Source organism: Moschus berezovskii, chromosome 2, assembly GCF_049115385.1.
Source record: "Moschus berezovskii isolate FMDL1 chromosome 2, NW_MosBer_1.0, whole genome shotgun sequence".
NCBI classification, from domain to species: Eukaryota; Metazoa; Chordata; class Mammalia; order Artiodactyla; family Moschidae; genus Moschus; species Moschus berezovskii.
This window is the reverse complement of record NC_142461.1, coordinates 95,738,820-96,892,252: the sequence shown is the minus strand read 5'-3', so window position 1 is coordinate 96,892,252 and position 1,153,433 is coordinate 95,738,820. Positions and strand designations below refer to the sequence as shown.

The window sequence follows — 1,153,433 nt, the reverse complement described above, 5'->3', positions numbered from 1 at the left end:
AGTTTGATATACTAAACAGAAGTTCTGCGCCATAACACTTAGAGCTTTGCTTATTTCAATGATTGACTTCTCTATGGTATTGCTCATCTTATCTTCTTATGCACTACCTGTTCTGAAGTTGAGAGAAACCAGAATTAGAATCTTGGGCTGAAGGTTGGCCTTGCCATGTGCTATCATTTAGCAACAGTAATTTGACTTCTAAAATGGGGAGAATAAAACCAAAATAGCCTGTTTGTAATGAGGATTAAGTGAGATTGCATGTGTGAAACTAACTTGTAACCATAATTATTACTATATTGTAAACTATATAGATGCTAGGCAAATAATAATAGGAAGAGAAGAAACAATATATGATACAATGTGGAAAAGATATCTGGCAATGAGAAAAGAACTCAGTGTACTTATTAATCGCAATTACTGGATTCCACACAAAACTAACTATAAAAACCAATTTACAACTGGACTTTATAATTTTATATTATTTTAATTTCAAAAGTAGAAACAAAACCCCACAAAGTATTAAGGCTCAAAAACATGTCACTTTCGGACTTTCCTGGTGGTCCAGTGGTTAAGAATGTCCTTGCAAGGACATAGGTTCAATTCCTGGCCTGGGAAGATTCCACATGTCCCAGGGCAGTTAAGCCTGTGCACCACAACTATTGCCCACACACAGCAGTGAAGACCCAGGACACCGCCCCTCCCTGCCCCCTGTAGAATGTCACTTTGGAGATAAAGATTACCAAAATGAGAAAAAATAGAGGCTATTTATTTACAGCTTACTATAGCAAGGGAGTCAGCCATTATCACTTACATTTGCCAGAGACCTAAAGGCAGGCAACAAAGTGGGAAAGATTTACAGTGAAAAAAATTAAAGAATATGAAGAACACTTCAGACATGCATTGATTGAAAGTTGTTGGCATAAGAAGGTGGACTAATTACAAGTCAGGTATTTTATGTGCTTGATCACGGGAATATATTTGGCTTGATCTGAGTTGGAAGCAAAGGCTAAAATTAGAGCAGCTGGAAGACACTGACCAATTCTTGACCACTCTAAGCTGAGGTCTACAGAGGTTATGCTTTGGCTTCGCAGGCCTGTGGCTATTGAAGTTCAGAGTTCTATTGTCATTTATAGGCTTATCATTCATACGTTGAATTAAATCATTCGGTTCTCTTAATTCTAAGAGTAACAGCTTGCAGGCAATAAAAATTCATTTGCTCATAGCCACTTCTTTTATTAGACTTGTATAGATCAAATTCATAAAAAGATGTTTTTAGGGAGTAACGTTAGTATCATGGTAGAATAAGACGTTCCCTTTGTCTCTCCCCTTCAATCTGCAACCAGTGTAACATCCATGGCCCAACAAAGGTGTCTCTACTCAGTACAACAGGCCATTGCAGTATTCCACACATCTGTACTTGGAAAAAAGTAGGTGGATATAAAGGGAAGGTAGAACCAGGGGACAGAGGAACTAGTGATGCTTCAGTCCCAGACCCTTAGCTGCGGTGGCTCAGCCTACTGCCCCAAAGAACACCATAGCATCAGGGGAGGCAGCACACACAGTTTCAGCCCCTGGGCCACAGTGATGCCGGTGACCCCAGGGAACCAAGCAGCAGTGGGAGTGAGGCCAGTGACCTTGTCCCTCTAGTCTTGGAGGTACTCTTACCCCCCACCTTTGTCCACAGCAGTGGCTCCTACAAACCCAGCAATCCCAGACATAACAGAGGCTCCCTTGACCCTGACTCCTCCATCACCATCACCCTCTTGCCATGGCAGCAGAGCCTGGAACAGGAGACCCCAGATATGGCAGAAGGGCCTCCGATCCTAGTGCCCCAGGCAGTGATGCCAGTGACACAAGTAGCACCAATGACCCCCACAAGCAGGGACAACAAGGGCACCAGGCAACACCTCTGAGAGATGATGGAGGGTGGAAAGTGCCAACTCAAATATAACCAGAGACAGCGCAGGTTGGAGAAAGCAACAACTTGTGCTATATCGCCACCTACTGGAAGCCAAAGGAAGCGCCTTTATTTCTAAACTATTGAATCAAGAGGGAAAGTGGGGCATTTACCTAAGAAGGTGTTTGTTACTTCAAATGAATTGGCGGAGGAGTAACTCATCAAGCACTATGAAGAATCGCTATAGCACAGTATCACAGAAATAAAATGACAATTCTCTAGAAACTAAAGTCAGTCTAACAGAGAGAATTCAAAATCATTATCGTGAAGAAACTCATTGAGCTACAAGGAAACAAAAAGGCAGTTCAAGGAGCTTTGAAATAAAATTTATGAACAGGAGGAATACTTGACCAGAGATTTAAACTGTAAAAAAGAACCAAACAGAAATTCAACAAATGGAATAAATGATGCATTGGAAGGGAGTGTGTGTGCTCAGTCATGTCAGACTCTTTCCAGGCTCCTCTGTCCATGGAATTTTCCAGTCAAGAACACTGGAGTGGGTTGTCATTTCCTCCTCCAGGGGATGTTCCCCACTCAGGAATTGAACTCATGTCTCTTGCCCTTCCTGCATTGGCAGGTGGATTCTTTACCACTGTGCCACCTGGGAAGCCCAAAGAATGCATTAAAAAGCCTTTAAAAGAGAGCTGACCATATGGAAGAGAGAATTAGCAAGCTTGAGGATAAAAATCTAGAAATGATATAGGTAGGAGAAGAGAGAAAATTAAGACCTAAAGAAAAATGTAAAAAATCTTATAAGAACTATTAAAATTCTTTAGGTAGGGAAATTTTAGGAAAATGGATATCCCAGAAGGAGAAGGGGACAGGGAGAAGAAAGCAAAGAATTTATCTAAAGCTACACGAACATCTGCTTCACAGGTGAATTCTATCAAACATTCAAAAAAGATTTAAAATTTACCCTTTTCAACCTCTCTCAAAAAATTAAAGGGAATGCGTCTTAACTCATTTTATGAGGCCACCATTACCCTGATACCCAAACCAGGCAATTATTAGGATCCTGATTTGATGCGGAAGCATTCATTTTTTCTTGACATCAAAAAAGCAACATTTCTATGAGCATAGACTAATGAATCTGGAACTTCCACACTAGTCTACCCTATACAATGCAGTCAGTAGTCTTGGCTCCTTGAGCAATTATGCTGGATTGTGTGATTACTCAGTGAGTCCTAAGAGTTCGCTGAAATTCATATTTTTACATGTCTTGAAATTTATAACTTTTCTCTATATTTTGATTCACCCTCCAAGAAGTATATATTCTAATAAATCAGCTAAACTTCATGTGGATGCTACAATTAACTAACATACTAACATTTCTCTTTCAGTTATTTATTCAATGCAAAGATTAAAAAAATGGAAAACTAGTAATTTTAATATCAATTTATATGTCATTTTAACAGCATAATTTTAATTGAGAATGTAGAATTATAGATAAAAACAGAAATTTGATGCATAAGATAAAATTCTGATGGAAGAGATAGGTAGAAAATACAGTACATAAAATTTTGAGTCTTAAGTTTTCAATTGCCATTATATTGACCTGAGGCTTCTAATAATGAACATGACCTCAAAGATCTATGAGAGTGATAGTTTTCATCAAAACCTTTATGCACCAGAGTCCATTTTACTATTATTCATCAAATGCATGTTGCATCAAAGATTTTGTTTTTCTTGATTTTTTATTACTTCTGATCAATGCAGTTAACTTTAAGAAAAAATAAACAGCTTGCAAAATTATTATTAAGTATTTAATGAAATGGAGAGAACTTTTAAGAACTAGTTCTTTTGGGGGAATATATGGCCATTTAGTGAGAAAGAATGTTCCAACATTTTGAACTCTGTCATATTGGTAATTTTTATTATGCAAGAAAATAAAGAACATAAAAACAGAAATATCTAGTTAAGGTAAATAAACTTTTTTATCAAAATTACAATAAATTATAATTGTTAAGTCAACTTATTTCACAGATTTATCTGGAAATGTTTTGCTAAAATTCTGAATGCTAAAAGTGAGAAATGAGTCGTTGCTTTTCCTACACGTGACAAAACACATGAAAGCAAGTTTGAATATTTGGTGAAAAGTGTTGTTGGTCAGTCTCATGAATTGATTAGTGACTTGATTCATTTGCACATGATGAAAATCACAGTGACTGTGATAAAGTATAATGTTATCAGTCATCTTTTTGCCCAGAAAGAAGAGGGGAAGAGGGCCTTGAAACAGTGAAACAGACTAACAAGTAGATTTGAGATTCTTTCAGTTCAACATAAGAACCAAGTGAGTTCACATCTAACCAATATAAGACTCATCAACATTTCCATAAAGTAGATCAAAAGGATTGCATGTTCTCCAACTTTTCTCTTCATGAACTGTCATAAAGAAGCAATGAAATGTTACTATTTGCACCTACATATATATGTGGATTTAATTCTTTGAAATACAATACCATAAGCTCAGTTCAGTTCAGTCAGTCACTCAGTTGTGTCTGACTCTTTGCAACCCCATGGACTGCAGCAAGCCAGGCCTCCCTGTCCATCACCAACTCCCAGAGTTTACCCAAACTCATGCCATCCAACCCAGCTCATCCTCTGTCATTCCTTTCTCCTCCCACCTTCAATCTTTCCCAGCATCAGGGTCTTTTCAAATGAGTCAGCTCTTCACATCAGGTGGCCATAGTATTGGAGTTTCAGCTTCAATATCAGTCCTTCCAATGAACACTCAGGACTGATTTCCTTTAGGATGGACTGGTTGGATCTCCTTGCAGTACCACAAAGGAGATAAGAAAATAGCACAATTTATACAAAATATTCTGGAAGAGCCACTTCAGTCTTGATTCACATTGTTCTATTCCTCTCTGTTTTAGAATGGAACTTCAAGAACACTGTGCTTAGAAATGATTGCAGTAGTGAATAGAGTTTTATGAATGATTGTGGAATTATTTTTTAGTAAAAACAAAGCAAACGAACTGGTAAAACAATGTTAGTCTTGAAATATACTTCATTGCCGTTTATAACAATTGTTGCAGGGTGAGGAGACAGGACAGTTTTTGTTTAACTCTACTATTAATAACTTGAAAGGGAAAGTGGAATTCACTCGGTCGTGTCTGACTCTGCAACTACATGGACTGTAGCCTGCCAGGCTCCTCTGTCCATGGAACTGTCCAGACAAGAACACTGGAGTGGGTAGATGTTCTGTTTTAAAGTGCATCTTCCCAACCCAGGAATTGAACCCAGGTCTCACACATTGCAGGCAGATTCTTTACTATCTGAGCCACCAAGGAAGCCCAAATTTATAACTTGCCCAATTAATAACTTGCTGCTGCTGCTGCTGCTAAGTCACTTCAGTCGTGTCCGACTCTGTGTGACCCCATACAGAGTAGTAAATAAGGCATAAAGATCTAATGTACAGTATAGTGAATATAAACAATAATATTGTATTATAATCATTAAACTTGCTAAGAGACTGGAACTAATCATTCCAAGCACTAAAGAGAAAAGATAGTTATGAAAGAAGATAAAGGTGCTAATAATTGCTAAAATGGCAATCGTATTACAATATATTAATGTACCAAATTAGTTTGTTGTATACCTTAAATTTGTACAGGTATGTCAAAGTGAAGTGAAAGTTGCTCAGTTGTGTCCAGCTATTTATGGCCCCATGGACTGTAGCCCACCAGGCTACACTGACTCGATGGACATGAGTTTGAACAAGCTCCAGGAGTTGGCGATGAACAGGGAAACCTGGCATGCTGCAGTTCATGGGGTCACAAAGAGTTGGACATGACTGAGCAACTGAACTGAACTGAACTGAACTGAAGGAAAGATTTAGGGAGATCCCTTAGGAGACAATTGCAATTGTCCAAGCAAAATTTGATCATAATTGAATTATTATTGAAAACAGATATAAATCATTTGTAATAAATTGAGGAAAGAAATTCAAATGGTGTTGAAAGAGATGGAGATCTCAAAGAATACTATGTGCCCAAATTGTGAAATAATATGAATGATGGAGACAATTACTATAATACAGAATGAGGGAAGAAGATAAAATGTCAAACTGGGCAATGATCATGAGTTTCCTCTGAATATATACTTAGAATCAGAAAAGGAAATTGCAAGAACAGATTGAGAAATAATTTCATTACATCTTTCATTTTTGCAGGTGAGCAAACCAAAAGCGAAAGGGGTTAGGAGTATAAAAATTTTTAAGCATTATACAAAAGATACATGTTTAAATATATTTGCAAAAATTTTGCACTATCTTGCTAAATTGTTTACTCATCAATGACTATGTACATGTAATGTCATTCTGAAATATTTGAAAATTTACATTCAAAGAAGCACCATGTGATTTTGTATAATTTTCCAGAAAAAAAATGTATTGAGAAGCAAAGAATTATCATATCCCAGAATTGGATGATTAATTATTGAAAAATGAATGAAGGGGAAATAATTTGACACATAAAATTCATTTTTCTAGTGGCTACATATTGCTAGCCCATCTGGCAATCCTGCTGATAAGATGTCCAGCACATCAAGAATATTAAAATGAAAGATATTTCTGAACGTGTACTAAATCTTTACATAAAGGTTAATTTCCTATGCTAACTTGACTGGGCCAAGGGATGCCCAGGTGGCTGGTTAAACATTAATCCTGTGTGTGTCTATGTTTCCAAAAGAGACTAGCATTGGGAATGGTGGACTACGTAAAGCAGATGGCCTTCTCCCATGTGGATGGGCATCAGCCAATTCATTTAGTTCCTGAATAGAACAAAAAGACAGAGGAAAGTTAGATTCACTCTCAGACTTGTAAGCTGGGACACCAGTCATCTCTGGCCCTTGATATTTCTGATCCTCAGACCTTCAGCTCAGGATTAGAATCTATCAATACACCATCTACTCTCCACCTCCCAAACCTTCAAGCTATTTGCAAATAGCAGATCATAAGACTTCTCAACTCCCATAATCATGTGGGTCAATACCTTATAATAAATCTCTTACATATATAAACCACCAGTCTGGGACATGGATTTTCTCCTGTCTATCACACTCCTAGTTCTCAGGACTTTAGTCCCAAGACTGGAATCCACACCATTAATATTGTATAATATTAATATATATTATATCAGATTATGTATCCTATTAATATGTTAATATATAAAAATATATGTGTATGTATTATTTCTTGGTTATGTAATATATAAGCTGCCTTGGTTTAGTATAGAAGTCAAAGGTTTAGGGAGATTGGAATGTCAGAGTGTATTTGTCTTAAGGCTTTCTCACACACACTGGGCTGTGCTCAGTTGTGTCCAACTCTTTGTGGCCCCATGGACCACCAGTCTCCTCTGTCCCTGGGATTTTCCAGGCAAGAATACTAGAGTGAGTTGCCATTTCCTTCTCCAGGGGATCTTCCTGACCCAGGAATTGAGCCCACATCTCCTTTGACTCCTGCATTTCAGGCAGATTCTTTATTGCTGAGCCACTGAGGAAGCCCACAGGGAGAGTCCAGAAGACATATTTTTTAACAGTACTGTAAGGAATAAATTCATGAGGGAGCCTTGGCATCTTTGAATAGCTCTGTGCTTGTTCTCTGTAAGCCAGACTAAAAAGAGTGGGAACCGCAGACATTCAATTGGGAAACCTAAATGCAAAACAAGTAATTGCTTCCTTGGGTCACAGAGGCCAATTGGTGGCATTCAACTGCCAAAGGCAGAGTAGGCATGGTTTCTCTAAGGAGCAGCAGAGTCACAGCTGGAATCAGAACAGTTTGACTCACACAGAAATATTGCAATGGCTTGATGATCATGGTATTTCTATGAGTAAAATAGATATGAAGACTACTAAATTCTTACTTAATCTGTAGAAGCAGAAACATTCTACATTGAGTGAACAAAAATCTAAACTGAATCTTAAAAACAGACCTAGTTTCTCAATTAAATCTCAAATTTGAGCCAGTCTATAGACCAAGAACCCCTTGAACAAAGGGGAGGTCAAATCTCCTTGAAGAAGGACCCAGGAATCTTAGCAATACTTTATATTGTTATTCTTTCCTCCAACCTTTCCGATTGTCCTATAGCCATTTACTCAGGTAATTGTTCACTGGGAAAATGGAAATCATTATACCTTTGGGGAATTACTGGACACTGGTTTTGAACTGACACTAATTCTGCTGCTGCTTCTAAGTCGCTTCAGTCATGTCCGACTCTGTGCGACCCCATAGATGGCAGCCCACCAGGCTCCCCCGTCCCTGGGATTCTCCAGGCAAGAACACTGGATTGGGTTGCCATTTCCTTCTCCAATGCATGAAAGTGAAAAGGGAAAGTGAAGTCGCTCAGTCGTGTCCGACTTATCGCGACACCATGGACTACAGCCTACCAGGCTCCTCCGCCCATGGGATTTTCCAGGCAAGAGTACTGGAGTGGGTTGCCATTGCCTTCTCCAGACACTAACTCTAGGAGACCTAAAACATCACCTTGGACTACTAGTCAGAGTAGGGGCTTATGGTGGTCATGCGATCAATGGAGTTTTAGCCCAGGTCCCACTGACAGTGGGCTCAGTGAATCCCTGAATACAACCTATGGTTATTTCCTCAGATTTAGAACACATAATTGGCATTGGTATACTCAGGAGCAAGCAGAATCTCCACATTGGTCCCCAGATCAATCATTCAATCCTTTGAGGGCCTGAATAGAATAAAAAAGGCAGAGGAAATTTGAATTGGTTCTCTGCTTAACCACTGGGCTGGGTCATAGATTTTCTCAGCCCCCTGCACTCCTTGTTCTCAGGCCTTTAGTCCCAAGACTGGAATCCACACCATTAGCTCCTTACTCTCAAGCTTTCAAATTACACAACTTGCTTTCCTGGGTCTTCAACTTGCAGACAGCAAACTGTGGGACTTCTCAGTGTCCATAATCGTGTAAACCAATGCTTCATAATAAATCCCTCAGTTCTCTTTTTCTGGAGAATTTCCTTCTCTGTTTTGAAGTCATATTTTACATCAAACTCAAGTAATTCAAGTAGATACCTTCCCAGGTGGCGCTAGTGGTAAAGAAGCCACCTGCCAATGCAGGAGACCCAAGAAGCTGGGGTTCTAACTCTGAGTCAGGAAGATCCCCTGAAGAATATTGCAACCCACTGCAATATTCTTGCCTGGAGAATACTCTGGACAGAGGAGCCTGGTGGGCTACAGTCCATAGAGTTGCAAACAGTCGAACACGACTGAGTGACTAACACTTTAGATAGCGTATGGGGGAATCAGTGGTAGAATTCTCTCCTGCCCCGTGGGAGGCCTGGGTTTGTTTCCAGGCCTAAGCAGCCACAGAGTCCCCTTTTAGGCTTCCCTGGTGGCTCAGATGGTAAAGTGTCTGCCTGCAGTGCAGGAGACCTGGGTTCGATCCCTGAAGAGTCAAGAAGATCCCCTGGAGAAGGAAATAGTAAATCACTCCAGTTCTCTTGCCTGGAAAATTCCATGGACAGAGGAGCTTGGTAGACTACAGTCCATGGGGTCACAAAGAGTTGGACACCACTGAGCGACTTCATTCACTCACTCACTCAAGTAATTCAGTAAATACAGTTTCTAAATTAACTATACATATATTAAAATTAAAATATTACAAGTTTAATTCTTTGAAGATTAAAAATTATTTTATATCAAAAATGTTAAAGAGGGTAATAGCCTTACTCCTTAGAATCTGCAAAATATTCGTTGAAAATCCGAACTGCTTTACCATATTTCAAGTAGCGGCAGGCATCTATATACAAATGCTAGTGAATAAAAAATTGATATGAAAACAAATGATTTAATATATTCAATTAATCATCCCAAAACATGGAACAAGTATTAAGACAAATTAAATTAATTTCTGCATATTTGATAATGACCCATATGTATGCTGATACTGAAACTCCAGTACTTTGGCCACCTGATGCGAAGGGTTGACTCATTGGAAAAGACCCTGATATTGGGGAAAATTGAGGATAGGAGAAAGGGGTGACAGAGGATAAGATGGTTGGATAACATCATCAACTCAATGGACATGAGTTTGAGCGAACTCTGGGAGATAGTGAAGGACAGGGAAGCCTGGCATGCTGCAGTCCATGGAGTTGCAAAGACTCAGACACAACTGCACGGCTAAACAACAACAACGTATGCAGAGTATACTGCATTGTACATTGTTAAATTTTTTATGACGGTCCTGAGAAGGAACATGTTAATGTGAATTTTAGTATGAATGAATAAAAAGGGATAACTACATAGGAAGAAAATTCTAGGGAGGAGATAAATGATGGGTATTGAATTTCAAAGACTGCCCAGCATGTCCACTGCAATTAGGCACATGAGAACTGAGGTATAAAGAGAGGAAAAGACACAATAGAAAGCTAGACTTTGTTCCCAGTCTACCTTATCTCTTCACATCCACCTGAGAGCCACATTTAGAAATCACAACTTTTCCATAATGTGCTAAGTTCATGACTCTCTTGGACATGACAGATTCATTTAACAGAGAAGCCAATGTTTCACAAAGGGGAATTCAGAGGAGGAAAAGGAAATTATGAGTTAATATTTATTGAAAACCAAAGAGGCTAAAGAGAGGAAAACTTATCATAGCACACATCGAGGAATATACTTGAGAACAATTGTACCAGATGCCAATTTTCAGTGTGCTCTACGGTAAAAAGGGGGAAATGGAAATGTTTTTCCAAACCCCAAAGTAAAAATGAGTACAAAGAGTAATAACACTAATAGTATTTGTAAATGAGGAACTCAATTACAGAATATTTTTACAGCCTGAGTCCTGGTGCTTCTTAATTTTGAGATATAAATTTGGTTAAACTTCTTCTATTGTAAAAATTACTCCCTCTGCTATAATCTTCTTTAATATATAGTAATAGAACAGCTCCAAAGCTTCCTCACAGAAGGTTGCCACAGCAACATCTCTTCAATATACATGAATGGTAGTGAGGGGTCGGGGAGCATGAGGGAGAAATACAGGTGAAACTTGTGGACTATGAAATGTGATAGTATTGATTTTCAAAGGGCAAATCAGAAACTCCAGAGAAACGGAGAAAAGGGAAAGCATCAGAGTGTGGAATGTGCAGATTATTGGTCATCTCTGGTCTCATAGAACTCAGAATATGCCTCCAAAAAGTCTAAAACAGAGAGACAGATGTTGCTCCTGAACGACTGGCAAGGAGAATGAACACAAAGCTCATCCTTAAGGCATGGGCACAGGAACAAACAGAGCTCAAATGAGACTGCCACTCCAAAACGGATGCTCAGCACCTCTATTTCCAGCTGCCTTTGATCCCACGTGTTCACATATCTTCCGAGTGTTCACATGTCTTTGCCTGTATTTTTGTACACTAAAGAAAAACTGACTTGAACATAGTTCAGTAATGAGTTTAGCTATCTCATTTTTGTCTTTAACATTCTGGTCATAGTGAATGAAAAACGTTCCCGGCAGAGTCAAGCCAGTTGAGTACACGAAACGACAGTGTTTGAGTTAAATGTCACCTCCCCGCCTCTTTTGGTGACCTCGCCCTCCTTCCCTCCCTTCATCCCTGTTTCAGGTGCTTAATGCCAGTGGACATGCTGGACAGCCTCCAAAATTCGATACCCATCATTTACCTCTTCCCTAGAGTTTCCTTCTGACGTAATTCCCCCTTTTCCTTTATTAACACTAAAATTCACATTAACGTGTTCCTTTTCCTCAGAGCCATGGTAAAGAATTTTAATCAATTTAATAAAGGGCTAACGTTCACTAAAATGCTATTGGCCTACTTACGTTAAACCCTTCATAGGCATTAACTCATCCAATACTCCCAACCATACTATGAAGTAGATACTATTATTTTTGTTTTTAAGGTGAGGAATTTGAAAGTTAAAAGTGTTCCATCCCTTGAATAAAGCTGTACAAGTCATATGTGAAAGAGCCAGAAATTACACCTGATTCAGTTGGAGTGTGATCTCAAGGTTCATTCTTTGAGTCATCTCATCCACTACTCCTAGCAAACTAAATCTGGTAAAGACATCTATGACCTATAAGGCTCTAGAGTATCTTTCTATTCTCTGAAAATTGTTTTCTTTTTCAGGGGAATCTTTAATGCATAAGTAAAAGAAACAGATTTAAGATTAAGAAATGTCTGGTGCAATCTCTCAGACTTTACCAAAGTGACTCTCCTTTCCATCTTCACTAGCAGTTTTGTTTGAGCTCTGCCCTGTTTCAGAGATAACCTCATACAGGTTATCTGTATGGGAGAGTAAATGGGAGAATCTGTCTTACCTCACAGAGTCCAATACTCATGTATGTAGGTGGCTGAGGATTTTCTGGGTGACATACTGCTCCCTCTGCTGGACTGTGGGAGAAAGAAAAACATCTTCAAATCTTCATTTGACACTGTGTCTATCTATCTATATTTATTTTTTGGGGGGGAGATAGAATTTTTTTCATTGACATGGTACATAATTTTATTTATATTTATGTTGAAACTAGGAGAACCAAATAATAATCCCCAAAAATTCAGGGGCATGATGGTCCAACAGAGCTGAGAAATAATGAGGGAGTCCAATGAAGCTTGTCTCTAGCACAGCTGTATCTGCTATGACTAGGTTTTATTTTTCATTTAAGAGACACAGAAAAGATGTATTTTCACACCAATAGGTGAACCTTTCAGTTGTCATCATGATCTCTTCTAAAGACAGAGCTGGCATCATTATCTTAAATTTCTGCTATTTGCAAACCATTCATAGTATGTAGACTGCACATATTTTTATCCTTCTGGAAACATTTTACAATCTAGAAAATATCAACATGGAAGAATATTCACTGACAAGGTGAAGTAATTTTAGCAAAGACAATCTAAGTTTATGACATCTAGACACAATTCTGAATTCAATGTCATGCAAAAATATATACAGTAGTTATTTCAAACCTTAAAAGACAAGCTAAGTTCATATAAATCTAATAATATGGCAAGATTCCTGGTTCATCAACCTTATTTATTCATCCATTCATTCAACAGTCACTTATAAAATTCTGACTGTGTGATAGACTCAGATTCAGATGCAAGGAAATTTATTTTTTTATTTTCCCTCCAAAAAAAGTATATTCTGAGACAAAGATTTAGTTTTAAATTATTTCTCTGGGAAGCAATCTCAGGAAGCACTTGGGTCCAGCAGAGATGAAGTGAGACAGACACAATAGCAGCAGATAAAGGGCATATAATTAAGTCAGTTACAACTCTGGATCACTAGAGTTTAATCTTGCTGATAAACTTCGGAAGACAGTACAGAGTATGTGCCTAATAGTTTTCCCATCTCGGGGGCAAGAGGGCTGGACTCTTTATATACTAGCTTTCTTAAATCGTCAGTTGAGGACTGAAACCTGGTCAGGGAAGTGAAGTCGCTCAGTTATGTCCAACTCTTTGTGACACCATGGATGACAGATCGCCAGGCTCCTCTGTCCATGGAATTCTCCAGGCCAGAATACTGACGTGCATATCCATTCCCTTCTCCAGGGGATCTTCATGACTCAGGAATCAAACTGGGCTCTCCCACATTTCAGGCAGACTTCTTTACCCATCTGAGCCACCCTGGAAACCCTGACCTTGTTTCAGCCCTTCTTATCAGTTGAGGGCTGAAAACAGGTCTGGGAAAGGGTTGATTAGTTCTCTAGGACCTCCACATGAGGTGCATGTGAGCAGAGCAGCACTGCCACTAGAGAAAGCCCAGGCAAAGAGATGTAGGGGTTAGAGCATTAAAGTAGTAAGGCCCAGAGAACATAGGCAGGCCACCTACACACTTGCTACAGTGGTATGAAGTGGAGTGCAGAGCTCACAGTGAGACGTGGAGGTCAGGCACACGTGGGGTTGATCTGGGTAAACGTTTGGACTGATCTAATCTTGTCATCCTGCTTATTTATGCAGAGTACATCATGAGAAACGCTGGGCTAGAAGAAGCACAGGCTGGAGTCAAGATTGCCAGGAGAAATACATATGCAGATGACACCACCCTTATGGCATAAAGTGAAGAGGAACTTAAAACTCTTTTGATGAAAGTGAAAGAGAAGAATGAAAAAGTTGACTTAAAGCTCAACATTCAGAAAACTAAGATCAAAGTATCTGGTCCCATCGATTCATGGGAAATAGATGGGGAAGCAGTGGAAACAGTGCCAGACTTTATTTTTGGGGCCTCCAATAATACTGCAGATTGTGATTGCAGCCATGAAATTAAGACACTTACTCCTTGGAAGGAAAGTTTTGACCAACCTAGATAGCATATTAAAAAGCAGAGATATTACTTTGCCAACAAAGTCCTTCTAGTCAAGGCTATGGTTTTTCCCGTGGTCATGTATGGATGTGAGAGTTGAACTGTGAAGAAAGCTGAGAGTCAAAGAATTGATGCTTTTGAACTGTGGTGTTGGAGAAGACTCTTGAGAGTCCCTTGGACTGCAAGAAGATCCAACTAGTTCATCCTAAAGGAGACCAGTCCTGAGTGTTCATTGGAAGGACTGATGCTGAGGCTGAAACTCCAATACTTTGGCCACCTCATGTGAAGAGCTGACTCATTGGAAAAGACCCTGATGCTGGAAGGGATTGGGGGCAGGAGGAGAAGGGGACGACAGAGGATGAGATGGCTGGATAGCATCACCGACTCGATACACATGAGTTTGGGTGAACTCTGGGAGTTGGTATTGACTGGGAGGCCTGGCGTGCTGTGATTTATGGGGTTGCAAAGAATCGGACATGACTGAGTGACTGAACTGAACTGCAGAAAAAAGCAGTACCTTGTACCATTTGTTATTAGAGGCAAGGAGATAAAGTTGAGAAATAGATAAATTTGTCTTTAGAAGTGGAAGCTGTTAATGAACTAAAATATACAGGCCTCATCTGATGAAGAAAGACATAGACAATCCCTGAGAGTTGAAGAAGAGAGAGTTCAGTAAGAGACGGTCAGGGAATTGGAAAAGGAAACAGGCAAGGACATTATTTTTTAATCATGCGAAAGATAGAAGAGAATAGAAAAATAATTTATAAATATTTTCATCATCAAACGTAAGTTTTGGTCTCTCAGACCACATATGTGGAAGTAGGGAGATGTTTAGTGAAGAAAAAATCACGAATGTACTTTGTTCTTTTCCTAATATCCTATCAGTTTTGTTGCATGCTCAGCTCATCTGCAAAGAAACTGATTTTGCTATCAGCCAGTGAGAACACCAATGTTACTAACCCATATCAAATTACCCAGTCTTAAAATCTCAATTTATGGGAAAAATAATCATGACAACTTGTTTAAGCAAAATGCTTTCCATCCTTTTTCCACTTCTGTAAGTGTTATTTATTAGTTGTTTGTTATTTAAACAACTAGAAAAATGTATGCATGGATCACATTTTCTTAATGCTTCTTAGAATGACTTTCACTAAATTATAAATACTTGTTTCTTAAGACTGTTAAACATTTGAAATAGTCATATAAAATTTGCTTCTATTTTTATCAAGAATTTATCAGTGATATTTCCCTTTTATCATCAAATATCTGTTTTGGAGGCCCATGTGAAAATTTTTCTTATTTCTGCTCAAGAAATGATATGCATTTTCTCCTATGATTACAAAATGCTGTAACTTATTTTACAAATATTACCCTGACTAAAAGGAACTTGGAAACAAACATGAGGTCTGAATTTTTTTTTTTTTTTTGCTTTTACCAAATTGGCCATTTGTTGTATTATTCAGTTATGATTTTTTGACTCTATATTTATCATCATTTTCATTAGGAGCTTTGTGTATGTGGCTGAAATTCTCACTATAGAAAAGTAAATATAAATAAATCCTAAAATGAAAATAATTTGGGGAGCTATGTAACTTTTTAAAACCCCACAAAATATGATACCCAAAGGGGATAGGACTATATTTAGAATGAAGGCACTAGTCTTGTGTGTGTTAACTCCAGGACACCAAAATCACTGATGTCTTTGCCACCACATGTCTTTTTATGCTGATGTGATTTACCATCTACTGGAAGTCTACAACATATCTGCTTTAGAGCATCATAAAGTAACACATTTTCCACATCTATACACCTAGAAAGACCCAGATTTAGTGAGATTCAATTTTTACCTTTAAGATTATTTATGTGTAACAGTTTCAGAAAAATCCTATGAAGCAGATTCCCAATTCAAATAGGCTAAGCAAACTTGCCATTAACAGAAGGGGTCAAAATCCAAACATACAACAAACAAAATTGAAACAAACATGTTTGAATTCAAAACATCCTTTCTGTTGAAAAACTTTATTATGACTTATACTGTCCAACTATACAGATAGTAATATGTAAAGAAGAAAATAGATGCATTTTTTTTTGTTAATATCTACTCAATGCCTGATGGCTATAAAAGTATGAAAAGCTTCCTTATGGCAATTCTAGCACAGACCATTAATTGCATCATATCACTGACAAGTTTTGTCATGTAATATGACATTTTATTCTTGTGTGTTTTTAAGGAATAGTTTATATATTTCTAAAGGGCTTTTTAAAAAGCCATGTTTTGGCAAATTATTAAAATTGTACATGCCTATTTTTTATATAAAAAGGTGATGTCTGCAATAGCAATTCTGGGGCACCTGAGAAGGATGGTTACTGAACTGATGATGCTGGCAGAACTCAAGGTGAAAAATGAATGACAGTAGAACACACACAATATTAGTATTAAATGGTCAAAGCAAATTAGCCATGTAAGAGATAGAGTCAATGCATCTCTCCTCTGAAGCTTGAGTGTTAGAGCTTTTCGTCTTCTCTAATTTGCACATCTGATGTGAGTAAATCAGTACATTGTCATTTATGCTGAGATAACAAGTACAGCCACTGACAGATTATCTCATCATAAGAAAATGCTAGTGGCTAAAAGCAAGGGATTTCTCCTTTCCATGTTCACTTGATTTCCTCCATCCTTTCACTGACAGTAATAGCAGTTTCACAGGTCATGGGTAGTGCAAAAAAGCATCACTTAAAGTACTTGCTGTCATTGCTTGAGCCAGGATGCCTGAGGAGAGTGCTACCTGCTATTACAGTCAAAACTCTGTTAACAAGACGGATTTTTGCCAAGAGTGAGGCTGAAGTGAGAGCTACACCTCAGGTAACGAGTTGCCCACCCAATTATAGTTACCAATGGGGTTGTAGAAAAACAAAAAAAAATCAAGAAAAGTGTCTGATATAGGCACTGTCCTCCTTGAGTTTTGGCACCAGAATGTCCTAATATTTGTTTGTTTAATCTAACAAGTTGGAATCTCTGGAAACAGCATCCAGAAATCTGCATTTTTAACAAGGATATCAACTATATGAATATTGAAGTTGACCACTATTTCTTCTAGTTATGTATCAATATGCCTACTCCAGCTTGATGGGAAAAAAATGACTTTTCCCTTGTTTATCATCAAGTAAATTTGTCACAATGATAAGGATTGTGTATAATGAATGCTCCATTTTCATTTTAGGCAGTCAAAAACTTGAAAAATTCTGAAGTCCAGATCTCAAACAATAAACTAATTCTCTTTTATTTTCATATTTTAAATACAAGAATTAAAGTAGTTCAAATCAAAGTGATAATTATTGAATGATTTTTTAAATTATCATGAACATTTTAGAAAACATAATGAATAAGCCCCTACATTAGTCAAACTGGGGCTAACATTTTAATAAATTAGCCTTGCCTCTCTTTGTATCAAAAATGGTTTTGGTTATTTTGGGGACTGGTTTATCAGAATGCTGACAGGAAATTTCTGCCAACTGATTAACAGTTATGAATAAACCATATCCTTTAATTGTGGTTTCCTGGATGGCTAATCTTGTCAGTTCTTATTTGTAAAGCTCATATAAAAGGGAAAAGGGCATATACTAAACAACCTAATTTTCTTATGAGATTCTGAGTAAATGTATATGTCAAAACTAAGACAGTTATAGGTAGAATAGGTATAATTAAAGATCTATAAATAACTAAGGGGGAAACATTAAACAAAGAAACATTTTTTTAAAGCTGATGAAGTCTTAGTTTCTTGCAACCATTTTAATAGTGAGATCGTTTTATTATAAAATTGCTTTAACACCTACATCCCTTGAATGAGATGTAATTCAACGATGCTACACAAAGATTTCAATATTGTTTTCTCACCTGAGAGCTATATATTACGGACTGGAGAAGGAAATGGCAGCCCACTCCAGTATTCTTGCCTGGAAAATCCCATGGACAGAAGAGCCTAGTAGGCTACAGTCCATGGGGGTCGCAAAAAGTTGGACATGACTGAGCACCTTCACTTTCACTTTCATCTTTTAGAAGTACAATACAAAATTAAATGAACAGATCCTGGTAGGATTTCTAGTCTATCACTACCTAGTGATTGATTTAAGACTCATGAAGTAGCTATTTAACAGTATACTAGTAATAGAAGTCAAAAGACATCAGTATTGATAAAACAACATCAGCTTCAGAAATTATATTTACAACACATTGCTTCTATCCTAAGCAATCAGAATGGAAAGTAACATGATGAATACAATTTAGAAATTGGTTTTTCATGTGATTTTTTCATATTTATTGTTTTCATGTATATTTGTTTATTGTAACATTTATTGTTTCCTGTATATTTATTAAGCATCTAATAATGTGGAGTTTTACATAGACAATGAAATGAAGAAAGAAACAATTCTTTGATATCTACATACATCATTTATATGAATTAATGAGAGTATATATTTGGCACAATGATTTTAGGTCTGTTTTAATTTTATATTTGAATAGTGCTTACGAACACTAATACATGTTTTCATTATGACCCTTCTATGAGGTATGCATAACTTTTGTTCTCTCTGTTTTTGATGTAAGCAAAACTATGGCCTACAAAAGTTAAGGAGCTTGCCCAGGATCACAAAGATAGTAAGTCAGTATGTAGCAAGATTCAGACTCAGTCTAAAAGTCCATGTTCTTAATGGCTACATGAACCATATGGTTGACTCTGACTCTTATCTGTATTAGAGGTAAGAATTCAATCATATTTGTAAAATACTTTCTTGTTATGCTTTTTAGTCTATATCTATTTTTTAATCTGGAAAAATTATAGATCTTTTGGGACACCTTCCTACCTACTACACTATGTTAAGACACTTGCATAAACCATCAGAAAAAATTCTCCACTTTTTTTAGTTTCTAGAAAATGAAAGTTTTTATTTAATAATTTATATTTTGTTTTTTCTATAGACTATCCTCATTGGTAAGTACTGATAGTAATAGCTATATTTACAGTACTCGTGATTTTTAGAAATCACAGTAGAATTTATAGCACTGGCAATGGCAAGCCACTCCAGTACTCTTGACTAGAAAATCCCATGGGCGGAGGAGCCTGGTGGGCTGCAGTCTGTGGGGTCGCTGAGGGTCGGACACGACTGAGCGACTTCACTTTCACTTTCACACATTGGAGAAGGAAATGGCAACCCACTCCAGTGTTCTTGCCTGGAGAATCCCAGGGAAGGGGGAGCCTGGTGGGCTTCCATCTATGGGGTCACACAGGGTCGGACACGACTGAAGTGACTTAGCAGCAGCAGCAGCAGCAGAGCTAAGGAAGATACTGGGATGATTTTTCTGAATAACTTAATTTTGAAGACAAAGATCAAAGAAAATAAATGTTTTGTATCTGTTTATTTTCTAGGCAATGAACTTTAGTTTCCTGTCTGCCGAGGATCCTTGCCTCCTTACTTGTGGCACCTAAATTCCCTATTGAGGAATTAATCCTTCCCATTTTGGTCATCTTGGAGGCAGTGAGCAATTGACATTGTGGCTGTCAAAGGTGTCACATCTTCCCTTATGTTGGCCAACTACACCTGAGCCCCAGGTATACCACAATCCTGGTCTCCCTTCAAAGGCACTGAATCTTGAGCCTCTGAGGCAAGAGTGGAAGGATATCTAGAGGTGATTTATCCAAGTGGGACATGGAGGCAGTGACTGATTGTATCTTTTGTCTTATCCCTTTAGCTCTCCTAGATTTGAAATAATTTTTGTTTTTCTTACTTTCTAGCCCTTTGGAATAGATATAGTTTAGTTTCAGCCTATTCTTTTCAGTCCCTCAAGCCTTACCCTGATCCTTTCATTAAATCAAATCTCATTTAATTAGCTAGAGTTGCTACTTTCTGTTACTTACAGCTGTGAACCCTAACACATGTATCTTTTCTATTCCCTTGTTCCAGGTCACCCAAATAGTTAATGATGGCAAGAAGACAAGAGAACCCGTCTTACTTGAATTCTCATACTCTTTTCAATAAGAAATTCTACTTCTCCAAGTATTCATGGTATGTTCCCCATCCTTCACATTCAAATCTTACTGTCTGAATTCTTGATATCCAAACTCCCAGAACTAGAGTTAATAATATTTCCTATCTATCCAAATTCTTTATTTAAGTGGTTATCATTTTAAATACATTGATTTGGATAGGAAGGGATACATTAGGGACAATGAACCTATTCTGCAGCTTTAATCAGATTGGGTAGCAAATGGACAGTTACCAAATACATTTTCTGTATAAAGAACAAAATCTTATATTAAGACTCAGATTGAAATTGTAGAATTAAAGACTGAAAAAATGGAGTGGAAAGATATGGCAATATCCTTTCAAATAGTTTTCATTTCTTTAAAATGTAACCAATATTCTCTCAGTTCAGTTCAGTTCAGTCACTCAGTCGTATCTGACTCTTTGCGACCCCATGAATCACAGCATGCCAGGCCTCCCTGTCCATTTCCAACTCCCAGAGTCTACCCAAACCCATGTCCATCAAGTCAGTGATGCCATAGGCATCTCATCCTCTGTTGTCCCCTTCTCCTCCTGCCCCCAATCCTTCCCAGCATTAAGGTCTTTTCCAAAGAGTCAACTCTTCGCGTGAGGTGGCCAAAGTATTGGAGTTTCAGCCTTAGCATCAGTCCTTCCAATGAACACCCAGGACTGATCTCCTTTAGGATGGACTGGTTGGATCTCCTTGCAGTCCAAGGGACTCTCAAGAGTCTTCTCCAACACCACAGTTCAAAAGCATCAACTCTTCGGCACTCAGCTTTCTTCACCGTCCAACTCTCACATCCATACATGACTACTGGAAAAACCATAGCCTTGACTAGACGGACCTTTTTTGGCAAGGTAATGTCTCTGCTTTTAAATATGCTATCTAGGTTGGTCATAACTTTCCTTCCAAGGAGTAAGTGTCTTTCTCTAGTAAACATTATTTTCAGCTGCCCTGTCCTAAACTCTCCTGGGAAATTTTCTGACTCATTATGGAAAATCACCTAAAATATCTATACCTTCTGATAAGACTTGACTGAACTATAATTACAAATTGTGATTTAGAAGTCATTTTCAGGGAAGAGAAACATTTAAATCTTATTTGCTACAGATGAAAAAAAAGTAATACAACCTACGTGTTATTCACTCAATTGTGTTCGACCCTTTGTGACCCCATAGAATGTAGCCAGACAGATTCCTTTGTCCATGGAATTCTCTAGGCAGGAATACTGGGGTGGATAGCCATTCCCTTCTCCAGGGGATCTTCCCAGCCCAGGGGATCAAACCTGAGTCTCCTGCAGTGCAGGCAGATTCTTTATTGTTTGAGCCACCAGGGAAGTTCAATGTCACCTAAAGGAGATACCTATCATATTAACTATCAGAGATTAGTTGACCTGAAAGAGATTGCAATGACCATCTCAAATGGCCAGCTCAAAATTCATATATTTATAAATGTGGAAACAGAGGGTCAGGATGATAAAGTGACTTGTATAAGATGATAGAGGTTTTTTGTGACCTTTCAGACACCCATGCTAAAGTTTGTCTTATCATACTCTACCTATGGTTGACAAATGAATAAACTTTGATTTTGGTCTTGGTCATCATTATAGGTACTTCTCAAATTATACTTATTAAATTTCACACTATGTAATTCATGATCTTATTTCATTAAGTTCTCTATCATTAAATCATCATGTTTCCAGATACTTTGAGCTTCGTAATGTCCTATTTCACTGGATAACAAGGTCAAGTTACAAAGAAATACTGTGGGCATATAGAATCAGGGAGCAAAGAAGCCTAATGCAAGAAACAATTCAGAAACAAAATAAAATAGAAAAGTACTCCAAGCAAAATCCAACTCATCACTCTTAAGTCTAAGAGAAAATAATATGGGTTTCTATCTGACAGCAAGAGGAAATAATGGGAAGCATTAAAAAGTAAATGATTCATAGCACTTCACTTGAATCTTTATGCATAAAAGATGTTGTCTGTGTTCAGACAAGCGCAGAAGGCCACAAAATACAGAGAAGAGCAGGAAGTCACTCTGAAATAAGGAAGAATAGAATGCCTACATGAACTTTTTATACCTACAGAAACTTTATTTTAATAATTTAAATCATTTTCCAAGACCCTATCAGGTTAACACAAATTATTTTTGATATTCAGAGAAGAAAGATAGATAGGAAATCTGGAAAAACTGAAGGAAGAAAAAAAGTTTGAAGAAATGGAAACTAATTCCCTTCTTCTGCCATCAAAATCTTTCAAATAGTTTTCTGGTTGTTCTAAATACTCAGGGCATTGAAGACATACTTTCTGCTGAATTTCAGAAAATATATAGATTGTAAAGCCATGCATTTATTACACCAATGTGAGATTTCATCAGAATTTCCTTTTACTTCTTCATGTATACAAAGTTGATAATCTATGGTTGTTTTAATACTATGCTTCTCTGTATGAAGAGATGAATTTGGCATAATCATTACAATATTTACTTTCTGACTAGTATCGTTATAACTGCTCATCAATTATAGAAATTAAATAGATTATTCTTAGGTAGATGGGCATTAAACAGTAATAGTTTGTAAAATAGTTATACCTTGGCTTCCCAAAGATTTTTGATACCATTATCTATAAGAATTTCCACTGTTTGGTTCTGTTGAAAATTGAAACTACAACTTGCCAGAGCACCATTCAGCATGGTTCTGAGTTCTTAAACTGGATATTTTGCTTCCAGTGCCAAGAAGAAATTCTTAGCGGTGAAACAGGCAACACCTCACAATGACAGCATCCTCTCAAATACATTGTTTCACCTGGTCCTTAAAGAGAAGGAGGCAGGAAGATTTAATTTTGAGAAGTGATATAACCAGTGCATGGTCAAATGTCAAATGCCAAGTGGGCAACAGACTAGAGGATTCTTTCCGGATGAGTGTACTCTTTGGAGTAATCTTTAGAACTTCCACATCTTTGTCAAAATACACTTACATTGCTTGAGAGATGCCTTTTTTTAAAAAAATCTACTAGTTCCAGTGACTATAAAGTTTAGTTTCTTAGATTAACCAGACGTGGTTCAAAAGATATAAGACAGCTACACTTTGATGAAAGAGAAGCTTGAAAATTAAATCTACTAATTGGATAAAATAGATAAAGGGGAAAAAAAATATCTGAGCAGTCACAGAGCAGCATGAATTCAACAAATTCTAATAGAAAAATGATTGGCACTGAAAAAGGGATTGAGCAAGGACCAATGTTAAAAGTTTCCAATGTTCCATTCAAATTCCTGAGACTATGTTCCTGTGGTTGCAACCTTGACATCTGGTCCTCTCCACTTTCTCCAAATGAGTAATCAATAGATACTGGAAGCTCCAAAGTTAAGGCAGGTGTTTAGGGAGTGTTATCTACCCAGATATTATTCTATGTAATCAAAAAATGTCAAAATACTCCAGAAAAAAACATTCTTCAATAATATTTCAGTGGTGAATATTGTTGATTTCCCATCTGCCTATACTCCTCCATCCTTGCAGACAGAACCCTGATTTTCTTCAAATATTAGATGACCATGTGTTTGAGAGGAAGGTGAGTCTAAACAATCATCATGGTCCCATTGCTTCTGCTGCTGTTCAGTTGCTAAGTCGTGCTGGACTCTTTGCGACCCCATGGACTGTAGCCAGCTAGGCTGCTCTGTCCATGGGATTTCCCAGACACAAATACTGGATTGGGTTGCCATTTCCTTCTCCAGAGGATCTTCTTAACCCAGGTATCAAACCAGGGTCTCCTTCTTGTCAAGGGTCTCTTGCTTGGCAGGTGAATTCTTTACCACTGAGCCACCTGGGAAACCCAGTGACCTTATTAGTTTTGCCATTATACTTGATTGGCTTAGACAAAGCAAGTGTTTCAATTCTGGCCAATGAGATGTGATAAGAAATCTAGTTGATATCACCTACTAAAGTTTCTTAGCTCTTATAAAGGTACATAATACAAGGATCATCAGTTTTTCTGGATGTCTGGAACTGACAGTCTTCTTGGGGACATGAGTATAGCCAATCTAAAAAGACAACTCAGTATGATGAGAATGGCAGTGCAAAAAGATTGAAAGAAGCTGTATTCTCAATATTCATCCTCTGAATCAACCTAGTAGTTGCTCTATTTTTGCATTTAGGAGATAAAAAAATCTCTCCTTTTAAAAAAGTTGTATTGGGTTTTTGTTTCTTTGTAGCTGAGTACAACTTAATTTTATGTAGTAGCCAAATCACAGTACTGATATAGATTTCAACTCCACACCTTCTTTAGATTGGAATAATTGAGGTGGATGGAAGATAACTAAATTCATGAGTATAAAATATGAATCAGCAGTAAGTAAAATCTACAGTGGCTTTATGAAGCAGAACCCAAAACAATATGTGAACCTATTGCCTATTAAGAACAATGACTCTGTCAAAATGAGTTCACCTATGAAGGAGACAAAAAACATTAAATACACTGACAAAACTAATATGAAGGAGACATATTTCCAACTCAAAAAGCAAGGCATACTACACTCTGGTTAAAGAGAGTCTACATTCATGATGCAAATTGAAAACCCCATGAGAGGAAAAGAGTTTAAGTCAGGATGATTATGAGAGAATTTGGAGGAATTTCTGGTTTACTAAATGACTGTCTTAGTGACTGTCCAGTCACTTCTCTGGAGTGAATTCACATCGTGACTTCATGAGGAGATACCCCAGTCACTTAGTGAGGAGATACCCCATGTCCAAGGTCAGAGAAGTCCCAGGAAGATGGTAGGCACTGGAGTGGCACCTGTACACTGCTGGAGCAGCTATAAGGAGATACCCCATGTCCAAGGGCAAAGGAGAAGCCCCAGCAAGACAATAGGAGAGGCCAATCTGCATACAGAATCAAACCCCATTCCCTCCAGAGATGCTCAGAGGGTTCAAACAAACCTTGGGTACACCAGAACCCAAGGACCCCGCAGAGACTGAAACAGAACTGTTTGAGCATGTTCTATGGAGGTATGGGTCAGTAGTGGACTGCCCCAGGGGCAGGGGCTCTGGATGCAGCAGACTTGGGTATGGCATAAACCTTCTTGGAGGATTTTGCCATTAATCCCACCACAGAGCTTCCAGAACTTACACAGGACTGGAAAATAGACACTTGGAGGGCACAAACAGAATGTTGTATGCACCAGGACCCAGGAGAAAGGAGCAGTCGCCCCACAAGAGACTGACCCAGACTTGCCTGGGAGTGTCCAGGAGCCTCCAGTGGAGGCGTGGGTCAGTGGTGGCCTGCTGCAGGGTTGGAGGCACTGAGTGCAGCAGTACATGCATGGGATCTTTTGAAGGAAGTCACCATTACCTGCGTTACCTCCACCACAGTTTGGCCTCAGGGAAATAGCAGGGAGGGAACACAACTCTACCCATCAACAGAAAATTGGATTAAAGATTTACTAAGCATGGTAGTTAGAACTGGACATGGAACAACAGACTGGTTCCAAATAGGAAAATGTGTACGTCAAGGTTGTATATTGTCACCTTGCTTATTTAACTTATATGCAGAGTACATCATGAGGAACGCTGGGCTGGAAGAAACACAAGCTGGAATGAAGATTGCTGGGAGAAATATCAATAACCTCAGATATGCAGATGACACTACCCTTATGGCAGAAAGTGAAGAGGAACTCAAAAGCCTCTTTATGAAAGTGAAAGAGGAGAGTGAAAAGGTTGGCTTGAAGCTCAACATTCAGAAAACTAAGATCATGGCATCTGGTCCCATCACTTCATGGGAAATAGATGGAAAAACAGTGGAAACAGTGTCAGACTTTATTTTTTGGGGCTCCAAAATCACTGCAGATGCTGATTGCAGCCATGAAATTAAAAGACGCTTGCTCCTTGGAAGGAAAGGTATGACCAACCTTGATAGTATATTGAAAAGCAGAGACATTACTTTGCCAACCAAGGTCCATCTAGTCAAGGCAATGGTTTTTCCCGTGGTCATGTATGGATGTGAGAGTTGGACTGTGAAGAAAGCTGATCGCCGAAGAATCGATGCTTTTGAACTGTGGTGTTGGAGAAGACTCTTGAGAGTCCCTTATACTGCAAGAAGATCCAACCAGTCCATTCTGAAGGAGATCAATTCATTGGAGGGACTGATGCTAAAGCTGAAACTGCAATACTTTGGCCACCTCATGCGACGAGTTGACTCATTGGAAAAGACTCTGATGCTGGGAGGGATTGCGGGCAGGAGGAGAAGGGGACGACAGAGAATGAGATGGCTGGATGGCATCACCGACTCTGTTGACATGAGTTTGAGTGTACTCCGGGAGTTGGTGATGGACAGGGAGGCCTGGTGTGCTGTAATTCATGGGGTCGCGGAGAGTCGGACACGACTGAGCAACTGAACTGAACGGAACTGAACTGAAGTATGGCCCTGCCCATCAAAACAAGACCCAGTTTCCCTCTCAGTCAGTCTCTCCCATCAGGAAGCTTCCATAAGTCTCTTATCTTTCTCCATTAGAGGGCAGACAGACTGAAAACAACAATCATAGAAATTAACCAATCTGATCACATGGACCACAGCCTTGTCTAACTCAATGAAACTATGATCCGTGCCCTGTAGGGCCATCCAAGATGGATGGGTCACAGTGGAGAGTTCTGACAAAATGTGGTCCACTGGAGAAGGAAATGGCAACCCACTCCAATGTTCTTGCCTGGAGAATCCCAGGGACGGGGGAGCCTGGTGGACTGCCGTCTATGGGGTCACACAGAGTCGGACACTACTGAAGTGACTTAGCAGTAGCAGTTAGCAAAATCTAACAGAATGATCTCTTTTCATTTCCAAGGAAAACCATTCAATATCACAGTAATTCAAGTCTATGCCCCAACCAGGAGTGCTGAAGAAGCTGAAGTTGAACAGGTCTATGAAGACCTACAAGACCTTTTAGAACTAACACCCAAGAAAGATGTCCTTTTCATTATAGGGGACTGGAATGCAAAAGTAGGATGTCAAGAAACACCTAGAGTAACAGGCAAGTTTGGCCTTAATGTACAGAATGAAGCAGGGCAAAGGCTAATTGAGTTTTGCCAAGAGAATGCACTGATCATAGCAAACACCCTCTTTCTACAACACAAGAAAAGACTCTACACATGGACATCACCAGATGGTCAGTGAAATCAGATTGATTATATTCTTTGCAGCCAAAGATGGAGATTCTCTATACAGTCAGCAAAAACAAGACCAGGAGCTGACTGTGGCTCAGATTATGACTCCTTATTGCCAAATTCAGACTTAAATTGAAGAAAGTAGGGAAAACTACTAAACCATTCAGGTATGACTTAAATCAAATCCCTTATGATTATATAGTGGAAGTGACAAATAGATTCAAGAGATTAAATCTGATAGACAGTACCTGATAAACTATAGATGGAGGTTCATGACATTGTATAGCAGACAGGGATCAAGACCATCCCTAAGAAAAAGAAATGCAAAAAGGCAAAATGGCTGTCTGAGGAGGTCTTAGAAACAGCAGTGAAAAGAAGAGAAGCAAAAAGCAAGGGAGAAAAGGAAAGATATACCCATTTGAATGCAGAGTTCCAAAGAAAAGCAAGGAGAGGTAAGAAAACCTTCTTCAGTGATCAGTTCAAAGAAATAGAGGAAAACAATAGAATTGAAAAGACTAGAGATCTCTTCAAGAAAATCAGAGATACAAAGGGAACAGTTCACGCAAAGTAGGGAACAATAAAGGACAGAAATGGTATGAACCTAACAGAAGCAGAAGTTATTAAGAAGCAGCAGTAAGAATACACAGAAGAACTACACAAAGAAGATCTTCATGACCCCGATAATCACAATGGTGTCTTCACTCACCTAGAGCCAGACATCCTGGAATATGAAGTCAAGTGGATCTTAGGAAGCATCACTATGAATAAAGCTAGTGGAGGTGATGGAATTCCAGTTGAGCTATTTCAAATCCTAAAAGATGATGCTGTGAAAGTGTTGCACTCAATATGCCAGCAAATTTAGATAACTCATCAGTGGCCACAGGACTGGAAAAAGGCAAGTTTTCACTCCAACCCCAAAGAAAGGCAATGCCAAAGAATGCTCAAACTACTGCACAATTGCACTCATCTCACACACTAGTAATCTCCAAGCCAGGCTTCAACAGTTCGTGAACTGTGAACTTCCAGATGTTCAATCTGGATTTAGAAAAGGCAGAGGAACCAGAGATCAAATTGCCAAGATCTGTTGGATCATTGAAAAAACTAGAGTCCAGAAAAACATCTACTTCTGCTTTATTAACTATGCCAAAGCCTCTGTGTGGATCACAACAAATTGTGGAAAATTCTGAAAGAGATGGGAATACCACACCACCTTATCTGCCTCTTGAGGAGTCTGTATACAGGCCAGGAAGCAACTGTTAGAACTGGACATGGAACAATAGACTGGTTCCAAATAGGAAAAGGAGTACGTCAAGGTTGTATATTGTCACCCTGCTTATTTAACTTATATGCAGAGTACATCATGAGGAGCTCTGGGTTAGATGAAACACAAGCTGGAATCCAGATTGCTGGGAGAAATATTAATAACCTCAGATATGCAGGTGACACCACCCGTACGGCAGAAAGTGAAGAATTGGAGAACCTCTTGATGAAAGCAAAAGAGGAGAGTGAAAAAGTTGTCTTAAAGCTCAACGTTCAGAAAACTAAGATCATGGCATCCAGTCCCATCATTTCATGGAAAACAGATGAGGAATCAGCGGAAACAGTGACATACTATATTTTTGGAGGCTCCAAAATCACTGCAGATGGTGACTGCCGCCATGAAATTAAAAGATGCTTACTCCTTGAAAGAAAAGTTATGACTGACCTAGATAGCATATTAAAAAGGAGAGACAATACTTTGCCAACAAGGGTCCGTTTAGCCAAGGCTATGGTTTTCCAGTAGTCACGTATGAATGTAAGAGTTGGACTATAAAGAAAGCTGAGCACCAAAGAATTGATGCTTTTGAACTGTAGTGTGTAGAAGACTCTTGAGAGCCCCTTGGACTGCAAGGAGATCCAACCACTCTATCCTAAAGGAAATCAGTCCTGGATATTTATTGAAAGGATTGATGCTAAAGCAGAAACCTCAATTATCTGGCCACCTGGTATGAAGACCTGACTCATTTGAAAATACCCTGATGCTGGGAAAAATTGAAGTCATCAGGAGAATGGGATGACAGAGGATGAGATTGTTAGATGGCATCACTGACTCAAGGGACATGAGTTTGAGTAAACTCTGGGGGCTGTTGATGGACAGGGAAGCCTGGCATGCTGTGGTTCATGGGGTCGCAAAGAGCTGGGCACAACAGGGCAACTGAACTGAACTGAACTGACTGTCCTCCTTGGAAGAGCTCTTATGGGTGTGTCCAAAACTAGGTTACTTGATGTCTACATCCCAGTCTAGCAACCAAAGTAAGGTTGAAGCTTTATACCTCCTTTTTGTTTAGTTGCTTATTCATACCTCCTTTTTGTTTAGTTGCTTATTCATGTCTGACTCTTTTGCAACCCCATGGACTGTAGCTCACCAGACTTCTCTGTCCATGGGATTTCCCAGACAAGTATACTGGAGTGGGCTGTCACCTCCTTTTCCATGTACCTCATTAGCCTCCTCAAAGATAAACTTGAATGAATCATTAACCCTGCTATTTATACACCATGAATCTTGAATTTATCCCTATTCCCTGTGCTCACTCCACAGTCCAGACCATTAACATGTCTGACCTAGATTATTTTAAAGATTTCTAACAGGTCTTGCTAGTGCAAATCTCCAGTTTATTAGCATGATCTTTTTAAAACACATAATTTGTGAAGTTAGCCTCAGGTTCAAAAATGTTCACTGACTCTCCAGTAGGGTTAAAAATTAGTGTTCAAATTCTACTTCAAATACTTGAAGTATCAAGATTTTCAATTTCATTTCCTACTATTGCCAGGGACATAGCAATATTCACATTTTCTAGTGAAATAACGTGTTTTTCCTTTTATTATTAAAATCAAGTATATTCACATTTGTATTCTTTTAATTTAAGGATTATTTTCTATTCAAGTTTTCTCTGTCTAGTACTTCAAGTCTTCTTCAGGCCTGGCTTGAATGACACATCCTCCCTAACTTCCCCAAATCAGATACCTTCTCTTCCTTCTTCTTGTCCTTGTTGTAATGTGTCTACACCATATGGTAGAACTCTTTTCAGAGTATCTCTTGCAATGTTTTTGGTTATGATTGTGACTGTCAACTCTTCGAGGTCATGAATCACACAACTTTAAATTTGCACCTGTCATCTGGGATTGGCCTTAAAGGAAGAGATGGGTTTACTAGACATGGGGACCAACGGACTTCTGTGTCATAGAATGGAAGCTCCTCCCTGTTCAGGCCAGAAAGGCCAGAGAACAATGAAAGGGCACCTCAGTTAAGTGCAGGTATATTCAGTTCAGTTCAGTCACTCAGTCATGTCTTGACTCTGTGACCATGGACTGCAGCACGCCAGGATTCCCTGTCCATCACCAACTCCTGGAGCTTGCTCAAACTCATGTCCATCAAGTCGGTGATGCCATCTAACCATCTCATCCTCCGTCGTCCCCTTCTCCTCCTGCCTTCAATCTTTCCCAGCATCATTTCCCAGTGCGGGTATAAGGAACCAACTTATGGGCTTCTGACTGAAACTTTTTTTAGTCTTTTATATGAAAGATCTGCAAAGAATCATGTGACACACAGTGTAACACACTGTGTTTTAAACAGCAGTAAGTAGGATGGATACTCTTGTGTGAGAGCCTGTCCTCTCCATATGGTTTAATTAGAGCCCATTCTTTATTCATGATCTTTTAAAAGAATCATCTCTTCTGTTTCCTGTAATAAAAATCCTCACTATAATATTATTAGAAAAAAAAAAACAAACAACAAAAACCCTTCTTCCTTCCTTAACCTAAGTAATTCTTTTCAATCTGGCTGCTGCTGTAGCAACTTCATTACCTCCACCTCTTATATCACACTTTATTCATCAGGCTTCAAAATTCAGTCTTTTTGCAGTTCCTCATTAAACTCAGGCAAGCTTTAGGGGTTTAGTTCTTATAGTTTCCTCTGCCTAGATTCTTCTTACACCAGCCATTTGTATAGCTGTCTCATTTTCTCACTCATGCCTCTGCTTAAATGTGTCCTTGATGTGGTTTTACCAAGTCATCATGGCTAATATACCACAGAGGATTTTATTTTACTAAGATCATTTTAATTATTATTTGTTTTTATGATTACTGTGGATTTTCCCAGTTAAAAGTAAACTTCTTAAGGGCAGTGCTGACTTTGTCTTTTTTGTTTACTGCTATATCCCTGGCACAGAGCATAGACCACAGTTGGAGTTCAATACATATTTGACAAAAAAATGAAAGAAGGAATTAATGGTTGATACCTTCAGAAAGATTTTTGGAAAATGGCTAGAAGAAATGGACTTCACATTCTAGCACAAGTGCAGGGCAGAATATGTACATGACAATTTTGATGTGTTGGTCTTTTCAAGCAACCTCCTGAATTAGGAAAAGGCTAATTGAGGGCAGCTTAGATACAGAAGGGTATATATGGTGAGTAGGTTTTTCCTTTTGTTTTTAGATAGAAACAAGTACACTCTACAAATATTATTTATTTATTCTGGCATCTTATTACAACCTATCTGAGGGTAAGACCATTAATATTATCTTATAAACCCAGTTTTTGTTTCTTATCTGCAACAATTATCTTTAAGATAAATTATAGCTTGCTTTGTCTTAAAAGACTTTCTTTCGTCTTTAACATGGAAATAATGTAAGTAGAACCAAAACAAGAAATAAAAATGCTAAAATTTTCACAGAGAATGGCAATTACATTTAACATGAAATAATAATCCTTTTTTCTTAGAAATAAAGCTGATATTTTATAATCATGAGTTTTACTTATTGCTAAGCTGCTGGGGGGGTTTCCATATTTTTTGGTTCTTTCAGCTGTTCTCACAAATCTTCAACTAATGAGTTTCCAAACAAACCTGATTTGAGCAGTAACCAGCTTTTTAAATTATGTTTTTATGGGAAGGAAGATTTCTGGCAGGAATCTATGCAAGTGATGAGACAAAGGTTTAGCTCTCCAAGCCCTCCAGTTCTTAAAACAGCTACATGGAGCTCATTAAGACATGCTGAATTATAATAGGCAAAGCAGATCCTGGCTTCACTGAAAAATGTAATAGGCCCACATCAAAGCTCAAAGGTTAAAAAAGTAAAATAAAACCATAGTTTTCATACTATTACATTCAACGCTACTCCCCTTTCCCTATTTAAATATTGTTGACTCAGATGACACAAGGACATAACTGGGTTTCTGAATTACTTGAATAGTTACAGCTATCATTACTATTTGTTTAAAGCCAGATTTACCTTCATTTTTTTTTCACATAAAGCAACTAGACTTTATTTTTATTTTATTTTTTCAGTTATGAAAATTTTCAAACATAAAGGTTGAGACTAGTTAAGAAAACTACGTATTTAAAATCTGATTTTTTTTTTTTTAGAAAAGGGAAGAAAACCATCATTTTAGGTGAGTCAAATCACAGCACAATTTAGAGCTGTACTTTATGGCAGCAGTTAAGAGATGACTTGAAGTCACAGTGCCGAGACTAAGCAAATATATAAACTCAAAGGGAAAAATGTGAAATGCTAAAGAATTAAATATTTAATTGTCTGGCCACTGAAACCAAGTAATTTATTGAAACATTTTTAAGAGTCAGTAGGACCAGGTGCCTATTTCAACATCGTGTTGCTTAAGGACAAAGAATAAAGATCTGTGGTCATACAAGCATTTATGGTTGAGGGCTGGAGGTGCTGAAATGATCACAAAGAGAAGACATTGGTGATTCCATCAATGACACTTGTCTATCACAACTGATGTATATACGCACAAGATACAATTCACTTGGAAAAGCTAGAGAAATAAACACTTGTAAATTAAACAAGCAAACTTTAGAGGTTTCTAATATCCCTGAGGTAGATAATGATAAGGGACAAATTAAAGAAAAGTTACTGAGTTACCAAACTTTTATTTACTTCACTCTGAAAAATAAAGATATAATTTGATTGAATTTATTTCATTACAACCAGAATGTATTGGAAGGAATAAAAAACGATTGATGAAAATAACTACAGAAGTTTTTCAATGCAGTAAAAATCAAATATCAAGTAGACACTTGACACAGATTTATGGCTTAGAAAATAAAGTAGGAAATCCATAGAAAGTCTCCACCCTTCCTAAATTTATATTGTCTAATGCGTTCTAATTTTCCTAGAGCTGTCAGTGGGACAATTTTTGAGAACAGAATGCTCCTTTTCTTAACGATTTATACTAACTTACTTAACAGGTAAGGTGACAGTGAAGTCTTTAATGAGAGCTATTTATTTATGTTTGCTAGACTCAGGAGAATTGGGACAGCAGGGCTGTCTCCCTCACTTGTGCATCTGAATGTGGAGTCAGTTGATTAGATTGGGGAAATCTGGCATGAATTTGGGAAAACTGAAGTAGAAGTATAAATTAAGAAATACTGAAATGCTTTAAAAGTGTTATTATGGTGGGAGTTCCCCGGTGGCCCAGTGGTTAGGATTCCTGGCTTTCACTGTCACGGCCTGAGAACTGAGATCCTACAAACCATGCAGCATGACCAAAAACTTAATAAATAGCTAAATAAATAAAAATATTATTGTGGTAAAGATGAAATGAATGATGAAGAGATTTTGAAGAGGCACACATACATGGTCTTCTGAAAATAATGCCGTTCAATTCCAAAACGTCTTAGGGTGCCCATGGCATCAGGAAAAGAAAAAGAAGAGTTCAAAGTATGTCACTACTTAGTTTCTGTAGACATTTGTGGAGGCTTGGACAAGGATAATGATATCTGGTGCTGAAAGTGTTCTCAGTAGACACTGTTTTAGGAGCAATCTCTTTCTAAATGAAACATAAACTTTTCAAACTTGACAGAATGAATCATGTCCTGTTAAATCTCTATTTATAATGATAGCAATGTGTATTTACAAACAGATTCAATGGAAAGCAATTCCTAGATCTTGGCAAATTTGAAAAGTTGTCCTCTATTATGTGAATCCCACCAATTTAAGTACTAACAACCTGATACAATTTGTTGCCAGTAATCTGTTTTACTTTTTATATCTGGCCCCAGGGATTGCTGCTTAGTACTTATCTATTCATGAACAGAAGAGAAAAGAATGAGTGTGTAAGTGAATAACCAAATGAATACTAAACCTTTCATTTTTGCCATAGAAACAGTATTATTTTAGTTTCCAATATTCTTTAAAAATTGTCTAACAAAGCCTAGTAATTTGTTTGGGCTGATCTCAATATACTTTCATTAAGTCAATATTCAGTTTTCTAGTTGCTGCTATTGTTATTGTTATTTTTGGAACAAATATTCTAGATCTGCAGTTAGCAAACCCAAGATTTATTCTTTTCTCATAGTCTCTTTTTGTTTTTATTTATTTTTTATTGAAGGATAATTGCTTTACAGAATTTTGCTGTTTTCTGTCAAACTTCAACATGAATCAGTCATGGGTATATATAGATCTCCTCCCTTTCATGGTCTCTCTTTTTAAGTGACGATTGGTTAAGAAATCAGTCTCCTCCTTTGGTATGTAATATCAGATGTACTGTAGCCTACTGAATTTTAAAATTGCAAGTTGCTCAAGCTCACAAAGAAAATTCTGCGATTGAAATTCATTTCCGTTTAAGCTAGTTTATTTAAGTATTAGATTGCCAGGCAATCAGGAAATAATGGAGGCATCTATGGATAATTATCATTTACTTCTTTAGAGAAGATTCCAAATCACCATTTTGCACATACTAACAAGTGTCGTCATATTGACGTCTACATGATGAAATAAATATATAGCTTGTGGTTCAACTTTTATCTTTTGCAAGTTTTACTTGATTATATGTACTATAGCCTGGTAAAGCATTTCTACTCTGCTAAATTCTTGATGTATTCTGGTGTCATATCTTTTCATTAATAACTATATAACTTATTTTATCTTCTGAGGCTTAATTTACAATCTCTGCAAGCATATGTGGGGTTGAAGGAGACATTTAGTCCACTGAAGAAATGGAAATGCACTTTCATTAGACTGACACCAGGTTTGCTATAAATGCCCTGAGTTGTGAAAAGGCAGGATGTAAGTCTGAAGGCAGGTTGTAACCCTCAGCTTGAGAGAAATAAATAGTGAGACAGAACATGAGTGAACACATTGCCTAGGTTGATTTGTTTGAAAATCTGCACCTACTCTGACAACTGTAATATAAACAGATAAAGTGCAGAAAAAAGAATTATTGATTAAAGAATACACAGATTATTTTCTATTCTTATCAATAATTTTGATACTAACAAAAGTTGGCCTTCTGCTAGTCAGTCTTTTCTCTCAATTAAAATCTCTATGAATTTTACTCTATATAATGGAAGTATCTCTTTCCCTTCCTCCCACCTCTTTTAATGCAGATGTCACTTAGAAGGTAGACCCTAGAAATAGATATCTCGCTTGACTGCTGCTGGGTTTCCTCCTCATTACATAGAATGCAGTGGCTACTCTTCAGATATTTTGTTTGCTTTGGAATTTTTCCCATTTAAAATATGAAGTGCTAAGCTTAACAGTGGTAAAAACAAATAGTATAAGAGAAAGCTTTCACTCTCCCTGACACATATGGTAATCAATACTGAGATTTGCCTCTCAAACTCTGCATGTGTCTTTGCTGCCCCAAGCTATGCCTACAGTTCACATGTAATCAATATGCGGAGAATAATTTTGTAGGAGAGGAAAATATCTTTTTCTTCTCCCCTTCTAAATTCTTGACTGGTGAACACATTGACTGGGTTTATTTGTTAGAAAACCTGCATCTACTCTGACAGCTGTAATATAAACAGGGTGAAGAAAGAAAATTGTTGAATAAACATACACAGACTATTCTCTATTCTCATCAACAATTTTGTTACTAAGAAAAGTTTTGCCTTCTGCTATTTAGTTTTATAACAAAAGACAGATAAACAAGAGAAAGTATACAGACTTATTTAATATAAGTTTTAAGCAATATAGGACCTTCTTAAAGGAATGAAGACAATGAAACAGTTAAGCCTGGCTGTTTTTATGCTGATTTAATGAAGAATGAGAAGTGGTGGGATGACGTGATAGGATAAAAGTGAGGCAAGGTCTGCAGATTCTTCTCTGTGTATTTTGTTTTCAGAAATAAGGATACACCTTACTTTGGATATAGAGAGGGTATTACTCACATGGGAGTTTTATTACCTGCTTCAAGGGATGTTCATAAAGTTCTTCCTGCACACACCATTTTTCAAATTCCCTCAGCTTGAAATTTACAATATGTCAAGTTGCCATCTTTAGAGAAAGTGTATCCTGAACTGCATAGACTTTCATCAAGCTATTTTTGAATTAAGAATAAAGCTAAACAGCAAAAATAGTATACTGTAAAATCTCAAAATGGACATTCTCAGGTACAAGGCTCATGGGATGGCATGAAGAGATAAACACTGGCCAGTCAAAGCTAGACTTACTATGGGTTTGCTTATCTCATCTCCTGCTGTCTCAGGTTTGCAAGGATTTGAGTGGGGACAGGGAGAAACTAATCAAGTAAGAAGACAAGTAGTGCTTTGTAGTCAAGGATTTGATACCTTAAGAATCCTGCTATTCTGAGACATGGGTCTGGGAATTTGAACATCAGTGAGTTAGCAACCTTTCCTGCTAACCTGGCTTGGTGACCTAAGGGGGAAACGACCTAGAAATTCAGCCCACAGATACATTTGATTCTCGGTTATAAGATTTTGAGTTCTCCTCAGTAGCTGATAGCTCTTCAGGCTTTCAGTTCAGTCAGTTCAGTTTAGTCACTCAGTCGTGTCTGACTCTTTGCGACCCCATGGATCACAGCACGCCAGGCCTCCCTGTCCATCACCAACTCCCGGAGTTCAACCAAACTCATGTCCATAGAGTTGGTGATGCCATCCAGCCATCTCATTCTCTGTTGTTCCCATCTCATCCCACCCCCAATCTCTCCCAGCATCAGAGTCTTTTCCAGTGAGTCAACTCGTCGCATGAGGTGGCCAAAGTATTGGAGTTTCAGTTTTAGCATCAGTCCTTCCAATGAACACCCAGGATTGATCTCCTTTAGAATGTACTGGTTGGATCTCCTAGCAGTCCAAGGGACTCTCAAAGAGTCTTCTCCAGTTCAAAAGCATCAATTCTTCAGTGATCAGCTTTCTTCACAGTCCAATTCTCACATCCATACATGACCACGGGAAAAACCATAGGCTTTAACCTATATCAATGTTTTCACAATTATTTACCCTAGATGGTTTTCCCCTCCCTCACTTTAGTATCATACACAAGACAGGAAAAGTTGAGGGATGAAGAGCTAGGAGTACCCAAAGAGAAATGTGTTTTATCTCCAAGCAAGGGTTCAGAGTAAGACTCTTAGAAGACACTAGGTAAGGAGGCAAAAATGATCTCAAGTAAAATAGCCCCCTGGAATTCTTTTTTTTTTTTTAATTTTGTGTAGTTGTATTCTGGCTGTGGGGTGTGTGGCATCTTAGCTCCCCTACCAGGGATAAACTTATGCCTTCTGCAGTGGAAGCCCAGAGTCTTAACTGCTAGACATCAGCCAAGTCCCTCCACTGGAATTCTTATCTCTGCATTCCTCTCTCTGTAACTCTAGAAGACCACTGGCTGTGCAATAGTGAAAATAATGTCTAATATACAAAGCTCTTAGGAAAATTCAATAAAATACTGTATATGGAGTATCTGGTCCAAAGCTGGGCAAGTACTATGGACTAAATATACGTAAGTTTTTCCATCAACTCTAAATGCCCAAAGCCCCCTCCACATTTCAACTAACTTTAGCAAATCCAAATGCTACTTAAGTAAATCTTTGTATTTAAGAGAACAAATGAATCTCATGACTCTCCTCAAAATTGTCCAGTTAACCAGGATCAAATCTTCAGGTAGTATCTAAACCACACCATCTATCATGGCTCGCTTTGAAAGAACACAAGTAATATCTAATATCTCTGTATGTGATTGGAAAGGATATTATTTTACGTAAGAGAACAGATGTAGTTTGAACTGGAATGGCAATCTAGGAGTTTTAGCCTCAGTTTAGCAATTTGCTAAGGTATTTTGGGAAAGGAGTATGTCAAGGTTGTATATTGTCACTCTGTTTATTTAATTTATATGCAGAGTACCTCATGAGAAATGGTGGACTGGATGAAGCACAAGCTGGAATCAAGATTGCCAGGAGAAATATCAATAACCTCAGATATGCAGATGATGCCACCCTTACAGCAGAAAGCGAGGAACTAAAGAGTATCTTGATGAAAATGAAAGAGGAAAGTGAAAAAGTTGACTTAAAGCTCAACATTCAGAACACTAAGATCATGGCATCCAGTCCCATCACTTCATGGCAAATAGATGAAGAAACAGTGGAAACAGTGACAGACTTTACTTTTTTGGGCTCCAAAATCACTGCAGATGGTGATTCAGCCATTACTGCAGCCATGAAATTAAAAGACACTTACTCCTTGGAAGAAAAGTTATGACAAACCTAGACAGCATATTAAAAAGCAGAGACATTACTTTGCCAACAAAAGTCCATCTAGTCAAAGCTATGGTTTTTCCAGTGGTCATGTTTGGATGTGAGAGTTGGTCTGCAAAGAAAGCTGAGCACTGAAGAATTGATGCTTTTGAACTGTGGTGTTGGAGAAGACCCTTGAGTGTCCATTGGACTGCAGGGAGATCCAACCAGTCCATCCTAATGGAAATCAGTCCTGAATATTCATTGGAAGGACTGATGCTGAAGCTGAAACTCCAATACTTTGGCCACCTTTAAGAACTGACTCATTTGAAAAGCCCCTGATGCTGGGAAAGATTGAAGGCAGGAGGAAAAGGGGACGACACAGGATGAGATGGTTGGATGGCATCACTGACTCAATAGACTTGAGTTTGAGTAGGCTCTGGTAGTTGGTGATGGACTGGGAGAGCTGGCGTGATGCAGTCCATGGGGTCGCTAAGAGTCAGACACAACTGAGCAAATGAACTGAACTGACTCTGTGTGGCCCCCTTTACCAATGGAATGAAGAATAATTATAGGTAAATTTCTGTTTTATTTTACACAATCTCAAATAATGATGTCAAACACTTTCACTTTCAACCCTGTATCTAATTGTGTTTTTTGATCTCTAGAAAAATATATAGATTATTCGCACATAGTTTACTGGCATGAGCAATAAAGAAAACCAATGACTACTTTTCAAAGCAAAAAAAAAAGAGCCCATTATTTAGATCTTTAGCAGTATCCATTAAAGGAAGAATTATTATAACAGCCTTTGAAGAAATAGTTCAAATCACATTCATATCTAAATATGGGATACAAACTTAAACATATTTAGAATTATATAATGTTTCTTCTAATATGACTTTAACTAAATAGGTACTTGATAAATATTCGTTGTTAGGTATACATGCTTTGACCATTGAAAATAGAACATACATTTAATTTCCTGAGTTTCAAAAATAACGCTTGAGCATAATTATGAACCCAATTTTGTTCCTGGGAGATAGTAGCCTGAAAAGGAAAGAAAGAATGTGATAAATTATTCCTCAAATAATATTCTTTTTGAAAGCACAATTACCCAGGTAATAGCACCACATCTTTTATCATGTTAGGTATAATCTCCCCCTCCCACCAAAAAAAACAACAGATTTGTAAGCATGGCTTACAAGAAATAAAATGTCTTAAAGATAATGTCGTTACAAATTCATATAAGTTCTGAATCTGTTTTGAGAAAGGATTAATCCTGACTGTGGTCTACAGCGAGAACTTCTGATATTGTTCCATCCTCCACCATGGATGAACTCTTTAATTTCCACCATTCAGACACAGCAGTACGTTTATTCACAAACAACACATTTATTCCTAGGATATAAAGAAAAAGAAACTCAACATAGACCTTCACTTTGTTTTTCCTTTCTCAAAGACTGTCTGAATTATATCTGCTCTTCATTGATGATAATCTCCCCAGTAAACCAAGCTTTGGTGATAATGGATGTTATTGAGTTACTAATCAACGTTCCTATTTTTTATAGGAAGAAAGTTCCTATGAAACTTTACCTTCTTGAAAATTATTTGTTTTGGAAGAATATCAGAAATATAAAATATTACATCTGAGCATACATGCTTATTTTTACCATTCCAGTAAAAGGTCACCTCCGTAACTGATGAGTTTACTATAATCACATTTGTAGCTGAAAGAATAGGTATTTTCTGATTATCCCTGATAAGTTGTTATTCAGCTTGGCTATGTGAGCTGAGAGTAGAAAAGTAAATGGATCCAATACCAATTGTGGTCTAGGTTCATTTTCTATTATAACAATTTTTACAAAAAAAACAAAAACAAGGAAAATCAAATTAAAGCAATTTAAAAAAGAATTTTTGGGGAAATTTTACAACTGCCATCAAAACTCTTAAAACCCATAAAATGTTCCCATTCTACATTTTCTAAAATTACTCCTTGTTTTCTTCATCTTTAATAATTATATTAAGGACAGGGTAGAATATGCAAAGTTAAAGATTTAGTTTCAAGTTATTAAGCAATGCTATTTACTATCTTAAAGATAAATAAAAGTATGTTTCTAATAATAGCAAACTAGAAAGCATTTTAATATTGTTTTATTGTCATACACAAATATGTTTAACAATTTTTATAATCCATATGTTGCTGTAAATGTGTAATTTGGTATGCATGTTAAGTAAGCTAACACTAGCTACTATATTATGCAAACCCTGAAATCTCTACCACTTTGTATTTTTGAAGCTTATTCCTTGCTTATTTAAAATTCAGATAGAGGCAAGGGAGGGGTATGCGCTCTTAGTGATTCAGGAATTCAGATTGATGGAAGGTCTGCATCTAGAATGCCTGTGCCATAAGGCCACTTTAGACATTGACATCCAACCAACATACACAGAGTAATAAAATTTGAAGGATTGAATGAGGGATTTTTATAGGCCCAGTATCGGTAGTCATTTCCATCACTGCCATGCATGTCCTATTGGTCATAACTCAGTCACAATAAAGGTAGGCTTGGAAATAGTCTAAGAAGAAATGAAAAAGCAGGGAAATTATTATGGCCAACAGTTAACCAGTGTCTTTTATAGTCCCTTCATTCTATTAATATCTCCTTAATTCACAATACAATTTCAATATTTGTTCCTTTGAAAATGTTTGATTTCCAGATATAATTTTAAGCCCATATAAGAAGTCAAAGAACATTATTCTAAAATTATGTGTACCTGCAGAATTTCTTATGATTCATTCTAAACAATAATCTAAGAAATCATGATTAATAATGAGATACATATTTGTTATTGGTTGTACCCAGTATTGGCACATTAGGAAGTTTAGGGATCCTACCGTGTTTTGAATGTAAACTAGTGTGACCAATAGTGGGAGAGAGCCTGGTAGTGTATAAAATAGAAAATAGAGGCCAGCGTTTAGGCGTTCTGTTTGATTCCCTCGTCGGGTAATGATAATAAGTGTTGGGACTAGTGTTGCTTCAAATAAAATGTAAAAAAGGATTAGTTCTGTGGCAGTGAAGGTTATGATTAGGAACAGTAATAGTGAAATTAGTATGGTAATAAACAGTTATTTTTCGGGTTCAGTTTTCTTTTAACAGGTGATGTTGGCTGACTATTATTATTAGGGGGAGAAGTCATATAGTTAAAATTAATAGTGGTGTTGATAGGGAGTCGGAGAAAAAAACTAGTGAGAAGTTGAGGCTGTTGTCGCTGAATTGATTTATGAGAAGTAGGCTTGTGAGGCTAATTAGTAGGCTATGAGTTGTAGAATTAAATCAGATTATGTTACTTTTTGATAGTCAGGTTAGGGGTATTACTGTGGGAACGATGTATTTCAACATTGGAGTAGGTTAAGGTTTTGTATGTAATCAGTGCCATATATATTTGATAATATTATCAGCAGGGATAAGCCTAGTTCTGCTTCACAAGCTTCGAAGACTAGGAGAATAACAGGTATTATGCTGGCTAGGGTGAAATGTGAGTTTAAGATTGTTAGGGTAGCTATGACGAATAAGTATAATATCATTCCTTCTAGGCATAGAAGAAATGATATTAAGTGAGATCGGTATATTAATAGTCCTGCAAGGGATACTGTAAATGCTATTATAATGTTTATGTAAACTAGAGACATTTGGTAATTATGAGCTTGATCATAATCTAATGAGTCGAAATCATTTATTTTATTTATTTTTAATTTATTTTATTGGAGGCAAATTACCTTACATTAATATATTGGTTCGTTTTGCCATACATTGACATGAATCCGCCCCGGGTGTACACGTGTTCTCTTTCTTGAACCCCCCTCCCACCTCCCTCTTCCCCATATCCTCCCTCCATGTCATCCCCGTGCACCAGCCCCAAGCATCCTGTATCACGCGTCGAACCTGGACTGGTCACTTATGATAATATACATGCTACACTGCCCTTCTCCCCAATCATTCCACCTTCACCCTCTCCCACAGAGTCCCAAAGACTGTTCTATATGCCTATGTCTCTTTTGCAGTCTCGTATACAGGGTTCAGGTTACCATATTTCTAAATTCTATATATATGCGTTAGTATACTGTATTGATGTTTTTCTTTCTGGCTTACTTCACTCTGTATGATTGGCTCCAATTTCATCCACCTCATTAAAACTGATTCAAATGCATTCTTTCTGATGACTGAAAAATGCTCCATTGTGTATATGTACCAAAGCTTTCTTATCCATTCATCTGCAGATGGACATCTAGGTTGCATCCATGTCCTGGCTATTATAAACAGTGCTGCAATGAACATTGGAGTACATGTGTCTCTTTCAATTCTGGTTTCCTTGGTGTGTATGCCCAGGAGTGCGATTGCTGGATCATATGGCAGTTCTATTTCCAGTTTTTTGAGGAATCTCCACACTGTTCTCCATAGTGGCTGTACTAGTCTGCATTCCCACCAACAGTGTAAGAGGGTTCCCTTTTCTCCACACCCTCTCCAGTATTTATTGCATGTAGACTTTTGGATAGCAGCTATTCTGACTGGTGTGAAATGGTATCTCATTGTGGTTTTGATGTGCATTTCTCTGATTATGAGGGATGTTGAGCATTTTTTCATGTGTTTGTTAGCCATCTTTATGTCTTCTTTGGAGAAATGTCTGTTTAGTTCTTTGGTCCATTTTTTGATTGGGTCACTTAGTTTTCTGGAATTGAGCTGCAGGAGCTGCTTGTATATTTTGGAGATTAATCCTTTATCAGTTGCTTCATTTGCTATTATTTTCTCCCATTCTGAAGGCTGTCTTTTCACCTTGCTTATAGTTTCCTTTGCTGTGCAGAAGCTTTTGATTTTAATTAGGTCCCATTTATTTTTGCTTTTATTTCCAATATTCTGGGTGGTGGGTCTTGGAGGATCGTGCTGTGATTTATGTCAGAGAGTGTTTTTCCTATGTTCTCCTCTAGGAGTTTTATAGTATCTGGTCTTACATTTAGCTCTCTAATCCATTTTGAGTTTATTTTGGAGTATGGTGTTAGGAAGTGTTCTAGTTTCATTCTTTTACAAGTGGCTGACCAGTTTTCCCAGCACCACTTGTTAAAGAGACTGTCTTTTGTCCACTTTATATTCTTGCCTCCTTTGTCAAAGATAAGGTGTCCATAGGTGCGTGGATTTATCTCTGGGCTTTCTATTTTGTTCCATTGATCTGTATTTCTGTCTTTATGCGAGTACCATACTGTCTTGATGACTGTGGCTTTGTAGTAGAGCCTGAAGTCTGGCAGGTTAATTTCTCCAGTTCCATTTTTCTTCTTCAAGATTGCTTTGGCTAGTCGAGGTTTTTTGTATTTCCATACACATTGTGAGATTATTTGTTCTAGTTCTGTGGAAAATATCGTTGGTAGCTTGATAGGGATTGCATTGAATGTATAAATTACTTTGGGTAGTATACTCATTTTCACAATATTTATTCTTCCAATCCACGAACACGGTATATTTCTCCATCTATGAGTGTCCTCTTTGATTACTTTCACTAGTGTTTTATAGTTTTCTATGTACAAGTCTTTTGTTTCCTTAGGTAGATATATTCCTAAGTATTTAATTCTTTTCATTGCAACAGTGAATGGAATAGTTTCCTTAATTTCTCTTTCTATTTTCTCATCATTAGTGTATAGGAATGCAAGGGATTTCTGTGTGTTCATTTTATATCCTGCAACTTTACTGTACTCATTGATTAGCTCTAGTAGTTTTGTGGTAGAGTCTTTAGGGTTTTCTGTGTAGAGGATCATGTCATCAGCGAACAGTGAAAGTTTTACTTCTTCTTTTCCAATTTGTATTCCTTTTATGTCTTTTTCTGCTCTGATTGCTGTAGCCAAAACTTCCAGAACTATGCTGAATAGTAGTGGTGAGAGTGGGCACCCTTGTCTTGTTCCTGACTTTAGGGGAAATGCTTTCAGTTTTTCACCATTGAGGATAATGTTTGCTGTGGGTTTGTCATATATAGCTTTTATTATGTTGAGATATGTCCCTTCTATTCCCACTTTCTGGAGAGTTTTTATCATAAATGGATGTTGTATTTTGTCAAAGGCTTTCTCTGCATCTATTGAGATAATCATATGATTTTTATGTTTCAGTTTGTTAATGTGGTGTATTATATTGATTGCTTTGCAGATATTGAAGAATCCTTGCATTCCTGGGATAAAGCCCACTTTGTCATGATGTATGATCTTCTTAATGTGTTGTTGGATTCTGATTGCTAGAATTTTGTTAAGGATTTTTGCATCTATGTTCATCAGTGATATTGGCCTGTAGTTTTCTTTTTTTGTGAGATCTTTACCAGGTTTTGGGATTAGGGTGATAGTGGCCTCATAGAATCTCTTTGGAAGTTTTCCTTCCTCAGCAATTTTCTGGAAGAGTTTGGGTAGAATAGGTGTTAGCTCTTCACTAAATTTTTGGTAGAATTCAGCTGTGAAGCCCTCTGGACCTGGGCTTTTGTTTGCTGGAAGCTTTCCAATTACTTCCTCTATTTCTGTGCTTGTGATGGGTCTGTTCAGATTTTCTATTTCTTCCTGGTTCAGTTTTGGAAAGGTGTACTTTTCTAGGAATTTGTCCATTTCTTCCAGGTTATTCATTTTATTGCCATATAATTGCTGATAGTATTCTCTAATAAACCTTTGTATTTCTGTGTTTTCGGTTGTGATCTCTCCATTTTCATTTCTAATTTTATTGATTTGGTTCTTCTCCCTTTGTTTCTTGATGAGTCTGGATAGTGGTTTGTCAATTCGATTTACCTTCTCAAAGAACCAGCTTTTGGCTTTGTTGATTTTTGCTATGGTCTCTTTTGTTTCTTTTGCATTTATCTCTGCCCTAATTTTTACGATTTCTTTCCTTCTGCTAACCCTGGGCTTCTTCATTTCTTCCTTTTCTAGTTTCTTTAGATGTAGAGTTAGGTTATTTAGTTGACTTTTTTCTTGTTTCTTGAGGTGTGCCTGTATTGCTATAAACTTCCCCCTTAGCACTGCTTTTACAGTGTCCCAGAGGTTTTGGGTTGTTGTGTTTTCATTTTCATTCATTTCTATGCATATTTTGATTTCTCTTTTGATTTCTTCTATGATTTGTTCATTATTGAGCAGCGTGTTGTTCAGCCTCCATATGTTGGCATTTTTAATAGTTTTTCTCCCGTAATTGAGATCTAATCTTACTGCATTGTGGTCAGAAAAGATGCTTGGAATGATTTCAATTTTTTTGAATTTACCAAGGCTAGATTTATGGCCCAGGATGTGATCTATCCTGGAAAAGTTTCCGTGTGCGCTTGAGAAAAAGGTGAAATTCATTGTTTTGGGGTGAAATGTCCTATAGATATCTATTAGGTATAACTGGTCTATTGTATCATTTAAAGTTTGTGTTTTCTTGTTAATTTTCTGTTTAGTTGATCTATCCATAGATGTAAGTGGGGTATTAAAGTCTCCCACTATTATTGTGTTATTGTTAATTTCCCCATTCATACTTGTTAGTAATTGTCTTACATATTGCAGTGCTCCTATGTTGGGTGCATAAATATTTATAATTGTTATATCTTCTTCTTGGATTGATCCTTTGATCATTATGTAGTTTCCTTCTTTGCCTCTTTTCACAGCCTTTGTTTTAAAATCTATTTTATCTGATATGAGTATTGCTACTCCTGCTTTCTTTTGTTCTGTATTTGCATGGAATATCTTTTTCCAGCCCTTCACTTTCAGTCTGTATGTGTCCCTCGATTTGAGGTGGGTCTCTTGTAGACAACATATATGGGGGTCTTGTTTTTGTATCCATTCAGCCAGCCTTTGTCTTTTGGTTGGGGCATTCAACCCGTTTACGTTTAAGGTGATTATTGATAAGTATGATCCCGTTGCCATTTTCTTTATTGTTTTGGGTTCGAGTTTATATACCTTTTCTGTGTTTCCAGTCTAGAGAAGATCCTTTAGTATTTATTGGAGAGCTGGTTTGGTGATGCTGAATTCTCTCAGCTTTCCTTGTCTGTAATGCTTTTGATTTCTCCTTCATATTTGAATGACATCCTTGCTGGGTACAGTAATCTGGGCTGTAGGTTATTTTCTTTCATCACTTTAAGTATGTCTTGCCATTACCTCCTGGCCTGTAGAGTTTCTGCTGAAAGATCAGCTGTTATCCTTATGGGGATCCCCTTGTATGTTATTTGTTGTTTTTCCCTTGCTGCTTTTAATATTTTTTCCTTGTGTTTGATCTTTGTTAATTTGATTACTATGTGCCTTGTGGTATTTCGCCTTGGATTTATCCTGTTAGGGACTCTCTGTGTTTCTTGGACTTGGGTTATTATTTCCTTCCCCATTTTAGGGAAATTTTCAACTATTATCTCCTCAAGTATTCTCTCATGGTCTTTCTTTTTGCCTTCTTCTTCTGGGACTTCTATGATTCGAATGTTGGTGCGTTTAATATTGTCCCATATGTCTCTAATATTGTCCTCATTTTTTTTTTTTACTCTTTTTTCTTTTTCTGTCTCTGTTTCATTTATTTCTACATTTCTATCTTCTAGCTCGCTTAGCCTGTCTTCTGCCTCCGTTATTCTACTGTTTGTGTCGTCATGAGTGTTTCTGATCTCATCTATTGCATTATTCATTGTATATTGACTTTTTTAAATTTCCTCTAATTCCTTATGGAACATTTCTTCCATCTTCTCAATCCTTTTCTCCAGTTTATTTATCTGTAACTCCATTTTGCTTTCCAGATTTTGAATCATTTTCACAATTAAAATTCGAAATTCTTTATCTGGTAGGTTCCCTATATCTTCCTCTTTTGTTTGTGTTGGTGGGCATTTATCCTGTTCCTTTACTTGTTGGGTATTTCTCTGCCTCTTCATCTTGCTTATATTGCTGTGTTCGGGGTGGCCTTTCCGTCTTCTGACAGTTTGTGGAGTTCTCTTTATTATGTAGTTACCTCGTTGTGTGTGGGGTTGGATGGGTGACTTGTCAAGGTTCCCTGGTTAGGGAAGCTTGAGTCGATGTTCTGGTGGGTGGAGCTGGATTTCTTCTCTCTGGAGTGCAATGAAGTGTCCAGTAATGAGTTTGAGATGTCAGTGGGTTTGGGGTGGCTTTGGGCTGCCTGTATATTGAAGCTCAGTGCTATTCTCCTGTGTTGCTGGATAGCTTGTGTAGTATGTCTTTCACTGAAACTTGTTGACCCTTGGGTGGTGCCTGGTTTCAGTGTATGTATGGAGGCATTTGATGAGTACCTATCAATTAATGTTCTCTGGAACAGGAGATCTCTGGTGTTCTCAGGATTTGGCCTTAAGCCTCTGCCTCTGGTTTTCAGTCTTATTCTTGCAGTAGGCTCAAGGCTTCTCCCTCTGTTACTTCCAACGCAGTTCCTTCTGTTGAAAAAGCTCTTCTGTTTTCTGGTCTCCTCAGTGTCTAATTCCCATCCTGACACCAGGATGCGGTGGTGGACACTTCCCCCCCCCCCCCCAGCTCTCCTATTCAGTCCTGCTATGGGGAGGGAGGAACAGCTAACAAATATCCCTGGCATCTGTGGGGAGTGCTCGCGGTGTCTCGGCTACACTGGGAATGCTTCTGCTCAAGGCGTGTGTGCTTTCCCTGTTTATGCTGCTTAGGCTTTAGTTTGCTCTGCTGCAAGCTGTCCGCGGCTGGCGCTGGGTTGCATGCACTTCCCAGGTCTGAGCGGCTCAGGTTCAGGTCCTTGGGTACTCGACAAAGGCACAGACTTGGCTGGTCCTGCTTTTTGTGCCTTCCCCAATCCTAGCAGCTCAGGTGACCAAGCGTTTGGCGAGCGTGGTCGCTGCGACTTATCGCCTACCCAGTCCCTGCCGCTCGGTTTTCTGGGAGTACAACTGTCGCACTTTCTCAGGCGGATATCGACCGGCCCAAACCCGAGAAGTCCTGGCCAGCAAGGAAGCCTGCCTGCAGCTTGGCACGGGAAGCCTCTCTGGGGCCGCGGCTGCCCCCGCCCAGGCGCAGGCTGCCCTCCCCACCAGCATTGGTGGGGGCTGGGAGATGGCCCGCCCACTGCTGGCTCGCTCCACTCAGTGCCCGGTTCTGTGGGCGGGGCTGGCTTGGGGCTTTTCGCAGGCTTTTTCCAGCCCTCTCGCCCTTCAGCTGCAACCTCTGCTCTGGTATCTTAAGTTCGAGCCCTCAGTTTGCCCTGGGGCGTTCAAGCCCAGTTCTCCCTCTAAGCGCTGCTGCCAGCGCCTCCCTGCCCAGCCCCCGCCTGCTAGTGAGGGGCCCGGGTGTCTGCGCCACTTCTCCGCTGACAGTTTCCTCTGGGCACTTAGTCTGTGAGTTTTAATTATTTATGTCTTTTGTCTCCCAGTTATGCGGCCCTCTGAGGTTCCACTCGCCAGTGTTTCCAGGTGTTTGGAAACTTGTCTTTTTTTACTTTTTTAAGCCTCCCTTCCCAGGATGGAGCTCCGTCCCTCTTTTGTCTCTCTTTTTATATTTTATACTATTTCCTACCTCCTTTTGACAACTATGGGCTGCTTTTCTGAGTGCCTGATGTCCTCTGCCGGTATTCAGAAGTTTTTTTGTGGGATTTACTCAGCATTCAAATGTTCTTTTGTTGATTTTGTGGGGGAGAAAGTGGCCGCCCAGTCCTATTCCCCCGCCATCTTGTATCTCAGCCATTTATTTTATTTTAAACTAAATACCATATTCGGTTCATTCTAGGCCTTTTTGAGTTCATTCATAGGCAAGGCTTACGGCTAATAGGAAAATTAGAAAGAAGGCTATGGTGAGTATAGTGTTTAAGTTATTAGTTTGTGAGGTTCAGGGTAGTGGTAGGAGGAGTGCACTTTCTAGGTCAAAGAGAAGAAATGTAATAGCTACTAAGAAAAATTTTATGGAGAAAGGTAGATGAGCTGATCCTATTGGATCAAATCCACATTCGTATGGGCTTGTCTTTTCTGAGTATACGTTTAGCTGGGGGAGTCAGAATGCGATGATGACAAGTAGTGTAGCTAATGTAAGATTGGTTAGAAGGGCTAGTATTAGATTTATTATTCTTTTTTGGATTGGACTGAAACTAACTGATTGGAAGTCAGTTGTACTAACTGATACTAAAAGAATATGAGCCTCATCAATAAATAGATACATAGAGGAAAAGCCATACTATGTCTATGAAATGTCAGTATCAAGCAGCTGCCTCAAAGCCGAAATGGTGGCTGGAGGTAAAATGGAATTTTATTTGGCGGAAGAAGCAGACGATCAGGAAGGTAGATCCAATGATGACGTGGAGGCCGTGGAAACCTGTAGCTATGAAGAAAGTTGAGCCGTAGACTCCGCCTGAAATGGTGAAAGGTGCTTCATAGTATTCTGAGGCTTGTAGTAATGTGAAGTATACACCTAGTGCAATAGTAATAAATAAAGCTTGTAGTATGTGGTTACGGTTTTCTTCTATGAGACTGTGATGGGCTCAGGTGATGTAGACTCCTGAGGCTAGTAGGACGGAAGTATTGAGTAGTGGGACTTCTAGGGGGTTGAGTGGGTGAATGCCTGTTGGGGGTCAACAACCACCTAGTTCAGGTGTAGGAGCAAGGCTTGAGTGATAAAATGCTCAGAAAAATCCGGTGAAGAATAGGACTTCAGAAATAATGAAAAGGATCATTCCATAATGGAGAACTTTTTGGACAGTTGGGGTGTGATGTCCTTGGAAGGTGCTTTCTCGGATGATATCTCGTCATCATTGGTACATTGTGAGTATGTTTGTTGTTAAGCCAAGTATTAGTAGGACTATTGAGTTAAAGTGAAATCATATGATCAGGCCTGATGTTATTAGGAAGGCTGATAGAGCTCCTGTAAGGGGTCAGGAGCTTGGGTTTACTATGTGGTAAGCATGGGTTTGGTGTGTCATTATGTGTTGTCGTGCAGGTATAAGCTAACTAAAAGGGTAAATACATAGGCTTGGATTATGGCCACTGTGAATTCAAGAATTGTTAGTAGTACTAGGATAATGAATGTAATGAGGGCTGCTGTGGTACTGATACTTATTAATACGAGTGTGGCTCCTCCAATTAGGTGACTTAATAAATGTCCTGCAGTAATGTTAGCTGTTAGTCATGTGGCTAGGGCCATTGGTTGGATGAAGAGGCTAATAGTTTCAATGATGACTAGTATTGGAATTAATGGGGTTGGTGTTCCTTGTGGTAGGAAGTGGGCAAGTGATGCTTTACTTTTATTAGAGAAGCCTGTGATTACAGCACCTGCTCATAGTGGGATAGCCATGCCTAGGTTTATTGATAGCTGTGTGGTTGGTGTAAATGAGTGGGGAAGTAGACCTAGTAGATTTGTTGAGCCGATAAATAGGATTAGGGATATTAGTATTAGTGTCCATGTTTGTCCTTTAGTGTTGTGGATTCCCATTATTTGTTTTGATACAAGTTGTAGTGCTCATTGTTGAAGGGAGAGGAGGCGGTTGTTAATTAATCGATTTGATATTGGGAATAATAGGCTGGGGAATATGACAATAAGAGTAACAAGGGGAAGGCCTAGAATTATTGGGGTAATGAAAGAGGCAAATAGATTTTCATTAATTTTGTTTCTCAAGGGGTGCTTTGTTTTTGTGCTTTGGTTAGTGTTGGTTCAGGGTTGTGGTAAAAATTGTGCTTTGAAATTTTTAGTTGAAAAATAATAAAGAGGACTAGAAATATTGACAGGATTATTGTAAATCATGTTGATGTGTCTAGTTGTGGCATACCACCAAGGAGAGTACCATGCTCTCAATCTCTAACTTAAAAGGTTAGTGCTAGTTTAGCTTCTTGGTGATTTTATAGTATTGATGCAGATCATTTTTCAAAGTATTTTAGTGGGACTAGCTCTTGCCTAGAAAATCCCATGGATGGAGGAGCCTGGTAGGCTGCAGTCCATGGGGTCGCTAAGGGTCGGACATGACTGAGCCACTTCACTTTCACTTTTCATTTTCACACATTGGAGAAGGAAATGGCAACCCACTCCAGTGTTCTTGCCTGGAGAATCCCAGGGACGGGGGAGCCTTGTGGGCTTCCGTCTATGGGGTCACACAGAGTCAGACACGACTGAAGTGACTTAGCAGCAGCAGCAGCAGCTCTAGGACAATGGGTATGAAACTGTGATTAGATCTGCAGATCTCTGAACATTGTCCCTAATATAGGCCTGGTCGGGTTGATATAAGGGTTGTTTGGTTTAGGCGGCCTGGGATCGCATCTGTTTTTAATCCTAAGGAAGGCATAGCTCATGAATGCAGTACGTCTTCAGAAGAGATTAGCATTCGAATTGTTATTTCTATAGGTAACACTACTCCATTGTCTACTTCTAGTAATCGGAGTTCTCCTGGTTTTAATTCTGATGTTGGAACTATATAGGAGTCAAAGCTTAGGTCTTCATAGTCTGTATATTCATAACTTCAATATCATTGATGCCCCATGGTTTTTACTGTAAGGGATGGATTGTTGATTTCATCCATCATATATAAAATTCGTAGAGACGGGAGGGCAATTAAGATTAAGATAATGGCTGGTAGAATTGTTCAAATCGTTTCAATTTCTTGTGCATCAATTGTGCTAGTGTGAGTTAGTTTTGTTAGCAGTATTAGTGAAATAATGTAAAGTAGTAGCGAGCTGATTAAAAAGACAATTATTAGTGTGTGGTCATGGAAATGTAGAAGTTCTTCTATGATAGGTGATGTTGCGTCTTGAAAGCCTAGTTGTATGGGGTATGCCATATGAGATGTACAGGATTTTCACTTGTAACTTAACTTTGACAAAGTTATATAATATTTTATATTATGCTCGTGCCTATCATTATGGTGATGCTCAAGCTGCAGTTAAGTCCAGCTACAATTCATGCTCCGGGTCAGGGCCAGCTGAGTCCAAGCATCCCCCAAAATTAAAAAATACCAAATGCATGACATCACAGTTATGTGTGAGCATGGGCTGATTAGCCATTAGTCCATCGAGATGTCTTATTTAAGAGGAAAGAATGGGCGATTCTAGGTGAGATGGCCCTGAAGAAAGAACCAGATGTCTGATAAAGTTCATTAAATAGTTACCCCCACAGTCTATGGGCCCAGAGCGAGAAGAGGGATCCCTGCCAAGCGGGTTGCTGGTTTCACGCGGCATGGTGACCAAGCTTGTGATCTAGGGGTCGGGATCTGCATGTTGACAAGAACGGATTTGACTTAATGCACTATGTACGATCAGTAACTACATGTACTATGAACTATTAATGGTGTACTGTATTTGCTGATATGCATGGGGCATATAATATAATGTATTATATACATAATTATGTCCTATTACATTAATATTATGTACGTATCTACATGTAGATAAAAGTACGTACATTACTAACACGGTGCAGTGGCATATTATGTTGTTGAGTCCAAAGTTTGTGTTAAATTATTAAAGGTTTTGGCAAATTGAATACTAATGAGGCTCTTGGTGTTTGTGGGGGTATATCAATAGTTTTGTCAGGGAATAGTTTAAATAGAACATCAGCTTTGGGTGTTGATAGTGGGGCTATAGCTTCTTCCTTGAGTCTTGGGGAGGTTGGTTGTTCTCCTTTTCTGGTTTACAAGGCCTGTGTATTAAGTATACTACAAAGATTTGTCTTCACTTTAAGAGATTGTTTTCAATCATGCTAGCTACTGGTATCCGGAGAAGGCAATGGCAACCCACTCCAGTACTCTTGCCTGGAAACTCCCATGGATGGAGGAGCCTGGCAGGCTGCAGTCCCTGGGGTCACGAAGAGTCGGACACGACTGAGCGACTTCACTTTCATTTTTCACTTTCATGCATTGGAGAAGGAAATGGCAACCCACTCCAGTGTTCTTGCCTGGAGAATCCCAGGGACAGGGGAGCCTGGTTGGTTGCCGTCTATGAGGTCGCACAGAGTCGGACATGACTGAACTGACTTAGCAGCAGCAGCAGCTACTGGTATCAGTACTGGAATGAGGAGAAAATATATAATAGATGCTAGTTGTCCAATGACAATATATGGGTGTTCAACTGGTTGTCCTCTAATCCATGTGAGTGTTAGTAGATCTTCTACTTGAATTCAGAATAGGCATTGGCTGAGAGGTCGAAATGTCATGCTTCGTTGTTTAGATATGTGGAGTAGGGGTATGAGGACTAGGATTAGGGTGGATAGGACTAAGGCTAGGACTCCTCCTAGTTTGTTAGGGATTGATTGTAGGATTGTGTGTGCAAATAGGAAATATCATTCAGGTTTGGTGTGAGGGGGTGTGTTTAGTGGATTTGCTGGAGTGTAGTTGTCTGGGTCTCCGAGTCGGTCGGGTGTATATAGTACTAATAGTATTAGGACTAGGATTAGTAGTAAGATACCTAGGATATCTTTGATGGTGTAGTAAGGATGGAATGGGGTTTTGTCTGCGTCTGATGAGATTCCTGTTGGGTTGTTGGATCCTGTTGCGTGGAGAAAGAGTAGGTGAACTCTCATGTAAAAGAGAGCTCTCAAGGGAATAAAGATGTGACATATGATGATGGACCCTAACCACATCCATAAGAATCCTTTGCACCTGTTCAATACTCCCATCCCTCAACAGTCACAAGTGTTGCTCAAAGCTCACACTGGTAAATTCTCCAGTAACTTCTGAGTTTTGCCCCTGGGTAATTGAAATCACTTCTCAGGGAGCTGCCTTGAAGGTATACAATATATTCAATGAAAGACTGGTGGGGATTACAAGTTTTGCTCTCTTGCCCAGTATTGGGATAGAATCTGTGTTGTAGTGAAAGCTCCAGAGTTCATTGAGAAATAGGTAGAAGCTGGACTTCAGTTCAGTTCAGTTGCTCAGTCCTGTCCGACCCTTTGCACCCCATGGACTGCAGCACACCAGGCTTTCCTGTCCATCACCAACTTCCTGAGCTTGCTCAAACTCATGGCTGGACTTTACTTGACACCAAAAATTTGTTTTGTTACTTCTGTCCTATCTAGTGCTATTAATTCTCATAGAAGTATTGTTGAATATTGCTCCCTTAGCAAATCTCTTTCAGGAACACAAATACTCATTTCAATCTGCTTCTAGGGAACCCAATTCAATACAGGAGATAAATCATTTAAAATATGTTTAAAAGTCCCTGGCATCTCTAGACATGTTTAATGCAGGTAGTGAAGCTGCAGCCTCTAAATTAACATTTTACATTCTGAAAAATATGTCTGCATTGCTTCTTTACAAATAAGACTTTTCTTGTTTTACAACTATGCTGAGAGTCTTTGGTGTCCTTTATACTCATCAGGAATGAAACACTAGGAATAAATATATATGAAAAAATAAAGCTAGGGACCAAGATCTAAGAAAGAAGGTTGGTCTCAGCAAGTTCAGTTCAGTTTGGTTCAGTCGCTCAGTCATGTCTGACTCTTTGAGACCCCATGAATCACAGCACGCCAGGCCTCCCTGTCCATCACCAACTCCTGGAGTTGACTCAAACTCATGTCCATCGAGTCGGTGATGCCATCCAGCCATCTCATTCTCTGTTGTCCCCTTCTCCTCCTGCCCGCAATCCCTCCCAGCATCAGAGTCTTTTCCAATGAGTCAATTCTTCACATGAGGTGGCCAAAGTATTGGAGTTTCAGCTTCAACATCAGTCCTTCCAATGAACACCCAGGATTGATCTTTAGAATGGACTGGTTGGATCTCCTTGCAGTCCAAGGGACTCTCAAGAGTCTTCTCCAACACCACAGTTCAAAAGCATCAATTCTTCAGCGATCAGCTTTCTTCACAGTCCAACTCTCACATCCATACATGACCACTGGAAAAACCATAGCCTTGACTAGACAGACCTTTGTTGGGAAAGTAATGTCTCTGTTTTTTAATATGCTATCTAGGTTGGTCATAAAGTTTAGCTAAGTTTAATAGAATTTTTAATAGAGAAAAGCTAAATGTACCTTGTAAATCTATGCAATAATTGTAGACAAAAATATAAAGGTGATACATTTTGCCAAATTAATTTATAGATGTTTTACAATCAAAAGAAAATTTCAGTAGGTATATAATGTGAAAATTGACAAGTCAATAATCATAAAATGTAAATGTAAAGGGCAAAGAATAACAGATACTTCTGAAGAACAATTCTCATACTCATTCTGCCACATAACAATATCTATTATATACAGTAAATAAGATAGTATATTAAAGGAATAGATGAATGAAACAAAGTGGACTTGAAAAGTGAAAATCACTCAGTTGTGTCCGACTCTTTGCGACCCCATGGACTATACAGTCCATAGAATTCTTAAGGCCAGAATACTGGAGTGGGTAGCCTTTCCCTTCTCCAAGGGATCTTCCCAAGCAGGGATCAAACCCAGGTCTCCTGCATTGCAGGCGGATTCTTTACCAGCTGAGCCACAAGGGAAGCCCAAGAATACTGGAGTGGGTAGCCTATCCCTTCTCCAGGGTCTCTTGCGTTGCAGGTGGATTCTTTAACAACTGAGCTATGAGGGAAGCCCCCAAAATGGGCTTAATGCACCAAGTAATGCCTGCACCCCAAATGTGTCCACATCGTAGTCCCTGTGGATGTTATCTTAAGTGACAAAGGAGAATTCACAGATGTGATTTAGGCACAAATCGTCAAAGAGATAAATAGGGAAAGATTTCTTTATAATAAGAATAGGGGGATTAAGAATCAAGAGAAGTAAGAATGGATGTATAAGAAAATTTACCATTTAGATATATTAGAAATCTAATTTATTTTTTAAATTTTAAATTAACAAAGGAGAAAAACAATCTCCATGAACACTCTAAACAATTAGACTAGATCCCAAGTTTCAGTTAACCAGAAGATATAACTAGGTTAAATTTATATGTACCTAATAAAACAAATTTAAAATAAATGAAGAAAATGTTTACAGTAATATAAAGCTAAATGAATATCATATGTTATGTATAAAGTTATGTATGCTATGGACTTCCCAGGTGGTGCTACTGATAAAGAATCCGCCTGCCAATGCAACAGATATAAAAGAGGTGGGTTTGATCCCTGGATCTGGAAGATCCCCTGGAGGAGGAAATGTCAACCTACTCTAGTATTCTTGCCTGGAGAACCCCAAGGACAGAGGAGCCTGGCAGGCTACAGTCCATGAGATCGCAAAGGGTCGGACACAATTGAAGTGACAGAGCATGCATGTGGCATAAATGTCACATGCATTTAAAAACAGCTTTAAAATAAATGAGGAAAATGTTTAGAGTAATATAAAGCTAAATAAATATCATATGTTACATATGCTATACACAAAATTATATAAATTATCAAGGTTTATAAGATTACAGTTATATAAGTTTAAAGATAAATCTACAAACCTGGAGAATAAACACACACACACACACAAATCTGTGAGTATCCAGGTGGCAGCTACAGAAAGAGTAAATAGATTTGTACATTTACATGATGGAATACTATTCATTAAAAGTTCTTTAAACACAATGAAATTAAGCTAGAAAATATGAAGAAAATATGACTAGAGCTAAGTGTACAACACCAATGCAAACACTGTCAGCCCTCCTAATCTGTGTGTTCTATATCTTCAGATTCAACTGCAGATCAAAACTGTCCCTTAATTTCCAGGAAGTTCCAAAAAAAAAATTTTGAATTTGCTGCACACTGGCAATTATTCCCATAGCATTCACAATTATATTTGCAACTATTTACACAACATTTACATTGTATTAGGTGAATAAAATAGCAAAATGGAAACAAATATATAATAAAAGATTCACAAAGCTAAAAGTTAATTTTTTGACAATATAAATAATATGCATACACCTGTGGCAAAACTGATTAAGAAACAAGGTCACCATGAGACAATTTCAGGAAAAGAAAAGGTACAGTACTACAGAACTTTAAACATTATAAATATATCAAATTACTACTTTGTACAATACAGCAAGAAATTTGAAAATGTATATTGATGAAATTGACAAATTCCTAGAAAATTTTGACTTTTGAAAACTAAGTCGACAAGAAATAGAAACAAGGATGAAATCCAGAAGTTACAGAACCATGGCTAGTCACAATTCCAGTTATTAGACACATGAAGACTGCTGCTGCTGCTGCTGCTGCTGCTGCGTCACTTCAGTCGTGTCCGACTCTGTGTGACCCCATAGACGGAAGCCCACAAGGCTCCCCCGTCCCTGGGATTCTCCAGGCAAGAACACTGGAGTGGGTCGCCATTTCCTTCTCCAATGTGTGGAAGTGAAAAGTGAAAGTGAAGTCGCTCAGTCATGTCCCACCCTTAGCGACCCCACAGACTGCAGCCTACCAGGCTCCTCCGTCCATGGGATTTTCTAGGCAAGAGTACTGGAGTGGCTTGTCATTGCCTTCTCCGCATGAAGACTGCAGCAGCAGTGAAAGTTTGTTTCTTCTGATTAAATGTGATTCTTATTAGTCTGCTTTGACAAGTTAATCCTTTATGTGAGCACAGTTTTATTTCTTCTAAAAAATACTGAATTTTAATTTCACCAAAAAAACACACCAAATATTAATAATACTATATTTTTAGGGGAGAGCTATATTTGTTATATTGTTTGGGGGATTTTGTTTAGTATTTTAGTTTACAAAATAAAAAAACAAATTGATCAAGCCATGTGACATGGAAAATTTTAGTTCTCCAACCAGAGATTGAAACTGTGCCCCTTGCAATGGGAGCATGGAGTCCTAATCGTTGGACCAACAAGGAATTCTTATACAGAATAAAATTTTAAAACAAAGTTTATGAAATGTAACATACTTGATATACTCCATTTTTAGCTCAAACACATTTCATTTAAAACTTGTTTGATGAAACTAATACTACATAAAACTATTTAACAACTTTATGTAATTTACCCACTTGCAAGTGTGACAAGTTTTTATGCAGCAAGTTGTTATGAATAATTCTAAAATCCTGAAGGTAAGGGTATATTATAGAAACATTTATTCATAGCTGGTGCTTCTAAAATGTAAAGTGGTTTTCAAGAGAAATTAGTGATATATTCGGAAAACCACTATAATGTATTTGTATACTGTGTTAACTGGTCTTTAGTATTTATACTATTAGTCAAGTACCAAAAGTAGAAAATATATTTTTGAACAAATTACTCAATTTTCTAAGGCCAGGAGCTATTCTAGGTTTTAAAAATCATTTTAGTTTCTGAAAACCTCTTTCTCCTCTCTCCTTTTATATAACTACTATTTTATCTTTTACTTCCTGGAAACTGGAAAGCAAGTTTTTCTTTATTAAATAATAGATGTTCATGAAGATATAAATATATAAATAAGGATAATTTTTAAATTGCTATTTTAATGAATAGCAATAAATTTATTTTGCTATGTCTGGATAATATGTGTGATCACTATCCACGGTTTGCTCAATATAACCTGATTTTTTTTCTCTTTTTCTTGAGGGACAAATAATTGCAGTATTTAAAAAGTGATTCAAGTACAATCCTACAGTCTTCATACTCTTTAATCATCAGAGAAATGCAAATCAAAACCCCAATGAGATATCACCTCAAATCTGTCAGATGACTCCCATCAAAAAGACAGCATATAACAAATGTTGATGATAATGTGGCAAAACAGGAACCCTCCCTCACTATTTGAGGGAATGTAAACAAAGATCATGGCATCTGGTCCCACCACTTCATGGGAAATAGATGGAAAAACAGTGGAAACAGTGTCAGACTTTATTTTTTTGGGCTCCAAAATCACTGCGGATGCTGATTGCAGCCATGAAATTAAAAGACGCTTACTCCTTGGAAGGAAAGGTATGACCAACCTAGATAGTATATTAGAAAGCAGAGACATTACTTTGCCAACAAAGGTCCATCTAGTCAAGGCTATGGTTTTTCCTGTGGTCATGTATGGATGTGAGAGTTGGACTGTTAAGAAAGCTGATCGCCGAAGAATTGATGCTTTTGAACTGTGGTGCTGGAGAAGACTCTTGAGAGTCCCTTGTACTGCAAGGAGATCCAACCAGTCCATTCTAAAGGAGATCAGTCCTGGGTGTTCATTGGAAGGACTGATGCTAAAGCTGAAACTACAATACTTTGGCCACCTCATGCGACGAGTTGACTCACTGGAAAAGACTCTGATGCTGGGAAAGGTTGGGGGAGGGAGGAGAAAGGGATGACAGAGAATGAGATGGCTGGATGGCATCACCGACTCGATGGACATGAATTTGAGTGAACTCCGGGAGTTGGTGATGGACAGGGAGGCCTGGCGTGCTGTGATTCATGGGGTCGCAGAGAGTAGGACACGACTGAGGGACTGAACTGAACTGAAATTGACACAGCCACTCTGAAAACCAATATGGAGATTCTTAAAAAATTAAAAATAGAAGTAGTATATGATCCAGAAATTCTACTTATGGGTATTTTTCCAAAGAAAACAAAAATACAAATTTGAAAAGATATATGTGTCCCTATGTTTATTGCAGCATTATTCTGAATAGCAAAGATATGGAAGCAACCTAAGTGTCCATTAAATGAATGGATAAAAAAGACATGGTGTATATATATATATATATATATATATATACGTATATATATGTATATATATACATGCAATGGAATATCACTCAGCCATAAAAAAAGAATGAAACCGTGCCATTTGTGGCATCATAAACAGACCTAGAAAGCATTATGCTAAGCAAAATAACTTAGAAACAGAAAGATGAACACCATATGATTTCACTTATTTTTGGAATTTTAAAAATGAAACTTACAAACAAACATGACAAAATAGAAAGATACTCATGGATACAAAGGACAAAATACTAACTGCAAAAGGGGAGAGGGTTGGGAGGATGAGTGAAATAGGTGAGAGAGATTAAGAGGTACAAACTTCCAGTTATAAAATAAATAAGTCACAGGATTCAATACAGCACAGGAAAAGCAATAAATAATATCACAGTAATTTTGCATGGTAAAAGATAAAATTATTGTGGTGATCATTTTGTACTGTATAAAAATATCTAATCACTATGTTGTGTTCCTGAAACTAATGCTGTAAATCACTGACACTTAAATAAATAAGGAGTGTGGAGAAAGAAATACAACCACATTCTTTAAAAATTTCTTAAAATAGACAGAATGTTGGCAGGATGGGGAGAAATCCTCTTCCTTCACTTCCTTATGTTTATATATATATTGGCATAAACTTTTTGGTGAGAAGGTTAGCAGTATCTGTTATATTTAACATAGGCATGCTTTTATCCCAGAAACTTCATTATTTAGGATTCTATACAAACAATCACATGTACACAATAATACAAACATGCTTGTTGTCACATTACTTCTGGTAGAAAAGTTATAGTAATAGCCTAAAAGTTTATTAATAGAAGAATGGCATTACATCATGTTACTGTGAAATATTACATGGCCATCAATTAAAAAGGCAGATATCTTTCTTTAGGAATGAAAATAGAGCTTAGATACATTGTTATGCTTAAAAAGGTCATTTAGTTTTTACAGTCATGCATATTGGGAAAATAGTTTCACACATAGTAATATAAAGAGTAGTAAAAATTATAAGAAAATGCTAACAAAAGAGCAGAGAAGTACATTAAGTTTTCAGTTTAAATGAAGAAACTTCTCCCCTTGAAGAAACTGTTTCATACAAAACACTTCTTATTTTTAACTATTTCACTCTAATGAGTCATTTAGAAAAAGGACTATGCCCTAGTGAGCTGCCTGATTTACCATTATTGTAAAGTATATAAAAGAGGAATTTCATACCTATTCTATAAACTGCTATTGTTTATATTAATAATTGCTTGCATCATAATCAAAGTGTTTTATCAGTTTCCCGATGGGTGCCTTGCAGCTAAACACTATTATAATTAACCTTCGATCCCTGGATTGGGAAGACCCCCTGGAGAAGGAAATGGCAACCCACTCCAGTATTCTTGTGTAGAGAATCCGATGGACAGAGCCTGGCAGGCTATGGTTCATGGGGTCACAAGAGAGTCAGACACAACTTAGCGACAAAGCAGCAGTAGCAATATCTGTATAGATACTTCATATCATGGAAAGTTGAAGGGACTGGAAATAGAAGTTTATGCAGATACTTATAATATATCCATATCTATGTTTGGCCCCCAAATTTCAAACATGAACAGTACAATTTCTAATCTCTTCCATTTACAGGTGCCTCTTTTGTCAAGTTTCAACTCCCTTGAATATCCAAACCCTCAATCATCTAAAATAATTCAGTGTTTCATAAATCACTCATATAATCAAGATCAGATGATGTATGATTAGTTATTGTTATAATGAAAAGGGAAGACGTAAGTAAATATTTATAAATGATAGTCAAGATGGGATCACTGATGAAATTCAATTTTTTTCACAAAAGCTGATGAAATTATCATCTCAATGTTGACAGTCTCTTTTGGAAGAAAATCCAAAGTAAATATTAAGCTATCAAGATTTCAGTTTATTCATTTTATGAGCTTAAATTGTTGCCTATAGTACAGAAATCTGTCATGTAAAAACCTTCATTTGCAGGTACTATAGTTAAAAAAAACTTTCATCAGTATGATGTTATTAAATCCTCTCACAAAAAATCTCTTAAAATACATTAATCTTCATATTAGAGATAAGGAATCTAAAGTTCAGGCAGAACAGGATGTTTGAACAAGTTTTATAGCACAGATTAATAAAGTATGGACTTGAGAACTAGACACTCTGGGTTCAAATTTATCTCTACTTTGCATTTACTGAATGACGCATGAAAGTTACTCAAACTCTCTATTCTCTAGTTTTCTCATTCAGAAAATGGAGTGATGAAAATGATAGTACATTTTTCACACCCTTATTATGGTAAAGAGATGAGTCAAATACTCCTAAACAGTAATTGGAACATAGAAAGTATGAGTATTGGATATTGGTAACTGATGGAGTCTAGACTTGAACTTAAATCTGTTGTCAGATTTAAATTCTGGAACAAGACAAACTGGATTTCATTCTTACTCAACTATGCAGAAGCTGTGTGAATTATGGGTGAGCAATTTTCTTCATAGATATGATAGGAATAAAATACACTTGCATACAAAATAGACTTGTTATGAGAATTATGTTTGTCCCCATAGTAGAGAAGTTACATAGTGCCTCATTCAGACCAGCTGTACAGTAGATGATAATTTCATTTTCAACTCCTATGCAAGTATTTTAGTGATTCTACTTACAAAAGGTGCTAATTAAGTAATATTTATTTAAAACTTAATGCACACATAAACAATGCTGGTCTTACTGACTCACTTCTCAGTGTAATCCATAAGTCATCATCCTCATTTTACAGATGAGGAGATCAAGGCAGAGAAAGGTTAGGCAATGTTTCAAAGATCATAAAACTAAGTGATAGGATCAAAGTGAGGATCCAAGCCATTAGTACCTGACATTACATTCTGTTGCTTCTGACATTTCCATATTTAGATACACTTCCTGATGTAATTAGACATTCCAGGTGGTGTTGGTGGTAAAGAATCTGCCTGCCAATGAAGGAGATGTAGGATATGTGGGTCCCTGGGTGGGGAAGATCCCCTGAAATAGGAAATAAAAACCTGCTCTAGTATTCTTGCCTGGGAATTCCATAGGCAGAGGAGCCTGGTGGACTACAGTCCATGGGGCCACAAAGAGTCAGACTGAGCAGCTGAGCACATGTGCGCACACACACACACACACACACACACACACACACACACCCCTGATGTGATTAATTTTTTAAATGGAACACATAAGACTGGTATCTATTCTGATAACTTAGGAATCAGGATTGATTAAAAATTCTTCCAACTATAAGATAGCTAGAAATACTAGAACAAATACAACAAACATTCTCCCAAATTAAGTGATATGCCCAGGGGTCAAAAATAACAAGGGAGTGGAAACAAGAATTTTAATCTGTTTTCAGAGATATACCAATCTCCATGGTTGAGAAATTTCTGATTTAACAGGCACACTATGAACAAGAGACTAGACTTTGAAATCAAGCAAGATTGGGTAGATGGTATGCCCCACAATAATCAAATCCTTAAAATAGAAGCTAAAGACCATTTGTTGCCCAACAGAGGGAATGGACTGGGAATACATCTATCCTGATCAAGGCTCAGAGTACAAAAAAAAAAGTCTCTAAGATTCATAATTCAGACATTCAGTGTTTTGTTATACAATTTAATATAAACTGACTGTTCACACAGATATAGAATGAATACTGTGAATAAGATTTAGCAAAAACAACAGACTCTAGTCCTGTGAGGGTTTTATACATTTAAATTATAAGATGTGGAAAAAAAATAGTATACTAAATAGAAATCTAATAGTATATTACAGAGAAACAAATACAAAATTTTTAAAGTAAATTGATTAATTTAAATGATGAAGTTATTAATATTCAAAATTATCAATAAGAGAAACAAGAACATGACCAAGGAACATTAGTTACATCTACAGGATTCATTCTTTGAATTCTAGGCAGATTTGAAAAGGAAATGAGTGTATTTAAGGAAATAAATCATTAAAATAAAATATAACTCCAAGGACATATCAAACAGCACACTTGACACTACTGAAGATGGAATTAATGATATGGAAATATGGATCTGAAGGTACAACTCACAATGTAGAAGGTAGAAAATAAAAAGAGCTTGTGCAATATGAAAAAATAGAATGTATTTCAGAGGTCTAATTTGAGTTGCAACAGTCTTACTCAGGATGCATATTGATTTAGACTTCTTGGAAGAAAAACGATGACCAACCTAGATAGAATATTAAAAAGCAGAGACATTATTTTGCCAACAAACATCTGTCTAGTCAAAGCTATGATTTCCGGTAGTCATGTATGGATGTGAGAGTTGGACTATAAAAAAAGCTGAGCGCCAAAGAATTGATGCTTTTGGACTGTGGTGTTGGAAAAGACTCTTGAGAGTCCTGTGGACTGCAAGGAGATCCAACCAGTCCATTCTAAAGGAGATCAGTCCTGAATATTCATTAGAAGGACTGATGCTGAAGCTGAAACTCCAAAACTTTGGCCACCTGATGCAAAGAACTGACTCATTTGAAAAGCCCCTGATGCTGGGAAAGATTGAAGGCAGGAGGAAAAGGGGACGACACAGGATGAGATGGTTGGATGGCATCACCAATGCAAGGGACATGAGTTTGAGTGAACTCCGGGAGTTGGTGATGGACAGGGAGGCCTGTCGTGCTGCAGTTCATGGGGTCGCAAAGAGTCAGAAACCACTGAGTGACTAAACTGAACTGAACTGAATAACAGCAGAGGACAAAGGATAGGGAAAAGCGTTTTTAAGATGCTACAAAAAAGTCAGAGTGAAAACATATTCATTGAAATTCTTATTGAAAAACATGGATGAAATAAAGACTTTCATTGTGATACAGGGGTAAATTAAGACATTTTCAGACAAATGAAACTAAGTTTAGCATCAATAGACTTTCACTAAAGAAATTTCTAAACAATATACTTCAAGAATAAGGAAAATGTGGAGATAATCTTGTAGAAATATTTAACATTCAACACAGCAATGTGAACAAAGAATGAGAAAGTAATTACTAAGATGTAATCAAAGAGGAATTGAATTAAATAGCGAATAACATCTATTTGGGGATTAAAAATTGGGAAGAACTGTAACACTGGACAACGATAACATTTAAGTCAGGACTGACAGGATAGATATAGACATTTTCAAGTTTTTTTATTATTCAGAAAAATATTTATATTATTGGTTTGCTTTAAACTTGTAAATATAGAAACATTTTAAAGTAAAAATTCAGTTCAGTTCAGTCGCTCAGTCGTGTCCGACTCTCCGCGACCCCATGAATCACAGCATGCCAGGCCTCCCTGTCCATCACCAACTCCCGGAGTTCACTCAGACTCATGTCCATTGAGTCGGTGATGCCATCCAGCCATCTCATTCTCTGTCGTCCCCGTCTCCTCCCACCCCCAATCCTTCCCAGCATCAGAGTCTTTTCCAGTGAGTCAACTCGTCGCATGAGGTGGCCAAAGTATTGGAGTTTCAGCCTTAGCATTAGTCCTTCCAATGAACACCCAGGACTGATCTCCTTTAGAATGGACTGGTTGGATCTCCTTGAAGAATACAAATACAGTATTTAACATCCAAACGAAAAATAGACAAAAGACATAACCATAAAAGATGCTCAACCTCACTATTAAATGGAAAAATGTGAAATAAAACCATATGTTTTTTAATTTCATACCTATCCTATTGGAAAAACTCTAAATGTCTGATGATAAGTGTTGGCTAGAAAGTGGAGCAACAGGAACTCTTACATGGCTTGTGTGTGTGGATTAAGGCAACCACTTTAGCAAACATTTTGGTAATATTTTGAGAAAGTGAAAGTGCTCTAAAAAACTTATGCTAAAATGCTAGAACTTCTGTCATCTTTTCCCTGACTCTTAAACAGCCTGAGGCAAATCTCATATTTGTACTAAATTACATGAACCATTGTTAAAGTTATAGTAGATATTAGTTAACTCAGGGCTTCCCAGGATTCAAATACACTTAAAAAAAAAAACAAAAACATATTTTCCTTCTCTGGGGAAATGCAAGAAGTTAACCAGAGGTTTTGTCATTTGTAAGCAACAGCCTTGATTCCTTACTAACTTACTTAGGTTAAAGCAATGATCTTTTCAAACCTGTTCTCAGTGTCTAGTAGTAGACCTGGCTTATAGTAAGCTTTCAAAATAGACTTCAATTTCAAATTACTGGGTAACATCCAGGTATAAATTAAATTCTTTACAATGTGGTTTTTTAAGACATTATCTATAACATCAGAATAGAAACTTAATAAACACCATTCAGCAAAAGTTCTTGAAAGATAAATTCATTCAGTGTGCAAGATTTGGCCTCTTTTACATAACTTTCATTTCTTCTTAATTTACATGTTATTTTCAGGGTACTATGTTTCTCCTCCAGGAACAAATTATTTGAAGAACCCTAAGTAACTTCTATGGTGTTGTACTTCAGATGTGATAAAAATCTCTTTGGTTTAGAAATGGAACTAGAAAAATTGCAATACACATGTATGAAATGCTTTTCATTTTACAGACATATGAAGAAGCCCTTTCCCTCTCACAATCTTTCTGTCTTCAAAAGTCCATGAAACATATGAGCCTAATGAGACCTGATAGCTTCCTGAACTGAAAAATACAATAGTTTTGTAAAACCAGGGGCATTTAGCTTTTTTTTTTTTTTGTATTCTTGTAGTTGTTATCCCATGGCATATTCAGAGAGACCAATACAGCTTTAGCTTTGTTTTCTATTGCTGGGCAGGCATGATGGTAACTGAAAGTTCATCTGGAGTTTTAATTAAATGTGTTTCTAGAAATGCAGCAAAACAGATCAGAATGATTTGCTTTTAATTCCCTTTGGGGAAAGTTGCTGGCATGGGCTAAGCTGAATTACCATTTTGCCTTTTTTTCTTTGTTTTTGAGTGTGTCCCTTTGAGCAACACTGCCATAGCTGCTGGTTATGCAATTAGGCATCTCTGTCTACCTCCCTTTCAATCTTTTTCTCCTTATTAATCTAGTAGGAAAATGTTAAGCCCCTAGGCATCTGTATCTATTAATAGGAAAAGGAGATTAACTGTCCCCTGTCCCTGTTGCATAGATTTATGATGAGTAGACGTCTAGCAGAGTTCTCTTTTGTTTCCTCCTTTTTAGTAACAAGAAAGCTACAGGTATACTTGCAACATCATAAAGTGGCTCAGCGGTAGAGCCTCTAATCTGATCTCTGATGGGAGATTGTTGGCCCTCCATCTTGTGTCCATACAAAGGATTAGGACAAAGGAAACAATTAGATTTAGTTCAACACTCTTCTTTTACAGATGAAGAAATAGAAGTCATGTGAGGAGTCACAGGAAAGGTAGGTAATTAATGACAAAGCAGAAACAACTACAGTTTCTAGATGAACCTGAGCAAAGGACTCCTGTGCCCACAGTAGAGAAAGCAAAGCTCTGACAGCAGGTGTTTGCAGCAAAGGGCTTTTTGCAGGACACCAAGCAAAGTGGGAGACAAGTTTCAAAACTACTTCAACTTGATCTTTGACTTAGGGGTTTTTTAAGGGGAAGAATGAAGAAGCTGGGCTAATCATGGTCTTGTGACATTTCTTGATCATAGTTCTAGGAGTCAGTATGTCTGTGGTTTACAAGTCTCTGGTCTGGTTGTCCCTGATCCAGGCACTTGTAAGCTCATCTTGCCTTAGAGAAACAACCTGAATTTGTATGTTAACAATGTTATAGACAACAACGATTTCAGACATCTGATTCTGGTTGCTTATGGCTCAGCACAGGACTGAGGTCAGAGGGGAACAAGAAGGAAAACAAGAAAGGGACAAAACAAAAGAATAAAGATTTGAATTGGGACAAGTCAATCATAAACTTGGCAGGGGAACTCAATTTAAGAGGAACTCAGTTTCATAGGTATTCTACCACTTTTATGAAAGTTCTGAAATTTTTTATATCCCTTATTTTGGGATCAAAACTTAACATTTTTCATAAGTGAAATATTTAGAAAATTATTCCTTCTGGGATAATAAAAAAATTAGAACAAGACAGATAGTAGAACAGAATTGCCTGAACAGAATTTTGAAAAAGAATTAGCTGAAAAGAAAGACAGCAAGTATGTGTCTGGTATGAGACATTACAGAAGAGCTCTTATTTAATTCAAAAATGCTATTTTCAAACTATCTAAGGATTCTCAGTGTACATCACTCATAAGAATCTAGGTTTTTTTCTTTCCCTACAAAAAGACAATTTTAAAACATAATTATATAAGCTAAAAATTAGCAAACACAAAGGGATAGTTTGTTACATAATGAAGTGATTCTTCAAGTGCAATACTAGTAAAATGAAGAAGACTACACTAATACTAGTTATATCACAGTGTTCTTATGAAGGTTTAATGAGTTGATATAGGTAAAGTGCTTAGAACAATGCCTGGCATATTATAAACATTACATGTATTTTGTACTCTATGGTGCATGCATATGTATTCAGTCGCGTCTGACTCTTTTCAAACCTATGGACTGTAGCCCACCAGGCTCCTCTGTCCATGAGTTTTCCAGGGCAAGAATCCTGGAATGGGATGCCATTTCCTTCTCCAGGGCATCTTCCTGACCCAGGGATTGAACCCATGTCTCCTTCATGGACCTTGTATCCTCCATGTATAGTTAAGAAGCATTTGCCACAAAAATGTAATAGAAAACAAACCTTATTGCTTTATGTTTCATTATGAGTTTTCTAAAGGTGTGTATGCCTTCTGTAGATAACAGGGCTTTATTTCCACAAAAAATTCTCAACTGTTTCCCTGGATCTTTGAGACAACTAATGTTTCACCTGTTCCTGGCTGGATATCACTTCATAGGAATCTATAAAGAAATCTATAATAAAAGAAATTGCTGAGACATCCTTTGACTATAAAACAAAGGATATGTGCCTGTCATCTTGTATTCTTTCTTCTTCTTTGCCCAATGTTTTTCAAACTTGAACGTGCATACAAATCTCTTAGGAAATTTGTTCAAATGCAGATTTTGATTCTCCAGGTCTCCAGTGGGGCCTGAGAATCTACGTTTCCAATAAGATTCCAAGATGACAATATCACAATTTATGCAATTTCGATCACTTATGATTATAAACAAATTATCTTGATTCTTCATGGACTCTCAGCTGGCAGTTCTTCTGTAGTCTTCCTGATTCAGGCACTTAAACTTCGCACCACATTTCTAATTTTCCAGTCTTCCTCACTCCAATTCACGTCTCTCCACTGCCAAGTAGTGTTTTGATCTCACTCACCTTGTGCTAAAAATCTTTCAGTAGATCACCTGCCTAAAATTCATTTACTGGGCATCAACTATGAGAAGAGTACTCTACAATAAACCTACTATATCCTCAGAATACAAAGATGAAATAAACATAATAATTTTAAAATAAAAAAGGGCAATTGTCTAGATACAAGCTGAGATCAGAAAGTTAGAAAAGATTTGTTGTTATGCTTAAGGTTTCTCATTATCAACAGTCTTTTATGCCAGATTAGCCCCACATTTGAAATGTATGACTCTAGAATTTCAAGGATTCAAGATTTATTATTTTAGGCCATAAATGATTTTTAGAACTCTTGGGTGTCCATGTCAGTTATTCAAACCGCATTTCTGCTGTCCTGAGAGTGAGTCCTTTGAAGGCTAAGAGATGAGCAAGATGACAATTCCTGAATCTCCTGAAGGTTCTGTAAGGTCTGGTATAAGATCCTTGTATCAGGATTTCTGTGTGCAGAATCATCTTTCTGAGAAAATCTTCTTTCTGAGTCTAAGAAAAATCTCAGACTTCTCGTATTTGAAACTACTTATCTCATGCTACATACTGAAGTCTGATCAGAAGATGAACCCCTGATAATGACTTGAGCATGCCTTCTCTCCTACTAAAAATAACTTTATTCCTCTGAAAAATATACTTCTATGTCCTTCAATGTCCAGCTTTAAACCACCTCTCCCTAAAGCCTTCTCTATTTATATCAAGTGACCTCTACTTCTTCTTCCCAAGAATCTTCATGGCTAGATACTTGGTGGGGATTTATTACAGGCTTCATATTTTCTAATTGTTTTATAAAATTTTTAGACCTTAAAAGGCAGTGACACTCTGTGGTGTTCCTATGTACTGTACTTCACGAACCACTCTAATATGCTAGTCATTTAGTATTTTCATTAGCACTTGATAGTGAAGATGGTGCTATTTGGGTTCAGCATTAGGACAATGGTCCTGTTTTGGGGGGCCACACCCAAATGGAATATGCCTTTCTGAAAGGACAATCAAGGTGTTGGAGGATCCAGAAATGCTTTTCCTTCATCTGAAAAATGTAGATATTCATCAGGACACCTGTGGGTGTCTTAAAAATTGTTCTCAAACATTGAATGGGAGACTGGTACTTGGGTTACCTGGGCCAGTTTGGAAAGAAGAGGAAGTCAGTATGTGTAGGACTTGACTTGCTGTCTAGCTATGCCAAAGGGTTAATAACCTGCACTTCACCTTCTCCAGACACAACAACTAATAAAAAATGGTTAGCTCAGAAGGAAGGTAGGACTGAATCTGGCAATTCACAACCTCAGTGCGTTTGACTGAAAAGGACTAGAATAGGCAAGGCATAATATGGGAGACAGGGACAGAAAGTAACATTTCATTTCAATATTTTTGAAAATGTGCTTTGCTTTTTCATTATTAAAAAAAATTCTTCATGTTTTGAGAAGGGATAGAGAATTGTATTATGAAATGATTTTTCTGATAAAACAAGATATGCTTTCAATAGGAGAGTTTTCCAAATTACTCAACCCTCTGTCCAAGTGACAGTTCAGTTCAGTTCAGTTCATTCGCTTAGTCGTGTCCGACTCTCTGCGACCCCATGAATCACAGCACGCCAGGCCTCCCTGTCCATCACCAACTCTCGGAGTTCACCCAAACTCATGTCCACCGAGCTGGTGATGTCATCCAGCCATCTCATTCTCTGTCGTCCCTGTCTCCTCCCGCCCCCAATCCCTCCCAGCATCAGAGTCTTTTCCAGTGAGTCAACTCGTCACATGAGGTGGCCAAAGTATTGGAGTTTCAGTTTTAGCATCAGTCTTTCCAACAAACACCCAGGATTGATCTCCTCTAGAATTGACTGGTTGGATCTCTTTGCAGTCCAAGGGACTCTCAAGAGTCTTCTCCAGCACCACAGTTCAAAAGCATCAATTCTTCGGCAATCAGCTTTCTTCACAGTCCAACTCTCACATCCATACATGACCACAGGAAAAACCATAGCCTTGACTAGACGGACCTTGTTTGGCAAAGTAATGTCTCTGGTTTTTAATATGCTGGTGACAAGGAAACACAAAACAATAAAGGCAGAGACAAACTCTGAGTACACAGCAAATTTTGTATACAATTTAATAGTAAGCTAAGGCATAGTCTGTAATAAAGACTTGTAAACATCACTGTTTGGAAAATGTTGAAATTGACATGGGGTATGTGAAATGAAATGTTTACTCCTTCACACTGTATCAGTAAATAAGCCTTTCCCAAATGTAAATTCCTGAGCCCAGGTGAAACAAAGCCAGCTTTTTGGAAGCCATCAGCTACTTCCTCCCTGGAGCTGGGGGATGTAAAAAGCAGATACCTGCCATATTCACCATCTCTAATGATAAACAAGGAATTATTATGTGAACAATAAAGAAAGAAGGATTGGCTCCAGATAGCTAGATGCATATGAAAGAAATTATTTCAGCAAGCCCAGACACTTGGATCTTCCCAAGCATAGATCACTAAATCTCTTCATTTGAGAGATTTGTGCTTGTGTGCTAAGTCGCTCTTTGTGACCCTATGGACTGTAGCCGGCCAGGCTCCTTTGTCCATGGGATTCTTCAGGAAAGAATACTGGAGTGGGTTGCCATGCCCTGCTCCAGGGAATCTTCCTGACCCAAGGATCCAACCCAGGTCTCTTATGCCTCCTGCATTAGCAGGTGGGTTCTTTACCACTAGTGCCAATCTTTTCATATTCAGATTACATGCCCATTTCTGCAAATTTGTATATAACCTGGCTCCTCTCTCACCTCTTCGGAAATCAGCTCTCCAGGGGTCACCTGAGATACCGTCTCCCAGGCTTGAGTCCTAACATGCCCACCAAATTAAGACTAACTCTCAACTTTTAGGTTGTATGTATTTTTTTAGTGGATAGGTAACTTTTAAAAACAAACAAACAAAAAAACTTTAAGAGTAGTTTTTGATCTACATAAATCTTTAAAGGATTAATACAGAGGTCCCAATAAACCTATACTTAGTTTCCCTATCCTTAACATCTTATCTTAGCATATGTATTTGTTATAATTAAAGAACAAAATATTGATGTGTTGGGGAGTGTGTAATTTTCTTGGTTCTATCTTGCTGCAGCAAAAATTTGAAGCAGTGGACTAGTGTTACAGTTTGGTTACAGCTCAGTTTAAACAGCAGACCAGTGTTACAGCTTGGTTACAGCTTAGTTCTATTTGGCAAGCAAAGGAAAATACATCCTCAAGGCATGAGGACAGGCCAACCCAAAAGAAGAGCAGGGCTCAATTATGGCTTTTCTTTTTATCTGATATTTTTCTCCTTCCACTGAGCCTGCCCTTTGTAAGTTGGGTTAGCCAGGAGGGCTATTTTTTTCACCTGAGGTTCTCACTCTGGTCCTCGGACCTTCCGTTGCTCTATTTTCATGGGATTTTTCCTTTCTTCATCCTTTAGCCACCACCATTTTGGACTCCTTTTTCCTATTTTAACTACCTAACAGACAGATATTAACTAAAGCCCACACTTTATACAGATTTCCTTACTTTTTACCTAATGTCCTTTTTCAGTTCCAAAATCCCTTCTAGGATAAAACATGACATTTAGTCATCCTGTCTCCTAAGGTTCCTTAAGGCTGTTAGAGTTTCTCAAACTTTCTGTGTTTTTAATGACCTTGAGAGTTTTGAAGAACATCGATCAGATAGTTTGTAGAATGTGCTTCAGTGGAGATTTGTACAATGTTTTACTCATGATTAGTCTGAGGATATAAATTTTGAAAGGTAAAACACAGAGGTAAGCTGCCATTTACATCAGAACTTTTCAAGGATTAATTCAGTTCAGTGACTCAGTCATGTCCGACTCTTTGCGACCCCATGGACTGCAGCATACCAGGCCTCCCTGTCCATCACCAACTCCAAGAGTTTACCCAAATTCATGTCCATTGAGTCGGTGATACCATCCAACCATCTCATCCTCTATCATCCCCTTCTCCTCCTGCCCTCAATCTTTTCCAGCATCAGGGTCCTTTCAAATGAGTCAGCTCTTCGCATATGGTGGCCAAAGTTTTGGAGTTTCAGCTTCAACATCAGTCCTTCCAATGAACAGTCAGTACTGATCTCCTTTATGATAACCCTGTATACGAGACAGCAAAAGAGACACAGATGTATAGAACAGTCTTTGGGACTCTGTGGGAGAGGGTGAGGGTGGGATGGTTTGGGAGAATGACATTGAAACATGTATATTATGTGAAATTAATCGCCAGTTCAGGGTCGATGCCTGTTACAGGATGCTCAGGGATGGTATGCGGGGGTGACCCAGAGGGAGGATAAGGGGAGGAGGGAGGTGGGAGGGGGATTTGGGAGGGGGAACTCATGTACACCTGGGGTGGATTCATGTCACTGTATGGCAAAACCAACCAATATAATATTGTAAAATAATTAGCCTCCAAAAAAAAAAAAAAGAATGGACTGGTTAGACCTCTTTGAAGTCCAAGGGATTCTCAAGAGTCTTCTCCAAAGCATCAATTCTTTGGCACTCATCTTTCTTTATAGTCCAACTCTCACATCCATACATGACTACTGGAAGAACTATAGCCTTGACTAGACGGACTTTGTTGACAAAGTAATGTCTCTGCTTTTTAAGATACATACCTTCAAAATGACTATAGAAATTTTTCTAGGTTTTCTTTATCAACTTATGCAAATTTCCTTCTATTCCTAGCTTGCTCTGTGATTTTTTTAAAATTCATAAATAGCTAATGGATTCTGTCAAATATTTTTCTGCCTCAACTGATATGCTCATATGATTTTCCTATATAACCTGTTGATAATAATATAATAGATTACATTGAATGATTTGTTTTCAAATCTTTAATCAGTCTTGCACACCTGAAAAAATTCCCACTTGGTCGTCATGTATAGTGTATAATTTATACATTATTAGATTTGATTTGCTAATATTTTGAAGATTTTTGCATCTGAGAGATATAGATCTGAGGTGTTTTCTTTTTTCCTAGTGGTGTCTTTATGTGGGTTTAGTATTAGGTCACAAAACAAGTTAGAATAGGTTTTCTCTACTTCTATTTTCTGGAAGAGATTATAGAGAATTGACATCATTTATTACTTACATGTATGGTAAAATTCACCCAAAAAAAAGTCTGAGCCTCTTGCTTTCTTTTTTGGAATACAGTTAGTTGATCCTTGAACAGCATGAATTTGAACTGTTCAGGCCCACTTATACAGGGAATTTTTTAAATAAATATGTGCTACAACACCACTTGATCATAGTTGGTTGAATCCAAGGATGTGAAATCATGGATATGGAGGATTGACTGTAAAGTTATAAGTGAATTTTTTACTGCATGGGAGTCACACCCCTAACCCCCATTTTGTTCAAGTGTTAACTATTTAGCAATATTTATTTCAATTTCTTTAATAGATGTAACAATCCAGTAAAGTAGGTTGTTGTATGTGGGTTCTGAATTGTTTGGTTTGCATTTGAAAAGCACAGTTGCTGGCAAGTGGCTCACTATCTCTAGGAATCAGCTTACCTTAATAGGGGCAGTCCCTCCAGAGTCAGCAAGGCCCTAGATGTCAAGACATCAGAATATAGAAAATAGAAGGTGTGGTGGATACATGGCTCTAGAGACTTTTGCACCAGGTAAGCAAATCTCAACTGTAGCTCCATTGATTTACTTGTCTCTCCAGATTTCAGGGTGGCAATTTTCCCTGCAACCTTGGCTCGCTGATGGGTCTAACGAAAGTTATTGATTTTCAATTTGCTCAGCTTTTTCTTGATGTAAGGGAGGAAGTGATGACTTCTAACCTTATTACATGTCAGGATTGAAACCAGATGTTTCCAACCAGTTTTTAATTGTTCTGCTGATTTACTTTCATGCCAAGCCTAACATATTTGCAGTAGCTTCTACATTCAATGGAATTACACTGAGAAATTCTTTTTATAGAAAATTATGCTCAGTCTAGGAGTGAGATGACAGGCAGTTCATTCATACAGTACCATGTGCTTTTATCTTGCTTTAAATGTAAGATAAAAAGATATAAAAATACTATCTCAGTTTTTTTGGGAAAATGTGAAGAAATTAGTTAGTTATTCAAACATGATTTAAAGCAGCTAAGAAACAAATGAATGTAGGAAAGTAATAACCTTGTTAATAACTCTCATGCACAATCTCCCAAGTGTAGATTTTAAAGAGGGCAGAGAGCTGCTAATTCTGCTTTAAAGAAACCACAGCCTCAGGACATATACATGTTAAGAATGAGCAAACTGAGTATCCAAATAGAACACCCATGGAAGGGAGACATGGTTCTGTGTTCTTATATCTCTTACCTTCACTCTGTAACAGAGTCTAAAAGACTGAGATGAGAAGAATAAGCAAGCATAAGAAAATGAAGGGTAACAAGTAAGACTCATCAAAACAAACAACCAAGTACATGACTTTTTTTAAAAAGTTAACTAGTTAGGAATTTAAATCACTTCTGAGACAGAGAATACACCTGTGAGTGGCTGATGAAGTCAGGTGGGGATTTCAGCACATATTAACATGTCTGTAGGAAAGACTAACAGAGGACTTATGTTCCTGGCTTGAAAATATATCTTTTTCTTTAGCAGTAAATTCAACCCAAATGACAAACTACAGACAGAAAATGATCATAGACTGTGCCATAGGTAATAACACTGAGCAGAGAATTTTATTGCCCTATAAACTTTTGTCCCATGTGTATCATAAAGCATAGAGGTGAGGGCAAAAAATGTCTTTATATTGTCTGTTTTCCCCAATTGTGTTCCTATTTTTTAATATTGATAGTGAAGTTTTATATAACTCACTGTTTGTTTGTATCTCAGTTTCATAGCAAATGCAACACATCTGTCAAAAGTCTAAATGACTCTACTTCTTCAGGATATTTAATGTTAGAAAAGAGTGAGGAAGAAAGTCAGCATTTCTTGAGCATCTACTGCATATCTAGCTCTGCAGACATTGATGTGTGTTAAAGGATGAAGGTGACAAGCCAAGCTAATTTGTATTTGGGATCTTGTTTATACAGACTGGGTGACTTTAGGCCTTTTGTTTACTCGCATGGAACCTCAGTCTTTTCTTTTTACCATTCTTTGTAAATTTGGAATAATAATACAATCTGCCTTAAAAGATTTTGGAAATTTGATATATGGAAAGTACTTATTGATATCCCAGCAGAAAGATGTCAAGCATTTTTCACTTGCATATATTATCTCAGACCAGACTTCCCTGGTGGCTCAGTGGTAAAGAACTAGCTGGCCAATGCAGGAGACATGGGTTCTATCCTGGGTCAGGAAGATCCACTGGAGAAGGAAATGGCAACCCACTCTAGTATTCTTACCTGGGAAATCCCACAGACTGAGGAACCTGGTGGGCTGCAGTCCATGGGGTCACAAAAGAGTTGTACATGATTTAATGTCTGAACATTATCTCAGACGTCCTAAAATGCTCTATAAATTAGGTATTTTTCGCCCCCATTTTACAGAAAAGAAAGTAAAACTGAAAAAAGTTAAGAAATATGCCCAAGTGAGGAATATGGTAGGATTTGAGGCAGAGTTTTTCTGACTTTCAAATCTTCCTTATCTTTCTAATCTGTTATAGAACTTTAGAATAATACATTTTTAATAAGTAATATGAACATATTATAGATGTAATATGTCATAAGTATTACATATTCCAACCTTTTCTATCTTGTCTTTAACCTAAAATATTATCTTTGCTTATATCTTTCTTAGAACTCAAAGTTTTGAATTTTGAAGTAAAGTGATAATATTATCTCTCAGTCACATTTCCTCAAAAGAAGAATTCAGGCCATTCTCACACTGTGAGGAAGGGTAAAAAGTTTAGAAACTCCCAAATTGGTTTCTATGTTCAGATGCTGTATGGATTATTATGTTATATGAACTGAGATATGAATATTTGAAACAGAACTGCAAAATAAATAACCAAGTAATAAGAAACTTACATATTTCAAATACTATTTGGAAAAATTTTTGCAAAATTGATAATTATTTCCATAAAATTTCATTTCTAAATTCACATTTTATAATTAAACTTATGATTGTTTTATCTTATTTTCTATATGAAGAATATTTGATTGATGATTGTGCTGTCTGTATTTCCTGTGTGGCAAAATATTAACTAGTTTTGAATATCAATTTTCAAATACAGGAATAATATGGGTTAGATGAATTAAATTCATTATATAAATGAATGCATTCAATATTTTATAAAACAGAAAAAATTATAGAGGATATATAGAAATATTGAAGATATATCCATTATGCCTTGCTTTATTAACTGGTAAAAGTATTGTGAATTCTTTAAAGATGTAATTTTTGAAAATGGAAACAAACTGTGTTTTTTTAATTTTTAAAATTTTACTCATATAGACTATAATCATATCAATTTTACTTAATTCCCATGATGTGTTTGAGAGGGAAAAATGTAAATGAATTCTGTATGGAAAGCTGCCATATTTTGATTATGATAATTAAAATTTTAATGTAGCTTAATTAAGCAATTTTTTCCATGCTAATGTTTAACAGAGTAAGGCTAATTTACTTTTTCTTGTCTTGACTAATCAATGCTACTTTTATAGAATTTTTAAAAGACTCTTGCTTAAATTTTAAAGAAGTCAGTTAGTCCCTGAAGAGACTAATAAGACATGAGTTGCTGAAAAGTAAATAGGTGACTATTTATTTAAAACAGGCCATTTCTCAAACACATGCACTGAATAATGGAAAACCATATCATGAGAGTAGAGAGGCAAGACAAGTTAAAGCGTAAAAAACATGTAAAGGTAGTGATAAAAAAAGTCAGACCTATACATATTGTAAATTAATAAAATAAAAATAAAATCAATAATAAATACATTCTGTTAGGTAGTTAGAATAGGAAAAAGAAGTCCAAAATGGTGGTGGCTAAAAGATGAAGAACTATATAAAAAAGATCTTCATGACCCAGATAACCATGATGGTGAGATCATTCACCTAGAGCCAAACACCGTGGAAGGAGAAGTCAACTGGGCCTTAAGAAGCATCACTATGAATAAAGCTAGTGGAGGTGATGGAATTCCAGTTGAGCTACTTCAAATCCTAAAAGATGATGCTGTGAAAGTGCTACACTCAATATGCAAGCAAATTTGGAAAACTCAGCAGTGGCCATAGGACTGGAAAAGGTCAGTTTTCATTCCAATCCTAAAGAAGGTCAATGCCAAAGACTGCTCAAAGTACCACAGAATTGCACTCATCTCACATCCTTGTAAAGTAATGTTCAAAATTCTCCAAGCCAGGCTTCAACAGTATGTGAACTGTGAACTTCCAGATGTTCAAGCTGGATTTAGAAAAGGCAGAGGAACCAAAGATCAAATTGCCCACATCTGTTGGATTATCAGAAAAGCAAGAGAGTTCCAGAAAAACATCTACTTCTGCTTTATTGACTATGCCAAAGCCTTTGACTGTGTGGATCACAACAGACTGTGGAAAATTCTTCAAGAGATGGGAATACCAGGCCACCTTGCCTGCCTCCTGAGGTATCTGTATGTAGTTCAAGAAGCAACAGTTAGAACTGGACATGGAACAACAGAATGGTTCCAAATCGGGAGAGTGTATGCCAAGGCTGCATATTGTCACCCTGCTTATTTAACTTATATGCAGAATACATCATGAGAAATGCTGGGCTGGATGAAGTACAAGATGGAATCAAGATTACCAGGAGAAATATCAATAACCTCAGATACGCAGATGAAACCACCCTTATGGCAGAAAGCAAAGAAGAATGGAAGAGCCTCTTGATGAAAGTGAAAGAGGAGAGTGAAAAAGTTGTCTTAACGCTCAACATTCAGAAAACTAAGATCATGGCATCTGGGCCCATCACTTCATGGGAAATAGATGGAAAAACAGTGGAAACAGTGACAGATTTTATTTTGGGGGGCTCAAGAATCACTGCAGACGGTGATTGCAGCCATGAAATTAAAAGACACTTACTCCTTGGAAAAAAAGCTATGACCAACCTAGATAGCATATTAAAAAGCAGAGACATTATTTTGCCAACAAATGTCCATGTAGTCAAAGCTATGGTTTTTCCTGTAGCCATGTATGGAATGAGAGTTGGACTATAAAGAAAGCTGAGCACTGAAAAATTGATGCTTTGAACTGTGTTGTTGGAGAAGACTCTTGAGAGTCCATTGGACTGCAAGGAGATCCAACCAGTCCATTCTAAAGGAGATCAATCCTGAATATTCATTGGAAAGACTGAGGCTGAAGCGGAAACTCCAATACTTTGGCCACCTGATGCAAAGAACTGACTCATTTGAAAAGACCCTGATGCTGGGAAAGATTGAAGGCAGGAGGGTAAGGGGATTACAAAGGATGAGATGATTGGATGGCATCACTGACTCAATGGACATGAGTTTGAGTAAACCCTAGAAGTTGGTGATGGACAGGGGGGCCTGGCGTGCTGCAGTCCATGGGGTCGCAAAGACTCGGACACAACTGAGTGACAGAACTGAGCTGAACTGAGGTCATTACAAAGTGACAATGGGACATCACTTACTTCTATGGTCACTGAAGGGGTCTCTAAAGCATTGGGCATTACTTATTATCTCCATTGTGTCTAGAGGCCTCAGTCTTTAGGAAAAGTGGAAAGAGCCAACCCATTCTTAAAATCAGCAATAAAAAAGATAACCTAGGAGACCTCCCTGGGTTGGAAGGAGGCTTTACCAATAGCTCTTCTCTGCACCAATATTGCCCCAAGGGTCTTAGTCCTTATGAGATGCTATATGGGAGACCTTTTTTTTATGTTAATGACCTCTTCCTAGATTCAGAGGCTCAGACCTTCCAGTCTTATACCATGGCCTTTGGGCAATTCCAACAAGATATATACTTTTGGGGTGTCAACTGGGACCCAAAAGATTCTAAAGAGCCACCACTCTAAGCTCCAAGGACTCAAGTCCTAATTAAAACCTGGAAAGTTGGGTCCCCAAAGGTTCAACTCCAGCCCAAATGGAAGGGCCCTTACCCTGTAATAATTTCTACCCCCACAGCAGTCAAGGTACCAGGACACGATTCCTGTATTCACTACTCATGAGTCAAGCCAAGGAAGAAAACAGAAGAGGAAGATATTCAATACACCTGTGGGCCTCTGGGAGATCTTAGATACATATTCAGGACTACAAATGAGTGCCATTCTAAGGAACACACCTAAATTAAGTTTCTGGGGAAAAGATTTCTCAGGACAGCTCGAAAGAGCCAACACAGCTTGGCAAGTGTTGTACTCCAAAATAGACAGGAGATAGATCTCCTGATCCCTGAACAAGGAGGAACTTGACCCATCTTGAATGAGATGTGTTGTTTCTGGGTAAATACCTACAGCTAAATTAAAGAAAGTCTCACAGTCCTCAGGAAAAACATTCAGATCCTACATAATCTCAAAGAATGAGCTGGAGAGTTATTGGGTGGCTACAATCTCTCTTTGGTGGATCCTTCTCCTGGTGATGGGGAATTTGGAGTTGGCGAATGCCCCTACTAATCCTTATTAGCATCATATTGATGCTGCTTTTGATTGCTCCATGTATTATCAATTGTCTAACCTGTTTTGTCACTGCCAAGGTCAACAAGGTACAATATGCAGAACCAGTTCAGTAAGGATATAAAAAACTACAGCCGACCATGGAAAATATCACTCACCCTTAGATGGACTCACTGCTATAAGGACTCTGAGGCTTGAGACTAGCAAGAGGGGGAGGCCCAATGCCCCTTACTGTCCCTGTTCAGCAAGAATTAGCCAGAGAGACCTCAACGCCCCTATTCCCAAAGAATTGGGCCTCCCATCTCTTGAGGGGGAAATGCTAGGTAGGTAGAAAGGAAAAAGGAGTCCAAAATGGCAGTGGCTAAAAGACAAGAAGGGAAAAGCACGCAAAATAGAACAAAGGAAAATCCAAGGACTGGAGTGAGGACCTCAGGTAAAACAAACAGGAGGGCTAGCCAATTTACATAAGGCAGGCTCAGGGGGAAGAGGAAAAAACATATAAAAAAAGGAGCCAAAATTGAGCCAGGGGCTTCTCTTCTCTTCAGTCTTTAGGGTTGACCCACCCTCACACCTCGAGGATGTATTTTCTTTTCCTTTTTAAATAAAACTGAGCTGTAACATGGAACTGTAGCCCTGGTCCATCCGTCACTTCAAACTTGTGCTTCAACTGAGGAAATTTACACGGGACTGTAACACTGGTCTGTCTGTCACTTCAATTTTTTGCTGTGGCGAGACAGACTGAGGAAATTACACACTCCCCCAACAATTCCTTTATATTTGTTTTTAGAAAACAGCTTCTAGTAAAGTCAAAGATTTCAGAAATAATTAACTCAAACTATGAAAAAGGAAATTAGAGGATAACTTATAAGAATCTAGCCTTGATCCTGAGATTGCTTATTATTAATAAAAGAATCTCCTGAAATAAGCAACACACCTAAAGATATTTTGCTGGACACTATCACTGAATTTTGTTCTATACCCTACTTTATTTGAGCAATGTAAGCAGAAAAATATATGGCATTCATTACTAGAGTCATAATTTTATTGCACCACAATCTAACATAACTAATTGATTAGCAAAGTACATTTAGTATATAAAAGGCTTTCACTATGTAAACACTTGGGACATTTAGTACATATTCATAGAATATGAAGGTACTCTTTTAAAAGCTAAATTTTTATTTTTAAAAGTAATTATATCTTTATCTTACTTTGCTGTTGTTTAGTCACTAAGTCATATTTAACTTTTTTGTGACCCCATGGACTAGTCCACCAGGCATCTCTATCCATGGGATTTCCCAAGCAAGAATACTGTAGTGAGTTGTCATTTACTTCTCCAGGGATCTTCCCAAACCAGATATCAAACCCACATCCCCTCAGTTGGCAGAGGGATTCTTTACCACTGAGCCACCAGGGAAGCCCTTTCTTACTTTATTTTTCTACAAACTGTGAAAATTCTCAAAAGAGTAGTCTGCCCAGACACAGTATTCTAAAATTGAAAATTAAAGATAAAAAATTAACCATTTACCTTGCATTTTTATGTAAGGCACTGGAGTTCACCATCAGTTCAGTTCAGTTCAGTTGCTCAGTCATGTCCGACTCTTTGCGACCCCATGATCCACAGCACGCCAGGCCTCCCTGTCCATCACCAACTCCCGGAGTTCACTCAAACTCATGTCCATCGAGTCAGTGATGCCATCCAGCCATCTCATTCTCTGTCGTCCCTGTCTCCTCCTACCCCCAATCCCTCCCAGCATCAGAGACTTTTCCAGTGAGTCAACGCATCGCATGAGGTGGCCAAAGTACTGGAGTTTCAACTTTAGCATAAGTCCTTCCAATGAACACCCAGGATTGATCTCCTCTAGAATGGACTGGTTGGATCTCCTTGCAGTCCAAGGGACTCTCAAGAGTCTTCTCCAGCACCACAATTCAAAAGCATCAATTCTTCAGCGATCATAAGTGGATGATTAAAGACTTATCATTAGGTAATGAGTGCTAAGTAGCTTTAATTGTGTCCAACTCTTTGAGACCCTTTGGACTTGCCCGCCATATTTCTCTGTCCATGGGTCCATGGGCATCCTCAAGGAAAAAATACTGGAGTGGGTTCCTGTGTCCTCCTCATCCTTAGGTAATAATACAGCTAAAAACAAGTATCATACAGTATCACTTATAAGTGGAATCTAGAAAAATAATACAGATGAACTCACTGACAAAGTAGAAATAGAGTCAGAGGTGAACAAAACAAATGCGGGATGAATTGGGAGATTGGGATTGACATATATACACCGCTGCTGCTGCTGCTGCTGCTGCTGCTAAATTGCTTCAGTCCTGTCCGACTCTGTGCGACCCCATAGATGGCAGCCCACCAGACTTCCCCGTCCCTGGGATTCTCCAGGCAAGAACACTGGGGTGGGTTGCCATTTCCTTCTCCAGTGCATGAAAGTGAAAAGTGAAAATGAATTCACTCAGTCGTGTCCGACTCTTAGCAACTGCACGAACTGCAGCCTACCAGGCTTCTCCGTCCATGGGATTTTCCAGGCAAGAGTACTGGAGTGGGTTGCCATTGCCTTCTCCGTATATACACTAAAGCATAAAATAGATAACTAATGAGAACCTTCTGTACAGCACAGAGAACTCTACTCAGTGCTCTGTGGTGACCGCAATGAGAAAGAAATCTAAAAAATAATGTATATATGTATACGTATAACTGATTCACTTTGCTGCACGGCAGAAACTAACAACACTGTAAAGCAACTATACCATAATAAAAATGAATAAAAATAAGAACGCCAGCGAATAAAGAAAAAGTGAAAGAATTAGAAAATAACAATTTTGCAACCCACAATGAAATAAATGATTCATACAATATCATTAATAGATGATAAATCATGAAATGGAAGGCTTATGAGAAGTAAATGCTTGCACAGTACCTCTTAGATTACTTTCTAAATGCAACAGTAAAGTTTTTGGAAAGAAAATATCTGGCTGTAACTTAAATAGCCAAATGATCAAACCTAAAACCAGTACCACCTGAAATCATATGCTTTCTGCTATGATCTATTATTAAAAAAATACAGCATTATCAATAAAATATTCTTGCCAAAATTTATTAAAAAACTATTCAAGCCTTTAGTCCTAACTCAAAACATTCTTCAGTAATTTTATTCCACATTAGCATCAGCAATCTAAAAACATTTCCATTATTTCTCTACATCCTAACATTTAAAGTTCTTTATTCCTACCCATGAATATCTGAATATGAACTAATTTTCAACAAGGTTTTAATTTTCATTTCACTGATTACTGCTTAACTGGAATACATTTTTACACAATTTCACTTTATAGCCATTTATCACCAAAATTTCTTATTCTCTGAATTACATGCATGGAGAGTCCATTTTTATATTTGGACTCTCAGATATTTTTACAGAGATTGTACATACTTTGTTGGGTACAAGCAAACCTCAAAGATACTCTGGATTGGGTTTCAAACAACTGCCATAAAGAAAGTCACACAAATTTCTTAGTTTTCCAGTGCACATAAAAATTATGCTTACACTATACCGTAGTTTATTAAATGTGCAAAGGCATTATGTCTAAAAAATGCATACCAATTCAGTTCAGTTCAAATGCTCAGTCATGTCTGAGTCTTTGCAACCCCGTGGACTGCAGTACGCCAGGCATCCCTGTTCATCACCAACTCCTGGAGTTTATTCAAACTCATGTCCATTTAGTCAGTGATGCCATCCAACCATCCCATCCTCTGTCATCCCCTTCTCCTCCTGCCTTCAATCTTTCCCAGCATCAGGGTCTTTTCAAATGAGTCAGTTCTTCGCATAAGGTAACCAAAGTATTGGAGTTTCCGCTTCAGCAGAAGTCCTTCCAATGAATATTCAGGACTGATTTCTTTAGGATGGACTGGTTGGATCTCCTTGCAGTCCAATGGACTCTCAAGAGTCTTCTCAACACCACAGTTCAAAAACATCAATTTTTCAGTGCTCAGCTTTCTTTATAGTCCAACTCTCACATCCATACATGACTACAGGAAAAATCATAGCCTTGACTAGATGGACCTTTGTTGGCGAAGTAATGTCTCTGCTTTTTAATATGTTGTCTAGGTTGGTCATAGCTTTTTGTCCAAGGAGCTAGCCTCTTCTCATTTCATGGCTGCAGTCACCATCTGCAGTGACTTTGGAGTCCCCCAAAAATAAAGTCTGTCACTGTTTCCACTGTTTCCCATCTACTTGCCATGAAGTGATGAGCCCAGATGCCATGATCTTAGTTTTCTGAATGTTGAGCATTAAGACAACTTTTTCACTCTCCTCTTTCACTTTCATCAAGAGGCAAAAATGCACATACCCTAATTTTTAAAATGCTTTATTGCTAAAATACTAGCTATCATGAGTCTTCAGCAAGTCTTAATCTTTTGCATTATGACATCAAAAATTGTCATACTGAATGAAGTATGTCAGACAGAGAAGGACAAATATGTGATATCACTTATATGTGGAATCTAAAATAGGATACATATGAACTTACCTACAAAGCAGAAATAGAGTTACAAATGTGGAAAACTTATGGTCACCAGGGGACAAGAGAGAGGAGGAGTAAATTGGGAGATTGAGATTGACGTATACATACTAGTATATATAAAATGGGTAACTAATAAGGACTTACTATATAGCACAGGAAACTCTACTCAATACTCTGTATTGGCCTATATGGGAAAGGAATCTAAAAAAGAGTGGATATATGTATATGTATAACTGATTCACTTTGCTGTACAGCAGAAACTAACACAATATTGTGTCAACTATACCCCAATAAAAATTTCTTTTTAAAAGATCTGTGATCACAGAGCACTATAATAAATACAGGAATAATAAAGAAAAAGTTTGAAATATGTGAGAATTACTAAAATATGACACAAACATGAAGTAAGGAAATGTTGGAAGAAATGGCACCGAGATCCTTGTTGGTTGGAGGTTGACACTAACCTTAAATTTGTAGATGATGCATGTGCTTCAAAGCGCAATAAAACAAAGTATGTCTATATATGAAAATAACTTTTCTTAGTCGGTGGTTCTAAACCTTGATTATACAATAGAATCACCTGGGAAGCTTTAAAAATGTCTATACCTAGGATACTGGTCTCATATCATGATGGAAATTGTTATATTTGTCTTACACAGGCCATTATTTCCCTATTTTCATAATTTCCACCTTCGTTTTGGACCTTGTAACCTGTGTGGTGCTTTTTCTCTATTATCCACCCACATCCATCATTTTTTCAGCTTTCAGTGAAACATATGCCCAGCTCACTGATTATGTTTTTTTTTCCATTTTTGGTATTCAGATGTGTTTTACATTTTGTTGAGTTATTGGCTTTATTTAGCACAGCTAATCCTTTTAAAATATTGTTTATATGCTTTATGTTTCACTGGTACTTTTTTCTGATGTTTTGAGAGGAGATGATAAAATTAACTACATAAGGCCATATTGACTTAATCCTCTTCAATTTTCAACTTGACAACTACCTAGTTCATTAAAATCAGTAATGATTTTCAATTCTTGTCTATTATTCAGTCAATGAGGTAAAAACATTTCATTTGCCTTTCATTTGCTATGCATTCTACTATTCACTAGTTGTAGAATGATGAAACCACCATCTTACTGCTCCCAAAAAGAAAGAAAATAAAACCAAGGAACAAAATTCCTGTTATGCACCTCACAATCTAGTGAGAGAGGAGCCATCAAACCTGATAAAATGTAAAATTACAGCTGTGATAAACATCAAGTAGTGGATATCAATGTAACTACAATAATGTAATATTTAGATAGTGAAATGATCACTGAGTTTACTAAATCTTCTCTGAGTTATTGATGGTTGAGTTGGAACCTACATTTTCCTGTTTCCTTGAAAAAGAAAATGTACAAATCATGGAAGAATTATTCAATAGTAAATATTTGATTGATGTAATTTCTTATGATAAAATCACCAATGATGAAGATAGACTGTTACCATTGATTTTAAAATCTTTAGCAGAATCCAAACATCCAAGGATAGATTCTCTCTTGTTTATAAATCATTATGTTACAGGGACAAATCATAATTTTCAAGAGTATCTCAGATCTACTGCTCTGACACTTGCATCTTTCCATCTATGAGTACTTGTTAGCTATGTTTTTTAAGAAATGCTACCTTGTTTATACCTCTGACTGCCTCAGCTTTTTCATGAAAAACCACCTCATCCGTTCTCACTTACCAGGAATGATAGACTCTTTTTGATGGTTTTTATATGCTACTTGTTATAAGCACATTGTTGTTAAGGCTGAATGACTGAACTCTAAATAGGAAAAAATGAATGCTTAAAATTTTCTAGTGATACTCTCAATGAAAGTTCTCATAACAATACTAGAGTTAGAGATCCAATTTGCTGGAAAAGTTTAAGAAAATCATATCAAAAATAAATAAAAGAAACAACAAGAAATAATCAGAAAATAAAGACCCCCCCAAAAAGCAATAGAGATGATACTGCTTTTCTGTGATAAATTTTGGACTCTAAAACAAGTGGTAATTAGTGTTGGGTTACTTCTTTAGTTACAGTCACTTAATTCACCCATAAAATGTTAAGAAAATTCTAAAGTGTGGTCTTCTGGCTTTATAGGAATGTTCATTCCCCAAAGGTAAGAGTGAAAAACATAAAATATCCAATTGCACAAATACATTATCTTTCTACAGTTACCTACAAAGCATTTGTAAGAAATGTTTGGAGAGTACAACATTCACATTTATCACCCAGATGCTGGCAAATTGCAATATTTTGCCTAGCTGACTCTATATACACTTTGTGGGGAAGTTTCTTTATTTGAACAAGAAACTGAAAGAACTGGATAGTTAACTTGATGTATAATTAAATAAATGGAAAAATAAAAATAAATCCACTGGAAAGATACAGCAAAAATATGAGAAAACACAAAAATTATAAAGGTAACTCAGTAGTCAAAAATTCTAGATCTTTACTCCTTAAACTGTAAGAGATTTTATTCCAGTGCAAGACACCCAGTTTATAGTGAATACAAGGTCCATCGAACTTTTTTTAAAAAAGTCAATTTCTTCTTAATTATATATCTATAGTTATCTAGTTTTCATAAATACATGAATGCCAATACATGTTTTTTAATATTGTTGTCTGTTAGTTTTCTTCCTTTATCCCTCATTGTCCAAAAGAGGACGTTTGACCCAGTCAATATCCTGGAATATTCCGAAGCATTCATCTTATTGATATTGGATGAGCACTATTTTAAAAAAAATCTAGCCAATGAAATATATCTTAAGTAGTCATCCAAAATGCATGCACAAAGCAGGAATTTCTTAGTTTATTTATAATGGATTCATTATATCTGTTATTTTCCTCTTCTATAATTCAGTTCAGTTCAGTTCAGTTCAGTCGCTCAGTCGTATCCGACTGATTGTGACCCTATGAATCACAGCACGCCAGGCTTCCCTATCCATCACCAACTCCCAGAGTTCACTCAAACTCATGTCCATCGAGTTGGTGATACCATCCAGCCATCTCATTCTCTGTCTTCCCCTTCTCCTTCTGCCCCCAATCCCTCCCAGCATCAGAGTCTTTTCCAGTGAGTCAACTCGTCGCATGAGGTGGCCAAAGTATTGCAGTTTCAGCTTTAGCATCAGTCCTTCCAATGAACACACAGGATTGATCTCCTTTAGAAAGGACTGGTTGGATCTCCTTGCAGTACAAGGGACTCTCAAGAGTTCTCCAGCACCACCGTTCAAATGCATCAATTCTTCGGCGATCAGCTTTCTTCACAGTCCAACTCTCACATCCATACATGACCACGGGAAAAAACATAGCCTTGACTAGACGGACCTTTGTTGGCAAAGTAATGTCTCTGCTTTTTCATATGCTATCTAGGTTGGTCATAACTTTCCTTCCAAGGAGTAAGCTTCTTTTAATTTCATGGCTGCAATCAGCATCCACAGTGATTTTGCAGCCCCCCAAAATAAAGTCTGACACTGTTTCCACTGTTTCTCCATCTATTTCCCATGAAGTAATGGGACCAGATGCCATGATCTTTGTTTTCTGAATGTTGAGCTTCAAGCCAACCTTTTCACTCTCCTCTTTCACTTTCATCAAGAGGCTTTTGAGTTTCTCTTCACTTTCTGCCATAAGGGTGCTGTCATCTGCATATCTGAGGTTATTGATATTTCTCCCAGCAATCTTGATTCCAGCTTGTGCTTCTTCCAGCCCAGCGTTCCTCATGAAGTACTCCGTATATAAGTTAAATAAGCAGGGTGACAATATACAACCTTGACGTACTCCTTTTCCTATTTGGAACCAGATAATGATGTTAATATTTCTCTAAAGTATTTTTTAAATAAATTTTGGTGAAAAGCTCTGAATTATTAATTTGTTGAGCAGCTCTGAATGCTCATTGGCCTGCCAAAAGCTTAATTTGCATAGTTGTTCTAACATGTATACACATAAGAAAGGATATTTTTACCCTACTGAACTGAACTGAATATGCTCTGAGGAACTAAAAAGCCTCTTGATGTAAGTGAAAGAGGAGAGTGAAAAAATTGCCTTAAAGCTCAACGTTCAGTAAACTAAGATCATGGCATCTGGTCCCATCACTTCACGGGAAATAGATGGGGAAAAAGTCGAAACAGTGTCAGACTTTATATTTTGGGGCTCCAAAATCACTGCAGATGGTCATTGCAGCCATGAAATAAAGAGATGCTTATTCCTGGGAAGGAAAGTTATGACCAACCTAGATAGCATATTAAAAAACAGAGACATTACTTTGCCAACAAAGGTCCGTCTAGTCAAGGCTATGGTTTTTTCCGTGGTCATGTATGGATGTGAGAGTTGGACTGTGAAGAAAGCTGAGCGCCAAAGAATTGATGCGTTTGAACTGTGGTGTTGGAGAAGACTCTTGCGAGTCCCTTGTACTGCAAGGAGATCCAACCAGTCCATTCTAAAGGAGATTAGTCCTGGGTGTTCATTGGAAGGACTGATGCTAAACCTGAAACTGCAATACTTTGGCCACCTCATGCAAAGAGTTGACTCACTGGAAAAGCCTCTGATGCTGGGAGGGATTGCAGGCAGGAGAAGGGGACGACAGAGGATGAGATGACTGGATTGCATCACTGACGTGATGGACATGAGTTTGAGTGAATTCCGGGAGTTGGTGATGGACAGTGAGGCCTGGTGTGCTGCAATTTATGGGGTTGCAAACAGTCAGACACGACTGAGCGATTGAACTGAACTGAACTGAATATGCTCTTTATAATCATCAAATACAATATAAAATAAAGAAAAATCAATCATTTCATTAAAATAAAACCGTGTATTCCATTGTTAGGTAAGATTTTCTTCCCTAGCAACAGTTGCATAATTGTTTTTAGTGAGTCCTAGATGAGAAGGCAATGGCAAGCCACTCCAGTACTCTTGCCTAGAAAATCCCATGGATGGAGGAGCCTGGTAGGCTGCAGTCCGTGGGGTCGCTAAGAGTCGGACACGACTGAGCTACTTCACTTTCACTTTTCACTTTCACACATTGGAGAAGGAAATGGCAACCCACTCCAGTGTTCTTGCCTGGAGAATCCCAGGGAGGGGGAGCCTGGTGGGCTTCCATCTATGGGGTCACACAGAGTCGGACACGACTGAAGTGACTTAGCAGCAGCAGCAGCAGATGATTACACTAAAAATGTAGAACATTGTGCCTCTTAATATTCACTTTCACTCTTAAAAGATTCTGGGTTGGAAATTCTTCCAAAATATTTTACATTTCCTACAAAATAATAAATGCAACTGCTAGAGAATTCTTCTCTCAAAGACATGGCAAGAGCACCATTAAACATTAAACTATAAACTATAATTGCCATCTGAGCACTTAAGCTTCTGTGTCAAGGGACTAGCAGACAAGAAGAGGAGGTAGGCTGCGTTATACAATGGGAATATTTGAGAATATGGGCAGTGCTGAAGTCACCAATTTCATTGCCACCCTTTGCTCCCTTTGTCAATTTTAATAGAAATGGATTGAGAAAGATATGATGACCAGGGTCCAGAACCTTCATAACTAAAGATCAAGACATCAGGAAGACAAGTCCATTAGAATTCTATAAAGATGTCTCAGTCCTTATTTGAGCTGGGAAAACTGGACAGCTACATGTAAAAGAATGAAATTAGGGCCCTTCCTAACATCATACACAAAAATAAAATCAAAATGAAATAAAATAAAATCAAGACTTAAATATAAGGCCAGAAACTATAAAGTTCTTAGAGGAAAAAGGAAAACATAGGCAGTACACTCTGACATAAATCACAGCAAGATTCTCTCTGACCCACTTCCTAGATTAATAGAAATAAAAACAAAAATAAATGGGACCTAATGGAGATCAGTCCTGGGTGTTCATTGGAAGGACTGTTGCTGAAGCTGAAGCTCCAGTACTTTCGGTACCTCATGCAAAGTGTTGACTCACTGGAAAAGACTCTGATGCTGGGAGGGATTGGGGGCAGGAGGAGAAGGGGATGACAGAGAATGAGATGGCTGGATGGCATCACCGACTCTATGGAGGTGAGTTTGAGTGAACTCCAGGAGTTGATGATGGACTGGGAGGCCTGGCATGCTGTGATTCATGGGGTCGCAAAGAGTCGAACACGACTGAGTGACTGAACTGAACTGAACTGAATAGAACTTAAACACTTTGCACAGCAAAACAAACTATAAACAACATAAACAGACAACCCCTAGAATGGGAGAAAATAATTTCAAGTGGAGCAACTGACTAAGAGTTAATCTCCAAAATATATAAGCAGCTCATATAGCTCAATATAAGAAAAATAAACAACCCAATCAAAAAATGGGCAGAAGACCTAAACAGATATTTCTCCAAAGAAGACATACAGATGGCCAGTAGACACATGAAAAGATGCTCACATTACTCATTATTAGAGAAATGCAAATCAAAACTGCAATGAGGTGATAACCTCACACTGGTCAGAATGGTCATCATCATCAAAATATCTGCAAATAATAAAGTTGGAGAGGATGTGGTAGGAATGTAAACTAAGACAACCATTATAGAAAACAATATGTAAATTTCTTAAAAAAAAAAAAAAACCTAGGAGTAAAACTACCATATGATCCAGCAATCCCACTACTGGGCATGTATACCCTGTTAGTTCAGTTCAGTCACTCAATCGTGTCCAACTCTTTGCGACCTCATGAATCACAGCATGCCAGGCCTCCCTGTCCATCACCAACTCCCAGAGTTCACTCAAACTCAAGTCCATCGAGTTGGTGATGCCATCCAGCCATCTCATTCTCTGTCGTCCCCTTCTCCTCCCGCCCCCAATCCCTCCCAGCATCCGAGTCTTTTCCAGTGAGTCAATTTGTCGCATGAGGTGCCCAAAGTATTGGAATTTCAGCTTTAGCATCAGTCCTTCCAATGAACACCCAGGACTGATCTCCTTTAGAATGGACTGGTTGGATCTCCTTGTGTTCCAAGGGACTCTCAAGAGTCTTCTCCAACACCACAGTTCAAAAGCATCAATTCTTCGGCGATCAGCTTTCTTCACAGTCCAACTCTCACATCCATACATGACCATGGGAAAAACCATAGCTTTGACTGGACAGACCTTTGTTGGAAAAGTAATGTCTCTGTTTTTTAATATGCTATCTAGGTTGGTCATAACTTTCCTTCCAAGGAGTAAGTGTCTTTTAATTTCATGGCTGCAATCAGCATCTGCAGTGATTTTGAAACCCATAAAAATAAACTGATACTGTTTCCTCATCTATTTCCCATGAAACGATGGGACCAGATGCCATGATCTTTGTTTTCTGAATGTTGAGCTTCAAGCCAACCTTTTCACTCTCCTCTTTCACTTTCATCAAGAGGCTTTTACCCTGAGAAAACCACAATTCTAAAAGACATATCACCCTAATGTCCATAATAAATATATGTACAATATCCAGAACACAGAAGCAACATACATGTCTATCAACAGATAAATGAATAAAGAAGTTGCAGTATATTCATATAATGGGAATGTTATTCAGCCACTAAAAGGAATGAATTTGAGTCAGCTGTAGTTAGGTGATGAACTTAGAGCCTCTTGTACAAAGTGAAGTAAGTCAGAAAAAGAAAAGCAAGTATAATATACTAATGCATATAGATGGAATCTAGAAAACTAGTACTGAGGAAAATAGTAGAGAACAGACTTGTGGACACAGTGGGGAAAGGTGAGGGTGGGATGAACTAAGTAGAGTTGACATACACACCGTGTCATATATAAAATAGATAACTAGTGGGAAGCTGAAATATAACATAGGAAGCCCAGCCTGGCACTTGTGATGATGTAGAAGGGTTGAGTGGGGGGAGGGGAGGGAGGCTTAGGAGGAAAGGGATGTGTGTATACATATATATATATATATATATAATTATGACATTCATGCTGCTGTATGGCAAAAATCAGCACAAAATGGTAAAGCAATTTTCACCAATTAAAAGTTAAAATTTTTAAAATGGATCTGAGCCACACAGAGGGTGGTCTGTAGGGAAGTCAGGCTTTATCACTTAGACTGTCTTCAGCATTAAAGGCCTTGTTATCTCAATTACTGGAAATGTTGCCAGCAGGCATCCCTCACCTAGCAGTCCCCTTTGAGGATTGCCTTAGGTGAGAACTTAGGCTTCAGCAATATGTGAATCGTGAACTTCCAGATTCAAGCAGGTTTTAGAAAAGGCAGAGGCACCAGAGATCAAATAGCCAACATGCGCTGAATCATGGAGAAAGTAAGAGAGTTCCAGAAAAACATCTATTTTTCCTTCATTGACTATGCCAAAGCCTTTGACTGTGTGGACCACAATAAACTGTGGAAAATTCTGAAAGAGATGGGAATCCCAGACCACCTGACCTGCCTCTTGAGAAATCTCTATGCAGGTCAGGAAGCAACAGTTAGAATTGGACATGAAACAACAGACTGGTTCCAAATAGGAAGGGGAGTGTGTCAAGGTTGTATATTGTCACCTTGCTTATTTAACTTATATGCAGAGTTCATCAGGAGGAACGCTGGGCTGGAAGAAGCACAAGCTGGAGTCAAGATTGCCGGGAGAAATATCAATAACCTCAGATATGCAGATGACACCACCCTTATGGCAGAAAGTGAAGAGGAACTCAAAGGCCTTTTGATGAAAATGAAAGAGGAGAGTGAAAAAGTTGGCTTGAAGCTCAACATTCAGAAAACAAAGATCATGGCATCTGGTCCCATCACTTCATGGCAGATAGATGGGGAAACAGTGTCAGACTTTATTTTTCTGGGCTCCAAAATCACTTCGGATGCTGATTGCAGCCATGAAATTAAAAGACACTTACTCCTTGGAAAGAAAGTTATGACCAGCCTAGATAGCATATTAAAAAGCAGAGACATTACTTTGCCAACAAAAGTCCGTCTAGTCAAGGCTATGGTTTTTCCCATGGTCATGTATGGATGTGAGAGTTGGACTGTGAAGAAAGCTGATCAACGAAGAATTGATGCTTTTGAACTGTGGTGTTGGAGAAGACTCTTGAGAGTCCCTTGGACTGCATGGAAATCCAATCAGTCCATTCTAAAAGAGATCAATCCTGGTTGTTCATTGGAAGGACTTATGCTAAAGCTGAAACTCCGATACTTTGGCCACCTCATGCGACGCATTGACTCACTGGAAAACAGTCTGATGCTGGGAGGGATTGGGGGTAGGAGCAGATGGGGACGGCAGAGAATGAGATGGCTGGATGGCATCACCGACTCGATGGACATGAATTTGAGTGAACTCCGGGAGTTGGTGATGGACAGGGAGGCCTGGCGTGCTGTGGTTCATGGGGTCACAGAGAGTCGCACACAACTAAGCGACTGAACTGAGCTGAACTGAACTAGGTGAGATCTGCCTTAGCTACCATCATTCTTCCTTCTCAAGGCAGAAAATAAGCAGTGCTTAGTTGGCATGAGATAAAGACCTGACATTTTTGACCCAGCTTTTAGGATAACCCTGAAGGTTACGCCATTTTGAGATTCCCAGTAAAGTCAGGTAATAACTTTCTTAAGGCAGTTTTCCTTTGCCCAATCTTACTCTCTTTCCTTACCTCCCACAAGTGTTTTCCCCAAGAGCACTCCATAACAAATCTAATGGTTAAAAAAGCAAATAAACAAACAAATCAACTATGGAAAGTGACTGAGGATATATACTATATATTTCAACTTCTTATGATTAAACAAAACTTACATTGCTCTTATTTTATACATGTGCTATACATGATTATTCAGTATCTTCATTCCCATTCCTTTTATAAACTTCTATTTCCAGTATCCATTTTAGCTAGAGTTCTGTATATTGTTTCAGTTCAGTTCAGTCACTCAGTCATGTCCGACTCTGTGATCTCATGGACTACAAGATGCCAGGCTTTCCTGTCCATCACTAACTCCCAGAGCTTGCTCAAACTCATGTCCATTGAGTTGTTGATGCCATCCAACCATGTCATCTTCTATTGTCTCATTCTCCTCCTGCCTTCAATCTTTCCCAGCATCAGGGTCTTTTCAAATGAGTTAATTCTTTGCATCAGGTGGCCAAAGTATTGGAGTTTCAGCTTCAGCATCAGTCCTTCCAATGAATATTCAGGACTGATTTCCTTTAGGGTTGACTGGTTTGATCTCCTTGCAGTCCAATGGACTCTCAAGAGTCTTCTCCAACACCACAGTTCAAAAGTATAATGTTTAGGTTTCACCAGTGGTTGAAAAACCTAGGGAGAGGTGGTTCTGCCCATGAGAAAGAGGCCATTTGCCACTGGCTCTTTCTGCTGTTGGACAAGACCAGAGATGTTTTAAGAAGGCCATAAAGATTTCTGCAGATTTTACTTGCTCGTAAACAGAGTAGGGATACTCTATGAACAAGCTTCCTCAGTGATTCAGACAGTAGAGAATCTGTCTGCAATGCAGGAGACCAGGGTTCGATCCCTGGGTTGGGAAGTTCCCCTATAGAAACCATGGCAACCCCCTCCAGTATCCTTGCCTGGAGAATCCCATGGACAGAGGAGCCAGGTGGGCTACAGTCCATGGGGTAACAAAGAGTCAGATGCAACGGAAGCAACTTAGCACGCAAGCACACACCCTATTTTTTTTCTTCCATTTTATTTATTTTTTTTATTTTATTTTTTTCCCTGTTTTTTTTTTTTAAATTTATTTTATTGGAGGCAAATTACCTTACATTAATATATTGGTTGGTTTTCCATACATTGACACGAATCCGCCCCAGGTGTACATGTGTTCCCTTTCTTGAACCCCCTCCCACCTCCCTCTTCCCCATATCCTCCCTCCAGGTCATACTAGTGCAGCAGCCCCAAGCATCCTGTATCATGTGTCGAAACTGGACTGGTGATTCATTTCACATATGATAATATGCATGCTACAATGCCGTTCTCCCCAATCATCCCACCTTCACCCTCTCCCATACACCCTATTAACAGAGGTTTTTGCCTGGGTCTCACAAAATCCAGAATAAAAACCTTGAATGGGTTAAGATAGTACCCCCAATTATATGTTGCTTGAGGACTATAAATTTAGATTTCTCATAATTCAGTTTTGAAGGTTTTATTTTATAGTTTTATTTACATGTATTTTTAACAATTTAAAAATTGAGACATTAAATATTAATAAGAGAATTGAATTTGTTTTAGCTTTCAAATCTGCATCCAGAAAATAGAAGGCTGGTTTTTTTTTCCCCCTCACCACAATTTGTTTGGTCTATATGAAAGGATGCAAGACATCTTTAGAATATAAATTCTCAAGTCTTGTGCCAAGTTTTCAACACCAAACTCCACAAAATTTCCAGCAGACTTGTCATATGAAATTTTAAGAACTGAAATTAACTCGTTTCTATTTTCTGTATTAGATATTCTATTTAGAGGAACAGCACACACTTTTTTAGCTTTAGGTTTTAAAGTGTATATTTCTTGAAAAGCTTTGTGACACTTCCATACATTTTAAAAATAGTTCATATAACATTATTTCCACTGCCAGGAACCATTTGCTCAGTAGGACAGTTCTTACACTTTAGGCTGAAGTATATGGTTCTTTGGGTAATGTGTATGGTATTATAGTTCTGTACTCATCTTACAAACACTAAGGATCTGAAATAGATCTGTATATATGAAGAACATACTTTAGAAAATAATTCACAATTTCAAATAATAGGTAAGCTTTTTACTTGCAAAAACTATGCATTTTATAACTTTTATGACACTCATTTCACATAAAACTCCACTGTATTTAACTCTTGTTAAAAGATCTTCCTCACTTCACTCCACACTCATTCCCAACCTCCTTCCCCAGTAACCATGGCGTCTTTTGGTTTCTGGTGTAATCTACCAACGGTAAAGACAAAGCTAGGGAATATTCATTTTTGGCAAAAGTTAAAAACCTCTTCAGAATTAATGGACTCCCTGGCAGTGAATAAGGTGATGTCTAAAGCTCTCCAAGGAGTATGTTTTGGTACAAGTTGGTATGATTACAAAAATAACAACACTGAGATGAATATTTATCTTCAGTCATGTATTCTTGGTAAACATATTTCCAAGAATATTTTTCTTTCAAGAGCTAATTTTAGGAAGGTGTTCTTAAAACCCTAATGCAGCAGCAGCAAAAATTTTACATGCCAAAGGAAACCTAGTTTCCTAATAGATTCAAAGGGCTATGAACAAAAAGAATATTGTAGATTACCAGAGTTGTCCTAATCCAATTTGTTAGATAATGAAAGAAATGGAAGAGCCCATATATAGTTAGACATTCCAACTTTTGTTTCTCCTAAAACTAACAAACCTTTGTAGTTAAATACTAGTTGAGAGTAATTTTTAAATGTTACTATTGTTCAGTAAACAGAATAAATAATAGTTACTACTATTGCCACTATTGCCCAAGCTCTTTACAACACTTCATAGTATATTCAGATTTCATATCTGTATAAGCAGGACCCATGAAATGGCTGCTGTCTTATTCTCTGTATAATCCCTGATAGACCTGGCCCTGACTCACCCTTATCTTAAGGGCATGATTGCCTTCCCCTCCAAAGCCCAGGAAAGTTTAATCAGTAACCAACTGCATGATCAGGCAGACCCTCCCACCCCCACACCCCTCCCAGCTAATGATTGTTCTAGCCCTGAACCAGGACTCCAGTATGTTTGATCATCAACATCAAACAATAGCTGTGGGAAAGAGCTTCTGAGAAGCATGTGGGCCAGCAGTCACCTTGGCAACCAAGGAACCTTTCTGACATCATGCCCTCTATAACTGATAGCCTCCTCCTCCCTTGTGTAGCCATATTGCAGCTGAGTCCTGCCTACTGCAGACCAGGCACGGTGGGGTGTTGCTACAGGACCTTTGCCTCTAACTTGTAAGATTTCCCATTCAATAAATCACTGATGTCTCTATGGCTAATTCCTGGCTCTTTATTTGGTCTAACAGCTGGGCAATGACATGGATTGCAGCATTATGGGATGCAGCCCAACAGTATCTACATTCTATAACCCTTTCAAGTCGTCAAATTCTTCTGTATCTCATACTGTATCCATTCAGGCTGAGAAACTGAAACCACTCGTTATTTGAAGCAGAGGGCACTAAATAGAGGAACTGGTTCTCAAAGTGTTAGAAGGATCAGGGAGTGAAAAGGAAAGGAGTTTATTTAGAGTTCATCTCTAGGGTGGCTGCCGTGTCCACAGGGAGTGTGGTGCAAATACCACTAAGTCAGACAAGCAGGTGACTAGGAGGCTACAGGGCAATAGAGCAAGACCTTGGAGCCCCCATTGGTCTGAAGTGCTGGCTTTCCGCCAGTACCACCAGGGCATCTCCAGTAGCCTGCTATGCAGAAGCCACAGCAGAAATAATAATGACGTCTTCTCTTTAAATTTCAGTCTAGCACAAGTGCCTCACTTTGGCAGAACCTAACCTGTGAACAGCTGGCAAAGGAGTCTAAGAAATATAACTTTAAGTTTTCAGCCCATAGCACAAGGCAGAGTAAGTGCAAGACTGAACTCTGATAAATATTTAGCACATTTATTTATGCAACATTCCTAGAGAGACATTGAGCAATTATTAAAATAAAATAGAGTTATTAAGTAAGGAACAGCATATCATATAGGAAGTATGTGCTATATTGGACTGGTCCTCAGAAACAGAATTCTAATATGAGTATCTGTAGGATCGGGTTGCTATTGATAGAACTTTAGTCCCTTTCAACAGCTTTTATTCTGCACCAGAATAATTTACTTATTAAAAACAGCAAATGATTATATAAGCAAATATGTATCCAATAATTAGCATTCGACTGATCTTTAAGCATCTCACTACTATTAGGCATAAAGCTGCTACAGGCACAGATAGAACCTATACTTCAAACTGTGGTTGGTCAAATGGTCATTCCTATTAAGGTCTTCTTCTAGAACATGATCTTAGTTGGAAATAGTTGCTTTTTCCTTGGATCCCAGCCATGATTTATTCAGTAATGAGATAGTTTATAAACCATATAAGCATCCATTTGTCTGCGTTGTTTTTGCTCTCCATCCATTTCTAATAGATGTAATTTCACTGGTAATTTTACTTTGAGTTACTTATAAGGGGTACAGTTACATAGAGATAGGTTAAATAAGCTTCAATTTTTGCTCTCTTTTTGTGACAAATTTCTAGAGTATTACATTGCTTTCAAAGAACATATTATTTCTAAGGAAATAAATTTTTCCTTGCAGCTAAAACTATGGCTTGTTTTTAAATGTTCCATAGGTACTTATCTAATTCACTCATTCATTAAACATGCTTTTGTTGAGCAAATTATTTGTTTTACCAGGCTCTTAAAAAGGCAGGGAACAGCACCATGAACCAGAAACAGGGTCAGAGGGATGCCACTAACACTTGAATTGAAAGAGAGAAATAGAAGTAAGGAGTCTAATAAAATAATTCCAAGTCATGTGAAAAAGTAATGAAAGTGTTAGTTGCTCAGTCGTGCCCAACACTTTGTGACCCCATGGACTGTAGGCCCCTAGGACTCTCTGTCCATGGAATTCTCCAGGCAAGAATACTGGAAAGAGTAGCCATTTCCTTCTCCAAGGGATATTCTTGAGTCAGGGATAAAACCCAGGTCTCCTGCATTGCAGGCAGATTCTTTACCATTTGAGCCACCCAGGAAGCCCAATTCCATTTAATAAGTGCTCTGATTTTAAAAAGGGCTGATAGAAACTAACAAATGAAGGGGGTCTACTCTAGGTAGGTTGGTCATGGAAATCTTCCCTGAAGAGATGACTCCATCTGGGAAGTAAAATTAGAGAAGAGTTCATCATGAGAAGAACTGGTTGCATGTGGAGGTACATGGAGCCTCACAGGAAGTTCAAAGCTAGAAACTACACAAAGAGACTGAGGGCTGCCCTTTGGGGAGTCTTTAGTGTTGAACGTAACCTGTCTGTTATTCTAGCAAGGATGCTTGACCTTCTGTTGCCTCAGCAGCTGTAGCACTGTTCTGCCAATCTGACCCCAATGTCAAGTCCATAAGGCTCCTTGGTAAAAACATCCTCCTTTTTTTCCGAATTATGTGCACAGATTTAATCTGAGAATGATGTAACACACAGATAAGTTCTTACACATGGCCACTTCATTTGGTCACTTGCACCACCACGTTACCACATCTGATGATGGGACTGTTGTTGTTGTGCCAAAGAAATTCAGCTTTTGGAGAGATTTCCACTTTGAGATTGCAGAATCCTTAGTTATCTTGGGTTTCTTTCTCAAATTGATACCATTTGCTTTATAAATTAGCAAATTCATATCTATTCTGGCTGGTGGGTGGCACCTTTCCAGTTTCCTGGTACTGTTTTGAATTTATTCCTATAATCATATATTTTCTGTCTTTTCAACAAGATTTGGGAAGTGACTGGAAGTAACTACACAGGATCCTTCAAATTTGTTTGCACTGGAGTCCCAGAATTTATTTCAAAAGTATGTTTTATTTATCTAAAAATGTTTTATGTAGTTCACAAACAATTGTGAATATGTATGTCAGTTTATGAAACCCTTTGTAAATGCATGCCACCTGCTTTTAGAATCTGATCTTTATTTCTTCATATTTCTTCTCAGTTTTCTATATTTTTTGTGATATTACTACTAATTTTGTCTGAAGTACTGAGCAGGTGTGATAATTGGAATTACAGTAAATTATTTAATAAGCAATGAACAAAGTAGAATGACTTGTATGTCATATACTCATAGAAATGGGATAAAAGGTAACTGACATTTTTGTGCCTTTACCAAAACCAAGGCCCTTTACACATATATTGTGTAACTGTCCATTAAAACAACTCAGTCTTATAGCTCCAATCAGTCAGTTCAGTCAATCAGTCCTGTTCGACTCTGCGACCGACTCTTTGCGACTCTCATGAACTGCAGCACACCAGGCCTCCCTGTCCATCACCAACTCCTGGAGTTTACCCAAACTCATGTCCATTGAGTTGGTGATGCCATCCAACCATCTCATCCTCTGTTGTCCCCTTCTCTTCCAGCCTTCAATCTTTCCCAACATCAGGGTCTTTTCAAATGAGTCAGCTCTTTGCATGAGGTGGCCAAATATTGGAGTTTCAGCTTCAACATCAGTCCTTCCAATGAACACCCAGGACTGATCTCCTTTAGGATGGACTGGTTGCATCTCCTTGCAGTCCAAGGGACTCTCAAGAGTCTTCTTCAGCACCACAGTTCAAAAGCATCAATTTTTCTGCACTCAGCTTTCTTTATTGTCCAACTCTCACATCCATACATGACTACTGGAAAAACCATAGCCTTGACTAGACAGCCCTTTATTGACAAAGTAATGTCTCTGCTTTTTAATATGCTGACTAGGTTGGTCATAACTTTCCTTCCAAGGAGTAAGTGTCTTTTAATTTCATGGCTGAAATCACCATCTGCAGTGATTTTGGAGCCCTAAAAAGATAAAGTCAGCCACTATTTCCACTGTTTCCCCATGTATTTGTCATAAAGTGATGGGACTGGATGCCATGATCTTAGTTTTCTGAATGTTGAGTTTTAAGTCAACTTTTTCACTTTCCTCTTTCATTTTCATCAGGAATAATAGCTCCAGTATGTTCATTTATTTTCCTAAGACCCCCAGAGTTAAAAACTAGTTTAGCCAAGAGTGAAACATTCATTTATTGTTTCCAAATTCTTGCTCCTCTCTGTTAGTCGCTTAGTCATGCTCAACTCTTTGCAACCCTATGGACTGTAGCCCACCAGGTTCCAATTTCCACGAAATTCTCCAGACAAGAATACTGGAGTGGGTAGCCATCCACTTCCCCAGGAGGTCTTTAGGACCCAGGGGTTAAACACTGGTCTCCTGAATTTCAGGCAGTCTCTTTGTCCTCTGAGCCACCAGGAAAGCCCTTGCTCCTCTCAATACCCCTCCAAATCCATTGCAAATGAAAATGAATTTATTGAATAGAATTTTCAGGTGTAATAAATTATCTTGAAAACTTTAAAATACACTGGCATGGAAAGGATACATTATATTTGGACAAGGTTAAAGAGGGAGAAAATGGTTAGCTACAGAAGAGTATTTCTAACTAAACAAGTATAGTCACCACTTACTGCCACTTGTATTACCTTAGCATCTCAATACCACTCTGTGACAGTTCACGGGAACACACAATGGTTCTAGCACTTGTTGCTATGAGAACACTGATTATATTTGTTTCTTTTCTATTTCAAGCTTCAGATTTCTCACTTTATTACTTTTAATAGTCACAAAAGAATAATCTGTCCTGCTGATCACTCATCATTTCCCTGGCACGCTGTAAAAAAAAAAGGTCAAGATAAATTTTGTTCAAAATATTAAGTAACATAAGCAGAACAATAAATATTTCCATATATTCTTAAATTGTGGTAATATTTACATATAGTGAAAAGCACAGATTTTCAATAAACATTTGATAACCCCTGATTGATGCAATCAATAATAAAACTAATAATCAATCAAGATATAGATCATTTCTATCACCCCACCAAATTCAGACTTAAATTGAAGAAGGTAGGGAAAAGCACTAGACCACTCAGATATGACCTAAATCAAATCCCTTATGATTATAAAGTGGAAGTGAGAAATAGATTTAAGGGACTAGATCTGATAGACAGAGTGCCTGATGAACTATGGATGGAGGTTCATGACATTGTATAGGAGAAAGGGATCAAGACCATCCCCATGGAAAAGAAATGCAAAAAAGCAAAATGGCTGTCTGGGGAGGCCTTACAAATAGCTGTGAAAAGAAGAGAAGTGAAAAGCCAAGGAGAAAAGGAAAGACATAAGCATCTGAATGCAGAGTTCCAAAGAATAGCAAGGAGAGATAAGAAAGCCTTCCTCAGCGATCAATGCAAAGAAATAGAGGAAAACAACAGAATAGGAAAGACAAGACATCTCTTCAAGAAAAATTAGAGATACCAAGGGAACATTTCATGCAAAGATGGGCTTGAAAAAGGACAGAAATGTTATGGACCTAACAGAAGCAGAAGATATTAAGAAGAAGTCACGTGAATACACAGAAGAACAGTACAAAAAAGATCATAACCAAGATAATCACGAGGGTGTGATCACTCACCTAGAGCCAGACATCCTGGAATGTGAAGTCAAGTGGGCCTTAGAAAGCATCACTATGAACGAAGCTAGTGGAGGTGATGGAATTCCAGTTAAGCTATTTCAAATCCTGAAAGATGATGCTGTGAAAGTGCTGCACTCAATATGCCAGCAAATTTGGAAAACTCAGCAGTGGCCACAGGACTGGAAAAGGTTGGATTTCATTCCAATCCCAAAGAAAGGCAATGCCAAAGAATGCTCAAAGTACCACACAACTGCACTCATCTCACACACTAGTAGAGTCATGCTCAAAATTCTCCAAGCCACACTTCAGCAATACATGAACCATGAACTTGCAGATGTTCAAGCTGGTTTTAGAAAAGGCAGAGGAACCAGAGATCAAATTGCCAACATCTGCAGGATCATGGAAAAAGCAACAGAGTTCCAGAAAAACATCTATTTCTGTTTCATTGACTATGCCAAAACCTTTGACTGTGTGGATCACAACAAGCTGGAAAATTCTGAAAGAGATGGGAATACCTGACCACCTGACCTGCTCTTGAGAAACCTGTATGCAGGTCAGGAAGCAACAGTTAGAATTGGACATGGAACAACAGACTGGTTCCAAATAGGAAAAGGAGTACATTAAAGCTGTATATTGTCACCCTGCTTATTTAACTTATATGTAGAGTACATCATGAGGACCACTGGGCTGGAAGAAGCACAAGCTAGAATCAAGATTGCCAGGAGAAATATCAATAACCTCAGATGTGCAGATGACACCACCCTTATGGCAGAAAGTGAAGAGGAACTCAAAAGCCTCTTGATGAAAGTGAAAGAAGAGAGTGAAAAGGTTGACTTGAAGCTCAACATTCAAACTAAGACCATGGCTTCTAGTCCCATCACTTCATGGGAAATAGATAGAGAAACAGTGGAAAGAGTGTCAGACTTTGTTTCTTGGGGCTCCAAAATCACTGCAGATGGTATTTGAAGCCATGAAATTAAAAGACGCTTACTCCTTGGAAGGAAAGTTATGACCAGCCTAGATAGTATATGAAAAAGCAGAGATATTACTTTGCCAACAAAGGTCTGTCTAGTCCAGGCTATGGTTTTTCCAGTGGTCATATTTGGATGTGAAAGTTGGAATGTGAAGAAGGCTGATCGCCAAAGAATTGATGCCTTTGAACTGTGGTGTTGCAGAAGACTCTTGAGAGTCCTGTCGACTGCAAGGAGATCCAACCAGTCCATCCTAAAGGAGATCAGTCCTGGATGTTCATTGGAAGAACTGCTGCTGAAGCAGAAACTCCAATACTTTGGCCACCTCATGCGAAGTGTTGACTCATTGGAAAAGACCCTGATTCTGGGAGGGATTAGGGGCAGGAGGAGAAGGGTACGACAGAGGATGAGATGGCTGGATGGTATCACTGACTCGATGGACATGAGTTTGAGTGAACTCCGGGTGTTGGTGATGGACAGGGAGGCCTAGCGGTCTGTGATTCATGGGGTCACATGTGATTCATGTGATTCACAAAGCCTCGGACACGACTGAGCAACTGAACTGAATTGAACTGAACTGAACTGAACTGAGGGGGCTTCCCTGGTGGCTCAGAGGTTAAAGCGTCTGCCTCCAATGCGGGAGACCTGGGTTCAATCCCTGGGTCGGGAAGATCCCCTGGAGAAGGAAATGGTAACCCAATCCAGTATTCTTGCCTGGAGAATCCCATGGGCGGAGAAGCCTGGTAGGCTACAGTCCATGGGGTCGCAAAGAGTTGGACACGACTGAGCGACTGAACGGAACGGAACGGAACTGAACTGAATGATGATAAATACCTATGAGTGGCATTGATAAGTTGCATTTAACATTTTAAGAAACTGTTGAACAGTTTTTTAAAGTGGTTGTACAATTTGACACTCTCATTACCAATGAATGGGTGAGATTTTGGTTGTTCCATTCCCTCTCTAATATTTGAAGTTTTTTCATCGTCTTTGTATTTTATGACTTCCTATGGGTGTGTTGTGGTATCTCCTGTTGTTTTCATTTACATTACCTGGTATCTGATAATTTATAGTTTTTCATGTACTTATTGGCCACTCATATGTTTTAGTTTATATCTTAATTTTGAGCAAGTGTCTGTGTGTGTGTTTTCTGTGTGTGTGTTTTGTCCATTTTGTCTTAAGTGACTTATTTTTGGGGGGGTGACCTTTTATTATTGAGTTGCTGGAGCTTTTTTACTTTTTAATATATAGTCCATCTAGAAATCCTTCTGAATCCGTATCTTTACTTCAATATTGCTAATGGGACTATCTTAGTAGTTATTTTTATAATTTTGATGGAATCAAATTTGTAAGTATGATGTTATGTATTTTATGATGCCTTGCTTAAAAAAATAAGAAATGAAAGAACCTAGGAATAAAAGAAAGAAGAAAGAGAGAGAAGGAGGGAGGGAAAAAAGAAGGAAGGGGAAAACCTTAGCCAAGATTATGAAAATATTCTTTTTTTTCCTATATTTTAGACTTTACGTTTAGGCCCATGATCTTTCTCAAATTGATTTTTCTAAATTGTCTGAGATAAGATTCAAAGTTTATTGTGATCCACACAGTCAAAGGCTTTGGCATAGTCAATAAAGCAGAAATAGAAGTTTTTCTGAAACTCTCTTGCTTTCTCCATGATCCAGCGGATGTTGGCAATTTGATCTCTGGTGCCTCTGCCTTTTCTAAAACCTGCTTGAACATCTGGGAGTTCACAGTTTCTATACTGCTGAAGCCTGGCTTGGAGAATTTTGAGCATGACTTTACTAGCGCGTGAGATGAGTGCAATTGTGCGGTAGTTTGAGCATTCTTTGGCATTGCCTTTCTTTGGGATTGGAATGAAGACTGACCTCTTCCAGTCCTGTGGCCACTGCTGAGTTTTCCAAATCTGCTGGCATATTGAGTGCAGCACTTTCACAGCATCATCTTTCAAGACTTGAAATGGCTCAACTGGAATTCCATCACCTCCACTAGCTTTGTTCGTAGTGATGCTTTCTAAGGCCCACTTGACTTCACGTTCCAAGATGTCTGGCTCTAGGTCAGTGATCACTTTATCGTGACTATCTTGGTCGTGAAGATCTTTTTTGTACAGTTCTTCTGTGTATTCCTGCCACCTCTTTTTAATATCTTCTGCTTCTGTTAGGTCCATACCATTTCTGTCCTTTATCGAGCCCATCTTTGCATGAAATGTTCCCTTGGAATCTCTAATTTTCTTGAAAAGATCTCTTGTTTTTCCTATTCTGTTGTTTTCCTCTATTTCTTTGCATTGATCGCTGAGGAAGGCTTTCTTATCTCTCCTTGCTATTCTTTGGAACTCTGCATTCAGATGCTTATATCTTTCCTTTTCTCCTTGACCTGCCTCTTGAGAAACCTGTATGCAGGTCAGGAAGCAACTGTTAGAACTGGACATGGAACAACAGACTGGTTCCAAATAGGAAAAGGTGTACGTCAAGGTTGTATATTGTCACCTTGCTTATTTAACTTATATGCAGAGTACATCATGAGGAACGCTGGGCTGGAAGAAGCACAAGCTGGAATCAAGATTGCCGGGAGAAATATCAATAACCTCAGATATGCAGATGACACTACCCTTATGGCAGAAAGTGAAGAGGAACTCAAAAGCCTCTTGATGAAAGTGAAAGAGGAGAGTGAAAAGGTTGGCTTGAAGCTCAACATTCAGAAAACAAAGATCATGGCATCTGGTTCCATCACTTCATGGGAAATAGATGGAAAAACAGTGGAAACAGTGTCAGACTTTATTTTTTTGGGCTCCAAAATCACTGCAGATGCTGATTGCAACCATGAAATTAAAAGACGCTTGCTCCTTGGAAGGAAAGTTATGACCAACCTTGATAGTATATTAAAAAGCAGAGACATTACTTTGCCAACCAAGGTCCGTCTAGTCAAGGCAATGGTTTTTCCCGTGGTCATGTATGGATGTGAGAGTTGGACTGTGAAGAAGGCTGACCGCCGAAGAATCGATGCTTTTGAATTGTGGTGTTGGAGAAGACTCTTGAGAGTCCCTTATACTGCAAGGAGATCCAACCAGTCCATTCTGGAGGAGATCAATCCTGGATGTTCATTGGAGGGACTGATGCTAAAGCTGAAACTGCAATACTTTGGCCACCTCATGCGACGAGTTGACTCACTGGAAAAGACTCTGATGCTGGGAAAGGTTGGGGGCGGGAGGAGAAGGGGACGACGGAGAATGAGATGGCTGGATGGCATCACCGACTCTGTGGACATGAGTTTGAGTGAACTCCGGGAGTTGGTGATGGACAGGGAGGCCTGGCGTGCTGTGATTCATGGGGTCGCGGAGAGTCGGACACGACTGAGCGACTGAACTGAACTGAACTGAACTGAAGATTCAAAGTTCTTTCTTTTTCCCATAAAAATATCAGTATCACTTATTACAGAAAAAAAAAATAATTTAAAGAAGTTGCTTTGACTCTTGGAAAAAGTTGTTTCACCAAATAGGCTCCGTGTCTATTTCTGGTTCCTCTATTAAGTCCTAGTACTCTATCTATTTTTTTCCCACTGTCATACTATCTTACTATATTTAAAAATTTGATCTTGATTTCAGGTAAGGCAAAATTTCTAATGGTTCTTTTGTAAAGGTTTGTTTATTTTAGTTCTTAACAAATACATTTTTAAATTACTATGTCATTTCTAGAAAAAAGGACCTGCTAGAGTTTCTACTGACATTGCTTTAGATCTTTAGACTTTGTGAAAAATAGACATTGTATTAGGTATTCCATTTTATAAACATGGTATATATATATATATGTTTGGTTCTTTATTTTCCCTGAAATATTTTGTAATTTTCAGTGTATAGATTTCTCACATCTTGCATTACATTTGTCCAGAAGTATTTGATACATTTTGTAAAGTTTACATAATTCAATACTTAATACCAGACAAGTTTTTCTAAGTATTTTAACAATAACAGCAACCAACTTAACCTGATAAGGTGTATCATCTAGAAACTTATCATACCATTTATGGAAGTGGCGAAACATGAGAAGCATTCTCATTAAAGAATACCTTGTAAAGTACAGGGCTTCCCTCATAGCTCCGTTGGTAAAAAATCCAACTGAAATGCAGAAGACCCTGGTTCAATTCCTGGGTCAGGAAGATCCCCCAGAGAAGGGATGGGCTACTCACACAATATTCTTGGGCTTCCCTTGTGGATCAGCTGGTAAAGAAACTGTCTGCAATGCTGGAGACCTGGGTTCGATCCCTGTGTTGGGAAGATCCCCTGGAGGAGGGAAAGACTACCCACCCCAGTATTCTGGCCTAGAGAATTCCATGGACTGTATAGTCCATGGGCTCACAAAGAGTCGTACACGACTGAGCGACTTTCACTTGTACAAGTACAAGTAGAGCTAACACGGTAATTTAAAAAGCTATTTGGATAGAGGATCACCAATAAAAAGCTAAAGTTTTCAACACACAGGTAAGAAAAATTGGGACATATTTTTAAAACTATCCTTTTCATAGTAGCAACAAAAATCTAGAACCTGCTTAAAGTTAATGTAGTCCAAAATATACTAGGCTTGACTAATAGAACATGTGTGTGTGCGTTAGCTGCTCAGTCATATCTGACTCTTTGCGACCTCATGAACTGTAGCCCACCAGGCTCGTCTGACCATGGAATCCTCTAGGCAAGAATACTGGAGTGGGTTGCATTTCCTTCTCCAGGGATCTTCCTGACCTGGGGATTGAAGCCAGATCTCCTGCACTGCAAGTGGATGCTTTACCATCTGAACTACTAGGGAAGCCCACCTAATAGAATATACATTGTTTTATTTAAGAACATAGATGTTCTATAAAACTAGAGAAAATATTTATACATGAGAAGACACAATATTGTAAAGATATACCATATTACCCTATAAATTGTGTGTGTGTGTGTGTATGTGTATGTTGTTATTAATGGTACCATTACAGGAATTAAATCAATCAATGAAAGTAAAATTTAAAAATAGATCACTATATATGTTCAGTTCAGTTCAGTCAGTTCAGTCGCTCAGTCGTGTCCAACTCTCCGCAACCCCATGAATCACAGCATGCCAGGCCTCCCTGTCCATCACCAACTCCCGGAGTACACTCAAACTCATGTCCACAGAGTCGGTGATGCCATCCAGCCATCTCATTCTCTGTCGTCCCCTTCTCCTCCCGCCCCCAACCTTTCCCAGCATCAGAGTCTTTTCCAGTGAGTCAACTCATCGCATGAGGTGGCCAAAGTATTGCAGTTTCAGCTTCAGCATCGGTCCTTCCAATGAACACCCAGGATTGATCTCCTTTAGAATGGACTGGTTGGATCTCCTTGCAGTATAAGGGACTCTCAAGAGTCTTCTCCAACACCACAGTTCAAAAGCATCGATTCTTCAGTGATCAGCTTTCTTCACAGTCCAACTCTCACATTCATACATGACCACGGGAAAAACGGTAGCCTTGACTAGAAGGACCTTGGTTGGCAAAGTAATGTCTCTGCTTTTTAATATACTATCTAGGCTGGTTATAACTTTCCTTCCAAGGAGTAAGTGTCTTTTAATTTCCTGGCTGCAATCAGCATCTGCAGTGATTTTGGAGCCCAAAAACTAAAGTCTGACACTGTTTCCCCATCTATCTGCCATGAAGTGATGGGACCAGATGCCATGATCTTTGTTTTCTGAATGTTGAACTTCAAGCCAACCTTTTCACTCTCCTCTTTCACTCTCATCAAGAGGCTTTTGAGTTCCTCTTCACTTTCTGCCATAAGGGTGGTGTTATCTGCATATCTGAGGTTATTGATATTTCTCCCAGCAATCTTGATTCCAGCTTGTGCTTCTTCCAGCCCAGCGTTCCTCATGATGTACTCTGCATATAAGTTAAATGTCTGAGGAGGCCTTACAAATAGCTGTGAAAAGAAGAGAGGCGAAAAGCAAAGGAGAAAAGGAAAGATATAAGCATCTGAATGCAGAGTTCCAAAGAATAGCAAGGAGAGACAAGAAAGACTTCCTCAGTGATCAATGCAAAGAAATAGAGGAAAACAACAGAATAGGAAAGACAAGAGACCTCTTCAAGAGAATTAGAGATTCCAAGGGAATATTTCATGCAAAGATGGGCTCGATAAAGGAAAGAAATGGTATGGACCTAACAGAAGCAGAAGATATTAAGAAGAGGTGGCAGGAATACACAGAAGAACTGTACAAAAAAGATCTTCACGACCAAGATAGTCACGATAACGTGATCACTGACCTAGAGCCAGACATCTTGGAATGTGAAGTCAAGTGGGCCTTAGAAAGCATCACTACGAACAAAGCTAGTGGAGGTGATGGAATTCCAGTTGAGCTATTTCAAGTCTTGAATGATGATGCTGTAAAAGTGCTGCACTCAATATGCCAGCAGATTTGGAAAACTCAGCAGTGGCCACAGGACTGGAAGAGGTCAGTCTTCATTCCAATCCCAAAGAAAGGCAATGCCAAAGAATGCTCAAACTACCGCACAATTGCACTCGTCTCACATGCTAGTAAAGTCATGCTCAAAATTCTCCAAGCCAGGCTTTAGCAGTATGTGAACCGTGAACTCCCAGATGTTCAAGCAGGTTTTAGAAAAGGCAGAGGCACCAGAGATCAAATTGCCAACATCCGCTGGATCATGGAGAAAGCAAGAGAGTTTCAGAAAAACATCTATTTCTGCTTCATTGACCATGCCAAAGCCTTTGACTGTGTGGATCACAATAAACTGTGGAACATTCTGAAAGAGATGGGAATCCCAGACCACCTGACCTGCCTCTTGAGAAACCTGTATGCAGGTCAGGAAGCAACAGTTAGAACTGTACATGGAACAACAGACTGGTTCCAAATAGGAAAAGGAGTACGTCAAGGTTGTATATTGTCACCTTGCTTATTTAACTATATGTGTAGAAATTAGTAAATGGTTAAGTGCGTCTCTCGCCATTTGAAGAGGATGAATTATTCAGTAAGTGTTGATAAATTTAGCTTTCTATTTGGGAAGAGATATTATATGCATGTTTCATACTATATGTGAAAATTTAATCAAGTTCTATCAAAGATCTAAAGTTTAAAATGATACAACAAAATAAAATACTGGAATTAAAACATATAAAAACAGAGAAGCTCCCAAGTAAAGATCAAACAGATCTGACTGTACAAAAATGTAAAATTCTGTGTTGTGAAGGATATTGTAAAAAAATTGCAAGAAAAGTAACATTGGAAAAAAATCCTGAATACATATACATATATATGTGTATCCATATATATGTACATATGTGTGTGTGTGTATATATTCCATATGTATCAATATGATAAAGCCATTCAAGGGTTGACATCCATACTTATAAAGAAGTCTTTACTCCCCTATTTCATCCAATATAAAGACAATCATGTAATACTATTTTTTGTTCATCAGACCAGCAACACATTTTTGAAAGGGAAATAGTATCAATCATTGATGAGGATGTAAATAAACTGGCACATTTATACCTCATTCATAGAATTGTAAATGGTGACATCCTTTGGATAGCAGTTTAGCAATATTTATAAAACATGACATGATCCTATTTCGTGATATAGCAATTTCTCTTCCACCAGTGTTTAGTCTGTAGATGAGAACACCCATTACAACACTGGTTACTCAGGGCAGTAAGTTTGCAGGCACCTAACTGCTCATTAATAGGCAAACAGACTATGCACTCTTTTAATACAGTGTATTATTGTGTATTAACTTGGGAAGTATTCCATAGTATGTTAAGTGAATAAAAGTAACTCCAATGCTCTATGATAAAATGTGTTTTTAAACTGCATATACATTTATGGACATGATTTAAGCAGGAGTATGCATATTGATGGGTCTTCCCTGTAGCTCAGCTGGTAAAGAATCTGCCTGCAATGCAGGAGAACCTGGTTCAGTTCCTGGGTTAGGTGGATCCCCTAGAGAAGGGATAGGCTACCCTATTGGGCTTCCCTGGTGGCTAAGAAGGTGAAGAATCCTCCCGCAATGCGGGAGACCTAGATTCCATCTCTGGGTTGGGAAGATCCCCTGGAGGAAGGCATGAAAACCCACTCCAGTATTTTTGCCTGGAGAATTCCCCAGTGACTGTAGGGTGGCAAAGAGTCAGACATGACTGAACAAGTAAGCACAGCATTTCAAACCAGCAGATGAATCTTCTGAAATAAAAAATAACTAATACAAATGAGCTAAATCAAACCAAGAAACAAGAAGGAAGAGCCCACTGAGAATGTCATTGTCCTTTGCAAATTGCCTGCTGTGAGTGGTCGTGTCATATAAAACTAATTTTGCAGCTTTGTGATTTGCTCATTTTTCCTGGTAACTTGGGCACTTCGGCCTACATCTCTGGACATGCATTAGATGAATAACTACATAAGTAAAACCATCCAATGGAGACAATTTATCCAGGTTAATTCAAAGAAGTGGGAAGATAACATTTGCATCTACTTTATCCTTTATTAAAAATAGAGACTTTATTTCACAGATGAGAATATCTAGGCACTGAAGCATTAAGTCATATGTCCAAAGTTACCCAGCAGGGAAGTGTCAGAGATGAGATTAGTTCTCAGACACTCGGGTTCAGAAACGGAGCTGTCAGCCACCCCACTATACTCTGCACTTCAGAGCTTGTTAGAACCTCAGTTTCCTCACCTCTGAGTGCGATGCCTGTCTTAGAGGGTAGCCATAAAGGAGTTAAATAGGATAAGCTAGGAGAGAGTGTGGAGTTTGTATGGCAGTCTGTGCTTTTGTGAGTTGAGTTCCCCGTGAGTATTAGTCATGACACCCACCCAAGAGCACAGAAGTGTTTACATGTTCCTGCCTCCTCTCTAAGGCCTCTCCAAGCCAATGACATGACACAAATCCCTGAGACCCAGTGGCTCTCCTTTTAACACAAAAGCACTTGTCCCTTTGTGGCTCAACACTGGGGCGGAGGAAGCCAGGGGCTGCCCTCCTATGTCTCTATCCTCAGCATCTCCATCCGCTTTTTCCACAATCTTGGGCTTCCCTGGCTGTCTACATGATTCACATTAATGTGGAAACTTAAGACACACACGAATGGAGAGACAAGATAGCCTGAAACACACATAGGCACAGGGCAGAGCGGTCTTGAGCACAAAGCCAGGGTTCCAGCCAGTGAGGACCAGGATCCAAGGTGGGGCTCCAAGGAGGTACCCACAGGTGTGTGGAACCCTCACTGGGAGGCACAGGACAGCCCTATTCAAATGCTTGCACAGGTCTAAGATCTTTTCCCTCTGGAATAGCGCCCATATTATTCCTCCATTCTTCTGGTTCTTCATGAGTAGCTGTTATATGCTGGGCAGGAGTGAAAGGTCAGTGGTAAATCATGTCCCTTCCATGTCAGAGGCCAGGCCAGACAACATACAGCATTATTGTTGTTAATACATTCACTAAGATGATGCAGAAACACAGCAAGAACTTTATATTCCTTCTAAAATAAACAATCCCTTGAAAACAAACTTATGGTTAGCAAAGGGGAAATGTAGGTAGAAGGGATAAATCAAAAGCTTGGGATTAACATATACATATTACTATATAGGATAGATAACAAACAAGGACTTACTGTATAGCACAAGGAACTCTCCTCAATATTCTGTGATAACCTGTATGAGAAAAGAATGAGTATATATATGTATATATATCTGGTATATATATATATATATATATCAGAATCACTTTGCTATACAACTGAAACTACCACAACATTTTAAATTAACCATACCCCAATAAAATTTTTTTTTAAAAGAGAGACTTTAAAAGATAGCAGTTGTCCTGGAATCATCTCATAATGAACTATGAAATCTAGGAACTTCATTTCCTTCTATTAAATCTTAAGCATTGTCAAATGCCCACATTCCTTCCTCTGCTGAGGAGAACTGGTTACTATAACAACCACTGCGGCAGTATTACTAACCACACACTCAAAAACAAAATCCACAACCTCAAACTGGTGAATATGTCTGTGTTCACAGTGTTATTGGGTAATTTACAAATGGAGAGAAATGAAACAAAAAAGAGTGAAAATGAAGGGGTTTTGAAATTGGATGTTAACCCAGAAAGTATGTATAAACAAAATAGAGGACAGAAGAAACTGACAAAACAGCATATGGCAGCTTCCACCTCCTGCTCAGGCCACACAGTTCTCTTGACTGGAGTTGGCGAGATGACAGTGTTACAGTTACACAGAGAAGTAAGGTCACAGCCTCATTCTCCAGTTCATTTTGGGGCTATGAGTGAAACAGGAAGAACTAAGTATAATGCCAGACAGAGCAATGATTATATGTCCCCAGAAATGCACCCTGATCTCACAATTAAGACTACAGGGAGAGGTAAGAGAGATTGAATCAAAAGAACTACAAATTCTGAAGTTTTTATTTCTACTTGCTGTAAAATGGAGATAACATTTTCCTCCTTTCCTTATCACTGTGAGTATAAAATTACATAATCTTCTTAGAAAGTGACTTAAAAGCTATTAAGCTTTATAAAATGTAAGTAACATTTCTTATTACTAAAATTTAAATGACTAAATATCTGCAATTTATTGATAAAATATTTTGTCATAATTTTTTTAATACTGTCATTTCTCCTTTAATAACAAAAAAGTTTACCCTGTATCTGAAACTCAAACAATATCCTCCTTATACTTTTAATAAATTTAAGACTCTGTGAGTAACAAATTAGAAATGAATTAAAAAGAGTATTCAAGCATGGGTGACTGTAGCCTATTTTGAAAAAGAGTAAAGTCTGAGACTGTCAAAAATATACTCTCTAAATTTCAAAAGAAATACTAACTTTTGTTTAAACACTGCTATTACATGTATAATTGGCAGTCAACCAGCAACTTAATACTTTTTAGAACTTGACTATATTTAAAATGTCAAATTTTTTTTATGCTACTAAGTATATTTCCCTTCACATAAGAGTGTAATGACCTAAAATGGTTTTTACTCATTTAATGAAGCCATTTTTATAGCTGTGAGAGAGTAAGTATAAAAATCTCAATCTCATTTTAGCCCAGCTATTCTGAAACAAAGAAGTGGTGAAAATAGCTTGTTTTAAAGAGAAAAAAAAAAAAGATGTCAAACCATCTTGTTTTGACAGAGTTCATGTACATCAAGTTCTAAATCACAACAGAATTTTTAAAGCTAACTGGTAAACCTCTAAAAAATAGAGATTTATAAAAAGAAAAGTTGGTAAGCATTAACTACAGAGCTGGACTATGTTCCTACAAACACCAGACTTTAAAATTCATAGATGACTGTCCTATTTGTTAAAATAGAGAACACTTGAATGATAGAACATGGCAGAGGGTGTGACTGTGTAGGTTTAGAAATAGTATCTGGGTTCTTTTTATCAAGTAATATCTGTAATTAGCTTTATGAATCACCTATCAGGTTAACAAAGAGTCTGTAGAAGACTAGGAGAAGAAAACTATACAGCTCACAGTTCCATCCCATAGCCTACAGAATGTCAATTTCTATATCAGTGATATAGCATTCTTGAGACTTCCTCAGTGACCGGTAACTAAGACTGAGTTCCCAATGCAGGGGACCCAGGTTCATACCTGGTTAGTGAACTAGATCCCGCATGCCACAGCTAAGACCCAGAGCAGTCAAATAAGTAAATATCTTTAAATAATAATATAGCATCCCTTGTGGCCATAAAATAATAGAGGGTTTCCAGGCTTTAGATTTGATGTGGTCTTATGTTCATGACAGTAAAAGTAATTTTGACATAGATTATTTTTTAATTATTCTATAATTATTCATTCTATTTCTTCCTAATGAAAAATTTTGTCAGGATTTTTTTGTTTGTTTATAAGTTTTATATTTTTGTTGTTTGTTTTAATATTCCTAAGGAGATTCAAATCTGCATTTTGATTGCTTCTTTCACTGTAAAAAATATGGAAAAACAAATTTTACTAAACTGAGAAAAATGGAGATTCCTATCTAACTTTTGAAATTTGGGCCAATATTAGCCAAAAACGCAGCACAATTTCAGACAGCATTTTAAAAGCAAATTTGATCATAATATAAAATATTTTGTCAAAGGTACTAAGCCCTTTAATAATTTACCATTATTCATAAACTCTACTTTGGTATTTGAAGTGCTCTCCCGTTCATTACCGTCACTCTCTTTCAACATATATCCTATTATTTACCTACACAAATCACTCCAACAGCCAGCTATGCTAATTATTCCCCATTCATGCCAGTTCATTTAACTTCTCCTTGGAATACACTTTCTTATTATTCTTATTTACGTTTGATTAATCCCTCACAGTTTAGGCAAATCCCTTCTTCTTAAAGTTTGGCAGTTAATATCAGCTTTGAGAAACTTCTCCCTCTACCCAAATTTTAATATACCTAAAACTTTTGCTCATTTGGCACATATTATGGGCTACTGAATACTATTTGTCACTTTTGTGAAGGTCCTTTCCCTTTAACTATGTTGCTCTAAAGCTGGAAATTCCACAAGAACTACCAAATTTTCTTGAGCACAAAAGCAATAGGGATGATAACCAAATACATTTATGGGCCCAGCATTCTATTTACTGTAGAGGAAAGATATAAAATCCAGTTCAAATCCAAACTCCATCGTTTATTAGCTTTCACCAAAGTACTTAGTATTTCTAGGACAGTATATTAGAGATTTCACAAATGTTGTCTCATTTAATTTTCAACATAACTAAGCATGGCAGCTTGTATCATTAGCTCAATTTTAAGACTAAAGGAAGTGAAGCCTGGATATCCCACCTAAGGACAGAAGCTGGTAAATAGAGGGGCCAGGATATCCCTTATGGAGAACCAGAACTCTGGTTTTACCCAGAGAGAAGTGTATTAAACATACAGAAAGACAAAAGGTTGGGTATACACTAAGCTACCCTTTTACCTGATAGCAAAATGGATTTTAAAGTTATTTGGGGGCTGACAAAGAAGAAGTGACTCTTTCTAATTACAAGAAGAACCAGGCACATGAGATCAAAGGAATTTCTAACACTATCAAGAAGCAGTTGTTAAAGGATCACTTCCTACTTGCTCTGCTGACACTAAAGCTAAAAGCCAGGCTATTCTCCCTTAAGCTGGGCACAGTTGTTTAAATCAGCTCTCAAGTTTTCCCAAATCAATAAGGACAGGTCCTAATAGAGGAGGTCTGACAGTCAGCTAGCGCCAGTTACAAGCGTAGCTGTCTCCAACTACAACTGGACTTTTGAAGTTGAAGCTGGTTTCCAATTAACCATTCAAAATTAAGGCAGAATGTATAAAAGGAGAATGAGAAAATAGCTCAAGCACTTTTGCTTTTTAATAGATTTGACCTTTTAAAAATTGAATTTTGTGACAGGCTACGCCAGAAGAAAGTCTGGAAGAAATAAAATTGCACAGTTCTAAAAATATGAAGTACACATTGTAATTTTAAAAAAAGCTTAAGCCACAATTCACCTCAGATGTCCTAAGTAGCAATACCTCTTAATTTGATAATTAATGCTCTCTAAATTGTGCAAATAGTCTTTATCTGCTGCCTCTTCCTCTTCTAACAAGTTCCATTCCTACCGGCTGCACTATTAGATCCATTTTGTTATTACTTCACTGTGAGTACCAGAGTGATGCTGGTTAATTTCCTTTAGGTTAAAGTTAACACTAAATGCTTATTTGTGTTGGTATCTTATTTGCATTAAAGGCCAACAGTAGACAGTGTATTATGGAGGTCAAACAAAGATCTATATTCTATATATTATATTCTATATCTTGGCAGGAAAATACTTGTAAGGCACTGGGTAAATCCCAACCTTTTTGGATCTCAGTTCTCTCATCTTAAGAACAATAAAACTTGTTCTAGATTATAGCCAAGCATTAAAGTCTTTAATTTTATGTCTGTAAATCTATTCATCATGCACAGCTTCATAATAGTAATCTTACTTTCTTTACCTTTCTTTATCCTCTTTTATCTATTTGTATTTCTTTATTATTAATTAAGGGGCTTCCCAGGTGGCTCAATGGTAAAGAACCTGCTTAACAGTGTAGGAGATGTGGGTCCAATCCCTGGGTTGGTAAGATCTCCTGGAGAAGGAAATGGCAACCCACTCTAGTATTTTTGCCTGAGAAATCCCATGGACAGAGGAGCCTGGTTGGCTATAGTCCATAGGGTCACAAGAGAGTTGGACATGGCTTAGCGACTAATCATCCCTTGAAATAATTTTCAAGCTTTCTCTTTTACTATTTTCACCCCTAAACACTTTCCTCTTTCATGAGATTTCAACTTAATTGTCAACACTTAATCATCAATCTCAGTTTTTTTAACCGTTAAGTCTGAACCATCTACGACAGCTCATATTTGCTCAGCTGAACATTTACCACTTGCCTCAATGTTCCTATTTTCCAAGTAGACTTGTAACCATAATAATTGATTAACTATTTCAAATCACTCCTTTCCTCTGAATCTTCCCAGAATTTATTTTATTTTTTATTTATTTACAGTTGCCATAATGTGTTTTGTTAAAGTGTCTTCTAGGTCTTAAAGTTTATTCCTTCTTTGTGGCAGAGTGAGTGGTCTTCATGAAACATTCAATTTTTTCCCTCACATTTTCCAGCCTCTTTGTAGTTAGGTAAGAGCATGTGAATATTTCAGGCTAACTTCTGAGCAAAAACATAAAAAGAGTTCAACCTTCCACTAGAAGAATGCATGTATCAAATTGTAACGTCTCCATTGACCTGAGTTTCCTAGTAACGCTATAGGCAAATCTCCCTAGTGGCCTAAGTCAGACATATAGTGAAAGTAAAAACAAGCCTCTGTGTTTCAAACCACTGAAAATCTACTGTTGGTACCTAAATAATACAGTCTTCAAACGTAGTCAAATGACTTTCAGTAAGGGACCATTTCTTTCATTGATTTTGTGCTTCGTTCCACACCATACAGTATAGACTTCTACAGAAATGTCAGTAAATACTTTCGACTACATACCTTTTATTTTTTGTGTACTTTTTCATAAACATAATTGGCCCCAGAAAATGTAATGTAGTAAAAATAAAATCAATGGAAATGATTTAAAATGCTTCCTCATACCATTTTAAGTGTTTCATTTCAGAGATTTAAAAGATAAATTAAAAAGTTTTTATAGAAAGAGTTATTTGTATATCTGTCAGAAATTAATCAGAGAAGCAGGACTGTTAGGAGTTGTACGATAAAGGATTTATGAAAATCAGATCTTACACAGTTTTTCCTTTATTTTCCTTCTAATTCCTAGCTGATGGGAAGTGAAAAATTCTTTAAATTCTCCAGCCAGAACTCTGAGCCACTTTTGAAAGAGAAAGGACTATTAAACAAGGCAAATGAGCCCAGTGATGCATTATATTTTAATAATAGTGGCATCACTTACTGGGTGGTGTTATGCTCAAATAATGCTTTCGAAGTACTATCTCATGCTGTTACTTCAGTCATGTCTGACTCTGTGCGACCCTATGGACTGCACCCTGCCAGGCTCTTCTATCTATGGGATTCTTCAGGCAAGATTAATGGAGCGGGTTGTCATTTTCTACTCCAGAGGATTTTTCCGATCCAGGAATGAACCCATGTCTCTTATATCTACCTATATTGGCAGGTGGGTTCTTTACCACTAGTGCCATGGGAAACCCCTCCCCTTCCCAAAAAATGTGGAGTAAGCATTAGTTTAGTCCCATTATCCAGACTCTGATCCACAAAGTGAAATTACTCAAGTTCACTTATCCTACCAGTAGTGGATCCAACCTCCAAACCCAGGGGAAAGTCTGGTGTTCAAATCCTTTATAGTGAAACTAATGATTTTTAAAACTGTATTTGCTGATTGTTTTAGAAGTTTTATAATTCCACTGTTCAGTTTCTAAATATTAGTAATCAATTTTAGCAGATTCAGATGTGTCCTAATAGAAAATCTGTAAGCATTAATAAGCAAAAAGGTATAAATGTGCATATAAAATTGCTCCTTTTAAAACACAAACTGTCATGAAATATACATTCCCCTATAACCTGCTTTTTAAAAAAAGGTTACTAATTTTCAATATCAGGTTAGGAAAAAAAAACTCTTTGTTTTTTTATTATGGGTACCTAGACTTTTACAATGATGTATCATAATCTGTTAACCAGCCCACTCTTATTAAGCATTTAGTTGTTTGCAGTCATTGTTGTTTAAGCCATTGCTATAATAAACAACCTTGCACTTACTTCATCTTGCATTTCTCCCAAACTCCTCAGTTTTCTTCATATATCATGCTACCTCTCTGAGGACCCACATCAATCTTCTTGGAAATTATAATTCCGAGATTTTTAAATTTTTTAAGTAAGAGCATTCTGAGATATGCCAGTCTCTCACTGTTGCGTTTCCTACTAGACAAAGAGGTTAAATTTGAATGTTCCATTCAGAGCATTTATTAAACCAACAGAATAAATGGGGATGATGTTTTAAAAAAAAAAATGCTGAACAGAGTTTTAGGAAACTGAAGGGTGATAATCAAAAACATACATAAAGAGATTTTTTTTTTTTTCCAAAGAATGAAACTCCTGGTGCTTTAGGGAAAAAATACAGTGCTGTTCTTTGAAACTGCTGCTGCTGTTGCTGCTGCTAAGTCGCTTCAGTCATGTCCAACTCTGTGCGACCCCATAGATGGCAGCCTACCAGGCTCCCCTATCCCTGGGATTCTCCAGGCAAGAACACTGGAGTGGGTTGCCATTTCCTTCTCCAATGCATGAAAGTGAAAAGTGAAAGTGAATTCACTCAGTCATGCCCGACTCTTAGCGACCCCATGGACTGCAGCCCACCAGGCTCCTCCATCCATGGGATTTTCCAGTCAAGAATACTGGAGAGGGGTGCCATTGTCTTCTCTGATTCTTTGAAACTAACTTCCCATAAATGAATAACTAGCTAATATACTGCTAATATACTGACAGCTAATTCTCTCACCAAACGTTTACTTGATGCCTAGACATACTTTAAAGAGCTCTGGAAGTTAGATTAATTAGGCCTATAGGTTATTTTTTCTCACCTGTATTAATAAATTTTTGGAAAGTCAATTCACAAAACTGAACATTTATTTTATTCTAAGCTATTTGGAGTAACTGGCAAATTTGGCCTTGGAGCACGGAATGAAGCAGGGCAAAGGCTAATAGAGTTTTGTCAAGAGAATGCACTGGTCATAGCAAACACCCTCTTCCAACAGCACAAGAGAAGACTCTACACATGGACATCACCAGATGGTCAACACCGAAATCAGATTGATTATATTCTTTGCAACCAAAGATGGAGAAGCTGTATACAGTTAGCGAAAACAAGACCAGGAGCTGACTGTGGCTCAGATCATGAACTCCTTATTGCGAAGTTCAGACTTAAATTGAAGAAAGTAGGGAAAACCACTAGACCATTCAGATATGACCTCAATCAAATCCCTTATGATTATACAGTGGAAGTGAGAAATAGATTTAAGGGACTAGATCTGATTGATAGAGTGCCTGATGAACTCTGGACGGAGGTTCGTGACATTGTACAGGAGACAGGGACCAAGACCATCCCCATGGAAAAGAAATGCAAAAGAGCGAAATGGCTGTCTGAGGAGGCCTTACAAATAGCTGTGAAAAGAAAAGAAGCAAAAAGCAAAGGAGAAAAGGAAAGATATAAGCATCTGAATGCAGAGTTCCAAAGAATAGCAAGGAGAGATAAGAAAGCCTTCCTCAGTGATCAATGCAAAGAAATAGAGGAAAACAAAAGAATAGGAAAAACAAGAGACCGCTTCAAGAAAATTAGAGATTCCAAGGGAACATTTCATGCAAAGATGGGCTCGATAAAGGACAGAAATGGTATGGACCTAACAGAAGCAGAAGATATTAAGAAGAGGTGGCAGGAATACACAGAAGAACTGTACAAAAAAAATCTTCACGAGCAAGATAGTCATGATAACGTGATCACTGACCTAGAGCCAGACATCTTGGAATGTGAAGTCAAGTGGGCCTTAGAAAGCATCACTACGAACAAAGCTAGTGGAGGTGATGGAATTCCAGTGGAGCTATTTCAAGTCTTGAAAGATGATGCTGTGAAAGTGCTGCACTCAATATGCCAGCAGATTTGGAAAACTCAGCAGTGGCCACAGGACTGGAAGAGGTCAGTCTTCATTCCAATCCCAAAGAAAGGCAATGCCAAAGAATGCTCAAACTACCGCACAATTGCACTCATCTCACACGCTAGTAAAGTCATGCTCAAAATTCTCCAAGCCAGGCTTCAGCAGTATGTAAACCGTGAACTCCCAGATGTTCAAGCAGGTTTTAGAAAAGGCAGAGGCACCAGAGATCAAATTGCCAACATCCGCTGGATCATGGAGAAAGCAAGAGAGTCTCAGAAAAACATCTATTTCTGCTTTATTGACTATGCCAAAGCCTTTGACTGTGTCGATCACAATAAACTGTGGAACATTCTGAAAGAGATGGGAATCCCAGACCACCTGACCTGCCTCTTGAGAAACCTGTATGCAGGTCAGGAAGCAACTGTTAGAACTGTACATGGAACAACAGACTGGTTCCAAATAGGAAAAGGTGTACGTCAAGGTTGTATATTGTCACCTTGCTTATTTAACTTATATGCAGAGTACATCATGAGGAATGCTGGGCTGGAAGAAGCACAAGCTGGAATCAAGATTGCCGGGAGAAATATCAATAACCTCAGATATGCAGATGACTCTACCCTTAGGGCAGAAAGTGAAGAGGAACTCAAAAGCCTCTTGATGAAAGTGAAAGAGGAGAGTGAAAAGGTTGGCTTGAAGCTCAACATTCAGAAAACAAAGATCATGGCATCTGGTCCCATCACTTCATGGGAAATAGATGGAAAAACAGTGGAAACAGTGTCAGACTTTGTTTTTTTGGGCTCCAAAATCACTGCAGATGCTGATTTTAGCCATGAAATTAAAAGACGCTTGCTCCTTGGAAGGAAAGTTATGACCAACCTTGATAGTATATTAAAAAGCAGAGACATTACTTTGCCAACTAAGGTCCGTCTAGTCAAGGCAATGGTTTTTCCCGTGGTCATGTATGGATGTGAGAGTTGGACTGTGAAGAAGGCTGACCGCTGAAGAATCGATGCTTTTGAACTGTGGTGTTGGAGAAGACTCTTGAGAGTCCCTTATACTGCAAGGAGATCCAACCAGTCCATTCTAGAGGAGATCAATCCTGGATGTTCATTGGAGGGACTGATGCTAAAGCTGAAACTGCAATACTTTGGCCACCTCATGCGATGAGTTGACTCACTGGAAAAGACTCTGATGCTGGGAAAGGTTGGGGGCGGGAGGAGAAGGGGACGACGGAGAATGAGATGGCTGGATGGCATCACCGACTCTGTGGACATGAGTTTGAGTGAACTCCGGGAGTTGGTGATGGACAGGGAGGCCTGGAGTGCTGTGATTCATGGGGTCGCAGAGAGTCAGACACGACTGAGCGACTGAACTGAACTGAACTGATTTGGATGATACTTGTTTATATAAAGCCACAGTAATGTTATGAATGATAGCATTTTTATTAATTACAAGGACTTTAGAAAACATAATGTTTCTATTTTGAAGATTTTTATTAGTTGTGTCTACTCTGCACTGTACATTTGTTCCTCTTGGTTCCTTCTTTCTGATTATGTCAGTTTCATTCTAGTGCAATAATCTCACTCTACTAAGAATAAGCTTTCTTAAATCTGTTTAAGGGTAGGTCAGCAGAATGAAACTCTTGTATTTAAAGTCAGAAGCTTAGAGGATATCCAATAAATATTGCTATGATGATGATGAAACGACATTTGTCCAAGAATTAAGACAGAGGAGACTTTAGCCTTAGATTTTTCATTGCCTATTAACTCTTTATGATCAGATGTAGAGCAATATTCAATTCTTTCCTGAAAATATCAGTAAGAAAAGATTCATTGTTATATACCTTGGTTTAGGGATCTTCACCTGGAGAAGGCAACAGCAAGCCACTCCAGTACTCTTGCCTGGAAAATCCCATGGATGGAGGAGCCTGGTGGGCTGCAGTCCGTGGGGTCGCTAAGGGTCGGACACGACTGAGCGACTTCACTTTCACTTTTCACTTTCACACATTGGAGAAGGAAATGGCAACCCACTCCAGTGTTCTCGCCTGGAGAATCCCAGGGATGGGGAAGCCTGGTGAGCTTCCATCTATGGGGTCACACAGAGTCGGACACGACTGAAGTGACTTAGCAGCAGCAGCAGCAGCAGCAGGGATCTTCACCACATACAAATGATATAATTAAAACATTTCTCAGACAGACTAAGCTATATCTAGCTTTTACTCTCAATTGAGTGATTATAAATACCTTACTGGGAATTCCTTCGCTGTTCCTTGGTTAGGGGTCTGAGCTCTCACTGCCATGGGCTATATTTCAGTCCACGGTCCAGGAACTAAAATCTCACAAGCCATGCAAATAGACCAAAAGAAAAAAAGAAAAGATTTTATTGAGTGAAGCTATAATCTTAAGGATAAATGAGCAGAACTAAAAGAGGGTGAACACAGAAAATCTTTATCTTCCTCAAGAAAACAGTATCATTCAATTATGAACTCATTATTCAAACATTTATTGTGGGCCTACTTCATGCCAGGTACTAGGACAGGAGTTGATGGTATATAAGATAAAACATGACCCATGTTTCTGTCTAGTAGGAAACATATATATATATATATAATTAATATTATGGAATAATGCAGATATAATAATAATAATTTTCAAAACTGATAGCCAGAATGGCCAACATATTTCTTTTTATCCTCCAAAACTCACAGGTAGGTGATAGCTTTGAGAGTATGGTTTATAAGGGTTTGGAACTGAGCCAAAAATGTGATCAGTTGGTGATGGTTGCCATAGATACGGGATGGAGAAGGTCCACCTGCACGTTGTCTATTTTCTCTCTTTACTCTGTGGTGTAGATTAGGTTTTCACAGAGAAGGGTGGTGATCTGATGTTTTAGAAAAGAGTTGACATCTATAAGAGCCTTGAAAATTTGACCTCGGTATGGCAAAGGTGGTTAAGGTCAGTCAAGGGTAAAAAGTGTGAAGAAAGGCAAAAGTTATCAAACAGCCTCAGTGTTAAAGTTAGCACTCTCCAGGACTAGAAAGTAGATTGGAAAGGAAGCAGGGTGAGTGACAGACTAGAGAGTCCAGTAGGAGTCAACCACAGGTTCCATTTTGTATATGCTGAGGAGTTGGAACATAATCCCATAGGCCAGTGTGCCTGGAAGATGTAGTCCATAGAATACTGACTAGTATCAGAATTATCTGAGATGTTTGTTGAAGCAACCAAATTAGAATATTTGGATATGTGAGCTGAGAATCATCATTTTGCACAAACCTTCTAGGTTATTAATAGTTGGAAGCCCACAGTAGGAAACTGTTACAGCATGAGACAAATACTCTTGAGGAAATGTTCATGCTGAGCAGCTAACTCATGTGTTCACAAATATTTCCCACCTAGAAATGGGCCAGGCTGCTGTTCACTACGAGCACCTGCGTTCATACCCCTCAGCATGCCCTTTACAAGCCAAGCTGTAGCAGCATTTCCAGCTCATTAATTTTATTGTAGTTAGTAAGAACCTTTAGTCTAGCAGGCAAATTATAACACTAGAATTTAATTGTAATTGGAAATATGTACCCAGTCTAATTTGAGCATTTCTGGGGAAATTGGAGCAAAAGGAGATATTTCATCCTAGTCAGAAACATATTTTCAGCAGTGGTGATAAAATGCTTTAGCAAGAGAATAATTCACTGCCATCAGGATGGTCCAGATTACAGCTGGGTTTACAAGAGTCGCTTACTTTCACTTGCAGACATTTTCTGGTTCATTATAGAAAGCATAGGAAAAAAACGCTATGTAATGAACTCCCCTAGTTCAGTAAAAGTGAATTCCTAGTAAATAGCCCACAACTAATGGAGATTAATTTCCTGTTTACATATACATATAGCATATTCCCCAATTTTTCTTTTTCCTTTTTTTTTTTTTCTTTTATGCAGGTTTGTAAAATGCAACTTGGCATCTTGAGTAGAAAAGAAAATAAAATGCTGAGAGTTGGGATTTAACTCTATAAAAATATTATTTTGTTATTGTTTTAGCGTAAATATTTATTCTCTTCATAACATTTATCAACACTGATTCACCTATTCACTCATTTATTCAAAGAATAGTTATTGCCTCCTTGAAAGGTATTGGGGCCAATATGATGGGCAAGAAAAAACTGATTTTCTTTCCTTGTGGAACTCTGTATCCAAAAGAGGGGAGAGCTATTAATCAAATAACCAAACAACTATGAGTCTAATTTTAACTATAATAAATGCTTTGCAGGGAATTCACATAATGTCATGGAAATATCAAACAAGGGAAACAAAACACATTTTTAGGGCTATGGAAAAAAGTCCCTAGAGAGTGACAGTTGATTTTGAGTTGTGAACTATGTGTAGATAATTATAAAATTGGGGCATAGGAGTGGATTCTAAGTAAAGGGCAGTTTATATTTGCAGGCTAGGAAGACAATAATTTTAAGGAACAATAAATGTGAGTGGGGGAGGAGAAGAGCTTGTATAAATTGAGGATGTAGAGCCATGTAGAGACTGGGCAGTCCAAAGTCTTTATAGCCATGTAAAGTATTTAACTGTTTTATTCACACACAGAATTAAATCACTTAGAAGAAAACTGCATTTGCTTTCACATATTTTTACATAAAATTTCTGAGCTTGCCTTAAAAATTCCTGATATGATCAATCATTAATTTCCCTAAAGCTTGGTTAGGTGAGGTTTCAATGTTACATGAAGAAGAATTTCAGTAGTATTGTATATTTTAGTAGAGGATTGAACCAAAAGACAAGTGATTGTTAATAATAAGTAATAGAATAATAGGTAAATTAAAAAATTAGTTTTATTTTAAAAGTTAGTTTTATTGAGGCAGTGTGCCAAAGATTTTCATTATCACATTAAGTTTTATGTCCACATGCTCATAGTCCCAGAAAGGCATGTATTTGAAATACATACATATATGATTGCTTATAGATCTACAGCTAACAGGAACAAAAGTGAAAATCAAAAACACAGCTATTCATATTTAATTTAAAAAATACAGATGGTTGAGTCATTTATGTGTTAACTTTAACAATATACCTAACTGGACTTCCAGTTTTATTTCTCCCTCTTGCATTTCAGAATTTAGAACACATACACAGAGGGAAAAAACATAACCATGCTTTGGCATTACTCAAAGTATTTAATTAGTTAAAGGATAAACATTGTCATTTACTTTTTCAGCCCCATAGGCAAAGTTTGCATTATTTAAAGAAAAGAGAATGAATTGCTGAGCAATAAGTGGGTGATTCAGAGCTGTATAAATACACCTCCCGGAGTATTCAAATTCTTATCCTTCATCAAACTCAAGATTGAGAGTCAGAATTATATGGACCATTTCCCCATCTTGCCACTTTGCCATCTGTCCTAAAATAATGATTATTTTCTACAACAATTGCATTGTGGAATCTTCATTAAGAAACAAACCACTACTTGGAACAATTAGGCTGGCATTGAGGCTGTTGGCCCAACAAAGTGCATTATTCACAAATCCCACATGCTCCACATATGTTGGTTCTGCTGCAGAAAGAAGGAGTGTATAGTTTTACCCTAGACCTGAGAAATTAGAATTAAGACCAGTAACTTAAGTAAAGCAAGCCAAACATCAATTTTCATTAAGGAGCAAAAGTGAAGAACTTAAAATCTTAAAATCTCCTTAACTGTGGCAGCAGTGAAAGAGGAGAGTGAAAATGTTGGCTTGAAGCTGAACATTCAAAAAACAAAGATCATGACCTCTGGTCCCATCACTTCATGGGAAATAGATGGGGAAACAGTGGAAACAGTGTCAGACTTTATTTTTGGGGGCTCCAAAATCACTGCAGATGCTGATTGCAGCCATGAAATTAAAAGACGCTTACTCCTTGGAAGGAAAGTTATGACCAACCTAGATAGCATATTAAAAAGCAGAGACATTACTTTGCCAACAAAGGTCCGTCTAGTCAAGGCTATGGTTTTTCCAGTGGTCATGTATGGATGTGAGAGTTGGACTGTGAAGAAAGCTGATCACCTAAGAATTGATGCTTTTAAACTGTGGTGCTGGAGAAGACTCTTGAGAGTCCCTTGGACTGTAAGGAGATCCAACCAGTCCATTCTAGAGGAGATCAATCCTGGGTTTTCATTGGAAGGACTGATGCTAAAGCTGAAACTGCAGTACTTTGGCCACCTCATGCGATGAGTTGACTCACTGGAAAAGACTCTGATGCTGCCTTGGGGGCAGGAGGAGACGAGGACGACAGAGAATGAGATGGATGGATGGCATCACCAACTCGATGGACATGAGTTTGAGTGAACTCCTGGAGTGATGGACAGGGAGACCTGGTGTGCTGTGATTCATGGGGTCATAAAGAGTCGGACATGACTGAGCGACTGAACTGAACTGAACTGAACTGTGGCAGCAACTGGAGAATTAGATACTTTCACTTTACTGATGTGTTCATTGACCATCAGTTCAGTTCAGTTCAGTCAGTAAGTCCTGTCTGACTCTGCAACCCCATGGACTTCAGTACACCAGGCTTCCCCGTCCATCACCACCTCCCAGAGCTTGCTCAAACTCATGTCCATCAAGTTGGTGATGCCATCCAACCATCTCCTCCTCTGTCATCCCCTTTTCCTCCTTCCTTCAATCTGTCCCAGCATCAGGGTTTTTCAAGTGAGTCACTTTCCATCTGTCGGCCAAAGTATTGGAGCTTCAGCATCAGTCCCTCCAATGAATATTCAGGGCTGATTTCCTTTAGGATTGACTGATTTGATCTCCTTGCAGTCCAAAGGACCTCAAGAGTCTTCCTCAACACCACAGTTCAAAAGCATAAATTCTTCAGTGCTCAGCTTTCTTTATGGCCCAATTCTCACATCCATACATGACTACTGGAAAAACCATAGCTTCGACTACACAGACCTTTGTTGGCAAACTAGTGTCTAGATTTGTCACAGCTTTTCTTTCAAGAAACAAGCGTCTTTTAATTTCGTGGCTGCAGCTGCCATCTGGTGTGATTTTGGAGCCCCGCAAAATAAACTTTCTCACTGTTTACATTGTTTTCCCATCTATTTGTTATGAAGTGATGGGACCAGAAGCCATGATCTTAGTTTTTTGAATGTTGAGGTTTAAGCCATCTTTTCATTCTCCTCTTTCACTTTCATCAAGAGTCTCTTTAGTTCTTCTTTGCTTTCTGCCGTAAGGGTGGTGTCATCTACATATCTGAGGTTATTGATATTTCTCCTGGCAATCTCAATTCCAGCTTGTGTTTCATCCAGCACAGCATTTTCCATGATGTATTCTGCATGAAAGTTAAATAAGCAAGGGGACAACATACAGCCTTGACTTACTCCCTTCTAAATTTGGAAGCAATTTGTTCCATATCCAGTTCTAACTGTTGCTTCTTGACCAGTATACAGATTTCTCAGGAGGCAGGCAAGGTGAAATGGTATTCCCATCTCTTTAAGAATTTACCACAGTTTGTTGTGATCCACACAGTCAATATCTGTATTGACAGTAGACCACTATATCTACTACTGTGGGCAGGAATCCCTTAGAAGAAATGGAGTATCCATCATAGTCAACAAAAGAGTCTGAAATGCAGTCTTTGGATGCAATCTCAAAAATGACAGAAGGAACTCTGCTTGTTTCCAAGGCAAACCATTCAATATCATGGTAATCCAAGTCTATCCCCCAACGAGTAATGCTGAAGAAGCTGAAGTTGGACAGTTCTATGAAGACTTACAAGACCTTTTAGAACTAACAGTTAAAACAGGTGGCCTTTTTATTATAGGGGTGTGGAATGCAAAAGTAGGAATCAAGAAACACCTGGAATGACAGTCAAATTTGGCTTTGAAGTACAGAATGAAGCAGGGCAAGTCTAACAGATTTTTGCCAAGAGAATGCACTGGTATAGCAATACCCTCCTCCAATAACACAAGAGAAGACTTTGTCACCAGATGGCCAACACCGAATCAGATGGATTATTTTCTTTGAAGCCAAAGATGGAGATGCTCTATACAGTTAGCAAAAACAAGACCAGGAGCTGACTGTGGTTCAGATCATGAACTTCTTATTGCCAAATTCAGACTAAAATTGAAGAAAGTGGGGAAAACTACTAGACCCTTCAGGTATGACCTAAATCAAATCCCTTACAATTATACAGTGGAAGTGAGAAATAGATTTAAGGGACTAGATATGATAGATAGAGTGTCTGATGAACTACGGAAGGAGGAGACATGGATCAAGACCATCCCCAAGAAAAAATAAATGCAAAAAAATGAAAATGGCTGTCTGAGTGAAAAACAGCACTGAAAAGAAGAGAAGCAAAAAGCAAAGGAGAAAAGGAAAGATATACCAATTTGAATGCAGAGTTCCAAAGAGTAGCAAGGAGAGATAAGAAAGCCTTCTTCAGCAATCAGTGCAAAGAAATAGAGGAAAACAATAGAATAGGAAAGACTAGAGATCTCTTCAAGAAAATTAGAGATACCAAGCGAATATTTCATTCAAAGATGGGCTCGATAAAGGACAGAAATGGTATGGACCGAAAAGAAGAAGAAGATATTAAGAAGAGTTGGAAAGAGCACACAGAAGAACTGTACAAAAAAGATCTTCACGATCCAGATAATCATGATGGTGTGATCACTCACCTAGAGCCTGACATCCTGAAATGTGAAGTCAAGTGGGCATTAGGAAGCATCACTAGGAACAAAGCTGGTGGAGGTGATGGAATTCTAGTTGAGCTATTTCAAATCCTGAAAGATGATGCTGTGAAAGTGCTACACTCAATATGCAAACAAATTTCGAAAACTCAGCAGTGGCCACAGGACTGGAAAAGGTCAGTTTAATTCCAATCCCAAAGAAAGGATTTGCCAAAGAATACTCAAAGTACCACAGAATTGCATTCAGCTCACACGCTAGCAAAGTCATGCTCAAAATTCTCCAAGCCAGGCTTCAGCAATATGTGAACCGTGAACTTCTAGATATTCAAGCTGGTTTTGAACAGAGGAACCAGAGGTTTTGAAAAGGCAGAGGAACCAGAGATCAAATTGCCAACATCCACGGGATCATCAAAAAAGCAAGAGAGCTCCAGAAAAATATCAATTTTTGCTTTATTGACTATGCCAAAGCCTTTGACTGTATGGTTCACCATAAACTGTGGAAAATTCTGAAAGATATGGGAATACCAAACCACCTTACCTACCTCTTAAGAAATCTGTATGCGGGTCAGGAAGCAACAGTTAGAACTGGACATGGAACAACAGACTGGTTCCAAATAGGAAAAAGAATATGTCAAGGTTGCATATTGTCACCCTGCCTATTTAACTTATATGCAGAGTACATCATGAGAAACACTTGGCTGGATGAACCACAAGCTGGAATCAAGATTGCCAAGAGAAATATCAATAACCTCAGATATGCAGCCACCCTTATGGCAGAAAGTGAAGAACTAAAGAGCTGCATGATGAAAGTGAAAGAGGAGAGTGAAAAAGTTGGCTTAAAGTTCAACCTTCAGAAAACTAAGATCATGGCATCCAGTCCCATCACTTCATGGCAAATAGATGGAGAAACAGTGGAAACAGTGTCAGACTTTATTTCTTCAGGCTCCAAAATCACTGCAGATAGTGATTGTAGCCGTGAAATTAAAAGACGTTTACCTCTTGGAAGGAAAGTTATGACCAACCTAGACAGCATATTAAAAAGCAGAGACATTTCTTTGTCAACAAAGGTCCATCTAGTCAAGGCCATGGTTTTTCCAGTAGTCATGTATGGGTGTGAGAATTGGACTACAAAGAAAGCTGAGTGCTGAAGAATTGATGTTTTTGAACTGTGGTGTTGGAGAAGACTCCTGAGAGTCACTTGGACTGTAAGGAGATCCACCCTAAAGGAGATCAGTCCTGGGTGTTCATTGGAAGGACTGATGTTGAAGCTGAAACTACAATACTTTGGCCACCTGATGTGAATAGCTACTCATTTGAAAAGACCCTGATGCTGGGAAAGGTTGAAGGCAGGAGGAGAAAGGGATGACAGTGGATGACGTTGTTGGATGGCATCACCAACTCAATGGACATGAGTTTGGGTAAACCCCGGGATTTCATGATGGACAGGGAGGCCTGGCGTGCTGCGGTTTGTGGGGTCACAAAGAGTCAGACACGACTGAGTGACTAAACTGAACTGAACACAGTCAAAAATTTTGGCGTTGTCAATAAAGCAGAAGTAGATGTTTTTCTGGAATTCTTTTGCTTTTTTCATTATCCCATGGATATTGGCAATTTGATCTCTGGTTCCTCTGCCTTTTTTTAAAATCCTGCCTGAAGATCTGGAAGTTCTTGGTTCATGTGAAGCCTTGCTTGGAGAATTCTCAGCATTACTTTGCTAGCATGTGAGATGAGTGCAATTGTGTGATTGTTTGAACATTTTTGGCATTGCCTTTCTTTGGTATTGGAATGAAAACACCATTTCCAGTCCTGTGGCCACTGCTGATATTTACAAGTTTTCTGGCATATTGAGTGCACCACTTTCACAGCATCATCTTTTAGGATTTGAAACAGCTCAACTGTTATTCCATCACTTCCACTAGCTTTGTTCATTGTGACGCTTCCTAAGGCCCACATCACTTTTCATTCCAGGATGTCTGGCTCTACGTGAGTGATCACCACCTTGTGATTATCTGGGTCATGATGAACTTTTCTGTATAGTTCTTCTGTATATTCTTGCCACCTCTTCTTAATATCTTCTGCTTCTGTTAGGTCCATATCATTTCTGATCTTAATTGTGCCCATCTTTATATGAAATATTCCCATGGAGTCTCTAATTTTCTTGAAGAGATCTGTAGTCTTTCCCATTCTATTGTTTTCCTCTATTTCTTTGCACTGATCACTGAGAAAGGCTTCTTGTCTCTCCTCACTATTCTTTGGAACTCTGCATTCAAATGGGCATATCTTTCCTTTTCTCCTTTGCCTTTCACTTCTCTTCACAGCTATTTGTAAGGCTTCCTTAGACAGCCATTTTGCCTTTTTGCATTTCTTTTTCTTTGGAATGGTCTTGATCACTGCCTCCTGTACAATGTCACAAACCTCTATCCATAGTTCAGGCACTTTCTATCAGATTTAATCCCTTGAATCTATTTGTCACTTCCACTGTATAATTGTCAGGGATTTGATTTAGGTCATATCTGAATGGTCTAGTGGTTTTCCCTATTTTCTTCAATGAATCTGAATTTTACAATAAGGAGTTTATGATCTGACCTTAGTCAGCTCCTGATTTTGTTTTTGCTGACTGTATAGAGTTTCTCTATCTTTGGCTGCAGAGAACGTATTGAGTCTGATTTCAGTATTGACCATCTGGTGATGTCCATGTTTAGAGTCTTCTCTTGTGTTGTTGGAGGAGGGTCTTTGCTATGACCAGTGTGTTCTCCTGGCAAAACTCTCTTAACCTTTGCCCTGCTTCATTTGTACTCCAAGGCCAAGCTTGCATGTTACTCCAGATATCTCTTGACTTCCTACTTTTGCATTCCAGTCCCCTATGATTAAAATGACATCTCTTTCTGGTGTTAGTTCTAGAAAGTCTTGTAGGTCATCATAGAACCATTCAACCTCAGCTTTTTCAGCATTAGTGCTGGGGCATAGACTTGGATTACTGTGATGTTGAACGGTTTGCCTTAGAAATGAACAGAGATCACTCTGTCATTTCTGAGATTGTACACAAGTACTGCATTTCAGACTCTTTTGTTGACTATGAAGGCTATTCCATTTCTTCTCAGGGATTCTTGCCCATAGTAGTAGACATAATGGTCATCTGAGTTAAATTCACCTATTCCAGTCCCTTTTAGTTCACCGATTACTAAAATGTCGATGTTCACCCTTGCCATCTTCTATGTGACCACTTCCATCTTATGTTAATTCGTGGACATAACATTCCAGATTCCTATGCAATATTGTTCTTTACAACATCAAAATTTACTTCCATCACCAGTCACATCCCAAACTAGACATTGTTTTCACTTTGGCTCCATCTCATCATTCTTTCTGGCCTTATTTCTCCACTCTTATGCAATAACATATTGGGCATGTACTGACCTGGGGAATGCATCTTTCAGTGTCATATCTTTTTGCCTTTTCATACTGTTCATGGGGTTCTCAAGGCAAGAATACTGAAGTAGTTTGCCATTCCCTTCTCCAGTAGACCACGTTTTGACAGAACACTCCACCTTGACCTATCTGTCTTGGGTAGCCCTACACGACATGGCTCATAGTCTCATTGAGTTAGACAAGGCTGTGATCCATGTGATCAGTTTGGTTAGTTTTCTGTGACTGTGGTTTTCGTTCTGTCTGCCGTCTGATGGATAAGGTAGTTCTATTTAAAGCTTCCTATTTGACTCTTACTCTTTTTCTTTGTACTCTGCTGTCAGCAATTACAGGTGTCTTTGGAGTGGCTTACAATCACTGAAATAAGTGAGAGATGTTATGTGTTTGACAAGCTAATAAAGTCACACTGTACTACTTCTCCCTAAGAATTGATGTACATCTAAATGATATAAGTATTAGCTAAACGTATTAGATTAGCATTCAATTTACTCCTTTGTTCAGTAGTATGCAGTCAATACCTGCATAGCATATAGGCTTATCATGACGGGCCTTGGAAAGAAAGAGATGCTTAAGTAACTGGGAAATGATTGTGCTTCTGTATTGTTAAGAAATAATAGAGAGAAACAAAATGGATTTCATTAAGCTTATTGTTATTTTCTGGTGTATTATTTATTTCTTTTGCTTACATTCTGTTTGCTGCTGTTTGGCAGTGAATAAATGTAGGACATGTAATAAACAAAATGTTTCCTGAACCTAAATTTTCCTGTGAATTCTTTTTGTTTAAAGACTTAAATGATTTAATTATAAAAATCATGTTACTAATCACTAAGAGAAGTATCTGTGATATTTTTGGTCAACTCAAGAGTACAGAACACAAGGTCAGTATGGAAACAATGGTGGGTTGACATATTTTATCTTTTGCAAATTCTTTTTTTGTCTTTGCAAAAATTTAGTGTTCTTCTAAATCCTATATAATATTCTAATGGAGAGTATAAATAATTAAGAAGAATTGTTAATTCTTTTCATAATATGGGCTTCCCTGGTGGCTTGGATGGTAAAGAATATGCCTGCAATGTGGGAGACCTGGGTTTGATCTTTGGGGTGGAAAGTTCCCTTGGAGTAGGGTATGGCAACCCACTCCAGTATTCTTGCCTGGAGAATCTCCATGGATGTAGGAATCTGATGGGCTGCAGTCCATGGGGTTACAAAGTCAGGCAAGACTGAGCAACTAAGCACACACACACAGGGAAATGAAAATCTACTTCTCGCAACGAATAATAATTAGGAATTTCATTTTCCAAAAATAATCTACAAAATTATTATTTTATAAATAGCAGTTGTTCTTTCTTGAAATGGAAATAAAAAATAACACATCTAATAATCATGCTTTTTCAACTTTAAGTTAAAAATACCATCAAGAGAACTCTAAGATGGTGGCATAGGAAGACCCTGAGTCACCTCTCCCACAGACACATTGAATCTGTACCTACATATACAGCAATTTCTGTTAAAAACTTGAGGGATGATAGAACATCATCTAAAGGGTATTATGTTAACTGAAATAAGTTAGACAGAGAAAAGCAAGTACTACATGACTTCACTTATATGTGGTATCTAAATAGCAAAAGAGACACAGATGTATAGAACAGTCTCTTGGACTCTGTGGGAGAGGGCGAGGGTGGGATGATTTGAGAGAATAGTATTGAAACATGCATATCATCATAAGTGAAAAAGAATCCCCAGTCCAGGTTTGATGCATGAGACAGGTGCTCAGAGCTGGAACACTGGGATGACCCTGAGGGACTGGATGAAGAGGGAGGTGGGAGGGGGGTTCAGGATGGGGAACACATGTACACCCATGGCTGATTCATGTCAATGTATGGTAAAACCCACTACAATATTGTAATTAGCCTCCAAATAAAATAAATAAATAAAACACATAACTAAGGAACAAACAAAAGAGAAACAGACTCATAGAAACAGAAACTGGTGGTTGTCAGACAAAAGGTGATGGAGGAATGGATGAAATAAGCAAAGAGAATTAAGAGGTTCAAACTTCCAACCCTAAAATATGTAAGTCAGGGGATGTAACGTAAACATAGAGAATACAGTCAATAGTATTGCAACAGCTTTGTATGGTGATGAATGGTAACTTTTTATTGCATTGATGATTTCATAATATACAAATATATCAAATTGCTATGCTATACATCTAAAACTAATGTAGTTAGTATGTATGCTAATTATAACTCAATGAAAATACAGTCAAATGTAAGTGAAATAAAGTTTCACCCATTAAGATAGTTATTATAAAAATAGAAAATAAATATTGGAAGAAATTTGAACTCTTGAGCACTGGTAGCATGAATGTAAAATGGTACATATACCTTGGAAAATGGTACAGCACCCCAACAAAAATTAAAAACACAATTATCATGTTATCCAGCAATTCCACTTCTGGGTATACATTCAAAAGAACTGAAAGCATGGACTAGAACCAGGTTCACAGCAGCATTAGTCACAATAGCTGAAAGGTGAAAGCAGCACTGGGTGAATGGATAAACAAAACATGGTCTATACATACAAAGGAATGTAATTCAGCCTCCAAAATGAAGGATATTCTGAAAAATGCTACAACATGGATGAAACTTGAAAACATGCTGATAGGTGAAACAAGCTAGTCACAAAAGGGCAAGTAATATATATTCCACTTATATGAGGTACCTAAAGTAGTCAAATTCATAGAGACAGGAAATGAAATGGTGGTAGCCAAGGACAGGAGGGAAGATGGATGGAGAGTTACTGAAAAGTATTTTATATTTCAGGATAAATTGAGTTTCAGGTATGGATGGTGGCAATGGATGCACAACAATGTAAATGTACTGAAAAGCACTGAGCTGTACACTTGAAAATGGCCAAAATGGTAACAATGTTTATATATATTTTACCACAATTTAAATAAATAAAAATGAAAAATTTTTAAATGGTGAAATAAGATTAAAATACTTGTTCTTTCTTATTAAGTACATGTATGAACTCAAATGTGATTGAGTTTTCTGGCTATGTTAATATGTAATACGTATTTTGGGCTTCCCTGGTGATGCTAGTGGTAAATAATCTACTTGCCAAAGCAGGAGACAAAAGAGACAGGGGTTCGATCCCTGGGAAGATCCCACAGAGGAAGAAATAGCAGCCCACTCCAGTATTCTTGTCTGGAGAATACCCATGGACAGAGAAGCTGTGCAGGCTATAGTCCATGGGGTTGGAAAGAATTGGACACACCTGCAGCGACTTAGCAGGCACATTTACAGATAAAATAACAGAATTGAAAATGTAGTCACCTTGCTTCTGCTGGTTAACAATTCCTTTGTGCTCTCTCTGATCCACCTGCTTGACTTTTTTCAGGGTTCATCCAGCTACTGAGAACTGTACGGACATAACCAGAATAAGAAATTTTGAGCTTCCATGATGAGTGACTTCCTTGAAAGAGACTGTGCTTGATCAGGTGAAGCAGCAGGCAGTCACAGATTACTGAAAATGGAGAAATAGAATGCTATTAAAAATTAAAAATTAGAGAAACCAATCCATTTGCAAACATGATAGTGAATGTGTCATATACATCTGGAACTACAGAACAAAATGTTAATTAGAGCGATTCATTTTTGTTCTTTTTAATTATGTATATTTTCAATTTTGTACATAATGAGCATTCCATAATGAAAAATTGAAAGAAGAAAAAAGCAAAAGAAGAAGAAGAAAATAAAATGTAGTTGGTTTTAACAATGTATGATGTTAATAGCCTGATAAATATGGATAGTTTGGGAGTCATATTCAGGCATTTTATGACCTTATTTCTAACTGAAACAGTCCTTTTTACACAAACACTGTCCTCTATCAAAGTTAACAGTGAGCTATATTTAGTACCATCTGCAGATTTAATGAATATGTGTTTTCTTTCTTTTTTGGATGATTAACATATAGGAGATCAATCCGGGGTGTTCATTGGAAGGATTGATGCTAAAGCTGAAACTCCAATACTTCGGCCACCTCATGCGAAGAGTTGACTCATTGGAAAAGAGTCTGATGCTGGGAAGGATTGGGAAAAGGAGGAGAAGGGGACGACAGAGGATGAGATGGCTGGATGGCATCGCCAACTCTGTGGACATGAGTTTGAGTGAACTCCTGGAGTTGGTGATGGACAGGGAGGCCTGGCGTGCTGTGATTCATGGAGTCACAAAGAGTCGGACACGACTGAGCGACTGAACTGAACTGAACTGAATAAAAAATGTGGTAAATATGAGGTCTCACCAATCTCTTTAGCATCCCACTTGATAGCTCCCCTTTATCCATTAATGGTCATTACATCTAATATTCTCTTTATCACTTAGGTAGCTTTTAATTCAGAGCTCTGTTTCTTTTTTTTTTTTCCTCAACTGTACAGTGTGGCATCAGTTCAGTTCAGTTCAGTCGCTCAGTCGTGTCCGACTCTCCACGACCCCATGAATCACAGCATGCCAGGCCTCCCTGTCCATCACCAACTCCCAGAGCCCACCCAAACTCATGTCCACAGAGTCGGTGATGCCATCCAGCCATCTCATTCTCTGTCGTCCCCTTCTCCTCCCGCCCCCAACCTTTCCCAGCATCAGAGTCTTTTCCAGTGAGTCAACTCGTCGCATGAGATGGCCAAAGTATTGCAGTTTCAGCTTTAGCATCAGTCCTTCCAATGAACACACAGGATTGATCTTCTTTAAAATGGACTGGTTGGATCTCCATGCAGTACAAGAGACTCTCAAGAGTCTTCTCCAACACCACAGGTCAAAAGCATCAATTCTTCAGCGATCAGCTTTCTTCACAGTCCAACTCTCACATCCATACATGACCACTGGAAAAACCATAGCCTTGACTAGACAGACCTTGGTTGGCAAAGTAATGTCTTTGTTTTTTAATATACTATCTAGGTTGGTCATAACTTTCCTTCCAAGGAGTAAGCGTCTTTTAGTTTCATGGCTGCAATCAGCATCTGCAGTGATTTTGGAGGCCAAAAAAATAAAGTCTGACACTGTTTCCACTGTTTTCCCATCTATTTCCCATGAATTGATGGGACCAGATGCCATGATCTTTGTTTTCTGAATGTTGAGCTTCAAGCCAACCTTTACACTCTCCTCTTTCACTTTCATCAAGAGGCTTTTGAGTTCCTCTTCACTTTCTGCCATAAGGGTGGTGTCATCTGCATATCTGAGGTTATTGTTATTTTTCCCAGCAATCTTGATTCCAGCTTGTGCTTCTTCCAGCCCAGCCTTCCTCATAATGTACTCTACATATAAGTTCAATAAGCCAGGTGACAATATACAGCCTTGACGTACTCCTTTTCCTATTTGGAACCAATCTGTTGTTCCATGTACAGTTCTGACTGTTGCTTCCTGACCTGCATAGCTAGGTTTTAAAAGAAGATTGACAGGTCTTTTCTGAGAGACTATGAGATTATTTAATTTACAATGGAAGGACCGATGCTGAAGCTGAAGCTCCAATACTTTGTCCACCTGATGCAAAGAGCCAAATCGTTGGAAAAGACCCTGATGCTGGGAAAGATTGAAGGCAGGAGGAGAAGGGAATGACAGAGGATGAGATGATTGGATGACATCACTGACTCAATGGGCATGAGTTTGAGCAAGATACAGGAAATGGTGAAGGACAGGGAAGCCTGGTGTGCTGCAGTCTATGGGTCACAAGGAGTCTGGCACAACTTAGTGACAGAACAACAACAGCAACTCCCTTAATATGAAGCATGTAACACTGACAAAAACCAGGAAATAGACATTGCTCTGTTCCTCTAACTTGCCTTGGAATACCACACCTGCCAGAGCAGAACTCCCCTTGATTGAGGCTGATGCTGAATATTCCAGAGAATCACAGTATCTGCTAAACTGGATTTTTGAGGGTGACCATACATGATGGATTTAAATTTGGTTTTGAAAAACTGAATTGAAACTGCCTGTAGACATAAGGCTTTTGAGAAATAAAACAGTATTAAACAACTTGAATAGTGTTTTTCATTACTTATATTGCTTATAGTTTTCATTAATGCAGGCTATAAGATGGGCTATTTTTTAGCATGAAAATAAATCAATTGACAATTGATCCCCTGAAGGAGGAAATGGCAACCCACTTCAGTATTTTTGCCTGGAGAATTCCTATGGATAGGAGAGTCTGGTGGGCTACAGTACATGGGGTCACAAAGAGTCAGCACTATATATAAACAGTAAGACCCAATAGTTTGAGTGTTTCTGTGTGCAGGTACTATGCTAACCATTTTGCATGTGTTGTTGTATTTAATCATTAAAATAACTCTACGAGGGATGTACTACTATTATAAAAATACAGATTGAATGCAGAGACTGAGAAGCTTCATAATTTGTCTCAATTCACAGAGCTGTTACATGGAAGAGCTGGGAATTCAAACCTGTTGGATATCTGACCATAATCATCTTCTATAAAGGCAGAAGGGCTTATGGCATTTTGTTTGCTTTGATAAGGATACCATCCTCAGTTCAGTTCAGTTGATCAGTTATGTCTGACTTTTTGTGACCAAATGGATGGCAGCACACGAGGCTTCTCTGTCCATCACCAACTCCCAGAGCTTGCTCAGACTCATGTTCATCAAGTCGGTCATGAAATCAACCATCTCAACCTCTGTTGTCCCCTTCTCCTCCTGCCTTCAGCTTTCCCAACATCAAGGTCTTTTCCAATGAGTCAGTTCTTCACATCAGGTGACCAAAGTTTTGGAGTTTCAGCTTCAGTATCAGTTCTTCCAATGAATATACGGGACTGATTTCCTTTAGGACAGACTGTTTGGATCTCCTTGCAGTCCAAGGGACTCTCAAGAATCTTCTCCACACCATAGGTCAAAGGCATCAATTCTTCGGAACTCAGCTTTCTTTATAGTCCAACTCTCATATCCATACATGACTACTGGAAAAACCATAGCTTTGACTAGACAGACATTTGTTGACAAAGTAATGTCTCTGCTTTTCAATATGCTATCTAGATTGGTCATAACTTTCCTTCCAAGGAGCAAGCGTCTTTTAATTTGTTGGCTGCAGTCACCATCTGCAGTGATTTTGGAGCCCCCCCAAAATAAAATCTGTCACTGTTTCCATTGTTTCTCCATCTATTTGCCATGAAGTGATGGGACTGATGCCATGATCTTAGTTTTCTGAAGGTTGAGCTTTAAGACAACTTTTTCACTCTCCTCTTTCACTTTCATTAAGAGGCTCTTTAGCTCTTATTTGCTTTCTGCCATAGGGTGGTGTTATCTGCATATCTGAGGTTATTGATATTTCTCCTCGCAATCTTGATTCCAGCTTGTGCTTCATCCAGCTGGGCATTTTGCATGATGTACTCTGCATATAAGTTAAATAAACAGACTGACGATAGACAGCCTTGACACACTCCTTTCCTGATTTGGAACCAGTCTATTGTTCCATGTCCAGTTCTAACTGTTGTTTCTTGACCGACATACAGATTTCTCAGGAGGCAGGCAAGGTGGTCTGGTATTCCCATCTCTTTAAGAATTTTCCACATTTTGCTGTGATCCAGACAGTGAAAGGCTTTGGCATAGTCAATAAAGCAAAAGCAGATGTTTTTCTGGAACTTGCTTGCTTTTTTGATGATCCAACAGATGCTCGCAATTTGATCTCTGGTTCCTCTGCCTTTTCTAATTCCAGCTTGAATATCTGGAAGTTCAGGTTCATGTATTGTTGAAGCATTTTCAGCATTACCTTATTAGTGTGTGAGATGAGTGCAGTTGCACAGTTGTTTGAACACTCTGACATTGCCTTTCTTTGGGACTGGAATGAAAACTGACCATTTCCAGTCTTGTGGCCACTGCTGAGTTTTACAAATTTTCTGACATATTGAGTGCACCACTTTCACAGCATTATCTTTTAGGATATGAAATAGCTCAACTGTTATTCCATCACCTCCACTAGCTTCATTCATTGTGATGCTTCCTAAGGCCCACTTGACTTCTCATTCCAGGATGTCTGGCTCTACGTGAGTGATCACCACCTCGTGGTTATCTGGGTCATGAAGATCTTTTTTGTATAGTTTTTCTGTGTATTCTTATCATCTCTTCTTAATATCATCTGCTTCTGTTAGATCCATATCATTTCTGTCCTTAATTGTGCCCATCTTTGCATGAAAATTTTCTTTGCCATCTCTAATTTTCTTGAAGAGATCTCTAGTCTTTCCCATTGTACTGTTTTCTTCTATTTCTTTGTATTGTTCACTGAGGAGGGCTTTCTTATCTCTCCTTGCTATTCTTTGTTACTCTGCATTCAGATGGGTATATCTTTCCTTTTCTCCTTTGCTTTTTACTTCTCTTCTTTTCTCAGCTGTTTGTAAGGCCTCCTCAGACAACCATTTTGCCTCTTTGCATTTCTTTTTCTTGGGGATGGTCTTGATCACTGCCCCCTGTACAATGTCATGACCCTCTGTCCATCATTCTTCAGGTACTCTATCAGATTTAATCCCTTGAATCTATTTCTCACTTCCACTGTATAATCGTAAGGGATTTGATTTAGGTCATATCTGAATGGTCTAGTGGTTTTCCCTACTTTTTTCAGTTTCAGTCTGAATTTGGCAATAAGGAGTTCATGATCTGAGTCATAGTCAGATCTCGGTCTTGTTTGTGCTGACTGTATAGAGTGTCTTCATCTTTGGCTACAAAGAATATAATCAATCTGATTTCCACATTGACCATCTGGCGATGTCCAGGTGTAGAGTCTTCTCTTGTGTTGTTGAAAGAGGGTGTTTGCTATCACCAGTGTGTTCTCCTAGTAAAACTCTGTTAGCCTTTGACCTGCTTCCTTTTGTACTCGAAGGCCAAATTTGCTTGTTTCTCCATGTATCTCTTGACTTCCTACTTTTGCATTCCACACCACTATAATGAAAAGGACATCTTTTATTGGATGTTAGTTCTAGAAGGTCTTGTAGGTCTTCATAGAACCATTCAACTTCAGCTACTTCAGCATTACTGTTCAGGGCATAGACTTGGATTACTGTAATATTGAATGGTTTGCATTGGAAATGAGCAGAGTTCATTCTGTCATTTTTGAAATTGCATCCAAGTGCTGTATTTCAGACTCGTCTGTTGATTATCATGGCTACTCCATTTCTTCGAAGGGATTCTTGCCCACAGTAATATATATAATGGTAATATGAGTTAAATTCACCCATTCCAATATAATGATCCTGATGGGTCATTATACTGAGTACTGGTGGTATTTGCTTCATCAGGTGGAAATTTTCAAGAGCAGCATTTAACCACCCTAAGTTTTTTAACAAAACTCAAAGTCTCATAAATCGAAGAAGGAAAGATAAACACCCATGCATGAACTTCTCTGATATACAACACTGTTTTATCCATCATATTTATATATAGTATTTTATAAAAACTTTTTCTCCAGGATCAGTTCAGCACTATTGTTAACTCTGAAAAATAGATATAGCACTGTGCTTTATAGCATGCAGTCTTCTATTTACAATAAATTGTGAACATATCTTAATGTCAGTATATGTAGATTTATGCCATTATTTTAATGGCTGCAGGTAATCCATTGTATGGATGATACTTTTTTTTTTTTAAATCAAATTTCTATGGGTATTTATTTCATGCCACTTTGTTATGCAATGACTGTGGTTCAAAAAGTATCCTAGTTCTATATCATTGTGTACTTATGTGTTAGTGTGACTATCTTTAAGAATAGTTTACTTGATGTATAGTTAAGGATACTTGAACATTACCAAAATGCTCATTTTTATTAAATGGCATCAGTTGACACTTCCATCCTCAGTGTATGAACATTCATATTGTCTATGATCAGATTTTTAAAAGATTTTACAAATATGACAACTGAAAAGTTGTATCCTATTGATATTTTAATTATTTATTTGTTAACAAAATAGAATGATTTCATATCATTATTGACCATTTATATTTCAATTTATATGTTTCTAATGTAATTATTTTGACTATTTTACATTTGAATGCTCATACTGTTTTTTGTAGGATTTATTATCCATTGTGGGTATTAATAATTTTCTTTAAAATAAGTTATACATGCTTACAAAGCTTATAATTTAATCAGTTTTTATTAAATATTAAGTATTATATAAGTATCTCATACAAATAATTTAACATTTTAGAAAATAAAATATATAAATATTTTACTCATACTATCTTAAAATCCAACTTATCACATGCTACAATCCATTTTCATCTCTGGAAAAAATACATGTGTTTATCAATCAAAAATCAGAACTTACTACATTAAAGCCGTTCAAGAAATTTTTGGTCATCCTGAGTGAGTGCAGCTGATAAAGTTTTTCTTTATTTAAAAAAGTTTTAAACTTTATTTAATGAAGTTTTTATTTACTTATTTAAGTCTATTCATTCTTTACTGGTTTTTAGGTCATATTAATCAGAATAACTTTCTAGATTATTTTTATTGGAAGTCATTTGTTTTTTTTTATTTATTTATTTTTTAATCTCTTGAGTTCTATAGTATTTTCTTTTTTTTTTCCTTTTCTTTTTATTTTTATTGGAGGCTAATTATTTTACAATATTATATTGGTTGGTTTTGCCATACATTGACATGAATCCGCCCCGGGTGTACATGAGTTCCCCCTCCCAAATCCCCCTCCCACCTCCCTCCGCCCCTTATCCTCCCTCTGGGTCATCCCCGCATACCAGCCCCGAGCATCCTGTAATATGCATCGACCCTGAACTGGCGATTCGTTTCACATATGATAATATACATGTTTCAATGCCATTCTCCCAAACCATCCCACCCTCACCCTCTCCCACAGAGTCCCAAAGACTGTTCTATACATCTGTGTCTCTTTTGCTGTGTCGTATACAGGGTTATCATTTGCATCTTTCTAAATTCCATATATATGCGTTAGTATATTGTATTGGTGTTTTTCTTTCTGGCTTACTTCACTCTGTATAATAGGCTCTAGTTTCATCCACCTCATTAGAACTGGTTCAAATGCATTCTATTTATTGGCTGAGTAATACTCCATTGTGTATATGTACCAAAGCTTTCTTATCCATTCGTCTGCAGATGGACATCTAGGTTGCTTCCATGTCCTGGCTATTATAAACAGTGCTGCAATGAACATTGGAGTCCATGTGTCTCTTTCAATTCTGGTTTCCTCGGTGTGTATGCCTAGGAGTGTGAGTGCTGGATCATATGGCAGTTCTATTTCCAGTTTTTTGAGGAATCTCCACACTGTTCTCCATAGTGGCTGTACTAGTTTGCATTCCCACAAGTGTAAGAGGGTTCCTTTCTCTCCACACCCTCTCCAGCATTTATTGCATGTAGACTTTTGGATAGCAGCCATTCTGACTGGTGTGAACTGGTATCTCATTGTGGTTTGGAAAGGAAAGTTCCCTTATCATAATCTTATTAAGACCTCAGTTCAGTTCAGCCACTCAGTCGTGTCCGACTCTCTGCATCCCCATGAATCACAGCACGCCAGGCCTCCCTGTCCATCACCTACTCCCGGGGTTCACTCAAACTCATGTCCATAGACTTGGCGATGCCATCCAGCCATCTCATTCTCGGTCGTCCCCTTCTCCTCCTGCCCCCAATCCTTACCACATCAGAGTCTTTTCCAGTGAGTCAACTCGTCACATGAGGTGGCCAAAGTATTGCAGTTTCAGCTTTAGCATCAGTCCTTCCAATGAACACCCAGGATTGATCTCCTTTAAAATGGACTGGTTGGATCTCCTTGCAGTCCAAGGGACTCTCAAGAGTCTTCTCCAGCACCACAGTTCAAAAGCATCAATTCTTCGGCGATCAGCTTCCTTCACAGTCCAACTCTCACATCCATACATGACCATGGGAAAAACGGTAGCCTTGACTAGACAGACCTTTGTTGGCAAAGTAATGTCTCTGCTTTTTAATATACTATCTAGGTTGGTCATAACTTTCCTTCCAAGGAGCAAGCGTCTTTTAATTTCATGGCTGCAATCAGCATCCACAGTGATTTTGGAGCCCAAAAAAATAAAGTCTGACACTGTTTCCACTGTTTCCCCATTTATTTCCCATGAAGTGATGGGACCAGATGCCATGATCTTTGTTTTCTGAATGTTGAGCTTCAAGCCAACATTTTCACTCTCCTCTTTCACTTTCATCAAGAGGCTTTTGAGTTCCTCTTCACTTTCTGCCATAAGGGAGGTGTCATCTGCATATCTGAGGTTATTGATATGTCTCCCAGCAATCTTGATTCCAGCTTGTGCTTCTTCCAGCCCAGTGTTCCTCATGATGTACTCTGCATAGAAGTTAAATAAGCAAGGTGACAATATACAGCCTTGACGTACTCCTTTTCCTGTTTGGAAACAGTCTGTTGTTCCGTGTCCAGTTCTAACTGTTGCTTCCTGACCTGCATACAGGTTTCTCCAGAGGCAGGTCAGGTGGTCTGGTATTCCCATCTCTTTCAGAATGTTCCACAGTTTATTGTGATCCACACAGTCAAAGGCTTTGGCATGGTCAATGAAGCAGAAATAGATGTTTTTCTGGAACTCTCTTGCTCTTTCCATGATCCAGAGGATGTTGGCAATTTGATCTCTGGTGCCTCTGCCTTTTCTAAAACCTGCTTGAACATCTGGGAGTTCACGGTTGACTTATTGCTGAAGCCTGGCTTGGAGAATTTTGAACATGACTTTACTAGTGTGTGAGATGAGTTCAATTGTGTGGTAGTTTGAACATTCTTTGGAATTGCCTTTCTTTGGGATTGGAATGAAGACTGACTTTTTCCAGTCCTGTGGCCACTGCTGAGTCTTCCTAATTTGCTGGCATACTGAGTGCAGCACTTTCACAGCATCATCTTTCAGGATTTGAAATAGCTCAACTGGAATTCCATCACCTCCACTAGCTTTGTTTGTAGTGATGCTTTCTAAGGCCCACTTGACTTCTCATTCCAAGATGTCTAGCTCTAGGTCAGTGATCACGTTATCGTGACTATCTTGGTCATGAAGATCTTTTTTGTATAGTACTTCTGTGTATTCCTGCCACCTCTTCTTAATATCTTCTGCTTCTGTTAGGTCCATACCATTTCTGTCCTTTATCGAGCCCATCTTTGCATGAAATGTTCCCTTGGAATCTCTAATTTTCTTGAAGAGATCTCTTGTTTTTCCTATTCTTTTGTTTTCCTCTATTTCTTTGCATTGATCACTGAGGAAGGCTTTCTTATCTCTCCTTGCTATTCTTTGGAACTCTACATTCAGATGCTTATATCTTTCCTTTTCTCCTTTACTTTTCACTTCTCTTCTTTTCACAGCTATTTGTAAGTCCTCATCAGACAGCCATTTTGCTTTTTTGCATTTCTTTTCCATGGGGAAGCTGTATACAGTTAGCAAAAACAAGACCAGGAGCTGACTGTGGCTCAGATCATGAACTCCTTACTGCCAAATTTAGACTTAAATTGAAGAAAGTAGGGAAAACCACTAGACCATTCAGATATGACCTAAATCAAATCCCTTATGATTATACAGCAGAAGTGAGAAGCAGATTTAAGGGACTAGATCTGATAGATAGAGTGCCTGATGAACTCTGGTTGGAGGTTCATGACATTGTAAGACCTCAGAATATAAAGTAAATGAAATGCATTGCATTCAGAGATTGCTAATCTGGAGTTCACACTTTTACTGTTCTGCTCTTTGAACTTTAATAATTGTGATAGATCACTACTAAAGAAGTTTATTCTTTTAAATAAACACTGAGATTCAGATATAAAATTACATGTAGCTCTTGTTAGAAGAATCTTGTGCTAGGCAAATATGCTAAATCAACCATGATAATTAGTGGAATAGCAGATATTGTAGTCCTATTGCCTTGACTATTTATAGAGAACACATTCCAAGGATAAGCTAGAGTCAGAGAATTTTGAAATATTTTCATTCAAAGATACCTCAGTTGTTATCTATTCCCAAAGTCTCACACTGAAATTAATTAAATTACCTAAATTTAGACAATTCTATTAGAAATGTAGTTTCTAGAAGTAGCAATCAGAGATAAGAAAGTGTTGCAAGATAGTAGGAATCACAGTTTCTGGTCAGGATAAAAAATAAAAAATAAACAATTTTTATTATTAATGTAATAAAAAAATAAATCTTGCATAATTTTAGATATAGAGTATTTCCTCAGTGGTGCTAGAGCACAGAAGAGACCCACAACGTCTCTCTGAAGATAGGGAGGATGGCAGAGGGTGGACAGTGGACATTGTATGCATCACCTGTGCAGGACAGGTCAATGTAGAACCAAATAACAATCCCCTCCAGAAGCAGAACTTAAGAATTTCAAATTGCCTGCTCCCTGACCATCAGGATAACATTTTGATCAAGCAAAGCAAAGCTTATTACAGTTATTTCAAAAAAAGGTGAACAACATGTTGACAATCTTAATAAGATCTCAGAAGTGGGAGATCAGATAAAGATATTTATAAGGCTGTGGGTTCATCCCAGTAGTTTAATTTAGACTTAATTAAATTTTTATTTGATAAGTTAGCTGTTTGCTCAAGTGAGACAATTATTTGCCTGAACAAATTGATTTTGGGGAATTTTCTGAAGTTATTTATAATTTAACAAAATTATTTTCCTGGGTAAGAATTTCCTGGAAAAAGTGCTTAAGTTAAGTTGACACAGGTGATCTCATGTCTGAATCCTGAAAATTAAACTCTGGATGCAGTTGGTCTCAGTTCTGACTTCTGAAAAGTTTATCTGGGGAAAAGTCCTTTCTACCTTGTATCTCCTTGACAATCCTTATATGAAGATTTTTATTAATTGCTATAGAATGATTCCAGCCCTCTAATTATTCTTGAGGTCAACATTTCCAATTAGAAAGGCTTAAAAGACAAAAGGCTCATTGAGATAGGCATTGACTGAAACTCCTTAAAATGAATGGGTGATCAGCTTATAAATTGACAAGTTTAAAAAGATCTCCCAAATGCCAACTTGGTTTTCAAAGAATAAAAAGATAAAAAGAGAGCAAAAGCACTTTAGCATCTAAAATGTGAAATGGAAGAGAAGATGGACAATAAGAAGTAAAAGATGGAGATACAACAAATTCAGACTAGAGGGTTAAGTACTTAGGTTTATCTATTGTGAAGGTGTGAAAGTATTAGTCCTTCAGTCCTGCCTGACTCAGTGACCCCATGGACTATAGACCAAGTTCCTTTGTCTATGGAATTCTTCAGACAAGAATACTGCATCACGGGGAATTTAACAAATTACACCCATACATGAACAATCTAGTTATTTTAAAACACAGGTTTAATTACCATTTACAAACTTCCAAAAATAAACTAAATCCTCAGTTCAGTTCAGTCTCTCAGTTTGTGTCCAACTCTGCGACCCCATAAATCATAGCACACCAGGCCTCCTGGATCATCACCAACTCCCAGAGTTCACTCAAATTCATGTCCATTGAGTCGGTGATGCCATCCAACCATCTCATTCTCTGTCGTCCCCTTCTCCTCCTGCCCCCAATCCCTCCCAGCATCAGAGTCTTTCCAGTGAGTCAACTCTTCGCATGTGGTGGCCAAAGTATTGGAGCTTCAGCTTTAGCATCAGTCCTTCCAATGAACACCCAGGACTGATCTCCTCGAGAATGGATTGGTTGGATGTCCTTGCAGTCCAAGTGACTCTCAAGAGTCTTCTCCAGCACCACAGTTCAAAAGCATCAACTCTTTGGCAATCAGCTTTCTAAACAGTCCAACTCTCACATCCATACATGACCATGGGAAAAACCATAGCCTTGACTAGACAGACCTTTGTTGGCAAAGTGATGCTCTGCTTTTTAATATGCTCTCTAGGTTGGTCATAACTTTCCTTCCAAGGAGTAAGTGTCTTTTAATTTCATGGCTGCAATCAGCATCCGCAGTGATTTTGGAGCCCAGAAAAATAAAGTCAGCCACTGTTTCCACTGTTTCCCCATCTATTTCCCATGAAGTTGGGACCAGATGCCATGATCTTAGTTTTCTGAATGTTGAGCTTTAAGCCAACTTTTTCACTCTCCTCTTTCACTTTCATCAAGAGGCTTTTGAGTTCCTCTTCACTTTCTGCCATAAGGGTGGTGTCATCTGCATATCTGAGGTTATTGATATTTCTCCCGGCAATCTTGATTCCAGCTTGTGCTTCTTCCAGCCCAGTGTTCCTCATGATGTACTCTGCATATAAGTTCAATAAGCAGGGTGACAATATACAACCTTGACGTACTCCTTTTCCTGTTTGGAACCAGTCTGTTGTTCCATGTCCAGTTCTAACTGTTGCTTCCTGACTTGCATATAAGTTTCTCAAGAGGCATGTCAGGTGGTCTGGTATTCCCATCTCTTTCAGAATTTTCCACAGTTTGTTGTGATCCACACAGTCAAAGGCTGTGGCATAGTCAATGAAGTAGAAATAGTTGTTTTTCTGGAACTCTCTTGCTCTTTCCATGATCCCACGGATATTGGCAATTTGATCTCTGGTTCCTCTGCCTTTTCTAAAACCAGCTTGAACATCTGCAAGTTCATGGTTCATGTATTGCTGAAGCCTGGCTTGGAGAATTTTGAGCATGACTTTACTAGCGTATGAGATGAGTGCAATTGTGCGGTAGTTTGAGCATTCTTTGGCATTGCCTTTCTTTGGGATTGGAATGAAGACTGACCTTTTCCAGTCCTGTGGCCACTGCTGAGTCTTCCTAATTTGCTGGCATATTGAGTGCAGCACTTTCACAGCATCATCTTTCAGGATTTGAAATAGCTCAACTGGAATTCCATCACCTCCACTAGCTTTGTTTGTAGTGATGCTTTCTAAGGCCCACTTGACTTCACATTCCAAGATGTCTGACTCTAGGTCAGTGATCATACCATCATGATTATCTTGGTAGTGAAGATCTTTTTTGTACTGATCTTCTGTGTATTCTTGCCACCTCTTCTTAATATCTTCTGCCTCTGTTAGGTCCATACCATTTCTGTCCTTTATCGAGCCCATCTTTGCATGAAATATTCCCTTGGTATCTCTAATTTTCTTGAAGAGATCTCTTGTCTTTCCTATTCTGTTGTTTTCCTCAAGCTTCTGATGTTCAAGTTTTTAAAGAAAGCATTTTATATGATTGAGTCAAATTTTACCTAACTGTTCATTGGCCAAGTCATTAAAAATACTACATTTTTGGGTATTTGACCCAATTCTGAAACCAGATATAAAATATTTATCACCATTTGTAACATAATTTGCAATGTCTTGCCTGATTTGTTTTTTGTTTGTTTGCTTGTTTTATACAAGAAGAAATTAAAACACTCCTTGTATGGGGTCAGAGCCACTAGGTGTTAATATCTTGTAACTTTATTTGTCAAGAGAATAATAAAAGAAATATGCTCTTTGGTTATAGTTTATTTAACATATGTATTATTCTCCTAGCATTACTTCTCTGACAACAAGTGGCCTCCTAAGAATACAGAATGACAGTTTCTCAGTAACTAAGCTATAAACATTTCTTTCAGGACTAGCAATGAAAGTAAACAAGTCACAGTTTTTACATTAAAATATTTGAAGAATATCAGACAAAATTTTAAGAAGTATATAAAAGTGATCTTAATTTTTTTTTCTATGTATAATTAAGGCAGGACAACTCTTATGTTATGACGTATTTACAAATAAATATTTTTAAATGAGCATTCTATTTTTGTTAAATCAATTGATTAAATATGTGTATACACTAGTCATTTTTCCAATCACAGATACACTCCTCCGGTGTATTAAATTCACATGGAAACTTTCTGGTCATAGCACATGAAAAGGATACAAAAGTAGATATTCTTGTTTACAATAATGGTTATCAACTTTGATATCAAATCCCATTATTTCATGGTTTTTGGAAAGCCATATCCAGAATAATCAAAATTATAATAATATTTTTAACTTTGAAAATAAGAACTCCACAGCCTGGGATTATTCTGAAAATTAAACCAATGGATTTATTCTTTTTTTTTTATTAAAGATGTGCATACTAGCCAAATTAGGAATTATTACAGTACATCTCTTCCCATAATCATTACTTTCCTTTCACCTTATATTCTTGAGAAAAACCATCACCAACTTAATAGTCTTTACATGATATTCTGGCTTACAAACGATTACACTATGCTAAGATATGATTTCTTTGTCAAAAAATGAAATAATAAAAATAATAAAAGAGGTACAGTTGCATCCCTTCATGACCAGGACCTAAAAATTACACGGATGCATACTTTCAACAAATCATTCCTTGGATTTTTTTCCTACTACATTCTTTTTTTCTGTTAAATTCTTTAATCAAACTTTAGTCTTTTAAATAGGAGCTTTAAAACAAGACTTTTCTGTTTGGAATTTCTGGATAAATAAACTAAGGACAAGCTATACCAAAAGGCCCTCACTTTCTAAAGCAGTGAGAGACACCAGCCCTCTCTCCACCTCAAGACAACGGGAAGGAAGGTTGAGGAACATCAGGAGGAAGAATGCTGCCTGAAACTTCCTTGTGAATATGGTCATAGAGTTACCTTTCCCTCCCTGCCCACCTGTTCAGAGAAAGGACTGATTTTCCTTTTCCTCAATCAAGTTGTTAGAGCTCAAGAGACCCCCTTGGAGGCCCCGCCCCTTCGGTTCCCTCTCCTCAGTGCGTCGCTGCGCGGCGGGCAGCAAGGTGGCGGCCCTGCTGCAGGGCCGACATCACAGCGAAGGCAACCTCCTGGGCCATTTCGTGTGGCCGGTGTGCTTCGAGGTGTCTGAGAAGCCAGTGTGGGTGCCCTGCGAACACGTCTTTTGCCCTGAATTCCTGCAGGAATGTCTGAAGCCGAAGAAACCTCTCTGTGCCCTGTGTTGCAGGGCTCTGGCACTGGAGTCCCAGCGTGGGCATGGGAGGATGGTCACGCAGCCAATGGAGAGCAGGAAGTTTCCGCCACGGCTGCTGTCAACATTTCAAGAAGCCCTTGGGGAACTTGGCATGTGTCCCTTGAAGTTGGGTGGCCACAACAACTTATGCATGTCTCATATGTAAACAACTAAGTCGAAGACTGGCTGCAGCTGCTCCTATAAAAAGAGAAACAACTCTGCAGTAAGAATGAGTCACTCTTCTACCAGGGGCGGCCAGAGGTACTTGTTTTTCGAGAGTCCACTGTGGCCCCTGCAGATAAGAGCTGGAAATGAGTTCTCTTAAAAGGAAGCCCACATGCGAGGCCGAAATGGACGGTCAGTATCAACTCTAGAGAAGGCAGATGCTGAGGGACGAGCCAGCCCGGAGGAAGTTGTCGCCTAGGAGGAGAAAGTCGACTGTGGGAGGGCACAGGTGAGTGGTTCTTCTACAAAGTCACAGCGACTCCAGGAGAAAAGTGGCATTCGGTCATGTTACAGAGAACTCCAAAGACAAATTAGAACCATTAAAGTTAGAATTGGTCAACGCGGTGCTTGCCGCTGTGGAGTTACAGGACAGGGAACTTTCAGGTGGAAAAGATGATTCAGACTAACAGTGAGGCAACCTTTCATTACCCTTATGTAGCTGAAGTTTGGTCTCTTTATTCCAGTACCAAATTGAATCTTGGAGACAGACTTTTGGGTGAAATAGAAAAGATTTGCTTGATTGCTTTGTCTTGCAAAGGGGGGCTGCAGTAGGCTAATCGCCTGGAAACTGTGTGTCCTGATCTGGAGAGGGTAGTGAGGAGTTCTATAACAATGGTTCAAAGAAGGCAATGTTCAGCTGGTGGACTTTCTTCTACTTGGTTGGGGGTGAGTTAAATGGGAATCAGCATTATTAACCTTCTGGTTCCAACCAGTCTGGGGCCTATGTGCTTGTGGATAGCACACAGTTAACTTCTCTCACCTAATAGGGGTTACAGTAACTGCATGTGTGTTAAGTTTTCCAGGCAAGAATACTGGGGTGGGTTCCCATTTCCTTCTCCTGGGGATCTTCTGGACCGAGGGATTAAACCAGCGTCTCTTAAGTCTCCTGCATTGACAGGCAGCTTTTTTTTTTTTTCTAACCACTAGCACCACCTGGGAAACAAACTGCAAAAGAGCTCAAAGATATTCTTATGTAAATTCCTTGAGGGGGAGCCTGTACCCTGCCCTAATGCTGCACTATTGTTTCCTGACTGTTCCTCCCTTGTCTCCCTGTCCCCTCTCCACCCTGATTAGCAACTGTTTGAATCTCCCTTTTGTAATTTTGGGGCTTCCCTTGTGGCTCAGCTGGTAAAGAATCTGCCTGCAATGAGGGAGACCTGGATTCGATCCCTGGGTTGGGAAGATCCCCTGGAGAAGGGAAAGGCTACCCACGCCAGTATTCTGGCCTAGAAAATTCTATGGTCTGTATAGTCCATGGGGTCGCAATGAGTCGGACAGGACTGAGTGACTTACACTTTCATTTTTGTAATTTAGGGAAGATCCTGGAGGCTAAATTAAGCCTATTTCCTGCTAACAAAGAAATGGGGGACACAGAAAAACTTTTGTGCCCAGGAACCCCACAGGGTCCTGCTTGATTTCACTTGCCTTGCTGGCTTACATGCCCTCCAGGCCTGAAGTGTGAGGGGGAAGAGCAGGGTTTAAGTCAAATGACAATGGAAATTTTACTTAAACTAATAGTTTTACACCTTGAAAAATTCCCGAGACTGAAATATTTAAGGCATCTAAGAGATAACATTTAGAAAAGAAAAAAAAAGATTTGACAAATGCTTTTGAAAATAGTAATGGAAGAAAATAAATCCATTTTCTAATGTGCTCATACTGCATTTCCTTACATTGATACACTGGTAAATTGGTTTTGCAGTTTACACTATTTACGTTTATGCATATTTCAGTTTCTAATATGTTTTATGGAGTTATCACTTTTGATCATCACCAGAAACCTGCAGATGCCAGAATAGATATTGTTGCTATCCTGAGATAAAGAAACTATGTTTAAGAAATGTCAGTTATCTTTCTCAAAGCTAGATAAGTGGTACTGGTAAAGGCAAGACTCTACATAGCACTCTTTCTGCTGCACTTTGCTTTCAAGTGGAATATGCCAGGAAGGAGTATATTTGGGATTCATTCCATTTATTCAGTCCGTGGACTTCCCCAGGTAGCTCAGTGGTAAAGAATCCTCCTGCCAATGCAGGAGATGTGGGTTCGATCCCTGGGTTGAGAAGATCTCCTGGAGAAGGAAATGGAAACCCATTCCAATATTCTTGCCTGGGAAATCCAATGGATCGAGGAGCCTGAGGGCTACAGTTTGTGGGGTTGCAAAGAATTGGACATGACTGAGTGAGCATTCCCATGCATTTATTTACTTACAGACTGCCAACTAGCCTATTCCTCTTCATGTTTTCAGTTTAAAAAAATTTTTTTTAAGGTAAGTGCATTGCTGCTGACTCAGTTCAGTGGAAACTTAGTTAACTGCACATATAAAACTTGTGACAAGATCTAACTGATTTTTAAAACTAGTTAAATTTTTAATTTACATAGAATAAATGGTATATATTCTCGTATGCAATTTGCTATTTTGACATATGTATACATCTAAAGAATTATTCTCATGAAGATAAATTAACATATCAATGAATCCCCAAATTTTCTCAGTGACTGAAGCCTCTCTCCTGCCTATCCTGACCTTCTCTCCTGCCTAGTCATGTCCTGCTAAGTTGTACCCTGCTTCGGTCATGTCTGACTCTGTTCGACCCTATGGACTGTAGCCCACAAGGCTCCTCTGTCCATGGGATTCTCCAGATAAGAATACTGGAGTGGGTTGCCTTGCCCTTCTTCAGGGGATCTTCTTGACCCAGGGATCGAACTCGTGTCTCTTACTTCTACTGCATTGGCAGGCAGGTTCTTTAGCACTAGCGCCACCTGGGAAGCCCAAGACCTTCTCCCCAGGCAGCTGCTAATCTGGTTTCAGTCTTTGTAAGTTAATTTTTATTTTATATGAAAGGATTCGTATGGTATATAATCTTATTTTCTGCTTCCTTATGCATGACATAATTGGGATATTCATTCACAATTATTTATTTATCAATATGTATTGCTGAGTAATATTTTATTGTGTAGATATACAGAAAATTGTTCTTCTGTTGAATGTTTGGATTTTATCTAGTTTAGGTTTTTACAAATAATGCTTCTATGAACATTTTGCACAAATCTTTGTATAAATATATACTTTAATTTTTCTTTAAATACTTAGGAATGGAATGGCTAGATAAATATGGTGGATGTATTTTTTTCTAGAAACTTCAAAACTATTTTTAAAAGTGGTTGTACTACCTAACATTGCCAATAGCAGTACATAAGAGTTCTAGTTCCTCCGTTAGTTGAGTTCAGTCCCATTGTCGTGTCCGACTCTGCAACCCCATGAACTGCAGCACACCAGGTTTCCCTGTCCATCACCAGCTCCCAGAGCTTGCTCAAACTTATGTCCGTTGAGTCAGTGATGCCATCCAGCCATTTCATCCTGTGTCGGCCCCTTCTCCTGCCTTCAATCTTTCCCAGCATCAGGGTCTTTTCCAATGAGTCAGTTCTTCCCATCAGGTGGCCAAAGTCTTGGAGCTTCATCTTCAGCATCAGTCCTTTCAGTGAATATTCAGGACTGGTTTCCTTTAGGATAGACTGGTTGGATCTCCTTGCAGTCCAAGGGACTCTCATGAGTCTTCTCCAACACCACAGTTCAAAAGCATCAATTCTTTGGCACTCATCTTTCTTTATAGTCCAACTCTCACATCCATACATGATTACCGGAAAACTGTATCTTTGACTAGACTGACCTTTGTTGGGAGAGTAATGTTTCTGCTTTTTAATATGCTGTCTGGGTTTGTTATAGCTTTTCTTCCAAGGAGCAAGCATCTTTTAATTTCATGGCTTCAGTCACCATCTACAGTGATTTTGGAGCCCCCCCGCAAAATAGTCTGTCCCTGTTTCCATTGTTTCTAAGTGATCGAACTGGATGCCATGATCTGAGTTTTCTGAGCATTGAGTTTTAAGTTTACTTTTTCACTCTCCTCTTTCACTTTCATTAAGAGACTCTTTAGTTTCTCCTTGCTTCCTGTCATAAGGGTGGTGTCATCTACATTTCTGAGGTTATTGATATTTCTCCCAGCAATCTTGATTCCAGCTTGTGTTTCATCCAGCCTGGCATTTTGCTTATATGATGTAGTCTCCATATAAGTTAAATAAACAGGCTAACGATAGACAACCTTAACATACTCCTTTCCCGATTTGGAACCAGTCTGTTTTTCCATGTCCAGTTCTAACTGTTGCTTCTTGACCTGCATACACATTTCTTAGGAGGCAGGCAAGGTGTCTGATATTCCCATCTCTTTAAGAATTTTCCACAGTTTGTTGTGATCCATACAGTCAGAAACCTTGGCGTAGTCAATAAAGCAGAAGTAGATGTTTTTCTGGAACTCTGTTGCTTTTTCTGATGATCCAACAGATGTTGGCAATTTGATCTCTGGTTCCTCTGCCTTTTCTAAAACCTGCTTGAACATGTGGTAGCTCACATTCTGTTGAAGCCTGACTTGGAGAATTTTGAGCATTACTTTACTAGCATGTGAGATGAGTGCAATTGTGCAGTTGTTTGAACATTCTTTGGCATTGCCTTTCTTTGGGATTGAAGTGAGAACTGACCTTTTTCAGTCCTGTGGCCAATGCTGAGTTTTCCAGATTTGCTGGCATATTGAGTATAGCACTTTAACAGCATCATCTTTTAGTATTTGAAATAGCTCAACTGGAATTCCATCACCTCCACTAGCTTTGTTTATAGTGATGTTTCCTAAGGCCCGCTTGACTTCACATGTCTGGCTTAAGGTGAGTTCCTCTGTATCCTTGCCAAAACTTGGTAAGGCCAATCTTTTTCATTTTAATCATTCTAGTAGGTTCCTAGGGGGTATTACAGAGTAGCTTTAAAATGAATTTCTTTAATAATTGAGCTTTGCTCTCCATGTATCTTCTCTGATGAAGTGTCCAAATTTTTTTGCCTTTTTAGGATTCATGGGGTCGCGGAGAGTCGGACACGACTGAGCGACTGAACTGAACTGAACTGAACTGAATAGTGAGTTTAACAGTTCTGTATTCTGGATATAATTCCTTTATCAGATTTATAACTTGAAAACACTTTCTTCTGGTTTCTTGCTTGTCTCTTGCTATGTTTGTCATAGACCAGAGTCTTTAATTTCGGTTGAAGTAGGATTATCTTTTCTTATATGGATTTTGTTTCAGTGTCATCTAAATACATCTTTTTTTTTTAAGCTACACTTGCTGTATTTCAAACATTTCTGAGTGGTAAAGGTGTATTAATGGGACATACAGCACTGTAAACATTTCAACATCCCTTGAGTTTATCATTGAGGTGAGATTCCAGATGTGGCCAGACAAGCAGCTGCTGAGTCCAGAGTCACAGTGGGAGGTGGGGAGAGGATCACCCCTGAGGACAGGCACGGTATTGAAACTGCATTAACCTCTGTTGTTGTTCAGTGGCTAAGTCGGGTCTGACTCTGCGACCCTATGGACTGCAGCATGCCAGGCTTCCCCGTTCTTCACTATCTCCCAGAGCCTGCTCAAACTCATGTCCATTGAGTTGATGATGCCATCCAACTGTCTCATCCTCTCACATCCCCTTCTCCTGCCTTCCATCTTTCCCAGCAACAGGGTCTTTTCCAGTGAGTTGGTTTTTTGCATCAGGTGACCAAAGTATTGATATTAACCTCTATTTTATACTTTGTTATTAATTTTAGATTCCAAATCATGGAGTGCATATTTCTTTGAATTTTTTTTAATAAAAGAAGAAAAACTCAAATAATTATAATTATTTGTAGAAAACACAAATAATTACAATTTTAAAGGAGCCTTATCGAAAAAGAAAAAACCAACCCACACCAAAAAAATATTTTTTTTTGTTTTGAAGTTATCCAAAGTTATCCTTTATAACTCTTAGAGCAAGTATAATGCTTATTAATTCTGGGTAGGTAAAAAGTTTGCATGTTATCTTAAAGATGTTTTTTAATAATCAAAATAAAATGTGTTTTAAAAAGGAAAAAAAAGAGTTCTCCTTTTTTAGACTTCAGAAGGTTAACGAGGATATGACATTAAAGTCAAACTGAAGGTAATAGCCATGAGAAGATGGAGGGAATGTGAATGGGTTACTTTATAAACACCTGTGGGATAGAACACCGGACTTTTCTCTCTGACCCAGGACAAATGCAATGCTGATGGTTAAACTATTTCTTGTTTCTAAATATAACTAAAAGAAGTCTGAGTGAGACCTAAATTAGAAATCTCTTTTATTAAGTTAAAAAAAAAAACTTAAAAATAACCACCTTAAAAACCAGGAAAGTTAAATAGCTGGATTTGGAGCAGATGTGCATAATAACTACTTCCTAGCCCCCATCAGAATTAAAAACAGCATTGGGGGAAGAGTTATATATAGGTGGGTCCATTTCACTAGGGGCACTAGTTAGTATTCTTCCAGTAAAAATGGTGTGCCAATAGAGTGCTACCAGAATCAGGACTCTCTGGAATAGTCTGCACGGTAAGTCCATCCCACAGCGAAACCTGTGTCCTCCATAGGGTGGAAGTCATGTGTATGTGTGTTCAGTTGTGTCCCACTCTTTGCAACCGCATGGAATGTAACCTGCCAGGCTCCTCTGTCCATGGGATTCTCCAGGCAAGAATACTGGAGTGAGTTGCCATTTCTATTTCCAGGGAATCTTCCAGACCTAGGGATCGAGCCCACGTCTCCTGCATTGCAGGTGGATTCTTTATTGCTGAGACCCAAGGGAAGCTGTAGGGTGGAAGTCATTGTTTAGTAAAAACGTGATGTAATTAATGAGAAGGTATTCTTGCCAAGAGTATACACAGCAAGAAACAGCATTTTAGACTGGTTCACGGTAGGAGTAAGCGGACAAGTTTGCTTAAGAGCTAAAGACTTTTTAACTGCCCCATATTTTCTGCTGCTCTGACTCACATTCCTATTATGATTAAAAAGAAAAGTAGTTGCAGGACTCCAGTGGAGTAGAAACAATGCCCACAGGTTTCTTTGCCTCTGAAGGAACTGGTGCTTTTGGTTGGATTTTCCATCGCCTCAAATGGCTGTTTGCCTGAAAATTACTATTGGTCAAAAGTGGGTTTCAATTTTACTAATGAAAGAAGTCTTTGGAACTAAGAGATCTCTCACTGTCATAAAAAAGGGCTCCACTTTGGTTTTAAGAATAAATTTGTCAAAACTATAAGAATAGAATAATATAAGTTAAACCATAGGGCCTATTCTGCGAGCATGTTATTATTGCTGTTTTAATGGCAGAAATTAGACACCCAGGCATGTGTAGAAAATATAATGACCTTACTTTTTTGTGGCAGATTTTAAATAGTTCAACCAAGATGCAACTGCAAAAGAGAGTTTCTGATGGCAGTACCAGAACATTCTTCTATGCTTTCCTTTAAAAAGGTAGTGGCTTGATAAATACCATTTTTAATGCAAAAAAGCAACACCTGACAACAGGCTGTAAAGAAACTAGCATCTGCTGCTGCTGCTGCTGCTAAGTCGCTTCAGTCGTGTCCGACTCTGTGTGACCCCACTGACGGCAGCCCACCAGGCTCCCCCGGCCCTGGGATTCTCCAGGCAAGAACACTGGAGTGGGTTGCCATTTCCTTCTCCAATGTGTGAAGGTGAAAAGTGAAAGTGAAGTCGCTCAGTCATGTCCGACCCTTAGCGACCCCACGGACTGCAGCCCACCAGGCTCCTCCATCCATGGGATTTTCCAGGCAAGAGTACTGGAGTGGCTTGCCATTGCCTTCTCCATGATAAATGCAAAAAAGCAACACCTGACAACAGGCTGTAAAGAAACTAGCACCTAGCAGGCAGGATTATGCAGAAGCAAAGAACCAAACTGTATGAATTTCTAGCTTGAAAAGTTCAAATTAAGGTTTCTGAGTTGAGAGCCGGTGGTTGCTATGTGTGTCTCATCTAGGTTTTATTTTCCTCATGACCCAGGTGGTCTTCTGACATCTAGCTCAGTGCAAGGCTAGATGCAAAGATTTTATGAACAATGAAGGGCTTCCTATCAGAATTTTGTTCAGCTTAAAGACAAAGTGTTTGTTTTCTGATATTAAGGCAGAATGCAAGGGTTTGAGGGGCATAGAAAGGAATGTGGGGACAATGCCAAGAAGAGTCAAGAGGAAGGGCCTTCACCTCCATGGTTAAGTGCCAGCAATTGATCTGGCTGGTTCACTGGAGCCCTGAATCTGCCTCTTGTCTAGGAGTTGTTGGGAAGTATGATTGGGCCTTTAACACAGTCTTGTGTGTACCATGTCTGCTAACAGACATGGTTACTAATACTCTCGTTGTTTACTAATACTCTGGCCTGTATTACTTCACAGTGATTGCTCCCTGCTACAGTGTTGAAATTACATTTAGACATATAAAAAAATAATACCATGTATATAGCAATATTTTTCCACTAAATTAAGGGAAAATATTTGTAACAAATAACAATAATATTGAGAAATATTTGACATAGTCATGCAAAAATGCATCTCAGTTTACAAAGGCTTAAAACATTTCCAAAATATCCCTAAGCTTTTACACTGTGAACCTTAGAATCTTACTCATTTTTCTTTGCACTTAAACGTGGCTGTTTGTCTAAAAACTGATAACATGCAAGTCTGATGACTTCTGGTCCACCAAATATTCTCTCCTGCAACAGAGAGGTGATGATAATTATAAAATATCACTGGACAAACTGTACAAATAGATGAGCAGGTACATTGCAGGACTGAGCAGGGTCCAGTACAGTAGGAGAACAATTTGACCACAAGCACCCTGGGCTCAGACTTGCAAGGTGAAATGGCAGTCTGTCTCATAAAGTTAAATGTCTTTTCTCCTCAGTAGAAGGAGCACAGCTTTCTTCTTTCTCCTCCCACCATTTTTGGCACCAGAACTGGAGGTCCTCGTTGGATGCGGGGAGGGTATCCATTGGGTATCAATGGATGTGGAAGTGGATTTCCTTGAGAAAGTCCCTGAGGAGGAAGTGCCTCTCTGAGGAATGTTGTGAGGTTATGTCACTTTGATGTCATGGGCAGCATCCAGGTTCTTAGATGGTCTACTTCAAAAGTAAAGCTATAGTTTTTGGATTCCCTGGTGGCTCAGAGGTTAAAGCGTCTGCCTCCAATGTGGGAGACCCGGGTTTGTTTGATCCCTGGGTCGGGAAGATCCCTTGGAGAAGGAAATGGTAACCCACTCCAGTATTCTTGCCTGGAGAATCCCATGGACAGAGAAGCCTGGTAGGCTACAGTCCACAGGGTCGCATAGAGTCGGACACGACTGAGCAATGGAACGGAACGGATATTTCTGAAGTCCAGTCTTTCCAACAAATTTATTTTTTCAAGCTGTGTTATTTTCTATGAGATCAGTCTCTTCTGGAAATATGAGGAGCTGAAGTGATTCACCAATATCACAGAAATAATAAATCATGTCTTAAAATAACTCTTGTCATCCTTCCATTTCCTATGAATGAAGATATAAGCACCAGCCTGCATGGCCCAATCAAATCCAGGGATGCATTTCAGACTGGCTTTGAGGTAAATTTTTTCTAATCTGAAATAGCTATATCTCATCAGATAATTCCACAGGAATATTCAGTCCACTCTTGCCCAGTGATTCATGGTGATAAAACGTCTTTCTCCAGAAACAAATGCTTTTATAAAAGCAAATCACTATTATAAAAGTGATTATAACAGGTGATGCATTTGACAAATGCATTACCTTCAGCAATGGCACAGGTAGTGTGAGCCAAGTTGCCGCAAGGCAGTTGTTGATCCAGCAGTACCACGATGGGTTTACAAACATCAAAGGTGAAATAGGATCCAGCATAAAATGCTTCCAAAAAACCTTCCCCCAAATAGAGTGACTATAAAATAAATCCCTCTCCATGACACCATGATTATTCTGAATGTGAGTCCTTGATTAGACAGATGAATTGTCAACTTCTTCCAGTCTGTGTTTTGCCTTTCAGACTCTCTGTGATGCCTTAGGTGATTCTTCCCTTGGAGTGACTTTCCTCCACTGGGCTTCCTTTACACTAGACTTTGTTGACTTTGATATAATTAAGTTTTCTGTAGTATCAAATCAGAAAGCTAGAGGCCTGAAAAAATAATAGTGTGGAGCTATTATACCTTATTTGACTCAACAGTTCTCAAAGGGTTTAAAATTCTCCCCAAACTCTGTAACAAAGTACTCCCCACTCTATTATTTTTCCTAAATTAATAAACAGTATCCCTGGGTCTGGAAGATTCCCCTGGAGAAGGGATGCAACCCACTCCATATTCTTGCCTGGAGAATCCCATGGACAGAGGAGCCTGGCAGGCTATATATAGTCCATAGGGTTGCAAAGAGTCAGACATGACTGAAGCGACTTAGCACACATGCACATCTCCATTCATATAGTTACCAAAAAACCAAAACGAACCAATGAAACACCTTAGTATTCTCTTTACTTGCTCAGCAGGTGCTCCCCTCCTCCAACCCATTATTCTTCACATCCAGTCAATCTTCCATTCTGCCTTCAACATGTGTTGTGGACTGTGAACTCTACTTGATCACAGTTACTGACCTGGCTTACTCCCTTGCCATCTCTCATGCCATCTCTTGTCTGGAGCATGGAAACTGCCCTTAACTAGTCTCTTCCTTACATTCTGTCTTTGACCCTGTCACCGACAAATTCCTCTCTTCAGGATATGAAGCTGATCATTTTACTCACCTGATTAAGATCATTCTGTAGGTCCCCTTGCCCACAGGATAAAGACACTCTTTTAGCTGAGAATTCACAATCTGGCCCTAACCTTTCCTGTCTTCTCTCTCAGGAACTTCTGCAAAACTCTGGTCTGAACTCGATGAGTGCCCTGTCACTCATCCTAACTTTGCACTGCTTGCTTTTTTGGCTTGAAGCCCTTTCTCCCTTTATCCCACAGGCAGTCCCTTTCCTTTATTTCACAGGACCACCCCAGCAGAAGCAGCTGTTCCCTTGTATGTGTTCATCTAAGTGTCATGTTCATGTCTTCAAAGAAGTCTTTGCCAAACTCAGGTAGCAAATATTTTTCTCCTTTGTTTCCCTCTAGAAATTTCATTTTTTAAGTTTCCACACTTATTAAATGTTTGATTAATTTTTTTGTAAACAATATGAACTTTGGATTGAAGCTCTTTCTTCTTCTTTGTCTTCATCTTTATCATCTTCATACAGAACTATATTTGTTGGCTCATTATTTTAAAAAATCCTTTCTCTATCAAGTTATCTCTGAACCTTGTTAAAAATCAGTTGTCTAAATATATATGGATTTATTTCTGGATTCCCTGCTCTCTCATTCACTGTTATTTTGTCAGTCCTGATACCAATACCACATTTCCCAAATTACTGTCATTTAAGAATTTAAGTCTTAACATCCAGTAACATTAATCCTCCAACTTTTTATTCTTTTTCAAAGATGTTTTGTCCTTTGATTTTCCTTAGAAATATTAGAATCCACACATCAATTTCTAAAACAAAAATTTTTTCTTGGATTTTGATTAAGATGGCATTGAATCTGTGTATCTATTTGGAGGGAACTGTTAATAATATCTTAACAGTATTGAGGCTTTCAACTAGTTAAAGATCATTTTTAAAGATCATTTAAATTTCTCCCAACAATATCTTGTAGATTTCAGTGTGTACACAGATATTGCCTATTTTTTTCAGATTTATCCTTATCTGGTTAAAAGACCACATGAAAGTGAAAACTAGTTTTCTGAGACATGAGAACTATATGCTTTACCTTATAGTAAAAGCAAGGAGCCACACTTCAGCACACTACAGTATAAAATAAGACAGTAGAGTCTTCTGAAAAATGACTGTGGTTCATGTCGATAGAATTGCCAAGAATAGGCTGGATGGGTGGTGGCAGGCTTATGATTGAAATCAGTCTTTTTAAGGATTTACAATAAAACTGGTCAAAAGTGAATAAAGTCTAGGAATCTGTTGTGCATGGGCTGTTAATTTTTTTTTAGTGATAACGTTAAAACTTTTAGGCTCGTCTAAAATGACTCCTCATGTCTCCACTTTCAGATAGATACACTGTTTATTTCAGTATCATAGAGTTTAACAGATGAGATGAAATAGCTACTTTATTCTATTGCTAATTAACACCAGGTCAGGTTCTGTTCAATGTTAGTGAAATCCCCCTGTCTGGCAACCTTTAAAAATTGAATAGCTAATACTCTGTGATGGGTGGTGCAGACACTGACCTCCTGAGAGTCAGAGGCTACATGACTATAAAACCTCCTAAGACACCTTAGAGCTCTATGTACAATTACATAATAATAATGTTAAATGAGAGTTATTTAACTTTAACAAAGGACACCCCTTGAGTTTATGTCACTATTAGTGGATTTCCTTCTACCCTTGAATCCTTCTAGGCAGGGAAAATATTTGCTATTGAAATGCTTTGCAGCTATGCTGTCATTTGAGTGGCAGTTGACAGTTCTGAAAGGCTGTGGTCTTGGAAGCTGATGCGTCCCCTACCCATCCTGAATTCCAAATAGAGAGAGTTATTTTTAACTCCATTATCAGCGCACATGACTGTCCTTGCTGGGAAAGTGAGCCAAACTGATGTGATGTTTCTGTTGCTGAGGTGAGAGAGATAGAGGGGCAGTCAGTTGTTTCACATGGTCATTTAAGGTAGTAGACAACATTGAAAAAAGAATCACAATCCAAATAAATAAAATAACCATTTTAGTGAACTAATGAGGAATACCAAATGTTTAGCACTGAAGCAAATGAAAAGTTACAAGGATTTTCTAGTGTGATTATTCTACCTCAACTTAATAATTCAAGTGTTGATGGGATCATGGTGATGGTTCAAAGACCAATTTCAGAAGATCTCTTGACATTCATTTCATAGAGTTCTTTTGAAGACATGTTTAATCCTCCTGACATTTTTATCGCTCTGGAGAACCTCATTCAACTCACACATTATCCCATTCTTCATAAATCACTCAGCTATAGACCTCAAACTTCAGTTCACTCAATTCAACACTTACTGAGTTAGCACGTGCAAAGCATTACATTAGGGCTGGAGGGGATTCCAAAAGAGTTATAACACAGCCTTCACCTTCTAGGGGCTCACAGTCCAATAGGGAAGAGAGTAATGCACACATCAGTAATTTTAAAACAAGGGAATCTCTGATATGTGTTTCTGCTATGTTGTGGAAAGAGAGAGGAATCATGGTTGTGTGCAAAGATGTAAAAACAGTACTTTTCTCGTACAAATGACTTCTTCAACCTTTCCTAAGTCTGATTTTGCTCATCATGTTATGATGAATCATCATGTAGAATACTTGCAGTTTCAAGTACAATAATAATTAACTAGTACTGGCTTAGTGAGAAAAATAAATCTTATACAAAGTAATCTGGAAGTAGGTGATTCTAAGTGAGATACAGTCACATAGTATCACTAAGAACTTGGACTCTTTATTTACCTCTCCACTCTACCATCTTCAATAGTGAGTTTTCATCATTTAGCTCGATGCTTCCTGGTTGCAGGAGGGCTGCTTCAGCTCTAGGTGTCACTTGCTATGCAATTCATCCAAAGTGAGAAGAAAAGATTTCTCACTCTTTATATCAGGGAGAAAAGTCCTGCTCAGGAGAAACCCAGGACAATTTCTCTTACATCTTATTTGCGAGCACTTGGTCATGTTTACTCCTTAGCAAAGGGGTAACTCTTAGCTTACTTGTCGTTGATCGGTCATATTTCATTTTCTGAATCCTGCTTTCCCTGAGAATGTTACTGCCCAAACACAGCTGAGAATATAGAAACCAAAAAGAGGAGGGAAGGAGAGTTAGTTAGCAACAGCATCTGCAAAAACACATCCATGTATCTGAGCACTCAGAGCTTATGTTACTAGAAGCGAGATGCCTTCTAGGACCCAAGAGTGAGTTCTTGTCTAACACCCAGAAATATCTGAGGAGACACACTTATTGACAAAGCAAAAGACTATTGGGAAGGGATGCCCAGGTGGAGAGCAGTGGGATAAGGGAACCCAGGAGGACTGCTCTGCCATGTGGCATTTGTCTCAGGTTTTATGGTGATGGGATTAGTTTCCAGGTTGTCTCTGGCCACTCATCTTACTTTTGCCATATTTGGGTCCTTCCTGGTGTTATGCGTGTGACTTAGCCAAGATGGATTCCAGCAGAATGGTTTCTGGGAGGTTGTGAGGATATATTATGAGCTGGTATCTCCTTCCTTTTTTTGGCCTCTCCTTAATGCTTTTGACTGGTGGTAGTTTGTCATTTCCATGTTCCTTATAGGGACCTCCCATAAGGAGGTCTCTTCTGTAACTACTTCTTGTTTAGAGTGGGCACTATCCTGGCTAGTAGAGTAGAAGTCTCTGTCTACCTTATCTGAATCAAGATATTCTGTCTGAAATCGGCTTCCACTCTTGTTTAGTAACTAAGTCATGTCTGACGCTCTTGGGACCCCATTGACTGTAGCCTACCAAGTTCCTCTAACCACGGAATTTTCCAGACAAGAATACTGGAGTGGATTTCCATTTCCCTCTCCAAGGAATCTTTGCAACCCAGGGATTGAACCCACGTGTCCTACATTAGCAGGCAGATTCTTTACTGCCAAGCTACCACGGAAGCCACACTTTAGTAACATCAGTCTAGTCTGAAGCTGTTGGAGCCATCTAAACTTTGTGAGCAGTTGAAACAGACAGGGCCCAAACCGGAGGCCTATCAAGATACCCAGAAATGGCAGGAGCCAAGGGAGGAAGGAGAGAAAGTGCCAAGTGCTGTCGTGACCAAATCTCGTTTTTTTGTGTGTGTGCCCTGTTCTAAGAGCCCCTTAGTGTCTTATTGGATCTGCCCAGACTGCTTAAAATAAAAAAAACAACATTTTTCCTTCAGATAGGCAGGTGCTCCCCTGTCCTAAGGTCAGTATAGGGCCTGGTGATTTTGTGGGATCATAGTGGCTAAGTAATCTTGGATTGTAGACATCAGAGGGTCCTTGCAGTCTTTTTTGTGGTTACATTAGTGTCACTAGAAAGCTGCTGAAATTTACATAGAGAGGTCCCTTTGGTGGCAGCTCCTGCCAAACCTTGAGGTTAATCCCAGGGCCAGAAACAAGAGGGTAAGCACCACTATGCAGAATATCCTCTGGTAGTGATACACTGATTGAGGCAAGGAGGCGCTACTTCAGGCCAGATCTGTGTAAAGTGTGACTTAACCTAGAAAGCAGGTCCCTGACCAAAAAGGGGGAAGAGGTAAGTAAGCTCTCTTTCTGCATATGATGCAGACACCATGACTGGCTTCAAGCTCGGTGACAAAATGGATTTGCCAAATGGGGATAGAACTTCTCTCTTACAAGTGGAACACAGCATAGTGGAATGGGGCGGACCTTCAATATCTGGGTGGAAATTGTCACCCTGCTTGCCCCAAAGCCAGAAGCAATAAGAGTGTTTGGAAAGGGACTCAAGTGCTGAGAGGCATCTTGGTATGTGTCCTCAAGGTAGAGAGCGTTGCAGGTGGATTGCCACCATAGGGCTCTGTTCTCAGGGATGAGGACCCCTACAAGGGAATAATAACAGTCAGAGGTGCCCATCTTACTGAGAAATCAGGGTGATTGAGAATTGTGACATGTTGGTTGTCCCGAACAGAACATGGATTTTCAAGACTGGATGATGGCATCTAAGGAGGGCCTCAAACCTAGGGATAGGTATAGTGTGTCATTTTTTTTTTTTTACTTTTAATTTATAGGCTTTGGGCTAAATCATATTACTGCAGAGCAATTGCTGGATCCTGGTTTTTCCTGTCAGTTCCAAAGCTGAAGGTTACTCTACGTTGTGAACTGTCTAGGTGTTCCACGGACTCTCCTGCTGGAGACACTCCTGTTTTTTTGAAGAAAATAGGGAACACCACTTAGGGGATGTTGGTCAAGAGAGAAATTAAGGATTCAAATGGCATTACAGATGTCACTGTGGGGGTAAATATAGCCAGGTGTTACTGGTACCAGGGCATAGAGCTATTTTCCCCTTTTATCTGAAAGGCTATGTCATGACCAAGATGGGTGCATGGAGTGGTAGCATACAGCTGGAAGAATGGCCCTAGACAGTTTAACTAGGGCTCTTTTAAGAATCTGGTTGGCATGCTCTACCTTTCCTAAAGTTTGGGGCCACCAGGATGTTGTTATTATTGTTCAATCATTCAGTCATGTCCGCTGAGCTGCAACATGCCAGGCTTCCCTGCCCTTCCCTATTTCCCAGAGTTTGCTCAAATTCATGTCTATTGAGTCGATGGTGCCATCCAACCATCTTATCCTGTGTTGCCCCTTTTTCCCTGTGCCCTCAATCATTCCCAGCATAGGGTCTTTTCCAATGAGTCAACTCTTTGCATCAGGTGGCCAGAGTATTGAAGCTTCAGCATCGGTCCTTCCAATGAATATTCAGGGTTGATTTCCTTTAGGATTGACTGGTTTGACCTAATTGCAGTCCAAAGGACTCTCAAGAGTCTTCTTCAGCACCACAGTTCAAAAGCATTAATTCTTCAGTGCTCAGCCTTCTTTATGGTCCAACTCTCACATCCATACTTGATTACTGAAAAAACCATAGCTTTGACTATAATCTTTGTTGGCAAAGACATGTCTTTGCTTTTTAATATACTGTCTAGGTTTATCATAGTTTTTCTTCCAAGGAGCAAGTGTCTTTTAAGTTCATGGCTGCAGTCATTATCCACAGTGATTTTGGTGCCCAAGAAAATAGTCTGCCGCTGTTTCCATTTTTTCCCCATCTATTTGCCATGAGGTGATGGGACCAAATGCCATGATCTTAGTTTTTGAATGTTGAGTTTAAGCAAGGTTTTTCACTCACTTCTTTCACCTTCATCAGAGGCTCTTTAGTTCCTTTTGGCTTTCTGCTGCTAAAGTGGTATCATCTGCATATCAGAGATTATTGATATTTCTTCCAGCAGTCTTGATTCCAGTTTATGAATCATCCAGCCTGGCCTTTCGCATGATGTAATCTGCATGTAAGTTAAATAAGCAGAGTGGCTATATACAGCCTTGATGCATTCCTTTCCCAATTTTGAACCAGTCCGTTGTTCCATGTCCAGTTCTAAATGTTGCTTCTTGACCTGCATACAGGTTCTCAGGAGACAGGCATAGTGGTCTAGTATTCCTGTCTCTAAGGATTTTCCACAGTTTGTTGTGATCTACACAGTCAAAGGCTTTAGCATAGTCAATGAAACCGATGCTTTTTTGGAATTCCCTTGCTTTTTCTATGTTGCAGTGTATGTTGCAATTGGATCTCTGGTTCCTCTGCCTTTTCTAAATTCAGCTTGTATAGCTGGAAGTTCTGAGTTCACATACTGTTGAAGCCTATCTTGAAGGATTTAGAGCATACTCTTGCTAGCATTTGAAATGAGTGCAATTGTATGGTAATTTGGACATTCTTTGGCATTGCTTTTCTTTGGAATTGGAATGAAAACTGACCTTTTCCAGTCTTGTGGCCACTGTGGTTTTTCAAATTTCCTAGCGCACTTTGTGCAGCACTTCAATAGAATCATCTTTTAGGATTTGAAATAGCTGGAATTCCTTCATCTCCACTAGCTTTGTTTGATGTAATGCTTCCTAATGCCCACTTGACTTCACACTCCAGGATGTTTGGCTCTAGATGAGTGACCACATCATCATGGTTATCTGGGTCATTAAAACCTTTTTAGTACAGTTCATCTGTGTATTCTAGCCACTTCTTAATCATTTCTGCTTCTGTTAGGTCTTTACCATTCTGACGTTTATTGTGCCCATCTTTGCATGAAATGTTCATTTGGTATCTCCACTTTCTTTGAAGAGATGTTTAGTCTTTCCCATTCTATTTTTTCCTCTATTTCTTTGCATTGTTCACTTAAAAAGGCTATTAATAGCTCCTTGCTATTCTCTAGAACTGTGAATTCAGCTGGGTATATCTTTCTTCATTTTCTTTACCTTTTGCTTCTCTTCTTTTGTCAGCTATTTGTAAGGCCTCCTCAGACACCACTTTGCTTTCTTGCATTTCTCTTTTTGGGGGATGATTTTGGTCACCACCTCCTGTACAGTGTTTTGAATATCTGTCCATAGTTCTTCAGGTACTCTGTCTCCCAGATCTAATCCCTTGAATCTACTTGTCTCCACTGTATAATTATAAGGTATTTGATTTCGGTTATATCTAAATGGCCTAGTTGTTTTCCTTGCTCTCTTCAATTTGTGCATGAATTTTGCAATAAGGAGGTGATGATCTGAGATACTGTCATCTCAAGGTCTTGTTTTTGCCTACTGTGTAGAGTTTTGCCATATTTGACTGCAAAAATTTAATCAATCTGATTTCTATATTGACCATTTGGTGATGTCCATGTGTAGTTATCTCTTGTGTTGTTGGAAGAGGGTGTGTGCTATGACCAGTGCATTCTCTTTGCAAAACTCTGTTAGCCTTTGCCCTGCTTCATTTTGTACTCCAAGATCAAACTTTGCTCCAGATACCTGGATTATCTTTCGAATTCCTACTTTTGCATTCCTGCCCCTTAAGATGAAAAGGGCATCTTCTTTTCATGAAAGTTCTAGAAGGTCTTGTAGGTCTTCATAGCACCATTCAACTTCAGCTTCTTCAGCTTTAGTGGTTGGGACACAGACTTGGATTGCTGGGATATTGAACGGTTTGCATTGAAAATGAACCAAAATTATTCTGTTGTGTTTGAGATTGTAACCAAGTTTGCATTTTAGACTCTTGTTGATTATGAGCATTGGTTAACTATGAGGGATACTCCATTTTTCTGAGGGAATCTTGTCCACAGTACTAGGTAAAATGGTCATCTGAATTAAATTCGCCCATTCTTGTCCATGTTAGTTCACTGATTCCTAAGATGTTGATGTTCACTCTTGCCATCTTCTGCTGATCATGTCCAGTTTACCTTGCTTCATGGATCTAATATTCCAAGTTCCTATGCAGTATTGTTCTTTACTTTACAGCCTCGGACTTTACTTTCACTGTTCGACACATCCACCACTGAGTGACATTTCTGCTTTAGCCCAGCCTCTTCATTCTTTCTGGAGCTGTTTCTCCCCAGTAGCATATTGGATACCAGCCGACCTGGAGTGAAGGTGATATTTGATTCCTAAACATGAGGCCAAGTTTTGGGATATCATGACTATAAATAAGGTCCCTTTGTCACTCTGGAGTGATCGGGGCAGCCTAAACCTAGGCGCTGTCTCTTTAATAAAGCTTTACAGACTTCTGTAACTGTTCTGCTAGGGAATGCTTCAATCTATTGTGTAAATATCAACAAAAGCTAGTAAATAATACCCTTGCAATTTCATCATAGCTGTAAAATCCACGTGCCAGTCTTCTCCTGAGTGACCCCTGATATTAGACAGGTTTCATTAGGGGAGGTGGCAGAGGTCTGGGTTTTTAGATGGGTATTTCTTAGATGGGTATCACAACTCTGTGTGATTTGCCTAGTAACCATAGCCAACTATGGGGATGGTGAGAAATGGGCTTAAGCAAAGTTTCCAGGTTATCTCTTCCAAAATGGGTATTTCATATAAGGAGTTAAAATTTTTCTAGACTTTGGAGTGGGAGAGGATAGTATTATTTGAACCTGGTCAGTCTGCAACCACTTATGTGACCTGATCTCCCAAGTCTGCTTAGCATATTAAGAATGTTCTTCTGGGGAAAAAGGGGGGAAGACAGCAGTGTTGGGTGGGGGATCTGCCCTGGCAGGTCTTTTGGCCTCCTGATCCGCTTCCCTATTCCACTGGGTCTCCTTTTCTTCTCCCTTTTGTTAAACCTTGCAGTTCAGTTCAGTTCAGTCGCTCAGTCTTGTCTGACTCTTTGCGACCCCATGAATCACAGCACGCCAGGCCTCCCTGTCCATCACCAACTCCAGGAGTTCACTCAAACTCATGTCCATAGAGTCGGTGATGCCATCCAGCCATCTCATTCTCTGTCGTCCCCTTCTCCTCCCGCCCCCAACCTTTCCCAGCATCAGAGTCTTTTCCAGTGAGTCAACTCGTCACATGAGGTGGCCAAAGTATTGGAGTTTCAGCTTTAGCATCAGTCCTTCCAATGAACACTCAGGATTGATCTCCTTTAGAATGGACTGGTTGGATCTCCTTGCAGTCCAAGGGACTCTCAAGAGTCTTCTCCAGCACCAGAGTTCAAAAGCATCAATTCTTCAGTGGTCAGCTTTCTTCACACTCCAACTCTCACATCCATACATGACCACTGGAAAGTAGATGACATCTAATTTAGCAAGAAAATTGACTACCTCAAGGAGCCTGAGAATGAGCTTTTCTTTGTGTTTAATCGGAGAACTTTGGGCTCTGAGCATCCCTCTTTAGTTCCAGATTGCTGCATGGGTGTGCAGGGTGAAGAAAGCTTACTTACATCTATACAGATGTTAATCATCCTTCCCTCCTCTAGTTCTGGAGCCCTTGCCAGGGGGAAATGTTCAGCCTGCTGGGCTGAAGTGCCTGAGGCAAGAGACCCACTCTCCTTGGTTTCCTTTCTAACCTGGACCTTTAAACTCCCTGACTAAAGCAGTTATGGGGGTAAATGGAAAACCCCCAAACTGAACTTTGAGTAAGCCCCTCCACATAAGGTGGGAAATTGGCAAAGAATCCTTATATATCCTCAGTTGCTCTGTTCCTCTACTAGGGAGAGACCTTCTTTGCCACCTGTAGACCAGAGTGACTTGGGGAAAGCTAGAAAGCAGTAACTTTGTCTAGTACCTGTCTGAACATTAGCAGTCGGACACAGGAAAGGAGAACACTTTCCATTTCTCAGATAAAGTCAATTACAAGGTATGATATGTCTCCAGCCTGGCACTAGATAGAAATGTCTCACCAGTTAAAGATCCTCCTGAAACCGAATACTCCCTGCGCCTGGAAAAGACCTCTTGAAATCAAAAGCTCTTGAGGGCCTTAGACCACTAGTTAACAAATACTGGGATGTCAGAATCCTAATCATCTATGAGTCTCCCTGAAACACCTCAATCATGACTGTTAAAACCAAATGGAGGAGGGAGGAACAAGATGGCGGAGGAATAGGATGGCGAGACCACTCTCTCCCCAACAAATTCATCAAAAAACATTTGAACATGGAGTAAAGTCCACAAAACAATTTCTGAATGCTGGCAGAGGACATCAGGCACCCAGAAAAGCAGCCCATTGTCTTCGAAAGGAGGTAGGAAAAAACATAAAAGATAAAAAGAGATGCAAAAGAGGTAAGGACAGAGCTCGATCCTGGGAAGGGAGGCTTTAAAAAGAGAGAAGTTTCCAAACACCAGGAAACATTCTCACTGATGAATCTGTGGCGAGCCTTGGAACCTCAGAGGGCCACATAACTGGGAGGAAAAAGAAAGAAACAATTAAAACCCACAGATTACCTGCCAAACGGTAACTCCCAGCAGAGAAGCAGCGCAGACGCCTGCATACGCCATTAGCAAGCGGGAGTTGGGCAGGGAGGAGCCGGCTGAACAGCTTAGAGAGAGGACTGGGCTTGAATACCGCGAGAGAAATCTGAGAGAACTGGGGATAGCAAAGCAGACTGTGCGATAGCTTCACCGCGAAAGGCGGAAAGCTCTAACCTAAGACTCTGCGAGCCCCACTCACAGAACAAAGGGCTGAGCAGAGCGAGCCAGCTGCAGTCGGCCCATTCCCCATCCCCAGCCGAGACAGGCAGGGAGGTCAGCCAGAGCCAAAAGGGGCAACCGCGGCCCCAGAAAGGCATCCGATACAAGCTGCAGGCAGGCTTGTTGTTAATCAAGACTTCTTGGGCTTGGGCCGGTCGATATCCTCCTGAGAAGGTGCACCAGTTGTACACCCAGAAAACCGAGTGGCAGGGACTGGGGAGGTGATAAGTCGAGGCAACTACGCTCGCCAACCACCTGGTCACCTGAGCTGCTCGGACTGGGGAAGGCACAAAACGCAGGCCCAACCAAGTCTGTGCCTTTGTGGAATACCCAAGAAACTGAACTTGAGCTGCTCAGACCTGGGAAGTGCATACAACCCAGCGCCGGCCTCGGACAGTTCCTGGCAGAGCAACCTAGAGCCTGTGCAGTGTAGACTGGGACAACACACACAGTGTGAGCAGGGGCAAACCTAGTGTGGCCGAGACGCTAAGAGCACCCCACAGAGGCCAGAGATATTTGTCTGCAGCGTTCCTCCCTTCCCAGAACAGGACTGAACAACTGAGCCTTAAAAAGTGTCCACCTGCCCCCTAGTATCAGGGCGGAAATTAGACACTGAAGAGACCAGCAAACAGAAGCTAAAACAGAGGGAACCACCTTGGAAATGACAGATAGAGAACTCTATAGACTACTCCAAGAATAAGACCAAAAACCAGAGGCAAGAGGCTTAAGCCCGAATCCTGAGAACACCAGAGAACTCCTGACTCCAGGGAACATTAATCTATAGGAGCTCATCAAACGCCTCCATACCTACACTAAAACCAAGCACCACCCAAGGGTCAACAAGTTTCAGAGCAAGACATACCACGCAAATTCTCCAGCAACACAGGAAAATAGTCTTGAGCTTCAATATACAGGCTGCCCAAAGTCACTCCAAACCCATTGCCATCTCATAACTCATTACTGGACACTTCATTGCACTCCAGAGAGAAGAAATCCAGCTCCCCCCACCAGAACACTGACACAAGCTTCCCTAACCAGGGAATCTTGACAAGTTACCCGTCCAACCCCACACACAGCGAGGAAACTACATAATAAAGAGAACTCCACAAACGGCCAGAAGAGGGAGAGGCCACCCCAAGCAAAGCAATATAAGCAAGATGAAGAGGCAGAGAAATACCCAGCAAGTAAAGGAACAAGATAAATGCCCACCAACACGAACAAAAGAGGAAGATATAGGGAATCTACCTGATAAAGAATTTTGAATTTTGATGGTGAAAATGATGCAAAATCTTGAAAGCCAAATGGAGTTACAGATAAATAACCTGGAGAAAAGGATTGAGAAGATGAAAGAAAGGTTTTATAAGGACTTAGAGGAAATAAAAAAGAGTCACTATACAATGAATAATGCAATAGATGAGATCAGAAACACTCTGGGGGGAACAAACAGTAGAATAACATAGGCAGAAGACAGGATAAGTGAGCTAGAAGATACAATTGTAGAAATAAATGAAACAGAGGAAAAAAGAAAAACGAATGAATAGAAATGAGGACAATATTAGAGACCTCTGGGACAATGTTAAATGCTCCAACATTCGAATCATAGGAGTCCCAGAAGAAGAAGACAAAAGAAAGACCGTGAGAGAATACTTGAGGAGATAGTAGTTGAAAACTTCCCTAAAATGGGGAAAGAAATAGTCACCCAAGTCCAAGAAACCCAGAGAGTCCCCAATAGGATAAACCCAAGGCGAAATACTCAAAGACACATATTAATCAAATTAACAAAGATCAAACGCAAAGAACAAATATTAAAAGCAGCAAGGGAAAAGCAGCAAATAACACACAAGGGGATTCCCATAAGGATAACAGCAGATCTTTCACCAGAAACTCTTCAGGCCAGGAGGGAATGGCAAGAAATACTTAAAGTGATGAAAGAAAATAACCTACAGCCCAGATTACTGTACCCAGCCAGGATCTCATTCAAATATGAAGGAGAAATCAAAAGCTTTACAGACAAGCAAAAGCTGAGAGAATTCAGCATCACCAAACCAGCTCTCCAACAAATGCTAAAGGATCTTCTCTAGACAGGAAACATAGAAAGGGTGTATAAACTCGAACCCAAAGCAATAAAGAAAATGGCAACGGGATCATACTTATCAATAATTACCTTAAACGTAAATGGGTTGAATGCCCCAACCAAAAGACAAAGGCTGGCTGAATGGATACAAACACAAGAACCCCATATATGTTGCCTACAAGAGACCCACCTCAAAACGAGGGACACATACAGACTGAAAGTGAAGGGCTGGAAAAAGAAATTCCATGCAAATAGAGACCAAAAGAAAGCAGGAGTAGCAATACTCATATCAGATAAAATAGACTTTAAAACAAAGGCTGTGAAAAGAGACAAGAAGGAAACTACATAATGATCAAAGGATCAATCCAAGAAGAAGATATAACAATTATAAATATTTATGCACCCAACATAGGAGCACCGCAATATGTAAGACAATTACTAACAAGTATGAAAGGGGAAATCAACAACAATGCAATAATAGTGGGAGATTTTAATACCCCGCTTACAGCTATGGATAGATCAACTAAACAGAAAATTAACAAGGAACACAAACTTTAAATGATACAATAGACCAGTTAGACCTAATAGATATCTATAGGACATTTCACCCCAAAACAATGAATTTCACCTTTTTCTCAAGAGCACACGGAACCTTTTCCAGAATAGTTCACATCCTGGGCCATAAATCTAGCCTTGGTAAATTCAAAAAAATTGAAATCATTCCAAACATCTTTTCTGACCACAATGCAGTAAGATTAGATCTCAATTACGGGAGAAAAACCATTAAAAATGCCAACATATGGAGGCTGAACAACACGCTGCTGAATAATGAACAAATCATAGAATAAATCAAAGGAGAAATCAAAATATGCATAGAAATGAATGAAAATGAAAACACAACAACCCAAAACCTCTGGGACACTGTAAAAGCAGTGCTAAGGGGGAAGTTCATAGCAATACAGGCACACCTCAAGAAACAAGAAAAAATTCAACTAAATAACCTGACTCTACATCTAAAGAAACTAGAAAAGGAAGAAAAGAAGAACCCCAGGGTTAGTGGAAGGAAAGAAATTGTAAAAATTAGGGCAGAGATAAATGCAAAAGAAACAAAAGAGACCATAGCAAAAATCAACAAAGCCAAAAGCTGGTTCTTTGAGAAGGTAAATCGAATTGACAAACCACTATCCAGACTCATCAAGAAACAATGGGAGAAGAACCAAATCAATAAAATTAGAAATGAAAATGGAGAGATCACAACCGACAACACAGAAATACAAAGGATTATTAGAGAATACTATCAGCAATTATATGGCAATAAAATTAATAACCTTGAAGAAATGGACAGATTCCTAGAAAAGTACACCTTTCCAAAACTGAACCAGGAAGAAACAGAAAATCTGAAAAGACCCATCACAAGCATAGAACTAGAGGCTGTAATCAGAAATCTTCCAGCAAACAAAAGCCCAGGTCCAGACGGCTTCACAACTGAATTCTACCAAAAATTTAGAGAAGAGCTAACACCTATTCTACTCAAACTCTTCCAGAAAATTGCTGAGGAAGGGAAAATTCCAAACTCATTCTTGGGTGAGGCCACCATCACCCTAATCCCAAAACCTGGTAAAGATCCCACAATAAAAGAAAACTACAGGCCAATATCACTGATGAACATAGATGCAAAAATCCTGAACAAAATTCTAGCAATCAGAATCCAACAACACATTAAGAAGATCATACATCATGACCAAGTGGGCTTTATCCCAGGAATGCCAGGATTCTTCAATATCCGCAAATCAATCAATGTAATACACCACATTAACAAACTGAAAAATAAAAATCATATGATTATCCCAATAGATGCAGAGAAAGCCTTCGACAAAATTCAACATCCATTTATGATAAAAACCCCCTCCAGAAAGTGGGAATAGAAGGGACATACCTCAACATAATAAAAGCTATATACGACAAACCCACAGCAAACATTATCCTCAACGATGAAAAACTGAAAGCATTTCCCCTAAAGTCAGGAACAAGACAAGGGTGCCCACTCTCACCACTACTCTTGAACATAGTTCTGGAAGTTTTGGCTACAGCAGTCAGAGTAGAAAAAGACATAAAAGGAATACAAATTGGAAAGAAGAAGTAAAACTTTCACTGTTCGCTGATGACATGATCCTCTACACAGAAAACCCCAAAGGCTCTACCAGAAAACTACTAGAGCTAATCATGAATACAGTAAAGTTGCAGGATATAAAATCAACACACAGAAATCCCTTGCATTCCTAGACACTAAAAATGAGAAAATAGAGAAATTAAGGAAACTATTCTATTCACTGTTGCAACGAAAATAATTAAATACTTAGGAATATATCTATCTAAGGAAACAAAAGACTTGTACATAGAAAACTATAAAACACTGGTGAAAGTAATCAAAGAGGCCACTGATAGATGGAGAAATATACCGTGTTTGTGGTTTGGAAGAATAAATATTATGAAAATGAGTATACTACCCAAAGTAATTTATACATTCAGTGCAATTCCTATCAAGCTACCAATGATATTTTTCACAGAGCTAGAACAAATAATCTCACAATTTTTATGGATATACAAAAAACTTCGACAAGCCAAAGCAATCTTGAGGAAGAAAAATGGAACTGGAGGAATTAACCTGCCAGACTTCAGGCTCTACTCCAAAGCCACAGTCATCAAGAGAGTATGGTACTGGCATAAAGACAGAAATATAGATCAATGGAACAAAATAGAAAGCCCAGAGATAAATCCACGCACCTATGGACACCTTATCTTTGACAAAGGAGGCAAGAATATAAAATGGAGAAAAGACAGCGTCTTTAACAAGTGGTGCTGAGAAAACTGGTCAGCCACTTGTAAACGAATGAAACTAGAACACTTCCTAACACCATACACCAAAATAAACTCAAAATGGATTAGAGATCTATAAAACTCCTAGAGGAGAACGTAGGCAAAACACTCTCTGACATAAATCACAGCAGGATCCTCCAAGACCCACCTCCCAGAATATTGGAAATAAAAGCAAAAATAAACAAATGGGACCTAATTAAATCAAAATCTTCTGCACAACAAAGGAAACTATAAGCAAGATGAAAAGACAGCCTTCAGAATGGGAGAGAATAATAGCAAATGAAGCAACTGATAAAGGGTTAATCTCCAAAATATACAAGCAGCTCCTGCAGCTCAATTCCAGAAAAATAAATGACCCAATCAAAAAATGGGCCAAAGAACTAAACAGACATTTCTCCAAAGAAGACATAAAGATGGCTAACAAACACATGAAAAAATGCTCAACATCCCTCATAATCAGAGAAATGCAAATCAAAACCACAATGAGATACCATTTCACACCAGTCAGAAGAGCTGCTATCCAAAAGTCTGTATGCAATAAATGCTGGAGATGGTGTGGAGAGAAGGGAACCCTCTTACACTGTTGGTGGGAATGCAAACTATTACAGCCACTGTGGAGAACAGTGTGGAGATTCCTCACAAAACTGGAAATAAAACTGCCATATGATCCAGCAATCGCACTCCTGGGCATACACACCGAGGAAACCAGAATTGAAAGAGACACATGGACTCCAATGTTCATTGCAGCACTGTTTATAATAGCCAGGACATGGAAGCAACCTGGATGTCCATCTGCAGATGAATGGATAAGAAAGCTTTGGTACGTATACACAATGGAGTATTACTCAGCCATTAAAAAGAATGCATTTGAACCAGTTCTAGTGAGGTGGATGAAACTAGAGCCTATTTTACAGAGTGAAGTAAGCCAGAAAGAAAAACACCAATACAATATACTAACGCATATATATGGAATTCCTGTATACGAGACAGCAAAAGAGACACAGATGTATAGAACAGTCTTTGGGACTCTGTGGGAGAGGGTGAGGGTGGGATGGTTTGGGAGAATGGCATTGAAACATATATATTATCATATGTAAAATGAATCGCCAGTTCAGGGTCGATGCATGTTACAGGATCCTCGGGGTTGGTATGACCCAGAGGGAGGATAAGGGGAGGAGGGAGGTGGGAGGGGGATTCGGGAGGGGGAACTCATGTATACCCAGGGCGGATTCATGTCAATGTATGGCAAAACCAACCAATATAATATTGTAAAATAATTAGCCTCCAATAAGAAATAAAAATTAAAAAAGAAAACCAAATGGATCTAGCTAGCTAGTTATCTCAGAGATGGGGTCTCTGGTCTTTTTTCTAGTTTTTGTAATTTTCTCCAAATGTCCGGGTTGCCTGGGCTTAGGAAGGGATGGACCAGCCGAACTCTATCTTCAATACTTTATAGATTCATGTGGATAAAATTTTTGAGTGCCTCCATGAGCCTTCCCTAAAATAGGGCCAGAATTCCTCTCTCTCCTTTGGCAACCTCTTTTATTATAATTAATGGCCTTCTGGACCCACTGGGTCATTCCCTGCAGTAGGCAAATAATGACGTATCCTAGGGATTCCATCTCTGCATTTGTGTTGGGGTCCCAATCGGACTTTGCAGGGTGGATTGCCTCTTCTGCAGGGGCTAGGTCAGCCTCCACCCACTGCAGTTCATCAGCCTGATCTAGGATTTTAGATCCTTTTCTGGCCTAATCTAGGATTATAGCTTTTTCTTTATCCTTGCAATACCAATTGAGGATGACCATCACATCCCTCCAAGTGCGGAATAAGTGAGGGCTTAAGTCACCAAAATTCACCTAAATTTGGGGGATTTTCAGAATATGAAACCCATTTTTCACCAACATCTCATTGAGTGATGTTATGCATGGAAAAGGAACATGACCCTACATGGTTCTCCCTTCCCCATCTGGTACCTCTCTTTGGGGACAAATTTTGCCTGAGGGAAACCTTTCTTCATGTGGAAGGTAAAGCTTATTTCCTGATCAAAATTTCATGAGGGAAGGGGCATAAGGAGGCAGACCTGAGGCAGTGGTAAGGACTTTCTCCCAGGTCTTGTCGTCTGGAGGGCAGCCACAACTTCCCTTGTCCTCCCTGCATGCTTTGGAAGAATCAGAACTTTGAGGGCATCTTCCATCCCAACATTTGCCAAAAGAACTGAGTCTCTGAGCTTACATTTTCTCATTTTTGGGGGGATCTTGGTAGAGATACATAAAGACTTGGATGTAGGGTAACTCATTTTTTTTTTAACCCTTGTATTAAATGGTGCTAAATCCATTTCCCATTGAGTAGATAAGCCAGTCCTGGGTTCAGTATCTGATAAGTTTTTTCATTTTTAGTGCATCCAACCAGTATTTCTCCCAGACAACTCAGTGGTGTGTCTGAAGGGAATCTGAGCTTGTTTCCTGTTTTGATGGCAATATAGTTTATACCAGTGCTAGGGTAGTTGTCCCTATTTCTGATTCTAGAGAGGTTGTAAATTCTCTCTTGGTCCCAGAGCACCTGATTGTATATGCACCAAAAGAAATGCTTAGTGGTCAGTGCACTCACAGGGGCTGTAGGGCTGGTCCCAATAGATTTAAGTTAACCTGTAGATATATGTCTAAGGTGTTAACTTTCATCCAAGACCAGGTGTAACTTTACAGAACCCTGTCAACCACTTCCACTTGGAAGCATTTAGTTCATTGGACAACCAAATGACTGAATTTATAGAAACAGGTTGTCTGACCGAGGTCTTCTATCTTCTAGTTAACCCCCCAGGAACAGAAAGCACAACTGAGAGGGAGGAAAGATTGTAGCATCTCACAAATCTCCTTCAAAGACTCAAAATTTCAGATCCAAGTACTGCAAACAGAGTAAACAGAAATACCCTGGGTCTTCAAAGATTCCAAAGGGAGGAAAGGGGGCCAGGTTGAAGGAAGAGAGGAAAGAAGAGGGGCAGTATTTGTCTTTCGGTGGCTGGATTATTTACTTAAACTCATATACTCAAGCTTCATCCATGTTGTAGCATGTTACACGATGTCATTCTCTTTGAAGCCAGAATAATGTTTTATATATAAACCACATTTTCTAATGTGTTACAGTTTCAATCGTGCAAGATGTAAAAATTGTAGGAATCTGTTCAATAACTTGCATAGAGTTAACAATTCTGTATTGTACGCTTCAGAGTTTTTAAGAAGGTAGATTTCATGCTGTGGGTTCTTTACCAAAATGCAGTTTACATTTTGATGCCCAAGTCACTAAAGATACAGATTTCCAGATTTAATTGGTCTGGGATGGGATCTGGGGATTTCTTGGTTTGGATTTTGTTGGTTGGTTCGTTTTACATTTCCTGTGTCAGTTCTGAGTTGTAGCCGACCAAGACAGTTTTAACATTCTCCTCAGCTTGATTAAACAAGTTTTTTCTTGATCACAGGCCCCTGCCCTCTCTTTTCATTGAGCATTTGTTGTTGTTCAGGTGCTCTCTAGTGTCCGACTCTTTGTGCTTCTATGAATGGCAGCATGCCAGGCTTCCCTTCATTATCTCCAAGAGTTTGCTCAAAACTCTGTTGCCCCTTTTCCTCCTGCCCTCAATCTATCCCAGCATCAGGGTCTTTTCCAGTGAGTTGGCTCTTCACATCAGGTGGCTAAAGTATTGGAGTTGAATGAATGTTCAGAGTTTATTTCGTTTAGGATTGACTGGTTTGATCTCCTTGCTGTCTAAGGGACACACAAAAGTCTTCTCCAACACCACAGTTGTAAGCATCAATTCTTCAGTGCTCGGCCTTCTTTATGGTCCAACTCTCACATCGGTGCATGACCACTGGAAAAATCATGGCTTTGGCTCTACAGACCTTTGTTGGCAAACAGATGTCTCTGCTTTTTAATACACTGTGTAGGTTTGTCATAGCTTTTTTCCCAAGGAGCGAATGTCTTTTAATTTCATGGCTGCAGTCAGCATCCACAGTGATTTTTGGATCCCAAGAAAATAGTCTGCCACTGTTTCCATTTTTCCCCCATTGATTTGCCATGAAGTGATGGGACCGGATGCCATGATCTTCATTTTTTGAATGCTGAGTTTTAAGCAAGAGGCTCTTTAGTTCCTCTTTGTTTTCTGCCATTAGGGTGGTGTCATCTGCATAGCTGCGGTTATTGATATTTCTCCCAGCAATCTTGATTCCAGCTTGTGAGTCATCTAGCCCAGCATTTTGCATGATATTCTATGCATATAAGCTAAATAAGCAGGGTGACAGTATATAGCCTTGATGGAGTCCTTTCCCAAATTTTGAACCAGTTTGTTGTTTCTTGTTTGGTTCTAACTGCTGCTTCTTGACCAGCATTCAGTTCTCAGGAGGCAGGTAAGGTGGTTTAGTATTCCCATCTCTTTAAGAATTTTCCACAGTTTGTTGTGATCTTTATAGCCAAAGGCTTTAGCATAGTCAGAAAAGCAGAATAGATATTTATCTGGAATTCCCTTGCTTTTCCCATGATCTGTTGGATGTTGGCAATTGATCTCTGGTTCCTCTGCCTTTTCTAAATCCAGCTTGCATATTTGGAAGTTCTTGGTTCACGTATTGTTGAAGCCTAGTTTGAAGGATTTTGAGCATTACCATGCTAGCCTGTGAAATGAGTGCAATTGTGTGGTAGTTTGAACATTTATTGGCATTACCTTTCTTTGGGATTGGAATGAAAACTGACCTTTTCCAGTCCTATGGCCACTGCTGAGTTTTCCAAATTTGCTGGCATATTGAGTGTAGCACTTTAAGAACATCATCTTTTAGGATTTGAAATAGCTCAACTGGAATTCCATCACCTCCACTAGCTTTTTTTGTAGTGATGCTTCCTAAGGCCCACTTGATTTCACACTCCAGGATGTTTGGGTCTAGGTGAGTGATCACACCATCATGGTTATCTAGGTCATGAAAATCTTTTTTGTATAGTTCTTCTGTGTATTCTTGCCACTTCTTCTTATCTTCTCCTTCTGTAAGGTCCATACCATTTCTGTCCTTTATTATGCCCATCTTTGAGTGAAACATTTCCTTGGTATCTGTGATTTTCTTGAAGAGATCTGTAGTCTTTCCCATTCTGTTGTTTTCTTCTATTTCTTTGCATTGTTCACTAAGGAAGGCTTTCTTAGCTCTCCTTGCTCTTTGGAACTCTGCATACAGATGGATATATCTTTCCTTTTTTCCTTTGCCTTTCACTTCTCTTCTTGGCTATTTTCTAAACTAAATGTTTAGAAAAACTGTGATTGTGCATTTTTTCTCTGTTCCTTTGAAATATATGTAATACTTTCCAAAGCCTCTTTCTTTGGAAGGGTAAGAAATGACATGAAACTGTTGGGTTGGCCAAAAAGTTTGTTTGGGTTTTTCCATTATTATATACAAAAAACCTGAATGAACTTTCTGGCCAACTCAATATTAGAGTGGCCAGAAAGAAACAGGGGGGCCAATGTGTAGGTATTGAACTAATTTTCATTTCCACAGAGAAAAAGTTTGGATAAGAGACAGAGAAGAGAGGGTGATAAAGATAGTATTAATTTTCAGATTGCCCCTGAAAACTCCTCTTATCTGTACTACTGCCTAGGTAATTGGGTCCGACTCTTGATGTGACCCCATGGACTACTCAGTCCATGGAATTCTTCAGGCCAAAATACTAGAGTGGGTAGCCTTTCCCTTCTCCAGGGGATCTTCCCAACCCATGGATTTGACTCAGGTCTCCCGCATTGCAGGCAGATTTTTACCAACTGAGCCATAAGGGAAGCCCAAGAAAACATTCAGTTCAGTCAGTTCAGTTCAGTCGCTCAATTGTGTCCGACTCTTTGTGACCCCATGAATCACACACGCCAGGCTTCCCTGTCCATCACCAACTCCTGGAGTTCACTCAAACCCATGTCCATCAAGTCGGTGATGCCATCCAGCCATGTCATTCTCTGTCGTCCCTTTCTCCTCCTGCCCCCAATCCCTCCCAGCATCAGAGTCTTTTCCAATGAGCCAACTCTTCGCATGAGGTGGCCAAAGTATTGCAGTTTCAGCTTTAGCATCAGTCCTTCCAGGACTGATCTCCTTTAGAATGGGCTGGTTGGATCTCCTTGCAGTCCAAGGGACTCTCAAGAGTCTTCAACACCACAGTTCAAAAGCATCAATTCTTCGGCAATCAGCTTTCTTCACAGTCCAACTCTCACATCCATACATGACCACGGGAAAAACCATTGCCTTGACTAGACGGATGTTTGTTGGCAAAGTAATGTCCCTGCTTTTTAATATGCTATCTAGGTTGGTCATAACTTTCCTTCCAAGGAGTAAGCGTCTTTTAATTTCATGGCTGCAATCAGCATCCGCAGTGATTTTGGAGCCAAAAAAAATAAAGTCTGACACTGTTTCCACTGTTTTCCCATTTATTTCCCATGAAGTGATGGGACCAGATGCCATGATCTTTGTTTTCTGAATGCTGAGCTTTAAGCCAACCTTTTCACTCTCCTCTTTCACTTTCATCAAGAGGCTTTTGAGTTCCTCTTCACTTGCTGCCATAAGGGTAGTGTCATCTGCATATCTGAGGTTATTGGTATTTCTCCCAGCAATCTTGATTCCAGCTTGTGCTTCTTCCAGCCCAGCATTCCTCATGATGTACTCAGCATATAAGTTAAATAAGCAGGGTGACAGTATACAACCTTGACGTACTCCTTTTCCTATTTGGAACCAGTCTATTGTTCCATGTCCAGTTCTGACTGTTGCTTCCTGACCTGCATACAGGTTTCTCAAGAGGCAGGTCAGGTGGTCTTGTATTCCCATCTCTTTCAGAATTTTCCACAGTTTGTTGTGATCCGCACTGTCAAAGGCTTTACAGTAATCCAAGTCTATGCCCCAACATGTAACGCTGAAGAAGCTGAAGTTGAACGGTTCTATGAAGACCTACAAGACCTTTCAGAACTAACACCGAAAAAGCATATCCTTTTCATTATAGGGGACTGGAATGCAAAAGTAAGAAGTCGAGAAACACCTGGAGTAACAGGCAAATTTGCCCTTGGAGCACGGAATGAAGCAGAGCAAAGGCTAATAGAGTTTTGCCAAGAGAACGCACTGGTCATAGCAAACACCCTCTTTCAACAAGAAAACATTAAGACTAGCTAAATCACCCTTAACTCAGTCCTAGTTTTCTACATTCTAATTCTACCCTCTTTGTAGCAGGAAGTTTTGGGGAGTAGGAAAGCAATTGTTAGGAACCTGCATCAATCTCCCTCCTCAGTGTCAGTTTAGATCAGTGTATTTAGCATGTAATTTTCATAGAATTGGTTATATGTGGATGAGGATTATGGTCAGATCTGTGGGAACAATTCTGTGAAGAGTTTGTGAAAGTTCAATTCCCAGAACAGAAGTTAGGTCTGTTACCAAATTAGATGTGAGGCCCTCCTCTTGGGGACCCAGCTGAACCAAAGCCCTGCCCCTGCCCAGCCAGGGAGTTCTTTCCTGCTCTGGTTCACCCTGCCAATGAGGAAACTGAGTTTGGTGCAGGCCAAACAGGCTTTCATTCAGTCCCACAGAATGGAGAAAGGGAACTCAGGTTCTAAAGATAACTTCTCTCTGAAGGGTGAGATGCAGGGGGGAGGCGGCTTTTAAACGGTAGGAGGCAAGTGCAGGATGAGAAATTGGGAAAAAGGGTGGAGATTTCCAGGAATAGCCTGTGCATTGCTCAGTCGCTCAGCATATGGCATATCTTGCCTAGCAGGGGACAAGTCCCCCCATTGGGTAGAGATCTTAGTGTGGTAATGAAGCTAAGGCAACGTTCTGACTCCTCCAGGTTTCATCTGCACACACAGATTTCTTTGGCCAAGTCAGAGCCAGTTAAGGCCATTGAACACTGAGTATGTCTCAAGGTATAGTTGCAAAGTATCTTTGCCCAACATCAGGTAATTTGAAACAGAGTTAAATAGGGGCAAGGAAAGTGTGACCTTTAGCCTACTTTGCCTGATATCTTAAATCTAGGAGGTTCATTCTGGAGGTTTTTTTGGGGGCCTTTGTGTCATCCTATTGAGAAAACACAAACAGCCTGCATGGTTAAAAACAGTTTCTGCAACTAGAGTCCAGTGACATGGAGCATTAGTGACATGTCTAGAAGTTGGATAGAACCTTCTTCTTGCATGGAACTCAGCACTGTTTCCACATTAAACTTCTGGTACATAGAAAGGGAGAGACATTGTCTCTTGGCATTGGGCATAGGCATTCCCATGTATGCCATGGAAATTGCAGAATGTTTCTAACTGTATTAGACAAGACTCAAGGGTGAGTCAAACCTGGATGGGAGGAAGCCACACTGGTACTGAAGTTAACAAAAAGATTTGAAGGTCCAGGGGAGGCACCTCTTTGTAATGCCTAGAGAATACTAGGGAGTTCCTAGTGTGCTCCCTAAGTCCTGAGTGAGGGGTTATAAATCAGCAAACTTTTGGGTTAAAGCTGTATTTGAGTTACCAAAATTAACTAGCAAAAACGAAAACATTCAAGAGCTAATTTTTCTTAGGACAGGCATAGGCCAGTAGATCCTATGCCAGCTGCTACTCCCTCTAATATATCCGTGCCTGTGCCAGTCAGCAAGTTTGCTGTGAAGCTGACCTCAGAGTGATAAGGACCAGGCTGTCCATGCTGGTCTTACATATTGAACTCCTGAGACAACTCCAGATATGACAGAAAGTTTTCACCAAAGCTTCAGAACCAATCACCAACCTGACACTTGAATTTATCTGCTTATCCACCATAAATGCAAACTCAGTGACTCCTTCTAACCCCAAATGAAAAATCTATTTTTGGATAAAAGCCTAAAAGTGTCATTGACGGAAGTTTCATGAAAACTAAAATTTATAACTGTTGATGCTACTTTCAGATAAATCTTTAAAGTTTTTATGACAAGCCAAGAAACCATTTCTCCACTTAATTCAAAACAAGTGTTCAGTCACCACATATTTGTTGGATGTCACTTGGTGCCCAGCACTATAATCGACTGGGGAGTTACTGTTGAGTAAAGGAAACATGGTCTCTACTCTGGTTGAAACTACAGTCTATTGCAGGAAGTTGAGCATTAATGAAATAAACTCAGTAACAAACATGAATTACTAAGAGAAAAGTGTCCTGCATGAAAAAAATAAAAAAAAAAAGAGCCTAGCTTGCACTTACAACTTAGTTACCTGCTTTCGTCTGAAGCTCAGGCACGAACACCCTGAGGAGGTGACAGGATGAGAGAGAGTGAAAGATAAAGAAGTTAACCAGGTAAGAGTAACTCAGGTATATTTAAAACCAAAATGACTAGACAACCCACCAGAACCTCTACAGTTTGAATAAAGTATCCCTAGAGAGAGAAGATCTTCATGAGCACATGCAGTATGACAGGTCACCTTTACAAGGATAAAGAGAAGTAAAATGCCCCTTAAGTGGTAGACACAATCTTAGAATGTAGCTTATAGTGAAACTTTTTATATTAAATATGTTTGTTTCCCTCAGGTGAAGTCTGTCAGGTATACTGACTAAGCCTGGGCTTTGTGCATTCAACCCGGGTCTGGCTTACATCCTTGTAGTTTCTGAAGAGCAGTAGCTACCATTATGTGATTTGTGTTGTCATTACTATGTGATGACAGATAATATGTGCTAAGCATTAGTTAAGTTTAAAATATTAATATTATTATTATTTTGGCCACACAGTACAACTTGTGGGATCTTAGTTCCTCAACCAGGAATTGAACCCAGGCCCTCACTAGTGAAAGTGCAGAGGCCTAACCACTGGACCACAAGGGAATTCCCTAAAATAGTCTCAAAATTTCTTAGTATTTTTAATGTGCTACTGTCAAGTAGTAGAAAGAACAATGTAAAAACAGAAAAGCCTGAAAAGACCCAGACTTGTTGGGTATTTAACACTCATAACCCTTATGGCAGAAAGTGAAGAGGAACTCAAAAGCCTCTTGATGAAAGTGAAAGAGGAGAGTGAAAAGGTTGGCTTGAAGCTCAACGTTCAGAAAACAAAGATCATGGCATCTGGTCCCATCACTTCTTGGGAAATAGATGGGGAAACAGTGGAAACAGTGTCAGACTTTATTTTTTTGGGCTCCAAAATCACTGCAGATGCTGATTGCAGCCATGAAATTAAAAGACGCTTACTCCTTGGAAGGAAAGTTATGACCAACCTAGATAACATATTAAAAAGCAGAGACATTACTTTGCCAACAAAGGTCCATCTAGTCAAGGCTATGGTTTTTCCCGTGGTCATGTATGGATGTGAGAGTTGGACTGTGAAGAAAGCTAATTGCCGAAGAATTAATGCTTTTGAACTGTGGTGCTGGAGAAGACTCTCGAGAGTCCCTTTTACTGCAAGGAGATCCAACCAGTCCATTCTAAAGGAGATCAATCCTGGGTGTTCATTGGAAGGACTGATGCTAAAGCTGAAACTCCAATACTTTGGCTACCTCATGTGATGAGTTGACTCACTGGAAAAGACTCTGATGCTGGGACGGATTGGGGGCAGGAGGAGAAGGGGACAACAGAGAATGAGATGGCTGGATGGCATCACCGACTCGATGGACATGAGTTTGAGTGAACTCCGGGAGTTGGTGGTGGACAGGGAGGACTGGCGTGCTGTGATTCATGGGGTCGCAAAGATTCAGACACAACTGAGCGACTGAACTGAACTGAACTGAAGGCCTTGATTTCTATCTGCAACTAAATCATTCTATGATCCTGAGAAAGTCACTTATTCTAGTCAACTAAATATCCCTATCAATAGTAAAAAGAGGGGGTTATTATTTTACTCTCCCTATATTTTTAAGGGTAGAATAACTCGACCTTGAATGTACTGAGGCAAGAAAATCTTACTTCTATATTCTGTTCTTCCTAAATTTTATTATTTTTTTAAAATTAATTAAGGAAGCATTTGTGTCCTTTGTTGGTTTCATGAAATCTTACTCTCCAGAACTTTGAGGCTACTTCTTATTTTGTGGCTATCTGAAGAAATTTAAGATCATAAATGTAAAATAATTTTTGAGTACTTCTGTACCAGATCTGTTATTAATAAATATAGATGATCTCATTCAGCTATCAAGACAACTGTATAAAATAGATATTATTACTTCCTCCATTTTACACATTTAAAAAAAATGAAGGATTTAAGAGACTAACTTCCCAAGGTGGTAATTTTAGAAAGTGTTAAGAGTTGGTATTTTATCTTGAGTCTGGATTCTGAATTGTCTCCTTGCCTAGCACAAATTATGTAACTCTTTATAGCTACAATAAAAAAAGAAAAATTAGATAAATTCTCAGTGTACTTGTTTTTTTACTTCTATTTATAAACTCAAGTGTTTACATCAGGAAATTTCCCAGGAAACATCCTCCTAGGCCCTTACCTTCCAGGTATCATGGGGCAATTCATATAACAAATCCATATAACTGCTGCATAGGTTTTTTGTGCATGCCCACTGTATTAGAATCTCCAGGTGGGTATTCACAAAATTCTTGAGGACTCTGACATGTTTCACATTTTCCCCAGAAATTCAATCCAGTAGCCTCTGAGTATGAAAACATAAATAAATCACAGAGAAATTAATTAATGGTGCCATACTTTCCACCACTTCTTTGTTGTGAAAACCAAAGAGAATATCCAGGAAGGAATAAAAATAGACCGAAGATCACACTAACCTCCCTGGCTATGTAATAAATTTCCTCAAGGGCATTTGAAATCATAGTTTCAGCTTGTTGGGGGAAACAGTAAGAAACCCATGAGAATGTTCTGAAGATTAAGATACATTCTATTCTCTTTTTTTGTCATTTAAAGACTGTGTTCCCTGTTCTTGTGTAACTTTGGAACTTGCAGAACTTGGTTTCTGAGTCTGAAGATTCAAACCCCCAGTTATTTAAAGGGCAGAACATGAGAAAACACTTCTCTAATTTGATCTTTAATAAGGCACTCCTCTGTGGCTAGACTTGCAGATCCTGTTCACCATTTCTCTTCAGTTGACATGAAAATAGTGACTGGAAGCAACCGTTCAGCTCGTTTAGGCAAAAGGGTAGTAAATGCTGAAAGAATATTCTACTGGTACTAGGTCAGTGATATAAACTAGTCAAAATATTTTAAAGATCAGTATGTTCAATGTGTTACTCATTCACTAACAAATTTCTGAGGCATAAGTTAGGTGAGCTCTTGTGAGCTAGCTCTGACTTCTACAAGAATATTGGTGCTTATTATACATTTTTTTCTCTGCCATGAGTTTTCAGAGTAGAATAAAAAAAAGGAATTGGGCTTCTGGTTTACTTTCTGCTAAGTCACTTCAGTCGTGTCCGACTCTGTGCGACCCCATAGACGGCAGCCCACCAGGCTCCCCCGCCCCTGGGATTCTCCAGGCAAGAACACTGGAGTGGGTTGCCATTTCCTTCTCCAATGTGTGAAAGTGAAAAGTGAAAGTGAAGTCGCTCAGTCATGTCTGACTCGTAGCGACCCCATGGACTGCAGCCTACCAGGCTCCTCCATCCATGGGATTTTCTAGGCAAGAGTACTGGAGTGGCTTGCCATTGCCTTCTCCGGGTTTACTTTCTAGTTTAGTTTTTTGACAGAAGACAGAGTAGTTAACCAGAGCCTCATTTACCCATCTGTTACAACAGAAAATAATATCCACTTTTAGTTATAGGTATTAATGTGCATCATATAGAGTGGGTGCCTTCTCCCTGTATTTCTTTGATTTTTTATAATGCTTAAAATACAGAGGGTAGTGGAATTATTTGCTACCAGCCGTTTCTTTTCCCCTGAAGATTATTAAATCTTCATTTCTGATCATTGTTAGTGTTGTACAAGAGTAATAATTCATAACTGACACAATTCCCATTTATATAATAAAAATACCAGTGTTGCCCATGATAGTTTCAATAGGTAAGGTCCACACACACAATTTTCTGATCTTAGGACCTTCTATCCAAGGTGCTACGTTGCAGAGTTGATTTTGAAACTTTCTCCTCTGGGTTTATTGGCCTGTGAATCACCTCCAGGTGCTCCACCTACGTTTATCTGTCTCTCTAAGGATCTAATCTGCTCTACTTAAAAAGGGCCTTGATTTCAGTTAGCTCTAAACTTGTTTTGATAAGCTTCTTCTGAAATTTGGGCCAAAAGGGTTCATCTGTTCATTCAAGAAATATTTGCAATGCCTGTCATATATTGTTGCTAAATGTGAAAGTATTATGCATGACCCCAGGCTGTGTATTTCTTTTGTTTGTTTTGGTATTAAAGCCCTCCCAAAATCAATTAAATCATGGCAAATAATTCCACTACCCTTAAGAATGGCTCAATCCAAAATGATTGTAAGGAAGAGAAAACATTTAAGTTTCTCAATTATTTAGATGCTGAGTTTTTTCTTTTCAGTTTTTCATTTTATATTGGAATATAGTTATTTTCCAATATTGTGTTAATTTCAGGTGCATAGCAAAGTGATTCAGTTTGTTGTTGTTCAGTCGCTAAGTCCTGTCTGACCCTGTGCAACCCTATGGACTGCAGCATGCCGGGCTCCCCTGTCCTTCACTGTCTCCTGGAGTTGGCTCAAATTCATGTCCATTGAGTCAGTGATGCTGTCTAACCGTCGTATCCTCTGCCGCCCCCTTCTCCTTTTCAATCTTCCCCAGCATCAGGATCTTATACAATGAGTCGGCTCTTCACATCAAGTGACCAAAAATATTGGAGCTTCAGGATTCAGTCTTTTCAATGAATATCCATGGTTGATTTCCTTTAGGATTTACTGGTTTGATCTCCTTGCAGTCTAAAGGACTCTCAGGAGTCTTTTCCATCACGACAATTCAAAAGCATCAATTCTTCGGTGCTCAGCTTGTTTTATGGTCCAGCTCTCACATCTGTATGTGACTACTTAAAAACCATAGCTTTCACTATATGGACCTTTGTCAGCAAAATTATGTCTCTGCTTTTTAATATACTGTCTAGATTTGTTATAGTTTTACTTCCAAGGAGCAAGCATCGCACTCACGCATGCACGCACGCACGCACACACACACACACACACACACACACTCTCTCTCTCTCTTCCCCAAACTTTACACATTTTTATTTTGTATCAGGGTACAGCCAGTTAGCAATGTCATGGTAGTTTCAGGTGAACAGTGAAGAGACTCAGCCATGCATATCCATGTATCTATTCTCCCCCAAACCCCTCTCCCATCCATGCTGGCATATAACATTGAGCAGGGATCCATGTGCCACAATCGGTTCTTGTTGGTTATCCATTTTAAATATAGTAGTGTGTACATGACATACATGACCTTCCCAAAGTCCCTAACTATCTTTACCCCCTGGCAACCATAAGTTTATTTTCTAAGCCTATGAGTCTCTTTTGTAAGTAAGTTCATTTGTATCATTTCTTTTAAGGTCCCCCATTTAAGGGCTGTCATACAATATTTCTCCTTCTCTGTATGACTTATTTCACTTAGTATGACACACTATAGGTCCATCCATGTTGCTGCAAATGGCATTATTTCATTGTTTTTCATGGCTGAGTAATATTTCATTGTGCATTATGTACAACATCTTTATCCATTCCTCTGTCAGTGAACATTTAGGTTGCTTCCATGTCTTGGCTGTTGTAAACAGTACTGCAATGAAGATTGGGGTGCATATATCCTTTTGGATCATGTTTTTCTCTAATATATGCCCAGGAGTGGGATTGCAGAGTCATATGGTAGCTATATTTTTGTTTTTTTAAGGAACTTACATACTATTCTCCATACTGGCTGTACTGCTTTAAATTCCCACCAACAGTGTAGGGGGGTTTCCCTACTCTACATCCTCTCTAGCCTTTACTGCTTGTGGATTTTTTGATGATAGCCATTCTGGCTGGTGTGAAGTGATAGGCTGTTATAGTTTTGATTTCCACTTTTCTAATAATTAGTTATGTTGAACATCTTTTCCTGTACCTCTTGGCAATCTGTATGTCTTCTTTGGAGAAATGTCTATTTAGGTCTTCTGCCCATTTGTTGATTTGGTTGTTTGTGTTGATGCTTTAAGCATCATGAGCTATTTGTAAATTTTTGAGAATAATCCCTTTCGGTCACATCATTTGCAAATATTTTCTCCCATTCTATGGGTTGGCTTTTCGTTTTGTTTGTTTCCTTTGCTTTGCAAAAGCTTTTGAGTTTAAGCAGTTCCCATTTTTTTCTTTTTGTTTTTATTTCCATTATTCTGGGAGAGGAATAGAAAAAGATATTGCTGCAATTTATGAGTGCCCTGCCTAAGTTTTCCTCTAGGTGTAAATTCACTGGTGATCCCTAGTAGTTTTCTGATAGCATTTTTAGGATGTTCTATGAGTAATATCATGTCATCTGCAAACAGTGATGGTTTTATTTCTTTTCCAATTTGAATTCCTCTTATTTCTTTTTCTTTTCTGATGGCCATGGCTAGGAATTCCAAACTGTGTTGAATGAAAGTGGCGAGAGTGGACATCCTTCTTTTTCCTGATTTTGGCGGAAATGCGTTCAGTTTTTCACCATTGAGAATGATGTTTCCTGTGGGCTTGTCACATACAGCACTTATAATGTTGAGGTAGGTTTCTTCTTTGCCAACACTCTGAGGAGTTTTTATCATAAATGGGTGTTGAATTTTGTCAGTAGCTTTTTCTGCATCTGTTGAGAAGAATATATGATTTTCATTCTTCAATTTGTAGTATGATATATCACGTTGATTTTGCATATATCAATGTGATGTATCATACATGCAGCCCTATGATGAATCCCATTTGATCATGGTATAAGATCCTTTTAATATGTTGTTGGATTCAGTTGGCTAGTATTTTGTTGAGGATTTTTGCATCTATTTTTGCTGAATGATATTGGCCTGTAATTTTATTTCTCCTATTTCTTCTTTGATATTTTTGTCTAGTTTTCGGTATCAGGGTGATGGTAGCCTCATAGAATGAGTTTGGGAATGTTACTTCCTCAGCAGTTTTTTGGAAAGAATTTCAGAAGGAAGTTAACTCTTCTCTAAATGACTGATAGAATTGGCCCTTGAAGCTATTTGCTTAAGGACTTTTGTTTGGAAGATTTTTAATCAGGTTCAGTTTCAGTACTTGTGATTGTTCTCTTTATATTTTCTATTTCTTCCTAATTCAATCTTTGTAAGGTTTTTGTCCATTTGTAAGGTTGTACCTTTGTTAGTATTTGTCCATTTCTTCCAGTTTACCCATTTCTTGTGGTGGTCTCTTATGATCCTTCATATTTCTATAGCGTCATGTTCAACTTCCTTTTCATTTCCAATTTTACTGATTTGAGTCTTCACCATTTTTTTTCTTGGTGAGTCTGACTAAAAAGTTTTTAACAATTTTGTTTATTTCTTCAAAGAATCAACTTTTGATCTTTGCTATTGTTGTTTTTATCTCTATTTATTTCTGCTCTGATCTTTTAAATTTCTTTCTACTACTTTGGGTTTGCGTTTTCTTCTTTCTCTAGTTGTTTTAGGTGTAAAGTTAGGTTCTTTATTTGATATTTTTTTCTTATTTCCTGAGTTAAGATTGTATTCCTATAAACTTCCCCCTTAGATCTTGTTTTACTGTGTCCCATATATGGGTTTTGGATTATTATTTTCATTTATCTCTTAGTATTTTTTAAATTTCTTCTTTGATTTTTTTCAGGTATCCATTGGTTATTTAGTAACATATGCTTTAGCCTCTATGTATCTGTGTTTTTGTAGTTTTTCCCCCTATAATTGATTTCTAATCTTATAGCATTGTAGTCAAAAATATGCTTGATATGATTTCAATTTTTAAAAATTTACTGAGGTTTGCTTTGTGACCCAAGATGTGATCTATCCTGGAGAATGTTCCATGTGCACTTCATAAGAAAGTACACATTCTGCTGCTTTTAGATAGAATGTCCTATAAATATCAATTAAGTCTGTCCAGAATAACATGTCATTTAATTTTCCATCTGGTTTATCTGTTTATTGATGAAATTAGAATGTTAAAGTCCCTCACTGTTACTGTGTTATTATCAGTTTACCATTTTATTGATGTTAGCATTTGCTTTATATGTTGACATGCTCATATATTGGGTGCATACATACCACCATTATATCTTCTTGGATTGAACCTTTGATTGTTGCATACATGTGTACTGACTCACTTCAGTTGTGTCCAACTCTATGTAACCCAACGGACTGTAGTCCGCCAGACTCCTCTATCCAAGGGATTCTTTAGGCAAGAATATCAGAGTGGGTTGCCATACTCTCCTCCAGGGTATCTTCCTGACCCAGGGTTCGAACCTGCATCTCTTTTGTCTCCTGCATTGGCAGGCAGGTTCCTTAACACTAGTGCCACCTGGTCTTTACTTGTCTTTTGTAACAGTATATTTTAGCATCTGTTTTGTCTTATATGAGTACTACTTACTCCAACGTTCTTTTGATGTCAATTTTCATGGAATATCTTTTTGGAACCTGTCACTTTCAGTGTGTTGTTCAATCATATCCAACTATTTGTGACCTCATGGACTGCAGCATGCCAGGCTTCCCTATCCTTCACTGTCTCACAGAGGTTGCTCAAACTCACATCCATTGAGTCGGTATTGCTATCCAACCATCTTGTCTTTCGTTGCCCTCTTCTCTTGCACTCAGTCTTTCCCAGCATCAGGGTCTTTTAAAGTGCGGTGGCTCTTCATGCAGGTGGCCAAAGTGGTGGAGTTTCAGCTTCAGCATCAGTCTTTCCAATGAATATATAGGGTTGATTTCCTTTAGGATTGACTAGTTTGGTCTCCTTTCTGTCCAAGGGACTCTCAAGAGTATTCTTCAGCAGAGTTTGAAAGCATTAGTTCTGCCGTGCTTAACCTTCTTTATGATCCAACTCTCACATCCATACATGACTACTAGAAAAATCAAAGCTTTGACTATGTGGCCTTTCTGGGCAAAGTATGTCTCTTCTTTTTAACATGCTGTCTAGGTTTGTCATAGCGTTACTTCCAAGGAGCAAGCCTCTTTTAATTTCATGGCTGCAGTCACCATCCACACTGATTTTAGAGTCTAAGAAAATAAAGAAAGTCTCACTGTTTCCGTTGTTTTCCCATCTATTTGCCATAAAGTGATGGGGCCAGATGCAGTGATCTTTGTTTTTTGAATATTGAGTTTTAAGCCAGCTTTTTTCACTGTGCTCTTTCACCTCCATCAAGAGGCTCTTTAGTTCCATTTTGTTTTCTTCCATTAGCATGGTGTCATCTGCATGTCTGAGGTTATTGATATTACTCCCAGCAATCTTGAATCCATCTTGTGTTTCATCCAGCCTGGCATTTCGCATCATGTACTCTGCATTTAATTTATTAATTTATTTTTTTAATTTTTTTTAATTTTTATTTGAGGCTAATTATTTTAAAATATTATATTGGTTGGTTTTGCCATACATTGACATGAATCCTCCCTGGGTGTACATGAGTTCCCCTTCCCGAACCCCTCTCCCACCTCCCTCCTCCCCTTATCCTCCCTCTGGGTCATCCCCGCATACCAGCCCCGAGCTCCTGTAACATGCATCGACCCTGAATTGGCGATTCATTTCACATATGATAATATACATGTTTCAATGCCATTCTCCCAAACCATCCCACCCTCACCCACAGAGTTCCAAAGACTGTTCTATACATCTGTGTCTCTTTTGCTGTCTCATATACAGGGTTATCATTTGCATCTTTCTAAATTCGATATATAAGGCTTCCCTGGTGGCTCAGAGGTTAAAGCATTTGCCTCCAATGTGGGAGACCCGGGTTCGATCCCTGGGTCGGGAAGATCCCCTGGAGAAGGAAATGGTAACCCACTCCAGTGTTCTTGCCTGGAGAATCCCATGGACGGAGAAGCCTGGTAGGCTACAGTCCACGGGGTCGCAAAGAGTCGGACATGACTGAGCGACTGAGCGGAACGGAACGGAACGGAAATTCGATATATATGCGTTAGTATATTGTATTGGTGTTTTTCTTTCTGGCTTACTTCACTCTGTAAAATAGGCTCTAGTTTCATCCACCTCACTAGAACTGGTTCAAATGCATTCTTTTTAATGGCTGAGTAATACTCCATTGTGTATATGTATCAAAGCTTTCTTATCCATTCGTCTGCAGATGGACATCTAGAACAGTGGAGTCCATGTGTCTCTTTCAATTCTGGTTTCCTCGGTGTGTATGCCCAGGAGTGCGATTGCTGGATCATATGGCAGTTCTATTCCAGTTTTGTGAGGAATCTCCACACTGTTCTCCATAGAGGCTATACAAGTTTGCATTCCCACCAACAGTGTAAGAGGGTTCCCTTCTCTCCACACCCTCTCCAGCATTTATTGCATGTAGACTTTTGGATAGCTGCCATTCTGACTGGTGTGAAATGGTATCTCATTGTGGTTTTGATTTGCATTTCTCTGATTATGAGGGATGTTGAGCACTTTTTTCATGTGTTTGTTAGCCATCTTTATGTCTTCTTTGGAGAAATGTCTGTTTAGTTCTTTGACCCATTTTTTGATTGGGTCATTTATTTTTCTGGAATTGTGCTGCAGGAGCTGCTTGTATATTTTGGAGATTAATCCTTTATCAGTTGCTCCATTTGCTATTATTTTCTCCCATTCTGAAGGCTGTCTGTTCACATTGCTTATAGTTTCCTTTGCTGTGCAGAAGCTTTTGATTTAATTAGGTCCCATTTGTTTATTTTTGCTTTTATTTCCAATATTCTGGGAGGTGGGTCTCGCAGGATCCTGCTGTGATTTATGTCGGAGAGTATTTTGCCTATGTTCTCCTCTAGGAGTTTTATAGCTCTCTAATCCATGGGAAATAGATGGAAAAACAGTGGAAACAGTGTCAGACTTTATTTTTTGGGGCTCCAAAATCACTGCAGATGCTGATTGCAGCCATGAAATTAAAAGACGCTTACTCCTTGGAAGGAAAGTTATGACCAACGTTGATAGTATATTAAAAAGTAGAGATATCACTTTGCCAACAAAGGTCCGTCTAGTCAAGGCTATGGTTTTTCCCATGGTCGTGTATGGATGTGAGAGTTGGACTGTGAAGAAAGCTGATCGCCGAAGAATTGATGCTTTTGAACTGTGGTGTTGGAGAAGACTCTTGAGAGTCCCTCGGACTGCAAGGAGATCCAACCCATCCATTCTACAGGAGATCAATCCTGGGTGTTCATTGGCAGGACTGATGCTAAAGCTGAAACTCCAATACTTTGGCCACCTCATGCGACGAGTTGACTCACTGGAAAAGACTCTGATGCTGGGAGGGGTTGAGGGCAGGAGGAGAAGGGGACGATAGAGAATGAGATGGCTGGATGGCATCGCCGACTCTGTGGACATGAGTTTGAGTGTACTCCGGGAGTTGGTGATGGACAGGGAGGCCTGGCGTGCTGTGATTCATGGGCTCACGGAGAATCGGACATGACTGAGCGACTGAACTGTATCCATTTTGAGTTTATTTTTGTGTATGGTGTTAGGAGGTGTTCTAGTTTCATTCGTTTACAAGTGGCTGACCAGTTTTCCCAGCACAACTTGTTAAAGACACTGTCTTTTCTCCATTTTATATTCTTGCCTCCTTGTCAAAGATAAGGTGTCCATAGGTGCGTGGATTTATCTCTGGGCTTTCTATTTTGTTCCATTGATGTATATTTCTGTCTTTATGCCAGTACCATACTGTCTTGATGACTGTGGCTTTCTAGTAGAGCCTGAAGTCCGGCAGGTTAATTCCCCCAGTTACATTTTTCTTCCTCAGGATTGCTTTGGCTATTCAAGGTTTTTTGTATATCCATACAAATTGTGAGATTATTTGTTCTAGCTCTGTGAAAAATATCATTGGTAGCATGATAGGGTGCATTGAATGTATAAATTAATTTGGGTAGTATACTCATTTTCACAATATTTATTCTTCCAAACCACGAACACGGTATATTTCTCCATCTGTCAGTGCCCTCTTTGATTACTTTCACCAGTGTTTTATAGTTTTCTATGTACAAGTCTTTTGTTTCTTTAGGTAGATATATTCCTAAGTATTTAATTCTTTTCGATGCAACAGTGAATGGAATGCTTTCCTTAATTTCTCTATTTTCTCATTTTTAGTGTATAGGAATGCAAGGGATTTCTGTGTGTTGATTTTATATCCTGCAGTTTTACTATATTGATTGATTAGCTCTAATAGTTTTCTGGTAGAGTCTTTAGGGTTTTCTGTGTAGAGGATCATGTCATCAACGAACAGTAAAAGTTTTACTTCTTATTTCCAATTTATATTCCTTTTATGTCTTTTTCTGCTCTGATTGCTGTAGCCAAACTTCCAGAACTATGTTGAATATTAGTGGTGAGAATGGACACCCTTGTCTTGTTCCTGACTTTAGGGGAAATGCTTTCAGTTTTTCACCATTGAGGATAATATCTGCTGTGGGTTTGTCATATATAGCTTTTATTATGTTGAGATATGTCCCTTCTATTCCCACTTTCTGGAGGGGGTTTTTATCATAAATGGATGTTGAATTTTGTCGAAGGCTTTCTCTGCATCTAGTGAGACAATCATATGATTTTTATTTTTCAATTTGTTAATGTGGTCTATTACGTTGATTGATTTGCGGATATTGAAGAATCCTTGCATTCCTGGGATAAAGCCCACTTGGTCATGATGTATGATCTTCTTAATGTGTTGTTGGATTCTGATTGATAGAATTCTGTTAAGGATTTTTGCATCTATGTTCATCAGTGATATTGGCCTGTAGTTTTCTTTTTTTGTGGGATCTTTACCAGGTTTTGGGATTAGGGTGACGGTGGCCTCACCCTAGAATGAGTTTGGAATTTTCCCTTCCTCAGCAATTTTCTGGAAGAGTTTGAGTAGAATAGATTTTAGCTCTTCTCTAAATTTTTGTTAGAATTCAGCTGTGAAGCCGTCTGGACCTGGGCTTTTTTTTGCTGGAAGATTTCTGATTACAGCCTCTAGTTCCGTGCTTGTGATGGGTCTTTTCAGATTTTCTATTTCTTCCTGGTTCAGTTTTGGAAAGGTGTACTTTTCTAGGAATTTGTCCATTTCTTCCAGGTTATTCATTTTATTGCCATATAATAGCTGATAGTATTCTCTAATAATCCTTTGTATTTCTGTGTTGTTGTTTGTGATCTCTCCATTTTCATTTCTAATTTTATTGATTTGTTTCTTCTCCCTTTGCTTCTTGATGAGTCTGGCTAGTGGATTGTCAATTTTATTTACCCTCTCAAAGAATCAGCTTTTGGCTTTGTTGATTTTTCTATGGTCTCTTTTGTTTCTTTTGCATTTATCTCTGTCCCAAGTTTTACGATTTCTTTCCTTCCACTAACCCTGGGGTTCTTCTTTTCTTCCTTTTTTAGTTTCTTTAGATGTAGAGTCAGGTTATTTAGTTGACTTTTTTCTTGTTTCTTGAGGTGTGCCTGTATTGCTATGAACTTCCCCCTTAGCACTGCTTTTACAGTGTCCCAGAGGTTTTGGGTTGTTGTGTTTTCATTTTCATTCATTTCTATGCATATTTTGATTTCTCTTTTAATTTCTTCTATGATTTATTCATTATTGAGCAGCGTGTTGTTCAGCCTCCATATGTTGGCATTTTTAATAGTTTTTCTCCCGTAATTGAGATCTAATCTTACTGCATTGTGGTCAGAAAAGATGCTTGGAATGATTTCAATTTTTTTGAATTTTCCAAGGCTAGATTTATGGCCCAGGATGTGATCTATCCTGGAAAAGTTTCCGTGTGTGCTTGAGAAAAAGGTGAAATTCATTGTTTTGGGGTGAAATGTCCTATAGATATCTATTAGGTCTAACTGGTCTATTGTATCATTTAAAGTTTGTGTTCCTTGTTAATTTTTTGTTGATCTATCCATAGCTGTAAGCGGGGTAGTAAAATCTCCCACTATTATTGCATTGTTGTTGATTTCCCCTTTCATACTTGTTAGTAATTGTCTTACATATTGCGGTGCTTCTATGTTGGGTGCATAAATATTTATAATTGTTATATCTTCTTCTTGGATTGATCCTTTGATCATTATGTAGTTTCCTTCTTGTCTCTTTTCACAGCCTTTGTTTTAAAGTCTATTTTATCTGATATGAGTATTGCTACCCCTGCTTTCTTTTGGTCTCTATTTGCATGGAATATCTTTTTCCAGTCCTTCACTTTCAGTCTGTATGTGTCCCTTGTTTTGAGGTGGGTCTTTTGTAGGCAACATATATGGGGGTCTTGTTTTTGTATCCATTCAGCCAGCCTTTTTTTTTGGTTGGGGCATTCAACCCGTTTACGTTTAAGGTAATTATTGATAAGTATGATCCCGTTGCCATTTTCTTTATTGCTTTGGGTTCGAGTTTATACACCCTTTCTATGTTTCCTGTCTAGAGAAGATCCTTTAGCATTTGTTGGAGAGCTGGTTTGGTGATGCTGAATTCTCTCAGCTTTTGCTTGTCTGTAAAGCTTTTGATTTCTCCTTCATATTTGAATGAGATCCTGGCTGGGTACAGTAATCTGGGCTGTAGGTTATTTTCTTTCATCACTTTAAGTATTTCTTGCCATTCCCTCCTGGCCTGAAGAGTTTCTGTTGAAAGATCGGCTGTTATCCTTATGGGAATCCCCTTGTGTGTTATTTGCTGCTTTTCCCTTGCTGCTTTTAATATTTGTTCTTTGCGTTTGATCTTTGTTAATTTGATTAATATGTGTCTTTGAGTATTTCGCCTTGGGTTTATCCTGTTGGGGACTCTCTGGGTTTCTTGGACTTGGGTGACTATTTCTTTCCCCATTTTAGGGAAGTTTTCAACTACTATCTCCTCAAGTATTCTCTCACGGTCTTTCTTTTGTCTTCTTCTTCTGGGACTCCTATGATTCGAATGTTGGAGCATTTAACATTGTCCCAGAGGTCTCTAATATTGTCCTCATTTCTATTCATTCGTTTTTCTTTTTTCCTCTCTGTTTCATTTATTTCTACAATTGTATCTTCTAGCTCACTTATCCTGTCTTCTGCCTATGTTATTCTACTGTTTGTTCCCTCCAGAGTGTTCCTGATCTCATCTATTGTATTATTCATTGTATATTGACTCTTTTTTATTTCCTCTAAGTCCTTATTAAACATTTCTTCCATCTTCTCAATCCTTTTCTCCAGGTTATTTATCTGTAACTCCATTTGGCTTTCAAGATTTTGAATCATTTTCGCCATCAAAATTCAAAATTCTTTATCAGGTAGATTCCCTATATCTTCCTCTTTTGTTTGTGTTGGTGGACATTTATCTTGTTGCTTTATTTGCTGGGTATTTCTCTGCCTCTTCATCTTGCTTATATTGCTTTACTTGGGGTGGCCTTTCCCTCTACTGGCCGCTTGTGGAGTTCCCTTTATTATGTAGTTTCTTTGCTGTGTGTGGGGTTGGACGCGTGACTCTTCAAGTTTCCCTGGTTAGGTAAGCTTGTGTCAGTGTTCTGGTGGTGGAGCTGGATTTCTTCTCTCTGGAGTGCAATGAAGTGTCCAGTAATGAATTATGAGATGGCAGTGGGTTTGGAGTGACATTGGGCAGCCTGTATATTGAAGCTCAGGGCTATTTTCCTGTGTTCCTGGATAATTTGCGTGGTATGTCTTGCTCTGGAACTTGTTGACCCTTGGGTGGTGCTTGGTTTTAGTGTAGGTATGGAGACGTTTGATGAGCTCCTATCGATTAATTTTCCCTGGAGTCAAGAGTTCTCTGGTGTTCTCAGGATTCGGGCTTAAGCCTCTTGCCTCTGGTTTTTGGTCTTATTCTTGGAGTAGTCTCTAGACTTCTCTATCTGTCATTTCCAAGGTGGTTCCCTCTGTTTTAGCTTCTGTTTGCTGGTCTCTTCAGTGTCTAATTTCCGCCCTGATTCTAGGGGGCAGGTGGACACTTTTTAAGGCTCAGTTGTTTAGTCCTGTTCTGGGAAGGGAGGAACGCTACAGACAAATATCTCTAGCGTCTGTGGGGAGTGCTCGTAGCGTCTCGGCCACACTGGGTTTGCCCCCGCTCACAGCACGTGTGTTGTTCCAGTCTACACTGCACAGGCTCTAGGTTGCTCTGCCGGGAACAGTCAGAGGCAGGCGCTGGGTTGTATGCACTTCCCAGGTCTGAGCAGCTCAAGTTCAGTTTCTCAGGTACTCCAGAAAGGCACAGACTTGGTTGGGCCTGCATTTTGTGCCTTCCCCTGTCCGAGTAGCTCAGGTGACCAGGTGGTTGGCGAGCGCAGTCCCTGCAGCATATCTCTTCCCCAGTCCCTGCCACTCGGTTTTCTGGGTGTACAACTGTCACACCTTCTCAGGCGGATATCAACCGGCCCGAGCCCAGGAAGTCTTGATTAGCAACAAGTCGGCCTTCAGCTTGTATCAGATGCCTTTCTGGGGCCGCGGTTGCCCCCTCTGGCTCTGGCTGACCTTCCTGCCTCTCTCGGCTGGGGATGGGGGATGGGTCGACCGCAGCCGGTTTGCTCTCCTTAGCCCTTTGTTCTGTGAGTGGGGCTGGCGGAGTCTTAGGTTAGAGCTTTCTGCCTTTTCATGGGTAGGCTATCCCAGTCTGCTTTGCTCTCCCGTTAGTTCTCTCAGATTTTTCTCGGGGCATTCAAGCCCAGTCATCTCTCTAAGCAGTTTTGCCGGCTCCTCCCTGCTGAGCCCCCGCTTGCTAATGGAGTATACAGGCGTCTGCACTGCTTCTCCGCTGGGAGTTTCCGTTTGGCGGGTAATCTGTGGGTTTTAATTAGTTTTTTCTTTTCTTCCCAGTTACGTGGCCCTCTGAGGTTCCAAGGCTCACCACAGATTCGTCAGTGAGAGTGTTTCCTGGTTTTTGGAAAATTCTCTCTTTTTAAAGCCTCCCTTCCTGGGATGGAGCTCCATCCTTACCTCTTTTGCGTCTCTTTTTATCTTTTATTTTTTTTCCTCCCTCCTTTCGAAGACAATGTGCTGCTTTTCTGGGTGCCTGATGTCCTCTGCCAGCATTCAGAAGTTGTTTTGTGGACTTTTAGTTCAGTTCAGTTCAGTCACTCAGTCGTGTCCGACTCTCCACGACCCCATGAATCACAGCACGCCAGGCCTCCCTGTCCATCATGAACTCCCAGAGTTCACTCAAACTCATGTCCATCGAGTCGGTGATGCCATCCAGCCATCTCATTCTTTGTCGTCCCCATCTCCTCCCGCCTCCAACCTTTCCCAGCATCAGAGTCTGTTCCAGTGAGTCAACTCGTCGCATGAGGTGGCCAAAGTATTGGAGTTTTAGCTTTAGCATGAGTCCTTCCAATGAACACCCAGGATTGATCTCCTTCAAATGTTCTTTTGATGAATTTGTGGGGGAGAGAGTGGTCTCCCCATCCTATTCCTCCGCCATCTTGTTCCTTCCCTTCTGCATTTAATTTAAATAAACAGGGTGATGATGTACAGCTTTGATGTTCTCCTATCCCAATTTTGAACCAGTCCATTGTTCCATGTCCATTTCTATTTGTTGCTTCTTGACCTGCATACAGGTTTCTCAGGAGACAGGTAAGGTGGTCTGATCTTCCCATCTCTGTAAGAATTTTCCACATTTTGTTCTGATCTACTTATTCACAGGCTTTAGCATAGTCAGTGAAGCAGAAGTAAATGTTTTTCTGGATTTCTCTTGCTTTATCTGTAATCCAACTGCTGTTGGCCTCTGCCTATTTTAAATCCAGCTTGTGCTGCTGGAAGTTCTCAGTTCACATACTGTTGAAGCCTAGCTTGAAGGATTTTGAGCATTATCTTGTTAGCACATGAATGAACGCAGCTGTGTGGTATTTTGAACATTCACTAGCTTTGCCCTTCTTTGGGATCGGAATGGAAGCTGACTTTTTTCAGTCCTGTTGTCACTGCTGAGTTTTCTAAATTTGCTGGCATATTGAGTGCAGCACTTTTATAGCATTATGTTTTAGGATTTGAAGTAGTTCAGCTGGAATTCTATCACCTCCACTAGCTGTGTTTGTAGTAATGCTTCCTAAGGACCACTTGACTTCACACTCCAGGATGTCTTGTCTAGGTGAGTGACCATACCATAGTGGTTATCCAGGTCATTAATATCTTTTTTGTATAATTCTTCTGTGTATTCATGCAACCTCTTCTTAATCTCTTTTGCTTCTGTTAGGTCCATACTGTTTCTGTCCTTTATTGTGCCCATCTTTGCATGAAAGGATCCCTTGGACTCTGATTTTCTTGAGATGTTTAGGCTTTCCTATTTTATTTTTTCCCTCCTCTTTGCATTGTTTATTTGAGAATGCCTTCTTATCTCTCCTTGCTATTCTTTGGAACTCTGCATTCAGATGGGTGTATCTTTATTTTTCTCCTTTGACTTTTGCTGCTCTTCTTTTTTCAGCTATTTGTAATGCATCCTCAGACAACCTTTTTTCCTTATTGCATTTTTCTTTTTTTAAAATTTATTTTATTTTAATTAGAGGCTAATTACTTAACAGTATCGTGGTAGTTTTTGCCATACATTGCCGTGAATCAGCTATGGGTGTGCATATGTCCCTTATCCCAAACCCCCTTCCCATCTCCCTCCACATGCCATCTTTCTGGGTTGTCCCAGTGCACTGATTTGAGTGCCCTGTTTCTTGCATTGATGTTGGAGTGGTCATGTATTTCACATATGGTAATATATATATCAATGCTATTCTCTCAAATCATCCCACCCTCACCTTCTTCCACAGAGTCCAAAAGTCTGTTCTTTATATCTGTGTCTTTTTTTGTCTTGCATATAGGGTCATCATTACCATCTTCTAAATTCTGTATATATGCATTAATATACTGTATTGGTGCTTTTCTGACTTACTTCACTCTTTATAATATGCTCCAGTTTCATCCCCCTCATTAGAACTGATTCAAATGCTTTCTTTTTAATAGCTGAGTAATATTGCACTGTGTATGACTTTGTTTTTTGGGGCTCCAAAATCACTGCAGATGCTGATTGCAGCCATGAAATTAAAAGACGCTTACTCCTTGGAAGGAAAGTTATGATCAACCTTGATAATATATTAAAAAGCAGAGACATTACTTTGCCAACAAAGGTCCGTCTAGTCAAGGCTATGGTTTTTCCCGTGGTCATGTATGGATGTGAGAGTTGGACTGTGAAGAAAGCTGATCGCCGAAGAATTGATGCTTTTGAACTGTGGTGCTGGAGAAGACTCTTGAGAGTCCCTTATACTGCAAGGAGATCCAACCAGTCCATTCTAAGGGAGATTGATCCTGGGTGTTCATTGGAAGGACTGATGCTAAAGCTGAAACTCCAATACTTTGGCCTTCTCATGCGACGAGTTGACTCACTGGAAAAGACTCTGATGCTGGGAAAGGTTGGGGGCGGGAGGAGAAAGGGACGACCGAGAATGAGATGGCTGGATGGCATCACCGACTCTGTGGACATGAGTTTGAGTGAACTCCGGGAGTTGGTGATGGACAGGGAGGCCTGGCATGCTGTGATTCATGGGGTCGCAGAGAGTCGGACACGACTGAGCGACTGAACTGAACTGATATGTACCACAACTTTCTTATCCATTTGTCTGCAGATGGATATCTAGGTTGCTTCCATGTCCTAGCTATTGTAAACAGTGCTGCAATGAACATTGGGGTACATATGTCTCTTTCAGTTCTGGTTTCCTCAGTGTGTATGCCCAGCAGTGGGATTGCTGGGTCATATGGCAGTTCTATTTCCAGTTTTTTAAGGAATCTCCACACTATTCTCCATAGTGGCTTTGCTAGTTTGCATTCCCACCAACAGTGTAAGAGGGTTCCCTTTTCTCCACACCCTCTCCAGCATTTATTGTTCATAGACTTTTTGATGGCATCCATTCTGACTGGTGTGTGATGGTACCTCATTGTGGTTTTGATTTTCATTTCTCTGATAATGAGTGATGTTGAGCATCTTTTCATATGTTTATTAGCCATCTGTATATCATCTTTGGAGAAATGTCTGTTTAGTTCTTTGGCCCATTTTTTGATTGGGTTGCTTCTTTTTCTGGTATTGAGCTGCATGAGCTGCTTATATATTTTTGAGATTAATTCTTTTATAGTTGCTTGGTTTGCTGCTGTTTTCTCCTCTCCTGAAGGCTGTCTTTTCACCTTATAGTTTCCTTCATTGTGCAAAAGCTTTTAAGTTTAATTATGTCCCATTTGTTTATTTTTGCTTTTATTTCCATTACTCTTGGAGGTAGGTGATAGAGGATGTTACCGTGATTTAGGTCAGAGAGTGTTTTGCTATGTTTTCCTCTAGGAGTCTTATAGTTTCTGGTCTTACGTTTAGATCTTTAATCCATTTTGAGTTTATTTTTGTGTATGGCGTTAGAAAGTGTTCTAGTTTCATTCTTTTACAAGTGGTTGAACAGTTATCCTAGCACCACCTGTTAAAGAGGTTGTCTTTTCTCCATTTTATATTTTTGCCTCCTTTTTCAAAGATAAGGTGTCCATACGTGCATGGGTTTATCTCTGGGATTTCTATTTTGTTCCATTGATCTATATTTCTATCTTTATGCCAGTACAATACTGTCTTGATGACTATAGCTTTGTAGTATTGTCTGAAGTCAGGCAGGTTGATTCCTCCAGGTCCATTCTTCTTTCTCAAGATTGCTTTGGTTATTCGAGGTTTTCTGTATTTCCATACAAATTGTGAAATTATTTGTCCTAATTCTCTGAAAAATAGCATTGGGAGCTTGATAGGGATTGCATTGAATCTGTAGATTGCTTTGGGTAGTATACTCATTTTCACTACATTGATTCTTCTGATCCATGAACATGTTATATTTCTCCATCTATTTGTGTCATCTTTGATTTCTTTTATCAGCGTTTTATACTTTTCTATGTATAGGTCTCTTGTTTCTTTAGGTAGATATATTCCTGAGTATTTTATTCTTTTCATCACAGTGGTGAATGGGATTGTTTCCTTAATTTCTTTTTCTGTTTTCTCATTGTTAGTGTATAGGAATGCAAGGGATTTCTTCATATTAATTTTATATCCTGCAACTTGACTATATTCATTGATTAGGTCTAGTAATTTTCTGGTGGTATCTTTAGGGTTTTCAGTGTAAAGGATCAAGTCATCTCCAGACAGTGAGAGTTTTACTTCCTTCTTTTCCAATCTAGATTCCTTTTATTTCTTTTTCTTTTCTAATTGCTCCGGCTAAAACTTCCAAATCTATGTTGAATAGAAGTGGTGAGGGTGGGCAACCTTGTCTTTTTCCTGACTTTAGGGGAAATATTTTCAGTTTTTTCCCATTGAGGATAATGTTTGCTGTGGTTTTATCATATATGGCTTTTATTATGTTGAGGTATGTTCTTTCTATGCCTGCTTTCTGGAGAGTTTTTATCATAAATGCATGTTGAATTTTGTCAAAGGCTTTCTCTGCATCTGTTGAGTTAATCATATGGCTTTTATCTTTAAATTTGTTAATGTGGTGTATGATATTGATTGATTTGTGAAAATGAAGACTCCTTGCATCCGTGGGATAAAGCCCACTTGGTTTTTAATATGCTGTTGGATTCTGTTTGCTAAAATTTGGTGAGTATTTTTGCATCTATGTTCATCAGTTATATTGACTTGTAGTTTTTTTGTGGCATCTTTGTGTGATTTTTGTATTAGGGTGATGGTGTCCTAAGAATGACTTTGGGAGTTTACCTTCCTTTGCAGTTTTCTGGAAGGGCTTGAGTGGGATAGTTGTTAGCTCTTCTCTAAATTTTTGGTAAAATTTAGCTGTGAAGCCATCTCATCCTGGGATTTTGTTTGTTGGAAGATTTTTGATTATAGTTTTGATTTTCATGTTTGTTTATGATGGGTCTGTTAAACGGATTTCCTATTTCTTCTTGGTTCAGTTTTGGAAGGTTATCCTTTTTCTAAGAATTCGCCCATTTCTGTCCATTTTATTAGCATGTAGTTGCTGATAGTAGTCTCTTATGATCCTTTGTATTTCTGTTGTCTGTTGTGATTTCTCCGTTTTCATTTCTAATTTTGTTCATTTGATTCTTCTCCCTTTTTTTCTTGATAAGTCTGGCTAATTGGCTTGTCTATTTTATTTATCTTCTCAAAGAACCAGCATTAATTTTGTTGATTTTTGCTATAGTCTCCATTGATTCTTTTTCATTTATTTCTGCCCTCATTTTTATGATTTCTTTCCTTCTACTAACCCTGGGGTTCTTCATTTCTTCTTTTTCTAGTTGCTTTAAAGTTAGGTTACCTATTTGATTTTTCTCTTGTCTCTTGAGGTAAACTTGTATGGCTATGAACCTTCCCCTTAGAACTGCTTTTACTGAATCCCATCGGTTTTGGGTTGTTGTGTTTTCATTCTCATTCATTTCTATGCATATTTTGATTTCTTCCATGATTTGTTGGTTTTTCAGAAGCATGTTGCTTAGCCTCCATAAGTTTGTATTTTTAATAGTTTTTTCTTTTTTCCTGTAGTTGACATCTAATCTTAGTGCATTGTGATCAACAAAGATGCTTGAAATGATTTCAGTTTTTCTTACTTTACCAAGGCTAGATTTATGGCCCGGAATGTGGTCTATCCTGGAGTATGTGCCATGTGCACTTGAGAACAAAGGTTAAATTCATTGTTTTGTGGTGAAATGTCCTCAGTTCAGTTCAGTTTAGTTACTCAATCGTGTCTATTTGCAACCCCATGAACTGAAACTCACCAGGCCTCCTTGTCCATCACCAGCTCCCGGAGTTTAACCAAAGTCATGTCCATTGAGTTATGAGTGATGCCATCCAACCATCTCATCCTCTGTCATCCCCTTCTCTGCCTGCCCTCAATCTTTCCCAGCATCAGGGTCTTTTCAAATGAGTCAGTTCTTTGCATCAGGTGGCCAAAGTATTGGAGTTTCAGCTTCAACATCAGCCCTTCCAATGAACACTCAGGACTGATCTCCTTTAGGATGAACTGGTTGGATCTCCTTGCAGTCCAAGGGACTCTCAAGAGTCTTCTCCAACACCACAGTTTAAAAGCATCACTTCTTCTGCACTCAGCTTTCCTTATGGTCCAACTCTCACATCCATACATGACCACTGGGAAAACCATAGCCTTGACTAGACGGACCTTTGTTGGCAAAGTAATGTCTCTGCTTTTTAATATGCTATCTAGTTTAGTCATAACTTTCCTTCCAAGGAGTAAGCGTCTTTAATTTCCTGGCTGTAATCAGCATCTGCAGTGATTTTCAGTTCAGTTCAGTTCAGTTCAGTCGCCCAGTCATGTCCGACTCTCCGCGACCCCATGAATCACAGCACGCCAGGCCTCCCTGTCCATCACCAACTCCCGGAGTACACTCAAACTCATGTCCACAGAGTCGGTGATGCCATCCAGCCATCTCATTCTCCGTCGTCCCCTTCTCCTCCCGCCCTCAACCTTTCCCAGCATCAGAGTCTTTTCCAGTGAGTCAACTCGTCGCATGAGGTGGCCAAAGTATTGCAGTTTCAGCTTTAGCATCAGTCCCTCCAATGAACACCCAGGATTGATCTCCTTTAGAATGGACTGGTTGGATCTCCTTGCAGTATAAGGGACTCTCAAGAGTCTTCTCCATTTTGGAGCCCCCCAAAACAAAGTCAGCCACTGTTTCCACTGTTTCTCCATCTGTTTCCCATGAAGTGATGGGACCAGATGCCACGATCTTAGTTTTCTGAATGTTGAGCTTTAAGCCAACTTTTTCACTCTCCTCTTTCACTTTCATCAAGAGGCTCTTTAGTTCTTTACTTTCTGCCATAAGGGTGGTGTCATCTGCACATCTGAGGCTATTGATATTTCTCCCGGCAATCTTGATTCCAGCTTGTGCTTTCTCTAGCCTAGCTTTTCTAATGATGTACTCTGCATATAAGTTAAATAAACAGGGTGACAACATAAGTCTTGACGTACTCCTTTTCCTATTTGGAACCAGTCTGTTGTTCCATGTCCAGTTCTGACTGTGGCTTCCTGACCTGCATACAGGTTTCTCAAGAGGCAGGCCAGATGGTCTGGTATTCCCATTTCTTTCAGGATTTTCCACATTTTGTGGTGATCCACACAGTCAAAGGCTTTGGCATAGTCAATAAAGCAAAAATAGATGTTTTTCTGGGACTCTCTTGCTTTTTTGATGATCCAGCGGATGTTGGCAATTTGATCTCTGGTTCCTCTGCCTTTTCTAAAACCAGCTTGAACATCTGGAAGTTCATGGTTCACATATTACTGAAATGTCCTATAGATATCAATTATGTCTAGCTGGTCCGTTGTGTCATTTAAAGTTTGTGATTCCTTGTTAATTTTCTGTTTGGCTGATCTATCCATAGGTGTGAGTGGGGTGTTAAAGTCTCCCACTATTATTGTGTTACTGTTAATTTCCCCTTTCATACTTTCTAGCATTTGCCTTACGTTTTGAGGTACGCCTATGTTGGGTTCGTATATATTTATAAATTTTATATCTTCTTGGATTGATCCTTTGATCATTATGTAGTGTCCTTCTTTGTCTCTTTTCAAGGTCTTTATTTCAAAGTCTATTTTATCTCATGTGAGTATTGCCACTCCTGCTTCCTTTTGGTCTCCATTTGCATGATGGAGGTCTTGTTATTGTATCCATTAAGCCAGTCTTTGTCTTTTGGTTAGTGCATTCAACCCATTTACGTTTAAGTTAATTATTGCTAATAGGTATGATCCTGTTGCCATATACTTTGTTGTTTTGGATTCGAGTTTATGAACCTTTTCTGTGTTTTCTGTTTAAAGAAGATCCTTTATCAAATGTTGAAGAACTAGTTTGGTGGTGCTGAATTCTCTCAGCCTTTGCTTGTCTGTAAAGCTTTTGATTTCTCCTTCATATTTGAATGAGATCCTTGCTAGGTATAGTAATCTTGTTTGTAGGTTTTTCTCTCTCATCACTTGAAGTGTGTCCTGCCGTTCTCTTCCTGCCTGGGGAGTTTCTGTTGAAAGATCAGCAGTTATCCTTTTGTGTTATTTGTTGCTTTTACCTTGCTGCTTTTAATATTTGCTGTTTGTTTTTGATCTTTGTTAGTTTGATTAATACGTGTCTTGGGTTGTTTCACCTTGGATTTATCCTGTTTGGGACTCTCTGGGTTTCTTGAACTTGGGTGGCTATTTCCTTCCCCATTTTAGGGAATTTTTCAACTATTATCTCCTCAAGTATTTTCTCATGCCCTTTCTTTTTGTCTTCTTCTGGTACTCCGATGATTCAAATGTTGGGGCATTTAGCATTGTCCCAAAGGTCTCTGAAGTTGTCCTCATTTTCTTACATTTTCTTTTTTTTCTTCTCTGCTTCATTTATATCCACCATTCTATCTTCCACCTCACGTATCCTATCTTCTGCCTCAGGTATTCTACTGTTGGTTCCCTCCAGAGTGCTTTTGATCTCATTTATTGCATTATTCATTTTTGACTGATTTCTTTATTTCTTCTAGGTCCTTGTTAAACATTTCTTGCATCTTCTGAACTCTTGTCTCTAGTCTGTTTATCTGTAACTCCATTTTGTTTTCAAGATTTTGGATCATTTGTACTATCATTATTCTGAATTCTTTTTCAGGTAGAATTCCTTTCTCCTCCTCTTTTGTCTGGTTTGCTGGAAATTTATCATTCTCCTTTACCTGCTGAATATTTCTCTGCCTTTTCATTTTTTTTAGATTGCTATGTTTGGGTTGCCCTTTCTGTAGGCTGGAAGTTCATAGTTCCTCTTTATTGTGGAGCCTGTTCCCTGCAGGTGGGGTTGGACTAGTGGCTTGTCAAGGTTTCCTGGTTAGGGGAGCTTGTGTCTGTGTTCTGGTGTGTGGAGCTGGATCTCTTGTTTCTGGAGTGCAGTGACGTGTCCAGTAGTGAGTTTTTGGGTGTCTATGGATTTGGCATGGCTTTGGGCAGCCTATCTTTTAATGTTCAGGGCTGTGTTCCTGCTTTGCTGGAGAATTAGCATGATATGTCTTGCTCTGGAACTTTCTGGCTTTTGTTAGCTTGGTTTTATTGTAGGTATGGAGGCTTTTGGATGAGCTCTTGTTTATTAATGTTCCCTGGAATCAGGAGCTGTCTAATTTTCTTAAGTTTTGGAGTCAGGCCTCCTGCCTCTGGCTTTCATTCTTATTCCTACAGTAGCCTCAAGACTTCTCCATCTGTACAATACAGATGATAAACATCTAGGTTAATGGTGAAACAATTTATGGCGAGGGACACCCAGATAGGTTCACAGAGTTACATGGAGAAGGGAAGAGGGAGAGAGGTGACCAGGAGGGAGAAGAGGAGAAGTCAAAAGGCGAGCAAACAATCTAGCCAGTAATCAATTCCCTAAGTGGTCTCCACAGTCTGGAACACCCAGAGAGATTCACAGAATTACATAGAGAAAAGGTAGGAGGGAGATAGAGGTGACCAGGAGAAGAAGGGGAGTCAAAATGGGAGAGACCAATCTAGTCAGTAATCAGTTCCCTAAGTATTCTCCATAGCCTGGAACACCCAGAGAGATTCACCTATTTAAGTAGAGATGCGAAAGGGGAGGGAGGAGATAGAGGTGACCTGGGGGAGAAAAGGGAGAGTCAAAAGGGGAGAGAGCAAGCAAGCCAGTAATCACACCCTTAAGTGAAAATGGATACTGAAGATTAGCTTCTTAAAGGTACAAAATTGACAACAAGTACCAAAAAGAAAATTAAAAATCTAGAGTAGAGGTTAGACTCTCAAAAAAAAGTTAAATATACAAAACAAAATTATTCACAAAAATTGTAAAAAAAAAAAAAAATATATGAAATTTGCCTTAAAAATAGGGTCTTGTTTTGAAAGGTAATAGTAGGTTATAAAAACGAAAATTAAAGGAGTAATAAAGGACTTAAAAATTAAAAAGTGATAATAGTAAGAATATTATTTAGGAATTTCTCTGGAGCTGTTGTAGGCAGTGTGGGGTCAGTTAAGTTTCAGATAGTTCCTTGTTCCAGCTTGTACTTGTTCTCAGGGTCTATCGGCCCCCTCCAATGCTTAGTCAATATTAACTACAGGGTTTTACTCTGTTCCACCCATCATTTCCAGAGCGGTTCCCTCCTCTTTGTTTGTTTTGGCTTCCTCTGTTTCCAAGTCTCTTCAGTGTCTAATTTCCACCCTGACGCAAGGGGGTAAAGGTGGTCACTTATTTAGGCTCACTTGTTCAGTTGTGTTGTGGGGAGGGAGGGACACTGCAAACAAATATCGCTGGTGTGTGTGTGTGTGTGTTGCTTGCAGTATATGGACCCCACTGGGTTTGCCCCAGCTCAAAGCACCGTGTGCTTCCTGGGTCTACACTGTCCAAAGCAGTCCCTGCATTTCGTGCACTTCCAAGGTCCAAGCTGCTCAGGTTCTTGGGTACCCCTCAAGGACACATACTCTGTTGGATGTGTGCTTTTGTGCCTTTCCCAGGTCTGAGCAGCTCAGGTGACCAGGTGTTTGGCGAATTCACTCTCCCAGGTGGGCCATGCATCTTAATCACCTCCCCAGTCCCAGCCACTCGGTTTCCCGGGTGTGCTGTATGTCTCCTGTGGGGAACTGATCTCAGGCTGCAACCGTCCTGGCAGATGTCAGCCATCCAGGATCCCAGGGAAACGTGGTTAGCAACTGGAAGCCTGCTCACACTTTGGTGGAGGATGGCAGTTTCTGGGGCTAAGATTGGAGCAGCCCCTTGTGTTCTGGCTCTGGCTGTGCACGCCTGCCTCTCTGACTCCACTGGTGGGGAGGGACCTGTACGCAGCTGGCTAGCTCTCCTTTGCTATTAGCTCAATCCTTTGTTCTGTGAGCAGGCCAGGCTGTGAGTTAGAGCCTTTTGCAAGTGAGTTCTTTTTTTTTTTTTTTTCCTTTTTGGGTTGCTATCTCAAGTTAGCCCCCTCAGATTGTCCTAAGGGCATTCAGGCCCAGTTCTTACCCTAAGCACCGATTATAGAATCTGCACCTCCCTGTCCAGCCTCTGCTCGCTGGTGGGGACTGCAAGTGTCTGGGTTACTTCTCCGCTGGCAGTTGCTCTGGCAGTTGCAGCTTGTATTCTGTGGGTTTTTTTTTTTTTCCTCCTGGTTATGTTGCACTCTGAGATTCCAAAACTCCCCACAGGCTGGCCTGTGAAAGGGATTCCTACTGTTTGGAAACTTCTCCTCCTTCACGACTCCCTCCCCAGGATGGGTCTTCATCCCTGACTCTTTTGTCTCTCTTTTTGTCTTTTATATTTTGTCTTACCTCCTTTCCAAAGAGAATGGGCTGCCTTTCTGGGTGCCTGGTGTCCTCTGCCAGCATTTAGAAGTTGTTTTGTGGAAGTTGCTCAGCAGTCAAATGATCTTTTGATAAATTTGTGGGAGAGAAATTGATCTCCCTGTCCTATCCCTCTGCCGTCTTGGGACCATGTCCCCCACAACCTCCTGACACACACACACAAACACACACACTTTTTTTTCTTGGGGATGGTTTTGCTCACTGCCTCCTGTACAATGTTATGAATCTCTGTCCATAGTTATTCACGTACTCTTTCAGATCTAATCCCTTGAATCTATTTGTCACTTCCACTGCATAATCATAAGTGATTTGATTTAGGTCATACCTGAATGGCTTACTTTCTTATATTTAAGTCTGAATTTTGAAATAAGCTCATGATCTGAGCCACAGTCAGCTCCCAGTCTTGTTTTTGCTTACTGTATAGAGCTTGTCTATCTTCAGTTGCAAATAATATAATCGTCTGATTTCACTATTGATCCTCTGGTGATGTCCATCCATGTATACAGTCATCTCTTGTGTTGTTGGAAGAGGATATTTTTTTTTATGACCCGTGTGTTCTCTTGGCAAAACTCTGTTAGCATTTGTCATGCTTCATTTTGTACTCCAAGGCCAAACTTGCCTATTACTCCTGGTATCTCTTGATTTCCTACCTTTGCATTCCAGTCTCCTATGATCCAAAGGGATCATTTTTGGGTGTTAGTTCTAGAAGGTCTTATAAGTCTTCATAGAACCATTCAACTTCAACATTTTTGGCATTAGTGGTTGGGGCATACACCCTTTGAGACACTATGGACAGTTGCTCGCCAGGCTCCTCTGTCTGTGGAACTCTTTGGACAAGAAGACTGGAGTGGATTGCCATTGCCTTTTCCAGGGGATCTTCCCAGCCCAGGCTCTTGTATTGCAGGCTAATTCTTTACCAATTGAGCTGCTGACTTGCTGCATTTTCATTTCAGCATGTATGTGTCAGTTGATCTGAAGTGGGTCTCCTGGGGACAGCATTATTTTGGGGTACTCTTTTCATATCCATTCAGGCATCCTATGTCTTTTGGTTGGAACATTTAACCCATTTACATTTAAAGTAATTATCAGTGCATGTCATTATGGACATTCTGTTACTTGTTTTAGTTTCTTTAGGTCTTTTTTCTTCCCTTCTGCTTTTGTTTTCTTATGATTTGATGACTCTGTTTAGTGTTTTTATTCTTTGTGTGTGTGTGTGTCTATGTCTAACACAGATTTTTAATTTGCAGTTACCATGAGGTTTTGAAATAGCAGTGCAATATATGTACATATTATATATATAATAAATTATTTTCAGTTGCTGTTCTCTTAATTTTAAATTCATGTCCAATATCCTGCATTTATAATGTCCTTTTCTCACGATTACTGGTTTTGATATGACACTTTGTGTGGATGGTTTCCTACCTTTACCGCATTTTGCTTTTACCAGTATTCAGTCTCTCAGTCGTGTCCGACTCTTTGTAACCCCATGAACCTCAGCATGCCAGGCCTCCCTGTCCATCACCAACTCCCAGAGTCCACCCAGACCCATGTCCATTGAGTCAGTGATGCCATCTAACCATCTCATCCTCTGTTGTCCCCTTCTCCTCCTGTGAGCTTTCTCCTTTATAAATTTGTTGGTTGTAGTTATGGTCTTTTCTTTTTTGCTTAGAGAGTTTCCTTTAGTATCGGTTGTGAAGCTAGTTTGATGGTGCTGAATTCTTAGTTTTTACTTGTGTATAACACTTTGGTTTTCTCTGTCAAATCTGAACAAGAGCTTTGCAGGGTAGGGTATTCTTGGTTGTAGATCTTCACTTTGATCACTTCAATTATATCGTGGCTCTCCCTGCTGGTCTGCAGAGTTTCTGCTGAAACATCAACAGGTTGTTTTCATGTCTCAGCTATTGTAAACAGTGCTACAATGAATAGTGGGGTGCCTGTATCCTTTTGAACCAGGTGTTTCTCCAGGTGTTTGCCTAGGAGTGAGACTGCTGTGTGATATGGTAGCTCCATTTTTAGTTTTTAGGGAACTTCCTGACTGTTTCAGTAAAGAACAATAATTTACTTTCCCACAAACAGTAGAGGAAGATTCCCTTTTCTCCCCACCTTCTCCAGCATCTATTGTTTATAGATTTTTAGATGAGGATCTTGCTGACTGCTGTCAGGTGATATCTCATTGTAGTTTAGATTTGCTTTTTCCTTATAATTAGTGATGCCCAGTGTCTTTTTAGTGCTTCCCTGATAGCTCATTGGTAAATAATCTGCCTGCAGTGCAAGAGACCCCAGTTCAATTCCTGGGTCAGGAAGATTTGCTGGAGAAAGGATAGGCTACTCAGTCCAGTATTCTTGGGCTTCCCTTGTGGCTCAGCTGGTAAAGAATCTGCCTGCAAGGCAGGAGATCTGGGTTCAATTCCTGGATTGGGAAGATCCGCTGGAGAAGGGAAGGATACACACTTCAGAATTCTGGCCTGGAGAATTCGTGGACTGGATAGTCCATGGGGATGCAAAGAGTCAGACATGACTGAGCGACTTTCAGTTTCACTTTCACCATCTTTTCATGTAACTCTTGCTCATCTGTGTATCTTCTTTGGAGAAATGACTCCTCTGGTCTTCTGCCTGTTTTTATTTTTTTATATTGAGCCACATAAGCCATTTGTAAGTTTTGGAGACTAATCCCTTGTCAGTTGCATTGTTTGTAAATATCTTCTTCAGTTCTGTGGGTTGTCTTTTTGTCTAAGCTGGGAAAGCTTTTGAATTTAATTAGGTAATATTTATTTTTTTTTCCATTACTATGGAAATGGCTCAAAAAAGATCTTGCTGTGATTTATATCAAAAAGTATTCTGCCTATGTTTTTTTCTTAGAGTTATATAGTGTCTGGTCTTACATTTAGGTCTTAATCCTTTTATAATTTATTTTGTGTATTATGTTAAAGAATGTTTTAATTTCATCTTTTACAATTAGCTGTCTAGTTTTCCCAGCACCATTTATCGAAGAAACTGTCTGTCCTCCATTGTATAGTCTTGTCTCCTTGGTTGTAGATTAATTGACTGTAGGTGTATTAGTTTATTCCTGGGCTTTCTGTACTGTTACATCGACTTACATTTCTATTTTCATACTATTTCCATATTGTTTGATTGTAACTTTGTAAAATAGTATGAAGTCAGGGAGCCTGATTCCTTTAGCTCCTTTTTTTCCCTCAAGATTGCTTTGGATATTTAGAATCTTTTAGTTTAAGACTTTTTTTTCTAATTCTGTGAAAAATGCCATTGGCAATTTGATAGAGATTGGAATCTTCCAATCTAAGAACATGATGTATCTCTTTCTCTGTGTCATTTCGATTTCTTTCATCAGTGTCTTATGGTTTTTGAGGTAAAAATATTTTGTCTCCTAAGGTAGATTTCCGAGTAGGCAATGGCAAGCCACTCCAGTACTCTTGCCTAGAAAATCCCATGGATGGAGGAGCCTGGTAGGCTGCAGTCTGTGGGATCGCTAAGGGTCGGGCACAACTGAGCGACTTCACTTTCACTTTTCACTTTCACACATTGGAGAAGGAAATGGCAACCCACTCCAGTGTTCTTGCCTGGAGAATCCCAGGGATGGGGGAGCCTGGTGGGCTTCCGTCTGTGGGGTCACACAGAGTCGGACACGACTGAAGTGACTCAGCAGCAAGGTAGATTTATTCCTAGATATTGTATTCTTTTTGATGTGATGGTGAACAGGATTGTTTCCTTAATTTCTCTCCCTGATGTTTTATTGTTAGTGTGTAGAAGTGTAAGCCTAATAGGCTGCAGTCCATGGGGTCGTGAAGAGTCGGACACGACTGAGCGACTTCATTTTCACTTCTCACTTTCATGCATTGAGAAGGAAATGGCAACCCACTCCAGTGTTCTTGCCTGGAGAATCCCAGGGACGGGGGAGCCTGGTGGGCTGCCGTCTATGGGGTTGCACAGAGTTGGACGCGACTGAAGCGACTTAGCAACAGCAGCAGAAGTGTAACAGATTGCTGTGTATTAATTTTGTAAACTGCAACCTTACTAAATTTGTTTATAATCTGATAGTATTCTAGTAGTAGCCTTTGTATTTTCCAAGTATAATATCATGTCATCTGCAAACAAGGACAGCTTTATTTTTTCTTTTCTAATTTGGTGCCACTTCTTTCTTCTCTAATTTTTGTGGCTAGGACTTCCAAAACTATGTTGAGTAAAAGTGGCAAGAGTGGACATCCTTGTCTTTTTCTTGATCTTAGTGGAAGTGCTTTTAGCTTTTCATTGTTGAGTATGATGTTGACTCTAGGTTTGTCATTCTTTTAGTTGTTGCTGTTCGGTTGTTAAATTGTGTTGACCCTTTGCAACCCTATGGACTGTAGCCCACTGGGCTCCTCTGTCCCTGGGGTTCTCCAGGCAGGAATACTGGAGTATTGCCATTTCCTTCTCCAGGGGATCTTCCTGGACCAGGGGTTGGACCCACATCTCCTGACCAGCATATTCTTTACCTCTGAGCCTCCAGGGAAGCCCAGGTCTATCCTATGTAACCTTTATTATGTTGAGGTGAACATGAGTGAGCAAACTCAAGGAGATAATGAAGGATTGGATATCCTGGTGTGCTACAGTCAATGGGGTCACAAAGAGCCAGATATGATTGAGCAACTGAACAACAGATGTTCTCTATATGCCAACTTTCTGTAGTTTTTTTCATAAATGGATATTGAATTTTGTTAAAATGTGTTTCTTCATCTATTGAGATGATCATATGGTTTTATTTTTCAATTTGTTGGTGTGGTGTATGACACTGATTCATTTGTAGGTATTTAAGAATCCTTGCATCCCTGGGATAAATAATCCCACTAAACATCAGTGTATGGTCTTTTAAATGTGTTGTTGGATTCAGATTGCTAGTTTTTGTTGAGAACTTTTGTATCTGTGTGGTGTGTCACACTGATTGACTTGCAGATACTGAAAAATTTTTGCACCCATGGGATAATACTACTTGACCATGGTGTGTATGATCCTTTTAACATGCTTTTAAGTTCTGTTTCCTAGTATTTTGTTGAGAATTTTTCTATGTTCATCAGTGAAATTGACCTTTATTTTCAGTGTTTGTAAGAATTTGTCCATTTCTTCTTGTCCATTTTATTGGTATGTACTATAGTTTCTTGGAGTACTATCCTATGATCCTTTTTTCCCCGCTGTGGGGTCCATTGTAATTTCTTTTCATTTCTGTTTCCATTGTAATTTCTCCTTTTTCATTTCTAATTTTATTGATTTGAGCTCTCTCCTTTTTTTTCTGATGAGTCTTACTTAAAGTTTATTACCTTTTTTATCTTTTCAGAGAACGAGCTTTTAGTTTCATTGATCTTTTCTCTTGTTTTGTTCACTTATATTTCATTTACTTCTGCTCTGATCTTTATGATTTCTTTCCTTTTACTAACTTCAGGTTTTGTTTGTTCTTCTTTCTCTGGTTGATTAGGTAAAGGTTAGGAAGTTTATTTGTAATTATTTTTGTTTCCTAAGTTAAGATAGTATTACTATAAACTGCCCTCTGAAAATTGATTTTGCTGTGTCCCATAGATTTGGGATTGTCATATTTTGATTTTCATTTATTTCAGGTAATTTTTACTTTCTCTTTGATTTCTTTGATTCATTGGTTGTTTAATATGGTATTGTTTATCTTCTACACATTTGTGTTTTTTACAGTTTTTTTTTTTTTTCTTGTAGGCTATTGCTGTTCTCTTAGTATGTGGTCAGAAAAGGTTCTTACTATGATTTCTATTTTTAAAATTTTATCAATACTTGCTTCTTGGCCCAGTATGTGGTCAATCCTGGAGAATATTCAATATACACTTGAAAAGGATGTGTATTCTGCTGCTTTTGGATCGAATTGTCTGCAGATATTGATTAAGTCTATCAGGTTTAATGTGTCATTTAAGATATGATTTTCCTTACTGAGTTTTCTGTCTTGGATGACATGTCCGATGATGAAAATTGGATGTTAAAGTGACCCGCCATTACTGTGTTACCGTTTATTTCTTCTTTATGGCTATTAGTATTTGCCTTTTATATTTGAGTACTCCTATGTTGGGTGCATATATATTTACAACTTTTATATCTTCTCTTGGATTGATCCTTTGATTCTCATGTGGTGTCCTTCTTTATCTCTGGTAGTAGTCTTTATTTTAAAGTTTATTTGTCTTGTATGAGTATTGATGCTTTCTTTCTATTTCTATTTGCATCAGATACCTTTTTTACATTTTCTCACTTTCAGTCTGTATGTGTCCCTAGATCTGATGTGGAGTTTTTGTAGACAGCATGTTCATGGGTCTTGTTTTTGAATCCATTCATCCAGTCTGTATCCTTTTGTTGGTGCATTTAGTCCATTTATAGTTAAAGTAATTATCAGTATGTAAATGGCCATCCACTCCAGTGTTCTTGCCTGGAGAATCCTGTGGACTGAGGAGCTGGACAGGCTACCGTCCATGTGGTTGAAAGAGCCAGACACGACTGAGTGACTAACACTTTTACTTACTTTCATGCTCATGTTGCATGAAATTTTGAAATTGAGTTTGATTTCTTTTTATAGTTATTTTTCCCCCTTCTTCCTATCTTGAACTCTTCTTGTTGTTGTTGTTCAGTTGCTCAGTTGTGTCCAGCACTTTGCAATCCCATGGACTGCAGCATGCCAGGTTTCCCTGTCCTTTACCTTGTCCTGAAGTTTGCTCAAACTCATGAGTTGATGATTCCATCCAACCATCTCCTCCTCTGTCACCCTTGTCTCCTCATGCCCCTAATCTTAACCAGCATCAGGGTCTTTTCCAGTGAGTTGACTCTTCACATCAGGTGACCAAAAGATTGGAGCTTCAGCATTAGTCCTTCCAATGAATATTCAGGGTTGATTTCCTTTAGGATTGATTGGTTTGGTCTTCTTTCTGTCCAAGAGTCTCTCAAAAGTCTTCTCCAGTACGATAGTTTGGAAGCGTCTCTTTTCATGAGATATAATTAATAACTTTATTGCTGTGTTTTGGTTCCTTTTTTTGTGTGTGTATATTGTAGATTTTAAATTTTTGATTAGTATGAGGATTTGATATGACAGGCTATATATAAGCAAGATTGTTTTAAGTTGCTGGTCTTTTAATTTCAAATGTATTTATTATATTCTGTTTTGTGCTCTCCTCACAATTGCTGGTTTTGATATATTTTTGTGCAGATGATTTCCTATCTTTACTTTATGTTTGGATCTACCAGTGAGATTTTTTATTTGAAACTGTGATGTTTCTAGTAGTGTCTTTTCTGCCTAGAGTAGTTACTTTAGCATTTGATGCAAAGCTGGTTAGGTGCTACTACATTCTCTTAGCTTTAGCTTGTCTGTAAAGCTTTTGAATTACTTTAGAATCTGAATGAGAGCCTTGTTGGGTAGACTATTCTTGGTTGTAGGTCTTGCCTTTCATCACTTTCAGTATATTGTGCCACTCCCTTTTGGCCTGCAGAGTTTTTGCTAAGGAGTCAGCTTATAAACTTAAGGAAGTTCCCTTATACATTATTTGTTGCTTTTCCCATATTGCTTTTAGTATTTTTTCCTTTCAGTTCAGTTCATTCGCTTAGTCGTGTCCGACTCTTTGAGACCCCATGAACCACAGCACGCCAGGCCTCCCTGTCCATCACCAACTCCCAGAGTTTTTCCTTTACCTTTGGTCAATTTTGTTACTGTATGTTTTGCTGTGTTACTCCTTTGGTTTATCCTGCCTGGGATTCTCTGCCCTTGGTCTTGGGTGACTATTTCCTTTCCCATGTTAAGGAAGTTTTCAGCAACTATATTTTCTTAGGCACCTTTTCTATTCTTTTTTGATACCCCTGTAACACAAATATTAGTACTTTTAATGTTCCAGAGGTCTCTTACTCTGTTCTCATTTCTTTTCATTATGTTTTAAAATTTTGTTTGACGGTGATGATTGTGTGATGGCAACGATTTACACCTTTCTGCCTTCCAGCCTGCTTACCTTTTTGTCTGCCTCATTTGTTCTGCTATTGATTCTTTACATTGTATTTTTCATTTCAGTTACTTTGTTTTTTAAAGATTTTCTTAATGTGGAGCATTTTTTTAAAGTCTTTGTTGAATTTTTTATTGCTTCTGTTGATTGTGTTCTGGTATTTTGGTCATGAGGCATGTTGGATCTTAGGTCCCTGACCGGGGATTGACCCCACACCTCCTGCATTGGAAGGTGAAGTCTTAACCACTTAATTTCCAGGGAAGTCCCATTTTCAGTTATTTTGTTGTTTTTCTCTCATTGTTTGTTCTTTGGATCTTACAGGTCTTTGTTAAACATTTTTTTATCTTCTCATTCTGTGCCTTCATTCTTTTTCTGAGACATTGGTTCATCTTTACTGTCATTACTCTGGATTCTGTTTTGGGTAGATTGCAATTCTTTTTTGGTTAGATTGCCTATCACCACTTAGTTTTTCTTTAGTTTTATCTTGTTCCTTCATTTGGAACATACTTCTTTGCAGTCTCATTTTGTCTAATCTTCTACGTTTGCCATCTCTGTTCTGTAAGCTTCAGGGTTGTTATTCCTCTTATTTCTGATGTCCATCTCCAATCCTGTGGAATTTCTGTCATCAAGCACCACTGGCCTTCAAAGCCAAATGCTCTGGGGGCTCGTCCTTCTGACACCAGATCTCCAGGATAGAGAGCCTGACATGGGACTCAGAACTGTCACTCCTGTGGGATAACCTCTGTGATATAGTTATTTTTCACTTTGTTGGCCCCCCCACCTGACAGGTATGGGATTTGTATTCCTTTTTTGACTCTCCTGCTATCTTTTGTTGTCTTCTTTATCTTTGTAGTAGAACATCATTTTTGGTACGTTCCAGTGTGGTTTTTGGTTTTTTTTTTAATGATTATTCAACACTTAATTGATTTTGGTATTTTCAAGAGAGGAGGTGAGCTCATGTCTTGTACTCCCCCATCCTGTCTCTCTCCTGTAATTCTGTGATTGCATTGTCAAGTACTCAGGTACAATCTGTATTTCTCTGAATTTTCACTCACAAAAAATTCAAGCCCTGAGGAAGTAGAGAGTAAAGCTCATGGGAACATCAGAATAGGAAAGCTCTGCTGTTATTTAGGAAACAAATGTCCTAGATAAGAGTTGGCACAGCTCCTTCTCAGATACTGGAGCCCAGACAGAAGCTCCTTTTTCCCGCAGGTGTGGCCACACACAAGCCCTTGTCCTGAAGCCACTGTGGTGCCTCCTCAGCCAGGTATGAGGGAAAAAAGATCTCTTGACCTCAGGAAAGAATGACCGTCAAGTATCTTGGTGCTGAGATTTAAAGCAGTTGGCAGAGACTAGAGAGGATGGCTTTTTCTCCTACTGCTTCATACTGGAGCAAAGACATATTTGCATATGAGTCACCCTCTTTCGCAAGCTTTAGTTTCAGAACTAATTATATGTGTGATCTAGAATAGCATGGTGAGAATTAACCTGGGAATTTTTTTTTAATCTAAGACTAATGTGTAAATGTAGACAGACACAAACATTTTGTAAGAAAATAGCTCAGAAATGCTCAGTCAAATTAATATGAATATTACATGGAACATGTTTACTTCTAATTTTGATGAAGGGGAAGTACACTGTGTTAGAAGAATGTGATAAAGAAGTCAGTGCCAAGTTCGTGGCTGCTTCCCATTGTAGGGTTAATTAGATGTTTTATTTTCCCCTACTAATACTGTTATTTATCTTGGGAGGGGGAAAGACTAAATTATAGTCCATGTTGTATGTTCTGGATGGTCTTACTATCTGTTATTTTTGTTGTCATTCCTGAACAAACATGAAAAGCACTTCTCTTATGGAATATAAAGTGAGGTAAAAATTTTTTTTCCTCATCTTTTCACTGTTTGTTCAGGGAAGAATAAGAAATAAAATTGGATGAGAATTTTTCTTGAGAACTAAAGAAAAGGATATTCTTTCTTTCCTCACTGTTCCAGTGAAATATCATTCAGGAAGGTTATACCTTCAAAAGACAGTTTGGTCTTTCATCTACTCTAATAAATATTGGAACAAAACTGACGTTTTCCAGTCCTGTGGCCACTGCTGTTTTCCAAATTTGCTGGCATATTGAGTGCAGCACTTTCACAGCATCATTGTTTAGGATTTGCAATAGCTCAACTGGAATTCCATCATCTCCACTAGCTTTGTTAATTGTGATTCTTCCTAAGGCCCACTTGACTTCGCATTCCAGGATGTCTGGCTTTAGGTGAGTGATCACACCATCGTGGTTATCTGGGTCATTGAGACCTTCTTTGTATAGTTCTTCTGTGTATTCTTGCCACCTCTTCTTAATATCTTGTGCTTCTGTTAGGTCCATACCATTTCTGTCCTTCATTGTGCCCATCTCTGCATGAAAGTTCCCTTGGCATCTCTAATTTTCTTGAAGAGATCTCTAGTCTTTCCCATTCTATTGTTTTCCTCTATTTCTTTGGATTGATCATTGAGGAATGCTTTCTAATCTCTCCTTGCTGTTCTTTGGAATTATGCATTCAAATGGTTATATCACTTTTTCTCATTTGCCTTTAGCTTCTTTTCTTTTTTCAGCTATTTGTAAGGCCTCTTCAGACAACCATTTTGCCTTTTTGTATTACTTTTTCTTGGGGATGATCTTGATCCCTGCTTCCTGTATGATGTCATGAACCTCCATCCATGATTCTTGAGGCACTCTATCAGATCTAATCCCTTGAATCTGTTTGTCACTTATACTATATAATCGTAAGGGATTTGATTTAGGTCATACCTGATTGGTCTAGTGGTTTTCCCTACTTTCTTCAATTTCATTCTGAATTTGGCAATAAGGACTTCATGATCTGAGCCACAGTCAGCTCCCAGTCTTGGTTTTGCTGACTATATAGAGCGTCTCCATCTTTGGCTGCAAAGAATATAATCAGTCTGATTTCAGCATTGACCATCTGGTGATGTCCATGTGTAGAGCCTTCTCTTGTGTTGTTGGAAGAGGGTGTTTGCTATGACCAGTGCATTCTCTTGGCAAAACTCTATTAGCCTTTGCTCTGTTTTGTATTGTACTCCAAAGCCAAATTTGCCTGTTACTGCAGGTGTTTCTTGACTTCCTACTTTTGCATTCCAGTCCCCTATAATGAAAATGACATCTTTTTTGGGTGTTAGTTCTAGAAGGTCTTCATAGAACCATTCAACATCAGCTTCTTTAGCATTAGTGGTTGGGGCATAGACTTGGATTACTGTGATATTGAATGGTTTGCCTTGGAAATGAACAGAGTTCTATCGTTTTGGAGATTGCAAAACTGCAATACTTTGGCCATCTCGTGCGACGAGTTGACTCATTGGAAAAGACTCTGATGCTGGGAAAGGTTGGGGGCGGGAGGAGAAGGGGACGACCGAGAATGAGATGGCTGGATGGCATCACCGACTCTGTGGACATGAGTTTGAGTGAACTCCGGGAGTTGGTGATGGACAGGGAGGCCTGGCGTGCTGTGATTCATGGGGTCGCGGAGAGTCGGACACGACTGAGCGACTGAACTGAACTGAACTGAAGAGTACATCATGAGAAATGCTGGGCTGGAAGAAGCACAAGCTATAATCAAGATTCCTGGGACTAATATCAATAACCTCAGATATGCAGATCACAGCACCCTTATGGCAGAAAGTAAAGAAGAACTAAAAGCCTTTTGATGAAAGTGAAAGAGAAGAGTGAAAAAGTACGCTTAAAACTCAACATTCAGAAAACTAAGATCATGGCATCAAGTCCTATCATTTTATGCCAAATAGATGGGGGAACAATGGAAACAGTGAGAGACTTTATTTTGGGAGCTCCAAAATCACTGCAGATGGTGACTGTAGCCGTGAAATGAAGAGACGCTTGCTCCTTGGAAGAAAAGTTATGACCAACCTAGACAGCATATTAAAAAGCATAGACTACTTTGCCAACCAAGGTCCGTCTAGTCAAAGCTATGGTTTTTTAGTTGTCACATGTAGATATGAGAGTTGGACTATAAAGAAAGCTGAGTGCTGAAGAATTGATGCTTTTGAACTGTGGTCCTGGAGAAGACTCTGGAGAGTCCCTTGGGCTGCAAGGAGATCCAACCAGTCTATCCTAAAGGAAACCAGTCCTGAATATTCATTAGGAGGACTGATGCTCAAGTTGAAACTCCAATACTTTGCACACCTGATGGAAAGAAATGACTGTTTATAAAAGACTCTGATCCTTGGAAATACTGAAAGCAGAATAAAAAGCGGATGACAGAGGATGTAATGGTTGGATGGCATCGTCGACTCAATGGACATGTTTGAGTTCTCTCTGGGAGTTGGTGATGGACAGGGCAGCCTGGTGTGCTACAGTTCATGGGGTCGCAAAAAGTCAGACATGACTGACTGACTAACCTGAACTAAATCGCTATTGGAGAATAGAGTTCTTTGATGTCAACTGTTTTCAGTACTCAATATTTCTAAAAAAAATAGAGTTTTCATATTTCTTCTTCTGGGTGTTGTCTAGTTTTCTTCTTTCTAATCATCAAGTTACCATCTCTTCTACTTTTTAAAGAGAGTTCACAAAGTATTTTAAAGTCTAACACAGGCAGTATATTCTTGTATTCTTATTTCTCTTTGTTTCTTTATCAAACATTATCTTCCTTACATCTCTCTTCAGTTTAGTTCAGTTTAGTTGCTCAGTCATGTCTGACTCTTTGTGACCCCATGGACTGCAGCATGTCAGGCCTCCCTGTCCATCACCAATTCCTGGATTCTACGCAAATTCATGTTATTGAGTTGGTGATGTCAACCATCTCATCCTCTGTCATCCCCTTCTCCACCTGCCCTCAATCTTTCCCAGCATCAGAGTATTTTCAAATAGTCAGTTCTTTGCATCAGGTGCCCAAAGTGTTGGAGTTTCAGATTCAGCATCAGTCCTTCCAATGAACACCCAGGACTGATCTCCTTTAGGATGGACTGGTTGGATCTCCTTGCAGTCCAAGGGACTCTCAAGAGTCTTCTCCACCACCACAGTTCAAAAGTATCAATTCTTCGCTGCTCAGCTTTCTTTACAGCCCAACTCTCACATCCATACATGACTACTGGAAAAACCATAGCCTTGACAAGACGGACCTTTGATGGCAAAGTAATGTCTCTGCTTTTTAATATGCTGTCTAGGTTGGTCATAACTTCCTTGCCAAGGAGTAAGCGTCTTTTAATTTCGTGGCTGCACTCAGCATCCGCAGCGATTTTGGAGCCCCCCAAAAAAGTCTGTCACTCTTTCCATTGTTTCCTCATCTATTTGCCATTAAGTCATGGGACTGGATGCCATGATCTTAGCTTTCTGAATGTTAAGCTTTAAGCCTACTTTTTTACTCTCCTCTTTCACTTTCATCAAGAGGCTCTTTAGTTCTTACTTTCTGCCATAAGGGTGGTGTCATCTGCATATCTTAGATTATTGGTATTTCCCCCAGCAATCTTGATTCCAGCCTGTGATTCCTCCAGCCCAGCTTTTCTCATTATATACTCTGCATGTAAGTTAAATAAGCAGGGTAACAATGTATACCCTTGACATACTCCTTTTCCTATTTGGAACCAGTCTGTTGTTCCATGTCCAGTTCTAACTGTTGCTTCCTGACCTGCATACAGGTTTCTCAAGAGGCAGGTCAGGTGGTCTGGTATTTCCACCTTTTTCAGAATTTTCCACAGTTTATTGTGATCCACACAGTCAAAGGCTTTTGCATAGTAAATAAAGCAGAAATAAATGTTTTCTGGAACTCTCTTACTGTTTCGATAATCCAGCAGATGTTGGCAATTTGATCTCCTGTTCCTCTGCCTTTTCTAAAACCAACATGAATATCTCTCTTGCTTCCTATAATATCTCCATACCTGATGCCTGATATGCAAAACAGACAGTATTTTTTGTATAGATTGATGTATTCAGTTTCTATAGGAATCACCTCCTGTCCCCAAGACAAAGGAACTAAAAATTAAGTATTAGTTACTCCTTATGAGTTGTGATAAAACCCATGCTTCTTAAAGTTGAGCTTATTAACCAAAATGAAACAAATTAATTGAATATAATCTTTAATTGTAAACTTGGTATCATTTTCATATCTAACAGAGTAGTTGTTAGGTACAGTGTCTAGATTCACATGTTTTGAACTGAAATTCTGACTTCACTGTTGTTTATGATTTGGGTTAATCACTTGAAATTTTGTGCTTTGCTTTTGTCATGTGTGATAACCAACTCTGGAAGGCAGGCAGCTTAAATGAGATTATTCATATGTAGGGTTTTGAATCAGTGCCTGATCCTTAGGAAGCTACTATCTTTATTATATCTATTTCATCTTATCCTGATAGGGAGTGGCCTCTGTTGTCCAGGAACCCCCTAGGTGGATATATAGAGGAGTCAGAGTTTATTGTGAGTTCAGAAAGAATGGGTCCACCCTAAATTAATTAGTCACTAAAGATCTAAATGCTACTTTCCCTGACTTGTTTTACCATATACTTGGAAATGGCATAAAGAATAAATATACAGAAGAAAGACTGCAAATCAGAGAGGGGAGGACTGGACACCAAGAAGGTAGTGATGCCTGTTGATCTTATTGCTTTCCTGCTTCCCTGATTTGTAGATAAGTGTGGTTTAAGTTCTCATCCCAGCACTGGCACTAATTGCTGTGGGCAACAACAAAAAACAAAGCAGAACACCAAAAATTCAGTTTTTGAGCCTCTTGCTTCCTTCTGTGAAAAAGTAAGAAATTATATGAAATAATCTCAATTCATTTTAACTCTAAAGTTGCATGATTTTATGTCTTCCTCCCACACTCTTCAGAATAGAATACTTTGACATTATTTTAATGAATATAAAAATTAAGCAAAATTTTTATTTTTGCTAATAACTACAGTATATTACAGTAAACATTTTCCCCTAATTTATAAGCAGTAAATACCAACTTGTTAGCAAGTAAATATACTTCTCAAATGGAAGCATATTAATTCTGACCATTATGATTATTTTAATTAATATTAGTATTTCTAATGCCATTAGAGCTGAAAAGTGTTGGTTGCAAAGGATTTTATATTAAATGGTAATTCTGTTTTTTGGGAAAAAACTAGCTTTGTATTTAAAAATCTTAACACTGGGTAAATCATCTTTACATTTGTGAGGATTTTTATTTTCTGAGTTTTAGTAACTCTTTTCTAATTATTGAAAATTACTTGTGGCCAGGATGAAGTTATGTTTTTGTAAATATGTAAATTGTTTTGGGAGAAGGAAATGGCAACCCACTCCAGTGTTCTTGCCTGGAGAATCCCAGGGACATAGGAACATGGCAAGCTACAGTCTGTGGGGTCGCTAGAGTCAGACACAACTTAGTGACTAAACTACTACTACTAAAATTCACATTGGAGAAGGAAATGGCAACTCACTCCAGTATTCTTGCCTGGAGAATTCCATGGACAGAGGAGCCTAGTGGGCTGCAGTCCATGGGGTCACAAAGAGTCGGACATGACTGAGTGACTAACACACACACAAACTGTTTTGGGATAGGTGTCTAGCAACATATGTCCTAAGAGCTTCAGCACTGATTATACTGAAGGAAGGTATGTTCTTTCCTTTGGAAGAGAGCATCTCTGTGGGAAATGAAGGCTTTCTTAATAATGACATAAACATAGGCTTGTTTTATTTTCACCTATCAATTTGAAAGGAATATTTTAACATTTGCAGCTGTCTCATTATTTTCTTAGTTTCAAGAAGATTCCAAATGACCTTTAGAAACATTTTGTGAAATAGTCCCTGATGCAAACTGTAGAGGAAAAAAGTGCCATGAGCAATTGGGCACAGCATGCTACTATTTGTCTGCCATTAATATACCATACAGATCTACAGCAGGAGGCAGAAGCCTAGAGGATATATTTTCCAAACATTTGCGGGGTGAAAGCTGCCCTACTCGGATGGGTATATTTGTTCAGCTGCAGCTGCCTTGGAAAACATCCCCTGATGGGGCTGTGGTGAGGAGCTCTTCCCTTTTTCAGCACCTCTTTAACTACTAGTTGGTTAACCTCTCAGAGCTCGTCTGGGTATTCTGATCTCTAACTTCTCCTTCTTTGTTCATTAATTAATTGCCCATCTGTTAGGCATAATGTTTCTGGGTGTACTGGAGAACAGAGAGCAAACCACAAAGGCACAATTACTGTCCGTAAAAGAGAGTCATCAAGGTACATTTTCTTTAGAGAAAAATAGGTTTGCAAATACCCTTTGCTAGTTACTGCTTTATTTGGAAGCTTGGTCCTGGCCACTCGTTACCTGTTACAAGGAAACTGGGAACTTGAAATTCTAGGGTAGAGTTTCCCAAACTTATTTAACCTTATAATTATGCCAGCGTTATATCATATCCCTACTAGTCTGAGCTCATGAGATAAAACTCACTAATTGATTTAAAATGACACATACTTTAACAAATTGACCACTAGAAAAAATTATCAATAGGAGGAAATAAAAATCTGAACTTTGGAGCCAAACAAAATTAATAGTAGTGACATACCTATTAAGTATTTTTTTAACCAGTAAGATTTTTTTAAGGTTTAAAAAAGCAGAAGTCTATCAGTTTTATAGTTTTGTTACAAAACATGAATTTGAAAACATTTTAAAACCAGAAGAGTGTTTTTGTTTCTTTTTAATAAATCACACATTGAATAAATATTAGAAATATTGCCAAATTTCTCACTTCAAGTGCAACACCAACATAATATTTTGTTTTCATTATATTACTCTATAATGAATGAATGTTTTCATTATAGAGTAATATATATATATAATTCTTTATAAAATATATATGCACCATTCTTTGTAAAATGATAGAGAAGGAGCAAAAGTATGAATCGTACAATTTGCAGATTTTCAAAGGGTCTTAAATTAAGCTGCTCCTTAAAACATTTCTTCACCAATAAAACACATAGAAATAAAGAGAATAATAAGATAAACTTCCATGTTCCTCTAAACAATCTTCAACAACAATAAGTTTTCTGCTCTGTTTCATTAATAATTTCCTTTATTTTCTGTGAATTGGTAGCTAGATCTAGTTGTTTAGCATCCTCTTGTATGCAATCAAGAGGCACATTGTATATTTTTGTCTAAATTTATTATAGAGATTCATCAATAGGTTCCCATAAAGCCATCTCTCTCATATATATCAAATTTTTACCCAAGGCTTTTAGCATATATTAATGGTATTGCCTAGATGCATTATTTCATTAGATATTCTAAAATAGTATCTTTGTAGTTTTAGCATGATCCTTATATTTATTAGCTTTGATTCTTACATAAAGAAGATCTTTATATTCAATTTTATGACTTTGAAAGTCCACTGAAGACAGTTAGACAGATGCTCAATTCTTCTTCCTTGCCAGTTCTCAAAATTATGGTGTAGTGCCATTGTAAACTCTTAAGGACACCAATAATTTGTGCTCTGTTTTGTCATTTTTATTTTTGTTTTGTTTTCAGAACTCATGGATTTTAACATATTGATATTTTATGATTTCAGTCCATCACAGACATTATTCTTTTTGATGCTCAAACTATCCTGTCAGTGCCAGAGGCATTAGACTCCTCTTTCTTTGATTGATTTCTTGCTTTTCTAGGTAAAAATGTATATTTCAGGTTCATCGTTTACATTTCATTCCCTTGACTCTGAATCAGCCATTTGTCCAAGGAGTCCTGGTTCCTTTCATTAGAAAGTTGCAGTAAGAGATGACAACATGATCATTAGGGATGCTTTTTGCTTCTAGGACTTTTCAGGGCACAGAGCTAAAAAATATATAAACTTTAGGAAAACAATAAATCTTGAATTCATACTCATATTTGGAATTGGTGTTACAGAGTTTTACTTAATGTGTAAAATGATTTTAAAAATATGTATATCTTTCCCCTTTCTGAAAATTTTAGAGACTAATATAACAATATTTGTTTTATGATATGTATGTATATAAAATATTTTATGTATATACAAAGTAATAGTTACCTCTATTATCAGCAAAAATTGCCTACTGAAACCATTTTAAAATCTGTGTGGTTCTTTTCAGGCCTTAGAGTATGTAAGTTTACACTTTTTATTCAGAGTATTGTTTTAGGGGAATTTTCTGATGGCTCAGTTGTGAGGATTCAGTACTTTTTCTGTCGTGGCCGTGGTTCAGTTCCTGCTCAGGGGAACTAAAATACCTTAAACCATGCAGTTCAGCCAAAAAAAAAAAAAGATTTGAAAAAATAATTTGAAATAACCCTTACATTATCTGTTTATTCCACTAAACTTATATACTTTTCACTTTATTTTTATCATTTTAATTTTAAAGGATTGTTTTGGTTTCTGTTTTTATTTAATTTTAGCTTTTTAATCAAGAAAAAATATTGACATGATTCCAGAGTCAAAACTATGAACCAAAATAGTTATGGTTCCCAGCTTCACCCTCTCCCCTTCTTACTCTTTCTTTCTGACAAAGTAACCATTTTGATTGCTTTGCAGATTATCTTTCCACTTTTAAAAATTGAAATAAGTTCACATACAGTATGTTAGTGTCAGATAAAAGCATAGTATGTTTACATAGATTACAAAATAATCACCACAAGTCTAGTAACAATCTGTCCCATACAAAGTTATTATGATATTTTTTACCATATCTGTTATGCTTTATGTTATATCTCTGTAACATTTATTTTATTGAAAAAAGAAATGGCGACCCACTCCAGTATTTTTGCCTGGAAAATTCCATGGTTACAGGAGCCTGGTGGGCGACAGCCCACAGGGTCACAAAGAGTCAGACATGAATTTGTTGTTCTGTCACTCATTGTGTCCGACTATCTGTGACTCCATGGACTGCAGCCAATAACCGGAGCACTCCAGGATGCCCTGTCCTTCTCTATCTCCCAGAGTTTTCTCGGATTCATGTCCACTGAGTTGGTGATGCCATCCAACCATCTCAACCTGTGTTGCCCTCTTCTCCCCATGCCCTCAATCAGTTTCAGCATCAGGGTATTTTCCACTGAGTCGGCTCTTCGCATCAGGTGGCCAGAGTATCAGAGCTTCAGCTTTAGTCCTTCCAATGAATATTCAGGACTGATTTCCTTTAGGATGGACTGGTTTGATCTCCTTGCAGTCCAAGGAACTCTCCAGAGTCTTCTCCAGGATCACAGTTCAAAAGCACCAATTCTTTGGCTCTCAGCCTTCTTTATGGTCCAACTCTCACATCTGTACTTGATTATTGGAAAAACCATAGTTTTGACTATGTGTCGGACCTTTGTTGGCAAAGTGATGTCTCTGCTTTTTAACACGCTGTCTAGGTTTGTCATAGCTTTTCTTCCAAGTAGCATGAGTCTTTTAAATTCATGGCTGCAGTCACTGTCCATGGTGATTTTGGAGGCTAAGAAAATAAAATCTGTCACTGTTTCCATTATTTCCCCATCTATTTGCCATGAAGTGATGGGACTGGATGCCATGATCTTTATTTTTCTAATGTTGAATTTTAAGCCAGCTTTTTCACTGTCCTCTTTCACCTTCATCAAGAGGCTCTTTAGTCCCTCTTCCCTTTCTGCCATTAGGGTGGTGTCATCTGCATGTCTGAGGTTATTGATATTTCTACCAGCAGTCCTGATTCCAGCTTGAGTATCATCCAGTCCAGCATTTCATATGTTGTACTCTGCATATAAATTAAATAAGTAGGCTGAGAGTATACAGCCTTGATGTATTCCTTCCCCAATGCTGAACCAGTTCATTGTTCTATATCCAGTTCTAACTGTTGCTTCTCGATCTACATATAGGTTTGGCAGGAAGCAAGTGAAATGGTCTGGTATTCTCATCTCTTTAAAATTTTTCCACACTTTATTGTTATCCACACTGTCAGAGGATTTAAGTGTAGTCAAAGAAGCAGAAGTACATATTTTCCTGGAATTCTCTTGCTTTTTCTATGACCCAGCAGATGTTGGCAATTTGATCTCTTGTTCCTCTGCCTTTTCTAAATCTAGCTTGTACATCTGGAAATTCTCAGTTCACATATTATTGAAGCTCAGCTTGAAGGATTTTGAGCATTACATTGCTGGCATGTGAAATGAGCGCAGTTATACAGTAGTTTAAGCATTCTTGGCTTTGCCCTTCTTTTGGAATGAAAAATGACCTTTTCCAGTTCTGTAGCCACTGCTGAGTTTTCCAAATTTGCTGGCATATTGAGTGCAGCACTTTAACAGCCTCATCTGTTAGGATTTGAAATAGCTCAGTTGGTATTTCATCACCTCCACTAACTTTGTTTGTAGTAATTCTTCCTAAGATCCCCTTGACTTCACACTCAGGGTGTCTGGCTCTAGGTGAGTGACCACACCATCATGGTTATTTGGGTCATTGAGACCTTTTTTCTATAGTTCTTCTGTGTGTTCTTACCACATTTTCTTAATATCTTCAGCTTCTGTTAGGTCTGTATCATTTCTGTTCGTTATTGTGCCCATCTTTGTGTGGAATGGTGCCTTGGTATCTCTGATTTTGTTGAAGAGATCTCTGGTCTTTCTCAATCTATTGTTTTCCTGTATTTCTTTTCATTGTTCCCTTTTCATATGTGAAATGAATCACCAGTCCAGGTTTGATGCATGATACAGGATGCTTGGGGCTGGTATACTGGGATGACCCAGAGGGATGGCATGGGGGAGTTGGGAGGGGGGTTCAAGATGGGGAACACATGTACACCTGGGGCAAATTCATGTCAATGTATGGCAAAACTAATACAACAATATAAAGTAATTAGCCTCCAATTAAAATAAATAAATTAAAAAAAATTTTTTAAAAAAGGCTTTCTTATCTCTCCTTACTCTTCTTTGGAACTCTGCATTCAGTTCGGTATATCTTTCCTTTTTTTCTTTGCCTTTCCCTTCTCTTCTTTTCTCAGCTATTTGTAAGGCGTTTTCAGACAACCATTTTACCTTCTTGCATTTTTTTTTCCTTGGGGATGGTTTTGATCATTCTCTTTTGTACAATATTTGAACCTCTGTCCCTAGTTATTCTGGAGAAGGAAAAGGCAACCCACTCCATTACTCTTGCCTGGAAAATTCCATGGACTGAGGAGCCTGGTAAGCTACAATCAGGCACTCTGTCTATCAGATCTACTCCCTTGAATCTATTTGTCACTTCCATTGTATAATCTTAAGGGATTTGATTTAGATCATACCTGAATGGTCTAGTTGTTTCTACTACTTCCTTCAATTTAAGTCTGAATTTTGCAGTAAGGAGTTCATGATCTGAGCCACAGTCAGCTCCCGGTCTTGTTTCCTGACTGTATAGAGCTTCTCCATCATTTTTGCCTGCAAAAAATATAATCAATCTGATTTTGGTATTGACCATCATGAATATGAAAGTGTCAGTCACAGTCATGTCTGACTCTTTGCGGTCCAATGGACTGTAGCCTGCCAGGCTCCTCTGTCCATAGGATTCTCCAAGCAAGAATACTCGGGTAGTTGCCATTCCGTTCTCCAGAAGATCTTTCCAACCCAGGGATCGAACCCGGGTCTTTCAAATTACAGGCAGATTCTTTACCATTTGAGCCACGAGAGAAGCAAGTATTGACCATCATATGTTTTTTTCAAATTCATGTTCTTATTTGCTTTGAGTAAGTACTCAGAAGTGAAGCTGTTGGTTCAACTATAATCTCCTCAAAATTTTCCTCATGCCCTTTTTTTTTCTCTTCTTTTTCTGGGACCCCAAAAATTCGAATGTTGGTCTGTTTGATATGGTCCCAGACATCTCTGAGACTTTCCTCAGTTCTTTTAATTTCTTTTTACTTTATTCTGCTCTTCAGAAGTTACTTCCACAATTTTATCTTCCAGCTCACTGATTCATTCCTCTGCTTCAGATATTCTTCGATTGATTCCTTCTAGAGTATTTTTAATTTCAGTAATTGAGTTGTCTCTGCATGTTTATTCTTTTATCTTTCTAGGTCTTTTTTAATTGATTCTTTCATTTTCTTCATTTTGTCTTCAAGGATTTTGGTCATCTTTACTGTCATTACTTTGAATTCTTTTTCAGGTAGTTTGCCTATTTCCTCTTCATTTATTTGGACTTCTATGTTTCTAGTTTGTTCCTTCATTTGTGCAGTATTTCTCTGCCTTTTCATTATTATTTTTTTTTTTTTAACTTACTGTGTTTGAAGTCTCCTTTTCCTCGGCTTCAAGAAAAGTTGAATTCTTTCCTTGAAGAAGGTTGAATTCTTTCTTCCTTTTGGTTTCCACCCTCCTAAGGTTGGTCCAGTCCTTTGTGTGACCTTTGTATAGGGTGAGATTTGTGCTGAGTTTTTGTTTGTTTTTCCTCTGATGGGCAAGGCTGAGTGAGGTGGTAATCCTGACCTCTGATGATTGGGTTTGTATATTTTTTTGTTTGTTTAGATGAGACATCCTGCACAGAGTGCTACTGGTGGTTGGGTGATGCCGGGTCTTGTATTCAAGTGGTTTCCTTTGTGTGAGTTCTCATTATTTGATATTCCCTAGGGTTAGCTCTGATAGTCTAGGGTCTTGGAGTCAGTGCTTCCACTCCAAAGGCTCAGGGCTTGATCTTTGACTCAGATGTTGTATCTAACTGAAGATGTGAAGTGTTGGGGTCTTCTGAGGACCACTGCCCTTGAACCTGGAGTAAAAGCTCCATCAGTCATCAGGACACTGATCCTCAGAACCTGTCTCCAGATACCTGACATGAGCAAGGCCACTGGCATGAGGGCTACGAGACAGCGGGTCACCGAGACTCAAAGAGGCAAAGTGGCGACTTGAGTGTGGATCCCTTTGTCTCCCCACATCCCAGGGTGGTCCAGCACCCACTACAGGAACTCACTCTCCCAACTCAGTTCCAAACACCTAAAGGCGAAACCTGATCTCCTCTATGTATTAATTTGGTACCTTCAACTTTTACTGAATTCTTTGAGCTCTAGTAGTTTTCTGGTGGCATCATTAAAATTTTTTATGTATAGTATCATGTCACCTATAAAAAGTGACAGGTTTACTTCTTTTTCGATTTGTAGTCCTTTTATTTTTTTTCTTCTCTGATTGGTATGGCTAGGACTTCCAAAACTATATTTAATAACAATGACAAGAATGGACACCCTTGTCTTGTTTCTGGTCTTATAGTTAATGCTTTCAGATTATCACAGTTTAGAATGACATTAGCTGGAGGTTTATCATGTGTGTGTGCTAAGTTGCTCCAGTTGTGTTTGACTGTACGATGTTATGGACTGTAACCTGCCAGGCTCCTCTGTCCAGGAGATTTTCTAGGGAAAAATACTGGAGTGGATTTTTATGCCCCCTCCAGGGATCTTCCCAACCTAGAGATTGAACCTGCATCTCTTATGTCTGCTGTGTTGGCAGACAGGTACTTTATCACTAGTACCACCTTCATGGCCTTTATTTTGTTGAGGTAGGGTCCCTCTGGGCTTCCCTGGCGTCTCAGTTGGTAAAGAATCTGCCCTAGGTGCAAGGGATCGGGATTCAAGTGGTGGGTGCTTGATGGGGCTGGAGGGTGGAGAGAAGGAGGCAATAAGGACATGAATATTACAGGCAATAAATAAGTAAATTTTATATTTTTCTAAAAAAAATTCATTGGATTACAGTAGATTTATAATGTTGTGTTCGTTTCTGCTATACAGCAAAGTAAATCAGTTATTATATGTGTGTGTGTGTATATATATGTATATATATTTAACACTATTTTGTAGTTTCTTTTCCTGTGTGTGTGCTTAGTTGCTTCAGTCGTGTCTGTTTTTTTGTGACCCTATGGATCATAGCCTCCCAGGCTATCTGCCCATGGGATTCTGCAGGCAAGAATACTGGAGTGGGTTGCCATGCCTCCTCCAGGGGATCTTCTGAACCCAGGGATTGAACTCATGTCTCTTACATCTCCTGCTTTACCACTGGTGCTACCTGGGAATCCCATATAGGACTAAAGAGTATTGAGTAGAGTTCCCTTTGCTATACAGTAGATTCTTACTAGTTATCTCTTCTATATATGGTAGTGTGTATATCTCAATCCCAATCTTCCAATTTATCCCTACCCTCCCTAACCCCCTGGTAACCATAAATTTGTTTTCTGCATCTGTAACTCTGTTTCTGTTTTGTAGATAAGTTCATTTGTTCTCTCCCCCCATTTATTACAGTTCACATATAAGCACTATCATATGATATTTGTCTGTCTGCCTTCACTTATTATGATAATCTCTAGGGTCATCTGTGTTCCTGCAAATGGCATTATTTTATTCTTATTTATGGCTGAGTAATATTCCACTGTGTATGTGTATATATATATATATGTTTATGTGTGTGTGCGCATGTTCAGTTATGTCTGACTCTTTGCAGCCCTATGGAATGTAGGCTGCCTGGCTTCTCTGTCCAAGGAATTTTCCAGGCGAGAATACTTGAGTGGGTAGCCATTTCCTCCTTCAAGCGGGGGTTTTGTGTGTGTGTGTGTGTGTGTGTGTTGGCATTTCCTCCTTCAGGGGGTATGTGTGTGCACGTGTACACGTGTGCTATATCTCTTTATCCATTCCTCTATTGATAGACATTTTTGTTGCTTCCATGTCATGGCTATTGTGAATGGTGTTTCAGTGAACATTGGGGTGCATGTATTTTTCAAAGTATGGTTTTCTCCAGATATATGCACAGGAGTGGGATTGCTGGATCATATGGTAGGTGTGTTTTTAGTTTTTAAATGAACTTTCATACGTTCTCCATAGTGGCTGTACGTATTTACATTCCCACCAATACTTCAAGAGGGTTCCCTTTGCTTCACATCTTCTTCGGCATTTATTGTTTGTAGAGTTTTTTATTATGGTCATTTGAATTGATGTGATAACCAGTTGTAGTTTTAGTATTCATTTCTCTAATAATTAGTGATGAGCATTTTTTCATGTGCTTTTTGGCCATCTGCATATTTTCATTGGAGAAATGTCTATTAGAATCTTCTGTCCACTTTTTGATTGGATAGATTTTTTATACTGAGTTGCATGAGCTGTTGTTTGTGTATTTTGGTGATGAATATGTTGGTTGCTTTGTTTGCAACTGACAATATTTTCTCCCTTTCTTAGAGCTGTCTTTTAATTTTTCTTATGGTTTTCTTTTTATGCAGAGTGTTTTAAGTTTAATTAGGTCAGAAATCTCTTGTATTCCTATACACTAACAATAAAAGATCAGAATGAGAAATCAAGGAAACAATCTAATTTACCATCATATCAAAAATTATAAAATACCTTGGAATAAACCTTCCTAAGGAGGCAAAATACCTGTACTCAGAAAACTCTTAAGATAGGAAAGAAATTAAAGATGACACAAACAGATGGAGAGATATATAATGTTCTTGGATTGGAAGAATCAATATAATCAAGATAACTGTACTACCCAATGCAGTCTACAGATTCAATGCAAGCTCTATCAAATTACCAATGGCATTTTATTTTCACAGAATTAGAACAAAAATTTTAAAATTTGTGTGGAAACACAAAAGACCACAAATAGCCAAAGCAATCTTGAAAAAGAAAAATGGATCTGGAGTAACTGGGCTTTTTGCTTTCAGGCTTGACTGCAAAGCTACAGTCATCCAAACTGCATGGTACTGCCACAAAAACAGAAATATAGATCAAGAGAACAGGGTAAAAGTCCAGAAATAATGACACTCACCTATGGTCATCTCATATATGACAAAATATTCAAGAATACACGTTGGAGGAAAGACTGTTTAATAAGTGGTGCTGGGAAAACTAGACAGCTACATGTAAAAGAATGAATTAGAGTACTCCCTTATACCACGCACAAAAATAAGCTCAAAAATGGATTGGATATCTAAATGTAAGGCTAGATATTATAAAACTCTTGGAGGAAAATAAAGGCAGAACACTCTGACATAAATTGTAGCAAGATCTTTTTAAGTCCTCCTCCTGGAGTAATGAAAATAAAAACAAAAATAAACGGGACCTGATTAAACTTAAATGCATTTGCACAGTAAAAGAAACCATAAATAAATAAGTAAAATTTATAATATGGTAACAGGTGATAAGGGTTATGGGATGAAGAAACTGAAGCAGGGTTATGGATTGGCATATCTTGATGAGAGATGAAAGGTAGGCTCTAGCGTTTAAAATGGTGCATGGGAAATCCAGTTGAGAATATAAGCTATGGCTCAGCTGATAATCTGCTACAATGCAGGAGACCTGGGTTCAATCCCTAGTTGGGAATCTCCCCTGTAGAAAGGGAATCGCTACTCACTCCAGTATTCTGACCAGGAGAATTCCTTTGACTGTACAGTCCATGGAGTCATGAAGAGTCGGACACAACTGAGTCACTTTCACTTCACTTCAAGGTGAGGGAGTTGGCATGTGGATATCTAGAAACAAGTATTCCAGGCAGAGATTCTAAATCAAAAGCACACCTAACGTGTTCAAAGAAATGGCAAGGAGAGTGATTAGGATGAACTGAACAAGGGGAAACGTTATATGGAAGGAGGTTAGGGATTTAACAGAGTAGATCATGCCGATCCTTTTAGGCTTTTACTCTGTACAAAATAAGAAGCCACTGGAGGGTTTTGAGCAGAGGAAGGACATATCTAGGTTACATTTTATATCATTATTCTGGTTCCTTGAGATAATAGATGTGGAAGAGGCAAGGTTGTAACCAATTAGAAGACTACTGCAATAATTCAGATGATGACTTGTACCAGGGTGGTAGCAGTGGGGGTGTTTAAGAAGTGATTGGACTCAGGAAATATTGTGAAGTTGGAATTAACATGATTTTCTAATAAAGGATTCGAGGAAACCAAGATTTTTAGATATTGAGCAACTGGAAGAATAGAGTTGCCATCCATTGAGATGGGAAAATCTCTTTGAATTGAACAGATTTGTAGGATGAAGTTAGGAGATCAGACTTGGATATCCTAAATTTGAGATATCTATTAGTCATCCATTGGAGATGCTGAAGCCAGGTTATGACCTGGGAATAGACACTTCATTGTAAGCAGCATAAGAGTGAAGAGAAAGTCATTCAGTTGTGTCTGACTCTTTGTGACCCCATGGACTATACAGTCCTTGGAATTCTCCAGGCCAGAAAACTGGAGTGGGTAGTCTTTCCCTTCTCCGGGGGATTTTCCCAACCCAGGGATCAAACCCAGGTCTCCCACACTGCAGGCAGATGCTTTGCCAGCTGAGCCACAAGGGAATCCCAAGCAGCATAAAGGAGGTATCCAAATTCATGTTTCTGCATGAGATCACCAAGGGAGTGAAGGTAAATAGAGAGTATGACCAAGATTGCACCTTGAAGCATTCCAGAATTAAGAGATAGGAGAAAGGAGCAAGTCTAGAAAGGACACTGAAATCAGTTGATCAGTGAGTATGAGTAAAACCAAGAAATGAAGAAAATACATATTTAAAGGGAGAGATGGTGATCTGCTGAGTCAAATGTTTCTAATTCTGCTAATGGAAACCAGAGTTTTCAAAAGCTCAGTGCATGACAAAAATGGATTCACCATTCAGTTTGGTTCATATAATTAGAGGGAAGAACTTTGAAATGCTTTTACATATGTTGTGTAACTCCATGTCATCCTTTGAAGGCCTCAAGTATACACACAGAAATCAAGGTGAGAGCTCAGGAGCTAAAAAGCACAGGTGTCATTCATCTTTGTGAGGGCTGTTTTCAGTTCTGATCTCAATCATCTAGGCGGTGTTGATACCTGAGGTTCTATTTATGTAAGTTATCACATAGTAGATGAGTATGGCTTGCTGCACTAAGTTCGTGTGTCTCAGTGACAGAAAACTGTGAAACAGATTCTTACATGATTATCTAGGTTTTCACTGCTGTTGATATTTGTCAGCAGAAATTCAGTCAACTGCCAACTGCCAACTCTTTCTGAGAGTTGAAACTGAGATTGGTAATATCCTCTGACATGTGGGAAAAAAATCACCATTGTTTTAGAAAGTGTGAGATATTAGAGATATGAATAGTGTCTGAGGAGTAGTTACTGAGGAGGAGACAGGCGAGTGCCATTGTTGAGCTTGCAATTTCATTTTGTTTCTGCCAGGTACTAAAGAAAAGCAAAACATGGTGAATTATAGAACTACTGAAACCTAAGGTTAACATGGTTTGTACTTGAAAGACGAGGTTTTTCTCTTGGACAAGGGTAACAGAAAGTAATGTAGCAGATAGAAAATAGGTATAATATGGAATCCCATCAGAAAACAGAAAGCCAAGAAGAGCCTTTTTGGATTTATTATATAAAATCTAGGCTATATTTACACTTATTGACAGTTGTAGAAAAAGTATTGGAACTTCTGAATTCATGGAAATACAGTATTTTAGGTGGTTTTTTTTTCCAGAATAAAGTTATAAAAATAGATAATATTAGAGTCCTTCCTCTCTCCTTTCCTCCCTTCTTTCTTCTACCTTAGCAAATGATACTTTGTTATTTTCTCCCTTGATTCTGTGTGTGGCTAGGGGAATGTAGGGTTGATCGTGGGAAATCACACTTCACTGTAGTGTGGGTAGCCTCCGTCCTCCCTTCCAAACTCTTGACAGACTGTCTTTCAGGGCTCTAGCACAGGATTCAAGGAACTGGGTATGATGCATCAGTTCAGTTCAGTCACTCAGTCGTGAACTGCAGCACGCCAGGCCACCCTGTCTATCACCAACTCCCAGAGCCTATCCAAACTCATGTCCATTGAGTTGGTGATGCCATCCAACCATCTCATCCTTCATTGTTCCCTTCTCCTGCCCTCAGTCTTTCCCAGCATCAGGGTCTTTTCAAATGACTCAGCTCTTTGCATCAGGTGGACAAAGTATCAGAGTTTCAGCTTCAGCATCATTCCTTCCAGTGAACATCCAGGGCTGTTCTCCTTTAGGATGGACTGGTTGGATCTCCTTGCAGTCCAAGGGACTGTCAAGAGTCTTCTCCAACACCACAGTTCAAAAGCATCAATTCTTCGGTGCTCAGCTTTCTTTACAATTCAACTGTCACATTCATACATGACTACTGGAAAAACCATAGCCTTGACTAGACGGACGTTTGTTGACAAAGTAATGTCTCTGCTTTTTAATATGCTGTCTAGGTTGGTCATAACTTTCCTTCCAAGGAGTAAGCATCTTTTAATTTCATGGCTGAAGTTACCATCTGCAGTGATTTTGGAGCCCCAGAAAATAAAGTCAGCTACCGTTTCCACAGTTTCCCCTTCTATTTGCCATGAAGTGATGGGACCAGATGCCATGATCTTAGTTTTCTGAATGTTGAGCTTTAAGCCAGCTTTTTCACTCTCCTCTTTCACTTTCATCAAGAGGCTCTTTAGTTCTTCTTCACTTTCTGCCATAAGGGTGGTGTCATCTGCATATCTGAGGTTATTGCTATTTCTCCCAACAATCTTGATTCCAGCTTGTGCTTCCTCCAGCCCAGCATTTCTCTTGATGTACTCTGCATATAAGTTAAATAAGCAGGGTGACAATATGCACCCTTGGCATACTCCTTTTCCTATTTGGAACCAGTCTGTTGTTCCATGTCCAGTTCTAACTGTTGCTTCCTGACCTGCATACAGGTTTCTCAAGAGGCAGGTCAGGTGGTCTGGTATTTCCACCTTTTTCAGAATTTTCCACAGTTTATTGTTTTCTACACATTCAAAGACTTTGGCATAGTCAATAAAACAGAAATAGATGCTTTTCTGGAAATCATACTGAAAAAATAATTTTCATAATAGCAAACATTTTAACTTTTCTGTTTCAGGTCATTTTTATAAAACAGAAAGAACTAGTTTTAAATAAAATTATAAATTGCAAAATTATACATATTTTAATGTTTCTATTTTATATATTTTTGGTATCAGAATTGGGACCGCAATATTTTTTTACTGCCAAGAGTTACCCATATTAGGCATGTGCTGTTTATTTGAATAATCTGCAAAATGGAACATAAGCTTAAAATACTGAGATTATTTGTCTACTTTAAATGCTAACAAAATTTGTTTTTAAAAAGATAATATATAACAAAGGAAAACTAAATTGGTATATTTCAATTCTATAAAAATGTATGAATGTTGAAAGTTATAGCAAAGGAACGAGTATACCTTTTGTTAATGCTTACAGTATTTGACATGCATTATTCTTTTGTTTATTATTAAAATGTTAAATTCTTTATGCACAGCCTACTTTTATAAATGTTAAAGAACTGTGTGGCAACCATATATCGAAAACAGTTTTGAAATTGTTTCTCCTTAGCTCTGGCTACACCTACTGAAAAAGCAAAAGCTCCAAATAAATTATCAAGTCCTTTTTCCCACTTGTGCTCTTTTTAGCTGACTGTACAACTGAAACAAAGCTTACATTCATTTTTACCCCAAATAAAAAGCATGAGGAACATCTCATTTTTAACCTTTATAGATACAGCCTTAGTCATCTAATTTCCCATCCTTTTTCATACTCATTAAAAACCTAATATTAAGTGATTTTTTCTACCTAGCTAAAAACAAAAGCAATATGATAACTTTATATAATGATGAAATATCATGGACATTGTCTTTATCTTAAGATAGTTAACAGAGAAGCTTTCCTGCATCACTAGTATTTCAGAAGGATTTTTTTAAAAAACAAATAGAATTAAAATTGCCTTAAGAATTTATTGAATAATATAAAGGAAAAGTTGGACAAGGATTTATACAAACTATTTAAAACACATTGCTGGTGTTCATTCAGTAGCTTAAATTCATACACTACCTTATACCTAGTAGTAGTTTGAACATAGTGTGTGCCACACCAGATGTGTTTGAGTGCTTTACAGAATAGTAGCTGACTTTATCGAGTCCATATTTTGACATATGGAGGAAAAGTGGGAAAAAGTGGTGGGTAGTGGCTGAATCCTGAAACATAGTTTTAACTGAATTTCTGCTGCCCAACTGATTGGAAATTTATTCAAGATTTGTAGATATCAGCTATGTATGCATAACAACAGATTGCGGATGATGATCCATCCATTAAGATCTTGAATTTCCTAAATTTTTCATATTTATTAAATCAGCATGCTTTATGTCTTTAAGAATTCATACAAATTTTGCCTCCTCTGAGACTAGATTTAGCATTTGTAAATAAGTTGCAAATAAAATGGTTGTGATCAGGTCACCATTTCACAAGTCAGGGGATAGCCAAAATTTTTAGTTTTTTGGCACCAATCTGTACTATGTTCTTAGCCTCTCACCGAAAGATAAAAAAAAGGTGAAATCTTTCCTGTTGTTTTTTTGTTGTATTGCTTTCTCTCTTACTTTTCCCCATTATTTATTATTAGGTTATTTCTAAGCACCATGGCAAAATTGAAATTGTGGGTTGTATTTACTACAATCCACAGAGCTCCTACTGGGATGCTTATAAGTTTCTGGTGATTACAATGCAGTCTTTCAAGCTGTGTAACCTGTAACCTCTACCCCAGTGTTTCCTCTAATAGATGGTCTAATTCTGTGTAAGCTATAGGCCAGTCTTTCTTTTACCTTGAATAAAATTATAAGGAAAATAGAAGTGAGGGGGGAGGATTCTTTTTTAGTTACTGTAGAAGAGGTTATTGTCCAATAAAACTGGAATGTTCTGTAATAATGCTGTTTCCTGTTAATCTCTTTATTTTTCCTGAAGGCCTATATTTGGCCTTTATTTATTGTTTGCAGCAGTATTTTATAGAACTAATCTTATTTAAGTATGAAAGGTAGTATTTATGTATCTAAAGAATCAGTGTACTTATCACAAAATGTTTAACAAATGTTTTTCTCATTATTGTGCCTTCTTTTTTTGAGTGCTTTTAAATTGAAGACAGTATTCTAGGTTATAGTGAAAATGATGAGCCCTGCAACACTGCTTATAGGTATGTCATCTTCGGACAAACCACATTTACACATCTGGGTCTCAGGGCTTATTATCTATCAACGGTAAACTAAGAATAGATAATCTATAAAGTCGTTTCAAAGTTTCTGTAACTGTGTTTTGTTCATAGACTTGCCCATGCAAAATAATTGCTCCTGTGAAATCATGAAAATATATATTTCTTATGAGAATTATTAGAGATTCTTATGAGAATTATGTCTTTCCTCTAGAAATAAAAATCTATGCTTTCAAATGGCCATTGAACACAATAAAAAACAAATTATTTTATCTTAACAGAGCAATTTATAGCAGTATGTTTATAAAATATCATATTTCATTTCCATAAGGCAGGGTATTTGTTCATAGAGAACAAAATATAGTCCATACATGAATATGAAGAATGTTAGGATGAAAATTATATTTAGAGACAGTTATAGAAATCCTGTCTAAATATATTACTAGACTTTAATACTTAAAATAATGTGCAAAACATATGATACAGTAGCACTTAGCAACCTTAACACACATTCTTCAATTCATTAATTCAGTAAATGTTTAAAGAATGTTTACTATGTGCCAAGAACTCTACCCAGGATATCACAGTGAAGAGGGATATCGTCCATGAAGGACCGTAAGGGCCACTGTAAGAAGTTTGGTTGAAGAAACATGAAGTCATAGGGGGGTTGTGAGCAGAGAAGTGAAACAATCAAATTTATGTTCAACAGAATGTCTATGGCTGCCGTGGACTTCCCTGGTGGCTCACCTGGTAAGGAATCCACTCAGTTCAATCCCTGAGTTCTATCCCTGGGATCCCTGGGTTGGGAAGATCCCCTCGAGGAGGGAAGGACTACCCAGTCCAGTATTCTGTCCTGGAGAATTCCCTGAACTGTATAGTCCATGGGGTCGGAAAGAGTCAGGCACGACTGAGTGACTTTCACTTCACTATGACTGTTGTATTGAAAAAAGACTATTAGGGCAAGGATTGGGAAATTTGGGAACAAAATTATACACATACTGCAATTTTGAAGGTTAGAGTTAGTGATACAGTGGCTATGGTGGCAATTCATTGGTTATGTTTCAAGTACAAAATCAAGGAATTTTGCTGAATCAAAGTTGAGAGAGAAATAGAGGAGTCAAAAGTGACTCTAGGTTTTTGATCTGAATATCTGGTAGCCTGGAAAGTGGAGTAAAAGTGTTAGTTGCTCAGTCGTGTCTGAGTCTGTACGACTCCATGGACAGTAGCCTTCCAGGCTTCTCTGCCCACTGGAATCCTGGAGTTGACATTAACTTCAGTGCATAAGACCTCAGATGAGGAAAATTAAAATAATTGAAATATATATTAGTCTAGTTCCATAGATAAAGAGTGTATTAGATTAATGCACCATGAATCCACTCCTGATTTTAATTTTCTGTATTGAATACAATAAATATTTTTGAAAAGAAAATTTAATTAGTCATTGGTTTTTGGTGGTTTGTGATATTTTATATTATTATTTTTTTGTTTGTTAGATACTCCAGTAGCATGTGCTGAAACCATCTGAGGATTCTTTGAAATTTCTTCTTTGGCATTCAAGCTCAGGCAGTTTTCCTATTTCCTGTATTTTTGTAGGACCATAATGAACTTTCAAATACTTCAAATGCTTCTGAAGTATGTCAAATACAGTTTCAGTGACATAGCTGTATTTTTGAAAACTTGTCATTGACTGTTTGTTAGATAACATATGCTTTTTGATTGACAAATCCATAATAAGGGAAACAAATTGTATAAGAGTCCTTGAATGTTTAAGCTTTTTAAGTTTAAGTAGGAATGCTGTGCAGGGATGTTTTATCATATTTTAGTCAGGGCAAGAGGAAAACAAGAGAAGTTAAAATGAAAAATGTGATTGTTAAGTCAGATCTCAGTTGACTTGTGAGGTCACTATCATATGAATTTAAGTCAGTGTTTAGCTAGCTCTTAGGTTTCCCAGCTTCCTTAGAAGTTTGGTTTAAGCAGTCGATACACTCACCAGAAAAAAATGCCCCAACATTAAAATTTTGCTTATAATTTATAATAAATTTAAAGTTTGGTAGAACCAACACAATACTGTAAAGCAGTTGTCCTTCAATTAAAAATAAATAACTTTAAAAAAATAATTGGAAACTTAGTACAAATTTCATGGATTTTTATTCCTTTTAGTATCTTCTTCTCATGTATTTTGAACACAAAGGGTCTTAAAGATGGGACAAAAATATTAGATATTCCCAGAGACTTCCAGATAAGGGATGTCTATACTTTAAAGCGTAAGCCTGAAATGCTCTTGCTAAAAGAATTTTAGCAGTTTAAAGCCAAAAGATAAGAAATGTTGGCTAAGAAAATCATACATGATTTTACTAGCCTTTAGAAACTGTACTCCTTGTCATTATAAAGCAGTGCTTGTCTGTGTGTGTTGGGGAGGCGGAGGGTGGCAGGTGGGGGGAGTCAACCTGTAGTCAACAGGTTAATTAATATTTTCTATTAGAGCTTTTTAAGAAGTGATGAGGGTCAAAGATGTGACATCCTCTACTCTAGAGGTCACTTCTTCCTTTTCCCCTACAAACCTCTACCCCAAATTTCTCTTAGCTGCTGAGTACATTTACAGTAATAAAATACATATGTAGAGCAACTTTATGGGTGTTTTAAATGGTGTCACAGATTTTTCTACTTTTTCTTATCTTCTGCTTATGTATTTTGAACACAAAGTGTTTTAAGATGGAAAAATAACATGTGAAGGTAGCTTAATTATAATTGTGTTCCTTGAGACATAATTTATGGCATTTCAATTAAAAGTTTAACTGGTATATATTGAGTTCATTCTCCCAGTGATTAAAACTTTAGATATTCTGGCACAGCAATGAAATTCTGATATTAATGCATTATTTTTTTAATATGAAATAAATTGGTCTTAGTAACTTAACTAAAATCCTAAATGCCTAAGAATTAAATATTAAGACTAATATTCTACCCTTCACCTACAATTCTCTGTAGCCTAGGAAGTCACAGTGTCTGAAGAGAAAAAGAACTATACAGTTGTGAAACAGAGTGGTTAAAGATTGAGTTTCCCAATCAATTCTGGGACCAAGCTGATTATTACACTTAGCCTGTCTTAGAAGTGATTGCAACCCAATAGAGTATCTTTTTAAATGTTTCAGCTATTGCCTTTTAACTTCATTTTGCTCCCCTCAATGCCTAGCTGGTTTCTTCTTATTTCCTGTACTTTAAATTGAATTTTCACATTCTCCTTCTCTTTTTTGTTGAAATGTGATGTTTTAATAAGACCTTATGAGATGTCAATATCTAATTTTTTTTCCTGCTACAAAATTTAGAACTGAATTTTGTACAGTGAATTTTCATTGCTCAGAAATAATTCAGTGTATGTACTTGATGTTGACAGAAATTCAGCATGTTTTCGTGAAGATCCAGTAGAAACAGAGTTTATAAAATTTCATAATGAATTTACCTTATAAGGCATTTACATTGTTTCTCTCGCCACATTATGACAAGAAAAAAACAAAAGTAACCCCACCCCCAAACTAATTCTGTGACATCATGGCAATTTTTTTTAAAGCAAACACAATTTGTTTTTTACGTTGTTCTGATGTTTAATAACAGTTTGCTGTTATTTATTCTTTTTATGTGCTTTTTAATCAGATACAAATTTTAGTAGGGAAGTAAGCAAACATTCCTAAAAATGAATTATAAACAACTGTTTTAGAATACTAAAAGGATTTTAAAACTTTCAATTCAACAAAGTTAATATTTTTCCCTAATTGAAATAATGGAAAAACATAAGTGTAGACACTTTCATGGCTTAGGGGAAATGGTCTTCAGGCCCCCAGAGTCATGTTCCTTAGCAGCCATTGTTGAGATCTGGTTCCACTACAGTCCTGCATGGTAGGCACCATTTTATCTTCTTCAGAAGGTTCATCAAGGCATTGATTACTGTTAACATGTCTCAAGGTGAGTCTCTGTAAAAGATAACCAATAATCAGTGCAACATGTTTTATCTTAAACTGTATTAGCTCATCAGATTAAATCTACTCTTTAAAATATCCTTTATTATTTTTTGGTATAAACATTGTGATGATGTTTGTAAAAGGAACTGTGCACAGGTGGCTCTGAGTTAATTATCAAACAACGTTCATTGTTATGATTCATCATTGTCTAATACACCTTTATTTGTAGATGGTTAAAGAAATTGGCTGATATTTATCATGCACTGCCAAGAATTCAGACTCCTTTGCAAAGAACCTATTTGTGAGTTGAGTTCAGTTGAAGAGTGCAAATATTAACAATCTTTTACAGAATCTTAGTTTTCTTAGGCATGTGTTATTTAGTAACCACTTGGCAAACATGCAAAGAGATGTCACTGCTGGGACTCAAATAAAACTTCAAGGGATGTTCCCATTTCAAAATACTGTGTAAGCCATAGTACCTGTGATTGTGAGACATTCATTATAGGAGAGTAATTATCATGGCAACAAAGATCTATCATACTTGATAGTGTGATCATCATATTTAGTTTGCCTTTTTAGGGATCTTAAATACCAACATCAAATAAAAATGTGATGGACATATATTTTAAAATATTATATCTATATATTTTCATAATAATATTTATTAATAAGCATCTTCTCAGTACCCAAATGCTAAAATGTAATTCCAATAATTTCATCATGTTAACAAGTCATTACATCTCTTTTGAGTTCATATTTACATTCTGATGCATATTTTTGAACTTTTAAGATAAACATTTTAAGTACACATGGCTTTACATACATAATAATGTATGCACTAATTATATACAATATCATATACTGTTCTGCTCAGTTGGTCTAGAACCATACTATATGAAAAACTCCCCAGCCAGAAGAGGTATGTTTGAATATGGAAGGTGATTTGGAAATATATCTTGAAAAAAAATGCCATATACTTTTGTTGCAAATTACCAAAATTAAAGGGAGACAAATGCTTTTTTTTTTTGAGGGGAGGGGTGGACTCTTGATGGGCTTCCCAGTGGTGCTAGTGGTAAACTGGTAAAGTGTCAATGAAGGAAACATAAGAGACGGGGGTTCAATTCCTGGGTCATGAAGATCCCCTTGAAGAGGGCACTGCAGCCCACTCCAGTATTCTTGCCCAGAGAATCCCATAGGCAGAGGAGCCTGGTAGGCTACAGTCCATAGGGTCACATATTCAGACACGACTGAAGCAACTTAGTACGGGCTCTTGATATTATATTGAAAGTTGGAAGATAAAACCTGCAGGGGGCATGCACACACAGAAAATTGGGAGAGAAACACTGCCTAGACAATTAGAATTTGCTTTGGATTAGGACTACAAACACCCTGGACTGCACTGTCCTGAGAAAAGATAGAATGGAAAATAAGCCTGTGGTAAAGGATGCTTAATAGACAACAAGCAGGAAATTAAAAGAGCAAGGCTATTAGATGTGAAGAAGATTTGAAAACTTTGGCCTTTGTTGTTGCTCTTTTCAATACATGAAGGCCATTTATACTGAAAAACAGACAAAAGAAGATAGGCAAGATAGGTGATTTATGCTTACAGTGCCAGAAATTATGTTTTTGGTTTATGAACCAACAGCCAGATTGAAAAAAGATACAAAACAGAAGCATTGTTTTTAGAAAATTTTAGTTAAAAATCAACAAAATATTTTTCATTTTTGTTACATACCTGAGGTCCTTTGTGTATATATGTCCTTTTCCAAAAAAGCCACTTACCCTTGTATGCTTCTATTAGACCCTTTTAAAAAACATGTATATGACTTTAAGGATTAGATTGAATATGTATTTTAAACTGCACATAAAATGATAATTTTTAAAACATTAATATTCTTTAAAAATTTTTTTGAAGAAATTCATTAGTAGTCAAAAGCCACTGCTGTTAAGATAACAACCAACCAAGGAAAGTGTTCTCCTTTTCAATGTAGTGGGGTAGAAAGATCAGTCATTATATATATATAGTAAGTATCTGGAGTAGGGAATGGCAACCCACTCCAGTATTCTTGCCTGGAAAATCCCATGGACAGAGGAACCTGGTAGGCTACAGTCCAGAGGGTCACAAAGAGTCGGACACGACTGAATGACTTCACTTTCACTTTCATAGTAAGTATAACTAAGCATCTGAAGGAATCTAAGTCTTCAGAATGATTTAGTAGCTTGTCCAAATCTTCATAGCTAGTAACTTGGGGAGCAGAAATTCACATTTATGTCTATCTAACCCTAAAATGAGAGCTTCCCTGGTGGCTCAGATGGTAAAGCATATGCCTACAATGAGGGAGACCTGGGTTCAATCCCTGGGTTGGGAAGATCTTCTGGAGAAGGAAATGGCAACACACTCCAGTATACTTGCCAGGAATAGCCCATGGATGGAGGAACCTGGTAGGCTACAGTCCATGGAGTCACAGAGAGTCGTATATGACTGAGCGATATCCTTCAGATGCTTAGTTATACTTATATATATATATATATAATTATACTTACTATATATATATATATAAATGCTGTTTTCCCTACTGCTTAAAAAGTCTGACCTTTGGTCAACTATCTGTGATCTCCTGCCAACCCGATAAGGGTAAAATTAACTATGTTTAAAGGCGTAGTTATGGTAAACATTACCTTTGATTGATTTACTGCATCTTCATCTGATAAACTGCATTATAATAACTGACAGGAAGTCAAGTAGCGGGCTTTTCTAAGTGCAAAGCGTACGTTTGCATATTCCCTTTGGTTTCAGATAGCTGTTAGAGATATTGTGTCCTTTGAGGCATAGGCTGTTTCACCAGGCTAGTTTTCCACAACTGCTTGATGTGACTCGCATGCCCCTGCTCAGGGCTATCACCTGTGCAGAAGCTTGCTCTCATAAGAGTATATAAACTGCTGTGGAAATTTTGCAGAGTCTGAGAAAAGCAAGTTGTGGTTTCTGCCCTTACATTCTGTAAGTTGACTTGTGAGACTAAATAGTTAAATCTGAGAAGACCACTGGATGGGCATTGCAGTTTCCATTGTTTCTTTGAAAACAAACAAAGATAATCTATGCAAATTGCCTTGTATACAAGTTCTCTTTGTGCAAAAAGTCCAGACTTTTCCAGCTTTCCAATGCATGTTTGGAATGCGCTTGTCTCAAGTGTAATCCTAATCTAAACAACACCACTTCTTTCTCCTCCTTTCCTCTCCATGCTTCCATTTCCAATCTTGTCACGAGTATTCCAAGCTCAATTGTGTCTTCTACTATCAACCTTTTATTATTAATCTGAACCAGACCAACTCCCTAACTTCCTGTGTGTTCTCATAGGGAAGAATGGACATTATGATGTTTTTATTTACAGTACAATAATCCCCTTAAAGTCAAGAACCAGAACAGGTACATATTTGTACTCTTTACAAGAATGCCATACCAGTTTTTTGACTTGAACTGAATAATGGTTTTATTATTGCCTACTATGAAGATACTATCACACAAGTCAGAAATGGAAGTACAGTTCTTAAAAGCATTTATTATATTATCACTTAAGTAACCACAGAAAGTGCTTAGAAATAATTTACTTCATAAAGTTTTTGAAAATTAGTCTTCAATAATGCACTGAAGTTTCCAGTTAAAATAGTAAACTTTAGAAAGGATATGTTATATTTTCACACAATGTATCTGAATAAAGATTAACAAAATTTAATAATTTCAGCCTTCTAAAAACAATTTTTGGCTATGTTAGTTTTTTTATTTATTTATTTTTTTCAGCTGTAATACAAAATGTCTTGTCATGTAGACATGGGTATAGTTAGCCTAAAAAGAGCTTATATGCCATAATGTAATTCCATCACTTATGTATATTTGAAATATGAAAAAAACTGGAAAATACCTATTGATAATAAGCAAATACCACTTAATATATGCAGCCTCCAAAGTAATGAGCACCTAAAGATGAAAATAGCTCCACGGAGAAATAGCACATAAAAAATTTTAAAACATATTTTAAAGAAGTAAGTTTAGATTTCAATACAGAACATAACAAAAACACTAAAATTTTATAAAGTCTGAAATACAAACCTCCAAAATTATTTGAGAAAGTAATCAGTAGAATTCTTAAAAATATTTCTAAAAATTTCCATTCTTGTATAGTTTCTTAGAAGCCATTTTTGCAAAGGGCTATCATTACATATTTCCACAGCGGGCTGTTGGGAGCCATCAGCTACTTTGCTTACTGAGAGACAGGACTGGGTGATTATGTGAAGAAGAGTGTGGGTCTGTTTGACAAAGAAAATAATAATGACAAAATCAAGTACAAAGGCAGTAATAAGTCAGTCATTCTCAGCAATATACAGTTTCTACTGGGTAAGCACGGAAAGCACACATCACACTAATTGCATTCATGGAACTTTGAGCCACATCCCTTCAGCAGGAGTAACTGAAGACAAGACTGAGAATGTGAAGAGCCTGAGATCAAATGGTGAAACATTTGAGACAAAAGTTTATTTTGGATAGAAAATGTTATATGCTTAGTGTTCATCCCAGCAATAAAATTCTCTTAGCATTAAGTGAGTTATTTTTCTCTAGGTACTTCAGACAAAATCTTAACCAGAGGAAATTCAAAATCAGAAATAATCCTTTTGAGACAAGTTATTTTTCATTTAAAAAAAACCACATAAAACATTTAGTGCCTTCATTTGTTTGAAAAAACAAGTATTATTTTATTTTAGTATTCTGTATAGAAGAGATACCAATTGTTAATATTTTTTTCTAGTAATTTTAATCACTTTTATGTAATTGAGCTCATCTAGTTAAATAGGCCTCACTTTATATTCTGGGCCTTATTTTTAAAATTAAATATTCTAAAAACCTAAAAAATAATTTCTACAAAGGAGACTTGCCAAAAATCATTTAACTCTCCATTGGGGATATGCAATTTAGAGCTACTAGCAGGAATGCCGGGATAAACATCTCTTGAACATCTCTCTTCACATGTATCTCATTTCTTTAGAGATGATTCTTAGAAGTGAAATCCCAAGATCAAAAGGTATGAACATTTTAATATGTATTAGCAAAATAAAAAATCTATTAAACATCTATAATAATTATTTTGTAATAATAGCAGCAGCAGCTTTATCATGCTTACTGTATGTCAGAATACTGTGTTTGTGTTGGTTTCACTGCCTCTGCATCAGTACTGTGTGTTGCCACTATAACCATTTCTTGACATATGGCCAGGATAAAGAATGATATGGATAAAAGAACACATGGGAAATGACTTTTTATAGTTATTTAATGGTTTTTCATATTTATGTAAAATAACTTCTTTTTCATTTTCATTGGTTAATTTCTATTTTTCCTGTGCTCTTTATACAGGACCGTGGATATTTTTATATTGGGTGTACATTTTTTCTTTTAAATACTCTTTTTAAGCATACCAGCCCTTGTCATATTTATTACAAATGCCTCTGACAACTTTAGGAAACTGTCATATTAACTCAGTTTTGAAGGCAATATGACATACTGGCTGACAAGCAGCATACTGCCAAATATCATTTTGCATGGCATTATTTAAAATATTGACTAGAACATGGAAATATGAACCCTAAGCTGGTATTATTTTTTGCTTATAATATAGTATTACCTAATTATTCTTTATTGAAGTATGGAACATTATTTCCTAGGATTTACAAAATTTCAGTCATACTATTTTAAGATACATAAGAAAAGTAATAATTCCTGTCTTCAAACATAATTTTGCTATTTAAGACAAGGTGTGTCATGGAGTATTTCCAACTTTACTCCTTTAAAGATACAATTAGAGCTGAAAGCCAACTGGAATCAGGCTAGGGAAACAATTTTGGTCACAAAATATGAATCATAAAATTATAAAATTAGGTAATACCTTTGTACCTTTGGATTAAAAAGCACTAAGTAAAAAAATTGATATTTTAATGCACAAATAGAAGTGACTGCATGGTTGATTGAAAAAACAACCATACAGGTCTCATTAAAAGATGCCATACTAAAAGTTAGAAATGAAAATAATTATTACTATATATAATGATAAAATAAGAATAAACTTGGACTATTATAGATATTTATTTTAATATCAAAAGCAATAGGATTTCCCCTATCAATCAAGTACAGAATGATTATTTAAATATTAATATAGTAAAGTTCTTGTTCAGAAATTAAGTATGATCTCCCAATAAGGTGATCTGTGCACTTGTTAGAATAGAATATGAGTATTAAACAAGTCTGTAAGTGTAAGTATTTAACAAGCAAGAACTAAAAACAATACTACACTACTGAAATTCTTATTCACTAATTGTTTCTAATAATACATAAATCACAGCTATGGGTCAGTAGAACTATGGAAATATAATACTTGTCTGATATACACAGTCTTCAAAAACTAAATCAAGCCACTATTTTTATTAGGAATGCTACTCAGGGAATTGGCTGGGGTGGCAACTATAGATGACTTACCTTGAAATTATATTCCCATTTACCTGCTTTCTGATAAAGGTAAGTAAAAGAGGAGTTGTTAAAAATCTAAATATAAGCTTCTGTGATTTCAGTAAATATAATCCCACATATTTAACCTACTAAAGAAAATTCCTGATATTGTGACTCTGATACAGATGGATATCAAATTCATACCCAGTATTTTCTCAGTCAATTTGCTCAGTCACATGAGACACAAGACTTATTTTTAGCTTCATATTTTGTTTCCTTTTTTGCTTTGTTGCACAGTGTTTGTGGAACATAAGTGTTCTGTTCTAAAATTAGATTCTCACACTGTATGTAGCAGCCTGGATGTTCAAAAAGAAATGTTACTATGTGCATTTATTGCAGTAAAATGTAAATTTCAAATGGATTGGAACACAATTGCCACAAAATAGGATAATATAAGAAAACCTGAATAAGAGAATGGGTGGATGACAGACGGTTATAACAGTAATCTTTAAATATTTCAGGGAGATTAAAATTTAGTCTTTTTTCTTTTAACTTTGTGGCCATGGGCTTTATATTGTACCAAAGTGTTCAAGTAATTTATTCAAGAGTTCTAGACCAGGTGGGGATCTTTCAGTTGTGCTGATGATGCTTCAGTTGCCCCCAAAATGAACACATCTGGCCAGGTATACAGTGGTACTGAGTTAATTTCATGGTTGTTCTGTTTAAGAAACATTTAGTTAAGAAAGTGGGAAACTCTGTATTTCAAATCAAAGTTGGCCAAATATGTGTATTTATTACCAACATGTGCTTTAGTTTCATTCAAATAAAAGGTGAAACAATTAGATATTGAATATATTATGAATATGTATGGCTAAAATTTGTAAACAGACCGTATTGACAAAGTAGTCTTACGACTTAGCATTTATCTAAACAGACAATATTTACTGCAGTACATCTTTCCCATTATTTAGGAAAGAAGGAATTCTGTGTGAATACAATTTGGTACCAAAATAATTGATAATATTTAACCATTTCTTTCATTTGTAATACTGTTCAGTTCAGTTCAGTCGCTCAGTCGTGTCTGACTCTCCGCGACCCCATGAATCACAGCACGCCAGGCCTCCCTGTCCATCACCAACTCCGGAACTCATGTCCACAGAGTTGGTGATGCCATCCAGCCATCTCATTCTCTGTTGTCCCCTTCTCCTCCCGCCCCCAACCTTTCCCAGCATCAGAGTCTTTTCCAGTGAGTCAACTCGTTGCATGAGGTGGCCAAAGTATTGCAGTTTCAGCTTTAGCATCAGTCCTTCCAATGAACACCCAGGACTGATCTCCCTTAGAATGTACATCTAGCTTATTAGATTCAGACATTCTGGGACCTCGGACCCTTTGCTGCACTGCTTGCACCTGGACAAACATTTCCTTGAGCTACAGATTAAGGAACTAAAAATAGAACTGCATACATGTGCATTTGGGGTAAATTATGAAAAAAAGATACAAAAACGCCAAAAAACAGGGTGCAAAAGCAGGGTACTCTGTATGCCCCTTGCATAATACCACCAAAGGGGTGGGCAAAACATCTAAGCCACCCTTCTAGCCTGACCCTTGGACACACCCAGTCTTCATCTCATATAAAGATTACCCCACCAGAGAGCAAGAAAGGAAAACAGTTACTTTTTTTCACTCTCTTCTGTGACCTCCTGGGGGATAGGGGTGAGCTTTTTCCTTACATGGAATAAGGGTAAGGGTGTGCTTTTGTTCCTGGCTGTTCAGAGGTGGCCGTTGGGTTTGTGGTGCATAATTTGCCCCATCTATGAATGCATGCAGTTATTTCTAGTCCCTTACAGTTTCTTTGTAATTTGCAGCTGGAGGAGACATTTGTCTAGGTGCAAGCATTTGTCTAGGTGAAACAGCATACTGTTTCAGTTTTTCTCTGTATATCTGAACAGTTCTCCTATTTGTGACTTGCTTTTTTAAGATTGAAATGACTATGGACGATAAGATGATGGAATAGTTCAGTGGTTCACATTGTGAGATTCACAGTTGTCCTGATAACTAGCTTTTTTGATTACTTTGCTCTGCTGTGCTTAATTGGTCAGTCATGTCTGACTCGTTTTGACCCCATGGACCATAGCCCTTCAGGGTCCTCTGTTCATGGAGATTCTCCAGTCAAGAATACTGGAGCAGGTTCCCATGCATTCTTCCAGGGGATCTTCTCAACCCAGGGATTGAACCTCGGTCTCCCGTGTTGTAGGCGGATTCTTTACCATCTGAGCCACCAGGGGAGCCCTTTGATTATTTTATTAGGACCTAAATCTGCTGGTGGTATAATTTTTCTGCTTTAGCTTTCTTCTGATAAAGGCTAGAAGGAGAGAACTTTAAGGTATATTTCAGCTCTATAATCGTGAACTCCACCAAACTTTATTCTGCTTTGAAAGTTTACCACCTCAGAGGTTTGTCAAAGAATAAATTTGCCCATCATAGCCAGTGATAAAGAATTAGAGAAATAGCAGGGGCACTTAACCACTTTCCACTGGTTGAAAGCCTTGTCATTTTCTAAAATGTATTTATTTATGGTTTTTCCTAGTTTTGCAATATTTTTCACTAGTACATATAAAAAGACTAAGAAAGATAAGCAGATATTTGGCCACTGTCTAGACTTGTCCTTCTCAAACTCTTTAACATCTCCATAAATGACTTGGGGATTTTGTTAAAATATAGGCTCTAATATAGTGTGTCTAGAGTGATCTCTCAGACACCTAATTTCTAACAAGTTCCCAGGTGATATTACTAGTCCTGGAATTACACTTGACTAGAAATGGTTGGGAGAAAGCAATGGAAAGCCACTCCAGTACTCTTGCCTGGAGAATCCCATGAATGGATCAGCCTGGTAGGCTGCAGTCCGTGGGGTCGCTAAGGGTCGGACACGACTTTACTTTCACTTTTCACTTTCACAAATTAGAGAAGGAAATGGCAGCCAACTCCACTGTTCTTGCCTGGAGAATCCCAGGGAAGGGGGCTTCCGTCTATGGGGTCGCACAGAGTCGGACACGACTGAAGTGACTTAGTAGCAGCAGAAATAGTTGAGAATATTTTGTAGAATAAAGTCTCATCATAAACATAAACTTAAAAGGTAATTATAAAAATTAAATATTGTATTTCAGTTTCATTTACAAAAATCATCTGTTTTTGCTGACTCCTACACAAATAAAGCTGAAATTCCAAAAAGGCAGTGTATTATTTCTATCAGTCAGTTAATCAGTTCAGTCACTGTCATGTCTGACTCTATGCAACCCATGAACCACAGCACTCCAAGCCTCCCTGTCCATCACCAACTCCCCGAGTCTACCCAAAACCATGTCCGTTGAGTAGGTGATGCCATACAACCATCTCATCCTCTGTCATCCCCTTCTCCTCCTGCCCTCAATCTTTTCCAGCATCAGGGTCTTTTCAAATGAGTCAGCTCTTCGCATCAGGTGTCCAAAGTATTGGAGTTTCAGCTTCAACATCAGTCTTTCCAATGAACACCCAGGACTGTTCTCCTTTAGGATGGACTGGTTGGATCTCCTTGCAGTCCAAGGAACTCTCAAAAGTCTTCTCCAACACCACAGTTCAAAGCCATCAATTATTTGGCAATCATCTTTCTTTATAGTCCAACTCTCACATCCATACATGACCACTGGAAAAACCATAGGCTTGACTAGACGGATGTTTGTTGGCAAAGTAATGTCTCTGCTTTTTAATATGCTGTCTAGGTTGGTCATAACTTTCCTTTCAAGAAGTAACCGACTTTTAATTTCATGGCTGCAATCACCATCTGTAGTGATTTTGGAGCCAAAAAAAATAAAGTCAGCCACTGTTTCCACAGTTTCCCCATCTATTTCCCATGAAGTGATGGGACCAGATGCCATGATCTTAGTTTTCTGAATGTTGAGCTTTAAGCCAACTTTTTCACTCTCCTCTTTCACTTTCATCAAGAGGCTCTTTAGTTCTTCTTTACTTTCTGCCCTAAGGGTAGTGTCATCTGCACATCAATGTTATTGACATTTCTCCCGGCAATCTTGATTCCAGCTTGTGCTTCTTCCAGTCCAGCGTTCCTCATGATGTACTCTGCGTATAAGTTAAATAAGCAGGGTGACAATATACAGCCTTGACTTACTCCTTTTCCTATTTGGAACCAGTCTGTTGTTCCATGTCCAGTTCTAACTGTTGCTTCTGACCTGCATACAGGTTTCTCAAGAGACAGGTCCAGTGGTCTGGTATTCCCATCTCTTCCAGGATTTTCCACAGTTTATTGTGATCCACACAGTCAAAGGCTTTGGCATAGTCAATAAAGCAGAAATAGATGTTTTTTTTGGAACTCTCTTGCTTTTTCGATGATCCAGAAGATGTTGGCAATTTTATCTCTGGTTTTTCTCCCTTTTCTAAAACGAGCTTGAACATCTGGAAGTTCATGGTTCATGTATTGCTGAAGGCTGGCTTGGAGAGTTTTGAGCATTACTTTACTAGCGTGTGAGATGAGTGCAGTTTTGCGATAGTTTCAGCATTCTTTGTCATTGCCTTTCTTTGGGATTGGAACAAACACTGACATTTTCCAGTCCTGTGGCCACTGCTGAGTTTCCCAAATTTGCTGGCATATTGTGTGAAGCACTTTCACAGCATCATCTTTCAGGATTTGAAATAGTTCAACTGGAATTCCATCACCTCCACTAGCTTTGTTCGTAGTGATGCTTCCTAAGGCCCATTTGACTTCACATTCCAGGATTTCTGGGTCTAGGTGAGTGTGAGTGATCACACCATCCTGATTATCTGGGTTGTGAAGAAGTTTTTTGGTAGGCCTTCTGTGTATTCTTGCCAACTCTTCTTAATATCTTCTGCTTCTGTTAGGTCCCTACCATTTCTGTCCTTTATTTAGCCCATCTTTGTATGAAATGTTCCTTTGGTATCTTAGAGATCTCTAGTCTTTCCCATTCTGTTGTTTTCCTCTATTTCTTTTCACTGATTGCTGAGGAGGGCTTTCTTTTCTCTCCTTGCTATTCTTTGCAACTCTGCATTCTAATGGGTATATCTTTCCTTTTTCCCCCTGCTTTTTGCTTCTCTTCATTTCATAGCTTTTTGAAAGTCCTCCTCAGACAGCCATTTTGCTTTTTTGCATTTCTTTTTCTCGGGGATGATCTTGATTCCTGTCTCTTGTACAATGTCCTGAACCTCCATCAATAGTTCATCAGGCACTCTGTCCATCGGATCTAGTCCCTTAAATCTATTGCTATCTTCCACTGTATAGTCATAAGGGATTTGATTTAGGTCATATCTAAATGGTCTAGTGGTTTTCCCTACTTTCTTCAATTTAAGTCTGAATTTGGCAATAAGGATTTCATGATCTGAGCCACAGTCAGTTCCTGGTCTTGTTTTTGCTATCTGTATAGAGCATCTCCGTCTTTTGCTACAAAGAATATAATCAATCTGATTTCAGTGTTGACCATTTGGTGATGTCCATGTGTAGGGTCTTCTCTTGTGTTTTTGGAAGAGGGTGTTTGGTATTACCCATGCGTTCTCTTGGCAGAACTCTGTTAGCGTTTGCCCTGCTTAATTCTGTACACCAAGGCCAAATTTGCCTGTTACTCCAGGTGTTTCTTAAGTTCCTACTTTTGCACTGCAGTCCCTATAATGAAAAGGATATCTTTTGGGGGTGTTAGTTCTAGAAGGTCTTGTAGGTCTTCATATAACCATTCAACTTCAGCTTCTTTAGCATTACTGGTTGGGGCATAGACTTGGATTACCGTGATATTGAATGGTTTGCTTTGGAAATGAAGATATCATTCTGTCGTTTTTGAGATTGGATCCAAGTACTGCATTTCGAACTCTTTTGTTGACTATGATGGCTACTCCATTTCTTCTAAGGGATTCCTGCCCACAGTAGTAGATATAATGGTCATCTGAGTTAAATTCACCCATTCCAGTCCATTTTAGTTCACTGATTCCTAGAATGTCAACGTTCACTCTTGCCATCTCCTGTTTGACCACTTCCAATTTGCCTTGATTCATGGACCCAACATTTTCAGGTTCCTATGCAATATCGCTCTTTACAGCATCAGACCTTGCTTCTATCACCAGTCCCATCCACAACTGGGTATTGTTTTTGCTTTGGCTCCATCCCTTCATTCTTTCTGGATTTGTCTCCACTGATCTCCAGTAGCATATTGGGCACCTGCAAACGTGGGGTGTTCATCTTTCAGTGTCCTATCTTTTTACCTTTGAAAATCCCATGGATGGAGGAGCCTGGTAGGCGCAGTCCGTGGGGTCGCTAAGGGTCGGACACGACTGAGCGACTTCACTTTCACTTTTCACTTTCACACATTGGAGAAGGAAATGGCAACGCACTCCAGTGTTCTTGCCTGGAGAATCCCAGGGACAGTGGAGCCTGGTGGGCTTCCATCTATGGGGTCTCACAGAATCGGACACGACTGAAGTGACTTAGCAGCAGCAGCAGCAGCAGTGTTCATGGAGTTCTCTAGGCAGTAATACTGAAGTGGTTTGCCATTCCCTTCTCCAGTGGACCACATTATTTCTATAATTATTTTATTTTCATATGTCTTCTCTACATTATGATTTCTACATTTTTTTAATTTGGCAAAAGAATTTGTATTATTTAAAATTTTAGGTTTAGACAAGTTGAACATCATAATTTTGAAAACTAACAGAGTAAATTAAGCTATGAATATAATTATTAAGATGAATGAATTACATTTCATACTACTTATGGCATATTATAAGCTCTATCATGTGTCTTTCATATTACAGTGCTCTAAAAATAGTACAGTAGAATAACTACTTGTTTTTCAAAATAGTAAATTTACAAGAATACTATATCTTAGCTGAAGCTACCTATTTTTTTTTTTTTTACCTTTCTGTTAAAATCCCTGAATGCCTCAATAATCTTGCTACTGGCTGATAAAATTATAAACAAGTATACACAATTATAAACAATAGTTATTTCAAATATGAAGGAATTTGAATTATGACTTTAGAAGCCTTGTCACTCAAAAATTATAGAAAGTTTAAAGATGTGGTATTGTGAAATTCCATACTCATTCAATCTTACAAAAATTATATGCATTCATTTCCCCCTTAATATATTCTAGAAGTTTGTTTTTTAGCACAGACCCCATAAAACCCTAGTTTCCTAGTGAAAACTAAGGAACAACAAAAGTTTTTATTTTAAAACTTGCAGCATTTCTCCTTTATTTGTACTTTTATCTGTATTTTTCCTTATTGAAGAGGTAAGAGGCTCAGGGTCCAGAATTATCCACGTGTATTATTGGAGTAGATAGCATCAACCCCCACCCAATCTTAAAGGTTGGTGATGGATGGTAACAGTTGAAGAGGAAAACTTGGTGGTCAGACAGAGAAGATGAATAATGTATTAGGAAGACAAAAGAATCCAAATGAAACTCACTGGTGAAATATAGGAAGGATTCAAGTTGTCTGTCTTTAATAATGTCCCAGAAGAAAAATATTTGATGTCTAAGGAGCTTGATAATTTTGTATAAATTTTAGAGCCTATTATCAAACCTTCATAACTAGTTTCAAATCACATTAGAATTCATTGTTTTCCTGATATTCCACTTAAGAAACTACAACATCTTGCCAATTAAATTGTCATTCAAAAAGTGTTTAAAAAGAAGATCTTGTTAAAATATCAATAATACCAACAACTCTGTAGTTTGCTCTTTAAAATGTTACTCCTGCAGAGCAGTACAGGCTTGCGTAGAACACTGCATTTGTGAAATTCATTCACCTCTGTTGTATTATTTATCTCGAAAGAGTAAAATTTAGTTATCTTTAAATAAGTCACCAACCATTTAATGATGTGGGAAATGTAGCAGAGATAACCAGTTAATTTTGCCAAGCAAAGAGAACTGAAAGAAACGCAGCTGTAGAAACAGATTCCTTATGCAGAGGAAAATATTTCTTTTTTATTAGCTCCATCTGATGGCTGATCTGGTTTTTACACACTGCTTGGCTATAAATTCCCAACAGTAATTTTATTGTTTTCTGTCCCTCTCTTCTATTATAAAAATATGCTATATTGTAAAGATACTCCTTAGCTGAGAATGTACATAATTAATTCCTTGAATTCTGCAAGTATTTACTAATATAAAGAATATTCATGCTAATCTTGTAGCTTTTTCTTTTTCCTTTAAGTTGAGAAGCATAAATGTCACAGATTATAATAGTGTAAAAGTTAACATTTGACAATATTATTGATATTGTCCTGTATGCACATCTTCCATAGAGGACATGCAAACCTCTTAGAGGGGCATGGCCCATCCATTACCTAATTTATGTTGAGCATGTTTGTGGTGATAACAAATTTTAAGTACATAAAAATGGCTATTTTCCTCATACATATTTTATACTAATGGCATAGTTCTGTAAAAGCCTATTTGTGTGATATACCATCCTAATATTTTCAGCTGTGAGCATGAGTGCTTGAAAGTACAGTTCTGAAAGAACTTCAGAGAAAGTTAGCTTGAAGGATCAATATTTGAAATACATGACTGACTCTAGCATTAAATAAGAAGTTAAGAAAATACTATACCTCAGCATCATATTCCCATAACTGATTTCCTCTCATATGGTGGCATTTTAACATGATTACAGGTCCATTGAGTCTAGAAACATCTAAGCACAAGTCATCGGTTCGGATTTCTTTGTCAGCAGTATAAGAAAATACCTGCAAATATAAAAGGCAGCTAATAAAATAATATCTTCTTTTAAAAAATGTTGTAGTATAGCAGATTTATCTGTGGAAGCTTTCATATCTTATAAACTTGTGTTTTCAAATGATCTCTGCTATGTGATCTTGAGAAAGCTAGTTCATCTCTCTGTGTTCTTTTCCTCAAACACAAAATAGGTACCATGTCATGTGCTTTTTAAGGTTTTTATGAACTGTCAGTTTAACAAACTAAATTATTATTGTAATTTTTGTAATTCTAACTTGTTTTATTTTTTCATTTATTTTTGTAAAATTGAATAGTTGATTTACAATGTTGTGTTAGTTTCAGGTGTACAGCACAGTGATATGTGTGTGTGTGTATTCTTTCCCATTATAGGTTATGACATATTGAGTGTTATTCCCTGGGTTATACAGTAGGTCTGTGTTGATTATCTCTTTTGTATATAGTAGTGTATACGTTAACCCAGACTCCTAACATATCCCTCCCCACCCCATCCCTTTCGTCTTTGTTAACTACAAGTTTGCTTTCTATGTCTGTCAGTCTGTTTTTGTTTTGGTCATTTGTATCATGTTTTAGATTCCACATATAAGCAATATATGTTAATTGTTTGTGTGGCTTCCTTTGTGGCTCAGTTGGTAAGAATCCGCCTGCAATGCAGGAGACCTGGATTTGATTCCTGGGTTGGGACGATCCCCTGGAGGAAGGAAAGGCTACCCACTCCAGTATTCTGGCCTGGGGAATTCCACGGACTATGTATAGTCCATGGGGTCACAAAGAGTCAGACACGACCGAGTGACTTTCATTTTTGTCTGACTTACTTTACTTAGTATGATGATCTCTGGTATGCATCCATGTTGCTGCAAATGACATTATTTCATTCTTTTTTATGGCTGAGTAATTCACTGCAGATGCTGATTGCAGCCATGAAATTAAAAGACGCTTGCTCCTTGGAAGGAAAGTTATGACCAACCTTGATAGTATATTAAAAAGCAGAGACATTACTTTGCCAACCAAGGTCCGTCTAGTCAAGGCAATGGTTTTTCCCGTGGTCATGTATGGATGTGAGAGTTGGACTGTGAAGAAAGCTGATCGCCAAAGAATCGATGCTTTTGAACTGTGGTGTTGGAGAAGACTCTTGAGAGTGCCTTATACTGCAAGGAGATCCAACCAGTCCATTCTAAAGGAGATCAATCCTGGGTGTTCATTGGAGGGACTGATGCTAAAGCTGAAACTGCAATACTTTGGCCACCTCATGCGACGAGTTGACTCACTGGAAAAGACTCTGATGCTGGGAAAGGATGGGGGCGGGAGGAGAAGGGGACGACGGAGAATGAGATGGCTGGATGGCATCACCAACTCTGTGGACATGAGTTTGGGTGGGCTCCGGGAGTTGGTGATGGACAGGGAGGCCTGGCGTGCTGTGATTCATGGGTTCGCAGAGAGTCGGACACGACTGAGCGACTGAACTGAACTGAACTGAATATTCCTCTGTATATATTCATATACTGCACCCGTTTTATCCATTCCTCTGTCAGTGGACATTTAGGCTGCTTCCAAGTCTTGGCTGTTGTGAATAGTGCTGCAGTGAACATTGGGGTGCATGTATCTTTTCCACTAGAGTTTTCATCTTTTCTGGATATGTGTCCAGGAGTGGGACTGCTGGATCATGTGATAGCTCTACTTTTAGGTTTTAAAGGAACTTCCATACTGTTCTCCATAATAGTATCCATTTACATTCCCATCAACAGTGTATGAGGGTTCCTTTTTCTCCACCCTCTCTCCAGCACTTTCTTTTCAATAACTTTTCAAGTTTTTGATGATGGCCATCCTGACTAGTGTAAGGTGATATACCTCATTGTAGTTTTGATTTGCATTTGTCTCATGATTATGTTGAGCGTCTTTTCATGTGCTCTTTGGCCATGTGATTGTCTTCTTTGGAGAAATATCTACTTAGATCTACCCATTTTTTGATTAGACTTTTTTTTTTATATTGAGCTATAAGAACTGTTTACATATTTTAGAAGTTAATCTCTTGTTGGTCTCATTGTATGCAAATATTTTCTCCCATTCTTTAGGTAGTCTTTTGGTTTTATGATTTCCTTTGATGTGCAAAAGTTAAGTTTAACTAGGTCCCATTTGTTTATGGATTTGGAAATGTATTGCTGTGATTTATGTGCTCTGCCTACGTTTTCCTCTAGAGTTTTATAGTACCCAGTTTTACATTTCGGTGTTTAATCTATTTTGAGTTTAATTGTGGGTGTGGTGTTAGACAGTGTTTATTATACCTTATTATTTGTTTGTATTTGTTTTCCTGCACTGTATTTGCCTTACAAAGCTTATACAACAGGCTCAATAAAGTAAAGTTTGTAAACTAGATGGAGCTCCATAAAGGGCAGTCCTTGTTCCCACTACCATATGACCAAATCCCTAAGTCTAGAGACAATGATGTTTTTTCATCAGTTTCCTTTCCATAATACATCACATATATGTATGTGTTTAGTCACCAAGTTGTATCCCAACTCTACAAGACCCCATGGACTTCACTTCACATGCATTTCCCTGTGTATCACACATTTTATTAAGTAGTGTCAGTGGATTTCTGAAGGTTGTAGAATTAACTCTAGAAATTTCTCTAGAGGCAGGGTCTATGTTTATGTTTCTCAAGTGGTTTTGGCTGGGCTTGACTATAATTCTTCTCAAAATATCTAAGAAATGTCAAGGCAGATGGTAGACTCATTGTTAGCTAATTGAAACTGATATTATAATAATGTATATTATTTTGTTCCGTGTGAACTATTGTAACATTGATTATTAAAATTTCATGAGGGTTATTAAGTACATAATTACAAAGGTTTTCTTCTGTTATGATAAGCATGTTTCAGTATTCTGTAGGTATTTATTTATTTTTTTGCAAAGAGGGAGTATGAGGAGGAAGTTCATTTCAAGGTCTTTTCATTTCCCAAAGCAATGTGATGAAATCTAAGGAAGTCAGCTCTACAGATCAGTTATAAACTGAGCCCTAGTCTGTAAGTTGACTAAGTTAGTCTTGAAATGGTTACCTCTACAGAACTGCTACTCAGGGCTTCTAGGAAAGTCACAAGTACTAAGAGGAATATGTAAAGTCAGTGATGGAACCCAAGTACCCTCTTAAATAAGCCAACATCTTAAAAGGAAAATTTTCACAAAGGTTATACATTCTGTTTAACAATATAAAAACTTGGAACATATATACAGTTCATTTACTTGAACAATATAAAGTATATTGTAGATTTTATGTATTAAATTCAGAAAAAAATTTCCTGTCTTTGAAGTATCATGTATATGTGTATACTTTTTAATGCTTATCCTTTTCATGGGAAGATGAGTAACTAAAAGAACAAATGAAATACGCATGAGAGAAGTATTTGTATCTTTCCCAAATATGATTAGTATTTTTACTATAGTTACAAACATATTTAATTAAATAAATGAGTCTGGTAGTAGACATTTCTAGAGGGTAATTTCTAGAGAAATATCTTTTGCCCACTACAGGATTATTTCAATGCAAAGGATAATTTTCCACTTTGAAGCTGCTTTATTTTAGTTGTATACAGATGGTAAAGTAAATGGAAACACCAAAGCATCCATATTCACCATGAACTTTGCATAATGAGCATAATCACAGCCTGAGGAACAATTCTCCTCGGGTCTCTCATGATAGTTTGGAAATTTTATTGAAAGTTCTAGAGATAAATCTGCAAAACACTCTTTGTTCCTCGATTCTAATTTTAATTCATTTTGGTCAGTTAATAGATGTGTAATTTACATTACAATAAAGAAATACATCTGTAGAATACTATCTGACCCTGTATGATAAATCTTTCTTTGGATTTTGCAATTGAAAAAAAATAGTTAACTGATGCATGTACAAGCCGCTGCAATTGCTGGCAAACACTGCAAGTTAGAAACAGCAAGCAATGATTCTCCCTTACAGGTTTCAGAAAGAATATGCCCCTTCTGGCACCTTGATCTCAGATTTCCAGCTTCAAACACTATGAATCAATGAATTTTTGTTGTTTAAGCCATCTAGTTTGTAATGGTTTGCTATAGCAGTTTGAGGAAACTGATACACTTCCTAATTCCTAATGCTGGTGGAAGTCTTTAAAAGTAATGGGATTAGTTTTCCAAATTGTCATTGCAAATTTTGGATAGGAGAGTTAGACTTTAGCTTTCAAATCTATTGTATCTTGATTTCTAGGCTTAAAATTGTAATATCCAGTTATACTTTCAAAAAGCATGAGAGCATTTTCATAATCATTTTTCTACTTAAATATTATCTTTGTAAAGTGATTCTTTACTGTGACTAGATGATTTTCTTGCTTTTATGTATACTTTATTGAGGTTAGATTGATTTCTGTCTTTGAATTGATGCACTCAAATGACTTTAGAAATAACTTCCAACATATAAAGATGATAGCAAAGTCCATTCTCAGTTCCTTTTAATCTTAATATTTTTCCAGAAAAGGTAAACTTTTATTATATCACACATGCGTGCAGTTTGTTCTGGATTGTTCTTTTTGGAAAGTATGATCAAAGGCATTTTATGATTCTTCAAATATCTAAAATTATAACAACATTTAAACATTTTTTTAAGGATTGTGTAAGAATTGCCTAAAATAGTCTACAGTAAATTAGTTTTAGTTCGCACAATGGAAAGAATGTCTCTCTCTCTCTATATATATATATATATATATACATATATATATATTTTTTTATTATATCTTGCCTAAAACCCTAATATTGTATAGCTACTTCTTTCAAACTACTCATTTCTTTATCCCTTTGAAAGACTGCAAATAGCATAAGCAGCCTTTCACAAAACGTGGAGCAGTCCAAGTTGCAAACCAAGGACACTGTGTTCTGTGTTACAGGGACCTGGACCACTTCTTCGGCAAGAGATTTGGGGACTAAACGCCCTCTGCCGGCTCTATCTTGGCATAGGGTTTCTTTCCCTTAATCCTTAAACATTTGGCCAAAAAATACGTGTTTATCAAAAGGCTCACATGTGTATTTGATTCAGATTTATTGTGATTGCCCTAGATTTAGTTTTGAATTTATAAAATACTTTTCCCGATGAGTTCCTCAGGACAACATTTACTGTAAAAGTTCACAGTTTAAAGAGACTCTGTCACACTATGCTAACTGTTTCACTTTCTATATGAAGAAACTGAGCAGCTGTTAAAAAATCCATCCGCAGTGCAGGAGATCATGGCTCGATTCCTGGGTCGGGAAGATTACCTGGAGAAGGCATAGGCTATCCACTCCAGTATTCTTGGACTTCCCTGGTTGCTCAGTCAGTCAAGAATCTGCCTGCAATGCAGGAGACCTAAGTTTGATCCCTGGGTTGGGAAGATACCCTGGAGGAGGGCATGGCAACCCACTCCAGTATTCTTGCCTGGAGAATCCCCATGGACAGAGGAGCCTGGCAGGCTCCATGGGGTCGCAAAGAGTTGAACACACACACACACACACACACACATACAGGAAGTGAGTAAAGTTACAGAGTTTGCACAATTTGCCAAAACTTCTTAGTGACAGAGGTCTCTCTGGATGCCAGGCTTATTGCTGTTATTCTTTTATTTGACTATACTGCCCTTTACATACCAATTTTAGAGCTTTGGGGCCTCTGGGAATCTATTTAGGTATTTGAAAAAGGGCAAATTATAAGAAAGTAACATAATTTTTTCCACCCACATTCTATAAAAGTGCAACCTGGGAAATAACAAAATAAAATTATTTAGCAATAAAAATTCAACATTTAACAATATGTGTGTGTTTAAGATTTTTTGATGTGATCCATTTTAAAGTCTTAATTGAATTTGCTACATTACTGGTTCTGTTGTTTTATGGTTTTTTGGTGTTTTTTTTTGACTGTGAGGCATGTGGGATCTTAGCTTCCCAACCAGGATCGAATCACATCCCCTGCAGTGTAAGGCACAGCACTGGATTACCTGGGAAGTCCCTTGCAGTGTGGTTTATTTTTTAACATGTTCTTTCTTACTGTATGTCACATCTTCCTGATACTAGCTTGGAGAATGCATAGGTGGAATTGAATTTATCAATGGAAATAATATAAGCAAAGAGGCTTTTGCTTTCAGATGAAAAATTTTTTCTGTCTTAATTTCAGATTCTATTTATAGCCTGTTAGCTTAGTCATTTGTGTAGAGGAGGTTAAGGAGATGTAGGTAGCTTCTAGCTGTGTACGCTTATCTTACATGCCTACATGATATCCATGGTCTTTTACAGTTTTAATGCTTTAAAGACTATTGTTAAAAACATGAGGTGGGAGTGTATCTCAAGTTCAGTATTACCAGTCTCTACTTAATATCACTTCTGAAGGCTTAACTCTTTCCCCTTTGACTTCAATATAACTGTATATAACAATTTGGTAGTTGCTTATTTGTGCTCAGCAAGTCACCTCATTCTTCCATTCCTGACCTGGTATATGCTGATTGTATTATTAGACTATCCATTCCACTTTTCCAGGAAAAGACTGCCCCGTTAAAAATCTTAGTACATTCTTCACTTTCTTAATGTAGCAGGACAGCATAACACCGTGGTCTTTAGAAAATGACAAAGACCTAAGTTGGACCTTCCTCCATATTCTTCAAGAAAATTAGACATACCAAGGGAATATTTCATGCAAATATGGACACAGTAAAGAACAGAGATGGTATGAACTGAACAGAAGCGATGATACTAAGAAGAGGTGGTAAGAATAGACAGAAGAACTATACAAAAAATATCTTAATGACCCAGATAACTGCAATGGTGTGGTAACTCACCTGGAGCTAGACATCCAGGAATGCAAAGAGTCAAGTGGGCCTTAGAAAGCATCACTACGAACAAAGCTAGTGGAGGTGATGGAATTACACTTGAGCTATTTCAAATCCTGAAAGATGATGCTGTGAAAGTGCTGCACTCAACATGCCAGCAAATTTGGAAGACTCAGCAGTGGCCACAAGACTGGAAAAGGTCAGTCTTCATTCCAATCCCAAAGAAAGGCAATGCCAAAAATGTTCAAACTACCGCACAGTTGTACTCATTTCACATGCCAGAAAAATAATGCTAAAAATCCTTCAAGCTACACATCAACAGTATGGGAACCAAAAACTTCCAGATTTATAAGATGGATTTAGAAAAGGCAGAGGAACCGGAGATCAATTGCCAACATCCGTTGGATCATCGAAAAAGCAAGCGATTTCCAGAAAAATACCTACATCTGTTTCACTGACTACTCTGTCGACTTTGACTGTGTGGATCACAATAAACTGTGGAAAATGCTGAAAGAGCTGGGAATACCAGACCACCTTAGCTGCCTCCTGAGAAACCTGTATGCTGGCCAAGAAGCCACAGTTAGAACCGGACATGGAACAACAGACTGGTTCCAAATTGAGAAAGCAGTACATCAAGGCTGTATATTGTCAACTGGCTTATTTAAGTTACATGCTGTGTACATCATGCAAAATACTGGGCTGGATGGTGAATCACAAGCTGGATTCAAGATTGCCAGGATAAATATCAATAACCTCAGATATGCAGATGATACCACCCTTATGGCAGAAAGTGAAGAGGAACTTTTCACATCAAGTGAAAGTGTCTCTTGATGAAGGTGAAAGAGGAGAATGATAAATCTGGCTCAAAACTCAACAGTCAAAAAACTAAGATGATGGTATCTGGTCCCATCACTTTATGGCAAATAGATGAGGGAAAAAATGGAAACATTGACAGACTTTATTTTCTTGGGCTCCAAAATCACTGTGGATGGTGACTGCAGCCATGAAATTAAAAGATGCTTGCTCCTTGAAAGAAAAGCTATGACAAACCTAGACCGCATATTAAAAAGCAGAAACATTGTTTCTTTGCTGACAAAGGTCCATATAGGCAAAGCTGTGGTCTTTCCAGTTGTCATGGATGTGAGAGTTGGACCATAAAGAAAATGAAGCACTGAAGAATTGGTGCTTTTGAATTGTGGTGTTGGAGAAGACTCTTGAGAGTCCCTTGGACTGCAAGATCAAATCAGTCAATCCTAAAGAAATCAACCCTGAATATTTATTGGAAGGACTGATGCTGAAGCTGAAGCTCCAACACTTTGGCCACCTGATGTGAAGAACTGACTCATTAGCAAAGACCCTGATGCTGGGAATGATTGAAGGCAGGAGGAGAAGGGGATGACAGAGTACAAGATGGTTGGATGGCATCATCAACTAAATGGACATGATTTTGAGCGAACTCCAGGATATGGTGAATAACAGAGAAGCTTGGTGTTCTGCAGACCATGGGGTAGCAAAGAATTGGACAGGACTGAGCAGCGACTGGGGGCAGGAGGAGAAGGGGACGACAGAATGACATGGCTGTATGGCACCACCGACTCAGTGGACTGAGTTTGAGGACAGGGAGGCCTGGCGTGCTGTAATTCATGGGGTTGCAAAGAGTTGGACACAACTGAGTGACTGAACTGAACTGAGCAGCTAAACAACAGCAAATAATTACTGTGAAACTTTGACAAAATCTTAGCTTCCTTATCTGGATAAAGGGATAAAAAAGGGATATTTCTTGGACTTTTTCAGAGGTTGAGTGAAGTAATTCATCTAAACTCTAAATACAGTACTAAACCCAAGTGATATCTCAGTATTAGTTATTATCTATCTGTGCAAAATCCAGGCATATTATCTACATTTGATTACATTTGTCTCTTTATTTTTTAAACCTTGCTTTCCCAATAGTAATACTAGAGATATATTTTGCATACCTGTGGAAACAATTCTAAGGGAAGAGTATATGTCCAGTAATTATTAGAATTCTCTAGTCCACGCTGTGGAAAACAGAGCAAGAGATTAAGGTAATATAATAAGCAAAATGCAGTAATACAATAAGAAAATGTGACTGATGTTTTTGTTTTCTTTCTATTTCATTGTTTCCTGGTGTTAAAGTTTATGTGTGTTTAATACTTTACTCTGCCTTGAAGGGTTTTAAAGGACATCTACAATTAGGATTCTATACTCAGATATTATACAGATATTTACTCATATTATAGTCATGTTGAATATAAATTGTAAATTTAAGCCTAAGAGGAATCCTTCCAAAAGATACCTCAATAGATAATACTTGAAGTGCAGATACTGTTTTCTATGTGACTGTGGTAGATTCTTGTCCCATGGTGTACATGCCCTGTATAACACCCTTTCCTTAAATGTCAGTGAGACTGTGATAATGATAGGAAAGTCACTTCATAATTCCATAAGATTTTGTCTTTGCAGCCTGACAAAGTTGAGATCTCAGACCTCTAACTTCAAGGAACTGAAATCTTCCGGTTATCAGGAATCTTGGAAGAGGAACTGGAGCCTCCAGTAAGATCACTGCTCTGGCCAACCCCTTCAGTTCAGTCCTATGAGACCCTCAGCAGAGAAACCAGCCACACTGCACCTGAATTTCTGTCCTGTGGCACTGTGAGGTAATACTTTTGTGTTGTTGTAATCCACTGAATTTGTAGTAATTTGTTACGCAACAATAGAATGCAAAGAGAGTGACCATCAGGGTAAAGGAGATACATGAAAAAACTAAATTACTATCACCATGAAGAACACTTTTCTCCTGTGCTGTCTGTATTATTTATTCATTCAGTAATTCATAGATCTATTTATTCAACTAATACTTTTGAGAATGTTAAAGGTTTTAGGCTTTATCCGAATCATCCAGGCCCTTCATGAAACTTTGAATTTGATATACAGACATACAAGTGAGAGCCAGGATTTCTTTAAGAGTTTTCCCACTGTTCCTACCTACTTGAACTCTGTTCTTGGTGTTCTCATTGTATTTTCTGTAACAAATCAGCTGTCTCTTGATGATACTCTTTCCTGTGTTCTCCCCCATTTAATTATTCCTTAATTTTTTTTTTTTCTTGAAGAACTAGCTTTCATGTATATAAATTGCAAAGTAAGTAAAGTGAATTCTTAGATGAGATATTATTCAGTTATGGGCAGTTTAATACGTACTTTGCCTTTATGAGGGCTTCCCTGGTAGCTCAGATGGTAAAAGAATCCACCCACAATGCAGGAGACCCCGGTTTCATTCCTGGGTTGGGAAGATCTGCTGGAGAAGGGATAGGCTACCTACTGTAGTATTCTTGGGCTTCCCTTGTGGCTCAGCTGGTAAAGAATCTACCTGCAATGTAGGAGACCTGGGTTCAATCCCTGGGTTGCAAAGATCCCCTGGAGAAGGGAAAGACTACCCACTGCAGTATTATGGCCTAGAGAATTCCATAGACTGTTTAGTCCATGGGGTCGCAAAGAGTCAGACACACCAGAGCGACTTTCACTTCACTTTACGTTTATGACTGTATCACTAGTTGGAATGGTGGAGCATCAAGATAGCTAGTCTTTGAGGTTCTTACTCATTTATGCCTGTGAATGTAAATAAACATAGCAGCAATAATATGTCATTCATATGACACATACACATACATATATATAGAGAGATTATATATTTGTTTTAGTATTTATTAGCCCCAAATTAATGATAAGGACTTTGTGATATCATCTATGAATACATTTTTACTGATATGTCCATTCTAAAGGAGATCAGTCCTGGGTGTTCATTGGAAGGACTGATGTTAAAGCTGAAACTCCAATATTTTGGCCACCTCATGCGAAGAGTTGACTCACTGGAAAAGACTCTGATGCTGGGAGGGATTGGGGGCAGGAGGAGAAGGGGAAAACAGATAATGAGATGGCTGGATGGCATCACTGACTCGATGGACATGAGTTTGAGTGAACTCAGGAGTTGGTGATGGACAGGGAGGCCTGGCGTGCTGTGATTCATGGAGTCGCAAAGAGTCGGACACGACTGAGCGACTGAAGTGAACTGAACCTTACAGAAGCAGAAAATATTAAGAAGAGGTGGCAAGAATACACAGAAGAACTGTACAAAAAAGATCTTCACAACCAAGATAATCACGATGGTGTGATCACTCACCTAGAGCCAGACATCCTGGAGTGTGAAGTCAAGTGGGCCTTAGACAGTATCACTAACAAAGCTAGTGGAGGTGATGGAATTCCAGTTGAGCTATCTCAAATCCTGAAAGATGATGCTGTGAAAGTGCTGCACTCAATACACCAGCAAATTTGGAAAACTCAGCAGTGCCCACAGGACTGGAAAAGGTTTCATTCCAATCCCAAAGAAAGACAATGCCAAAGAATGCCCAAACTACCGCACAATTGCACTCATCTCACACGCTAGTAAAGTCATGCTCAAAATTCTCCAAGCCAGGCTTCAGCAATACGTGAACTGTGAACTTCCATATGTTCAATCTGGTTTTAGAAAAGGCAGAGGAATCAGAGATCAAGTTGCCAACATGCGCTGGATCATCGAAAAAGCAAGAGAGTTCCAGAAAAACATCTATTTCTGCTTCATTGACTATGCCAAAGCCTTTGATTGTGTGGATCAAAATAAACTGTGGAAAATTCTGAAAGAGATGGGAATACCAGACCACCTGACCTGCCTTTTGAGAAACCCATATGCAGGTCAGGAAGCAACAGTTAGAACTGGACATGGAAAAACAGACTGGTTCCAAATAGGAAAAGGAGTACATCAAGGCTGTATATTGTCACCCTGCTTATTTAACTTATATGCAGATTACAGCATGAGAAATGCTGGGCTGGAAGAAGCACAAGCTGGAATCAAGATAGCGGGAGAAATATTAATAACCTCCGATATACAGATGACACCACCCTTATGGCAGAAAGTGAAGAGGAACTAAAAAGCCTCTTGATGAATGTGAAAGAGGAGAGTGAAAAAGTTGTCTTAAAGCTCACCATTCAGAAAACTAAGATCATGACATCTGGTCCCATCACTTCATGGTAAATAGATGGGAAACAGTGGAAACAGTGTCAGACTTTATTTTTTGGGCTCCAAAGTCACTGCAGATGGTGTTGCAGCCATGAAACTAAAAGACGCTTGGAAGGAAAGTTATGATCAGCTAGACAGCATATTAAAAAGCAGAGACATTACTTTGCCAACAAAGGTCTGTCTAGTCAAGGCTATGGTTTTTCCAGTGGTCATGTATGGATGTGAGAGTTGGACTGTGAAGAAAGCTTAGTACCGAAATATTGATGCTTTTGAACTGTGGTGTTGGAGAAGACTCTTGAGAGTCCCTTGGACTGCAAGGAGATCCAGCCAGTCCATTCTAAAGGAGATCAGTCCTGGGTGTTCATTGGAAGGACTGATGCTAAAGCTGAAACTCCAATACTTTGGCCACCTCCTGCTAAGTGTTGACTCATTGGAAAAGAGTCTGATGCTGGCAGGGATTGGGGGCAGGAGGTGAAGGGGACGACAGAGGATGAGATGGCTGGATGGCATCACCGCCTCGATGAAGGTGGGTTTGAGTGAACTCTGGGAGTTGGTGATGGACAGGGAGGCCTGGTGTGCTGTGATTCATGGGGTCACAAATAGTTGGACACGACTCAGCGACTGAACTTAACTGAGTATAATTTCAAGGTCTTTTCACATACATTGTTATTTAGATATTTCCTATAACTCTGGTATGTGGCATATCATTAGAGAAAAATTATTAAGTATATTAAAATGTCTTGAAAGTCAAATTATAATGTCCTTAATATAGCACAAAGATAATTTTATTGTGTACCTGCTATAACTGCTTCTTACATGCACAGGTAAAACTACCTTTAGTTTAAATTAGACATAATTTAAAAATTCACCTGCATATTATTACCAGAACATTTGCACTGAATCAAATAATACTGAGTTTTTCTCGGTGGTTTTAAGCTTAAAGAAATCCTACTCATGACAGTTTATCATTGCTACCAATAAGATCAGTTTGGCTAAACTAAGATGTAGTTTGGCTTCCTCCAGAAGCTGATGTTGAACAAAGATTCAAATGCAAGTAATTTACTACGTAGATGATCCTAAGAAATATCAGTTGGAATGCTGGGAAGGCAATGCAGCCTATAAAAGGTACATTACAAATTATTTACACTATAGGTAGCTGGAACTTAATCCTGTTGGGAAACTCTGGCAACCAGATAAAACAAGCCTCAGCTTCAGTTCCCTGGAAAAGTGAAGAAACTGAGATAATTATACCACCTGCCCTCCGCTTTTGCCTGAGGTGTACTTCCAGGGAGTAGAGTTGATTAATTCCCCAGGTGTGACAAGGTGGGCAGAGCAGCCTCTGGCAGAGAAAACTATCAGGCAGGGGGACAGAGTCTGGCCTTTTGAATGTCAGCCTAGAAGCAGGTGGAAGGAGAGAAAGCAGACGTTTTCAGGATAACCTGCCATGTATGTGGCAAGATAGCAGTCATTTTAAATATTCGTATATTAAGTATTATACGGGCTTCTACCTGGCGCACTGGTAAAGAATCTGCCTTCCAGTGCAGAAGATGCAGACTCAATCCCTGGTCAGGAAGATCCCATGGAGTAGGAAATGGCAACCCACTCCAGTATTCTTGCCTGGAAAATTCCATGGACAAAGGAGCCTGGTGGGCTACAGTCCATGGGATAGCAAAGAGTCAGACACGACTGAGCGACTAAGCATAAAGACACATAAATATGATATAGCACATATTATAAATTATATGTTTCTTTAATAACTTTTCAGGGTTAGTATTATAATTTCACTTTTTCAAATATGGAATATGAGGTTTGAAAAGGTTAGGTAAATTCCAAGTCATTCATTTTGCAAGTGGGAGAACATGTCTTTGAACTGTGGTCTATCAGACCTCATATATCCCATGTTCTTTCCACATAGTTAACATTTTGCTTCTTGGATATTTTAAAAATTAAACTCCAAACTTGATTCAGCTTTCACAGGGCTTTCCTTAAAGTTCCCATATGATCCTATGCTCATTTTTCCAGCACCCAATCCAGGATACCACATTATATGTTGTCATCACATCTCCTTAGCCAGCTCTGACGGCTGCTGAGACTTTAATCTATTTGATGACTGACAGTTATGAGGGGCACTAGTTAGGTATTGTGTGGAGTGCACCTCAGTCTGGGTTTGTCTAATGTTCACCTCATGATTAGATCAGGGTTATAGGTTTTTGGGGGAAGATCACAAAAGTGAAATGCCATCTCCTCAGATCTTATCAAGGGTTCTGGTATTAACATGACTCACAGCATAGAACCTTGATTACTAACCCAAGGTAGAATTTGGCAGGGTTCTCCACTGGAAAGTCAGTACCAACCCCTTCCGTATTCTACTCTTTAAAAGCAAGTCATTAAGCACAACACACACACACAACTGGGGAGGAGAGATAAATCCCATATTCTGGAGCAGGGATTGTCTACATAAACTATTTGGAACTCTTTATAGGAGATCTTAGAGATCAATATTAACATGTCTCTAAAAACCTCAGTCTAAAACCAGGGCCATGTCTTTAAATTAGATTTATATGTAATACATTAAGATTCTCATAGTAAAAAATATATCCAGCTAATGGGCTCCTTGTTTCACTCACTGGATGAAGAGAAGATCTCTGTAGTGGCAAATTGTAATGTGATAATTTCCACCATTAGAAATGGCACTTGGTCTCATCAGCATGTAAGCTGTGTATTGAACATTGGTCTTCGCGACCTCCAGATACCACTTTGATCCTTTTTTGGTGTTACAAAGCCAGGCAATGACCTCTGAATTGGCAGGCTGCTGTGTTTTTGGAGGAGGCAGGGGGAAGTGTCTCTCAAACAGTTTCTGCATATCTCAGCCAGATAAACCCATTTTACTTCTTTTAAATAATAATTAAAAAAACACCTCAACATCTATTTAGAAAGTTAACAACTAGAGAGAGAGAGTGGAAATATATCTGGTAGGTTTTCATTAGAAGACTAGGATTCTTTACTAGAAATTGGAATATACTCTAGGTTGTTTCCATGGTAACCTACCAAAGCCTTTTTTCCTTTAGTGAAAAGGTATCATTTCTCTGCATACCACATGTAGCTTCCTGCTCAGTATTGGATCAAGTCCTTTCACAACAGAATAAAATAAATGAACTGACAGTTCTACAGTGTGGCCCTGCTTGTGGTGAAATTATTCTTGGTACTAAATAATAAGAAAAAAAGCCCTTTTCATTTTGGCCACATTCACCATGCCATTTAATAACAAAGGTGCATGTGCAAGTATTTCATGAGGTTGTATTAGAAATAGGTTACAGGCTATCCTTTGGCAACCTTTGCAGTCTGAAAGATTATTTCTCTTTTTGTCCCCTCAAGCAAAATTTCCTTGCTTGACATTTACATTCTCTTGCAACCTTAGCTCTACTACTTATAAAGCTTAATTTTGCACTCTGCCTTGTCCAGGCCTTCGACTCCATAAAGGCCAGTATCCTTGCTGTCCTTGCACACACTCCATTCTCTGTGCTCCCTGACAGATTTGTGAAGCCTTTTAGACTCACCCCTGTCCTTATCAGATCTTTTTTTCTCTGAATGCCTTGTGTATAACAGTACAAATCTTCTTTGTTTCAAGAATCATTTTTTTGTAGTCCCATTGGTATTGAGAGTTGGGATTCTGTGCCTATTTACTTATTTATATTTAATCCCATTGAAAAGTGGAAGTAGATTTAAACAATTTTACACACACATATATTAATATATATATATAGAGAGAGAAGAGACAGTCTACCTACATAAACATATAAATATAATTTAAAAATACAGATATCACATTTTTTCAAAAAAGTTTAAAGTCCAGCTTCTGCTTTGAGAGTACAGGTGGCAATGCCAAACGGAGAACAATTATTACCTAGTTATATATTGAACAGCTGTTGTTACGAAGCATTGATGTAGTCACATTATTTTCCGTTGATTCTTGAACATTTTCTTGTAAGTCAGATTAACCAAAGAAACCAAATACAGTATAACTACATAGTATTTTAATTGGTATAATTGTTACCTTTTTAACAGTTTTTTTTTCTCTCTTTTATTAGACTGCATTCCTCAGATTTTACTACTATGAAAAAGCACAAATTTCAGATGCTTTTAACAATGAAAGTTTATTTCCTGCTCAAGTTCCATCCTGCATGCATGCATGCTAAATTGCTTCAGTCAAGTCTGACTCTGTGCGACCCTAAGTACTGTAGCCTGCCAGCCTCCTCTGTCCATGGAATTGTCCAGGCAAGAATACTGGAGTGGGTTGTCATGTTCTTCTCCTAGGGATATTCCCAACCCAAGGATTGAACCCAAGTGTCAAATCTCCTGCATTGGCAGGCAGGTTCTTTAACACTAGCACCACCTAGGAACCCTCATGAAGAGCTTAAATGATACTAATAACTAAACCAACTTGTATTGATGATACATACTTCAATTTAGTGTAGGATGCAGTTAATCCTAGAAAAATACAGAAAAAAATTATTTCATGCAAAGGTATACTTCCATAGATGTAAAAACAATAGTTTCTAAAGATGAGATTAGATTGTTAACTAGGAGAAATACCTAGTAAAAATTAGAAATATTTGTTGTTCATAATTTACATAGAAGATTGATGACAATTCCATGATATCTCAGATGTAATTGCTTTTTATTTGAAACAAAGAATATATACTGGGACCATTATATTACTGAGGCCAATAATTAGTGCCATTAAAATTTGGAAGATATTTTGTTGCTATCCTGTCACTATTGTTATATTTACATTCCTAACAACAAAGCAAAATATATATGGGATATATAGTTAATCAAGAACAGATGAAATATTTAAAACATTTTCTTTTCAGCCCTAAAAGTTTATAAGCTTGCGCTTGATTAGCCTCTTTGAGTTGTATGCAATAAAATCTTATATATGATGACTTCTTTTAAAAATTCATGAAGATTAAGCAAAAAATGCCTTTAAATATTGGTGAGTATTTAGCAAAGACTGCCTTAAAAATCTTGGTGCTATTATACTTGATAATATATTACTGGATATTTTATTTGACTTGCACATTTGTCGACTTTTTCCCTTTTGCTAAACTTTCTCTTCCTTGCATTGATTAGTCAGATATTTGAACATAAATTTCTCATCCAGTTTTATGTTATCTAAGCTTACTTGTGTTATCTTTTCTTTCCCCCAAAAACAAGTTTTCATATTTTAAAGAAAAAAAAAAAAAACCCTGGGAATACCCTTACCCATTACTTTGTTCCAATACTGTAAGGTTTTATTAACTAGGATATAATTGGGAAATACAGTGAGATAAAGAATATCTTAGGTATAAGAAAGCAAATAATCTTGAGTATAGTTTCTTCTGGTGAATATGAAACTGGTCAACACTGTTAATTTAGAAACTACAGACATTATTTACCTTACTTAGAAACTAATAAAGTGGTCTTTTCTACTAGAGTAAGCCAAGATAAAATTATTTTATCTATTATAGATTGCTTCAAATGGTAATTTAAAATAATTACTTTTATCTTCAGTAAAATTTAGGCGTGTACACTCTTTGAGGGAGAAGAGGGGATCATTCAAAGGACCTTAATATTCTTCATATATAGTAGATTTGTGCATTTACCCCATTACTTTTTTAATTAATAAACTAAAATTTTGGCAGGAAAATGACTTGAACAAGGAAGCTCATGTTAATGATTAAGACAAGGGTGTTAAGTCAAGAATTAGGCATAAGACAGGATAAAAAACATTTGAAGACAAAATAGAGAAAGGGATGAGGTTCAGAATGGAAAAAAGTACAGAGGAGAAAGGTTCTGCTGGAACTAAATTGTTTAACGGAGACAAACTTAGCAGAAAGTTAGCAGAAAGTCTGTAGTCTTGTGAAGTTAGCAGAAAGTCTGTAGTCCGTCTCTAAGTAACAGGAGCTTCAGAAGAAATGCACAGTGGACTGAGGGAGCAGACTGATACTGCTAGTAGCAAAATATTTTTCTTTCAGTAGGTTTTTCAACTAGCAGTATACCCTTGTAGTAAGAAAAGCTCTATTATTGGTATGCAATAAGAGAAGTATATATGCACGTGTGTATGTATTTTTTTATGTGTGTATTTTGTAAGACTATAGTAGTATTACATTTTTTGCTTTATGAAAATGTGTGATGCTATTTTTAAAGGATGCTTTTCAAAATATTCTGTAAATGTCATTAATAAAATACATACAAATGTATGTGAATCTTCCCAAAGATCTTAAAGCACTTTAATGTTTAAATCTTATAGAAATTTAAGCACCTTAAAGCATGAGCTGATATGATACACTTTGATTAACAGATTATTTCTTTGTCCTTCTATGTGCGTAGACATACTTTGACACCCATCGTCATTTCCTCATATGCCTTCCTAAAGACCGTTGTCTCCTCCAAGTTTCGTCCAGTGTCTCTCCAGAATCAGGGTAGACGTTTTTATCATCTCAACACCAGAAATAATTGAACCTTTTGGATGCTGATTTGTTTTTATATTATTGACCCAATGACTCGTATAACCAGTGTTGTACTGACAGATAGAAGGCTTGGAGCCAAAGTTGTTGCTTATTTAAAGGAATGAAGGATTTCAGGTATTAATTTTAAACACATTACAGTAAGACAGTAAAAGTGCTTTCTACATTGACTTGCAGTGCCAATTTTTAGATAGCTTTTAAGAAAGTGTCATATGTGATAGATGTTATTAACTATCATTAAGTAGAAATACATAAAATTAGACTGTGCAGCACTTGGAAGAAAAGCTTTATCTAAGAGAGATAATATTAGTGCTCATTTTTTTGAGAATATTAAGAAAACAATCTCACAATCTTTGAGTAACTCCTAGGGAAAGAAAGGATTGAACACAACAGATTTGACATTTATTTCTATGCCAGGAAACACTCTGGATAGGCAGAACTAGGTAAAATAAGATGATAAGTTTAAGTTCCTCCAAGTTTTAATCAACTCCAAGCTTAATAAATGTTTCTTTAACATTAATACAAAAATAACTATAATTTTTTGGATTAAGAAAATGTTACTTTTTGATAGCTTAGTTCTTGAATTAAGATTTGAAGAAAACATAGTTTTAAGACTTATGCAGAATTTATTAACTATTAATGGAAAAGGATATAATTCAATATTTATTCACTTTTTTATATTTGAAAAACTTTATTAGAGCTATTGACAATTTTATTTATAACTACAATTGCACTAAAATAGGACAGCTATAAACTCAAGTTAAAATGGAATATCCAAAACCAAATTTTATATAATTAAAATATTCTAAAAGTGTAATTTAGAGCCATTCTTTGTACCTACCACTTGATTTCTTGAAGCAATAATATAGAATAATATATGTTTATAACTTTGAGGAAGGTTTCTTATCTTAAATTTCTTCTCTGAAGGAATGGATTGCTTAAGAACACTGAGCTTGAGAGTTCTTGAAGTTTTGTTTGTGAGGACTTACGTTATTTTCCTGTGGCTACTGAAACAAATTACCACAAACTTGATGACTTAAAACAATGGTGATTTATTCCCTCACAGCTCTGGAGGTCAGGCATTTCAAATCAATTTCACTAGGTTGTGATTATGGTACCAGCAAGGCAGTGCTTCCTCTGGAGGCACTAGGGGAGCATCTGTACTTTTCCTCTTGTAGTTTCTGGCAACGCCCTAGCTTTTCTTTGCTTGTGGCTACATCACTCGTTATCTCTGCCTCTTTGGTCACATTTCCTTCTCCTCATCTGTTCTGAATGTAGCAGACCTACTAACACTCACATGAATTAGTAGCAGACCTACTAACACTCACATGAATTGGAAGACAGCCTGTGTGTCAAATTCCCCTCTGCTTTCCTCTCATACGGATACATGTGGTTGCACTGAGTGCCAACCACATAATTGAGACAATCTCCCTATATCATGATGCTTAACTTAATCACATCTGCAGGGTCCTTTCTGCCATATAGCATTCACAGGTTCCAAGGCTTAGGATGTGGATACCTTTGGAAGTCATTTTTCAGCCTACTACAGCCTCAGATCTAGGCATTTTCGTAAGAGCAGTTTCATCTGCCAGGAAGACTTTCCTTTATGTGGTTCTCCCAAATTTTGAAGTTATTTCTATGTTAATAGCAGGTTTTTGAGTAACTTTTAAATTTTTGTATGAATTTGTCTACCCATTCATTCTTTCAGTAAGCACTTATTACTATAGAAGTATTAAGAAAAGGAAATTAACTAATACTTGCTTCAAGAAGAATTTACCATTTGCTTTTGGAGATAAGAACAAACATGCATAATTGAATGAAAATATAAGAGTTGAAAGAAAGAGAAACATTGAGATATGATATATGAATAATTAAAATTGAAAAAAAGTTTAAAATATTGTGAGTTAAGAAAAAATAAATCCCAGTGTGTATTGAAAATCAGAAAAAATAAATTACATGGAGGATGGTGAAGTGGAACTAGATGAATGATATAAACTATGAAATTATGTAAAATAGAATTTATGTAGTTAGAAAAAATGGAGAAAGGTGATGTCAGGTGGGTAAAAGAAAAGGCAAAGATATGATTTGAAAAAATGGATAATGGTAACAATTTTTAAAATGTCTGTTCTGGCTATACTCAATAGAGATGATAAAGTTGAGAGTCTGCATGGGTGAGCAACAGGAGATAAAAATTTCAAAGGTAAAAAGGGATCAGACTATAGAGCTTTAATTGGTAAAGAATGTTAATTTTATTTTGTAATAACTAGGGATATTAAAGATTTTTGTTTTTCCAGTTGGCAGTGTTATTTTTAAAGTAGTCTCACTTCATTAGCGAATGAGATAGAGTAAATATGAGAAAAAGCTGGAGCTTTGCTAAAACTATTGTAATAAATCAAATATGAGGCAATAAAGGCCCAGATTTGGAAAGTAGAATTATTAATAAAAGAATAGGGAAGAAGGACAGGTAGAGAGAATTCATAAGGCTTAGTGTTTAGTTTGAGGAGAGCAGGATATGAAAAGAGAGAGAAGAAGAAAATGTAAAAGATAGATGAATACAAAGACTGAAGAAAAAGGACTTTGGATGAAAGGTGAGTTAATCATAGACATACTGAGTTTGAGGTTACAGTTGGTCATTTAAGTAGAAATGTGCATTAGTCAGTTTTAAGCAGTGGGTGTAAGCTTAGGAATTGGTATGACTTTGGAGCTTCCATAAAGGTAAATATAAGAAGATTAATTTCCTGGGGAAATAGAATGAAAAGTATCAAGAATAACCAGAGTAGCATAGAAATAATGGTCTCACTGACTTGTATATGTATCCCAAAGTTTTTTCTTTTATACCAGACTGATTCCATGATAGCAGGCCCTGCTGAGACTTACTTGGAAGGAAACTAACTCTTGTGTTGATGGACTTTATGAACAGTATAGATACTGCATGACCTGCTGAAAAATGAGGTCAGTGTGAGATGTTTCTATATATTTTCTCCTACTAACATCATATACTAACCTAACCTAGAGTATCTGTTACAGACTGGCACAACCACCTTTGTTGAATGAGTGATTGAGCCAATTTGCCATTCCATCCTCAGTATCTTATAGTCCCCTGATAGGAGACTGAACCTATGTATCTTTTAGTCCCCTGATAGGAGACTGAGCCTACCAGACACAAGACAAGTTCTCCCAGCCAAGCATTAATGAGATTGAAAGGCTCTTGGAATAATCTCTAGTTCTACAGAAATTATAATAACTCTGCTCTCTTCTGGCTCACATGTGTCCAACTCATTTAAACATTTAATGGCCATTGTGGGATTTTACTTTGTGAAATCCATGGTGAGTTTTAATTCTAGTATTCAGGTTACTAAAAGGGGACCAAATTATTATAGAAATGGCTTATAAGTAATTATAAGATATAAACTTTACTTATAAAAATCTAATATTTAAAATGAATACATATCTCTTGAATGACTATATCCATTACAATCCATGAGTACATTAGAAAGCATTACTAAAATAATTAAGTTTCTCTAGGAGAGGGTCTGTAATAAGGAGAGAATGTATTTGTTTACTATCAAAATTTGTAATGCACCTGTCATAACGGATTCTTCTTAAGTATAAATAACAGAATTTTAGAGGAAGAGGAGACATTTTATGAAAGTATGGATAATACCTAATGATCTCTTTATCTTGGCAGACAGTGTGGTTTTAATAAATGGCTAGCATAAGCTTCTCTAGACTTTCTACCTTGAAAAATGACTGTGAATCAAGTACTGCAATAAATTACACAGACTGTTTCCACGTGTTTTCTAGCTTTCTCCAAATAAGTGGCTCCAGGGAGAAAGAGAAACATTATAAATGCATTTGTTAAAATGTGAGTGTTTTTCCATCACTTTATGTTCTTTGTCTTTAAAAGGAATAAATACAGTGTTTACAAAGACTGCTTTTCCCCCATCTTTGATTAAAGATATATTTTCAAAAATTTATATTGATATTTTAACAAAGTAAAATGGATATTTTATAAATATTATTTTAATCTACTTTGACCCACTTATATAAATTTATATAAATTTTACTTAAAATTGTCACTAAAAATTAGTGTCAATCTTTGAGTAGATCTAATAGATATCCAGTGAGGCTAAGACCTATTTACTATTGGCTCCTGTAAGATGATCTTAAATGTCATATAAAAGAACCTCATTAGAAAAACATGGTATTTTGACATCAAAAAGAGAAAACATAAAGGCAAATACTGATTGGGATAAACTATTTAAAAGTCTGTATACAAAAACACAATGTGAATAAACTGTCAAGTCAGAAATATATATTTAATGTGTATAAAAGAAGATAATAAAGTGTTTTTTTGAAAAGAACAAAGAGCTATCTCAAACTCCAATGAAAACATAAGCAAAGGCATGGTTATGAAATTCATAAAGTACTAATGCTAACTTTAAAATGCTTACATGCATTGATTATGTTAGATATATGATTTAAAGTAAGATAAAATGTTTCTCCCATACTAAATTGGCAAAGATGAAAAACAAGAAAAATACAACACCCAGTTAGAGTTGGCCACTGTGATCACAGTGCTGGGAGAGTGTGGTTGGGAATCAGTGCAGATGCAGTGAATAAAAAACATGTGGAGTCAGCCAGATTTTGGTTCAAACTGGCTTTACCACCTCAATCACATTATTAATCTCAAGGTTTCCATTAAACTCATGACGAGTTTAAAAATTAGAATAACACTAGATTCTTCATAGATTATTGTAAAAATCACAAAGAATAATGCATGTTAAATAACTATCACAGTGCCTCTTCCTATTTTAGCTGTTTATCCTATTAAATTGGTGAAATATTAAAGAGGACAATTTGTCACTATATATTAAAGGCCTTATAATGATGCATAACTTTTGATTTAGCAAACTTAATTTCTAGACATTTCTCTAGAAGTAAATATGTATGGAAACTCACCGGGTTTTAGCTACAAGAGTACCGATTAGCCTAGACTATAACAATGAAAAGTTATAAATAACATTGTGCCTTAAAGACTTGATTAAATCTAAACAACATTTTATCCATTAAAATATGCCCTGTTTAGTTTAAGAAGTTGTTAGCCAATAGGTAGCAGAAAAGAAGCTAAATTATTTGGCTTTTAAACAGTGAGTATTTCTTAAGCCTTATGAGTGGAGCCAGATTTGGCCAGTAGGGCAATTAGAACAGTACAGAGACATAAGAATACACAGAGCTTGCACGGAATAAAGTGAAACCGCTCAGTCGAGTCCGACTCTTCGCGACCCCATGGACTGTAGCCTACCAGGCTCCTCCGTCCGTGGGATTCTCCAGGCAAGAGTACTGGAGTGGGGTGCCTGTGTGTGTATATACACATATATATAACTGTCATAATTAAACAAATAAAAATGAAGAAATTGAACTGCTGAAATAAAAGAACATCATTTTATAACACTATTCTTATTTGATAGATTGCATAACTTGTAAGTGAAGTTTCGCACCAGGGAAGCTCAGGAATAGACATATCAAACATGTTTAGAGCACAAGGACCTGTTAGAACATCAAGGGGCTCTGCTGAAGAGCCATATGGGGGATGAAATTATGAGGTCCCTTTGAATGTCATGAGCTTCCCTGGTGGCTCAGATGGTAAAGCGTCTGCGTGCAATGCGGGAGACCCAGGTTCGATCCCTGGGTTGGGAAGATCTCCTGGCGACGGAAACGGCAACCCACTCCAGTACTCTTGCCTGGAGAATCCCACGGACGGAGGAGCCTGGTAGGCTACAGTCTATGGGGTCGTGAAGAGTTGGACTCGACTGAGCGGTTTCACTTCACTTTGAATGTCATAACTAGGGTATTTGTGCTTTATTTTTGGACAGTGAAGAGTTGCTGGAGCATTTACTCTGATTTAATTCTAATGTAACATGTATGGCGGAGAAGGCAATGGCAAGCCACTCCAGTACTCTTGCCTAGAAAATCCCATGGATGGATGAGCCTGGTAGGCTGCAGTCCTTGGGGTCGCTAAGGGTCGGACACGGCTGAGCAACTTCACTTTCACTTTTCACTTTCACATATTGGAGAAGGAAATGGCAACCCACTCCAGTGTTCTTGCCTGGAGAATCCCAGCGACAGGGGAGCCTGGTGGGCTTCCGTCTATGGGGTCACACAGAGTCGGACACGACTGAAGTGACTTAGCAGCAGCAACATGTATGGGATGTATTTATGGAATTCCCAATGATATATGGAAATAGCCAGTTGTTGTTTTTTTTTTAACCACACAGGTAAAAGAAGATGTAGGCCCGGACAAAGACAGAGATCCTGGTTTTAAAAGGACTTACAGATAGGAGTCAAGGGGTATTATTTTCATAAAAATAGGGGCTTTGGGGGGCCGATGAAATTTCAGGAGTGTCTATGTCAGATTTTGATTTTGTATGGTTGTGTGAAAGGGAAGAAAATGAGTACAGTTTGGAAAGCTTCGATTTTGAGATGCCTGTAAAGAATTCCACTTATTAATTAGCAACAGATTCCAAAGCTCAGGAGAGAGGCTGAGGATGAAGATATAAATCTGAGTCATCGGTAACATTAAACTACTTCTAGGAATCCACGTCATCTTTTCAAAAGCATAAAGAAGATAATCCCATAACTTCTAGCAACACATTTTCTACCAGTAAATTGTAAGTTCTTTCTTTCACTTGTAAAATGTTATATTCAAGTTTTAATCATATTATTATTTATTTTCATTCTTTTGAGAGTAATGATCACTTTGATATGGTTTGCTAACATAAACAAAGCATTTCAAGGACAAATAGGAATTAATAGAGTGTCAAATTTTGTTATTAGAGCTAGAAGACATGGATTACTAAAGTTTTAAAGAGAGCACCTCAAGATGATCAAGTGTTGATTTTAATAATAATTTTTCACTTGCTACCCTGTTTCACAGTAGTCCTGATACAAAAACATCCATGCATTCTTTCATCTATTTACTTGACTAATTTTTATTAGGTACCTACAGTATCCCAAGCACTGTGCCCAGTGCTAGGAATGATGAGAGAAAGAATATGCTGGATATTTCCAAGAACTACTGAAAAGTAAGTTTCTTCGTGATATCTCCAAAATTTAACAAAAACCAAACTACCAAAACATCCATGCAAGGAGAAGTGGTGAAAGGTATAGCTGTCCTGAAATATAAAGTGCCTTGTTTCAGAAAAGTAAATGAGCAAAAAAAAAAAAAAAAACTAAATAAAGAAAAAACAACATTTGTTTTGACTTTTATGTAAAAAGCAGGAGAAAGAAATTTGAATATTTTTAGGGATTGGGGCTACTTTTAAAAATTCAAAGCTAAATAACCATAAAAATAAATGTTGTTTCCATGGAAACACAAAAGAATAGCAATAAAAACAGGGAGGTAGCTCTGAGAATAAAATCCTGAGATCTGTTCTTTTCAAAACTCAGTTAAAATTTTAAATCATGCTAGTACTAATACTAGAAATATTGAATTCCTTAAAAAAAGATACCAGAATAGCATTCATGTGAGGCTTTAATATTTTTTATAATATTTATTTGTTAGGATAACAGGAGAGGCAGTTCTTTCTATTGACCTTAACAATACCATAAAATGTCTTGTGCTTTTAACTTACCTCTGGCATTAGGCACTGAATAAATATTTTTTACTTCTAGAAGTAAAGACTGAGATAATGGAGAACACAAGGAAATAATAAAGAGAATAATAGCAGTGGAGCAAAATGTGCTATCTAGTGTATGCTATGCTAGTTATTTTTTTATAAAGTTTACTAATCTTTAGAGAAAAAATTGAGGGAAAAATTTTATGCATTTTATAGATAAAACACTGAAGCTCAAAAATATTAAGAAACTTACAAGTTATGCAATCTATCAGATCAGAATAGTGTTATAAAATGATGTTCTTTTATTTAGCAGTTCAATTTCTTCATTTTTATTTGTTTAATTATGACAGTTATATATATGTGTATATACACACACAGGCACCCCACTCCAGTACTCTTGCCTGGAAAATCCCATGGATGGAGGAGCCTGGTAGGCTACAGTCCATGGGGTCGCTAAGAGTCGGACACGACTGAGCGACTTCACTTTTCACTTTCATTGTACACACACAAGAAAATGTGGTGTAAAAAGAAAAAGTTCCTATTCCAGCTTAATCCTCTCTTCAGTGGAGATATCTATATATTTCTAATAAGTTGCATAGCATTTATATATGGCTATTACAGATACTAATAATATATAGAGAAAAATGTTCACAGACATTTTCCACAAGCAAGGTCATTCAAATTCAAAGTAAGTTGTACTCTGTGTTATTTTTCCCTCTTTTCAGTTTTTGATGACAATACATTTAGACCTCTCAGTCATTTCGGTGGCTAAGTAGTAATCTCTACTGTGAATACACTATGATTTATTTAAACATTCTTCTCTTGATAAATATTTGTTTCCATTATTTGTGTTATGCAGAATGGGTTTAGGTAAGCATTCTCATATTTGTAGACACGAATAAGTATACAAGTAGATGAAAAATATTGGTTTTAAAGTTTATCTTGTCATTAACTAGATAATGTAGAGACATTAGAAAATGTGTAGTTATATTTTTTTTTACTTTTTATTTGTCCCCTTTATGAATCCCTGATATTAGTAACTTTGTATAATTACTATGACAATAACAACATTGTTGGCAATGTCTATATAGTACTAGGGTATATCCATTATTCTGACCATGACTTCTTTCATCTGTTTATTTGACTAGTATTTATTAAGTGCAGAGACATTACTTTGCCAACCAAGGTCCGTCTAGTCAAGGCAATGGTTTTTCCCGTGGTCATGTATGGATGTGAGAGTTGGACTGTGAAGAAAGCTGATCGCTGAAGAATCGATGCTTTTGAACTGTGGTGTTGGAGAAGACTCTTGAGAGTCCCTTATACTGCAAGGATATCCAACCAGTCCATTCTAAAGGAGATCAATCCTGGATGTTCATTGGAGGGACTGATGCTAAAGCTGAAACTGCAATACTTTGGCCACCTCATGCGACGAGTTGACTCACTGGAAAAGACTCTGATGCTGGGAAAGGTTGGGGGCGGGAGGAGAAGGGGACGACGGAGAATGAGATGGCTGGATGGCATCACCGACTCTGTGGACATGAGTTTGAGTGTACTCCGGGAGTTGGTGATGGACAGGGAAGACTGGCGTGCTGTGATTCATGGGGTCGCGGAGAGTCGGACACGACTGAGCGACTGAACTGAACTGAACTGAACATATCCTAACCACCAGGTGCTGGAGATGAAGAGTGGAGTAAGATATAGGCTCTGCCAATAGGAAGTCTACAGAAGACTGGCATAGTTTACTTCTGGACATATGAAAACATTTAAATATTTTAAAAAATATTTTAAACATTTATGATCTAAGTGTTTTGTATCATTTAGACAAATTTAAGCATATGGCAGAAAGTGAAGAGGAACTAAAAAGCCTCTTGATGAAAGTGAAGGAGGAGAGTGAAAAAGTTGGCTTAAAGCTCAACATTCAGAAAACAAAGATCATGGCATCTGGTCCCATCACTTCATGGGAAATAGATGGGGAAACAGTGGAAACAGTGTCAGACTTTATTTTTCTAGGCGCCAAAATCACTGCAGATGGTGATTGCAGCCATGAAATTAAAAGACGCTTACTCCTTGGAAGGAAAGTTATGACCAACCTAGATAGCATATTCAAAAGCAGAGACATTATTTTGCCAACAAAGGTCCGTCTAGTCAAGCCTATGGTTTTTCCAGTAGTCATCTATGGATGTGAGAGTTGGACTGTGAAGAAAGCTGAGTGCTGAAGAATTGATGCTTTTGAACTGTGGTGTTGGAGAAGACTCTTGAGAGTCCTTTGGACTGCAAGGAGATCCAACCAGTCCATCCTAAAGGAGATCAATCCTGAGTGTTCATTGGAGGGACTGATGTTGAAGCTGAAACTCCAATACTTTGGCCACCTCATGCAAAGAGTTGACTCATTGGAAAAGACCCTAAGGCTGGGAAGGACTGGGGGCAGGAGGAGAAGGGGACAACAGAGGAGAGATGGCTGGATGGCATCACCAACTCGATGGACATGGGTTTGGGTGGACTCCGGGAGTTGGTGATGGACAGGGAGGCCTGGGGTGCTGTGATTCATGGGGTCACAAAGAGTCAGACACGACTGAGCGACTGAACTGAACAGAACTGAAGCATGTGACTGGTTATCCTTTTGAACAGTAACCATAGCAACAGTTAGAGCTGGATATGGAACAGCAGACTGGTTCCAAATAGGGAAAGGAGTATGTCAAGGCTGCATATTGTCACCCTGCTTATTTAACTTATATGCAGAGTACATCATGAGAAAGATGGGCTGGAGGAAGCACAAGCTGGAATCAAGATTGCTGGGAGAAATATCAATAACCTCAGATATTCAGATGACACCACCCTTATGGCAGAAAGTGAAGAAGAACTAAAGAGCCTCTTGATGAAAGTGAAAGAGGAGAGTGAAAAAGTTGGCTTAAAGCTCAACATTCAGAAAAATGGGAAACAGTGGAAACAGTGGCTGACTTTATTTAGGGGGGCTCCAAAGTCACTGCAGATGGTGATTGCATCCATGAAATTAAAAGATGCTTACTCCTTGGAAGGAAAGTTATGACCAACCTAGACAGCATATTAAAAAGCAGAGACATTACTTTATCAACAAATCTCTGTCTAATCAAGGCTATGGTTTTTCCATTGGTCATGTATGGATGTGAGAGTTGGACTATAATGAAAGCTAAGTGCTGAAAAATTGATGCTTTTGAACTGTGGTGTTGGAGAAGACTCTTGAGTCCCTTGAACTGCAAGGAGATCCAACCAGTCCACCCTAAAGGGGATCAGTCCTGAGTGTTCATTGGAAGGACTGATGCTGAAACCTGAATACTTTGGCCACCTCATGTGAAGAGTTGTCTCATTTGAAAAAACCCTTGATTCTGGGAAAGATTGAAGGCAGGAAGAGAAGGGGACGACAGAGGATGATATGGTTGGATTGCATCACGGACAATGGACATTTGTTTGGGTAAACTTCAGGAGTTGGTGATGGACAGGGAGGCCTGGCGTGCTGCAGTCAATGGGGTTGCAGAGTCAGACAAAACTGAGCGACTGAACTGAACTGATGGCATCTTAATGAAACCATGAGGATAATTCACCTGAAGGGTCTTCCTACCTCATTTTCATCTATATTTGAATCAGGGTGATCTCATAAATGATCTTAGTTTTCTGAATGTTGATCATGGCATCTGGTCCCATTACTTCATGGGAAATAGATGGGGAAACAGTGTCAGACTTTATTTTTGGGGGCTCCAAAATCACTGCGGATGCTGATTACAGCCATGAAATTAAAAGACACTTACTCCTTGGAAGGAAAGTTATGACCAACCTAGATAGTATATTAAAAAGCAGAGACTTTACTTTGCCAACCAAGGTCCGTCTAGTCAAGGCTATGGTTTTTCCAGTAGTCATGTATGGATGTGAGAGTTGGACTGTGAAGAAAGCTGATCGCTGAAGAATTGACGCTTTTGAACTGTGGTATTGGAGAGAACTCTTGAGAGTCCCTTGGACTGCAAGGAGATATAACCAGTCCATTCTAAAGGAGATCAATCCTGGGTGTTCATTGGAAGGACTGATGCTAAAGCTGAAACTCCAATACTTTGGGCCACCTCCTGTGAAGAGCTGACTCACTGGAAAAGACTCTGATATTGGGAGGGATTGGGGGCAGGAGGGGATTGGGGACAACAGAGAATGAGATGGCTGGATGGCATCACTGACTCAATGGACATGAGTTTGAGTGAACTCCAGGAGTTGTTGATAGACAGGGATTCCTGGCGTGCTGTGATTCATGGGGTCACAAAGAGTCGGACACGACTGAGTGGCTGAACTGAACTGAACTGATCTCATAAATAATGTTTTCTTTTAGAATTCGGCATGTCATCATGGTGCAAATGATGAGTAGTTTTTTTCATAAGCTGTTGAAAGTCATTATGGGAGACACTTCTAAATGTCTACTTAATACCATGGTAAATAAAGTATGAGGAGAAGCAGTGTGTGAGTTGAGATGATGTATTTAGTGTATTTGATCCATGCGGTGTCAAAATTATACATTTGTGGCCAAAGAGTCATACACAGAGGTGTGCTGAGCCTCTAGGAAGGCATCTGCTTTGCATAATAGAAGGACAGGCATGGCTGTTTCAACTCTTCTCTATTCCCACTTCTTCCTGATTTGAATGTAGACATGATGTCTAGAGTTTTAGCAGAACAGCTGATGCTAAAAGGTAACTATAAGAATGGAGAGATAGAAAGTATCTGGTTTCTTGGTGGAATTATTGAGGACCTGAACAAATTATCAACTGACTACTTTCAGGTTTCATACTATGTGAAAAAGTAAACCCCTGTGTATTTCATCCCGTGATAGCTTTTGCCACTTGGGGCTGAATTCATCGTGACTTTGGTGGTAGAGACCTCTGACCTTCACCATGAATCAGTATAATAAGCTGGATCATTTTTGAATGCTCTGTCGTCGTTCTGACTATGTTGTTGTTGCCATCATATTCTTTCATATAGTCATTTCCCCATGCTGTAATTTAGAAAGTTTGACTCATATACTTTCTTGTTTAAATTTAAACTGGGAGATACTAATTAGGATTTTAATAATTAAGTTGTCTTTAGTTGTAGGGAGAAGCATCATTTTAGTGTTTTCCATTGAATTGTATGTACAAAAGTCTGATTTGAGGTATGGTGCCAAAACTCAACAGGGCAATTTCATTCTGGCTTTTTCTCTATGGATCCTTTTTTTTTCTTTAAATCTTATGGTTGAGTTACATGTTGTGTTAGTTTCAGGTATACAGCAGTGATTTACTTATACATATATTTATTCTTTTTCAGATTCTTCTCCCATATAGGTTATTGCACAGTATTTAGTAGAGTACCCTGTGCTATACAATAGGTCTCTGATTATTTGTTTTATGTATAGTATTGTGTTATGTTAATCCCAAACTCCTAATTAACTCCACCCCACATCTTCCCTTTGGTAACTAGAAGTTTGTTATGAGTCTATTTCTTTATTGTAAATAAGTTCATTTGTATCATTTTTTTATATTCCACATTAACCAACAGTATATGATATTTGTCTTTCTGTGACTTTCTTCATTTATGATAATCTCTAGGTCCATCCACATTGCTGGAAATGACATTATTTCATTCTGTTTTATGGTTTCATTGTATATGTGTACAACATCTTCTTTATCCATTCCTCTGTCAATGGACATTCTGGTTGCTTCCATGTTTTGGCTACTATAAATAGTGCTGCAGTGAACACTGGGGTGCATGCATCCTTTGAATAAGATTTTCTCCAGATATATGCCCAGGAGTGGGATTGCTGGATCATGTAGTTAGGTATAGTACTATGGAGAACAATATGGGGGGTTTGTAACTAAAATAGAACTACTTTTAGTTTTTAAAGAAACCCCCATATTGTTCACCATGGTGTCTGTATCCATTTACATTCCCACCAACAGTGTGGGAGGGTTCCCTTTTCTCCACACCTTCTGCAGCATTTAGTGATTATAGACTTTGATGATGGGTGTTCTGCCAGTGGCCCAGTGTGAGGTGAAACCTCACTGTAGTTCTGATTTGCATTTCTCTCTTAATTTGTGATGTTGATCATCTTGCAAAACTATGTTGAATAAGAGTGGGCATCCTTGTTTTGTTCCTGATCTTAGGGGAAATGCTTTTAGTTTTCACAGTTGAGAGTGATGGTCGTTCTGGGTTTGTCATATATGGCCTTTATTATACTGAGGAAGCATCCCTCTGTGATGACTTTCTGGGGAGTTTTCATCATAAATTGGTGTTGATTTTTGTCGAAACCTTTTTCTGTATCTATTGAGATGGTCATTTAGTTTTTATTCTTCAGTCTTTTGATGTGGTATATCATACTGATTGATTGGCAGATATTAAAGAATGCTTGCATCTGCTTCTGGGTTTCCTAACAGCAGTGGCAGCTAGAGCACTCCCAGGGCAGCAGGGGCAGTCATTGGTGACTGCTTGTGTGTGGCCTAGTGGCAGTGGTTGCTTGTGCCCATCACTGGAGCTCATGTAGGTGGTGTCTTGTTACCTAAGAGTCTGCACAGGGAAAGAAGCTCCTGTGGCGGTCCCAGCCCTCTCCTCCTGTATTTCCCAAACATTGGCACCTTGCCTCTCTGGCATCCCCAAGCTTCTTCCAAGTATATCCTTGGTTGCCACTCTGGCAGGGTGTCTCTGCACAGCCGATTCCTGTTCTCTACCTGAGTCTGACCTCTGTAGCCCAAGCTTCAGCACCTAGCCCCTGTCCATAGTGACAGACAAGCATCTCAGGCTGGGGAGCACAAGGCAGTCTTACTCATCTGTCTGTGCAGGTTACTCTTCATCTTTCCTTACTCATGCTGGTTGCTCCCCTCTCCTCCCTGGCTCCAAAACTTCCAGCTGATCTTCCTACTGTAGAAGGGACTTTGCTGGGTGCAGAAGCTTTCCTCCTTCATAGCTTCCTCCCTGGGGTGCAGTTCCCATTTTGATTATTTTTCCTTTATTCTTTTGTCCTATCCAGTTTTGGAAGGGGTTCCTGCCCTTTCAGAAGTCTGAAATCTTTCGCCAGTGTTCGGTAGCTATTCTGTGTGAATCATTAGACTCATAGATGTACTTCTGATGTATTGGTGGGAGTAGGTGAGCAGACATCTTGATCCTGAAGATCTTTCTATGGATTTTTGTTACATTCAGCTATTACAAATAATCACCATCATGTTGTGCTGAACAGAATCGTTTTAGCTTCCTCAGTTCACTTAAACAGCTCACTGATGCACTTCACCTTGACCCTTTTAGACAACTTGTCTACCATAGGTTCCCATGAACTTCAAATTAGACCTCTGAAAGTGGCTGTGGCAGCAAGACTCACAGCCAAGCAGCCTTTACATTTTCCACCTTGCAATGCCGCCTTTCGTTGCTTACAGAAAACACAAGAATCCTTGTTATAGTCTGGTAAGTTTCTGATAATTAATTGGACCATCACACACAAAACAGGTGTCCTAGAATTTTAATTAAGTATAAATCTTGTTTAAATAATACATTTTTACCTGATCCAAAGGGCATCTTCAGATAGCCAAAGCAAAGTTGTTAACAAACATGCTTATCTATGCGCTTAAAATTTTATTAAACCACCAAAAGTCATAGAAAACATGGTAGACAAGAAACATTTGAAGAATAAATTCAGGGTAAGCACCATTAGGAAACCATAATTGTTGAGTGATTATTTTATATGATTGAGTTAACAGTAAAATGCAGTCCTCATTTTCCCATGCATGGTAATAGGAAGTAGGTATGAAACATCTGGCTGCCCTCATTCACTCTAGGCTAATTTAAGATATTGCCCTACTTACTAAATTCTTCAGTGCTTTCTTACAATACTTGGAATAATAACATAGTTATTATATGTTAAAGACATAAATTAAGTCTTGATTAGAATGCCTGTTAATTTACTAAGACATTGTTATTGGAAGTGAGCCATAATCTACCTGGATAGTTTATACAATATCTTCCCCCTCAAATATGAAGCTGATAAAAAACGGAGTTTACCTGATTTCCTCCCATACCATGACAGTTGAATATACCCACTTTTTCATTTTCCTTCCGGCCCATGTTGTCTAAACATTGATTTGTTTCAACATTTCTTATCTAAAGGAAACACAAAAATGTAAGTCAGAAAATCTTTGATATTTTCAAATTGCTTATTGATAGCAAAATAATATTTTTGTAAGGAAATTTCTCCAAGGAAAAGACAAAGCTTTAAATATTTACTTTTCTATGTCTATTCTAATATCTGTATAACATTCTAAACTCCCATTCAAGTAAACTTGAATAGCACTGGCATTGTCATTAGCCTGCAGTCAAGAGGCACTCTTTGTTTGTAGTGTAATATCAGAGAAGAAGAAAACATCTACATATTACAAATTAGGAGTTCTTCCCCAAATCTTCTGAAAATTAGGACAGTCTCGAAATTCCACCCAAATAATCATATTGTATTTGTGAAGTCCTTAAGTCCTACAGTGCCATATGCAAAGTAATAGAAACAAATTGGTCAAATATGCAAGTTTATATATTTTTTGGTTGCTTCATTACTAGATGCTCCATTCTGTACATTTGTAAAGATTAATTACACTGATAATTTTTTAACTAAAGCATGCATCTTTTTGCATTCCTAATACCAAACAGTGTAAAGCAGTTGACCCTAAGAAAAACTATGACCAGGCTAAATGGTGATTTCACAGGAAAAAATTTTCAAAACCAAGATTAAATTGCCAAGTGCAAACATAAGATTCATGGTTTATACTCAGACACTGCATTAGTCCCATAATTAACATGTTAATATACTTAAAGATGCCCAAATTACTAAGTCAAGCACAAGTGAATGTAAAAAAGAAGAAAACCTTTTCTAATAGATGGAATGTTTTAGATTTCTTTTCCTTTAGTCTCAACCCAAAGTAGTATGTTTTGTCCACTCTGCTTCCAAAAAGTTCTTTTCTCTGACTCTTATTAGGACACATATTTTACTGTTCACTCACTCATTACTTGGATATATTTAGTTATCTATGCTTCAGGTGCCTGTTTCTCCCTCTTGGCAAATGAGTATGATTAGAAACTTCTGTAGAGGCTGGATTAGGTTTCTACAATTCAACTTTTTTGTATGGTAAGAACCCCATGTTGAGGTAATAGTTGCCTGAGTTGGGAATAATTGTGTGATTTGCAGTAAAGCCCCAGTCAGCAATTGAAATTCACATTTGGTAAGGGGTTGGGCAGAGCTGAGCAGTGAGGTCAAGCCCTGTCCCAGTGATTAGAGGGAGGCAAGGGTGGAAACAGAGAAATCAGGGGACTATTGAGTCATGCCAACTAGATACGGTTATTTGGCATAAAAGGACAACAGTGGATGTGGGGAAGTCAAGTTTAGGATGTTTTTAAGATAGAGACAGTAGGACTTACAATTGAAGTGGTAGTGAGCCAGGAGAGGAAAACAAAGGCATCAAGAAGAATTCTAAGATTTTGGTTTGACCAGATCTGTAGATGATGTTCTATTTATTGGGAGCAATATTCTGAGTTCTTACTCGTTGATAACTGTTATCTGTGGCCTTTATACTTCAAAATCAATTTGCTGGATCTGAAATCCTTGACTCACAGTGTATTTCCTTGAGTATATTTAAGATGTTACTCTGTTCACTTCCAGCATAAATAGTTGCTTTTGAAAAGGCTGATGAAAATCTGTTTTCTTTCCCTTATTCTTACAAATATATATTTGCCTGAATGCCAAAATAAGTCCAGTAGATAGCCCAGATAGGTGGTGGTCTGTTTCAATATGTAGTTCCAAATTTATTTTCAAGGAGTTAATATTGAATTATAGATAATTGAATTATTAGTGTTCATTTTTGATTACTTTGATTTTTCTATCAGGAAATTCTATTCTGTATTTTGTAGCTTTTATATATCTCTTATATATGTCATTTTCTATTCAATAGAAAAGAAAGACAAAACTATCTTTAAAAAATTTCTTCCTTCCCTCACTTTAAAATTCTTATGGCATTTTCTTCAGGGATTGTTGACTCCTCTGTTCTTTAAAGTTTATCCATTTCTGAAATGACTCATTCCTTAATTTCTAATTCTTTCCCTCATTTCAGAGGTTTTTTTTTTAATTTATGTTTTTATTTTACTTATTTTATCATAATAAAATTTCTCTTGTTTTGAAATGTTAGTTGACAGTTTTCCTGTCTTATGAACCTAAGGTTTTGATTTGGTTTCATTTTTCATAGAGATATCATTTTATTCTTTATTATCTTTATTCTTATGGTAGTGATCCTTTTCCTTTCTTTTCGGAAAAAAAATTGTCTTCATTTGTTAAGCGGGAGAATTTGACCAGGAAATAATTTTTCTCCCTCCCTCCCTCCCTCTCTCTCCCTTTCATTTTTTCTTTTCTTTGCTTCCTGATGGGGGTAATGATTTGTCATCTTTAAACTATTCTGATGCCCAGACTATTCTTGTGTAATTGGAGTCGGGTACAAAGTGTCAGTCGGGTCCTTTAAAATCTCCCCAGGTGATTCTAACATGCAAAGATTGGCAACCACTATTCTGGAGGAAGGTATGACTTGTCTTGATATTAAATGGTGACAGTACAGTTACTTTTCCTTTTTTGAGTAACTTCTTTCTCAGTGGTTTCCACCTGGGCTGCCGCATAGACTCACCTGGAAAGCTTTTAGAATATACTTCTACTTTGCTTCTGCTTCATAGATTCTGATTCAAATGGTCTGGAGTAGGACCAGAATACAGTTAAAAGATTCCCCTGATAATTCAAATGTATCATCAGGACTGAAATGTCTTGTGTCAGGAGAACACAGTGGCGTAGTTCCTCACTGGAGGCCTGATGATTCTGTGAATCATTTTGAGAACTCTGGGTGCTGCTGGAAAGTAAAGGCCATTTTCATAGCAAAGCTGATTCTGCCACCATCAAGTGAAATGCTTAAGAATAACTACTTCCAGCTGCACCTGACGGGGTGTGTTGACACTGGAGACCATTTCTGACTTCACAAGGATAGATCTGTTCCTGTAATATTTTGGAGAGTTGGAAAAAAATCCTTTGCTTTTTTCAAGAATTCCTGGTTCTGTTTAGCTCTTCACATTTTTTTTCCTTTCAATTTTTATTGGTGTAGAGTTGATTTACAATGTTGTGGTTCAGATATACAGAAAAATAATTCAGAATTTTTCAGATTCTTTTCCCATATAAGGTATTACAGAGCATTGACTGTATAAGTCCTTATTGATTCTCTGTATATATATTGATTCTCTGCTTATATATAGCAGTGTATATGTTTGAGCAAACTCACAATTTATGCCCCCCACTTTTCCACTTTGGTAACCATATGTTTGTTAAGATACTGTTTCTGTTTTGTAAGTAAGTTTATTTATATAATTAGATTCCACATGTAAGTGATGTCATACAATATTTATCTTTGTCTGACAGTATGAAAATCTTTTTATGGATGAGTAATATTCCACTGGATGTATGTGCGTGTGTGTGTGTGTGTGTGTATATATATATATCTATATCTCATCTTTTTATTCTGTGGGAGAACCTCTGTGATATCATTATTTTCCAGTCTGTGTGTCACCGACCAAGTCGGTATGGGATTTGATTGTTTCTTGAAAGCACTCCAGCTACTGCCTCGCTGTGGCTGTCTTTGGATGTAGACTCCGTTTTGGTACATTCCAGTCTTTTTTGTCAATGATTGTTCAGCACTTAGTTGTGATTTTGGTGTATTTGTGCGAGGAGGTCAGTTCAAGTCCTTTTACTCTGCCACCTCACCCCGTGACCCGATTCCTCCTATTTCTCTCTCCTATTTTTATCTGGACTTTGTTTGCATTGTTGTTGTAACTGCCTGCTTACGTTGGGCTTCATTCCCTGAATTTTCTTCTGACAAAGAACTTCAGCTATTGAGCTATAAAATTTCACAGGTTGTAGAATTCTCAGACTCTTTAGACATTTAAAGAGACTTTTCACTGACTTGCAAACTGGATTTTATGAAAACACTTTTCCCTGTTTCAACTACTATTATTAAGTTAGCATGAAACAATTTCTCATGAGTATCTATTGGTAACTGAGGTGTTATTGTGGTCTCATTTCCATCAGACACCCCATTTCTTCCCTTTTTTTCTACTGTAATGACTGTATTATCATATGGTCATGAAGTTTACAAGTCATATTTTAGGATTGGTGAGAATAACTTCTCGTCTAATTTTATTGTTAAATTTGTCCATCAGTTTTTGTTTTTGCTAACCTGGATGCTCTCTCTGCTTCAATTGAGGAATTCAAAAGATTGAAACTATGTCACTGCTGCTGCTATTTTTTCAGAATTACAGAATAAATTCATTTTGGGGAGTGCATGGAAAGGAGTTTGTTCTATTCATGACATGTTCTAACCTTCGAGAAATTGGTTTGACAGTTTCTAGTCAGGTAATATTAATTGTCCCTTAGAATGGAGCAGGTACTAAGAGGACATAGTATAGGAACTCAAGTCAAATCTGGTGAGTCTAACTGGGCATGAGTTCTGGGAGACTGGAAACAGATAGGAGTCAGTGGCTTAGGAAAGCTGTCAGAATGAGACAGGGAAGACAAGCACCACAATGAAATTGAATAATTGAAGTTGTATGTGCCATGAACTATTCCAAGCACTTATATGTAATAACCAATTTAAAACCAACTTATTACCTTAATTTTATATATGAAAACATTAAGATACAAAGAGGCTAAGGAGTTTACTCAAATAAGTAATTGAAAGTTACAGTGAGGTTGGAAATTGCGTAGTCCTGACATCTAGACAGGTAGGCAGTGTTTTTCACAAAGGAAGTGAAAAGAGCAAGGGAGGATTAAGTTCCAGTTGGATAAAGGCAAAGGTAAATGACAGGTCATCCACACAGTGGCAAAGATACATGGAACATGGAAGTGGCCTAGGATCAAACCTGAGAACCAGGTCAGCAAGTCTAGAAGCAAAGTGGTTTCCATGCTAAGTGCCAAACTGTTGGGTCCAGGACATGAAAATTATTTCTGGCTCTTGTGAAGATGACATGGATACAAATATGATAGAGGATGAAGTGTCAGCGAACAGGGCTTTCAATATCCACTTTAAAAAATTGAGAAGAACATACCATCTGGATAGAGACAATGTCTGAGAGGTTTTTGCAGCAGTCCTATGATATCTAGATTTTTTTTTTTTTTAATGTATGAACACCTAGAAGGCAGCATGGTGTGCATCAGGCTATTCTCAAGTAAATGAGTCTAACATTCTGTAATATTTTCTTCAAACGTAAAAATGGTTACTAGTATCTTCTGACAGTCCTCAACGATCTAATCTTAATGTATAAAGAAGATACTGGCATACAGGAAAAATATATGTATATATTCCCAAAGAATGCTATTTAAGGAACAAAATGAAATATCAGGAAAGATCCTTAGCTTGTCACTGGTATTATATTACCTGACAATACCAATTGCTTGATCATGCCATTCATTAATCCTAAAAAAAATCTAGGCAGACAAACACGGAGGAACTTCACTCACAGAAAGTCCACAGAATACAAACTGAATCAATATAAGTAGAGCATATGGGTAGTTCTGCATTCTGGGAGTCTTGTGACTCATCCCTTATGTTATTTTATAGCTTTGAGTATGTGGTGTAGGACCAACATAGTTTTAACTTTGTTGTCTACTTTGACATTTCTTGGTTTACACATAATCTTTTATTGCCTGAGGAACAGCCCTTAATGACATGGGAGTATTTTTCCCACTTGTGTCTTGATGTTAGAAATCAGCAAATCTTTTTCTCAAGTTTCTACTCACTTGCAGGATCATGGGTAATGTTACCACGTAAGCGGTTTATTCATTAGCTTTTGCTCCCTCTGCTGGATTGTAGCAGCAAGCAAAAATGGGAACTCCAATTCTAAAGGAGAGGCATAAACTCTCACCCCCACCACCTTGAATTTCAAAACTAATATGTAAAATGCATTCTAAAATTAGACTAAACTTAGTTTTTTTTTTTTGGCTTTAGTTACTCCAACACATGCTTATCCTTCAACTGTATATTATGTTACTCATTATCATTATTTTAAATATGTCAACCTCATTTGGTTTTCTTTACTTTGTAAAGAAGGAAATACATTTGCAGTGAATTCAAGTTTAATGTTAATATTTCCATATTATAATTGCTGTAGTGAATATGCATTTCTCTTTACCAAATTGTGAATAAATCAGAAGGATGGTTTTATATAGATTTACAAAATCTATATAATTAACAAATTCAAGCTGACTTCTCTTAGTTAAACCTGGGTTTCCAATGACCTGACTGAGAGATTTAAAAGCTGAATATGTGATATCTTAACCTCCTTCAACAAAAGAGTAAATACAGAACATGGACAATTTCACATATTTTGGTGGATAAAATCAATCCTAGGAGAATTCATAAATGCTCTAACTGGCATATAGTTTGTTGTAGTTGTTTATGCCAATGCATATTTAAATGATAAATTCAGAATTGGTTCTAATGTATTTATCAGTAGTGTAAAGCCAGGAAAAAAAAAAAAACTTCCCAGTAGTAAACTCACTCATTTCGTCCATAGGTGGGTTACCCAGGTCAACATTCTTTAGGGTTAACATGTGATGGAGAGTAATATATTTTGTCTGTGTATTAGTTACACTGGGATAAAAATCAGTTACTGGGTCCCAAAGAGTTTTGTGAATATGCTCATGGGCAGAGAGAATGCCCCATTTGTGCATATTTTAAAATATGAGGCTTTTTTTTTTTTTACTGGTTATCCTATTAAAAGATCAAGAAGATGGTGAATTTATAAATAGATCTGATTACCAACAGACACATAACACTCTCAGGGTTTTAGCCTCTGGATTTGGCAGTAACTGATTCTATCCTTAATCCCTGCAGCCTAGCAGCTTTAATAGATGTCTATTTTTAGTTACTGAAATTTGTTCTTTAACAGTGTTTAAGGAATACAGTGTCAATGTGTGCAAGGATCTTAACTAGTTGATAAGGTTAACGAATACAAGAGAAAAAGAAAGTGCTAAGGGGTCAAGTAGGCAGTAAAAAATTCAGAGACTACTGTCAAAACGTCTTCCAAGTAGCATGCAAATGCAGATATTAAGCCCTAAGAGTGAAGTCAGTTGGCTCCAGAATTCCTCTTCCCTCTTGCCGTCTGTATTCTTGTGTTCCACATAGCTTACAAAACATTTTTTCCCCCAAGATGCTGGCCTGTCCAAGGCCAAAAATTTAGGGTAAAGCATTACTAATTTAGAAAGTCAATTTTCAATCTTATAGTTGAATTAGCTTTTATATTTATAAGATCAGGAGCTGACATGCTAAATATACATAAGCTAGTGTTAGTTAAGAGAGAATTGAATGCTGCAGGAAGCTCCTCTTCCTTATTCCATTATGATCTGCTTACTAAGTCTAAAAGGCATATGCTTCATTAAGCTACTTAAAGGTTTTAGTTCAGAGCAATTCAGCTTTTAAGTTCCCATTGGAAATTGCATGTAATTCATGGGCTGGGTGAAGTAATATTTCAATTACCTACATAAAATTCAAATCTAAGAAATTACAACAGTTATCTGATATCAATACTGTTCATTATTTTGGTGACAATATACAATGATAGAAACTGAATATCATGTTTATCTTCTAATATAACTAGGAAAGCTACAAAGAGAAATTGATGTGAAGATATTTATATTCACCAGTGCACTGCAATATTAAATATCTGGGCTTTGAAAAACTTTGAAACTTAAAGAACTTGTAAATTGTTAGATTCTAACAATTTCATTTGAAATTGAGTACATATGAATTACTTCAAAGAAATAACTTTGTGCCCTAGATAAGTAGTTTGGACACCTGAGGCTTGAGACTATCTGAGAGATGGTGCCTTCATACATAATTACAGTAAGAAAGAAAAAGATTCAAATGACTGTCATCCATTATAGTCCATTAATAGTTTATCTCAAACTCATTATCAAAGTGTCTATGACTACACATGACTATGCAAAACTGAATTGGAAAGCAGTGCTTCGTGAATTTGTCCTTGTTTTCAAGGAAACTGTTGCAGGACTGCATCTCTTGAAGGGTGGTTTTAAAATGGAAAACTGTAGTACATTAATATCCCAGAAAGTTCAAAACCAGATATAGCTCATAGATTTTTTAATTTATTAAGTTTTTTAATTCAACTGAATTTCTTACCTATTTGATTATCTCTCGCCTTTTCCCTCACCCCCATTTCAGTAGAATGGCTCAAGAGTAAAGGTCTTTCCTTATTGACTTTGCATCCTTAGCATATAGCACATATATATATATATATATATATATATATAGCATATAGCACATAAGCTCTTATTTAATGAAAGTATTTTGAATGAATAACATATAGTGATATCCATTTTCTCCTTCTAGTTATAAGGAAAAGTGAACATTATTGTCAGACTAAAATATATTTGAATCCTGGCTTCAATATTTAGCTAACTCTATGACCATTAGGTCAATCGTGTGAATTTTCTGCATATAGGTTTCCATATTTAATTGGGGATAATAAAAAACCTTGCCAAGAAATTGTGATTTTTTAAAAAAAAATAAAATTTTTAAGCATCTAGCATAATGTTTGACATAGTAAGAAAACAATAGTAGCTATAATAATGACAATAACTGTAACTACTGGTGCTGCTACTACCCTGATAGGTGGTGGTATAGATGCGCTCTATCCTCAGTCATCACTGTAACCTGTGTGATTACCTTCCTTCTACTGCTGGGTACCAGAGACAGACCTAGTACTACTTGAGTCCCAAACTGGGAGGTCAGAATTTAAACCCTCCTCTGCTTGATCGACGAGTTGACTCACTGGAAAAGACTCTGATGCTGGGAAAGGTTGGGGACGGGAGGAGAAGGGGACGACAGAGAATGAGATGGCTGGATGGCATCACTGACTCTGTGGACATGAGTTTGAGTGAACTCCGGGAGTTGGTGAGTCAGACACGACTGAGCAACTGAACTGAACTGAACTGAACTGCTTGATCACAAAGTCTGGGATTCTTTCAGTACACCATGTTGCCTCTCCTGGATATGTTTCAAAAACCCTAAAAAAAACCCTATTTCTGTCTTCAAAAGTTTTTCAAATTATTTCTATAAATTAAAATATATCCATCTGATCCATTAAAGAAGATAGCTACTTTAAAATCAGTAGATTGTATAAAGGAATTTTCTCACACTTCATTTTTTCAGAAAGTCAATTAGATTTCTCAATGTATAATGCGGGAGAGTATGAAACTGAATTTTTAAAATGGAAGTAGACATCTAGGTTCTATTTCAGAGTCCTGAGTCTTTCTCAGGAGTCACCCTGATGGCCTTCAGTAATTTCCAAAATCTCCTCTTAACTCATATTTGTCTTGTTAACAGGTCTTGGTCATACCTTCTTTTAGCAAAAGTGATCAACACTTACTCACTACCTGGGTCCATTGACTACCATGGGAGGAAGACCCTACTACAAGAATAGGAAAACTCTTCTAAAGGTACAAATTCACAATTGGCCCAAGAAACTTTCCATGAAAGAAATGAGTGTTAGATACTTTATTAGAGATCTTAAGTAGAATTAGATTATAATAACTAGCATGCACATAGAGCTCTAGTTTAAAAAACACTCTATTTTATGTATTAAATATAAATAAATCCTGTTACTTAGTGCTAACATGGGAATACTGAATATTTAGAAACTATAGCAATGACACTCCCATCCCAATGAAAAGAAATAATAAAAAAAGCCAGAGGCATAGACTAAAGTTATACCTAGAAAGTGGTAATATTCAGTGTTTTTACACATGAACCTTTGCACTACAAAATTCAGATTAATGTTAAATAGATATACACTAAAAAATTCTATATAGAGAGATTTACCTGGCTGATGAGTGAGTGGAAATTTGACAGTGTATGGATAAGGCACACACAAAAAAAGTCTTTAAAAACAATTCAGCTGGAAATAAATTGTATGTTTTTCTTTATTTTCTAGTGAATCACAAGGAATATTTATAGTTATAGAGTGGATAAATTCATAGATATCTTGGCAAATGAACCAAAAAATATTAGACTGAATTTTCAGATATTCTGCTGTTATGACCTATAAAAATGGCAGATTCAAATAATATTTTCCAAATGCATTTATTATTACTGTTAAAATGTTTTAAATATAATAAATACTAAATTAGCTTTCTCAAATGTAATTCCTATTAAGAGGGAAATTACCAATATGAAGCATATAATTCATAAAGGGATAACTCTTATTTTGAGCAATTAAATATGTATTATGACCATATGCTTGTACAGTTATGATGAAGCCCACTTTTTAATCTCTAAAGATATTTTATAACTATGATAAACAAAGCAATCTACAGATTCAGGCAATTGCTATGAAATTACCAATGGTAATTTTTAACAGAGCAAATAATTTTATAACTTGTATGGAAACACACAAGACCCTGAATAGCTGAAGCAATCTTGAGAAAGCAAAAATGGAGCTGGATGAGTCAAACTGCCTGATTTCGGACTGGACTACAAACCTGCAGTCATCAAGACAGTGTGGTATTGGTACAAAAACATAGACCAATGGAACAAGATAGAAATCCACGAGACACACCCACACACCTCTGGTACCCTAGATCTAAATCAAATCCCTTATGACTATAGAGTGGAAATGAGAAATAGATTTAAGGGACTAGATCTGATAGACAGAGTGCCTGATGAACTATGGACAGAGGTTCGTGACATCGTACAGAAGACAGGGAACAAGACCATCCCCATGGAAAAGAAATGAAAAAAAGCAAAATGGCTGTCTGAGGAGGCCTTACAAATAGCTGTGAAAAGAAGAGAAGCGAAAAACAAGGAGAAAAGGAAAGATATAAGCAACTGAATGTGGAGTTCCAAAGAATAGCAAGGAGAGATAAGAAAGCCTTCCTCAGTGATCAATGAGAAGAAATAGAGGAAAACAACAGAATAGGAAAAACAAGAGATCTCTTCAAGAAAATTAGAGATACCAAGGGAACATTTCATGCAAAGATGGGCTCGATAAAGGACAGAAAAGGTACAGACCTAACAGAAGCAGAAGATATTAAGAAGAGGTGGCAAGAATACACAGAAGAACTGTACAAAAAAGATCTTCACGACCAAGATAATCACAATGGCATAATTACTCACCTGGAGCCAGACATCCTGGAATGTGAAGTCAAGTGGGCCTTAGAAAGCATCACTACGAACAAAGCTAGTGGAGGTGATGGAATTCCAGTTGAGCTATTTCAAATCCTGAAAGATAATGCTGTGAAAGTGCGGCACTCAATATGCCAGAAAATTCAGAAAACTCAGCAGTGGCCACAGGACTGGAAAAGGTCAGCTTTCGTTCCAATCCCAAAGAAAGGCAATGCCAAAGAATGCTCAAACTACCACACAATTGCATTCATCTCACACGCGAGTAAAGTCATGCTCAAAATTCTCCAAGCCAGGCTTCAGCAATACGTGAACCATGAACTTCCAGATATTCAAGCTGGTTTTAGAAAAGGCAGAGGAACCAGAGATCAAATTGCCAACATCCGCTGGATCATGGAAAAAGCAAGAGATTTCCAGAAAAACATCTATTTCTGCTTCATTGACTATGCCAAAGCCTTTGACTGTGTGGATCACAACAAACTGTGGAAAATTCTGAAAGAGATGGGAATACCAGATCACCTGACCTGCCTCTTGAGAAACCCATATGCAGGTCAAAAAGCAACAGTTAGAATTGGACATGGAACAACAGACTGGTTCCAAATAGGAAAAGGAGTATGTCAAGGCTGCATATTGTCACCCTGCTTACTTAACTTATATGCAGTGTACATCATGAGGAACACTGGGCTGGAAGAATCACAAGCTGGAATCAAGATTGCTGGGAGAAATATCAATAACCTCAGATATGCAGATGACACCACCCTTATGGCAGAAAGTGAAGAGGAACTCAAAAGCCTCCTGATGAAAGTGAAAGAGGAGAGTGAAAAAGTTGGCTTAAAGCTCAACATTCAGACAAGTAAGATCATGGCATCTGGTCCCATCACTTCATGGGAAATAGATGGGAAACAGTGGAAACATTGGCTGACTTTATTTTTCTGGGCTCCAAAATCACTGCGGATACTGATTGCAGCCATGAAATTAAAAGACGGTTACTCCTTTGAAGGAAAGTTATGACCAACCTAAATAGCTTATTCAAAAGCAGAGACATTACTTTGCCAACAAAGGTCTGTCTAGTCACGGCTATGGCTTTTCCAGTGGTCATGTATGGATGTGAGAGTTGGACTGTGAAGAAAGTTGATCACCGAAGAATTGATGCTTTTGAACTGTGGTGTTGGAGAAGACTCTTGAGAGTCTCTTAGACTGCAAGGAGATCCAACCAGTCCATTCTAAAGGAGATCAATACTGGGTGTTCATTAGAAGGACTGATACTAAAGCTGAAGCTCCAATACTGTGACCACCTCATGCGAACAGTTGACTCATTTGTAAAGACTCTGATGTTGGGAGGGATTGGGGGCCTGAGGAAAAGGGGACGACAGAGAATGAGATGGCTGGATGGCATCACCGACTCGATGGACATGGGTTTGAGTGAACTCCGGGATTTGGTGGTACAGGGAGGCCTGGCGTGCTTTGATTCATGGGGTCACAGAGATTCGTTCACGACTGAGGGACTGAACTGTGGTCCTCTAATCTACAACAAAGGACGCAGAAATATACAGTGGATAAAACTGAATAAGTAGTGGTGGGAAAATTGGACAGCTAAGTGTAAAAAAAAAAAAAGTAGAACACTCCCTAAGAAGATACACAAAAATCAACTCCACTTCCTAGACTAATGAAAATTAAATCAAGACACCAAATGGGGTCTAATTAAACTTAAAAGCTTTTGCACAGCAAAGGAAACCATAAACAAAATGAAAAGACAACCCAGAGAATGGGAGAAAATATTTACATATAAGTGACTGAAAAGGAGTTAATTGCTAAAATATACAGTTTATGCAGCTCAATATCCAAAAACCAAACAACACAATCAAAAAATGGGCAGAAGATCTAAATGTTCGTTTCTCTAAAGAAGACATAAAAATGGCCAAAAAGCACATGAAAAGATGCTCAACATCACTAATTATTGGAGAAATGCAAATCATATGTATAATGAGACACATCTTATACTGGCCAGAATGGTCATCATAAAAAAAATCTACAAACAATAAATGCTGGAGAAAAGGGAATCCTCCTACACTATTGGTGGGAATATAAATTTATGCAGCCACTATGGAAAACAGTATGGAGATTCCCTAAGAAAAACTACAAATAGAGTTTCCATATTATCCAGCAATCCCACTCCTGGGCATATATCTAGAGAAAACTCTTGATTGAAAAAGATACATGCACCCCAGTGTTCAACGAAGCAATACTACAGTAGCCAGGACATGGAAGCAACTTAAATGTTCATTGACAGAGTAATGGATAAAAAAGATGTAGTACATATGTGTAATGAAATATGACTCAGCCATAAAAAAGAATAATTCCATTTGCAACAACATGGATGGACCTAGAAATTGTTGTACTGAGTGAAGTAAGAAAGAAAAATAAATAGTGCTTTTATGTGGAATCTAAAAAATAAAGTACAAATGATCTTTTTTACAAAACAGAAGTATATTTGATGTAAAAACAAACTTATGGTTACCAGGGTGGTGGGAAGGGGAGTATAAATTGGCAGATTGGGATTGATACATACACAATGTAAAATAGATAACTAAGAAGGACCTACTGTATATAGCACAGGGAACTCTACTCAATGCTCTGTAGTAGCCTATATGGGAAAAGAATCTAAGGAATAGAGATATGTATGTGTATAAATGAATCACTTTGTAGTACATCTGACACTAATACAACATTATAAATCAGCTATAGTGAAAGTGAAGTGAAGTTGCTCAGTCGTGTCCGACCCTTAGCGACCCCACGGACTGCAGCCTACCAGGCTCCTCCATCCATGGGATTTTCCAGGCAAGAGTACTGGAGTGGGGTGCCATTGCCTTCTCCAAAATCAGCTATACTCCAATAAAAATTTAAAAAATCAGCTATACTCCAATAAAAATTTAAAAACTCACAGAGGAAGAGAAAATAGAAACAAAAATGCATTGTTTTCTTCTGAATACAATAAAGTTAGGGCAGGTTTGTCCTCTGAATTTTAGAAAAAGTAGATTTCTGGATGAGTGAGAGTGAAAACTTTCTAAGAAGCGAAAATATTTATTAACAAATAAAGATAATATTTTGAAAAAGTATGGAACAGATCAGGGGTTTTCCATATGTCCACAAAGGCAGTATGATTTTGATAATAGTATTATGATAATATCTTTCACCCTCACTTCTCATGAATGTATAGGGAATCTTCAATTGGTTACCTGGTGTGTTATATTATAATAGACTGATTCTCAAAGCAGATACAAGAATACAGCTACCTCTTTTTGGCCAGTTCTTAATGCAATTTCTAAAAAATGTAGATTAAGCTAATTTTCTTACTATTTTATTTTGCTTTATAAAGTTTACTTTTCCAAAAATATGTTACTTATATTAGTAAATTAATAAATTTAAAGTTTCCAGTTTGTTTTCCACAGTAAATATTAACACTTATAGCCCACATAAAGAATAACTCAAAATTTGTTGTAAACCTCAAAGACTCTAAATTCCATATGATTAAAATGTTTTAGAGCTATTTATTTATAAAGAAACAAGAAAATACTGTTTATTCCACCTTAAACTGTGTTCTTATTTTTTATAAATCCCAGTGATATAGACCTTTATGGTCCTTGTAATTTACGAGAAGTCTTTTAAAACAGATCTGTTTAAAAACCCTTAAAGCATTGTATTCATAACATAAAAAATATTGAGCTCCTTAGAAATTGCTCCTTTCACAAAATATATTTATAACTTAACCAAAATAAATAATTCATACCTCTCCAAGTGAATAATAGCGTCTTGGGATCTGAGAGTCCGGATAGATGTTTTCAAGGTACCAAGAAAAGGGCTTACACTTCAGATTTTCTCTTAGAGTTTTTCTGACTGACACATCTCCGTAATCCACTTTGACAACACCTGGAATTTTTCAGAGAAACATTGAAATCTGTTTATGCTATTTTCATTTTAGCACTGTTTCAGTCTGTTTGTTTTGCTATCAGTTTTTCTCTATAATTAAAATTTCATCAAATTGAATTGCATGTGCAGCTGCTACTATACTGATTTCTTGCTAACATCCAATTAGTACATTAAATGGATATAAAAAGTTTTTCCATTGGTTATGACTTAAAATGCAAATATTTATCACCAAGTACTTGTACTTCTTAAACTGAATAATTAAGCAAGTAAGTATAAGTTGGTATTAATTTGGCATCTCATAATGAAAGCTTAATTGAGCTGTGTGATAATGTGGTTTCTTTTTAAATGAAAGTTTCAGTGGCTTCACTATTTTTATTCCTCATATTTTTCCTTTAGTGTCATTAATTCACTACTTGTGCATTTCATGAGAAATATACATAAATATGACCCTCACAATGGATGACACATTTGTGTTCTAAGTTTTCCTTCTTGAATTTTTATTTTATCCAGGTTTAGGACCTAACTTTTTCTTTACTAATTTTTCCCTATTTTATAAGTTAGTGTAAACCACTTCAAATCCTTGAGTAAGTTAGTAAATAAATAAGCATAAAGAAACCACAAGCAAGTGAAATATACTCACATGTGTATTATTAAAATTGCTTAACTGTACTTCATTTAATAGCAGAATATATGAATTTAAAATGAATTTTACATTGAGGATAATAATATAATGATTTTTAGCTGAGAAATAAAAATAACAGCACTAATTTTAGTGACATGAATTGCTTATTACTAATATTAAAATGACATTTAATTGAAGTGGCTAAATAACTGTTATAAGATGAGAATTCTTAGATTTTGAAAAGATCTCTGTTTAACGTGTTTAAGAGCAGTAAGCAACCACACTTTGGCACAGGAAAAAAAAATGGCCCAGTCTTTATATGCTATCCCAACCAAGCAGCAAAGTCCAATAGTCATGTATAATAAAGGAACAATTGTTTATAGACAGTCTAAATGTCTGTAACTAATACCATTATTTAGGTTACTATTTTCAAATGAGGCCGCATTCTTAAGGATTATCTCCTGCCAGTCCTTACCATTCCTCACCACCTGTTTGGTTTTTTTTCGAAATTTTGTTTTTTCCCAAAATGCTTAAGCAGCCAAACCATTTCCTTCTACAATAAAATATTGATTTTTCTAGCTAGTGTTTGGATGAAAATAAAAAGATATTTGGGCTTTGTAGACAAATACTTCCTTTCAAAATAATTGTATCCAGAATCTCCAATCTGGATATAGCCTTCAAAAGAGGTTCAATAACACTTACAAAATAGATTATTAAAAGGATCTATTTTTGTTTAGTGGTACACAAATAGGTGACTTTGAAAATCTTATTTAAAAAAAAAATTCTATTGGACCCAGAAAAAATGGCAATGCTGCTTCAAAGGATTTAATTCAGCAGTTTTGCATCTTAAATTTGACGTTCCAAAAAGGTCCTCTTGATTTTCCACATGACCCATGTTCAAGATTCTTTATTTCAGTAACTAGCACAAGCGTCCACCCATTTTCTCAAGACAAAAACATTGGAGTATTTCTTTTATCTCACACATGCATTCAGTTCATTAACAATCCACAGTATGGATCTTTCTACATACAGAGGGGTTACATCCTGAGAAACCCCTCATAAGTTAAAAAAATGCATTCAATAGACCTAACCTACGAAACGTTGCAGCTGAGCCAAGCCTACATCAAATGTGCTCAGAACACTTGCATTAGCCTACAGCTGGGAAGAATCATCTAATGTTAATCCAGTTTTATTAAAAATTTGTTGAATATCTCACATACTTTATTGAATATTATACTGAAAGTGAAAAACAGGGTGACCGAATGGATAGAGAATGGTTTAATGTAACGGTTGTTTTCACCCTGCTGATCACATGGCTGACTGGGTGCTGGGGTGGCCCAGCTTTTCAAGAGAGTATTATGCTGTATGTTGCTAGCCTGGAAAAATATCAAATTCTACAGTTTCACAAGTGCAGTTTTTACTGAATACCTATTGCTTTCACACCATAGTAAAGTTGAAAACTTTAGTGAAATCATTATGAGTCAAAGACTATCTGTAGATTCTGAGCCCCTCTATCATCCCCATTACCATCCTGGTCTCACTCTCTCTCATCTCTTGCTGATGACTAAGCATGCCTAAGCATGCCATCACCTCCTAACTAGTCTCCCTGACATCTTACATTTCTCCATTTATCCTTTATTTACTATCGCCTGCTCCCAAGACAGTATATTTGAAATATAAAATCATGTGTTCCCTTGCTCCAAAGCTTCCAAAAATTTTCCATTGTGCTAGAAGTAATTGACAATATCTTAATCATTGACAGAGTTTCTTTATGAAATGACCCTTGGTTATCTCTCTGAATTAATCACCTGTATTCACTTCATTGTAGCAAAACCGGCTTTCCCACTCTTTCTTGCTTTCTTTCTCTTTCTCCAAATCTCTAATCAAAATTTACTTCCTCATGCTCACCCTGACTTTCCTCTCTATACTGATCACCCTTCCCATCATCTTGGTAATGCTCTATCCCTCCATTCTTCTTTATTCTCCAGCATACTTGTTAATACTTGATATCCTATCACAGGTTAATTCTCTTTGCCTCCCCAGTAAGAACTTTGGACAAATAATTTAACCTCTTGATTCCTAAGGTGTCTTGTGTGTGGTATAATTACTGAATACATATTACATATTGTAATGGATACCTGCTGCTTTTGACTGCCTGGCATCCATTTTGCATATTGGTAAGAGCATTCAAGTTTTCTTTGGGCAGCCGTCACACCCTGACTTTTACTTTGTATGACTTGCTGACCTCATCCCCCTTCCTGTCTTTCCAGCTCCAACTAGTGTCACAGAATAAAAGCATACGACTAGTGAATCTTGTTAAAAATTCACATTCTGATTCAGGTGGTCTATACTGAGGCCTGAGAGTCTACATACTTAACAAGCTCACAGGGGATGCTGCTGTTCCTTAAACCAAATTCTGAGTAACCCCCAAGACAATCAAAGCAGCCCATTTCTCATTGTTACAACCTATCGTAATGATTTGCTTAGGACTGGACATATGATAAAAGTATACTCTGACAACTTTCTAGGAGTATTAGAAAGTAGAAATTCTCTTTCCTTGGTTGCTAGCTGTAAAGACGACTAAAGCCTGGAGCTTCTGAGGCTACCATATAGAGAATGCCTTCTAAGATAGTGAAGCAAATACAGGAATAAGATAAACAAATGAAAAGAGAAACAGGCAAAGACAGCATAAGCCAAGCCAACATTTAAATCAGCAGATATTTATCATCTTCCAGCCTTTATACAGAGCGTTTTCTAAGCATTTGGGATATGTCAATGAACAAAAAAAATGTATCTTCCTCAATGGAATTTAGGTTGTAGGAGAAGGAAACATAAGTAGACAGTAATACATTAGAAGTTGATACATGCTATGACAAAAAATAGGGTGAGGGAATAAGTTTGCAATAGAAGAAATCTTAATGCATTATGATTTTTTTTTCAAAAGCAGCTTACAGGAGTTACAAGTTTTTAACGTATATCTTTCAATGGAACTTGAACAAATGCTAGAGAAGCCTTGATATTTAGAGTTTCATGATGAATTAGAAAAAGTACTTTAACTCTACATTTACAAGTTTTATTAATAGGTAAATGATAACATTTATGGGCAGTTACTTTATTTAATAACCTGTTATATATTCATGTTAAAATCTATTTTGTGGTAGTATTAATCTAGCTAATATAGATATGTAGAAGAATTAATAATATGTAAAGAATTAATAGAAGATCATCATAATCTCAAACAAGTTAATCCCAAGTAGATAATAAGCCTAACATTTTTGATTACCTATACTCAAGGTCTCTTGTTTTTCCTATTCTGTTGTTTTCCTCTATTTCTTTGCATTGATCACTGAGGAAGTCTTTCTTATCTCTCCTTGCTATTCTTTGGAACTCTGCATTCAGATGCTTATATCTTTCCTTTTCTCCTTTGCTTTTCGCCTCTCTTCTTTTCACAGCTATTTGTAAGGCCTCCTCAGACAGCCATTTCGCTCTTTTGCATTTCTTTTCCATGGGGATGGTCTTGGTCTCTGTCTCCTGTACAATGTCACGAACCTCCGTCCAGAGTTCATCAGGCACTCTATCAATCAGATCTAGTCCCTTAAATCTATTTCTCACTTCCACTGTATAATCATAAGGGATTTGATTGAGGTCATATCTGAATGGTCTAGTGGTTTTCCCTACTTTCTTCAATTTAAGTCTGAACTTCGCAATAAGTAGTTCATGATCTGAGCCACAGTCAGCTCCTGGTCTTGTTTTCGCTAACTGTATACAGCTTCTCCATTTTGGTTGCAAAGAATATAATCAATCTGATTTCGGTGTTGACCATCTGGTGATGTCCATGTGTAGAGTCTTCTCTTGTGTTGTTGGAAGAGGGTGTTTGCTATGACCAGTGCATTCTCTTGACAAAACTCTATTAGCCTTTGCCCTGCTTCATTCTGTGCTCCAAGGCCAAATTTGCCAGTTACTCCAGGTGTTTCTTGACTTCCTACTTTTGCATTCCAGTCCCCTAATGGCAAGCCACTCCAGTACTGCTGCCTGGAGAATCCCATGGATGGAGAAGGCTGGTGGGCTGCAGTCCGTGGGGTCGCTAAGGGTCGGACACAACTGAGAGACTTCACTTTTCACTTTCACACATTGGAGAAGGAAATGGCATCCCACTCCAGTGTTCTTGCCTGGAGAATCCCAGGGACAGAGGAGCCTGGTGGGCTTCCGTCTATGGGGTCACACAGAGTCGGACATGACTGAAGTGACTTAGCAGCAGCAGCATAATGAAAAGGACATCTTTTTTGGGTGTTAGTTCTAAAAGGTCTTGTAGGTCTTCATAGAACCGATTAACTTCGGCTTCTTCAGCATTACTGGTTGAGGCATAGGCCTGGATTAATTAGAGATTCCAAGGGAACATTTCATGCAAAAATGGGCTCGATAAAGGACAGAAATGGTATGGACCTAACAGAAGCAGAAGATATTAAGAAGAGGTGGCAGGAATACACAGAAGAACTGTACAAAAAAGATCTTCACGACCAAGATAGTCACGATAATGTGATCACTGACCTAGAGCCAGACATCTTGGAATGTGAAGTCAAGTGGGCCTTAGAAAGCATCACTACGAACAAAGCTAGTGGAGGTGATGGAATTCTAGTTGAGCTATTTCAAGTCTTGAAAGATGATGCTGTGAAAGTGCTGCACTCAATATGCCAGCAGATTTGGAAAACTCAGCAGTGGCCACAGGACTGGAAGAGGTCAGTCTTCATTCCAATCCCAAAGAAAGGCAATGCCAAAGAATGCTCAAACTACCGGACAATTGCCCTCATCTCACACACTAGTAAAGTCATGCTCAAAATTCTCCAAGCCAGGCTTCAGCAGTATGTAAACCGTGAACTCCCAGATGTTCAAGCAGGTTTTAGAAAAGGCAGAGGAACCAGAGATCAAATTGCCAACATCCGCTGGATCATGGAGAAAGCAAGAGAGTTTCAGAAAAACATCTATTTCTGCTTCATTGACTATGCCAAAGCCTTTGACTGTGTGGATCACAATAAACTGTGGAACATTCTGAAAGAGATGGGAATCCCAGAACACCTGACCTGCCTCTTGAGAAACCTGTATGCAGGTCAGGAAGCAACAGTTAGAACTGGACATGGAACAACAGACTGGTTCCAAATAGGAAAAGGTGTACGTCAAGGTTGTATATTGTCACCTTGCTTATTTAACTTATATGCAGAGTACATCATGAGGAATACTGGGCTGGAAGAAGCACAAGCTGGAATCAAGATTGCTGGGAGAAATATCAATAACCTCAGATATGCAGATGACACTACCCTTATGGCAGAAAGTGAAGAGGAACTCAAAAGCCTCTTGATGAAGGTGAAAGAAGAGAGTGAAAAGGTTGGCTTGAAGCTCAACATTCAGAAAACAAAGATCATGGCATCTGGTCCCATCACTTCATGGGAAATAGATGGAAAAACAGTGGAAACAGTGTCAGACTTTGTTTTTTTGGGCTCCAAAATCACTGCAGATGCTGATTGCAGCCATGAAATTAAAAGACGCTTGCTCCTTGGAAGGAAAGTTATGACCAACCTTGATAGCATATGAAAAAGCAGAGACATTACTTTGCCAACCAAGGTCCGTCTAGTCAAGGCAATGGTTTTTCCAGTGGTCATGTATGGATGTGAGAGTTGGACTGTGAAGAAGGCTGATCGCCGCAGAATCGATGCTTTTGAACTGTGGTGCTGGAGAAGACTCTTGAGAGTCCCTTATACTGCAAGGAGATCCAACCAGTCCATTCTAAAGGAGATCAATCCTGGATGTTCATTGGAGGGACTGATGCTAAAGCTGAAACTGCAATACTTTGGCCACCTCATGCGACGAGTTGACTCACTGGAAAAGACTCTGATGCTGGGAAAGGTTGGGGGCGGGAGGAGAAGGGGACGACGGAGAATGAGATGGCTGGATGGCACCACCGACTCTGTGGACATGAGTTTGAGTGTATTCCGGGAGTTGGTGATGGACAGGGAAGCCTGGCGTGCTGTGATTCATGGGGTCGCGGAGAGTCGGACACCACTGAGCGACTGAACTGAACTATAATCAAGGTACCTGATGAGAGAATACCTGCTTTTAGACTAAAGCTCTTGAGTTTTTTGCATAAAAATACATATTGTAGCATAGCTTAAAGTGGCAAAAAGAGGAAATAATTTCCTTCAATAAGGGAATTTTTAAGTAAATCAATGGTATACCTAATTGAAAAAATATGATTTTTTATTGAAATGTCTATAAAACGTGGGAAATGGAAATAAAATACAAATAATTTTTATACTATCATTGTAACTGAGTAAATCTGTGGAACAAAAATAACTGAAAAATAAAAGCAGTGCATTCTCTTTGCTACTAAAAGAAGAGAAAGAGAAAAAAAACCTTTAAAAATTTATTTTATCCTTAAGTACAAAAATTAAAACTGTGAAGTTAATAAGTTTTCTATATACAATTATATATTAACAATATGCTTGCAATATTAAATGAGTATAGTTTTAGCTAAGAATTTTTTATATTTTCAAAATTCCTCTTAAAGAGAAAATTATCTTTATTTTGTTTTTTACTTAAAAATATTGTCATCAAGGGCTATTCTAATAAGTATCTACATTTCTTCTCAAGTATAATAAAAAGATATTTTTAGGCCAACTAGAGGTTACTGCATTCTAGAGTATCTTAAGTACTGTATGTGTAAGAAGTTTAACAGGTTAGTTGGAATTTTTTTTTAATTTAAAACTACTCTTATCCTGCCATTTTAATTTTTAGACATTCTTAATATGCACAGAAATTACCCAGGCTCATAACTGCTCATTAGGAAGTCAATGGTTAGAACTATATTAAGCGGTTGATGACCCATGCCAGCTAATAATACACAGTGATTATCTGTTGAACTTATCATTTACTATTATCATTTCAGTTTTATTTTAATGCAATAAAAATGAGATAATGAATTGTACAAAGATCACAGCTTCTGTTGAGAACAGTATCACATAGAAGAAGTGAATATCAGAAAACTTCTCAATTTATTTATATCAGTCTGATCTTTATCACCAAAAGTCTGGGCAGGTCAGAAGGTGGCATAGATGGTGGAGTAAGAGGATCCTGAACTCATCTCCCAGAGACAAACCAAAATTACAACTATTTGCATAACAACTATCTATGGGAAGGACCAGAAGACTAGCAAAAATATTTATTCCAACTAAAGACATAAAGAAGGAATTAAATAGTATGACTCACAGACTTAGAGGAAAAAAATATATAGTTAACTTAGTGGGGAAGAGGAATAGATTGGGAGTTTGGGGTTAACATGTACACACAGTTATATTAATATTTAAAATGGATAACCAACAAGGACCTACTGTATAGCACAGGGAACTCTCTACTCAATATTCTGTAATAACCTAGATAGGAAAATAATTTGAAAAGGAATAGATACATGCATATGTATACCCAATCACTTTGCTGTACACCTGAAGCACAATATTGTTAATCAGCTGTGCTCCAATATACAATAAAAATTAAAAAATAAGAAACCACAATAAGATTAGTAGGAATGGTGGAGACAGTATGCTTAGGACCCAAACTTTCAGGGTTGGTAACCCACAAATGGGAGATGTCACAATGATAGATGTTTTCTGCAAGGAGTGAGGGGTCTGAGCCTCATGTTGAGCTCCCTGCCCAGGGATCCTGAACCAGGAACATGAGCCCCTCGAATATCTGGCTTTGAAAACCAGCAGTGCTTATGTTCAGGAAAGTGGGAGGGCTATAGGAAACAGGGACTTTTCTGTTAAAGGGTTTGTGCAATATCTCACACAATCTGAATCAGCATAGAAGCAGTAGTTTGAAAGGAGCCTGGGTCAGACCCATTTGCTAATCCTGAAGAGCCTTCTGGGGATGAAGAAGGACACATCCACTGGAGGCAGCTATTTTGGAGAGTTCATTTTACTGCTGTATTACTATTGCTGGCAAGTGACATTTCGAAATCCTCCCTCACCCTTAAAATGCCAGGGACTTAACCTGCCCAGCAGTGGACCAGCACCAGCCCTGATTTCCCATGGCATGCAGATATCTGAGCGGGGACTGGGCCATGCAAACCAGCAGACCAGCACCAGTCCCATGACTGCCCAGGCCCGACAGTCAGACATGTTGGCACCTGGCCTGGACCATCAGTGGGTTAGCTCCAAACTTGGCATCCTTGGGCATCAGCCAGTCACTTCAACACCTGGCACTGCCCACCAGCAGACAGGAACCAGTCCTGCACCCTACTGGGCTCTGTAGATTGCCACGCCCTGTCCACTAGTGGGCCAGTAGCCACCACACCAAGCAAGGCCTGGCAATTAACATGGCCAGGGACCAGCCCTGCCTAAGAGCAAGCAAATAGCCATTGGTTGTCAAAACAGAAGGAAACATGCTAGGGCATAAAGAGCACAAAGCTCTAGTGAACAGAGGGGTGTGTGCTCTGGGCCCCATAGGAATTCACCTAAATAAGGCCACATTTCAAAACTGTAAGACATAACCTCTTTAATACCTAGAAATAGACACAGAAAATTAAGTAAGATGAGGCAAGAGAGGAATATGGTCCAAATGAAGGAATGAGACAAAATCATAGAAAAATGAAGATAAATAACCTCCCTGACAGAGACGTCAAGGTAATAATCATAAAGATGCTCAACAAACTTGGGAATATAATGATTGAATATAGTGCAAATTTTAATAAAGAGAAAGTATAAAGTTTCAAAATGAGCTCAGAGTGCCCTAACTGAAATAAAATATATACTTGAAGGAATCAACAGTAGATCAGATGATACAGAGGATAATATCAGTGGACAGAGTAGTAGAAATCAATGAAGCTGAACAGGAAAAGGAAAATATGCTGATAGTTTGTGAAACTTTTGTGAAATACTAATATTTGCATAATAGGAGTCCTAAGAGGAGAAAGGGTAAGGGAACTTACCTGAAGAAATAATAGATGAAAACTTCCCAAACCTGGAAAACACACATCTAGATGTAGTAAGCACAGAGTGTGCCAAACCAGATGAACTCAAAAAGGTCCATACCAAAACAATTTATAATTAAAATAGCAAAAATTAAAGAGCAGACCTTAACAGTAAAACAATTATTTACATTTTTAAAGGAAACTCCCATAAAGGCTATCAGCTGACTTTAGCAGAAACATTCCAGGCCAGAAGGGTGTGGCATGCTGTACCCAAAGTATTGAAAGGAAAACAACTATAATAAAGAATATTTTACTTAGAAAGGCTACCGTTCAGACTTGAAGGAGAGAGAGAGTTTTACAGAGAAGCAAAATCTAAGATAGTTCAGCACCATTATAGTGACTTTGTAAGAAATGGTGAAGAGACTTCTCTAAGCAGAAAAGACCAGAACTAGAAACATAAAAATTACAAAAGGAAAAATCTCATTGGTGAAGGCAACCGCAGAGTAAATCAACCACTTCTATATCTGGTAGGAAGGTTAAAGTGTAAAGACAAATGTAGTAAAACATCTATGTACACAATAAGTAAGGGATATTTAAAACAAAAAAAGTGTAAAATATGTCACTAACATTAAACAGGAAGGGGGAGTAAAAATATTGCATTGTTAAAATGCATTAAAACTTAAGAGATCATTAACTTAAAATATTTATATAAATAGCCTATTATGTATGAACTTCATACTAGCCACAAATCAAAAACCTAGAATACATGCACACCCAAAACAAAGAAATTCAAACATTACACTAGACATAGTCATCAAACAACAAAAGAAGAAAGGAAGCAAAAAGAACTACAAAAACAACTACCAGAAAACAACAAAATGTCAGTATGTACATACCTATCTTTAAATGTTCAATGGACTAAATATTCCAGTGAAAAGACTGTAGCAGAGGACTAAAAACAAAAACAAAAAAAGACACCTATATATGCTGCCTATAAGAGACTAACTTCAAATTTAGAGACACATAGTAAAAATCTTTTTCTTTATATTTTCTATCCTTCATATTATGCTTAGACATCCCAAGATATATATATATATAAAGCCCAGGTGTATTTTCTTTCCTGCTTAAATTTTTTCACTTCATGTTTTTCTTTTAAAATTCTACTATGCATGCGTGTGTGCTAAGTCATGTCTGACTCTTTGTGACCCTTATGGACTGCAGCCTGTCAGGCTCCTCTATCTGTGAATTCTCCAGGCAAGAATATTGGAGTGGGTTGCCATGCCCTCCTCCAAGGGATCTTCCCAACCCAGGGATCGAACCCATGTATCCTGTAGCTCCTTAATTGCAGGGCTTTACTACTGAACCATGAGGGAAGCCCAAACTCAACTATAGACACTCATATACATTTTCTCATTAAATCTCTGTCATACCCCTATCTATCACTGTTTTTGTTTGTTTGTTTAAGGATGAAAGAATTGGAACTTTAAAAGATTAAATATGCTCAAGCTTGCTTAGAAAATATCAGGAGAGGATTAGAAGTCATTCACATCCATCTAATATCATAGTCCAAGCTCTTGCCCATTCTACTAGATTAAAAAAAAAAAAAACTGGAGAAATTTTGAAACCTATATAGAGATATCTTTCCAGGGGGTGGTACACAGCATGGTAATTATCATTCCTTGAAGGGTAGATTCCATTTGGCAAATTCTCCCAGTCCTAACAGATCAACATGATCCAAGATCCAGGATGAACTTGAATTCATAGAAATAAATGATCAGTAATGACATAATTGGGAGTTATTTTATTGACTTGACATTTAAATACAAGCCAGAAGGTTTCAGTGTGCAATTGAATGATCAACTAAAATATTTCCATAAAATGCTACCCAAATTTTGTATTATCAGTCCCTCATTCTGCAGGATGCTGGATATAATTATTTCTTCAGTTTCATGACACATTTAATAATATTATTATTATACCTTCTCTGAAGTAATGAGGTTTTTTTTATAGTAAATGGGATCTTATAATTACTTGAGGGGAGAAGACATTGTATCGCAGCTGACACTACTTAGACATGTACAAACTTGTTTTTCTCATTGTAACCAATTACAGTTTTAGTAATTAATGTAAATTTTAAATCAATAAGCATTTAAATACATCTTTAGATTATTGTCTAAAAACTTTAATACTTCTGGTAAGATCAAGAAAGGACTAAGATGAAAATTTAGTGAATCATTTTAGGGACTTTAAGGAAAATCCCAGGAATAATAATGTATTAAGAAACTCACATTATCAGTCATCTTCATGGTACTGAGAATGACAGTGGATGGCAAGCACGTAGACAGCAGTAAGTCTTCACTGAAAAGTGATTCTAAAGAGTCAGATTCCAAATGTGAAACACTTGCTTGACCAATTTATTTTGCTTATTTAAAACAAATTCTGTGTAGTACAAGAATGACATGATCAAAAAGCTATCTGAACAGTTTATGTCTGAAAGAATTCCTGTAATAGGGACAAAATAATTTTAAGTGAAAAGGAAGTGATACGTTATAAAGTGGAGACTTTATCTTAGTGGCATGTAAGAAAATGATCTTTAAATGATGAGAGCTTAAATTAGATGAAATATATTAAACATTTGGAGGAGGAAATGGCAGCCCACTCCAGTATTCTTGCCTGGAGAATCCCATGGACAGAGGAGCCTGGAGGGCTACAGTGCATAGGGTCACACAGAGTTGGACACGACTGAAGCGACATAGCACATATTAAACATTTGTTAGCTTGTCATGTTTTAATAGAAACAATGAGTTAAAAGTCAAACAAGTATCTTTACTACAAGACTTCCCCTAACCTTTACTGTGTTACAGTGCATTTTGGAAATCTAAAGTGATATTTCTCAAATTTAACTGTCCTTTCCCCCAGATTTTGTGATAAGAATACTCTATGGAAAACATTTTGAGAAATATGACTATATTGTATTTCCTATAAGCAAAAATACTAGTCATTCACAGGACATAAATTGATTCTCTTAGATAAAAACTTTCATGGGGGGAAATACTATATGCTTTTCAATTTTTTTCATTAGCAAGTTTCCGTTGCAAGTTTGTAATTAAACCAAGACAGTGGCAGTCAGTACAACACATATATTTGTTGATGGGTATATTTATGTTCAGCTCCTAGAACAGTACCTAGTGCCAATTGTCAGTCTTTAAATATCAAGTATACTGATCTCTGATACATGCTGTCTCTTCCCTCATGTTCATTCCCTATCATTCTCTCTCACTTTCTCCTGTGTAGGAAGTATATCTTGGGAACTCTCCTACACTGCTGATGGGAATGTAAATTGATACAGACATTATGGAGAACAGTACAGAGTTTCCTAAAACTAAAAATAGAACCCCCACATGACCCAGCAATTCCACTTCTGGGCATATAACCAGAGAAAATCATAATTTGAAAATATACAGGCATCCTAATGTTCATTGAGCACTATTTACAATAGCCAGGACATGAAAGCAACCTACATGTCCATTAACAGAGGAATGGATAAAGAAGATGTGGTTCATATGTACAATGGAATATTACTCAGCCATAAAAGAACAAAATATTGTCATTTGCAGCAACATGGATGGACCTAGAGATTGTCATAGTGACCTAAGTCCAACAGCAAAAGACAAAAGTACAAATGAACTTATTTGTAGAAGAAAAGTTGAGTCATGGATGTAGAAAACAAACTTATGGTTACCAGGGGGTAAGGGGTGGAGGGATAAAGTGGGAGATTCAGATTGACATATACACACTGCTGCTGCTGCTTCACTTCAGTCGTGTCTGACTCTGCGTGACCCCATAGACAGAAGCCCACCAGGGTCCCCCGTCCCCGGGATTCTCCAGGCAAGAACACTGGAGTGGGTTGCCATTTCCTTCTCCAATGTGTGAAAGTGAAAAGTGAAAGTGAAGTCGCTCAGTCCTGTCCGACCGTCAGCAACCCCACGGACTGCAGCCTACCAGGCTCCTCCATCCATGGGATTTTCTAGGCAAGAGTACTGGAGTGGCTTGCCATTGCCTTCTCCGATATACACACTACTATATGTAAAACAAATAACTAATAAGAACCTGCTTTATACTACTAGGAACTCTACTCAATACTTTGTTATGGCCTATTGGGAAAAGAACCTAAAAAAAATATCAGTGGATACATGTATATCTATAACTGATTCACTTTGTTATACACCTGAAACTAACACAACATTGTAAATTAACTATACTCCAATAAAAATTTTAAAAAGAAGTACTTCTCTATTTAAGAAGTAAATAGTACATCTCTATTTACTTTCATGATTCAAAATTACTACTTTACAGGGGCTTCCCTGATGGCTCAATGGTAAAGAAACTGCCTGTCAATGCTGGAGTCACAGGTCCCATCCCTGGTCCGGGAAGATCCCACATGCTGTGGAGCAACTAAGCCCGTGCACCACAGCTACTGAGCCTGTGCTCTAGAGCACGAGCTATTTAAGAAATAGAAACTTAAAATGGTCCATTTTCAGGGACAACTAGCCTAGAGTGATGGCCTGCTGATGTTATAGCTCTTAAGATACTTGTGCCGGAAAATCCAAAAGGAGAGTAATAAATCCAGGTGACTTCCTCTGGAAGACTGTTAACCTCATAGTACTCAGCCAGTGAGGAACTGGGGGAGGGACTTGCATGCCAATAGGCTACAAACCCCATTGCAACAACTCTGGTGTGCCTTCCCACCAGACACCCAGTTTTGCAAGACTGTCATTAAAGCCTTGCTTCTTGGTGTCTCCAAGTACATTCCTTGAGTTTGGGCTGGTGAGCTTTGTCTCCCACAGCTACAACTACTGAGCCTATGTACCACAACTACTGAAGCCTGCGTGCTCTAGAGCCTGCGCTCTACAGCAAGAGAAGCCTCCAAAGCCACTGCAATGACAAACCCATGTACCACTAGGAACAGAGCCCCTCCTCACTGCAACTTTAAAAAAGCCTGTACAGCACTAAAGACCTAGCACAAACAAAAATAAATAAATAAAAGTTTTTAAAAATTACTGCTTAACACTTACTAAAAAAAATGAGACAGAAAGAGACAGAAAAAGAAATAATTGTATGCAATATTTGGCTCCAGACTGTTTCATTAACAAAGAACATCATTAATAATTTTAAATATTTAAGTGCATTTTCCTGGTCTGTATTTTGTCAGCCTTGTCTGCAAAGCCAACTGGAAATGTAATTATGTTTTTGGATTGTGAGTTACTGGGGGGAAAAAAAAAATTTTACTAACATGGCTCAGGAAGACTAGTGTGAATTGGTTAGTATATTTTATAAACTAAAGCAATACCTGAGATTACATTGTCAAGCACATTTCAAACAAATATTAAGTACTCATAGTCAATTCTTGATTATTTAGGCTAATAAAATGTAAGCCTACTCTCTCTCTATATATATATGTGTGTGTGTATGTATATATATATATATGACTTCTATACCTTTTAAATATTTATTAAGCAAAGGAATATAATTCAGACTATATAGAAATATGATTGAAGGAGATTAAGAGCACAGTGGTTTACTTAGAGACTGATTCTCACTTCCTGGGTTTGAATTCTGCTCTTCAGTATACTAGATATGTGATACTGAGCTATATATGTAACCTCTTAGGCCTAGTTTTTTTCCTTTATTCAATGGACATAATAATAGCTTCTTCCTCAGAGTGTTAATGTGATTATTAAAGGAGTTAACGTGTAAAACACTTAAACAGTTCATGATACATAGTAAGTGTTTCACAAGTGTTACCTCTTATGTTTGCAGTTGTTTTACTGTGGATCTGCACCACAAGCGGTACATCACCCCACATAGAAGACCAGGCTAGTTATTCTCTGAGCCTGTGCACTTCTATTGTATATTAGATGAATGGTGTGGGAAATCAACAACTTAACTATGACCCTGATGCCCTTTCAGTGAGAAGCATAGCATACATCACTTCTAAGACTTCTCAGAGTAGTACTCCTGCAGGTACATTTAAGACCTCTATCCAAGCATTTTTCTAACCCCAAAGTACTAGGAAAATGAAGTTGAAGCTCCACACATCTCTGCACTTTACATTTTTCCTTTCAGGTTTGTGCATTATGGTGATTTTGACACATATGTCATACAAGAAAACCCACAAGTTCCATAATTATGGTTTTTCACTTAAGAAGATACACTGATAACAGTAGGAATTCAGATTAAAAGAAGAAACATTGTTCTAAGAGAAGATGTCTATTTCTGTTTTGAAATAAAAATTAAAAAAATATTCTCAACTTCCACTGTCAACAGATTTCCCTCTTCTGATTTGAACTACTACAAATGAGTGAGCTGAAAAGGTTACAGTAGAATCTTTAGTTACCTCGGGACACTGTGCACTCTTACTGTGGGGCAACCCAACACAAAAATTTCAATAAGCCTGAATTTGACTTATGATTCAGGTGAAAGGTAGAGTAACATATTGCTCCTGGATTTCCCATGCAGTATTAATCTTCTAGCACCACCCATGTCAAAGACTTGACAGTGAAAGCAAACCAAAGTTTATTGCATACGTAGAATACAGTTCACAAACCAGACTTACCACTGCTTAATAGGAGAATTTCTCAGCAGTTACTGAGGAAGGGAAACATTTAGTAATGATGAAAACAGGTCAAGTGTGTCAGCTGTACTATTGTTATTTTAAAATATTCTACATTATAGTCTAGCACGCTATAACACAGAGGATTCTAACATGCCTCTCTTTTTCAGAGCTTTGTATTTTTCTGAGGATGTCATCGGTCTGAGCCTGTACTACCATCTAATTCAGCAAACCCTCTGGGACCATAATGGGCCCAGTTGGGCAGCTGAAGGAGAAGGCAGAATGCCAACATCTTGAAAGGAATAGCATGTGTATAATGTAGTTATTTCCTGGTGAGGGTTTGATTTTTCTAGGGGAAAGAAAAGCATTTTGAATCATACCATAGCTATGGTATTCAAATATACAAACTGAAGAATATCAGGAGTGTTTTTTAAGTTATAAATAAACTTGCAAATGTTGATTTAAGTATCTCACATTATTTCTCCTGTCCTCTGCCATTACTTGTTGCGAAAAGGTTAAAACGTCAAAAATCATTGATCAAAAAATAAAGGTGGTTGTTACTGAAAACTAGGGGGAAAAAAATAAAAATTGCAGCAAAAACTTACTGAATTACAACTGTATAAAACCACAAACCATGACTGAAAGTCGCTCAGTCATTTCTGACTCTTTGCAACCCCATGGTCTATACAATCCATGGAATTCTGCAGGCCAGAATCCTGGAGTGGGTAGCTTTTCCCTTCTCCAGGGGATCTTCCCAACCCAGGGATCGAACCTAGGTCTCCCGCATTGCAGGCAGATTCTTTGCCAACTGAGCAAGAAGGGAAGCCCATAAAACCACAAGATTACATCAAAATTATAACTGAGGTAGAATTGACATTTCATTGACTTTTCCAGAAAGCTAACTGGACTCACATGAAGTAGCACAGCTGATAAATGAAAGAGCTCACATTGGAACCTATGTCTCTTCCAGTTTAGTGCTTTTTTTTATTCCTTCACCCAGTATGTTTTCATTGTTTCTCTCTCTATGTTATATACTGTGCTGAGTGACAGGAATAGTGTTGAACAAAAACTATATCACAGTTTCTTCCCTCATAACTTAGTAGTTAATCAAGTAACCTACACAAATGAAAATTACCAAATGGAAACTACAAATGTACCTCAGAGATGGTCAAGGTATAAAAACATGGAATAGGCAGCTGATCCACTGGTGTAAAGAAGAGAGGTAAGGAGGCTTCTCCAAGGAAGAGAGCTTTAGCTAAAATGTTAATGAATAATGGATGAGATGAGACAGTGAATTGGGTTGGCGTTACACAAAATGCCATCTGGTTTTATTTTTTAGGAACACTTAGGGAAATAAAAGTTGTCTTTCTTTGGCTGCTACCAAGGGTGACTCATTTCTTTATTTCATAATTATTTTCTGGGACAAACATACTCTGAGATGGCCCTGACTGTCCATACTTCCTATAATTCAGGCCACTGTGTGGTCCCTCTTCCTTGAGTGTGGGAAGAATCTGCGACTTGCTTCTAACCAAGCAAATAGACAAAGGTGAAGGGATTTCACTAAGGTGATGGTGTTGCATTAAGATTGTAACTTAACATCTTGCTAGCATGTTTCCGATTGTCTCTCTCCCTATTGGCTTTGGAAAATTAAGCTGCCTTATAAGCTACAACATTCACTCTCTAGATGGAGAAGACCACATGGCATGAAACTGCTGGCAAAACCAGCAAGGAACTGCACCTCTCTGTCTGACCATCTGCCAGGAATTAAATTCTGACAATCGTGTGAACTTGGAGGCAGATCCTTCCCTGCTTGGGCCTTTAGATGAGACAGAACCCTGATTTGTTGACTGTAGCTATATGAGAGGCCCTGAAGTAGGGAACCCCATTAGGCCTTACCCAGACTGTTGACCCACAGGACATGTGAAATAATAAAATATGTATGGTTTTAAGTCACTGGGTTTGTGGTAATTTATTACACATCAGTAGATAACTAGTCTATTGCCCTTTTGAGTCGTTTCAGACTATTTGAAGTATCTTCTTTTTGATACAGCATTAAGTCCTCTAACATTTTATAAAAATTTCCTAGAAGACTAAATATTTTGAAATTATTTAGATTATCATTTACTTCTTAATATATACTGTTAAAAAGTTTTTTAAAGTTGAAAATTTGGAAGTATCAATACATGATCCATTCAGGAATTATATAAAGGAAGATATTCTACCACTATTTTTCTGAAATATCATACTGTAGTCTAAAAAGTATTAGGTTGAAAACTAGACCAATAGATACTTAAATTATTAATTTCAATATTGAATGTGTTAATGATCCACCTGAGTATGAATTCCAGTCCATCACATACTAGCCATATGAACTTGAATAAACTACTTTACTTGTGTAAGTTTCAGTGGAAATAATAATTGTAACTTCACCAAATTATTGTGAGAAAAATGAGGTATTGTAGGCAAATACGCTGTCACACAGTGAAAGTTCAAATATTTTAACTATTGTCAAAAAATTATAAATGCCTTTTGTTCAGTTATTATAAACTATGCAGTCAAGTATTTAATAATCGAATAGATTACAGTCTTATTTCACTTTTTGAAATTTTAGATAGGAGTGAGAACTTTTTAAAAATATAATTACATCTTTCTGCTGGCTTGAAAAAAATTTAGAGCAATTTTCTTTGATTTGAATCATGGATTAAGATATTTGCTACTTCAGATAACAGTCATTAGGACTGTTTTATTAATAGTTTTGCAGGGCTCACCAGTCCTAATCCATTTAATCTTTTTTATGTAGTCCTTATCTTGTATTTTTTCCTTCTTACCCAGTGTTTTTACTGAGTTAAGAAGTACTCTGCAAGGCAGTATTACCAAATTCATCACAAATTTTTAAGAACATTAAAATTGTATGGTTATTTTATGGTATAATTATAGACTTCTGTTTGACAATAAACCAAGCTGTTTCCAATGTTTACAGAATACACTACAGGACTTGAGTAATAGCAGGTAATTAGGTACTATTTAGTAATTATTAACACATAAGTATGCTTTTACATTTAATATCGTTTTCAAGTTTCTTTCAGAAATACAACATGAGAATCCAACAGCCTTCCAAGGAACTGAAAAGTGGGAGAATATTGGCAGTACTAATAGACCAAAGATGAATTACTTTAAAATTATTTGCACTAAAACAATGTTTTAACTTCACTCATAGCTTCATAACTCAAGTTTCTACCCTTAAAGATGGTTAATAGTAACATCAACAAAAAGTTAAGAACATGTGCTCCAACCTTGTTAATAAAAATCCAATTTAAAACTTTTTTAAAAAGTAGGAAAAGCTACATGGCATTTTGGATGGTGGGTTTATTTTATTAGGACATTCTGTTAGTTCTTAGCCAATATAACATATGTTTTATTATCACACATAAATACAAATTTTTTTCAACTGTCATACCAAGATGGGCAAATGACTAAAATTTAGGTGTTTTCAAAAGAAAAATGTTGCTGATGTAGTTTTGTTTTCTGCTTTAAAAGAGCTAGGTATCATCTATTAAATATACATTATATATTTCCAGCCACATATTACATGCTCTCTGAAATTACTGCTCTTATTATAGTCCCATTTTATATAGAATAATAAATCTTCATAAGACTGGGAATTTATCATTCTTTTAAAATAAAAATTTATCAAATTTTAAGTGCAGAGAGAAGATTCTTAATTATGTAAGACAATGTAAAGATATGAAAGAATCGTGCATATCAATGGTTAATCAGAGAAAAATTCAGACTTTGTATTACATAACTTTAAATAATACCTTTTTAATAAAAGAAATCATTGCAACCAAACTGACCCTTGCATTGTTTAACATAAAAAAGGAAATACAATTTTCATGCATGTGTAAACTATATTAGATTAGGAACCTACAACAGAGAAGCGGAATGATGGTTTTGAAGTACTGAATATGTTAATGGTCCACCTGAGTATGAATTCCAGTTCATCACATACTAGCCATATGAGCTTGAATACTTTACTTGTGTAAAGATTCAGTGGAAATAATAATTTTAACTATCTTTGTGAGCCTCTTGAACAGGGATAGGATTCTCTTACAGAGAATTGGTATTCCCCTGTGTCAGTTCCCTGGACAGGAAACTGGAGGTGAGATGGTCATTGGATGTGAAATTTGAGTAGTCTTCTTGGGTTCAAGGGTACTCCCAGATTATGGGGTTCATGTGCCCCTGGTCACAAGGAAGTAGGTCAGCTAAAAAGGGATGCTGAAAGCTGACTGTCCTCAGAGACCCCTGAGCTTTGTTCCAGCAAGAGGCCACTGTGCCAGGATGCTCTCATATCACTACAGTTTCTCTGTAAGGTCTGTCTTGACTACCCTATATAAAATAGCATGACCATTCCACCGAGTTCCCTTTCATCATCTACTGATATCTTTAGCTGCTATCATAATCACACATACTGCTTATGTATCTCATTTATTGTTTGTCTTCAGGCTACAAGATAAGCTCATAAAAATAAGATTTTTTGTCTGTTTCATGTGCACCAACATCCCCAGGACTAGAAGAAAGCCTGGTGTGTATTAAATAATGAATGTTATGTGAATGAACTCTTACTTTTAAGTCAGATGAACTACTTCTATATGAATTTTTATGTTCTTTATAAGGTTTTCTTTAAATAATTTAAGGTTAATGTATAGACTAAAGTTGCAAAGTGATTCTTCCTTTATTGTTAAATTTAGCGGGTCTGGGATTGATTTTTTTTATTAATTTATTTATTTTTTATTGGAGGCAGATTATTTTACATTATATTGGTTGGTTTTGCCATACATTGACATGAATTGGCCCCAGGTATACATGAGTTCCCCCTCCTGAACCCCCCTCCCACATCCCTCCTCCCTTTATCCTCCCTCTGGGTCATCCTCGCACGCCAGCCCCGAGCATCCTATAACATGCATCGATCCTGAACTGGTGATTCGTTTCACGTACAGCAACATACATGTTTCAATGCCATTCTCCCAAATCATCCCACCCTCACCCTCTCCTGCAGAGTCCCAAAGACTGTTGTATACATCTGTGTCTGTTTTGCTGTCTCGTATACAGGGTTATCATTTGCATCTCTCTAAATTCCATATATATGCGTTAGTATACTGTATTGGTGTTTTTCTTTCTGGCTTACTTCACTGTGTATAATAGGCTCCAGTTTCATCCACTTCATTAGAACTGATTCAAATGTATTCTTTTTAATGGCTGAATAATACTCCATTGTGTATATGTACCATGGCTTTCTTATCCATTCGTCTGCAGATGGACATCCATCTAGGTTGCTTCCATGTCCTGGCTATTATAAACAGTACTGCAATGAACATTGGAGTCCATGTGTCTCTTTCAATTCTGGTTTCCTCGGTGTGTATGCCCAGGAGTGCGATTGCTGGATCATATGGCAGTTCTATTTCCAGTTTTTGGAGGAATCTCCACATTGTTCTCCATAGTGGTTGTACTAGTTTGCATTCCCACCAACAGTGTAAGAGGGTTCCTTTCTCTCCACACCCTCTCTAGCATTTATTGCATGTAGACTTTTGGATAGCAGCCATTCTGATAATCTCATTGTGGTTTTGATTTGCATCTCTCTGATTATGAGGGATATTGAGCATTTTTTCATGTGTTTGTTAGCCATCTTCATGTCTTCTTTGGAGAAATGTCTCTTTAGTTCTTTGGCCCATTTTTTGATTGGGTCATTTATTTTTCTGGAATGGAGCTGCAGGAGCTGCTTGTATATTTTAGAGATTAATCCTTTATCAGTTTCTTCATTTGCTATTATTTTCTCCCATTCTGAAGGCTGTCTTTTCACCTTACTTATAGTTTCCTTTGCTGTGCAGAAGCTTTTGATTTTAATTAGGTCCCAATTGTTTATTTTTGCTTTTATTTCCAATATTCTGGGAGGTGGGTCATGGAGGATCCTGCTGTGATTTATGTCGGAGAGTGTTTTGCCTACGTTCTCTTCTAGGAGTTTTATAGTTTCTGGTCTTACATTTAGCTCTCTAACCCATTTTGAGTTTATTTTTGTGTATGGTGTTAGGTAGTGTTCTAGTTTCATTCTTTTACAAGCAGCTGACCAGTTTTCCCAGCACCACTTGTTAAAGAGACTGTCTTTTCTCCATTTTATATTCTTGCCTCCTTTGTCAAAGATAAGGTGTCTATAGGTGTGTGGATTTATCTCTGGGCTTTTCCTATTTTGTTCCATTGATCTATATTTCTGTCTTTATGCCAGTACCATACTGTCTTGATGACTGTGACTTTGTAGTAGAGCCTGAAGTCCGGCAGGTTAATTCCCCCATTTCCATTTTTCTTCCTCAATATTGCTTTGGCTATTCGAGGTTTTTTGTATTTCCATACAAATTGTGAGATTATTTGTTCTAGTTCTGTGAAAAATATCGTTGGTAGCTTGAAAGGGATTGCATTGAATGTATAAATTACTTTGGGTAGTATACTCATTTTTACAATATTTATTCTTCCAATCCATGAACATGGTATATTTCTCCATCTATTAGTGTCCTCTTTGATTACTTTCAGTAGTGTTTTATAGTTTTCTACATACAAGTCTTTTGTTTCCTTAGGTAGATATATTCCTAAGTATTTAATTATTTTCGTTGCAACAGTGAATGGAATAGTTTCCTTAATTTCTCTATTTTCTCATTATTCAGTTCAGTTCAGTTCAGTTCAGTCGCTCAGTCGTGTCCGACTCTCCGCGACCCCATGAATCACAGCACGCCAGGCCTCCCTGTCCATCACCAACTCCCGGAGTACACTCAAACTCATGTCCACAGAGTCGGTGATGCCATCCAGCCATCTCATTCTCCGTCGTCCCCTTCTCCTCCCGCCCCCAACCTTTCCCAGCATCAGAGTCTTTTCCAGTGAGTCAACTCGTCTCATGAGGTGGCCAAAGTATTGGAGTTTCAGCCTCAGCATCAGTCCCTCCAATGAAGTGTATAGGAATGCAAGAGATTTCTGTGTGTTGATTTTATATCCTGCAACTTTACTGTAATCATTGATTAGCTCTAGTAGTTTTCTAGTAGTCTCTAGGGTTTTCTGTGTAGAGGATCATGTCATCAGCAAACAGTGAAAGTTTTACTTCTTCTTTTCCAATTTGTATTCCTTTTATGTCTTTTTCTGCTCTGATTGTTGTAGCCAAAACTTCCAGAACTATGTTGAATAGTAGTCGTGAGAGTGGGCACCCTTGTCTTGTTCCTGACTTTAGGGGAAATGCTTTCAGTTTTTCACCATTGAGGATAATGTTTGCTGTAGGTTTGTCATATATAGCTTTTATTATGTTGAGATATGTCCCTTCTCTTCCCACTTTCTGGAGGGTTTTTATCATAAATGGATGTTGAATTTTGTCAAAGGCTTTCTCTGCATCTATTGAGATAATCATATGATTTTTATTTTTCAGTTTGTTAATGTGGTGTATTACATTGATTGATTTGTGGATATTGAAGAATCCTTGCATTCCTGGGATAAAGCCCACTTGGTCATGATGTATGATCTTCTTAATATGTTATTGGATTCTGATTGCTAGAATTTTGTTCAGGATTTTTGCATCTATGTTCATCAGTGATATTGGCCTGTAGTTTTCTTTTTTTGTGGGGTCTTTACCAGGTTTTGGGATTAGGGTGATGGTGGCCTCATAGAATGAGTTTGGAAGTTTCCCTTCCTCAGCAATTTTCTGGAAGAGTTTGAGTAGAATAGGTAAGAAATAGCTCTTCTCTAAATTTTTGGTAGAATTCAGCTGTGAAGCCGTCTGGACCTGGGCTTTTGTTTGCTGGAAGATTCCTGATTACAGCCTCTAGTTCCGTGCTTGTGATGGGTCTTTTCAGATTTTCTATTTCTTCCTGGTTCAGTTTTGGAAAGGTGTACTTTTCTAGGAATTTGTCCATTTCTTCCAGGTTATTCATTTTATTGCCATATAATTGCTGATAGTATTCTCTAATAATCCTTTGTATTTCTGTGTTGTCAGTTGTGATCTCTCCATTTTCATTTCTAATTTTATTGATTTGGTTCTTCTCCCTTTGTTTCTGGATAAGTCTGGCTAGTGGTTTGTCAATTTTATTTACCTTCTCAAAGAACCAGGTTTTGGCTTTGTTGATTTTTCTATGGTCTCATTTGTTTCTTTTGCATTTATATCTGCCCTAATTTTTATGTTTTCTTTCCTTCTACTGACCCTGGGGTTCTTCATTTCTTCCTTTTCTAGTTGCTTTAGATGTAGAGTTAGGTTATTTAGTTGACTTTTTTCTTGTTTCTTGAGGTGTGCCTGTATTGCTATGAACTTCCCCCTTAGCACTGCTTTTACAGTGTCCCATAGGTTTTGGGTTGTTGTCTTTTCATTTTCATTCATTTCTACGCATATTTTGATTTCTTCTGATTTGTTCATTATTCAGCAGCGTGTTGTTCAGTCTCCACGTGTTGGCATTTTTAATAGTTTTTCTCCTGTAATTGAGATCTAATCTTACTGCATTGTGGTCAGAAAAGATGCTTGGAATGATTTCAATTTTTTTGAATTTACCAAGGCTAGATTTATGGCCCAGGATGTGATCTATCCTGGAAAACATTCTGTGTGCACTTGAGAAAAAGGTGAAATTCATTCTTTTGGGATGAAATGTCCTATAGAGATCTATTAGGTCTAACGCGAGAGACACCGGCCCCGGCGGCGCAGACGCGACGTGAGAGACGCCGGCCCCGGCGGCGCAGACGCGACGCGAGAGATGCAGGCCCCGGCGCAACAAACCACGCAAAGAGGCGCGGCTGTGAGGAGCTACCCCACGCCTGAGGCGAGGGCTGGCGGCCGAGAGGAGCTACCCCACGTCCAACAGGCAGTGGCTGCACGGGCGCAGGAGGGCCGAGAGGAGCTACGCCACGTTCAAGGTCAGGAGGGGCGGCCTTGAGGAGATACCCCTCACCCAAGGTAAGGTACAGCGGCTGCACTTTGCTGGAGCGGCTGTGAAGAGATTTTCCACGACCAAGGTAAGAGAAACCCAAATAAGACGGTAGGTATTGCTAGGGGGCACCAGAGGGCAGACAAACTGAAATCATAATCACAGGAAAATAGTCGATCTGATCACATGGACCACAGCCGAATGTGGTCCACTGGAGAAGGGAATGGCAAACCACTTCAGTATACTTGCCTTGAGAACCCCATGAACAGTAACAAAGGGCAAAATGATAGGATACTGAATGAGGAATTCCCCAGGTCGGTAGGTGCCCAGTATGCTACTGGAGCTCAGTGGAGAAATAACTATAGAAGGAATAAAGGGATGGAGCAAAAGCAAAACCAATACCCAGCTGTGGATGTGACCAGTGATAGAAGCAAGGTCCGGTGCTGTAAAGAGCAATATTGCATAGGAACCTGGAATGTTAGGTCCATGAATCAAGGCAAATTGGAAGTGGTCAAACAGGAGATGACAAGAGTGAACATAGACATTTAGGAATCAGTGAATTAAAATGGACTGGAATGGGTGAATTTAACTCGGATGACCATTATATCTACTACTGTGGGCAGGAATCCCTTCGAAGAAATGGAGTAGCCATAATGGTCAACAAAAGAATCCGAAATGCAGTACTTGGATGCAATCTTAAAAATGACAGGATGATTTCTGTTCGTTTCCAAGGCAAACCATTCAATATTACAGTAATCCAGGCCTATGCCCCAACCAGTAATGCTGAAGAAGCTGAAGTTAATCGGTTCTATGAAGACCTACAAGACCTTTTAGAACTAACACCCAAAAAAGATGTCCTTTTCATTATAGGGGACTGGAATGCAAAAGTAGGAAGTCAAGAAACACCTGGAGTAACTGGCAAATTTGGCCTTGGAGCACGGAATGAAGAAGGGCAAAGGCTAATAGAGTTTTGTCAAGAGAATGTACTGGTCATAGCAAACACCCTCTTCCAACAACACAAGAGAAGACTCTACACATGGAAATCACCAGATGGTCAACACCGAAATCAGATTGATTATATTCTTTGCAACCAAAGATGGAGAAGCTGTATACAGTTAGCGAAAAAAGACCAGGAGCTGACTGTGGCTCAGACCATGAACTCCTTATTGCGAAGTTCAGACTTAAATTGAAGAAAGTAGGGAAAACCACTAGACCATTCAGATATGACCTCAATCAAATCCCTTATGATTATACAGTGGAAGTGAGAAATAGATTTAAGGGACTAGATCTGATTGATAGAGTGCCTGATGAACTCTGGACGGAGGTTCGTGACATTGTACAGGAGACAGGAACCAAGACCATCCCCATGGAAAAGAAATGCAAAAGAGCGAAATGGCTGTCTGAGGAGGCCTTACAAATAGCTGTGAAAAGAAGAGAAGCAAAAAGCAAAGGAGAAAAGGAAAGATATAAGCATCTGAATACAGAGTTCCAAAGAATAGCAAGGAGAGATAAGAAAGACTTCCTCAGTGATCAATGCAAAGAAATAGAGGAAAACAACAGAATAGGAAAAACAAGAGACCACTTCAAGAAAATTAGAGATTCCAAGGGAACATTTCATGCAAAGATGGGCTCGATAAAGGACAGAAATGGTATGGAACTAACAGAAGCAGAAGATATTAAGAAGAGGTGGTGGGAATACACAGAAGAACTGTACAAAAAAGATCTTCACGACCAAGATAGTCACGATAACGTGATCACTGACCTCGAGCCAGACATCTTGGAATGTGAAGTCAAGTGGGCCTTAGAAAGCATCACTACGAACAAAGCTAGTGGAGGTGATGGAATTCCAGTTGAGCTATTTCAAGTCTTGAAAGATGATGCTGTGAAAGTGCTACACTCAATATGCCAGCAGATTTGGAAAACTCAGCAGTGGCCACAGGACTGGAAGAGGTCAGTCTTCATTCCAATCCCAAAGAAAGGCAATGCCAAAGAATGCTCAAACTACCGCACAATTGCACTCATCTCACACGCTAGCAAAGTCATGCTCAAAATTCTCCAAGCCAGGCTTCAGCAATATATGAACCGTGAACTTCCAGATGTTCAACCAGGTTTTAGAAAAGGCAGAGGCACCAGAGATCAAATTGCCAACATCCGCTGGATCATGGAGAAAGCAAGAGAGTTTCAGAAAAGCATCTATTTCTGCTTCATTGACTATGCCAAAGCCTTTGACTGTGTGGATCACAATAAACTGTGGAACATTCTGAAAGAGATGGGAATCCAAGACCACCTCACCTGCCTCTTGAGAAACCTGTATGCAGGTCAGGAAGCAACAGTCAGAACTGGACATGGAACAACACACTGGTTCCAAATAGGAAAAGGTGTACGTCAAGGTTGTATATTGTCACCTTGCTTATTTAACTTATATGCAGAGTACATCATGAGGAACGCTGGGCTGGAAGAAGCACAAGCTGGAATCAAGATTGCTGGGAGAAATATCAATAACCTCAGATATGCAGATGACACTACCCTTATGGCAGAAAGTGAAGAGGAACTCAAAAGCCTCTTGATGAAGGTGAAGGAGGAGAGTGAAAAGGTTGGTTTGAAGCTCAACATTCAGAAAACAAAGATCATGGCATCTGGTCCCATCACTTCATGGGAAATAGATGGAAAAACAGTGGAAACAGTGTCAGACTTTGTTTTTTTGGGCTCCAAAATCACTGCAGATGCTGATTGCAGCCATGAAATTAAAAGACGCTTGCTCCTTGGAAGGAAAGTTATGACCAACCTTGATAGCATATGAAAAAGCAGAGACATTACTTTGCCAACCAAGGTCCGTCTAGTCAAGGCAATGGTTTTTCCCGTGGTCATGTATGGATGTGAGAGTTGGACTGTGAAGAAGGCTGATCGCCGCAGAATCGATGCTTTTGAACTGTGGTGCTGGAGAAGACTCTTGAGAGTCCCTTATACTGCAAGGAGATCCAACCAGTCCATTCTAAAGGAGATCAATCCTGGATGTTCATTGGAGGGACTGATGCTAAAGCTGAAACTGCAATACTTTGGCCACCTCATGCGACGAGTTGACTCACTGGAAAAGACTCTGATGATGGGAAAGGTTGGGGGCGGGAGGAGAAGAGGATGACAGAGAATGAGATGGCTGGATGGCATCACCGACTCTGTGGACATGAGTTTGAGTGTACTCCGGGAGTTGGTGATGGACAGGGAGGCCTGGCGTGCTGTAATTCATGGGGTCGCGGAGAGTCGGATACGACTGAGCGACTGAACTGAACTGAACTGGTCTATTGTATCATTTAAAGTTTGTGTTTCCTTGTTAATTTTCTGTTTAGTTGATCTATCCATAGATGTAAATAGGGTATTAAAGTCTTCCACTATTATTGCATTGTTGTTAATTTCCCCTTTCATACTTGTTAGTAATTTTCTTACATATTGCGGTGCTCCTATGTTGGGTGCATAAATATTTATAATTGTTATATCTTCTTCTTGAATTAATCCTTTGATCATTATGTATTTTCCTTCTTTGTCTCTTTTCACAGCCTTTGTTTTAAAGTCTATTTTATCTGATATTAGTATTGCTACTCCTGCTTTCTTTTGGTCTCTATTTGCATGGAATATCTTTTTCCAGCCCTTCACTTTCAGTCTGTATGTGTCCCTCGTTTTGAGGTGGGTCTCTTGCAGACAACATATATGGGGGTCTTGTTTTTGTATCCATTCAGCCAGCCTTTGTCTTTTGGTTGGGGCATTCAACCCATTTATGTTTAAGGTAATTGTTGATAAGTATGATCCCGTAGCCATTTTCTCTATTGCTTTGGGTTCGAGTTTATACACCTTTTCTGTGTTTCCTGTCTAGAAAAGATCCTTTAGCATTTGTTGGAGAGCTGGTTTGGTGATGCTGAATACCCTCAGCTTTTGCTTGTCTGTAAAGCTTTTGATTTCTCCTTCATATTTGAATGAGATCCTTGCCGGGTACAGTAGTCTGGGCTGTAGGTTATTTTCTTTCATCACTTTAAATATGTCTTGCCATTCCCTCCTGGCCTGAAGAGTTTTTATTGAAAGATCAGCTGTTATCCTTATGGTAACCCCCTTGTGTGTTATTTGTTGCTTTTCCCTTGCTGCTTTTAATATTTGTTCTTTGTGTTTGATCTTTGTTAATTTGATTAATATGTGTCTTGGAGTATTTCGCCTTGGGTTTATCCTGTTGGGGACTCTGTGGGTTTCTTGGACTTGTGTGATTATTTCTTTCCCCATTTTAGGGAAGTTTTCAACTATTATCTCCTCAAGTATTCTCTCATGGTCTTTCTTTTTGTCTTCTTCTGGGACTCCTATGATTCGAATGTTGGAGCGTTTAACATTGTCCCAGAGGTCTCTAATATTGTTCTCATTTCTTTTAATTCGTTTTTCTTTTTTCCTCTCTGTTTCATTTATTTCTACAATTCTACCTTCTAGCTCGCTTATCCTGTCTTCTGCCTCTGTTATTCTACTGTTTGTTCCCTCCAGAGTGTTTCTGATCTCATCTATTGCATTATTCATTGTATATTGACTCTTTTTTATTTCCTCTAAGTCCTTATTAAACCTTTCTTCCATCTTCTCAATCCTTTTCTCCAGGTTATTTATCTGTAACTCCATTTTGCTTTCAAGATTTTGAATCATTTTCACCACCAAAATTTGAAATTCTTTATCCGGTAGATTCCCTATATCTTCCTCTTTTGTTTGTGTTGGTGGGCATTTATCTTGTTCCTTTACTTGCTGGGTATTTCTCTGCCTCTTCATCTTGCTTATATTGCTGAGCTTGGGGTGGCCTTTCCCTCTTCTGGCCGTTTGTGGAGTTCTCTTTATTATGTAGTTTCCTCGCTGTGTGTGGGGTTGGACAGGTGACTTGTCAAGGTTCCCTGGTTATGGAAGCTTGTGTCGGTGTTCTGGTGGGTGGAGCTGGGTTTCTTCTCTCTGGAGTGCAATGAAGTGTCCAGTAATGAGTTATGAGATGTCAGTGGGTTTGGAGTGGCTTTGGGCAGCCTGTATATTGAAGCTCAGGGCTGGTTTCCTGTGTTACTGGAGAATTTGCGTGGTATGTCTTGCTCTGGAACTTGTTGACCCTTGGGTGGTGTTTGGTTTTAGTGTAGGTATGGAGACGTTTGATGAGCTCCTATTGATTAATGTTCCCTGGAGTCAGGAGTTCTCTGGTGTTCTCAGGATTCGGGCTTAATCCTCTTGCCTCTGGTTTTTGGTCTTATTCTTGGAGTAGCCTCTAGACTACTCTATCTGTCATTTCCAAGGTGGTTCCCTCTGTTTTAGCTTCTGTTTGCTGGTCTCTTCAGTGTCTAATTTTCGTCCTGATACTAGGGGGTGGGTGGACACTTTTTAAGGCTCAGTTGTTCAGTCCTGTTCTGGGAAGGGAGGAACACTGCAGACGAATATCTCTGGCATCTGTGGGGAGTGCTCACTGCCTCTCGGTCATTCTGGGTTTGCCCCGCTCGCAGCGCATGTGTTGTCCCAGTCTACACGGCAGAGGCTCTAGGTTGCTCTGCTGGGAACTGTCTGAGGCCGGCGCAGGGTTGTATGCACTTCCCAGGTCTGAGCGTCTCAAGTTCAGATTCTCAGTACTCCACAAAGGTGCAGACCTGGTTGGGCCTGCGTTTTGTGCCTTCCCCGTTCCAAGCAACTCAGGGGACCAGGTGTTTGGAGAGCACGGTCGCTACGACTTATCACCTCCCCAGTCCCTGCCACTCAGTTTTCTGGGTGTACAACCTGCACACCTTCTCAGGGGAATATCGACCGGCCCGAGCCCAAGAAGTCCTGATTAGCAACAAGCCTGCCTGCAGTTTGTATCGGATGTCTTTCTGGGGCCGCGGTTGACCGCTCTGGCTCTGGCTGCCCTCCCTGCCTGTCTCGGCGGGGGATGGGGGATGGGCCGACCGCAGCCGGCTCACTCTGCTCAGTCCTTTGTTCTGTGAGCGGGGCTGGGGAGTCTCAGGTTAGAGCTTTTCGCCTTTTCGCGGGGCAGCTATCCCAGTCTGCTTTGCTATCCCCAATTCTCTCAGAGTGTTCTCGCAGCATTCAAGCCCAGTCCTCTCTCTAAGCAGTTCAGCCGGCTCCTCCCTGCCCAGCCCCCGCTTGCTAATGGCGTATGCAGGTGTCTGCGCTGCTTCTCCGCTGGGAGTTACCATTTGGCGGGTAATCTGTGGGTTTTAAAAAAATCTTAAAAAAACAAAAGAGGGTTATGTGGCCCTCTGATATTCCAAGGCTCGCCACAGATTCGCCAGTGAGAGTGTTTCCTGGTGTTTGGAAACTTCTCTCTTTTTAAAGCCTCCCTTCCTGGGACGGAGCTCCGTCCTTACTTCTTTTGTCTCTCTTTTTATCTTTTATGTTTTTTCCTACCTCCTTTTGAAGACAATGGGCTGTTTTTCTGGGTTCCTGATGTCCTCTGCCAGCATTCAGAAGTTGTTTTGTGGACTTTACTCCGCGTTCAAATGTTCTTTTGATGAATTTGTGGGGGAGAAAGTGATCTCGCCGTCCTATTCCTCTGCCATCTTGTTCCTTCTCTCCCAACACCACCCTTTTCTGCCCCCCACTTTTGAGTGCCTTCTCTGGAGCTGTGGAGGATGACACAAAGGGTAATAAAGGGGGGGTTGAGTGGAGGAGGAGGAGGAGGCGAAGGAGGAGGAGAGCTGGGGAAGTGGCTGATCTTGGGTGTAGTGAGATGTTTCCAGCCAGGGCCAAGCAGCAGTAGCAGTAGCAGCAGAAGCAGCAGCAACAGCAGCAACAGCAGAGAAGGGTCTGTGTTGCTAAGAGGCTTTTGGTCTCTTTCTCTCCTCTCACAGCCAAAGAGGAGGAGGATGGAGGGGGCTCAGGAGAGAGGCTAGTGTAGGGGTGAGGGGGTAGGAGTCGTGGATGGGGGTTTTCGAAGAAGAAGAAACTCCTTCTCCTTCTCTCTCAGACTCAATCCCCCTCTCAGGTCTCAGGGCTGGAGGGTGGGGGAAGTAACTCAGCCGCCTTCCCCCCACCCCCCTCAATTCAAGGTTGAAGTGGGGGTAAAATTAGTGTCCTGTCCCTTTAAAAATAGAAATAAAAGGTGCCCCCACTCTGCCACTGCCTCTTTCTTCATCATCAGCTGCTGCTGCTGCTAGGGTCTCTCTTGGGCTTGATTTTTTAGTGGACTAACTGCAAAGAAATGACCTCTCAATCAAATTCCAAGAAATTTTCTACTTTAAAAAATAAAAAGTTCCCAGTATCAATCAACATTTGAGTGACAGATACATGAAAAGGTTGGTCACAGAAAGAGATAATGAACAGAACCCAGAAAACTCAAAATGAGGAAAATACACAGAGGTAAAACAGATCCTTACTAAAGAGGAACTATTATCACATCATTTTATAATTTAATATCTGTTATATATACTTAAGAAGCTAACATGTATGTAAACATAAACTGTTTACATCACCTGTTATTCCCAGAAAATCATTGCACTGTCATCAAAGTCCTACTTTAGGAAATCTTGCAGGTACACTTAATAACTTCATATCTTGATTGGTTAGATCCTCACATTCTAGTATAGTCCAGATTGTGGTGCTAAGAGTATTCCAAAATGATGTCTATCACAACCCTAACAGAATTCTACTTTACAAAATATATTCTTTTCTAGGTGTGAAATTATATTCACTAATTTAGACAGGAAGGAGTTAGTTAAAACCATAGATAATCCATCTGGGAATTCTTAGACATTTGTTGTAGCTTAAGAGACACATCTTAAGATTTTTCTGCTTTATTTCTTCAATCTAGCCTCATGTAATCATAAAAAACCCACAGATCTGTCTTAAATACCTATGAGTTTAAAGTAAAAAAATTATCATGATTTAAAGATTTTTGTTTTATTTTACATGTAACGGCCATAGTTATAAACAGGTATTCACATGCCAACTCTTGCTCACTTTCATTCATTGTAAAAGATCTTCAGTATGATTGTGACATAAGACCAGACACCCCAGAGTTATGTTGCACCCACATCTGCATTCTATTAGTTTGTTTTAAATAAAAGCTTTAAACACTTACATTATTTTTAAGAATCCAACTGTACTGAGGAAAAAATGATCTTGACCTCTTTGTAATGACTCAGTGAAAGACCACAGAAAAGAAGCAGAACATAAATTATCTTAAACTGCATATATATCCTCTAGTGTGCTTCAAAGTAGCCCCCCAAAAGATCCCTGTTATTGTCTAACTGGGTAATACAACAAATGAGCAAGATGCTATGTCATTAAGTAGCATTAGCTGAACTCAAAGTAGGGGCACTTTAATGGAGATGAGAATTGCTCATGAAAAGATCATTTTTAGAAATGAAAAAAAGTGAAGTGACTATCTGTATAAAAACACACCTAATTTTTTATAATCATATTGACATTGCAGGAAAAGTTGTTTTATCATGTATTTTCTCAGTAAATAAAACTTATGTTGATTATACTACTGCTCTATATCACTTTTTCCAAATGAAAAGCAAGGCAAGTTATATATTTCTTTTGATTCCTTTGTGGGACATAAAGTGGGGTTTATGTTTTCTGAAATCTGAATGTGTGCATTAACCAATACATTCTTGAAATAAAATGCCACTTAAAAGAATTATGAAACCTCTAAGTAGACATGTTGGGTTATGCATTTACCAACACCAAAAGAAAATCTATTGTGAATTCTCAAACTATTACTCAAGGAATCCAGTAGATGGAAGCCTTTCCCTTTTGGATTTGCTATTCCTGCTGAAAGAATAGCTGGAAATAGCTGGGAAAAAAAAAAACACTTGCTCTCCTGAGAGCATATCAAAAAGACCACAATTTACCTGTTTTGTAAGTGGTTTGAAAATTGCATTATCAAAGTCAAGTTGTTTTGACCCCTATGAGCTGAACGAGAAAGGAAAGAATGAATAAACTGTTGACTCCTGAAGCCAGGCTCTCAGTGGTTGCAATTTTGTTTGTCTTCCTGGGTTACTGTCCACATTTGTGTTGCCCTTTCTCAGTGACACTTTCCTTAGGCTAGTGGTTACATCTGTTTCCTTACATTAGAGTTCTTTGGAGCAATCTTCAGATAAGCAGAAAAAGACATTCTGAATTAGGCTCTCAGGAATGAGCAAAGGATTCTCCTGAAGGGTGAGCACGGCCGCCCTCTTTGTCCCTCTTTATTGCCTCTTTCCTTCCCTTGTGTTTCAGATGGTAAAGAATATGCCTGCAATGCAGGAGACCTGGGTTCAATTCCTGGTTTGGGAAGATCCCATGGAGAAGGGAATGGCTACCCACTCCAGTATTACTGCCTGAAAAATCCCATGGACAGAGGAACCTGGTGGGCTACAGTTCATGGGGTCACAAAGAATCGGACATGACTGAGTGACTAACACTTTCACTTTTCTGCCTCTCTCAAACGTTGGTCACCTCTGCCTTCTTTCCAGATTCCTGAGCATTATCTCTGAGAACATCCATAGATTATCCTTATACTTGACTGTCCAGGAAATTAATGATTGTATTATAAAGAACTGATCAGATTTAATCATTCGGTGAATTAAATCAAGATTAGTCTATTAGATTGGTTATTTAGTTCTCTGTCTCTTTGAAAGATGGGCTTCCCAGGTGGCTTAGTGGTAAAAGAATCTGCCTGCCTATGCAGGAGCCACAGGACATGGGAGTTTGATTCCTGGGTAGGTAAGATCCCCTGGAGGAGGAAATGGCAACCCACTCCAGTATTCTTGCCAATAATCCCACAGACAGGAGAGGCTGGCAGGATACAGTCCATGGGATCTCAAAGACTCAGATGTGACTGAGCATGTACATCCGCTCTTTGAAAGAGAATAAAAGCCAGGGTAGTTTAAAAAATATGGGTTTAGGGCATTCCCATGTACAGTCTGAGTATTTTTTTTACAGTTCAAATCTCAATATGGAATTTACACTTTGGCATAAAAAAACACACTTTTCTTTAATTATAAAAGACACAATGGGATGGTGTTCTCATTTTTATAAGTTGAAGCAATGAAACTGTGGCAATTTGTCCAAGGGCAGCCAGGATATTGAAATCAACACCACCCTCTGTTCACTGAATTGCATTACAATTATGTACTGGCTCCTCCACTTGTGTTTGTTAACTCAGTTTTGACATTTACAGTTAAGCTTTTAGTGCCTTATCTTTGGTAGTGGCTTCTAACAGCTCTAACTGCTCATCACTTTTCCTTGTACTAATAAACAAGAGTCTCACTGAAAACTCATTTAACCATCAAATGTCCTATATACATTTAAGGACAAAAAGGAGGGGCTTAGGAAGATGGCGGAGGAATAGGACGGGGCGACCACTTTCTCCCCCACAAAATCAGCAAAAGAACATTTGAACGCTGAGTAAATCCCACAAAACAACTTCTGAATGCTGGCAGAGGACATCAGGCACCCAGAAAAGCAGCCCATTGTCTTCGAAAGGAAGTAGGAAATAGTATAAAAGATAAAAAGAGCGACAAAAGAGGGATGGATGGAGCTCTGTCCCAGGAAGGGAGGCCTAAAAAAAAAAAAAAAAAAGAAGTTTCCAAACACCTGGAAATGCTCAATAACGAGTCTGTGGTGAGGCTTGGAACCTCAGAGGGCCACATAACCGGGAGAAAAAAGAAATAAATAATTAAAACCCACAAACTAAGTGCCCAGAGGAAACTCCCAGTGGAAAAGCAGCGCAGACGCCTGCAATCCCCACTAGCAAGCGGGGGCCCAGCAGGGAGGTGTGGGTGGCAGTGCTTAGAGAGAGAGGACTGGGCCTGAATGCCCCGAGGGCAATCTGAGGGGCGCTAACGGGAGATAGCTAAGCAGACTGTGGGATAGCGACCCTGCGGAAAGGCGAAAAGCCTGCAAAAGAAAAGCCCTAACCTAAGACTCCGCCAGCCCTACTCACAGAACAAAGGACTGAGCAGAGCAAGCTGGCTGTGGGTGGCCCATCCCCCATCCCCAGCCAGGACAGGCAGGGAGGGCGGCCAGAGCCGGAGGGGGCAACCGTGGCCCCAGAGAGGCTTCCCATACCAAGCTGCAGACAGGCTTCATTCCTAACCAAGACTTCTTGGTTCGGGCAGGTCGATATCCACCTGAGAAGGTGCGCAGGTTGTACACCCAGGAAATTGAGCAGTAGGGACTGGGGAGGCAATAAGTCGCAGCAACTGCGCTCGCCAAACGCCTGGTCACCTGAGCTGCTCGGACTGGGGAAGGCACAAAACGCAGGCCCAACCAAGTCTGCACCTTTGTGGAGTACCCGAGTACCTGAATCTGAGCCGCTCAGACCTGGGAAGTGCATGCAACCCAGCGCCAGCTGCGGACAGTTCCCAGCAGAGCAACCTAGAGCCTGAGCAGCATAAACAGGGAAAGCACACACGCCGTGAGCGGGAGCAATCCCAGTGTAGCCTAGACACTGCGAGCACTCCCCACAGACGCCAGTGATATTTGTTACCAGCGTTCCTCCCTCCCAACAGCAGGACTGAACAGATGAGCGGAAAAAAGTGTCCACAGCCGCCCCCTGGTGTCAGGACGGGTATTAGACACTGAAGAGACCAGCAAACAGAAGAGCTTTAATAGAAGGAACTGGCTGGGAAGTAACAGATCGAGAAGTCTTGAGCCTACTGCAAGAATAAGACTGAAAACCAGAGGCAGAGGCTTAAGTCAAATCCTGATAACACCAGAGATCTCCTGTTCCAGGGAACATTAATTGATAGGTGCTCATCAAATGCCTCCACACATACACTGAAACCAGGCACCACCCAAGGGTCAACAAGATTTGGAGAAAGTCATACCACGCAAATTCTCCAGCAACACAGGGGAATAGCCCTGAGCTTCAATATACAGGCTGCCCAAAGCCACTCCAAACCCACTGACATCTCAAACTCATTACTGGACATTTCATTGCACTCCAGAGAGAAGAAATCCAGCTCCACCCACCAGAACACCGACACAAGCTTCCATAACCAGGGAACCTTGACAAGTCACCTGTCCAACCACACACACAGCAAGGAAACTACATAATAAAGAGAACGCCACAAACTGTCAGAAGACAGAAAGGCCACCCCAAGCACAGCAATATAAGAAAGATGAAGAGACAGAGAAATACCCAGCAAGTAAAGGAACAAGATAAATGCCCACCAACACAAACAAAGAGGAAGATATAGGGAAACTACCTGATAAAGAATTTCGAATTTTAATTGTGAAAATGATTCAAAATCTTGAAAGCAAAATGGAGTTACAGATAAATAACCTGGAGAAAAGGATTGAGAAGATGGAAGAAAGGTTTAATAAGGACTTAGAGGAAATAAAAAAGAGTCAATATACAATGAATAATGCAATAGATGAGATCAGAAACACTCTGGAGGGAACAAACAGTAGAATAATGGAGGCAGAAGACAGGATAAGCGAGCTAGAAGATAGAATTGTAGAAATAAATGAAACAGAGACGGAAAAAGAAAAACAAATTAAAAGAAATGAGGACAATATTAGAGACCTCTGGGACAATGTTAAACGCCCCAACATTCGAATCATAGGAGTCCCAGAAGAAGAAGACAAAAAGAAAGACCATGAGAGAATACTTGAGGAGATAATAGTTGAAAATTTCCCTAAAATGGGGAAGGAAATAATCACACAAGTCCAAGAAACCCACAGAGTCCCTAACATTATAAACCCAAGGCGAAATACTCCAAGACACATATTAATCAAATTAACAAAGATCAAACACAAAGAACAAATATTAAAAGCAGCAAGGAAGAAGCAACAAATAACACACAAGGGGATTACCATAAGGATAACAGCTGATCTTTCAATAGAAACTCTTCAGGCCAGGAGGGAATGGCAAGACATACTCAAAGTGATGAAAGAAAATAACCTACAGCCCAGATTACTGTACCCAGCAAGGATCTCATTCAAATATGAAGGAGAAATCAAAAGCTTTACAGACAAGCAAAAGCTGAGAGAATTCAGCATCACCAAACCAGCTCTCCAACAAATACTAAAGGATCTTCTCTAGACTGGAAACACAGAAAAGGTATATAAACTCGAACGCAAAACAATAAAGAAAATGGCAACGGGATCATACTTATCAATAATCACCTTAAATGTAAATGGGTTGAATGCCCCAACCAAAAGACAAAGGCTGGCTGAATGGATATGAAAACAAGACCCCCATATATGTTGTCTGCAAGAGACCCACCTCAAAACAAGGGACACATACAGACTGAAAGTGAAGGCCTGGAAAAAGATATTCCACGCAAATAGAGACCAAAAGAAAGCAGGAGTAGCAAACTCATATCAGATAAAATAGATTTTAAAACAAAGGCTGTGAAAAGAGACAAAGAAGGAAACTACATAATGATCAAAGGCTCAATCCAAGAAGAAGATATAACAATTATAATTATTTACGCACCCAACATAGGAGCACTGCAATATGTAAGACAATTACTAACAATTATGAAAGGGGAAATTAACAACAACACAATAATAGTGGGAGACTTTAATACCCCACTCACACCTATGTATAGATCAACTGAACAGAAAATTAAAAAGGAAACACAAACTTTAAATGATACAATAGACCAGTTAGACCTAATAGATATCTATAGGACATTTCACCCCAAAACAGTGAATTTCACCTTTTTCTCAATGCACACGGAACCTTTTCCAGGATAGATCACATCCTGGGCCATAAATCTAGCCTTGGTAAATTCAAAAAAATTGAAATCATTCCAGGCATCTTTTCTGACCACAATGCAGTAAGATTAGATCTCAATTATAGGAGAAAAACTATTAAAAATGCCAACATAGGGAGGCTGAACAACACGCTGCTGAATAATGAACAAATCATAGAAGAAATCAAAAAAGAAATCAAAATATGCATAGAAATGAGTGAAAATGAAAACACAATAACCCAAAACCTCTGGGACACTGTAAAAGCAGTGCTAAGGGGAAGGTCCATAGCAATACAGGCACACCTCAAGAAACAAGAAAAAAGTCAAATAATGACCTAACTCTATTTTTTTGGGCTCCAAAATCACTGCAGATGCTGATTGCAGCCATGAAATTAAAAGACGCTTGCTCCTTGGAAGGAAAGTTATGACCAACCTTGATAGTATATTAAAAAGCAGAGACATTACTTTGCCAGCAAAGGTCCGTCTAGTCAAGGCAATGGTTTTTCCCGTGGTCATATATGGATGTGAGAGTTGGACTGTGAAGAAAGCTGATTGCCGAAGAATCGATGCTTTTGAACTGTGGTGTTGGAGAAGACTCTTGAGAGTCCCTTATACTACAAGGAGATCCAACCAATCCATTCTAGAGGAGATCAATCCTGGATGTACATTTGAGGGACTGATGCTAAAGCTGAAGCTGCAATACTTTGGCCACCTCATGCGACGAGTTGACTCACTGGAAAAGACTCTGATGCTGGGAAAGGTTGGGGGCGGGAGAAGAAGGGGACGATGGAGAATGAGATGGCTGGATGGCATCACTGACTCTGTGGACATGAGTTTGAGTGTACTCCGGGAGTTGGTGATGGACAGGGTGGCCTGGCGTGCTGTGATTCATGGGGTCGCGGAGAGTCGGACACGACTGAGCGACTGAACTAACTAACTAACTAACTAACATCTAAAGAAAATAAAAAAGTAAGAAATGAAGAACTGACAACACAGAAATACAAAGGATTATTAGAGAATACTATCAGCAATTATATGGCAATAAAATGAATAACCTGGAAGAAATGGACAAATTCCTAGAAAAGTACACCTTTCCAAAGCTGAACCAGGAAGAAATAGAAAATCTTAATAGACCCATCACAAGCATGGAACTAGAGGTTGTAATCAGAAATCTTCCAGCAAACAAAAGCCGAGGTCCAGACGGCTTCACAGCTGAATTCTACCAAAAATTTAGAGAAGAGCTAACACCTATCCTACTCAAACTCTTCGAGAAAATAGCTGAGGAAGGGAAACTTCCAAATTCATTCTATGAGGCCACCATCACCCTAATCCCAAAACCTGGTAAAGATCCCACAAAAAAAGAAAACTACAGGTCAACGTCACTGATGAACATAGATGCAAAAATCCTTAACAAAATTCTAGCAATCAGAATCCGACAACACGTTAAAAAGATGATACAGCATGACCAAGTGAGCTTTATCCCAGGAATGCAAGGATTCTTCAATACCCTCAAATCAATCAATGTAATACACCACATTAACAAACTGAAAAATAAAAATCATATGATTATCTCAATAGATGCAGAAAAAGTCTTCGAAAAAATTCAACATCCATTTATGATAAAAACCCTCCAGAAAGTGGGAAGAGAAGGGACATACCTCAACATAATAAAAGTTATATATGACAAACCCGCAGCAAACATTATCCTCAATGGTGAAAAACTGAAAGCATTTCCCCTAAAGTCAGGAACAAGACAAGGGTGCCCACTCTCACGACTACTATTCAACATAGTTCTGGAAGTTTTGGCTACAGCAGTCAGAGCAGAAAAAGACATAAAAGGTATCCAAATTGGAAAAGAAGAAGTAAAACTTTCACTGTTCGCTGATGACATGATCCTCTACATAGAAAACCCTAAAGACTCTACCAGAAAACTACTAGAGCTAATCAATGAATACAGTAAAGTTGCAGGATATAAAATCAACACACAGAAATCCCTTGCATTCCTATACACTAATAACGAGAAAATAGAAAGAGAAATTAAGGAAACTATTCCATTCACTGTTGCAACAAAAAGAATTGAATACTTAGGAATATATCTACCTAAGGAAACAAAAGACTTGTACATAGAAAACTATAAAACACTGGTGAAAGTAATCAAAGTGGACACTGATAGATGGAGGAATATACCATGTTTGTGGATTGGAAGAATAAATATTGTAAAAATGTGTATACTACCCAAAGTAATTTATACATTCAATGCAATCCCTATCAAGCTACCAACGATATTTTTCACAGAGCTAGAACAAATAATCTCACAATTTGTATGGAAATACAAAAAACCTTGAATAGCCAAAGCAATCTTGAGGAAGAAGAATGGAACTGGGAGAATCAACCTGCCGGACTTCAGGCTCTACTACAAAGCCACAGTCATCAAGACAGTATGGTACTGGCATAAAGACAGAAATATAGATCAATGGAACAAAATAGAAAGCCCAGAGATAAATCCACACACCTATGGACACCTTATCTTTGACAAAGGAGGCAAGAATATAAAATGGAGAAAAGACAGTCTCTTTAACAAATGGTGCTGGGAAAACTGGTCAGCCACTTGTAAAAGAATGAAACTAGAACACTTCCTAACACCATACACAAAAATAAACTCAAAATGCATTAAAGATCTAAATGTAAGACCAGAAACTATAAAATTCCTAGAGGAGAACATAGGCAAAACACTCTCTGACATAAATCACAGCAGGATCCTCCAAGACCCACCTCCCAGAATATTGGAAATAAAAGCAAAAATAAACAAATGGGACCTAATTAAAATCAAAAGCTTCTGCACAGCAAAGGAAACTATAAGCAAGATGAAAAGACAGCCTTCAGAATGGGAGAAAATAATAGCAAATGAAACAACTGACAAAGAATTAATCTCCAAAATATACAAGCAGCTCTTGCAGCTCAATTCTAGAAAATATAAACGACCCAATTAAAAAATGGGCCAAAGAACTAAACAGACATTTCTCTAAAGAAGACATAAAGATGGCTAACAAACACATGAAAAAATGCTCAACATCCCTCATAATCAGAGAAATGCAAATCAAAACCACAATGAGATACCATTTCACACCAATCAGAATGGCTGCTATCCAAAAGTCTACACGCACAAAATGCTGGAGAGGGTGTGGAGAGAAAGGAACCCTCTTACACTGTTGGTGGGAATGCAAACTAGTACAACCACTATGGAGAACAGTGTGGAGATTCCTCCAAAAACTGGAAATAGAACTGCCATATGATCCAGCAATCGCACTCCTGGGCATACACACCGAGGAAACCAGAATTGAAAGAAACATGTGTACTTAAATGTTCATTGCAGCACTGTTTATAATAGCGAGGACATGGAAGCAAGCTAGATGTCCATCTGCAGACGAATAGATAAGAAAGCTTTGGTACATATACACAATGGAGTATTATTCAGCCATCAAAAAGAATACATTTGAATCAGTTCTAATGAGGTGGATGAAACTGTGGCCTATCGTACAGAGTGAAGTAAGCCATAAAGAAAAACACCAATACAGTATACTAACGCATATATATGGAATTTAGAAAGATGGTAACCTTAACCCTGTATACGAGACAGCAAAAGAGACACAGGTGTATAGAACAGTCTTTGGGACTCTGTGGGAGAGGATGAGGGTGGGGTGATTTGGGAGAATGGCACTGAAGCATGTATATTAGCATATGTGAAACGAATCACCAGTCCAGGTTCGACGCATGATACAGGATGCTCGGTGCTGGTGCACGGGGATAACCCAGAGGGAGGATATGGGGAGGAGGCAGGTGGAAGGGGGGTTCAAGAAGGGGAACACCTGTGCACCCAGGGTGGATTCATTTCAATGTATGGCAAAACCAATCAATATAATATTGTAAAGTAATTAGCCTCCAATAAAAAAAAATATTAAAAAAAATTTTTAAAAAAGGACAAAAAGGCAATATACTGAATTAAGACTTGAAAAGCAACCACCATAACAATTTCCCTGTGTTAGTAGTATGTACGCGTTCTTTCTTTAGCAGAAAGACATCTGGGTAAACTATTTGGTTGTTGTTTGCGCAATACTGGAGCATCACCGTGTATCTAGATGGTTCATGACAATACAGTTAAATAATATTCCAGTTTGCACAATGGAGGATTTCATCTAGCAGAGCCCAAATTTCTGTACTGCACAAGAACTAAGGAAGAAAGAAAGAGGAAAAGGGGGGAGGAGGCCAGAAATGAATATAACACTCTGATATAATTGGTGAACTGTCTCAGCCGACAAGTTGGGAGAAGCAACTCTCAAAAAGTTTTGAGGAGCTATAGCTTAAGTGGACACTGCTATAGCCTCACAACTTACAAAACCAAAAATGGCACTCAGATATGTGAAATCTGTCTTAAAAAAACAAAGAAACTGATACATAAACCACACAGGGCTCTGATATCATTGTTCTTACTCACACTCCATTTATAAATCCTTAAAAGTCATCAAAGCAATACAACTACCACACTTGTAAACCACTATTACAAGGCCAAAGTGAGATTTATACCTAAGATGGAAAAGCATTTGCTGTTACCACTCTGTGTTCAAAACTAATTTTATGTCTTTGACTCAGCTATTTTGTAACACAAAGCAAGCTTTAAAAAATTAAATTGAAAAATTTAAACATAGGATGCTTGTTTATTTTAAAAGCAGGTATTTCTTGTCTTTTAGATGGCAATCTTTCTGACAGGTGTGAGACAATATCTCATTATGATTTTGATTTGTATTTCCCTGATGATTAGTAATGAATCTTTTCATGTGCCTGTTGACCATATCTGTATGTCTTCTCTGGAGAAATGTCTATCTAGGTCTTCTGCTCATATTTTGATAGGGTTATTTTTTTATATTAAGCTTTATGAGCTCTTTGTATGTTTTAGAAGTTAAGCTTTTGTTGGTCACACTGTTTGCAAATATTTTCTCCCAGTCTGTAGGCTTTTTGTTTACCGTTTCCTTTGCTGTGCAAAAGCTTCTAAGATTAATTAGGTCCCATTTGTTTATTTTTCCTTTTGCTGCCCTTCCTCGAGGATACAGACTATGAAATTATCGTTAAGACAGATGTCAAAGAGCATACTGCTTATGTTTTCTTCTAGGTGTTTTATGGTTTCAAGTCTTACACTTAAGTCTTTAATCCATTTTGATTTTATGCATGTATACAGTATAAGAAAATGTTCTAGTTTCATTCTTTTACATGTAGCTGTCTAGTTTTCCCAACACTAATCATTGAAGAGACTGTCTTTTCCCCATTGTATATCATTGCATCCTTTGTCATAGACTAATGAACCACATATGTAGGTTTATTTCTGGACTCTCTGTTTTTTTCCATTGATCCATATGTCTGCTTTCATGGCTGCATAATACTTTTTTGATTACTGTAACCTGACCGTAGTACACTGTTGCTGGGAATGTAAATTGTGCAGTCACTATGTAAATCAATATGAAGGATCCTCAAAAAATTAAAACTAGAGCTGTCACATGATCCAGGAATTCTACCTCTGGGTATTTATCTTTAGAAAATGAAAACACTAATATAAAAAAATTTGCACCCCCATATTCACTGCAGCATTATTTACAACAGCCATAATATGTATGAAACCTAAGTGCCCATTGACAGATGAATATATAAAGAAGATGTGGTGTGTGTATACACACACATGTGTGCACGTGCACACACACACACACACACACACACACACACAGCAGAATACTACTCAGCCATAAAAAAAGAATGAAATCTTGCCATTGTGACAACATGGAAAGAACTGAAGGGTATCATGCCTAGTGAAATAAGTCAGACTTACATATGGAAAATATAAAACAAAACTAAAAATATAATAAAACAGAAAGAGACTCAGATACAGAGAACAAACTAATAGTTATCACAGGAAAGAGAGGTGGGAAGAAGCACAAAATAAATGAAAGGGATTAAGAGGTACAGAATACCAGTTATAAATAAGCAATAGGTTGTAATATACTGTACAGGGGATACAGTTAATATTTTATAATAACTTTGTATGGTATGTTTTCTATAAAAATATCAAATCACTACATTGTGTACATGAAACTAACATAATATTGTAAGTCAACTGTACTTCAATAAATACAAAATAGGTATTGCTTTTATATAAGATTTTGAAGAAAAATAAATCTAATAAGGGAGCTCTGTTCTATCTCTTATTATCTTTGTGATCTTCAACAAGGAATATGACTTTGGGGACATTATTTTTTAATAAATTGGGAGGAGGGAACTGGATTAAATGATTTTTATAATACCATTTAGGCTTTGAATTATAGAGATGTAGAAAGAATCAAATAAATGGACGGAAATATCTGGTGTTATTCAGATTCAAGTCTCAATTTAAATTGTGAGGACTTACATATAATACAACTTCAACTTTGTCATATCATTCCTGTGTTTAGTTTGATTACTAAAATAACTAATTCAATGATTTTTTTCCCTTTTTAATTAGTATGTTTTCTCATGTATTATGCCAGATGTCTTAGTCTCAGCACTGGCATCTGGTAATAAATTATAACTGGTGAAGCTCTATTATAAACTGAGGAATTCTTTTTGCACAGTGTTCACTTTTCATAACGTTTTCATGATGCTAATTGACTTTGGCATTAAAATACTTTTTAAAACTAAATGTTTTGACTTTTTAAAACTAAAATTCAATTTTAGTTTATCTTAGTTCCTAGAAATAGTATCCTTAAAAAACGTTCTAAGATATTTTTAGACCTATATTAATGTTTATATGGAAGATAGAATCTTTTATTTTAACATATTGAAAAGGAATAAAAAGTGTGACACTTTATAACGTTTTTATGATTTGATTACACTTATAAAAGTCATTACTTTTTTTAACATGGAGAAATGTATATTCATTGTGCAAAGTTTCAGTGGAATCTATGGAAAGAAAATATACAGAAAAGAAAGAATGAAGTCATAATAATCAAGAATCCCACTACCCAAAATGAACAAAATGAGAAATATTTTATTATATTTATTTTTAGTATTTATAATCTATATAATTTTCATCTAGCTAAAAATCTACTGTATCTTGCATTTTCGGTTTTATTTTACTTTTTTCCAAGGAAATTTCCTAATAAAATATACTGTAAATGTTTCAATGTCTGCATGATAATCTATCAAATATAACATCATTTAGATACTCAGGTCCCTACTGTTGTCAGATCTTATCTTGAACATTATTACAAATGACACTGTGAAAAATACATTTGTGAATAGATATTTGCATGAAATTTGTAATAACCTCTTCTTAATAGGGCTTCAGAGGAGATGGTGAATTCTTCCATACCCTAAGATCTTGAGATGAAATTTCAAGATTATTAGTTTGAGCAAATTCTATTCTCTTCCCTAAACAAACCAAGTTATTGTGACAATAAAGCCTCACTCAATTTGATGACTCTTGGAAATTTTGACTCAAACCATCCACTTTATATAAATCCAAGTAATTTTTTTATAAACTGAAAAAAGGCTTATTTGTTTTTTATAAAGCCATTAATCTTTAGAATCTTTACAAAGATGTCTAGACCAAAAAGTAGCCTATTGTATCTGTCAATTTTGATGAAAGCACATCTTCTTTTCTAATTTATCAAATTTGATTTTAGGCAATGGATTTTCATTCTTGTTTTATGTGTTTGTCTGGGTGAAGTATAAGCTCAAGCGTATGCTCTTAAACTCTGAAAAACTTTGTACTGAATAAATTGTTCAGTCCTTTTTAACTAAGTATAGGATAGATGAATGTTTCTGTTTTATACCCAGGCTCTTGATCATAAAGACCCCAAAAGACTAATGTTTCTATGGTAAAATAATATTTATCCAAAGAACTAACATGTATGAAGGCTGTCTTTTAAAATTATTTTTAAAAGATATTAAAATTTGAGAAAGCTTTTAAAATTGCTTTTGAGAAAGCATTTTGTTTTTTAAATTAAGGACTTGTTTCATACCTTTTCCCCACTCGGGATCAGACTAGAGCTACAAATCGGGCAAATGTATTCCTCCAGTGATAGGAATAAAAATATCTACTCCTGCTAAGAGAAGAAAAGATGCTTGAAATTATACAATTCCTGTCCCCTCTGGCGTCCTCTAGGTGTTTCCTCTTGCTATTATTTATCTTTACCCTGAATCATCAATTTGTCCCTCTTTACTAGATCTTCCCATGAATACTTAAATATCCTGCAGTATTTCTGATTAAAAAAAATAGTCAAAACTACAATAATAACAAAAACAAATACTTTCTTGCCACACTGTCACCTTTCTGCTCTCTCTCACACACAAAAGAACAACTCCAAAAACATTTTTTTATAAAGGTAATTCACAATGCTGGCAGTATATTAGAATTATCTGGGAATTCTTTTTTCTTTTTAAAAAAAATTTATTTTTTTAATTGAAGGATAATTGCTTTACATAATTTTGTTGTTTTCTGTCAGACCTCAACATGAATCAGCCATCAATTCTTTAAAAATACTCACAGCTCCTAAAAATACTTCCAAGATCCTCCATCTCCCTCCCCGAGTTAAAGATTGCTTTGAGATTAGACTGGCCTGAGACCAGGTACTGGAATTTTTTGGAGTTAAACAGGTCATTCTAAGGTGACTTGGTTTGAAAAATGGGTCTAGATTCTGTTTGCAATCCCACGCTTCCCATTCCATCTTCAGTCTTCTCAGAAGATTTCCTACAATAGCACTCCACTGATGCTAAACACGGTTAGTTGCCCACTTGCCCACTACCAAATATAATCATCACTATTTATCCTCACTTTATGTTCTCAGCATCATTCCAGGCAAGCGATTATTCTCTTTCTGCCAGCTGATCTTTTCTTAGAGTCTACAAACCACACTTTTCTGACCTTGTTTCTATCTCAACAACCACCTTAGATTCTCTTTGGTGCCTCCTCTTAGGCTTGCCTTCAACACATTGCTATGTCCTGAAATTCAATTCTGAGACTCTCTTTGTTTTAATCTAAACTTTCTCATAATTGAGTGCAATGGATTTAAGTACTATACATATGCAGATGACACTCAAAATGCTAACATTAATCTTAATAATGCAAGATTTGAGTTCAACTGTGTATTTGACACCTACACTTGAATACCTAGGAGGGACCTCAACAAGTCCAAGACAAAACTCCAGATTCAGCCCTCCCGAACTTGAAACTGATCTTCCAATCACTCCTTCTTAGCAAATGGCACCTCCAACCACCCAGTAGATCATAACTAAATAAATATAGAAAACTTTACTTCTATTTCTCCTACTGCTCCTCTCCATCCAGTTAGCAAACCCTGTTGACTACCATTGTGACATATATTAATTCAGATCACTTACACCTTCCTTCTTCTTACTGTGCCAGTTGAAGCTACCATCAATTCTTCTTTTGAATATGAAAGTAGCCTTCACACTGATTTTCTCGGTTTTTCTCTTTCCCCTTTACTTTCAATATTCTACAGAGCCACCACAGTAATTTTTCAAAAATGTCAGTAAGACTTTAATATGCTTTACAAATCCTCCAATGAGTTCCCATCACTTAGGATAAAAGCAAACTCCTTAGAATAATCTAGAAGGCCCTACATAACCAAGTCCCTTTCTACCTCTCCAGCTATATATCAATCCCTCCCTCATGAATTATGCCTCACTAGCTGCTACAGGCTGATGACTCCCCCAATTCATAAATTCACACTCTAACCTCAAATATGATTATCCTAAAGATGTCTGTGTTAGCCAGTCATATCCGACTCATTGCAACCCCATGGAATGTAGCTTGCCAGGCTCCTCTGTCCATGGGATTCTCCAGGCCAGAGTACTGGAGTGGGCTGCCATTCCCTTCTCCAGGGGATATTTCTGACCCAGGGATTAAACCTGGGTCTTTTGCATTACAAGCATATTCTTTACCAACTGAGGTACCAGGTAAGCCTGTTCTGAAGATATAGCTTTTAGAATGTAATTAATGTTCAGTTCAGTTCAGTCGCTCAGTCGTGTCCGACTCTCTGCGACCCCATGAATCGCAGCACTCCAGGCCTCCCTGTCCATCACCAACTCCCGAAGTTCACTCAAAATCATGTCCAAGTCAGTGATGTCATCCAGCCATCTCATTCTCCGTCTTCCCTGTCTCCTCCCACCCCCAATCCCTCCTAGCATCAGACTCTTTTTCAGTGAGTCAACTCGTCGCATAGGGGGCCAAAGTATTGGAGTTTCAGCTTTAGCATCAGTCCTTCCAATGAACACCCAGGACTGATCTCCTTTAGAATGTACTGGTTGGATCTCCTTGCAGTCCAAGGGACTCTCAAGAGTCTTCTCCAGCACCACAGTTCAAAAGCATCAATTCTTCGGCGATCAGCTTTCTTCACAGTCCAACTCTCACACCTATACATGACCACAGGAAAAACCATAGCCTTGACTAGATGGACATTTGTTGGGAAAGTAATGTCTCTGCTTTTTAATATGCTAGCTAGGTTGGTCATAACTTTCCTTCCAAGAAGTAAGCATCTTTTAATTTCATGGGTGCAGTCAGCATCTGCAGTGATTTTAGAGCCTAAAAAACTAAAGTCTGACACTGTTTCCACTGTTTCCCCATCTATTTCCCATGAAGTGATGGGACCAGATGCCATGATCTTCCTTTTCTGAATGTTGAGCTTCAAGCCAAACTTTTCACTCTCCTCTTTCACTTTCATCAAGAGGCCTCTGAGTTCCTCTTCACTTTCTGCCATAAGGGTGGTGTCATCTGCATATCCGAGGTTATTGATATTTCTCCTGGCAATCTTGATTCCAGCTTGTGCTTCTTCCAGTCCAGCGTTCCTCATGATGTACTCTGCATATAGGTTAAATAGGCAGGGTGACAATATACAACCTTGACATACTCCTTTTCCTATTTGGAACCAGTCTGTTGTTCCACGTCCAGTTCTAACTGTTGCTTCCTGACCTGCATACAGGTTTCTCAAGAGGTAGGTCAGGTGGTCTGGTATTCCCATCTCTTTCAGAATTTTCCACAGTTTATTGTGATCCACACAGTCAAAGGCTTTGGCATAATCAATGAAGCAGATGGTTTTCTGGAACTCTCTTGCTTTCTCCATGATCCGGCGGATGTTGGCAATTTGATCTCTGGTGCTTCTGCCTTTTCTAAAACTTGCTTGAACATCTGGAAGTTCACGGTTCACATATTGCTGAAGCCTGGCTTGGAGAATTTTGAGCATGACTTTATTAGCGTGTGAGATGAGTGCAATTGTGTGGTAGTTTGAGCATTCTTTGGCATTGCCTTTCTTTGGGATTGGCATGAAGACTGACTTTTTCCAGTCCTGTGGCCACTGCTTAGTTTTCCAAATTTGCTGGCATATTGAGTGCAGCACTTTCACAGCATCATCTTTCAGGATTTGAAATAGCTCAATTGAAATTCCATCACCTCCACTAGCTTTGTTCGTAGTGATGCTCTCTATGGCCCACTTGACTTTACATTCCAGGATGTCTGGCTCCAGGTGAGTGACCATGCCATCGTGATTATCTTCGTCATGAAGATCTTTATGTACAGTTCTTCTGTGTATTCTTGCCACCTCTTCTTAATATCATCTGCTTCTGTTAGGTCCATACCATTTCTGTCCTTTATCGAGCCCATCTTTGCATGACATATTCCCTTGATATCTCTAATTTTCTTGAAGAGATCTCTTGTTTTTCCTATTCTGTTATTTTCCTCTATTTCTCTTCATTGATCGTTGAGGAAGGCTTAATGTTAGGCAGGTCATTAATGTGGGTCCTAATCCAATAGGGATTATAATCTTACAGATTTTATAAGCAGAGGAAGAGAAAGACAGAGGGAGAGATCTCACCATGCACCCACAAAGAGGTTTAGGGCACATGGCAAGATGGCCACTGCCTACCAGCCAAGAGAAAAGGCCTCAGAATGGAAGCTATTTTGCTGACACCTTTATCTTGGATCACTCAGCCTCCAAAACTGTGAGAAAATAAAGTTCTGGTGTTTAAACCACCCAGTCTATAGTTTTCTGTTATGGCAGACTGAGAAGACTAAGACAAATTCTATTATTTTTCCTCAGAAATATCAAGCTCATCCTTATCTAAGGGTTTTGCACTTTGTCTCCTGCCATAAACATTCTCTCCCAGATCGCTATATGGTGGCACCTACTCATTAGTTAACGCCACTTTCACTGAGAAGTCTTCTTGAACCATTCAACCAAAAGCAGCTATCTCCTCTAATTGCTCTTACATCATTTTCTCAACAGCACGATGTCTTTGAAACTGTCCTATTTATTTTCTTACTTGTAAATTATTCATCTACTCCAGTAAATTTGAACTCTGTGAAAGCTGAAACTGTGTCTAGCCTGTTCACTGTGGTATCACTAGCATTTAGAACAATGTCTAGTATACAGTAGTAGCTTAATAGATGATTGTTGGATGAGTAAATATCTGGAGCACAAACCAAAAATTAATAAAGCCAAAAGACCTTGTTCAAAAGGAGACAAATTCCATGATCTGGAAAATATTCAAGTGATCTGAAAGAGCTATCTGAGCTGTTGATACAGTGTTGGCAAACATGTAATAATTACACAGAGGTCATTGACTTTCTTTCCTGAGAGCTGGCACTGACTGGATAAAATTTTTGTATAGTCCTTGTATACCTGCTTTTTAAATAATTTTCACAAATCGCAGGCATATATGTATTATGAATTCCTTTCACTTAAGGAAACTGAAACTCTTATCAGTGAACCTTAGCCTAAGTTACAAGTAAGGAAGCAATATTTAGCATGGTCTGTTTAATAAGTGTGTGCTCTCTGAACAGTACCAGGTCACCTCTCTCAAAGTCCCTTTTCAATACAACTAGACACATATTATCTGAAAGAAACTCAGTCTCAAGCATTTAGGGTTCCCCAAGGAAACATTTGCCTTGGATAAATTAAATACAACTCTCAAGAAACTAAACTTGGTGGCCTTTTAAAGTCTTCAACAGATATTCTACAATTCTAGAACACAATGGCACATTCACCTGATCAATTGAGTACTGATTCCAAACAGCAAGATCTGCTCTTAAATGGAAGGGAAAGAAAATGGTACCCCTGTAGCATTCGTTGCCCTCATCTCTTATTAGTTTCCAGAAAGTTGTGGAGAATTTCCTGGATGTTACACTGAAGTTATAATGAAAATAGGCAACATTTATTGAGCATTTCTTCTGTCCCAAGCACTGTTCCTATAATTGCATCATGTAAGTGTTACCTCTATTTTAGTAATGAGAAAACTGAGGTTCAGAGAAATCAACTAACTGTGAACCATCAAACAACAAAGGAATGAGGGAAACAGGAGTCAAGATGACAAATCTGACTTCAGAGTTCTGACTCCTGTAGCCTCCACTTTAGGCCAACTCAATCCATCTCCTTGACTCTGATTAGCAGAATACTGCAAAGTTAAAACTCAGCAAGTTTCTACTCCACAATGAAAACATGAAGTATTGTAGTATCAGGGAAATATCTGACTGAATGTCCTTCACAGAAGAATTTTTTTCACCCCAAATGAGCAGCATCCATGTTTCCTTAAGAGAAAGACAGGTCTGCACTGGTTAGCCACTCACCCAGGGAGGGCTTTGCTAGTTTCTCAGTGTTGACAGGGATTTCTATGTTGTGATCAGCTTTTCTGAGCAATACTGGCTTTTTTATCATCTAATCTCCTATAAAAACAAACTCTTATTAAAATATCAGAAAAAAATCATGTAGGCTTATTATCAAGAAGTAATAATATGCTGTGGTAGCAAATGTGTGAGATTTTTCATCAGAGCCAGAAATATTTTGTCACATGTGTTATACAGTTTATTACCCATTGAATTTTCTTGTAATCAAAATGAATTCATAAGAGACACAAATAGTTCATTCTAGGAGGAAAAAAACCCCAAACATCCACATTTTAAAATTCATTCTTTCCCCAAACTCAATCTTCCTTATCTGTATTACTGGCCTATTGACTACTACAAGCTACTATTTCTCATTTTTTTATTCAACCACATTTCAGAAAATATTATGAGAAATTCTATTATCATAAATTTTCATGCTTTACTATTGAACTTTCTTTTTATCCCCCAGTATTTCCATTTCCCATGACAGATGTTTTCATCCTTAAATGCTTTTTGTTCCATAATTATTCTACTTTGAACAATTTTTTTATCCATACTTGTCATTTAAAAATGTTTCCGGATCATCTCTACCTTTTCTGTTCTTCCTTTATCAATAGAGAAAATGACCAGGTCCTAAAAATTCAGCCTTATTTTTTCATTAAGATAGAAGTTATAACCTCTAGATTGTTTTGTAGTCAGGACTGGCTTTATTCATGTTTGCAACAGAAATCAGGAAAACTTTATTTTTTAAACTATGCAGGTTGGAGAAACAGTCAATTTCTTTGTTATTTTTTACTCTTGAAATTATAAATAATGGAATTGCATATCAATTGAAAAAAAAAACAATGCTGACCTTTGGGTTCAGAGAGTAAACTTTCTTCACAATCTGCTGGTAACCAGCTAGTGTTATCAGGAAAGCTTACTAACTACTTGGTTGAGGACACAAGGAACCAGCTGTGTGTAACTAGTGGCTAACAGTTTCATGCTTTCTGTTGTATGACTCATTTCTGGACCTTTTGTCTACATTATCCATTCCTTTCCTTAATTTTCTTTTCTTTTTTCTTTCTTTCTTTTATCTTTGGTTGTGCATCTTGTAGGATATTAGTTCCTCAACCAGATATTGAACCTGAGCCTTTAGCAGTGAGCACAGAGTCCTACTGGGCCAGGGGGAATTTTTATATTTCCAGGAACCACATTCAGATTCTGGGTGGAGAGTTTTGATGTAGTTAATTTCTCTTTCTTTGCATCTATGAAGGTTCTTAAAGTCCCTGCCAGTAAGCAGAATGCTCTTGCTTAGATTTGCATCACTGGTATTTTATCTCTTCATTCATTTAAACCTCCCTTGTTTCAAAACCAGGAACTTTCCAAACTATATAAAGCAAATTCTATTTCTACCCCATTATGGAAATTTCAATTAAAAAACAAAGTTCATCTCTTCATTTTAATTGCCTTCAAACACTTTCTTTAATTGATTGATATGTTTCTCTTTGAATTGCAACATGTTTCCTTCTGTTCTTTTAGGATTCTATCTTTCTGTCTAATTTTTCTTAATGTGTATTTTTAATGGTGATCTCTAAAACCAGAGGTTACACCACTACTAACAACAACAGCAATCATTTATTGATATTTCACTATGTTCCAAGCTTTGGGGTGAAATCACCTTATATATATGTACTGGTTTATTTAATCTTCTTTAAAATCTTTGTGATAAAATTTTCATTTTATATATAAAAAAGCTGAATATGAAAAGGCAATATTTCCTTCTGAAAGTAATATAACTAATAACTGACTGGAGTCTGAATCTAAAGGTAAGTGTTCCTGACCTGTACACCTCACTACTTTGAGTCCTCCAAAAATATAGTCAATAAATTCTATTTGCAGACTAAATCAACTTTGGATTCTATTATGTAATTTGGTTATGGATACCCAGGATTTAAGAAAGATACCCCAGCACCTGTGGTAGGTACCTAGATAATTGAAGCTAAAAGATAATGGCAATGGAATTCATTCTTCTCAGTTTCCAACCAGACATCAGGGAAAGAGTACTCCACACAATTTCTTTATTTACATCACCTATAATACAAACTAATCAGTCCCCACATGCTTACTTTCAATATTTGACCCAGTTTAGGGTTCCTGCACCTTTAGTGACATCTAGGAAGTGACTCACATATGACTGCTTGACCTCAATTTGGCCTTCCTTTCCTTGTGTAACTATTCTCTCCTTCTTTCCTCCCTGGTAACTTCCTTTCACACATTGGTCATTGTTCACCCCAGTCTCTTTCCATCTCCCATTGTTTGCTATGTCCTATTTTTCCATCTCCCTGTGTCCTTTGCAGATCACCGTGATTTGCCCCTGATAATTTTCACTTGATTTAACCCTGCTCAGAAGTCTTGATATTATATAACAAATTTTGAAAATTCGTGTTGATTTGGAGCAGATTTGAATTTGTTTTAACAGCTTAATTCATTGTACTTGTCATCCTATTAGCCAAAAAGAAAAGATGTCAGTTGGTTTACCCAGTCTTCCTCCAAGGTTCTGGTAGTCAGAATCACATTGCTGTTTTTAGTATGTGAACCTAGGATGACTTTTGTCTGAAGCTATGCATATATGACAGGCATGGGGTTCATGATTAAATTCTGTTATATATATAAAATTTGTATATATATTTATATGTATAGAGATAGGCACACATACATACATACAAATTATTGTGAAGTACTTTCTAAACTATGTATTTTAGACAAAGACACAATTTTTGAAAATTTTTTTAAGAAGGCAGGAGCCATACTTTCAAAAAAAAAAAAAACATCAGATTAATTCATTCTTGGTAACTGGGACACTTTTTGATGGGTAGGGAAGAAAAAATAAAGGACTAACCTTGGCTGTGATATGCTGCAAAATTCTTCCTAATGGCTTTGGCATAAATTAATGTTAAATGATGTATGTGCACACAATCAGGAAATACTTCATGTATTATTAATTAAGATTAATCACAGGAACACATCAAGACTTTAGTTCTTATTGATGATGTTTATTTCTTAAGTACTCTAGTAGAAAGAATAAAAGCATTTGATGACTGCCTGTAGCATTGACTTTACAATAATGGACAGGGGTCTAGATCTCTTCACCAAGACTATACTAGATCAGTTTTCTCTAGAGAAAAATATTCATTCTTTTCATTGAAGACTTCCTTCAGAAGATTTGAGTACAAAAGGGGTTCTTTTTTTTAGATATAGCTCCCTCAGTGCAGTAAATAAGATTGTTTTGCCAGCCAATCAATCTAATTACACATATTGACTATCTAACAGGAAAGAACATAGGTGATAGAATCCTAGGTCTATGGCTATTCCTACCTGTTCTGAGTAAAACAAATGAAAATGTCAAGTCTTAGTCCATTTACAGGATGATCTTGTCACAGTAGTCCACATCACTTTATGAAACTGATTTTTATAATCTCAACCTTAACTTTATTAGGAAAATTTATCCTTTCAGGTTATTCGGTATGAGAGTCATTATAGTGCACAAATGAGCCTGAAGGGACCTGGTATGATACACATAGCACTTTCTAACATAAGTTCAACATTTTTAAATTCTCTTTTCTAAATATTTTAAGCTTATACACAGAACAATTATATTTTTTCTATTTTTTAATAATGTATAGTTGTGTTTTTTGGTTTGTTTAAATTGAAGGTTATAGGGGAAATGGTTGTATGAAAACTACTTGTTTATTTCCAACAATTGATCAGATTATGTAAAGAACATGCCCATTCTTGTATTTCCAGAACCTAATATAATAACAAACTTGACAAAGGCATTTAGTGAATGGAGTAAATGGATAAATAGAGCTTCGATGACTTTACTGATTTTATCCACTCAAGAAGAAGAAAGCAGTAGACTAGGAAAATCACCCCAGCTGAATGGGATTCTATTTCTTGTATGTAAAGTAAGAGGCATTGAATTAAATAATCTAGGAGCTACAAAATTGCCACTTATATTTTTGCAGAAAATATAAAAATGCAAATGCACATAAAAAAGGTAAGATAACAATCCTTAATAGTCAGAGGAAAATGGATTAAAAGTTAATTTCTAAAACACATCATGAGAAAACATTTTAGGTAAGATCTGATTTCATTGGGCCCAAGGTAGTCTTTCTAGGATATTACTTTGCTGTACTTTCTAATTGCTATCACACTATTCACATATCCTTGGTGGAATTACTGGAAATGTTATGTTATCCCTTGAACCTTTAAGGCCACTCCTCCAAAATCATCACATTTTGCTGATTTCCCCCAGGAGAAATGATATTGAACAATATGTTAATGAATTATACAGTCAGGTTAAATGTCTTCTTGCTAACAATGAGATTGTATTATTAATGCTTTCAGAACTGAGGTTAATTGAAAATTTATATTTTACTCCACGAGATAAAAATTTTAAATTACCTTTCCATAATTATGAGTTACAAATTATTTCTTTGTCTCTCAATGGAATATTGCTTGCTTACAAATAGGTATTCTGTTATCATTTGAATTCTGCAAAGACAGGAAACAGTTTCACACCTCTATTTGCTCAATGTACATTTCATTGCACTCCATTCAATACATAACCTGTGTTATTTTTAGCTTATGCTATTTGCAGCTCAAAGATAGTGAATTTTAAATGCTTTTCACATCAAAAAATAATTATTGAAAGGTAAATGATTGAGACTATTTCACTTTTTAGACCCCCAGTTAGTTTTCTCTGATGGCTATAAAGGGATTGAAACTTTTAGCCAACCCACTGAGCAGTGCACGAATGTAACTCCTTTGTAGATGGGATAAAGCATCTGGGTGATATTTTCAGATGAATAAAGACATTGACTTAAAAACACAATTGCATAAACAAGATGTGGAAGGCACAGGTCTGCAGAGTCAATTCAACACTTCTGTTTAACTGTAGTCTTTATCTTTTATATTTATTCTAAAATAGTTTCACATAAAAACTCCCTACAGACAAAGAATTTGCCCAACATTTAAATTTCAGGCTATAGACATAACCATTTCATTTCATCATGCTGCTCTTAGTTTGTTTTTTTTTTTCATATTTCAGAGTGTGGTTTAATTTTCTTTCATTATTATAATGGGTCAGAGTATGCAGAACAGTGATGGCAGTGAAATTGCATTTTTAAGAAAAGGTCGTACAATTAGCTGATGGATGGATAGAGATAACTATGGCTGGCAGAATCCTCACTAGGTCCATCATAGAAATCCATAGAATAAATGATCATTTGCCCCCCGCAAGAGATAAAACAAATGCCATAGACTTAATTCAGAGTGCCGCTCTGAAAAAGCAGGAGGCAAGGCAAAGTTTGAGACCATCTAAAGCATAACGGGAAGACAGGGATGAGGAAATAGTTGTGATTCAAAATGGGCTGAACAGGTTGGACAAGCACACATCTGGCTTATTAAGACTACTGGGTTTTTGACACAAAAGTATGACATAGCTAGAGAGTGTCAGAAAAAGAATAAATGGATTCAGAAAACAGATCCATAATACTTGGTGAGAAAGCAAACAAATACAACAGAGAAACAAGCTTTGAATTCAGTTAAGCCTAGAAAATATTACTGGGTTAAAGTAAGTCAGACATCAAAATGAATACTGGACAATGACACTTTAAAAGCTGCATAATGGAATTTGGTACCGCATAAAACACACACAAATTTTGTGATTTACATATGTTACTGTGCTCCTATCACCCAACCCCACAGGTGGTACAAGGAAGGACAATAAAGTTCTTATTTAGAGGTTGGAGATTGAATACAACAGGGGTGGAGGGAAGAGACTGTCAGGAAAATAGCACAAAACCCAGAGAGGGAAGTGGAGTTTAAACCCTGCTAGCTCAGTGATCCGGAGAAGGCAATGGCAAGCCACTCCAGTACTATTGCCTAGAAAACCCCATGGATGGAGGAACCTGGTAGGCTATAGTCCATGGGGTCGGTAAGGGTTGGACATGACTGAACGACTTCACTTTCACTTTTTATTTTCACACATTGGAGAAGGAAATGGCAGCCCACTCCAGTGTTCTTGCCTGGAGAATCCCAGGGACGGGGGAGCCTAGTGGGCTTCCGTCTATGGGGTCACACAGAGTCGGACACGACTGAAGTGACTTAGCAGCAGCAGTAGCAGCTCAGTGATCTCCCAGCTCGATATTTGCAAACTGGGCCAATATACAACTGTCGCCATCTAGCCAGCAATCTCCTATGGGGAAAAATCTGTTATAGGGAAACCTCAATTAATGCATTTAACATTTTTTAAGGAATTTAAAGTTTGACCAAAGTTAATTATTGAGCCAATAAAGTCTCCACAGTCATGAATATGAATATGGGGACAAGGAATGGAATCTCTATTTGAATGCAAAATCTAGTTGGCTGCTGGTTGAGGATGTCTGAGAGGTGATTCATGCATTGCTGAGTGTAGCAGTTAGTTTTTGCTCCAGCACAAATCATCCTGAAATTAGTGCTTAAACCAGTAACAGACTGCTTGGCTCACAACTGTAAGTCAGTAAGTAATCTCGCTGGGTTTAGCTGTGCTTTTCCCCTTCCTTTCTTCTCAGGTTCAAGTTCCCTCTTGCATTTGTGAGGAGCTGCTAGGTTGGTGGGGGCTTCTGGCTTATGATGATTGACTGTGGAGGCAGGGGGATAATAAGGCATCTCTCCGTGTGTCTTTCAGAGAATCCAGTGGGCTAGAACTGGCTCCTCCTCACATGGCAAGCCTTCTCTTTTTCTGGAGGTAGAGATGAATTATTCAGTTCTCCTTAATTCTAGGCTCACAATTTACTCTATGTCACTTATGCCACAAAGGCAAAGTTATAAAACCAGTCTAGATTCAAGAGGTGGAAAATTAGATTCAGTTTTGATGGGAAGAATTTATGGTCTTTTTTTTTTTCCTTCTCCTGCAATGTGTGTCAGAGTAGAAACTTCAAAGGACCACGCCAATCTTTTGTTTCTGTGAAAATAATGGTGTGCCAAGTTTCTCTGTGGTCACCCAATGTTTACCCATCCTCACTACCTACGTTACTGCTTCTTTCCCATTTCTGAAGTGATAGCCTAGTCAGTGTCAATTCCACGTGACTGGGCTTAATAGTGGTGGCACCTTTTACCTTGAACTGAGAACAACTACATGGAATCTGGCAGTTAAGGAAAAGTAACCATAAGAAACGGGCCTAATTAGTTTTCCAAAAATAAATCAAGCCTTAGGGGGAGTACAAAAGCTAAACTGTTAAGTCCTAGGAAAGTGAGAACTAAACTCAAGGCTGAGGTGTCACTACCCAAGGCTGAGGTGAGTAATGTTGATAAAGAGGCAGGTTTCAGGCTAAGAAATTAAGTGGATGTTGTTATTTTACTAATCGATACAGTATCATAATAATAATAAAGTGCATTTGTTAAGCAGTCACTCTGTGGCAGAAAGTAACCCAAACACTTTATATTCATTCTGAAGGCAATCTTGTAAGGAAGCACTTAAAAAAATTTTTTTTTAATTAATCAATTTATTTCAATTGGAGGATAATTTCTTTACAATATTGTAGTGGTTTTTGCCAAACATCTACATGAATCACTCTTGGGTTCATATATGTCTCCCCATACTGAAACCCCCTCCCACCTCCCTTCCCATTCCATCCCTCTAGTTGTTCCAGAGGACCAGCTTTGAGTGCCCTGCTTCATGCATCAAACTTGCACTGGGTGATATATTTCACATATGGTAATATACATGTTTCAATGCTATTCTCTCAAATCATCGCACCCTCACCTTCTCCCAGAGTCCAGAAGGCTTCTCTTTACATCTGTGTCTCTTTTGCTGCCTTGCATTTAGGATCATCATTACTATCTTTCTAAATTCAATATGTAGGCACTTTTAAATCCTATTTTGTACAAGAGAAATTTGAGAATTAGAGAGTGCCTGATACTATAGCAAGATAAAAACATTAACATAGCTGGTAAGCATCAGAGCTAGCATTTGAACCCTAGACAGTCTGACTTCAAATATTCTGTTCTGAGCCAAAATTTTGAAATCAACATTAGTACCATCTAATTACATTGCAACTGGACAACTCACAAGCTGGAATCAAGATTGCTGGGATAAATGTCAATAACCTTAGATATGCAGATGACACCGTCTTAATGGCAGAGCAAAGAGGAACTAAAGAGCCTCCTGATGAAGGTGAAAGAGGAGAGTAACAAAGCTGACTTAAAAGACAGCATTCAGTGACGATCGTGGCATCTGGACCTATCCATCACTTCATGGCAAATAGATGGGGAAACAATGGAAACAGTGACAGACTTTATTTTCTTGGGCTTCAAAATCACTGCAGATGGTGACTGCAGCCATGAAATCGTCTCCTTGGAAGAAAAGCTATGACATATCTAGCCACGTAAGCCTAGTGGCTTAGTGGTAAAGAATCCACCTGTAATGCAGGAAACAATGGTTTGATCCCTGGGTCAGGAAGATCCCAAGGAGAAAGAAATGGGTATCCACTTCAGTATTCTTGCCTGAGAAATCCCATGAACAGAGGAGTCTGGAGGGGTGCAGTCCATGGTGTCAGAAAGAGGTGGACTCAACTGAGTATGCAGCACCATGCTCCTTGGAAGAAAGGCTATGACAAACCTAGACAGTGAATTAAAAAGCAGAGACATCACTTTTCCAGCAAAGGTCCATATAGTCAAAGCTATGGTTTTTCCAATAGTCACGTACGGATGTGAGAATTGGACCATAAAGTAAGCTGAGCACTGAAGAATTTATGCTTTCAAAACTGTGGCACTAGAGAAGACTCTTGAGAGTCCCCTGGACAACAAGGAGATCAAGCCAGTCAATCCTAAAGGAAATCAACCCTGAATATTCATTGGAAGGACTGGTACTGAAGCTGAAGCTCCAATACTTTGGCCACCTGATGCGAAGACCTGATCACTGGGAAAGACCCTGATGCTGGGAAAGATTGAAGGCAGGAAGAGAAGAGAGCAGCAGAGGATAAGATGGTTGGACAGCATCATCGACTCAATGGACGTGAGTTTGAGCAAACTCCAGGAGATAGGAAAGGACAGGGAAGCCTGGCAAGCAGCAGTCCATGTGGTTTCAGAGTCAAACATGACTGAACAACTGAACAGCAACAGTTACATTCCAAAGGGGTAAACAACTTAAGCAAAAATTTCTTACTTGACCAGTGTCAGATATGGAAGTACAATCTAATTAAGCTTATACACACATCAACCTGGAAAGGAACGTTTATACCATAAATATATGTAAACTGTATATAAATATATTGTTAAGTCTATGGATCTACAAATATGCTTCAGTTCAGTTGAGTTCAGTTCAGTCACTCAGTCGTGACCGACTCTTTGCGACCCCATGAATCACAGCACGCCAGGCCTCCCTGTCCATCACCAACTCCCGCAGTTCACTCAAACTCATGTCCATCGAGTCGGTGATGCCATCCAGCCATCTCATTCTCTGTCGTCCCCTTCTCCTCCCGACCCCAAGCCCTCCCAGAATCAGAGTCTTTTCCAGTGAGTCTACTCTTTGCATGAGGTGGCCAAAGTATTAGAGCTTCAGCTTTAGCATCAGTCCCTCCAATGAACACCCAGGATCGATCTCCTTTAGAATGGACTGGTTGGATCTCCTATCTGGCAGTGTTGATCATATTCTGCTCAATAAAATATTTCTTAAAATTAACTAATCAGAGATATATAAATAACTTTCCTTTTAGTCTGAAAAATATACAGGGAAACAGGTTATCTATTCAAGAATCCTCTAGCCTTCTTTTCCCATGAATCATTCCACACTCTAATTACTTATATAACCCACCCTTCCAAATTTTGCATTATATACATTTTGAATTCCCTAGCTTTTCAACAATCTCATCTTCACCCTGCTATACCAGTCCTCCAAAGTATGATTCATCTTTTGACCCAACTTAAATGCTATGACTCTCCTTGGCTGGATTAATATCACACCTTCTCCTCTGAGTTCTCGGGAAATTGTATTCACACATCTTGCAAAGAGTTTATATGGCCTAATCATTATGACCCCACACTAAAGTGTGGGTTCCTTGAAAGCAGGAGCTCTGCTTAATGTTTCTTTAAATCCTGGATGTGCAGCATACTACAAGTTTTTTTTAAGTATATATTTTGTACCAAGTAGTGTGTTTAATTGAACATACAAAATATATACTCACTGAAGACTTATTGCATAGTCTCAGTTATGAAAATGGACTTTGGCAGGGGACATCTTTCCCCACATAGGTACACTGTTGCAAATCATTCTCAAATGGACATGGGCTCATAAGCACAGCTCATCTCATGCGCACATCAAGTAGAAAACCAAAAGCTCACAATCATTTTAGAATGTATTTTGCTTTTGTGTCAAAGCAGTCCACTATACTGGGCTATAAACCCTGTCTACTGCATGCCCTCTAACACCTTCCTCCCCTGCATATCCTTTCCAAACTTCTAAGATTTATGTAGAAAAAGACTTGGACAAAGAATAGTCTATTCCCTTAATATCAATAGCTAGACATTTTTCATGTGAAAGGAAAGAAGTCGCCTGAATAGGGAGCCAATGGACTGTACACAGATTATCATTTTCTTTACATTGTAAGCAATAGCAATAAATAAGGACATAAACGTTAATGGTTTTCCTTTAACCAAAGCCATCCAGTCAGCACTTCTGCATTCAGAACAGTACAATGATTAAACTACTATAACATATGTATGTGTGAGTATTTGCAAATACCCAATCTAGGAAGAAAAACAGTTGATGTAATACCATATAATGTAATAGAACATGATCATCTTATTTTGTACAAGATTTATTGCCAAGCATTTTTTTTTCCCTGAGATCTGCTGAAATTCCTTAACTACACTTTCAGAGACACAATATGGTCCTTTCATCAGATATGTATATCTCTGCTCATTAAATCACACGTTTCTTCTGCAGTGCTGACTCTTAAGATCAAGGGCTACATTTTGAGTCAGTCCACCTTAACAGATTGCCTTAGACAGCATTCTATCACATTATGTTTAAGAATATAGCCATTCTAACTTATAATCCATTTTACTAGGGAGCAGCAATCTAATTCACATTGATTTTGAGTAAACCTTTACATACCCACCTGCTCCATTTTAAGTTGGGCTTGTACAAATCAATGCATCTGTGCCATCAACATGCACTCAGTAATCAATGGGTAGGGAAAATCATTATTCACTGCTCAGTAATTGTGTTTACATTCAAATAAAATATAATAAAATGTGCAAGGCCATTTTGGAGAAAGAACAAGTGAACCAGAATCACAAGCAGATTGTCTTCCTTTAGTCTGTCAAATGAAGCAGAACAGCTGAAGAATTTTATCAGAAAAGTCAGGGGAAGGTCTTGTCTCACTTTCGCCTAGTTTTAGTCCTCAAGTACTGAGGCAGTTGTCAACAGTTTCATGATCTTTTAATCCTAGGAACCCTCCAGTTGGAAAATAGTAGTTCTAGCTACCATGGCTCCAGGCAGCAATCCTATTTGCTGCATTATGACCAGCTTCGCGGCTGATCTGGTCTCTGCCCACCTGTTCACTCTTGGCTCTCAACCCTTACTTTCATTATCACTCTCGTCATATGGAGTATATAGTTGGTCTCTCTAGTGTTTGAATCTCAATTGTCCCTAGTGGATTAGAGTTGGATCCATCCCACTAATGATCTGAGGTCAGGACCATCTTGAACAGGATACCTGGTTTAGTTCCATTCCATTTGAACTCTCATCTCCAGTATCACCAGCTACCTGCCTTAGCGCTGCTGTGAAGGGAGGGAAAGGGGAGTCAACCAACAGTGACAGGAGTGGAAATAAATGAACTATGCTGTTGTTACTGATTCTCTACACTTTAGTAAGGCAGCCCTACAAGCAGCAGGACAGATAAGCCCAGGTTTCTGCCTCACAGCATAACCGAACAGATGGGCTGAGATGAAATTGCCCATCAAAATTTGTTTTGTCCTATTTTATTACAGTTATTCAGGCAAGGAATGCAGATTGAAATATGGAATGGCTAAAAATAGGTTCTGTTTTTAGTGAATTTCATTGAGCTTAAAAAAAAAAAAACTCATAGCACCATGAATTCAGCCCATGAATTTCTTTCATTGTAGCTTCTCGTAGACTTAAAAATGCTGAAGACTGCACTTGGCAAGTATCTAAGTACTATAGTTAGATGTACAAAAATTGGAACAATGTAAAGAAAATGAAAGATCATACACATTTGTGAATCAACTCAGCAAATGAGGAACTATTTTGAAAAATGGTAAGATTCATTTTTTTTTTTAATTCTAAAAAGAAAAAAAAAAGGAAATAAGTAACATAAAATCAAAACAGCACCAATTAAGGTTCTAACTCTTTTAGTCTTGTGTAACCTTTTCCCAATTTTTACAGTAAGTTCTTATATTACATGGAAATATCAAATTAAGTAATTTTGAACCTAGATATTTTTAACATAAAATTTTTACATATTAATGAAGATAGTCCTGTGGATGCTTACAGAAACATCTTAGTATTATAAGTGATCTCTCAGTTTGCTGATCTGTAACTGAGGCATTTTGTAAAAGAAACAATTCTCAATGGGACGAGAGGGAGAGATTATTTGAGAAGATAGCATTGAAATGTACATTACCGTATGTAACATAGAGAGCCAGTGGGAATTTGCTGTATGAACAGAGAACCGAAAGCCAGTGCTCTGTGCTCTGCAAAAACCTGGAGGGAGGGGTGGAGTCAGGAGGGAAGTTGAGGGGGGTTTGGGAGTGAGGGGGCACATGTTGCATATGGCTGATTCATGGTGATGTATGACAAAAACCATCACATTATTGCAAAGTAATTATCTTCCAATTAAAATTATTAATTAATTAAGGGGAGGGTGGGATGTACGGAGAGAGAAACATGGAGACTTATGTTACCATATGTAAAGTAGACAGCCAATGGGAATTTGCTGTGTGCCTCAGGGAACTCAAACCAGAGATCTATAACAGCCTGGGTGAGGATGGGGACATATGTATACATATGACTGATTGATGTCGGTGTTTGACAGGAATCAACAGAATTCTGTAAAGCAATTACCCTTCAATTAAAAAATAATTTTAAATTAATTTAGAAAAGAAACAGTTCTGAGTTCATATAATGAAAAGTAGAGAAAACAACTTTTTTGAAATACCACAGTTCACCTGAAATAAATCACCTTATGAAAACAATGACAGATTTTTCTGATAATTTTTTCAAATAAATAAGAGGGAGGAAAAATAATATCAAAGATAACTGGATCACTCTTCTATGGTAATAAAACTTGCTGTTTGGAAAGACAGCATTCTTGCTTTTAATATATATATTTAGAGCACCATGTAACTTGAGTCAGTTCAGTTCAGTTCAGTCGCTGAGTCGTGTCCAACTCTTTGCGACTGCATGAATCACAGCACAGCAGGCCTCCGTGTCCATCACCAACTCCCGGAGTTCACTCAAACTCATGTCCATCGAGTCAGTGATGCCATCCAGCCATCTCATTCTCTGTCGTCCCCTTCTCCTCCCATCCCCAATCCTTCCCAGCGTCAGAGTATTTTCCAGTGAGTCAACTCATCGCATGAGGTGGCCAAAGTATTGCAGTTTCAGCTTTAGCATCAGTCCTTCTAATGAACACCCAGGATTGAACTCTTTTAGAATGGACTGGTTGGATCTCCATGCAGTCCAAGGAACTCTCAAGAGTCTTCTCCAGCACCACAGATCAAAAGCATCAATTCTTCGGCGATCAGCTTTCTTCACAGTCCAACTCTCACATCCATACATGACCACTGGAAAAACCATAGCCTTGACTAGACGGACCTTTGTTGGTAAAGTAATGACTCTGCTTTTTAATATGATATCTAGGTTGGTCATAACTTTCCTTCCAAGGAGTCAGCATCTTTTAATTTCATGGCTGCAATCAGCATCCGCAGTGATTTTGGAGCCCCCAAAAATAAAGTCTGACACTGTTTCCACTGTTTCCCCATAGTCTACTTAAAACTCGGATATATTCAAAATTTACTGATGTGAGTAAGCTGGAACCTCACTACTGAGGATCAAAGAAAAATGAGTAAATTTAAATAAAAGAGAGGCAAGAATATAAAATGGTGAAAAGACAGTCTCTTTAACAAGTGGTGCTGGGAAAACTGGTCAGCCACCTGTAAAAGAATGAAACTAGAACAGTTCCTAACACCATACACCAAAATAAACTCAAAATGGATTAGAGAGCTAAATGTAAGACCAGAAACTATAAAACTCCTAGAGGAGAACATAGGCAAAACACTCTCTGACATAAATCACAGCAGGATCCTCCAAGACCCACCTCCCAGAATATTGGAAATAAAACCAAAAATAAACAAATGGGACCTAATTAAAATCAAAAGCTTCTGCACGGCAAAGGAAACTATAAGCAAGGTGAAAAGACAGCCTTCAGAATGGGAGAAAATAATAGCAAATGAAATAACTGACAAAGAATTAATCTTCAAAATATACAAGCAGCTCCTGCAGCTCAATTCCAGAAAAATAAGTGACCAATCAAAAAATGGGCCAAAGAACTAAACAGACATTTCTCTAAAGAAGACATAAAGATGGCTAACAAACACATGAAAAAATGCTCAACATCTCTCATAATCAGAGAAATGCAAATCAAAACCACAATGAGATACCATTTCACACCAGTCAGAAAGGCTGCTATCCAAAAGTCTACATGCAATAAATGCTGGAGAGGGTGTGGAGAAAAAGGAACCCTCTTACACTGTTGGTGGGAATGCAAACTAGTACAGCCACTATGGAGAACAGTGTGGAGATTCCTCAAAAAACTGGAAATAGAACTGCCATATGATCCAGCAATCGCACTCCTGGGCATACACACCGAGGAAACCAGAATTGAAAGAAACATGTGTACTCCAATGTTCATTACAGCATTGTTTAGAATAGCCAGGACATGGAAGCAACCTAGATGTCCATCTGCAGACGAATGGATAAGAAGCTTTGGTACATATACACAATGGAGTATTACTCAGCCATTAAAAAGAATGCATTTGAACCAGTTCTAATGAGGTGGATGAAACTAGAGCCTATTATACAGAGTGAAGTAAGCCAGAAAGAAAAACACCAATACAATATACTAACGCATATATATGAAATTTAGAAAGATTCAAATGATAACCCTGTATACGAGACAGCAAAAGAGACACAGATGTATAGAACAGTCTTTGGGACTCTGTGGGAGAGGGTGCGGGTGGGATGGTTTGGGAGAATGGCATTGAAACATGTATATTATCATATGTGAAATGAATTGCCAGTTCAGGGTCGATGAATGTTACAGGATGCTCGGGGCTGGTGTGCGGAGATGACCTGGAGGGAGGATGGGGCGGGTGGAGGGAGGTGGGAGGGGGGTTCAGGAGGGGGAACTCATGTACACCTGGGGTGGATTCATGTCAATGTATGTCAAAACCAACCAATATAATATTGTAAAATAATTAGCCTCCAATAAAAATTAAAAAAAAACATATATGAAAAAAAGAGAGGTTAAAATATAAAACATTTTTAATTTATCTTAGTCATTTAATTAGTAGTCTCCTTTATAAGACCCATTTGAACACAACAGAGGTGCACATTGTCATTCTTTGTCATTTATATGGCACACACCTAAAGACCAATGATGTCTACGTATCACAGCCATCACTCCATGTGAATGTCAAACATAAGTGACACTGTGGTGTTAAGAGAGTGTCCAGATCACCCCCACTGAATGATCCACTATTTCCTGACTGACACTCTCATGGCAGTTTTAATAAATGTAGCTTTGTTATCTGTGAGAAGATGGAAGACTGGAGTACTTGAGTAGCTTACAAGCTTACTTGAGTAGCTTACTCAAGGTTACAAAGATATCTAAGGCAAGTCTTTCTAATACTGTTTTCTGTCAAAGCAAAGTCCCTCATCAAGCCTCCTGGGAGTGACTCAAATCAGCTAAAGAATTTACATTTGATAAATATCAGAAGCAAACATGTAGCCAAATGAGAAACCAAGAATAGACTTGTGATCTCAAGGTAGACAGTGAACTCTAATGAGGTTATAAGAACTCAGATGGATTATTAAAGAGTACTGCTGTTTTTGAATGGTTCTAAGAAGACTGGTGATGGACAGGGAGGCCTGGTGTGCTGTGATTCATGGGGTCGCGGAGAGTCAGACATGAACTGAACTGAACTGAACTGAAGAAGACCTACAAGACCTTTTAGAACTAACACCCAAAAAAGATGTCCTTTTCATTATAGGGGACTGCAATGCAAAAGTAGGAAGTCAAGAAACACCCGGAGTAACAGGCAAATTTGGCCTTGGAGTATGGAATGAAGCAGGGCAAAGGCTAATAGAGTTTTGCCAAGAGAATGCACTGATCATAGCAAAAACACAAGAGAAGACTCTACACATGGACATCACCTGATGGTCAAAACCGAAATCAGATTGATTTTATTCTTTGCAGCCAAAGATGGAGAAGCTCTATACAGCTGGCAAAAACAAGACTGGGAGCTGACTGTGGCTCAGATCATGAAGTCCTTATTGCCAAATTCAGACTTAAATAAAAGAAAGTAGGGACAACCACTAGACCATTCAGATATGACCTATATCAAATCCCTAATGACTATACAGTGGAAGAGAGAAATAGATTTAAGGGACTAGATCTGATAGATAGAGTGTCTGATGAACTACGGACGGAGGTTCCTGACATTCTACAGGAGACAGGGACCAAAACCATCCCCGTGGAAAAGAAATGAAAAAAAGCAAAATGGCTGTCTGGGGAGGCCTTACAAATAGCTGTGAAAAGAAGAGAAGCGAAAAGCAAAAGAGAAAAGGAAAGATATAAGCATCCGAAAGCAGAGTTCCAAAGAATAGCAAGGAGAGATAAGAAAGCCTTCCTCAGAGGTCAGTGCAAAGAAATAGAGGAAAACAATAGAATAGGAAAGACTAGAGATCTCTTCAAGAAAATTAGAGATTCCAAGGGAACATTTCATGCAAAGATGGGCTCGATAAAGGACAGAAATGGTATGGACCTAACAGAAGCAGAAGATATTAAGAAGAGGTGGCAAGAATACACAGAACTGTACAAAAAAGATCTTCACAACCAAGATAATCACAATTTTGTGATCACTGACCTAGAACCAGACATCTTGGAATGTGAAGTCAAGTGGGCCTTAGAAAGCATCACTACGAACAAAGCTAGTGGAGGTGATGGAATTCCAGTTGAGTTATTTCAAATCCCAAAAGATGATGCTGTGAAAGTGTTCCACTCAATATGCCAGCAAATTTGGAAAACTCAGCAGTGGCCACAGGACTGGAAGTCAGTTTTTATTCCAATCCCAAAGAAAGGCAATGCCAAAGAATGCTCAAACTACCACACAATTGCACTCATCTCCCACGTTAGTAAAGTAATGCTCAAAATTCTCCAAGCCAGGCTTCAGCAATACATGAACCATGTACTTCCAGATGTTCAATCTGTTTTTCGAAAAGGCAGAGGAACGAGAGATCAAATTGCCAACATCCGCTGGATCATGGAAAAAGCAAGAGAGTTCCAGAGAAACATCTATTTCTGCTTTATTGACTATGCCAAAGCCTTTGACTGTGTGGATCACAATAAACTGTGGAAAATTCTGGAAGAGATGGGAATACCAGATCACCTGACCTGCCTCTTGAGAAACCCATATGCAGGTCAAAAAGCAACAGTTAGAATTGGACATGGAACAACAGACTGGTTCCAAATAGGAAAAGGAGTATGTCAAGGCTGCATATTGTCACCCTGCTTATTTAACTTATATGCAGAGTACATCATGAGGAACGCTGGGCTGGAAGAAGCACAAGCTGGAATCAAGATTGCCGGGAGAAATATCAATAACCTCAGATATGCAGATGACACCACCATTATGGCAGAAAGTGAAGAGGAACTCAAAGGCCTCTTGATGAAAGTGAAAGAGGTGAGTGAAAAAGTTGGCTTAAAACTCAACATTCAGAAAACAAAGATCATGGCATCTGGTCCCATCATTTCATGGCAGATAGATGGGGAAACAGTGGAAACTGTCAGACTTTATTTTTTTGGGCTCCAAAATCACTGCAGATGCTGATTGCAGCCATGAAATTAAAAGACTCTTACTCCTTGGAAGGAAAGTTATGACCAACCTAGATAGCATGTTAAAAAGCAGAGACATTACTTTCTCAACAAAGTTCTGTCTCGTCAAGGCTCTGGTTTTTCCAGTGGTCATGTATGGATGTGAGAGTTGGGTTGTGAACAAAGCTGATCGCCAAAGAATTAATGCTTTTGAACTGTGGTGTTGGAGAAGACTCTTGAGAGTCCCTTGGACTGCAAGGAGATCCAACCAGTCCATTCTAAAGGAGATCAGTCCTGGGTGTTCAATACTTCGGCCACCTCCTGGGACGAGTTGACTCACTAGAAAAGACTCTGATGCTGGGAGGGATTGGGGGCAGGAGGAGAAGGGGACGACAGAGAATGAGATGGCTGGATGGCATCACCGACTCAATGACATGAGTTTGAGTGAGCTCTGGGAGTTGGTGATGAAAAGGGAGGCCTGGCATGCTGTGATTCATGGGGTCGCAAAGGGTTAGTCACGACTGAGCGACTGAACTTACTGACTGACTGTTTTTTTGTAGTCCTCTTATCAGTACTACAAAAAAATAGTAATAGTAATGCAACGTAAATAATGCATTGCTAAAAATACAGCACTCATTTTTCAAGAGTGCCATAAAGCATTTTTGACTCTCCTAGGAAGTTAAAACTAGAAAGAATCTTAAAGATTCTCTTAGTTAATCTCTACTTTTAATGTGGAGGTGCAAGAACTGATTTGGCCTCAGAAAAAATATGTACTCAAAATTATATTGCAAAAAAGAGATACAGAGGCAATTAGAAGGTAGATCTAACTTATCTAATTTCCAATATCATATTATTTTCAACATACTGCCTGAGTATCCACATCTTTATTTTCAATCAACCATCAGGTTAATATAATCATGTACTGTCAATATATGAATTTATATAGAGCATATAAGACAACTATAAGCTCTTCTTAAACAGAGATACCTACACCACTAGTGGAAAAAAAAAATTACTTTTAGGTAGTATATGGATATCATTTTATATCCTGATAGTTAAGGATACTTAATATGTATCTGATACTTAATATGTGTCAACCTATATTTTCATAGTTTAAGGCTCAGTTAAATGGTAAGGATATTTAAAATCAATTTGTGTTAAAAGTAAATATATATTAGGATATGTGGAAAATTCTTAAAGATATGGGAATACCACACCACCTTACCTGTCTCTTGAGAAAACTTTGTGTGTGTCATGAAGTAACTGAACATTACATGGAACAGCTGACTGGTTCAAAATTGGGAAAGGAATACATTGAGGCTATATATTGTCACCCTGCTTATTTAACTGATATGCAGGGTATATCATGCGAAATGCCAGGCTGGATGAATCACAAGATGGAATCAAGACTGCCAGGAGAAATGGCAACAATCTCAAATATGCAGATGATACCACTCTAATGGCAGAAAGTGAAGAGGAACTAAAGAGCATCTTGATAAAGGTGAAAGAGGAGAATGAAAAAGCTGGCTTAAAATTTAACATTCAAAAATCTAAGGACATGGCATCCTTGAAGTCCCAACACTTCAAGGCAAATAGAAAGGGAGAAAGTAGAAACATTGACAGATTTGATTTTCTTGGCTTCCAAAATCACTGCAGATGGTGAGTACAGTCATGAAATTAAAGGACACTTGCTCCTTAGAAGGAAAGCTATAGCAAACCTAGACAGCATATTAAAAAGCAAAGACATCACTGTGCTAACAAAGGTCTGTGTAGTCAAAGCTATGGTTTTTCCATTAGTCATGTACAAACATGAGAATTGAACCATAAAGAAGACTGAGCACTGAAAAATTGATGGTTTCAAATTATTGTGCTGAAGAAGACTCTTGAGAATTCCTTGGACTGCAAAGAGATAAAGCTAGTCAATCCTAAAGGAAATCAACTTTGAATATTCATTGGAAGGACTGATGCTGAAGCTCCAATAATTTGGCTACCTGATGTGAAGAGCTGACTCATTGGAAAAGACCTTGATGATGGGAAAGATTGAAGACAAAAGGAGAAGAGGGTGGTAGAGGATGAAATGGTTAGATAGCATCACTGGCTCAATGGGCATAAATCTGAGCCAACTGTGGGAGAAAGTAAAGAACAGGGAAGCTGTAATGCTGCAGCCCATAGGGTCGCAAAGAGTTGGACACAACTTCACAACTGAACAAGAAGTGGCAAAAGTAATTACATAAATTGAAGACATAATGTGAGGGAATACTGATCCAAAGTAGAATATATTGGGCATATATAACTGAGAAGCGTAATTATTTACCAGAAGTTGTACTGGTGACCAGTTTCCCAAATAAAATAATTTAATGTAAGTAACAAAATAACTTACTTAAATATGAAATGAGCTAGGATACTCCATGATATCTACCCTATAAATTTTCTTCAAAATGGTTTATTTCTCATATATTGGTTTATTGCATTATTGATTTCAAGAACTGATTAAAAAGCACTTTTTCCTTGGGTCTAGATTTCTTACAACTAAAATCTAATCTGAACACACTGAAAAGTGGCAATTCACAGGCTCTTAAATGAAAAGAGGATTTTAGAGTCTGAGTTTAGAAAATCAGAGTAATATGCCAGAGACACACTTCTTCAAACTTTTTTCCAAGGAGTGTTAAGAAAAATGCACTTAATAGCAGTTAGATTTAAATTTACTCGCTTAACAGCAGAAAGCTAATGGGAAAATCTGTATACAACTTTGTCAAAAATAAAGCAAACTGGTTTTAAACCAATACTGAGAGCCTTCACTCACAAATAATAATAGAGTGGTGATCAAAGAGAAATCATTAGAAATTATGTTTAGTAGATCAGGCCTAACTGAAGTCCAATAGAGATGCTTGGAACCATTTTAATTTCAAGGGGAATGTGGTGACAAGAAATTCTTTTCTACTGGAGACTAAACAAACTGGCTAGCAGAAAGGCAGAATGCTGAGACTCTAACCAGCAAAATTTTAAATCCTCTCTTTGATCTGCTGGTAGCAAAAAGAAAATGTGACCTCACAGCACATTATCAAAAACAATTTAGCCTCAGAACATAGTGTCTAACATTCTAGAACATTATGAAGTAGATAATTTTGCTTGAGGAAAGTACTCTTTTTATGCAGTCTCTCAAAATAAAGCTGTCCTGTGGATGCTGTGAGATTTTATGATTACATTTATAAATAAACTCTGGGATTATCCGAGTTTATTTATCATGAAGCATATCAGCAATTATGAAAATAAACAACTTATGTTTCACTGTTCTATAATAAACTTTTATGATATTGTACATATGTTTTATGTTTATGTTTCATATACATGATTTCAGAGATGATTTTAAAAGGCAGATTGCACTGTAATATGTAACACATATTGTGAACTTTCATCCATCAAAATCTGAAATATATTTTCTAAAGACAAATTTAAAACAGTGCCAACTAGAGTTTCAATTTATCTCACATGGCTTAAGGAAAACTATACTTGCCTAAAGAGACAATAACAACATTATCTAAAATAGTAAGAAATCAATCTGGAAATATCTGCAGTAGTGATGAAGGTTCAAGGAATTTGAGGCTTTCATCAATAGTACCTTGAACACATCCCAAATACCTGTTTGGTTCCTAGAAAGAATATGTCTCATTCAAAATTCTGGATTTCCCCATCAATTTCATTAAGAATACATGGTATCTTCTTTTAGACACAATAGTGAAAATAACCTATAAGGCCAATAAATTAGGTCCATGAACAATGGCTAGTTATTTTAGGTGTTGCAGTAATACAGAGATGAATAAGAAATAGCCGAAATACATGAACATTTCAAGAACTGACATTACATTTACATAATCAGAAGTCTCTTGTATTCATTCCTATACCAAAATCACGTTACTTTTCAAACTTTGAGAAGCTTTTCGTGTTTTATTACTTTAAATTGTGTTTAAATAATTGAACAGTATCTTATTAGAAACTTAAAAAAAATCCCTACATTCTAGATAAATATTTGAAACATTACATTTTTCTAAGATGACCAATCCATTAATGAGAAAACTCTAAATTTTTAGATATATGTGCATGGGTGCTAAGTTGCTTCAGTAGTGTCCAACTTATTGAGACCCCATGGACTGTAGCCCGCCAGGCTCCTCAGTCCATGGGATTCTCCAGGCAAGAATACTGGAGTAGGTTGCCATCCCCCTACTCAGGGGTCTTCCCAACCCAGGGATCAAAACTGAGTCTGTCTCCTGCATTGGCAGGAGGGTTCTTTACCATTAGCACCACCTGGGAAGCCCTTTAGATATACAGACACTTAGAAACAAAAATCAAAAAGTATTCATATAAAGTGAATATTCTTTGTCAGTACCTCCAGACAGCGTAAAATGGCCAATTATTATTTTTGTGCATCCTAAGTTGCTTCAGTCATGTCCAACTCTTTGTGACCCCGTGGACTGTAGCCAGTCAGGCACTTGTGTCCATGGGATTCTCCAGCCAAGAATGCTGGAGTGGGTTGCCATTTTCTTCTCCAAATCATTATTTTTAAGTGGACTATAAAAATGACAGGATATATTCTACCCAACATAATCTTAAAGAAGCAATTTTGAGGATTTTAATTACCTGATTTCACGACTTATAAAGTTATAGTAATCAAAGTAGTGTGGTATAAGCAAAATCAAAGACACACAGGTATGTGAAACACTGAGGAGTCTAGAAATAGTCATATATTTAAACAGATGTTCAGTTTTCAACAAAAGTGCCAAACTAACAAGATGAAAAATTAAATTTTCAAAAATGGTGCTTAAATAATCAACTGTACAGACAAAATGAAGGAAAATACTCAAATCTTACCTCATACTACAGTTTAAAAAAATAAGATTGGTCACAGATTTAAATACACAAGCTAAGCCCATACAGTTTTTAGAAGCATGGGAAAATAACTTTGTGACATGGTTATAGGGGAAAAAATTTCCTTAAATATCACCAGATAACTTTGATAAATTAGGTCTTGCCAACATTTAAAAATTCTGCTCATCAAAAGACACTTAAAAAATAGATTAAAAAAACCCAAACAGAAAATACTTCTGAAACATATGTGATAAAGGATTGATATACAAGATACATAAGGCCCTTCTATAAATCAATAATATAAAAAGATAGCTCTATCAAAACTAGAAAATATGTAAACAGAGATATTTCAAATAAAGGCACTCAATTGGCCAATAAATATACAAGTACTCGACATCATTAGATTCCAGGCAATTAAAATTAAAATCACAAAGAGATACCACCATTCATACCCCAGAATGGTGAAACAGAAATAACTTAAGTGTCATCAGCTACCTGACTGCTGCCTTGGCACTGCTTGTTTATAAATATTCATAGCACTTTGATTCATAATGGCAAAACAAAGCAAAACAGAATGGGGAACTACCCAGACATTCATTAATAGGAGAATTGATAAACAAACTCTAGTAATGGCATTTGACGCAGCAATGGAAAGAGACCACTGAGACATGCAGTATCATAGATATGTCTTTAAAAATGCACAATAAAAGAGGCTTTCAGGGACTTCGCTGGCTGTCCAATGATTAAGATTCTGAGCTTGCAATGCAGGGGTTATGAGTTCAGTTTCTGGTCAGGGAACTAAGATCCAACATGCCTTATGGCATGGCCAAAATTTTTCTTAAAAAAAAGAGGCTTTACTTTATGATTTCATTTATATGACATTCTAGACCAGGTAAAACTAATCCATGGCTCAAAAACATCAGAGTCATGGCTGACTGGGAAGATGGACTGACAAGTAAAGGGCCCAAGAGAATTTTCTGTGTGATGTTTATGTACTATAATATGAATAGAGTTTTGGTTTATACAATTGTATATTTTCAAGGCTCAGATATGTACACTTAAGATATTTATATTCCACTGTATGTAAATTTCACCTCAAGAAAACCTCTAGACAAATATTGACTTTAGTTGATGCTATTTAAGTATTGAGCGATTTAAAAGTATTTAAGTGTTTAATATTAAATATTTAGTATCTACATAAAGTATTAAATTTAAGTATTTATGGGCAGTGTATTGATGTCTTCAGTTTACTTTGAAGTTGATTAAAAACAGGAGAGATTATTAAATAGAAACCTAGGTAGATGGCTATGTGATGAAGTAATCAGTAAAATGTTAATAGCAGATAATCACTGGTTAAATATACCATTGTTCTCTGCAAAGTTCTGTCAACTTAGTTAGCTGTGTGTTTGAAAATTTTCAAAAAAAATTGAGGAAAAAATATATTATTTTATCTGCAATAGAATAGTAAACAGGTAAAAGCACTGCTAGGACACTTAAAAATATACTGGATAACATATGACCACAAAACACAATTATTTATGGTGCACTACCTCAATATGGAGAATATACGGACAGTGGTAATATTCTTTAAATCTGGCTTGATAATAACATACTAAAAACTTCTCTTTTCCTCATTAAATGCCACACTCACCAATAAGATTTTAGTTTTTTTTTTTTCTTTTTTTAATTTAAGAAATCATTTAAATTCTGTAATAACATTCTCAAGAGAAGGTAGGAGGCACTCAGTGTCTTTTATAAACTAAAGCATGAACAGTATTTTTGTATTACTTGTCTACGCATCTTTCATCACAACTTCAGTGAAAGGGTGTTCATATGAAAATTACCTTTAGCTTTTATTTTACATGCAAGCTTTGAATTTAATTATAATATAATCATAATTATTATTTGCATTTAGGAAAAAAAAACCTATGAGACCCTCAAGAATATTGTTCAGTAGTGCTAAGAAGTTCTTATAAAATAAATAAGTAAAAACACAAATGCTTTTAAATAAATTGCTCAAGGCACAATGTTGAATTGATGTATGTTATGTTATCTACCTTGAGAAAATTAATGTTTTGGTAACATGATTTAACTAATGTCATACAAGAGGATATCTCAGAACAAATATATTTCAGAAATCATTTACTTTGAGGTCCTATTTTTAACCACAGAATAGATATGAAACTATTTTACATAATAAAAATTTAGTATACTTACAGTACTCATTAAGTTTACCTGATTAAGTTATTTTATTTAATCTGTTTATCAGTTCATTCAAGAAAATTAATTTAGCTGTTACAACATGTCAGTTAACTGTGCTAAGACGGATATATTGATTAATACTATGTTTTATAGGTTTACACAAAAGTTACCAGTCCTTCTCATATTAAACACTTAACAAAGAACCATTAAAGGATATAAGTCTAGTAAAGAAAATCTAGACAATCTTCCAAGTATGACCAAGAATTTAGCTTCCTGAATTCTACAAGAGAAGTGATAAGCTGAAGAGGATTTCATATTATGCCAATTGAAGACATTAAGATGGAATCTATCCCTTGGAATTTCATGTTTTGTGCCAAAGAAGAAAATTAAAGATGTCTTCTCTCATTTCAGTGTGGCAAATACCATAAGAATGAAGTGTGACATTTATATGTACCTATGCTGATGCACTTCCGGATCTAGAAAAAGAACTCACATTCTGCATGTTTAGGAAGGTATTAGACTAAAACATCCCCTTCATGGATCACAATCTTCTCGTGGGAAAGGGACTTGCATAACTCAATGATGCTATGAGCCAGGCTGTGCAGAGCCACCCAAGATGGATGGGTCATAGTGAAGAGTTCTGACAAAACGTGGTCTACTGGAGGAGGAAACGGCAACCCACTCCAGTACTGTTGCCTCAAGAATTCCATGAACAGTATGAAAAGGCAAAATGATATGACACCAGAAGATGAGCACTGCCCCTTACAGCTGGAAGGTGTCCAATATCCTACTGGGGAAGAGTAGAGGGCAATTACTAATAACTTGGGAAAGAATGAAGCACTTAGACCAAAGCAGAAATGATGCTCAGTTGTGGATGTGTCTGGTGGGGAAAGTAAAGTCTCATGCTGTGAAGAACAATATTGCATAGGAGTATGGAATATTACGCCCATGGGTCAAGGTAAACTGGACATAGGCAAGCACGAGATGGCAAGAGTGAACACTGACATCTGAGGAATCAGTGAAATAAGATGGATGGGAATGGGCAAATTTAATTCAGATGACCATTATATCTACCACTGTGACCAAGAATCCCTTAGAAGAAATGGAGTAGCCCTCATAGTCAACAAAAGAGTTTAAAATGCAGTACTTGGGTGCTAGACTCAACAATGACAGAATTATCTCAGTTTGTTTCTAAGGCAAATGATTCAACATCATAAGTAATCCAAGTCTATGCCCCAACCACTGATGCCAAAGAAGCTGAAGCTGACTGGTTCAATGAAGACCTATAACAACTTTTAGAACTAACACACACACACACATAAAATGCCTTTTTCATCATAGGAGGTTGGAATGTAAAGGTAGTAAGTCATGAGATATCTGGAATAACAGGCAAGTTTGGCCTTGGAGTACAAAATGAATCAGGGCAAAAGTGTCCAGAATTTTTTCAAGAGAACACACTTTTCCGAAAACACAAGAGATGACTCTACATACGGACATCACCAGATGGTCAATACAAAATTCAGATTGTTTATGTTCTTTGCAGCCAAAAATGGAGAAGCTCTATATAGTCAGTAAAAACAAGACCTGGAGCTGACTGTGGCTCAGATCATGAGCTCCTTACTGCAAAATTTAGGCTTAAATTGAAGACAGCAGGGAAAACCACTAGGCCATTCAGATACGACCTAATCAAATCCTATACACAAGAAGGGAAGGTGGTTATCTCAGGAGGCTTTACAAATGGCTGAGGAAAGAAGAGAAGTTAAATGCAAAAGAGAAAGGGAAAGAGAAAGATACACCCAACTCAATTAAAGTTTCAGAGAATAGCCAGGAGAGATAAGAAGGCCACGTTATATGAACAATGCAAAGAAACAGAGGAAAACAACAAAGAGCTTAAGACTAGAGATCTCATCAAGAAAACTGGAGGTATCAAGGGACTATTTCATGCAAGGATGGGCATAATAAAGGACAGAATCAGTAAGGATCTAATAGAAGAGATTAAGAAGAGATGGCAGAGGAGTAGATAGATGTGGAAAACCATCTCTCTCCACGGATACATCAGGAATACACCTTCAGACACAGAAGTGAATGCAGAACACCAGCTGAGAGCAGATAGGAGAACCTGACCAGTGGGAAAGAATATATATATATATAACCATGCAAAACTCGGTAGGACAAAGGAACTAGGGGAAAAACAGGAGTGCTAGTAGGACTGGATCTGCCCTCAGCTGGTGGGGGACCTGAAGCAAGGGCCCGATCCCCACAGTGGGGCACTTGTCTGAGTCAGAGGAAAAACATTTAAGGCTGAGAATGAAACAGCTGATCTGTGGCAGCCTAAATGGAATGAGAATCAGACAGTCCTTGCCACAGCCATACATACCTCGGACAGGGATGCCGGTCCCCTGGAAGTCACAGCGGCTGAGGCTGGAGTTTAGGGATTGTGGAACAATCCCAGGGCAAGGGCTGCTGTTGACTGTGGAGAGACGGATGGAGGGGATGTGAGGGAGGAGATTGTGGTGGGAAATGCCTGTGAAGGAAAGCTGGGCAGCCATGTAAGCAAGGCGATACTGCTGAGTCATGCATAGGGGGCGGAGCCATCACCATAGCTTCTCTTTCCCCCCAGCATCAGCAGCTGAACAACAGAGAGGCTGGCCCATCAAACGCCTGAGGAACTGAACTACAGAGTAGGATCATACTCAGTGCTCCTTTAAGTACCTGACACACGGATCTACAGAATAGGACACCAGCCAGGGGAGCCCCTCTATGTGCCTGACATGTGGAACAGAGAAGGACCCCAGGCAAGGGAGTCCTTTAAGTGCCTGAATGAGGGTGGAGCTACAGAGAAAGACTGGTCAAAGAGGTCTTCTCATCAACAGCTACAAGAGGCTCGAAAAAAGACTCTAATAGAGCCATAACTCCTGCAGTGGAGAGAGTCCGTGTTCCTGCACACTTTTCACTGCCAGGGTCCCTGCAAGCCAAGCAGCTGCGCCACCTTCATGTTCAACTGTCACTGGGGCAGAGCTGCCACAGGCAAAAAAAAGTCTTGCATCTATGTATGCAGGGTCATTTCGGTCATGTCCAACTCTTTGCAACTCTGTAGACTGTGCTGCCAGTTTTCTCTGTCAGGGAGGGTTTCTCCAGGCAAGAATACTGAAGCGTATTGGCCAGTACTGATTGCCATAGCCTTCTAGAGCACTATATTTCCTGCTGCCCTAGCCGCCAAACCCCCTGAGTACCTGGTGCTGCCAGAACTTCTGAGACCCAATCAGCTGCACTACCTCCACACCTGACCCCCACAGGGGCAAACCCAAGTCCTCCAGGGCAGCCTCAGGAGCAAACCCCAGTGGACGACCCACATACAGAAGTGGAAATAAAACCACAATTGAAACCCAGGGGCACTGTGGCTAAGGAAGAATCAAAACCTTCCCACCAGCTGTACAAGTTGCAGATTAAATCTACACGATCAACTAGGCAGACTCTGTGTCTACGAAATATATAAAAGGTCATTGAGAGCTCCCACAAAAGAACACTCACTAGCTTTGATAGCTGTGGAATTGGAGGCAAGAACATACAGGAGTAGGACAAGATTAGAATCTGAGCTGCCCCCACAGCAGGTCCAGAGATCAGACAAGTGTTGGAGGGCATCCTAGGGAGGTGAGGTGGACTGTGACTCCCAGCGAGGGAAAGGACCCTGACAACAATGACTCAAGAAAAACATTTATTATTCTTATGTTTTGACTTGTTCAGTAGATACTTCTGGATTTTTTTCCCTTTTATCCCCCCTCTGTTGTAGTTGTCGATTTTATTGGCACTATGAAATCTAAGTAAGCTTTTGAGCTTTTTTTACCTTAGTCACATGTTTTATTTTTGTTATAAACCTCTGCCTCTATGTTTGGCTTTTGCGGTTGTGTGGAGCTTTCCTTTTTTCTTTTCTCTTTAATTTTTAAAAACTATTATTATTTTTTTCTACATTTATTCCTTTGCTTTTCCTACTGTTCTTTTCCTGTTGCAATTAATCTTTAATGTATATAACTATTTATCTACCTCTATTTAACTTTGTATATCTATTTTTTCTTTCCTTTCCTCTCAACATATTTGTTAGCTTTATTTTCATTGCTTTATTCCCCAATTAGAACGTTGCTTTAGCTTTTTCAGTTTGTGCTTTTTATTTTTTATTTCATTTCTTTTTTCTTCTTTTCTCTCTTTTGTAATTTTAATTTTTTTAAACCTTTTATATTTTATCTACATTTATTCCTTTCTTTGCCTTTCCTACTATTCTTTTCCCCTTGCAGTTAATCTTTAATGTATATAAATCTTCTTCATCTACCTCTATTTAACTTTGCATGTCTATTCTTTCTCTCTTTTATTTCCTTTCCTCTCAACATATTTCTTACTTTTCTTTTCATTGCTTTATTTCCCAGTTGGCACCTTGCTTTAGTTTTGTTTTCCAGTTTGTGCTTTAGTTAGTTTTGTTCTTAACTGGTAAATATACTTTTTTATGTCCTTTGTTCACTGGTTCAGTCTACTATACCTTATTTTTGTTGGACTGTTTTCACTTTGCTCATGGGTGTTGTGTATATTCCATTATTTTAATTATTAATTACCTGATTTTGTTACTGCCATTTGTCTGGTGTTCATCTTTGTTTCTCGTTTTTGGATATTTGTTTTAATCTCCCTTAATGCCATAACAAACCACTTCAGGAATCTTCATTCCTGACTAGAGATCAAGCACTGAGCCTTTGGAGTGTGAGCACTGACTCCAAGACCATAGACTGCCAGAGAACTAACACTGCTGCTGCTGCTAAGTCACTTGAGTCGTGTCCGACTCTGTGTGACCCCCATAGACAGCAGCCCACCAGGCTCCCCTGTCCCTGGGATTCTCCAGGCAAGAACACTGGAGTGGGTTGCCATTTCCTTCTCCAATGTGTGAAAGTGAAAGTGAAGTCACTCAGTCATGTCTGACTTATAGTGACCCCATGGACTGCAGCCTACCAGGATCCTCTGTCCATGGGATTTTCTACGCAAGAGTGCTGGAGTGGCTTGCCATTGCCTTCTCCGAGAACTAACACTGCTAAGTCACTTCAGTCGTGTCCAACTCTGTGTGACCCCATAGACGGAAGCCCACCAGGCTCCCCCGTCCCTGGGATTCTCCAGGCAAGAACACTGGAGTGGGTTGCCATTTCCTTCTCCAATGTGTGAAAGTGAAAAGTGAAAGTGAAGTCGCTCAGTCATGTCCGACCCTTAGCGACCCCACGGACTGCAGCCTACCAGGCTCCTCCATCCATGGGATTTTCTAGGCAATAGTACTGGAGTGGCTTGCCATTGCCTTCTCCGGAGAACTAACACTAGGGAGTATCAAATAGTGAAAACTCACACAAAGGAAACCACTTAAATACAAGACCTGGCATCACCCAACCACCAGTAGCACCCTGTGCAGGATGCCTCATCTAAACAACAAACAAAAGAAACCATCAGGAGATAGGATTACCACCTCACTCAACATTGCCCATCAGAGGAAAAAGAAACAACACAAACACACACAAATCTCACCCTATATGAAGCTTACAAAAATGGATGGACAAACCTTAGGAGGGCAGAAACCAAAAGGAAGAAAGAATTAGACCTTGAAGCCTGGGCAAAAGAGCCTTCAAACACAGTAAGTTAAAAAAAAATTAATGAAATGGCAGGGAAATACTACACAAATGAATGAAAGAATAGAAACACAGAAGTCCAAATAAATGAAGAGGAAATAGGCAAACTATCTGAAAAATAATTCAGAATAATGATAGCGAAGATGATAAAAAACATTGAAAACAAAATGGAAACAATGCAAGAATTAATTAACAAAGACCTAGAAGAATAAAAGAACAAACATACCAGAAAAACAACACAATTACTGAAATTAAAAATGCTCTTGAAGGAATCAATAGCAGAATATCTGAAGCAGAAGAACAAACCAGTGAGTGCAACACAACATGGTGGAAATAACTTCTGAAGAGCAGAATAAAGTAAAAAGAATGAAAAGAACTGAAGATACTCTCAGACACCTCTGGAACCATATCAAACGCACTAACATTGGAATGATTGGGACTTCCCTGGTGACTCAGAAGGTAAAGCGTCTGTCTGCAGTGCGGGAGACCCGGGTTCAATCCCTGGGTTGGGAAGGTCCCCTGGAAAAGGAAATGGCAGCTCACTCTAATACTCTTGTCTGGAAAATCCCATGGATGGAGGAGCCATGGTGTCGCAAAGAGTCGGACATGATTGAGGGACTTCACTTTCACTTTCAGAAGAATAAGAGAAAAAGAAAGGGTATGAGAAAATTTTTGAAGAAATTATAGTTGAAAATTTCCCCAACGTGGAAAAGGAAATAGTCAATTAAGTCCAAGAGGCACAAAGAGTCCCATACAAGAAAAACTCAAGGCGAAACAAGCCAAGACACGTACTAACAAAGACTAAACAAAAAGAAAGAATATGAAAAGCAGCAAGGGAGAGGCAACAAGTAACATACAAGGGAAACTCCATATACTTAACAGCTATCTTTCAGCAGAAACTCTGCAGGCCAGAAGGGAATGACAGGAAATATTTAAAGTATGTAAAGAGACAAATCTACAACCAAGATTGCTGTATACTGCAAGGATCACATTCAAAATTGATGGAGAAATAAAAAGCCTTTCAGATAAGCAAATGTTAAGAGGATTCAGTACCACCAAACCAGCTTTATAACAAATGTTAAAGGGACTTATATAGTTAAGAAATACAAGAGAAGAAAAAAATCTACAAAGTCAACCCCAAACAATTAAGAAAATGGCACTAGGAACATATATATCAGTAATTACTTTAAATGTTAATGGATTAAATCGCCAACCAAAAGACAAGAGACTGGCTGAATGGATACAAAAATAAGACCCATATACATGCTGTCTACAGGAAACCCACTTCAGACCTCAAGACACATATAGTCTGAAAGTGAGAGGATAGAAAAATATATTCCATGCAAATGGGAAGCAAAAGAAAGCTGGAGTAGAAATCCTCATATCAGACAAAATATACCTTAAAATAAGGATTATAAGAGATAAGGAAGGACACTACATAATGATCAAGGAATCAATCCAAGAGGAAGACATAACAATTGTTAAGTATCTATGACCCAACAAAGTAACACCTCAATACATAAGACAAACACTAACAGACATAAAAGGAGAAATTGACAGTAACACAATAATAGTAGGAGACTTTAACACCCCACTCACACCAATGGATAAATCACCAAAACAGAAAATTCATAAGGAAAAACAAGTCTTAAATGATACATTAGATGACATGGATCTCATTGATATCTTTAGGACATTCCATCCAAGTACAGAAGAATACACCTTCTTCTCACATGCACATGGAATATTCTCAAGGACAGACCACATCTTGGGTCAAATCAAATTAAACGTCCCTTATACTGCAAGGAGATCCAACCAGTCCATTCTAAAGGAGATCAACCCTGGATGTTCATTGGAGGGACTGATGCTAAAGCTGAAACTGCAATATTTTGGCCATCTCATGCGACGAGTTGACTCACTGGAAAAGACTCTGATGCTGGGAAAGGTTGGGGGCGGGAGGAGAAGGGGACAACGGAGAATGAGATGGCTGGATGGCATCACCGACTCTGTGGACATGAGTTTGAGTGTACTCCGGGAGTTGGTGATGGACAGGGAGGCCTGGCGTGCTGTGATTCATGGGGTCGCGGAGAGTCGGACACGACTGAGCGACTGAACTGAACTGAACTGAACTGAAATTTAAGAAAATTGAAATTGTATCAAGCATCTTCTCTGACCACAATGGTATGAGACTAGATATCAATTACAAGAAAAAACTGTAAGACACAAACACATGGAGTTTAAACAACACATTTCTAAATAACCAACAGATTATTGAAGAAATCAAAAGGGAAATCAAAAAATTTCTAGAAACAAATGTCAAAACATGACAACTCAAAACCTATGGGATGCCGCAAAAGCAGTTGTAAGAGGGAAGTTTATAGAAATACAATCCTACCTAAAAAATAATGAGAAACATCGAATATACTACCTAACTTTACACCTAAAACAACTGGAAAAAGAAGAACAAAAAAACCCCAAAATTAGAAGAAGGAAAGAAATCCGAAAGGTCTGAGCAGAAATAAGTAAAAAAGAATTGAAAGAAACAATAGTAAAGATTAATAAAACTAAAAGCTGTTTCTTTGAAAAGATAAACAGAACTGACAAGCCTTTAGTGAGATTCATCAAGAAAAAAAAAAGAATCAAATTAACAAAACTAGAAATGAAAAAGGAGCGGTTACAACAGACAATACTGAAATGCAAAGAATTATAAGATACTATTATGAACAACTATATGGCAATAAAATGGGTAACCTGGAAGAAATGGACAGTCTTAGAAAAGTTCAATCTTCCAAAACTGAACCAGGAAGAAATAGAAATTATGAACATCCCAATTACAAGCACTGAAATTGACGCTGTGATAAAAATTCTCCCAAAAAACAGAAGCCCAGGACCAGATGGCTTCACAGGTGAATTCTATCAAACATTTAGAGGAGAACTAATACCTATCCTTCTAAAACTCTTTCAAAAAGCTGCAGAGGAAGTAATACTTCCAAACTCATTCTATGAAGCCACCATCACCCTGATACCAAAACCAGACAAACAAACACACAAAAAGAAAACTACAGGCTGTTATCACTGATGAACATAGATGCAAAAATCCTCAACAAAATTTTAGCAAACAGAATTCAGCGATACATCAAAAAGCTCACCCACCATGATCAAGTTGGGTTTATTCTAGGAATGAAAGGATTCTTCAATATATGCAAATCAATCAATGTGATACATACTAACAAACTGAAAAATAAAAACCATATGATAATCTCAATAGACGCATTAAAGGCCTTTTACAAAATTCAGCACCAATTTATGATGAAAACTCTTAAAAAAATGGGCACAGAATAACCTACCTCAACATAGTAAAGGCCATATATGATAAGCTTACAGCAAACTTTATTCTTAATGGTGAAAAAATGAAAGCACTCCCCCCTAAGATGAGAAACAATAAAAAGGTGTCCACTTTCACCACCACGAATCAACATAATTTTGGAAGTCCTAGCTATAGCCATCAGAGAAGAAAAAGTAATAAAGGGAATCCAGATCAGAAAAGAAGAAGCAAAGCTATCACTTTTTGCAGATTACATGATAACGTACATAGAAAATACTAAAGACAGTATCAGAAAATTACTAGACCTAATCAGTGAATTTAGCAAAGTTGCAGGATACAAAATCAATACACAGAAATTAGTTGCATTTCTATATACTAACAATGAAAAATCAGAAAGAGAAAATAAGGAATCAATCCCATTCACCACTGAAACAAAAAGAATTAAATATCTAGGAATAAACTTACCTAAGGAGACAAAATAACTGTATGCAGAAAATTATTAGACACTAATGAAAGAAATCAAAGATGACATAAACAGATGAAGAGATATTCCACATTCCTGGATAGGTAGAATCAATATTGTGAAAATGACTATACTATTAAAAGCAATCTACAGATTCAATGCAATCCTTATCAAATTACCAATGGCATTTTTCACAGAATTAGAACAAAAAATTTCACAATTCATATGGAAACACAAAAGACCCTGAATAGCAAAAGCAGTCTTAAAAATGGGGCTGGAGGAATCAACCTTCCTGACTTAGATTACACTACAAAACTAAAGTAATAAAGGCAGTACGGTACTGGCACAAAAACAGATATAGATAGATAGATAGATAGATAAGATAAAAAGCCCAGAAATAAATCCTTGCACCCATGGGTACCTTATTTTTGACAAATGAGGCAAGAACATACAATAGGGCAAAGATAGCTTCTTTCAAAAATGGTGCTGGGAAAAATGGACAGCTACATTTAAAAGGATGAAATTAGAACACTTCCTAACACTGTACACAAAGATAAACTCAAAATGGATTAAAGAACTAAATGTAAGACCAGAAACTATAAAACTCAGAGGAAAACACAGGCAGAACATTTCAGTGGCATAAATCAAAACAAGATCCTCTATGACCCACCTCCTAGAGTAATGGAAATAAAAACAAAAGTAAACAAGTGGGACCTGGTTAAACTTAAAAGCTTTGGCACAGCAAAGGAAACTATAAGCAAGTTGAAAAGACAACCTTCAGCATGGGAGACAATAATAGCAAATGAACAACTGACAAAGGATTAATTTCCAAAACATAGAAGCAGCTCATACAACTGAATACCAGAAAAACAAACAAAGAAAACAATCAAAAAGTAGGTAAAAGGCCTAAATAGACATTTCTCCAAAGAAGACATACAGATGGCTAACAAACACTGAAAAGATGCTCAACATTTCTCATTATTAGAGAAATGCAAATCAAAACTACAATGAGATATCACCTCATACCAGTCAGAATGGCCATCAACAAAATCTATAAATAATAAATTCTGGAGAGGGTGTGGAGAAAAGGGAACACTCTTGCACCATTGGTGAGAATGTAAATTGATACAGCCACTACAGAAGATGGTATGGAGATTCCTTAGAAAATAGGAATAAAACCACCATACAACCCAGCAATCCCACTCCTAGACATACACCCTGAGAAACCAAAATTGACAAAGATGAATGTACCCCATTGTGATCATTCCAATGAAATAAACTAAAGCAAAAGAATGGGAAAGACTAGAGATTTCTGCAAAGAAATTAAAGATACTAAGGGAACATTTCATGCAAAGATGGGCTCAATAAAGGACAGAAATGGTATGGACCTAACAGAAGCAGAAGATATTAAGAAGAGGTGGCAAGAATACACAGAAAAACTGTACAAAAAGATCTTCACGACCAAGATAGTCACGATAATGTGATCACTGACCTAGAGCCAGACATCTTGGAATGTGAAGTCAAGTGGGCCTTAGAAAGCATCACTACGAACAAAGCTAGTGGAGGTGATGGAATCCCAGTTGAGCTATTTCAAATCTTGAAAGATGATGCTATGAAAGTGCTGCACTCAATATGCCAGCAAATTTGGAAAACTCAGTAGTGGCCACAGGACTGGAAAAGGTCAGTCTTCATTCCAATCCCAAAGAAAGACAATGCCAAAGAATGCTCAAACTACCGCACAATTGCACTCATCTCACACGCTAGGAAAGCTATGCTCAAAATTCTCCAAGTCAGGCTTCAGCAATATGTGAACTGTGAACTCCCAGATGTTCAAGCAGGTTTTAGAAAAGGCAGAGGCACCAGAGATCAAATTGCCAACATCCGCTGGATCATGGAGAAAGCAAGAGAGTTCCAGAAAAACATCTATTTCTGCTTCATTGACTATGCCAAAGCCTTTGACTGTGTGGATCACAATAAACTGTGGAACATTCTGAAAGAGATGGGAATACCAGACCACCTGACCTGCCTCTTGAGAAACCTGTATGCAGGTCAGGAAGCAACAGTCAGAACTGTACATGGAACAACAGACTGGTTCCAAATAGGAAAAGGAGTGTGTCAAGGCTATATATTGTAACCTTGCTTATTTAACTTATGTGCATAGTACATCATGAGGAACACTGGGCTGGAAGAAGCACAAGCTGGAATCAAGATTGCTGGGAGAAATATCAATAACCTCAGATATGCAGATGACACTACCCTTATGGCAGAAAGTGAAGAGGAACTCAAAAGCCTCTTGATGAAAGTGAAAGAGGAGAGTGAAAAGGTTGGCTTGAAGCTCAACATTCAGAAAACAAAGATCATGGCATCTGGTCCCATCCCTTCATGGGAAATAGATGGGAAACAGTGGAAACAGTGTCAGACTTTATTTTTTTGGGCTCCAAAATCACTGCAGATGCTGATTGCAGCCATGAAATGAAAAGACGCTTATTCCTTGGAAGGAAAGTTATTACCAACCTAGATAGTATATTAAAAAGCAGAGACATTACTTTGCCAACCAAGGTCCGTCTAGTCAAGGCTATGGTTTTTCCAGTGGTCATGTATGGATGTGAGAGTTGGACTGTGAAGAAAGCTGATCGCCGAAGAATTGATGCTTTTGAACTCTGGTGCTGGAGAAGACTCTTGAGAGTCCCTTGTACTGCAAGGAGATCCAACCAGTCCATTCTAAAGGAGATCAATCCTGAGTGTTCATTGGAAGGACTGATGCTAAAGCTGAAACTGCAATACTTTGGCCACCTCATGCGACGAGTTGACTCACTGGAAAAGACTCTGATGCTTGGAAGGTTGGGGGCGGGAAGAGAAGGGGATGACAGAGAATGAGATGGCTGGATGGCATCACCGACTCGATGGACATGAGTTTGAGTGAACTCTGGGAATTGGTGATGGACAGGGATACCTGGCGTGCTATGATTCATGGGGTCAGAAAGAGTCAGACACGACTGAGCGACTGAACTGACTGACTGATTGACTGGATCATCAAAAAAGCAAGAGAGTTCCAGAAAAACATCTACTTCTGCTTTATTGAAGATGCCAAAGCCTTTGACTGTGTTCACAATAAACTGAGAAAAATTCTTCAAGAGATGGGAATACCAGGCCACCTGACCTGCTTCTTGAGAAATAAACATGCAGGTCAGGAAGCAACAGTTAGAACTGGACATGGAACAACAGACTGGTTCCAAATCAGGAAAGGATTATGTCAAGTCTGTATATTTTCACCCTGCTTATTTAACTTATATGCAGAGTACATCATGAGAAATTTTGGGCTGGAAGAAGCACAAGCTGGAATGAAGATAGCCAGGAGAAATACCAATAACCTCAGATATGCAGATGACACCACCCTTATAGCAAAAAGTGAAGAAGAACTAAAGAACCTCTTGATGAAAGTAAAATAGGAGAGTGAAAAAGTTGGCTTGAAGCTCAACATTCAGAAAACTAAGGTCATGGCATCTGGTCTCATCACTTCATGCAAATAGATGGGAAAACAGCGGAAACAGCAGCTAACTTTATTTTTGGGGCTCCAAAATCACAGCAGATGGTGACTGCAGCCATGAAATTAGAAGATGCTTACTCCTTGGAAGAAAAGTTATGACCAACCAAGACAGCATATTAAAAAGCAGAGACATTACTTTCCCATCAAAGGTCCATCTTGTCAAGGCTATGGTTTTTCCAGTAGTCAAGTATGGATGTGAGAGTTGGGCTGTAAAGAAAGCTGAGCAGCAAAGAATTGATTCTTTTGAACTCTGGTGGTGGAGAAGACTCTTGAGAGTCCCTTGGCCTGCAAGGAGATCCAACCAGTCCATCCTAAATGAGATCAGTCCTGGGTGTTCATTGGAAAGATGGTTGGATGGCTTTACCGTCAATGGATATGAATTTAGGTGTACACTGGGTATTGCTGATGGACAGAGAAGCCTGACATTCTGCGGTCCATGGAGTCGCAAAGAGTCGGACACGACTGAGTGACTGAATTGAACTGTTCCCATTTTCAATGCAGAACTATTTACAATAGCTAGAACATGGAAGCAACCTAGATGTCCATCAGCAGATGATTGGATAAACAAGTACTGTATATATACACAATGGAATTTTACTGAGCCATAAAAGTTACACATTTGAGTCAGTTCTGATGAGGTGGATGAATCTAGAACCTATTATATACAGTGAAATGAGTCAGAAAGAGAAATATCGTATTCTAACACATATATTCGGATTCTAGAAGAATGGTACTGAAGAACTTATTTACAGGGCAGCAATGGAGAAACAAGACATAGAGAATGGACTTCTGGACATGGGGAGAGGGGAGGAGAGGTTGTGATGTATGGAAACAGTAACATGGAAACCTACATTACCATATATAAAATAGATAGTCAAAGGGAATTTTCTGAATGGCTCAGGAAACTCAAACAGGGGCTCTGTATCAACCTAGAGGGGTGGGATGGGGAGGAAGATGGGAGGGAGTTTCAAAAGGGATGGGATATATGTATCTCTATGGCTGATTCATGGTGAGGTTTGACAGAAAACAACAAAATTCTGTAAAGCAATTATCCTTTAATAAAAAAATAAAAAGATAAAAAAAAATAAGAAGAGGTGTCAAAAATACACAGAACTATACACAAAAGGTCTTACTGACCTGAATAATCACATTGGCATGATCACTCACCTAGAGCCAGACATACAGGAGTGTGAAGTCAAATGGGCTTTAGGAAGCATTATTATGAATAAAGCTAGTGGAGTTGACAGAATTCTAACAGAGCTACTTAAAATCCTAAAAGAGGCTGCTGCTAAAGTGCTGCCCTCATTATGTCAGCAAATCTGGAAACCTCAGCAATGGCTACAGGATTATAAAAGTCAGATTTCATTTCAATCCCAAAGAAGGACAATGTTCAAATTACTGTACCATTGTGCTCATTTCACATGCTAGCAAGGTTATGCTCAAATCCTTCAGCTAGGCTTCACCAGTATGTGAACCACAAACTTCCAGATGTAAAAACTGGGTTGTGAAGAGGCACAGAAACCAAAGATCAAAATGCCAACATTTGTTGGATCATGCAGAAAGCAGGGAGATCCATTAAAACATCGATTTCTGCTTCATTGACTATAAGAAAGTCTTTGACTCTGTAGATCACAGCAAAGTGCAGAAAATTCTTAAAGTTATGGGAATACCAGATCCTCTTATTTGTCTCCTGAGAAAACTGTGCAGCAAGAAGCAGCAATTAGAACTGGACATGGACAACTGACTGGCTCAAAATTAGGAAAGAAGTATGTCAAGGCTGTTTATTGTCACTCTGCTTATTTAACTTATATTAAGAGTTATTGTTGTTGTTCAGTTGCTCAGTTGTGTCTGACTCTTTGTGACCCCATAGACTGCAGCACAAGAGGTATCAGTGTCCTTCACCATCTCCTGGAGTTGGCTCAAACTCATGTCCATTGAGTCAGTGATGTCATCCAACAAGCTCATCCTCTGTTGTCCCCTTCTTCTACCTTCAAGCTTTCCCATCATCAGGGTCTTTTCTAATGAATCAGTGCTATGCATCCGGTGACCAAAGTATTAGAGCTTCAGCTTCAGAATCAGTCCTTCCAATGAATATTTACAGTTGATTTCCTTTAGGATTGACTCGTTGGATCTCCTTGCAGTTTAAGGGACTCTCAAGAGTCTTCTCCAACACCACATTTTAAAAACACCAGTTATTCAGTGCTCAGCCTTCTTTATGGTCCAAGTCTCACATCCATACATGACTACTGGAAAAACCATAACTTTGACTATATGGATTTCTGTCAGCAAAGTATTGTCTCTGCTTTTTATATACCGAGTACATGATGTGAAATGCAGACTGGATAAATCACAAGCTGGAATTAAGTTTGCTGGAAGAAATATCAACAACCTCAGATATGCAAATGATACCTCCCTAATGGCAGAAAGTGAAGAATATCTAAAGAGTTTCTTGACCCTTGCTGCTTGGATGAAAAACTATGACAAAAGTATAGACATTACTTTGCTGAAAAAGGTCTGTCTAGACAAAGCTATTATTTTAGCAGTAGTCATGTATGGATATGAGATTTGGACCTTACAGAAAACTGAGAGGCGAATAATTGATTCTTTCTAAATTGTGGTGCTAGAGAAGACTCCTGAGAGTCCCTTGGACTGCATGAAGATCAAACCAGTCAATCCTAAAGGAAATCAACCTTGAATATTAATTGTAAGGACTGATGCTAAAGCTCCATTACTTTGGCCATTTGATGTAAAGAGCCAATTCACTGGAAAAGACTCTGAAACTGGAACAGATTGATGGCAAAAGGATAAGGGGGTAGCAGAGGATGAGAAGTTTAGATAGCATCACCAACTCAATGGACATGAATGTGAGCAAACTCCAGGAGACATTGGAGGACAGAGTAGCTTGGCATGCTCCAGTCCATGGGGTCGCAAAGAGTTGGACATGACTTAGCAACTGAGAAACAAGATTGAGTCATAAGAAATTGTTTGTGAAGGTCAAAAATGTCCACATATCAGCAATTTCATATGGTTTTATGACATATTGTTTTAAAAAAGCACATGTCTCTTTCTTCATTTGACCCACCACACATCCTCAAGTGACTTACTGAAAGAATCAAATGACATGGTGAATCCGAAAGGACTTAGTGCAGTATAAATATATCTATAGGCAATATTGCCTCAGCTTGGAAGAGACAAGATATGGGGCTCAGCCTGGGTGCAAGCCTGGGGTACATTATTTTACTGGCAGGTGAGTAGGGTCTAAAGATTAAAATTTGTTTGTAAATTCAAATCAGTTCCCAGACGTTAGGAATTATATGCTTATTACTAGATTCCAACTATAATTTTATTCTGGGAAGGATTATAGCAGAAATTCAAACAGATTATATCAGAGACCCAATTGGTATCACAGAAACGTAGGGAATGTCCCAGGCATAGAAACACTATTATTCAAGTAGAGGAACCCAGGCATGACAGAGCTGGAGTAGAAAGGAGAGAACTGGTAAGGATCTAGGGTTAAGAAATTTGATAACAAGGAGGGCTTATTGAAGGTTAACTATATAGGAGAGACTATGCTAATATCATTTATATCCATTATTTAATTTGAATTGACAATAAGCCTGATGTCATATGTATTACAATATCTATTATACAGCTGGTAAAATTAAGCTCAAGAGTTTAAATCACTTGATGAAAGTTGCACAACTACTAAAAGGCTGAGTTGATGTTTGAAACTGGGCTTTTGTAATTCAAAACTCATGATCTTTCCATAATACAAGAAAATTACCTCTTCACCAGAGAAAAAGGCCAGCACTCACTCCTAAGTAGCTGTCATTGAAAATTAGTATCTAGTTGCCAGGAAACCACAGCAACAGATAAGTAAAGATACGACCAGTAAGATTAGCTGGGTGCCACCCAGGAAAGATTCACCCAGTTAGACTCTGTACTGCACTTTTAAGTCCTCAGAGTACCTGGGGAGGCTAAATAAATAACTCATATCCTAAATGTACAGACACTGATAACAGGTGGCCATTCAGGCCCAAAATGCAACATAAAATGGATCCAGCATTAACTTTGAGTTTTTCACATGATTGCAGAGCACAATGAGGCTGCATGAAAAGTAGAAGGAGGATTGTGTCAGTTGAAGAGGCTGGAGAAGAGCAAATGGATACACTGAGAAGGAGGGATACTGAAGATTACTACACCAGTGGCTGCAAGAAGGCACATAAGGAGGGGGGCTGAGAATTATTTCTTGTATCGGTGGCCATGGACGAGAACCTGGGTGTCAGACTGATTTGGATTCAGTTCAAGCTTTGCACTACAATGTCCTATGTGGCAGATGGTCAGAAGTCTTCTATCTCTTTTGATACTCCAATTTCTTATTTGTAAAGTGAGAAATATAAGAGGGTCTACCTCATGGGTTATCAGCCTTAAAGGAAATAACACATGAACAGTGCTTAGAACTGTGTCCAACAGTATTAACAAGCACTTAATAAATAGCAGCATTTGTTGACTAAAGGTGCCACAGTTTACTTTAATGTGCAAAGGTAGACACCTGTTTCATTTACCTGAGAATCAGAACCAAGTTTTAGGGAAACCAAAGTTGGCAATGAGTTAGATAGCTAGTGGCCCAAAAGAGGAGCAGGTTGGGTAGAGCTGTAGCTGAGCAGTTACAATGATACATCCACAGTTCATATTATTGGTTATTAGAGCACAGTGGGTGTCAACTGACTTACATGGAATGGAGATGTGTATAGCAAGTGATAGATTAAGTCTCTGTTCCTCCAGCGGCCTCAGTTCACTCCTTTATTAAAACAGGTAGTGATACTTATTTCATAGCATAAGAATTAAAATCAAATAAAACTATAAATGTACTTAAAAATGTGATCTAGCTTTGTTTATTATTATTATTATTATTGTCAAACTCCATAGAAAAAGTATTTAAATTATCCTCATGAAACTAGAATGTAGAAAAATTTCACATGAAATAGACTTCTTCAAAGAGGGTACACTTAGTAAATAGTTTGTTTCAAGGAAAAATGAACATTATGATAGTTTTTATGGTTTCTATGGTTGACTAATACATGTATTTTATTTTCCTTTTTATATGCTTATATAAAAATACTTGTTTTATTGATCAAAGTGTTTAGAATCTGTATTTTCCTTGTGATAGAGATGCATGGATCAATACGATCTTATAAGAGATTTATTTGTATACTAAGGACTGAGTGATCACATAAAGTAGAACTCTGGTCTTTATTGGATTTGGATTTTTTTCCAACTCAGCTCTAAAGCTCACAATTGCAAACTTCTACAAGATGCAAAAAATGTTACAATGCTAACTCATGTTTCCAAATGAAATTTGTTCAGCTTTATTAAATCTGAGATCTTTCAAAAAAAATAATGTCATGTTTACATCATTTCCAAAGGATATTGCATGACTTTGCCTTTAATGCTTGACTGAATCAGAATGAAAATTGTGCTAAGACATTCCTGCACTTAAAAGTCCTTCAGTGCCTCTCCATGTTCTTCATGATAGAAACTAGAGCTCTCCACGTGGCATACATGGATCTTCACAAAACTGTAAGCTTCCTTTCTCTTCAGCTTCAAATTTTGCATCCCCAACTGCAGTCTGAACCCCATTTCACATACACACATCCTAATCTTCAGTAATAGCAAAGTACTTACTATAAAGCAAACTTCCCTGGTGGCTCAGACAGTAAAGATTCTGCCTGCAACGTGGTAGACCCAGGTTCAATCCCTGGGTCAGGAAGATCCCCTGAAGATGGGAATGGCAACCCAATCCAGTATTCTTGCCTTGGAAATTCCATGGACAGAGAAGCCTCATGGGCTACAGTCCATGAGATCCCATAGAGTCAGACATGACTGAGAGACTAACACTTTTTACTTTTATTTCAAGCTTTTACACACACACAAACACACACACACACACACTTCCTCTGTTTGAAACTGATGCAAGTGTGACATTCTCTGCGAAGCCATTGCCTTGACCCCACATGCTCTGTGCCGCCTGCCATACAATGCTACTTCCGGTCTGTTTGCCCACATGCCTCCTAATTAGAATAAGAGCATATAAGGACTATTGAGCCTTTTATTTCTACATTCCTGAAACCAATATTTTCATTTGTCCATAGTAGGGAATTCATGAATATTGTTGAATGAACAAATGAATAAATAAACATCATACTTACTGCTATTCTAACTTTGAATTAATGGTCTGTTTTTAATAGAGTTGTTTCTGTTTATTTTGTCCTTGAATCTCCGAGGCTCGAGGTTATTGAGTCTCTCTCTTGCTCTTAGTAACAACAAAGAGAATTGTCATTTCTTTCTGAAATGCACACAGTCTAATGAGCAGAGCTCTGATGCTTCAAGCAGACTTGAGTGGAATGGTCTTCCTTCTGCTTTTCATCCAGCCTCATTATGTCCTGCAATCATGTGCAAGACTTAAAGTTGACTTAACACTGGATCCATTTTATGTTGCCTTTGGGCCTGAATGGCCACCTATGGGGGTTTCTGAGGCGGCTCAGTGGTAAAAAAATATGCCTGCCAATGCACGATATGCAGGAAAAGTGACTTCAATCCCTCAGTTGGGAGGATCCTCCAGAGGAGGAAATGGCAACCCACTCCAGTATTCTTGCCTAGAGAATCCCATGGACAGAGGAGTCTGATGGGCTATAGTCCATGGGGTTGAAGGAAGTCGGACATAACTCTACGACTGAGCATGCACGCATGCACGGCCACTTATTATTAGTGTCCACAGATTTAGGATATTAAGTCTGTTTGCTAGATTGGACACCTCAAGCATTGGTTTCTGGGTATGTCCATCTCCTTCCCTCCTGGCTTTTTCTGAACCTGTGTCACCGTACGGTTTGGACTGATATCAGTTCTCAGGTCTTTACCAATCTGAATGATTTCACAGTAAACTGAGCCATGATCAGCTACATCCTAAAATGTGACTTGTAACAGTTTTAATGTTGGATCTAACACAGTGTTGTGAATAATTCTACTTTATGCAATGAACATTTTGATTTCTTCCATCTTCTAAGGGAAATATTTACAGTTAAAAACTTTTTATCATGTTCATCTGTGTTTTGTCCAAGGAGGAGAAAAACCTAGAAGTGAGTCCCTTTTGTTAAAAGTGCTTTAAATTATTTTACACAGTACTTTACATGATCCTTGCAGTATTTCTGTAAGCAAGAGAAGATGTTTTTATTTTGTCCACATTTCATAGATAGGAATTACAACAGTATAAACCAGTGACATGTTTCCTCATTTATGTGTTTAATTTTGATGATAATTAAGTGGAGATACTTTGATCCCTGTTTTATGGCTCTTTCCTTGGATTATACAAATCAGTTTATTGATAACTGTTCACATGAACATTTTTTGGGGCATTTTTGGTATTCTCCAGAATGGCATTTGATAGATAGAGCAAGTTTAATTTGTTATGATATTTTAAAATGTTATGATACTTTTAAATAATTTGGTATCTAAAGCATTTTAGTGAATGCCCAACAGTGGTTAACTTTGAAATTGCAGTATTTATTTCTAGAAATTTAGTGGAAGATAGAGAAAAGCAGAATTATTAGAATGAATCCACTAGTCTTTTCATTTCCATGACCCCTTAAAAAGTTCTAGAAAGGCTCTGTTTGATTCCGACTATGCTCTTTCATCCTTAATGCTCACCTCTGAATAACGTGCAGACTCCAGAGAACCAGATATTTAAGTGCATTTCCAAGACCTTGCAGAATAAAGGTGTCAGGGATTGCTTTGTGAACATTTTGCTACTGTCTAGTATAAAACAGTATTGGGACTTCCTCAAATAGATACCCCTACAGGGACACACAGCTGGGGGGCAACTCATAGCACATCAGAGACAGGCCAAGCCCAAACATGAAATAGATGCCGTGGCTTTGTTATGAATATGACAGACTTCAGGGTCAATACTCCTGTGAGGAGGGAATGCACACTGTTTTTCAAAGGAGCTCCAGGACATGCTAGGAAACCTAACACTTGAGTCGGTGTTTTTCCCTCCTAACTGTTAATTCCACTGGTAAAAAATGATTAAAAAAAAAAAAAAAACAAGCAAACAAAGAAAGCACATTTTAACACTGTGAAACTATTAAGCACTACTTACACTATTAATCTGGCAGTGAATATATTCAGAGTGCCTAATCAAACAAATGTGCTAAAAAATTATTTGGGCAACTATTCATAAGAGTAGATATTTCTACTCTCAAAGTTATTTGAAGTATGAGATAAGAATCAAGTACAGAATTGGTGCAAAGCAAGATTATTCAATGGTTAAGGTCCAGGAGTTAGGAACAAGACCATGATAATAAGCCTCTAGTATTTCATAACTCTATTACCTTCAGTATCCATTTCCTCATTTTAAAAATAGACATATGATGGCACTCTATATTACTGTGGTCAATATCAAATAAGGTAAAACATGCCAAGGCTTGAGCAGAATACCTGCTTTCTGCTGCTGCTGCTGCTACTAAGTCGCTTCAGTCGTGTCCGACTCTGCGACCCCATAGATGGCAGCCCACCAGGCTTCCCCGTCCCTGGGATTCTGCAGGCAAGAACACTGGAGTAGGTTGCCATTTCCTTCTCCAAACCTGCTTCCTAGGAAGGTCAATAATTATTCAGTTTAGTCAGTTCAGTCGCTAAGTCGTGTCCGACTCTCCGCGACCCCATGAATCACAGCACGCCAGGCCTCCCTCTCCATCACCAACTCCCAGAGTTCACTCAAACTCATGTGCACAGAGTCGGTGATGCCATCCAGCCATCTCATTTTCTGTCGTCCCCTTCTCCTCCCGCCCCCAACCTTTCCTAGCATCAGAGTCTTTTCCAGTGAGTCAACTCTTCGCATGAGGTGGCCAAAGTAATTATTAGCTATTTCTTAATCATTAACTTGCAGGTACTAGATAAACAGTCCTGGCAAAGTAAGAGATACCTTAGAAACAAATGCCAGCATGGTGAAGAGAATACTGACTCTGGGCCAACTGGATCTGGATTAGGGAACCAGCTCTACTGATTTCTGGCTATATGGTTTTACCACTATGCTTAGCCTCTCATAGCCTCAGTTGTTTCCTTTGTAAAAGTAAATAAATAAATAATACCTACTTTTGAGAGCTGTGGTGAATATGAAATGAGATCACACATGCCAAGCACCTGGTACCTGGCTGGTCTCTTCTGACTTCATTGGAAATTTGTTGCTATAATCTTTGTCCTTCATTTCAGTTGGGCAGAACTGATAAGACTGGATATTCTTCCATGACTCTTGTCTGACAATAAAACTTCTTAATTCTATTAGCTTTAATATTAGTGGCAAAAAAAAAGTTAAGGACAAACAAAATATGTGGTGACTGATTTGTATGGAGAGAAGAGGTTTAATAATAATTGATTAAACCACTGAAGGATGAATGATTTATAAGATTCTGAAGACACAGAAAAAAAACACAGAGAATAATTGCAGGTTTTAGTACATACAAATTTTAAAAGTCAGATCCTCAAAATATCTGTTACCAACGTAAGAAGAAAAACGGCATTTTGAGTAAAAAAAAACCTTTACAACAAACATGATAGATCAAAGTGATCTTTTATATATTATGTGCTCATATAAATGATAATACACTAAGACCCTGATAAATAGGCAAAAGGAGAGACTACAAAAGAGGAAATATAAATATTAAAAACATAAAGCAAAATATTCAGAATTTTTATTAATCAAAGGAAACAAATTAAAATATTGAGATAGGATTAATCACCTGTTATTTAAAATTTAAATTAATAATTACTTCTAGTGATGATGCCTAATAAAACTTTCTAATACAGAATTTCCCCTTTCAAATTTTCTGAATGAGGTTATACTATTCTTAACTTAAACTTTTATAACAAATAATTGGATAATAGACGAGCAGATTTGGAGTAGTGGACAATTACCATGCCAAAATGAGACCATGGAATGCACAGTTGGTTGCTGTGTACAGTGATTACGTATCATATATTTTTGAGAATATTTCTGAAAACTACATTGCACAGATGTTTGATCAGATTCTAACAGAGAATCTATGCATTAAGCAGTAAATGCATGGTATTATATTTAAATATACATTAAAAAATAACGTGTGCTGTGAATATAAGATATAAGGGATCCAAAGAAGGGGGAAGTCTGTGAGAAAGTAGATTTCACAAAGTAATTGTAATGTTTGAGATTTTCCTAGTATTCTATTTATTTTTTGGAAAATACTACCATATATATTTTTCTCATTTTATCTCTTTAATGTTTCTCTCTTTCTCTGACACACACACACACTTTCAGTGTTATAGACAAGAGTACTGAGTATGAAACAGGTTAAATAATTCCCTATCCCAAGCTCAGAAGTCTGTAGGACTACAGCTAGCCAGGGCTTCCACCTAAGTCTCCCAGTTGAAGGTCTTCTGCTTCCCACTCTGTTGATGTGGATATAAGAAGTATTGACATATGAATTTTAGTGATAAAGAACAAAGTGTTATTGCAGACTATCAGAGATTTTGGAAAGAGGATGGGGATAAATCAAGGGAAAGTGAACGTCTATAAATGTTTTCTTAAGCTTTTGCTGTTTTGACATTAGAAGCAGCATGCTTGGAGCCCATAAAATATCCCCTCATGGTCCTAAAGCCCATCTCTGATCCAAGTGAACCTTCCCAAGTTTAAAATTTATCCTGTTTCTTCTATGTCTCCACTGGCCAACAAAATATATTTTTCTAGATTTATGTTCTATCCAGCTAATTGCATTAACTGCTTCTTGTCTGTATTCAGTTCAGTTCAGTCTCTCAGCCGTGTCCGACTCTTTGCAACCCCATGAACCGCAGCACGCCAGGCCTCCCTGTCCATCACCAACTCCCGGAGTCCACCCAAACCCATGTCCATTGAGTCAGTGATGCCATCCAGCCATCTCATCCTCTGTCGTCCCCTTCTCCTCCTGCCCTCAATCTTTCCCAGCCTCAGGGTCTTTTCAAATGAGCTCTCCGCATCAGGTGGCCAAAGTATTGGAGTTTCAGCTTCAACATCAGTCCTTCCAATGAACACCCAGGACTGATTTCCTTTAGGATGGACTGGTTGGATCTCCTTGCAGTCCAAGGGATTTTCAAGAGTCTTCTCCAGCACCACAGTTCAAAAGCATCAATTCTTCAGTGCTCAGCTTTCTTTATAGTCCAAACTACTTAAAGATTAATGGTGAAGCATAATGAGAACACTCTAGTTTCTTGAATATTCTGGTGTGGGCAGTAGTATTCCAAGACTCTATCATTTTTTTTTAATTTCCCAAGCAGGGATCGAATTTGGGCCCCATTTGGTGAAAGCATGAAGCCTTGGACTGCCAGGAAATTCCCCAAGACTATACCATTGCTTCCCTTGTAGCTCAGTCAGTAAAGAATCCACCTGCAGTGCAGGAGACACAGGTTCGATCCCTGGGTTGGGAATATCCCCTGGAGAAGGAAATGGCAACCCACTCCAGTATCCTTGACTGGAAAATCTCATGGACAGAAGAGCCTGGGGGCTGCAGTCCATGGGATCGCAAAAAGTCGAGCACAACTGGGCAACTAACACTTATACCATTGCAAAAAAGGAATAAGAACATCTGAGTTTGGTTGTCCCTCCACGATCTTCTAATTACAGAGCCACAGGCATAGTATTTAACTATCTTGAGTTGCATTCTTCATGTGAAAAATGGGAATGATAAAACCTATAACACATGGTTTTTGTGAAGATTAAATGGGATAATGGACTTGGATATAATTCATTCTAACAATCTTTCCCCATGATGTCAAGCTAGTATCTTTGCCAGTTTTTATTTTATGCTTTTGTGAAAGCATTGATGTCAGCTCAGGGCTGTTTTCTGCAGAAAAAATTCAGGTGTCCTTTAACACTGTCTGAATGCTATCTGTTAGTTTGAAGATGAAAGGATGACAACAACAGCAACATAATGGCATGTTAAAAGTCTTTGTCAGGCCAGTCAACAAGCAAGAACCTCTTCTATTTGCAGCTGTGTAGTATGAGCTAATTTATTTTAAATTGTATATATTTACACCATGTAATTACACAGTTTAGAAACAAAGTCTTTGTGTCTTAAAAGCAGACAGTTTTAGATGTGAGGTTAATGTCACTGCCTAGTAAAGAATTTTTAAAGATCATCGAGACAGGATGCATTAAACCTCTTCTTTAGAAACATATTCTATCACGTAAAGGGTCATCAGGCTCTCAAAAGGAAGATGAAATAGTGTATATTTGGAGCAATATTCATATTTCCAAGCCACTAAGGTGCCCCTCAAAATGCTGAAATATATTCTTTCTATAAACAGACAAGTGGCACAATCACATGTCTTCTCAAAATGAAAAATGTTCTTCTCAGGGGTTCAATTAGGTGCAGTAACATCAGTAAGTACAGCCACCTTCCTGAGCTTCAATAGCTCATAAAATATTTTTTAAAAATATTTTCATAATCTCCTATCTAATTTCAAATGACCAAAAACCTGTAGGAGGACTCTTGTCTCTTTCTAATTATACCAATAATAATAAGTGCATTTCTACTGAGCATGATGTTGTAGCCACAATTTGGAATAGCACATTCAAGATTACCTAGGATTTCAGGACACTATCATATTTAAGGTTCATTCAAGACAGAATGCCATTTCAGAGATGCCACAAAAGGCATGCTGGAAAGGGTATGGCTATAGTTTGTTGATTGAATTCTTGTACAGTTCAAGGGTTCAGTTCAGTTCAGTTCAGTTCAGTCGCTCAGTCGTGTCCGACTCTCCGCGACCCCATGAATCACAGCACGCCAGGCCTCCCTGTCCATCACCAACTCCCGGAGTACACTCAAACTCATGTCCACAGAGTCGGTGATGCCATCCAGCCATCTCATTCTCCGTCGTCCCCTTCTCCTCCCGCCCCCAACCTTTCCCAGCATCAGAGTCTTTTCCAGTGAGTCAACTCGTCTCATGAGGTGGCCAAAGTATTGGAGTTTCAGCTTTAGCATCAGTCCCTCCAATGAACATCCAGGATTGATCTCCTTTAGAATGGACTGGTTGGATCTCCTTGCAGTATAAGGGACTCTCAAGAGTCTTCTCCAACACCACAGTTCAAAAGCATCGATTCTTCGGCGATCAGCTTTCTTCACAGTCCAACTCTCACATCCATACATGACCACGGGAAAAACCATTGCCTTGACTAGACGGACCTTGGTCGGCAAAGTAATGTCTCTGCTTTTTAATATACTATCAAGGTTGGTCATAACTTTCAAAAAACCTGAAGTTTCTCACATTTTAATGCATCAGGCCTATGAGATCACTAATTATTTGTTCCTTATTCATAATAAAGTTGCCTGCTCCTCAGTTTACTGGTTTGAAAATTTCTTGGAGTCAAGGAACATATCACTTACCTTTTTATCTTTAGATCCCAAGAAACTGACTAGTAAAATAATAAAACCCCTTTCTTAAAATGAATGAACTTTGTCATTGCTGTTCAGCTGCTCAGTCATGTCCAACTCTTTGTGACCCCTTGGACTGCAGCAAGTCAGGATTCCCTGTTCTTCACTATCTCCCAGAGTTTGCTCAAATTCATGTTCATTGAGTCAATGATGCCATTCAACCGTCTTATCTTCTGTTGCTTTGACTAGACAGACATTTGTCAGCAAAGTGAGGTCTCTGTTTTTTAATACATTGTCTAGAATTGATGCTTTTGAACTGTGGTGTTGGAGAAGACTCTTGAGAGTCCCTTGGACTGCAAGGAGATCCAACCAGTCCATTCTAAAGGAGATCAATCCTGGGTGTTCATTGGAAGGACTGATGCTAAAGCTGAAACTGCATAATTTGGCCACCTCATGCGACAAGTTGACTCCCTGGAAAAGACTCTGATGCTGGGAAAGGTTGGGGGTGGGAGGAGAAGAGGACGACAGAGAATGAGATGGCTGGATGGCATTACCGACTCTGTGGACGTGAGTTTGAGTGAACTCCGGGAGTTGGTGATGGACAGGGAGGCCTGGCGTGCTATGATTCATGGGGTCGCGGAGAGTCAGACACGACTGAGCAACTGAACGGAACTGAACTGAACTGAGGAATGAACTTAAGAATGAGTAAATGTATGTATTTACTGATATCACTCAAAACACATAGTTCTTAATCTTCTGAGTCAGGAAACAACTTGTTAATATCGACATGTTAAAAACATGTCTCTCATTTTTCTACAAGTTTCTGAATATTCTCCAAATCTCTGGATTTCCTTTGCAAGTACCTGCTGGACCTGCATACAGTATATTAGGTGCTGAAACCCCATGTACTTAGCTCCACATGGCAGTGGAGCTTCCCCCATGGCTCAGAGGTGAAGAATTTGCCTGCAATGTAGGAGATACAGGAGACCTGGGTTTGATCCCTAGGTCAGGAAGAGCCCCTGGAGGAGGGCATGGCAACACACTTCAGTATTCTCACATGGAGAATCTCATGTATAAAGAACCCTGGTGGGCTATAGTCCATGGGGTCTCAAAGAGTCAGACATGACTGAAGCAACTTAGCATGCCACATGGCAGGGTTGTGGTAGGACAAAAGAGATCCTAGCCTTAAAGTCCACATAAGCCTGGATTTGTATTCTGATAACTTATTCAACCTTTCTGATCCTCAACTTTCTTGTCTGTGAAATAGATAGCAAATTCATGCTAAAGGAGATAACTTACAAAGTACTTGGCATATACCAGATGCTCAAGACATGATCAAAAGGGCAGACAGCTTAACTCAGCTTAATTATATGTATGTTCATCATAAAAGAAAAATATTTTAAATGTCTTTAAAAACACTGAAGGTATATTTTGCATATAACACATAAATATATATATTAAATTATATAATGCATTTTACTGAACATAAATACATACAAATGTATAGAACTGTATAAGCCAGGTCTTATTCTGTTAAGGGTCAAAAGCAAATATTTCAGATTTTGTGAGACATATAGTCTCTGTCGCAGCTATTCATCTCTGCTCTTGAGGTATTAAAGCAGGCCTAAATAATGCATAAAAAATGAGCATGGCTATTGGACTGTGAAGAAAGCTGATTGCTGAAGAATTGATGCTTTTGAACTGTGGTGCTGGAGAAGACTCTTGAGAGTCCCTTGGACTGCAAGGAGATCCAACCAGTCCATTCTAAAGGAGATCAATCCTGGGTGTTCATTGGAAGGACTGATGCTAAAGCTGAAACTCCAATACTTTGGCCACCTCATGCGACAAGTTGACTCACTGGAAAAGACTCTGATGCTGGGAAGGGTTGGGGGCGGGAGGAGAAGGGGATGACAGAGAATGAGATGGCTGGATGGCATCACCGACTCGATGGACATGGGTTTGGGTAGATTCTGGGAGTTGGTGATGGACAGGGAGGCCTGGCGTGCTGTGATTCATGGGGTCACAAAGAGTCGGACACGACTGAGCGACTGAACTGAACTGATACTATGACAAAATGCTATTTATGGACACTGAAATATGAATTGTATAGAATTTTCCTGTGTCATAAAATATTATTTTGATTTTTCCCATTTAGAAATGTAAAAAACATTCTTGCTGCTGCTGCTAAGTCACTTCAGTCGTGTCCGACTCTGTGCGACCCCATAGATGGCTGCCCCCGTCCCTGGGATTCTCCAGGCAAGAACACTGGAGTGGGTTTCCATTTCCTTCTCCAATGCATGAAAGTGAAAAGTGAAAGTGAAGTCACTAAGTTGTGTCCGACTCTTAGCAACCCCATGGACTGCAGCCTACCAGGCTCCTCTGTCCATGGGATTTTCCAGGCAAGAGTACTGGAGCGGGGTGCCATTGCCTTCTCCGAAAAAACATTCTTAGATTTCATTAAAAAAAAAAAATAGACTGAGTTTGTCCCATGGCCATAGTTTGCCAATCTCTGGCATAAACCAAGCCATGTAAACTGAAATTGGTGATTGATAAAGGGAATTTTAAAAATTAATGTTTACTATACACTTTTTCTTCCTTATATAATGAATTAATGTTTACAAATGTTTACATTTTTTCCTTATATAATGAATTAATGTTTACAAATGTTTACACTTTTTCTTCCTTATATAATGAATTAATGCTTACAAATGTTTACACTTTTTCTTCCTTATATAATGAATTAATATCTCAATCACCTTTTGAGACATGAATTAACTCTTTTTTTATTAGTGTCTTTGAATTGCCTTAGTACTCATCTTTTACTAGATATTATTTTTTCTACACCTACTCTTGGTGAACTCATCCAGGATTCTAACCTGAAAATCATCTACAAGTTGATGGTGCCCTAATTTATATATACCTGAACTTTTCTTTCTAAACCCTATACTCATAGTTTGAAAACCCTACTTAACATCTCCATAGGGATATCTTAAGTTCATCTCAAACTTAACATGGCCAAAGCTAAACTTATCATCCTTCTCCTAAACTTGTTTCTCTCACAGTTGTTTTATGCCAATTTTTGGCAACCCTTCTATTTCTTCAGGCCAAAACCTGAGTCTATCCTTGATTCTTTTATTTTTTTTATAGCACACATCCTTCCAGCTGCAAATACTCTTGGTTCTAACTTCAAAGTATATCTGCAATACAGTCATTTCATGTCATCTCTACTGTTACCATTATCACCATTTCCAACTTGAATTATTGCAATAGGCTCCTAATTGGCGCCACTATACCCCCACCCCCACCCCTCAGCCAGCTACAATCTATTCTCAATATAAGATTCAGAGTGATCTGTTATAATCTAAGGCAGATCGTGTCACTCATGTATTCAAAATGTCCCAATGGATCTATTTCATTCAGAGAAAATGCCAGAATCCCTGCTGTGTCCTATATAATTTACTTACAATCCTCATGACCTCTGCTCCCCCTCCTCCAACATGTCTGACTTCATCTTCCTCAGTTCCTGCTGCTGCTCACTGTGCTACAGCATGACAGCCACACATTTATCTGGAATACTATATCTAATGTTTGGAAACAGGTTTCTGCTCAAATGCTAATTCATCAATGAGGCGTTTCTTGATTAGTGATTGATTTCACACGACACACTGTTTCTCCAATGCCAATACTTTCCTGCTTTCCTATTTCTCTCCATGACATTTTCACCATTGAAAAATACTACATCTTTTACCCACTTAAATCACCCTACTAGCATGTAACCTTCCTGACAGCACAAATCTTTATTTGTTTTTTTTACTGTAGTTCTCCCTAGTAGAGCAAAACAGTACCTGGCATAATAAGAATTCAAAATGTATTTGTTGAATAATTGAGGATTTTTTCATGATGGGATTGTGGGCAATCTTGGTATCTTTTCTTTGTGCATGCCTATATATCTTACTAAAAAGAAAAAAAGTATGGCAGAATTTTAGATCAAGAGACACATGTATTGGGCTCTAGTCTTGAATATGTCACTTTACATCTGTGTGCATTTCAGTAAGTTCAAAAGTCTATAGCTTAAGGTTTTATCTGTATGACTAAAAGTTATATGTTATATGTACAGAAATATATACACACATATGTAAACATACATACGCATATATACATTTATACAATAAAATTAAAAGATATTCTTTAACTGCCTAACATATTTCTCTGATGATAAAATACAACATGATATGAAAATATTTTATAAGCTATAAAAAGCTGTTCAACATGGGATCAATATAAAGAGAGGTTACTATATATTCTTCTACAAATCATTTTATGATAAACATCTGACTCAATTACATTCACATATTTCTTTCTGTCTTATGGTCTCTGTAATCTGAATTAAGTGAAGGACTATTTTTATATATAAATTCAAGGTGATGGTATAGTGATTTTTCTCCAGATATGGAAGAAGTGAAGGAAGAAGAATCTTGAAAAATTCAATTTCACCATCAACATCACAGTACATCAGGTGACACAGGGCAAGGGTGTATGAAATAAATCAATATTTAAAAAAACAAAAAACCCAATCAAAAATGGGTTCAGTTCAGTTCAGTTGCTCAGTCGTGTCCGACTCTTTGTGACCCCATGAATCACAGCACGCCAGGCCTCCCTGTCCATCACCAACTCCCAGAATCTACCCAAACCCATGTCCATCGAGTCGGTGATGCCATCCAGCCATCTCATTCTCTGTCGTCCCCTTCTCCTCCTGCCCCCAATCCTTCCCAGCATCAGAGTCTTTTCCAGTGAGTCAACTCGTCGCATGAGGTGGCCAAAGTATTGGAGTTTCAGCTTTAGCATCAGTCCTTCCAATGAACACCCAGGATTGATCTCCTTTAGAATGGACTGGTTAGAACTCCTTGCAGTCCAAGGGACTCTCAAGAGTCTTCTCCAGCACCACAGTTCAAAAGCATCAATTCTTCGGCGATCAGCTTTCTTCACAGTCCAACTCTTAGCCAATCCTAAACCAATTCACCGTGCCTTCCTGTGAAAACCACAGGTGAGGCTCCTGTCCACGTTTTTCTCATTTCCTCTGCCTCCTGAGTAATTCTGACTGATTCTGTTACTTTTCCAAGTTGCCCCTTGTATGCCATGCCAAGCCTCCTGTTTCTAGGGATCTGTGAGTGTAACAAACTTCTTTCATGACAGTTGTTTCCATGTCCACATGTTTTATCATACCTGATTAAAATAAACACTGGTACCCTTAAAATACAATTTTTGTGGGACAATATTTTCATTGAAACTTTGGGCAAATGAGGCAAACTCCACATTTGGGGAAAAATTGATTTAATATGAAAACAATGAGAGATTTTTCACCTATGAAATTGGCAAAGGTTTTTAAACTTATCATTCTGAGTATTGTTGTTGTTGAGTGGCTCAGTCATGGCTGACTCTTGCGACCCCATGGACTAAAGCCCGCCAGTCTTCTCTGTCCATGAGATTTTCCAGACTAGAATACTGGAGTGGGTTGCTATTTCATCCTCCAGGGGATCTTCTCAACCCAGGGATTAAACCTGCTTTTGCTATATTGGCAGGCTGATTCTTTACCACTGAGCCACAAGGGAAGCCCCATTCTGAGGATCAGTTCAATTCAGTTCAGTTCAGTTCAGTCGCTCAGTTATGTCCGACTCTTTGCGACCCCATGAATCACAGCATGCCAGGCCTCCCTGTCCATCACCAACTCCTGGAGTTCACTCAAATTCACGTCCATCGAGTCAGTGATGCCATCTAGCCATCTCATTCTCTGTCGTCCCTGTCTCCTCCCACCCCCAATCCCTCCCAGCATCAGAGTCTTTTCCAGTGAGTCAACTCGTCTCATGAGGTGGCCAAAGTATTGGAGTTTCAGCTTTAGCATCAGTCCTTTCAATGAACACCCAGGACTGATCTCCTTTAGAATGGACTGGTTGGATCTCCTTGCAGTCCAAGGGACTCTCAAGAGTCTTCTCCAGCACCACAGTTCAAAAGCATCAATTCTTCAGCGATCAGCTTTCTTCACAGTCCAACTCTCACATCCATACATGACCACGTGAAAAACCATAGCCTTGACTAGATGGACCTTTGTTGGCAAAGTAATGCCTCTGCTTTTTAATATGCTATCTAGGTTGGTCATAACTTTCCTTCCAAGGAGTAAGCGTCTTTTAATTTCCTGGCTGACATCAGCATCTGCAGTGATTTTGGAGCCCAAAAAACTAAAGTCGGACACTGTTTCCACTGTTTCCCCATCTATTTCCCATGAAGTGATGGGACCAGATGCCATGATCTTCGTTTTCTGAATGTTGAGCTTCAAGCCAACCTTTTCACTCTCCTCTTTCACTTTCATCAAGAGGCCTTTGAGTTCCTCTTCACTTTCTGTCATAATGGTGGTGTCATCTGCATATCCGAGGTTATTGATATTTCTCCTGGCAATCTTGATTCCAGCTTGTGCTTCTTCCAGCCCAGCGTTCCTCATGATGTACTCTGCATATAAGTTAAATAGGCATAGTGACAGTATACAACCTTGACATACTCCTTTTCCTATTTGGAACCAGTCTGTTGTTCCACGTCCAGTTTTAACTGTTGCTTCCTGACCTGCATACAGGTTTCTCAGGAGGCAGGTCAGGTGGTCTGGTATTCCCATCTCTTTCAGAATTTTCCACAGTTTATTGTGATCCACACAGACAAAAGCTTTGGCATAGTCCATGAAGCAGAAATAGATATTTTTCTGGAACTCTCTTGCTTTCTCCATGATCCAGCGGATGTTGGCAATTTGATCTCTGGTTCCTCTGCCTTTTCTATGCAAATGTCCTAAAACCCAGGGATTGAACCTGGGTATCTAGCATTATAGGTGGATTCTTTACTATCTGAGCCATCAGCGAAGCCCAAAAGACATTTTGGAAGTACTTAATACTGCAACAATTAATTCAATTTGTGATAGGAAAAAAAAAAACACTAAATGCCTAACAGAATAAAGTGATATAAATGTTATCTATTTAGATATATATACACATATGATATATAATATGTAACATGTCTTACATAGAAGCATTAATATAATACAATGTTCAAACACATAAAAAACTACAATCCACATTTACAACAAAATGTATACTTGGTTATTCTTACATCAAAGGCTGGAAAGCTAAACACTAAAACACTGAGTGAATATCACTATGTGGTGTGTTGGGGTGTTTAAAATGTCTTCTTTTAGGTTTTTAATTTTTATATTAAAAAATAAACTATTTACCCACAATCTAGGCTTACCATGTTAGCTTCAGATATCTTTTTAAAAAATAAAACATTACAAACACAGCTAAAAGCCCCCTTGTTCCTTTTCTTTCCTCCCCTTAATTTACCTATAGTCATCCATTTATATTAAAAAAATGTCTTCGGTGAACATACATTACTTTTTAATTAAGAAAACCATTTTGAATATACCTGGTGTGGCATTTTAAAGAATTTATGTTCATCATACTGAATTGATGCTAATTTGCCTCATTACTTTATATTTTAAATGGTAGCATTTCCACTTAAACCTTAGCCCTAATGTGGAATGCTTAACATACGGGACATGAAATTCCCCCAGAGGCTACCAGGCATATCAAGGATTCTTTGACAGAAATGTATACATAAGCCATTACAATGAAATATTTAACCATTTAAGAGTTATGTTCATTTATTAATAATTAGAGATCGTATATTTGCAAAGTTATTGATTACAACTATTTTTGCTTAGATAATGTTTAGAGCATGAAAGCAGAAAAGAACATTACATTTATTTATTTACTTAGCAAAATATAGTTGACATACAATATTATGTTAGTCTCAGGTGTACTATATAATGATTTGACATTTGCACATATTTTGAAATGATCACAAGTCTAATAACCATATGTTCCCATACAAAGTTATTATAATAAAGATCATATTCATAATGCTGTATATTATATCCCAGTGACTTATTTAGAATATAATTGGAGTTTTAAATTATTAATCCTCTTCATCCATTTCATCCACCTCTCCACCTGCTCCGTTCTGACAACCACTCTTTTGTTTTCTATGAGTCTGCTTTCACTTTGTTTTACTCTTTTAGATTCTACATGTAAATGAGATAATGTGGTATTTGCCTTTCTCCGATTTATTTTAATTACCATAATATTCTCTGGATCTATCCAAAGAATATTATAGCAATGACAAGAGTTGTAACAAATGACAAGAGTTCATTTTCAACAGCTGAGTAATATTCCATTGTATATATACCACATTATCTCTTTCCATTTATGTATTGATGAACACTCCAGTTGTTTTAATAAATTTGGAGAGAACCTTAGAAATTGTGATTATCCTCCTGTTTGTGGGTCATCTACCTGGGGGCGTGAGTCTTGGCCATCATATAACTCTGCCCCTCCTACCTTATATCTATAGATGTGGAAAATCTTTTCTTCTAGTCTCTAGGTTGTTCTTATAAACAGTTGTCTATAAACAGTTGTAATTTGGGTGTGCCCTTGGGAGATGGTGAGCTCAGGGTCTTCCTACTCTGCCATTGTGGTCATATTCCCAGAAAAGAAGTTTAATATCCTGAACTAATTAGAACTCTTGTACCAGGGATTTACACAGTAAGGTAGATCAAAAGTTTCTTGTAGTAGGAAATCCCACTGCAGAGAAATAGTTAATTTCACCATAGCATTCCTTATTAATAAATATTGGGACATTGAAATTCTAAACTAGATGCCAAGTTATAATTACAACCAAGGGCTTTTAATCAGAAAAAGAATTTGACCATTTCAAACTAATGTTATAATTATATTTAAAAGATCAAGGTTTTATTAGTTTGCTTAGACAAAAGAAATTATCCATGATTTCTGCATTCTAAATTGAATTCTAAAAGCACCATTTAAATATAATCACACTTCAAATCAAATGTTCTGGCTAAAGAATGACTTTGTACTCCTTTAGTGCTTAACAGGAAAGGTTCTACAAATGAAATAACCTCAACTGAAGATCTGAAATTTAAATTGACCCCTGCAGTCTCACAAATGAGCTGGGAGCCAAGAATATCCTTGATTAGAGTGCAGGAGTTATCATCCAAGTGCACAATGTCTAATTGCCTAGGTTGGCAAAGCTTTCTGGTATCCCTGATGGTCTTTGTGTTGGCCAGGTGAAGGCCATTTTCGAAAGAAAATCAAAAGTCTATGACTCTTGACTATGCAAACTGTACCTCTAATTTAAAATACTTCTACCACTAACCATCCCAGCTGTGCCTCACAGTCTGTTCTTTTAATCCTAAACATAGCAGGAGCTCACTGAATCAGAATTCTAGGTGTGCTTTTTCACTTTGGTAGTTCTATATGCAGGTGGCACTCAATTCTTTCTCTGACCCACTCTCCGTACTATTCTGCCCTTTGGTATTATTGTGTGTTTGTCACTCATCCTGATAGACATTTGCTTCTTTATAGCCATTGTTGTTGTTGTTGTTCAGTGGCTAAATTGTGTCCAACTCTTTGTGACCTCATGGACTATAGCATACCAGGCTTCCTTGTCTTTATAGCCATTATCTATACAATACTCATCTTAGAATTCCTAAGGTTTCCTATCAAAGTACCAAGTAGATACTTAATGAATAGATACAAAAGACATAAATATAGGCTTAAAGCAGATGAGACTGATAAAGAAAGCTATCAGATCATGAGGAAATTTGAATATTTTACTAATTATCCCAAAATTTTAATTTTTAATAATTTATACTAAGGTTAGGTAAAGATTTAAATCCAAAAAATGTTGACTGCTATACAGTTTATAACTTATTTTAAATGACCAAGAGTCCTGGGAATTAAGGTTTGAGTGAATAATTTTGATTAAGCCATATAATTTAAAATAATGCAGTCATGATGAAGTGTAATTATAATGTCTGAATGGGAAGATGTTCAAGATATGTAAATTACTTGTTTTTGTTTCTTGTTTTCTGTCTGGATATTACAAGAATATATACAAAATGTTCACAGTGACTATCACTGGTATTAGATTTATAGTTATCATCGCCTTTAAAAAATATATTTTTATTTCTACTTTTTGTAACAGAAACATGAATTCTTAAAAATGATTAAATTAAACGGTTTGATGATTAAAGTGATTCTTTAGTTGCTCCAGTAATGCATTAAAGAAAAGGTTTTATCTAAAATGCTTTATTCTTTGAATGTAAGAAATTCAATATTATTATTGGGTTCAAAATAATAATGTTTAGCATTTGCTACTTGTTGAATAAAGTCATTGAAAGAAGCAAATCATTTTGCAAATTTTTAATTGTGCAGGCTCTTATTTCCTGTAACACTGCCCTATTTTCCTCTGATATTTCATATTATAATATTAATTTTGAATTCAAGATAGCAATGAATTCTTTACATCTCTGATTTACGAAAGCAATGCAAAAGAATGTTTCAAAATATCAGTGTTGAACAATGACTAACATAAATGGATAGTTCTTGCTATTGCAAAGGCAATTAGCAGCTTCTCCCTTCTTGACAAATGAAAATGATGAACATTTCTTCCTGTTAAAGGAAAAAGTGGTTCTCCAACTGAATCTGAAAATGGCAGCTGATGTTTTGTTTGAAACTAGCCTTTTGTTTTAACAAATGAAACTCATCTAGTGTATTTGCTTGGATACTAATCATGGAGGATAATATCATAGAAGCCTTTATCTACAGTTGTAGTAACTTACAAAGCTTCACAGACAGCTGAGTTCATTATGTTGGAGCTGCCAATCACATAGCCAGTCATTTATATAGCTTTTGAACTCTCATTGTCATGTTTCCTCATGGACATTTCTTGTTTCATCTCTTTCATAAGATGTTTAAACATTCCATTCTGTCTTCTTACAAATGACACTCTAGAAGATCCCCATAAGATTTTCTTTGCGAAGAAAACTAAGACATTTATTCATTCCAATATGTTCAAGATATGATTCTTCAAACTAATCTCAAATTAAAAGATAAAATTCCCTATTGAGATTTTTTTTCTGCCTGCACTGTGAAACACTATAGGATATCATAGCATCTAATACACTCTAAGTTTAATATGGATTCCTTTAACATCTGCCAAGATAACTCATTGATGTCTAAGAAATCAAAAATCAATATTTAAACTGAATCAGAACTAGAAGTATTCTAAGCACTTGAGAAATTTGAACTGTAAATACGACACAATAAAAAAATGTTGAGAACTGATATGGATTTTCAGTCCTTTTCATCCAAACCCTATAGCCACTACCACAGAACTTTATTCTGGGGTCCCCATTCAAACAAAGGCAGTAACTATCGATCTGGTTATCTGCTTCAGAAAACCTGCCACCATCTTTGACTTCTCTCTCTCTTAAAAATTTCAAGCATTCACTACATTTTGTTTCTTCTATTTCACAGTATTCTTGAACTTTCTGTACAACTCTCCATTCTCACTACTATACAAATTTAGGCCGTCAACATTTTACACTTGATTTAGAATACATCCTGCAACATTCAGCCTTATCCCACTCCAATTCCTTTGCCATATAACAGTCAAGAGTGATCTCTCAAAATAAGTTCATTTTCCACTTATGTGTTTCAATGACACCCTTGTGCCTTTGAAATAAATTCCATGCTGTTACTTAATTCTTTCAATCATATTAAATTTCTCATTTTTGGTTCCCAGAAAGCATCATGCTCTCTCTTAATTCTGTGAAGTAATTAATTCTGATTCTTTTGTCAGGAAAAATCCATTTTTCCCACTGTCTCCTTGTCCCTGGTTAACTTCTGCATATCATTTATGCTTTGGCTTAGAAATGGCTTCACTCAGAAAGACTGCTCTGGCCTCCTAAAGCTATTTTCAGAAGACTTTCTAAACATTCTGTTGTGCATTTCTCCATCTCCCATCCTACTTCTAAAACCGCATCCTAACTCCTTATTTACTTGTCTTTAATTCACCTACATGTGGTAACACTAATAAGAATGGGGATTTTTAATTCAACATTTCTTCAGGAAAAAAAAATGGACTCAAGATGTCAAAGCAAAAATTATTCATATATGTTTCATTACAACTCAAATTTGTTGCCAAATAAGTAGAACTGCCTAATTTTTTTCCAGCTTAGGGCTTGGAATTCCCTAGCTCTACCCTAAGGGTCTAAAATAACATCATTCCAAAGGCATACTTCTTTTATACTGTTTCAAAGTTTTTTGGTTTTTTTTCCCCCTCTCTCCTTTCAAAGGCTGGGGACTTTTCTGCTTTCTGTAGAAATAAAATCCATTTTTCTCATTGGCATGGTTCCTGTTTGTTCTACAGCAGAACACCGAGAATATTAAGCTTAATAACAGACTCCTAGGACTTTCTCTGTAATGGTCTTTGTTGGAGTGGCTCTTTCTTTCCTGTGCCACTTCCATAAGTGCATCCACATGAACAGAGAGCATAGCTTCAACAAGTGAAAAACCTTATTCACTCTGACTAATTTGAAGCAGCTACACAGTCTTCTCTTATTATCAAGGTTTTTGAAAAATAAAGTCATGTGATTCTTCTTTCCCCATAGCTCTCCATTTTCTACCATGGATTCATGCTCTCTTCTATCCTTGCCTTTTTTAGAACATACTTAAAACTAAAGGGCCTGAAGGAAAAGATTAAAAATGTCCATTATTTTTCAACAGTCTATGTTTCCCAAGGGCTTCCTGATTCCCAGGTGCAAGGCTAGGTGGGCTCTGGTCTTACAAAAAGAAAAAGACAGACTTTCTAAAAAACTTCCCTGTTGGTGGAAAAGGCAGACTCATAAACAGATCATTTCAAACCAGTGTGACATCTCAAATCTAAGCTGTGAGCATTTCTACAGAAGCAGTGAAAATGAAGTGACTAATTCTGCTCAGAAAGAATTAGGAAAAAGGAGATGTGAGATGCAGAAAAGCTTTCAACAGGAGGCAGCACACACCTCTGTGTTTTTTGTTTTTGTTTTTTAAATTTTCCTACAACAAAATATCTCAATATCAGAAAACATATATGAATAAATATATTTATATTCCATTCATTTTCTTTTACAGTCAGATAAGAAAACAAATGAATTTTCTTCATTTAACTTTAGACTTGAATATAATTTCATAAATTTGCTGGATCTCCGTACCTTCCCAGTCAACTGGCTCTGGGAGGAGGGAAGCATAGGTTGCAGCTATTTCAAGCCTGAGCACAGGGAGCCCCGCCCGCTCTGCCACAGGAAGACCTGTTCACCTTCTGGTGATACTTCTATGACTGGGTGAGCAACTAGGAGAGGTAGGTTTTTTAATGTAAAGAGACTCCTCCACTTGTTTGTCTGAACTCTCAGCATCCAGAATATTGGGCCCAGCAAAGAATATTACTTAAAAAAGAGTGAGACAGATAGAGCTATTTCCCTTGCTTTGAAACCATGAAACAGAGCTTTATAGACCACTTACCATTTCCTTTAAAATCTCCTTTGGTTAGATACTCAGAGTTTCTCTGTGAGGTATCTAGGACAGAATTTATTATTCCCACTTTCCAGAGGAGTTGCTGAGACCCATTGAGATTCAAGGATTTATTGTAAAACCACGCCTTCAATCATCTGGCTACAAAGTCAGAGTTTATGTTCCTTATTTCTAGATTTGGCTGATGTAGGCTTCCCTGGTGGCTCAGACGGTAAAGAATCCACCTGCAATGAGGAAGACCTGGGTTCGATCCCTAGGTTGGGAAGATCCCCTAGAGAAGGAAATGGCAACCCACTCCAGTATTCTTGCCTGGAGAATCCCCATAGACAGAGAAGAGCCTGGTAGGCTATAGTCCATGGGGTCAGAGAGTTGGACACGACTGAGTGACAAAGCACAGCACACAGAAAACAGTATCTCTTTCTCTTACACAACACTCATATTCATATACATATACAGCATTCATATCTTGCACACTTAATGACAGCCTCAATTCTTTTGTCTTTAATACCATCAAACCCTTCTATAGTTCATAATATCTGAAGCAACTTACATACTGGACAATATTCGGTAATTAGGCAAATTAGAAATACATCATGTTCAAATATGTTTGAAAAAATAAATACAACTGTTTTTCATTTGTTCATTCATTTACCACTTGCCCATTCTCCTATGTATTCTCCTATAGGAGAGAATTTGCTCCAGATACTGGGCAGAGACACATGAATAAATCAAAGTCCGTACCCTTGAGGAGATACCATTTGAGTTAAAGATATAAATAAAAATATTATGTTTTTATAAATGCAATTTTAGGAATCCAGATAAAGTGCCATGGGTTAAGACTAAGCAAAAAGACAAGCAGTAAATAGGTTCTTAAGGGCATTTTTCAGATGAATAAAGGATAAGATAAGGGCACTCCAGTACTCTTGCCTGGAAAATCCCATGAACGGTGGAGCCTGGTGGGCTGCTGTCTATGTGGTCGCACAGAGTCGGACACGACTGAAGCGACTTAGCAGCAGCAGCAGCAAAGATACAGAGGTTAAGTGTGTGGATTGCTCACCAGGTGTGAAAAGCATGGTATTTTGAACGCTGATTCCAAGAGGTTGTAACATCAAATATTTTCCATAAGATAAAATAAATTATATAACCTACAACTGCATTCAAGCCTAAAACAGATAACATTAATGACAGCAGATATCTTCTGTTTAAATTGCTCAAACTAGTTAAATGAATTTCTTTCTTAATGAAGATTGCCTTGGGCATTTGCCTCCAGAACTTTTGTCTCTTTCACCACTCTGAGACAGAAGCCCATATATTAAGATTTCCTGGTTATTGATAAAGCCTGACATCTTTCAGAGTATATAAAACAGTACATATAAATTACTTTGTCAAAATTAGATTCGATTGTCACTTTTCTCTGAACTAACTTCCTAGAAATTTATTTTCATTAAAATTCTAGAGGAATTTTTATTTGTATAAAAAGAATATTTCTCAGTAAACACACAGGGAAATTTATAAGCAAGAAAATGTGGTTACTTAATAGAGTTTTTTAATGATAGTTTATTTCAAGAGACAATCTTATCAAATTTTTGCTACATACATTTCTCCCCATTTTCAAAAGCTTGCATTATTTTTGTTTCATGTATAGCCAATGCCTTGATTAAAGTTTTATTGTACATTACATTTTAATAAGGAAAAGAAATAGTGTTATAAAGAGAATATTTATGATGCCCTTTAAGTTTTTCTTTAAGTTCTCATAATGCTTATAATGATGAAATACTAAGTGTCTAGGCATACGAATTACCCTGACTCAGCTCTTGTCATATGATCTTTTGTCCTTGTCACACTTCTGGCTGAGACAAAGGAAAAAATAAATTGTGAGAAAAAAAATATTTGTAGTGTAATCCCTTTAAATATACATTATTACAAAAGGCCTGGGGTTTAAAAATACTCAATAGGAACTAACTAATGGGAAGGACAAGATTATATTGTTTAAATTTAGGTCATATTTTATTTTGTTACTTGAACCCATACCTTTTCATGTGAGTATACTGGCCAACACAACTGAATCTAATGTAAAATAGGAGTTAGAATAAGATATGAATTTTTGATTCATGGTATGGTGTGGTTAGAGTAAAAACTGATGTCTTATTGAGATCCATTTTTATGGAGATTTTACAAAAAGATCTCCATTTTACAGAGATTTCTGGAACGAAGACATGAATACCCAAAACCATTGATTCCTGGGTGCAAGAGAAGCAGCATTATGAAGCTGGGAATCAGATTAGCTTCTCTCTCAACTGACCAGAGTTCAATGGCCTAGTAGAGATAAAAGAAGACAGAGGTATATATATTAGGGGAATGAGGTGATTACTGTCTCCCACATTTTACCACAGTAACTTTGTCCAACAAGTGATGATTTTATATTCATTCAATTGCCCTTGTTGCCCACCAGGGAACAACTGTAACCTGCTAGGCTCTTCTGTCCATGATATTTCCCAGGCAAGAATACTGGAGTGGGTTGCCATTTCCTTCTCCAGGGGATCTGCCTGATCCAGGGATCACACCCGGGTCTCCTTTATTGCAGACAGATTTTTTATTGACTGAGCTACCAGGTAGGCATTGCTAATTTGATTGGGCTCAGCTATATACAAACATTCACTGAACGTATATATTAATGGATAGGTTTCTTAGATCCCAGAGCAGAGATAGGAGCTCTAGTCTCTAGAGAAGTTCTTGTTTCCTTATGGTCAGTGAATGCGTGCTTGTCAATCTCTCTATATTTAAAGTGTGTGTATGTGTTAATTTCCTATAACTGGGGTCTTAGTAAGACTGTGTTTGCTTGGAATCTCACTTTGAATATGGATGCATATCATCTGTCTGGCTATGATGTAATATTGGTTTCCCATCTGGCTATATTTTTTCCCCTCTCTGTACAATTTTACCACCTGAAACTCACTAGGTATGATATAAAGGGAGTGAATTAGGGTATGGGAACTTCACTTTGTCTTCTCTTTTCAAAAATGTAAAGAATTAGATACCCAGAGGAACTAAACTGGCAAAGCACAGAAGCACAGACACAAGCCTGCATGTACACACTGATAAACACCCTGACTACCATTATAAAAATTGATCATTATTAAAAATAAGAACTTCAGTTAATTAAAAACCTCATAAAAAAATTAAAATCACAAGGCCCAAACTGGGTGAAAATACTTTCAACATCTATTAATCAATAAACGAAGAATGTACAGAATACATAAAGAATATCGTAATATCAATAAGAGAATGATAACATGAATAAATGAACAAAATTATGAACAAGTTTTAAGAGAAGAAATATTGATGGCCAACAAATAATTAAAGTTCAACCTCATTAACAAAATGACTGCATAGAAGATTGATATGTAAACATCAATTGCTATTAGTTCAGTTCAGTTGCTCAATTTAGTCCGACTCTTTGTGACCCCATGGACTGCAGAATGCCAGGATTCCATGTCCAGCACCAACCCAGAGCCTGCTCAAACTCATGTCCATTGAGTCAGTGATGCCATCCAACCATCTCATCTTCTGTTGTCCCCTTCTCCTCCTGCCTTCGATCTTTCCCAGCATCAGGGTCTTTTCAAATGAGTCAACTCTTCGCATCGGGTGGTCAAAGTATTGGAACTTCAGCCTCTGCATCAGTCCTTCCAATGAACACTCAGGACTGATCTCCTTTAGGATGGACTGGTTGGATCTCCTTGCAGTCCAAGGGACTATCAAGAATCTTCTGCAACACCACAGTTCGAAAGCAACAATTCTTCAGTGCTCAACTTTCTTTATGGTCCAAATCTCACATCCAGGATTTGTTTACAAAGATGTTTACTTTGATAGTATTCTTTCACCTCTACGTTATCACACGAATGCCCGTTTTCATCATAAAAACACACAAAATCTTCTATACTATGTCCCTAAAATAAAGATAATATAAATTAACATAGGGCTTCCCTAGTGGCTCAGACAGTAAAGAATCTGCCTGCAATGTGGGAGACCTGGGTTCTGCCCCTGGGTTGGGAAGATCCCCTGGAGGAGGACATGGCAACCCACTCCAGTATTCTTGCCTTAAGAATCCCTATGGACAAAGGAGTCTGACAGGTTACCATCCATGGGGTCTCAAAGAGTCGGACATGACTGAGCAACTAAGCACACACACATAAATTAATGAAAATATTATGTAAATGTAATAGAAAAGGGGGAAATGAAGTTAACAAGAAGCTAAAAAGTGAAAATTTCAAAATATATGGGTCTGGGCTACTCTGGTAGCTTAGTGGTAAAGAATCAGACTGCCAGTGCAGGAGACACAGGTTCGATCCCTGATCTGGGAAGTTCCCACATGCCGATATCGAGCAACTAAGCCTGTATGCCACAACAATTGAGCTGGAGTTCTAGAGCTCAGTAGCTGCAACTACTGAACTCTGTGTGCCTAGAGACTGTGCTCTGAAACAAGAGAAGCCATGGCAATGGGCAATGAGAAGCCCATGGACCAGAACTAGAGAGTAGCCCCTGCTTGCTGCAACTAGAGAAAAATCCTCACAGCGATGAAGTCAAGACCTAGCACAACCAAAAATAAATAAATAAAAGTAAAAATTAAATGCACAGGACTATATCTGAAACAACAGTTGATAAAATTTGAAGGCAAAACCTAAAAAGAGAATTCAGAAGAGGTCATTCTGCCAGTGATATGATTACATTTACAGCACTCTGATGTTCTAATTTGATCCATAAATAGACCTTAAACATACAGAGGAGTGCATTGTTAGCAGCATATGCCTTAAATTATCTTCTATGAGACTTGGGTAGAAACTACAAATTATACATCAGTAGCACTCCTGTAGTCAGAGTTTAAATTGCAGTAATAATATTGCTGATTAAGGTCATTCATCTAAGTTCTGGAAATCTGGCGAGCAGGGACAGACTTTGCATTATTGAAATTAGAGTGCTCTTATCCGGTACTCTCATGGAAATAAAAGTGCACTTTATCTTCTCATAGAGTTTGGCCCAACCAAGGTTGGCCAGTAAAAGATTTCCTCAAGAAAGTGTCTTAGTTACCAGCCCCCCGGACCAATCATGTATTCAACTGCAAATTCTCAACACAGATTATAGCAGAGACAATTTTGGCCTAAAGAAAAACCCACTCAAAGCAGGTGTTACCAGCTATCCTCCAAGACTAGAGGAAACTTTAGCAGTGATCCAGCAGAGAGAGTATCACATTTAAAGCAAGAAGCACTCCTGATGGGCAAGCCAGAATGACTCAGTTGCATAATGTACCCTTGGCACTTGATTTAATCTGCTGCAGAGTTAGTTAATATTGATATTTTATGTTGGGGAATATTTTCAAAACAGAATTTTTTTTTTCTTTCCACAATTTTTTTGAGTGCTTTCTTCTGACAAGTGTTAGAAAGTAGAGTGTTTTGTATCTGAGCCAGTTCCTGTTTAAGATAATATGGTTCTGTTCAATGACATCTTCTGTAGGTACACAAAAGCATATAGATGCTGGCTTGGTAGAGGGCAGAGACTAGGAATTCAACTTCTATCTCTTCAAAAAAGAAGTGAAAACCTTGTATAAAAAGATATAACTGCTTTATCAAATATTCATATTGATGCTGGCAGAAATTACTAGTTATACAAGGGGTAATTTGTTACTGTAGATGGAACTTCTAGATATAGAAAATTAAAATGCAGGTTGTCCAGTTAAATTTGAATTTCGTATTGTCAACAATTAATCACTTGGCATAAATATGACCCAAGAATCAAGTATTGTTCAGGACATTAATATTATTTGTTGTTGGACTGACATTCAAATTTAACATGGAGTCTTATGTTGGGGGATGGGGGACTGGAATCCCTTCATAAATGGAGAAATCATATAAAAAGCTTAGTTATTTGATCTTAGCTTTAAGAGGCTCAATGTTGCCAAATAATTGTGCATCTAATAGAGGGGCCAGGGGAGAACAAGAGAGCCAACCAGAGGAGATAAAAATGAGACCAAATACTTCTCTCAAACTTTTAACATGAACAAGAATCACTGAAGATCTTGTTAAAATGTCTAATAAAGTGCTGTTTTGAATAACTGCATCTCACTTGGGGCAGGAACAAAGCTTTCTGTTCTGAGAAGGCCAGGAGTTCCAAGGTGGTAGTGGTTACCCTCCTCTCCTGAGAAGTTGGCATGGATCATTTTTCAGGTTCAAGAATAAGGATGCTCCTATTCGAACTGGCCAGGCTCTCTAGTGGGAAGCACCTTTGATTTCCTCACCCAACCACTTCTACAAGGCGCTAAAATACCCCCGGGTTTAGCCTTATAGACATGAGGTGGAGGAAATTCCAACCATAGTGGGCCAGTGCCAGCAGGTTCAAGACCTCAGGGAGGAATGCTTGCTGGGTCTCCCATAAAGAGACAGAAAGGAGAGTGAGGCAAACACTTTTACCAGGGTGAAACATCTCACAAATTATGCAGAATCTCTTCATTGGAAATCACCAACTGCTTCTGGAGGCCATGTTCAGGCCACTGTGGTGGGGCTGAATGATCCCACCTACTATTCCCATTTGCCAGTCCCAGATGGTCACACCACTGCTGAGGGCACCAGCTCCAGGGGCTCTCAGTTACAGCGAGCAGTCTCATCTCTATTTTGTGCACCTGAGTCATTGTGCTGTCTCTCACATTTTCTGATTCACAGTCAGGGAAGCCCACTAGTCCTCCCTACTTTCTCTGCAATTTACTTTTCCTCTTGTGGCCACCCTAGTTTAACCCCTTAAATGTGGAACTTGAAAAAGGATTGGTACCTGCCCTTTAGGAAAACCATAGGCCCCTCAGGCAAATCAATCTGCCTTATCTCTACAGCTCAGAGCTACAAAAACAGATCCTGATGTAGCGTTTGCCAAGTTATTTGCAAATGTGTCATTTAAATATAGCACAATATAAAAATAAAAATCTTTATGCATTGTGCTGCTCAATAACCTCCAGAGGACAAAGATCAGATTCAATGGATGAAAAAATTAGTAAAGCAAAATTGTACCCTTTGCACATGATTTTAAAGTTAGTAAGATCAAGACATAATTGGGAACATTTACGGTAATAAAATATCTCACACTAATAAGATGATAAAGAATGAAAATGTTAAAGAAAAATTTTTTTTAAATACGAGAAAATGTTTTCTAAAAATCTTCAAGAGCATAAGCCAAAAGGCAGGAAGCAAATCCCATAAATCTAGGTTACATCAAAATCAAGGATCTCTCATTGGAATGATGTAAAAGTAATTAAGACAAAGCATGGAAGAGGAATGGGATGGGTGGAAATGGGGTTGGATCAAGATTTCTCCACATTAACTTGTTTTATATTATTTTCATTTTTGAACTATGTGACTTTATTGCATATTCAAAATAGAATAAATATTTAAAAATTGAAAAAAAAATCTTGCTTGATGAAAAAAGCATGGACAAAGTTACTGGAAACCTACAATGAGATACTTGATGGAATTCTGAAAATCATGTGACAAAATTCTATGACTCACAAATTTTACTCCTAGGCATAAATCCCCTTCCCCATTCTTATATAAATCCATAAAACATGTATGTTGTTAGTACTTCGACAAAATTCTATGACTCACAAATTTTACTCCTAGGCATAAATCCCCTTCCCCATTCTTATATAAATTCATAAAACATGTATGTTGTTAGTACTTAGACATGTCTGTCACACAGTTAATATTATTTGATATTATTTGTTGAAGAAAGTAAAATTAATGGTGGCAGGGAACTGGAACTACTTTGAGTAACCATCATTTTGTTGTTGTTCTTTAGTCACTAAGTCATGTCTGACTCTGTGACCCCTTGGACTGCAGCTTGCCAGGCTCCTCTGTCCCTGGGATTTTCCAGGCAAAAATACTGGAGTAGATTGCTATTTTCTTCTGCAGGGAATCTTCCTGCCCCAGGGATTGAACCCATGTCTCCTGAATTGGCAGGTGCATTCTTTACTGTTGAACCACCAGGGAAGATTCAAACCATCATTAAGAGGGTAAATAGTTAAAATGCAGTGGATTTCCGTGACTGAGTGCTTTGTAGCATGTAGATGTGTGCTTAAAAACCTAGAATGGGTGTTAAAATGATATTTGTGGTATAAAGAAAAGAAAAATAATGAAATATAATTAAATTCCATTTATACTAATTAAAAATAAATTAACCACAAACAATACAGTGTTCAAGAAAATATTCATATAAAAACTCCCAAAAGTATAATTATTAAGAAAAATATATACATATTAAACAAAATGTAATGTTATCTTATAATAAGGGCTAAAGGAAGAAAAAAGAGGAAGAGGGGGGGAAGGGAGGGAGGAACAAGAATAAAGGAAGGGAAAGAAACAAAAGAAAGAAAAAAGAAAGCAAATCATAGCCATGAATCAAAAAGTATGATTAACTGAATCCTCTTTATTCAAAGTTTAGGGGGAAAATCTGATAGATTAAAGACGGTCACAGATACTTGGCTATTTCTTCCTTTGAGATAGATGTAAAGTCAACTCTTTCTCCTTGATTCTGTTTGCTTTAATGACTTCCTAAACTAACAGAATGTAGCTGAAGGGACATTCTGGGATTCTCAAGCCTCTCATGAGAAACCTTGCACCTCTGCCCAGACCCCTTGAAACATTTGCTCAAAGGGAAGTCAGCTTCCTTGACAGTTATTTGAGTACCTTTAGACCATCATACTGGAAAGGCCACTGATAAGCACTTCAGCTGAAGCTGTAATACTTTGGCCACTTGATGTGAAGGGAGACTCATTGGAAAAGACTCTGATGCTGGAAAAGACTGAGGGAAGGATAAAAGGGGGGCAACAGAGGATGAAATGGTTGGATGGCATCACTGACTCAATAGACATGAGTTTGAGCAAACTCTGGAAGATAGTTAAGGACAGGGTATGTGAAGTCCATGGGGTTTCAAAGTGTTGGGCGTGACTGAGCGACTGAACAATAACAAGCACCTCAGTTGACCGTCCTACTAAGACCAGCCTTTTAGCCATCATAGCAAGGTGCCAGATATGCAAGAAAAGCCATCATGGACTCCCCAGACCAACCTGCATTACAGTTGAATACTACTGAGTAACTTCAGTCAATGCCACATGGAGCAGAAGAACCACCCTGTTGAGCCCTGCCTGAACTTCTGATCCACAGAATCATGAGATATAATAAAATATTCTGTTTTAAGTTATTAAGTTTTTGGATAATTTGTAATTCAGTAACAGAAAGCAATAATCAGCACAAACAAACTGATAATAAAAACTGATTACCAATTTTGGCTTCCCAAGTAGTGCAGTGGTAAAGAATCTGCCTGCCAATGCAGGAGACACAGGAGATGTGAGTCAATCCCTGGGCTGGGAAGACACCCTGGAGTAGAAAATGGCAATTCAGTATTCTTGACTGGAAAATCCTATTGCCAGAGCAGCCTGGTGGGCTACATTCCATGGGATCACAAAACGTTGGACATGGCTGAGTACACATGCATACCACCAATTAAAGTCTAGGTCTCAAGAATAAAATTATGAAGGCTGAAAGACAAAGATAAACAAAATACTACTAAAAATTCTGAAACTGCTTCCTACCCCGAGTCAGAGCTCTTTCAAACTAAGGCTGCCACAATATCCAGTTACATGCCTATTGATTTTTTTTCCTAGTCTGAGAGCAAGGTTCTGATCCTCTTTATTTTTGTCTCTTGCCCCCTGATTCTTGCCCTAATTTAAAAGACCTGAGTCAGTGGAATGTATCCCTCCTTAGTGAGTGCTTCTGAATCATCCTGCTTATATCAACATAATCAGGGAGCGGAAAATGGTCTCATATTTCAAAAGAAGTAGGGAAGCTTGTTGTTTCAGAAGAATATAGAAAGTTAGAATTGAACTTAGAGATTATCATTTTCAGCTACTAATTTAAATAAAAAAATTCAATACCTGAGAAACTGTCACTTTCCCAACATAATAAACAAATCTACACGTTTAGATATAAAATTTAAATTCAAGGTTTCTAATTTGCCTTAAAGCTAGAGTCCTAGACCTCAGGTCCTAGAATCCTACATGCCTTTGAAATCCATAAGTAGGAATCAAAGTTTCCATGAATTCTGAACCTGTATGAACAAAGTTGTATATTTATGTATCTAACTGGGAATAGTTTTATAGACTTCACAAATTCTCAAAGCAGTCTGTGATCTCTGCCCAGAAATATATCTTATTTAAAAGAAAACGTCATTTTATTATATAAATATCTTATCACATGTTATTTATCAACAATATTTTAAGTAATAACCTTTTCATAAATAATGCACACATATTTATATATAAAATACTTGACCCTTGGCCAGTGCATCCTTTTATTATTTTCTTCAGATATTTATTATTTACAATTTGTTAAGTCCTTAGTACACTTCAGATACAGTTCAATATCTGTATATAATTTATCTCATTATTGCTCACAAAAATGGAATATGTGAGATAAATGAGATGTCAAAATGAGATTCTGTGTGGTAAATATTATAAAATTATAAAATTCCCACTTTATAGATGCAGAAGCTGAGGGATAAAGAGATTAAATGACTAGTAAAGTTACAAGTTGTGTAAGCTTACATAGCTACTTCTGGAATATGACTTATTTCTGTATATCTATTTGCATTGTTTGATAAAAAATGCTGCAATTTTTCTCTGTTAATGTTTTAATTTATAGAAAAATTGAAAGAATGAGAATAAATAGCATTTATTGGTTATATTTAACTAATAATTTAAAAGATGGTAGAATAAAAGCAGCTGGAAGCAAGTATGGGAAAATAGGAGTCACTTGGCAAGGATCATGGATTAGGAGAAAGGAAGAAAGGCTGACAATGGAAAATATCACCAAAGCTCCACCAGTGGGAAACAGCTACTATTGTTTCAAGTCTGTCTTATCCAGATGTGGTTCCCTTTATCATGATGTAGCCAAGCTGGCTCCCGAGTTACAACCCTAGGGTATCTTTCTTCTCTTCCATTTCCACTCCTCCCTGGCCTAAAATCACCTGCTTTAGACCCCAGCATTCCCTCTCATCTTACATTACCTGGACAAATCTTAAGCAAAATACATTTATGACGCTAGTGGCTAATACCTTTTCCCTAAGATGGTTCACCACTTACTATCTTTCCCACCTACATAATAAGGATCTTCAAGAGAGACCAATAAATACCAGAAGAAAATGGGAAACCAAAACATCAAGTGACTCTTACTGGAAAATATTCTAGAGGTGAAAACCATCCTTTCAATATTAATGTCCCCAGGAGTCTGACTTGGGATGAAGCTAGCCATAAAATTTAGAATCTTGGATGACAGAGGTTTGCACAGAGAAATATCTGGGTTTTAGTACCAGAGCGAGATGGTATCTGGAAGTAGAAGTAAAGAAAGAGCCTTCTCCAACCTCTCTGGTCTATGCTTAGGACAGGCTACTTAAAGATAAGAAAGCTGTGGAGATAGAGTAAAGAAGGTTTACCAGTGGGAACACTAGAAATTTTAAAAATAAAATACAGTTTTTATGGTATGACTTGTATTAGACCATGCATTTTTACTTTTTCCCACATACCCACCAACCTTCCCTATTGCTCTTTACTGACATCCATGATGAAAAAGACTTCTGTGAGCACATTATGGCATCTGACCCAAACACTTATGCACAACGTCCCTATGGTACAAGCACTTGGAAGCCTGCCAAGAAGCCCATCCCTCAATGCTTTCCTTCTTGTTCACTACTTTGTTAATAAAATACAGTGATTCTAAACATGAGAAATTCAAATGAAAGAAAACAGAGCCGAGTAGATGCTAGAGTAGTGCTTTCCATGAAGTGATTCTGAGCCAGTCAGTTATCAATATGGCAGCCCCTTTCTCTTAGGCATTGACAATCCACATCAATAGTGACTACACTACATAAGGGCTTCCCTGGTGGCTTGGAGGTAAAAAATATGCCTGCCTATGCAGGAGACATGGGTTCAATTCTTGGGTCAGGAAGATCCCCTGGAGAAGGAAATGGCAACCCACTCCAGGAATACTCCAGTATTCTTGCCTGGGAAATCCCATAAACAGAGGAGCCTGGTGAGCTAAGGTCCATGGGGTCGCAAAATAATTGGACATGACTTAGTGGCTAAAAAACTACTACTGCTCCATAGTAATGCTGATTCTGATAAAATTATGCAAAAAGCCTATTTGTTAAATGGGTATCCTGCCTTTTCAGAAATAGTTTCCCCTTTCCTTTGGAAAGCCCTCCCCATGTCTCCTTTTCATCCTGGCTGGTATCTATTGTTCGGCATTCATTCCTTTCAACAAACTGATGCAAAGCTCTCTTCACTCATAACCACAATTCAATTCAGTTCAGTCACTCAGTCATGTATGACTCTTTGCGACCCCATGGAGCGCAGCATGCCAGGCTTTCCTGTCTATCACCACCTCCGGGGAAATACTCAAAATCTTCTCCATTGACTCAGTGATGCCATCCAATCATCTCATCCTTTGCCTTTCCCTTCTCCTCCCACCTTTAATCTTTCCCAGCGTCAGGGTCTTTTCAAATGAGTCAGTTCTTCACATCAGGTGGCCAAAGTACTGGAGTTTCAGCTTCAGCATCAGTCTTTCCAATGAATATTCAGGACTGATTTCCTTTAGGATGGACTGGTTGGATCTCCTTGCTGTGTGGGACTCTCAAGAGTCTTCTCCAACACCACAGTTCGAAAACACCAATTCTTAGGTGTTTACTTTCTTTATAGGCCAACTCTCACATCCATACATGACTACTGGAAAAACCATAGCTTTGACTAGATGGACCTTTCTTGGCAAACTAATGTCTCTGCTTTTTAATATGCTGTCTAGGTTGGTCATAACTTTCCTTCCAAGGAGCAAGTGTCTTAATTTCATGGTGACAGTCACCATATCCAGTGATTTTGGAGCCCAAAAAATTCGTCTGTCACTATTTCCACTGTTTCCCCATCTATTTGCCATGAAGTGATGGGACAGATGCCATATTAGTTTTCTGATAATTGAATTTTAAGACAACTTCTTCACTTCCCTTTTTCACCTTCATCAAGAGGCTCTTTCGTTTTCTTAACTTTCTGCCATAAGTGTGGTATCATCTACATATCTGAGGTTATTGATATTCCTACCAGCAATCTTGATTCCAGCTTCTGCTTCATCCAGCCTGGCTTTTCGCAACACTGCATCTAAGTTAAATAAACAGGGTGAGAATATACAGACTTGAAGTACTTCTTTTCCTATTTGAAACCAGTCTGTTGTTCCATGTCCAGTTCTAACTGTTGCTTCTTGACCTTCATTTTTCAGAATTCTCAGGAGGCAGGTCAGGTGGTCTGGTATTCCCATCTCTTTAAGAATTTTTCACAGTTTGTTGTGATCCACACAGTCAAAGGCTTTGGCGTAGTCAATAAAACAGAAGTAAATGTTTTTCTGGAACTCTCGGTGCTTTTTTGATGATCCAACAGTTGTTGGCAATTTGGTCTCTGGTTCCTCTGCCTTTTCTAAAACAAGCTTGAACATGGAAGCTCACGGTTCACGTACTGTTAAAGCCTGGCTTGGAGAATTTTGAGCATTACTTTACTAGTGTGTGAGATGAGTGCAATTGTGTGGTAGTTTGAGCATTTTTTGGCATTGCCTTTCTTTGGGATTTGAATGAAAACCAACTTTCTCCAGTCCTGTGGCCACTGCTGAGTTTCCCAAATTTGCTGGCATATTGAGTGCAGCACTTTTACAGCATCATTTTTTAGGAATGGAAATAGCTTAACTGGAATTCCATCAGCACCACTAGCTTTGTTCATAGTGATGCTTCCTAAGGCACACTTGACTTCACATTCCAGTATGTCTGGCTCTAGATGAGTGATCACAACATTGTGGTTTTCAGAGTCATGAAGATCCTTTTTTGTATAGTTCTGTGTATTCTTGCCACTTCTTCTTAGTATCTTCTGCTTCTGTTAGGTCCATACCATCTCTGTCCTTTAATGAGCCCATCTTTGCATGAAATGTTCCCTTGGTATCTCTAATTTTCTTGAAGAGATCTCTACTCTTTCCCATTCTAATGTTTTCCTCTATTTCTTTGCATTTTTCACTGAGGAAGCCTTTCTTAGCTCTCCTTGCTATTCTTTGTTACTTGCATTCAGATGGGTAAATCTTTCCTTTTCTCCTTTGCCTTTCACTTCTCTTCTTTTCACAGCTATTTATAAGGTCTCCTCAGACAACCATTTTGCGTTTTTGCAGTTCTTTTTCTTGGGGATGGTCTTGATCACTGCCTCCTGTACAATGTCAAGAACCTCTGTCCATAGTTCTTAGTTCTTCAGGAACTCTATCAGATCTAATCCCTTGAATCTATTTGTCACTTCCACTGTATAATCGTGAGGGATTTGATTTAGGTCATACCTGAAGAGTCTAGTGGCTTCCCCTTCCCCTACGTTCTTCAATTTAAGTCTGGATTTGGCAATAATTGGCAATAATATTTGGCAGTAATAATAATGAATTGGTACTAATAATAGTGATCAGAGCCACAACCAGCTCCCGGTCTTGTTTTTGCTGACTGTATAGAACATCTCTATCTTTGGCTGCAAAGAATATAATCAATCTGATTTCAGTATTGACAATCTGGTGATGTACATGTGTAGAGTCTTCCCTTGTGTTGTTGGAAGAGGGTGTTTGCTATGACCAGTGTGTTCTCTTGGCAAAACTCTATTAGCCCTTGTCATGCTTCATTCTGCACTCCCAGGCCAAATTTGCCTGTTATTCCAGATATTTCTTGACTCTCTACTTTTACATTCCATCCCCTATAATGAAAAGGGCCGGAGAAGGCAATGGCAAGCCACTCCAGTACTATTGCCTAGAAAATCTCATGGATGGAGGAGCCTGGTAGGCTGCAGTCCATGGGGTTGCTAAGGGTCGGACACGACTGAGCGACTTCACTTTGATTTTTCACTTTCACACATTGGAGAAGGAAATGGCAACCCACTCCAGTGTTCTTGCCTGGAGAATCCCAGGGACGGGGGAGCCTAGTGGGCTTCCGTCTATGGGGTCGCACAGAGTAGGACACGACTGAAGTGACTTAGCAGCATAATGAAAAGGACATTTATGGGGGGTGTTAGTTCTAGAAGGTCTTGAGGGTCTTCATAGAACTGTTCAACTTCAGCTTCTTCAGCATTGCTGGTATGCCAGGAGCCAGCGAGGGAAATCCTACCAGTGGCAAAGGTCAATTGGGGAAGAGGCCTGATGGGCAAAGGCTAATCAGGACTCAAGGAACCCCCTGGACTTACCTGAGCATCTACCCCAAAGAAAACCGGAGTCTGACTGCCTTACTATCTTACGCCTCTTACCAAGTCCTCTAATACTTATGGGGGCTTCCCCCCAACCACCTTTCTCTGAAAACATTAATTCAGAGCTGTAGTTAAAAAGTTCTCCTCGGCTTAATAGGAGTGTTCCAATCCAAGCCTCTCTGATAGCTTTCTAACTTGCCTGACAAGTTTGTCCGGGCTCTTACAACTACGAATGTGACTGTTTACAGCGTCCCAACCATGCAAGGACAGAAAGCCTAATATTCTAAAATAGAGGAATTTGTTGAAGAAGTTAAAATCATTAGAATAGTACTAAAAAAGATTTCATTGTTGAATCAATGCTTGCTGCAAAGTTTCCATATTTTCTATTGTATCCTTGGAAATATATTAATCACATATAGAGAAAATAAGTAGTTTGAAAAAATATAAGCCTTTTTCTAGCTAACTAACCTTTGTTAGGAGAGAGGGCCATAAACTGTTAGCAGGCCTCCTGGCCAGAAGATGATGTAAACCACCTAAAACTTTTGTGTATCATGAGACATACAAAAATAAGCCCTGATCCTGATAAGGGTCAAGATTGCTGACCCCGCGTGATTTTGGCATGACTCTATACCTCCCTTTCTCTATTCTTTATGTGCACAACTTAGGGTATAAAAGCAGCACTGGAAAATAAAGTTTTGGGCCTTGCTCACTGAAGCTTGGTCTCCCCGTGTCGTTTTTTCTCTCTTTCCATCCTTTTTTCTATTCTCCTTTTTCTGGTTGAGATCCTTGGAGCGCTGGGCCATCTGCGTTTACTTATCTGCCTGGGCTTCTAAGACCCACTCTAGGGGGTGCCCTGGTGGGGTGCCTCCAGTGATTCGAGAGGGTGCCTGCGGCCTGCGTAAACACAGCAAACCCCGTGCTGGGGTTTTATTGGTTTCCTGCATAAACCAAGGAATCATCAGCCTCTGTTTCTCTCTCTCTTTCTCTCTCTCTCTCGCTGACGCCGACGCCATTCATCCCGAGGATACCCTGGGTCCATATCAAGGCAGGTCCCCGATACTGGTAGGAGCATATTCTTGGATACTGTGACATTGAATGGTTTGCCTTGAAAATGAAGCACACTGGATAAAAACAATTGCTAAAAGTAAAACTCTTATTTTTAGAGCATTTGTGTTTTTATGCTAAAGAAGATCTACTTTCAGGGGCATGGATTGTAAATTATTAGGATGCTAAGGTAATCTGTCATTAGAGTTGAATATATGACAGGCAAATATGTGGCTATGATTTTGCTTTGTTGTTTTTTGTTTTATTTTTGCAAGGAACTGTTCAAAGACCCCCAATTGAGCACATCTGGAAAGTTTAAACTACATGATAGATCATTGTTGGATCGAGAAAAGACTGTGTTTCCTTTCTCTTTCTCTTTCAAAAGATTATATTTAACTAGGTAACTCCAGAATTCAACTCATATTTTATGTAAAATAGCAAAAGATGATGATAACATAGGAATTAGGCAAAGATGACCCTTCAGAACACCTAATCCAGGGGCCTTAGCCTGAGAGTATTAGAAATAAGAAATCTGCAATGTGCAACCACGTGACAACCAATCAAATTATGACGTGACTTTTGCTAAATGTTGGAGTGATTCCCTCAATCCAGTTAAGAATTGGAATTGAAATGAGATGTAACTGACTATATAATTTTTAAGGTGTTCAGTTTTAAGTACTTTAAAGTTAAATAATGTAGTTAGGGAACTCTGAAGATGACAAGATGAAAGTAGGTATGATAAAACCTCTGTATGCACCTGAATCATGTTTGATTCATATTTAATGTTTTTACATCAAACAAAAACTCTCATCCAACTCCTGACAGTAAAAACCCACACTTCTTACACAGGAGTTATTAACCATTTGTACCAACTTAAAAACATTGAAATTTTTTACTTTGACTATTGGAACAAGTCATAAGGATATGAATATTAATCATGATCCATCCAGTCCAGAATTTTCTAATTGGAAATTTCAGAATAATGAATTGGTTGCATACAAACACACACCCATTAAACAAAGGCTATGTGACACTTAGTTGGAGCAGGGAGCAAAAACTAATGCCTGAATAATTTTGGTATCTAAACCCTAGAAGGTAGTGATTATTCTGTGAACAGATCTTCACTAGAACTTGCTACATTTATTCACTCTCGAAATACTTTGAACTTGCCCAGATTTGATAATAATAAAATTATTTAAGGGGTTAGTTATCTGAAATAGTTGTGACTTGCTAATCAAACATTCTGAAATACAATGATCCACCCTTACTATTCAAATTCAATATTTTGGTAAGATTCAATAAACATTATCTGTATCACCTGTTTATTAATTTTATGAACCATGAATACAATTCAAGACACTTGGCAAGAACTACTGTATTGGGAACAGATATAATTATATTGATAGCTTTAAAATCAGAAATTTTATGGTTGATACTTTTATTTGTGTCCCATGGATAAAGATGATAATATTTTACATAATGAGAGTTATCTCATCTGGCATTTCTGCTCATGTTTATTGCCCAGAGAGATCACTGACCACTTAAAAAAAACATGCATTTTACTCAACTCAAACCTAAATCATTCAACAAATATTTATGGGGTACCTAAAATGTATTAGGCTTGGGAGAGACTGTTTTCACACACACACACACACATAAATGCCATAAAGACTAAGATAAACAGAATTTACATAAACAAAAATTTTTTTTTAATTTTTTAAAATATCTTTTTGTATATCAATTGAATTACATCATATGTAGTAGTTTGGGAGAAAACCCTTGCCATGTATATAACAGACAGAAGATTAATTACCAGAATACATATCTAAAAAGACCCATAGATATCCAAAAGTAAATTGAACAAGAGGTATGGAATGGAAAGAGGAAATCCAAATAACAAAATGTGGCAATAGATTTTCATTCCTTGTAAAAGTGTGGGAAGAGAAATTGCATATATATGAAAATATATATCCAAATGTAAATAAATGTAGGTATATATGTAGACTCAGATAAATATACATGAAAAAAAGAAAAAGAAGGACTGAGGATCTGGAATGTTGATAGTATAGTATAAGTGCTCAAGCACTGTTGGTGAAAGTGATAATGGCTTCAGTCTTTTTGGATGGAAGTTTTGAAAACTACCACAATACAAATGTACATATCCACTGACCCAATAAATCTACTTCTATGAATATATCTAGTCAATAATAACAGAAATATCTAACACTAATTGATATCTAACACTAGTTGCCAGCCACTGTTCTAAGTGATTTATATATCTTTTCTCATTTAGTTTCAAAAATCTCTGAGGATGACCATATTATTATAAATCCCATTTGACAGTAAGGAAACTAAGTACAAAGAGCTTAAGTAAATACAGTGGGGTTACATGGAACCAAGATTTGAACTAACCCAACAGTCTGCCTCCAGCACTCTCTTTCTTAATGCTGCTACAGTTTTCAGAACTAACCTCCCAAGGTAATCAAACTGTTATTTCTATAATGTTTTTGAAATTTTTTTAAAACAGCAAACAACTGATAATGCTGTATATTGCTATGATTAGATAAGCTTTGATACATCTATATATTATAATACAATTTAACTGCAGAGTCAAATGATATAATCTTCTGTGAATTAAACATATTGAAGTACATATTCAGTTAAAAAAGGAAATGAAAATAGTACTCATTATATGATCTTATTTACTTATATATGTGCATATATGTATGTATATTCATGCAAATACATAGGAAAAGGATTTGAAGGAAGGCTGACAGGGGTGGTGATGAAAACATTTTATTTGCATCTGATATATGTAATACAATTTTTAAAAATATGAGCTCCATGAATGCTACATAAAAATGGAACAAACAAACACATTAAAAAAATAACAGATACGGTTCCTTTATAGCTTAGTGGAGGAAAAAAAAGTACTTTAAAAATGCGGGGAAGTACATGGAACCATTGGAACCATTGTCTGTATGCTCCTGGAGGGAAATTATATCAAACTTGATTCATGGATGATGATGGTATTTTAGGCAGAGGTGGAAGCATTCATTCATTCATTAAACACTGTTTTAGACATATGCAAAAACCTAAAAGTGGCAGGAAGTGTGTTGAGCTTTGGGTTTGAATATGGTTCTACCTGGTTGGTATGTGGACTGCTAGGGTTGAAAGTATAGCGTGAAAAGTTAACTAAATCACATAGGGCCTTGTTGGCCATGTTCTAAACTTTTGACTTTGTGTTAAGGTGAATGAGATATCAAAGTTTATGAAGGTTCTCTAGCAGCACTGAATGAGTGAAATGTGGGCAAGCTTTGAGGCAGGGAGAGCCATCAGGACAATCAAAAAGTTATCAGGATGCAGGATGCATGTGAAAATGAAGATAACTGATGGACTAGAGAGAACTTAGTAGGTAGAATAGAAAGAACTTGAAGATTCATTTGACTTTGAAGTTTCTGAGTGAGGAGAAGGAAACTAGGAAAATGTAAACAGTTTTCATAAGTATCCCCTTCAATTCTTGTCAGTATGTTCCTCATGTGCTAAGTACTTAATAATATTTTCCATTTAAACTAATTAACTGTGATGATCTGGGCAGTTCATTGTTTAAAGGCAAAGACAATATTTTTTTCATGCTTGTGTCCCTTTTCCTGGCACAGTGCAAATCAAGAACTTAATAATTCTCATCAGATGAAGACAGAAGCAAAGCAGGATCATTATTATAAAAATACAGATAAATACACATGAAAGACTAGTAACAATACCAACAATAAAAACTGACCAGTGATTGGCTACAGTGAGGAAAAGCAGTTGTCTGTTTACTACACTAACAATACTGAATACAAGTGTCATCATTTACTTCAACATTTAGCATTTCAAGGGATCACAGAGGCATATAAATTATGTGTTGTTACAATATAGCATATCAAAATGATTGAGAATTTCCTCCTCATAATATCATATTCACTCAGTGATACCATGGTTGATACTGAAGAAAAAGCACTTATTAAGTAACAAAAATTCAAGATTCATAGGTACAAATGTATTTTCAGAAGTGCCACAGTCTTTTCAGATGTATTCTTGCTAACTCAACCCAAAACTGATATACACAGATTATTAAAAAAAAAAAAAACCCTGCATGCTGCACATTTTGCTGGAAACATCAAAACCTGTGCTTATGATATTAGCCAGAAACTACATTTTTATTACTTATAAAAGAAATTAGGCCCTACACTCAAAGGGCTGGTTATTAAATACTGTTATCTTTTAAACAAATCAGCATGCTGAAAACATTTGTATTTGCAGATACAAATTTCAAGAGATAGAAATTAACGTGGACCTTAAACTTTAAGAAAAGATCCAAAGATGCTATTAACAAAGATTACCTTTGATAAGCTGATTTTCTAAAGTATTTTAAAAAGGTTAGCGCTAGAGAGTTAACTTTCAAAATAAGTTCAACAAACCTTCTTTAAATGTGTGGTTTCTGTTTACATGGAATACAGATGAAAATATTACAGTAATGTCAAGGAAAATAAGCTGCTTTCCCAGTTACATATAAATACCTTTGTTTGGGAGTCTTTACCATTTTATTTTCAATTTGTCCTCAAAACAAGAGCAAAGCAGCCCATTAACAAAAGGAAGAAGAACAACTGGAGGTTATATAAGGACAGCTGCTTCTAATCACCATGTCAATTGATACACAGTTAGAAATCTACCTCTCCAAAGAAAGAAAATCAATATTTATAGAACAGCCAGCATGTCAAATACACAGTGCTGTGACTCCACTCTATTAAAGTTCTTAAGCTTTTTACCTGTGACCAATAGGAAAATAAAAATGTTGCCATCTATAATGGGATGTTCTGTGTAGAGTGGTTTCTGCTTACATTACATCACTTCAAAGGATTTGCTAGGACAATCAGATTGGCTCAAGCTGAAACAGCCCCTTTACTAGTAAGAACCGCCTCAGGCTTGAAAAGCCTACAGGGCTTTAAAAATCGATGATGCTATACTATTTGCATCCTTAAAAAGACAGCAGAAAAGCAAACTAAACAAATGCTGAAAATGCATGCCTCAACACTATTTCAAAGTATTGCTTCTCTTCATTCATATATCCATTTAGGGGACATAATTAGACATTGCAACTCTATCAGTATTGCCAAAGGGTAATGGGCATATGAAGGACAGCCAGGACATATAGTAAATATTTTGAAAAGAGCAAGTAAAAGTAATTCACACATGTATCTATTTCTATGTCTCCTTTTAACGTTAAATTATTGGGGGTCATGAGAAAACACAAATCAACATGTGTAAAAGTAATCATTTTAAGTTTATGAGCTCTTATGCTGCTTTATTAGAAAATGTTATTGTCCTCCTAAATTGCGCCTATTACACTTTTATATCAGAGAAGGCAATGGCAAGCCACTCCAGTACTCTTGCCTAGAAAATCCCATGGATGGAGGAGCCTGGTAGGCTGCAGTCCGTGGGGTTGCTAAGGGTCGGACACGACTGAGCGACTTCACTTTCACTTTTCACTTTCACACATTGGAGAAGGAAATGGCAACCCACTCCAGTGTTCTTGCCTGGAGAATCCCAGGGCCGGGGGAGCCTGGTGTGCTACCATCTATGGGGTCACAAAGAGTCGGACACGACTGAAGTGACTTAGCAGCAGCAGAAGCAGACTTTTATATTAGTCCTGGAAGACACGATTATATGACTGTGTGTGCCAGTAATTATGGCAGAATCATATAACCTAAAGCACACAGGTAAGCCAATGGAACCTTCTTTTCTGGTGGCAGAGTCAGAGGAATAAGAATGCAGGTATATGAAAAGTATGTTTCACCACTCTTTTATCAGTGGATATGCTATCAAGGGTTGGCATAGAGAGCTGGGACAAAATGTTATGATTTGCTGCAATTATTATGAAGGGATTCCTTGATATAGAGCAGACATCCATGGAGAATTCCATAGAAAAGAAGAAACAAAATGGCCCCCCTTTAAAAATTCACTCATTCATTCAGTCATTAACTTATTGTTCTAATTATTCAACACATATATTTTTCAAGGACTGTAAAGTGACAGGAAGGTTTCTAAGCACTGAAGTCTCTGAACTACTTTGGCTATAGAGATAGGTAATAAAAATAAAACAATATAGCACACAGTAAGAATTGATTGGCCATTGTATCAAAACTGCAAGAAACACACTTTTGAGAGAGAAAGAGTACCCATTTAGTTCAAGACAGAACTGAAGCATCCTTAAACCAATCAATAAAATAGAAAGGTAGTATTTTATAGAGCATATTGGAAGGAACCAAAATTATTGTCAAAATTCAATCACAAAGACTCAGTACTTAAAGATCACATTTTGAACAACTGCATAAGTGGAGAATAAGAATTTATACTAGAAGCCCTGGTATAAAAAATGGGAGTCTCCTTATAAAATATCTTGGAAAAATGAACAGATATACAGAGGTAATTCTAGAAAGAACTGTAACATTTTCCTTAACCAGATTTTATGGAGTTTCTGGAGACTTAAAATCCACTATAAACTTTTTAGATTTTTCATAAATATGTGTTTGTGTGTGTTTATGTACACTTTAGAAAAGGCTATAATTCTAAGTGTAAATGCACATGTATGTATCCCTCCAATCTACGCCCACACCAACTTCTCTTCATGCAAACTTAAATGAAAAACAGCAACCCCATGATTGTAGATGATAGCAAAGAAATTTATGATTTTAAGAGTCACAGAAATTGTCAGTAATGACAAAATTAGTTACCCACTCAAAGAAGGCTTTCCATCATACAAATAACAGATTCCTGACTTCCTCAATACAACCTATTTTATCTGTTTTTGCATGATCTGAAACCTGCCTAGGGCTAGAATTGTTTATGGGCATCCAACTCTAGTTTCCAGCTTACTTCCCATCTTCCTTTTCCACTGAGAAGCAATTTATTGTTTCAGATTTGTGATTTTCTCTCTTTGCCCATATAGAGCAGGCAGGTTCCACACTCAGCAATGCTATCTCTGAGACATACAAAAGCATAAATACCCCTTAGGAAATTCCCAGATATTTTTCAGCATATAACTCAGAAGTCCTTTTACTGCTTTCCAAAGTACCTTTCTGGGCTCAAATGAGCCAAATTTATAAGAATAACAACCTTCCAAATGATATTTATTGTAATGAAAAAACCACATTTTCCAGAATATACAAACAGTCCCTCTTGAGCAGCAAGTCATTAGTTCCAGATAGCAGGCATTCTTTTTCACCTTTAAACTCTGAAGTTTGTCATTTCAGTATATTATGAGAAATGGGTCTACCATTTATTTGCTTTTTTCATTCAATATGAAATTATACAAAACACTAACACCTGGCTTCACAAATAATATTCATGAGTAAATACAATACACATAGTTACAATTATTCGCAATTACTTATATTCCTGCATGTATATTGTATATAATCACACATAACACATTTCTTTCTTCCATTACTTCCTTTTTCATGTTTGAGCTTATATATCTCTACAAGTAATGATTTGAATCCAAAAAGTATCATCAAAAGAAAATGAAAGGTTATGTAAATGTCACTGCTTTGCTGCAAATTTACGTGCTCTCTCTTTGTGAGAGAGCTCAACTCTGTGAACATCTGGACTGGGTTTCTATTATTAACAAGAAATACATCTATATGAGAAATAGTGTTCCTGGCAATAGCTTCTTGACACAGGGGAGGATTAAAAATGTGTGAAGGAAGTCCTTCTCCTAATCACACATTTACACATGCACTGCCCCAATTTTTCTTTTCTACAGAGTAATACTGGATCTGAAAAAGAAAGCTCATACTGCTCATTCTCTTCTTCATCTATAAAAGAAGGATTTTCACAGCCTCATATCTACTTTCAGAACCTGAGCATGTCAATTAGAACCCACACTGACTTTTCTAAACCTGTGATAGATAATGGAGAAAAGAGGTTGCGGGCATGAGTTTTTGTTGCTGTTCTTGCAGGCTACATAAAAATGGCATTGATGACATAAGTCCTATCATAAACTATCAAAAATTATTTTACCAGTACAGCTGAATTCCTATTATATAATGTATGATTTGCTTTCTTTGTCTAGATTGGAGATCTTAAAGGCAACCCTGTTTCCTCTTATTTGTATCTTCTCATAATATTTCATTTTTTTACTTAAAAACAATGTGATATCTCAGATTTTTTTTTACGCAATATGGCTGTTGGAGATATTCTAGAAAATTTTAAAGAATGAAATTGCTCATAATCACATCATCCAGTAATGGAATTTTCTCACAGTCACTTATTTTCTTCTCTTTTAACAGGTTTAAAATTTTTCTCCCTTAATATTTTAATTATTTGTTTTCTTTTAAAATTTGTTTTCAATTTTGAAAAATAAATATTACATATTATAAAGAAAATTTATAATATATAGAAATTAATAAAATATGTTATAATTAATAATAATAAAAGAAATAATGAAATTACTTATAACCTCACTACCCAGTGATATCCTACATTTACTTCTATTTCCATATCCATCCTACTCTGTAACTAAAGTAGGCTGCTATATTATTGTCATATATTATTGCTTTTTCACATACATAGATGAGTAATTTACTGTTATTAAATATTCTTTAAAGTAGTTTTTATATCTGCATAATTTTTCATCTTGTTCCTGTGGGAAATCACTCACTCTCTCCTTACTCAGGTATTTAAGAAAATAACGCAGAAAAAAATCTCTGTAACAACATTAAAAACAAACAAACAAACAAACAAAAACATTAAAAACATTTCTTACCAACCCAGTCATAAAGACTTCTCTTGAAATCTTTTTCTTAAATTGAACTGATAAATGTTAATTAAATTTGGGTCTCCTTGTATATTGCTTGCTTCATTTTTTTTTTTTTTTAGCATAATGCTTGTACTCATAAAGAAACAAACAAAAAAAGAATGTTTAGGCATTTGTGACAAGAATAGTCTCTCTCATTTTAGGTCAAAATTCACCTCTCAGGACAGCTTTTCAAACACAATCTTCTACAATATTACAGTGATAAAAAATACCTTATTTAAAGAAGTGGAATAACAGCAATAATGCAACATATAATCAGCATTCTTAAAACTTGGTTTTCCGCTGCAGAAGAAGAGAGATGTCAGAATGGCTTACCTGGGGATATGATATAGAAGAAATCTTTAAACTCATCCATCCAAACTTCTGCCAGTCTCCTGTTGTTCTTGTTGATGACATGACCAGTGCCACCAGGGAATGTGTAGGGAGTTGCCTTCCGAAAAACGTGACCAACGTGGGAACAAGTCACAATCTCCAATGAGCCTCCACACTGCCAAATCTAGAAAAGAGAGCAATCACATAACAAACATTGTAGACAATGCAATAATACCATTTGAGAAGCAACTGAGACTAACTCAGTCAGTCAGTCAGTTCAACCGCTCAGTCGTGACCGACTCTTTGCGACCCCATGAATCACAGCACGGCAGGCCTCCCTGTCCATCACCAACTCCTGGAGTTCACTCAAACTCATGTCCATCGAGTCGGTGATGCCATCCAGCCATCTCATTCTCTGTCGTCCCCTTCTCCTCCCACCCCCGATCCTTTCCAACATCAGAGTCTTTTCCAGTGAGTCAACTCGTCGCATGAGGTGGCCAAAGTATTGGAGTTTCAGCTTTAGCATCAGTCCTTCCAATGAACACCCAAGATTGATCTCCTTTAGAATGGACTGGTTGGATCTCCTTGCAGTCCAAGGTACTCTCAAGAGTCTTCTCCAGCACCACAGTTCAAAAGCATCAATTCTTTAGCGATCAGCTTTCTTCACAGTCCAACTCTCACATCCATACATGACCACTGGAAAAACCATAGCATTGACTAGACGGACCTTTGTTGGCAAAGTAATGTCTTTGCTCTTTAATATACTATCTAGGTTGGTCATACCTTTCCTTCCAAGGAGTAAGCGTCTTTTAATTACATGACTGCAATCGGCATCCTCAGTGATTTTGGAGCCCCCCAAAATAAAGTCTGAAACTGTTTCCACTGTTTCCCCATCTATTTCCCATGAAGTGATGGGACTAGATGCCATAATCTTTGTTTTCTGAATGTTGAGCTTCAAGCCAACCTTTTCACTCTCCTCTTTCACTTTCATCAAGAGGCTTTTTAGTTCCTCTTCACTTACTGACATATGGGTGGTGTCATCTACATATCTGAAGTTATTGATATTTCTCCCAGCAATCCTGATTCCAGCTTGTGCTTCTTCCAGCCCAGCGTTCCTCATGATGTACTATGCATATAAGTTCAATAAGCAGGGTGGCAAAATACAACCTTGACGTACTCCTTTTCCTATTTGGAACCAGTCTGTTGTTCCATGTCCAGTTCTAACTGTAGCTTCCTGACCTGCATACAGGTTTTTCAGGAGGCAGGTCAGGTGGTCTGGGATTCCCATCTTTTGAAGAATTTTCCACAGTTTATTGTGATCCACACAGTCAAAGACTTTGGCATATTCAATGAAGCAGAAATAGATACTTTTCTGGAACTCTCTTGCTTTCTCCATGATCCAGTGGATGTTGGAAATTTGATATCTGGTGCCTCTTCCTTTTCTAAAACCTCCTTAAACATCTGGAAGTTCACTCTTCACGTATTGCTGAAGCCTGGCTTGGAGAATTTTGAGCATGACTTTACTAGCGTGTGAGATGAGTGCAATTGTGTGGTAGTTTGAGCATTCTTTGGCATTGCCTTTCTTTGGGATTGAAATAAAGACTGACCTTTTCCAGTCCGGTGGCCACTGCTGAGTTTTCCAAATTTGCTGGCATATTGAGTGCAGCACTTTCACAGCATCATCTTTCAAGATTTGAAATAGCTCAACTGGAATTCCATCACCTCCACTAGTTTTGTTCGTAGTGATGCTTTCTAAGGCCCACGTGATTTCACATTCCAAGATGTCTGGCTCTAGGTCAGTGATTACACCATTGTGATTATCTTGGTCGTGAAGATCTTTTTTGTACAGTTCTGTGTATTCTTGCCACCTCTTCTTAATATCTTCTGCTTCTATTAGGTCCATACCATTTCTGTCTTTTATCGAGCCCATCTTTGCATGAAATGTTCCCTTCGTATCTGTAATTTTCTTGAAGAGATCTGTTGTTTTTCCTATTCTGTTGTTTTCCTCTATTTCTTTGCATTGACCGCTGAGGAAGTCTTTCTTATCTCTCCTTGCTATTTTTTGGAACTCTACATTCAGATGCTTATATCTTTCCTTTTCTCCTTTGCTTTTCACTTCTCTTCTTTTCACGGCTATTTGTAAAGCCTACTCAGACAGCAATTTTGCTTTTTTGCATTTCTTTTCCATTTGGATGGTCTTGGTCTCTGTCTCCTGTACAATGGGACTAACTCAGTTAAGGCCAAATCTTCAGATCTTATGTGATTCAAACAAACATCAGATGGACATAAGTTGTAGAAATAGTATACTTTGGTTTGCCAAAAGCTTCTAATTTGGAAGATTTGATACATTTACATATTGTATCACTGGAGTTGGGGAAGTAAGATAAAATTATTTTTACATGCATTTATTAGACTACCAAATTTTTAGTTTGGTATTAGAGTTAACCTAATTTCTATTTAATACATATTTGATACTCAAAATTTTCTAATAAGTGAATTTTTACATGATGAATGCCATGCTCAGTAACTAAATTTGATTTGGATAAAATCAATTTATTGTACCCAACCACCTGTAATTCTAAATAACTATTTATTTTCAGCTGTCCATATCCCCTGTATCTTAGGCCTTTGACAATGTTTTTGTTAAAACATGATTAAGTATCCTTTATATCTGTTCAACATGTATGTAACATTTAAAGCCCACTCCTAAGATCATTTCTTTTAGCTCTGTGGGGTACTTAGTATTGTGTGACTTTTGTAATTTAAACACACTTGTATTAAGAATGTAATATAATGTATTTTAAACGACTGTTTATTTCACTATTGCTTCATTAAAACTATAAACTCTTGAAACTCATATACCATATATTTCTTGGTATCCTACATTTACTCTTCAATTGAGGCTAGGTATTAGGTATACATAAAACCATTCTTTCTTTGTTGTTAAAGTGTCTAATGGTTTACGATGTTTATCTTTTTTGTGAATTGTACATTTTATCATTAAAAAATTCATAACTGTTTAATTTAAAATAAATTAAAAAACATTTCTTTCTATAAAATTATATAGCCATAGAGTATAATAGTGTGTGTTCGTTACATGTATTCATATAAATACATAGATCAGTTCAGTTCAGTCACTCAGCTATGTCCGACTCTTTGTGACCCCATGAATCACAGCACGCCAGGCTTCCCTGTCCATCACCAACTCCCAGAGTTCACTCAAACTCATGTCCACAGAGTCAGTGATGCCATCCAGCCATCTCATTCTCTGTCATCCTCGTCTCCTCCCGCCCTCAATCTCTCCCAGCATCAGAGTCTTTCCCAGTGAGTCAACTCGTCGCATGAGGTGGCCAAAGTATTGCAGTTTCAGCTTTAGCATCAGTCCTTCCAATGAACACCCAGGATTGAGCTCCTTTAGAATGGACTGGTTGGATCTCCTTGCTGTCCAAGGGACTCTCAACATTCTTCTCCAGCACCACAGTCCAAAAGCATCAATTCTTCGGTGATCAACTTTCTTCACAGTCCAACTCTCAAATCCATACCTGACCATGGGAAAAACCATAGCCTTGACTAGATGGAGCTTGGTTGGCAAAGTAATGTCTCTGCTTTTTAATATGCTATCTAGGTTGGTCATAACTTTCCTTCCAAGGAGTAAGCGTCTTTTAATTTCATAGCTGCAATCAGCATCTGCAGTGATTTTGGTGCCCAAAGAAATAAAGTCTGACACTGTTTCCCCATCTATTTCCCAAGAAGTGATGGAACCAGATGCCATGATCTTCGTTTTCTGAATATTGAGCTCAAGCCAACCTTTTCACTCTCCTCTTCCACTTTCATCAAGAGACTTTTTAGTTCCTCTTTACTTTCTGCCATAAGGGTGGTTTCATCTGCATATCTGAGGTTATTGATATTTCTCCCAGCAATCTTGATTCCAGCTTGTGCTTCTTCCAGCCCAGCGTTCCTCATGATGTACTCTGCATACAAGTTCAATAAGCAGGGTGACAATATACAACCTTGACATACTCCTTTTTCTATTTGGAACCAGTCTGTTGCAGTAGGTATTGCAAGGGGGCATCAGAGGGCAGACAGACTGAAATCATAATCACAGAAAACTAGTTGATCTGATCACATGGACCACAGCCCTGTCTAACTCAATGAAACTAAGCCATGCCGTGTGGGGCCACCAAAGACGGATGGGTCATGATGGAGAGGTCTGACAGAATGTGGTCCACTGGAGAAGGGAATGGCAAACCACTTCAGTATACTTGCCTTGAGAACCCCATGAACAGTATGAAAAGGCAAAATGATAGGATACTGAATGAGGAATTTCCCAGGTCGGTAGGTGCCCAGTATCCTACTGGAGATCAGTGGAGAACTAACTCCAGAAAGAATGAAAAGATGGATCCAAAGCAAAACAAATACCCAGTTGTGGAAGCGACTGATGATAGAAGCAAGGTCTGATGCTGTAAAGAGCAATATTGCATAGGAACCTGGAATGTTAGGTCCATGAATCAAGGTAAATTGGAAGTGGTCAAACAGGAGATGACAAGAGTGAACATAGACATTCTAGGAATCAGTGAACTAAAATGGACTGGAATGGGTGGATTTAACTCAGATGACCATTATATCTACTACTGTGGGCAGGAATCACTTAGAAGAAATGGAGAGCCATAATGGTCAACAAATGCAGTACTTGGATGCAGTACTTGGATGCAATCTTAAAAACAACAGAATGATTTCTGCTCATTTCCAAGGCAAACCATTCAATTTTACAGGAATCCAAGCCTATACCCCAACCAGTAATGCTGAAGAAGCTGAAGTTGAACGGTTCTATGAAGACCTACAGGACCTTTTAGAACTAACACCCAAAAAAGATGTCCTTTTCATTATAGGGGACTGGAATGCAAAAGTAGGAAGTCAAGAAACACCTGGAGTAACAGGCAAATTTGGCCTTGGAGCACAGAATGAAGCAGGGCAAAGGCTAATAGAGTTTTGCCAAGAGAACACACTGGTCATAGCAAACACCCTCTTCCAATAACAGAAGAGAAGACTCTACACATGGACATCACCAGATGGTCAACACTGAAATCAGATTGATTATATTCTTTGCAGACAAAGTTGGAGAAATATATAGATACATATCCACATATACTACATTTATTCATCCCAATAAATAAAACCCATAATTATTTCTATTTTTAATTGGAAATACTTGATTTTATGCTGTAAATAACATTATTCTTATTTTGAAAGAAAAAGTTTTCTCTTATAGATCCCTCAAGTAATATTCATCTTAGAAGAGGGCTGCTATTGGTCTTGGGTAGCAGTAGAAGACATTTAATTTTTCTAGAAGAAATATGATAATTAAGTTATACTCATCAATAATTGCACATTACACTCACAATCTATTCTTTCTCATTTTTTAATTGTTTAAGCAGTGTCTTGCTTAAAGAAAATATGTTCCAACACAACACTGAAATGATGGACAATATAAAAGAGGAATGGAGTTCACCATTCTACTAGAAAGACAGGATAGTCCTTTCTTAAATAGTCAAATTACTTAACTGATCAGAAACCTTCTCATCTTCCTAGCAAAAAGTCTATATACTTTCTTGTAATTACACACACCTCCTTATATTCTTCCTTTCTACTAAAACTGATAAAGTTGATTCCTCTCCAATAAAAAAAAAATCAATACTTGTATGTCAGTCTAGGGCATATCTTTTAAGTCTGTCTTAACTACTGGTTTAGTCCTCCCTTTGATTTTCTCCTGAAACATCAATTACTTTCCTCATTATTAGATTATGCCTATCTTTATGTAGTATCTTCTCAAGCAGATTTAAAAGAGAGAAACAAACTAAAAATTATAAAACAAAAATTCACCCCTTTATATTCCCATCCAACATATCTTTTTTTTGCTTTCCTTCACTGTTATTAATATAAAAGTTTCTTAGATATATATTATATCCCTTCCTTGATTTTCATCCCTTTTCCTACTCATTCGTGAAATGCTGTTTATCTCTGTAGTTCCACAAAATTGCCATAATGAAAATCATAATTTTTTCCTGTGATGAATACTTAGCAGACTCCTTTCTTGGATTCTCATGCTTTCATTCCTACTACGTCACTACTTATACATTTTCACTCTAAAATTCTATTTAAATGTTGGCACTACTATTTGCTATCTCAGTGGTCTTATTTGGTATTACTTTATGTATGATCTGAATACTCAAAACCTGAACAGTAACATCTTAGCCCAAACTTCTGTGGGATCCAGACTTATGTATCCAAACATCTACTTGATACCTCCTCTTGCAAGACTCAGAGGCATCCAATTAAATGTATCTGAAGTGGAATTGTTGATATATCTCCACCTGTCAACAAGGTCTTATTTTCTTTCAGTTTGTTTGTTTCTTTAAACACTCATTAAATGGAGCCACTATTCACCAGGTGGTCAATTGAAAAACAAAAAAGACAACATAACTCCCCTTCTCTCCTCCCCCTACCCCCCAAAAAATCCCTAGAAGTTATCACTGATTTCTTTTTTTCTTTCAACACTTATGTTTCATCCATTAACAAATCCTGGTGGTGTTATCTATAAAATAATTCTCAACATATCCATCTCTGCCTCTACCGCCATCATGCTTGTCCTAATCATCAACATGTTTTGTCAGTCAACTGTAATAGACTCTTGTCTTTCTACTTTAACTATTGCTATTCCAAAATTTGCTTTGTGCTGAAAAATCAGTTCAGTTCAGTTCAGTCGCTCAGTCGTGTCCGACTCTCCGCGACCCCATGAATCACAGCACGACAGGCCTCCCTGTCCATCACCAACTCCCAGAGTACACTCAAACTCATGTCCACAGAGTCGGTGATGCCATCCAGCCATCTCATTCTCCATCGTCCCCTTCTCCTCCCTCCCCCAACCTTTCCCAGCATCAGAGTCTTTTCCAGTGAGTCAACTCGTCGCATGAGGTGGCCAAAGTATTGCAGTTTCAGCTTTAGCATCAGTCCCTCCAATGAGCATCCAGGATTGATCTCCTCTAGAATGGACTGGTTGGATCTCCTTGCAGTATAAGGGACTCTCAATAGTCTACTCCAACACCACAGTTCAAAAGCATCGATTCTTCGGCGATCAGCCTTCTTCACAGTCCAACTCTCACATCCATACATGACCACAGGAAAAACCATTGCCTTGACTAGACGGACCTTGGTTGGCAAAGTAATGTCTCTGCTTTTTAATATACTATCAAGGTTGGTCATAACTTGCCTTCCAAGGAGCAAGCGTCTTTTAATTTCATGGCTGCAATCAGCATCTGCAGTGATTTTGGAGCCCAAAAAAACAAAGTCTGACACTGTTTCCACTGTTTTTCCATCTATTTCCCATGAAGTGATGGGACCAGATGCCATGATCTTCGTTTTCTGAATGTTGAGCTTCAAGCCAAACTTTTCACTCTCCTCTTTCACTTTCATCAAGAGGCTTTTGAGTTCCTCTTCACTTTCTGCCATAAGGGTGGTGTCATCTGCATATCTGAGGTTATTGATATTTCTCCCAGCAATCTTGATTCCAGCTTGTGCTTCTTCCAGCCCAGCGTTCCTCATGATGTACTCTGCATATAAGTTAAATAAGCAAGGTGACAATATACAACCTTGACGTACACTTTTTCCTATTTGGAACCAGTCTGTTGTTACATGTCCAGTTCTAACAGTTGCTTCCTGACCTGCATACAGGTTTCTCAAGAGGCAGATCAGGTGGTCTGGGATTCCCATCTCTTTCAGAATGTTCCACAGTTTATTGTGATCGACACAGTCAAAGGCTTTGGCATAGTCAATGAAGCAGAAATAGATGTTTTTCTGAAACTCTCTTGCTTTCTCCATGATCCAGCGGATGTTGGCAATTTGATCTCTGGTGCCTCTGGCTTTTCTAAAACCTGCTTGAACATCTGGGAGTTCACGGTTTACATACTGCTGAAGTCTGGCTTGGAGAATTTTGAGCATGACTTTACTAGCGTGTGAGATGAGTGCAATTGTGCGGTAGTTTGAGCATTCTTTGGCATTGCCTTTCTTTGGGATTGGAATGAAGACTGACCTCTTCCAGTCCTGTGGCCACTGCTGAGTTTTCCAAATCTGCTGGCATATTGAGTGCAGCACTTTCACAGCATCTTCTTTCAAGACTTGAAATAGCTCAACTGGAATTCCATCACCTCCACTAGCTTTGTTCGTAGTGATGCTTTCTAAGGCCCACTTGACTTCACATTCCAAGATGTCTGGCTCTAGGTCAGTGATCAGATTATTGTGACTATCTTGTTCGTGAAGATCTTTTTTGTACAGTTCTTCTGTGTATTCCTGCCACCTCTTCTTAATATCTTCTGCTTCTGTTAGGTCCATACCATTTCTGTCCTTTATCGAGCCCATCTTTGCATGAAATGTTCCCTTGGAATCTCTAATTTTCTTGAAGAGATCTCTTGTATTTCCTATTCTGTTGTTTTCCTCTATTTCTTTGCATTGATCACTGAGGAAGGCTTTCTTATCTCTCCTTGCTATTCTTTGGAACTCTGCATTCAGATGCTTATATCTTTCCTTTTCTCCTTTGCTTTTCGCCTCTCTTCTTTTCACAGCTATTTGTAAGGCCTCCTCAGACAGCCATTTCGCTCTTTTGCATTTCTTTTCCATGGGGATGGTCTTGGTCCCTGTCTCCTGTACAATGTCACGAACCTCCGTCCAGAGTTCATCAGGCACTCTATCAATCAGATCTAGTCCCTTAAATCTATTTCTCACTTCCACTGTATAATCATAAGGGATTTGATTGAGGTCATATCTGAATGGTCTAGTGGTTTTCCCTACTTACTTCAATTTAAGTCTGAACTTCGCAATAAGGAGTTCATGATCGGAGCCACAGTCAGCTCCTGGTCTTGTTTTCGCTAACTGTATACAGTTTCTCCATCTTTGGTTGCAAAGAATATAATCAATCTGATTTCGGTGTTGACCATCTGGTGATGTCCATGTGTAGAGTCTTCTCTTATGTTGTTGGAAGAGGGGTTTGCTATGACCAGTGCATTCTCTTGACAAAACTCTATTAGCCTTTGCCCTTCTTCATTCCGTGCTCCAAGGCCAAATTTGCCAGTTACTCCAGGTGTTTCTTTACTTCCCACTTTTGCATTCCAGTCCCCTATAATGAAAAGGACATCTTTTTTGGGTGTTAGTTCTAAAAGGTCTTGTAGGTCTTCATAGAACCGATTAACTTCAGCTTCTTCAGCATTACTGGTTGGGGCATAGGCCTGGATTACTGTAATATTGAATGGTTTGCCTTGGAAATGAACAGAAATCATCCTGTCATTTTTAAGATTGCATCCAAGTACTGCATTTTGGACTCTTTTGTTGACCATGATGGCTACTCCATTTCTTCTAAGGGATTCCTGTCCACAGTAGTAGATATAATGGTCATCCGAGTTAAATTCACCCATTCCAGTCCATTTTAATTCACTGATTCCTAGAATGTCGACGTTCACTCTTGTCATCTCCTGTTTGACCACTTCCAATTTGCCTTGATTCATGGACCTAACATTCCAGGTTCCTATGCAAATTTGCTCTTTACAGCACCGGACCTTGCTTCTATCACTGGTCACATCCACAACTGGGTATTGGTTTTGCTTTTGCTCCATCCCTTTATTCCTTCTATAGTTATTTCTCCACTGAGCTCCAGTAGCATACTGGGCACCTACTGACCTGGGGAATTCCTCATTCACTATCCTAACATTTTGCCCTTTGTTACTGTCATGGGGTTCTCAAGGCAAGTATACTGAAGTGGTTTGCCATTCCCTTCTCAGAGTGGTCTTTAAAATTTTTAATCTTGTCATTTTATTCCCCTGCCTTAACCCTTCAATGGTTTTTCATGGCACTGTGAATTAAATCAAAGCTTTAAGCTGAACATTACTAGTATTTTTAATAACTGAAAGTGACCAGATATATGTAAAATCTGTTCTAAATGACGTCAGATTAGACAGGAATATTCTTCAGAGCATGATGCAACAATTAGAGAAAAAATAACATTTTAAGTTTGTATATTCACTAAAATTCAGACTATGCAGTAAACTCTGTTGCAAACAAACCAGTGATTTACAACTGTCCTCAGGGTTCCCAATTTCTCTTTTTGCAAATATTGGATTATCATTGTGGTTGTGAGAGGGCACTTATTTCTACTCTGCCACTTCTTGGTCTTACCCTGGTTCTGTAGGATTATGGTTTCTATGCCCTGAGCACGCACACAGAAAGGGAAAATATCTAGTCTGAAATCCTTTAAAAGTAGATTTCCCGTGTTCTCACTTGTAACATGAAAGTGCTGATTTTAGGTTGTCCTCTAACTTGCAATAAGACTTTGTGTGTACATGTAGAGGCATAATGCAGTAATGCTGAAGCTGAAACTCCAATAATTCGGCCACCTGATGCAAAGAGCTGATTCACTGGAAAAGACCCTGATGCTGGGAAAGATTGAAGGTGGGAGGAGAAGGGGACAACAGAGGATGAGACGGTTGGATGGCATCACCGACTCAATGGTTTGAGTAACATGAGTTTGAGTAAACTCCGGAAGAGGGAGGCCTGGCATGCTACAGTTCAAGGGGTCACAAAGAGTCAGACAGGACTGAGCCACTGAACTGAACTAAATGCAGTAATGACTGTTGATTTATAAGACAGAAGGAAAACCTGTCCCTGATGTGGATTCTCACAGATGGAGGCAGCTTTCTCTAGTATGTTTAAGAGAGACAAGAGAAGTAGAAATAACTGTTTCTTACTCAGTGAATATTGGCCTGTTTTGCTTGTGGGTCATACTCTACTGACTCCTGGAATAAAGTGCATACTTTTCCCATTGCATTCTGTGCTCAAAGAATGTGTAAATAGATATTAATATTGCAATTCCTAAGTAAAGCATCTCCCCCATACTTGCATGGAAATAAAAAGATCAAGGTAGAAAAGCATAACATTATGCATTAGTTAAGCTGATATCTGACCATGATACTCCCCAGTTAGTTTACATAAAAACAAAATATTTAACTGACTAGTTACCAAGTACTTAGTAGACATTTGGATAATGTGAAATAATTAAAAAATAAACAGTTTCCAGAAAATTATATGATTAAATATTAAAGTATAGAAAATTCCAACTGAGTGGAGTCCTTATGACTATGATAATTTCCCTTAGTGCATCTTCAATAAATTTTGGGAAAGATGGAAGAAAGAAAAGAAAGAAGAAAAAACAAACAAAGAGTGTGACACAGTCATTAAGAACTTGGGCTTAGAAATAAGCAAAAATAATTTTCTAGTGGCTCTCTTACTATCTATATACACTTTTGAAAATTATTTATGTCTTCAAGACTTTAATGTTCCCATTAGAAAATAAGGATAATAATAACTACTTCCTAAGACCTCAATGAGATTGTGCTTATTAAGCACCACGCCTGACACTTCATATGGAAAGAAATAAAATGTTATTAGTATACTACTTAACTTGCATTGTTGTTGCTATCAAGGAAAACCAAAATCTGTAGATTATTAGGTAATTCTTTCTTAAAAAAAATAAATTTTGGTGAGTTTTGCCTCTTTTTAGAACTATACTATCAATATCTAGGGGTTTAGGTGAGGAGTTTAAAAGAATAGCCAATTAGTTTCTAATTAGAATACTGAATTGTGTTCTCTGAAATTATTTACAATGTCTAAATAAATTAAACTAAATAAAACATGATGCATCATCCACATGAATATGTGATGCATGAATTGTTTTGTACCATTGAACACATCTGATTGTTATTGCCTCGGCTTCCAAAAGATTAATATTTGTATATTACCTATCTCAAAGAAATTTGACCATGTGTAAAACACAAACTGTCCTTTTATGAACAGAGGATTGAAGCTAGCTGGTTACTTACCTTCGCTTCCAAATATTTTTATGAGATTCTGATGATGGAGAAGGTTATTAATCAAAATGTAAAATGCCCATTGCTCATTTGATAATGTACTTGATTTTCTTCCCCTAGATAGAAGACAATTAACTAACATACATTACTCTTTTCATGTTTTTTTGGCACCTACATCAGTGACATTTTAATTAAGGTTCATAAACTTGAGTTCAGTTCAGTTCAGTTCAGTTCAGTCGCTCAGTCCTGTCCGACTCTCCGCGACCCCATGAATCACAGCACGCCAGGCCTCCCTGTCCATCACCAACTCCCGGAGTTCACTCAAACTCATGTCCACAGAGTCGGTGATGCCATCCAGCCATCTCATTCTCCGTCGTCCCCTTCTCCTCCCGCCCCCAACCTTTCCCAGCATCAGTCTTTTCCAGTGAGTCAACTCGTCGCATGAGGTGGCCAAAGTATTGCAGTTTCAGCTTTAGCATCAGTCCCTCCAATGAACATCCAGGATTGATCTCCTTTAGAATGGACTGGTTGGATCTCCTTGCAGTATAAGGGACTCTCAAGAGTCTTCTCCAACACCACAAGCTCCAATTTAGCAATCTCAGTTCTAGTGCTACTATTGTTTCTAATTTTATAGGCTGTTGTGCAAATTCATGCAGCTGCTTGTTTTTATACAACCTTTATCCCCTCAACCCACACACATACTATCACTGGCACAAAGTCATTGTTTAATATGGACTCAATAAAAATCACCACAACATACATGAGGGACACACAGCTCAATGGCTATGAGTGTGTAGGCTCTAGTCCCCGATGTTGTATCCTAGCTCTGATATCCACTAGCTGGGTGAAGTCATCTTTTTGTGCTTTGGTTTCAAGTAATAAGAGGAGACTTGAAGAATCTACCCCAGAGGATGTTGTGAGGAGCAAGGGCACACATAACAATACTAAACTTTTATGTGAAAATGAATGTGAATAAAGCAAATAGGGGAGACTTATAAAGGGATTATTAAAATAATCTAGAAAAGATGAGAATGACTTGGACCAGAGTGATGATGGCAAGGGAAACAGAAAAATTCAATAATCTGACATAATTTGGGGGATTAAAATTAAGAATTAATGTATGTGCTTTCCCTTATGTATCATGTCCTCTCTAATTAACTAATTTCATGTACATTTTGTCTCAGTAAACTGTTCTTAACTATGCTATCTTTCATTGATCTCCATTTTCACTGATTCATAACATTTACTAATATCATCCCACTCTGCCTCATTTAGCTCTTCTGTATACTTTTGCCTCTTGATAAATATTTGTGTATGTGTGTGCATGTATATTGAAGTGTATGCATATTGATATAGATACATTATTTATATATATATATATATATATACACACACACATACATACATGGTGGTCAGCTGGTAAAGAATCTGCCCACAATGCAGGAGACCCCAGTTCGATTCCTGGGTTGGGAAGATCCACTGGAGAAGGGATAGGCTACTCACTCCAGTTTTCTTGGGCTTCCCTGCTGACTCAGCTGGTAAAGAATCCACCTGCAATGTGGGAGACCTAGGTTCGAATCCTGGCTTGGTAAGATCCCCTGGAGAAGGGAATCACTCCAGTATTCTGGCCTGGAGAATTACATGGAAGGTTTAGTCCATGGGGTTGCAAAGGGTCAGATACAACTGAGAGACTTTCACTTTCATTATATATATGTGTATATATATATATATATATATATATATATGAAATATATATAGCTTTCCTTGTGTCTCAGATGGGAAAGAATCTGCTTGTAATACAGGAGACCTAGGTTTGATCTCTGGGTTGGGAAGATCCCTTGGAGGAGGGCATGGCAACCCACTCCAGTATTCCTTCCTGTAGAATCCCCATGGACAGAGGAGCCTAGTGGGCTATAGTCCATGGGGTCACAAAGAGTCGAATACAACTGAGAGACTAAACACATCATATATATATATATAATATATATTTATATCCACACACACACATACACATATATATAAATATATACTATATATATATAAATCATCTCCCAACCATATAATTATCTCTTTGAGAAAAAAAAAAATCACACATTTCATTTTATGAAACTGAACTTCAGCATCACATGAAAGTCCTTTATGAAACAATATCATCATCACATGTTTCACTTTATGTAAATGGTATAATTCACATGGTGAAAAAAAAATCACAACTTACATATACTGCTATATTGGTGTTTTGGAAAGTTTAAAAATGCTTAAAATATTGGTTCTAAATATATATATTCACTGATATATATATATATATATATATATAAGCTTATATATATATATATATATATAAGCTTCTTTTATGGCTCAGATGGGAAAGAATCGGCCTGCAATGCGGGAGACCTAGGTTCGATCCTGGATTGGGAGATCCGATGGAGAAGGGAATGGCAACCTACTCCAGTATTCCTGCCTGGAGAATCCCCATGGACAGAGAAGCCTGGTGGTGAGCTACAGTCCATGGGTTGCAGAGTCAGACACGACTGAGTGACTAAGCAAAATATATATATTTACATGTATATATACAAAATATATATATTAATCTTATCTCCCCAACCACATAATTATCTCTTTGAGAAAAAATCACACATTTTACTTTATGAAACTGAACTTCAGCGTCACATGAAAGTTATTTTATGAAATTGAGTATCATCACCAGATACTTCACTTTATGTAAATGGTATAATTCACATGGTGAGAAAAAATCACAACTTAAATATACTGCTATATTGGTGTTCTACAAAGTTTAAAAATGCTTAAAATATTGGTTCTCAATAAATATTAACTGATCTATTAATACTGAAATAGGGAAACCTAGAAAATTACACAGTATACACAAATGTGTGTCTATCATAAAGTAGATTTAGGAACACAAGTTCTTATTTTCTTACTTCTGGCAAAAGGACAACTGAAACAGGATACTGTGACTTAGTTTTCACCAATCACTCTATAGTCATTATTTGTATCAAATAATCCCTGTCAGCACTTCAACTCTCTACTTTGTTTATACATATTTAAGTAGACTGATGACAAATCCTTTCATTTTTATAATTGAAGCAAAGTCTAAAAGAGCTTTCAGTAAGATCCTGAAAGCACTGTGATAAGTTGGCATAAACACAAGAGTCATGGAAGTCATTATTCAAAAGGGGCAGACAGAAGGGGCTCTGTAGGCATTTTCTATTTCATTCATGACAAGAAACTTGTAAGCTATTCTTCATAGTCATTTTGATTTGGATAAATGTCTCATTTAATTGGTTGGTTTGTCTCTTAACCTAGTTTTCAGTTCACAGTGTATGGTCTGGAAGACGTCTCCAGAGCTCAAGTCACATCCTGATATTATCATCATATCTCAAGATGAAGACTCTTGTATATCAAGCTGCTGTAACTTTTAAAGTACTCACTTGAGTTGCGAGAGATCACAGATTCAACATGTCTAATGCATCCATCCAGTAATAGATAATTTAAATTTTAATAGAATCATTTTTATGAAAAAGAAAGCATCAGATTTAAAACTGTAAAGCCAGATTATGAACTTGAAATAAACAAACATTGATTGTAGAATGTAAAACAAGTCAATCTTGACAGTCCTCGGAAAATTCACATGTAAAAGAAGAGGAAGAGAGGTTGATAATGACTAAGTTCTCTTTTGGAGTTCTAGGATTCAGACCAATCTCTTTATGTGGAGCAAATGACACTTTTAGAGACCAGATTTTTAGATGGGAATGATAAAACTCTCAACATTTTCCTCTGTAGGGTGAGCTTACTTTACCTTAGCTGTCTTAGAAGTATATGGTAAAGATACTCTTCTCTGGATAGCAGAAAGTCTGAGTTTATAAAACTTATTATGAAGCAATCAATGAGTTTTCTCCTCTCAAATTTGATAGTTCTATTTTGGAAATGTCACAGATGTTATAAAGACAAGGAAAACCACCAAATCACTTTCAATCTCCAGAGGTTTTCAAGAAATATCCAAATATTAGAGCAATTTGTTTGAAGATTTTATTTTTACCTTGGCATGAGATGTAGAACATTCTAATCTGAATCTATACTATTTCATGGAGAAGGCAATGGCACCCCACTCTGGTACTCTTGCCTGGAAAATCCCATGGACGGAAGAACCTGGTAGGCTGCAGTCCATGGGGTCACTAAGAGCCGGACACGACTGAGCGACTTCACTTTCACTTTTCACTTTCATGAATTGGAGAAGGAAATAGCAACCCACTCCAGTGTTCTTGCCTGGAGAATCCCAGGGATGGGGGAGCCTGGTGGGCTGCCGTCTATGGAGTTGCACAGAGTCAGACACGACTGAAGCAACTTAGCAGCAGCAGCAGCAGCAGCATACTATTTCATATTGGTTCTAAAACAATCTATTTATCAACTACTTTCCTTTATAAAATACTTTGTATCTTAAATTAGAACTGAACATCCTGAAAGTCCCAAATTCAAAATGGACCTCTTATATCTACTCACTTCATACAGGACCTAACACATTAATCCTGAAGTGACTTTCCTAAAGAGAAATCTCCCAAACTAGTTTATATTTTTCCTTTGCCAAAGACTTAGAAAGTGACTCTTGGGGGCTAAGAGGCAGGTGATGAGGCACAAAGATGGGAGAGAAGAAAAATAGAGCAGAAGCTTGAAAAGGTGTGCTTATCCTGGGTGTGAGTAGAAGTGGAGGAACTGTTCTGAAAAGGAACTAGGCAGTCTGTGTATGAACCACTGTGTATCACAAGTCTAATGAGGTAGCTGTGGTCATAGATGGAGTCCTTTTAACCTTGTCTCCCATTCTTCTCAAACACAAGCACCCATTCTCAACAGTTAACATGAAGAGTGACAATACCTTTAAAGCACATGTGCCAACATTTTATAATATAAATTCTACTATTACTTTTTGCCTCTCAACAACTTTCTTCACCTCAGAGCATTCTGACCTTCAGAATTACACATTATGGCCGCTGAACTTTCTGGCATTAGGAGAACTGTTACTTGTTATTATTCCACATCTTATAGGGACTGCTGATATTACAGAGATTCTCAATTCTCCTTTAGATTAACAGAGCAATACACAGTCTTGATTGTGTTATAGCAAATCTTCCAATTGCTTCTCAAATAACTTGTGAATATAGCAGGCAAGAAATGAAGAGCATCAAGTAGCCTACTGGATATTGAAAATTCTATGTAATATAAGGTGGTTTTGCTTAAGAAAATTAGTACCAAACTTTTCATATTTACAAAAAAAGTATTGCTTTTCTATTAGCATAGATGGTTGCAAGCAGATAATTCATGAAAAAAAAGCACAAGAGATATGTGATACAGTGATACTTTTTCATCTTTCAAATAATCATTAATCTTAAAGTTTGATAATACTGGAGGTTTTGGAATATTTAGTGCTTTGAAGGGGACTACTAAGAAAAATCTAGAATCATTGGAATTTATGCTTTCCTCATGGTATAATTAATCCTACAAAAAAATTTCAACTGTGAAAAATTGCATATAGATGAGATTTTTGAGAACTAGATGGAAAGGTCTGTGATTATTAAATGAGGTTTGGGTCATTTATTCTACATTTTACATTGTTGTCCTCCCATGTCTGATGATCTGACTGCCTGTCAGTTCTCAGTAACATCTGCTGCTAGCAGTCACAGAGCAGCTCATAACAGTTGTGTGATCCTGCCCTAGAATTCATGCCCGAACAGTCACCTCTGAATATCAGTAGACCACCTGGGCATCCAGCTACCATGTGTAACAACATCTCCAGCTCTTTCATGAATGCCAAAGACACAGAAAAAGAACTTGGATGCGGAAGGAAAATAAAACCTGGTACCTCCAAAAAGAGTCATCCCTCAGTTACTAAATTTCTCCATCTGTAAACCATCCATCTCCCCTGACTGCAGTTATAACATTTTAGTTTAAATGAACCTCCTATATAACTTGCAAAGTGGTCAAGCCTTTTCAAATGGAAGGCCTGTGATCAGTAAGAGGCAAGGGAATGACCTCTCAATTCTCAAGCAATTTCCCTCTGGACTTGGCTGGCATCTACCGAGCAAATATTTAATAGCCATTGACTTTGTGTCAAGTACCATGCTGGTCTCTGGGGCATGGAGAAAGAATAATAAAACACGGTTCTCTATCTTCAAGTAGTTCACAGGCCAGTCTAGTTTTGTGAGTGTAAGAACCAGGCATATTAAGGTCCAGTCATCAGCTTAGATTTGACAGTTGAAGAGCAGTCTCCCATGCCAACAAGAAAAGGATTGTCTTAAGAGGTACTCACTCTAACCATAATCCTTTCATGGACAGAATTTTCTATTCCTGGTTTTTAATCATCTGGAGACATTCTGTTTCCTATTAAGGACCTAAGACATTTTCAAACAAAGTTGTAAATTCTGCTTCAGATAAAGAAGCAGAATGTGTCCCTTTTCCTAGGGAACACCTATAAAACTCTAATGCCATGAGTGGAAAATTATGATTCTCTTCCATAAATCACCTTACAGATACCTTTTTCTTTGTTGTAAAATTTTTAGTCAGATAAATGTGAAACATATAAAATATTCCATATTGATATGAAGCACTCATTACAAATACAAAACCCACTGTGATGGGAAGTCATACTCTACTTTGACAGTTTTTGATTTTTTAAAAATAAAATGGTAGTGGTCAACGTAGATTACATTATACTTTAGAAGATGGATTAAGAAGGAAACATGAAATAGCAACCCTTAGACTATTACTTGGCTTACTTATTAGTCACAAATCAGTACAAAATGGTACATGGTTTATTTCTCCAGATCTGATGCTGAAAGCACAGTAAAGATAATTTCCTCATCTCTGTTTCATTAAAACTGCAACCTGTCATTCTTGTGACATTTTAAAGGTTGTTTCATAGAGAACATCAATGCTCATTCAGGTGCTCGCTGAAGAAGCTGTGTTTAATCTAAAATTTTCTGCTCTTATCAACCCCAATTTTCTATTCATTTCTATCTTGAAATATCTCATATAAGCTTAGTTGTTTCTTTCTATTTTAGGAGGGAGAGTCAACTCTCCAAAGCTAAATCCTGCCCCTAAGACCTTGAACTCAAATTGAGGAACATTAGATTGGGAACAAATGGTGTGGGTTTGATGTTCAGCCCTGACAACTTCTAGCTGCATGACTTAGTTTCTTTGCAACTCAAAACCTTTAATTATAGAAAAAGACAACAATACTCATTCACAGTGCTTTTGTAAGAACACAGTGAAACAATAAACATAAAACTGTGTTGTAAACTAAAAAGTGGTACTTTACCATATCTAAAATATTCTTCCAATATCTGTAGACGTTAATCTGATTAGTTATTCCTTCCTCTTCTTCACTATATCCTAGATTTTTAAATCCTTTCTATCAGCTTACATCTTACTTTATCTGTGATAAACTAAGAATAACAAATATAAAATAATTACTTTGATCATATTTACCCTTTAAGTTACTAGGCATTTTCTTCCCTAATTACTGGGACTTTTCTTTAAAAAGTTTTTCTTTTCTCTATGAATCTTTACAATTCAATTTTCTTGACATCTTATAGTCTAGTATTTTTCTTGATCCTATCATCTAAATTTGTACATGAAGCTTTTTATGAGCTTTCATAATTCTCTCTCACTTCTGTGCAGCATTTGACACTGCTGACAATCACCATTACATTTTAAGTTCTTCTGATATATATTTCTTTTTTCCTGACAGCTTTGATTTGGCATTCACTTTCTTTTTTTTTCTACAACCCCTAAATATATGTGCTACCTAAGGACATGCTTTGCTATTCTGCCCTCTGTATTCTCTTTCTTGGCAAATATCCATGCTCATATACTTATTTAATTATAAGTTCTGTAAACCTAACTTTCAAATCTGTCACCTTTCTTATGCAATAATTTGCCCCCACTCTGCAGCACATTTTCAATTTCCTCAGGTATACCTTTAACTTTCTATGACCTTAAAGAGTCAAGAGTTTCCATTCTGTTCCTCAAAACTGAAAAGAAAGCTTGTAGGTCCTGGGGTCTTCTCTTGCAAAGTCAGAGAAATGCTCAAGGAGCACTAGACTTTCATCAGGTCTAATTATCACTCATCATTCCAGGGTTAGTGTGGGACATTTTACCCTTAAACAGTTAATTCCTTTATTCCTATCTTAATTCAGAAATTCCAAAAGTTAATATGATTTCTCAAACCCAAATAAAAAAATAGAATATAAAGTTGTTTTACCAATTAAGATGCAGAATGTAAAATCATAAGTAAAACTATAAGGTCCTACAGTCCAGCATAGGGAACTATATTCAATATCCTATGATAAACCATGATGGAAAAAAATATAAAAAATGAATGTCTAATGTGTATAACTGAGCCACTATGCTGTACAACAGAGATTGATATAACATTGTAAATCAACTATACTTCAATAAAAAATAAAATTAAAAAACAAATAAAATGTTGGTTGACCAAATAAAATGGAGAAAATATATAAGACCAAGACTGCATATTGCTGAACTATGAAAAAACAAAACAAGTAGAAAGTGTAATCAAATCTTTGACAATGCAGGAACTCATGTAGAAACATGTTTTAGTATCCAGGCACATCATGGTGGCAACAGAGAAATGCTACACCACAATATTTATTTCAATTTTTGCATATTTCTAGTATAAAACAGTGGCTAGTTTGAAAATAAAATATTTTAAGAATTTGTAATCAATCAAGTTTGAATTCCTGCAGATATAATGAAATCTATTAAGATGAATATATTTTTACAGGTAATTTAAAAATCTATTAAAAATCTCCAACTGTCTTTTCAATGGTACTTAAAACTCAACCTTATTGATACTTAATATTCAAATTCTGAACAGTTGTATCAATCTTCCCTCAATATTATTTCACACTCTCACAAGAATCATTGCTGGTATCTAGAACCAGTTATTGCTGAAATCATTCAGCCTTATTTAAATAAATCTCATAATTGGTTTCCTTTTTAAACTACATTTCTGGTTGACTAGAACAACAGTAAAATGATTGGTAGTCATGCACTTAAGACAGACATCATCAACAGTGACAGTATAATCATAGCTTAAGACGTTGCACATTTACTGCAGTAGTTACCATAGAGACTTAAATTTGGCTCTTTAATACAAAGTACATGAATTTCATTTTGAATGAATTCATTTTGGTTAGCAAGGTGCACCAGCTTTCCTAGTTGAATGCACATATATAGGCACAGCAATTTTGAAATTTTGTCCCAGAAATCTTTAAGGGATCAAACAGAGATATATTTAAAATATATATATATATATATAATATATTCAGTTCCTGGAGTTTTTAATGGGTCCTTCATTACTTCATCATTTTAAGCCTAATTTGGCAAAAATACATATATTTAACAGTTCAGTCATATTTTATTAAAGTAATTCTCAAGAGGGAAAACAAAAGGTAGGGGAACCAGATATTCTAGCCTAAACTTAGGTGTGGTTCAAAGCACAAAGAAAGAATGAACACAGTAGCAAAGTTCTGAGATTTCACTGATTTCAGGTCCCTGCTCCTCTCCTGCCCTACTGTCTAAAAGACCTGAAATTTTAATTTATAAATTCTTCCCTGGTTATCTTAGATCACAGAAAATTTTCCTTTGAACTTAATGAGGTTTATATTTGCACTTTGAAATGATCCTAAACTATATTACACTCTCCAAACCTTCAATAAATTTGGGGATGATCTATATACAGATATACTATCCACAGTGTCTAGTGCAGGTCTAGGTATATAATTATTTATATTGATTGATGTGTAAAATGGGAGTAGATTAATACATAAGCATATAAAGGTAATCTAAAGTATAATGCAAATATTATTGATGCATTAAAATTAAAACCAAACACACAGGGGAAAGAACCTTCTGAGATCCATTACGACAATACGTGTAAAAGCACTATTCAAATGCAAAGCCTCATCAAAAAATAAACTCCTAGAGGAGTTTTGTTCATTTGAGCAACTGTTGTTCTGAGAGAATAAACTGTTCTTAACTCTAAAATAAGAAAGCTTTCCTTTTCCCAAAGCATTAGGATATTTGTGCTCTTACAGACTTGACATGAGAGATGTGATACTCTTGCATTATGCTCCATAGTAAATGTTCTCTTTGCAAATCCTTGCATAGCTGGATCCTTCCTGTCAGTTTGGTCTCAGCTAACATGCTTCCTTAGAATGGGCTTCCTTGACCACTCTAACTAAAGTAATGCAATGCTCCACCTCTCACTGGATTTTCTTCAAAGCACTCACCTTTATTTTAAATTAACAGACTACTTTTATTTTTTCTGTTTATTCATTTATCATATATCTCCCTCTGGCACAAGTTCCATGAGACTATGGACTGATCTTCTATAGGTCTGTATGTCCAATTACTAACAAATATTTATAAATTAAATAATAAAATTCTCCAAAGTAAATTTACTTACAAACTTCACTTGAATTTAATGGCAGGTTTATTTCCTCAAACCCAGGATATATAATTTAAATGATCCTTAAAATTTCAAAGCTCGAAATATTTTTGGAAGTTATTTAACTCTCCCTTTCCATTAAGGGGGAAAAAAACTGGGACCTTAATTTATAAAATAAATAGTTCAAAGTTAATTCACTGAGCACATATTTAGATACAAAAAGGATGTTAAGCATTTCATTATCAGAATATCTTAGGTGCACTTTAAATGTAAATCAGCAGCATAATTGACAATTATCAGTGCCATTTTGTATGATTAGGTACATTTAATGGGAAGCTTTAGTAAAATATGGCCATGACAGGAAGTGTCAAACTTTCCCATGCAATAATTCTGAGCACCTTAAACTCTTCAGAAAGTTCTTTTTATTGCCATAAATTCAAATACTTAAATTGAGGTTCTTCATATTTAGAATCATAAGGTTTTTTTATGTGAATAAAAATCATAAGGTTTTTTATGTGAATACATATTATAGTTAATGTGAATATAGTTAATATTTCTTTGCTGCACATTAGTAGAGAAGAATAAAAAATAGTCAGAATTAGTATGTTTTACAATAGAGACATTTCAGATATTGTCCCTAATAAAGGTTGTTGGTTTCTTAATGTGATAAAATTCAGTAAAAAGTTAAGTGAATCTGGCTTATTGCTATAGTCTCCTACAAGGAAATTCTGTGTAGTATCTTTGAAAGTACCTGCTTTTGTTAAAGAAAAACATTGTCCAAAATGTTTTTATCAAGTTTTAGAAATCATAGTTTCTCTTTTCTGTATTTTTGTTTCCATTTAATGGTTTAATTCAAGAAAACAGAGCCAAAATTTAGAGTAATCTTAAAATTTATCCCAGTGAGTATTTCTGAATAAATCTCATAAAGAATTCCGGAGAAGGCAATGGCAAGCCACTCCAGTACGATTGCCTAGAAAATCCCATGGATGGAGGAGCCTGGTAGGCTGCAGTCCGTGGGGTCGCTAAGGGTCGGACACGACTGAGCGACTTCACTTTCACTTTTCACTTTCACACATTGGAGAAGGAAATGGCAACCCACTCCAGTGTTCTTGCCTGGAGAATCCCAGGGATGGGGAGCCTGGTGGGCTTCCGTCTATGGGGTCACACAGAGTCGGACACGACTGAAGTGACTTAGCAGCAGCTCATAAAGAATTATCCAACTCTGGTTTATATATAATGGGAATAAAATGCAGATTTTACAGATTACCATTTTCATATAATCTTAACTCCATTTTCCCCCATTTTATGAATTTCATACATATCCATCTTCAAACTTTCATAATTCCTGAATTTTCTTAATTATCTAACACCTTCTGGATGTCTGGTGAGTCTTCTGCACTGCCGGCAGATTCTTTACCATCTGAGCCACCTGATAAACATAGCTCTCAATACTCATTTGCAATAGATATTATATTTTAAACTTTTAAAAATAAATATATTTATTATCACACTATATACTTTATAATAACTACAATTAACTTACATCTGGGTTGTCATGAATATTTAACTATTTGCACTCAGACTCACATACACATAAATTTAGACAGGTAGATGATTGATAGATAGATGGATAAAATTAAACAGAACAAACAGAAAAAGCTGAATTTCAGATGCTTATATATGCAGGCTGACAAATATAGTGTACATTTACATTATCAGAGAAACACTCTCATGATAAGAATTCAGGTCACAAAAAAGACGCAGTGAGTGTTATCAGTTCAAAAAGGCACTAAACTGTGAGTGGTACTATTACCTCCAAAAAATATTTTTTATAAAAAAATCACTCTTAGAGATAACTAAGTGACTATAAAAGGGAAAAGTCAAAGTCGCTCAGTTGTGTCCAACTCTTTGTGACCCCATGGACAATACAGTTCATGGAATTCTCCAGACCAGGATACTGGAGTGGATAGCCTTTTCCTTCTCCAAAGGATCTTCCCAACCCATGAATCGAACCCAAGTCTCCTGCATTGCAGGTGGGTTCTTTACCAGCTAAGCCACAAGGGAAGCCCTACGTAAGAGACCCAGAGATTAATATCAAGTTCTAGTGTACCTAAGTCCCCTGCAATGATTTATATTTCAAAAACAAAGTACATCTCAATGCAGCATATGTTTATGAGGTTAAACATTACATGAATGATTATCCAATATAATATCTATTCTCATATTTTGCTTTTGTGAACTAGAAAGTTCAAATGAAGAAGTATAGTTATCAAAATGACCAAGCCTTAGGGTATTATGACTTTAAAAGCAAAACAAGTTCTGCTAACATTTTCTAAAATTATTGTAAAGTTTGATTAATATCTAATCTTCCTGTTGTTCACTTGTATTTTCTAAAAGAGCAGAGGAAATCAAGTATACATTATGGTTAACATTCAAAATAAAATTCTAACATATTTTAGAAAATAGAGTTTTCTATAGATATCTAATAGAGAAGGAAACGGTAACCCACTCCAGTATTCTTGACGGATCCTATTGACCCAATGTTCTGAAATATATATAATAGATGTAACACAGTCTCTAGAAACAATGTCTTAGCTACCCCTTACCTAAAAATATTTTATTCTATAATTTCAATTAAACAAAGAATAAAGAGACTGAAAAGATATGTTTAAACAACTGTTTAAGTTACAGTGTTGTCCCAAATGCCAGAAAATCTCATTGTAAGCACAGAAGTATTTTTTAAGGAATTTCCACACTGTTCTCCATAGTGGCTGTACTAGTTTGCATTCCCACCAACAGCGTAAGAGGGGTCCCTTCTCTCCACACCCTCTCCAGCATTTATTGCATGGAGACTTTTGGATAGCAGCCATTCTGACTGGTGTGAAATGGTATCTCATTGTGGTTTTGATTTGCATTTCTCTGATTATGAGGGATGTTGAGCATCTTTCCATGTGTTTGTTAGCCATCTGTATGTCTTCTTTGAAGAAATGTCTGTTTAGTTCTTTGGCCCATTTTTTGATTGGGTCATTTATTTTTCTGGAATTGAGTTGCAGGAGCTGCTTGTATATTTTGGAGATTAATTCTTTGTCAGTATTTCATTTGCTATTATTTTCTCCCATTCTGAAGGCTGTCTGTTCACCTTGCTTATAGTTTCCTTTGCTGTGCAGAAGCTTTTAATTTTAATTAGGTCCCATTTGTTTATTTTTGCTTTTATTTCGAATATTCTGGGAGGGGGTCATGAAGGATCCTGCTGTTATTTATGTCGGAGAGTGTTTTGCCTATGTTCTCCTCTAGGAGTTTTATAGTTTCTGGTCTTACACTTAGATCTTTAATCCATTTTGAGTTTATTTTTGTGTATGGTGTTAGGAAGTGTTCTAGTTTCATTCTTTTACAAGTGGAAAAACTGGAAATAGAACTGCCATATGATCCTGCAATCGCACTCCTGGGCATACACACCGAGGAAACCAGAATTGAAAGAGACACATGTACTCCAATGTTCATCGCAGCACTGTTTATAATAGCAAGGACATGGAAGCAACCTAGATGTCCATCTGCAGATGAATGGATAAGAAAGCTTTGGTACATATACACAATGGAGTATTACTCAGACATTAAAAAGAATGAATTTGAATCAGTTCTAATGAGGTGGATGAAACTGGAGCCTATTATACAGAGTGAAGTAAGCCAGAAAGAAAAACACCAATACAGTATACTAATGCATATATATGGAATTGAGAAAGATGGAAATGATAACCCTGTATAGAGACAGCAAAAGAGACACAGGTGTTCAGAACAGTCTTTGGGACTCTGTGGGAGAGGGTGAGGGTGGGATGATATGGGAGAATGGCATTGAAACATGTATATTATCATATGTGAAACGAATCACCAGTCCATATTCTACGCATGATACAGGATGTTCCAGGCTGGTGCACGGGGATGACCCAGAGGGAGGATAAGGGGAGGAGGGAGGTGGGTTCAGAAAGGGGAACTCATACACACCCGGGGTGGATTCATGTCAATGTATGGCAAAACCAACCAATATAATATTGTAAAATATTTAGCCTCCAGTAAATAAATAAATAAATAAGAAAAGAAGAAAATGAGCAAAAAAAAAAAAAAGCACAGAAGTAAAAATTTTAAGCCATCTACAGCATGTTCCAAATAGGAAAAGGAGTACGTCTAGGCTGTATATTGTCACCTTGCTTATTTAACTTATATGCAGAGTACATCATGAGGAACACTGGGCTGGAAGAAGCACAAGCTGGAATCAAGATTGCCAAGAGAAATATCAATAACCTCAGATATGCAGATGACACTACCCTTATGGCAGAAAGGGAAGAGGAACTGAAAAGCCTCTTGATGAAAGTGAAAGAGGAGAGTGAAAAGTTTGGCTTGAAGCTCAACATTCAGAAAACAAAGATCATGGCATCTGGTCCCATCACTTCATGGGAAATAGATGGGGAAACAGTAGAAACAGTGTCTGACTTTATTTTTGTGGGCTCCAAAATCAATACAGATGCTGATTGCAGCCATGAAATTAAAAGACGCTTACTCCTTGGAAGGAAAGTTATGACCAACCTTGTTAGTATATTAAAAAGCAGAGACATTACTTTGCCAACAAAGGTCCGTCTAGTCAAGGCTATGGTTTTTCCCGTGGTCATGTATGGATGTGAGAGTTGGACTGTGAAGAAAGCTGATCGCCAAAGAATTGATGCTTTTGAACTGTGGTGCTGGAGAAGACTCTTGAGAGTCTCTTGGACTGCAAGGAGATCCAACCAGTCCATTCTAAAGGAGATCAATCCTGGGTGTTCATTGGAAGGACTGATGCTAAAGCTGAAACTGCAATACTTTGGCCACCTCATGCGACGAGTTGACTCACTGGAAAAGAGTCTGATGCTAGGAAAGTTTGGGGGCGGAAGGAGAAGGGGACGACCGAGAATGAGATGGCTGGATGGCATCACCGACTCTGTGGACATGAGTTTGAGTGAACTCCGGCAGTTGGTGATAGACAGAGAGGCCTGACATGCTGTGATTCATGGGGTTGCGGAGAGTCGGACACGACTGAGCGACTGAACTGAACAGAATGTTTAAGGTTTATCCTGCACCAGATAGATCACTTTAGAGTAGCTTTCTGCACTAAATAATTGTTAATGGTTTATATTCTTTACATAGGTATACATGCACAAAATCTCTTAGACTTTTATGTCTGTTTATGACCTCTTATGGAGAAGGCAATAGCACCCCACTCCAGTACTTTTGCCTGGAAAATCCCATGGATGGAGGAGCCTGGTGGGCTGCAGTCCATGGGGTCGCAAAGAGTCGGACACGACTGAGCAACTTCACTTTCACTTTTCACTTTCATGCATTGGAGAAGGAAATGGCAACCCACTCCAGTATTGTTACTGAGAGAATCCCATGGACAGAGGAGCCTCGTGAGCTATAGTGCCATGTGGCTGTAAGAGTTGGACATGACTGAAGCGACTTAGCAAACACATGGGCACTTGTCATCTTCCTCTAAAATGATTAAATTATATGCTGCTGCAACTGCCAACTTCCAACATCCCCTGAAGGAGTTCAGGGTGGAGAGCAGAAATGAGACACTCTGTGCTCCAGAAAAACTGGCAGGATAGGTCTTCAGATATGTATTTTTAGGAGTTGATTTTATATGTCCATTCTTGTATCTCCTCATATCTAGAAAAGAACTAAAATCTTTAGTGGTAATGGCTGTTTCTTGTGACTAGCAGAAACTTCACAAGATCAGCAGAAACTTTCTGGAAAAATATGTGCTTGATTCCATGTATTCCCCCTTTACCAAAAGGACATATATACTGACTGACCTTTCCCCCCTGCCTCTTTGGAACAGTTTCTCAAAACTATCTGAGGTGCTGTCTCCCAGGCTCAGTCCTCATTTTACCCCAAATAAAACTTAACTCACAACTCTCATGCTGTGCATAGTTTTAAGTTGACAGATTAAGTGATGCTGACTAGTGTCATGACTTGTTCAAAACTGCACACCTTAGACCACTAAAACAATAACACCTGCCACTTATGACACAATTTATGTGTGACAAATGGGGGTGATCAGTACTATGTACACCATCACATTTAATAGTCCCCTAGAACAAATTTAAAAAGTGATGCAATCTTTCTTACATATATGAACAAACTAGAGCTTAGGAGACCTGATGCCTTACCCAGACTCACACAGATAATAGGTATTGGAGCCTTGGTCTTGAACCCACGATGCATCCCTTCCAGACCATACTATAACCTTCCCTTGTAGCTCAGTCAGTAAACAATCTGCCTGCAATGCAGGAGACCTGGGTTCAATTCCTAGCTTGAGAAGATCCCCTGGAGAAGGAAATGGCAACTCACTCCACTATTCTTGCCTAGAAAAATCCCATGGACAGAGGAGCCTGGCAGGTGCAAGGGGTCATAAGAGTCAGACACAACTTAGAGACTAAACCACAACCACCACATTTCAGGGCAGGGGGACACTCTTCTGAGTCCTTTTCTGCCTTCTGACTTTTTATGACTCAATTGGTTCTACAATGCAGATTATCTCATATACTGTGTACTTTTAGAAATACTGCCCTCGTGCTATTGCCTCATGCAAGGCAAGGACTTTTGGTGGTGATGCTTTTTGGATGGTACTGATGCTGCCATCGGGGATGTTATTTAAAGATAGATGACACCTTTGATGATAAATTCATATTATACTGGGTTAATTTTGTCATAACTATTTTCTATGGATATTCATTTCTGAGTTCGTCCTATCTAGAATTTCAACCACTAAGAATTTCCATCTGCTGCTTCATATTCCTCTTCCCTTCCTTAGTTTTTTTTTCTCTTAAACACTCTCACTAACATAGTAACATACTTTATTTCTCTTGTTCACTGTATCCTTCACTAAAATATAGGTTCCATAAGGACACACAGTTTTGTCTATTTTGTTCACAATTCTATGCCCTGCACCTATTGAGCAGGAAATAAATATCAGTTAAAAATTAACATTTATATTTTAGGACTTATGTTATTTTGGTGATTGTTGTGTAATGAAGTGGAAAACAGTATCTGAGACTAATTTTTCAAGAGCACTTGGATCTACTTGTACGTATTTTCACTGGACATGTATTACGCATAGGAGGCTACAGTCTGTTAGAAGAAGATTAAATCACTAGATGAGACCACATTCTCAGTATTCTGGAAGAAGATTGCATTTATATATTAACTTCTCCTCTTTCTCCTGATAATACCACTAGTTTTTAGGGTTGTCATGTTATGAAGGGATGAAGGTGATTAGAGGCAGTAGTGGGATAGAAATCAGCAGCACAGTCACTGGTGTCAGAATGCTGGGGTTCAGTTTTCAACTATTCTACTTACTAGTTCTGTACATATTAGAAGTCACTATTATTTTATGCCAAGACTTTTATCCAGAGACTTCAAGTGTTTTTTCAATGCTTTGAAACTGTATTTAAACCTATGGTGTATAGGAGACAAGATGCTTCTTTCTTGGATCTATCATTTTGATCAGATATTCAAAGTATGTCAGTATTTACAATACTTTGGGCATCAAAATTCAAGTGATACTGTTATAAATAAATCCCCTAAAGGATATACCTTTAGATTGACTTAAATATCTATAAACCAGCCATAATAATAATATTTTACAGGCATTTAGTACTTCTCGGTTTTTTATCCTCAAGTCTACATAGACCAGAGCTACAAGACAACTCAGTCGTGTCTGACTCTTTGCGACCCCATGAATCACAGCACGCCAGGCCTCCCTGTCCGTCGCCAACTCCTGGAGTTTACCCAAACTCATGTCCATTGAGTCGGTGATGCCATCCAACTACCTCATCCTCTGTCGTCCCCTTCTCCTCCTGCCCTCAATCTTTCCCAGAATCAGGGTCTTTTCAGATGAGTCAGCTCTTTGCATCAGGTGGCCAAAGTATTGGAGTTTCAGCTTCAACATCAGTCCTTCCAATGAACACCCAGGACTGATCTCCTTTAGGATGGGCTGGTTGGATCTCCTTGCAGTCTAAGGGACTCTCAAGAGTCTTCTCCAACACCACAGTTCAAAAGCATCAATTCTTTGGTGCTCAGGTTTCTTTATAGTCCAACTCTCACATCCATACATACATGACTACTGGAAAAACATAGCCTTGACTAGATGGACCTTTGTCGACAAAGTAATGTCTCTGCTTTTTAATATGCCATCTCGGCTAAGGAGTAAGGGTCTTTTAATTTCATGACTGCAATCACCATCTGCAGTGATTTTAGATCCCAAAAAAATAGTCAGCCACTGTTTCCCCATCTATTTGCCATAAAGTGATAGGACCGGATGCCATGATCTTAGTTTTCTGAATGTTGAGATTTAAGTCAACTTTTTTCACGCTCCTCTTTCAATTTCATCAAGAGGCTCTTTGGTTCTTCTTCACTTTCTGCCATCTTGACTACTATTATAATTACCTTTACACAGTTGGTGTTAAATAATTTGCCTATATATGGCAATAATTTGCTTATATATATGAACCACCATTGAACAGGTTGTTCAATGGTAAAGAACCTGCCTGCAATGCAGGAAACAGGAGTTTGATCCCTGGGTCAGGAAGATCCCCTGGAGAAGAAAATGACAACTCCAGTATTCCGGTCTGGGAAATCCCATGGACAGAGGAGTCTGGCAGACTCCAGTCCATGGGGTTGCAAAGATTTAGACATGACTAAGTGACTACACAATAAAAATTTTCCTATACTAACATGACAGTGACAAGAAAACCTCATGTATTAAAAAAAAAAAAACTATTGTATTTTACTGACAATAATGCCTATGTATTGCTTCTTTGAGAGTGAAAGTGTGTTAGGTTGCTTCAGTCATGTTTGACTCTTTGCAGCCCCATGGACTGTAGCCTGCCAGGTTCCTCTGTCCATGGGATTCTCCAGCCAAGAATACTGGAGTGGGTGTCCATGCCCTTCTCCATGGGATCTTCCTGACGCAGGGACTGAACCTGAGTCTCATGTCTCCCGCACTGGCAGGTGGGTTCTTTACCACTACCGCCATCTGGAAAGGCCTATGAGAGTAAAAGTACCAGGTCTTATTCATTTTTGCAGCCTCAGTATCTGTAATGTGTAGCAGATATACTACATGTTCCATAAATGTTTGCTGTATAATAATTAAGCTGTATATTAGACACAGATCCTCTGATTATGAATCCCTAACATATTCTCATTTCATTAAGCCACACATCTTTTTATGAAATTAATCTAAAGGAGCGTGTCATCCCTTTGCTAATATATTGTTCTAGCATTTTCTCTTATTCAACATCTTCCTCAGCCAGGGTGGGTACCAAGTATTAAACACATATCCATGTCACACAAAGAAAAGTAAACCACAAATCAAGAGACTAATAAAGAGCAAAATTCACACTTTGTTTCTGTTGATAACATATGGAAACTAAAGACAATGAGTGTTTTAAACCTTCAAAGACCATTTGCTTATGAGTACTTCATTTCTTACAAAGAAGATGTATCATATTATTCCACTAAATTCTTTCCTAAGTAGATTCTTCCCTAACACATCTTTCAATCAGTTAGGTGAAGGTCAATCTGAGAGCTCTGTGATGAAGGTAAAGGGAGTCTATTAACAGAGAATCAAGCTTAACAGGTGAGCAGAAAGAAGGTGAATAAGACTGTTAGAAAAAAGGGGAAAAAAGACGAGCAACAGGATCACTAGATATTACTAATGTTGCTACGTTTGTTTTTTTCCATATGAATTTCAACCACAGCATTCAAGGAATATTGGATCGATCCTGGGTGTTCATTGGAAGGACTGATGCTAAAGCTGAAACTGCAATACTTTGGCCACCTCATGCGGCGAGTTGACTCACTGGAAAAGACTCTGATGCTGGGAAGGGTTGGGGGCGGGAGGAGAAGGGGACGACCGAGAATGAGATGGCTGGATGGCTCTGTGGACATGAGTTTGAGTGTACTCCGGGAGTTGGTGATGGACAGGGAGGCCTGGCGTGCTGTGAATCATGGGGTCGTGGAGAGTCGGACACGACTGAGCGACTGAACTGAACTCTCTTCATTAAATCTAAGGATATGAGAAAACTGTTTTTCATCTTTTGAATATACTTTCTTTCCTTCCTAACTGTCTTCCTTCCATCTTTTTTCTTCTTCCTTTTTTCACTGTTAGCTTTTATATTCTGTACTTTGAGAACTACACTGAGTAAAATATTTGGGTCTCCAAATGTTCCAAAGGTTGTGCAAAGATGAATCACGTACTTGACAGGAAGAAGACATTCCTAAGTATGCTACTAAGCCTTGTGGTGCAAGTTCCATTGGACTATAAGTATATAAACAAATACAGGAAGAATAAAATTCCATTAACTAATGATCTCAGACACTGGACTGTAAGGAAGATTTATAGGCAAAAAGTTGTATAACAAAGACATCCTAGTGCTTCTGAAATAATCCATATTATCCAAGATCCATTAACTTTCACATTATATAAACTCAAAGTAATTCTTATTCTCAGATTTTGACATTTGCTTATACAACATCAAATATATTTATACTTGTGAGCAATAAAGTTTACTTTCTAAATGAGAAATTAAAAGGCATAACTCTTGAACTTCATAGATAAATATATCTAAACTGTAATATTTTTGTTGTACAAATAATGCAGCAAAACAATAGTGTTTCAAATAACATGTCAAATTATAGAAAGGAAAAAACAACAGTATGACTAATTTAATTTTTAAATGATATTGAATGTGGTTTGAAGAAAAAATAGTATGTTTTCCTCATGATTTCTTAGTAACAAGGAACATTTATATGTTCAAATTTAAAATTTTCAAATGCAACATTAAAATTATTAATATACTTCCTAGTATCCGATATATGATGGATTAATTTATAATTTTTGTTTACTTGGAAGGCCATTTAAAAAGTGCATTTGCATTATTACAACTCATTCATCAAACAATAATATCTATGACTGTGAAAACAGTCATGCTACTTGAATTATCCAGAATGCCTTTGAACACAGGTTATTCTTAAAGGTATTTGAGAATAACCTCAAGCAGCACTTGTAAATACAGATATCATAACACTTTCAAGTTTCAATTCAAAAACAGCAAATGATTTTTAGGGTAATGCTTTATTTCAAAAATAAAGCCCTTCTTTATTTAAAAAATGAAAAGCTCTACTATCTTTGAACTATGTATACAATAATTATTTTGAAAATTTTAAAAATGCCTCTAATTTCCCATTTAATGGTAAATATTGCATGCAAAAAGACTCAAGTATGACTAACTGAGCAGTAATTTGTATCACTTCACAAAAGAGATCTGACAGTAAATTACTGAGTTTACACATGCATGCTATAGCATAGTATGTTCAGAGTCAAAAAATAAAGTAAAATGAAATTACCCTAAAAGACATTTCAAGATTCTCTCCACCCCAGATATCCATTCCTGCATCGTAAGTTCCTATCTCTTCAAAGTAGTTTCTGTCAATAGAAAATAGGCCACCAGCCATAGTTGGGGTCCTAGTTGAAAAAAAACAAAAACAAAAGAATATCTTTTGAAAACAATGTGTGGAGTTTAATGAGACTGTAGCAAATATTTCTGAAACATTTTAAATAAAAAGCAGTATACTTAAAAATTTCAAACTGGAAACATAAAGCCAAATTATAAGAGGTTTTAAAATTAATAAATGGCATTTTATTTCACATTTTCTGTAAAACTAAACTTAGATTAGTCTATATTTTTTCTTATGGGTGATCAAATAGATATAAGGAACACTGGCCATTTAAGACAGGGGCATATATACATCCTGTGTGAAAGGCACAGTGAAGAGAAATCTGTGTTCTTATCACTATCCTTAAAGAGATGAAAGTCATAAAACTTCTAGTTGTGATCCTGTCACCTAATTATAAATTATTTTAATACGAACTCTAGAAACCTATGGAAATGGTTTCTCTATGAAAAGATCTACAATCTATTTGAATACAAAAAAATAAGTGCTGTGAAATATTTATAGGCAATAAGTATCTAATAATAGTTACATAAGTATCATAATAGCTTTACATCTAATTGTCTACAGCTAATTGTTTTATCTAATTAAAATGATAAAATGAATCATGTAACCCTATAGATAAACATAAATCCCGTATACTATTCATGGGTTTAGAAGGACATTTGGCACATATCCAAAACATTTTACTAGGAATAAATGATTTTAGTTCTCACATTTAAACTTTTTCTGTAGAAACTAAGAAATAAGGTGCTAACTTTCACAAGGAATAATTCTTGATTTTAAAAGATTAATTAAAATCAGTAGTTAATATGTGACCTACACAAAGTCTTTCTGTAAAAGCAGTATACATTGAAACTGAAAAAGAAAGTTCTAGTTCACAAATGAATCAATACAACCAATGATTATTTCTGAATAGAAATTTTCAAGCTTCATAGCACATTAGCAGCACCTGACACACCCTGAAAAAACTACACTTCCATGTTTGGGTAATTCTCTCAGGTTTAGATTTAATTGGTTGGGAATGGGGCCAGATCTTTGATACTGCATAATGGTCCTAAGTGATTCTACTGTGCTGCTAAATTTACTAGATCAGAAACACTGATCTAGTAACTTAGATTTAGGATGTTCATTCAGGTACACTTGACCCTTGAACAACGTGGGTTTGAACTGCTTGGGTCCACTTATATGCATATATTTTAAATAGTAAATGCCACAGTACTACACAATCCAGTGTTGGGTGAGTCATCTGATGTGGAGGAAGCTTGGATACCAAGGGCCTGGTGTAAAGTATATTCAGATTAACCTCTGTGTTATTCAATGGAAATTTGAGATTGTTAGAAAACTCAAAGCTTTTTACTCAAAATTATGTCCTCTTCTGCTACAGGATGTGCTCGTGTCCTTTAACTGAACAGTGTATTTCATTGAAAAACCTTCATATAATATTGTACTTGGATACCTACCATATCACAGAGTTCTCTATTTCTCCCAGTGCTATCACTGTTTTACACTCAGGCAATTAACTGTCCATCAGTTGGAGCAGCAGAGCCTCACTCGGTCTGAGCTGTTTTATTACTTCTAGTCTTGCTGGGTTCCTATCACGGACAGTATCACTGACCTACTGAGTTGTAATGAGAATCAGTAACAAAGCTAAGCAGATGCTAATTATGAAGCAGCCATGACCCTCACATGATTGGGGTTTTGGAAGTCCATGGAAATAACTATGTAAGGTACCACTGTGCTGAATAGTCTCTTTAATGAAATGAGGAACAGAAATTGCTACAATTTTCCTATTATAATGTAACTAAGTGCTTAAGAATGTTAAATGATGCATTTTTAATGATCAGTTCAGAGTGCCCATTCACTTGTATATTTACTGCTGCTGCTGTTGCTAAGTCACTTCAGTCGTATTAAAGAACAAATGCATTTAACTTAAATACATGTGGTGAGTTTCATCTTATAGTTGGTGATGATTCCTACAAATATGTGAGAAATATATAATAAATGGCAACAATAAATTACATTTTAACCATAAGAATGTCTCAAATAAGTTTCACTTTTGCTTAAAAAGTAACAAAATCTTTAAAAAATTTGCAGTCACTCAAAAAAAAAAAAATCCTGTATTTTCTGAAGATGGATGCTACTAGGACTTTTTTTTTTTTTTGAAATGGCAGTTAGCTCTCTCAAACAGTTCAGAGATATTATCGTGCCTTAAGTAATATCTACAGCCATACCCAGTGCCCTATAGCATGTTCTAAGTTAACTGCTCTGTAATGTCACCCATGAACTATTTACATACACCTGTGCAGACCTTAAGTGTTCAGGGTAACTAGAAAATATAAAACCTTGATTAGAGTTGAGTTAGCTAAGATGATCTTTTTAAGCATCTCTACAATGTCAGACCAACCAATTCAATCAATTATATTGGGGGGAAAAAGTAATCAGCCTAATGGCTGTGAATATTACCTACCACACAGCAAATAAGTGAATATGAACCGAGTTAATAGAACTAAAGTAATTAGCAACAGTGCCTGGCATATTATAAATAGCTAATAAGGCTTGGTAATAAATCTTTATAGTTGCTAATGTTAATCATTCAAACAAAAGTCTTAAGTGTCCTTCAATTAATTTTGGCTCTCCATATACATGCTCTCATTTTGGACTGCAAAATCATCTAAAAACACTTCAGATCTAAGATGCTGAACTTTGAAATCTGCTTCACTAAATACAAGGTTCAATTTTTTTAACCCTTCCTATTTAAATCCTATGAAAGTCCCTTTGATAATATGGTTCTTTAGCTACTCCATATTCTCACAGACTATCTCCCTTTACAAATCATTTACTTCACCCCTCCCACCCACTCTCCAAGATCCTACTATGTCAGTAAACACCTAGCTGAGCACACTAGGTTCTCTGTTCTTGCCTGATTACATTCTTTTTATAAATATTAATATTATACAGACAAAGGTCTGTATAGTCAAAGCTATGGTTTTTCCACTAGTCATGTATGGATGTGAGAGTTGGACCATGAAGAAGGCTGAGCACCGAAGAATTGATGTTTTTGAATTGTGGTGTTGGTGAAGACTCGTGAGAGTCCCTTGGACTGCAAGGAGATCAAACCAGTCAATCCTAAAGGGAAGCAGTCCTGAATATTCATTGGAAGGACTGATGCTAAAGCCGAAGCTCCAATAATTTGACCACCTGATGAAAAGAGCTGGCTGACTGGAAAAGACCCTGATGCTGGAAAAGATAGAAGGCAGGAGGAGAAGCAGACGACAGAGGATGAGATGGTTGGATGGCATCACTGACTCAATGGACTTGAGTTGAAGGAAACTGCAGGAGATGTTAAAGGACAGGGAAATCTGGCCTGCTGTAGTCCAGGGGGTCAGAAGGAGTCATTCAGGACTGAGCGACTGAACAACAACAAGAAATATTAGTTCTTGGGTACACTTACCATTCCTCATCCACTTCTGTTCCTAAAACCTCAAGAATCATTGAAATAGCAATAAGCTGAGGTCATCTGGTCATGCTTAAAGTCCGTGTCATTGACTTTCTGCTCAGGCCAGGAACAGCTAACAATCCTTTTATCTGTTTACTTGTTTACCTTGTCTCATCTTATATGAATCTTCTCCAAAAGTTTCGGACTCGTCTCAAAAAACTGAAGATGAAGGCAATGCATAAAATCTAAACTCTCTCAGTCATGAAGTCTAACCTCTCTCAGCCTGTATGTTAATATTGTGTTTCTCAGGGCCTCTTCCTTCTTCTTATCTCTGTGGGGGGTGGGGGGTGTCTCCTCTCCTCTGAATGTGGAATAGTATTCATTCTTTTGCTTCAGTCAGCTCTTTTCTGACTATAAGCACACTTTTTCTTTTTTTAAATCACACATTGATTGACTGAGCTTCAATATTGTGTATTTTACAAATGGAAGGCTTATGGCAACTCTGAGTCAAGTCTGTGTTTAGTTGCTCAGTTGTGTCTGACACTTTGTGACCCAATGGACTGTAGCCCACCAGGCTCTTCTGTCCATGGGGATTCTCCAATAAAGAATACTGGAGTGGGCTGCCTTGCCCTCCTCCAGGGGATCTTCCCAACCAGGTCAATATATTGCAGGTGGATTCTTTACCAACTGAGCCATAAGGGAAGCCCTTACTGGTGTCATTTTTCCAACAGCATTTGCCTACAACATGTCTCTGTGTCAAATTTGGTCCAGTTCGGCCCAGTTCAGTCGCTCAGTCGTGTCTGACTCTCCGCGACCCCATGAATCACAGCACGCCAGGCCTCCCTGTCCATCACCAACTCCCGGAGTACACTCAAACCCTTGTCCACAGAGTCGGTGATGCCATCCAGCCATCTCATTCTCGGTCGTCCCCTTCTCCTCCTGCCCCCAACCTTTCCCAGCATCAGAGTCTTTTCCAGTGAGTCAACCCGTCGCATGAGGTGGCCAAAGTATTGGTAAATTTGGTAAATTCATAGTATTTCAAGCTTTTAAATTATTATTATATTTGCTACGCTGATCTGTAATCAGTTATCTTTGACATTACTATTATAGTTTGGGCACCATGAACCATGCCCTTATAAAACTGGGAAAATAATCAATCAATGAAGACCTACAAGACCTTCTAGAACTAACACCAAAAAAAGATGTCCTTTTCATCATAGAACTGGATTGCAAAAGTAGGAAGTCAAGAATCACATGGAGTAACAGGCAAATTTTGCCTTGGAGTACAAAATGAAGCAGGGCAAAGGCTAGGAGACTTTTGCCAAGAGAACACATTGGTCATAGCAAACACCCTCTTCTGACAGCTCTACACACAGACATCACCAGATGATCAATACCGAAATCAGGTTGATTATAATCTTTGCAGCCAAAGATGGAGACACTCTATACAGTCAGCAAAAACAAGACTGGCAGCTGACTGTTGCTCGGGTCATGAATTCCTTATTGAAAAATTCAGACTTAAATTGAAGAAAGTAGGGAAAACCACTAGACCATTCAGGTATGACCTAAATCAAATCCCTTACAATTATACAGTGGAAGTGACAAATAGATTCAAGAGATTAGATCTGATAGACAGTGCCTGAAGAACTACGGACAGAGGTTCTGACATTGTACAGGAGGGAGTGATCAAAACCATCCTGAAGAAAATGAAATGCAAAAAAAGCAAAATGGTTGTCTGAGGAGGCCTCACAAATAGCTGAGAAAAGAAGAGAAGTGAAAGACAAAGAAGAAAAGGAAAGATATACCCATCTGAATGCAGAGTTCTAAAGAATAGCAAGGAGAGATAAGAAAGCCTTCCTCAGTGATCAATGCAAAGAAATAGAGGAAAATAACAGAATGGAAAGCCTAGAGATCTCTTAAGAAAATTGGAGACCTCTTCAAAGGAACATTTCATGTAAAAATGGACACAATAAAGGACAGAAATGTTATGGACCTAAAGAAGCAGAAAATATTAAAAAGAGGTGGCAAGAATACACAGAACTATACAAAAAAGATCTTAATGACCCAGATAACCATGATGGTGTGATCACTCACCTAGAGCCTGAGGTCCTGGAGTGTTACATCAAGTTTCCTTAGGAAGCATCACTATGAATAAATCTACTAGAGGTGATGGAATTCCAGCTTAGCTATTTCAAATCCTAAAATGATGCTGTTAAAGTGCTGCATTCAATATGCCAGCAAATTTGGAAAATTCAGCAGTGGCCACAGGAATAGAAAAGTGTTTTCTTTCCAATCTCAAAGAAAAGCAATGCCAAAGAATGTTCAAACTACCACACAATTGCACTCATTTCACACACTAGCATAGTAATACTCAAAATTCTCCAAGCTAGACTTCAAAAGTTCATGAACCAAAAACTTCCAGTGGATTCAAGCTGGATTTAGAAAAGACAGAGGAACCACAGATCAAATTGCTAACACCCTTTGGATCATAGAAAAGCAAGAGAATTCCAGAAAAACATCTACTTCTGGGTCATTAACTATGCCAAATCTTTTGACTGTGTGGATTAAAACAAACTGTGGAAAATTCTTAAAGAGATGGGAATACTAGAACACCTTACCTGCCTCCTGAGAAACCTGTGTGCAGGTCAAGAAGCAACAGCCAGAACAGGACATGGAACAATGGACTGGTTCCAAGTTGGGAAAGGAGTACATCAAGGCTGTATATTGCACTCTGCTTATTTAACTTCTATGTGGAATACATCATGTTAAATGCTGGACTGGATGAAGTAGAAGCTGGAATCAAGAAAGTCAGGGAAAATACCAATAACCTCAGATATGCAGGTGATACCACCATTATCAGAGAAAGCAAAGAGGAACGAAAGAGCCTCTTGATGAAGCTGAAAGAGGAATGTGAAAAAGCTGTCTTAAAAGTCAACATTCAAAAAATGAAGATCATAGCATCGGGTCCTATCACTTCATGGCAAATAGATGGGGAAACAATGGAAACACTGACAGACTTTATTTTCTCAGGCTCCAGAAGCACTGCAGATGATGATTGCAGTCATGAAATTAAAAGTCACTTGTTTCTTGGAAGAAAAGTTATGAGCAACCTAGACAGCATATTAAAAAGCAGAGACTTTCCCACAAGTTCCACATAGTCAAAGCTATAGTGTTTCCAGTATTCATGCAGACTATAGTCCAATATTCATGGACTATAAAGAAGTCTGAGCACTGAAGAATTGATGCTTTTGAACTGTGGTGTTGGAGAAAACTCTTGAAATTCCCTTGGTCTGAAAGGGGACCAAATCAATCAGTCCTAAAGGAATCCAACCCCGAATATTCATGGGAAGGACTGATGCTGAAGCTCCAAATACTTTTGCCACCTGATGTGAAGAGCCAACTCATAAGAAAAGGCCCTGATGCTGGGGAAGATTGAAGGTAGGAGAAGAAGGGGATGACAGAGGACGAGATGGATGGATGGCATCACCAACTCGACAGACATGAGTTTGAGAAAACTCTGACAGATGGTGAAGGACAGGGAAGCCTGGCATGCTGCAGTCCATGGGGTTGCAAAGAGTTGGACATGACTGAGTGACTAAACAAGAATCAATCAATGCTGTTAGTGTCCTGACTTCAATAACATCCAACTTTTCCACTATTTCTCTTCTTCTCCTTGGGCCTCCCTATTCCCCGAGACCAACTGATATCCCTACAATGACTTCTAAGTGTTCAAGTGAAAGAAAAAGTCACACATACCTCACTTCAAATAAACAACTAGAAATGAGTCAGCTTAGTGAGCAAGGTGTGATAAAAGTCAAGACAGGCCTAAAGATAGGTCTCTTGTATCAAATAAATAGGTTGTGAATGCAAAGAAAAACTTCTTAAAGGAAATTAAAAGTGCTGCTCCAGTAAACCATGAATAATAAGAAAGCAAGACAGTCTTACTGCTGATATGGAGTAAATTTGAGTGGTCTTCATTGACATTCAAATCAGCTACATTTCCTTAATCAAAACTTAATCTAGAGCAAGGCCCTAACTCTCTTCACTTTTATCAAGCCAGAAAGAAGAAAGGTTTGAAGTTAGAAGAGTTTGCTTTATAAAGTTTAAGGAAAGGAGCTGACTCTAAAACATAAAAATCAAAGGGAAGAAGCAAGTTTTGATGTAGAAGCTTCAAATTATGTGGAACTCTAGCTGAGATAATTAAGGAAGGTCACTACACTAACAGAAGATTTTGCATGTAGATTAAACAGCCTTATATTGGCTGAAAAAGCCATCTTAGCATCTACAGCTAGAGAGGAGAAGTCAATACTTGGGTTTCAAAGCTTCAGTGGATAGAATTATCTTACCAGGGGCCAGTGAAACTAGGCAGTGGCAACCCACTCCAGTACTCTTGCCTGGAGAATCCCATGGATGGAGGAGCCTGGTAGGCTACAGTCCATGGGGTCGCTAAGAGTCAGACACGACTGAGGGACTTCACTTTCACTTTCATGCATTGGAGAAGGAAATGGCAGCCCACTCCAGTATTCTTGCCTGGAGAATCCAGGGATGGAGGAGCCTGTTGGGCTGCCGTCTATGGGGTCGCACAGAGTTGGACAAGAATGATGCGACTTAGCAACAGCAGTGAAACTGGTGACTTTAACTTGAAGCCAAGGCTACTTTAGTCAGTTAGTTCAGTCAGTCAGTTCAGTCTCTCAGTCGTGTCCAACTCTCCGCGACCCCATGAATCACAGCACACCCGGCCTCCCTGTCCATCACCAACTCCCTGAGTTCACTCAAACTCATGTCCACAGAGTCGGTGATGCCATCCAGCCATCTCATTCTCGGTTGTCCCCTTCTCCTCCCACCCCCACCACTTCCCAGCATCAGAGTCTTTTCCAGTGAGTCAACTCGTCGCATGAGGTGTCCAAAGTATTGGAGTTTCAGCTTTAGCATCAGTCCTTCCAATGAACACCCAGGATCGATCTCCCTTAGAATGGACTGGTTGGATCTCCTTGCAGTCCAAGGAACTCTCAAGAGTCTTCTCGAACACCACAGTTCAAAAGCATCAATTCTTTGGCGATCAGCTTTCTTCACAGTCCAACTCTCACATCCATACATGACCACGGGAAAAACCATAGCCTTGACTAGATGGACCTTTGTTAGCAAAGTAATGTCTCTGCTTTTTAATATACTATCTAGGTTGATTATAACTTTCCTTCGAAGGAGTAAGCGTCTTTTAATTTCATGGCTGCAATCACCATCTGCAGTGATTTTGGAGCCCAAAAAAATAAAATCTGACACTGTTTCCACTGTTTCCCCATCTATTTCCCATGAAGTGATGGGACCAGATGCCATGATCTTTGTTTTCTGAGTGTTGAGCTTCAAGCCAACATTTCACTCTCCTCTTTTACTTTCATCAAGAGGCTTTTGAGTTCCTCTTCACTTTCTGTCATAAGGGTATTGTCATCTGCATATCTGAGATTATTGATATTTCTCCCAGCAATCTTGATTCCAGCTTTGCTTCTTCCAGCCCATCGTTCCTCATGATGTACTATGCATAGAAGTTAAATAAGCAAGGTGACAATATACAGCCTTGATGCACTCCTTTTCCTATTTGGACCCAGTCTGTTGTTCCATGTACAGTTCTGACTGTTGCTTCCTGACCTGCATACAGGTTTCTCAAGAGGCAGGTCAGGTGGTCTGGGATTCCCATCTCTTTCAGAATGTTCCACAGTTTATTGTGATCCACACACTCAAAGGCTTTGGCATAGTCAACGAAGCAGAAATAGATGTTTTTCTGGAACTCTCTTGCTTTCTCCATGATCCAGCGGATGTTGGCAATTTGATCTCTGGTTCCTCTGCCTTTTCTAAAACTTGCTTGAACATCTGGGAGTTCACGGTTCACATATTGCTGAAGCCTGGCTTGGAGAATTTTGAGCATGACTTTACTAGCGTGTGAGATGAGTGCAATTGTGCAGTAGTTTGAGCATTATTTGGCATTGCCTTTCTTTGGGACTGGAATGAAGACTGACCTTTTCCAGTCCTGTGGCCACTGCTGAGTTTTCCAAATTTGCTGGCATATTGAGTGCAGCACTTTCACAGCATCATCTTTCAAGATTTGAAATAGCTTAACTGGAATTCCATCACCACCACTAGCTTTGTTCCTAGTGATGCTTTCTAAGGCCCACTTGACTTCACATTCCAAGATGTCTGGCTCTAGGTCAGTGATCACGTTATCGTGACTATCTTGGTCGTAAAGATCTTTCTTGTACATTTCTTCTGTGTATTCTTACCACCTCTTCTTAATATCTTCTGCTTCTGTGAGGTCCATACCATTTCTGTCCTTTATCGAGCCCATCTTTGCATGAAATGTTCCCTTGGAATCTCTAATTTTCTTGAAGAGATCTCTTGTTTTTCCTATTCTGTTGTTTTCCTCTATTTCTTTGCATTGATCACTGAGGAAGGCTTTCTTATCTCTCCTTGCTATTCTTTGGAACTCTGCATTCAGATGCTTATATCTTTCCTTTTCTCCTTTGCTTTTCACTTCTCTTCTTTTCACAGCTATTTGTAAGGCCTCCTCAGACAGCCATTTTGCTTTTTTGCATTTCTTTTCCATGGGGATGGTCTTGGTCCCTGTCTCCTTTACAATGTCACGAACCTCTGTCCAGAGTTCATCAGGCACTCTATCTATCAGATCTAGTCCCTTAAATCTATTTCTCACTTCCACTGTATACTCATAAGGGATTTGATTTAGGTCATATCTGAATGGTCTAGTGGTTTTCCCTACTTTCTTCAATTTCAGTCTGAAGTTGGCAATAAGGAGTTCATGATCTGAGCCACAGTCAGCTCCTGGTCTTGTTTTTGCTAACTGTATACAGCTTCTCCATCTTTGGCTGCAAAGAATATAATCAATCTGATTTCGGTGTTGACCATCTGGTGATGTCCATGTGTAGAGTCTTCTCTTGTGTTGTTGGAAGAGGGTGTTTGCTAAGACCAGTGTGTTCTCTTGGCAAAACTCTATTAGCCTTTGCCCTGCTTCATTCTGTTCTCCAAGGCCAAATTTGCCTGTTACTCCAGGTGTTTCTTGACTTCCTACTTTTGCATTCCAGTCCCCTAGAATGAAAAGGACATCTTTTTTGGGTGTTAGTTCTAAAAGGTCTTGTAGGTCTTCATAGAACTGTTCAACTTCAGCTTCTTCAGCGTTACTGGTTGCGGCATAGGCCTGGATTACTGTAATATTGAATGGTTTGCCTTGGAAACAAACAGAAATCATTCTGTTGTTTTTAAGATTGCATCCGAGAGACACTGGCCCTGGCAGCGCAGACGTGAGAGAGACGCCAGCCCCGGGGCAACCGATCAGGCAAAGAGGCGTGGCCGAGAAGAGCTACCCCAGGCCTGAGGCCAGGGCCAGGGGTCGAGAGGAGCTGCCCCACGTCCAACAGGTGGTGGCTGGGCGGGCACAGGAGGGCCGAGAGGAGCTACTCCAAGTTCAAGGTCAGGAGGGGCAGCCTTGAGGATACACCCCTCGTCCAAGGTAAGGTATAGCGGCTGCACTTTGCTGGAGTGGCTGTGAAGAGATTTTCCACGACTAAGGTAAGAGAAACCCAAATAAGATGGTAGGTATTGGGAGGGGCCATCAGAGGGCAGACACACTGAAATCATAATCACAGGAAACTTAGTCGATCTGATCACATGGACCACAGCCGAATGTGGTCCACTGGAGAAGGGAATGGCAAACCACTTCAGTATACTTGCCTTGAGAACCCCATGAACAGTATCAAAAGGGCAAAATGATAGGATACTGAATGAGGAATTCCCCAGGTCGGTAGGTGCCCAGTATGCTACTGGAGATCAGTGGAGAAGTAACTCTAGAAGGAATAAAGGGATGGAGCCAAAGCAAAACCAATACCCAGTTGTGGATGTGACTGGTGATAGAAGCAAGGTCCGGTGCTGTAAAGAGCAATATTGCATAGGAACCTGGAATGTAAGGTCCATGAATCAAGGCAAATTGGAAGTGGTCAAACAGGAGATGGCAAGAGTGAACATAGACATTCTAGGAATCAGTGAATTAAAATGGACTGGAATGGGTGAATTTAACTCAGATGACCATTATATCTACTACTCTGGGCAGGAATCCCTTAGAAGAAATGGAGTAGCCATCATGGTCAACAAGAGTCCGAAACGCTACTTTACCATTCTGAAAACCCTAAAGCCCTTGAGAATTGTGCTGTATCTACTCTGCCCTTTAACTGTAAATGGAGCAACAAAGCCTGGATGATAGCACATCTGTTTACAACATGGTTTACTGAAGCTCACTATTGAGACCTACTGCTCAGAATAAAAGATTTCTTTCAAAATATTATTGCTCATTGACAATTCATCTGGTCACCATAGAGCTCTAATGGAGATGTACAACAAGATTAATATTGTTTTCATGCCTGCTAACACAACATCCATTCTGCAGCCAATGGATCAAGCAGTACTTTTGACTTTCACGTCTTAATCTTTAAGAAACACATTTCATTAGGTTGTAGTTGTCATTGGTAGTGATTCCTCTGATGGATCTGGGAAAAATCAATTGAAAACTTTCTGGAAAAGATTCACCTTTCTAGATGCCATTATGAACATTCACACTTCATGGGAAGAGGTCATAATATCAATATTAATAAGAATTTGGAACAAGTTAATTGCAATCCTCAAGAATGACTTTGAGGGGTTTAAGACTTCAGTGCAGGATACAACTGCAGATGTGGTAGAAATAGCAAGAGAACTAAAAATAGAGATGGAGCCTAAAGATGTGCCTGAACTGCTGCAAACTTATAACAAAACTTTGCCAGATGTGGAACTGCTTCTTATGAATGAGCAGAGAAAGTTTATTGAGATGGAATCTGTTCCAGGTGGAGAGTCTGTGAAAACTGGGAAATGACAACAAAAGATTTAGAAACTACACAAATTTGATAAAGCAGTGACAGGATTTAAGAGGACTGACTCCAATTTTGAAAGCATTTCTGTAAATAAAATGTTATCTAATACCATTACATGCTACAGAGAAATAGTTTGTGAAAGGAAGTCAATCAATGTGATAAGCTTTACTGTCTTAAGAAATTTCTACAATCACACCCACTTTCTAGTAAGCCCATCCTGATTTGTCAGCAGGCATCAACAGCAACATCCAGGCAAGATCCTTCACCCCATAGGCTCAGATAATGGTTAGAATTTTTAGCAAGTATTTTTTAGCTAAGGTATGTACATTGTTTTAGACGCAATGCTCTTGCACACTTAATAGACTACAGCATGATATTAATATAACTTTTAAATGCACCAGGAAACCAGAAAATGTATTATTCACTTTAACTGAATATTCACTTTATTGCAGCAGCCTGGAATCAAACCCACAACCTCTAATGTTTACCTGCAACCTTTCAGCTACCTGTTCATTGACTACTGAAAGTGAGTTGCTCAGTCATGTCTGATTCTTTGCCAGCCCCATGAACTGCAACCTTCCAGATTCCTCTATCCATGAGATTCTCTGTCCATAGGATTCTCCAAGCAAGAATACTGGAGTGGGATGCCATTTCCTTCTCCAGGGGATCTTCCCAACCCACGGATCAAGCTCAGGTCTCCTGCATTGGAGGCAGATTCTTCACTGGCTGAGCCATCAGGGAAGTCTCTGTTCCTTGACTACTACTTCTATATTTCATGCCTTTGATTTTTAGATTGTCCCTTTGAGCTTACAAAACTGCTCAATTAAGTTCTATCCTAAGCTACAATACATCTTCACTCCATTCTATTGATCATATAAACCAGGGACATATATATTCTATATCTTTCACTGGTGACCTTATTGAAAGGATGGTTTCAATAGCCTTTCCTTTGAAAGCATTTAACACAATCTATTAGCCTCCTTGCTTGAATTTCTTTTCACCTCTGACTCCCACTGCATTGTTCTAGAGAGTTTTCTCCTTCTACCAATTTGAATATTGCATGATACTTACTGATGCCTCTTCCTTTCCATTGCTGGATGTCAGATCTCGAAATGTAGTCTTCTCAAGGGTCTCTCAGAGGCACTTTTCTCTTTCTAAACTCTTTACTTGGTCTTGTGCCTTTACTTGGTCTTGTACCTTTAGTGTCACCTCTGTGAGGTTGACTCCTAACCTATGTAGTCTCTTCTCTCCTCTGAATTGGTTGTGCTCTTTCAATAACTCACTAGATGCTTTCTTAAGAAACTCCTCCTGACTCTGCTTAGTGTATATAACAGAGAAAGTGCTACCATGTCTGCTTCTCCTTCAAAGCCCTCTATTTCCTTCTAAAGCCCTAAGACTTTATTCACCAGATTTTATTTCATCAAACCACCATTCAGCACCTTTATCACTTTGCCTCATTCGGTCATTTCCCACTCACTTCCTCCTTTTGAAGTATTTTTTCACACTTATCTCTGTTATCCAATTTTTGTCCTTATTTCTATTTGTTTTGGAATTGTTCTTGCTTCTGCAGTCTGCAACTTCCAAAACGTATTCTGCAAACCATAGCCTGATTAATTTCTCTAAATATAAGTTCCTCTTAAAACATTAACCAGATGTTCCAAAACCTATATTTAAAAAAAATTCAGATTTTTATGTTATTTTGCCATCAGTGATCTAGAGCTACCCGATGAGTTCCTTCATTTAACTATCTTTATGTATTTAAAGTGTTTAGTGGGTTTCCCAGGTGGCACTAGTAGTAAAGAAACCACCTGCCAATGCAAGAGATATAGGAGACATGGGTTCAATTGATCCCTGGATCAGGAAGATCCCCTGGAGGAGGGCATGTGTCCCATTCCAGTATCCTTGCCTGGAAAATCCCAGGGACAAAGAAACCTGGGGGGAATATAGTCCATGAGGTCACAAAGAGTCGGACATGACTGAAGCAGCTAAGTATGTACACATGCAAAAAGTTTAGTTGTTTACAGTAAATGCCTCACACTTTCAAACCTTAGTACATCTGTTCATCCATTTGCTACTTAAATCTTCCTTTGTAGACTCCCCTTAAATGTTTAAAACTGCTCCAGGTCAATGTAAAATTTGTGTAGTCCACACAGGCGGGCTTTGGTACAAACCTCTTCCCTACACTCTGGTTGTCATCCTTCCCTTCTTCCTTGTACTATAGCACTCTGTTTCTCTTGAGGCAATTGTCACTTCTTATTGAGTATTACATTTATTACTATGAACATCTTAACCACTTCTATAAGTACAGTTAATATATTGGTTTAAAAGTAGTATAAATTATTGAATAAGTGAAATAAACAAGAAAGAATATGTATCCCCATGTCCATATTGTAAGTCAAAATTCCCTGCAACTGTATTTCTGAAACTGTGAAAAAAAAATTCTTTGCTTACATCCGCTAAATTGATAATAAAGAAGGCTTCACAAATTCCAGGATATTTAAAGACCTTATCATCTAGTAAGAATTTGGGGGGTTGTGTTTCATAGTATTTTAGAAATAAAGATATAAAGCTTTATAACAACACAGAGTAGAGAAGAACTTGAAAAGCAAGCATTTGACAAGGAAAAATACTGAAGATTTTCATCAGAACTTCATAAGACAAAAGAAATTGTGAAAGAATACATTTGATTATTCAGTAATGCTAAAGTGGAATGATGCATTTTCACCAATAAGACGATATATCCTGTATTTTACACTGAGCTGGTATAACCACCATGTATATGAAAAGAAGGTACACAGTAAAGAGACTCCAAGATGAAGCTACTTAGTTTTAGGAGTATGGACTTTGTATCTGGACTGACTAGATTTGAAGCTTAATTCCACAATGTGACCTTCAGCAAGTCACTTTTCTGTACTTTAATTTGATCATCTATAAGTTGGGGATATGTGTTACTGTATGTGATATTCTTAGAATAATATCAGCACTAAGCAAGTACTGCACACTTAAATTTTAATTTTAATGAAGAAGAGGAAAACATCTGTTTGTCAAGATAATAATCAGCTTTATCTTATTTTCAGGCTCTAATCAATTTTTAATAGGAGTGCAATATTTTAGGGCTTTAAAATCCCTACAGATTTGATCAACCAAATTTAACTGCAACGTATTTAAATATCTTGTTCAGGGACTCCCAAGTAGTTGAGGGTCCAGTTGAGAAAAAAATTCCTTCTGTATATCAACTATCTCTCTTTCCATCTAACCAGCTTCCAGTATCCATATAACTCACACAACAAAAGATTTAATATAGCTAATTTGAAAGTCTTTTCTTGATTTCAAGCTCCAAATTTATGTACTATGGTTTTCTGTGAATGTTAGTACTGCTCTTCAAAGCAATTTCTTTTAAAGTTATTGAAACATCACTTCTTCTCACTAATCCTTTGATATACTAGGATTCTATTTAATCTTACTTGGCAAATAACCAGGATCTCTGGAGAAAAGTCTGAAGAAGATTTGTGAGACTATCGCTCAGCTTTCGGCTGTTATTTGCAGCGGTCAAATTACACAGTATCTAGACAATCAGGTTTTAGCTCTGCATTAATAATATTTCTCACATATTATAAACCATGATAAGGAGAAATGAAAAGCATATATATTTTATTATTTATACAAATGTAAGGCAAATAGTTCCATAAGTAATAGTTCCATATGAAATAGTTCCATAAGTTTAATTTTGTTCAAGTCATAAAAAAAAAATAATGACTTCAATTGGTTAACCACTGTGAATGTTTAGAAACTAAAGGAAATTTTGACACTGTGAGTTTCTCTCCTTCCTTCTGTATTCTGTCAACTATACTCAATATAAAAAAAAAAAGAAGAGGAGAAAGAAAGGAAGCAAAGGCATAAACTATTCTTTTACTAGAGTAAGTAATGAATAATTGCATGTTGAATATAATTAAAGGTTTTTGGATTAAAAAAAAAAAGTGGGACATTTACTGGAATATTGCACACCACAACACTGATTTGAACATATGTTTGAGTAAGAAGATGCAGCTTTTGGTACAGAAGAAGCTCTTACTTTAAGAGTTATTCCAACTTAGGCTCTGAGCAGGAAGCTTGTTCAGATCCTGCAGAGTCTATGGAACACAGATAATGTCAAAGCTATATTTAAAGGATAAGAAAAAAATTAAAGTTCTGCCCAATAGGGACAAATGGCTTGTTTTTCTGCCCAAGAATCCATTTATCAAGAAGTACTAGAATCAAATACATTAACCTGTGCTTGAAGACCTATATTCCCAAAGCAGGAACAGGTTTTTTTCTTTTTCCTAAATCCTTTTTCATAATCCTCACCACCTGATAAAACTCTAAACTTTCAAAGAGGATATACAGTAAATGGTGCAATTTTTTTTTTCATTTAATGCTTCAGATGGGTCAGAATAAAAAATGGGGCTAGATGTTTTAAAATGTTTTTGTGAATTAATTATTCCATATATAAATATGATAGTTTATTTTTCACTCTGTAAACTTTCTGTACCAGTCTTGTTTCCATCTCATTTCAACAGATTGCTAGGAAACTCTTGCAAATTATCCCCTAAACCATTAGGAAGTAATATACTATAAATGTGCTATTTTCTCCAAAGAATATAAAGATTCCACCTGGGGTAGAATATTTTTTTCTCAAAATCAACATATATTAGCTTTCAATAGAAGTAGGTATGCATGTTGAACTGTTCAACATTCTGAAGTTCAACTCTTTCGAAATCTATTCTGCGCACAAACTTCACTTTCTCTGTGCTGTTTCTTTAGCATCTCTTATTTTAAAGAGGTGTCTCATATCTCTGCTTCTTTTATCCAATTTAAAAGTGCAATTTTCACTGGACTGAGGAAAATAAAGTCTGATACCTAAAAACTAAGAAATATATCACTAGCTGCTACTATATAATAACAAATATTGTCTCAGATTTTCCAGAATAAGTGTATTTCACTTATTATACTTCCTGATAAATTTGAGTCAGTGATGATTTGGGGGGAGTGGGAAATCAAACTGGCAAAAGGTATCAGGATATTAAAACACATTTCATATTGCTTGAATGCATAATTTTAAAGAGACTATATTATATGCAAAAACTGGAGACCACAGATGCAAATAGCAAAAAACAAATAAAGTGTAAAACTCTCAGGTTGACTTTGACTATCAACAATTGAAAAAGAGCTTAGTAAATAATTTAGATATTAACAACCATTAAAATTTTTATTTGTGAAAATGTTTAATGGCATAGAAAGATACTAAGTTGATACACCAACTTTAAAAATGTGGAGAAATGTATTTGGAAAGAAATGCACTGGAAGTAAATATAACAAAATACTAAAGAACTGGCTTACTGGTGTTCTGCTTAAAAATACTTACAGATATTTTTCACATTATTTTTCAATCCGTATATCTTCTACTTATAAGAAATAAAGTTAAAATTACCTTTAAAATAGTCTCAAAATTCATTTAATGTTTTACAGCACTTCACAAGTTAAAAGCAAGGCAAGGAGGATAATATTCCATTTCAGCGTTAAGAAGAATTGGTAAATTCTCAATAGGAGGAGCTTGAAATAAAACTCAGATCCTCCAAAGCCAACTTCAATGCTCCTTCTGTCATATCATATTAGAAGGACACAGGAAATAATGTATATGAACACTATGAGTTACTCATAATAATTGTAACCCAAGTTGTTACTATGAACACTATGAGTTACTCATAATAATTGTAACCCAAGTTGTTACTAATACTATTGTTTAATTTATTTAATTTTCTTTATAAATTCCTAATTTCAATTGAGAGAAAAATACATGTATGAGATTAGATAAATGTTAACAAAAATGGACAAAGTCAAAAGTGTCAGAAATAAAAAACTCATAATGGCATTTATGCTTCATTCATTCAATATTATGCTAGCATGGATTAGAAGACAATCTAGAACTCTTGTTTAGCTTTAGAAAAATATTGAACATGGTACTCAAAGTAAGAATGAAGTCATACTAAGAATATTAATAATGACAAAATGTAAAAAAAAAAGTCCATAAAGACACAAAGGGGAAAGATAAATAGACTTGATAAATAACCCTGTAGACTTTTAATTAAGTAATCTATTTTAATCAGTGAGAAATTAAAGTAGAAACTAATATCTTTATAACTAGTTATTTAGGGTTACTTGCAGGGCATACTTCGGAGAAGGCAATGGCAAGCCACTCCAGTACTCTTGCCTGGAAAATCCCATGGATGGAGGAGCCTGGTAGGCTGCAGTCCGTGGGGTCGCTAAGGGTCGGACACGACTGAGCGACTTCACTTTCACTTTTCGCTTTCCACTTTCACACATTGGAGAAGGAAATGGCAACCCACTCCAGTGTTCTTGCCTGGAGAATCCCAGGGACGGGGGAGCCTGGTGGGCTTCTGTCTATGGGGTCACACAGAGTCAGACACGACTGAAGTGACTTAGCAGCAGCAGCAGCAGCAGGGCATACTTAAGAGATAAACACAATCAGTAAGATTAAGAGTCAGGTTCTTTTTTCAGAAGCACACACCTCTCTATCAGCTGACTTTGTTTAAATCCTGTACCTCCACTCTCTCCACTTGTGCTGGCCTTTTCCTTATCTAGTAGACTTATGGCTGATGCCAGACACTAAGCAGGTCTTGTGTGTTCAATGACTTTCAAACTCAGCCATTTTTCAGGCAGTAGCCTCTAAATCAAAGATTATAAAAGATTTAAAAGATTGTGCTATGGTTAGTTGCTCAGTCATGTCCGACTCTGCGACCCCATGGACTGTACTCTGCCAGGCTCCTTTGTCTATGGGGTTTCTCCAGGCCAGAATACTGGAGTGGGTTGCCATACCCTCCTCTAGGGGATCTTCCCAACCTAGGAATCGAACCAAGGTCTCCCACATTATAGGCGAATTCTTTACCATCTGAGCCATCAAGAAAGCCCTCTAAAAGATTATAGCCATGGAAATAAAAATATGTGAAGTCAATTAGTTGCATAAGAATACTTCTCTCACTTGTGATTGAGACACAGATCCAGAGAAATATTTCTCCAAGTTCAAGAATGAAAAATAACAGTTGATCCTCTTCCTCAAAATCAGGGAGACACACACTAAAAAAGGAACTGGGGGATTGGGCTAAACTTTCACACTGTTTCTACATGGGTAGGTTTTACTCAGTTCCTCCTGATTATGCCAAGTAGGAATATTGGACCACGGTAGGAAAATCTTACTTCTAAAGAATAGCTTGAAATTTAGATTTTTATTTTAAATATCTCATTTTAAAAACACTGGTAATTTTAATAAATGCCAAACATTACATGGGTCAAAGAAAACACATCTATAGAGCATATTTGACACACAAGTTCCTGGTTAATGACCTCTGGTTTAATAATTTGATTACCATATTTTTGTACGTATAGTTGAGATATTTCTGAAAAGGCATTTAATTTGACTACTAAAATGTCAAGGACAATTTACTGATTACAGAAAACTAAATAGAAAGAACAAAGCTGGATTATGTATGCTATTATTCCACACTCATAACTTCACAAATGCCAAGCATTTCACGAACTCTATCTATTATCAAAAAGAAAATATCAAAGACCAGAGGTTGACAATAGAATAATAAGTATAACCATCATAAACTTTACTTTAAATGCAGTATAACTAAGGTTAGGTTACAAGTTCAAGTTGTTTCTCTGTGTATGCAGATGTGTGATTGTATTTCTAAATGATGACTTAACTAGCCAATTATAGTCCCTAGAAAGTTCTGTCATAACTGACATTTTAAATGAAGCATTCTGCTAAGAAAACCAAAATTTCAACCTCATTTTAATCACTTTAGCTATTCATAATTCTGTTAATCAAGTAGAAAAAAAATTGTCTTTAACACTTACAATGATTTATCTGTTTGTATGAATGTGAGAAAAATGATCACACCTCCAAGTAATAGATTACAAGTACAGAGAAAGTTCACATTACAGCTATGCTGATGAAAATTACCTGCAGGCTGTTACAACACAGCCTGTGAATTAATTAACCTTTTGTCATAAAAATCTAGAAACTTCAGCAAAGACTAAGTTTTCTGTTTCTCTTGCTCTAGCTTCCTCACCACTGAAATACTGTTCCCTCACAGTGAAAATACTGTGCAATTACTGACGCAAACAAATAAACATACTCAGATTCCATCATTGCTCCATGTTATTATAATAAAATCACAGGAGTTGTGATTAAAACACAGCAATTTAGCTGTTTCCTCTTTTGTTTCAGTTAAAGATGAGAAACAATGGTTGATTTCTCTGTAGATCTTTAATTTTATGAATAAGACCAGCAGTTTCTTAGTATGAATATTGGCGACCTCTTAATTATGTATGTTCTGAATTTGGGAGAAAATAAGTAAAGCAGAACTTTTCCCGACATGTTAAAAAATAAGTACTCACATGCATTCTTCTAAACTTCATTTTCAAATAAATGAACACACTATCTCGATTTGAGTGTACTGGTCAAGTACTTTGATAATTTCCACTTGGGATCTGAAGCTGAGAAATCATCTAACAATAAATAAAACTATGATCTAGGGAAATAGGATTTCTAAATAAACAGTGGTAATATGAGCCATTGTATTCCTTCAAATTGTTAAAGCCAAGGATCAATAAGACATGGTGAATGCGAAGATGACAGCAAGACTTAAGAACTGCTAAATTATACTCTACATATTGATATAATAATTTCACATCCTTATGCAACTGTTTGAAAATACTTTTTATTTTTTTCTTTGATGTAATTAATATCTCAAGAGGGTTAACAGTCCCAATATTTAATTGTTAAATAGAAAGCAGTTACAGCTCTTTTCTATTAGCTTTTCTTTGAGCAAGCTTCAATTAATTCATTATATAATTAGTCTTAACAATGGATAAGCCATTCTCTCAGTAGGTTAGGAGACATTCTTGTTTAGATAATGGGTTTTATATATATATTGCTTTAAAACATTAGGGTATTTCTCTATTCTCTCTCTCTCTCTTTTGGTCATCTGTGTGTATATGCTCAGTCCTGTCCGACTCTTTGCAACCCTCTGCTGTAGCCCTCCAGGATCCTCTGCCATGGAATTTTCCAGACAAGAATACTGGAGTGGGTTGCCATCTCCTCCTCCAGAGGATGTTCCCAACCCAGGGATTGAACCCATGTCTCTTATATCTCCTGCGCTGTAGGCAAATTCTTTACCACTAAACCACTGGAAAAGTCTATCTTTCCAATCAAATGATGATTTGCTAAATTCATCTTAAAGAGCTAAACTAGTGAACTTCCTCCCCAAGTATTGCTCAGAGAATCAATTTTTAGCTGCAGGTAAGAGGTATACAACAATATGTTAAAATAAGAAGGTGATAATGCTTGTCCAGAAAACTGAACATGTATATGATAGGTATACATGTATACCTATAGATGCATATATGTATATTCTCGGTTAAGGACATACATATTTTAAGTGTAATTATTTCAAGCTAAGTAGATTCTTAAAATAATTTGGAACAAATGTTTCATAATTGTTAATATATTAAAATTTTCCAAATGTATCTTTTATTGTATCTATAGGGAAAGTAGCTCTTAAAGGTTGGAAAATTTAAATCATTTACCAAAACATTTTTGGTTAGTTCAATTTTGAGCATACCCCAGTTATAAACTACATTTAGGTAGGTATATATCTACACCTGAAGTATCAAAGCTAATACATGTTTGACACATAGAAAATTAACAATACATATACTTTGAATATAAGAATACACAGTTTCAAAAAAGAATTGGTACTCTGCCAATACTTAAATTTGTCTGTGTTGATTTAAACTAGAATTAATATTTCCATTGATTCTAGGATGATCATGCTCATGATAATACATATATGTATTTGAATAAAAAGTAGATGTCTTTGAAAGCCTTAAGAATGAATACATAGGTATATAATATTCCTTAATTGTTATAGGAATACACATGCTATGCTTTGGAAGATATGCTCCACATACCTGACAGGTAATGTTCTGTCTCCTTTCCTTCTATCCATTTCTCTTTGGGGAACAGGATACCAACGGAAATTCAGTTTCCAGTTAAAACCCCCATAAGTCATGTCTGACCCAGCCATGTATTCAAAGGTGTCATCACTGATCACATCAATGATGGGGCATACAACTGTCTTCCTGCAGAAAAATTAAAATCAACTGATTTAAAAATTATAATTTAAATGTTTCATTAGCTTCTTTAAACATCATATAGTTGATACATTGAAATTTAATTATTTTGTGACTCTAATTTGCCTTTATTGTCATGTTACCTTTTTTCTCTGTGGAATTACTTCCTTTTATTACATCTGACCGTAGTCTACTTTTATTCTATCATGTATAATCTAATCAAATATACTAATGGATCCTCAAGCTAATTTCCAAATGCATTCTAAGTACTAACTCAGCACGATGAACATGGCCTATTTTTCATTAAACGTCTCCCCAAAGCATGATTAGTAGACTGCTTTGATATTATGCAGCATTTCAGCTATAGCCCACTGAAAAGCAATGGTGTGCAGGGAGTGAAGGATGAATGATAGCAAATTCAATCTGGTAGCTTGACTCTCAAAGGCAATAGTTTAAAGAGATAACTCAGAGAAAATGTTCGTGGAAAAACAAACAAATGAAAACCCACAAAGAGAAGCAACAATAAAAACCATGATCATCAGCATAAGTAAATATTTCCTATGAAAGATACTAGGTTCATGACAATTTCTGAGTGAATTATCTTAGACAGCAGTTTACACTAACAATCTACATATTTTAAAATAGGAAAAGATAAGCAACTTCAGTCTCTGGAGTTTTATGATCCATTTTTTTCTTAAAGTAAGAAGAAGAGCCAGGAGATTTGGTATTCTTTTCTTTTTTAATTTACTTCACTGAAGTAAAGTTGATTTACAGTGTTGCTAATTTATACTATATATATCATTTTGTATAGCAAAGTGATTAAGTTATACACACATAGATTTGATATTCTTGATGGTAGCTTTTTAGGATAAGGAACTTTGCACCATGGGAGGTCATTAGGTATTCTTTTAATCCATGTTGCACTTTCTCTAGTCTACCCCTATTCCAAGCCTGTATGTTTTACTATGGTGTCAACCTTCTGTCATCTCCAAAGTAAATGTTTAAACAACTGCGCCTTGTTTATAGCCAATTCCAAAAAGTAGAGCTTGTTTTTCATATAAGATAGAAAGTAAATACACAAATATGCTCTAGAATCACCCATAGATATGGAACACAAGGAAATGTTGCCCATTATTTATTCTGGTTTTGCAACACCTGTATCACCAATGCTCAATTTCTAATTGGTCTTATATGCCATACAATTGACCGATGTCTAGAGTCCTCTGAAATTAAAAGGTTTCAAACTTTCCTGGTGACTCAGTGGTGAAGAATTCACCTGCCAAAGCCATGGACACAGGTTTGATTCCTGGTCTAGGAGGATCCCTCAGTCCATGGGCCTACTAAGCCTGTGCACCACAGCTACTGAATCAGCACTCTAGAGCCCTGGAGCCACAACTATTGAGCCCACACACAGTGACTACTGAACCCCATGTGCCTAGAGCCTGCGCTACGCAACAAGAGAAACCACTGAAATGTGAGAGGCCTACATACAGCATCTAGAGAGTAGCCTCTGCTTGCCACAACTAGAGAAAGCCCATGCACAGCAGCAAAGATTCAGTACAGCCATAAAAATAAACAAATGAATCTTTTAAAAAACAGAACTTAAAAGGTTTCACCTAGCCTTGGAAAAGCTTCTTGGTAACTCTGTTCCTTTTAAAAAAATATCTTTCTTTCTTCATTAAATGTAATCATTTAAATTACATGATGACATTAGATCTAATAACCTTCAATAGAACTTTATTATCTAGTTATGGCAACTTTAGAACATATAAGCAAGATAAGACATTCAGTTCAGTTCAGTTCAGTCGCTCAGTCGTGTCCGACTCTCCGCGACCCCATGAATCACAGCACGCCAGGTCTCCCTGTCCATCACCAACTCCACAATCTAAATATGTTGTTAGATTAAAAAATAAATGATCTATTCATGACCATAGTGAAGCAATATTATATTATCATCTCACTAAGTTGAATATGAAACACATGTTTTAAAAAGCAGCGTAATGTGTGAAAAGCTGCCAGGAAATGCATTTAAGATGTTCCAAGTTCATTTTACTTTGCCAGCCTTAGCCTCCTGTGCATACAATACACAGAATGGAAAAATGTTATTACCCATATATTACACTCAGTAGACTAAAAGGTTCCCACTGCTTTCTTCAACTGCTATGGTTCATTTTACTGACAACCTCCATCCATCTTCCTGGCAAATACCAAATCATGCCATTTATGTGATAGAGCTGCACTAGCTCACATAAAGCAGCCCCTGTCTTGGAGCCTTAATTAAAAACTTCAGTTCTAAGAAGACCTTTCTACTGTAGGTGAAATGACTATGCAAGCAAGGTGCTATGCAATGTTTTGCTATTATTTCAAACAGCAATCAGCATAATTGTCTTCACTAGGTGCTTAGGAATGATACTTATTTATCATCAATAGTTATGAATAACTGCAAGAAATCCATTTAAACTTCGTAGCATCACATGGGAAAGAATTATAGGTATCTATGAGGGTTTCTAATTTCTATAAACATTCTTCATCTTTTCAGATTTCACGATATGTCTGTATAGAATGGCAATACTATTTAAATATACATTTTTACAGCTGTGCTTTTCTTTAAATCATGATTTCATTTCAGTGGGGTGCATGAGTGTATATGAGTTTATTTTTAAGATCTTCAAGGTAGCTTTGCACTCGACTTTGATTAAGAACAGTGACTAGGTAGAGAGAAGATTGTTCTGAAAGTGGAGAGAACTAAATTGTTGTCCTCGTCATTTATAATTTCTAGGACAAGCTATTTAACTCATCTGTTCCTCCCTATCATCAGATACAGAGAAGAGTATCTTTATTATCTACCTCACAGAATGGTTGTGAAGACAAAGCTGCTTTGAAAATATATTTTGTAAAATATACTACTATTTCTGATTGGACTGATTTCCTTCACCTATAAAATGAATATTCAGAATCTTTACTGTTTGAATTGCTTGACTTTCTTAATCAAATATTCAGGTTTGACATAAATCAAGATCTTAATTAAATAAGGAGTAAGGGGACTACTTTTTTAAAAGCTAGGAAATAAACATTCTGAAAATAGCAGCTTGGGAAGAAAAGTTTTGAGGGATAGCTGTAACGGTCCTAACAAGTTCAGTCAAAATCCAGACAGACAGAGCATATGAATTCTTACCTGTCCTCCTTTATTCTTGCCAGCAAGGGCTCTAGCCATCCTAACGTGCATTCACAGTGTGCATCCAGGAAAGTTATGACTTGTCCTTTTGAAGCAGCTGCTCCTCGAAGGCGGGCACGTATTAACCCAGAGCGCTCTTCCATTCTAATAATTTTTACCGGCACTTCTAAATTTTTCACATAGTTCTCTAATGTTAACTTGAGAAAATCTGCAATGTGCAATTAAGAATTTATAAAGTTTTGAAACTCTTTTAAGACAGAGAAGGGATACTACTACCTGGATGGAAATTAAACACACAGAAGTGATGGTCAACTCCTGTCAACATGCTTTGCAGTAGGTTAAAAAAAAATACAGAGATTTAATCACTATTAGTGTACAGTTCATTATGACTCTATCACTTGGCTGACAAGGATAAGGCTACACTAGGAAATTAATATACTAGACTGTAATTTATAAACTGGGCCACATTGGCTACTGCAGTCTTCTTAAATATAAGTTATTTTTCTTTTACCTACAATAAAAAAAGAGAGCCAAATACCTACCGTGTCATATAAATGTTCATTCATATGATCAATTGAGTTGGAAAAAAAGAGCAATACTTTGGAAAGTCATTTTGGCTGATTTCTTAGGTTAGTAAGAACTAAATGGAATCATGAAGTAAACTGAAAGAGTTAGTTACTTGTTTCTGGTGTGGCACTGGATAGATATACTGAAAGAATTTGATAGGTAGTTTCAGGGTTAGTATAATTACAAGGAAAATATGGATCATAACCCTGTTATCTTTGTGAAAAAAATAAAGCTCAATAATTAAAATATATATATACAAGAAAAATAATTTTACCTCTTTCACTGGCATCATCTACCAAGATGACCTCAGAGAGCAGATAGTGTGGGGACCGATTTATAACACTGTAAACAGTTCTGAGGAGAGTGCTCCAAGCTTCGTTATGAAATACAATGACTACACTTGTGTTTGGAAGTTCATCAGGGTAGACCTTTGTCTTGCATCTGGAAGAAAGGAAAGAAGAGGGACAAGGTAATAAGTTTATTTTTCCTTCTAATCATTGCAATAAAAATATCCATTATGACACAAAATTAGACTAAAAAATCCCTTATTACAACAACACTTTATGGTTATCTAAAATTATTTTCCTTTTTATATATGTTGTGAGTATTCACTTGGCACTTTGAAAATTAAAAATGAACACTTAATAGTATTATTTGAACTATTTTTTTTAAATTTTACATTAACTCTAGGGAACAAAAAGGCATGATTTGGACACGAGTCTAAGAAAGCTAAAATAACATTATGAGACTATCAATAGAAGACCAGGTACTAAAGGAATTCATTTAGTTGATATAATTGTCTTTTTGATTAGAAAAAAGATTTATTGAATAACCCAAAAGTTCCTGAGAACATAAATAGACATATGCTCACAGGACTTTGAAGCTTGTTAAACAGATTACTTTTCTTCTAAAATCTAGTCATGTACATTTTTCATTCTGTTAAAGAATGCCATAATTCATGTCTACTGTGAGGGAAAGATGTTGGGGTCAAGATATATTTCAAAGATTCTCAAAAAAAAAAAAGAACAAAATCAGAGATGACAAAAGGGTATAGGCTTCCAGAACATCTCTTGAATGTACAGAGGAATCACCTGGAGATTGGGTAACATGCAGTTCTGGTTTAGCAGATCTAGGGTGCAGCCTGAGAATATACAGGTTATAAAATGTTTCCAGGTGATTCAGATGCTCTTGATCCCTGGAACACACGGTTAAGTGAAAGGTTGCATCATAATTGTTATTAATTTTAGAACCTGATATTTTGAAAAAAAACAAACTTAATTTTGCTGATAAATTAAAAGAAGCCCGTCACAGAGAGTTGGACTTGACTTGCCGACTAAACCATCACCATGCAGATGTTCTAGGCGGTCACTGCAATTTTAACGTGCAGGTGGCTCTCAGGCATATCCACTTGTCAACTTTTAGACATTTTTGTCACATACTGTTAAATCATTGTGATTATAGAATATTTAAAATGTCACTGGATATCCAGACAGGAATAGAAGTTTATTCACCTTACGTTACTTTTCCTGGTAATATATGCTGAAGAGCAAGAAAACTGAAATCTTTCCATAAAGTAAAATGAACCAGATACACCCTGCCACCAATAAATGACCTAATACTTGACACAAAATTAGCATCGTTAAAATTAGTCCCCTTCACAGGTGAGTGAAAAAAATCCAATAAAGTGTGGGCATCAAAGGCATGTAATAAAATAAATACCAACTATATTCCGGCAGAGACTTTAATCATTTTTTAAAACAGTCTAAAATAACACCTCCTCAGTGAATGTTCTGTAATATACCCACGAAAGAATGTACATATGTCTAACCATTTTTTCAGCATATATATATTTGAATAACATTCATTAAGTATCCACACTATATAAGACATTGTGTATATAAAAAAGTTCAAATGTTGGGTAGAACAGATAGGTTGATCAGAGTCATCTTTTCCCATTCTGGTAGCAAGATTAAAGTGGCTTCTATTAATATATGTCTCATCATCATTTGACTTGGGTTCCAGGCAGTTTATCATTAAACAAACTTAGAAAGCTGTCTTGGTAAGTCAAAGGTCCTCACCAAGATTCTCCTCAAACCTCCATTCTTCTGCCTCATCAAAACACCCCCTCACTTTCAGCATGAGAGTTGTAAAGATGACTGTCATCATCAATAAGGAAGTAAAACTGAAAAAGCAAGCTGAAATCAGTCCAACAGTCAGCAACTACTGGTTTAACCCAAGGATAATAGTCTATGAAGGCTACTTATTATCATTTGTATATAAATCATTTCTTTTAAATTAAACCTATTGCATGTTATGCTAAAAGCTAATAAAGAAAAAAGTGAACAAGATATTTATTCAACTAAATTGTTATAAAAATAAAAGCAGATACTTAGATCCAACTTCTCAACTTATTTCCATCATGCCTTATTTTTGTGGTTAAGAAAATCCACACACAAATGTTAATTTTATATTCATTATATGTGACAACATTGTAATGAACTAATTTACTAATAATGAAGCTATAATATTTTGTTTAGAGAAAATTTCCACTATGTCATTATTTAATGTAGTATAAAATAAAATGTGGTTAATATTTTATTAATTCATCCTCTTTCTCCTATGTAAACAGTTATTTCACACAAGAAACTTTGCATAATAAAATAGTTTATGGGATCATTCTTATTACACAAATTAATCATGTTCATCTCACACACTAGTAAAGTAATGCTCAAAATTCTCCAAGCCAGGCTTCAGCAATAATGTGAACCATGAACTTCCAGATGTTCAAGCTGTTTTTAGAAAAGGCAGAGGAACCAGAGATCAAATTGCCAATATCCGCTGGATCATGGAAAAAGCAAGAGAGATCCAGAAAAACATCTATTTCTGCTTCATTGATTATGCCAAAGCCTTTGACTGTGTGGATCACAATAAACTGTGGAAAATTCTGAAAGAGATGGGAATACCAGACCACCTGACCTGTCTCTTGAGAAACCTGTATGCAGGTCAGGAAGCAACAGTTAGAACTGGACATGGAACAACAGACTGGTTCCAAATAGAAAAGACGTACGTCAAGGCTGTGTATTGTCACCCTGCTTATTTAAATTATATGCAGAGTACATCATGAGGAACTCTGGGCTGGAGGAAGCACAAGCTGGAATCAAGATTGCCAAGAGAAATATCAATAACCTCAGATATGCAGATGACACCACCCTTATGGCAGAAAGTGAAGAGGAGCTAAATAGCATCTTGATAAAAGTGAAAGAGGAGAGTGAAAAAGTTGGCTTAAAGCTCACCATTCAGAAAACTACGATCATGGCATCTGGTCCCATCACTTCATGGGAAATAGATGGGGAAACAGTGGAAGCAGTGTCAGACTTTATTTTTTTTTTGGCTCCAAAATCACTGCAGATGGTGACTGCAGCCATGAAATTAAAAGACAGTTACTCCTTGGAAGGAAAGTTATGACCAAGCTAGACAGCATATTAAAAAGCAGAGGCATTACTTTGCCAACAAAGGTCCGTCTAGTCAAGGCTATGGTTTTCCCATTGTTCATGTATGGATGTGAGAGTTGGACTGTGAAGAAAGCTTAGTGCCGAAGAATTGATGCTTTTGAACTGTGGTGTTGGAGAAAACTCTCAAGTGTCCCTTGGACTGCAAGGAGATCCAACCAGTCCATTCTAAAGGAGATCAGTCCTGGGTGTACATTGGAAGGACTGATGCTGAAGCTGAAACTCCAATACTTTGGCCACCTCATGCAATGAGTTGACTCACTGGAAAAGAGTCTGATGCTGAGAGGGATTGGGAGCAGGAGGAGAAGGGGATGACAAAGGATGAGATGGCTTGATGGCACTACCGATTCAATGGACATGAGTTTGGGTAAACTCTGGGAGTTAGTGATGGACAGGGAGGCCTGGTGTGCTGCGATTCATGGGGTCGCAAAGAGTCGGACACGACTGAGCGACTGAACTGAACTGATGTCTGTTTATCCAGTTACTCAAGCATACAAATATATACGAACAAGAGTTTTTTATTTTTATAATTTTTAATGGATTTATGATACACTGAAATGGAATTATTGCCTATAATTCTTCAAACCTCTTGTCACCAAAGGTAAAATACATCATTATTTTATGCACTACTAGGAAAGAAAAATGTTGTCAAACCATAATAAACTGCTTTGTTATCTTGAATAAGATCTATTCAATATCTAAAGCCTATAGAAAAAGTTCTCAAATTTATTTTGACATAGATTCCTATCAATATTTTAAGCTTGCTTATACATCAGTCACACTAGTTTCTTATTGCTTTGAAATTTCTTTCATCTATTCTAAAGGGATTTCTCTAGTTTTGGGTTGTATTGCTAAACAAACGAGAGACATACATTTAGCATATATCTCAGTAACAAAATATTAATACAAAACAATTTTATCTTGTGAGTATCCTCCTTGGTACTATAAAACTGTGCTTGCAAACTTTTATTGGCAAAGGAAATCTTGACAAAATTCAGATTCTGATTCAGTAGATCTGCTATGGGAATAAGGTTGTGAATTTCTAGTAAGACTCCGGGCAAAATGGACACTGCTGGCCCTGAGTTGACATAATAAGCAATTGATAATAAGGCTATCAATCAGCTGTTGATAAGCAAGAGATACTGTAGTTACTGCTCAAATGCTAAACATTGGCTTCATCTTATGAAATTCCATTTTTGCCACTGTTTCCTTCCTTTCTTTTCATACTGTAACATTTTGTTTCACTAACGAATCATATTGCAATCTTTCTAAAGAATATTGAATGACAGACTCCACACACAGAATATAAATAGTGCACATAACTTAGTTGAAACTTGATTATGTGAACAGCATTACCACACTCACACAAGCTTAGGGAACATTCCCTGCATGACAACTATAACTAACCATTGACTATAAAACTCATCCGGAGTGAGACACATGAAAGGTAAAAAGTGTACACTTAAAACATGTAAATACAGTAATTTTTTCTTTAGCCATAGAAAAGTACTTAAAGTAGTGTTTGATTTTTTTAGTTTTTAAAAAAATGTTTTTAGTATCAAAGCTGGAAGAGTTTTTAAGTCAGTGATTTTTCCAGAAAAAAATTAAAAACAAGGAAAATACAACAAGGAACCTATATAATGGGATTGGGGGAAGGTACTTAAAATAATTCTGTAGTTTTGACTTCTCTAATGATCATTTAAGTGTATGCTTTTTACCTTTCATGTGTCTTACTCAGGATGAGTTTCATAGTTGATGGTTAGTTACAGTTGTCATGTAGGCAATATTCCCTAATCTCCTTATGCTGGGAAAGACTGAAGGCAGGAGGAGAAGGGGACAACAGAGGGTGAGATGCTTGGATGGTATCACTGACTCATTGGACACAAATTTGAGAAAGCTACTGGAGATGGTGAAGGACAGGGAAGTCTGACGTGCTGCAGTCCATGGGGTCGCAAAAAGTCGGACACAACTGAGTGACTAAACAACAACAGGAAGAATTTTACCAATTCAGGTTTTATCTCCCTTGCATAATCAGATTAAAATGTTGTGCTGCAGTCCATGTGGTCACAAACAGTCGGATGTGACTGGGCAACTGAATGATGTACTCTGAAATGTTTGGTAGACATTGCTTGATCTACACAGCAGAGTGGGCTTCCCAGGTAATGCCAGTAGTAAAGAATCTGCCTGCCAATGCAGGAGCCACAGGAAACACCAGTTCAGTTCCCAAGTCGGGAAGATTCCTGCAGGAGGAAATGACAACCCACTTCAGTATTCTTGCCTGGAGAATTCCAAGGACAGAGGAACCTGGTTTGCTACAGTCCTTGGAATTGCAGAGTCAGACACGACTGAGCATGCATGACACACAGCAGAGTAAAGCTCAGAATCTCCAAAAGGTGGAATCGGAAAGGACTTTCAAAGTTGACTGGACTGGGAAGCCTCGCAGGCTACAGTCCATGGGGTCACAAAGAGTCAGATATACCAGAGCAACTAACACTTTCACTTTTCCAAGTTGACTAATTCAAATATTTATTTCACAGGATACAAATCTCAAGTCACAGAGCTACTTTAATACCCTGCATCAGTTCAGTTCAGTTCAGTTCAGTTCAGTTCAGTTCAGTCGCTCAGTCGTGTCCGACTCTTTGCGACCCCATGAATCACAGCATGCCAGGCCTCCCTGTCCATCACCAACTTCCGGAGTTCACTCAAACTCATGTCCACAGAGTCGGTGATGCCATCCAGCCATCTCATTCTCTAGTAATAAATGATATTGCTAATAAAATAATTTATGATTTAATAATATTAGTAACAGTAATTTCTGCTCCATAACATATACTAGATCAAATGTCTTAAATGATATTGTAGGTGTCTGAAAAAAATTTCTATGCATTTAAAAAAATAATTTATATATTTATAAATATATATGTTTATAAAAAAAGAAGTAGATTCCCTAGGATCATTTTATTAAAACTAAGTATAGAAAGTCAGCTATCACTGAAATTATGTACTGCTGCTGCTGCTGCTAAGTCACTTCAGTCGTGTCCGACTCTGTGTGACCCCATAGACGGAAGCCCACCAGGCTCCCCTATCCCTGGGATTCTCCAGGCAAGAACACTGGAGTGGGTTGCCATTTCCTTCTCCAATGTGTGAAAGTGAAAAGTGAAAGTGAAGTCGCTCAGTCGTGTCCAACCCTTAGCGACCCCATGGACTGCAGCCTACCAGGCTCCTCCATCCATGGGATTTTCTAGGCAATAGTACTGGAGTGGCTTGCCATTGCCTTCTCCGGAAATTATGTACATATGGATCAAATACTCTTAGCAATCTGTCTTTTGAAGACATTATTTTTCTTTTATGTAAACATCTAAATAGAATTGGAGAATTTGACATAACTGTGAGAGCACAACATATATGTAATTAACTTTGACAGTACACGTGTCAGACTGCAATAGCAATTTTAATCAATTTGAAAGATATTTGATCCCCAATACTCAAATTGTGCTCCTGAAATCTGGTATTCCAACAAGATCATAAGCTTGATTCTAGCAGAATTTCATATTTGCACTATATTTTGACATTCTAAATCTATAATACTTGAAAGAAAATCAAAGTTTATTTCCTTTTAATTCCATAATTATCTGTCACTCTAAATCTTGGCTGCACATCAGAATCATCCCATAAGCATGAAAAAAAAAATACTGGTATGTGGGTTTTAGCCAGAGTTTCTGATTTAGATGTCTGGGGTGTGACTACGGGTAATAAGATTAAAAAGAAATCTCTCCTGGGCATTTGAATGTGCAGCCAAAACTGAGATCAGTTACCCAAATTTATTTAACAGAACCACTGATATGACATACATATATACACCAACATTTTGCTTACATCAACAGTTTAAAATATAATATATAAGGTTAGTATCTTTTTCTATGTTTATATGAACTAAGTCACTATTTCCTTTCACTATAAATACTGGAGTCAGAAAGTCTCTACTTCATTTACAATCTCCTCTGTCATCTGGATATATACTAATGCTTATCCAGTTTATTGTGCATCAGCTGTTGACTTGTAAATGTAGGAGAAATAAATGCAACTGCTCTTCTTTGGAGAGAATATAGTGATAGAATCACATTTCCTCCATGTGGAACATGGAAATACAATGAGATAGTGTTCCTATTTACCATCTTTCCCCTTGGCTATGTCCACATTAGAGAAACATAGATTGTTACAATTTGATTTTATCCTTTTCAAAGCTATATTGATGTTTTCAGATAAGCTACTGAACACAACACACCACATCAAAGAAAGAAAAATTGACTATAAGATTAGAATGTGAAATCACAAAAGATCCATAATTACACAGTGGTTTAGTTAGACACAATCCATTTAGGACTCCAGACAAAGGCTGTCAACACTGTAGTTTGCATGACTTGTTGAAATGTGGCTCAGTGAGTCAGTGGCTACTTTTAACTGGCTCAAACAAAGAAGATTAATAACAGTAATTTAAAATGAAGATTTACAATACAATTGCTCTCTATATTTCTTATGTTTAAGAGCTGTAGGAATTGTACTGAGCCTTTCAGAATTATGGGTGGTTTCAATATTTCCCAATTCCTTAACATTTATATTCACAGAAAGAAATTTCATCATTTTCCAATGCATCCATGCAACAAAAGCCTGGTTAACAGGAAAGTGATTCTTTCATAACTGAAAGCTTCCAGCCTCAAGTAAAATGAAGCACTTAATTTTGCCAGGTCTCCTATAGGTTTTTTTGTATATACATTGTGTTAAACCTTCCAAAAGTTAAGTTCCTTTAAGTCACAATTACTTGACTAATTAAAAAATTTTTTTTACAAAGTGTTAGTCACTCAGTTGTATCTGACACTTTGTGATCCTGTGGAATGTAGCCGGCTAGACTCCTCTGTCCATGGAATTCTCCAGGCAGAATACTGGAGTGAGTAGCCATTCCCTTCTCCAGGGGATCTTCCCAATCTAGGGAGAAAATTAAGGTCTCCTTCATTGAAGGCAGATTCTTTACCATATGAACCACCAAGGAAGTTGATAAACATTTGCCACAAACACCTTGTTATAAATTCAGGTAGACTTGGGTTCCCCAGGTGGTGCTAGTGGTAAAGAACCTGCCTGCTGATGCAGGAGGCATAAGAGACACGGGTTTGACCCCATGGTTGGGAAGGTCCCTTGAAGGAGGGTATGGCAAACCACTTCAGTGTTCTTGCCTGGAGAATCCCCTGAACAGAGGTGCCTGGAGGGCTATAGTCCATAGGGTCACAAAGAATCGGATGTGACTGAAGTGACTTAGCACAAAGCATGAACAGACCTTGTATTCATCCTTGGCCTATTTGCTGTCATATCTATTCCTTGCTCCTGTTTTCTATGATGTATTGGGGTGGGCATAAACTACTAAGCAGAACTTTTTCCCAGGACCCATCTGCTTGTTGGTTTCTGTTTGAAACATGCCATGAGGACACTGGGTGGGAAATGCTAGGCAGGAAAAAGGAGGAACTTCTTTCCCTCTACTTCCCTAATCCCAGAGAAGACTCCTCAGCTCCCTTCTGCAGTGTTGCACTTCATATATGCCTCAATCATTTTCCTCATTATACTCTTTCACAATAAATACAACTAATACAATAGACTAGGGGATTTTTTAAAAAGAGGAGGTTAATCTCATTTGTCTCTGTCTCTTCAGAAGGTAGTATTCTGCAAGTCACAAAATATATTTAATAAGATGTTGGTGAATGAAAACTTGATGAGGCAGGCTATTGTATTAATCACCAGATTGATTTCCCAATCATAATTCTATACTATTATAATCTGTACTAGAGGTGTAGAAATGCCAAGATTTCTACATCATTTTTATATTTTCAGTTGGTTTTGTTTTTCAAGCTTGTAGAGCCAGGACAAAAAAATGAGTCAGGATTAGGGAAGGGAAAGGATTCAAGAAAATTGGTCTACAAGTCATTCTATTATAACACATTCCTCTAGAACATAAGTGGCATCATTCTATTTTGATATATATGAGAAGGCTCTGTGTCTGGAAATTCTATGTTTACATCTTCATTTTGCCATTCAGGATCTATGAGCAAACTCTTGAAGTTTCAGTTTTGTCATCACCTAAATTTGAGTAAAACTGCTTGCTATATCTATATTCTGGGTTTTTTGATGAAATGAATGAAATCATTAAGGAGCTTTTGAACTGTGGTGCTGGAGAAGACTACTGAGAGTCCCTTGGACTGCAAGGAGATCCAACCAGTCCATTCTAGAGGAGATCAATCCTAGGTGTTCATTGGAAGGACTGATGCTAAAGCTGAAACTCCAATACTTTGGCCACCTCATGCAACGAGTTGACCCACTGGAAAAGACTCTGATGCTGGGAGGGATTGGGGGTGGGAGGAGAAGGGGACGACAGAGAATAAGGTGGCTGGATGGCATCACCAACTCTGTGGACATGAGTTTGAGCAAACTCCGGGAGTTGGTGATGGACAGCAAGGCTTGGCGTGCTGTGATTCATGGGGTCGCAAAGATTCGGACACGACTGAGCGACTGAATTGAACTGAACTGAACTGAATTTTTATTATACTGTTCATGACAGTGTGAAAGTGCAAAATGATAGGATACTGAAAGAGGAACTGCCCAAGTGAGTAGGTGCCCAATATGCTACTGGAGATCATTGGAGAAATAACTCCAGAAAGAATGAAGGGATAGAGCCAAAGCAAAATCAGTACGCAGTTGTGGATGTGACTGGTGATAGAAGCAAGTTCCAATGATGTAAAAAGCAATATTGCATAGGAACCTGGAATGTTAGGTCCATGAATCAAGGCAAATTGGAAGTGGTCAAACAGGAGATGGCAAGAGAGAACGTGGACATTCTAGGAATCAGTGAACTAAAATGGACTGGAATGGGTGAATTTAACTCAGATGACCATTATATCTACTACTGTGGGCAGGAATCCCTTAGAAGAAATGGAGTAGCCATCATGGTCAACAAGAGTCTGAAATGCAGTACTTGGATGCAATCTTAAAAATGACAGAATGATCTCTGTTCTTTTCCAAAGCAAACCATTCAATATCACAGTGATCCAAGCCTACGCCTCAACCAGTACCACTGAAGAAGCTGAAGTTGAATGGTTCTATGAAGACCTAAAAGACTTTTTAGAACTAACACCCAAAAAAGATGTCCTTTTCATCATAGGGGACTGGAATGCAAAAAGTAGAAAGTCAAGAAACACCTGGGGCAACAGGCAAATATGGCCTTGGAATATGGAATGAAGCAGGGCAAAGGCTAATAGAATTTTGCCAAGAGAATGCACTGGTCATAGCAATCACCCTCTTCCAACAACAGAAGAGAAAACTCTACACATGGACATCACGAGATGGTCAACACCGAAATCAGACTGATTATATTCTATGCAACCAAAGATGGAGAAGCTGTATACAGTTAGCAAAACAAGAGTGGCTCAGATCATGAACTCCTTATTGCCAAATTCAGACTTAAATTGAAGAAAGTAGGAAAAACCACTTGACCATTCAGATATGAACTAAATCAAATCCCTTACGATTATACAATGGAAGTGAGAAATAGATTTAAGGGACTAGATCTGATAGAGTGCCTGATGAACTCTGGACGGAGGTTCGTGACATTGTACAGGAGACAGGGATCAAGACCATCCCCATGGAAAAGAAATGCAAAGAAGCAAAATGGCTGTCTGGGGAGGCCTTACAAATAGCTGTGAAAAAAAAGAAGGGAAAAGCAAAGGAGAAAAGGAAAGGTATAAGCATATGAATGCAGAGTTCTAAAGAATAGCAAGGAGAGATAAGAAAGCCTTCCTCAGTGATCAATGCAAAGAAATAGAGGAAAACAACAGAATAGGAAATACTAGAGATCTCTTCAAGAAAATAGGAGATACCAAAGGAACACTTCATGCAAAGAAGGGCTTGATAAAGGACAGAAATGATAGGGACCTAACAGAAGCAGAAGATATTAACAAGAGGTTGCAAGTATACACAGAAGAACTGTACAAAAAAGATCTTCATGACACAGATAATCACCATGGTGTGATCACTCACCTAGAGCCAGACATACTGGAATGTGAAGTCATATGGGCCTTCGAAAGCATCACTAGGAACAAAGCTACTGGAGGTGATGGAATTCCACTTGAGCTATTTAAATCCTAAAAGATGATGCTGTGAAAGTGCTGCACTCAATATGCCAGCAAATTTAGAAAACTCAGCAGTGGCCACAGGACTGGAAAAGGCCAATTTTCATTCCAATCACAAAGAAAGACATTGCCAAAGAATGCTGAAACTACCACACAATTGCACTCATCTCACATGCTAGTCAAGTCATGCTCAAAATTCTCCAAGCCAGGCTTCAGCAGTATATGAACCATGAACTTCCAGATGTTCAAGCTGGTTTTAGAAAAGGCAGAGGAAAAAGAGATCAATTTGCAAACATGTGCTGGATCATCAAAAAAGCAAGAGAGTTCCAGAAAAACATCTATTTCTGCTTTATTGACTATGCCAAATCCTTTGACTCTGAGGATCACAATAAACTGTGGAAATTCTTCAAGAGATGGGAATAGCAGACCACCTGACCTGCCTCTTGGAAACCTATATACAGGTCAGGAAGCAACAGTTAGAACTGGACATGGAACAACAGACTGGTTCCAAATAGGAAAAGGAGCATGTCAAGGCTGTATATTGTCACCCTGCTTATTTAACTTGTATGCAGAGTACATCATGAGGAACGCTGGTCTGGAAGAAGCACAAGCTGGAATCAAGATTGCTGGGAGAAATATCAATAACCTCAGATATGCAGATGACACCACCCTGATGGAAAAAATTGAAGAAGAACTAAAGAGCCTCTTGACGAAAGTGAAAGAGGAGAGTGAAAAAGCTGACTTAAAGCTCAACATTCAGAAAACAAAGATCATGGCATCTGGTCCCATCACTTCATGGAAAATAGATGGGGAAACAGTGTGAACAGTGTCAGACTTTATGTTTTTGGGCTCCAAAATCACTGCGGATGCTGATTGCAGCCATGAAATTAAAAGATGCTTACTCCTTGGAAGGAAAGTTATGACCAACGTAGATAGCTATTAGAAAGCTGAGACATTACTTTGCCAACAAAGGTCGGTCTATTCAATGCTACAGTTTTTCCAGTGGTCATGTATGGATGTGAGAGTTGGACTATAAAGAAAGCTGAGCACCGAAGAATTGATGCTTTTGAACTGTGGTGTTGAAGAAGCCTCTTAATAGCTTCTTGGACTGCAAGGAGATCCAACCAGTCGATTCTAAAGTACATCAGTCCTGGGTGTTCATTTGAAGGACTGATGATAAAGCTGAAACTACTTTGGCCATCACACGCAAAGAATTGATTCATTGGAAAGAGACTCTGATGCTGGGAGGGATTGAAGGCAGGAGGAGAAGGGGACGATAGAAGATGAGATGGCTGGACGGCATCACCGACTCGATGGACATGAGTTTGAGTGAACTCCGGGAGTTGGTGATGGACAGGGAGGCTCGGCATGCTGCGATTCATGGGGTCACAAAGAGTCAGTCATGACTGAGCGTCTGAAATGAAGTGAACTGAATTTTTATAATATTCTTATATTATAAAGCAGTATATACAAGATGGGCTTCCCTGGTCTCAGATGGTAAAATATCTGCCTGCAGTGCAGGAGACCCAGGTTTGATCCCTGGGTCAAGAAGACCCCTTGGAGAATGTAATAGCAACCCACTGCAGTATTATGCCTGGAGAATTCCAAGGACAGAGGAGCCTAGCAGGCTACAGTCTATGGAATCACAAAGAACTGGATATGACTGAGTGACTAACACTCACATATATGAGATATTAAGGTAAGGTCTTACAATTACTTGGCTCAGCCTTACTGCTGGTAGGATTCTGATCACAGCCATTTTAACTTGTCTTTTATTCTTAGTTTCTGTGCCCAGCATCTGTTTTATTCTTTACTTTCAATGCAGTTTCAATAGGTTTAGTGCCTAGACCATCCTGGCTTGAAAACTGTTTTACTTCTTTGTCCATTGTAGCATGTGGAGGAAAGGTCCTGCCTCTTTCCCATTTAGTTCTTTAAAGTCATTTATTGTAATCTGAAATTTTTGTGGCTGGCTGTGGCAGTCTGTTATTAAATCTTCCTGCTTCCTTACCTTAATCTCTGCTTATTATTTTCTGCTAGAAGATCTCTAAAGATGAATTTCTGCTGAGATCTCTGCTTGTTGCCTGCTCTTCAATATCCATGAGTTAAGTCTGTTCACTTGTGTTCCCTCCTATTACTGGAATAGCTAAAGCTAAATACTCAAAGCTGGAATAGCTCCCCACTACTTCCTTCACCCTATAGTGAATCTAATTATCAAAACTTGCATTCCTCATCTAGGGTTAGGCCATCTCCTCCTGTAGTCAAACCCTGATTAAAAAAAGAAAAAGCATCATCATAATAAAGAAGTACTAAGCAGCAAACATTTATTGAACACTTAATTACATAGCAGACATTGTACTACATGTTTTCTATGGATCATCTCATTTGACCTTGACAACGAACTGAAATCTGCAATGACACAGGTTAAATATCAGAACTAAGAGAAAGCTATGAACTTATAGTTTCATGCTTCAAAAAACTTCCAGAAAATAAATCTATTCAAACAATTAATTGGTCAAAATATTCCCTTATTAAGGAGACTAGGTTGTTTCGTTCTCAGAACAATATATATCATAACACAGAGAGACTGCTTGCTTATCAACTGACCTGAAAACTTTCCCCTCAATATAACCACCAGTAATAAATTACTACATCACACATTGATGTCAACTTCAAATTCACATTTACCAAGAGCACTGCCAATGACTGAACAACAATGGCATTTGCCATCTGCCTCTGTGGAGACTGAAGCCCTGGCTGCTACAGCTATTGACCTTCAACAACCCCTGAGGGAGTTCAGGGCAGAGTGAGGCACTCTGTGCTCCAGGGGCAGGGAATCTGATGGGACAGGTCTTTAGATGGTTGGATGTTTTTAGGAACAGATTTTATGATCTCAATCCTTGCATCTCCTCATATCTAGAGAAACACTAAATCACTTCATGGTGACATCAGATCCTCATGACTAACAAAAAACCTTTTGCAAAATAAGTGCTTAATGGTATTGAACTCCCCTTTCTCTAAAACTTTATATATTGACCTTCCCTTCTCAGAGCTATCTGAGACGCTGTCTCCCAGGCTGCAGTCCTCACTTTGCCCCAAATAAAACTTAACTCTCAACTTTTGCATCTTTTTAGTTGACACTAACCAGTAGCCATGAAATTAAAAGACGCTTACTCCTTGGAAGGAAAGTTATGACCAAACTTGATAGTATATTAAAAAGCAGAGACATTACTTTGCCAACAAAGGTCCGTCTAGTCAAGGCAATGGTTTTTCCCGTGGTCATGTATGGATGTGAGAGTTGGACTGTGAAGAAGGCAGATCGTTGAAGAATCGATGCTTTTGAACTGTGGTGTTGGAGAGGACTCTTGAGAGTCCCTTATACTGCAAGGAGATCCAACCAGTCCTTTCTAAAGGAAATCAATCCTGGATGTTCATTGGAGGGACTGATGCTAAAGCTGAAACTGCAATACTTTGGCCACCTCATGCGACGAGTTGACTCACTAGAAAAGACTCTGATGCTGGGAAAGGTTGGGGGCGGGAGGAGAAGGGGACAACGGAGAATGAGATGGCTGGATGGCATCACCGACTCTGTGGACATGAGTTTGAGTGTACTCTGGGAGTTGGTGATGGCCAGGGAGGCCTGGTGTGCTGTGATTCATGGGGTCGCGGAGAGTCGGACACGACTGAGCGACTGAACTGAACTGAACTGAACAGGAAATGTGCTCAGTTTATGGATTAGAGGATAATATAGGCACTAGATCTTAGGATGAAAGTGGTAATTGAAAGTGATACACGGGGTCAGGCAAAATGTAAAACAAATTTTTCAACTAGAATTAGGGCCACAACTAGGTTTATACTTTGTGTGGTTAGAAAAGTGTGTGAGTCCTGGACAGTGCAATCATGCCACCACAAACGTAAAAGCAAATTAGGCTTTTGTGCCCAGAAAGAGGCCCTCTTTCTTCCAGTGAGACATAGCCCTCACCAAGGTACACAACATTGTTAGAAGACTGAATCACTCCCTCCTTCAGGTGGGTGACTGTGCAGTGCGCACAATGGACCACCCGACAGGGGCGCCCTAAGCCTTGAAATATTTCACATATCCTGATTTACAGAGATGATTAGTTCTATTCTCAGAAGCACAGTTGTATCTTTAGAACTGGGGATAGAATGAATAGTGGGGCAGAAAAGCAGACAGGTAATTGTATTTTATTTGAATGGGGTCAATGTGGAGAGCCTATCTATGTGGAGTAAAGTATGTGGGCTTTGTGAGAATTCATTTTTTTCACTTTGGTGTAGACAGTGTTTTCATTTATTTCTAGCTTTCTCTACTATTAGGCACTTTATATCTATATATCCATCTATATTTACTTATACGTTATACTCAATAATACTCCATGAAATTAAACATCATAGATTTCTAACACTAAAGAAATGCTTCAGGAAACAATTATAAGTTGTTCCCCTACCACAGAACTTAAACACCATGTTTTATATTTTTACAAAAATATTTTAAATCCATGAATGAGAACAAAATTAAGATCAAAGTCTCATGTGTGAAACAAGTGAAGAAATCAAACAGAAACCAAGCTTCATTATCTACTAAAATAAAAAAAACATCAAATAGCAATGGCAAGGCTTAATCATTGACAAATTAAGTATCAATTAAAAGACTACACACATCATGAATTTCTTTTCTATTTTCAGACCCATTTTAAAATAAGAAATACTTCCTTTTCTCTCTATATTATTTCTCATTAAGTACAGCCATTTCTATCAATGGCAACAATATGCACATCATTTTGGGAGAAGAGAGTTTTGTCTGATTTTTCCACAGCTTTAGACTCAGGTCACCATTTGGGGGTAAGAGTACAACTGAAGAAATATATTGTAATTCATAGTGCATCATAACAGGAGGCTCATGATGCTGATTTATGTTATTACTTATATTAATGCTGACCACTTGAATAGGGTGGAGTCTGCCAGGTTTCCCTAATGTATGGTGCTTTCCTATTGTAACAATAAGTATCTTGTGAGGAGACTACTTGAGATTTTGTAAAATGTTTTATCTTTATCAAAATTTAACTCCTAATTATATCAACCAAGTCTATAATATACATGCATATTTTTCACATATTTCAAGGTGTGGTCCCAGTAAATTTCTAGGTATAACATAGCTGATTTAAAGGTAAATGCAGACACAATTTTATAACATGTTTACAAATCTCTGGACTATAAAAATTGTACCAATTTGCTTTCTCATCTCAATGCTTGACAGTTTTGTTTTCCTGTAGTTTTGCAAACAGAATGTGGTACCAAACTTAAAAATTTTTACCAGTCTGATGGGTGGGTAAAAATATCTCAGTCACTTTAACATGCATTTCTCTAACGAGGAATGAAGTCAAACATTCTTCAATGTGCTTAATATATTTAAAAATCAACTTTCTGTGTGTGTGTGTATGAATGAATATCTGTTCTAGCTTTTTGTCCATTTTTGCTTTGAAGGCATTTTGTTTCTTTGTTTCTTTGTTTTGTTTTGTGTCCCTGGAATTTTCAGAAATCTTTAATTATAGAAATAATGATTCTTTTATCTGTTATATACCTGCTGATATTTTCTATCAGTTTGATACTTGTATTTTATTTCCATGTGAAAGGTTTTTTATTATATGTATTCAAATGTATTGTTATATTCTTTCATGCATATGAATTATAATGAAAAATAGATCATTCCTCTCTACCAAGGTTATAGAGGAATTCAGATTTTTTTTTTTTAATTTAGATTGCTGATTGACATGGTGTTTATGCTTTATTATGGTGTGAGGAATGGATCCAATTATATATTTTTCCAAATGACTAAGCAATTATTATTATTACAACTAGGACGGTGATTTTAAGATGTCACTCTGTTATCTCAAACATCCATTTATTCTTGTTATTTATCTCTGTACATCCTATTTCATTTCATTGTCTGTTTATCCATGATCTACTATTGCACTCTTCTAATTATAGAGCTTTATTGGAAAGACTGATGCTAAAGCTGAAACTCCAATACTTTGGCCACCTCATGCGAAGAGTTAACTCACTGGAAAAAGACTATGATGCTGGGAGGGATTGGGGGCAGGAGGAGAAGGGGATGACAGAGAATGAGATGGCTGAATGGCATCACCGACTCTGTGGACATGAGTTTGAGTGAACTCCGGGAATTGGTGATGGACAGGGAGGCCTGGCGTGCTGTGGTTCATGGGGTCGCAGAGTCAGTCGGACACAACTGAGCAACTGAACTGAACTGAACTGACTGATACTATGTTTCATTGAAATAGTAAGCCTAGTTCTCTCTTACAGCTTTTTTTTTTGGCATTATTATCCTGGTATGTTTATTCTCTGTGTGAGGCTCTCGATCCATCTTATGTTAATGCATTTCAAAGTATCAGTATACTTCCCATTAAGTTTTGAAGCACAATTATTAACTAAAGTTGACTTTTGTTTTTCTTAGTTTTTTCTTTTAGTGAAAAATTTAAATACTATGAAGAATATAAATTGCATGTGCTCTTCTGTATAACACATCATATTTTCTCTCAGTCTCTCTCTTCACACACATGCTCACGCAGTAAAATAAAAAAAGAAAAAAAACTTCTTGTTTTATCTAAAATATCTGAAGAATAACCTTATTACCAAGCATCTTCTGAACTGCAAAGAATACCTAAAGTCAAAGCAATCTCCATATATCAATTCCTCCCTTCTCATCATTAACATCTCATAAATGCCCAGAGCCTCAACTGTTATTGCTAAATGTAACATAAAATATCATGCTTCAGTGACTGCAAGCAATATCAAAATGTCACATATATCTAGTCTAAATTTCAATATAATGTTAGTTAAGAGCAGCTATTACTATTAAAGAATGAGAATCCTGGATGATAAATACTTTACCTGTAATAAGATAATTTCCAAATGATTTATTAAAAATGAAGTAATGAATTCAAGCAAAGTAGATCACTATTCATCTACAATCACTTAGTGAAGAGAAATAGTGACTATAATTACTGTCAAATAGGTTCAGTATCTGTCCAATAGCCTTTGCATGTTATTGATATCTATTTTATTAGGGTATATAAAACATGGTACATGTTCATTAATTTCTTTAATTAAAAGAATTCAGATCTGTATTCTATTAAGAAAGGACTAAAAAACAAATTGAATATAAGTATAATGTGTTTTTCTTTTAAATCATATCCAAGATTTAATACCACCTGATTAAACACTTTATGGTGAATACATTTATACTTTTATATGCTAAAAAAATTATAGATATTATCCTCAAATAAATTAACAAGGAGCTACAATTTTATATTTTAAAAAATTAGCATTTCTCCTCTACCACACACAATCTCTGGATTAGACACATAAATTTTTCATAATTTTTCCTTTTTATGATTTATTCAAGGGCTTTCTAGGTGACACAGTGGTAAAGAATCTGTTGACCAATGCTGGTGATACAGGAGATGCCAGTTCAATTCCTGGGTCAGGAATATGCCCTGGGGAAGGAAATGGCACCCCAACCAGTATTCTTGCCTGGAAAATCCCATGGACAGAGGAGCCTGGCAGGCTATAGTCCATGGGGTGGTGAACAGTCGGTCACAAATGAAGTGTTGAGCACAGCACATATCATTGAATCAACGTGCTCCTTTGCTTTGTTTTTTAAATACTTTCCAAACAAAGTGGTGGGGGGGGGGGGAGGGAGAAAAGGAAAAACTGTTTGCCTCTCTTTGGTTCACATCTCTAGCTCCTACCCTGCCAATTTTGCTCTCTTCATAAACCTACTCCACGCACTCACACTTGCTCAGTCAGTTCGTACTTGAAGGGACAACATATGTGCACTGACTCTTTTTTATCCTAATTTCTCTTCCTGAAGATAATCACATTGGGAGATTTAGCTTCTATTGTAGCCCCTGTTTCATTTAGTTTCCAGATGGCGTAGACTCCTGGAACCATCATTGGAATTTACTCCTTGGGACAGTTAACCCAATTTCCTTTCCAGAGAATTACATCCATGGAGACATTCAGCCCCAAGATGTAGGTATCAGAGATGGAAGCTAGCAAAAGAGGAGGGGAAATGACTGAGTGATTATGATTGAGTGAAATGACTCAGATATCAAGACCGAGTCTTACTAAGGAACCAAAACCCTTAAGAAACTATGCTTCTTGCTACATGAGCAGAGTTATGCATGAGTGTATATTTCCTATTCCCTTGTTTTAAATTATATTTGCAATAGTATCCACAGAACCACAGACAAGGAAGGTGCCTTACAGAGTATCTAATAACTTTAATGCTAGGGAGGGGAAACTGCATCACAGACAAATAAAACAGCCCGACAAAATCTCTCAGATACTTGGTGGGTGGCTGTGCTGTGACCAGAAATTAAGTCTTTGAATTCCCTGAACAGTGACCTTGCTTATTCAGTGTGTTTAGTAGCTACTGGGGGAAATTCCCCCATGAAATGTTAGTACCAAGTGCTTTTCATGGTTACACCTCCTTTTGAAATATATAACAGATTAAAAACAAAAGGAACAGGTTAGGTGAAAGTTCATTCAGTGGTTTATCAAAAATAATTCTAGGGATTACTATAAGATACTTTTCTTTCATTCTTGTATAGTCCATCCTTATCTGGTTTTCTTACTATTAAACTTCATCTCTCATAATATTGGCTGTGTAAGATATATGTTCTCATTGAAATGACCTAGTAGTGATTAGGAAAACCAGTGAAACTTTTCAAAAGCTTTCCTCATCAATTTTTTTTTAATTCATTGAAAAATTTATTATAGAATCCTTTGGGAATTTAATTTTCATCTAGATTAAATACTTGATTGCAATAAGTTTTCCTCTGTAGGACATATAGACTGAATACTCAGTGCTTTCTTCTCTAGGGAGGGTGAGATCAACCTGTTAATTGTACAAATGGAGCAGGCAGGGATAGAATAATCATATATAGAGAATAAATGATGAAAAGATAAAAAGAGCTGGCAAGAGTAACATAAATGTATACAGAAAACAAATATTTGCTGTGGGTTTGTCATATATAGCTTTTATTATGTTGAGAAATGTTCCTTCTATTCCCGCCTTCTGGAAGGTTTTACCATAAATGGATGCTGAATTTTGTCGAAGGCTTTCTCTGCATCTATTGAGATAATCATATGGTTTTTATTTTTCATTTTGTTAATGTGGTGAATTACATTGATTGATTTGCGGATATTGAAGAATCTTTGCATCCCTGGGATAAAGCCCACTTGGTCATGATGTATGATCTTTTTAATGTGTTGTTGGATTCTGATTGCTAGAATTTTGTTAAGGATTTTTGCATCTATGTTCATCAGTGATATTGGCCTGTAGTTCTCTTTTTTTGTGGCATCTTTGTCAGGTTTTGGTATTAGGGTGATGGTGGCCTCATAGAATGAGTTTGGAAGTTTACCTTCCTCTGCAATTTTCTGGAAGAGTTTGAGTAGGATAGGTGTTAACTCTTCTCTAAATTTTTGGTAGAATTCAGGTGTACTGCCATACAATCCAGCAATCGCACTCCTGGGCATACACACCGAGGAAACCAGAATTGAAAGAGACACATGTACTACAATGTTCACCGCAGTACTATTCATAATAGCCAGGACATGGAAGCAACCTAGATGTCCATCTGCAGAGGAATGGATAAGAAAACTGTGGTATATATACACAATGGAGTATCACTCAGCAATCAAAAAGAATAAATTTGAATCAGTTCTAACGAGGTGGATGAAACTGGAGCCTATTATACAGAGTGTAGTAAGCCAAAAGAAAGACACCAGTACAGCACACTAATGCATATATATGAAATTTAGAAAGATAGTAACTATAACCCTGTATACAAGACAGCAAAAGAGACACAGATGTATAGAACAGTCTTTTGGACTCTGTGGGAGAGGGTGAGCATGGGATGATTTGGGAGAATGGCATTTAAACATGTATATTATCATATGTGAAACGAATTGCCAGTCCAGGTTTGATACATGATACAGGATACTTGTGGCTGGTGTACTGGGATGAACCAGAGGGATGGGATGGGGAGGGAGGTTGGAGGGGGGTTCAAGATGGGAAACACATGTACACCCGGGGCAGATTCATGTCAATGTATGGCAAAACCAATACAATAATGTAAAGTAATTAGCCTCCAATTAAAATAAATTAAAAAAAAGAAAAGAAAAAAGAAGAAAACAAATGGTGAAGAGCAAGGATAAAAATGTTTCTGAAATGTTAGTAAAAAGACAGTTACATCTTGCATTTAAATTTTTTCCCAATATAACAAACAAGGCTTGAACTGAGACAACTATGGAGGAACTACAAGCTATTTCAGAGAAATGTTAGGTGATTCCATTTATTGGAGAACTATAGTTCTGTAGCCTCTTTGGAAAAATGAAAGGCCACTTTATGCTCCACTTCAGACCCACAAAAAGTAAAACACATGACTTCCTATAACAAGAGAAACAGGACATGGTTTTAGCCAGGACAAGAACAAAACTGTGTTAATATCAATCTCTGCATTTCAAAACAGAATGTCTTCATATCATAAGAAAGGCTTCAAGAGTAGAGAGTGAGTTAGTATCTAAAATCTAAAGTATCTAAGATCTTTCATTTATAGTTCAAGGATAAAATTTATGCTTGGGAACATATGGAACATTTGCTCATGGGGGAAACTGCTCAGTCATCAAGATTCTGGTACTTAATGAAGTGCATTGAGGCAGACATACCATAAAGCTAAAGGTCAAGTTTCAGAATCCACTACAAAGACTATTTAGCACACTATCAAATTCTATAATTTCATTTTTTCCTTTTTTCTCTTAAAGAAGACCTCAAAATAGTTTTTTTTTTTCAATCCCCAAGTTTTTATTCAAACATATATCTGCTCTGGAAGCTGAGTATGAAGTATATGAGATGTTCTATCATCCCTAACTTATTGAAAATTAGCTTACTGCTTGCTGAGCACCATCTTGTCTTACTGTATCAGGCATCTAGAGGTCATATGTGCCCACAAACTGAAATTTCAGCACTAAATATTTCAGGAAAATACAAACTCTTCTAAAAACCATAACTTCTCAAGTACAGAGTGGCATTCTTCCATGTCAGCATGGAATAGGGTATGACTCTGGCACATTCTCAGAGAAGGCAATGCCACCCCACTCCAGTACTCTTGCCTGGAAAATCCCTTGGATGGAGGAGCCTGGTAGGCTGCAGTCCATGGGATCACTGAGTCCGACACGACTGAGTGACTTCACTTTCACTTTTCACTTTCATGCATTGGAGAAGGAAATGACAACCCACTCCAGTGTTCTTGCTTGGATAATCCCAGGGATGGGGGAGCTTGGTGGGCTGCCATCGATGGGGTCTCACAGAGTCAGACACAACTGAAGTGACTTAGCAGCAGCAGCATGGCACATTCTTGGCCAAAGACTATAAAAGAGAGTTAAAACTTTGTTAGTTTTAACTAGCTCTTTGGGAGTCCCAAAGAGCTCCCAAGGCCAAGGCCACCTCCAAACAGCTCAACTAGGAGCAGGATTGGGTTGGTGAAATGTGGCTCTATCGTAAGTAGAAGCTGAAGTGGTTTATTTATAAGAGTCTTTTGAAAAGATGAAACCAAACTTGAGGCATGCTAGTGGTGCAAAACATACTATTAATGTGGATCTCCAAAATGGTATTTCCTTAAAATATGCATGGTAAAATTTAATATAAATTTATATTAGTTTGGGAAGTGGTAATGTTGGAAAGATACAGACAGGTAAGGAGAATAGGAGGTATGCTTTGGAAGAAGAATGCCTAGACTCAAACTTTGACTTAAAGACTTCCTTGGTGATCCAAAAGTTAAGAATCCATCTGCCAATGCAGGGGACATGGGTTCGATCCCTGGTCTGGGAAGATTTCACATGCCCCAGAGCATAAGCCCTCACATCACAACTACTAAGCCCACAATCTAGAGCCCACGTTCTGCTACAAGAGAAGCCACGGCAATGAGAAGCCTACACACTGCAATGAAAAGTAGCCTTACTCACTGTGATTAGAGAAAGTTGACACACAACAATGAAGACCCAGCACAACCATAAATAAATTAATTAAAAAAGAAAAACAACTTGACTCAAACCTTGACTGCATCATTTACTTGGGATAGCAAATTGGTACAGTGACCTTATCATCTTTCACCTTTTTTTCATTTTAAAAATGGAATTAATTACAACACTTATCTCATGAAGATGTTGGATCAAGTAAACTGAAATATGTAAAGCACTTGGCATAGTGATTGAATCATTGTGAGAACTCAGTAAATGTTAGCTATTATCATGATGATGATGATCATTAAAATAGGCTAGAAAGCAGATAAAAATTGAAGATATACTTAATAGATACTTGGGTCTTAGAGATTAATTTTGATGTGTGGTGAAAGATATGGAGGAGTCTGAGATGACTTCAGATTTTCAAGAATCACTAACAGACATAAGCAATACCCTAAGAGGTAAGGAGGTATGGGAGAAGCAAAGGGAGCGATCATGTACCATTTTAGGTCATATGTTGACTTTGAAGGAAGCAAGAACATATAGAAAGCAAAGAAATAAAATATTTGACTTTGAAGCTCTGGAGTTAGTCAAATGTTGAGACAGATATTGGGAAATTATCAACAAACTATGTATGAAAAAAATGTGTCAAGAATGAATTCTAATGCTTATGATGTGAGAGACAAAATAAATCATGGAGGAGCCTTGGAAAGAACTCAGAGAATTTAGATAAGATTCAAGAGAAAGAGATTTCATAGAAGGCATAGTCAGTAGCACATTGTAAGAGAAAGACTGAGAAGTACCTGCTGGATGTCCCAACCCACAGACCCTTTGTAATCCTCATAAGATAAATTTCAATACAGTATCCTGGGTGACAGAAAGATTACACTGGATAGAGTAATAATCTGAAGGTAAGTAAGTAGACACAATCAATGAAGACTACTCTATCTAAAATTTAGACTGTTGAATAAAAGTGAGAACTAGTGCAACATATGGAAGACAGGGGGTTAAGTGAAGACATATTTCTTCTGTGTGGGCTTACTTACCTGGCAGTTTATATGACAGAAGTGACGTCAGAGTGGTTATAGGCTGAGGAAAGAGTCAGTAGGAAAGAGGGTTCAAAGAATGAGGAAAGAAATGTGGTTATTTACATGTTTCTATCTATGGCTGATATAAGAATGTGTAGTATTTATCTCTTCACAGTTTCTGAGTAACTTGAGTAAATATAATTCTGCTGAATGCCAGTGGCCCAGGATGACTACCAAAACTCCATGGTTGGAAAATTCTCTTTTTGGCTTCACTGACCTATATATTAGACCTGCTACGGACTAGCTGCTTCACCAAATTTCTATTATTTTTATTTCCCAGAATCTAGTATCTGAACCAAATTCAGAAATAAATTAAAGAAAGTAGGGAAGAACACAAAGCCATGCAAGTATGACCTAAATTAAATATCTTATGATTATAGAGTGGAAATGACAAACAGATTCTTGGGATAAGATCTGATAGACAGAGTGCCTGAAGAACTATGGCAAAGGTTTGTAACACTGTACAGGAGACAGTGATTAAAACCATCCAAAGAAAAAGAAACTCAATAAGGCAAAATGATCGTCTCTGAAGACCTTAAAAATAGCTGATAAAAGAAGAGAAGCAAAAGGCAAAGGAAAAGGGAAAGATACACCCAACTGAATGCTGAGTTCCAAAGACAAGAAAGGAGAAATAAAAGCTTTCTTAAGTGAAAAATGCAAAGAAATAGAGAAAAACAATAGAATGAGAAAGACGAGAGATCTCTTCAAGAAAATTAGAGATAACAAGGGAACATTTCATGCAAAGATGGGCACAATAAAGGATAGAAATGGTATGGACCTACAAGAAGCAGAAGACATTCAGAAGAGGTGGAAGCATACAAAGAACTGTACAAAAAAGGTTTTAATGATTTGGATAACCATGATGGTGTGACAACTCACCTAGAGGCAGATATTCTAGAGTGTGAAGTCAAGTGGGCCTTAGGAAACATTACTATGAACAAAATTAGTGGAGGTGATAGATTTCCAGCTAAACTACTTAAAATACTAAAAGATAATGCTATTAGAGTGCCACAATCAATATGCCAGCAAATTTGGAAAACTCAGCAATGGCCACAGAACTGGAAAAAGTCAGTTTTCATTCCAATCCCAAAGAAGGGCAATGCCAAAGCATGTTCAAACTACCACACAATTATGCTCATTTCACATGCTAGTAAGGTAAGAGTTCTCAAATTCCTTCAAGCTAGCCTTCAACAGTACGTGAACTGAGACATTTCAGATCTATAAGCTGCATTTAGAAAAGGTAGAGGAATCAGCAATCAAATTGACAACATCTGTTGAATCATAGAAAAAGCAAGAGAATTCCAGAAAAACATCAACTTCTGCTTCATTGACTATGCTAAAGTCTTTGACTGTGTAGATCACAACAAACTGTGGAAAATTGTTAGAGATGGGAATACCAGACCATCTGACCTGCCTTGTGAGAAAACTGTATGCAGGTAAAGAAGCAACACTTAGAACCAGACAACTGCTTCAGAATTGGAAACGGAGTATGTCAAGGCTGTATATTTTCACTCTGCTTATTTAACTTTTATGCAGACTGCTACTGCTGCTAAGTCACTTCAGTCGTGTCCGACTCTGTGTGACCCCATAGACGGCAGCCCATCAGGCTCCCCCGTCCCTGGGATTCTCCAGGCAAGAACACTGGAGTGGGTTGCCATTTCCTTCTCCAATGTGTGAAAGTGAAAAGGGAAAGTGAAGTCGCTCAGTCATGTCTGACTCGTAGCGACCGCATGGACTGCAGCCTACCAGGCTCCTCCGTCCATGGGATTTTCTAGGCAAGAGTACGGGAGTGGCTTGCCATTGCCTTCTCCGACTACATCATGTGAAATACCAGGCTGGATGAGCTCAGCTCAGTTCAGTCCCTCAGTCGTGTCCAACTCTTTGTGAACCCCATGGACTGCAGGCTTCCCTGTCCATCACCAACTCCTGGAGCTTACTCAAAATCATGTCCGTTGAGTCGGTGATGCCATTGAACCATCTCATCCTCTGTTGTCCCCTTCTCCTCCTGCCTCAATCGTTCCCAGCATTAGGGTCTTTTCAATGAGTCAGTTCTTTGCATCAGGTGACCCAAGTATTGGAACTTCAGCTCCAACAACAGTCCTCCCAATATTCATTGAATTCATTCACTGATTTCCTTTAAGATGGACTGGTTGGATTTCCTTGCAGTCCAAGGGAATCTCAAGAGTCTTCTCCATCACTACAGTTCAAAAGCATCAGTTCTTTGGTGCTCAGCTTTCTTTATAATCCAACTTTCACATCCATACATGACCACTGGAAAAACCATAGCCTTGATTAGACGGACCTTTGATGGCAAACTAATGTCTCTGCTTTTTAATACAGTCTTGGTTTTTCATAGCTTTTCTTCCAAGGAGCAAGCATCTTTTAATTTCATGGCTGAAGTCACCATCTGCAGTGATCTTGGAGCCCAAGAAAATAAAGTCTGTCATGGTTTCCATTGTTTCCTCATCTATTTGCCATGAAGTGATAGGAACGGAAGCCACAATCTTAGTGTTCTATGTTGAGCTTTAAGCCAACTTTTTCACTCTCCTCTTTCACTTTCATCAATAGGCTCTTTAGTTCCTCTTTGCTTTCTGCCATAAGGGTGGGTGTCATCTGCATACCTGAGGTTATTGATATTTCTCCCAGCAAACTTGATTTCAGCTTGTGCTTTGTCCAGCCCAGAATTTCTCATGATGTACATGCGACGAGTTGACTTACTGGAAAAGACTCTGATGCTGGGAAAGGTTGGGGGCGGGAGGAGAAGGGGATGACCAAGAATGAGATGGCTGGATGGCATCACCGACTCTGTGGACACGAGTTTGAGTGAACTCTGGGAGTTGGTGATGGACAGGGAGGCCTGGCGTGCTGTGATTCATGGGGTCGCGGAGAGTCGGACATGACTGAGCGACTGAACTGAACTCTGCATATAAGTTAAATAAGTAGGGTGACAACGTGCAGCCTTGACATACTCCTTTCCCAATTTGGAACCAGTCCATTATTCCAGGTCCGGTTCTAATTGTTGCTTCCTGACCTGCATACAGATTTCTCCAGAGGCAGTTAAGGCAGTCTGATAATCCCATCTCTCTAAGAATTTTCCACAATTTGTTGTGCTGGGAAAGGTTGGGGGCGGGAGGAGAAGGGGACAACCGAGAATGAGATGGCTGGATGGCATCACCGACTCTGTGGACATGAGTTTGAGTGAACTCCAGGAGTTGGTGATGGACAGGGAGGCCTGGCGTGCTGTGATTCATGGGGTCTCGGAGAGTCGGACACGACTGAGCAACTGAACCGAACACAGGCAAATGCTTTGGCATAGCCAATAAAGCAGAAGCAGGTGTTTTTCTGGAAATGCCAGTCTGGATGAAGCACATGCTAGAATCATGATTCCTGGGAGAAATATCAATAACCTCAGATATGCAGGTGACACCACCCTTATGGCAGAATGTGAAGAAGAACTAAAGAGCCTCTTGATGAAAGTGAAAGAGGAGAGTGAGAAAGTTGGCTTGAAACAAAACATTCAAAAAACTAAGATCATGGCATCTGGTCCCATCACTTCATGGCAAATAGATAGGGAAACAAGGGAAACAGTGACAGACTTTATTTTCTTGGGCTCCAAAATCACTGCAGATGGTGACTTAAGCCACACAATTAAAAGATGCTTGCTCCTTGGCAGAAAAACTATCACAAACTTAGACAGCATATTAAAAAGCAAAGCCATCATTTGCCAACAAAGGTCCATACAGTCAAAACTATTGTTTATCCAGTAGTCATGTACGCCTGTGAGAGTTGGACCATAAAGAAGGCTGAGCACTGAAGAATAGATGCTTTCAAACTGTTAGCACTGGAGAAGACTCTTGAGAGTCCCTTGCATAGCAAGGAAATCAAACCTAAAGAAATTAAATATAAATGTTAATTGGAAGGACTGCTACTGAAGCTCCAATAATTTGCCCACCTGATACGAAGAGCTGATTCATTGGAAAAGATGCTGGGAAAGATTGAGGGTAGGAGGAAAAGGGGATGACAGGATGAGATTGTTGGACCGCATCATTGACTCAATGGACATAGATTGAGCAAACTCTGGGAGAAAGTAAAGGACAGGGAAATCTGGCATGCTATAGTCCATAACACTGCAAAGAGTCAGACACGACTGAGCTACTGAACAACATCAACAATGTATGGAATCCATATCTGTTGTCATATTCTGGTGTCCTGGAAGCTGAAATGTCCTCATGCTCCCCACACTATGTCGTTGTTAGATGTTTCCTGTTTTGGTGAATATTCTTGGTCTTTCATAGCAATACATACCTCCTAGACTCTCTAGATGAGTTCTTATTCTGGATGATTTTTCTGTTGTCAATTTAGTCCTTAGGTTTAGTCCAACAAATTCTGTTCACACATACTTTTTTGGAAATAAGTCTTAAAATGTTTTTTACTGAAAAGGGTAATTTGTTTCACTTCCTAGTTTAAATATCTCTGTGCACTTTAATTCATTGCCTTTGTTTATTTTTCATTTTTTTTTTTAGCCATGAGCATTCATTTTGCTTGGATCATGAAAAATTAAAATTATTTTAATCTCAATATTGAATAATTTTTTATCAGTGGAAAGCTAATTCCTCAGTAAGAGAATTTTTTTGATAGCTATTTCTAAAGTTTTGTATACATAAGGAAACCATAAGAGTCGGCTTGAGTGATAAAATTCATGAGGTTAACAACTGCCAGTACATGTGTATAATATCATTTGATGCCACGAAATCAATAGATACATACATTAGAATAAAACACATAATATACAAAATTAACATATAAATTTTAAAATGTTCATAACAATTATGTTTTCTCTTAAAGTCACTAAACTGGTTTCCAAGTGCGTGCACAGATATAATCCCTTCCAGAAATAGTACTTTCCTCAATTTTATGTTTCAAAATAAGAGGTTAAATAGAAGTTATACACTAAAGAGTGAGGATTTCATCATTAGACACTGAATTTTAAATTTTATTTGATAATTTCCATGCTTTTGAAGATAGTGTTTACAAGAGCTAAGACAAATGATAAAGGCCTTTTTTATCCCTCATCCTTCCCACTAGTATGTCTACTAGGAAGACAGAAACAAATTGAATAACTTAACGTTAAAAGAAAAAAATAAAAATACATGAAAGATATTTAATATATCTGTCATTTATAAAGCATTTTAAAGCAGGGAAGTAAATTATTATTGTATATTCTTCTTAATAATATTAGCAAAAACACTGATAAAAATCTATGGAAAGTGGCTATGCTCAAAGTTCTACTTATGCAAAACTTCAGTGATTCAAAGACAAAGAAAAGAGAAATCCTATTTAATATTAATATTTTGAACTTTCCTGGTTTAATCTCATTTTAATAAATAGAAGGGTGACATTTGAAGTATTTTTTAAATGGAAGCAATTTACATTTCGAATTCATAATTTGTTATCCTAATGAATAATTGGAAAAACAATTTTTTTACATATGAAGGAAAATGATGAATATGAAAACATATAAGGAAAGTGTCTCTTTAATGTTATACAGTATATGCAGTATAAATAGGTTTTCAGTAAGAAGGAAGAGCCTTCAGTCACACCTTCAGCTGCAATAGTTTCTAATGATGACACATTCTGAATCTAGTCTTGGATATCAAATTGTAAAGAAAAATATTCCCCCAGGGTGTCTCTCTACTCTCAAAATTCAGTTTCACTTTTGTCACTTCTAATCACCAAATAGTTTTTCAAATATCAAGCAATCCTGGGACACAGCTGGATATCCTACAATTTAACTCAATTCTGACACTAGCTACCTGGAGTTGGGAGTCAGAGCCCACAATTTAAGGGGTCAGTTCCATGAGACTACCTACCCGCATCCTCAGAGGCCAACCGCAAGTTCAGGTTGTCATCTGTGCTTCTGACTGATTTGCTCTAGATCAGATGTTCACAAAACTTCCTCCTTGGGTGTAGTTAATTTTATAGAGCAGCTCACAGAACTCAGAGAAACTGTTTACTTACTGAATTACTAGTATATTATATGAGAATATAACTTAGGAACAGCCAGATAAAAAAGATGCAAAATATGAAGAAAGGTGTCTGGAGCCTCCATGCTGTCTCAGGCGTCCAGCTCTCTCCCATCTCCATGTGATGACCAACACAAGCTCTCTCTCCTTTAGGGTTTTTATGGTTTCCATGGAGTCTCCATTACATAGGTATGATTTGTTAAATCATTGACCAGTGGTGACAACTCAATCTCAAGCCCCTCTTCCCTCCATGGAGGTCAGGGGATGGGGCTAAAAGTTGCAACCCTCTCTCTCCTCCATCTGGGTTCATTTTTTCTCTTTGTTAATTTCTCTCTCCACATGTGGTTGCAGAATTAGACACCAGAAACTTTTGATATATATACACTACCCAGCTCAGCAATACTTCCAAAATTCATTTCTAAAACTGCCTCTACTTACCTTTAGTATGTTAACTACATTTCCTAAATACATCTTGAATCTATCTACTCTTATCATCATCATACCTTCTTAGTTCAAATCACCATAATTCACTTAACAGTACTAGAAAAAATAGCCTCCTAAACACTTTCCCTGTGTCAGCTACAAACTGGCACTTGCCAGGTGCATTTGCCATCTGCCTTTGTGGAGACTGAACCCTCTGCTGCTGCATCTGTTGACCTTCGACACACCCTGAAGGCAGTTCAGGGAGGAGAGTGAGGTGCTCATGCTTCAGAGAAACTGGTAGAATAAATCTTTAGATAGTTTGGTATTTTTCAGGAACTGATTTCATGCTCCCAATCCTTGTATCTCCTCCTATCTAGAAAAGCACTAAATCCCTTCATGGTGATATCAGCTCCTCCTGACTAGCAGAAAACCTTTTGTAAATTAAGTGCTTGATTGCCTAACTCTTCACCAAAATCTACATATTGACCTTAACCCCACTGCCTCTTTGGAGCAGTCTCTTAGAGCTATGTGAGGTACTGTCTCCTGGGCTGCAGTCCTCACTTTGCCTCAAAAAAATCTTAACTCACAATTCTTATGTTGTGCATTGTTTTAGTCAACACCTGCCACTGTAAATTCCAACCCACCTCTCATAAACCATTCACCCAATATTTTTAAAATGGAATTATGATCATATAATTCACCAGTGTGAAACCATTAAATGGCCCTCATCACGCGTAATGAAATACAAACTTTTTAACATGGCCTTCAAGACCTTGCATAATATGGATCAGGCCTATATCTCAAATCACATTGTCTGACATTCTCACAATACTTTATATATGTATGCATATTAGCCTTCATTTACTTCCTTAAATGTGCCAAGATTGTTCCAGCTTCAAGTCAGGTTTTTCTCTTTAACACAAATTTTATTCTCCATTTTTCACCTGACCAGAAACTAGTCATTCTACTAACCTCAGCTTAAATATATAAATTCCCCCGATATTATAAATATATATTACCCCAAAAAATATGCTTGTGAAATAAGTCCCTTCATAAATTATCTTACCTCATAATACTCTGTCATTCTCTCATTTTCATTTATTATAAATAACTATATAATTACAGGTCCCTTTAGTGGCTTAATGATTTACAAGCTATCTTCTTCTAAATTATAGACCTCACTGGGACACAGTCTATTTTGGATTAATCATACTGTATTCCAAGTATCTAGCAAATTCCTGGACACATATATTCTGTAAGCTTATAAATTAGTAAAATGTTACTAGTTAAAATGCACTTATCACCAAATGCTGTGAGCATTTTCCAATAAATATTTATAAAGTATGAGAAAAATATAAAAAACAGGAAAAAAAAACTATGAACACTATTGTTAAGATATATGACCCACATATTCAAGAATTCAATGCTCTATAATTTTTATATAAACATGTCAGAAAGTTAAAATACAGAAAGACTGCATATCACTTTAATGTAAAAACTAGGATAGAAAGTTGACATAATATCCTTCAACAAGTTTAAATTTACTGATTTTGTCATGAATGATATACAGAAAGACAACTGGATTTGAAGAAACTTGCAATGGTTACTCAGAAAATGTACAAATACTGTCCCGGGCATGCAGGACAATATTTGAAAGGTTGGATATTTTTTGTAACTTTTCACTGGAAACAAACTTTCTAGCAGAGTTGGAAAGATTAGCATCAGCATTATGTATTAATAAATGACGGGAAGAGATGAGTGCTAAATCAGTAAACAACAAAAAAAAGGTTATGGCTTAGGAGGAAAAAAATCATTACCAGTAAAGAGCAGATGCTGAGTGCACTTCTGTAAAGTGAATCCTAATTTATAGATTTAGCCAGAAGTTATTAACCTAAGGTCCATCCTTCGGGTCCTATCCCCAGAAATTATATGAAAAAAATTGTATTAACTTGCAAACATACATTTTGCCTGGAAGAAAAGAATCTGAGCTTTCATTAAATCCTCCTTTGAGGTTTCTGACCAAAAAATAGGTCAACAAAAACCATAAAAGTAGAGCCCTATGTATCCTGAAATTTAATTAAATTGCCTTTTATGAAGGATTTGGATATTCTCATTTTATCCAGAAACCCCATTTATTACCATTTATTAATTTTCCCCTGAACTTTCATAAAAGTTTTCTTTTTTTCTCCTTCAGAAAATCATAATTCTTCCTGTCTTTGTTTTAATATCTCAACTCCCCAAGATTCTGGGATTAGAACAGGTTAGAATGGATTTAACCAGCGTTTTTTAAGTCATACAAAAAATATAAAGGGGATGTATGACTGTACTCAAAATTCTCCAAGCCAGGCTTCAGCAGTATGTAAACCGTGAACTCCCAGATGTTCAAGCAGGTTTTAGAAAAGGCAGAGGCACCAGAGATCAAATTGCCAACATCCGCTGGATCATGGAGAAAGCAAGAGAGTTTCAGAAAAACATCTATTTCTGCTTCATTGACTATGCCAAAGCCTTTGACTGTGTGGATCACAATAAACTGTGGAACATTCTGAAAGAGATGGGAATCCCAGACCACCTGACCTGCCTCTTGAGAAACCTGTATGCAGGTCAGGAAGCAACAGTCAGAACTGGACATGGAACAACCGACTGGTTCCAAATAGGAAAAGGTGTACGTCAAGGCTGTCTATTGTCACCTTGCTTATTTAACTTATATGCAGAGTACATCATGAGGAACGCTGGGCTGGAAGAAGCACAAGCTGGAATCAAGATTGCCGGGAGAAATATCAATAACCTCAGATATGCAGATGACACCACCCTTATGGTAGAAAGTGAAGAGGAACTCAAAGGCCTCTTGATGAAAGTGAAAGAGGAGAGTGAAAAGGTTGGCTTGAAGCTCAACATTCAGAAAACAAAGATCATGGCATCTGGTCCCATCACTTCATGGGAAATAGATGGAAAAACAGTGGAAACAGCATCAGACTTTGTTTTTTTGGGCTCCAAAATCACTGCAGATGCTGATTGCAGCCATGAAATTAAAAGACGCTTGCTCCTTGGAAGGAAAGTTATGACCAACCTTGATAGTATATTAAAAAGCAGAGACATTACTTTGCCAACCAAGGTCCGTCTAGTCAAGGCAATGGTTTTTCCCGTGGTCATGTATGGATGTGAGAGTTGGACTGTGAAGAAAGCTGATCGCCGAAGAATCGATGCTTTTGAACTGTGGTGTTGGAGAAGACTCTTGAGAGTCCCTTATACTGCAAGGAGATCCAACCAGTCCATTATAAAGGAGATCAATCCTGGATGTTCATTGGAGGGACTGATGCTAAAGCTGAAACTCCAATACTCTGGCCACCTCATGCGACGAGTTGACTCACTGGAAAAGACTCTGATGCTGGGAAAGGTTGGGGGCGGGAGGAGAAGGGGACGACGGAGAATGAGATGGCTGGATGGCATCACCGCCTCTGTGGACATGAGTTTGAGTGTACTCCGGGAGTTGGTGATGGACAGGGAGGCCTGGCGTGCTGTGATTCATGGGGTCGCGGAGAGTCGGACACGACTGAGCGACTGAACTGAACTGAACTGATGACTGTACTCATCAAATTCTTAAGTATTATCATTATGGGTACCCCTTGTACCACAACAAAGGCCAAGTTAAATGAAATAAAAAGAATTCCTACTTTGTATTTCAATGCATATAACACATCACGGATCTTATTATAAACAGTATTTAGATGAGATATAAAAATATACATAGATTCAAAATGATCATGAAGACAAATTATGAAAGTGATTATCAAGAGCTATGACACTTGAGGGCATTTGACATAATAAAAATAAATGATGTTCATCTAAAGTGTGACTAGCACTCTTCCAGACATGAATATTCAATAAGTTACATATACATACATACACACATATAAGTGACTAAAACAGACTGAAGTGCTTCAAATATAAGACTCCAGGGTCAAACAGATCTAAATTGAACCTTGTATTTCTATGACTTCATGTCTCCAGGTAACACACTTAATCTTAGGCCTGTATTATTGCAAATATTAAATATGAAAACATAATAAATGATCAATAAAATTATCTACTATTATTAGATTTCACACACTATTTTAAACATTACATTTATAATAATATATATTCAATACTTCTATCTTTATTTTTATATAAAAGAAATATACAGATTGGGCTTCCTTGTTGGCTCAGTGGTAAAGAATCTGCCTGCCAATGGAGGAGACAAAAGTTCGATCCCTGGGATGGGAACACCGCCTGGAGGAGGAACTAACAAACCATTTCAGTATTCTTGCCTGGGAAATCCCATGGACAAAGGATTCTGGCGGGCTACAGTCCAAGGCTTCTCAAGAGTCCGACATGATTTAGAGATAAAACAACAGCAATAAATACACAGACTAATTTTTCAAGTTCTATTTTTCTCAATGAAGTAGTGTTAGTTACTCAGTCGTGTCTGACTCTTTTGACCCCATGGACTGTAGCCCACCAGGCTGCTCTGTCCATGGGATTCTCCAGGCAAGAATACTAGAGCAGACTGACATTCCCTTCTTCAGAGGATCTTTCTGACCCATTGAACCCCGTTTTCCTGCATTGCAAGCAGATTCTTTACCATCTGAGGCAACAGGGAAGATACTAATATATAGTCAAAAGCCCACGAACTAGGTCCATCCTATAAGTCAACATATCATGCTTATGGAATAATATCATGAGTGCCAGGTACAAAGAACTAGTTATTAATTAATATGGAATAATTCATTTTGGACTTCCCAGGTGGATCAAATGGTAAAGAATCTGCCCGCCGATGCAGGAGTTGAAGGATTCAATCCCTGGGTGGGGAAGATCCCCTGGAGAAGGGCATGATAACCCATTCCAGTGTTCTTGCCTGGGAAATTCCGTGGACAGAGGAAGCTGGCAGGCTGCAGTCCATGGGGTCACAAAGAGTTGGACAGGATCGAGCACACAGAGCAAGCTTCCCAGATGATGCTAGTGGTAAAGAACCCACCTGCCAATGAAGGAGACATAAGAGTTGTGGGTTCAATACCTGGGTCAGGAGGGTTCCCTGGTGGAGGGCATGGCAATCCACTCCGGTATTCTTGCCTAGAGAACTCCATGGACACAGGAGCCTGGCAGCTACAGTCCATAGGGTTGCAAAGAGTAGGACATGACTGAGGTGACAGCATGCACACATGTTTGAGCACACACAGCACCCATTTTTTGTTTTACAACTTTTTATGAAATGACCTTTTGGTTATTAATGCTGTTTTTAGAAACCACATAATATAGACTATGGCAGAAAGCAAAGAAGAACTAAAGAGCCTTTTGGTGAAAATGCAAGAGGAGAGCGAAAATTTGACTTAAAGCTCAACATTCAGAAAACTAAGATCATGGTATCCAGTCCCATCACTTTATGACAAATAGATGGGCAAACAATGGAAACAGTGAAAGACTTTATTTTGGGGGCTGCAAAATCACTGCAGATGGTGGCTGCAGCCATGAAATTAAAAGACGCTTGCTCCTTGGGAAAAAAGTTATGACCAACCTAGACAGCATACTAAAAGCAGAGACATTACTTTGCCAACAAAGGTTCATCTAGTCAAGGCTATGGTTTTTCCAGTAGTCATGTATAGATGTGAGAGTTGGACTATAAAGAAAGCTGAGTGCCAAAGAACTGATGCTTTTGAACTGTGGTGTTGGAGAAGACTCTTGAGAATCCCTTGGACTGCAAGGAGATCCAACCAGTCCATCCTAAAGGAACTCAGTCTTGAATATTCATTGGAAGGACTGATGTTGAAGCTGAAACTCCAATATTTTGGCCACCTGATGTGAAGAACTGACTCATTTGAAAAGACCCAGATGCTGGGAAAGATTGAGGGCAGGAGGAGAAGGGGACAACAGAGGATGAGATGGTTGGATGGCATCAACAACTCAATGGACATGGGTTTGAGTAAACTCCAGGAGTTGGTGATGGACAGGGAGGCCTGGCGTGCTGTGGTCCATGGGGTCACAAGGAGTTGGACACAACTGAGTGACTGAACAGAACTGAACTAATATAGACTCTCATTCATCTAATTGAAAATTTAGTAAAAATTGCTAACACCTTTATTGGTTGTTTTAAAAATTACCTTATTTACCTTATATATTGTTTAAGCAGGAAAGATACTTCCCTGCGAGATCAGTTGGTAAAAAATCCACCTGCAATGAAGGAGACCTTGGTTAGATTCCTGAGTTGGGAAGATCCCCTGGAGAAGGGATAGGCTACCCACTCCAGTATTCTTGGGCTTCCTTTGTGGCTCAACTGGTAAAGAATCTGCCCACAATGCGGGAGACCTGGGTTTGATTCCTGGGTTGGGAAGACCTCCTGGCGAAGCGAACAACTACCCACTCCAGTATTCTGGCCTGGAGAATTCCATGGACTGTATAGAGTTGGGCATGCAGAAAGGCAGACATGGCTGAACGACTTTCATTTTCACTTTTCAAGCAGAAAAGAGTCAAATTAGTAGTACTGAACTGTAGGAAGTAAATCAGGATATTCCTATAAAGGGTACACTGAAAAGTCTCATTTCAGCACTACATATGCTCCTATAGTCCTATCCAACATCATCTAATACTTACTATGGTCTCTGAGGGAACTTATAATGACTAGGTGAAAAATGACTCCTTAGGGGACAGTCAAATTGAATGATTAAGGTTCAGACAAGGATGCAGGCATGACTAGTTTTAGCTGAAGTTTTCTGGCCTAATCTTTCCATATACCATTCTGTCTTTCTTAATTCAATCAGTTCTCCTCCTCTCCTTTATTCCTGGGTTCCTCAATCAAGTTGATTACCTAATTTTATTCAGTCTACACACTTTATTGAGTGCCTAATGTGTGTCAATGATGTGACAATAACAAACTACTACTGTTATTGATAATTATAATGATGACAATAAAAAGCTCAACATAACTAACGCAGTGAACATTGACTATCCGCCAGGTACATGCATTAACTCATTCAATCCTCCTAAAAAGTAATGTGTCATCCTTATTTTTCTTTTTTGGGGGAGGGGTGCCATACCATTTGTCAAGGGAAATCTTAGTTCCCCGACCAGAGATTGAACCCATGCCCCCTTCATGGTAGCACAGTGTCTTAACCACTGGACCACCAGGGAAGTCCCTTTGTTTTTATGATGAAGAAAATTAGCCATAAAAAATAAGGCAAGATCTCAGCCCTAGAACACTCAAGTTGAATGATTTATAATAAACAGATTCACAATGAAATTGGTTTGAAAATGATAGGTAAAGTAACACATTGTTAAGGAGAGAACTACCAAAGAATTGAGCAACGGCAAACAGAGGACCCAAGAATGGAGATGAGAAAGAGGAAGACACAATTGATGCTGCTAGAAAGTATGCCAGGAAGTAGACAGTGAGCTTCCCCTGTGTTTCACCGGTAAAGAATTCACCTGCAACGCAGGAGCCACAGGAGATATGGGTTCAATCCCTAGGTCAGGAAGATCCCCTAGAGGAAGGCATGGCAACCCACTCCAATATTCTTGCCTGGAGAATCCCATGGACAGAGGAGCTTGGAGGTTATGGTCCATGGGATCGCAGAGTTGGACATGAATGAAGCAACTTCAGTTCAGTTCAGTTCAGTCGCTCAGTCGTGTCCGACTCTCCGCGACCCCATGCAACTTAGCACAGCACAAAAAATAGCCAGCAAGACACAAGGTTGGAGAAGCAGCCACAAATGCAACCACATGGAAGCCATGAGTGTCCTATCAAAGGGTTTAGACTTCAACTCTGTACTTAATTGGCTCATAGTTAAAGATTAACAGGGGTTATTACTTAGAAAAGTGGTATTTTAAGATTATAAATATGTAATCACCTCTCTTGTACTATGTGGAATTAGAAAATTTGATGGAGTGAGTATTGGAGAAAAGGATAGTGGTTAGATATTTTTGTAATCCAAGAAGAGACAAGAAAGTCCTAAAATAAGACATGGTATCAGAGGTGAGGAGGATGAACAAATTTGATCCATACAACCCAGTGGCTGATTCCACTTGGTGATGTAGTCTGTTTCCTCTTGACCTATGCTTACTCCTAAATACCAAAGTCCATCTCCTGTCATATGTCAAGACAAATGTGACCCTAATATTAGGATATTTTGTAGGTATATGTTTGTGCCTGAATAAGCAGACCTATTTAGAAATGTAAATTTCATTCAGCTGAGTAAAAAAAAAAAAAAATGTTCAAAAACTGAATTTGCCTTTCTATAAACAAACAGTAAACATAAAAATCATAAAAGTCTCAAACTGGGTAAGGCTGATCTTACACATAGAACATAAGTGAAATGAAAGTGAAAGTCACTCAGTCGTGTCCGATTCTTTGTGACCCCATGGACTTTAGTCCATGGAAATCTCCAGGCCAGAATACTGGAGTGGGTAGCCTTTCCCTTCTCCAGGGGATCTTCCCAACCCAGGGATCGAAAACAGGTCTCCCACATTGCAGGCGGATACATAGAACATAATACAAAGTCAAATATTTACAAATAAAGCTGAATGAAATTTAAATAAAAAACCAAAACTATATTTTTTCTGATACTAAAGAGGAGCATAATCCAAAATTTTGGAAATAAATAATCTCTAGATTTTTCAGGTGGTGGAGGTAAAAATGAAACTGAGTCACTTAATTATTATGACTTGGGAGAGTTAATGATAAATAGAGACACTCATCTGATTTAACTATTTAATACTGACAAAAGAAAATATGAAAGGAAGAACTCCTGAAACAGAGTAGCGTCATGGGGATAAACATTGTGTGAGTCAGAAATGACAGTTGTTAACAAATAACAGACATTTTGGAAAAAAGAAGTACAGTTGTAATAAAATACAAGTCATACATGTAATTCTAAATTTTTTAGTTGCCAAATCAAAGAAAAAAATAGATGAACTGATTTTAATTATATACCTTATGGAACTCAATATGTCCAAACTATTAACATTCCTGTGCTGCTGCTGCTGCTGCTGCTAAGTCGCTTCAGTCGTGTCCGACTCTGTGCAACCCCATAGACGGCAGCCCACCAGGCTGTCCTGTCCCTGGGATTCTCCAGGCAAGAACACTGGAGTGGGTTGCCATTTCCTTCTCCAATGTGTGAAAGTGAAAAATGAAAGTGAGGATATCAATTCAATACTGTGCAGTAAAACAGTTACATAAATCCGGTATCAAACAATAGCATACGGGATAAATCTAAAGCAGAACACCACGTGCTTTTAAAACTGATTGACATCATAGAACGCAACTCAGCTTAGACAATTCTTAAGAAACCTAAAGAGTTTTCTCATTTAATATTATTAATAATCTAGAAGCAAATACTCTCAGTTTTGTTGTTTCATTTCTAGAACAAAGTAAAAGGTTTTCCAGTTTTGCAGTGTTTATTATGATGTGTGACATCTGAACTAAAGAAATAGTTCTTCTGATTAATCCCTCTTATCAAATGGTGCTGTGTGCTGTGCTCAGTCATGTCTGACTCATTGCAACCTATAGACTGTAGCCCCGCCAGGCTCCTCTTTCCATGGGATTCTCTAGGCTATTCTCTGGAGTGGTTTGCCTTGCCCTCCTCCAGGCTATCTTCCCAACCCAGGAACTGAATCCATATCTCCAGTGTCTCCTGCATTTTAGGCAGGTTCGTTACCCACTGAGCCACCTGGGAGCACCATCAACTAACACAAAGTTTGATTGTGTTAAGCCCTTAGCACAAAGAGCTTAGCACAAAGGACTGTGTCAAGGCAAAATTCAGATGATTTTAAAAAGAATTCTGTCCACATGATGCTTTTGGATTAGTAGGAAGCTATCTTCCTTCCAGTCATCCATCCATCCATCCATCCATCCATCCATCTATCCATCCCTCACTCAATTTCCACATTTGGAATATATGCTGATCACTATGTTACTTTCTAGGACTAGAGCAGCAAAAAAAGAGTTAATTACCATATGGCACAATAAATGCCAAGATAGAGACTTGTATAATCACTAACTGCCCATGAAGAGCAGAGAACTGACATGAGGTGAACCTTCATAGAAATAATATACTCACATGAGCAAAATCATGGATAGAAAAGTACTATGGAATATCTGAGACCATTATAGTTTTATGAGATTGGATAGTATGGTTCACAAGGAGGAAGCAGTAGAAAATGAAGGTAGAAATATATAAAATGCCTTTAGATCCTGATCAGGACTTTTGACTTTATTCTGTCGATTTGGGGAACTGTAAAAGTTTATCATCTTACTGGTTTAGAAATTTAACTTTGGCAATTTTGTGTAAGATGAATTGCAGAGTAATCAAAATGGGCCTTTGACTATGTGCGTGTGTGTGTGCTAAATTGCTTTAGTCGTGTCTGACTCTTTGAGAGCCCATGGACTTTAGCCTGCTGGGCTCCTCTGTCCATGGGATTCTCCAGGCAAGAACACTGGAATGGGTTGCCATTCTCTATTCCACTTTGACTATGTGGATAACAACCAATTGTATAAAACTTTTAAAGAGATGGGACTACCAGACCACCTTACCTGCATCCTGAGAAACCTGTATGCAAGCCAAGAAGCAACAGTTAGAACTGGACATGGAACAATAAATGGTTCAGAACTGGGAAAGAAATACATCAAGGCCGTATATTTTCACCCTGTTTTTTTAACTTACACACAGAGGGAATAATGAGAAATGCTGGGCTATATGAAGAACAAGCTGGAATCAAGATTGCTGGGAGAAGCATCAATAACATCAAATACGCAGATGACACCACCCTCATGGCAGAAAGCAAAGAAGAACTAAAGAGCCTCGTGATGAGGATAAAAGAGGAGACTGAAAAAGCTTACTTAAAAATCAACATTCAAAAAACGAAGATCATGGCATCTGGTTCCACTACTCCATGGCAAATAGATGGGAAATAATGAAAACAGTGACAGATTTTTTTCTTGGGCTCCAAAATCACTGTGGACAGTGTTTGCAGCCATGAAATTAAGATGCTTGCTCCTTGGAAGAAAAGTTATGACCAACCTAGATAGCGTATTAAAAAACAGAGATATTACTTTGCCAACAAAGGCCCATCTAGTCAAAGCTATGGCTTTTCCAGTAATCAATTGGATGTGACAGTTGGACTATAAAGAAGGCTGAGTGCTGAAGAATTGATGTTTTTGAACTGTGTTGCTGGAGAAGACTTTTGAGAGTCCCTTGTAATGCAAGGAGATCCAACCAGTCCATCCTAAAGGAGACCAGTCCTGTGTACTCATTGGAAGGACTGATACTGAAGCCCCAATACTTTAGCCACCAGATGTGAAGAGCCAACTCATTGGAAAAGACCAAGATGCTGGGAAAGATTGAAGGCAGGAGGAGAAGGGGGCAACAGAGGATAAGATGATTGGATGGCATCACTGACTCAGTGGACATTAGTTTGAGCAAACTCCAGGAGATGTTGAAGGACAGGGAAGCCAGGTGTGCTGCAGTTCACGGGGTCCAAAGAGTTGGATATGGCTGAGCAACTGAACAACAACAACAAAATTGGGAAAAGGAGAATTGTAGAATATTAATAATTGGATGCTTAAAAAAGAAAATATACCAAAGTATATTGGTATATTTATTGGTATATAAATAAATTTATATCACATTGGTATATAAATAAATTTATTGGTATATAAATAGATTTATTGGTATAATCTCTCAAAATTCAGGAGATTATAGAATGGGGAAAAAAGTCTAGGATTCAAGTTATCATTCATTGAAATATACTTATTCATGTATTCAAATAATATTTATTATGTATTTACAACATATATGACACTTTTCCAGGGTGAGAGATATGGTAATAATGGGACAGACAAAATCTTACATTTCACTGGGAGAAAATTTTGATTAAGTATACAATAAAAAAAATAAGTTCCATGAATCAATTAGATGGGATAAAGTATTGAGACAGAATATATTAGTTAGGCTGATTAGTGAAGCTATCTGACTGTGGTGGTTGCTCTGTGAACTTAAGACTTGATTAACAAAGGGTCAGTCAGGAGTTAAGTACCTCAGAGGATAAAAGGTCAGTGGTCCAGAGGGTATGAACTTCAGTGTCCAAAGAACAGTATTATGACCGCTGTGCCTGATCTTAGTGAGCTTGTGGGAATGTGGCACATACGGTCAAAGAGGTGGGCAGAAGTCATCGTGTTGATTACCTACTAGGCAATGATTTTTTGTTTCAATTAATGCAATTAGAATCTACTGGGAAATTGTTACTGAGTTGAAAAGAAAAATCATTGCCTAGTAGGTAATCAACACGATGACTTCTGCCCACCTCTTTGATTGTATGTGCCACATTCCCACAAGCTCACTAAGATCAGGCACAGCGGTCATAATACTGTTCTTTGGACACTGAAGTTCATACCCTCTGGACCACTGACCTTTTATCCTCTGAGGTACTTAACTCCTGAGTAACTCCAATACTTTGGACACCTCATGCGTCGAGTTGACTCACTGGAAAAGGGTTTGATGCTAGGAAGAATTGGGGGTGGGAGGAGAAGGGGACGACAGAGAATGAGATGGCTGGATGGCATCACCGACTCAATGGACGTGAGTTTGAGTGAACTCTGGGAGTTGGTGATGGACAGGGAGGCCTGGCGTGCTGTGATTCATGGGGTCGCAAAGAGTAGGAAACGACTGAGTGACTGAACTGAACTGAACTGAGTGACATTAGTATACACACTTTTTATGAAGTCTCCTCTTGCTACTCCGTGGATTAAGGAATGGAGATAATGCAGCAATGGCAATAGCAGTGATGTAAGTTGACTGCCTAGGAGTCAGAGACAAGAGGACTGACTCAGGATGAATTACAGAGTCGGATGAATAAGGGTTACAGAGAGCTGAAAATGAGGGTGGGCTAGAACTGGGAAGGTAATCTCCAGAACAACTCCTGGCATTTTTCCCAAAGACCTGGGTTGAAGGTGTTGTCACTCACTCACATAGGGAAGACTGGAAGAGAAAAGATGAAGCGGGTCCCCTAGGATTTAGGAATTAGGGTGAGCCTCAGGTTTCTAGTGTAAAGGACTTTGAAAGAAATTACATGACTTGGAGGTGGTTCGGAAGCAAAAGAAAACATATTAAAAATATAGAAATGTGACATGAGACATATTACAGAAAAGACAGTTTAGTTACAACTGGGGATGCCAATCCTGATAGTTTGACAGCAAAGTGTTCAACCTCGATAAATTAAGAGCTTCCTATGGCAGAATATTAATAAGTTATTAATCATCCAGATGTTAACAGGAAAATAGAACTGGACGTGAACAAGGAGGAATACAAAACATTCACATTTACTTCCCCAGCAACTTCTGCCAGGGCTGCTCAAGGCAAAAATGGCTGACTGGTTCTGAGTACTCAGGAAGAATTTCATTATGAAGTATCTCCTCACCCCTAACTGGGATGCAGTAAGTTTTTTAAGTTCTGAGATATTTTTGTTTGGGAGGTAATCACAGCCCCTGAAAACAAAAGCACAGACTAGAAAATGTAAGAAAGGCATATTTCACCCACTAGTATACAAAATCTAAATCAATGGTTTCCAGGCTGCCAACCTGAATAAGTAATTTAGGTGATTCAAACTCCTTGTTTTATTTTTTCTTCCCCAAACCTACTACAGCAAAATATTCAATGTTAGGCTCAAGGTTCTGAATTAAAAAAAAAAAAAATTTCCGTGGGTAAACCTGATGTCTGGTGAGGCTGAAATCACTCACAGTGGTCTTTTGGGATTATTAATATATATCATGAAGTACTAAGGAATATGGTTTTAGCCTATTTGGAATATCAGGAGGCTAGATTCTAAACAGAAATAAGGAAACTCTTTATTTAGAATGTCATGGTGGGGAAAGATGGATACAAATATGAGATTAGTAAATATTTCAGTGACAGAAGCTTGGACCTTGTTATTGGATATCAGAAAGTCAATAAAACTCCTAAATTCTCTCAGGCTAATAATCTATCACATTATCAGATGGCTTTAAGTTACTCTGGGTTTCACAGACCATGGTTGAAGAGAGAGGATCCTGTTAACCCTCATCCTAGTCTGTGAAGAGTTCACCTGTAGTATCTGTATGTAAAAATCGCTGCTTCCATTCATTATGTTAATCCAAAAACAGAATTGTATTTTCAAGGACATTCACAGATGTTGTGTTCCCTGGAAATAAAGATCTTTAATCAGGGAACATGCAATAATTACTATATACAGTTAAAATACATGCATGCTTCAAAGTCTAGTTCAAATATTACCTTACTAGGATTTCTTTGACTACCCCAATCGAGCCTCTTCCACTGAAAAAGTCAAGTTTTCATTTTCTCCACTATAGATACTCCATTAAAACTTTATACATTTCTGTAATTTTTTTTCTGTCATATAGTTATCAATCTGTCTTCCCTGCTAGACACAGAACAGCTTTTCTTGCAGCCAGATGTATAGTAGGTGTTTCATAAAAGCATTCTAGATTGAATTAAATCTCAGGGAAAGAAGTCAGCAGTATAAATGCCAGAAGGTTACTTTCCTCAACGAAGCTTAGTTGTGAAAATGTGATTGTCAAGAGATAAACTGTAAACAGCAATAATAAAGTTAGGTGCCTTCAGAGTCTTTGAGATGTCAAGGCCGAATCACAGACAGCACCAGTATCCATCTATATGAGTCAATCCAACTGAACAACAACTCAGGTAAAAGGAAAGCACTGCCAGACAAATCAATCTTTTTGCATATATATATCTGCTCAACTAGAAGCCAATTCTGTAAGTGAAAAGCAAAGAATTCTCAAGTACACATGCTTATGGCAAAAAGCCATTTAGTATTGACTCTTACTGTTATCAGAACACAAACGAAGATAAAGGAAATCTATAAAAGGAGCAGGTAATGAAGGATGCTTAAAAAATGTGATCTAAAGAGCAACATTTTATGACTTCTGGTTTTGATTATCTCTGTTTAAGTGGGCAAAATTATCTAAGCTCATTTGGGACAGTTACTTGAGGGGACCAATCCCATGTCATTCCAAAGAAAGTCAGAGGCTGATGATATACAAGTGTGCTATCATCAGGAATGTCTTCTCAACATGATGGCTAATAGGTATGAGAGTTTTCAATGCCATGCTTCACAAAGCAGGTAACAGATGCATTGGTCTTAGAACTTCCTTCCTAAATTGAATTTCTGTCATGGAAGCAATATTAACAAAGCAGACAAAGCTTCTGTGATATGCTAGGGTTTCAAAGTGCACTAGAGAGAATTATTCTCCCACACTGCCATCAATATACATTTATGCAAGACTTTCTATTGTCTTTATTAATTACTGTTATTATAATTTCATCACTGAACAATCAGCTTAAATTATTAATACCTATGACAGCTCCTCATAAGCTGACCATGTTTCCTTTAGTTAGGCAGTTGAACTTGATAACAGCTCTCAAGAACTAATACAACACATATTATTTACACATATACCACCCAATATGGCCTGGGTTTGATTCCTGGTCAGGGAACTATATATCACATATCACTAACAGTTTGCATGCTGCAACTAAAGATCCTGCATGTTGCAACTATAACCCAGCACAGCGGAAAAAACTTTTTTTTAAGAAGAAGTTAAGGAGGTAAGAAAAAAATCTTCTTCATGCAAAAGTTTAATAATACCTAGAGAAATGACTTCACTATGCAAGGTCATATTAATTCAATGCTCACTGATAACATACTGATTCCTAAAAGAAAAGTTTTAAGGATAATGATTTATAGAAACTTTAATGCCTAAATATTTAAGTTTTTTGGAGTTAATCCCTCTACCACCTTTGACCAAAATTGTCTTGCTGGTGGGAATAATTTTACATATGTTGAAGATATGATTTCTGAGGAGTCTATGTGGAATACAGCAATTCTGCACTTCTCTAGGATTCTTGCTCTTCAATTACAAGATTAAGGACAAAATGCATATCTGAATAATGTTTTATGCTTGCAGTCCAAGTCTTGATTATGACAAGTCTTCAAAAATTCAAGAGAGACTTCAGACGAAAGATTTCTTACTTAGGGTCAAAATATCTTGTTTGGAATTAAAAAGAGACATATTCCAAAATGAGATTTAAAAAAAAAATTGCAGTCTCCAAATTCAAACAATATTACAATCTTGGTTTTATGTTCCTTATCAAATCTGATGACAAAATTATAAGGCTGATTATTTTATTATTTTTATTCTAATAAATAAGCAAAACTTACTTCACTCCGACATAACTTGTTTAGCTTCTACTGTTAAACGACTGTAAAATTGTCTACTTTGTCTTAAATTACATAAAAGTAAAAAATCAAATTAAGTAAACCACTGTGATATTAAAAAAAGTGTTAAGAAAAATGACAATCTGAAGCTTCCTGAAGTTTAACATACACACTTTGTGCCTGTGTCTGATTATAAAGGAAGCACAGAACAATTTAAAATCTTTCCTAAATTCTAGGTTGAATCTATTTCAAATATACTAAACATAAAAATATTTTTTATAATGTATTTTATTCTACTTCTTAGAGTGAAAACTCTTCCCCTTTTCCCTTATATTCCATACATTATAATAATCCTATAATAGATACATTATTCCATTAACAAAAATATTAAAATTTAGATATAACACATATTTAAGAGAGTCATAAGTGGCAGAGCAAAATCACTGTTCCAAACTTAACAAATGATTTGATTAATAAAATTAATATATAAAAATGGTTAAAGAAATTATAGAGGAACTTATAATTAAACGTTTCAGTCTCCTGATTAGACTTCCCACTCTATGTCAAGCTCCTCAGATGTGTACACTTGGAAGCCCTTTCTATTGTTATCACTCCATAACTGTAAACAATAAGCTATTATTTTTTAAATGAATATATATGCTCATTTTTTTGGATTATTTAACATTAACCATTGAACTTCAGCTATAATACATTCATATTTGGTTCATTTATATCATGCTCCTCTTAACAATACAGTTTTAATTACTCTTAGTGGTACTTGTATATTTATAAATACCATATCTAAATTTCTATTTCTTGCTCTGTCAACCACAAAGGGTATATGTTGCTTTTTCAGTTTTTAAGATGAGCATATTAACTCCTCAACCCTTGAACTCTACCCCACTCTGTCTTCCCATTGCTGTCATTTTACTGTTTATTTTGTTGAGGTTAATAACATTTTTATTCTTTCCTGTAACCCCAACTAGATAGGCTCTATGATCAGGAGTATCCCTTAAACCTGTAAATCTCATTCCATAAAAGTGGAGGAAGTTAAAACCACTTTGAGGTACCTTCTTGATCCCAATTTCCTGTTCCAAGATGGTAGTCACATGCTTGGGGGAAAACACCTTGTTATAACACATTGAAAAAATTGAAAAAACAAAACAAAACTGGAGGATGTTAAGGGAATTTATCTTGAAGATGTTAGAGATTTGGGGAGAAGACAGTTATGAAAGATATCTTTAAATTGCTAAAAAGGCTTTCATGTGTAAATAGAATTTCTATTGGGCACAAGGGAATGGGATAGCAATGTAATAATTCATGTTTTGATGTAGAAAGCAGGAGAAAAACAGAAGTAATCAAAATTAGAACTCATGGGACTTAAATAGAGCCTGATGATCCCTTTGCAATTACATTGCCAAAGGTACTCAATAGAAAGCTCGTGAAATGACAGTTTTAAGATAATTTAATTATTTTAAATCAGAAGTCAAAAACCATCGAAAAACAATAACCTTATTCTTAGGAAGTCCACATTTAAAAATACAATGTGACTATTCAAACATGGTTTTATTTGTAATTATCACAAAGTTGATATAATTAAAAGTAAAATTACCAAAAATGACCAGCAGCAGTTTCCTCCTAGTTTCATCATTGTTTTCAAATACACACTGATCATTATGTTGATTTAATCAAAGCCTTTAAACTAAACAGGGATTGAGTTATACATTTCTGTCTTTATGTTACCTCTGACTCTATGATAGGATAAGAAATTCACTGCCCTTTGTCTTTTGTTAGACTAACACTAGTAGATTAAAAAAAAATTAAAAACAAAAGAACTACTGCAGACAACACACCTGTAAGAATAAGAAGTTCAGAATTCTCTGACTTCCCATATGCTTGGATCTGAAATCTTGCAGTGCCATTAGAGATATTTTTTGTTTTCCCTGAATATCATATTCTAAGAATGACTTTACTCTTTCTATAGGAAATAGCTGCAAAAGTCCCAGGTTTTAAAATCTTATATCCTAATGTCCAAAAGTAAAGAGTCCATATTTCCCCATAGCTCTCAGAGGAAAGAGGAAGCTTCGTAGTCAGTGCACATGAAGTCGCTTCAGTCATGTTCAACACTGTGCAACCCCATGGACTGTAGCCTGCCAGGCTCCTCTGTCCATGGGATTCTCCAGGCAAGAATACTGGAGTGGGTTGCCAGGCCCTTCTTCAAGGGATCTTCCTAACCCAAGGATGGAACCCACGTCTTACACACTGGCAAGCAGGTTCTTTACCACTAACGCCACCTGGGTGGACACCAGCAGATATGTGTGATGTCCTGTTGGTTCAAACTGCCTCATTCACAGGCCCAGGTCTGATGAAATGAATGTGAGCAGGAGAACAGACTTTACATATTCAGCTTCTAGACTGGTTGGGTCAGTATTACCTAAAACATAGATCTGTGAATAGAAGTACAGTCCTTCAGAGTGAAATAGGGGCTCTAGTACCATGAAGTGGGTGGGCAGCAAGAAGAATGCTTGCCAGTAGAAAAATCATTTCCCGGTAAGAGCTCAGTTGTGCAGGGTTGGTTTGCACATATAATTATCCACTAGTCTAAAAGTTCGGAGAAGGCAATGGCAAGCCACTCCAGTACTCTTGCCTAGAAAATCCCATGGATGGAGCAGCCTAGTAGGCTGCAGTCCATGGGGTCGCTAAGGGTTGGACACGACTGAGCAACTTCACTTTCACTTTTCACTTTCACACATTGGAGAAGGAAATGGCAACCCACTCCAGTGTTCTTGCCTGGAGAATCCCAGGGATGGGGGAGCCTGGTGGGCTTCCATCTATGGGGTCACACAGAGTCGGACACGACTGAAGTGACTTAGCAGCAGCAGCAGCAGTCTAAAAGTTGAGAAAATTAATTCATTTAAGTCCAATAGCTGTGGCTTTTTCAAAATTTTAAGAAGTTCATGTTTAATTATGGCTAAAAAGCAACTATGTAATACATTCCCCATCTGCTGGAAGGTCTTGAGTGCTAAACAAAGAAACATATATAAAACATCCTTTGTCAGACCAAAGTGCTGAAAATCTGATAAGTGCTAAGGGCAGAGAATATTAGAAAGATATGATCAAAGTTGAATTTAAGGTGAAGTATTTTATATCAATAAATTGAAGAGAGAAGCAGCCTTAAAACATGAGAGTTATGGTTTCTTAGGAATTCTCTGTTTCACCTGGCTCAGTACATTATTGATATAGATTACTTAATCATGTCTAGAGGAAAGAACCCTGAAGGAAAAATGGGTGTCTTTCTCCCACAATAAGTTTTTGGAAGAAAATGGAAAACAGTTCTCAGTATTATTTGAACTTGAAATGCTAAGCACGACAATCTCAGCTTAAGGAGGTTTCAGTTCAGTTCAGTTCAATCGCTCAGTTGTGTTCAACTCTTTGCAACCCTGTGAACCGTAGCATGCCAGGACTCCCTGTCCATCACCAACTCCTAGAGTCCACCCAAACCCATGTCTATTGAGTGGATGATGCCACCGAACCATCTCATCCTCTGCTGTCCCCTTCTGCTCCCGCCCTCAATCTTTCCCAACACCAGGGTCTTTTAAAATGTGTCAGCTCTTCGCATCAGGTGGCCAAAGTATTGGAGTTTCAGCTTCAACATCAGTCCCTCCAATGAACACCCAGGACTGATCTCTTTTAGGATGGACTGGTTGGATCTCCTTGCAGTCCAAGGGACTCTCAAGAGTCTTCTCCAACACCACAGTTCAAAAGCATCTATTCTTCCGCACTCAGTTTTCTTTATAGTCCAACTCTCACATCCATACATGACCACTGGAAAAACCATAGCGTTGACTAGATGGACCTTTGTTGGCAAAGTAATGTCTCTGCTTTTTAATATGTTGTCTAGATTGATCATAACTTTCCTTCCAAGGAGTAAGCACCTTTTAATTTCACGGCTGCAATCACCATCTGCAGTGATTTTGGAGCCCAGAAAAATAAAGTCAGCCACTGTTTCCCCATCTATCTGCCATGAAGTGATGGGACAGGATGCCATGATCTTAGTTTTCTGAATGTTGAGCTTTAAGGCAACTTTTTCACTCTCCTCTTTCACTTTCATCAAGAGGATTTTTAGTTCTTCTTCACTTTCTGCTATAAGGGTGGTGTCATCTGTATATCCAAGGTTATTGATATTTGTCCCAGTTATCTTTATTCCACCTTGTGCTTCTTCCAGCCAAGGCTTCTCATGATGTACTCTGCATATAAGTTAAATAAGCAGGGTGACAATACACAGCCTTGATGCTCTCCTTTTCCTATTTGGAACCAGTCTGTTGTTCCATGTCTAATTCTAACTGTTGCTTCCTGAACTGCATACAGGTTTCTCAAGAGTCAGATCAGGTGGTCTGGTATGCCCATCTCTTTCAGAATTTTCCACAGTTATTGTGATCCACACAGTCAAAGGCTTGTTAGTGGCCAAATCTAGGAGCTGAAGACATAAGTCAGAAGAGAGAAATTCCCAGGTAAGAATATTTTTGTTTCTTGAAACAGTTGTTTATATAAAAGGATGTATTTATTTCAAAGGATCTTGCTGAAGAGGTAAAGCTGAGGGAGCAATAGCACAGAGCAGTGGTTATGATGTGTCTCTGGGGTTGACTCTTTAAGGTGAAAATGTTTAATATCCAGACTGTATCACTTATAAATTGTGTGGCTTTGGGTAAGTTGCTTATCTCTTTGATCACAGGTCCCTAGGGCTTCCCTGGTGGCTCAGAGTTTAAAGCGTCTGCCTCCAATGTGGAAGACCCAGGTTCGATCCCTGGGTCGGGAAGATTCCCCTGGAGAAGGAAACAGTAACCCACTCCAGTATTCTTGCCTGGAGAATCCCATGGACGGAGAAGCCTGGTAGGCTACAGTCCACGGGGTCACAAACAGTCAGACATGACTGAGCGACGGAACGAAAGGGAACGGCAATATTAGCAGTTCCCAGTTCATTGCACTGTTGTGCTAAAATCATACAAAGCCCACAGGACAATGTTTGACTCCCAATAAATAATGTTTGGGAGAAATATCAAGAACCTCACATATGCAGATGACACTACCCTTATGGCACAAAGCAAAGAGAAACTAAAGAACCTCTTGATGAGAATGAAAGAGGAGACTGAAAAAGCTGGCTTAAAACTCAACATTCAAAAAATGAAGATCATGGCATCTGGTCCCATCACGTCATGGTAAACAGATGGAGAAACAATGGAAACACGAACAGACTTTATTTTCTTGGGCTCCAAAACCACTGCAGATGGTGACTACAGCCATGAAATTAAAAGATGCTTGCTCCTTGAAAGAGGAGCTATGAAAGACATAGATAGCATATTAAAAATTAGAGACATTACTTAGCCAAGAAAGTTCCATATCGTCAGAGTTATGGTTTTTCCAGTGGTCATGTATAGATGTGAGATTTGGACCATAAAGAAGGCTGAGCACTGAAAAATTCATGCTTTTCAACTGTGGTGTTGGAGAAGACTCTTGAGAGTCCCTTGGATAGCAAGGAGATCAAGCCAGTCAATAATCAAGGAAATCAATCCTGAATATTCATTGGAAGGACTGACGCTGAAGCTCCAATAATTTGGCTACCTGATGTGAAGAGCTGACTCATTAGAAAAGATCCTGATGTTGGGAAAGATTGAAGGCAGGAGGAGAAGGGGGCAACAGAGGACAAGATGGTTGGATGGCATCACTGACTCAATGGCCATGAGTTTGAGGAGGCTCTGGGAGATGGTGAAGGACAAGTAAGCCTGGCATGCTGTAGTCCACAGAGTTGTAAAGAGTCAGACATGACTGAGTGACTAAATAGCAACCACAAAAATAGTGCTTGACTGCCTTTAGTAAATCTTATGTAATAGTAATAATGGGGATAACTTGAGAAGTTTATCCTGAATAGAATGCAATTGTGCTTTGGAAGGGACTATAGGAAATCGTGGAGAAAACAAAGACAGACTCAGATGCACCATCTGGTTCAAATAGACCCAACCAGTTTACCACCAATCCCCCAGGAAATAATGGTTTATTCCAAGGAGCTTAACAGAAATCTGGATTTCTCTGTCTACATTTTCTTTTATGGCTAAACATTGACTGACCCCTTCTGTTCCTCTTTCCAACCCCATTGCTTTCATGGCACGTGTATGGCATAGATAACATTCATCTCACCCTTTCACATGAGCTCTCCACAATCAACAGAACACAGCATGGTCACTGTTAGTACATGATTGGCTTATAACTACTCAAACCTGAACACTCATTAGAATGATAATGTTTCCATAAAGTAGCCAGTTACATAGTTCCATATCAGAAACACTTGTGGATTTTTTAAAAGAAAACATGGCAGGTGGGGGGGGTTACTTCTCAAGATGCTAATTCAGTAAGTCTAGGTTGAGGCTAAAATACTGTGATTTTTTTTTTAATTGAGTAGTTTTGATGTGCAATCTAAAATCACTGCTCTGAGAACATATCACTATCCTACAATGACAGTAGTGACCTACTGGCCATTTATCAAGTGCCAGGCACTAACTATTCAGTGTGGTTTATATGAATTAACACACCCTCAACTCATCTTATCCTCACAATTATCCTAAAAGGCCAGTTGCTATTATTATTCCATTTCATAATGAGGAGACTGAGGCAAAGAAAGATTACTAGCCACATGGTTAATAAGAAGTGGAGCTGAGACTCAAAATCAGAAAGTCTTACTCCAGAGGCCACTTATTTCCTGGAAATATTAGAAAGCAAAGCAAACTTCTGGCATTCACCCTCAAGGAATTAGTGGAGGTAAATTAGACGAGGAAAATTATCATTAGTTATTATTTTTCTGTCAAAGGGGAATTCTATGCAGCACTACAGTAAGGGCTTCTTGGCATAGAGCAACAGGTTTCTGTCAGACCCTGTCAAAATCAGGATTGTGACTGATTAAGAAACAGATATCTGGAGGAAATCACGTCCCCTGAGAAAAGGTGTAGAAGGAAGAACTCTTCTAACATTCAAATGATATTTAGTCATGGCCATGGTTCTTCAGGAACTGTCTAGAGCACACTGGTCAGCTCTGAGGAAGGCCAGCAACTCTCCAAGGAAAATGGCTGCCCTAACTCTGGAGATAACAATCAAGCGACACAAACTTGGATGCCTCCCAGCCTGAGTCCATGAGTTCTATTTACTAATAAAGGAAAAACAACCAGTTAGAGATATCGGTACCATCTAAGTTGTTGGAGAGATGATGGGGTGAATCATATAGATATATACACATACCTATGACTCACTGGAAAAGACTCTGATGCTAGGAGGGATTGGGGATGGGAGGAGAAGGGGACGACAGAGAATGAGATGGCTGGATGGCATCACCGACTCGATGGACATGAGTTTGAGTGAACTCCGGGAGTTGGTGATGGACAGGGAGGCCTGGCGTGCTGTGATTCATGGGGCTGCAAAGAGTCGGACACGACTGAGCGACTGAACTGAACTGATGCTCATTTAATTCTGTGGGTAAGGATTATAGATACTTTACAGGTATTTTAAAATAAAATTATCTGTCAACATTGTTCAGAAATAGCCAGAGATACCTGATTTATTATTGTGAGCTGATGCAAAACACTTGCATGCTTATTTTTTTGCTGTTGTTCAGAAACACATACATGCACACAAAAATATTTTGTCAAAATGTTTTAGTACATGTGTGGTATTTAATGCTTGTCAATACTCTTCTATTAAAGAAATGGAACTTAGACCCAATTTAAAGAACTTGACAAATTTCAACTTTTGCATTTCAACTGTTGTGAAAGTGAGTTATTAATCAGAATTATTAATGCAACTTTTAAGTACTTTGTTTCTAAAATACTGAAATTAACCCTTGATATTTTAACCAAAAATATTTTAACATTTTATTCAATCTATACATAAGTCTAAAGTAAATCACAAAAAAACAAACTTACAACTTAATAGAATTAAAAATTTCTAGGCTTCCAAGTACTGTCTTTAAAAAGTTTAAAAAGTATTTCTGAAAATTTCATATATTTGACATAAACAAATGAAAACTGTTTATTAGAAAACTATGAAAAACAGCCTAATTTCTGGCTAAGAAGGCTAATGAAAAAGCAAATTTTATAAAGAGAAATGTAAAGTGTTGTGTCAAGTTCATTCACAATGACAAAAAGGCAAAACACAAAATTTAATTCATATTGCTGTCAAGTATAAACAGTTTAGGGCTTCCCTGGTGATTCAGAGTTAAAGAATCTGCTTGCAATGCAGGAGACATGGGGTCAAGACATGGTTTCAATCCCAGGTCAGGAAGATCCCCTAGGGAAGGAAATAGCAACCCACTCCAATATTCTTTCCTGGAAAATCCTATGGACAGAGAAGCCTGGTGGGCTACAGTCCATGAGGTTGTAAGAGAGACATGGTTTAACAATTATACTATTCTATAAAGGTTATTCACTACTTAACTGGTGATAGGCATATTAAACATTTTTTAAAAATAAAGTTATTGCATTGGTCACTTAACCCCTCCTGGGTGGCTCAGGAGCCGCAGGAGATGTGGGTTTGATCCCTCTGTTGGGAAGATACCCTGGAGGAGGATATGGCAACCCATACCAGTATTCTTGCTTGGAGAATCATAAGGATAGAAGAGCCTGGTGGGCTACAGTCCATAGAGTCACACAGAGTTGGACATGACTGAAGCGACTTAGCACGCACACCTACATTGGTCACTTAACCTCTGTGAGTATAAATGTAACTCAAATAAACCTAGCCAGCTTCATAGTCTACCTGGGTATCAAGTCACATTCTAAAACCATTAATTCAACATCTCATGAAATTTAAAAGTGATTTAAATCTTTACCAGAGGCAATGGACTGGATAATCCAGGGGGTTTACTTCCTGCTTCACAATGAAATTCTGTCTTCCATCAACCTGTCTGATCCATCTTGCTAAACCTCATCCAACAATGACACTTTTCTTGCTTCCTACTGTAAACTTTCCAGATCTGTCTTTTATTCTGAAACAATAGTTTTCTAACCTTTAAACTCTAAATAAAGCTTCAAAATCCATACCTTGCTAAAGATAAGAAAAGTCAGTAAGTCACAGAAATAAGTGCTCTATGTACATGTGCATGCATGTGTGTGTGTGCGTGTGAATGCTTGCTATTGTTTCCATTGTACATGCAAGGACACATGCTTTACCGGTTCAGTTCAACTGCTCATTCGAGTCCGACTCTTTGCCACCCCATGAACCACAGCACGCCAGGCCTCCCTATCCACCACAAACTCCCAGAGTCCACCCAAATCCCTATCCATTTAGCCAGTGATGCCATCCAACCATCTCATCCTCTGTCGTCCCCTTCTCCTACTGCCCTCAACTTTTCCAGCATCAGGGTCTTTTCAAATGAGTCAGCTCTAAGCACCAGGTGGCCAAAGTACTGGAGTTTCAGCTTCAACATCAGCCCTTCCAATGAATATTCAGGACTGATTTACTTTAGGATGGAATGGTTGGATCTCCTTGCAGTCTAAGGGATTCTCTAGAGTCTTCTCCAACACCAGGTTCAAAGCATCAATTCTTTGGCACTCAGCTTTCCTTATAGTCCAACTCTCACATCCATACATGACTACTGGAAAAACATAGCCTTGACTAGACAGATCTTTGTGGACAAAATATTGTCTCTGCTTTTTAATATGCTGTCTAGGTTGGTCATAACTTTCCTTCCAAGGAGTAAACGCCTTTTAATTTCATGGCTGCAATCACCATCTGCAGTGATTTTGGAGCCCAGAAAAATAAAGTCTGACACTGTTTCCACTATTTCCCCATCTATTTGCATGAAGTGATGGGACCAGATGTCATGATCTTAGTTTTCTGAATGTTGAGCTTTAAGCCAACTTTTTCACTCTCCTCTTTCACTTTCATCAAGAGGCTTTTTAGTTGCTCTTCAGTTTCTGCCATAAGGATGGTGTCATTTGCATATCTGAGGTTACTGATATTTCTACTGGCTATCTTGACTCCAGCTTGTGCTTCATCCAGCCCAGCGTTCCTCATGATGTACTCTGCATATAAGTTAAATAAGCAGGGTGACAATACACTGCTTTGATGTTCTCCTTTTCCTGTTTGGAACCAGTCTGTTGTTCCATGTCAAGTTCTAACTCTTGCTTCCTGACCTACAAACTGGTTTCTCAAGAGGCAGGTCAGGTGGTCTGGTATTCCCATCTCTTTCAGAATTTTCCACAGTTATTGTGATCCACACAGTCAATGGCATTGGCATAGTAAATAAAGCAGAAATAGGGTTTTTCTGGAACTCTCTTGCTTTTTCGATGATCCAGCAGATGTGGCAATTTGATCTCTGGTTCCTCTGCCTTTTCTAAAACCAGCATGAACATCTGGAAATTCACAGTTTACATATTGCTGAAGCCTGGCTTGGAGAATTTTGAGCATGACTTTACTAGCGTGTGAGATGAATGCAATTGTGCGGTAGTTTCAGCATTCTTTGTCACTGCCTTTCTTTGGGATTGGAATGAAAACTGACCTTTTCTGGTCCTGTGGCCACTGCTGAGTTGTCCAATTTTGCTGGCATATTGAGTATAGCACTTTCACAGCATCATCTTTCAGGATTTGAAATAGCTCAACTGGAATTCCATCACCTCCACTAGCCTTGTTTGTAGTGATGCTTCCTAAGGCACAGTTGACTTTACATTCCAAGATGTCTGGCTCTAGGTGAGTGATCACACCATTGTGGTTTTCTGGGTCATGAAGATCTTTTTTTGTCTAGGCCTTCTGTGTTCTTGCCACCTTTTCTTAATGTCTTCTGCTTCTGTTAGGTCCATACCAGTTCTGTCCTTTATGAGCCCATCTTTGCATGAAATGTTCCCTTGGTATCTCTAATTTTCTTGAAGAGATCTCTAGTCTTTTCCATTCCTTGTTTTCCTCTATTTCTTTGAACTGATCACTGAGGAAGGCTTTCTTATCTCTCCTTGTTATTCTTTGGAACTCTGCATTCAAATGGGTATATCTTTCTTTCTCTCCTTTGTTTTTCACTTCTCTTCCTTTCACAGCTATTTGTAAGGCCTCCTCAGACAACCATTTTGCTTTTTTGCATTTCTTTTCCATGGGGATGATCTTGATCCCCATCTCTTGTGTAATGACAGGAACCTCCGAGCATAGTTCATCATTTACTCTGTCTATCCGATCTAGTCCCTTAAATCTGTTTTTCATTCCACTGTATAATTGTAAGGGATTTGATTTAGGTCATACCTGAATGGTCTAGTGGTTTTCCCTACTTTCTTCAATTTATGTCTGAATTTGGCAATAAGGAATTCATGATCTGAGTCATAGTCAGCTTCCGGTCTTGTTTTTGCTAACTGTATACAGCTTCTCCATCTTTTGCTACAAAGAATACAATAGTCTGCTTTTGGTATTGGCCATCTGGTGATATCCATGTGTAGTCTTCTCTTGTGTTGTTGGAAGAGTGTATTTGCTATGACGAGTGCATTCTCTTGGCAAAACTCTATTAGCCTTTGCCCTGCTTCATTTTGTACTCCAAAGCCAAATTTTCCTGCTACTTTAGGTGTTTCTTGACTTCCTACTTTTGCATTCCAGTCCCCTATAATGAAAAGGACATTACTTTTGGGTGTTAGTTCTAAAAGGTCTTGTAGGTCTTCATAGAACTGTTAAACTTCAGCGTTTTCAGTGTTATTGGTCGGGGCATAGACTTGAATTACCGTGACATTGAACAGTTTGTCTTGGAAATGAAGAGAGATCATTGTCATTTTTGAGATTGCATACAAGTACTGCATTTTGGACTCCTTTGTTGACCATGATGGCTACTCCATTTCTTCTAAGGGATTCCTGCCCACAATAGTAGATATAATGGCCATCTGATTTAAATACACCCATTGCCATCCATGTTTGTTCTCTGATTCCTAGAATGTCAGTGTTCACTCTTGCTATCTCCTGTTTGACCACTTCCAATTTACCTTGATTCATGGACTTCACATTCCAGGTTCCTATGCAATATTGCTCTTTACAGCATCAGACCTTCCTTCTATCATCAGTCACATCCAATACTCGGTCTTTTTTTGCTTTGGCTCCATCCCTTCATTCTTTCTGGAGTTATTTCTCCACTGATCTCCAGTAGCATACTGGGCACCTCTTGACCTGGGGAGTTCATCTTTCAGTGTCCTATCTTTTTGTCTTTTCATACTGTTAATGGGGTTCTCAAGGCAAGAATACTGAAGTGGTTTGCCATTCCCTCCTCCAGTGGACCACACTCTGTCAGAGCTCTCCACCATGACCCAGCAGTCTTGGGTGGCCCCACCCCGCTTGGCTTAGTTTCATTCATTGCACAGGAGCAGTGGCTCTGTGGTGTAGCTGTGGCCAAGAGGAGGTACCCCACGTCCAAGTTAAGGAGCAGTGGCTCCACTTTGATGGAGCAGTGAAAAGATACCCTATGTCCAAGGTAAGAGAAACCCAACTAAGACGGTAGGTGTTAAGAGAGGGCATCAGAAGAAAGGCAGACTGAAACCACAATCACAGAAAACTAGCCAATCTGATCATATGGACCACAAACTTATCTAACTCAATGAAACATCCTTTATAGCATTATCATATTAAAAAAGCCCCAACTATAATTAAGTATCATTGTCAATCCTCTCAATCACTCCACATCTCCAGTTCTGCCACTTACTGAAGTTTTCCAATTACCCTTGAGTCCAGATTGCTTTAGAATTTAAGGATGATGGACCTACACTACCCAATAACAGAATCAGGAAGGTACTGAGTATTTGAAATATGGCTACTCCACATCAAGATGTGCAATAGGTATAAACTGTAACCAGACTTAGTACATAGAAAGAATCTAAAATCTCTCATCAAATGTTGTTAGTGATTGCGCTGAAATATTCATATACTTGATATACTGGGTAAATTAAAATATATACTACTGAAATTACTTTCACTTGTTTCTTTCCACTTTTAAAAAGTGATTGCCTAGAAAAATAAAAGTACATATACATCTCACATTTGTGGTTGAAGTTAGATTACTACTGAACAGCTCTGTACACTATTACCATGTTTAGACTTCAGAGGCCTCAGTAGAGGAAAAAAAAAGAAAAACAGCACTTAGAGTGTTCGATTAAGTTAATGAGAAAAAAACAAATTGATTGTTTACTGAATAGCAGATGGTCAGAGATAAAGCTGAGCTAGATTTTCCTCCTTCATAATTTTTAAACCTGTTAGAATTTTTATTAAAGGAATGTGTATATCTAATGAAAGCATTTTCTAGTCAATTTAAAAAATACAACAGTTTCCATCCATGCTATAATCAAATCTGGTTCTTTTTAATCCAACATTTTAATCACATAGTGCTTAGATTCTAATAAAAGCCTCATATCTATTTTCACCTTTCAGCTGCCTAAAGAGACATATTTTCTTCAGTACAGTATACAGAAAAGCTTAACTCTGATTTCGGCAACAATTGGTTGGGTCAACAGCTGTAATCACAGTAGACATCAAGTTTTTGAGCCTTGACTTGTCAGGCAAAGGGGATTGCTCTACATGAAGGAGGTAATTTCATGCTTGAATAGCTCTGCACTATTAAATCAGAAAATTGAGTTACAGTCCTCTCGCATCATGAAAACTGCTGCAAGCAAGCCTGCCTCTAAGGAACATTTGAGAGAATTTCACTGAGAACAAGACACTGAAAAAAAAACAAACACACAGTCACACAAGAAGAACAGCAAATATGGTTTCTTTTATGATTGGGTACTTTGGCTTATTTGACTTTTATTTTTATAGTTTTGATAACCACTTGCATTTTTCAACTTAAAAATAATGATAGATTACACTGTTGGTGGGAATGCAAACTAGTACAGCCACTATGGAGAACAGTGTGGAGATTCCTCAAAAAACTGGAAATAGAACTGCCATATCATCCAGCAATCGCACTCCTGGGCATACACACCGAGGAAACCAGAATTGAAAGAGACACATGTACTCCAATGTTCATTGTAGCACTGTTTATAATAGCGAGGACATGGAAGCAACCTAGATGTCCTTCGGCAGACGAATGGATAAGAAAGCTGTGGTACATATACACAATGGAGTATTATTCAGCCATTAAAAAGAATACATTTGAATCAGTTCTAATGAGGTAGATGAAATTGTAGCCTATTATACAGAGTGAAGTAAGCCAGAAAGAAAAACACCAATACAGTATACTAACACATATATATGGAATTTAGAAAGTTGGTAACCTTAACCCAGTATTCAGTTCAGTTCAGTTCAGTCGCTCAGTCGTGTCCGACTCTCCGCGACCCCATGAATCACAGCACGCCAGGCCTTCCTATCCATCACCAACTCCTGGAGTACACTCAAACTCATGTCCACAGAGTCGGTGATGCCATCCAGCCATCTCATTCTCTGTCGTCCCCTTCTCCTCCCACCCCCAATCCCTCCCAGCATCAGAGTCTTTTCCAGTGAGTCGACTCGTCGCATAAGGTGGACAAAGTATTGCAGTTTCAGCTTTAGCATCAGTCCTTCCAATGAACACCCAGGATCGATCTCCTTTAGAATGGACTGGTTGGATCTCCTTGCAGTCCAAGGGACTCTCAAGAGTCTTCTCCAACACCAGAGTTCAAAAGCATTGATTCTTCGGCGATCAGCTTTCTTCACAGTCCAACTCTCACATCCATACATGACCACGGGAAAAACCATTGCCTTGACTAGACGGACCTTGGTTGGCAAAGTAATGTCTCTGCTTTTTAATATACTATCAAGGTTGGTCATAACTTTCCTTCCAAGGAGCAAGGGTCTTTTAATTTCATGGCTAAAATCAGCATCTGCAGTGATTTTGGAGCCCCAAAAAATAAAGTCGGACACTGTTTCCACTGTTTTTCCATCTATTTCCCATGAAGTGATGGGACCAGATGCCATGATCTTTGTTTTCTGAATGTTGAGCTTCAAGCCAACCTTTTCACTCTTCTCTTTCACTTTCATCAAGAGGCTTTCGAGTTCCTCTTCACTTTCTGCCATTAGGGTAGTGTCATCTGCATATCTGAGGTTATTGATATTTCTCCCAGCAATCTTGATTCCAGCCTGTGCTTCTTCCAGCCCAGCGTTCCTCATGATGTACTCTGCATATAAGTTAAATAAGCAAGATGACAATATACAACCTTGACGTACACCTTTTCCTATTTGGAACCAGTCTGTTGTTCCATGTATAGTTCTGACTGTTGCTTCCTGACCTGCATACAGGTTTCTCAAGAGGCAGGTCAGGTGGTCTGGTATTCCCATCATTGAAGAATTTTCCACAGTTTATTGTGATCCACACAGTCAAAGGCTTTGGCATAGTCAATGAAGCAGAAATAGATTTTTTTCTGGAACTCTCTTGCTTTCTCCATGATCCAGCGGATGTTGGCAATTTGATCTCTGGTGCCTCTGCCTTTTCTAAAACCTGCTTGAACATCTGGGAGTTCACGGTTCACATATTGCTGAAGCCTGGCTTGGAGAATTTTGAGCATGACTTTACTTGCGTGGGAGATGAGTGCAATTGTGCGGTAGTTTGAGCATTCTTTGGCATTGCCTTTCTTTGGGATTGGAATGAAGACTGACCTCTTCCAGTCCTGTGGCCACTGCTGAGTTTTCCAAATCTGCTGGCATATTCAGTGCAGCACTTTCACAGCATCATCTTTCAAGACTTGAAATAGGTCAACTGGAATTCCATCACCTCCACTAGCTTTGTTCGTAGTGATGCTTTCTAAGGCCCACTTGACTTCACATTCCAAGATGTCTAGCTCTAAGTCAGTGATCACGTTATCGTGACTATCTTGGTCGTGAAGATCTTTTTTGTACAGTTCTTCTGTGTATTCTTGCCACCTCTTCTTAATATCTTCTGCTTCTGTTAGGTCCATACTGTTGGAGCGGCTGTGAAGAGATTTTCCACGACCAAGGTAAGAGAAACCCAAATAAGATGGTAGGTATCACGAGGGGGCATCAGAGGGCAGACAAACTGAAATCATAATCACAGCAAACTAGCCAATTGGATCACATGGACCACAGCTGAATGTGGTCCACTGGAGAAGGGAATGGCAAACCACTTCAGTATACTTGCCTTGAGAACCCCATGAACAATATCAAAGGGCAAAATGATAGGATACTGAATGAGGAATTCCCTAGGTCGGTAGGTGCCCAGTATGCTACTGGAGATCAGTGGAGAAATAACTCTAGAAGGAATAAAGGGATGGAGCAAAAGCAAAACCAATACCCAGTTGTGGATGTGACCAGTGATAGAAGCAAGGTCCAGTGCTGTAAAGAGCAATATTGCATAGGAACCTGGAATGTTAGGTCCATGAATCAAGGCAAATTGGAAGTGGTCAAACAGGAGATGACAAGAGTGAACATAGACATTTAGGAATCAGTGAATTAAAATGGACTGGAATGGGTGAATTTAACTCGGATGACCATTATATCTACTACTGTGGGCAAGAATCCCTTAGAAGAAATGGAGTAGCCATCATGGTCAACAAAAGAGTCCAAAAGGCAGTACTTGGATGCAATCTTAAAAATGACAGAATGATTTCTGTTCGTTTCCAAGGCAAACCATTCAATATTACAGTAATCCAGGCCTATGCCCCTACCAGTAATGCTGAAGAAGCCGAAGTTAATCAGTTCTATGAAGACCTACAAGACCTTTTAGAACTAACACCCAAAATAGATGTCCTTTTCATTATAGGGGACTGGAATGCAAAAGTAGGAAGTCAAGAAACACCAGGAGTAACAGGCAAATTTGGCCTTGGAGCACGAAATGAAGCAGGGCAAAGGCTAATAGAGTTTTGCCAAGAGAACACACTGGTCATAGTAAACACCCTCTTCCAACAACACAAGAGAAGACTCTACACGTGGACATCACCAGATGGTCAACACCGAAATCAGATTGATTATATTCTTTGCAACCAAAGATGGAGAAGCTGTATACTGTTAGCGAAAACAAGACCAGGAGCTGACTGTGGCTCAGATCATGAACTCCTTATTGCGAAATTCAGACTGAAACTGAAGAAAGTAGGGAAAACCACTAGACCATTCAGATATGACCTAAATCATATCCCTTATGATTATACAGTGGAAGTGAGAAATAGATTTAAGGGACTAGATCGATTGATAGAGTGCCTGATGAACTCTGGACGGAGGTTCATGACATTGTACAAGAGACAGGGACCAAGACCATCCCCATGGAAAAGAAATGCAAAAGAGCAAAATGGCTGTCTGAGGAGGCCTTACAAATAGCTGTGAAAAGAAGAGAGGCGAAAAGCAAAGGAGAAAAGGAAAGATATAAGCATCTGAATGCAGAGTTCCAAAGAATAGCAAGGAGAGATAAGAAAGACTTCCTCAGTGATCAATGCAAAGAAATAGAGGAAAACGACAGAATAGGAAAAACAAGAGACCTCTTCAAGAAAATTAGAGATTCCAAGGGAACATTTCATGCAAAGATGGGCTCGATAAAGGACAGAAATGGTAACCCTGTATACAAGACAACAAAAGAGACACAGATGTATAGAACAGTTTTTGGGACTCTGTGGGAGTGGGTGAGGGTGGAATGAATTGGGAGAATGGCATTGAAACATGTATATTATCATATGTGAAATGAATCACCAGTCCAGGTTCGACGCATGATACAGGACGCTCGGGGCTGGTGCACAGGGATGACCCAGAGGGAGGATATGGGGAGGAGGGAGGTGGGAAGGGGTGTTCAAGAGGGGGAACACATGTATACCCGGGGCAGATTCATGTCAATGTATGGCAAAACCAACCAATATAATATTGTAAAGTAATTAGCCTCCAATAAAAAAATTAAAAAAATGATAGAAAACTTTAAGCAGAACTGATGCAGTTATAAACATAGTTTATCTTTCTCTCTTTTTTTTTTTTTTCCTCCAAGGTGAGGCAATTTTTGCTAATGTTGGTGAAACAGCTTTACTTACCACCAAGCATTCTCCCTACACTCCACCCCAGTAAGAGTAAATGATGTGGGTGGCTAGTCATATATATTTATCAAGATGTAAGTTTTCATCACTCTTATCATATGCATTTCAACTGAATATTTTTCTAAATCAAACAATTCTTATCCCACTTTTTAGCTTTATACATCTTATCTGTTATTGACAATGTTTCCATTTTCTCTATATAGGAAAAATGTTAGGAAAAAAAAAGAGGTCAGAAGATTTATATATGGAAAAAAGCATTTTAATTAACCCGGTTCAAAATGTTTCCTTTACATCACCAGACTAAAAAAAAAAAAAAACTTTATGATACAGGATTGCATGTTCAGTTGCTTCAGTCATGACCGACTGCTTGCAACTCCATGGACCACAGTCCACCAGCCTCCTCGGTCCATGGGATTTTTCAGGGAAGAACACTGGAGTGGAGTGGCATGCCCTCCTCCAAGGTAACTTCTCAACCCAGGGATAGGACCTGCTTCTCTTATGTCTCCTGCACTGGCAGGCAAGATTCTTTACTGCTGAGCTACATACTGGGGAAGCCCTATGATATACGATTATTAGATCTATTTTTCATATTAGGAAACTGAGGCACACTACATGTAAATCATGTAAATAATTTCTTCAAGACAATTATAGTTAGTAAATAGAGAAAGAAACTTAAAATAATTTTAATTTGGAGCAAGATTCAGAAAAATGAAAAGCCATATCTTGTGTGGGAGATAACACTTTGTATTTTTAAGAATGAAATTTTTTTTCCTATGATGATTTTTTATTTCCAACACAAAAGTAAACAAAAATAATAATAGTTACATCTTACTCCATCTGTTATATGTAAGCACAAATGAAACATTCACCAACCTAATTTAGAAACAGCCTGATGTTTATCAAATGTTCTTTGCTGTTAAGAGATTAATATGCTTATCTTTCCTGCTTTAACATTAATAAGTACTAATTAACTTACATGGAAAGCTTCAGCTGGGCTAATAACCACATACTTTTTTTTTTGGTTGCTTTTTGTTTTCCCCAGCTGGTAATCAGCCTAGTAGTGGATTTTATTTTTATTCAAAATTGCTACATTTTATACCTTAATTAATAATAACTATTAATAGACTGGGCTTCCTTGGTGGCTCAGTTGGTAAAGAATCCACCTGCAATGTGGGAGACCTGGGTTAACATCCTTGGTTTTGGAAGATCCCTTGGAGGAGGGCATGGCAACCTACTCCAGTATTCTTGCCTGGAGAATTCTCATGGACAGAGGAGCCTGGCAGTCCATGAGGTCGCAAAGAGTCAGACACTACTGAGTGACTAAGCACATACAAACAAACTTGAAAAACCTTGTAACAATGAATCTCTGCAGTGCACACCTTTATTTTTTCTGCCTAGTAGTTACTCAGTTCTCCAGGGACAATACTATCATCTATCTGGGGACTCTCATTATCCTATACTCCATTTATTTAGTCCATTTGGGATTTCCATGATTTTTAGTTCTTAGTTTTATTCAGTGATATCTAGAGTATGCCTCAGACAAAAAGTGGTCCAATGAGTCCCTTCCCTGTTCATTTTTGGGCATCTAACCAGAGGAGTCAAGTGACTTTAAGGTGAACTTTGGAAAGCCATATTTTCCACCATTTGGCGACCTTTCACAACAGTGTGAACACATGAACTTAATGCAGAGAAAAGAGCAGAAATGAGAAACAGAGAAAGATGCCCGATTCTCAACTGTATCACTGCTCTTTCCTTGGCTTAATTATTCTGTAAAATAAAGACATTCTTCTAATTAACACTAATAGAGAACAACAATGTACATTATTTACCTCTGTGCTGAAATAGTATGAGTTATGTTTCTGTTACTTAAAAGAAGTTCAAAACAAATGAAATAGGAAATGATTTTTATTACTTTTAGTTGTAATATAAACAAAACTCCATATTTGATATATTGAATTTATACTTCAAATTACTGGTACTTCTTTCCTCATTTTCAGGTTTTAATTTCTAAGTGTCATCTCAGGCTGCTGTTCAAGTCTTCAACAAGTTTTGAACTCATATGTATCTCCAGAGTAACTGGAATTTTTAGTATGATTACCAAGTTATGTAATTAAGTTTTTAGTATGATTATTGAGTTATGTACTATAGTAATTTTAAAGTATAGATTGCTTATACATTTATGAATGCTCCACTGGACTTACTAGTCTAAATCTGCAATTTCAAAAAAGAGGGAGATATCCAAAATCACCAAGAAGTGAGCACTGATATATTCCATGCTTGGTCTGGCTCAGGCCCCTCAAATTTGATTCCTCCAGAGAGTTACAAACATGTTTTAAGATTTTTTTTTTTCTATCTTGTCCTTATTCATTTACTTATCCATTTAATAAGTTTCTAAGAAAGATTAAACAAAAAAGTTATTAAAATTATGTTTAAATAATTGAAACCACATATATGTTCAGTTCAGTCGCTCAGTCGTGTCCAACTGTTTGTGACCCCACGGCGCTCAGCAGGCCAGGGTTCCCTGTCTTTCAGCATCACAGTCTTTTCAAATAAGTCAGTTATTCACATCAGGTGGCCAAAGTATTGAAGGTTCAACTTCAGCATCAGTCCTTCCAATGAATATTCAGGATTATTTCCTTTAGGATGCACTGGTTTGATCTCCTCTCAGTCCAAGGAACACTCAAGAGTCTTCTCCAAACCACAGTTCAAAAGCATCAATTCTTCGTGCTCAGCTTTCTTTATAGTCAGACTCTCACATCCATACATGACTACTTAAAAAACCATAGCTTTGACTAGACACACCTTTGTTGGCAGTAATGTCTCAGCTTTTTAATGTACTGTCTAGGTTGGCCATAGCTTTTCTTCCAAGAAGCAAGCGTCTTTTAATTTCATGGCTGCAGTCACCATCTGCAGTAATTTTGGAGCCCAAGAAAATAAACTCTCTCACTGTTTCCGTTGCTTCCCCATCTATTTGCCATGAAATGATGGGACTAGATGCCATGACCTTAGTTTTCTGAATGTTGAATTTTAAGCCAGCTTTTTCACTTTCCTCTTTCACTTTCATCAAGAGGCTCTTTAGTTCTTTGCTTTCTGCCATAAGGGTGGTGTCATCTTCGTATCTGAGGTTATTGATAATTCTCTTTGCAATCTTGATTCCAGCTTGTGCTTCATCCAGCCTGGCATTTTGCATGATGTACTCTGCATATAAGGTAAATAAGCAGGGTGATCACATACAGTCTTGATGTACTCCTTTCCCAATTTGGAACCAGTCCAGTGTTCCATGTCCAATTCTAACTGTTGCTTCTTGACCTGAATACTGATTTCCCAGGAGAAATATTTGACACAAAGCATCAAGAAAGGATGTTTCCTTTCAATCCAAAAGAAGGGCAATATCAGAGAATGTTCAAATACCATACATTGGCACTCATTTCACAGGCTAGCAAGGTAATGCTCAAAATCCTTCAAGCAAGGCTTCACGTTTGGTGAAATGAAAACTTCAAGATGTACAAGTTGGCTTTAGAAAAGACAGAGGACCAGAAATCAAACTGTCAGCATCTGTTACAATAGATAAAGCAATATAATTCCAGAAAAACATCTGCTTCATTGACTACACTAAAGCATTTGACTGTGTGGATCACAACAAACTGTGGAAAATTCTTATAGAGATGAGAATACCTGACCAACTTACATGTCTCCTGAGAAACCTATATGTAGGTCAAGAAGCAACAGTTAGAACAGGACATGGAAAAATGGACTGGTTCAGACCTGGGAAAGGAGTACACCAAAGCTGTATATTGTCACCATGCTTAATTAACATATACAGATTACACCATGTGAAATTATGGGCTAGATGAATCACAAGCTGAAATCAACAGTCTCTGATATGCAGATGATACCACTCTAACAGCAGAAAGTGAAGAGGAACTAAAGAGCCTCTTGATGAAGGTGAAAGAGGAGAGTGAAAAAGCTGGCTTAAAACTCCACAATCCAAAAAATAAGATCATGACATCTGGTTCCATCATTTCAGGACATATGCCTAGGGAAAAAATGGAAACAGTGGCAGATTTTATTTTCTTGAGTTCCAAAATCACTGTGCATGTTGACTGCAGCCATGAAATTAAAAGACACTTGCTCCTTGGAAGGAAAGCTATGACAAACCTAGACAGCATATTAAAAAGCAGAGACATCACTTTGCCAAACAAGGTCCATATCGTCAAAGCTATGGTTTTTCCAGTAGTCATGTATGGCTTTGTGATTTGGACCATAAAGAAGGTTGAGTGCTGAAGAATTGATGCTTTTGAATTGTAGTGCTAGAGAAGACTCTTGAGAGTCCCTTGGATAGCAAGGAGGTTAAACCATTCAATTCTAAAGAAATCAACCCTGAATGAATATTGGAAGGACTGATGCTGATGCTGAAGCTCCAATACTTTGGCCACTGTATGCAACATGTCTAGTCATTGGAAAAGACCTTGACACTTGCAGGAGGAGAAGTGGGTGACAGAGGATGAGATGGCTGGATGGCATCACCAACTCAACTGACATGAGTTTGAACAAACTCCAGGAGATAGTGAAGCTTGATGTGCTGCATTCCCATAAGGTTGCAAAGTTGGAACATGACTTAATGAGTTAAAAATAACAACAAATGTCTTGAGCAAGCAACACAAACTGGTAGTCCAGAATTTGCTCTTCTTCATATAACATGACAGTTTTCTTTAACACAGTAAATACACTAATTTAGATTGTTATTTAAAATGTGAAGTGAAAGTGTTAGTCACCCAATCCTGTCCGACTCTTTGTGAGCCCCTGGACTGTAGCCCACCAGGCTCCTCTGACCATGGAATTCTCTAGGCAAGAATACTGGTGTGGGCTAACAATGAAAAAAAATAGAGAAATTAAGGAAACAATTCCATTTACCACTGCAATGAAAAGAATAAAATACTTAGGAATAAATTTACCTAAATAAACAGATGACATATATATAGAAAACTATAAAACACTGATGAAAGAAATCAAAGATGACACAAATAGATGGAGAAATATACCATGTTTGTGGATTGGAAAAATCAATATAGTGAAAAATAGTACACTAATCAAAGCAATCTACAGATTCAATGTAATCCCTATCAGGTTACCAATGATATTTTTCACAGAACTAGAAAAAGTAATTTCACAATTTGCATGGAAACACATAAATCCCCAAATAGCCAAATCAATCTTGAGAAAAAGAATAGAATTGGAGGAATCAATCTTCCTGACTTCAGACTATACTACAAAGACACAGTCATCAAGACTGGCACAAAGACAGAAAGATAGATCAATGGAACAAAATAGAAAGTCCATAGATAAGTCCACACACCTATGGACACCTTATCTTTGACAAAGGAGGCAAAAATATACAATGGAGGAAAGACAATCTCTTTAACAAGTAGTGCTGGTAAAACTGGTTAACCACGTGTAAAAGAATGAAACTAGAACACTTACTAACACCATACACAAAAATAAACTCAAAATGGATGAAAGATCTGAATATAAGACCAGAAACTATAAAACTCTTAGAGGAAAACATAGGCAGAATACTCTCTGACATAAACGATAGCAAGATCCACTATGACTCACCTCCCAGAGTAATGGAAATAAATACAAAAATAAACAAATGGGACCTAATTAAACTTAAAAGCTTTTGCACAATGAAGAAAACAATAAGCAAGGTGAAAAGGCAGCCTTCAGAATGACAAAAAATCAATATCAAATGAAATGACTGACAAAGCATCTCCAGGATTTTCAAACAGCTCATACAGCTCAATACCAGAAAAGCAAACAACCTGATTAAAAAGTGGGCCAAGGAATTAAACAGACATTTCTCCAAAGAAGACATACAGATGGCTAACAAACACACGAAATGATGCACAACATTATTCATAATTCAGTTCAGTTCAGTAACTCAGTCGTGTTAGACTCTTTCCGACCCCATGAATCAAAGCACTCCAGGCCTCCCTGTCCATCACCAACTCCCAGAGTTCACTCAAACTCATGTCCATCGAGTCGGTGATGCCATCCAGCCATCTCATTCTCTGTCATTCCCTTCTCCTCCTGCCCCCAATCCCTCCCAGCATCAGAGTCTTTTCCAGTGAGTCAACTCATCGCATGAGGTGGCCAAAGTATTGGAGTTTCAGCTTTAGCATCAGTCCTTCCAATGAACACCCAGGATTGATCTCCTTTAGAATAGACTGCTTAGATCTCCTTGCAGTCCAAGGGACTCTCAAGAGTCTTCTCCAGCACCACAGTTCAAAAGTATCAATTCTTCAATGATCAGCTTTCTTCACAGTCCAACTCTCACATCCATACATGACCACTGGAAAAAACAGCCTTGACTAGACGGACCTTTGTTGGCAAAGTAATGCCTCTGCTTTTTAATATACTATCAAGGTTGGTCATAACTTTCCTTCCAAGGAGTAAGCGTCTTTTAATTTCATGGCTGCAATCAGCATCCGCAGTGATTTTGGAGCCCCCAAAAATAAAGTCTGACACTGTTTCCACTGTTTCTCCATCTATTTCCCATGAAGTGATGGGACCAGATCCATGATCTTTGTTTTCTGAATGTTGAGCTTCAAGCCAAACTTTTCACGCTCCTCTTTCACTTTCATCAAGAGGCTTTTGAGTTCCTCTTCACTTTCTGCCATAAGGGTGGTGTCATCTGCATATCTGAGATTATTGATATTTCTCCCAGCAATCTTGATTCCAGCTTGTGCTTCTTCCAGCCCAGCGTTCCTCATGATGTACTCTGCATATAAGTTAAATAAGCAAGGTGACAATATACAGCCTTGACGTACACCTTTTCCTATTTGGAACCAGTCTGTTGTTCCATGTCCAGTTCTGACTGTTGCTTCCTGACCTGCATACAGTTTTCTCAAGAGGCAGGTCAGGTGGTTTGGTATTCCCATCTCTTTCAGAATATTCCACAATTAGAGACATGCAAATAAAAACCACAATGAGGTACCAACCCATGCAGATCAGAATGGCCGCCATCAAAATGTTTACAAACAATAAATGCTGGAGAGGGTGTGGAGAAAAGAGAACCCACTTACCCTTAGTGGGAATGCAAACTGGTACAGCAACTATGGAGAACAGTGTGCTGCTGCTGCTGCTAACTCACTTCAGTCGTGTCCGACTCTGTGTGACCCCACAGACAGCCCACCAGGCTCCCCCGTCCCTGGGATTCTCCAGGCAAGAACACTGGTGTGGGTTGCCATTTCCTTCTCCAATGCATGAAAGTGAAAAGTGAAAGTGAAGTCACTCAGACGTGTCTGACTCTTAGCGACCCCATGGACTGCAGCCTACCAGACTCCTCCGACCATGGGATTTTCCAGGCAAGAGTACTGGAGTGGGGTGCCATTGCCATCTCCACGAGAACAGTGTGGAGATTCCTTAAAAAACTAAAAACAGAACTGCCATATGATCCGGCAATGCTACTGTTGGGCATACACACCAAGGAAACTAGAATTGAAAGAGACACATGTAACCCAATATTCATTGCAGCATTGTTTACAACAGCTGGGACATGGAAGCAACCTAGATGTCCATATCTGTCAAATGGATAAGGAAGTTGTGGTATGCATACACAATAGAATATTACCCAGCCATAAAATGGAATGCATTTGAGTCAGTTCTAATAAGGTAGATGAAACTGGAGCCTATTATACAGAGTGAAGTAACTCAGAAAGGGAAACACCAATACAATATATTAACACATTTATATGAAACTTAGAAAGACAGTAACGATGATCTTATATGCAAGGCAGCAAAAGAGACACAGATGTAAAGAACAGACTTTTGAACTATGTGTGAGAAGGCAAGGGTGGGATGATTTGAGAGAAAAGCACTGAAACATGAATATTACCATATGTAAAACAGATGATCAGTGCAAGTTCAATGCATGAAGCAGGGCACTCAAAGCTGGTGCTCCTGGACAACCCAGAAGGATGGGGTGCGGAGGGATGTGGGAGGAGGGTTCAGGATGGGGGGACCCATGTGAACCTGTGACTGATTCATGTTACTGTATGGCAAAAAAACACCAAAATATTGTAAAGCAAGTATCCTCAAATTAAATTTATTTTTTTTAAAAAAAGAATACTGCTGTGATTCTCCATTTCCTTCTCCAAGGGATCTTCCTGACCTAGGATTCAAACCCGTGTCTCCTGTATTGCAGATTCTTTACCATGTAAGCCACCAGGGAAACCCTGATGTTATAAAATGTATAAAGCTAGAAATATTGCAACACTACTTAGGTGCAATTTCATTTTCATAATAGATTAAGTATCTTTTGGTCCTGTTATTTTATCATGCATCTTACATCTACTCAGGCTAATACAGTGGTTAGTGAGGAAAGCACATTCCTAATAAATAGTTCATTATACATAAACTGTGAAGACATGTTGGAACACTTTCTTGACATCTGTCTTCCTATATGGTTTAGGTTAAGTTAAAAGACAAAGAGAGGGACCACAAATAATGAAATCCATTATTCTAAATTAGTTGTCCTGTGCATTCAGGATCAAAGTCATAGGTTTAAGCTGCAAATCTTCTTAAAATGTGAAAAACAATTTTGCTTTTTTGGCTCACCAATATCCATAGCTAATTTCAAGGAGAATCAATAAATGCAGATGGATTGTTGCAGTGCTTCTCAAATAGTTTCATAACAAAACTAAGATATTATTTGCCTTTATTTCAGAGCTGACATTTGCACTGATGGTGTAAAATCAACTACTGGCTCCTTCAGCACCAAACTGTACAAGAATCATTAAGTTCTTCAATACACTTCCCAGTGAAAAGCACAGAAACACACCTTCCAGCAAACAAGCAACACAAACAGTAACAAATACCTTTTAAATATTCTGTGTGATGAAATGGAAAGTACGCCTATGATAGTTAATTTCATGTATCAATTTGACTGGGTGAAGGGATATCCAGATAGCTAGTATAATGTTATTTTTGGGTTTATAAGAATGCTTCCTGGAGTGATTAGCATTTTAATTGATGAACTAAAAAAGCAGATGGCCCTACCTAACATGGGTGAGCATCATCTAATCTCCTGAGGGCCTGAGTAGAACAAAAAAAAAATAAACAGATGAAGAAAGAATTTGCTCTCTCTCTGTGCTAAGCGCTCACAGAGACAGCTCACGGGTGCGGCCAAAAGGAGCTACCCCACATCCAAGGTAAGGAGCAGCGGCTGTGCTTTGCTGGAGCAGCGGTGAAGAGTTACCCCAAGTCAAAGGTAAGAGAAACTCAAGTAAGACAGTAGGCACTGAGAGAGGGTGAAACCACAATCACAGAAAACTAGCCATTCAGATCACACAGACCACAGCCCTGTCTAACTCAATGAAACTAAGCCATGCCGTGTGAGGCCACTAAGATGGACAGGTCATGGTGGAGAGGACTGACAGAATGAGGTCCACTGGAGAAGGGAATGGCAAACCACTTCAGCATTCTTGCCTGAGAACCCCATGAACAGTATGAAAAGGCAAAAAGATAGGACACTGAAAGATGAACTCCCTAGGTTGGTAGGTGCCCAATATGCTACTGGAGATCAGTGGAGAAATAACTCCAGAAAGAATGAAGGGATGGAGCCAAAGCAAAAACACCACCCAGTTGTGGATGGGACTGGTGATAGAAGCAAGGTTCAAAGCTGTAAAGAGCATTATTGCAAAGGAAACTGGAATGTTAGGTTCATGAATCAAGGCAAATTGGAAGTGGTCAAACAGGAGATGACAAGAGGAATCATTCTATGAATCAGTGAACTAAGATGGATGGAAATGACCATTATAACGACTACTGTGGGCAGGAATCCCTTAGAAAAAATTGAATAACCATCATAGTCAACAAGAGTCTGAAATGCAGTACTTGGATGCAATCTCAAAAACGACAGAATGATCTCTGTTCATTTCCAAGGCCAAAGATAGAGAAGGTCTATACAGTCAGCAAAAGCAAGACCGGGAGCTGACTGTGACTCAGATCATGAACACCTTATTGCCAAATTCAGACTTAAATTGAAGAAAGAGGAGAAAATGACTAGACCATTCAGGTATGACCTAAATCAAATCCCTTACAGTTATACAGTGGAAGTGTTTCTCAAAACTGATTTAAGGGACTAGATCTGATAGACAGAGTGCCTGATGAACTACAGATGGAAGTTCATGACATTGTACAGGAGACAGGAATGAAGACCACCCCCAAGAAAAAGAAAAGCAAAAAAAAATAGTTGTCTGAGGAGGCTTTACAAATAGCTGTGAAAAGAAGTGAAGCAAAAAACAAAGGAGAAAAGGAAAGATATACCCATCTGAATGCAGAGTTCCAAAGAATAGCAAGGAGAGATAAGAAACCCTTCCTCAGCGATCAATGCAAAGAAATAGAGAAAAACAATAGAATGTGAGGACTAGAGATATCTTCAAAAAAATTAGAGAAACCAAGGGAACATTTCATGCAAAGATGGCCTCAATAAAGGACAGAAATGGTATGGACCTAGCAGAAGCAGAAGATATTAAGAAGAGATGGCAAGAATACACAGAAGAACTATACAAAAAAGATCTTCACAATCCAGATAATCATGATGGTGTGATCACTCACTTAGAGCCAGACGTCCTGGAATGTGAAGTCAAGTGGGCCTTAGGAGGCATCACTATGAACAAAGCTAGTGGAGGTGATGGAATTCCAGCTGAGCTATTTCAAATCCTGAAAGATGATGCTGTGAAAGTGCTGCACTCAATATGCCAGCAAATTTGGAAAAGTCAGCAGTGGCCACAGGACTGGAAAAGGTCAGTTTTCATTTCAATCCCAAAGAAAGGCAATGCCAAAGAATGCTGAAACTACCACACAATTGCATTCATCTCACACGCTAGTAAAATCATGCTCAAAATTCTCCAAGTCAGGCTTCAGCAATACCATGAACTTCCAGATGTTAAAGCTGGTTTTAGAAAAGGCAGAGGAACCAGAGATCAAATTGCCAACATCCGCTGGATCATTTAAAAAGCAAGAGAGTTCCAGAAAAACATCCATTTCTGCTCTATTGACTATGCCAAAGCCTTTGGCTGCACGTATCACAATAAACTGTGGAAAATTCTTCAAGAGATAGGAATACCAGACCACCTGACATACCTCTTGAGAAACTTGTATGCAGGTCAGGAAGCAACAGTTAGAAATGGACATGGAACAACAGACTGGTTCCAAATAGGAAAAGGATTACATCAAGGTTGTATATTGTCACACTGCTTATTTAACTTATACGTGGAGTACATCATGAGAAACACTGGGCTGGAGAAAGCACAAGCTGGAATCAAGATAGCTGGGAGAAATGTCAATAACCTCAGATATGCAGCTGACACCACCCTTATGGCAGAACGTGAAGAGGGACTAAAGAACCTCTTGATGGAAGTGAAAGAGGAGAGTGAAAAGTTGGCTTGAAGCTCAACATTCAGAAAACTAAGACCATGGCATCCGTCCCATCAGGTCATGGCAACTAGATGGGGAAACAGTGGAAACAGTGGCTGACTTTATTTTTCTGGGCTCAAAAATCACTACAGATGGTGATTGCAGCCATGAAATTAAAAGACACTTACTCCTTGGAAGGAAAGTTATGACCAACCTGCTGCTGCTACTGCTAAATCGCTTCAGTTGTGTCTGACTCTGTGCAACCCCATAGACAGCATCCTACCAGGCTCCTCCGTCCCTGGGATTCTCCAGGCAAGAACACTGGAGTGGGTTGTCATTTCCTTATCCAATGCATGAAAGTGAAAAGTGAAAGTGAAGTGGCTCAGTCATGTCCCACTCTTCGAGACCCCATGGACTGCAGCCTACCAGGCTCCTCTGTACATGGGATTTTCCAGGCAAGAGTACTAGACAGCATATTAAAAAGCAGAGACATTACTTTGCCAAGAAAGGTCCATCTAGTTAAGGCTATGGTTTTTCCTATGGTCATGTATGGATATGAGAGTTGGACTCTAAAGAAAGCTGAGAACCGAAGAATTGATGCTTTTGAACTGTGGTGTTGGAGAAGACTCTTGAGAGTCCCTTGGACTGCAAGGAGATCCAACTAGTCCATCCTAAAGGAGATTAGTCCTGGGTTTTCATTGGTAGGACTGATGTTGAAGCTGAAACTCCAATACTTTGGCCACCTGATGCAAAGATCTGGCTCATTTGAAAGACCCTGATGCTGGGAAATATTGAGGGCATGAGGAGATTTGGATGACAGAGGATGAGATGGTTGGATGGCATCACCAACTCAATGTACAGGGATTTGGGTGGACTCTGGGAGTTGGTGATGGACAGGGAGGCCTGGCGTTCTGCGGTTCATGAGGTCTCAAAGAGTCAGACACGAGTGAGCAACTGAATTGAACTGAACTGTGCTAAGATATCCTGCCCTTGGGCAAGAGACTCCTGGGTCTTCCTGTGCTTTTGGACTCAGACACGAATTTACACCATCAGCCTCCAATACTCACTATCCATCCCCCCACCTCTCTGCCCAACACCCATTCTCAAATTTTAGTCAGAGTGAATTACACCACCCACATTCCTGGTTCTCTAGCTTGGGCACAGCAGACATTGGGACTTATCAGCTTCTGTATCTGATTGGGTCAGTTCCCATAATAAACCTTTCCCTCTCTCTCTCTCTCTCTCTACACACACACACATACCTTCTCTGGGCTCCATTTCTCTGGAGAACCAGGACTAAATGCCTAAATGCCTGAAACCAGGACTACAATGCCGAAAGCAGTCTTGCAACATCCCAATATTTAATGGTTGTCTAAAGAAAAGCAATTTTGAGATCATCTGAGTTGCAAATTAACTAGGTGCTTGGTTCTTGGAATGCCATTGTTATCTGAAGGAACAACTCTACCATTTTGGGCTTTTGCATGACATTTTCTTGAAAATTAAAAAAAAAATGATTCCATTTTTATTAAGGAAGACAATTGGCAGTAGTAGATTTTTGTCTATGATAAATAGTCAAGAGATGGCAAAAATTACAATTTTAGAGAACTTAGATCCTTCACTTGGAACTTGAGAATTTCATAAAGAGCTTAACAGCTATGTAAGTTATCTGATATGGTCAGCTGTGATATTAATCAATTACATTTTTTTCTATTGTAAAACCATCTAACTGTATAATAGACAAGGGATTCAATATGGAAAACAAACATAATTCAGTGAACAGATATTTCCCCATAAACAATAAATAATATTACTAAGTGTTGCATGAGTAACAGACTTAAATATAGCAGAGTATAGAAAGTTCACTGATACTGTTTCAGATGCTGTACTGCAAGTGATCTTTAAGAAACAATTTTTCTTAAAGTTTTGGTATATTATCTTTGAGTTTGGGTAAAGTATCAAATTTCAAATAGCCATATTTTATCTTCAAGGACTATTAAAATACATCTTCCCTTCCAACTATACATCTCTGTGAGCTCTAATATTTGTCATATGCCTAAACCAAACCAACATTTCTAAGAGATTAAATGTACAAGCAGATATAAGACTTACGCAGTTTTCTAAGACAGACATTAAAGAGATTAATACTACTAAGTTTCTAAACTAAAATCTTTTCATAAAAATATTTGTTCAACAAATAATGGGTTTATTGTTATTTTAAATGAATCAAATATATATTTAAAAATTTCTACATTATTATTTATTACAATAAATATTGCTTGCAATATTCTCTATATATAAACAATTTGAGGATTCTTTAATAATTTTAAAGATTAAAGTTTGAGATTCATTTATTCTTCACATTGATAGTGGGACAGCAGGATCCTTAATGACCCTAGAATAAAATCAACATCACTGTAAACAAGAGCAGCCCTTGAAGCTCAGACTAGTTCTGATCCTGGTATGTAGAATAGGCTGAAAGATTTTAAACATCGGGAAATTCTGCCACCATCTTCATAAAACAATTGCAGTACTCTGTGCTTTTGCCATTTACGTAAATAGACATGCATGGAAGAAATAAAACACTGTCATGGAATGAGCTGGTAGTCAAATGATTGGCACAGCTTTGGAAGTCAGACAGCTTGAGTTTCAAACTATTTCTCAATTTACTAGCTCTGTCAGTCTGGTCCACCTATTTAGTTCAGTTCAGTTCAGTTCAGTCGCTCAGTCGTGTCCGACTCTCCGCGACCCCATGAATCACAGCACGCCAGGCCTCCCTGTCCATCACCAACTCCCAGAGTTCACTCAGACTCACGTCCACAGAGTGGGTGATGCCATCCAGCCATCTCATCCTCGGTCGTCCCCTTCTCCTCCCGCCCCCAACCCTTCCCAGCATCAGAGTCTTTTCCAGTGAGTCAACACGTCGCATGAGGTGGCCAAAGTATTGCAGTCTCAGCTTTAGCATCAGTCCTTCCAATGAACACCCAGGATCGATCTCCCTTAGAATGGACTGGTTGGATCTCCTTGCAGTACAAGGGACTCTCAAGAGTCTTCTCCAACACCACAGTTCAAAAGCATCAATTCTTCGGCGATCAGCTTTCTTCACAGTCCAACTCTCACATCTATACATGACCACGGGAAAAACCATAGCCTTGACTAGACGGACCTTTGTTGGCAAAGTAATGTCTCTGCTTTTTAATATATTATCAAGGTTGGTCATAACTTTCTACATAATATGTCTGCTTCTTTATAAGCAAAGAGTACCAACCTCAGTAGCTCTAAGAAGATATAATAGACAATGCCTATAAAATATTAAGCATAACACCTCACAATAAGAATCCTCTAAATTGTTATGTTATCACTATTACTGCTACTCTTATTAGGTTTCCAGATTTAAAGACTTTCTGGGACAGGACAGATACTAATAACATAAGAGTAAAAAAAGAGAACATCTGAAAATGTTCTTAAAGAACACACTAATTAGTGGACTTTGAGATTCAAAATATTCATTTAGATATTAATGGGATGACCAAAATAGTGAAATACTGTTAATTTTAAGCATTTCCCTGTAAAGGCTTTTTAAAAGTGACAAAACTTATTGACAATCTCCAAGAGATCTATAAATGTAACTTGCAGCAATCCTGGATCATAGGAAAATAAATGATTTATATTTTTACTTATGAAATCCACTAGCTGTTAATAGTGAACTGAAAACGTGTTTTGTAGCTAAAACTTAGAAGGCTATATCGCATGTTGTAAAAGTTATAAAAATTACTGACTTTAAAAAAGCAAAATGGCACTGCTTCATTTTCAAGTTTTAATTATCTTTTTTGGGAAAAGCACATATTAAATTTAAATCAAGTAATAAAACCTAAAATTATTTCACTAGAGTACCTACCAGAAAGGAAAATGTTAATGTAAATAGAAGAAATGCTATAAATATTAGCATCAAACAAATGCTTTACTGGTAGTTAAGTCCAAAAATGTTTTTTCATCAAAGGAAAAATAATTTCTATTTTAAAGACTAAACTGTCATTTTGTTGATGTGCCTCTGCTTTCTGATCTTAGTTCTAAAATCTATTCTGCTATTAAATCCTTTATTGTCAATATGTCTACAAAAACATCAAATTTCTCAATATACAACAATATAAGATTAAATAGTATATCTGTTGAACACTTGTTTTATTATTATCATACTTACAAAGATTTAGTGGATACTGAAAGATAGCCAGGAAATTAAATGCACAGAGCAAATTTTAAAATGTACTCATAAAATCTGCTTAGGTAATACACAGATGAATTGCCTAGTCATATATACAGATAGAGATAGCTATATAAGGATATTAGTTTAGAGAAAGAAGATTGGAATCATGAATAGCAAATGCTTAACTATGCTTATTTTTAGATTTTTTAATATGTGGTTATAATTTTCTGGAAAAATGCCTTTATTATATTTATAAGCAGAAATCAATTAAATCCATTTGCTTCAACAAATACATAGTAATAGAAATGTTTACCTTTCATTAAGAAATTATATCTGTTTATATTTAAAAGCAATATTTACACTGATTTTTTAAGACAAATGTTTTGTTGAGCTGATGAGAAATAAAACCACACACACACACAAAAAAAAAAAAAAAAGGAAAGAAAATGAACTAACAAAGCATATTTAATACAGTAGTTAAAGTAATAGAAGATTAAAGAACAATAATTGCCGGGAGCCAGCAAGGGAAATCCTACCCGTGGCAAAGGTCAATTGGGGAAGAGGCCTGACGGGCAAAGGCTAATCAGAACTCGAGGAATCCCCTGGACTTACCTGAGCATCTACCCCAAAGAAAACCGGAGTCTGACTGCCTTACTATCTTACGCCTCTTACCAAGTCCTCTAATACTTACGGGGGCTTCCCCCCAACCACCTTTCTCTGAAAACATTAATTCAGAGCTGTAGTTTAAAAGTTCTCCTTGGCTTAATAGGAGTGGTCCAATCCAAGCCCATCTGATAGCTTTCTAACTTGCATGACAAGTTTGTCCGGGCTCTTACAACTACGAATGTGACTGTTTACAGCGTCCCAGCCATGCTAAGACAGAAAGCCTAATATTCTAAAATACAGGAATTTGTTGAAGAAGTTAAAATCATTAGAATAGTACTAAAAAAGATTTCTTTGTTGAATCAATGCTTGCTACAAAGTTTCCTCTATCTATTGTATCCTTGGAAATATATTAATCACATATAGAGAAAATGAGTAGTAACCTTTGATTTAACCACATCAGATCTTAAGTTAATAAATTATCTTCTTGTAACTCACTACACCCTTGCCTTATAGGAATGTAACCTTGTCATGTGTCTTTGGAGAATAGCGCCTGACTTTAGGAAAATCACCTTGAAAGAATATAAGCCTTTTTCTAGCTAACTAACCTTTGTTAGGAGAGAGGGCCATAAACTGTTAGCAGGCCTCCTGGCCAGAAGATGATGTAAACCACCCAAAACTTTTGTATATTATGAGACATACAAAAATAAGCCCTGATCCTGATAAGGGTCAAGATTGCTGACCCCGCGTGATTTTGGCGTGACTCTATACCTCCCTTTCTCTATTTTTTATGTGCACAACTTAGGGTATAAAAGCAGCACTGGAAAATAAAGTTTTGGGCCTTGCTCACTGAAGCGTGGTCTCCCCGTGTTGTTTTTTCTCTCTTTCCATCCTTTTCTCTATTCTCCTTTTTCTGGTTGAGATCCTTGGAGTGCTGGGCCCTCTGCTTTTACTTATCTGCCTGGGCTCCTAAGCCCCACTCGAGGGGGTGCCCTGGTGGGGTGCCTCCAGGGATTCGAGAGGGCGCCTGCGGCCTACGTAAACAGAGCAAACCCCGTGCTGGGGTTTTATTGGTTTCCTGCGTAAACCAAGGAATCATCAGCCCCTGTCTCTCTCTCTCTCTCTCACTGATGCTGACGCCGTTCATCCCGAGGATACCCTGGGCCACATCGAGGCAGGTCCCCAATAAATAATGATATACATTTTTTTTTTTAATTTTTAATGCTCAGGAAAACAATTTCCATGTTGCTATGAGTGTCTATGTATCTGAGATAGCTTAAAATAGTCACTGAACAAAAAGCACAAAAACCTGAAATGACTGTGAGAAGGCTACAGATGTCACAAATTATTTTTCAGGCACTGATGCCTTCAGTGCCATCTGTATTATGTGTGTTTGGGTTGGTTTAAACAGCTTGATGACACCTTCATAAATTGAGTATTCATGCTGAGTATGTGAATTGCACTACAAACTAAGCAGCATATTTCTGTAAATTCTGCTGTGAAATTTGTTTTCAAATCAAGCACATAATAAAATTCACTCTAAGTCAGCTATATAGAAATGTGTGTCCAAAAACATCTGCCTCCCAAAGTATCTAATTGGATACGCAGTCAAGTAACAAATAGAATTATGTCAGAGTTAGCTGAAACACTCTTCAAAATTTTCATCATGAAAGAGAGCTGCAAACCCAACAACACTGACAGTTAAATATTTTTCTTGAAAAGCCGCTTTGCCTGGATACAAAAGTATTGCTGAAGCCTCTTTAAGTTATAAATGTCAGATGAAACGAACAACCCTTAAAAATTAACATTGAGTATGCCTTCATGGCTTATTTTAGGCTAAAAAAAAAATACGAGTGTGTTGGTAAAGTCATTTGACACTCAAAGGTACAATCCTGGAAAAATCACTCTGTTTCAAGGGATTATCTTGCACATTTTATACAATTTCTCCCTATCCTCTCTCACTTTGGAAAACCTTACACACACTTCTAATTTTAAAATGATTATGAGAAAATCTACAAGAAGTTAAATCATATGTGCAATCTGCCACAAAATTTCCCTTTTTGTAAATTAATTGTAATGAAATCAGGCTAAAAAAATAACATTATGTATTTCACACACAGATTAATTCATCCATGTACTCATATATCTGTTGGCTCAACAGTTAATAAATATTTACTACATGTTAGGAAAAGATAACGGAGAAGGCAATGGCAAGCCACTCCAGTACTATTGCCTAGAAAATCCCATGGATGGAGGAGCCTGGTAGGCTGCAGTCCGTGGGGTCGCTAAGGGTCGGACACGACTGAGCGACTTCACTTTCACTTTTCACTTTCACACATTGGAGAAGGAAATGGCAACCCACTCCAGTGTTCTTGCCTGGAGAATCCCAGGGACGGGGGAGCCTGGTGGGCTTCCGTCTATGGGGTCACACAGAGTCAGACACGACTGAAGTGATTTAGCAGCAGCAGCAGGAAAAGAGAAATGAAGAAAACATAGTCCCTGATTTGAACTGCAGTGTGGGAAAACACACATGTAAAAAAAAATCATAATGAACTGATGCTATATTACATAATAATAAACTATGCTTTAATAGCATAATAAGTGCTATTAAAAAGATGTAAGTGGTGAATTAGGGGGTAGGAGGAATTAGAAAAAGTTTCAGAGGAAGCAGATGACTGTTGGGTGGTAAGGATGAGTGAGAGGTTATCTGGCAGATTTGGTGAGGAAGGGTGTTCTAGAAGAGAACAACACAGTGAACGGGCTATGTTAGTAAGAGGAAACTGGAGTTGTTTGAAAACTCCAAGTGCATCCTGTATGTCTGGATCATAAGGCACCTTTGGAGCAGTGGCTGCAGATGAACTTAGAAAGGCTGTCTGAAGGAGTTTTAAATTATGTCAAGGCATTTCATCTAGGATGTCACTGAAAGGTGTTAGGTAGGGAGCCATATGATCATATTCGCATTTAGAAGATAACTCTAACAGACTTGTGAAAGAAATTGGAGCTGGCTGAATGGGGAAGAGTATTGACCACAAAGCTGACAACAAGGAGACAAATTAAGAAGCTACTGCAAACCCTCAGGTAGCAAATGATGAGGGCAGTGCAACTGGAAAAGTAGAAACTTGAGGAATATGTCATTGATAGAATTAAGGACATCTGAGCATCTCCTGTGGAAGTACAGGTCAGCAGTGGCCTGCAACAGGGGCAGGGGCACTGGGTGAAGCAGACACAGTTAACCCCACCATCAGTTCAGTTCAGTTCAGTTCAGTCACTCAGTCGTGTCTGACTCTTTGCGACCCCATAAATCACAGCATGCCAGGCCTCCCTGTCCATCACCAACTCCCGGAGTTCACTCAAACTCATGTCCATCGAGTCGGTGATGCCATCCAGCCATCTCATTCTCTGTCATCCCTTTCTACTCCTGCCCCCAATCCCTCCCCGCATCAGAGTCTTTTCCAGTGAGTCAATTGGTCACATGAGGTGGCCAAAGTATTGGAGTTTCAGTTTTAGCATAAGTACTTCCAATGAACACCCAGGATTGATATCCTTTAGAATGGACTGATTGGATCTCTTTGCAGTACAAGGGACTCTCAAGAGTCTTCTCCAGCACCACAGTCCAAAAGCATCAATTCTCCAGCGATCAGCTTTCTTCACAGTCCAACTCTCACATACATACATGACCACTGGAAAAACCATAGCCTTGACTAGACAGACCTTTGTTGGCAAAGTAATATCTCTGCTTTTTAATATATTATCAAGGTTGGTCATAACTTTCCTTCCAAGGAGTAAGCGTCTTTTAATTTTATGGCTGCAATCAGCATCCGCAGTGATTTTGGAGCCCCAAAAAATAAAGTCTGACACTGTTCACACAGTTTCCCTATCTATTTTCCATGACGTGATGGGACCAGATGCCATGATCTTCGTTTTCTGAATGTTGAGCTTCAAGCCAACTTTTTCACTCTCCTCTTTCACTTTCATCAAGAGGCTTTTGAGTTCCTCTTCACTTTATGCCATAAGCATGGTGTCATCTGCATATCTGAGGTTATTGATATTTCTCCCGGCAGTCTTGATTCCAGCTTGTAATTCTTCCAGCCCAGCGTTCCTCATGACATATTCTGCATATAAGTTAAATAAGCAGGGTAACAATACACAGCTGATGTACTCCTTTTCCTATTTAGAACCAGTCTGCTGTTCCATATCCAGTTCTAACTGTTGCTTCCTGACCTGCATATAACCCCACCACAGAGCCACCAGAACTTACACAGGACTGGGAAAAAGATTCTTGGAGGTTCACAACTGAACCTTGTGCACCAGGACCCAGGAGAAAGGACCAGTGACCACACATGAGACTGACTCAGACTTGCCTGTGAGTGTCCAGGAGTCTCCAGCAGAGGCGTGGGTCAGTGGTGAGCTGCTACAGGGTTGGAGGCACTGGGTGTAACAGTACATGCATGGGATCTTTTGAAGAAGGTCACCATTATCTTCATTACCTCCACCATAGTTTGGGCCCAGGGAAATAGCAGGGAGGGAACACAACTCCACCCAACAGCAGAAAACTGGATTAAAGATTTACTGAGAATGGCCCATTTCATACTGTTCATAAAGTTCTCAAGGCAAGAATACTGAAGTTGTTTGCCATTCCCTTCTCCAGTGGACCACCTTCTATCAGACCTTTCCACCATGAACCATCCATCTTGGGTGGCCCCACACGGCATGGCTTAGTTTCATTGAGTTAGACAAGGCTGTGGTCCATGTGATCACATTGGCTAGTTTTCTGTGATTATGGTTCCAGTGTATTTGCCCTCTGATGCCCTCTCTTAACACCTACTGTCTTACTTGGCTTTCTCTTACCTTGGATGTGGGGTATCTCTTCACGGCTGCTCCAGCAAAGTGCAGCCGCTGCTCCCATGAACAGTATGAAAAGAAAAATGATAGGATACTGAAAGAGGATAGGATAACTACCCCGGGTGGGTAGGTGCCCAACATGCTACTGGAGATCAGTGGAGAAATAACTACAGAAACGATGAAGGGATGGATCCAAAGCAAAAACAATACCCAGTTGTGGATGTGACTGGTGATAGAAGCAAGGTCTGATGCTGTAAAGAACAATATTGCATAGGAACCTGGAATGTCAGATCTATGAATCAAGGCAAATTGGAAGTGGTTAAACAGGAGATGGCAAGAGTGAACGTAGACATTCTAGGAATTAGTGAACTAAAATGGACTGGAATGGGTGAATTTAACTCAGATGACCATTATATCTACTACTGTGGGCAGGAATCCCTTAGGAAATGGAGCAGACATCATGGTCAACAAAAGAGAATGAAAGGCAGTACTTGGATGCAATCTCAAAAATGACAGAATGATCTCTCCTCGTTTCCAAGGCAAACCATTCAATATCACAGTAATCCAAGCCTATGCCACAACCAGGAAAGCTGAAGAAGTTGAAATTGAACGGTTCTATGAAGACCTACAAGACCTTTTAGAATTAATACCCCAAAATATCTCCTTTTCATTACAGGGGACTGGAATGCAAAAGTAGGAAGTCAAGAAACACTGGGAGTAACAGGGAAATTTGGCCTTGGAGTACGGAATGAAGCAAGGCAAAGGCTAATAGAGTTTTGCCAAGAGAATGCACTAGTTATAGCAAACACCCTCTTCCAACAACACAAGAGAAGACTCTACACATGGACATCACCAGATGGTCAACATCAAAATCAGACTGATTATATTCTTTGCAGCCAAAGATGGAGAAGCTCTATACAGTTAGCAAAAATATGACCAGGAGCTGACTGTGGCTCAGATCATGAACTCCTTATTGCAAAATTCAGACTTAAATTAAAGAAAGTAGGGAAAACCACTAGACCATTCAGACATGACCTAAATCAAATCCCTTATGATTATACAGTGGAAGTGAGAAATAGATTTAAGGGACTAGATCTGATAGACAGAGTGAATGATGAACTATGGACGGAGGTTCGTGACGTTGTACAGGAGACAGGGATCAAGACCATCGCCATGGGAAAAAAATGCAGAAAAGCAAAATGGCTGTCTGAGGAGGCCTTACAAATAGCTGTGAAAAGAAGAGAAGCAAAAAGCAAAGGAGAAAAGGAAAGATATAAGCATCTGAATGCAGAGTTCCAAAGAATAGCAAAGAGAGATAAGAAAGCCTTCCTCAGCGATCAATGTAAAGAAATAGAGGAAAACAACAGAATGAGAAAGACTAGAGATCTCTTCTAGAAAATTAGAGATTCCAAGGGAACATTTCATGCAAAGATAGGCTCGATAAACGACAGAAATGGTATGGACCTAAGAGAAGCAGAAGATATTAAGAAGAGGTGGCGAGAATACACAGAAGAACTGTACAAAAAAGATCTTCACGACCAAGATAATCACGGTGGTGTGATCACACACTTAGAGCCAGACATCCTGGAATGTGAAGTCAAGTGGGCCTTAGAAAGCTTCCCTACAAACAAAGCTAGTGGAGGTGATGGAATTCCAGTTGAGTTATTTCAAATCCTGAAAGATGAAGCTGTGAAAGTGTTCCACTCAATATGCCAGCAAATTTGGACAACTCACCAGTGGCCACAGGACCAGAAAAGGTCAGTTTTCATTCCAATCCCAAAGAAAGGCAATGCCAAAGAATGCTGAAACTACTGCACAATTGCACTCATTTCACACGCAGGAACATTAATGCTCAAAATTCTCCAAACCCGGCTTCAGCAATACATGAACCATTAACTTCCAGATGTTCAAGCTGGTTTTAAAAATGTAGAGGAAACAGATCAAATTGCCAACATCCGCTGGATTTCACGCCTGTCAGAATGGCTGCTATCCAAAAGTCTACAAGCAATAAATGCTGGAGAGGGTGTGGAAAAAAGGGAACCCTCTTACACCGTTGGTGGGAATGCAAACTAATACAGCCACTATGGAGAATAGTGTGGAAATTCCTTAAAAAAACTGGAAATAGAACTGCCATATGACCCAGCAATCCCACTCCTGGGCATACACACCGAGGAAACCAGAATTGAAAGAGACACGTGTACCCTAACGTTCATCGCAGCACTGTTTATAATAGCCAGGATATGGAAGCAACCTAGATGTCCATCTGCAGATGAATGGATAAGAAAGCTGTGGTACATAGACACAATGAAGTATTACTCAGCCATTAAAAAGAATACATTTGAACCAGTTCTAATGAGGTGGATGAAACTAGAGCCTATTATACAGAGTGAAGTAAGCCAGAAAGAAAAACACCAATACAGTATACTAACGCATCTATATGGAATTTTGAAAGATGGTAACGATAACCCTGTATGTGAGACAGCAAAAGAGACACAGGTGTAATGAACAGTCTTTTGGACTCTGTGGGAGAGGGCAAGGGTGGGATGATTTATGTGAAACGAATCGCCAGTCCACGTTCGGTGCATGATACATGATGCTTGGGGCTGGTGCACTGGGATGACCCTGAGGGATGGGATGGGGAGGCGGGTGGGAGGGGGGTTAAAGATGGGGAACACGTGTACACCCGGGGTAGATTCATGTCAATTTATGCCAAAACCAATACAATATTGTAAAGAAATTAGCCTCCAATTAAAATTTAAAAAATAAATAAAATAATAAATAAAATATAAATTTTTAAAAAATGCAAAAGAGTTCCAGAAAAATTTCTGCTTTATTGATGATGCCAAAACCTTTCACTGTGTGGATCACAACAAACTGTGGGAAATTTCCTATGCAAGAGATGGGAATGCCAGACCACCTAACCTGCCTTTTGAGAAACCTGTATAAAGTTTCCAGAAGCAACAGTTAGGACTAGAAATGGAACAACAGACTGCTTCCAAATAGGAAAAGGAGTACATCAAGGTTGTATAGTGTCACCCTGCTTATTTAACTTATATGGAGAATACATCATGAGAAATGCTGGGCTGGATGAAGCACATTCTGAAATCAACATTGCCAGGAAAAATATAAATAACCTCAGATATGCAGGTGACATGACACCACCCTTATGGCAGAAAGTGAAGAGGAACTAAAAAGCCTCTTGATGAAAGTGAAAGAGGAGAGTGAAAAAGTTGGCTTAAAGCTCAACATTCAGAACACTAAGATCATGGCATCTGGTCCTATCACTTCATGGAAAATAGATGCGGAAATAGTGGCAGACTTTATTTTTCTGGGTTCCAAAATCACTGCAGAAGGCTATAGTTTTTCCAGTAGTCATGTATGGTTATGAGAGTTGGACTATAAAGAAAGTTGGGCACTGAAGAATTGATGCTTTTGAACTATGGTGTTGGAGAAGATGCTTCAGAGTCCCTTAGACTGCCAGGAGATCCAACCAGTCCATCCTAAAGAAGATCAGTCCTGGGTGTTCACTGGAAGGACTAATGTTAAAGCTGAAACTCCAATACTTTGGCCACCTGATGCAAAGAGCTTACTCATTTGAAAAGCTGGGAAATACTGAAGGCAGGAGGAGAAGGGAACAACAGAGTGGTTGGATGGCATCACCCACTCGATGGACATGAATTTGAGTGAACTCTGGGAGTTGGTGATGGACAGCAAGGCCTGGCGTGCTGTAGTCCATGGAGTAGCAAAGATTCAGACACAACTGAGCAGCTGGACTGACTGACTGATCTGAATAGCTATCAATATTCAGGGTGACTGATAGAAAAGACATGCAAAATTCTGAGTTACTTCTCACTTAGTAATTCCCATGTTTTAGACATTATTTCCTCATTTTGTAGTCTACTTCCTATTTAAAAAAAAAAAAACCGTTGTCAACCCTGTCAAATCCAGAAATTGTCAGGGACATTTTGGTCAAGGCTGGTGATACCGAGCACTGGTTTTGTCTATTGGTAGGCAGGTAGACAGCTGCTACTCCTGCTTCCTTTTAGTGCTTTATGACCTCAGGCAAGTCAGTTTCATCTTTTAGCACCTAACTCATAGAGGTTAACCCAAGAGTAGTAAACAAACTTGAACAAGAAAGGCATTTTCCTGGTCCATCCAAGAAATGACCAACCATATCTAAGTGGAGGAGTAACAGATACGGTGGCAAGTCATTTAACTGAGAGTTCTCAAGAGCACCGGGTGTCAATTATGGAATGACCTTAATGAACATTATATTCTTAAAACTTAATTGGTCAGCCACTTGTAAAAGAATGAAACTAGAACACTTCCTAACACCACACACCAAAATAAACTCAAAATGGATTAGAGAGCTAAATGTAAGACCAGAAACTATAAAACTCCTAGAGGAGAACGTAGGCAAAATACTCTCCGACATAAATCACAGCAGGATCCTCCAAGACCCACCTCCCAGAATATTGGAAATAAAAGCAAAAATAAACAAATGGGACCTAATTAAAATTAAAAGCTTCTGCACAGCAAAGGAAACTATAAGCAAGGCGAAAAGACAGCCTTCAGAATGGGAGAAAATAATAGCAAATGAAGCAACTGATAAAGGATTAATCTCCAAAATATACAAACAGCTCCTGCAGCTCAATTTCAGAAAAATAAATGACTCAATCAAAAAATAGGCCAAAGAACTAAACAGACATTTCTCCAAAGAAGACATAAAGATGGCTAACAAACACATGAAAAAATGCTCAACATCCCTCATAATCAGAGAGATGCAAATCAAAACCACAATGAGATACCATTTCACACCAGTCAGAATGGCTGCTATCCAAAAGTCTCCATGCAATAAATGCTGGAGAGGGTGTGGAGAGAAGGGACCCCTCTTACACTGTTGGTGGGAATGCAAACTAGTACAGCCACTATGGAGAACAGTGTCGAGATTCCTCAAAAAAGTGGAAATAGAACTGCCATATGATCCAGCAATCACACTCCTCGGCATACACACCGAGGAAACCAGAATTGAAAGAGACACATGTACTCCAATGTTCATCGCGTCACTGTTTATAATAGCCAGGACACGGAAGCAACCTAGATGTCCATCTGCAGACGAATGGATAAGAAAGCTTTGGTACATATACACAATGGAGTATTACTCAGCCATTAAAAAGAATGCATTTGAACCAGTTCTAATGAGGTGGATGAAACTAGAGCCTATTATACAGAGTGAAGTAAGCCAGAAAGAAAAACACCAATACAATATATATGGAATTTAGAAAGATGCAAATGATAACCCTGTATACGAGACAGCAAAAGAGACACAGATGTATAGAACAGTCTTTGGGACTCTGTGGGAGAGGGTAATGGTGGGATGGTTTGGAAGAATGGCATTGAAACATGTATATTATCATATGTGAAACGAATCGCCAGTTCAGGGTCAATGCATATTACAGGATGCTCGGGGCTGGTATGCGGGGATGACCCAGAGGGAGGATAAGGGGAGGAGGGAGGTGGGATGGGAATTCAGGAGGGGGAACTTATGCACACCGAGGGCAGATTCATGTCAATGTATGGCAAAACCAACCAATATAATATTGTAAAATAATTAGCCTCCAATAAAAATTTTAAAAAAATGTCAATGCATGGCAAAACCAACCAATATAATATTGCAAAATAAAAAAAAAAAATCAAAAATAAATAAATAAATAAAATAATAATAAAAAATAAAGAAAATAAATTTAAAAAAATACTTAATTTTGAATTACGTGAATGATTATGATGGGAGTATATACAACAAATTTCTAAAATGGCAAGTTGGGCATTGAGGCAAACTGATGTCTCTGGACCCTTCAGAAGAGAATGGCTATTACTCAGATACAGGTTATGATGATATCAACATAAAAATCTAGCCCAGTATCGTCAGATCATTTTTTGGTCTAGTGTCTACTTATACATTTAGCAAACTTTACTTTTTATATTAGATTTAAGCTTGCAGGAAAAAATGAGCGGAAAATAAACAGTTCCTCTACAACGCCAACACTCTCCACATACTCACTCATAGTGTCTTCTATCATTAACCCCTTGCATCAGTTCAGTTCAGTTCAGTTGCTCAGTCATGTCTGACTTTGAGACTCCATGGGCTACACATGCCAGTCCTCCCTGTCCATCACCAACTCCCAGAGTTTACTCAAACCCACGTCCATTGAGCTGGTGATGCCATCCAACCATCTCATCCTCTGTCATGCCCTTCTCCTCCTGCCTTCAATCCTTCCCAGCATCAGGGTCTTTTCAAATGAGTCAGCTCTTCGCATCAGGTGGCCAAAGTATCAGTGTGGTACATTTACTATAACTGTTGAGCCACGTTATAGACATCATTATTAACAAATGTACAATGACGTGTATCTACCATTACAGAATCATGTAGAAGAGTTTCATGGCCCTAAAGCCTGATGTTACATCTATTCATCCCTTCGTCCCTATCTCCTAACCCCAGGCTACCACTGAGTATTTACCATCTCCATAGTTCTGCCTTTTCCAGAATGTCAAGTACTTGGAATAATATAACATGTAGCCTTTTCAGACTGCTTTCTTTGATTTAACATTATGCATTTAAGATTCCTCCATGTTCTTTTGTAGCTTGAGGGCTCATTCTTTTTATCACTGAATAATACTCTGTTGCCTGGATGTAACACAGAAAATTAGTCTTTTTTCAAAAGACTAAAATTCTAGATTATTATAATGTGAAGTTTTTTATTGTTTAATACTGTCAATTAAGTCAGGTTGCTGTTACTGTTGTTTGCCATTCTCTGTGTGTCTGTTAAAACACTGATTCCTTGGCCATACTCCCCCATATTATGACTCAGTAGATCAGAGGGGAGCTCACGAAGGTACCTATCTGACACTTGTCCAGTCAGTGCACATGCTGCTGGTTCCTGGCCCACAATTTGACTAACATTGGTCTAGATTATCCAAACCATAAACACAGCCTATGAAAAGTTTTTAGATAACATTAAGTCACTGACAGTATTTTCATGAAGAGTTTTTCCTTAGCTTTAGTTGATATGTTAAATGAGACATAATGGACACTACCACATTCAATTTTTTAGGGGAATATGAACACAACAGTAACTGTAATAGAAGCACTACAGAATAAAGAAACATCACCAGAATCATTTCCCCTATTCCATTTTATGTAAAACCATTCACACAATTGCCCTTCATGGATCACAGCCTTGGTGTAGCAAAGGTGCTTGAAGGCCAAAGGTGCAAGAAGGCCAAGTGGTTTCAAAATAGATTTTAAAAACAGCAGGAAAGAAAGGAAGTGAAAAGCAAGGGAGAAAGGGAAAGATATACCCAATTGAATGCAGAGCTCCAGAGTACAGCAAGAGATGAGAAGGCCCTCTTAATGAAGAATGCAAAGAACTAGAGAAAACTAATAGAAGTGGAAAAACTAGAGAACACTTTGAGAAAACTGCAGATTAAGGGAAAATTTCACACAAGGATGGGCATGACAAAGGACAGAAATGGTAACGACCTAACAGAAATAGAAGAGATTAAGAAGAGGTGGCAACAATACACAGAAGAATTATATAAAAATGTCCTAATGACCAAGATATCTACAATGGTGTGGTAACTCACCTAGAGCCAGACATCCTAGAGTGTGAAGTCAAGTGGGACTTAGGAAGAACCACTAGGAACAAAGCTACCAGAGGTCATGGAATTCCAGCTGAGCTATTTCACATCCTGAAAGGTGATGATGTTAAAGTGCTGCACTCCATCTGTCAGCAAATTTGGAAACTTCAGCTGGAAAAGGTCAGTTTTCATTTTAATCCCCCAAAATGGCAATGTTCACATGCTGGCATTTCACATGCTGGCAAGGTTATGATCAAAATCCTTCAAGCTAGGCTTCATCAGTAAGTGAATCAAGAACTTCCAGATGTAGAAGCTGGCTTTAGAAAAGGTAGAGGAACTAGAGATCAACTTGTATCATGGAGAAAGCAAAGGAGTTTCAGAAAAACTTCTGCTTCATTCACTATACTAAAGTCTTTTACTGTGTGGATCACAACAAACTTCTTGTTTGGAAAACTCTTTGGAATTTTCTTAAAGAGATAATTTGGAAATTATCTTTTTGGAAAATTTTAAAGAGATAGGAATATCAGACCACCTTACCTGTCTCCCAAGAAACTGTATGTAAGTCAAGAAACAACACTTAGAATTGGACATGGAACAATGGACAGGTTTACTGGGCAAGGAGTACATCAAGGCAGTATGTTGTCACGCTGCTTATTTAACTTATATGGAGAATACATCACGAGACATGCTGGGCTGGATGAAGCACAATGTAGAATCAAGATTGCCAGGAGAAATATCAATAACCTTAGACAATGCAGATGACACAACCCTTATGACAGAAAGCAAAGAGAAACTAAAGAGCCTCTTGATGAGGATATAAGAGAAGAGTGAAAGGCTGGCTTAAAACTCAACATTCAAAAAACTAAAATTGTGGCATCCAATCCCATCACTTCATGGCAAATAGATGGGGAAAAGGGGGAAACAATGACAGACTTTATTTTCTTGGGCTCCAAAATCACTGCATATGGTGACTGCAGGCATGAAATTAAAAGACAGTTGCTCTTTGGAAGAAAAGCTATGACAAACATAAGCAGCGTATTAAAAAGCAGAGACATCACTTTGATGACAAAGGTTCATATAGTCAAAGCTATGGTTTTTCCAGTAGTCATATACAGATGTGAGACCTGGACTATAAAGAAGGTTGAGCACCGAAGAACTGATGCTTTCGAAGTGTGCTGCAGAAGACTACTGAGAGTCCCTTGGACTGCAAGAAGATCAAACCAGTCAATCCTAAAGGAAATCAACCCTGAATATTCACTGAAAAGACTGATGCTGAAGCTCCAGTACTTTGACCACCTGATGTGAAGAACTGACTCATTGGAAAAGACCCTGATGCTGGAAAGATTGAAGACAGAAGGAAAAGGGGATGGCAGAGGATGAGATGGTTGGATAGCATCACCAATTCAATGGATATGAGTTACAGCAAACTCCAGGAGACAGTGGAGGACAGGGAAGCCTGGTGTGCTACAGTCCATGGGGCTGGAAAGTCAGACATGACTGAACAACTGAACCAACTCTCAGAGGAATAACTGAAACAAAGTTTCCTATTGTGGGTTTCTGTTAGTCCAAAAGGAGTCCATGGATATAAATCAGAGTTTCATAAACTTGGATAGGATATATGCACATTTCCAAATGAGACCCAGCATTTACTAATTATAAGTAACAAACTATGAACATATTATAGTACCTGTGACTTTGACACTAATAGTAATCACAAATACTTTCATAAGCATATCATAATTGCAGGTATCTGGGATTATCTATACTTAGCACTATTTTGAAATTATGGTAGTTATTAAAAGCATCAAGACAGTAGTAATGTGGCAGCACATATTATTCTATTACAAAATTTATTTTAAAATAGTTTGGTAAATATTTTTCTAATTGACTTCTTTCTCCTCTTCATATTTTGTACATTCTGAGAAAGGGTCCATGTGTTTAACCAGATATCCAAAGGAATCCTTGACACCTGAAGTTTAAGAAAGCCTGCAGAACTTGATAAATATATTTTTCCTGTTCCACGTTAGCTCAAAGGATCCATTTGCTTGAAATAGTCCATCTAGAATTGTTCTCATTCCTGCCATTTGATTACTTTTATATTTGGTGTGTACTTTAGAAATATGGCTATTCAGACAATAGACTCAGGTCTTTCTGAATGAACCTCCATGTGTCAAGGTGTCATGCCATATCAACAATGTGACTCCCTATAAATTGATTTGACCAGAGTACTGATCAGGAGAATAACTAATATTAACAGGTTAGCTATTCCACACACAGATATATTTACTGCATAGAACAAGTTTCCTCAAAAAGTGAGAAGTTAAAATTTTCAATTTATTAAATTCCTAATGATGTCAGAGATTTTTTTGGTATGAATATGCAGAAGTTTGGCTCACTAGTTCTTTTCAAATATTCAGTTCAGTTCAGTCGCTCAAATTTACCACTTTCCAGTCAAGCTAACAAAATGATAGGAAATATTACCACTATTTGCTTAGGAAAAATATAATAGTTATTACAACCAAATTAAAATCAAATAATATCAGCTCAAGTTTTCATAAGAACTCATGATAAATATCTTTTTAATAAGTAGAGTAAGTACACTTTTTATTCAAGTGTATCGGAAGTAATATGACTAGAAGAATCTCATTTCCCCAAGAGTAAAAACATTTCCTTATGATAATATATATGCAGCCAGAAAAGTACGGTGATGATATATTATAGTCAATAATAAAAAATGAGGAATAGAAAGAACAAAATAAAATCACATTTTCACAATTGCTTAGAATTTTCCAAAAGTTTCAGCTTTATTTCTTAATCTCAAGTCTAAAAATTTGTATCGGAAAAGTCACCTTACACAGGATAAAATATGGAAGTTATGCCATCAGGGAAATGTAATAAAAGCCAAACATTTTTACTGGTTTTGGTTAAAAATATCCTTTGACTGGAAAGGATTATTTTAGACAAGTTTTCAAGTTTTATGTGTGCTGGGAAAGGTTGGGGGTGGGAGGAGAAGGGGACAACCGAGAATAAGATGGCTGGATAGCATCACCGACTCTGTGGACATGAGTTTGAGTGAACTCCGGGAGTTGGTGATGGACAGGGAGGCCTGGCGTGCTGTGATTCATGGGGTCGCGGAGAGTCAGACACGACTGAGCGACTGAACTGAACTGATTCCATTAAATCCTTTCCAACATGCTCACAGAACTGTATGAATGCTTAGACAATCCTAAGATCTATTTCTCTGAATTCCCTAATAGTACTTCCTACACCCCATATTTCCCTTATTTCTCAGCCTTTTTCACTCTATAGATTGGTATCTGCCTTCTGTGTGGCCCCACAGGTTTTGGGTTCTAGGCTTGGGCTGTGCATCCTAGCTTAGACATTGATTTTAACTGCCCCACTCCACATCCCCTTAACATGGACACTGTTGCTGCTGCTGCTAAATCGCTTCAGTCGTTTCCAACTCTGTGCGACCCCATAGACGGCAGCCCACCAGGCTCCCCCATCCCTGGGATTCTCCAGGCAAGATGTGATAAAAGTTTTGCAGATATTGAGGTATCATCTAGCTACCCTTCAATCATTCAATCTATCAGTGAAGAGACTGAGTCTGCACAGTTTCAAGGTATCTTAAATTCCCTTCCTGAAGATGACAAACTAAGAAAATCATACACTGTGAACTTGTAGCAATTATGCCTATCTAATTTAAGTTCAAAGAAGATTTTTATTGGGAATGGTCATTTGAAACTGACCCAAACAATTCTTTTAAGTTATAAAAAGCACAACTTTTAGGAAACCAGATTCACAGTTGATACTCAAACTGGAGGTTAAGTAAAGTAAAAACTCATTTGTTTAACACTGTGTGTATATGTATGCATTTGTTTATTTCACGGTATATTAAACACAAATATCATATCTACTAAAACAATGAAGTATCAGATGGAAAGTGAGGGCAAGTAATTAATAAGAAACCCCTAGCAAAGTTATCATCACCCACAATTTACTACCATTTCCACAAATGGATTATATAATTAGTGATTCACAGCAGGCCAGAAGTACAAAACTCTCAAGTGGAATAATCTCGAAATAGCTGATAAAATAAGCTGTGAAGCTGAGAAACAGTTTAGCACTTATGTTTTCCTACTTCACTGGTGCTTGCCTTAATAAGACACAAGCTTCTATTTCAAAGTCAAGGACCTCAGAGTGTTCAAAATAGACAGACAATTTGGAGTCAAGAAAATAACTTCATAGCCTGCCCATCTCTTCCAATTATACACTATATTATCTGTCAAGTCAATTAACCTCTTTGAATTTTGTATCTCCCATCTGTGAAATGGGATTGCTATCTGACTTATCAACTCGTGTGCTATTTTGAAATTCCTTTGAAATATAGCTTGTGGAACCATTTTATATACTAAAAGCATGAAAATGACAACATGGATATTATACATTAGTATGTTTCAAGTTATAGGGAAAAGGTAGAAGGCAAGTGGGATTGAGGACAAGTTCCTAGAATAGCAGGTATAGTGTTAACCCTTCTCACCCTACTCTGTGATTGAGAATTTTTTAAGGAGTGGTTGGAGTTCCTCTGCATGGGAATGAACGTTTAGAAGACTCCTTCCAAGCCCTCTATGTAGTTGTCCACTCTGCAGTGAATTTCTAACCTTAGTAGTCACTTCTTTCAGCCAGGAGAAGGAAATTAACATGGCTGAGCATCTAAGAAGGCCAGCCAGATACCATATGATTTAAAGTATTATGTTTGAACAGCAACTGAACAATTGAGAAAAGAGAGGCTAAGAAAGTTGAAGTAAAATACCCAAGGTGCAACTACTGCTTGTTCAATTTTGGAGTTGAATAAAGCCTTCTGAATCCAAAGATTTTCCAACAAAACTACACAAATTGTTCTGCAAGTGTCATCTGTTAAATCAAATCTTTCTTCCTTTTAATCTTTGGTGCTGGATATTTTTATGCCGGAATTTGTTACAAGGTCATTTTATTATTCAATCATTTAGTGGTAATATAGAATGACATCACAAGGAAAATGTAATAATCAGTTCAGTCCCTCAGCTGTGTCTGACACTTTGTGACCCCATGGACTGCAGCATGCCAGGCTTCCCTGTACATCACCAACTCCCAGAGCTTACTCAAACTTACGTCCATTGAGTCAATGATGCCATCCAACCATCTCATCTTCTATTGTCCCCTTCTCCTCCTGCCTTCAATCTTTCCCAGCATCAGGGCCTTTTCAAATGAGTCAGCTCTTCGCATCAGGTGGCCAAAGTATTGGAGTTTCAGCTTCAAAATCAGTCCTTCCAATGAATATTCAGGACTGATTTCCTTTAGAATGGACTGGTTGGATTTCCTTGCAGTCCAAGGAACTCTCAAGAGTCGTCTCCAACATCACAGTTCAAAAGCAGCAATTCTTCCCCATTCAGCTTTCTTTATGGTCCAACTCTCCCATCCATACATGACCATTGGAAAAACTATAGTTTTGACTAGATGGTCCTTTGTCAGCAAAGTAAGTCTCTGCTTTTTAATATGCTCTCTGGATTGGTCATAGCTTTTATCCCAAGGAGCAAGCATCTTTTAATTTCATGGCTATAGTCACCATCTGCAGTGATTTTGGAGCCCAGAAAAAGAAAGTCTGTCACTGTTTCCATTGTTTCCCCACCTATTTGCCATGAACTGATAGGACTGGATGCCATGATCTTAGTTTTTTGATGTGGAATTTTAAGCCAGCTTTTTCACTCTCCTCTTTCACTTTCACCAAGAGGCTCTTCAGTTCCTCTTCACTTTCTGCCATAAGTGTGGTGTCATCTGCATATCTGAGGTTATTGATATTTCTCCCGGCAACCTTGATTCCAGCTTGTGCTTCATTCAACCCTGCATTTCACATTATGTACTCTGCATATGTTACATAAGCAGGGTGACAATATACAGCTTTGACATACTCCTTTCCCAGTGGAACCAGTCCATTGTTCCATGTCTGTTCATGTCAATTCCATGTCCATATTACTTCGAAGCAACAGAAGTAACTGTTGCTTCTTGACCTGCATACAGATTTCTCAGGAGGCAGGTAAGGTGTTCTGATATTCCCATCTCATTAAGAATCTTCCACAGTTTGTTGTGATCTACACAGTCAAAGGCTTTGGTGCAATCAATAAAGAAGAAAGTGAAGTGAAATTGAAGTCACTCAGTCGTGTCCGACTCTTTGTGACACCATGGACTTTAGCCTACCAGGCTCCTCCATCATTGGAATTTTCCAGGCAAGAATACTCTACTGGGTTGCCATTTCCTTCTCCATGTTTTTATAAAATATAAAATGACATCACAAGGAAAATGTAATAATGCCCAGATATTGTTCCAATACTTTTAGCATATCTATTTTAGCATATTTAGCTCATTCAAATCTCCTCACAATCTTAAAATATAGGCATTACTATTATTTCCATTTTACAGATGAGAGAAAAAATCTGTGACATTAACCACTATGCTATGCTGCCTCTCTGGCAGAGGCAGTAGAGTTATAATAACTATGAGATTTATTGTCCATACTGGGCTGTTAATAATTATTCCAGGCAGTAGATATAGACTTAAGTCAATCAGATATATGGCCATCATTAACCAAGTGGATGGCTATCCAGGATGATATCCTATACATTCTCCTCATTGATCATATTCTTGGGGACCTATAGGTTAAAAATACATCTTTTTTTTTTTTTCTGACTTACTTCACTCTGTATGACACTCTCTAGGTTAATCCACATCTCTATAAATGACCCAGTTTTGTTCTTTCTTATGGCTGAGTAATATTCCATTGTGTATATATACCAGAACTTCTTTACCTATTCCTCTGTTGATAGACATCTGTGCTGCTTTCATGTCTTGGCTATATACACTATTCATAATATGTATAAAATAGGTAACTAATGAAAACATACTGTATAGCACAGGGGACTCTACTTAAGGAACTGTGGCAACTTGAATGGGAAGGAAGTCCAAAAGAGGGGGGGTGGTATATGTCCTTATGTGGCTGATTCATTTTCTGTACAGTAGAAAGTAACACAACATTGTAAAGCAACTATACTCCAATAAAAGTTAATTAAAAAAATAAATAAAACTACAGCTTTTCTGTGACTCATGTCAGACAATACAAAAAACTGTTTTTGGAATCTGAATCTTGGTTTGCTCAAGAGTTAGGTGACTTCATTCATTCTAGAAGTTTTGCTCCTGCTCCCTAGATCTCTGGATACACTTGGGGTCCTACACATTCAGATATTCACTTCTTCCTCTTCCCATGGAGTGTGTTACCTAATATACTATAAATATATTTAGCTTTTGTTTCCGTTAGAAATGGTGTCTCATCCTTGAAACCAAAGAAAACTAGTTGGTACAAAGGTCAATCTGGAGGACTGCTTCTATACCATGAAAGTTGTGTATCACCTACAATCAGCATCTCAAGTCCTTGTAAACCTTAAAGAGATTTTGCATGCCAGACCTAGAAGAACACCTTTGGGGCTCCCTTAGGGTAGGTTGGTATTTTCATTGTCTTTTGACTACTGTAACAAATTACACAAATATAGTGGCTTACAACAGCACAAATGTATCCTTTTAGAGTTCTGGAAGCTGGAAATCTGAAATTACGTTTTATTAGGATGAAGTCAAGGTGTCAGTAGAGCTGGCTTCTCCTGTAGGCTCTGTGGGGAGAACCCATCACCTTGCCTTTTCTAGCCTGGAGAGGCTCTTGCAGTCTTTGACTTTTGAACCTTCCTCCACTGTCAAAGTGCATCCCTCTAGTCTCTGCTTGCATTATCACATGGCCTTCTCTCTCACTCTGACTCCTCCTGCACCCTCTTACCTTGGGACCACACACATAATCTAGGATAATCTCCCCATCTCAATATATACTTAATTACATCCACAAAGTCCTTTTTGCTGTATAAGATGATATTCACAGGTTCTGGGGATTTGGACGTAGACATACATACAGACGGACAGGGGAGTAACACCATTCTGTCTACTAACGGTGGTAACTTAATGAAACACTATGGAAATAAAGATTATTGGAAAAAGCTACTTCCAAAGAGAAACAAAATTGCTTTTTCTATAAATTCCAGATTATCCATTATATTTATAAAGATTCCTTAGAACGTAAGACTTATCTTTCATAATTGTTTTGTTTTAAACTTCATTTAATGACTAAAGTTAAGAGTTTTAAATAAAATTGATTGGAACTCCTGATATGGTGTGAACAGATATAGAGTTGAGAATGAGAAGAGATTTTTAAAAATACACACACATATGTGTGTGTGTGTATGTGTGTGCTCAGTTGTCTGTGTCTCTTTATGACCCCATGGACTGTAGCCTGCCAGACTTCTCTGTCCATGCAGTGTTCCAGGCAAGGATACTGGAGTGGGTTGTCATTTCCTATTCCAGGAGATTGGATAGAAGCTGCATCTCCTGTGTCTCCCACATTGGCAGGTGGATTCTTTACCACTGCCTCACCTGGGAAGCAATTTCTTATGAATCTGGCTAAGAACCAAATATGAGGTTGGTTGAATTTGGTTAAAAACAAGGTATGAGGATTCATCACTGAACATAATGCGTGCTATGATGTGTTCCCTAGATTCTTCATCCAGGGGAGGGAACAAATAAACAAACATCTAAACCACTTGAGTGCTGTCAGCAAACAGCCCAAATTGCCAGGCTGGCTTTCAAGACTGCGTTGAGGGAAGAGAGATAATTTTCTCAGGGGCATATCTTCTTCCTAAGGCACCTGTATTCAGTGGTGGATAAATCCATGGGTCAGTGATCTGGCCCACTTGTGCCAATCTGGGACCATTTTAAAAGAGCATTCTATCTTCAAACTCTCCCCCATAGGAGTGCCTGAAGCTTCTATTCAGAGATCACAGTTCAACTCAACGATGTGCTGGAGCTGGTTGGTACCAGCACATTAGAGCTGATTGGTGCATCACATCCAGTGATGCTAAGTGTGGACCTCAAAATCAGCCACAATAAGAGTATTTTCACTATGGAAAGTACAAACAATATAAATTAGGACTTTAAAAATATCATTATTATTTCAGAGAACCATATATGAAACATTTATCAGCAAACTACTGGGATTTTCCATCTGCACAATCATACTTTTTTCTCTCCCTGCCCAAAGATCCTAATCCCAAGAATACTCACTAATAAATCTGCTATAAAACAATCTTCACCTTAAGGAAACTAATCCCTAACACTTAAGATACTACAGTCATACTTTTACCAGTTTCTGAAATAATTTTGAACAAACAACCGATCTTAAATTTAGACTGCAAAAAATTACATTCTCAAAAACTCTATAAGTAACCAATGAGAACCTATTGAATAATACTCAATGCTCTATGGTGGCCTAAATGGAAAAGAAATGCAAAAGGGGAGGGGCAGATATATGTATACTTATAGCTGGTTCACTTTCCTGTACAGCAGAAAGTACCACTGTAAAGCAACTATACTCCAATAAAATATAATTAAAAATAACACAATAGCACAAAAGAAATTCAGTTACTAACATAATGAGCCATCAACCTCAATACTTAAGAATTTTCTGGCAATAAGTATATGTAGTTTATAAAACTACAACAATTAAAATAAATAAATTAGGATTGATCCATTACTACCACTTAATCCTCAGACTAGTCAGATTTCACCAATTGTTCTAGTAATGTCTTTACAGCAGAAGGCTCAAGTTCAAATGCATGAGTTGCATGTGACTGTCATGTCTCATTAGGCTCTTCAAACAGCCAATCCTTGACTTCCATGACCTTGACATTTGCAAGTTTACAGACCAGTTTTTATTGTTGATGTTGCTGTTGTTGAATGTCTTTCAGTGCAGATTTGTTTAATGTCTCTCATGATTAGATTCAAATTATGCATCTCCAGCAGGAATATCGAATAAGATGCTACATGCTATCAGGTGGGGCAAGATTTTGACTCATTGTATTGCTGACAGTGTTCACTTTCATCACTTAAGACAATGTCCTCTATTTTAGCTTTGTAATTAACTATCTTTGTTCAGAAGCCTGTTAAAGCTGTTTAGATGTCCCAATGCTCATGAAAATTTCTACTTATTTATTTATTCATAGCAATATAGACTAATAGAATCTAATTTTTTCATTAGTCTGCAATTCATTCATATTATCATTTATTTTGATGCTCAATTTGTCCCAAATTTGGTTTGTTGGAGTCCCTGTACCTTGGTTTCTATATCCTCCATCGTTCATTATGCTCTCAGGTATAAGATGTTCTAAAGTCACTCATACGTCCACTGACCCAAGACAGCAATCAGGCATTTCTCTAAGGATCTGATCCCAGTAGATTTATTAAGAAATTAAAGATACAGGTGCAGGAATGCTCACTGTTACTGGGATGTCATTGTTTCCAAGCCCTCTCAGTAGACAGAAGTATAGAAATATCCATGTGTGTGGTATGTGTGTATACACATACTCAAACATATAATGCATAGATACACTATCTTTAAAATGTTTTTAATCTTTTATTCTTTCTATAATAGAACCTAGAAGTCAATATTGATATTCCTAGCTCCATTTTAATTCCACAGGGTTCATTCTAAAATTTCCTTTCCATGTTTTTATCTTCCTTTTTGACAGCAAGTATCCTGATGTGCTCAATCAATCCCACTGTATGAAACCAATCTCTCATCCCCTCTGCCATCTTCTCCCCACTACCCATGATCTTTGAAACTCAGCATAGGGTGCCGCCCCAACCCTATGTGGCCAGGTTCCTGTCATCCTATCCTGCTCTGGCCTGCAGTTCTGTACTACCCTGCCACCCAGCAACCCCCATCACCTTCAGTTTAGTTCAGTTACTCAGTCGTGTCCTACTCTTTGCTACTCTGTGGACTGCAGCACACCAGGCCTCCCTGTCCATCACCAACTCCCAGGGTTTACTCACACTCATGTCCATTGAGTTGGTGATGCCATCCAACTATCTCATCCTCTGTTGTCCCCTTCTCCTCCTGCCTTCCATCTTTCCCAGCATCAGGGTCTTTTCAAATGAGTCAGTTCTTCACATTAGGTGGCCAAAGTATTAGAATTTTAGCTCAGCATCAGTCCTTCCAATGAATATTCAGGATTCCGTTATGATGGAATGGTTGGATCTCTTTGCAGTCCAAGGATTCTCAAGAGTCTTCTCCAACACCACAGCTCAAAAGCATCAATTCGTCAGCACTCAGCCTTCTTTATAGTCCAACTCTCACATCCATACATAACTACTGGAAAAAACATAGCTTTGACTAGATGGACCTTTGTTGGCAAAGTAATGTCTCTGCTTTTTAATATGCTATCTAGGTTGGTCACATCTTTTCTTCCAAGGTGCAACTGTCTTTTAATTTCACGGTTGCAGTGATTTTGGAGCCCCAAAAAGTAAGGTCTGTCACTGTTTCCCCTGTTTTCCCATCTATTTGCCCTGAAGTGATGGGACCAGATGCGTAATCTTAGTTTCTGAATGTTGAATTATTTTTTTTAAACCATTAGGTTATGATGATTAGTGACTTGTATTGCCAGAAGCATCTGGAGGGGGCACATAAGAAATATATGAGAATAAACATCTTTGGAAGAATGTGTCTGTGACGTATCTGGATTAGCTAGGCGGTCAAGATTGTGTGTGATTTTGTTATTGCGTGCTTTTCTCTTTGTGTGTGACAATACACGTAACCATGTGAGAGATGGTGTCTGTGCAGGGTACACTAGGAAGAAGGACATGCAAGCCCCTCCTCACAAGTGGCTGCCAGAGCACTCTCAGGAAGCTGGGGCAGACCAGGAAGGAACTGAAGCCTGTGGGTGCATGTACATTGAGCAGAGGTGACAGAAAATGACCCCACAACCCCAGAAAGGCCAGGACAAAACAGGCTGGTGGATGAGGGGTACCGTCTCACCCAGGCAGAGAGTGAGCCTGGGACAGGAGCAACAGGGTACAGTGTCCCAATGATTTCAAGGGCTGAGCTTGCCAAATGCTTGTCCTGGAAATCATCCAGAGTGCCTCTCTGCCTCCAAAAGGAAACCTCAGCCAGCCCTGTCGTGCCAGGTTGTGGCTGAAGTCCCACCCCTTCGTTCACCAGCCAATCAGGAGTTCCCTTCCTCCTGTCCATCTGATGTGAGGTCCTAAAACTCCAAGCTGATGGCTGGGGGATGAGTACGTGGAAGAAGTGATGAGATCATAAGGGCAGTCTGGAGCAGTTGGCAGTGCCCCCTGTCCCTTGGGGAAGAGCTGTGTGAGGCTGGCAGTCTGGGCAGACCTTGGGAGGGTGACAGAGATGAAGTGGGGCCAGGATGTCTCCCAGGCCCAGTCCCAGGCCGGGGCTGGTGCTGCTAGGCCAGGGACTGGATGTAGGGGTGTCCCTGGGGCTACAGGGAGGCACTCTGACTCCACTAGGCGTAGAACTCCTCTTGCTTGTCAGGCTTCTGGTATGTGATGCTTGCCTGCTTGGGCTCCTCCAGCAAGTAGGTGCCCTCGTCCTTCATGTGGTAGATGAGCAGTGTGACCAGGAAGGCAGGAAAGAGGGCGCTTACAACCCCACCATGATCACAGCTAGGAGCACCTTCTTCAGCTCCAGGATGCTCTTCTGGGAAAGCTGAGCCACTGAGCTGCCTGAGTCAACAGCATTGTCCAGGAGGCCAGGGCCTGGGTGGGCACCCTTTGGCAGCATCCTGGGTAGAGGCGATGGCCTGGCCGTGGCCCCACCCACAGCCACCACCTCATCGGCTGTGTCTGACTGTGTGGTCTCTTCCTCTGACAGCTCAAAGTCCCCACTGGGTACCCCAGTGCTCACTGTCATCGCTGGCTTATCCTGGATGGTGGTCAGGAAGGACTCTGGAGTTGGGGTCAGAGCCACCTCTGTGGGTCCAGGGGTGGTGGTCCCCAGGGGCAGGGTGCTCTTCTCAGAGATGTCAGGCTTCTGGGTGGTAGCCGGTCTGGGAAAGGCCCTTGACCTGGAGGTAGCTGTGCTGACCAGCCTGGGAGTTGGGGGCCTCTGTGTCCAAGACAGCCACTATGGTGGGAGGTGAGGGCACCGCTGGGGTGGTGACCCATAGGCTGTGGCCGCTGTGGTCAGTGGAAGAGGCAGAAGCCTACTTACGCTGGTGGTCCTTACGACAGAGGTGGTGGCCATGGACTGGGGTGCCGCAGAGATGCTGGGGCGGCGGTGGCCACTGTGGCAGGCACTGTGGCCACTGTTGGGACCCCTGTGGTGGTGTCAGTGGGTAGCCGTAGGATTGGAGATGGTGGTGGCTCTCTGGCTGGGCTCTTCTGGCACCTCTGTTACCAGTGGGGGGCTGGTGGCTGGCTTTGGGGTGGGGCGCTCAGAGGGAGCTCTTCAAACGGGGTGCCCACAGGCTGGATGTCCATGGTGGGCAGCACCGCGGGTGTAGTGAACATTGCCAGGGCGACATCTGGTCTGAATCACATGGCTGTCTCAATGCCTGACTGCTGCTCAAAGTAGCCGGAACCCGACCAGGAGTAGAGGTCATCCAGCTCATCATCAGGGAAGGAGTCATCGTCCCCAGAGTCCTCAAGGTCCACGGGCCTCTCAAAGTTCTCACTGTGCCAGCACTGGGCCCCCACAGTGCGCCTTATCATTATCAACAGCAGCAGCAGCAGCAGCGAAGGCAGGAGCAGCCCGCGGGCCCTGGGCACCAGCCGGGTGGGCGGCCCAGGCTTGGTGCGGCTGCCCTGGCTTCATGGCAGTGGTGGCGGCGTGGCCTGGGCCTGGTGCATTCTCCGTCGGGGCTCGGCTCAGTGCTTTTTCACTTTTTCAATCTCCTGTCCTCTTTTACGTTCATCGAGAAGCTCTTTAGTTCTTCTTTGCTTTCTGCCATAAGGGTGGTGTCATCTGCCTATCTGAGGTTATTTATATTTTTCCAGGAAATCTTGATTCCAGTTTGTGCTCCATCCAGCCCAGCATTTCTGGTGATGGAGTCTGCATATAAGTTACATAAGCAGAGTGACAATATACAGCCTCGATGTACTCCTTTCTCTATTTGGAACCAGTCTGTTGTTCCATGTCCAGTTCTAACCATTGCTTCCTGAGATTTCTTAAGAGGCAGGTCAGGTGGTCTGGTATTCCCATCTTTTTAAGAATTTTCCACAGTTTGTTGTGATCCACACAGTCAAAGGCTTTGGCACTGTCAATAAAGCAGATGTTTTTCCGGAACTCTCTTGCTTTCTCGATGATCCAACAGATGCTGGTAATTTGATCTCTTGTTCCTCTGCCTTTTCTAAATCCAGCTTGAACTCACGGTTCACAAACTATTGAAGCCTGACTTGGAGAATTTTGAGCATTAGTTTGCTGGTGTGTGAGATAAGTGCAATTGGTAGTTTGAGCATTTTTTGGCATTGCCTTTCTTTGGGATTTCTTTGGAAACCTGAACTTTTCCAGTCCTGTGACCCCCCTCAACTTACTGAGGATCCAACATCCTGCCCTCAGCCAGCTCCTGCATAGAAACCTATTCATACCACTTGGACTTTCCTCATACATTAATGTCCTGCAGATCTGACTTGGCTATGAAACCTTAAACAGGTTGGCCCCCATGTGAAAGCACCCTTTCCCTCACTCAGGCACTATCCATTCTTGATAGCTGTCCTATGGGGATGATGTTTTCTTAGTGCTGTTCACATTCTGAGATGCCATTCCAGGTCACCTTTCCTGGGATTGCCATCTAGACTTACGCAGCTCTTGATACCCCATACAAGTGCTCTTTGCTATGACACCTTTCTTCTCACCCTATTCGGGCTCTGATGCTCTGTGGTTGCTCGTCCTGTACCCTACAGGTTCTTACACTCAGTGCTGACTAGGAACCCCTTCTCATCTTGCATGGCTTTTGACTGACTGTCTGACCACAGTTCTCCTCCTATGTTCAGCTGTACCTAATGGCTTTTGGACCAAATGTTCAGGAAGAGAAAGGAATGAACAGGAAAGGAGAAAGAAAAAAAAAAAAAAAGGCCTTTGCTTTACTTTGAATGCTGTCATTTTGACCACTCCCAAAAGCTCATTCAAAAGTTGCCTATTTTGAAACTTTCAGACATTTAAACTAATTCCTCAAAGCTGCTTAATCATCAAAAGCTCCCTTAGTACTAGAATTCCTCTATCAGCCCTTGAAAAATACAGCTTTTAAAAATGCTATATGTGTACATTAAAGAAACATATCAATTGATCATGCTACATTTTCTAACATACAAGGTGTTTCTTGAGTATGATTCTGCTTTCCTCAACTAGAAAGTAAAATCCACAGTGGCAGGGAATATGTCTAGCTCATTTGCAATCATAGGATCTGGTGCTGGTTCCTGGCATGTGGTCAGCTCCAATATGTAGTGAATGAGTTAACTGAATTAGTTTGGTGTGTTCTGTCCCAAACAATGCACAGCCACTCCAGGTACTCTATGTCAAAAGGAAAACTGCCCCAGTGATCACATAGTTACCACAGTCTGGGTGTCAAATGGACAATAGCGGTGAGTTGAAGAGTGGAACACTTACTTTATTCAAAGACTGTGGTTGTGACACAGTATGGACCTTTTTCATGAACAGCCTTGGGAAACTCAGATAGCCACTAAAAGTGATAATACTAAGTCATCTGACATTTTGTATAGTGAGTATAATAAAACATGTGAGTGGGAAATATGTCACAATAATGATAACAATAATTGTGCAAAAGGGTGACTATAAATACAATATGGGCAGTGTGAAGTCTATCCACATATTTAAGGTGGCACCAAACTAAAACTTTCATCAGTATAATTTCTTAAAGGTAAAAAGAATAATCTACCAGTAGTTTAGGTTACAGAGAAGGCAATGGCAAGCCACTCCAGTACTCTTGCCTAGAAAATCCCATGGATGGAGGAGCCTGGTAGGCTGCAGTCTGTGGGGTCGCTAAGGGTCAGACGCGACTGACTGACCTCACTTTTACTTTTCACTTTCACACATTGGAGAAGGAAATGGCAACCCACTCCAGTGTTCTTGCCTGGAGAATCCCAAGGACGGGGGAGCCTGGTGGGCTTCCGTCTATGGGGTCACACAGAGTCGGACACGACTGAAGTGACAGCAGCAGCAGCAGCAGCAGTTTAGGTTATCATTTTTAAGCATAGTGAAAATAGGTACCTTCTGCTACTTAATTTTCTTTCTCTAATAATGTTCTTTGTAAGACACAAATATTTCTTGCATATATAAAAAATGAATATGCTTTACTAGGTAGACCCTATCTATGTCTATCACCCCTATTATCAAGAATAAATATGAAAATATGGTAGTTTGGTAGCCCCAGTCAGGTTCTCCCAAAAAGTTATGTGCTACAGCCAGGCTATGGCTGTAACATAACACATCTCACGTTTACCTCCTGTCTCCCAGTCTCCTGTTTTTGGGCTGCAGTTTTGTGACACAGTCTATTAAACACACAGTTGAAGCAATTTACTTGTTAAAATCACTCACAGCTGAACTGACTCTCAGATGACTGAAACTGTTTATGAAAGGCACTAAATGTCTTTTCTTTTTAAAGTTATTATGTTATTTTGGAATTGTACATGACAAAAATTTTACTGTAAAATGAACATTTCCCCACATATCCAAATTGGTAATTCCTCTACCAATAAAATTTTATTTATTACTTAAATTTCAGGTATATGACAGCTTCTCATTCAAATTCCGCTTTTTTTGTTTATTTGTTTCTGATTGAGTATTTATGTTAGGATGGAAAAATTATTTTTTTTTTTAAAAAGAATACTTGATTCTGATATGTTGCTCAGTCTTATCTTTTCTTATCTGATCTTGATTATAATGAGAGGTTATAACAAAAATATTGAAAAAATGTTCTTCCAAGTGTTATTTGATCTTGCACAATTTTTTATTTTCAAAGGGAATAAACATTTAAAGGTCTTATTTCATCCTACACTTCCCGAATTCTTGGGATGGGGCTGTCCAATTTTTCCTTACTCCCCAATGCTACTCTCATCATTATTTATCCACCACCCTGTGGGTTTCTTTATTTGAAGTCCACACCATCTGTCTCAGATACCCACTTAATCATTCTTTTCTTCCCACTTTTCCCCCCCTCACACCACAATGCATATCAATTTTGGGTTCCCTAAAATCATACCACTGTAGGACTCACATTCATTTTCCTTTCTATTCCAGAATCCACTTAAATCATCTGGTCTTGAGGTGCATTTGGCATGAACTTCTGCGTGCCTTAAATGCAGACATACCCATTCTAGCTGACTACTCATTAATAGTACAGCACACATTAACTGATCCTCAAGTTTACATTCATTGAACAAGGTACACCGCAGCCTTCCATATGTATGCTTGTCCTTAGACTCTCAATCTTCTTACCATTGCCCCCTCACTTCTCTATACATATTTCATTGTCCTCTGCCCTCTTTTTTTTTTTCCCATCCATTGACATGACTCTGCCCCGGGTGTACAAGTGTTCCCCATCTTGAACCCCTTCCCACCTCCCTCCCCATATTATCCCTCTGGGTCACCGCAGTGCACCAGCCCCAAGCATCCTGTATCATACATCAAACCTGGATGACTCGGTCCTCTGCCCTCTCAAGGAACACAAGGAAGGAACATCAGGAAGGGCACCACTTTGGTGTCAGAGATCCTTGTACAGATTCTGACTTTGCAATGTATACACTGCTGGTAACAGATAAATGATAATAGGGTAAGAAAAATAACTTCTGGAATTTCAGCAAGTCTCTAAGCCAGCAAGTGATAGGCGATTAAAAAAAAAAAGCTGCTGGAAAGATATCAGAACTGATACTGTGACTCTAAATCTCTATCACCTACCTCCTGCCTCTGTAAGAGGAGATTAGAAAGTTGAATAAGAGTCAATGAAGTAAGGAAATTCAAAGTCACTAGGTATGTGATGGGATTTCCTACTTCTTGGTTAAGGGAAAAAGGTATTTTGCACTTATCAAGCCAAATTACAGGGATCAAAAGAGATTTCTTTTCACAGGTTATGACTGCTTTTTAGAGATCAGTACCTCACTCTTATATAAATATTGACTGTGAATCTGTAACCTGAAATAGTGCATGCTAAGGTTTGACATAAAACAGCAAAATTCTGTAAAGCAATTATCCTTCAATAAAAAATAAATTAATTAAAAAATATGAAAGTTACTTGAGGAACTGTGACTTGATTTCCTTGATGACTAGAGATATATGAGGTAGGAAGTATCCTAGAAGAGTCTGTAAAGGACTGGGTGGAGAGAAGTATCAGTGGGTGAAGAAGTACCTTCTTGTGGCAAGGAGCCTCATTTCCCAAGTGGACAGAGTAAAAGATAGCTGGGTTCAAGTCCTCTCGATTAGGCTTTACTCTGTGGGGCTGTCTGCTGAGGCACGAAGCCCCAGAAGCAAGTCTTTGGGTGTTTTATTGTCTGAAGCAGAATCCTACACTGGGGAGGGAGACAGAAAGATGTCAGCTAGGAGTCCTTGGTCCATGCTGGCAACTGTTCAGTGACGAAGTTTCAAAAATTCCCCTCACTAAAAATGGAAACATGGATGTCTACCACAATGGAGAATATGATGACCACCAACTTTTACCCCGAAACTAGGTTACACCATTTCTATTTGGAAATGTGACCTTTGCACTAGTTGAAAAATACCCAGAAGATGCAGATAAATTAATCATCCAAAGACTGGGAAGAGAAATCTGGCAGCAAGGTTAGAGGAAATTATGGAAGAAAGCCATTTCCAGTAGTTTAGTCCAAACAAATACATCTTCTCCCCCAAGTTTCCTTAATTCTGAAATGGGAATAGTGCCACTTACTTACTTTTACAGCCTATTTGGAGAACTGGAAAGGAGGACTAAAAGCTGAGAGCTTATAAGCACTGAGTATAGTCAAATGTACCCAATAATTTCTCAATAAATTGAAGCTAAAAAAGGAGGACACTACAAATTTAAATTTAACAATGTCAGCTCTCTCTTCAGTTCAGTTCAGTTCAGTCTCTCAGTCGTGTCCGACTCTCCGCGACCCCATGAATCACAGCACGCCAGGCCTCCCTGTCCATCACCAACTCCCGGAGTTCACGCAAACTCATGTCCATCGAGTCAGTGATGCCATCCAGCCATCTCATTCTCTGTCGACCCCTTCTCCTCCCGCCCCTAATCCCTCCCAGCATCAGAGTCTTTTCCAGTGAGTCAACTCGTCACATGAGGTGGCCAAAGTATTGGAGTTTCAGCTTTAGCATCAGTCCTTCCAATGAACACCCAGGATTGATCTCCTTTAGAATGGACTGGTTGGATTCAGTTCAGTTCAGTCGCTTGGATTAGCTACCACTAAATTCCAGCTACTTCAGTTTTTTCTGATCTTTTTTATAGAGCACATTATAGTATTCTCAACATGGAACTATTTCTAATTTTCATTTTTTTTTTCTTATTCTGCTCCAGGCTAACTGTTCTGCTGGAAGAAAAGATGACAAAAATGCCAGCTTAGCCCAATGCAGATCCATACCTCTGTCATCATGTCAGTTTCCCTCTGAAAACCTGTAACAGCTCTCTTCACAATTACAAATCAAAGTCAAGTTTTTCCCCCATCACATCCTCTGTATTCCACCAGAATATATATCATTTAATGTATAAATATGCTCAATGAATATTTATTGACTGCCCACCATACAGCAAAATCTCTTCTAAGAACTGGGGATACAGCTGTGAATAAAATATAAAAAGATCTCTGCACTCAATGAGCTTATGCTCCAGTGTTTGAAGTAAATAATAAAGAAAATAAATAAGCGAAACATGTTCTATATTAAGTAGCCACTAGTATAAAAAAAATAAAGCAGAGAAAGAAGATAGATGGTTTCATAGGTATATAATTTTATATAATGTGGCCAGGGAAGATCCCAGAGAGAAAATGACATTTGAGTAAAGACCTTGAAGGTAAGGAAACAAACCATAAGCATATTCAGGGAACAAACATTTCAGACAGAGGGAATACAAAGTTCTAAAGCCCTGCAGTAGGAGTATTATTCATGTGTTCTAGTGTTCACTGTACCTGCAACTGAGAAGGTACGTAAATACTAACACAGGATGTGGGAGAAGTAATGGGAAGCTAGATCACATGGAGCTTGATAGGACACTGAAAGGACTTTGGTTTTTTCACTGAAGGAGATGCAAAGCATTGAAGAGATTTAAACAAAGTAGCAGCAAAAAGTAGCTTAAATTTTAATAGGATCATTTTGACCATTATATTTAATTAGAGACTATAGGTTAAACCAAAGGAAATGCAAAAATCAAAACAAAGCAAAACAAACAAACAAAAAAACACTTAGTAGATTATTACAATAATTCAGGTGAAAATATTGGTAACTTTGACTAAGATGGCAGCAGTGTAAATGATGAGAAGAGCTAATGTTTGGAAACTGCTGATGTGTCAGACATGGGTTGCAAGAGAGGGAGTTCAAATGAGACTCCAAGGTTAAACATGAGCAACTGAAACAGTGACATTTCCATTCCTAAGATGATAGACTTCATGAAAGGAGGCGACTTTTTGGCAATTATCTGGTGCTGAGTATGGGACATGTTTGGTTTTAGATGAGCGTTACATATTTGACTGAAGATATCACTATTAGATGTTCAGTTCTGGATGTCAGATGAGAAGTCTAGATTGGAGGTTGAGAGGATATTTAATATGAAGAGACTAAGGAAACGGCCAAGGGAGTGAGTGAGAGAAAATAGGCCATCTCCAAGGATATATCTTCAGGACATTCCTATGTGTAGAGGCTAGGGAGGAAAAAACAAGCAAGAGTTAATAAGAAAGAGAAAGACTAACCACAGAGGTAAGAGAAAATTAGGACAGCATAATGTCTTAAAAGGACTTCCCTGGTGGCTCAGATGGTAAAGAATCTGCCTGCAATGTGGGAGACCTGGGTTCGACATTGGCAAGAACAGTAGTGCTGGTATTATGAAGAATAATGTTAACTCAGGTGGGTTTAGAACAAAATGGAGATGGAGAGAGGTTTAAGACAGTGAGCATAGACAATTCTTTCAAGACATAGACAATCCCTTCAACACGAAGGGAAGTGGACATATCTATGAGGAGAAGTGGTGTCTCAAAAGGTATTTTGTTTATATGTTTTGTTTTTAAGGAAGCATAAACAGTTTGTTCCCATGCTAGGAATAACCCAAGAGAGAAACAAGGATTGATGATTGAAGGGGTGGACAAAGTTGTTGGAACAATGCACATGAGTAAGTAAGAGGGGAGGGCATCTAGAGTGCAGTGGATAGGCTGACTGTCATTAACTCACAATAATAGGAGAGAAGACAGAGAACAGGGCTGCTAATGCAAGTAAGGGAGTGGATGCAATAGCGGGGACTAGTGGAGACCTTCTTCTATTTCCTTCTGTTTTCTCAATTGAAAAGAAAGTGATATCATAAACTGATAGTGAGGATTGAAGAAGAGTTACTGAAGGTGTGAAAGAAGTGTTGAAATAATGAAATAATAAATCACAAAGTGGAAGAGAAAATAGACACGGGAAGTTTTATATAATTGATGGACAGTATCAGGGCCCTCCTTAAGCGTAGTCAGCATGATTATTCATGTAATCCTTAGAGTATCTCACTATTGTATTAGATCATTTGCTTCAGCACATATTATAGTCATTCTATTTTGTCCATCTCCTCTTCCTCCCTTGGAATTTTTCTGTTCTCCTTCATATCTGTATGAAATTGTCTGTACATATCTGCACGTAATTATTCAAGGACTAACCCATGGCTCATGTTTTCTGTGAAGCTTTTTGTAAGGTACCTATTGTGTCTTTTCCATGTGACATTCATGGATGTTCTCTGGTGGTTGAGAGCATATAATAGTAGTTCTACTGCCTCAATTCAGATGTCATCTGCATGACCTTGGAGAAGTTCCTTCACCTCTTGGGTATGTTTCTAAATCCAGAAGACAAACAAAATAAAACATACAATATATTTCATGGAACTTTTCCTGAGAATTCTATGAGAGAATGCAGTTAAACTACTTAATGTAATGTTTGCAAGGTAATAAAAATTAAACAAATATTGACTAATAACTACATTAACTATTATTACAGAATTTATTAACTCATGTATATTAATTAATTCATGGATGAAAATATATTTCCCTAACAAATATGTTAATAAGCTCATAAGGGTATTGATGGAGAGCTATATTTGTTTATATAATTTCTCACAAAATACTGATCAGAAAGGGAGTTCTAGATAGGTGTTTATGAAGCTGAATTTTACTTACTAACTTACATTGCAAATTTTAACTTTATCTTACTTAGTACAGTGATAAAATAATTACTTTATACTGGATCCTTCCATTTGAATTTCTTAGAATACCATCTTAGAAAGTTAGCTCATTAAGCAGAATCAGATAACTTCCTATGACATTTTAGTGACAATGCCTCTGTCTATACTTTTTCACTACCAAGAAAGAAAAAGACAAAAAAGGAAAAATGCCTTTCCTCAAAGGAAAAATAGATTAAGAGGCATTAAATTCAATAAATAAAAGTATATGGGAAATGTATTTGTACACCTATCTTTCCTTATCTTAAAATTATAATCATTACATATGTTCCACATAGTTCAAGTTGAACTTGGAGTGTAAATAATGAAATCTATTTTTGAGACTATTTTCAATGTTTTAATACAACAAAGTTATATAGAAATTAAGATATTAAGCATTTAAATTCAAAGACCAAACACAAATTGTCTTATTTATATGGCAACTGTCATGCAGAAAATGGATTTATTTCTATGGGAGACTTTTCAAGGTCATGAAAATATCAATTACAATTTATTATGTGGGATTTTAGACCTGTTAACATCTCCATGTCAATGAAACTCTCTTTACTTTCATGGTTAAATTATATTAACTATGAAATCAAATTCTTCCTCAGTAAAATAACATTGTAAGTTGGCATTAGAACAATTTAGCCTCCCTTTAAGGCACTAATGTACGTACAGAAAACATCTGTCCATGGAAAAATAGGAATATTTTAAAACATAAATCATTCATTTTGCATAGGATTTTTCTAGCAATACCAGAACTACATACTTTCTTTTTGTACTTCCTTTGAGCTTCCCTGGTGGCTCAGAGCTTAAAGCATCTGCCCCCAATGCGGGAGACCCAGGTTCGATCCCTGGGTCGGGAAGATCCCCTGGAGAAGGAAACAGTAACCCACTCCAGTATTCTTGCCTTGAGAATCCAATGGACGGAGAAGCCTGGTAGGCTACAGTCCACGGGGTCGCATAGAGTCGGACACGACTGAGCGACGGAACAGAAAGCTGAATCAATATGCAAGTGTTTCTTAAGAAACTATCTTTTTTTTAAATCACATTCTTCTCATGCAGTAAGAAAAAACTACACATTTTAATGAAAAAAAATGACTTGTATTTTAGAAATATTAGAATCTCAAAATTTTCTTAATTTATATTTTACTCAATTTTGCTAACGTTGTACAGATAAAATGTAGCAATAATTTCACAAAGAAGAAATATAAAGTGAGAATACTAATTGGATTTCTAACATTAGTTACATATCTTTTCCTTTTAAGAATTATTATAACTTTCATAAGTTGGCAGAAACTCTGCCTCTAAAGATGTTTCTGAAACACCTTGTTTTATCTAATATGTACATGTTAATTTCACTACCAATATTAAAAGTGTTATGTACGCCTCCATATGTGTGCAAGAGTATATGTGTTTATGGGATTATGTGAGTGTATGAAATCAGCTATACCATCCATCTCCTGGTCACTAAGATTTGAAACAAGAGAGTCATCCTTGGCTTCTGTTTTCTTTTGCCTTATATTCAGTCATTCACCAGTTCGGAAATATCACTTCAGAATATACTTGGGATCATCTCTACTTACAGTTTCTGTCCCTCCTCCTCATCTACCTCAGGTTTAAAACACATGCACAGGCACAAGACTAAAACTTTAATTACATGTTCAGGTCTCCTGAAGCTATCCTGAATTTGGTCTTCATCATTAATATTTCTAAGGTAACTGCTATCATCAACTTCCTATCTCATCATATCTATGTAAATATAATAGCCAACAAGGAATTCTTTCCTAAATTCAAGCTTCTCCTATCTATAATGTCTGCTATATAAAACTTCAGATATGTCTCTTCCTAAAGTACTATTTTATTCACGGCTTCCAACACCTCCAAGTTGCCTACTATGACATGTCTTAAAAGCATAGGTTATGTTTTTAAGATTCTTCGTCATCTCCTCTAGGCCTATAATGCAGAATGGCTGATTCCAACTTCCATTCTAGTTTTATGAAGCCTAACAAAGCCTCGTATAGTTTCAGTCTAGACTATATCACTTACTTCCATTTAATCATCCAAAATTTCTGCATTTTAAAAATTGCTTTTCTCATTTCCTTTTAAAATTTTATTTTTTTAAAACAAAAACTATCTTATTTTATTGATATGAGCTTTAAAGTATAATGAAGCTTAAAAAATACACATTCTGCCCAGAATCATGGAAAATCCATATATTCATTTCAGTTCAGTCGCTCAATTGTGTCCGACTCTTTGCAACCCCGTGAATTATAGCACGCCAGGCCTCCCTGTCCATCACCAACTCCCGGAGTTCACTCAAACTCATGTCCACAGAGTCGGTGATGCCATCCAGCCATCTCATTCTCTGTCGTCCCCTTCTTCTCCTGCCCCCAATCCTTCCCAGCATCAGAGTCTTTTCCAGTGAGTCAACTCATCGCATGAGGTGGCCAAAGTATTGGAGTTTCAGCTTTAGCATCAGTCCTTTCAATGAACACCCAGGATTGATCTCCTTTAGAATGGACTGGTTGGATCTCCTTGCAGTCCAAGGGACTCTCAAGAGTCTTCTCCAGCACCACAGTTCAAAAGCATCAATTCTTCTTCGGCGATCAGCTTTCTTCACAGTCCATCTCTCACATCCATACATGACCACGGGAAAAACCATAGCCTTGACTAGACCGTCCTTTGTTGGCAAAGTAATGTCTCTGCTTTTTAATAAACTATCTAGGTTGGTCATAACTTTCCTTTCAAGGAGTAAGCATCTTTTAATTTCCTGGCTGCAATCAGCATCCGCAGTGATTTTGGAGCCCAAAAAAATAAAGTCTGACACTGTTTCCACTGTTACCCCATCTATTTCCCATGAAGTGATGGGACCAGATGCCATGATCTTAGTTTTCTGAATGTTTAGCTTCAAGCCAACCTTTTCACTCTCCTCTTTCACTTTCATCAAGAGGCTTTTGAGTTCCTCTTTACTTTCTGCCATAAGGGTGGTGTCATCTGCATATCTGAGGTTATTGATATTTCTCCCAGCAATCTTGATTCCAGCTCATGCTTCTTCCAGTCCAGTGTTCCTCATGATGTGCTCTGCATATAAGTTAAATAAGCAGGGTGACAATATACAACCTTGACATACTCCTTTTCCTATTTGGAACCAGTCTGTTGTTCCATGTACAGTTCTGACTGTTGCATCCTGACCTGAATACAGGTTTCTCAAGAGGCAGGTCAGGTGGTCTGGTATTCCCATTTCTTTCAGAATTTTCCACAGTTTATTGTGATCCACACAGTCAAAGGCTTTGTCATAGTCAATGAAGCAGAAATCCATATATAGAAAACTATATAAATATATGTGTATGTATTTATGTATGTGTATATACACACACATAATAAAACATCAACAGCCATGAAAGTAGGTAAATATAAAAACCCTTTTAGTACTAAATTTCGCTCAGTCGTGTCCGACCCTCAGTGACCCCACGGACTGTAGCCTACCAGGCTGCTCCATCCATGGGATTTTCTAGGCAAGAGTACTGGAGTGGCTTGCCATTGCCTTCTCCGATATACACACACATAATAAAACATCAACAGCCATGAAAGTAGGTAAATATAAAAACCCTTTTAGTACTAAATTACATGACAAAATATGTAAATAAAAATACAATTGCCATGCTAGTTTTAGAATATAATAATTCTCTGCTTTTTCAATCAGAATTTATAAAACAGAAGAAAAAATTGTATTTGGCCAGCTTAAATATATAAACTCTTAAGTGTAAAAAATGACAAAATATCCAGATATAAAGATAAACTTGCTTATAATCTTTATTTTTAATAATTTTTTCACATCTTTATTCTAATCAGAACTGGCTTGATCCTCAATATGCTTTTCTTCCTTCCCAGAAAGTTATCTACTTTCTATCTAATGCAGTTCCACACACATCTACCCTGTACAGCCTGACTACAAATACACCGTCTTACAAAGGTTTCCTTCACCTCACCTCCACACAATGGTTCTTTAAAACTCATAATTCCAAGAATTGGGTTGTCTAAAATGTTCATTTGGGTATTTTAAGGAAAATCCAAATGAAATTTTTGGCCAACCCAATACTGCACTTTTTAATACATTTTCTATCATGTAAGTATAACATCTAATGGAGAACTGTATCATCTCATTTTCATGGTCACACAATTAGATCTTTATAAGTGCAAATATATAAGATAACTTTAATAATTTTCTTAAAGATGAGGCTGTGAATGAAAGCTGAAAATTCTAACTGCAAATTCTGGGAAGAAAACATCTTTCTTTAAAAAAATGTTCAAAGATCAAAGTTGGAAGTCTTACACTTCTGGATTTCAAAACTTATTACAAAGCTACTAATCAGAAAAATCTTGCACTGGCATAAAAACAGACACATAGCCCAAGAGAATATAAAAAGAGGGCCCAGAAGTAACCTCTTACAGATATAGCCAAATGGTTTTTGATGAGTGCCAAAACTACACAATGGGGACACAACTCTTCAAGAACTCTCGGTAAAACTGTCTATATACATGCTGAAAAAATGAAGTTGGACCCTTACCTTATATCATACACAAAAACTTAACTCAAGTAGATCAAAGACCTAATCATAGGATCAAAATTATTCGAACAAAGCATAGTGGAAAAGATTCATGACATTAGATTTGGCAATACTTTTTATATATGACCTCAAAGGTACAGACAAAATATAAAAATAAACTGGACTATTTAAAAATAACTTTTGTTTTTAATCAGATGATAAAATCAACAGACGAACTATAGATGGGGAAAATATGAACAAATTATATATCCGATAAAGGGTTAATATCCAAAATATATAAATAATTCACAGAACTCAAGGACAACAACAACAACAAAATTTCAATTAAAACATGGAGAAATAACTTGAATAGACATGTCTCTAAAGAAGATACGTAAATGGCCAAAAACCATATAAGAAGTTTAACATCACTAATCACACAAATCAAATCTACAACAAGATACCATTTCATACCTATTAGCATAGTTACTATATATATATTTAATGTTGGCAAATATGTGGAGAAAGTGGAACCCTTGTGCACTGGGATGTCACATGTTACAGTCCAAGGTTCTGATCAAGATGATGGAGTAAGAGGACATGAAGCTCATCTCCCACTTTGAACATATCAAAAATACATCTACATGTGGAACCGTTCTCACTGAAAACTAACTGAAGACTGCCAGATGAACTCCTGTACAATGAAGGTTATAAATGAGGAAGGGAATAAAAGCCATTATTTTGGGAACTGTGTCCCTGGAACAGGACTCAGAGGAAAATGGAGATTACAAGGGAGTGGGGACAGCCACCCAACTGACAGCGAGCAGTTCAAACCACATCCTGGGCACCCCAGTCCTGGGGTCCAATGTGAGAGAGACAAGCCTCCTTGTCTGGTTGGAGGATTTGGGACTAGCAGAAGGACTGTGGGGATCCAAGACCCTACTCACAGGGAGTACAGACATTGATCTGCCCCTGAGGCAGGGAGGAGAGAGGTCTTCTCTAAAAGCTGTTGAGTTTCTTGAGACTGCCCCACAGCACACCTCAGCCTAAGATGGACAAAGTTTTGGCCCCACTAACTCCACATCACAGAGCAGGACTGGATCTGGGGCAGCCATGAAGAGGGAGAAGATTTGACTGTGGGACACAGATGTGACTTGGTCCCAGGGCTTAGCATCAATGGGGAGGCGGTACCATTTCTGTTGAAGATTACTCAGTGCGATAAAAGCAGCCCAGATCTCTGATGGTAGCCACTAAACTGCAGTCACCTGCCCCATACACACTGAGAGTCCACAAGGCCCCACTCACCCTGCAGAACACTTCTATAATAGGGTGGCAACAGTGGAGGCTGAGAGCAGTTGTAAAGGACAAAAGGAACTTGGATCCAAGGCTGCATCTGAGCAGAGCCATGATCACCTGTACAAGTAGTGAATCAGAACTTTATCTGCAGCCAAACCAAGCTCAGCGTCTACGTGAGCTCCACTTGTTTCTGTACCCTTACTCTCTGAGGCAAGGAACCAGTACAGGAAAAGGGGAAAATAAATACTTAAAGGAAACTCATCCCTCATTGTTTCTGCTCTAGCAACTTGAGATCGGACCTCACCCTTTATAGAGTGGTGATGGCCACTGAGCAAAGTCCCAACTCACACCAGTGTCGGCTCTAGCCCACCTATCTCCAGGCCCACAACAAATCCAGCTCTCATATCAGAGGCATTTGGCATATGCAGATTGCATAGGGATGCTCTCACACAGGAGCCCACCATCAAGATCACAATCAGTAAATGTTTAACCTAAGTTTAAAGAGGCAGGGAAAGTTAAGCAAAATGAAAAGGCAGAGGAACTACTCTCAATAGAAAGAATAAGAGAAAACCTTTGAAAAAATAATGAAACAGAAATAATTTACCAGATGAAAATTCAAAACATTGGTAATAAAAATGTTATAAGATTAGGAGGAAAATGATGCATACAGTGAGCACTTTAACAAGGAACTAGAAGGAATGAATAGCAGACTAAGTGATACAGAAGAGCACATGAGTGATCTGGGAGACAGAATACAGAATTCACTTAATTCGAGCAGCAAAAGTGAAAAACAGATTTATAAAAATTGAAAACAATTTAAGACATCTCTAAGAAACTGATAACAATTTAGAAGATCTCAAATATTATGTGTAGCAACATTCACATTACAAGGGTTTCAGAAGAGAGGCAGAGAAATGGATCAAAAACGTACTTAAGGAAACTATGGCTGAAAACTTTTCAAACCTGAAAAAAAAGGGGAAAAAAAGAAAAAAACACATCCAGATACAGAAAACACAGAGGGCTCCAAACAAGATGAACCCAAACTAATGCACACCAAAATACAACATAATTAAAATGGCAAAGGTTAAAGAGAAAATTCTAAAGGCAGCAAGAAAAAAGCAAAGGATGGGAACCTCTCTAAGGCTGTTGCCTGATTTCTCTGCAAAATCTTTGCAGGACAGATGGCAGTAGCATAATATACTCAAAATGCTAAAAGGGAAAAACCTGTGGCATAGGATATTCTACCAAGCAAGATTAAATGGTTACCAGTTTGAAACAAGTAGATATAATTATGGGTAAACAAATAACCCCATGGTAATCATAAATTGAAAACCTATAATAGATACACAGAAACTGAACAGAAAGGAACACAAGCATGCTATCAAAGAAAATCAAAACACAAGAGAAGTAAAAAAGAATAAATGACCAGAAAAGAACATAAACAACTGGAAAAAATTTATAAAGTGGCAATAAGTACATACCTATCAATTAATATTTTAAATGTCAATGGGCTAAATTCTTCAATCAAAAGACATAGGGTAAGGGTAGTTGACTGGATTAAAATAAAATGATCTTTTTATATCCTGCCTACAAAAGATTCACTTTGGAGCTAAAGACAGACTGAAAGTGAGAGGATGGAATAATATTTGATGCAAATAGAAACAACAGGAAAGCAAGGGTAGCAATCCTCATTTTCAGACAAAATATTAATAGACTTTAAAACAAAGACTATAACAAAAGACAGAGAAGGGTATTTTATAATGATACAGGAATCAATACAAGAAGAGGCTATTACATTGGTTAATACATAATATGCTGCTGCTAGGAGCACTAACTCTTGCCTGGGAAATCCCATGGGCGAAGGAGCCTGGTAGGCTGGAGTACATGGGGTCGCGAAGAGCAACACGACTGAGCGCCTTCACTTTCACACATTGGAGAAGGAAATGGCAACCCACTCCAGTGTTCTTGCCTGGAGAATCCCAGGGACGGGGGAGCCTGGTGGGCTTCCCTCTATGGGGTCGCACAGAGTCGGACACGACTGAAGCGACTTAGCAGCAGCAGCAGGAGCACTAAATATATAAAGCAAATAGTAACAGGTATAAAAGGAAAAAATGAAAATACTAAAATAATAGTAGAGGACTTTAACACCCCATATATATCAATGAACAGATCATTTAGACGGAAAATCAATAAGGCAACAATAGCTTTAAGTGACACAATAAAATTTTTTGATTTAATAGATAACCTCAGAAATTACATTCAAAAAAAAAGAATATACATTATTTTTAAGTACACATGGAACATTCTCCAGAATATATCATATGCTAGCCACAAAACAAGTCCCAAAAAATTTAACAGAAAAGAAACTATATGAAGCATTTTTCTAATTGTAATAGTATGAAACTAAAAATCAATTACAAAAAGAAAAATGTTCCCTGGAGTCAGGAGTTCTCTGGTGTTCTCAGGATGTCCACCTGCAGACGAATGGATAAAAAAGCTGTGGTACATATACACAATGGAGTATTACTCAGCAATTAAAAAGCATACATTTGAATCAGTTCTAATGAGGTGGATGAAACTGGAGCCTATTATACAGAGTGAAGTAAGCCAGAAAGAAAAACACCAATACAGTATCAGTTCAGTTCAGTTCAGTCGCTCAGTCGTGTCTGACTCTCCGTGACTCCATGAATCACAGCATGCCAGGCCTCCCTATCCATCACCAACTCCCTGAGTTCACTCAAACTCATGTCCACAGAGTCGGTGATACCATCCAGCCATATCATTCTCGGTTGTCCCCTTCTCCTCCCGCCCCCAACCTTTCCCAGCATCAGAGTCTTTTCCAGTGAGTCAACTCGTCGCATGAGGTGGCCAAAGTATTGCAGTTTCAGCCTCAGCATCAGTCCTTCCAATGAACACCCAGGATCGATCTCCCTTAGAATGGACTGTATACTAACGCATATATATGGAATTTAGAAAGATGGTAATGATAACCCTGTATATGAGACAGCAAAAGAGACACAGATGTATAGAACAGTCTTTGGGACTCTGTGGGAGAGGGTGAGGGTGGGATGATTTGGGAGAATGGCATTGAAACATGTATATTATCATATGTGAAATGAATCGCCAGTCCAGGTTCGATGCATGATACATGATGCTTGGGGCTGGTGCACTGGGATGAACCAGCAGGATGCGATGGGGAGGGAGGTGAGAGGGGGGTTCAAGATGGGGAACACATCTATTTATGACAAATTCCACTAATATCATACTCAAATAAGAAAAGTTGAAAACTATTAGACTTAATAAATGAATTCAGCAAAGTTTTATGATACAAGATTAGTATAATTTCTGTTGTTTTTCTGTATATTTATAATAACCTATCATAAAGAGAAAGCAAAATGATATCTCATATAAAATCACATTTAAAAATACTTATGAATAAACTTAACCAAGGAGGTGAAAGACCTATATTCTGAAAAAATATACAATTTTGAAGAAGGAAATTGAATATAAAAACACAGAAAAATTGGAAGATGTCTTGTGCTGTTGGATTGGAAGAATCACTACTATTAAAAAGGCCATAGTACACAAAGTAATCTATAGCAATCCCTATCAAAATATCCATGAAATTTTTCACAGAACTGGAACAAATAATCCAAAAATTCATATGTAACTGCAAAAGATTCCAAACTGCTAAAACAATCTTGAGAAAAAAGAACAAAGATGGAGATATCATACTCCCTGACTTCAGTCTATGCAAAAGCTGCTGTTGCTAAGGTGCTTCAGTAGAGTCCAACTGTGTGCGACCCCATAGACGGCAGCCTATCAGGCTCCTCAGTCCTTGGGATTTTCCAGGCAAGAGTACTGGAGTGGGTTGCCATTGCCTTCTCCGATACAAAAGCTACAGGATTCAACATGGCATAGTATTGGCATAAAAACAGACACATAGATCAAACAGAGATCCAAGTAATAGACTCACACACCTATGGGCAATTAATCTCACAAAGAAGGCCAGAATACATTGATATAATGGAGAAAAAACAGTTCTTCAATAAGTGGTGCTGGGAAAACTAGACAGCTACATATAAAACAATGAGATCAGAACATTTACTCATACCATATACAAAAATAAGCTAAAAATAAAGAACTAAATATGAGACCTGAAACCATAAAACTCCTAGAAGACAATATAGAACATCTTTTGACTTAAATCATACCATTTTCTCCTAAGCAAAGGAGACAAAAGAAAAATAAATGGGAGCAAATTAAACTTCAAAACTTTTGCACAGCAAAGGGAACTGTTAACAAAATGACCAGACAAACTACTGAATGGGAGAAAATACACGAGATGATAATATCCAAAAGATATAAACAGCTCATAGGACTCAAAATCAAGAAATAAACAACCCAATCAAAAACAGGCAGAAGACCGGAACAGATGTTTTCCAAAGAAGACATAGAGATGACTAACAGCAAATGAAAAATATGTTCAACATCACTAACCATTAGTGAAATGCTAACTGAAACAGCAATAACGTATTGCCTCACATCTGTCAGAGTGACCATCATCAAAAAGCCTACAAATAACAAATAAATGCTGGAGAGGATGTGGGGACAAGGAAACCCTTTAACTTTTTTGGTGGGAATATAAATTTGTGCAGCTACTTTGAAAAACAATAAGGAGGTTCCTCAGAAAATGAAAAACAGAACTATCAAAATTCTACTCTTGCATATATAGCTTGAAAAAGGAAAAACATAAATTTGAAAAGATATATGTATCCCAATGTTCACAGCAGTACTATTTACAACAGACAAAATATACGAAAAATATTCTCTATTTATGTATATAAATATATACATGAAATTCTACCATTTACAGCAATATGAATGGACCTAGAGAATATTATGCTTAGCGAAAAAAGTCAGAGAAACACAAATACTGTATGATATCACTTACAGTGAAAGTGAAAGTCGCTCAGTAGTGTCCGACTCTTTGCGACCACATGGATGATATAGTCCATGGAATTTTCTAGGCCAGAATACCGGAATGGGTAGCCTTTCCCTTCTCCAGGGGATCTTCCCAACCCAGGGATTGAATCCAGGTCTCCCGCATTGCAGCTGGATTCTTTACCAGCTGAGCCACAAGGGAAGCCCTGCTATCACTTATATGTGGAATCTAAAAAATAATAGAAATGAATGTATATAGAAAATAGAAATAGACTAGAAACCCAAACTAGTTGTTACTTGTGAGGAGAAGGAAGAGAGAAGGGGCCCATTAGGGGTATGAGATAAAGAGAACTACTGTGTATAAAACATATAAGCAGCAAGGCTATACTATATAGCATTGGGAATTACGGTCATTATCTTGTAATAATTTTCAATGTAACATAACCTATAAAAACACTGAATCACTATGCTGTGTAACAGAAACTAATATGATACTGTAAATCAACTATGTTTCAATAAAAAATAAATAAATAAAAATAATAAAACAACTACCAAAACCAGGGATCAAACCAGGGATATTTAGGTCTTTGGACTAAGGCTTTCACAACCAAGCTACCTCAGCTACTTCTGGAGAACTTTCTCCACATACCTATAATGAGATATTTGCTTCATTGTAACAAAAAATAAAAATCAGTATATAGGTCCACTTGGAGGTAGGAGTTAAATAAATATTACAGAGGTGATGAGAGGAGGTTGGCCTCTGTTTCTAAGCTAGAAATGATCAATAATTTTACTTTCTCACTTGTCTTTTGCTTTTTAACTGCCTTGCATTTTGTTTTTTTCATTTAAAAATAACTCATGGACTTTTTTCATGTCAACAAAATTTAATAAAAACAAGACAAAATGGTACAACTTCTATAGGAAACAGTGTGGTGCATCCTCAAAACACAGAATTAGAATATGAACCAGCATTTCTATTCAGAGTATATTCTTTTTTATCTTTGCTTGCTAATTATTTATTGTTAATTTTTACAAGGCTTATAATTTGAATAGGCAGTCCCTTCAGATTACCTTTGAAAGTTATGATTCATTAAAGTTAAAATAATAGAGTTGTTGGAGGATATTATAAAACATTTAATTCTTCTTTCCACTATAAGCAATTCCTTAAAGATGTTAGAGTCCCAGAAACCAAAAGTTGAGCAATTCCACCCAATACACATTACAGCTAGATGTCTGAGATACATGGAGAAAGAAAAAGCCAAGAATCCTAAATCAACTGGCTCAATCAACTGGAAAAGGAGAATTTCTTGGAACATCTCTAAGTGACTTCAAGACGAATCTTCAGAGGAGCTAGACTCACTTGAGACCTCAGAGCTCTTCTCAGACTTGTGGTTGCCAGATTTGTTCTACTGGTCATCATCACTATCTTCCCGTCTTTCTTTCTTGTTTTGGTACTAATGTTCTTCTGGATCCCAGATTGGGGAGCTGACATAGCTTCCTCCACTCCTGTGATCCTTAAACATCCCCAAATCTGGATAAGTGAACCTATTTCCTGTATTGCCTATTCCTGATGGATCAAGCAAACAGTAGCATAACCAGTTACCTTTCTGTTTGGAAAAAAAGTATACCTCACAGGTAATTGGCCCAATTTTTCTGGTGAATGCAGACTCCTGAGGATCTAGATCTTCAAGATCAGCTTTTACCTGCTTGGGAAAATGCTTTTGATCTTGTACTTTCCCTAACTTCTCTTTTGTCTCATAGTTGGATTCCCTAATAGATAGCCTTCTTCCAGAGCTGGTCTCATTGTTGTCTCTGAGATGACTTTCCTTCCTGCTTGGAGGTGGCTTTTGCTCTCTAACCTCTTCTCTTCCACCATTCCCGGGTTCTGGTCTTACATCCTGTCTTCCATCATTTTTGGGTTCTGGGCTCAGATCTCTCTTTTGGTTTCTTCCATCATCCATTGATGTGGGGATATTGTCTGTTTGTTGCCATCTTTCATACAGTCTTGCAGCTGGATTCTGTTCCCTATCTTGACTTCTTCCATCATTCCCAGATTCTGGTCTTACATCTCTCACTTGGTGTCTCCTATCATCCCTTGGTGCCGAGGCTTGGTCTCTCACTCCAAGTCTGTCAAGGTGATATTCTTCATTATTCTTGCGTTCTGGACTCAGGCCTCTCACTTGGCTTCTCACATCATCCCTTGATATAGGGATCTGGTCTCTGTGTTGGAACGTTTCATACCATCTTGGAGCTGGTCTCTGCTTCCTGTCTTGGCTTCTCTCATCATTTCCATGTTCTGGTCTCACATCTCTTACTTGGAGTCTCCTCTCATCCCTTGGTGTTAGGGTTTGGTCTCTCAGTCCAAGTCTCCCATCTTCTGTTGCAGTTGGTCTCTGGTCCCTAATTTGTCTTCTGTCATCACCCCTGGGTTCTGGTCTTTGCTCCTGAAGGTGGTGTCTTGCATCATTCTGGGGTTCAGGACTCAGGTCTCTCACTTGGATTCTCTCATCATTTCCAAGTTCTGGTCTCTCATCTCTTACTTGGAGTCTCCTCTCATCTCCTATTGTTAGGGTTTGGTCTCTCACTCCAAGTCTCCCATCTTCTGCTGCAGTTGGTCTCTGGTCCCTAATTTGTCTTCTGTCATCATCCCTGGGTTCTGATCTTTGGTCCTGAAGGCGGTGTCTCTCATCATTCTGGGGTTCAGGACTCAGGTCTCTCACATGGTTTCTCTCATCATCCCTTGATAAAGGGATCTGGTCTCTATGTTGGAGCCTTCCATCCTGTCTTGGAGCTGGTCTCTGCTCCCTGTCTTGGCTTCTCTCATCATTTCCATGTTCTGGTCTAACATCTCTTACTTGGAGTCTTACTTGGAATATATTCAGAGTATATTCAAAAGAATTGAAAACAGTATTTGCACAGCTGGCTATCCTCATAGTAGGATAATTCACAGTAGCCAAAGGGTAGAAGCAAACCAAGTGTCCTTGACAGATGAATGGATAAACAAAAGTGGTATATACGTATAGTGAAATATTCAGTTCAGTTCAGTCGCTCAGTCGTGTCCGACTCTCCGCGACCCCATGAATCACAGCACGCCAGGCCTCCCTGTCCATCACCAACTCCCGGAGTACACTCAAACTCATGTCCACAGAGTCGGTGATGCCATCCAGCCATCTCATTCTTGGACATCCCCTTCTCCTCCCACCCCCAACCTTTCCCAGCATCAGAGTCTTTTCCAGTGAGTCAACTCGTCGCATGAGGTGGCCAAAGTATTGCAGCTTCAGCTTTAGCATCAGTCCCTCCAATGAGCATCCAGGATTGATCGCCTCTAGAAAGGACTGGTTGGATCTCCTTGCAGTATAAGGGACTCTCAAGAGTCCTCCAACACCACAGTTCAAAAGCATTGCTTCTTCGGCGATCAGCTTTCTTCACAGTCCAACTCTCACATCCATACATGACCACGGGAAAAACCATTGCCTTACTTACCTTAAAAAAGTTAGGAATTTCTGACACATGCTGCAATATGGATGAACCTTGAGGACATTATGCTGTCAGTCAGTCAAAGGACAAATGGTGTATGATTTCAACTATATATAAAGCATACCCAAATTCAGAGACAGATCAAAATGGCAATTGTCAGTGTCCAGAGATAGTGAAGAATATGAAGCTGTTTAATGTGTACAGAGTTTCAATTTTTCATGACAAAAAGAGTTCTGGAGATTGGCCCGACAACAGTGTGAATATATTTGTAGGCTAGTGAAAATTTTTGGATTATTCCTCTTGGGTTAATAAACCAGGACTGCAAATTAAACTGACAAAAGAATAACTTAGGAAAAGGCATCTAAGTTTCATTTTGATGTTAATGTTTTAGTTTTTATGTATATGGAGGTCTTTTAGAAAATAAAAGAAAACCACAGTAAAAAGTGCTGAGACTCAGAGACTTAAGATGTCATTTTAACAAAGGGAAAAGAGATAAAGGAAAAAGTATTTGAGTTTGAAGGGATGATATAATGTGGGAAGACAAATATATGGGGGAACTAATGGAAGATGAGGGTTACTTAGTAAGACCGAGTTTATGCAGAGTCATCTCAGTGCCATCTCCATCATGAGTGATAAAAGCTGTTGTTCCCTTTCTTGTTAAGAGACAGGGGCACCACACTGTCACAAGGGAAACCTGCCTTTCTTTGGGGCAGATGAGGGATGGAAGAGAGCTTTTCCTGTATCTCTTTTTCCTCAATTGCCTTTAGCTCAAAATAATCTTCATGCCAAAGTGGTACATTTAAATATGGCACATCTGACTGCCTTCATAATTAATACTATTGAACTATATATTTAAAAATAGTTAAGATGGTCAACTTTATGTTTTATATATTTTACTATAATAGTGTCAGAAAATTAAATAAGGAAACAGTTAAGGGGTAGTTAAAGCATAAATGGAGTTATGCAGCATGCTTTTTGCCTACAGTAGTATACAAATGTGTCCCTGAAAACATATCTAGATATGTTTTACTCAATTTTCTTACTTGAAAGAAAAGTTATTTCTTCCTTGAAAGGAAAGTAACAGTACTTGTCATCTCTAACTTCTTCTAATATACAAATATACGTACACATATTTACATGCATATACAAACACAGAGTACTTACACACTACTTCTAATTGGGGAAGTGAAATTAATTCTACACATGAGCACACTACATAAATCTAAGTATTAGAGAAATGATTATTATTATCTTCACAGGCAAAATTTTTGCCAGCAAATGAAAGTTTAGCAATTCTCAAATTGAAAAGATACGGAACAGAGATCAGAAATCCAATTAATATTCTCATTTCTATGTCTCCTTGTGCAATCAATGCTACATTTATTGTATTTTAATTCATGGGAAAGGGAATCCATATAAATAGACAGGTACACTTATGAGATTGACCACAGAAAAAATATATACTCTAGCTTACTTCTGTGTGATAAAGTAAAGTCTTTGTCCTTTGAGAGCATCTTATTGAGAATTTGTATGCTACAGCTTCTTTGCACTAATAATGCAAGTGTGCTAGACTCTTTTTCTCCTTATCTGCTTGCAAGTACGCATACATAAGAAGCAGCTATTTGGTCTGGGATATAAATAGCTGAAATAAATTTCCTATTTTCTCATTTTTCCCCTGATGAAATATATTTAAATGCCAGCTGCATTATAACCCTCAAATAACTCAATATCAGAATTTAAAGTGCTATTAAATGTCTGAATACAAGTAAATGCTAAAGAAAACCTTAACATTTTGTTTTAATTGCCTACAGATATTTTATAAATATTCACCCAATAATTACTGTTAATTTCTTATTCAAAAAGAATGGCAGAGTAAAATGAGAAGCCAGTTGCTTAAAAAGTTTCCTTGCTTAGTCAAAAAAAAAAAAAAAGGCTAGGGTATGAAAGAATTCTATAGAATGATAATGAATATAAAAATTACGCTGGGAACTCAGCACAATTTTATCCTTCATCGCTTTTGATGTGTCCATACAATATTATAATTTATTGTTTATGTAAATATATTCTTTTTACTCCTTACAGTCAGTGATATTATATCCATTTTCTTGTTCTCAAGGCTAAACCTATATTAGCTAAATGACAGGGCTGGGTGGATTAATTGATTACTTGAACCTCTTGAAAAAGGTGAAAGAGGACTGAAAAGCTGGCTGGCTTAAAATTCAACATTCAAAAAATGAAGATCATGGCATGTGGTCCCATTCAGTTCAGTTCAGTTCAGTGGCTCAGTCGTGTCCGACTCTACAATCCCATGAATCACAGCACGCCAGGCCTCTCTGTCCATCACCAACTCCCAGAGTTCACTCAAACTCATGTCCATCGAGTCGGTGATGCCATCCAGCCATCTCATTCTCTGTCGTCCCCTTCTCCTCCCGCCCCCAATCTTTCCCAGCATCAGAGTCTTTTCCAGTGAGTCAACTCGTCGCATGAGGTGGCCAAAGTATTGGAGTTCCATTACTACACGGCAAATATATGGGGAAAACAATGGAAACAGTGACAGACTTTATTTTCTTGGGCTCCAAAATCACTGAGCATGGTGACTTCAGCCATGAAATTAAAAGATGCTTGCTCCTTGGAAGAAAAGCTATGACATACCTGCTGCTGCTGCTAGACAGATATTAAAAAGCAGAGACATCACTTTGCCAACAAAGGTCCATAAAGTTAAAGATATGGTTTTTCCAGTAGTCATGTATGGATGTGAGAGTTGTACCATAAAGAAGGCTGAGCGCTGAGTAATTGATGCTTTTTAACTGTGGTGCTGAAGAAGACTTTTAAAAAGTCTCTTGCACAGCAAGGAGATCAAACCAGTCAATCCTAAAGAAAATCAACCCTGCATATTCATTGGAAGGACTGTTGCTGAAGTTGAACCTCCAATACTTTGGCCACCTGATGCAAAGAGCCTTTTGCTGGAAAAGATTGAGGGCAGGAGGAGAAGGGGGTGACAGAAGATGGGATAGTTGGATGGCATCATCGACTAAACAGACACGAGTTTGAGCAACTCTGGGAAATAGTGAAGAACTGTTAAGCCTGGCATGCTGCAGTCCATGGAGTTGCAAAGAATCAGACATGACTGAACGACAGAACAACCACAACCTGAGTTCATCAGTAAATAGAATTGAGGCTTAGACAATTTATGGCTTAAACCAAAGATCCAATAAGAAGCCACAGAGACAGATCTTAAACCTATGTTCTTTGGCTCCATACCTAGAGATTTTTCCCCTTGTTACTTGAAATGTGTCCCCAAAGTTGGGTTTTTGTTCCTTCTATTTGTTTTGCATATTATAGAATAGAGTCAGTACCTCATTAATCATGATTGTATTGTGTTCTCTAATTCAGGAAAGCCTAGAGCCAGACGATAGCATTGACTACTGACAACTTTGGCAAACCAGGTTATGATTTTTGCTGGATTTCATGGAAATAAAATTCGAACACTTTTCAAAAAATGATACAATTACACACACATGCACACAGGCACAGGCAAACATACATCTACGTGTTTGCTTTTGTATCTTCATGGAGTTTTATACAGCCATATGTCTGCTATATTTCTGGCATTTTCTGTTTCAAGATTCTAGAAAATATGTTACAGCTCTGTGTATTAGGAAAATGAAATTATAACATTTAGGTGCTTCAGTTCAGTTCAGTTCAGTTCAGTTGCTCAGTCGTGTCCAACTCTCCCCGACCCCATGAATCACAGCACGCCAGGCCCCCCTGTCCGTCACCAATTCCCGGAGTTCACTCAAACACATGTCCACAGAGTCGGTGATACCATCCAGCCATCTCATTCTCTGTCGTCCCCTTCTCCTCCCGCCCCCAACCCTTCCCAGCATCAGAGTCTTTTCCAGTGAGTCAACTTGTCGCATGAGGTGGCCAAAGTATTGCAGTTTCAGCTTTAGCATCAGTCCTTCCAAAGAACATCCAGGATCGATCTCCCTTAGAATGGACTGGTTGGATCTCCTTGCAGTCCAAGGGACTCTCAAGAGTCTTCTCCAGTACCACAGTTCAAAAGCATCAATTCTTCGGCGATCAGCTTTCTTCACGGTCCAACACTCACATCCATACATGACCATGGGAAAAACCATAGCCTTGACTAGACGGACCTTTGTTGGCAAAGTAATGTCTCTGCTTTTTAATATATTATCAAGGTTGATCATAACTTTCCTTCCAAGGAGTAAGCATCTTTTAATTTCACGGCTGCAATCAGCATCTGCAGTGATTTTGGAGCCCAAAAAAATAAAGTCTGACACTGTTTCCACTGTTTTTCCATCTATTTCCCACGAAGTGATGCTGGTGCTTAAGGTCCACTTAAGTCACTCAAATACAATTTTCTTAAAAAGGATTTCTCTTATTAACCTTTCTTTATTCCTTACCATTCTTCATTCTTTTATTTGTTCTAAGTTTCATGAAGCAGAGACTTGGTTTTGTTTACTGCTATATCCTCAGCACACAGAACAGCATTTGGCACACATCAGCATATTAATTGCTAAAATAATGTGTTTAATATCACTTAATGGGTTTCCTTAGTTTGGTTATATAGACTCTCTGTCCCTCTCCCTTTCTCTCTTAGTTAAATATTATTTTTAAACCTTTAGATAGAAAACCAAACAAACTGACACCCATTTACTTGCTTTCTGAAGCAGAAATATGTAGGCCTCATTTCTTAAATTTAAACTATATATCAATTTACAAAGTATTAGACCCATAACAGTTGAGAAACATGCTAACAAATCCCTAATGATGATCCATCAATACAAGTTGCTAGTCATATTTCTGAATTCTGAATATAATTTTATGACACTGCACTATTTTTTTTTTTTAATTTATGGAGGATGGGCAAAGGGGAGAGAGGGTTGGTTACAGCTGTTTGGAATTTTATTTATACTTATATCAATTCAAACATAAGAATCGCAGAACCTGAGAGCCTTCAAAAAAAAAGTAATAAATTTGGTTACTGCTTGTGGCTCAGCTGGTAAAGAACCTGCAATATGGGAGCCTTGGGTTCGATCCCTGGGTTGGGAAGATCCCCTGGAGAAGTTAAAGGCTACCCACTCCAGTATTCTGGCCTGGAGAATTCCATGGACTAAGTCCATGGAGTCGCAAAGAATCTGACACAAATGAGTGACTTTCACTATTACTGCTTCATTCAGCCTTGATTGTACTTAAAATATCAAATACCATGATCATTTGTGATTCTATTGTTTATGGGCATCAATAATTAGATATAATATATAAATGTATTATAAAATTTAGTGTTAAATATATTAAGTAAATAAGCAAATTGATATAAAAATTTCAACATCTCCAGAGACGGACATTCTCAAACTTAATTCCAAATTGTCCTGATGTTTCATCACAATTGCCTTCAAGAAAACACATTCTACATTTAGTTTCTTCTCTTTGGAAACATGAGATATTTATTTAGATTTATTTCTCTTGTAAAAATATTAATAAAAAGAAACCTCAATTAAGCAGAGTCAGACAGCAAAAGGGAAAGCTCTCACACCCTTCACTAACAGCAGAGACCAACAGGAAGAGGAAAGATTCCCATTTTGAAAAATGGATACATGTCTGTGTATGACTGAGTCTCTTTGCTATCCACCTGAAACGATCACAACATTTTTAACAGACTAAATTCCACAATAAAATAGTTTTGCTTTATTTTTTTTTTTAAGACTCTTTCATGGCAATAACTCAGCCAAAGTAAAGCCATGGACTTTTTGTCCCTGCCTTCCCAGCTTCCTTTTTCTCTCTATAAAAGTGTACCCTTTCCTTGCTGTGCAGGGACTTGCCTGTGGCTGGTCATGGTTGTAGACTGAATTGCAATTCTATGTTAATCCTGAATAAACCCATCTCTGTTGGAGAAATAACTGCCAGTCTATTTCTTTCAGGTCAAAATTCTGGTGGTTCTTTCAGAAACCAGAGGAGACTCCCTATGGCTCCAGGGCTGGTGAACAAACAAGGGTGGTACCCACAATTAAGCCCGTTGCCATTCACTGCATTTCTCTCCAACCCTGGAGTTTGAATGTGTATCTTTTCCCTGGATTTGAGCTCACATCCTTCAGTGTCTGAAGCCCTGCAGGCTTTCTCCGGGATCTATTTAAAGGTTTTGTCTTTCTGGTTAATGTTTTGTTCTGTATCTGACTACTCCTTTGACACTTTGGACTGATCTTGAGATCAGACTATTTTAACTGAAGCTGGATGAAAATGGCATTTGGATCAATTCTTTCAGGACGGCGCTGCTTCAGATGAAACTTGTGGTTTTTCAACTTTTGGCCTATTCCTTTGGGGACTGTCCTCTGAAGACTGGCTAAAAAACCAAAGCCTTCAGTCTAGCTCCTTCAGGACCAAGCTATCTTCTAAGGACTGACTTGTAAGCTTTTTGAATTAAACCATTTGTGTTTCAAACTGTTTAAATTGTTTGAAAATTTTCTTTGCTCTAGAGGAAAATCCTCTAGGAAATGGGATCCCAGTCACTTTATTAATATTTTGAGAGTGCTTTATCTACAGGGTCTCTGGTTGATTTTATGCTTAAAAACAAGGATCCTTTCTCATGTACATTTCTAAATAAATAGATCTGACCAAAGACAATTTAAATAGAATCTCAATGGCAAGGATGGGGAACTTTTGAAATCTGCAAACTTCAATTCCTTAAAATTTAACTAGTTTAAAAATTTCCAGAAGTGATTGTAATACTTATTTTGGTTGGTATTTTGAGGCTTTCCAATGTTATAAGAAGCCTAAAATTGTCTCTCTGCAAAATATGATTTTAAGATTAACTAAGACCAGTAACTCCGGGAGTTGGTGATGGACAGAGAGGCCTGGCGTGCTGTGGTTCATGGGGTCACAAAGAGTCAGACACGACTAAGCGACTGAACTGAACTGAACTGAAGACCAGTAAATGATTATGAAAGAGGCATAAGAGTCATATGAAATGATGCTCAACATCACTAATTATTAGAGAATATTAGACAAATGCAAATCAAAACTAAAATGAGATATCACCTCACAGCAGTGAAAACAGTCACCATAAAAACATCTACAAACAATAAATGCTGGAGCGGGTACAGAGAAAAGGGAACCCTCTAGCACTGTCAGTGGGAATGTAAATTGATACAGTCACTATGCAAAACAGTATGGATCTTCCTTAGAAAACTAAAAATAGATTTTCTACATGATCCAGCAATCCCTCTACTGGGCAGGTGACCTGAAAAAAAGATAAATAAAAACAAACACATGGACCTAATATTCATTGCAGCACTATTTATAATAGCCAGGTCATGAAAGCAACCTAAATGTCCATCACAGATGAATGGATAAAGAAGATGTGGTACTTAACAATGGAATATTACTCGACCATAAAAAAGGAATGAAACTGGGTCATTTGTAGAGATGTGGATGGGCCTAGAGTCTTGTCATATGGAGTGAAGTCAGAAAGAGAAAAACAAGTATCATATGTTAATACACACATGTGGAATCTATAAAAATGGTACAAATGAATCTGTTTGCAAGGCAGAAATAGAGACACAGACATACAGAACAGATGGATGAACACTAAGGAGGAAAAGGGAAGCTGGGATGAATTGAGAGATTGGTATTGACATATATACACTATGTATAAAACAGATAACTAATGAGAACCTGATGTATAGCACAGGGAACTCTACTTAATGCTCTGTGGTGACCTAAATGGGATGGAAATCCATAAAAGAGAGAATATATGTTTACACAGAGATGATTCATTTTGCTGTATAGCAGAAACTGACACAACATTGTAAAGCAACTATACACAATAAAAAAATAAATGAAATAATCCCAACTCAATTTAATCCAATTTAGGGGATGAACTGGAAGACACAGTTTTCAGGTCCTAAAGGAGAATTGGATGAAGTCACTGACCCTTGGGCATCAGAATGATCAGATTTAGTTTTCCTTTATGCAAATGAAAAGGAAGGAACACCTTTGTATTACTCACCCTGAAACACAGACACCATCATCAACTTATAAAGTATTAAAGCTAGCAACCAGACCATGTGACACTAGGATACCACCTTGCCTTAGTGCCATATAGACTACTGCCCATTCGGTTAAGGCTACAAGAAAATTTTTGTGTGATCCATTTAAACATTTTTGTATCTGATACAGTAGAAGCTCTCCTGAATCCTCTCCTGAATACATTCATCTTACCTTCTATGAAGCCCTTTTGTTAACTGCCCTTCACATAACTCTTTTCTGTTATAATAACCTTAACCTGGCTACTCTTTTCCCCCTCCATCACCCACAAGGTTCCTCATGACTGCTTAACACTGGTGCACTACCTCCTGTCTCCTCATAATGATCTTCAGTAAATTCCATTGGATAATGTCGACTTTTCAAGGTTCACCAATGGTTTCTATTTTAAAGGTGATGATGGCAAATAGTGTGCTGTGTATGATATCATAACTTGTTTTGATGTTGCTGAGGCAGCATCTTTAATTTGTGGCTACTTCAGCTCAACAGGATGAACTACATGCTATTAAATGAGCTTGAACTTTAGCCAAGGACAAAACTGCCAATACTTATACTGACAGTAGAAACTCTTTTGTAGTCGCTCACAACTTTGGAAGGTTGTGGAAGCAACATGCCCTCCTCATTTCCAGTGAAAATAAAATTTATAATGGACCCAATGGTCAGGAATTATTGTGTGTAAACATCTTACCTGCCACTTTAGCTATTATTAACAGTCTGGTATAGTCTAAACTTAAATTTCTTGAAGCTAAGAGGAATGATCTTCCTTATACTTCTGCAAGGAATGTTGTCCTTAAAAGGACCAACAGCAGCCAAGCATCTGTCATGGTTCAGCAGGTATTTCCAAACTATCCAAATTATAATTTAGTAAAACTGGTTAGAGAGTCCAGAAACTGGCCTCAGAAAATCATAAAATAAGATTGGAAATGCACCAACTATTGGTTTGATAAAAAGAGAAAGCTCTAATTTGGACCAATAAGAACCTAGTCCTACCTGAGACTCTAACATACCCACTCCTCACCACTGTACATGCAATAAACCATTGGTCTACTACCAAAAAACTTTCATGAAACAATATGGTAGGGAAACATTAACAAGACCACAAGCAGTGCCTACCTCACTTGCCCCACATGTCCAAATACAAGCCAGGGAAGTCTATTCCTACTACTCTCAGGTATTCAAATACCTACTGCTCTCAGGTATTTTGCAGATGGACTATATGAGGTTTGGCTACTGGATTTCATACAATTTCCTCTGTCTAATAGATATCAATGTTTCAGGTATAGTCTATATGTTTCCACACTGAAATGTTCTCCTATAGACTGGCTACTGTCTTTTCTGTGACTAAAGTTGGGAAAGATGATTCCTTCCTAGAAGAACTCCTCTTGAACTTCACAATATTTGAGTAATCTATTTTATTGGCAAGTACTTTGACAAGTCTTTGCTGTTTGGCTGGTTTTTTAACATTCACACTGGTGTGGATTGTTGCAGTAATTTTAAGGTTAAGATGAGCAATCTAATTCCATCATTAAGACTCAATAGACAAAATTTGTAGAGGCCCTCCAAATATCTTGTCCAAAAGCACTGTGCTGGTCCTTCTATAGCCCAGATTCACCACTTTTCAAACTCAGATGCTCACCTTTTGAGATAGTGAACAGATGCTCAATGCACTTGACTCCTGCTTCTTTAGAGTCACAACTGCTAAAAGGAGAGATATTCCAATATTTCAAAGGTCTAATTGTTTCTATTAAAAATCATTATAAAAAATTAAAAATAGAACTACACTATGACCCAGAAATCCAACTACTGGGCATACACCCTGAGAAAACCGTAATTTAAAAAGACACATGAACCCCAGTGTTCATTGCAGCACCATTTACAATAGGCAGTACACAGAAGCAACCTAAATGTCCTACAAAGGAGAAATGAATAAATAAGATGTGCTACATATACACAATGGGCTATAACTCAGCCATAAAAAAGAACAACATTACACATCATTTGTAGAGTTGTGCATGAACCTAGAATCTGTCACACTGTGTAAAGTCAGGAAAACAAACGTCATACATTAATGCATGTGTGTACAATCTAAAAAACTGTACAGATGAACTTAATTTGCAGGGCAGGAATAGGGATGCCTTTTCAAACTGTTCATGAGGTTATCAAGGCAAGAATACTGAAGTGGTTTGCCATTCCCTTCTCCAATGGACCACGTTTTGTCACATTTTGACACTTGAACTGTAGTTTTGGAGAAGACTCTTGAGTCCCTTGGACTGCAAGGAGATCATACCAGTCAGTCCTAAAGGAAATCAGTCTTGAATATTCATTGGAAGGACAGAGGCTGAAGTTGAAGCTCCAATACTTTGGCCAACTGATGCAAAGAATCAGGCTTTCTGACTCACTGGAAAAGACCCTGATGCTGGGAAAAATTGAAGGCAGGAGAAGGGGACAACAGAGGATGAAATGGTTAGATGGCATCACTGACTCAATGGACAGGAGTTTGAGCAAGCTCCGGGAGTTGGTGATGGACAGGGAAGCTGGTGTGCTGCAGTCTATTGGGTCACAAAAAAGTTGGACACGACTGAGCAACTGAATTGAATAGAGATGCAGACATAGAGAATGGATGTGTGAACATAGGTGGGAAGATGAAGTGGGAGACCGGGATTGAAGTTAGGATTGACTCCTGACATCCTCTTTCATTCTATAAAAGTGTTCTCCTTCTCTTGCTATGTGGGGACTTGTGTGTGGCTTGCCAGGGTCACTGATACTGAATTGCAATTCTCCATTGATCCTAAATAAACCCATCTTTGCTGGAGAAATATCTGGTAGTCTATTTGTTTCAGGCCAACACTGAATATATCTTCAAATATTTGTAGACTGATATTAAGGTCAAACACAACATTAAACTATTTGGACAATTTTCTGAATTCAGTCAAGCTAGTTTAAGGATATATTCTAGTAAAATAGTCTGAGATAATTTAATGAATCCACTGTTTGGCAGTTCAAACCCTTTCTAAATAAATATCAACTCAATTTTTCACTAAAATAAAGATCTTTGTAAATTATAAATTCCAGTTTTTAATATCTTGGTATATCAATCATCACTGAAACTAGCTTAATGTGTCATATGTCTTGAGATATAACTATTCAAAAACTGAATTGTAATACCAAAACTGGAAAATATTTTTCTACGTCAAATGAGTATTAACAGCTTTTCACATTTTTAAAAATGTTTGGATAGCTAACTCATAGTGTGTTTCTCAAAAGTAGTTGTTCCCAGGCAGTCACAAAATTGAGTCATTCAAAATGACTTGCAAATGTACCCAGTGAACTTCATATACACTTTATGATTTGTCTAGGAATTGTGGATGGTATTTATTTTTTCTTTACTAATTGCATACACTGTGATGTCATAAAAATAAAACATAAAATTATTTACTTCACTACTACTATTTGCAAAATCTGAAAATTCAGGCAAAAATATTTACAGTAGGTCAGGAAGATCCCCTGGAGAAGGAAATGGCAACCCACTCCAGTACTCTTGCCTGGAAAATTCCATGGATGGAGGAGCCTGGTGGGCTACAGTCCATGGGGTCGCAAAGAGTCGGACACGACTGAGCAACTTCACTTTCACTTTCACTTTTCACTTTCACGGCATTTTTTACAGTTTTTATACTGAGCAATTTGAGTCAAACAGTTGTTTTAAATGAAGAATTGTTCCACAGACTACATATATGTTTAAGATTTAATTCTTCTAGTACTTATTATGCTAAATAATTCTTAAAAGAAGTGAAAACCACTGGTCACAAATATTTTAAATGGATGCTCAGTAATGATTTTTTAAGTGATAGTTCTGTATTAAAATAGTTCTTATCACAATCATTCCAGATCTGATATGTAATTTATATTTATATATTATATTAAATCTTTAAATTGATTTAAAAAAATTTGAAATAGTGTGTACATGGTTTTTCTGAATACATGGTTTTAAGAATCACATTTACCAATTTTATCAAAACAAGGTAATAAATGCAACATTAAAACATGAACTCAGCATATAAAATACTCAAAATTATTTAAAAGAATATTCTCATTGTACACCTTAAAAAATTCAAATATACCTACACATATACAAACACATTATAAATATGGACAGAACTACCTGTAAAATTATCAAGACCTCTGGAATGCACAAATGTTAAATTTGACATTTTATCAATTTTCTAGGAATCCAAAATATCTATAATAAGTAGTTCTTTGTGGTTTGCTGAGAGAGACATTTCAAAAGCATCCAAGGGTATACAAAACCAGTTACCAATACTTAGCTATCAAATGGATCTTCTGACAACCTAGGCTAGTGTATCAATAAGACTTGGGTTATTTTATTTTGATCTTATTTGAAATAATTCAGAAAGGGAAAAAAAATCATACTTAGTAAATATATTAATGTCACCATAGCCCTAATGTAACCTAACTCATTATATGTAGCAAAATATGCATTAACTATGATTTTATTGTATATAGACAAAGTCATTACACGCCTAAAGAACAACTTCTTTATAAACAGAAGTGTGTTCTGGAGGATATTTGTAAACTTGGAGATTTTCTAAAACCTGAGGACATACCTTTTCTAAGTGCCAATAGCTTACTTTGTTAGGACTATATACAAGGATGGCAATATTCTCACTAAATAAGATTTTTATTACATCCATTTAAAATACGTCCAACTACCTAGTGCATGGCTTACAGTTAATCACATAGTGTTGGAATCTTCAACATAATTTTTCATGCAGTATTATTCCTAAATGAGTATATATCCTCCACGGTAGATAACTGAGCATTCTAATTATAAATAGCATCATAAAGTGCTAAAGAATCCTCAATAAATCATTCTAAATCAATAATCACACAGGCAATAGGTTATTTTTATGCTGAAATAGCAAAGCATATATTTTTTCAAAGCAAATGTAAGAGCTTTCTACATAGACAAGAAAACAATTCATCACAGATCACATTTGCTCTGTTTCTGGCAAGATAAAGCAAAACAAAACAAAGATATTTAATGAAGGCAAAAAAAGTCCTGTTTGGTTGTATATTCTGCAATGCCATTGCAAGTAGATATTTTGGTCTCCCAGAGAAGACATAGTTCGTATCTCTCATCATATGCACACACAGTTAATACCTGCAGTGGCATAGGTATTCAGAACCATAGAGCTCTAGATTTCAAATAATCTGAGTTAACTGAAGTTTCAAGATATTCTAAACTTTGGAGATTGCTAGTATATTAGATTATACAACAAATGTAAACTCACCCTTCTAATCTTACATCCGGCAGACTTCTGTTAAGAGCAATCAAATCACTGGCCATAAGGTTAAACTGATTGATTTTAAACAATTCTTTCATTTTCTCCTGGTCATCTTTAGGAATCAGCACAGCCTTTCCCATTTCTCCTGGCCCTTCTTGGTTTCTTGAAATAACAGCTGTAAGACACACACAGGTACACATATACATAGAAACATACAGATAATGAACTGAATATATAAATTCATGTTGGATCAGATTCTAAAGTGTATTATTTATAAACTGGCTTAATAATACAAACGTCAAGTCTCTATTGCTACTTACAAGCCATACACTAAAGAAACAACTTATTTTAATTCATTAACTCAAGGCTGCATGTTGTCCTTCAAATCTATCACATATTATATGATCTGACTAATCATTCAGTTCAGTTCAGTTGAAGTTCAACATTCAGTAAACTAAGATCATGGCATCTGGTCCCATCACTTCATGCGAAATAGATGGGGAAACAGTGGAAACAGTGTCAGACTTTATTTTGGGGGGCTCCAAAATCACTGCAGATGCTGATTACAGCCATGAAATTAAAAGACGCTTACTCCTTGGAAGGAGAGTTATAACTAATCATTAAGACTTAATAAATAAGCAACACAAAATACCAAAACTTCATACTTCTCTTTGATGTTTTTTTTAATAATTATTAAAGAGGATGAAGTTGAACTCTGGGCATACTACATTATGCAAAATAATGAAAGAGAAATTTTGAAAACATACCAAGATTAGGTCATTTTCACATCCGCTTAAAAATTTTGATATTTCAAATATCTACTGCCATTATATCTTTATGAAAGCACATAAGGCTGAGAATGCTTTATCCCCATCAGACTTTAACTCCTTTGTCAAATCATTTTCAAATATGTAGAAAGAACTTTCACAGTAGTGAAATATAATTTTAAATGTCAAGTTGGATTTGGAGGTTATGTGTTTCATAACTGGAATTTCAAAGCAGCATTCTGGGCTTGACTATTTTTTATTAAGAGCACTAAGGATTCTATATACAGGCTAATGCTCTTGCATTTCTTCCAAGTTATCACCACACTAATGTCCCTTCTAGCTATAAAATAAATCATTCAGTGTGTGTGTGTGTGTAGGCATGTGAATACCTATGTCTGTATGTATGTTAACATATAATAAGAAGACAGGTTCTGGTTAACCTAATCTACCCTTTTCACAGTGATATTAAACCAGATAATGTGAAGAAATGTAGCTGTGGTTCTGACTCTTCCATCCTTTTGCTTTATTATAGCAATAATATATAACATTTTCTATATTATTTTATATTAATATAAAATTAGATTTTATATAAAATAAAAATATTCTCTATATTTAAAATTTTTAATTTTATATAAATTTGTATTTTTCTATAAAATATTATTATATTTTGCTATATTACAATATAATCTTACTGAGTTTAATTTCCATATACTTTAAAAGGCAAAGATTTGGTCCCAGATTACTTTAAAATATATTTTAAACAGAAATACCATGTGATCTAACAGTTCCACTCCTGGGTATTTATCCTGAAAAAACGAAAATACCAATTTGAAATGATTCATGCACCCCTATGTTCTAGCAGTGCTATTTATATGAGTCAAAGGACAGAAGCAACCCAAGTGCTCATCAATACATGACTGGATTAAGATGTGCATACATATATGTGCATATGTATATGTATATATAATGGAATATAGCTAAACCATAAAAAGAATGAAATATTACCATTTGCCAAAATACAGATAGACCTAGAAAATACTATGCTTCGTGAAATAAGACAGAAAAAGATGAATACCTTATGATATTAATCACATCTGGGATCTAAAAAATACTACATATGTGTGTAAATACAAAAACAGAAACATATTCATAGACAGAAAACAAATTTAGGATTAGTAAAAAGGTAACAGAGGAGGAGGGCTTCCTTGGTGGCTCAGCTGACAGAGAATCTGCCTGTAATGTGGGAGAACTGGGTTCGATCCCTGGGTTGGGAAGATCCCCCGGAGAATGGAAAGGCTACCCACTCCAGTATTCTGGCCAGGTGAATTCCCTGGAATGTATAGTCCATGGGGTCGTACAAAAAAGATCTTCACATCCAAGATAGTCATGATAACGTGATCACTGACCTAGAGCCAGACATCTTGGAATGTGAAGTCAAGTGGGCCTTAGAAAGCATCACTACGAACAAAGCTAGTGGAGGTGATGGAATTCCAGTTGAGCTATTTCAAATCTTGAAAGATGATGCTGTGAAACTACTCCACTCAATATGCAAGCAAATTTGGAAAACTCAGCAGTGGCCACAGGACTGGAAAAGATCATTCTTCATTCAAATACCAAAGAAAGGGAATGCTAAAGAATGCTCAAACTATCGCACAGTTGCACTCATCTCACACGCTAGTAAAGACATGCTCAAAATTCTCCAAGCCAGGCTTCAGCAATATGTGAACCGTGAATTCCCAGATGTTCAAGCTGGTTTTAGAAAAGGCAGAGGAACCAGAGATCAAATTGCCAACATCCGCTGGATCATGGAAAAAGCAAGAAAGTTCCAGAAAAACATCTATTTCTGCTTCATTGACTATGCCAAAGCCTTTGACTGTATGGATCACAATAAACTGTGGAAAATTCTGAAAGAGATGGGAATACCAGACCACCTGACCTGCCTTTTGAGAAACCTGTATGCAGGTCAGGAAACAACAGTCAGAACTGTATATGGAACAGACTGGTCCCAAATAGGAAAAGGAGTACGTCAAGGCTGTATATTGTCACCGCGCTTATTTAACTTATATGCAGAGTACATCATGAGGAACGCTGGGCTGGAAGAAACACAAGCTGGAATCAAGATTGCCGGGAGAAATATCAATAACCTCAGATATGCAGATGACACCACCCTTATGGCAGAAAGTGAAGAGGAACTCAAAAGCCTCTTGATGAAAGTCAAAGAGGAGAGTGAAAAGGTTGGCTTGAAGCTCAACATTCAGATAACAAAGATCATGGCATCTGGTCCCATCACTTCATGGGAAATAGATGGAAAAACAGTGGAAACAGTGTCAGATTTTATTTTTGGGGGCTCCAAAATCACTGCAGATGTTGATTGCAGTCATGAAATTAAAAGAACCTTACTCCTTGGAAGGAAAGTTATGACCAACCTGGATAGTATATTGAAAAGCAGAGACATTACTTTGACAACCAAGGTCCGTCTAGTCAAGGCTATGTTTTTTCCCGTGGTCATGTATGGATGTGAAAGTTGGACTATGAAGAAGGCTGAGCTCTGAAGAATTGATGCTTTTGAACTGTGGAGCTGGAGAAGACTCTTGAGAGTCCCTTGGACTGCAAGGATATCCAACCAGTCCATTCTAGAGGAGATCAATCCTGGGTGTTCATTGGAGGGACTGATGCTAAAGCTGAAACTGCAATACTTTGGCCACCTCATGCAATGAGCTGATTCACTGGAAAAGACTCTGATGCTATGAAAGGTTGGGGGCGGAAGGATAAGGGGACGACAGAGAATGAGATGGCTGGATGGCATCACCGACTCTGTGGACATGAGTTTGAGTGAACTCCGGGAGTTGGTGATGGACAGGGAGGCCTGGCGTGCTGTGATTCATGGGGTCGCGAAGAGTCGGACACAACTGAGCGACTGAACTGAACTGAACTGAACAGAGGAGGAGAGGGACAATTTAGGATTATGGGATTAACAGATTATTATGCATAAAATTGGAGAAGGAAATGGCAACCCACTCCAGTGTTCTTGCCTGGAGAATCCCAGGTATGGCGGAGCCTGGTGGGCTGCCGTCTATGTGGTTGCACAGAGTTTGACACGACTGAAGCGACTTAGCAGCAGCAGCACCATGTATAAAATAGGTAAGCAACAATGACTACTGCAGAGTATAGGGCATTATAACCAATACATTATAATAACCTAAAACAGAATATAATCTGCAAAAAAAAACACAAAAAACAATTCCTAGGCTGTACACCAAAAATTAACACAATATTGTAAATCAACTATATTTTTATTAAAAAATTAAAGAATACAAAGTATGTGAAGATAATCCATAAATTATAGCATGCTATAAAATGTTATAAAATAATGAAATACAGTCAAAACTACGGTAGACTACAAGGAGAATTTTTTCTGATTTGACCATAGTTATAAAACATCAAGACTGATATTACTGGTGCTAATATACAATAAGGTTTCAAGTCAATTACTTTCTGTGAAAGGTTATTCTGACTTTGTAATGCCATGAGGCAAACTATAAAAGAGATTAGGCACTCTGGGGAACTTCAGGTATGGGTATCAGGAAGGTGATTAGCCTGTAAATCCTTTTATATGTAGAAAAATTGTAAGGACTGGGAAATTTTTAAATGAAAAAATATCTGTATGCAACCTCAAACTATTAAACAAATTACCTTAAAGCTAATGAAGACTCCCATTCACATTAATAAGCAAAAGTAAATATGAAGACAGGAGTTTTATGAAAAAGTATATCATGTTCAATTTGCGAATTAAAATTCTATCTGTAACTAACATGTTTCCTCAGGAGTTAGGAAGTTTATTTTCCCTAAAATCAGATGGAGTTATTGGAGTTGGCTTTGGGTGAAGTTGTGTTGCTGATTATAGACTATGGACTTAGATAGGTCTCCAAGTACTTTTCATTTCTCTTGATTTATTTTTTTAAGTATGATTCCGTAGAAATTGTTAAAAGGAATTCCTATAAGTTTCCTTAGGAATCTAATTCTGAAGCAAAGAATTTATTCAGGCTATAAGATACCACCCACTGAAAACACATATTTTATGTGTCTGTATCTGCATCTATAAGATAGATTCATAAGATAGATAGATCCATAAGAAGATAGATTCTCAATCTAGTTTGGTAGAGATAGATAAATAGATATTTTACATATTCTGATCTATAACATTAATGCCAGAAAATATAGGATCAATGTTTTTTTCTGGGAAAAAGGATGCTTGATTTTTGTTACATTAAAGAGTTTAAAGAATTTGAAATTTAAAAAAATTATAATTTTTAGAAGAAAGTAATTCATTCACCATTCAAAGTTCTTTAAAATGTCCTCTATAAATTCCAACAAAATATATTACAATATATTAAAATATGTAAAATAGTAGCATCAATGCAATGCTACCAAGACTATGAAACAGACAGGACTGACTTCTGCTCTATGCAGAAAATCATGGAGCTCAACTACACCATTGTGGAACATGAAGATCAAGTTACAGCACATAGAAGTACTTGTTTTTTGTAATACATTCAAAGCTGTGACCATGTATCAGGAAAATTATAGTTTTGTCAGTGACAGAGTAAGTGTATAATCTTGCAGTGCTATCAATAAAAATAAAATCGTCATAAACAGGATCCTTATTCCTAGAACTAGTTTTCAAGGACACATTAACATTCTCCTTAATTACTCTCAGCTTCTTAGTGAAAAGTAGATGACAACTTAATGTGTATCAGGTTAAGTGTCTCCTCCTCCACGTTAAATATATTTTTCTATAATAGCCTCTAATGAATGCATATTTAACATTTTACAAAAAAAATTTTTTCTGCATGAGCAGACCTATTGGTGTTTTTTACCTTGCTCAAGAAAAAATTGCTAAGTGATTATACTGTGGAAGAAGCCTTTTTCTTTTCCTGCTCTTACCTGGCAGAATACATCTTTCCAGAAGAAACAGTTTTTTTTTTCTTCAAATAATATAAACACAAAATATAAAAGATTGTGCAATTTAGTATGAGGTATCTCCAGTACCAAAACACCTCAAATTTTTTCTCACCTGTTTATTTCTCTCCTCTACATAGTTTAAAGCAAAAAATATTCACCCACACATTCACCAAATACCATGCTCCTCCACAATCAAAGTGAAAACTGTCACTGAAGTATTGGTGTTACTTTTCAAGTCTTAGTAGGCAAATATAATACAGAAGGCAACTAAATCTATATTATATCTTGACTTCACTTAAATATGATTGGAAATATCCCAATTCCAAACCAGGTTTGGACTGTATAAACAGATTAATATACTATGTTGTCATATCCTAGCTATTGTAAATACTTCTGCTATGAAAACTGTGGTACATGTGTCTTTTTCAATTATTATTTTCACCGAGTATATGCTCAGTAGTGGGACTGGTGGGTGATACGGTAGTTTTTGTCCTATTTTTTTAAGTAACCTCCATACTGTTCTCTATAGTAGCTGTTACCAATTTACATTTCCACCAACAGTGCAAGAGGGAAGGGGTGGAAGGGGGAGGTTCAGGAAGGAAGGGACACATATGTACTTGTGGCTGATTCATCTTGTTGAATAGCAGAAGCCAACACAATATTGTAAAGCTATTATCCTTCAATTAAATTTTTTTTAAAGTACTATGCTAGAAGTTATATCCATTCTAATTATAAGATTAAATCACTTAAAATGATAACTTGACCCAAAATGACATTACAAAACTGGTTGAAATATAAAAGCAGAATCATTATATATGCACATATATGTAAAACATATTTTTCATTTTCTTTAACATAGTGCATACTGTATAGATTAAATTTGATTTATTTTATCATAGAATTTGCATTGATAAAAATAATAAACCCCAAAATATAAATCAACCAACTGATCAGTCTACCAAAAGGAACATATTAACTGCAATATTTGCTTATGTACATTGCATTATGAACACTTTTTCAGTTGCAGAAATGTCCAATTAACAACAAGCACTGTCTATTTGAAAAAAATAAAAAGAGATATCTTGTATTTAGGGGAAAAAAAAAAAACTTGAGTAAAAAAATTTAGGTCATTTTTTAAATTATGTTAAAGAACACAGTAATATGTGATGCATACTGGTAAAAGCATGACATTGGACCAAAATCTAAATGCCATCCTGAATAGCATACTTTCCAACAAATTTTTTCAAATTGTATTTCCATCCACAGATCTACTCAGTTGTTAATTTCTGTATACACTCCAGCTCTTCTCTAGTTTTTATCAGTTTGAAATAGTCAACTGAAATAAATGTGATATCTTGATTTTTAATTTCTCTCATCTTTGAATATTCATACTTCATTACTAATAAATCATTTCTCGAAGACAATACTTTTCATCTTGTCAATCATAAATGTGTTTGTAGCGGAGTCAGAAGATGAGGAAGTCATGCAAGCACTTGGGACAACGTCTCTCTATCTAAACCATTTTGCCTTCCATTCAGTGTTATCTGGCCCATGCTCTTTTGTCAACCCACAGATACTGAGTTTATCAAGAATAATTCTTGGTAAAATAAAGGAACTCAGTATATCTTTGCTTTGGCCCATTTCTTTTGTGTGTTAGTTGCTCAGTCACATCTGACTTTTTGTGACCCCATGGATTGTAGCCTGCCAGGTTCCTATGTCTATGGGGTTCTCCAGGCAAGAATACCGGAGTGGTTTTCAATTTCCTCCTCCAGGGGATCTTCCTGACCCAGGGATCAAACCCAATTCTTCTGCATTGTAGGAGGATTCTTTACAGTCCGAGCTACCAGGAAAGCCATAATAGACTTCAAATATCAATATAATAGTATCAATATTATAATATAGAGCTTTATATATATGTATACATATAAATTTTATTTAATGCAGAAATAGTAATTTCATTTACTACACCTTTGGAAAAACCTATGCATTTTTAAAAATCTGATTCATCTGTCAATATTATTTTTTTTTAAACTTTTACCATGGCCATATGTGATGTTCTGGTTTTTGCCAATTAAATTTCAGTAACTAGATTTTATGCAGTAAGAATGTTGCAAATTCTAAGCTTCAATGGGGTCAAGTCTAGCAGATGTTAGCTACTATTTCCCAACAGGATAGTGCCTCTTGTTAGATATTAATAAGGTAGCATTTTCCCCCAGCTAAGTGAGAGATCAGGCTTCCCTGGTGGCTCAGTGGTAAAAGAATCTATCTTCTAATGCAGGAGACACGGATTCCATCCCTAGGTTGGGAAGATCTCCTGGAGAAGGAAATGGCAACTCACTCCAGTTTTCTTGCCTGGGGAATACCACAGACAGAAGACTCTGGTGTATAAAATTATCCATGTGGTACTGAAAAATGTAAAATCTCTACTTCATATCTACTTTTGTATTAAAAATTAGTCCTCACTGCCATTTAATATTTAGGTTGAGAATATTATATATATGCATTATAAATAAATTTAGATACATTAACACAAACTCAGAAATTTCTACTGATAGTGGCACACAATTAAAATGTGCAAAGAATATGGCCTGAAGAGTGTTTAATCAGATCACAAATTAGATCCTAAGCAGACTGTTAAGGAAACCATTTAAATAAAGCAGAGTGTGCAACCAATCTATTTCTAATCCCAATTGTAACTTTTAATAAAAAGAGTAGTTTGTATAACTATTACAAATGGTTCTAGATAGTAACTCAAAACAAAGCATGACTGCTTAAATATATGCAGCTATTAGTCTTATAATCATGCATCTGTCTTTCTTAACCATAATTATTCTTCTATAAATATTTGAATGTTGAATGTTGACATTCAAACAACTAAGATCATGGCATCCGGTCCCATCGCTTCATGACAAATGGATGAGAAAAAAGTGGAAGCACTGATAGATTTTATTTTCGTGGGCTCCAAAATCACTGAGGACAGTGATTGTAGTCGCAGAATTAAAAGACGCTTAATCCTTGGAAGAAAATCTATGACAAACCTAGACAGTGTACATTAAAAAGCAGAGATACCACTTTGCTGATAAAGATCTGTATAATGAAAGCTGTGGTTTTTACAGTAGTCATGTACAGATGTGAGAACTGCACCATAAAGAAGGCTGAGTGCCAAAGAATTGATGTTTTTGAATTGTGCTGGAGAAGACTCTTGAGAGTCCCTTGAACAGTATGGAGATCAAACCATCAATCCTAAAGGAAATCAGTCCTGAATATTCATTGGAAGGATTGATGCTGAAGTCTCAATAATTGGCCACATGATGTGAAGAACTGACTTAGTGGGTAAGACCCTGATGTTGGGAAAGATTGAAGACAGGAGAAGGGAGTGACAGAGGAGAAAATGATCAGATAGCATTGCCAATTCAGTGGACATGATTTGAGCAAGCTCCGGGAGATAATGAAGGACAGGAAATTCTGGGGTGCTGCAGTCCATGAGGTTGAAAAGAATCAGACATGACTGAACAACTGAACAACAAATATTTAAATAACTTTAGTGTTGTATAAATGGCGTTTATATGCCAATGCATATATGTACTATAGTAGATACCCATATCATTCATTCATGTAATATTCTGTAAAAGACAATGAAACATAGCTTATAAATTATGACTCTGAATTCTTTTATAAGAATACATTCTAAGGAAATAAAGATATGCCAAAATTTTTACTGGCATAGATGATTAAAGTAATATCTTGTGTTTTTATATGCTGGAGAAAATGTATAAATTCTCTGTCTCCATATAGATAGACTGTGTTAAATACTGTGTGTACTACATATAAACTATGCTAAATACTACATATATTTTAAATACAAAATACACTGTTATATTCACATTCAGAAAATAAAAAGTAATTAAAATTATGCTATAGAAAACTTAATAATGTAAACGATATTCATATTATACTTAAGTGAAGAAAGGGGTCATGAAATAATGCTACAAAATAAGCCAATTTCTATATAAAAAAGCTATGTGACACATAAACATATGTCAAGGGAGACTAACTGGTTCATTAGAAGACCTTTTACATTTTTTCTTTAGTATCATCTTTATTTCTTAAATCAGTTCAACTGTATCTAATAAGGTGATTTCAGCCATGTATTAATCAAAACTCTGGTTTCAATAATGATTGATATAACATGGCTTTTACAGTGACAGATACTGACGCTGTTAGTAGATATTGAAGTGAACTGAAGCCGCTCAGTCATGTCCGACTCTTTGCGATTCCATGGACTGTAGTCTACCAGGCTTATCTGTCCATGGGATTTTCCAGGCAAGAGTCCTGGAGTGGGTTGCCATTTCCTTCTCCAGGGGGTCTTCCTGACCCAGGGATCGAACCCAGGTCTCCTGCATTGCAGGCAGACGCTTTACCCTCTGAGCCACCAGGGATGAAAAAGAAGGGATCAGTATTAAGTGGAATTTCTGAAGGGAGGAAAGCTACTTAATATACATAAGATGACAAGCAGGTAGAAGAGTATCAAAGAATGATGGTTGTTTTAGCAGGAAAGTTCCTCAAAGGAGCTTCACTATAATTTAGAGTTAAGGAATTAAGGGAAACACTGAGCAGCTGAGCAGGGGCAAAAAATAAAATTAAAAGGCTTCCCAAGTGTCTCAGTGGTAAAGAATCTACCTGCTAATTCAGGAGACATTGGGTTGGATCCCTGGGTCAGGAAGACCCCTGGAGTAGGAAATAGCAACCCACTCCAGTATTTTGCCAGGAAAATTCCATGGACGGAGGATACTGGCAGGCTACAGTTGCCAGTTACATGGGGTTGCAAACAATCAGACACAGCAGAGCGTACACACATACATATAGGGACAAATAGCAAAATTCTTGGTTCCTTTTTAGGAAGAAGTAAATTTTTATATTAGTATCAATATTTTCATCTTTCTTTTCACAGTCATCCTTAAAAAGCACTCGACATGTCTGTTCTTATGTACAGCTAAGAGGTTGTTAGGCATATATTAGTCATAAATGTTTCCTGGAAGCAATGGATCCAGCTTTTAAAATGTTCACTAAAGTGATACAATACTGCTGAAACATGAAATTATTTCCTCCTGCATTAAAAATGAGCTTCCTCATTCACAGTATTTAAACTGTCTTCAGTTTGCAATGGTTCTAGTAATAGCCTAACTTTCAGCTTTAAAGAGGAAATTTCCCAATCCTCCCACATCTCTCTACATGGCCAAATAAATAAATACACAAAAATCTTTGGAAACAAAAGCACCAATTTTGGCTTTAAACTACACTTTGTAAGGTGAAACTGAAGTGGACCAATGACCACTTTAAAGAAGCCCCCTGGGTTACCCAACATTACAAATCATTCCTAAGATACACAATAAAAATCTCTTAGAAAGTGATATATCATCATACATGTGATTCATCAAGTGCACAGAAAAACACCCACTTTGGCCAAAAAATGAAAGAGCACTGCATTCATTGACTGTGCATCTAATTGAGGTAGTAGAGACATATCTTTAAAATAATTTCTGAATGTAACATTTTAATTGGTGAAGCGTGCTGGCTGCGACCAACTGTGCAGAAGTACAGTCAAGAGGAGCTACCCTTCACCCAAGGTAAAGGGCAGCAGAGGAGAGGAGCTACCCCACGTCCGATGTCAGGGGCAGTGACCTAGAGGGCCAGGCTGAAATGGCACAGATGTGGCAGAGAGGACCTATCCCACGCACGAGGTCAGGGGCGGTGGTGGAGAGGAGCAAACCCATGTCCAAGTAGTGGCGGCTGAGTGTGCACAGGAGGGCTGAGAGGAACTACTCCACGTTCAAGATCAGGAGGGGCAGCCGTAAGGACATACCCCTCGTCCAAGGTAAGGAGCAGCAGCTGCATTTTGCTGAGGCAGCCGTGAAGAGATACCCCACGACCAAGGTAAGAGAAACCCAAATAAGAAGGTAGGTATTGTGAGGGGGCATCAGAGGGCAGACACACTGAAATCATAATCACAGAAAACTCATCAATCTGATCACATGGTCCACAGCCTTGTCTAACTCAATGAAACTAAGTCATGCCGTGTGGGGCCACCCAAAACGGGCGGGTCATGGTGGAGAGGTCTGACAGAATGTGGTCCAACGGAGAAGGGAATGGCAAACCACTTCAGTATTCTTGCTTTGAGAACCCCATGAACAGTATGAAAAGGCAAAATGATAGGATACTGAATGAGGAACTCCCCAGGACAGTAGGTGCCCAATATGCTACTGGAGATCAGTTGAGAAATAACTCCAGAAAGAATGAAGGGATGGAGTCAAAGCAAACACAACACCCAGATGTGGATGTGACTGGTGATAGAAGCAAGGTCCAATGCTGTAAAGAGCAATATTGCACAGGAACCTGGAATGTTAGGTCCATGAATCAAGGCAAATTGGAAGTGGTCAAACAGGAGATGACAAGAGTGAACATCAACATCCTAAGAATCAGTGAACTAAAATGGACTGGAATGGGTGAATTTAACTCAGATGACCATTATATCTACTACTGTGGGCAGGAATCCCTTAGACGAAATGGAGTAGCCATCATGGTCAACAAGAGTCTGAAATGCAGTACTTGGATGCAATCTCAAAAATGACAGAATGATCTCTGTTCATTTCCAAAGCAAACCATTCAATATTACAGTAATCCAAGCCTATGGCCCAACCAGTAATGCTGAAGCAGCCGAAGTTGAACGGTTCTATGAAGACCTACAAGATGTTTTAGAACTAACACCCAAAAAAGATGTCCTTTTCATTATAGGGGACTGGAATGCAAAAGTAGGAAGTCAAGAAGCACCTGGAGTAACAGGGAAATTTGGCCTTGGAGTATGGAATGAAGTAGGGCAAAGGCTAATAGAATTCTGCAAAGAGAACACACTGGTCATAGCAAACACCCTCTTAAAACAACATAAGGGAAGACTCTGCACATGGTCATCACCAGATGGTCAACACCAAAATCAGACTGATTATATTCTTTGCAGCCAAAGATGGAGAAGCTCTATCAGTTCAGTTCAGTTCAGTACAGTCACTCAGTCGTGTCTGACTCTTTGCGACGCCATGAATCACAGCACGCCAGGCCTCCCTATCCATCACCAACTCCCAGAGTTCACTCAAACTCATGTCCATTGACTCGGTGATACCATCCAGCCATCTCATTCTCTGACGACCCCTTCTCCTCCCGCCCCCAATCCTTCCCAGCATCAGAGTCTTTTCCAATGAGTCAACTCGTCGTATGAGATGGCCAAAGTATTGGAGTTTCAGCTTTAGCATCAGTCCTTCCAATGAACACCCAGGATTGATCTCCTTTAGAATGGACTGGTTGGATCTCCTTGCAGTACAAGGGAATCTCAAGTCTTCTCCAGCACCACAGTTCAAAAGCATCAATTCTTTGGTGATCAGCTTTCTTCACAGTCCAACTCTCACATCCATACATGACCACGGGAAAAACCATAGCCTTGACTAGACGGACCTTGGTTGGCAAAGTAATGTCTCTGCTTTTTAATATACTATCTAGGTTGGTCATAACTTTCCTTCCAAGGAGTAAGCGTCTTTTAATTCATGGCTGCATACAGTTAGCAAAAACAAGATCAGGAGCTGACTGTGGCTCAGATCATGAACTCCTTATTGCCAAATTCAGACTTAAATTGAAGAAAGTAGGGAAAACCACTAGACCATTCAGATATGACCTAAATCAAATCCCTTATGATTATACAGTGGAAGTGAGAAATAGATTTAAGGGACTAGATCTTATAGATAGAGTGCCTGATGAACTATGGACGGAGGTTCATGACATTGTACAGGAGACAGGGACCAAGACCATCCCCATGGAAAAGAAATGCAAAAAAGTAAATAGCTGTTGGGGAGGCCTTACAAATAGCTGTGAAAAGAAGAGAAGAGAAAAGCAAAGGAGAAAAGGAGAGATATAAGCATCTGAATGCAGAATTGCAAAGAATAGCAAGGAGAGATAACCAAGCCTTCCTCAGCTATCAACACAAAGAAATAGAGGAAAACGACAGAATGGGAAAGGCAAGAGATCTCTTCAAGAAAATTAGAGATTCCAACGGAACATTTCATGCAAAGATGAGCCAGATAAAGGAAAGAAATGGTATGGACCTAAAGAAGTAGACGATATTAAGAAGAGGTGGCAAGAATATACACACAGAAGAACTGTACGAAAAAGATCTTGACGACCAAGATAATCACGATGGTGTGATCACTGACCTAGAGCCAGACATCTTGGAATGTGAAGTCAGTGGACCTCAGAAAGCATCACTACGAACAAAGCTAGTGGAAGTGATGGAATTCCACTTTAGCTTTTTAAATCCTGAAAGATGCTGCTGTGAAACTACTCCACTCAATATGTCACCAAATTTGGAAAACTCAGCAGTGGCCACAGGACTGGAAAAGGTCAGTTTTCATTCCAATCCCAAAGAAAGGCAATGACATAGAATGCTCAATCTATCACACAATTGGACTCATCTCACATGCTAATAAAATAATGCTCAAAATTCTCCAAGCTAGGCTTCAGCAATATGTGAACCGTGAACTTCCAGATGTTCAAGCTGGTTTTAGAAAAGTCAGAGGAACCAGAGATCAGATTGCCAACATCCGCTGGATTATGGAAAAAGCAAGAGAGTTCCAGAAAAACATCTTTCTGCTTTCTTGACTATGCCAAAGCCTTTGATTGTGTGGATCACAATAAACTGTGGAAAATTTTGAAAGAGATGGGAATACCAGACCACCTGACCTGCCTCTTGAGAAGCCTCTATGCAGGTCAGAAAGCAACAGTTAGAAATGGACATGGAACAACAGACTGGTTCCAAATAAGAAGAGGAGTACATCAAGGCTGTATATTGTCACCCTGCTTATTTAACTTATATGCAGATTACATCATGAGGAACACTGGACTGGAAGAAGCACAAGCTGGAATCAAGATTGCTGGGAGAAATATCAATAACCTCAGATATGCAGATGACACCACCCTTATGGCAGAAAGTGAAGAGGAACTAAAAAGCCTCTTGATGAAAGTGAAAGAGGAGAGTGAAAAGGTTGGCTTGAAGCTCAATATTCAGAAAACTAAGATCATGGCATCTGGTCCCATCACTTCATGGGAAATAGATGGAAAAACAGTGGAAACAGTGTCAGAATTTATTTTTTTGGGCTCCAAAATCACTGCCGATGGTGAATGCAGCCATGAAATTAAAAGACGCTTGCTCTTTGGAAGGAAAGTTATGACCAACCTAGATAGCATATTAAAAAGCAGAGACATTACTTTGCCAAAGAAAGGTCCACCTAATCAAGGCTATGTTTTTTCCAGTGGTCATGTATGGATGTGAGAGTTGGACTGTGAAAAAGGCTGAGCTCTGAAGAATTGATGCTTTTGAACTGTGGTGCTGGAGAAGATTCTTGAGAGTCCCTTGGACTGCAAGGAGATCCATCAGTCCATCCTAAAGGAGATCAATCCTGGGTGTTCACTGGAAGGGCTGATGCTAAAGCTGAAACTCTAATACTTTGGTCACCTCATGCAACGATTGACTCATTGGAAAAGACTATGATGCTGGGAGGGATTGGGGGCAGGAGGAGAAGGGGATGACAGAGAATGAGATGGCTGGATGGCATCACTGAATCAATGGACATGAGTTTGAGTGAACTCCGGGAGTTGTTGATGGACAGGGAGGCCTGGTGTGCTGTGATCCATGGGGTCGCAAAGAGTTGGGCATGACAACGAGTGAACTGTACTGAAGCTCTATAAGATGTCCAATAATGCTCAAAATTTATTAGCTCCTATTAGTCACAGAAAATGTGAGGCAAATATTACTTGGTAGGTTCTTATGACTCCATATGTTAGAAGCAAAAATAAATCCTTCATAGAGGTCTGCAATTAAAAATTATAAAATACTGTGAGCAGAAAAATGGTTTATCTCAAATACCCTAAAGCATTTTAAGTCATAAAATTAAATAAACATCTGGATTGTGAGGGTTTTTTTATTGAAATTTTGTTGAGTGTCTTTATTGGCCCATGAGGCCTCCGTCTGTGCTTCCCAGGTGGTTCTGGTGGTAAAAATTCCACTTGCCAATTCAGGAGAGAGATGTAGGTTTGATCTTTTGGTTGGGAACATCTCCTGGACTAGGAAATGGCAACCCACCCCAGTACTACTGCCTAGAATTTTCCTGGAAAAGTCAATGGCTTGAAATTCTTACAAGGGAAGTTCCATGACAGACGAGCCAGTGGACAAAAGTCCATGGGACTCAAAGGATCAGAGGCAACTGAGCACATATATAATATACATACAGGCCTTCCTCGGTACCAACTCCAGCCTGATGTGCCAAGGTTGGCTGACCTCTCACATCATCCAAGATCCCTCATCCTTTGATTTCTGATAGGGAAGGCACTGAAGGATATTATGGAATAGGAAATGGATAAACATTAGGGAATAGGAGATGGATGAATGAGTCGGAGGTATTTATTTCCCTGGTTTCCTTTCTGTGGGTTTGCTGATAGTTGGCTCTCTCATTCTCCATAATAATTTACTTACTTCATGGGGAGTGCCCTATGACCAGTTAATAAAGGAAAAATTGGTACAAGCCTGCATTAACTAAGAATCTACTGGTACTTGCTAAAAGCTGTTATCTCACATCTAGTTCTGCGAGAGACCTTGGTTTGATCCCTGGGCAGGAAGAATGGAAAGGATACCCACTCCAGTATTCTGGACTGGAGAATTCCATGGACTGTATAGCCCATGGAGTCTCAAACAGTCGGACATGACTGAGTGACTTTCACTTAAAGGAAAACCCCCATCAGGCAGAAAGTCAGAGAGGAAATTTTGCTGAATACTGTGTGACAGAGAGATGGTTTGAGTTAGGAATCTACATTCATCTATGAATTGTGGCTAAAAGGTTGGACAATTTGTAGGGGACTAAAAACACCAAGATTGGAAAATCAATGGCAAAGAGGTCTGATGGAGGAGTATATGAGTGGTTCCCTTGAAATGTGCAAATGAGATGAAGATTCAGGTCCCATGGAATCCTCAAGAGAATCCTCCATGGCAGAGAAGCCTCTCAATAATCACATGGACAAAATTATCCTTCCTATAGCTGTCACTCCCCCCACCCCCGCCCCGCCCCAGTTAATCCAGTGCTTTCTCAATGGGAGAGGTACTAACAGGTCACAATGACACATATGAAGACTACACACTGGTTTGATAACATGAACTTTTCAACACAGTTGATAAGGTATGACTGCCCAACTTGCCAATAGTAGAAGCCATTTATATGGCACCATTGTTGACCAACTTTTATGCATGTATGCTAAGTTGCTTTAGTCGTGTCAGACTCTGTGCAACCCTATGGACTGTAGCCCACCAGCCTCTTCTGTCCAAGGGACTCTCCAGGCAAGGATACTGGAGTGGGTTGCCATGTCTTCCTCCAGGGGATCTTCCCAACTCAGGGATCAAATCCATCTCTTAGGTCTCTTCCATTGGCAGGAGGGTTCTTTACCACTAGCAACACCTAGGAAGACCTCACTTATATGAGGTCGATTCTATCAGACCCCTTTCATCACTGTGGGAAAAAAAAATGTCTTCTCAAAGGGAGAAACAGATATCTGGGATCCTCCTTCTCCGGTCATGATATTGTCTGTACGACCATTTGTAGACTTTCAAAATCTTTATTTTCCTTGGGTTTTGACATAATCTTACCATAGACGGGAAAATAATTTATGGGGGGAAAATAGAACATGACTATGGGTCCACCAAAAAAAAAAAACTGACTGCTCTCAAGCTCTCAATGGACTTGATATAATGGAATAATCTGCTAAAGACTATGACAGCAAATTTGGTGAGACAAAATCTTGTGAATTGGGGATGGTATCCCACAGAATGTCATGTACCTTAAAGCACTATTCAATGCATAATGTTGTATCTCCTGAAACAGAACGCACAGGTCCAGGAACCAAAGGAGGATGTAAAAATGGCCTCTTTCAGCAAAGTCACTGAAGCAATATTTCCACCACTACAATCCAGCTTTTATGGAGAGAAGGATACTAGTTTTCATGGGGAAAAAATGCTTCCACTAGAGAACATAATCAAGGCTCTGTAAAATTTGAAATTCAGTCTGCCCTCTGGCCATTATGAGCTCCTTAAGCTGTTGAACCTTCTCTTCAGAGAAAGGGAACACATCAAGATTGAAGTGATTGATGTTATTCACCAATAGAAAATGAAATTGCTGCCACATAAGGTGGGGGTAAGAGAACAATTTCTGAACCTAGAGGTTACTCTGGAGTTTTTCATTTCTGTGATAGGCTGGGTAACAGAATAAAGGAGCAACACAATAAAGGTAGAGGCTTCCTATGTGGAGCTAATGGTAAAGAATCCACCTGCTAATACAGGAGACACAAGAGACATGGGTTTGGCTCCTGGGTCAGGAAGATCCCCTAGAATAGGAAATGGCAATGCCCTCCACTATTATTGCCTGGAAAATTTAATGAAAGAGAAGTCTGGCGGGCGACAATCCATGGGGCTGCAAAGAGTCAGGACACGACTGAGCAACTGAGCATACAATAAAGGCAGATCAACAAGGTTTATCACACAGGATCATACCATCAGGTATAGAATACTGTACAGACTAGTAATTGACACAGCTTAGGATACACATAGAATAAATGTAGCTAAAAGCATATATAATTATCATCTAAGACCTCATGAGCAGCTAAATATCATAAAACTATAACAGCTGTATTTTATGTTAATTCATTTCCCTACTTTTTTTCTAGATTACCTTTTACAAGAAGCACTGAGGTTTACCAACATCTTAAGATTTTTTTTGGGAAAATGATAAAACATCAATTCATAAGAATATGGTAGTTAATGGTATTTGCATATCCCTTATACTTGGGACATATATTTTTCATCTAAAAAAGCACATATACTGGGGTGGGGGGGAAAGAAAGGGAATGCAGTAACTTTTCCATTTGTTCTTCCAGATCCACACTCCACTCTTAATCTTTCTCCAACTCTGCCCCAGGAGGCTGACTTGAATGGACTAGGTCTGTGGATTTCTCTGGATTCAGATTGAATTTGACCAATGAATGTAAGCAATAGGAAGATGAACAGTAAGACAAAAATAAAATTAAGTCATTTACTCCTTTGCTTCTCCCTTGTGTCACAGATACAAAAGACTCTGTACTCAAACTAAAGATTTATTTTTTTATCAGTTCATATAATGACTTCCTCCCCTCCACTTAAAGTCCAAAGTGGTAGCAAATTAACCCCTGATTCAGTTCAGTTCAGTTCAGTTCATTCGCGACCCCATGAATCACAGCACGCCAGGCCTCCCTGTCCATCACCAAGTATCACGATCTATCAACCGGAGTTCACTCAAACTCATGTCCATCGAGTCGCTGATGCCATCCAGCCATCTCATTCTCTGTCGTCCCTGTCTCCTCCCACCCCCAACCCCTCTCATCATCAGACTCTTTTCCAGTGAGTCAACTCATCGCATGAGGTGGCCAAAGTATTGCAGTTTCAGCTTTAGCATCAGTCCTTCCAATGAACACCCAGGATTGATCTCCTTTAGAATGGACTGGTTGGATCTCCTTGCAGTCACCATATACAATCTTTCATTGTGCTCTCCAAACTCTGTTGATTCTTTTGAAAACAACTCTTGTATTATACTCTCCTTGGTGGCTGCTGATTAAAGTTTAAAAAGGTATGTGGGAGATGTAGTGAATTCCCCACTTAACGTGACAAAGTTTATGGTTCAACCTATCATTTTCTCTGGATTAAATTTCACTTTATAATATACTTTTTTAACAGTTTTCAACATTTTTTAATCATTTTCTCCAGTAAATTAAAAAATGCATAACTACATATTTGTAATAAATTATATTTTTTGTTGATGATTGACAGATATTATAGTAAACCAAATATAAAACATTAGCAGTAACGCAAAAAATAAAAAAATAATGAAAATTTATTTTCTTTAAAATAAAGAAATTTTTCTTTAAAAAATAAAGAAAAATTCTAATATTTTCTTTTCTCACTCAAATGAAGTAACATAGGGTATGTATAACACATTTTAGAAATTACTGTAGATGCAGTGGTGGTAACAGGCATTTCTTCTGGTCAAGACATTTTGATGTCAAAAAACATTGTCTGTCTGTTGTCATTGGATGGTTGTTATGCAAGTTCTACTTCATTTTGGTACTCACATCTTGATACTAGGCATGTGGTTGACCTTCTTACTGATTAGCCTTAATAGTATAATATCAAGAAAAATATAAAATTACTGGATAGGGTTTCTTAGGGCAAATATATGGATTAATTTCAAATGGCAGACATGTTCTGCTGCCTTGACTGAAAACCAGTCACATTTATTGGAATAAGGTGTGTTAACATAGTGTACATATGTGTGCATTCTGATGTGGAATGGTAAGTGGGATTGAGTAGGGGGAGGACAAAAACCGAGAAAGGAAGATTAGAATGGTGGGGCACATAGAGTCAAATCCTGAAAGCAAAATTTCTTGTTTCATTTAAAGTATTAATCAAAATGTATTCCTTGAAGTAGGAAATAGTGCCAATTTGTATGACACTAAAAACATCACAGGGATAAACTGAAGGCTTGTAAGGTTTGCATGTTAGAATGATCAGATGTTGCCCTGAGAGGAAGCTCACGTTTTTATCAGTAAATTCAGCAAAAGGAAATTATATCAGTTCTTTAATTTAGCTGTCAAGTAATGAACTCAAATTTCCTATTACCTAAATGGTTACTTGATTTTTAAAGCAGATCTTTTTTCAGAAGCTCCAGCAATAATTTGAGGCCATCAAAATAAACTGATGTAAATTTGCTGCAAGAGGCACCATGATGTGAAATGTGATATTTTGATAAATATTTTTTATGGAGACAAGTTCTGGTAGAAGAAAAAGAAATGTCTAATATTCTACCCAAACAAAAAACTAACCTCACTGATCACACAGCTAATCACTACCTGCCTCATGCCTCCACTGCTTATGTTTTGGGCATTACAACATTTTATTGGCCATCTGTATAAACCAGCTGCTGATCTTTGCATTTATTTACAGATATTATAAATCCTATTGCTTAGCATTAATTTTCTAAGCTGTGAGTTTTTCATTGTCCCAGGCATTTTCTGTTAGTTAATAATAATAAAAAACAACCAAAATACTAACCATATACTTTAATAAAGGGTGACTTATTTAATAGTCAATATAATTAAATTGAATATATGATTTCCTATATTTAATAATGCAATATGGCTTAATAATTCAATATGGCTTAATAATGCAAATATGTTATCAACATTTCCCTGACAGCTCAGTTGGTAAAGAATCCACCTGCAATGCAGGAGACCCCAGTTTGATTCCTGGGTCGGGAAGATCTGTTGGAGAAGGGATAGGCTACCCTCTCCAGTATTCCTGGGCTTCCCTTTTGGCTCAGCTGGTAAAGAATCTGTCTGCAATGTGGGAGACCTGGGTTCAATCGCTGGGTTGGGAAGACCCCCTGGAGGAGGGCATGACAACCCACTCCAGTATCATTGCCTGGAGAATTCCATGGACTGTATAGTCCTTGGGGTTGCAAAGAGCCAGACACAACAGAGCGATTTTCACTTCACTTCACATCAAAATTTCAGAAATCTATCATACACTGCAGATATTTTAAAGTATCCACATATTCCAGGAACTTACCATTCAGAATACACAAGGACTAAATCAACACTCATTTAACAAGCATTTACTGTCTGTGCCAAAGATATATGATGATTTTAAAATTAAAGGCTGTTATAAAAATCAACACAATGTGCAACCACCAGTAAGGTACATGTTTAAATGAACACTGTCTTTCTTAAAACTCATCAGATCTATATGAAATATTGCCAAATATACCCTGGCTTTTATTATCTAAACTTTTATTTAAAGGAAATTTTGGTTACATCATAATGTCCAGGGCAAATTGTGGATTAAAAGAGTGACCCGATAAAAAATAACAGACAGTGATCTAAGCCTGAGAAACAATAATAACCCCCTTCCTTATTATTTCTTTATAGTTTACTCTTAAAATCCTTAACATTCTAAATAACTATATATATAGTATATATATGTATGTATATACACACATATATGTTTATATTTGTGCAAACATATGCATGCCCATTGGAGATGATTTAAAATGTCCATCTTACATATTGAACTGATCATTCTTCAGGTTAACTCAGAAAATTCTTATCTGTTAAAAAATAAATTTTCTCTACAAGTGAGACATATATTAACAGAATAGTGTATATATTTGACTACTCCCTAATGCCACATGACTTTTCTGGCTTGTGACAAAGCATAGGCAGTTAATACATCCAAATATTTCATTCTTATAAATTATTCTAATAATTATGTAATGATTTCTGCAGGAAACATAAAGTCCCTTTACACAGTGGCTTAATTTGCATATTGCTAATTGGATACAGATCTATAACAAAATATAAAAGAGCAAACCTTAGTGCATCAGAGGAGGTAAATCAGTTTAGTACATAAAGACAAATGTACCTGGATTTTATTCTGAATCTTTTGATCCAATCCCGTAAGCATGTTCCTCTTGACTAGAAACCTGGGAATGTTGGATATCTCTTTTTTTTTTAAAAATCACATCCATATGCTTATTATATACAAATATAGCTAGCTTCCCTATCACCTGTATAAATGAGATTGCCCTCCTTTAGATGATAAATATCTCTTAAGATAATTAAGGAGATTCTAATTATGCCCATCTTTAGGTTGAGTGAAGTGAGTGAAGTTGCTCAGTTGTGTCTGACTCTTTGCGACCCCACGGACATCAGGCTCCTCCATCCATGGGATTCTCCAGGCAAGCGTACTGGAGTGGGTTGCCATTTCCTTCTCCAGGGAATCTTCCCGACCCAGGGATCGAACCCAGGTCTCCCACATTGTAGACGGACGCTTTAGTGTCTGAGCCAGTTAAAAGGGGGGAAAAAAGAAAATCCAGAAATGCCACTAGTTTTAAGGTTAATTCTTGGCTCCCCCTAGTTAAGATATATTTTTCAAAACTAATCTTATTGAAATATTACTTAAATCAATAAAATACACTCATTGTGTGTACAGTTCATTGAATTACAACAAATGTATAAACCTATTTAACCATTCTTCCAGTCAAAACACAGAATATCCATCACTCTCAAAGCTGCCATGTGCTCCTTCCAGTCACAGATGCTCAGACTTGTCATATGTCTTCTGTCACTACAGTTCAGATTTGTTTTTGTAGCATCTATATAAATAAAATGATACAGTATGTAGCCTTTTTGTGTCTTACTGCTCTCTCTCAGCAGATCTTTAAGACACATCTGTATTGTTGAGTGTGTCAGTAGTCATCTCTCTGGTAAATACCTAGGAATAAAACTGCTGGATTGGATGCTAAGAGTATTTTCTAATTGGTAAGAAATTGCAAACCTTTCCTCAGATCATGTCCCTACCAGCAGAGTATGACAGATCCAGTTGTCCCACATCTTCACCACTACTAGGTGTTTCATCCTTTTTGATTTGGCCCTAAAAATGGGTAATATGTATCTCATTGTACTGTTTATTCTCAGTACTAGTAATAATAGTGTTAGTTGCTCAGTCATATCTGACTCTTTGTGACTCCATGGACTGTAGCCCACAGTCTTCTCAGTCCATTGGATTCTCCAGGCAAGAATACTGGAGTGGATTACCACTCCCTTCTCCAGAGGATCTTGAAAACCCAGGGATTGAACCCGGTTCCCCTGCAATGCAGGCAGATTCTTTATAATCTGAGGAACGAGGAAGTTCTAAGGGTAAACTATATTTCATTTGAGAATTAAATATTGATTTATAAACCACAAATATTTAGTCAAATACTATGAATGTTATATTTGTTATTTTGAGCTCTATCTGGCAAAGAGGTGAGCTTACACCGAGCTTTTGTAGGGACATCATCAAGGAAACAATTACCTTCAGTCCCCTACACAGTTCAATAGAGGACATTATGGAAATACATTTTATGTTCACATGACAAAAATTGCTTTCTATAAGTTGACATCATTCAAGTTGACCTATGCATCTCCATGTGTCACTTAATCATGGTCCCATTTCCAACTTTTTTTTTCTTTAAATCTCAGATGTTCCTATAGATACCACCTCTCTCTCTCATGGTCTTCATTTATAAAAATAGATCTTTTGCTTGTAGAACTATCAATATACTGATATTCATTTATTTCTTTTCTGACACATTTCCTTTATGTAGAAACAACTTTCTGCCATGTTATTTCACTTCTTTACAAGAACTTTTTTCAAAATTACTTATACTACATGTCTGTAAGCAATCAGTTTCCTCAGTTTTTGAGAAATGTTTATTTCACTTTCATTATTGGAAGACAATATCATTAGATACAGAAGACTACTTTGTTTTTTCTACATCTTTTTTCAAACACTAATGATTTCACTGCAGTCTATTCTTATTTGTGTGGTTTCTGATGAGCAATTTGCTATAATTCTTAATCCCTTATTACATTTTTTCTCCCTCTATTGCTCCCTCTATTCAAAATGATCTGTTTCTCTTTGGTTTTCTGCAATTTTAATATAAAATGCCTAGGCATGTATTTGTTGTTATTTATCCTATTTGTATTCTCTAAGCTTGTGGTATCTGTGGTTTATAAAAAAAATTTAAATATTTTACCTGTTTGTCTTCCTTTTATTTGCCTTCTGTTATTCCAATTACACAAGTATTGTGCTTTTCACTTGGTCTTACAATCTTGGCCATCACAGTTTCTTTTTATTTTCTTTAAGCTTATCCTAACATTTTTCTTTTGCATTTCAGTTTGAGTAACTTTAAGTGTCCTATTTTCAAGGTTATTCTTTCTTTGGTTGTGTTAAGTCTGCTAGGAGCACATTAAATGCACTCTTCATTTCTTTTACTGTGTTTTTAATTTATAATATCTCCTTTTAAGTTTTTGTCACAGTTTTATAAGCTGACATTATCGAAGAGATATTGCATGCTATCTACCTTTTTTCTTTAAGGTGTATGATACAATATCATAAATATCTCAGTCTGATTCTAATGATGACACTGGTTCAGACTGTGTTTTATCCTGCCTTTTGACAATCTTTACAAATTTTTGCTGAAAGGCAAACTTGTTGTTCAGTAGTTAAGTTGGGTCCAACTCTTTGAAACCCCAAGGACTGCAACACACCAGGCTTCCTTGTCTTTCCTTCACCACTTCCCGGAGTTTGTTCACTCTCATGTCCAAGTCAGTGATGTCATCCAATAGCTCATCCTGTGTGGCCCCCTTCTCTTCCTGCCCTTAACCTTTTCAAGCATCAGGGTCTTTTCCAATGAGTTAGCTCTTCACATCAGGTGGACAAACTATTCAAGCTTCAGCATCAGTCCATCTAGAAAATATGAAGCACGGATTTCCTTTAGGATTTACCAGTTTGACCTGTTCACTGTCCAATGAACCCTCAAGGATCTTCTTCAGCACTACAGTTCAAAAGCATCAATTCTTTGGCACTCAGTCTTCTTTATGGTCCAACTCTCACATCCATACATGACTACTGGAAAAACCATAGTTTTGACTATTCAGATCTTTGTCGGCAAAGTGATGTCTTTGTCTACGTTTGTCATCAATTTTCTTCCAAGGAGCAACTGCCTCTTAATTTCATGGCTGTAGTCACCATCTGCAGTGATGTTTTGGAGCCCAAGAAAATAAAATCAGTCATTGCTTCCACTTTTTCCGCTTCTACTTGCTATGAAGTGATGGGACTGGATGCCATAATTTTAGATTTTTGATTGCTGAGTTTTAAGCTCTCACCTACAGGCTTTTTAGTTTGTCTTTGTTTTCTGCCATTAAGGTGGTATCATCCACATATCCGAGATTGTTGATATTTCTCTTGGCAATTTTGTAGAGGGTAATAAATACTGAACTAAATAGGGATTTACTATGAGAAGTTATGATAATTTGGTCAAGAATTGGATTGTTTGATGCTTATTCCATCTATCCTATTAAAGATTTTTAAATAAGGTGTATTAATATAATTTATATATGATAAAATTCATCCTTATTAAGATAAGTTTTGACAAATGTATACCGATATTCCAGAAAAAAACATCTAACTCTGTTTCATTGACTACGCCAAAGCCTTTGACTGTGTGGATCACAACAAACTGTGAAAAATTCTTAAAGAGATAGGAATACCATACCACCTGACCTGCCTCCTGAGAAACCTGTATGCAGATCAAGAAGCAACAGTTAGAACCGAATATGGAACAATGGACTGATCCTAACTGGGAAAGGAGTACATCAAGGCGGCATATTGTCATCTTGCTTATTTAAGTTTATGCAGAATACCACATGCAAAATTCCAGGCAGGATGAAGCACAAGCTGGAATCAAGATTGCCAGGCGATATATCAATAACCTCAGATATATAGATAAACCACCCTTATGGCAGAAAATGATGGTGATGCAAGAGGAGAGTGAAAAAGCTGGCTTAAAACTCAACATACAAAAAAAGAAGATCATTGCATCTGGTCCCATCACCTCATGGCAAATAGATGGGGAAACAGTAGAAACCGTGACAGACTTTATATTTTGGGGCTCCAAATCACTGCAGATGATGACTGCAGCCATGAAATTAAAAGACATTAGCTTCTTGGAAGAAAAGCATTGACAAACCTAGATAGCATATTCAAAAGCAGAGACATTAATTTGCCAACAAAGGTACATATTTCCAGTTCAGTGGTTCAGTCGTGTCCGACTCTTTGCGACCCCATGAATCACAGCACGCCAGGCCTCCCTGTCCATCACCAACTCCTGGAGTTCACGCAGACTCATGTCCATTGAGTCGGTGATGCCATCCAGCCATCTCATTCTCTGTCGTCCCCGTCTCCTCCCACCCCCAATCCTTCCCAGCATCAGAGTCTTTTCCAGTGAGTCAACTCTTCGCATGAGGTGGTCAAAGTATTGGAGTTTCAGCTTTAGCATCAGTCCTTCCAATGAACACCCAGGATCGATCTCCTTCAGAATCGACTGGTTGGATCTCCTTGCAGTCCAAGGGACTCTCAAGAGTCAAGAGTTCAAAAGCATCAATTCTTCTGCGATCAGCTTTCTTCACAGTCCAACTCTCACATCCATACATGACCAATGGAAAAACCACAGCCTTGACTAAACGGACCTTTGTTGGCAAAGTAATGTCTCTGCTTCTTAATATACTATCTAGGTTGGTCATAACTTTCCTTCCAAGGAGCAAGTGTCTTTTAATTTCATGGCTGCAATCAGCATCCGCAGTGATTTTGGAGCCCAGAAAAATAAAGTCTGACACTTGTTTCCACTGTTTCCCCATCTATTTCCCATGAAGTGATGGGACCAGATGCCATGATCTTAGTTTTCTGAATATTGAGCTTCAAGCCAACCTTTTCACTCTCCTCTTTCACTTTCATCAAGAGGCTTTTGAGTTCCTCTTCACTTTCTGCCATAAGGGTGGTATCATCTGCATATCTGAGGTTATTGTTATTTCTCCCAGCAATCTTGATTACAGATTGTGCTTCTTCCAGCCCAGCGTTCCTCATGATGTACTCTGCATATAAGTTAAATAAGCAGGGTGACAAAGTACAACCTTGACGTACTCCTTTTCCTATTTGGAACCAGTCTGTTGTTCCATGTCCAGTTTTAACTGTTGCTTCTTGACCTGCATATGGGTTTCTCAAGAGGCAGGTCAGGTGGTCTGGTATTCCCATCTCTTACAGAATTTTCCACAGTTTATTGTGATCCACACAGTCAAAGGCTTTGGTATAGTCAATGAAGCAGAAATAAATGTTTTCTGAAACTCTCTTGCTTTCTCCAGTTTTTCCACTAGTCATGTACGAATGTGAGAGTTGGACAATAAAGAAGGTTGATTGCTAAAGAATTGATGCTTTTGAACTGTGGTGTTGAGAAGATTCTTGAAAGTATCTTGGACTGCAAGAAGATCAACCCAGTCAATCTTAAAGGAAATCAACTAAGAATATTCACTGGAAGGACTGATGCTGAAACTGAAGCTCCAATAGTTTGACTACCTGATGTGAAGAACGAATTCATTGGAAAAGACCAAGATGCTGGGAAATATCAAAGACAGGAGGAGAAGGGGACACAGAGGATGACATGGTTGGATGGCACAACCAATTCAATGGACATGAGTTTAAGCAAACTGTGAGGGGGTGAAGGACAGGGAAGCCTGCTGTGTTCTAGTCCATGGGGTTGCAAAGAGTCAGCCACGACTGAGTAAGTGAACAACCACCGCGACATACAGATATAATCACCACCAAGATCAAAATATAGACTACTCTGAAGTCTGGATTTCAATTAGTTTCATAAGTGCTCATTTGCATAAAAACTTCATCTCACATGTCCAGCCCAACAACCACTATAATTGTTTTGTGTTCCTATATTTTTACTAGTCTAGAATTTCATATAAAATAGAATTGCACACTATTCAGTTTTCTATTTTTATGTGTCTGCCTTTATCTTACATGATGATTTTTATATATATCCATGTTTCTGTGTATTTATTAAGTAGTATTTTTAAGTACACATCAAAATTTAATTCATTCACCTGTTAGTGGACATTTGATCATTTTCAATTGTTAGGTGTTAAAAATAAAGCAGATATGGGTATTTGTGTGGACACAACCTTCTGGTAAAATATTAAAGAACTGGATTGGTATAAAATATGGTAAGTACATGATTAAATTTACAAGAAATTCCAAAATGAGTCTTTTTTCCATCTTCAACAGCAAATAATGAAATATCTAGTTGCCCTGCATTGTAGTCAGAATTTGGTATTTTTAATCTTTTGACTTCTGCCACTCTAATATTTTGCGATATTTTCTTCCTTAACAGTATCTTTTGAAAAACAGAATGTAAAATTTTTATCAAGTCCAATTTAACAATGTCTTTTTCCTTTATTGTATGCTTATATGTGTCCTGCTAGAAATTTTTTAGCAACCTGCTGCTGCTGCTAAGTCACTTCAGTCGTGTCCGACTCTGTGTGACCCCATAGACAGAAGCCCCCACCAGGCTCCCCCGTCCCTGGGATTCTCCAGGCAAGAACACTGGAGTGGGCTGCCATTTCCTTCTCCAATGTGTGAAAGTGAAAAGTAAAAGTGAAGTCGCTCAGTCGCGTCCAACCCCCAGCGACCCCACGGACTGCAGCCTACCAGGCTCCTCCATCCATGGGATCTTCTAGGCAAGAGTACTGGAGTGGCTTGCCATTGCCAGTCACTGGATTTTCTCCTACAAATTTTATAGTTCCATCTATTACACATAGCTATATACTCCATTGCAAATGAATTTTTAACAGATAGGTGTTTAGTTTAAGGTTCAGTTTTCTGTTGCAGTTTTATACCTGCAATGTGGATAGACAATTGTTTTAAGACTGCTTGTTGGAAAGACTGCCCTATGTCCTTTGAATCACCTTACCAAGATTGTTTAAAATAAAATGACCAATAATTGTTTGTATAAAGTAATAACAGTAATATGGTACTGACTGATAATAGCACACAGATAAATGTAGTGAATAAAAGAAATGTCACAAAGCATAGGATGTGTTAAAAAAAACTTACCTATACTATAGATGTCTTAGAAAATAGTAAGTACTTAATTAAAACCGAGACGCCGGCCCCGGCGGCGCGGCCCCGGCGGCGCAGACGCGAGGGACGCCGGCCCCGGCGCAACCAACCACGCAAAGAAGCGCGGCCATGAGGAGCTACCCCACACCTCAGGCCAGGGCAGGCGGCCGAGAGGAGCTACCCCACGTTCAAGGTCTGGAGGGGTGGCCTTGAGGAGATACCCCTCCTCCAAAGTGAGGTGCAGCGGCTGTGCTTTCTTGGAGCAGCTGTGAAGAGATATCCCACGCCCAAGGTAAGAGAAACCCAAATAAGATGGTAGGTATTGCGAGGGGGCATCAGAGGGCAGACACACTGAAATCATAACAACAGGAAACTAGTTGATCTGATCACATGGACCACAGCCGAATGTGGTCCACTGGAGAAGGGAATTGCAAACAAATTCAGTATACTTGCCTTGAGAACCCAATGAACAGTATCAAAGGGCAAAATGATAGGAAACTGAATGAGGAATTCCCCAGGTCGGTAGGTGTCCAGTATGCTACTGGAGATCAGTGGAGAAATAACTCTAGAAGGAATGAAGGGATGGAGCAAAAGCAAAACCAATACCCAGTTGTGGATGTGCCTGGTGATAGAAGCAAGGTCCGGTGCTGTAAAGAGGAATATTGCATAGGAACCTGGAATGTTAGGTCCATGAATCAAGGCAAATTGGAAGTGGTCAAACAGGAGATGTCAAGAGTGAACATAGACATTGTAGGAATCAGTGAATTAAAATGGACTGGAATGGGTGAATTTAACTCAGATGACCATTATATTTACTACTGTGGGCAGGAATCCCTCAGAAGAAATGGAGTAGCCATCATGATCAACAAAAGAGTCCGAAATGCAGTACTTGGATGCAATCTTAAAAACGACAGAATGATTTCTGTTCGTTTCCACGGCAAACCATTCAATATTACAGTAATCCAGGCCTATGCCCCAACCAGTAATGCTGAAGAAGCCAAAGTTGAACGGTTCTATGAAGACCTACAAGACCCTTTAGAACTAACACCCAAAAACGATGTCCTTTTCATTCTAGGGGACTGGAATGAAAAAGTAGGAAGTCAAGAAACACCTGGAGTAACATGCAAATTTGGCCTTGGAGCACGGAATGAAGCAGGGCAAAGGCTAATAGAGTTTGGCCAGGAGAACGCACTGGTCATAGCAAACACCCACTTCCAACAACACAAGAGAAGACTCAACACTTGGACATCACCAGATGGTCAACACTGAAATCAGATTGATTATATTCTTTTCAGCCAGAGATGGAGAAGCTGTATACAGTTAGCAAAAACAAGACCAGGAGCTGACTGTGGCTCAGATCATGAACTCCTTATTGCCAAATTCAGACTGAAATTGAAGAAAGTACGGAAAACCACTAGACCATTCAGATATGACCTAAATCAAATCCCTTATGTTTATACAGTGGAAGTGAGAAATAGATTTAAGGGACTAGATCTCATAGAGTGCCTGATGAACTCTGGACAGAGGTTCTTGACATTGTACAGGAGACAGGGACCAAGACCATCCCCATGGAAAAGAAGTGCAAAAAAGCAAAATGGCTGTCTGAGGAGGCCTTACAAATAGCTGTGAAAAGAAGATAAGTGAAACGCAAAGGAGAAAAGGAAAGATATAAGCATCTGAATGCAGAGTTCCAAAGAATAGCAAGGAGAGATAAGAAAGCCTTCCTCAGTGATCAATGCAAAGAAATAGAGGAAAACAACAGAATAGGAAAAACAAGAGATCTCTTCAAGAAAATTAAAGATCCCAAGAGAACATTTCATGCAAAGATGGGCTCGATAAAGGACAGAAAAGGTATGGACCTAACAGAAACAGAAGATATTTAGAAGAGGTGTCAAGAATACACAGAACTGTACAAAAAAGATCTTCACGACCAAGATAGTCACGATAATGTGATCACTGACCTAGAGCCAGACATCTTGGAATGTGAAGTCAAGTGGGCCTTAGAAAGCATCACTACGAACAAAGCTAGTGGTGGTGATGGAATTCCAGTTGAGCTATTTCAAATCTTGAAAGATGATGCTGTGAAAGTGCTGCACTCAATATGCCAGAAAATTCAGAAAACTCAGCAGTGGCCACAGGACTGGAAAAGGTCAGTCTTCATTCCAATCCCAAAGAAGGGCAATGCCAAAGATTGCTCAAACTACTCCACAATTGCACTCATCTCACACGCTAGTAAAGTCATGCTCAAAATTCTCCAAGCCAGGCTTCAGCAATATGTGAACCGTGAACTCCCAGATGTTCAAGCAGGTTTTAGAAAAGGCAGAGGCACCAGAGATCAAATTGCCAACATCCGTTGGATCATGGAGAAAGCAAGAGAGTTCCAGAAAAACATCTATTTCTGCTTCATTGACTATGCCAATGCCTTTGACTGTGTGGATCACAATAAACTGTGGAAAATTCTGAAAGAGATGGGAATACCAGACCACCTGACCTGCCTCTTGAGAAACCTGTATGCAGGTCAGAAAGCAATAGTCAGAACTGTACGTGGAACAACAGACTGGTTCCAAATAGGAAAAGGAGTACGTCAAGGCTGTATATTGTCACCCTGCTTATTTAACTTATATGCAGAGTACATCATGAGGAATGCTGGGCTGGAAGAAGCACAAGCTGGAATCAAGATTGCTGGGAGAAATATCGATAACCTCAGATATGCAAATGACACCACCCTTATGAAAAGTGAAGAGGAACTCAAAAGCCTCTTGATGAAAGTGAAAGAGGAGAGTGAAAAGGTTGGCTTGAAGCTCAACATTCAGAAAACAAAGATCATGGCATCTGGTCCCATCACTTCATGGGAAATGGAAAAACAGTGGAAACAGTGTCAAACTTTATTTTTTGGGCTCCAAAATCACTGCGGATGCTGATTGCCGCCATGAAATTAAAAGACGCTTGCTCCTTGGAAGGAAAGTTATGACCAACCTAGATAGTATATTAAAAAGCAGAGACATTACTTTGCCAACAAAGTTCCGTCTAGTCAAGGCTATGGTTTTTCCCGTGGTCATGGATGGATGTGAGAGTTGGACTGTGAAGAAAGCTGATTGCCGAAGAATTGATGCTTTTGAACTGTGGTGTTGGAGAAGACTCTTGAGAGTCCCTTGTACTGCAAGGAGATCCAAGCAGTCCATTCTAAAGGAGATCAATCCTGGGTGTTCATTGGAAGGACTGATGCTAAAGGTGAAACTCCAATACTTTGGCCACCTCATGTAATGAGTTGACTCACTGGAAAAGACTCTGAAGTTGGGAAAGTTTGGGGGCGGGAGGAGAAGGGGACGACAGAGAATGAGATGGCTGCATGGCATCACTGACTCTGTGGACATGAGTTTGAGTGTACTCGGGGAGTTGGTGATGGACAGGGAGGCCTGGTGTGCTGTGATTCATGGGGTCGCAGAGTCGGACATGACTGAGTGACTGAACTGAACTGATTGTAGTTGAGTTTTAACTTCCTACTAAAACTCATATTTTAAAAAACACACCTGTACTATTAATGAATTGGAACAGCATCATTTGAAAAGATATGTAGATTAGTTTAAATGTATTGTATATTCTAGGGTACTTAGTTCAGTTCAGTTGCTCAGTCGTGTCCAACTCTTTGCAACCCCAAGAACCGCAGCACACCAGGCCTCCCTGTCCATCACCAACTGCCGGAGTCTACCCAAACCTAGGTCCATTGAGTCAGTGATGCTATCCAACCATCTCATCCTCTGTTGTCCCCTTCTCCTCCTACCCTCAATCTTTCCCAGCATCAGGGTCTTTTCATATGAGTCAGCTCTTCACATCAGGTGGCCAAAGTATTGGAGTGTCAGCTTCAACATCAGTCCTTCCAATGAACACCCAGGACTGACCTCCTTTAGGATGGACTGGTTGGGTCTACTTGCAATGCAAGGGACTCGCAAGAGTTTTCTCCAACACCACAGTTCAAAAGCATCAATTCTTTTAAAAATATAAGTTATTCAGTAAGTGAGAAAATAAACAGAATAATATAAAATCTCAATTATATTAAGAGAAGGCAAAAAAAGTCGAGGAAAAAAGGATGCATGTCACAACTACAATAAATAAAAGTTACAAACCTAGCAGATATTAATCCAGCACTATAAATAACCATTTTAAATGTGAATGGTCTAAATACACCAACTAAATTAAATCTCTCAAGTGGATTAGTAAACTGGACTCAAATCTCTGTTGTCTACAAGAAACCACTTTTAATATAAAGACTAAGTTAAAAGTAAAACGATAAAGAAAACAGACTATGCTACCACAACTAAACAGAACACTGAATCAGCTATGTCACTTTCAAAGTGGGCTTCAGAACAAGGAAAATTACTGGGGATAAAAGTGATTCTACATAATGATAAAGTAGCCAAATATCAGAAGAGATAATAAACCTCAATATATATACAACTAACAAAAGAACATAAAAATACTTTTGTCAAAATCCAATAAAAATATATGGAGAAATAGATAAATCCACTATCTGATTAAAAATGTCAACACTCCTCTTTCAGTAAGTGATAGATTTGGTAGGCAGACAATTAGTAAGGACAGAGATGACATGAACAGCCCTGTGAATCAATTTGATCTAATTGATATCCATAGAAAAATCTAAAAATAGAATGCATAGTCTTTGTAAACTTGCATGTCAGATTGGTATAGTCACTTTGGAAGACAGTTTGCTTTCCAAAGTGACTGTAAGACACTCCTTAAAAAAACTAAGCATAATGTTTAAAATAAGCAATCACACTCATGCGTATCTAGCTAACGATTTAAGAACTTTCGTTCACATAAAAACCTGTGTGTGAATGTTTACAGATTTCTTTATAGTCACCAAAATTCATGAGCAACATTTTTGTAATTACATTACACTATTTATTTTTATACTAGTAATTCATATTATTTTAGCATTTTACTGATTTTGATTATTTTGCCAGAGCCAAATTCAGCTAGAGAAACAGACTTTAGTTTCCTCATAATTTTGAGTATTTGTTTCTACGCATACATTTTTCATTTCTCATAGTATTTCTACTGCAGTATAAACAGCTTGGACTTATTTATCTGAAGTGCTAAATGATTCAATTCTGAACATTGCCTTGACCCAGAGTCTATCCCTTGATAACAATGAAATAAACAACATAACCTCTAACCAAAGCACCATCAAAAGCCTCGATTTGATTCAATCAAAATTTCACAGAAACTTAACAGAAATAAATATATATAACATTCTCTCAAATATCCTTTTCAAGTCTACCTCAATATATCCATTAATACCACCGAGTGAAAATGAAATTTCTAACAATGCAAAATCATTTTACAAAGCTTAAGATATATTACTAAAGATAGCTTGACATACATTATTTTACATATTATTTCCATGAAAAGTTGTCATCCTTTTTTTTTTGAAGGTAAGCAAAATATGGCACCTCCAACGTTGCCACTTTAGCATATGAATTATTTTGAATTAAAGTTCTTTGAGAAACAGTCAGTGCAAGAAGTACACTCTGAACCATCTTTATTCCCCTGAAGGGACAAAATAAATTTCCCATGTAAAAGATATCCTCCTGTAACAGAAAGAAGAGAGACATCCTTATCACAAGAGATAGGGAATTTAGGGGCAAGGAGGCTACATAAATAAACCCTGCTACATCCTCACTAATTTATTACCCCACACCCAAACTACTTTGTCTTGTAAGTTATTCACAAATTTATTGTTTCTTTGTTTAAAACATATAAAGGTTGCATACCTCAGTCACTTCTTTAAGTCTCATATTTTCTAGGAGGCTCCCATACATACAACATTAAATTTTTCTCTTGTTAATCTGTTTATGCCAATATAATCATTAAATCAGGCAAAGAGCCATGAAGAAGGGAAAAGATTTACACTCCTACATTCTCTATAAATAAATGAAATATATGGGTCAGGTGTCAAAAAAAGGTATTGAGAGATTCCTATATACAGGCTCAGTGTATAATTCATATGTATATATAAATATATATATACACATATACATATATATACTGCTGCTACTGCTAAGTCACTTCAGTCGTGTCTGACTCTGTGTGACCCCATAGACAGAAGCCCACCAGGCTCCCCCGTCCCTGGGATTCTCCAGGCAAGAACACTGAAGTGGGTTGCCATTTCCTTCTCCAATGTGTGAAAGTGAAAAGTGAAAGTGAAGTCACTCAGTCATGTCCGACCCATAGCGACCCCACGGACTGCAGCCTACCAGGCTCCTCCATCCATGGGATTTTTTAGGCAAGAGTACTGGAGTGGCTTGCCATTGCCTTCTCCAACATATATATATACACATATACATAAAAATACATATATATTTTGGAAGAGTTCTTGAATGCTCTATCAGCCCATTAATGTACATAATTGATTTCTGATGATTCCTGTTAACAATAAAAGTTATCATTTGAATGTTTAAGGTATTATCAGGTTTCACTGATGGCTCAGATGGTAAAGAATCTGTCGGCAATGTGGGAAACATGAGTTAGATCCCTGGGTCAGGAAGATCCCCTGGAGAAGGAAATGGCAACCAACTCCATTATTCTTGCCTGGAGAATCCCATGGATAGAGGAAGCTGGTGGGCTAGAGTCCATGTGGTCACAAAGAGTTGGAAACAACTGAGCCACTAATACTTTCATTTCCGCTATTGTTCTGCCTATGAAAACTAATGTATTTATTTCACCTTGTGTACCTCATAATTGTGAAATAAAACATAACAATGGTAATCCTAGAGCACTACAAATTTGACCTTGGAATACAAAATGAAGCAGGTCAAAGACTAATAGAATTTTGCCAAGAGAATGCACTGGTTATAGCAAACAACCTCTTCCAACAACATGAGAGAAGATTCTACACAGGGGCATCACCAGATGGTCAATGTGGAAATCAGATTGATTATATTTGTTGTAGCCAAAGATGGAGAAGCACTATACAGTCAGCAAAAAGACCAGGAGCTGACTGTGGCTCAGAACATGAACTCCTTATTGACAAATTCAGACTTAAATTGAAGAAAGTGGGGAAAACCACTAGATCATTCAGATATGACCTAAATCAAATCCCTTATGATTATACAGTGGAAATGACAAATAGATTCAAGGGATTAGATCTGATAGACAGAGTACCTGAAAACTATGAACAGAGGTTTGTGATATTGTACAGGGGTCAGTGATCAAGACCATCCCTGAGAAAAAGGTATGCAAAAAGGTAATATGGTGTCTAAAGAGGCCTTACAAATAGCTGTGAAAAGAAGAGAAGCTAAAGGCAAAGGAGAAAAGGAAAGATATACCCATTTGAAGGAAGAGTTCCAAAGAGCAGCAGGGAGAGACAAGAAAGCCTTCCTCAGTGATCAATGCAAAGAAATAGAGGAAAACAATAGAATGGGAAAGACTAGAGATCTCTTTAAGAAAATGAGAGATACCAAGGGAACATTATATGCAAAATAGGCTCAATAAAGGACAGAAATGGTATGGACCTAACAGAAGCAGAAGATATTAAGAAGAGGTGGCAAGAATACATAGAAGAACTATACAAAAAAGATTTTCATGACCCAGATAATCATGACAGTGTGATCACACACCTAGAACCAGACATCCTGGTAGGTGAAGTCAAGAGGGCCTTAGTAAGCATCACTATGAACAAAGCTAGTAGAGGTGATGGAATTCTAGTTTAGCCACTTCAAATCCAAAAAGACGATGCTGTGAAAGTGTTGCACTCTATGCCAGCATATTTGGAAAACTCATCAGTGGCCACAGGGCTGGAAAAATTCAGTTTTCATTCCAACTCCAAAGAAAGGTAATGCCAAAGAATACTCAAACTACCACACTATTGCACTCATTTCACAAGCTAACAAAGAAATGCTCAAAATTCTCCAAGTCAAGCTTCAACAGTACATGAACCAATAACTTCCAGATATTCAAGCTGGATTTAGAAAGGGCAGAGGAACAAGAAATCAAATTGCCAACATCTGTTGGATCATCAAAAAGGCGAGAGAGTTCCAAAAAAACAACTACTACTGCTTCATTGACTACGTCAAAGCCTTTGACTGTGTGGATCACAACAAATTGTGGAAAATTCTTAAGAAAATGGGAATACCATACCACCTGACCTGCCTCCTGAGAAATCTGCATGCAGGTCAAGAAGCAACAGTTAGAACTGGATATGGGATAAACAGAATGGTTCCAAATAGGAAAAGGAGTACATCAAGGCTGTAAATTGTCACCCTGCTTATTTAACTTATATGCAGAGTACATCATACGAAATGCTGGGCTGGAGGAAGCACAAGCTGGAATTAAGATTGCCAGGAGAAATATCAATAACCTCAGATATGCAGATGACACCACCCTTATGGCAGAAAATGAAGAAGAACTAAAGAGCCTCTTGATGAAAGTGAAAAAGGAGAGTGAAAAAGTTGGATTAAAGCTCAACATTCAGAAAACTAAGGTCATGGCATCCGGTCCCATCACTTCATGGCAAATAGATGGGGAAAGAGTGGAAACAGTGGTTGACTTTATTTTTCTGGGCTCCAAAATCACTGCAGATGGTCATTGCAGCCATGAAATTAAAAGACGCTTGATCCTTGGAAGAAAAGCTATGATGTACCTAGACAGCATATTAAAAAGCAGAGACATTACTTTGCCAACAAAGGTCCATCTAGTCAAAGATACGGTTTTTCCTGTAGTCATGTACAGATGTCCATGGGGTCGCAAAGTGTCAGACACATCTGAGCAACTGAACTGAACTGACTGACTGAAACATTACCAAAGTAGGTCAACATAATTATGCCCTTCAAGTAAATTCCAAGACTACAATGGCATCATCTTGTCCTTCAAACCAATTTCTTTCCCTAGGTATTCTGTAAATGGCACCCAATTTTCCTCTGTGGTCAATTTTGAGCCAATCTCTGCAAAGCTGTGTCATTTAATTAATTGCCAAATGCTATGCATTCTACTCGCAATCTTTCTCATTTATTTACCCCTTTATGGGTTTCCCTGGTGGCTCAGAAGGTAAAGAGGCTACCTACAATGCAGCAGACCCAGGTTCGATATGTGGATCAGGAAGATACCCTGGAGAAGGAAATGGCAACCCACTCCAGTTCTCTTGCCTGGAAAATCCCACGGACAGAGGAGGAGCCTGGCAGGCTACACTCCATGGGATTGCAAAAAGTAGGACATAACTGAGTGACTTCACATTCACTTTATGAGTATAGAGTTAATTCACTTTGTTTAATGATCTACTCAGCAAAGAATGGAGTGTTTCCTATTGGACATGAACATAGGTAAGAAAACTATGAAATTCATTAGCTGTAGATTTCCTGGTGCAAGTGGCTTCACTTTGCCACCTCTTAGATGCATGATTTTTCATGATTCCAATCTTCTGAATCACTTGTTCCTTTACTTATTCTTCATATCAAGTGGCGAAGAAGGCAATGTCAACCCACTGCAGTAGTCTTGCCTGGAAAATCCCATGGATGGAGGAGCCTGGTAGGCTGCAGTCCACGGGGTCCCGAAGAGTCGGACATGACTGAGCGACTTCACTTTCACTTTTTACTTTCATGCATTGGAGAAGGAGGAGAAGGAAATGGCAACCCACTCCAGTGTTCTTGCCTGGAGAATCCCAGGGACGGGGGAGCCTGGTGGGCTTCCGTCTATGGGGTTGCACAGAGTCGGACACGACTGAAGTGACTTAGCATTGGAGAAGGAAATGGCAACCCACTCCAGTGTTCTTGCCTGGAGAATCCCATGGACGGAGGAGTCTGGTGGGCTGCCATCTATGGGGTCTCACAGAGTTGGATGCGACCTAAGCAACTTAGCAGCAGGAACATAGCAAGTGGGAGGCCTACTACATGAGTTTTGCACTGAAACAGGAGAGTGAGGACTGAATGGGCTTCAGAAACTAGGTAGGCTTCACCAGTTTTTACCTTGGTTTGTCATTCTGGCTTCCTTTTCTCATCAATTACTCAAGAATACCCCAGCCAGTTTTCATAAATTCCCTCTGAAGCTCTTCTGTGCAACATAGTAGCCAATATCCATGTTTGGCTACTTAAATTTAAATTAATTGAAATAAAATAAAAATTCATTCATTCAGTTGCAGTAATCACATATCTAAGATTCCATGGGGCTAAGAGGTGCTTTACTGGACAATGAGAATGTTAAAATTTATCTATTTTTGTCACAATTGTCCCAATTTTCTATGGGATAGCACTGTCTAGATTCTCTAGACTGTGCAATGAAACTTTTATAATCCTGTCCACGTTCTTCATAAACATATATATATATATATATAAAATAAGATTTTCTTAAGCTTCTTACATTTTTTTTCTAAGCAAAATATACCTCTGAAGGACTTTTCACAACCTAACATCATATTAGGCATATTTAACAAGTACAGTATATTAGTCTACAGTATTTGATGAAGGGTCATAATGGTATAGTTACTATAGTCTCAAATTTCCAAATATTTCTGGAGATGCTCCAAAAAGTTGATTATTATAATGAATAGAGTGTATTATCTTCCATGTTAAGTTTATTAAGATAAATATAGAATCAAGCCTTTTCTTAATTCGGATTTATTTAGAACATTTTTAAGTAGGATCTGTTGGTGAACAGAAATTTAACTTTTTTCCTTCCTATTGTCATAGCACATCACTCACATATAATAGGATTTCCTATATTTGCTATCATCCCAGAAGTTTTGTGTCATTGTTTTTATTTATTCATCCACCTTGCTCACTAGTTTAAGAACTATTGGGAGGACAGAGACTTTCCTACTCTCTTTTTCCCAATTAAACCTAGTATAATGCTTTCAACAGAGTAAGCACTTAGTAAAATTTTAATGAAGTAATCTAATATTCATTTGATAGAAAAATATGTGTAAATGCATGGAAAAATTTCCTGTTAAAATACTGACAATCATAAGAAACTCAGGATGTGACTTGCTATGCGTTTTAAGGCTTTAAAAAAGATTTGTTTTCTTATTCATTTAATTCAATGACATAAAATAGGTACTCCCAAAATACCCTGGGTCATATTGCAAAGGTCTGTTTGATTCTCTGATTCATTTAACAGAACCATTTAGCTCTCATACTAAGTGATGTCTTGCAATTTAATCTTTATCATTAATAGAAATCCTGTTTTAACAAGCCTGCAACTATTCAGTAGTTCAGTAAACATTTTTTAAATATTTTTTTCAATTTTTTTTAGAATCCATGCAGGGAAGAGGGTCACTATTTATTGGTCTCCCCACAGGCACTGCCCACAAGAACTTGATAACTATGCTATTAATTTTGGCTTTATCCTAGAGGCAATAAGAAGTTATTAATAGTATTTGAATTCAATGATGTAAATGTATTTTATACCTTATCAGTGTTACTAAAGGGAATGGTCATTTATGATATAAATGAGAAGCAAGAATATCATTTGAGAAAATATTGTAAGCAGTGATAATCATCTCTGCATATTCAAGTTTGAGTCACTGCATATATGAGATGAGGTTGAGACATATTTGTTATTCTTAACTCAGTTTGAGTTTACTATAGCCATTTCAATGTCATTGCCCACAGTCAGTTGGAGAAATGGCATGTCTCTTATGAATTTATGATTCATAACAAAATTATGTCTATTTTCTCCATTCTATGTTCTAAAGACAGAAGAAAAGTGGATATATACCTAATGCCAAGAATGGTGTAGGAATGGGGATGAAAAACACTATTTTGTAATTTTATTTTCTTTTAATACCCAACATAAATTCCGTTGGAAAACTTTAAATTCTGTTTCAATTTTCTTGTCTAAAAATATGCATTTTAATAAAAATGGTAATAAAATGATATTTTAACTAATAGTATGGGCTTCCCTGGTATCTCAGATGGTAAAGAATCTGCCAGCAATGCAGGAGACCTGGGTTTGATTCCTGGGTCAGGAAGATCCCCTGGAGAAGGGGAATGGCCACCCACTCCAGTATTCCTAGGCTTCCCTTGTGGCTCACCTGGCAAAAATCTGCCCGCAATGTGGGAGATCTGTGTTGGGAAGATCCCCAGAAGAAGGTAAAGGCTACCCATTCCAGTATTCTGGCCAGAATTCCATGGATGGAGGAGCCTGGTGGCCTATAGTTCATGGGGTTCCAAAGAGTTGGTCATGACTGAATGATTAACACTTTCACTTTTTTTTGACACAGAATAAAATACCTGTTTTCATATCTGAGAGAAACTTCAAATCATTCACGTGTCTAGCACCTAGCTACCAAGAAGATAAACACTACAATCCATGTTTTATAGATGTGGTATCTGTAGAGAATAAATTAATTATTGAATCTGCATATTTTATGATTTGTAGGAGTTGATAGGCATACTTTGAAAAAGACAATGTTTGACTTATAGGGATTCATGATTAATACTGAAACATTTCATAATTTATAAAATCAAAACTATTACATTCAATATTATAAATTTTAAAACCAGTACCCTTTAAAATATATTTATTTTTCTAAAATTTAAATAAAAATATGCAAATTCTAAATAATCTCATAATTCAATTCTAAGTTTAATAAATAGAATATTTTTGATATGGCCCATGAAAAATAGAACTAAATAAATAGAATTGTTTTCTATTTAGCTATTAAGAAAAGGCTATTATTTCCCTTCTCTCATTATAGAGAGATGATGTGCATTATGAATAAAGAAAGAAATTTGAGGATAGAATGAATTGGAAGTGAAGTGCAAAAAAATATTAGTCTGTTTTTGGCAATGATTTCAAAGTAAATATTACATTAAACCTTTAAAAATAGGGATAATCATCCTTCACTTGTTCCATATAGCAATTTGGCATTCCAGTGAAGTTCTTATAGTTCTTTGCAGATTAATGTTTTAAATATATAAAATACATAAGGGTATAATAAAATATATTAAAATAGTAAAATATTAAAAAAGCAAACGTGATATAGCAAACGTAAATTCTTCTCTGATAACTCATCATATATCATGATCAAGTAGTAAATCTACTGTCTTCAATAATTCTGAAGTAGCTGCTGCTGCTGCTGCTAAGGCGCTTCAGTCGTGTTTGACTCTGTGTGATCCCACAGACGGCAGCCCACCAGGCTCCCTCTTCCTTGGGATTCTCCAGGCAAGAATACTGGAGTGGGTTGCCATTTCCTTCTCCAATGCATGAAAGTGAACAGTGAAAGTGAAGTCGCTCAGTCATGTCCGACTCTTCTCGACCTCATGGACTGCAGCCTACCAGGCTCCTCCATCCATGGGATTTTCCAGGCAAGAGTACTGGAGTGGGTCACCATTGCCTTCTCCTATTCTGAAGTAGAGATGAGACTAAATGATACCTAAAGATATCAGAACATCTGGATAAGAAACAAAGAGCTGAAAGGACTGCAAAAATGTTCTAACCATTAAAATTGTTGCTATGACATTAAATTATCTATGCATGAATAATACATGTTAGATTTATTAAGTATCAGACATGTGCAATAGGAATTTTCACTTCAAAAACATTACTCACAGACAATTATGCATCAGGTAGTGCTGACTGACATTCATCTTCCATAAGTATTTCTTTTCTATTGGACCAAAAGAATGTCCAGATTTTTTTAAAAACCGAAAATACCTGATTTACAATGTTGTGTCAATTTCTGGTGATTTCAAAGTGACTCAGTTATATATATATATACACACACACATATATACATACACATATATATATTCTTTCTCATATTATTCAAAAAAGTTAAGCTTTTTAAAATGGATCAAGATTCAATGAAATTGGTATAGGTGTTAGGAAATTAACTGATAGAAAGCATTGAGTGGTGACAAAAATAGTAACATTCATTGTATTATTTTAAACATAAAATTATTCTGTTCAACTTTTCTCCTTAATACAACAAATAAATTAGTTTTATGGATATAGGTTATGTAAGACCGAGAGCTCTGAAAACAGAAATATTGAAGATGAGGGCAAGCAAGATAATTAACTGGTAGAGAAATAGTTAACAAGTAAACCAAGAGAATATGTTAAATGAGTAATATTTTCCTTCAAAAATGAAGCTAGTCTGTCTATTAAGTATTGTACATAACTACTCAGTGCCAAGTTAAATACTGGAATGTACTTGGGGAGAAAGAAAGAAAGAGAAGAGGAAAAGAGGGAGAAAAGGGAGCAGAGATAGACAAGGAAAAATTGACTGATTACAAGATTATATGTAAAAATTAAAATCAATTATCTTAATTTTTATTTGAAAAGATACATTTTTGCTACAACAAAATATGTCTCCAGAGTTTATTTGAAGTGGCAATTTTAAGACAAGGATTACCACTGACAAATAATTTCTGTACTTTGCTATCCTATTGTGCCTTAAAATCAATGCCTTATTAATCATAGGCATCTAGGGCTTCCCTTGTAGCTCAACTGGTAAGGAATCTGCTTGCAATGCAGGAGACCCCGTTTCGATTCCTGGGTCAGTGAGATCCGCTGGGGAAGGGATAGACTAACCACTCCAGTATTCTTGGGCTTCCCTAGTGGCTCAGCTGGTAAAGAATCCACCCACAATCCTGGAGACCTGGGTTCAATCCCTAGGTTGGGAAGATTCCGTGGAGAAGGGAAAGGCTACCCACTCCAGTATTCTGGCCTGGAGAATTCAATGGACTATACTACTCCATGGAGTTACAAAGAGTCAGACATGGCTGAATGACTCACTTTTCAGGGTAATAAAGGATGATCAGAATATACAACCCTGAAGGTGTACAGCATTGCATCAAGGCTCTGAGCCCAGCCAACAAACTCACAGAAGGGAACCTCATTGCCCAAATATTTCTTTCTGTGTCTAGACCTTTTTCTCTTCTCATTGGGAAGCCACTACACTTTGCAACCCTGGAAACTGTAGCCTAGTTTTATAGGAACCTGTCCAGCTGGCTTTAAGGGGATGCTCGACAGCACTGAATTTTATACAGAAGAGACAAGCTTGAGAAAAACAATAACAACTTATCTACCTCGGACATGAGCCCAGTTTTAACGACACGTTACATTTATGAACTCTGAGATAACTCTGTATGCAACATCTTGGGAAAATTAAATGCCAAACAGTGACAGATTCTACATGTAGTGAATGTCTACAAAATCATCACATCAAGAGACCTTGCTTTTAAAACATGTCAACAGGCAGTTCTGCTTATTTCCTCATGTAGCTGTATAGAAATACTATTTTTATTCAGTATAACAAACAGCTTCACGTAGTTTGGAGCAGGGATCGAGGAAGTACGTAGAACAAGATTTCCTGGGCTGGAGTTAAGCTTTCTGATATACTAATTGTATACCGAAGTATATGAATATTGGGCAAAGATATTCATCCTATTACAAGAAATTTTCTCATTTGCAAAATGAGTCAAATAACTAACCTGTGAAATGTCTGGAATCTCCATGAGATTCAAGCAATGTCTGGAAAAATTATTTAAATATTTCATAAATGGTTTTCTGTATTCATTTGTATTTAATTATTTTACCTTTACTGTGGCAACTCTTCCAACAAGTCTCCCCAGTTTGGCTGTTCTTTTTGTAACTAGTGCAGATGAATAACTAATTCATCTTCCTCACTAAACACACATAGCAACTGTGTACTATTCATTTTTGTACTGGCACAGCATAGTATATCAGAGATGCTAAACAAATATTGATGAATTGCATTAAACTAAAATTAATTTTTTTAATGCTTTAGGGTATTCGTCTTCAGATAAGCATTAACTATATTTTTGGTCTCTCTTAATCTCCACAATCACTAATATTTTGGTTACAAATATCACTTTAAAAAGGCACCAAAAAAAAAAAAGAATTCTCTACCTGTGAATAGTTTATAAAACTACAGTTTAAAGAAATATTCAGCATTTACAACCTATTTCACATCTCATTTTCTTTATTCATATTATTTTATTTCTTCTGCAATTGAGATTCTATTGAGACATAAGTGGGATTATTTTCATTTAATGGGACATGAAATCTTTTGAGCCTTTAAGTATTTGAATTTATATTTAAAATTTTTCTGCTTCGTGCTATAAAAGTAGATGTGTTGAATATTCTATATTTTTTGAATAAGCAGTGGAACACAATCCATATATTTGATTGGGTACAGCACAGAAATTAATCATTTTTCTCTACAAGGTTCTTTAAACCTAAGACGTACCTTCAGTTGCCTACATCCTACAATGTTCCCTGTACTCTATTTCATGCTTGTGGTTTATTAGATACACACAATTTATTTTTCTCATTGAAAATCAAGTGCTAACCTAACCACAGTCAGTTACCATTGTTAGCACTGATGATGGAATAAACGATGTTTCTGTACAACCATAAATTTCTTAGTCTTGATACTAAGTACATTCCTAGGTCCTCTTAAAGAAACTTCTGATTCTAGCATGAATAACTGTACATTTTAAGTACTTGACTATGCCAGTGCAATTCCAACAGTTCAGTTTTCGGTTATTTTCAGTTAATTAAGTTAATTAGAGAAGATATTTTCAGCATTCCAGGAGGTATAGCCTACATGGAGCCTGCATTTCAAATTGGGTTGTTGTTTTTAAACTCCAAAAGATCCATATTATAGGAGACATTTTGCATATCTCATTTAGCTAGCAAAACACCTTCACAGGAAAGACAGGGCCTTCTAATGCATACAAAATGTCAAATGTCGCCTCAGTTTTCTTCTTAATAATTTTAATTGGCTCTCATTTTAGAAACAAATTAGTTTCAAAGAGAGCAGTGTAGAGTAATCGCTACCAATATAAATGAAATCTATCAAAAATTACTGCAGTTAATTTGGCTGAGAGTTTACAATTTTTCACAGGAGGACTCACAGGCCTAAGCAGCTGGAACTTAGAGAGTCAAAGCACCAACTTGAAAGCATCAGAACAACCATACACAACTGAATTACAGCCTTTTTTACAGACATGCATGAAATGCATCCATTGGCAGCAAGACCCTCTATACTTAGCTTGTGATAACAGCTTTGCCAGGCATGGCTTCTGCCTATCTAAATTTTGATAACAAATTCTCAGGATACCATTAAATATCTGGTTAATTCAAAGCAATTTTGTAATCTAACTGATTCATTTAGTTATTGACTATAGAACCTTATACTGGTCACTTGGTCTCATTAAGCCATTAATTAATATCTCAATAAATATGTATAATCACCTCAATAGAGTGAAAAATAAAACTTTTCAGTTTATCATTATATGTCATTGTCTGAGAGAAATGCTTATAATTCTGAGGAAAGGATTTATGAATATTTTTCTATATAAATTTGATTATTTCAAATGGTTTAATAATTCCCTATTACAAATGATGCTGAAAATAACAGATTTTTATTAATGATTTCAGTTCTTCATTTAAAACTGATGAAAGCAAGTTTAATGATAACATATAATCAGAAAATATGACATATGCTATAAAAATGGTAAAAGGTAACATCGTCCCTTTTACTTAGTTTATTTTAATGTTTAACACAAACTATATGTGTATATAGATATGACCATTTTCTTCAGCTTGTGAAGATTGTTTTGAGTCTTGAGCTTTTGGGCCATTATAACCAACTCTTCCCCAAGTTGACCGTCTTATACACACGTGATAAGCATGCCCTTTTATTGTCATTCTAATCAATGATAAGAGTAGAAGAATAAAAACTGAATGCAAATAAAATTTATTTATACATCTATAAAAGTATACAAAATTATATAAATATTAAAAATAAAACTATTACAGGTAAACAAATTAAACCTATGTAAGCATAGGTAAATAAACCTACATAAACATGTCATTCAGGATATACTGCATTGTCTCTATTCTAAAGTGAAGGACTTCTCAGCAAGCATATTATGAGAGGCTTCGTGAAATATTCTGAGCACTAGACTTCAAATATAGCCTTAACTATAAAAGAGGGAAAGGATTATTGCATATCATTACAATGTTATAGTTTATTTATGTAGTTAAATCATTTTAAGCAATTTTTATGACAACAGTTGGTTCTTACTGAATTATCCCTTTCATCCCTGCTAATAATATTGATAATTGTATATTTAATATTTAGTCTGGCTCATCAAATTAAGAACCTAAATCATTATGCAAAAGATTATAATGAGAATATTTGTTGTTTTCTTCCTAGAGCAAAGAGATCTTATCCTATAAGGTACATTACATTCTTTAATGTTGCATTTTAAAATTTTAAATAGTGCTGATATAGATATTTCTGTTGGATAATTATAATATAAATATTTGTGCAAAATGAGGAAAGAAATAGAGGCATATAAGTGAGTCGAATAAATATAAAGCTTTCTAATTGAGAAAACTTATTCTTATAACAGTAAAGGGAATTTGAGTTTAATATCCAGAGCACCTTCCTGACTACGAACAATACATGAATTATGGAACAGCCTCCTGAGACTGTGGAGCAAGCTCAACCACAGAGGTTATTTTAAAATAGACTGGGAAAAGTGCTGAAGGTACATTTTGTGGAATAGAAAATCTGGATTTTCAAAAAGGATAGAATGGTTAAATCAAGTTTGCTATTTTTAATGGGCTTATATTTGGGGCTTGCATTGATGAAATAAATTTTAAACTGCAGACAGAGACAACATTCTTATCTCCCCTCTCCCAGGTCTGTGCTGCAGCAGCTCTATTCCAAACAACAAGGGCTGAGAGGCCTGGTCATGTCATACCCAGGTATGGCGGGGAGAAAAAACAACTGAGTGACCAAGAATACTGGGGTCCTGATCACATTTGCCCCTCCACACACTCATAGGCCAAAATATCTATGCTAAGAGAGGCAAACAAAGAAGATCAAAAGCTACCACCTTCCAAAAGATACTACCATCAGTATCTTTCTTGTGAAGCAGGAGTGTCACCCCTAAGAAAAGTAGACCTCTGCCTACCCTCAGCTTTGGAGCCCAGAGGCACAGAGATTCTGGCCAGGGCTGGCGTACACAAAAAGAGAGAGCTCCAAATTTCTTTCGAAAGGAAGCAATTTTGTTTGGGACAAAGTACAAAGAAAATCAAGCCTAAAGGCATTCTCGAACAATGGGGTGTGTGGAAGTGAGAACAGGAGGGGGCTGGTATCCAGGAAAAGAAACAGACAAGAGGCTTTCTGGGCTCAGAACATATCTCAGAGACTAGCCTCTGAAATTACCGCTGCAAAGAGTGTAACTGGACAGTCTCTGGAGCAATTTATACTCCCAGGTATTTAAGAAAACAATAGAGTAATCAGTTGGCAATTGACGTTGAAGAGTATAAAGAGCACTTGTACTTCTGTGTAAAAATGCTTCCCCAAATTGTCATGATATTTATTTTAAAACAAATATTTTTACCTCTATCTCTACTTGTTAACTGAATACAGAAATAACTAACTGTATATAGAGCATTTTTCTAGAAAATGTGTACCAATTTTTAACATATATAGAATGTGGAAGATTAAAGTAGGATTAACGACAAAAGAAAATAGGGTCTGAATCTAGTTCAATTAAAGTACAGAATAGTTTCTTCTTCATATCTACCAAAGATGAAACAAGAAAAAGAATATATAGGTTATGACATAAAAGATGAAAGCCATGTTACTTTTGCAAAATTAGAGACTCTAGGCCATTGTAAAAAGTTATAGTATGTGGGACAAAACCTGTGACCGCTTCTGTAAATACATTTTCATCAAATGGTAGAACTTTTCACACTGTATTATAATTATACGTCTACAATTATTTACTTATAAACTACTTCATTCAAAAAGAATACAAGGCAATTTACAGAAACACTTTGAATATGCTCTGAAACAAAAGCATTAACGGAAAGTGGAAAGTGAAAATCAGTAGCATAAAGCCATGAATAATTCTTTAAAAATGTTATAAGATTCAAATAATATATTCAAAATATCTTGACTGTGAAGTCAAGTAGAGTTAGTTCTGACTCTTTTTTTGACAAAAAGGAGAAAAACATAAATAGCTTTAGTTATACAGTTTAGCCCCCCAAAATTATACTGCTGCGCTGAAGGTCAGTCTTTTCCAGCACTGAGGTCTGAAAGTAACATCTCCAAGTCTTTGTTCTGGGAATGTTGTATAATGACAGGAAAATGCTCCATAAGTAAAGTGGCATCCTAAGTTGAATTGATAAAACTGAAAATATTATCAAATTTACAAAATTTTTCAGTTATTTTTTGGGGCACATGAATAAATATATTTGAAGGTTACTAGTCAAACTAATATAATCAGAATAAAGAAGAATAAAGTCTTACAATTGTTTGGATTCAAGAAGTGGTGGCGACAAACTGACAGCGGCATCCAGGCAAGTAAACTTGCAATAGATTATGATAGCAAATCAATTCAGTCTCATTAAAATAAAATGAACTAGAAGATACTCCAAGGTAGACTTATAAATGTCAAAGAAAAAAGAACCAGGTTAAAAAAAAAAGTCTCTGTACAATCAGAATATAAGTGCTATGAACTCCATACACAATGTGCCTTCAGTTAATATGCAATGTATTTTAACATGCATGATTCAGAGTTGTTTTTTTTTTTTAAATCATGTATCATAGTGTTTAGGACTCCCCTAATTTGTACAATTTCTGAAAAATTAGCCAATTGAGCCAAAGGTATAGGTAATACTGTTAGAAGAGCATTTATGTGGGTAGAGTTAAGGTTTCTATATAAATAACTAAATTCTCATGAAAAACAAATGAGGATGATAGAGTACATATGGTGAACTAATACCACCTATTTCATCACAAATTAGATTTGTTATTTTCCATCCAGAAAGCTGTTTCAATTATGTTTAATAGTATACCTATAAATTACTTCCATCTTCTTTAAAGAATATTGTTACTTTCTTGAGGTTATAAATCTGGTGGGTTCCCATATATTATGTTGATAAAATTTAGAAATATACACGGGTATACCTTGCTTTAGTAAATATTTATTTTCCAAGTTTAAGGTATCACCAAAACCAAATTCAAAGGTAAATCCTCTGTGGACAATTACATGTACTTGATAGAAAAATAAAAGCAGTGTTTTGAATAAAAATGCACACAATCAAAAGTTTATGTAGATAAGTGTGTAGATTACTGATTACATTTATAAATCCATAGGTCCTCATATCTTTAGTTGAAATAAACTCATAATAGTAAATATAAAAAGATTTTTCTGTGAAAAGAAAAACATATTTCACTTAAAAAAGGGAAGAAGGGTCAGTTCCACACTATAGCTTGCTGAAAGTCTGTCTATTGAAAACAAACAACCACAATATAATAACTTTCAATGTAGACTAATCATGGTACTATAAAATTAAAGTAACCAAATTACAAAGGACTGGATAAAATTTTCATGAATGAATCATTGATCAAAATCAGAAGGTGGGAGATGCACCTTATTTATGCCTAAAGCTTAAAATATATTACATGAATCCTCATGGAAACTCTGTTATATGATCAACAAGAAAGTGAGGTTCATAATTTAGGTAATTTGTTTGATGTTTACTTCAATTAAATGATGGAAGCAGAAATCAAGCCCAAGATGCTGCAACTGTCCAGGCTTTAGCGCCTCCTTTGCACTCAGTTAGGGCAGACTCGTTCACACTGCCCTGTCTCTCATAAAGTCGGTGAATTCTGAATGAAGCCTCTAAGTGCATTTTCCCCAATTTGTTCATCTGGATTTAGTTATTTCTGCAACTAGCTTTTGTGAGGCTATGCTGCACCTGAAAACAACAAAGGTTTACAGAAACAAAGAAAGTCATTGACATACTAGGCATTCAGCTTATATTTAAATCATGATTGTTCACTGTCTTAGCAATTAGTACCAATCCAGTTTTCAGTTGCCACTATTCCAAACCTAAGCAAGAAAATAAGGAATGTTCTTTTTATTCAAAGAAATTATCTAAATTGGTATCTTAGATACCAATGGGAGAAAATTAAAGTGTCTTTATCTTCTGAGAATTAGTCCTGCCAAATATTTCTATTTCCTGAACAAGTGGAGGGGTGGGTGAAGGGAGACTAACAGAGCTCAGCAGGAATATAAATATAAATCAATTGGGTGGAACTGGGTTCTCTGGCATTTTCATTATAGAAAATCTTCTGTAGGAACAGGCACAGGATCAATAATTAAGCATGACCTTGAAATTACTTGAAAGCAATTAAACTGCCTTAGTGAGCAAAAAAAAAAAACAGTGACAGAGAATATAGGAATTTCCTTTTTAACCTAAAAATTTGATGTGAATGTTCAAAATTGATGCTTGTGGTAAATTACTCAAAGTATAAAATATTTCTAAACAATTTTAAATACAAAGAGACTAACAATTGATCTATGTCAAGGAGTAAAAAAAAAAAAAAAATGAACAGCATTCTTCTATGAAATAAATGAAGAAGGATTCTTTGTAATACATGAAGTTATCTTCAAACCGGCAGTATATGAAGTCTTCTCTGAACATTAAGAGCAAGGTTTGTTATTATTTTACTTAAACACCTTTGTTATAGTTGGCATAAAATATGAATTTGTTTTAATATATGGGTTTTCAGCATTTATGACAGAGGCAATTGAAAGCATTAGTATTATCATAGTAGTTTTAAACATAATGTGATCTAAGAATATTTAAATGATTTAGGGAAGCCATACTTAATTTCATGAAACAGTGAGATTACCTTAAAGTTACTATTGTAACTATTTTATGCATTGAACTTAGTTTTAAACAGTCCTTTTCATACTCATATCAACCAATCTTTTTTTATAAAATCCAAGTATTATTTGTTAGTCGAAACTACATAAACCAAGAATTTTGTTAACCAGTTCAGCAACAAATTTCCCATAATAAATTAATAATTAGAATATAGAATAAATTCTTAAGCACACAGACATAAGGAACTTAATAAAAATGATTTTGTATTATACGTTAATCTATTACAATAAAAAGTGATATTTACAATTTCAGTTATTACTTTTGAACCATTATTGCTTGGGACTCTAAAAACAGCCACCAACAGATAGCATTTAAATCTCTCCAACTCTCTAATCCATTTTGAGTTTATTTTGGTGTATGCTGTTAGGAAGTGCACTGTTTATAATAGCCAGGACATGGAAGCAACCTAGATGTCCATCTGCAGACGAATGGATAAGAAAGCTTTGGTACATATACACAATGGAGTATTACTCAGCCATTAAAAAGAATGCACTTGAACCAGTTCTAATGAGGTGGATGAAACTAGAGCCTATTATACAGAGTGAAGTAAGCCAGAAAGAAAAGCACCAATACAAAATACTAAAGCATATATATGGAATTTAGAAAGATGCAAATGATAACCTTGTATACGAGATAGCAAAAGAGACACAGATGTATAGAACAGTCTTTGGGACTCTGTGGGAGAAGGTGAGGGTGGGATGGTTTGGGAGAACGGCATTGAAACATGTATATTATCATATGTGAAACAAATCACCAGTTCAGGGTCGATGCATGTGACAGGATGCTCGGGGCTGGTATGCAGGGATGACCCAGAGGGAGGATAAGGAGAGGAGGGAGGTTGGAGGGGGGTTCAGGAGGGGGAACTCATGTACACCCAGGGCGGATTCATGTCAATGTATGACAAAACCAACCAATATAATATTGTAAAATAATTAGCCTCCGATAAAAATAAAAATTATATTAAAAAAATAAATAAATCTCTCCAACTGCAAAAACAGAAAGGTATATATTTATAGTATTCCAGAGGCAGTGTATTTACATACAGAGTAACTCTCTCCAACCAAAATGATCACATGGATCATAGCCTTATGTAACTTAAAGAAGCCATGAACCATGCCATGCAGGGCCACACAAGATGGACAGATCATGGTGCAGAGTTCTGACAAAATGTGGTCCACTGGAGAAGAGAATGGCAAAATACTTCCATATGCTTGTCTTGAGAACCCCATGAACAGAATGAAAAGAAAAAAAAAAAAAAAGACACAGGAAGATGAGCCTCCCAGGTCAGTAGGTGTCCAATATGCTTCCGGGGAAGAGTAGAGAAATAGCTCCAGAAAGAAGAGGCTGAGCCAAAGCGGAAATGCTCAGCTATGGATGTGTCTGGTGGTGAAAGTAAAGTCCCATGTTGTAAAGAACAATATTGCATAGAAACCTGGAAGGTTAGATCCATGAATCAAGATAACTGGACGTGGTCAAGCAGGAGATGGCAAGAGTAAATATCAACATTTTAGGAATTAGTGAACTAAACTGGACTGCAATTGGTGAACTTAATTCAGATGACCATTATATCTACTACTGTGGACAAGAATCCCTTAGAAGAAATGAAATAGCCCTCATAGGCAACGGAAGTCCAAAATGCAGTATCTGGGTGCAATCTCAAAAACAACAAAATTATCTCGGTTTGTTTCCAAGGTAAACCATTCAATATCACAGTAATACAATATGCCCCAACTACTCATGCCAAAGAAGTTTAAGTCAAACAACTCCAGAAAAACCTACAAGACCTTCTAGAAACAACATCCAAAACAGATGTCCTTTCCATCACATGGGACTGGAATGCAAAAGTAGGAAGTCGAGAGATACATGGAATAACAGGCAAGTTTGGCCTTGTAGTAAAAAATGAAGCAGGGCAAAGGCTAACAGAGTTTTGCCAAGAGAATGCACTGGTCATAGCAAACACCTTCTTCCAGGAACACAAAAGATGACTCTACACCCAGATATCACCTGACAGTCAATACCAAAATCAGATTGATTATACTCTTCACAGACAGAGATGGAGAAGCTCTATATAATATGCAAAAAACAAGACTGGGAATTGACTGTGGCTCAGATCATCAGCTCCTTATTTCAAAACTCAGGCTTGAATTGAGGAAAGTAGGGAAATCCACTAGGTCATTCAGTTCAGTTCAGTTCAGTTCAGTCGCTCAGTCGTGTCCGACTCTCCGCGACCCCATGAATCACGGCACGCCAGGCCTCCCTGTCCATCACCAACTCCCGGAGTTCACTCAAACTCATGTCCACAGAGTCGGTGATGCCATCCAGCCATCTCATTCTCCGTCGTCCCCTTCTCCTCCCGCCCCCAACCCTTCCCAGCATCAGAGACTTTTCCAGTGAATCAACTCGTCGCATGAGGTGGCCAAAGTATTGGAGTTTCAGCTTTAGCATCAGTCCCTCCAATGAACATCCAGGATTGATCTCCTTTAGAATGGACTGGTTGGATCTCCTTGCAGTATAAGGGACTCTCAAGAGTCTTCTCCAACACCACAGTTCAAAAGCATCGATTCTATGGATGTGAGGTCATTCAGGTATGATCTAAATCAAATCTCTAATGATTACAGAGTGGAGGTGATGAATAGATTCAGGGGATTAGACCTGATAATCAGAGCACCTGAAGAACTATGGACAGAGGTTCATAACATTGTAGGAGAAGTGGTGACCAAAACCATCTCCAAGAAAAAGAAATGCTAGAAAGCAAAGTGGTTGTCCGAAGAAGTCTTACAAATAGGTGGGAAAAGAAGAGAAGTGAAAGGCAAAGGAGAAAGGGAAAGATACACTCAACTGAATGCAGAGTTCCAGAGAAGAGCAAGGAGAGATAGGAAAGCCTTCTTAAGTTATCAATGCAAAGAAATAGAAGGGAAAAAATAGAATGGGAAAGAATACATATCTCTTCAAGAAAATTACAGATACCAAGGGAATATTTCATGCAAAGACGGGCACAATAAAGGACAAAAATAGTAAGGACCTAATGGAAGCAGAAGACATTAAGAAGTGGCAATAATATACAGAACTATAAAAAAGAAGGTCTTAATGACCCACACAACCATGATAGTGTTGTCACTCACCTATAGCCAGATATCCTAGAATGAGAAATCAAGTGGGCCTTAGGAAGCATTAGACTCTGATGCTGGGAAGTATTGGGGGCAGGAGCAGAAGGGGAGACAGAGAATGAGATGGCTGGATGGCATCACCGACTCGATGGACATGAGTTTGAGTGAACTCCGGCAGTTGGTGATGTACAGGGAGGCCTGGCGTGCTGTGTGATTCACGGGTTCGCAAAGAGTCGGACACGACTGAGCGACTGAACTGAACTGAGGAAGCATTACTAATGAACAAAGCTAATGGAGGTGACAGAATTCTAGCTAAGCTATTTCAAATCCTAAAAGATGATGCTGTTAAAGTGTTGCACTCAATATACCAGCATATTTGGAAAACTCAGTAGTGGTCAAAGTATTGGAAAAGATTAGTTTTCATTCCAATCCCCCCAAAAAAGTTAGTGTTAAAAAAGTTCAAACTACTGTACAATTGTTAGCATTGCACATGCTAGCAGGATTATGCTCAAAATCCTTCAAGCTAGGCTTCAACAGTATGTGAACCAAGAACTTTCTGATGTACAAGTTTTATTTAGAAAACACAGAGGAATCAGATTTCAAATTGCCAACATACGTTGAATCAAAGAAAAAGCAAAGGAATTGAAAAAAAATAAAACTATTCCTGTTTCACTGACTATGCTAAAGCCTTTGACTGGGTGGATGACAACAAACTGGAAAATTCTTAAAGAAATGGTAAAACTAGACCACCTTACCTGTCTCCTGAGAAATATGCATGCAGGTCAAGAAGCAATAGTTAAAAGCAGACATAGACAAATAAACTGGTTCAAAACTGGGAAAGAAGTACATCAAGACAGTATACTCTCACCCTGTTTATTTAATGTACACACAGAGTACATCATGGAAAAATGCCAGGCTGGATGATTCACAAGCTTGAATCAAATTGCTGGGAGAGATATCAATAACCTCAGATACATGGATGACACCACCCATCTGGAAGAAAGCAAAGAGGAACTAAAAAGCCTCTTGATGAAGGTGAAAGAGGAGAGAGAAAAAGCTGGATTGAAACCCAACATACAAGAAACAAAGATCATGGCATCCAGTTCCATCACTTCATGGCAAATAGATGGGGAATAAAATGGAAAAATTGACAGACTTTACACTCCTAGACTCCAAAATCACTGTGGATGGTGAGTGCAGTCATGAAATTAAAAGATGCTTGCTCCTAGGAAGAAAAGCCATGACAAACCTAGACAGCATATTAAAATAGAGAGACATCACTTTGCCAGCAAAGGTCCATCTAGTCAAAGCTATGGTTTATACAGTAGTCATGTACAGATATGAGAGTAGGACCATAAAGAAGAATGAGCACTGAAGAACTGATGCTTTTGAACTGTAGTACTTGATAAGACCCTTGAGAGTCCCCTGGACTGTAAGGAGATCAAGCCAGTTAATCCTAAAGGGAATCAACCCCGAAAACTCATTAGAAGGACTGGTGCAAAAGCCTCAATACTTTGGCCTCCTGATGTGAAGAGCTGACTCACTGGAAAAGACCCTGATGCTGGGAAAGATTGAAGGTGGGAGAAGGGGAAGACAGAGAATGAGACGGTTGGATGGCTTCACTGACTCAGTAGACATATTGTTGTTGTTGTTCAGTTGCTCAGTCATATCTGACCCTTTGTGAGCCCATGGACTACAGCAAACCAGGCTTCCTTGTCCTTCACCATCTCCTGGAGCTTGCTCAGACTCATGTCCATTGAGTCGGTGAAGCTATATAACAATCTCATCCTCTGCCATCCCCTTCTCTTCCTGGAAAGGAATGGACAATGAGTTTGAGAAAACTCCAGGAGATTGTGAAGGATAGGGAAACCTGGAATGCTGCTATTCATGGGGTCACAAAGAGTCAGACATGACTGAGTGGTTAAACAACAACAGATGAAGATAAGGTATATTCAAAACACAAACCTTCCTGCTAATGCAGAAAGTGAGAGCATTAAAGATCTTTAGATACCACTGTGTTCAACAACCTTAAATAAGAAGTGAGGAAACAAAGATAAAGGACATTAATATAATCAATAGTCTAATTAACCTTCAAAGTTCATGAAATAAATACAAATATTTTTAATGCCATATAAAAACTTCAATTGCTCTGTAACCTAAAGTAGAAGAAACTTTTAGCTTTGAAGACACAATACTTGAACAAATGTCAGCTCATAAAACCATGATTGTGTCCTTTACACTCATGGATATAAGAGACTCCTGGTGGTTAACAGTCCTATACCCAGCGAATCTATTTGAACAGGGAATAGTAAACAGGTTTCTGGATTTTACTCAGGAACTAGGTACTAATTACTTATGTTATTTTAGAAGCAATCTGTCACATTCACAAAATGTTTAAAGAATCTTTTTGTTGTATAGACAGGAAATTGCTTGAATTAGAGCCCAGAGAATAAGAGAACCCAAGACTCAAGCACACTGCTTTATTGTGGTTCAACCACAAGTGTCCATTTAAGTTTGAGGCTACTTGATATTGTTAAACACCAGACATATTATCCAAGCATGAAAAGATAAATCAATGGTCACTTGACAATGCTCTACCTTCAGAGCGAACTGCATTTGATTTCTGATAGCATTCATATTCATGGGAAGTTGCTCAGTAGTATTAGAAAAATCATTGCAATGTGGGCTCAGTTCAGTTCAGTTCAGTTAAGTCGCTTAGTCGTGTCCGACTCTTTGCAACCCCATGAATCACAGCATGCCAGGCCTCCCTGTCCATCACCAACTCCTAGAGTTTGCTCAAACTCATGTCCATTGAGTCGGTGATGCCATCCAGCCATCTCATTCTCTGTCATCCCCTTCTCCTCCTACTCCCAATCCCTCCCAGAATCAGACTCTTTTCTAGTGAGTCAACTCGTCGCATGAGGTGGCCAAAGTATTTTAGTTTCAGCTTTAGCATAAGTCCTTCCAATGAACACCCAAGATTGATCTCCCTTAGAATGGACTGGTTGGATTTCCTTGCAGTCCAAGGGACTCTCAAGAGACTTAACCACAGTTCAAAAGCATCAATTCTTCGGCGATCAGCTTTCTTCACAGTCCAACTCTCACATCCACACATGACCATGGGAAAAACGAAATGTGGGCTAAAGGGGTATAATTTGGGGGTAGAATAGCAGTAGCAAGTATTTCAGAGTGTGTTCAGGTGTCTATGACCGCAGTTTTGGGTAGGAATGTGCTTGGTCTATCAGAGTGCCTTTTCGTACGATCTTTCACCCATAGCAGGACTAAAACAGACTTGCTGGTACTGCCACATAAAAGGAACTCATGGGCAGTGATGTGGATTTCTGGTAAGATGACACAAGGACAATGCTTAATTAAAACTGACGCGAGTCAATATAAGAAAGTGAGTCCTGAACAGAGGTAGCCATGGAACAGAGAGCAGAAAAAGAAGCCTAAAATAATGCCTGCTTCTGTTTCAAAAAGAGGTCTGCATGCTAATATTGAGATGGTATAAAATATGAAAAGACTGTAGAAGGAAATTAAAAATGAAAAAGTCAAGAGAAGGGTGCTGGGGTAGAGATCAATATCCAGAAATGAAAGAGATTTAGATAGAGGAGGAGTTTGCAGGCTTTATAACTTCTTTGTGGAGTTTATATTAAAATCAACTGGATTACAGGGGTTCCCCAGGTACATCCAGGCAGCAAGAACATACAACTCAGTATATATGAGAAATATTAGGGAATCCTGCAAAGAGTCGTACACAACTGAGTGACTAAACTGAACTGATATGCACAGCAACATAAAATATACTACCAAATGCTTCAAAGTGATTACATAACATGGTGATATATTAAACACCATGAAAAGCATTAAAAAATAAACTCTTCAAAATCCAACATTTTTGGTCTTCTTTCTCAGAGAATAAATATAATGTTCTGCTTAGAGATCATAATCTCTGAATTTATCTGAAGAACTGCAAAATTTCTAAACACTATTGTGATGACAGATATACTTCTGCTAACCAAGGGTCCCAACTCACAAAGAGCTGAAATCATCATGCTTTGATAACACCATTAGAATAGTTGAAGGATTATGGAGAAAGCAAATATAGAGGTGCCTCTAAAGTATGGAAAGGTGCTTTGAACTCTGGATATGCAGGAATTTGCCAATGTAATACGTCAGGAGATGTTAAAGAGGGTGCCAAGTTAGAAATCATGTAAACACGCTTCCCCTTTCCTTATACGAAAATAATGTTCTTAAAAACCCTAAAAAAAAACAAAAAAAACTTAAAATTTCCTTCTGTTGATTGTTGGTCCTAGAATTTCATCATATTTACGGATTGACTCCCAAACCCAGATGGGAAAACCCATAACTTTTCCTTATTGATATCTAACTCTCTGTTCTCTTAATTAAGTTCTAAAGCAAGCTTTCCAATACCTTGGCCATCAAGATAATCCCTAATTCTTTTCTTTTCCCCCACTTAGTTTCATTCAATTATGACTGAATGAGAGTTGCCTGTATTCTAATCCATTTGTTGTTGCTGTTTAGTAGCTCAGTTGTGTCTGCCTCTTTAAGACCCCATGAATTGTAGTCTACCAGACTCCTCTGTCCATGGGATTTCCCAGGCAAGAATGCTGGAGTGGGCTGCCATTTCTGTCTCCAGGGAACAACCCAGGGATCGAACCTGTGTCTCCTGTGTTGGCAGGCAGATTTTTGCCACTGAACCACTTAGAAAGCCCATTCTAGTTCATATTAAATGAATTTTTATGGAATAAATGAATAATGCCTAGTAAAGTAGCCAAGATGTCTAGTTAAAGATTTCCAAAGTATAATTCTTCCTAGCACCCTTTGTTGAAATGATGCTTGCAGAGATCATCAATTCTATTAACTAAAGATTGTTAAGAAAACAGAAGTATAGAAGGGTCCAAAGTTTTTTGGGGACACATTATATTTGCATATTCTCAAGTCCATAATACTGGTTACCTAAAAGTTATGACCAACCTTGATAGTATATTAAAAAGCAGAGACATTACTTTGCCAACCAAGGTCCGTCTAGTCAAGGCAATGGTTTTTCCCGTGGTCATGTATGGATGTGAGAGTTGGACTGTGAAGAAAGCTGATCGCCGAAGAATCCATGCTTTTGAACTGTGGTGTTGGAGAAGACTCTTGAGAGTCCCTTATACTGCAAGGAGATCCAACCAGTCCATTCTAAAGGAGATCAATCCTGGATGTTCATTGGAGGGACTGATGCTAAAGCTGAAACTCCAATACTTTGGCCACCTCATGAGACGAGTTGACTCACTGGAAAAGACTCTGATGCTGGGAAAGGTTGGGGGCGGGAGGAGAAGGGGACGACGGAGAATGAGATGGCTGGATGGCATCACCGACTCTGTGGACATGAGTTTGAGTGTAGTCCGGGAGTTGGTGATGGACAGGGAGGCCTGGCGTGCTGTGATTCATGGGGTCGCGGAGAGTCGGACACGACTGAGCGACTGAACTGAACTGAACTGAACTGAAAAAAAGCTACAAACAAAAGAGTACTATGTAATGGTCATTCAGCTCAATATTTCTTCTCAGTATTTTGCGTTGTTAAAGAGGGGTCAAAGTTACTTAATTTTGCTTTCATTTTTTATATTTTATAACAATAGTTATTAATAAGTTGTCCATCTAGTCAAGGCAATGGTTTTTCCCGTGATCATGTATGGATGTGAGAGTTGGACTGTGAAGAAGGCTGATCGCCGAAGGTTCGATGCTTTTGAACTGTGGTGTTGGAGAAGACTCTTGAGAGTCCCTTGTACTGCAAGGAGATCCATCCAGTCCATTCTAAAGGAGATAAATCCTGGATGTTCATTGGAGGGACTGATGCTAAAGCTGAAAATGCAATACTTTGGCCACCTCATGCGACGAGTTGACTCACTGGAAAAGACTCTGATGCTGGGAAAGGTTGGGGGCGGGAGGAGAAGGGGACGACGGAGAATGAGATGGCTGGATGGCATCACCGACTCTGTGGACATGAGTTTGAGTGTACTCCGGGAGTTGGTGATGGACAGGGAGGCCTGGCGTGCTGTGATTCATGGGGTCGCGGAGAGTCGGACATGACTGAGCGACTGAACTGAACTGAACTGAACATCTTACATTTTTAAATGACTTAAAAGGTTATTTTCTGTATTTCAAAGTATTCTTTTTTCAATTATCTAAGTTTAAAAAAAGAAAATTTCAATTAAGGAAAACTATTTGCATGTCTATCAATATTGATTTTATCCTGATTCACCAATACTTATCAACATGCTATAAGATTTTCCTCCTCTACAATTTATTTAATGTCATCCCATAACAGTCGTAATTTTTATATAATTATAAAATAATCAATAAACTTTCAGGTTATCACACATTTCTCTATATCCAAAAATCTCTTGATGACTAGCCTACATGTTGACTATCTTCAACATCCCTACATAAAACAGTAGAGCTCCCAATAAATTATTCCCAGATTTGAACACATTTATGTTTGTACTGCAATCACCGTAGTCATTAAGAAAGGAAATTATAATAACTAAGCATTCTATGTGCCAGGCAATATCCTCAGCATTTTGTAAGCATTAACTCATGCAGTTCTCTCGATTCTGAAGAAGGCTAGCATTGTTTTCCCCATATCAGTATACTCAAGATAACTGAGGCAGAGAAGTTACTTACTTTTTCTTAGGTCACAAAGTAATACTTGCTGGCATTCAAACACAAAAGAGCTGGATCCAGAGTCTGCTCTTTAAACCACTGCATATTCCCTGGCCGCTTGAACGCAAACATGTTAGTAATTTATTCTCAATCATTTATCTCACATGTGCAATGTATTTGGTAGTTGGAAAAGATACAAAAAGGGAGGGGAAAAATGGAGGAGTAGGAGGACACTGTGCTCACCTCCCCTCATGAGCAAGTAAAAAATACATCTACATGTAGAGCATGTAGATTCTCTATCTCTGAAAACAAACTCGAGAGTGGTAAATGGCTCTTCCACATCCAAGACTGTGAAGAAAAGTTCACACACAGTCAGGTAGGAAGGGAGCAAAGCAGTCAGTAAGAACCCGCCCTCCTGGGAGGAGTCACAGAAGAGAAGGATATCACCAGCTTGCAGTTCCTCCCTGGGGAGTGAGGTGTGTGAACCACATAGTGAGGACAAGTCAAAGGAAGACACCAGGAAGATTAGTTCCCTTAGCTGCTTTGGGAATCACTGGGACTTATAAGAGGGCTGTAAGAAACCGAGGCTCAGCTTGTGACGAGAACAGACATGCTTGTTTACTCCTACAAACAGGGTGGAGGAAGCAGTTGACACTGCCCAGGGCTCTGGCCCCCTGACTCCAGCATAGCTCCCACTAGGTTAAAGGTTGCTTTTCCCAGGACAGTGCACATTGGGAGGGACAGGGCCAGCCTGGATTTAGCAGTGCTTTTTGAACAGGGTTAGGGTGGCTATTTAAAAGCACTGCTAAATCCAGGCTGGCCCTGTCCCTCCCAACGTGCACTGTCCTGGGAAAAGCAACCTTTAACCTAGTGGGAGCTATGCTGGAGTCAGGGGGCCAGAGCCCTGGGCAGTGTCAACTGCTTCCTCCACCTTGCAGCAGTAGCAGCAGCAAGGGTGGCTATTATGGTACTCAGAGAGGCGGTGGATCTGGAGCTGTCTAGAACTCTGGCTGGTATGCAGGGACTGACCCAGTGCATGACCTAGCCTGCATCGGGAGCTCCTTCTAGCCCCTCCTGCTTCATCTCTGCTCCCCTCTGGGGTAAGGGTGCCATTGCTGGGAGGGGAAGAGTGCACACTTGGAGGAACAGTGGCGCCAGATTAGACCCTGCTTGCATGGTTTCTGCTTCAGCACTATGGACACAACCACACCTCTGATAGGGTGATGATGTCCACTGGATATAGAAGAAGCCTCATCTAACATTGCCCCTGACTCTAGCCCCTTCATGTCCGGCCCCACATCCCACCAAGGTGCTAACTGCCAGCACACCATTGGGGAAGACCCAACCAGTGCTCACTTCATATCTAACTCTCCCAGCAAAGCCACTGGAAACAACCAGACTGCATAGGGATGCTCCCATACCAGGACACCCATTCCAGACCAGGATAAGGAACTTTTTCATAGAATTTCATAGAGACAGGGAAAGTTAAACAAAATGAGAAGACAAGGGGATGTGTTTCAAGTGAAAACAGAAAAAAATGAAAAAAAAAATAATGAAACAGATAAATAACCAGATAAAGAGTTCAAAGCATCAGTAATAAAACTGTTAACTGAATATTTGAACAAGGAACTAGGTAATATAAAAAAGATCCAATCAGAGCTTCTGAACACAATAAGTGGGATGAAAAACACACTGGAAGAAATGAAGAGCAGCTTAGGTGACACAGAAGGCATAGGAGACCTGGAAGACAAAATGATGGAAACCACTCAATCAGAACAGCAAAGACGAAAACTAATTTTAAAATTAGAATAGTTTAAGGAACCGCTGGAACAACAAGCATGCTGATTTTTGTATTGGGGTGCAGGGAGCAGGGCCCCAGAAGGAGAAGATAGAGAGAAAAGGGTCAGAAGTATATTTGATAAAATTATGACTGAAAACTTCCTAAAATCATGATTTGTTTTACCTTCCATTACTGTTTCCAGATTTTTAATATTATAAATAATGCTGGTAAATATGTTTTTAAATTTATGAGTATGTGTAAAGGACAAATTCCTTGCTGTCAATGTCCAGAAATATTTATAAAAGCTTGCTCTACTACTATTTCAGATTTTGTTTTTCCACAAAGGTGTGTCAATTTAAACCCTCAATGGCAGTATATGAGAATGATCATGTGACCACAGCTTCACCAACACTGAACGTTATATTTTTTTAATCTTTGCCCACTTGTAGATGAAAATAGTGTCTTCATTTTAATTTAAAGGAGTATTCATAAATAATGCACAAGTGATATAAAACATATTTGTTTGTTTACTATTTATTTTAGGAGTAATCTGCTTAATTCAGGCCCTAAGATCAGTTCTCTATGATGGATTTATATTTTACTTTAAAATTTTTACATTTCAAATGTTATATATGTCAACAGGAATCTTGTAAATAAAAGTTGTACCACTACAATTAATGAGTCTGGTTAGCTTATAAAAGCTTGCAAAGCAAAACTCCCCTAAAGGTTTCTAGTACCTGAATAAGCAATGTTAAAATTAATAAGCTTTTGTAGTTTGTATACTCAGCTGCATTTATAAATCCCTTCACTAAGCACACAAAGTAATACGCACAGAATCTAAGGTCAGAAAATCTTGGTTCTTTTCATTGTTACATTAATCAATTCCTAGCTTAAGTTTTATTATTCATTCTACTCTAGCTATTAAAATTTTAGAACTATTATTTGGCATCCTTTAGGGATATTTATTACTTCAGAGAGTAGTTAAAATGAACTAAAATAGAACCAATTTTAGTGCCTATCTTGGAAAAGATTAGTGCCTACAAGGATTAGTAAGTTTCACTTACAGTATACATCAAAGCAGCAAAGCCAACTTAGACATTTACTATGCCTTGAATGCTATTACTTCATGTATTTCACAATCTCTGTTGTTTACAGGATTAGTGTTCTTTATCTAACGTGCCAAAGCCCTTAATTACTGCCAAATAGTATTACAATGTTTTATAAAAATTGTTTCCAGTATAACCACTCATCTTCCTTTCCTTGGGACAGCTTTAGGTTAAAAACGGTATATGCACACCATTCAGTTAAGCATTTATCAAAAGATGTGCCCAGGTTTTGACAATAAATTACAGATATGCCATATTTATAAAGTACTATGAGGTGCTAGGTAATTTTTACTGGATGTAATTTATGGTGTACTACTGGACCCAGAGCATAGTCTCTAAAGTCAGAGTGCTTCAGCTCGCATCCTAGATCCATCAGTCACTAAATCTCTGAGTAAGGACAAGTTACTTAAACATGCTGTTTTTCAATATTAGAATAATTAGAACTGTTTTTCTCATCCATAAAAGTGTGGAAAATTATGGTATCTAATGTGACAGATTCCAAGGGAACATTTCATGCAAAGATGGGCTCGATAAAGGACAGAAATGGTATGGACCTAACAGAAGCAGAAGATATTAAGAAGAGGTGGCAAGAATACACAGAAGAACTATACAAAAAAGATCTTCCCAACCAAGATAGTCACGATAACGTGATCACTGACCTAGAGCCAGACATCTTGGAATGTGAAGTCAAATGGGCCTTAGAAAGCATCACTACTAACAAAGCTAGTGGACGTGATGGAATTCCAGTTGAGCTATTACAAGTCTTGAAAGATGATGCTGTGAAAGTGCTGCACTCAATATGCCAGCAGATTTGGAAAACTCAGCAGTGGCCACAGGACTGGAAGAGGTCAGTCTTCATTCCAATCCCAAAGAAAGGCAATGCCAAAGAATGCTCAAACTACCGGACAATTGCCCTCATCTCACACGCTAGCAAAGTCATGCTCAAAATTCTCCAAGCCAGGCTTCAGCAATATGTAAACCGTGAACTCCCAGATGTTCAAGCAGGTTTTAGAAAAGGCAGAGGCACCAGAGATCAAATTGCCAACATCCGCTGGATCATGGAGAAAGCAAGAGAGTTTCAGAAAAACATCTATTTCTGCTTCATTGACTATGCCAAAGCCTTTGACTGTGTGGATCACAATAAACTGTGGAACATTCTGAAAGAGATGGGAATCCCAGACCACCTGACCTGCCTCTTGAGAAACCTGTATGCAGGTCAGGAAGCAACAGTTAGAACTGGACATGGAACAACAGACTGGTTCCAAATAGGAAAAGGTGTACGTCAAGGTTGTATATTGTCACCTTGCTTATTTAACTTATATGCAGAGTACATCATGAGGAACGCTGGGCTGGAAGAAGCACAAGCTGGAGTCAAGATTGCTGGGAGAAATATCAATAACCTCAGATATGCAGATGACACTACCCTTATGGCAGAAAGTGAAGAGGAACTCAAAAGCCTCTTGATGAAAGTGAAAGAGGAGAATGAAAAGGTTGGTTTGAAGCTCAACATTCAGAAAACAAAGATCATGGCATCTGGTCCCATCACTTCATGGGAAATAGATGGAAAAACAGTGGAAACAGTGTCAGACTTTGTTTTTTTGGGCTCCAAAATCACTGCAGATGCTGATTGCAGCCATGAAATTAAAAGACGCTTGCTCCTTGGAAGGAAAGTTATGACCAACCTTGATAGTATATTAAAAAGCAGAGACATTACTTTGCCAACCAAGGTCCGTCTAGTCAAGGCAATGGTTTTTCCCGTGGTCATGTATGGTTGTGAGAGTTGGACTGTGAAGAAGGCTGATCGCCGAAGAATCGATGCTTTTGAACTGTGGTGTTGGAGAAGACTCTTGAGAGTCCCTTATACTGCAAGGAGATCCAACCAGTCCATTCTAAAGGAGATCAATCCTGGATGTTCATTGGAGGGACTGATGCTAAAGCTGAAACTCCAATACTTTGGCCACCTCATGCGACGAGTTGACTCACTGGAAAAGACTCTGATGCTGGGAAAGGTTGAGGGCGGGAGGAGAAGGGGACGACGGAGAATGAGATGGCTGGATGGCATCACCGACTCTGTGGACATGAGTTTGAGTGTACTCCGGGAGTTGGTGATGGACAGGGAGGCCTGGCGTGCTGTGATTCATGGGGTCGCGGAGAGTCGGACACGACTGAGCGACTGAACTGAACTGAACTGAACTGAATGTGACAGATCATATTTTTGTTCCCAAATATTTGTCACCCCTCCTTATGAAAAAGCTAACATTGTTCCTTCCCCATTGAAAGCTGTTTCCCCATTGGGCTTTTCTTGTGGCTCAGCTGGTAAAGAATCCACCTGTAACGTGGGAGACCTGGGTTCGATCCCTGGGTGGAAGATCCGATGGAGAAAGGAAAGGCTACCCACTTCAGTATTCTGGCCTGGAGAATTCCATGGACTGTATAGTCCATGGGATCACAAAGAGTCAGACATGACTGAGTGACTTTCACTCAGTCAATCAGTCATTGAAAGTATGACTGTGGTTGTATTGCCCTCCTTATGAAAGGATTATACATCTCATTATGATAGCTTTAACGATTTGATTCTTTTGGTCATATATGTGTGTGTGTATATATATCTGTGTGTATATATGAAAAATTATATATATATTTAGATATCTCCAATACAAAGTGTAACAGCTCTCAAATATTTTGCTTTTAGTGCTCCTTTACTTTCCGAGAAATGATTAAAGACTCAAAGAGCATATTTTTGTATCATAGCTATCAACACTGACTGTATTACAAATTAAGACCACCCATTTGAAAAATTATTATTGAGTGTAAAAATAAACCTGTTAAACATGTTAACACATAATATTATAATGTAAAATCATTGTATTTTCCAGAAACTGTGAGTGATATATCTTAAAAAAAAATCTGTAACGTCTTTTAAAAAAAGTTAGCTGAAGCCTCATAATGTCTTTGAAGGTAATATGTTGCAATATATTGTTTTGGTTATACTTTTTTGCTTCACATGTATATTCAGAAAAGTATTTTTATAGCATTTCTGCAATAATTGTGGATACCCTGCTTGGATACTACATCAAAACTCAACAAGTAATAGTTTCTTAAAGATTACTTGCAATGAAGAAATTGAACATAATAATGAATATTTCACACTAGAGTAGATTAAATTTATTGGTCTACTTTGAACTTTGAATTGTCTTTTTATCTATGAATAATTTAATAACATTATGCACTGTAACATTATGCATGGGGAATATTGGTTTATTGATTTATTCAGATCTTCCAAATGTGGGATATTTCATGTACATATCACATTTGCTTATATCATCACTGATCTCCTCTGAAAAGCCTTTAAATATTAGGGAACTATCAAGTACACAGTGTAAATACAAGTTTTCCAAAATTATAATTTTCACTAGAAATCTCAAAATTTATCACTGGCAATTAATACTGCTATTCGCATTCCCTGAGGTAAATGGTTTACTTTATCTTTCAAGCAAAATGTCTGCCTAGTACCTAACTTTGGATACTCATAGCTTCTCTGTCATCCTTCCATTTAAAAATGATGCTATGAAAATAATAGTTAATTCAGCTTACTATTCAAACAACTGCACAGAGATTTTACTCTAGACAGCCATAGACAGTATGAGTTATTTAAAAAATGTGCTTTATGTTTACTTTCCATTTTATCATTAATTTATATAGACACTGAACTCATTCTTGTGAATATATCACCACTTTTACTCACCATGTATTATTTCCATAAGAACAAATTCAACAAAATGAAAAGGGCAAAGAATATCTTAATATTATTATGAAAAAAACTGCTGACCTCATGGATCCTCTGAAAGGAGCTCAGGGATCTCCAGAGGTCCACAGACCACAAATTGAAAATCACCAACATAGAACATAGTCAAGTCCTAGAGTCATGCAAATTTTAACATATTCTTACTGTTCCAAGTTTGAACGGAATTTGTTACACTTTGCTTTAATCTTCTAAAATAAATTTCTCCTGTATCCATTAAATCTGTGTTTTCCTAATGGCAAGTGAATAATTTTCCAATAAAAAATGTGTTAGCACATTGCAATCTCACCATATCAACTTTATCTACATTCTGAAGCTGCACACCCGCCTCCACCTGCTGTAAGGATTTCAGGGGTAGACAGATGGGTAGCTCAGTCTTTCATACTTACGAAAAGGCAACAATGCTCAACTGAGTCTGTCAAGGCATTACACAATCCCTGGGGTGAAACGCTGTAGATGAGGGAACATTAAACATGGAAGTATAAAAGTGGGCTCTGATAAACTATTAACAGTTATGAACTATTAGGGCTAGATTATAATTTTTGTCATCCTGAAAACACAGAAACGAAAACAGAAAAAGTTGCAACTAGCTTCAGTTTCTTTGAAAGTGTATAACAGACTGTAAGCTATATGCCAAATTTTTCCACCCTTGGTATGAACAGCAGAAGCTTGATACTCATACAGAAGCCTGATGCTCATACAGAAGTCTCTTGCTCAAGCACGATGACAACACACATATGTAGATAAAGTACAGTTGTTCCCCGTTACTTGCAGTAGTTATGTTCTACAGAGTTTCTGTGAATATTAAATTAATACCAAAGTATTGATCTCAGAGGAAAAAGAGTTGGAATCCTGCAAGCCTGTGATCACAACATTTTTGACATTCAAAACACTATCTGGTCATATAGACTTGTTTACTAAATTCCTTATAAATAAGGTAGACACATCTGCCTTGAAAATTCACTCTTCTACATAAGCCTTATCCTGTATAATATCCATTGGGTTTTTAAAAATTGTTCTCCAGCCTAATATCTGCAGAACCAGCCACACTTATACCTTTAACATCTTGCTCTATCACCATTTGAAATGAGCAAGCCCACCAGCAGTAGCCGAGAAGTGTTTAGCATTTTCCTGACACTGGGTAACATGATTGTAAGTTTTTTTGGCTATCAGCCTCACAACAATATTCTTCAATATGCTTTCTATTGGTTATCATCTCATGAACGCATAGGTATAGCAATTTCCAGTCTTTTCCATAGCTTCATCATGTACCACCCATTAGTTTACCACTTTGTAAAGTGGCTGAGGCCATGCAGAGATCAGTGAATTTTCTCTTTCTGGATGGACTATATTGTTGATTCATTAACATTAAACTCAGGGCCAACAGTACTATAACTCATGTGGGAACAAAGCTTATTTAACACATATGTTTTCTCCATAAGGCATATCACACCGCTTGGCACATAGGAACACTAGTATTTCAGCACTATGTTTGAGGGCTATTTTCAACAGCAAAACCCCAAGGAGGGAGGGAAACGGCAAAAAATATGACTAGAAAGACTGCTAAAAGGATGAATTTTTAAAGCATAAGAACTAAAAAAAGAAGGCAGTCATTACCTTCTCAGCTAGGAATGTGTATATTGGGCAACTAAAATTTTTGCTGCTTTGTATATGTGCAAGAATAAATATAAAATTCCCATCAGTTCTAATTTTTGCGGTTACAAGTACATTTTAGCAAGTAGGCAAATTCACAAATATAAAATCCACAAATAATGAGGGTTGACAGAATTTAAAGTTCAGGGGTATTTGGAATTACAAAAATGATATAATTAAGAACAGAAAGATGAAACTGCAAGTGTATTGTTTTTCCTTTAAGAAATGAAAATGTTCACCTATAAATTTCTAATGTTTATAGATATTTGACACTGTATTACAATTAACAATATTAAAATATCTTGTTACTTATGATGTAACATTAAAAACCAAGAAATTCTGGACAGTTTTAATTACAAGCTCTCATCCAAATGCATCAATGACTGATATAAGTCCAATAAAATCAATTTCAGTTATTAATATCAGTGCAGTTTTTAGTGGGTTTCCCTAGTAGCTCAGATGGTGAAGAATCTGTCTACAAAGAGAGGAGACCTGGGTTCAGTCTTTGAGTTGGGAAGAACCCTTGGAGAAGGAAATAGACACCCACTCCAGTATCCTTGCCTGGAGAAGCCCATGGACAGTCTGGTAAGCTACAGTCCATGGGGTCACAAATAGATTGACACAACTAAGCAACTAACACTTTCACACTTTCACTTTTCAGTTTTTAGTATAGAATAAAATATTGGTATAAAAGCTATGATGCTTGAATTAAATAAGAAAAATGTCAAATTGAATAAAAAAGTCATAAATCAGAAAATGTTTCTGAAGCATTCAATTTTACTTTGAAAAATCATTTTTGGAAAATTAGCATTTCTCTGACCATGATTAATTCCAGAAATTTTAGAAAAGGCAATCAAATGTAGAAACACCATTTATAGAAAAACTTCTTTTTATCCATTTTAAATCATCCATAAGTATTTAAAGATCCCTTCATAAATTCTAAATGCCACAACTTTTCTTATCTCACACTTGAAACTTGCTTTATCAAAATGAAGAGGAAAAATAACATTTTGGGGGAGACTTTTAAGTTTTTCTTTGTTTCTAAGTCTTCTCTTTCAGTTTAGTTGCTCAGTCACGTCCAAATCTTTGTACCCCAAGGACTGCAGCAAGCCAGGTTTTCCTGTCCGTCACCAACTCCCGGAGATCCTCAAACTCATGTCCATCAAGTCAATGATTCCATCCAACCACCTAATCTTCTGCTGTCCTGTTGTCTTCCTGCCTTCAATCTTTCCCAGCATCAGTGTTTTTTGCAATGAGTTGGCTCTACCTATCAGGTGGCCAAAGTACTGGAATTTCAGCTTCAACATCAGTCCTTTCCATGAATATTCAGGACTGATTTCCTTTAGGACTGACTGGTTTGATCTCCTCACTGTCCAAGGGACTAAGAGACTTCTCCAACACCACAGATCAAAAGGATCAATTCTTCAGCGCTCAGCTTTCTTTATAGACTAACTCTTACATCTAAACACGACTACTGGAAAAACCATCGCTTTGACTAAATGGACCTCTGTCAGCAATGTAAGGTCTCTGCTTTATAATATGCTAAGTTCGTCATAGCTCTTCTTTCAAGGACCAAGCGTCTTTTAATTTCATGGCTGCAGTAATCATCTGCAGTGATTTTGGAGCCAAAGAAAATAAAGTCTGACACTATTTCCATTGTTTCCCCATTTATTTGCCATGAAGTAATGGAACCAGATGCCATGATCTTCATTGCTTGAATGTTGTTTTAAGCAGCTTTTTCACTGTGCTCTTTCACCTTCACCAAGAGGTTCTTTAGTTCCTCTTTGCTTTCTGCCATAAGGATGGTGTCATCTGCATATCTGAGGTTGTTGATATTCTCCCGGCAATCTTGATTCCAGCTTGTGCTTCTTCCAGCCCAGCATTTCTCATGATGTACTCTCCATATAAGTTAAATAAGTGGAGTAACAATACACAGCCTTGACATACTCCTTTCCCAATTTGCAACCAATTCAGCTAGAGAAAAGAATGGCAAACCACTTCAGTAGTCTTGCCTTGAGAACACCATGAATGGTATGAAAAGTCCTCTCATACTCTTCATTAAAAGATACCAGTTCCAAGTCATTTCATCCATATTAATTTTCCTTATCTGGCTTCATGCTAATTTAGATTAAATCTTCTGCAGTCAACTAATTTGTATGGAGTTATCAGTATGTGTAACCGCATGATAATATCATGTGAAATCTCACAACTTTAACAAATAATCTTATATGAAGAAGTTTCTCTTATTGAGTGACAGAAGCAATGCCAAAGACCATCTTCCATTTTTCCTTTGCTCTAACTACTTCAACAGCAAGTAAAGAATTCTGCTTATTGATAGGTTCACTTAATGCAAAACTATAAATCCTTGGATGACAGTTCAGTTATGAATCACTTTAAGTTAAACCTGAGGTCATACATCAAAAACCTCATTTTCATTCCTCCAACCCTCAATAAAGAAGGTTCCAGGATCCTAAACCCTAGGTCAGTCAGATTGCTGATCCTGACTAAGACTTCTAATAAAATTTAGTGAGGTTTATGTTGTGCTACTAACTTCAGTTCAGTTCAGTTCAGTTCAGTCGCTCAGTCGTGTCCGACTCTCCGCGACCCCATGAATCACAGCACGCCAGGCCTCCCTGTCCATCACCAACTCCCGGAGTACACTCAAACTCATGTCCACAGAGTCGGTGATGCCATCCAGCCATCTCATTCTCCATCGTCCCCTTCTCCTCCCGCCCCCAACCTTTCCCAGCATCAGAGTCTTTTCCAGTGAGTCAACTCGTCTCATGAGGTGGCCAAAGTATTGGAGTTTCAGCTTTAGCATCAGTCCCTCCAATGAACATCCAGGATTGATCTCCTTTAGAATGGACTGGTTGGATCTCCTTGCAGTATAAGGGACTCTCAAGAGTCTTCTCCAACACCACAGTTCAAAAGCATACCAACTATTTATTCAATATCCAATATGCATCTTGAACTGTGTGAGTCACCTGGGATAGAATATGAATGATACTGTATATTTCTGTCAATTGCTGTTCTCAAGTTAATTTTATGTAAGAAAGAACCACAATTTTCATTAAAAGATCATCCTTTCCCAAATGCATGTGTGTTGGTCTATTTCTATACTACAGGCTATCCTACTTGTTGACCTGTTGAACCCTGCACTAATTCTTTACTCTATTAACTTCTCAAACTTTATGATGAGTTGTGAAATCTCGTAGCATGTATTCTTCTTAAACATTGTTCAAGCTATGCTTCAAACTTGAATTTCCACACAAACATTAAAATTATCTAATTAATACCCACCAAAATGAAAAACTAAACCTAGATATATAGTAATAAATCTACGGGTGACTTATATTCTTATTTAACTCTTGATTAAATATGGTTAAGGCTTTCAATACAGAGGTCTCACACATCTATGAAGTTCACTCCTGGGTATTTTGTGGTTTTATTATTATAGTGTCCTGATAGCATTCTTAAAATTTCAGTTTTGCAATTATTTGTTACTAGTATATGAAAGCAGAAGTGAGTTTTATATGTTGACCTGTATCTATAATTGACCACTCCAGAGCTGTTTTACTATTTCTGTAGTTGTGCACTTCCATTTGGAGTTATTTTCCTTCAAGTCAAAGAAATTTCCTTATTATTTCCTGTAGTAAAAGTTACTATAGACACATTTTTTGTTTAAAAAGAATTTATTTTGCATACATTTCTGAGGAATATTTCAGTTGAATATATAACTCTATGTTAACTTTTTCCCTTCTTTTAGACTTTAAAAATATGTTTTCCCATTGTAAAAGGAAAAAGTCAGCTTTCAGGCTTATTGCTGCTCTTATAAGAAAAAAATTTAACTCTATTTTAAAGATTTTCTTTCAACTTTTAGTACCAAATATTTGGCTCTGCTATGCCATGGCAGTGTTTTCTTAATATCTGAACCATTTTCAGTTCAGTTCAGTCGCTCAGTCGTGTCCGACTCTTTGCGACCCCATGAATCACAGCACGCCATTTAGGGATTGCTAAATTTCCAGTAGTCATGCACGGATGAGAGAGCTGGAATATAAAGAAGGCTGAGCACCAAAGAATTGATGCTTTTGAACGAGTGTTGGAGAAGACTCTTGAGAGACTCTTGGAAAGCAAAGAGATCAAATCAGCCAATCCGAAAGGAAATCAACCCTGAATATTCATTGGAAGGACTGATGCTGAAGCTCTAATACTTTGGCCACCTGATGTGAAGAGCTGACTCATTGGAAAAGATCCTGATGCTAGGAAAGATTGAGGGCAAGAGGAGAAGGGAGTGGCAAAGGATGAGATGGTTTGATAGCATCACCAAATCAATGGATATGTGTTTGAGAAAATTCCAGGAGACAGTGAAGGACAGGGAAGCCTGGTGTTCTGCAGTCCATCAGGTCACTCAAAGAGTCAGAAATGACTTAGCAACTGAACAACAACACATTTCTTAAAGCTGTAGATTCAGAAGTGTCCTGGGTATTATTTTCCAATACTGTTTTGTCCCATTCTGACTCTCTCTTCTCTGAGATTTTAACCATTTGTATTTTTTCTTTTTTTGTTACGGCACAATAAATTTCTCCAACTGTATATTTCCGTTTTCTTCAGTTTTCCATGTTGGTCTTCAGTTTTCCATGTTTGGTTTCAGTTTGCATGTTATCTATTGGCCTGATTTGAGTTCAAAATTCTATCAAGATTGCACTTAATCCTCATTCAATGAATGAATGTATATAAATACATTTAAAGATTGTTTGAGATCTGTTTTTGTTTTTTCCATTCTTGTTTCTATTTTAACATATTTATAATAGTCACATGTGAGTCATTGCTCATGTTTCTGCTTCTATTGTCTGCTTTTTTTCTAAAAGGTCACATTTTCTTGCCACTTAGCATGTCTAGCTTTTTTTTTTTTTATCATTAGTAGTTTATGTAGACTACATATAACTTTGGTATTCTCATGGGAGAAGACACGCATACATCCTTCAACTTTGCCATCCTTATATAAATGGAATGTTAGGTTCATGAATTAAGGTAAATTGGAAGTGGTCAAGCAAGAGATGGCAAGAGTGAACATCCACATTTTAGGAATCAGTGAACTAAAATGGATGGGAATGAGCTAATTTAAATCAGATGACCATAATATCTACTACTGTGGGCAAGATTCCCTTAGAAGAAATGGAATAGCCACCATAGTCAACAAAAGATTCTGAAATGCAGTACTTGGGTGCAATATCAAAAACAACAGAATGATGTTGGTTCGTTTCCAAGGCAAACCATTCAATATACCAGTAATCCAAGTGTATGCTCCAACTACTAAAGCCAAAGAAGCTGAAGATGAATGGTTCTATGAAGACCTACAAGACTTTCTAGAACTAACAACAAAAAAAGATGTCCTTTTCATTAGAGAGGGCTGAAATGCAAAAGTAGGAGGTCAAGAGATACCTGGAGTAACAGGCAAGTTTGGCCTTGGAGAACAAATGAAGCAGGGCAAAGGTTAACAGAGTTTTACCAAGAGAATGCACTGGTCATGTTGGAAGAGCAAACGTCCTCTTCCAATGACACAGGAGGCGACTATATACATGGACATCACCAAATGGTTAATACTGAAATCAGATTGATTATATTCTCTACAGCCAAAGATGGAGAAGCTCTATACTGTCAGTGAAAACGAGACAGGGAGCTGATATGGCTCAGATCATGAACTTCTTATTGCAAAATTCAGACTTAAATTGAAGAAAGTAGGGAAAACCACCAAACCATTCAGGTATGGCCTAAATCAAATGCCTTACAATTATACAGTGGAAGTGAAAAATATTTTCAAGGGATTAGATCTGGTAGACAGTGTCTGAAGAACTATGGACAGAGTTTTATAACATTGTATAGGATGTGGTGATCAAAACCATCCCCAAGAAAAAGAAAAACAAAAGACAAAATGGTTGTCTGAGGAGGTCTTACAAACAGCTGAGAAAAGAAGAGAAGCAAAAGGCAAAGGAGAAAAGGAAAGTTATATCCATCTGGATGGAGAGTTCCAAGAAATAGCAAGGATAGATAAGCCTTCCTAAGTGAACAATATAAAGACATAGAGGAAAACAATAGAATGGTAAAGACTAGAGATCTCTTCAAGAAACTAGGAGTTACCAAGGGACCATTTCATGCAAAGATGGGTATATTAAAGGACAGAAACATTATGGACCTAACAAAGCAGAAGATATTAAGAAGAGGTGGCAAGAACGCACATGCACAGAAGAAATATACATAAAAGATCTTAATGACCCAGATAACCATGATGGTGTGATCTCACACCTAGAGCCAAACATCTTGGATGGAGAAGTTGAGTTGGCCTTAGGAAGCATCACTACAAACAAGGCTAATGGAGGTGATGAAATTCCAGCTGAACTATTTCAAATCCTAAAAGATGACGCTGTGAAAGTGCTGCACTCAATATGTCAGCAAATTTGGAAAACTCAGCAGTGGCCTCAGGACTAGAAAAGGTCAGTTTTCATTTCAATCCCAAAGAAGGGCAACGCCAAAGAATATTCAGACTATCCTACAACTGCATTCATATGACACGCTAGCAAAGTAATGATCAAAAATCTTCCTAGCAAGGCTTCCACAGTATGTGAACTGGTAACTTAAAGATGTTCAAGCTGGATTTAGAAAAGGCAGAGGACCGAGAGATCAAATTGCCAATGTCCGTTGGATTATAGAAAAAGGAAGTGAATTTCAGAAAGACTTTTGCTTCCTTGACTACACTAAAGCCTTTTACTGTGTAGATCACAACAAACTGGAAAATTCTTAAAGAAAATTTTACTAGACGACCTTACTTGCCTCCTGAGAAATCTGTATGCAGGTTAAGAAGCAACAGTTAGAACTGGACTTGGAACAATGGACTGGGTCCAAATTGGGAAAGGAATGTGTCAAGGCTACACACTGTCACCCTGCCTATTTAACTTATATGCAGAGTACATCATGCGAAATGCCTGGATGAAGCACAAGCTAGAATCAAGATTGCTGGGTAAAATATCAAACCCTTAGATATGCAAATGACACCACCCTTATGGCAGAAAGTGAAGAGGAACTAGAGAGCCTCTTGATGAATGTGAAAGAGGAGAGTGAAAAAGCTGACTTAAAACTCAACATTCAAAAAACTAAGATCATGTAATCAGGTCCCATCACTTCATGGCAAATAGGTGTGGAAACAATGGAAACAGACAGACTTTATTTTCTTGTGCTCCAAAATCATTGCAGATGGTGACTGCAGCCATGAAATTAAAAGATACTTGCTCCTTAGAAGAAAAGCTATGCCCAACCTAGACAGTGGATTAAAATGCAGAGACATTGCTTTACTGACAAAGGCCTATACGTTTTTTTTTCCAGTAGTCATGTATGGATGTGAGAGTCGGGTCATTAAAAAGACTGAACACTGAGGAATCGATGCTTTCGAATAGTGGTGTCACAGAGGACTCTTGAGAGTCCCTTGAACTTCAAGGAGATCAAAACAGTCCATCCTAAAGAAAATCGATCCTGAATATTCACTGGAAGGACTGATAACAAAGCTACACTACTCTGGCTTCCTGATGCGAAGATCCGACTCATTGCAAAAGTCCCTGATGCTGGGAAAGCACAAGGAGGATTGAAGACACAGGGAGAAGGAGATGACAGAGGAAAGGATGATTGGATGGTATCATCCACTCAATGGACATAAGTTCGAGCAAGCTCCAGGAGCTAGTGCTGGACATGGAAGCCTGGTGTGTGGCAGTCCATGGGGTCACAAAGAGTGGGACAAGTGTGAGCGACTGGACAGCAACAAAAACAAAAATTGAGAGAATATTCCTGCAATTCCCTAAGTGGGTTGCACTTGTTCTTAGGCAGGTAGCTTAGAAGCTGAGTGGAAGCTGGGTTAGAACTTTACTTACACTTAGCCCACTCTATTTTCAATCATCAGAAGGATAAGATCTGTATTGTGGTTATTTCAGGCTCCTCTTTCTAGTGGGACTTTGTTTCCCAAGAACCATTATAACAAGGGAAGTCATGCTGACTTTCCTAACCAAGAACCTACTCTTCTTTATGATACCAGAACTCAGCACATGCTCATGAAGGAGGGAAGAGGTAGAGTTGCCATTTGGCTGACCTCTACTTTTCAACATGTGACATAACAAAACAGGAACAACTCCTCTGATATTTCATTTTCTCCACTAGACTTACTCTGTCTAACCTAAACTCACCCTGTATCCAGGGTGGGCAGGAGGAAGAGAGACAGAAAGAAAAAATGTGAATGAGAAGAAAAGCCAACAACAGTAGTTTCAAAACACCTGAGAAAAACTCTGAAACTTTAACCCAAACACTGTTTGCTTTCATAGCTTTCTGCTGACCTTTAAAAGTAGGAATCTGTAATATAACTGTCATTTTTCTCCCAACTTTTTTCAGTAACAACAATGGCATGCTACCATCAAATTCATATCAAACAGGGAAATTTATTTAAAAGTTATCTCATTTTTTTCAAGGTGGGAACATTCCACCTAAACTGATATTCAGTTTTTGACAGTCATTAAAGTTAGATCGTACTGACTTCTAAATATTCTATGTTATAATAATGTTATTCAAAGTGTCTAATTATACTAAAATGTCTATCAAACTGGTAGAAAGACTAAATGCCCTGTCAATGTAGTCAAAACAGTAAATATATCAACAGTTTTAGAAAAAAATAAGAGGTAAATTAGAATACTTAACATTTTTTCAGAAACTTTGCAAATAAGTTCTAGTTACCAAGCAACTTTTCTTAATGTTATTCATGATTAATTATATCACTACTAAGCAGATTAGCTTTGTGTCACATATATTTTAATATCATTAGAATAAAATTCTAAAGAAGGATGCCTTTGGTCACTTGTCCATGCTAAAGGGAGACTTTTTATACTGCTTTTTTATAGAATACATATTTATGCCCCACCAAATCCCTTGCTTTTGAAACCAGATGTCTCATTTCAAAATCAAAAATTTAATAGTAAAACTTTACATGATTATTTTAAAAAAATAACCAAAATTTTTTGACATCTATTTCTGCTTCATTGACTATGCCAAAGCCTTTGACTGTGTCGATCACAATAAACTGGAGCATTCTGAAAGAGATGGGAATCCCAGACCACCTGACCTGCCTCTTGAGAAACCTGTATGCAGGTCAGGAAGCAACAGTCAGAACTGGACATGGAACAACAGACTGGTTCCAAATAGGAAAAGGTGTATGTCAAGGTTGTATATTGTCACCTTGCTTATTTAACTTATGTGCAGAGTACATCATGAGGAACGCTGGGCTGGAAGAAGCACAGCTGGAATCAAGATTGCCGGGAGAAATATCAATAATCTCAGATATGCAGATGACACTAACCTTATGGCAGAAAGTGAAGAGGAACTCAAAGGCCTCTTGATGAAAGTGAAAGAGGAGAGTGAAAGGTTGGCTTGAAGCTCAACATTCAGAAAACTAAGATCATGGCATCTGGTCCCATCACTTCATGGGCAATAGATGGAAAAACAGTGGAAACAGTGTCAGATTTTATTTTTTGGGGCTCCAAAATCACTGCAGATGCTGATTGCAGCCATGAAATTAAAAGACGCTTCCTCCTTGGAAGGAAAGTTATGACCAACCTTGATAGTATATTAAAAAGCAGAGACATTACTTTGCCAACCAAGGTCCGTCTAGTCAAGGCTATGGTTTTTCCCGTGGTCATGTATGGATGTGAGAGTTGGACTGTGAAGAAAGCTGATCGCCAAAGAATCAATGCTTTTGAACTGTGATGTTGGAGAAGACTCTTGAGAGTCCCTTCTACTGCAAGGAGATCCAACCAGTCCATTCTAAAGGAGATCAATCCTGGGTGTTCATTGGAAGGACTGATGCTAAAGCTGAAACTGCAATACTTTGGCCACCTTATGCGATGAGTTGACTTACTGGAAAAGACTCTGATGCTGGGAAAGGTGGGGGGCGGGAGGAGAAGGGGACGACAGAGAATGAGATGGCTGGATGGCATCACCGACTCTGTGCACATGAGTTTGAGTGTACTCTGGGAGTTGGTGATGGTCAGGGAGGCCTGGCGTGCTGTGATTCATGGGGTCGCGGAGAGTTGGACACGACTGAGTGACTGAACTGAACTGATGCTGATTGTGTTATTTACAATAAAAATAAATTAATATTGCTAGGTTTGGAGAACAAAGATGGCCAATTGACACTGTACCTCCACACACATCTTCCAAACAAATCATAAAAATAACATTAACGGCAAGTAAATCCAAAAATAACCCAGGACTTCAACATCACTAAGACACAAAACACAACAATCTTAAAAAAGAGAGAGAGAGAGAAAAGAAAATTCCAGCAGGGTTTTCACCAGTCACCTGATGCTATGCCTGTAGGTATGAAGAGTAAGATGGAAAAGGCATGAGACCCCCAAGAAAAAATGTGAAGGAAACAGAGGACATAGATGAAACAAACCAAATCATTCCCCAAAACTAAACTGCAGCTTCTGCTGCTGCTGCTGCTAAGTCACTTCAGTCGTGTCCGACTCTGTGTGACCCATAGACGGAAGCCCACCAGGCTCCCCTGTCCCTGGGATTGTCCAGGCAAGAGCACTGGAGTGGGTTGCCATTTCCTTCTCCAATGAACGAAAGTGAAAAGTGAAAGTGAAGTCACTCAGTCGAGTCGGACTCTTAGCGACCCCATGGACTGAAGCCTACCAGGCTCCTCCGTCCGTGGGATTTTCCAGACAAAAAGAGTACTGGAGTGGGGTGCCAATGTCTTCTTCAAACTGCAGCATTGTATTTCAAAATAATAAATTCAGGTGAACTGTGGTTGATTATAGCATTAGCTATAGAGGACTAGGCAATAAGCAGGATTGTCAGTGGCAGTCTGAAAAAGCACTGCTTATTGAAGAGAAACAGGGAGGCTAGAATGAGGCATGAAGGAGAATGAGAAATAACAGGGAAAATCATACTTCTTGCAGGAAAAGGTGTGACAAGACACCAGTTCTTCATCTTTCTCCCACCATCAACGCTATTTTAAAAACAGAGCAGAAAAGAGCAAAAAATGACAAACTCTACTTTTAAGTTAGGAATCCTGTTCAAAGAACAAATAATAGAAAAAACAGATAATATCAATATGAAATGGCTGTTAAAGTTTTAAATTGTGACTAAAACAATTCTACTGGTGAAAACTATGTCCTAAAAACCAAACATGAAGCTAAGAGAAATAACAAAATCATTCCAAATTGAACCAAATATCCTAAAACATGTATTTGGGATCATGAAAAAAAAAAAAAAAACCTTGAATTATATGCACAAAAACTAATATCAGAAATGGACAAATAAGAAGAAAAGGCAAGAGAACTGAATGAACTCACTAAAGAAACAGAAGGAAAAAAAATAACACATCAGAAATAAGCTCGAAAGGAAAAGATTTTGACAGGAAAAGAAGTTCAAATGAAAATTTAATAAAGGCCATTGTATAAAAGAAGTAAAATCACCAGGAGAATAAAAATGATATTTAAAAATAAGTAAAACCAGTCAGAGAGCAAGTGTTTGAATTGGAATATAATCAACAATAGTCCGAAGCACATACAATTACAGTACATGAAAAGGAAAATCACAAGAATGAAAGGAAATTAACATTTCAATATTTACCATGACAATCAGAAAATAAGAGTACCTGAACTCCACATACTGAAGTAGCACACAGTTTCAATCGACTTGACACACTAAACTCTGGTACATATCTATCAAAGCTCTTAAAGTTTAAAGACAAAGTCCTCAGAACCTTTCAGCAAAGAGATGCAAATCAACAGAATTAGATCCTTAACAGACTTCTCAAAAACAAACACAAAGCAAGGTACAAGAAGAGTAGTATTTTCAAGAAAATTAAAGAATTCAAAGTGTGAACCAAAGATATTAGTCTAAACCTTAAACAATCAAGAATATTGAAAAACAGATTTAAATGTGCAAGGACTCAGGGAGTACTGTACACATGTACACTTCCTGAAGAGTCTACTTGGGCATGAGCTTCATCCAACCAAGAGAGAACTGAAAAAACTTGCAAAGGGACTGATGTTGAGCATTCCATACCTTTATGTTTACAATTATGACTAAAACAAAGGTGGAATCACAGGTAGAAAAGTAACATTCCTGAAATTATAATTTGTGACAAAGTACTGAAGAGTCTGGCCAAATTCTGGTGTGTGATCTTTCAGGACCTCCTGGCAGAAGGCTGCCCACACCAGACCTGGTACATGCCAGTGCACAGCAGTCTTTGGGGAAGCTTTTAGTCAAGGACACAGGTCCTACTGGCTGGCCACATTCTTAGGATAGAATAACAAAATATATTAGAGAAAGAGGAACAGAGCATATGGTAAAACAAAAGTAGTAAGATGCTTACAAAGAAGAAATTTAGTTAAAGGATATACAGATGTTCTTTGTAATACTCTTATTTTTGCAACTTTTCTGTAAGTTTGAAAACATTTTGTAAGAAAAATTCAAAAATATGTGTAAACTAAGAAAGCAGTATTACTTGCAAAAGGTATTTACTGGGGAGCATGATGCGGATCATAATATTTGATATTTTTGTGGTTCTCAATATAAACCAATTCCTCCCTTCCGTTCCGTTTTCCGTTTTGTCGCTCAGTCGTGTCCGACTCTATGCGACCCCCTGGACTGTAGCCTCCCAGGCTTCTCCGTCCATGGGATTCTCCAGGCAAGAATACTGGAGTGGGTTACCGTTTCCTTCTCCAGGGGATCTTCCCGACCCAGGGATCGAACCTGGGTCTCCCGTATTGGAGGCAGACGCTTTAACCTCTGAGCCACCATTTTGACTGAATTTCTCTGCTCCTCCAAATCTAGTCTCTGGCTCTCCACAGTCACTATGTCTCTCTGGAGACTGAACTTTATGATTGTACAAATGGTCTCCCTTTTCTTAAAGTATTCTCTTGTGTTTAGCCAATGAGAATGCAAGGAGGATCATCATGTGTGAAATGTTAAGTCAAACCTGCTTTGTTCCAGGCTTTCTTCCTCTACTAAAGTTTACGGTCTGTGGCTCTAGTGGTAAAGAACTTGCCTGCCAGTGCAGGAGATGCAGATCTTACAAGAGATGCAGGTTCGATCCCTGGATTGGGAAGATCTGCTGGAGGTGGGCATAACAACCCACTCCAGTATTCTTGCCTGAGAAATTTTGTGGACAGAAGAGCTTGGCAGGCTACAGTCCATGGGGTCGCAAAGAGTCAGACATGACTGAAGTGACTTGGCACACACGCATGCTAAGTATACTATTTCTTTAAAGTGGTCTCCTTGAAAAGATTAGGGGTTTCCCTGGTGGCTCATCAATAAAAAAATCCAACTGCAATGAAGGAGACACAGGTTCGATCCCTGGGTCAGGAAGATCCTCTGGAGGAGAAAAAGGCAACTTACTCCAATATTCCTGCCTGAAAAATGCCATGGACAGAGGAGCCTGGTGGGCTACAGTCCCTGGGGTCACAAACAGTCAGACACGACTTACCATGCATAAACACCTGAACAGATATGACTGTACTTAAAGCTACAACTCAATCTTCAGGAACCTGCAAAAATGTTCCTGTCCCTTGCTTCAGGTATGTAACAGCAACTTTAATCTTGTGAGCCTACTGCCCAAGCTTCACTATCCCTTGTTGGTTTCCTTTAACCTTGCATACAGCTTTATAAACATTCCCTTTTTTAAGCTTTCCCTCAGTTCAGTTCAATTCAGTTCAGTCACTCAGTCATGTCTGACTCTTTGCGACCCCATGAATCACAGCACGCCCGGCCTCCCTGTCCATCACCAACTCCTGGAGTTCACTCAAACTCAGGTCCATCGAGTCAGTGATGCCATTGAGCCATCTCATTCTCTGTCGTCCCCTTCTCCTCCTGCCCCCAACCCCTCCTAGCATCAGAGTCTTTTCCATGAAATTAAAAGAGGCTTACTCCTTGGAAGGAAAGTTATGCCCAACCTAGACAGCATATTAAAAAGCAGAGACATTACTTTGCCAACAAAGGTCCGTCTAGTCAAGGCTATGGTTTTTCCAGTGGTCTTGTACGGATGTGAGAGTTGGACTGTGAAGAAAGCTGATCACCGAAGAATTGATGCTTTTGAACTGTGATATTGGAGAACACTCTTGAGAGTCCCTTGGACTGCAATGAGATCCAATCAGTCTATCCTAAAGCAGATCAGTCCTGGGTTTTCACTGGAAGGACTGATGCTAAAGCTGAAACTCCAATACTTTGGCCACCTCATGCGAAGAGTTAATTCACTGGAAAAGCTTTCCCAAGTCATTCTTTTTTTTTTTTGAGTATGTTATATCTTTCTTGCAGGGATCCTGTCTGGTACATAATGCTAACATAAAACAAAAAATCTACAAAAAATGGAATGTATTTATATACTGAAAATATTTTGAAAAATGTATATTATAAAAACACAATTATTAATAGAAGCAGTGAAGTAGTATTAACATTAATCCTTTTAAAATATCTACATGGACTGTTTCACAGATGAAAAATGGATGAAACTAATTTATGTTAAGAAAGCATCATTGTTGTTGTTCAGTTGCCAAGTCGTGTCCAACTCTTTGCAACTCCATTGACTGTGGCATACCAGGCTTTCTGTCCCTTACCATCTCCCAGAGTTTGCCCAAGTTCATGTTCATTGCATCAATGATGCTATCCAGCCATCTCATCCTCTGACATCCTCTTCTCCTTCTGCCCTCGATCTTGCCCAGCATCAGGGACTTTTCCAATGAGTCCTCTGTTTGCATCAGTTGACCAAAATACTCGAGCTATAGCTTCAGCATCAGTCCTTCCAGGGAATATTCAGGGTTGATCTCCCTTAATATTGACTGTTTTGATCTCCTGTGCAAGGGACTTTCAGGATCCAGTATAACAGTTCAAAGGCATCAAATCTTTAGCGTTCTGCTTTCTTTACAGTCCAATTCACAGGTCTCTCATACTGAAGGCAGATTCTTTTCCATCTGAACCATCAGGGAAGTCTGAGGGAATACCATAGCCTTGATTATACAGACCTTTATCAGCAGAGTCATGTCTGCTTTTCAATACACTGTCTAGGTTTGTCATTGCTTTCCTGCCAAGGAGCAATCGTCTTCTGATTCCATGGCTGTAGTCACCATCCACAGTGATTTTAGAGCACAAGAGGAGGAAATCTGTCACACTTCCACATTTTCCCCCTCTATTTGCCATGCAGTAATGGAGATGGCTGGATGGCATCACCGACTCGATGGACATGAGTTTGAGTGAACTCTGGGAGTTGGTGATGGGCAGGGAGGCCTGGCGTGCTGTGATTCATGGGGTCGCAAAGAGTTGGACACGACTGAACGGCTGAACTCAACTGAACTGAATGGGGCTGGATGCCATGATCTTAGTTTTTTGTTTTTTTTTTTTTAATATTTAGTCTTAAGGCAGCTCTTTCACTCTCCTTCACCCTCATCAAGAGGCTCTTTAGTTACTCTTTGCTTTCTGCCATTAGAGTGGTATCATCTGCATATCTGAGGTTGTTGATGTTTCTCCAACTTGTCTTGATTCCAGCTTGTAACTCATCTAGCTCGGCATTTTGCATGATGTGCTCAGCTTACAGATTAAACAAACAGGGTGACAGCACGCAGCCCTGTCACACTCCTTTCTCGGTCTTGAACCAATCTGTTGTTCCATACAGAGTTCTAACTGTTGCTTCTTGACCCGCATACAGGTTTCTCAGGAAACAGGTAAGATGTTCTGGTATTCACATCTCTCCAAGAGCTTCCCACAGTTTGTCGTGATCCAGTCAAAGGTTTTAGCATAGTCCATGAAACAGAGGTAGATGTGGTTTTTTTTTTTCTGAAATTCCCTTGCTCTCTCTATAGTCCAGCAAATATTGGCAATTTGATCTCTAGTTCCTCTTCCTTTTCTATACCCAGCTTGAACATCTGGAAGTTCTTGGATCACATAATGTTGAGGTCTAGCATGCAAGATTTTAAGCATGACCTTACTAGCATGGGAGATGAGTACAGTTGTCCAACAGTTAGCACATTCTTTGGTATTACCCTTCTTGGGAACTGGGATGGGGATTGACCTTTCCAGTCCTGTGGCCACTGACAGATCTTCCAGATTTGCTGACATAATGAATGCAGAACCTTGATGGCATCCTCCTTTGGTGATCTGAATAGTTCTGCTGGAATTTCATCCCATCCACTAGTTTTATTAACAGCAGTGCTTCTTATGATCCACTAGACTTCTTACTCTATAATGTCTGGCTCTGGGTGACTAAACACACCATCATAGTAATCCAGTTCATTAAGATCTTTATTATATAGTTCTTCCATGAATTCTTTCCATCCTGATATCTTCAGTGTCTTCTAGTCTCTACCATTTTTATCCTCTATTGTGCCCATCTTTGGGCGGAATGCTCCCTTGATGTTTCCAGTTGTCCTGAAGAGATCTCTAGCCTTTCAACTTTTGTTGTTTTCTTCTATTATTAACCACTGTTCATTAATGAAGGCCTTCTTGTCTCTTCTAGCTGTTTTCTGGAACTCTGCATTTAATTGGATGTACCTTTCCCTCTCTGCCTTGCTTTTCACTTCTCTTCATTCTTCCACTATTTGTAAAGACCTCCTCAGATACACATTTGGCCTTCTCACTTTTGTTTTTCTTTGGGATGGTTTTATTTGCCATCTCCTATACAATATTATGGACCTCTGTCCATAGTTCTTCAGGCACACTGTTCACTAGATCTAGTCCCTTGAATCAGTTTGTCACCTCCACTGAAAATTCATATGGCATTTAAGTCATACCTGGCTGGCCTATTGTTTTTCCCAGTTTTCTTTAGTTTAAGCCTGAATTTTGCTATGAGAAGCTGATGATCTGAGCCAAAAGTCAGTTCCAGTCGGTTTCAAGCAGTATGAAACATTCATCATTTTGAAATATCTACATAGACAGTTCCACAGACAAAAAATGGATGAAACTAATTTTATTGTGTGAAGATAGCATCATATGTTTTCTCAAAAGATTTCTCTAGTGTAGCATGATGTATCAGTACATATATAGTTAGGTAGGGATTAAATATTTATATATAGATGTCAGAAGCAATACCTTAAGAACAAAACAAAGTCTATGCTATTTCTGATCATTTGTATTTTAAAGCATTATCACTCAAACTTTATCACTCTCCTTTCAGCCATGGTTAAGATCTTAAAGATCATGCAAGGGAAAGAAAGGGTCAAAGTACCTAAAAGCAATTTAAATACAAAACATTGCTATTTTCCCTAATTTTTATCTTACCTCCATTTTCCTCAAAATATTTTGTTCATATTCTTTAACAAAATCTACCTGAATTCTCCCACTGAATATTAATATCAGTGTATTAGGCAAAAGGGGACATTTTCTTTAATTTGGTTTATGTTAACTCCATCTTCTAGTTGCTCAGTCTCAGAATCTCAGAGTCATCCTAAAGTCTATCTCTGTCTTACACCTCAAATCCTATTTATCAGCAAAAAATTATTGCTTCTGATTTGAAATATAATCTAACTACTCGTCACCTCCTCCACTGCTCCATCTTCATCTGAACTACATTCTCCTCTTACCTAGATTACTATAATAGCCTTCCAAATGGCATTATTGGTTCTATCTGGTCACTCAATATCTCTTAACACACTAGCCAGAACAATCCCTTTAAAAGTAAGACAGACTATGTTACACTTCTCTTTCAAAACTCTGCAATGTGTTTTACTATGAGTGAAACCAAAGTCTACACTTGCTTAAAAGGCCCTATGTGATTTTTCCCCCATTATCTCTCAAAACTCACTGCCTATCAATTTTCAACACGTTCTCTCTCCTCTAGCCAAACTGGTTTCCTTGCCACCCCACAAATGCAGCAGGGATGATGCCACTTTTACACTGGCTATGCTCACTGCCTGGAATTCTCAACTTTAAAAGATTGCAAAACAAACTTTATATATTTTCTTAATTGCTACCATTTCAAGGGGTCTACCCAGACCTCTACTTAGCATTTGTAAGATGTCTCTCATCCAACCGTTCCCTATCACCCACTCTTTTTTTCTTTGTGCCACAAGAATTACTGTCTTAAAACTTTTCATATCATTTATATATTCCATATATTATTTATGGCCACCTATAAATCAAATGAAATGACTGGAATTAAGCAAATATTTAATAAATATTTGGTGAATGAATTGATGCATTAATACATGCAAAAGAAATATATTGAGTGTTTGTTTCCAAAACTGTTAAATACCCTAAAAGTATTTTTTTCTGATAAACATTTATTCTGTAGGTTAATGATAATGAATATCCAAATGGTATTGAAATCATAATATACTACAATTTTACTACAAAAAAGATTTCCTAATTTGAGTAATTCTACTCAAATATTTCTATACATTTGCTTCAAACAAACAAAACATATAGATTTATCTTGTCATTACTCTCTCTTACATTTGCTCACTAATCCCATCTTGGCTCCAAAGCTGAATTACATGGTTCTATTTCTCTTTATTCCAGCATGACATTTAATATATTTGATTAGGATTATCTTTTAACATTTCTATATTCCACAGTCAATTATGAAGTTTTCCAGGGCTATGTCTATTGCATTCACCTCAGTTTCCCTAACACTTAAAGGCAATGCTATATAAATGTATAATAAATAAAATGAAGAAAAAGAAAAGAATAAGAAAGTGCACAGACCTCCCTGCACATTTTTGTGCAACCTGTCAATATATAATTGTTTTAAAATTGAGAAAATAAGTTTCCTTCTTGCCTTATTCATAAATTTTTCTTCAGGTTTAGGTAGTCAAAGACTTAGTATATAAAATCCTAAAAAAAAAAAAAAAATGAAAAGTCAACCTAAGACTAAAATCAATTAATTTTTCTAATGCTTTGGTTTTACGACACATTGGTAATTGACTATTTTCAAAACATTACATAAATATGCTAACACTTATTATTTTGACACTATAATCCCTCGAGTACCATGAAAAAATTATGAGTTTATAACAAATTCAGGGAACCTGGGTCATGGAGTTTTAAGCAAAGGCTTATTTAAGAGCTTAACTAAAATTTGAGCAATTCTTATCATCAGTGTCAGCTGTGGGCTTGATTTCAAATTCCCATTTAATGATGGCTCTGCTGCTGCTGCTGCTGCTAAGTCACTTCAGTCGTGTCCGACCTCTGTGTGACCCCATAGACGGAAGCCCACCAGGCTCCCCCGGCCCTGGGATTCTCCAGGCAAGAACACTGGAGTGGGTTGCCATTTCCTTCTCCAATGTGTGAAAGTGAAAAGTGAAAGTGAAGTCGCTCAGTCGTGTCCGACCCTTACCGACCCCACGGACTGCAGCCTACCAGGCTCCTCCATCCATGGGATTTTCTAGGCAATAGTACTGGAGTGGCTTGCCATTGCCTTCTCCGAATGATGGCTCTACCAACGATAAATAAGTACAATAAGAAGAAAGGCTGAAAATTAATCTGAGCATAAATATCAAGAATTCAAGGTTTTCTAAGTACTATAAAAAGCACTTGATCTATGAATCTGAAGCTATCAGGACAGTTACATTGATCAGCTAATGTATTAACTATATCCTAGGATAGGCTCGGAGAAGGCAATGGCAAGCCACTCCAGTGTTCTTGCCTGGAGAATCCCAGGGACAGGGGAGCCTGATGGGCTTCCGTCTATGGGGTCACACAGAGTCGGACACAACTGAAGTGACTTAGCAGCAGCAGCAGCAGGATAGGCTGACGGAGAAGGCACTGGCAACCCACTCCAGTACTCTTGCCTGGAAATTCCCATGGACGGAAGAGCCTGGTAGGCTACAGTCCACAGGATTGCTAAGAGTCGGACACGACTGAGTGACTTCACTTTCACTTTTCACTTTCACGCACTGGAGAAGGAAATGGCAACCCACTCCAGTGTTCTTGCCTGGAGAATCCCAGGGACGGTGGAACCTGGTGGGCCACCGTCTATGGGGTCACACAGAGTCGGACACAACTGAAGTGACTTAGGAGCAGCAGCAGCAGGATAGGCTGATCAATATTTTGCCTTAGATTAAAAATATAAGGTTGCTACTAAGATATCGCTGTGATGAATACAATAAACCTGAGTCTCTAGTAACACTTAAATCATTATAGGCGAATAAAGTGTACCATCAACCTGGGTTTTTTTTTTTTTAACTGGAAGGCATTTTTGGAGAACAGTTTTATTGACTTTTAGCCAACATGTTTTTCAATTATTTTTTCCAGAAAAAATAGCTGTTTTTTTTTTTTTTCTTTTCAACTAGAAAAAGATGCACAGTTATAAAATAAAATAGTGAGAAAATCAATTTAACACATTTCTCTTACCTAAGCTTTTATCTTTATGGGGGATCAGTAATTTTTTCATGAAGAAAAGTCTCTCACAGAATTGCATAATGACTAAAAAGATAAAACCTATTAGTTTATTTAACAACCAAATTTAGATTTCAGTTAATTTCCTTTGCCTGAGGGAATAGAGAATGCTTGATCCAGTAGAAAGATATATTATCCATTAAATTTGGGGAATGACCATTAGATCATACCCTATTGCTTTTGTTCTGGTGAGGTCACAAGCCTCTAAAAGCCTATTTGAAAGGCAATATTCTTAATGAGAATCAATCTGAAACTGGAAATTTAACAAGCATATGTTTATGAATGCAGACACTCTTGTATCTTTGTAGTTGCCTTTGTGCTATCTTTCTAGTTAGCTCCTTTTCTTGTTTTTATTTTTGGCATCTCTGCAGCGTATGAGATCTTAGTTTTCAGATCAGGGACTGAAGCCACATCCCCTGCTTAGAAGCAGAGAGTCTTAACCACTGGACCACTGGGAAGGCCCTAACTTCTTATTTTTTAAAGCAAACCACCTCTATTCAGACTGTCTTAATTCCACAGAATAGAATTCTTCCTCCTATCTAGAGCACTTTCTTTCATAAAACTGCATGTAGGATACTTCCTCCAAATAGTCACTCCCATTCTTTTAGGCAAAACTCAGTGCAATCTTGAATTATGTGCTTATCCCTATTTTAATAATTAAACATTTGTTTTGTCCGTGAAAATGTGTACAAGTTGCAGAGGAAGGAATATGTTTAAACTGCTATGAATGCTGTGGTCAGAAAATAAATACTAGATGACTAAGGGACTTATGACACTCACTCCCATAAAAAAGGCATTATATTTATTTCAGTCTGTATTTCCATGAACAACACTGGCTTAAACAAAAAGAGGAAACAAAGAGCTACAGGCTAGAAAATGTGACTCAAGAAGGACTCCTGCTGTGGATAAACTTATCAAAGATACTATCTTGCCTTTTTATAGGGAGAACTACTGCTTCAGAGAAATAGCTGTATTTACATAAGCAGCAAAAGAAAATGTTATACGGCAAAAATTCCTACTTAAAAGAGAAATCATGTGATTAGATGAAGATTTATGTGGGAGTTAGTGACCCAGAGAGTCTAGATCCTTGATCAAGCCTCCACTTAACTTTGCCTAAGCAGAGTAATTTGACATACATCCGCAAAGGGTTATAACAGAAATTATTTTACTTTTAACAAAATTTGTTCCACATCATATTTTACCAATATAATTAGACACTGAATATGTTATACAGCCCACTGAAATATACAGGACACTTAAAGACCATTTTAAGGTGAGCTTATAATTTCTAATTACTTAGATATTTTATTATGGATATAGTTTTCAGTTCATAAAGCTTCCCGTAAAGAAAATTCTACCAAAAAGTTCTTGTCAATTTGATCAGCCTGACTGGTTTTTCCTCTTACAAAGATGTTGCTCTCTTGGGTACCAACATACATTCCTCAAAGGATATTATAAAAGGAAGAATGAGGCATTTATTCAAATGGTAAAGAATCTTCCTACAATGAGGGAGACAAGGGTTTGATCTTTGGGTTGGGAAGATCCTGTGGAGAAGGGAATGGCAATCCACTCCAGTATTCTTGCCTGGAGAATCCCATGGACAGAGAAGCCTGATGGGTAGTCTGTGGGTCACAAAGAGTATGACATGACTGAAAGACTAACACAAGACATTTAGGTTCCTGTCTGCAAAGAAGGGAGTCAAATAAAGGGGAAATCATTCTTGTGAATATTTGTACACAAATACAATTTGAGTAATTATGCATATGCCTGCACACAATTTATATCTTAAATTTTAAAATGAATATATGTATTTTTCCAATATAACATGGGTTTCTGAAGTGAAATACAAAATATCTCATGAATAAATCTCAAACACTAGATAAGTAATCAACTGGCAGTAACTTTGACAGTGGAGTTTCTTTTATTACTCATCTTTTTTTTTTTTTCCGTCATATGGACAATAGTAGAGACACAGAATGTCACCTCAAAGCATAAAAGTATATTACTTGAAATTCATGACGTGCTCGTTCAGAAAGCATTCTGGAAAAAAAGTAAGAAAAAGCACAGAAAATATTCACAGGGGAAGGGGGAGAACCAAACAGAAAACCAAGAAAAAAAAAATGTTAAATACCCAAAACAACACTGAGAAATAACTAAGCTGAATGTATCATGCTCCATAATTTCAAGCTGCACTACAAATCTACCATAATCAAAACAGGATGGCGCTGGAACAAAAGAGACACAAAAAACAATGAAACAGAACTCAGAGCTCAGAAATAAACCCACATATGTATGGACAATAAATTTACAACAAGGATAAGAGAACATACAATAAAGAAAGGATAGTCTCTTCAATAAACAGTGCTAGGAAAACTGAATAACCACATACAAAAGAATGAAACTGGACCACTATCCCATATCACACACAAAAAATTAACTCAAAATGGATTAAAGACTCCAATGTAGTACCTGAAACCAAAAAATTCCTAGAAGAAAACACCGGCAGTAACTTTATTGACATGTGAATTACCAATGATTCTGTGGATCTGAATCTAAAGGCAAGGGAAAACAAACACAATCAAACGGGACTACCTGAAACCAGAAAGCTTCTGCAGAGAAGGATGAAAATGAAAAGGCAAATTACTGAATTGGAGAAGATATTTGGAAACCATATCAGATAAGGGGCTAAAAATGAAAATATATAAACAACTCATACAATAAATTCAAAAATGTTCACAGGATTTGAATAAACATTTTTTCCAAAGAAGACATACAGATGGCAAACAGACACATGAAAAACTTTGCAATATTACTACTTATTAAGAAAATGAAAATCAAAACCACAATTAGATCTCCTCACACCTGTTAGAAAGGCTATTATAAAAAATAAATAAACATTAGAGGATGTGGAGGAAAAAAACCCCTCATGAACAATTGGTGAGGGCTATAAAATGATGCAGACACTATTGAAAACAGCATGGATAGTCTTCAAAAAAACTATGGAATAGAACCACCATATCATCCAGCTATTCAAGTTCTGGGTATTTAATAACACAAAAACACTAATTTGAAAAGACATATGTACCTCTATATTCAGTATTTACTGCAACATTATTTACAATCAAGATTTGGAAACAACATAAATGCCCATGGACTGATGAATGGATAAATATGTGAATATTTATATTACATTACTCAGCCATCAAAAACAGAATGAAATCCTGTCACTTGCAACAACCTGGATGGACCCTGAAGTATAAAACAAGTCAGATAAGTAAGAGAAAGACAAATACCATAGGATTTCACTCATATGTGTAATATTAAAAAAAAAAAACCAACAACTCTTAGATACAGAGAACAGATTTGTGGTTTCCAGAGGGGAAAGGGGTTGGAGTGTGTGAAAAATGGGTGAAGGAGGTCATATTAATGATGATGAATGGTAACTACATTTGTGCTTATCACTTTGCAGTGTATACAGATGCCAAATTATAATACTATGCTGTATACCTGAAACTTTTATATAAATATGAATATAAATGTAATATATATAGACACTGAACCTACACTATAAAAAGGAAACAATCATACACAGAAAATTTCCCATCAGTATAATAGAAATTCAAATGACAAAATATTAAAAGTGAATATTTAAAATGTTTCATGCAAAAATGATGCATTGTATTCACACAAAGAGAATAAGAGCAAAGAAAAATACTGTGATTATGAAACAAAGGGAAATATACATCCTCATTCAAGAAAGTGATAAAAGGAGAAAGTGAAGTGTCAAGAACCTGGTGTTTACCTTTAGGTACACTAATAGAAAAATCTATCCATTCCGTTAAATGTTATCATCACCTAAAACATAGTAGAACACATATACTCTCAATTTTATAAGAAAAGTCAGAAAAAGAAAACCAAAAAAGCATCTACTTCAAAGTGACCCCCAATGTTGGTCTTTGATCTATTCTCAGCCCAGATTCAAACTACAAGTTTCTTTTCTTTAAATCCCATTTCTTTAAAATAGAAACCACAAGTTATCTAAAGGACTAAACCAAAATTCTAATATCTAAAAACATCTATTCTCTTGACACTCCAAGAGTTACTTGGAATAATAGGCAAGTTTGGCCTTGAAGTACAAAATGAACTAGGGCAAAGGCTAACAGAGTTTTGCCAAGAGAACACACTGATCATAGCAAACACCCTCTTCCAACATCACAAGAGATGACTCAACACATGGACATCACCAGATGGTCAATACCGAAATCATATTGATTATATTCTTTGCAGCCAAAGATGGGACAGCTCTATACAGTCAGTGAAAGCAAGACCTGGAGCTGACTGTGGCTCAGATCATGAACACCTTATTGAAAAATTCAGATTTAAATTGAAGAAAGTAAGAAAAACCACTAGATCATTCAGGGGTTAATTTGATCATTAAATCAAATGCCTTACAATTATACAGTTAAAAGACAAGTAGATTCAAGGGATTAGGTTTGATAGACAGATGCCTGAAAAACTATGGACGGAGGTTCATGACATTCTATAGAAGGTGGTGATCAAAACCATCTCAAAGAAAAAGAAATGCAAAAAGGCAAAATGGTTGTCTGAGGAGGCCTTACATATAGCTGAGGAAAGAAGAGAAGCAAAAGGCAAAGGAGAAAAGGAAAGATATACCCATCTGAATTCAGAATTCCAAAGCATAGTAAGGAGAAGTAAGAAAGTCTTCCTCAGTGATCAATGCAAAGAAGCAGAGGAAAACAATAGAATAGGAAAGACTAGAGATCTCTTCAAGAAAATTAGAGATACCAAGGGAACTTTTCATTCAAAGATGGGCACAATAAAGGACAGAAATGGTATGTACCTAACAGAAGCAGAAGATATTAAGAAGAAGTGACAAGAATACACAGAAGAACTATACAAAAAAGAGCTTTATGACCCAGATAAACACGATGGTGTGATCACTCACCTAGAGCAAAACATCCTGGAGTGTGAAGTCAAGTGGGCCTCCACTGAGGTGATGGAATTCCAGCTGAACTATTTCAAATCCTAAAAGATGATGCTGTGAAAGTACTGCACTCAGTATGCCAGGAAATTTGGAAAACACAGCAGTGGTCACAGGACTAGAAAGGGTCAGTTTTCATTCCAATCCCTAAGAGGGCAAAGCCAAAGAATGTTCAAACTACTGTACAATTGTGCTCATTCTACATGCTACTAAGGTGATGCTCAAAATCCTTCAAGCTAGGCTTCAATAGTATGTGGCCCAAGAACTTCCAGATATACAAGCTGGATATAGAAAAGGCAGAGGAACCAGAGATCAAATTGCCAACATCTTTTGCACCATAGAAAAAGCAACAGAATTTCATAAAATCATCTACTTCTACATCATTGATTAAAGTCTTTGATTGTGTCGATCACAACAAACTGGAAAATACTTAAAGAGGTGGGAATACCAGACGAGCTTATCTGCCTCCTGAGAAATCTGTATGCAGTTCAAGAAGCAACAGTTAGAACTGACATGGAACAATAGACTGGTTCCAAATTGGGAAAGGAGTACATTAAAGCTGCATATTGTCACCCTGCTTATTTAACTTATATGCAGAGTACATCATGCAAAATGCCCAGCTGAATGAAGCACAAGCTAGATCAAGACTGCCCAGAGAAACATCAATAACCTCAGATATTCAGATGACACCACCCTTATGGCAGAAAGTGAAGAGGAACTCGAAAGCCTCTTCACAAAGGTGAAAGAAGAGAGTCAAAAAGCTGGCTTAACACTCAACATTTAAAAAACAAATATCATCACATCCAGTCCCATCACTTCATGGCAAATAGATGAGGAAACAGTGGAAACAGTGACAGGCTTTATTCTCTTGGGTTCCAAAATCACAGCTGATGGTGATTGCAGCTATGAAATTAAAAGACACTTGCTCCTCGGAAGAAAAGCTATGACAAACTTAGATAGCATATTAAAAATCAGAGACAACACTTTGCCAACAAAGGTCCATATAGTTAAAGCTATGGTTTTTCCAGTAGTCATGTACAGATATAAGAGTTGGACCATAAAGAAGACTGAGCATGGAAGAACTGATACTTCTGAACCATGGTGTTGGAGAAGACTCTTGAGAGCTTCTTGTCTGCAAGGAGATCAAACCAGTTAATCCAAAAGGAAATAAACCCTGAATATTCTTTAGAAGGACTGATGCTGAAGCTCCACTACTTTGGCCACCTGATGCAAAGAGCTGCTTAACTGAAAAGACTTTGATGAGGAGGAAGATTTAAGTCAGGAGGAAAAGGGGACAACAGAAGATCAGATGGTTGGATGGCATCACCTATTCAAAGGACATAAGTTTGAGCAAACTCAGGGAAATGGTGAAGGACAGGGAAGCCTGGTGTGCTGCAGTCCATGGGATAGTAGAGTCAGACATGACTGAGTGACTGAACCACCATAACCCTTTGACATAGGATCTAAATACTCTAACACAAAAAGAACTAAGTGTTACATATAATAGCTGTCTTGGGCAGGGATGCAAGATAGTCCTGTATAAAGAGAGCTTTTTTAATTAAAAAGAAGAAACTGTATTGAATAATTTGTCTAACACCATTATTTACAAGCATTATTTCATAATGATCCTAAGAGGTAAGAGCTATTGTTATAATTATTTCAAGACACTGTGGCACAAAATGTAATCTGCCCAAAGTATTTAAGTCCTATAGGTTGGAGGAGGTAAGAAGGATGTAAACCTGATGTGGGCAAACTCATAAGGCTGAGTTTTACTCTTGAATCATCCTATGTTAAAGGGTTGACCTGGCAACTAATTAGCAATGCAACCACAGATAACTACTCAGCCTTTCTACTATGCCTCAATTTCTCTTTATTTTAAAAATTACTTTATATGTTTTTCACAATAGCTAAATTATCTTGTTTTCAAATAAAATCAATTTGAATTAAGTAGCATCATTGAGTGAGTCATCCTATGAGTCAAGCTGATGATATAAGAGATCTTTTCTCTTAAAAATTATGCTTTCTTTTTTCTACTTCATGTTTATTCACATGCACTGGTCTTTGAGGATAGAAAATTTCTCTTCTTGAATTCATGCGTATAAAAAAGAAGCCATGCAAGACTTGACCCTGTCCATTCACTAAGGAACCCACATAGTTTATGAGAAAGTTTCGTTTTGATTGGCCAAGGCCACCATACCTCCTGCAAGCTCTTCCATCAGTATTCTTTGCCTACTCACTATTTGCATCAAACCAAAAACACCCACCACCCCCAATAGCTCTTAATCTCTTGGATATCTTAGCAGAGGTAGAAATATCCAAAATAAGACCCAGAAATGGCATTAGTTAAGCCAACACTGGTCCCTGCCCTCTAATATTTTATTTAAACCAGAATTTACTTAGCATTGACTAATGTAATTTGGGTCCCAAGGTATCCAAAAGTGAACTTTCTCCCAATGATTAAGAAAAGAATTTTCTTAACTGAAGCATAATTTACATTCAGCAAAACCTACCATTTTTTATGTATAGTTGTATGAGTTATAGTTATGTAATCACCACCAAAACAGAGATATAAAATAGTAGTTCCACCATTCCCAAATTCACCCTTTTTGGTATATAGTTCTATCCATTGTGAAAAACAAACACAGTTGTGTAACTAATATCACAAGACATAAAACAGTTTCATCACCCCACAAGGCTCTCTTGTGCCCTTGTGTAGAAAATTTCACTCTCTACTCCCTTCCACTGGCAATGATAGATCTGTTTCCTATCTCTATATTTTTTTTTTCCAGAATATCATATAAGAAGAATCATACAGCTTAGAGTCTTTTGAATCTGGTTTTCCCACTCAGCATAATGAATGTGAAAGCTTTGTTGTTTCATTTATCAGTGGTGGTGCTTTAGTGACTAAGTCACGTCTGACTCTAGCGACCCCATGGACTGTAGACAGCCAGGTTCTTCTGTCCATGGTAAGTCCCAGGCAAGAATACTAAAATGGATTGACATTTCCTTCTCCAAGGGATCTTCCTGACCAGTGGCTGAGAAGTATAGTACTGTATGGATGCACTACAGCTAATTTATCCAGTCACTAGTTGAAGGACACTTGGGTTTTTGGCAAGTGATTGGGAACAGAGTAGATCTATCTGCATATGGGCTTCCCAGCTGGCTCAGTTCAGTTCAGTCACTCAGTCATGTCCGACTCTTTGCAACCCCATGGGCTGCAGCATGCCAGGCTTCCCTATCCATCACCAACTTCCAGAGCTTGCTCAAACTCATACCCATCGAGTCACTGATGTCATCCAACCATCTCATCCTCTGTCGTCCCCTTCTCCTACCTTCTATCTTTCCCAGCATCAGGGTCTTTCCAATGAGTCAATTCTTCATATCAGTTGACCAAAGTACTGGAACTTCAGTTTCAGCATCAGTCCTTTCAATGAGTGTTCAGGACTAATTTCCTTTAGGATTGACTGGTTGGATCTCCTTACAGTCCAAGAGAGTCTCAGGAGTCTTTTCCAATACCACAGTTCAAAATCATCAATTCTTCAATGTTCAGCTTTCTTTATAGTCCAACTCTCACATCCATACATGACTACTGGAAAAATCATAGCTTTGACTAGACAGACCATTGGCAAAGTAATGTCTCTGCTTTTTAATATGCTGTCTAGGTTTGTCATAGCTTTTCTTCCAAGGAGCAAGCATCTTTTAATTTCATGGCTGCAGTCACCATATGCAGTGATTTTTGGAGCCCCCCCAAAATAAAGTCTATCACTGTTTCCATTGTTTCCCCATCTACTTGCCATAAAGTGATGGGACTTAATGCCATGGGCTCAGTGGTAAAGAATCTGCCTGCCATTGCAGGAGATGCAAGAGACATGGGTTCAATCCCCCAGGGTTGGGAAGATCCCCTGGAGAAGGAAATGGCAACCCACTCCAGTAATCTTGCCTGGAGAATCCCAAGGACAGGGGAGTTTGGCAGGCTTATAGTATATGGTGTTGCAAAGAATCAGACATGACTGAGCACACACACACACACAGACACACACACCACACATACACATTTGCATACAGGCATTCAGGTAAAACTAAGATTTTACTTCCTTGGGTAAATACCCAGCAATGGAATTGCTGGGTCACATAGTAACCATGACTTTACCTCACATTAAACAGCCAAACATTCTTCCTAAGTAACCACTTCATTCCCACTAGCAATGTATGGATTTAAAAGTCCAAGTTGCTCTCCATGGTATTATCAATTTTGTTGTTGCAACAGGCATATAACAGTTAATACAGTATGGTTTTAATTTGCATTCCCCTGATGACTAAAGATGCTGATCATGTTTTCATGTGCTTACTTGATGTATACCTTTTTACTGAATATCTATTCAAATATTTTGATCTTTTAATAATTGAAGTGTTTAGTTTCTTTTATTATTGATTTTTGAGAACTCTCTATATAATCTGGATAAAAGAACCTTATCAGGTACATGGTAACTTACAAGTAGCTTGATTATATTTTCATTTTCTTAACAGTGTCTTTGAAGAGCAGATGTCTTTATTTTGATGAGGGTCAGTTTATCAGTATTTTCATTTTATAAGCTGTACTTTGGAGTTTTATTAGGAAATCTTTTTCCCTAACACAAAATTACAGAAATTTTCTGCTACATTTTCTTCTAGAATATTTAGAGTTTGGGTTTTAAATATAGGCCTCTGACCCTTTTTAAGTCAATTTTTATATATGGTACAAAATATGGATCAATGTTCATTTATTAAGAATGCTGCTGCTGCTAAGTGGCTTCAGTCCAACTCTGCGACCCCATAGATGGCAGCCCACCAGGCTCCTCCATCCTTGGGATTCTCCAGGCAAGAACACTGGGTGTTCAATTGGCATAACATTTTTTAAATTGCCTTTGCACCTTTTTTGAAAATCAATTGACCATACATATGTGAGTCTACATCTGATCTATTTAAACAAACTTATTCTGAAGGAGACTAAGTGGGTAGATGCTAGTAATACATCTAGATATTGCCCACAAATAATGTTTTTTAAAATAGTTGTATTCAAATACTTCATCCTGGGAGTACTATAGTCTCATTAGTCTCTGCATTACATAATCGATATATAGCAAACAGATTTTTTCCAGTTTTTACATATGGGAAATCAAAGGCACTAAAAGAAAAAAGATGAACTGATATAAAACCTAGGTAGTAAAAGTTTTCAAAGAGTTAGAAGTTTAAAAGGATTAAAATTTATTTAAGAAAATTACTGTTTTTAAATATGATGGAAGAAAATAGGAAAGTGAAGGAAAAGAATAATAGAATATGAAAAAATGAACATTTATTGACCACCTATTATTACATATTATTATTAAATATACAACTGCAGGTGTTTTAGTTATGTTAGTTATTTGTAATTATTGATTCTGAAGCTAATTTATACAATCAGTTTATAGAGAAGCCAATCATAGAAGTCAAGATTCTTCCTCCCAGTTCAAAGTTCAATCCTGTCATGCATCTCAAGTCAAAAGTTATTCAGCTATTTTTAAAAGCCAAGTTCTATTGAATTCCTAATTAATTACATGAGCTGTGGGAAGTTTTTAAGATATCTACGGAAAAAGTGACAACTGAAAGAAAAATCAGTTCTTTAGTGAAGCATGGAGAAGGAGGCCATGTGTTCATTCAATCAAAAACCATTCATTGACTATCAGCACACCAAAGGGTCTATGCTGGGTACCACTGAAGAAAGAGGAGTTAAGACATACTCTTATCTCTTAAATTTCTCAAGGAGGCGAGAAAAGATATATCCAATAACCGTGATTTGAAAGGGAAAAGAAAAATAATTAATAAAAGAAATGCAAGCAATATACTAAAGAAGTTTTAAGAACACAAAAATAATCTAGATAAGATTACAGAAACCATAGGAACAGGCTATACTTGAGCTGGTGGCTCTTAGAACAAGAAGCAGATATGATAACATGCCATGTTAAGGAGAAGAAGCACTTAAAATACATGGAGAAAGTGGTGCATATTCAGGGAACAGAGAAAATAAACAGTTAAAACATAGAATATGTGGAGATAAGTGATGGAAGATAACCTTGGGAAAGTAGACTGAGGACAAATAAAGCAGTGCCTTGCTATGACTTCCCTTGGGCTTCCCTCGTGGCTCAGCTGGTAAAGAATCCGCCTGCAGTTTGATCCCTGGGTTAGAAAGATCCCCTGGAGAAGGGAATGGCTACCCACTCCAGTATTCTGGCCTGGAAAATTCCATGAACTCTATAGCCCATGGGCTTGCAAAGAGGTGGACATGACTGAGCAACTTTCACTTCACTTTCGCACCATAAAGTAGGATAGATTTAAATTTGTTTAGGATACAGGAATTACAGGGAGGAGTGATGTTCCAACACAACTTTGGTGTCATTCAATGCCTTATTCCTAGTCTCTAGAAACTTTCCTCAGATTTGGGGATGGGGCCTTAAAGTTTGGTCCCTTGGAGGACAGAGAACAAGTTATTTAGGGCAGTATTGATCACAACTGAGCGGCTCACACTCACTTCACTTTCTATGACATTAATTCTTGCTATGACAAATATTTCCTGAGTACCTATGAAAAGACAAGCGTGAGAGCAAGCACTGACAATATTAGCCCCAAATAAGAAACACAAAGTAACTGCCCTCATGGAGGTAAAGTCTAGAGGCTTAGGAATTGGACTTTGCTCAAAAAGCAATGGTTGTTGTTGAATATTTTCAAGCAGTCAGGCTAGTTTGCGGAGGTGGGATGGTAGAGGAATATAACCTGGAAAACAAGTTTAAAAAAAACAAAACTATTTTCTCTTGCATCCTTTGATTTGGCTAAAAAGTGTGAACAATGAGAAACATATAGTGTTTTTTTAAATAAAAATCATTTCTAAGAGAATGAGATGGCTGGATGGCATCACCGACTCTGTGGACATGAGTTAGAGTGAACTCCAGGAGTTGGTGATGGACAGGGAGGCCTGGCGTGCTGTGATTCATGGGGTCGCGGAGAGTCGGACACGACTGAGCGACTGAACTGAACTGAACTGAAATAGACTTTTGAGGTTTAGCATTTGGATGGGACAGTATACAGAATCAAATGTTTTGCTAAATAGGAGAACCACATGGTATACATATAGATCATAAAGTTCATATGGTGGAGTGGAATTTAGACTATGTTTATCTAAAAAGAAGAGTATCCTGTATCTGTACATCTTACTGATATCCATTCATCTAATAATACTTCTCCTAGTGATTATGTACTCTCTATTTAAAGAAACCTGCAGAGCAGAACGGAGAAGGCAATGGCAACCCACTCCAGTACTCTTGCCTGGAGAATTCCATGGACGGAGGAGCCTTAGTAGGCTGCAGTCCATGGGGTCGCTAAGAGTCGGACACGACTGAGTGACTTCACTTTCACTTTTCACTTTCATGCATTGGAGAAAGAAATGGCAACCCACTCCAATATTCTTGCCTGGAGAATCCCAGGGACAGAGGAGCCTGTTGGGCTGCCATCTATGGGGTTGCACAGAGTCGGACACGACTGAAGCGACTTAGCAGCAGCAGCAGCAGAACAGAATGTCTGTTGGAAACTTTGGGAGCATTGTGTCAGACTGAGGGGTGGTGCTCAGATAAGAGCCAGCAGTAGGTCTGTCAACTAACAATTCAAACCCCAACTAACAATTAATTGTTAAGAGCTTCAACTTCAAGAAGGAATGAGATTTTTTTCCCCACCTGCTTTTTTCAGTAATTGAGATATAAACAAGAGTGAAATTTAACAAATTGCACTACACAGAACAGAACATTCTGCACATTTGATGTCTCCTTGGCATTATCTTCTGATTTCCACTCAGACAATGTCTGATTCATGAGACGATAGGACAGATATTGTTACTGACATTTAGACCTACTGCTGGCTCTTATCTGAGCACCACCCCTCAACCTGACACAATGCTCCCAAAGTTTCCAACAGACATTCTGTTCTGCAGGTTATAATGTCCTCCGTCCTCACAGTAGGGGTCAAATATTGTGTCTGTGCTATCAAATGGATAGAGAATACTCAGCTTTGGTTACTGAAACAAATGACATGTGATTTCTTTTAAACTTTAAGACATATTCAGAGATTTTTCCAGTATAATACAATATAAGGACACAGTATTTCTGAAATGATGATTGATTTTGAAGATGATGAGAATGTAGGAAAATGCAATGACAAAAATATTAAGCATTAAAATATTTTACTATTTTAGATCCCATGAAGTAAAACAACTCACTTTCCTCTCTACTATATGTGGAATATAAATTATATATCTCTATATATATCATATAAGACTCTTGAGAGTCCCTTGGACTGCAAGGAGATCCAACCAGTCCATCTTAAAGGAGATCAGTCCTGGGTGTTCATTCGAAGGACTGAGGCTGAAGCTGAAACTCCAATACTTTGGCCACCTCATGCAAAGAGCTGACTCATGTGAAAAGATCCTGATGCTGGGAAAGGTTGAAGGCAGGAGGAGAAGGGAACAACAGAGGATGAGGAGAAGGGAACAACAGAGGATGAAATGGTTGGATGGCATCACCGACTCAGTGGACATGAGTTTGGGTAAACTCTGGGAGATGGTGATGGACAGGGAGTCCTGGAGTGCTGCAGTCAATGGGGTCATAAAGAGTCGGACATGACTGAGTGACTGAAGTGAACTGAACACATCATATATACATATCAGAAATGGGTATATATAGCATATATATACATTTTTGCATGTATATTTCCTAATGCTCTTAAACCTTGAAAAGAAAGCAGCAATCTATTCACATATTCCCTATTTGAGCATGCCACCATATCTGATATTTAACTGTTAAAATGCATATTTTATATTTCAATATTATTTAACTTCTAAACTGGCTGCTGCGTCTTTCAGCAAAGGAGAGATCTTAAAGGCTTTGTAAAGTGAAATTAAAAGGGGTAATGGGGAGCAGTACTTCATCATTCTCCAAAACTTTGTGGCTATCTTTATTGGCCTTTCAGAGGCTTTACCAAGAGGAATTACACATTACAATAAGGAATTCAAGCTTATTTTCTCAGCAACAAGCATGACAGAAGTTTATCCAGCAGACCCTGTGATGGAACAAAAGAGCACTGGCTATGGAGTCAGAGGAATTGACTTCTGCCTCATACTACTACACCTGCTAAGCCTTGTTCCACCCACAGGCTCAAGTTTTTCTACCACAAATAATGACATCTGCATCACTGCACTGCTATGAAATTTTTTTCAAGCCATGTATGGCAAAATTATACAAACTTAATTATTATTACATTTAAAATCTTTAATTTTTCTATTATTGATTTCAACATTGACTTTGTAAGACAAAAGGAAGAAAAGAGAAAAGGAGTAGGATTGAAAAAATTTTCATCTAATTTTTTGGAGGCACAATTAGAATAACGTATTGAGGAAAAACCAAACCAATAATAACCATTTAAAATAACCGAGGAATGAATATATGTTTAGATTGAGCTATAGTCTTATTTGGAAAGACTTCCTGAAGTTGATCCAAAAGAAAAGGTACCCAAGAAAATGAAAACAAAGAAGTAAATACAAAATTCTGAGAATGATAAAATCTATAGGATACTTGTATTTATAATATATGGAATATAGTATTCTATGGAACAGTGTATCAGTAATGATACATCCATCTTGCAAGGAGCAAAGGAGTAAGGGATGGTAATTGACAGGTGTTAATCATTTGATTGATCCCAAATAAATGTCAGACAAGATTTGATACATTTATTATACAGAGAGATTTACACAAATGCACTGAACTTAAAAAAAAAAAGCTTTCCATTGTTCTTTGGGTTCTACTCTTTAAAACACAAGAACATCACATTAATACTGTAATGCGGTAGGGTGGTAATTATACATGTCCATATAACCACCATGTATTTTATGTCTCTAACAAAATAATACATCTATACTTTTTAAAATTCCCCACATACTTCATCTTTCTACACTTTTGACCACGAAACACGGTAGCACACTTTGATAAATATTTAAATTTTTCTCTCCTACACTCAATGCTACTTTAGTCAAAGTGTTCTACAGTACATGAGAAATATTAGACAGTAGTTACTTCCATTATTGATAATATTTGAGCTTACTCTGATAATATGTAGGTATAATTTGTTTTATCTGAATAGAGGTCTTCATGACAATGTATGTGATCAATTTTTAAGTCCATTATACTTTTCCATTACTATACATTTTTATTTTAGAAAAAAGACATACCAAGGTAATTTAACCTTATGCCACAATAAAAGAAATTGTGTTACACTTCAGCTAGCCTAGTTTAATTGTATTTTAAAAGAAAAATTATCTTACAAAATCCTAACACTTTAGAATAAACCAAGCATCATATTAGCTTACTTAAACAACAGGCAATAGGTATAATGTTTTCCAAATCAAGTTTTGTGGGGTTTTTTTGTCAAATATTTCGCAGTGATTCTCAACAGGAGACAATTTTGTCCCAAGAACATCTGACAGTGTCAAGGCAATGTTTTTAGTTGTCAGAACTAGGGACCACTGACTAATGGAATCTAATAGAGCCCCTGAATGCTACTAAACAATCTGCATGCATAGGATAGTCCTCACAGTAAAGAATTATCCAGGTTCAAATGTCAATAGAACCAAGGATAAGAAACTCTGCCTAAAATTAATATCACAATAAGGCTCCAATAAGAACAAAATTAATACAAGATGATTTTTCAGACCAGCAAGCAATAAGATTCAGGAAAATAATAGCCCAGATGTAGGGAGTGTTTGCCATGAACTGGGTGCTGTTTTATTAATTCACTTATCTGTACTGACCACAGTTCTATGCGTTAGGCATCACTATTTATCAACTTTACAGATGACATAATGAGACTTTAAAGTAATTTTATTGCTCAGTGTTACCTATCTTCCAAGAGTTGAGCTAAGATTTCAACCATAGCCTGTTAACTCTAGATCATATACTCTTGACTACATCACTATACAGCTGACTCTTGAACAACTTGGTCTTGAAATTCACAGGTCCACTTACACAAGGATTTTGTTTTTCCTAAATATATACTAGAAACTACAATCTGCAGTCGTTGAATCTGCAGTTGCAGAATTGTGGATATAGAGGACCCACTGTAAAGTTGAACTCAGATTTTTGACTTCACAGAGGGTTAGTGCCCCTATTCCCCATTGTTCAAGGGTCAACCATACTATCTTTGTGTTGAGAACATGCTTTCTGATACAGGTTTTGAAAAATGCATCACATTTAATAAAATCTATAGAAACCTCTGATGTATTATTCTCTATTAGAAAATCTCATTTTTGAAGATCAATAAAGGTTTAAGACACTGCAGATGTCATTAAATCATTATTTATTCATTTATCGAGATTCTCATTTCAGCTTTAGCAAATGTATTCAAAATGTCTAGAAGAATGAAAAATGCAATTAAGTGAAACATCACACTAACAAGAAAATGAGAACAGAAACTACTTATCTCTAGAATAATATTACAAGTGTAAAAGCAAGTTAAAATATGAGAAAGGCTCATCAAATCATCAGGAGGTCTCACATTTTCAGTACAGCATAGAGAATTACAGCTACCAAAAATCCTCTCAGGAATAATAGAAACTTACTAATTGGAAAGGATGGTGTATTCATTTTCTAGGAGTGCCAGAACAAAATACTTGGTGGATTAAACCACACTTTTATTTCTCACAGTTCTAGAGGCTAGAAGTCCAAGATTAAGGTGTTGGCAGGTCTGGTTTCTCCTAAGGCTTCTCTCCTTAATTTGCAGATGGCAGTCTTCTTGCTGTGCCTTCCCACAACACCTGTTTCACTTTCTCTTCTTAAAAGGACACCAGTCACACTGGATTAGGGCCCCAACCTGACAGCCTCAATTTTACCTATTTAAAGAACTTATTTCCAAATAAGGTACATTCTAAGGTACTGGAGGTTAGGACCTCAACATTAGATTTTACTGGTATGTAATTCTGCTAAATATACGCCAGGAACAATTACAAAAAAGACCTGGGGCCTGCCTAGAACTCTCATGGAGGACTAAACGAACAGCTTGTCAGGTATTAGGGAAAATCTATAAAAGACTTATAAAAAATAGATGGCACTGTGTTAGTTCAAGGTGCCACCGCCGGTGCTAAACCTAAAGGAAATGGCCAAGATTCAACTTTTCCCAGACCCATTTTGCAAACTGCTTGCGTATATACATGGCAGTCATGGTCTCATCAATAGCCCTGTAACGTTTTCCCTACATTTACTACACAGAAAAATAAATAAATGAAAGACTGCAATAGCCAAAATGCATTGATAGTCAAAGTGTACTGGATCTTAGTGTAGGTGAGGAAGAGTTAAGTGCAATCTGGAGTCCTTCTGCTTTAAGTTAGGTTTCTTTTTTTTTGTTTCTTACTGCATCTTCCTCCCCACCCCGCAACCCGCAAACCCACAGGAACATCAGAACTGCTGCCTTGAGTCTAAGGCAGTTTTTTTTCACTAGAATTTAAAGCCTGCTTCTCTGTGCCTGCCAAGAAAGCAAGATCATGACTGCAGGACATGTTTTTTTCCCCTCGTACTTGAACCAACATAACTTGCCTCCAGAGCTGTCTGTCTACTCAGCAGGACAGTAAAAACAAAGAGGAAAATATGAGAGTCAAGCAGGATAGAAGATAAAGACCAAATGGAGAGATGACTGAAGCATCACAGAGGAATGTTCTCTGAGAAAAATGGCTAATTGGAACAAGATAAGAAGCATGATAACTAAGGAATATTTGTTAAGAATAAGCAAATCAGTAATATAATTATCAATCTACTGTCATTCTAACGTAATTTTCCATTTCATTCCTTTTATTAGTCTCCTATATCACATCTAAAATGGTCCTCTGCTATCTCTTCTAACCACAGGAACCAAAACTCACATGGGTTTGACTGTAATAAATTCTCCCCGTTCAACCTCAACTTGATTACTTATGTTTAAAAAGCACTTTCACCATGTTATTTCATTCCCCTTTTCTAAGTCTCGTCAATTAAAAAGGACATAAACTCTTAATCACTGTTACATTTCTCCACAATTTGGCCTCACCCTGCAGATTCATGATCCATACTTATTATTCATTACTTCAGCACACACTGAGTTTAGTAATGCCAGTCTCCTTGTTCTAAGATCATGTCACTAGTCAGCCTAAAATATCTTCCCTTTCCCCTTGCAATGACCATAGACACATTATTTTCTGATTTAGTTTTTTCCCCTCTTTTTTTTGGGGGGGTGGGCACTGCATCATGCATCATGTGGGATCTTACCTCCTTGACCTGGGATCAAAGCCACATCCCCTGCAGTGGAAGCATAGAGTCTTAACCACTGGGCCCTCAGGGAAGTCCCAACACCTCATCTGCTGAAACCCAGCTAGTAGCCAGTCCATAGTCCATTTCCAACTTATGGCTTCTGAGAGGATAACACCAGAGCTGAAGCTGACAATCCATCTACCTTTGAATATCTTACCTTGCATCTCTCAAAATTATCTCAGATTAAACATGACATTTAATTCATTTAATTTTAAATTCACTCATTTAATTCATTTTCGCCTCCAAAAATAACTGTTCCTCCCCCAGAGTTCCTTTTATATACTCAGCCAAGAGCGACCTAAGAATCAACCTTCACTGTAGCTCCCCTTTACTCTCCCCTAATCCAGTCATTCACTAAACCTGACTGAAATGTCTCTTTAAAATTCTTTCATATCTAATACTGCCTCTCTGTGTTCTTAACACATTATTCATCATCCCTTACCTAGCCCAGGGTGTTAGTTTCCTAACCTTCTTCTGTGTCACTTCATCCTATTTTAATTCACCAGACTATAGCTCTATAGCATGGGAATCAAAGCCCATCTCGATCTAGACTCCGGAGTAGTGGTCGGCTTCCACCACTGTGACATCCCCAAGCCAGCAATATCTTCCTGGCCCATGACTAACTGTGAATGTCTCTAAGTTTTTGCACAGGGAGGGCCACAATCTAAAATGCCTTTCTTTCGTTATCTTTCACATACATTCTTATACATGTTTCAAGCAGTTCAAAGTACCTATTTGAGGAAGTCTTCCCTGACTTCATGGGCAGACCTGGTCATGTCTTCTCTAAAATTCTATTTTGTACAAATTCTGTTTTGACATTGATAATCTTTTCATATATTCGTTGTATATTATTCTAGCAAGTAGCTAGTAGGCAAGGTTGGGAGTCATGCAGCTTTTTCATTTATATATTCCCAGAATATATCAGGAAATTATTCCACAGAAGATACCAAACAGACACATGATAACTATTAGTCACGTAATACATTTATGGTGGTGGTGGTTTAGTCGCCAAGTTGTGTCTGCCTCTTGTGATCGCATGGTCTATAGCCCATCAGGATCCTCTGTCCATGGGATTTTCTAGGCAAGAATACTGAAGTGGTTTGCCATTGCCTTCTCCAGGGGATCTTCCCTGACCCAGGGACTGAACCCGGGTCTCCTACACTGCAGGCAGATTCTTTACCAACTGAGCTACCAGGGAAGCCTAAAAGAGACTGATAAGGCAAGCAAAGCCACAGAGAAAATCTTCAACAGAAATAAACACTTCTCACCTCAGAATGTTCAGCTGCGCTAAGAATGGAGACTCACTATTACCATCAGGATTCAAAACTATACACCTGATTCATAGAGAAAAGTCAATTGCAAATTCTAATTATCTGCTCTGAAATTCCTTCATCAACAAATGTGCTAGTCTTTAGACAATTGTTTAATTACTACTATTATCAAATATTAAATGTAATAGACTCTTACACGGGAAGTAACCTCTTGAAATATTAAATAAGATAAAAGCAATAAAATAAAACAAAGTCCACACACAGCAGCACCATCTTCTTGATATCAGAAGAGTTCTCTTAAGTGAATTTTCTAGAAAACTGAAATTTATTAACAAAGCTTTGAAAACACTTACTCTTAAATTTGATGATTTTGAACTATGGTCCTGAAGAAGACTCTAGAGAGTCCCTTGGACAGCAAGGAGATCAAACCAGTAAGGAAATAAACCCTGAATAGTCATTGGAAGGACTGATGCTGAAGCTACAATATCTTGGCCACTTGATGCAAAGAGCTGACTCACTGGAAAAGATCTCGATGCTAGAAAAGACTGAGGGTAAAATGTGAAGTGGGTGATGGAGAATGAGACAGTTGGATGGTACCACTGACTCAATGGGCATGAGTTTGAGCAAACTCAGGGAGACAGTGAAGGACAGGGAAGCCTGGAGTGCTTCATGGTGTTGCAAAGTGTTGAACACAACTTAGCAACTAAACAACTCATAAAAATCTTCTAAAAAGATATCAATTTCTTAATTAAATTCCTAAAACACAGTACATAGAATAAAATTTATTCCTGATTAACATCATCACTGTGACAGACCATGTGCTATCCTGCTCTACAATATTGTGATTCCCTCAGAAGTTAATAATTATAGGACTGTATATCTCCATGTAATGACACTACCTTTTAAAGTTCCACATACTTAATAGAGCTTCATCAATAGCCTTGAAATAAGATGACACTTAAGTTGTCAGTGTGCCTAACTCCAATGGCCTTTCATGCAATCTTGTAATCTGTAGGCTAAAAAAAATAAAAACACATAAACAACTCTATTGGGGTTGCAAAATGTGATTTATTCCAGTAAGTAGTTCCTGAATAAAACTCACAGGCTTATAATACTTGGTTACAATTATTCGGAAGCCTCAGAGCTCTGCTGTTTCAAATGGATGAAATCACTATCACTCAAAAAATGTTTAATTACTGACTGCAATATACATACTCTGGAGTTCCAAAATAATAATTGAATAGTTTGACAGTATCCTCAGGAAAAGTTACTCAACTTAATTCTGACTAGAAAAAAATTACCTACGTGAGAAATAACAGATGAAAAGTAAAAGAAGCAAAAATGTGAGAAACACAAGCTCAAATGAAATAGCAGAATCCATACTGCATGGCTTTAGAAGTCATGACTTGACACTTTAGGAAATATTCACTAATACTGTGTCTTTTTTAAATTAATTTATTTTAATTGGAGGCTAATTACTTTACAATATTGTAGTGGTTTTTGCCACAAATTGACAGGAATCAGCCATGGGTTTACATGTACTCCCCATCCTGAACCCCCTCCCACCCCCCTCCCCATTCCATCCCTCTGGGTCATCCCAGTGCAGCAGCCTGAGGCACCCTGTCCCATGCATCAAACCTGAACCAGTGATCTGATTCACATATGATAATATACATGTTTCAATGCTATTCTCTCCGATCATCCCACTCCCACCTTCTCCCATAGAGTCCAAAGGATTGTTCTTTACATCTGTGTCTCTTTTGCTGTCTCGCATAGAGAGTTATCATTACCATCTTTCTAAACTCTCTATATATGCATTCGTATACTGTATTGGTGTTTTTCTTTCTGGATTACTTCACTCTTTATAATAGGCTCCAGTTTCATTCGCCTTATTAGAACTGATTCAAATGTATTCTTTTTGATGGCTGAGTAATATTCCATTGTGTATATGTACTACAGCTTTCTTATCTGTTCGTCTGCTGATGAACATCTTGGTTGCTTCCATGTCCTGGCTATTATAAACAGTGCTGTGATGAACATTGGGGTACACATGTCTCTTTCCATTCTGGTTTCCTTGGTGTGTATGCCCAGCAGTGGGATTACTGGGTCGTATCGCAGTTCTATTTCCAGTTTTTTAAGGAATCTCCACACTGTTCTCCATAGTGGCTGTACTAGTTTGCATTCCCACCAACAGTGTAAGACAGTTCCCTTTTCTCCACACCCTCTCCAACATTAATTGTTTGTAGATTTTTGGACAGCAGCCATTCTGACTGGCGTGAAATGGTACCTCATTGTGGTTTTGACTTGCATTTCTCTGATAATGAGTGATGTTGAGCATCTTTTCATGTGATTGTAAGCCATCTGCATGTCTTCTTTGGAGAAATGTCTCTTTAGTTCTTTCAATCATTTTTTGATTGGGTCCTTTATTTTTCTGGAGTTGAGCTGCAGGAGTTGCTTGTATATTTTTGAGATTAATTCTTTGTCAGTTGCTTCAATTGCTATTATTTTCTCCCATTCTGAAGGCTGTCTTTTCCCTTTGCTTATAGCTTCCTTCAGTGTGCAAAACCTTTTAAGTTTAATTAAGAATCAATATACTTGAAATGAGTATACTACCCAAAGCAATCTAGAGATTCAATGCAATCCCTATCAAGCTACCAACAGTATTTTTCCCAGAACTAGAACAAATAATTTCACAATTTTTATGGAAATAGAAAAAAACCTCGAATAGACAAAGCATTCTTGCAAAAGAAGGATGGAAATGAAGGAATCAACCTGCCTTACATTTAAAGATCTAAACGTAAGACCAGAAACCATAAAACTCCTAGAGGAAAACATAGGCAAAACACTCTCCAACATAAATCACAGCAGGATCTTCTATAACCCACCTCCCAGAGTAATGGAAATAAAAGACAAAATAAACAAATGGGACATACTGTGTTTTTTAATGTAAAATTACAGTGGTTATCAGAGCATTAACTACAGAAATTTGCATGACAGTGTATATAACATATACTTTAAGAATCAGAAGACTGGGATTCCTTTGAGGTCCAGAGGTTGGGACCTCATTCTTTCACTGCCAAGGGCACAGCATGGCCAAAAAATTAATAAATGAATTTTTTTTTAAATCAAAAGACTTGTACCTAAATTTACATTGAATTTTCATATGAAATGGAAGATTTTTAAAGAAGTCCTACAACATACTTTCATTTATATTTCTGATCAAGTAATTTCCTGTAAACTGTTTTGGACTCTAGTTCAGGAAAAGATAAAATATATACTCTTCATATAATTAATATGTAACATAGGTAATACACTGTGTAGTTTACAAAATTACAGGTCTATGGGAATTAGCATTGTGTCATATCTAGAGAAAAAAATCCAAGTGAGGCCATTATGACTTTTGTGAATATCCTCTGATCACTGAAGCTCATTAGCTCTCATAGATCACTTATATGACAATAATAAATGAGAAGAAAAAGAAAATAAAATTTCTTGGTTTTCTAAGTTTTACTCAGTTCAGTTCAGTTCAGCTCAGTCGCTCAGTCGTGTCCGACTCTCTGCGACCCCATGAATCACAGCACGCCAGGCCTCCCTGTCCATCACCAACTCCCGGAGTACACTCAAACTCATGTCCACAGAGTCGGTGATGCCATCCAGCCATCTCATTCTCCGTCGTCCCCTTCTCCTCCCGCCCCCAACCTTTCCCAGCATCAGAGTCTTTTCCAGTGAGTCAACTCGTCGCATCAGGTGGCCAAAGTATTGCAGTTTCAGCTTTAGCATCAGTCCCTCCAATGAACATTCAGGATTGATCTCCTTTAGAATGGACTGGTTGGATCTCCTTGCAGTATAAGGGACTCTCAAGAGTCTTCTCCAACACCACAGTTCAAAAGCATCGATTCTTCGGCGATCAGCCTTCTTCACAGTCCAACTCTCACATCCATACATGACCACGGGAAAAACCATTGCCTTGACTAGACGGACCTTGGTTGGCAAAGTAATGTCTCTGCTTTTTAATATACTATCAAGGTTGGTCATAACTTTCCTTCCAAGGAGCAAGCGTCTTTTAATTTCATGGCTGCAATCAGCATCTGCAGTGATTTTGGAGCCCAAAAAAATAAAGTCGGACACTGTTTCCACTGTTTTTCCATCTATTTCCCATGAAGTGATGGGACCAAGCAAGGCTCAAATCATATATTTCTCCCTGAATTTTCTCAGTATATTTCTACCTAGTACTTGGGTACTTTAGTGTCTGTAGAGATCTAGTAATTTCTAAGATCTGCTACCAAACACAGTTTATAAAACAAAGTTGTTAAGAATAAGTAACAAATACTACTGCAATGACTGGATACACCAAAGGCCCAATTCCCAAGCAAAACTGTGTAAACACTTTGCAAAGGTTAGTATAAAATTGTCACCTTTGAATCCATAGTCATTTTCACAAGCTCCAATCTCTAAAAAAATGTACTCAACAAAAGTTACTTAATGAAAGACAGGCTTTACCTAAGTTAAAATTCACAGAGTTTCAATTAAACATCAAATTCAGTTGATTTTTTTTTCTGGGGGTGGGGAGTAGAGACAAGTGACATCCAACAATTTGGGGGATGGGCTTAAACACGTTTAGAAAAAGTAAGAGGGAAAAAATTGCCTCACATACTGACTCCAAATTCTGGTCAGCTCAACCCCGCACCCACTATCATGAGCTGGCTATTTTGGGAACATGGCTGTCAACCTTCTATCATCCTTTTTTTTTTCTTTGCAACTTCTCCAATTCCATTTCAGTATCAACCTATACACACTCCGACATTTCTTTTTCCTCTTTCCCACATCACAGCATTCAACACTCACTTTTATTCCCCTACATTAATGCTTGAACTATTACAAGAGGAAACCATGTATAGTACCACATTGACTGGAAGAATTAAAAAAAAAAACAAACCACAAACTACTTGTATTCAGTTCAGTTCAGTCGCTCAGTCGTGTCTGACTCTCCGCGACCCCATGAATCACAGCACGCCAGGCCTCCCTGTCCATCACCAACTCCCGGAGCTCACTCAAACTCATGTCCACAGAGTCGGTGATGCCATCCAGCCATCTCATTCTCGGTCGTCCCCTTCTTCTCCCGCCCCCAACCTTTCCCAGCTTCAGAGTCTTTTCCAGTGAGTCAACTCGTCGCATGAGGTGGCCAAAGTATTGCAGTTTCAGCTTCAGCATCAGCCCATCCAATGAACACCCAGGATCGATCTCCCTTAGAATGGACTGGTTGGATCTCCTTGCAGTACAAGGGACTCTCAAGAGTCTTCTCCTGTATAGGTGTAAGTAATTCTGATTTTTTTAATCAAAAACCTAAAGCATTACTTAATTTCTAAGCCTTAAGAAAAGGGTAAGACTTGGTATGTTATGATTTATGTTAAAAAGTATAGGAATATAATAGTGTAACAATATTTTAAACAAAAACTATGAGTTACACCATGTGACATGATGTCTTATGAAACATCCCATGGACATCCTAGAAGAAAATATCTTACCTTTTAGTACAGTTTAGTCGCTTAGTCATGTCCGATTTTTTGTGACCCTGTGGACTTCAACACACCAGGCTTCCGTGTACATCATCAACCCCTGGAGCCTACTCAGGCTCATGTCCAGCGTGTCGGTGATGCCATCCAACCATCTTATCCTCTGTCGTCCCCTTTTCCTCCTACCTTCAATCTTTCCCAGTATTAGGGTCTTTTCCAATGAGTCAGTTCTTCAGATCAGGTGGCCAAAGTATTAGAGTTTCAGCTTCAGCATCAGTCCTTCCAATGAATATTCCTTTAGGATTGATTAATGGGTTGGATCTCCTTGCAGTGCAAACAACTCTCAAGAGTCTTCTCCAACACCACAGTTCAAAAGCATCTATTCTTTGGTGCACGGCTTTCTTTATACTCCAGATATCACATCCACTGGAAAAACCATAGCTTTGACTTGATGGACAATTGTTGGCAAAGTAATGTCTCTGCTTTTCAATATGCTGTCTAGGTTGGTCATAGCTTTTCTTCCAAAGAGCAAGTGTCTTTTAATTTCATAGCTGAAGTCACCATCTGCAGTGATTTTGGAGCCACAAAAAAAAAAGTCTCTCACTGTTTCCATTGTTTCCCCATCTATTTCCCATTAAGTGATGGGACCAGATGTCATGATCTTAGTTACATGAGACATAAAATTAAAACCAAAACAATACCCATTATATCAGTGAATAACTAGCTTGTAACAAATTCAAAAGAAAAGCAATATTTTGTTGTTTTAAAAGCCTTATGATGAAACCTGTGTACCTGTTTTAGAAAAAATTACTAATTATGCTCAATAAGTTTGAAAGTAAAAACTTAGGATGTTAAGTAAGAAACAATTCCATGAAAAAAGAAAGGTGCTTACCTCAAAAACAGGAAAATTATTTTAAAGGCAATATTTTTAAGGGAGAGCAATTTATATTATAAAGATAATTCATAGTTTTAATTCATACATAAATGATAATATTATGCTTTAGAAAGCCTTTTAAGCCACTTTTTCTAGAAATTCAATAATGCTGAATTATTTTCCCTTTGTAATTCATAGTGCAAAATCTACTTCATTAAAATATTTTGACAAGGTAGCTTTCTATTAAGGTTCTGGTCTTTATACTCCTGAACTTAGTTTTTTCATAAAAAAAAAAAATCAATCTATGTGTAAACTTTACATATCTTGCTAATTCTTATTTTTATGAATTGGATCTTGTGCCTTTGTTATTAACATTTTCCCCATTCTCTTTAATATACATTTTCTTCAAAATTGAATCCAAATCTGATCCCCTGCAGAGTTTTAAATACTTAACTACCAGATCTTACTCATCTCCTCCCTTTAAATTATGTATTAGCCTTGTGTTTACTAAGATACTTTAAACTTATATAAGTTTTAACTCTTAGTGGATTTTTTGAAAGTAGAACCAGGTATTTTATCTCCTTCTATGAAAAGTAGGGCTTTCCTGGTGGTTCAGATGGTAAAGAATCTGCCTGCAATATGCGAGACCTGTGTTTGACCCCTTGGGTTTGGAAGATCCCTTGAAGGAAGGCATGGCAACCCACTCCAGTATTCTTGCCTGAGGAATCCTCAGGGACAGAGGAGCCTGGCAGGTTAGTGTCCATGGGGCTGCAAAGAGTTGGACATGACTGATTAAGCACACAGCAAAAGTGCCAAGTAGATATCAATAAATATTGGACTTACATATAAATTCATAATGTGGTCCACTGGAGAAGGGAATGGCAAACCACTTCAGTATTCTTGCCTTGAGAACCCCATGAACAGTATGAAAAGGCAAAAGGATAGGACACTAAAGATGAACTCCCCAGGTCAGTAGGTGTCCAATATGCTACTGAAGATAAGTGGAGAAATAACTCCAGAAAGAATGAAGGGATGGAGACAAAGCAAAAACAACACCCAGTTGTGGATGGGACTGGTGATAGAAGCAAGGTCCAATGCTGTAAAAAGCAATATTGCATAGGAACCTGGAATGTAAGGACCATGAATCAAGAGAAATTGGAAGTGGTCAAACAGGAGACGGCAAGAGTAAACATAGACATACGAGGAACTAGTGAGCTAAGATGGACTGGAATGGGTGAATTTAACTCAGATGACCATTATATCTTCTACTGTGTGCAGGAATCCCTTGGAAGAAATGGAGTAGCCATGATAATCAATGAAAGAGTCTAAAACACAGTATTTGGATGCAATCTCAAAAACAACAGAATGATCTCTGTTCATTTCCAAGGCAAACCATTCAATATCACAGAAATCCAAGTCTATGCCCTGACCAGTAACACTGAAGAAGCTGAACGGTTCTATGAAGACCTACAAGACATTTTAGAACTAACACCCAAAAAAGATGCCCTTTTCATTATAGGGGACTGGAATGCAAAAGTAGGAAGTCAAGAAATGCCTGGAGTAACAGGCAAATTTGGCCTTGGAGTACAGAATGAAGCAGGGCAAAGTGTATTGAGTTTTGCCAAGATAAAGCACTGGTCATAGCAAACACCCTCTTCCAACAACATAAGAGAAGACTCTACACATGGACATCACCAGATGGTCAACACTGAAATCAGATTGATTATTTTCTTTGCAGCCAAAGATGGAGAAGCTCTATACAGTTAGCAAAAACAAGACCGGGAGCTGCCTGTGGCTCAGATCATGAATTCCTTATTGCCAAATTCATTCTGAAATTAAAGAAAGTGGGGAAAACCACTAGACCATTCAGGTATGACCTAAATCAAATCCCTTATGATGATACAGTGGAAGTGAGAAATAGATTTAAGGGACTAGATCTGACACACAGAGTGCCTGATGAACTATGGACGGAGGTTTGTGACATTGTAAACAAGACAGGGATCAAGACCATTGCCAAGAAAAAGAAATGTAAAAAATTAAAATGGCTGTCTGAGGAGGCCTTACAAATAGCTGTGAAAAGTAGAGAAACAAAACGCAAAGGACAAAAGGAAAGATATACCCATCTGAATGGAGAGTTCCAAAGAATAGCAACGAGAGATAAGGAAGTCTTCCCCAGCAATCAATGCAAAGAAATAGAGGAAAACAATAGAATGGGATAGACAAGAGAGCTCTTCAAGAAAATTAGAGATACCAAGGGAACATTTCATGCAAAGATGGACTCAATAAAGGAAAGAACTGGTATGGACCTAACAGAAGCAGAAGATGTTAAGAAGTAGTGACAAGAATACGCAGAACAACTATACAAAAAAGATCTCACGAGCCAGATAATCACGACGGTGTGATCACTTACCTAGAGCCAGACATCCTTGAATGTGAAGTCAAGTGGGCCTTAGGAAGCCTCCGGAGAAGGCAATGGCAAGCCACTCCAGTACTCTTGCCTAGAAAATCCCATGGATGGAGGAGCCTGGTGGGCTGCAGTCCATGGGGTCACTACTAGTCGGACACGACTGAGCGACTTCACTTTCACTTTTCACTTTCACACATTGGAGAAGGAAATGGCAACCCACTCCACTGTTCTTGCCTGGAGAGTCCCAGGGACGGCGGAGCCTGGTGGACTGCCATCTATGGGGTCACACAGAGTCAGACACGACTGAAGCAACTTAGCAGTGGCAACAGCAGCAGGAAGCCTCACTACAAACAAAGCTAGTGGAGGTGATGGAATTCTAGTTGAGCTATTCAAATGCTAAAAGATGGTGCTGTGAAAGTGCTTCACTCAATATGTCATCAAATTTGGAAAACTCAGCAGTGGCCACAGGACTGGAAAAGGTCAGTCTTCATTCTAATCCCAAAGAAAGGGAATGCCAAAGAATGCTCAAACTAACGCACAATAGCACTCATCTCACATGCTAGTAAAGTAATGCTCAAAATTCACCAAGAAAGACTTCAGCAATATGTGAACTGTGAACTTCCAGATGCTCAAGCTGGTTTTAGAAAAGGCAGAGGAAGAAGTGATCAAATTGCCACCATTCGCTGGATCATCGAAAAAGCAAGAGAGTTCCAGAAAAACATCTATTTCTTCTTTATTGACTATGCCAAAGCCTTTGACAGTGTGGATCACAATAAACTGTGGAAAATTCTGAAAGAGATGGGAATACCAGACTACCTGACCTGCCTCTTGAGAAACCTGTATACAGGTCAGGAAGCAACAGTTAGAACTGGACATGGAACAACAGACTGGTTCCAAATAGGAAAAGGAGTATGTCAAGGCTGTATATTGTCACCCTGCTTATTTAACTTCTATGCAGAGTACATCATGAGAAATGCTGGGCTGGAGGAAGCACAAGTTGGGATCAAGATTGCCAGGAAAAATATCAATAACCTCAGATATGCAGATGACACCACCTTTATGTCAGAAAGTGAAGAAGAACTAAAGAGCCTCTTGATGACAGTGAAAGAGCAGAGTGAAAAAGTTGGCTTGAAGCTCAACATTCAGAAAATTAAGGTCACGGCATCCGGTCCCATCACTTCATGGGAAATAGATGGGGAAACAGTGGAAAGAGTGGTTGACTTTATTTTTCTGGGCTCCAAAATCACTGCAGATGGTGACTGCAGCCATGAAATTAAAAGACGCTTACTTCTTGGAAGGAAAGTTATGACCAACCTAGACAGCATATTAAAAAGCAGAGACATGCCTTTGCCAACAAAGGTCCGTCTAGTCAAGGCTATAGTTTTTCCAGTGGTCATGTATGGATGCGAGAGTTGGACTATAAAGAAAGCTGAGGGTTGAAGAATCGATGCTTTTGAACTGTGGTATTGGAGAAGACTCTTGAGAGTCCCTTGGACTGTGAGGAGATCCAACCATTCCATCCTAAAGGAGATCATCTTGGGTGTTCATTGGAAGGACTGATGTTGAAGCTGAAACTCCAATATTTTGGCCACCTAATGTGAAGAACTGACTCATTTGAAAAAACCCTGATATTGGGAAATATTGAAGGCACGAGGAGAAGGGGACAAAAGGGGATGAGATGGTTAGATGGCATCACCAACTCAATGGACATGAGTTTGGGTGGACTCTGGGAGTTGGTGATGGACAGGGAGGCCTGGCATGCTGCGGTTTATGTGGTTGCAAAGAGTCGGACACGACTGAGCAACTGACTGATACTGATAAGTTCATTTTCAATTTTCTATTCTTTATTGTTTATTATTGACATGTTTTACAATTCACTTTACTTCAGTTGGACAGATAGCTTTTTACTTAAATATTTATCCATTTAAAAAGAAGTGAGTAGCAAATAAATGTTGACAACCATTTCACAGATTTATTTCTATGTGCAATGTGTATATATGTAACACTTTTAAAATGCTTACAATAAAAGTAGAATAGATTTTTGAAAATGTTGATTTTCAAAGTAATCCACTTTCAACTCAGGATGAGGCCTCTATGTATTGCTCTTTTTTTGTTTTTTCCTTTGCTTATGTTCTTTCCTCCATATACATTTTGCTTTTTGAGATAAACTATTGATATGGAACTAAATGATTAACACATTGTGGGTTCAGCATGTTAGTCAGATCTCTCCTGCTGTACCACATACTCTGTAGCTTTCATCCATAACTCTTTCACTTTCTTAAAACACCTCAGTTGTCACCACCACAGTACCTTTGCATATGATAACCTCACCACCTTTGCATGGTGGTACAAACAAATCATTCAAGTTTTAGCCCAAATGAAACTTCCTCAAAAGGCTTTTGATCTTTTAGGTTAGTTATTTTGTTATATGGTTGTATGACACTCTGGACTATTTTCCAGGCAAGGATATTGGTGTAGGTTGCCATTTCCTTCTCCAGGAGACCTTTGGACCCAGGGTTCAAACCCACATCCTGCACTGCAGATGGTCTCCTGCACTGCAGGCAGATTCTTTATTGACTGATCTACCAGGGAAACCCTGAGACATAGCAAACTTGTAATAAATTTCCATCAAATGAATAAATTTGCCTTATGTGTCTTTATCTGTTTGCCAGAAGGACTGGCAAATATACTTTGAAATCAGTGTAGCCCAGCAGAGCTCAAGCTGAGAAAAAGGCAGGCAGACTCAATAGTTTTGCAGAGCAAAGGCAGTACCCTGTTCATCCAGCAATTTGGAGTGCAGGTCAGTTTGAGTTAAGACAACAAAGTGCTTTGCTGGCTTTAGAGATGCTTCTCTTACTGTATCCAGGCAGAAAATCTAATCCATATCGTTGAAGTGAAGTGAAGTCGCTCAGTCGTGTCCACCTCTTTGCGCCCCCATGGATTGTAGCCTACCAGGCTCCTCCATCCTTGGGATTTTCCAGGCAAGAGTATTGGAGTGGGTTGCCATTTCCTTCTCCAGGGGATCTTCCCAACCCAGGGATCAAACCCAGGTCTCCTGCATTGCAGGAAGATGCTTTACCATCTGAGCTACCTAAATACAGTTTATAGTGTGTCTGCCGAGGCAACGTAAACAGAGCACATGGGAAGTTGCAAAGCCCATTCAACAGCCCTACATACAGTGACTTGAACAGAGAGAATGGCAGGTAGCTTGACCCATCTGTAGAATAAAATTTATAGCCTCACCTGATCAGGGAATTCACCTACTATTGAATATAGTTTCTAGTCCTGACCATCTAGTCAGTCTAACGAAAGAATCCAGGCAACCATAGAACATATTCTGCAGTCTCACTTGGTAGGGAACCAGGACAGTAGTCCTATCTCAGTTTCTTAGTCAAGGCCACACCTTCCATCTCTATCTGCAGAATTCAAAATGTTCCCCTGTCCCAAAATAGACAATAGCAAAGCTCACCTGTCCTTGGGCAAGCAAACCCACCAGACAAACCCAGAAACCCAAATTGAGCGGATTGGTGAAGAACTGTCTCTCCTAAAGCAAACCGGTCAAGTTTGGAAAAGGATCCCCATTACTCAAATGGGCAGATGCCAAGGTAAGAAATCAAGGACCATGAAAAGTCATAAAAATATGACATGAACAGGAACTAAGAAAACTCCAATAAATGGCCCTAAAGAAATGGGTATCTATGAACTATCAGGCAAAGAATTCAGTATAATCATCTTAAGGAGGTTTAGTGAATTACAAGAATAGACAACTAAACAAAATTAGTAAAACAATGCATGAGTTCAACAATCAAATATGAAACATAAAAACAAAAACCTTAAAAAACTGAAGAATTCAATAGAGTTTCAAAAAAGTAGACTTAATCAAAAGAAAGAATTAATAACCTAGAATATATAACATTAGAAATTACCCAGTCAGAGGAGCAGAAAGAATAAAGAAGAGTGATGAAACCCTATGGAATTTATGAAACACAATGAAAAAAAATCACAGTATGGGAATTCTAGAAGGGGAAGAGAAAGAGACAGGGACAGAAAGTATATTTAAAGCAATATGGCAAAAACTTATCAATCCTGAGGAGGAAAATGGACACTCAGATCCATAAATACTTCACGTAGGTAAAACCTAAATAGAACTACACCAAGATCCATTATAATTATCAAGTGTCTAAGAAAAAAATCTAAGAGCAGCAGGAGAAAAGAGAAAAGCTACATACAAGGGAAACTCCATAAGATTGGTGGCAGATTTTTCAACAGAAACTCTTCAGACCAGAAAATGGGATGATATATTCAAAATACTGAAACAAAATAAATGTCAACCAAAAATTCTATATTCAGTGAAGCTGTCATTCAGAAACAAAGGAGGGATAAAGACATTCCCAAACAATCAAAAACTGAGGGAGTTCATTAACACCAGACTTGCCCTACAGGAAATGCCAAAGTGATGCTAAAAGTAATGGATAAGTCAAAACTCTAGTTTAAAACGTTTCTAAGTAGTAAAAGTGACCACAATTCCAATAATTTGTTATTATCTACATAACATAAAAAATGTAACAGCAATACCTAAAATGTGAAGGGAAGCAGAAGGAAAAGTAACGTTTATGAATTGTAGTGAAGTTAATTTGTTATCAGTTTAAAATTTTCATTTGTTTAAGATATTTATGTAAGCTTAATGGTAACCATGGAAAAAATCCTGTACTGATTATATAAAGAACATGATAAAGAGTCAAAACATACTCATACCAAAAGATATCAAAACACAAAAAAAAGAGCTGGATAAGAAACAAGGAATAGCAGATGTACAAAACAACCAGGAACTTTTCACAAAAGGGCAGCAGTAAGTCTTCACCTATCAAGAACTGCTTTAATTTTTAATGAATGAAAATATTCAATCAAAAGACACAGAATGGCTTAAATTGTTGAAAAAACAAGATCCAACAACATGCTGCCTATAAGAGATTCACGTGTGTGAATCAGACTGAGACTGAAGATATGGGAAAAGACTTTTCAAACAAATGATAAACCAAAAAAATAGCTATCCTTATAACAGATAAAATATACTTTAAATTATAACTGGTAAAAAGAGACAAAGAAAGTCACCACACAATTATAAATGTGAAACATTAATAGAATGAAAGAAAAGAATCAAGTGATCATCTCAATAGATGCAGAAAAGCATTGACAAAACAATCTCCAATCATGATAAAAACTCTCAACAAAATAGGCCCGAAGGAACATATCTCAACATAATAAAGGTCCAAGCTAACATCATGCTGCTACTGCTGCTAAGTCACTTCAGTCGTGTCCGACTCTGTGTGACCCCATAGACGGAAGCCCACCAGGCTTCCCCGTCCCTGGGGTTCTCCAGGCAAGAACACTGGAGTGGGTTGCCATTTCCTTCTCCAATGTGTGAAAGTGAAGTCGCTCAGTCGTGTCTGACCCTTAGCAACCCCACGGACTGCAGCCTACCAGGCTGCTCCATCCATGGGATTTTCTAGGCAAGAGTACTGGAGTGGCTTGCCATTGCCTTCTCAAGCTAACATCATACTTCATGGTTAAAGGTTGAAAGCTTTTCTTCTAAGTCCAGGAAAAAGATATAGTGCCAACTCTTACCAGTCCTATTCAACAAAGTACTGGATGTCCTAGCTAGAACAATCAGGTCCAGCAAGGAAAATAAAAGTTATCAGAAATGGAAAGGAAGAAGTGAAATTATCTGTTTGCATGTGACATGATTTTATATATAGAAAATTTTAAAGACTAAACCAAAAAGCTGCCAGATCTTATCAATAAATTCTGTAAGGTTGCAGAATAAAAAATTAACTTGCAAAAACCAGTAGTATTTCTGTACACTAACAATAGCTATCCGAAATAATTTATAATAGCCTCAAAAGCAATAAAATACTTAGGAATAAATTTAAGGACATAAAAGATCTCTGTGCTGAAAACTACATATTGATGAAAGAAAATGAAGACCCATAGAAACAGAAAAGTATTCCATGTTCATGGACTGGAAGAATATTTTTAAAATGTAAATATTAATGAAAGTCATCTATTGATTCAGTGAAATGTCTATCACAATTCCAACGGCATTTTTTTTTTTTTACAGAGTAGGAGAAACACTCTTAAAATTTATATAGAACCACAGAAGAGCCAAAGAAACCCTGAAAAACAAGAATAAAGCAGGAAGAACTTTCCTAATTTCATGCTATACTATAAAAGAGTAGTCATAAAAACATAATGGTTCAGTTCAGTTCAGTCGCTCAGTCGTGTCTGACTCTTTGCGACCCCGTGAATCATAATGGTACTGGCATTCAAATAGTCAAATAAACCCATACAACAGAATTGAAAGCCTGGAAATAAACTCAAGCATATGCAGTTAATTAATATTTCACAAGCAAGTCAAGAATACTCAATGGAGCAAGTCCCCTCAATAAATGTTGGCAGAAGAATTGGATATCCACATTTAAAGAATGAAATTGAACTTATGTATTTTGCATCACTCACTAAAACTAACTTGCAATGGATTAAAGACTTAAGTATAAGATTCAAAACAATGAACATAGATGAAATGAATCATAGAAGAAAATACAAAAATAAACTTCTTGATATGAGCCTTGGTAATGATTTTTTGGATATGACATGTAAAACATAAACAACAAAATAGAAAATGAACAAGTGGAACTACATGCAACTAAAAAGCTTCTGCACAGCCAAAGAACACATTAGCAAAGTGAAAGACAGCCTATGGAATAGAAAAACATTTGCAAACTATGTATCTGATAAGGGGCTAATACCTGCAATGTATAAAGAACTCAAACAACTTGACAGCAAAAAATAATAATCCAACTTAAAGAAGTGCAAAGGACATGAATAGACATTTCTCTAAACAGATAATCAAAAAGTCAACAGGTACATGAAAACATGCTCAACATCACTAGTCATTAGGGAAGTACAAATTAAAACTACAATGAAATATCAACTCAAATCTGTTTAAAAAAAAAGCGATCATCAAAAAGACAAGAGATAAAAACACTGGTATGGATGTGGAGAAAAGAGAATCACTCTCTGCTGATGGGCTTGTAAATTGGTAGAGTCACTATGCAACACAGTATGAAAGTTCCTCAAAAAATTAAAAATAGAACCACCATATAATTAAACAATTACATTTCTGGGATTATATCCAAAGGAAGCAAAAATGGTAACTGGAAAAAATATCTGCACTCCCATGGTCATAGCAGAATTATTTACAGTAGGCAAGACATCAAAACAACCTAGGTTTCCATCAGTGTACAAATGGATAAAGAAGTTGTTGTACAAATATTCATGGTAATATTGTTGCCGTTAAAAATAAGAAAAGACTACCATTTGTGACAACATGAGTGGACGTTGAAGATATTATACTAAGTGAAATAAGTCAGATAAAGACTAATACTGTATGATTTCACTTAAAATAAAAACCAAACTCAGAGAAAAAGAGATTAGGTTTGTGGTTACCAGAAGGGAGGGAGGGAAAAATACAGGAAAGATATCAAAAGATACAAATTTGTAATTATAAAATAAATAAGTACTAGAATATAAAGCACAACCTGATAACTGCAGTCAACATTGCTGTATGACATATAGGAAGGTTACAAGAGTAAATCCTAAGTTTTCTCATCATAATGAGAGTTTTTCCCATTTTTCTTTTTATTGTACCTATTAATAGATGAGAAGATGGATGTCAGCTGAACCTATTATGGTAAGTGTTTCACAATGTATGTTAATCAAACCATTATGCTGTACAACTCAAGCTTATGCATTGATATAGTCAATTATTTTTCACTGAAACTGGGGAGGGGGGAGTGAATAAAATGGAATCTGTTGTCACAGGATTGACATTTCATTTGGGAGAAACAAAATAGACTGTTAGGAAAGAATATTTAGAGAGTGTTGTTCACTTTAAAAATGATCATGGAAGCAACCTAGATGTCCATCTGCAGATGAATGGATAAGAAAGCTTTGGTACATATACACAATGGAGTATTTTTCAGCCAACAAAAAGAATGCATTTGAATCAGTTTTAATGAGGTGGATGAAATTGGAGCCTATTATACAGAGTGAAGTAAGCCAGAAAGAAAAACATCAATACAGTATACTGGCGCATATATATGGAATTTAGAAAGATGGTAACCTTAACCCTGTATACGAGACTACAAAAGAGACATAGGTATATAGAACAGTCTTTGGGACTCTGGGAGAGGGTGAAGGTGGGATGATTGGGGAGAACAGCTTATGTGACCAGTCCAGGTTCGACGCATGATACAGGATGCTTGGGGCTGGTGCACGGGGATGACCTGGAGGGAGGATATGGGGAAGAGGGAGGTGGGAGGGGGGTTCAAGAAAGGGAACACATGTACACCCGGGGCGGATTCATGTCAGTGTATGGCAAAACCAACCAATATATTAATGCAAGGTAATTTGCCCCCAATAAAATAAATTTTAAAAAATAATAATTAAAAAAAATAAATGATCATGATACTGCTGGGGATACAACATTAGACTGAGTGGGTAAGTCAGGTATCTCCTCTTTGAAGATGTGCCATTTAAGCTGTCATCAAACAGTAAGACTCAAATAATAATGTTGTAACATGTAAATGTTAGTTGCACAGTCATGTCTGACTCTTTGTGACTCCATGGACTGTAGCCCACCAGGCTCCTCTGTCCATGGGATTCTCCAGGCAAGACGACTGGAGTAGGCTGCCATATTCTTCTCCAGGGGATCTTCCCAACCCAGGGATCGAACACAAGTCTCCTGAATTAAAGGCAGATTATTTACCATCTGAGCCACTAGAGAAGCCCTGTAACATGTAACCCTGTAGTAAGAGTTTGCTAGTTTGTCTACCCCACTGAGTTTAAGACCATTCTTTGAAAGTAGGGATTAAATCCTCAGTACTTAGAATTATGGGAAGCATATAATAGTGCTCAGTGTGTATTTCTAAAGTGGTTGGGGGAAAAAAAACAACAACTGTGTGATTAATGGTGCAAATGCTATCATTTTCAACTGAAATGCAAGGTAAGAGATCCAGAGAAGTAAATCATAATGGATATTCAGAGCAGAACCCAAGTTCTACTTGAGTTCCTTCTCCAGTCTTTCACCCATCAAAATCTTGATCTTGCTCCTTCTTTTAAGAGCTATGATATATAGTCAACAAGTCTTCTGTATCAAGTCACATAGTTATTTTACTTATTACAGATGAAGATAGTTATTACATAGAAAGAGTATCACTTGCATTGTAATTTGTTTAAATCAATTATAAAACATTCCAGTTTTAAATGTTAGGTTTAAATCTATTCAATGCATTCACCAAACACCTAGTTGATACAGTGCCATGGAAAGAAATATTTTATTGTCATGAGATTTAAAAACTAGTCTGAAAGACAAATATGAGAAAAACTAACTATAAACAACAATCTAAGGAATGAAGTTTGATGGCAACACAGCAGAAGCAGCATTCAAATGTTCAAAGGGCTGTTCAAGTACAGAACAAAAGAACACACACAAGCTTTAGCCTGAAAAGGCTTATTGAAGCTTATAATGCAAGGGACAAGAACCAATATACTGTTTAATTGAGTAAGTTAGGTGTTTTCTTGTCAAATTGATAAAGTTATTTCACCTATTCTGATTTTTTTTCCTCTGTCTTTATTTGTAAAATTCAGGAAAAATAAATAAAATCAATAGTTGATCTGTGGCTATACACAAAAATTATGGTGCTTTAATATTAAGTCTTAGACATAGCCTTGCAATCAGGAAAAAAATCCTACCTTAGTTCAATTCTATCTTTGGTCAGTATATCACATTGTTTAGAAACAAAGGAAAAAAGCAATAAAATCTATATCTGAATTAGATATGTTATAAAGCTCATCTACAACATCATGATGATTTGGGGAAGATGTTAGAAGCTTCCTATATCAGCAATAACTGTATGCAAATTATATTTTATACTGTAACAGAAGGGCTTCCCTCTGGACTGTGTATATGAATTCTTATGTCTGTTTAAAAATATATGTTCTCTTAACAGGATAAGCCAGGCTGCAGGAATTCTGAACTTCTCATTTATGGCTATCTTGATGATCTATATAAATTAATCATCAATTTACATACTTTTTATATACTTCAATTTATATATTGGTGTACTTCTTTTCTCATATGTAAAGTTAATATTGTGTTTACATTGGTTTGACCCATTCTGTCATAATATCAACCCAGAAAGAAAATCACAGCATCTGTAAGATAAAAGTAATACTTACCAATGTTACATCGTAATATGCCAATTACAAATAGTACTTCAAATAGCAAATACTACAGTTTGTCCCAAACTTTAAAAACTATTCATGAACTCAACACTGAACTATTGATGGCTATGAGAATTGTTTCCTAGCCTTTTTGAAAATTTCAACCCATTTACGTTTAAGGTAACATTGGTCTTCATTTCCAACTTAAAACGCCTAAAAATGCCTAACAGGCTTTTAGATTTGTGAATTTTAGTTGAAATGTATTTTACGATGTTACTAAACCTGCAGAAATATTGAAAAATAAAATAAAATGATTGTTCAAAACAAAACAAACAAAAAAAAGTAATACTTACTAGGCAATGAAAAATTTACATTATCTGAATCAAGAGACTCCCTCTTAAATATATATATATACACACATATATACGAATATAAATATATCCATTACATCTATGCAAATATAAATATATATACATACACATGTGTGTATAGATACATATGTGTATGTGTGTGTGTATATATATATATAAAAGAAGCAAAGCAAAGTTTAATGCCTAAAAGTCATGGTGTACTTATTGGAAAAAACAAGCAAAGTATCACAGACTAAAAAATATCCAGAGAGTTCCCCATTTAAGTTAGCTTGAGTAATTTCTATGACACAATAGAGACATGGAAGAAGCCACATTTCATAAGACCATTCACAAACCCTAAAATCAATAGATTTTTATCAAAGAACAAAATAACCACTGAATTTACAATACCAACTCATCTGAAATGTATGGTCAGTTTATAATTGTGTCCTATACATAATAAAATTCAAACTAAATCAATATAATCCCATGCCTTAGCAGCAGTCCTCAACTTTTTATATTAGGTTTACTACTTTTTCTACTGATGTAGTTTCATAGAAGCCTTTCTGCAAAAACAGATGCTCTCTTTAAAATTATCACAAGGTATAATGAAGGATATGAGTGTCTGATGAATAATAGGCTTAAGTCAGAAAGCAGAAAAAGAAAATATTGATATGTTGATTTCACATAAAATATTTCATGTTTCCCAACTTTTTTCCTTTATCTGGGTAATGAAATCACATTTTCTCCAGTTCTGCAATGCCTAGCACATAACTTAAGTACAATATAGTTCCACTTAAACATTTTGACATATAAAAAAGCAAAAAGGATATTCTCCCTGACTAAGCAATATCAAAGCAATTCTACAATAAATTGTGAATAATGCCCATTCCCCATGTGCCACACATCAAAGGTGTTATCTCATTGATGTTCACAATTCCTAGAGATAAGCATTGCTATCTTATTTTGCAGATGAGGACAGTGAAACACAGAATTTAAAAATCTGCCCAAGGTTGTGCAGCTGACTTCCAGTAAAGCAAAGATTTAAACCAAAAAAATATCATTTCAGAGCTTACACCTTTATCAATTAATAATTTATACTACCTCCCAATAAACACATTCTTAAATCACAATATATTCCACTCACTGCACCAAAATGTCAATGCCCAAGAGGCATTAGAAAAATGTCTTATACCTGAATGCATTTTGTTTGGACTTTAAAAAATTATAAAATGAACTTGATGTGGCATTTATGTTTTAGTGAAGCATATCCTGGAATTCTAGCTTCCTCTCATCATCAAAAATACAAATGTGTGTATTTCTTCTGTATTAGTGATTCATTTGAAAGGAACTAGATGTGGCTCTGTATCTACAATACTAGAAAGTGTCTGAAAAACATAGTAGGCATTTGAATAAAGGATTATTTAATGAACACATACATGAGTGATTTAATAGTAAATGTGTTATTCAGTAAAATGATCTCGAAGACATACACTGTATACAAAAAGGCTAGAAGCAACAGTGGGTAATTATATTCAAAATCTGCACTGTGTTTATTAAGAATTTCCTTCACATACTCCACTGAATTTGCAAAATACCATAAGAAATAAAATACTATCTGCACTTGATACATAAGGAAGTTTCATAACAAGTCCAGTCAAAGCAGTAAACTTAGGAAGAGATAGACCCACCACTCAAACCCATGTTTTCTGACTTTTAATGAGGGTAATTCTATACACTCCACAAAAAGAACATACCCCTTCTTGAAGATTGATATAGTACATCAAATCACTTTAAGTTCTCAATAAAAATAACTTCAGCACACTTTTATGATTTTTAAAATCATAAAAGGTTAATAAAATGGTTAGTTAATTTACACATGAATCTTTGCTTATTAGGTATTTATATAAACATACTTATGTAAACTACATTTTCTAGAGCAGTGGTTTTCAAACTTTATTGCACATAAGGCACATCTGGGGAGTTGGTTTTTTTTTTTAATTCTAATATCCCATTTACACACCATAAATTGTAAATTAGAATCTCTGGGGCTGTAACCAAGACATCAATATTTCTTTAGAAATCCACAAGTGTTTTCAACATGCAGCCAATTTTGTGCACTGTCCTTCTGAATTTTTTTAGACTCTTGCAGTGTTTTCTTTCTTCCCTTATTGGATTAGAGAGCAGACTCAGGTTGTAAAGTTTAAAGCAACAACACACGATGATGTAAAGGAAAATGAAAAAGTTAGTTAAAAGAAAGTGTATGCAAATAAGTACATACATATATACATATATGCACACTCACAGACACACCTACACACACACACATACACCCGGGCCATGAAGGATAGAATATATCTTAATACTGTATATTATCTTGCCATTACTTGTGCATCAAATGAGTCAGTAGATAAGTCAAGGCTGATTTCCACTTTAGGAATGGAGTCTAAGATGTTTCACCTTGTGGGGAAACAATTATTCTCTCAGAAGCTTTTGTCTTGTCATCATTCTATAAATTTTGCATAAGTTAAACAGCATTTACCATGATGGTACCTGCAATGCAGAATTTGTGGTCACATTCTAGGCAATTAGTATATATCAAGGGATCAATTCTGCTATTTTCAGTATTGATAAATTTAAACAAAGGAACTATAATGTTAACTATTCTCACTTTAAGATTAAAGAAGATCTCTAGAGAAGTCACAGCTGCTGTAACAGTTTTTAAGTTGGACACTAAGAAGTGGCAAAGTGCATCAAAAATGGGAAAATTTTGTCTTAATAATTCTTCTAATATATATGTGTATGTGTGTGTGTGCACAGATTCTAAGGAGAAATAACCATTCAACTCTTACTAAGGACATATTACAAATATCAGAAAAAAGAAAAATGAAATCAGTACGTAATAGAAAGCCAAGTTTTTAAGTCTATCAACAGCAAAAATTATTGGGCATGGAAGAAGGTCTTTGTCTCAAAGCAAATTTTTCACTCCTCATTCCAACTTTGACTAATGTTCAATTAACATTTATAACACAATAATGCTAAAATCCTAAAACATGTTCTACGTGTGTGTGTGTTTTATATAGATAGATAGATAGACTCTAGATTTTCCTAAAGCATGCTTTATAAAAATGGTTTTGTTATATTTAGTTATGATGTGTTCTCATTACAGATTAATTTATTCAACAAATTTTTTGACAAATAAGCATCATATATCTACTATATTCCAATCACTGGTGCAGGTATTAATAAATAATAGTGATCAAAATATTTGTCTTCATGGATCAAACATACTGTTTAAAAAAAAAGACTAGTAGTTTAAACCACTCTCCTTTTAAATAGTTTTCCTATGTTAAAATTTGTTTATTCACAGCATGCTGCTGCTGCTGCTAAGTCGCTTCAGTCGTGTCCGACTCTGTGCGACCCCATAGACGGCAGCCCACTAGGCTCCCCCATCCCTGGGATTCTCCAGGCAAGAACACTGGAGTGGGTTGCCATTTCCTTCTCCAAAACATGAAAGTGAAAAGTGAAAGTGAAGTTGCTCAGTCGTTTCCGACTCTTAGCGACCTCATGGACGGCAGCCTACCATGCTAGACATCTGCTAATTTTCTTACTATATGCTGTTCAGTGATAGAGAAACAAGTCGCATGATATTAACCAGTGTAGGTGAAATAACCTAGTTCTGTGACAATTTAAAGTTGTAGACTATACTAAATTCTGGTGTTTGACTTTCAACTCTTTTGTCTTCTGGATTATTTCTGATGAGAAGTCAGCTGTTTATAATACGCATTTTTTCCTGGATGTCTTCAAGATTTTCTGTTTAAACTTATCATTTGATTGTAATGTGTTCTTTGAGCTTCTTTAATCCATGCTTTGGTGTTTCCCATTGATTTTTTTCATTAAATTCTCAATGTTTTCCTCATTAATTTAAAAAATACTTGCCATTGTTTCTTCAAATTTTATTTGGTTGTATTCTGCCTTTTCCATATTGGATTACAATTACACATATGTAAAATTACTTCTGGTATTACAATTGCACTAGTTGATACTGTATTATAACTCTTGTTTTTTTCTGATTTTTCTGTGTTTTAAACTTTTGTCTTGGTTTTTCATTCTGACTAATTTCTGCAGCCCTACATTCAAGTACAATAATTCTTTGCTCAGCTGTACCATGCATACTGAGGAGCCCATTAAAGGCATTCTTCAACTCCATTACCGTGTTTTTCATTGGTAACACTTCTGCATGATTCTTTCTTATGGTTTCCAGCTCCGCTAAAATTACCTATGTGATATGCATAGTATCCACCTTTTACATTAGGGTCTATAAAATATTAATAATAGTTATTTAAAATGTGTCTGATAGTTCTATTATCTGGGTCATATGTCTCGTCAGTTGAATTTTCTTGGCAGTCTGTCCATTTTACTGTGCCATTTTGTAGGCCTCATAAATTTTGTTTAAAGCTGGACATTAGAGACTGAGCAAATGGTTCTTATGTTTTTAAATGAGAGTGACTATCCTTCTGTTAGTGCTAGGGTTTGAATCAATTTACTCAGGATTTGAGCTAGGTTTGAGATTTGCTATTACTGAAGTTATTGTCTGTATTTCAGGGATCATATTCTTCTTGTACTATCTTATGTTTAGGGTAGGGACCAGTTGGATTGAGGGATATTTCTCAATAGCTTCTCTATCCTCAACTTTCGTCTTTCCTTTGCTCTGTGGTTCTGAGAAAGTCTCTCTGCAAGTTATTTTACTCACCTAGTAGTGTTCCACTGTTACTTTTATTTGAAGCTTGTTAACCTGGCTGGTGGCAGACCAGGATGATGGATATTCATTCTCTTTTGTTTGAACTGACTGTCAGTCTTAACTAGATTCTGTAGCTCTGGGTCCTTTTAGCACATCAGTTTCTTCCTCCAGCTACAGATCTGAGATAAGGAGATATTCGCATTGCCTTTTCTGTAGGGAAAGAGGGGTGTTTTCTGCTGTCTTTTCCTTGCTTCAATGGGTTTTCAGCTAGGACCCTAAGAGTCACAGTTCATCCTTCCCCTAGCAGTTTAAAACTTCAGGAGGAATGGAAAAATCCAGATGGCATCTCCTGCCTTTCCCAGAGTGGCTGCAGTATGCTATACTAAGTCTGTGCTAGAAGAGCTGCTTTCTGAGGACTCTCACTAATCTTTATTTTTCTCTATGAGTATCCCGTGAGATCCATTTAGAGAAGTATACAAGTGAACAAAAATGCCTGTTTTATATCCTCAGCCTCTAGACACTAAATTCTCTAACCTGCACTGCCTTTATTAATAAAGTTTACTTAAATTCATTTTTAAATTTATTGTTGAGATATATTTGGCATAACTGTGTAAATGTAAGGTGTATAGCATTAATGTAAGACATTTATATCTGCAATTTAATTGCTATTACAGCAATAATTAGCACCTCTATCACAAATAATGACTGTCTCTTCTTAGTGCTTAGAATCATTAACTTTAGGCTCTTAGAATATCTAATGATTATACTACAACTGTCTCTATTCACTAGACTGAACACTAGATCTCTAGGACTTACTTTCTACATGACGCAAATTCGTACACTTAAACATCTCTCACTTTCCTCTAACCCTGCAGCCCCTGGTAAGCACCATTTTACTCTCTTATTTTGAGTTAGCTCTTTTAGATTCCACATACAAGTGGTATCATACATTACTGATAACTGATGGGATCTGCCCCAGCCAAAAAAGTGATCCTGCCCTGTGTTAAAGTTTCAAGTTAGTTGGCTGCCCTATCACCTCAGCTCTCTGATGTGTTTAAGAAAACTTTTGAATTTGCAGATGCTCCAGTTTTTTTTACTGCTGTTTTAAAGGTGACAGTAATGCCCCTTCCAGAGCATTCATCCCAAGCAGAAACTATAAGTCTCTTATTTACTTATTAACCCATACACTGTATTACATGTCCTTATATAGAAGGAAATGGCAACCCACTCCAGTGTTCTTGCCTGGAGAATCCCAGGGACAGGGGAGCCTGGTGGGCTGCTGTCTATGGGGTTGCACAGAGTCGGACACGACTGAAGTGACTTAGTAGCAGCAGCATAAAGGCATAATCATCATGTCCCTTAAATGCAGCAGAATTAAAAGCAATGACTAAAGTATAAGAAAATTCTCATAAAGACATGCCAGATTAAAGTATAAATGAATTTTATGTACTCTGGGCAAGGCTCAAATTACCTGAAAGAAGTGGTAAATATAATCACAGAAAAGTTAACCTATTATTTATTAGAATGCATGGAATATCATTAAGATGTTAGAAGATTGGAAATGGGCAATGTTACATTTCTTAAAGCCATCCGTTTATGTAGAAAGAAGTAAATGAAAGCATAATACCTCAGTTGATAGGAATCTTAATGTAAAGTTTCATTCTTAAAAATATACTGGTTTTTTACAGTATACTGGTAAAATATACTGGTTTTTTACTGTATAATATATACAGTATATTTATGAAAATATACTGTATACAAAATAGAAAATCAGTTTGCAAGCTATTAATAAAATTACAGGCTATTGAATTAAAAAAATCATCATGCCCTTGTGAAGAATAAATTAAACTAATCAAATTTATTTCCCCAGCAAACTAGCACAAACAATATAATAAGGTGCAATATATTGTGAGTTTATATAGCTTCTGATTTGCCCTCAGCATTCTTAAAAATCCAGAAAATATAGGACAAAGTCAGCATTCGTTTCAGTTCATACGACTGTTAGCACCCCAGATGCCCTCACAGGCTAGAGGTTCAGCATTACCTAAAAGTTTGTCATACTTTGGACACAATGCTCCAGAGAAAGGGTTATTGACATGTGATGACCAAGGCTCATGTTTGATGGCAAAAACAAAAATTTTATAGGCAAAGATTAACTTCAAAAAAAAGATCCATGCCATTTACATAAACTTTGATATATAACACCTAATATCATGAGATGCAATTGTGCAACAAATATTGTTTAATTTCTTATTTTTTTGATTCTAAATACTGTTCAATTTAAGTTTATGGAAATGCTGTTGTCAAACTGTTCTGTGGGATATCTGGGACAGATTCCCAATTCCTAGTTATACATTCCCTCATTATATTTCTAATATTACACAGAATTTCTTTTGGATATCTTTTCCTAACATTTTTTCTTAATACTAAAAATGTTAAGCTGTCAACATCCTCAATATCTTTCCTTCTGAAAACAGCAATTCTTTTAAAAAAAATTTACTTCTTTCTGGAAAGTTCATGCTTGAACAGTTCTAAGCTCATGTCATGAGTTATAGATCTCATGTATCATTTGAATGATTACAAACAGAGAACCATCATGGTTTAGTATCTGCAGGGGGACTTATCTGTGATAGATTTTCTCACTTAGATATAGTCTGTCTACTTGACAATCAGCCTCTACTAATCCCATGCAAATTTTAATCAAGGATCTTTTTTTAAAGATCTAACATTACATTTGTTATATACTAATTATGGAAGAGTAGACATCAACAATATTCTACACAGTAGGCAAGTTTAATGCTGTGCTGATAACATTGCTCATTACAGACAATGTAACAAAATCATAGGAAGCAAGATTCATGAATCTTTGAGTTCTTGACCCATTTCCTTTCTTACTCTGGATGCTCAATGTGGGCAGACTCATCTGTTCTCATAAGGCATACTCAACTACCTCTCCAGTTACAAAAAGTTAAATTTCAGGTTTATTTCTAGCTTCTAAGCACTACATTGTGTCACACCCAAATTAATATGCTAAAGTCTTAAGCCCCAAGATGACAGTATCTGGAAATCGGATCTTTAGGAGATAAATTATGGTAAAATGAGGTAATAAAGGCTGGGCTCTAATCTGAGAGGACTGTGGCCGTAGACGAAGAAGGAGTGAAAGAGGTGGCCTCTCTCTCCACGATGTGAAGAGAGAAAGGGACCACTGCAGGCCAGGAGGAGAGCTCTTACCAGAACCTGACCATGGTGGCATTGTGATCTTGGACTTTCAGCCCCTAGAACTATGAGAAATACATTTCTGTTGTTTAAACCACAAATCTATGGTATGTTTAATAGTCAGGCTGAACTGATTAGTGCAGTAGCTGACTACTGATGACCTCTACTTAGATGTCCAATAGGAAATTCAAGCCAAATATGTCTGAATTAATACTCATAATCTTGCTAAACCTGCCCCTTCTCTTGTATTCTATGTAACAAGTAACCATAGCAAGCCAGAAGACTGAGAATAATCTGGGATTCTCCTCACTCTTCACTTTTTGACAGCCCACCAGTCATCAAATACCATAAATTATCTTTTCAATATATCTATACCTTAATCCCTCTCCATTCCTAATATAGTGATATTGGATCTCATTTTTTACATAGAGTATTTCAGTAGATTTCTTACTTCCAGCAGCTTCCTCACATCAAGTTTTACACCTGAGCAATCCATCTTCTGCTGTCATATAATCAATTGAAAATGCAAATCTCCCAAGCTACCCCTCCTCCTTGAAACTATCAGTTTTATCCATTTCTTATAAAATGGCAAGTAAGTCTCCCTTCACCATGATCTGTGCCCTGTTTACTTTTCTAATTTAACTCTTGCTGCTTCACATTTACCCTTTTCTCTAGTAATTTATTCGTATGTCGATATTCAGTCCAAAATCCAATTTCCCACTAACAAGCACTTTACCTATTTTCCCTCAAAGAACTGACTGATCTAAATTTGATGAACATATTGCTCTTTTACATTAAGGCTCTAATTTCCTTAAGGTATGGAAACATATCTTATGAGCTAGTTGTATCAAAGTTATTTGATATATGGTGGACACTTAATATAGATTTGTTGAATAAAAATTAAATTACAAAAAAGTCAAAGAACCAAAGAGACTACAATTAAGTTAAAAAACAGAATGATCATAAACAGGAAAAAGGTTCATTAAATGGTGTTACAGTAAATAAAAACCATCTCCAAAAATCATTTTGTTAAATAAAAATAGCAAACCAAAACTATGCTTGCTGTTGATTATGATTCAGTGTGTATGTGTGTGCATGCTCAAGTACATGCTGGCATATACAGATTACAATGAAATATATCAAACATTAACAGAAGCTACTTCCAGATGGTGGGATTACAGGCAATTTTTCATTAAAGATGTATTTTCAAATATGAAAATAAATTTATTTCTAGAGCAAATCAAAATATTAAACAGGATTAAAATATTTAAAAGTCTATTTGCTTTTTAAAATATGAGACTGGTAAATCTTTGATTTATGTCTTAGTCAATGTTCTTCAAAGATTTACCAGTCTCATATTTTAAAAAGCAAATAGACTTAAATATATATTTTTTTAATTTTTAAAAGACAAAATCTTAATCTTTAAATCTTTAAAAAAGACAAAATCTTTGATTTATGTCTTAGTCAAAGTTCTTGAGGTCTAAACAGTAACCTATAGCCTATTTTGTAGTCTAAACGGTAAAGAATCTTCCTGCAATGCCAGAGACCAGGGTTTGATCCCTGGTCGGGAAGATCCTCTGGAGAAGGGAACGGCAATCCACTCCAGTATTCTTGCCTGGAGAATCCCACGGACAGAGAAGCCTGTGGGGTCACAAAGAGTCGGAGACAACTGAGCCACTAACACACACACACACAAGGGTCTTAGTGTTGTAAGAATGAAGCAAAATAAATGAACAGACAATACAGGTGCAACACAGGGAAGCCAAGAGCAAAATTCAGTCAAGATCCTGGAACTAGAGTCGGGGAAAAAAAAGATGTTTGCAACCTGGACATTTATTTTTCTGAGGATATTTAATCTCTTAATCATGCTATTCTCTATATATGTTTTGGTTTTTTTGGTTTGTTTGCTTTTGTCTTGGAATTTCCCTCTCTCCTCACTCCCTTTATGGATTGAGTTTCTCTGCTTTTCTATACACATAGACCAAGCAAAGCTGAACCTTTCCAATATGAGTTTATATTACTTTAGTTTGAGTGACTATAGAGATTAACATCAGAGAATCCCAATTCTAAATTTCTGAAAGAAATCTGACTGGCCCAGCTTGGATAATGTGTGGCAAATCAGCTATGGCTAGGTTGCTGGGGAAGGGCTAACAGATTTTACAAATCCATTTTCTTCCCCTTACAGTTGTGAGTAGCAGTTTATAGGAGAGAATAAATTCTAAACAATAAATGCAAAAGAAATGAACATGTAAAAATAACTTTCACTCATATATTTACCAGGATTATGAATTTATAACTAGAACTATACCAGAGATCTCCAAAAGGACAGTGCTCAGGTTGCTATCACCTTTGGATACTTGTATATAAAAATAGAAAAAGATAACTTACAGAATGGGAGGAAATTTTTACCAACAATGTGATCAATAGGGTTCAAGTTCCAAAACATACAAACAGTTCAAACATCTCAATAACAAGAAAAAAACAACCCAGTCAAAAAACAGGCAGAAGATCTAAGTAGATATTTCTCTGAAGAAAAATCCAGATCTTCAACAGGCATGTGAAAAGATGCTCAGCATCACGAACTATTAGAGGAATGCAAGTCAAAACTCAAAGAGGTACTACTTCAAACCAGTCTGGACGACCATCCTCAAAAAGTGTACAAATAAGAGGCTTCCCTGGCAGTCCAGGAAAGAGGAAGTCCAGTGAAGAGGAACCAAAGAGCCTCTTGATGAACATGAAAGAGGAGAGTAAAACAGCTGGCTTAAACCTTAACATTCAAAAAAAGAAGATCATGGCATCTGGTCCTATCACTTCATGGCAAATCGATGGGGAGAAAATGGAAGCAGTGACAACCTCTATTATTCTCAGGCTACAAATCACTGTAGATGGTGACTACTGCCATGAAATTAGAAGACATTTGAAGAGGGTATGGAGGAAAGGGAATCCTCCTACATTATTGATAGGAATATAACAGCAACCACTATGGAGAACAGTATGGAAGTTCCTTTAAAAACTAAAAATAGAGTTACCATATGACCCAGCAATCGTTCTCCTGGGCACATACCAAGAAAAGATGAAAACACCATACACATGCACCCCAATGTTCATAGCAGCACTATTTACAATGGCCAAGACATGAAAGTAACTGAAGCATACATCAACAGATGAAAGAAAAAATTTGCTGTCAGTTGTGGATGCATCTGGTGATGAAAGCAAAATCCGATGCTGCAAAGAACAGTATTGCATAGGAACCTGGACTATTAGGTCCAAGAATCAAGGTAAATTGGATATGGTCAGCAGGAGATGATAAGAATAAACATCAGTTCAGTCGCTCAGTCATGTCCAACTCTTTGAGACCCCATGGACTACAGCATGCCAGGCCTCCCTGTCTACCACCAACTTCCAGAGCTTGCTCAAACTTATGTCCATTGAGTCGGTGATGCCATCCAACCATCTCATCCTCTGTTGTCCCCTTTTCCTCCTGCTCTCAATTGTTCCCAGCATCAGGGTCTTTTCCAGTGAGTCAATTCGTCACATCAGGTGGCTAAACTTGGAGCTTCAGCATCAGTCTTTCTAATGAATATTCAGGACTGATTTTCTTTAGGATGGACTGGTTGGATCTCCTTGCTGTCCAAAGGACTCTCAAGAGTACATCAACATCTAAGAAATCAGTGAACTAAAATGGATGGGAATGGCAAATTTAATTCAGATGACCATTATATCTATTACTGTGGGCAAGAATCCCATATAAGTAATGGAGTAGCCCTCATAATCAACAAGAGTCTACTACTTGAGTGCAAAATCAAAAATGACAGAATGATCTTGGTTTGTTTCCAAGGCAAGCCGTTCAACATCACAGTAATCCAAGTCTATGCCCCTGCTACCTATGCCAAAGAAGTTGAAGTTGATCAATTCTATGAATACCTAGAAGACCTCCTAGAACTAATACAAAAAAAAAAAAAAGATGTTCTATTCATCACTGGTGATTGGAATGCAAAAGTAGGAAGTCAAGAGATACCTGGAGTAACAGGCAAGTTTGGCCTTGGAGAATAAAATGAAGCAGTACAAAGGCTAACTGAATTCTGATAAAGAACGCATTAGTCATAGCAAATACCCTTTTTTCAACAACACAAGAGATGACTTTACACATGAACATCACCAAATGGCCAATACCAAAATCAAATTGATTACATCCATTTTAGCCAAAGATGGGGAAGCTGTCTACAGTCAGCAAATACAAGACCTGGAGCTGATTGTGGCTCAGATCATCAGCTTCTCATAACAAAATTCAGGCTTAAACTAAAGAAAGTGGGGGAAACCACTAGGCAAGCCAGGCACAACTTAAATCCCCTATGAATATGCAGTGGAGGTAATAAATAGATTCAAGGGATTAGAACTTGTATACAGTTCGCCTAAAGAACTATGGACAGAGGTCCATAATATTGTACAGAAGGCAGTGAACAAAACCATCCCAAAGAAAAGGAAAAGCAAGAAGACAAAGTGGTTATCTGATGAGGCCTTACAAATAGCTAAAGAAAGAAGTGAAAAGCAAGTGAGAAAGCAAAAGGTATGTCCAACTAAACACAGATTTCCAAAGAACAGCACAGAAAGACAAGAAGGCCTTCTTCAATAAACAGAATATAAAACTAAGGGGAAACAAAAGAAGGGGAAAGACTAGAGATCTCTTCAGGAAAATTGGAGATATCAAGGGAACATTTTGCCCAAAGATGGACACAATAAAGGACATAAACAGTAGAGATCAGGTAGATGCTGAAGAGATGAAGATGGAAAGATTACAAGGAAGACCTGTACTAAAAGATCCAAATGAACCGGATTACTATGATGCTGGGGTCAACCTCTCAGAGCCAGACATTCTGGAGAAAGAAGTCAAGTGGGCCTTAGGAAACACTGCTATTAATAAAGCTAGTGGAGGCAATGGAATTCCAGCAAAACTATTAAAAACCCTAAAGGATGATGCCATCAAGGTGTTGCATTCAATAAATCAGAAAATCTGGAACCCAGCAGTGGCCACAGGACTGGAAAAGGTCAATCCTCATCCCAATTCCCAAAAAGGGTAGTACCAAAGAATGTAATAGCCATTGGACAATTGCACTTATCTCCCAGGATAGTATGGTCATGCTTAAAATCTTGCATACTAGGCTTCAGCATTATGCGAACCCAGAACTTCCAGATGTCCCAGCTGGGTTTAGAAAAGGAAGAGGAGCCAGAGATCAAATTGCCAACATTTGCTGGATCATAGGGAAAGCTATGGAATTCCAGAAAAAAACATCTACATCTCCCATGCTAGTAAGGTCATGCTTAAAATCTTGCATGCTAGGCTTTAGCATTATGTGAACCAAGAACTTCCAGATGTCCAAGCTAGGTTTAGAAAAGGAAGAGAAGCCAGGGATCATATTGCCAACATTTGCTGAATCATAGAGAAAGCTAGGGAATTTCAGAAAAACATCTACATCTGTTTCATCAAGTATGTCAAAACCTTTGACTGTGTGGATAAACTGTGGAAAGCTCTTAAAGAGCTGGGGATACCAGACCATCTTACCTGTCTCCTGAGAAGCCTGTATGAGGGTCAAGAAGCAACAGTTAGAACCACGTATGGAACAATTGATTGGTTCAAGATCGAGAAAGGAGTATGACAGGATTGTCTGCTGTCACCCCGTTTGTTTAATCTATACACTGAGTACATCAAGAAATGCCGAGCTGGATGAGTTACAAGCTGGAATCAAGACAGCCAGGAGAAACATTGACAACCTCAGATATTCAGATTTTACTATTCTAATAACAGAAAGTGAAGAGCAACTGAAAAGCCACTTGATGAGGCTGAAGCAAGAAAATGAAAGAGCTGGCTTGAAACTATTAAAAAACTAAGATCTTGGCATCTGGCCCCATTACTTCATGGCAGATAGAGGGGGAAAATGTGGAAGTAGTGACAGATTTCCTCTTCTTCGTCTCTAAAATCACTGTGGATGGTGACTGCAGCCATGAAATCAGAAGACATTTGCTTTACGGCAGGAAAGCTATGACAAACCTAGACAGTGTGTTGAAAAGCAGACACATTACCCTGTCAACAAAGGTGCCAACAAAAGTCAAGGTTATGGTCTTCCCAGTGGTCACATACGGTTTTGAGAGCTGGACTGTAATGATGGCAGAGCACTGAAGAATTTATGTCTTTGAACCGTGGTGCTGGAGAAGACTCCCGAGAGCCCCTTGAACAGCAAGAAAATCAAAGCAGTCAATCTTAACAGAAATCAACCCTGAAAACTCATTGGAAGGACTGATGCTGAAGCTGAAATTCCAGTATTATCGTCAAGTGATGCAAACAGTTGACTCATTGGAAAAGTGCCTGATGCTGGGAAAGATTGAGGCCAGAAAGAGAAGAGGATATCAGAGGATGAGATGGCTGGATGGCATCACCAATGCAATGGACATGAAACTTGGGCAAACTTCAGGAGATGTGAAGGACAGAAAGGCCTGACATGTTGCAGTCCATAGGGTTGCAAAGAGTTGGATATGACTGGGCCATTGAACAACAACAATACATGTATACATATATAAGGTTCTGGCACAATGAGAACCTGCCCAATATGTATATACATGTATACACAAACACACCAAACACACAGACACATACACACACACACACACAACAGATTATTACTTGACCATAAAGGAAAACAAAATAATGACATTTGCAGCAATATAGATTTAGAGATTATCACACTAAGTGAATTAAGTCAGAAAAGGAAAAATGTCATATGATATCACTTATGTGTGGAAATGTTACAAATGAACTCATTCACAATGGACCCCTTAGACAGAAAACAAACTAATGTTATCAGAGGGAAAGGATGGGGGAATAATATTTTAGGAAATGGGACTTACAGACACACACTACTATATAATACAGATAAACAAGGTCCTACTATATAGTACAGGGAACTACATTTAATATCTTGTAATAACCCTCAGTGGAAAAGCATATGTGTGTGCATATATATGTATATATATAAACACTTTGCTGTACACCAGAAACTAACAATGTAAATCAATTATGCTTCAATTAAAAAAATATAGAAACAATAAAACAAATATTGCAAACATAAAGTGGTATGTCAGTATACATTATTTGGTCTTCCACTTGACTACACAGTTATCTAATTCTCTAAAATCATTCCAATTTCATTATATTAATAACAAATTAGAGAGATACATAGTAAAAACCACCAGGCGTGACATCAGAACCTGAGTTTAATTTCAGTTTTCCCATTTAAAATATAGGTGGCAATTATAAATCCCAATAATTTGTCTAACCAGCAGTTTCCTCAATTGCTAGAGGGAAAGAATGAAATATGGCATGACTGTATCTTTGCATTGCTATTAAAACTAAAGTGGAATAAAGGTACACTGATTTTAAAAAAAAAAAAAAGAAAACTTCAGGGCCATAAATGTGAGCAATACACAATGACAAGTGTCAACAAATAGCCTCATTTTCACTTGCAGTTACTAAAAAAACAAGTTAGCATTTGAAGACAGTATGTAACATAACTAAAACTCATTTCAGCACTTCAGAAAGCAGTTATAATCCTCTATATGAAGAATCAAAGTCCACATTGTGCATGTCAATTCACAGTGACAAGATACAGAGTAAGATTCAAAAATATTAAAAATGGTTATTTAGAGAAAAAAGTTAATCCTATTATTTCAGAAAAGTGCTGGTTTTGCTCATGCTTGGCAGGAAATTCTAAATACTTTTGTCACATATATCATGTTAAGCTTTGTGCATCTGGGCAGTAAAATACTACTCATTATATCCTTGCCAAATTACTTTTGAACTATGTAGATTTCTGAATGCTATTATCACAAATAACACCTTAGTATTTATAAATAACAAAGCTTTGAATAAGAATTAAAGTAGTATGTTTGTTATTTCCTAAGATAGTGTTCTTCAGTTTACACAGTATTATCATAGCAACCAATAATTTATTTAAGAAGAGAATAGCTTTTGTTGGTTTTTTAAACTGGTAAGCATAGTAAGATTCCAAACCTAGTACTTCCACATTTCTCATTTCTACTTATAAAAGTTAAGAGTACACGTGGATATAATTTCAGCTTACAGTTAATACACATTTAATAACTATCTTGTCCTGTGCTTAACCGTTTTCAACTCTCTGCAATACCATGGACTATAGCCTACCAGGCTCCTCTGTCCGTGGGATTCTCCAGGCAAGAATACTGGAGGGGGTTGCCATGCCCTACCCTCCAGTGGATCTTCCCCACCCAGGGATTGAACCCAGGTCTCTCACATTGCAGGTGTATTCTTTACCATCTGAGCCACCAGGGAAGCCACAATAACAATTATAGCATTCATAAAACTTACAATTTTAAAAGTGCACTCACAAAATTTTATTAAACAGAATCAACAATTCCCACTGTATGAATAAAAAAGGAGGTCTCTAGTAGTGCTTTTTATGGGATACCATGCTGTCTATGTATACACTGTTCTTTGTTCTTCCCAAGACCATGGGTTCCCCATCGGTCTTCTATTATGTGTGTGATAATCCTGCCAAATACGAGTACATTATACAACTCCTCCCAGTCTCTGTTTGTACTTTCCTACACTCTCAGAAAATTCTTATTAACTATATTTTCTTCATCTTTTAAACTCTAGCACCTTAAAAAAATCCTACCCTTCAATTATGACTTTTTCCTTTCAGTAATGATCATTTACATCACACCCTTTAGCATTCATGACTTCCCTGGTAGCTCAGACGATAAAGCATCTGCCTACAATATGGAAGACCAGGGTTCAATCCCTGGGTCAGGAAGATCTCCTGGAGAAGGAAATGGCAACCCACTCCAGAATTCTTGCCTGGAAAATCCCATGGACAGAGGAGCCTGGTAGGCTACAGTCCCTGGGGTTGCCAAGAGTCGGACACAACTGAGTAACTTCACTTTCACTTCCTTTCTTTAGCATTCAGTTATTGATTTATCATCTCATTTAAAAGTAGAAATTATTACTGCTATTCACTTTTCTCGTTGTCTCATATAAGTCATTCAAATTATCTGGTTGTCTTGATTGTTGATTTAAGGATCTGGCAGAATAATAATCTGTCCAATCTCTTCTGAGGAGGCTAACACTAAAAGCTTAAATTTCAAAAACTGAATCTGTAAATACTGTCTCCGTGTTTATGAATGAACAATCCACTATTACATTATTATATCCGTTCCGTTCAGTCGCTCAGTCGTGTCCGACTCTTTGCGACCCCGTGGACTGTAGCCTACCAGGCTTTTCCATCCTTGGGATTCTCCAGGCAAGAATACTGGAGTGGGTTACCATTTCCTTCTCCAGGGGATCTTCCCGACCCAGGGATCGAACCCGTGTCTCCCGCATTGGAGGCAGACGCTTTAACCTCTGAGCCATATAACCCTACAAACAACTGAATTTGTTTCATTCACTTTGTCCCAGCTTCTAATCTTGGCAACTAAGAACAATTATTCACGGAAAATTGAGAGAGCGCCATCTAAAATTATTTAGAATGTAGTAAGCTAACTTATAATATTCAAATTTCTACTTAAAAGGCACATGTTTCTCAAGGGATTCATGTCTGTCTGTCAGGTATTTCTCCAGAGTGGGACCATATAATTTTGAACTCTCTTTACTACAGCCCTCCCAATTTCCTTTTTCTTTTCTCTGTAAAAGGATTCTCCCTCCCTTATAGTGAGGAAACTTGTTCATGACCTGCATTAGTTGCAGACTCTGAACTACAATTCTCTGCTTATCCCAAATAAACTTACTCCTTGGAAGGAAAGTTATGACCAACCTAGATAGCATATTAAAAAGCAGAGACATTACTTTGCCAACCAAGGTCTGTCTAGTCAAGGCTATGGTTTTTCCCGTGGTCGTGTATGGATGTGAGAGTTGGACTGTGAAGAAAGCTGATCGCTGAAGAATTGATGCTTTTGAACTGTGGTGCTGGAGAAGGCTCTTGAGAGTCCCTTGGACTTCAAGGAGATCCAACCAGTCCATTCTAAAGGAGATCAATCCTGGGTGTTCATTGGAAGGACTGATGCTGAAGCTGAAACACCAATACTTTGGCCACCTCATGCGACGAGTTGACTGACTGGAAAAGACTCTGATGCTGGAAGGGATTGGGGGCAGGAGAAGAAGGGGACAGAGAATGAGATGGCTGGATGGCATCACCGACTCGATGGACATGAGTTTGAGTGAACTCTGGGAGTTGGTGATGGACAGGGAGGCCTGGCATGCATTCATGGGGTCGCAAAGAGTCGGACACGACTGAGCGACTGAACTGAACTGATGCTGGAGAAATACCTGACAGTAAATTTTCTATTTACTTTAGGCCAACAATGTATATTAAGCCAAAGAATAATCTAATTTGCTACATCTGCCAATGGTAACTGCCTAAAAGAAAAATACTGATTAGCTTCATTTTGGTTGGCACTTCCGGCTATACCTAAAACTTTCACATTTTTCACGTCTGAATTTACATAGTTAACAGGTACTTGCTTTTTGTTATGTGAGTTGTTGGGGAGACTACAAAGATCTAAAAGTTTAAATAAACAACATTGGATTTATTTCTCAGGAATTACAATACAAAACCATGACACTAACTAGCTAAACCTGGAGGAAAAAGCCTGACTGCAATGAGGAAAATTCAAAACATCTGAGTAAAATCATCCCTATAGACATTATCTTTTTTAAAATTTAAGCTTTTGTTCATTTCCTCTAAGCCTCAGAGTGACTAGTGTAGTGAGCAACATGTTTCCAAGTAGAAATGTTTAAAAAATTAGTTTTTAAAATCCAGAATAAGAAAAACTGTTCACTGAGAGTTGTGCTTTCTTTTTGAGGAATATTAAGAAACCACTGAGATATTGTTAAAAGGGGAGATAGTAATGTCAACAGCCACAGTTTACAGATAACATGTACTTTTATATATAGCAGAATCCCATCTATTAACTGCAAACCCCTACTTCTGCAAAGGAATTTCTTAAAAAATTAATCAGTGATGTGGTGTCTTGGGTCTTATCTAGTATCAAGAAGTAAGTAATCTTATTATTTTTTCCTTCATATTTTCCATTCATAATTTGAAAATAAAATGCTTAAATCTACTAAGATTTCTTTTGATGGCATAATTTATATTTTAAGTTAGTACAGCAAATCTTAAAGTACTGTAAAAACTGAAGCACTCAAACCCTGGTGTTAGAAGAGCAGTACCTATTATCTTCCTTTTTAAATTTTCTGTGCTGACATACATGAACACTTGTTTCCTGGTGTAAATAAAGACTGGATAAATAGTTTTCTGTACATAGTATGTGCATGTTGTTTTTTTATTTCATACGTGAGCCAATAGAGGGAAATTACATATTTTTAATAGGTATATTTAGTCAGGTAGATAGAGGTAACTCTTGGATAAAAAGTTTCAGAAAAAAACAACTAGAAAATTGACCCCAAATAGGGATAAATTTTCAGCACAAGTAATAATATACTAACGTCAGATAGGAAAATAATATGGCATTTCTATTGCAAGATAATGAGTAAACCTAATTTCCCTAAAGGGGAATAAACTGAGTAGACTTCATTCTCTCTTGAGAGAAAGATTCTGGATTACTCTACCAAATATAAAATTCTACTAAAGAATAATGAAGTAAATTATAAGCTGAGGTTGGACATTCAAACACCAATTTTGATGAAACTGATTTGAATTTGGAAGCACTGAAGAAGTGCATATGGTGGAAGAGGCAACATGAAGGCTCTTTTCACTGAACACAGAATGAATTCCCCATCAAAATTAAGTCTAGGTGAGGCTATAGTTAGTAATGGACTTCTTCAGGACTGCATATGGAAGTAATTTTTGGCTCTAATGTGAATATCAGATATCAGGGTGCAAGAAACTGAAGAGTAAACAAGCCTGAAAAAAAAAAATGTATAAAAGAGCATAAAGAAAATGCTAGAGTTTTCTTTGCTTTCTCCCATTCATCCAGCACTTCCTAATCCTACACCTAATGTAGGCACTATAACATCACATGTTAAGAATTTGGCAAATTTTTTTTCATAGAGCTTTTCCTCGGTAAACAAAATCCTTTTCAAAGAAACAAAGTAGAAATCTCTTCACACAGAGTCCATTCTAAAAACCTCAATTCAGAATATAACAGTAACACAATTGGGGAATACAACGTTTAGAAATGAAAAGCTCTGATATAAATTACTTAAACAAAACCTTTCATTTTACCTTTGAAGATTCTCACAGTTTCCAGTAGCTCAGTGGTCCAGGGAAAAGCAGAACTATGCCAACTGCTCAGGGCCTCATAAGGCTGAAATTAAGTTTGTTAGTCAGGCCATGTTCCTTTCTGGAATTTAAGATCCTTCTATAAGCTCACATGATGGTAGACAAAACTGAGTATTTTGCAGTTACAAGAATAAAGTCCCAGCTTTCTTGCCTGTGGTTCTTAACTTCTAGAGGCCAGTTCAGTTCAGTTCAGTTGCTCAGTTGTATCCAACTATCTGTGACCCCATGAATCACAGCAAGCCAGGCCTCCCTGTCCATCACCAACTCTCGGAGAGGAACCCTCAAAACATGTCTGCTTTGAACTTCAAGGCCGGTAGAAGAATGTCACTGACTAGGAAGGGCCTGAAGTTTCCACGTGATTAACTCAAAATCAGTCGCAAATTCTCTTCACCTTTTTTTAATTAATCACAGGTAAATCTAATCACAGGATGATAGCTCATATTCGGGTGCTCCTCTAACCTCAAGACAAGGGAGTTGATCCAAGGATGTGCACCATTCAGGCTACCTTAGAATTTTGCCGAGTCATGGAGCCTTCTTAAAACTGCCCCTATGTCCAATGTGGGCCTTTCAGTGCTTTCAGGTGGAAAGTTGGGTATTTATCACAGCTCCTCCTTGGGATGCTTGGTACATACCATAGCCCTGGAAGATTACCAGAAGCTCTGCTTTTGTTTTCTAGTCTAGTAACTATCACTTGCAAATTAGCAATTACCTGGAAAATAACTCCGAATGCTAGACTCCCACCTCAGCTTCCCTTCTTTGCAGGATTTTGGGCCCCTTGAGTGCTCCCTGTTTTGGCTTGATTTTCAAAGGCATGTTAACTAAATTTATTTATTTATTAAAATAGCATGCATGTTCTCTGCTCCTTCTTGCTAACGCTAACAACCTGCAACAAGATGGCTCACCATCACTGGAACCCAAAATTAATTATTCGGGTATCTTGTAAGATTTTATTTGCAAATGGTGAATTTACAAGATGAAGCACACCAATAATAAGCTAGCAAGTGGTAAAGTTCGACATAAAGCTAACCTCTTTTTTATCAGTAACATCTGTGATAAAGTAATTAGAAAATAATTTTTAAAATAATCTCTTAATGTTAAATATTTACTTAAATGTAAATTTTATTGATAATACTTCACACTACCAAGGTCATTAAGCAAAAATTTCAATGTATGCATCAAAAATAATTTTTAACAATATTTTTAAATAATAACTTGCATGTTATTATTTTTCTTTGATAAGTGATCAAAGAAGCAGCCTTCATTTTGATGCTTAAACTAATCCAGTGAGCTTTGGGAATTAAGACTCTCACAGGATTATTCTAATGTAAAATTTTTAATGAAACAAAATTCAGCATAATTACCACCAAATTTGGACCCTTAAAGTTCTGCTAATTATTAACATTCAAACATGTGGAAGATGCTTCTGTGTGCCTAATTAATAAATGTACTCATTTTCCTCAAAGTTTTATACATTCAGTTGATATCCCTGCTTGGTTAACATTGTCCACATCAATGCTACTCAAAGTGGTCTATGAACAGGCAGCATCTGCAATGCCTTCAAGCTTAAGAAACTTAACCCTACACCTACTGAATTAGAATCTCTGCGGGTTAGAACTAAATTATCTTGTCTTACGAGTCTCTCCATGTGATTTTGAGGCACACTAAAATTTGAGAAGCATATATCTAGCTCATCTTGATAGATGTGGGAATTTTTATTTTAACCACCACAAAACAAAGAGATCAAAGCATGTGCGTGGAATTTCCCCCTGAGATTTGTGCCCATCTTTGTATTAGTCCATAAGCTGTCCCATCAAGAAGGAAGAGGATAATAAATCCACCCCATTCTTGGACAAGCCTCTGGGACACAGGGCAAAGGGCGCCAGACTGAATGTAGATTCAAATGTTATTTCTCACTTTCACATGATGGTTTGGGGCTGTAAATTCTGTCATAGTGCAAACAAGTGAACAATAAATCAGAGATACTAGCACTTCAGTTCTGGAGATTATGTAGTGAGGAGTTTAGATTTTTTTTTAAATATAACAGTGGGCACCAGGTTCTAACACACCAAGAATCTCACAGAATAAAAGCATAACCCTGAACATAAAATTTGCAACCAATAAAAAAAAAAATAAGTAATCAAGATTCCAAACTATAATATAGTAGTATCTTTCTTGGAATTCCTCTAAAAGGTAAGAAAATTACTGCTTCTATATCAATATCAACATGAATTAGCCATTTCATCAACCAACAATTTAAATCATTTTCTCTAAAACCATGATATAAATTTAAGGTTTAATTATATTTAATGACTTAAAATGACAAAATTCAAAAATACATAGTATTCACAAAAATTAAAACAGTAAAGTTCAAAAATGAAACATGCACAGATTATGATCATTTTCCCTCAAAGTGACTAAATTCTAAAGCTACATATTATGTAAATTCTGTGTTTAAAATTACTAAATTTGCCATTCCATTTTTTTCTAACTTGAATTTCTAACTTGAAATTCTTAAATCCTGCATTTAAAATGACTAAATTAGACATTCCATTCTCCTCTAACCTGAAATATAACTCTTCAGTGATTAAATGTTTTTCTGAAACTACAAGCAATAAAATAATGTAGAAAACCCAGAGCCACTATCCACCTGGTATATTTATTTGCTAATTAGCATTTGTAAAGATTTATTATCTTCACAATCAAGGATATACATTTGAAAGATTATTATGATAAAAGTATTCTCCACATCAATGGAACAGTTGTAATACCTGCTCACCTCATGCCATCTATGAGCTAATTGAGCAAAAGCAGATCAATTTTTGCGGCATGGGTACCATTAAAGGTAACTACTAATCTACAGACCCACTGAGACAGTAGCAGCAAATAAAACACTTTGGAAAGATGAATTTATACTATATCATAAGAAAAGTTGACCCATTACATATTAACACTAAGAAAAGCTGACCCATATTTAAGGGCCATGTTCTGTCAGAAACTAATCTCATTTTCAATGTACTATATTTAACTCCATTATATCAAGTTATGTCCTTAGTGAATTGTTTAGAATTTCAGGGAAACTGAATAAAGTATCTGCAGACTCTATAGTTAACTACTAACAATTACAAATAAAACTAGTAACAATTAGGAATAATAATTTTCCTGTGGAAAAACAAATCAAAGGCAGATAACAAGACCTTGTGTTCAACATGATTAAAATAAAATTAAAATGTTAGTTATGAAATGATTGAAAATATGTCTAAGTTGACTGTAAGTTATTTTAAAGTAACAATAATGTCTTATTAACTTATTGAAAAATCCTCATTGATTCCAAAATTAATATGCAGTTGTTTATTTACATATCTGACACTGAAGTACATTTGGAAGAGTAAAGTAAAATGAAATGTATTTTAGTTAAAATGAGTTGAAAGTTCTTTAAAGATTTTTTTTAACCACATAAGCAATTCATGAATTGATTTACATATTTTACATAAGTTATCAATGTATGTGTCTTAAAATTGTAAAATATATAAATGAACTTTAAAAAATGAAAAGATTCAAATAGATAAGCAAGTGTTTATAACTAATCTGTTTAAAAGTTGATAAATAATTTTTGTATTCACAATAATTCAAAACCATAATCCTAACCTAAGAGGTATCCTTGACAATACTCTTTATCTTAATTAGATATATATGGGTTCATTCCACAAGATCTCAACATTTTTTAATGATTTGATATTTTATAATACTAGTAAATGTTTATTTAAAAATACATGAGTTAAATAATAAGAAAATATATTCTTTTATTCTAAGTAATTAAAATACAGTAATGCATTTTACTGTGTCGATCTGATCACATGGACCACAGCCGAATGTGGTCCACTGGAATAGGGAATGGCAAGCCACTTCAGTATACTTGCCTTGAGAACCCCATGAACAGTATCAAAGGGCAAAATGATAGGATACTGAATGAGGAATTCCCCAGGTAAGTAGGTGCTACTGGAGATCAGTGGAGAAATAACTCCAGAAAGAATGAAGGGATGGAGCAAAATCAAAAACAATACCCAGTTGTGGATGTGACTGGTGATAGAAGCAAGGTCCGGTGCTGTAAAGAGCAATATTGCATAGGAACTTGGAATGTTAGGTCCATGAATCAAGGCAAATTGGAAGTGGTCAGACAGGAGATGGCAAGAGTGAACATCGACATTCTAGGAATCAGTGAACTAAAATGGACTGGAATGGGTGAATTTAACTCGGATGACCATTATATCTACTACTGTGGGCAGGAATCCCATAGAAGAAATGGAGTAGCCATCATGGTCAACAAAAGAGTCCGAAAAGCAGTACTTGGATGCAATCTTAAAAATGACAGAATGATTTCTGTTCATTTCCAAGGCAAACCATTCAATATTACAGTAATCCAGGCCTATGCCCCAACCAGTAACACTGAAGAAGCCGAAGGTGAATGGTTCTATGAAGACCTACAAGACCTTTTAGAACTAACATCCAAAAAAGATGTCCTTTTCATTATAGGGGACTGGAATGCAAAAGTAGGAAGTCAAGAAACACCTGGAGTAACAGGCAAATTTGGCCTTGGAGCATGGAATGAAACAGGGCAAAGGCTAAAAGAGTTTTTCCAAGAGATTGCACTGGTCATAGCAAACAACCTCTTCCAACAACACAAGCAAAGACTCTACACATGGACATCACCAGATGGTCAACACCAAAAAGATTGTTTATATTCTTTGCAGTCAAAGATAGGGAAGCTGTATACAGTTAGCAAAAATAAGACCAGGAGCTGACTGTGACTCAGATCTTGAACTCCTTATTGCCAAATTCAGACTTAAATTGAAGAAAGTAGGGAAAACCACTAGACCATTCAGACATGACCTAAATCAAATCCCTTATGATTATACAGTGGACGTGAGAAATAGATTTAAGGGACTAGATCTGATAGATAGAGTGCCTGATGAACTCTGGACGGAGGTTCGTGACATTGTACAGGAAACAGGGACCAAGACCATCCCCATGTAAAAGAAATGCAAAAAAGCAAAAAGACTGTCTGAGGAGGCCTTACAAATAGCTGTGAAAAGAAGAGAAGTGAAAAGCAAAGAAGAAAAGGAAAGATATAAGCATTTGAATGCAGAGTTCCAAAGAATAGAAAGGAGAGATAAGAAAGACTTCCTCAGTGATCAATGCAAAGAAATAGAGGAAAGCAACAGAATAGGAAAGACTAGAGATCTCTTCAAGAAAATTAGAGATTCCAAGGGAACATTTCATGCAAAGATGGGCTCGATAAACGACAGGAATGGTATGGACCTAACAGAAGCAGAAGATATTAAGAAGAGGTGGCAAGAATACACAGAAGAACTGTACAATAAAGATCGTCATGACCAAGATAATCATGATAACGTGATCACTGACCTAGAGCCAGACATCTTGGATTGTGAAGTCAAGTGGGCCTTAGAAAGCATCACTACTAACAAAGCTAGTGGAGGTGATGGAATTCCAGTTGAGCTATTTCAAATCCTGAAAAATGATGCTGTGAAAGTGCTGCACTCATATGCCAGCAAATTTGGCAATCTCAGCAGTGGCCACAGGACTGGAAAAGGTCAGTCTTCATTCCAATCCCAAAGAAAGGCAATGCCAAAGAATGCTCAAACTACCGCACAATTGCATTCATCTCACGTGCTGGTAAAGTCATGCTCAAAATTCTCCAAGCCAGGCCTCAGCAATATGTGAACTGTGATCTCCCAGATGTTCAAGCAGGATTTAGAAAAGGCAGAGGCACCAGAGATCAAATTGCCAACATCTGCTGGATCATGGAGAAAGCAAGAGTTCCAGAAAAACATCTATTTCTGCTTCATTGACTACGCCAATGCCTTTGACTGTGTGGATCACAACAAACTGTGGAAAATTCTGAAAGAGATGGGAATCCCAGACCACCTGACCTGCCTCTTGAGAAACCTGTCTGCAGGTCAGGAAGCAACAGTCAGAACTGTACGTGGAACAACAGACTGGTTCCAAATAGGAAAAGGAGTACGTCAAGACTGTAACTTGTCACCTTGCTTATTTAACTTATATGCAGAGTACATCATGAGGAACGCTGGGCTGGAAGAAGCACAAGCTGGAATCAAACTGCTGGGAGAAATTCGATAACCTCAGATATGCAGATGACACCACCCTTATGGCAGAAAGTGAAGAGGAACTCAAAAGCCTCTTGATGCAAGTGAAAAAGGAGAGTGAAAAGGTTGGCTTGAAGCTCAACATTCAGAAAACAAAGATCATGGCATCTGGTCCCATCACTTCATGGGAAATAGATGGAAAAACAGCGGAAACAGTGTCAGACCCTATTTTGGGGGGCTCCAAAATCACTGCGGATGCTGATTGTAGCCATGAAATTAAAAGACGCTTACTCCTTGGAAGGAAAGTTATGACCAACCTTGATAGTATATTAAAAAGCAGAGACATTACTTTGCCAATAAAGGTCCATCTAGTCAAGGCTATGGTTTTTCCCGTGGTCATGTATGGATGTGAGAGTTGGACTGTGAAGAAAGCTGATCACCGAAGCATTGATGCTTTTGAACTGTGGTGCTGGAGAAGACTCTTGAGAGTCCCTTGGACTGCAAGGAGATCCAAAAAGTCCATTCTAAAGGAGATCAATCCTGGTTGTTCATTGGAAGGACTGATGCTAAAGCTGAAGCTCCGATACTTTGGCCACGTCATGCAACGAGTTGACTCACTGGAAAAGACTCTGATGCTGGGAAAGGTTGGGGGCAGGAGGAGAAGGGGACGACAGAGAATGAGATGGCTGGATGGCATCACTGACTCTATGGACATGAGTTTGATGGAACTCCAGGAGTTAGTGATGGACAGGGAGGCCTGGCGTGCCGTGATTCATGGGGTCGCAAAGAGTCAGACACGACTGAGCGACTGAACTGAACTGAATGGATTCACAATGCGCTTACACACATTTTTTGAAAATCAAGAGCACAAAACTCATTACCACAAAATGTTTGCATTTTTGCAGCATTTCTTCTAAAATGCTAATAAAATATGACCATATTAATTATATTGGCTTCTACTTTGAATGTTGGAATAAGCTCATTTGTTAATTTTTCTAGTGTAGCTATTATCAAATTCAGTATATTAAATATATCAATATTTTTAATCTGCTCTATTTAGTGAATTTACAGCCATTTAAAAATTTTATCCATCTATTTAGCATGAATTGGATATTTAATATATTGCAAAAATCTATAGCTGCTAAATATAGCAAATTTAAATATTTGTTTCAACACTCTGGTTTTTGAATTGTCTAAACTTTTTGGTGAGTGTCTAAAGCTGATCGCCAAAGAATTGATGCTTTAAAGACTCTTGAGAGTCTGTTGGACTGCAAGGAGATCCAACCCGTCCATTCTAAAGGAGATCAATCCTGGGTATTCATTGGAAGGACTTATGCTAAAGCTGAAACTCCAATAGTTTGGCCACCTCATGCGAGGAGTTGACTCACTAGAAAAGACTCTGATGCTGGGAGGGATTGGGGGTGGGAGGAGATGGGGACGACAGAGAATGAGATGGATGGATGGCATCACTGACTCGATGGACATGAGTTTGAGTGAACTCCAGGAGTTGGTAATGGACAGGGAGGCCTGGTGTGCTGTATTTCATGGGGTCGCAAAGAGTCGGACACAACTGAGCGACTGAACTGAACTGAACTGAATATGGATGAGTGATGAAGCAGCAGTTACAGCACATTGATTTGTTTGCTTTTAGTGCTGCCAGGAGTTTTCAGTGTTTATATTCCATCTTTACTTTCTAAAATGTTTAGAAAACAATTATGAGTAGTATTACGCTTTCCCAAACTCAAACGATAATCCAGGACAACATATTAAAAATGCATTTTGATTTTTAGGAGAGTTACGAGAAACAGATACACTTATTCTAGAATCACCCTTATTACCAGGAAACCTGTTCTATGACCCTAGGAACCCAAAAACAAGTTGTACAGTCAGGTCATTCGGTGTTCAGGTTGAATCTAACTTTGCCATGCATGTATTTTTCAATGAGTTATATATAAAATGAATAATTTAGTATTAAATTACTGGGTCCTACTCTATTTTAATTCCATATATGTTTTTACAGACTGAGGTAAGTTGTAATATGCATTCTAAATAGTTTAAATATCACTGACATTCACTGTTATTTTATTTTCATCAAAGCATGGTTTGTGCTGGAACTTTTCCTTTAGAAATCATTCAAATGAACAAGTATATGTTATCTTAGCACACTAAATCCAAACATACATATTAGATATTAAAATATGCTGAACTATTAATTATCACTTCATTTTTTAGTTCTTTTACCTCATGATACTCAAATATTTAAATAAACATAAGGGTTGATACTTCCTGTCATCATTTAGAAGAACTCATAGATTGAAAGCACGGCATAAAAATTTAGCAATGATAATTAATTCATTCATCAAATTTTAGGAAAAAATAATCAGACATTATCATTTCTCTAAAAGGTTTAGTTTTCCAAAGGAGAGTTAAGTTTAGTTCAGTTCAGTCGCTCAGTCGTGTCCGACTCTTTGCGACCCCATGAATCACAGCACGCCAGGCCTCCCTGTCCATCACCAACTCCTGGAGTTCACTCAAACTCATGTCCACAGAGTCAGTGATGCCATCCAACCATCTCATTCTCTGTCGTCCCCTTCTCCTCCCTCCCCCAACCTTTCCCAGCATCAGAGTCTTTTCCAGTGAGTCAACTCATCACATGAGGTGGCCAAAGTATTGCAGTTTCAGCTTTAGCATCAGTCCTTCCAATGAACACCCAGGATCGAACTCCCTTAGAATGGACTGGTTGGATCTCCTTGCAGTACAAGGGACTCTCAAGAGTCTTCTCCAACACCACAGTTCAAAAGCATCAATTCTTCGGCAATCAGCTTTCTTCACAGTCCAACTCTCACATCCATACATGACCACGGGAAAAACCATAGCCTTGCCTAGATGGACCTTGGGTTGGCAAAGTAATGTCTCTGCTTTTTAATATGCTATCAAGGTTGGTCATAACTTTCCTTCCAAGGAGTAAGTGTCTTTTAATTTCATGGCTGCAATCAGCATCCGCAGTGATTTTGGAGCCCCAAAAAATAAAGTCTGACACTGTTTCCATTGTTTTTCCATCTATTTCCCATGAAGTGATGGGATCAGATGCCATGATCTTTGATTTTTCTGAATGTTGAGCTTCAAGCCAACCTTTTCACTCTCCTCTTTCACTTGCATCAAGAGGCTTTTGAGTTCCTCTTCACTTTCTGCCATAAGGGTAGTGTCATCTGCATATCTGAGGTTATTGATATAACAATTATCAAATTAATGTTCAATAGTGCAATTTCACTCTCACATTATTTCAAAAATTATTGATGCCATCAGTCTTCCACACTATTTACTGTTATCTTTAGCATTCAGTTCAGTTCAGTTCAGTCGCTCAGTCGTGTCCGACTCTTTGCGATCTTTTTCTTAGTAAATTAGAAGAGTTTGATAATCTTCAACACACTGTTCCACAACAATATCCCACTAACATCAGTAATGCTATTAACCCCTTTTAAAGATGTAAAAATAGAAGTTTAAAAAATAAATAATCCCTCAAAGTTAACTTGGCCAGGAGTGGCAGAAATAAGAATCAAAGGAAAGGTCAAAACTATTTCCTTGACCACTATATGATAATGTCTCTGTTTAATGCATTATACGGTAATTCTATGTTTATAGATCTATATTCACCACTGGCTTCAATAGCATGAACTACACCAGATCCATTATTTTCTTATAGTTTAACCCAACAGTCCTCTAATCATAGCTAATTCTTTGAAGACTGAAGAGCAGTCTCTGAGGGAGAAATGCTCTTTACACCAGAGGTCCCCAACCTTTTTGGCACCAGGGATAGGTTTTGGGAAAGACAATTTTTCCATGAATTGGGGGTGCGAGATGATTTCAGGATGATTTGAGCACATTACAGTTATTGTGCCCTTTATTTCTACTACTATTATCACTGTTGCACCTCAGATCATCAAGCATTAGACCCTTGAGTTTGGGACCTCCGCTTTACACTCCCCTGCCCATAGATTCCTCCCTGACTTGGACCTTGGGACAAAGTTAACCCTTTGTCTTCCGAATCTTGCCCACGTGCTCCAGCAGGTCTCAGGTCTCATAACCTATCTGATTTGGATTGATCCTCTGTACTTTTGGTCTCTCTCTACTAACCCATTCAGGCTCACCCTCATCCTGTCCACTCCCAGAATTTCCATTCAGCCAGGAATCAGCTCCTTCTCACAATCTTTGTCCCACCACAATCCAGACCCAGCTGATGGCTTATTGGAATGAGTTGCATACCATTCCCAACATTATGGAAGAATGCTTCTCTCCTTCTCTGAGTTAAGCTTCAATTTCTATGAAATGTATGTGATAATTTGTTCTGGTGACTATTCTGGAGAAAGTTTTGCTGAGTAAAACTCTGAGGGTGGCTTTATATAAATCTGTCCTGCCTCTCTTTTCTCCATTTCCTAAAGGTCAGTTGAATATATGTCTCAAAGTTACCACAAGGGAGTTTAATCAGAACCCAGGGCACCCATCTCAAATGGAAGGCAATTGGCAAGTTTCAGCTAGTTTCAGTTAGTTTTCCCCCTCCTAAAATTATTTAAGCTCTAGGCTAATAGCTGATTTTGTGTTTCTGTCTGTTCATCAAATGTTGAGACAATAGCTATTGCCATTTGTATACCAATTTTCTAAAATGTTAGTCTGAACCACCTCAAAGTTTCAGAAGAAAGCTCTAAGTTCTGCTTTGTACACTGTAGGGCTAAAAATGTACACATCAGATTATTCATTTAAACTGCTTTTTTAGCACAGCTCTGGGATATTTTTCATTCCATATTCTCAAGCCCATTCTATTGTTTTACTTTCCAAAGTAACAGAGCACCAATCTATGTAATGAATGTCACACTAGACTGTGAAACATATTTTTAAAATATGATTAATTGAACCTAATTCCCTTGTACCAAAGATCTCTAAAATTTATCACCCTCCAGTGACTCATTTTCATTTCTACATTAAATGTGGAACTGCTTTATTATGAGAAACTGAAAGTGCATATTAGTTACTCATTTATTTATTCTGAGTATGCCATATAACACAGAGATTTAGGATTCTAACACTGGAGAGAGAGAGAATGTGAGTCACTCAATTATGTCCGACTCTGTGTGACCCCATGGACTGTAGCCCGCCAAGCTCTTCTGTCCATGGGATTCTCCAAGCAAGAATATTGGAGTGGATTCTCATTCCCTTCTCCAGGGGACGTTCCTGACCCAGGGATCAAACCCAGGTCTCCTGCATTGCAGGCAGATTCTTTACCATCTGAGCCACCAGGGCACATTAGCAATCCATATAATTAAGTGTGGAAATTCTAAGTACAAATTATGGTATGAAGAACAATTGTTAAAAATACCTTCTCTCCTGCTCTTGTGAATGTTTGCCACATTTTTAATATCTTTTCCTTTTCATCTTTTCTTAAATGATAGCTGACTCCTTGAGAATGCCAGCTCCACTACTAATTGTATGATCTGTGCAAGTTTAACTTCTGGGTGACTTAATTTTTTTATATATCTAAAAAATAGGGAAGAAGTGAAGCACAAACCTATAGCTAGAGAAAATAATGCTCATGCTATATAGAACTGTCCATTAGAAGCCTTAAATAATGGCAGTTATTTTGCTATCAATTGTATACTTCTTCTAGATCAAGAAAGATTAAACTCTCATGTGTTGCTCCATTTCAGTGAGCGTATTTTGATATACTGTTGATCTTTTTGTTTAATCTTCTCTCTACAGATACAATGCTTCTCATAATGGAACTAATTCCATTGTCTTATGACAAGTAATCCCATGGATGGGTAGCCTGGTAGGCTGCAGTCCTCCATGGGGTCGCTAAGCGACTGAGCGACTTCACTTTCGCTTTTCACTTTCACACATTGGAGAAGGAAATGGCAACCCACTCCAGTGTTCTTGCCTGGAGAATCCCAGGGACGCGGGAGCCTGGTGGGCTTCTGTCTATGGGGTCGCACAGAGTCGGACACGACTGAAGTGACGCAGCAGCAGCTACTTTTCTTTGTCAAAAACATCATGCATTCTGAGATCCTATCAACATGCTTTAAAAGATCACTTCTGTCTTTTACTACCTAACATTTCTAACTAAATTCCAAAGGCATATAAGAGCAGGAAAAAGGATATGCATAATTTCACTGCTACAGTATTTTATATTATTAACAGATACCTAAAATGATCAAAAAAGAGTTCTCTGTGATATTCACTCTCTCCCAGACATTGTCGTGGACTTTCCACATTCGTACACATTTCCTCACACAATCCACCTTGAAAAGATCTTTCTAAAACTTTACAGCTATCCAAAATTTACCGATCAGTTTGCTTCAAAGAGAAGAGTGTCCTCATCACTTTATATCCATGCTTCCTTGAATACCACCACACAGGAAAAAAATTAATGAGTTGACTTCTATCATGATAATTGGGCCACATATATTTAATAACTGATGGCTCAGAGGAAGGCATATAAATAATCAGCAAAGACTAAGCACTCTCTACTTTCTACTTCTTAACTTCTAGCCCTAAAGGATGTGGCCTTATCAAGCAATAGAGGAGTATGATTTGAGACTTAGGTTTATACTTAGAGCTTAAAATACACACTGCAGACCTATCATTGTACTCTGAGTATAGAATATTGAGGCCATAAATAAGATTATAGAGTTTCCAACAGAACCAAACCTATCTTCATAAAGCATTGCTTTGCCTTGGTTTGAATTATTATGCATTAATTCCTAACAAAATTTCTGGGAAACTGATTTAGAGAAGATTCGAGAATTTCAGATACACTGGTAAAGCTATTTTACCAAAAACATCAAATAATTACTCCATAACTGTACCTCCATCTATCATTGCAAGCATATACCAATTTAATGTAAATTATCCCATCTTCCGTGGTTCAATTTAAATCCAACATGATAACTTTCTCAGGGAAAGAGGATAATTCTATTTTCACTACCATTTCTAGCATTTACTCTTTTATAGATTCAATATGTTTCCTTATTTTTGCACAAACCACATTACCCACTTCAACTAGTCACCTGGATTCAGTAAAAAAAAAAGGTTAATAAGTAATTCAATGATTTAAAAGAATATGTGTGAATACTTTCACTACATATAGCTTTCACTACATATTAAAGCTTTAGGTCCTCAGCCTGAATTTGCCCTCTCAAATTTTACAGCTTTTCTCAAGGGTAAGGATAGACACATACTACTCAGAGGGCTGCCAGTGTCCATGCTGCTCACAACCATGTGATGTCAGCGACTCAGTCACCACTGCTAATGCTTTTTTCCAACATTGCCCATATGTTTAATTCTTGCTTCATAATGCTCCTTCCTATAATCTTTTTAAGGAGCTTGCTGCAGCTGTTGCTAAGTCGCTTCAGTTGTATCCAACCCTGTGTGACCCCTCAGACGGCAGCCCACCAGGCTCCCCCGTCCCTGGGATTCTCCAGGCAAGAATACTGGAGTGCATCACCATTTCCTCCTCCAATGCATGCATGCATGCTAAATCACTTCAGTCATGTCTAACTCTGTGTGACCCCATGGACAGCAGCCCACCGGGCTCCTCTGTCCATGGGATTCTCTAGGCAAGAATACTGGAGTGGGTTGCTATGTCCTTTTCCTTTAAAGAACTTAGTTATACTTTATGGATTGCCAAAGAGCCTTTAGTATTCAGTTCAGTTCAGTCGCTCAGTCGTGTCCAACTCTTTGCGACCCCATGAATCACAGCACGCCAGGCCTCCCTGTCCATCACCAACTCCCAGAGTTCACTCAAACTCATGTCCACAGAGTCGGTGATGCCACCCAGCCATCTCATTCTCGGTCGTCCCCTTCTCCTCCCTCCCCCAACCTTTCCCAGCATCAGAGTCTTTTCCAGTGAGTCAACTCGTCGCATGAGGTGGCCAAAGTATTGCAGTTTCAGCTTTAGCATCAGTCCTTCTAATGAACACCCAGGATCGATCTCCCTTAGAATGGACTGGTTGGATCTCCTTGTGGTACAAGGGACTCTCAAGAGTCTTCTCCAACACCACATTTCAAAAGCATCAGTTCTTCGGCGATCAGCTTTCTTCACAGTCCAACTCTCACATCCATACATGACCACGGGAAAAACCATAGCCTTGACTAGACGGACCTTTGTTGGCAAAGTAATGTCTCTGCTTTTTAATATACTATCAAGGTTGGTCATAACTTTCCTTCCAAGGAGTAAGCGTCTTTTAATTTCATGGCTGCAATCAGCATCTGCAATGATTTTGGAGCCCAAAAAATAAAGTCTGACACTGTTTCCACTGTTTTTCCATCTATTTCCCACAAAACTTTTATTTGACAAAATCTTTTCCATTTAATTCTATTGCAGAAGAGGTGATAGAGTTGGTCAGAAAAACAAGTGAATGATTCCATAACAATCTTTTCTGGAAAAAAAAAAAAAAATCCATTGGCTTAAAGTCATTATCCCCAAACTCAGGGTGAGTTCCATTCCGACTGGTATGCCCAGGAAATTGAGGGATAAATCTTATTTCTATGATTTTCTATGCAGCCAAGTCTTTGAGGTTATCTTTCAGCAGCTGGGTTTTTTTTTTTAATTTATTTTAATTGGAGGCTAATTACGGTATTGTAGTGGCTTTTGTCATACACTGACATGAATCAGCCATGGGTGTACATGTGTCCCCCATCCTGAACCTCCCTCCCACCTCCCTCCCCATCCCGTCCCTCGAGGTCATTTCAGTGCACTGGCCCTGAGTCTCATGCGTCTAACCTGGACTGGTGATCTGTCTCACATACGGTAATATATATGTTTCAATGCTATTCTCTCAAATCATCCCACCCTCGCCTTCCCCCACAGAGTCCGAAAGTGTGTTCTTTACATCTGTGTCTCTTTTGCTGTCTCGCATATAGGGTCATCATTACCATCCTTCTAAATTCCATACATATGCATTAATATACTATATTGGTGTTTTTCTTTCTAACTTACTTCACTCTGTATAATAGGCTCCAGTTTCATACACCTCATTAGAACTGATTCAAATGCATTATTTTTAGTATATTCCATTGTACATATGTACCACAGTTTTCTTATCCATTTATCTGCCGACGAACATCTAGGTTGATTCCATGTCCTGGCTATTGTTAATGGTGCTGTGATCAACACTGGGGTACACGTGTCTCTTTCAATTCTGGTTTTCAGTGTGTATGCCCAGCAGTGGGATTGCTGGGTCATCTGGCAGTTCCATTTCCAGTCTTTTAAGGAATCTCCACACTGTTCTCCATAGTGACTATACTAGTTTGCATTCCCATCAACAGTGTAAGAGGGTTCCCTTTTCTCTGCAACTTCTCTAGCATTTATTGTTTGTAGAGTTTTGGATAGCAGCCATTCTGACTGGCATGAGATGGTACCTCACTGTGGTTTTGAATTGCATGTCTCTGATAATGAGTGATGTTGAATATCTTTTCATGTGTTTGTTAGCCATCTGTATGTCTTTGGAGAAATGTCTGTTTAGTTCTTTAGCCCATTTTTTGATTGGGTCATTTATTTTTCTGGTATTGAGCTCATGAGCTGCTTGTATACTTTTGAGATTAATTCTTTGTCAGTTGCTTCATTTGCTATTATTTTCTCCCATTCTGAAGGCTGTCTTTTCACCTTCAGCACCTGGTTTTGTAGTGTAGTTTCTTCAAAGAAATTTTACACTTATATAATCCCTATGTCCTGCTCTGGCATGAGCTAAAATGCCAAAATTCCTCACAATAAGCACAAGAATAGGCTCTATCCTGGGACTATTTAACCATATATGTATATTGGATCTCTCCAATTAAAATATAAGATCTTTAAACACAAAGACTGTCTAATAATATTTATCCCCTTTCATATCTGGATAGGTTATTTTATTCTTGTGAAGTGTTTGTTTCCTAAGTAGCAGCAGCAAAGTACCCTTACCAAAGCCCAGACTAATTTTTCTACCACTTACCTAAAAATTCCACTCGGATGGATTATGAGACTTTCAAATCCAATAGCCAACACCAAACAGGGCTTTCACAACACCCTCATTCCTTGTACTCTCAATCAATTTTTCTTCCCACAAATAAAACTGTCCAATTTTATTTCAATGACTTCAGCATTTATATATTGCTTCTACGGAGAAGGCAATGGCAAGCCACTCCAGTACTCTTGCCTGGAAAATCCCATGGATGGAGGAGCCTGGTAGGCTACAGTCCGTGGGGTCGCTGGGAGTCGGACACGACTGAGCGACTTCACTTTCACTTTTCACTTTCATGCATTGGAGAAGGAAATGGCAACCCACTCCAGTGTTCTTGCCTGGAGAATCCCAGGGACGGGGGATCCTGGTGGGCTTCCGTCTATGGGGACACAGAGTCGGACACGACTGAAGTGACTTAGCAGCAGCATGCCAGATATGTGAACCTCATCCTGATTCTTCCCACTCATTCATCTTTCAGATCCAATATCTTATCAAGACACATCTCAATTTCACTGACTTCTCTCCATCTCCATTTCTTCCTCCGAAGTTCAAACTATCTTTTCGTCTCTTGGATTACTGTAATGGTCTAGTTATTGGTCCTCATGTTTCTCCTCTTGCTTCCCTCCATGAGTGTGTGCTCAGTTGCTCAGACATGTCTGACACTGTTACACTTTGCACTGTAGCCTTCCAGGCTCCTCTGTCCATGGAATTCTCCAGGCCAGAATACTGGAGTAGGTTGCCATTTCCTTCTCCAATGCATGAAAGTGAAAAGTGAAAGTGAAGTTGCTCAGTCATGTGCCAGGAGCCAGCGAGGGAAATCCTACCCATGGCAAAGGTCAATTGGGGAAGAGGCCTGACGGGCAAAGGCTAATCAGGGCTCGAGGAACTCCCTGAACTTACCTGAGCATCTACCCCAAAGAAAACCGGAATCTGACTGCTTTACTATCTTACCAAGTCCTCTAATAATTACGGGGGCTTCCCCCCAACCACCTTTCTCTGAAAACATTAATTCAGAGCTGTAGTTTAAAAGTTCTCCTCGGCTTAATAGGAGTGTTCTGATCCAAGCCCCTCTGATAGCTTTCTAACTTGCATGACAAGTTTGTCCGGGCTCTTACAACTATGAGTGTGACTGTTTATAGCCTCCCAGCCATGCAAGGACAGAAAGCCTAATATTCTAATATACAGGAATCTGTTGAAGAAGTTAAAATCATTAGAGTAGTACTAAAAAAGATTTCATTGTTGAATCAAAGCTTGCTGCAAAGTTCCCTCTATCTATTGTATCCTTGGAAATATATTAATCACATATAGAGAATATAAGTAGTAACCTTTGATTTAACCACATCAGATCTTAAGTTAATAAGTTCCTTTCTTGCAGCTCACTACACCGGTGCCTTATAGGAATGTAACTTTGTTATGCACCTAACTTTAGGAAAGTCACCTTTAAAAAAGGGTCTTTTACTTGCTAACTAACCTATTGTCAGGAGAAGAGGGCCATAAAACTGTTAGCAGGCCCCCTGGCCAGAAGATAATGTAAACCACCTAAAAACTTTTATCACAAGACACACAAAAATAAGCCCTGATCCTGATAAGGGTCAAGACTGCTGACCCCAGGCGATTTTGGCGTGACTCTATACCTCCCTTTCTCTGTTTCTTATGCGCATAACTTAGGGTATAAAAGCAACACTGGAAAATAAAGTTTTGGGCCTTGCTCACTGAAGCTTGGTCTCCCCGTGTCGTTCTTTCTCTTTTTCCATCCTTTTCTCTATTCTCCTTTTTCTGGTTGAGATCCTTGGAGCACTGGGCCCTCTGAGTTTACTTATCTGCCTGGGCTTCTAAGACCCACTCGATGGGGTGCCCTGGTGGGGTGCCTCCAGTGATTCGAGAGGGCGCCTGTGGCCTACGTAAACAGAGCAAGCCCCTTGCTGGGGTTTTATTGGTTTCCAGCGTAAACCAAGGAATCATCAGCCCCTGTCTCTCTCTCTTTCTCTCTCTCTCTGACGCCGACGCCGTTCATCCCGAGGATACCCTGGGTCATATCGAGGCTGGACCCCGATAGTCATGTCTGACTCTTAGTGACCCCATGGACTGCAGCCTACCAGACCCCTCCATCCATGGGATCTTCCAGGCAAGAGTACTGGAGTGGGGTGCCAGTGCCTTCTCTGCAGATATGCAGATGATACCACCCTTATGGCAGAAAGCAAAGAAGAACTAAAGAACCTCTTGATGAAAGTGAAAGAGGAGAGTGAAAGAGTTGGCTTAAAGCTCAACATTCAGAAAACTAAGATCGTGGGATATGGTCCCATCACTTCATGGCAAATAGATGGGGAAACAATGGAAATAGTGAGAGACTTTATTTTTTTGATCTCCAAAATCACTGCAGATGGTGACTGCAGCCATGAAATTAAAAGACGCTTGCTTCTTGGAAGAAAAGCCATGAGCAAACTAGACAGCATATTAGAAAGCAGAGACATTACTTTGCCAAAAAGCACCAGTAGGGAAGTTATATTGTATGTACAGAAGTAAGGAGAGGAGTCTGTGCAGAATGCTGTCAAGAGGACTTCAAAGAAATTAACATTTGAACTTTGGAAAGAAGAGGAGTTAACTAGGAAGCAAGGCGACTTTTCTTAGAAAGTGATGTTCTTAGCTGACAACTAGAAATAATGAACACATTTAGTTATCTAAGAATTGATATTTAGTAAGTCATGAATCTGTGCTAAGTTGCTTCAGTGGTGTCTGACTCTTTGCAACCCTATGGACTGTCATGAATACTAAATATTAGTAAAAATAACAGGGAGAACACCCCTGGAGAGTTTCCTATTTACTGTTCAGAGCTATACATAAGTAATTGCATTTCCTATGAAGCATATATACATATTTTTTCATTTTACAAATGAAAGACCCCAGGCTTCCCTGGTGGTCCAGTCGTTAAAAATCTGCCTTGCAATGCAGAGGAAGATTAATCCCTGTCCAGGAAGATCCCAATTCTGCTGAGCAACTAAGCCCTCAAGACACAACTACTAAGCCCCTGTGCCTAGAGCCTGTGCTCTGCAATAAGAGAAGCCACCACAATGAGAAGCCTGAAAAGGGCAACAAAGAGTAGCCCCTGCTCACCACAGCTAGAGAAAGCCTGCATGCAACAATGAAGACCCACCACAGTCAAAAAACACAATCAATAAATCTTAAAAAAAAAAAGAAATATCCTAAGGTCAAACATCAGAGATAGAATTTGATGCCACATAGTTGTTTAAAAATATGCACATTTTATTCCTGAAGTGCTTATTGAGTTGGAAAATATAATAATAGAAATAATATACTGGGTAGAATCAAGAAGAGTTTCAATATAACAGAAGATAACAGTGAAACTGATAGTGATTAAAATTGTCCAAAAGGAAACAAAGAGAGAAAAAGAAAACACCTTAAGAAGAAAACAGAAGCAGTAGTGACATGTTAGACAATAAACTGTAGTTACCAAAATCAGGTCAGTGATTTCCAGGAGGCAGGGTGAGGGGAAAGACAGTGTTGGTGACTACACAACTGTATATGTTTGTCAAAACTCACCATGGTGCACCCTTAAAGCTGATGAATATATCTGTTTATAAAGTATACTTTAGTAAGCTGATTAAAGAAAAAAAGAAACCAACAGAAGAAGGTAACTCACTATTTGACTCAAAAGAAGATACTGTGATACAACTCATGGAAATTAAAAGTTGAAATTTATGTAATTTACATAATGAGTTATATATTATTAAAGGTGGGATTCCTTGTGGTTCAGACAGTAAAGAATCCACCTGCAATGCATCAGACCTGAGTTCTGTATCTCTGTTGGGAAGATCCACTGGAGAATGTAACAACTACCCACGCCAGTTATCTGGCCTGGAGAATTCCATGGACAAAGGAGCCTGGCAGGCTATAGTCCATGAGGTCTCAAAAAGTTGGATATGACTGAGTGACTTTCACTACACTTCACTTCATTATTAAATTAATAGTAATATTAACTAATATTATGAGAAAATGACTAGTATTAATGTTAATATTTATAATATTACTAGCAATATTTAGGTCATATTAAAATTAATTGTCCAGTCCATCCTAAAGGAGATAGTCCTGGGTGTTCATTGGAAGGACTGATGCTGAAGCTGAAACTCCAAAACTATGGCCACCTCATGCAAAGAGTTGACTCATTGGAAAAGACCCTGATGCTGGGAGGGATTGGGGGCAGGAGGAGAAGGGGACAACAGAGGATGAGACGGCTGGATGGCATCACCAACTCGATGGACGTGAGTTTGGGTAAACTCCAGGAGTTGGTGATGGACAGGGAGGCCTGGCGTGCTGCGATTCATGGGATCACGAAGAGTCGGACATGACTGAGCAACTGAACTAAACTGAACTGAAAGGTAATTGTTCAAATTTCTCTTTAAATATATATCTAGGTGAATGTAACCTTCGCTAGGTGCAGTCAGTATATCAAAGGCTTCTGGAACTAGTATATTACCCTTTATTATACAAGCATCCAAATACACATTCAAGTATCTGGGATGAAACACACTGATTGTGTCCTATATCAGAGCTATTGCTGGTGATCTAAGTATTCAATAACAAAAATAATTTAAGGTTTCCATATATCTGGCCTTGATTTTTTAAAATTTAAAATTCCACAAAAATCCTAAGGCATAAGAACACAAATAAAGCAGTATATTATTGGAAATCACCTCTGACCACATTACAGTGGTCAGGTATATCATTAAATTTTTAAAATGTAGTTCCTATAAATAAAAAATTAGCATTCAATGGATTTCCTTTAAGAAGAATTTTACTATAAAAAAACTAAAATTAAAGATAACAGATATAATAAAAAACGATAGAACTTTTCTTAAGCTGAACTGCAAAATTTATTGCATTTCTGTGACATGATTAAAGAGTTACCTATTTCTAGTCTCATGTTATCTTTCCTTTCCTTTCAGTTCAGTTCAGTTCTGTTGCTCAGTCATGTCTGATTCTTTGCGACCCCATGGACTGCAGATTGCCAGGCCTCCCTGTCCATCACCAACTCCCGGAGTTTACTCAAACTCATGTCCATTGAGTCGGTGATGCCATCCAAACATCTCACCCTCTATTGGCCCATTCTCCCCCCTCCTTCAATCTTCCCCAGCATCAGGGTCTTTTCAAATGAGCCAGCTCTTCTCATCGGATGCCTAAAGTACTGTAGTTTCAGCTATAGCATCAGTCCTTCCAGTGAATATTCAGGACTGGTTGGATCTCCTTGCAGTCCAAGGGATTCTCAAGAGTCTTCCCCAACACCACAGTTCAAAAGCATCAGTTCTTTGGTGCTCAGCTTTCTTTAATCCAACTCTCACATCCATATATGACTACTGGAAAAACCATAGCTATGACTAGATGGACCTTTGTTGGCAAAGTAATGTCTCTGCTTTTTAATATGCTGTCTAGGTTGGTCATAACTTTCCTTCCAAGGAGCAAGATTTTTTTAATTTCATGGCAGCAGTCACCATCTGCAGTGATTTTGGAGCCCAAGAAAATAAAGTCAGTCACTGTTTCCATTGTTTCCCCACCTATTTGCCATATAGTGATGGGACCAGATGACATGATCTTAGTTTTCTGAATGTTGAGCTTTAAGCCAACGTTTTCACTCTCCTCTTTCACTTTCATCAAGAGACTCTTTAGTTCTTCTTTGCTTTCTGCCATATGTGTGGTGTCATCTGCATATCTAAGGTTATTAATATTTCTCCCAGCAATCTTAATTCAAGCTTATGCTTCATCCAGCCCAGCATTTCTCATGATGTACTCTGTATATAAGTTAAATAATCAGGGTGACAATATACAGCCTTGACATACTCCTTTCCCGATTTGGAACTAGTCTGTTATTCCATGTCCAATTCTAACCGTTGCTTCTTGACCTGCATGCAGTTTTCTCAGGAGGCAGGTTGGGTGGTCTGGTATTCCCAACTGTTGGAGAATTTTCCACAGTATGTTGCGATCCACACAGTCAAAGGGCTTGGCATAGTCAATAAAGCAAAAGTAGATGTTTTTTTGGAACTCTCTTGCTTTTTCGATGGTCCAACAGATGTTGGCATTTTGATCTCTGGTTCCTCTGCCTTTTGTAAATACAGCTTGAACATCTAAAAGTTCACAGTTCACGTACAGTTGAAGCCTGGCTTGGAGAATTTTGAGCATTACTTTACTAGCATGTGAGATGAGTGCAATTGTGTGATAGTTTGAGCATTCTTTGGGAATGCCTTTCTTTTGTATTGGAATGAAAACTGACCTTTTCCTGTCCTGTGGCCACTGCTGAGTTTTTCAAATTTGCTGGCATATTGAATGTAGCACTTTCAAAGCGTCATCTTTTAGGATTTGAAAAAGCTCAATTGGAATCCCATGACTTCCACTGTCTTTGTTTGTAGTGATGCTTCCTAAGGCCCACTTTACTTCGTATTCCAGAATGTCTGGCTATAGGTGAGTGATCACACCATCATGATTATCTGGGTCGTGAAGATCTTTTTTTATAGTTCTTCTGTGTATTCTTGCCACCTTTTATTAATATCTTCTGCTTCTATTAGGTCCATAACATTTCTGACCTTTAGGAATAACCTTTCCTTTAGGAAGCAACAATATTTTCTCTAAAGGAAACAAGGTAAGTGACACCACCTTTCTTGAAATGGCCAGTATATCAGGCTACAAATGTGTTTATTTCCTTGAGAATATCCATACTGGCACATGTTAAATGGGTGTTAAAAGTTAAAACAGAATGTCAAGGACATCAAGGGTTGCAATGAAATAAATCTCAATCAAAATCTTTCTTATTATTTCCTCATGTAAATGATACCTCATTTTATCTTGTCATATATGGAAATCAGTTTGGGAGAATATTTAAAGCCTAAATCTTTCATTACTGTGAACCTAAACCTACCAATGGACACTTCAGTAAATTTTCACAGACCAACTTTATCATATAATCTAACCCAACACAAAACTTAAATGAAGAAAAGAGGGTGAAGGGAACTAAATTACATTATGTAATTAATTTAGGGCAGCCAGCAGCAGCAGATAGGTCAGGAATCCTCTACTCCTGAGCATCATCCAACATTGATCAGCTCCAAAAACTCCAGCAGGGTTGCTGCCCAGGCCCCAGGCAGCATGTGGATCAACACCCAGTGACTGATGCAGGTTAACACACTCAAGTGGGATGACCAGGGCACCAGGCATGTCCTCTGGCTACATGGAGCCACTGAAAGGCATGAAGGGCATGTCCCTGATAGGCAGGGTCTGACAAAATATGGTCCACTGGAGAAGGGAATGGCAAAGCACTTCAGTATTTTTGCCTTGAGAACCCCATGGACAGTGTGAAAATGGAAAAAGGTATGGCACTGAAAGACGATACCCCCAAGTCAGTATTTGTCCAATATGCTACTGGGAAAGAGCAGAGAAGTAGCTCCAGAAAGAATGAAGAGGCTGAGCCAAAGCAGTAATGACGCCCAGTTGTGCATGTGTCTGGGAGTAAAAGTAAAGTCCAGTACAGTAAAGCACAATCCTGCACAGGAACCTGGCAGGTTAGATGCATGAATCAAGATAAACTGGACATGGTCAGACAAGAGATGGCAAGAGTGGACCTCAACATTTTAGGAATCAGTGATCTAAAATGGAAAGGAATGGGCGAATTTAATTCAGATGACCATTATATTGACTACGGTGGGCAAGAATCCCTTAGAAGGAACAGAATAGCCCTCATCATCAACAAAAGAGTCCAAAATGCAGTGCTTGGGTGCAATCTCAAGAATAACAGAAAGATCTTGGTTCATTTCCAAGGCAAACCATTCAATATCACAGTAATCGAAGTATATGCCCAACCACTAATGCTAAAAAGCTGAAGTTGAAAAATTCTATGTAGACCCAAAGACCTTCTGGAAATAACATCACAAAAGATGTCCTTTTCATCATAGGGGACTGGAATGCAAAAGTAAGAAGTCAGGAGATACCAGGAATAACAGGCAAGTTTGACGTTGGAGTACAAAATGAAAGAGGGCAAAGGCTAAGAGAATTTTGCCAAGAGAATGCACTGGTCATAGCAAACACCCTCTTCCAACAACACAAGGGGCAACTCTACACATGAACGTCACCAGATGGTCAATAGCAAGATCAGACTGATTATATTCTTTGCAGCCAAATATAGAAAAGCTCTATACAGTCAGCTAAAACAAGGCCTAGATCTGACTGTAGCTGAGATCATCAGATCCCTATTGCAAAACTGAGGCTCAAATTGAAGAAAGCAGGGAAAACCACTAGGCCATTCAGGTATGACCTAAACTGAATCCCTTATGATTAAACAGTGGATGTGATGAATAGCTTCAAGGGATTAGATGTACAGAATGCCTGAAGAAATATGGATGAAGTTTTGTAATACTGTGCAGTAAGTGATGACCAAAACCGTCCCCAAGAAAAAAGAAATGCATGAAGGCATGGTGATTGTCTGAGGAGGGCTTACAAATAGCTGTGAAAAGAAAAGAAGCAAAAGGCAAACAAGAAAGGGAAAGACATACCCAAGTGAATGCAGAGTTCCAGAAAATAGCAAGGAGAGATAAGAAGCCCTTTAAGTGAACAATGCAAAGAAATAGAGAAAACAAATAGAATGGGAAAGACTAGAGATCTCTTCAAGAAATTTAGAGATAACAAGGGAACATTTCGTGCAAGGATCGGCCCAATCACAATAAAGGACAGAAATCGCAAGGACCTAAGAGAAGCAGAAGAGATTAAGAAAAGACCAGAATACATAGAAGAACTATAGAAAAAAGCTTTTAAGGACCTGGATAATCATGATAGTGTGATCACACACCTAGAGCCAGACATCCTGGAATGTGAAGTCAAGTGGGTCTTAGGAAGTGTTTTCCATAAACAAAGCTAGTGGAGGTGATGGAATTTCAGTTGAAGTATTTCAAATCTGAAAGGATGATGCTGTTAAAGTGCTGCACTCAATATGCCAACAAAACTGGAAGACTCAGCAGTGGACAGAAAACTGGAAAAGATCAACTTTTATTCCAATCACAAAGAATGGCAATGCCAAAGAATGTTCAAATCACCATACAATTGCACTCATTTCACATGCTAACAACATTATGCTCAAAACCCTTCAAGTGAGGAATAAGCAGTATGTGGAACTGAGAATTTCCAGATGGACAAGCTACATTTGGAAAAGGCAGAGAAACAAGATAAAACTGCCAGTGTCCGTTGGATCATCGAAAAAGCAAGAGAGTTCCCAAAATACATCTATTTCTGTTTAATGACTATGCCAAAGCCTTTGACTGTGTGAATCACAACATTCTGTGGAAAATTCTTAAAGAGATGAGAATACCTGACCACCTTACCTGCCTCCTGAGAAACCTGTATGCAGGTCAAGAAGCAACAGTTCGTGGGCATGTAACAACATACTGGTTCAAATTGGGAAAGGAGAATGTCAAGGCTGTATTTTGTCACCCTGCTTATTTAACTTATTTACAGAGTACATAATACAAAATGCCAGGCTGAATGAAGCCAAAGCCAGAATCAAGATTGCCAGGAGAAATATCAACCACCTCAGATATGCATATGATAAACTTTAATGACAGAAAGCAAAGAGGAACCAAAGAGCCTCTTGATAAAGGTGAAAGAGGAGAGTGAAAAAGCTGGCTTAACTCAACATTCAAAAAACTAATATCATGGCATCTGATCCCATCACTTCATGCAAATAGATGGGAAAAAGTGGAAACAGTGAGAGGTATTTTCTTTTGATTTCTTCAAAATCACTGTGGACAGTGACTACAGCCATGAAATCAAAAGACATTTGCTCCTTGGAAGAAAAGCTATGACAAACCTAGAGAGCATATTAAAAAACAAAGACATCACTTTACCGACAAAAGTCTGTCTAGTCAAAGCTATGGTTTATCCAGTGGTCATGTATGGATGTGAGAGTTGGACTATAAAGAAAGCTGAGCACTGGAGAATTGATGCTTTTGAACTATGGTGCTGGAGAAGACTTTTGAAAGTCCCTTGGATAGCCGGAGATCAAATGAGTCAATCCTAGAAAAAATCAACCTTGAATACTCATTGGAAGGCCTGATGCTGAAGCTGAAGCTCCAATAGTTTGGCCACCTGATGCAAAGAGCCGATTCATTGGAAAAGGTCCTGATGCTGGGAAAGATTTAGGGCAAGAGAAGGAGGCAACAGAGGATAAGATGGTTGGATTGCATTATTGACTCAAATGAACATGAATTTGAGCAGACTCAGGGAGAAAGTGAAGGACAGAGAAGCCTGGTATACTGTAGTTCATGGGGTTGCAGACAGTCAGACTCGAAATGGTGACTGAAAAATAACAACAAAATTTATAATCTAAGTTGTAGTTTCTCATATTTGCAAAGTTTGCAAATAAATATCTATAGTAGCCTGATTAACATATCTTTTTTAGGTAAAAATAACAGATATATATTTGATAGGAAATTATTTTCTCACTTAAAATTATATAATTTAGAGTTAACATTTCAAAGCTCAGAATTGGTAAAGATTAAAGTAACATGTGTATTTGCTTTAAAAATAGTAAAAATGCAGAAAACTGTAGTAAATTTCACTAAATCAAACTTGATACCAAATTTCATTCTGCACATAACTTAGAAAATTAGACAGTTTTTAGATAAAATAGACATATCAAAAAATTAACTCTAGAAAATGTATCTTATTATTACCTAAATCATTTCTAGATAGAAATAGCTCTCCTTTTAATAAATTAAGTAAATTTAATCTTGTTTCCTTTCTTTCCAAGTGCTAACAAAAATTCTCAGCATCTTAAATATATCTAGTTCCTTAAATACACTCAACACCGTGACACAGAAAAAACTAAAACTTTTTATTTTTTCCTCTAGGCATATTAAAAACTACTTTTATCTGTTTGGGGGCTTTTGTTGTAGTTATTGTTGTCTGTGTGGTGTTTGTTTTGTTCTGTTTATGTATATAGTTACACTTACACTAGTCACTAGTTCAGTCACTCCATCATGTCCGACTCTTTGCAACCCCATAGACTGCCGCATGCCAGGCTACCCTGTCCATCACCAACTCCCTGAGCTTACTCAAACTCATGTCCACGGCGTCGGTAATGCCATCCAACCATCTCATCCTCTGTCATCCCCTTCTCCTCCTGCCTTCAATCTTTCTCAGCATCAGGGTCTTTTCAAATGAGTCAGTTCTTCACATCAGGTGGCCAAAGTTTTGGAGTTTCAGCTTCAGCATCAGTCCTTCCAATGAATATTCAGGACTCATTTCCTTTAGGATGGATCTCCTTGCAGTCCAAGGGACTCTCAAGAGTCTTCTCCAACACCATAGTTCAAAAGCATCAATTCTCCAGTGCTCAGCTTTCTTTATAATCCAACTTTCACATCTACACGTGACTACTGGAAAATATCTACAAACTGACCTGAAAAATGAAACATAATGTTTGGTTAAGATAATTCAACATATCTCTGAAAGTCAAGTTAGAAGTTATAGCTTCATCATGCAACTTGTTAAAGGAAATAGTGAATCTTAGAGTCAATCCTATGTTACCTGCTAAAGATAGTTAAGATTTTCACCTATAAAATGAGGTAGCTATCTACACTGACAGATGCTATGAAAAAACTAATCTGTCTGTCACCCTTTTTTCTTAGAAACACTGACTTTGACATGTAAACTTGGTAATAGAAGATGGTTATAACTCACAACAGAATTTGCAGTTATCAGCAATCTATTTACAGACTTGTAAAGGGAAAAAGCACAGGATTTGTATCACAGTAGAAAATGTTTTGCACATATTTATAACCTCCCCATTTTGAAATTCACTTAATCCACTGAAAACAGATCAATATTTAAATAAATTTCACAGTATTTACTTACTAAAATGAGCCACATACATTTCATCCATGCAAATGGATCATAAAGTTTAATTCCACAATATAATTTCTCTCTGAGTCTGTCACTTTGATTTCTAACATTTCAGTGACCTAAAATGACAATGTTGAAACTCTGTTTGTTCTTGCAGGTTGTAGTGAAATGTGAGAGAAAAAGAAATGCTAATTTCTGCCAGCATAGATTTGTTAGAGTTGAGTGTCAGTTTGAAAGGACATCAGAAAGCTGAAACTACACCTTTTCAGTTCCTGAGGTAAAGGGGCATTCTTTGTGTGTTAATTGTCCTTTGTAGCCAGCAAATAGGCATGACTACTCACTAATCCTGCAAATTACATTACAGTAATAGACATGATAAAATGTATATTAAATTAATAATAAGAGTACAGAAAAAAATAACTGGACAAAACAAAATATATCTCAGGCCATTCCATCTCATGAAAAGGAATAATGGATATGGACCTCCAGTCTATAAGCCAAACAGCTAGAAAAAATCTACCAGATGAAAGGAGATAATCTGGTTCAGCCAATTGTTGATCTCAGGTGACAAGGCAAAACTCACAATATGAAACTGAAAATTGATGCAACTCTCACCTTATTGTTTCTGAAAATTATCTTTTATAAATATCACAAATATGAAAAGAAGTTTGAATGAGACTAAAAGAACAGTGTTTCCAATCAAATATTTAGTCTCCAAAAGAATAATTTGGGAGATAAGTATGAGTAGTTGTCCTTCAAGACTTCATCCTCATGTGTTAGGGTTCTGAACTGGGAATCCTCGCTCATCTTTAATAACATATTGGAGCATTTCCAATCTGGAATGTAGGTATTTTTTTAAGTTAAAAAATGAGTCCTTTAAAAGTATAGTATTATTTGAAATTGCAACTCACATTTTAAATAAGAGCAAAACTCACTGCCTTGAAAAGGAGATTAAGGGCCTAGTTTTCTATGCTCAGATACCAGTTTATTACACACGATGCTCTGAGGCTCCTGCATATTACTTTATCATTCTGAGGGGGAAAAGAAAAAAACTTGCAAATCGTTGCATGCATCTGAATCCTTTGGAAACCTACTCCTATTTCCTACTCACATTTAAAGAAAAGTAAAATGATAGGCTTCCTACATTTATATGATGAGTATAGAAGTATTTCTTTCATTTGCCTTAAAATGATAGTTTTCAAATTTTAAAGTTGCCTCTTAGTTCTTTAAGCTTCAGAAACATATTCAACTGCCTGCTCAACACTCTCTGATGAATCCCTCAAGGGCATCTCAAGTGCAACAAATCCAAGACTAAACTCACTTTCTTAGCAAAGATCACAATCACTCGTGTATTAGCTCAGGAAGGAAACCTGGCTATCATCCTCATCACTTCCCTCTTACGCATCCTCAATTTCTAACTAATTCGAAGCTAGGCCCATTTCTATTCTTAAATCCTTTCTCAAGTCTATCTATTTCTCTCACTCTCCATCTCTAGTGCCACTAAAATGATTCAAACTACCATTACGTCTCCTTCAGTACTTCCCAACAGGTCTTCCTTCCCAGCCATTTTTCAAGCTCTTTAATCAGTCTTTTTACATAGCAGTTAATTAAACTCCAATACTTTGGCCACCTCATGCGACGAGTTGACTCACTGGAAAAGACTCTGATGCTGGGAGGGATTGCGGGCAGGAGGAGAAGGGGACGACAGAGAATGAGATGGCTGGATGGCATCACCGACTCGATGGACATGAGTTTGAGTGAACTCCGGGAGTTGGTGATGGACAGGCAGGCCTGGCATGCTGTGATTCATGGGGTCGCAAAGAGTCAGACACGACTGAGCGACTGAACGGAACTGAAATAGGTCTTCCCTATTTAAAATCCTTCAGAGGTGTCCTACTGCTTTTAAAATTAAAAGCAAACATCCTAATATAACCTAGAATGACTTGGTCACACTATGAGCTTCCTTGGGTTCTGTCCTCCAGCAATATTAGCTAGCGTTTTCACAGTCTTGCAAATCTGTCAGTTCCTCCTTGCCACTGGGCCTTTATACAGATAAGATCTGGTCATTGATTTAAATGCTGTCATATCACTTTGGATTAGAAGTATTCATCACAACTAAAAATCAACATACAATTCTGTTTTTAAAGTTTATGCTCCATATTGGCTGGACTATCTGGCTTACACTTATATCCCAGCACATGGCATAATCTCTTGTACAGATTAGAGCTTCATAAGTCTCTATCAGTTGAATTAGTAAGTGATAATCTGAGATCTGGAGAAGAGTACAACTGATCCTTAATTTGATTTTATAGACTTTTGATAAGAGTTAAAGTTTTAAATCCTCTTAGGCTCTTTTCAAAAACAAGCCTAATTTTAGAGTCAGATTTTGCTCTTTTCTATTTCCACTATCTTATATATTCAATGAAATTGAAGAATCTCTAGAATCATACAATGTGTCCAACTCTTTGCAACTGCATGGGCTATACAGTCCATGGAGTTCTCCAGGCCAGAATACTGGCGTGGGTAGCCTTTCCCTTCTCGGGGAGATCTTCCCAACCCAGGGACTGAACCCAGGTCTACCTCATTGCAAGCAGATTCTTTACCAGCTGAGCCAAAAGGGAAGCCCAGAATCATACATACAGATGTTTTATTTGTACATATGATTGTATGTACAAAGATTCTACTAGAGAATGATTGTGATTTGCATTTGTATTATCAAAGCTATCACTGATTAAGGAGCTTGAATCTTTAATATATTTTAAGCATCCAAGCATATCAATAGTATTGAAATTAATAAGAATTACAGAAAGGGAGATGGTAGCAGAGAAACATGTATTCAGGCCACTAAGATTTGGCAGAGACCATAATCTTAGATCCCTAGCTCCATTCAATAACAGTGAATCTATTTTTAATTCATTCCTGGATATTTAGTTGTAAGTGCCTCTAGTTCACTTACAGATATTGATCTGTTCAAAAGCAAGGAAGCCTTTATTACTACATTAATTTTTCATCCTCTGCCCCTCAGCAACCTGGTAATCATTTAAATAAGTGTGGCTAGCTGATTTACTGATAAGATTCATGAAATCATCCATATTTAAAGTTCAAAACCATTGATTTTGAGTAATTTTACTAAAGGTGAATATAAATTAATTTTAAGAGTTTTCCCTAGATAGCTACACTAAAGTAACCTAGATTTAAAACAATAAAATACTACCACTACTACTAATATAATAATAGTCATTTCAGAATGCTCTAAGGAGTATGAGAATTTTTTGCAGATATTACATAATTTAATCTTGATAATTACTCTATGAAATACCCTATGAACTAGTATATTACTGTACTGTTATTATGTCTATATAATAGATGAGGAAGCGAAGACTCAGAAAACGAATACATTTGACAAAAATCACACAAAGGAAAAGTTCATACCCAGGGTACCTCATTGTAAGTAGAGATAATAATACAACCATAACTCTATAGAGTCTCAGCCATAATGAAAATACAAGCCTTGCTTTCCTCCACTACCATCTTAGTCAAGGAGGGAGAAGATGAAAAGTCTCCCACTCAGAACCAGCAATGCCAGTGATTAATCAATAGCTTATGGAGTCTATTGGTAATACTCTATCTTCTTACCTCAGAGAAATTTAGTTTGCATTAAATTCAGTAGGCCATTTGCAATGTTCTGGGAAGCATAGGTATTACTGACAGAACACTTTTTGGGAAATCTATGAAACCTCTTTTGCTAGGGGATGATTTAAGCATGAATATTATCCTCAAGGAAGAAACCTCTACACAAATAATAAGAGTTAAAGGCTTAAAAAAATAATATTTTTAAAAAATTATAATAATTCCTAAGTTAGAGATATTATATTGCTCTAGAGGATTCAGAAAAGACTTCAATAGGTACAGGTGCGAATGTAATCTTGAAAAACACTTAGAATTTAAAAAATTGGACCTTACTTCTACAATTTTAACATTCATATAAGTATCATACCACTTTCAATCAGGCATTGAATACTGCAAATTCATCTATTTCCATGTCATTTATTTTTACCAAAACTATCTAATATGAAAATATCAATGCTCTAAGCAATTAACTAATTAACAGTATGGAATTAAATATACTTACTAAGTAAGTTATTATAAATAGCACAGCATAGAAGACTGACAGAAAAACTTGTTTCTGAAATAAAAGCTAAAGTGAATTCTTATTTTCCAAAGCAAGCTATTACCTCAAACATTTATTTTTGGTTCCAAATCTTTATTCACTCACCTCATATGATACAAACACAGTCTGTTCTTTACAGGAGAATTATTTTACTTTTGTAATTAAGGTAATACAAATATTGCTCTAATAAAGTAATACCTGATTAGTTTGAAAGAAAATTAAGTTGAGATGTAAGTGACATCAAGGTTTACAAGGCTTGAAACAAATTAATTTTGGAGGAACACTTTATAAAGAATATAAAATTGAAAATGGTTCCTGATCACATGGACCCTAAAGCTTACACTTAAATAACTTCATGATCAGTAAGATGAGTAGAACTGACTCATTGGAAAAGACCCTGATGCTGGGAAAGATTGAAGGCCGGAGGAGAAGGGGACAACAGAGGATGAGATGGTTGGATGGCATCACCAACTCAAAGGACATGGGTTTAAGCAAGCTCCAGGAGTTGGTGATGGACAGGAAAGCCTGGCATGCTGCAGCCCATGGGATTGCAAAGAGCCAGACATGACTGAGCAACCGAACTGAACTGAACAGTAAGATTCAGCTTAGGAACTCTAGAGCTCACATTTCATTGTATTATATAATTGTTGATTAACTAATTAATTATTGGATACCTACTGTGTGTCCCCAGAGAAGGCAATGGCAAGCCATTCCAGTACTCTTGCTGGAAAATCCCATGGGCAGAGGAGCCTGGTAGGCTGCAGTCTGTGGGGTCTCTAAGAGTCGGACAAGACTCACTTTCACTTTTCACTTTCATGCATTGGAGAAGGAAATGGCAACCCACTCCAGTGTTCTTGCCTGGAGAATCCCAGGGACAGGGGAGCCTGGTGGGCTTCCGTCTATGGAGTCACACAGAGTCGGACATGACTGAAGTGACTTAGCGGTGGCGGCGACTGTGTGTCCCAGTAGTATGTTCCAATATTATAGAATAATCAATATTATTTTAAGCACTGAGAATGAAATGTTGAATGAAACATACAAAAGTTTCATCTTCCTGGAACATATGTTCTAAAAGTGAGAGACACAATAGTACATGAATAGGTAAGACAAATCTGGAACTCATAAGATAAGGGCTATAAATTTAAAAGGGTGAGAAATACAGAACAGTTCAGAACTGGCTAGTGAAGGTGTATCAGGATCTGATATTTAAATTGAATCATTTAATAAAGAGAAAGAAGCAGACAAGCTAAGAGGGATTCTTTTTCAGTTTTAGCCACAGGAGGAAGAAAAAGTGATCAATAAATATTTGCTGAAATGTTAAATGAACACATATACGGGAAAGCACTTTCGGTGAAGTAGAAAATGCAAAGACCCTGCTGCTGCTGCTGCTGCTAAGTCGCCTCAGTCACGTCCAACTCTGTGCAACCCCACAGACGGCAGCCCACCAGGCTCTGCCATCCCTGAGATTCTCCAGGCAAGAACACTGGAGTGGGTTGCCATTTCCTTCTCCAATGCATGAAAGTGAAAAGTGAAAGTGAAGTTGCTCAGTCGTGTTCGACTCTTCACGACCCCATGGATTGCAGCCTACCAGGCTCCTCCGTCCATGGGATTTTCCAAGCAAGAGTACTGGAGTGGGTTGCCATTGCCTTCTCCGGCAAAGACCCTGAGATGAGTGTAACTTGCAGTTTGGGGAGATGAAAAAAAAAGGCCTCTGTCCAGAGAAAGGTAAATTATGGAGAGAATAGTAGGAGATGAGATTGAAGAGACGCAGAACCTAGATCAGTTTAATGAGTTGTTCTCAGGTCAGACTGCACATTAAGTCATTTGAGGAACTGTACAAAGCACCAGTGTCTATGCCCCACTAGAAGCCTCACCAGCAGAGGGTGGGAGAAATGGTATACAAAGAAGCATTTGTTTTCAAGTCCTCCAGGTTAAGAACCGATGATCCACATACTTGAAGGCACAATAAGAATTTTGGTTTTCGTCTATCACCAAGAAATGCCATGATGGGGTTATTAGAGGGAAATCAATAATGACATGAAGATGTATATAGTCTTGAATTAAGATTCAGAATAAATACTTTGCCCAGATTCATCATGTGTTTTTCATTCTACCTAATTTGTATATTTATACTCAAACACAGAAAAAACAAAGATGGTCATATGCCAAGCAGAGAATGTTATAAGATATTTACTATTCTTTCTAATAGTGATACCCGTATGAACATACTAGTCAAAAATTCTGAAAGTTTCTCACCACATAAGAAAAAAAAAATCACTTTTTCTTCATCTTGCCTGGAGAATCCCAGGGAAGGGGGAGCCTGGTGGGCTTCCGTCTATGGGTTCACACAGAGTTGGACACGACTGAAGTTACTTAGCAGCAGCAGCAGCAGCAGCAGACTATTTTATGTTACAAAGACCCCAGAAGATTAAACTGTCAAAACCAACTTCTTTTCCTGACACATAACTCCAATTTCCTAGGAACTTCAGGCCAAACAAGTAATGGTAAGCTTTAATCAGTTTTATCTCTAAACTCTGAATTCTTCTGGTAGCTCCATGAGTTCTGAAGAGTAAGACAGGAAAAATACCTCAGTACTTCCATGAATGATTTCCATCCTTTCTCTTCATTGTCACCTCTTCTCAATTCTTAGAATTCCTTACCAACATTTTTTCAAAGCTGAAATACCTTCTGAAATAAGGTTTCTTATGTTTAATTTAAGCTATGTATTCATTTATTCTATTCCTCCCCACTAGCATGTAAGTTCCGCAATAATTTTAGTCTAATTTGTTTACTTATTTATCCCAGCATTTGGAGAAGTGCCTAGCACATAGTTGGAACTTTAATAAATGAATGCTTATGGAAGAATGGAATGAAAATAGGTGTAGTTAGTATTCCTGTTTTTCAGATAAAGAAAGTAAGGCTTAAAATGGTAAATGAAGTGTACAAGGACATATCTTTAGGCAATAAAAAGTTTAGGACTAAAATGCTTATATTTTTCACCCTAAAGTCTTTGCATTAAACACTACACACTAATTTTCAGTACAGCATTTGAAGCTGAGACTAGATTTTTGTGCTGTGATCAGACTGTAGACAGCCTCTAGTGCCAGAGTAAGGAGTTATGACTTTGAGCTGCCATTAGATGGAAGTTATTGAAGGACACTGAGCAGGCAACTAACAGCATCAAAGTAGTGTTTCAAGAAGATTTATCTGCTATCATTGTAGAGAACAGATGGGAAGGAGAAGAATATCAAGGCAGCAAGATAGTTCAAAGAAAAAAGTACAGCATCCAGATAGTTTCAGGAACTAGTCAAAATAAAGTCTATACATCACTGGTAACAGCAAATTATTCTTGACCTTTGAAATGCAGACTGGTTATAAATGCTCATTCAACAAATATTTATTGAGGGCACACAACAGTCATCAACATGCTCTATCAAACATTTTATGTCAAGTAATAAGACAAGATCATCTATACATGGTCATGCCCATTTCATTCCATTGGTGAGCATGTGAGTAGCACAGATAGGCTGAAAGATCTTCAAAGAACCACAGTAAAAATAAAAGTGAAAGCAGAAAAGGGTATCCAGACTAAATCAAAGTTTATTCATTATCAAATATTGATTCCGTACTTGACTTATGAAAAACACATTGGTGGATTATTTACTGAATCACAAATGGATCTTAACTTTGAATACAGAGTGCCCTTAGTGAGAACAACAATAACAAAAACAAAATGCATATAAAGAGTCTGAAAACAAACAGACTGTAATGAAAGACATTTAGATAAAGTGCTATGTGAATTAACAGGACCAAAGGATTTCCTTATATTTGGGACTGTAGAAATCTTTAGTGAATTGCCAGTAATGGAGGATAAAATATACTACACCAAAGTGCATCCAGAATAACTGATTAATGGATTTTGTGTTTGATTCTTGGTAAACAATATTAAATTTTAATGGTACTAGGTACAGCAGATATAACAATAGTGATGTACTTCTGGAAGGAACATTATAAAACCCAAGACACCAAAAGCAAGGTTGCAAATTGTACAGGCCCTTTCATGGTCACTCTAATTTTTAAATATGACTCTAGGTTAAAATCATCAGGTTCTCAGTAGGTTTATATTGGCCTCTACTACTCTTTTAAGTTTGATAATTAATATAATCTTCTTGGATATTCATTTCTTATTTGGAAAAAAAAAAACCCTATTGACCAGTAACCCTTTCTCACATGCTTTTTGTCATATGGGTATCAATTCTAAAATGTTATATTGATATAAATTCTATCAACAAGGTCATTGTGTGGACTACACTGAGTAATCCATACTAGAAAGTTTTACTCTGTGTAGCTAACGGGTTGCATACACATATCATGACATAGATTCCAACTCATTTCCAAATCTTTGGTCATGAGAAATGAGAACTTCAAACTATGAAATAAAACAATCACTCCAGTAGCCTGCTTATATAAGCTGGTAACAGTGTATATAGTCTTAATTTTTCTTAATTCTTTTCTAACAGAGGTGACTTTCTGAAATATGTATTCCCACACTACCCTAAAATATTTTTAATCTTGATATTAAAGTTAGAAAGATGGAGAAGTGCATTTGAAACAGAACCTTGAATTACTGATAGAGACTTCTTAATATCACCAACAGAATCCCAACTGAGCTATTTTGTGATTTGGGACAAGTCATTCATCACTCTCTCCATGCTTTCATGACTAGGGAACATTTTAAGAATGGTTGTTAGTGGTTGTATTCATTTCCTAGGGTTGCCATAACAAATTACCACACATTTTGTGGCTTGAAACCAACAGAGATGTATTCTTTTACAGTTCTAGAAGCTAGAAGTTCAAAATCAGGTTGTGACCAGGGCCACAATCCTTTCAAAAGTTCTATTTTTTTTTTTTTTTAAGTTCTAGATTGCTTCTTTGCCTCTTCTAGCTTCTGGAATGCATTCCTTGTCTTTGGCAGCATAACTCCAGTCTCTGCCTCCATTCTCACTTGGTTTTCTTCTTCCTCTGTTTCTTTCTATCTACTCTTTCTTTTTGAAGGACATCATTCATGGCCTTTAGGGTCCAATCTAAGGCAATATGATCTCATCTTAAATAATTATATCTACAAGGATCTTATTTCCAAAAAAGGTGACATTCTAAGATTCCAGGAGAACCTGAATTTTTTTCAGACATTATTCAGCCTATTAAAGTGGTTGTGAAATATTCTACTGATTCATATAAAATTAGCATATATATACATCAATGTGCAAATTTTCATTAATATTATAAATTTATATGAAAAGAGAAAATAATCATGCTTCCAGCTGAGTGACAGCCAATGAAGTGACTGAAGCTGAGGAAAGCCATGATCTGACATAAGTTTTAAAGAATCACTCTGGCTGAACTATTGAGAACAGATTATAGGAGAGCAAGGGTAGAAACAGGGAGGCCAATGAAATGGTGAGAAATGCTTGAATTCTGAATATATATAAAGGAAGAAAAAATAGTATCTGCCAGTATAAAATGGCACCCCACTCCAGTACTCTTGCCTGGAAAATCCCATGGACAGAGAAGCCTGGTGGGCTGCCGTCTATGGGGTCACACAGAGTCAGACATGACTGAAGCGACTTAGCAGCAGCAGTATAAAATGAAAGAGAAGGCGAAAAGTTAAGAATCACTAAGATTTTTGGCTTAAGCAACCACAGTGCCAGAGCTGCTAAAACTGAGGCAGAGAAGACTGCAAGTTGAGAAGTCTTTGGTGGAAGATTTGAGGTTCAGTTTCAAAACAGTAAGTCTGAGGTGTCTAAGAATCCAAAAGAACATATCCAGTAAGCCTCAATTGTACATTTACAAAATTTAAGATAAAAGTGTGAGATGGATATATAAAATTTGCAAGTTGTAAAATTATGAGATGGCATATAAAGCAATAAAATCAGATCAGATGAGATCACTAAAGTAGTGAGCATAGATAAAAATGGCCTTCCTAGGTAGCAATAATGGTAAAGAACTTGGCTGCCAATGCAGGAGACGTAAGATATTTGGGTTCGATCCCTGGGTCAGGAAGATCCCCTGGAGTAGGAAATGGCAGCCCACTCCAATATTCTTGCTTGGAGAATCCCACGGACAGAGGAGCTTGGTGGGTTACAGTCAATAGGGTCACAAAAAGTTGGACACGACTGAAGTGACTCAGCATGCACATATGCATAGGTAAAGAACAGGTAAATCCAATCCCACTTCCTGAGCTTCCTCAATATTAAAAAGGTGACATGAAGAAAGGAAACCTGAAGAGCTGACTGAGAAGGAGTAGTCAATGAGGTAGAAATTCAGGACAGTGTGTTACCCTCTAAGACAATTCACTAATGTATTGCAGGATGATAGGAATGATTTAGGTATTTCAGATGTTATTCATAGTCAAGTAATGTAAAAGTTGGGAATTGGCTATTGGATTTACTAAAATGGAGGATGTAAGTGGTCTTCATAAAAAGTCTTTTTGGTGAAGTCATAGTGGAAGGAAACTGATTGGAGTAATTTAATTGAAAACTGAGTTCAGAAAACTCTATCAGGATGATTTTCTCTTAACTTCTTCATAGAGATTTCTGAAGACTGAATGATATAGCACATGGTAGAGCGGAGGCATGGCATACATTAGACAATTAGTAGTAGCTCTAATGATGATAAAGATGTCGTTAACAATACACACAAAACTTGTAATTCTATAGGAGCATCAGTCTCCTCAATAACAATTTCTCACATCCAGGAATCTATCTCTTGAGATCCAGTCTTTCTCCTGTGTAATAAACAATAAGCAGAATGAGACATACCCAACATAGGTACATTAATAATGAAATAAATTATAACATCAATTACTGTAAAGAAAATGAGAAAATTACAATAGAGACATACTACACAGTGGCAAATAATGAAGACAGTTATGAAGATTTTTTATACTCCTTTATCCTCATTTTAAAAGTTAGAGGGAAAAAATTATGATGTATTAGATAGAATAATGTACAGCCAGTAAAACTGTCTTAAGGAATATTTGATGCAAGAAAATATCCAAAGTAGAAATTAAAAGAAAAGCATAATATAAAAATGAAATAAAGTAGGATCCCTATTAGAGATATAAAGAAATAAACCAAAACTTTAATTATAATAACTTATATATGGTTGCCTTCTAGGTTATTTTATATTCTTTCTTATATTTTTCTACACTGAAAGAATATTTTTTAAATAAAGACTGTGTGTTACCATAACTTGAAAGAAGAATTAATCTTAAAAAGAAGGAAGCATGTTTTATATTTAAGAGATTTTTAATAATAACTGTATTTTTTAAGTGTTTTTACTTAAAGGAATAAGATTTTGAGAACCATTAACTTCAGGTATATCAGTGTCGGGGGGGCATGGGTTTGTATTAATTTCTTTTTGTAGAGTTTTGTTGTGATACCTATTTTTCTACTACATCTATTTAATCCTCAAAAGATGGAGAAAGTGAGATTCTGTTTAGATCAGATATCTAGTTAAGGTCAGAGTCATGATAAAGTCCAGATCTTTCAAATGTAGCACCAGTGTTCTTGACACTATACTATTTCATATCCAATATTCCTACTCATTATACCAACTCATAGAATCAGTGTGATAGAACTATAAGAAAACTAATTTGAAAGTATTTCCAATAAGCATGAAAGAAAAAAGATAAAGAATAATATTTCTAGTAATGCCAAATATAGTTTTAAGATGAATATTCTGGCACATTCCACAGCCTGATTCTATTTAGAAATATGGCAAGATTCAATGATAACAGTACTTTACATTCATTTATCATGAAAAAAATCATGAAATTTAGATACAGAAGAAGAGTAGGTCTACTCCAAGCCTCTCATTTTATAGAACAAGACAGAGTGATACAAGGAAACACACTAAAAGTAGCAAAGCCAAGATTAGAACTATAATGTACTCATTTTCCAGACTAGAGCAGTTTGCAACTTGTCAAGTTATTTGTCAGTTAATATAAAGTTAAATAATTAAAATAACTCGAATAAAATTGAAAATCATAACATTTTTAATCATATGGAAAGGAACCAAAAGAATCAAATAAACAGACCATATAAAGACCCTGGTAGATATAAAGATTTTATATATATTAATTTTAACACTGGGCTTCCCTGGTGTATCAGTGGTAAAGAATTTGCCTGAGACAAATGCAAGAGACATCAGAGAATGCAAGAGACATCAGAGAATGCAAGAGACATCAGAGATGTGGGTTCAATCCCTGGTTCAGGAAGTTCCCCTGGAGAAGGAAATGGTAACCTCTTCCAATATTCTTGCCTGGAAAATTCCCATGGACAGAGGAACCTGGCATGCTACAGTCCATGGATGTACAAACAGCTGGACAGACACAACTGAGCAACAGCAACAATTTTAATATTATAAATCAGCAATGAGAAGAAAGACGTGTCACAAGCAATTACTGAAAATATACGTCCTCATTATTACAAAAAATAAACTACATATAGATCAAATAATTCAATGTGAAAAAAATTAACAACAGAAAACCTCAAAGAATTTGTGAAGACAAGTACCTCTCAGTTCAGTCCTGAAGGTTTTTCCTATAAATTACAGCCAAAAGTTTCATATTTATCTTCCTGTCCCTACAGAGTTTACTGGTACAAATAAATGTGATACACTTAGAATTTTACCAACACCCAAATTCTGTAATTGCTTAATATATTATACAATGTTTAATACATCACATCCTTTAAGCCATCATCCATTTATCTTTACAGTCAAAACTCTGAACATGAAGCCAGTATATATTTATGCTCGGTATTTAATAGTAAAATTTTAATGTAAGAATAATAAAACTTAAAAATACTTTAAATGTGTGATTAGAAAGTACTCTAATTATCAAATGTGTTTTAAATGAAATAATAAATAATATGGTAAGATAAGTATCCTCATATATCAGTGATGAAATATAAGGACTAATGAGCTTTCCAGAAAGTCATTAGAACTGCCTATCAAGAACCTTTTAAAAATATGTACACCTTTAAAATCTAAATTCAATAACCAAGAATCTAGCCTAAACATATAATCAGCAACATGTTTAAAAGTAACTTCCTAAAAATATTCATAACATTATTTAGTGGTTAAAAAAATAAATTAGCAGCAATATACGTGAAAACTAATGAAAAGTAGTTAATTAGGGAAATTATGATAAAAACACATGATAAAATATTACTCAGCCTTTAAAACTATGTTTTGAAAGAATATCTCATGCAGGAAAAAGTGCTTATGTTGTACTGATCATAACAGTTTAAATAGTAAATTTTATTTAAGTATTTAAGGAAATTTCTGGGTGGCATCTCAAGTTATTTTTCTTCTTTATTTTTATTTGTATTTTATATTTTACTACAATAGATATTTATTATTATCAGAAAAAAAGTTTTTCATGTTAATGTTGTAAATTAGATTTTCATTTGCCTTTTAAGTTAAAATATCTAAAGAAGATTTGCTTAGTAAGGTTTGGATACTTTTCAAGCTACATAACAAATTTTACACCAATTCAATATAATATGCAATGAATTTTAGAAAGCAAACTCAAATATTTATAACTAAATCATACATGTAAGCAATAGAAAAACTTATAGATTCATACTAAGAAATATTATATGAAAGCAATGTTATTTCTAAAATCCTCTCATTTTTTTACCTTCAAGGAACATATGTTTCTGGAATGGCTGGATTTTTATTTTGGAAAATGTAACCTTGACTCTCCTCACCTCATACACAGAAATTAACTCAAATCTTATAAACTGCAACCATAAATCTAGAGAAAATATAGAGTGGCCTTGGCATAGGCAGAGATTTCTTAAGTAGGATACCAAAAGAACAATAAAAGAAGAAAAGATACACTGGACTTCATCAAAATAAAATATCTCTGCTCTTTGAAGGATACCATTTAAAATTGTAAAGCAACTATATTTCAATAAAATTAAAAATAAATAACTAGATAATACTATATTACCTAAACAAATATAAAGCCATATCAATCTTGGAAGGGGGAATTAATACCTAATTTCTTTCCAGGACACATGTGTGTGCTCAGTTGCAGCCAATTATTGGCAGCCCCTGGACGGTAGTCCACCAGGCTCCTCTGTCCATGGGATTTTCCAGGCAAGAATATTAGAGAGGGTTGCCATTTCCTCCTATAGGGGATCTTCCTGACCCAGGGATTAAACCCATGTGTCCTGCATCTCCTACACTATAAGGCAGATTGTTTACCACTGAGCCACCTGGGAAGCCCATGCATATGTATGTGTAAATATCTTTGATAAGCAATTTGCCACATCTATTAAACAATATGTCACATTAAAAAACTGAAAATAGGAAGAATAAAAATAAAAGTAGCAACTGGAACTATAATACATTGCCGGTGCAAGCAAAAATTGGTACAGTTACTTATGAAGATGGTTTAGTAGTCTCTTGTTAAAAGTATACCTACCATCCAATCCAGCAATTTTAATTCTGTGGTATTTCCCAGAATAGAATTAAAAACTTATGTTTATACAAATAAATAAATAAATAAAAGGCAAGCCATAAATAACCCAATTACAAAATAGCCAAAAGAATATGACTAATACTTTATAAAAGAAGGATGGCAAAAAAAAAAAAAACTATGAAAAATACTCAGTATCATTAGTTACCATGACATGCAAATTAAAACCATCATCAGAAATCATTACAAACTTAAGAAAATTTCTAAAATTACACTGACTAGGAAGTGTGGGCCAGGATGTGAGTAAGTAAATCTCTCCTATGTTGCTGAGGGGAATAACAAATAGTCTAGCAACTTGGGAAAAGACTGGCAGGATCTTACACATAAAATTAAAACACACTTAGCATATGACTGAGCACTACCACCCCTTGATGTTTTCCCAAAAGTTGTAAAAACATATGTCCACATATGTAAACAAAGAATTATGTACAAATGTAGCAACATTATTCACAACACCCTGGAAAGAATGCAAATATCCATCAACAGGTGAAAAGATAAATTGTAGTAAATACATACAACAGAACAGTGCTCAGCAATAAAACCTTTTATACAGTCAACAGCATGGATTAATCTAAATACCCATACGCTGAGCAAAAGTAACCAGACACACAAGAACTCATAGTCATCCATCAGATTTTCTAGAATAGGCAAAACTAACCAACAGTTATAAAAAAATCTATCAGTAGTTGTCTAGGGCTAGATTAGAGGGATTGGACTGCCTGGGGAAATACGGGGATGTTTTAGAGGGGATCATCCTTGTGAGGTTGAACCCTGAGATTCAATTGTCAAACTCATCAAATTGCACAGTTAAAAGCGAGCATTAATGTTACAACTCAACAAAATTTATTGAGAAATGACATTCATTATCTAACTAATATCCTCAGTCATTCCCAAGGATATATTTATATAGAGCTTACTGACTAACCATGGGTCCTCTTCTACAACTCCATCACTTTATTCTTGGTAATTTACTTTTTTTATTGGATTCTTTCACTTTTAAAACTGTTCAGTATGACTCTTTTAAATTAATTTTCCATTATTTCCATTTTCCCTATCTTCTTTCATAGGCGAATAAAATCTACCACACACCTGCATCTTTTTCAACATTCTTCAGTCTAACTTCATAAACGTTCCTCTGGGTCCTCCATGTACTGGTTCATATACTAAGGATCTGTCTGCTCCATAAGAGCTCTCTTCAATGACATAAAAGCTTTCTCCACTACTACGTATCAACAGGCAGTGTCCTAACATGCCCTGCATTGCAGAGACAGTGTGTAACAGTGCAACGCAAGAAAGATTCAGAAGGAAAAAAATCCTTTGGTTACGTATTTGCGAATTTGGATTGCAAATCAAATTTTCACTTCAATCGCTGAGTCATATCTGACTCTGCCACCCCATGGACTGCAGCAGGACAGGCTTCCCTGTCATCACCAACTCCCAGACTTATTAAAACTCATGACCACTGAGTTGGTGATGCCATCCAACAATCTCATCCTCTGTTGGGCCTTTCTCTTCCCACCTTGAGTCTTTCCCAGCATCAGGGTCTTTTCAAATGAGTCAGCTCTTCACATCAGGTGGCCAAAGTATTGGAGTTTCAGACTTAGCATCAGTCCTTAAAATGAACACCCAGGACTGGTCTCCTTTAGGGTGGAATGGTTGGATCTCTTTGCAGTCCAAGGGACTCACAAGAATCTTCTCCAACAGTTCAAAAGCATCAATTCTTTGGTGCTCAGCTTTCTTTAAAGTCCAACTCTCACATCCATACATGACTACTGGAAAAACCATAGCTTTGAGATGGTCCTTTGTTGGCAAAGTAATGTCTCTGCTTTTTAATATGCTGTCTAGGTTGGTCATAATTTTACTTCCAAGGAGCAAGCATCTTTTAATTTTATGGTTGCAATCACCATCTGCAGTGATTTTTGGCCCAAAAAAATAAACTCTGCCAGTATTTCTATTGTTTCCCCATCCATTTGCCATGAAGAGATGGGACCAGATGCCATGATCTTAGTTTTCTGAATGGGGAGTTTTAAACCAACTTTTCACTCTCCTCTTTCACTTTCATCAAGAGACTCTTTAGCTTTGCTTTCTGCCATAAGTGTGGTATTATCTTCATACCTGAGGTGGTTGAAATTTCTCCTGGCAATCTTGATTCTAGCTTGTGCTTCCTCCAACCCAGCACTTCTCATGATGTACAGTGCATATAAGTTAAATAAGCAGGGTGACAATATACAGCTTTGACATACTCATTTACTGATTTGGAAGCAATCTGTTGTTCCATGTCCAGTTCTAACCATTGCTTCTTGACCTGCATACAGATTTCTCAGGAGGTAGGTCAGGTGGTCAGGTATTCCCATCACTTGAAGAATTTTCCACACTTTGTGGTGATCCATACAGTCAAACAACATTTCATGCAAAGATGGGCTCAATAAAGGACAGAAATGGTATGGACCTAACAGAAGCAGAAGTTATTAAGAAAAGGTGGCAAGAATACACAGAAGAACATTACAAAAAAAATCTTCATGACCCAGATAATCATGATGGTATGATCACTCACCTAGAGCCAGACATCGTGGAATGTGAAGTCAAGTGGGCCTTAGGAAGCATCACTACGAACAAAGCTAGTGGAGGTGATGGAATTCCAACTGAGCAATTTCAAATCCTAAAAGATGATACTGTGAAAGTGCTGCACTCAGTAAGTCAGCAAGTTTGGAAAACTTCGCAGTGGCCACAGGACTGGAAAGGGTCAGTTTTCATTCCAATCCCAAAGAAAGGCAATGACAAAGAATGCTCAAACTACCGCACAATTGCACTCATCTCACACAGTAGTAAAATAATGCTCAAAATTGCTCAAGCCAGGAACTTCCAGATATTCAAGCTGGTTTTAGAAAAGGCAGAAGAACCAGAGATCAAATTGCCAGCATTCACTGGGTCATCAAAAAAGCAAAAGAGTTCCAGAAAAACATTTATTTCTGCTTTATTGACTATGCCAAAGTCTTTGACTGTGTGGATACAATAAACTGTGGAAAATTCTGAAAGAGATGAGAATACCAGACCACCTGACCTGCCTCTTGAGAAACCTGTATGCAAGTCAGGTAGCAACTGTTAGAACTGGACATGGAACAGACTGGTTCCAAATAGGAAAAGGAGTACAGTCAAGACTGTATATTGTCACCCTGCTTATTTAAATTATATGTACAGTACATCATGAGAATCGCTGGGCTGGAGGAAGCACAAGCTGGAATCAAGATTGCTGGGAGAAATATCAATAACCTCAGATATGCAGATGACATCACCCTTATGGCAGAAAGTGAAGAAGAACTAAAGAGCCTCTTGGTGAAAGTGAAAGAGGAGAAAGAAAATGTTGGCTTAAAGCTCAACATTCAAAAAATTAATATCATGGCATCTTGTCCCATCACTTCATGGCAAATAGATGGGTAAATAGTGGAAACAGTGGCTGACTTTATTTTTCTGGGCTCCAAAATCACTGCAGATGGTGATTGCAGCCATGAAATTAAAAGATGCTTACCTCTTGGAAGGAAAGTTATGACCAACCTAGATAGCATATCGACAAGCAGAAACATTACTTTGTCAACAAAGGTTCATTCAGTCAAGGCTATAGTTTTCCAGTAGTCATGTATGGATGTGAGAGTTGGACTATAAAGAAAGCTGAGTGCAGAATTGATGCTTTTGAACTATGGTGTTGGAGAAGACTCTTGAGAGTCCCTTGGATAAAGGAAATCAGTCCTGTGTGTTCATTGGAAGGACTGATGCTGAAGCTGAAACTCCAGTATTTTGGCCACCTGATGTGAAGAGCTGACTCATTTGAAAAGACCCTGATATTGGCAAAGATTGAAGGCAGGAGGAGAAAAGGATGATGGTGAATGAGATGGTTGGATGGCATCACCGACTCAAGGGACATGGGTTTGGGTAAAGTCCGGGAGTTGGAGATGGACAGGGAGGCCTGGCGTGCTGTGGTTCATGGGGTCACAAAGAGTCAGACACGACTGAGTGACTGAACTAAACTGAACACAGTCAAAGGCTTTGGCATGGTCAATAAAGCAGAAGTAGATGTTTTTCTGGAACTCTCTTGCTTTTTTGATGAGCTAACAGATGTTGTGAATCTGATCTCTGGTTCCTCTGCCTTTTGTAAATCCAGCTTAAACATCTAGAAGAACACAGTTCACGTACTGTTGAAGCCTGAGTTGGAGAATTTTGAGCATTACTTTGCTAGTGTGTGAGATCAAATTTTATGAGACAATGAAAGATAAAAGAAAAAGTTTGGACTCTGTGTGGAAAGAGTAACAATAAAAATATGTTTGCCATAATAATACAGTTGTTTCAAGTTTCTTAATCAACCACCTATACTGGATAGTCTATTATCATGAAAACAGAAGTCTACCACACAGATCAGGCATTAATTTTTTATTCATTCAACAGTTATTAATTGAGCATATATGATGTGCAGCTTTCTCTGCCTCAACACAGCCCTTTAGTGCCCATGATTTCCAATGGATAGAGATAAAAATATGTCCATTTCCATTTTAGTGATGGACTATTTGGTAATAAGCTTTGTCCTTCATTCTCTACTCAATCAACTCTAATCTTTATGGAACTGAAAATTATAGCTTGCCCTAAAAAGACAGGTATTGTCTTACTGATGTTTTTCTCTTTATTTTGTATAATTTATCTCCTCCGGATAGCACAGTATTATTTGCTGACATTTCATTCTAAAATAAGAGACTCTTTACTTTCCTATCTCCAGCTCTGACACAAATCAAGTCTTCAAATTGTGTATTGAGTGAACTGGCTCATTTTATTTCATACTAATAAGCAAAGATATGAGTATTTACTTCTTCAAACTGTTTCTAAACTTAACTTTACAAAACAGAAAACTTTCTTGTTTTTACCAATTTTCAGAATAAAGAATTTAAATGACTTAATATTCAAGTTTTTTTAATTGCCATCTAATTTAAATGGTTTTAATTCATGAAAAAAAACTTTAGTGTATGAAAACATCTTAGTGTTATCTTGCACATTACTAAACAATACTGCATGCATTCTTCTAAACTCCATCTGATGCTAACTTTCCTTCTCCAGAAACCTTCAACAGTTTCCCATTTCCTAGAGAAGAGAATTAAAATTCATTTCCCCAGCACTTAAAGTCCTTTAAAATCTCTCTTTATCTTAACTTTCAACCTAAAATCTGTAAATCCTCTTTATGTCTGATTCTTCCCCAATCAACCAATTCACTGATTTCTTATATCCTTATTTTGAGAAAGCCAATCTCTCTTATAGCAGTTACCATTTTCTATTTTGTAATGTAGTTATTTATGTACATGCCATGTCTCCAGTAGACTGGTGATTCTTCAAGACAGATGTTCTATTTGATTAAGCTTTGTATATTTCATAGTACCTACACCAGTACATCTCAATTGTTATTGTTAAAATTTTGAGAAAAAATAATGCTTCACTATTATTCACAACTTTTAATCATTCTTTGTAAGACTTAAGAGGCTTGGCTCCAAAGGAAACTGCTAAGGAAAATTGCAACCTAAATTAATCAGTATACTGTAACAACTCAAGAAATGCAAAATTGCTAAAGTCTGAAAGCCTACCTTTCAGACAGATAAGTTTGCCAGAGTACTATTCTCCTAAGTTATAATTAAATAAGACATGTTATTACCCAAGGTCACTAGCCACCTCCTTCTTTGTCCTCCAGAAATATTCCAATATTTGTAATTACTTTACAAATAGTATGTAAATGTTATGATTATCTTGCCTTAAAGAGGTCTAGGCACTTGAGTCAGGGACACAGCATAACACTGTGGTTTAAAGTCTGAGATCAAAAGTCTGACAAACCAGGCTGAGAGCCCTTTCTTCCCACTTGTCAGTTTTTATGACCTTGAGGAAATTAATTACCCTTTCATATCTCAGGCTTTTATATATACATGAGAGTAAGCTGAAACTGCAATACTTTGGCCACCTCATGCGACGAGTTGACTCACTGGAAAAGACTCTGATGCTGGGAAAGTTTGGGGGCGGGAGGAGAAGGGGACGACTGAGAATGAGATGGCTGGATGGCATCACCGACTCTGTGGACATGAGTTTGAGTGAACTCCGGGAGTTGGTGATGGATAGGGAGGCCTGGCGTGCTGTGATTCATGGGGTCGCGGAGAGTCAGACATGACTGAGCGACTGAATTGAACTGAACTGAACTGAACAATCACATCTACACTCAATGCACCTGTGAGAACTAACTGAGGTAGTTATACAAAGTAGCTGCCACAGTAAACCTCACAATTGTTCATTATCACAATGTATTTTTCTTCCTGACACTGATATGACTATCTGGATTGGAGAAGGGATCAGAGTGAATTGTGAACAAAACCATGTAAGGCAAAAGCAAATATCAAAGGTCAAAATTTTATAAAGTCTATTAATTTTTGAATACTATTTATAAACACAATTGAAAATTATCTGGGACATATATATGTCCTATTCCAAGTTGACTAAGCATGTATGTCCTACCTTTTGTATGACTATAAATATTATCACCTGAAAGTCCCAGTAGTCATCAAAATTTATTCAGGACAATTCCAATATATTTTAATCACTTACGCTCTTCTACCCTCCCCCATTAAAGGTGAAGCCATATTTTTAAAAAACAAGAAAAAAGTGATGTTAATTTTAACACTTTAATTCACTACTTTTCAGTTTCCTCTCACACCTACACATAGAATTCTCCCTTAAAGCACTAAAGATTAATCAAACAAGGTCTACAAGCATTTTCTATTTAATAAATGAGTACAAGGCAAGATGTTAGTGTTATGAAGAGATCACTTAGAAAGAAACAAAAGAGGGAATTCCCTGGTGGTCCTAGAATTTGGTGCTTTCATTGCCAGGGCCGGGGTTCCATTCCTGGTCCAACAACTAAGATCCTGCAAGGCTACCTGTATCCCCAGATTTATGAGAAGAGACCAGGGAGTCTCCCAGGCAGGGCTAAAGGGAAACATGGAGGGATGGAATTAAGATTGCAGTCAACAATTCCATTAATTTTCTTGATTCCCCCCAATTCAGAGCAGCAGCAAGGAGGTCTTGGGGGACACAAGGGCATGAAAGTAACTTTGTAAAACCTTAAAATGCCAGATATGACAATACTGTTTCATAAATGATCTGAAACAAGATGGGTACCTAGGATATATTTTCCTGACTGTGATTTATATATACTACTATCCAGGGAGATTTGGTCAAGTCTAGGATGCCTCTGCGGAGAAGGCAATGGCAAGCCACTCCAGTACTCTTGCCTAGAAAATCCCATGGATGGAGGAGCCTGGTAGGCTACAGTCCGTGGGGTCACTAAGGGTTAGACACGACTGAGCGACTTCACTTTCACTTTTCACTTTCACACACTGGAGAAGGAAATGACAACCCACTCCAGTGTTCTTGCCTGGAGAATCCCAGGGACGGGGGAGCCTGGTGGGCTTCCATCTATGGGGTCACACAGAGTCGGACACGATGGAAGTGACTTAGCAGCAGCAGCAGGATGCCTCTGAGACTGAAGACAAAACCCTCAACTCAAATTTTCAGACTCTGTGCTCCATATTGGTATCTCAATGAAAGCATGGCACCTGAATTCCAAAGAAAACTGGCATTAAGTGATAACAAAGTCCAAAGTTATACTACAATAACCAAATTCTCTTCTATTGGTTGTTAAAATTCTGGCACTTCCTCTTGACCACACTGTGAAACAATAGAAGATACAGGTATTGGTCTGTCACCAATTCCTGGCTCAGAGTTACTCTAACCCTTATAATTTCCTAAGTTATACACTAGAAGCATCTGATGTTTGGTCTTTGATCCTGGTTCCTGATATGGAGCCCCTAGATCCCTTGGAATTTCCTGGGTAATAGGAGCATCTTTTGTTCAAATGAGATGATTTGGGTTGGGCTCCTGGATAGCCCTGAGGTGGGGCTTCTCATCAGAAAGACCAAGGCATGATTAGACACTTGAAACATTTAGTTCCACTTTCCATCCTGCAGGAAGGAGAGAGGGGCTGGAGACTGAACATATCTATGTGATGGAACCCCCATAAAAATCTGGGAAGTATGTGCTTCAGAGAGTTTCTATGTTGTTCAACACATCTACATGACAGGAAGATCACATATCCCAATTCCAAGGGCACAGAAGCTCATGCACTTGGTGCCTTTCTGGACCTCAACCTACAAAAGTCTTCATCTGGCTTTTCACACAGATGTTTTATTATAACTTTCATAATAAGCAGGTGAATGTAAATAAGTGTTTCCCTAAGTTCTGGGAGGCATTCTAGCAAATTATCAAACTCAAGAAGGGGTCATGGATGTGCCAATTTACAGCTGGCTGGTCAGAAGTACTGAGGACAAGATGGGATCTTAAATTGGTCTCTGGAGTGGGGGCAGCCTTGTGGGGCTGAATCCTTAACTTGTGGGCTCTGATGCTCAGTCCAGGGAGACAGTGTCAGACTTGTAGAACACCAAGTTGGTGTTGCAGAGAATTGTTTGGGGAAAAGTCAACACATCTGGTGTTAGAAATACTGTGCACACGAGTGAAAGAAAAACACGGAGGTGATTTCCTCATATGCTCACTCTGCCTCAGTGTACTTATATGTAAAAGAAGAAAAATGTCGCCACATTTTTTGTATGATAATTAAGCTAACATGTATACATAATTTAGAATAATCATAGTTTATACTTATTTTTATTATTGTTGGCTAGTGTACTTATCTTTGTTTATATATCCGCAACAACTCTTTCTTAAATATTCTTACACCTCCCTTTTTTTGAAGGTAAGTTTTATTTAATTTCCTAAGTATGTATAATATGTTCAATATTCAGGATCAGGTAAACAATGGGAGGTTCCTTCCTTTCTTGAATATCATAATTTTATATCTCTTTGTCCTCTGTGATGAGAAGGCTCTGCTGGGGTTGTTAAGTAGCTCTCTCCCCATGTCACTTCCACATCACCACTTCTTCTAGCAAACAATACATTTTCCATGGACTGACCAAAATAGTTCATTTTCCATAGTTTTATTGAGAAAAAATAGCTAGAAACATAATCTTTCATTTGGAAATGAGCATGAAAACCAGGGCTTCCCCAGTGGCTCAGACGGTAAAGAATCTGCCTGCAAAGCAGGAGACCTGGGTTCAGTCTCTGGGTCGGGAAGATCCTCTGGAGAAGGAAATGGCAACCCACTCCATATTCTTGCCTGGAGAATCCCATAGACAGAGGAGCCTGGCAAGCTACAGTCCAAGGGGTCGCAAAGAGTCAGATACAACTGAAGAACACCTTCTCATGACTGAAAACCATGATTCATATTCATTCCATTTTACACATGGTGACTGAGGCCCAGAGAGACAAATTAACTTGAAAGGACTGATGCTAAAGCTGAAACTCCAATACTTTGGCCACCTCATGCGACGAGCTGACTCACTGGAAAAGGCTCTGATGCTGGGAGGGATTGGGGGCGGGAGGAGAAGGGAACAACAGAGAATGAGATGACTGGATGGCATCACCAGCTCGATGAACATGAGTTTGAGTGAACTCCGGGTGTTGGTGATGGACAGGGAGGCCTGGCGTGCTGTGATACATGGGGTCGCAAAGAGTCGGACACGACTGAGCGACTGAACTGAACTGAAGGACATGGGCTCTTAGTGAAGGAGCTAGAGGACAGAGATCATGCAGACTGGCCACGTAACCTCAAATTTCCCCAAAGCATTTGTAGGAGCACTGCAGCAACATTGGTCTTTTAAATATCTACTCTCTCAAATAGCTATTCTAACTCTCCAACTCTGGAGCAGCATCACTTAGTATTCCACACCAGTTAGGAGTAAGAAATATCCTTCAGTGCATTTTAGCTCTTGGTGGCCCCAGAGTGGCATAAAAGAGTTATACTCCCCTAACAAGAACTTATGTTACCCAAAGGTACTCCTTTAGAAAATAGGAAAAGGATTCATGGCCCTGTATCTAACAGAACAAGTCTTTGTGCTCCCAGGAAGTCCCTCAAAATAATCATTTTTATAGCATCACTCAATAATTGATGTATAAAATGATAGTGCTGACTAAGAAGCAAAGATCAATTCTATTCCATATACTCCATTTACTAAGGAAGAAAAAGAATGTAATCCATCTTAGGAAAAAAAATGATGGTTTTTAAGTCTGGTATTTAGAGTTTATTAATGTAGTCAACAAGACCTTTTAGAACTAACACCCAAAAAAGATGTCCTTTTCATTCTAGGGGACTGGAATGCAAAAGTAGGAAGTCAAGAAACACCTGGAGTAACTGGCAAATTTGGCCTTGGAGCACGGAATGAAGCAGGGCAAAGGCTAATAGAGTTTTGTCAAGAGAATGCACTGGTCATAGCAAACACCCTCTTCCAACAACACAAGAGAAGACTCTACACATGGACATCACCAGATGGTCAACACCGAAATCAGATTGATTATATTCTTTGCAACCAAAGATGGAGAAGCTGTATACAGTTAGTGAAAACAAGACCAGGAGCTGACTGTGGCTCAGATCATGAACTCCTTATTGCGAAGTTCAGACTTAAATTGAAGAAAGTAGGGAAAACCACTAGACCATTCAGATATGACCTCAATCAAATCCCTTATGATTATACAGTGGAAGTGAGAAATAGATTTAAGGGACTAGATCTGATAGATAGAGTGCCTGATGAACTCTGGACGGAGGTTCGTGACATTGTACAGGAGACAGGGACCAAGACCATCCCCATGGAAAAGAAATGCAAAAGAGCGAAATGGCTGTCTGAGGAGGCCTTACAAATAGCTGTAAAAAGAAGGGAGGCGAAAAGCAAAGGAGAAAAGGAAAGATATAAGCATCTGAATGCAGAGTTCCAAAGAATAGCAAGGAGAGATAAGAAAGCCTTCCTCAGTGATCAATGCAAAGAAATAGAGGAAAACAACAGAATAGGAAAAACAAGAGACCTCTTCAAGAAAATTAGAGATTCCAAGGGAACATTTCATGCAAAGATGGGCTCGATAAAGGACAGAAATGGTATGGACCTAACAGAAGCAGAAGATATTAAGAAGAGGTGGCAGGAATACACAGAAGAACTGTACAAAAAAGATCTTAACGACCAAGATAGTCACGATAATGTGATCACTGACCTAGAGCCAGACATCTTGGAATGTGAAGTCAAGTGGGCCTTAGAAAGCATCACTACTAACAAAGCTAGTGGAGGCGATGGAATTCCAGTTGAGCTATTTCAAGTCTTGAAAGATGATGCTGTGAAAGAGCTGCACTCAATATGCCAGCAGATTTGGAAAACTCAGCAGTGGCCACAGGACTGGAAGAGGTCAGTCTTCATTCCAATCCCAAAGAAAGGCAATGCCAAAGAATGCTCAAACTACCGTACAATTGCACTCATCTCACACGCTAGTAAAGTCATGCTCAAAATTCTCCAAGCCAGGCTTCAGCAGTATGTAAACCGTGAACTCCCAGATGTTCAAGCAGGTTTTAGAAAAGGCAGAGGCACCAGAGATCAAATTGCCAACATCCGCTGGATCATGGAGAAAGCAAGAGAGTTCCAGAAAAACATCTATTTCTGCTTCATTGACTATGCCAAAGCCTTTGACTGTGTGGATCACAATAAACTGTGGAACATTCTGAAAGAGATGGGAATCCCAGACCACCTGACCTGCCTCTTGAGAAAACTGTATGCAGGTCAGGAAGCAACAGTCAGAACTGGACATGGAACAACAGACTGGTTCCAAATAGGAAAAGGTGTACGTCAAGGTTGTATATTGTCACCTTGCTTATTTAACTTATATGCAGAGTACATCATGAGGAACGCTGGGCTGGAAGAAGCACAAGCTGGAATCAAGATTGCTGGGAGAAATATCAATAACCTCAGATATGCAGATGACACCACCCTTATGGCAGAAAGTGAAGAGGAACTCAAAAGCCTCTTGATGAAAGTGAAAGAGGAGAGTGAAAAGGTTGGCTTGAAGCTCAACATTCAGAAAACAAAGATCATGGCATCTGGTCTCATCACTTCATGGGAAATAGGTGGAAAAACAGTGGAAACAGTGTCAGACTTTGTTTTTTTGGGCTCCAAAATCACTGCAGATGCTGATTGCAGCCATGAAATTAAAAGACGCTTGCTCCTTGGAAGGAAAGTTATGACCAACCTTGATAGTATATTAAAAAGCAGAGACATTACTTTGCCAACAAAGGTCCGTCTAGTCAAGGCAATGGTTTTTCCCGTGGTCATGTATGGATGTGAGAGTTGGACTGTGAAGAAAGCTGATCGCCGAAGAATCGATGCTTTTGAACTGTGGTGTTGGAGAAGACTCTTGAGAGTCCCTTATACTGCAAGGAGATCCAACCAGTCCATTCTAAAGGAGATCAATCCTGGATGTTCATTGGAGGGCCTGATGCTAAAGCTGAAACTCCAATACTTTGGCCACCTCATGAGACGAGTTGACTCACTGGAAAAGACTCTGATGCTGGGAAAGGTTGGGGGCGGGAGGAGAAGGGGACGACGGAGAATGAGATGGCTGGATGGCATCACCGACTCTGTGGACATGAGTTTGAGTGTACTCCGGGAGTTAGTGATGGACAGGGAGGCCTGGCGTGCTGTGATTCATGGGGTCGCGGAGAGTCGGACACGACTGAGCGACTGAACTGAACTGAACTGAACTGAATGTAGTCAACTTCCTACCGAACAATTCCATTCAGTTGCCTGACACATGTCTCAACCTCAACATATACAAAATAGACTCAGTATCTACCTCAATTCCTCCTATATCTCACCTATCGAGAAACTGGATCAAATAATGTCCTGCAAGAAACTTGAAACCTGTCCTTGACATTTCCATCTCCTCCATCCACTGGAGCCTGTCCAGCACCCCGGTCTCTTAATCCTGTATCTCAAGTACCTCTTTATTTTACCCACTTCTGTCACATCTCACTGGCAGTACTATGCTCTAAGCAGGCCTTACTTCCCACACAGAACTCATGAAAGGCCACCACCACTACCTACTGCACCTCCCTGTACAGTTGTCTATTCCCCAATCTAGTCTCCACATATGAACTTTCCACAACATAGAGCTAATCATGTCTGCTGTATTCTAAACTCATTGAGTGGCTTCCCCATTTTTACAAATCCATTCAATGGTTCTTATTCACTCGCTTAGTTGTCTGTATTACAGACACATCAAACCCACATCCAAAACACACCTAGGACCCTAGTAATGCCCCATATTCAGTCAAAATACTCACTCCCACTCCATGCACCTGTTGCCCTGACACATGACAATCAACATCCTAAATCTTGTGTTCACAGTTAGCTTTACTTGCTTTATATGAAGTCTTCATGCATCTCTATACAGATCTAAATTATGCATTTGAAAAACTAAGTTGATTTTAACTTATCAAACTGTACCATGCTGTATATCATCTCTGAAAGATATAACTTTTATATTTAACTTACTATTGTATTATCACGATTAATTCATATTGGTGTAAATTGCTGTAGTTCATTCATTTTGACTAAAATGTATTATTCTCTTACATTTCATACCTCTATTCATTCATAAGCTTTTGCATTAATTGGCCTATGGATTATTTTCAACTTTTATTTTTATGAACAGTAGCACTATAAAATATTTGTTTATGTGGAAAGATTTTATAAGTATATGACTATGGATTCTGGTTCATTCATGAATTTTTAGATATCGGCAGCAATGTCAAACCATTACCTGAAGTTACTATTAAGAAATGTGAAGATCCATTACCTCTAACAATTTGTATTAGCAGCCTTTTTAAATTTTGCCAGTTGAATGTATATAAATATATCATTGTAGTCTTGGTCTGCATTTCCCTCTCATAATCAATGTTCAGTATTTTATCATAACTTTCTTTTTTGGTACATGTGTTGCTTTTTCCAAGAAATGTCCGTTTATGTTTATTTCCTGCCGATATTTTCCTGTTGGACTATGTGAGCTTTCAGGAGTTATTTATATATATTTGAGAATAATCTTTCAGCTACATGTTCTTTGAACATCTTCTACAGTTTGTATTATCTCTTTTTACTTTTTTAAGGTATATGCAAGTGAACCAACTTCTTGAATTTTAATATAGTCAAATTTATCAACAGTCTCTTTTATGGTCAATGATTTTGTATAGTAGTTCAGAACTGTTCCCTAATTCCGAGTCCTAAAAATGTCTATTTTATTTTCTGCTAAAAGTAAAGTTTTCTTGTGACACTAATACTTCCAAAGTGTATCTTGGTTTATTACATGAGTTAAGCATCCAATTTCATCTATTTTCTGTGCATATTACCACGATTTTCACTGTATTTACTGAAGAGCTCTTCTCTCCCCTACTGATTTGCAGAGCTTCCTCTGTCATATATTGAATGTTCCAAACATGTGAGTGTACTTCTAGGGTCTCTATTCTGTTCCTCTGGGTACTTTGGCTACCCTTTGTGCAAATACTACAGTCCTGATTACTCAAATTTTGTAAGATCTCTGTATTTTTTTTCCCTTCAGAAGTACCTTGGGTGTTCCATTATCTTTATAATTCCATAAAAATTAGTGTTTCCTTCTTTAACTATTTACTTCCTAGTTTTATCTTTTAGACCTCAGTTTAAGTGCCACGGTCTCCATGAAGCTTTAGCTAGTACTCGAGATCCATTTCTAATACCCTAGATGCTCTACTTAGAGCACTGTTCTTCCTCATCCCAGTACTCTCTGTGCTTTGTAATCATTTCTGAATTACATTTTTACTGAAAGAGACAGAGAGAGAAAGAAATTTTAGTATTAACGATGTGCTGGAGAAGACTCTGGAGAGTCCATGGAGGGCAAGGAAATCAAACCAGTCAATCCTAAAGGAAATCAACTCTGAATACTCATTGCAAGGACTGATACTGAAGCTCTAAGACTTTGGCCACCTGATGCAAACAGCCAACTCATTGGAAAAGACCCTGATGCTGGGAAAGACTGACGACAAAAGAAGATGAGGGCAGCAGAGGATGAGATGATTAGATAGCATCACTGACTCAATGGAGATGAATTTGAGCAAACTCTGGGGGATAGAGGAGGACAGAGGAGTCTGGCATGCTACAGTCATGAGGTCACGAAGAGTCAGACATGACTACAACAACAACAAATTAGCTGCATGGCAACAGAGACCTTGTTTCCCTTATATCTCCAGGTCTTAGCTCAGAGTCCATTTTTTTTTTTTTTTGAAGAGTTACAGTGGAAACAGTGTCAGACTTTATTTTTTTGGGCTCCAAAATCACTGCAGATGCTGATTGCAGCCAGGAAATTAAAAGACACTTACTCCTTGGAAGGAAAGTTATGACCAATGTAGATAGCATATTAAAAAGCAGAGACATTACTTTGCCAATAAAGGTCCGTCTAGTCAAGGCTATGGTTTTTCCCGTGGTCATGTATGGATGTGAGAGTTGGACTGTGAAGAAAGCTGATTGCCGAATTGATGCTTTTGATGCTTCAAAAGAATTGATGCTTTTGAACTGTGGTGCTGGAGAAGACTCTTCAGAGTCCCTTGGACTGCAAGGAGATCCAACCAGTTCATTCTAAAGGAGATCAATCCTGGGTGTTCATTGGAAGGACTGATGCTAAAGCTGAAACTCCAATACTTTGGCCACCTCATGCATCGAGTTGACTCACTGGAAAAGAGTCTGATGCTAGGAAGGATTGGGGGTGGGAGGAGACGGGGATGACAGAGAATGAGATGGCTGGATGGCATCACCGACTCGATGGACATCAGTTTGAGTGAACTCCGGGAGTTGGTGATGGACAGGGAGGCCTAGTGTGCTGTGATTCATGGGGTTGCAAAGAGTCGGACATGACTGAGCTACTGAACTGAACTGAACTTCCTTTTTGGGGGCTATACCCAGAATAACTGCCCCCTCCTGTGGACCTGACTCAGCCTGGACAGCAGAGCCTGGTGGAGTCTCATTCAGACCTTTCATTACTTTCACAATGTTTAGCATTGTGATCATGAGCTACCACTCCACTGAGAGGCTTATGACATCATCACGTTTAATTCTCAAGGCAGCTCTGTGAAGTAAGATTTATTGACTTTATGGTTTTCATCTTAAATGGAACACCAAGATTTTGTTAAGGAAATTGCTAAAAGTCACACAGCTATTAATAATTCACAGGGGAGGACTTGAGGACCAGGTTGGTCAATAAAGCTGGGTTTTTAACCATGGGGTGATCTGTCTTGTTATGCCCCCTATGAAGTCTAAGGTGCTGATACTTGCAATTGTTTGTTGTTTTTTGCCCATTACCAGACTATGTTCTTCTTTTTTATAATTGAGGTATAATTGACACACAACTTTGTATAAGTTTAAGATATACAACATGTTAACTTGAGAAGCACTTAAAAAATTAATGATTTTGTAAATGAATGAACATATTTCAAAAATTAATTCAGAGTGTTTGCTAATATTGGTTATTTCAGTTCAGTTCAGTCACTCAGTCGTGTCCGACTCTTTGCGACCCTATAAATCACAGCACGCCAGGCCTCCCTGTCCATCACCAGCTCCCGGAGTTCACTCAAACTCATGTCCATTGAGTCGGTGATGCCATCCAGCCATCTCATTCTCTGTCATTCCCTTCTCCTCCTGCCCCCAATCCCTCCCAGCATGAGTCTTTTCCAGTGAATTGGGTATTTACAAGTGGTTTAAAATTTAAAACTAGAAGACATCTTAGAAACTACCTAGTCCAAAGCCTTTATTTTAATAATGGAGACAAAAATGTCCAGAAAGATTAACTATTTTGGTCAAAAAAGTCCTGTTTTTACATATCTAGAACCTGAAAATTTCAGTCAAGTGCACTTTGTACGATATCATCTACATGTAAATAAAATATTATTTTAAATACACAGCATGAGTTCCTAAATAAAGTAATATTCTGAAATAATGAGTAACAATAGAAGATGAAATTAAAACTATAAAGCCTAATTTCACTTTTTCAAGACAAATATTAATGTATAACATTCAGTTCAGTTCAGTTCAGTCGCTCAGTCGTGTTCAACTCTTTGCGATCCCATGAATCACAGCTCGCCAGGCCTCCCTGTCCATCACCAACTCCCGGAGCTCACTCAAACACATGTCCATCGAGTCGGTGATGCCATCCAGCCATCTCATTCTCTGTCGTCCCCGTCTCCTCCCACCCCCCAATCCCTCCCAGCATCGGACTCTTTTCCAGTGAGTCAACTCGTTGCATGAGGTGGCCAAAGTATTGGAGTTTCAGCTTTAGCATCAGTCCTTTCAATGAACACCCAGGATTGTTAAAAGTAAAGAGAATATAGTTTAATTTTACATTTTGAGTACAAGGAAAAATTACTATTTTTGCCTTGCATCATTAAATTTTACATTTTGAGATTTGAAACTGAACATTAAGAACTTAAATCAGTAAAACTGCTCTTTAGGTACTTCCAGAAAAGGCTGCCATAGTTTTGCTGAATCAGAACATAAAATTTTTTGTGACCAATCTAGATGTCTCCGTTCAACAAATGACCAAGTGATCATACTAAACTGATGTGATCCATCAAATCACATTTCCACTTTCAGCCAAGCAGCAGCTCAACCAGTTCTAACAAAGAAGCAGAGAAGGCCGATTTATTCTGTGATGTTAACCAAAGATCAGCAAATCAATCCCCACGCTCATTTATCAAAAACTGATGGACTCATAAAGTTTTCCTCTTTGAATAATTCTAATATAAGGGCATAAAAAATGTATATAAACTATCTAAATGGCTCTAGGCTCAGTCACTTTCATATTACTTTCTCTCAATTTTTTGTACTAGTCAGAAACTCTACTGAAAGAATTGGACTCATTTTGAAAAGAAGATAATCATAATTTCTCCAGCGGGACCAGAGTATTATTGCAAAGTAAACTAAAGATGTCCAACAAAATCACTCAACAAAAAATTAATTTTTAGAAATGCTTTTCTGCATTTCCCTACTCATACAATCAGATAGTATCAATGAAATTTTCTTTCTTAGAATATTTTAATTAATAAATAACCTCAAAAATATCTATAATATTAGAAGCAGAATACATTCATTAAATGAATGGAAACCTCAAGTCAGTAATTAGATTCACTTTCCCAAAAGGTACAAATATATAAACTGGACTTCAAAGTTTACCTTTTGTCATGCTTATAAAGAAAACTTTTGCTAAGTAAGGAATTAATATAAACTAGATTTTAAGAAAAAAAAGTTTAAAAAATGTTAAGAAAAAAATTCAAAGAGAATAAAATGATCTACTTCTGCTTCATTGACCACACTAAAGCCTTTGACTATGTGCATAACAACAAACTGTGGAAAATTCTTAAGGAGATGGGAAAACCAGACCACCTTAACTGTCTCCTGAGAAGCCTATATATAGGTCAAGAAACAACAGTTAAAACTGGACATGGAACAATGCAGTGGTTCAAAACTGGGAAAGGAGTACATCAAAGCTGTACATTTTTACCCTGACAATTTAACCTCAATGCAGATTACATCATGTGAAGCTGTTCCCCAGGTGTCTCAGTGGTAAAGAATCCACCTGCCAATGCAGGAGTTGTGGGTTCAATCACCAGTTTGGGAAGATCCCTTGGAGAAGGAAATGTCAATCCACTCCAGTCTTCTTGCAACTTTTTTCTTATAGTACTCTTACTTCCCTGATGGTTCAGATGGTAAAGAATCTGCCTGCAATGAAGGAGACCTGGACTTGATCCCTGGGTTGGGACAATCCCCTGAAGAAGGGAAAGGCAATCCATTCCATTATTCTTGCCTGGAGAATCCCATGGACAAAGGAGCCTGGCGGGTTATAGTCCGTGGGGTCACAAAGAGTTGGACATGACTGAATGACTAACAATTTCATTTTCACAATTTTCACATCATGTGATATGCCAGCACAGATGACTCACAAGCTAGAATCAAGATGGAAGAATACCAACAATTTCAGATATACAGATGATACCACCTTAATAGCAGAAAGTGAAAAGGAACTAAAGAGCCTCTTAATGAAGGTGAAAGAGAGTGATAAAGCTGGCTTTAAACTCAATATTCAAAAAATAAAGATCATGGCAACCAGTCCTATTACTTCATGGCTAAAAGATGGGGAAAAATTGGAAACAGTGGCAGATTTTATTTTCTTGGGCTCCAAAATCACTGTAGATGGTGACTGCAGCCAGGAAATGAAAAGACGTTTGCTCCTTGGAAGAAAATCTATGACAAACCTAGACAGCGTATTAAAAAGCAGAGACATCACTTTGCCAATAAAGGTCTGTAGAGTCAAAGCTATGGTTTTTCTAGTAGTCATGTACTGATGTAAGAGTTGGACCATAAAGAAGGCTGAGTGTCCGAGAATTGATGCTTTTGTACTGTGGTACTGGAGGAAATTCTTGAGAGTCCCTTGGACAGCAAGGAGATCAAAGAAGTCAGTCCTAAAGGAAATCAACCCTGAATATTCATTGGAAGAACTGATGTTGAACCTGAGGCTCCAATATTTTGGCCACATGATAGGAAGAGCCAACTCACTGGAAAAGAGCCTGATGCTACAAAAGGCTTAGGGCAAGAGAAGAAGGTGGCAACAGAGGATGAGAAGGTTGGATGGCTTCACTGACTCAATGAACATGAGTTTGAGCACACTCAGGTAGATAGTGAAGGACAGGGAAGCTTGGCATGCTGCAGTTCATGGGGTTGTAAAGAGTCAAACATGACTTAGCAACTGAACAAAACAATAACTAAAACTAATTTCAAGCATGCTCAAGTACTTTAGAAGCACTCATTCACTAGGAATATTTCAGAAATAAATTAATGACATTTAAGCCAAAAGAAAACATAGAAAAATTACATGAAATAACTTTAGGAAATGAATGACTATATGTAATAAATCACCATTCATATAAATTATTATGTTTCTTCAGCATTCATGGTTATCAAGTCACTGACACTGGTTCCTTAAGAAGGAATATTGAGTGAAAATGAGTTTTTAATACACTTAAAATTATCTTTTGCCTTTAACATAGGGTGGCAAGCTGATAACCCACAAGTTAAATCTAGCCACCAACATGTTTTGCTTTTTAAAAAGTGTCTTTCTTTTATTGCTTTTGGAAGTTTTGAGAGCTGTAATGTAGTCTCATTCTGCTACTTTTCTCACCATCTCACTTCAGTAGTTTCCCTTTTTTACATTATGTTCTTGATCTCTAAAGGCTTATGCTGCTGAAAGCCTAAATTTAAAATTCTGTCCAATTTGAATGCTCACTATAGTCACAAAATGTTGGAATTATTAGAATTGGAAGTACCTTAGAAGTGAGATAATTCCTCATTCCTTACAACAAAACACTTGAGGCCAAGAAAAGTAAAGCAGCTTTCCCATGGCTAAATGTACATTAACAGTTCTGCCCAAATGCTCTTCTACGTCAATAAACTGAACTCTTATTTTGAAATGTCATGTTTTATCATGAATCACCACCATTCTTATCTGTATAAAAGAAACATCTGCTTCATAAGTACTTACCCCTGAGCGCAGGTAGCAGGGACCTCTCCTTCTTGTCATCACATTTGTTACATTCACTGAAGTACAGGAGTAAGAAGACATCAACAAGAACCCACATCAGTGAAGTGGCTAGAACCACCTTGCAGTAAACAAACCTCCTCATGTCTTCCCTTGATTTCTAGTTAACACAGAGATCAAAGACAGACACGGCTGTGATAAATCCAAGCCACAGAGGTGAACTCCCGGATAAAAGCAGAATGCATCCCACTGTATTTGGGAAAAAAAGGAAGAAGAAAAAATAATTGTCTCACAGTTTATTTTGCATAAATGTGATATAACATGAAACATACGACTATTTAATGCTCTCATATATATCAGCATTTGGCCTTCAAGTTCAGAATTAAAAGTCCAAATAAATGAGTTGTAAGCAAGCCAAGGGGCTTAAATTGTAACAATTAATCCTAGACCTGCCACTATTTTGCTGGGCCCCTGGGAACCATTTGCTTTCTTCATGTTGTATTGCCTCTTGCTTAAAGTTCTGTCACCATATTCTTTAAAACACTAGGTTATAAAATAGTGAAGTTCTGAATTTACCATGAATCAGCACTTTTAAGGAGCCAATGTTGCTGAACTAGAGTCATCTTGAGTCATTATATATTGCAATGGCTAAGAGCTATTCTTTACACAGATAGGCCTGGACTTATTCACTTCCTACATAGGGGAGACTTTGTAAGCCTCAGTTTTCTCATCTATAAAATGAAACTAACAGTACCAAAAATAAAGATTTGCTATGAGGATCAAAAATTATAATGCTTGTAAACCATATTGCAGAATACAATCATTAATATTAAGACATTTTCCAAAATATTTAACAAAAAGGCAATTATGTGAAATAAGTCATCAGTTATTTATCCTTAAAAACCCATCTGATCTGCATAGAAAATAACCACTATAGATATGCATTTGAGAGTGGGTAGCACACATTCATAAAATTATCAGTGACTAATAATTAAATGTAAAGTGATTTAAAAGAAAATAACCAGAGTAAGAATTCTAAAGGCATAACAAAGACATGTGTGCAATTATTAAGAGAGAAAGTGTGGAATTAATAACATATACTTGTTTGTTTTATTTACACTACATAGAACAATAGTAACTACCTTGTTATTTCTATTTATAGAATGATTACATCAACACAAAAATAGTCTCATATCATTGGCTACATTAAAATAATAGAAACTGAAATGTAAATTTATTTATGTGAATAAGATAACTAACAATTTTGACAGATATTTGAGGAGAACAGCTATTAAATACAAAGATACTTGGACTATCTCAGAAACACTTGATCAAAATAAAAACATCAAAGTACATTTGCTGTGGCAGAGTTCTTTAAATTAATGGCAGCTGACCTTGCATCATAAAGCAACACAAGTGCTATTGTCCGTCACAATCTGATCAGAGTAGTAACAACTCAAAGCTTACAAAAGGTGACAGTTTAACAAATTATTATAACAGAGCTTACCTACTTTAAATATCTACATAAAATTTACATTTATTCAACAAATATTTTCTAAAAATAGAACATAAACAAACCTAAGGAATGCATGATATTTGACAGTGGTTCTTTTTCTTGAAAAACAGCATGCTAATTATTTTGTTTCATTTTTAACTTCATTTTTCTGTAAAAATGGAACTCAGCCTCTAAACCTGACAACAAGGGAAGGATTCCCACATATATATTTCCTGTTACCTTATGTATATGTCATTGAATATGAGATTTGAAACAATTCAACCTATTTAATTTTCTGTCTTTCTTTGGACATAAGATGGAGCAGGTTCCTTCAGTTGATTGTAGGAAAAAAGCCCTGTGTAAAAATATATATTACACTGATGGTAGCTAAATGGCCATTCCCAGATTTAGAAGGAAAACCTTAAAATAAAAAATCCCATAATAAAAAAAATCTATATGTTATATAAGATCTATGTATTACAGGATCTTTTATCATAACGATCTATAATAAAAGACATAAAAGGAACCATGACTGGCTGTCATAAAATGGAATTATGAATTTAAGTAATCATTTTGCCTCTCTGTGCTTCATTTTCTTTACTTATATTTCTTTCCCCATCTACCTCACAAAATTGTGAGACTTAAGCAAGATAAAGTATGAGAACATTCTTTTAAAAGAAATGTAAAGAATATTATTATAATACAAAATCTGAAATCACTTAATATTAAATATTAAAATGTCTAAGATAAGTCATTTCCTAATAAGAGCCTAATAGTTGAGGTTACTGAGAATTTGATTTAAACTTTAACCATAATAGAAAATGAAAATCACATCTTATTACCACTTCAAGCATTATTCAAATTATTGTAATTTCATACCCTGCCAGATCTATATATCAAGATATTAACACTAAGAAAATTCTAACTTTACTATGTGATAAAACTAAGTTGCTCTTTATTTTAATTTATGAAACAATCTTTCCTTATATATATATCAAGTTTTTAATTCTATCCACTGTGAAAATACCTCTATCTTGAAAACATATTAAATTTTATCATTTGTTATCTGATAGTATTTGTAAAATAGTAATCACATACACTGTTTCAATACTCTTCTTAAGAACAAAACTGATTGAGCAGAAGGATGGCACAATATACAAAGTAACACTAACCAACATAAGCACAATTGGTGGCCCAAGTTTATCTAAAAGAATCAGCATCTGTATTACGTTCTATTTCAGTAAGACCCTATTTATTTGCAAACACTACTCTTGTTTCTCAAGCCAAATCCAAGTTCTGGCTTTTAAATCAATGTGGAACATGGCTAATTTTGCATCAACTACAGGCTCTTCTATCCTTTTCTAATTGTTTCAAAGTTTTGAACACAGTATTCCATCTTTAAAATATTTCTCTAGATAGGAAAAAAAATCAGGAGTTAGAGAGCTATCAAGTGTTGTCTTGTTAATCATATTGTCTTTCCTTTTTTTTTTTTTGTCCACTAAATAATGGAATTAGCCATAGACTTTGAGATATTACAGAATTTTTGTTTGAAAACATGCACCAATTTCACTATTCTATAAAAAAGGATTTCAAATATTAAAAAAAAAATGAGATCTAAGTAAAGCTTAGAAGTTTGGTAAGTATGTTTTTAAAATAAGAAAGATGTTTGTTTTATAAGGTTATCACTTGCCAGGGTTGGGGGAGGGTCTACTTTAGTTGCTGTTAGATACATTTTTATCTCTAGTCAAATGCTTTCTTTTGTAGAAAACTACTTTCTTTTGTAGAAAACTACATAATTGGTACAAATATATTCAATCTATTTTATGAAGCTATACTTGAGGCTCCCAAAGGATGAATGAAGCTCATGGAAAACTTTTGGCAGTGCTTCCAGAACATTCCGGCTATCAACACACTTTAAATGTTTTAAGTAGTTAGGCAGGAACTTCTGGGAGCTGATAACTGGACAATTATGCATTTTGGTTTAATGACTAAAAATTATAGTGAGTAAGCTTTGAAAAAATTACCCTGAATTAATTACAGTTCTTATTGACAGAAAGACTGGTCTTCACATGAATGAAAATCTAAAATTCAGGTGGATTAGGGGAATCTACCTATAGCTTAAATCAAACAGTGCACTGCAAAAAACCACTGTAAACCATAAAAACCAAGCCACAAGGAAAGAGACAGTAAGAGACAAAGAAACAGCCAATGATAATGTTAAATGAATGCCTTATGTGGAAAGATGGTGGAAAAGAAAGGAAAAAATGCCCTCACTTACCTTTAAGGAAACTTCACATATTCATAACATAAATTTGACTATTAGTAGGAAACCAAGCATAAGACCTGCTGAGTTATGATGCCATGATCTGAATCTGAGTTCCACATTCACTTATTGTATAGCTTAATTCAAGTTACCTAAATGTTCTATGCCTTTTTCTATTCACAAAATATGAACAGTACTTGTTTACTCAGTCATATCTTACTTGTTATAGACCCTATGGACTGCAGCCTTCCAGACTCCTCTGTCCATGGGATTTCCCAGGCAAGAGTACTGGAGTAGGTTACCGTTTCTTCCCAACCTAGGCATCAAACCCACATCTCTTGCAATGCAGGCAGATTCTTTACCACTGAACCACTGGGGAAGCCCCAAAATATAGTTGAGAAATGTATTATGTTATCTGAATAACCAAATGTATATTTCTTAGAGCTACCTCATAAGGCTCTGAGTATCTAATTAATTACTAGATACAAAGTTCTAATAATGGTGCCTGACCATAAGAGGAGTTCAATATATAGTAGTAACAGCAATTATTAATAGTAGTAACAGTACTTGAGGCACAGTAGTGCCTCTTGAGAAACCTGTATGCAGGTCAGGAAGCAACAGTCAGAACTGGACATGGAACAAGAGACTGGTTCCAAATAGGAAAAGGAGAACGTCAAGGCTGTACATTGTCACCCTGCTTATTTAACTTATATGCAGAGAACAACATGAGAAACGCTGGGTTGGAGGAAGCACAAGCTGGAATCAAGACTGCCAGCAGAAATATCAATAACCTCACATATGCAGATGACACCACCCCTATGGCAGAAAATGAAGAAGAACTAAAGAGCCTCTTGATGAAAGTGAAAGAGGAGAATGAAAACGTTGGCTTAAAGCTCAACATTCAGAAAACTAAGATCATGGCATCTGGTCCCATCAGTTCAGTTCAGTTCAGTCGCTCAGTCGTGTCCTACTCTTTGTGACCCCATGAATCACAGCACACCAGGCCTCCCTGTCCATCACCAACTCCCAGAGTTCACTCAAGCTCATGTCCATCGAGTTGGTGATGCCATCCAGCCATCTCATTCTCTGTCATCCCCGTCTCCTCCCATCCCCAATCCCTCCTAGCATCAGACTCTTTTCCAGTCCCATCACTTCATGGCAAATAGATGGGGAAACAGTGGAAACAGTGGCTGACTTTTATTTTTCTGGGCTCCAAAATCACTGCAGACGGTGATTGCAGCCATGAAATTAAAAGACGTTTACTCCTTGGAAGGAAAGTTATGACCAACCTAGACACCATATTGAAAAGCAAAGACATTATTTTGTGAACAAAGGTCCGTCTAGTCAAAGCTATGGTTTTTCCAGTGGTCATGTACGGATGTGAGAGTTGGAGAAAGAAAGTTATAAAGAAAACTGAGAGCCGAAGAATTGATGCTTTTGAACTGTGATGTTGGAGGAGACTCTTGAGAGTCCATTGGACTGCAAGGAGATCCAACCAGTCCATCCTAAAGGAGATTAGTCCTGGGTGTTCTTTGGAAGGACTGATGTTGAAGCTGACACTCCAGTCCTTTGGCCACCTCATGTAAAGAACTGAATCTTATGAAAAGACCCTGATGCTGAGAAAGATTGAGGGCAGGAGGAGAAGGGGAAGACAGAGGATGAGATGGTTGGATGGCATCACCGACTCAATGGACATGAGTTTGACTGGACTCCAGGAGTTGGTGATGGACAGGGAGGCCTGGCGTGCTGCGGTTCATGGAGTCGCAAGGAGTCAGATATGACTGAGCGACTGAATTGAACTGAACAGTAATAGTTATAATCATCATGAATAGCACTGAAAGAACAAGAAAAAATGAATGAGCATTCTCTTCCCTAATCCTTAGAGAAGCAGTATACATTCAGTATGTGTGTGTTCACGAGGTCAGGAGTCAGGATGAGCAATACAGATATGTTCAGTATTTACAAATATATTAATATTTATATTATATTGAAATATATTTAATATAAGAGCATTGTAAATCTATTTTATATTTACTTATTAGACATATATTTAATAGATGTAGTTGCTGATGGAATATGAGTTACACAGGATTTTACAGTTAAAACTCATTGAACTGTACACTTAAGATCTGTGCATCACAGTCTATGTAAATTATATTTCATTTTTTAAAGTTGAAACCAAAATGTTTATGTACCTATTGCATGATTCCCTGATTTACTCAAAATTTTATTAACTAAAGACATTATAGTCAAACTGCATCAGATAAGAGCACTTATACTTACTACCTTTCTGATCTCATTTCGTACAATTGTTCTCCATACCAGTCACTTGGGTCTCCTGGGCTGTTCCTCACACATACCAATCACTATCTTGCCCCGGGGCTGTGCATATGCTGTGTTCTCTGCCCACTGCTACAGTCATGGCTTCCTGCGCTAACTTCCTTCAAATCTTACTTTCTAGTCAAATCACGGAGAGCTTTCCTATCAACCTATAAATAGCACACAATTTAGTCACTCTGTATTTCCTTAGCTCACTTTATTTTACTCTTGGTACCTATTAATACGCTCCTAACATATTTTTAAAAATGTATTTTTGAAAAAGTTTCTTTATTATTTGTCTCTTTTTCTTAAATAATTATGAAAACCAGATTGCACATTTTACATATGCCCTCTCTCACCTCAAAAATATATTTAAATTTTAAAACTCCATCATTGTTGTTATGTGTGGAATTGTGTGCCTCCCTCCCCAAGAAGATGCACATGTGAAGTCTCAACCCCCAGTATTTTAGAATGTGACTATATTGGGGGATAGATCCTTTAAAAAGGTAATTAAGTTAAAATAAGGTCATACAAAGGAGCCTTCATCCAATATGACTGGTATCCATATGAGAAGACGTTATTAGGACACAAACACAGAAAAAAGCCACGTGAAGACAGAGAAGGCAATCATCCGCACACCACAGCGAGAGGCTTCAGAATGAAACTAACTCTACTGACACACTGATTTGGATTTCTAAAATCTGTTGGAAAATAAATTTCTGTTGTTTAAGTCACCCAGTCTGTCATATTTTGTTATGGCAGCTTTAGCATACCAATACACTGGTTAAATTTAACTTTCCCCTACACCACTCCTACATGCAAACAGATGAACATGACTAGAAAGAAACCCCAAAAATATGCTGCCTGTTCTCATTTTAAATCTATGAACTCATGCTGGACTTGCAGTGCCTCAGAGCCATCCTGCAATAGCTCTAGCCAAATCAATTTCCATTCCTCAGATAACTTTGCACCTTGTTTGCCTTTAGACTGCCATCTCCACACTATTTCCTCTCAGCTCATCACTACATGTATACATTTAGCAAGAAGATATAAACAATCAGAAGAGGCTTTTGCTTACTGCATGTTGAGTGTATCAACTTGCTAGTTCCTATGACTGCCACCCCTAAATCTGCAAGTCTGAGTGTGATGATGTATGAACTCTCTTTTAAGGAGTGTAACATCCTCTGATCTCACACATTCATGGGCTTCACTGACACACTTGTCTCTTCTGCCTCAATTTTTCCTCCTTGAATAAGTCATTTCTATCAATATAACTCATCGCATGAGGTGGCCAAAGTATTGCAGTTTCAGCTTAGATGCTACATTAATAATCATCTTAAATTAATTTGACCCCACATCTCTTTTCATCTATGCTTCCAGTTCTCTGCTCATCTTGAATGCAGAACTCCTGGAAAGAACTATGTATAATCATTGCCTATACATCCCATATCCTTGTCCTTCCATTCCATTTTAAACCCAACAGTCTTTAGCTCCCACCATTATGTGGAAGACTTATCTGAGACAGTCACGGCAATCCAATGGTCAGTTCTCAGTCATTATCTTACGTAAGTCCTAAGCAGGTTTTGACATAACTTAGCCGAAATACTTTGTATTATTTTCCGAGAGCTCTTTTTTTCACACCCCTATTTGACCTTGCAGCAAATTCTGTTGGCTCCATCTACACTCCAGTATACTTACCTGAAGAATTCCATAGACAGAGGTGCCTGGAAGCCTACTTACTATCCATGGGCTTGCAAAGAGTTGGACACATGACTGAGCCACTAACACTTTCACTTTCTACCTATAGATTTAACCTACATAATCACCAAGTTGATATATTGCTTTAACTTAAAAAAAAACTGCATTATTTAGATAAAATTCACATACTATTCAATCCAATCCACACATTTAAAATGTACAATGCAATGGCTTGTAGGATAGTCACAGAGTTGTGCATCCATTGCTGCAATCAACTTTAGAACACTTCCATTTCCTCGAGAGAAAACAACTCCTCTTTACTGTAACCCTCCAATCCTCCCATTGCCACCAGGTCTAGGTTACCACTAATTGAGTAACTATCTCTATAGATTTGCCTATTATGAACACTCCACATAAATAGTCATACAATATGTTTTCCTTTGTTACTGTCTCCTTCAGTTAGTATAATGTTTTCAAGGCTTTATCCGTGTTGTAGTACATCCCAGTATTTTATTTCTTTTTCTCGACAAATAATATCCATTGCATGAATATATCAGATTTTATTTATCAGTTGATCCACATTTGGGTTAATTCCACTTTTTGGCTATCATGAATAATTTGGTGATGAACATTCATGTACAAGTTTTGATATATGTACAAATACATATGGACATATGTGTTTCTTGAGTATATATGTAAGAGTGGGATTGATTTTCTGAAATACATTCCCATAAAACCTATTCTCCACACTGAAGGAAATTTGGTCATGTTAAAATTAAATTTTAATCAGATCTTTGCCAAGTTCTGATCATTATTGACCAATGGCTTTTTATTATATATATCAATAAAATAAATTCCAAATCCCTAACTTTGCCTATAAAACAACCAAATCTGGATCTTGACTGCCTTTCCAATTTCATCTTCTAACTCTCTCCTTTACTTAATGCACTCCAGAATCCTCATGCTTGAAGCACTCTCTAGAACACTGTTCTCCTAAGTAATGAAACAATCTTTCATCCTTTCTTTATTCAGATCATTGCTCAAATATCCCCAGAGAGTTTTTTTCTGGACCAACTTATCTAAGATAATGCCCTTCCACCATCTATGCAATATACTTATGTGGTTGATTCAGAATACTTATCACTGCTGCTGCTGCTGCTGCTAAGTCACTTCAGTCGTGTCCAACTCTGTGCAACCCCAGAGACGGCAGGTCACCAGGCTCCCCTGTCCCTGGTATTCTCCAGGCAAGAACACTGGAGTGGGTTGCCATTTCCTTCTCCAATGCATGAAAGTGAAAAGTGAAAGTGAAGTCGCTCAGTTGTGTCTGACTCTTAGAGACTCCATGGACTGCAGCCCACCAGGCTCCACAGTCCATGGGATTTTCCAGGCAAGAGTACTGAAGTGGGTTGCCATTGCCTTCTCCGACTTATCACTCAGTTCAGTTCAGTTCAGTTCAGTCGCTCAGTCATGTCCAACTCTTAGCGACTCCATGAACCACAGCATGCCAGGCCTCCCTGTCCATCACCAACTCCTGGAGTTCACTCAAACTCATGTCCATCGAGTCGGTGATGCCATCCAGCCATCTCATTCTCTGTCGTCCCCGTCTCCTCCCACCCCCAATTGCTCCCAGCATCAGAGTCTTTTTCCAGTGAGTCAACTCGTAGCATGAGGTGGCCAAAGTACTGGAGTTTCAGCTTTAGCATAAGTCCTTCCAATGAACACCCAGGATTGATCTCTAGAATGGACTGGTTGGATCTCCTTGCAGTCCAAGGGACTCTCACTAGTACTTGTTAATTTATTTACTGCCTGATTCTCACCATGGAATTACATCTATTATTCTCTGTGCTATCCTTAAGATACCAAAAATATTTTTTGGCACAAAATTGGTGATCAATCAACATCTCTTGAATGAATGAATGCAAGAAGGACTGAGAAGTAAAAGTTCTGGTAAAAATGCAAAGAAAATTATATAAACCCTGGCAATAATAATAATGAAAACTGAAAACACTGTATTAAACATTCATTTGTTTGAGCTGTGGGTGAATGGTGCTCTAAACTGAAAATAACTGTTCACTACATAAAGCTGCTCTCTTGTTCCATGCCCTCTGATACTTCTGGTCCCCTCTACCCAAGCCTCAACTGCTTTAAGACAAAAACGTAATTAAGGGTGAAGCTGAAGTAGCCTGTTAACAGAGCAGACTGAAGCTCATATGTACCTGCTTAAATATGGTTCAGAAATTAAGGCGGGATAAAGGGAGCAGAGTTCCCATCTATAGCTCTGTGTGAGTACAGCTCTGTTTGGTACATGCACTCAAGTCATCATACTACCCAGTCTCAGGTTACACTGTTGCTGTTCTAGTCCAATAAACTACCTCCAAATATGTGATTTGAGTCTAACTAACCTGAGTCATGTTTTCTGATTTCCAGACCACCTACGGTCTGACAATGGTGTGTCTTTGTCACAAAGGCCATTCAACAATGGAATGACAATCAAGGTATTAGATTTTCCTTGGTTAGATATGGTTTCCTTGTAGATGGTTGGATAGCATCACAGATTCAATGGACATGAACTTGGGCAAACTCCAGGAGATAGTGAAGGACAGGGAGGCCTGGTGTGCTGCAATCTATGGGTCACAAAGAGTCAGACATGACTTAGCGACTGAACAATAACAATTAGATTTCCCATACTTTCTACTGTTCAAAGTTTTTGTTGAACGTTGGAACGATCTCTTTAAAAACTGAAAAAGATATTTGACCAAACTTCTAATTATCTCCTGGTACACCCACCTGAGCAAGAGAATTGGTTTATTGAATTTGGCCTTCCCAAAAGAAAGTTCATCTTCTCTCGGCTACCTGCTGACTAATGATCAAGATAAAATGGGTAGGGAATTTTATAAAATTAATTTTGAAAACATGGATTCCACCCTGTCCATTCCTGAACATGGTGGACATTTCTTTCCCCAACAACAACCTTGAGCCAACCAGATGGCATGCCTCTATCTGACAGTAAAGCCAAAAGGAGGCCTAGAGTATTAAAATTTAATTCTGACCCCACCACCTGGATTCTTCTATTGAATTGACATGGTCCTAGGCCAGGAGGATAAGAAGCACTTGGTTGTGTACACTGATAACCAAATCCCACTACAATATTCCATGTGGGTCAACCTAGAAGATACCTGTAATTTTTTGTAAAATTACCCTTGTCCCACTCATATATAACTCTCCTCTATGAAAGATCTGGGTCTGAGTAAAAGATGATTGAAAAAAGAGGTGATGTTATATTTATTAGACTAGAACACATAAATGTCATGGCTATGGAGGGAACTTGGCAACCTTGATATCTGAGGAGGAAGCAAATTGTTTCCGAAGAGTAGTAAGGAAGGAGTGGGAGACTAATTCACGTTGTTCTCCTGATCATCGCGACACTAGAGCCTGGCAGGATAATCACATGGCCTACCTCAGAGAAGCAACTTCTGCAGCTGGCAATCTGACCTACTGTTTCTTTGCCACCTTATCTATGTGCTATAAAAGAGAAAAACTTATACAGACCAGTCCTTAACTTCTCTGCTGTGCCTAATACCTTCAATGGCAGTTTCCAAAAAGGGATTCTTTCTCCACTTCTCTTGAGTAGCTTTGGGTTATGCTCCATATAGCAATCTAGGCTAGAAATCTTCAGTGATATGGCACATGCTTAGCCATATCAATGTAGTGGTGATCCAAATCAAGTTTAACCACAAACACTGTACTGGAGTGAACCATGCCCATTTAGACTTTATGTTTGTAGCTGGGGCAAGATGGCCCATGGACTATCTTGCCATTGGGTACTGACGTACTTGATTGTCTTTTGAAATGAGAACCAAGGATCAGCACATCAGGCTAAATTCCCTTGCACTAGTCACATGGATAATAAGGTGGCCTAGGCTGCAAATGGCAACCCACTTCAGTATTCTTGCTGGAGAACCCCAAAGATGGAGGAGCCTGGTAGGCTACAGTCCATGGGGTTGCAAAGAATCGGACATGACTGAGCAACTTCACTTTCACTTTGACTTTCAGACTACATCTGGGCTGTATAAAAATAAGACATACTGAAATCCTCTGAGACTTATTTACAAAAATTGAGTCCATGATTTGGGAGACCTGATTAAAGTCAATACTGCAGGTTCACCTAATCCTGCTGCTTTATATCCTATTTATAATAACCTCAAGTAAATATGGTATGAGAAAAATTAAAGAAAATCATCCTCAGCCTCTGTCAGATTAATCAAGGCCTTGAATGGAATAGCATACTCATGTGAAATTTCACCAGAAGCTAAAATGATGGAGAACCCAAGAGTAGCTATCATTGGAAGATCTTCCTCCTTAGGATGTCTCGCACTCACCTAGATTCAGTTCCCCATCACTCTTTACCCAGGCCATTTCTCAGGGCTGTGTTTACAGTGAGCAATATAAAGAATGAGATGAGATTTTCCTCTAGGACCAAGAGCAGCCTTTTACTGCTTTATATAAAATGGTGGATTCACTATGGTTTTTGTTCTTTTCCTGAAATTCAACTTCATCATGTTGTCAGTATGCACTGGGGCAGTCCACCTTACCTCCAGGGGATCTGGTAGGTAAGGAGAGCTGATACAAACATGTTGCAACTTAAGAACCTGCTGTGCCATGACTAAAAATGCCCTCTTCTCTGACACAGGAGTCTATTCTGCCAACCTCTGCGAACCAGTAACAAGCTAATTTATTAACAGATTCTTTACCATCTGAGCCACCAGGGAAGCACAGCTTTTTGTTAAATACAATCAAATTCCAGGCCCTTCATAGGCTTGAAATCATCGCACAAAGAAAAAATCAAGTCCATACGTGTGCATTTTCATACATATAGAAATTTTTCTAAAAAGATACACTGGCTAAATTTGATAATCTCTGAGGAGTAGAACTGATTTGTAGTCTTCTGTAGTACTGAATTTTTAATAACAGCATGTATTACTTCCAGAATAATACTACCGCTTTAATTATAAAAAGTAATGTACATCCTTCATTTACCCTACAGATGAAATTGATTATCGATACAGATGCCAACACCTATGTTATACTAAAGATAAAACAGATAAAACGATACAATCTCTGCCTTCTTATTTAGGATCCAGGAGGGGAGACAAACAAGAGCATCAGAGTAGGGATAAGAAAAGATGTAAGCAAAATATTTGGAGTGATTCCAAGATGTGGGACTCTTTTCAACATATAATTATAATCTGCAACTATTAATGTTAAGAGAATACAGCAATAGAATAATTGTACATAGAGGTTGAAATAAAGATGAAGCTTTACAGAGAATGTGTATAAGATAGAAATTATTTTTCAAGGCAGTTTGTTACATATTGCTCTTCTAAGTCACTCTTGGTTATAGGAATAACCATTCTACGAAGATATTGTGAATATTGAAGTCTAAAATATATGTTAATGAGACTGTACAAGGAATGTGTGTTCAGTCACTCAGACAGTCATGTCTGACTCTTATGCAACCCCAGGGACTATGGCCCACCAGCCTCCTCTGTCCACAGGATTTTCCAGGCAAGAATACTTGAGTGGGTTACCCTTTCCTCCTCCAGGGGATATTCCCCATCCAGGAACTGAACCTGAGTGCTGCACTGGCAGATGGGTTCTTTACCACTAGTGCCACCTTGTCACTGTTCAGTCGATTAGTCGTGTCCAACTCTGCAACCCCATGGACTACAGCACACCAGGCTTCCCTGTCCTTCATCTCCTGGACTTTGCTCAAATCCATGTCCACTGAGTCAGTGATGCCAACCAACCATCTCATCCTCTGTCGTCCCCTTCTCCTCCTGCCTTCCATCCTTCCCAGCATCAGAGTCTTTTCCAATGAGTCGGCTCTTGGCATCAGGTGACGGAAGTATTGGAAATTCAGCTTTAGCATCAGTCCTTCCAATGAATATTCAGGATTGATTTACTTTAGGATTGACTGGTTTGATCTCCGTGAAATTAAGTCTTCACAGAAAAAAGTTTGCAAAAAGCAATATATGACCCTCAAAAAGTAATGAACTTAAGTTTTAAAAACTATATTCATCCACCTAAAAACTGCTCACCTTTTCTTTGTTTTAGGTATTTAATAACTGCTCAGTATTCATTCTGGGCTTCTCAGGTTGCTCAGTAGGTAAAGAATCTGCCTGTAATACAGTAGACACATGAGATGCAGGTTCAATCCCTGGGTCAGACAGACCCCGTAGAGGAGGGCATGGCAACCTACTCCAATATTCTTGCCTGGAAAATCCCATGGACAGAGGAGCCTGGTGAGCTACAGTCCATAAGGTCACAAAGAGGCAGTCACGCTGAAGCAACTGAACACTCACAGTATTCATTTTATAACATGATATACCAGTGGATTAAGCTTGTTCATTAATAGTTGATGAGAGAGGAAAACAGGAATCCAAAATGTTCATCTGGATGTAAAACCCAGAGATTTAAGACAGCAGTAGGGGATTTAGACAGTTCCCAGTTGACATTTACCAGCAAGCTAGCCATCTTCTGCCATAAATAACATGATTACAAAGAAAATATATAATGCCACTGAGACAGTAAACCATTAGAAAATCTTAACCTCAGCTTCCTACTTCTTAGCTGGTCTTAAGGATTCTAATTTATTCACAACAAAAGATTAAGGAATGAATTACAAGTGTTCCTCCTTTGAAATATGCATGCTAGTATGGCTATTTCTTGTCTAGACATTCTTCCAAATGTTTATTTGTAGAAAATAAAGAAGAATAATATCATATTAGCTTGTAAAAGTACATCAGAGTCACTCTGCTCCAGCAGGCAATTAGTGGGAGATGAAAAGAAACTGAAGTATAATGAAGCAAAACCCCAGAACTCTAGGGCACAAAAGGACTCCAGCAGCACAAAGGAGAAGGTACAGAAGGACTTGATTATGGAAAGTTCCAGAAGTAAAACCAACTAAAGCTGCTTTCCAAAATTCTATCCTAAAATTACACAAATATAAATAAAGTTTTATTTGTCATCTCCATTTATTAAAAATTTTACCATAGTTGATACATGAGAGAAAGACATACCTTTCTTAAGATTTTAAAAATATTAACAAGTGAAATATTCAACTTCTTCCACTCAAAAAAAAAAAACACTTTATTAAAACTACCGTATCCCTATATAATAGTTTGATTTGCAGCTTCAGTTTTCGGGGTTTTTTTTTTTCCTGCACCCTTCCTGGTGAAGTTTTTTAATCATACATTAAGTGCCTCAAAAGGTAAACAATCAGAAGGAAGAAGTAGATAAAGAACTAAAAATCAGAATAATTAGCCCCTGATTAATTAAAAGTAAAGTGAAATTATTAAATCCCTAAAGAATTAAAATTCATCTTCTTATTAGCAAAGTAACCTTGTTATCTTAAATTGCTAAAAACTGTAACTTGTTAATCAATATAAAGCAATCTAATATAATGAGCTATATAATCCAATAATAGAAAACATGGAAATATTATAAAGTTATTTGCCAAAAACACATGAGAAAGAGAAAAACATGCCTCTTTACAAGACTCTAAAGTTGAGCAGAGATTACCATTATATCTAAGAAGTACATGAACAGCCAAGTGGAAAACAAGTCTACATTTTCCCTATTATCTGGGGAAAATATTAAAATTCCTTTAATTAGGGACTTTGCCACTTAAAGAACTGAAAATTAAAATTAAATACTGTTTTTGAGAAAATTAATTTTAAAGATGGGATAAAATGGGTCCTTACAGGTAGAAATGTAAATTGGCAAAATTTTTTTTGGAAAGAAATGTGATTTATTAAAAATGAACTTTGACCTGCTCTCTTAAAAAATCCTGTACTTTGAACTAGTGATTTCTCCACTGCAAAACTCCCTTGTTAAAAAACCCCATACTAAAGAAAAGGCTTTAAACACAATTATGGCAGCATAATTTATAAATAGAGTATACAGAAATGCATAGTTACGATAAAATAGAACAAATAGACCCAAAGGATTGTCAAAAGTTATTCACAAAATGGAATAAAGAAGAAAAGGAGGATGGAACCTTTCATTAAAAATAAAGCTTGACTTAAGGATTCTGTTTCAGAATTTTTCTCTTCAGCTAATCCACAGTATTACAGAATTATGTGCAAGATAAAAGTTCACCCTACATGCCATATTCTATTAAAACTCCACATTCCTTTATTAAAAGTGGCTAAATTTTCAAACCTGGGGTCTCACCCAAGATTCAGTAACTATTTTTGCTTGTTTCTTTGTATTTGTAGACCTTCTTCCAAATAAATACAGTCTTAAAATCATCAGGACCAATATTTAAGAAGAATTCAACGGTAAAGAATCTGCCTGCAGTGCAGGAGATGCAGGAGACCTGGGTTCAATCCCTGGGTCTGAAAGATCCCTGGAGGAGGACAGGACCACCCACTCCAGTATTCTTGCCTGGAAGATCCCATGGACAGAGGAGCCTGGCGGACTACAGTCCATGGGGTCACAAAGAGTCAGACAGAATGAAGTGACTGAGCGTGCACTCGTGCACACAAAGTGGGGAAGACTATTCACGTCTAATCACTCTCGTTGTCGCAGCCTGCACTTCACCAAATCCAACTATATTTTTACAAAAGAGACAACACAAATGGATTTTGTATTTCTTATGTAAAGAAATTGTAATATTTTGAAGACATACGTAAAATGCTCTTCCCTTATACATGATTTAGATTAAAATGGCATGCTAACCGAAGTACCTGAGAAGTGCAGTGATTACTGCTATAGAAAAGCAGTTTTCTATCAATATTAATAGTATATTGTAATTTTAAAAAAATCATTACTAAGATAATGATACTAAGATCATTACTAAGATAATCATCTAACCAAAAATGGTTAGACTGAAAATCAAATTAAGATGAGCAAGAAAACCTCCTTGTTAAAAGCAAGCACCCCAGCATATTTCTTTTTTCAGAGACCACAAGAAAAATAACAGATGTAGTATACAACTATATAATCTATACTACAGTTTTTAAATGTTCAATCCAAAAATACTATCTCAAGTTATCCTAATTATCATTTTAAGGCAATAATTATATAACATTATGTCTCTGGGACACCAAAATAATATGTATTCATGTATCACATTGTTCCTGTTGGCATTTAAATCAACTTCTGGAAACAATTTTTCTTTCCATATTATTCACCAGATATTAGCAATGGGTATATGATAGGGGACTGGGGAGTAGAAAGGGGCAGGAGAAAAGTGATTATCACCCTATTCAAATTAACCTCAATGGTTAGATTCCTTTCTAGAAATGGTATTTTTTATAGTTTATATCATAGCAGCGAGAAACAATGTTGTATACAGTTTTTCTTATTATAGATTATTTTTAAATCAAGTTTCAAATTCTGAAAGCAAACTACTCATAAATTTTTTGCAAAGGTTTTATAGTTTCATAGCTCAAACAGCAAAAATATAAAGCATCAAGATCAATAACATGTTAGTCCAAGGAAAAGCTCCACTGTTTATGTAGCTGAATAGCTATAATATTTTCTTTTGATTTTGATAAGAAGAATAAATAATTCCAACTAGTGATTGACATCCGAACAAATCAGTAGGTGTCCTCTGCTCCAAAATCTCTTATCTGTTAATTTCTGTGGAATGAAACAGTGTTCAAACTGAGAAAGAAAATACTGGTGTGATTCTCCTCTTGCAAAAAACCATAATCAGTATGAAAATTCTCAGATTTCCTACATCTATTCAGCACCACCCCAGCAGAACAGCAATCAATGCCTTATTTTTCTTTTTGCTTTACATTTCCAGCAGACAGGTATAAAGGCAGCAATCTGAGTCAATGAAACAGATTAACTAAAGCATGGAATTTTTTTCTTTATGTCAATTTTAATTCCTGGTTATTCACACTCTCTCACTTTATTAAATTATGTCTCTTTGATCAGATTTAATCATGGTACTGTTCATCATATTTCTTATATTCCTTCTTTATTCATCTAATTTTCTCCCCATCAGTTCAATTCAGTCTCTCAGTCATGTCCGACTCTTTGTGACCCCATGAATCACAGCACGCCAGGCCTCCCTATCCATCACCAACTCCCAGAGTTCACTCAAACTCATATCCATCGAGTCGGTGATGCCATCCAGCCATCTCATTTTCTGTCTTCCCCTTCTCCTCCCGTCCCCAGTCCCTCCCAGCATCAGAGTGTTTTCCAGTGAGTCAACTCGTTGCATGAGGAGGCCAAAGTATTGGAGTTTCAGCTTTAGCATCAGTCCTCCCAATGAACACCCAAGACTGATCTCCTTTAGAATGGACTGGTTGGATCTCCTTAGTCTCCTCTTTTTCTAATTAGAAAAGCCATCTAACCAGGATTTTTCATTTCAATTTACAATTTGCTTTGTAGGATATATTTGTCAGTCATTTTGCTCACATGTTAATTCTTTTTCCATTCTTTTCCAGCTTTCCTGTAGTTTCTTCCTCTTCTATGCAGAAAACACCATCACTCTCTCTTGACCATCCCAATATTTCTCCATAATCTCTACTTGCTATGTTACAGAAGTTCCATTTCTTACTCAGCACCTGAATACATATTCTAAGTTCTTTCTTTATTCCAGTCAAAACCAAAATCACAATTGATGATACCTAAGAAAGACAGTACTTGTAATCATGTGCCCCTACTAAGACACTGAAGATGCTAAATAACAGCAAAAATATCAGAACAATGAACATTTGTGTGAAAGATCCAGAAATATAAACTGTTGCTTTTTCTTAAAATTCAGCATTAGTAACATGGTTGAGGTATTCAGTTCAGTTCAGTCGCTCAGTCGTGTCCGACTCTCCGCGACCCCATGAATCACAGCCAAGTCTCATCTTTGCCGTACTTTAATTTGGAGATACTGGAGAGGTTAATTTGTCAGTTAAGCCCAGTTGCTCCCAGGTTTATAAAATAAGAGTTCTCCCTACTTGAAAAGTCACAGCAAAGAGTATGCCCATAACATGAGAATCAGAGGAATTGACACATAACAACTAACCAGTACATTTTAACCATTGCTACTATCATGATCAATATTACAATGAGCAAAATTGTTCATACAACTCAGAAAGAGAAAAGCATTTAAGATTCAATCAAATATAAGCTATTTTCTTCATTCATCTGACAAATTTAAGTACCTAAAGACTTTCAACCCTCTGGTAGATAATTGGGGCATTTTACCTCCCAGAGCTTTTAATATAATATTGGTTGGCCAAAACATTGCTTGGGTTTTTCTGTATCCACAAAAATGTTGGGGCCACTCAATATTTCCAGATAAAATCAAAGAGCTGTTAAGAGCAGATCCACTGATAAGAGTATCAATTTTATTATTTTTATTTTGCTCTTTATGCATTCCATTATTTTATATGTCTTAAATAAGTCTTTTATAGAAAAATTAGGAGCATTCACAAATTTGTCAGTAGACTTTGATGATTCTGAGGCACCTATTAGACATAAAGAGCTTCCCAAGTGTCACTAGTGGTAAAGAACCCACCTACCAATACAGGTTAGATTAAGAGACACGGGTTAGATCCTTGGGTTGGAAAGACCCCCTGGAGGAGGGCACAGCAACCCACTTCAGTATGGTTGCCTGGAGAATCCCACGGACAGCAGAGCCTGGCAGGCAGCCGTCCATAGGGTTGCAAAGAGTTGGACATGACTAAGTGACTTAGCATGCATGCACTCATGGGACATAAACTGGGACTCCCAGAGGCAGGTGAATATAAAAGTTGAATTTTAGGAGAGGTAAAAGATGAGGGGGTTAGCAAACCATGTTAATTAAAGCCATGGAAATTTCCACAAAGAATACTATAGAGTCCAATTTAAAGAAAGATAAGCCCACAAGTTCAACTGGGCAAGGGCTATCAAGAAAAGCGAAAATAATGAGAGCATAGTGTTATAACTCCAATAGAAATAATACTGTAAAATAGAGAGCATGATTAATGGTACAAAATCATGCTAAGAGAACAAAGAATTATAGTCTATACATCGCTCCAGGACTAATATCAGTGACCTAAGAAAGAACCGTTTCAGACAAGCTGAGGAAGCAAGCCTCAGTGTGTTGAGGTGTGAATGGAGGATGCAGGTTTAAAACAGAGAATATAGACAATTCTTGGAAACACTTAACTCTGAGTAGAGATAAGAAGTAACGTGCAGCTAAAGGTGGACTTGGAATGAAGGGAGGATTTGTGAATAGATACTCTTTTGCTTTTAAGCAGAAAAATATTTTGACATCTTTAATGAGATGAAGGGAATTTGGAGACAGGGAGAAAACTGAAGAGGAAGAAAATATCCATTTGAGTCAGGACTCTTAGGACACATACAGGTATAAGGTCAGGAGCATGTGTGATGGCACTGCCTAATGGAGGAAGATGCACTGGGAGGGAAAAATGAAAGAATTTATGGACAGAGGTAAGTTAGCAGGAACCTTGTAATCCACAGATGCTATTTTCTCTGCATGTCATCTTTTAAGAAGGAAGGACGGAGAGTAATGTGGGGTTAGAGCACAGGACAGCAGAATATACCAAACTATGGAGGATGGAAGATATCTCTCTAGAAAAATACATAAAAGTTGTATCTCAAAGTAGAGGGCTCAGCTAAAGTTTGCATCTCAGATTCGCACCCTGTGTGACTGGTGTATATCATTTCTGATGTCTCCCTAGAGGGACTGAGGCATGTCTCCCTCACTATTCCTTCATACCTTCCATGAAAGGGGTTTACTCGAGGTGGAAGGTATTTTACTTTATTGTTGCTGTTGTTCAGTTGTGTCCAACTCTTTGTGACCCCATGGATGGCAGCTCCTAGGCTTCCCTGTCCTTCCCCATCACCAAATCTCTTGGAGTTTGCTCAAATTCATGCTCACTGAGTTGGTGATATTATCTGACCATCTCATCCTCTGCCACCCTCATCTTCTTTTGCTTTCAATCTTTCCCAGCATCAGAGTTTTTTTGAATGAGTCTACTCTTCACATCAGGTGGCCAAAGTATTGGAGCTTTAGCACCAGTCTTTCCAATGAATATTCAGGGTTGATTTCCTTTAGAACTGACTGGTTTGATCTCCTTTACTTTCCTTTACTTTTAGCAAAGGTATACTAATTTAAAAACCAGATTAAGTATGACTGAAGCAAACAGAATACTGCATGATGCAAATTTCAGTGAACTCTTAGTTAACGTGGTTTGAATATGCTGAAAATGATCATTAATATTCTTCCCTCCTGAAAAATTAATAATGATATATCTTGCCAAACCGTTGCACACATAGGTGCAGACACAGCAGAGGAGGAAAGCACAGGGAAGGAAGAAGAAACCCAAAGGATTTTGCTCTAAGCTACTTGCATGTTACTAGAGAGAAAAGGAAAAAACAACAACAACTGTTCATGGTCATGACTAACATGGATCAATGGTCAAGTTCCGTTCTGTCGCTCAGTTGTGTCCGACTCTTTGCGACCCCGTGGACTGTAGCCTACCAGGCTTCTCCGTCCATGGGATTCTCCAGGCAAGAATACTGGAGTGGGTTACCGTTTCTTTCTCCAGGGGATCTTCCCGACCCAGGGATCGAACCCGGGTCTCCCGCATTGGAGGCAGACGCTTTAACCTCTGAGCCAAATTTACTCCTTTTTTATTCATCTATCTCTCTCTTATAATCCTCCCTCCCTCTTTTTCAGCTGGACCCTACCGTCTCCAAGATACCTTCTAGTTTGACTCTCTGCTGCTCAATTGGGTGTCTCTCATACTGGCTGAGGTTGCCAGGCAACATGACTGATGGAACACTCACCAGGCTGCGTGGTGGCTCTATTTTTTGGTTAGCAGGTGGGATATTTGGATAGAATTTCCTGAGGTTTCCACATTGCAATTCTGTTTTCAGTGAGTGTATAGTCAATTGCCTTCAATAATATTACTATAGTTCATTGCACTATTCATCATTGTTCAGAGGCTTTTCTTTTTTGAAACAATTATCAATATTTCCCAAATTTTTCAAGATATTGGATTGCCCTTCAAAAACTTCCTACCTTTCCAGATGCTCATTATCATAAAGCCAAAATTTTAAAGAATATGATAAACCAAAAGGTTATTGACAGGGAGAAGATATAAAGGGGAAATTGTTGGGGTTTGGAAATGCTCTGTATCTTGATCTGGGTAGTAATAACACAGTACATAACTATGTAAAAATCCATCAATCTGTATACTTATATTAAGGCACAATTTAACATACACATGGCATGCTTCTAGTTTTAAAAGGTGATGACAAGATAAATAAACACACACATATAGAAATAGGGGCTATATAACCTTGATGTATGTTTGAAAGCAAAAATGATCTCTAGCTTTTTATTAAAAAACATAACATCTTCTTAAAGACCAGGCATTGTAGTTACATTTAATCAGTTTAACAATAGAGACAATTTTGTCATATGGCAACCATGCTTTTACTAATAACTTGCTTTTTATAGAGAAGAAGGCTTAACTGTCAATTCAGCTGGCACATTGAGGAGAGCAGACAGCCCTAATAGCCATGCATTGCAGATGATTTGTTATTTGTTTCAGCCTCACCGGATGGCAAGCAGAATGCTTCAGATGTAGAGAAAGATCACATTCAGAAATTCACCTCAAGGACAGACTTCATATACACAGTCATGAAGAATACACTGTTCTGGCCTCTGTGGGCTACATTAGACCCACCACTTCCTACAACATAACATGGACAGAACAACTGACTGGCAAAATCTAACACAAACATTAAAGCAATGGTCCTTAGTAGCTTTATTTTTACTGCATTTTATTTATAAAATGTATTGTACTTTATTTTATGTATTTTATTGTACTTTATTTTTTTTACTTATTTACTTTATTATATTTTATTTTACTGTATTTTATTTATAAAACTACACAATATCCATACCAAATGGGGATATTTTCTATACTTTATCTGCTGGGCCTTCTAACAACTTAGTACTAAACTTGTACCGTTTTTAAAAGTACTTTTATATTTTCTTCTTTCATTTGCTGCTCATCATGGCTTTAAAATATATTGTCCAGTTTATAAATGAATAATCTTAAGGCTCAGAGAATTTAAGTGACTTGCCCCAAATGACACACTCGTCTAAGCCAGAAGTCTCTTCCCAACCAGAATGTGAAGCCAGTTTTCTAACATACAACACCATGTGGTTTAATGAATCCTATTATTTCATTGCAGGACTTGGCAAAGCCTCTACACAAAGGCAGTTCCTATAAAAATTCAACTTTGTCTAAAACTAATAAACATTTATCACATATATGCTAGACTTTGGGATATTTCTTTTGATAAGAACTATCTGACTAAGGCAAATAAAACTGCATAGAATTGTGGTGGTTTAAGACTACGCAATAGGTGGTTAAGACTGACCACCTATTTATCAGCTGTCAACACTGAGATCCAGTAGTTTCTGATGACTTTACCAAGTTTCATAACTTCCAGTGGTAAAATTCAAACTAGAACTCCTTTTATCTGTTTCTTGCTTTGATATTATATAAAGTGTTACTATCCTAAGCCTAAACTTTGAGCGATATTTCAGTATAGTTCAAAGGATAAAATTGATCTATTTAAGGGTAGAAATTGAGACTTTCTATCCCCTCTAAGAGAAAAAGCTTTACACAGGAGAAATAAGACAAATTGCCTTTCTACCCTCTCAATCAGTACTAGGCATGAATAGACTCTGCCCTCCCTTAAATAACTGAATTTATATTAATATAAGTGGGTGAAATAAAACATAACCATTTATTAATCTTCTCCTACGTGATAGACCTTTTGCATATATTATCATATTCTATCTTCACAAAAAATATTTCAAGAAGTCACTATTAATATCTTGTCCTTTTACAGCTGAGAAAGTAGGACCAGTTAGGATAAGGACCTTGCTCAAGGTCACATAGCTAGTAATTTGCAGAGCTGAGATCAGAACCCAGCTCTGTTTGATGATAGATCCTGTGTAATTTAACCCACACCATCCTGCCTTACAAATTTGATTACTTAAATGTAGTCCCCATCCTCTAATTGTGACTGAGACTGCTAAGTTGTCTCTTATTGTTGTTCAGTCTCTCAGCTGAGTCCAACTCTTTGTGACCCCATGGACTGCAGTGCTCCAGGCTTCCTTGTCCTTCACCATCTCCCGGAGCTTGCTCAAAGTCATGTCCATTAAGTCAGTGATGCTATCCAACCATCTCACCCTCTGTTGTCCCCTTCTCCTCCTGCCTTCAGTCTTTCCCATCAAGGTCTTTTCTGTTGAGTCAGCTAAGAGCCTACCCACTACTAACCTTCCCCTTCCCTACTAGTGACACATTCTGAGGATTTATGTGTGCAACAGGAACACTATACTTAACAGCTTTGTTTGCAACCAACAAACAAATGGTACTCAGGAATAAAACACTAGGTAGTTTCTAGAGAACATTTTTGAGGGGGATTAAACCAGCTGGTTTATGGATGTCAAGAAGTAACAGTTAGCACTGGACATGGAACAAATGACTGGACAAAATTTGGAAAAGAGTACATCAATGCTGTATATTGTCACCCTGCTTACTTATATGCAGAGTACATCATGCAAAATGTCAGGCTGGATGAATCATAAGCTGGAATCAAGATTGCTGGGAAAAATATAAACAACCTCAGATATGCAGATGATACCACTCTAATGGTAGAAAGTGAAGAGAATTAAAGCACCTCTTGAGGAAAGTGAAAAGTCTGGATTGAAACTCAACATTCAAAAAACTAAGATCATGGCACATGGTCCCATCACTTCATGGCAAATAGATTGGGAAAAAGCAGAAACAGTGACAGATTTTACTTTCTTGGGCTCTAAAATTCCTGCAGATGGTGACTGCTGACATGAAATTAAAAAACGCTTGCTCTTTGGAAAGAAAGCTATAACTAACCTAGACAGCATATTAAAAACCAGAGACATTACTTTGCTGACAAAGATCTGTACAGTGAAAGCTATGGTTTTTCCAGTAGTCATGTATGGATGTGAGAGCTGGACCATAAAAAAGGCGTGAGCACTGAATCGATGCTTTCAAATTGTGGAGTTGGAGAAAACTTGAGAGTCCCTTGGACTGCAACGAGGTCAAACCAGTCAATCCTAAAGGAAATCAACCCTGAATATTCAGTGGAAGGACTGTTGCTGAAGCTGAAGCTCCAATACTTTGGCCACCTGATGCAAAGAGCCAACTCATTTAAAAAGACCCTAATGCTGAGAAAACCTGAAGGCAAAAGGAGAAGTGGGTGACAGAGGATAAGATAGATAGATAGCATCACCAACTCAATGGACATGAATTTGAGCAAACTCCAGGAGATAGTGGAGGACAGGGAAGCTTGGCATGCAGCAGTCCATGGTACCGCAAAGAGTCAAACATGACTTAGCGACTGAACAGCAACAACAAACCTGCTGGTAGCATGACCTTTGCCATTGCATTTTGTTTGTTCACTACTGCTGCACAGAACACAAATACGATGGCTAGGCTCCAGGCATCAGCTTAGCTGTTGGAAAATCCTTGAGGATGAAGTCATACTGCTAAAGTGTTGGAACAGAACTAAAGAAACAATTCCCTAATGATCAAAGTACAATTCTAGCCCCATATGCCAGTTACCAGACTTCTTTACACAGAAGAAAACTTGAACTCTACCTTGTTGAAAGCAATGAAATTATGTTATATAAAATCCATTGAGCCTCAATTGCTCACAAAAATGTTACAGCAACAATTAATTTTGTTTGTAAAGACTACTAAAAATAATACTGACTCAAGTGTTCTAGCTCTGACAAGTGCAAACTAGGTAATGCATGGAGAGAGAGAGAAAAAAAAAGCATCTTTCTTTGGGAAACTTAAAAAGCTGGGACAAATATACATATATGTATGTATGTATATTTTTTAAAATTTGCAGTTTTGCTACCACTTAGGTCAAAGGCCAGAACAGAATATCACATTTATCCTAACAATGAGAAAAGGTCAGATAAGCTATAAAATAATAACTTTTCCTGAGCTTATCAGAGACCTGGGGTCACAAGGCAAAGAGATTAACTAAATCTCAAATGGTAACAGCCATTCTGAGGAGAGAGAGGACATAGGGACCATTTCACCTCTGACAGTTCATGAGAGGGACATGTGCTCATTTTGGAAGTGGGTAAGAAGAAAACAGCTAAAAAGGTAACAAATTCCAAAGGCCAGAAGGGGCTTACAGAACAGTACAGACACCCAGGGATCCCCAAGACACAAAGGAATATACACTCATTCAGAAGTTCTTTTTTCTTTTTAAGGCATTTCCTGGCAGCTCAGCAGAAAGATTAAGGTTAGGGCAGAAAGCCAGAGAGAGCACACTGGTATCACAAAGGCACAAAACCAGTTCTGCTCCCCCACTCCACTGTCTAACACAACACCTTTTAGGACAGAAAACCCTCGTACTCCTGAGGGCTCTGGAAAAGATGTACAGTATCTGGAAGAGAGGTAGAAGCAAAAGTCCTCAGGGCCCAGGGGAGGGATGGTCACTCTCTCGGGCCCAGAATCTCACACTGGCACAAAGCAGAGATCTGTTCCCACTGGGGAAAGAGCAGGACACGTGTCCCCACCAAAGAACTACAGAGTCAAGTTAAGAGTTTGAACATCATGAGAGGAATGGGGAGGAATACTGAAAAAACTACACAGCTAAGGCCCAGATGCACAGAACATTGTAAGTTTAACACTGGAATAATGTATCCTTGAACCTTCCCATCCCCACCAGGAGCATGGCAACAAGTAACAAGCCAGCAGTCTAGCCCTGGGGGAGGGACAAGATGGGACAAGAGGCTTCCTACTTCAAAGTGTAGGAAGTACAGTGTATTAAAAATAGGAAACATCACTTTGCTGACAAAGTCCTGCATAGTCAAAGCTATGGTTTTTCTGGTAGTCATGTATGACTGTGAGAGTAGGACAATAAAGAAGGCTGAAAAATGAGGCTTTTTTGAACTGTGGTGTTGGAGAAAGACTCTTGAGAGTCCCTTGGACTGCAAGGAGATCAAACCAGTCAATCCTAAAGAAAGTCAACCCTGAATATTCACTGGAAGGACTGATGCTAAAGCTGAGGCTTTGACCACCTGATGAGAATAGCTGACTCGTTGGAAAAGACCCTGATGCTAGGAAAGATAGAAAGCAGGAGGAGAAGTGGATGACAGAGGACAAGATGGTTAGATAGCATCACTGACTCAATGGACACAAGTTTGAGCAAGCTTCAGGAGATGGTAAAGGACATGGAAGCCAGGCGTGCTGAAGTCCATGGGGTTGCAAAGAGTAGGACATGACTGAGCGATTGAATGACAACAACTGCTTTGCAAGCATTAGGAGGGTAGAGGACAAATGTCGAGAAAAATTCTCTGGCCCTCTAGGCCCACATGAAGCACAAGGAACTATTGCTGGAATTGGAAGTCTTAAAAAAAATCCTTCATTGTAAGCAGTTAGATGAACAAAGAAAACAAGAAAAATCATTTGATAATCTCAGTAGATACAGAGGAAGCATTTGATGAAATGAAAAATTCAGTTGTTATTTATAATCCCAGCAAAATCAGAATTAAAATAAATTTCTTAATCTGGTGTATGATATTTACAAAAGACACTATAATAAGGATCATTCTTAATAATAAAATGGTGAAAGTTTTCCCTTTGATTTGAGAAAAACAACAGAATGTCCTTTTTTCTTTTCATTTTCATTCAGTATTGTTCTAAACATTCTATCCAATTCAATAAGATGTGAAAAAAGTATAAAACTTGACAACTATTAAATACTGATATCTTTGACCATAGCATAATTCTTTATGTAGAAAATCCAAAAGAATCTATTCAAAAAATATTGGAATTAATAAGTGAGGTTACTATTTGTCATATGCAAGGTCAGTAGAAAAATTAATTTCTTTATATAAAAAGCAGAAAGAAAATTAAGATTTTAAAAATATGTAATACATAATAATATTAAGCTGCATAAAACTTCTAGGAACAAATTAACCATAATGAGTAAGACTTCTATGCAGAAAGCCAGAAAGTATGATTGAGGAAAACCAAAAAGATCTAAATAAATAAAGCATATGCTTTATATATATATATTCAAAGATTAAAGGAGTCAAGTCATATTGTAATCATGCTCAATCTTGAGGAATTCATTTAATAATAGATTGAATACAATCCCAACCAAAACCCTAACATTTTGGTTATACTTTACATAATAATTCTAAAATTCATATGGAACATGGCAAAGTCAAGATTCCTTGAATAAAATATGATGGGAGGATATTTTTAATTGATATGTAAAATTATATGTTTTGTGTGTACAATATTGCATTTTTACTTCTGAACACACTGTACACACAACAGTGTGCTTACCATTTAAAAAGTTTAGTTCCATAAGTTTCCATACTCCTGAGCCCCTTTACACATATCACCTTCCCCTAAACCCTCCCTTCCCCACTGGTAGCCATTACTCTATTCTCTATATCTATGTGTTTGGTTTTGACTTGGTTTGTTCATGTATTCATCTTTCTTATATTCCACATATATTTCAACAACATCAGTGAACCTTTAGGGTTTCATGCCAAGTAAGCAAGCCAGGGAATGTGTTTTAATGAATAACAAGAATAATTAAAAAGTAGCCATAGTTAAAATACTGTCATAAGAAGTAAGATGAGACTAATAGAGCAATTAAAAAGAATAATTTCCCCCAAACACAGATATGTGGATATTTAATCTATGATATTGGCAATGAAGAGTAGTAGGCAAAAGAGAGAATTTTCAGTATGATTCTGTAACAACTAGATATCTGTTTGGAAGGAAAATAAGATTTCACTTCTACCTCAAACCATTCATGAAAATCAACTGAACTGGAAAAATATAAATGTAGAGATGTAAAAATATAATCAATATTAAAATTTAAAGCTTTTCCTCATCAAAAAACTCTATTAAGAAATTGAAAAAACAAGTCACAGAGAAGAAAAAGTTATTTAATTTATACAGTGTTCTTAATTCAAATATAAGAAATTTCTACATAATAACTAGTTTTAAAAAAACGAAACCAGTAGGAAAATAAGCAAAAGCATCTGGACAGACAATTTATAGGCAATTATAACCATATGGCAATTAAACCATATAGCATGACTGCCTTTTTCAACAAGGAAATGTAAACTATACGTTCATCAGAATGGCTAAAATTAAAAGGACTGATTAAATCAAGTATTGGTAAAGATGAAACAGAATTCTCATATACTACTGACTGGAGTATAGCCTAGTATAACTGCTTTGGAAAACTAGCAATATCTACTAAAATTAAAAATTTGCATAAAATATAATAGCAATTTCACTGGAGAATATATATCCAATATAAATGCATGTAAATATGAAGCAATAAACATTTAAAAGAATGTTCACAGCAGTATTATTCATAATTTCCCAAACCTAGAAACAGCTCAAATGTGTATCAAGAGCACATTCTGAATATTTTTATATTATGAATATTTGTATACAATGGAATACCATGTAGCAATAAGAATTGATGAACCCAAAAAAAATTAATAAAACTTAGAGATACATGTTCAGGATAGGAAATCAAACACAGAAGACTACGTATTGTATGTATGTACATAAATCATGCTAAATTAAAATTCTATATTTAGGAACCATAATGAAACGCTGGCTTTGCTGGTGGCTCAGTGGTAAAGAATCCACCTGCCAATGAAAGAAACGTGGATTTGATCCCTGGGTTGGGAAGATCACTTGGAGAAGGAAATGACAACTCCCTCCAGCAGTCTTGCCTGGAGAATCCCATAGACAGAGGAGTCTGGCAGGCTATAGTCCATGGAGTTGCAAAAGAGGTGGACGTGACTTAGTGACTGAACAACAGCAATGAAAGGTTAAAACTATCATGCAAAGCAAGGAAATAATTACTGCCAAAGTCACAAAACTGTTATCTGTCAGGGAATTGATGGAAAACAGGTAAATGTTCTGGAGAATAAAACGCAGTTTCTGGAATGCAGAAAATGTCTTATCTCTTGATCTATATGATGGAAGCATGGGTCTTTGCTTACAAAAGCTATTGTTTTGTATGCTTAATACATAAAAATTCATAGCAAAAATAATTCAAAGTAGCAACAATTCTGTAATTAAAGTTTATAAATTAAAAATATACAATTGAACCTTGACCAACATGGGTTTGAACTATATATAAATTACATAGACTTTTAAAAATAAATATAGTACTTGTATTTTCATTTCATAGATTTTTAAATTAACTAAGTATGGAAAAGAGTTTGTATTCCATCAGAAATCATAGTACGTAAAATTAAAAGAACTAGTGTTTGAATCCTGATTGTTAATCCAAACTGTTTAAAGTTCCTGCCTTTGGTTGAATCATTTATCAAGTCCTTTATTTTTAAGGCAGATTTGCAGCTCCATGAGAGCGGACACATCTAACTTCCCTCCCTTGATGTTCATGGGTCAACTGTATGTGAGATAAAGTTCAATGAATATAACTAACATCTACTGAGAATTTACTCTGGTAGGAGCCACTGTAAGTACCTTATCTTAGTTAATCTTTACGTATTCTGAAGGCATTAGTGTCACATTTCAGGGGTGCAAAGACTGAGGCAGAGAGAGCTTATGTAGTTTACACAAGTCACACAGTGCAAGGCCTCATTTTAAGACCTGAACCCATGCATTGGTATGGTTCTGGAGTCCATATACTCTTAAGTAGTGCATTATGCCACTTCTGCAATATAGAAAAAGAGAGATACTCCCTATGCTGGGTGTTAGTTTTTTCCCTTGTCAAAATTATTGTTTAGTATGATTGGTAAACTAAGTCTGAAATACTGATCTGATGGGCTCAAGATACTAAATCTTTAATTCAGCACTTCATCCTTGTTTCATTTTAAGCTCTGTTAAGGAAGGAAGACAAATCACATTAAGATGACATATTTACTATTCTAATTTATAATTTAACAATATCATAAATTACACTGTTCCTGTTGCCCAGCATAGAAGTGAAAATGTACATAAGATTCATCACTCACCATAGGGAAATTCCTCCCCAAAGGTCAGAATATTTTTCTCCCTACCAAAGACTTAACGAAACAAAAGGCAAACTCTAAAAAAAAAAAAAAAAATCTGTTTCTTTGACTGTTGGTAATGTCACTTTCCAGTTCAGTCAATCTGGAAATCTCGATTATTTTATAGAGGAATGATGTAGAGTGGTTAACTGCAGATCCCCTGGAGTTTGACTGGATAGGCTCAAGTACCATCCTTGCTATTTTCCAGTTATCTGACCTGGGACAATTTATGTAGTTAGATTCTGCCTTAGTTTCTATTGTGCAAATGAGGAAGACATTGGTGCCTACCATTCACGGTTGTTTGAAGTTTAAGTTAAATAATAAATACAAGTCATCCAAAACAGAGCCTGCCTACGTACGTGCTCAGTTGCTTTAGTCATAGCTGATTTTTTGCAGCTCTATGCACTGTAGCTCACTAGGCTCCTCTGTCCATGGGATTTCCCAGGCAAGAATATTGGATTGGGTTGCCATTTCCTTCTCCAGGGGACGGTCCCGACTCAGGGATTAAACCACGTCTCCTGCATTGGCAAGTGGGTTTTTTTTTTTTTTAACCACTGAGTCACTGGGGAGGCCCAAAACAGAGACTGGTACACAGCAAATGCTATACAAGTGTTAATTACTATTATTGCTCCCTGACCCTATGTGCTTTAAAACCTCACCCACTCTATTCCTTTCTCTCCATTCCCACTGTTACAACCTTGGTCTCACCCTCATCTTGTTCTTCTTATAGTGCTACATATTTCTGCAAGTTGTTCTTCCTGACTACAACTGGAATCCATCGTGAAGAGAATATCAGATTAATATTCAAATAAGAAACTTTTATTCATATGATTGGCCTTACGAAATATTCTCTTTGTTTTGTCAATTGCCTATTAATCAGACTCAACTTTCTAATTCTGATGATCAGTATTTCCTACCAATGCACTTCAGCCTCTTTTTCCAGGGTTATCTGCTTTCAGTTCAAGACAAAAAAATTATTCTGTGGTCAAATGAACTAATTAGCCATTCAATAAACGTGAAGCATGCCTTTTCACATCCAATCCTGGATATACTATTCCCTTGACTTCTCTCTTAGTATTTTCCACCTGCATAAATATCTATAACAATCTCCAGGGTGAAATCTTGAATCAGTTCAGCTTAGAATTGCATCTCCTTTCTTAAATCTCCTCTAACGCTTCATTTTAAATATATATATATATATATGTTTATATAACCTTTCTGATTATTCCTCAAATTATTTGAAATGACTTTATTAATTTGACTAATTTAGACTATTTTGATGATATCATATCTTAATACCACATCCTTTGCTTTCTTTATGCCTGCTGCTGCTGCTGCTAAGTCACTTCAGTCGTGTCCGACTCTGTGCGACCCCATAGACGGCAGCCCACTAGGCTCCCCCATCCCTGGGATTCTCCAGGCAGAACACTGGAGTGGGTTGCCATTTCCTTCTCTAACGCATGAAAGTGAAGTCGCTCAGTCGTGTCTGACTCGTAGCGACCCCATGGACTGCATCCTACCAGGCTCCTCCGTCCATGGTATTTTCTAGGCAAGAGTACTGGAGTGGCTTGCCATTGCCTTCTCCTCTTTATGCCTAGGTATATCTTATTTCTTCAAATTACAAGCAAAATTTTCTTGAAAGTCATTTTTTGTCTCCTCCTGAAGCCATGAAATTAAAAGATGCTTGCTCCTTGGAAAAAAAGCTATGACCAACCTAGCCAGCATATTAAAAAGCAGAGACATTACTTTGCCAACAAAGGTTTGTCTATTCAAAGCTATGGTTTTTCCATTAGTCATCTATGGATGTGAGAGTTGGACCATAAAGAAAGCTGAGCATCAAAGAATTGATGCTTTTGAAGTGTGGTGTTGGAGAAGACTCTTGAAAGTCCCCTGGACTGCAAGGATATCCAACCAGTCAATCCAAAAGGAAATCAGTCCTGAATATTCATTGGAAGGTCTGATACTAAAACTCTAATACTTTGGCCACCTGATGCGAAGAACTGACTCATCTGAAAAGACCCTGATGCTGGGAAATATTGAAGGCAGGAGGAGAAGGGGACGACAAAGGATGAGATGGTTGGATGGCATAATCAACTCGATGGACATGAGTTTGAGCAAGCTCCAGGAGTTGGTGATGGACAGGGAGGCCTGGCCTGCTGCAGTCCATGGGGTCGCTAAGAGTCAGATACGACTGAACGACTAAATTGATACTGAATAATTACATACTCTTATAACCAACACAGTGCCTCTCATATTATAGTAGAATGTGACAAGTATTTATTGAATTAAATGAAATAAAGATACTAAATGTGTACACTAGCTTTGTCTTTCAGAGACCAATTCTGGAAAACAAAAGTAGACATATTTTCTAAATCCTTTGTTCGAAACCAAGATGAGTATGAAAACAACCAAAGACCTGACTTTAGAGTAAAAATATTTTGTATACTAGGAAGTTTGAAAATATCCCTCAGGTAAAATGCTGCTAATGGTTCATTTCAAGAGGTGATGTATAAAGGCACTGGGATTGATAGGTGACTAAAATGGCAAAAAATGAAGATCACTAATGAGTGAAAGGGAAAGTATCAGTGTGGCTGGTGTGTTGTAAAGGATGTGCCTGAGCTCAGACACGCCTGAAAATTATGAATAGGGAAGAGGATTAAGTCAAGATGGACTCTCCAATTTGAACTTCTCTGCACTGTATGACCGGAGAAGGCAATGGCAAGCCACTCCAGTACTCTTGCCTAGAAAATCCCATGGATGGAGGAGCCTGGTAGGCTGCAGTCCATGGGGTCGCTAAGGATCGGACACGACTGAGCGACTTCACTTTCACTTTTCACTTTCACACATTGGAGAAGGAAATGGCAGCCCACTCCAGTGTTCTTGCCTGGAGAATCCCAGGGACGGGGGAGCCTGGTGGGCTTCCGTCTATGGGGTCACACAGAGTCGGACACGACTGAAGTGACTTAGCAGCAGCAGCATTGTATGATGGAGAAGGCACTGGCGACCCACTCCAGTACTCTTGCCTGGAAAATCCCATGGACGGAGGAATCTAGTAGACTGCAGTTCATGGGGTCGCTAAGAGTCGGACACAACTGAGCAACTTCACTTTCCCTTTTCCCTTTCTTGCATTGGAGAAGGAAATGGCAACCCACTCCAGTGTTCTTGCCTGGAGAATCCCAGGGACAGGGGAGCCTGGTGGGCTGCTGTCTATGGGATCGCACAGAGTCGGACACAACTGAAGCGACTTAGCAGCAGCAGCAGCAGCATTGTATGAAGTGGCTGAAGAACTTCAAGAAAAGGGTGTGGCCAGTAACTTCAAATTCTAAGTAAGACTAACAGAAGCATAAAATAGGTCTACGGCCTTAGGGAAGAAACTTTTTTTTTCCCCAAGATTTCTTTATTCAAACAGCATTTTCTCAAAGCAGCTTTGGGTTGCTGAGTGGTCCTACCAACATTTGAAAGTGAAGCCGCTCAGTCATGTCTGACTCTTTGCGACCCCATGGACTGTAGCCCACCAGGCTCCTCTGTCCATGGGTTTCTCCAGGCAAGAATACTGGAGTGGTTTGCCATTTCCTTCTCCAGGGGATCTTCCCAACCCAGGGATCGAACCCGGGTCTCCTGCATTGCAGGAAGACGCTTTATCCTCTGAGCCACCAGGGAAGCCACAACCAACATTTAGTATAAGGCAATTGTTATTTGTTTAGTTGAAATTCAATCATCAACTACTTATTTACTAAAGAATTAATATCTCTGATCTGAGGTTGAAGAGTAAGGTTTTTATGCAAATAAAGAAAAACCAGTCACTGAATTTTAGTGCTTAATATTGGATTAAGAGGATAAAGAAAAAAAGCTATAGCATTAGATCAACCTCTTTAAAAAAAAAAACAGAAGATTCAAATAGACATTTTTTCAAAGAAGACATACAGATGGTAAAGAAACACAGGAATGGATGCTCAATATCACTAATTATCAGGAAAATGCTAGTCAAAACAACATGAAGTATCACCTCACACATATTAGAATGGCTACTATCAAAAAGACAAGAAATAATAAATGCTGGCAAGAATTTGGAAAAAAGGAAACCCACATACACTGTTGATAAAAATGTAGATTCGTGCAACCACTGTGGAAAATAGCATGGAAGATTATCAAAAAATTACAAATAATAATATCATATGCTCCAGCAATTCCATTTCAGGGTATTTATCAGAAGAAAATGAAACTGCTAACTTGAAAAGATATATGCAACCCCACAATCTCTGCAGCTTTTTTTACAATGGTCAAGATATGAAAACAACACAAGTGTCCACTGGTGAGTGAATGGATAGAGAAGATGTGTATATGTGATGCACAGGTGTATGTGGAATACTATCTGGCCATGAAAAAGAATGAAATATTGCCATATGCAACAGCATGAACAGACCTTGAGGGTATTATGCTAAGTGAAATAAGTCAGTCAGAGAAAGATAAATACCATTATCATCTCATTTACATGTGGAATTTAAAAACAACCCAAATTCATAGATACTGAGAACAGATTGGTGATTGCCAGAAGAGAAGGTGAGGGGTGGGAGAAACAGGTGATAAGGATCAAAAGTATAAACATCCAGCTCTAAAATAAAAAAGTCATGGGAATGTGATGTACAGCATGGTGACTATAATTAATAAAATTATAGCATATTTGAAAGTTGCTAAGAGTAAATCTTAAAAGTCCTTATCACAGGAAAAAAATTTATAAGCTATAGCGATAGATGTTAACTAAACTTACTGTGGTGATAATTTTGCAATATATACAAATGATGAATCATATTGTACACCTGAAACAGATACAATGTTTATGCCAATTATGCTTCAATAAAACAAATTAGATCAGGGCTACCCTGGTGGATCAGTGATAAAGAATCCACCTGCCAATACAAGAGACATGGGTTCAATATTTGGTCCGGGAAGATCCTATATGGATCACAGGGCCACAACTACTGACCCTGTGCTCCAGGGTCCAAGAGCTACAACTACTGAGCCTGTGGGTCACAACTACGGAAGTCTGTGCATCTTAGAGTCCCCACTCTGCAGCAAGAGAAGCCACTGCAGCGAGAAACCTGTGCACTGCAACTAAAGAGGAGCCCCTGCTAGCAGCAACTAGAGAAAAGCCCTTGCTTTTTGTTGACCCAGCACAGCCAAAATATGAATAAATAAATTTATATTAAAAAATTAGATCAACTTCAAGCTTTGCTCCCATGAATGATAGATTTAAACTTTCTGTGGTGCATTTTCCTCATATGAAGAATGGAGGGAATAACATACCTACCTCATTATATTATTGCTTAGATTAACTGGATTTTTTTTCTTGCCCATAGCTCTTCAATTTCCATGAATTAACAAAACACTGGATGAGACTTTTCCCAATTATTTGACAATCATTTTAACAATTTTCTTTATTCTGTATCTATAAGTTTTCCTGGCCTCCTTCAAAACATGCATTTAAGATTCCATAAACACAAAATTCCCCACCTCTCAAATTCAAAGAGCACACAAACACGCTTTGGGCCTAGATTTGCAAGCATCACAGAATAGGACATACATTCCATTTGACTAAATAGTTTGCTTCTTCACTAAAAGTTCAAAGGAGGAAAAGCAGCTACTAAGAGCATCTTGATCTGTGTATGAAGAAGGCTAAAGTTTAGTTTCTTTCTGAGCATATCAATTGACAGTATTCACTAAGTAATTTTGTTGTATATTTTATATGATGTAATCATGAAGTTAAGATGCTTATACATACTTTAAATAGCCAAATGAATCAGTCCCAATGTAATAACCATGTACATTTATTGACCATTAACGATGCAGTTGGAACTGTGCTATAGTTTACATGTATAAACTCACCACAAATTAGGTAGTTCCTAATTTTTACCCATTTTAAAGAGATATTAAGTAATTTATTCAAAGTCACATAGGTGAAACACTGAATAAGTGATAAACCCAGAATTTAAAACCAGGTGGTCTGAATCCAGAGTCAAAATTCTTAAAACACTACACTATGCCACCTTTTTGAAAAAGTAGTTATACTGTGAAACAACATACAAATATCAATGTTGCCATTATTGTATCTCTATTTTTTGGAAATTTTATTTTGAATTGTATGCCAGATTATCCCAGTTCATCAAACAAGGAATATGAGCTCACGGAGGCTAGGACCCTATGATCTTATGGTTCCTTTCAACTCTAAAATAATAATATAAGAGCACTCGTGTGTTTTTTTTCAGTATATGAAATAGGACTTTCAGAGAGCTTCAGAAGTCTAATTCTGAACACTTTTTATCAAAGAATAATTTAGATAACTTATAAACTTCCTTTCAGAATCAAGTTATTTTCACTTATTTCCTACTAGTTAAAGCAATCTAAGTCAGGAATTGGAAGTATTATCTGAAACGGAAGCAATGACATGACAGACAATACAGAAAGAAAAAAAAAATCTGTAACACTTCTATGATATTGGTTACACAAAACAAAAATCCAAACAAATAATTAGAAAATGTTTGTATTCTTAAATATTCAGATTCTTAACTAAAATTAATTTTACTTTTTCTAAGTTATTGGTGAAGGTAATATTTTTTGAAAAGGCTGTGTTTTCATCAAAGCCAATGACTTCACTTTGAATAGATACTGAGCAGGTATTAAAACATCTTGGATCTCAATTTTCTCATTCATAAAATGGGAATAAGAATAGTGATCTTTAAATATTTGGGGGAGAATTAAGACAAACTACATAAACTCCCTGATACACAGCAAAACTTAATCCTCAGAAAATCCAAATATTTAATTCAATACTCCTCTTTAAAATTGCCATAGCAACACTGGCTAATAACACTAATTTTTTTCCACATGCTTCTCAAATTATGATTAAAAGGAAAAAGCCTCACTTAAATAATAAGTGATAAAAATTATGTACCAGTTATGTACATAGAACAAAAGTAAAATCAGAAATCATGAAATGATGCAACTTAATTGAGACTAGCAAATAGCTCAAATTTTTCTCTTTTACATACATTTTTCCTCAGTATTCACAAATATCAAGAACTGTAAATAGAAATGTATTCTTTTATGATTGTGTGCCAAATTTATTCAGCATGACTGCAATTGAGTGGAAAAATAAAAATACATATTACTTACTGTATGTGGCACTTGGCAATTTCAGAATGATTTGCAAACATTCATTCTCAGAATACTCCTACAAAATGCATCTGTGAAAAGAAAGAAATACAGAAGAGTAAGCAATTTGCCAAGGTCACAGAAACTCTAATCCAGACTGACACTCATTCAGACATCACATATTTTAACATACTGAAATAAAGTTTTGCAAAATATGGATTATAAATCTAGCATATTATAGTGGGCTGATGAACAGAAATGTTCCCAACTATGTGCAAATCTCCTACACATCACTCTTGAGATGAGTCTGCATGTGGACTTTCGAAATCCGTGTAAGAAACACAGGCCCCCAGAATGAGGCAGAATAATGTAAGAGCAATTCAAAAATATGAGGTATTTGTAAGTGAATTTAGTTGGAGTTTTTAGGTGGTTGTTACATAATTCAAGTTTTGAAAATGTACTTCTGTCTAATACATGAAGATCCCTGAGTCAGAGAATTTTGCTTGATTTATTCAGAGAATTACACTGATTCACTTTGTAAATGTGCTTCAATTCTAACTGAAAACTATGTACGGAGAAAAGCGCAGACATGCCACTTGCACACCTCACAAAAATAAACAAACATTTCTTTTCTTTTTTCAGAAAGCCAATTATAAGCAGAAAGTTATTTAATCAGATTTCATTAATTAACATGTTTGTTTCAAGGAAAGATATACGGGAAAGCACAGTAATTTCGAAGTACAAAATATTTCAAAACTTAAATGAATTTTTTGCTTCTGGGTATGCTGTTTTAAAAAGAAGTGTCCAAATGAAATAAAACAAAACAAAACTTAATGATAATTAAAGTAACCCTTCAAAGTACAATGTGTTGTTTCCGACAGCTCAAACACACAAATAAATATTAGGTAGTAAGCATCTTTAGAGAGACATTAGTTCTCAGAAGCTAGTCTGCCCAGAGATTTGGTTCTTTGTCGGACGGGGCAGAAATACCGGCTTACCAAATCAACAGTTCAACAAGCAGAACAGGCATTCTGAGTAGAACATCTAACTAATCGATTTTCTAGTGTGTGAAAGACAAGAGGATGGCACTGACCTCTACCTTGCACAGCAATGAATGATTGTACTAATGCTCAACAGAGAACTTCTGAAATAAGATGAAACTAGAGACAGTTACTGAGTTCATAGGTAAATGTCAAAAGTAAATCAAGACATTTTATGAAACCCTGTATTTTTATAAATTTCATTTTTCTAAGTTTAAAACTCAGAGTTAAAATAGAAGACACTGATACAAACTCACATTCACATATTGTTTCAACAGAATTACAAAGTTATAACAACTGGCAGATTTGTGTATTCCTTCATGCTGTAGCATAGTCATCCTCCTAGGCAAGAGAATTCAAACTAACCTTAATCGCATGACTTGCCCAATTTGACACAGCTAAAAAGCAGTGATCCTGGGCTTACAGCCAGCCACTTCCAACCTCAATTTCTTCTCACTACAACACCTACTAGTCCCTACATCTCATGCAGAGCAGAAGCTGCAAACTGGGGCATAACAACCAAAACTGGTGTAAGGAGATTTTTTTTTAAATTCTACACCATGATTTTAAAATATTAAAAAATGTTCAAAAGCAAGCAATTTCTCATAAGAGTCCTAATTTCTATGTTTTTTTTGAAAGAGCAAATATATCTTAAGTCTGGGTTCACAGCTTCCAGAGAGCATAAAAATGATTGCTGCTCTTGCGTGAGACATGCCTCCTGCACTCATCTAATTCCTAATCTGTAAACTCTCTCCTACTCTGCAATTTTCAAGCATCAGAATGTTTTGCTCCTGATCCAAACCCCCTCTTACCTACCAACTATGATCAGACCTCTTTGCAGTGAAACTGGAAGAATGATATGAATTATGTTCCAAGAGCGTATTTCATTAGTCTAAGTGACTGCTTCTAACTACATTTCATGATATTGTCATAATCAGATGTTATTGATTAGATACCTTATGTCTACCTACATATATATTTTTTAAAGTCATGGGCTTGAATTTCCAGGTATTTAAATACATAGCTGATAATTTTTAAAGCTAAAGGAGAAATTTTTAAAATACAATTGACTGGTACGTAATCATAAGTTTCAATCATCTCAAATCATAATTTTTTTGTTTACAATGGACACATTTTTTCAGAGAGACAACTCCTGAGTTGAGAGGTGTGCTATTCAATAAAATAATTATAATAATAAAGAAAAAAGCCTTCAATTTAAATAATCTAGGTTAAGAGAATGATGACCACTAAAGGTAAAGCAATGCAGCCCACAAAGTCTGGTTACATCATGGCATATTGCAAATAACTTCAAATACCAATATGTTTTGTGGAATGCTTAAAAAATATGGGTCTGGAATTTGAGGTAGTTGTGGTAATAATAGCCACCTAAATCTGAAACTTTCCACACATACTGTAAAATATACAGCCAACAAAAACAAATAAAAACACACAAATTTTAGGCCTTCAGCATAACTAGAAGTTGGAGGACAATAAAAATGTCAGATTACCAGTAAACAGAAAATTAAACACCAATTTCTAACAGAAGTATCTTTCAAGCTGTATTACAGTGATCTAAAGGGTCTAGAAACTGAGGGAGAGAAGAAAAGAAAACAAAGGTCCTAAGAGTGACATAAAATTCACCAGCTGAAAGTCCACTGAAACTCTGATAGTGTTGAAAAACTATCCTGACATATTAGAACACAAACATAGGGAGAATATTTTAAAAGATACAGAATTCAAGGTGATGACATTTTTTTGTTTGTTTCTCAGGGAGGAGTAAGGCATTTTAAAACAGCGGGGCTGGGATTTTCCCGGCGGTCATCACTAAGACGCCACGCTTCCATTGCAGCGGGCATGCATTTGATCAATGGTGAGGGAACTAAAATCCCACATGCCGTGTGCAGAGCAGCCAAAAAGTAGAAAAAATAAATGATAGGGCTGTTTCAAAGGGACCCTGGCCTCAGCTTAAAGAAATTCTCACATGTCAAATCTGGGAAGTTAGAAAATCAGAATAAATAATTATCATAAAGAATTAAACCATTACAGAATACAAATTACAAATAAAATAAATGAATCAAGTATATAAGGAAGAATTGGAAAACTCTTTCCTTGCACAGAATACACCTTAGAGTTAGAAAATCAACATTAAACACATATTATTAACATTATTATAATTAACTTATTAAGTCAGGAAAATATCTGTGGATTAGCACTTGTAGGTAAAGTGTGTTGACAAACAGGATATTTCCATAGTCTTAAAGTATCTCCCCCCTAATCACTTATTAATTACAATAGAGAAAACAGTAACCTTCAATGGAGAAACAAGACCACTTTAAATAAATAATCAAGGATAAAATCATCAAAATGGAACAAAACCATATAACAGGTCTCCAAGTATGATGCACTTGAGAAGGACACAACATCATTTGTGTGGTATGTCTGCCAAAAATGTGCAAACTGAATCAATCATTAGGAAATATCAGGCAAATCCAAACTGACAAAAGTCTAAAAATATCTGACCTGAACTCTTCAAAGTCATTAACAATTGAAGTTTAAAAAACCAAATATAACCAAATAACAACCAAATACACATGTGATCCTAGAGATACTGTGAGTTATTAATACATAATAGCATTTTGTTAAAATGATATTCTTAATGGTTAAAATTGTACTATAGTTATATAGGAAAATGTCCTTATTCTTAGGAAATACACACTAAAGTACTTCAAGTAAAGAAGCAAAGTCGGCACTCTGGGCCAACCCAGAGAGACAGGGTGGAGAGGGAGGTGGGTGGGGGTCAGGATAGGGAGGACACATGTATACCTGTATCTGATTCACGTTGCTTTATGGCAAAATCATCAATTTAGTATAATTATTCTCCAATTAAAATAATTTTTTAAATAAATGAATAAAAATAAAAAAGAAGTATGATGTCTATAACTTATTCCCAAAAGATTCAGGGAAACATTATCTATATGTACATATTCATATGCATATATAATTATGCAATTATAGAATGCATATACAGGTGTGTGTATCTATATATATATATATATAAACATATATGGAGGGAGAAAGAACAGGCAGAAATAAAGCACAGGGGTAAAATGTAAATAACAAATCTGGACAGAGAGTAGTCAGTGTTCTTAAGTATAATAATTACAAATTATCTGTACGTTTGAAGCTATACCAAAATTTTAAATTTGGGAAAATAGGTAGAAATAAATAAATGTCTTGCTTTCATTGAGATATTTTGGAATCACAGAAAAATAGCCAAAGAGATAATCAGTGAAGTGTTTCAAATAAAGAAAAACATTAAGAAGTTAAAAAACAAATCAGCATCACTGTTCAATGTTCTTAACAACTAAAATAACAAAAATCCATATACATATGAGATGGTTGGATGATATCACCGATGTAATGGACATGAGTCTGAGTAAGCTCTGGGAGTTGGTGACAGACAGGGAAGCCTGGCATGCTGCAGTCCATGTGGTTGCAAAGAGTCAGACATGACTGAGTGACTGAACTGAAGTGAGCTGATATATATAGTATATAATATACAGTCTTCTATATTTTATATATGTGTATGCATAATTTATACATTAATATGCATATACTTAAATCAAAGATATTATATTTTTAATAACGTATTTATATAAGCATATAACACATATTTATATAAGTATATTAAATTCATAAAATAAAGGAGAATGAAAGTAAATATGGAATCTAGCTTTGGACTTTTAAATAAACCATACAAATAATACTATAGTCCATGAATACAGCAATGTATAGTTAAATAATGAAGTTACATTCACAAATAAAATTTATCAGCAATTAAAAAACAAAAGATTATCAAACAGTCCTTAAAGGTCATCAGTGGTTTTTATCCTCATGTAGCTATTTTTCCTTAATCAGATTTATCAACTTCCGTTTTTCAAATTTAAAAAAAATAGAGGGAGAAGGAACAAGATGGCGGAGGAATAGGACGGCGAGACCACTCTCTCCCCCACAAATTCATCAAAAGAACATTTGAACGCGGAGTAAAGTCCACAAAACAACCTCTGAATGCTGGCAGAGAACGTCAGACACCCAGAAAAGCAGCCCATTGTCTTCAAAAGGAGGTAGGAAAAAACATAAAAGATAAAACGCGAGACCAAAGAAGTAAGGACGGAGCTCCGTCCCGGGAAAGGAGGCTTTAAAAAGAGAGAACTTTCAAAACACCAGGAAACACTCTCACTGGCGAATCTGTGGCGAGCCTTGGAAGCTCAGAGGGCCACATAACCCTCTTTTTTTTTAAAGATTTTTTAAAAACCCACAGATTACCCGCCAAACGGTAACTCCCAGCGGAGAAGCAGCGCAGACGCCTGCATACGCCATTAGCAAGCGGGGGCTGGGCAGGGAGGAGCCAGCTGAACTGCTTAGAGAGAGGACTGGGCTTGAATGCCGCGAGAACAATTTGAGAGAACTGGGGAGAGCAAAGCAGACTGTGGGATAGCTTCCCCGTGAAAAGGCGGAAAGCTCTAACCTACGACTCGGCCAGCCCCGCTCACAAATAAAGGACAGAGCAAAGTGAGCAGGCTGCGGCTGGCCCATCCCCCATCCCCCGCCGAGACAGGCAGGGAGCGCAGCCAGAGCCGGAGCGGGCAACCGCGGCCCTAGAAAGGCATCTGATACAAACTGCAAACAGGCTTGTTGCTATTCAGGACTTCTTGGGCTCGGGCCGGTCGATCTCCCCCTGAGAAGGTGCGCCGGTTGTACACCCAGAAAACTGAGTGGCGGGGACTGGGGAGGCGATAAGTCGCAGAGACCGCACTGGCCAAACACCTGGTCCCCTGAGCTGCTCGGACCGGGGAAGGCACAAAACGCAGGCCCAACCAATTCTGCGCCTTTGTGGAGTACCTGAGAACCTGAACTTGAGCCGCTCAGACCTGGGAAGTGCATACAACCCAGCGCCGGCCTCGGACAGTTCCCGGCAGAGCAACCTAGAGCCTGTGCAGTATAGACTGGGACAGCATACGTGCTGTGAGCGGGGGCAAACCCAGTGTGGCCGAGACGCTGCGAGCACTCTCCACAGACGCCAGAGATATTCGACTGCAGCGTTCCTCCCTTCACAGAACAGGACTGAACAACTGAGCCTTAAAAAGTGTCCACCCACCCCCTAGTATCAGGGCGGAAATTAGACACTGAAGAGACCAGCAAACAGAAGCTAAAACAGAGGGAACCACCTTGGAAACGACAGATAGAGACGTCTAGAGGCTACTCCAAGAATAAGACCAAAAACCAGAGGCAAGAGGCTTAAGGACGAATCCTGAGAACACCAGAGAACTCCTGACTCCAGGGAACATTAATCGATAGGAGCTCATCAAACGTCTCCATACCTACACTAAAACCAAGCACCACCCAAGGGTCAACAAGTTCCAGAGCAAGACATACCACGCAAATTCTCCAGTAACACAGGAAACTAGCCCTGAGCTTCAATATACAGGCTGCCCAAAGTCACTCCAAACCCACTGACATCTCATAACTCATTACTGGACACTTCATTGCACTCCAGAGAGAACATATCCAGCTGCACCCACCAGAACACCGACACAAGCCTCCATAACCAGGGAACTTTGACAAGTCACCTGTCCAACCCCACACACAGAGAGCAAACTACATAATAAAGAGATCTCCACAAACGGCCAGAAGAGGGAAAGGACACTCCAAGCAAAGCATTATAAGCAAGATGAAGAGGCAGAGAAATACCCAGCAAGTAAAGGAACAAGATAAATGCCCACCAACACAAACAAAAGAGGAAGATATAGGGAATCTACCTGATAAAGAATTTCGAATTTTGGTGGTGAAAATGATTCAAAATCTTGAAAACAAAACGGAGTTACAGATGAATAACCTGGAGAAAAGGATTGAGAAGATGGAAGAAAGGTTTAAGAAGGACTTAGAGGAAATAAAAAAGAGTCAATATACAATGAATAATGCAATAGATGAGATCAGAAACACTCTGGAGGGAACAAACAGTAGAATAACAGAGGCAGAAGACAGGATAAGCGAGCTAGAAGATAGAATTGTAGAAATAAATGAAACAGAGAGGAAAAAAGAAAAACAAATTAAAAGAAATGAGAACAATATTAGAGACCTCTGGGACAATGTTAAACGCTCCAACATTCGAATCATAGGAGTCCCAGAAGAAGAAGACAAAAAGAAAGACCATGAAAGAATACTTGAGGAGATAATAGTTGAAAACTTCCCTAAAATAGGGAAAGAAATAATCACCCAAGTCCAAGAAACCCAGAGAGTCCCCAATAGGATAAACCAAAGGCGAAATACTCCAAGACACATATTAATCAAATTAACAAAGATCAAACACAAAGAACAAATATTAAAAGCAGCAAGGGAAAAACAGCAAATAACACACAAGGGGATTCCCATAAGGATAACAGCCGATCTTTCAACAGAAACTCTTCAGGCCAGGAGGGAATGGCAAGACATACTTAAAGTGATGCAAGAAAATAACCTACAGCCCAGACTACTGTACCCAGCAAGGATCTCATTCAAATATGAAGGAGAAATCAAAAGCTTTACAGACAAGCAAAAGCTGAGAGAATTCAGCATTACCAAACCAGCTCTCCAACAAATGCTAAAGGATCTTTTCTAGACAGGAAACACAGAAAGGGTGTATAAACTTGAGCCCAAGGCAATAAAGAAAATGGCTACGGGATCGTACTTATCAATAATTACCTTAAACGTAAATGGGTTGAATGCCCCAACCAAAAGACAAAGGCTGGCTGAATGGATACAAAAACAAGACCCACATATATGTTGTCTGCAAGAGACCCACCTCAAAATGAGGGACACATACAGACTGAAAGTGAAGGGCTGGAAAAAGATATTCCATGCAAATAGAGACCAAAAGAAAGCAGGAGTAGCAATACTCATATCAGATAAAATAGACTTTAAAACAAAGGCTGTGAAAAGAGACAAAGAAGGAAAATACATAATGATCAAAGGATCAATCCAAGATGAAGATATAACAATTATAAATATTTATGCACCCAACATAGGAGCACTGCAATATGTAAGACAATTACTAACAAGTATGAAAGGGGAAATTAACAATAACACAATAATAGTGGGAGATTTTAATACCCCACTTATATCTATGGATAGATCAACTAAACAGAAAATTAACAAGGAAACACAAACTTTAAATGATACAATAGACCAGTTAGACCTAATAGATATCTATAGGACATTTCACCCCAAAACAATGAATTTCACCTTTTCCTCAAGTGCACACGGAACCTTTTCCAGGATAGATCACATCCTGGGCCATAAATCTAGCCTTGGTAAATTCAAAAAAGTTGAAATCATTCCATGCATCTTTTCTGACCACAATGCAGTAAGATTAGATCTCAGTTACGGGAGAAAAACTATTAAAAATGACAACATATGGAGGCTGAACAACACGCTGCTGAATAATGAACAAATCATAGAAGAAATCAAAAGAGAAATCAAAATATGCATAGAAATGAATGAAAATGAAAACACAACAACCCAAAACCTCTGGGACACTTTAAAAGCAGTACTAAGGGGGAAATTCATAGCAATACAGGCACACATCAAGAAACAAGAAAAAAGTCAACTAAATAACCTAACTCTACATCTAAAGCAACTAGAAAAGGAAGAAATGAAGAACCACAGGGTCAGTAGAAGGAAAGAAATCGTAAAAATTACGGCAGAGATAAATGCAAAAGAAACAAAAGAGACCATTGCAAAAATCAACAAAGCCAAAAGCTGGTTCTTTGAGAAGGTAAATAAAATTGACAAACCACTAGCCAGACTTATCAAGAAACAAAGGGAGAAGAACCAAATCAATAAAATTAGAAATGAAAATGGAGAGATCACAACTGACAACACAGAAATACAAAGGATTATTAGAGAATACTATCAGCAATTATATGGCAATAAAATGAATAACTTGGAAGAAATGGACAAATTCCTAGAAAAGTACAACTTTCCAAAACTGAACCAGGAAGAAATAGAAAATCTGAACAGACCCATCACAAGCACGGAACTAGAGGCTGTAATCAAGAATCTTCCAGCAAACAAAAGCCCAGGTCCAGACGGCTTCACAGCCGAATTCTACCAAAAATTTAGAGAAGAGCTAACACCTATTCTACTCAAACTCTTCCAGAAAATTGCTGAGGAAGGGAAACTTCCAAACTCATTCTATGAGGCCACCATCACACTAATCCCAAAACCTGGTAAAGACCCCACAAAAAAAGAAAACTACAGACCAATATCACTGATGAACATAGATGCAAAAATCCTTAACAAAATTCTAGCAATCAGAATCCAACAGCATATTAAGAAGATCATACATCATGACCAAGTGGGCTTTATCCCAGGAATGCAAGGATTCTTCAATATCCGCAAATCAATCAACGTAATACACCACATTAACAAACTGAAAAATAAAAATCATATGATTATCTCAATAGATGCAGAGAAAGCCTTCGACAAAATTCAACATCCATTTATGATAAAAAACCCTCCAGAAAGTGGGAATAGAAGGGACATACCTCAACATAATAAAAGCTATATATGAAAAACCCACAGCAAACATTATCCTCAATGGTGAAAAACTGAAAGCATTTCCCCTAAAGTCAGGAACAAGACAAGGGTGCCCACTCTCACCACTACTATTCAACATCATTCTGGAAGTTTTGGCCACAGCAGAGCAGAAAAAGACATAAAAGGAATACAAATTGGAAAAGAAGAAGTAAAACTTTCACTGTTCGCTGATGACATGATCCTCTACACAGAAAACCCTAAAGACTCTACCAGAAAACTACTAGAGCTAATCAATGATTACAGTAAAGTTGCAGGATATAAAATCAACACACAGAAATCCCTTGCATTCCTATACACTAATAATGAGAAAATAGAGAAATTAAAGAAACTATTCCATTCACTGTTGAAACAAAAAGAATTAAATACTTAGGAATATATCTACCTAAGGAAACAAAAGACTTGTACATAGAAAACTATAAAACACTACTGAAAGCAATCAAAGAGGACACTAATAGATGGAGAAATATACCATGTTCATGGATTGGAAGAATAAATATTGTAAAAATGAGTATAGTACCCAAAGTAATTTATACATTCAATGCAATCCCTATCAAGCTACCAACGATATTTTTCACAGAACTAGAACAAATAATCTCACAATTTATATGGAAATACAAAAAACCTCGAATAGCCAAAGCAATCTTGAGGAAGAAAAATGGAACTGGGGGAATTAACCTGCCGGACTTCAGGCTCTACTACAAAGCCACAATCATCAAGACAGTATGGTACTGGCATAAAGACAGAAATATAGATCAATGGAACAAAATAGAAAGCTCAAAGATAAATCCACGCACCTATGGACACCTCATCTTTGACAAAGGAGGCAAGAATATAAAATGGAGAAAAGACAGTCTCTTTAACAAGTGGTGCTGGGAAAACTGGTCAGCCACTTGTAAAAGAATGAAACTAGAACACTTCCTAACACCATACACAAAAATAAATTCAAAATGGATTAGAGAGCTAAATGTAAGACCAGAAACTATAAAACTCCTAGAGGAGAATGTAAGCAAAACACTCTCCGACATAAATCACAGCAGGATCCTCCATGACCCACCTCCCAGAATATTGGAAATAAAAGCAAAAATAAACAAATGGGACCTAATTAAAATCAAAAGCATCTTCACAGAAAAGGAAACTATAAGTAAGGTGAAAAGACAGCCTTCAGAATGGGAGAAAATAATAGCAAATGAAGCAACCGATAAAGGATTAATCTCCAAAATATACAAGCAGCTCCTGCAGCTCAATTCCAGAAAAATAAATGAACCAATCAAACAATGGGCCAAAGAACTAAACAGACATTTCTCCAAAGAAGACATAAAGATGGCTAACAAACACATGAAAATATGCTCAACATCCCTCAAAATCAGAGAAATGCAAATCAAAACCACAATGAGATACCATTTCACACCAGTCAGAATGGCTGCTATCCAAAAGTCTACATGCAATAAATGCTGGAGAGGGTGTGGAGAAAAGGGAACCCTCTTACACTGTTGGTGGGAATGCAAACTAGTACAGCCACTATGGAGAACAGTGTGGAGATTCCTCAAAAAACTGGAAATAGAACTGCCATATGATCCAGCAATCGCACTCCTGGGCATACACACTGAGGAAACCAGAATTGAAAGAGACACATGTACTCCAATGTTCATTGCAGCACTGTTTATAATAGCCAGGACATGGAAGCAACCTAGATGTCCATCTGCAGATGAATGGATAAGAAAGCTTTGGTATATATACACAATGGAGTATTATTCAGCCATTAAAAAGAATACATTTGAATCAGTTCTAATGAGGTGGATGAAACTGGAGCCTATTATACAGAGTGAAGTAAGCCAGAAAGAAAAACACCAATACAGTATACTAACGCATATATATGGAATTTAGAAAGATGCAAATGATAACCCTGTATACGAGACAGCAAAAGAGACACAGATGTATAGAACAGTCTTTGGGACTCTATGGGAGAGGGTGAGGGTGGGATGATTTGGGAGAATGGCATTGAAACACGTATGTTGTCATATGTGAAACGAATCACTAGTTCAGGGTCAATGCATGTTATTGGATGCTCGGGGCTGGCATGCGGGGATGACCCAGAGAGGATAAAGGGAGGAGGGAGGTGGGAGGGGGGTTCAGGAGGGGGAACTTATGCAAACCCGGGGCGAATTCATGTCAATGTATGGCAAAACCAACCAATATAATATTGTAAAATGAAAAAAAAAAAAAGAAACATAAATAAAAATCTCCCTTAATTCTTAAAACAACATATTTAATTTCAAACAATATATTTACTATTTTTATTTCAAAACCATTATTTAAAGAATTACACAATATAAATTCTTTCATAATTAAGTTATTTATTCCTTCATTTCTTCAATATTATGTTTATCATTACAATGCAAAATAATTTTACTAATTGGTATCCCATACATGCCATCATTTAAAGACCTATAACTTGCTATCCTAGATAGTATATTAAAAAGCAGAGACAGTACTTTGCCAACAAAGTTCCGTCTAGTCAAGGCTATGTTTTTTCCAGTGGCCATGTATGGATGTGAGAGTTGGACTGTGAAGAAAGCTGATCGCCGAAGAATTGATGCTTTTGAACTGTGGTGCTGGAGAAGACTCTTGAGAGTCCCTTGGACTGCAAGGAGATCCAACCAGTCCATTCTAAAGAAAATCAGTCCTGAGTGTTCATTGGAAGGACTGATGCTGAAGCTGAAACTGCAACACTTTGGCCACCTCATGCATTGAGTTGACTCACTGGAAAAGACTCTGATGCTGGGAGGGATTGGGGACGGGAGGAGAAGGGGAAGACAGAGGATGAGATGGCTGGATGGCATCACTGACTCGTTGGACATGAGTTTGAGTGAACTCTGGGAGTTGGTGATGGACAGGGAGGCCTGGCGTGCTGTGATTCATGGGGTCACAAAGAGTCGGACACAACTGAGCGACTGAACTGAACTGAACTGAACCTGTTATCAAATATCAGCTACCAAAAAATAAAAACCACTCTAAAGTTCCTTCTGAATACATCTTCTGCCACAGCAAGATTGTTTCCTCAGGATAAAATACCCAGAAGGAAACTCCTGGTCATATAGCATGAGGCTTTTAAAATTTTCTAAACTGTATCTTATTAACACAAACGTACACATTTTTCATATTTGAGCAACCCCACAACCAGTTTATATTTTTACAGTCACTGCATCCATTTGCAGCCATGACATAGGGTTTGCTGCCTGATTTGGCCCTAGGTCTTCATATCGTTATGTCTTGAATTTAGTTTTAGGCACTCTTGCCGTTACAAGTGCTGAGTTTACCTTTTAAAATGTCTTCAAAGAGGTTATCCAAAAATATGACATTGAAATAAAACTGTTTAAATGGAAAAGCGTGGAAACAGAGCAACTTTAGTAAAATAGCATTTTTTTTTGAGAAATTAACACTTCCTATTTTCTTGCAAAGAGTCAAATGTTTTACAGGACCTAAAGAAGATGATAGATGAAAATGTGTTACAGTTTTGTAACTGAAAACACACCAGAGGATTGATTACTACATGACAAGTGATGCAAGCAAAAACAGCAAATGCTACAGACTCCTCTGGATAATCCAAGCCCTCTACCAAGTCTCATTTTTAATTTATAGCAACAGTGTGTCAGTATGCCTAGATATTACCATTTACATTTTTACTAGGTTAGATATTAGCATGTTAAGTGCCACTTTAATTGGAGGTTTTCATCAAACTTCAACATACTTCAGCCACTTTTCTTCCTATCTGTACTTTGTATTCTTGCAAATTCACACAGATTTAGCTTTAGATTTAACTTTCCTAGTCCATAGACTTCATATTTTATATTACTAAGTTCTGGAGATTAATACAAATATTATTCATTATAAACATCCAATCAACCCCTTTGAGAGTTTCAATTGGTCTTCCCTGGCAGGTCACTGATTCAATGACACAAAACAAACCATGCCTTCCTTTTACCCAAGACTGCATTTTCTTAAATGGCTGATGGGAACATCATATGAGACAAAAATTAAACCTTGCTGGAGTGAAGATATATGAATTATTTTGTTTCCCTTCATATTTAAGTCCTGTCATGATGTCAGAGAATAAAATTAGATGAACTCACAGTGATTTAAAACTTTCAAAGCAATGTTGGTTGTTACCCACATTTGTTCTGTTCTTTGAGGTGTACGAAAAATCAAATGTCTCTTTGATTTATTCCCCTATTTTCCTAGATATCAAAGCAAGTTGATTAATCTATAACTTCTAAAGTTTTCTCTAATGTGTTCTCTCTCTCTGTGTCCCCGTTTTCATTGGCCCTTAATAGCCCTAAGCCAGTGCCTTGTACCCTTCCTATTGTAAATATGGCTTGTTTTTCTGTCATGGGTTTAATGATTAATTGACTAGGATAAATTATTAATAGCAGATATCAGGGTTAATATGTCAAGAAAAAATTAAAATGAAGGAAAATTCAAAGGAATTCAGAGGAGAGGAATAGAAAGAATTAACATTTAGGAAATTAAAAATATTTAAAATGACTCAAATAGAAAAATCTATATTTTATAAAAGGAAATATCTAGTAGTTTAGTTTTATTTAATTGTATGAAGGATTATTTTTAGAGTTAGATTCCAAGTAACAAAATTGTTTTAACAGTAGCAGAAGAGATTATATTATACACCAGAGATGAATTTCCAGAAACTAAAGATTAAATAATCTAGTTATCTGATACTAGTTATTTCTTTTTTTCTAAGTGAAGTTTCTTTTGAGCCTAAAACTAGAACTGAGATCTTTCAAATCATGAGATTCAATTAGAAATGTGGTGTAAATATGTGATGAACTTTATGTAGAAGATGTGAGTTAGCTTTCTATTATGTTTTATGGTCAATTTTGGTGCTTTCTTCATGTTTTACACCATTGTTTAAATGTACCACATTTGTATTTACTTCCTCTGACAATAAAAACTGATTGAAAGTGCATCTTTTACTTCACTATATCTTCCAAACATAGGGTGTGGAAGGTTGGATCTTCCAAAGACGACCATCCTGCATGGACTCCTGCAACGTGACCTTGAACTTTACCCATCAAAAGATGAAGTTATTTCTTTCCCTCCTGGAATCTGAGCAGAGGCTAGGACTTCTTTGACCAAGAGGCTATGATGGAAGCAACAGGGTACCAGTTCAAGAGTAACTCTTAACTGGCCTAGCCTCTTCTGTCTTCTGCCTCCTGGCATGCTCAGTGGCCATGGACAAATTTCAGGTCACTCTGCTGGAGAGGGCAGCCATGCTGAGGAGCACAAGGCACAGGACATGTAAGTAAAGGATACTCTCTGGACATCCCGTTCATTCAGCTTTTAGATGACTCCAGCCCCAGATACCACTTGATGGCAGCTACAGGAGAGATCCCAAGTGAGGCTCTCCCAGCTGAGCCCCATTAACCCACAGAACTATGAGAGATTACGGTGGCTTTTTTTAAGCCACAAAATTTATGGATAATTTCTTGCATGGCAACAAAATAACAAAAAAATGTGATTATCTTGGAATTAAAAATCTAGAAGTATAATGTAATACCTAGCATCTTTTATCTATGTAAAATCTAAAATTATATATATATATATAGACAAGAATGTGAATTGCTTATATGGTAATCTACTTTTCTGTCTCAATCTCTACATCTATCTATGCAAGTTATCTTATATCCAGTTAAAATGATTTCCAATTGTTTTCTGGCTGGTTGTGCACTAACACAGGAGTTAGTTACATATATGAAACGTATATATATGTATATGTATTTATATGTACACAAACACACAGTGTGATTTAGGGCCACTCAACCAGTAAAACTGAATACACAGCCTAAATCTGAATGCTGTTTCTCTGTGAAGAACTGACAGTGTGGAAAAGTTTAAATTTGCTTTCCGTGCTCCCCCAAGGCAGAACTAAGACCAGTAAGACCAATGAGAAAAATCACAAGGAATCAAATTTAAGCTCAGAATAAGGAAAATGCCTTACTGCAAAGAATGACAAAACAGAATGGACTTCCCAAAAAAGGGCCAAATGAAGAGTGAAAGAAGAAGTTGAAGGTTCATTCTCAAGAAATCCTGAAAGGGACTTCAAGTTCTATTGGTTGCCAGAATTAAAAGTTTTTTCAATACCCTTTCAAACCCACTCTTTTGATAAATTTGCAGTGATTAACTTTGGACTAGATTATATTAGATATATATATATATATACATATATGGATTTGGACTAGCTAATATTTTATATCCTTATCATATTCTAGAAACAGACATGAGAAGTGTCACAAAATATTCATTCGATAGAGTATGATTAAATTCACAGCCGTTTATTCTACTGAATCAATATTTAACAATTTTTCAAGACATTTATTGAATAACTAGCTATATTATGGACTTTGGTAGGCCTCCAGGGAACAATGAAGAATGTGAAGAAAAAGATTGTGAAAAAGATTATAATTTAAAGTGGGAGACAGAGGAGGATACAACTAAGATAACATGGTGTAAGTTAGCAACAGCAATAGAAACAAAGTACTATAGAAACTGGAAAAAGGAATAGAAAACTTCTGCCTTGGAGATTTGGGGATCTCCTTTAAAAAGAGGTAGAATAGGTATTTCAAGGCTACAAAACAGTACAAGCAAAGAAATAGTCCTAGATATCTATACCATGCCTAGGTAACAAAGTAATACAGTGAATTCTTAAAATAGCTCAGGAGAGGGTAATAAATGAGAAGTGAGCTCACTGGGATAGATTTCTGTAAAGGGTCTTGAATGACATGCTGAAAATTTTGAAATTTAACCTGTAGGGCTTTCAAAGGTTTTTATAACCAGGAGTTACATACCCAGAACTATTTTTACTGAGGTCCCTCTACCGACAACGTGGAGTAATTTTATTTAAAGAAACATGTCAGTCTTGGGTTTATATTAGGCATAGCCTCAACTGAGGGAGGGTGGGCTAACAGGATCACCCCTCAAGATCCCTTTTCATCTTAAACTTTGTGACTTATGCCCCTTGCAAAGGGAACACGTTGCAGATAACATATATATATATTTAATGACCGAAGTGGAAGAACTCTTGGGCCACTCTGATGAATATCATAAAGACATTGCCATTTCAAATACCCAATGAGCTTGATAAGAAGTATAGGAAGTCCACAATCTTTGATGAGCTGACAATGGAATGTGAGAAGGAAAAAAATCACAAGGAAGAGATTAATAGAGCACAGCAGAAAGGCATTTTCAACTATCCTTCTGGGAGAGCCATATAAAAATTTGACTGACCTAAATCCTTTCTGGCCTGCATCATTTTCCAAAGTAGCATCTCTGGCTTTGGAAGGCCTAGGGGACCTATCTGTACATGTGCAATCTAATTAATGTGTGTAGGAAAGACTTAATTGTGTAAGACATTTTGCTAGGTACAGCATAAAAAAAAAAAAAAAAAGCTATGTTGGACGACCTGCATGGATTTTATAATCTTTTAAAGACAGATGGGTGTAGATATACATCTACAATTTTGGAAGATAAAAGAAAGGATTTATTAAATTGCAGAAGCCGAAAATATAGGTACTTATATTAAATGCTTCATGAGTATCAATAATGAGCAAGACAACTCCTTGATCAGTTCCATTTCAAGGAGAAATGGAGTCGAATGTCAGAGGATAAATTTCAGGGACATGATCTCACATCTGAAACCGGCTGGGAGGAAAATGGAAATTTTTACCCTGTTCAGACTGGACACCACTGTAAGCCAAGATCACACAAGAAGCCTGAGGCACAGCAAGCCACAGGACTGCAGCTGCTTGAAGGGAGGAAGAGGTCAATCGCAACACAGCATCAACTGGAGACACAAGTTCCTTTTCTTTCCTTCCTTCCTCTGTGCTGTTGTTGGTGTTGGCACTGGGCCACATGGCCCTGACTAGGGAGATCTATATGTGGGCAGACCTATATGTGGATCTACCTTTCAAAAAGGTAGGCATTCATGAAATTTCTAATGACTTGAAGGTGTGAACCTATGCTGAGAGAGTAACACATGAAGTTTCAATTTTATCCCTGAGACTGACGCACGCTGCATGAAATCTGAATTCTTAAGTCCTCTGAATGGCTTGCTTGATGGCAATCAGCCAAGCATATCATCAGATAAGAACTTTAGACACTGAAGAATCTCACTGTCCTTGAAGCCCCTGCACAGTGGTAAAGGCACACATTTTCGTGTAAAATGCAGCCACAAATAACACAGTGTGGATGAATTTGCTGAAAGACACAGAGAATAAAAAGTAAAAACTCTACAGGATAACATGTAGAAATGTGCTTCTTATTCATAAATTTATAACATTGCTCATATAGAAAGATGACATTTATATTTTTCATGGCATAAGAGGCCCTTTTTTGACAGAATGGCTTAGCCTTATGAAAATATGTAGCTCTATTTTGCAGATGTTGTTCATTTTGAATGAGGTATAATCCCCAGAAGCAGGAATGAGAAAAATCCTCTCTTTAATAGTATGAGACTTCAGTAAAGAAGAGACATGACAGAAAGAAAGCAGTATGGCAGACAAAAAGAAAAAGGGCTCTCACCACATGGACCCCCAAAAACTCATTTGTAAGTATGTGTCTGAATGAGATTTTGGAAGCACCTGATCTTGTATTTATTTGGGTTTTTTTTTTTCTCTTATCTTTTTATTTTATACTAAAGTATAGCCAATTAACAATGTTGAGATAGTTTCAGGTGTGCAACAGAGAAATGCAATCATACATATACATGTATCAATTCTCCCCCAAACTCCCTTCCATCCAGGTTGCTACAGAACATTGAGCAGACTTTCCTGTGTTATACAGTAGGTCCCTGTTGGTTCCCCATTTTAAATACACAAGTGTGTACATGTCGCTGATCTTGCATTTACATAGTGCCTTAAACCAAGTAGATCCCAAAACCACTAGCCCTATTTATTAACTGATTATATATATTGACTACTTAAATAGGAATCACTTCACGCACCAAGAAAGTATGATTCTGTACTAAAATGTGGTAATATCTTGCTGGCCCACAACTTTATACATCAGGTTATTGTGAGATGTAGTCCTTTAGCAAATTAAAAGTACATGGCTCTTTAGAAGGGCCTCTCTGGTAGTTCAGCTGGTAAAGAATCTGCCTGCAATGCAGGAGAATGTTGAACCAATATTCAGTTGCTGGGTTGGGAAGATCCAGTGTAGAAGGAATAGGCTACCCACTCCATTATTCTTGGGCTTCCCTGGTGGCTCAGCTGGTAAAGAATTTGTTTGCAATGCAGGAGACCTGGGTTCAATCCCTGGGTTGGGAAGATCTCCTGGAGAGGGAACAGCTACCCACTCAAGTATTCAGGCCTGGAGAATTCCACGCACTGTATAGTCCATGGGCTTGCAAAGAGCTGGACACAACTTAGGGACTTTCATTTTCACTTAAAAAACACAGATGAGTAAAATGATTAAAATCACATAATACTTTTTCTTTGGCAAGCAGCAAATACATATACTATAAAAATAGAAGACAAAAACTAAACCAGCTACAAATGACTAAATGGTGGAGTTCTAGGGGTATTACTGTGAAGAGGGGTGAGAACAGCGACAGGGTATATGAAGAGTTGATGGCGTTGGTGTCAGGCCATTTTGATAAACATACTTGGCTCTGCAAAGGGAGCTCTATCTATGGGTATCAGCAAAAAAGATAGGAATTCATAAAATGTCTAACAAAATTGAAGGTTGGCCAAAAACTCAAAACCACTGAATTAAGTCTGAAAAGAAAATTATACTGAAGATAAGATTTTAGATAGGGACATCAAAAAAAGCTGTACCAAAACTTAACATGGTCCAACAAATGGTCAAAATGACTTGAAAGTTAATAAAACAACTCAAAGTAAAGAATCAATCTGCATTATCATAAAAGTAATTTGAGCAATACCCAAGAGATTGTGAAGATCCACACTTAAAAATACCCAGAAGAAAACTGGACAGCAACATGTAAATCATGTGTAAATAAATATAAATCATGTAAATCAATGAAGTTGAGTACTCCCTCACACAGTATGCAAAAATAAACTCAAAATGGCTTGAAGACTTAAATATAATACATGACAACATAAACATCCTAGATAGAACATAGGCAAACTATTCTCTGACATAAATCACAGCAATATTTTCTTAGATCATTCTACCAAGGGAAAAGAAATAAAAACAAAAATAAACAAATGGAACCTAATCAAACTTATAACCTTTTGTATTTGAGAAAATTTGCAAATGGTGCTACTGATGACAGCTTTATTTCCAAAATAAATAAACTATTCATATAGCTCAATAGCAAACAAACAAACAAACCAATAAAAAAAAATGGGCAGGAGACTAAATAGTCATTTCTCCAAAGAAAATATACAGATGGCCAACAGGCACGTGAAAAGATGTTCAACATCCCTAAGTATTAGAGAACTGCAAATCAGAACTACAATGAGGTACCACTTCACACTTGTCAGAACGGCCATCATCAAAGAGTCTACAAATAATAAATGCTGAAGAAGGTGTGGAGAAAAGGGAATCCTCCAATACTGTTTGTGGGAATGTTAATTGGTGCAGTCCCTGTGGAAAACAGTATGGAGTTCCCTTAAAAAACTAAAAATAGACTTACCATATGATCCAGCATTCCCACTCTAGGATATATATCCAGAAAATATGAAAACTTTAACCAGAAAAGATATATACACCCCAGTGTGCACAGCAGCACTGTTTACAAAATAGCCAAAACATGGAAGCAACCTAAGTGTCCATTAGGAAAGGAATAAATAAAGATGACGTGGTAGATATACACATTGGAATATCACTCAGGCATAAAAAAGGAATGAAATATTGCCATTTACAGCAGCATAGATGGATCCAGAGATTATCACACTAAGTAAAGTCAGTCTTACAGAGAAAAACAAGTATTATATGATATCACTTATATTTATGTGGAATATAAAAAAGTGATACAAATGAACTTATTTACAAAACAAACAGAACCTCAGACATAGAAAGCAAACTTATCGTTACCAGAGGTGAAGGGTGCGAATGAAAGTTACTCAGTCGTGTCCGACTCTTTGCAACCCCATGGACGATACAGTCCAAGAATTCTCCAGGCCAGAATACTGGAGTGGGTAGCCTTTCTCTTCTCCAGGGGAACTTCCCAACCCAGGGATCGAAACCTGGTGCACTGCAGGCAGATTCTTTACCAGCTGAGCCACCAGAGAATCTCAGGGAAGAGTGGAGAGAGGTGAATTAGGAGTTTGGGATAAATAGATATACACTACTATATAACAGATACACACTACTGCACAGTAAGCAATGACTTACTGTATAGCACAGGAATTATATTCAATATCGTATAATAACCTACAATGGAAAAGAATCTGAAAAATAACATGTATGTGTAGACATATATATGTAAGTATAACTAAATCACTTTGCTGTAATACCTGAAACTAACACAGTGCTATAAATCAACCATGCTAGTACTCCAGTGCTTAGTTGCTCAGTCATGTCCTAGTCTGTGTGACCCAAGGACTGTAGCCCACCAGACTCCTCTGACCATGAGGATTCTCCAGGCAAGAATACTGGACTGGGTTGCTGTACATATCTGTATATCTGCACTCCTCCAGGGGATCTTCCAGACCCAGGGATTGAACCTCCATCTCTTATATCTACCTGTATTGGCAATCAGGTTCTTTACCACTAGCGCTTAGTTGCTCAGTCATGTCCTAGTCTGTGTGACCCAAGGACTGTAGCCCACCAGACTCCTCTGACCATGAGGATTCTCCAGGCAAGAATACTGGACTGGGTTGCTGTACATATCTGTATATCTGCACTCCTCCAGGGGATCTTCCAGACCCAGGGATTGAACCTCCATCTCTTATATCTACCTGTATTGGCAATCAGGTTCTTTACCACTAGCGCCACCTGGGAAGCCACTAAATCAACCATCAGTTCAGTCACTCAGTCCTGTCTGACTCTTTGTGACCCCATGGACTGCAGAACGCCAGGCTTCCCTGTCCATCACCAACTCCTGGATCCTACTCAAACTCATGTCCATTGTGTCGGTGATGCCATCCAACCATCTCATCCAATGTTGGCCCCTTCTCCTCCCACCTTCAATCTTTCCCAGCATCAGGGTCTTTTCTAATGAGTCAGTTTTTCACATCAGGGAACCAAAGTATTGGAGTTTCAGCTTCAGCATCAGTCCTTCCAATGAATATTCAGGACTGATTTCCTTTAGGATTGACAGGTTGAATCTCCTTGCAGTCCAAGGGACTCTCAAGAGTCTTATCCCATGAAAAAATAGATAAATACCTAGGAAACACATAAAAATAAAAACTCAGCTTTCAGTAGAAACCCTTTGGGGAACACGTGCACGCACATACACATGTATACACATATTTGGTGGGCATCAGTCCTGTACTCTGGAAGGAAACGGTTTACATTTTGATTTAGTATTAGTCAGAGGGGAAGGAGGTGGGAGGAGGGTTCAAGAGGGAGGGGACACATGTATACCTAATACCAATTCACAATGATGAATTGCAAAAACAATCACAATAATCATCCTCTAATTAAAAAAAAAAACTACAAAAAATGTACTGCAAAATCAATCATATTTTTAAATCTTTCTATACCTTGGTTTTATATTCATAATAATAGTTAATATTTTCTGTGAGTACTAACTCCCAAATCATTGTTAAATAAAATGAAAACTATTCACAAAGTGAATTTACAAGGTTAGTTATCAATGGCCTATCATACTATAAATTATGAGTGGTGTAATATTTTGGCAGATAGATGCAACAATACAAGAAAATCAATTGTCTGTCTGTGACTTAATGCAACCTTGGTTGAAAAGAGTTAACCTCATGAGTGATTCCCAGACACAGCAGGAATTATTACTTGATTTTAATTATTTCTCACAGAGAAATTCCTTACAAGGTTGTTGAAATTTCTGTTAAACTTTTCTTTTTAATCACTTGCAAAATGTATTCAAACACAAAACTTCAGGATGGGAGGCAACAGGAAGAATAAGCAAATGTAAAATAATGACCCCACATTATTTTAGGCAGCTCTAGATAATTGTTTGAATCACAATAAGAAAAGTAGTAAAAGCTCATTTAAATTATCTCATTATTTTTAATATGAAAAAGATTTCAAACACAAAACACATTTGCTATTTAGTAACCTATATAACCATTTCTTATATAATAAACTCTGACTAAACATAAGCTTCTACTTCATCATTTTTAAAAAATAAATATTCTATCTTACTGAACATATTTTTGGAGTTGAGGAAGTTACAGGTTACATTAAACAATTAGTCCTGGTTCATTTCAATAGACTGCAAATGATTCAGAAATAAATCAGAAACAGCATGATGCATCATTAGATTACCACCAGCAGTTTATTAATTTATGTATAATTATCATTTGTACAAATTATTGTGAAGGAATTGACAAACTCAGTGTTGAAAACATATTATTCTCATATGATAAGACAAGAGAATTGGAACACAAATATTTCTAAGTGAAAATCAGTTACAATTTGTTATCTCAAATTATGTGTCTTTCTACATTAAAAAATGGAGAATCTTCGATGAGCATTTAGAAAAATCATTAAAATAAGACATTACATACTTAAAATGAAGTCTGTGTCACTAAAGAACAAAAATATAACAATAATGTTTCATCTTTTTCACTCAAAGGACTAAGGCTAGAATAGTAATGTGTTTTAAAATGGTTATTATTTTTTATATTCACACAGAGAAAAAGCACTCATCTTTCAATTTCTCTAGGAATCAGACAAGACAAAATAATACAGTCAAAGCTGATCAAAAAGCTAAAGGGAAAATGGAGGATGACTGTTCAACTTAGCCAAGAACACCTCACAAAAATCAGCAGTGAATCTAAAATTTTCCAAATAAAGTTAAAAGGAATAGAAGCTTACCACCTTTTTTCTAAGCTAGATGAACTTTTTGCAAAGCTGCATTTCAGGGTTTAGCACTGGATACAATTTGTACAATATTATTATCAATTCATCATGATATGATATTCCTTTTCCTGGCTTCATTTACCTTCAATTCTCTCTTAAATAAGATTTCTAAATATTTCACTAATACAGTTTTACTGGGTTTCTATTTTGCTTGGCTTCAATGCTATCTTTAACTGCTATCTATTTATTGCCTCCTGGGATCTGATTTTACAGTTACTCTTCACAATAACTCTTGCAGGTCTGAGAATTTTATCTTGGAAATCGGTTAAGCAGATCAGATTTCTAGTCACCTGACATACTAAATGCCAGTAGAGGACCCTAGAAGGGGAGATACACTAATAGCAGCTAGCATTTGTTAAGCACTTCCTAAGTGCCAGGGACAGTAATCAGTACATTACATGCATAATCACCTCAACCATGAAAGCAGTTATAATTATTAGGTAGAGGAAAATAAATATCTGGTTCTTAGAATTGTGAGAATTGAAAGTGCCAATATTACATAAAGCCCCTAAAAGAAATCCTTATAACCAATTAGAAACCTGGGTTGTATTAGCCATGATCACTGCCATTTGCATTTTAAAGATGAAATACTTAAATCCGACAGAGGCTATCTAACTGTGCTTTGTCAACCTGCTTAAGCAACTGGATAGTTCAAAATTTCTGAACTATATTTATTCAGGCACCACAGTTTAAACTTGTAGCTTTAACACACCATGTTCCAATGCCTCTTCCAAATTCGAATCTCGGCATTTTTCTTACTTTAGAATCAAGGTATGATTCATATGCTAAAGGTTATAATTAATTGCCAAGAGTTCAGTTCAGTTCAATTGCTCAGTCGTGTCTGACTCTTTGTGACCCTATGAACTGCAGCACACCAGGCTTCCCCGTCCATCACCAACACCTGGAGCTTGTTCATACTCATTGTCAAAAACTCCACCTTAAAAGGAAATTTAATAGACCTTCGATTCAATGAACCAGGTGAGATAAAGGGACAAAGCATCCTCTTCACTTCCCCCATTCACTGTCCAAAAGTCAGATCACTCAGAAAAAGGTGAAAGAAGGTGACCCAAGGGGTTATAATCACAACCTGTCAACAGAAACCAGACCCTCACAGCTTTAAAGAATGCCTCACTGTTGACTTGTTTTTTCTCACTTCAGAATCTCCTAGCCTTCTATATCATAAAAATACTGGATTGTAACATATTAATTAATATGTAATTTGTGTTCTCAGTTTTCACTACTTTTTACCTTATACAAGGCCCAAACTGCGGGGGCATGTGGAGAGACCAGAAACTTCATTACTCCTTATTTCTCTTCTTCTCTCTGTCTGCCTCTGGTCTCTCTCTCTCTTTCTGCCAATCTCTTTATTTCTATCTATCTATAGAAAGTTATTACAATTTTCTTTTCGTTTGTTGAATGAATGTTCACAGTTAAAAGATGCTAAAGCACACACACAGAAATCTTCTAACAATCAGCAGGTTAGACATTTCTTATAGGACCCATCTGTGTTCTCACATTCATTAGGAATAGCTAGCATCTTTAAAGCAACTATTTCTGATTAGCTATATAATTAAAGTGTTAGCCCAAATAAGAAGAAGCAATGAGAACTTCCAGAGCAGCTGCCGATCTAAAACGGCAATATTCTCACATCTGTGTAATGTTGAAACAGCCATCCTTCATCTCTCAATTCCTCTGTGAATCTGCAGACACATCAGGTAATCAGAGTAACTGGTACAATTTAACAACACAGAGGACTATAAAATTTACTGTCTCTATCTGGAAACCACTACAAAATGTTGTTTAAAATTATTGTTGAGTGCTATCTATTAAATGTTTAGGAAAACAGAGGTGGAATGGAAACAGGATTTTCTGGAGAATCATTTGGTAATGCTTTGCATTTTTACATTACAAAACATGTTTGTTTTTAATTATAAGAAAATAAGACCTAGAAAAATGTATAGTTCTTTTCATTTTCAAAGAAAATGATAGGCCTACATTTGGAAAATAAATAAACACTAGAATAGAGTCATATCATGCTTTTGTTTCTTATTTTTGTATTACCAGTTGCATCATTTCAAAGATGAGAAAACTGAGATCCAAAGAATTTAAAATGACATGCTACAGATTTTATTAAGGGTTTTACCATGACCAGAATCCAATTCTCTCCTCTTAGTCCCATAATTTTTATAATACTGTAAGGGATGACTGATACTGTGTTTAATAATAAAATTTCCAAGTATTTATATTTCTTTATAGCTTGGAGTTCCTTCCTTTAACTCCAAACTATTCCTCTCCCCAGAGGGAATCGCCTTTAATTATTTATTAGTTCTAAAACAAAATGGTTAAATTCAAATGTTGTTAAAGATCAAGGTGATTTAACAGAGAGTGACTGGTATCTGTGAAAATCTGGAGAATAGAGACACACCAAAAGCAACCACATTTTAAAAAAATATTATATCGGTTGGTTTTGCCATACATTGACATGAATCCGCCCCGGGTGTACAAAAAATTAAATGAAAGCATATTTTGACCAAACAAATGGACCCAAAGTATTTTGGACATTATCTAAATTGTCTCACATACCACACTCCACGTTTCTCTATATTCTTCTTATTACTATTGTTTTATTCCTTCTCTTAGTTTTTTTTTTTAATTTTAAGGAATGGATCAACACTTCTAACTTGCATCAACTGTAGGTACCTTGACCCCCTATTTTGTAATATGCTAATCTTCCAATTTCTGTCCTTTCCTTCTGTTATCTCCAAGCATCATGCCTCCTTCCCAACCTCTCCCATCTGTATGTTTACTGTGGCAATGCCATTGCTAATATTTGCATTCTGTCTATAATCATGATTCTCTTCCACTTTTTAGCTAAAGATTGATACTGAAAATTGAAAATCAGTTAAAAAAAACACACATTTAAGTAACATAAAAATATTCATTTCAGTGCCAACTAAAGTTCTATGGTTACTTTCCTTTCTAGCATATACTTTGATTCTTCTTGGATGGAGTTTACACTTCTTTTTTCATTTTCACACTATTTTTCTGTCTTTTCAAATATTTCTTGGACTTTAAAGTTTGCATAATATCCCCCTTTATCCTAGAGCCTCCCACCAGACAAAGCTTTCTACTTCTTTTACATTAACTCTATATCAGATTCAAGTAATATGAATCATTTGCCTTACAGGACTACTTCATAGCTATTATGCCATATCTTTCTCTTTCTCTTAATTACACTTTGATGGGGTTCAACCTCAAGTAATTTTATAAGAAAGATTATATTTGAGGAAAGCATATTTAATCATTAGATGCCTGAAAATATATTAATTCTACCCTTGCACTTGATTAATATTTTGAATGGATATTGGACATGGAATTTTGAGTTGTAAATCATCTTCCTTCATAAACTTGAAATAGATCACCAGTCCAGGTTCGATGCATGAGGCAGGGTGCTCAGGGCCAGTGCACTAGGATGGCCCTGAGGGATGGGATGGGGAGGGTCACGATGGGGGACACATGTACACCCATGGCTGATTCATGTGAATGTATAGCATAAAACGCCATAATATTGTAAAGTAATTAGCTTCCAATTAAAATAAAAAATAAATAAATTTTAAAAAGAAAAAACAAAAAATAAATAAACTTGAGAATGATTCTATTAATTTTTAAAATATGTTCTAACTATATATTTTGTTTTCTTATAATCAGAACTCCAATTAGCAGGAAGTCATGCTTCAGGGAGATTTATAGTGATTCTTTTTACCTTTTTGTTCTTTCCCTTTGCATTGCTGAGGTTTTTTGTGTATTTGAATTAAAAATGTTCCCTTAAACCATTAATCTGAAAATCTTTAATTTCCAATAGTTTTTCTTGTTCATTTATTCTGTCTCTTCCCTATCATGTTCTTGTTTTATGAATGTAATATTTTCTAGAATCTCTTCAAAAATTTTACTTTTTGTTCTTCTTTATGATTTATTTATCTGGTCCATGCAAGGTCATTAAATTGTCATTGGTTTTCAGTTTTCCTGGTCTCATTTGTGTTGCAGTTTTTACTAATATTTTTTCATAAAATATTTCTTAAATGTCTGGTGATACTTGGTTGATGCTATTTAAGAATAAAGGAACAGAAATGGCTGAACCTTCTGTACTTAAGTGGGTCTTGCTGTTTAGAAGACTTTGCTTTTGCATAAGCAAGGACTTGATTATTAGGCTTAAAGATCCCAAGTGTCAAAATAAACGGGAATTTATTCCACAGTTGTAAGATGCTTTACCCTGAGTTGCCCTTCTTGTCTCTTAGCAGCTCATATAATTCCATTAGCCTATGTTAAGCAGGATAGTTAGGAGGGAAAGTGGAAAAAAAAAAAAACTTGCTACAAGGATATTTGCATAGGAAGTAGAATTAGTGAAGAAAAGGCCAGCTATCCCATCAGACAGTAATGAATTTGCCTGTGATGCAAGAGACCTGAGTTCGATCCCTGGGTCAGGAAGATCCACTGGAGAAGGGAATGGCTACCTACTCCAGTATTCTTGCCTGAAGAATTCCATGGACAGAGACACCTGATGGGCTACAGTTCATGGGGTCACAAAGAGCTGGACACAACTGAGCCACTTACACTTTAGGATTTCCCAGGTGGCACTAGTGGTAAAGAACCTGCCTGCCAATGCAGGAGACATAAGAGACACAGGTTCAATCCCTGAGTTGGGAAGATCCCCTGGAGGAGGGCACGGCAACCTGCTCCAGTATTCTTGCATGGAGAATCCCATGGACAGAAGAGCCTGGCAGGCTGCAGTCCATGGGGTTGCACAGAGTCAGACACAACTGATGTGACTTAGCAGGCATGCCCGCATTCCATCTGTACATGCTGATTACTTTGTTTCCATCGCAGTATCTCACTTAAGCCTTTTGGGGCTTACTCAGGACAAAGCAGCACCCCCTTCATCACATCTTCAGCAGTTTCCTCTGCCTGGCTTTACTTCATACACTTTGTAACAGTTTGATATATTTTTATCTCCTTAATTTAATGCTTAAATTAATGAGTTTTCAGGAGAAAGTTTAGATAAAGATATGTCTCCATCTTCCCTAGAGAAGTTGCCCTTAAAATGCCTAAAATGAAGAAAAACCCAAGAACAAGCATAATACTTGTTACTCTTGTAACAAGCATAAAAACTACACTGTTGCATATCACCATACTCCTGATGTCAGCAATGCTGTTCAGAATCATTCTGGTGAGCTCTCTACAAAAATTAATGCAAACAGCACACCTCCACACATTTTAGGGTACACAGGGTAAAAGTGGGACTACTGATTTCATGTTCTGAAGGGTCATTTTTGTGGCAACTGATTAACATTCTCAAACAAAGAGATGTATTGAAATTCAAAATTATTTAATGAAATAGTGGCAAATATATTACATTTGTTGAGGTTATTTTTCCTCACTAAAGGAATGGAAATGATGCATACATGTTATTCTACTAGAATTACAATTTTATACAGATAATAAGAATTTGTGCATTGTAGAAGCAAAATGGGCTTATTGTTGTCTGCAACAGCAAATGAAGTGTCTCATAACCAGCAATTCAATGTGTTAATTCAGCTGCACCATCCAATTACCTACAATTCATCTCAACATAAGACACAACAATAAAACTTTTAAAAAATCTGTGACAAAATGCCTGCTCTAGGTTTCCCTAATAGGAAAAACATTATCCCGAAGTCAGAGAACAGAAGCCATGGAATATAAATTATAAAAGTTGTTCATCATAACCTATCAGTTAATATCACAAAGAATTTCTGACATGAAGTCAATAGTCTAGAGTTAATAATAAAATATACATGAGAAATCTTATAAGGAAAATCTGACCAAGGAATGTGAGAACTGGATGGCAACTGAAATTGGCATCCCCTCAAGTGACACAGCATTCCCTTGGAGCCAGGGCCTGCATACTGCCAACTGACCACAGGGCCCAGGCACACCATTCTAAAAGTAGACAAAGGTAATGAGATGCAAATTTAGCATCCCAAGCCTCCTGCTAAATGACCCAGATGCTAGAGCTAGAGCGTCTGTCTCTTACCTACTCAGGGACTAGATGATGAAATGAACAGAAGCTTTTTTATTTACATTTTTATAGAATCAAAAAAGGAAAAAAAAAAAAAAAGCTAATAGATAAGTCCGGCCCTGCTCTATGAGGATGTATTAAGCCACAGAAGAAGGACAATTTAAAGTCAAGAGCATCATGAAGAAGGAAGAGAGGAGTCAGAAAAGATACAAAAGAAAAAGCATATTGAGAAATGATGAAACAGTATTTATTTGAGAAGGAAAGACAGAGCTACCCTGAAAATTTACAGGATATGAGTGAAATCTGAACCATGATTAGGCACAGGCTGGTTTCTAATATTTTTCAGGACAAGTGATGTATAGTCCCATTTGAGACTGAACTATCAAGAGAATCAAAGAAATATGAGACTTGAGGATTCAGAAAAAGAGGTGGAATTTGCCATGAGAGAAAGAGAGAAGACTGTAGAAGTGAGTTTTAAAATTTACTCAGTAATCTCATAACTCTCACGTCACTTATAGAATCTGAAAACAGAATTGTTTTTAAGTATAGATTTTTACTTTTTAAAAAACCAGGCAGGTAGAATGACTCATTACTGGGGTATCTAATTTAAACAATTTATAACAATCTAATCAAGTACCCACCTAAAATAATATATAAAATATATATATAAATATATAAAATAATAATAAAACTGAAGAAAGCTCATTAAATACTATATAGGTTCAAGAATAATAGAAAGTTGCTAAAAAATCAACCAAAGATCAGAAGTAAGGAGGACCTTCTCAAGCATAAATGCATCAATTCTCTATAAATTAACAGTGATTACAAATGCATATAGATACTCTATATTATATAAAGCTTTCAAAAAACATATTTAAGAAAAATATCAAGATGTTTCAGCAGGATTTCTCCAATCCCTTTTTAAATATTAATATTTCCTAGTGTAATCTAAACAATTTATGAACAGTAATTGCAGGATAATAAGGCATTTTCTTACTTTAACTAAGGTAGATCTTAGTTATAGACTGAAGTCTCTATATAGAAATCCCACTACAGGTTTTTTTTTTTTGTCTACATCGCTGTGTTAACTTCTTGCTGTTTTTCATTTTCTTTTTTGCTAGGGATGGTGGGGAGAGGGTGGGTGGGTCTGCACCTAAGAAAAGTCAAGAATGAATCTACTTGAAGAAAACTACTTTTTTTCCACATTTATTATCTTTCATAGTTAAATTTCTTTCCTAATCAGGTTCTATGACTTCTAAAAGGTAAACATGTTTTGTTTTTTACTTTGTTCATCAGATTTTCTTCCTTTACTTTTAAAGGCAAAAATTATTCAAATAGGAAACAAAACACAGAAATCTGGGTTCCATTTTCATTTCTATTGCTTCAAGTTTTGTGACTTAAAGCAGACCATTAATTGTTTCATCAAAATAGCATAGTTTATGCTCCACCATTCATCAACTTCCCCTGGGCAACACACTTAACATTTCTGTGTCTCAATTTCCTTGTCTATAAATGGAGGTACTAATAAAACCTACTTTGAGGGGTTGTTATGATTAAATGAATTAATATCTGTTAAGTAATCTGAATAATGTCCAGACATAGTAACTTCTATATTTGTTTAATTGACTAAAACTTATTAAATCTGAAAATTGTTCTAGAAGTAGTTCCATTGCTTGAAACCTTGTACATCAAACTTATCTAGAAAAATATTTATAAAGATAGATCCCGATGTATCTATCCCAGGCAAATGAGAATCTATCAGTGGAATCTGAAAACCTATATTAAAACAAACAAACAAAAACGTCTTGAGACAATTTCAGTTTCCAAACTGGTTTGTTGGCAATGACATTAAACAATGTCTCAAGTCAATTTAACTACATCCCACACAATCCACCAGCGTCCACTTCCCCTTCAATGGCCACAATAGTCACTATCCAAAGCAACTTGGGATTTAATAGCATCAGTCAGTTTTACAAAAGCAGTTAGAAGTTTAGCTTTGGAATTTTCTTTCTTACCTAAAGCAAAACTGCTTTGTCCTCATCAAGGAAAACAAACATGTAAAAAAATGGATCAAACTGATCCCTAAAGACTGGGACATACTGGTTAAAGAGGTCAGAATAAGTTCTTGAGACATTCTCCTTTTGGTTTTGCCCAGCATTCATTCTTTATTCAAGGACACAGATTGGCACTGTCTTAGTGATAATGATTTGTGGTTAACTCATGGCATCTGGTCCCATCACTTCATGGGAAATAGATGGGGAAACAGTGGAAACAGTGTCAGACTTTATTTTTTGGGGCTCCAAAATCACTGCAGATGTTGATTGCAGCCAGGAAATTAAAAGACGCTTACTCCTTGGAAGGAAAGTTATGACCAACCTAGACAGCATATTAAAAAGCAGAGACAGTGCTGGGACGCGTTTGCGGCCCGTGAGCCTGCGCGAGCTGCGGGAAGCTAACAGAAACCTGCGGTGGTGGGATAGCCGCGCCGCGGGATTCGCTGCGGCGGACGCACGTTGGCTGGGCGGTTCTTCTGGACAGGAATGAAGGAATGTTTAAACTTCTTGTTCAAGAAAGACTTCTTTAGCCGAATGGTGTTTTGTTGACTCCTAGATCTTGATGGTGCAATAGAAGCTGGCCCAATGGAAGAAACTTGTCAGTGATTGTACTTCATATTGGAAGTAGAATCTGGAATCAAGATTTTCCCCCTTTAAGCAGCTTTGATGGAACAAAGAAGAAGGTCCTCCAGTGTAGGGGAAGCAGTGGAGGAACTTGTGGGACCTGATGGACAAAAATGGGCTGATATGGATCCAGAAGAACGAATGTTAGTGGCTGCTAAAGCTTTCACTCGTATCTGTGCAGGCCATGGTGAGGGAGATGTCAGAAGAGAAGCCCAGTCCATCCTGTATGATCCCTACAGTAAAGCCTCAGTAACCTCAGGAAAGCGACCTGCTTTTCCTGCACAACTGCACTACCCACATATAGAAAGCAATGCCCCTTCAGAACCAGTCTCAGAGACCTCCCAAAGACTCCGAAAGCCGGTTATGAAGAGAAAGGTGCTGCGTCGAAAGCCAGGTGGGGAGGTGTTAGTGACGGATGAGTCGATGATCAGTGAATCAGAGTCTGGTACAGAAAGTGACATGGATGTCTGGGACTTCAGACAAAGGCTGATAAATCTGCACTTCCAGGAAGACGGGGAATCTCCAGTTGATATTTCACAAAAATTTAGTCTACCACGTGAATACCAAGGAATTTCTCAAGATCAGCTCATTTGCTATCTACGAAGAGAAGAAATGGGCCCTCCAGCTTATGAACAAGACCTGATTGTTGCCAGCCGGCCCAAGTCCTTTATCCTCCCAAGGCTGGACCGGTTGAGCCGAAACCGAGGCAAGGTAGATCGGGTAGCCCGCTATTTTGAATATAAACGAGACTGGGACTCCATGCGGTTACCTGGTGAAGATCATAGGAAGGAATTACGCTGGGGAATCCGAGAGCAGATGCTTTGTCGTGCAGAAGCCCAGTCCAAGCCTCAGCATATATATGTTCCAAACAATTACCTAGTGCCAACTGAGAAGAAACGATCTGCCCTTCACTGGGGTGTTCGTTGTGACCTTGCAAATGGTGTGATGCCCAAGAAACTTCCTTCCTTCCCTCTTTCTCCTTAAGTCTTTTTTTAAAAACTTGTCTCTCTTCACAGGATTGCAATAACCTGGTTCTTAGTATCTCTCCTTTTATTTAAATAGAAACAACTCAAAATACCATGGAATACAGAGTAAGGACTTCACCCATCACTGGTCTTTCCTAGGTATATGTCACATTGGTATCTACCACTTAACTTCCAAATGAACATCAAATCTAGCAACTGCAAGAGGAATCATGCCAGAAAAACAGACCTAGGCTTCCCGTTTTGTCTTAGAGAGCAAAGCCAGCACTATTTGTTTCATGAACTTGTTACCTTTGGCCAATGTGAGTTGCTGTGTGTTTTTAAAGTTGCTGAGCAGTAAGCTTACCTATTAAAGACTTTTGTTGTATTTTAAGTCAATTTAAAAAAAAAAAAGCAGAGACATTACTTTGCCAACAAAGGTCCGTCTAGTCAAGGCTATGGTTTTTCCCGTGGTCATGTATGGATGTGAGAGTTGCCCAAGAATTGATGCTTTTGAACTGTGGTGCTAGAGAAGACTCTTGAGAGTCCCTTGGACTGCAAGGAGATCCAACCAGTCCATTCTAAAGGAGATCAATCCTGGGTGTTCATTGGAAGGACTGATGCTAAAGCTGAAACTCCAAAACTTTGGCCACCTCATACGACGAGTTGACTCACTGGAAAAGAGTCTGATGCTGGGAAGGATTGGGGGCGGGAGGAGACGGGGACGACAGAGAATGAGATGGCTGGATGGCATCACCGACTCTGTGGACATGAGTTTGAGTGAACTCCGGGAGTTGGTGATGGACAGGGAGGCCTGGCGTGCTGTGATTCATGGGGTTGCAAAGAGTTGGACACGACTGAGTGACTGAACTGAACTGAACTGAACCACAAAAGATCAAATTGCCTCCAATTCTCTAAATCTTTCCAAAAAAAATTGAAGCAGTAAACTGAGGCTTAGGGTAATTGCTAGCATCCTTCCTAGATACATATCGTATTGCCCAGACTTGCAACTACAAAGAGAAAGGAGTAACTATAAGGACAAAGTCATAGATATCACACCCATGCTGGCCTGTGTTGCATGGGCACTTGGGATCCAGTAGCAGTATATTTGAGTGGTTCAGTCTAAGAGGTGTTCCCGTCGCAGGCTACAGAATGTGGTGAAATCTATTACCGGACTGTGATGAATTTTCTTCAGTCTTTGTTAAATTAGAAAAATAAATGGAATGTAGAAAGCACAGGAAGCTAAATTTATTCTATTTTAAGGACTATATTTTGCGATTTAGTTCTGCCATCTTATTGTTGTTACAATGTCCACTCTTATAAAATGACAGTGATATAAATAGACTTCTAAAAATTATTCTCATTGTGCAAAAAGAAAATGTTCACATGGAAGTTGACACTCATTTTCTAAAAAAAAATTTATTAGTCAGTGAAAATGTCAGTTTGAGAACTCTTAGAGCATTGGCTTCAGAGACAGATATGACTGATGTGATCCTTGACCCTAACATTAATACAGGTCAGCTGTGTGATATTGCGTATGTGCTTCCTCATTTATCAATGGGGATAGTAATACTACATATAATTCATACGATTTCGAGGATAAACTGTAGTACGAGCTGTTAGATGTTTACTTACAATACAAGTCAAAGTATGTATTCAATAAATTTTAGTCATTTTATCACTTTGTAATGCTTCATCATTTTAACTCCCTCATCAATAAATCAAAATGGCTACACCTTTACATATATTTGTTTCCAAGTATTTGTTCCCAATTTTATTTTCAATAGCCTAATGGTGGTACTGCATGGCAGTCTTGATAGTCATATAAATCCCATCCTCTCCATCTGAAACTAATTATATAATTAAAATCTCAAAAGGAAATTAAATAAATTGCTATGCTTCTGGTCTACAAGAAGATAATCCTCCTCATATGTCAAAATTCATTTTATAACAACAAAAAAAAGTGGCACTGTGCTTATAATATCAAGGCAATTAATATTAGGCAAGAGACTAAGTTGACATTTACTACAGTCTCTGAGGTATACTTCAGATGATTTTGAATGTGCAAGCTCTGTTTGAAATTCTCCTGTTTACAGTGGCTACTCAACACATGTATTGTTCACCGAAGTACCAAAAACAGTTTAATCACACTCTTCTTATAATGTTCTACAAGATCTTAAACAAGATTTAAGTGACAATTCAATGTAGTTTAATGTCCTAAATAGAGTCCCAATTAATTCTACATCATGGTAGAAACCCTGGTATATCTTGGAGAGTTCCCATCTATCTTAATAGTAAGTACTTCTGGGAAAAAAAAAAAGAAGAAGCCTGAGTGTTTTACATTTTCTCACCTAACAGCAGATCACAAATATGTTCACACCGATGATGGTAACAACCACCACTTCCCCTACATCCCTCTCAAGCCATGATGGGAGGGTTAACCATTAAGATGGAACAATGTTTAACAACCAATATTTTGCGTCTTGTTTCAGGTCAATTGTGGAGGACAATAATAACAAACATTAAAAGAGAACCTGATCGTTTATGAGATTTATAATTAATTGGACATTTGAATGAAGTTGGGTCCTCAGAGGAAAGTTAGATGCCAGCAATCTCTTAATAACCTGCAGCAATAATTCTTAAAAATTAAGAATTTCAGCTTAAATAGGCCTTAAATATATTAAAGATAAATAATACTGAAAAACTAATAGCTAAAAATGAATTTTAGCTATTGTATTTAAAAGGGACATTAGAACACATATTCGGAGAAGGCAATGACAACCCACTCCAGTACTCTTGCCTGGAAAATCCTATGGATGGAGGAGCCTGGTAGTCTGCTGTCCATGGGGTCGCTAAGAGTCGGACACAACTGAGCGACTTTACTTTTCACTTTCATGCATTGGAGAAGGAAATGTAAACCCACTCCAGTGTTCTTGCCTGGAGAATCCCACGGACAGAAGGGCCTGGTGGGCTGCTGTCTATGGGGTCACATAGGGTCGGACACAACTGAAGCGACTTAGCAGCAGCAGAACACATATTAATCACATAAATGTCTTTAGCCATTTGTAATAATTTTTTGATAACTATCTCAGACCAATTAAACATATTATTGTAAATATACTACCTTGAGAACATACACATAGGTCTAAATCTTAATCAAAAAGAAATAAATATCAAATAAAATTATTTTATTATACTTTGTTCCCAAAATTAATTGCTTATAATGCCCCAAATGGATGACCGAACTACTAGTAAATTCATGGTGTATTCACTTTCACAAATTCCTGTGAATTTTCTAAGTACTAAGTTTCACAATGGGAAGCTGGACTCTTCAAAAATATGTATGCCTATAACTGAATGGCAGAAAAACTTAACAATGTGCTTTAATATATAAATTGTAAATATTAGTCTAAAACATTAAAATGGCTTATCAAAGCAGATAGCATAGGATCTTTAAATGTGATTTATGTATTCAGATATATGCTTAGTGTGTCTGTAGCGGGTCATGGGAAATATTATGAAATATCATCAGGTAAACTGTCAGACTCGGTATATATATATGTATGTATTTTAAAATAGCAAAGGCATAGTGGAGGTGGAAATTCTGATATTGGTTGAGATACATTCTGATCTCTTAATGATAAGAATATTGAGACACATTTAACTTTTTAACAATGTACATTACTTTCAGGTTAAAGTTATATCAGAGTGAAATACAATGTTTCTATTTTTCCAACTTTAGTTTAAGAAGTGGTAGTTGTACCACTTCTTTTATATATATATATATATATTTAAGTCTTAATTTGATGTTCCATGTGTGTTTACTCTGATGACAGGAAGGATTAAAAAAACAAAGGCCACTTAAAATTCTTGGATAATTAGGCATATGGTCACTCAGACTCCAAAGTAGTGATCCTGCTAGATTCATTAGATTTAAGAGGGCTACATGTTTCTACTACTGATATCAACACAAGCCCCAAGAGGCAATGTATTAAAAGTCACAATCAAGAATTTGTTGCTTATTGCAGGAGCTGCATCTTGAAAATAGGATGCTTAATAAAGCAAATTAAAGGACAAAACTATAGGATCTGCTTATTTTCATAAAGCACAAAAACACTTATCAGAGACATGTAGCATTGTTATTTATTTCACATGGCAGGACTTTACTCATACTTTACTCTCAATCATCTTCTATAATTTTCTTTTTATTCAGAAATACCAATATCTTCTTCATTTTCCTAACCAGAAAAAATAAAAATATCTATTTATTCCTTGTTCTCGCACCCTCTTCCTAAAATGCCAAAGTTTTTAAAAAGTTACCAAATCTCTATTATATGGAAATGTTCTTGTACAACTACCACTTCTTAAAATCAAGTTAGCAAAATGGAAACACTGTATTTCACTCTGACAACTTAAACCTGAAAGTAATGTACATCGTTAAAAAGTTAAATGTGTCTCAATATTCTTATTAAGAGATCAGAATGTATCTCAACCAATATTAGAATTTCCATCTTCACTATATCTTTGCTATTTTTAAATATGAAAAACTGGATAGAGTAGGAGCTGATTTATAAGTAATATTTTAAAAGCAAAATCACCTTGAACATGCTCCAGAACAATATTCATGGTAAATCCTCAACTATTTTAAGAGGTGACTGGCATAGCATCATGAAAACAATATTGCAGCACAGGGATTCCTACTAGAAACTTGTATCAGGAGGCATTACATTTCCAGGTACTTTGGCAAATTCTCATACACATGTAGTATCACACCTCTCACATACATTTCAAGCAATAAAGGAACCTATAAATTATTTACAGTGATTCAGTTTGCAAATTAATTTATAGGCCTCAAATACTTTAAGCTAATACATCTGTTCTTTACATTAAAAAAAGAGAACTTTTCACTTGTGAAAACCACCGGAAAGTATTCACTCACAAATGTCATGCCCTAGTTTACTTTTAGGTAAAAAGGCTGAGAGATGCTACCCATCAGAGCCTCTAAACTCATTTCTTCAATTCTGCACTGACTATTAAAGAATATCAGCCAAGTTAAAGACTTGCACAGAAGGTCAAATTCAAGCTGCGAATGGGTTAAGGACACAGAGAACTCATGTTTCACCTTTTAATAGTCCTCAATTCCCATTCATAAAAGACTAAATGAAACAAACAAACGAGGTAGAATTCAACTTCTTGTATGTAGACATTCGCATAGCTAGGTGACTTCAAAGCCTATGATTAGCTCCATGCTAATCAATCAACCAGTAAGTTTCTGGGAAGCATTTACTAGTTTTCCTACACTGTGCTAGGGTTGGAATATCTGAGACAGCACCTGGCCCCACTCTGGACACTGGGATCCAGAATTAATCTATACCAGCAGCACTTGGTTTCCTTTGGAAACCCTTTCTTTTTTTCTTCCCACAACTGCTTAGTGCTTCTACTTAAGCAATCAGCTTAAGCCCTAGAATGGGATGAGCATCACAGAAATGGTGAATGAAAAGCATTTATTTAAACAAGGAGGAGCAGCCAGGGAAAATTCTCAGTGGAGTTGAAGGTGGGCAGGGGCATAAGGAAGAGATGAAGTCCTGGTTTGCACTGAATGATGCAGAAAAATAGCATGTTTTCTTATGTTGAAAGCCTGCCTTAGGCTATGAAAATTCTCCAAGTCTATCCACCTCTTAAGGACTCAAATGATGTTTCAATATTGAGGTTCTAATTCTGCAGGAGAGGAGGAGTTTGTAGAGATCAGGGCAAAGGAAAGATTCGTACTGCAACGAAAAAGTCAAGATGAAGAAAAGGAAAGGATGGGTGAAGGCAAGAAAGATCTGAGAAGGGGAGAGATCAAAAGTAAGTCACCAATAGGTTCACCTTACTTTTCAATATTCTCAAACCAGCAGGTTTCTCTCACACTGGGGGGGGCACGAACGCAAACACACACACACACAGTGAGGTGGGGGGAGCAACCTTGAGCAAAAGCAGTCTTGATACAAAGCTGAAGATCCGGGGCCCCAAGGACACTCGAAATTTCAAGGGGCTGGGGCAGTCAGTGTCTTTAACCCTGCAAATAAAATCACTATGCTGTATTTCAGGGAAGAGTGACCGCTCTGTCTCCCAAAGAAACCGCTCAAGGATTGAGTGTTAACGACAGTTGATGGCAGGCAGTCCCCAGTGCTCCTCCGACAGCAACACCTTTGCCTCAGGAAAGCTCCCACCCTTTCCAGGTTAGATTTCCCTGATCCCGAAGCTTCTGTGTTTGTCTGCCCACTGTCTCCTCCTGTGGCTGCCTGTAAAGACTGGAGATGTAGACTCTCCACCTGGAAATTCAACTGATTCTAGGCAAAGAACGGAGTAAGAGGAGGGGCACCCGCAGCTAACGCTGTCCAAACAGCAGCCTTCATGAGCCCGGGTTCGCAGCAGCGCAGAGCCCTCGGACCCGGGGCGGGGAGGCGGCCCTTGCGACTCTCATTCAGCCCCCTCACGACAGCCCAGACTAGAGCTCTCTGCTTCCATCCCCAAGTCTCTTCCAGCTCTGAGAAAGGAGGGCTCCGTACCTAGAGGTGCCCAGGAGGGCCGGGGTGTTCTCCCCTGGACAGGGAGTCTCGGAATATGGGAGCTGGTGGTGTTCGGGAAGGCCAGGCAGGAGAGATGAGAGGAGACAGGCAGCGAGAGGAAAAAACATAAAGAAAAAAAAATAATAATAATAAGGTAAGACATAGAGAAAGCGGGAAAGATAAAGTAACGCAGACGCGGGGACATCCCAAGAAAAACGGGGGGAAAGAGAATGAGAGAGACAAACCCGGAGCGGATGCGGTAAGCCAGATCAAGAATTAGAGGAAGAAACTGACTCAGACACGGACAAGGGGAGACTCGGAGGCAAAGCAAGGCAGAAATGGAGAGGAGGGCAACCGTCGAGGACGACCCCCGACACCCAGCGCGCCCCCGGTGTTGGACGCCCGGTGTAGAAGCGTCCGGGCACCGCAGCGCCACACCGCCCGCAGCTGGTGGGAGAAAGTTGCTGGGGCTGGAAGGCCATGTCCCCCCGGGGCTGAGCGCCAGTGGAGCGCAGAGGGTGGCCGGCGCCCCGCAGCTTGGCCGGGGAGCAGAGGGAGCAGGGTGGAGGGCGGGCAGCGGTAGAAAGTTCCGCGCCTCGCGGTCTTTCCTCCGCACTTGGAGCGGCGAGCAAGCGCGCTTCGAGAGCCGGAGAGGCCGGTGTACCGGGTTCGCCGGCGCCCCTTTCCCGGGACTGGTTCGGAGCTCTCGGCTCCGGGCGCTGCCACCCGCTGCGGGACTTTGCGGCGCCCACCCAGGCACTCGGGCCACCCAAAGAGGACTCTCCCCAGACAATCAGAGGGGAAGCGAGAGAGACGGAGACCTGCTGTCGTGGCCAGGGATCCCGCGAAGAGGGAACGGCGGTCCACGCAGGGAATTCAGCCTCCGACCCAGCCCGGCAGGTGCCGGCCGGCTTCGCTGAGTGGGGGGCACGCCGAGCCCGTGCTCACCTGGAACCCGCGCCGGCCCCTGAGCGCCGCGCGCAGCCCCGCTGCCCGCCCGCGCCTCTCTGCTCACACTTCCCCGGGAGCAGAGCGAGCCGGCTCCGGCCTCGGCCAGCCCCGGAGAGGCGCCCTCATAGCGCAGCGGCGGGCTGGAGGGCTCCTCGAGAGCGGGCGCCAAGGCCGAGGAGGCGCAGGAGAGCGAGCGAGGGCTCCTAACACATTGTCACCTCGGCAGAGCCGCCGCCACCGCCTGGTCACTTCGCCCCCGGCCCCCGCCCCCCTCCCACCCCGGCCCGCTCCCTCTCAGCCCCTCCTCCTTGCGCGGTCCCTCCTCCTCCTCCCGCAGCCCCAGCCTGGAGGCCTCTCACTGGGCTAGTATAATTTACGTAACCAGCACCCCGAGCCCTCCTCCCTCCCGGCTCCCCCTCCTCCCCGGGCTGGGGCGGTGCGCACAGAGCGCGCTCCAGCTGCTCCTGGAGCTGCCGCTCCTGCGATGCGCACAAGTCCCGCGATACTTGGCAGTCGCGGCCCCCAAGAGCAATTGAGGGGTCGGCTCCTTTCCCCCGAGAGCGCCCCGCGATCCCTGGCCGGCACGGGGTCCCACTGTGCGAAAACAGGCTGTGTACACCGTTAGCCCAGAGCACCGGATAACCTCCTAGAGGGGTGCTGGGGCGCGGGGTGCAGACTGTCCTCGGGAAAGCTCCAGCAACCCCACCCCAACTGTCACCCCATTGGAGATAAGCTGCAGGGAACTTGAGGTTTAGGCGCCCCGAAGCAGAAAGGACAGACAAGAGTTTGGTCTCTTGTCCATTACAGTTCGTTTACCCTGGCAGGATCCTAGTGTTCTGGCTAGCGACAGCTGCTGCCACCGAAATCATTATAAGATACCTGGAAATGCAAAAGGCTTCCTTGTGCTCTTAAATTTATAAGGGAGCGGTAAAGAAAAAAGCAGGGCTCTGAATTCCTTTCTGAGTCAAGAAGATAGGGTCTGTATCAGCAAAAACACATACACTGGAGCACCTGAATGCCTGCATTTCAGAGTAAAGTTAATGTGTAGTGTAGTATAAAGTCCATGAGACTGAGTGAATTAAATTATCTGTAAGGGTTTTAGAATAGTGCATGGAACGAGGCACAAACTTAAGACTCAGATGTTATTAGCATCCGAAGACTTGGGACCCCCTCTACCATGTGGGAAGGACTCTTCTAGGAAATTGGGATTGCTGAGTTCAGGTCTCTGCTTTGCCTGACCCTTGGTTAGTTTGGGTTCTTAATACCGTTTCGGTTTTCTTATTTTTAAGAGGGATAACGTGGGTCACCTCATGTTATCTTAGCTCCCTCTTCTTAGCTTATTTGGGAAAACTAGGGGAGGATATGAGAGTTACTCCAAAAATATCGAGTCATGTCGCATAAATGTCTATTATTAATTATAATCTAGGGTATCAATGACATTCTTGATTATATTCACGAAAGGCAATTTTTAGAGATGTTGTCTTCATATCTTTTCGTGAATCAATGATTACCTAAATTGGTATGATAATGCTGCTGCTGCTGGTATGATAATAACAATATTTAATTTTCCTTCCTACACTGTCCACCCTGGGCAGCCCTCCCACCCTCATCAGTTAGTGTTTCTGTCCTGTGTGAGGACACAAGGTGCCACTCTTAACACCAAGGACACTGGTCTTTTTCTCTATTGCTTGCTTTTGTCAGTTCTGTTATCACGTCATTCACATATCCATGGCATATTGAGAAAAGTTATGGACCACCAGGTAAAAGGTTAAGCTTCTAAGGCTGGCACAGCCACTTATTAGTCATATGTGCTTGCAAAACACATAAGCCCCCATTCTTACATTCTTCATCTCTAAAATAGGTAGCAATACCATTTTGTAACCTTTGTAGTAATATTTAACCAGGACAAGAATCATAAAACTAGTAGGTAAAAGTTATACATATATTCAGTTATGTAGGTACTCTCAAAGTATCTCCCTGGGAATTATGTTTTGATGTTTATCTCATCATCCTCAAACTCAGCAGTTTAAAACAATAAACATCTATAAACTCTCAAGGTTATGTGAGTTGTCAGGGTGGTTTCTGTTCTGGCAGGCTCAATTTGGACTGGCTGGTCAATGAAGGCCTCCCTCGCTCACTTGTCTGCTGGTTGGCAAGCTGATTGGAGGCAGGACTCAGCTGGGATGGATCATCTTTATTTAAGATGTTTGTCTGTCTTTGTTTGTCTGTCATCCTTCAACAGGCTAGTCCTGTATCCTTGAGTACTGGTAGTTGCTGGATTCTGAAAAGCAACAATGGAGTGTAGACTCCAATGTAGAGTAATTTCCAAAGTTTTGCTAAGACACAGAAGGAAGCTACATGGCCATGCCCAGATTCAAAGGATGAAAGAATATACTCCATGTTCTTGATGGGAGACACTGCAAAATCATATTGCAAAGAAGAATGCACACTCGAGGGGGAAGAAACACATAAGGCCATTTTTGTAATTCTCAGATTCTTCTTAATGACAAGGGAATTTTAAAAGTCCTTATAGTGCATAAATCTGATAGATATCATCTTAACCAAGTGATCAAGATTAACATCACCAATAATGGGATCAGGTGACATCATGTGCTTCATGCTGTGATGAGCTAAGAAGTACACAATAGAACTTATTATTAATAGTATTCCAGACCAAAAAATAAAAGCATAATCAAGTATAATCAAAAGGAAGCAAAAGACAAACCTACACTGAGAGAAACTTCACAAAATACCTGTACTTTTCAAATATATCACTGTGATGAAAGTAAAAAATGAAGACTTAAGAACTGGTCCAGACGAAAGGATATTAAAGAGACACAATGACTAAATGCAACATACACTACACTGTGAAGTGAAAACACAACCGGAAAAATACGTAACTATAAGGACATTTGGACAATAGGCAAAATATGAATAAACGCTAAAACATCCCATCTCTAGGTTTTTATCTATGTTTAATTACAACTAATTTTATGTCAACATTAAACATCTTGGTTTTGATAATTTCTGAACTATTCTGGAGTAAAAAAGGGCATAGTGGCTGCAATTTGTTCAGAAAGATTCAGAAATACAGAAAAAAAAATTTTAACAGTTAGATTTGGTGAAATAATATAAGGAAGTTCTACTTTTTCATTTTTATGGTAAGTCTGTTTTTACTCTTTCGTTCCATTTTCCACAGCAGCTGCACCATTTCACGTTCCCAACAGTACACAAGGGTTTTGATTTCTCCACATCCTTGCTAACATCTGCTGTTTTCTTTCCCTTTTCCTTCCTCTTTCCCTTCTCTTTTTCTTCCTTTCTTTTTCTTTTCTTTCAAATGGAAGGAGAAACAAAAAGGTTAGATATAAGAATTAATGTGAATGAGTATTAAATATAGTATACTGTACATTTTTTCAAATAAGAAGCTGCTGCTGCTGCTGCTGCTAAGTCACTTCAGTCGTGTCCGACTCTGTGTGACCCCATAGCTGGAAGCCCCCACCAGGCTCCCCCGTCCCTGGGATTCTTCAGGCAAGAACACTGAAGCATAATTAATCCATGAGGAATTATTGCAAGTATTTATTTAGATAAATCGGATGCCCAACACTGCAAAATTAATTAGTTATAAGGCATAGAGTGACTAAATGGAGAATATACTAAAAGACATGAATATGAGTTTATCAGGTTTAATTGCCCATCCTGTAGTTAACAAAAAAGACATATATATATTTATACATTATATATATATATATATATATATATATATATATATATATATATAATTGGGCTTCCCAGGTGGCACTAGTGGTAAAGAATCTGTCTGCAAATGCAGAAGACACAAGAGACTCACGTTCAATCTCCGGGTCAGGAAGATCCTCTGGAGTAGGAAGTAGCAACCCACTCCAGTATCCTTGCCTGGAAAATTCCATGGACTGAGGAGCCTGACAGGCTACAGTCCATGAGGCTGTAAAGAGTCAGGACTGAGTGACTGAACAGACACATATATCAAATTAAATTCAATTAATAAATTGTCAGATTTGGACAAATTATTAGCAGTGAAGAAAAAGGGAAATGTGTTATATAACTTAGAGAGTTTAGATTGGATGAGTAGGAGAAAGGTGATGCCCAATAGTTTCTCTGTTAAGAGAAAACAGAAAGTAAGAATTTTGTTTTTAAAAGTGAAAAGCTAATAATACTTCTTTTTAGTTATAATACTTCAGTGGCTTCTTATTGTTTTTAGGAAATAGTCTAAAATTCCTAACATGACCTACAAGGCATTTATAACCTGGTCCCTAGTTATCGCCTTAGTACCTACAATGAGCTAAACACTGGGGTAGGCACTGAAGATAAAGAATAAAGACAGCCCCATTGAACTGAGAGTCTAATCCTCCACCCAGTGAATATGTGCAGAATACTTGCATCGTGCAACATGGTTTACAACAGTGAGCAAAAAGACAATGACTGCTTTCAGGAATGCCACAGTTTGTTGTGCTATATTCTAAAAACAAATAAGTATGTAATTCTGTCAGGAGGTAACAAATTCTCAGAAGAAAACCGAAACAGGCTAAGAGCTGAGCTTTCAAACTAGTTTGCCACAAATCATTTATACATGTCACATAATATATTGATCACCTTACCCATCAGGAATGGCCAAGTACAGTGGCCTCAAATTGCCAGAGTCCATAGTTAGGCAGCCTCTGATCATAAGAAGCTTGTTCAGGCCTCTATGGAGAATGGCCTAAGCAAGTGTTATGTGAGTGTGTGTCCAATTCTTCCCATGGCATAGATAAACAGGTGTCTTCTTCTGGACATCTGCTACAACATTCAGTTGCAGACAACTGACAAGGGCTCATGGAATAGTTTGAGGGTTTTTTTTGTTTGTTTGTTTCAGGAGCAAAAGAACATCGTATGATGAAGGAACATCACATTCCCCATTGTAGATGGGAAGCAAGGAGGTTGGCAGGAACTTCTAGTGAGCATATCTCCAGTTAATGACCCAAAGTTCCAGTTAATGACCCAAAGCTCCAGCATAAATATCAGATAGTCCTATTCTGTATGCTGCTAATTTGCTATTTTTGTGGTAGCTATTTCAGCTGCAGATTGGCTATTCTAATAAATATTTTGAATATATTTGAAATCCATTTATATACATAAAAGCTTAAAATCACAACTTTAATGAAAGAAAAGTAGTGCTGATGCTTTTAAAATAATTTAACTGATATAAATGTTTAGTCATAAAAGTAAATGTTTAAAATATTTTCACCTACTTATGCAAACAAGTTTTCTCACCTTTGGTGTTGACCAACTATTTATTATATCATCATTGAAAATGTCATGATTAGGAAATTTTATACCTATTTCAAGTATAGAATCAATTAATATAAAGGTGAGTTCATGGAAGCAACATCTCATTAAAATATTTTTGAAGATTTTATTGGAAAGAAACAATTTGGTAGGTCTTACCTTTTTTCACATATTATTTTAACATAATAATTTAATAGTGTGAATAAAATTCAGTCAACTTTTGGCCAAGCTCCATATGAATACACTAATATTTGCTCTATTTTATCTCATGATCCATAAAGCCCTGTGTCCTTCTTAGCACCTATCAGTTGCAAACTTACAGTTTTCCATATTTGTGTGATTAATGCCTGTTTTCTCCAATATAAAGTAGGATGCACCAGCGCAAGTTTAAGTTTATAAGGTGGCATTGGGGATGGAGGGAGTCATTGTAACTTCACTCCAAGTGAGGTGCCTGTTGTACAGCAAACTTTTTCTGTTAATGAATAAATCAATCCAACCACATCTTAATCAACAGCTATGCCTTTTCTATAAACTTTTCTCTTTTTTATCTTCCCTTTCGTCACTACTCTTTCCCGCCTTGTTTTGAATTCTTGATTCAAACCATTAGTGCCAAAAACTTAGGGGAAATTTCTAGCCAACGAAAATCTTTCAGCACCACGGAGAGCGACAAATGAGTCTCACCCAATCAACTTTGTGGTCACTCTAGTCTGACTATGCTACTATTCAACATAAGCTGACAAGAATACATAAACAGATTAGTAAGTAGGACATGTGGGAAAGACTAACTAAGCCACTACTAAGAATTAATAAAAAGAGATAAATAGATAGATGAAAAGCAGAACAATGTGGAAAAGCACTGGCATTCACTTAAGGGAATATGGGTTTGTTATCGTTTAACCTCTCTGTATCTCTGTTAAATCCAAAGGCAAATATAAAATAATATGTTAAGTACTGCCGGGAGCCAGCGAGGGAAATCCTACCCGTGGCAAAGGTCAATTGGGGAAGAGGCCTGACGGGCAAAGGCTAATCAGGACTCGAGGAACCCCCTGGACTTACCTGAGCATCTACCCCAAAGAAAACTGGAGTCTGACTGCCTTACTATCTTACGCCTCTTATCAAGTCCTCTAATACTTACGGGGGCTTTCCCCCAACCACTTTCTCTGAAAACATTAATTCAGAGCTGTAGTTAAAAAGTTCTCCTTGGCTTAATAGGAATGTTCCAATCCAAGCCCCTCTGATAGCTTTCTAACTTGTATGACAAGTTTGTCCGGGCTCTTACAACTATGAGTGTGACTGTTTATAGCCTCCCAGCCATGCAAGGACAGAAAGCCTAATATTCTAAAATACAGGAATCTGTTGAAGAAGTTAAAATCATTAGAATAGTACTAAAAAAGATTTCACTGTTGAATCAATGCTTGCTGCAAAGTTTCCTCTATCTATTGTATCCTTGGAAATATATTAATCACATATAGAGAATATAAGTAAGTAGCCTTTGATTTAACCACATCAGATCTTAAGTTAATAAATTCCTTTCTTGTAGCTCACTACACCTGTGCCTTATAGGAATGTAACTTTGTCATGTGTCTAGCACCTGACTTTAGGAAAATCATCTTAAAAGAATATAAGACTTTTTCCAGCTAACTAACCTTTGTTAGGAGAGAGGGCCATAAACTGTTAGCAGGCCACCTGGCCAGAAGATGATGTAAACCACCCAAAACTTTTGTATATCATGAGACATACAAAAATGAGCCCTGATCCTGATAAGGGTCAAGACTGCTGACCCCGCATGATTTTGGCGTGACTCTATACCTCTCTTTCTCTATTTTTTATGTGCACAACTTAGGGTATAAAAACAGCACTGGAAAATAAAGTTTTGGGCCTTGCTCACTGAAGCTTGGTCTCCCCATGTCGTTCTTTCTCTTTTTCCATCCTTTTCTCTATTCTCCTTTTTCTGGTTGAGATCCTTGGAGCGCTGGGCCCTCTGCGTTTACTTATCTGCCTGGGCTTCTAAGACCCACTCGAGGGGGTGCCCTGGTGGGGTGCCTCCAGTGATTCGAGAGGGTGCCTGCGGCCTACGTAAACAGAGCAAACCCCGTGCTGGGGTTTTATTGGTTTCCTGCGTAAACCAAGGAATCATCAGCCCCTGTCTCTCTCTCTTTCTCTCTCTCTCTCTCTCTGATGCCGATGCCATTCATCCCGAGGATACCCTGGGCCATATCGAGGCTGGTCCCCGATAAAGTACCATCATAAAGCATGAAACAATTACACATCCATAACCTCAAGAGTTTTTCACCTTCATATACCATATGGACATAGCATTTCTTAGAAGATAAATTTCTGAAAAGCAGGGACTGTATCACTGCTTCCTAGGATTGAGTACAGTGCCTGACACATAACAAGTATTAGTAATGTATTCATTAAATATATGTACTAAGTGACATTATCTTGTCAATAATATTTCACTTGCTTATTAAAGGTCAGGAAAAATCCACTATATTGACAAAATTATTTTCATATCTAAGAATCTAATAGTCTCTTTAACATTTGAATAGGAACACTGATTATTTTAAAAAAACTATATAGCAGGTAAACTTTATTGATTTTCATATTTTAAAGCTATGTTTTAAAACATCACCCTCTTGCTATGAAGACTTTTCCAGTGTGCTTTAATTAGTTATTTGATGCTTTACTCATAAGTCCAGTATGAGTAACAATAATATATCATATTAATGTAACAACCACAGAATCTTTCAGCCAACAAGCAGCTACCATAGCTCTTTATTTCATCAATGCACACATGTAAAAACTATTGTCTTACAGAGTTAAAGTCAGATATAAGGGACAAGGAAAAGTATTGAAGCCACTATGTTTAAACTTAAACATTTTAATAAGAGATTCCCAGAATCACATTAGGTTTTCTTTCCTGGCCTCATTTTTCTTTGGCTATGCTATTCAAAGAAAACTATTTATGTTGCTACACAATGTACAAAAAAATTTATGTATATTGGACAATAAAATTTTAAATAGTCAAGTTCATAATTTTTTAAGGTGTAACAGGGAAGAGGAAGTAGAAAGTATTAAGTAAAGTGTCACAAATTTTTGTCTTGAATTCTATCTAAATAGCTGATTAGAGTCTGGATAAAAAGGAGAGAATCTGTTTCACTTTAAATCCATCTGTGTTGCCAAATTTATCTGAAGAGGCAGCTGTCTCAACATTAAATAACAGAAGATTGACTACCATTTAGTAAGAAAGGTGACTACAATTAATGGCGAGGAACTTATGAAGCTTAAATAAAAATATATTTCACTTTATTTTGAAAGAGTAGTGGTCCATATTATACTTCGTATTAAATATAAATGTAAAATGAGAACATGTATTATGATTTTTCATTAATGAGCCTTAAATGCAAAATAACCCATTAAGTAAGAAATATGTAATTGTTATGATATAGAAAGAGGAATATATATATTTCCTTGAAAATTGTAAGGCATTTTACAAATGTAAGATACTGCAAGAACAAGCATATAATTAAAACTTAGTAGATGAAGAACAAGAAAAATTATGAAACATTTAAACAATAGGTCCCATAATTTTAACTTTAATAGACAATATAAAGGAAGACATGAGATGCAATTTAATATTAAGGAAGACATAATCAAGATTGCCAGGAGAAATATCAATAACCTCGGATATGCAGATGACACCACCCTCATGGCAGAGAGTGAAGAGGAACTAAAGAGCTTCCTGAAGAAAGTGAAAGAGCAGAATGAAAAAGCTGGCTTAAAATTCAACATCCAGTCCCATCACTTCATGACAAATAGATGGGGAAACAATGGAAACTGTGAAATATTTCATTTTCTTGGGTTCTAAAATTACTGCAGATGGTGACTGCAGCCATGAAATTAAAAGGCACTTGCTCCTTAGAAAAAAAGCTATGATCAACCCAGACAGCATATTAAAAAGCAGAGACATTACTTTGCTGACAAAGGTCCATATAGTCAAAGCTATGGTTTTTCCAGTAGTCATGCACGGATGTAAGTTGGATTATAAAGAAGGCTGAGCACCAAATAATTGATGCTTTTGAACTGAGGTGTTGGAAAAGATTCTTGAGAGTCCCTTGGACTGCAAAAAGATCCAACCAGTGAATCCTAAAGAAATCAGTCCTGAATAATCATTGAAAAGATTGATGCCAAAGCTGAAACTCCAATACTTTGGCCACTTGATGCGAAGAATGGCCTCATTTGATAACACCCTGATGCTGGGAAAGATTGAAGGCAGGAAGAGAAGGGGATGACAAAGGATAAGATGGCTGAATGGCATCACCGACTTAATGGCCATGAGTTTGAGCAAGCTCCAGGAGTTGGTGATGGACAGGGAAGCCTTGTGTGCTGCAGTCCATGGGATCACAAAGAGTCAGACGTGACTGAACAACTGAACTGAACTGAAAGAAGACATGCAAGGGTAGAGTATGCAGTGATGTTTTAAGGTACTTTTGTCGAAAAATCATTGTTATCATATAAAAACAACTAATTTTATTAGCAGTAAAGAGAATAATGATAGACTCCAAGAAGAATTTCATAAACATGAGAGTTGACCTCTTATGATTTATACTCTAAGATGTTAACAGTTTCTCAAGTTATAAAGAAACTTGAGTTTTACATATTTAAATGTATCTTTACTCCAAGAATATACAAAACTGTTCTCAAAATATCTCCATAGTTTTAGTTATATCAATATGACACAATTTTGCTACTTCTCTGAACAACACCTCATTATATTGAATTGTACATGTGTGTATGTAGATATATGTATACATGTATTACCTGTCTGTATGAATCCATACATTAAATTTTATAACATTAATGCCCAGAGTCATCTTTCTAAGTGTGCAATTCCTCTAAGGTTCTTGAATGTGAAAATCAGCTTTTAGAGCTACTTCTCATTAAACACACAATGGGACTAAGTGCATCATGTGACATATAGGTGCTGCATTAACTTTTAAGTATACTTCAGTACCTAATGATAAAAATTTTCAGAGTGAAAAACTGAAATTAATACTTCCTTCCTCACAAATTTATAAGCTATATGAGTTGCCAGTGCTGTGCTTAGTGGCTCAGTCATGTCCAACTCTTTGCAACTCCATGGACTGTATCCCACCAGGCTTCTCTGTTCATGGGGATACTACAGGCAAGAATACTGGAGTGGGTTGCCATGCCCTTCTCAAAGGGATCTTCCCAACCCAGGGTCAAACCCAGGTCTCCCAGTAGCTATATTTTTTAAAAAACTGATATAAAACCCAGTGTCATGGCCTCTAAAAATCCACTGAAGAAAAAAAAGCTTTTACATGGAGGGCCGTGAAACACTGGTGAAGGTAATCAGGGAGGACACTGGTAGATGGGGACGTATGCCGTGTTCGTGGATTGGAAGAATAGATATTGTGGAAGTGAGTATGCTACAATGCAATCCCTATCAAGCTACCAACGATATTTTTCACAGAACTAGAACAAATGGTCTCACAATTTGTATGGAAATACAGAAAACCTCGAGTAGCCAGGGCAATCTTGAGGAGGAGGAATGGAGCTGGGGGAGTTAACCTGCTGGACTTCAGGCTCTACTGCAGAGCCTCAGTCATCAAGACAGTATGGTGCTGGCAGAGACAGAAATATAGATCAATGGAACAGGGTGGAAAGCCCAGAGATAAATCCATACATCTATGGACGCCTTGTCTTTGACAAGGGAGGCAAGAGTGTAGAATGGAGAAAGGACAGTCTCTTTGGCAGGTGGTGCTGGGAGGACTGGTCGGCCACTTGTAAAGGAATGGAGCTGGAACACTTCCTAACACCATACACCAAGGTAAACTCAAAATGGATTAGAGAGCTAAATGTAAGACTGGAAAATGTAGAACTCCTGGAGGGGAATGTAGGCAAAACACTCTCTGACATGGATCACGGCAGGATCCTCCAAGACCCACCTCCCAGAATATTGGAAATAGAAGCAAAAATAAACAAATGGGACCTAATTAAAATCAAAAGCTTCTGCACAGCAAAGGAAACTATAGGCAAGGTGAAAGGACAGCCTTTGGAGTGGGAGAAGATAATGGCAACTGAAGCAACTGATAAAGGATTAATCTCCAAAGTACGCAAGCAGCTCCTGCAGCTCAATTCCAGAAAAATAGATGACCCAATCAAGGAATGGGCCAAGGAACTGGACAGACATTTCTCCAAAGAGGACATAGAGATGGCTGGCAAACACATGAAAGGATGCTCGGCATCCCTCATAATCAGAGAGATGTGGATCGAAACCACAATGAGATACCATTTCACACCAGTCAGAATGGCTGCTGTCCAGAAGTCTGCATGCAGTAAATGCTGGAGAGGGTGTGGAGAGAGGGGAATCCTCTTGCACTGTTGGTGGGAATGCAAACTAGTGCAGCCACTGTGGAGAACAGTGAGGAGATTCCTTGGGGAACTGGAAATGAAACTGCCATGTGGTCCAGCTGTTGCACTCCTGGGCATGCACGCCGAGGAAGCCAGAGTTGAGGGAGACGCGTGTGCTCCACTGTTCACTGCAGCACTGTTTGTGATGGCCAGGACATGGAAGCGGCCTGGATGTCCATCTGCAGACGAATGGATGGGGGGGCTTTGGTGCATGTACACAATGGAGTATTACTCAGCCATTAAAAAGAATGCATTTGAACCAGTTCTAATGAAGTGGATGAAACTAGAGCCTATTATACAGAGTGAAGTAAGCTAGAAAGAAAAACACCAATACAATATACTAACACATATATATGGAATTTAGAAAGATTCAAATGATAACCCTGTATACGAGACAACAAAAGAGACACAGATGTATAGAACAGTCTTTGGGACTCTGTGGGAGAGGGTCATATATGAAACGAATCACCAGTTCAGGGTCGATGCATATTACAGGATGCTCGGGGCTGGTATGCGGGGATGACCCAGAGGGAGGATAAGGGGAGGAGGGAGATGGGAAGGGGGTTCGGGAGGGGGAACTCATGTACACCCGGGGCGGATTCGTGTCAATGTATGGCAAAACCAACCAATATAATATTGTAAAATAATTAGCCTCCAATAAATAAATAAATAAGAAAGAAACAAAAACACACCAAAAGTTAACTATATTAGAATGAACTTTTCAAATGTGGTGCTTCTGCTTCCATTTTCATCATAATAAACCATAGAAATTAGTAAATGGCAGACGAATGGATAAGAAAGCTGTGGTACATTTACACAATGGAGTATTACTCAGCCATTAAAAAGAATACATTTGAATCAGTTCTAATGAGGTGGATGAAACTGGAGCCTATTATACAGAGTGAAGTAAGCCAGAAATAAAAACACCAATACAGTATATTAACGCATATATATAGAATTTAGAAAGATGATAACGATAACCCTGTATACGAGACAGCAAAAGAGACACAGATGTATAGAACAGTCTTTTGGACTCTGTGGGAGAGGACAAGGGTGGGATGATTTGGGCGAATGGCATTTAAACATGTATATTATTATCACATGTGAAACGAATCGCTAGTCCAAGTTTGATGCATGATACAAGATGCTTGGGGCTGGTGTACTGGGATGAACCAGAGGGATGGGATGGGGAGGGAGGTGGGAGGTGGGAGGGAGGTTCAAAATGGGGAACCCGGGACAGATTCGTGTCAATGTATGGCAAAACCAATACAATAAAGTAAAGTAAAAAAAAAAAAAAAGAAATTAGTAAATGAAAAAAATTATGTGTATATACTCATCAGCCTATACAAAATTGTGTGTGTGTGTTTTCATCAATATGTCATCTTACTTCTCAAGCTCAGGGAGCCACAGTCAGTTTGTAGACTTAAAAGAAAAACAGACATGGAATAAATGTTCTGATGGTAGCAATGTAACCTTGGACACATATCTTTCTGAGAAGTTTTAGTCATTTTTGGTAAAATGAGTATGAACTATATATCAAAGCAGATGTTTTAAGAACTGAATGATGTAGTATATATATATATGTGGCTCACACTAGGTACTCAATAAATACTATTTCTAAGTTTCTATATTTTAAATGCTATTGTTTTCAATTTTCAAATATAATGGGGGCTTAAGGTAAATCCTAGAAGATTTCATTCTCCCTGATTTGGGAACAATGCTGGGGCCGGAACTAAGATGATCAACACCATTTAAGTACATTTCAGAAATTCTCTCACTGCTTTTTCCCCCTCCTCAAATCTCTAAATTGAACGATTCTAACCTAGAATCAGAATAAACATTCATACTATGAATAATTGATAAGAACCCCATCATTTGCACAAGTGTTCATGTGCAAGCATCACACACACAACCATATTTGAGCACACTTATGCGTACAGATTCCACTTTTAAATGTAAGTTCCATGGACTTTGTCCTCATTGTCATAGATATGTCCCAGTGGACAGAATTGAGTGCCTGCCACTTAATAAGGGCCAAATAGCATGTATCACATATAGGGGGCTTCCCAGGTAGCTCAATGGTAAAGAATTTGCCTGTCAATGCAGGAGATATAGGTTCTATCCCTGAGTCTGGAAGACCCCTGGAGAAGGAAATGGCCTCCCACTCTAATATTCTTGTCTGGGATATCCCATGGACAGAGGAGGCTGGTGAGCTACAATCCATGGTGTCACAAGAGAGTCAGACAGGATCTAGCAAATAAACAACAACACAGCAACAGTAAGAGGTTAACAAAAGTAGCTAACAATAGAATAGAAAATGGGCTCAGTTAGGATAATTTACTAATAATTATACAACTAATAAATAGTGAACTGGGATTAAAATCTAGGTGTGTAGAAATTCAAGGTCTACAGTTTTCTTCACATTTTGAAAATTTTAAGTCTATGCAAGTTTTGAGAGTTGAATGTAGTGAATCATTCACCAATTCAACCAGATTTATCAATTGTTAACATTTTGCAACATTTGTTTTCTGTCCTCGTATTCTCTCACTATATATATCCCCCAAATATTTCTTTCAGCATGTATTACAAAGAAAAAGAGCATTCTTCTGCTTAAGCACATGCCATCTTTGCACTCAGGCTTCCCAAGTGGCTCATTAGTAAAGAATCTGCCTGCCAATGCAGGAGATATAGGAGACATGGGTTCAGACCCTGGGTCAGGAAGATCCCCTGAAGTAGGAAATGGCAGCCCTCTCCAATATTCTTGCTTAGAAAAAGGTATGGACAGAGAACCCTGGTGGGCTACAGTCCATGAGATCATAAAAGAGCCAGACACAACTAAGGAACTAAACAACAACAAAGCTCCTCTCTGAAGATCATCTTGCCCACAACCAGCTGCTAAATTCTTCACAACTTTGCACATAAAAGAAGATATAATCCAATCAATTTAGGACTAAGTAAATAAGTAGGTAACTCTATCTCATATTCCTAGTTTGGCCTGAAGTTTGCATAGTTAAAACACCTTGCTCCTTGGAACAAAAGTTATGACCAACCTAGACATCATGTTAAAAAAAGAGACATTACTTTGCCAACAAAGGTCCATCTAGTCAAAGCTATGTTCTTTCCAGTATTCATGTATGGATGTGAGAGTTGGAGTTAAAGAAAGTTGAGCACTGAAGAATTGATGCTTTTGAACTGAGGTGTTGGAGAAGACTCTTGAGAGTCCCTTGGACTGCAAAGAGATAAATCCAGTCAACCCTAAATGAAATCAGTCCTGATATTCATTGGAAGGACTGATGCTGAAGCAGAAGCTCAAATAATTTGGCTCCTGATGTGAAGAACTGACTCATTAGAAAAGACCCTGATGTTGGGAAAGATTGAAGGCAGGAGGAGAACGGGACGACAGAGGATGAGACGGTTGGATGGCATCATCGACTTAATGGACATAAGTCTGAGCATGTTTGAGCAATCTCCAGGAGATGGTGATGGACAGGGAGGCCTGGCATGCTGCAGTCCATGGGGTCACAAAGAGTCAGACATGACTAAGCGACTGAACTGAATGGAACTTGAATAGTTAACTGTAGCAAGTACAAAGATGTCCAAAGCTGGCTAGTGTGAAAGTGCAGAAAGCTTTTAAGAAGAAACAAGAACAGAGGCAGGATCTGTTTTTCAGGACCCAAGTTACTTTGATAATAATAACTCCAACATTTTGCAAATTCAGAAATTTTCTTTGCAAAGAATTATGAAAGATAACTTTCATTGTGGCACAATAGTTTACCTTTTGACAGCCCAGTTTCCAAAGTTTCAGAAGAAAGTATAAATTCACTGAAAAAATTCATGTATTTGAATGCAATTTATTTACCCATTGTTGAGAAGTAGATTATCTAGGGCTTCTTTTTACTTCTTTTTTAATCTACCTTTTAACTATTGAGTTTTTACTATCAGTGTTAATGGAAAGAGGAGCCGATTTTATACAAACTAATTATGAACTTCACTGTGAGAAACTATGTGCTACAGAGCTATCTGAACTGGTTTCTAAGCCAATTATTCTCTAAATACTGAATAATATTGCAGTATTTACCATGAAGTTTTGCAAAGATTTCCATTATAAAGTTCTGAGATGATGATTTTTAGATTTAAAAATAAATACTTTTAAATAGAAATTTGGATGATGTGTCAATAACATTAGGAAGTATTCCCCAATTTGCATTTTATAGTCACTATCTATGGTTCAGAGCCAATCTATGTTGTTGCTTTTATTTTTTTCTTTCAATATTAGTATTTGGATAGTGTTTTAGCCATCTACTTTGTCAATTTTTAACCCCTCATATTTTGAGATAATGACATAGAAAAATACTGCCAAAAATAGCTCCCTAGGGCTACTAGTCAGTTTCTTGTTTCTGCTAGTAAGGGATACATTTCTCTAATAATGTGTCATATTTCAAGATTCAATACAGTGGACTTACCCTGTGGCCCAGTAGTTAAGAATCCACCTGACAATGTAGGGGACATGGGTTCAATTCCTGGTCCAGCAAATGATTCCCACATGTCACCAGGCAACTAAGCCTATGTGCAGCAACTACTGAAGCCTGTGTGCCCTATAGCTTATGCTCTGCAATGAGAGGCCACCACAATGAGAAACCATTACAATTAGAGAGTAGTTCTCGTCTCCACAACTAGAGAAAAACCTGCACACAGCAACAAAGACCCAGTGCAGCCAAAACAAAAATAAAATTTAAAAAAAGATTAAGTACAGGATATGAAAACCAATGCCCAAGAGTATGCAATAAATAAAGAGAAACATCGGGCCAGAATCTGATCGGAGAATCACATGTTTATACAGCAAAGACCTAGCTACAAAGAGCAATCATGAGATTTAGTAGCAGTATTCCATTGACACAATGATTCCAGTAAACATCTGTAGATATGGGTTTTTGTATATGTGTCTTCATGTATTAAAACAAAAAAAAATTCAATATTAGAAAATTAGGATATTTTTCACTAAAAACTTTGATATGTGGCTTATCTTAAAAATTAGAAGACCTAGGAAAATTGAACCTACTTTGCTAAATACAAAATGGAGCTACTTCATTAGACCCAGAAGCTGTTATTTCCAATTTGGATATTATAACTGCCTTCTTTTTTCATTTTTGCCTTCCTTGAACCTATTAACAAAGTGGCTGAACTGATCCCATTAAACCCACGTTGGGATACATCAATATTCTGCTCAGAACTCTGCACACTCTCATATCTCAGAATTTTCATGGTGGCCCACCTCTCTGATACTTTCTCCCTCTACTCCAGTCATACTGGCCTCCTTGATATTTCTCAAATAATTCAGGCATGTTTGTGCATTTTCCCCTCAGCCTATAATGCCTTTCCCCAAAACAGTTGTTACTTAAGTTTTGACTTAAATGTCATCTTCTCTGTGAAAACTAACCAGGTAATTGAATATTATGTCAGTGACACCCCATTTTCCCTCCCCAGTTGACTTCCCTTCATGGCTACCACCACATACAAATATTACTTATGTATCTTGTTTATTTTGTGTCCATCTTATAATAGAAACAACTTTAGATAAAGAATCTTTGCAGGTTTTCCAGAAAGTTCATTTGGATTTTTTCATGATATGTTACAGAAAAATATGAACAAACTTTTGAGTCAACCCAATACATATTGCTTTTGCTATATCTCATTCTCTAAGAATCATATCTGGCACATAACCCTATTTCTTTGAATGAATTAAGTGATGGGGTATGATTATTTTCACCACTTTGCTAATGACAGAACTAGAAGCTAGAGTTATATAATTCATCCAAAATCACAAAGCTAAAAGACAAAAAGGCTATATTCAAACCTTGTTAGTGTGATATAAGGGCTGAACATCGTAGTAATCAGGTTACAAATATATTAAGAAGAGGTACATGATTTTCAAGGAAAATAGAAGGAGACTTTTATCTGTGGAGGTGCAGAATATTCCTATGTGAATAAATACTCAAACTCTATCTTCATTATTTTACATTACCTGTCTGAGCTTTATAGAAGGACATGACCCTTGACCTAAGTGGTGAAAAAGGATAAATCAATGATTGTATCAGTACGTTGGCCCCTTTGTTTCCCTCAGCTGTCTACCTAGCTCTCCTGCTCCACTTCCTCTTAATTGGGATTAATCTATACGAGAGATATTTGTTTTAAATTATAAGGACTTCCATTTTTTCTCACTTGAAATATGAATTATCTTTTGAAGTAGAACATAAAGTTCACAACTCACATGTGCATGATGGGATTTCACAAAGGGAACACATCCTGCACCAAGATTATGCTATTAAATATATAACAACCCATCCTTCCACCTCAAAATAAAACAAAGCAAAAAAACAAAAACACATTGAAAAAATATAACTTCCATAATTAACTACTTCCAACATGGCCAGTTTGAAGCTACCAACTTGATGCCAACCAGCTTGCAAAATTCAAAAATTTAACAATCAGTTCCTGCAAATGGATGCAAGGTATTTGCAACATACCACTAAAACCTAAGAAACCCTATCATGTTTCTCCCTCAAATCACTATTTTCCTTTCCATGACCTGGCCTCTAACATCTATATTTTAACCTAATAAACAGCAATCATACACACTGTTTCACATATGGTTTCTTTCTCTAATTTTTGTGTTTATGAAATGTATCCATCTGTTGCAAGTAGATCATTAATTATCAAAGCTGTATATTATTCTATATGATGCTATGATTTACACTTTTCTTTGAATATTTGTAAATTTGTCTATTTCTCCTTTCAGTTCTTTGCAATTTTGCTTTATGTATTTTGAAACTCTGAAAATCTTACTGACTAGGCAATCTACTTCATGTAGTATTACCACAACCACTGAAGCCTGAATGTTTGCATGTACATATTTAAAGTGTCTTTCTTGTAGACAGTGTATATTTGAGTCTTTTTAAAAAACAATTTATCCAGTCTGGTATTTTTTTGCCATTTAATTTTTGTGTTTAGACCATTTACATTTAATGTAACTGTTAATATGGTTGGATTTAAATCTATCATGTTGCACTTCATTTTCTATTTATTCCATGTATTTATTACTTGTTTCCTTTTTCTTCTATTCTGATTCTTTTTAGACTGAATAATTCTATGACTCTATTATAGCCCCTTTTTCATTATTAGCTGTTACTCTTATTTTTGACAAATGATTTAAGATTAATAACACGCATCTTTAATTTACGATAGTATGCTTTCAAGTAATAATATATTCATGTTGCATATAGAGTAGACCTTACAAAAGTATACTTTATTTCTCCGCTTCCAGTCCTCATGCTATTGTTATATGTCTTATTTCCTTATAGCTTGTAAGTTTTATAACACATTGTTATTACTTTTGCTTTAAATAGTTCATTATCTTTAAAAAGATATTAAAATCAAGAAAAAAGGCCTTTTATATTTACTTAACATATTTACATATTTTATGATTTTCATTCTTTTTTTTTTAAATTTATTTTATTGGAGGCAATTAAATTACCTTACATTAATATATTGGTTGGTTTTGCCATACATTGACATGAATCCGCCCCGGGTGTTTATGTGTTCCCATTCATTTTTATAGATACCAATTTTTATATGACATCACTTTTCTTCTGCCTAAAGAGCTTTCATTAAAATTTGCTATACTGGCAGTCTGCTGGCAACTAATTCTCTCAGCTTTTTGTCTCTAAAAGTCCTATTTTAGCTACATTTTAGAAAGATATTTTCCCTTATATATGATAAGGATGTAGAATTCAAGATTGCTTGTGGGCTTTTTGCTTTTTCCCCCCAGCATTTCAGTGACATTCACTCCCTTAGGCTTGAATTGTTTCTGATAAGAATTACATTGTCATTTTTATTTTTGTCGCTCTAAATACAGTATGTTTTTTTTTTCCCTTGGACTTCTGAAATTTTATTATTTATTTTAAGCAACTGGATTATGATAAGCTAGAGTGTGGTTTTCTTCTTTTTTCTTATGGAGATTCTTAGAACTATGAGTTTGTAGTTTCTATCAAATGTGGTAAATTGTCAATATTTCTTAACATTTTCTCTATCACCTCCCTCCATTCTCATCTGGGATCTCTACATACATTAAGGATACTCAAAGATGTCTCACAGATGCTACAGCTTCTTCAAGGTTTTTAAGTCTTTCATCTCCTGTATCATTATTTTTAGTTTCTGTTACTATTCTAAATTTTTTCTATAATGTCTTATCTGCAGTTAATGTTATTCTGTGCATTTCTTTTTTTTTTTATTTTATTTTACAGACTTTTATCTATGCATCTACAAACATACACACACATACACAACTGTAATGGAGGATAGTGTTTTTGAATAAGATTATACAATGGCAAGCCACTCCAGTACTCTTTTTTTTTTTTGAACAGAGGAAAATTTATACGTCGAACCTGGACTGGTCACTTATGATAATATACATGCTACAATTCCATTCTCCCCAATCATTCCACCTTCACCCTCTCCCACAGAGTTCCAAAGACTGTTCTAAATGCCTATGTCTCTTTTGCAGTCTCTTATACAGGGTTCAGGTTACCATTTTTCTAAATTCCATATATATGCGTTAATATACAGTATTGATGTTCTTCTTTCTGGCTTACTTCACTCTGTATAATTGGCTCCAATTTCATCCACCTCATTAAAACTGATTCAAATGCATTCTTTTTGATGGCTGAGAAATACTCCATTGTGTATATGTACCAAAGCTTTCTTATCCATTCATCTGCAGATGGACATCTAGGTTGCATAATGTTATTCTGTGCATTTCTCATCTCAGAAATTTTATTTTTCACCTCTAGATGTTTGATTTGGTTAATTTTTTATATATTTGTATTTCCATGTCATGCCCAATCTTTCCCTATCATCTAAATAAATGGGATATAGTTATAAAAATTGTTTAATGTCCATGTCTATTATTTATCATAAATTTCTCTTTTGTGTCTGTTTCTACTGATGGATTTTTCACATTATGATTTATATTTTCTAGCTTCTATCTTGGCAATTTTTGCATGGCTGACAGACACTGAATGCTGGAAATTTTTGTATTTCTATACATTTCCTTGGAGGACTTCCCAGGCTTCCCAGGAGGGCATGGCAACCCCCTCCAGTATTCTTGCCTGGAGAATCCCATGGGCAGAGGACCCTACAGTCCAATGCGTTGCAGAGAGTTGGACACAACTGAAGCAACTTAGCATGCATGCACATTTACTTTGACTTTGTTCTGTAACAGCTAATTTTTCTGGTGATAGTTTGAAGCTAAATGTTGAGTTTTGTTAGACTGGACTAGAAGAGCTTTTATGCTTGGTTTTTCCCCATTACAGAGATAAAATCATTCTAGTGACTTGATCCTGTGTCCTACTAAAAGGAACAGAATCTATTCCCAGACCTGTGTGAACTTCAAGGACTTCTCTCTGCTTTTGCAGTCCCGGGGAGTTTCTATGCATATGTGCTATTGGTAACAGCTGAATATTTAAAGAGCCCAGCACATATTTCTAGAGTTCTCTATGCAGCTCTCCATATTTTTGCCTTGCAAACACTACCACCCTGGCCTCCCTATCTCCCTGAACTCTTAGCTCTGTCCCCTCAACTCAAGGAGACCACTGAATCTACCTTGGTTTCCCCTCCCTACATTTTCAAAGTCACAGTTCAGTTCAGTTGCTCAGTCATGTCTGACTCTTTGTGACCCCACGGACTGCAGCTTGCCAGACTTCCCTGTCCATCACCAACTTTTGGAGCTTGCTCAGACTCATGTTCATCAAGTCAGTGATGCCATCCAACCATCATCCTCTGTCATCTACTTCTCCTCCAGCCTTCAATCTGTCCCAGCATTAGGGTCTTTTCCAATGAGTCAGTTCTTCACATCAGGTAGCCAAAGTACTGCAGCTTCAGCTTTAGACCTCCCAGGGAATATTCAGGGCTGATTTCCTTTAGGATGGACTGGTTTGATCTCCTTGCAGTCCAGGGGACTCTCAAGAGTCTTCTCCAACACCACAGTTTAAAAGCATCAATTCTTCAGCACTCAGCTTTGTTATGGTCCAGCTCTCACAAGCATACATGACTACCGGAAAAACCATAGCTTTGGTTTTCAAGGTCACAAACTAGAGTAATTATAGAACTCACCCTGTTGTTTCCTGCTTTCTCAGTGATCAGTTTCTTCCACTGCCCAATCATCATTGTCTGAAAACTGCTTTTTCATACATTTTGCTGGAAGCAGAATTCTAACCCTTTGATTTTTATTCCGCTTCCTGCATCATTTTACTGCTAAGCAAGAATGCAGTACTGGATTCGGGTGATTATTGACATAAGAGACTAAAGAACAGACATTATTGTCTTATTCCTACCCTCTAAGGGAAAGTGCCAGATAGTTTACTATTTAGTATAACTTTTGTTGTAGAATTCTGTAATGTTCTTCTTTCAGTTTAAGGTACTTTTTTCTACTCCAGGTTTTATCTTGAATGTTTTAACTTTTCAAGTGCTTTCGCTGCTTCTGTTGCAGCAATAGAATGCTGCAATAGCAATGACAATATAATTTTTACTTTCTTATTCTGTTAGTGTAGTGAATTACATTGACTTCAATCTTACACACCTTGTAATCAAGATCAACTTGATCTTGATATAACTATTTTTCCCATATTTCATTGGTTTTGAATGCTAATACTGTATTTAAATATTTTTATAGCAAAATAAATAAGAGAGGATGACTTGTAATTTTCCTTTCTTCTAATGCCCTTGTCAGGTTTTGAGAACAAGATTTTCCTGGCTTTGGAAAACAAATTTTTTGTATTCTCTGAGAGTTTTCAGAAGAGTACAGTGTCTTTCTTACATATATTGTCAAATTCAATAATAAAACCATCTGAGTAAGTAATTTCTTTGGGAAGGTTTTCAAATATAGATCTGATTACTTTACTTCAGATTATTTGTTTCATATTGTTTCCATTTGGGGTATCTTTACTTTTAGCATGTGCTGCAGAAGCAACGCTGCTGGCTCCAAGCGCACAGAAGCAACGCCAGCTTCGCCACCAACCACACACAGAAGCGTGGCAAAGAGGAGCTACCCCTCGCCCAAGGTCAGGGGTGGCGGCCGAGAGGAGCTATCCCAGGTCCAAGTGGCTGCGGCCGCGTGGGCGCAGGAGGGTTGAGAGGAGCTATTCCACGTTCAAGGTCAGGAGGGGCTGCCGTGAGGAGATACACCTCGTCCAAGGTAAGGTGCAGCGGCTGCGCTTTGCTGGAGCAGCCGTGAAGAGATACCCCACTACCAAGGTAACAAAATCCCAAATAAGACGGTAGGTATTGAGAGAAGGCATCAGAGGGCAGACACACTGAAATCATAATCACAGAAAACTAGTCGATCTGATCACACGGACCACAGCCTTGTCTAACTCAATGAAACTAAGCCATGCTGTGTGGGGCCACCCAAGACGGGTGGGTCATGGTGGAGAGGTCTGACAGAATGTGGTCCACTGGAGAAGGGAATGGCAAACCACTTCAGTATTCTTGCCATGAGAACCCCATGAACAGTATAAAAACGGAAAACGATAGGACACTGAATGAGAAACCCACCAGGTCAATAGGTGCCCAGTATGCTACTGGAGATCAGTGGAGAAATAACTCCAGAAAGAATGAAGGGATGGAGCCAAAGCAAAACCAATACCCACTTGTGGATGTGACTGGTGATAGAAGCAAGGTCCGAGGCTATAAAGAGCAATATTGCATAGGAACCTGGAATGTTAGGTCCATGAATCAAGGCAAATTGAAAGTGGTCAAACAGGAGATGGCAAGAGTGAACATCGACATTCTAGGAATCAGTGAACTAAAATGGACTGGAATGGGTGAATTTGACTCAGATGACCATTATGTCTACTACTGTTGGCAGGAATCCCTTAGAAGAAATGGAGTAGCCATGAAAGTCAACAAAAGAGTCCAAAATGCAGTACTTGGATACAGTCTCAAAAACGACAGAATGATCTCTGTTCCAGAAAACCATCTATTTCTGCTTTATTGACCAGGGCAAATCCTTTGACTGTGTGTATCACAATAAACTGTGGAAAATTCTGAAAGAGATGGGAATACCAGACCACCTGACCTGCCTCTTGACAAACCTATATGCAGGTCAAGAAGAAACAGTTAGAACTGGACATGGAACAACAGATTGGTTCCAAATAGGAAAAGGAGTACATCAAGGCTGTATATGTCAGCCTGCTTATTTAACTTATATGCAGAGTACATCATGAGGAACGCTGGGCTGGAAGAAGCACAAGCTGGAATCAAGATTGCCGGGAGAAATATCAATAACCTCAGATATACAGATGACACAACCCTATGGCAGAAAGTGAAGAGGAACTCAAAAGCCTCTTGATGAAAGTGAAAGAGGAGAGTAAAAATGTTGGCTTGAAGCTCAACATTCAGAAAGCAAAGATCATGGCATCTGATCCCTTCACTTCATGGGAAATAGATGGGGAAACAGCGGAAACAGTGTCAGACTATTTTTTTGGCCTCCGAAATCACTGCAGATGCTGATTTCAGTCATGAAATTAAAAGACACTTACTCCTTGGAAGGAAAGCTATGACCAACCTAGACAGCATATTAGAAACCAGAGATATTACTTTGCCAACAAAGGTCCATCTAGGTAAGGCTATGGTTTTTCCAGTGGTCATGTATGGATGTGAGATTTGGATTGTGAAGAAAGCTGAGCGCCAAAGAATTGATGCTTTTGAATGTGGTGCTGGAGCAGACTCTTGAGAGTCCCTTGAACTGCAAGGAGATCCAACCAGTCTATCCTAAAGGAGACCAGTCCTGTGTGTTCATTGGAAGGACTGATGCTGAGGTTGAAACTCCTATACTTTGCCCAGCTCATGAGAAGAGTTGACTCACTGGAAAAGACCCTGATGCTGGGAGGGATTGGGGGCAGGAGGAGAAGGGGATGACAGAGGATGAGAACATTGGATGGCATCACCGACTTGATGCACATGAGTTTGAGTGAACCCTAGGAGTTGGTTATAGACAGGGAAGCCTGGTGTCCTGTGATTCATGGGGTCATAAAGAGTCAGACAGGACTGAGCCACTGAACTGAACCGAATAAGGAAAGGGTGGGAATACAGAGAGAAGGGAGGAGCAGCCAGAAACAATAGGACAGTCTTGAGCAGGGTCCTGGCTCCATTTCAAGGAATACACAGAACAATGATCTGTAGCCCTCCAGGCTCCTCAGTCTATGGGGTACTCCAGGAAAGAATACTGGAGTGGGTTGCCATTTACTTCTCCAGGAGATCTTTCTGACCCAGGAACCCAGGTCTCCCACATTGCAGGCAGATTTTTTTTTTTACCATCTGTGACAACAGGGAAGCCTTTTTATAGAACAACCTGCCCCCAACACCCCCAGCCCGTGAAAGATGTAACATTCTTCACTCCAGAGAAGACCACTTGAAGCCAGATTGAAGGGACCAAAGAAGCTCATCAAGAGATCACCTGAGGCCAGATTAAGGGGTGCAAGCTCTGGGCACACCCTAATCTCATTAGCAGGACTGCCCTTGAACTACAGCTATACAACTCCTTACCAAGTCCTCTTAGGTGGGGACTCACAAGTTTTCAAGGGCAAAACTCACTTGGTCCCCCTTTTTCTGGTAAAACAATGAAGTTATTTTTTTCTACTTCATCAAACACTCTGTAACTTAGATATGGTTTATCACCAGTGCACAGTGGCTGAGTTTTTGGCATTAACGTCCAGAAATTTAAAATCTCTTCTTGATATGTATATTTAATATATTTTATTATGACATGAAATAATAGTGCTAAAATAATGATACAAATATATGTGATTGCTGAATATTTCTCTTCTATCATGAAGTATAGATTTATTGGATAATAAAGCATTTATATTCTTTGAAATCAAGCTTCAAATTAATGAATTTCAATTTAAAGTATATCATACACTTTATCATAAAGTATATAATATCTTTAAAATAAAAAAAAATGGAAGATTTCAGTTTGCCAGAAATTATATTTAAAATATTTTGTTTAATCAGGCAACCAAAATCTCTTTCATTTTTTTTTTTCCCAGAACTTGTTTCTTTCTTTGGATTAGTTTCTAATTATTAAAAGTATCACTTGCACCAAAGATTGCATCAGAGTCTGAATGACAGGTAATGACCTTAATAATCTTAAATGATTATACAGTGTAAGTGACATATTTCTGATAGAGTGCCTGAAGAACTATGGATAGGAGGCAGTGATCAAAAACATACACAAGGAAAAGAAATGGAAAAGGCAAAATGGTTGTCTGAGGAGGCCTTAAAAATAGCTGATAAAAGAAGAGAAGCAAAAGGCAAAGGAGAAAAGGAAAGATATGCCTATTTGAATGTAGTGTTCCAAAGAATAGCAAGGAGAGATAAGAAAGCCTTCCTCACTGATCAGTGTAAAGAAATAGAGGAAAACAATAGAATGGGAAAGATTAGAGATCTCTTCAAGAAAATCAGAGATACCAAGGGAACATTTCATGAAAAGATGGGCACAATAAAGGACAGAAACAGTATGGACCTAACAGAAGCATAAGATATTAAGAAGGGGTGGCAAGAATACACAGAGGAACTGTATAAAATATCTTCATGACCCAGGTAACCATGGTGGTGTGATCACTCACCTATAGCCAGACATCCTGGAATGAGAATTCAAGTGGGCCTTAGGAAGCATCACCACGAACAAAGCTAGTGGAGGTGATGGAATTCCAGTTGACCTATTTCAAATCCTGAAAGATGATGCTGTGAAAGTGTTCCACTCAAGATGCCAGAAAATTTGGAAAATTCAGCAGTGGCCACAGGACTGGAAAAGGTCAGTTTTCATTCCAATCCCAAAGAAAGGCAATGCCAAAGAATGCTCGAATACTACACAGTTGCACTCATCTCAAATGCTAGTAAAGTAATGCTTACAATTCTCCGAGCCAGGCTTCAACAATACATGAACCATGAGCTTCCAGATATTCAAGTCGGATCTAGAAAAGGCAGAGGAACCAGAGATCAAATTGCCAACATCTGGTGGATCACAGAAAAAGCAAGATCATTCCAGAAAAACATCTACTTCTGTTTTATTGACTATATCAAAGCCTTTGACTGTGTAGATCACAACAAACTGGAAAATTCTTAAAGAGATAGGGATACCAGATTATCTTAGCTGCCTCCTGAGAAATCTGTATGCAGGTCAAGAAATAAGAGTCAGAATTGGACATGGAGCAACTGACTGGTTCCAAATTGGGAAAGGAGTACATCAAGGATGTGTAATGTCACCATGCTTATTTAACTAATATGCAGAGTACATCATGCGAAATGCTGGGCTGGATGAAGCACAAGCTGGAATCAAGATTGCTGGGAGAGATATCAATAACTTCAGATATGCTGATGACACCACCCTTATGGCAGAAAGTGAAGAGGAACTCAAAAGCCTCTTGATGAAAGTGAAAGAGGAGAGTGAAAAGCTTGCTTAAAACTCAACATTAAAAAAAACTAAGATCATGGCATCCAGTCCCATCATTTCATGGCAAATAAATGGGGAAACAATGGAAACAGTGACAGACTTTATTTTCTTGGGCTTCATAATCATTGCAGATGGTGACTGCAGCCATGAAATTAAAAGACACTTGCTCCTCGGAAGAAAAGCTGTGACCAACCTAGACAGCATATTAAAAAGCAGAGACATTACTTTGCCAACAAAGGTCTGTCTAGTCAAAGCTATGATTTTTCCAGTAGTCATATATGGACATGAGAGTTGGACTATAAAGAAAGCTGTGTGCTGAAGAACTGATGTTTTCGAATTGTGGTGTTGGAGAAGACTCTTGAGAGTCCCTTGGACTGCAAAGAGATCAATCCAGTCAACCCTAAATGAAATCAGTCCTGAATATTCATTGAAAGGACTGATGCTGAAGCTGAAACTCTAGTACTTTGGCCACCTGATGTGGAGAACTGACTCACTGGAAAAGACCCTGATGCTGGGAAAGATAGAAGGCAGGAAGAGAAGAGGATGAGGGAGGATGAGATGATTGGATGGCATCATGGTCTTGATGGACATGAGTTTGAGCAAGCTCTGGGAGTTGGTAATGGAAAAGGAAGCCTGGCATGTTGCAGTCCATGGGTTTTCAAAGAGCTGGACACGACTTAGTGACCTCACCTGAACTGAATCTTAAATGAACTGACAGCAATGTACATCACTGGATGGTAAGCAATTCTTATGTTTAGGAGTTACACATATATTAGTATATTTTGCCTATCTACTGTCTTTGCATCCCATAGATAAGATTAACCATCATGAGCCTATATTCATGGATGGGGGAGCCTGGTGGGCTTCCGTCTATGGGGTCGCACAGAGTCGGACACGACTGAAGTGACTTAGCAGCAGCAGAGATACTCAATAATGTTATATGCTTGGTTAAGATTGTTTAAGTTACAAAGAAATCAACTGAATTTAGCCCAGGGTAAGAAGACTTTCTGTAAGCTTACATGTGGTAAAGGTCCAGAACTGGAATGAAAAATCATCATGAAAAGAAGTAACTCCAGTGACTCAACTCTCTTCCTTTTTCTCTCATACAGCAAATGATCTCCTTTTGAGTTTCTATTTTTCTTTGCATTTCTTCTCTGGTCTTCTCTCAATTGACTTACTGCCAATTGACTTACTCTGCTTACTCATACTTTATGGTAGCTCAAATATTTAACTTGAAGATTTGTTTATTCAGTGTATTCAATTTGAAAAGCAAATATTTACTGGGCACTGCCTGTATTCTAGATACAGATGATTTCATTTTGCTCTGGCCTCAACTCTGTCTCATTTTCTGTCAGTTTCTTTCTTCCTATTATGAGTCTTATAGAAGCCTGTTATCTATCTCTTTATGTTTGCAAATTTAAATTCTCAAAAAGAAAACTACTCTTTGCTACAGAAGTTGTAAATTATAACTCAAGGTTTATTTTAAGCCATCTTTATCTGTTTTCTTTTAAACTCAAATATTGTTGACCCCATCACAGGTTTTAAAACCGTTGAATTAAATCCCAACATGTAAAAATTGAAACTTCTATCAATAATCATAATAATTTCTACTATCCTTTGGGTGGGTGGGATTGAAGGGGAAGACATTCCAGCAACACTAGACATTTTATTTTCACTGTCAGAGTGACTTGGGGCTGATTAGCTATAGCCGCCTAGATAGATGTTCCCAGCTCTCCCAGTTGTGACCCATGCTAAGGTGCAATTCTTTTGTTCTTTACCTTTGTCTTTATGCACTGACCTGTTTTAGAGGAGAGTTTCTAAGCAGCAGGAAGTGAACTGCTGATTACCCTGGCTTCCTTCAGTCTTTTACATTATCTGCCTGGCCTCTGGGAGCTTTCCAGTTTGCATCTCCTGGTCTATCACATCTTGGCACACAAGGTACATTACAACACAGCAACCATTCTGTGACTGAGCTTCTCTAAAATAAACGGTACTCTCCTGATCCTGAAAATGAGGGTAACTTTAGAACAGGTATGTATCTACCTTCTTAACAGAAGGGTGGCTCAGATGGTAAAGAATCTGCCTGCAATTCAGAAAACCTGGGTTCAATTCTTGGGTCAGGAAGATTCCCTGGAGAAGGGCACAGCAACACACTCCACTATTCTTGCCTGGAGAATTCCATAAACAGAGGAGCCTGGTGGGCTGCAGACTGTGGGATCACAAAGAGTTGAACTCAACTAAGTGACTAACACACACAGAGACACAGGTGATAGAATTTCCCTTGCAAGAGGGTAAGGATAGGCAGATCAGTATATTAACATCATAATGAAAACAAATTTGATTACTTTCAAATAGGACTTCCCAGGTGGCGCTAGTGGTAATGAACCCACCTACAAATGCAGGAAATATAAGAACATAAGTTCAATCCCTAGGTCAGGAAGATCCCTTGGAGGAGGAAATGCCAACCCACCCCAATATTCTTACCTGGAGAATCCCATGCACAGAGGAGGCTAATGGGCTACAGTCAATAGGGTCACAAAGAGTTGGACATGACTGAAACGACTTAGAACACCTGCATACACATGTTTACATAACAAAAGAAAAATTCTGTTGGAGGAACATTAAACAACATTTCTCAGTAACATGACTTAGAAATCATACAACCTTTCCAGGTCAGTAAGTCAGAAGACTGTAGGGTGCAGCTACCCAATAGAAGCCTCAGAAGGGGATCACATGGACTAGAAAACTTGGTGGTACAAAGCTCTGAACTCTCACCATATTTTGAGAGAGAAAACCTCAAACATTTCTCCCTGGCAAGTCAATTGTACATTCTCTGCTTTTAATCTTCTAAAGCTAGGATTGGCACACTACAGCCCAGGGCCCAAGTCTGGCCTGTTGCCTGTTTTTGTAAACAAAGTTTTGTTGGAACACAGCTTTGTCCATTTGTTTATTATTTTCTGTGGCTGCTTTAACACAGAGTCAGAGTGGAGTAACTGTGACAAAGGCTGGTCCCCAGAGCCTAAAATGTTTACCATCGGATACTTCCACAGAGAAAGCTTGTCTATCCCAATTCTAATGAAAGACATACTAAATAAATACATTACAAATATTAATATGTTATATAAATATATCACAAAATGGCCATTCTAATTCAAGTTCTCCTATCTCATTTAAATTCTGGCTCAATTTAATCCCCTCATTTCGACTTTGGTTGAAATGAAGAACAACACTATCACCAATGTAATTTATTCACATTGAAATCTGTTAGCAAACAACCAACTCTGCCATTCTGTAACTAAGACCCCCAGATTTTATGTTATGTTAATCACACTCATCTGGATAAGCATTTGGGTCAAAACAAAGATCTTTCACATCTCTATACATAATTCTCTGAACAACTTAAACACCATAATAACTCCATTTATTTTTAAACTTGTTTTGATCACAGCAAAATTGACCAATCAAGAATCTCATACTGAAAAAGTGAAATTTTCTTTTATGCCTTCACAGATCACATCCATCTACAGTAAGACTTGTATCTCACTATAAATAGAATTTCTTTTGGAAACAATTGACAGTTTTAGCAATGCCTCCTGTAACATTTCCTGTCTTTCCTGTAGTCTCCACTATGCCTTCCCCATTTTTTCCTGGTGGATATGTATTATGATATAGACCTTCACCTAGACAGTCAGGTTGTTCAAGCGTTGACAAAAGTTTCAATTTGAAAGTTCAATTTCAAATGAAAGTTTCACATAGTTTCAATTTATGCTTGCATAAGTTTTAATACAAATTGTTAGAAACATAATTATCCTTTCAATATATAGTTCTTTTCTTTCATTAACTTCAGAGAAGAAAACACTTAATATGAAAATGGAAATAAAATTTTCCTTTATCTCAGCAATAATCAGCCAGAAAGTATATTGAAAAGCTACTCCCTGCACACAAATAACAAGGTATAAATATCTCACCGACTCGATGGACACGAGTTTGGGTGAACTCCGGGAGTTGGTGATGGACAGAAAGGCCTGGCGTGCTGCAGTTCAGTTCAGTTCAGTTGCTCAGTCGTGTCCGACTCTCCGCGACCCCATGAATCACAGCACACCAGGCCTCCCTGTCCATCACCAACTCCCGGAGTTCACTCAAACTCATGTCCACAGAGTCAGTGATGCCATCCAGCCATCTCATTCTCTGTCGTCCCCTTCTCCTCCCGCCCCCAACCTTTCCTAGCATCAGAGTCTTTTCCAGTGAGTCAACTCGTCGCGTGAGGTGGCCAAAGTATTGGAGTTTCAGCTTTAGCATCAGTCCTTCCAATGAACACCCAGGATTGATCTCCTTTAGAATGGACTGGTTGGATCTCCTTGCAGTCCAAGGGACTCTCAAGAGTCTTCTCCAACACCACAGTTCAAAAGCATCAATTCTTCAGCGATCAGCTTTTTTCACAGTCCCTGCAGTTATGGGGTCGCAAAGAGTCGGACATGACTGAGTGACTGAACTGAACTGAAAATATCTCATAATTAACTCTGAATGTGTAATATAGAACATTCTGATCTAACTATGACATTCTGTTGAAAGGCTTAAAAGAAGTCAATAAATGTGGATGTGATGGTTAATTTTATGTGTCAATTTCACTAGGCACTGGTTTGCCCACATAGTTAGTCAAACATTATTCCGGGTATTTCTGTGAGGGTGTTTTAGCATCAGTGAATGAGTGCGTCCTTAGTCACTTCAGTTGTGTCTGACTCTCTATGACCTCATGGACTGTAGCCCGTCAGGCTCCTCTTTCCATGGGATTCAGGCAAGAGTCCTGGAGTGGGTTGCCATGCCCTCCTCCAGGGCATCTTCCTGACTCAGGGATTTAATTTGTATCTCTTGCATTGCAGGCAGATTCTTTACCATTGAGCCACTGGGGAAGCCCTTTTGCTTGAGAGTAATACTTTGGCCACCTCATGCAACGAGTTGACTCACTGGAAAAGACTCTGATGCTGGGAGGGATTGGGGGCGGGAGGAGAAAGGGACAACAGAGAATGAGATGGCTGGATGGCATCACCGACTCAATGGACATGAGTTTGAGTGAACTCCGGGAGTTGGTGATGGACAGGGAGGCCTGGCGTGCTGTGATTCATGGCGTCGCAGAGTCTGAGTGACTGAGCAAAGAGTCTGACACGACTGAGCAACTGAAATGAACTGAACTGAACTGAACAAAGTAAAGCAAATTGACCCTCTGTGTGGGTGTGGCTCCTCTTATTAGTGAAGAGATGAACAGAAAATTTGACTGACTTGAACTGAAACAATGGCTCTTCCTAAGTCTCAAGCTTGCCAGCCTACATACAGAAACTAAACCAGTGTGGGTTTAGCAACTCTTCTGGGTCTTCAGTTTTCTGACTCACCCTGAAGATCTTGACACTTGCCATTTCATCACTGTATATAATCATGTAAGTATACATCCTATTGGTACTGTTTCTCTAGAAAACCCTGACTAATACAGGGAGAAACACTTTTTTTCCAGTTATTAAGAGTCCAGTAAGGAAAATAACCGAATTAAAAGAGAAAGGTATACAGCTCTTAATAGATGACTTAAGTAAAAAGAGAACTCTGTAATTCACAAAGATAGCAATTTCAAAAACAGTTACCACTCCTAGGGCTGAGGAAACAAAGGGAAGAAGTTGGGTTCATTAATACTTTGAAGGTGTAGAGAAGGTCTCATAGAACTGAAAGAACTTTGAGAAGGGAACACAGGCAATTGGTTCTGCAGTCTCTGAGAGGACATTGTTAGGCTGATTGTGTGAAGGCTGGAAAATCTGTAAAATGAATACAGTTGTTTTTATAGGAAGAAATTGCTGCTACCAAAGTGGAGAAGTCTTCCTAGGGAGATGCTCACAGGAACAGAAATTTACCCGAGTCCACAGGAAGCAGATAAGAAGGAGCTAGTTCCTTGATCCTCTTCTGCCTATAGAGTCCCTCCAGGAACCTGATACAAAGAGGAAGTGTGGCTTGTGGAGTCTGAGCTCCAGCATCACAAAGCAGGGTGTAGCATAGCATTGTAAATGGTACAACAGATGTCCATTTTCACCAAGTACATTTATAGATATAAGTGGTTAAGGTAGCGGAATGATGGTGACTTAAAATATTTTTTTAATTTTTATTGGAGGCTAATTATTTTACAATATTATATTGGTTGGTTTTGCCATACATTGACATGAATCTGCCCCGGGTGTACATGAGTTCCCCCTCCCGTACCCCCCTCGCACATCCCTCTTCCCCTTATCCTCCCTCTGGGTCATCCCCGCAAACCAGCCCTGAGCATCCTGTAATATTCATCGACCCTATTTTTAAGTTTAACAGTAATTTTTTAAAAACTGGCAAAAATAATCAACAAACATAATAAAATATTTTATATTATGAAAATGAAAATTCATGATAAGCACTACTCCAAATAATATTCCAAAATATAGATAGTGAAATTAATTAAATAAAATAAACTGTTGAGAAATCAATTGTTATATCTTCAAATTTGTAATGATTAATCAATATACGGTGTTAAAAAGAAACCTTAGATATCATTTATATATCCCACTTGAGACCAAATTTATTTTCAGTTGGGTTAAAATTCCCAGTATCAATATATAAAATGAGGACACTAAAAAAATAGAAGAAAATAATGTTTACTGATTACTTGTTCAGTGTATGGAAGTAAAACACAGGCATACAAAGAAAGGAAGACATCAAAGGAAGAGTTCCACTGACTATATATAATATGTAACTTTTGTAAACAATATCATTGCATGCAAAAATGAAAGAGTGATGGTACATAGGGACAATTCTGTGAATTTGTAGAAAAAAAGAGACACAGTTCTTAACAGGCAAAATTTTTACAAATAAATGATAGATACAAAAGTTTCTCTTTAGGAAAGTGGGCAAACTATCTGAATATGTAATGAGAAAGAAGAAATAAAAATGGCAAAAATATACAAAAAGTTAATACTCTTTAGTAATTTGAGAAATGCAGATAAAATAAAAAACTTTATATGTATATATGTATATATATACACACACAAATATATATTTGATATTACATATATATTTATATATATCTCAAACTGGCCAAGGCAATCCTTAATGCTGGCAATAATAAGGACAGGTATTAAATTGGCACAGCAGGTATTAAGTTGGTACAGCCTGCTTAGAATACATGATAACAATATATGCCATGAAACCTTAAATAACTTTCTCACTTCTAGGTATGTAGCCAAAGAAAATGATCAGAGGTATAGTCAAACACTTAGTAAGTGCATCAGTTCAGTTCAGTTCAGTTCATTTCAGTCGCTCAGTCGTGTCCGACTCTCTGCGACCCCATGAATCACAGCACGCCAGGTCTCCCTGTCCATCACCAACTCCCGGAGTTCACTCAAACTCATGTCCATAGAGTCGGTGATGCCATCCAGCCACCTCATTCTCTGTCGTACCCTTCTCCTCCCGCCCCCAACCTTTCCCAGCATCAGTCTTTTCCAGTGAGTCAACTTGTCGCATGAGGTGGCCAAAGTATTGGAGTTTCAGCTTAGCATCAGTCCTTCCAATGAACAACCAGGATTGATCTCCTTTAGAATGAACTGGTTGGATCTCCTTGCAGTCCAAAGGACTCTCAAGAGTCTTCTCCATATTACAATAACAGAATATTGTAGATAAACTCAATGTCTAACTATAAGCAAATTGTCTTAAAACCATATGATGAAATGAGTTGTAGTGATTGAAAATCATCTTCTAAAAATAAACATTTGATAAACTCAGAAATCTTTAAAGACATGTAAAGCAAAAATTAAAAACAAAATAATGTTTTGGTTATGATATTAATAAATATTGTATAAAAATGAATACTCATTTTTTCATTATGGTAAAATGATTTGTGATCATTTTACTTCTTAAATATGTTTTAAAATTTGCCATTTATAAAATCTGACTGCTGAAGTATAATTGGTTTTTTTCATGTAAGAAAGAAATATTTACTCAGAGCTTGGATATCATTCTCAGAGCCAATAGATTTCCTCATTATCCCCCAAAACTATAATTGGAGTGACTTGAGCCTTCTTCTATACTAGTAAAATAAAATAATTCAGACTTCTCTAAATAGCAAATTCCAGTTCTTTAAAGTTCAATAATTTTCAGGCATTTTTTTCTAGCACTTCTCAAATATTAATCATAAAATTCTACTTTTTTCTGTTATGTAACAGGAGAAATGCCATCCAACTTAATTTTCGGAATTCTCAGACCTCCAGATTTACACATTTACACATTTAGGTGTTACCTAACACCTAACCCGTGGTCACGTATGGATGTGAGAGTTGGACTGTGAAGAAGGCTGATCGCCGAAGAATTGATGCTTTTGAACTGTGGTGTTGGAGAAGACTCTTGAGAGTCCCTTGTACTGCAGGGAAATCCCACCAGTCCATTCTAAAGGAGATTAATCCTGGGTGTTCATTGGAAGGACTGATGCTAAAGCTGAAACTCCAATACTTTGGTCACCTCATGCGACGAGTTGACTCACTGGAAAAGTCTCTGATGCTGGGAAAGGTTGGGGGTGGGAGATGAAGGGGACGACGGAAAATGAGATGGCTGGATGGCATCACCGACTCTGTGGACATGAGTTTGAGTGAACTCCGGGAGTTGGTGATGGACAGGGAGGCCTGGCGTGCTGTGATTCATGGGGTCGTGGAGAGTCGGACACGACTGAGCGACTGAACTGAACTGAACTGAACTGAACACCTAACTTTAGAAGTCAGAGTTCACCAAATGACTATATGCAAGGAAATACATTTTTATTCCCTCTGCCCTGTTCTATATCCTCAGCACCCTGCATCAGTAGCTTTCTTTTTCACATGTTCTCAAGAACACATCTAATTATTCAGACCAAATTTTCACATTTTTCTCTATCTTCAATTCTATTGTTAATATACCCAGTTGTAATCCAAACCTATACTCCTTCCTGAGTTCAAGCCCTCAGCATTTCTCAATACTGCTCATTCTCTCAACTACCCATTTGTTATAAAACAGCCACAGGAGCTATTTAAAAATATCAATTAGATGATGTCATTCTCTGACTTAAAACATCTCCAGAACTTTCTGTTTTAATTTAGGTTTCCCCAGAATCACACCATGGTGTGGATTGAGGTATAAAGAGTTTATTTGACAGCTAATCCCAAGGAACACCAGTCAGACTGGACATAACACAGAGAAAGGGATGAAGTCATAAACAATGTATTATCAAGTCAACTGCCACTATGAGCAAGTGAATCCCATAGGGAATTCTAGAAGTCAGCATATAGCATGTGCCTCTAGGAATCCCACTTAGATGAACAAAGAAGCCAGTTCCTCTTAGACATTTGCTGAGGTTGTTCCTATAAGGGGTGGCAGGTGGGGACCACAGGCTTTAATTCCTCAGCATTTCTGGCCTGCCACTCATTCATGTGTAACAACCTCCAGTGGACCAAGAAAGAGAGAGACAGAGACAGAGCACTCAAGCCCAAAGTAAAAGACACTGGAAACTGGAAGGCAGGACTGAGGGCCTAGAAAAGATAAGGTCCATCAAGGATAGAACCCTGAGAGCTAAATGACATTGCACCTTTTGTACCACTCTGATTCATGCACAACTTACTTAACCTCAAGAAAGTGAATTGTTATATTCTTTATATACATATAGAATACAATGGAATTCCCTGGTGGCTCAGATGGTACAGTATAAGTCCATTCCTGAAATTGATCTCAAGGTGGAAATTAATATTTATCATTTTCCTTGGAGACACAGTTTTGAGAGCATTAGCCCACTATGGACCCCTTTGCTGGTAAAGCAATACAGCTATTCTTTTCTTCTTCAACACTCCCCAAATATTTATCATCTATCTCTATTGATATTTCTACATTCCATTTAATTTTGGTCAGTATTTCTGTTGAATTAAGTTAGAGTCCTTCAACCTCAACACTGTTAACATTTTGGGACAAATAATTCTTTGTTATGGGAGATGCCTTGGAGGATGTTAGGTACCATCCCTGACTTCAACCCACAGACACCATTAGTACAGTTCAGTTCAGTGGCTCAGTCATGTCCAACTCTATGCAACCCCATGAACCACAGCACGCCAAGCCTCCCTGTCTATCACCGACTCCCAGAGTCCACACAAACCAATGTCCATTGAGTCAGTGATACCATCCAACCATCTCATCCTCTGTCATCCCCTTCTCTTCCTGCCCCCAATCCCACCCAGCATCAGGGTCTTTTCCAATGAGTCAACTCTTCACATGAGGTGGCCAAAGTATTGGAGTTTCAGCTTTAGTATCAGTCCTTCCAATGAACACCAGGGACTGATCTCCTTTAGGATGGACTGGTTGGAGCTCCTTGCAGTCCAAGGGACTCTCAAGAGTCTTCTCCAACACCACAGTTCAAAAGCATCAATTCTTCTGTGCTCAGCTTTCTTTATAGTCCAACTCTCACATACATACATGACCACTGGAAAAATCATGGCCTTCTTCCCCCAAATTGTGATTATAAAGGTCTCTCAGTTCAGTTCAGTTCAATCACTCAGTTGTGTCCGACTCTTTTTGACCCCATGAATCACAGCACACCAGGCCTCCCTGTTCATCACCAACTCCCAGAGTTCACTCAAACTCATGTCCATTGAGTTGGTGATGCCATCCAGCCATCTCATTCTCTCTCGTCCCCTTCTCCTCCTGCCCCAAATCCCTCCCAGCATCAGAGTCTTTTCCAGTGAGTCAACTCTTCGCATGAGATGGCCAAAGCATTGGAGTTTCAGCTTTAGCATCAGTCCTTCTAATGAACACCCAGGACTGATCTCCCTTAGAATGGACTGGTTGGATCTCCTTGCAGTCCAAGGGACTCTCAAGAGTCTTCTCCAACATCACAGTTCAAAAGCATCAATTCTTCGGTGATCAGCTTTCTTCACAGTTCAACTCTCACATCCACACATGATCACTGGAAAAACGATAGCCTTGACTAGACGGACCTTGGTTGGCAATGTAATGTGTCTTCTTTTTAATATGCTATCTAGGTTGGTCATAACTTTCCTTCCAAGGAGTAAACGTCTTTTAATTCCATGGCCCTAAAAGTCTCTAGATAGTGCCAAATGTACACCAGGGGGGAAAATTCACCCCTTCTCCCAGATGAAAATCACTAGGTGAATAGCCTATTGGATCATCATTACCTTGAACCCTTGGGATCTTAACCTCTCATTACTACACACTTGTCAGGCTAAATCTGACAGGCTAAAGCTGTTGCTTTTGATTAATTGCCTAATCATGGCTATTACTAGGGGTGAAAAAGACCCAAACCAAGAAGAGCCCTATGGGACTTCCTGAGTTCCAAGCATAATCATGTCTGCCTCCATTACATAGTATCACCATTTCTTCATGAAAATAAGGCTCATTTCTTCACGTCAGTAAAACAATTTCATTTATTGGTGTAAGGATCAATTAACAACCAGGTGGCCATCATAGCTTTAGGTTTAGGGGAACCTTACCTGAAGGACTTATGCTAAAGCTGAAACTCCAATACTTTGGCCACCTCATGCGACGAGTTGACTCACTGGAAAAGAGTCTGATGCTAGGAGGGATTGGGGGTAGGAGACAGGGACAACAGAGAATGAGATGGCTGGATGGCATCACTGACTTGATGATCATGAGTTTGAGTGAACTCTGGGAGTTGGTGATGGACAGGGAGGCCTGATGTGCTGTGGTTCATGGGGTCGCAAAGAGTTGGACACGACTGAGCCACTGAACTGAACTGAACTACCTGCATCTACCGGTGGAAGGCCCCATCACATCATGGCTGGAACCAGGATCTCTAGTCTAAATTAGCCTAAAGTTGTGGAGAGGAAAAGTACAAAGTGACAATGAGATTGTCCACCCTGACTTCCGCCTCTCTGTTCCCAGACCTAATTATTCTACCTGGTGGGACATAATATCATATAATAGTTCATAATTCAAATTATATACTGCAGCTTGAAAGAAAATGCTCCAGTTCCAGAAGCCTGGCGTTCTAGGTGTACTGTTCAGAGGCCACCTGCATTAGTTTTCTATAGCTAGTAACAAATGACCACAAACTTAGTGAGTGAACACAACTCCCATTTATTAACTCACTTCCTGTAGGTCAGACGTTCAGCACAGCTTGACTAAATTCAGGGTATCACAAGGCTGAAATCAGAGTTGGTTGTGTTAGTTCTCATCTGGAGGCTCAGGGACAAAAAAAACCTACTCCAAAGCTCATTCAGGTTATTGGCAGAATTCAGTGCCTTGTGGTTTTAGGACTAAAGTCCCCTGTGAAGTCCTTGCTAGATATCATTAGGGTGATCATTCAGCTCATCAAAGGTGATTGAATTCTTTTGCCAAATGTCCCCTTCCATCTTCAAATCAGCAACAGTACACCACATCATGTCATTGCTTTGAATCTCTAATTTCCCCTTCTGTCACTAGCCAGAGAAAATTGTCTGCATTTAAGGGCTCATGTGATAGATCGATACCATTTCTGTCCTTTATCGAGCCCATCTTTGCATGAAATGCTCCCTTGATATCTCTAATTTCCCTGAAGAGATCTCTTGTTTTTCCTATTCTGTTGTTTTCCTCTATTTCTTTGCATTGATCACTGAGGAAGGCTTTCTTATCTTCCTTGCTATTCTTTGGAACTCTGCATTCAGATGCTTATATCTTTCCTTTTCTCCTTTGCTTTTCGCTTCTCTTCTTTTCACAGCTATTTGTAAGGCCTCCTCAGACAGCCATTTTGCTTTTTTGCATTTCTTTTCCATGGGGATGGTCTTGGTCCCTGTCTCCTGTACAATGTTACGAACCTCCGTCCAGAGTTCATCGGGCACTCTATCAGATCTAGTCCCTTAAATCTATTTCTCACTTCCACTGTATAATCATAAGGCATTCGATTTAGGTCATATCTGAATGGTGTAGTGGTTTTCCCTACTTTCCTCAATTTAAGTCTGAATTTGGCAATAAGGACTTCATGATCTAGGCCACAGTCAGCTCCTGGTCTTGTTTTTGCTAACTGTATACAGCTTCTCCAAATTTGGCTGCAAAGAATATAATCAATCTGATTTTGGTGTTGACCATTTGGTGATGTCCATGTGTAGAATCTTCTCTTGTGTTGTTGGAAGAGGGTGTTTGCTATGACCAGTGTATTCTCTTGGCAAAACTCTATTAGCCTTTGCCCTGCTTCATTCTGTGCTCCAAGGCCAAATTTGCCTGTTACTCCCAGTGTTTCTTGGCTTCATACTTTTGCATTCCAGTCCCCTATAATGAAAAGGACATCTTTTTTGGGTGTTAGTTCTAAAAGGTCTTGTACATCTTCATAGAACCGTTCAACTTCGGCTTCTTCAGCGTTACTGGTTGGGGCATATGCCTGGATTCCTGTAATATTGAATGGTTTGCCTTGGAAACGAACAGAAATCCTTCTGTCATTTTTAAGATTGCATCCAAGTACTGCATTTCGGACTTTTTTGTTGACTATGATGGCTACTCCATTTCTTCTAAGGGATTCCTGCCCACAGTAGTAGATATAATGGTCATCCGAGTTAAATTCACCCATTCCAGTCCATTTTAATTCACTGATTCCTAGAATGTCTATGTTCACTCTTGCCATCTCCTGTTTGACCACTTCCAATTTGCCTTGATTCATGGACCTAACATTCCAGGTTCCTATGCAATATTGCTCTTTACAGCACCGGACCTTGCTTCTATGACCAGTCACATCCACAACTGGGTATTGGTTTTGCTGTTGCTCCATCCCTTTATTCCTTCTAGAGTTATTTCTCCACTGATCTCCAGTAACATATTGGACACTACCGACCTGGTGAATTCCTCATTCAGTATCCTATCATTTTGCCCTTTGATACTGTTCATGGGATTCTCAAGGCAAGTATACTGAAGTGGTTTGCCATTCCCTTCTCTAGTGGACCACATTCAGCTGTGGTCCATGTGATCAGATCGACTAGTTTCCTGTGATTATAATGTCAGTGTGTCTGCCCTCTGATGCCCCCTCGCAATACCTACCATCTTATTTGGGTTTCTCTTACCTTGGGTGTGGAATATCTCTTCACAGCTGCTCCATGAAAGAGCAGCTGCTGCACCTTACCTTGGATGAGGGGTATCTCTTCAAGGCCACCCCTCCTGACCTTGAACGTGGAGGAGCTCATCTCCGCCCTTCTGCGCCTGCCCAGCCACTGCCTATTGGACGTAAGGTAGCTCCTCTCGGCCGCCGGCCCTGGCCTTAGGCGTTGGGTAGCTCCTCACGGTCTCGGTTGCGCTGGGACCGGGGTTTCTCATGTCTGCGCCACGGGGACCGGCGTCTCTTGCAGAAGATATTAAGAAGAGGTGGAAAGAATCCACAGAAGAACTGTACAAAAAAGATCTTCACGACCAAGATAGTCACGATAACGTGATCACTGACCTAGAGCCAGACATCTTGGAATGTGAAGTCAAGTGGGCCTTAGAAAGCATCACTGAGAACAAAGCTAGTGGAGGTGATGCAATTCCAGTTGAGTTATTTCAAATCTTGAAAGATGATGCTGTGAAAGTGCTGCACTCAATATGCCAGCAAATTTGGAAAACTCAGCAGTGGCCACAGGACTGGAAAAGGTGTCTTCATTCCAATCCCAAAGAAAGGCAATGCCAAAGAATGCTCAAACTACCGCACAATTGCACTCATCTCACACGCTAATAAAGTCATGCTCAAAATTCTCCAAGCCAGGCCTCAGCAATATGTGAACTGTGAACTTCCAGATGTTCAAGCAGGTTTTAGAAAAGGCAGAGGCACCAGAGATCAAATTGCCAACATCCGCTGGATCATGGAGAAAGCAAGAGAGTTCCAGAAAAACATCTATTTCTGCTTCATTGACTATGCCAAAGCTTTTGACTGTGTGGATCACAATAAACTTTGAAAAATTCTGAAAGAGATGGGAATACCAGACCTCCTGACCTGCCTCTTGAGAAACCTGTATGTAGGTCAGGAAGCAACAGTCAGAACTGGACATGGAACAACAGACTGGTTCCAAATAGGAAAAGGAGTACGTCAAGGCTGTATATTGTCACCTTGCTTATTTAACTTATATGCAGAGTACATCATGAGGAATGCTGGGCTGGAAGAAGCACAAGCTGGAATCAAGATTGCTGGGAGAAATATCAATAACCTCAGATATGCCGATGACACTACTGTTATGGCAGAAAGTGGAGAGGAACTAAAAAGCCTCTTGATGAAAGTGAAAGAGGAAAGTGAAAAGGTTGACTTGAAGGTCAACATTCAGAAAACAAAGATCATGGTATCTGGTCCCATCACTTCATGGGAAATAGATGGAAAAACATTGGAAACAGTGTCAGACTTTATTTTTGGGGGCTCCAAAATCACTGCAGATGCTGATTGCAGCCATGAAATTAAAAGATGCTTACTCCTTGGAAGGAAAGTTATGACCAACCTTGATAGTATATTAAAAGCAGAGACATTACTTTGCCAACAAAGGTCTGTCTAATAAAGGCTATGATTTTTCCCGTGGTCATGTATGGATGTGAGAGTTGGACTGTGAAGAAAGCTGATCGCCGAAGAATTGATGCTTTTGAACTGTGGTGTTGGAGAAGACTCTTGAGATTCCCTTGGACTGCAGGGAAATCCCACCAGTCCATTCTAAAGGAGATCGATCCTGGGTGTTCATTGGAAGGACTGATGCTAAAGCTGAAACTCCAATACTTTGGCCACCTCATGCGACGAGTTGACTCACTGGAAAAGTCTCTGATGGTGGGAAAGTTTGGGGGTGGGAGATGAAGGGGACGATGGAGAATGAGATGGCTGGATGGCATCACCGACTCTGTGGACATGAGTTTGAGTGAACTCCGGGAGTTGGTGATGGACAGGGAGGCCTGGCGTGCTGTGATTCATGGGGTAGCAGAGAGTCGGACATGACTGAATGATTGAACTGAACTGAACTGTGATAGATCGATACAGATAGTCACCCTATCTTAAGGTCAACTGATTTGGAATATTAATTTCATAAGCAAATTCCTTTATTGAAAGATTAGTGTTTGAATAACTGGGAAAAGATATGTATTTACCAGGGGATTGAACTCTTAGGGACACATCCTAGAATTGTGACTATCAAACCGTTCCAAATTTCTGTCAATCTCTAGCTTCACCATGATACAGTATAAGGCAGAAACAATGGGATCCAAGGTCATATGCCCATCATCACACTTCCTTCAAAAAGTGTGGATTCCTTGGTCCAAAGCTGTGTTATGTTGGATCCTATCTGATAAACACTCAGAACTCTTTAATAGTGATGCTGGCAGAGGCACTATTGGCATGAAAGGTAAACCCATATTCATAATCTGCATCATCTAAATAATGATGAATTGATGCCCCTCCAAAGATGGAAGAGGTAGGTCTGATGTGATCAGTGTGTTCCAAGTTACTTATTAATCTCCTGGATTAATGGGGCCTCAGAGTTTTTCCCAAGGCTGCTTTGATATTCAGCAACAACAGTAGCTAGTTCAATCTGGGACCTATTTTCCGTCCTTGCTCCCAGGGCCTCTCCATTTTGGGCCTGTTGTGCAAGCAATGAAGTGGGTGAGGGTAGCATTTGGTGAAGCTCTGTGGGATGATCACTCTATCCACTGATTTTAAGTATGGTGGATGTCCTGGTAATCGTTAATGTGGGACAAAACGATTCATACGTTGTGTGTTCATTCCTATAGATCTATCCATATATTCCTTTCTCAGAACTTACTGCATTGTAGCTTTAAGACTTGTTCCTCCCAGGTCCCTGAACAATCAACCAAACTATTTGCCACTGATGAAGAATTTGTGTATATTCTTAATTTCAACCCTTTTTCTCCCCCTCTAAATTGATGGCTAGGAGACCTGCTAGAAGTCCTGACAATTGAAAGGATTTCCGCCTCATTGCTGTCTTTCATGAGCATTGCTATGTAGAGCTGTAATGTATTAGTAACCAACTTTAAGTGTTTGACATGCTAACAAGCCAATCCATCTTCTTTTAAAACAGCTTTATTGAAATATAAAGCATGTACCATACAATTGCCCCACCCATTTAAATTACACAAAGTAATGGCTTTTCATATAGTCACAAAATTGTGCATTCATCACACAACTCATTTTAGCACATTTTAATGACCCTCCCTCCTAACCATCATCCTCCAAACCTTCTATCCCCAGTAATGGGTAATCACTAATCTGCTTCCTGTCTCTGTGAATTTGCTTAATCTGGACATTTTGTATAAGTGGAATCATATAGTATGTGGTCCTTTGTAACTGACTTCTTTCACTTAACACAATATTTTTAAGAGTTATCGATGTTGTATCATGTATTAGTACTTTATTTATATGGTTAAATAATATCCATTTATGACTATATCACGTTTTTCTTTATTCATCAGTTGATAACATTTTGATTGTTTCCACTTTTTGACTTCTATAAATAATATTGCTATGAACATTGATGTATACAAATTTTTGTGTGGCTTGATAAACCTTTGAACCTGGCCAGGTTTTTCCTTCTCTATCAGAGAGAAACTTAATAAATACCTTATTAAATCCTATGTGTAATTATACTGAGTCACTGGTGCAAGGAATGTCATTGGGTTCTGAGCTGTCTGTTTAGGAATGATCCCAAATGTAGACCTTTTCTTGTATGGTAGATTGTTGCTGTCCCTGGCAGACCTTATAACTTGATGAGTGAAAATAACTAATTTATGATGAAAACTCTGGTTGCATAGACTTTTGATATACTATGGTCAGGCACTTTCTCCACCAAGGTCCAATACCATGGCAAGAGATGATTTTTGAACAGTGTAGGCTTGTCTTCTGCATAATGTCCAATCTTGCTTCAGAACCTAAAGATTTTGCTTTGAAATCTCTTCCTGGGGGTTCCCCAAGATTCAATATGTTGCTATTATTTACCACAGATGCTTAAAAACTCTGGAATTTGCTATATCTTATGCATCAAGTGGCAAAACTGCTTGCACCACAATCTGAATTTGTCACGAAATTGTTTCTTGCTGCAGATCCTGCTCAAAAAGGCAGCCTTTTAAGTAGCCTGATAAATAGATCAAAGAATACTTTTAAGTGTAGCACCAGCCATTTTTGCTATAACTTCCATTGTATTCAAAACTAAAAGCTGAGCAACATGTTCATGGCATGCAAATCACTTCATAACCTGTCCTTCCTCACTTCCCCAACCTCAGCTCATACCACTCTCCCTTTTGTTACAAAATTTGATCCACCTTCTGGCCTTCTCATATTCTGTGCTTCTGACCTGAATGACTGCACATCTCCTCAGACTACCTCCTCAGGAGTCAGGTCTCTGTTCAAATACCACCACCACAGATTCAGAGAGCCCTTGTTCCACTGCCCTTTAAGTTTTCTTCCTTCCTTTCACTTTCCCTTGCTTTGCATTGCTTTTTGATTCCTTTTCATTTCTTTATAGAACTTGTATCTAAAATTATAATACACATTTTTCTGGTCAATTCATGTACATTTATTTTAATAGAGTTTTACTAAATCAACTTGGAAGCAATAACACTGCCCTGCTTTCCGTGCTTCCACGAACCTCTTGAGTTTTCTAAAAAGTCTTCCAAAATATACCCGGATGATTTGAATACATGTAATTCATGGAGAGTCAAGTTCTCAAGGCTTGTGGGTTTGGTTACGAGCTTCTTAATGTCTTAGATTTAAGTGAGTGGTTTACAACATTTCCTCATCCATTTACATCATTTGATGGCCTCCAAAACCCTGCCAGTCCAGTGGCACACTGAACTTTTTTATCTAATTTTTTCCCCATAAGAATGTAAGTTCCACAGAATCATGGAACATGCCTGCCTGGGTCACTGGTACATGCCTTCCATCTAGCACAGGTGCTAAATGAGACAATGAAGAAAATAGAGGTATTATCATGGGTAGTCATTTTATACAAAGAGGAACTGACATTTTAACTGCATAAAAATAAGCGTATCTTAGGGGGTACGATTAAAAACTTGGGTGAATATCAAAATAAAGAATTCCAGGTGTGAAGACTTTTCTTAATACAAAAGAATAAACCATCAGCACATTTTAATGGAACATAATAATAGGAGCTGAGACCTATAGCCAAATCTTACCTTAGGGTTTTATGACAAGTAACTATTTGAGAACATTTTTCTAAATGCTCCATTATGTTTAGCAAAAACTTATTAAGAATGGAACCATTCTTATTTTGAGACATGCAGAGTTAATGACCTTATTTAACAACCAAATCTGTACTGCCCCCATTATGAAGTAGCGTATAGCTATTACCTCAGTGTTCAAGATTTGTATATTTGGAGAGTAATGAGTCTGAAGGAGTAAATCTTAGCAGTATTTAAAATTATGAGTTTCTCATTTAGAAGTTTTATTGGAAAATCTATACACTCATTTTTTTTTGTTGGACTCTACCTGAACAGACTGAGGTGAAAGTAAATTTTCAATGGTTCCTCAAATGTCCCTAGACACTTAAGTTTATACACAACAAAATGGATATATTATCTCTAGGATGAGGGAGAGATAACTGAACAGAAAGTGTGAACAAAGCCTAAGAATTTTTGTTTGTTCATAGGCTTAAACAAAGACAGGAATGTCAATAGATTTATAGCATCCAGAACGAGGGCATAGATGACACTATCTATTTTGCACTGCCCAGCCCATCCAAATGAACTGCACACTCATTAAGAGATATATCAGCTAAATGAAGTCCACAGGTAAGAGAATGGTCATGCTAGAGAAGACTGGCATTAATAACAGAGGAAAGGGATATTTAGCAAAGAGTAAGCAAAAGTGTAGATGGGAGCGTGCTAATGGTCTTCAGTTCTTAAACAGAACTTATATATAGCACTGAGAACAATTAGCAATATTTACAGATAGTTGAACTGTAGTCACTCTGTGCAGAATCTTTCTGACAACAATGTTCAATTCTTCCCTACTTCCTCTCAGTGAGGTGGGATTTTCAACCTCAGGCAGTTAAAAGAATCAGCAAAACTGTACTTCAGAAAAATACAAATGTTTACCAAGTTCATTTGGGCCAGTTGATATTATAACGGCAGACACACATCATTATAAATGTATCCAAACTCAATGAATGTACAACACCAAGAGTGAACCCTAATGTAAACTATGGATTTGGGGTTCAAACCTAGTGATATATCAGGGTAGCTTAATCAACTGTAACAAATGTGTCACGCTGGTGGTGCTGCTGTTAATGGGGAAGGTTATGCATGGGTGGGAGCAAGAAAAATCACTGTACCTTCCACTCAATCTTGAGATGAACCTAAAACTGTTCTAAAAAATAAAGTCAAGCATAGCAATATGTCAGGGTAGCTTCATCAACTGTAACAAATGTGTCACTCTGGTGGTGCTGTTGTTAATGGGGAAGGTTATGCATGGGTAAGAGCAAGAAAAATCACTGTATCTTCCACTCAATTTTGAGATGAACCTAAACCTGCTCTAAAAAATAAAGTCTAATAATACATTATTAAAAATTCATTGGGGCCAGAATTAAAAATCAAGATTAGAATTCATTCATAATATCATAAGGCCTGAATCTTAAGAAGGTCATTGCAACTGGGTAGGAAAAGATTGTCATGAAAACAATCAGGAACATTGATTGGCAGATTGTAAGGGAGAAGAGGTGGTCCTGGCTGACTTTATTACATTCTGGATGTAGCAGAGCATTTCCAAAGGTGGCTGCAATGATATTGTATCTTGCCACCTTTGGTGATAAAATTTTGTGTCTCCTCTCATCCAGAAATGGAGTCTGCTCCTATTGTCCCCCTCCCACCCCTTGATTTAGATGGCTAGTGAGTTGTTTCAGTAAACAGAACGTGGAAGGAGTGATGACGTGCCTGTTCTGGGTTTGGACAAAGGTGTCTGGTGGTTCTGTCTTCTCTTCTGGAAGGGGGCTGCCATGCTACAAGGAGCTACAGATTAGCCTGCTGGAGTGAGAGCCACATAGACACTACTAAAGGATGAGACATTGCAAAGAAAGAGAGATGGTGTTGGGCACCAAACTGCCTCTGTGGGGCTTCAGGCACAGCCAGGCTGCCCATTAATGCAGCTGGGTGAATGACCCCTATGACAATATTCACTTAGAGCAACAACTGTAATCTGTGGAGTTTTCGAAATGAGATTTGTAGTTTTATAAGAAGAGGGAGAAATCTCTCTCTTTTTTTGCCTCCGTCTGTCTCTCTCTTTCTTTTTTTCTGATGACGTGTAAGAAGACAGCCAGTAAGAACATAATAAGAACATAGCCAGAAGTCAGCTGTCTACAAGCCAAGAAGAGAGCTCTTACCCAGGAACCATATTGACTGACTGGTACCTTGATCTTGGATTTCTCATTCTCCAAAACAGTGAGAAATAAATTTCTGCTGTTTAAGACACCCAGACTTTGGTAGTTTGTTACAGCAGCCTGGGGTGACTAAGGCAGGGGAACTGGTCTGGGTAATCTGCTTCTTTGTAATTTCAGAATTTACTCAGAGTTCCTTAGGTATAAGATTTAGGAGAACTGAGGATACTTATCTAGCTTTCTTGATAGCTGATACATATTTAAAATATATTTTAAGTAGCAATGCAACTGTATTACATTGTAATAAGTTTTTCAACATATTAATGCTTCAGTTTTTCCAGATCCTGAAAAACAACGTTACATATGTTCACACCTCTCCACCTCCACTTTGTAATATTCTTCCACTGGTTTGTAACAGGGATTCTGAATCCCTGTAAAGAAAACAGATAATAATTCAAAACTCATTTACAAAAATCCTGGGTGTTCATTGGAAGGACTGATGCTAAAGCTGAAACTGCAATACTTTGGCCACCTCATGCGACGGGTTGACTCACTGGAAAAGACTCTGATGCTGGGAAAGGTTGGGGGCGGGAGGAGAAGGGGACGACCGAGAATGAGATGGCTGTATGGCATCACCGACTCTGTGGACATGAGTTTGAGTGAACTCCGGGAGTTGGTGATGGACAGGGAGGCCTGGCGTGCTGTGATTCATGGGGTCGCAAAGAGTCGGACACAACTGAGCGACTGAAATGAACGGAACTGAACTGACAGATTGATATTGTGATAATGAACCCAATAAGAAATCAGATCTCTGTAAAAAGTTGATAAGAAATGAAACGTCTAGATAAAAAGAGAAAAGGTAAGATGAAAGGAGAAAACCATTTTGAATTCTTTTTAATGCGTTTTAATTTATCAGCAGTATCAGTGAATAACAAAATAACTATATGTATGTAGAGTGGTTCAGACAAATTTGTAAGGAGGAAGAAAACCTGTAGGATTTTTTAAAGTCACATTCCTATAAGATGTCACTGTTTACATAAGATAAGAAAGGGAACAACTTCTGTGCATAGAGAATACAGTATAAACAGTAGAGAAATTGCCAGTGCGCTCCAGATAAGATCAGATTAGGAAAACCATGGGGTATCCTCTACCTCTGCCTCAGATAAGCAGAGGAGTAAGGGTCAATGTTAAAGAGAAAGGAATATAAATTAGGACTGGGGAGGAAAATAATCTATAAGAGATGGCCACTGGTAAATAAGCCTTTTCTTTCCTCTATTACGTTGTGGGTGCAAAGTAAAACAGGGTGTAAAGAACACTAAAATGTCCATTAGTTTTGTGATTACAAAGGAATTGTGGAGAGCAATATTTTTCATAGCAAGTGAAATTTTCCTATTCTACCCTTCTAACTGATATTTTAGGTCCTCTTTTCCTCTTTTGCAAGACTTGTCTCTTTATCATAGCTTGACAAAGAACTGAGGAGTTTCATAACAAAAACTCAGGAGAGATGGAAAGGATGGATGCTTCTATAATTTTACCTCTTCTACATCATCTAAGTGCTCAGATGGCTTTGTAGCCAATATACAGTGTTCAAAGTGGCTTTATTCATAAGAATCCCACACTGGAGACAAGCCAAATTGTATGAATATACAATGCATTGGGACATAACAATAAAATAATCTGCTGTATGAGCTGAATAGAGCCATTTAGGTGTAGTGAGCAAGCAAACAAATAACACCTGTCAAACACAGGCACACACACACAAAAACAAAACAGGAATGAATCCCATAGATAAGTGAAGTGGGGAAAAAGCTAGATGCACAAAAATGTCTATAGTCTATGCATGATTTCACTTACAGAAAGTTCAAGAACAGGCAAAATTAATTGATGATGATAGAAGTCAGAATAGTGGTTACCTCTTGAGGGCAGTGGTGTAGACAAGATAGGCACAAAGGAATTTATGGAGTGCTTTTATATCTTGATCTGAGTGGTGGTTAAAAGGATGTAAAGTGAAGTGAAGTGAAGTGAAGTTGTTCAGTCATGTCCAACTCTTTGCAACCCCGTGGACTGTAGCCTACCAGGCTCCTCCATCCGTGGGATTCTCCAGGCAAGAGTACTGGAGTAGGTTACCATTTCCTTCTCCAGGAATATTCCCAACCCAGGGATCGAACCTGGGTCTTCTGCATTGGAGGCAGGCGCTTTTAACCTCTGAGCCACCAGGGAAGCAGATAAAAGGATGTAAACATGCAAATAATTCTTAAACTGCATAGTTGAGTAATGTACTTTATACACTTTACCTTGTATATTGTATCTCAATTTAGAAAGAGACAGAGGATTGAAAAAAGGTAGAAGTTCTGTGGCAAATGTGTTAATTTTGAAGAACCCTGGTGTGAGCACTTCAAAAGAAAGACTGTTGTCCCCCAGAGCAGCTGAGACTGAGAAACAAAAAAGGCTTGTGTAACTGACAATTGGAAGAACTATTCTGCATATATTAAGACATCACAGACAGAGAAAACAAATAGTGGCTTCAATTATGAGCTCTAAATAAAGAGCCACAAGGGTGGAAGCTTCAAATTGTAGGCTTTGGCTTGCAATTTATCTACTTCTCATGTGGGCAACTCTTCGTAGCAACTTCCAGCAATAGTAGCAGAGATTTATTTTTTTAACAATGGTAAGTAATTCTTCTAAGAAATTCAAAAGGACAGCTAATAAAAAATATATATGTAAAAAGTAATTACCAGGGAAAAGCAGAATACAAATAAGACATGGATAAAAGCAATGAAGATAAAGGCAATAAAGACAGATAATTGCTATGATTACACTTTAAATTTGATTCAGCTTCTCAGCAGCCAGAAAACAGAGGTAAAGTTAATCAGTTTTTTAATTCTCATTGTCAGGAAAGAAGACAAATATCAGTCTCCTAAAGGAAATGAAAGTTTGCTTGGAATTGAATTTATGTTTAAACCCATGCTAAGTGATACCCTCTGAATTCAACAGTAGGGTAAAGTAGAAGATGACTGAAAAATTAAAATACATGGATTTTGATCGAGAACTCATCATTCTCTTCTCCAGTTGGGTAATTCTAACCTTTATGGATATCAGTTTTCCTTTCTTTAAAATAATAATGACAATCATCTTGAAAGATAACACAAATACCCTTGCTATGTGCTGGGTACTAAATTAATTCAGTCCTCACTAATGCTACCATGTTGGTAGCAACATGGGCCTTTTCCTCATTTTTCTGATAATAAAATTAGAGTGCAGAGAGGTTAAATGATTGGCCTCAAATCACACATGCAGTAAAACAAAAGTAGCCATTCTTTTTTAGTCTACCTCACCAATGTGGGTACATGCTCAGTCACATCAGTCATGTCCACTCTTTGCAACCCTATGCACTGTAGCCTGCCAGGCTCCTCTGTCCATGGGGTTCTCCAGGCAAGAACACCAGAGTGGGTTGTCATGCCCTCCTCCAGGAGATCTTCTCAACCCAGGGGTTGAACCCATAACTCCTGCATTGCAGGCAGATTCTTTACTGCTGAGCCATTAGGGAAGCCCCAACCCCACCAAGAGATTGCGCAAATCACATATGATGTTTGGTTAATCTTTCTGAAAATACAATTTGAAAAATTTAAATGGAAAAGTAACTACTTTGTACCTATTTATAAACAAGGCATTTTGTTGGACAAATTGGAGTCCATAAAGATTTAATTGGAGTCACACAGTATTCTGTGTTGACTTAATAAAAGGTAATGACTTTGAGGGCTTCCCTGGTGGCTCAGAGGTTAAAGCGTCTGCCTCCAATGCGGGAGACCCGGGTTCGATCCCTGGGTCGGGAAGATCCCCTGGAGAAGGAAACGGTAACCCACTCCAGTATTCTTGCCTGGAGAATCCCATGGACGGAGAAGCCTGATAGGCTACAGTCCATGGGGTCGCAAAGAGTCGGACATGACTGAGCCACGGAATGGAACGGAATGACTCTGAAGCTGATGGCCATGACAGGCCCTCATATAAAGATGTCTTCCCTTCACCCATCTTTTCCTATACCTTTCCAAGGATTTTGCTGATCTTTTCCAAAAACTCATTTATCCTCTCCTTATTCTTTAATTCTCTTCCCCTAGCCCTCTTTTATTCCATTTGGTATTAATTGAAATAATGGATGCTATTGTAAAATAACAAAGATGTAAGTAAGAAGAGAAAGTCAATGGAACTTATTAAAACACATTTGTAACACTTTTGATGAGAGTAAACCACAATAGTATAATAATTTTAATAGATAAAAGTTCTTAAGATGTAATGTAGATTGTCAGTAATAACTTAAGCTGATTAAAGGGAATAAAGAGAAAGTGAAGACAGTGACCATACATGACATTTTCCAAAATTTTTATTTCTTGAGTGAAATTGATGGGGATCTTAAGGTCAAAAGGAAGAATTGTTCAACTAAGTGATATTATAGCATACTTGTATATTAAGGGAAATAATTAATTAGAAAGGGGAAAATTGCTGATGCAAAGAAACGGGTTACTTGAGAGATAAAAATTCTTGAATAAACAAAAGGAGATGGGATTCAGCGACTAAATGGGTGGGTTGACTTTTAATTAACCATTCCTGAAATCACATATCTCTGGTTTTCTTTAATGAAATGTCAAAAACCCTATTGTAACATTTTAGTGCTTTGCTGCTTGCTGGCAAAAGCATCCTAACAGATTCAATGAGCATTGGGCGCATGTGAATGTAGTCTGAACGATTTGATGATAAAAAGCGAAGGGAATTGTCTCCTAGTGGCTTCTGTGTTATCAGCAAAGCAAGAATTGATGTTACTGATTGTCCACGAGGAAAATGAGAGGATTTAAGATGTTTGAGAGGAGGGAAATAAGAAAGAACCATCTTGATGAGTAGACAAGTAAATTTACTGGGGAATTACAGGATTGCTTAGCACTTTTGAGTGCACACTGAAGATTAGTGACTATAAATTTAATGTGCGAAAAAGTCAGCTTGGTTCTGTTTTCCCTCCAGGCATGTTCAAATATTCAGGTGCATGCATAGAGTAAGCAGAAGTATGAGCTTAATCAGGTTTGGCATTTGGCCAGGCAAATTCTGAAAGCACTAGAGAAAGGCAAAGGAGTAGAGGGCTTCTACAAGGGAGTGATTAATCATGGAAGTTAGCATGGTTAAACAGAAAATTGAGAGGAAGATAAGGCAGATAACAGTGAAGAAAAACTTGGGTCAAGGGATAGGATGTTTCAACGGAGGCAAAATAATTATTGGAGAAGAAGCTAAAGTGAATTAGAAAGAGCATGGAAGTGGCCAGAGGAGGGTGCTTATATATATAACATTTTTGAGAGGCTAAATACTGAACATATCAATAAAATGGAGAGTAAAGTCGTCGGAAAATGACAGGCAAAAAGCTGAAAAGGGAATGGACTAGGGACTAAGATATTTACTAACCAAGAAAAGAACCTTGAAAATTTTGAATGACAGAAAAATGGAGAACTAATAGGAGATCTAGTCTGAAATCAGGCACTCCGAAGGATTGCTTAAAAAAAAAAAAATGCAAGCTTTCAGAAAGGAGAAATCTGCTGAAAATACTAGTGAGAATTAAGGAGAAACCACACCACCTCCAAGTCCTATAGTAATGGGAAGTGACAGAAAAACCCGGCACAAACTGAGAATGCTGTGGGGAAAGTTAGCTAAATTCTATGAACTTTAGTTTTTTAGACTATCGGTTCAGTTCAGTTGCTCAGTCGTGTCCGACTCTTTGTGACCCCTGAATCACAGCACGCCAGGCCTCCCTGTCCATCACCAACTCCCGGAGTTCACTCAAACTCATGTCCATCGAGTCAGTGATGCCATCCAGCCATGTCATTCTCTGCCGTCCCCGTCTCCTCCTGCCCCCAATCCCTCCTAGCCTGAGTCTTTTCCAGTGAGTCAACTCCTCGCATGAGGTGGCCAAAGTATTGGAGTTTCAGCTTTAGCATCAGTCCTTCCAATGAACACCCAGGATTGATCTCCTTTAGAATGGACTGGTTGGATCTCCTTGCAGTCCAAGGGACTCTCAAGAGTCTTCTCCAGCACCACGGTTCAAAAGCATCGATTCTTCGGCGATTAGCTTTCTTCACAGTCCAACTCTCACATCCATACATGACCACGGGAAAAACCATAGCCTTGACTAGACGGACCTTGGTTAGCTATAGATGTTCCTAATGTTGGCTGTCTAGAGTAGTTTGAGGATAAAATGAGATAATGTATAAAACACAAGAAGGCTGTCAGTATTATAGGGCAAGAAAACATAGTCATATCCCTGTAACTCACATTTTAAAGTGCCAACCACAGTATTCAATATAGCTCTTCTGGCTGTTTGTATTGATTTTTCCTTTGTTACATGTACTCTTAAGTAGACATTGAAGAGCCAGTGATAAGAAAATTCACCTCTGTGGTGTAGCCTTAAATACCTCAAGCTGAGAATTCATTTGAAAATGATTCCATGTTAATAGTTTAGCCAGACAGCTTTCCAAGCATAGGTACATTTTCTTTAGGAAAAGACTCACCTTTAATCTAAGCTTCAAACTACATTTTCATAAAGACACAAAAATTTTGGACTCACAGGAGAAAAAAAATCACAAAATGTACAAGAAGTTCTCATGGTCAAATGGAAATACTAGACATATAATGTCAAGGCCTCAAGACTGGATATTGAAATTTTCAGACACAGAGTTTAAAATAACTATATATAATAAATGTAAAGAAATCTAATAAAATATTGGAGATAGCACAGAACAAGAAACTTTGAGAACAGCCAAGTTTACCTATGAAATGACCCATGAGAAAGAATGGGACATCTGATATATAGAAAATTTCAAAGTTATTGACATACTTCTTAAACCTGGGGATATAACACAGTCTTTGTTGTATCTTTCATATTTTTATGTTTGTAAATACACTGCTGCTGCTAAGTCGTTTCAGTCATATCTGACTCTGTGCAATCCCATAGACGGCAGCCCGCCAGGCTCCTCCATCCCTGAGATTCTCCAGGCAAGAATACTGGAGTGGGTTGCCATTTCCTTCTCCAATGCATGCTTGCATAAGTCGTTTCAGTCATGTTTGACTCTGTGCGACCCCATGGACAACAGCCCACCAGGTTCCTCCGTCCACGGAATTTTCTAGGCAATTGTACTGGAGTGGGTTGCCAGTTCCTTCTCCCTTGTAAATACACAGTATTTTATAAAATAATTAAAGTAAATAATTGTATGATCATACTTAGAAACGCTATATAGCCATTGAAAAGCTGCCAAATAGTAATATTTCAATTCCATCATTTATTGCTTATTTTTAGTTGAAATGTTATGAAAAGAGATACTCTTCATCTATTATTTAGTTACTCAGTGGTACAAAATATATACTTTCTCCTTGCTTAACTGTTTAAAAAATATTTTATCAATAAATTTAAGTCAAACTTATTATCCTTTTTGAAGTATAAATTAGCCTGTCTTTAGTCAGTGGGAGCTTATTCAAATTGACGTAATCCTAGTGTTATACACCACCTTAGTAATTTCTGATGCTTCATTATTGGCCACTGTAATAAAGTGTTCCAGGTTTAGCTGGGACATATGCTCCAGATCTACCCTCAGATAATTTTTCAAGCACCTCTAGTACTTTCATGGTAAGTGGTATTTCAAGACTACAACCTACATGCTAGGTGCTAAAACCTCTAATTAATTCTGAGTTGGTCATTTTTTCTAGGTTTTTTGGTGGTAAAGTCATAATACATTTATATTTATATGTATGTATGTGTATATTTATACAGATAGACATACTATAAGTATGTATGTTCATATTATGTTATATATATATATACATCTTGCATGTAAATATTACATATATACATATAATGTGTATCAGAATAAATACTCTTGATTTCATACTTCCACTTCAAATTTAGTACTATAAAGTTTTGTTTTTTTTTATACTTTACAATATTGTATTGGTTTTGCCATACACTGACATGAATCCGCCTCGGCTTCAATCATATGTACTAATCCAAATATATTTTCTTCCTCAGCATGGATTAGAATTCTGATTTGAAAGAACACAGGGGATTATAGAAATAAAAAAAAATTAGACTATTTTCCCCCACACATTACATAAACTAAAGTTTTATAACAGCACTATTAAAATCACCATTTCCACTGATAAATCTCAAAAAAAAAATTGCATATATTATTCACATACTCTCTGCTCATTTTTGGTATAGTTGTACTACATGGTCTGAATAGGCTCTCCCTTTTAAGTCTCACTTAAAATTAATTCTACAAATAGCTATGTGTACTGTTGATTATGAGTACTTATGTCAATGCAGTCATTTTGGTTTTCTATTAGAGGGTTGTCCTCTAATAGATTTCTCTGAAAAGGGAACAATTTTCCGAGTTTAAAAATGTGTCAACAGCAGTAAGTCTGTTGCCTTTATGTGAAAAAGTAAGTGTGCTAGCTATAAAATTTGTGCTCATGTTTTTCATTTATTGAGTATCTTAATATACAGCTCAATTTTCTCTTGATATAAATCACTGGAATGGAAAAGTTTAATGACAATATACTGTTTCTTTTCTTTTCAGTATACTTGCTATATTTTAGTATTTATCTTATACCTTTGCTTTTTTGGGGGGCCATTTCTATTATCCATATATTTGCTTCTCTGTAACTATTAATAGCTGTCATTTCCTAATTTAATCCTTCTCATCTCTTTCCATTCTTTTTTGATTTTTCTCCTTTTAATATTTCACTTTTTAATTAACATACATTATTCATTATATTTCAATGCTATATTATACATATTACATAATTATATATATACTTATATATTATATTCGAAATTTATGTTCATTTGTTCTTGTGCTTTAATCTAATTTTAGTTTCTAAATAATAATTTCTTTTGTATGCTATTTTTTTAAATCCTGTCACTCATTTTCCAAGTTTTTCTAATCCTTATTAAAGTTATTTCTTTTATTTTATAACATTTTTATATCTTTCCACTCTTTAAAAGATAAAATGTGAAATTTTTCATTTTTCATACAAGCATATCCTTCTGGTTCACTTTATTCTCCGTAGATGTCATTCTGATCCATTCTTTTATATTATGAAAAATGTGTGTGTTTTGACATTATACTTTTCTGTCATTCATTTTAACATGAAATAATTACATTTTATTCTAATTATTTCTATATTATTTACCCAGAACTTCATCAGACTAGAGGGAAAATATCAAGTGTTTTCTTTAAAAAATTAAGAAAGAAATATACTCTTCCTTTTCCATTCTAACTAGTCACTAGTTTTTTTGAAAACCAAGGAAGGAGAACAGGAGAATCATCAGATTGAAGGTTTTTCACATAAGTCTTGTCACTGGTGACACATACCTCTCGTTGGCAGAATTTTATATCTGCTCCTTTAGTGTTTCTATATTAACATGAATTTTTATTCTGCTACATGTTCCAAGATGTTCTATTTTTGCCATGTCATTGGTTTAAGAATGTCTAAAGAGATTTTTGGGGCTTCCCTTGTCGCTCAGTTGGTAAGGAACCTGCCTTTAATGCAGGAAACCTGGGTTCGATTCCTAGGTTGGGAAGACCCCTGGAAAGGGAAATGGCAACCCACTCCAGTATTCTTGCCTGGAGAATCCCATGGACAAAAGAACCTGGCAGGCTATAGTCCATGGGGTCACAAGAGTTGGACACGACTTAGCGACTACACCACCACCACCACCAAAGAGACTTTTGACAAAAGCAGATGCATTCTATCTGGTTGTGCATAGGGAGATGAAAGGTAGAGTAGTGATTAGTTATTTAAATCAGCTCAAGCTGCCTTGCGAGTGTGTGCTCAGTTATGTTTGACTCTTTAGGATCCATGGACTGAAGCTCACCAGGTTCGTTTATCCATGGGATTTCTCAGGCAAGAACACTGGAGTGGGGTGCCATTCTTCCTCCAGCAGATCTTCCTGACCAAGGGATTAAACTTATGTCTTCTTCATCTCCTATATTGGCAGGTGGATTCTTTACCAGTGAAGCACATTATTATTACCATAGATTAAGTAGCTTCAATAGGGAAAACTTATTTCTTATAGTTCTGGAGCCTGGTAAATCCAAAGATCAATATGACAATAAAATAGGTTTAATTCTGAGGCCTCGTTTTTTTTGGCTTGTAGGTGGTTACCCGTTTGCCATGTGCTCAAAAGACCTCTTTGTGTATTTGGTGATAGAGAAATCTCACTTTCCTCCTTTTCTTATAAGACCACCAATTTTATTGATTATGACTCTATTCTTATGACTTCATTTAACTATGATTAGCTCCATAATGCCCTATATCCAAATACTGTCATGTTGGGAATTAGGGCTTCAGCATATGAAATAATGGAAACACAGTTCGGTCCATAGCATTAGCACAATGAAATAAACTCATTCTTTAAGTATGACATATTAAATTAATACCTGGTATTAATATTTATTTGTTAATCTAATTAATATAGACATGTCTTTAGAACCATTGTGTTAAGTATAATTCTATTGTACCTAGGTTTGCTAGACATCAAATAAGACCTTATTCTGTTACTAATTTGTCAACAAAAAATAGTAACAATGTGAAAAAAATTTTTTTAAGGAAAGTAAGATGTGTTTTCAGTAAAAGAAGACATTTCTCATTTCAGTATGAGAAATGAAAAAGTACTGAAATGAGTGAACTATGCATGATCAGGATTTACTAAGATTGGATTGCATTTAGTTGAGTAAATGGGTTTTGTTGGGAATGACATGGGCTTCCCAGGTGGTTCAGTGGTAAAGAATCCACCTGCCAATCGAGGAGATGCAAGAGATGCAGGTTCATTCTCTGGGTTGGGAAGATCCTCTGGAGAAGTGAATGGAAACTCATTCTAGTATTCTTGCCTGGAAAACCCCATGGACAGACAAGCCTGGTAGATTATAGTCCATGTGGTCACAAAGAGTCAGACAAGACTGAGCAACTGAGCAACAACAAATGTGAAAATGAAAATATCCGTCTATATTTGGAACAAGGGAATGATGAGTTTAAGATGAAAAGTATAAGACACTGTTCAGTCTAATAGGCTAAAATTGCTCCTGAGGAAGACTAAGTTGACAGAGTTAGCCTGTAATTGTAGACATTGAATTAGGGGAATATAGGATGTCATCAAAATAAGAGTCAGCTGTACTGAATACAGAATATAATTTGTGTTATGGTTTTGAGCACTGAAATTCAGAGAAGTGAAGATCACACACCTACTCCCTTTGCTGCCATTATAAACTTCACAGTTTTTCTGAGGGTTTTTCTTAGAAATATTTTGAGTCTTTGGTTTTTGTAATGCTGAAACTAAATGAAACAGGCCTGCAAAGGAATATTAATTTGTGAAAATTGAACAGAAATGAAAGAACACTGAAGCTATTTTCCCTCTGCAGGATGAATACTCTAAGTTACAAAAATAACTCAGGATGTATTATTCTCAGGGATGTTTCATGAAATTGGCATCCATATCTACTGATGTTTTAAGAATTGAAAACCTGAAAAGTGGTTTAAGGATTAGATGGACTCATAAGATAGCAATTTTATTATAGCTTCTGATTAGTTTTGGATTTCTTTAATAAATTCCATGGTACTATAGTACAATTACTCCATTAATAGATACTAATGTTTTGAAAAAGACTTCAAGACAGAGAAATAATAATATTCATTATTTCTAAGAATAGTCAAAGGTATGCAACATTTTTTTCAGTCATAGAAGTTGCTACCAAAATATTATCCACATAGTAAATGACATGCCACAGCAGATTTCTCATATATACCAATTCAAAGGCTTATTAGTAGCCAGTTAACTAACTGGGCATGAGAATTCCATTCAATAAGGATAATAAAATGATATACTCTTGGGAATTTTAATGAGACTCAGAGGATTGGTAGTAGGTGTTAGAAGGGGAAAGACATAGGAGACAAAAAAAAAAAAGCAAAAACAAAACTGAAGTCTCAGTAGGGGTCATAACCTTATATACATAAGCAGAAACAATAAAAATAATGTTGCTGTTCAGTGGCTAAGTTTTGTTCAACTCTTTGTAACCCCATGAACTACAGCACACCAGGCTCCTCTGTTCTTCACTATCTCCTGGAGATTGCTCAAACTCATGTCCATTGAGTCAATGATACTATCCAACCTTCTCATCCTCTGCTTCCCTCTTCTCCAACTGCCTTCAATCTTTCCCAGCACCAGGGTCTTTTCCAATGAGTCAGCTCTTTGTCATGTGGCAAATAAAAATATATGTGTGTGTAAAATATTACATCCCAAAAAAAGGCAATGCCAAAGAATGCTCAAACTACTGCACAATTGCACTCATCTCACACACTTGTAAATTAATGCTCAAAATTTTCAAGTCAGGTTTCAACAGTACATGAACTGTAAACTTCCAGATGTTCAAGCTACATTTAGAAAAGGCAGAGGAACCAGATATCAAATTGCCAACATCCATTGGATCATCAAAAAATCAAGAGTGCTCTAGAAATACATCTACTTCTGCTTTATTGACTATGCCAAAGCCTTTGACTGTGTGGACCACAACAAACTCTGGAAAATTCTTAAAGAGATGGAAATACCAGAACACTTGACCTGCCTCTTGAGAAATCTGTATGCAGGTCAGGAAGCAACAGTTAGAACTGGACGTAGAACAGACTGGTTCCAAATCAGGAAAGGAAGATGTCAAGGCTGTATATTGTCACCCTGCTTATTTAACTTATATGCAGAGTACATCATGAGGAATGCTAGGCTGGAAGAAGCACAAGCTGGAATCAAGATTGCTGGGAGAAATATCAATAACCTCAGATATACAGATGACACCACCCTTATGGCAGAAAGTGAAGAAGAACTAAAGAGCCTCTTGATGAAAGTGAAAGAGGAGAGTGAAAAAGTTGGCTTAAAGCTCAACATCCATAAAACTAAGATCATGGCATCTGATCCCATCACTTCATGGCACATAGATGGGGAGCCAGTAGAAACAGTGACAGACTTTATTTTGGGGGGCTCCAAAATCTGTGTATATGGTGACTGCAGTCATGATATTAAAAGACTCTTGCTCCTTAGAAGAAAAGTTATGACCAACCTAGACAGCATATTAAAAAGCAGAGACATTACTTTGCCCACAAATGTTCATCTAGTCAAGGCTATGGTTTTCCAATAGTCATATATGGATGTGAGAGTTGGACTATAAAGAAAGCTGAGCACCGAAGAATTGATGCTTTTGAACTCTGGTGTTGGAGGAGACTCTTGAGAGTCCCTTGGACTGCAAGGAAATCCAACCAGTCCATCCTAAAGGAAATCAGCCCTGAATATTCATTGAAAAGACTGATGCTAAAGCCGAAACTCCAAACTTTGGCCACCTTATATGAAGAACTGACTCATTTGAAAAGACCCTGATGCTGGGAAAGATTGAAGGTGGAAGGAGAAAGAGCCAACAGAGGATGAGGTGACTGGATGGCATCACCGACCAATGGACATGAGTTTGAGTAAGTCCGGGAGTTGGTGATGGACAGGGAAGCCTGCCCTGCTGCAGTCTGTGGAGTAGCAGAGTCAGACATGACTGAGCAACTGAACTGAACTGAACTGAAAATTTGATTTACAATCCAAATTGTAACCAAAGGACTCTTTTTTCCTTTCGAATCTATCTTGCATTGCACTGTTACACACTGTCTCTGCAATGTAGGGCATGTTAGGACACTGCCTGTTGACACATAGTAGTGCTGTCATTGAAGAGAGCTCTTATAGAGCAGACAGATCATTAGGATATGAACCCTGATGCTGGAAAAGATTGAAGGCAGGAGGAGAAGGGGACAACAAAGGATGAGATGGCTGAATGGCATCACCAACTCAATGGCCATGAGTTTGAGCAAGCTCTGGGAGTTGGCAGTGGACAGGGAAGCCTGGTGTGCTGCAGTCCATGGGGTTGCAAAGAGTCAGACACGACTGAGCAACTAAACTGAACTGAAAATGTTACATATTTATAAAAGAAAGAAAGAACACATGAGAGCAAGAGTGAGGAGAGCACTAAAGAGAAGAGAAATTAGTTGACAGTAATAGAGAATAGCTGTCCTTATCAGTCTGAGTAGGCAAGATCATTCTACCGTAACAAACAATCCAAATTTTCAATGCCTAACAATATATTTTCCTATTTTTCCTTCACATTATGTACAATGTAAGTCATACTTTAGCTGTAGCTTTGTTCCATTTCTTTATTCTAGGACTCAGGTACACTCTCATTTCCAAGAAAACAGAGAGAGAGCATTTGTATCCTCTAAAGAGACAGAGTTTGAAAATAGCGTTTGTCATCTTTTGCTCACATTTCATTGGCCAAACTAAATCATATAATCAAGGCTGATATAGAGTTATGTGGCAGGAAAATACAAGTTTTCTTTCCTTTTTTTCCCCCACAGGAATAGACTGTAAGTAATTTGGAACAATAATATAATTGAGAATTGAGGACAGTTACCTTTTATGGCAGTGCAATAGAATAGGAAGCAATGGATATCTACTTGACAATTCTTGATTCTGAAGGAGGTTTGACTTGGTGATCATTGAGACTCCTGGGTATCTGTCTAGTTCCTTTGCATCACTCCCTGTTTTATTAGCACATACAAATGCTTTCAGGGTTTGAGTATGGAGAAAAGAATAAAATTTCTAACAAATCTAGGTGCCTTTCTGGTCAGGGAGGCTGGGGGTGGTAAGCAGAGTCTGGAGCCAACTAAATAAGGTATTAAGAAGCCCCAAGTAGCTCTGGTTTATGCAGCTCCCCTTTTCATCCTTTCAGGAAATGGAATAAGACTAATGCTTTATATTTAACAAGAACAACATTCAACTTGACAAAATATATATGACTTTTAACCGAAAATATCCATGATATTTTACTTTATTTATAACTGTGTTTGGCTTATCTTATTGGGTTCATTATCTTCATTTTTCTCAATTATCCTCATTTCTCACCTTATTAAGTCACCCAGAAATGGGGTGGACTTATGAGTTGGCATTTTGCCTTCTGGAAAACTAAAACCTGTTAGGAACAGTTAACAAATATAGAATTGGTGTCTATATGGTGTCAAAATAATCTACAAGTACTTCTTAGATGTATGTACATGTTTTCTCACAAACATTTATAATATCCACTTCAAAACCTCAGCAATAATACACTCTATGCTATACATATGCTAAGTCATTTCAGTCGTGTCCGACTCTGTGCGACCCCATAGACGGCAGCCCACCAGGCTCCCCCATCCCTGGGATTCTCCAGGCAAGAACACTGGAGTGGGTTGCCATTTCCAAATGTGGAAAAATCAGTTTAACTATTTTTAAGTAAAATATAGTAAAATCTAAATAACTATTAGTTTAATGATACCATGGAAAGACACCAAATACTAGTTATTTTTTTTAATCCAACTTGAAGATGAATACAACTGTTATAATAACTTAGGTAGAAGAGTCTTTCCCTACACAGCAATACTATAGTGAATTTTCCCCCTTAAAACTGGCTCTTCAAGGAGTCTTTTTTTAAATTTAAATTATTCTCTATTTGAATTTAACTATTCTCTATTCACTAAGAAACAGGAGCTAACTGATTACAAATGTACCTCTATGAAATCTAACAAGACATGCTTATGTTGTCTTAGCCAAAGTCCTAGTTTAGTTCTGAAGATTTTGTAATCCGGTTTACTACTACTGCATCATCATCAGTAAACACTGCAACTATCTTAGGAGATGAGTGCACACGAAACATACAGGATTAAACAGTGACACACACTCACTCTCAGAAATAACTCAGAAAATATATTTCACCTATATGTTCTGTTTTATCTCTAATTATTCTACTCTAATTTTGTTATGCAGATCATTATGAGACAGTAAAATTTGTTCAAAATTTATTTCTTTAATTATTTTTCCTCAACCAGGGATTGAACCTGTGTCCCTTACAGTGAAAGCATGGACCCCCAGGTCCACTTAACCACTGGACTCCCCCAGAGAAGTCCCAAAAATTTAATTGAAAAAAATTGTTTAAGTAATTTTACCAACTGAGCTATCAGGGAAACCCTTCTATGCATTCAGTAAAAATTAAAAAACAATAGGAGAAAAAGCACAGGAAATCCTGAATTGTAATACTAAGAGAAGTTTTTGGCTAGCACAGAGTAAGTTATGTGTTCATTTAAATCAAGGAGGGGCAATACAGAGTAAGGTTTCTAAAATTTCATTGTGCACTTAAATATCTGGGGGATATTATTATTATTTTTTAGAATACAGGTCCTGGTTGAGTAGGTCTGGGAAGGGCCTGAAATTCTTCATTTCTAACAAGATTCCATATAGTTCCAACATTGTGGTTCACCAGTAGCCAGGTCCTAGATGATGGTAGAACTTATGTCAGGATTACTCCAGAATTCTGATACTCATAATACTGATACTCTACACAACCTACTTCCACCAGCTTGAGGCCAAATATTTGTGTTTCTAATCCATTTACAAGAATACTTCAATAAACCTAGGCCAACAATAGCACTGGGATACGGGTCTCAGTAAGGCCAAATAGCAGTCCTTGCATTATTTGTCTTTGTTGTAATTTTATCTTTACTTAATTTCAAAGATTCTTGACTGAAGGTATAACTGAATCCCATAGGAGTCCTACCTCTGACTGCAAGGGGAAGATTTTAATGCTTTTATAAAGCACTTACTAGTGACTAAAAAGAATGTAACTGGTGGGCTCTTCAGGGAAACACAGTAAGCCTCTCATCTCTACCCCTGCTGACTGGAGGTGAAATAGCAAGCAGACTCATGGGAAACGTCCTACAGGGATCCCATGAGCTTTAACATGCCAGCCAATGTGATTAATTCTTAGGAGAGTTGATCATCTGAAAACTGTGTAGAGTGGATGCTATTTTGTCAGCTCAGAGAGTGTTTCAAAAAGGACCTTTGGTCAGATGGTAACCTAACACTTTTTAAAAGGCCAAGAGCATCACCCAAGTCATTTTTTAAAACCACTTATGGAAACAAAGCTTAACTCTTTCTAATAGTGATTTATAGCCTAATGGCAATGCTTTTGGACATTTTTCTCTCTCAGACTGGGTACCAGATGCTTTTACTGTTTTAAAAGAATTTTAAAATTCTTCTGTCTGCAGCACACTTAACAGACTTGCCATTAGACCTTCTGCTATTCACGTCTCTTCTGTGTCTGCTGACGAGGTAAGCTTGAATTGTGGCCAGTGTGCTGGCTTTCATGTTAATGCTCATCAAATGCATTATTAACTATTCCATTTGATAATACAGATCATACAAAACTAAAGCTTAAAGCATCTCTTTGAATTTGTCAAAAAATGTGACTAAATAGAAATAATGGTAAAAATAAAAAATAAACCTTTTAATTCACTGAATCAAATGGTAAGGCAAGATAAATTTACTCCCTTTAGTGATTTACATTTATTTGCTAAAAATATAAAATATATTTTTTGTTTACAATGGAAGGGCCAAGTAATGAAATAGGCAAGGGAGGAAGGCCAGACAATAATTTTTAAAAAACATTATGGCACCAAAGAAAATACTGAGAGACAACAAGGTCACTTTCACCTTCATAAGATACTATAATAAATTCTATAAGTAGATACATGATTACATTTCAAACACAATATTTTGACCAAAAAAGTTTTTTATAGCAATGTCTTCTACATTTGCTTGGAAACACACATTCAATTTCAAACATTTTACAGAGCCAAAGATGTTTTCTTTAAGTTTCAGTGTACTAAATTCATGATATAACTCTGGTATGCTTAACTGATCATCGCTGTTGTAAAAGATCATTTGCCATGGCAATTGATAAGCCAGAGCTTCAAATTAGTTATTCCATATGAGCAACTTGAGTGTGACTAGATTGCTTGTGGAATATAAACATTGGAGTTTGTTAAATTATGATAAATTGCCTTATTAAATAATGCATAGTGTAGACCACAGTACAGGGAATCGTGGATTTTATTCTTTTTAGATTCACATTTTGTTAGGGAGAAAATGTTTTCTACTCTGCCCTCCCTTCTCTCCTCTGTTCCACAGCAGCTAGTCTCATATGCTCCCAATCTGCTGGATCTCAAAATCCGCCTGACCATGAGTCATGAGTTGAATGGACAACACTGATGCTGTTAATTGTAATGAGTCCTTTCTTGCGTGAAACACATCATCTACACAAACTCCTCGTCTGCACAGAAGTGCTCTCCTTACTAAAGTTGCATGGGTGCAAGAAAGGAGTCGAGGTGAGTTTTGTACTCTCTATCAATAGTGTGCAAGAAAGGCCTCTCTTCTTTCTTGCGCTCTGGTGCAGTCTCATCTGCCAGTGCCTGTCAGTCAAGAGTGGAGGAAAGCGGTCACGCTTGGGAAAGAGCACTTCAACCTCCATGCTCTATACTGGGTATAAAAAGGCCACCGGCAGTTTATTTTAAGGAAATAATTGTGAACTGACTGCCTGTGGCATGCTTTTCATCCTTGACATAACAGGTGAATTTAAGAAGCTTATGACATTGAGAGTAACCTTAAACCAACTGGAATAAAGCAAACAGACCTGGTAACAAAAACATGAAACAATCTTGCCCATTAGTGAATATCCACAACTGGCTCTTTTTGAGAAATCAATTAAAACCTTAAACTGGATGGAATCCAAGAAGAAATTATGTGTATTTGTTATGAAGTCATAAAGGAAGTTTCCAAAGATTTGTTTTTATGAATGGGACAAAAAGATGCCTAACTAGATTTGTTTTTCTGAATATATTTCTTGTTTTGGATTCAGGAGTTCATCAGGTAGGTCCCATGATCACTGGCATGTGTGCAGCAGGTCCCAAGTCAGGTCATTCAGGTCACTGTTTTCTCCACTGAAAATAATCCCTTCAGCTTTGATGGCAGTAAACGGAGTACATTTCCTACTACCTTTGTAGGTAAGTTTTCTGCAAAATTAGCCCCTGGGCTATAATGTCCTCCAGGTTGATTCAATTTTTGGCTATTTTCCCAACCAAACTAGAGAGCTTAAACAATGCAGGAGCGTTATTTTGTCCATAAATCATAGTATTATAAAGAGATTGTCAATTAATCACCAGGTATTAGCAGTGAAATTATTTAAAAGAGAAATGAATACAAACTAACACAGGGAGGAAAGTTTCCAACACACAAATTCAGGCCACTCACCACTGCCCTCAGATAAAAGCCATTCCTGGGTTTCTTTAGTCTTTTCTTACCTTCCTTTTCATGTCACTTGTGTTTTGAAACTATGGTAAGAACAAAATGGAAGAAACTATGCTGAAGCATTGTTTTACTGATAAGTGGAAGAAATCTACCAGAAATAGAAATAACAAATCTTTTAATATGTTTGTCATTGCCTAAATTCATCTTATTTATGCTTAAGAAAAATTTCTAATATATTGCTTTAATGTAAAATTTTCCTAATACACTTAAAAGATTATTTGATTAGAAACTAAACTAATATGTATTGGTTTAAAAAAATTAAGCATGGTTATCTTTAGCTGCAGGTTGCTATATTAAATTACTTTTCATGGTGCTAGATATCTTTCTGAATAACTGAATAAACTCTTTCTAAAAGAGAAAAAATTTTAAAGGAGAGACATTTTAAAAAACTTCCATTGAAATTCTCTAAATTAAAAATAAGTTTGTAGGACACTAAATTACACCTAATATTTTAATTTTAAGATTTTTTTAAAAAATTCTTTTGAATTTTAGATGAGATTTAATTTGAAAGCTTATTATAATAGCTTAGATCATAAGATAGTGAAATAAAAGTCCTTTTTGATGAGTAATTTTGAATTTCAAGATTGAAGCTGCCCATCTTTGTTTCCTGTCTTCAAGTTTGAAATAGAATTCAACAGTTTGATATTGACTGCTAAAACAGACATTTTGAAGTAAAAAGGACATTTCTTTCACCTTCTGAAAATTCAAAGTAATCTGCTAAGAGGTACTGCAATATGTACAGCATTAATAGGATCAACTTCCTTATAAAAGAAAATCCATGTATGCTGTGGGAAATTATATCCTGTAACTGCTAAATTTCTAGAGTATTCATTCATCTGTTTAACTAGTGTTTCTATTTTGCTTGTATTTTAGCTTTTATGGAGATGCATGAAATATTGTTGGGATAAAATATAAGGAAATACTCTTTTTTGATTTTACTTCTGGCTTAGATTATTTGTCTTTAAATCCAAAGATGTGACATTTCCTTCAATATATAACATGTCAAACAGGAAGGCTGTTTTCTTGTATGGGAAAGAATAAAGAAAACTAACACCATTGTCCAATGTTGGAAGAGTATTTTCAAAATACTCTTTCATAGTTTTTATACAATCTTAAAGCTTTGACTCCAGAAGTGAGAAAGCAGAGAGAAAAAGCTGTAGGAAGTAGTATACCTTGTCATTTGAGGAAATATAGTTGAGAAACATTCTACAATTAAACGGTTAAGAAGCCAAGTTATCTATTGTAGAATACTGTGTTCATTTTCTGAAGAATATCTTGGGTTTTGATTGTAGAGAGAAAGTGAAAGGGCAATTCTATCTTGAAGAGGAATATTAAAAATGCACAGAAAAACTGTAGAAAACATGTATAAAAATCTATAAAATAATACCTCGGAACACCAAAGTCAAATAAAAAAAAGTGGAGAAATCTACCATGTTTCTGCCAGGAAGCATGAATATTGTTAATATGCCAGTTCTTCCCAAATTGATTATACAACTTTTCTGGAGAACTATTTGACAAATAAAATTTCTTATATTTTTATCCTTTTCTAGTTATTTATCTTAAAGATAGAGTGTGATAAAAATAAGCATTTCTATAACACAGGAAGATTACTTTCATGACCAATAGTCAGTTCAGTTCAGTGATTCAGTCGAACCCGACTCTTTGCGACCCAATGGACTGCAACACATCAGGCTTCCCTTTCCATCACTAACTCCTGGAGCTTGCTCAAACTCATGTCCATCGAGTCTGTGATGCCATCCAACCATCTCATCCTCTGTCATCCCCTTCTCTTCCTGCCTTCAATTTTTCCAAGCATCAGGGTCTTTTCCAATGAGTCAGTTCTTCATATTAGGTGGTCAAACTATTGGAGTTTCAGCTTCAGCATCAGTCCTTCCAATGAATGAATATTCAGGACTGATTTCCTTTAGGACAGACTGTTTGATCTCCTTGCAGACTAACTAATAGTAGCAGACTGAATATATAAACTTGGGCATGCAAAGATTTAACATGTAAGCTTCAAAGACCATGCTCAGAATATATTTATCAAAATATTTATAAAACTATAATGTTTCAGTATGAATTTTAAATGACAAAAGTAGGTTATACTTCTCTATAAAGGATGATCCCTATATAAATAATACAAACACTCAATAAAATAATTATTTGTAGACATATATAGAAAAAGGCTTAAAAGATATTTGCCAACAGTTTATGGTGGTTCTCAACAGATAGTAGAATTTGAACAATTTCTTTTTTATAGAAAAAATCATTATTTCCCATTGCTCCCAAATACTTTTGACATTGGTTGAGTTTATAAATTATGAAATATTTCAAACACAGAAATGTACAGAAAACAATCCAAATGGCACACACTCAAATTTTGCATATACTACTCTTTTGAGGTATGGAATTAGAAATGATGGTGGTTTAGGTGGTTTAGTCACTAAGTCATGTCCAACTCTTGTGACCCCATGGACTGCAGCCCACCAGGCTCCTCTGTCCATGGGATTTTCTAGGCAAGAAATAGTAAACTATATATAGGCTTCCCTGGTGGCTCAGACAGTAAAGAATCCACCTACAATGCAGGAGATGCTGGTTCAATTCCTGGATCAGGAAGATCCTCTGGAGAAGGGAATGGCACCCCACTCCAGTATTCTTGTTTGGGAAGTCACATGGACAGAGGAGCCTGGTGGGCTATAGTCAGTAGGGTTGAAAAGAATCCGACACGACTGAGCAAGTAAGCGCACATACACAGTATATAAGAGGAGGTAATAAGGAGATATAATGAGACAGAGCAGAGAGATGACATACACACAGCAGATATGGGCCTTGGATTTGGCCAACTGGTAGGAGGGATAGAAATTCTGGTTGAGGTTAAATGCACCCTCAGCAAGAGTTCTGGAGTGGCTTGCCATTGCCTTCTCTGAAAGCAATAAGGAGGAGCCATCAAAGATTACTAATGAAAGAAGGAAAGTGGAGAAGATTCTGGTATATATACCCAACTAGAGAAAGAAACAGAAATCTATTTTCAGCTTTTTCTGTTAGCTTCAAGATTAAGTCATCTCCCCTTGGTTTCAAGATACATTTGTAGCAATCTCACTTCTAGGACTTTTCCTTTCTTGGCTTTTCTTCCTTGGTCATGAAAATGAGTTCCTGTATCATTGAAGAGAGGAAGATCCTTTCTTCCATTTTTATGCTATTTTCCAAAGTTTTATTCTTTTCACATTGATATTATCAGCTATATATTTTCTATATCAAATATGAATATTCTCATGATATAGAAGTTTCTATCATTGTGAAGTGACCTCACTCTTAAAGCCCAGTCTCAAATATCCATGATGCCTTTGGATGAAATCACTTCCATCTTTACACCACACCTGATACATCCATCGTTTTCACCACACATTAGATTCCCTTTCCTGACTTTCCTATTTCCAGTACATCTGTAACAATTTTTCAAGTCTCAATCTGGGGGGGATCTTTTTCCAAACTCAGTCTTCTGACTTCTGACAGGCCACAAAAGATCTACTGACAAGCACACACACATGGTTGTTGGCAGGTGTATTAGTTTGTTAGGTACAACAGCCTTGGTAGTTTAAACAAAAGCTTTTACTTTTTCACAGTTCTGGAGGCCAAAAGTCTGAGGACCAGGTGTTGGCAGATTTGGTTCCTGCCCAGGTCTGTGAGGGGAGGCTCTTTATCAGCCCTTGGTCTTCTACCATTGTCTTCACATCCTTTTCCCTCTGTACCTGTATTCAAATTTCCTCTTTTTATAAGAACTCGGTTCACACTGTATTAGGCCCATGCTAATGACCTCACTTAATTACCTCTGAAAAAACTCTACTTCTAAATGCAGTCTCATTTGAAGTTCTGGGAGTTAGCTCTTCAACATGTGAGTTTGGGGAGGGGACACAATTCAGGACTCAAGTTCTCACTGGCTGCTGACTGCAGATATCAGATCCTTGTCTTGAGGGCCTGTGTGTGGGCAGCTTGCAACTAGGTAACTAGCTTCCCTCACAGAAAGCAAGATAAAAATTGAGTAAGTAAAACAGAAGCCAGAGTCTTCTTGCAGTCAAAACTTGGGGTGTGACACCCTGTCACTTTCACCATGTTTTATTCATAAGAAGTGGTGTCTAATCCCAATTGTTTGTATTTCTCTGTAGAATTTGTAGTAACTGTCACCCCATGTCTAGGCTTTGACTCCTGTTGACTAATTCTGGGGCAATGGAAAATGTCAGATCTGATACCCTGTTCCATTTAGATTTAGGCTTTTTGGCTTTTTTTAAAAATTTGAAGGCGGTTTTTCTAGAAAAAAAAATATATAAGTGCCCCATTTTTAGTATTCTTTCTGAGATCTGTGAAAATCAAGAATATCTAGCTTCATATGTTGGCTAAATGAAAGCCTCCTTTACAAATGGCAGTTTTCCTAGCCACCAAGAGGAATCCACACTTTGGGTGGTACCTGCCTATTTATTCTTGCCTGGCATGCACACCAAAGCTTCATCATCCAGTGCATGTTGTACATCTCAACTAGAAAGAAAACTAATCAATTCTCTACAGATGTGTTCATTCTAATTCTGTGACACTGAGAAGTCTGTAAGTGCATTTTCTTGTAACAATACAAGATGGAAGGGTGAAGATGAGGAAAATGAGGCAATGGAAAGTCATGCCACACTCCTGAACCTGCCCAGTAACAGAACTAATGTGACAACTTTATCGTTTCTGACACTATGATTGCTTTCAATCCAATAGGCTGCTGTCCAAAGTGGGGAAAATGTAATATTAAGGCTATGGGATGATTCTAGTGTTTTTATGCAATAAGACTTCAGTTTGTAGAAAGCAAAAGCAAGTGAACAAAAATCCTCAGTCCCTTTGCATATGATGGTTCCTCTCGCAGAAATGCTCATCACTGCTGCTTCACTGAGCTAACACCTAATTATCTCTCAGAGCTTACCTTTGTACTTTGGAACATTCATCTGAGTGTTTCATGTTGTCACCAACAAATGAGTTTTATCACTGTTGCTGCTGTTTAGTCACTCAGTTATGTACAAATCATTGTGACCCCATGGACCATTGCCTGCCTGGCTCCTCTGTCCAGGATTTCCCAGGCAAGAATACTGGAGTGGGTTGCCATTTCCTTTTCCAGGGGATCTTCCCAACCCAGGGATCAAACCCATGTTTCCTACATCGGCAGGCAGATTCTTTACCACTGAGCACCAAGGGGAGCCTGGGTTTTATCATACCATATTGCAATCTCACACGTAATTATCCATCTCTCCCAATAAACTGTGAACTAGGAGGCAGAAATCATGTCTCTGTTGGTGATCACTGTATCCCGGGCACCTAGTTCACTGCTTGGCACATGACAGGACCTCAAACTATTGCAACAAATATGTAGGCAGTATTTTCATTGCTCTCAAAGTTGGGTGAAAAGTGATCAATATTTTGGGCATATTATTAAAAAAGGAAATATCCCTGAATGAACACTGATTGCATGTCCTATAGCCCTCCCACACAGAGCTTTTTCTCTAATTTCTCTAACTAATAAGGTATTATCTAATGGTTGGTGTTAGGCTTTGACTCTGTAAGCATCAAGAAGTTATTATATGTAGAGAAAACAAGAGATTCTTTTATATGAGTCGGTTAGTAAAAACAAGGAACTAAATCCTAAGAACCAGAAATATGATTAAAATTGGGAACATAGAACCAAAAGTTTGAAATCGGGTAAGATTTGTAGCAGTAAGAGGTTAGGAATAAGCAAGGACTGCCCAGTGTGATTACAATTTTCAGCACTGATGGATCAGCAGTAGCCCACACTGATGGTTTAAATTACTTTGGTTGTTTGAGAAGTAGGTTAAAGTGAGGTTTAAGAGGAATTAGATTAAGGTCAGATGTGCAGGAAGATAGCTTCATGGGTATAAATGTTAAAAGTCTGTCCCAAAGAAGATTATGCTAGTAAAGAAGGCATGATTTAAGATATGAGCTGTATGGAAACATTATATAATGGATTACTGGCATGGAAGAGAAAAAATGTTAGCTACTTTATAGGACTATGATGGTATTCAGATTGTGATAGAAGGACAGTTCAGCAAAGCTATCATTGACTTTGATGGTGTCTTGCTGAATCATGCATGGTGTCAGAAGAATAGAAAATTTTCTTGAAAAATGAATACATTACATTCACCACACATGTTAAACTAGGTGGAAATGAAGCTGAACGTTGAACAAAATGTAAACAGTTCTTGATTTATTCAACAGCTACAGGGGCTGACAAAAAGAAAGAAAAGCTGGAAATCTTGTTATGCTACATATGGATATTATATTTACATCTAAGAAAAATCAAAACCAGTTTAGCTATTGTAATCCAGATGTTTTATGAAAACTGCAGTCTCTAGTAAAATCATCACTCATGAGAAATTACACCTCCTCATTTTACTGTGAGTCTGGAGATATACAGATCAACTTTGCCTTCCATATTATTTTACAATATAAAAATGGAACACAGTGATACATTTGGGACTAACATTGAAAGCCGTGCTCATAAGAATATACTGAAATAATAAAGGTACTATTAAAAAATCTTTCTTCTATATCATGGGAGATGAAGTTAAAGGATACTTTATTTGAATTGCATTTTATATTCCATTTTACTGAAGTTTTAGAATCCAATTACTAATAACATGGTATGTGCACTTTAAGAATTGAATTGCAACAGTGAATTTTTAAAAAGAGGCACCTGAGAATCTGAATTGGTGTCATTGTAGCAACCGTATCAAAATTAAAACATCAGTATTGTGTTAGTGCCATTGGTTCAGTTTTTAATAGAAAGATAACACACTTCTAACACCTTAACAGCTGATTAGCATCTCTTCACATACTCAGGTTAAATTTTCAAGGAACAGCATAAATGAATTTGCATTCTTTCCCTCTATGCATAGAATTATTTACAGAGAAAACAAGAGGAAAATGCCATTGCCTTATATATGTGCCCCTTTCTGAAGTTAATTCATTTAATAAATACTTCCTACATACTGGGTAATGAGTTAACACATAAATATTAGCTGGCCTTTGTAAAACCCTAATAATAGGTCATTCCAAAATTTAACTGATAAAGTCAAGTTCCAAGATTAATTAATGGGTTGAAGACCACACAGCTAGTAAATTTTAGGGCTGAGATTTGAGTCCAGCTCTGCATTGAATACTTGTTTTCCTATTACTTTTCTATGTTCTTGCTTTGCTCTATAGATTAACTTCTAGTTTTCAAACAGAAGTTCAGAAAGATATGAAGGAAAATTAATTAAAAGTTGAGAAATAGACTTTGTAATAAAGACTGACCGCTTCATGGGTCACAGCCTTGTTGTGGCAAAAGGGCTTGAATAACTCAATGAAGCTATGAGCTGAGCCATGCCATGCAGGGCCACCCAAAATGGACAGGTCATACTGGAGAGTTCTGACAAAACATGGTCTGCTGGAGGAAGAAATGGCAACCCACCCCAGTGTTCTTGCCACAAGAACCCCATAAACAATATGTAAAGGCAAAAAGATATGACACCAGAAAATGAGCCCCCCAGGTGTGGAGGTATCCGATATGTTACTGGAGAAGAGAGAAGGGCATTACTATAGACCCAGAAAGAATGAAGTTGCTGGGTCAAAGCAGGAATGACTTTCAGTTGTGGATGTGTCAGGTAGTAAAAGTAAAAGCGGATCTTGTAAAGAAGAATATTACAGAGAAACCTGGAATAGTAAGTCCATGATTTAAAGTAAATTGGATGTGGTCAAGCAGGATATGGCAAGAATGAACAACAACGTCTTAGGAATCAGTGAACTAAAATGGATGGGAAGGGGTAAATTTAATTCAGATGACCATTATATGTACTACTGTGGGCAAGAATTCCTTAGAAGAAATGGAGTAGCCTTCATAGTCAATGAAAGAGTCCAAAATGCAGTACTTAGGTGCAACCACAAACACACACACACACACACACACACACAACGATCTCATTTATCTCCTAGGCAAATCAATCAACATTACAGTAATCCAAGTCTATGTCCCAACTACTGATGTCAAAGAAGCTGAAGTTGACTAGTTCTATGAAGATCTACAACACCTTCTATAACTAACACCAAAAAGGTGTCCTTTTTATCATAGGGGATTAGAATGCAAAAGCAGGAAGTCAGGAGAAATCCAGAATAACAGGCAAGTTTGGCCTTGGAGTACAAAATGAAGCAGGGAAAGGCTAATAGAGTTTTGTCAAGAGAAAGCACTAGTCATGGCAAACACCCTCTTCCAACAACACAAGAGAAGACTCTACAGCTGCGTATCACCTGAAAGTCGATGCTGAAATCAGATTGATTATGTTCTTTGCAGCCAAAGATGGAGAAGCTTTATCCAGGCAACCAAAATAAGACCTGGAGCTGACTGTGGTTCAGATCATGAGCTCCTTATTGCAAAATTCATGCATAAATTGAAGTAGGGAAAACCATTAGGCCATTGAGGTATGACCTAAATCAAATCCCTTATGCTCATACAGTGGAGGAGAAGAACAGATTCAGTGGATTAGATCTGGTGGAAGAGTGCCTGAAGGACTATGGACTGAGGTTTGTAACATTGTACAGGAGGTGGTGACCAAAGCAATCTCAAAGGAAAAGAAATGCAAGAAGGCAAAGTGGTTGTCAGAAACAAATACCTGAGGAAAGAAGAGAAGTGAAAGACAAGGGAGAAAGGGAGAGATATACTCAACTGAGTGCAGAGTTTCAGAGAATAGCAAGGAGAGATAAGAAGGCCTTCTTAAAAGAACGATACAAAAAAAGAGAGGAAAACCATAGAATGGGAAAGACTAGATATTTCTTCAAGAAAACTGGAAATACCAAGTGAACACTTCATGCAAGGATAGGCACAATAAAGGACAGAATCAGTAAGAACCTAACAGAAGCAGAAGACATTAAGAAGAGGCGGCAAGAATTCACAGAAGAACTATACAAAAAAATGTCTTAATGACCTAGATAACCATGATGGTGTGGTCAGTAACCTAGAGCTGGACATCCTAGAGTGTGAAGTCAAGCAGGCCTTGGGAAGCATTACTACAAACACAGATAGTGCAGGTGACAGAATTCTGGCTGAGCTCTTTAACATCCTAAAAGTTGATGCTCTAAAGTGCTGCACTCAATATGCCAGCAAATTTGGAAAACTCAGCAATGGTCACAGGACTGGAAAAGGTCAATTTTCATTCCAGTCCCAAAAACGGGCAATGCCAAAGAATGTTCAAATTACTATACAACTGCACTTTTTCCACATTCGAGCAAGATTATGCTCAAAATCCTTCAAGTTAGGCTTCAGCAATACATGAACTGAGAACTTCCAGATGTACAATCTGGGTTTCAAAGAGGCAGAGGAACCAGAGATTAAACTGACACTATTTGTTGAATCGTGTAGAAAGCAAGAGAATTCCAGAAAAAGTCTACATCTGCTTCATTGACTATGCTAAAGACTTTGACTGTGTGGATAAAAAAAAAAACAACACTGTGGAAAATAAAGAGTTGGGAATACCAGCCCACCTTACCTGTCTCCTGCGAAATATATATGTGGGTCAAGAAGCAACAGTTAGAACTGGACATGAAACACCTGTCTGGTTCCAAACAGGGAAGAGTAGGACAAGGCTGTATATTGTCACCCTAATATTTAGTTTTTATGCAGAATACATCATGCAAAATGACAGGCTGGATGAAGCACAAGCTGGATGCAAGATGGTTGGGAGACATATCAACAACTTCATATATGCAGATGATACCAATCTAATGGCAGAAAGTGAAGAGGAATTAAAGAGCCTCTTGATGAGAGTGAAAAAACTGACTTAAACGTCAACATTTAAAAAACTAAGATCATGACATCCAGTTCCATCACTGCATGGGAAATAGAAGGTAAAAAAGTGGAAGCAGTGAAGGATTTTATTTTCTTGGGCTTGGAAATCGCTGCAGATGGTGACTGTTGCCTTGAAATTAAAAGACACTCTCCTAGGAAGGAAAGTTATGACAAACCCAGACAGTGTATTAAGCAGAGACATCACTTTGCCGACAAAGGTCTGTATTTTCAAAGCTATGGTTTTTCCAGTAGTCATGTAGGGATGTAAGAATTGATCTAAAGAAGGTTGACCACTGAAGAACTGATGCTTTTGAACTGTGGTGTGGGGAGGGTTCTTCCGAGTCCCTTGAACTGCAAAGAGATCAAACCAGTCAATCCTACAGGAAATCAACCCTGGATATTCATTTGGAAAAACTGATGTTAAAGCTGAAGCTCCAGTGCTGTGGCCATCTGATGCAAAGAGTGACTCATTGGAAAATACCCTGATGCTGGAAAGATTGAAGGCAAAAGGAGAAGTGAGGAGGAAGAGGATGAGATGGTTAGATAGCATCACCAACTCAATGGACATGCATTTGAGCAAACTCTTGGAGACAGTGAAGAGGAGCCTGCTGCCCTGCAGTCCCTGGGGACACAAAGAGTTGGACATGACTTAGTGACCGAACAACAACAGCAATAGAGGTTGAGAAGTGCTGGAATTATTTAGCAAAGTGAAAATTCTTTTAATATAATAATTTTGTGCTAAGTTTCTTCTACTACTAGTTTTCAAATACTTGGAAATAGAGTTTGATAGGCTAAATACAAGACTACTTTAGGAAACAATTCTACTGTTTCCAATATCCTGTTCTCTTTTCATTATGGAGGGAAAATTGCACTTCCATGCCTTTTAGACTTAGGTATGACTGTGACTGTGTTAGCTAATGAAATGTGAGGTGGATAGAAATGGGTCAGTTTTGTCTATAGATACACGAAATTATTTTGGCTCAATTCTCCAGTCCATTCTTTTGCCATTACTGTCAAGGGAGCTCATTTGACATGCTTTATTGTATTAAGCCAGTGACATTTTTACATTCTATTACTTTAGCAAAACCTTACCCCATCCTGACCTATACAAACCCTGCTAACCCTAAACTGACTGCCATTCTTATATGCCCCTATTTCAGGGAAAATAGGAATTCTTTCTAAAACACATATCTTTCTAACATATAAATCATGTCTAATATTCCACCATAAAAGACAAAATGTTCTCTTAACCATTTTTGTCTTTAAAGTACAAATACTTTTGTAAGGATGTTATAAAAATGGGAATGCAAACTAGTACAGCCACTGTGGAGAACAGTGTGGAGATTCCTTAAAAAACTGAAATAGAACTGCCATACGACCCAGCAATCACACTCCTGGGCATACACACCAAGGAAACCAGAATTGAAAGAAACACGTGTACCCCAATGTTCATCGCAGCACTGTTTATAATAACCAGGACATGGAAGCAATCTAGATGTCCATCTGCAGATGAATGGATAAGAAAGCTGTGGTACATATACACAATGGAGTATTACTCAGCCATTAAAAAGAATACATTTGAATCAGTTCTAATGAGGTGGATGAAACTGGAGTCTACTATACAGAGTGAAGTAAGCCAGAAAGAAAAATACCAATACAGTGTACTAAAACATATATATGGAATTTAGAAAGATGGTAACCTTAACCCTGTATGCAAGACAGCAAAAGAGACACAGATGTATAGAACAGTCTTTTGGACTCTGTGGGAAAGGGAGAGGGTGGGATGATTTGAGAGAATGGCATTGAAACATGTATATTATCATTTGTGAAACGAATCACCAGTCCAGGTTTGATGCATGAGACAGGATGCTCGGGGCTGGTTCACTGGGATGACCCAGAGGGATGATATGGGGAGGGAGGTGGGAGGGGGGTTCAAGAAGGGGAACACACGTACACCCGGGGTGGATTCATGTCAATGTATGACAAAATGAATAAAAAAAAAAAGTTAAAAAAAATAAAAAGAATCAGACTGTGGGAAGGAGGGATAAATTGGGAAGCTGGGATTGTTATATACACCCTACTATATACAAAATAGATAACTAATAAGGATCTACTGTATAGCTCAGGGAACTCTAGTCAATACACTGTCATGACCTATATGGGAAAGAATTTTGAAAAAAAGAGTGGATATATGTATGTGTAAAACTGGTTCACTGTCCTGTACACCTGAAACTAAAACAACACTGTAAATTTAAAAAAAAATAAAAATAAAAATTGATCAATTACTGACAATTTAGTGTAATCAAATACTTCTAGCTAACAGTAATTTCATGTAAATACTAGGCAGCCATGTGGTATAAGTGTCTGAGCAACTGCAGGTCTGAATGAGGACAGGAAGAGTCTACAAAATGGTTAATATTTAAAGAATTTAAAAGAATGATAAAAAGAAGATTGTTGAAAAACCTAAAGTTAATTTCAGTGAAGGACCCCAAATGAGATTGTACTAAAGATTCTATGGTTTAAAGCCTTACACTTTAAAGTACATGAGAGACTTGAGGTAGAAACTGGTTATTTTTACATTTAAAAAATAACATTTATGTGATTTTTTTAGTACAGAAAAGTATAAAATGAATATGAACATGTATTAATGTCCCACCTAGAAAACACCTTTTGTTAGGAATAAGAGACAAATACACATGTCCCAATGTTTAAATGGTTAATCAAAAGCCTACAAACAATAAATGCTGGAGAAGGTGTGGAGAAAAGGGAACCCTCTTGCACTGTTGGTGGGAATGCAAACTAGTACAGCCACTATGGAGAACAGTATGGAGATTCCTTTAAAAACTGGAAATGAAACTGCCATACAATAGAACAGCAATCCCACTGCTGGGCATTCACACTGAGGAAACCAGAACTGAAAGAGACACGTGTACCCCAATGTTCATCGCAGCACTATTTAGCTAGGACATGGAAACAGCCTAGATGGCCATCGGCAGACGAATGGATTAGAAAGCTGTGGTACCTATAAACAATGGAATATTACTCAGTTATTAAAAAAAACACACTTAAATCAGCTCTAATGAGGTGGATGAAACTGGAGCCTATTTACAGAGTGAAGTAAGAAAGAAAAACACCAATACAGTATATTAATGCAAATATATGGAATTTACAAAGATGTTAATGATGACCCTATAAGCAAGACTGCAAAAGAGACACAAATGTAAAGAACAGATTTTTGGACTCTGTGGGAGAGGGCGAGGGTGGGATGATTTGAGAGAATTATATTGAAACATGTATATTACCATATGTGAAATAGATCACCAGTCCAAGTTCGATGCATGAAACAGGGCACTCAAAGCCGGTGCACTGGGATAACCCTGAGAGATGGGATGGAGAGGGAGGTGGGAAGGGTGTTCAGAATGGGGGACACATGTACACCCATGGCTGACTCATGTCAATATATGGCAAAAACCACTACAATCTAGTAAAGTAATTAGCCTCCAATTAAAATAAATAAATTAATTTTAAAAAGACAAAATTAAAAACTGATCCCCTTCATTCCAGTCCTCCGTCTTTTTCAAGGTCAATTGCTGTTACTAACTTATGGGCTGACCTCATGGCTCAGAAGATAAAGAATCTGCCTGCAATTTAGGAGACCCTGATTCAATCCCTGGGTTGGGAAGATCCCCTGAAGAAGGGAATGGTAACTCACTCCAATATTCTTGCCTGGAGAATTCCATGGACAGAGGAGCCTGGTGAGCTAAAGTCCATGGGGTTGCAAAGAGTCTGACACAACTGAGCAACACACACACACACACAAATCAATTCTTATATATCTTTTTGAGAAATTATTGTCATTTAACATTCTAACTCCATGTCTATCTTCCTTTAAGTTTACATTACACCATCCTAGATATAGATATATTCTTGATAGTGGAAGTGGTGCTAGTGGTAAAGAACCTGTTTGCCAGTGTAGGAGATGTAAGAGACTCAGGTTCAACCCCTGGGTCAGGAAGATCCCCTGGAGGAGGGCATGGCAACTGAAGTGACTTAGCATACATATTATTTGTACTTAAAAAAAAAGGTATGATATCATACAGATATAATACCTCGATTATTTTTCTCTTAATAATAACTCTGGAAAGCTTCCATATCAGCACTTATCTCACCTTTAGAAAGTCACCAAGCACATTATTCAACCAGTGCTCTACCAGAGGATACTGGAATTTTTAGTTTTGCAATATAAAATAATATTATAATATATCCTTTTTCATATACCTTGTCATTAATTTGAAAATGTGTCTTTCAGATTAAATTCTTACACCTGGAGTTGCTGAATTTAAGATTTTCTGCAATTTTCATTATTTGGATAGATATTGCCAAAATACATTGCATCCATTTACTCTTCTACTAAAGCATGTGTGTATACCTATTTCTCCTTCCCTCACTTAACCTGAACTAGGTTTTGCCAATTTTTTTTTTCAGTTTTATTGAGACAGATCTGTTGACAACTTATAATTTCAGCAATATTAAAATTTTACAAATCCGGTACGTGAAAATTAATATCTTTCACTGATTTGTTTTCCTTAAATTATAAATGAGTTTTCATTTAAAATTTTATTGACAATTTGCTCATAATTCTTTTTTATCATTTATTTAAAGTAATTAATGTAAGTGGAGAAGGTTTATTTAGCTTACAAAAAAAATAAATAAATGGTCTTGTATCTAAACTCATTCTGCTCTGTGTTATATTTTTACATTTATCTTGACTTATGAGAAGACGGGAGGGAGAAGAGAGAAGTCCGGAAACTGAATGAGCAGGAAGTAAGACAAAGATTATTCACAGAAACGCAAGAGAAATGAGAACAACCACGGAAGAGAGGAAAGCAGAAGTAAGGGGGAAACAGAAAACCATGACTATCACACTTTACTGCTGCAGTTTTCCACAGCTAAACAGAGTTGGAAGGAAGAATAGGAGATTTAGTACAAGAGGAGAGCATTTCTGACTCCTTTATTGTGAACTCAGATGTTTGCCAAATTGAAAAAAAAAATAGCTATCATCTTTTCTTTGGTTAGACGAGGACTGTAAATCTAATATATTAACTCCATGCTTCTGAAAATTATATAAAGTTTTTTTTTTCTTTTATCTTCTCACATGAAGCTTATTCTTAGAATAGTCTCTCTGTTTTGGCTTTAAAAACAATATATAATAATGGTTACATATTATACACATACCAAGGAATTTTGCTTGCCACTCTATAAACAAATGATGATGTAGTTTTAGTTCACTAACTCAGAGAAGAAAATATAAGTTTATTTTCTGATAACACTTCTTAATTTTTAGTATGAGTTCTCACTTCAACTTTCACTGGATTGAGGATTCTTAATCAAATCCTTTTAAAATTGCCTCACTTGACCATTTACTCATCTTTAAATCCCAGGGTTTCAGGTGAAGAGGTGGGCTGCTGCTGCTGCTGCTAAGTCACTTCAGTCGTGTCCGACTCTGTGTGACCCCATAGACGGAAGCCCACCAGGCTCCCCCGTCCCTGGGATTCTCCAGGCAAGAACACTGGAGTGGGTTGCCATTTCCTTCTCCAATGTGTGAAAGTGAAAAGTGAAAGTGAAGTCACTCAGTCGTGTCCGATCCTTAGCGACCCCACGGACTGCAGCCTACCAGGCTTCTCCATCCATGGGATTGGCTAGGTAGCACAAAATTTGGGTCGGCATACCTGGTTTATCTTAGAATCTTCACTGGTGACCAATGAAACTCACAAAGCACAAGCTGAGAGGTCCCTAGTTTGGACCTTAAGCCATCTTAGAATCTAATCTTTTTCAATCCTATACTTTTGTTCTTTACAAGTATAACAGAAGATGGCAGGAATGACTGCACTATTAACTTGCCACCCTTAAATTAACAAGAAAAGACCTACTGATCCTGGGCAACATCAGGGTATGGAGGAATTCTGAGAGGCTGTCTCAAGCCCCTATGCTTGGAAAGATCATGTGGTAATTTCTGGGCTCACACCTCAGTACACAAGCTTAGAACATAAGTTGAATCATTACATTTAGCATTTCAGCTCTTTCTCTATCTGTGTGTGTGTGTGCGCATGCACGCACGTGTGTGTATGTGAACTTAGTTGCTCAGTTGTGTCCAACTCTTTGCAAACCCATGGACTGTAGCCCACCAGGCTCCTCTGTCCAGGAAGATTCTCCAGGCAAGAATACTAGAGTGGGTTGCTATGCCCTCCTCCAGGAGTTCTCCATCCTTACTAGCCCTCAATCTATTTCCCCTTATAGTTAAGATTACGACCTAGCATAGACTAAGAAGTAGAGTTCACGCCAGGGAAACTTTGCCAGTGTTCTTTATGGCACCTGAAATCTATTGCTTATAGCTTGGATATTTCTTATTTGTCTGTACCCTAGATTGTGAAATTCAAAACCCAAATAATGATTTCTGTTCTTGTTTTTTCTTTCTTTTATAGCATGATGCCTTCCCTGAAACCTGGTGCAGAAGCGCTTACTTGATTGCATGTGAAAACAGTCATGAATAAAAATGAAATATAAAAGAAAATACATGGAAGTATTAATTACAATACTGTCCCATTTAACACCATCAGCGACATTATGGGCCATTTCCCAACAAAGAAGTAGTATGACAAAATATTCAAAGGATTTCAAAGTTTTAAATTTTTTAAATTACTATCGCAATTCGAGGTTTTGCAACTATGACCTTAACCAAATAACTACTTGCTTAACTAATATCTTGATCTCATCTTTTATTACTTTTAAATTTATTTGAGGATTGCATTAGATTGCTCTAGAAAAACTACTACTCTTTAAAATGTACATCATCTAAGTCCTCTCCACTCCCCTCCATGTGTCACCACCTCTCACGAGAACAGGTAACACAGAAACACTGAAGTGTTTGGTGTCCTGAAACAAAGATAATAGGGATAACTTTTTAAAGTGTTTATACATGGTTTATTTCAATTTGAAACAATCTTGATTGTCAACAAACCTTATAAATAAGATACTAACTTTCAGAGGTACTTGTTATAAACATCTTTTCCAGCTAACTTTGCAGTTACTGCAAAATGCCAATCAGTTTCATAAAGTAAATTTAGTCTACCAGACTGAGCTTTAAAAGAAGACAGGAAATGATGAAACCACTTTTCACCATGGGTACTCCATTTTCACTGGAAAAAAAAAAAAACTTGATTAAGACATGTTGACAGGCTAAAAGCAGCCTTGGCCAGGGCAGAGGAGAAACTTAGTGCCTTAGTAATCAAAGCAGAGAACTTCTAAAATAAATAGTCTAGGAAATGTTTCATCTAGGGAAGGCACAAAGCCCGGCTGCACTAAGGTTAAAGCAATTACTGAAATGTCAGGGTTGCACAGCAAAGGGAAGCTACAAAGATTCTTATGGAGGGTGACAGGCTTTTTTTTTTTTTTTTGGCAGTCTCTTTACAACTGTTTTCAGTAAATGTGTAATGTGTGAGTTAAAGGTAGTCCAGGAATCGTTGGGATAGACAGCATCAAGAAATAAAAGGCAGCAGCAATTGAAAGAAGTTTCTTTTAGATGTTAATGCTTTGCTGGAATTGACATTTTGGAGTCTCAAAAAGTAATTTAATAGCTTCAGTGAAGCACTGAGGATGTTTTGTCCTTGGAGAAAACTAACAGACAGCTTGTAATTTTTAGTCGCTAAGTTTTGTCTGACTCCTTTGTGACCCCATGGACTGTAGCCTGCCAGGCTCCTCTGTCCATGGGATTCTCCAGGCAAGAATACTGGAGTGGGTTGCCATTTCCTTCTCAAGGGATCCTCCTGACCCAGGGATTGAATCTACGTCTCCTGCATTGGCAGATGGATTCTTTACCACTGAGCCACCAGAGAAGCCCAACAGATTACTACGGAGAGGATAAAGTCGGGCATGGGGGGACCCAAAGTTTTGGTGCTCTTTAGCCTTACAGACGGAGAAGGCAATGGCAAGCCACTCCAGTACTCTTGCCTAGAAAATCCCATTGATGGAGGAGCCTGGTAGGCTGCAGTCCGTGGGGTCGCTAAGGGTTGGACACGACTGAGCGACTTCACTTTCACTTTTCACTTTCACACATTGAAGAAGGAAATGGCAACCCACTCCAGTGTTCTTGCCTGGAGAATCCCAGGGACGGGGGACCCTGGTGGGCTTCTGTCTATGGGGTCACACAGAGTTGGACACGACTGAAGTGACGCAGCAGCAGCAGTATGATACAAACAGAGTACATGATGAAGAAAAAAGATGTTATTGTTCCTAACCTTTATTGGAAATAATATATTTTGGTCCAGGATAGGTTCACATTTGGGAAAAGAGTGAAGAAAGTTTACAAGAAAGAGATGAGGTATTATTAGTAAGTGAATAGTTCGTATGACAATATGAGTGCTTTGCATCTAATAACTGGGAACCTTTCCTTTAATAGAAATTTGAAAAGTCGGTAGACTATGTCAATAACTGGATGAGGCAGCGTGTGTTACCATGTACCCTCCCTATTGATTTTGACAATACATTTACAAACTAAGCTTCAAATTTGCCATAGTAAATTGATCAATATTTATTCAGTTATATTATGTTCTGTATCAATATTTGACTTTGTTTCTATCAATGAATTGCATCCAAATTGATGTCCTAATGAGTTTTAAGAAATGAAAGCATTGTGACCTATTTTTGAAACTCTGCATCATGTTAGTTTAGTAATGCATAATGTGTCCTAAACAGAAGAGAAACTTTCCTGCACTTGTTTATTTAAAAAAAAAAACATATTTTTTGATGCATTAGACCAATATTCCTTTTTGTAAAAATTCTTTGGATTAATTAATTCTATCTCTGTAAAAATGACACACAATTTAGATGCTTTCTACTTCCAGAAAAAATGCTTGCACATTTGCAGAATTTGAACAGAAGTAATTATGATAATTTATTTTAGCTCGTCAGTAAGTTTTAAAATGGGTAAGTTCTCACAAAAGGAACTTTCCTGTCAAAGAGATCATGGAATGTATAAATTTGGATTTTATACCTTTATAAGATTTTGCTGAATCAAATAAACTCTGCATTCACCTAAAAAGCCCTTAGAACTTCTGTTTTGTTATATATAAAATATATAACTTACCTTCTATTTTTCCTGATAATTATAGTAGCACCATTTATTAAATATGTTTTGATTATGAAATTAAATTATACATATCAGAGAAAATTTGGACAAAAGAAAAAATAGAAAGAGAGAGGAAAAAAAGAGACATCACTTATAAGCCCAGTATTCAGTGCTGTCCACTAAAAAAATTGTCATATTTCAAAATTTTTAATTTTTTTCAAGATAACATTTATCATGCTTTATTCATACCTATCTATGATATATTAGATAGATTAGGATTAAAGTCCCTAATATTTAAAATTATGTATATATATGTAATTTAAATGCTGTAAGTATATGTTAGTATATATACTTTAACGTAAGAGTCAATACTATGTATTTCAATTACTTTTCCAGGAACGTTGCATAAAAATAATATGTATTAAAAAATTATAATCTATTATTTATTATCAATTATATTCAGTTCAGTACAGTTCAGTCACTCAGTCGTGTCCAACTCTTTGCGACCCCAAGAAACGCAGCACACCAGGCCTCCTTGTACATCACCAAGTCCTGTAGTTCACTCAAACTCATGTGCAACAAGTCAGTGATGCCATCCAGGCATCTCATCCTCTGTCATCCCCTTCTCATCCTGCCCCTAATCCCTCCCAGATTCAGGGTTTTTTCCAGTGAGTCAACTCTTCACATGAGGTGGCCAAAGTATTGGAGTTTCAGCTTTAGCATCAGTCCTTCCAGTGAAGACACAGGACTGATCTCCTTTAGGATGGACTGGTTGGATCTCCTTGCAGTCCAAGAAACTCTCAAGAGTCTTCTCCAACATCACAGTTCAAAATCATCAATTCTTCAGAGATCAGCTTTCTTCACAGTCCAACTCTCACATCCATACATGACCACTGGAAAAACTATAGCCTTGACTAGATGGACCTTTGTTGGCAAGGTAATGTCTCTGCTTTTTAATATACTATCTAGGTTGGTCATAACTTTCCTTCCAAGGAGTAAGCATCTTTTAATTTCATGGCTGCAATCAGCATGTGCAGTGATTTTGGAGCCCCCAAAAATAAAGTCTGACACTGTTTCCACTGTTTCCCCATCTATTTTGCATGAAGTGATGGGACCAGATGCCATGATCTTAGTTTTCTGAATGTTGAGCTTTAAGCCAACCTTTTCACTGTCCTCTTTCACTTTCAACAAGAGGCTTTTGAGTTCCTCTTCACTTTCTGCCATAAGGGTGGTGTCATCTGCATATCTGAGGTTATTGATATTTCTCCCGGCAATCTTGATTCCAGCTTGTGCTTCTTCCAGCCCAGCGTTTCTCATGATGTACTCTGCGTAAAAGTTAAATAAGCAGGGTGACAATATACAGCCTTGACGTACTCCTTTTCCTATTTGGAACCTGTTTGTTGTTTCATATCCGGTTCTAACTGTTGCTTCCTGACCTGCATACAGGTTTCTCAAGAGGCAGGTCAGGTGGTCTGGTATTGCCATTTCTTTCAGAATTTTCCACAGTTTGTTGTGATCCACACAGTCAAAGGGTTTGGCATAGTCAATGAAGCAGATGTTTTTCTGGAACTTTCTTGCTTTCTCCATGATCCAGCGGATGTTGGCAATTTGGTCTCTGGTGCCTCTGCCTTTTCTAAAACCAGCTTGAACATCTGGAAGTTCACAGTTCACGTATTGTTGAAGCCTGGCTTGGAGAATTTTGAGCATGACTTTACTAGCATGTGAGATGAGTGCAATTGTGTGGTAGTTTGAGCATTCTTTGGCATTGCCTTTCTTTGGGATTGGAATGAAGACTGACCTTTTCCAGTCCTGCAGCCACTGATGAGTTTTCCAAATTTGCTGGCATATTGAGTGTAGCACTTTCACAGCATCATCTTTCAAGATTTGAAATAGCTCAACTGGAATTCCATCACCTCCACTAGCTTTGTTTGTAGTGATGCTTTCTGAGGCCCACTGACTTCACATTCCAGTATGTATGGCTCTAGGTGAGTAATCACACCATCGTGATTATCTGCGTCATCAATTTCTTTTTTGTACAGTTCTCCTGTGTATTCTTGCCACCTCTTCTTAATATCTTCTGCTTCTGTTAGGTCCATACCATTTCTGTCCTTTATCAAGCCCATCTTTGCATGAAATATTCCCTTGGTATCTCTAATTTTCTTCAAGAGATGTCTAGGCTTTCCCATTCTATTGTTTTCCTCTATTTCTATGCATTGATCATCGAAGAAAACTTTCTTATCTCTCCTTGCTATTCTTTGGAACTCTGCATTCAGATGTTTGTATCTTTCCTTTCCTCCTTGGTTTTTCACTTCTCTTCTTTTCACAGCTATTTGTAAGGCCTCCCCAGAGGGCCATTTTGCTTTTTTGCATTTTTTTTTCCATGGGGATGGTCTTGATCCCTGTCTCCTGTACAATGTCACGAACCTCCGTCCAGAGTTCATCAGGCACTCTGTCTATCAGATCTAGTCCCTTAAATCTATTTCTTACTTCCACTGTATAATCATAACGGATTTGATCTAGGTCATATCTGAATGGTCTATTGGTTTTCCCTACTTTCTTCAATTTAAGTCTGAATTTGGCAATAAGGAGTTCATGATCTGAGCCACAGTCATCTCCTGGTCTGGTTTTTGCTAACTGTATACAGCTTCTCCATCTTTGGCTGCAAAGAATATAATCAATCTGATTTCAGTGTTGACCGTTTGGTGATGTCCATGTGTATGTGTAGAATCTTCTCTTGTGTTGTTGGGAGAGGGTGTTTGCTATGACTAGTGCGTTCTCAATTATATTATCTAATATCAATAAGCATAATAAGGGAATAATTACACATACATTTGGTGTTCCTAGCTCTGGGTATTCTTAATTACTTCTAGATTTAAGTTTGCATTAATATTAGTATTTGTTACTAAAGTTAGAGTTGGGTCTATAAAACAATTAACATTATGGTCAAGTTAAAAATTAAGGTTGTATATGGTTTGGTAGGGCTTCTCTGGTGGTTCAGATGGTAAAGAATCTGCCTGCAATGCAGGAAACCTGTTCTATCTCTGGATTGAGAAGATCTCCTGGAGAAGGGCACAACAATTCACTCCAGTATTCTCGCCTGGAGAATCCCCATAGACAGAGGAGCCTGACGGACTACAGTCCATGGGATCACAAAGAGTCAGACATGACTGAGTGGCTAAGCACAGCATAGCACAGCATAGTTTGGTATTAGAGTTGTTTTTAGATTATTTTAAATTTAGGTTTTATGGCCCAGTTTTGTTCCCCAAAAGTGTGTGAGTGTGAATTCATATTAAGTTTTGGAATAAGGTAAGGGTTAAGATTAGTGGAAAGAGACAGACCATAAATAATAGTTGTCAAACTGAGTAAAGTGTGCCTTGCAGTCTTCTCCAAACACTTTACATTTCTTCAGCAGCCTATTAAGGTGCAATACTCTCCACAAATTTGACTAGATTTTCGAACTAAAGTTTGAAAGTAGCAATACTTTACTGAAAAAGATTAAACTAAAATATTGTCTTATATTTCATTTACTTGATTTTTCAATTATCTGAAAATTTTAAATATTGAGGCAGCAACTTGCACTTCATGACCTTATAAATGGTATAAGTGCCATTCTTCTCTCGAAACACAAAGTAAAGAGTAAGTAAAAAGAAAAGAAGAAAAAGAAGAGAAATCAGAGAGATTTCTTCATGAAAGCTGAAGTTACTTCCTTAAAGAGAACTTATATTCTACACCACAGAACTTTAATATTAAATATTTTTAAAACATCATTGAGGTATTATTTTTGTTGTTCAGTCCCTAAGTCATGTCTGACTATTATTTGGGACCCCATGGACTGCAACAAGTCAGTCTTCCCTGTCCTTCACTATCTTCCAGAGCTTGCCCAAACTCATGTCCATTGAGTCAGTGATGCCAACAAACCATTTCATACTCTGTCACCCACTTCTTCTCTCACCCTCAAACTTTCCCAACATCAGGGTCTTTTCCAACAAGTCAACTTTCACATCAGGTGACGAAAGGACTGTAGCTTCAATATTAATCCTTCCAATGAATATTAAGGGTTGGTTTCCTTTAGGATTGACTGGCTTGATCTCCTTGATGTTCAAGGGACACTCGAGAGTCTTCTCTAGCACCGCAGTTCAAAAGCATCAATTCTTTGGCGCTCAGCCTTCTTTATGGTCCAACTCTCACATCTGGACATGACTACTGGAAAAACCATAGCTTTGACTATATGGACCTTTGTTAAAAATTGTCATTTTTAATAATATTTAAATATAATTTTATATGTAACAGTTGTTATATATAATTATTTATATAATTTTATTCTGATTCCTAGACTTTAAAATCCATCTTTTGTACTCTGGTTTTGCAGAACATCTATGGTTATCTTCTTGTCTCAGTTTTTCTTACCCCCTAATATTCAATTAATGTGGTCAGTGTTTAATATATTCTCCTTGTTGAGTAAAGAATTCAAAATGTATAGCTAGCTAATGTTTCTTACACTTTATAATGTCAATATAGAACCATTGCTTGGTTTCAGTGTTACTGCTGTATTTTATTTTCCCATCTTTATTTCAAATTCTTTTATAAAGGGAAATTATGACTTTGCATCCATATCATAATTTTATCCAGAAATAGGGTTTGTCAGTTTTCCCTGGAGCATAGTTAGCAATTTAGGTTTGATGAATATTCAAATTTTATTTCTTTATTTAACTGGACTACATTTAATGTGGTTGGTTATTTTTAAATTATCTTACAATAAGTGCCCAAATCGTCATCTTCCACTTACCCACTTCTCCAGAGGATAAAGTAATGGGCACTTCCTGTGGCCTTAAGTGATTTTTCCTGATTAATGTTTGTATCATATTGATTTTTCAAGAAGTTGCTTCCTGTTATTCTCTACCACATTTCCAATGGAGAATGATCTTTAAGCAGGTTGTTGAAAAGTATGCTCCTACAAAAACCTTTAATCTAACAAGCAAAAAATTAAGCTAAAAGATTATATAGTAAAATTGGAGAAGTCTGATAAATATACATTTTATATTCCTTAAGTTCTTAAAGGTGATTGATAACTAAATAGTATTTAAGAATGAAGTACAAAGCATTATCCTTGGAGGGCAATCGTATAAATAAGATAACATACATAAATCATTTACTAAGATCAATTGAATGTCTTTTGTAGAAAAGGCGATTATCAAAATAAATATTTTGCCTTGTTTTGACCAAAAAGGGAAAAATAACTTGGTGACAAAGAAAGCATATTTATAAGCCATGTCAATAAATATGCTAATTTAAGTCTTTATATGCTATGCTTTGTTTTGTTAAATGAATCAATTTCAAGGTGACACGTTTTGTTGCAATAATTTTTTTCATAAAGTTAAACACATTTCAATTTACTTTAGTCTCCTTGAAGTAAAACTTAACAAGACCAGTAACTCACATTTTATCAGCTTAATTTATTTAAATTTGAGCTTATTTTTAAATCATACTATAAGATTTTCCTTAAAAAAACAACAACACTACAATAGAAGGAAACAAAACATACTTCAAATACCTTCTTTTTATTTCAGTACATGCTGCGCATGTATTTTCCTACTAAGAAGAACATTTTATCTATATTTCAAAGTTCTTTTCTATTTTCCAGCCAAACGATTTTAGAATTCACCATTGACTAAGTCTTCTATTCCAGATAAATGTTTTTACAATGTTTAGTCAAAGTTGTCAGACCTATGTTTCATTTCTTCAGGGACCACAGGTAGGCCTTTCTCAGCAAAAATTCAAAATATGTGTCCAGTGCCCTACACTTTATTTCTATTGTTCTTTTATATTTTTCAGGTATTTTTTTTTTTTGTCATACAGCTCCTTGTAATTTTTATCCATTAAACACTTGTATAAAAATCAAACTTGGAGGAAGGAAAAAGATGGCGGAGGAAGAGGACGGCGAGACCACTCTCTCCCCCACAAATTCATCAAAAGAACATTTGAATGCGGAGTAAAGTCTACAAAACAACTTCTGAATGCTGGCAGAGGACATCAGGCACCCAGAAAAGCAGCCCATTGTCTTTGAAAGGAGGTAGGAAAAAACATAAAAGATAAAAAGAGAGACAAAGGAGGTAAGGACAGAGCTCTGTCCTGGGAAGGGAAGCTTTAAAAACAGAGAAGTTTCCAAACACCAGGAAACACTCTCACTGGCTAGTCTGTGGCGAGTCTTGGAACCTCAGAGGGCCACATAACCAGGAGGAGAAAAGAAAGAAATAATTAAAACCCACAGATTACCCACCAAACGGTAACTCCCAGCAGAGAAGCAGCGCAGACGCCTGCATACGCCATTAGCAAGCAGGGCCTGGGCAGAGAGGAGCCGGCTGAACTGCTTAGAGAGAGGACTGGGCTTGAATGCCGCAAGAACAATCTGAGAGAACTGGGGATAGCAAAGCAGACTGGCATAGCTTCCCCACGAAAAGGCGGAAAGCTCTAACCTAAGACTCTGCCAGCCCTGCTCACGGAACAAAGGGCAAAGCAGAGCAAGCTGGCTGTGGTCGGCCCATCCCCCATCCCCAGCCGAGACAGGCAGGGAGGTCAGCCAGAGCCAGAGGGGGCAACCACAGCCCCAGAAAGGCATTCAATACAAACTGCAGGCAGGCTTGTTGCTAATCAAGACTTCTTGGGCTCGGGACAGTCAATATCTGCCTGAGAAGATGCGCCGGTTGTACACCCAGAAAACCAAGTGGCAGGGACTGGGGAGGCGATAAGTCGCAGCGACAGCACTTGCCAACCACCTGGTCATCTGAGCTGCTCGGACCGGGGAAGGCACAAAACGCAGACCCAGCCAAGTCTGCACCTTTGTGGAGTACCCGAGAAACTGAACTTGAGACGCTCAGACCTGGGAAGTTTATACAACCCAGTGCCGGCCTCGGACAGTTCCCAGCAGAGCAACCTAGAGCCTATGCAGTGTACACTTGGACAACACACGCACTGTGAGTGGGGGCAAACCCAGTGCGGCTGAGACGCTGCGAGCACTCCCCACAGACACCAGAGATACTTGTCTGCAGTGTTCCTCCCTTCCCAGAACAGGACTGAACAACTGAGCCTTAAAAAGTGTCCACCAGCCCCCTACAATCAGGGCAGAAATTAGACACTGAAGAGACCAGCAAACAGAAGCTAAAACAGAAGGAACCACCTTGGAAATGACAGATAGAGAAGTCTAGAGACTACTCCAAAAATAAGACCAAAAACCAGAGGCAAGAGGCTTAAGCCCGAATCCTGAGAACACCAGAGAACTCCTGACTCCAGGGAACATTAATCGATAGGAGCTCATCAAACGTCTCCATACCTACACTAAAACCAAGCACCACCCAAGGGTCAACAAGTTCCAGAGCAAGACATACCACGCAAATTCTCCAGCAACACAGGAAAATAGCCCTGAGTTTCAATATACAGGCTGCCCAAAGTCACTCCAAACCCACTGACATCTCATAACTCATTACTGGACACTACATTGCACTCCAGAGCGAAGAACTCCAGCTCCACCCACCAGAACACCGACACAAGCTTTCCTAACCTGGGAATCTTGACAAGGCAACCATCCAACCCCACACGCAGCGAGGAAACTACATAATAAAGAGAACTAAACAAACGGCCAGAATAGGGAAAGTCCACCCCAAGCAGAGCAATATAAGCAAGATGAAGAGGCAGAGAAATACCCAGCAAATAAAGGAACAAGATAAATGCCCACCAACACAATTTCCCGTGGTCATGTATGGATGTAAGAGTTGGACTGTGAAGAAAGCTGATCGCCGAAGAATTGATGCTTTTGAACTGTGGTGCTGGAGAAGAATCTTGAGAGTCCCTTGTACCACAAAGAGATCCAACCAGTCCATTCTAAGGGAGATCAATCCTGGGTGTTCATTGGAAGGACTGATGCTAAAGCTGAAACTGCAATACTTTGGCCACCTCATGTGACGAGTTGACTCACTGGAAAAGAGTCTGATGCTGGGGGGGATTGGGGGCGGGAGGAGAAGGGGACAACAGAGAATGAGATGGTTGGATGGCATCACCGACTCTGTGGACATGGGTTTGAGTGAACTCCAGGAGTTGGTGATGGACAGGGAGGCCTGGCGTGCTGTGATTCATGGGGTCGCGGAGAGTTGGACACGACTGAGCGACTGAACTGAACTGAACTGAACACAAACAAAAGAGGAAGATATAGGGAATCTACCTGATAAAGAATTTCGAATTTTGATGGTGAAAATGATTCAAAATCTTGAAAGCAAAATGGAGTTACAGATAAATAACCTGGAGAAAAGGATTGAGAAGATGGAAGAAAGGTTTAATAAGGACTTAGAGGAAATAAAAAAGAGTCATTATACAATGAATAATGCAATAGAAGAGATCAGAAACACTCTGGAGGGAACAAACAATAGAATAACAGAGGCAGAAGACAGGATAAGCGAACTAGAAGATAGAATTGTAGAAATAAATGAAACAGAGAGGAAAAAAGAAAAACGAATTAAAAGAAATGAGGACAATATTAGAGACCTCTGGGACAATGTTAAACGATCCAACATTCGAATCATGGGAGTCCCAGAAGAAGAAGACAAAAAGAAAGACCATGAGAGAATACTTGAGGAGATAATAGTTGAAAACTTCCCTAAAATGGGGAAAGAAATAATCACCCATGTCCAAGAAACCCAGAGAGTCCCCAAAAGGATAAACCCAAGGCAAAATACTCCAAGACACATATTAATCAAATTTACAAAGATCAAACACAAAGAACAAATATTAAAAGCAGCAAGAGAAAAGCAGCAAATAACACATAAGGGGATTCCCATAAGGATAACAGCTGATCTTTCAACAGAAACTCTTCAGGCAAGGAGGGAATGGCAAGACATACTTAAAGTGATGAAAGAAAATAACCTACAGCCCAGATTACTGTACCCAGCAAGGATCTCATTCAAATATGAAGGAGAAATCAAAAGCTTTACAGACAAGCAAAAGCTGAGAGAATTCAGCATCACCAAACCAGCTCTTCAACAAATGCAAAAGGATCTTACAGAAAGGGTGTATAAATTCAAACCCAAAGCAATAAAGAAAATGGCAACGGGATCATACTTATCAATAATTACCTTAAACGTAAAAGGGTTGAATGTCCCAACCAAAAGACAAAGGCTGGCTGAATGGATACAAAAACAAGACCCCCATATATGCTGTCTACAAGAGACCCACCTGAAAACGAGGGACACATACAGACTGAAGTGAAGGGCTGGAAAAAGATATTCCATGCAAATAGAGACACAAAAGAAAGCAGGGGTAGCAATACTCATATCAGATAAGATAGACTTTAAAACAAAGGCTGTGAAAAGAGACAAAGAAGGAAAATACATAATGATCAAAGGATCAATCCAAGAAGAAGATATAACAATTATAAATATTTATGCACCCAACATAGGAGCACCGCAATATGTAAGACAATTACTAACAAGTATGAAAGGGGAAATCAACAACAATGCAATAATAGTGGGAGATTTTAATACCCCACTTACATCTATGGATAGATCAACTAAACAGAAAATTAACAAGGAAACACAAACTTTAAATGATACAATAGACCAGTTAGACCTAATAGATATCTATAGGACATTTCACCCCAAAACAATGAATTTCACCATTTTCTCACATGCACACGGAACCTTTTCCAGGATAGGTCACATCCTGGGCCATAAATCTAGCCTTGGTAAATTCAAAAAATTTGAAGTCATTCCAAGCATCTTTTCTGACCACAATGCAGTAAGATTAGATATCAATTACAGGATAAAAAATATTAAAAATGTCAACATATGGAGGCTGAACAACACGCTGCTAAATAATGAACAAATCATAGAAGAAATCAAAAGAGAAATCAAAATATGCATAGAAATGAATGAAAATGAAACACAACAACCCAAAACCTTTGGGACACTGTAAAAGCAGTGATAAGGGGGAAGTTCATAGCAATCTAGGCACACCTCAAGAAACAAGAAAAAAGTCAACTAAATAACCTAACTCTACATCTAAAGCAACTAGAAAAGGAAGAAATGAAGAACGCCAGTGTTAGTAGAAAGAAAGAGATAGTAAAAATTAGGGCAGATATAAATGCAAAAGAAACAAAAGAGACCATAGCAAAAATCAACAAAGCCAAAAGCTGGTTCTTTGAGAAGGTAAATAAAATTGACAAACCACTAGCCAGACTCATCAAGAAACAAAGGGAGAAGAACCAAATCAATAAAATTAGAAATGAAAATGGAGAGATCACAACCGACAACACAGAAATACAAAGGATTGTTAGAGAATACTATCAGCAATTATATGGCAATAAAATGAATAACCTGGAAGAAATGGACAAATTCCTAGAAAAGTACAACTTTCCAAAACTGAACCAGGAAGAAATAGAATATCTGAACAGACCCATCACAAGCATAGAACTAGAGGCTGTAATCAGAAATCTTCCAGCAAACAAAAGCCCAGGTAAAGACGGTTTCACAGCTGAATTCTACCAAAAATTTAGAGAAGAGCTAACACCTATTCTACTCAAACTCTTCCAGAAAATTGCTGAGGAAGGGAAACTTCCAAACTCATTCTATGAGGCCACCATCACACTAATTCCAAAACCTGGTAAAGATCCTACAAAAAAAGAAAACTACAAGCCAATATCACTGATGAACATAGATGCAAAAATCCTTAACAAAATTCTAGCAATCAGAATCCAACAACACATTAAGAAGATCATACATCATGACCAAGTGGGCTTTATCCCAGGAATGCAAGAATTCTTCAATATCCGCAAATCAATCAACATAATACACCACATTAACAAACTGAAAAATAAAAATCATATGATTATCTCAATAGATGCATAGAAAGCCTTCGACAAAATTCAACATCCATTTATGATAAAAACCCTCCAGAAAGTGGGAATGAAAGGGACATATTTCAACATAATAATAGCTATATATGACAAACCCACAGCAAACATTATCCTCAACGGTGAAAAATTGAAAGCATTTCCCCTAAAGTCAGGAACAAGACAAGGGTGCCCACTCTCACCATTACTATTCAACAAAGTTCTGGAAGTTTTGGCTATAGTAATCAGAGCAGAAAAATACATAAAATGAATACAAATTGGAAAAGAAGAAGTAAAACGTTCACTGTTCACTGATGACATGATCCTCTACACAGAAAACCCTAAAGACTCTGCCAGAAAACTACTAGAGCTAATCAGTTAATACAGCAAAGTTACAGGATATAAAATCAACACACAGAAATCCCTTGCATTCCTATATACTAATAATGAGAAAATAGAAAGAGAAATTAAGGAAACTATTCCATTCACTGTTGCAATGAAAAGAATTAAATACTTAGGAATATATCTACCTAAGGAAACAAAAGACTTGTATATAGAAAACTATAAAACACTAGTGAAAGTAATCAAAGAGGATACTAATAGATGGAGAAATATACCGTGTTCATGGATTGGAAGAATAAATATTGTAAAAATGAGTATACTACCCAAAGTAATTTCTACATTCAATGCAATCCCTATCAAGCTACCAATGATATTTTTCACAGAACTAGAACAAATAATCTCACAATTTGTATGGAAATACAAAAAACCGAATAGACAAAGCAATCTTTAGGAAGAAAAATGGAACTGGGGGAATCAACCTGCCGGACTTCAGGCTCTACTACAAAGCAACAGTCATCAAGACAGTATGGTACTGGCATAAAGACAGAAATATAGATCAATGGAACAAAATAGAAAGCCCAGAGATAAATCCATCTATGGACACCTTATTTTGACAAAGGAGGCAAGAATATAAAATGGAGAAAAGACAGTCTTTTTAACAAGATGCGAGAGACACCAGCCCTGGCGGCACAGATGCGAGAGACACCGGCCCTGGTGGCACAGACGCGAGAGACGCTGGCCCTGGTGCAACCGACCACGCAAAGTGGTGCGGCCGAGAGGAGCTACCCCACGCCTGAGGCCAAGGCCGGCGACTGAGAGGAGCTACCCCACGTCCAATAGGCGGTGGCTGCACAGGCGCAGGAGGGCCGAGAGGATCTACTCCATGTTCAAGGTCAGGAGGGGCGGCCTTGAGGAGATACCCCTCATCCAAGGTAAGGTGCATCAGCTGTGTTTTCTTGGAGCAGCTGTGAAGACATATCCCATGCCCAAGGTAAGAGAAACCCAAATAAGATGGTAGGTATTGCGAGCGGGCATCAGAGGGCAGACACACTGAAATCATAATCCCAGGAAACTAGTCAATCTGATCACATGGACCACAGCCGAATGTGGTCCACTGGAGAAGGGAATGGCAAACCACTTCAGTATACTTGCCTTGAGAATCCCATGAAGAGTATCAAAGGGCAAAATGATAGGATACTGAATGAGGAATTCCCCAGGTTGGAGGGTGCCCAGTATGCTACTGGAGATCAGTGGAGAAATAACTATAGAAGGATTGAAGGGATGGAGCAAAAGCAAAACCAATACCCAGTTGTGGATGTGACAGGTGATAGAGGCAAGGTCCGGTGCTGTAAAGAGAAATATAGCATAGGAACCTGGAATGTTAGGTCCATGAATCAAGGCAAATTGGAAGTGGTCAAACAGGAGATGGCAAGAATGAACATAGACATTCTAGGAATCAGTGAACTAAAATGGACTGGAATGGGTGAATTTAACTCAGATGACCATTATATCTACTACTGTGGGCAGGAATCCCTTAGAAGAAATGGAGTAGCCATCATGGTCAACAAAAGAGTCCAAAATGCAGTACTTGGATGCAATCTTAAAAATGACAGGATGATTTCTGTTCATTTCCAAGGCAAACCATTCAATATTACAGTAATCCAGGCCTATGCCCCAACCATTAACGCTGAAGAAGCTGAAGTTGAACGGTTCTTGAAGACCTACAAACCTTTTAGAACTAACACCCAAAAAATATGTCCTTTTCATTATAGGGGACTGGAATGCAAAAGTAGGAAGTCAAGAAACCCCTGGAGTAACAGGCAAATTTAGCCTTGGAACACAGAATGAAGAAGGGCAAAGGCTAATAGAGTTTTGTCAAGAGAAAGCACTGGTCATAGCAAACACCCTCTTCCAACAACACAAGAGAAGACTCTACACATGGACATCACCAGATGGTCAACACTGAAATCAGATTGATTATATTCTTTGCAGCCAAAGATGGAGAAGCACTATACAGTTAGCAAAAACAAGACCAGGAGATGACTGTGGTTCAGATCATGAAGTCCTTATTGCCAAATGCAGACTTAAATTGAAGAAAGTAGGGAAAACCACTAGACCATTCAGATATGACCTAGATCAAATCCGTTATGATTATACAGTGGAAGTGAGAAATAGATTTAAGGGACTAGATCTGATAGATAGAGTGCCTGATGAACTCTGGACAGAGGTTCGTGACATTGTACAGGAGACAGGGACCAAGATCATCCCCGTGGAAAAGAAATACAAAAAAGCAAAATGGCTGTCTGAGGAGGCCTTACAAATAGCTGTGAAAAGAAGAGAAGTGAAAAACAAAGGAGAAAAGGAAAGATATAAGCATCCGAATGCAGAGTTCCAAAGAATAGCAAGGAGAGATAAGAAAGCCTTCCTCAGCGATCAATGCAAAGAAATAGAGGAAAACAACAGAATATGAAAAACAAGAGATCACTTCAAGAAAATTAGAGATTCCAAGGGAACATTTCATACAAAGATGGGCTCGATAAAGGACAGAAATGGTATCGACCTAACAGAAGGAGAAGATATTAAGAAGAGGTGGTAAGAATACACAGAAGAACTGTACTTAAAGATCTTCATGAACAAGATAGTCACGATAACGTAATCACTGACCTAGAGCCAGACATCTTGGAATGTGAAGTCAAGTGGGCCTTAGAAAGCATCACTATGAACAAAGCTACTGGAGGTGATGGAATTCCAGTTGAGCTATTTCAAATCTTGAAAGATGATGCTGTGAAAGAGCTGCACTCAATATGCCAGCAAATTTGACAGTCTCAGCAGTGGCCACAGGACTGGAAAAGGTCAGTCTTCATTCCATTCCCAAAGAAAGGCAATGATAAAGAATGTTCAAACTACCACACAATTGCACTCATCTCACATGCTAGTAAAGTCATGCTCAAAATTCTCCAAGCCAGGCTTTAGCAATATGTGAACCGTGAACTTCCAGATGTTCAAGCTGGCTTTAGAAAAGGCAGAGGCACCAGAGATCAAATTGCCAACATCCGCTGGATCATTGAGAAAGCAAGAGAGTTCCAGAAAAACATCTATTTCTGCTTCATTGACTATGCCAAAGCCTTTGACTGTGTGGATCACAATCAACTGTGAACATTCTGAAAGAGATGGGAATCCCAGACCACCTGACCTGCCTCTTGAGAAACCTGTATGCAGGTCAGGAAGCAACAGTCAGAACTGGACATGGAACAACAGCCTGGTTCCAAATAAGAAAAGGAGTACGTCAAGGTTGTATATTGTCACCCTGCTTATTTAACTTATATGCAGAGTGCATCATGAGGAACGCTGGGCTGGAAGAAGCACAAGCTGGAATCAAGATTGCTGGGAGAAATATCAATAACCTCAGATATGCAGATGACACTACCCTTATGGCAGAAAGTGAAGAGGAACTAAAAAGCCTCTTGATAAAAGTGAAAGAGGAAAGTGAAAAGGTTGGCTTGAAGCTCGACATACAGAAAACAAAGATCATGCCATCTGGTCCAATCACTTCATGGGAAATAAATGGGGAAACAGTGGAAACAGTGTCAGACTTTATTTTTTTGGGCTCCAAAATCACTGCAGATGCTGATTGCAGCCATGAAATTAAAAGACGCTTACTCCTTGGAAGAAAAGTTATGACCAACCTAGATAGTATATTAAAAAGCAGAGACATTACTTTGCCAACCAAGGTTCGTCTAGTCAAGGCTATGGTTTTTCCCGTGGTCATGTATGGATGTGAGAGTTGGACTGTGAAGAAAGCTGATGGCTGAAGAATTGATGCTTTTGAACTGTGGTGTTGGAGAAGACTCTTGAGAGTCCCTTATACTGCAAGGAGATCCAACCAGTCCATTCTAAAGGAGATAAGTCCTAGGTGTTCATTGGAAGGATTGATGCTAAAGCTGAAACTGCAATACTTTGGCCACCTCATGTGACGAGTTGACTCACTGGAAAAGAGTCTGATGCTAGGAAAGGTTGGGGGCGGGAGGAGAAGGGGACGACAGAGAATGAGATGGCTGATAGCATCACCGACTCTGTGGACATGAGTGTGAGTGAACTCCGAGAGTTGGTGATGGACATGGAGGCCTGACGTGCTGTGATTCATGTGGTCGTGGAGAGTCGGACATGACTGTGCGACTGAACTGAACTGGGAAAACTGGTCATTCACTTGTAAAAGAATGAAACTAGAACACTTCCTAACACCATACACCAAAATAAACTCAAAATGAATTAAAGAGCTAAATGTAAGACCAGAAACTATAAAACTCCTAGAGGAGAACGTAGGCAAAACACTCTCTGACTTAAATCACAGCAGGATCCGCCAAGACCCACCTCCCAGAATATTGGAAATAAAAGCAAAAATAAACAAATGGGATCTAATTAAAATCAAAAGCTTCTGCACAGCAAAGGAAACTATAAGAAAGGTGAAAAGACAGCCTTCAGTTTGGGAGAAAATAATAGCAAATGAAGCAACAGATAAAGGATTAATCTCCAATATATACAAGCAGCTCCTGCAGCTCAATTCCAGAAAAATAAGTGACCCAATCAAAAAATGGGCCAAAGAACTAAACAGACATTTCTCCAAAGAAGACATAAAGATGGCTAACAAACACATGAAATAATGCTCAATATCCCTCATAATCAGAGAAATGCAAATCAAAACCACAATGAGATACCATTTCACACCAGTCAGAATGGCTGCTATCCAAAAATAGCAATAAATGCTGGAGAGGGTGTGGAGAGAAGGGGACCCTCCTACACTGTTGGTGGGAATGCAATCTAGTACAGCCACTATAGAGAACATTGTGGAGATTCCTCAAAAAATGGAAATAGAACTGGAAATAGAATATGATCCAGCAATCGCACTCCTGTGCATACACACCGAGGAAACCAGAATTGAAAGAGACACATGTACTCCAATGTTCATTGCAGCATTGTTTATAATAGCCAGGACATGGAAGAAACCTAGATGTCCATCTGCAGACGAATGGATAAGAAAGCTTTGGTACATATACACAATGGAGTATTACTCAGCCATTAAAAAGAATGCACTTGAACCAGTTCTAATGAGGTGGATGAAACTAGAGCCTATTATACAGAGTGAAGTAAGCCAGAAAGAAAAACACCAATACAATATACTAACGCATGTATATGGAATTTAGAAAGATGCAAATGATAACCCTGTATACGAGACAGCAAAAGAGACACAGATGTATAGAACAGTCTTTGGGACTCTGTGGGAGAGGGTGAGGGTGGGATGGTTTGGGAGAATGGCATTGAAACATGTATATTATCATATGTGAAACGAATCGCCAGTTCAGGGTCGATGCATGTTACAGGATGCTCGGGGCTGGTGTGCGGGGATGACCCAGAGGAAGGATAAGGGGAGGAGGGAGGTGGGAGGGGGGTTCGGGAGGGGGAACTCATGTATACCCAGGGCTGATTCATGTCAATGTATGGCAAAACCTACCAATATAATATTGTAAAATAATTAGCCTCCAATGAAAATTAACAAAAAATCAAACTTGTCTGTATTGTCATTGGATAACAAAATCAGCCATTTCCCATTTTAATTTGAATAATATAGCTCAATGAGTTTACAAATAGAAAAAGAAATGCAGGAAGACAAAGTGGTTGTTTGAGGAGACCTCACAAATAGCTGAGAAAAGAAGAGAAGCAAAAGGCAAAGGATAAAAGGAAAGATATACCCATCTGAATGCAGAGTTCCAAAGAACAGCAAGGAGAGATAAGAAAGCCTCCTTTGGTGAACAATGCAAAGAAATAGAGGAAACCAATACAATAGGAGAGACAAGAGATTTCTTTAAGGAAATCTGATAGTATGATGAGAATTGCTAAACATTTTAGGAAATATGTGCTTGCCTGCCCAGATGAAGACTGGCCTTTAGTGTGGCTAGTGGTATTCATTTTGCTTGCCCCATGATCGTTTTCCATTCCATATTATTGTACAGTATCCACTTTAAAAATGGAACATTTTCATTATGTTTAAGGAGAGAATCGCATGCAGAAATATAGTTAAGAAACTTATGCGGAACTCAAATATCAAAGTGATTAAGATAACCAAGCTGGTGAAAATAACTTTCAACACTTGATTTGAATATTCTGAGTATGTCAGCTATCTCCCACATGGTATAATGTTGATTGTTCTCAATTAGTATCGATTTGATTGCCATCAACTTCAACTGGTCTACCCCACCATCTCATCATTCAGTGAGAAATCTTCAGCACCAAGCTTTGTAAACCACTTCTGATACATTCAATCAGTCACGTACCTTCTTCATACACAGCACAAATCTTTCTCTGTATTTCAGCTGTGTTTTCCCTTTCAGGAAGCAATAAAGCATAATATACTGAAAACGTTGCTTTTTCTCCTTTCATCTTCAATATTAAAAAGGCTATACAAAAATTCAACAAATATAATTTTTTTTAATGGATGCTGATATGACAGCTGTCAGTACAATCTAACAAAATTGTTTCAAATGAATTTAGACAACTTAGCACTACTACAGCAATCTTATGGAAAAAACTAAATGAACATTTTGACCAACCCAGTATTATTCTGATTTTACAGATGAGGAAACTGTAGAGTTTAAGTAATATCTTGGGTAAATGTGACTTCTACTCTGTACTCTTAATCACTGTGGGAAATTTTCTTAGATCTTCACATGCTAAATAATATCATTTCATAATACAGAAACATGAGATGGTTGGATGGCATCACTGACCCAATGGACAAGAATTTAAGCAAGCTCTGAGAGCTGGTGATGGGCAGGGAAGCCTGGCATGCTGAAGTACATGGCGTTGCAAAGAGTTGGATACAACTGAATAACTGAACTGAACTGAGTAATACAGAAACAAAACTGTCTAAATATAAAAGAGAAATTGAAATAGAATTGCCATGTAGGACTTTGATACTTTTTTAAAGTCTTAAATAGAGTTGATAGTAAATAAGCAAGGAAGAAGAAAATCTGAATATCCTAAGGAATATATAAACCCTCATAGATATTTATTAATTTTACACAATGAAAACAGAAAATGTGTCTTATTTTCAAACTCTAATGAGGAATGTCCAAAACACTGAAAATATGTTGCTGCTGCTAAGTCGCTTCAGTCATGTCCGACTCTGTGCGACCCCATAGACGGCAGCCCACCAGGCTCCCCCATTCCTGGGATTCTCCAGGCAAGAACACTGGAGTGGGTTACCATTTCCTTCTCCAATGCTTGAAAGTGAAAAGTGAAAGTGAAGTCGCTCAGTCGTGTCCGACTCTTCGCGACCCCATGGACTGTAGTCTACCAGGCTCCTCCATCCATGGGATTTTCCAGGCAAAAGTACTGGAGTGGGTTGCCATTGCCTTCACCACCAAAAATGAAAAGATCCAATACATTCCAATGAATACATAGAAAGCCTGAAAAACAACACAGTTGAACATAGTTATTGTTGCTGCTGCTGCTGCTAAGTCACTTCAGTCATGTCCGACTCTGTGTGACCCCATAGACGGAAGCCCACCAAGCTCCCCCGTCCCTGGGATTCTCCAGGCAAGAACACTGGAGTGGGTTGCCATTTAAGTGAAGTTGCTCAGTCGTATCCAACCCCTAGCGACCCCACGGACTGCAGCCTACCAGGCTCCTCCATCCATGGGATTTTCTAGGCAAGAGTACTGGAGTGGCTTGCCATTGCCTTATTAACAGTAGAAAAATAAAAATAGGAACTCCCCCTAAACAAGCCATTTAAAATGTAAAAATACTTTTGTAAAGATTTCTTGGGTTCCAACTTTCCTAATGTTTTAAAATTCTTCTCTTTCTGTCACCCTGTCTCCCTTCCTTCTGGTACGCCTTCTTTCCTGCCTCCCTGAATAAGTTAATCCACAGCTTTAAGAGTACATGCCTGGAAGGGAGACCTCGCTGTGTGTGGGATGCTGGAGCCTGACTAGGATGAAGAGGATGGCAGAAATTACAATAACCCAGCAAGGGATATTGAATACTGAGTGGGTTTAAGGAGGACTTTCCCACTGGGAGGGCAATGAGTGCCTGGTACGTCTTAGTCATGTCTGACTCTCTCCAACCCTTTGGACTGTAGCCCACCAGTCTCCTCTGTCCATGGGATTTTTCAGGCAAGAAAAATGGAGTGGATTGCCATTTCCTCCTCCAGGTGATCATCCCAACCCAAGGACTGAACCTACGTCTCCTGTGTCTCCTGCATTGCAAGCAGATTCTTTACCCACTGAACCACTGGGAAGGCTCAGTGGGTAAAGAATCTGCCTACAATATTGAGAGGGCAATAATGAAAGTATAACAGAAACCCAGGATAGGATGTCAGAGGTTATGGGAATGAAGAGGAATCCACATAAAGAGGGACATCGTAATGACAGCATGCCCAGAGCTAGGCTACATGTGATGACAGGGGCATCTACATGGCAGCACATGGCATCAGTGACAGCAGTAATGGGCCTAAACTCACATTCAGAGAGATGCAAAATAATGTAACAGATCTGTCACTGTAAGAGAAATAATGAAAATATGTGGGTAGCTGCAAAGATGAAGTGCAAAATGAATCCCATGGAGGTGGGTTCAGTTCAGTTCAGTTCAGTTGCTCAGTCGTGTCCAACTCTCTGCGACCCCATGAATCACAGCACGCCAGGCCTCCCTGTCCATCACCAACTCCCGGAGATCACTCAAACTCATGTCCACAGAGTCGGTGATGCCATCCAGCCATCTCATTCTCTGTTGTGCACTTCTCCTCCCGCCCCCAAACTTTCCCAGCATCAGAGTCTTTTCCAGTGAGTCAACTCGTCGCATGAGGTGGCCAAAGTATTGCAGTTTCAGCTTTAGCATCAATCCTTCCAATGAACACCCAGGATCGATCTCCTTTAGAATGGACTGGTTGGATCTCCTTGCAGTACAAGGGACTCTCAAGAGTCTTCTCCAACACCACAGTTCAAAAGCATCAATTCTTCGGCGATCAGCTTTCTTCACAGTCTAACTCTCACATCCATACATGACCACGGGTAAAACCATAGCCTTGACTAGACGGACCTTTGTTGGCAAAGTAATGTCTCTGCTTTTTAATATACTATCTAGGTTGGTCATAACTTTCCTTCCAAGGAGTAAGCGTCTTTTAATTTCATGGCTGCGATCAGCATCTGCAGTGATTTTGGAGCCCAAAAAAATAAAGTCTGACACTGTTTCCACTGTTTTTCCATTTCCCATGAAGTGATGGGACCAGATGCCATGATCTTTGTTTTCTGAATATTGAGCTTCAAGCCAACCTTTTCACTCTCCTCTTTCACATTCATCAAGAGGCTTTTTAATTCCTCTTCACTTTCTTCCATAAGGGTAGTGTCATCTGCTTATCTGAGGTTATTGATATTTCTCCCAGCAATCTTGATTCCAGCTTGTGCTTCTTCCAGCCCAGCGTTCCTCACGATGTATTCTGCATATAAGTTAAATAAGCAAGGTGATAATATACAGCCTTGACGTACTCCTTTTCCTATTTGGAACCAGGCTGTTGTTCCATGTCCAGTTCTGACTGTTGCTTCCTGATCTGCATACAGGTTTGTCAAGAGGTAGGTCAGGTGGTCTGGTATTCCCATCTCTTTCAGAATGTTCCACATTTTATTGTGATCCACACAGTCAAAGGCTTTGGCATAGTCAATGAAGCAGAAATAGATGTTTTTCTGGAACTCTCTTGCTTTCTCCATGATCCAGCGGATGTTGGCAATTTGATCTCTGGTGCCTCTGCCTTTTCTAAAACCTGCTTGAACATCTGGGAGTTCACGGTTCACATACTGCTGAAGCCTGGCTTGGAGAATTTTGAGCATGACTTTACTAGCGTGTGAGATGAGTGCAATTGTGCGGTAGTTTGAGCATTCTTTGGCATTGCTTTTCTTTGGGATTGGAATGAAGACTGACCTTTTCCAGTCCTGTGGCCACTGCTGAGATTGCCAAATTTGCTGGCATATTGAGTGCAGCACTTTCACAGCATCATCTTTCAAGATATGAAATAGCTCAACTGGAATTCCATCACCTCCACTAGCTTTGTTCATAGTGATGCTTTCTAAGGCCCACTTGACTTCACATTCCAAGATGTCTGGCTCTAGGTCAGTGATCACATTATCGTGACTATCTTGGTCATGAAGATCTTTTTTGTACAGTTCTTCTGTGTATCCTGCCACCTCTTCTTAATATCTTCTGCTTCTGTTAGGTCCATACCATTTCTGTCCTTTATCGAGCCCATCTTTGCATGAAATGTTCCCTTGGAATCTCTAATTTTCTTGAAGAGATCTCTTGTTTTTCCTATTCTGTTGTTTTCCTCTATTTCTTTGCATTGATCACTGAGGAAGGCTTTCTTATCTCTCCTTTCTATTCTTTGGAACTCTGCATTCAGATGTTTATATCTTTCCTTTTCTCCTTTGCTTTTCGCTTCTCAACTTTTCATAGCTTTTCACAGCTATTTGTAATAGAATTTTGTCAAGAGAACGCACTGGTCATAGCAAACACCCTCTTCCAACAACACAAGAGAAGACTCTACACATGGACATCACCAGATGGTCAACACCGAAATCAGATTGATTATATTCTTTGCAGCCAAAGATGGAGAAGCTCTATACAGTTAGCAAAAACAAGACCAGGAGCTGACTGTTGCTCAGATCATGAACTCCTTATTGCCAAATTCAAACTTAAATTGAAGAAAGTAGGGAAAACCACTAGACCATTCAGATATGACCTAAATCAAATCCCTTATGATTAATCAGTGGAAGTGAGAAATAGATTTAAGGGACTAGATCTGATAGAGTGCCTGATGAACTCTGGACGGAGGTTCGTGACATTGTACAGGAGACAGGGACCAAGACCATCCCCATGGAAAAGAAAGGAGGTGGGTTACAGTTGGATATATAAGTATGAAACTAAAGTTCTAAAGAGGTGTGTGTGTGTATCTGTGACAGAGACAGAGAGAGACATAAGAATGTTGGTGTTTTATTTTGAATATATAAACCTATACACATGGTCCCAAATTTTGTCTTCTGACAGGGCATATAAGCAGCAATATCCTAATAGCAATAAACACATCTAGTTCCTAGATCTTGATTTTCAAACACAATTCAACATTAAGAGGAACCAAGGTTCTTGGGAGAGAAATATTTGATTCCAGGGTTGGAGAAGGGAAGCGAACAGGTTGAACTTGTAACAGACTGGTTCAGTTCAGTTCAGTTCAGTCGCTCAGTCGTGTCCGACTCTTTGCGACCCCATGAATCACAGCACACCAGGCCCCCCTGTCCATCACCAACTCCCAGAGTCCACTCAAACCCATGTCCATCGAGTCGGTGATGCCATCCATCCATCTCATTCTCTGTCGTCCCCATCTCCTCCCACCCTAACAGACTGGTAGGGCATGTCAAAAGGACCCAGGAGCTCTATTAAAGTGGCTCCTATTGACCAAATCTGAGATAATTTGGACATCAAAAGAAATAATCATTGCAATGGATTAAAACCCAATGAGTAGAATGAGAATCCATGGGTTCATCCTGATTGAAACGAATGGATAAATAAATGAATGAGAAGACGAAGCTTTTGCTTGTGATGGAGTACCAAACAACAAGTACAAGAGAGATAATAATAATAATAATGGAAAATCATCTTTGGTAACCAAGAAACAAAAAGTAATGGATACTTTTACTAGCAGGTGAAAGTCTGATAATGAATGGAATGTGTAGATAATCTCAAAGCACTTCCCCATAAAATGTTTATTAATTTCAAATATAAAAACACTACAATGGAGTGACTTGGCAATCATCAACTGAAGTTAAGTGATCAAGGGTAATATCACCAGCAATGGGACAAATCAAAATCATACATTACCTGCTAAAAAAGCAGCACAGTGATCAGAGTATCACTTCTCTTATATCTCTGCCAAAAATGCATGGACTGAATCTAATCATACAGAAACATCAGACAATTCAGGTTGAGGAACATTCTGCAAAATTATTACCATGTGATCTAAACTTGTTCCAAATGGGGCCTTGAGAGATTCTTCTAGACTGAAGGAGACTAAAGAGACATGACAACAAAATGGAGCACTTGAACCTGGATTGGATCAAAGTTATTACTAAAGGCAAATTAATTTCTGTCATCATTGAGATGGCCTACAGGCTTCATCACAATATGAAAAAATATATATATTTAGATTTTCTTTCCAGAAACATCAATTTTACCTATTTTTAAATCGCAATTTCTTAAAAAGGCAGCTTATTTTGTTTATCACTCAGAAAATTCTATGTATCTGGCAACTTGACAACTTAATGCTTTTGATACATGGGAGCTTGGGTGAAAAGTCTATTCTCTAGGTAGAACAGCAACATAAAACCATTAAAAAAATAATAATAAGCCCTTGAGACCAAATTCAAAGTTCTTTTATTTAAAAAATTCCATTAAGCAAGAATTGCTCTCAGAAATAAAAGCAGGTAAGGCATGCCTATGGATATTAATTAAATTATCTCAAAATAAAAATTCAGAAATGCATTTCCAAACATGACACAGAACACACTCTAAAGAATCCTTGCAGCTGTGACACTCATATTTTGTCCTTCAGGTAATATCAAAAAGTGGTTCTGTCACTGCTGGATAGCCAAGGAGTTTCAGAGACTAATGGAGATTCTTGGTTCAAGATTACAGATACTCAGGGAGGTACACATGAAAAGCAAAATATAGGTCTTGAATGTGGACCTTTACTAAACTACCATCCAAAATTCAAAAACTACCGTCCAAAATTCAATTCAAAACAAAATGCGTATGGAAAATTTTAAACAAAGAAACAAAATGCCCCAGAAATAATTAACTCTGACTTAGGCCAAAATATATTAGTTTCATCTGAGTATAGTTTCTGACCTCAAAAGCAGCACAGAATACAACTGTATCTAGAGCTATAGCCTAGAGAGAAATGAATGTTATGGAGATGTAAGCCCCATGGTTGCTGCTAAAAAAAAAGTAGCCCTAGTCACTGGTTAGGCTCCATCCCTTCTGTAACCAAGAAACAACCCAATCAACAAATGGGCAGAAGACCTAAATAGACATTTTTTTAAAAAGACATACAAATGACCAATAGACACATGAAAAGAGACTCAACATGGGTAATTAAGAGAAATGCAAATTAAAACTACAATGAGATATCACCTCACACCAGCCAGAATGGCTCTCGTCAAAAAATCCACAACAATAAATACCGGAAAGGGTGTGGAGAGAAGGGAATCCTCCTACACTGTTGGTGGGAATACAAATTAGTAAAGTCATCTGGAAAGCAGTATGGAGGTTCCCTAAAAAAACTAAAAATAGAGCCATCATACAACCCTGCAATTCCACTCCTGAGCATATATCCAGAGAAAAATGCGGTCTGAAAGGACAGATGCTCCTCAATGTTCATTGCAGCACTGGACAGAGATTTGAATAAAGAAGATTTGGTACGTATATACAATGAAGCATTACTCAGCCATTCAAAAATAATAAAATAATGCCATTTGCAGCAACATGGAAGGACCTAGAGACTGTCATACTGAGTAAGTCAGACAGAGATGGAGAAATATCATATGCCATCCCTTATACGTGGAATCTAAAAAGAAATGACACAAATGATTGAAAACAGAAAGAGACTCACAGACTTAGAGAAAGGACTTAATGGTTGCTGGAGGGAAATATGGGAAAAAGGGACAGTTAGGGAGTTTGGGATGGACATGTACACACTGGTGTATTTAAAACAGATAGCCAACAAGGGCTTACTGCATAGCACATGGAACTCTGCTCCATGTTATTTAGCAGCCTGAATGGGAGGGGAGTTTGGGAGAGAATGGATATATGTATATGCATGGCTGAGTCCCTTCTGTGTTCACCTGAAACTCATAATATTTTTAATTTCTATACCTCAATATAAAATAAAAATGTTTACATTAAAAAATAAAATAGAAAAAGCAACTCGTCAGTCTCTAGGATGTTACTAGACGTCTCTGAAATTGACTATGCACATCTACTAACAGCCTGCAGTTTAAGCAAGCTGCTCTTACGTGCAAACCTATCCCTGAGCCCTTGCTATGTCCCCCCCCCCCTTATTTTTTGAAACTGAACGCTGAAACTCAGGGACAAGTGGCGATCTGAGGACGGGGCCCAGGGGCTTGGGGCCACCGCGCGGCCTCGGGGTCCTGTGGTCCCACCAGTGGCTCAGCAACTGCAACCTGCAGGGCAGGGATGGGGCGGGGGGCGGGGGGGGTGCAGCCTGGCTTCCTGAGGTGGGAGCGGGGGCCAGGGGCAGAGTGAGCAGGGCCCCACGCTCTGCCCACCCTCGTTGGAACACAACCAGGGGCCCTGAGGACCAATGGGCTGAGCACCCAGCCCTCCCGGCAGGGCCGTCCCAAGGGCTGGGGGGTCCGGTCGGGAGGCAGCTCCCGATGACCTAGCCCCCAGGGTCTGGAGCCGGGAGGGTGGTGTGAGGCTGGGGTGGGGAGGGCCCAGCCAGGAGACAGGACTGCTCCGGCCCCAAGGGCCCTGGCTGGCTGTGGTCCCCACCCCTCCACCCTGAGACCACCTGAGCGGGGAACCAGTGCCCTCCCTGGATCACCCAGCCGAGCATGACATTTCAAAAGATGGAGAGAATGAGAGCTGCCCGGGGATTTAAACCGGAGGACCCGGAGAGTGGCACGGAGCTGGGAGAGCGGTCGGCTCCGTCCAGCCCTGGAGGCTGGGGCCGGTCTAGCTAAGCATCTTGTGCCGGTCGAAGACGGTCTTCCGCTGCTCCTGCACCTGCAGCTTCCAACGCTGCTGCGCGCCCTCCACGCGCTCCAGGACCGTGTTCGCCCAGGCCCGAAGGTGGCGGTGGCCGCAGCAGAGCGAGCGTCCTCACTCTCCTCCTCGTTGTGCAGCTGCTCGGTGTAGGCGTCTGGCTTCCGGATCAGAGGGTCCACCAGCATCAGGAAGGCCATGTAGAGCATGAGGGTGCCCACCACCGACAGGTAGACGACGATGATGACCTTGATGGTGGTGGTGCTTCGATCCTCGTACTTGCACTCGCACAGCAGGCAGTAGGCCTCCACGTCACGGCTGGGCACCGGCATGGGTTCCACCACGTGCAGGCAGTTGCAGTCCTTCTGAGACACATTCTGGTTGTAAATGTGCCCACTGATGTTCCTATACGGCGGACAGATGCATTTACAATGGATATCTTCAGAACTCTTGTTGGCTTGGGCTCGGGGCACCAGCATACTTCCGACCACGGCCACCACACACAGGAGCTTCATGCTTCTCGGACCTTCGCGGGGCCGGCAATATCCCCCACCTGGAAAAGAAATACGCAGGTGGGGAAGGGGCGGATGAACACGCGGCACCCTCGGCCCCAGAGCGAACCGGCCTGCTCCGGCACGGGAAGAGGGCGGGGGCTGGGCCCGGGGTCCCGGGCCTGCCAAGCCCAGCCGCTCAGACGCTTCCCTCTTGCCCCGGCCTCGGTCTCCCACTGCCCACCTGGCGGGCTCGGCGGCGGGGCCTCCTGGGCGGGAGCAAGGGCCTCGGGTCTCTGGGACGAGGCCGGCGGGATGACCCCTGCCTTCGCTTATGTCCCTTTAGATTGCACTTCAATCTTATTTTTCTACAGTAAATTCAGGAGACAAGACTTGCAAAGTTGTGTTTTGATAAGTCAGTAAGTCAAACAATTTGTGACTGTCTTTTTGTTCTCTCAGTAGCAGCTATAATTGTTCTAGTGGAGGGTATCAAAAGGAACTCACACATGAGAGAAAAGGGTCAACGATTGTTTATGTGAAGGTATGTTAATTACAACACATTATGAAACTGAAAGTTTAAAACCTCTATCTGGTAAATGTCTTATAGGGTTACCGACAAAGCCTCTACAGACATAACAAAAGCCAAGCACATTGTTTGGGTGTACATGGAGGCAATCAGAAGCCACTAAACGTAATTGAGGTGCTTGAAACATGGTTTCTGGCTTACATAGCTTAAGGCAGTCACAAGCCTTCGTGACTGAAACAGCATCCTTCTAAGCAATCAAATAGACATCCAACAGGATCCTGTGGTATGCCAGTGTCTGAGACAATCAAACAACCTATGACCTTCCGGAAAAGGAAGAAAGTATAGACATTGAAGAAATGAAAAGAAGTGGCCCTAAGATGAATTCAGCAATCTAAGAGAACACTGTTGCAGAAGGGAAGGGATTTATATGTTTTAAATGGACAGTCTGCTGGAAAATCCACTGAAGGCCCTGAGTTCATACTCTTGTGAACTTCATTACTCACAATGATTTAACTTACATTAAGCTTATTCCACCAGTTTACCTGCTATGAAATGAACACTTTACCACTACATGCCTGCAGTGGCTTCTACTTTAGACCCCCATGATATTGCCAATAACCATTTTCTCAGTAGCAGCTATAAATGCCTTATACAGAGAGGAACCTACTTTTGAGATTTAAAAATACTCATCCTAAAAGTCTTCAATGAAAAGAGCTGAATTCCAAGGTTGCTGAAATAAGCCCTTTTATACAGGAAAGAAACATGGCAGCATGAAGGTGCACATATGTATGCATATGAGTACTGGATATGAAAGGGGATAATTAGGAAAAAGAGGAGCTACACCTAACAGATCACTGTGCCTTAAAGAAAATCACTCTACAAATAGTTATTGAAATGATTTTATCTGTAAGGAACTTTATCAGGAACTGAATATTAATAAACAAACACAGGTCCTGCCTTCTTGAAGTTTATAGAGCAACATGAAAGGCAGGTTAACTTCACTAGCTCAATTTCTTGCATAGTCTGTTCTACATCAATGAATGCAAGATGGATGAAGAGGATAGATTGTATGCAACCTAATAATGTGTATGGGACTTCCCTATAGCTCAGATGATAAAGAATCTGCCTGCAGTACAGGAGACCTAGGTTCGATCCCTGGATCAGGAAGATCCCCTGGAGAAGGAAATGGCAATCTACTCTAGTATTCTTTCTTGCCTGGAGAATCCCATGGACAGAGGAGCCTGGTGGGCTACAGTCCATGGGGTCACAAAGAGTCGTACAGGACTAAGTGACTAACACAACCACAACAGAATAATCGTTATATTTTGTTTGGTAGGAATGCTTTCACCCATAGTAACTCATTACCTAAACAAGGATTCAATTTCCCTTGCATTAAAAGAGATACGAAAGTAAGTAGCAACTAACATTGGTTCATCTCCTCAGTGTTTCAAGATCCCAACAACTTTTCATTCTTCTACTTTGCCACTTCTAAATGTTGACTTTTTATTCTTAGGCTTGTTGCCTCGTGGTTACAACATGGCTATTAAAACTCCAAGCAACACCTCAAAATAACAAGGGTAGGAAAATGGCCACAACTGAGAAAGAACTTTCTGTCTATATGGCTTCATTAAGGAGAAAAATATCGCAGAATTTCCAGCTGACAATTTTTCTTTTATATTTTATTGGCTGCTGCTAAGTCACTTCAGTCGTGTCCGACTCTGTGTGACCCCATATATGGTAGCCCACCAGGCTCCACCGTCTCTGGGATTCTCCAGGCAAGAACACTGGAGTGGGCTGCCATTTCCTTCTCCAATGCATGAAAGTGAAAAGTGAAAGTGATGTCACTCAGTCGTATCCGACTCTTCGCGACCCCATGGACTACAGCCTACCAGGCTCCTCCACCCATGGGATTTTCCAGGCACGAGTACTGGAGTGGCTTACCATTGCCTTCTCCATTTTATTGGCTAGATTAGGTCAAAAACCTATCCCCAGTATGGCTACTAAATCCACCTTTCTTGAAATTCAGTCCTCCACACACATAACTAAAGAAATAATCAGGGTTTGCTTATTGAAGGAGGAGGGATTACCTGGATAAGCAACCATAGATTTTGCATATGTCTAATACCCATCTGCAGACTTTCAGTGGTATGTGTTTCTCTTATACAAATATGTCCCCATTCATTTACTCATAGAAAAATATGCAGTTTTAATTATTCTATCCATATAGGAAATAAATTCATACCCTCTTACATAGACCTTGATTAAGCCACTGTACTTATTTTTAAGTCTGAAAGGTGCTAGGGTGGATTTCATGGTTATAATACAACACAAAAATTGGTCTATTCAAAAATTAAACCTACACCTTCTGCCTCATTAACCTTTTTGATAACCAACTATGACTACATTCCCAAACTCAGTTATAATGTGCAATGTTCTATTCATTTTTTTTCAATAGAATTAATGCACATATTCATATGCTCACATGAACTGGGCAAAGGATTCAAAACTACCAAACATGATATCAGAAGATGATGGGACAAGAGGATGTACTTGGCTCTGTTTATAATGTTGTCTCAAAAACTTAGGGATGTACCTTGAACCCCACTTAACAATTTAGCATATATAAACTTATCTAAATTCCTACACAATCCAGTGATATTTTCAGTCCAGAAAAACCTTTACAAAGATAAATTTTCAACTACATTGAGATATCACCTCACACCAGTCAGAGTGGCCATCATCAAAAAGTTGACAAACAATAAATGCTGGAGAGGATGTGGAGAAAAGGGAACACTCTTGCATTGTTGGTGGGAATGTAAATTGATACAGCCACTATGGAAGACGATATGGAGATTCCTTAAAAAAACTAGGAATAAAACCATCATATGGCCCAGAAATCCCACTCCTAGGCATATACCCTGAAGAAGCCAAAATTGAAAAAAACACATGTATCCCATTGTTCATTGCAGCACTATTTACAATAGCTAGAACATGCAACCTATATGTCCATCAACAGAGAAATGAATAAAGAAGTTGTGGTACATATACACAATGGAATATTACTCAGCCATAAAAAGGAACACATTTGAGTCAGTTCTAATGAGGTGGATAAACCTAGAGCCTATTATACAGAATGAAGTAAGTCAGAGAACGATAAATATCATATACTAATGCATATATACAAAATGTAGAAAAATGATACTGAAGGCAGGGCAGCAATGGAGAAACAGACATAGAGGATAGACTTATGGACATGGGGAGAGTGAGGAGAGGGTGAGATATATGTTGAGAGTAACATGGAAACTTACATTCAGTTCAGTTCAGTCACTCAGTCGTGTCCGACTCTTTTGAGACCTCATGAATCACAGCACGCCAGGCCTCCCTGTCCATCACCAACTCCCAGAGTTTGCTCAAACTCACGTCCATCGAGTCGGTGATGCCATCCAGCCATCTCATTCTCTGTCGTCCCCTTCTCCTTCTGCCCCCAATCCCTCCCCGCATCAGAGTCTTTTCCAGTGAGTCAATTCTTCGCATGAGGTGGCCAAAGTATTGGAGTTTCAGCTTTAGCATCAGTCCTTCCAATGAACACCCAGGATTGATCTCCTTTAGAATGGACCTTATCATGTGTAAAATAGATATTCAACGGGAATTTACTGTGTGTCTCAGGAAACTCAAACAGGGGCTCTGTTTCAACCTGGAGGGGTGGGATGGGGAGGGAGATGTGAGAGAGGTTCAAAAGAGAGGGGATATATATATATATATATATATATATATACATATATATATATGACTGATTCAAATTGAGATTTGCTAGAAAACAACAAAACTCTGTAAAACAATTATTCTTCAATTAAAAAAAATTTTTTTTTAAAAAAAGATAAATTTTCCTGAGATGTTTCCTGAGATGTTGTGAGGCAACTCATTATGTTGTGTCTATAGAGTAACAGTTAATTCAAGGACTCAATATATTTCTTGTTTCTAAAATGAGAAAAAAAGGTATTCTATTCATTTCAAAGAGCAGTTCATGACTCTGTCACTATTTATTAGCACTGGGAACATCAGTGGTGGCAGGTATATATCTCAGTAAAGCACATTGCTTAAAACAAAACCAAACAATGCCAAATGGTAATGTGCATTTAGTCTCTTCACCAACCAAGAAATCAAATCTCCAGTTTTATTTAGAGGGTATCTTTCTCACAATGGTTTAGAATAGCTCCACACTGAAGACAAAATAATGCCAAATTTGAAACTGACAAGTGTATATCGTTTCCTAATCTCAGTCCTTAGCTTGAAATCTTAGTTTCACAGTAACAATTAAAAATTATTTTAAAAATAGATTTAACCAATAAAAATAGACTAAGCTTCCTCCACAGTAAATTTTGAATCCATATTTATGTCACTCTATATTTATACAACACATTACAGCAATGCCATGAGTCACTGTCAGTCATGTGTGGGCCTGGGAAATGAGTAAGTTAATGATACCACTGAAATCACATGTTATTCTGATATTAAACTCAGTCCCAAATCTGATTCTGCCATGTTTAGACATGAATTGGGCAATCCGGATGACCTGGAATGAATTTCTTATTAAAAGAGAAATATTTCCAGTATTTTCATACTTAATAAAACAGCATCCATATACCTTCCAAGCTTCATATAAATATTCTAAATTTATATATTTAGAATCATATATCTGGGCAAGATCTCAGATTTGACCTAGTTTTATAGTTGCAGAGGACAATTTATGACTTCCTTGCAATTTGGGAGCAAATCTAAAACTAATACCCAATTCTTATACCTAGGTCAGTTTGTTTTTGTTGTTGTTTTAACTCAAAATTCAATTCACTGGGGATAATTACTTGAGAGATCTTACATGCATTGGAAACATGGTTCAAAGTTGACCAAATTTTTATACTGAAAATTATAATCTTGAGAAAAATTAAAGAAAACAAATAATGAAAATTCCAAAATCACTGCAGATGCTGATTGCAGCCATGAAATTAAAAGACGCTTGCTCCTTGGAAGGAAAGTTATGACCAACCTTGATAGTATATTAAAAAGCAGAGACATTACTTTGCCGACCAAGGTCCGTCTAGTCAAGGCAATGGTTTTTCCCGTGGTCATGTATGGATGTGAGAGTTGGACTGTGAAGAAAGCTGATCGCCGAAGAATCGATGCTTTTGAACTGTGGTGTTGGAGAAGACTCTTGAGAGTCCCTTATACTGCAAGGAGATCCAACCAGTCCATTCTAAAGGAGATCAATCCTGGATGTTCATTGGAGGGACTGATGCTAAAGCTGAAACTCCAATACTTTGGCCACCTCATGCGACGAGTTGACTCACTGGAAAAGACTCTGATGCTGGGAAAGGTTGGGGGCGGGAGGAGAAGGGGACGACGGAGAATGAGATGGCTGGATGGCATCACCGACTCTGTGGACATGAGTTTGAGTGTACTCCGGGAGTTGGTGATGGACAGGGAGGCCTGGCGTGCTGTGATTCATGGGGTCGCGGAGAGTCGGACACGACTGAGCGACTGAACTGAACTGACTGAACTGATCATGTTCATAGACTGGAAGTCTTAAATCAATTAACTGCTCTTTGGATTCAATACATAAAAGTACAACCTTGAAAGAATTTTTTGTAGATTTTTAAAATCTGATTCTAAAACCTTCACGGAAGAACAGAAGTCAAGAAAAAAAAAGAACAGTCAAGGGAAATTGGAAGAACAAAACTGGGTGATTTCTCTAACAGAGAACAAAAATTTTATAAAATACGATGGTTAAGATAGTGTCTTATTGGCATAGATAGTTGACCAGTGAAAGAAAATACAATCTACAATTTTAAAAATTATATATGCATATATATATATGTATATGATAGATGTATCAACACGTATGTATTTAATGGTGGTTTAGTCACTAAGTCGTGTCCGACTTTTGTGACCCCATGGACTGTTGTCTACCAGGCTTCTCTGTCCATGGGATTTTCCAGGCAAGAATACTGGAGTGGGTTGCCATTTCCTTCTCCAGGGGATCTTCCTGACCCAGGAATCGAACCCAGGTCTCCTGCATTGCAGGGAGATTCTTCACTGACTGAGCTTTGAGGGAAGCCCTATGTATTTAACACATGATGTTAATATATACATCTGATTTGTGAATAAGATATACTGCAGTACACTGGAGGAAGGTTAATCTTAATGCATGGTGTTGGGTCAACAGTAATTCACTGGCAAAAAGTTAATCCACTCCCCACCCTTATATAAAAGTTGACTCCAGAGGGCTGCAGATCTAAATATAAAGGGTAACACCATAAAGCTTTAAGTTACAAACATAAATTTGTAGTGAAATAGGGAAATATTTTTGGAACAGGACACAACAAACAGTAACTATACAATTAAAAATGATATATTAAAATTAAGAACTTACATTCTTACAGGTAGTATTGAGAGTGAAAAGTCAATTCATAAAGGAAAAAGATATTCATAATAACACATACATCCAACAAAATATTCATATCTGAAATATCTTAATTTTTACAAATTAGTAAGAAATGGTGAGAATATCCAATTAAGAAAGTGGCAAAAGGTTTTTACAGATACTTACTACAAGAAGATATCCAAATGACCCTACTATATGCTTGCTGCTGCTGATAAGTCACTTCAGTCGTGTCCGACTCTGTGCGACCCCATGGACGGCAGCCCACTAGGCTCCGCCATCCCTGGGATTCTCCAGGCAAGAACACTGGAGTGGGTTGCCATTTCCTTCTCCAACGTGTGAAAGTGAAGTTGCTCAGTCTTGTCCGACTAGTAGCGACCCCATGGACTGTAGCCCACCAGGCTCCTCTGTCCATGGGATTTTCTAGGCAAGAGTACTGGAGTGGCTTGCCATTGCCTTCTCCGACTATATGCTTACTGCACAGAAAAAGTGCTCAACTTACATTAGTCATTGTAAAATACAATCTGAAACAAGAAAAACAAGTTGAAACTAAAATGACACACTATTACATACCTAACTGGTGAAAATGAAAATACAGAAAATACTCACTGTCAAGCTGTTGAGAAACTCAGACTCATAAACTGCTGGTACAAGTGGAAACTGCTGAAGCTGTTTTATAAGACTTTGTGACAGTATCTTTAAAAATGAATATGAATACACTATTATCCAGCAACCCCATTCCACTCAGTCATAACAGAAATGAATATCAAATGGTCATAGTAGCTCTATCTGCAATAGCCAAAGGGAGTAAAAAAAAAAAAAAAAAAGACTACCGGGTGTCTATCAACAGAATGAATAAATCATGGCCTATTCACAAAAAAGTGAAATAATATACAAAAATTAGAATGAATAATGTAAAACTATGCACAAAACAATGGTAAATATCATAAACCTATTTTTTAGCAAAAGAATTCAGAAACAATAAACTTGCAATTCTATTATGCAAAGCTTCTATAGAGAAAAAACCAATGTCTTCTATTAGAAATCAGAGTACTGTTTACCCATGACCAAGTTAATATTGGGAGTGGAGCAGGATTTAAGAAAGTGCAGAATAAATAAATAAGTTCAAAATAACCTAAAGTGTGATATTTTTTAACCAGTTTTCTGTGAAAAGTAAGCTTTAGAATCTATCCAAGAACTGGAATTCATATGTTAAAAGTATTGTTACACAGAGCTCAATATTATGGTTCGGTTCAGTTCAGTTCAGTCGCTCAGTCCTGTCTGACTCTTTGCGGCCTCATAAATCACAGCACGCCAGGCCTCCCTGTCCATCACCAACTCCCGGAGTTCACTCAAACTCATGTCCATCGAGTCGGTGATGCCATCCAGCCATCTCATTCTCTGTCGTCCCCTCTCCTCCCGTCCCCAATCCCTCCCCACATCAGAGTCTTTTCCAGTGAGTCAGCTTGTCGTATGAGGTGGCCAAAGTATTGGAGTTCCAGCTTTAGCATCAGTCCTTCCAATGAACACCCAGGATTGATCTCCTTTAGAATGGACTGGTTGGATCTTCTTGTAGTCCAAGGGACTCTCGAGAGTCTTCTCTAACACCACAGTTCAAAAGCATCAATTCTTGGGCGATCAGCCTTCTTCACAGTCCAACGCTTACATCCATACATGACCACCGGAAAAACCATAGCCTTGACTAGACGGACCTTTGTTGGCAAAGTAATGTCTCTGCTTTTTAATATGCTATCAAGGTTGGTCATAACTTTCCTTCCAAGGGTAAGCATCTTTTAATTTCATGGCTGCAATCAGCATCCGCAGTGATTTTGGAGCCCAAAACAATAAAGTCTGACACTGTTTCCCCATCTATTTGCCATGAAGTGATGAGACCAGATGCCATGATCTTAGTTTTCTGAATGTTGAGCTTTAAGCCAACTTTTTCACTCTCCTGTTTCATCAAGAGGCTTTTGAGTTCCTCTTCACTTTCTGCCATAAGCATGGTGTCATCTGCATATCTAAGGTTATTGATATTTCTTCTGGCAAGCTTGATTCCAGCTTGTGCTTTTGTTAAGAAGCTCTAATTGTATGATTTCAGGTCAGCAGCTGGGGCCCCATGAGTTGCTATTATTCTTTAGAACAAGAAATAAGCTATTTAGGGAATCTCCACAATGTTCTCCATAGTGGCTGTACCAGTTTGCATTCCCACCAACAGTGTAAGAGGGTTCCCTTTTCTCTGCACCCTCTCCAGCATTTATTGTTTGTAGACTTTTTGATAGCAGCCATTCTGACTGGCGTGAGATAGTACCTCATTGTGGTTTTGATTTGCACGTTTCTGATAATGAGTGATGTTGAGCATGTTTTCATGTGTTTGTTAGTCCTCTGTATGCCTTCTTTGGATAAATATCTGTTTAGTTCTTTGGCCCATTTTTTTTATTGGGTTGTTTATTTTTCTGGAGCTGCTTATATATCTTTGAGATTAATTCTTTGTCAGTTGCTTCATTTGCTAGTATTTTCTCCCATTCTGAAGGCTGTCTTTTCACCTTGCTTATGGTTTCCTTCGTTGTGCTAAAGTTTTTAAGTTTAATAAGGTCCCATTTGTTTATTTTTGCTTTTATTTCCATTACTCTGGGAGGTGGGTCATAGAGGATCCTGATGTGATTTATGTCAGAGAATCTTTTGCCCATGTTTTCCTCTAGGAGTTATAGTTTCTGGTCTTACGTTTAGCTCTTTAATCCATTTTGAATTTATTTTTGTGTATGTTGTTAGAAAGTATTCTATTTTCATTCTTTTACATGTGGTTGACCAGTTTTCCCAGCACCACTTGTTAAAGAGATTGCCCATCACCAGATGAATGGATAAGAAAGTTGTGTACATATACACAATGGAATATTACTCAGCCATTAAAAAGAATGCATTTGAATCAGTTCTAATGAGGTGGATAAAAGTGGAGCCTATTACACAGAGTGAAGTAAGCCAGAAAGAAAAACACCAATACAGTATACTAACGTATATATATAGAATTTAGAAAGGTGGCAATGATGACCCTATATGCGAGACAGCAAAAGAGACACAGGTGTGAAGAACAGTCTTTTAGACTCTGTGTGAGGAGAGGGTGGGATGATTTGAGAGGGTAGCATTGAGACGTGTATATTATCATATGTGAAGTGGATCGCCTGTCCAGGTTCAATACATGAGACAGGGTGCTCGGGGCTGGTGCACTGGGATGACCCAGAGGGATGGGATGGGGAGGGATCTGGGAGCGGGGTTCAGGATGTGGAATACATGTGCTCCCATGGCTGATTCATGTCGATGTATGGCAAAAACCACTACAATATTGTAAAATAATTAGCCTCCAATTAAAATAAATAAATTTGGAGAAGGCAATGGCACCCTACTCCAGTATTCTTGCCTGGAAAATCCCATGGACAGAGGAGCCTGGTGGGCTGCAGTCCATGGGGTCGCAAAGAGTCGGACACAACTGAACAACTTCACTTTCACTTTTCACTTTCATGCATTGGAGAAGGAAATGGCAACCCACTCCAGTGTTCTTGCCTGGAGAATCCCAAGGACGGGGGAGCCTGGTGGGCTGCTGTCTATGGGGTCGCACAGAGTTGGACACGACTGAAGCGACTTAGCAGCAGCAAAATAAATAAATTAATTAAAAGAAAAGAAACAAGCTATTTAATGTGCATTTCTTTAACAGAAAAAAGGTGGGGGAAGCGTGTGAGCTAAATGCTGTTCTTTGGTTGTACATAACTTTAAAATAAATTTATAATGTGGAAAATAGAAGAGGCAGAGACTCGGGCCTTCATACTGACTAGCGTATATGTTCATTTAAGAGTGTGAGGGCGTTTTCTTCATTGTGGCAATGGGTCCATTCAGTGTAGAACAGTGAGACCCTAAAAGGAAACATACACCTTTAAGTATAGGTGGCTGGAGAAAGGAGTTAAGTAAATTTTAGGCAGCTCATGATAATGAAATCATACAGAATTAGGATGGGATAAGAATGATCAACAACAATGGGGCAAATTATATCTAGTATTTCTTTCCTAGCACAGAATTTAGGAGAAAGCAATGGCACCCCACTCCAGTACTCTTGCCTGGAAAATCCTATGGATGGAGGAGCCTGGTGGGCTGCAATCCATGGGGTCACTAAGAGTCGGACACGACTGAGCGACTTCACTTTCACTTCACTTAACACCTAGCTTGGAGTATCCCTTATCAAATTTACTTTTCACAGGAATTTTATGCAATATGGCTCTCTAAGCCATATTTCATTCACACAAATTATGATTGTATCAAAGGTTGTCTAAAGAAAATTAACCTAAAGTATTGATTCCTCATGAAAAAAAATTGCAATTTTTAAAACCTACACAAGTTATGTCTGTGAGAGTAACTAAACATAGCGTTGACTTGCCATTCCAATCAGTCATGTTAATTGAACCTTCACAAATGGCTTGGGCTATGATTTAAAATAACTAACATATGATGACTACGTACATGAAGATAAATACCATACTTGGGTGGTTTCTCCATGGATGTTTGTAGTATGTGTGTTTGAGAGCTTCTATAAAAGCCATTTTAAATAGACATGAAATATGTTAATATTTTCCTTAGAAATCTTCATTTTTAGATGTATTATGTTGGGATTAAAATCTTCCTCAACAGAATAACAAACTCTATATCAATACAAAAGAGATTGTTACAGAAAAAATAGAGGCTCTGAACATTTCCTATTAACACAGTACCCTAAAAAATTATTGTTAATTAAGATTACCACATATGCACACAAAAGATAGTACAAAGAATGTTTTATAATTTACTCCAAACAAAAGGGAAAAAAGGACCTTTTAAATATTCAGCATAAAGTTAACACTCTGTAGAGTGGAAATTCAAAAAAACACCCCCTTTTTCATGTGATTAAACTGTGTAGCACATTAGGAATGCCAATTAAAGTTCCAAATTACATTTTTTTGAACCAACTGCCAGTGGCATCCATCTTCCTCAAAACTAACATCTGTGAAGCTGACAGCATGGGACCAGATTTTTGGACACTATGGGGTGGAATATCATAAGCTTTATGTTTTTACCCCCCCCCCAAAAAAAAGTCTCCTTGAACTTTCCTGACCTACCTTTAACCATGCTTTTTTGAAAATTTTCCATGACTTTATATTATCTTTAAATTTAAAGGCAGAGAAACTTCATCTTAGTCATATTAGCTTTTTCAAAGGGGTTTTGGACAAATACAGAAGCAAATACCTCCACATCATCAATTACACATTAAAGAGGTACCTTTCAGTCAATGTCAATTAAGCCCTCAATAAAAGGATTTTTGCAAGCTAGCCACTTAAATGCAGAATCTGATGAGTTGGAAGGGATGGAAGATAAATCCAATCTCTTTTCAGGTGACAGGAATTCAAACATTTGATAACATTTGCAATGGTTAATTTTAAGTGTCAACCTGACTGGATTAAGGGATGTCCAAAGAGCTAGTAAAACATTATTTCTGGGAGTGTCTGTGAGAATGCTTTTGGAAAAGATTAGATGCTAGCATTTGGATAAGTAGGCTGAATAAAGTCCCCTTTCACCCATGTGTACAAGCATCATCTAATCTCTTGAGGGTCCAACTAGAACAAAAAGGCATAAGAAGGGATAATTCTCTCTCCTTGAGCTGGAACATCCTCACCTGCCCTCTGATATCAGAGTCCCCAGTTCTCAGTCTGCTGGTCTCTGGGACTTAGATGAGGATCCACCTCTATGCCCCCTTCCCAACCTCACTACCCTGTTCTCAAGCCTTACTCAACTGAACTATACCACTTCCCTGAATTTCCAGTTTGCAGACAGCAGATTGTGGGACCTCTCAGCCTCCATAACCTTGTGAACCAATTCCTCAAATAAATCTCTCTCTGTCTCTCTGTCACACACACACACACATCTGTGTCTCTATATATACTATTGGTTCTATTTATCTGGAGAACCTTGAATAACATAACACCAAAACATAATTTCTATCTCAACTTATCATCCTGGTCTTTCTTTTTCCAAGCTAAACATTCTGTTTTTTTAAACCACTACTGATCAGATGGTTGCAATCACCCTAATAGTATCAGCACCAAATGTAAAGACAGAAAACTAAGGCTCAAGCTCCCTGCCATCTTTATCAGACATTCAGAATAAAACAGAATAAAAACAGAGAAGGGGTCCCAGTAGGAGTTAACCTGGTCTAGCTAATTACAATCAATAGACAATACTTCCCTGGATCTCAAGGGGAATCTCCATTGGCATTTCTTCTTTCATAAAGATGGAATGCCAGAACTTAATGAGACATTGAGTATAAAGACACATGGTTTAGACACAGAATTTAAATGTCCTGTTCAATAGCAGCACATTATGCGTATATAGTCCCTTTTGCTTTAAAAAAATATATCATAATCCTGATCCTCACAGTTCTATGAGGTCAGCAGAATAGATGCTATTATCCTTGACAACATATGGATGAGAATGCTAGGGGGCACAGGGCAGCTTCCCTCATAGCTCAGTCAGTAAAGAATCCACCTGTAATTTAAGAGACTTGGGTTCAATTCCTGTGTCAGGAAGATCCCTTGGAGAAGGAAATGGCAACCCACATCAGTATGGGAAATTCCATGGATAGAGGAGCCTGGCAGACTACAGTCCATGGGGTTGCAAGAGAGGGACACAAATTAGCCACTAAACCACCACTCCACAGGGTTCATAGAGGCAGATAGCAGAAGTTCTCACAGCTGGCGAGGAACAAAAACAAATCCTCCACCCAGGATCTCTTCTCATACTCATCCTGACCACATTTCATTGCCTTTTCATCTCATGGAGGTAAATGAATGTGCAGAGGGTCTATGGAATGTGCTTTGGAGGAAAGCTAGAAGACTCATAGTTGCAGATAGCAACTCCATTACCTTTGTGAGCCTCAAACTCCAGAACAGGGACTCCTTCTTAGGGAGTTTAAAAGCTTTCCACCTTCTTAGGAATAACTTGCTAAATCAGACAAAACAAAAATTTTATCCTTATATCAGAATACCTTTTAGAAGAAAGTCAGTTAATGGGAGACGTTGTTGTTGTTCAGTCGTTCAGTCAGTTCAATTCTTTGTGACACCATGGACTGCAGCAAGCCAGGCTTCCATGTCATTCACTATCTCCTGGAGTTTGCTCAAACTCATATCCATTGAGTGGTGATGGCATCCAACCATCTTATCTTCTTTCTCCCCCTTCTCCTCCTGAGTTCAAGCTTTACCAGCATCAGGGTCTTTTCCAATGAGTCAGCTCTTCATACCAGGTGGCCATAGTATTGGAGCTTCAGCTTCAGCATCAGTCTTTCCAATGGATATTCATGGTTGATTTCCCTTAGGGTTGACTTTGATCTCTTTGCTGTCCGAGAGACTCTGAAGAGTCTTCTCTAGCACCACAGTTGGAAGGCATCAGTTCTTCAGCGCTCAGCATTCTTTATGGTCCAACTCTCACATCCACACATGAGTGCTGGAAAAACCATAACTTTGAATAGACAGATCTTTGTCAGCAATGTAATGCCTCTTCTTTTTCATATGCTGTCTAGGTTTGTCATAGTTTTTCTTCCAAGGGGCAAGCATCTTTTAATTTCATGGCTGCAGTCACTGTCTTCAGTGATTTTGGAACCCAAGAAAATAAAGTCTGTCACTGTTTCTATTGTTTCCACATCTATTTGCCATGAAACGATGGGACCAGATGCAACGATCTTAGATTTTGAAAGCTGAATTTTAAGTCAGCATTTTCACTCTTCTCTTTCACCTTCAAAAATAGGTTCTTCAGTTCCTCTTCACTTTCTGCCATAAGGGTTGTGGCATCTGCACATCTGAGGTTACCAATATTCTCCCAGAAATCTTGATTAAAGCTTGTGCTTCATCCAGCCTGGCATTTCACATGCTGGCTCTGGTGGCCCAGACGCGAGAGACGCCGCCTCCGGCGGTGCAGATGCAAGGCGCAACCGACAACGCGCAGAAGCACAGCCCAGAGGAGCTATCCCACGCCCGAGGCCAGGGGCGGTGGCCGAGAGGAGCTACCCCACATCCAAGAGGCGGTGGCTGCGTGGGTGCAGGGACCCAAGAGGAGCTACTCCACGTTCAAGGTCAGAGGGACGGTCTTGAGGAGATACCCCTTGTCCAAGGTAAGGTGCAGTGGCTGCGCTTTGCTGGAGCATCTGTGAAGAGTTATCCCATGACCAAGGTAAGAGAAACCCAAATAAGACGGTAGGTATTGTGAGGGGGCATCAAAGGGCAGACACACTGAAATCATAATCACAGAAAACTAGTCGATCTGATCACATGGACCAGAGCCAAATGTGGTCCACTAGAGAAGGGAATGGCAAAACACTTCAGTATACTTGCCTTGAGAACCCCATGAACAGTATCAAAAGGCAAAATTATAGGTTACTGAATGAGGAATTCCCCAGGTCGGTAGGTGCCCAGGATGCTACTGGAGATCAGTGGAGAAATAACTCCAGAAGGAATGAAGGGATGGAGCCAAAACAAAAACAATACCCAGTTGTGGATGTGACTGGTGATAGAAGAAAGGTCCAGTGCTGTAAAGAGCAATATTGTATAGGAACCTGGAATGTTAGGTCCATGAATCAAGGCAAATTGGAAGTGGTCAAACAGGTGATGGCAAGAATGAACATCGACAATCTAGGAATCAGTGAACTAAAATGGACTGGAATGGGTGAATTTAACTCAGATGACCATTATATCTACAACTGTGGGCAGGAATCCCTTAGAAGAAGTGGAGTAGCCATCATGGTCAACAAAAGAGTCCGAAATGCAGTACTTGGATGCAATCTTAAAAACGACAGAATGATTTCTGTTCGTTTCCAAGGCAAACCATTCAATATTACAGTAATCCAGGCCTATGCCCCAACCAGTAATGCTGAAGAAGCCAAAGTTGAACGGTTCTATGAAGACCTACAAGACCTTTTAGAACTAACACCCCAAAAAGATGTCCTTTTCATTATAGGAGACTGGAATGCAAAAGTAGGAAGTCAAGAAAAACGTGTAGTAACAGACAAATGTGGCCTTGGAGCACGGAATGAAGCAGGGCAAAGGCTAATAGAGTTTTGTCAAGAGAATGCACTGCTCATAGCAAACACCCTCTTCCAACAACACAAGCGAAGACTCTACACGTGGACATCACCAGATGGTCAACACCGAAATCAGATTGATTATATTCTTTGCAGCCAAAGATGGAGAAGCTCTATACAGGCAGCAAAAACAAGACCAGGAGCTGACTGTGGCTCAGATCATGAAGTCCTTATTGCCAAATTCAGACTGAAATTGAAGAAAGTAGGGAAAACCACTAGACCATTCAGATATGACCTAGATCAAATCCATTATGATTATACAGTGGAAGTGAGAAATAGATTTAAGGGACTAGATCTGATATATAGAGTGCCTGATGAACTCTGGACGGAGGTTCGTGACATTGTACAGGAGACAGGGACCAAGACCATCCCCATGGAAAAGAAATGCAAAAAAGCAAAATGGCTGTCTGAGGAGGCCTTACAAATAGCTGTGAAAAGAAGAGAAGTAAAAACCAAAGGAGAAAAGGAAAGATATAAGCATCTGAATGCAGAGTTCCAAAGAATAGCAAGGAGAGATAAGAAAGCCTTCCTCAGTGATCAATGCAAAGAAATAAAGGAAAACAACAGAATAGGAAAAAAGAAGAGATCTCTCAAGAAGATTAGAGATTCCAAGTGACCATTTCATGCAAAGATGGGCTCGATCAAGGACAGAAATGGTATGGACCTAACAGAGCAGAAGATATTAAGAAGAGGTGGCAAGAATACACAGAAGAACTGTACAAAAAAGATCTTCACGACCAAGAGAATCACGATAACTTGATCACTGACCTAGAGCCAGACATCTTGGAATGTGAAGTCAAGTGGGCCTCAGAAAGCATCACAAAGAACAAAGCTAGTGGAGGTGATGGAATTCCAGTTGAGCTATTTCAAATCTTGAAAGATGATGCTGTAAAAGTGCTGTACTCAATTTGCCAGCAAATTTGGAAAACTCAGCAGTGGCTACAGGACTGGAAAAGGTCAGTCTTCATTCCAATCCTAAAGAAAGGCAATGCCAAAGAATGCTCAAACTACCGCACGATTGCACTCATCTCACACGCTAGTAAACCCATGCTCAAAATTCTCCAAGCCAGGCTTCAGCAATATGTGAACCGTGAACTTCCAGATGTTCAAGCTGGTTTTAGAAAAGGCAGAGGCACCAGAGATCAAATTGCCAACATCCGCTGGATCATGGAGAAAGCAACAGAGTTCCAGAAAAACATCTATTTCTGCTTCATTGACTATGCCAAAGCCTTTGAATGTGTGGATCCCAATAAACTGTGGAACATTCTGAAAGAGATGGGAATACCAGACCACCTGACCTGCCTCTTGAGGAACCTGTATGCAGTTCAGGAAGCAACAGTTAGAACTGTACATGGAACAACAGCCTGGTTCCAAATAGGAAAAGGTGTACGTCAAGGTTGTATCTTGTCACCCTGCTTATTTAACTTATATGCAGGGTACATCATGAGGAACGCTGGGCTGGAAGAAGCACAAGTTGGAATTAAGATTGCCGGGAGAAATATCAATAACCTCAGATATGCAGATGACACCACCCTTATGGCAGAAAGTGAAGAGGAACTCAAAAGCCTCTTGATGAAAGTGAAAGAGGAGACTGAAAAGGTTGGCTTGAAGCTCAACATTCAGAAAACAAAGATCATGGCATCTGGTCCCATCACTTCATGGGAAATAGATGGGGAAACAGTGGAAACAGTGTCAGACTTTATTTTTGGGGGGCTCCAAAATCACTGCGGATGCTGATTGCAGCCATGAAATTAAAAGATGCTTACTCCTTGGAAGGAAAGTTATGACCAACCTAGATAGCATATTAAAAAGCAGAGACATTACTTTGCCAACAAAGGTCCGTCTAGTCAAGGCTATGGTTTTTCCACTGGTCATGTATGGATGTGAGAGTTGGACTGTGAAGAAGGCTGATCGCCGAAGAATTGATGCTTTTTTTTATTTTTTTATTTTTTTTTATTTCTAAAAAAGAATTTTATTAAAAAAGCACAAATGCAAAGAAATGAACAGAGGAAAATTTATGCGTCGAACCTGGACTGGTCACTTATGATAATATACATGCTACAATTCCATTCTCTCCAATCATTCCACCTTATCCCTCTCCCACAGAGTCCCAAAGACTGTTCTAAATGCCTATGTCTCTTTTGCAGTCTCTTATTGATGCTTTTGAACTTTCATGCTGGAGAAGACTCTTGAGAGTCCCTTGTACTGCAAGGAGATCCAACCAGTCCATTCTAAAGGAGATCAATCCTGGGTGTTCATTGGAAGGACTGATGCTAAAGCTGAAACTCCAATACTTTGGCCACCTCATGCGATGAATTGACTCACTGGAAAAGACTCTGATGCTGGGAAGGACTGGTGGTGGGAGGAGAAGGGGATGACAGAGAATGAGTTGGTGGATGGCATCACCGACTCGATGGACATGAATTTGAGTGAACTCCGGGAGTTGGTGATGGACAGGGAGGCCTGGTGTGCTGTGATTCATGGGGTCGCAAAGAGTCGGACACGACTGAGTGACTGAACCAATAATGCATATAAGTTACATATTCAGTGTCACAATATACAGCCTTAATGTATTTCTTTCCTAGTTTGAACCAATCCCTTGTTCCATATCTGGCTTGAAGTGTTGCTTCTTGGCCTGCATACAGGTTTCTCAGGAGGCAGGTATTGGCTACCTGATATTCCCATCTTTTAAAGAATTTTCCATAGCTGTTATCCACACAGTTAAATGCTTTAGCATAGTCAGTGAAGCAGAGGTAGATGTTTTTCTGGAATTCTCCTTCGTGTATTGGTGTTTCTATGATCCAATGGATGTTGACAAGTTGATCTTTGGTTCTCTGCCTTTTCTAAATCCAGCTTGTACATCTGAAAGTTCTCATTTTACATATTGTTGAAGCCTAGCTTGGAGAATTTTGAGCATCACTTTGCTAGCACGTGAAATGAGTGCATGGGTGTGGTAATTTGAACATTCTTTGGCATTGCCTTTCTTTGAGATTGGAGTAAAAACTGACCTCTTCTAGTCCTTTGGCACTGGCAAGTTTTCCAAGTTTGCTGACATATTGAGTGTAGCACTTTAATAGCATCATAGTTTAGGATTTGAAATAGCTTATTTGGAATTCCCACACCTCCACTAACTTTGTTCATAGTGATGCTTCCTAAGGCCTACTTCACTTCATACTCCAGGATGTCTGATTCTAGGTTAGTGATCAGACCATCATGGCTATCTGGGTTATTAAGATCTTTTTTGTAAAGTTCCTCTGAGTATTCTTGCCACCTCTTCTTAATATCTTCTCCTTCTGTTAGGTCCATACGGTTTCTGTCCCTTATTGTGCTCATATTTGCATGAAATGTTTCCTTAGTATCTCCAATTTTCTTGAAGAAATCTCTATTCTTTCCCATTCTATTTTTATTTGCATTGTTCACTTGGGAAGGCTTTCTTATCTCTCCTTGCTGTTCTTTGGAACTCTGCATTCAGATGTGTATATCTTTCCTTTTCTTCTTTGCCTTTAGCTTCTCCTCTTTTCTCAGCTATTTGTAAAGCCCCCTCAGACAACCATTTTGCCTTTTTGCATTTCTTTTTTTGCGGATGGTTTTGATCACTGCCTCTTATACAATTTTACCAACCTCCATCCATAGTTTTTCAGGCAGTCTATTAGATCTAATCCCTTGAAACTATTTGTCACTTCCACTGTATAATCATAAGGGATTTGACTTAGGTCATACCTGAATGGTCTGGTGGTTTTCCCTACTTTCTTCAATTAAGTCTGAATTTGGCAATAAGGAGTTCATCATCTGAGCCACAGTCAGCTCCTGGTCTTCTTTTCCTGTATAGAGCTTTTCTATCTTTGACTTCAAGGAATGTAATCAATCTGGTTTTGGTACTGACCATCTGGTGATATCCATGTGTAGAGTTGTCTTTTGTGTTGTTGAAAGAAGGTATTTGGTATGACTAGTGCATTCTCTTGGCAAAACTCTGCTAGCTTTTGCCTTGGTTTATTTTGTACTCCAAGGCCAAATCTGCCTGTTATTCCAGGTATCTCTGACTTCCTACTTCTATATTCCAGTCCCCTGTGATGAAAAAGACATCTTTTTTTGATTCGGTTCTAAAAGGTTTTGTAGGTCTTCATAAAACCGTTCAAATTCAGCTTCTTCAGCCTTAATGTTTGGGGCGCAGACTTGGATTACTGTGATTTTGAATAACTTTCCTTTGAAACGAACCAAGATCATTCTGTCATTTTTGAGATTGCACCCAAGTACTGTCTAGTCAAGGCTATGGTTTTTCCTGTGGTCATGTATGGATGTGAGAGTTGGACTGTGAAGAAAGCTGATCACTGAAGAATTGATGCTTTTGAACTGTGGTGTTGGAGAAGACTCTTGAGAGTCCCTTGTACTGCAAGGAGATCCAACCAGTCCATTCTAAAGGAGATCAATCCTGGGTGTTCATTGGAAGGACTGATGCTAAAGCTGAAACTCCAATACTTTGGCCACCTCATGCATCGAGTTGACTCACTGGAAAAGACTCTGATGCTGGGAAAGGTTGGGGGTGGGAGGAGAAGGGGACGACAGAGAATGAGATGGCTGGATGGCATCACCGACTCTGTGGACATGAGTTTGAGTGAACTCCTGGAGTTGGTGATGGACAGGGAGGCCTGGCATGCTGTGGTTCATGGGGTCGCAGAGAGTCGGACACGACTGAGCGACTGAATTGAACTGAACTGAACTGAACTGCAATTCAGACTCTTTTGTTGACTATGAGGGCTACTAAGTTTCTTTTAAGGGATTCTTGCCCATAGTAGTAGATATAATAGTCATTTGAATTAAAATCATCCATTCCTGTCCAGTTTAGTTCACTGATTAATAAAATGTCAATGTTTACTCTTGCCTTCTGTTTGATCACTTCCAATTTACCTTGATTCATAGACCTAACATTCTGGTTTCCTATACAATATTGTTCTTTACAGCATTGGAATTTACTTTCACAACAAGACACATCCACAACTGGGCGCCATTTCTGCTTTGGCTCCGTCTCTTCATTCTTTCTTGAGCTATTTCTCCAGTCTTCTCCAGTAGCATATTGCAGCACTTACAGACCTGAGGAGTTCATCTTTCAGTGTCATATCTTTTTTCCTTTCCATACTGTTCATGGGGTTCTCAAGGCAAGGATACTGGAGATAGGCGGAGATGGTGGGGTAGAAGGATGTGCGCTCATCTTCTCCTGCGGAACACCAAAACTGCATCTAGCTGCTGAACAACAATTGACAGGAGAATGCTGGATGCCGCCAAGAAAAGACACGCCAGGTCCAAGGGCTAATGAGAAGCTGCAACAAGATTGTATTAGGGGCACAATCTCTTTTAAAATCAAACCTCATACCCTCCAGAGACTCTCGGAGGGTGCAAAAATAATCTTGTGTGCAACAGGACCGAGGAAAAGGAGCAGCGACCCCCACAAAAGACTGAGCCACATCTGCCTGTGAACATTTGAGTGTCTCCAGAGGAGGCACAGGTCAGCAGTGGCCTGTTGTGGGGCAAGGGCCTCTGGCAGTGGAAGTCCTAAAAGGAGTGGCATGTGGTATAAGTCCTCTTGGAAGAGGTTGCCACTAGCCACACTATAGAGCTGCCAAGCGGGTAACCCACAAACTGGAGATCAATTATACCAAAAAAGTTCTCACACTGTTGCAAAAGTTCTAGGGCCCACAACAGATTTCCCAACCTGGGAATCAGGCAAAGGGACTGAGAACCCCCAGGGAATTTGACTTTGGAGGCCAGTGGGATTTGATTATACAACTTCCACAGGATTGGGAGACACTGAAGGACAACCAACACAAAATTTTTTTATCTTACTTTGTGTCCTGGTCCTAGCTGCTGATCAGTCTCAGTTCTGATTTTTATTTTGTTTACCATTTGACTATTTTGCTTTTGCAATCATTTTCAATTCTTCACCTCTCATATGATCTCCTAGCTTATTTTATAAGCATTTGTGTTAGATTTGAAATGTGACAGTAATAATAATGAAACTGCACTTATTTTCAAAAGTATTTTTTGAAAATCACATACTTTTTCAGTAAGTTAAAAAAAACTGAGTCTTATTGATGTAGTTATGGGAAAAGTTGAGATGAGCAGTATTTTCATAATTTCAAATGATTCCAGAGAAACACCAAAAGATTGTATAGACCTTCTGTGGCCTTGAGTAAAAAATTTACTAATTTTTAGGTATTTTTTTTCTCTTGCCTTTACTAAGTTTGAGAATTTTGGAAGTAAATCTAGCTGTAAATAATTGATGACCCAGTGATAAATGTTGAGAAAGTTTTGACTTGATGATTAAATATGACTTCTGGCTTCTTTCTATACAATTTGTTCAATTCTTATTCAGAGTAAACCAGTTAGGAGACTGGCATTAGATTAGCTTAACAGTCATTACAAAAGCCTCCATCTTTAAAAATTCAGATGTTATTGAAATATTAAACATTTGAGCTCCTTCCTCTTTTTTTGGTATGAAATATTCCACTAGAGCAGAAAGTTTTAAAATTTATATGTAGAAATTTAAGAATTAACTGTAAAGATTAAATGCAGGCACTGTTGTTATCTGATGTAAATGATAATGTTGTCATGATTCTTTGAGTTATTATTCCTTGTGTTCTTTGCATAACATCATGTTCAAGTGTTTGTCCACCAAAACAAACAAACAAAAAACAAATAATTTAAGAGGCAAACCTGAAATGCGTAAATCCTACCTAAAATGCTCAAATTGATGTTCTGGAATAATTTAGAAGTTATTTCATCTGTAGATGCTTAAATCTCTACTAAAAATGCCAGTCATAGCAGAAAGTCTGCTTCACTCATTTTCTGAAAGAATGCTGAAGTGAAATGGAATTCCTACAGAATGAAAGCAGAACTTACTAACATGCACTTTTATTTCCCGTAAGTGGCAACATTGCTAGCAATTAGAAACAACAAACAGCCAACAGCAGGGGGAGAAAAAGGCAAAGAAGAATGTTTATTATTTTGAGAGGTTCATCAGGGAATGCTTTTATGTCAGGGGAATAAACACTGCCACCCAGAAAGGGAAGCTTCATGGCTTCCAAAGTTCCCTGGTATTATTGAGCAAAGTTATTAGAACACTTTTTATTCCTTAATCTTCACTGTTATAGATAAAGTGACAGGGCAGTGGTTCAGAGAACGGTAGATGAGATGGCAAATCAATGTTTTGGAGTCAGTGGTTTTATTAGGAATCATCTTGAAAGGAACAGAATCTCTTTATGAAGAAAACAAAAATACTACTCTCTACTATATGTTTTGAGTAGGAGGCATTCCTGTTTGGTTGGTTTAGGAACAGAAAAGCTTGAAGCTGTTTATTTTACAGATCCCTTTCCAATAGAGCTGGGGTAATTTTACTACTCACTGTCCTGTTTATTAGACATAGCAGTTCTTTTGTACAGCATTCAAAATTTATAAATCATTAGTGAGCCATTAAAAGGTCTCTGGTTGTCACTGTAATGTTCCCTAGATTCAGTCATGCAACCTAGGTCTTCAATGGAGGGCGATGCACAATTATACAACACTTTACTTAAAAATTTTAAAATGAACTGTATTCAATACAGAATATTTCCTGCACAAAGAAGTTTAATAAAAACCATTATTTCTGAACTTCAAAATTAAATGTCATGACTGGCTACCTTGGCTGACTGGAAATTACCATTCCCTATTGAGAAACTCTAAAGGATCTGAGATACTCAGTATGACCAAAGCTCCTCCCTGCAGTTAAGTTCCATTTCATTTTCTCTCTGGTCTCCACTACTCCTTTACCTAATGGTGGTATGTACTGCCACAGATGAGAAAGTATCCAGCCCAAGTGATACTCAACAGAGCAAGGGTTTTCTTTGCACCTCCCCCGTCACTTCTTAATTCTCAAAACTCTGTTACCAATGAAACACTTATTGCTGCCTTTTCTATGTTACTAGAACAAAAAGAATAATCAGTATCCCAAAGTCCTTTGCCCAGGAAACCATCTCCTGACCCTTTTCCCTATATGTTTGTAAAATGGGAAATACCAGTGTGAAACTGTGGCCACTTTCAGCTCTGAGAACCAAGCCATGAATCAGACAAAACAGAAAGAAGAGGTGTAGTTAAAAGGTAAAGAAACAAACAAAAAGACTGAATTTTGAGCTGAGGGTGTAAACAACAGGGTAAGAAAAGAGCAATAGATGGGTTAAAGATAGAAAGTCCAGGATATAGTTGGGAAGTCGAAGGAGGAAATACTCTGACCCCAGTCTGCTGGACTGCCTTACATCAGTCATTTGTGTTTTGAAAAGTTGACAAGCAAAACATGCCAAAGCCTGGAGATGGAATTATAGACTTAGTTTATGTATGTTTTCAAAGTACATTGTGTTTAAATTAATACAAGCCACCAAAACCTGCTGGGAGAATTGCAAGACTGCAAACTCATTAGCATCTACCATTTAAAGCTGTTAAAAAGGCAGTGCACCAGTCACAGTTGAGAGGGCTGCCAATACACTTTAGAAGGACCATAGCCAGCTGAAACCCACGGGAGCTAAGAAGGCTGAAGGGCTGCAGAGCAATCAGCTACTGCCTCTGAGCCTCTATGTTTCCAGATTGTTTGTTCTAGACTTCATTCCTGGATTCAATCACCACTAGAGCCATTGGTGGCAATTAACTCTTAGTGGGTGCATGAAAATACCCTTGATTACAATTAGTCCTTATATATCAGTTAAAATAATAAATTGCACACATCCCAGTGAAGTTTACAGCTGAATTGTTTGAGCCTGACAATTGTATTTTGAGTGAAACCAGTGTGAAATCTTGAGCCCTCCTATTCCTTGAAAGTTGGTCCTTCACTAAAAGTGTTGCCCCCTAGAGCCATGGCAGAATAGAATGACAGAAGTTAGATGGTGACAGAAAATGAACTACTTCAGACAAGTATTTTATATTCATGGATAAACTAGTGAAATAAGGAATGTGCAACTTCCAATTGGCACTTGAAATTTTTAATTAGCTCTCAATGAACAGATTATGGCAATATTCTCTACTACTGGCTTTTAAGAAAAGGTATAATGAGGGAGACAAGGGCTGAGTTTAAAGTAGCATTCCAGTTTTTTTTTTTCTTGACTATTAATATTTAGATTAAATAGTAAGATGAAATAAACAAGCCTTAGAACTCAAAGTGTGGAGGCCCATGATTTTAGATTTTGCCATTTTCACTTTGCCTTGCTTCATCTAAACTGGTGGGGGCTCTTGGAAATATTGGATAGATACATTGAGCACTTTTTAATCCAGTATTTGATCATTGCCTATTTTCTACTACCTTAATTATAACATGGTGAATTGTTTAAGCTTAACAGTTCCAGTGTTTCAAAAAAAAAAAAAAAGGTCTATGGCTATGATAAATTTGTTACTTTTAGAATAGTGGGAAACGAGTTTAAGAGCCCAGGGGTGTACATTAGAATGTGATCTCTTGAATATGGCAAAATAGTGGGAATATTTTGTACGTTTGTGGTGAAATAGAGAAGGAAATGACAACCCACTCCAGTACTCTTCCCTGGAAAATCCCATGGATGGAGGAGCCTGGTAGGCTGCAGTCCATGGGGTTGTGAAGAGTCAGACATGACTGAGTGACAACACACATGGTGATATAGTTGGATCAGTGAAGGCAGGACTTTATTCATTATTTTTAAAATGATAGTTATATACATGCCTATACAGTGCTATATTTGATTACATAATCAAAATCTTACTGTAAAAACTCAGATAAAGAACACACCTCCATACTTGTATTTTGCATGTGAAGGCGGTCCCAGGTGAAAAAGTCATGGGGATTTTGGAAACAATATCTTCTGTTTCAGTGGAAATATCAACATAAGTAAAAAGGCAACCTATGTGTCTAAATCTCTGGAAGAGGGTCCCAGGTTAGCAAGAACTCAATCGTGATGGAGGACAGATTCAAGGAATTTGTTTAGGATATAGGAGTTACAGGGAGGAGTGATGTTCCAGTACAACAGTGGTATCCTTCAATGCCTTATTCCTAGTCCCTAGAAACTTTCCTCAGATTTGGGGATGGGGCCTTAAAGTTTGGTCACTTGGAGGAGAGAGAACAAGTTATTTATGGCAGTATTGATTGCTGGAGAAGAGGTGGCTCTCTTCTTAAGAACTTCAAAGATGACATTAGTCAGAAAATGGAAGAGTCAGTAAATGATACTATTTTGACAAGAAGGGAAGTTGGAGGTCTAAGCTGTGGTAGAGTAGATCATAGAGCCATAAGACAGACAGTGACTGGTAGAAAAGAACTGACTTCAGCCAAATAAAAGTGTGAGAGACACTGAGATACCAACAGGGAGGAAGTCCAGGAATCAGGGTGTTTGTAGCTCCAATGATGTTCCTGAGTGGATGGTGGGGCATCAATAGCCCAGACATGGCTGCTCAAATATTGTGCTCTCAAGCCCATCTGTCCAAGGGCACTAAATAAGAGTAGCATCTATTTCATATAAAGTTGAATGGTAAGACATATTTTTATCTGAAAAAAATATTTGATAGTAGTACTTATTCTGGTTTCAGAAATGCTGCTATTTTACCAACTAATCTTTAACATATATCTCTACAATTTGAAATCTCTATCCACCATTAATCTCAGTTTATGCCATTAACAAAATATCTGGATGGACTCATCTCTGTGTCAGCCTTCGTAAGAACTTCTGCACACTTGGAAAACAAGTTTCCACAGTAGACTGTTTATTGTGCTGGCCTCCACACATCCTTTTACAAGAAGGCTGAAGTGAATCTATTTGTTTAAATTCCCCTGTAGGGCAGCATGGGACAGCCTTTTCAAAATGGTGGGCCAATGCGGCTCTGCCTGGACTGACTCTCAAAAGTTAGCCCCAATGATTAGATACAAACTCTCTGTCACTGATGATCATCTTCAAAAGTGATGGTAGAGGAGATGGCCATGCATGAAAGCAGTCTTTGTGCTACTTAAAAAAGATTACTTCCATATAGTGTACCTCAAAATTGCCTGTGAATACATGCAGAAATAATCAGGTGTTGGGGTGGCAGGCCTCTGTTCCCCCCTCACCTCTGTGAGTGCAAGAGGAACAAGTTTTAACACAAATCACCAGGCAAAAAGCCCAAGACTTTCCCATGCTAACACCACGTCCTATCCATTCTCTTCAACCCAATAACTTATTCTCTAATTACAATAAATGAATGAATGCAGCTACAGCTTCAAGGATATAATGAGATTCCTTTTTTGTAGATGAAAAGCTTACTGTTACAGTGATTTGTGAGCTTTGATAAGAACTGAGGGGTAGACTGGATAGAGACTGAAGTGATGTTAGTTAAGGGCTGAGAAAGGAGACATAAAGAAATGGTTTTATTAAATCACAATAAGCCTATTCTTCTTTGAAGGACTAAGAAAGTGGTAACTTCTTTCAAAAGGCATACCATGATTTCTAAGAATGTCATGTGCAATAATGTAACTATCATATTGAAATAATATAAACACTGTACTTCCAAACTGGTTAATAAAAATTGGAGGTATAAGCATTACTAATTATTTTTCTGGATATTTTATGATATTTTCTATTAATAGATACTTTATCCATGGAGTTTCTAAAGAAGGGGGAAAAATAACAATTTTAAGTATAACAGTCTATCACCTCAAAAATAATCACAAACCACCAGATAATTTTCTGATTTATTTCTACTGGTATCAAAAGATGTGACATTTGGAGAAGTCATGGCATTTTACTCAAAAATTCAAAAGAATACTGTGTTTATGGTTTTCCTTCTTCCCGGTATACAGGAGGCATATTCCTGCCTAACTCCTTAAAGTTCAGTTCAGTTCAGTTCAGTTCAGTCGCTCAGTCGTGTCCGACTCCACGACCCCATGAATCACAGCACACCAGGCCTCCCTGTCCATCGCCTTAAAGTTAGGTGTGGATATTTGCCCTGGCACATAAAATTAACAGTCAGTTCACAATTTTCCATGTCCCTTCACCCTGGCACAACAAACACGGATAATCCAAAGGGTAGACCCTTGAGAACTTGCATTTCTGAGTAAGAACAACAAGGAGCAGAGACCACAGCTGCCCCATGATGGATATGTAGCATAAGTTAGCAACAAACTTCAGTTGCTTTGCAGACGATGTAAATTTGGGTTTATTTGCAACAACTAACTGAAGTTCTCCCTCTCAGTATAATTACTTAACTTCTTTGCACCTGGGCATTTATTAGAAAACAGAACTTTAAGGTCAAACAAACAGGAGTTCAAATCTGATTCTGCCCTGTTACCTGGGTATTATTGCTATGATTCTCAACTTTTCTGAACTATCATTTCATCATCTATGAAATGTATATAATGATAGCTACATCCCAAGGTGGCTGCATCAATTACAATGGAGACATATAAGAACTGAACACACTTGCTGCTGTGTGTTTTATTAAGCTACACAATATATGGCAGCTTTTATTATAATTACCTTCTAGAGAAAACTGGAGCTTAAGCTATTTCAGGTTACTTATGATGACATCAAGTTCTAACTTGAGGCCAGGTTTTTAGTTAATGTTTCCACTAATGTAACCCCATGCACACTATGAATGTTATAAAGCTACAGATTTAGGCCAAATTATAATAGCAATTTTTATGAATCCATTTCAGCATCCTGAGCTTAGTAATTTTGATAAATGGTTCCTTCAAAAACTTGGCTTTGGTAGTGACTGAAAATGGTTGAGAGAGCTGTGCTTAGAGCTGAGTAATTGTACAACAAAGTTCCCATGGAAAAGCTCAGACAAAAAGGACCTTAAAATATTGTTTTAAGGGCAGGTCTTTTCACTCATAGTTTCTTGTTTATTTTTCACTGATATCAAGTCCAATTTCCAAGACGTTTATTATTAAAGGAAACAGATTAAGAATAAAAATAGACTGGAAAATAATGACCGGCATACGATGGTGCTGCTTTGGGAAGTTTGTACTCTTGGAGACCACTTGATTCTTAAAAGTAATTAAATTCACAGTGGCAATAAGAAAGGAAGTGTATGAACTTGTTATCATAACAGATATATTCATTTACCATCACGGTCACTTAAATAGTTTCCAGTGTCTATGATAATCATCTTATTGAAAAATTGATAGCAGCATTCAAGAAGTGCATGCAGAGTAAATGGACCAAGATTGTTGGATGGTTAGATGCTTAATATTGTGCAGTAGAGAAAAAGCATAAAGCAAAAATAGTTCTTCCAGGAGCGATAATATAATTGAGAAATCAAAATATATATTCCTTCTCCTATTAAGGTTAATGTGTACAGTTCAGATGATAAGAGGATGATTTACACAAATTGTTCTTAAAGTGTGGTTCAGGAATTCCTAGGGGTCACTGAGACCTTTTAAAGGATCCACACAGTCAAAAATATTTTCATAATAACATAAAGATATTTTCCTTTTTCTCTTTCTTTTCTTCTGAGTATATATGGAATTTCTAGAGGCTATATGATATATGATAATACCATCTTTGTGACAGCAAATGGAATGTACATGTTTGTATTTCTGTGGTTTTAAAAATTTGCTTTAATTTCTAATTGATAAATATGAATAGACAAAACTGTATAAACAAAAACTCTTTGAGTCCTCAAAAAATTTAGTTGAGGTAAGTAAAGCTATCCTGAGAACCACTGATTTACACTAAATCTAACAGTCCTTCCATTTTTTAAGGTTATTAGCAGATATTCTTTCAAGTCATGAAATTGGAAGCCTAAATGACATGATAGATTTTGAGTTGCTTGTACATAAAATGAAACTAATTGATACACACATAACCAAATGCTTAACTGTCACTGTACTGTATAACAGCTAAGAATAGATAATAATTTCATTTTACACTCAGTTACACACACACACACACACACACTCCACAAGAGTAAGATTATCTGGCAGAAGAAATCAGCTTTTAGGTCCTTGAGAAGACTGTGGAACTCATACCTTGATATTACCCATGCGTTTTCTCTTTTCTGCAGAGAGCTAACATAACACCAGTTGTTGCAGGAGGCCCTCTGTCCTCTAGTCTACACCTCTCTTTTAATGGAAATTACTTTTATTTTTTTTCCCATTTCAAAATAAAGATTGTCCAAGGAGTACCTTACACAGAATACAGTATTGAAAATGTACAGGTGAACCAGATTTCCCTCTATGAGGGGGAAAATAGTGGGGTGCAAAGAACTCTTTCATCATACTGAATTTACTCCAATCTACTACTATCTTTCTCCCTATATCTGCAGATTCCTTTCTCTCCATTATACCATAGAATGTCTGGCATTTTAATGGCATTTAATGTAGGCTATGGTATCAGTGGTAATAGTTTCATCACTTTGTTTAACGTGATGCATCCATCAAAGATTAGACTTTTCTTCATAAACTCTCCTGGAAGTGCTGTTGTGGCTCTCATCAATACACCTTAAGGATTAGTTAGGATAGATAGTATTATAATCTTTATTTTACGGGGAGGAAACAGAGGCAGAGGAAAGTCAAGTGACTTGGGAGAGTCAAGTGACTACTCAGTGGAGAAATCAAGATCCAAAACCAACTTTAGACTCCCAATTCAGTGCTCTCCTCAAAAGCCTACTATTTGTCAGTATTTGTGTTAGATACATGGTACAAAAACACATTTCTGCAGTAAATCAACATCTTCTGCTAAATCTGCACATATGGCAAAACATACATCAATATACATACATCAATAAATACATAAAAACATAAAAACATACATCAATATCCTTGGATACTCTAAAGAATGCTGAGGTATGCAATGTTCAGTGGTTGACATGATCATTCCAAAATTAACTCAATCAGTATAAATGAGATTACTGAATTTCCTCACAATTCTAGCTTTACTTTAGTGTTTATTATAGGACTAGTGAATGGATTGGAGAAGGCAATGGCAAACCACTCCAGTACTCTTGCCTAGAAAACACCATGGATGGAGGAGCCTGGTAGGCTGCAGTCCATGGGGTCGCTAAGGGTCAGACACGACTGAGAGACTTCACTTTCACTTTCACACATTGGAGAAGGAAATGGCCACCCACTCCAGTGTTCTTGCCTGGAGAATCCCAGGGAAGGGGGAGCCTGGTGGGCTTTCGTCTATGGGGTCACACAGAGTCGGACACGACTGAAGTGACTTAGCAGCAGCAGCAGCAGTGAATGGATCCAAGGGCTAATTTGGTGGCAGTCACCTGGATCTGCTTATTACATTTAAAAATATATTAGAAAGGATAAATGCTCTGTTCTCATGCTGCAATAAATCCCTATGTTGGTAATCTGATGAAAATATTTGGGTTTCTTTCTATTAACCTAGTTGCAAGAAATTCAGGCTACATTTGCTATCTGTTTGGAAATAAATCAAAAGTTCAAGTAGCATTTATATCCCAGAAAGAAGGTAGCTACTGTTGAGAAGCAGAAAAATGAAAATATTATTCATTCCAAAGTAGTTCTCCAAAGAACTTTTCACATGTGCACTCAAACATAAACCACTTTGCCTATTTCATTATAATTGCAATAAAATCCAAAGCTTTGGGAAGAGAGGTTTTACTCTGCTGTATTGAAAACTGAGGTGCATTTGTACACCGAGAGGAAAATACATTATGTTTTCAATGAGAAAATTGCACTCATGCCACTTACTGTGCACTGAGAATTAGAATAAAATCAGTGGTAGTTTTTAAAGGTATTAAAGAAAAATTAATATAATGCTCAAAACATACAGTTGCGCTTTACTGTCAGTCAAATGGATGGCTTATTTCCTTAATTATATTTTTTTAGTAAAAAAAAAATTAACCCACTTAATGCATCTATAAATACTTTATCATTTAATCAGAAAGTTTTGTAATTGAACTGAAAAATTGACCTCTATGAGTTAAGCTGTTGAATGTTATTCCTGCTTAAATGCTTTGGTGACGAAAGAAAAGAAAGCTTGGGGTGTTATAATGCCTTATATATAAAAGTCAGCTATCTTCTCTAATTCTTATTATATTAATATCTCTGCAAAGTAAGTTTTTAACCAGAACAAAGTACACTGGTGTCTTTAAGATTTAATATATTGAAAAATGTAATAAAACATTTGTGAAATTAAAAAATGAAAAATTCCATTCTGTATCAAGGAATATGTTTAAGTAATCAGAGAGAGAAATTTTCATCTGGAGTGACTTTAAAAGTGATTGAGTCTAATACCTCATTTCACTTTGGAAAAGCTGTGCCACAGTGATTTGTCTGACTTGAGTGCTCCTCCACAGTAGTATCACTCATGTTCTCTCCATTATTTGACAGTTGCTAACTAAGCAGAGTGTATACTGATGTCTGTGAGCTATTTTTCTGATAGCTGCTATAAAAGGAAGTGTAAGATGAAATTAACTTGACTTTACTTTCATCTTAGATTGATGAAGATAAACTTAAGTAAGGCCCAGACAAGATGGACAAAGAGGAAACATATTTTAAGTACCATCTAACCACCGTGCACTCAGGCAAATAAAAATTCTATTAGATCTGTTCATGAACAAGCTAAATACTGCAAAAAGCAACTCTTCAAAAGCAATAAGAAAGGCAGGCAGGCAGAATAACAGTAAAAAGGAAAAGGAAGAAGGAAGACAGGAAAGATAAAAGAGTATGTTCTGGAAAAAATACACACCTTCAGGAAATAGAAGAAAAATGCATGAAGCAAGAATAAAAGAATAAAGAAAATTTAAGACAAAACTGACACCGTTAAGAAATAATACATGAGATACAGTAGGAGTACAGCCAGTAACCTAGAAGAAGAAATTAACGTGACTTCTTTAATGAAGAGAAAAAAGAATAATGGTAAAGTATTTGGAAATCAAAAAATTGTATGGAAAACTGTTATTGTGTTTTAAGTCACACCATTTCTTTGAAATTGCTATTATCAAGATGCTTCACATCACTGAAGCTAAAAGTCAATTCTCAAGCCTCTTGTTACTTTACTAGCAGCATCATTTTACTGATCTATTCATTCTCCCCATCAAAACAGCTCCCTCACTTGGTTTCCAGGATACTCTACTTGCCTTGCTCTTCTCCTCTTTCAACAGCCTCTGCTTCTCAGTATCTTTGCTGGAACAACCTCATCTAAAATGGTTCTTAGTCCTGCACATAAGACTCACGTATTAACTGTCTTACTTGAAATTTTTATTTCAAACTTTACACACCTAAAACCAAGCTCCTAATATCCCCCCAAATTGCTTCCTCTGAAAACTATACCATCCAATTTAATAGGTACTCTATTCCTGCTTTTGTTCAGGCCTAAAACTTGAAGTTACCCTTAATTCGTTCCTTTCTCTCATACACCACATCCAGTCTATCAATTAAATCCTGTTGACTACATAACTCAAGATATATACAGAAGCACAGCACTTCTCACTACTGCTACCACCCTAGTATAAGCCATTATCTTTCACTGGGATTATGCCAATAAACTCCAAACAATTTGTCTCCTTTCCAGAGTGACATAATGCAAATCAATTTTAAAATAGAAGTCAGATTATGCCATTCCTAGTTTAAAACTCTCCAGTACATTTGCAAGCTATTCAGATTCAAAGTCTAAATCTTCATTAAGATCTTTGAATTACTTTGTGATCTGACACACCATTACCCCGACTTTATCTCCTGCTACTCTAACCACACTGGCATCCTCACTGTTTCTTGAATACATTCATTATTTTCCTGTCTCAAGTTCCTAACAATTTACTTTACTTTATCTGGAATATTTTTTCTCCTCACATATTCACATGCCATGTTCATAAACATCTAGTTCTCCATTCTTTTCTGAGCATACTGAAGCTTACACCTCATTGGGCTCCTGTTGTCTGAGGGGCAAGGAGGAGCATGTGACTATTTATAGGCAATTAAATGTAAGTGAAAGTAATGCCATTTCTGAGTCAAGCCCTACATGACATTCTTATCTTTCTTTTCTCTGGCTGTGGTAAATACAGAATAATGTGGTGATTTGGAGAAGGCACAAGATTCCAAAATGTATAATCAAAAAAAGAAAAAAAAGAAGCATAGACAGAAAATCAAGTAAAGCAGAGCCACATTTGGCTTTATAAGCAGAAAGAATTTAATGTAGGGCATTGTGCTTAGTTGCTCAGTCGTGTCTGACTCTTTGCGACCCCATGGACTGGAGCCCACCAGGCTCCTCTGTCCATGGAGGCAAGAATACTGGAGTAGGATGCCATTTCCCCCTCCAGGGGATCTTCCCAATCCAGGGATCGAACCAAGGTCCCCCGCATTCCCTGCAGATTCTTTACCATCTGAGCCACCAGGGAAGGCCCAGTATAGGGGACTAGGTGTTTATAAAACCAATGTTAAGTGCTAGAGGAGAAACAGATAGAAGAGACCACTGCTACCTTTGCAGTTTACCACCATCACTGTGATGCCTAGAAGAAAGAAATTGCTGTTCCTATGCTAGTTAGAATTGTGGGAGCTACCCCTGCAATCAGATATCCTTGTAAGAGAGCAGTTTACCTTCAAGGAAACACATAAAGCCTTCTACAAATCCTCACAGTTGCAAGACCCCATCTATGCTATTACTTTCAGAAAATAGCTTCTGACCCCTGTTCCCCTGTCAGTTCTTATGAGAGTACATCTCCTTGGCAAAGTATGGCAGAATTCAGATCCTTAGAGACAAGAAAATCTGAGAAATGCAGGTCCTACATTTTTAGCCCATTAGAAAGAAGGAAGATCTATAAAGGGATAATTTTGCTGAGAAAAAAGTAGCACAATTCCCTGCTTTGGTTAGTCAGCATCTATATTCTAAACACATTATCCTTGTAAACAAAAAAGATGTAGAACAACTTTCTCTAACTAACATCATGCTGTCAACTCTTGTAAGATAAAAATGTGCTGACTCCAAACTGAGACCCCAAGACTCATCCTCTGTGTGATGATTGTTTCTTCCAATTTAGTTACAACTCACATTCATAAAAATACAATTTAATCTATGGATTAAGTCAACAATAATTTTATTATTGGAGAAGGCAATGGCAAGCCATATAGTGGCAGGAAAAGAACATCCACAACTATTAATTTCCTCCTTCCTGAAATTGAAATTGATCATGAGGCCATAACTGATATTTTATCATTTTCTACCACATGCTTTGGGTATCCTTACCCTTCATCCATCAGCTCAGCTGGTCATGATTCTTCCTTAGTAGACTAAATCAAATCTCCATTCTTGAAGTATAGGGACTGTAGTGGACCTGCCCATATGTTGTTGCTATGTAGACAAGAGTTAACTCTTCAGGCCTGAGACTGCTACCCTTAGAAATGCCTGATAGCAAGGTGACGTGAGAACTTGGATTTGGGGAAGTGTTCCTACCATTACCTGATAAGAAAAGCTCAGCTCACTGTATCTAAACTGTTCAAATAATGTGGTTTATCTTAAACATCTGCTTTTTTTTTTTCTATGAGTCTGGCATTTTGCTACATATCTAGTAGATGCATAAGTGATAAGCCCCCAGTTAAAACTGTGGAAACTGAGTCTTTGTTGCGCTTCCCTGGTAGACAATATTTTGCTGGAATAATTAAGTGCATCTTGTATGACTTCAAAGGGACTTGACTCCTGGAACTTGCACCTTGTTTCCTCTGGACTTTATTCCATGTGTCTTTTCTCTTTATTACTTTTTCTTTGTATCCTTTTGCTTCGATAAATATTTATGAATAGTACCTTGTGCTGTGTTATGTGTGTCCTCTGAGCAAATGACTGTGACCTTTTATTATTTTTAAAAAGCATGTTTTAAAATTTGTTATCCAATCATAGCATCTTATATAGTCCCCTTACATAGAAACATGGAGCATATTTGTGAAAATTCTCTCATCTCTCATTATTATGCTTTTTTTTTTACTGGAACAAATGAAATTTTAAGTGTTTAACTCAGTGAGTTTTACGATATACGTGTAACCCACACAAACCAAGACAACAAATATTTCTAACACCCCAGAGGATTTCCTGTGTGCTATCTTATCAATACTTTCCCAAAATTAAACACTGTTCTGACTTCTAACTTCATTGAACAGTTGTGTTCGTTCTTAAAAGTTTGCAAATGAAATCATACAGTATATAGCATTTTGTATCTGGCTTCTTTTATTCATTATATCTGTGTGATTGACACATATTATTATATGTAACACTAGTATTTAAATTTCTATCAACAGATCTTAGGCAATTCTTCTGAGGTCATATATGGAGTTTAAGAACAGACAAAGCAAAACACATAGGTACAGGGGATCCTAGACTTACCCACACTTGCAGCTACTTTGCACCTTGAGGAGATGCTTAGCACAATTTAAGATGTATTTGATCTCAGGATGCTATACCTGCCAATTTTATGGAATAATGAGAAGGACAATACCCACTGATGATGAGCTTCTTAGAACGAGGGCTCAGGAGTAAAGCTGTATCTCCTTTACAAAACTAAAACAGTTATTTGAAGAAGGCATGACTTTCCCCCCACCAAATCCAAAGGGTCTGTGTTATAATTCAACTATTGGGGCTTAAAAGATATTCTAGTAGGCATTTCTAACTACCATAACAATTTCAAGTACCACTGGACATGCTGGGTCAGAAAATTCCAGTGTAGAACCAGCTTCAGAGCATTTTCTTGCTCCTGCATCCTCTCAAAGCTGAATTAAATATTAAGTGAACTGTGGAGCACATTCAGACATCCTTCATATTGCCTTTAATATTAAAAAGTGTTCACCAAACTTTCAGTGTTGAGAAAGGGTGCAGGGTGCAATATTGTTTTCCCTTGGAGGTGATATCGCAACATAAACCTTACCATTGGAGCTCTAGAAACTTCCCAAGGAAGCAATGCAAGAGTTTTCTTGAGGCATAATCATCTCTACCCTCTTGCACCCAGGAAACTTGTTGATCATTTTCAAACAGTAAAACAATGTTAATATAGTAGACACACATATGTCCCCAATAGATGTGGAATGGAAAGTTGATTAAGGTTGCTGAGTACTAGATTAAAACAAAGAGCCAGAGGTAAGACAACAAATGTATGTTCCCAGTACACATAGGATGGCAGTTTGATCATGGTCACTGGGTACTAGATTAATACAAAGAGTCAAAGGTGATACAATGAGGGTGTGCTGCTGCCCTGCCAGATGAAGGCAAATTGCTTCTAGTGGTCTCTGCTAATCAATACAGAGAAAATAGCTTTTGCCAGATCAATAGCTGAAGACCAGGAACCAGAGTTTGAGTTGATTTAGTCCACCTAAAGAAACAATATCTGAAATAGTAGCAAGACTAGATCAAGTTTATTATGCTAATAAACTGTCATTCTCCAAGAACCTATTTTTCTCCTGTACTGGCCAAAAGAATCATCATATATACTGTTTTTATGTCTTTGAAGATGACACCAATCTATGATATTTCCAGAGATAGACTATTTTTTCATTTAAAAAATTATACATAAGTATACACCTTGATAAATTTTAAAGAACAAACACACCATATAACCAGCTGCCAGATTGTCAGATAACAGAACAGTACTAGCATCTCAGAAACCTCCTTTGTGCTCCCTTTCAGTCACTACCAACCCCAAAGGTAACCACTATCCTCACCTCTAACAAAATAGGTTAGTTCTACCTATTTATATAAAAGAAATAACATATAATGTACTCCATTGTATCTTGCTTCTTTCACCCTATATTTTACTTGGGAGATTTATTCACACTCTTATGTGGAGTTGTAGGTCTTTAATTTTTATCATTGTGTAGTATTACATTATGCAAATATATTACGTGTTATTTTACAATCTACTATTAGTGGGCATTTGGATCATTCCTAATTTTTGGCTAATTCAAATAGCACTTCTATGAACATTCTAAGATATATATTTTGGAGAATATCAGTATACTGTTGAGTATATAACTAGGAACACAATTTCTGGCTCATGGAGCATGTATATGCTCAGATTTACTAGATATCGCCAAACTTTTTTTTCTCCAAAGTGGTTGTGCTAATTTTCATGACCACTAGCAGTATGTGAGATTTCTAGCTGTTCCATGTCCTCATCAAAATCTGTTCTCTATCATTGCTACCATGTTCATTTTCAGCTCTTTTGGTGTGTGTGTTTGAATAGAAATTTCACTAAAAAAAATCTCATTTAAAAAATTTAAGATAGAGAAAAATTATTTACTAATATTGAGAATCTACTATCCTGTTCAAGTCAGAGAACATGGTGGTCCCTCAAGCTATTCACATTCTAGGAACATTTTTCTCCCATCACAAGGTTTCAAGACAAGATCAGCAAACCTTTTCCTATAAAGAATCAGATGGTAAATATTTGAGGCTTTGAAGGTCATACAGTCTCTTGCAACTATTGAACTCTGCATCACAGCAGGATAACAGCCATAGATAATATGTGAATGAATGGATGAGGCTATGTTCGAAAAGAACTTTGCTTACAAGAACAGGTGGTAGGCCATGATTTGCTGACCTTCTACTCTCAGGAAGAAACATCTTGAAAAGGATTTGAATTTTACTGCAATTAAAAGCAACAAAACAGCTGTGTGATTACTTTGGCATATTTTTAAGATTTGGGAGTATATGGGCATGATAAAGGACAGAATGCTAAGGACCCAAGAGAAGCAGAAGAGATTAAGAAGAGGTGGCAAGAATGCACAGAAGAACTATATAACGAAAGGTCTTAGTGACCCGATTAACCATGACGGTGTGGTCACTCACCTAGAGCTGGACATTCTGGAGTAGGAAGTCAAGTATGCCTTAGGAAGCATTACTGCAAACAAGATTGGTGGAGGTAATAGAATTTCAACTGAGCTATTTCCTAATTCCTAAAAGGTGATGCTGTTAAAAAGTGCTACACTCAATATGTAAGCAAATTGGGAAAACTCAGCAGTGGCCACAGGACTGGAAAACGTCCATTTTCATTCCAATCCCACACAAGGGAAATGACAAAGAATGTTCAAATTATCATACCATTGGGCTCATTTCACTTACTAGCAAGGTTATGTTCAACATCCTTCAAGCTAGGCTTCAGCAGTACATGAACTGAAAACTTAGAGATGTACAAGCTGGATTTCAAAGAGGCAGAAGAGCCAGAGATCGAATTGCCAATATTCACTGAATCATGGAGAAAGCGAGGGAATTCCAGAAAAACTACTTCTGCTTCATTGACTATGCTAAAGCCATTGACTGTTTGGATTACAACAAACAGGAGAAAATTCTTAAAGAAATGGGAATAGCAAGGCACCTGACCTGCCTCCTAAGAAGCCTCTATGCAGGTCAAGAAGCAACAGTTAGAATTGGAGTGGTCCAAAATTGGGAAAGGAGTATATGAAGGCTTGTATATTGTCATCTTGCTTTTTTAACTTCTATTTAGAGTACCTCATGGAAAATGCTGGATGAATCACAAGCTGGAATCAAGACTGCTGGGAGTAATATCAATGACCTCAGATATGCAGATAATACCACACTAATGTCAGAAAGTGAAGAGGAACTAAAGAGACTCTTGATGAGGGTGAAAGAGAAGAGTGAGAAAGCTGACTTAAAACTCAACATTCAAAAAACTAAGATCATGGCATTTGGTCCAATCACATCATGGCAAATAGAAAGGGAAAAAGTCGACACAGTGACAGATTTTAACATTTTCATGAGATCAAAATTACTGTGTATAGTGACTGCAGCCATGAAATTAAAAGGCACTTGCTCCTTGGAATGGAGAAGGAAATGGCAACCCACTCCAGTGTTCTTGCCTGGAGAATCCCAGGGACGGGGGAGCCTGGTGGGCTTCCATGTATGGGGTCGCACAGAGTCGGACACGACTGAAGTGACTTAGCAGCAGCAGCAGCAGCAGCTCCTTGGAAGGAAAGCTATGACAAACCTAGAGAGCATATTAAAAAGCAGAGACCTTTGCACTTTGTGAACAAAGGTCTGTATAGACAAAGCTATGGTTTTTCCAATAGTCATTTGTGGATGTAGGAGCTGGACCACAAAGAAGACTGAGCATCAAAGGATTGATGCTATCTAATTTTGGTGCTGGAGAAGATTCTTGCAAGTCTGTTGGGACTGCATGGAGATCAAAGCAGTCAACCCTAAAGAAAATCAACCCTGAATATTCATTGAAAGAACTATTGCTGAAGCTCCAACACTTTGGCCACCTGATGCAGAGCCAACTGATTATAAAAAATCCAGATGCTGAGAAAGACTGAAGGCAAAATGAGAAAAGAATGCAGAGGGTGAGTTACTTAGAGAGCATTACTAACTCAATAGACATTATTTGAGCAAACTGTGGGAGATAGTGAAGGACAGGGAAGCCTGGCATGCTGCAGCCCATGGGGTCACAGTCAAACACTACTCGGACACTAACAACAACAAATCAATATTTACCTTAGTGTCTCCTATGGTTTTTTGTAAGACTATGGTTTTTCCTGTGGTCATGTATGGATGTGAGAGTTGGACTGTGAAGAAAGCTGATCGCCGAAGAATTGATGCTTTTGAACTGTGGTGCTGGAGAAGACTCTTGAGAGTCCCTTGGACTGCAAGGAGATCCAACCAGTCCATTCTAAAGGAGATCAATCCTGGGTGTTCATTGGAAGGACTGATGCTAAAGCTGAAACTCCAATACTTTGGCCACCTCATGCGACGAGTTGACTCACTGGAAAAGACTCTGATGCTGGGAGGGATTGGGGGCGGAAGGAGACAGGGACGACAGAGAATGAGATGGCTGGATGGCATCACCGACTCTGTGGACATGAGTTTGAGTGAACTCCAGGAGTTGGTGATAGACAGGGAGGCCTGGCGTGCTGTGATTCATGGGGTTGCAAAGAGTCGGACATGACTGAGCAACTGAACTGAACTGATGATTTTTTGTAAACATGAGATCTTGAAAAGCAGTTGTTAATTTTCATAAACCAGAATGTGAAAGGATATGTAAAAAATATACCCCAAATTGTCTTTTTTTGATGTTTCCTACCTCGCATTTTTTGTAACTTTTAAAGGGAATCTGTGCTTTGGGGATATTTCCTAAGATACTTATATTTGGAAGATCACAGAGAGATTCTTCTATATATACTAAATCATTTGATTTTTGTAGGGATTCTTACTTGGCTCCAAGTTACTGCACTACAGAATTTTTAAAGCTACATCAGGATCAAATGTTTAGTAAATTACTATGAATTATTATGCATATGAAAACAGTATACTCATGAGTGAGTGCCATGCTTCATAATAAGAAAAACATTTAATGTAGAAAAGAAATAAAATGAATTCTGAAGAAGAGGTGAATATTTCTTCTTCTCACACTACCAACAATGAAATCAATCAAGAAAAAGCAAAGAATTTGAGAGAATTATTGAGGCCATAATAAATGTATATTATAATGATGTTTCACACCACTTGTCACTATTCCGCATGGTTGAATGCCTAATGGAGATTTCTGATACCCAAGTCAATAATTTCTATGTAATTTGTGTTGATTCTCAAGCAGAAAAAAAAAAAATAGGTTAATTATCTCTTTTGTAGCATTTAGTTGGAATAAAATGGCCCACTTTCCCCTATGAAGTAATGAAGAGTTCATGAATAATGATAGTCAGAAGAGGCATAAAACAGACACTATACCCCAGACAACTGTTATGGAAATAGACCAGGAACAATGAACAGTTGGAAAACAACATGAAAAGAACATACATATAAATTCACAATAATTATCATAATAAATTTCATTCCATTGCTCCAACTATCTCACTTATTTTTCTGAGTTATCTATATCAAATTTTTATTTCCCACTGGCTATCTGTAAAATGTAAAATTTTATAAATACTTTGACTATTTTACTACCCTGTGATATATATGTATTCTTATCATAAAGAGGAAATATTGATATTTCAGTAAGAGTTGATGATTTCACCAAAAACTCCTACCATGTGATTTTTAAAATTCTGATTTCCAGCTTCTGAAGGACAGTGTTAATTGAATGTGAGGGGTAATATTTTCTTATATAATATACTTTTATCCATTTATTTTGCTTTTCCACTGATTTGAAGTGAAAAACCAAAAGCTCCTAGGAGATGTCAAAACATTTACCATTTAGGATATACAGATCCTAGAAAAAGAAGTTATTCTCAAAAGATTAAAAAAGATGAAAACTAGCAAAAGATATTTTTACCATTTAGTTCAAGGTCTATGTCAGCAGATTGTACCTGAAGGCAGTGGTAGCCTCCTTGGAGCAGTGATACAATTTAATAGGCATCAAAAAAGCACTTCTCTCACTGGGTTTGTTATTATATTTATCTATGCTTTCCTCCCCAAAAAAGTATCATAGCAGATAACTTAGACACTACATAGTACAATTCATTAATCCCCTTAAAAGCACTACAGTGTTGAGATGAAGATAACCTTGAACTTTATCAAGAGAAATTTCTTGATGTTAAACTTTCCAATTATGTACATACAATCTAGCCATTTTTATGAAAAGTTTTTAAAGCTAAACTTGGTTTTCTAATTTTCACTCACCTGAAAATAATTATTGACCACTTAATATGTGTCAAGCATTATGCCTAGCTCTTCACTTGTATTTTTCATTTTAATTCTTCTGATCACTTTCCTGGTGGCTCAATTGGTAAAGAATCCACCTGCAATGCAGGAGACACAGGTTTGATCCCTGGGTCAAGAAGATCCCCTGGAGAAAGAATGGCAACCCACTTCAATATTCTTGTGTGGGGAATCCCCAGGACAGAGGAACCGAGCAGGCTACGGTCCACGGGATCACAAGAGTCAGATACAACTTAGCAACTAAACCATCAAACCAACAATCACTTGATGAAGATGTAGGAGCTAAAGGTTGAAGATTTAAATGAACTGCTCAAATTTTATACAAATTTGGAAGCTACAGCCAAGATTTGAATCTAAATTTGCTTGCCATCAGAACTTCAGCATTATTTAGTATGCTATATGTCTCCCTGATCCATACCAAAACCCTTTAAATATTTGAAATCAGTTATTGGAACCTTTGTGATGCTCCCTCGAGCAAGTATTCTCAGCTTTGCTTTTCTTTTTTCTCTATTTACCTGTCTTTCACAAAATTCTTCTTTCCATTTGTGCACAATCTTTAAGTGTAGACACTATAACTGAATAATAATAATATAGATGTGTTCTAATTGGTCTGGCATACAGAAAGTCTTGCTTTCCCTTCTGGTCACTTCATTTCTAATTAAGTTGGACAGGAATCTTGTTACTTTAAAACGCCGAACCATGCTGTTCAACCATGACAACATATTCTGTAGTTGTGTGTGTGCATGTGTATCTTTCAGAACCAAGAGGAAGATTTAAACTTTTCCCAATTACATTTTATATGATTATACACATAAATTATTTCTATCTGCTAAATATCTCAAGACAACAACTTAATATGCATAAGAATAGTACATTGTCTGCCATCTGTAGATTTTGTAAGAAAGTCACTAGGGGTCTCAATTACTGATGAAAATGTTGAATATACATTTCTAAGGAACTATCTTGTTAATTTGTTTTACATGTACTTATGTGAGGTTAGGTTTTCTTATTGCCTTTGGAAGATAGAATAGTGCACAGGGTTTGCACGAATAGTAGTATACGTATGTGCGTAATTCAAGCAAGCAGTTGGAAATTTAAGCTGAAGTTCAAGAGGGAAAACATTTGTAAGATACTGACTTAGCTAGAAATCTGCATAAGGGTGATGACTGAATTACAAAATAGACAAGGATGTGAGTATAAGAGGTAAATGTTAATTGGATACTATAGAAATCTAGGTGATCATACGTAACAAGAGAAGTTTAAAGAAGGGAAAATGGAGACTAAAAGAAGGGAATAGTATAATTTCCACTGTTAGGAAAATGTCACAAATATGGCAAAAAGCCAAACAGGGATAAAGAAGAGTTTATGGAGCATCTATAGACAAGTCTCCAAAAATACACTCTGATGATCTCAATATAATTCTCTAAAGAGAAAGAGCATAGGATACATACCAGTGTCTACACTATAACACTGAACATTCAAGATGATGGTTATATGCTAGGCAGGTCAGTTCAGTTCAGTTCAGTTGCTCAGTCGTGTCCGACTCTTTGCGACCCCATGAATCACAGCACGCCAGGCCTCCCTGTCCATCACCAACTCCCGGAGTTCACTCAAACTCATGTCCATCGAGTCGGTGATGCCATCCAGCCATCTCATTCTCTGTCGTCCCTGTCTCCCCGTGCCCCCAACCCCTCCCAGCATCAGAATCTTTTCCAGTGAGTCAACTCATCACATGAGGTGGCCAAAGTATTGGAGTTTCAGCTTTAGCATCAGTCCTTCCAATGAACACCCAGGATTGATCTCCTTTAGAATGGACTGGTTGGATCTCCTTGCAGTACAAGGGACTCTCAAGAGTCTTCTCCAGCATGAAAGTTCAAAAGCATCAATTCTTCAGCGATCAGCTTTCTTCACAGTCCAACTCTCACATCCATACATGACCACGGGAAAAACCATAGCCTTGACTAGATGGACCTTGGTTGGCAAAGTAACGTCTCTGCTTTTTAATATGCTATCTAGGTTGGTCATAACTTTCCTTCCAAGGAGCAAGCGTCTTTTAATTTCCTGGCAGCAATCAGCATCTGCAGTGATTTTGGAGCCCCAAAAAATAAAGTCTGACACTGTTTCCCCATCTATTTCCCATGAAGAGATGGGACCAGATGCCATGATCTTTGTTTTCTGAATGTTGAGCTTCAAGCCAACCTTTTCACTCTCCTCTTTCACTTTCATCAAGAGGCTTTTGAGTTCCTCTTCACTTTCTGCCATAAGGGTGATGTCATCTGCATGTCTGAGGTTATTGGTATTTCTCCCAGCAATCTTGATTCCAGCTTGTGCTTCTTCCAGCCCAGCATTCCTCATGATGTACTCTGCATATAAGTTAAATAATCAGGGTAACACGATACAACCTTGACGCACTCCTTTTCCTATTTGGAACCAGTCTGTTGTTCCATGTACAGTTCTGACTGTTGCTTCATGACCTGCATACAGGTTTCTCAAGAGGCAGGTCAGGTGGTTTGGGATTCCCATCTGTTTCAGAGTGTTCCACAGTTGATTGTGATCCACCCAGTCAAAGGCTTTGGCATAGTCAATGAAGCAGAAATAGATGTGTTTCTGAAACTCTCTTGCTTTCTCCATGATCCAGCGGATGTTGGCAATTTGATCTCTGGTGCCTCTGCCTTTTCTAAAACGAGCTTGAACATCTGGAAGTTCACGGTTCACATATTGCTGAAGCTGGATTGGAGAATTTTGAGCATGACTTTACTAGCGTGTGAGATGAGTGCAATTGTGCGGTAGTTTGAACAATCTTTGTCATTGCCTTTCTTTGGGATTGGAATGAAGACTGACCTTTTCCAGTCCTGTGGCCACTGCTGAGTTTTCCAAATTTGCTGGCATATTGAGTGCAGCACTTTCACAGCATCATCTTTCAGGATTTGAAATAGCTCAATTGGAATTCCATCACCTCCACTAGCTTTGTTCATAATGATGCTAAGGCCCACTTGACTTCACATTCCAAGATGTCTGGCTCCAGGTGAGTGATCATGCCATCGTGATTATCTTGGTCGTGAGCCTTTGGTATACATCACTTAAATGTGAACTTTTGGAAGAGACTCAGATCTCATTACATAGCCACCAGGTTTCACAGGAGAACACAATGTGATTGATAAAAAGAGCATTTTTAGTAGAATGTTGACAACAGGGAACAAGTTACAAAGTGTCAAAGGGAGGGTGATAGAGGAGCAGAATGAGGAAACAGGCAGTGAATGAAGATTATTCTGAGGAGGACATTGAAGGGGAAATGCGAATGGTGGCATTACTTGAAGGGGAATTGCGAATGGTGGCATTAGATGAAGAGGAAAAATTGGTTGTTTCTCTCTCTTTTTTTTTAATGATGAGGAGTGAGGAGATGAGCTTATCTGTAGATTCAAGGGATGTCCTCAATAGTGAAGAGGAAAGTATTGAAGAGAGGAAGTAATAGATAGAATAGCATTCCAGAGAAGATTACAATAATGACTACAAACTGCAGGATCTCTAAGACTAATAACACCATGGCGTAATCCAAGGTCACATTCAGTTCTTTTCAGCACAGAATCCTATATCTGCTTAGTTATAGGAGATAACCTGTAACTCTTAAAGGTATCACTATCAAGAAAATTTTCCCAATTTATATCAAGTGTAATCCCTGCAGGACGGAGGTTTTTTTCTCATTTTCCCCTATATAAAATGTCTCTATCTATGATAGACAGGATGGAGCCTGTCTTCCAGCTTTATCAAGGATATACTGCAGTCAATGTCCCCAGGAAATTTGGTGATATTACATCAGTTTGTAGAAGGACTTCTCTTTACAATCTTATCTTCACAAGGTCAGAGGTTGGGTTTTGGTTAAAGGCCTAGGAGGTTAAAAAAGATGCTAGGAAAAAAAAATCTAGCTTCACTAAAGGCTGTTTCTGGCAAACTAACGCTAATTGTATTTGGGTTTTATGTTGTTTTAATGGTGTATACATTTAGTGAAAAGATATAAGATATCCATACACAGTTGCCCTCCCACAGGATGGAAAAATGTTATAATCTTTGTAAAATTTTTTTAATTTTATATTTTATATAGCTGATTAACAAACAATGCTGTGATAGTTTCAGATAAACAGCAGGGGACCCAGCTATATATACACATGTATCCATTCTCCCCCAAACTTCTCTGCCATCCAGGGAAATACACAATATCGAGCAGAGTCTTAAATGAAAGAAAGTGGCTGGCCTGCTGCTGCTGCTGCTGCTAAGTCACTTCAGTCGTGTCCGACTCTGTGCGACCCCATAGATGGAAACCCACGAGGCTCCCCCGTCCCTGGGATTTTCCAGGCAAGAACACTGGAGTGGCTTGCCATTGCCTTCTCCGGTGGCTGGCCTAGGAATACAGAATATGGGTCACATGGGCAGAGAGGTTAAAAAAAAAAAATCCCATAAAGGCAATCAGAATTTTCATGGTCACTCTTACTAAATTTGTAAACAGCAGTCTGAAGATGCTGTGCTGTGCTTAGTCGCTCAGTCATTTCTGACTCTTGGCTCCTCTGTCCATGGGGATTCTCCAGGCAAGAATACTGGAGTGGTTTGCCATGCCCTCCTCCAGGGGATCTTCCCAGCCCAGGAATTGAACAAGGGTCTCCTGCATTACAGACAGATTCTTTACCAGCTGAGCTACCAGGGAATCCCCAAAAAAGCATTTATTCATTTTTAAATCAGAGATGACCAAGTTTAAGACATTTAATAGGTATTCTACTATTTTTTGAATGTGATTATGCATTACATGGAGAGAGGAACCACAATTTCTGTATTCTTACCACTTACACATTTACACATTGAATGCATTTCCACTATTCAAATTCTCATTTTATTTATACACACACACACACACACACGTACACACACACATTTCCTGCTGTTTATTGTATTCCATTTTTAAAAATTCTAATCATTTTTTCTCCAGGTAGGGGGTAAATATTTTTATTAATTTCCTTTGGGGTAGTAGAAATAAGCACATTCATTTTTTCTCCCTACAGGACAAGAGATAAAAGAGCTGCTATCTTTTTATAAGTCTGTTTCTCATTTATCACATGCCACGATACAACATTTACCCACTTCACAATGTACTCCACTTATTTTGTTTTTATTTTTATTTTTTTTAGAATAGCAATTACAGTTTTGTTTTTTTTTTAATTTTTTAAATTTTTTCAAAAACAAGTTTAGGAATCTTTACTTAAAAACAACCTTATCTTAAAATGGAGTAACTTTGGTTTTTACGAGCAGCAAGCAAAGTACAGAAGCAAAAATGCATTACAGGAGCATTAAGTTCTACATTAGGTCACAGCATCTAATCTGAAAGCACACCCATAATATCATTTTTCAGGATATCTGGGAAATAGTTATTTCCCAGGATGTCTGAACCACAGCTACTCTATTTTGACTTTTAATTGTAAAAAAAAAAAAAAAAAATATTTTTAATAGCCAAAGCAGATTTCACCATTAATGACGTCAGTGTTTTTCTAGGTATGAGAAGATGCAAGAATTGGAACTCATAAAACCTTTTTCTGAAAAGATCTAACTATCTGAAGGCCTGTTCTGCCAGTTTTTTTTTTTTTTTTTTTTTTCAGAGCACAGAGTGCCTCATTCCTGATTTTCACCCTGAACTTCTTTCAGGGGGTGTTGAAGGTCAGCAGCTTGCAATGGTCACGATGTAATCTTTGTAGAGGCAGCTGGCAAGGACCAACTTCCAGTCAGCAGGGTCCCTTCATAGCCACATATCTGACCATGTGACACCATTTCATGGCCATTGTGTCCCGCGGTGCTGGGAAGGCTCATTCCCAGGTCTAGGGAAGTGATGGGCCACTCAGTGCGCTAAAATTGGACCAGGCCTTGCAAGTAGCAAAAGTCTCTGGACCACTGTCTTACTAGCCTCCTGGTCCAGGAAAATATTTCCTCTTGTTGCTTTTTCCCATACCCAGAGTCACATTATTACAATTATTGATCTCATATGGAACTGTCAGTTCAGCATTATATCACAGGCTCAGTGAAACAAGTGACATAGAAAATAATATAGCCATAGCTAGCAGTTATTATTAAAATAAGAATTATAAGTCAAGAACTTTCATTAGATAAAGCCTGGTATACCCCAAGTCTCCTGACTTCATTCGTTAAATGATTATAGTCTGGTGTTAATCTCCTGGTTGTACATTATGGAGCATCTGACCTTTATCTGAAGATTGGTTACTGAGATAAGCCTTAGAAACTAACATAGAGTGTTCTTTTTTAATAACTTAATTAAATCTTTTAGCAGTATCACATAACAAGGAACTGTCTCAGCAGTGAGTCTTAGTAAACACTAGACATTAACAAAACTAGAAACTTAATTTAACAATTTACAAAACTTAATATTCCGTGATTTTTCATTATGGAGGCCCTGTAGCCAGGGAGGCTTTAACCCATCAAATAAAAAATGAAGTTTGTCAGGGAGCTGGGAAAAGCTAAGCAGCCATCTTGGATTTCCCATAGCTCTGACTCTGATTTCCAGCTATTGTTTTTAATTTTCCAATTTAGAAGCAGACTGTTGCCATGGTTTAAGATGGCACAGGTCTAACAGAGTTTTTATATAAGCCGAATGAGCTTTTACATGACTACAAACCCGGCAATTGGATTAATTTTTAAAACTAGCATAGGATCAGGCCTATGGTAGAATAGCATTTGATTTATATGCAGAGGGCTAAGAAGTCAAGAAAACATTATAAATGATCATATGAATCAGGTCCAGCATCTTGGGCAAGCTGTCTACCTCTGATGTTGTCGTCTTCTCATCCTGGTGTAGTGTAGTTTCTTCTGAAAAAGTTTGTTTTTAAACTTTTCTTTTTCCATATCTTTTCCTATATCCACTCATTTATTCATTCATTTATTCAATAAAGATCATTTATTTAGTACCTTCTTAAAGATGAAACATGGTCTCTATGCATAGCCTTTTGGGATGGTGGCAGGAGGTCAAGATAAAATCTTGGTGAGATGATAAATTCTACATGAGAAAAACTGTCATAAATCTCAGAATAATGAAGGATTGCATTAGAGTGGAATTGCTTTGCAGGCAAGGGTATGTCTTGAGAAAGTTTAAGCAAAATTCTTTAAATGAACTGAATTTAGACTGAGATTGAAGAACTGAGCATGGGGCTATGAGATAACTGGGAAAGAATACACATGAGAAGCAGTCATATCATATCCAAAATTCAAAGGATTTGCAGAACGAAACTTATATAAAGAATTAAAATGATCTTCTAAAGTCTGGAATACTAGTAAAACAATAACACTATTAACAGCTTTAACAAAAGGCTGAAGTACTGGTCAAGATGGCAGAGTAGGAAGATCCTGAGCTCACCCCCTCCTACAGATACACAAAACTACAACTACACATAAAACACCTGTGTCCTGAGAATGACCTGAAGACTAGCAGGACAGATTTCCTACAGCTGAAGACATAAAGAAAGGTCAAATCAATTTGGATAGGAGTGGTTGGGACAGGGTCTAGACACTTCTAGTGCAGTGACCACAAGTGGGAGAAATACCACAGACTGCAGAGGTCCTCTTCAGAAGCAAGGGGTCCAGATGCTTGGCAAGCTCCATATCCTGCACCAGGAAGATTATCTTCCATAATATCTAGCTTTGAAAACCAATGGAGAGAATGCCAAGGAGAGCCAGAGGGCTGTGGGAAATCAAGACTCTACTCTTTTAAGGCTTGTGAACAAATTCACGTAACTCCAAGTCCCAGCTTGAAAAGTACTTAGGCCATATGAGAAGACTTGATGAAGAGTTTAAGGGTATTTGCTGGAAGGGCAGGGACCTCATAGAATTTGCTCTGGAAATAGACTGAGACTAGTGCCATTTAAAATTTTTTAAAAATTTCCTTTCACCTAGCTCACCCAAGTACTGGTGGGAGCCATTTCTTTCACTCTTCATCATCCTAGTTAATACCACGAACCAACCTCTTCTCAGCACTCCCCTGAGGACTTGCCCTTCCAAATTGGCTACCACCCTGTCCCATCCAGAAGGCAACCCTATAGAGTCACAGCCAGTTGTAAAAAGAGCCAACCCTGCATTGTAGAATGCATTTGTACCATTTGGATCCAGGCCTCATAGATAAGCTGCATGGTGGCCCTGGTGGCTCAGTGGTAAAGAATCTGCCTGCCAATCCAGGAGATGCAGGTTCAGTCTCTTGGTGGGGAAGATCCCCTAGAAAAGGAAATGGCAATCAACTCCAGTATTCTTGCCTGGGAAATCCCATAGATAGAGGAGCCCTTCAGGCTGCAGTTTATGGGGTCACAAAAGAGTCGGACACAACAACTAAACAATAGCAATTCATAGACAGGAGGGCTAGGGATCATATACTTAATATATCGAAACAAATATAGAGAGTTATGCAAAATGAGAAGACAAGGGATTATCTTCCAGTGGAACAAATAAGATAAAACCTCAGGTAAAGAATGAAATAAAATGGAGATAAGTGATTTACCAGATAGAGAGTTCAAAGTAATGGTCATAAAGATGCTCACTCAACTCGGGAGAAGAATGGGTGAACTCTGTGAGAACTTTAATAAAGTTTCAAAAAAAAAAAATAACTGGAACTGAATAACACAATAACTGATATAAAAATGCACTACAGTGAATCAATAGGAGATTAGAGACTGTAGAAGAATCATCAGTGATCTGGAAGGCATGGTAGTGGAAATCACCTAATTAGAATATTAAAAAATATTTTTTAATTAAAAAAGAGTTGCTGTATGGGACCTTGGGAAAATATCAAGTGTGCTAACATTCACATTATAGATATCTCAGGAGGAGAAGACAGAGAAAAGGAAAGAAAACCTACCTGAAGAAATAACAGCTGAAAAATTCCTTAACCCAGCCAAGCAAACATACAAGTCTGCAGAACACAGATAATCCCAAACAAGATGAACCCAAAAAGATGCACATCAAGGCATATTACAATTAAAACATCAAAAATTAGAGATAAAGGGAGAACCTTAAAAGCAGCAAGAGAAAAATAGCTTGTTATGTATAAGGGAACCCCCATTAGACAATTGATGCTTTCGAACTGTGGTAATGAAGAAGACTCTTGAGAGTCCCTTGGACTGCAAGCAGATCAAACTAGTCAATCCTAAAGGACATAAATCCTGAATATTCATCGGAAGGACTGAAGCTCAAGCTCCAATACTTTGGCCAGCTGATTCGAAGAGCCAACTCTTTGGAAAAGACTCTGATGCTGAGAAAGATTGAAGGCAGGAGGAGAAGGGAATAATAGAGGACAAGATGGTTGGATGGCATCACTGACTCAACAGACATGAGCTTAAGCAAGGTCCGGGAGATGGTCAAGGATATCTTTTTGTCCTTGTGACACAAAGAGTCGCAAAGAGTTGGACACAACTGAGGGGACAGAACAATAGGCTATCAGTCAGTTTTCCCACAGAAACATCACAGACCAGAAGAAATAGCCGCTCTCTCAGTTTGTTTGAAATGTTATTCACAATAGCCATGATATGGATGCAACTTAAGTTTCCATTAATAGAAGAATTGACAAGAAAGAAGTGAAGCACGTGCACATACACACAATGATGTATTACTCAACTAAACTATTTAAAAGAATGAAATCATGACATTTGTGACAACACAGATAGACACCGAAGGTAATATGTTTAGTAAAATAAGTCAAAAGAAGACAAATACCATATGATTTCATTTATACGTGAAATCTAAAAAAAAAGAGAACAAATAAGCAAACAAAACAGAACAGAAACTGATTGACAGATACAGGTAACAAACTGATGGTTGCCAGAAGAGTTGGGAGTGGGGAATGAGAGGTTAGGCAAAATAGGTGAAGAAGATGAAGAGATACAAGTGAAAGTGAAAGTGTTAGTCATCCAGTTGTGTCTGACTCTTTGAGACCCCAGGGACTGTAGCGCACCACGCTCCTCTGTCCATGGAATTCTCCAGGCAAGAATACTGGAGTGGGTTGCCATACTCTTCTCCAGGGGATCTTCCCAACCCAGGTATCAAACCCAGATATCCCACATTGCAGGCATATTGTTTATCATCTGAGCCACCAGGGACAAATTTCCAGTTAAAAAATAAATAAGTCATAGAGAGGTAGCATACTACAACATAGGAAATATAGTCAATAATTCTGTAATAACTTTGCATGTGCCAGATGGTTACTAAACTTATTGTCGTCATCAATTTGTAATGTACATAAATGTCAAATCACTAGGATGTACACCTGAACCAATATAATATTATATGAAACCTATATTTCATTCTTTAAAAAGGCAGAGGGAAAACTCATGAAAAGGAAGATCTTGAATTTAGTTTTGGGTCATACTATGTTTAAGTTGTGGGAAGGATAACCAGGTGAAGACAGTCTCAAAAAAGGACAGGAATTATCCAATTCCAAAATTCAGATTTATCAAAACTGAAGATATTAAAATGAATGACATGGATTAGGCATAAAATGCACATATTTCTGTGATGAATTTAGCTTATCTTCTCATTTTAGAAATTAAGAAATTGGGCAAAGATATTTGCCATGATATATTTAGAGGGTCAATGATGCAGACAGGAGAGAAATATATGTTTTGAGCTTTCTTCATCAAACTGTTGTTATATGTTTCTTAAGTTTGAACAGTCAGGGTTTGATCAGAGAAGCAGAATCACTATGGCTATTACAGAATGTAAGATTTATTGTAGAAATTAATCTCTATGCAGTCATGGGAGCTACTTAGGCAATCTAGTGTAATGCTGTTGTCCCTACAACTGGTGTTTTCCCGTCATCAGCAGGGCTGGAGGTTGGGAAGGAAATGTAATGTGCATAGAGGGAAACAAGGAAAAGCTATAATTCCTGAGTAAAACAAATAGGAACCCCCAAAGACAAACTGGTACCCACATCTCTCTTGCACAACCTCCAATTAGAGTGATGCAGATGGTACACATGATAAGCTGGCTCTCTTTCCTCCATAATTGGTCATGTACCTGGCTCAGAATTCAGAGAAGTTGATCCAACAGGAGGAGCTGCAACAGAACCTAGGAAGCTGATGGCACAAACACTGCCCCCACACAAGCAAGGTGAACCAGCAGACCTGGTGAAATGCATGAGTTTCAACGACACATACTTGACTCTAACCCAATCTACTGAGCATAAAGAGATGGCAGCTGCTTAACTATCACTTCCCAAGCCATGAGTTAATTTCTCTTGTGTCTTACTAGGAAACAAACAGGACAGGAATTCTGAAAAATGTAGTTTCGAACTGTGGTAATGAAGAAGACTCTTGAGAGTCCCTTGGACTGCAAGCAGATCAACACAACACAAAGCCACCATAGTCTGGCCCTTGACAATTGAGCACTATATAAGCTTAAATAATTCTTTTAATCGTACCTAAGATTTCCAAATAAACACAAGAGCCAAAGCATGCTTTCACTCAATATGATGTGAGTATGCCAAATACAACCAAAAACATCTGACCCTTCCCCCTAAGAAAAAAATTATCAGGTCCATTTATCCATCTTTGGACAATACTTATTCTTTTTCTAGGTGAGTCATTCTTACCTTTTGATATCTGTAATTTAAATAAAGATATTTGATGATGGCCATTATTAATACAGTCTATGTTAGATAGGAGGATGTGGTAGAGAAAGAATGTAGAGTCATATTATACATATATTATTATATTCATATAAAAATGAAGAAATATTCATAACTGTTGCAGATCCTGGTTTTTGCAACTTACTATGTGGCTGATGTGATATTTATCATTTGTTTTTTCTATTACCCATTCTAAGTTCTCTTTTCTTTCGGTAAGCACTTTAGCTGATCACAGTTTCTTGCCAGGTGAGGTGACCCAAAATCTAATTTCTTAAATGCCTGGGACATTAATAGTGCTGCCTGTTGGGGCTGTAGCGTTTTGTTGTTGTTGACTGATAGAGTACCTGAAGAACTATGGACGGAGGTTTGTAACATTGTACAGGAGGTGGGGACCAAAACTGTCACCAAGAAAAGAACTGCAACAAGGCAAAACGACTGTCTGAGGAGGCCTTACAGATAGCTGCGAAAAGAGATGCAAAAGGCAAAGGAGAAAAGATACACCCATTTGAATCCAGAGTTCCAAAGAGTAGCAAAGATAGATAAGAAAGGCTTCCTAAGTGAGTAATGCAAAGAATTAGAGGAAAACAATAGAATGGGAAAGACTAGAGATCTCTTCAAGAAAATTAGAGATACCAAGGGAACATTTCATGCAAAATGACACAATAAAGAATAAAACCAGTATGGACTTAACAGAAGCAGAAGAGATTAAGAAGAGATGTCAAGAATGCACAGAACTGTGCAAAAAAGTTCTTAATGACCAGGATTACCACAATGGTGTGATCACTCACCTAGAGCCAGACATCTTGGAGTGTGAAGTCAACTGGGCCTTAGGAACCATTACTATGAACAAAGCTCATGGAGGTGATGGAATTCTAGCTATTTCAAATCTTGAAAGATGATGCTGTGAAAGTGCTACATGTAATATGCCAGCAAATTTGGAAAACTCAGCAGTGGTCACAGGACTGGAAAAAGGCAGTTTTCATTCCAATCCCAAAGAAGGGTAATGCCAAAGCATGTTCAAACTACTGTACAATTGTTCTCATTTCACACATGCTAGCAAGATAATGCTCAAAATCCTTCAAACTGGCCTTCAAGAGTACATGAACTGAGAACTTCTAGATGTACAAGGTGAATTTATAAAAAGCAGAGGAACCAGAGATCAAATTGCCAACATCCATTAGATCATAGAAAAAGCAAGAGAATTCTAGAAAAAAACATTTACTTCTGCTTCATTGACTATGCTAAAGTCTTTGACTGTGGATCACAACAAACTGTGGAAAATTCTTTAAGAGATGGGAATACCAGACCATCTTACCTGCTTCCTGAGAAATCTGTATGCAAGACAAGAAGCAATACTTAGAACTGGACATGGAACAGCTGACTAATTCAAAATTGAGAAAGTAGTACATCAAGACTGTATATTGTCACCCTGCTTATTTAACTTCTAGGCAGAGTTCAGGCAGAGTACATTATTCTAAATTTTGGGATGGATGAAGCTTAAGCTGGAATCAAGCTTGCTGGGGAAAATACCAATAACCTTAGATATGCAGATGACACCACCCTAATGGGAGAAAGCGAAGAGGAACTAAGGAGCCTCTTGATGAAAGAGGAGAGTGAATAAGCTGGCTTAAAACTCAACATTCAAAAAATAAAAATGTTGGCATCCAGTCCCATCACTTCATGGCAAACAGTTGTGGACAAAGTGGAAATGGTTACAGACTTTATTTTCTTGGGCTCCAAAATCACTGAAGATGATGATTACAGCCACGAGATACTTGTTTCTTGGAAGAAAGGCTCTGACAAATCTAGACAACATATTAAAAAGCAGACACATAATTTTGCTGACAAAGATCCACACAGTCAAAGCTATGGTTTTTCCAATAGTCATGTACAGATGTAAGAGTTGGACCATACAGAAGGTTGAGTGTGGAAGAATTAATGCTTTTGAACTGTGGTGCTGGGGAAGACTCTTGAGAGTCCCTTGGACAGCAAGGAGATCAAACTGGTCAATCCTAAAGGAAATCAGTCCTGAATATTCATTGGAAGGACTGATGCTGAAGTGGATGCTCCAATACTTTAGCCACATGATGTGCAGAGTCGACTCATTGGAAAAGACTCTGATGCTGGGAAATACTGAGGGCAGGAGGAGATGGGGGACAACAGATGATGAGACAGTTGCATAGCACCACCGAATCAATGTGCATGAGTTTGAACAAACTCCAGGAGATGGTGAAGGACAGGGAAGCCTGGCATGCTGCAGTCTGCAGGGTCACAAAGAGTAGACACAAATGAGTGACTGAAGAACAACAACATAGGGCAGCGACTTCAGAGGATATTTATTCTAAACATTCTCCTCCCTGATTCCAGTAAGTGAGGCACCCTGGTTTTCCCTTAAATGTCAGGGTCAGTCAACCCATCCAGCATAGTAAACCTCTTCCTTGCCTATTGATGGACTGGTATGAGAAGCTCAGACTGGCCAGGTAGTCAATACTTGTGTGAGTCTGAATCCAATTTTAGACACCAAAATCTTATCGTAGTTACTATTGCTGCCTATAAAAGTGCACAGCCTTGTAGTATAAAATAATAACTGTTTATTTTATTTTGCTCACCATAAGTTGGAAAGGGCCCACTTGGGAAATTCTCATTAGGTTGCAGTCAGCTGTTGGCATGGGTGGCAGTGGGCTGCCTGGAGCAATGATTATAAAGAATGGCTTACTTACACGACTGGCAGTTGACACTGGAATTCACATGGGCTAGCTCCAGTGCCTATCCACCCTCTGCTCAGCAGTCTTAGGTGATCATATTTTTTTTTACATGGTGGCTAGCATCCACCAGAGTGAGTATCCTAAAAAAACTAGGAAGAAGCTTCATGGTCTTTTTCAGCTTCTCTTCAGAAGTTAAGTATAATTAATTCCACTTTATTGGTCAAAGCAGAAACAGTCTTGACTTGTTTCAAGAAAAGGGTTCAGTTCAGTTCAGTTCAGTCGCTCAGTCATGTCCGACTCTCCGCGACCCCATGAATCACAGCAGGCCAGGCCTCCCTGTCCATCACCAACTCCCGGAGTTCACTCAAACTCATGTCCACAGAGTCGGTGATGCCATCCAGCCATCTCATTCTCTGTCATCCCCTTCTCCTCCTGCCCCCAAACTTTCCTAGCATCAGAGTCTTTTCCAGTGAGTCAACTCGTCGCATGAGGTGGCCAAAGTATTGCAGTTTCAGCTTTAGCATCAGTCCTTCCAATGAACACCCAGGATTGATCTCCTTTAGAATGGACTGGTTGGATCTCCTTGCAGTCCAAGGGACTCTCAAGAGTCTTCTCCAACACCACAGTTCAAAAGCATCAATTCTTCGGCGATCAGCCCTCTTCACAGTCCAACTCTCACATCCATACTTGACAAGAAAAGGGTTCAGTTCAGTTCAGTCGCTCAGTCATGTCCGATTCTCTGTGACCCCATGAATCACAGCACGCCAGGCCTCCCTGTTTATCACCAACTCCCGGAGTTCACTCAAACTCATGTCCACAGAGTTGGTGATGCCATCCAGCCATCTCATTCTCTGTCGCCCCCTTCTCCTCCTGCCCCCAACCTTTCCGAGCATCAGAGTCTTTTCCAGTGAGTCAACTCGTCGCATGAGGTGGCCAAAGTATTGGAGTTTCAGCTTTAGCATCAGTCCTTCCAATGAACACCCAGGACTGATCTCCTTTAGAATGGACTGGTTGGATGTCCTTGCAGTCCAAGGGACTCTCAAGAGTCTTCTCCAACACCACAGTTCAAAAGCATCAATTCTTCGGCGATCAGCTTTCTTCACAGTCCAACTCTCACATCCATACATGACCACGGGAAAAACCATAGCCTTGACTAGATGGGCCTTAAACGCGCCCAATTTCGTCTGATCTCGGAAGCTAAGCACGGTCGGGCCTGCTTAGTACTTTGATGGGAGACCCTAACTTCTGATGGAAGAATGTTGAAGAACCTCGGATCATATTTAAAAAATTATGATAAAGGATTTTGATTCCTTTCACATTCTATAGACTCCTGTTCATTTAGACTATTCACAATTTTCCAAAATCTGTGTGTTTTTTTTGAGTATGAGCAGTAGTACTTAATTGTGCTTTGTCTTTCAATAAAGTCTTAAGCCTGTGTCTTTTCTTACCAAGATTTTGCTATTTTTAGATTTTGCCTTAATTCTAATTCATTCCTTTATTTTTTCATTATTATTACATTGTTATTTTTTTCAAATATTAAGGTGCTTCAGATTTCAAAAAGCATATTCATATGCCTTTTCCTAAGGTGAATTTTTCCCTTTCTTGAGTCATCAAGCTATTAACCTTAAATTGTCCTCTCTATCTACGGTCTTAAATTATAACAAGTCTGCTTTATGTTATTTTTCTTGTACTTGTTATATTTTTTTTAATGTGGTGAATATATCTTATATTTCTACCCCTAAATTTATGACATTTTACTGAACAGAAATTATTAGTGGCATAGATAGCTAGATGAATGGATGGCTGTCTGGCAGGACAGGTGGACAAATAGGTAGCTGATAGCTGGATGACTAATAGAGGAATATAATGACTTCATTTTAATTTATCACAGTAAATATTAAGATCACCCTTTAGTGCCTTAATTGTGCAGAAATTGATTAAGTTCAAAAGTGGCTTTACTTTCTCTACTGTAGTATTAAGCCTCACTTATATAGAATATCTTTACCAACAATATAGAAGTTACATGCTGCAATGACCCCCTTCCTAACACTCACGTCTCTTTCAGGTGTATACCAGATGGTACAGAAAGCCTAGGCTATAAAATGAAATGAGAATTCTGAGAAAAGTTCAAAGTCTAGAAGAATTCTATAAGTCAAGCTAAGCTAGTTGACTGCAATACTGAAATAATTTTTTCTTTCAAAATTTTATTGGGTAAATTAACATATTGAATGCATATTTTGTGCCAAGTACTATGATAAATGCTCTCAGAATCAATGCACACCTACATTTGGGTGGGTATATAATGCATATTTATTTTTTGTGAATGCTGTTTATCTCAGAATCTGTTAACTGTGTCTGTCAAATTTAGATAACATTATAATAATACTTCTCTTGGAATTAATTGTGAATATCAGCTGGAATGAAGCATCTCAGGTTAAATAAAAAAAAAAAAGCTTTATTCTGCAAAACTAAACTTTAAACTCAAATGTAAACATATAAAAAATTTTAAAGGGATATCTTCTATTAGTTCAAATCAGTTTTATTAGCAACAAATATCTGTAAATTCTAACTAAATGACCAGCTTCTCTAAGGCTATAGTTGTTTCACATTACCTTAGTGTGTATTATTTCAGATCCTTTACCATCCCTATATGACCACTGAAGGCATTCTATAAATACTTAGAACTAAGTTTGAATGAATGAATTCACACATAAATGAATGCAAAAATAAATACAGGTATGTTTCTTTGTGTAAGTAAGCTTGCTCTGAGAAATCTTTGTGTTGTTACTTTCCTTAGCAATTCTTTCTTTAAAGATGAGGTAAAACTTGTGGGATGAGTGATTAGTGATTCCAAATGAATCAAATTTAAGGTAATAAAGACGTTTTATTCATCACTACACTTGTGTGTGATCAACCATATTGTCTGGTTTAGAATTCTATGAAGGAGCCATGTCAAGGCCTCTGTTGCTCTGCTTGCTCCTAGGAGAGCTTCGTATACATGGTGATATTTAATTCCTTGTGACAATGCTTATGACATGTGGTCAGAAAATAAGTTAGGTGACCTTGGACGCATATGCTGTTTAATTCCCAGTGATACTTCTGAGACATGACTTAAAATACCAACCTGGGACTTCTGAAAGAAGTGAGAACTTGAGTGATTTAGTCGAGCCTTGAAAAGACCTGGTTCTGTTTTAAACTATCACACCTAATTTAATGAAATTAAGCATGACTGACATTTCTTTTCAGGAAGGAATTAGAAGCAAGCTGGTAATGAGAAAGAGTAACTTCCCTGCCCCAAACGGACAGCTCTCCCAGGGTGAAGTTGAGCTCATTAGCAGGGCAGGATGTCAACAGTAAGGGTGGAACACTCTACTGTCTGCTGCAGCCATTTAGTTTATTATCATAAGCACAATGCTGTCCTTCAGTATAGAGCTACAGAAGATTGGTCTTTGGGGTTGGGGGTGGATTCTTTAATTGAATGAGATTTGTTGCAGTGGTATTTCACACTGACACTCAAAATGTCAATCATTTACTTTCAGGTAATGAAATCGATCTACTGAATTTCTGTGCAGTACATGGAATAGCTTAAAGCTCAGTAAACATTTTCTTTTCACTTTTTTTCTGACATGGCCAAAATTAAATAGTGATTTATTGTCAGCACATTGCAAGGAAGCTTATAAACTTATGGTCTTTCCATATCAGCCCTCTCTTACCCACTTAAAGGAAATCTTGAAATGCCTAGCTTTACAACATTTTAGTTAGTATATTTACCATACTCTTCTGCTGATTTTACTGGGCACATTTCATAAGCTTCTGGTTGCACTTTTTTAGTATTATCTTTACACTTTGAAAGGTAAAATTTAATAGTTATAGAAACTTCTCAAATCAGGTATATCTATTGAAATGTCAAATATTTTGACAAAAGTACTGCTAGATATTCAGTCTCACAGAGAAAGCAATCCCAGAGTTTATTGTTGCTTTTAAGAGTTCCCACCCTGCTGTTTGCCTTCCATCTTCCTTGCACAAGTCTCCCTGTGCAGGTCTGTACATATCACTGAAAGGAGAGCTGGGGACACCTCGGAATGGTTGCTATGGGAATGGGTGGCTTGGAAGTTCCTACTTAACAGTCTGGCTCTGGGAAATTGTATTGAGGTTTGAGACAAAATGATTGAAATCTAACCGTGCACAGAAAAATGAAGGTAAATATAAAAACTTTGTCTTTTGGATCTGTATAATTAATAAATATAAATTCTGGCTTTGGAAATATTTTGTAAACATGTGCTTCATTTATTGTTAAGCAGTAAACCCTTATTTCTCTGACAACTGATATAAAATAAATGATTTACATAAATATCCTATAACTAGGCACTTTGATTATGGAAGATGATTATTATTTGAACAAAGTGAACAAATCATTTGTGGCAGTGGGTTTTCATTAGAGAAGACAGTAAAATCAGTAGACAAATTGCTGCTGAGGAAGTCTGAATGGCAGGATGTGCCATGCTATGGTAACTGTACTTTGTTAATAAGTCTACAGAGCAATGTTATAGTCTTGACTTCCTGATTGTTAGAAAGACATAAGTAGTCATTGTTCAGACCAGTCTGCCACTTTCACAGGCTGGGTTCCCTGGGGAGCAGAGATACTGATTAGTGGGATTAACATGCAGCAATCTATTTAAGAATACTCTCAGTATAGGTATCTGGGAGGGAATGAAGGAAGCCAAATTAGGCAGAAGGAGTAGTTGAATTTTGTTGCAAAGACCCCGTCAGTCATATTGGGGGATCTAGAGCTGGGATTGCCCTTTAAACTTATTGCATTTGGGGGCAAAGAAGACTAGACATTTATATTTCTGCATCAATCAGTCATTAGATGTGAAATGCACTCTTGATAGGGGCATGACCTGTCAAAACCGAATAACTTTGGGGTCATAATCCAATAATTTTGGGGTTATTCAACTCTCTTCATCCAGAGAGGAACTCAGCTAAGAGAAGTTAGCCACCAACATTCCCAGTTGCTGGGAAATGAATGCCATACTCCTAGAGGGGAGCCCTGTGCAATGAATCATGACATTCACTACTGCAACAAAACTGAGAGTGTACACACCATTGGCACAGCAATCCTTGGGAGGATCTATCATAAAAACACAGAGGCAGTAACAATTAAAGAATTATGTGCAGAGATATTTATATTAATGCTTTTATAATAAAAATTTTATGAAGAAAATCTCAATGTGCTTAAATAGATGAATAGTCAAATGCATTACAGTTCATTCACACCATGAATAATTATAAAGCTAGTGAAGAGAAATTAGTATATAAGATATTCTACTCTAAAAGGATCTTCACAATATGCTACATAGTAGGAAAAAAGTTGTGGAAAATGTGGCTTAAATTTATTCACATTATCTGTTTCGTAAGAAGCAAGCAGTTTAAATTATGGATTATAAAAGTGGCTGTATATGCTTCCACATTCATGGAAAATAACATGGAAGGATTCATAAGTAAGTGTTAGCTGCTCAGTCATGTCTGACTCTTCGCAATCCCATGGACTGTATATAGCCAGCCAGGCTCCTCTGTCCATGGAATTTTTCAGCCAAGAACACTGGAGTGGCCATTCCCTTCTCCAGAGGATCCTTCAGACCTAGGGATTGAACCTGGGTCTCCTGTATTGCAGGTGGATTCTTTACTGTGTGAACCACCAGGGAAGCCTGGAAAGATTCATATCAGAGAGTAAATATCAATTATTTACTGGGTTGTTAAGAAATATATTAATTGTTCCTTTGTATTGGTTTTCCTGTTATATCAACATGCTTTAATTGAAATAAAAGATGGAAATGGAAAAAAAAAAGATTCATTAACCTTGGGGATCCTATGTGTACAATCAGGTATGTAAATAATATTATAAAAGTTGACTGTAAATATTAAAAGTCACTTTCCCCTGGTTGTTTATACCCTTCTTCAGGTTCCAGTGTTTTGATTACCTGAACATCCTTTTCACAGAACATGCAAATAGTCAGATAGTATCATAAAAAGATAACTATCTATATATCACAATATTAGGGAAGATGAGCCTCTCAAAAGTCGAGTTATTCTTCTCTAAATCTAATATAACTTTATTATTTTACATATGAAGAAAATAAGACCCAGGTAGGTTAAATGAATAGTTCAAGGTCACAAGTTTGTTAGCAAGGTTAGATCCCAGGTAACTCTTCCTCCTGTTACATGGACATTTGCACTCATCTGTATTTTTATTTTCCCACTTAAACCTATTCTCTTTACCTGTTGTGAAGGATTATGTTACTACCATCTATATCCAACTATTTATTCCCTCCTCTTGTACTATAAGCTCATGTTTTGCTGTTTGACCTGCAGCACCCGCCTCCCTAGAGAAAAAGATAGTGAGCCAATGGTCATGCTTAGCCATGTGACTTGCTTTGACCAATGGAAGTGAATGTGTTTATACCACATCTGGGCAGAAACTTAAAGGACAATTTCAAAATTAGGCTCCACCTCTTGTTCTCTGTTCTCTGTTTTGAGACTAACATGTCCCAAATAGTTTGCTCCTTCACCTTGACCAAGTGATAAAAAAGGCACCAAGAGCAAATCCAGAGCAGCAGCAACTGACAGACAACATGGTTGAGAAATGGTTTGGTAAACCACAGACATTTTGGGGTTTGTTATCAAAGAAAACTCTATAACTGTTGCTCCCACCAACATTTTCTATCTCAATAAATGAATGCCATCTACTTAGCCCACTTAAGCCAAGGGGACTTTTAAATATGCAAATTATATCATGTTGGTTCCTTGCCTAAAACCCATCAATGGCTGCCCATTACACTTCAAAGAACTTCCAAAGTCTTTCTGCTCATCAACAAGACCGCATCTGATTTACCTTTATTTCCTACCAGGCTCCTTCTTGCTGACCCTGATTCTTGTCCCACTTGTCTTCTTTCTGTTCATAGAATATGTGAAGTTTGTGACCTATGCCTGGTTACCTGACAACAGATCTGGTTAACTCATTACTAGAGTTCTGCCCAAATACCTTCTCCACAAAGAGAGTTTGTATGACCAAGCTAAATAATGCTGCTTTCAGTTCATACTATTTACTTTCTAGCACATTATCTTATTTTCATATACTAAAATGTTTAGAGACACAGATAACTTTTATTATCCCCTTTAAAGAACTTGCCATAGTGTCTTTTGTATACTTATTTGAGTATTGGTCTTGCCCCTTAACTAGACCCAAGAGATTTTGGATTAGATCAGGGTTTTGAGGAAGTGGGAAGAATTTAGATAGGCCAAAAAGATGAAAACAAAGGTGCACAGAAGGCAAATCATTTCACTCACTTTTGTGTTCTCTATAGCACCTGCTATGAGGCCTCACTCAAAGCTGACATTCAATATATATTAGTTGAATTGAACCGAAATCTAAACTCAGAAAAAAATAAAAAGAGCAATAAATATACTTTCTTAGATTTTCATAAAAAGATGTTTGATTGTTGTAGATATAGAATCTGGCAACTGCTATTAGGGCCTGACAAATATCTGTATTAATACATCTTCTATAAATAGTATTGTAATTCATGTTAGAACTGACGGTTGCATTTCCCATCACTGCTGAGTTTCAATGTGATAGGAAAGTATTCCTCAAATTTTGTTGAAATATATACATGGGATGGAATTTTTTAATACTGCTCCTTTATTTTAGATTACATTCTAGTTTATAGGAAAAAAATAGTGCATATTAATGCATTAAATTATAATGACCATGCTTGTGAGTACAGCGTTCTAAATATGATATTGAAATTTCAGATACACATACATTAGAAGGCACAAACATGTGGGCTAATAGATGGACCAAAAGATGTGTTTATTTTGCCTTGCATGATATTGAAAACTTATTTCAGCAAATATTCATTGAAAAAATTTATCATAAAAGTGTGGATTTCTGGATTGTTTTGAAAAGTAAACAACATCTTGTAACACTGAATATGTACTCCTATGTTAGAATAGTCTGCCCTATAAAGTATTGTTTCCCATCTTAGGCAAGACATGTAATTTCCAAATGACTTGCTAAACTCTTATCTATCTTGTCTTTGAGTCTAGGATTTCAACAATATGTATGCAATTTATGCTGCTATTTAATAATAATAAAATATTTTAAATTGATGACTTTTAAAGATGTCAATAAAAAAAAAACACTTATTGGAGGTCTATGGGGAAATTACTGTGTTGTATTCAAAAATACAAATACATGTTAAAGGTAAGACTCTTTTCTAGTTGCCTATAATCTACTGAAGTAAAACTGATATAACACAAGGGAATCAAAGATGAAATTACTGATAAATGCTACTTCTAATCAGTGCTGTGAGTATAGAGAGGTAACACCAGAGCTAGGTAGCTGGTCACCAACAGAGGTGGGATGTGATCTTGATTTTGAAGGAATGAGTGGGATTCAGATATGCAATGAATATAGTAAAAGGGATACAAGTATTCAAGAATTTTAAAGAATAGAGGGTGGTTAGGCCAGATGATAGAATGAAAAAATGATATAAAATAACAATAGATGTAGCAAGAGGAGTTTTATAAGATAAAATTCTGGAGGGTTCTTGAATGAGACTGGTGCTGTATTTTTGGACAATAAGTTGCGGGTGATCCTATGTGAAAGGTCCAGAATACAGCTGCCTGCAAGCACATTCTTTAAAAATTAACTTCAAGCCTGAAATGCAGAAGGTAGACTTGTGTATATTAATAGATCAGCCTGGATCTTCTATATCAGTTGAAGGATGTTGGCAGCATAATGGAATCAGTATCCAAAGTCAGCCAAAGGCTGTATCTAAGGCTCTAAAGGACATGCATGGAAGGGATAATAAGAGCCCAGGCCTGTTACACTATCATGAAATCTGCCAAATTGGTCTCAAACATATGCCTAATGGGTTTATGCTATAAGAGCCTAACTAGAGATTAAAAAATAAGTTAAACTGTGAAAAACTTGATTCACAGAGCTATTTAGTTCTAAAATGCATAATGAATATAACTCTGGAGGTAGAATGCTCTCCATGGAGGTAATGTGGCTTGTAATTAAGAGCTCAATCTTAATACTCAAAGAGACACTGCTTCCCAATCATACCCTCTCATCTTCTAGGACTCTGTATCACATAGGAGTGATTGGCTTCTCGACTTCATGTATAAATAGGCTCTCTGTGCGTCAGGTTTCTCAACTATAATCTGAAGGCTAAAATTATTATCTACCTCATAAGATTATTGTGAGATCAAATAGGGGTAATACACATAAAGTACTTAGTACTCTGCCTGTCACATAGCAAAGGTTATAATTTCTACTATTGCTATTGCGATAGTTCCCTACCACTCCAATCTTAATTCTCTTCTCTATTCTGTTCATTCTAGACACTGTCATAATGTAAACTTCTGATCTTAATTCTTTTTTCAAAAAATATAATAACTTCCCCAATGTCTAGTAATAACATCCTCCATTCTTTACTCTAGACTTCCTGAGACCTGCCTTTGCCGCTCATTTTTCTAGAACATCCTCATTGAATGTAAGTTGACACATCTTAAAGTTTTCTCAGTAGGCTCTGTGTTGGCTATTCAAAGCCAATAACTTCATGGAGATTCATCTGAAGGATCACTACTACTTGCAACCTCACTACAAAATTCATTCACTCCTTTTCCATTTTTTCTCAACTTTTTTTCCTCATCATCTGGTCACTGAGCACAGGAGCTGCACATCCTGGTCCACCTGTATCCCAGGGTTCTAATCTCACTTAAACTTCATCCCAAGGTCCAACTGTTGCCTACTTCCTCAATAAATTTCAATCCATTCAAAGAAAAATTCTCCATCATATCAATAACCTCAGATATGCAGATAACACCACCCTAATGGCAGAAAGTGGAGAAGTAAAGAGCTTCTTGATGAAGATGAAAGAGGAGAGTGAAAAAACTGGCTTAAAATTCAACTTTCAAAAAATGAAGATTATGGCATCCAGTCACTTCATGGCAAATAGATGGGGAAACAATGGAAACAGTACAGACTATTTTCTAGTGCTTCAAAATCACTGTGGAAGGTGACTGCAGCCATGAAATTAAAAGACACTTGCTCCTTGGAGGAAAAGCTATGACCAACCTAGACAGCATATTCAAAAGAAGAGGCATCATTTTGCCAACACTAGTCTGTCTAGTCAAAGCTATGGTTTTTCCTGTAGTCATGTATGGATGTGAGAATTGAACCATAAAGAAGGCTAAGCACTGAAGAACTGATGCTTTCCAACTGTGATGTTGGAGAAGACTTGAGAGTCCCTTGGACAACAAGGAGATCAAACCAATCAATCCTAAAGGAAATCAGTCCTGAATATTCATTGGAAGGATTGATGCTGAAGCTGAAACTCCAATACTTTGGCCACCTGATGTGAAGAACTGACTCACTGGAAAAGACCCTGATGCTGGGAATGATTGAGGGCAGGAGAAGAAGCGGTCAACAGAGGATGAGATGGTTGGATGGCATTATCAACTCAATAAACTCGAGTTTGAGCAAACTCTGGGTGATAACAAAGGAAAGGGAAGCCTGGCGTGCTGCATTCCATGAAGTTGCAAAGAATCAGACACAACTGAGTGACTGAAAAACAACAATCATGATGGAATTTTCTCCCTGACATTTCTTTCCCCTATATAGAAGACTTAAAATCACCTAGACGGTATTTATAACAAAAATAATTGAAATTTATTTTTATGGCATCATTTGTCTTGAGGTTTGCTGGTTAAAGGAAGTTTATCATTATTCCAAAAGCACTGTCCCCTTTTTCCTCTTGCCTATGATTCAGCAAACACTGAGGGTCTACAAAGCTCCAGCTTTATTGTGGGTTGTGGGAGAAACAGGAAAGTTTCTCTTCTCACAGCCCACAGTTCTCTGTTCTGAGGCAGCTCAGTTAAGTTCAATATTTTTCAAACATAACTTTTATTACTGTCAAGGTAGAATACTTTCTTACATTATAACCACACAAACACATGCACACACATAATGGAAGAAGCAAAGGTGGTCAGACAAACATGCAAAAATACAATCATAATGCACTGTGACAGTCACTATGGTCAACATGTATACACACTGTCTAGTTGTCTTATTCATCTTATTTTCTATATCATCTGGCAGAGCATCATCTGTAAATTAGCTGCTAAATAAATACATGCAGAATTAATAAACCTATTGGCAGAATTTAAAAATTAGCTCTTTACTACTAAGACATTTAAATAGAATTCATAATCTAATTAAAATATTCAATTCCTAAAACTTACTGTTTACATTTTGTTCAATATAGGAAGCAAATCCTTCTAATGATAAACATTAAATGAAATACTGATAGAAAATTTTTATATATGAAATCACTGTATTTATTAAAGGATTTACTTTAAAATATCTCAAATTATATTACACACTCCTTGGATATAATTTTGCTCAATTCAGGAGGTGCTTAATCTCACCTCCTGAATTTCAGTCATCCTTCCCCATCCATCAATCACAGACTTAATACTACAAGAAAATGAATACTTATCAAATATTCCATTAATAAGAGTGAGATTTTTTCTTATACAGAATAGGGTTTACAAGCTGTCAGCTTCTAAATATATCAGTTTCTATAAAATGTCTGATTTTTCAATTTCCTCTTGGACATAAATACACAAATATTCTATTCCCAGATCTTCAAAGCACCAATAATTCTAAATGACTTTACATGTCCTGTTCTTCCTTGACTTGGGCCATATTTCCTGATATTTAAGATAATAGTTTTCAAATCCATAACTATCTATAATTATTATGAATATGAATTCATAATTTGGATCTACTTATTGGTAGTCATAAAAATCTCCTTTTTATGAGCATCTCAACATCATTTAATGGCAAAAAACTGTAAATCTCTTAAATCAAAGGGTCAAAATTCACTGTTCAGTTCAGTTGAGTTCAGTCGCTCCGTCATGTCCGACTCTTAGCGACCCCATGAACCACAGCACGCCAGGCCTCCCTGTCCATCACCAACTCCCGGAGTTCACGCAAACTCATGTCCATCGAGTCGGTGATGCCATCCAGCCACCTCATTCTCTGTCGTCCCCGTCTCCTCCTACCCCCAATCGCTCCCAGCATCAGAGTCTTTTCCAGTGAGTCAACTCGTCGCATGAGGTGGCCAAAGTATTGGAGTTTCAGCTTTAGCATAAGTCCTTCCAATGAACACCCAGGATTGATCTCCTCTAGAATGGACTGGTTGGATCTCCTTGCAGTCCAAGGCACTCTCAAGAGTCTTCTCCAGCACCACAGTTCAAAAGCATCAATTCTTTGGCTGTTAGAGAATACCAAAATTTAAAAACATAACTTTTACAGGAAAATATATACTTGTGGGATCATAAAGTCTACTGAATACTTTCAGTAGTGAGGAAATTATCTGCTTTCTGCAACTGTTACTTTCTTTCTACTAACACATACAGAAATACTTAATATGTGAAGTGTTTTGGGGTAGATGAATTACATGTGATGAAGATGCTAACTTTACAGTCTAAATCTGTGTTATTTCTCAAGGGAACACAGAGCAATGTCTGCCAATAGAGTAATCCATGAATTTGGTGAGGAAGGATGTAGAAGGCAATTATTTCAATAATGCCACTCCTCAAACTGAAAGTTTATCAAAGTTGGTAATAACATGGATTTTAAAATTATGATATCCTCAGTTATATGTATTTATTCATTAAATAAATATATTTAATAAGCACTCGTTGAGTCCTGCTGCTGCTGTTGCTAAGTCGCTTCAGTCGTGTCCGACTCTGTGCTACCCCATAGATGGCAGCTCACCAGGCTCCCCCGTCCCTGGGATTCTCCAGGCAAGAATTTTGGAGTGGGTTGCCATTTCCTTCTCCAATGCATGAAAGGAAAAGTGAAAGTGAAGTCGCTCAGTCGTCTCCGACTCTTAGCGACCCCGTGGACTGCAGCCTATCAGACTCCTCTGTCCATGGGATTTTCCAGGCAAGAGTACTGGAGTGGGTTACCATTGCCTTCTCCATATTGAGTCCTAACGTAATCTAAATAGCAGGCTAAGGGTATTGAGAACTAGAGTAAAATATCTCTGTCAGCAGAAATTTATATGTAATGTGGTGGTGGCAAAAATTCAGGAATCACATGAATCTACTAAAGTTTTCCAGCTACAGTAACAAGATAATTTTAGGTAGCCCACAGTTGAAATTTTTTCTCATTGTAAATATCTCAAAACACTTTGTTAATGCAAGGGAAAAAAAAGGTCAAAATCATGGTGCTGATAATCATTTCTCCATTTAAATAAATTTATGTTACAAATGGATTTAATTTAATAAAGTATATTTTATATACAATTGTATCTATCTAGCAAAAAATTGTGAAGAATTTTATACTAATGACTCAAGTTTGGGAAATCTTGACTGGCAATTATCAAATATTGCTCTCAACCCTTGGATTTTCTAAGCCAAGGACTGAACTTCCAGAGACCTAAATCTAATAGGGAAAAAAAATGTATTACAGTGCAAATAATTACTATGTTCAATAATGTCATTATTCAGTTTCTAAGTCATCTCCGACTCTTTGTGACACCATGGACTATAGCCCACCAGGCTCCTCTGTCCAAGGGATTCTCCAGGCAAGAATACTGGAGTGGGTATCTATTACCTACTCCAGGGAATCTTCCCAACACAGGGATTGAATCCGGTCCCCTGCATTGCTGGTGGATTCTTTACCACTGAGCCAACTGGGAAGCCCATATTTAGTCACAATCCCTTGTTTTTTTGTGTTCAAGTGAGGAGTTGACTTTTCTCAACTCAAGCCAGCTGGATAAAATTTTTTCAGGGGGAAAAGGGAGACTGAAAAAAATAGAACCTTCAAGGCTATGGTTTTTCCAGTGGTCATGTATGGATGTGAGAGTTGGACTGTGAAGAAAGCTGATCACTGAAGAATTGATGCTTTTGAATTGTGGTGATGGAGAAGACTCTTGAGAGTCCCTTGGACTGCAAGGAGATCCAACCAGTCCATTCTAAAGGAGATCAGTCCTGAGTGTTCATTGGATAGACTGATGCTAAAGCTGAAACTCCAATACTTTGGCCACCTCATGTGAAGAGTTGACTCACTGGAAAAGACTCTGATGCTGGGAGGGATTGGGGGCGGAAGAAGAAGGGGACGATAGAGAATGAGATGGCTGGATGGCATCACCAACTCGATGGACATGAGTTTGAGTGAACTCTGGGAGATGGTGATGGGAGGCCTGGCGTGCTGTGATTCATGGGGTCACAAAGAGTCGGACATGACTGAGTGACTGAACTGAACTGAACTTAACTGAAAGAATACCTAGTTTACTTACTCTTGTGAAAGAGAACTATACTCAAACTAAACTCTGACTTGGAAAAGTAGGGCTGGATTACTCCATTATCAAATATTTGGGCATTTGGGGAGGAGTATGACCTGAACCCAAGGAGATGAACTACTAAGCAGTGAGAACTTAGATATGAGCTAAGGAGGCAGTAGGAGTAACAGAACTAGCTACAGTAAAGCAAATTTTTCTACCCAACTCAGTGTCCAAAGAGATTGCCACATATTCAGTAAGTACATTAATGAGCCATGATGATGTTAGACATCAAGACAGTATATAAACTTTGCCCAATATATGCTATTTAAGAGATAAGAAAGCAAATATAAGAATTTTCAAGCTCGTTAACTATACCAAGTAAAATTGCAGAAGTAAGCAATCTCAGTTATTATGACATAAGAACAAAATAAAAATTACTTCTTCACATTGACTTAAAAAATCTTCAATCTGATACATGATGTAATCCATTTCAAATAGTGTGGGCTTGCTCTTTTCCACAAATTGCAGTTAAGTTATTTACCTTCATTCTGAAAATTTGTAATGCATTTATCCATGTTAAATTTTATCTTTTGGGATTTAGCTTACAATGATGATTGCCAAGATTCCTTTGAACCAGATTTGTCATTCAACATAGTTTCTGTCATTTAGGACATTTTTTGGTGTATTATTTTCATAAAAAATGTCTGCTATATGTTAATGCAAATAGTTTAATAGTTGAACAGTTAAATAAATTCTCCACCATGTAGAAAAGTGAATGTTACAATAATTCTCATGTACTTGTCATATGTAACTCAATTCCAACAAATTTCAACTTTTGCCAATGTCATTTTATTTATTCCCCTCCTCACCACCAATTTATATCTTTGCACCTAAATAACTTAGTGTATAACATTGCGATAAAGCTGGAAAAAATAACTCAGTGTACATTTATAATAAGCAAAACTTTTAACAAGACCACACTTACATTATCATATTTCTGAAATTCACAGTATTTTATTAATACCATCTAATACTTATTCCATGATAAAATGTCTATATAAGTTGATTTGTTCAAGTCAGGATCCAAACAAGATTTGCACAATTGCATCTGGTTTATATGTTTTAAAAGTCTTTTAAATTTATAACAGTTCTTTCCATTTTTTCATATCGATTATTTATTGAAAAACACTCTTATAACATTTTCCACCTTCTTGCTTTAGGATTTGGCTGTTATCTATATGGTTTCTCTATCTCCCATATTTACTATAAACACACTTAGAGTAGGAGACTTAATCAAATACAGGATTAATTATTGGAGGGGCTACTCCATAAGAGGTGCCATGTATGTCTTAATGCATTTTGCCAGGAAGAATATATTTGTCCATCTGGGTAAGATTGAGTAGCTGGTTCAGTTGTTTCATCAATTAGCTTCTCCATCAATGTTTCTCCTAATGTTTGAGCATTCCTCGGTGAGCATTTCTTAAATCCACTATTTTACTGTGTTGCTAAATGATAATTTTTTTCCTATTTGACCATTCCTCCTTAAGAAATTACCTGAAAATACCTTTTTATTTTTATTCTCAAATGTTTGGTTACTCTGAGATATATCTTTACGAGAGAGGCAGAAAAAGTGCTAGGTTGTTTCCTTTATTTATTTTCAAAATAATGAGTAGGTGCAACCAAGCAACCTCTCAATATGATGTGTTTTTAAAATGTTATTATGAAAAAATATTTTTGAGATTAATTCTTTGTCTGTTGCTTCATTTGCTATTATTTTCTCCCATTCGGAAGGCTGTCTTTTCACCTTGCTTATAGTTTCCTTTGCTGTGCAGAAGCTTTTAATTTTAATTAGGTCCCATTTGTTTATTTTTGCTTTTATTTCCAATATTCTGGGAGGTGGGTCATAAATCCTGCTGTGATTTATGTCAGAGAGTGTTTTGCCTATGTTCTCCTCTAGGAGTTGTATAGTTTCTGGTCTTACATTTAGATCTTTAATCCATTTTGAGTTTACTTTTGTGTATGGTGTTAGAAAGTGTTCTAGTTTCATTCTTTTACAAGTGGTTAACCAGTTTTCACAGAACCATTTGTCAAAGAGATTGTCTTTTCTCCATTGTATATTCTTGCCTCCTTTGTCAAAGATAAGGTGTCCATAGGTATGTGGATTTATCTCTGGCCTTTCAAATAGAAAGACTATATTTCTGTCTTTATGCCAGTACCATGCTGTCTTGATGACTGTGGCTTTGTAGTAGAGACTGAAGTCAGGCAGGTTGATTCCCCCAGTTCCATTCTTCTTTCTCAAGATTGCTTTGGCTATTCGAGGTTTTTTGCATTTCCATACAAATTGTGAAATTATTTGTTCTAGCTCTGTGAAAAATACCATTGGTAGCTTGATAGGGATTGCATTGAATCTATAGATTGCTTTGGGTAGTGTACTCATTTTCACTATATTGATTCTTCTGGTCCATGAACATGGTATATTTCTCCATCTATTAGTGTCCTCTTTGATTTCTTTCACCAGTGTTTTATAGTTTTCTATATATAGGTCTTTTGTTTCTTTAGGTAGACATATTCTTAAGTATTTTATTCTTTTCATTACAATGGTGGATGGAATTGTTTCCTTAATTTCTCTATTTTCTCATTATTAGTGTATAGGAATGCAAGGGATTTCTGTGTGTTGACTTTATATCCTGCAACTTTACTGTATTCATTGATTAACTCTAGTAATTTTCTGGTGGAGTCTTTAGGGTTTTCTATGTAGAGGATCATGTCACCTTCAAACACTGAGAGTTTTACTATATAGGTAGGTATCTCGATACTTTGTGGTCTTTTGGGCGTAGGTTGGTACGCTCAAATAGTCTCCTCTTTGGTCATTGGAAAACACCTGAAGTTGATCTTTCTCTAGATTTCTCAACTTTATTTTAATGTCACACAGCATGCTTCATATTCATAAATATTTTAGTTATTTCTTAAAAATAAGGACTCTTTTTCAAAATAAGCACAATATTTAGAATCAAATAATTTCACAATAATTCCTCACATCTGATGACAAAAATGAGAAAAGTTTATAAAGGTCCAGCCACTTTGTCTCATTGTGGGATTCTCTAAAGGGCAATTTTGTCTTCACAGTCTCCCTTTGGGTTAACGGAGAGTTTGTTGAACATGAATCAATTAATTATTTCCTCTGTCCAGTCAGGCTTCTCCTTCTTGCCTTTCACATGTATTGATCCTTAATAAATATATTTCACCCCAATTGCTATTTCAGCATCTGCTTTCAGGGAACCAAACTATGGCATAAATACTCCATGAATATGAACCACAAACTGCTTAACTATCTGTTCCAATTGCAAGAATAATCTCTCAAAATTATGTTCTACCTACTATATGCATTGTTGTTGATGCACTGCTAGTCTATAAATTCATATAAATGTATGTAAAGCTTCAGTTCAGTCACTCAGTCATGTCCGACTCTTTGTGACCCCATGAATCACAGCATGCCAGCTTAGACTACCTTATTTTTAGTACCAATAGCTACACCCAAGATCTTTTTAAAAACGAAGTGAACATTTTTATCATTTCTATGAATTTTCTACTGCCTCATCATGAATTCCTTCATAACATAATATTAATCAGAATATAGATTTTTTCTATTTCAGAATATCAGAATTTCAGCTTCAGGTGGTAAAGAAACTTGAAGGAATTTCTAAATGCATATTGGACTAATTACATTTAGAAGAACTGGTATCATTTTGCATTTTAGGGTTAAACTAATGGCAAGAGTGCAGAGGAAAGCATATCAATCATATCAATCATAGTCACTGGGTTTTTGCTTATAAATTTATGTGTCTGTTTCATAAACCAAATAAAAGATATACTGGTATCTTTTCCCTTGATAAAAGTATAAGACAACAACCTATTATATTTTCAGTAATGGATACTATCAACCTAGTGGCATTTGTCTATTCTGCTCATCTGCGAAGCCTACTTTCCTCACACACCCCATTTTTCAACCCTTGCTAAAATCTGTTACAAGGAAAAAGAATGCAGTACTAGGAACAGTCTATTTCACCAGTACCACAGTCAGCTCCAATGCTCACTCCAATGGTCAAGATTATCCTTCCCACCTAATAGATGCTTTCCATTTCAAAAGAATTGACGATTTAAGAAAAATTAAAAAAAAATATTTAAGAGTTGTGTGCAGGTGGAGTCAAGATAAAGTTACCATGGAAAGAGAATGCCATCTAGGATATTGGGGGAATGCCAGATAATGTAGGAGATCAATCCTGGGTGTTCATTGGAAGGACTGATGCTAAAGCTGAAACTCCAATATTTTGGCCACCTCATGCAATGAGTTGACTCACTGGAAAAGAGTCTGATGCTTGGAGGGATTGGGGATGGGAGGAGACAGGGACAACAGAGAATGAGATGGCTGGATAGCATCACCGACTCGATGGACATGAGTTTGTGTGAACTCCGGGAGTTGGTGATGGACAGGGAGGCCTGGCGTGCTGTGATTCATGGGGTCGCAAAGAGTCAGACACGACTGAGCGACTGAACTGAACTGATAATGCCCTGAGCATTTAAGGATGTTTTCATTCAGTTACAATAGCCCTGTTACAAGGGCCAAAAGTTGCTACACATAATCAGGCATTATCCCTGGTTTCTTTCTTCCAATTTGTCCTTACATTAATTAAATCTTTATTCTTAAACTGGAAATAGACACTTTCCTATAACTTTGATTCTCTCCTCCAGTTCCTAGCAATTCTCCAGACTCCTCTTTTATACCCCAGCATTTCTTCTCTCTCTTTCTTTATTCACTTGAACACTTCGTTATCTCACTTAAGTCAGATTAATACTTTCGCTCTGGACATTGGTCAAGCCAGTCTCAATAGTACAAATTTGACCATGGGAAATATGAAAGCACACCACACCCAAGATTTAATCTTACAATATTTAAACCTGAGTGGAATAAGTACTTTGTTCAAAATAGTTTAAATATGGTTCCTCAGTTAAGAAACCTTGTGACCTTAATATTCATCCAGAGTTCTAACTTATTTTATAGATTTTTTTCTTTTAGTTGCTGAACATTTTTCTTTATTATTGGAGTAAATAATACTTTCATTGGAAATGCAAATGCTTCCAAAATCTTTAGATTATAATTTTCTAGTGATTAATATTTTTCAGTGGCCATTAAAATTTTCTTAAAATGTGTATGATTTTAAGCTGTGAGAAAGTAGTCAATTTTTATTCAATCAATCAGCCAACAACTATTTGAAAGTTGACTGTGTGCAGTGAGGGAGAGGAAGAACAAGTATGGAATCAGGATTCCTGGGACAAATCTTATCTTCATTATGGTATCTGACACAGCCTCAAGCTACTCCATATTTTCATTATTAACTACTAAATAGAAACAAGATACTATTTTTCCTTCATACCTCACAAGGCAGGGGTCAAGTGAGATCATGCCTATGTGAACCCACCTTGTGAAGTGCAAAGCACTGTCCACAAATTCAAGATTTTAGTAGCATATTGTGTGAAACACTAGATGGGTGTTCGTTGCCTAGATACCTAGTACAACAACAGGTCTCCCTGCTGCTCTATAACCTCTTTTCACTACCTCATTTGTTGGGTGGGAAATAAAAAAGTGCACAGGAGAAAGGAATGTAAAATTAAAAGCCCATGAAAGTCTTGCCAGGAAGGTTTGGAAATAAGTTTGCTATTGTGAAACAAGCTTTCCTCTCACCCCCTATTAAAACATTTCCTTGTCTATTGATAGTTTTCCCTGAAATTTTCTGGAGGAACTTTTTTCAAATAAGCTTTCAGTAATACAAGGCTATCTTAATTTATAAAACCCATAAATTTTGATGAATGAAAATAGCTCTATACGTACATATGACAATAGATTTAATGAGTCAATGAAAAGTAGTGTACTTGCATAATTTAAAATTTTTTCCTAGCCAAAAGAGGCATAATATTCTGCTTTAAACCATTTTGTTTCAGAGTTTTGTCAGAGCTGGAAAAAATTGCAGTTCTATTAAAGAAAAGGCTTTTTTAAAATCAATGAAAAATATTAAAATTATACTAGGGAAAAATCTTTCAACTATGCTCCAAAATATTATTCCTATAATACTATGAAATTAGGCTATTGGAGAAGAAAGGAATTCTATTTGGGAAAGGCATATCACGTTTAAAATATCATTAAATTTTAATGTCCAAAATTAAGTCTATAACTCAAGCTTTGAGCAAAGCCACATCTAGCTTCTTGCTCAGCAGAGAGCATTATACCATGAAGCACAATTTTTCTTCATATTTTTATAGAATATAATCTAAAGTAACCTTGCCTCTAACTCTTTAGAGTTAATTTTTATGAATGTTTTTAATTAGAGGAAATGTTTCACAAGAGTAAGGATCTGGGCACTTGCCACATGCAGATAGAATTTTTTCTCTGACATGAATTTTTAAAGAAGCACACTGACAAACACTTCACAGTAGTGTTGAAATTGTAAAAACGGGAATGTAAGCACAGCAAAAGGACATATAGAGTATCATGCCAACAGATTTTGTCCCATGGACACATTTGTTCATGAAGCAAAGTGGACAGAAAGAATATTAAAAGCCCAAGAAGTGAATCTTAGTAGTGACAGATTGGTGCTATCATTGGCTTGGTCCCAATCTGAATGTATAATTTTCATACACTTTGCCTGATCTTGAAAATATAATTAAATACAATATTGGAATCTAACATTGGAAAACTCTACTTGACCAGAAAGACTGAAAATACAGTCAGCGACACTATTAAGATTCACTTGGCTCAGGTTTGCCAAGATTGGAAGAAGGGAAGTCAGATAGTTTTACACCTCACTGCTAGAGTGGAAAGTGAAAGTGAAACTCTGTTATATCTGACTCTGCAACCCCATGAACTATACAGTCCATGGAATTCTCCAGGCCAGAATCCTGGAGTGGGTGGTCTTTCCGTTCTCCAGGGGATCTTCCCAATCCAGGGATCAAACCCATGTCTCCCACACTGCAGGCAGATTCTTTACCAACTGAGATATCAAGGAAGCCCTGGACTAATAGACTCATATGTAATGGCCCTGGAGCCTAGGTAACAATCATAGAGAGGGTTGGAAGAGGCAGATGGACACCAAAATTCTGGAAATCCTACTAGTACAGCTCACATTTCCAGTTTTCTCTCCACTTACCTCAGTCTGAGAGATAACTGAACTGGTCTTAAAATTAACCAGGCTTTAAGCTTCAGAGAAGAGGTAAATATTTTAATAGAATCAAATTAAACAGTGAAAGGGCCAAAGAAAAACGCATTCTCATTGTTCAGGAGGGAAAACAAGTTAAAGAACCGTTATTTAGAATATGTTTATTTCCTGTATTTTGCATTTATTAGCTAGGATGCTCTCTGATTTAACACAGTATTTGTATTAATTATGTAGGAAAACGGAGAAGGCAATGGCAAGCCACTCCAGTACTCTTGCCTAGAAAATCCCATGGATGGAGAAGCCTGGTAGGCTGCAGTCCATGGGGTCGCTAAGGGTCGGAGACGACTGAGCGACTTCACTTTTCACTTTCACACATTGGAGAAGGAAATGGCAACCCACTCCAGTGTTCTTGCCTGGAGAATCCCAGGGACGGGGGAGCCTGTTGGGCTTCCGTCTATGGGGTCACACAGAGTCGGACACGACTGAAGTGACTTAGCAGCAGCATGTAGGAAAAATGAAATATACCTTATATATTTTTCTTATATCCAACAGCTTACTGAAGATTTTCATTGGTTTTAATAATTTTTTGTTGCTATCTTAGCTTTCTAGTTAAACGATCACATCATCTACAAATACTGACAGTGCCTCTCCCTCATTTCCAACCCTCATAGTTTTCATTTCTTATAAGGACTTACCTTACTAAGATCTCCTCCAAAACATTGAACAGAAATGTTAACAATAGACGTTCCTGCCTTCTTACTGATATTGAAGAGAACAATACAGAAAACTATTAAGAATAATTGTTTTAGGTTTTTGTTAGATACTTTTGATCTAAATGTAAGACCACAAACTATAAAACTCCTAGAGGAAAACATAGGCAAAACACTCTCTGACATAAATCACAGCAGGATCCTCCATGACCCACCTCCCAGAATATTGGAAATAAAAGCAAAAATAAACAAATGGGACCTGATTAAAATTAAAAACTTCTGCACAGCAAAGGAAACTATAAGCAAGGTGAAAAGACAGCCTTCAGAATGGGAGAAAATAATCGCAAATGAAACAACTGACAAAGAATTAATCTCCAAAATATACAAGCAGTGCCTGAAGCTCAATTCCAGAAAAATAAACGACCCAATCAAAAAATGGGCCAAAGAACTAAACAGACATTTCTCCAAAGAAGACATACAGATGGCTAACAAACACATGAAAAAATGTTCAACATCCCTCATAATCAGAGAAATGCAAATCAAAACCACAATGAGATACCATTTCACACCAGTCAGAATGGCTGCTATCCAAAAGTCTACATGCAATAAATGCTGGAGAGGGTGTGGAGAGAAGGGAACCCTCTTACACAGTTGGTGGGAATGCAAACTAGTACAGCCACTATGGAGAACAGTGTGGAGATTCCTCAAAAAACTGGAAATAGAACTGCCATATGATCCAGCAATCGCACTCCTGGGCATACACACCGAGGAAACCAGAATTGAAAGAGACACATGTACTCCAATGTTCATCGCAGCACTGTTTATAATAGCCAGGACATGGAAGCAACCTAGATGTCCATCTGCAGACGAATGGATAAGAAAGCTTTGGTACATATACACAATGGAGTATTACTCAGCCATTAAAAAGAATGCATTTGAATCAGTTCTAATGAGGTGTATGAAACTGGAGCCTATTATTCAAGGTGAAGTAAGCCAGAAAGTAAAACACCAATACAGTATACTAACGCATACATATGGAATTTAGAAAGATGGTAATGATAACCCTGTATGTGAGACACAGATGTATAGAACAGTCTTTTGGACTCTGTGGGAGAGGGCGAGGGTGGCATGATTTGGGAGAATGGCATTGAAACATGTATACTGTCATATGTAAAACAAATCTCCAGTCCAGGTTCGACGCATGATACAGGATGCTCAGGGCTGGTGTACAGGGATGACCCAGAGGGAGGATAAGGGTGGGAGGGGAGTTCAGGAAAGGGAACTCATGTACACCCAGGGCGGATTCATGTCAATGTATGGCAAAACCAACCAATATAATATTGTAAAATAATTAGCCAAAAATAAAAAATAAATAAAACAATAGAGAAAGGTAAAAAATAAAACTATTTTCTTCTACTGTCAATTAGCCAAAATATTTTATAGTGAGTGACCACTGAATTTTATCATTTTTTGCATTTTTTGCATTTACTGAGATAACATGCTAATACATTAAATTCAGTTTAATATCAAACTACTATTTCAGTGTTAGGATAAACCAAAATTGATTCTGATGTATTTATCTTTTGAAATACCCTAGACACAGTTTGCTAATATTTCTAAGTGTTTTAATTATATTTCTAAGTGAAATTAGACTAAAATTTCCATCCTGTTTTATTTTTCTAGCTATTATTAGGGAATGTTAATAGAGTAATTTTAAGAATTTTACTCTTCTTCTATAATATAGAAATCTTGTATAAGATCAGAGTTACTTGTTCTTTGAAAATTTGATAGAATATGGGTCTGGTGGATTTCTTTGGGCTAAGATTTTAGATGCAAATTCATTTTATTTAATTTTTATAAAATTATACACACATTCTTTTTCACCAAGAGTCACTCCTGCTAAATTATAGCTTTAACGAATTTTTCCAGTTATTCTGTTTCAATATCATTGATATATAGCTATTTATATTCTTTTATTCACTCTTTAATTGCTGATATATTTATAGATATTGTCCCTTTAGGAGAAGGCAATGGCAATCCACTCCAGTACTCTTGCCTGGAGAATCCCATGGATGGAGGAGCCTGGTAGGCTGCAGTCCATGGGGTCACTAAGAGTCCGACACGACTGAGTGACATCACTTTCACTTTTCACTTTCATGCATTGGAGAAGGAAATGGCAGCCCACTCCAGTGTTCTTGCCTGGAGAATCCTGGGGACAGCGGAGCCTGGTGGGCTGCCCTCTATGGGGTCGCACAGAGTCGGACACGACTGAAGTGACTTAGCAGCAGCAGCAGCATGGTCCCTTTAAAAATCATAATGATTTTTTTATTTATACCTCTTCCATCTTTTCCTAAATCAGTCCTACTTGAGATTTGTCTATTGTACCAGTCTTTACAGGGATTTTTTTTTTTTTTTTTAGATCTGTTGATCTTATCGTTATTTTCTATTTTACTATTTCTGCTGTTAAATTTTACATATCTTTACTTCTAATTTCTTTGAGCTTATGTCATTACATTTTTCTAACTTCGTTTTAATTTTAGTACTGCCTTACTCTGCAAGTTACAATGGGCAATATTTAAATTACTAGTAAATTCTAATACTTTAAAAATTTTATATTAAATTTCTTTGTCTATTATTTAGATGTGTTTCTTAACAAATATATATGGTTTTATATATGTTTTATCAAGTTCTAATAC

At 37.9% G+C, this 1,153,433-nt stretch overlaps 1 protein-coding gene and 4 pseudogenes across 2 annotated transcripts; 1 reads left to right on the top strand and 4 right to left on the bottom strand.

Moving 5' to 3' along the window:
- Nucleotides 1–162,805: 162,805 nt before the first annotated feature.
- On the bottom strand, nt 162,806–164,141 carry LOC129538490 (lysocardiolipin acyltransferase 1-like; annotated as a pseudogene).
- Nucleotides 164,142–253,584: 89,443 nt separating this feature from the next.
- GALNT13 (polypeptide N-acetylgalactosaminyltransferase 13) lies at nt 253,585–917,207 on the bottom strand. 2 transcript variants are annotated; one of them, XM_055398323.2, is made up of 12 exons: nt 917,138–917,207; nt 879,077–879,322; nt 665,763–665,931; nt 521,858–522,024; nt 521,017–521,224; nt 517,680–517,850; nt 495,198–495,315; nt 461,379–461,559; nt 318,112–318,251; nt 303,127–303,225; nt 268,946–269,080; nt 253,585–253,868 (listed from the first exon to the last, which is right to left on the bottom strand). In XM_055398323.2, exons 2-12 carry the CDS (start codon nt 879,216–879,218, stop codon nt 253,728–253,730), a joined length of 1,671 nt encoding a protein of 556 aa, XP_055254298.1. In that variant the 5' UTR covers nt 879,219–879,322; nt 917,138–917,207; the 3' UTR covers nt 253,585–253,727. The 2 variants fall into 2 exon arrangements, with proteins under 2 accessions (XP_055254298.1, XP_088685578.1); XM_088829452.1 differs by lacking the exon at nt 253,585–253,868 and adding an exon at nt 257,621–258,158.
- On the bottom strand, nt 628,235–629,544 carry LOC129538239 (syndecan-3 pseudogene; annotated as a pseudogene).
- Nucleotides 917,208–949,313: 32,106 nt separating the features above from the next.
- Nucleotides 949,314–950,553, top strand: LOC129538240 (centriolar and ciliogenesis-associated protein HYLS1 pseudogene; annotated as a pseudogene).
- A 120,347-nt stretch (nt 950,554–1,070,900) lies between these two features.
- On the bottom strand, nt 1,070,901–1,071,445 carry LOC129538212 (proton-transporting V-type ATPase complex assembly regulator TMEM9 pseudogene; annotated as a pseudogene).
- Nucleotides 1,071,446–1,153,433: the final 81,988 nt, after the last annotated feature.

Bases quoted from the DNA above. Each gene is read 5' to 3' on its own strand.
- GALNT13 (XM_088829452.1), bottom strand. From the start codon at position 879,218: ATGAGGAGGTTTGTTTACTGCAAGGTGGTTCTAGCCACTTCACTGATG. The intron at 521,225-521,857 runs GTAAAATTATTT...TGCACATTGCAG, and splicing joins AGATGATGCCAGTGAAAGAG to ATTTTCTCAAGTTAACATTA. The intron at 495,316-517,679 runs GTATGTGGAGCA...TTTTTCAACTAG, and splicing joins GACAGAACATTACCTGTCAG to GACCCCAACTATGGCTGGTG.